At 42.5% G+C, this 1,098,162-nt stretch overlaps 6 protein-coding genes and 1 long non-coding RNA gene across 81 annotated transcripts in view; 4 read left to right on the top strand and 3 right to left on the bottom strand.

The window, feature by feature from the left end:
- Window positions 1-38,682: 38,682 nt before the first annotated feature.
- CAMK2D (calcium/calmodulin dependent protein kinase II delta) lies at window positions 38,683-247,621 on the top strand. Of its 10 annotated transcripts, none has more exons than XM_053251680.1 (21): window positions 38,687-39,993; window positions 41,475-41,569; window positions 128,330-128,389; window positions 154,930-154,984; window positions 167,831-167,896; window positions 172,830-172,902; window positions 178,824-178,926; window positions 180,282-180,365; window positions 183,752-183,846; window positions 185,866-185,988; window positions 187,007-187,090; window positions 190,453-190,495; window positions 198,083-198,120; window positions 199,745-199,777; window positions 205,569-205,628; window positions 207,175-207,216; window positions 211,568-211,616; window positions 233,452-233,527; window positions 236,032-236,126; window positions 240,763-240,991; window positions 245,589-247,621. In XM_053251680.1, exons 1-21 carry the CDS (start codon window positions 39,926-39,928, stop codon window positions 245,590-245,592), a joined length of 1,575 nt encoding a protein of 524 aa, XP_053107655.1. In that variant the 5' UTR covers window positions 38,687-39,925; the 3' UTR covers window positions 245,593-247,621. The 10 variants fall into 10 exon arrangements, with proteins under 10 accessions (XP_053107662.1, XP_053107664.1, XP_053107655.1 ...); XM_053251683.1 differs by lacking the exon at window positions 172,830-172,902 and adding an exon at window positions 171,792-171,864 and having other exon boundaries at window positions 38,688-38,899; XM_053251679.1 differs by lacking the exon at window positions 172,830-172,902 and adding an exon at window positions 171,792-171,864 and having other exon boundaries at window positions 38,688-39,993.
- Window positions 247,622-287,452: 39,831 nt separating this feature from the next.
- Window positions 287,453-796,974, bottom strand: ANK2 (ankyrin 2). Of its 46 annotated transcripts, XM_053254664.1 has the most exons (51): window positions 761,596-761,825; window positions 724,167-724,227; window positions 499,901-500,002; window positions 469,855-469,953; window positions 465,457-465,555; window positions 449,681-449,779; window positions 440,160-440,345; window positions 439,361-439,384; window positions 436,690-436,788; window positions 434,110-434,208; window positions 425,521-425,619; window positions 423,801-423,998; window positions 416,153-416,251; window positions 415,916-416,014; window positions 413,829-413,927; window positions 413,393-413,590; window positions 410,581-410,679; window positions 409,100-409,198; window positions 408,451-408,648; window positions 405,524-405,622; window positions 405,329-405,427; window positions 402,754-402,852; window positions 395,504-395,602; window positions 387,954-388,026; window positions 381,002-381,146; window positions 372,275-372,377; window positions 371,135-371,238; window positions 367,142-367,183; window positions 364,387-364,422; window positions 351,729-351,953; window positions 349,973-350,071; window positions 348,653-348,807; window positions 345,422-345,633; window positions 341,103-341,307; window positions 338,451-338,547; window positions 336,802-337,030; window positions 334,551-334,676; window positions 328,831-328,953; window positions 327,714-327,746; window positions 326,521-326,542; window positions 320,276-322,111; window positions 314,713-314,787; window positions 312,482-312,613; window positions 307,834-307,974; window positions 306,865-307,144; window positions 305,135-305,426; window positions 304,328-304,420; window positions 303,781-303,867; window positions 301,809-301,973; window positions 300,463-300,645; window positions 287,453-289,892 (listed from the first exon to the last, which is right to left on the bottom strand). In XM_053254664.1, the coding sequence occupies exons 2-51, from the start codon at window positions 724,185-724,187 to the stop codon at window positions 289,878-289,880; spliced, it is 7,740 nt and encodes a 2,579-aa protein (XP_053110639.1). In that variant the 5' UTR covers window positions 724,188-724,227; window positions 761,596-761,825; the 3' UTR covers window positions 287,453-289,877. The 46 variants fall into 46 exon arrangements, with proteins under 46 accessions (XP_053110639.1, XP_053110633.1, XP_053110640.1 ...); XM_053254658.1 differs by lacking the exons at window positions 724,167-724,227; window positions 761,596-761,825 and adding an exon at window positions 796,435-796,974; XM_053254665.1 differs by lacking the exons at window positions 724,167-724,227; window positions 761,596-761,825 and adding an exon at window positions 753,241-753,267.
- Window positions 796,975-806,627: 9,653 nt separating this feature from the next.
- LARP7 (La ribonucleoprotein 7, transcriptional regulator) lies at window positions 806,628-879,811 on the bottom strand. Of its 12 annotated transcripts, XR_008307974.1 has the most exons (19): window positions 879,163-879,326; window positions 870,567-870,781; window positions 870,134-870,234; window positions 869,972-870,055; window positions 864,862-865,026; window positions 862,878-862,983; window positions 861,709-862,077; window positions 860,095-860,233; window positions 852,799-852,950; window positions 850,232-850,350; window positions 845,542-845,701; window positions 842,620-842,711; window positions 837,084-837,254; window positions 832,464-832,572; window positions 829,690-829,831; window positions 821,930-822,003; window positions 821,718-821,773; window positions 808,196-813,690; window positions 806,628-808,080 (listed from the first exon to the last, which is right to left on the bottom strand). XR_008307974.1 is itself a non-coding variant. In XM_053252938.1 (13 exons), exons 2-13 carry the CDS (start codon window positions 870,772-870,774, stop codon window positions 837,174-837,176), a joined length of 1,776 nt encoding a protein of 591 aa, XP_053108913.1. In that variant the 5' UTR covers window positions 870,775-870,781; window positions 879,163-879,325; the 3' UTR covers window positions 836,897-837,173. The 12 variants fall into 12 exon arrangements, 1 of the variants encoding a protein (XP_053108913.1); XR_008307979.1 differs by lacking the exon at window positions 879,163-879,326 and adding an exon at window positions 879,669-879,811 and having other exon boundaries at window positions 806,628-813,690; XR_008307971.1 differs by having other exon boundaries at window positions 806,628-813,690.
- Window positions 879,244-937,544, top strand: ZGRF1 (zinc finger GRF-type containing 1). Of its 8 annotated transcripts, none has more exons than XM_053252930.1 (29): window positions 879,244-879,953; window positions 881,454-881,533; window positions 881,640-881,720; window positions 881,828-881,884; window positions 883,539-883,721; window positions 885,024-887,094; window positions 889,365-889,444; window positions 892,470-892,568; window positions 894,173-894,358; window positions 897,790-897,892; window positions 897,982-898,085; window positions 899,976-900,129; window positions 901,549-902,207; window positions 903,220-903,352; window positions 904,829-905,013; window positions 905,547-905,734; window positions 906,491-906,630; window positions 907,374-907,520; window positions 910,115-910,229; window positions 910,992-911,248; window positions 912,000-912,159; window positions 913,592-913,669; window positions 915,072-915,219; window positions 916,865-916,992; window positions 919,613-919,736; window positions 920,764-920,940; window positions 922,351-922,485; window positions 926,697-926,958; window positions 937,170-937,544. In XM_053252930.1, exons 2-29 carry the CDS (start codon window positions 881,510-881,512, stop codon window positions 937,313-937,315), a joined length of 6,324 nt encoding a protein of 2,107 aa, XP_053108905.1. In that variant the 5' UTR covers window positions 879,244-879,953; window positions 881,454-881,509; the 3' UTR covers window positions 937,316-937,544. The 8 variants fall into 8 exon arrangements, with proteins under 8 accessions (XP_053108905.1, XP_053108911.1, XP_053108904.1 ...); XM_053252936.1 differs by having other exon boundaries at window positions 879,244-880,025; window positions 885,024-886,797; XM_053252929.1 differs by having other exon boundaries at window positions 879,244-880,025.
- Window positions 937,545-965,707: 28,163 nt separating this feature from the next.
- NEUROG2 (neurogenin 2) lies at window positions 965,708-966,523 on the top strand. Its single transcript, XM_053257683.1, has one exon. It carries the CDS (start codon window positions 965,708-965,710, stop codon window positions 966,521-966,523), a length of 816 nt encoding a protein of 271 aa, XP_053113658.1.
- A 33,373-nt stretch (window positions 966,524-999,896) lies between these two features.
- On the top strand, window positions 999,897-1,001,531 carry LOC128325877 (uncharacterized). Its single transcript, XR_008307701.1, has 2 exons — window positions 999,897-1,000,015; window positions 1,001,295-1,001,531. It is a non-coding gene; the product is annotated as an uncharacterized LOC128325877 (long non-coding RNA).
- Window positions 1,001,532-1,008,727: 7,196 nt separating this feature from the next.
- The window catches only part of ALPK1 (alpha kinase 1), a 97,908-nt gene continuing 8,473 nt past the window's right edge, over window positions 1,008,728-1,098,162 (bottom strand). For 2 of the 3 annotated variants that reach the window (XM_053257131.1, XM_053257130.1), the window contains exons 2-14: window positions 1,059,975-1,060,167; window positions 1,055,721-1,055,875; window positions 1,035,637-1,035,835; window positions 1,033,283-1,033,342; window positions 1,031,067-1,031,153; window positions 1,027,936-1,028,012; window positions 1,027,171-1,027,266; window positions 1,024,895-1,024,999; window positions 1,021,278-1,023,423; window positions 1,017,286-1,017,439; window positions 1,016,043-1,016,205; window positions 1,015,396-1,015,582; window positions 1,008,728-1,011,332 (exon numbers count right to left, since the gene is read on the bottom strand). In XM_053257131.1, the coding sequence (XP_053113106.1) occupies window positions 1,011,133-1,011,332; window positions 1,015,396-1,015,582; window positions 1,016,043-1,016,205; window positions 1,017,286-1,017,439; window positions 1,021,278-1,023,423; window positions 1,024,895-1,024,999; window positions 1,027,171-1,027,266; window positions 1,027,936-1,028,012; window positions 1,031,067-1,031,153; window positions 1,033,283-1,033,342; window positions 1,035,637-1,035,835; window positions 1,055,721-1,055,875; window positions 1,059,975-1,060,095 (3,750 nt within the window). In that variant the 5' untranslated portion in view covers window positions 1,060,096-1,060,167 and the 3' untranslated portion in view covers window positions 1,008,728-1,011,132. Of the gene's footprint in view, window positions 1,011,333-1,015,395; window positions 1,015,583-1,016,042; window positions 1,016,206-1,017,285; window positions 1,017,440-1,021,277; window positions 1,023,424-1,024,894; window positions 1,025,000-1,027,170; window positions 1,027,267-1,027,935; window positions 1,028,013-1,031,066; window positions 1,031,154-1,033,282; window positions 1,033,343-1,035,636; window positions 1,035,836-1,055,720; window positions 1,055,876-1,059,974; window positions 1,060,168-1,063,711; window positions 1,063,768-1,098,162 lie in introns of those variants that run through there. The other variant, XM_053257132.1, reaches the window with a different exon arrangement.

Genomic DNA, 1,098,162 nt, shown 5'->3' with positions numbered 1-1,098,162 from the left:
GTAATTGTCTTAAAAGGAGCAAGCAAATTTCCAGGTTTCAATCTAGCAGGGTTTGTGATCTACAGTTAGTTTTGAGCAGAAAAATGACTAGTTGGCAAACTGTTACACATTTTCCCGCCCACTCCTTCTGCACTCAAAAGCACAGCATCCCAAGGTTGCTTTTCATTTGAAAAATACTATTGGAGCTTTGTTTCATTTGCATATTACATGCAATTTACCCCTTAGTGGGAAGAGGAAGAGGTGGGGAGGACAGATATCAGGAAATCTAAAACATCCTCCTTTTAATTGGGCAGAGAGATTTAATGATAACAGACATCAAGAAGCAAAAACACCCAATGGGAACCCTTTTCAAGTGAATATCATGCCATTTCCATATTCTACAAGGACTATAATTACAGCTATCTTGCACTTTTGGTAAAGAGGGCAATTTTGCAATTATTCTATTGCAAGTAAACTTAATATAGCAAATGTTCATTACTTGGGCTCCTTATTTCCATAATTGTATAAGATGCATCTGAAATGTCAAACTAGCATAATTTTGAAATATATATTTAAATTGCAGCTAGGAAATGTTCATTTTGAGTAAAAGTCATGTGTGTAATCAACTTTAAATTATGGCAAACAGAAGGCATGGACAAACTGCTTGGTAGTGTTTCCTAAACGTTGCTTAAAAGGTCATTTGCATTCATTACAGAAATCCACATGAGTGCTTTTCTGAAGACAATTTGGGTCTGTTGGGGGAAATTGGCTAACCTGTTCTTGTCCACAGGGAGAGCCAAAGAGTATTCTTAACAAGGCTTAATTACTTCCAAGACCCACAAAGGCACAGAACTCCCAAGTGCTATGGGATTGGTTCTCATTTCCAGGCCTGAACCTCTGGGCCTATGCGAAGGACCTTTTTCTCACCACTCCTATATCATCCCAACTACACTCAAGGTTAAAGAGTTGAGGTTCCAAGGCAGGCAACATGGGTCCCAGGCAGCTATAAGTCCTGGCACCTTGTCTGATAACTAGCATAGGTCTCCCTATAAAGCATTTTAAAAACCACACTCTCAAAACATGTAAAGGCAAATTTTAAAAGGGCGATATATTTGGAAACCATGCAATCACCCATGTTTGTTAAAATCTTGTTCAGAGTAATTAATCTGTTAGTCTAACCACAATGAGTCAGAATTATCTTACTGCATTTGAAAACCACTTAAATGGGGTTTGAATTAAACCCTCTTACAAAGTGCTTGATTTAAGAGCAGTAATCATGTGGTGTTTATCTTCTTGATGTTTTGTTTGATCCTTGATAGAATATAAAGGAATTATCCTCAGATCCCTAGAAACTAGTCCACCCCTCCTTTTTTTAAAAAAATTGAACTGAATAAAGGGAAATGGTGAAAGAGTTACCACCCAGCCAGGGCTGGATTAAGCTAGTGTGGAGCCTGTAGCATATGTTATTAAAGGGCCCCAAATTAAAAAAAATGCACATAAATATTAAAACATAAATTATTTACTTGCATAGTAAAGTAATTCAATTTTTTCATTTGCCTAGTGCCCCCCACCACCAACCACCCCATGCCTCCACTCAGCTGAGCCAGCCAGTCAACAAACTTTGCAAAACAAACACACACACACACACACTTTTGTGACTCCTGACCATGGGTTCTCCTTTGGAGTTATTTTCACAAAGAGAAAGGGGGTGGGGAACAAAACTCTGAATGTTTAAATTAAAAGGTTCTCAGGAATTCTGTACTTTGAGAAATCTGAACCTATTAGCAATTTTGGCACACAACAGTGGATGTTTGATTCCAATGTGTGCAGAACATATTGGATCCCAGCAGCCATCACATTAAAAGGGCCATTTGACAATATTAAGAATATATGTTTAACCTCTTATGCAAGCCTGACAGGAAAGCAGATGTATATTTAAAATAGTTGATGCATTGCAAATGAATGTGATTATGATGAGGTGCATTAGCAACTTCCATGAAAACAGAAGTATCCAAAAGACAATCTTTTGGCAGGAGGCACAGCCTCTTTCAATCTAAATTACACTAACATGCTTAATATTAAACGGAGGAAATGCACAAATCATTCTGTGCAACCCTAAGCATGTCTACTCAGAAGTAAGTCCCACTGAACTCAATGAGCCTTACTCTCTAGTAAGTGTGTTTAGGTTTGCAGCCTCCGTTTATCTTTGAACAATTTCAACGGGCATCCCGATGTAAAGCTAATGAAGTTGGCAACGCAGCAGTAGTTATTTCAGTTTGAGAGGAGAGGAAAGGAGCTCACCTTAAATTTGGCAGTTCCTTGAAAAGCAATGATCACAAATTCCCTCCCAACAGCACTAGATACTAAAGGAGGATATAAGTGACCTTACCCAACAAGACCATAATATAATCTCCCTCCAAGCTCCCCTCAATTGATCCACTAAACTTCGAGACTCCTCTTGCCATGCATCTGAGTTACTTCTGGCTTTCTTTTTCCTCTTAAAGGTACACGTTCTCATTGTTTATCTTTACCCTCTCCCAGTCAGTCGGAAAACGCTGGCAACATTCAACTAGCATCTTCTTTAGCTTCCTTTCTTCCACCCGGCATTAATAGTTAGTTGTTGTTTTAATCTTAACTGCTTTTATTTCTTTTACTCTCTGTGTGTATGTTTTTAAAAACTTTTACAGCTTAAACAAATAAAGACCAACTCCCTGGCGATTAAGTTATCTTGGAGACCCCTTTGCAAGCTATCTGTTCCTATTGTTGTTCTTACTGCTCCCTCCCGTGCTGCTTAACATAATAGATAACCCAATCAACACCATGGTGCCAGGAAGACCTTGCTTAAATGCCCTCGAGCGAGGCGAGAGAATGGGCAGCAGCAGGCAATGAGGAGAGTCAGCAGAGAGCACCAAATAGAGAGCAAAAGAAGGGGCAGACGTTCAAGCCAGGCGTGCGGGGCCCTAGAAAACGAGGGGCCCGTAGCAAATGCTACATTTACTACTATGTTAATCTGGCCCTGCACCCAGCTCTACTGAATAACGTGAACATCCTCCTGTCTTTTGATTTTCTTAACCTGCTAAATTCACTTGTGTTTCGGCTTTCAGGGCTTCTCAAGTGGTTTAGAAATTATTGGTTTAGCTTTGGTGAGTCTTCAAGGGGAAGGAGTTCCACATCATTTTTAAAATAACACACCAATTTAACAAATCCCATAAAAGGCACAATTGCACTGTGGGCTTGTTCCCATGTGCTACAAAGAGAGTGGAAGCTTCACCCAACAGATTTTCCCTTCTGGGCATCTCCTAAAGGCAGAGGAGCCCTCTCAAGGTTTGGACGAGGCTGCCTCATATAAAGTGCTTTATGTAATACTATTACAAATTAATGTTGAGCAGAAATAAATAAATCATGGTTTCCTGCCTGTTTTCATGTTTCTTTCTGTTTACAAGGTTGGTTTTTTTTCATTCCTAAAGACAAGGAAGAAGCTTTTCAAGCTGCCATTTCTGCTTTTTCTTTGATTCTTTTCAAATTATAGGTGTTTTGTTGCTTTCCTACAGATACACCTGCATCTTCCCAACTCCTGAATATCAAAGGTACACAGAACAGCATCTCATTAGCAATAAAGTACCAGCTCTGTGTATCAACAGCATTTTTACATTTTTAAAATACAATTCATGAATTCAAGCTCGCAACATAGAAAATTGGAAAATGGGGAGAAAACCCTCTTCCCAATAAGGTCAACAACAGAAGTAGCAGTAAGTGTTAGAAAAAGAATGAGGTCAAACTAAGTCAAGAAGCGGGGTGGGGCAGAACTAATCCTTGGCTGACAATAATAAAGAAAAACTAGGTGAAAACGGGGTGTGTCCATTTTTCTGACATATATAATTAGAGTCTGAACAGTTATTGACAGTTGATCATGAAATGCTAATTTTCATACTCCTTCCTCTGAAAGGTAATCTTTACAACTGGTATTTATGCATGTCCTTTGGATGTACATTGCTGTAAGCTCAGTAGGACATATCTAAGTAAGAACTGTAGGACTGTAGACTTAGTATTAAAATTCTGGGCAGCACCACCTTTTTCCTGTCAGAGGTTCTGTGCCTTTCAGCACTGCATGGCAGGTGGAAATTTGACATTCACCTTTTCCCATCAACTGAATCTCCATGCCATCTGTTGAATTCCTGCCTGTCATGCATCTGTTGATGGGTACAGAGCTAATTAGCCTTATTAGCCACCATTTTTTTCACCCTTCAGAGGACATGTATTTAAAATTGAAGTGTCACCATCGCTGAATAAAAGCTTGACACATTGAGCTACCAAAGGCAACAGATACTCCTCCTGATTACCTGTAAGCCTCCAGTTTAGTATTTCTGTGGAGTTTTGTCTGAAACTCCTAAAATCATAAATCTGAATAGACACCAGAAGCCAAAGCAGAAAGGGCTGTTTCACGCGCCATTTCCCCCCCCCCCCATACTTAGATATCAGTTCTACAAGGGGGGGAAGCAGGTACAAAATCTGCACCTGCACAATATGCACACAAGAAGACTGTACACACATGAGTGTTTTGCTGGCTGCACACATAGTGGGACGTCACCATTGCCACAGCTTCCGAATGCATGTACAGGTGGCAAACAAAGAGAGATGCATTCTTCTTGCTGTACCCACATTGAAATGTGTGTATGTACAATCGTATACAGCCATATGGAACTTGTAATCTGAATGTGCATATGATGCCAGCTCTCTCTCTCTCTCTCCCTTCTCCAGGAGGACTTTGGCTAAATCCCTTAATCCTGCTAATTCACGACTGCAACCAGTCTTATGTACATCTCAGCCTACATACATCCCTTGCTATCCTTGCTTCTCACTCCTCGGTTTTCTCCCCCATTGTCAAATTCAGAATGTAAACTCATTGGGATATATAGTTAAGAATTAGCAGCAGCCGTGTACCTTTGACGGAGGCTCAAAGTGGGGATATTTCTCTGACATAATTGCTCTCTAACATTAACTAAAAGAGGGATCGCTTACTTTCAGAGAAACAGCACCACTTAACTTGGAGCACCCCCTGCTGCTTGAGTACAGGAACTTCACTAGTATCTTTCCCAACAACAATACTGCACTACCAGTGTTAAATGCTGGTCTTCTTGCTTTATAAGGAGGCATGTGTATTTTACAAAATAGAATATTTTAGTTCAGTTCCTTTGTGATAAGAATGTTGTTTCCCTGTTTGTTAATGTAATAAGAGAGGAGAGCTGGTCTTGTGGTAGCAAGCATGACTTGTCCCCTTAGCTAAGCAGGGTCCACTCTGGCTGCATATGAATGGAAGACTTGATGTGTGAGCACTGTAAGATATTCCCCTTGGGGGGTGGAGCCACTCTGGGAAGAGCATCTAGGTTCCAAGTTTCTTCCCTGCCATCTCCAAGATAGGGCTGAGAGAGGTTCCTGCCTGCAGCCTTGGAGAAACGACTGCCAGTCTGTGTGGGCAATACTGAGCTAGATAGACCAATGGTCTGACTCAGTATATGGCGGCTTCCTATGTTCCTAAGCGGCTGTATTAACTTCACTTTTCATGGTCTTCCAAGCTTCCCTCCATCAAATCCATCTTCAACTAACATTTTCTTATCCTTGATCTTCTGATGTTTCCTGTATTTCATATAGATACCTATTGGTTATTGTCTTTTATGTCATCCGTTGATGACACAACTCCCTACTGCCCCCTAAGTCTCCCCTATGCCCATGTCAGTAAGTGAAGCATTATTTTTTAGGTGAAGCATTATTTTTCAGGGTTGTTGGTTGCTGTGCAGAGTTCTACAGTGGTGCAAAGCTGATGACTGATTCATCTCTGTGATTTTCTTTTTTAAAAAGCATAAGTGTTGATAGGTGAACACCTCTCAGCAACATCCAGAATTGGGATTAGCTTAGTTTTTGCTAAACCCAGCTCCAGAAACTGAATCTTTTCATGTTCCTGATGACCATCAGAATTCCAAAGGGGTCAACATTTAAGAACATAAGAAAAGCCCTGCAGGATCAGGCCCAAGGCCAATCTAGTCCAGCTTCCTGTTTCACATGGTGGCCCACCAGATACCTCTGGGAAGCCCATAGGCAAGAGCTGAGGGCATGCCCTCTCTCCTGCTGTTGCTTCCCTGCAACCGGCATTTAAAGGCATCTTGCCTCTGAGGCTGGAGGTGGCCTATAGCCTTCAGATTAGTAGCCATTGATAGACCTGTCCTCCATGAATTTGTCTAAGCCTCTTTTAAAGCCATGCAAATTAGTGGTTATCGCTACATCCTGTGGCAGAGAATTCCATAGATTATGCACTGTGTGAAAAAGTACTTCCTCTTGTTGGCCCTAAATTTCCCAGCCTTCAGTTTCATGGGATGACCCCTGGTTCTAGTGTTGTGAGAGGGGGAGACCACCCTACCTCATGCATAATTTTATACACCTCTATCATGTCTCCCCATAGTCGCCTCTTTTCCAAACTAAAAAGCCCCAGATGCTGTACCCTTGACTCATAAGGGTGGTGCTCTAGGCCTCTGATAATCTTGGTTGCCCTCTTCTGAACCTTTTCCAGTTCTACAATGTCCTCCTTAAGATATGCTGACCAGAACTGTACGAAGTACTCCAATTGTGGCCACACTATAGTTTTGTATAAGGGCATTTATAATATTAGCTGTTTTATTTTCAAACCCCTTCTTAGTAATTCCAAGCATGGAGTCTTCCTTTTACCCCACAACCTTTGAATAACTCAATCCCTCCACTTACTTGCTATCTTTTGTCTTCTCACTTACCTGGCAGCGAAAAGGAGGTCTTGTCAGAGGCCTAGAAATAAATGTCTCCACATCTCCCTTCCGGGTGACTTGAACTCTGCCACAGCAGTTTTCCAAAGCACCAGTGACCCAGGAAATTGTCATTTTCCAGAACACCCAAATCTAAATCCCAGTCTGGAAAGAACTTTGGGGGGAAATGCTCAGTTTGTGACCAGATGAGCATTAGGAGTTGGACAACTCCTAAACATCCTTTATATTCCAAGACAGGTACTTATAAGCTTCAGCAACATTGTTACAGAGAAAACAATGAGGCGCTTCTCACGAGCAGTGGGAAGTGCTGAGAGGAGGTTTGCGGGGAGAGCGGGCTTAACCCGCTCTCCCTGCAGACAATCAAGAGGCAGCCCTGGGCAGCCGGATTGGCCACCCACACGGCCGCCGGCTCTGACATGAAGCCGGCAGGGGCTGCGAGGATCGGGATGCGTGAGCACACAGGGCATCCTGGAACGACCCCTGAGCCCAGGAGGCTGCTTGCAACCTCCCGGCAGGGGTCTCCTCGTGTGTCTCCATGGCATGGAGCCGTGCCATGGCAGCACATGATCAGGAAACCCGGGTTAGGAGAGCGCTTGCTCTGCTAACCTGGGCTAAGGGGAGGGCTACTTTGGCGGGCTATCCACCAGAGAACCACCAGGCCCGCCCACGAGCCCGCTGGTTCTCACAATGGGGAAAAACCAGGCTGGTCTTCTTTAGTCTGGTTTTTCCCCATCGTGAGAATAGCCTCAATATCACTTCAGCAAGACAATATACAGTACAATACAACAAGGCTATATGCCTTAGGAAAGCTGCCCTTGTTTCAGATTTGTGCAAGTAAAGCACAACACTCTCTCAAATGTGGCTGAGATCTTTTAAATTTTTAAACAAATGACAATAGGTTTGCTCACCTAATGTTTTTTTCCTAACCTGGCCAAAGTTCCCATAATGACTCTCATTCTTCAGTAAGGTTATTTTTCCTTTTCAGACTCTTGAACACTAAGGAACCGCGAGTTCTTTATTATTCTGGGCAGCTGCAAAGGAAAGTATTTTATATTTTGCTAAGGGAAATTGCTTGAGCATGTACTTGGAAGTGAAAAACATAATAGACCAAAGGGTCTAAATTAAAAATGTAGTCATTACTTTTAAGTTTATATGAGTGCAGTTGGAAAAGTTGGTTTTTGGTTTTTTTAAAGGAATGATTAGTGCAAAAAATTCTGTCTTTGTAAATGCCAGTTTAAATTTGTTGGATAAAGTTAGAAAACTGCAATTATGTTTTCCCAGAAAATAAAATTAAAGTGATTAGCAAGCCCTGGCCCATGTTACTTGATTATTAGGGGTGGCTCTAATCATTAATAATTTCAGTGAAACAGCTGTGTGTCAATAAGCAGTTCATCTGGCAGTCTAGTGAACTGTGACTTGCTAAATTTATAAGGAGGTTATAGATCTGCAGCCCAATTTTCTCAACACTTTACTAGGATGAACCCAGTTGGAAAAGAGACATCTTGAACTAATGTAACATTCTATTCTAACGACCGCACAGAACTGGGCTAAGGGAATCCAGCCTGGTTCTGCACGGTCATGTGCTGCAATGGGAGCCGCATGGCTTCTGGCAGCAAACCTTCAGAAATACCCCTCCCCTTAAACCAAGTGAACGGAGCGAGCGCTCCATTAACCTGGGTTTTCCTGTTGTGAGATACCATGGCAACTCATGAGGAGACCCCCGACTGGAAGGCTGCAACAAGCCTTCCGGCCTCGGGGGTCTCCCCAGAATGCCCCGCACACCTGTGCAGTGCGTCCTGGGATTTCCAGGGGCCAGGTGGCCCCTGATCCCCGCCATCCCTACCGGCTCCGTGACAGAGCTGTTAATCATGTGGGCAGCCGATCTGGCAGCCCAGGGTCAGCTCCCCGCAGAGCTCTCCCCGCAGAGCCCAGTAAGGCTCTACACACCAATCGTGTGTAGAGCCTCTAAGGCTATTCACATGGACGTGCAAAACCGGGCTAAGGGAGCCCAGCCTCGTTTTGAACACATGTGTGAACTGCCGGGATCCGGCTGATCCCGGCAGCTCCACAGCAACAAACCTGCCTCAATAGCCTCCCTATAAAATGAGGTTAAAGGAGCAAATGCTTCGTTAACCTCATTTTTTTTATTGTGTGGCAGCTGCGGTTGCTTGCAGCCATGGCTGCCACACTGTGGGGAGCCTGGGGAGGGGAGGTCCCCATGATGCACCCCGCACTTGCATGGTGCATCCTGGTAGTTCCAAAGGCTGGGACCACACATCCCACCCCTCCCCACTGCCCCAGTGCACGGGTAATCGTCTGGGCACGTGGGGAGCACGCCCAGCAATGCTGGCTCAATTGTCTGTGGGGAAGATAGTTTAACCCACCTTCCCCGTAGACCACCCACTAGCCGTTCTCACGGATCATGAGAACAGGCTTTCTGAAGACTGGAACCATAAAGTACAGTGCAGTATAATCAAAGAGAAATTGTGGCTGGATTCATACAATCACAAGGACCCTTGTTGAAATAGTTAATCAGGATTAGTGAGCCCTGTGGAGCTAATTCTGAGAAACTAGAATTCAGGGCAATCCTGGCCAAACCATTCCAGTTAACCATCATTTAATCATCATAATTTATTATTATTAAAATAATCTGGATTATCTTAATTTTTTTAACCAGGATCCTTGTGATTGTGTGAACCCAGTCTAAATAAACTGGAAACCTAAAGAAGTGAATGGCATAAATAAGTTAAAAAGCACGGGACATATAATATGGCAAAAGCACTAACTATTAAACAAGTACACTATAGGCTTAACTAAACATCCTGATCTTAAACACATTGAGCCGGGTCTCATGATTGGTGAGACCCGGTTTGGGAAGCACAACGGGGATGGCGGGCTAAGCCGATCCGGGCGAGAGCCCTGCCGACGATCCGGGCGGGAGCCCTGGGCGGCCAGATCGGCCGTTAACACAATTGCCGGCTCCATGACAGAGCCGGTTGGGGCTGGGAGGAGCAGGGGCTGGTCGGCCTCCAGAAGCTCCAGCATGCCCTGCGTGAGAGCGCAGGGCATGCTGGCGAGACCCCCGGAGCCGGGAGGCGGCTTTTCGCTCCCCTCCGGGGGTCTCCTTGTGAGTAGCCACGGAGCCATGCCGCGGCTAGTCACGGTTAAAAAAACTGGGTTTGCGGAGCACTCGCTCCACAAACCCAGTTTTAGGGGAGGGGTATTTAGGCGGGTTAACCGCCAGGAGGCAACCGGGCTCGCTTGCGATGGCTCCCACGATCAGCCAAAATCGGGCTAGGCTCCCCTAGCCTGATTTTGGCTGATCGTGGGAATAGCCTCATTTAGTTGAACATTCCTTGTGGTGAGATGTGTGAACTCAGACCCAGAGACAACTTGCACATCTAACTATAGAAATGCATAGGTTTCCCCTTCAATGTGCTGCTGGTAGCCCGGCAAGAGGAAGTAGGACTCATTTATACTTCCTGTTCTGGCACGTCCTTATAATATGTGAAGCCATTCTAAACAACCAGTTTTCCAAGCACCCAAACAGACATGGCTGGCATTCAGTCTAATGTTTTGGCTGCAGAATAATTGTTTTTTCTCTCTCAGCAGGATGTACTGATGAATGCTGAGGTCAACACAAGGATATTCAACAGTGCAAAGGTGGTAGGAAACAGAGCTTTCCAGGATCCTCAAAGGGAAATTGGTATCAGTATTTGCTATCTCCAGTTTACAGTTCCTTGCTGGTTGTTTCCCCTTTGGGAATCAATGGGGTTTTTTTTTAACAAAGAAGCAAAAATGAACCAATGCCAGTGCCCAGGAACAAATATTCCAAATTGCCAAAAACCATTAGGGATTCACAAATGATTTTATGATCAGTGTCAGGTTTCCAGAAATGATACACTTAGTCTCTACAGAAAGCAAAACATTCAGAGTTCAGCAACCCCTTAAATGATATGGCAAATATATCTAAGGATGCAAATATCTAAATGCTCTTCCTTCACAAAATCTTTGTTTACTGTTTATATTATTTAAAAATCAAAGAGCTTACCCGATTTCCTCTAACCTCCTGTTAACTTGATGTGAAAAACTTGTGTACAGTGAGTTACATACTGCACAGCAAGCTGGCTGTCTAAGCAACAGGTGTGCTCGCTGCTTCTGAGGCATGTTAAACTGCTGGTACACCTTGTGAAAGTGGAAGTCTCCATGCATACTAAGGAGTGTGTCCTTGAACTCCCACTGCCACCCCAGTTATTCCCAATAGCAGGAGTACAAGGACACACTCCTTAGTGGGCACAGAACCTTTCCCTGCTCTCCTTTTTCACCTGCTGCACCATCAGAGTTTAAAGTGAACACGCCTGTCACTTAGGCAGTTTGCTGCACAGTGTGTGAGCCAGTATTACTACTGGCGGTTCTTGAATAATCTTTATTCTTGCAGTTTTAAGCAGAGGGGGGAAACATGCCACGTAAGTAATATTTTTTTGGCAGAAAATCTATTACATTTACAGCATTCTGAACAAAATTAAGAATTTATTAAATCTTAGGAAGCACTTTTGCAGTTAAAAAAATAGCTGCTGGTTTGAATTTTAAAATGCAAAATGACAAGTTATTAAAAAGTATGTTTTTAAAAATGTGATGTCTGGATGTTTCTGAATGTTATTCCTTGGCTAGGATCCAAAGCTCTGCTCATGCCATTCCATGCACACACACACACACCACACACACACACACACACACACTTTTTACGCCCTCCTTCCGGAGCCAGCTTCCTATACCCTCCCTCCCAAAATATCTCTGAAAGTCAGGGGCCCACCAGAGAAGCATCCTATGAGACATAAAGAGCTCCAGCTGTCAGGAAAAATTAGCCTTAACCATTCTCCACAAGCACAAAGAAATGTGTTGCATGCATACAGGGCCCTTTGGGATCCTGACCATATAGGCAATCCATATATATATATATATATATATATATATATATATATATATATATATATATAAACTCTCATGCAAATTCCCAAGTCTATGTTCTTAATGTTTGTTTTCTTTGGCAATAATGCCCCTGAAATAGAAACACAGGACATTTATGATAATTAATTATATGCCTGAAAACATCTAATATAAGCTGGCACAATACAACATTGAAATATTTCAGTCCAACGTGGATTGTATGCACGCACAGTCCCTAGCTGTTTGCACAAAAGTAGAAAATATGGTGGAGTGGTTGAACTAGAATAAGGGAGACCTGAAATTCCCAAGTGACTTATGAAGCTCACTCGGTCACCTTGGACTACTCACTCTCTCTTGGCATAATTTACCTCATAGAGTCAGCTGTAAAAATAAAGCAATGTGGAGAACCATGTACAAACCCGTGAGCTCCTTAGAAGAATGGCAGTGCAAGATTGTCAGGATAAAGCAATGTCAGTTTTAGCAAGTATAAAGTGATGCATATTGATCCAAAAAAAACCCAACTTCACAAATATGCTGATGGGGTCTGAACTGTCAGTGACTGACCAGAGCGTTTTCCACATTACATGCTGCAACAGATTCACAACGTAAGTGCCCCTCCGTATTGCCAATGTTTTGACATCATGCTCGCTGCGCTGTCAGCAGGGCGCCATTCATATTTTCCATGCCTTGTTTCAGAATTTTTTGCCGCGTTGTATGCCTACAACATTGTAAATGCGTTGCAGGAAAATTGCTGTATTTTTCCATTTTTAGGAGGCTTGCCCTGTAGTTTGTTTGTTTGTTTGTTTTGTACACCATTTATGCATTGCAGTGCTTTGTGGTATGGACGGTTCAAATCACAGTGCAACGACTTGCTGATCTTTACAGCCCCATTCCACCTGTCCCTAGAATAATGTTGTTGCTCATATAACATGATTTTTTTTAAAAAAATCTTCTCTCTTCTTGCACTTGGAGCAGGCAGAGTCTGGAACAGTGGTGTAACGGGGGGAAATGGCGCCCAGGGCAAGCTCTGCCCTGAAATTGCGCCCTCCCCCCGCCCCCCAGGCCCCCACATACCTGTGCCGGCACCCCAGGCGGCAGATCGCCGGTGGTGGCGGCGATCCGAGTGCGGCGGCGGTGGCGGCAGGTCGCCCGTCAAGTGCGGCGGCAGTGGCGGCGATTCGGCGGTGGCGGGCGGTGGCGGATCGCCCGCCGAGTGCAGCAGAGCGCCGCCGAGGCCTGCCGTCTGGCCCGGCGTCGCTTCCCAACTGCACAGACGGCAGGCCTCAGCGTCGCTCTGCTGCACTCGGCGGGCGATCCGCCGCTACACTCGGTGGGCTATCCAGGGGGGGTCGGGGGATGTCACTTTTTGGCGCCCCCCCACGTGACCCGCCGCGGTGGCGCCCAGGGCACATGCCCTGCCTGCCCCCCCTATCCTCACGCCCCTGGTCTGGAAGAGCCAGTGGTGTGCTGGGCTGGGCTAGGCAGGATGGTGGACCCCCCTCCCTCTTAGCAGACCCTAAGTGAGGTCCAGGAGTGGCCGAGCGAGCACTCCATTTCCAGTTGGGGATCGGGGCGCTTGGAGTGGCAGGAGTGGCCAAGCCAGCCCTGGTTGCTGAGTGCATGTGGATGATTCAAGCCGGCTCTCCACCATTGGATTTTTTAAAAAAAATTCGCTGGGATCACTTGCACAAGGGTGCAATGATGAAAACATTTATTAGATTTTTGTTTTGGGCATGGCACTCCTGCTGGTGGATTTGTGAAAGGCAGCCGAGAAATTTTTTTTTTTTAAAAAAGTCGTCACATCACACACACCCCGGCAACTCCATTGGCCCAAATGGAGCAGGAGGAGGGGCAGATAATAGCATTTCAAGGGGAATATGGACACCTCCTGCCTTGAAAACACGTTGAAGTGGATGGAAAATATGAATGGCCACCATCCTACAACAAAGCATTGAACAACCCTTTACTCTAGGCTTGAAACCGCTGCAGTATTCCATCAGACTTTGCAATGCTTTAATTGTTGCATATCTTGTAGTCCAGAAAATGCCCAGGAGAGGGATCTTGGGGTTGTGGTGGACAGCTCGTTGAAAGTGTCGACTCAATGTGTGGCAGCTGTGAAAAAGGACAATTCCATGCTTAGAATCATTAGGAAGCAGTTGGAAAATAAAACTGCTAATATTATAATGTTATACAAAACTATAGTGTGGCCCCATTTGGAGTACTGTATACAGTTCTGGTCACTGTATCTTAAGAAGGACATTATAGAACTGGAGAAGGTACAGAGGAGGGCAACTAAGATGAGCAAGGACCTAGAGCACCTTCCAGGCACGGGCCGTGAACACGCCTCCGGGGGCGGGGGGTGGCAGGCAGCTTCTTTAACTGGAAACTGAGCTGGTGTTCCGTGCCGCCCAGCAGCCCCTGTGGCAGGGAGTCACCTCCACCACTTACCCGGCCGCTGGTGGGGGCTCGCCTCCGCGGGAGTCAGGTAAGTGGCGGAGGCGATTCCCCGCCGTGGGGGCTGCTGGGCGGCACAGAGCACCAGCTCCGTTTCCAGTTAAAGAAGCCGCCCGCCGCCGCCACCCCGGAGGCGCGTTCACGGCCCGCGCCTGGCACCTTCCTTAAAAGGCAAGGCTACAACATTTGGGGCTTTTTCATTTAGAAAAAAGGCTAAGGGGATAAATGATAGAGGCAGGGGTGTAGCTATAACTGAGCGAATGGGTTCAAAGAACCTGGCCCCTCAGCTCCTGAGATCCCCCCCAGCTCCACACCTCCCTATTTTCTTCATTATCTCCCTCACTTCAAGGGGCCTCTGGGGAGAAGGGCAAACATAGGCCCCCTCTCCCCTCTCCCCTGGTCTGTAAAATTATGCATGATGTGGAAAAAGTTGATAGAAATCTCTCCCACCCTCCCCCCCTCTCTCTCATAACACTAGAACCAGGGGTCATCCCATGAAACTGATTGCCAAGAAATTTAGGACTGACAAAAGGAAGTACTTTTTCACACAACTTATAATAAAACTCTGGAATTCCCTGCCACAAGATGTAGTGACAGCTAACAGCCTGGATGGCTTTAAGAAGGGTTTAGAAAATTTATGGAGGGCAGGTCTATCAATGGCTACTAGTCTGAGGGCTATAGGCCACCTCCAGCCTTGGAGGCAAGATGCCTCTAAATACTAGTTGTAGGGAAGTAACAGCAGGAGAGAGATCATGCCCTCAGCACTTGCCTGTGGGCTTCTCAGAGGCATCTGGTGGGCCACTGTGTGAAATAGGATGCTGGACTAGATGGGCCTGATCCAGCAGGGCTGTTCTTATGTTCTAATGTAAAACAAAATTAAAATCTTCAGTAGGTGCTGAATTGGTAACCAGTGGGTTTGTGTGATACTTCCCCATGTGGTGAGCCATCAAAACTGCAGTTTGGAATGTGTCTCGGGCTGTCCAAAGTTCCTAGTTTCCGGGGTGGTTCTGCCCACCAGCAATTGGTTCCCCTTGCAACCTAGATGGACTAGGCTGGGACTTGCCTGGACAATAACCATTTTTACTAGCTGACATACTGTGCGAGACATACTGCACAAGAGTATATCAGCCTGCAATGTTACATCTGTGCAGTTTGCATAAGTTGTGCAAATGCAACATTCGCACAAATGGCATTACACAAGAATAAGCCCAATGGGCAATTTTGCCTTTGTGTAAAATTGTTCAAACGCTACATTACTGGGCTGATGTACTCTTGCGCTGGATGTCAGCCACTGTGTCTGCCACCTGATGCTCTTCCTGCTCTGTGCATGCTTGCGGCCCGGCTTGGATGATAATACTATGCATTTTATATGTATAAGTACCATGATGATGACAATGATGTAGAAACTAATTATACATGGATTAAGTTCATGATGGTTTGTGAATTCATAACATAATTATTAAAATATTAGACAATATGATTCTGAATGTTGCTAATAGCCCCTGGTGGCGCAGTGGTAAAACTGCCGCCCTGTAACCAGAAGGTTACAAGTTCGATCCTGACCAAGGGGCTCAAGGTTGACTCAGCCTTCCATCCTTCTGAGGTCGGTAAAATGAGTACCCAGAATGTTGGGGGGCAATATGCTAAATCATTGTAAACCGCTTAGAGAGCTTCCAGCTATACAGCGGTATATAAATGTAAGTGCTATTGCTATTGCTAATAGAGCAAAGCAGGAATAGTTATAAATTGTATTAAAATGATCCTATATATCAATGAAGGGGGGGGGGATTCTGTAGTGCATCCAGGGACATTCATGGATTAATTGTTTGCATGCATGCACGTATTCCTGCATTAATTAATGTGTACATACTGAAACAGAAGAGGCTGCAACAAGAGTCCAAGCTACATTGTTGTTAACATGAACATGCCATAACAGATGCATTAAAAGAATTATAGAATATTTAACTTTTAAACATTTCACATACATTCTCTAAGGAAAAGAGTTCTGCAAGTAAATGGAAACAGAAGCTTTGAGCACAATAAATGCTATTATGCATGCACGCTGTTAGCAAACCACAATAATGGTTTGAGAATTGCCGTTGAACTTGAGATGTCACGCTAGCTGCTTCAACATTCTTCTTTGCTAATGCTGTCATTTACAGTATTATGTTTATTTTTAACGATAAGGTTCTAATCATGCCTTTTAAAATAAAACTACAGGCAATAAAATACTTCATCAGTTTGCTCTCTCAAAGGAAGTTTCTCTTACATTCATGTGCTTAATTTTCAGGTAGGCTTTCTTCTGGTGAATTAAAATGTGGACGCCTCTATTTCAACCTTTGGTTCAACTCTCTGCCCCTGCCCTGTTTGTTGAGTTTATGATTCCTTTGTGATACTCCTTACATTTTGAGATGAGTACAATGACATTATGCACCCTTTCAAGGAATGTTTGTGGTTACTTCTTGGCTTCAGCATTTGCTAGCATCAGCTTAATATGCAAGTAACACACTCCAGTATCTGGGGAGGCATTAAGGGAGGTAGTGTCAGAAGCCGCTATGGAAGCTAAAATGTTTCTGCTGTGACTGAAGGAGGCTGTTTTAGACAGGCTCTTTTCTGGGGCTTTCCACATGGCAGACGAAATGGGACCAAGTCATGCTTCATCTTTTATCAGCTATTTCACAAGCCCACAGTAGTGCAGTATTTCACCCCAGAAAAATGGATGTGGTGTGATTAACTTAGCTATTTAGGGGAGCACCCATGCTGTTCTTTGCCACCCATTTTCAAACCTGTCTCATGTGTTCTCCAGCACAGATTTTTTTCAAAGTTCATCTGATGAAGAAAGCGGTCTGCCTTGACGCTCTTTAGCCCTCCTTAAAGGTTGCTGGATATAGTGTCACAGCATGACACTGCAGACAACAGGGACAATGGGAAGAGAGCTGGTGTTGTGGTAGCAAGCATGAATTGTCCCCTTTGCTAAGCAGGATCCACCCTGGCTTGCATTTGAATGGGAGACAACGAGGCTATTCCCATGAACACTGGAAAGCATGCTAAGGGAGCTTAGTCTGTTTTCCAGTGCTCATGGGAACCAGCGGGCATGCCCAGCGCTCCCAAGGCGGCTAGCCCGCCTAAAACACCCTCCCCTTAAATGATGTTAACGAAGCAGGCGCTCCTTTAACTTCATTTTGTTGCTCGTGTGTGGCCACAATGTGCGGCGACACATGAGTAGACCCTCAGCTGGGAGGATGCAAGCAGCCTCCTGGGCTTGGGGGGTCTCTCCAGGGTGCCCCGCACACTTACCCAGAGCATCCTGGGACGTCCAGGGGCCACACGGCCGCCGATCTCTGCAGCCCCCGCTGGCTCCATGACGGAGCCGGCAGTCGTGTGGGCAGCCAATCCAGCCACTCAAGGCTCCGCTGCTGATCGTCTGCAGGGAGAGTGGGCTAAGCCCATTCTCCCCGCAGACCTCACTGAGGCGCTTCACAGCAATCGTGTAAAGCACCTCTACATGTGAGCTCTGTAAGATACTCCCCTTAGGAGATGGAGCTGCTTTGGGAAGAGCATCTTCATGCTTGCATGCAGAAGGTTCCAAGTTCCCTCCCTGGCATTTCCAGCTAGGGCTGGGAGAGACTCCTGCCTGTATCCTTGGAGAAGCCACTTCTAGTCTGCGTAGATAATAGTGAGCTATATGGACCAATGGTCTGACTCGATAGAAGACAGCTTCCTTTGTTCCTATGACTACATCATAACCACTGAACAATTAAAAAAAAACGAGTTCAAGCAGTGCTGGCATGGATGATTGGGAACTGACTTGAGTAATAGGCTTGCTTTTCCAGGCTCGATTGGAAATAGGCTCATCTAAAAAGGACTGCTTAGGTCATTTTACATTGTTGTTGTTTCCTTATCAGGAGGAAGCTGTCTTATAGCAAGTGGTCAGACTAGGTATAAAAACCTGTAGACCAGTTCTGAACTTGTGATCTTGTCCTATTCCCAGTTATGTCACTGGGAACATGATGAGAACAAGTGGCGGCATATACTGCTGTGTGATACAGGGGAAAACTAGTGTGCAGGGGAGCATATAGCTAAAACACATCACCATATAATTACTAAAATACTGATATCTTCCTGCATTTGTGTTCCACAAAAACATACAAATATGTGACCCCTGCAAGGTGGCTAACAGACCAAAGGAATGTGTAGCCAAATTATAGTTATTAGCTGTACTTCCCCCCCCCCAAAAAAAATTAACGTACCACTCTCTTTTCAGAGCAAATCTTTGGTGCATTTTATAGTTTTCTTGGCTTATTTTCACACCACTCCTGGGATATCTTGAACTCAATGGCATTTTGCTTGTAGGTGAGCAGGGTTTTCTTTTCTTTTAAAAATAAAGATAAATTCATAGTAGGATCTGTTTTAAGGGAAATGTTAAAACTAGAGCTGTTGAGCTGGCAAGAGATGCAGAAGTCTGAAGGAGCTAGATCCAACAGAGTTGCAGAAATAAAATACTAAATTCAGAGGATAAAAACCCATTACAGCTGCTGATTCTGTTCTTGCTGTAAACTCCTTCAAGAGGAAGAAGTCAGTCTGAGGTAAAATGAACTCCTGACACAAAGCTTAAAGTAAGAAACATACTGCCAAAAGTATGGTGGTTCTTCTCAAGAAAAATGTGAAATAAGAGAAAGGGAGGGAGGGGGTTGTCAGGAGAATTTATTTTAAAGTGAATGTGATTATAGTCTAGTCTTTAAGAAAGGATGTAGTATGGAATAAGAAATACTTAAACTCACCATGTGTTGAATAAACGTGGAGATCCTTCATTTGGTTTGAAAGGGCTCATTTGCTATGATGGATTAATATAATTAAGTTTGTTTGTGAATGTAAAATAAACTTCTTTCTATATGTTTTTGTCAGTCTCCTTCAAGGAATCTTGAAGGCCCATTACACATCTAAAAGCTACCAGTGGAGATCCATCAACCTTCATGGCAATGGCTGCACAAACATAACTGAAATAAAGCAGAACTGAACATCAACTTAACCAGTTTTACAGCTGGCAAAATGGTACTCACTAGTAAATATAATGCCACATCTATTATGATTCTGTCAACCATACCACCTCCAGCCTCAGAGGCAACAGATGCCTCTAAATATCAGTTGCAGGGGAGCAACAGTAGGAGAGAGGGCATATCCTCAGCTCTTGCCTGTGGGCTTCTCAGAGGCTTTTAGAGGGCCACTGTGTGAAACAGGATTCTGGACTAAATAGGCCTTCGGCCTGATCCAGCAGGGCTGTTCTTAAATATATAGCTGCTACTAATAGTGTAAGGCAGTCCACACGATCATTAATTTGTCCTACCCAGTTTCTGGAGCTGAATGCGCTCCCAGTTTTTTATTGTCTGTGGTGGTCAAATAAGATTGGAGGCAAAGATTGTCTGAGTACAAGGGCTCTTTCCTAGCCAGCAGCTGTACCCAGATGCTGAACGAGGTAGGAAGAAAAGCCCTCATGCCTAGCTGCCACTTAGCAGATGGTCTCTGCCGGTTCTTCCTACCTTGCTTTCCCCTCCCAGATGATCATAAATCGTGAGCATGCACAGATCCTGAAACTGGGCAAAACACTTGTCCTACACAGTTAATAATCATCTGAACTGTCTTTGTATGTTGCACCTCAGGGCCTTTTAAAAGTAAGAGCAAATCACAACTACTTTCTACTTAATTCTTCATCACATCAAACCAAACATAGACACTACACTGGCTGACATGAGGGAAATTATTCAAAGCAGTCCCATTGAAATTAAAGGACTATTCCTAACATGTCCTTTTGATTTCAGTAAGACTACTCTGAGTAATTTCTCATCATGTCAACCATTATTTCTTAGAAAGCATGTTAAATCCTGGCTTTTTACCCAGGCTTTTATATGATTGTCTCTGCTGTTGCTCTTTGTTTTTTGTACTGTGTTTATGCTTGTGTTTTAAATTTTTAATCAGATTTGTTTTATGTTTTTAGCTTAATATTTTAACAGGTTTTTTTACACTCTTGTTTTTAAATTCTGCTGTAAACCGCCTTGGGATTGTTTTAATGAAAGGCCGTATATAAATGTAACAATAAATAAATAAATAAATACATGCATACATACAGGTACCTTTGCCAATAGGCCAGGTTTGTATATTCAAAGATGCATTAATAGCAGAAGCACAGGAGAATCATTGTACCTTTTTTCACACTTCCAGCATAACATGTACATCTGTCTACAGTGAAATGCATAATGCTATATCTATGTCCTGATCTGGATCAGGTCAGGAGAAATGCATGAATTCCTACACTGTGCTGGAACAGCTCAAAAAGAACAAGCACAACTCACTCATGTTCCTTGGTCAGCACTTCTTCCAAGCTGCCTGTAATTCCCCAAAATGAAGAAAACATTTCTCTACCTCAGAGGTATTTGTGGGTTCATTCACATCTTTCCTCATACCAGTAATGTGACACTGCTCATTAAATCTTTACACTGGCTCCTTATCTGCTCCCAGATCTAGCTCAAACTCCTATCCTTATCTTCAGAGCACTCCATGGCCTTGTCCCTCCCTTATCTCTCTGCTTTCATATCTTGGCACATCCCAGCCTGTGATCTTTGCTCCTCCAGCTCCATCCATCCAATGTCACCTGATTAATTAAACCACATTTCTTAAACCTGATTCCTGGCTGGACATAGGAACATAGGAAGCTGCCATATACCGAGTCAGACCATTGGTCTATCTAGCTTAGTACTGTCTTCACAGACCGGCAGTGGCTTCTTCAAGGTTGCAGGCAGGAGTCTCTCTCAGCCCTATCTTGGAGAAGCCAGGGAGGGAACTTGAAACCTTCTGCTCCTCCCAGAGCGGCTCCATCCCCTGAGGGTACTCACACTTCTGGTCTCCCATTCATATTCAACCAGGGCAGACCCTGCTTAGCTAAGGGGACAAGTCATGCTTGCTACCACAAGATTACCTCTTTATACGACTCAGTATAAAGTCGCTTCCTATGATCCTCGTCCCCATGCTCTTCTGTAACAAAACCCTCCCCACCTACTGTGTCCTTCCTTTATAAAGCTTTAGACTGTAGGTTCCTCAGGACACAGGAAGGACACATCTTCCTTATATTGAAACAGACCATTGGTCCATCTAGCTGAACCTGGGACTTTCTGCATGCAGGCATGCAGGTGCTCGTTTACTGAGCTATGGGCCCATCACCTAAGGAGAATATCTTACAGCATGTACATGGCATCACTCATTGAAATGCAAACCAAGGTGGACCCTGCTTAGCAAAGGGGACAATTCATGATTGCCACAGCAAGATTAATCTCCTCCCCAGAGAGGGGCCTGGCCTTGCATACTCTGAAAGGGGCCATGCACATTGATAGCACAACATAAATAATAACAGTAAATAATAAAGGTGATAATAAAAATAGTCTTCATCATCATTATAAGAAACATTACTACATTTTTCAACTTCACAATGTGTTGCCTATTTTGAATGCTATATTTAGCATAAAAGGAGCTGATATTATACTGGATCATGCCATATACGACCCCAAATAGCTCAAGTGGATTAAGCTCCACTGAACACAGTAGGACTTACTTCGGAGTAAACATGCATGCAATTGCTCTATCGGGAGTCAAGGAAATTTAATATCGATGTCCACATTGTATAATATGTTTTATATTTATTTTAGCCTGTCAGTTCATGGAATACAGCGTAAGTAGATATTATTCAAGGACCTGTAATGGATTAAGAGAAAATGTGGATAGAAATGCAAAAACAGGACAAGTTTTCAAGTTTGCTTCCATAGCATGCTAGACAAAACAATGAGTAATATATGAAGAGTGGACTGTGCTTACATATAGTCTAGATATGTGGAGTGATATCAGTTTGGTTTTCAGCACTGAGGGAATTTTAGCAAGAACTCATGGCCAAATTTTGTGGGGGTGGGTGGGTGGGATGTCTCTTTAGAAGAATTTGTTATGATTATTTTCTATCTTAAAAAAAAATCAAATGAATCCAAAGGGGAGGATAGAAATCTAGTTTAGCTGGATCCGCTTGTCATTTCAGCATGACACACATACTGAACAAGTAAAAATGAGACCTGTTTCGAATTAGCCCTAAATGGCTGGGGCCAAGGAACTTGAAGGATCATGTCCTCCAATATGAAACTGCTCAATAGCTGAGCTAGTCTTCAGAGGCCTTTCTCTGGGTGTCCCACCTTCAGAGGTGAGGCAGTTGACTACTGGGTGAGAGTCTTTTCAGTGGTTGCATCCCAGTTACAGAGCTCCCTTTCAGGTGAGAGCTATCTGATGCCTACTCTTCTGTTTCTTAGCTCCCAGGCAATGGCTGTTTTGTTTTATCTAAGCTTTCATTTGGTCAAGTAACTAAAGCAAAGTGTGCCGTCAAGTCGATTTCAAGTCCTGGTGCCCACAGAGCCCTGTGGTTTTCTTTGGTAGAATAAAGGAGGGGTTTACCATTGCCTCCTCCCGTGCAGTATGAGATGATGGCCTTTCAGCATCTTCCTATATCGCTGCTGCCCAATATAGTACCAGTGGGGATTTGAACCAGCAACCTTCTGCTTGTTAGTCAAGCATTTCCCCAATGCACCACTTGGTAGTTCATGTGAATTATCAGCAGATTATAGTTATTAGTGCAGTTGTCTTTGGTTATGATTACTGCTTGACATACTGCACAATGTTCCTTCTTCCTTGTAACAGAACATGTGCACAGTTGCACAACAGCATTCTTGTGCAAAATGCAAGAACTGCACAAACACAGTTGTGTGATCAGCAACCATTATTTCCAATGGCTGTCTATTGCACAATGGCATTTTCACAATTCTTGAATGTTGTGAAAGAGCACTCTTGTGCAGCTATGTACACATTCCATTACAAGGCAGACAGAATGTTACGTAGTATATCAGCCATTGTTTGTTATGATCTGTGGTCTGCTGGTCCTACTGCTGCTTTGTTTGTTTCCACGGCTCCTTTGAAATATGGTTTTTATCTGCTTCTGTTGGGGTTGTACTATTGCGTTTCTGTTTTAGTTTTTTTGGTCTGCGAGCCACCTTGTATACCATTGTGGGCAAAAAAAAGGCATACAATGTTTTAAAGAAACAAAACAAATCAGTAAATGAACAAGGGCCTTTCTCCACTGTGTGGTTAAACCAATCACAATTGTTGGAGGAAATTCAACATCTGTTACACAGGAAAATAAACTGGATATTCTGAGTGATTGCTTCTACCATTTAAAAACTCTAAGTGCCTGTTGGGACACCATTTAATTGGATGAAATGAAACCCTAGGGAGAATTTCATTTTGTGAAGCACAGTTAGAAATCTGAAAACATCACACTAACTACATTGCCTGGAAGTATTTTTCTACGCATTCTGCAACTTCATATACAGGGCATCTTTAGTAACACTTGTATCCCTTGAGTTATCCTCAGTGTGAGTATACTAACTTGATTGCTGTAGTCACCATATCCCATTAAAAACCAACTTCATTGGGATTACTGAGTTTCTTTTAATTTGGCTAGGAAATTGAATGACTTGCTTTGCATGTTCATTCACAATCAATTTCAGAATATTGCGTTCCCACTGAGATCTTCTTCTCTAGTTTGACTTATCTCTCTTTACTTCACTTTAAGCTTTATCCTGCATGAATGAAGAATTCAGAAAGAAAGAGAAAGGAACAACTCATCTCTGATGTCACTTGATCTCATTTTATGATGTCCAGCAAGCAAGGTTCATTTTTGGATGGAGCATACACAATCCTAATTTTTAGCTGTATTTTTTTAAAAAAGATTTCCAAGATGCTTGTCTGTGTCAGTACTAGTAGCATAAGGTGAACTCAAACCCAGGACCTTCTGGCAAATTGAAGTCCAGTAAAGTGAAGCCCACCGTTTCTCAGCGAAGCTCTGGGCATGCATCTCTTGGGTTAAAATAGTTTACTGGCTCTTCGCCCATTATGATTTTTCATTGCCTGTTCAACAAGGTACCGAGGTGCAATTTACAGACACCCACACCACCACTCACTCTTTCTGTTTTTATCTGCTCCTCCTCTTCCTCTCTATTTCCAGTGCTGCTCCCTGATCTCACGGCATCCTGTTTCCGTTCCTACCTACCTGATCAAGCTGACTGCCTTTACTGGATTGCAAACCCACCTTGCTTCAATTATCTTCCATCTATTCAACGAAGTCCAGAGGTAGGCTGAAATTTCCCAATGGAAGAGAACCAAGTACAAAAGAAAGCAATCAAGGTCAACTATATGAAGTAAGGAAGGTCAGAAAAGAATTGTTTTGAAGACAAGATTTTCTTGTTCTAGATGTAATTCTGACATAGTGCACCTTCTGTTCCCCCCCCCTTGATTTTAACACACTATAATCTACACTGTAGGCAAAAAATGTTGGATTTATTTAAAATCCCATCATTCCATTCTGCATTTGAATACCAATAATTTCAAAGGCTTTAAAGCACATCTAGTTTCCTCTAAATTGCACTTTATTTCTGATAAACTGTTAAGAGCTGTATCTTGAATGGAGGATTCTGCCTTTGTCTTGAAATAACATATATATGCACACATGGACACACACCAGAGAGGCCTGCTTAGGCAGTGTGCTATACATGGTGTCCAAAGCAGGACTACATATTCAGAGCATATATGATATTTAACCCGACAAGAACGTGTCTAATTTGGGATCTATCCAAAATGATACATTAAAAATATGAATGATGAGATGGATACATTAAAAGCTTCAAATTGGAGTTAGTCATTTGCAAACAGTGCCGTTCCTGTTTGCAAGTTAGTCATGTATAAGTTAGTCATGTATAGAAGTTAGTCATGTATAAACTTATTGCAATACTGGCACTGATTCTAAATGACTCACTTCTGATACTCATATCCCTGCCATACCAGGCAGCGCGCCGTCTTTCCAATGGCGGTAGCAGAACCTCATCGTTAGGCACAGCTAAGTGTGCACAGAGCTTCCCCTGCCTCCACTGCCGGTGAGGATGGGCTCTTGACTGCCTCCCAAGCTGCGCATGTGTGCCCCGCTTTGACCGGCAGCACACTGCACAGTATGACAAGGACTAGGATTTAACTTTGTACAGCAACCAATACCACAGGCTTGGAAATCTAGCCACACTTTCCATTCTCTATCACACAGAGTGAGTGGATGCTGAGAGCACTATTCCTCTCCTCCTTTCCCTCCTTAGGCCATAGGTTAATTTCTCATCACTCTTCCTTTCTTTACATATCTTTTCCTCACTGAATATTTATTCATACTATAGGTATTAATGCATCGCAGGGGGGCACCGATGGTGGGGGGGCAGGTGCTGCTCCCATCCCCTGCTCCCATTTCCCCATTGTGCCGCCTTTCCCCTGTCACCTGTTCCCTCACCACTGCATCACTCTTGCGAGGCAAGATTGGACTCTTGTCCGTCTGCCCGCCCGCCCGCCTGACTTGTTGGCACCGTTAACCCCTTCCCTGCTGGCTGCCCCCAGCTCAGCAGCACGCCACCAGAGGCCACCTCATCAAACAGCAGAAGAGCCAGCGAGGGGACGGGAGGGCTGGAGCGAGTGAGGGATGCCCTCTCGGGGTATTATTGATTGATTGATTTGATTTGTATACCGCCCTTCCAAAATGGCTCAGGGCAGTATGGGGTGGGGCTACCCAAACGGGGGGGGATGGGCCCCAGGGGAGGTGTGCGTGTGTGTTCCAGTCCCTTCCCAAAGGAAATGAAACTAAGCGGCAGCAAGGGAAGCCCTGCGCCCCAGCCCCACGCTTGGAGCTTCCTTAGCACCAAAGAGTGAGGTGGGTGGGTCAGTGCCCTTGTTGGGATATTGTAAGAGCTCCTCCTCAGCCCCCAAAGGAACTGGTTTTGTTTTTCAAGATGGAGGGCCTTTCAAGAATGCCTCTGAGCATGTGCAGACTGTTTTCCTCTTTGACTCTCACTTCTGCGTCATCAGAAGTTGGAAATGTTGGGTTGCCAAGGTCAGGTTCTCTCTGCTGCCCAACATGTGTAACCAGGAGCTGAAGTTGGGTGGAGAATGATGGGCAGTGGAGGGAACCCAGCACTGGCAACCTGACATTGGTGGGTTCAGACAACACAAAGTGGCCACAACATATGGCCTGCACTAGGAGTACCTGCTCCCTGGGAACCCCTGGATCCTGCCTACGTACTTGTTGCTATTGCATCTGAACTTGTCCTATGAAAAACGCCAACATTGTTTCAGAAAGCATACCAATCTTGCCTGATAGGTTACTTATTATTATTATTTATTTTATTTAACATATTTTTATATTGCCCAAAACTTACGTCTCTAGGAGGTTTACTTGAATTATTCTATAGCAAAAAAGGACATGTTTTTGTCTGTTACATATATGTTTGAAATTGATTTTTGTTATCTTTATCACTAGTATTGAAAGAAATTCATTTTGCTTGCATTGATGTGTTTAATCTCAGGCTTCATATTACCTGCCTTTGTACAGAATTATGTATTGTTATTCACATATGGTTACTGATGAATCTCCACCAAGTGTTTTTCTCCTTGACTAATGACACTCTGGCATTCTGACAGGATAAATTTCAAACCATCGACACCCCAAACTCATCATCCCCAAATGTCCTGACATTTACTCTATTTCCCTTCTGCATCCTGAGTTAATACTTCACAGGCAAATGTTCTAACTACTTTGCAAAGATATCAGTATATTGAGATACATTGCAACAAGCAAATCTACTTTTCAAAAACCTCCCGAGAATCAAGGAAGGACAAAAAGAGCTGCTTTAGCACAAAACCAGCTGGCTTACAGCCAGCAAATGGTTACATTGCTGAAGGTAATAAATCTTCATGAAGTTTATGAATTCCCTTCTGAGGTTGGATAACCAATATGATGCTTTTTATTACCATGGTTGTTTATACTTTACACAGTAAAGATTTAGATGCGGAAGCTGCAGGCTAGAAGCTGCTATTATTGGCACTGAATGGGGTGGTAATCAGCACTTGTGCAGATTAGCTGCCTTTGTAAAAATAATAATAGTTATAATATTATTATTATTTCTTGTTTACACAGTCAGGCAGGTGTTATTGACTGGTTTGTTTTATCCAGACATCAAGTCCTTCCCAAGGACCTGGGATGGCTGAATTTTGTTATCAATATTGTTCTTGTTGTTATTATAGATATCATCGCAGAATATAGGCTGTTCCCAGTAATGTTGCTTTTTGTAATTGGCTGATGGTGATTTCTCTGGCCCCTGTGGTATTGAGGTGCTCTTCAAGTTGTTTTGGAATTGCACCTAGGGTGCCAATTAGCACTGGGATTATTTTGGTCTTTTTCTGCCACAGCCTTTCAATTTCAATTTGTAGATCTTTGTATTTTGTTATTTTTTTCTATTTCTTTTTCTTCTATTCTGCTATCCCCTGGTATTGCTATGTTGATTATTTTAACTTGTTTTCCTTTCTTCTCGACTACAGTTATATCTGGTGTATTGTGTGGCAGATGTTTGTCTGTTTGTAGTCGGAAGTCCCATAATATTTTTGCATCTTCATTTTCTTCAACTTTTTCAATTTTATGGTCCCACCAATTTTTGGTACAGGTAGCTTGTATTTTTTGCAGATGTTCCAGTGTATCATCCCTGCTACCTTGTCATGACTTTGTTTGTAGTCAGTCTGTGCTATCTTTTTACAACAGCTGATTAGGTGGTGCACTGTTTCATCTGCTTCTTGACAAAAGCGGCACTTGCTGTTTGTGGTTGACTTTTCGACTTTTGCTCTTATTGCATTTGTTCTTAGTGCCTGTTCTTGCGCAGCCAGTATTAAACCCTCTAAACCCTCTGTTTCTTTCTTCAAGTTGCCATTCTTAAGCCATTGCCAGGTATGGTGATGTCTGATTTTCCAGTTATATTGTGCAAATATTGACCATGCAGTGGCTTATTTTTCCATTTTTCTGCTCGGTTCTTGACTTGTTCTTTCTTGTAGGCCTGCTTTGTTTCATTGGTGTTGAATAGTTTCTCGTTCTTGACCATTTTAAATGCATCTTCTTCACTGTCCTTGATATATTCTTCAGGGCCTCTTTTCTCCTCCTCTACTGTTTGATGGACTTACAGCATTCCTCTTCCACCTGAGCTGCGAGGGAGATAGAGCCTATCTCCATCACTGCGGGGGTGCAGAGCATGATTGATGGTCATCATTTTCCTGGTCTTACGATCTGGCGTCTCTAGCTCTGCCTGGGTCCAGTCTATTATTCCTGCAGTGTATCTCATAACAGGTATAGCCCAGGTGTTTATGGCTTGTATGGTGTTCCCGCCATTGAATTTGGACTTGAGGATTTTTCTAACTCTTCTGATGTATTCATTTCCAATTTTTCTTTTAACTTCAGTGTGTGCGATGTTATCAGCCTGAGAATGCCCAAGTATCTGTAATGTTCTTTCTCTTCCAGGTTCTTGATTTTGCTTCCATTGGGCAGTTCTATTCCTTCTTTTTTGTTATTTTCCCTCTGTTCATTATTAATGCAGCACACTTGTCTAGTCCAAACTCCATTGCTATATCGCTACTGAATATATGGACAGTCTTTAGCAGTGATTAAATTTCTGACTGGGACTTTCCATACAACTTCAGATCGTCCATGTACAGCAGATGGTTGATTTTACTTGATGTTTTAGATGTTTGATATCCGAGGCCTGTTTTGTTTAGTATTTGTGAAAGTGGAGTCATGGCGATTACAAACAACAGAGGGGATAGTGAGTCCCCTTGGAAAATACCTCTTCTAATGCCAGCCTGTCCAAGTGTCTCGCCATTGATTGTTAACTGTGTACTCCTCATGCTCATTGCTTTTTTTATAAATATCTGAATGTTTTTGCTGACACCAGTTGTTTCTAAACGTTTTAGTATCCATGTGTGAGGCAATGAGTCGAATCCTTTCTTGTAGTCAATCCATGCAACACTTATATTTGTTTTTCTTCTCTTGCAATTTTCTAAAATCATTTTGTCAATCAGCAGCTGGTCTTTTGTGCCTCTGGTGTTCGGACAATTTCCTTTCTGTTCAACTGGAAGCTGTTTGTTAGTTATTAAGTGTTGCATCACTTCATCTGCTATTATTCCAGTTAATAATTTGACCATGGTTGGCAGGCAGGTGATCGGTCTATAATTACTTGGAACTGCACCTTTTGCTGGGTCTTTCATGATGAGATGAGTTTTCCCAGTTGTTAGCCATTGTTCAATATCACCTCCTTGCAAAATGTAATTGAACTGTTTTGATAGTTGTTTATGAAGGCTTGTTAGGTGTTTAAGTCAAAAGCCATGCAGTTGATCGTCACCTGGAGCAGTCCAATTTTTAATTTTCTTTACTCTTTCACTTATTAATTCTGGTGTTATTATTAGATCTTGCATTTGGTGGTTACATTTTTTGACCTCTTTCACCCAGCCTGCTTTTTTATTATAATCTATTAGATTGTCCCATAATTTTCCCCAGAACTGCACTGTTTCCTCTTTATTTGGTGTTTCGCTGTTTCTTGCAGTTTCTCCTTCTTTGCTTTGGTAGAAATGTCTGTGATTCGACTGGAATTGGAGATTCTGCCTGTGTTGTGTAATTCTGGCTTCGTATCTGTTAATCTTCTTTGACACTGCTGTTATTTGCTGCTTTATTATTTCTAGGACTTCTCTAATTTTCCTTGAATCTAGGTGGTATTTTTGGATCCGATACTGTTTGGTGTTTTTATTCTTCAGCTTCTTGTCTTTCATATCTTTCAATTTACTAGCTTCTGATCTAAGCCTGGCGATTTTATTTTCTAATCTAATCTTCCATTTAGGTGATGTACTACTTTCTTTTTTTACAGGTCCACTGATCTTATATCCGAGCTCTTATGTTGTTATTGTTGCTGCACTGTACATTAGTTGGTTTGTTTCTTGCAAATTTTTGGTTGTTATTTCTGCAAGTGCAGCATTGACATCTTTTAATGCCTGAGCAAGTTGTTTTTTGGCAACTGTTTTTAGCGCTGGAAGTCGAACCCTGGTGGTTGTTTGGTTCATGTGCTCAGTTATATTTTGCTTTAGTTCTTGTTGCTTTTTTGTTAAATGGCATTTGGGTTTTTGAGGTGAAGACAAAGGGGAGGTTGCCTGGTTTTGATTTTGAAACAGTTCAGCAACAGTGGCATCCTCGATTTCCAACACCTCCTCCACCTGCGCCTGAGCAACTTCTTCAGTTGGTGGTAATTCTTCTTCCATATCTTGAGCCTGTGTTGCTCTTTGCAGTTCTTCCAGCTCAACTTCTGTGAATACTTTATTTCTTATTATGAATCTTCTCTGGTCTGCTAGCCTTTGTTCTGTTATTTCTGTATCTGGATGCTTCTCTTTCCAAATTTGGTACATTCTTTTTAAATAACCTCTTCTAGTTGGACTAGACTTGTAATAGCAGATCATTATTTCCTTGTTGGCATTTTTCATATATTTTTTCTAGTTAAGTGACGTTTCTTCCAGTAACCTTGCAGTCTCCAGCCCTGGTTGCTCAACTGAAGATCCTGAGTCCTGTTGCCCATGCCACCAGATGTCCAGGGACTCCAGCACCTGACACAGTCCTTGGTGACCCGGGCGACGACCGATCCGGTATAGATTTATTAAGGTTACGTCTCACCATATTGTTGATGGGAGAGGCACTCTTTGTCTGGCTCCTCTGGTGAGACCTGTCCAGTATGGTTGGACCTCTGGCATAGCTCTCACCTTCCTCAAAGCATGCAAGCCCCACAACCACGCCAAGGTAGTGCCTCACTGGGGGATATTACTACTACTACTACTACTACTACTACTATTATTGTTGTTGTTGTTGTTGTTGTTGTCGTCGTTGTCATCATGTTAGTAGTAATAATAATAATAATAATATTAATATTATTAATAATAATATTACTATTATTGTCATGTTAGTCTTTTGTCCCCAAAACAAGAGTCTATGGCTTCATAGATGAACAAATTTATTGTGGCATAAGTTTTTTGGACCATAGTGCACGTCATCAGATGCATGAACCAGTCACCTAAGTGGGCAAGGCCTATATAAACCCTGATTATAGAGGGAAGATTAATCTCTGTAACTCCCTGTCCAAGGGGATCCACACATATGACTTTTATACAGGTACTTAAGACCCACATACTTAGGCTGGCTTCTAATTTTTTTTAAGTACACACAGTATTATAGTGTGTTATGCTGCTGCTTTTGCTCTTTTAATTTTGTTAGTTTTCTCTTCTTATAATTGCATTTTTGTATTCTGTCTTTTTACTATATGCCTTTGAATGAAATATTTTTAGAAAAGCAGTATATACACATTTTAAATAAATACATACATAGCATATTAAAATAACTGAAGATTTCTTTATACAAAGTAAGGCCAGAGGGTCAGGTAATGTAAGAAATAACAACAAGGGTGCTACAGAACTATGGAAAGCACAAATGAATACAAAGTCCAATCAAATGAATACAAAATCCAATCCAAATGGGACTGAAGAGCAGGGTTGTGTGTGTGTGTGTGTGTGTGTGTGTGTGTGGTGCTGATTTCAGTGAGACTTAATGCTGCTGCACTTTTTTCTGGATTATATCTTTGTCCATTGAATCTACTGACACTCTTCAAGTTATAAACATCTGATATAAACATTTGTACATAGAAACAAAGCTCCACAACATATTACATCCAGGAACCCCCTTATTTGCAAAGGCCAACAGATCATTGTTCTTGGGTACTATATGCATTCTGAATTATGAATATCTAACTTACAAACAAAATTTTGGACATAACCCATTTGTCAGTTGGGGACTTCCTATTTATATATTGATTGATTTAAGCCATGTATACGTTGTCTCTTCAACAAAGTTTCCAAACAGGTTTAGTAATTAATTAATGCTTATGATTAAATCCAGTTTGAACACAGATGAAACATGATAACAAATCATCAGCATGGTGCATACATCTATGGTCCTGTAAAGCAGTCTTAAACTAAATTACCCAAAAACGATATGAAGAAAGGTGAAGCTTTCTCATTTAGCTGAACAGTGCTTTAGCTATGTTTAGAAAATTCAAGCCACACTGCAGGAAGAAAAGACTGCAGAAAACCAGTCTGTCATCATAACATTAAGATACAAGCATTTTACAAGACATTAAGACATTTATGCTTCCTTGTGACTGACATGTTCCATTTTAGAGATTACAGGGCAGAAAAGGGATAAGTACAGACATTATGCGTTAGGTCTAAATAGAATGAGCGAGCCAGTTACTCTGTGTGATATGATAGATTTTGCTGTGAAGCACGCTGTCCTGTGATTCACAGATGAAGTGTTATGCTGCCCTATTATTCACAAACTCCATTTAGCCTTATTATGACTTGGCCTATTAGTGCATACTAATGAATGTGCAATTAGTGCAGCAGATCAGCTTGACCATTTGGGTAGCTCACAACCAACTGCAGAGTGGGAAGAGGCTGTAGAATTGTTTGTTCCCACCTGAGTATGGGATGTGGGATCAAGGTCAGCTGCATGGAACAGTTTTAAGTGTATAGCTGGCTAGCAGAAAACTGAACCACAGGTCTAGGAGACCTGCAGTTCCACTCCACCCGCCCCTCGCTCTCATGCCTGCATTCAGACATAACGGACAGGAGGCTCTCTACAGTCATGGAGACTGCAGAGAGGCGGGGGAACTGGCTGCATGGGCCGGACTGAAGGACAGCGCTGGCAGCCAATCGCACTCAGAACGAAGGCGGAGCTTCCTCCCTCAACTCTGGTCGCAGCACAGTGGGATTACGGTGAAGCATTCGGACATAACACTGACATTGTGAAACCACAGGTAAAGGTAAAGTGTGTCATCGAGTTGGTGTCGACTCCTGGCGACCACAGAGCCCTGTGGTTTTCTTTGGTAGAGTACAGGAGGGGTTTACCATTGCCTCCTCCCACGAAGTATGAGATGATGCCTTTCAGCGGCGTCCTATATCACTGCTGCCCATTACAGGTGTTTCTCATAGTCTGGGAAACATACCAGCGGGGATTCGAACTGGCCACCTCAAGCTTGCTAGTCAAGTTAATTCCCCGCTGTGCCATTAGGTGGTGAAATCTACTACAAACTGAAGGTTCAAATTGGAGTCTTGGTAGGGAAACCTTGGGTCACTTACTTTTGGGTCCAAACAGCAGTTGCACATTTCAGCTCCAGGCCCCTTCAACTCAGGATTTGCATTATGTTGAATACTGGTATGAAGAATGTACAGCATACACAGGTACAGACCTGTACACAAGTACAGTTATCTTGAACATGGGTACAGCAGTACACTTCCTATCAGTAGGAATGTAAAAACACCATGCATTTAAGGGACTTGTACCCAGGTTCACTTTGAAAATGAAAGCAGACAGAGTCATTCACACAAAATTATGTTTAGGGAGTGCCACTATTGCTATGGCTCTGATATGAATCTAGCACTGCCTGGCTGTGGGCCAAATAATGTTATCATTTCAGATAAATCATTTCAGATAAAGTGAGCTGGCGTGGTGTGTGAGCCAGTGTGGTGTAGTGGTTAGAGTGCTGGACTAGGACCGGGGAGACCTGAGTTCAAATCCTCATTCAGCCATGATACTAGCTGGGTGACTCTGGGCCAGTCACTTCTCTCTCAGCCTAACCTACTTCACAGGGTTGTTGTGAAACTCAAGTATGTAGTACAACGCTCTGGGCTCCTTGGAGGAAGAGCGGGATATAAATGTAAATGTAAAAATATAAAATAAGAATACCTTAAGAGTATCTTAAGAATATCATTAGACCCGACACTTTTGGGAGGTGGTTGTTTTTAACAGGAGCCACCAGGCAGGTGAGGTGACCCGGATTAGGATCATGGTATGTGTTTGTATTTATTTATTTGTAAATACATATATGATTACCAACACTACATCTCCAGTAGTAGTAGCTCCTACAAAAAGGGAAATGACCCGGTAAAGGCCTGTACAATGAAAGGGGAGTGCAAAACAATCTATGCTGTATTTCACTTGTGGTAGTGAATCCTCTGGTTGCCTGTCTTATGCTGTGGTGGGCCCTCATTCCCTAGAGGTTTTCATACAGAAGGTGGAGAGCCCTCTATCAGGGATGCTGGAACAGTTTCTTTCACTGAGCAGGAAGCTGGACTAGAAAACTGGCAGGATGCCCTCCAGCTTTAACATTCAATGAGCCCTTTCTCACGAGCAGTGAGAAAGGGCTACCCAGTTTGTGGGGAGAACGCCCTTAAGAGCTTACCTCCCCAGAGACGATCAATCTGACTTCCCTGGGCAGGTGGATTGCCCGCTCACATGAGCACCAACTGCTGCCAGTAACTCGGAGGGTCGGGGTGTCAGGACACGTCGCCACTTGTCGCCTTGCCCCTTGGGGCTCCAATACTCCCTGGAGCGAGTGTGCAGTGCATTATGGGGATGCCCTTCCCCAAGTGTGCCGCAGCTGCCACACGATCAAAAGAACAAGGTGAGGAGAGCGCTCATTTTGAAGGGTGGCTCCATAAGCGGGTTTGCTGCTGTGGTGCTGCTGGGATCGGGCCAGGCTGGGCTCCCTTAGTTCGGTATTGCATGCACACAATGGAGCCCCTGGTGGCGCAGTGATAAAACTGCCGCCCTGTAACCAGAAGGTTACAAGTTCAATCCTAACCAGGGGCTCAAGGTTGACTCAGCCTTCCATCCTTCCGAGGTCGGTAAAATGAGTACCCAGAATGTTGGGGGCAATATGCTAAATCATTGTAAACCGCTTAGAGAGCTTCGGCTATAAAGTGGTATATAAATGTAAGTGCTATTGCTATTGCTACATGTGAATAGCCTCTATGATTCTGTAACTGGAATTACACAAATGCTTGGAAGTAAATATTTCATTCCAGATTCCACTTTTTAATACCTATTTGTTTACACAGATGGATACCGTTGAAAATAAAAACAATATCCATGCAAATGAGTCTCACTGATCAACATCCCGACTAATGAAGCACCAGTGCAGCTCTGTTGCGTTCTAGACTAAGGTTGTGCCAGCACATGTGGGGGTGGGGGTGGGGAGATGATGATCTCCCCTTCCTGCTGAAGCTGTCTGGCTGTCCCACCTTGAAAGTATGTCCCTGAACCTTAGGGACAAATTTGCAGGTGGCATAGACAGCTGTGGAAAGAACGGAAGATCATCATTTCCTCCTGTGTATGGTGGCCTGGAACACAACACTGCTGTATTGGTGTTTCATCAGTCAGGATGCCAGCCATGGTTCTTAAACTGTCATACATTGCTGAAAACCAGTGGCAAGGCTTTTCTTTAATAGCATTTATGGATAGTGTCTTCTCTTTGGTACCAATTTATGCCAATGCTCCTGCACAGTAGCCAAATGAAGCTACAAAATAAAAGCAACCAAGAATCTATGCTTCTGATTTTAATGTGTTTCTTAATTAACCCACATTTCTAGAAAGACATAGGCACTTATGACTGCACAAATAATAGTCATCAGCCTAATGATATTCCACATACTTATCTCTGCCTTGGATTATAAATCATGTTATATATACTTTCAAAAGAATGTGCAGAAATGTCTCACTTGAGGCAAAATGTATCATTAAGAAGCTGATGATGGCTGGACTCATAACTTGATAACTGAATTCATTCATCTTTTCCTGTCAACGTTATAGGAAATGTGAACCATTTCAAAGTATAACAGAAAGATATGTAGCATCTACTAGTTTTGCAAGTTTCAAAACTTAAAAAAAAACATAGGTTTCATTATAGCTCTTTGTCTATCTGTACATGAAATAAGTTCTAAGTTTGTTGTTTTTTATTGAAAGTCCTTAACTGGAAATTACACAGTGGACCATACAATCTAATCACGTTTTTAAAGACAGCAGCGGAGGCACCAGTTCACTGCCTGAGGTGGCTTTCTCACCCTGCCTCATTAGCAGGCTGCCCAAGACTAGCAAAATGTTAACAAGGATTGCCAAAAGGCAAACATAAGGACAAAACAGGGCAGTGATTTACAAGAGACAGGTAACAACAAACACTGTCTTACACACAGTGCAGCACCCTGCCAATCCAAGAATTGGATGCAGGGGCATAGCAAGGTTGTAGTGGGCCCAGAGACAAGATTTTAAAATGGCCCCCCTCACTGAAGCTCAGCTCATGAAGTAAAGAAATCTTAAATTCTTAAAAATCTTAAAACTGCCGCCCTGTAACCAGAAGGTTACAAGTTTGATCCTGACCAGGGGCTCAAGGTTGACTCAGCCTTCCATCCTTCTGAGGTCGGTAAAATGAGTACCCAGAATGTTGGGGGCAATATGCTAAATCATTGTAAACCGCTTAGAGAGCTCCGGCTATAAAGCGGTATATAAATGTAATTGCTATTGCTATTGCTATTGCTAAATGAGGCTGAACAGTGGTAACAAAAAGCGTGTGTGTGTGTGTGTGTGACCTATGTGCCACAATAGAACATCATCCTAAAAAGGTTTTGTAAATTGTGGATGATGCAAGTCATTTAATGGTACTAGAGAAAGACATGCTGTTCTGGTAGCTCCAGGTCTTAACACTCACATCCATTTTGGAGGATGAATACAACTGAAGGAAGCCCGGGTGAGTGCGTGGCTGGGGGAGTCAGTCATGTGACTTGCCTGGGGGGGCCAAGGTAGTGGGCCCCCAGACAACTGTCTCCCCTTGCCCTATTATAGTTATGCCCCTGGATCAGTGCCTTTGTAAAGCATGTCCTTGCTGCTAACAAGCTCATAGAGGCTCTATTACTGCTAATGACTGCATCATTGTAGCAGCGACAAACCTCCCATCCTTCCAAATGGAGGGCTTGTCACTTCAGCAATGATGCAATCATTAGAAGTGACTGAACCTCTCTGAGCTCTTTAGCAGCAAGGATGCACTTTGCAGAGGCATGGAATAAGCACACGTGCCCAGCCCTTCGACCAGCAGGGTACTGTGTTGTATGTAAGCCACTATCTTTTGTAAATAGAGGCAGTTGAAGAATATGCGTACATGATTGCTTTTTCACTTGTTCCTATGGCCTGTCAGCCAATATTTTACATATCTACACCCACATCCACCACTGATATAAAAATGGCAGCTGGCAACTTCTCTTTGGCTGTGAATCCTGCAAATGAGGTCCTAAAAACTGTTGATTGTGCTCACCAATTCACACTTCATTGCAGGCACAAAATCTGCTCTTACTTTTGCCTCTCTCTCCTTCATTCTCTCTGCTGATTGATCAGCAGATATGTGCATCAAGACCCTTCCTTCTGGTATAGGAGGTTTTGCACTCGGACTCAACCTCTTTGAGGTACTAAACCATCCCAGATGTGCTGTTCATGAGAATGCTTCAGTGTAATTGACCTACTTCCATGCAGCTTTGAGTTTTAATGGCTTATGGGAAATATACTGGAAAGACATTCCAAACAGCAGCACTTTGTGATATTTATCATTAAAAGAAGATACATGGGCTATTCACACTATCAAATTAATACACAATATACCATAATATTGGCCCACATGATTAGGAAAGTTACTCATAGTAGTGCCATTGAAATCAAAAGGACAGGTTAGGCATTACCGTGTTCTTTTAGTTTCCACAGGACTATTTTGAATAATTTTTCCTCATGTCAGTCATCTAAAATAGATATTTCTTACCAGAAAAATGTATTTTATTTAACAGGAATTTTTTTTCTTTATAGCACCCAGAGTAATAATATTATGTCTGTATACCCAAGGACTGTGGTGATTCTAAAGTCTTAATTTGATGTTCACTCCAATACATACTATGCATGTTTACTGAATCAGTGGGGACTTACTCTCAAGCTAGATAAGCTTATGCTACAATCAATCTTGTGATTGACTAATCACCTCTTTAAAGTACTCCCCGCGCACCACAATACTCCCCGCACCACTAAGTAATAAAATAAACCCTGTATGAACTCAGTGGAACTTATTATTCTCTGCCTACAAAACATAGGATCGGACTGCAATCTTGGATAAATTTGCATGGGAGTAAGTCGCAGCGACCTCCCTGACATTGACAATGCCCCTGGACATTGAGAAAAGCCTCCTAGGATCAGGCCATCATCGGCCTTATCAAAGAAAACCGCTGCTCAACTCATCGATGTCAACGCCACAACCGAACGAAAACCATCCAGCCCTTAGCGTGCGATTCATTTTTCTGAGAGCTGTCAGGCTGTTTCCATAATGGAAACCATAACGCGGGGCAGTATATTTAAATATGAGATCCCATCTGTAGATATGGATGTAAGCATTTAAATAAATGCAGTACTTTCGTCCGCAAGCCTTCTGGGAACAACACCAGAGGCGGCAGAAGCCGCATTCGAAGTCCAAGCCCTCCTACCAGAAACAACATCCCGACCCCTCCTTCCCTTCTTCTTCATGAAACAGGTTGCGTTCTCTCGCGAGAGTCTGGAAACGGCGTTCTCTCCCCGCCCGTCCGCTCCCGTTTGCAGCCAGAGACTGGCTGGGTGGAACGCACGAGCTAGTGTGTCAATTATGACGCCACTGAATGGAACGCGGTGAAGGGCGGATGGAATCACCCAGGGGGGGTGAGGCGCCCCTCCCTCCCAGGGTCTGGGAGCGAAACCAGATGGGGGAACAGCGGCCCCGAGAGCCTGCTCTGTAGGGCATATCGGTCGAAATCCGAAATTTAAAGGCATCGTAAAAGGGAAACTGCACTAGGGCAGAACACGGCAGGGCATACCTTGTGTGCAGGTATGCAAACAGGAAATCGCCACGTTCCTTTCTTTACACAGACCTAGCAAAGATTTACTCATTTATTTTGCACAGCTCTTTTGGGCTTCCAGCTCCTCACTTGGGAAGGTTTTCCGTGTTTGCACATCCATACCTCATGGGACTCTGGGGTGTTTCTTTTATTAGCCGAACCCTCAGGGCCCCTCTCTCCAAGCACACATCCCATTCCAGCCATTCTCCTGCAATTTGGTGTAATACTGGCTCATTAAAAGGAAGGGCAGAAGGAAAGAAAGAAAAAGCCGAGGACAACCGGGCTGCCTAGGCAAAGGACCTGCCCGTCCGGCTGTCGCTAGAGGGAGGTGTGGTACAGGGAGACAAGACAGCCGGGGGAGCCGCCGGAGGAAGAGACAGCAGGAAGGAGAAGCCGAGCCACCTCTCCAACTCAGGGCTCCGTCCTCTGCTGCCGCCTTGCTTGGATCGAGGTTGCGAGGCGCAAGCAAGCAGCGCGCTTCCCGAGGCGCCGCCACCTCCGCCGCAGTCGCAGAAGGGAAACATCTGGGGCGACTTCTGAAGAGGAGAGGCCGTCCAGCCGAGAGGGCAGCTGGGGTTACTTGCGAAGCGACAACGGAGCCGCCTCTGCCTCTTCTCGCTCCCCATTTGTATCCTGGTTGTTATTAAGCTGCCACTGCTGCGGACCTCGCGCGCTTGCCTTCCTCCGTTTGGTTTTGGTTTCCCTTTTGGATGGCACCTTTTTTGTAGGCAGCAGCGCGCTCGATCTTTGCGGGGGAAATAAAGGAGGGAGAAAGGGAAGACCGGAGGAGAAGCTCGCCTCCTCTTCTCCTCCTGGAACAAACAAACAAGCCAGCCGGGAAGTAAAAAAAAAGAAGCTGCCAAGAGGGGAGTGTGGCCGTCGACTCGCCCGGAGGAGGAGAAGCGCCTTTGCCCTCCCAGCTCTCATCCTTTTCCGCCCACCACCCCTCCTGTGCCCACCTTTCCTCCGCCTTCCCTTCCCTTCCTCGGAGGCACCAGCACGAGCAAGCCGGGCTCATGATGGCTTCAACCACGACCTGCACCAGGTTCACCGACGAGTACCAGCTCTTCGAAGAGCTCGGAAAGTAAGGAGATAAACACGAATGGATGGCGCGCGGGGGCCGAAGGGCGGAAAGCGAGGAGTTGGGCTCGAGAGAGCTGGAAACGGGGAGGGAAGAGATGACCCAAACCCGTCTTTCCCCTCTTGACAGCTTGGCACGAGGGGCAAGGTCTTTGGGGCTGAGCGCTGCCCCAGGTCAGACCTTGGCACAGGGTCAGTGCTTTGCTAATCAGCTTGCCACCGAATCTTCCGGCGGGGAGAGAGGAAGGAAGGTTCAGTGTCCAGATTTAGTTGGAGGAGGAATGAAAATAAATGTGAATGCATATTTCAGGGAGGCACAGCTGCCTCCCACCATCTCCCCCCGCCCCAATTTTGCATGCGGTCTGCTTTATGCCTCATACAATTAGGTTCCATGTTTATGGATGCAGAAAGTTCAGCTGGGCGTACCGTATAGATACACATTTAAATATATAACAGGAAGGGAGGGTGATCTGATTAGAGGAGAGCACCCCCGCCCCCTCCCTGCTTTCTTGTTTGTTAGGAATTGTTGTAGTACTCCCGATCTTGTGTCCAGCAGTCTTCTCCGGAAGATAATACGAGCACAGTATTCTCCACCATTCTAGTTTGCGATTGGGGCGGAGGGGCATGGCAGTAGGGGAGAACCAGCAGCGACGAAATTTGCCTCTGGGCAGCGTGGGTGGCTTAAATGTGAATGTCCAGTGAAACAAAGCAGCAGCAGGAAAAAAAAGAAGACTTCTGAATGGCAACGTGGTCCACATACAATTATTAGGAAATATAATTCCTCATAACATATTATGGGTGTCCAGTGCTCAGGATTAAATTGACTTTCTCTAGCTCTTGGTTTCCCTTTCATTCATGTGTCTTATTTGCCCATTTTCAAAACGGTGTGAACTCAGCACTGTGTAGTTTTGTTATATAAATGACTTGAAAACGCTTGACCGGATGGCAGGAATAGTATTAACATGGTGAACGTGTTGTAAAGAGCGGGCTAATTCCAGTGCTTTTTCTGCAAGGGAGTAGCAAATTAATGCTCTTGCTCAGAACTGAATCTATTAAGATTTATTGCATCCTAGCCACTTCAGCGAGATTTGAGTGTTTATGGTTAAATAAACACAAAGTGCCATGTTTACAAAGCAAGAGGAAGGGCTTTTTAAAAACCCAGAATCTCTTTTGAAGATTCCACCATACACCATCCAATACCTTTGAGAACTATGAAAAATGCATACAGTTTCTGTATGTCAACATTGCCACTTCTAATGAGATGCACATTTATTCAGTCTGTTTAATTATATGGCTTATGCTCACATTTTAAATACAATTTGCTGTTACAGTCCATCAAATTAAGGCTGATTGCCATGTTGTGTTCATTATCCTGCCTCCTGTATTGACATTGCTCAGATTGGTTAATACACTCTATTGCTAGACCATTTCTTAAGTTGCATAGCCCCGTTAAAATTAATGTTTTTCTGATTTATTGGCTTACAGGGGAGCTTTCTCAGTAGTGAGAAGATGTATGAAAATCACTACGGGACAAGAATATGCTGCCAAAATTATCAACACTAAAAAGCTGTCGGCAAGGGGTGGGTATTCCCAAGATAATGTAAAATACATTCTACTTAATGAAGTTTTAAATGAATAGTGATGTGTGAGTGTATCATCAAGAAAGACTGTTCTTGTTCACTCTGTGTAATCCTGTGTTTTGAAAAATCACGCTTAAAATTTAACATACTCCTGTGATATTGGCAAGATTGCCCGGAGTACTATTTAATGTGCTATTTAGATCTGTAAGCATGAAACGAACTGTGTTATTACATTTTTAGGAAATAGGTTTTTCCCACTGTAGCTTGTACAGGAGGAAAAGTCGGTCAAATCTTAATTGAATCACACTTTCTGTTGTATTTACACATGAACTTAATTCACTGTGGCATATTTAACCGAAAAACCCTTAAGAGAAAACTGGCCTCTGCTCTCCATATTCTAATATTTTGGTTGGAAGGAGATAGAATTCCACAAGGTGACTTTCTGTAAATCAAGTGCACATGTTTAAAAAGTATTTTCACCTCTATCATGTATTGCTTTTCTTCTTTATGGCTTCCAGATATGACTATTTCTGAATGATCAGGCATCTACAGATTCACTTGCAAGTTCGCCAGTGGCGAGTTTTTCCAGCCCTGTGGTGAGCAGGACACTCAGCACCACACAGATCTCCTCACCAGTGGTCTCATTTCCACTGCCACTTTTGATAGTTAAAAAACAGTAGGAATCCTTTCCCAGCAGTAGGTGAGGGCTCCCACTGTTCCTTATCATCTCATTGCAAATGATAGAAGACCCATTTCCTTCCTAAGTCCTCTGCATCTGTTCCAGAAAAGGATCTGTGGGAAGACATAGGATTAGTGGTGACCACAAATAATGGCTGGCTAGTGAGCTAAGCCTAATGTTGTGGATCCGTGATAATGATTATATGTACTTAGTTGTTACGTGCCCAGAGCTTTCTTGAGAACGCTGCAAGCATAATCTGTTTATGATCCAGCCCCACTGAAACTAACAGAAGTTTACACAAGAGTTGGCTTCCTATTCTTCTTAGTAGTGCTTGTTCAGGAGAAGTGCCTGGTGGATATGTATATGTTTTGGCCTATTTGGACTTATGAAAGTAGGCCTTATGGTGATCTATTTGTTCTTGGTAAATCCACACTGAAGTGCTTGTTTGAGGATGTTGAGGATTACGGATTATTCTCTGTTAACATCTGTACTTCTATGTTCATTTCTGGCCTTTTCGGGAGCATAGGAATGAATGAAACCATTTGTTCAGTGTGAGATCTGTCATTCATGTCCTGCTTCTGCTTTTTAATTCTGGGAGAAACTATGGAGTAAGCACTTGTCTGATTGAGTTTTCATGTTTATGAGCTTCTTTTAGGAGTATGTTACATTTTCTTTGGACTTCCAGCAGTTCTGGAGAGCAGTGCTGTTTGACTGTAGATGTCAGTCTTCCTAGCAGTCTGATCCTAAACATGTTTATGCAGAACATAAGAACAACCCTGCTGGATCAGGCCCAAGGCCCATCCAGTCCAGCATACTGGACCCACCAGATGCCACTGGAAGCCACAGGCAGGAGTTGAGGGCATGCCCTATCTCCTGCTGTTACTCCCCTGCAACTGGTACTCAGAGGCATCCTGCCTTTGAGGCTGGAGGTGCCCTATAGCCCTCTGACTAGTAGCCACTGATAGACCTCTCCTCCATAAAGTTATCCAAACCCCTCTTAAAGCCATCCAGGTTGTTGGCTATCACCACATCTTGTGACAGAGAATTCTAAAAGTTGATTATGCGTTGTGTGAAAAAGAACCTGTTTGTCGGTCCTACATTTCCTGGCAATCAATTTCATGGGATGACCCCTGGTTCTAGTGTTATGTGAGAGGGAGAAGAATGTCTCTCTATCCACTTTCTCCACACCATGCATGATTTGATAGACCTCTATCATGTTTCTATCATAGCACAACAGTTTTATTCTCAAACTAGAGTGGGTTTTTTTTAGCTTTAGCATTATGTTCCTGGCTTCTTCTTCTTGTTATATATTGCAATGGCCTGGGTGTGTTCTTGGTTTTGGCTGTTGTGCAAATCTGAAATGTTCAAATGTACTTTAACTTAAAATATTGTATTAATACACAGTAAACACAAACACACAAATATTTTAAAAATTACGACAGAATTTTGTGGGCCAAAATATTCCTATGGTGTTAGCATGCAGGTATTGGCTGACATACTGCTCAGTGTTCAGTGTGTGTTTTAACACATGTTTACATAAAACTCCTCTGGTACAAACACACACAAAATGCACAAATGCAGTTGCGTGAGGGACTGTTATGTTCAGTGGCTATTCATCATGCAGCTTTGTGCGATTTTCTGTGCTTGTGCAAGAAAGCTCTCGTGCAACTGTGCACACATTTCGTTAAAACACGTACAACGTTGTGCAGTATGTCAGCCCTTAATGCTAAAATGGAATGTTGCGTGTCTCATATTTTCAGTTGTTATTAGACATTGTTATGTTGGTTTCAGAAAACTGGAACCGCAACTAGCTATTTTAACAGTTACATAGGAAGATGCCTTATACTGAGTCAGGTCATTGGGCAATCTACCTCAGTATTTTCTGCACTGTCTGGCAGCAGCTCTCCAAGGTATCAGGCAGAAGTCTCTCCCACCCTACCTGGAGATGCCAGGGATTGAACCTTGGACCTTACTCATGCAAAACAGATGCTCAACCACTGAGCTACGACCCCATCTTGAATTGATGGACTGAACTTCCTGACAAAGAACTGATAAAACATTCATATGTCTTTATAGAAATTTATCAGTTTCTATAATTGATAAAAGAAATGCCCACTCCAACTTGTTCCATTATTTTTAGACATATAATTAGCATTTTTAACATGTAAGCGAGGGCTTCTAAATCATTACTGCATTTATTTCTCTTGGCAATATTAAACTGGGGTGCTTTCTGTAGTTAGCAGTATAAAATGACACACAAAACCTTCTGTTCAGTTGTACAAATCCTTAGGAATTCCATTTTGGATTTGTTATACATGTTCTTAGCATTTGTTTTGTAATTTTAAATATAAACCTATAATGTAACAATAGGCATATAATTGGCCTTCTGCTCATGTGTACACCTGTATGTGTGTCTGGTATATAAGTCTGTGTGTAGTAGAAATCTATATACTGTATATTGCCAAAATGTGTTCTGCGATGGATTGATCTTTTCCTTAATATTGTTAGTACTGAGTTGGAAGAGAAAATGGTTGCCCTATGGCAGAAAGAGTGTGATGCATTTTAACTGAGCATCCTGTGAATTGTTGAAAGGTTTGGTTGAGTGGATATAAAACAATTATAGCTTTGAGGAATTAATATTTTTCTAAAAATGATCCGCATATCTCACCAAAGACACAGGAAAATAACAGAAAAATGGAGGCCAGGTAAGTAAGGTGGTGGGATAGAGGAAAATGAATAAATAAACAGAATAAAATATGCGAGTTGGTGTAGTAACTATGGGGAATGTGTTTTATTCAAGCCCAGTAAATCTACTATGTGCTGTTTGTCTTAGTCCAGATTCCCCCTCCCTTTGAAGCAGCAGAAACGCTGTAACAGATTTGCATTAAGATCCTTTCCAGGAAGCTGTAACCCTAATAAGTTTAGTTAGTCCACAATACTTGTGTAGAACTCAAATTAGTAGTCAAAGTTCAACAGACAACATAGGAAAGGTAAATTTCAGGTTTAATCCTGTGGCGAATAACAAGAAATAGGGCAGATTATGATACATATATTTTGGGTCCAAATAAATTGTCATACTTGGGGTGCTGCTTAGTAACATATTCAAAAACTTTTATTTCAACCTAGTACTCTCCATTAAAAAAAACACAATAATTTGGGTTAAACAATATGTTAAAATTAAATAACGTTTAATTTGTTTGAGCTCAAAGAATAGTCTATATATGCCTGCTGTAGATCCATCTTAGAAGTTAGTTTGGGTCCAGCCAGTATGTGCATGGGAGTCCCATATCCGTCACTTTGAACTCTTTAGAAGGAGAGCAGAATACAATTAAATTAAACTTAAGACTAATGATAAACCTCTTATCCAGTTGTGTCCTTTGTGGTTATGATATTCTTGAATCGAAGGTCCAGTTCATGTATGTACATCACTTGATTAACTCAACATGTAATGACTTGTTTGTTTTTTGTTTTGTTTTTTGACATTTATATTCTGCTCTTCCTTAAAGGAGCCCAGAACGGTCTACGTAGTTACGTTTCTCCTCACAACAACCCTGTGAAGTAGGTTAGGCTGAGAGAGAAGTGACTGGCCCAGAGTCACCCAGCGAGTATCATGGTTGAATGGGGATTTGAACTCAGGTCTCCCCAGTCCTAGTCCAGCACTCTAACCACTACACTACGCTGGCTCCCCATGGAGATGAACATGTTAACAGACTCTATTTAAAAGCACTGGCTAACATCCTGACTAAATTTGCTCAAGGAGGTCGCATTGAAATTAATTAGTTAGTTAAATTGACAAGTTAGACATGCTTGATTTGAGATGGGTCAAATCAAGGTTCCCATGAAAACCTACACTGCAGTAAACACTGTTCAGGTAGGATATAAACTGAGGTTGCTGTGCTTGTGTGCAGCAATCCTGGGAGTGTGCTTGGAAACGCTGCCATGCTGATGTGGTCTGAACCGCCACCTCATCCTGCTCTCCATGCTTACAGTGTTTGAGGAGAAAAATGCTGTATTCATGGAGAGATCCTCCCCATGGTGTGGAATGCAGGAGTGCCCTAGTGTGTTGTTAACGGGAAGAATTTCCCCATAAGTTCAGCATTTGTCTCTTCAGGCAAACACTGTAAGTATGGAAAGTGGGGTTTGTGTGGTTTTAGCAAGTATCATGATGGGGGTGGGCCTTCCAAGTGTATTTTGTGGGATGCTGTATGCAAGAACAGCATCCTTGCTTTCTATAATTCCAGTGCAGTGTTTTAGTCTGGAATGTGCCACAAAACCCTTTGCTTTTGCAATGGCTTGCACAGCCACCCCTCTTGGAAAAAAAGTCCCTACTTGAGGCTGTAATCATCACATGATGAATATGCATATGCCAGCTAGCCATTACAAGATGAATTTTAGTAGTATTCAGGGGGCTGTGCATGCAGGCACATGATCTTGGGTAAATTTAGCCTAAAAAGATAAGCAGTGCTCCTGCTTAAAGAAGGGTCTCTATCTTAATAGCATTTTACAATTGACCTTTTAATTGACACATTGGTAATTGTGTGCTTTCTCTTTGGTCATGGTGACAAACATCTTGTCTGTCTTGCTAAGAGTGTCTTTTGTGATTCTAAAAATGTTTTTTTCTTTCATATGCAAGGCACTTCAAGAAGGGAAGGGAATAGAAACTGTAATTTAATTTTTAGCATCCTGAGGGCATGTGAATTCTATGACTGTGAATGAGAGGCTGCTTTAGAAATCACATGGGTAAATCAAGGCGTTTGGGTTCTGTTTTTACCTTGCTCATGAATTTCCAGTATTGTTATATGTTCTGAGTAAGGCCTGGGTACACAAATGTTGTAAGTTTACTAAAGCATTTGGATCCCTAATCCTCACACTATAAAGTGTTGCTCAGGTTTTGCTAAATAATAACATATTATAATGTTTTAAGAAGACTGCTAAAGCTGTTTAATTCATAATTTAGTGGCAACATGTGGAAGAGCTGCTTTTGTAAAAACAATCTCTTAAATAAAATAAGAAGGCATATGGATAAAAGCTTACAGCACAATATATGGATGAGGCTTATGCATTAAATATGCATATTATTTTCAAGGGGGAGTTGCAAAAATTGTTGGGAGGGAGGGAGCAAAGGAAGGAAGAAAGACCCTCTGCCCTCTTCTTGCTCCTCCCTTCCCCACTTACTACCACTTTTTCCTCCACTGATGCTCCTTACCCCACAAGATCAAGTAGTTGATCTCACCACTACTTTTGCTCCTTTCCTATTCTCCTTCCTCTTAATCACCCCTTCCCCTTTTTTCTTAACTCCTTCTCCCTGCTCACTTCTCCTCCTTACTTCCTCTGTTGTGCTTCTTTTTGGTTAAGAAAGCGTACTGCTGTTGAAGGATGTTGGGTGCAAATCAATCCGTTCTCTCAGCCTCAATGGGAGAAGAAAAGAAGGAAAGGCAGGCCTCAGAAGCAGAGCCCCATTGATTGTTTCTGTGGTAGTTGGGAGTCTGAACTGACTCATCCATCCTCTGCTCCCAGACTGATTGCAATGGCTTGAAGGCCACATTCTTTACTTGAGCTTAAAGTGCTTCAATCTGCAGACTCATTTCAGGAGTTGATGACGACTGAGCCATCTCGGCCCTCTTCCATGCCAGAATTGATCAACATGGGCTAGATTGGACTCGGAGGAAGTGCACTACAGGATGTGCTTCCTTTTGAGGTCAAACTGAACAGCTACTGATTGCTTTCAGGGGCTGAAGCCCACTGAACCTGCTTAACCAAGCTTGCCCTCCAGAGCAGCCATGGGGCCTTGTTCTTGGCTGAGGAAAGGCAAGAAGGTTCCGCTCACTGATACAAACTTCCTGCTTGGTCACCTAATGGTCGACAACACATGCACAATTATCTTTGCTTCTGGGGGTACTATCTGGTGACATAACTGGTAGTGTGCATGTACAGACCTAATCTGTGCTTTTCGGGGTAACAACCTCAACAGCTCTTGCTTCTCCTTTCGTCTTTGTTCTTGCCCAACCTGCTCTGCCTTGGCTCTAAACCAGGATTGTAGCACAAGATCCAACTCTTCATCAATGCTGCTAACACCTGCTCCTCTCAGGTTCCACCATCACCCCCTCTTGCCTCTTTCAGTCCCAGAGTGGGCTGGGACAGAAAGATGAGCAATTCTCCATCTAAAATGGTCTGAGAGCCACAATGAAGCATGTGGAAGCCTCATGCTCAGAGTTTGGCCACCTCACTATAAAATAGCTTCTGTCCTGGAAGGATTCTTCTACTTCCCGAAAGTTCTCATAGCAGGGGTGTGGGGGGAGATTCCATTCCATCTGTGCAAACAGGAGGACATATTTCTGTTCCAAAAATCCTACAGTTTAACTGTCAACAAGGAGGAGGACAAGGGACAACAAAGGCTGTTGTACACACACGCTGAGCTTAATTATGGAACATAACTCTTTTTCCAGGCAAGCTGCCTGGGAAAACATGGTTTAATCCTGGTAAAGGAGAGCATGGTGAAGAAACTGGCTGACCTGTTCTCAATTGAATAGGTTGTGAGTGAGCAGAGTAGTGATGCCATCGACATACACAAATAGCTGGCTCAGAATGAGAATTACCCATTTCACAAAATGCGAATGTGAACTTCATGTGAACTTCCTTGCCTTGAAAATGACCTCCAGTTTTTTGCTCAGTTATGAAAGTATGTTCCAATTCTACACCTACATGGTCTATATGGACCAGACGAGAGCTGGTCTTGTGGTAACAGGCATGAATTGTCTCATTTAGGAACTTAGGAAGCTGCCTTATACCAGGTCAGAGCATTGGTCCATCTAGCTCAGTCTTGTCTAACCAGACTGGCAGTGGCTTCTCCAAGGTTGAAGGCAGGAGTCTCTCTCAGTTCTGTCTTAGAGATGCCAGGGAACCTTCCGCATACAAGGGTTTGCCTTGGTTAGCATTTGAATGGGAGACTACATGTGAGCAAAAAAACACCTTCGATGTGAGAGCCATTTCCCATTGGGCTGACCATCGCACAGTACTGCACTTTTCTCAGTGCTGGGAGGGCTCTTTGAATGAGATGGAGCCCCTCTTGTAAGAGCAAAGCATTGGGAAGGGCTACTTATCAGCACTCTGTGCATGCCTTTCAAAATGGTGCAGGGGCTCAAGAGAACTCTTGAGTCCCTTAAAGGAGCCCCATTGGGACTGGGCAAAGCATAGCCTTGCATGCTGTGAATGGTTGCCTCTGCATTGTGCCAGCTAGACTGTGCAGAGTATTCAGCTTTGGCCAAAGCTTCACACAGGCCCAAAAAACAATTTGCCAGGGAGCTGTACTTATGGCTGATGGGGGCTGCCACTGGTGCCTGGGCCTTACAATGAACAGGGGACCGGGCCATAGCTCAGTAGTAGAGCATCTCCTTGCATGCAGAAGGTCCCAGATTCAACCCCTGCCATCCCCAGATAGGGCTGGGAAAGATTCCTGCCTGAAACCTTGGAGAAGCTGCTGCCAGTCAGTATAGACGATACTGAGCTAGATGGACTGATGGTCTGACTCAGTATGGAAGTTTCCTATGTTCCTGTATTCCTCAGACTAGGCACTCAAAAGGTGTGTGTGTGTGTGTTTTCTGAAACTCACTTGCATGTTTTAAAATTGGTATGTATAATCTTAACACCCTGATCCTAGGGTCCTGACTTGAGCACTTAGTTGGGTAGAATTAATTTGCCCTAAGAGCAGGTCATGACCCAGCAATATGTGATCCTTAAAGAAAGTAAATCACAAGTTTGGCTTTTGGTGTACTGAGGGAGTCTCAGAGGCTGGCCATTTGGGGGTGAATAATGAACTGTAGCAGATCTACTAGATAGTGATGCTGTTCTTACGATCAGCCTAAACCAGGCTAAGAAAGCCAAGCCTGGTCTTGCTGACTGTAAGAACTGTCGGGAGCTTTGTGGCTCCCGGCGGCAGTGCAGCGGCAAACCCTGCTAAGAGGCCAGCCTTGTAAATGAGGTTAAGAGGGCAAATGCTCTCTTAACGCCACTTTTTCAGTCATTCGCCAGCCCCGACTGCTTACAGCTGAGACTGGCAGACTGTAGGAGTCCCAGCCAGCGTCAGGGGGGATCCCCACAATGTACCATGCACTTGCGTGGTGCTTTGTGGGATTTCCAGGGGGTGGGGCGACTTATCCCAGCCCCAACCCTCTGCTGCCGCTGGGGTGAGCTGGAGTCCATGTAGGCCCGTGATCTGTGCACCTAGCATGGAAAGGGTAATCATCTGCGGAGGAGGTAAGGATTTACAGCCTTCCTCCCCGCGCTCCCCAAGCCCTTTGTAATGGATTGTGAGAGAGGGTGCAGTAGCTTATAAAAGCTTCAGAAACCCTGATATTTACTCTACTGGTTGTTGTTGTTGTTGTTGTTGTTCAAGATTGTAGGTGGGAGAACAGTGGTTGGTTGCCTGGCAGTGGCTTAGAGCAATTGTAGGATGTAGTCCATGTTCCTTGTGTAGTCCAGGTACCACCCCACACCATCCACCCATAACACAAACTAATCTCTGACTAAATCAATTTCACCCTGCCCTGCTGAGAACCCACTTACTTGGATCCTGTTCAATTTGCACTGGAGAGACTGGGTGGGAGATAAAGGACTTGGAGGCAGAAAAAGGTGCCTCTTCTCAGATGGCAGCTGCTGCTTATCTGGAAAGTGAAATTGCCACTGTCCTTGCTGATTCATCCTGTGGCATATTTTCCGTGTTTGTAACACAACAGAACATCTGACAATCAAACAGCAAAGTGTCATTGCAGGAGGCATCTGCAGAAGGAAAGGAAGTGTTATGCAGCTGGCTGGCAGTGCACTACTCTACACTACCAAGTGATGTTGTGAGTCGATCACTACATAGACCTCAGAAATGAGTTGTGCATGCACAGTACTTATGAGTCAGTCTAGAACTCGAGGAGATGTTTGAATTCTAAGGAGTTGTAAGCAGAAGTGCGCTTGCATAAGCTCACTGCCCCAGAGAAGTAGCCAAGTTGGAGTGGGCCCTGGGACAAAAAGTGAAGATGAGCATCTGTGCTCCCTCCCTGCCTCCTAGGGAGGAGGGGAGAGCAAAGGGCAAACTGTTGCTTAGCTGGTAGGTACCCTCTCCTTCGGATGCCCAGGGACATTTGTCTTCTCTTGTTCAGTTTTAGCTACGCCTCTGACTGCTTCCTCCTCAGCACAGCTGAAGAATTCTCCCTTCCCCCACACACTGAAAATCTGTTCCTGAGGGTTTGGAGACCCTCCAGAACAGGATAGTATGGAGAATGGAGGTCTGCAGAAGGAAAGGGCGATCACCAAAAATTGGCCTGCCTACATGCATGGGAGTGCCTTCTGTTTGTGCACTTAAGTCCCTCTCCCCCACCCCCAGCTTTGCTGGTGGTGTCATAATGGCTGACCTATTTCCGATTGTGTTGAGGGGAGTTTGCCCATCTCTTCAGCAGAGTGCTCTGCTGAATATTGTATGGCTTGGGTGTCGGAGCTAGCTGGTAGAGAGTGCTAAATTAATTGTTGCAAAAGTTGGATGGAAGTAATTCTTTCTGATATACAACACTAGAACCAAATAGTGTTTCTGGCAGCTGGTGGATAAATTGTCTACAGCAAATACCATTAAATTTTTGTGAAACCAAGTCTCTTTCCTCAGCATAAATGGTGTGTCTAAGGAGAGTGAAGAGTGTGCTGCTTTCTCACTTTCTGGAGCCAAGAGGGCTGCTGCTGGGAATCTTTTTGTCAGAGGGATTGTTTCAGGCTTTTAAAAACTGGTTTTATGGCACAGCGGGGAAGTAACCTGCCTAGAGAGCAGGAGGCTGTTGGTTCGAATCCCCTCTGGTGTGTTTCCCAGAATATGGGAAACTCCTATATTGCGCAGCAGCAACAATATAGGAAAGTGCTAAAAGACATCATCTCATACTGTATGGGAGATGGCAATGGTAAACCCCTCCGGTATTCTACCAAGAAAACCACATAGCTCTGTGGTCGCCAGGAGTTGACACTGACTCAACGGCACAACCTTTCCTTTCTCTTTACTTAATGCATATTCTTACCTGTCTAAATGGCAGTCTGTGTTCAACTTTCTTGTTAATGTCCAATAAAAGCAAAACAACATTATCAGCTTTCATCAACCACCTTCCCCTCTTATTAGCTTTTCTGCCTGGAAGATACATAGGAAGCTGCCTTCTACCGAGTCAGACCATTGGTCCACCTACATACCACACAACTTTGTTGTGTTCCCCAAGTAGGCTCTATCTTGCCTACTCATGGGCCCTCTTACATTTGTGTGCTTGGGAAGCAAAAATAATCAGCTGCCAATCAGACATGCTAAAGCCTTCTTAGATGCAAATGTATATTGTTGGAATAAGTCGTGCCTACTCTGATACCCATGCCAGTGTCGTAAATATATTTTCAGTCCTTAGGAGCCACCATCAGATTTTCAGAAGTCCACATCCCAGGCTCCTGGGATGTTTTCAGCCCTGGCTGCTGCTGTTGTCAGTAGTAGTAGTAGTAGTAGTAGTAGTAGAAAATGTAGAAATAGTAATATAATTATACACTGCTTAAATCAAATAGTTTTGAAATGAGGAACAATTAAAATGATAGCAACATTAAAAACATATCTTCCTTCATGAAAGGAAGATATAAAACATTAAAACAGCATATGAAATAATAACCCCCAAACCCCACAGTAACCATCCCCTAATAAATGACTGAAGTTTCTGGCTGATATAATGTGCCACATTATGCATGTGGTGGAATGTAACATTTGTGCAGTTGTGCAAGAGTGCTGTTGCACAAGTGTAAAAATTGCACAGAGTTGCGTGATAGTGCAGCCGTTATATTTAATGGCTGTACTGTCGTACAACTCTGTACAGTTTTTGCACTTGCACAACAGCACTGTTGTGCAACCGTTTGAATGTTACATTTCATCACGTGCGGAACGTTGTACAGTATGTCAGCCTGTGTAACCAGTCAACTACTGGAAATTTCCTGATCAAGGAATTAATGCGTGCTCGCAATACCTTGGTGGTCCTCAACATTAGTTGTATTCTTTCTAGCTTTCATTTTAATTGAGGGGAGAGAAGGAATAAAATTGTATTTGTTCTAAGGCAAATCTATGTTTTATAACAATTTTAGTCCTGGAGAGAGAAATCTGTGCATCTGAAACATTACTCATGCCTGCACATATGTTTACATATGCTCATGAGTAGTGTATATTGCTACACATTAATTGATTGGGATGTAAGAGGAAAGAGCAACAGTATCCACTTTCATCATGCCAGAAAGGTCTTGATTAAGCTTGTCTGTAGTAAGTAGAAGGTCAAATAGTAATATCTTGATTGCTCTCCGTGTGTTTAAAACCTAAATATGTACTTCATTCCTTGCACCTTAGCTCCTGGACTCTGAAGTGAAACAACCCTTATAGGGCTTTTGCTCCTTGTGTGTTGCTCTTACTACTGCTACTCTTTATATATCACTTTTTAATGCAAAAGTTCTCAAAGTGGTTTGCACAGAAAAAGAATAAGAAGATGGTTTCTTGTCCCCAAAGGACAGTCTAAAAAGAAATACAAGGTAGACAGCCACTGGAGGGATAGGGCCAGTTGGTCTTCCCCTGTTAAATATAAAGAGTCGCCACTTTGAATGGTCCTACTACCCATGTGTATTTCACTTCTTGTACACATGTTAGTTGCATGTTCTCCCTTGCACATGAAAGTGCCTACTGTGTTGAAAGATGCATCTGTAATGTTATGACTTCATGTATTATTAAACTTTTAGCAGGCAGTCTGATATTACAAAGGACCATAGCTTATACTTTGTTCATAAACAGGTTATACATTGTTTATAAAAACATAGAGATAGTGGACATATGTGGAATGGTGAGAACCAGGTGGAATGTTGAGAACCAGTGGGACACTGTTACTTCTGGATGCAAACCTACAGAAAGGACAGGGATGGGGTGGAGTAGCACTTTGTGTTAAAGGGAAAGAATCCAACAAGTTAGAAAAACTAGGAAGACTGGAGTCCTCCATAGAAACTCTGTGGGTGACAATACAAGGTCTGAAAGGGAATGTGTTACTAGGGACGTGCTATAGCTGCCTTCTGGATCAAAATGCTGAAGGTGACCTGGAGTTGGAGAAGCAAATCAGAGATGCCTCAAGGACAGACAGAGCTGTAATAATGGGTGACTTCTATTACTCTCCCATAGACTTGCAAATTCTCGTGTGGATATTCATGTGTGGGTATTGACAGAGAGGCCAAATCTCTGGACATTCTAAATGACTGTGCCTTAGAACAGTTGGTCGCAAAACCATCCAGAGAGAAGGTGACAGACTTAATCCTGAGTGGTACCCAGGAAATGTCAGAGTCATAGAACCATTGGGGAACAGTGACCATAGTGTGATCCAATTCAGCTTATATGCGAGTGGAAGTCACCAAGGAAGTCCAACACAGGTGCTTTGGACTGCAGAAGAAGAAACTTCTAAAAAATGAGGCGACTGGTAAAAAACAAGCTGAAAAGGAAAGTCAGGAGGGTCAAATCACTCCAGAAAGCATGGAACATATTTAAAACAAACAATAACAGAAGCTCAGTTGGAATGTACAGGTGAAACTCGGAAAATTAGAATATCGTGCAAAAGTCCATTAATTTCAGTAATGCAAATTAAAAGGTTAAACTGATATATGAGACAGACGCATTACATGCAAAGCGAGATAAGTCAAGCCTTAATTTGTTATAATTGTGATGATCATGGCGTACAGCTCATGAAAACCCCAAATCCACAATCCCAGAAAATTAGAATATTACATGGAACCAAGAAGACAAGGATTGTAGAATAGAACAATATCGGACCTCCGAAAAGTATACAGTGTACTGTGCTTGATTGGCCAGCAAACTCGCCTGACCTGACCCCATAGAGAATCTATGGGGCATTGCCAAGAGAAGGATAAGAGACATGAGACCAAACAATGCAGAAGAGCTGAAGGCCGCTAATGAAGCATCCTGGTCTTCCATAACACCTCATCAGTGCCACAGGCTGATAGCATCCATGCCATGCCGCATTGAGGCAGTAATTGCTGCAAAAGGGGCCCAAACCAAGTACTGAATACATATGCATGCTTATACTTTTCAGACGTCCGATATTGTTCTATTCTACAATCCTTGTCTTCTTGGTTCCATGTAATATTCTAATTTCCTGGGATTGTGGATTTGGGGTTTTCATGAGCTGTACGCCATGATCATCACAATTATAACAAATTAAGGCTTGACTTCTCTCGCTTTGCATGTAATGCGTCTGTCTCATATATCAGTTTCACCTTTTAATTTGCATTACTGAAATTAATGGACTTTTGCACGATATTCTAATTTTCCGAGTTTCACCTGTATACCGAGAAGGAGGAAAGTTACCACCAAGTTCAGGAGGACACCAGTGTGGCTAACCAGTAGAGTCAGGGAAGCTATAAAGGGGAAGAAGACTTCCTTCAGAAAATAGAAGTCCTGCCCAAATGAAGTGAACAGAAAGGAACATGAAGTCTGGCAAAAGAAATGCAAGGAGACAATAAGGGATGCAAAAAGAGAGTTTGAGGAGCATACAGCTACAAGTGTCAAAGGGAATAACAAAAGCTTCTTTAAATATATCACAAACAGGAAACCTGACAGGGAGGTGGTTGGACTCTTGGGTGATGAGGGTGTGAAAGAGATTATTAAGGAGGATAAGGAGATTGCAGAAAAGCTGAATGAGTTCTTTGCATCTGTCTTCACAGCAGAGGATAATGAGCATATAACTGCTCTGGAAGCGAGCTTCTCAGGCTTGGAGGCTGAAGAAGTGGGCCAATTTGAGGTGACGAGAGAGGATGTTCTAAACTGTCTTGAAAAACTAAAAATTAACAAATTGCCAGGGCCAGATGGCATCCACCCAAGAGTTCTGAAGGAATTCAAATGTAAAATTGCTGATCTCCTAGCAAAAATATGTAACTTGTCCCTACAATCAGGCTCTGTACCAGAGGACTGGAAAGTAGCTCTGGTTTTCAAAAAGGGATCTAGCGGGGATCCAGGAAATTACAGGATGGTTAGTTTAACTTCTGTGCTGGATAAATTGATGGAAAGCATACTTAAGGACAAAACTGTTTGACATACAGAAGAACAGGCCTTGCTGAAGGAGAGCCAGCATGGTTTCTGCAAGGGAAGTCTTGTCTCACTAACATTTTTGTCAACAGGTATTTTTTTTAAATTATTATTATTATTACAGGTGAAACTCGGAAAATTAGAATATCGTGCAAAAGTCCATTAATTTCAGTAATGCAAATTAAAAGGTGAAACTGATATATGAGACAGACGCATTACATGCAAAGCGAGAGAAGTCAAGCCTTAATTTGTTATAATTGTGATGATCATGGCGTACAGCTCATGAAAACCCCAAATCCACAATCCCAGAAAATTAGAATATTACATGGAACCAAGAAGACAAGGATTGTAGAATAGAACAATATCGGACGTCTGAAAAGTATAAGCATGCATATGTATTCAGTACTTGGTTTGGGCCCCTTTTGTAGCAATTACTGCCTCAATGCGGCGTGGCATGGATGCTATCAGCCTGTGGCACTGATGAGGTATTATGGAAGACCAGGATGCTCCATTAGCGGCCTTCAGCTCTTCTGCATTGTTTGGTCTCATGTCTCTCATCCTTCTCTCGGCAATGCCCCATAGATTCTCTATGGGGTCAGGTCAGGCGAGTTTGCTGGCCAATCAAGCACAGTACACTGTATACTTTTCAGAGGTCCGATATTGTTCTATACTACAATCCTTGTCTTCTTGGTTCCATGTAATATTCTAATTTTCTGGGATTGTGGATTTGGGGTTTTCATGAGCTGTACGCCATGATCATCACAATTATAACAAATTAAGGCTTGACTTATCTCGCTTTGCATGTAATGCGTCTGTCTCATATATCAGTTTAACCTTTTAATTTGCATTACTGAAATTAATGGACTTTTGCACGATATTCTAATCTTCCGAGTTTCACCTGTATTCTCCAAGGAGCCTGGAGTGGTGTACTACATACTTGAGTTTCTCCTCACAACAACCCTGTGAAGTAGGTTAGGCTGAGACAGAAGTGACTGGGCCAGAGTCATCCAGCTAGTATCATGGCTGAATGGGGATTTGAACTCGGGTCTCCCCGGTCCTAGTCCAGCACTCTAACCACTATTCCACACTGGCTCTCCATGTGGGAGTATGTGGATAAAGGTGATCCATTTGACATAGTATAATTTGACTTCCAAAAAGCATTTGACAAAGTTCCCCACCAAAGGCTCTTGAGTAAAGTTTGCAGTCATGGGAAAAGGGGACAGGTTCACATGTGGATTGGTAACTGGTTGAAGGATAGGAAATGAAGGGTAGGTATAAATGGACAGTTTTCAGAATGCACGCACATAAGAAGTGGGGTCCTCTAGTGATCTCTACTGGGACCAGTGCTCTTTAACTTCTTCATAAATGATCTAGAAGTTGGGGTAAGCAGCGAGGTGGCCAAATTTTCAGATAAAACTAAACTATTTAGGTTAGTGAAATCCAAAACAGATTGTGATAAGTTCCAAAAGAATCTCTCTAAACTGGGGGAGTGGGCGACAAAATGGCAAATGTGGTTCAGTGTAAGCAAGTGTAAAGTGATGTAGATTGGGGCAAAAACTCCAACTTCACATATACACTGATGTCTGAGCTGTCGGTGACTGACCAGGAGAGAGATCTTGGAGTCGTGGTGGATAGCTCATTGAAAGTGTTGACACAATGTGTGGTGGCTGTAAAAATAAGCCAATTCCATGCTAGGGATCATTGGGAAGGGGAATGAAAATAAAATTGCTAATAGCATAATGCCCTTATTAGAATCTATGGTGCAGCCACATTTGAAGTACTGTGTGCAGTTCTGGTCACAGTATCTTGAGAAGGACATTGTAGAACTGGAAAAGGTGCAGAAGAGGGCAACCAAGGTTATTGGGAGCCTGGAGCACCTTCCTTATGAGGCAAGGCTACATCATCTGTGACTTTTTAGTTCGGAAAGCAGGCAACTATGGGGAGACATGATAGAGGTGTATAAAATTATGCATGGAGTAGAGAGAGTGGACAGAGAAAAATTTAAAACTGACAAAAGGAAGTACTTTTTCCACACAATGCATAATTAATCTGTGGAATTCTCTGCCACAGGATGTGGTGATGGCCACTAGCCAGGGGCGTAACTACAATTAGGCAGGGGGAGGCCGTTGTCTCGGGGGCCCCCACCTTGGGGGGGCCCCTTAGAGGCTCTCCCCCACCCGATCTTCCTTTTGAAGTCATTGAATCACCTCGTTTCCAGGTGGCGCAGAGCTGAATCGCAGCAATTCAGCAGCGGGAAGGAATCGCCCAGGTTTGGCCAGGGAGAGAGGGAGGGCAGAAATTTGCAAGTCTTGCAGTTCAGGGAACCAGGCCGGGCAGGGAGACGGCAGGTGATGCCGCGATCATCCTTTTCCTTCCCTTGAGCAGGCTGCCGGCACTCTTGGGAGGGTAGTAGGACGGAGCCAACTAACCGGGCTATCGGTGGCTGCCAAGGCAGGAGAGAGCTCACAGAGTGATCGGCCCCCTTCACTCCTCTGCCTTAATTTGCTGGCCGCCTCGATCCTATCAGCTGCCGGCCAATCAGCGCCTGGTCACGTCAGGGCTCCCTGATCCCCCGCAGGAGAGACGGGGGAGGGCGAGGCCCCGAGGAACTCCTTCACCCTCCCCTCTTCCAGGCTACTGAAGCCCCCAAGGCGCTGGCCCAGCCCTCTGTCAGAAGAACTGCTGAAGTGGGGGAAGGGCCGTCTCGAGCATCCACCCACAGGTTTGAGGGGGCAGGGGGACCATTTAGGAGGAGGGGGTAATGTATTATGACCATCTCCGCCCGCAGGTGACGATTCCTCAGGGGCACCAGCCGCCACCTCTGAGCATCTCATTGGCTCTCAACGCCAAGCGACCTTTATCAATAGGATAATATAATCCTTGGACTGATAGTGAAGGATGCAAGGCTAGTGATTCTTACTTGGGATTAAGCCAATGTGGACATCTTCTGGGGAGGGACGCAAATCCCTGGCTGTTTAGAAATCAGTAAACGATTGAGGGGGTGACTTTGTTCTGTGCTGATAACGTTGCCTAAGTCTAGTAACTGTGAGGTTTTGAAACGTCACCACAACCCAGGTTCATAATAATTGCACTGGGGTTTTGTTTGGGGTCATCTTATTTCTCTGTTTTTGCAATTTAACCGGGAATATATATATTCAGGCGTACATGAATCTGAAATGGGCGCTTCTGGGATCAAATCGCGTCTGATCGAGGTTCAGGGTGTTAACATCTCCAAGCCACACACTGCTTTGCTCTCTCTCTCTCTCTCATGAACTCTGAATTAATTTCCTACCCTGAAGTCCAAGCAAGTCCTCCTGTAGTTTGTTCACTACACATGTACCACCTGCAAAACTTATTTCAGATGACTGGAGTCTAGACTTCAGAAAGGGAATAAACTATTTCTGGACTGTACCATTTCAAGTGAGGTATGATCAGACTGAATGCACCTCCATATCAAACACCCGCTGCACATAGAAATCTAGCAAGACAGGGAATTGTCATGAATTGTCCCCTTTGCTAAGCAAGGTCCATCCTGGTTTGCATTTGAATGGAACACTACATGTGTGGGCACTGTAAGATATTGCCTTTAGAGGTGGGGTCGCTGTAGGAAGAACAGAAAAATTTTCTCGGGGGGGGGGCCCATTTAAGAATCTTGTCTCAGGGCCCACTCCAACCTAGTTACGCCCCTGCCACTAGCCTAGATGGCTTGAAAAGGAGCTTAGACAAATTCATAGAAGACAGGTCTATCAATGGCTACTAGTTGTTAGCTATAGGCCACCTGCAACCTCAGTGGCAAGATGCCTCTAAACAGCAGTTTCAGGGAAGAAATAGCAAAAGATAGGGCATGCCTTCACCTTTTGCCTGTGAGCTTCTGAGAGGCATCTGGTGGGCCACTGTGTGAAACAGGATGCTGGACTAGATAGGCCTGGGGCCTGATCCATCAGGTCTGTTCTTATGACAGGCACAGACTTAAATGAGGGGCAATTGGGAACAGGTGCACACAGACACAAACCCTTGAAGAAGGACAGTAGACCATAAAATGTATCAGTACTTGGATCTTTGTGGGAGATAAGAATATTGGTAAAAACTGGTAGTTGCATGGCATTTATGGGGCTAAAAACTCTTGCATCCAGAACAAGGGGTGTTCTTAAATGAGATCTATTTCATAACAGTTGTGCACTCCCTGGGAAAGAACAAATAGTTTGTGATATCTGATGGTGTGTGAAACTTGAATGAGAGTGGAGGAGCAGGGACCTTTTGAAGCACGGGAATTGCACTGATTGTGGAGGAGGTGTCTAGATACATCATAAGGAAATGGGGATTAAACTCAGCCTTGAAACTGTTGCATTATGTAGAGCTGAGTGACAGCAGCTATTATTTTTAGCTTGTGTTGAGTGCCTCTCTCCCAACTGCTCCCTTAGTTGGATTTTGTATGCAGAACCTTTTGTTGTTCATCTGTCAGGTGCCACAATCATTTTCTGTGAGGTATTAGATACAACTTTATGCAAATCTGGAGGAACGTATGGCAAGAATCAGATACTTTGCGAGGGAAATGAAGTGCAGTTTATAAAATGAGGCTCCAATTATGGCTGTCTCTGACACTTGGAATCTTGTTATGCCCAAGAACCACAGCTTAGCTTGAGAAGCAAGAACAGAGTCTGCCTATGGTTCATTCTCTGTTGTTGCCACGTTTGTGTTTGTAAAGGCTCTTCCTGTGGACTGTGCTGCGAACAATTTGTCTACTTCTGTTTTAAGCACTGAGTAATCATGTCGTTACTCAAGTCAGAGAATGCTATTCTTGAATGATCCCTCATGATTTGAAATACATAATCTTGTCTTCTGGCTGTTGTTTCTGATTGACTGTGTGACAAAAGGAGCACCACATCTGGTTACCCAAGTCCCCAAAGGGCCATGTTGGATAACTTACATCCTGTCCTCTTTTCTGGAGCTATGATGATTGTAACTCCAAGGCTTGGTAGACTTGCCTCTAGCATGTGTGAAGATTTACTCATTCTGTATAAGTAAATGCCTTTTCCCCACCTGCCTCACAATAGGCTGCCCCTTTCCAAGTGCAGCTGTGAAGTGCAGTGTTCTTGGATCTTTCTGTTTAGTAACATTTGTGCTCCCAGAGAACAGAAGGATCCAAGAACGCTGAGGTTGAAGGCTGGATGTAAGTGATGCAGCCCGCTGTGTGGTCCTGAGACTGAGACTCTACTTAGCTGCTATTGGATCGACAATAGGAAGTTTGTTTTCTGTGATATATTGGTCTCATTTCTCAGGTGTATGTTTGTGTGTGGGTGGGGGGAGTGTGTTGTATGAAATATGCAAATGAATGGGGCACAATTGCTTTTTTCTTGTGTTTAAGAGACATATTCAAAATTTACTCTCTCACTTTTGTTTCTAGATTCATGGTTAGTTAATTCTTGCCCTACCAGCTTACCAGTTCTTTATTTCGTGTGTGTGTGTGTGTGTGTGTGTGTGTGTGTGTGTGTGTGTGTGTGAGATAGACTAGAGCTAGTGAGGAAAATAAAACCCACAGACTCTTCCTGTAACCTAAGAGCACCTGCTTTGTTCACAGCCTGCTGATCTTGACAGATGGCCAAAAAAACACAATGTTTTCATATTTGCATGTGCAAATTTAGCAAAATGAATGCCTGCATTTGACCCAGTTCTTCCTTTGAATATCCTTGAATGCTTATGTGAGAGACTCCTCCATTCTGTATTTTGCTTTCTGCACTATTACCTGCCATGTGTGGCAAACTTTACATACTTAATGAGACTTTAAAAATGATGATGATGATGATGATGATGATGATGATGATATACTCTTTTATGCTCTCGTGCCCTTCCTTTCATCCATGGACAGTTGTAAAATGCAGAATTCAGATATGTGTAGCAAGTAGTAACCCTCTTGTTTAACTGTTTGCTTTAAGTTAATCATGCCTTGAAGTTGAATGAAACATCTGTTTTGGGTCAGAGTGTCTCATAAATCCAATCTGTCAGTTTGTGCTTGGAAGTATTGTAGAACCATCCGTGTATTTATATATAGGTACGTATTTATAACTCTTTCTCCCCATGTAATCCCAGTGTTACTGAACATCTTGTATACATTGCTAGAGTTTCTATGTACATAAAAGCAGCTGCAGTGTATGTTGTCTTTTTTGTGGGGGATAATTCAGTGGTAGGATTTCCCTCACCCCTACTTTTTCTGCATCATTGTTCTTTTATGCTTGAGATCAGTCAAGCTTTTGAAAGGTTTTTGCAGCCCAAGATGTTTCCCCTCTGCAGATGTTTTTGGCTTCAAAGCAGCATTGTTGTTTTAGTTTTTAAATTTTATTCAGTGTTCGTGAAAGTGATACCAACTGGAAGCCACCTTCTGCAAAGTATATCGCAGTCAAGATTTGGTGTTTCTTCATTATAACTTGGCTAATATTCCTTGCAATGCATCTCTTACTTGCAATACACCTATTCAAATAGCTGTACATCAGTTTGGATATCCTGCAGAAGTTTTAGTATTTAATCCATTTTTATGTCTGCTCTTCTTAAAAATGTTTGGTTGAATCCTAACAGCCTCATGCAGGACGTTCCCACAAGGGAACTTGTTCATTCCCTTCTTCCCGAAGCACCTTCTGGTGCTTCCTGGAAAGCCTCTCCTGAAGGCCTGGAGACCCTTTGGAATGTATTGGGGCAAAGGAGGAGGGTACACAGGTACCTTGAGCAAGTGGAGCTGTGTTAGACAAGGTCAAGGAGCCTTGGGTTAAGATTTAAATTCAGTCATGAACAGGAGCCCACAAATCTTGGCTTGACACACCAGATAGCCATTGGTGGTTGCCATCAATTCTCCTCTTTCCCCTCAAGTCCTCTGGTGCACATGTCGAGGGCTTAGAAGAGAGGTGATTCTTCTTTCTGTGCTGTGATATGAGAATAATAAGGAACAGAGGGAGCCTCTTTAATTGCTCGGTTGTTTCTTGCTTTCTCAAAAATGGCAGTGGAAACAAACGAGGCCTCTGGGCAGGAAGTCTGTGTGGTAACTGCAGTGACCCTCTCTCTTAGGGGGCACTTAACCAGCAAGCTGGCAAGTGGCTTTGGGTTTCCTGATCATGAAGCTCACTGGGTGACCTTAGGGTAATTCTCTCCCAGCTGCACCAGCCCAACAGGTTGTTGTTGCGACAAAATCAGGTAGAGAGCTATGTGTGTAGCCGTGAGCTCTTTGGTAGGCAATAAACGAACTAGTTCTGTGTGCCCAAGGAGGAGGCAGATTGTGATAAAGTATTAGGGATGAGGAGGGGTTTTTTCTTTAAAAAGGCGGGGGGAGCCAAAGATCCTATTGGGCAGGCATGCCCAAGCCTGTTTTAAAGGTAAAGTTGTGCAGTCGAGTCGGTGTCAACTCCTGGCAACCACAGAGCCCTGTGGTTGTCTTTGGTAGAATACAGGAGGGGTTTACCATTGCCATCTCCCACGCAGTATGAGATGATGCCTTTCATCATCTTCCTATATCACTGCTGCCCAATATAGGTATTTCCCATAGTCTGGGAAACAGATCAGTGGGGACCCAAAGCGGCAACCTCTAGCTTGTTAGTCAAGCCATTTCCCTGCTGCACCATTAGGTGGCTTAAGCCTATTTTAGGACATGCCTAAAATAGCTCTTTGGATCTTGGCCAAGGGCTCCATATAGTGTGAAATATTTGGAGGCGAGGAATATTGCATATGTGACAGAAACAATAGTGTAGACTGCATTGTAACACAAAACTAAACTTGTCCCTTCTTGGAAAACTTTAGAAGAGCTATGGAATGTGAACATCAATTTATACCATTCATAATTTAATGTTGCTTAGTGTGTGTGCTAGTTTTTAGAAGCCTTTGACATTTCCCCCCTAATTTAATCACAAATACTGACTGCTTATTTGGAGGTAATAGTTTGTGTTGTGATTGCAGGTGTTGCTGTGTTGATCATGTTGCATATTCATGTAGTTGTAGGAACAGATGGAGCTCCTACATCATATCCATATCTGACAATCTGATGGGATTTGCTCAGCCAAAGCTTTCATTTACATTTTAAACTCTGAAGAAGATGGGTTGGTGACTTAATGAGGCAAGGAAGACCTTGGATTTACTTGTACTGCATATCAAACACTGTGTGCCAAGTTCTCAGTGTTACTTGAGCCTAGATCATAGAAACGATAGACGAGATGGCAAACTTGTGTCTGGACTATGTAAACTGCTGATGGTGGAGACTCACATGATTGTATTCTCATAAGAAAAACTAGTATTGTATGTTAGGGGAAAGGTTAGTCTAGGACCTGTTTTCCTGACAGGCTTCTATGGAAAAAACATTTTTTAAAATGGAGGAACATTCTATTACGTGAGCCTTCATCAGCAACATGAAGTGATACAGTTGAGGCTGCAGTTATACAGAGCATTGGGAGACCTGTGATTGGTTCTTTGAGGGGTTTTTTTTCCATATGTGCTGTGAGGGGCTGTGGTTCATACCATAGCACTGGGAGTGGGTTTACCCATTCTCTCTGCACCATGTTTTCAAATAAGCTGCTATTTGCCCACTGGAGAAAATGTTAAGGAGTCGTACAGTACCAACAAGTTTTTTCTTGTAGGGCAACAGTATTGCCATTTCATCAGCTGTTTGTGAGAATTAGGCCCTAGATTGGAAGTTTGGAAGTGTCCTTAGGTATTTTAACTTATACGCATACATGTGCACACAAACACACGCTGCGATTTTTACTGAGTTTGGTATTTTTGATATCAGCTCATGTCCTGAAGCTCTAATTTGATTCAAATGAAGTCATTTTGTTTTGGTTTTTGTTATTGTAAACAGAAATATCACATACCATTGAGAATTTCTTTATTATGCAGTTCTGTATCATTTCAGGGAAGAAGCAATAGATTTTATCTTGACTTGCGACGGGGCCTTTCAAGGTGCTATTCACCATTCTTTAAAGATGAGTAAATCTAGTTTCAAGGGCATAACATTTCCTTTCCGTCTTTTTGAACAAGGCTGAAATGCCTGGAAGGCTTGAATACATTTTTGTAATGAAAAAACTCTCAGTAAATGTTGTGGCCGAATATTTGTTTGTGCCATATCACATTTAAGAAAGCCAAGGACTATATTGCCATGAAAAACCTAAAAGCTTATTTTCACTTGAGCAGCACAAAATTGCATGTTGCAGTTCCAAAAACATAACTGTTGTGTTCTATCCAGTATCCTAAACAATATGTTTTGTTGTTCAAAGTTTTTCCCAGTGGGGATCCTGTAGAGAGTGTTGGGGGTGAAGTCAGAAAGGAAAAGGGAGGGGAAGGAGAAAATGGAGTTGTTTCTGAATAAACACTTAGTTAAATCTATATAAGATCACAAAGTGAGAGAATATATATTATGAGAGAAGCCGCTATAAAACAGTTACCTGTATCTTTCTGCCTGTTCCATGTTTTGCATGGGAGGAGGGTTGTTTTTTTAAAGAGTCATGACCGGATTTTCATTATTGTCCATTTTCAGAACCAATCAGATGCCCAAGACTCAGGTGTTAGCAGTAAATAAGCTCAGTCCCTGTTTTTTGAATACGAATGTGATGAATATTTATTTAACACTTTCCAACAAAAGTTCCCAAAGCGGTTTACATAGATAGATAGATAGAAACAAACAAACAAACAAAATGTCTCCCTGTCCCCAAAGGGCTCACAATCTAAAAAAGAAACATAAGATAGACACAGGCAACAGCCACTGGAGGGATCCTGTGCTAGGGATGGATAGGGCCAGTTGCTCTCCCCCTGCTAAAAAAAAGAGACTCACCACTTTAAAAAGGTGCCTCTTTGCTCAGTTAGCAGGGCATAAAAGTCTTTGGCACTTCTCCCTAGTCACGAAGGTTTAACCTCTCTTGGCAATGGTGAACCCCTCCTGTATTCTACCAAAGAAAACCCACAGGGCTCTGTGGTTGCCAGGAGTCGACACCGACTCGACATCACACTTTACCTTTACAATGCATATTATATATCATTTCATCTCAAGTAAACAGACATATAATTTTCTCTTCAATTATGTCAAGGTATTTCTTTAAAACTTTGAGAGGAGGAATTGCTACCTGTTTCAGCTGTTCTTTGAAATGCAAAGACAGACACCCCGGACTGAGAAATGAGGGCTGAAGCTAAACCAGAAACTCTGCTCATTTTCTCTCTGCTCATTTAGCTCCGTTTCATGAGGCTGTTCTCACAGCAGGTTCCACTCGACCTTGTACAGAGGTGACGGCAGCAAGCTATTGAAAGCTATCATGTCAAAGCTCAAATTACATTTCTGTGGTGAAAACAACTGCTTTTGTCTTGCTTCCCTTCAAACACTTACACATCAGGTTCAAAGATGGTACATATTGTCTCACGTACACCCATCAGTTAAGCTAGAGGTTCCCAACCTGTGGTACTCTAGATGTTGCTGAACTGCAACTCCCATCATCCTCTGCCACAATTTATTGTGGCTGGGGATTATGGGAGTTGTAGTTCAGCAACTGTTGAAGTCAGTGGTGTAACTATAGGGGGAGCTGGGGGCGCACGTGCCCCGGGCGCCACCCCGGCGGGTCACGTCAAAAAGTGACTTCCCCCCGCCGCGGCCCCTGGATCACCCACCAAGTGTGGTGGTGGGCGTGCGGCGGCAATTCGGTGGCGGGTCGCCCGCCAAGTGCAGCGGTGGCTGGTGTGGTGACTGGCGGCATGCCAGGCGCGCCTGCACACTTGGGACGCTGATGCCGGGCCGCTTGGCTTGGCGTCGCTGCCTGCACGCCACGCCGCCGCTACACAGGCCATGGGATGCCGCCAGCCACCACACCAGCCACCGCCGCACTCGGTGGGTGACCCGCCGCCGCCACTCGCGACCCCCCGCCGCCGAATCGCCGCCACCCCGCCACCGCCGAATCGCCGGCCGCCATGCCGGGCCAGGTATGTGGGGGCGGGGGGCACCATTTCAGGGCCATAGCTTGCCCTGGGCGCCGTTTCCCCCCGGTTCGCCACTGGTTGAAGTATTGCAGGTTGGGGAACTTCTGAGTTAAGCCATTCTGAATAAATCTTGGGCAGAGGCCCTGGTTCAATACATTTGCTCATGTCAGTGAGGCCTGTTCTCATCCTCCAAGGCCCAAGCTGAACATAGCTCACCAGACAAGACCTCATGGTTAATCCAGAGCTGAGGGGGAGTGGCTAGCAACCAACTTCACCCAGTGAGAGGGTCTCCATCCCTGGGCAAGCCTTGTGTTTATTTCCAGAGTGCACAGCAGCTACTTAAAAGAGGCTTTGTGGCTTCAACAGAGCAACAAAAGAGAGCTGCGAGGATGTCTGAGAAGCTTGGAGAAAATGGCATAGGAAATTGTGTATACTGAGTCAGACCAGACCGTTGGTCCATCTAGCTCAGTGTTGTCTACATCAGGGCTGCACCACTTTGACCCTCCAGCTGTTTTTGGACTGCAACTCTCATCATCCCTAGCCACAGTGGCCAATACTTGGGGATTATGGGAGTTGTAGATTGACACTTGCAGGAGGGTCAAAGTTGTGCAGCCCTGGTCTATGCTGCTTGGCAGCTGCTTTTTAAGGTTTCAGGCGGGAGCCAGGGATTGAACCTGAGGCCTTCTGATGCACTACCACTGAGCTATGGCCCAATCCCCACTTAGTAAGTGTCTGTTCCCTTTTGAGCACCTCTCATTGCAACTCCAGCACTGAGAATTGAAGTTGGTCCTATTCCCAGAATAGGACCAGCTGTATGCTGCAGGTGTGATAGTGGGTAGAAATGGAAAGGATATGCCTGTTCTGCAGCATTCTGCAAATACTTTCAAGGTGTGGACTGATTGCATGAGCAAACACTTTAATTGCATGCAGTTAATACACGGAGAAGAGCTGGTCTTGTAGTAGCAAGCATGAATTGTGGCCTTTGTTAAGGAGGGTCTGCCCTGGTTTCATTTGAATGGGAGACTACATGTGAGCAGTGTAAGATATTCCCCTTAGGGAATGGGGCTGCTCTGGGAAGATCACTTGCATGCTTGCATGCAGAAGGCTCCAAGTTCCCTCCCTGGCATCTCCAAGATAGGGCTGAGAGAGACTCCTGCCTGCAACCTTGGAGAAGCCACTCCCAGTCTGTGTAGATAATGCTGAGCTAGGTGGACCAATAGTCTGACTCAGTAGAAGGCAGCTTCCTATGTTACTAAAATAAAAAGAGAGCTAAATGTTGAACAATGTTAGATGTGAGCAATGCAAATAGAACTTTGTGAATGATAAACTTGGAGGGTCCTATGCATTTTGTCACAGAAACTTGGCATTTCAGGAGTGTCTGTTCCCTTCTGAGCACCTCTCGTTGTAACTCCAGCATTGGGAACTGGAATTGGTCCTATCCCCAGCATAGGACCAGCCATATGCCGCAGCTGTGATAGTGGGTAGACAGGGAGAGGATATGCCTGTTCTGCACCATTCTGCAAGTACTTTCAAGGTGTGGACTGATTGCATGAGCAGACCTGTCACTGACCCTCAGTGATGTGTTTTGAGCCTTACAGAGCAACAGCAGTGCTTTGAACTCTAAAGGCTCTTGTACGTCAGTGTGAAAGGGTGTGTGTGCTTAATTAGTCCCACTGACTTTCCCACCATTTTTTTGATTAATTTTTATTCTTGTTAAAACTATGTGTGTGTGTTGATTGGGAGAAGGGTTGGGTTGTTGCTTTGTCCAATGATGGAAATCCCCCCCCCCTCCAACTACCGAAAGAATATGTTCTCCTCCTCCAGAGTTGATGGCTCTTCTCTAGCCTCCGCCTCCTAAGGTAGAATTTAGTGCTATTTGACATATTACTGAATTGCCTTGCAGCTTGCTGTTGAAGCTTTCACAATGACTCTGTCTTCCTCATTTGAAAGTGAAAGGTTGCTCAGAATGGAAGGTTGTGTAGGACAGTCACCAGATCTTTTTAATTTCCTTTGAAAGGTTGTGAATGTCCTTCTGTGATGTCAGTTCTTCTTGTTCCTCTCCCCCCCCCCCCCCCGCCCCAAGGAACAGAATATTTCGTAAAGAGAACCTGCACTTTGAAACAGAGCAGAAAGCCTTGTCTATTTTCTCCAGTGCAAATAAAACATAATTCTTATTAGTTTAGACTATGTCCATGAGCAGCTCTCATGGACAAGCGCTTTGGCGGGGAGTGGAGAGATGCAAAAATTGCTTCTTCTTCCCTATGCACTGCATTGCATGGCAAGCTTTGTGCGCAGTTAGTTTTCTGGATGCTGGTGAGGAAGAAGCTCTTGCTTCACCCTTGTAAGCCTGTGTGGCAAGTCAGCCACTGAATTAAACTGATATTATCAAAATAAATGAGAAATAAGTAAAAAAAAACCCTGTTGAGGTATCGTCTGAAATGTTTCCATGGGACACTGTGATCTGTTTTGGTCTTTATTAACATAATATTTGGCTCAAGGTCTTAAGCGTGAAATACAGGAAGCCCCCAACTTATGAACTGGTTGTGTTTCAAAAGTTCATTTGTAAGTCAGATGTTCATAATTTGGAATGCATACAGCTCCCAAGAGCGATGACTTCTTTGTATGTGTGGGTTGGCATTTGTAAGTTGAGGACTTCCTTAATGTATAATATATTATGGAGCTTTGTTTGTAACCCGGGGAGTGCCCACAATATCCCTTCTGTATTGCTTATTCATTCACATATTTTAAAAGAATATTCTAATGAAGGCTGCAGTTCACAAAGCACTTGCTCCGGTTTAGTAGACCTTTTGAAGCCGGTGGGCCACTCCCAAGACTATACTGAAGTAAGGTATTAAGCACATCAGTACTGCCCCTTTGTGTGTGGAAGGGCTTTGTGAGGTTCAGCCCTGCCCACCCCCACTACCACCAGCCAAACAGTAGTGCAGTAGGACAGGCATGGCAACCTGAAGACCTGGGGAAGCCTTTGGTGGGGACCTGGAGGTCAGGTCGGGTCTCATTGTTACAAGAAACCTCCCTGCTCTCTGCAGGTGGAGGAGCAAAATCATGGGGCCAAAGGCTACCATCCTGATCTATTGAAACTGCTGGTAGTTTTTCTTATCGTCTATTTCCTATAGGCGCAGGTTGTACCTTACTGCTAAAGTAACAGTTACTGCTAAAATGAGAAAGAAGGTAATTAATTTAAAAAAAAAAAGAATCGGGAAGACCTGCTGCTCTTTAGGGCCACTGGAGATGAACAGTGTGTAAAATTCTAGTCTGATAATCATTCTTCCCTTGTTGCAGTGGTGATTAAATCTGAAAGCCTCTATCTGATATGAGTGTTTGCAATTGCAGTAAGTTTTATTTAAGCCGGTAGTTCTTTGGTTTTTTCCCTTCTCTTCATGTTATTTTCCAATTTGCCTTCAATTATAGAAAATCCCACATGACCTGTTGCTATTTGCTTTGAAAGAAAACTGGTTATTTTTATACCCTTTTAAATGTGAAACATTTTCTAAGCCCATTTGAAAATGCTGCTCTGATTTGCCTAGCTCTTTTGTAATATAATTTCACACATATGCTATATAACAATTATAATATAATTGCATTAAAAAGACCATAGATTGGGAAATGTTGGGACATGAAAAAGATACCGTTCACAATATTAAGCCCCACGTAGTGTATAATGGCAGTTTCTTAAATAGCTTTATTCCCATGATTATGCTGGAAACACTATATTAAAGAAGTAAGCAATAATGTCTACCCAGATCAACTGGCCACCAGAAGCAAGCTAGGTTTCTTGGAGGAAGATAGTGGTGTATGCTGCCCTGATGGAAGAAAGGCAGTAGATAGATCGATAACTCCCCCGCCCCGCCAATCCTTCACTTATATCCCCCTATGCCAGTTTTATTTATTTATTTATTCATTCATTCATTCCATTCCATTCCATTCCATTCCATTCCATTCCATTTCATTTCTAAACTGCCCCATCCAGAGGCTCCAGAGTTTTAGAAGTCTACTCAGTCCTATGTGTGCCTGTCAGTTCCCAGCTTGCTGGGATGTGATGGCTTTTCTCACAGGCAGTATCGGTCCTTTTTGAGAGCCACTTCCCAGCAGTGTGAACTTTGTAGAGGGAGAATACATGTGCGTGTGCTGCTTTGTCGAGTGTATTTGGGTTCTGAGAACAGATAGAGGAAGATACAATATTGTAAGGTCAGATGGTTGTCTTGCACACCTTTTAACAATGAAATTATAAGGCAAGGAAGTGTTTCATTAACATGGACATCTCACGAGCCCTACAATAATTCATTTTTGTTGTTCAGTGGATACGTAGAAGGAAGACCGTCACAGCGTGAAAGATCTGGGTGAAGAACGATAACTTGGTGCGGTAGGGCATGTACTTTGTATGGAATTGATCCGAGCTGCAAAAACTAGCATCTTCAACCAAAAGGGTTAGGTAGCAAATATGACGTCTTTTAGAGATAAGCATATTTCAATAAAATGATAATCACAATCATAATATAATTCTAATCCAGTTACAAAAGATTCAGATCTAGTTCATAGTACAGCAGTGGGCTCTTCCATGAGAAGTAAAAAAAAAAAACCACAATCCCAGGATATGCCTAAAGCTGTGTGCTAGATTGTTCCCATCAACACCTAGAATTCTGAACTTCATGAACATTTCATACTTCGGTTTCTGAGCTTTAGTGGCTTATATATGTCCATTTTGTTGTCTAAATGTGTTTGTATCATTAGTATATAGTATGTCACTCAGTGGTCCCTCTAATTTTTTAATCTCTGTGCAGAATGAGTTTTGTTCTGGGCGGCAGTATTAAGGCACTGTGTGCACAGTGCACATGCATTCACAGTGGGGCCTTCCTAATTCAACCTGAGCGGGATCTAAAATTAACTGAGTGGACATCAGAAAATTTGTGTGCACAAGCATGCGCGCACGCCTTAGAGGGAACAGTGATGTCACTGCCTTGACATACACTGAGGGAAATAAGTATTTGATCCCCTGCTGATTTTGTCCGTTTGCCCTCTGACACAGAAATGACCAGGCTATAATTGGAATGGTAGGTTTATTGTAGCTGTGAGAGACAGAATAACAACAAACAAACCCTCAAAAGCCCAGTGCCCAAAAGTCAGCGATGGATTTGCATTGTAGTGAGGGAAATAAGTATTCGATCCCCTATCAACCAGCAAGATTTCAGGCTCCCAGGTGTCTTTTCACTATATGCAGGTAACGAGCTGAGATGAGGAACACCCTCTGTAAGGGAGTGCTCCTAATCCCAGCTTGTTACAGTACCTTATAAAAGACACCTGTCCATAGAAGCAAGCAATCACTCAGCTTCCAAACTCACCACCATGCCCAAGACCAAAGAGCTGTCGAAGGATGTCAGGGACAAGGTTGTAGACCTGCACAAGGCTGGACTGGGCTACAAGACTATCGCCAAGCAGCTTGGTGAGAAGGTGACTACAGTTGGCACGATAACTCGCAAATGGAAGAAACACAAAATAACTGTCAATCTCCCTTGGTCTGGGGCTCCATGCAAGATCTCACCTCGTGGAGTTGCAATGATCATGAGAACGGTGACAAAGCAGCCCAGAACTACACGGGGGGAACTTGTCAATGATCTCAGGGCAGCTGGAACCATAGTCACCAAGAAAACAATTGGTAAGACACTACGCCGTGAAGGACTGAAATCTTGCAGTGCCCGCAAGGTCCCCCTGCTCAAGGTAGCACATGTACAGGCCTGTCTGCAGTTTGCTAATGCACATCTGAATGATCCAGAGGAGAACTGGGTGAAAGTGTTGTGGTCAGATGAGACCAAAATCGAGCTCTTTGGCATCAACTCAACTCGCCGTGTGTGGAGGAGGAATGCTGCCTATGAGCCCAAGAACATCATCCCCACCGTCAAACATGGAGGTGGACACATTATGCTTTGGGGGTGTTTTTCTGCTAAGGGGACAGGCCACCTTCACCGCGTCGAAGGGACGATGGACGGGACCATGTACCGTCAGATCTTGGGTGAGCACCTCCTTCCCTCAGCCAGGGCATTGGGAATGGGTTGTGGATGGGTATTCCGGCATGACAATGACCCCAGACACACAGCCAAGGCAACAAAGGAGTGGCTCAAGAAGAAGCACATGAAGGTCCTGGAGTGGCCCAGCCAGTCTCCAGACCTTAATCCCATAGAAAATCTGTGGAGGGAGCTGAAGGTTCGGGTTGCCAAACATCAGCCTCGAAACCTTTCTGACTTGGAGAGGATCTGCAAAGAGGAGTGGGACAACATCCCTCCTGGGTTGTGTGCAAACCTGGTGGCCAACTACAAGAAACGTCTGACCTCTGTGATTGCCAACAAGGGTTTTGCCACCAAGTACTAAGACATCTTTTGTGAAGGGATCGAATACTTATTTCCCTCACTACAATGCAAATCCATCGCTGACTTTTGGGCACTGGGCTTTTGAGGGTTTGTTTGTTGTTGTTCTGTCTCTCACAGCTACAATAAACCTACCATTCCAATTATAGCCTGGTCATTTCTGTGTCAGAGGGCAAACGGACAAAATCAGCAGGGGATCAAATACTTATTTCCCTCACTGTAAATAGATTGTCCCAGGCTGCCAATTATGGAAACACTGGCCACCGTGGTTACATTTCCCTCTGCAGACAGTCACTGCCGTAACCATGAGTGGTGAGGTGGTGAAAGTCAGTGAGGGATGCCAGGGTGGGCCTTCCAACTTGCTTTTGGCACTTGTAAGCATGTAGGAGGTTTTTTAAAACATTTGAATAGGCTTATGTCTTAAAAGAGCTTCTGTCTCACATTTATGTTGCCTAAACTTTCATTATGTACTGTATATATGAATTTTAAAAAATCTATCAGGAAATAGTTTAAAAAACTACTTAATTATTTCAGCAGAACAGATTGAAATCTTTTTAAAGTTGTTGTGTTACTGCTTGTTATGAACTGTGTCAGCCAGTAATCAAATTAATTGAACTAAACACTAAAGACTGTGCTGTTAGATACTTTATGAATGTGAAATCTTATATATGTACATTTACATGTGCCGGACAGATGTGAGTGTGCCTTCCATTATGTGCTGGCCCTTCATGTCCATGCAGGAATAAAACATGCAAATATTGCATGTGTGCATGAAGTTCAATGCTACTGAATAGTATGAACATACACACATATAAAATATGCTTAAATATATTTTTCTATTAAAAATAGCTAAGCCAGGCTGGAGAGATTTTACTTGATAATGCTTTCCTTTTTCAAATCTCATCCATGTATTTCGTGATGCATGTTCAACAGGAGTTATGGTTTGGTTTTTTGGGGGTTTTTTTATGGTTTTCTCCTCACCCAGAATCTAAAATTGAGAAGATGTAAATATCTGAGAGGACAATATATCTCTTTGGCTTGCAGTTTCTGAAGCAGCTTTTCTGAAGGGGAAAAATAGGGGGGGAATACTTTGCAGATAAGTTTAGTTCCTCTAAGAAACATTAGGAACAGTTTTGTAGCTTCCTCAAGTGATGATAAAGTATAAAGGCTTAAAGTCCTATGCAGAGTGAACCACATTTAAACCTAGATTTAAATGGGTTTCGATGCACTTAACTCTGCATAGAATTGGGCTAAGGGTCTTCTGCACAAGTGTCTTTGTGTAGTAACATTCTGCCGAGTCTGTTAGCATTGCAAACTGTCTGGGCATATGTTCCACTGAAATATTTTCAAAGAATTACTTTGCTTCATTTCGGATCTCAAAATTTTGCATAACTGATAGTTTGATTACCATGGTTCAGCTTTTTATTGGTACAGGAGCTGAAGTCTGCCCTGAGCCCGGTATCCCCAGGCTCTGTCACATGCACACACTTTTCACATAGACTAGTTAGGATATTATGTGCAGGACAGATGTGAGTGTGCCTTCCTTTATATGCTGGCCCTGCGTGTCCATGCAGGAATATAACTTGCAAATGCTTCACATGCGCGTGAAGTTCAATGCTAGAATTAAATGGCTTATTGCCAGACTTTATTTTGGAAATCAGCCATGACTTTGTAGCCCACACTTTTCATTTTCATGTGGATGTGCAAGGTGAGGCTGGTATGTGGTCCACAGAGAGGGCAGACTTGCTTGCTCTACCCTCTGTGTGCTGACTTGTGAATATCCTCTGAATTGGCTCATTGCAACATTAGTATTTAAAACAGAAAAGTGCAGGTACCCAGTGCTGATCAAAATACAGAAAACCACATTCAGTTTGTGTTAGCAAAACATCTGACACCTCTTCCCAAAGAGAATGAGAGGTAACGAAAACAAACCCAAGAGAACACAAGGCCCTAATTGACAAATACATACAAATTACTTGATTTCTCATGATATAAATAACTCTACAAGCTAGACATAACATGAGGCAGCTGCTGAAAACATCAGCTGCAAAGTTAACTTTCCCTGAAACACTAGAATGTCTAGTAGAACTTACTTGGTAAACATGACATGATGACATGCCATGTTTTCATGCCCCCTGCCAGCAGCAACTCCATAGGGATATAGAGCAGTGAAACACAGGACATGACATGATGCGAGGCAGTTTCCACTAAACATTATGAAGGGGAGTGGGGAGGTAAATGTGCCGTTGCCATTTTTGGCAGTAGTCATGTGTGATGCAATGCCTAGTTTGGCACTGAGGGTTAGTTCACATGTGCCCCCTGTGCCACCAGCTATGGGTGGTGAGCTGTGGTGAGGTTCAGGTACTAGTTGGACATAATACAAACATGCATACACCAGCTTACATTTAGTCATAGGATCAGTCCTCCTCTTTTCATCTGGAATGGACTGCTTGATCAGGACATATGCGCATATTAGCATACATGCACATGTGCACATACATGTATACATCTGTGATGGCTCATTCACTTGGCAAGTTGTCACTTGATGGTGATAGTAATCGAATGATAAACCTTCATGTGTCACTTTGTCTACCATTGAATGCCTCGCCTGTGGGGGGGAAACCCAACAGCAGTAGTAGTTGAGTACAACAACGGATGCCATGTTCTTGAAAGAGGATATTTGTTATGGACGGCTTGCAGTATTCTGTTTTGCGTCCTTTCCCTCCCTTGTGGAACCTGCTGTTTGACTAAAGAATTTTCCTTATCACACATCTTTGTTTGGAAAGAACAATTTAAAACTTGCACACTTATCATCATGGAGAGGGTGGAGCAGAAATGTAAACTTTGAGTCACAGGGGTGTAGCTGAAATGCTTTTCAAGACAGCCAGATGACTGAAAAAGTAGTAATGCAAAAGATGATAGGTTGCAGCTAGGTATACTTGGAGAAAGAATCAACATCTTTTTCTCTCCTTTCTCTCTCCCTGTTTTTGTTCAAGCATTAGGAAGAGTTCTCCAAATTCAAAACCTTGATGAGAGAGATAAGTTTATTTGGTCATTACCAGCAAATGATTTTTTAGTTGATCCTAATAAGTGGTTGACATATTTATATACCTCTTTCTCTCCCCCCCCCCCCACGTTAGTGAACCAAAAGGTTTACTTGCATTGCATCTTTTAAAAAAAGGCAGTAGGAGACCCCTTGTTTCAAGCATGGGTTCTGTCCCTCAGTTTTCTCTCTATGTTTCTGACTCTGTATTTTGTGAAAGTCTGCCACAGAACAGAAATACCTTATGTTCTGATGGGGAGGGGTCATCCTATCATAGAAACCTGCTTTTTAAAATACAAACGAGCCACAAAATGGCTCTTCTCCTCAAAATGGCAGCCGGAAATGATCTTGGACGTCACTCCGGCCAAGCCGAACCCGTGTATATGCAGAATTAACCCTTTTTGCCCCCCCCCCAATGTATGTGAGGTTCACCTGTATACAATACTGAGCTCCTTACCTGCTTTTAACAGGAACCGCATCCCACTGCCAGGTCCACAAATGGCTTGTGCACATCCCTAGTTAGAAAGAACCCTTCTCCATGGTGTGTTCTTTAGACATTTACCAGGGAGAATTTTCTTTTATGAAAATGGTTTCAGACAAGCCGTCTCAATGTACATATCTGGGGTCAATGTATTAATCTCTCTTCTTTCTTTCTTTCTTTCTTTCTTATCTATCTATCTATCTATCTATCTATCTATCTATTTATTTTATTCAATTTCTATACCGCCCTTCCAAATGTCTCAGGAAAATAAAGAGAAATAATAAATAACTAAGATGGATCCCTGTCCCCAAAGGGCTCACAATCTAAAAAGAAACATAAGGTAGTCACCAGCAACAGTCACTGGAGGTACTGTGCTGTACTGTGGATAGGGCCAGTTACTTCCCCCCTGCTAAATAAAGAGAATCACCACCTTAAAAGGTGCCTCTGCCAATTTAGCAGGGTCATTGAGACTTACATAACCGGAACATAGATTAGCATTCTTAAGAAAAGAGTGGAACTCTAAACAAAAAAAAAAAAAAAACCCCACCAACAATCACCTTGGAAGTCTGATTGCTTCTAAGCTGTACTACTGTGGCTCTAAAAGTGTGCCAAATTCTGATCATGGGCATTTCCCAGAAGCAATGTCTTGTTTTTTAAATGTTAAGCAGCATTCCTCTGTTTTCTCAGTGTGTTAATTTTTCTGTTGTAAAATGGCTGGTATCTGCTATCAATCCTAGTATTTTATTTTTTTTAAGATATGTTTTTTAAAAGGGCTCAAAAGCGTACAAAAATGTAAAGGTAATTATTCTTCCCTGAATACAATTTGCCAGAATAATCAGAAAACACAATTTCTTACAGAGGGTATCAAAATATACAATTGTGGAATGCTGAAAAGGAGCATAAGGGATGGATGAATCATTCAGTTAACTGCCTTGTATCTTGTATGTGATATTTGAAGCCTCTTGAATTTCTTCTGCTCTGATCCCTTAAACCTTTGCTCTGTTAGGTATGATCATAAAGCCAGAATATTAACACATGACTGCTGGCATCTGATACTTTAAATTGAGTTAGGATTCAGAAATTAAAAGTGTCTTTAAATAGAAGTCCTATCTGTGTAGTAGCAAGAGCATTAAGCAAACTTGTCACAATGTCATTGAGAATCTTTAGCTGAGGAGGGCATAAAATTAAACTAAGTTAAAGAGCTCAGTTTTGACAGTGAAATGGCACTGGAATGATGAAAGACATATGTTTAAACAATAAATGAAGTGAGATTTATTTTCAGTTGGGATAATATACCAATATGCCACTTACAACATGGATTGGAACATTCAATGGGCTATTCTTTTATATTTTTACTTTTATGGAGAATATGGGCATCCTTAATGAAGATTATTTTAATGTGGTTCATTAAGATTTCTTCATTGCTCTCCAAAGGAAAATGTTAATAGGGAGGATGTTTGGATATTTTATACAATTGGATCTTCAGTACTTCTGTTTCTCCTTACCTATATTGATGGTAATATACCATTTAAAGTTAAAGATATTTTATATGATCAAGGTGGAGGGAATTGTCTGCCTAAATCAAAAACTGGAGCAGTCAAAGAATCCACCTGCTAAGAGGTGGCTAGACAAAATATGGGATTGTTCCAAAATTACCAGATGTGTATGTGTTAAAGAGAAATGACAAAACCAGATGTGTTTTTGAGAAACTGGAGCTCTTCTGTTATTTCCCCCTCTTTATTTCAGCTGAAGCAGACAAAAAAATAATAATAATCCATATGAATAGTTATAGTCAATTTAAAAAAGAATACAAAAAAGTGAAAAATCAATAATTCACATGGTATAGAAGTAATATTAATTTTAATATTGGGTGGGAGATATTTCTCTTACACTGCAAACAGTTCATTAAAATTAGACCAGGTCACTTAAAGCTCCTCTTCTTTGCCATTCTATGAAAAGAAAACCAGTTCAGTTGCCAACAGGAAATGCATATCATTTATCCAGAGTTGGAAGTCAGGAGTGGATCTGTCCTTCCAGTGTTAATAATAATTCTTTTAGCAACTCCCTGTGCTCAAGGGATCCATTATTCTTCATGTGAGGATAAATTTCATATTAATTTTTCCATTCTGTTAATTTTTGTAACAACAATCAGTGTATTCAGATGTAGAAATTTGGTTTCAGTTACTGTAACTAGTTTATACCTCCTAATAATAAAACCAGAAAGCTCACTGAGCTACTGCTTGAATTTTGGGTGTGTATTAGCATTCTCACTTATGGATGAGACTTGCCGCTCAGATAAGGAGATAAAATTTTGTTGTATATACTAGACTATAATAGAACACTAAGAAAACTTCAGCGAAGAAAGTAGGATTAGGTAGTAGACACAGTGACTGGCATGCTCCACAGGATAAGCAGTGGCAGCAAGTCCATGCTAGGGCGGCGGGTCTCGGGGGTGGGGGGAGAAGGCAGGGTACCTTTAAATGTCCGTAATATTTTTGCCATGATGTTCCCTCAAATGGCTGCTGCTCATATGTATTGGCAAGCTGAGTGGCGGGGATGGGGTGTGAGTGAGGCTGGCTGTGCAGGATGCACATTTTACCAACACCCTGCCTTCCACCATGTTAGTGAAGTGTTGCAGGCATGTTATTTATTTATTTAGTTTACATTTTATATCCCGCTCTTCCTCCAAGGAGCCCAGAGCGGTGTACTACATACTTAAGTTTCTCCTCACAACAACCCTGTGAAGTAGGTTGTTGTAGGTTGTTGTTGTTGTTGTTATTAATTTATTTGATTTGTATACTGCCCTTCCAAAATGGCTCAGGGCGGTTTACAATTAAAGCAAACCAATAAAACAGTAAAGAGCTAAAACAAATTAAAAAACAATATAACAATTAACAATTTAAAAACATTTTAAAACAACAATTGAACAATTACAGTGATTAAAAACCCCGAAATCAGGTTTTGGATTTTAAAGAAGACCAGATATTAAAACCCCCCGAATTTAGGAAGCTGAGACAGCTTGCGTGAAAAGATGGGTTTTTCAGGTGTTTTTTTGAAAATTGCCAGAGATGAGGAGGATCGTATCTCAGCAGGGAGCACATTCCACAATCTTGGGACAGCGACCGAGAAGGCCTGTCTCTGTGTAGCCACCAAATGGGTCAGTGGCAACTGGAGACGGACCTCTCCAGATGACCTCAATGGGCGGTGGGGCTCATAATGAAGAAGATGCTCTTTTAGATACCCAGGGCCTAAGCCGTTTAGGGCTTTGTAAGTTATAACTAGCACTTTGTATTTTGTCTGGAAACCTTTTGGCAGCCAGTGTAACTCCATCAGTAAAGGAGTAACATGGTCTCTCCGAGATGACCCAGAGACCAACCTGGCTTCTGCGTTCTGAACCAACTGAAGTTTCCAGACTATGTACAAAGGTAGCCCCACGTAGAGCGCATTACAAAAGTCCAGTCTGGAGGTTACCAACAGATGTACCACAGTTTTGAGGTCATTGATCTCGAGAAACAGGAGCAGCTGGCGTATCAGCCAGAGCTGATAGAAAGCACCCCTGTCCACCACCACAATCTGAGAAACCAGGGAGAGGTGTGAATCCAGAAGTACTCCCAGACTGTGAACCTGTTCCTTTTGGGGAAGTGTGACCCCATCTAGAACAGGCAGATCAAAATCGTCTCTAGAGTTCTGACCCCGCACAATAAGTACCTCCGTCTTATCTGGATTCAGCTTCTGTTTATTCTCCCTCATCCAACCCATTACTGCTTCCAGGCAGGCATTTAGGGAGGATATGCCAGCTCATGAAGAAACTGACATGGAGAAGTAGATCTGGGTGTCATCAGCATGCTGGTAACATCCAGCTCCAAATCCCCTGATGATCTCTCCCAGCAGTTTCATGTAGATGTTGAAAAGCATTGGAGAATGTACGGAGTCTTGAGGAACACCATACTTAAGCTCAGATTTTGAAGAGCAACAGTCTTCAGTTGACACCATCTGGAATCTATCCGAGAGGTAGGAGCGGAACCACTGTAAAACAATGCCTCCCACCCCCAACCCCCTCAGACGTTCCAGAAGGATACTGTGGTCGATAGTATCGAAAGCCGCCGAGAGATCCAACAGAGTAACACTTCCTCTGTCAATTGCCAATTGGAGATCATCAGGCCGACCAAAGCAGTCTCCACCCCATAGCCCGCCTGAAAATCAGTTTGAAATGGGTCTAGATAATCAGTTTTCCTCCAAGACTGCCTGGAGCTGAGAGGCCACCACCCTCTCAATTACCTTGCCCAGCCATGGGAGGTTGGAAACAGGCCTATAATTGCTCAACTCTGAGGGATCTAATACAGGCTTCTTTAGAAGAGGTCTAATGATTGCCTCCTTAAGACAAGGAGGCATCCTGCCCTCCCTCAGAGAAGCATTTATGATTTCCACCAGGCTAGTTTACAACAACCTCCCTGCTAGGTCGAACAAGCCATGTTGGACAAGGGTCAAGAGAACAAGTGGTAGGCCTCACCGCTCCAAGCAGCTTGTCCACATCCTCAGGAGGTTAGGCTGAGAGAGAAGTGACTGGCCCAGAGTCACCCAGCAAGTATTATGGCTGAATGGGGATTTGAACTTGGGTCTCCCTGGTCCTAGTCCAGCACTCTAACCACTATACCACGCTGGCTCTAACACATCACCTGTGGTGTTGCAGAACAGGAGTGGTGTGTTGCCACGTAAAATTGTGCCTCCACGTAAAATTGTGCCATTGCAAATCCACAGCGTGTGTTATAGCTGCTTTCCTCATAGACACAAAGAAATCTTATGTAGATTTATGTAATTGTTTATTCAGAAACAACTCTCTTTTCTCCTCCTTCCCCTCTCTTTTTCTTACTGACCCCACCCTGCCCCTCATATACTCTACAGAATCCCCACTAGAACAAACTTCTCAACACACATGAAAGATTTACTAGACAGAATACAATACAGTGCTATATGCATTATTCCCAGTGTGAGGATATATATTGCTTGGAAATGAGCTGCTGAGTGCTCATAAAGCTCACTTCACTGAAAGCACTACTTTTGTGAATACCCAAGTTCTTCTCTAGCTCAAACATAAAATCCAAAATGGAGTCAAATTCCTGACTTATGCTCCTTCCCATCTCTGGTCCTCAAAAGTGCTTCTCCTCCCTTTTCTTTCAGCAAAACTAGCCTGTCCAGCAGGGTCAGCAGTGGTGGAAGTTTCTGGAAGAGAAAGGAGGGCAAGCCAGTCTCTTCCTCTCCAGGGGGCTGCTGGGACGCAGAGGGAGACATTCCCCAACAGCCACTGTGGTCCTTCTCTCTCTGATGTGCTAGTGCAGTGTGCCGGGAAGGGAAGGAGAGACTTCATTGCCCTTGTTTACTCTTCCAGCATCAGAAGAGCCGCCACTGCTGATCTGATTGGAATTTTGAACTTGCTGGTGAATTTTACAGAAAGAGAGGGGATTACGAGTTTGAAGAAAGGAGAGGAATTCAGATTTGGCTTGGAAATAAACCAAGCTACATTCTGATTTTGGGGCGGGGGGCAGGATTCCCTTGGCTTATTTCCAAGATAATGCAATGTGTATTGGTACTGACTTGCCCACTTCTTGTAGGTGATGTGAAGTCATAAGAAATAATTGTTTGCATGACATAATAATCCAAAAAATAAATGTCTCTATTAGGATATTCATTTTTTCATTTTTTTTGTAGAATCTCTCACAATTGTGGGTAATGAACAAATTCCTAACAGCAGAAGTTTTTACACTTTTTGATACACTGTAGAACTTTGACCATTTTAAATTTATAAAATGTTATGTTATTTCAACTCAGCACAGTCATGAAGTCTTTGTAGCTCACCCACAGGACAGTCCATTAAGTGACCTGAGAGAGAGAGAGAGAGAGAGAGAGAGAGAGAGAGAGAGAGAGAGAGAGAGAGAGATGTATGTATGTATATGTGTGTGTGTATGAGACAAACAGACATGAAAAGACAGCACAGATTCTTTACTTCATAGGGAGTACTTTTTGTTGTAAGCATGCAACCTTTTTCTAAATGCTACATACCAATACTACTAAAGCACTGGGTGTATTTGGCATCTTAAAAAATATAGTACTGATCCAAATGCTCACTCTTAAATTATTATTATTATTTATTACATTTATATCCCGCTCTTCCTCCAAGGAGCCCAGAGTGGTGTACTACATACTTGAGTTTCTCCTCACAACAACCCTGTGAAGTAGGTTAGGCTAAGAGAGAAATGACTGGCCCAGAGTGACCCAGCTAGTTTCATGGCTGAATGAGGATTTGAACTCGGGTCTCCCCGGTCCTAGTCCAGCACTCTAACCACTATACCACGCTGGCTCTCATGTCTAGTTTGTAGATTCAGACCACTGGTTTTCCACAGTTCAGTGCTCTCCCCTTCTTGTCACCTCCCCCACCCCACCACTTGCAATCACCAGTTGCATTTTTATGCAACTGGATCATCCGAAGGGTCCATTTTTAAGCGAGACATTTTTGAGACTTTCAAAATATGTTGTGACTGTAGTTTGCATGTATTCTGCTCAAAGCTGGTCATCTGTCTAAGGGTAGTGGAGGCTGTTCTTCTAACATCTCTGAAATAAATAGTGCTGTCAGATGTGAATACATTGATTGTGTACATATAGATTAAAACTGTTATATATACGAAATAATTTTGTTAAAGTGTTTGGGGTCAGTGTTCCTTCTAACAGGGATTCCCAGATGTTGTTGACTACAACTCCCAGCATGACCAGCTACAATAGCCTTTGCTTGGGGATTATGGGAATTGTAGTCAACGACATCTGGGAATCCCTGTTAGAGGGAACACTATTTGGGTTGTACTTCATTGCTTTGCTATGCTGCAACAACAAAGTATTCATATGTAAATAGATGTTCTCTTCATTTGCTAGGTGGGGCTACTGATATAGTTATCGGACCTTCCTTGAGAGCAAAATCATGCCCCCTTGTATAAAGTTGTCACAGTTGTGGGCAAAAGAGGTGACAGGTCTCTTTCACATGTCCTCTGTTGTATCTTCCCCATGTGGTATTTTGAATGTGTCATTGTTTGTTTTTTAGACATGTTGACAGATTTCTCCCTTCAGCAATGCCTGGCTTCCTTTCCTTTGTAAACCATGTTCCGTCTCAAATGAAGGAACAAAGCACAAATGTGAATAGAATCCTTAATCTAGGTTTGCTCCCTGGGAATTATCTGGCTGAGCCTTGCCTCTTGATGGTAACATGCAAAGCCTTTTGTGGAGAGCTTAAATCTATTTGAGGATTTGACCCATTGATCTTGCTGTCTGCTAAGGCAGGACGAGCAATTAATTGGCTGAAGAAACCTGATAAACTTCCAGTTGCTTAACAATGAGAAAGCAAAGAAAAACAACCATGTGTTTGTCTCTATGTTTATTTGTATCCAGCATAACCTTAAGCATGTCAGTTGGGAAGTATGACTAGCTGCAGTTCAGATAAGCTCTGTAGATTATTAACATTAAACTCAAATTAGGGGTAGAACATTAATTCATAGTTTATACTTTCTAATGTATAGACTGGTGCATCACATGGATGTACTTCAAGGGTTATTGAGAGTAAGTTTCAAGATTTCCCTGGCGGGGCACTATCCACAAAGATACATAAATGAAAAACATAATTTATTTTTCAAATTGTGTGGATACTTTGGTTTACTGCTGAGGAATGTTGGACACACATCATATGGCAGGAAGCCTGTGCTTGCGACCTTGTTTAACTTAACAGGGAGGTGCAGCCAGTCCTGGCTCCCTGAAGAATGTATTAGCATGGCACTGGTGTTTGTCCAACTTGTTTTGGTTTCATTCACACATATTATTTTTTTTAGTACACTTAAAACAACTTAGGTGCACACCTGAACATGTAATGTGCAAAGTCTGCATGGTGTAGTGGTTAGAGTGCTGGACTACGACCGAGGAGACCTGAGTTCAAATCCCCATTCAGCCATGATACTAGCTGGGTGACTCTGGCCAGTCACTTCTCTCTCAGCCTAACCTACTTCACAGGGTTGTCGTGGGGAGAAACTTAAGTATGTAGTATACCGCTCTGGGCTCCTTGGAGGAAGAGTGGGATATAAAATGTAAAAAAGCAGGGGAGGTAGCCCTTCACCCCCTTTTGTTGCAACATTGCAAGCTCACTCCTGTCAAGCTTGTATAAATACAATTTTCATCAGGTTTGCCTTTACTTGACCTAATCACAAAATTAACAGCAAGTGCTCCTTTGATACAGTAAATGTTTGATAGCTGTCTGATTTGGATTTAAATCTAGACTCGTCAGATAGTGGCACATGTGAGCTAGGCCATGCATATTTCCACCATTTTTCCTCGGTTTCCCCATACTCTTTACCCTTTAACCTTGCAATGGTCTCCATGCCCTTGCCTTTTCCTGCCTTGCCTGTAGTCATCCCAACCATACATAAACTGGCAGACTCTTTGAAATTCATGGGTTGAGGAATTAATTAGACAAATACTTGCAAATATGTAAAACACATCGTGTAATGAATACAGAATGTGCAATTTCGCTTTTCATTTGGCACAGACTACACAGATGGCTGTCATCTCTTATGTGCAGAGTGGCTGTAATCAAGTCATTCCCTCTGTTCCTGGGATCTGAGGCTTCAGTTTTTCCAGACAGGAGGCCAGAATCATACAGTTTCCTGCCTTTGAGGATCATAGAGGATCTCCAAAACTTAACTGAAATGTGCTGAATAGTGATAGCATTGATGCTTCGCCCCTAGAACTACTGCATCTGATAACTCTCTCTGCTGCCACCTTCTCTTGTAACTGGCATATAGATTTTATACCATTATTTTGCAGATATTGGTACATTCTTGATGTAGCCAGGGTGTCTGGCTTTAGCCAGTGCACCTGGTTTGGAAAAAAGACAAAAGGAAGGGACTGCAACCAAACAAGCAAATGCTACAGAGCAAATAGGATGTGCCAGAGGGCAGGAGCCAGTTGAAAGAAGGAAGGTTGGCAACAGTAAGGAGACCAACTGTCCTGAGGAGGAGGAGGAGAGATATTGGGGCGGGGTGTGGAGGAGAAGAGCAAGGAGATAAAAAGAAAGTAAAAGGACAGGAGTGGATAGAGAGAATTTGTTTCTCATTCTCTCACAGCACTAGAACCAGGAGTCATCCCATGAAACAGAAGGTCGGGAAATTTAGGAATGACAAGAGGAAGTACTTTTTCATACAGCACATAACTAATCTATGGAATTCCTTGTCATGGGATGTGATGATGGCCACCAGCTTGGATGGCTTTAAAAGGGCTTAGACAATTTCATGGAGGACAGGTCTATCAATGGCTACTAGTCTGGTGGTTGTGGGCCACCTCTAGCCTCAGAGGCAAGATGCCTCTTCATACCAGTTGCAGGGGAGCAACAGCAGGAAAGAGGGCATGCTCTCACCTCTTGCCTGTGGGCTTCCCAGTGGCATCTGGTGGGCCACTGCGTGAAACAAGATGCTAGACTAGATGGGCCTTGGAACTGATCCAGTAGCACTTTTCTTATGTTCTTATGAAAGAAAGGGAAAGACGAGGAGAAGAAATAACAGAAAGCAACACATCTTTTTCTCTGTCTGTTATTGAGGACATCTGAGACCATTCATAACATAATATCTTAAAAGCGCACACTTTAAAAGAGATAAGAATTATCATATCACTGTTTGTGTTTCTAAACTGTGTTTATAATGTTGATATATATATTTTTATTATTACCCATTTATTCTGGTAATCTTAAATGTTTTATTGCCCTATATGTTTCCCTTTAATGTAATTTGACTATTTATTTATTTTTATATCTATTTTTAATATTGTTTGTATTCAGTTTGTTTTGAATTATAATATATTAATCTTGAATTATATAGATGTGTGGGAAAGTATAAGTGGTCAGGGCCTAGGATAATTATTTCTCACCACCAACACAACACAGAATAAAGAACTTGAGACTCCTTAATTAGGGCCAATTCCCCTAAGAAAGGCTACATACAGAATTAGGTAACGTTTATGTAACATTCATGTGCTGTAGTTTTAGTTGGTGGTCACTATCTTTTCAGTTCAATGCAAATGAAAGACACAATAAGAACTGATCAGTGGTTTTAAAAACACATGCAAAAGGAAATTAAATCAAGCAGAACTGTGAGGTTTATGGGAAATTTCTGGGAGGATAATCTGTAGTTTTGGACATGGCTGCTAAAACATTTGTTGTTTTTAATTATCATTGGTGTGTGTGTGCATGCACGTATTTAAGAAAAATGGAAAATGAAGTGTGGATTTAAAATGAACAAAAATTACCTTGTTCTATAGTTATTCACTGCTGAATAATTATCAGGTGCGACCACACTCTCACAATTACTGAATCTATTAATTTCATTTACTTGTGTTTTTTTCGGCCGAGTTGGATGTGTGTGACTTTATTTTACAAAGCTTTTGGTGTTCTACATCAGGAAGTTTTACCTTGTGCTTTGGGTAACCTCTTTCCCATAGTGTCTAATCTTATTTTTAAAATGCCTGGAAATTCAGTAATCCAAAAACCATTGGTTTAAAATGAGAGTTAAACTGGTTTACATTTTCCCTCGTGACCTAAAAAGAATGGAAATTGCAAGTTAAGGTGCCTATCTTAACTTCCGCACATGTTAGAGGAAAGAGAGAACTGGATTGATAGACTTAAGACCTGAACACCCATGAGCACGATCTTGAGGAGAGAGAGTGTGTGCGTGCATCTGTACATGCACACATGCACATACATACATGCGTGTGTGTTTAATTATCTTGCACATACCACTCTGCTGAGAATTCCACCACCCTCAACGTTCTTCAGACTGTTGCTTTGGTTTACATTGTTCACTTAAATAACAGCTTCCTGTTACTAAGAAAGATAGAAGGCAAAATATCTAATTTAAAAAAGCATTTGAGTGATCTGTTGTATCACTTATTTTTTAATATTATGATTTTGTGTTCAACAGTATTCTTCTGGGATCCAGAGCCTATTTATCTGCAGCGTCGTTCAGTTGCTTTTGTAACTAAATTACACATGCACATCCTAGACAGTGTTAGCTGATGGTTATAGAAATAATATTATTGGATGGTTATAGAAAGAATGGACAAAATTCTATGCTGTATTTTTGCTCCAGAAGGAAAGGCATCTCCTGCTGTGTGCCTCAGGGTAATTTCATATTGCAGACAGCACACAGGGATAATGAAATTTGTATATTTGGCTTACTGACTGCCAGATTTACCCATGTTGCTCTAACTTTTTACCACAAATTGTTACTTGTATGAGGAATAAATGGCCTAAAAATTATAGGCTTTACATAGGCTGAATTGGTCTGAAAGGTCAGAAAACTGCATTAAAAAACAAAATAAAACCCTTATGTTTCACAGTATAGTGGATGAATGCTTAGGCAAAAGAATGCTGGGGTTTTTAAGTGCTTAGCCTTCCCCATCCTAATCCATGTTACTTTTACAAGAAAAAATGGTAGTTGAGTACAGATGCACTGATAGCTCTTTCTAGAAAGATTGATCAGCATCTGCACCTTCATTAACTGTATGCAGAGATGCCATTTTGTTCTATAAAAATCATTATTAATTACAATGCGACTTTAAATGATGGATCTATTATCTCATAGCAAAGGTACTTTTTCTTCCATTATATAAGCCGGAGATGACCTCTTTCTTTGGCTTGTACGATTTTCCTCATTTCAGACTCTCATTCAGACACTTCCTGTAATTTAATCAATTTGTGTCCGAGAGTACTGAAAAGCATAAAGACCCCAAAGAATGAACATATGAAGTAGCTGAGTTAGGCCACTGGTTCACCCAGCTAATTATTGTTTGCACTGACTGGCAGCAGCTCTCCAGGGGTTGCTGGCAGGCATTTTTATCATCCTTACCAGGGTGCTTTCCAGACTGTGCGGGAGGATGCGGGGTAAATTCTGACAGCTAACCCTAATGTTTTGAAGCCAGTTATTTAGTTGCTTTGGATTTTACAGCACTTTCTCCCTCCCTGAGGCTTTGTCTATTGATGGCTACAGGTCTGGTGGCTGTGGGCCACCTCCAGCCTCAGAGGCATGATGCCTCTCAATACCAGTTGCAGGGGAGCAACTGCAGGAGGGAGGGCATGCACATACCTCTTGCCTTTGGGCTGCCCAGAGGGATCTAGTGGGCCATTGTGTGAAACAGGATGCTGGACTAGATGGGCTTTGGGCTGGATCCAGCAGGGCTGGTCTTATTTATTATTTATTTATTCAATTTTTATACTGCCCTTCCGAGCTGGCTCAGGGCGGTTTACAATTAAAAACAGAAATCATTAAAAACAATTAAAACAGAAATACAAATATAAACACCAATTTAAAAACATCTTAAAAAAACAATTAAACTATCAAAACAATTAAAACCCTGAAAACCAGGTTAACATTAAAACCATTAAAACTAATTAAAAACCCTGAAAGGCCAGGCCAAACAGATGGGTTTTAAGGGCTCTCTTGAAGGTCAGTAAAGAATTAAGATTATGAATTTCTGCTGGGAGTGCATTCCACAGCCCAGGAGCAGCTACAGAGAAGGCCCGCCTCTGAGTCACCACCAAATGATCCGGTGGTAACTGGATACGAACCTCTTGTGTTCTTATGAGGGTGGGAAGAGAAAGGAGGAAGAGAGAAAGCGACCCCTGCTTCTGGATCTGCACACAGGGCACTTCCCTGAGGGAGAAGGGGGTGGGGGACTGACAGCTTTCCTGTGACTCCCTCCCTTGTCTCCTTCCCTCCCACACTTTCCCCTCTCAGTGTAATTTGTACAAGGGTTGCGGACTGGAGGAGGAGGAGGAGCAATTCACACACACACACACACACACACACACACACACACACACACACACACTTTATAAGCAAGCCACACTTCTACAGTGGCAGTTCTATGCACTCTTACCTAGGAGGAAGCTATTATTGAACTAAATAATTTACTTCTGAGTAATCCCAGCAAGCCTGCAAACTCTTCTCAAAACTCAGAAAACCAGCTACTATTTCACAATGCACATACATGTTAAGCCTGAAATGTCAAGATAAGATCCGAAATAGGCTGTGGCTATGTGAAAGGCAGCCTGCTGTTCCCGTATGCAACACGGTATCAAAACCCGGATGATACGAACGGTCAGCAAGCCTATAGTAGTGAAGCAGTTTCAAGGTGCCATCTGGAAAGTCCACTGGAGATGTCAGAGATTGGACCTTTGACCTTTTGAATGCAAGCCCTTCTGCTACTTATTCCATACCCAAGTGTGGTGAGGTAGGTAGGTAGAAAGATAGATGGAGGAACTACTGGCCCCGAAACAACTAGCCTTGACTTCACCTTTTCGTCATTTAGTAGTAAAATTTGCCACACCAGCAAATAAATGCCTAAGATGGGGATATACTGACTGCTACATCTTTGCAGTTAAACCATGAGGTTATGCTGAGCTCTGTCACTGCAGCCAGATCTATTGATACAAAGACGTAGAACATTTTTGGGGGTGTGTGAAATTGAGTGGTGGCACAGAAGGGGCACCATGCCTTTCTGGGTGGGCGAGTATGTCCCACATATTGAACTTCTGGAACAGAAATGGGGGGAGGGGTGGTGGTGGTGGGAGCAAACTACTTGTTTGTTTGCTCCCCCTCTGGACCACCCTTGTTGTCGGATAAATATAGTAGGCAAATGGAGGGGCTTGTGCCTTCCATAGCAGCCACTTTTCAGTGTTTAGAATGCTAAGTCTGGTCCACATGGTGTTATCAGTAGACTTGTTTAGATTTATTTTTTAAAAGGATGCTGTGCTCACATACAGGGCTTCAGTGTGTGCCTGGAAGTCCCGCCCCTGGTGCTGACATGATTTGAAGCCACACCTTCCCTGTACTTTTCAGTTACAGCATTTGTCTAAAGCAGCAAACGCCATAAGCATGGTTGTGGTGGCTTCCATGATCAGCAATGCAGTGCCCTTTTTCTTTTCTTTTTAAAAATGTCATTTTTAAAACCCCTGCTAACTTGGCAAAGAGGCACCTTTTAATGTGGTGATTCTCTTTATTTAGCAGGTGGGGAGTAACTGGCCCTATCCACCCCCAGCACAGTACTTCCAGTGACTGTTGCTGGTTTGTGTCTTATGTTTCTTTTTAGAATGTGAGCCCTTTGGGGACAGGGAGCCATCTTATTTGTTTGTTATTTCTCTTTGTAAACCGCCCTGAGCCATTTTTGGAAGGGTGGTATAGAAATTGAATGAATGAATGAATGGGCTAGTACCTTTCTAAAAATATTTGGAATTTAATGACCGAAAGCATACAGTTCAAAAAAGAATCCCAGCACTCTCCTGTGTGGTGTCCCCTCTGAGGCACCAGTCAAATTACAAAGTTGTTAGATCAAGTAGCACTAGGCTTTAGTTCTTTAGTGTTAATTGGATAATCTCTTTTGATAGAGCTGTATTCGGGAAGTAAATCTACCTGGTTAAGTATCCATCCTTCTGGACTAAAACAGTTAAGCCATCATTGGAACAGGGTTTCTAATCTAGTTGTGCACATATATGCTACTAGAAGTCATGGCAACAAAAATCATATTAAATATTTGATACATTCTATGTTAATACACTTGGGGAACTATATTCTTTAATTACTTAAACTTGTTGGGTGTGAGAGTGTGTGTTTCTGATGTTCTTCTGTATTTTCTGTGGTAGAAGTAGCAGATTGCGTCTTTGAGATGAGTCAGGGTAGTGTGATGCTGATAGAAATCTGCTCAGAAAACCTGGATTTAAAAAATAATAATCTAAATGATTTTTTTCTGGAGAAGGATTAAGAGCAAATAATATAGAATAGTTAAAATGTGGAGCTGGTGGTGGGAGGGCAACCCTTAGCTGTTGACACTGTTTTTCCAGCTGTGTTCTGAGCAGGCCTGGAGTTCCTTGGAAGCTTATTGGGGTTGCCCAACTTGATGATAGGCTTACCTGAAAGGTAGCTTTACCTCTATTACTGATATTGCAATGTACAGCGACAGGAGTATGGTGAGCAGGTTCTGGGTCCATGCAGGTCAGCATTGAGACACAACAGGCCTGGCTCCACGTGAATGTAGACTGCACCTTAAAATATGTCCCAGAATTCTTTAGTACACAATGTTCTCATGCTAGAAATGGAGAGACTCCTTGAGAAATGATTGTTTGTGGAAGGAGTGTTAGTGAAACTGCTCCGGGGTGATTGGCGAACACCCCAAAATCTACCTTTGGGCTTGCATGGGAAAAATTAGCTCAGAAAGGAACAGTTTCACTTTAGTTTTAATTTGCATAAAGTTGTGGACTTGGGAAATGACTGGACTGAGACAAGATTTAAGTTTCGAAATTAAAAGAAGATATTTATTGTAGGGAGGGGATACAGAGGAGAGAAACATGTGGTTAAGGCAATATTACTATCAAAAATATGTTCAGCTGCAATGAGGAGTTTTAGCTTAAAGTCCTAATTGTGTAAGTTCCCAGGTGGGCAAGAGAAAGAGGCCTTTTCGAGAAGGAGGCCGTTGGATTTAGGAAAGGGGAATAGAGAGAGACTTTGGGCCCAGGGAGGGGCAAATGCTCATATCACCTGGTCTAGGCGAAGGACTCCAGCAGCAACCGATGAATCTCGTTCCTCAGATAGCTTGGGCCAAGGCAGGTGCAAAAGGTTGGAGGGGTTAGTCAGTAAAGGTTAACCCAGGAGGGTGCTTCCTCCATGGAACCAGCTTCCTTAGTGAGGAAGACTGGGTTAGATCAGGCTGGGCAAGAAAGCTGATCTGGAGAGTGGCACAAAGTACTGAGCATAGCCTCGCGTGGTGTCTGTGGACAGTAAATCGCCCCAAAAGCTGCTGGTAACTCCAAAGTAGTTAGTGCATAGAGAGCATGAAGATCACAAGGAGCACTCTGGATCATGTAATTGGGATTTCTTATACCCAAGAACATCCTGAGGGCACATTCCAAGTGGCCTTTTTTGTCGGACAGGTGTGTTGGGTGGAACCAGCAGGGATTCCATTGTTGCTGATCTTTCTTCCTGAGTATAACAATGTGGGAATTGCCTAGGTACGCCAAGGCTTTTGTCATGAAAACAGAATGCATAGACGTGAGAAGGGAAATCTGCAGAGACTGAAAGGTCCAGTAATCCAATCAGTACTTTTAATGGGTATATCTCTCAGGTTTGTATCATTGACTCAACCTATTTTGTGCAGTTGGGAGATTTACCTCTGCAAGCCTTATCTGTGTTCTTCTTGTTGAGCTAATTGGCACATTAGCTAGCTGCTATCCTTTTTGCGAAAGGAGAAGAGGGGAGACTGCTCACTCGGAGGGCAGACTGGCCTTGACAGAGAGTTAACCTACATTCATTCATTTAAAATGTCTTGTATACCACCGATTCTAGGTGGTGAACAATAAGAATAACAATTTTTTTTAAAGTAAAGGGCAAAAGCCTAGCAAAAAAGGTAGGTCTTAAGAAGTGCTTTAAAAGCCACTAAGGAGGAGGCTGAATGAATCTAGGGGGAAGGGTGTTCCAAAGAAGAGGGGTTTAATTAACATCTGGGGTCTACTTAAGATATCCCAGCATTGTGGAGGGCATGCATCTGCTCCCCTTTACAACTTGCTTGTTAGAAGCCAAATCTAGGGCTGACTGACCCACTGTCACTAAGTGACCTGTCCCTGTGTGCTATAAATGGAGAGCTCATGATACTGTGAGGTTCCTGAGCATGTACATAGTGAGATCTCCAAGCCTGGAGACTCCAACACAAACAAGGGGGCTCCTAAGAGTTGACAGAAAAGCATTGCTGGCAATAGGGGTTCCCTGAAGGTTGAAAACCTCTGATTGGGTGAATACAATCCAGAGAAATGTATATCAGTTTGCATATAATATTACTGAAATGCACATTAAAATGCTTCATAATAACAGATGTCAGTGCAGTGTACATGCCTCTGACTTTCTTTGTATTGTGGCAAATGTATTCTCATGTGTGCCTCTTAAATATAGACATGTTCTAATTTATGAAAAGAAGTTGTTCTGGTAAGAACTAATCTGCCTACTTTGCTTTCACTTAATCTTAATTGATAATTGCCATCCTCACAAGTTAGCCCACTTCAGCCTTAAACATTCACATGTCCGCCATCTTGAATTAGGGTAGATGACATCATCACAAACTATGCCGTTGAGTTGTCCCTATGTATCCCTGCAGCTGTAGCAAACTTGGTTCAAATTAGTTAGGCATTTCACAAATTAGCCCATTTGTACCTCAGACGTTCATGTGTCTACCATCTTGAATCACTGCTGAAAGGATTATTCTAAGAGTAACATGGCTGCCTCAGAGTTTGTAACTCTGTCAAGGTGCAAGAGAAACCAAAGTGCAGAGAAGGGGATCTGTTTGTTTGTGGGGAGGAGAAGAAAGAACGATTGCTCCTTCACCTGTTGCTGTGTGACCATGAGAGTGAGAAGAAAGGGGAAAACTGAATGTCAGTTGCAAGGAAGGAATAAAAGGAGAGGACAGTATGCTTTCTTCTACTGCTTGTGGGCTTCCCAAAGCATCCGATTCACAACTTTAGGAAACAGGATGCTGGATTTGATAGGTCTTGGCCTGATCCACAGGGCTCTTTTTATGTTCTTATGAGAGACTAAGAGGAAGACAGGCAGCCAGAGGGGACAAGAGAAACAAGTGATGTGTATCTTTGAGAGAGAATGTGAGAATTCACATCCACAGCGTCCCTATTCCCTATTTGTATGCTTAATTCTTTCCCTATATGCTTAATTCTTTGACAATACAGTCCATATTGTGGCTCCAATTGTAGTACTTGGTTTAATTCACGTTGTGTACTGATCTATACATGTGTTTTCTCAAATGGATTTACGTCATATCCATTTTGTAATGGACTACATCCCAGGGTTGTTGAAATCAAGCTGTCTCAGGATGAGTGCCTACTCACTTGCCTTAGAGAAGTATCAACATAATTGACTACATTCTATGCATAATACTTTACTGGAACTATTGGACAACCTATGAATATAATAATTAAAATACTGATAAAAATCAAATACCCTGCTTTGCAGCCGTGGTGTCAGAATTAAAGGAAAAGGAAAGGTTGTGCCTTTGAGTTGAAAACCATGGTTTTCTATTGGACTTATTTTGTCTTTTTATTTCATATTTTCAAATGATTTTAATAGTTTAAATTTCCTTAGTTTAAATATACATTGTATATATAGACTCTGCTTACAGTAATATAGTTGATAGTTAAATAAGTATATTATCAGATTGTTGTTAGGAATGTCCTTGTGTACGTATGGAAGAGGCATTATCTAAATTCATTTTGGAATTTCAAATGTTGACATAAGCTGAATGTAATCATTAGCCAAAGTTAAATGAAACCACTCTAGTTGCACTGAAAAGGCTATTCTGGTAAACTCTGGTAAAAACTTCATAAAATCCACATTTATTCATGTACACACTTACAGTCAGACTATTTTAAACTTTTGGAAAGCCAAACTTAAATTTTACTTTGCATCTGACAAGTGCAGTAATTGGAAATCTGAGTCACTGTATATCCAAGGTCAGTTAAATGGCATCGTATCTAGTCTCCCAATTATTTTATCTGTAGAAGAGAAGGTTAGAAAAAAATTGCTGTTTCTAAAGGCAAGTTGTGAATCACTATGGAATGACAAATTTCAATTATATATCTAGAATACTTCATGGATAGGTATCTACAAATTAATGTGTGCTGTTAATCTGACTGCTATGACAAATAGTTGGGTGAACTTTCCAGAAGAGTACTTGGACTTGTTTCACTTGCTCGTGATGGTTATAGCATTCAGTCTAGTTAGTCACAGCTAAGCACCATTGAAAACAAGTTGTTCTAGTAAGAACTAATCTGCCTACTTTCCTTTCACTATCCCGACAACTGGACTAAATTTGGTCCAAATCAGTTAGGCAGTTCACGAGTTAGCCCACTTGCGCCTCAAACTTTCAAGTGTCTGCCATCTTGAATTGGGGCAGATAATCACAAACTCTGCATATGATGTGTTCCTATGTCCCTACTAGCCACCTAATGGCGCAGTGGGGAAATGCTTGACTAACAAGCAGAAGGTTGCTGGCTCAAATCCCCTCGGCTACTATATTGGGCAGCAGCGATATAAGAAGATGCTGAAAGGCATCATCTCATACTGCACGGGAGGAGGCAATGGTAAACCCCTTATGTATTCTACCAAAGAAAACCTCAGTGCTCTGTGGGTGCCAGGAGTCGAAATCAACTTGATAAATCACTTTATCTTTGTCTTTATGTGTCCCTACAACTGTACCCAATTTAGTTCATATTGGTTCAAGCATTGCAAAGTTGATAGGGACGGGCACACAACATACCCACATGGAATACTGCGTGATCTCATAAGCCTACTGGAAAGTAGGCTAACAATGAGACAAGTTAGTCATGGCAGACTTTTCAGTTGAACTTCGCTGATGCTGCCCAGTGTCCATAGCAAGATAGATTCTGATAGAATTAATATCTAGCCTGGTTGCAGAGTGTTACAGGAGCAACCCCCAGAGTTGTTTTCACACTTTTCACTTCCCTAAGCAGAAGAAAATTCCAAGGTCAGTTCTTTACAGCAGAGGTGGCCAAACCTGGCCCTCCAGCAGTTGTTGAACTACAACTCCCATCATCCCCAGCCACAATATGTAGCTGGGGATGATGGGAGTTGTAGTTCAACAGCAGCTGGAGGGCCAAGATTGCCCACCTCTCCTTTACAGTGTCAGTTGACTTTTGGGGAGACACTACTGAAGACTTTATGGTGCCTTTTATGATCTGTAAAGGTTGAGTATACAGGAAACAGGCACAGTCATAAAGCACGTGCTTTGCATACATAAAGCCCAAAGTTCAATTCCTGGATGTCTAACTAAAAGGAGCTCTCATAGCTGAACTGGGAAAGGCCGCTAACTGAGACCTTGCAGAACTGCTGCCTTTTCGCAAGCCTGCATGCAGTCCCTGAATGTGTGAGAGGCAAATAGGATCACGCCTGCTAGTCATGCCCCCAGTGTACCCACTGTGTACACAGTGTACCCCACAGCCATGTCCACATTTGTCTGAAAGAGGCTGTGTTGTGTACACAGAGGGAGTCCTCCAAGTGAGTTGGATCCAGATTGGCCAGTTGCAGGAGCCTTTTGTGTGCACAAACAAATGCTGAATGTATGACTGCTGGGAGTGTACCCAGTGTTGGAGGCATCGCTAGAAGGCACAATACTCCTGTTTCTTCAGATAATCACTGAACAAATGGAATGGGCTATATTGGGAACCAAGGTAACAAGTTTTTGGGTGTGTAGTAAATAGGCCTGCCTTAATGCTTATTGCTGACTTTGTTCCGTTCTCTGACTTGAGCATATGAAGCTGCCTCGTACTGAGTCGGAGAGGTCCATTTAAGTCAGAATTGTATGCTCTGGTTGGCAGCAGCTCTCCAGGGTTTCTGATTGGGGCCTTTCCCAGCACAACCTGGAGATGCCAAGGACTGAACCTGTGATCTTCTGCTTGTACAACAGGTGCTCTCCTAAAGATTTGCACTTTGCACCCTTTAGAAATAAAATTTAAACCATAGATTCAGAGCAACAGAGAAGCATCCACTGGTGAGCTAGGGTTCCTAGTCTGATTAGAGCCAGTGTGGTGTAGTGGTTAGAGTGCTGGACTAGGACTGGGGAGACCCGGGTTCAAATCCCCATTCAGCCATGATACTTGCTGGGTGACTCTGGGCAAGTCATTTCTCTCTCAGCCTAACCTACAGGAGAAACCTAAGTATGTAGTATACCACTCTGGGCTCCTTGGAGGAAGAGTGGGATATAAAATGTAGTAGTAGTAGTAGTAATAGAGGGAAGATTAATAATGGAAGCAAGCCAGGCTACTTGGATCAGCCCAGAAGGTAGGGGGTGATGACCTGGGCTCTGTGCAGAAGCTTAAAAAAATAAATAAATCCAAACACACACCCCAATCCCATTATGCACTGGCTCTTTTTCTGGGCGGGCTTTTTTAGATGGGCAGGTGTTGTGTCATATTCCAGTGGTGGCAGTGTACAATATAACATAAATCTTCAAACCCATCCTGATGATGATTGCCACTGTGGAGATTTCTCTATCTTTGCCTTGTATCTCACAGCACTTCATATATTCTCTTGATGCCATAAGTGAGGACAAATGCCTGTGCAGCCATTTAAAGATGTAAAAAGCTGTTAGGTATCTTTCAGGACACTGTGTGCCTACTGAAAACACCTCATAGTTTTCTTTGCTCTTCCTCTGTTCTTTGGAAAAATAGCATCATTCAGAAAAGAAGTTTGCCACACACAAAACATCTGAAGCAAGAATAGCAGAAAACACACATTAATGCTTGGTTTGGGTTCAGCCTTGCTTTTGTTTGACATGCTGTGTTGGATGTAGTAGCTTCAGATGCCACACATTTTATGCTTTTAGAATGTTATAGTTTTGATTATGTATCATTTGCTATACATTTTGCCATTTTATATGCCTCAAGTCTTTGAATAAAACTTTTAAGCTTTAAAAGCCTGCCTGTGGCTTCCGCCGGCATCTGATGGGCCACTGTGCAAAACAAGATGCTGGACTAGATGGGCCTTGGGCCTGATCCAGCAGGGCTGTTCTTATGTTCTTAAGGTGTGATAATTGGGTTCTGGGGTTTGATCATACAGAAAGCCTATTGAGGCAATAAAACAACAACAATAACAACAAAAATATTTATATACCGCTTTTTCAACAAAAGTTTCCAAAGCGGTTTATATAGAGAAATAATAAATAAATAAGATGGATCCCTGTCCCCAAAGGGCTCACAATCTAAACAGAAACATAAGATAAGACACCAGCAACAGTCACTGGAGGTACTGTGCTCGGGGTGGATAGGGTCAGTTACTCTCCCCCTGCTAAATAGAGAGAATCACCACATTAAAAAGGTGCCTCTTCGCCCAGTTATCAGGAGTGATTGCTAAAAGAAGCAATCATTCAGAAAACTTCCATTACTGGATACCCAGTCCCTTAAAATTCCCAATGGCAGCTCTATCCATGTAAAGGTAAAATGTGCTGTCAAGTCGGTGTCAACTCCTGGTGACCTCAGAGCATCCATGTAGTTCAGTTCAATTTATTGTTTTAGTTATAGGCCATTACAAATGAGATAACATTTACAGAAAGACTCACGAACAGTGGGAATACAATTTATTATGTCTGTTAGGTCTGCTTAGAAAAATGGGCAGGGCCCTCTGTGGGAGAGTAACTCACATTGTCTTCAATGTAAATTGCACTCCTGAAGTCAGGTGTGCAAACTTTAAGTATTTACACTCTTGCACAACACTGTAAGATATTCCCCTTAGGGGATGGAACTGCTCTGGGAAGAGCATCTAGGTTCCAAGTTCCTTCCCTGGTATCTCCAAGATAGGGCTGAGAGAGATTCCTGCCTGCAACCTTGGAGAAGCCGCTGCCAGTCTGTGAAGACAATACTGAGCTAGATAGACCAATGGTCTCACTCAGTGTATGGCAGCTTCCTATGTTCCTGACTGCCAGTGTTTCCTTAGACACCCACAGCAGCATGGGCAAATTGGAAATGCCTGTGTTACTGTGCAATGTGTGGGTTGTCATTGTTAGTATTTATATACCACTTGTAACCAATTAGCTGGTGCCAGCATAGATACCATTTACAGGCTCTCTATGCAATTGGAGTTGCTGTTAGGGATGTTTTAGAGCAGAGGTTCGCAACCTGGGATCCTCCAGATGTTGATGAACTAACACTCCCTGCATCCCCAGAGTTGTAGTTCAGCAACATCTGGTAGACCCCAGGTTGGGAACCACTGTTTTAAAGCTTAAACTACCTGTTTCAATCCTAAATGTTACCTGTTTTCACCATGAAAGAAATGTTACAAAATTTCAGCTCTTAGTACATAATGGTTGATGAAAGCAGAGTGAATATGTTCTGAACTGTGCATTTGGCTTCATTTTAATTATCATTTTATTTGTCACACAAACTGCATTTTTCATTCAAAAAGCTCTCAAGGTGATTTCATAGTAATGCAAGTTTTGAGAAGATGATCGCAAGTGATGCTTATTTACAGAGCTGGGAATCAGCTACTGGAGCCCTGGGAAAAATCTAGCCTTCTGAGAGTACCAGTGATGTAGTTGTAAATTCAGAAGTGCAGGTGCTCTCCATGAGAGCCCCCATGGCCATGCCCAACAGCCAGAAAAGCCGAGGAGTACTGGTGCCCCATCCCTGCGTGTCCCCCCTCCACTATATCCCTGGAGAGTACCTACATCACCCACCACAGATGCTGAGCTAGAGGCGCAAAGAGAGATGGTTGAAATGATCTATAGCAAGAGACCTTGCTGGCAGACTTTAAGGAATGGGGACAGAGGCAATGGCCCACTATCCCTCAATTCCTTCTCAAAATGTCTTTCCAAGGAAACATGTTTCTTGGTTAATAGATCTCGGTATTAAAATAACATGATGTTAATAACTGAAAATAGCCAAATTCTTGCTCTATCTGTAATGAGCAAATAGCTATATCTTGATAACAAAACACAAATGGTCAATGCATCTAGAAATAACGGTGTCAAAAATAATGGGATATTGCAGGACCCAATAGCTTGTGCAAAATATAGATAAGCTCAGATTTCATTTCTTCAGAAAAAATAACCCAGCTTGCCAAACCCCTTCCCCTCAATCAATGAGTAAGTAGTTTCTGGACTTTAAAATTAGTTCTACTTGAGCTAAAACTAGTTTCAGATGGTCAGGTAGACTGGATATATATTTACTTAGCATAGGTACCAGTCTATCCCAATATCCCCTCTGTACTTGCACATCTGTCCCTCCCAAATAATTTTCCATGACTTTCAACTGGTTTTTGTTTGTTTGTTTAGTTATGTAAAGGTTTAATTGGACAGTTTCCCCAGGCACCAAATGAGTAAACCAGATTTGGGCCTATTATTATTTATTTATTTATTTATTTATTAACACAGTCAGACAGATGTTATTGACTTCTTCTTCTTCTTATTATTATTATTATTATTATTAATTCAGTTTCTATACCTCCCTTTCAAAAATGGCACAGGGCAGTTTACACAGAAATTAGTTTACACAGAAATGAGTTTGAATAGATTTCTCATTTGTCTGTGTTAAATTCTCAGTAGAAACTAATACTTTCATTCTCCCAGGTTTTTCACACTTACCTCTGACTAGAAGTGATAAAATCAGAGCACTTCAAAAGGTCCACTTAGGAGCATTCAAACACGGTATCTTTTTTGATTTGAGAGGAAGACACACACACAAGGTTATTTTCACACATTTAAAACAGTTCGGCATTCATCATTCTGGGGCAGCTTCACTGCAGTGCTGTCAAGTGGTCACAGTACAATTGAAAGTCTGGTTGCTAGACAACAGATAGCATAGTAAATATGACTGACATGGCTGCCCTTGCTGGTTTTATCTGAAGCATTAACATAGTGCAACAGAATCCTTTTGCAGAATTACTCTTTTTTTTTTTTTAAGAATTAAGTTGATTCATTAACTTAATTAGTTTCTATCACTGCTATGCAGTGTTTAAATTAGTCTCTTTAAAAGTAGCATTGTTCCATCAGCAGCATCTGTTCCAAATTCTGGTTTTAAATGTAGTCAAATGCCTTCTATAGATTTTTGCAATGCCATCTGCACACCTGCATGAATGTTTTGAAAAAACTGAGACAAATATAAAATCATGATATAATTTACACAAATGGAAGTCCAGCTAAGATTTTATGAGGCACCATAGGGAATTTCAGTAAGAAGGATCTTAAAATGTAACAATGAATCATAGAATGGGGTTCTACTGTATTAACAGGAGTACATCCACACAAAGCAATAACAACAGCTGTCGAGCTATAGCTCATTAGTAATTTTCTCCATGTCTGTTCTGCTGGACTGCAGTTGGTGTTTACTGCCATGGGTGAAAAATATGTTCACACACAAAAAAATCAATAAAAGAATTTTGGATAAGCCAGAAAATCATAAGCAAGGATTTGTTTGGGACCAAAAATACATTTGAATTATACACATTCAGATGAAATGTCTTTAAATAAATTATTTAGCTCTGTGCTCTAGTAGCCTTGACACTTGAAGATTGTGATGGTAATACTGATTGCACCCTTATCCCTTGGCCATTAAAATAACTAATAATTGGAAATCTTGAAATCACTTACCTTGAACAGCCTTACTGAAGTCAATTAATATGAGTAGCTTCAGGACTGCAGCCTCTTTTGAACCTATTTTAATTTGAAGGATGGGATCAAATTGGAACGGGTTCAGAGGAGGGCAGCGAAGTTGTCAGCGGTCTGAAAAACAAGCCATGAGGAAAGATTGGATGGGTGTGATTAGCCTGGGGAAAAGAAGACTGAGGGGGACATGATATCACACTTCAAATACCTAAAGGGCTGCCTCATAGAAAACTTGTTCTCTGCTCTCCTAGAGGGCAAGACTAATGTACAAGTAAAAAGGTAAATTTGTGCCGTTGAGTCGGTATCGGCTCCTGGAGACCACAGAGCCATGTGGGTTTTTTTGGTAGAATACAGGAGGGGTTTACCACTACCATCTCTCAAGCAGTAGGAGATGATGCCTTCCAGCATCTTCCTACCGGTATATCGCTGCTGCCCGATGTAGGTGTTTCCCATAGACTAGGAAACATACCAGTGGGGATTCGAACTAGCAACCTCTTGCTCACTAGGCAAGTTACTTCCCCGCTGTGCCATTAGGTACATCTTAGTGGTAAGAGCAGTTATCTGGGGTTCTTTCAGCAGAGGCTGGGCAGTGCTTTAGATCTGGATTACCATTGGATTGTTTTCAAGATGTGTGAATACACCTGGCATTATGTTAAAAGTAGCCCTTAGAAAACACTCCTATCTGAACAAGAAAAGGAAAGGTTCTGCCGTCAAGTCGGTGTCAACTCCTGGCAACCACAGAGCCATGTGGTTTTCTTAGTAGAATATAGGGGGCGGGGTTACCATTGCTCCCCTCCCCCCGTATGAAATGATGCCTTTCAGCATCTTCCTATATTGCTGTTGCCCGATATAGGAGTTTCCTGTAGTCTGGGAAACACAGCAGCAGGGATTTGAACCAACAGCCTCCTGCTCTCTAGGCAGGGTTACTTTCCCGCTGTGCTTAACAAAGCAGGGGCAAAAAGCTGCATACAAAGGGAAAGTAATAATTGCCTAGTAATAGATGTTTACTCAGCTGGAGGTTCTACTGCGTGTTATGGGACTTTCTCCCCACTAAGTGTACTAAGGGTGCAGGTTGCAGCCTAAGTAAAATTAGAAAATCAGGATTATGATAAACTAATGGTATTATTAGTCAATTTACAGCTATTTCTTGAAGTGTAGATTTTTAAAAATGGCAGGAAAGTAAGCTTATTTTCCATTAGTTCTTTCCATGTCGTTTGTGCACACAGTTTCTTGGAATCCAGTTTGCATTACTGAGTCATCTTTTGTATATACCGTTGTGGTAGGAGCCAGAATTTAGGATGTTGGAATAAATTTTAATTTAGACATGAAAGAAGTAACCAAGCCAAGGTTCTTTATGCATGACTCATAACTTATAAGCTGTGAACCTCATCTTTCAATGGAACTGCTTCCAGCGTGAGACCTGAAGTCAGGAGGAGATTTACCAAAAAGATGATTTATAGATTTGTTTCTTTGTCTTATTTTTATTGTGGTATCTGATTTTAGCATCATTCTGGACACATTCGACAATACACATAAAAAGGGTTGCCTCTTTTTATGTGTATAAAAATACATGCAAAAATAGTTCAACTTTTATGGTTTGGTCCCGTTGGACATCTGTGGTGTATATGCCCTCTGTCACCAAGTGGCAGGGTAGTTTCTTTGCCTCCCTCTTATTCTGAGATGAGACATCTAGTTAAAGGAGTTGCTGTCCTGGAAGAAGCCAAAGTAGGACTGAGCTGTCAGTGGGCAAGGGCTGCTTTCATCCCTCATGTAAAGGAGCCCTCCCATAAAGCAGTCATAAAGAAAATGAGAGATAGTGGCACATGTAAAAAGCAGCATGCCCCATATACCTCTCCCCCATGTTCTCAATGAATGGAGAATCCAGATTGGAATTAACGGATCACTCATTTTCATCCTGCTTTGGTCTGGTTACTGCTGTTCACCAAGCAGCTCAAAATTTGGCCAGGTTAAACATGTTTATTACATTTTAACCTAATCTTTCTTCCATGATGGAAGTTGGAATTTCACTTGGTGTACATGAGGTTTCCAAGCAGTCTCCCATCCAGGTTCTGAGCAGACTTAGACCTGCTTAGCTTCAACAAGTTTGCTACATTATGTGCCTTCAGATTATGCAGTGTGCTCCAGTGAGGAGCCTGTGTAGAAGACCTTGCATACTCTTCGACATACTCTTTCTAATCTCAGTGCCTCTTCTAATATGACATGAGAGGATGCTGGTAAGTGCTCTCATCTAATCTCTTTGCCCTGCTGGGTCCCACTTTCTACACAGAATTTCCACAAGTGCTGGATGAGTGAAAATCAGGAGCCTTTTGATCAGATTTCAGTCCTTTTCATAGTTTCTGATAATTGTAGTGTTACTAATTTGCATAATTACACTTCTTAAAACAATATATGTCTGTCTGCATAACAGTAACAATGTATTGGTATAGTAAGTTCTTGGCTTTTAGATTTTTACTGTGTTAAGTGAATCTTCTTGCTATTATCCTAAATTCGTTAAGAGTTGCAAGAAATTGCTAATTGAGGCACAAGTTGTTCCTAACTCTTTCTGCAAGACAGCTTTGTATACAAGTGAGCTCTAAATACCTCCTTGAGAGTTATAGTATTAATTAGGGGGTGTGCATGGAACTGTTCTCGGCAGTTCAGTTCAAATTCAAACTAAACTGCTGGTCTGCAAACTGGTTTGTTAGAATTGACTGGCAGTTCAGTTCGTGTGATTGAAGTGGTTCAGCCTGGTTCGACCTGATCCAAGGGGCTATGCTTGTAAAGGGGAATGCAGTGAGGATTGCCTTTTACAAGCAAAGGAGATTCTTAACTCTAAAGGGGTTCAAAAGGGGGGTGGGGGTGGGTGAGAGGGCACATTGCCACCACCGGCATGCCAGTGGTTCCTCGGCAGCAATAGCCCCTCTGGTGCTCCCCCCAGGAATGTGGGCCAGTGGCAGCCTGGTTCCGGCCCATGCTGCTGGGAGGGAATGCCGGAAGGGCCTAGAGGGGACGCCACTGCCAAGGAACTGCTGGCACAACACTGGTGGTAAGGTGCCCACCCACACTTTGTACCTCTTTAGAGGTAGGAATCCCCTTTGCTTGTAAAGGAGAATCCTCACCAGATTCCCCTTTACAAGCATAGACCCTAGGACCAGGCCGAACCGGTTAGATCTAAACTGGGCCCGATTCGGTTTGAACTCAGACTGGCCCCCTTTTGGAGGGGCTGTTCCAGTTCAAGCTTGAACTGGTTGATCCAGGCTGGTTAAAACTGAACCTGGTTTGATTCGAACCAGTTCTGCACACCCCTAATATTAATGGATATTACGGCACTAGGGAGTGGCTGGACAATTATAGTCCCTCTATGTCTGCATTCCAGAGATTTAATTAAAACTGGTCATCTTTCTGCAATATTGTGTATATTTTTTAAAATAAAGCATCTTTAAAATAAGTACACTGGATTCAACTAGTAGTAATCTTCATTAGACTCGATTATTGGAAAGAAATCAGATGGGCATCAACACAAAAGTTTCATTTTCTTGCACTGCTTAATTAATATAATTATTGCAGTGTGGATGTATTCAGAAGTCCCAATTGTGAAATTTCTTCGTTTATGTGTGTGCAAAATACACACACCAGTAGGAAGAATAAATTCATGAAAATTAGGGTCCATTTATGGGGGGGAATTCCTACTTTTCTGGGGACATAGTACAACCATAAAACACTGATCTGTTTTAAATACACTGACTGTCATCAAGATTAATGTGCTGGTGGAAGAGTGTTTTCCATTGTAAAAGGAGCAGTTTTCAGCTATTTCCCTTTCCCCTTCCTTCAACAGCCAAGGGAAGTTGTGGGACCCTCAGGGACATGCTAAATAATAAAATACACACGAATGGGTTTTATAGTGTTTGAAACTAGTTTTCAAAAAGGCTGTGTGAAACACAAGAAAGCTCCTTATCAGATTTTAAGACCAACTTCTGTTTTAATTTGCATCCCAGCATAACAAGAAAAGCCACAAATGGCAAGTTACTAATAGATGGTGTGATGAAGATCTTGGTGCAGAGAAAGCCAATTGTGTGTTATCCATCCCTGCTTCTCCAGATTCCTATTTCCTTTGGTCCTTGCTGTTACCACCTCCTTAATACAACCTTAAGGACCATATTAAGGAGGATCTGGGTTTCTCAGGGTTTGTTCACTAAGAATCAGTGGCCTCTGGTTTCCTGTCTACATAGATGGGAAGGCCTAGCCAACATCCCCTTGTGTTTCATGGGAAACTATATGAGCCAAGTAGGCATGTGGGAGGGTAAACTCCCATAAGAGTGTTGAACACATGACTAACCTCATGCAGTCAAAACACACTCACACACGTCTGTGTGTTTAGGAACAAGGGTTGGGGCAGAGGGAAAGATCAGGCATATTAGAAAGGAGGAGCTTGCAAATTAGCTGCTAAACCTGCAAACGCAGGTCTTCAGCTAATTTGGAGGAATTGATGGTCTTTCTAGGACAGCTTAACTAGAGAGGAACGAACTGGCCTGACTGCAATACACCAGAAGGAAAAGACACAATGATGGGATGAGAGATGTGACTTCATGAAACCAAGTTGGGGTAGGTGGGGCCAGCATTAGTCTTATAACCAGTAGAAGATGACGACTCTCAGATTCTCAGAGCTGTGAACACAGTTGCTGAGAGGGAATCATTCCCTTTGGTGACTTTGATGGACAAGTCCCTGAGGTCTCTGGGTCTTACAGTATATCCCCAAACAACATGACTGAAAGAAAAGTCAGAACAAATTGACTCTGGCAAACTAGACCTGAGAGACTGGGGGTGGGAGGGGAGAGAAAAACAAAATGTCCAGCTCTGTTGGTACATGGTTTTTGCAGATGGCACTGTAAGCAAGAGGAGGTAGGAGGAGGGAGTATTGTGCAGCTACCAGCATGTGTAATGTAACTAAAAAAACTGAACTTGGCATTGTTCATGCACTACCAGGCACTACTGAAGGTATGCCCATGCTTTGGCATGTCCGTAGATAATGCTGCTACAAAATCCTTGTATAACTGGAATAGAAGTGTCCAGGAATAGTGCAGAAAATGAATATAACACATGATCTGTTATAGTAGCTGAGGCTTCCAGTAAGTATCAATATATTGCTTTAAATTGCAGGATATTGCAATAATCCAACCTACTGATAAAGATCTCCTTGGCAAAAAAAAACCCAGCTTTTACAGTTAGCTCAACAATTCTGGGCTAACTTTATATGTTTATATTGGATGCAGTGAGTAAGATGGATTTGACTTTTAAAACCCAGAATTAAGGAGGCATGTGTTAAACATGGCAGGAAATGATAAAATTAATTTTAAACTTTATGCATCATGGGCAGCCCAAGAGTCAGTCTGGGTCTTTCTCTTTTATTTACTAAAAGTGCATTAATAAAGGTGCATAAGGGTGTTACTGTGGTAGGCTGAAGGCCTCAGGTCAATTGGCAGAGGTTCCTTTTTCTAGAGGAAGTAACACAAGGTTCAGTTCTGGTAGTTCATTTAATGCTGTCCTCTGACACACTAGAAAATCAGATCATAGGAACTGGAAGACTTATCCAGATCCTGGGCATATGTCCAGGTAAAATAGTCTAACTGAAGACAATGTCTGAGGACACTGGAATTGCTCTGCCAAACACGGGGGGTGGGGATGAATTACACTCTCTATTTAGAAAGCAGCTTGGCTTGTTTTTATGTTCCTTCATTGACTTATTTGAAACACACAATTGTTGTTAAAATTGACCAATGTGAGCATTTTGGAGTTGGGAGGAATTATGTTTTAAGGAAGCAAAATAAGTTCAGGATGCTTGCATGAATCTGATTAGTTTTAAGGGATGTCTGTTAGGAACAGCATACATGGCTTAGGGGATAGAATTTCCAGGTGTCGATTTGTTTGTATGTATGTATGTATGTATGTATGTATCAAATTTGTACACTGCCCCAAAGTTTTTCATCTCTGGGTGGTTTACAGCAACATAAAACGGGTTAAAACACAGAAAATAAAAACCTTAAAACAATTTAAAACCAGAGTCTGATTAAAAAGCTTGGGTGAAGAGGTATGTCTTCCAGTGCTTTTTAAAAATTGTCAAAGATGGGGAGGCTCATATTTCAGTAGGGAGCACATTCCACTGTCTAGGGGCAGCAACAGAGAAGGCCTGTCCCCGTGTGGCCACCAGACAAAGCCAGTGGCAACTGGAGACAAACCTCTCCAGATGATCTCAATGGGTGATGGGGCTCATAGTGAAGAAGACGTTCTCTTAAATACCCAGGGCCTAAGCCGTTTAAGGCTTTATAAGTTATAACGAGAACTTTGTATTTTGCCCGGAAACTTATTGTCAGCCAGTGTAGCTCTTTCAACACAAGAGTAATGTGGTCTTTCTGAGATGACCCAGCGACCAAACTGGCTGCTGCATTCTGTACCAACTGCAGTTTCTGGACTATGTACAAAGGGCAGCCCCACATACAGCGCATTGTAGAAGTCAAATCTGGAGGGTACCAGCATATGTAACACCGTTTTTCAGGAAATACTTTCATTATAAACAGTGGACTAGCTATGCAGAAGGACCAATTGTAATAATTTAGCTGATTATACATTATATGCATTGTTTTAGATGACCAAACGTCTGAAGTTGATAATTAAGAGCAGGGCCAACTCAAAGTATTTTGTTACTGTTTGTGAGGAAGATTTTCATAGGCTTACATCTAGATTAATGCTGTGCCTACACTACAGAGCAGGGTTGATTTCCACCAATTTCCCCTTCCCTTTTAAGTTTGTTTGGAAGTTATGTTCAGTTGAAATCAACAAGACTTCTTGCAAGTAAACTCTTTTAAAATTTGCACATCTGTACCACTGACTCAAAAGGATTCAATTTATTTTCAGTCCAAGTACACAGATGTTATTGTATGGTTAATCTGGTCCTATCTGAAAATCTTTCTCTTCTGTACAAATCAAGAAGTTTTACTTGGGAATACAGTGGATTGCAGAGGGAAGGAGAGATGGGTGAAATTTGCCCTCTGTTGCAGTGTACATGTGTTAGTTTGCAAGTCAGCCGTAATTTACATGCCCCTGCATCAGTATTGTCATATGCTAGGCAACAAAGGAAGAACTTCAGAGTTTATGAGCCTGTAGATCACACAACTGAATCACATATTCCCCCCTTGGTTTTGTAAAACAACTTATTAAATATTTACTCATATCTTCGTTTTTGACAAGTGCTACATTTCAGACAATAAATTGGATGCTGTACAACAAAATTGTAATCCAAACAGAAAAAATGATTTGTGTTTTAGGAACATCAAGCCTGATTTAGGGTAGCTTCATTTTTATTGCTTGGCTTCTGTTCCAACAGCATGATAGCAGAAACTTAGTGAGTGAAACTCTCCACATCGCTTGTCTCCCTGCTAAGAAAAATGTTGCCGGTTAGTTTTTTTATGTGTGAGGCTCCTGGCACAGAACAAAAGTCAAATTGGGAAAAGGGCGGGGATGGTAACCCTGTATGAAAGGAAAGGGTCTGTGCTACTGCATTGTGAACATTGGTCTTGAAATGCCACTGGCTGACTTCCTAACTAACGCACTTGTGCCTTTAGGGGCTGTGGGGAGCCCTCATGCATGCAAGTGCAGTTGCACCAGAGCTTTAATTCTGCGGTACTCTTCATTCTTCAGAGGGGCTCTCCAAGAGTGCAAACACAGTGTTGAGGGTCAGTGATGTGTTTCTACTCTTGCAGGGCCATTTGACAGCACTCTGGAATTTAAAGATTCTTGCACAACTGTGCTTGTATCACCCCTCACAGCTCCTAGAAGCACAAGCACTTCATTAGTTAGGATGTCAGCCATCTTCTATCTATCTATCTATCTATCTATCTATCTATCTATCTATCTATCTATCTAAGGCGTACCCATGCCTAATCCCGTGCTGGCAGCTCTTGTGGGAGTTCGTGAGCAGAAGCACCTGATAGGGAGAAGGAGCCTATGATGGCTCCTCCTCTCCCCCCCCCCGTGTGTGTGTGTGTGTGTGTGTGTGTGTGTAGAGCAGGGGTCTGCAAAGAGGGGGGTCATGAGGGAGGAAAGAGCACCGTCAGTAGAAGGAGGCTGCCATTGTGTGAATTTATTTATTTATTTAAAAAGATTTAATATACCACCTAATCCACAGACTTAGATGAGGAAAAAAGATGAACAAGATCTGTTAACTCAGGAAGAGAGAGAGAGAGAAATAAAGAAAAAGAAGGAAGGGGAAGAAAGACAGATGGGAAGAGTGAGTGAAGGAGAGAGAAAGAGAGAAAAAGAAGGGAGGGGAAGAGAGAAAGAAGGAAGGGTGAGGGACAGGCTGGAGCCTGTCAGTGGCCAGAGGGGAACGGGCGACCATGGTATGAGTGACCTTGCAGCAGCAGCATAAGCAAGGAAGGGACCAGTCAACCACTGCTGCTGTTTGGGGCTACAAAGGCCATTGGCGGAGGGAGGGAGGCAGGTAAGGGACAGGCCCAGGCCTGTCAGAGGCCTGAGGGGAACAAGCAGCCGTGGTGGTGGCGGCAGCCAAGAAGGGCCCTGTCAGCTACTACTGCTGCTGCTGCTCCTGTGGGGTGGGTGAGAGTGGGGAGGTCTCTGGGGATAGGGGGATGCAGCTTGGCCAATAGATGCCAACAACACTGCAGCAAGGGCCAAGAGGGGTGAGGGGGATGGATGCAATGGGATGGAGGAGGAGGAGCAGGAGTGCAGCTCAGGTGAGGGTGGAGAGATCTCTGAGGTGAGGGAGGCTGTGGCAGGGGGTAAGGGGAGCAATCAAGTACTAGCATGCAGATGCTCTGCACCGATTAAGCTAGTTCTTTTTTTAGTTTGTGAGCCCATATTGGGACAAAGGAACCATTTTCTTATTGCATAAGAACAGCCCTGCTGGATAAGGCCGAAGGCCTATCTAGTCCAGCACCCTGTTTCTCACTGTGGCCCACCGGGTGCCTCTGGGAAGCCCACAGCCAAGATGTGAGGGCATGCCCTTTCTCCTGCTTTGCTTCCCTGCACTGGTATTCAGAGGCATCTTGCCTCTGAGGCTGGAGGCAAGATTTTCTCACCACCTCACCCTCAGTCCTTCAGCTACATGTACTATTTTGTGAAATTTTGTTAAGTGGTATAATAAATATACTTTAAAAAAGAGCACCCAGCATATGTTTTGATGTTCTCCCTGAATTTTGTATAGTAGATTAATGGCCCTATCTGCTTTTAGTCTGCTTTTTAAAAAAAACTGAACATTGGAAATGAATGCATAATTTTTTATTATTATTATTATTATTATTATTATTATTATTTATTAATTCGATTTCTATACCGCCCTTCCAAAAATGGCTCAGGGCGGTTTACAAAGAGAAATAACAAACAAATAAGATGGCTCCCTGTCCCCAAAGGGCTCACATTCTAAAAAGAAACATAAGAGACACACCAGCAACAGTCACTAGAAGTACTGTGCCGGGGGTGGATAGGGCCAGTTACTCTCCCCCTGCTAAATAAAGAGAATCACCACGGTAAAAGGTGCCTCTTTGCCCAGTTAGCAGGGGAATTTAAATATCTTTTACTCCCAATGTGGCAAATACCAGATTGAACTTCTGGGTTTTAAGCCAGAGTTGTTTATTATTAAGTTGTTTAATTATATGGACTACTGTAAGTCTTTTGCCATGGCTTAGGCCTAAATGGCTCGTTTGTCCCAACAGGGAAGGGAAGTGGCTTCAGAGATAAGTGTTGCCAGGGAGGGGAGGTTACAGCACTGAAGACCCTTCCCTAGCTCTCAGCCTGTTGACTCCTCAGGCCTTGGCCAGCAGCAGCCCTCATTGACAACCGGCCCCTTATCATTGGACAGCCTGCTCATATAGCCCTGCACAATCTCGGCAAATCTCGCAAAATTTGGGACCAGTATGATATTCTAATGAGTCTCCAGTCCTCTTGTAAGAGTTCCCATGATTCTTGCGTTTCCTGCTCCTTTGCCGGGCTGGCCTACTGGAATGGGGGAGCCTCAGGTCACATTGGCACTGTGTTATCGCCGCCTGTAAGTGGAGCCAACAGGCAAGACCCATGCGTCTTTAGCCAGGCTCTCTAGGTTGCCAGTTGAGTATGCCCTCATCCTCCTGCCCCTCGCCTGTTGTGCCATGACAAATACATATGTACTACTTTTCAACAAATAACTTTTCAAAGCAGTTTACATAGTAAAAGAAATAAAATAATAATTCTCTGTACCAAAGGGGATCACCCACTAAACAATTTGTGGCTTCGTGTGAGCCATGGAGCCATAGTTTGAACAGACCAGAGTGTTCATGTGTGTGAGCCAGGGGAGTAAGGGGAGGAGGGAGTCTGCAGGCTCTGAAGGGTAATCTTAGAAGCTCTATTCACATAATGGGAAGCCACGATTTCCCGTTATGTCTGAAATAGCCTTATGTCTGAGCTTGGGAATATTCATTCATTCATTCATATTTTTGTACTGCCTGATATATACATCTTTAGGCGGTGTACATAATCCATATTACAATATAAAAATAACAAAACACTTTCACAGAATAAAAACAATTCACAGAGTGAAGCAATTAAAATAATTTCACAAGATAAAAACTATTAAACAGTTTAAAATTAATTTTAATTAGAAGCCTGAGGAAACAGGTGTATCTTAAGGCTCTTCTTAAAAGCAATCAGAGATGCAGAAGCTCTTTTTTTGACAGAGAGTGCATTCGAAAGCCCTGAGGCAGCCACAGAGAAGGCCCAGCCCTGAGTTGCCCCCAGATGAGCCAGTGGCAACCATAACTGGACCTCCCCAGAGGATCTTAATTGGCAGCAGTGTTCATGACAAAGAAGGTGGTCTCTTAAATAACCTGGACCCAAGCTGTTCAGGGCTTTATAGGTAATAACCAGCACTTTGTATTTTGTTCTGAAATATATCAGCAGCCAATGCAGTTCTTTTAGAATCTGTTATATGATCCCTTTGTGTTGTTTCAGAGACCAACCTGGCTGTCACAATTTGTACCAGTTGTAGTTGCTGAACTGTGTATAAAGGCAGCTCCACGTAGAGTGCATTACAGTAGTCTAGTCTGGAGGTCACCATCCTATATACTACTGTTTTTAGGTCATTTACCTCCAGAAATGAACATAGCTGACGTATCAGCCGTGCTGATAGAAAGTACTCCTAGCCACTGCCTCAACCTGAGAAACCAGAGAGAGGTTGGATTCAGGAGCACTCCCATGCTATGTACTTGATCTTTCAGGGGGAGTGTAATCCCACAGAGAACAGGCAAATCTAAACCATCCCTTGCGTCTTGACCCCCTGCAATCAGTACCTCCATCTTATTTGGATTCAACCTCAGTTTGCTATCTCTCATCCAGCTTATTACTGCCTCCGGGCAGGCATTTAGGGAAGTTATGCCATTTCTTGATGAAGTTGATAGGGAGAATCAGATTTGAGTGTCATCAGCATATTGATAACACCCTACACCAAATTTATTTATTTAAAGAATTTATACCCCGCCCCTCCAGTACACTACTGCTCAGGGTGGCTCACAACATAATAAAAAGATACAATGTAAAATAAGACTAATAAAGTTGAGCAATTAAAAGACCAAGCTAAAACCACATTTAAAATTACAATTTTTTAAAAAAGTTTCAAATTAAAAGTTATTTTAAAAGCTAAAGACAGAAAACTATAAAAACTAAAGTATCTACCAGATACAAACAAAGATGAAACATTAAAAATCTTCTTTAAAAAGATGCCTTTTCAATTGTTTTTTTTTAATAACACTGAGGGAGGGAGCATGGCGAAATCTCCTGATGATCCCTCCCAGCGTTTTCATGTAGATGTTAAAGAGCATTGGAGACAGTATGGAGTCTTGTGGAACTCCATACAGTAACTCTTGCTTTGCAGAGAAAATGTCTTGGAGTGACACCATCTGGAATCTACCCTTGATGTAGGAACAGAGGCGTAACTAGGGAAAATAGCGCCTAGGGCAAGCACTGAAATTGTGCCCCTGTCCAAACAGGAATGATGGGACTTGTAGTCAACAATATTTGGAAATCCTTGTTAAAAGGAACACTGTACCATCTAGACATGGTTGTTGATCAAAACCTGAAAACATGAGCCATCTCTGTAAAAGACCTAGAACAACAGTCAGGAGTTATGCGAGGATTCCAAGTGTCATTTTCTCTGTCTCATCTCATTCTTTTTTTAAAAACATGACTTTGTCCTAGAGGATCACCTGCCCAAATAGCCACTAGCAAAATAGGGGAAGAAGAAGGTGTTAGTGGGGGGGGGGGGTTAAATGATTCCTGCCAGCCTTTGTCTTATGATGACTGTTGGCTCATGATGGGGTATATGTGCATTCACCACACCAGTGCTTACTTTGACATCAAGAGGTAGGAGGATACATTAGTTTGCCACACTAGACAGAGGCAGTTGAAACAGGAGCAAGACAGCCAAGTTCTGCCAGGGCCAAAACCAGCCCCTGCCAGACTAAGAAATCATTGTAATTTGCCCCTTCCTGTCACAAGCAGTGTGCTGTTCTTTTATTATTGACTCTAACTCTCAAATATCCCAGTCATGGATGGAAAATTCACGGTCAATTTACAAGAGACACATTTTCTACATGGAAGTTTCTTCTGTGCATGTGTTGTGCAGAAACCCATGTGTAGTGACCGCCAGGGGCATAGCAAGGTTGGAATGGGCTAAGATGAGATTTTAAAATGGGCCCCCAGCCCCTCTAAGTCCAGGGCCTCCACACATCCCAGGCCCCCAAGGATTTAAGTCTGATATTTCAAAATAAGTATGCTGCCTGGAAATACATTTCACTGAATACACACATGCACACTTCACAGTATATAGTGATATACATTGAGTACTATATATTTGTGCTACTTGTAATGCCTAGAACACACTAGCAACGCTAATTATTAAAATGGCCCCCTCTCGGCAGATTAGCAAAGGAGACTTTCAACCATGCAGGGTGAGCCTATGTTTGTTTTCTCAGAATTCTGAACAAATTCAGTAAAGTTTGATTCCAGGAGGTTTTTCACACGAGGCTTTTAAAGCCCTTTAACACACATCTCCTCTGGAATGGAGGTGCTGCATTCACACGTTGGCCAGATTTACTCTGAAGTCCCTGCAAGTTATTGGAGAGCAGTTCACACACAAGAAAAATAAAATAAAAGCACAACACATGCTTCACAGTTCTCACTCAGACCTTCTGAGTTGCAAAACAACTTGAACATAAGTGCATTTATAAACGAATGAATGAATGAATGAATATTTGTTCCAGAAGTGTTTGTAATTTTCTGACATGAAACAAGCCACTTATAGGCCTTTTTAGATAGTTTTTGTTTTTAAAGCCAGCACATTTTTCAGTCTGTTTTAAATTAAATATTCAGAGACTTCTCAGTCTTGCCCCACCACCCATATCAAAGCCCTATGGCAAGCAGATGCCTATATATGGGGGTAACCACAAAAAGGAATTCACAGCCTACCTTGCAAAAGCTGTGCTGGATGGTCTGGTCTGCGGCAGGGAGCTCTGCCAGCCTCCTTCCTGGCTTGCTGGGGCCTGCCGAGTTCAGGCTTCAGGGAGGCCTACTCAGAGGCCTCTCTGGAAGCCCGGCCCACCCGCCGATCAGCTGAAAGGCGGGGAGAGAAGAGCTCTGCAGTTTTCAGTCTGCTCCGATCTAGGCCTCACCGATCCTAGGCCGGAGCTGGAGGCAAGTGGCTGAGGGGCCCTGGGGCTGGGCAGGTGGGCAATGGGGTGGGGGTGGCAGGAACTGGCATGGTGCCCCCCCTCAGTGGCGCCTAGGGCACGTGCCCTGCCTGCCCCCCTAGTTCCACCTATGTGTAGGAATGGAACCACTATAGAACAGTACCATCTTCTCCTACCTCCCTCAGGCAACCCAGAAGTATACCATGGTTGATGATATCAAAAGCCACTGAGATATCCAAAAGGATCAGTAGAATCACGCTCCATTTGTCAGTGCCTGATTGGAGATAATGCATCAGGCCGAACAGGGTAGTCTTAACCCCATAGCCCACCCAAAAGCCAGTTTGAAATGGGTCTAGTTAATCAGCTTCCTCCAGAACTGTCTGGAACTGAGTGGCCACCACCCTCTCAATCGCCTTGCCCAACCATGAGAGATTAGAGATAGGCCTATAGTTGACTAACTCTGAGGGGTCCAATGTAGTTCTTTTTCAAGTATGATCTAATGATAGCCTCCTTAAGACAAGGAGGTATCCTACCTTTCCTTAGAGTAGCATTTATGATGTTTACCAGACCCTCTCCAACAATCTGACTATTGGGATAAAATAAGCCAAGTTGGGCAAAGGTAAAGCGTGCAGGTGGTAGGATGCACAGTCTGAAACAGCTTGTCCACATCCTCGGGAGTCACAAATTGAGAGTGACCCAGTTTGACCACATAAGAGGAGTTGCTGGATACCAGTATACCAGAAACCAAGTGGATATTTGCACTTCCGGGTACCAGTCCAACATGGCCTGTACAAAGCACCCAGTGCAAAGGGGTGGGGGAAGGAAGCAGTTTATCTTATTTTCCAATAGTCCTTTGCAAAATAGTCCTTTGCAATAGCAACCTGCGAAATAAGGTACCTTAGTCAAGTGCTTATATGGCCTTATTTCAGAGTTGGCCCTGATTAAATGTGGAAGCTTCTAAGGATTAGTTGCTGAGCATTCTGTCATAGCATTTTTATAGCTATACTGATATTACAATAAATTCATGTGTGTGCTGGGGGAAGGGTCTTTTAAAAATAATCTTTTTATTAAATGTAGTGTTTAATCTTTTCTAGTAGGATTTTGGTTATTTTTCTCCTCTGCATGTGTGAGAAACACAATGCACCACTGAGTTCTGTCTCATAGTTTGGACTTATTTTGCACCAGGGTTCATTCCTGTAGTGTTGTTGTGGATACAAAGGCTCAAACCTCAAATGTATAAAAAGGAAACAACATGCTCCTAGTAACAACACAAGCAGCCAGCATATCTGGGATGAAGAAACAAGATTTTCCTGCCAAGAAGCATAACCTCTAATGACATTTGTCTTTAGAATTTACCTAATACTGGTCCCAGGGGTTCTACCTTTTCCCCAGAACTTTTTTCCTTCTAAATATATAAACTGTTGGTCATGAGACTTGCCTACCTCGGGATCCCATTTTTAAAAAGTTGTTCTGTAAGGTAGCAGGGTGGTCTGTGAAGTGAAGTGAGCCATGTTCCAGCAAATAGTACCAGTCAATGAAGGCACAGTTTAAAAACTTAGTAGGAATCCTATGAGGAAAAACCACAGATTTTTGAATCTGCTAGAGGGAATAATTGGGAATGCTGGCCTCACGTTTTCATCTGTGCAACATTTATTTATAGAATCAGTGTCACTGAGAACCATCTTTGTGCTCAGATGTTATTTCTGGAAATTGAAATTGCATTAGCGTTTTGTGAACTGGAATTTGAATCGTATTTGGAGTGTGAATATGCAGAAGCCAGAAACTGTAATTAAAACTATCACAGAGACAAAACAAGAAAGCAGGTCAAAGAGAGTCCTCTGAATTGAGAATAAGGAGATATTTCAGGCTAATATTCACAAGAGTAACATTCTAGTTATTCTATGTTGGTTCATAGCTTTGGATGTGGAGTAATTAAAAGATTATATTCTTATTAATGCAATTACTTGTAAAGAAGTTCCAGGATAATACTCCAGAACATTGCTTTTAGCTTGCACAGAACTGGACAGCATTCATTTGGAGAAGCACTCTGACTCTCAAATGTTGACATCTCTTCCACAGAGATGATAAAAATTGCACACAGCCTGAACTTCAAGCATTAAATTTGAAAGCCACCATTGACTCCTCTCCTTTCAGGATGCTAAGAGGGGCATCACTCCATTCTTGCATTTCTCTCCTCTGGTTGACTTGAGTGTACCGCATGGGCTGTCTGTTGCCTCTGCTGCTTGGGAGCAAAAGTAAGGCATGACATTGAGTAAGTTCTGCTTGTTCTTTGAATCCTAAAGAAACTTACAGAGGCTGTGTCTGGTACCACTTCTGCAAGTGCATGTCCTGCGTTCCATGCAGATGTTCTTTTTAGTCCTGCCTTCCACTTTACAGCGTTTGAGGAGCCAAACACTGGCTGACATTCTGACTGAATTTACTAGAGGAAGTCCTTTTGAAATTTAGTAGAGTAAATCTTGAGTAGTACTTTGAGTAATTTAGTAAGAATGTCAGTCACCGAATTCAAGAAAGGAGATAACAAATGTGGGTACAGACTCCACACTTACTTTAATGTTTGATTAGGTTTTGAAGCTTTTATTAGGGCAAACAATCAACAATACAATGTTTTGCAATGTTTTACATAATACAGACTTTAAAAATTACAAGAATTGCATGAATTTTGATGGCAAAGACCCTTAATATACTTTTCTTTCCTAGATAATATAGGAACATAGGAAGCCGACATATACCAAGTTGGACCATTGATCCATGTAGCTCAGTATCGTCTGCACACAGACTGGCAGTGGCTTCTCCAAGGCTGCAGGCAAGAGTCACTCATAGCCCCATCTTGGAGATGCCAGAGAGGGAACCTGGGACCACAAACTGAAAAAAATTAATCCAACTTCGTTAATTTGTCCCACTAGACACCTGCTTTCTTGCATGTGATGGGTGGAGGGATCTCATCCATCCATTTCCATCAGTGTTCCCACCTATGATAAGGTGTGTTTTCTTTTTCAAACCCCTCCCATTCTTTGACCTTCTTATACATAAACAGGATCGAACTTTTAGTAGCAACCCTTTCCTTTTCACTACTTATTTTTGCCCTGTTCTTTTTCCTTAGATCTCTGAAAAAAATATGTCCCGTGGCACAAACAGATTTGTAATTCTAATCACAGAACAAGCTGTTTTCCATCTGCTGCCCTTCCGTTTCCTATGCTTAGGACCCTTTACCTTTTTGGTATGGTCTTTCCCAGAACAATGCTCTTCCCATTGTTCCTGAATTTCAGTCCAGTCAAACATTTTTGCCTCTATATTGCTTTCAAAGGGGGGCACTCTTTCATCATTTTTAATGTCCGATTTGGGCTTCAGTGTTTTGCATAACTATAGAATCTTCTCTGTTCTTGGCCTGTTGCTAATTATCATTCAGATTATAAATGCCTAATAATTCTCCTCTGTTCCAGCGAAGAGTTTTAATGTCACATGGAATACCTGGTTTTAGATCCCTAATCGGCTATGACAATAGTAGTTCAATAGTAGTTTTGTGTCTCACTTCCATTTGCTTCAGTTCCATGTCAGAAAAACTGGGATAACGCTGGTGACCTGCTTCACAGGGTAGTGGTAAAGATGAGTGTGACAAGGATTGCTAAATACGATGTATATTGATGCAATATAAAAATTACTATTTTAAAAAATATAAAATATATATTTGACCTTGTGTCCCATATCTCTTCTTTAAATTAATACAGGTTCTGTCTCTGGCAGATCAGAGGCTCTTTGAGAGCTAAAGGAAAAGGGCCTCAGGAAAGCACTCAGTGGCTGACAAATATGACCTCTTTCTTTTATTGCTGTTTTGGGGTCCTTTGGCAGCTGAGTGCAAATCTACCTCTTTGAAGAAAAATATATTCATGCCTGTAAGGTGAACTGTTAAAGTCATCCGGTGTTTTATTATTATTTTATTATTATTATTCCTTATCTATTCAGTGAGCATGAAGTATCTCAGATTAAGTGGATACATTTTGCTTACCCTTATTTTTCAAAAGGCTGGTTGAATAGAATGTCCCATGCACAAAAAATAACTTGAGGGCATACTGTGTGCCCTAATTTGGGGATCTGTTGATGCTTTCATCCAATGGACCATTAGAGAAAATTGGCTCTTGTTGTGCCATCCCTTGCATAGAAGCATCCATTATGCTTTGTAGTATCAATGGGAAAGTTGTCCTGGCAATAATAGCTACCTGACAAGTACTTAGAAACAGGAAACATTAGGAAGATTGGTCTCTGCTGAGGAGGAAAACCGAGTGTTTTTTTAAAAATGTCAGTAGTAGTTGATATATTAGAACAGTGGCTTACTTTTTAGACACAGGCACCTCCAATGAGAAAGGAGCAAATAAAGAAGACAATTTCAAATGTTTCCCTAGGAGAAGGCGATGTTTACAAAATAATTTGGTTTGAGGAAAGGATGTTATTGTGGAAAGTCCAGGAACAAATGTTCTCCAGCTCTGGCGTTATAGAAGGTTGAATGGATGGGATCAGGGGGTCTGTTCTTTCCATTTTAAACAATTTGGGCAGTATGAGCATTCTGGAGAGCAAGCCTTGAGAACTGCATGCTGTGATCTGAATAACCAAGCTGCTTTTGAATCCTCTAATAATCTAAGTCTAAAAATGGTGGTACTGTGAAATGTCAAAAGGTATTGTCATCTTGAAAAATTAAGACCATTAGATTTGGTGGCAGTTGCTGCATTGTGGACTTCAGCTGAAAAGTGAGCCTCTGCTTTCACAAATGGGATTAAGCTCTTTTGCAGGGTTACTGTACAGATAGGAATATGCACTCCATTTCAACAGTTTTTGCTGTGAATTTCAGCATTATGCTGATAGCATTTGAAGTCTTCAGAAACATTATCAAGGAGCAATAATGTCTGTGGATACTTTTGTAGCCTCATCTATGGTTCATAAGCCCACAACCAATTGTGCTTCACATTAACAGATAGACTTTTAAAAGTATTTTGTTCAAAATCCAAAGAGCCACATGAGTAGTTCTATGAGCCTGAAGGGGCTTTAGACTCCCATACTTCATGGCAAAACAATTCTGAAACTGAGGAGAGTTTTGCAAGCAGTTTGTGACTTAGCATGGTGGGTGGGTTGGTCTTGGTGTGTGTGTGTGTGTGTGTGTGTGTGTGTGTGTGAGAGAGAGAGAGAGAGAGAGAGAGAGAGAGAGAGAGAGAGAGCGCAGAACAGCTCATTTAAAAAAAATCCTTCTGGACACATACTAACATTTGGGCATATTTGAAATAATCTGGATGCCATCCTACATTTTTAAAATAAATTTGGTTGCTTAGAGTATAGTGTGGCTGCTGTATGAATGCTCTGCATTAGATTAATGAGGAAGGAAAGTAAACATATCTTAAGACTTTTCTTGGAAACAAAGTTTATTGCTTAAAGACAATGTTACAGCCTAATTTGCTCTTTCTATTCACCAACAGTGTATTTTACTTCAGCACTATGGTTTTGCCTTAAAATGTTATGTGTACATGGAACCTACAACTGCCACATTCAATATGGCACATATTCTAATAATTTGTCTATCATATTATAAAGTCCTATACTTTGTACTATACTTTATACTTATTCACCTAAACACTATATAATATTTCTGCTCAGTGCTTTCTGTAAGCTAAAGGTTCCTGCTATATGCAGTATTCCAAGCAATGCCTGTGTGATCTGTACTTAAAAGTACATATGGTAGATCCCAGCCACCTTTTCTGCATTGATACCAAAGGATGAAGCCACAGAGAAGGGGAGATGGATCTGTTAGATGTTAGAACTTGAAGGTTGGGAGAAGGGTATGAATCTCTTCATTCAACTGTAGATTCAGTGTGACTCCTTCTTCCTCAGAGTCAAAAGCTCTCAGCTTTAGAATGGTCATGTAGTCTTCAAAAATTGGATTTATGCAACCTAGTAATATTATGGCAAGTTCTTGCTCTTGATAAGAAAAGTTAATCTAGAATAACTGACTCAAGGTGGGTAGTGTGGTCAACATGTGATCCCGTCATTCATCCTGAGGGCTGATACAGAGGTAATGTTCACAGTCCTTAAATCCCCAGTGTTGGAATTGGACTGCAGGATTGCACACTTGCTCCACTCTTCTTGGGTATGCCTCTCTCCCTGTCATCCATCTCTCCCCCGCCACCTCTCATTTTGTTAGCAGCCAGAGCAGAGTTGCTGAGTTAGCACAAGAATTTTCATTTTCACATCCTCTTTCCTGAAGCCCCCAGAGCCTCTAGAAGATTTATCCCCGGGGCTCAAGGGACCCTCGTCATCATGAAATGCTGTGCTGCTGGCAGTCAGGGTAGGGTAAAAGGTCAAGGTGTACCGTCGAGTCGGTGTCGACTCCTGATGACCACAGAGCCCTGTGGTTGTCTTTGGTAGAATACAGGAGATGTTTACCATTACCTCCTCCTGCAAAGTATGAGATGATGTCTTTCAGCATCTTCCTATATGAGAGCAGCGTGGTGTAGTGGTTAGAGTGCTGGACTAGGACCGGGGAGATCCGAGTTCAAATCTCCATTCAGCCATTATACTAGCTGGGTGACTCTGGGCCAGTCACTTCTCTCTCAGCCCAACCTACTTCACAGGGTTGTTGTGAGGAGAAACTCAAGTATGTAGTACACCGCTCTGGGCTCCTTGGAGGAAGAGTGGGATATAAATGTAAAATAATAATAATAAATAATAATAATATATCACTGCTGCCCGATATAGATGTTTCCCATAGTCTGATGCCTTTCAGTATCTTCCTATATCACTGCTGTCCGATATAGGTGTTTCCCATAGCCTGGGAAACTTACTAGTGGAGATTTGAACTGGCAACCTCAAGCTTGCTAGGGAAGTCATTTCCTGCTGCACCATGTGGGGTAGACCCCAGAAATTGTTAGAAGTTAGAATTCTAAATTCTTATTCTGCTGTCTCCAGATAATCTCTTGGGGTAAACTTTTTTTTATCACCAGAGCATACTCTTCCTGTTAGGATTTTAATGTTTCTCCTCACATCCCTCAATGGAAACCACTAGTGGTCCCAAGAGTCTTTCTCCTCCACTTGCATCCACTATTGCCAAGGGTTCCTTGACCCTTGAAGATCCTGCTGCTCACTCCCAGACCTTTAACCCAGGGGTTCCCAGCCAGTGGTACTCCAGATGTTGCTGAACTGCAACTCCCCTGCCCCAATAAATTGTAGCTTGGGATGATGTGAGTTGTAGTTTAGCAGCATCTGGAGTACCACCAGTTGGGAACTCCTGCTTTATCCTATTCTTAAGTGACCTGGAGAATTATCTGTGTCAGCTCTTGGTTTTGAAATATACACCCCATTTTAGAGATTTCTCATAATCTTCACCCTATTCATATACATCAGAGTAACTCTTATTGCCACCCTTGGAACTTGGGTTATCTGAAGAGTCCACACAAAATGAGTATCAAATGGCACACATTTTAGGAAGCTATAAGAATTTTTATTTTCTGCTTTTCTAAACAAAAGAAAAAAGAGGATGAAATCAATATTATGTCCACAGAGACCCTTCTAAATAAAAGGGTGCAGGTACATGTTTTCTGACATGCTTTCTTTTTGTTTATCTGTTACTAGGCAATCAATGGAACCTTGAGTGTGTGCTTCCCTTCTGGTCCTGTTTTATTATTTTTCTTTTTTGTATTGGGGGATATTTAAGCAGACTTAGAATTAATTATCTGTACCCTGTAAAAATGAGATGAATTGCCTACTTAGTGTGCAGTAACTTAGCCTCTCAGTAAATTGCATTGTTTGATTTATTTTATGCAGACACAGTTATTTTGCCGTACTATGGAAGCCTGTTGACTGCTTAGTACAAAGTGGTACTTAGAGTTCCACAAGAAACCAGTTTCATTAGGCTCTTACATGTGTCAACACTTCTTGAAGAGTGTCCCTATTGAAGTATTTACTCATTATGAGCAATAAGATTAACTTGCAAATTAATAAACAATCAGTCAAAGAACCAGTTAATTCAAGAGTAAGTTGTTCTGTTGATTCCTAAAAAAGTTCAGATCTCCAAAATAGTTATGCTCTGTAGCTCATTGCAGTTGTGAAATTAGCAAAGGTGTAGAAAACTGTAATTCAGGGGCTTTTCAAACTTGGATCCTCAGATGTTGTTGAAGGACAACTAATGTTACCCTCAGCCACAATGGCCTTTGGTTGAAGACCATTGTGACCAGGGATGATGGAAGTTGCAGTCCGTCAACATCTGGGGACCAAAGTGTTGAGAACACCTGCTGTAATTAGTGCTTGCATTGCAATTATGGAACATCCTCTTGGAAATTTATTTCAAGTCCAGTCACCTTTCAGAGGCACCATAAGACCTTTTTTTGCTGGGTTTGCTTTTGAGAACAGATAAAGGTGAACCAGTTAAATGTCTAAACCATACCCAGGAGTTCTGTGCTGTTGTTAGTTTTGGTTTTGGTTTTGTTTGTTTTTAAACCCAAAGCAGACTGGTTGGGCTGCAAATTGGGGCATAGAATGAAAGAATATAGATAAAAGCAGATTGGGGAGGGTGAGTTTGGCAAACAAATAACTGAAGGGTGAAGGATTAAGCAGCTTTTGTATGTCCGTCCTTCTTCCACTCAGCCTTATAGTCTCCTGGGACTGCTTTTGCATAAGGAAAAATAGTGAGAAAATAATTGCAGAGTTCATTTCATGTTTATTTTGAAGTTAGCCTGCTGTGGCATAGACTAGTATTTCCAGAATATGTGATTATACAGAATAGTTGAAGTGGCAGAGATGCCTTGGTGGTGGTGCTCCCTGGCTTGAATACCTGTATGAATACCTGTATAAACAAAGTGCCATTCAGAGTGTGCTGCCTTGACGGACCAAATGCCTCTTGCAAGGTGCTGCACCTCTTCTTCAGTTGCCACTGAAAACTGAATGATTGCTTAATAATGGATGACTCAGAGGAAATCATGAGCTATTCTCAGACAAGCAGAAAATTAGGCTAAAGTTCAAAAAACAATTCATTTGTAAATTATTCGCTCAATCACAAGTAATTGTGGGACTCTTTGAGGCCTTTTGTTTTGCTAGTTATAATATACTCAGCTTGGTTGCTCTCCAAGCTGGCGTGATTTCAGAAGCCTGTATTGGCTTGTGGCCTAACTTCAGTGGGGTTTTTTTCCTTTTAAACCTCAGAGGATTTATGTGCTTTACCGTTAAGTTCTTAAAACAATTCTGTGCCAGTTCTAGTCTGATAAACAGATGACCATTCAGAAACCTTTAATAATAACCTTTGACTCATCTTGTTTCTAAAATATTTGAGATAGTTTTTCTGATTATTTTTCATCATCCTCTAGCCTTTGCCCTTCTCTCAAGTGTTATACATCTGAACAATGATATATTATACTTTCCCCTAGATAAAAAACACCACTGTAATAAAATGTGATAGGGGAGACTTGGTTCAGAGATCACCCCAAACTATGGTGTCTTGTGACAAGCAGAAGTAGGAGAGGAGAGCTGGTCCTGTGAAAGCAAACATTACAGTTCAGCAGAACTGAACATCCCTGCTAACTTGGCAAAGAGGCACCTTTTAACGTGGCGATTCTCTTCATTTAGCAGGGGGAGAGTAACTGGCCCTACCCATCCCCAGCACAGTACCTCCAGTGACTGTTGCTGGTGACTATCTTATATTTATTTTTAGATTATGAGCCCTTTGGGGACAGGGATCCATCTTATTTATTTGTTATTTCTCTGTATAAACCGCCCTGAGCCATTTTTGGAAGGGCACTATAGAAATCGAATTAATAATAATCCATCCCCAGCACAGTACCTCCAGTGACTGTTGCTAACATCTGTCTTATGTTTCTTTTTAGACTGTAAGCCATCTTTTTTCTTTTCTTTCCTGTGTAAATTGCCCTGAGCCATTTTTGGAAGGGCGGTATAGAAATTGAATTATTTCTTGTTTACACAGTCAGACAGGTGTTATTGACTGGTTTGTTTTATCCAGACATTGAGTCCTTCCCAAGGACCTGGGATGCCAGAATTTTATTGTCAGTCGTTATAGATATCGTTGCAGAATATAGGCTGTTCCCAGTAAAGCTGCTTTTTGTAATTGGCTGATGGTGATTTCTGTGGCCCCTATGGTGTTGAGGTGCTCTTCAAGGTCTTTTGGAACTGCACCCAGGGTGCCAATTACCACTGGGATTGTTTTGGTCTTTTTCTGCCACAGCCTTTCAATTTCAATTTGTAGATCTTTGTATTTGGTGATTTTTTCCATTTCTTTTTCTTCTATTCTGCTATCCCCTGGTATTGCTATGTCGATTATTTTAACTTGTTTTTCTTTCTTCTCGACTACAGTTATATCTGGTGTATTGTGTGGCAGATGTTTGTCTGTTTGTATTATTATTATTATTAATAAATACCTGTCCCATTAGCTAAGCAGGGCCCACTCTTGTTTGAATTTGAATGGGAGACCACATATGAGCACTGTAAGATATTCCACTCAGGCAATGGAGCTGCTCTGGGAAGAGCAAAAGGTTTCAAGTTCCCGCCCTGGCTTCTCCATGATAGGACAAGATTTTTTTTTATTTTTAATAGGACTAGATTTTTTTTATTGAACCAACAAACTACCAAAGCATACAGTACTTTGCTGAGAAAGATTCCTGCCTGCAACCTTGGAGAAGCCATGGCCAGTCTGTGAAGACAATATTGAGCTAGATAGACCAATGGTCTGACTCAGTATATGGCAGCTTCCTATGTTCCTATTATAAATCTGGACAATGAAGAGATTTTATACTTTCCCCTAGACAAAAAACACCACTGGAATAAAATGCAATAGGGGAGACGTGGTTCAGAGATCACCACAAACTATGGTGTCTTGTGACAAGCAAAAATAAGTTTCACACACTCCCCTTCCCTAACCTCCTTTGCTCATGACAGAGCAGATTGGAAGCTTCAATTTCTGATTTGTGGCAAACCATGAATCCCTGTTTACCTTCAAACTGGAAGTGAAAACATGGTTCAGCCATAGTTCACAGACTCAGAACTATAGTTTGCCCATTTTCAACACCACAGAAGTCTGTACAGTAGTTGTTATGGACCAGGAAGTATGTGAGGGGAAAGAGAAAGTGCAGAAACCTGAATCACCGCATGACATCTGAAGAATGTATTTTCAAAAGCCACATAGTAAGTTCATAGCTCAGGCAAGATTTGAAACAGAAGTATCCCAGTTCACACTCTCAGTCACTACCCTATACCAGTTCTAGTTAATTAAGAAATTAGTTTAGAAGTGGCATCTTTGCATAATAGGTAATTAAGCTTTTTAAGTATTAAGGCCACTGGCTGGTATGCAGCACCAGTGCAATGACAGAAAAACTGGTGCTTCTGAAAAGTTCAGCTCAGTCAGCTTCTACTGCTAGCTGGTGTGTGTGTGTGTGTATGTGTGTGGATTTTGACACCTTCCCTTCCCCAGGAAGCTCTCTATAACACCTGAAAATATGGTCCTGAGGGTTCTGCAGGGACACATTTTTGGGTGACATAGGGGTATATGGGGGAAGGGGAAGTTGTTGACATTCCCGCAAAAACACATGAGCACCAGTGCAGCATTACTCTCAGTTCAGAAGCACTGGTGCTATACCAAATCAAATAAACACTGTTTTTAATTTGTTCCTGATTTTAGTTGTTATGTATTTCTGCTTTTCATGTAAACTGCCCTGGGCCGCTTTGGGAAGGGCAGCAGTGTTCCCTCTAACAGGGATTCCCAGAAGTTGTTGATTACAACTCCCACAATCCCCAGACAAAGGCTATTGCAGCTGGAGATGCTGGGAGTTGCAGTCAGCAGCATCTGGGAATCCCTGTTAGAGGGAACATGGAAGGGCGGTATATAAATCAAATAAATAAATAAATACCAGTTTTTCTCCGATTGCACCTGTGCAGCATTAGTCAGGATGTCAGCTATTGAGAGTTTAGTAGATTTTTCTGAGTTAGCACAGCATGAGGTTTGAATTGAAAACTATCTTTATTTCGGCAATGGAAAAATGCTAAACATTCTAAGGTCATAGTTCACTTTATATCTTGTCTTGTTTTCCCCACCACCTTAGGTGTGTTTATTCCAGGTGTGACAACCAGGTGTGTTTATTCTTGCTAAAATTTATTTTAATCCTTCTATTTCTTGCAGATCATCAGAAGCTGGAAAGAGAAGCTAGAATCTGTCGACTTTTGAAGCACCCTAATATTGGTAAGAATGTTTGTGTGTAGACACTATTAATTTTAGAAGAGCAACAAAAGAGTTAAGATAGTACTTGTGTTGATCTAATACAATACAATACAGGTGTAAGTCTATGAAGTCACCTTAAGTGGTGCAGAGGGGAAATGCTTGATTAACAAGCAGAAGATTGCCGGTTTGAATCCCCACTGGTATGTTTCCCAGACTATGGGAAACACCTATACCGGGCAGCAGCGATATAGGAAGATGCTGAAAGGCATCATTTCATACTGCGCAGGAGGAGGCAGTGATAAACCCCTCCTATATTCTACCAAACGAAAACCACAGGACCCTGTGGGTGCCAGGAGTCTAAATTGATTGGATGACACACTTTAAGTCTATGAAAGTTTTTAGTTTATGCAGAAATGCAACTACAGTGAGAAATGCAAATATAATTTAGTCCCCCACACCCCCAATATGTGCAAGATCATAGAGGAAGAAGAAAATGAAAATTCCTTTCTAGAGCAAACAATGATGAATACTAAACTTAAAATAACTTCTCTACTGCTGTGCCACATAGATTGGGTACTTGGAGTGGAAGGAAAGGAGGAGGTATTTCTGAATAATGGGTTAGGTGTGGCTCCCTTTGTGCATGTTCCTTGCCACTGAGGTCTCTGTTACAATAGGTATGAAAGACAGTAATGTCTAAGCCTATGCATGGCCAAAAATGTTGGATTCTGACAAGACTCAACATGACAGGATAGTGACATTCTTGGGAGAGGCTATGTCAGCCCCCCAGTTGTGATGTGTTGGAAATCCAACATGTCTGTCAGATCACTACCCCTTTGATGTCCCCTTCTCCCCATCTTCCTTACTTTTCAATGGGTGGGTGCAAGGAACAGGGCTCTATGTTGCTTGATCTTCACTCTGAGGGAGCACGAACAACCCTTCCCAGGCTTCAGCTTAAAAGGCATATTTTTTCCCCTTTCTGTCAACTTTCTTTTTAAGGTTCCTTTAGTGGTGCAAATGCATCTGGAACTGGTAGTGTTTTCTTAGGCTATGGCCATGGCTGAAGCCTCAGAAAAAAGATTTCTGTTTCCCAAAAGTATGCACCTCCACAAGGACCCTAAGGAAAATGCTCTTTCCCGCCTTTCCTTGAAAGGCATGGGTATTTCTGGGAGATGGAATTTTTCTGAGGCTTCAGCCATGGCTGCAGTCCTCTGAGCAAAGGTCAGGCAACATGGAGCCCTGTTCCATGTTCCCACCCCCAAAAAAGGTGGTGGTGAGGAGGAGAGGTTAGCAAAGGGAGCAATAGTCTGACAGACATGTCAAAACTTCAGTGAAGTACCGCAACAATAGCAAGAAGCTTTCCAACAGGTCCACTGCAGAACTCCCTCTGACAATAGCTGACAGGGAGCATGATGGGTGTGACACATGATATATGGTCCTAGTAATATGTCTCAGTGATGCAGAATGCATGCAAATCTACCAACAGCAAGCAAAGCCTCCGCTTTTTCTTTCACTTGCATCAGCATGCAGGAGATGAGTTTCAATATGAAAACGCTTTCATCAGATCAGTTAAGAAAATGTGGCAGTATTCAATGATTAATGATTAAGGTGAACCAGAACAGTAGTCTACAATATAACAATTTTTTTGTATTTTTGTATTTTTTTGTATTTAGTTTTTAGAGTTTTTTAGTGGGTTTTTAGTGGGTTGATGGGAGGGGGGCGTATGGGTATATGTTTAGATTATTCTTGTTAGGTCCTGTAGTAGTGGTTGTAGATTCTTTTCAATCTCGTTGTTCTGCACAGGACAATGACAATAAAGATTTATCTATCTATCTTTCTATCTATCTATCTATCTATCTGTCTATCTGTTTATTAATTGCTGTGTAGAACATATTTTAGGAGCCACAGGGTAGCCAGCCGCAGCTGATTTTAGATGCTAAATGAAGAGAAGAATTGGAGAGAACAGGATAACCTTCCAAGATGTTGAAGGATTTATAAAATTACTAGCTGGCCCAGGCACAGAACATCTGCTCCTCTAGTTCTTCTTGTTCTCTCCCCCCCCACACACACACTTTCTCTCTCACCGGACTGGCTGCCACTTTCTGTCCTCCCCCCGCCTCACTGGCCGGCCTGGCCGCCGCTTTCTCCTCCCCGCCTGCCGTCTGGCCTGGCCGCCGCTTTCTCCTCCCTGCCTGCCGTCTGGCCTGGCCACCGCTTTCTCCTCCCCGCTGGCCACCTGGTCGTTGGCCTTATCTTCTCCTCTGTCGCTTTCCTCTCCCCCTCCCCTCGCTCACGATCTCTCGCAAGTGCTGCCAAGCACGGGATTAGCAACGGGTACATCTAAGAGAATTGTATAAACAGAAGACAGCTTTGCATTGTACTGTTTAGATGTAGAGTGGGTTTTGGTGGCTTGTGTCACTCTGAACATGTTTATCTTCACGGCTTACCTTTAAGGCTTACTGCACACTTCATCATAAGTTTCTGTGTATAATTTGGTGGTCCTTAGCAAAAGTCCATGAATGACTTTGAAGATAATTTGAATTTGATAGAGAAATTAAAAGCAAGTGTCTTCTAATTAGTTATTCAGTTTCCGAAATATCTGCTTTTAAGAAGGTACAGTAGCTTGGTTATAGATCACATAGTTGCAGCATCCAGAAAGTCCCAGGTTCGTTCCCTATGATCTCCAGGTAGGGCTTGGAAAGATTCCTGTTTGAAACTCTGGACAGCTGCTGCCAGTCAGGTTAGGTAATACTGAGTTCGAGAGAACCATGCTCTAACTGCAGAAGGCAGCTTCTCTGATGTTCTAATTAATGTTTCCATAAAGCGCAGATTCAAATGATGAAAAGCTCTGGATGACACCCAGACTATCGCTGAGCTAGTGCAACAAACAGAGATGCATACATGCAAGAGGGTCACGTAGCTGAACAGGTGCCCAAGGTTCTGCAGTCTCTTGAGGTGTTGCTTTGCTTGCAGAGATGGATAGCGAGAACAAGGATAGTGAATCGAGCTTTGCATCGTTCTCCGCAACATATATGGGCTGAGAAGAAGTTTCACAGCAGAAGGCATGCCAGAAGTTTCACAAGCTCTGGAACGCGAGCTTACACTTTAGCGGAACTAACTAGCAAAACGTCCTTGCACTAGTGCAGGGATTCTCAAACTTGGGTCCTCAGGTGTTATTGGACTTCAACTCCCATAATCCCCAGCCTCAGTGGCCTTTGGTTGGGGATTATGGGAGTTGAAGTCCAATAACACCTGAGGACCCAAGTTTGAGAATCACTGCACTAGTACATTGTTAGTCTGGGTGTCAGCCAATGCGTATTAGTGAACTGTATGGGACAATTAGGTTTTCTGAACTAGCAGGTGACCGAAGGACTTTTCTAGCATGAAGGTCGAGTTGAGTAGAGCCTTAAGCAATCCTAAACAATGCTTGTGTATTCTGACATCAAAAAATGTGAACGGTTTTTTGAGGGCTGTCTGTTCTTTCCTGTTCCACTGCCTTTGAATGGGAAGGGAGTACCCCAAAGAGAAGAGATCCCTTGCTCATTCCAGTCTCTCACACATTTCCCTTGTACAGTATGTCACACCAAGGGCTGGTGTCCACATCAGCAGAGTCTGAACATGTGACATTCTCATACTAAGGAATATTGGACATAATCAATACTAATTCCGGCATTCTCTACTAGTAGGTTTGAGATTATTTAAAGAGCAAAGTTTCGGGATTTACTTCAATTTAAAATATTAAAAGATTGATGGATGATATAAAGTTGGCATTTTAAGCAGGAACAATGTTCTAAATAAAGTAGAGAAACTTCTTGTCTGAAGTCTGACCTTAAAATAATTTTGTATCATTGGTTGTAGTTATATAGTGTTTGTAATATTGCTTTGAAAGAACTACTAGGCTGGAAGTAAGAAAAGCATTTTTTTAAGGGTCTACTTCTTCCCCTATACATACAATTAAATTTCAACTTACATTAAATTATATGCAGTTGATAGAGAAAAATGGCCTGTAACGGCTTATTTTCCTTTTCATGTAACACACATTTTTGCCATTCAATGATCTTTGATTTCTAGCGTTAAGTGAACAGATTTCCTAGCAGAAAATTGGAAAGCAACCTATTTTCCCTTTTAATAATTAAAACCATTTCTTAAGTTTCCATTTTCTGGCCTGCTTCCTTTTAGAAGGAGCCTCATTTTCCATGTTTGATTAGTAATCACATAGCACTAACACCATTTGCTTTCATTATGAATAGTTCTATACTAATTCCCCCCGCACCCCGCCGCTTTGTATTGGCATGGAACTCTTTGTTTCCTTTAGTATAACTGCTAAAATCCTGTGGGAGCCCTTTAATTATTTAGGTGGTTATATATTATTTAGATTTACAATATAAAAGTTGTAGAAGGTGTGACACTATGTATCATAGTAATGAGTAGCAGTAAACGTTTATTGATGGCTAAGTAGAATAAAAAGCTACTCTATAGATGGCAGGCTATATGTTACTGAGAACCGCAACTTTTTATCAGTTTCCAATTGCAGGAACTGCAAGATAAAATGCTTTATATATCTGTATGTTCCATTTCTATTAACAGAATGTATCAGTGCCTGGATAGTTCATCTGCAGTTTTAAATAACAACATTTGTCTGGTGCTTAGAAAGTTGATTTGTTCAAATACACAGAAATCTGTGCAACTAACTTAAGACACATTAGCCTTCATCACATGAGCCCTATTCAGACATTACTTTTGTCCTTGTGTTCAGATGTCTGCACATATGTCCACTGCTTTGAGAACTTCTGTTGAAAAAGTTATATAAATATTCATAATACGTACAGTTTTTGTATGAATGACTGGACTTGCACTCATTTTCAAAGTGAACCTGGCTACAGTTCCTAGAAAAGCATAATACAGGTAAGAAGTGCACTGCTGTACCTGCATTCAACATAACACAGATACAGATCTGTATGCAGGTTGTTGAAAACAATGTATGCATAGGGCTGTAGTCTTCCAACTGTGTACACGAAACACGAGCAGAGGGGTTGTAATCTAATCCCCGATCTTCACATAGTGATGTGCCTGTGAGCACAGAGCCTGCATTTTTGTATGCACATAGGTTCTGTATGAGATAAGATGAGGAGAGCCTTTACATAGGAACACAGGAAGCTGCCTTATACTGAGTCAGACCACTAATCTAGCTCAGAACTGTCTACACAATACACAGTATTGTCTCCAAGGTTGCCGGCAGGAGTCTTTCCCAGCCTTACCTAGGGCTTTATACATGCAGTATCCATCAATATGAGGGAGTTGGGGCAGCGACAGTGAGTGTGATCCTGCTGTCCCTCTCTGTGTTCTCTGAAATGAATGGGTATTAGGGATGTGCCTTTTGCGGGCCTCCAAACAAGTTCAACACCCAGTGGTTTGGCTGGTTCGAAGGCGGGGGGAGGGATAACTTTAAGGACAGGAGAGGCTGTACTGCTCCCCCCCCGGTGCGTTTCCCCATCAACGCTATCTGTAAAATTGGTCCGGCGGGACAGCAGCATACATCCCTGCCACCCCATCCTCTCCTCGGACTGGAAGTGATGGGAAGTAACCCGCGCACGTCAGGCTGAAGACACAGCAGCGCCCCCCCCCCCGCAACATTGCAAAAGCAGCAGTTAAGACACAGCAGCCATGCAGCCACCCAATCCATGCAGGCTCCCCCCAGCCCCCAACATCTACAGCCCCCAATTCCCACAGCTCTCACCTCTGCCTCTCCCACTCCAGCACCTCGAAACACCCCCCCAAAAAAAAACCTCAGAAAAAAACAGCTCTCAAACAGCTCTCAAACACTCCTCTGACACCTCCCCAACGCTCCTCTGACTCTCCACAGGTTTCATGCCTCTCATGCCAACGAAAACCCATGAGATTCACAGATACTTAAATCGCGGTTGGTGAGGGCGGTCTCAATTTCCCAATCGCGGATACTCAAAACCGTGATTGGGGAGACCGCGATTGATGAGGGACAACTGTACTTCTTCTAGCACTTTTCCTTTGAAAAACACAGCTTTGCCTTTAAAAAAAAAAAAAATACTTAGCAGGCTTCATGCACTTCACGTCCTACCTAGTGCTTAAAATGCCCTTCCAGTACAACCTTCATTGAATTTTCTTCAATAGACTCTGTGTCCTTGGAGCTTTGAAAGTCAAGTTGGCTGTTCGTTAGAAGGCGATGGTTTTTGAAGCAGAAGATCCTGTGCTGGGTTTTATGCCCCATTTGTAAGCAAATAAAAAGTTGTTTCTCAACAAGTAGTGTCCATTGAGCATTTGTGTGCTGCACCTCATCTCAGGCTCAGTCTAGATATACAAGAGAATTAGGTGCATGCTAGAGCAGACTTTACTGCAGGTGGGAGATACCACTTTAGATGCTCCCTCACATTAAACAAAATCCCTGCCAGTAGAAAATTATCATATAAAGGATTAAGATTCTAACCCAGTATATCGCATGAGTCAGACCACTGGTCCATCTAGCTCAATACTGTTTACACTGACTTAGAGTAGCTCTCCAGGGTTTCAGATAGGTGTCTTTTCCAGCCTGACCTGGATATGCCGAAGTTTGAACCTGGAACCTTCTGCATGAAAAGCAGGTGCTCTGGACTGAGATACAGCCTCATTTATAACTTTATCTTTAATAGCCAGTGGGGCTAAAGACCTTTTAAAAAGAAGAATGAATGCATGTGTTCTGTAAAATGGTCAGGGCTCGACATTTGCCCCATCTGCTCCATTGGTCACCAGTGCTGCAGTTTGTTGCAGTTCAAATCAAGTCAAAATGTGGTGTGAAGAATATTGGAATACATTGTAAGGTGAAGGGATGCCCAAGTTTTGGGTAAGGAATGGTGGAGTTACTGTCAAACCACTTTTTGTGCTGAAAAAAAGCACTCCTGGTCCCCCAAAACAGAACCATTTGTATGAGCCCTAATGCAAATTAAAATCTCCCCTCCAGATTTTGAGTGCATATTGAAAATAAGTGCCCAGTACAAATTAAAGCTTGCCTCATAAATGATTGTGAGAATGATCATGGAGTATGAAGACAGGGTGCATTTTAAGTGTGATAGAAGTGTTCTGGGCACATTATCTGCTCTGGAAACAAATACAATGAACATGTATCAGAAGACTGGTATTCACATATCATACGTGCATGAGACTTTCATGCTTTAATTAAACTGTTCATGACAAGAAAAATCAAATTGAAGCCTATTGCAGCCTGAGTTATTTAATCTGTCTGATGAATTACTCTGTAATAGCTCACGTCTTGAATAATGCTCATTTTGATTTACAGTTGACAGTAACTTATTTTCATGCAAAGCCACTAAAATGCTTAATTCCCACTGTTTTCTTCTTTCAGATAGTGCTTTCAACACCTGTTGAAAGCTTTTTGGATTGTGGTTCCTACCACATGTACCTGTAGTTACATTTTTGTTAGGTTTGTGTGGAGGCATAAAAAGTAAACAATGGCATTTCCCCCCAATGAAAACTCATTGAAGCTATTCACATGAGCAGCGAAAACCAGGCTAGGGAAGCCCAGCCCGGTTTTTACAAGAACCACCAGGAGCTGGGCTGTTCCCAGTGGTGGCGGCAGTGCAGCAGCAAGCCCTCTAAAGTAGCCTGCCACTTAATCCGGGTTTTGGGCATGAGCGCCCCCCAAAACCGGGCTAACTGATTGTGTGGCTGCTGTGGCTGCTTGTAGCCGCAGTGCACACACTCGGGGGGGAGGGGGCTCCTAGTAATGCTTGCCCAATAATGCTTGCCCAGTAATGCTTGCCCCATAATGCACCACTTGCGTGGTGCATTATTGGGCTCCGGGGGGGGGGGGCGCTGCGCAGTGGCATTCCCTGGGCCCAATCCTGGAGCTGCTGGATGGCCCGCAGGAGAGCCACCGCTCGTCTGGGTGGGAAAGGTATTGTCTGCGGGGAGGGTTGGGAAATCCCACTCTCCCCGCAGACCTCCTTTCAGCACTTCACACTGCTTGTGTGATGCGCCTCTTTGACTTGTCATCTACTAGATTAAAGTATTTTCTCCATCTGTTATTAAAAGAAAGCCTTTCAGTCTTCTTGAAGTCATGGCTGATTAATTTGGATGGGACTCATTTTTGGGGGGGTTGCCAATGTCAGGTATTTGTGGTCTGTAATTGATTTTGGTCCATAGGAAAGGATTATATTAGTTTAAAGGTTAGGTTCGAGAAAATAGAGCAATATGTTTTGAAACAGTAACTGAGATAATGCTGGAGTAATGACTTATTGAGGCTCTTCACATGAGCAGTGTGGAGAGACGGATGGGGTTAGGCGGGGAGAGTGGGCCAAGCCCGCTTTCCCCCCACAAGAGCACCCACGGAGCCCTGGGCAGCTGGATCATCTGCCCATATGATTACCGGCTGCATCATGGAGCTGGTAGGGCCTGCAGGGATTGGGGGCAGCCTGGCCCCTGGAAGTCCCAGGATTCTGGGGAGACCCCCCAGACCAGGAGGCTTGTTGTAGCCTCCCAGCGGGGGTCTCCTTGTGAGTCTGTGTGGCACTTTAGATAAATACATTTTACTTTCTGAAACGTGATTTGTTCTGTATCAGACTATTAAAGAAAGTATACACAAGCATTTTAAAGGTGAAAAAATATGAGATTCACATAATAGTGGAAAATAATAATTGTTGTTGTTGTTGTTGTTGTTAATTACTGGCTGACATACCAACAGTATGTAAACTGTGCCAACAGTCCAGAGTCCCACTGTGTGGACGGGGCAATTTTTGCCAATCTCTCCTTCCCCTGGTAGCATTCTTAAACAGACGGAAATATGACCTTGAGGATCATGCAACTTCCACACTTTTAGTGAGGATGCCGGCCACTGCTCTGTCAACTAATCTTTTGTTACTTCCAAGATGAGGGAAATGGTGGCCAGGATCCAAGAAAATATGCAACTACATATCTGTGTCTTAGTGATCTTCCAGATTGCATTTCTCATGCAACAGTTGCTTGTGCCATGTGGCAAACTGTCCAGGGGTGTTCTTAGGGCAGGGCAAGCAGGGCAACTGCCCCAGGCCCCACTCTTTTAGCCCTCCACATTGGCTGATTTGCTCCAGGCCCTGCTCTCTGCCAGGGCTCTCTAAGGACAGCTCTGCAAAACTAAGGAGAGTTTCAGAAGTATTTTTGGATAGCAATGCCAAGGCATGGTCTTGCTCCTCAAAGAAAGAAAAATTAAGTCAACATAGAGTCAAAAACCCACAGAGAACCCACTCAAGGGCATTCCGGAAACTACTCTTTGGATCCTTGCCAGTATTAGGTAATACATATGACTATATATTTTCAGCTGTGAAATGCAATCTTGCAAATGCTGATTGTTTACTTTTTTGGTGTAACTATGCTTCAGTTAAGAGGTTGTATATCAATCAAATTTAAGCATTGATTACAATCAGTTACATTGATTACAATATTAAGCACATTCTCAGATCTCCTATTCAAGCCTATGTTTCTTCATATTCTGTCTGGGTCGGGCTCTAGTATTTCATGTCTAAAATTATAACCAGATATAATCTGAGAATGTTTTAAAAAGTCAATTCAGACTGGAGTAAAAAAACTTAATTATGAACTTAAGTTCATATTCCTATTGCTGCTGCTTTGTACCTTGTATGGTTATATTGTGCTTGCTTTTTAATCGTCTAATCAGAACTCTATTTTTATATTGTAGCTGATATTTTAATTGTGTAATTTTTGTAGTCTTGTTTTAACTATTGTGTGAACTACCTTGAGATTGTTTTAATGAAAGGTGGTATAGAAATTGACCAATAAAAATAACGTCTTCTTCTGGAAGACGTTTGGAAATTAGCCAGGATGGAAAACTAGGCAACTCTAATTCAGTTTAGAAAAAGATATGTGATCTCTCTGAATTATGAGGATAAAATAGAAGAAACCTTCTAATTATTGGAATGAAAACTGTACATGCAGGCCTACTGCAAATCATCTATTTTCAGTTTAGTGAAGAGAAAAATAATAGAGTAATGGCCACATTGACTCATCAACAGGCACAGTGGAATGTGCTGAACTGAAATTGATAAGAAGAGCCAGCTCAATATGGTACCTCATGTCTGTCACCATTATACTTTATTAAGTCATTGAAAATTCCTGCTGCCAGACGTCAGTTTGATTGATTCTAGAAGCACTTGCTTATCTGGGTTAGTGAAAATTCTCTATTTCTGACATGGTTGCGTGGAACTTGGCTGCACAGCAGTGATAACTGGAAGTACAGTACCAAATATAGCAACAGCCCTTTGCTTCTCTTTGTTTCAGACAAAGTCTGCTTCCTTTGAAAAGGTTCTAAGAAATGTCACTCTATAAATGGCTTTATGGTGCCTATCTTGTTCTTGGGCTGCATTCTGCCCCAAAAGCTGGTTCCCAGCGATTTCTCTGTGTGTGCTTGTCTGTGTCCCTAGGACAAGATTCCTGCTGGGAAGATGTTCTCCTTTGTTACATCATGTGCAAGTTGAATTGTTAAAGGCGCCTTTTGTGCTCAGTATATTTGCAGTGCAGGGATACTGCTTGTATAGAAAGCAATTCTTTTGCTTCTTGTGTGTTCACCTTCTTCAGAAAAAAGATGCAAGGGTCTGTATTGTACTATAATAGGTGGTTTCCCAAGGTTTCTGTTTATAATACAGACAAGAGTCTGAAATGATTAACTCCCATAATCTACTCTGATTTGTCCCAAAACATATGCAACAATGTAAGCATGTTCATTATGGTAACATCTTTATTTCCACTTATCAACACTGAATACAAATCTGCATAATTTTTATTTATGTCAGTGCAAACTATATTTATTTATTTAAGTACATTTATATACCACCCCATTAAAAAATGTCCCTGGGCCGTTCACAATATAATGCCAATTAAAACATTAACATAATGTTTTAACATAGGGTTTTATCCAGAGCTGCCCGTTGGGAGCACATCACGCCCATTTTGAAAGAGTTGCACTGGCTGCCAGTTCATTTCCGGGTCCAATTCAAGGTGCTGGTTTTGACCTTTAAAGCCCTTAATGGTTTGGACCCGGGGTATTTGAGGGACCGCCTGCTCCCAAGGGTTGCTGCCCGCTTGACGAGGACATCTGAGGGGGCCCTGCTCTGGGTGCCGACAATGAGAGAGGCCCGGCTGTCGTGCACTCGGGACAGAGCCTTCTCCGTTGCTGCCCCCAGACTTTGGAATGCTCTCCCAGTGGTCATTCGCTCCTCGGACTCCATCACGGCTTTTAGAAAGCTTGTTAAAACTTGGCTTTTTATCCAGGCTTTTACATAATCGTTTTTACTGCTGCTTCTGTGTGTTTTTACCTGTTGTATTGTTTTTATGCTAGTATTTTATAGATTTTAAATTTGGTCTGTTTTTATATATATATTTTAGCTTAATATTTTTATTGTCTTTTATTGTATGTTTTAACTTTTGTAAACCGCCTTGGGGTTGTCTTTTAACGAAAGGCGGTATATAAATCCAACAATAATAAATAAATAAATAAATAACAATTTAAAAAACAATAAAAACTCTAAAACCGAAGCTTTAAAACTATAAACTAAAAGCCTGACTAAACAGGTATGTCTTTAAAAAAATATTCAGAGAAGGGGAAACACTAATTTCATTAGGAAGTGCATTCCAGAGTCCTGGGGCAACTCTGGGAAAGGCCCATTTTGGAGTTTCCACCAACCAAGCTGGTAGCAACTGCAACCGGACCCCCTCAGATGATCTTAATAGGTGGTGGGGTTGATAATGAAGAAGGTGCTCTCTTAAATACTTTGGACCCAAGCCATTTAGAGCTTTTTAGGTAATAACCAGCACTTTGTATTTCACATGGAAACTTACTGGCAGCCAGTGTAATTCTTTTAAAATGGATGTAATATGATCTCTCCAGGAAACCCCGGAGACCAACCTGGCTGCTGCGTTCTATACCAACTGCAGTTTCTGAACTACATACAAAAGCAGCCCAGCCTAAAATACATTGCAGTAGTCGAGTCTGGATGTTACCAGGATATGCACCACTGTTTTAAGGTCATTTATCACTAGAAATGGACGTAGCTGGTGAATCAGCCGAAGCTGATAAAAGTACTCCTGGCCACTTCCTCAACCTGAGAATAGAGGCGTATCTACAGAAAATATCGCCTAGGGCAAGCACTGAAATTGCGCCCCTGTCCAAACATCTGACACCCATCTTTCAGATAACTTTACCATAATATCAGCTCAAAAATACAAGTTCAGACACTTTCAGGAGAAACAGGTTGTAAGCAACACACACATGCACACACACACCCCCACACCCACACACCACATGTGGCACATATGTGCCAGTCTCCTTCTCAAGGAAACGCAGCACATCCATGTGCTGGGCATGTCTCCATAGAGCTAAACAGTGAAAGCTTTCTTTAGCAAATGCTCTGCCACCTCAGCACACCTCACTACAGGTTGCTGCCTCCAAGAAATTCAGGGATGGGTTTTTTCTGTCCAAACAGCTTTTGCCGTAAAGGGAGATGACTGCAATGGAAAATCCTAGGGGCCCCAAACAATCTGAAATTATCCAGCAGTTCACAATAGACTTGGATCTAGCAGCCTGATCAGGAAGAAGGTGGAAGTTGCAACTAGACACAGAACAGCAAAACAGTGTGATGTTCAGGTGTTTTTTTTAAAGCACCACACAAGTTAAAAGCAGGCACTTTCCAAGTTTGAAATCCTTCAAACCTTATAATCAGATTGACAAATATTCAGATCAAGATAGAGCTCTGTATAGATAATTAAACAGCTTGCGAGTGAATATTTCTATTTTATTCCTTGCCTCTCCACCCCCCTTCAGTTTTGCCAACTTACAAGGTATTAAACCAACATTGTCTTTTAAAGGGATGTTTTGTCCGCTTACTTTTGTGCCATTGATATCTGTTTTTAAATGCTCAGGTCCCTTGCCAACAGACTTAGGTTTTGCAGAGGCCATTTGAGCATGTACGGTGGCCATTTTTGTTTTCAGCAGCCTTTTTTAAATTAAAAAAATGGCTGCTGCACATGCTCAAATGGTCCCTGCGAGGTCCTATGCCTTGCCAGGCCTCACAGAGGCCTTTTGAGCATGTGTGGTGACCTCCAAAATGGCCTCCGCACTGATCTTTGTAGGCCCAAACAGGCCTAAAAATTATCCCGAGACAGGCTGCAGCAGTGATCTAAGAGGCCGGCAGGGGGAGGGGGACTTTTGCAGACCCCCCCGTGGCCCTTAGAAAGCCCCCTGAAGGGGCTACAGGTTAATTTTTTTTAATTTTTTAAAAATTCCACGAATTGGGGAGGGGGGGCAGCATGGCACTGCCCCCCCCCCAGTGGCGCCTAGGGCATGTGCCCTGGCTGCCCTCCCTAGTTTCGCCTATGCCTGAGAAATCAAGGCGAGGTTTGGGTCCAGAAGTACTCCCAGGCTACGTACTTGCTCTTTCCGAGGGAGTGCAACCCCACCCAGAACCAGCAGATCTAAACCACTTCCTAAGTGTTGACCTCCCACAATGAATACCTCCGTCTTGCTTGGATTCACTCAGTTTGTTCTCCCTCATCCAGCTCATTACCACCTCCAGGCAGGCATTTAGGGAAGTTAGGCCACTTCCTGATGAAGTCGACATGTCGAAATAGATTTGGGTGTCACCAGCATACTGATAACACCTTGCACCAAATACCCTGATGATCTCTCCCAGCGGTTTCATGTAGATATTAAAAAATATTGGAGACAGTATAGAGCCTTGTGGGACTCCTTACGAGAGCCCTTGTTTTGAAGAGCAACACTCTCCAAGCAACACCATCTGAAACCTACCCTAGAGGTAGGAGTGGAACCACTGCAAAGCTGTGCCTCCTACTCCCATCCCCTTCAGGTGCCCCAGAAGGATACTGATATATTGAGTCATACCACCTGGAGCTCTAGACCAGTGTTCACATGTGCACATAGCAAGAGTCCCATTATGTAGTATCTCTAATAATTGAGAATTTGAAGAATTTTATTGCAGCCTCTGATTTCTTCAAGATCTGCAAGGTTCTAAAATAAGCATATATGGCCTAATGCCTGTTTCTTTACATGGTTTCAGTTCATTTTTTAAATTTATTTTTACATTTCTATACCGCCTTTCGTTAAAAGAAAACCCCAAGGCGGTTTTCAGGAGGACCCCAGACAAGAATGAATAGCATGTTTAAAAGGGAATTTTTAATGTTTTAAAATGGATCCTATTAACAGAACCTACAGTATGTATTGTGCTGAAGAGTGCTGAAAATGGTGTAAATCTACATGTATATGGTATCTAATTCAAGCAATGAGACCTTTCTCACAAGCAGTGAGAAAGGGCAAGAGGGTTAGTGGGGAGGAAGCCTTAAAAAGCGTATCTCCCCGCAGACGATCGAGGGCTCCCTCTTCAGCAGGTGGAGGGGCTCCCGCCCAGACGATTATTGGCTGCTGCCGGTAGCTTGAGGGGGGGGGGGGTCAGGGTGCCAGGATGCATTACTCCATGACATCCCCCCCAGTGCTCCCATAATGCACCACACAAGTGTGCGATGCACTGTGGGGTTTCCCTCCTATCTGGAGCAGGCCAAGATCCATGCAAGCAGCCACAGCTGGCAGACGATCACAGAAACAGGGTTAGGAGAGTGCTCACTCTCCTAGTCTGATTTTAGAGGGTGGCTCCAGAGGTGGGTTTGCTGTCGAGGTGCCTCTGGGAGAGGGTCCAATTCCGAAGGTACACATTCACAGGCAAAACTGGGCTGGGCTTCCTTAGCCTGGTTTTGCCTGTGCATGTGAATAGCTTCAGTCTGTGTATGAACATTGCTCATTCCCTCTACAGTTGCCTGTGCTTCCCAAAACTATATCTCACTATAAAACTATAGCTGCCCCATGTCCGCTGCTGCCCTGCCGTGCTGATATTTCCCATCTTCACCGCTGGGGTGGGGGTGGGGGGTGAGCCGAGAGGAGCAGGCCACCCCCCCCCCCGAGGCAGCGGCGTGTGGGCTTGTGCGCCTGAGCAGTTTGTGTATGGAAAGCGTCACGTGCCGTGACATCATGGCACTCAACGCTATCCATACTCAAACTGTGCAGGCCCACCTGTCAGAGAGAAACCCGCGCACCAGCCAGGGAGTGGGGAGAAGCCTGTGTGCAAGCCCGCGCACTGCCGTCGCCTTGGGGGGTGGCCTGCCCCTCTTGGCTCACCCCCCCCCAGCGATGAAGATAGGAAATATTGGTGGGGCAACAGCAGGCATTGGTGGCATAGCAGTGGGGCTCTGGAAAGCCCCCCCGATCATTTGGAGGCCCCCCAGGAGGCAGGAGCAGCAGTGGGGCAAAGTACCTTTTTATAGTGAAAAAAATTGAGGGGGGGTTCGCAGTGGGGGGCCTCTGAAGTCCTCTAGATCCAGGCTGATTTTGGACCTAGGTGCACCACTATATGCAGGTATACATACTAGCAGGGGTGGGGGGGAATTATTGGGCTGAATTGTTGACCAGAATATTTGGTATGCTGATTTTTAATATATGTGAAAGACTTGTCTAAGTAAAAGAGGCTTCCCACATGAAGATGGTATGTGTGTGTGTGTGTGTGTGTGTGAGAGAGAGAGAGAGAGAGAGAGCTCAGCTCATAATGAGAAGAGTATTCTGTCTCACAAAAGATTTATGCAAATTGCTTGTATTCAGGGATCTAGGTTTTGAGTGTCTTGCCAGCAGAAAATATAAAAATGTCCCCAGTGCCTAAATCAACTACATGCTGCTTTACTAGGACTGCAGGTTAACATTTATTTAGCATTGGTGTGCTGAGTGCACTGAACATGGTTTAAAGTTTCAGGATAATAATTAAGCAGGCATTGTTATGAAATGTTGATTTTTTTTTAATATAGCAAGAACACCACATTTTAATCTTTTAACCTTTAAGCTTAGTGAAATGTAAAATATTACATTTTAAGGCACATTGTTCCTATTTCACAGTTCTCTCTGTGCAGGAGCCAATTAAGAACATGGATGAAAATTCACTTCATAATCTTATGACAAGGACCTTTTAGATTCTCTAACTTGTATGATCAGGAAATATTTAACTTCCGTCTAGTGCCCACTGCACTGGAACCAAACATTATTGGAACCAAACATTATTGAAGACTAGTTTAAACAATTTTTTCAGGTGCTATCTTATATTTTAAGGCTGTATGCATGATTTTGAGTTCATAATTGTAGGTACAATTTTCGATCTGTGTGTGCTGAAATATCACCAACATTCTTTATGACAAACAAATGAGTTAAGCTGTTGCCTTTTTCAATTGTATGTGTATTTTAGTTTTGGCAAACATGGGAATAAACTAGTTAATGACATAAAAATAAATAGACAAAGGAAATGATAACTTTTAAACTTTAAAAGTTAACTTAATTTAACTTTAATTTTTTTTTTTTGCTATCAGCTTTTAACTTTAGTTAAAAATGATTCACTTTGACTTTTTTAAAAGTGTAAGTTAAAAGTTATCATTTCCTTTTTTTTTTGAAATCTGGCTTTCCCAGAGTTTTTTTATGCCACTCCTAATCACTAGGATTCTGTCAGGATCACAATGTTTCTTTTATTGAGACTAGAACTTTGTTTGGGGGACAGAGGGTAGACATATTTCAAGAACTACAGGTCTCAGAGTTGCTGAGCTGGCATTTTCTGTGCACTTGTAGGACAAGTCCACAGGGTGTGGCAGCAGCCATTTTAGGCTTGTTCTTCTCTCCTTCAGCCGTCTGGGACCTAAATCCCAACAACAGGGAGCCAGTGTTGCCGCTAAATTTACCATACCCAGAAAATATGTGAATTAGTCTTAATGTACAAGTTTGCTCAGGCTCTTCTTCTTCTTCTTTTTTTAAAAAGGTAAACTTCAAACCATAAGCAAATAAACATTTTCCAAGTGGTTTGTCAAATATGCTGAAGTTAGGGACAGGGATGTAAAAGCCATTTTGGACGATATTTTGATTGCATAAGAGCAGGATGCTATTTCATCCAACCAAAGACTTACCTTTTTGAATCTTTTACATTTTAAAATACTGGTTTCCCTAAATAAATATCATTTCATATTAACACACATATCACAATATTTCTTTATTGAAATAAATGTGTGTTTTATAATGTTCGCTAAAAGTGCTTTTTTGCATGATATAAAAGTGCCATTTTGAGTTCTTCTTCCCCCAGTATCATCCTTTCAAAATGCCTTGTGTTGCCTCTTGGTTCAGTCTTCAAAGCCCATCTTACCCCATTCTGCCAAGCTCCTCTGCACATGCTTAGGATCACTCGCTTCTTCATTACTTCAGATAGTCCAGGGACTGTTTAAAAAAACAAATAACATGAGTATTATCCATTATTTTTTGATTTTTTCGGTAAATTATATGACATTTGTATAATAGCCATTTCTGATAAGGCAGGGTGAGTTCTGAGTAAAATAGTGGGCTTATGGAAAATAAACCCACTAATTATTTCTGATAATGAAAAAAAAAAGTGTGATCTGTAATCGTACTAAAGCTATTCATTCATTCATTCATGATGCTGACACATTTCACACACTTCTTAAGAATCAACTTAACCCATTAACTAATTAATTTCTTTTACCTTTTAACTCATTGAAAATGGAATGGTGGGACTTTTAACTCAAGGTCATATTTAAGGCTATTGGCTTTAGCTAGTTAAGTATTTCATTAACTTTTCTAATGGCTGGGTTTTGTGGTGCCCTGTGTACCTGTTTTATCAAAGTAAGATCTTGAACTGATTTATTGGGGTTTAAGTTACTATATACTTGTTTGGCAGAAATGGATAGATTACTTGAGAATGTTCTAAGAATCAGTCTTCCTTTGGCCCTGCTGGTGATATCCTGTGTAATTTAATGCTGATGTAGGAGAGGGAATGTCAACAAAAAATGTTGTCCATTCAGTGAGGAAGGGCCACAAATTAGTGGCAGATCACATGCTTTGCATGCAGAAGGTCCAGATTTAATCTCTGGCATCTCCCTCTAGGGCTGGAAAAGACTTCTATCTGAAACTAAAAAAGCTGCCCCCAGTCAGTGTAGGCAGTACTGAGTTCGATGAACCAATGGTCTGATTCAGTATAGGATAGCTTAATATATGTTCGTACACACACACACACACGCCCCAAGAATCTTTGGCCTTGAACATTTTAGGAAAGAAACAGTTTGCCAAGCCCAGAAGAAAATGCTCTAGTTCCTTCTAGGCCTGTTGTTGCAGTGGGTTGAGAAATAGGGTTGTTCCTTATAATAACAAAGCAGCCATTATAGAAGCGGCTTGAAATTGTCTCCCATGCAGTGAGCCATTTTCTGCATACTGACTTGCTTCATGACTTTCCCTCCCACCTGCCTCCAGGAATGTTTTCTGATGCCTCTTTTAACGTTCCTAATAGATGTTTACTTCACATATGCCAACCATTTTATCTTTTGAAAGCACCTTTATTATCTCTTGCAATATTTTGCACCTTGCTCCATTAAATCGGTAACTCTTGGAAACTGCCAATCATTACTTGACTTGACAGCCATGTAAAAAGTAAAGATCGGACTTACAGAGAATCAATTTGGATTTTTTCAAGTTGTTTTTTTCCTAAATTACCTGCACAAGGCGTTCCTAAATCCATTTGACAGGAGTGGGCAAGAGTCTGAAAACAATTCAATCCTCTGTTTCAGTGACAGGGTTCAGACATAATGTTTAGTGTTAAAAGCATGAAGCTCATGATGATGGGATTGTAGTCGTGGGAAGCCCACAGGCAATAGGTGAGGCTTTAAAAAAAAGAAAAGAAAAACCAGTTCGCACTTAATGAGTTCCCACCAGTGTGGTGCAGTGGACAGAATATAAAACATGGACTTGGGAAAAATTGGTTGAAATCTCTGGTCATTTGTGAAGCTCTCTTATTTCTTAGCTCTTTTACTTCATATCTTTTTCCCTGGAGATGCTAGGAGTTGAATTATCTCTAGATAATTGCATTTTTGATCCAGAAAGATAAGATGTCGTACACATCTTCAAGGGCAACTGCCATTGCGAGGTAGAGTATTAAGAGATATGTAATACTTTGTTAGCCACCTAATGGTGCAGTGGGGAAATGATTTGCCTAGCGAGCAAGAGGTTGCCAGTTCGAATCCCCGCTGGTATGTTTCCCAGACTATGGGAAACACCTATATAGTGCAGCAGTGATATAGGAAGATGCTGAAAGGCATCATCTCATACTGTGTGGGAGGCGGCAATGGTAAACCCCTCCTGTATTCTACCAAAGAAAACTACAGGGCTCTGTGGGCACCAGGAGTCAAAACTGACTTGACGGCACACCTTTACCTTTAATCCTCTGTAGGGTAATATCCTCTCATATGCGAAGTATACATCATGTCTGCAATCTATTATTTTCCACTATAGAGAAAAGACTACAAGGCAGAAGCTGACTACATTTGCTAAATATAATAGAATCTATATTTAGCTTTCATGAATGAGAACTACATGGCATCCACAGTCATACAAAGGATTAAATGGTTTTTAATTGCAGCAGAAAGCCCCAGCCATCTAGGGTCATAATAGAATAAAATAGTATTTTAAGCTGCATATTCGATTACAAAGAGAGCAGATGAAATCAATACATTAACTGCATTGTTTGTTAAGTGCATATCATTAAATGTATGAACAAAATGTCACATCTGTTAAAATTTGCATACTGTTGGAGAGGGGGGAAATCACCAAACTCCAGATTTTTCTTTAATTTGATATAATTAGCACATATTTCTGCTTTAATTACATCACCATTTTTATACTGTTGGGTCACAATCAGGAAGAAGTTTGTCATGACTCAGGCTGCAATTCTGTGTATGCTGACATGTACACTAACAGTAAGACCTATAGAGGTCAGTGGGATGTACTTCTGAGTAAACAAGCACAGAAGAATGCTAATATCATTAATTCCCTTTGATTGTCTTCTGTGAGATGTATGGTGTAGTTTTAAGGACGTTTAGTCAGATATAAATCCCACCAAGTTCAATTACTTCCTAATAAGTGTGCAGCCTTCATAACAACTTCCTTTTCCTGGATTGTGCCATTTGTCAAGCATGGATCCAATAAAAGGTTGAGCTAACATCCTCTGCAGCACTATGAGGGTGAAGAAGGGCAGCACGCTCACAGAGTGGATGGAAAATAGCTGAGAATAATAGCCCGGGGCGTGGGAAGTGAAGTGGGTGTTTTTGTTGTTGTTGTTGTTTGCTTTTCTCTCTCTCCAGAAGCCCTTTTTGCTTGCAGAAATATGTCCCTGAGGGTCGCACAGCCGTCCAGAAGGGCGCCTTCCTTCTGCCCCCATAGTACTGCAGAAGATGTGGGCCACTATTTAAAATTTGACTAGAGGTGCACTAGCTGTATACCAGCTATGATGTAATTTTGCATTTCTTCTATAGGATGCATCCTATATCACTCTTAGGATGGGTTACTCTACACAGAACATAAGAACAGCCCTGCTGGATCAGGCCCATGGCCCATCTAGTCCAGCATCCTGTTTCACACAGTGGCGCACCAGATGCCGCTGGAAGCCACAGACAGGAGTTGAGGGCGTGCCCTCTCTCCTGCCATTACTCCCCTGTGCAGGGCTCGTGCATGTATAGATGACTTCCCCAAACCCAGTAAACCCAATTGATTATGAAGCCAATAACAGAGGCGTAACTAGGGAAAACGGCGCCCGGGGCAAGCACTGAAATGGCGGCCCCCCCCCCCAACACGCCCCCCACCGCCCCCCCAACATACTACATTATACTTAGGTTTTTCCTCACAAGCGCCCGCCGCCGCCGCCAAGCCAGGCCACTGACTGGCCACCAGGCGCCAGCAAAGCAATGGGGGGGGCGCAGGCGGCGCGGAAGGGACCGCTTGTGGGGAAGGGGGCACTGACACGTTCCCTTGACTGCTGCAGCGCAGGAAACATTTGTATTAACAAAAAATTAAAAAAAAAATTTTAATGGTCATGGCGGCGCCCCCCACGTGACCAGAAAAGATGGCGCCCGGGGCACGTGCCCCCCCGCCCCCCCTATAGTTACGCCTCTGGCCAATAAGTTTAATACATTTAGTTCATCCTGCCAGATTTAGATTGTACCTTTTGAAAGTAACTGGGCTGTTCACATAACCGCATGCGCAGTCAGGTGGCGGGGGGTGGAGAGGCAGGGTTCAACCCAGAAGACTCTCTGTAGCCTGGGCAGCACGCCAGCTAGAAATGCACATGACCAGCACTGCCAGGAGCAGCACAGATGACACTCCACGCTGCTCCTGGCTGCACTAGTGAACAGAGCACAGGACTTGTCGTTCCAGCCTCTGTGAATCCCACAGTGCACCGAGCGCAATGCACTCAGGGAATCCCCAGGGGTCGGGGGCTCTAGGCACCCTTCCCTGTGTCAGCCGATCCCGGAGCCGGGGTTAAGGGCACTTAGAGCTGGGCTGCGGTGCTGGGTTTGGATCCGTGCGGATCCCAGTGGTTCTCATGGGCAGCCAAGCCTAGGCTTGGCTGCCTATGAGAACAGCCTCACTGTTTTGCAAATAAATGTAACAGAATTGTATTGCCTTTTCTTGAATGTGGAGGACGAAAATGGCAAAGGCAAATGCAAACAGTTGGGGTTTGGTACTTATCGTGTGTCTTCTTTATTAAAAACCTATACTTTAAAAGTGACACTGTCAAAAATAACCAGACAGTCCAATCTCCAGTCATATTAAGCGAACATTAATTTGCCATTAAATGATATTCTCATTCAGTGTACCTGGTGCATCCCCTGCTACTGCCTGTGGTGATGGCCACTAATCTAGATGGGTTTAAAGGGGGATGAAACAGATTCATGGTGGATAGGGCTAGGAATGGCTACTAGCCTGGATAGGTGTATTTTTCCATCAGGATCAGAGGGGGGCATGCCTTTGAACACCAGGTGCTAGAGAACAGCTACAAGAAGGAGTGTTGCCCTCTTTCCCTCCACTTGTGAGCTTTCTAGCTGCACCTGGTTGGCCACTGCCTGAAGCAAGATGCTGACTATATGGGCCTTTGGACTGATCCAGCAGGGCTTTTTCTTATGTCCTTGTGTTCATACCACACTAGTAGTATTGGTTTATCCTGCAAGATACCAATTTTCTACTACCTGCAACAGTTAAATAAGTCAGACCCATTCAATATGCTGATTTTCACACAATCCAAAGATTTGTGCCCCAGCATTCTTTCTTGTATAGCAGGGGATATTGAGACTTGTGCATTACCTCCATATCAGCTGCAGTGGGAAAATATACAGACTGCACAATATCAACAGTCTGATAGATGTCCCCCTACCACCTTTGCAGTTTTGTGTACTTCCTAGCATACTTCCTAAGACACACTTCTTGATTCACATAGAGCAAGCAAAATGCCTTGGTCAGGATCCAGACTGAGTGAGCCCTGTTGAAATTAATGGGACCTAAGTTAAGTTGCTGGTCCAGATCCCCACTGGTACTATATCGGGCAGCAGCAATATAGGAAGATGCTGAAAGGCCTCATCTCATACTGTGAGGGAGGAGGCAATGGTAAATCCCTCCTGTATTCTACCAAAATAAAACCACAGGGCTCTGTAGGCGCCAGGAGTCGAAATTGACTTGACAGCACACTTTACCTTTACATTAGCCATGACTAACTTGTCACATATATTTCATTGATGTTTAGCGATGACTAACTTAGTTTGGTTCCTGCCCTTGGGTATTTAAGTCATCAGGGCAATCAGGGAAAAACAAGGTAAAAGATGGAGACATGGAAGTTTATCTCCTTTGGTGCATTGAATCTGTCCCTGTTCTTGCACTTAAAGGATAATCCAGTGATAGCTGGTTACTCTGTGTCTACTTTAAAGTGCATGTGCAATTTTGGCTTGGTTTCCTATAGGAGTGGTGCTGCAGAACTGCCCAATAGCTGTTCCGAGTTGTTCCAAAGCTGCCCTGAAGAAGACCGTCAGCGTTGCCTTTCACATTATGTAGCAGCTTCAGCAGGTTCTTAGCACCAGTGTTCCACTGTGCAGAATATTAGGCAGAGACTTTATCATTCTAACCTTAAAGAAGTTATAAGCAATATAGGCATTAACCACTGATACGCAAGCCGGTGAATTTGAGAGAGAAGAGCACAACACTTCAAGTGTGGTTAAATATATACCCTGCAACGGCGCAGTGGGGAAATGACTTGACTAGCAAGCCAGAGGTTGCCAGTTCGAATCTCCGCTGGTTTCAAGACAACCACAGAGACAACCACAGGGCTCTGTAGTTGCCAGGAGTCGATACCAACTCAAAGGCACACTTTACCTTTTACTTTACTGAGAAGTAGCTCTATAACTCCAAAATACATATAAAAGATTTTAAATTTGTTCAAAGTGAACCTTAACATCAAAGCTGCTTCTTGTTCCCATGAAATCTGGTTAAATTCCAGGCATGTGGTTCTAGAGTAGCACATGTACAACAAACAGAGAGGAAGAGAATGACCTTTCTCTTCCATCTTGGAAAAAGTGATTTTTCTTTATAGCTCACATGAAAGACGCCCACACTAATCAACTTCAATCAATTATCATTAGGACTTTAAAAGAGTCTCTATAATAGAGGGGAATAAGTCTGTTTTACATTCTTTAATGGCTGGTGTTTCTTTTTGGGAAGGATAAATTCTTCTCATTTTCTTAATTGAGATTTTGTGTGAGAAGCATAACAGGTTGTACTTTATTGTTGTTTTGCTGCTAGCCAGATGTACCATTGAAAACTGATGGATTTTCATTTCATGTTATTTTAGATTTTAGTTAAGAGAACTGTATTGATCGTTTTAAGCAGTGTTGTTGCTGACCAGAGGAAGAAATTAGCTTCAGAGGTTGTGTTCACAGCAGTAGACTTTAGAAAAGTGAGTCAGACAATCTTTTAATGATTGTAGGTGGCTTTCATCACTGCAGGTTTAGATTCCTCAGATAACCATTTTCCTACAAAAACTGTTCATGGAATTGGAGTAGTCTGTTAAATGTTACCATCAGTGGGTAACATCCAGACCAAGCTAGTCGTGACTAAGACCCACTGAAATTAATGGAACTTAATTAAGTCATGATTAAACATGTCTCACTGATGTTAGTACAAAATGCTTTGGCTAGGAAAGTGGTTCTTTGCTTGCTTTTTTACTCTACACAATTTTTTTCATGAAAGTGTAATAATATGACTTGCTTTGAATTCAGTCTGAACAGTAGCAGCCCAAGACATTTGGAGCCTGAAGCAAGGCACCAAGTACTGCGTCCCCACCCCCGGCTGTGGCTTGGTATTTGGTACTGGCTAACTTGTTCTGCAGCATAATGTGGGCAGTTCGGATCTGCCTGTGCTGCTGTGAGGCTCTAAATTACCCAGTAATGCTGCTGCAGAAGAGGACAGTACTGGTACTGCTGAGTCTTGTGAGATCACATGTTGTGTACTTCTTCTATAATTCCTAATGGAAGTAGTGCATGACATGGAAGTGTGCAAGAATTAGCAGTACCGGTACTACCAACAGTCCCAAAATATGTGGCATTCACCAACAAGCATGTCATCTAACCTGCTGCTGTGCAGTAAGATAGCTTCGTTGTATATGGTACATTCAGTCTGCGTTGCCAGATCCTCATACTAGCATTGCTAGCAGACACAGAAGCTCTTCTCATGATGGTGAGAAGAGTTTCTTCAGGGTCTGCGGGGAGAGTGGGCTTAGCCTGCTCTCCCTGCAGACGAACAAAAGGCAGCCCTAGGTGGCCGGATTGGCCACCCACATGGCTCCTTCATGGAGCTGGCGGGGGCTGTGGGGATCAGGGCCGGGCAGCCCCTGAAGTTCCAGGATGTCCCATGCGAGCATGAGAGGCCCCTGAGCCCAGGAGGCTGCTTGTGTGTTGCCGAGCAAAAAAAATGAGGTTAAATATGAGGTTAAAACAAGCAAAAAAAATGAGGTTAATGGAGTGCTCGCTCCGTTAACCTCATTTAAGGGGAGGGGGAATTGGGTGGGAGCATCCCAAGGGCACTTTGGGAACACCCCAAGGGAGCACCTGGGTGGTTTCCACGATCCCTGGAGAGCGGGCTAATCTCCCTTAGCCCGCTTTCCAGGGATCATGGGAATAGCCTCACATTGTGGACTGAGTTCTCAAGAAATCATAATGATTGCTTTATGGCTCAGAGCAGTGGTGGTCATGTTATTGAACAGCAACTTATCAACTAGTTTCTCCTTCTTTAGAATGTCTTCAGGGTGAAAGGTGTTGCCATTTAAATTGAAGTGGGTTTTGTAAATGAAAATGTGTGCATTTCTGTTTGATAGGAGTTGACTGGGCACTTGACAGCCTAATTGCTTATTTCCAAATTCAGATCGGTTCCCTAGGTATCCAAAATGAATTCTTGACTGAGGCTGGTAGCTGGACCTTGAAAAATGAAAAAGAACATCACTATACATTTATCTTTCTACACAGCAGCTCTTCTAGTAACATTCTTCGTGTACTGATGATAGTTTCCTAATATGAAACAAAACATACTGAGTTCTGTATTTGTTCCTTTCTTTATAAAACAAAATTACTTTTGATTTATTTACAGTGATGTCTGTTAAAGATGGCATGTCTTTTTGTTTATCTCCGGAATGTTTTGTTTATTGCGGTAATGGTTAAAGCAGCTTATCCTATTTGCTACCAAGATTTGTTGTCACTTGAAACATTGTATGTGCTGATTCCAATTTAATGGATTCTGCAAGAACATTTTCCCCTGATTTATCTACTTAGTTACACTGCAGCACTAAAGTTCAATTGGAACTGAAGTCTTTTCTAGAATGGTTTATTTGTCCAGAAGCTATTTAAATTAGATGTTCATTAATAGCATTCATGAGATGTGATCAAGTTAGTATAAATGATGTAATATGTATGATTGGTTATCTATCTATCTATCTATCTATCTATCTATCTATCTATCTATCATATTTATATACCACCTATGTGTGTTTCTAGACAGTGTACACAATTTAAAACACAGCAAATATAAAACAGAGTAAAAGCAGTTAAAAATTTCACAGAATTAAAAGTTAAAACAATTTCATGGAATAAAAACAAAGAGCTTAATTTCAGTTAAAAGCCTGTGTCTTGTGGGTCTTCCTAAAAGCAATCAGAGATGGAGATGCTCTTATTTTGACAGGGAGCATATTCAAAGCCCTAGGGCAGCCACAGAGAAGGCCTGGTCCCCAATTGCCACCAAAGGAGCCATTGGCAACTGTAACCAGACCTCTCAAGATAATCTTAATAGGTGACAGGGTTCATGACAAAGAAGGCACTCTCTTAAGTACCCTACTTAAGGTACTTGATGGCTGTGATTCTAATGTGCAACCCAAGGGAAAGAATAGGAATCGATAAGAGGTGTATTTCCTACAGAATAAGAAAAGGACTTTTGTCCTATAAGAAAGAAATAAGAAGGGGCAACAAAATGAAGGTCTAGCCAACAAAGGAAAAATTAATTTGATGGAGGATATATGAGCAAAAAATGGGGCAGAATTAAAGAGAGGGAATATAGAGATATATCTCACAATTTTTCTCTTTTCTTTTAATAGTGCGACTTCATGACAGCATATCAGAAGAAGGATTCCATTACCTAGTATTTGATTTGTAAGTATATCTTATATGTGTTTTCTATAGTTACACTTTCCACAGTCAGAACCTATTTTCCAGATGCAACAAAAGAATCTAGAAGGCCTGTTTTGTGTGTTTTGAGTACTCCAGTGTTTGACAGATGAAGAGAGGTGTAAGTGATTCATAGTGTGACAATGAATGAATAAATGCTATCTAGTTACATGTTGAGATCCATATTCTCTCTAGTTGCATATTGAGATCTAACTGCCTACTCTGTCTGATATATGTTGAGATTCACTGCAGCTAAGCATATGTTATTTCAAATCCTCCTCAGCCATAGATTTATTTTGTGGCCTTTATTCTAAAAACAAATATGCCTAAAAGATGTCTAAAATTCCTGTTTTTGGAATTTCCAAGGAAGCTGTTCTTAGCTTGTGCGTGCGCGTGCACGCGCACACACACACACACACACACACACTTGATCTTAGCCAAAAGGCCAAGAAGCAATATTTCTTATTACATGTAACAAGATATTACATGTGGTCTCCTTGTGGTGGCCACTTTTTTTTACCCACACTGCCCTGCACTGTATCTTGGGGCATATGAGTGACTAAAACAAGATAGGGGCGTGTGAAGCTTCATAGGTAAAATCAGGTCTGGATATAATCAGCCCAGCAAACCTGCATTGAATCATGTCTGGTTTGGGTTGATCTGGGGCCCATTCAATTCAGACTTGATTTGGCCTTCGAACCCCTTGCATGCTGGATTTCTCCACGACACCTGAAATCATGCTTATGTGGATCGGGTGGGCAGGAGAATGGTCTTTTCTAACTTAATTTTGCTCCTGGTAGCAAGGGAACCGCTTCTTTTATTAGAAAAACAAACTAATGGAAAATGAAAATTAATTACAGTAAGAAACAAAACAAAAACAAGTTTTAATTAAATAAGAAATGCAATAAATGAAAATAAAACGAGGGTGTTTTTCTTGCACCCTATGCATAACTGTAAAATGTACTAATAAATTTAATCACAGACATTTTCAGAGAATAAAGGATGTAAAGCATTCTGCATTAAAAAAAAAATCTGTAGGGACAACAAACAGATAGTACTGCTTCTTGCCAATAGTTATGCCTGCTAGGGTGTATGTAAGGTAATGCTCCAATTTGATTTTTTAAAAAAGGCTTACTATCTGTAACTAGAAATGTTTTGAACAGTTTGATGGAGTTGCCCTTTGTAAGCTGCAGTGTGGCATGATGTTACAAACCTACTTCAAACCCTGGATTCAGATCTTGGTGGAAATGCAAACCCTGGTTAGCTATAACTATGTTACAGTTTACAAGGGATCCAAATTGAGTATTCACACAGGAAAAGGAAGAAAGCGAACAAGCTCTCAGCCTTCCCTGTTAAGCCTCCACTAGGCTTTTAGTTAGTCACCTTAAGTGACGCAGAGGGGAAATGCTTGACTAACAAGCAGAAGGTTGCCTGTTCGAATCCCCGCTGCTAGGTTTTCCAGACTATTGGAAACACTTATATTGGGCAGCAGCGATATAGGAAGATGCTGAAAGGCATCTCAAACTGCGTGGGAGGAGGCAATGGTAAACCCCTCCTGTATTCTACCAAAAGAAAACCACTGGGCTCTGTGGGCTCCAAATCGACCTGATGGCACACTTTACTTTTAGGCTTTTAGTTACAGCTCTTTAATCTTGGTAATATATTGAAGCTATTCACACACACACACACACACACACACACACACACACACGCAAAACTGCACTAAGGAAGCTCAGCCTGGTTTTGCATGTCTGTGTGTGAGACCAGGATTGGGCCCAATCCCAGTGGTGCCGCATTGGCAAACCCGCCTATGGACTCACCCTCCAAAATGAGGTTATGAGAGCGAGTGCTCTCCTTACCCCATTTTACCAATCGTCTGCCATCCTGGTTGGGGCTGGCAGACTGCAGGGCTCCTGGCCAGCTACGGGGAGGGGGAGGAGGATCCCCATAATGCACTGTGCACTCACATGGTGCATTACGGGAGCTCCTGGGGGGTAGGGTGATGCATCTAGCACCCTGACCCTCAGAACTACTGGCAGTAGCAGGTAATCATCTGTGCAGGTGATCTGCCTGCCCAAAGGACAAGATCAGATCATCTGCAGGAAGCTAGGCTTTTTAAGGCCTCCTCCCCGCTAGCCCTCTTGTTCATTTTCCCTGCTCATAAGAAAGGGTTCATTATTTCAGTAGCATAAATAGTATAGATGTCTCTGTAAAAATGAATCAGTTATATTTTAATTAATTAATTAATTAATTAATTAATTGAAAGATTTAGTATACTGCCCAATCCACAGACTCAGAGTGGTACACACAGCAAGAACAGCATCAGAGATATTTTTTTAAAAAAACACTTAAATTAAAAGGCAAATGCCCGGCGGAACAGAAATGTCTTCAATAAGGATTTAAAGGCTGAAAGGGAGAAGGTAGACCGAATCTGGGGGGAAGAGAGTTCCAGATTAGGGGGGCAGGAACAGAGAAAGCCCTTCCATGGGCCCTAGTACTACGGACCTCTCTGAGACCAGGGACTGAAAGAAGGGCAACCTGAGAAGATCTCACAGGATGGGACAGGATTGGCTGGGAGATGCGGTCCTGAAGGTTAACAGGCGCTAAGCCCTGAGGGGCTTTAAAGATGAGAACCAGCACTTTGAATTGCACCCGGAAGCAAATAGGTAACCAGTGCAGCAACCGCAAGAGAGGTGTCACCTTATATCTTCTAGCATCCATAAGCAGGCAGACTTCTGCATTATGGACCAACTAAGCTTCTGGGTCATCTTCAAAGACGATCCCAGGTAGAGTGCATTACAGTAACCCAAACGAGAGATGACGAGGGCATGAGTTACCATTGCCAGGTCCAGCTGGTTGAGATAGGCCCGCAACTGGTGGACCAGCCGAACGTGGGCAAAGGCACCTCTGGCCACGGCCTCGATCTGCTGCTTGAGCAGGAGCCGTGAGTCCAAGAGGACCCCCAAGTCACGGACCACCTCATTCAGGGGCAGCGCAACCCTGTCCAGAGAAAGACTCAAATTCAGCAATTGGCCAGGTCGAGAAGTAAGCAAAAGCAACTCAGTCTTGGTGGGATTAAGTCTGAGCTTGTTTTGGTCCATCCAGACCCTAACAGCCTCCAGACACTGTGCAAACACAGAAACAGCCTATCCGGAGTGGCCTGGGGTGGCAATATACAGCTGGGTATCATTGGCATATTGATGGAATCTCACCCCAGTCCGGCGGATGACCTGTCCCAGCAGTTTCATGTACAGTGGTCCCTCGACTTACGAAGCACTCGACATCCGAAGATTTCGACATACGAACGACAAAAAATACCGGAAGTCGTTGCCGGTTTAGATGCGGCTTCCTCAACCAACGAATTTTTAGATGTGGTTTCCTTGACTTACGAGTGTTCCGGACCTCCGTGGATGCGCTTTTCGACTTACGAAAATTCCGACCTACGAACGTGCGTTCGGATCGGATTATCTTCGTAAGTCGAGGGACCACTGTAGATGTTAAAAAGAATGGGTGCAAGAACCGAGCCCTGAGAGTCCCCATAAAGGAGTGGCCACAGGGCAGAACACTCACCACCAATGCACACCAACTGAAAGTGCCCGCTAAGGAAGGAATGAAACCACTGCAAAACAGTGCCCCAAATACCCAACCCTTGCAGGCACTCCAGAAGGATTCTATGGTAGATGGTATCGAAAGCCGATGAGAGATATAAGAAGACAATGAGAGGGGTGCTACCCTCATCAAGGTCACAATACATGTCATCAACCAGAGCGACCAGTGCTCTTTCTGTGCCGTGGCCTGAAACCCAACTGGCAAGGATATAGTATCTTCTCCAAAACTTCCAAAAGAAAAGGAAGGTTGGAGATTGGTCTATAATTATCAAGGACCTCAGGACCAAGAGAAGTCTTCAAGAGGGGGCCCACCACAGCCTTTTTTAAAGCTGCTGGCACAGACCCCTCATGAAGAGAAGAATTCACTAACTCCTGAAGCCAGGATCTTATGTTCCCGCTGGCTGCTTTAATAAGCCAGGAGGATTGCAGCACTCATACCAGAGAATCCTGTCCATGTCCTTGGCCTCAACAGGCTCAAAAGTCAGTGTGGTGTAGTGGTTAGAGTGCTGGACTAGGATCGGGGAGACCCGTGTTCAAATCCCCATTCAGCCATGATACTTGCTGGGTGACTCTGGGCCAGTCACTTCTCTCTCAGCCTAACCTACATCACAGGGTTGTTGTGAGGAGAAACTTGAGTCTGTAGTACACTGCTCTGGGCTCCTTGGAGGAAAAGCGGGATATAAATTGTAAATAAATAATAAAAGTATCTCAGATGACATCACCAGACAAAGTGTCCGTCACCTCATCGGATCCTGTGCAATTGGAGTCCAACTCCCGCCAAAGGCGAGTGACTTTATCAGCGAAGAATCTAGTGAAGTCGTCACAGTGACCAGATGGAACCTCCACTGGATCCGCATCCCCAAGCAGGGAATGGATGATCCAGAATAAGGCTGCTGGATGACAATCAGCTAATGCAAGAAGAGTGGAGAAGTGAGCAGACTTTGCCGCCCTTAACACCACAGAATACTACTAAAGATAGGAGAGTAACCATGCTTGGATGGCTTCGGCATTAGTCTTCCTCCAGCGGCGCTCCAGGCATCTCTTAAGGTGCTTCATCTCCCTAAGCTCCTGAGTAAACCAAGAAAGCCAGGATCCACGAATCTTGAGAGGCCACTTAGGGGCAATCTCACCCACTCGATGTTTCAGGCCTCAACAAACTGCACTGAAGAAATGCCCACCAGATTGCTGAGAATATCCCCAATAGCCCTCTGGAAACCATCAAGATCCATAAAGCATCTGGGGTAGACCATCAAAGTAGGTCCACTGCCCCTGTGGAGGCAGGGAACAGCAGTAATCTGCATACAGATTAGGGAGAGATTGGACCATGGCAATGGAGAGATGGCTCTGTCCCTCATATTCAGATCACAGTGCCTCTGCTCCGAAACAAAGTCCAGGTCTAAAATGTGTCCGCCCACATGAGTTGAGCCCATGACTACCTACGACAAGCCCAAGGTTGTCATGGAGGTTATGAATTCCAGAGTAGATACCGAGGCCCCGCCGAGGGCCAGAAGGTTGAAGTCTCCCAAGACCATAAGTCTAGGGGTTTCAACCACCAGCCCCACCACAAAGTCAAGGAGCTCAGAGAGGGCAATGGTTGGGCAGCGGGGTGGCCAGTACAGCAGGGGAAGCCCAATCTTGTCTTATAGGCACAGCATCACAAGAAGGTATTCACAACCAGTCGTCTGCGGGGCAGGGCCCTCGACCAATGCAAGATCTTCTTTAAAAATCACCGTTACCCCAGCCATGGCCTTGGGGCTGTTGAAACACACGGAAGCCAGGAGGGCACATCTCAGATAGGGCAAGGTCCCCACCTGGGCCCAACCAGGTCTCAGTAATGCAAGCCAGGTCAGCCTGCTCCTCGAAAAAGATCAAAAGATGGAGGAGGTCTTATTACAGACTGACCTGGCATTAAACATCAGCATCTGAAGGCCATGAACACCAGCAATCCGACCACCTAGACCCAGGGAATAGGGAGGGGGAGCGGAAGAGAAGACCTTTCTAAGACAGCAGGGACTCCTTCCCCTATGATGACAAGCCCCCTCCTTCCACCATACCTCCCAAAGCCTGTCACTGTGAGAATAGGCTGCCCAATTGTTTGTTTGTTCTGATTTAATATTTATTTGATGAAGCATTTGAAGTTGCATTACATTTTATTATGCACCCTAGTTCTAATCTTTTCTGGAAATGGAGGGGAAATATCTTACGGAAGTCCATTATTGTCACAGATAGAGTTTAAAATCATGTATTAACAGTAATTAAGTTACTGTGCTTACCATTGTAGGGTACTCTCATGAGTATCTTTGCACCTACAGGAAGCCATTTTGGTGTTTTTATAGTTCTGAAATAAAAAATTGCCTATTTTGCTTACACTTCCTGGTAATATATTGCCTTTGTTGAGTAGCAAGGTAGGTGCAATTTTCAGTGAAGCATTCATCCAAGCAATCAGTGTAATGAAGCTATGACCTGAAACCAATAATAAGCATATACAAATCAAAATTCCATTTTATTGAGAACTGAAATATCAATTTTCATGCATCCTTCTGGTTTATTGCTATTTATTGTATTTCTCTTCTGTCTTCACCTACGGTAAAAATAGAATTTACATGTGGGGCTCCATGTTTCCATTTGCACACGCCAACACTTTGAAAGTCTGTCAGTTTAGGATTTAATGTGGAATTATCTTTTGCTGATTATAAACGTCACTTACAAAGCACCATCTGTGAGCTAGGAACCCTACAAAATGTAAGAGTCTCTGCTCCAAAGGATGTGCTGTTGGGCAGCATCCTTATGCATGTGGACCAACTTCAAATAGTCAATGTCAGGATGATCTGGGTTCCAGCTTCATTTTGGAGACCAGTGATCTCTGAGGCAACCTGTTTATTTAAACATCTATCTATCTATCTATCTATCTATCTATCTATCTATCTATCTATCTATCTATCTATCTATCTATCCATCATATTTATATACTTCCCAGTTTTAGCACAGTTTATTGATCGTTGTATTGGACATATTTGTTATTCCTATTTCTGCTGGCCAATGGCTGTAATAAAATTGATGATGATATACTTTCCGATACATACAACTTTAGGTGGTGTACACAATCCAAATTACAATAGAAAAACAAAAACAAACATTTTCACAGAATAAAAACAATTAAAAACTATTCACAGTGTGAAACAATTAACATAATTCCACAGGATAAAAACAATTAAACTATTTAAAATTAATTTTAATTAAAAGCCTGGGAAAACACATGTGTCTTAAGGGTCTTTTTAAAAGCAATCAGAAATGGAGAAGCTCTTATTTTGACAGGGAGTGTATTCCAAAGCCCTGAGGCAGCCACAGAGAAAGCCTGGCTCCAAGTCGCCATCAAATGAACCAGTGGTAACTGTAACCAAACTTCCCCAGATGATCTTAATAGATGGCAGAGTGGCAGACAAAGAAGGCTGTCTCTTAAGTATCCTGAACCTAAGCAATTTAGGGCTTTATAGGTAATGACCACTGCTCGGAAACACTTCGGTAGCCAGTGCAATTCTTTCAGAAACAGTATTATGTGGTTCCTTTGTGTTGTCTCAGAGACTAACCTGGCTGCCACATTCTGTACCAGTTGTAGTTTATGAACTATGTACAAAGGTAGCCCCATGTAGAGTGCTGGCAGCCTCACGTATATTAGAAGGTAGTCCTACATACAGTAGTCGAGCCAGGAAGTCACCAGGATATGTACTACTGTTTTTAGGTCTTCTCTCTCCAGAAATGGGCATAGTTGATGTATCGGCTGAAGCTGATAAAAAGCGCTCCTGCCCACTGCCTCACCTGAGTAACCAGAAATAGTTTTGGATCCTGGAGCACTCCGAAGCTACATACCTGATCTTTCTTGGGGAGTGTAACCCCTTTGAGAAAAGGTAGATCTAAACCATCTCTTGGGCTTTGAAACCCACCCGCCCCCCCACACACAATCAGTATCTCTGTTCATTTGGACTCAAGATCAGTTTGTTATCCCTCATCCAGCGCATTACCACCCCTAGACAGGCATTTAGGGAAGTTGTGCTATTTTTTGATGAAGTTGATAGGGAGAAATAGATTTGGGTGTTGTCAGCATATTAATAACACCCTGCACCAAATCTTCTGATGATCTCTCCCAGTGCTTTCACGTAGATGTTAAAGAGTAGGGGAGACAGTATGGAGCCTTGTGGAACTCCATACAGTAACTCTCACTTTGCAGAGCAACAGTCTTCAAATGACACCAACTGGAATCTTACCCGAGATGTAAGAACAGAATCACTATAGAACAGTGCTACCTAATTCCACCTTCCTCAGGTGACCCAGAAGGATACCATGGTCTATGGCATCAAAAGCTGCCAAGAGAACCAAAAAGATCAGCGGTGTAACACTCTCTTGGTTTATACTTAATTGGAGATAATCAATCAGGCCAACCAAGGCAGTCTCCACCTCATAGCCTGCCTGAAAGCCAGTTTGAAATGTGTCTAGATAATCAGTTTTCTCCAGGACTGTCTGGAGCACCACCCTCTCAATCACCTTGCTCAACCATGGGAGATTAGAGACGTGCCTATAGTTGCCTAACTCTGAGGGGTCCAATGTAGGTTTTTTTCAGGTACGGTCTAATGATAGCCTCCTTAAGACAAGGAGGCATCCTACTCTCCCTCAGGGAAGCATTTATGATGTTTACGAGACCCTCTCCAACAATCTGACTGTTAGATAAAATAAGCCAAGTTGGGCAGAGTCAAGAGAGCAGTGGTAGGACACACAGTCCAAAACTACTGCCCTAGTGAGTTCATTATTCCAAGTTTGCATCAGAGCATTGACAGAACCATTGGCAGAGCCAACTCGAAACCCTTCCAAGGCTTCTTGGAATTCGATTGGATCCAATAACCTTCTCAGGCGGAGCAACCTTCATCCCTAAAGATGTGGGTTGCAGTTGCAAGTGCTACCTTAAGCAGATGGTGTTCCATACATGACACTGGGGAAATACCAGGAGTCCTCACCCATGGAACACCACCATGATCAGAGTAAACGAACAAATAGAGCATGTGAGCAGCAACATGTGTCAGTCCAGAGACCACCTGGGATAGGTCAATAGTCATCATGGTCACCATGAACTCTTGAGCCACTCTTGACAATCCAATTCCATAATGAACATTGAAGACCACCACCACCATTATTCTAGACGACTCCAATGCTGATTTTTTCAGGTACAGTCTAATGATAGCCTCCTTACGGTCTAATGATAGCCACGTCTGCCAGCTCACTTAGGGAATCTGTTGAACAACGGGGTGATCCATACACCAACAGTAGTTCCAATATATTCTTGGTCCTAAAGGCTTAAGTGCGGACACTCAGTATGGGGTAATTCCCTGACAGAGATCCTGGAAAGGGAGACAACACAGAGTATCTTGCTGGGAGAAGCTGGGACCAGACTGCACCACTAGCCTCCCCCAACCGGGTCTCTGTAATGCATAGCAGGTCAGCTCCTTCATCTAAAATCAAATCATGGATGATCTCTGGTTTGTTTTGGACCGACCTGGCATTACAAAGGAGCAAAGTGAGGCTCTGTGGGAGATTGGCACTGCTTCCCAAGGACAAAGAGCTGATAGACCATCTGGAAGGGGAAACAGTTATTAAGTTCCTGATTTCCCTCGCCCTGTAATGGCCTGTTGACCTACCAATGCCATGTCTTCATCAATTCCCCACCACCACTGGAATGGCCACCCCAGAGTTACTCCCCCATCTCTGAACAACTCAAGATACACATTTGTACCAGACACAACTAATAATAAGACAACAATACACCACTATGAGAAGGTCCTGCCTGAGCCCTCAGTCCCACCACCAAAGCCAGCCACACTTTTGGCGGCTGGCATCAATGGCCACATGCAGGCGTCAATGGCCACATGCTCTCCTTTATATGAGCCAAAAGTTGGGGAGGGGAAACCTACCCGGTGACTCTCACTCCAACTGCCTCTATGAGGCAGGTGCTCGATGTTAGAGCAATTAGGAATAGCAGAGCAACTGATAAACTGCCAGGAGGAAGGCTGGGAGAGACCCTAATGGACAACCTATACCAGCAGAGAAGCATATGAAGTGTGACTCTGATATACCTGGGCCTTTCAGTGACTTTCAATACTAGCAACTATATTTCCTGCCTGTGCTGGGAATCAAGGCTCTACATGGCTTCATTTTTACTTGGTGGGGAAAACCCAGAAAAAGATGCTGGGAGATTTCCACTTCATTTAGTGTCACTGGGTGATATATAGTTCTATTCCATCTCCTGTGCTGTTCAATATCTACACGAAACTACTATTGAGAGGATAATGGTAGCTTGGGGCCATCAATACACTGATGACACCTCACTCAGTTTTTAGGTGTCGTCTTGCACTTGCAGACACAACATCATGAAAAGAGATCTTTCTTTTCTCCTGTCAATCTTCAGTGCATTCTCACAAGCCATTTGTGTGCCTTGGTCTGGGCACACAAATGGCCACCGTGAGTAGGCAGGCGGTTGGGAAGACCTGTAAATGGTCTGAACTGGTCCGAAAAGGACTAGAGGAAGGCCAGCGGTGGGAGAGGGAACCTTCTGAGACACATACATACCCCATGGCTGCGGCAGCACCCTCTGGAGGCCAAGATTACGATCCAGCAGTGATATATATATATTTTACAATTAGAATCCTGAACCAGCTTGAACTCAAGCCAAACAGAGGTTCTAGTTCAGGGTGTCAAAACCGAACATGCCTGGTGCAGTTCGAGTCTTGTCCAGACTCAAACCGAACCGGGCAAACCAGTTTTGTGTATACGCCTATTAGCCACCCTCATTGCAGTGGTAGAAAGGTGGGATAGGAGTATTTTAAATAAATATTTTCAAAATAACTTACACACCATGGCTACAAAATGATTCAAGGAGGAATGTGGGAGATGTTTTGTTATATGACAATTGAATGGTCTAAAATACCCTCAAAGGTTTGAGAACTGTAAATAAATATTCTAAGCTGGTACTGAAATATTTTTGTGTAGTTAAAGTATATTGGTGAAAGAGTTATATAATTGCATTTTATTCACTGAAGTGTCATACTGTTTGTAGGAGGGGGAAAGTCACTGGTAAATGCAGGTACAGGTCACACTGCTGCTGTGTTGCCCGGTTATTTCCAGCAATGAAAGATATTTTTGTAAAGAAAAGACAGTAGGCTTGTTCTAGTGAAAGAGGTTTTCAGCTTTTATTTTGCTGGAGACACTATTGAGCTAAATGTAAAGGTCATGAATGTGGGTTTTTTGTTGCCTTAACATGTCCTCATTTGAATCCTTTTAGTGTAATCTATTTCGAAGCTGATTTTTTTTTTTTTAAAAAAAGAAGAAACAAAAATGCTAGTTTTAAGATAATCACTTGTAGTAACGAGAGTGTTCCCTTTCTAGAAAATGTGGTTACTTTATATGTTTATGTTGGATAGCTTTTGATTAAGAAACCTTTCACAAAGGAAAATTAAAGTAGGAAGAATGAAAAATGATACCCTCTGTTCGTGTGAAAGCTCATAAGTAACAATGAAATTATGTTACATAATTTGCTCTTACAGACAAGTGAAATTATAGCAAAACAGTAAGGCTTTTACTCAAGCTACCCCAGATAGACTAATCCCAGATAGATCAATCCATCCCAGATATTAAATTTCCTTCTTTCTGTAAAAATTATGTCCAGTGAGTGTCTCTAGTGGGGCAATGAGAAATAGAAGAAGCAGTTAATACCATGAAGATGGGAAAGGCCCCTGAACCTGATGGATTTCCATCAAAGAGATTATAAATCCTTTCAAGATCTTCTTGAGCTAGTTCTACTGGAAGGTGAAAACTGAGAGTTTTCAGTTTATGAAGCCTATCCCTCTGCCCTACTAAAGCCAAATAAATATCTCATCTTTGATTCCACTTATAGGCCAGTCAATTCTTCCTCAGATCATTGACTCAAATATTGTAAGACTTTTCTCAGGGAGGCAGGAGTGGATCATCTCAGACTTCTTTCAACTTTAGAATCAGCAGTATAGCAGAGAGAAGCCTTGCTTGACAGCAAAAAAAGTCATTTGGTAGGATTAATTGGAGTTTCCTGTTGAGCACAGAACAAATGTTTAGTTTTCTGGCTGAGTTTATTAATTAGCTAAAAACCATGTACCTTAGTCTTATACCTTGCTCTCCCAGCACACTGTTCCTCCACAATGCAGGAATGGTTGGTCTGATCTGGCCTTCTGCATGTGCTCTAAATACTACCTTATAGAATCCAAATACTGGTTTAAAGTAGAAATTGCATCATGTGTAGTGGAGCAGTTTGGACAAACCGTGTTCTTATACGGTTAAGAAACACATGCTGACGGAGACACACATGCTCAAGGTGTACCCATATCTTAATCATGTGCGGTGAAGCAGTCAGGCAAAGTATGGGAAATTAGGAAAAAGGAGGGAACAGAGCATGACATCTCATTGGGACTGTATTTGGTACTACATAAACGTAGCTGGGAAATTTGGGGCTTGTCACCAGAACAACGGGTGGGTGAAAGGCTGATTAATAATAATAATAATAGCAATAGCACTTACATTTATATACCGCTCTTTAGCCAGACTCTCTAAGTGGTTTACAGTGATTTTAAGCATATTGCCCCCAGCATTCTGGGTACTCATTTTACCGACCTCGGAAGGATGGAAGGCTGAGTCAACCTTGAGCCCCTGGTCAGGATCGAACTTGTAACCTTCTGGTTACAGGGCGGCAGTTTTACCACTGCACCACCAGGGGCTCAGTTATTATAATAATAATAATAATAATAATAATAATAATAATAATAATAATAATAATAATAATAAATAAATTCGATTTCTATACCACCCTTCCAAAAATGGCTCAGGGCGGTTTACACAGAGAGATAATAAATAAATATGTTTCACGCATTATATATATGTGCAAAACACAATTATATTGAATTTACATTTATCACTAATCATGTGCTTGTGTAACAAATTTGGTGGTATTTACTATCACGCTGCCGTGTGCGTGAAACAGCTGAAATTGGCTACAGTTCTCCACTGCATAGACCTGCATTTGTCATAGGATAACATGTGGAGTAGCCATGTGATGTAACATCTATAACAGTTTGATAATTTGTCTTAAGCATACACAAGTATAGATCTAATCTGATTTTTTTTCTGACTAGAAAATACTTCTTGTTATTAATAGAGTCACTGGAGGTGAATTATTTGAGGACATCGTTGCAAGAGAATATTACAGTGAAGCAGATGCAAGGTAAGTGCTGGATTTCAAGACTTTTAATCCGTATTAATTGTTAACCTTCTTTTGTTAGTTGCTTATTTAAATTCAGTGTGATATTTGGCACCAGAATATAATGATGATTTGTGAATTGTAGATTTCTGTTAGTGCCTACTTGGAAACCGATATCAGTTTGGTATGCAATGGTTCTTTTTTTCTTTTTTGGAAAGCCCAAATTTAGATATTTAGCTCTATAATGCATTTCTTATAGAAACTTTGCCAGACAATCATTTTATTGTACAAATACATGCAAAAATGTTGTGGGGAATCTGATCATCTTTCCCTTTTCTGTTTTGGAAAAATTTACCCTCCCTATCATTTAAAATACATTGGCCAACATGACTGGCAGCCCTCTGATAGTAAACTTAAAAGTCAACACTGATGGTGTAGCAATAGGACTGCTGAAGAATCATTTAAGCGTGCTTCTGGGCAGTAGAGCAGCACTCCTTCCATTTTTCCCAATGAAGGGAGCCCTGCACTGCTGCCTGGAAGCACTTTTCAGTCATTGTACAGCAGCCCATACAGCACAGAGGTTGCCTTTTAAGTTACACAGCAGCCCTGAAGGTCCTTGATGGTTCCTACCATCAAGGGTGAGCTGCCCGTTACGTTGGCCATTATTTTTTTGCTAGAAAGTTATATTCTCCTTTTCCCCATCTCTCATCTAGCACATCAATTTTGAGTGAAATACAGAGTGAGTTTTATGTTGAATTCATAAGCAATATATGCACACACACCCCATGCGTGCAACATTTCCAGAACATCAAAAAATAGTTTTATTTAATCTTGAAGAGGATGAACACTTCTTGAAAGAAAACAATTCAGTTGGGCAGCAGTATACCGTTGATGCCATGATCTGTAAATAATTTGTTGTGTGGATTGTCCTAATTATATAGAAAATCTCCATGCTAGCACCACACATTACTTATAGCCTCTTTCTGCCATTTTCCTTGCGCTTCAGAAAGGTTGGGAGCAACATCTGAACCAGCCCTTTGTGTGCCTACTTGAAGCAAGAAATAATTACTACTGATTCTCAGTCCTAACTAGTTTCCCCTATCCCAGTACTAGACCTCTGCTAGTTTATTTTCTCATGAACTCTCAAAGAAGCTAGATTCCTGGATTTTGGCTCCCAGTTGCACCAAGATGCCTTATACTTTTGTTGGTCCATCTAGGTGTGAACTGACTGGTGATAGCTCTTCAGGGTTTTGGACAGGTTTTTCCCTACTTGGAAATTTTAGGGATTGAAACAATCTACTCTGCCATTCATATTTCCAGTGCCTTGTTTCAAATTTAATCACTGTGATATAGTGCTATAACGTCATATATCCGGCGTTAAAAAGTTACTGTTTTGGGGGGGTTGTTAGTTTTTGTGAGACTGCTCCCCCTGCTGTGTGCTTTGCTATTTGCATTTTGAATGCGATTTGCCTGAACAGAAGCATTTTGCTGCTGTTGAGCGGCTAATCTGGAAAGCACCCTGTAGGACGAAAGAATGAATTGACCAGACACTAGTTTTTGAGCCCTGCCTAAAAATCTTTCTCTTCATCCCTGTGAAATCTTTGTTATTCTCACAAATGCTACAGATGGCAAACAGACTTCATGTGGTTTTGTCCTTAGCTGTAAATATGTTAAGAACATCAAAATGTGTTTAGTCTTACAGGCCCATGGCCTGTGATAAAATTTTAAAACATGGAGGTATAAATTGAGGAACTCTGTTATATTTTTGTCTATGCCCCCGAGTTAGTGTCTTGGTTTCTGTCTGAGAGAGCCCTGAGCACTATGCTGAAATGTAGGATTAGCCACACATTTTTAATGCAATCAGTCTGAAAAACATAATGCAGTTCTTGAGCTTCCTTTTATTGCACATCTCCTCAAAATACAGCTGTTTCTGATTAAATTATATAACTCTTGAATGATTTGCACATATTTTTCAAATTATTTTTATTTCTAAAAGAGACGGGTATTAGTAACTTGTGCTTTTTGTTCTGTTTTGTCTGTCCTTCTCCCTTTCTTTTCCTCTTGTACAAATGTTGACTTTATATGTGTGTGTAGATATTGTTAGATATGTTAGCGTTAATGTGAGCTGAATGGAGAACATAGGCAGCTGCCTTATACCGAGTCAGACCATTCATCCATCGAGCTCAGTATTGTCTACACTGACTGACAGTGACTTCTCCAAGATTTCAGGCAGGAGTCTTTCTCAGCCCTACTTGGAGATGCCAGGGATTGAACCTGGAACTTTCTGCATGCAAAACATGCTCTACCATTGAGTTATTGCCCCATCCATGCATAAGAACTGGCCATTGTGCACAAACAGCCATTATACATATGACAGGGATGAACAAGAAATTGTGCAGCCAGATTGCTGAGCTCCAAATTATGTTGGACACTGTATTACTGAATGGGCATAGTCTTCAATTGGAGAATATGCATATTGTTCCTGTTGATGGCCTAATGTTCTATGTATTTCCCGACATCATTTGGAAACCAAACAATATGTAAAATCCCCTAATGGTGGTTATTTGTGCACAGTGTTCCATAAAGATGTACGGGGGTCAGTTTTTCATCCAACTCTCATTCAAGGATGTCTGCGCAAATAATTATTTGGGTCTATAAATTGTAACTACAGGACACTGTCCTGACTTCTTGCAGTCTCTATATCACTAATACCCCTAAACCCTGGCATAGTGTTAAAGAGAAATAAAGAGGACCACAGGATCTGGGCTGTGCGTGCATACATGATATAGTATTACAGATTTTGGACCTAACCTTTAACAAATAAATTCAAATAGATTTGTCCATTTAACAGTAAGTCCAGGGTACATAAGAGAGTGCCTTTTTTGTCATGAACCCTGCCGCCTAGTAAGATAATCTGGGGAGGTTGGGATATGGTTGCCGCTAGCTCTCGTCAGGTGGTGACTCAGGGGCAGGCCTTCTCTGTGGCTATCACAGGGCTTTGGAATGCATTCCCTGTCAAAATAAGAGCTTCTCCATCTCTGATTGCTTTTAAAAAGATCCTCAAAACACACCTGTTTTTTTAGGTTTTTAATTAAAACTAATTTTAAATTAGTTTAATTTGTCTAATTGTTTTATTCTCTTAAATTGTTTTAATTTTTTTTATTCTGTGTATTGCTTTTAGTTGCTTTTATTCTGTGAAAGTGTTTTAATTGTTATAACTTGGATTATGTACACCGCCTATATATAAATATGGCGATATATAAATAACTAAATAAATGAGTAAATTCTATACAGACATTAAAGCAGAAATCAGAGCAGGTTCCAGAGGTGCCCCCAAGGCTGCATTTTAGATCTTTCACACATAATCTATTACCTGGCACCTGCTTTGGCTGTGGAATGCAAAGCACCAAGTCTGAAGCCAATCTTAACTTCTTTTTCAGTGTACATTGTCAAAACATTTGGGGTACATTTAGAATTAAAATGTTGAATTTTAGGGGGACAAGTCCCCACCTCCGCCCGCACACACATGTGGCTACCCAAGCTCACACACTGACATGATATAAATTACTCTTAAGGAGTACAAGAACCTCTGCAATAATGTGCACCTCTTTGTCTATGGATGTCTATTTTGCCAAATACTTGAAAAATCTCCCTGCCACTGAAAATATCACACAAATGAGACTATATGTTGATGCCGACGTTATGTGTTAAATGTTATTTCATTTTGAAAGATCCTAAACTAACTTTCTGTATTCAGCATTGCTGTGTTCCAGTTTGGTGTGTAATTAAATCATGTCCAAAAATGTGATTTGATTATTTTTTTCTACTTATAATTTACTTCAGTTTGATTTTTGCATTGAATGTGATTATGTGCCTTTAAAATGTTTTTCCCTTCCATTTTGCCCTTGTATCTTTACAGTCATTGTATACAGCAGATTCTAGAAAGTGTTAATCATTGTCACCTAAATGGCATAGTTCACAGAGACCTGAAGGTCAGTATCTGGTGCCCGTAGGTTGGCTAAGAAGTTTTATTTTATGTTTCTGGCTTGAGGTTAAGGGGTGGGTCAGCTGAGACACTCCCTTGGCTATCCCTCCTCACCCTCAACATGACAAATGAATAATGCATGATGCTGCTTTCTGGTTTGCGAGTCTCACAGGTCTAACATACATCACGGTGAAAGATGAAATTGGTGTTGCAAGACCATGGCCTTCCAAGATGTTGGCCACCATGCCGAGTGGTGTGGTCAGTATCTCCATACATCTTGGAAGGAGGTTGCATCCATCGTGCAGCTTGCACCTGCAGTTTACCTTTGGCTGTGATGTATGCCAGCCTGCAGGTTTAAAACACCACTTCTGTTCAGAGACGGTGGGTTGTAGTAGCAGAACAACTGGCCGTGCATTGCTCTTCTAGAGTAGGACGAACCCTCAGGCAAAAGTGAGCAAATAATCACTCTGCAAAATGAAACCATGAAGAGTGAATAATTATTTTCCCCTCAAAATATTGCTACTTAAAGGAATTCTACCTTAAAGGTTGCTGGTGCAAAAAGTCCTCTCAGTTAACCAGAAGAAGGAACAAACTGCACCAGATATTTAATACAAGGCTGAAAATAGTTTTATTAGGTCTTATCTGCCTTCATTATCTGTATGCCAGTATATAAAGCAACATGTGCCAAAGAATAGGACTTGTGCATTAAAGTGGAGTCCACAACAGTACTTCTCCTTCACAATACCACCACACAGATGAACATGAGCTAAATGAGGTTCTTCTTAGTGGCACACTCGTGATGTCTCAGGCAATACCTACTCTAGCTGAGGAATGCATGTGTTTTTCTGGAGGTTGTGCATCACAATCTCAGTTGTTTGCTAGTTTTGCTCTTTAACCCAGTCTCACTGAGGGTATACAGACAGTGAGTGTACAGCTTGGAACTAACACACGCCCCCTGGTGTTTGCATGCAGTCATTGCATTCAGCAGATCCTGGAGGCTGTGCTACACTGCCATCAGATGGGCGTAGTCCATCGGGACTTGAAGGTGAGTAATGCTGTTGGGGAAGATACCACACTACACAGTCTCGAAGCACTGTTTAGCTGCAATCTTGCATGTAGAGACAAAGAGACATCATTTGTTAATGTGCCGGGTGTTGGGACAATTTTAGTTTCCACATAAAGAACCACAGAACCGCTTACAGCTTGAGGAATATTTCCTTTTCTGCTCTGATTTGACATAAACAGCTGACATGCTGCCTAGCAAAGAATCGCTTAAAAGTTCTAAACGTGTCTCACCGACAGGTCTCATGTCAATCCATTGTAAGTCAAAGAGTTTGAAGCTATGAGGCAGGCATTGAGAAGGAAAATGTCATGAACTCGAAGAAGTGCAACCTCCCTTGGAGCTTCCCAGCTAAGTTTCCTTTCTGTGTTTTGGCCGGGCCAGTGGTCAGAATACATACAGTATCTGCCAGAGTTTCGACGACTACTATGAATATTTATATACCGCTCTTCAACCAAAGTTCTCAAAGCGGTTTACATAGAAAAATAAACAATACATAAATAAGATATGTATTAGGAGATGGAATGCTGTTGAGCTGCACCATTAAATGCAATGGGACACTCGAGTTCCCCTTTTGCCTGCTCCACCTCCTCTGCAAGTTGATTCCACTGCATTCTTCCCTATGAACTAGAAGAAGTTTGAACTTATGAACTTAGAATTCTTCCTAGGGCATCACTGTGGCATCTTTTGCCTTGTATCTGACCATTTCAAGGCCTAAGGGGAAAGTGAGAGCTGGGAGGATTTTTAAATCTGATTTTTTTTAAAATGCAAAATTTAATGCTGGGTTTTTTTTTGTGGGGGGGGAGGATGCAGCAGTGTATGCTGAAACAAAGCACACTCTAAGAAAAAGACATTAATTTTTCATAAGAATTTTGCAAATGAATAGTTCCCAGTTTTTAATATATATTAATGTAGGCTTCAATGATTCTGCATGAACATTTAAAAGCTTAGTTTGATCCTATACATACACTCCAGGCTTTGATGAACCTGCTTTAAATTTTATTTTAAGCTCAAGGAGTCTCACAGTGCCATTTGAAAACCCCTAACATAAAAGTACACAGGGCACAATCCAGCCAATTAAACACCTTTTGATTTTCCCAGAAACCAGGGGAATATTTCTTGGGAGACATTCTGTAGTACAATTCTAAGTCAGTCATAATTCCAGTAACAAAATTTAAAAGAACCCCAGAACTCTGAAGCTGCTTCGCACTATGAAACCTGGGTGCTGATAAATCATGGAAGTGCTTTCCATGAAGGGCCATTACTTTCACCATAGAAAGTAATGGCCCTTCTCTCAGTGTTTGTTTACACTGTTGAGTTTGCTGTCTCTCTTAGCAACTACTCACAGATGGGCCATTTCCCAGACTTCTGGGTCTTGTATTATTTGAGTGAATTATTTATTCATGTGTGCTCTCCATAGTACTGTGACATACATACTATTATGTCCTGTATTTCTGGACTGATATTGGCCACAAAAACACAGCGGCTGATATAACAACAATGCACTAATGCAGCTGGAGAAGCACCAGTGCTTCTGAAAAGCTCAACTAACTCAGGTCTGCTGTTGACTCAGCAGTGGGGACAAATTTCAGTGACCTCCCTTTCCCCAGGAAGCACTCTGTGGTACTCGAAGATAAGAGCATGAACAGCCATGCTGGATCAGACCTAAGGCATATCTAGTCCAGCATCCTGTTTCACACAGTGGCTCACCAGATGCCTCTTGGGAGCCCACAAGTAAGAGGTGAGGGTATGCCCTCTCTGTTGCTCCTCTGCAACTGGTATTGAGAAGCATCATGCTTCTGAAGCTGGAGGTGGTATATAACCACCAGACTAGTAGCCCTTGATAGACCTGTTCTCCATGAATTTGTCCTTTTTAAGCTTCTTTTAAAGCCATCCAAACTAATTACCATCACCACATTGCAGGGCAAAGACTTCTGTAGATTAATTATGTGCTGCGTGAAAAAGTACTTCGTCTTGTTGATCCTAAATTTCACGACCTTCCATTTCAAGGGATGACCCCTGGTTCTAGTGTTGTGAGAGAGGGAGAAAAATTTCTCTCTGTTCACTCTCTCTACTCCATGCATAATTTTATACATCTCAATCATGTCTCCCTTAGTTGCCTCTTTTCTAAACTAAAGGAGAAGGCCTCTCATGGAGCCTGAGGGTTGGTCAGCCCCCAGGAACACATTTTCAGGTGGCACAAAGGGGGAAGGGAAGTCATTGAAATTCGTCTAGCACTGATGCTGTCTTAGTCTGGATCTCTTCAGAAGCACTGGTGTTACATCGGTGCTTTGTTACGATGTCAGCCAATAGATTTTCCCCATTCTGTCTACACTCATTCATATCTCTATGGATATAGACATGCAACTTCAGTGACCATATAATGCACCTGGCAACATGGAGGACCATAGTCCACAAAAGCTTGTGCCACAATACATGTATTGGTCTTATGGTTCCATAAGACTCTGTGGTGTTGTTTTATTCAAATGGAAGGATTAAGTATATGCTGTAATCTCTCCCACTAAAATCACTGGGACTTTATCTATCCATGTTGAGCTTTTTTTATAATTGCAGTTTCCCTAATTAAATCTGCAGGATATCTAAGAAATGCTAAAAGACTTTCATTAACACCTTTTCAAATTATGCAAACTCAATCACGGCAGGTTTTTTAGTATCCTTCAGAAGGTGCACAGAAGTTCTTGCTGTTTTCATCTAATATTGCCACTGCCAGGCTGACATGCCTAATGAATGATTCATGTATCGTTCGGCCTTGTGCTGCACTTGTCTCAATCTGTCAGTATCATTGACAAAATGAAAAAGCTATTTTTCAAGTATTTGTGCATTCTGTCTGTGCTGTTACATAACCAGTATTCCCACGTCACCTCAGAGTTGAATGGAGATTCCTTGGCTGCAGTCAACAAGATTAAAATATTTGGCACCTGATAAAGAGAAATATGTTTTGTTTATTTATCTTAACTTGGTTTTTAAAAAATCCCTTGATTGAAGCTCAAATTATGTTATAATTATTATAAGTAATAAAACTTAATAGTATCATGTGAATTTTAAAAAAAATCTCTTCTCCATCAGCCAGTAAAAATTCTTAGATAGTTAAATCTTAAGCCTTCCTAAACAACCCATTCTTTACCTGAGTTCTAAAGGTGGAAAACAATGGACTCTGCTGGACCTCCCTCAAGGGAGTTTTATAATCTTGTGCCATACTGAAATACCAGAGTATCAACAGTACAGATCAGTCATGTGTTTCTTGAAGCAAATGACCACCTAAAGGTTTGTTACTGAGAAAGGGCTATTTTTTTCCGTATACTTTGGGCGAACCAACACTCAAAGCATTTTAAATGTAAAACTGGTGCTTTATTAGGATGTCAGCCAATGAACTTGAGTTAGGCATGACTGTCAATGGGACTTAGTCATGACCACAACTTTACCTGGATTTGGGGCAATACCTTTTTCAGAATAATAGCAGTAGTTTCTGAGTAGATCCAGTTGGACAGAAAACATCCTTTGTGGAAACAGAAACATCCCTAGCTAAGCTTACATAAGTGTCTGTGAAATCTCTTTAGCTGTAAAACCTAAACTTAAATTTGGAAGCATTTCCTATTATTATTTATATTTATATTATTTTTATTTTTATTATTTTATTATAATATATTTTTTCATATACATGTTAGATATTCACACAAAATATGAATGATGACCATTTGATTCACATTATATGAGCAAGAGAGAGGCTAAATCGTTGACTTTTCTCTACATGCACAACTGCAGCTAAAGTGTAACACTGTGATCTAGGCACTGACTTGTTCCTTTCCTGGATGAACTCTCAAGACTGTGCTGTTAAATCTCCCATATCGTTCCCCAATTGTGCACATTTGCCCCATATCTTCAGAATTCATGCATGACAAATATGTTAACATTTCCTGTTGTCCTGAAATGGCTGGTGCATGCTGTCTTAGGGCAGAGTCCAGCTGCCCAAAAGTCCACTGAGCTTGCTATTGAAGTGGGTTGTGGTTTGTAATGTATCATATTTACTTCCTTATGACCGTGATATTTGCTTTACAGTTCTTTGGATCCAAATAAATTTGCTTACAGGTGTTAAGTACTTAGCAGGAAGAACAATCTCTAGTTCTTTTTCATAGTCACATGCTGTGAAATGGGGTACGTGTTTATCTACTTGGAAGGTGTGCATGTGATTTGACCACCTTCGCTCCACTGGATGGGGTTGTTGAAGGTCACGGATAAATAGGATCATCCAAAGCTTTAAGTGGTTTACATAAGCAATGCTTTCGAGGAAGTAATCATTACCAAGTTCTCTGCCTGCCTGCAAGAAAAAACAATCTGTAGATTCATTTGACTAGTATAAAAGAGCTGTGATAAACTGCTAGGCAAATACAGTGGCATTGTTATAATTTATGAGAGCGTATATATAGAACAAATAGTGACTGGCATATTTAGCTTGTTTTTTTAATGGATGATGTGTAATCTGAACTTGATACATCATACTAATTTAAATTAAGAAAACAATTTGGGCTACAGTTAAGTGTCCCTCAGTGTAGCTTTGCTTGCATGTGACTTTTCCAGGTAAAATATCAGGTAAAATAGTTCCTGATATTAATAATTCATTATAGTTATTTAATTAGGGGGGGGGGGTTCAGATGATCTGCTGAAAGTCAGTAAGCCAGGAACCTCCAGATCCTGGTGTGTGTATGTTTCTGGAGAGTGTGATGTCTGAATCTACCCAAGACCAGTTTCTGCCACGGATTACCAAATTCTTCTGTACTTTATCCTGACTTTCTTTGCTCAACTTCAAATCCAAGTGACAAATATTTGGCAAAATTTGGAAGGAAGTCTAGTGGAAGTTAGGCATATGCATGAACCTGCCCATTTATGGGCCTCCGAACAGGTTCGAACACTGGGCAGTTCGGAGGCTCAAAGGCAGGGAGGAGATAACTTTAAGGGCAAGGGAGGGTGCACTTGCCCCTTCCTCCACTTTCCCCCTGCCGGCGCTCCGTTAGTAAAAGCTTCGTCGGGGCAGTAGCATACCTCCCTGCTGCCGCAACCTTTACTAAAGGAGTGCTGGCTGGTGGCGGGGAGGAGGGAAGCGGAGGGGGCAGTAAGTGCACCTCCCCCACCCTTAAAGTTATCCCCTCCCCGCCTTTGAACTTCCTCCGCCCTATTCAGTGCCCATCCCTAGTGGATGTCAGTAACTCAGGGTGGGAACTGGTCTTGGGCTGGCGGGTGCAGACATCATGCCCACTGGGAGTGCACATTTGTCAGGAGCCAGAGGTTCCCAGATCATGGAGAATTCATGCAAGCAGATAGCTGCTGAAGTCAACTCTATGGCCCCTCTTGTCCCACACTGCCTGTCCTGACCAGCATCAGCTCTTCAGGTTCTCAGGCTACAGTCTGTGCAGTCCTTTCTAGATTTTTGGCAAGTCAGTGGGTCTAGAGGATCGGTGGGTCAGAGGTGTCCATTTGTGCTGGAACAATTCTAGAAAAACTAGTCTGTGGGAGCAAAGGGGGCACAAAGAACGTTATTGGGAGGGGGCGAGACTTTTGCTATACATTTTAAAATAATTACAGACAGGATTAAAATATGAGAAAAAGCCTTCAGGAGCAATTACGTAATTGTTCTCTTCTGAAGTACCCTTTAAGGTACTTTTTAAAAAGGTACATTTCCCCCAAATGCTCATAGCAGAGTATATTTATGTGCTTGCCTATGAAAATGAAAGAAAAACATGTAGTTTCCTCCCCGCAAATAGAGACACATGCATGCTCCCGGCTGACTCATAAATTACTTTGTAATTTTCCAGTAATTAATCTTATGGGCGCATTTAATAAAATAATTGATCTCTCTTTCTCCTGCCCTCCTTTTCTCTTCCTACGTAAAGCCTGAGAACTTGCTTCTAGCTAGCAAGTTAAAGGGAGCAGCTGTAAAACTGGCAGATTTTGGGCTGGCTATTGAAGTGCAAGGTGAACAACAGGCCTGGTTTGGTAAGGAAACTCTCTTTTACTTCTCGGTCCTGCCATCCCATAGAGGCTTGTTCCATTGAGCTGCTCAGGGCAGGCCACAACCTGCTGTCTCACTGGCCCCACCCACTGGGTGAGCCTCCTGCTGAGTGGCCCTGCCCATAAAGCCAGAGGCTGTCTCTGGTGCTGCCCCACTTTGACCTTCTCCTCTGGCAGACACTCTGCCCTTGTCCTGGGGTGGGGTGCAATACTGCATGGCGGATTGCAGGATCTCTGCCCTGAGGAGAATGGTCCAGCCATAGAAATGGTGTCTTTCAATATCCCAGTAATCCATTTTGGATTTGTTCTGCACTGGCGGGGTTTCAATCTCTTACTTTGTAGTTCCCAGCCTGTTTTCTCTCCCAGGCTGCTGCTAGCTTAATGTTGTTCATTGCTCTAGAATTCTTGCTTGTGACAGTCCTAGAATAGACTGCTAGAATGGGGCTTGACGCCACTTATAGCTTTGTTTTCTTTCTATTACTAGAGTGATCAGATGGTTTCTACCTGACTTTTGGTCTGAGATCACTGATGTCTTTTGCAAAGTCCCTCTCCCTCTCCCTCTCCCCCTCCCTCCCTCCCTCCCTCCCTCCCTCCCTCCATCCATCCATCCATCTATCTATCTATCTATCTATCTATCTATCTATCTATCTATAATGTTGATCTGGCAGGCAGGGTCTTTTGTTTTCTGTTTCTGTATGTCACCTCATGCATACTAAGCATTTATAAATAATTTATAAATAATTGCTGTTTATTATGACTGTGCTCTTCCTTGATGGCCCTGCTACTATATCTCATCAAAATGCTGTAGTTCATGAATTGTATGTTTTTAGTAGAGTTTTGCACCTGCAAAGGGTGTCCTTTACATCTGCTGCAATCCCATAAATCTGACCCCAAGTTTCTTTGGGGAGGTGAATGGATATGGAAAGAGGAAGCACAAATTTGTTTTCTGTTTTCTTCCTCCATGACATTCAGAGTTGGCTAAATCTCTAGAGCATAAAACAAGATGAAGTGGGGAAACTACCATAGTGGGTAATCTCACATTTCTAGAGGGACTGAACAGAGAATATGATAAGTGCTTTTCCCAATATGCCTGTTGAGATTTCCTGAATGCATTTGTGTTTTTCACAGCAGAAGGCCTATGGTGAGTTTATGAGAGTAATTCACAAATGCTGCCATTTCATAATGAGGCAGCTAAATAGGTAGATTGTTTTCTGCAGATGGGCCATGTGGAAGAATTAAAAGAAAATCTAGTATATCCATACATACTTCAGTGATGTTTTATATGCAGATCTGTCATGATGTGGCTATTTCCCTTTACTGTAATAGTTTTGTCTTTTCAGGTTTTGCCGGCACACCAGGATACCTTTCCCCTGAAGTGCTACGAAAAGATCCCTATGGAAAGCCAGTGGACATGTGGGCATGCGGTAAGATAATGTTTAATTCCTGCGCTGGAATGGTTTTACGCTCCTTTAAAAATCTCCCTAGCAACAATGAGCGATTTTATACTTCATTATTTTGTTGCATCTGAAAGCCTCGGCCAATTTAATTCCAGATTCAATGCTTTTTCTTTTGTTTCTTAATTGCTGCTTCTCTTTTCCATCCTTACTTTTTATTGCCTTGAGGATATTAGCAGCTTCTGAATCCTTTGGGCATGCCCGGCCAGGACACATGGATGCATATGTGTACACACACACACACGAAAAACACCACCACCAGTATTAGTTGAGGGCAAATGTAGTTCAATGAACAGAATGTTAGATTTGAACCTAGGAACCCATGTGCAAACCACTGTTTGACCCTAAATATAGTGGTTTCATAGGCAAATCTTACAGCTTCAAGTCTCATCTGTGAATTGAAAATACCCATCAGCTACCTCACAAGTGTTGCAAGGACAGAACATTACATCATTTTAGTAATATATAAGTGCTACAAATATTAGTCACTTGATTTTTTAATATATTTCTCATCTATATTCTTACTTTCACATTCTCCTGTAGTGTTAGGAACGTAATTGAAAAGCCCAATACATAACATGTGGAAAACATGTTTAGTTACAATATGTATTACTTCCATGAAGAACCTAAAATTGCAGTTCAGCAGAGCCAACAGTTCAGTGTATAAGTCTGGAATGATGTTTGTAGCTAGGTTAAGAGACGGCCACTTTTAATCTTTTAATGTGGCTCATTTGGCATATTAAATAGGAACAGTCGTGAATTCCGTACCCTTTGCCTGACTGACTCATAGTGCGATTTTCTGTGGATTTTCTTTTTCAGTTACCATTTATTGAACTATTGTAACAAAAATGACTTTCAAGACTGTTATTTTTTCTGATACGTCTGTTATTTTCCACTGTTGCTGCCATTTGTGCCATCAAGCCACCAGTTTATTTTATTTTACAATTGCATATGGTTTTTCAAGCATAATGTTTCTCAAGGTAGTTCACAATAAGTGATGTCATTGCCCACACAGTGGTAGATCTGGAATGCTGGGTGCTGTTGATCGCATAAGCGATAGTAGCAATGCTGGTCATCACATCTAAAGAAGGACATTGTAGAACTGGAAAAGGTGCAGAATAGGACAACCAAGATGATCAGGGGCCTGGAGCACCTTCCTTATGAGGCAAGATTACAACACCTAGGGCTTTTTAATTTAGAAAAACGACAACTGCGGGGAGACATGATAGAGGTCTATAAAAGCATGCATGGTGTGGAGAAAGTGGATAGAGAGAAATTCTTCTCTCTCACACATAACCCTAGAACCAGGGGTCATCCCATGAAATTGATTGCCAGGAAATTTAGGACCAACAAACGGAGGTACTTTTTCATACAAGGCATAATCAACTTGTGGAATTCTCTGCCGCAAGATGTAGTGACAGCCAACAATCTGGATGGCTTTAAGAGGGGTTTGGATAACTTCATGGAGGAGAGGTCTATCCACGGCTACTAGTTGGAGGACTATAGGTCACCTCCAGCCTCAAAGGCAGGATGCCTCTGAGTACCAGTTGTAGGGGAGTAACAGCAGGAGAGAGGGCATGGCCTCAACTCCTGCCTGTAGGCTTCTAGCGGCATCTGGTGGGCCACTGTGTGAAACAGGATGCTGGACTAGATGGGCCTTGGGCCTGATCCAGCAGGGCTGTTCTTATGTTCTTATCATGTGACTCCTTCAGGTGGTGGTAGCAAACAGGGTATTGGGGAGCAGATGTTTTTCCAGAGACTTCTCCTTAGTTTAACAGGTGTTTCTCTTGCCATTATGAGCACTCCTGCTGCTGCTCTGAGCATGTTTTATGGAAGCCTTTCTGGTAGCCAAATTAGAAACAATTATTTTCAGGTGGTCTGCAACAACTCTTATCATCATGTAGTCTGTACTCTGTATCCTTTCTCAATGGAGCTGGAGGGTCTTCTGATCTGCATTCTTCTTATGATGCTTCTTGTCTCAGTGACAGAAGAATATAAATATCCTGTTACTATTACAGATCTTACCTAGGTTGATTCCATGATCAGGGAATAAAGCATCATCCTTCTTGGGATGAAGCTCCTTGAAAAGTGCATGGTAACATCTACTTCTCAGTGTTCATGGTGCCAATTACTTGGCCACTTAGGTGCTGCTGTCTGCAGTTTTGAACAGTATTTCAGATTGTTTATCTGCGAGCTTTACTATTGGACTGTCAGGTACAAGTAGTTTATCTTTTCCCAGCAATTATCTTGCACCTCAAAGTGCAACTAGATCACAACCCATCATGGTTCATACTAAATCTCTGTATAAAATAGAGGGGAGAGATATTTAAAGAGCAGAATTTATGGATAAGATCGGGGGGGAAGCTGAATTCTTCCCATGCCTCCCCCCACTCCAAGCTGCAAAAGGCAGCTTTTTTCCCAGGTAACATGACTATAATTGAGCAAAGCTGCACCAAGGCAAAACCAGTTCTAAGGAACCTACTTCACAGGGTTGTTGTGAGGAGAAACCTAAGTATGTAGTACACCGCCCTGGGCTCGTTGGAGGAAGAATGGGATATAAATGTAAAAAAAGAATAAAAGAAAAAAGGAAGCCATTTCAGGGGGAAAGGTTCAGCTTCCTCTTCCAGCCAACCATGCTGCACTACAGATTACCTCCACCGTACTTTATAGGGAATAAAGAATAACTTTGTTCTTCAACATGAGTCTGCCACCACATCTTGTTCAGAAATCCCCTGCCATAAAAACCTCTTCTAATTTGCCTTTCTGGGTGAGGGAAAGATACAGATATGCGTACTTTCCTCCTAGAAAGGCTATTACCAGGTTACGGCTTCAGTGGAGTGCAAATAAGTTCAGGGGGAATGTTGTCAGAGAGAGGATTAACCTGCTACCACAACACCACTACCGCTACCACAGTACCACTGCTTCAATCAAAATTGGAGCTCCTAGCACCTATTTTTAAGCTAATTTAAAAACAAACAAACTGGGAGAGCCAATCCTGGACCACCTCAGTCATATCTGTTTTTGTCGTCTCTCAGATAATAAGTCTATCGATCATTATGTCTAAAGTAAAGTGTGCCATCGAGTTGGTGTCAACTCCTGGTGACCACAGAGCCCAGTGGTTGTCTTTGGTAGGATACAGGAGGGGTTTACCATTGCCTCCTCCCACGCAGCATGAGATGATGCCTTTCAGCATCTTCCTATATCACTGCTGCCCGATATAGGTGTTTCCCATAGTCTGGGAAATATACCAGCAGGATTCAAAGTGGCAACCATTGGCTTGCTCAGTCAAGTCATTTCCCCGCTGTGCTATTAGGTGGGTCTAGTTGCTTACGTAATAATATTCTGGACTTTCCCAGGTGTTATTCTCTATATCCTCTTGGTGGGATACCCTCCTTTTTGGGATGAAGATCAACACAGACTTTACCAACAGATCAAGGCTGGTGCTTATGATGTAAGTAATACATGGCAGTTTCTTGGATGTTTTTCTTTCTTTCTGATGCTAGCTCATTGAATTAAATAAAGGTATTGAATTAAACATTTGGCTCCCCCTCCATCCATATAATTCCATTTCCTGTACATTTATCTTTGGACAGTGGATATGTGTCTCATTTAGTCCACAACTAGCAGTGTAAAGTGTCTCTTTTGCTACATGACATTTTACCCTTCATGTTTAAGCTACATGAACTTGACAAGATGAAATGAAGAGTAATGAATTGACCTATGGTGTTACAAAGAAGCCACAAGATAGCCTGCTCCGGGTGGGTTCAGATGAATACGAATATGACAGATATTTATATACCGCTTTTCAAGCAAAAGTTTCCAAAGGGTTTTACATATACATAATACATACATACATACATACATACATACATACATACATACATACATACATACATACATACAATGGCTCCCTTTTCCCAAAGGGCTCACAATCTGAAAAAAGAAACATAATATAGACACCAGCAACAGCCACTGGAGGGATGCTGTGCTGGGGATGGATAGGGCCAGTTGCTCTCCCCCTGCTCATTGAAGAGAATCACCACTTTTAAAAGGTGCCTCTTTGCTCAGTTAGCAGGGGACTGACCCATGGAAAATAAGCTAGGAGAAAATCAGAGGTTCCTGGGGACAGTGCGCTTTTGGCATGAGCAGCTTCCAGCCCTTTCCGTGTTGTTTGAATCCAAAAATGTCTGGTTGCCATTGTCGAGTTCCTGCTGCCACCTGACCTTCACCTGATATCTGCAACCCAAAGTTGAAGTTGGGCAGCAGAGGATCCTGGCCGACATGGCAGGTTCAGACATCACAAAAATGAGCTCAACTCATTTTGAGCACACACTGCCTGCAACGTCTGGATTGCCTGGAACCTTATTTTCTGGCGGTCATCTGAACTTGCCATCTGTGTGATAATGTGGAAAGGGCTAACAGATCAAATAAATAGCTTCTCTCAATTTAGCTCTGTGCCTCTTTACCTTGTTTGACTCTAATGCACACACCTGTAATGAAAGTTCTCTTTTCTTCCCCTACACCTTTCTTTTCTGGTGCTGCTTACATTTCCTCATTTTACCCTTCAGTTAGACTTGTTACTGATTTTCACAGCTGTGGTCTCTCTTAGTTCACTTACAAGTTTGCATATGTGTGCCTGGGACAAAGAATTGTGAAATGAGCCATGCAGATACTGGTACTGCCTACAGTATTTCCATCATATCTTCTCACAGCTCAGAGTCTTTAAGACTGGCAGCTGCTGCAGCCCAAAATCATTTCAGAATGATGGGAGCTTTTCTCCTGTCAAGCTCATTCCAATGTCATGCCCTCAGTAATGTATTTCCAAATAGACAAATGTCTGTTCTTCACCATGATTATCCCTCTTGCTGTCTCAGGGGACTCCTCCTTGCAAATTGCCTTTCATAATGTAATAGCCTGCTCTCAGAAAAAGCACAGTCTTGCAAACTTAGCAGGTGTAGTGCTTGCCATACTACATGATGCAACTTTAATTACTGCTTCCATTAATCATCATGTAAGGATCAATGGCATGTAGTGGTCAGTTCAAAATTGGCAACCTGATTCACGCCTCCATTTAAGGTTAATAAATTCTCACCAATTCTCCCTGCCCTGTTCCTCTTATCACTTAAAAAAATAAATCTATGCACTATTAGGCTTTTCCGTGTCTTCTTTTATTTAATCCAGATGTCACCAAAGTAAATTATGTTGATGTAGCCAATTCATTACATGCAAGAAGTAAGTTAAGCTATATATAGCATCTTGAATATAAGGGTCTGAACCTGATGATCCCTTGGTCTTTCCCTCCTTGTATGTCTTTAATGTGAAATAAATGTATTTCACATTGCAGGAAGACCCAGAAAGTAATATATCTTCAAACAGTTCGCTCAAATTCTCTTGTGTTCACTCTTAAGATTCTTAAAAGTACCACCTATTTGATTTTGTATAACATGAGTATTTTGTGTGTGTATTCAAGTTTCCTTCACCAGAGTGGGACACAGTAACCCCAGAAGCTAAGGACCTTATCAACAAAATGCTTACAATCAACCCTGCCAAACGTATCAATGCCTCAGAGGCCCTCAAACACCCATGGATCTGTGTAAGTAACTTTCACTTGAGCAATATATTAGCCTTCACTAGCAAAATTCAAGGTCCAACCTCAGCCCCACATATATTTTATTGCAATTTCCCACCTCATTTCCCACCTCAGCCCCACATATATTTTATTGCAATGTCGTTGGATAATTTGCTTCTATGATAGTCTAAGCTATCAGCTCAGAGTTGTAGCTGGGGCTATGACATGTAAATATTGCTCCAGTTAGGTAGACTTCCTCTATTGACCGAGAGTGTTGTTAGCTATTTCTAGGCACTTGAACGGATTTACCCTAGGAAGATGGTTCCTGCTAGCTCCCTTAACTGCAATGCACTGGACCCTCAGCTTTGCCTCCTCTAGAATGACCCAGTTTCCAGTAGTGAGAATTCCTTGAAAGCTCTAGTTTTACGCTGTCCATGTAGAAGTTGCTACTGCTATCTACCTCCTTTCTACTTTGCCACCATAATGAGTCGAGTATTTGCAATACACTCTACCAACTAGTCTCCATAGAGACTGTAGTAGCATTTTGATATGAGTAGTTGGAGAATATGCATATAAGTTACAAATCTCACTATGCGTTCATCTTCAGCTTAAATAGCAAAATGTCTCTTATGATCTAGACTTTTCAGCAATCAGAGCATCCTTTTTAATAACTAGGGTTCTTTGGTGTCACAGTCTCTTTTAAACAGGTACTGTAAGTCTCATTAGTTATTCTGATGAACATCCCACCACTTTTAACTGAACCTTGTGTAAAGGGTGGACTATAAACATAAGGCCTTCAAATTCATCAATCATCATTAAAGGCGAAATGTTGCAAAGTATCAGGTTTCCACTATTGGGGGTTGTGGGGCTGATGCCAGTAGAGTTGAACCCATTTGATAGGAGGAGATTGTCATTCTGGTCTGAGATTCCACAGTTGCCACTAATATCTTGAGGAGGCTCTAGAAAACATTATTCATGAGCATACTGAATAATCTTGCATCTATAATCACATGCATTAAAACATTTGTTCTTTTTCCTTTAGCAACGTTCTACTGTTGCTTCTATGATGCACAGACAGGAGACTGTAGACTGCCTGAAGAAATTCAATGCAAGACGGAAACTTAAGGTAAGAGAGCAAAATTAAGATGTCGAAGGGCTACCATTTTTAGTGGGTGAAGCTTCTGTGTCCTATATGACTAATTGTTCCCCTGTCATGGACTCTGGTCACTTTTCTCTAATATTATATCCTTCTTTCTCTTAAGTATTGTCCTGCTACCAAAGAATTTATTGGGGGGGAACCATGGAAAATTAAGCAAAAATGCCTAAAATCATTCTGAGTAAATAATACAATTGAAATCCATTTGAATTATTCTTGCCATTTCCCCCCTTGGTAGGTCATACATTGGGTTACTGCAGAGTTTGTTGCCAATTTTTTCTCTCTCTGGAAAAAAACCCCCAAAAAACCAAAAGAAAACTCTCCGGCCCCTGCTAGGGATGTGCATGGAACTGGCTAGCCCGGTTTGGGTCAAATCTGGACCTGATTCAAGCCACTTTGGGCGGCTTGGGCTTGGACTCAGTTGAGCCCAGCTGTTGGAGCCACCTTATGAGCCTGCTCAAGGGCTTGATGGTATACTTGTAAAGGGGAATCAGGCAAGGTTTTCGAATCCGGGTTTTCAAGCCAGGCTTGGCTCGACTTGACTCACCCTTGGACCGGCTTCCCTTCGGTTCAGTTTGAGGGCGGGCCTTCGAGCTGAGCTGGCTCACACACCCCTAGCCCCTGTCCCCCAAACAAACAGGGTTCTATCCATGGAAATTAGTTGTGATAAAGCACTTGTTGAAATCAGTGAGGCAAGGTAATTGTAACTAAATTGCATTAATTTCAGTGGGATTTAGAAATGCTGACTTCCTTAGAATGAAATCTGTAACAGTCACCCTCGTACCTGTGCATTGCATAGACAATCCTGCCCTCTGTAATGTCCAGGAATTTTCCATGGACACAATATGCTTAATTCTTAGAATCATAGAATGTTAGGGTTGGAAAATTACTTGCACGTCTTTTAGTACAACTCCCTGAGCAATGCAGGAAACTGCAACACCATCCTTGATATGGTTGTCCAACCTCTATTTGAAAACCTCTAGTGTCCACCACTGTGCAAGGCAGACTGTTCCATTGTCAAAAAGCTCTTACAGTTAGGAAATTCTTCCTAATGTCTGTCCTGAATCTGCTTTTTTGTAATTTCAACACATTGATTCTTGTCCTATCCTCAGAAGCAACAGAAACCAAGTCCATTTCTTATTCTGTGTAACCGCGCTTTGCCTCCTGACTGAAGGTCTGGCTAGCAGGCCAGGAATCCTGACTGAAGGTCTGGCTAGCACAGAATACAGTGGAACTATTACTTCTTGTGATCCAGACACTATGCTTCTTTAATGCAGCCCAAGTCTGCATTTGCTTTTTTAAAAACAACAACAATTGCATCACATTGCTGGCTCTTGTTTAGCTTGGGATCTATTAAGACTGCTAGATGCTTTTCACATGTATTGCTGCCAAGCCAGGTTCTCCCCATCCTGTATTTGTGCATTTACTTTTTCTTGCCCAAATGTATGTGTTTCCATTTATCTCTGTTGAATGTCATTTTACTGGTTTCGGCCTGATGTTCAGGCCTGTCCACATCATTCTGAATCTTGATTATGTCTTCTAAGGTGTTGGTTATTAGACCCAAGTGACACTTCAGGGGGCTATTCAGCTTCAGACCAAAGTGAACCATGTTTGTTTGGGATTGAAGCTGGACCAAAGTGAAGCAAACTGTATGGAACCCTTTGGCCTTCTGAAGCTTTATTTTGGTTCCCTCGCTTAACCGTTCAAGAACTACTTACAGGGGAAGGAAAACAGGCTGATTTTCTATATCTATGTGCCCAACAGCAAAGAAGCAGGCAGTGTCTTCAGTTGTTTGTATTTAAGATTACTCCCCCCCCCCTTTACTTTTCCTGGAGTCCTAAGAATGACCCAAATGTTTCTGGGAAATGGAGTCTTTTCTGAGGCTGTGGCCATTGTAAGGTTGTTTGACCAACTGTAAATTCACCTAACAGTAGTATCAACATCTTGCCTGCATTTTATCATGTTGTCAACAAAGATATCATGGGAGTCTTTGTCAAATGCTTTGCTGAAATCAAGATTCAGTATGTTCTCTGTATTTTTATGACCTACTACATTAATAACACTGTTAAAAGGGGGTAATCTTAGTCTGCCATAACTTGTTGTTGACAAACCCATGGCTCCTAGTAATCATCACATTCTAAATGCTCATAGACCAGCTGCTTAATAATCTGTTGTAGGTTCTTGCCAGATATTGATGTCAAGCTGACCAGACTGTAATAAATCATTGTCAGATATTGGGGGAAAACAGAGGACCCTGCTCACATAGAGGTCCATGAGCATTTAAGCCCTGCAAAATTTTGAATTGGAGCCATTATCTCTGATCAGTGACTCTTGTAGAATCCATGTGGGGACAGACAGACAGACACAAACTTTCTTCTATTAACACTTACACCCCTTCTTTTATTAACACACACACACACACACACACCCTTTTTATTAACATATTTTTAAGGAGGAAAACAATGTGCATTTAGAAAATAATATTGTATTATGTATGCAGTTATTTTTAGTGGTGTACACGGAACGGGATTTGCGTTCCGTTCTGAGCTCAGAATGGAATGCAAATCCCCGCAACATTTCATCGGAACGATCAGTCGAGCCAGTTGTTCTGATGGAACGAGCTCTTGGTTTGAGTGTTCCGAGCAGGGGTGGGGCGGTGAGGGACAGTGAGGAGTGGGTAACCTTTAAAAATCATTACCTTGGTACTGCTTGCCCTGTGAGCAAATGGCTGCTGTGCGTGCACAGAGGCCAGAAGAGCACTGTAGATGGGGCAGCCTTTCCACGAGATTCAAGGCGGGGTGCCACTCCTCACGTCGGCTGGGAGATGCAAGTGGTAACCAGGCAATGATTGTTAACGGTACCTCTTGCCACCCGCCCTGGCACAACTTGGAACACTCAAAATGTTCCAACTTGGAATGAGGGCATTCCACGCGAGCTCAAATCAGACATTTCATTTTAACAGTGTTCTGTTTCAAGCTCAGAACACTCGAAACAACCAGTTTTGAGATGTAACGTTCCGAGCTTGGAACGTTCTACACATCCCTAGTTATTTTCCTTGGTTAGACAGAAAAAGAGTGAGGGAGGAAGGGTTGGAAATACTTTAGAATAGCTCAGAACGGTACTGAATATTGGTTCCCCTGAGAACTGTCTCCTAAAGAGTCCCATGAATGAACAAACACTTTACAGATATGCCCTATTTACAAGGATATCTTTCAACATACACATATATTTGCTTATCCAATACTAGATTTCTATATTTTAAAAGAAATATACCTTTGTTCTTGAGAAATACTGTGAAGGATTTTGATTTTTTACATTTATTGTGTTTTCAGGGAGCTATTTTGACAACTATGCTGGCTACAAGAAATTTTTCAGGTATGTTCCTGGTGCTACAAGTTGTTATATTGCTATTGGTGTATATCAAAATTGTCTCATCTTTGGATGTATCTGGGTGCCATGGTTTAGTGTTTTATACATATGATGTTTATCTCTCTGATGCATTGGCTAAGTTTAATTATGGTGAGATGAGAATTCTGAGTGGGCACATTATTACTTCCATGTTTCCTCCTTACTAATTTCTCACTTCTCTTCATGTTATAGTTGGTTGGACACAGAAAATTATCTGATGGCATTCCTTAGGACATGCAACCAGGAGACATTTTTCTAACATGCCGTATTAAGTTCTTCTCTGTTAGAACTGGAAAAAGATTTAGATACATGCAGGTCCATATTGAAGGCTTTTTTGTTGAATGGCAATTAATATTATGGTGTGTGTTACATTATTAATATTGGTCTACTTTGCTTTGTGGGTTTCTACTTTTTTTTGTCTGTGTTTTAATCGCGTCCTTTGGAAGAAGAGGAGTAACTTCAGAGCAAATGCTCCAACTTTTAATTTTATTTTCTCTTTTCATGAGAACATCACATTTGGCAGTATACCTACAACTGCTCTTAGGGGAAGGAAGCCCCAAAATACAATTTTGTAAATGGTTTTTAAACATGAAAGTTGATGGCATTGTAGCTAGGAAAGGATGCAGATTAAAAGCTTGTTCATCCATTCAAAACACTTTCCCACATAATATTCCCTGACTAATACCTAAACATGCTTTCTCATGGAGAATATAAGAAGTGTAAGTTAAGTGATCCATGGGCGCAGTTGCAGCTATACAGAGGTTATTCCCATGACTGACGCAACTACAAAATGTTCTGCACAACTAGTGGAAATTGCCACTGAGAGGCTGCTATTGCATCAGTGCGTAACACAGGCCATATTTTTCACACAAGCAAGTCCCCAAGGAATACATGGGTGGATCATGTGCGGAAGCATGTTGAGCATCTAAACCAGTACTTAGGCTCGATTAGATGACATGTTTCTCGTATGTCAAACTTTCTTTCTTGAATCCTTAAAGTGTTACAACTCCTAGAATCTTAGCTTGGTTATCTTGGTTATCTTGGTTATTCTCTTTCACAGAACCCCCTTATCATGACAATGAGGTATTTGTCAACTTGTGCAAAGTCTGTTGTATCTTAAACCATGGATTTGATTTTTATTTTTATTTTTTTACAACTGAGTACTCAAACTTAAGTCCTAGTGATTGACATGATGGGCAGTGATCCGTAAATGGTGTCAGAGCTGCCGTGAGGCAGGGAGCCTTCAGAGAGGTTGCGCTGAGGTTTAATGGGCTGGGCTGGGAGGGTGATAGGGAAGTGATATTTACTTCTCTCCCCTCCCCACAAAAAGCACTGTTCATTGCTAAAAATATGTCTATGAAGGCTGTTGCCCTGAAGAGGAACTACTCTGAAGGCTCTCTGCCTCAAGGCAGCTCGGACTCCATTAACAAATTACCCACGGCCTGTCATGTCAGCCAGTTCTCAGGTGAAGGCTCTAAAATGTCAAGGATTGGAAAGACTTCTGGCTGAAACACTGGAAAAGCCTCTGCCAGGCAGAACTGACAGTTCCATTTAATATGGACTATTGCAGGGGTGATCAACCTGTAGTACTCCAGGTGTTGCTGAACTACAACTCCCATCATCCCCAGCTACAATTTAGCAGCCTGCTTGGAATCCCAGCAGTCTAGAATCCCACAGGTTGGGAACTCATGGACTATTGGTTTAAATGTTGGTTTAAAATTATCTTTTTGAAAGACATTCAAAGGAATTAAATGCAGACAATTGAATGGCAATCCATGATGAAATGACACTTTAAAAAGCATTGTCATAACTCTTCATCTGCACAGTCATCTAGCTACATTTTGCTCTTCCTTTTGTTGAAAGAGACTACAGTGTAGATGGTATAGAGGCTCTTTTCTTTCTTCTGATTTGATGTTCCCAACAATTGGTGTACACCAGGAGTATTCATTTTTAAAGCAAATATTGGCAGTGAACATTAAAAAAAACTTCTACCCCAATATCTTCAAGTGCAGCCATTTATTTTGGCTCATATATGAGAACAGTTGCCACTTACTCCTTTTGGGCAAAATAGAGACCAAGTAAGTGGATAATGAAAAATTATTCAGGAGTGTGAAACCACCCCAAACTGAATGTATGGGGCAACACAATGGCAATGAGATTCTGTATAAATAGGTGTAAAATTATGCAAGTTTGTACAAAAAATTCTTACTCTGCATAGGGTCTGAAGGAGCAATGATTAACTACGAAAGAGATCTTGGGATTATAGTGGATAGCTCAATGAAAACATCAATTCAGTGTGCAGCAGCTGTGGAACAAGTGAATTCCATTCTAGGGATTATTTAGGAAAGGATTGACAATAGAACTGCTTGTATCATAATGGCATTGTACAGATCTGTTGGGCAGTCGCAGTTGTAATACTGTGTCTAGATTTGGTCACCCCATCTCAAAATGCTAGAGCTGGAGAAAGAGAAAGTGCTCCATGATCTATTCTGCACTGTGAGACAAATCTAAAGCATGTGAAGTTTTTGAGTTTAGAAGAATGGCAAGTGGAGGCATGACAGAGGTTTCTAAGATAATGTGAGTTGTGGAGAAAGAGGATAGAGAAAAGCTTTTCTTCCTCCATATTTTCAGAACTTGGAGCCATCCACTGAAACTGATTGGCAGGAGATTCAGGACAGATGAAAGAATGTACTTCATCACATCACTCATATTTATTGAATTCACTGCTACAATATGTGGTGATGGGCTAGCTTAGATGGCTTTAAATGAGGAATAGACAAATTAATGGAGGACAGGTCTATCAATGGCTCTTAGTCATGGTGGCTATATAGTACCTCCAGATTTAGAGGCAGTATACTGCTGTGCTGAATACCAGTTGCTGGGGAACAATTGTGGGGTAATCGTATTACCTTCATGCTAAGCTTTCGGAAGCATCCGGATGTCCACTTTGGGAAACAGTGCTAGAGTAGATGGCTTGATCCAACACAGCTTTTTTTACATTCTAAAGTTAACTGCTGCAATTGGGTCGCTGTTCTAGGGGCCAACATCTGCACATTTGCCAGCTGGTGACTGGGCCCCACTAGTAGAAATCCCACAGGGCATCTGATCATAGGATCATAGGAAGCTGCTATATACTGAGTCAGATCATAGGATCTAACTCAGTATTATCTACACAGACTGGCAGCGGCTTCTCCAAGGTTGCAGGCAGGAATCTCCCTTAGCCCTATCTTGAGGATGCCAGAGAAGAAACTTGGAATCTAGATGCTCTTCCCAGAGTGGCTCCATCCCCTAAGGGGAAGATCTTCCAGTGCTCACACATCAAGTCTCCCATTCATATGCAACCATGGTAGACCCTGCTTAGCTAAGGGGACAAGTCATGCTTGCTACCACAAGACCAGCTCTCCTCTCTCCAGGAGAGAGGATTCTGCATACAGAGAACTACCACAACCCTCAGGGATACAATCTACAAATCTTCTCTCTCTGCACACATAAAAGGTGCTGCATAAGGGTATGATCAAGACAAAAATCTGCCAGCATTTTTTACCATTTTGACCTTCTATACATGCTCTATCAAAAAAAGGAAAAATATTTGTTCATTCCTTCATTTCATTTGTGAATCAACCTGTTATCTTCTGCAATTGGATGGTTGAGGAGTAATGCAGGGCCAGGACTAAAACCTGGCTTTGTGCAACATCCCCAAATCTCTGGAGCAAACATTCCCCCTTCTACTTTGTGCATGAGAGTAGGAAGAGTTCTGCTTCTGATTAAGAGCAAGTCAGGACTGTAACTTGGATTCAGATCTTGGTTTATTTTGGAAATCTGGTTATGATAACTAGGATAACTCAGTTTGGATGTAATGAGCAATCTGTGCTTACTAGAATTGGAAATAGAATTCTTCCAAGACCTTGTGTTCAAAGGAGAGCGGGGAAGCATGTGCTCCCAAGTCTAGAAGACATCACACCAAAGCCAAGATTTAATCTTGGCTTCACATTACATCTGAACCAGCCTTTCTTTTTCCCTCCAAGTGTCTTTGTGTGGCATATGACTGCAGTTAGTTACTTTAAGCAAAAGTGACATTCAATTGTTGTGAGAGAGCACATCTAATTTCTGAGTTATTCATTATTATTATTATTGGAAAGCATGTTTTTTAAGTAACTTATCTGTAAAAATGTATTTATAAAAGTGTGTTATTTTTCCCTTTTTTGTTGTTCCTGTTATGTGGAATGTATGTTTCTTGTGAGGTAAGCCCCTCGGGAGCTGAAAGAAATTACTTTTTTCTTCAATCTCCTAAGCAATGTGCTGCCTGTCCAAAATCACTCTGGTTTCTTGTATGCTGTCTCAAGAAGGAACTATACATTATGAGGATCACATGATATTATCACACTGTGAGTTTCCCCTCCTCTGTTCCACTTCATCAGCTGCTGCTCACAGGGGCAAGGAAACTCACAGTGTGGTGACATCATATTTGCGTGGTAGACATTTCCAGGGAAGAAGATATGAGGAGATATGGGGTGCTGCTTTCGGCTGCAGCTAAAAGGCCTCTGTAATGTGTAGTTCCAGCCTCACTTCCATTTCTTTGGGTTTGGTTCTGATTTATGAGTAGGCCTTATTTAAATTTATTACCTTATACTTACCAAAAATTGGTGTTGAATGCATGTCAAATTTTTCATTCACAGTGTGACTGGTAGTATAACAATTAAAATTGGTGTGCTGTGAAGCAATTCTTTCATTGGAGATTTAACAAGGAATATGCTAAATATGTTTCCACTTCCTATTTATATAACAGGATACTTCAGAATGTCCATTTTACTTTAAAAGACACTTAAATGCTGTATCACAGTGTGGATTTCTGGCCTCATTCTCAGTAGTTACAGACCTATTGAGCAGCATACGTTTAATACAAATTACTGCATTGTGAAGTGCATTTTTATACTACAAATTTCCTTCACTGTTTCCCCCCCTGCCTCCCAACCACCCTGTGAGATAGGTCAGAATGAGGAATAACTGCTTGTTCAAGTGATTTTTATAGTGATTTTTATAGCTGAGGTAGAGTTTGAAGTTGGACTTCCCAAATCCAAATGTAACACTTCAGCCACCATGCCACACTTTGAAACAGTTGAGACTGAACTGCAAGGCCACATTCCAAATTTGTTCTTATCATTTTATTCCTGTTGATATATAACGAAATATAACCCAAAGAATTATCAAAAGCCTAACATACCCTCATTACATTCAAGCTAAAATGCCACAGGTTCGCCAAAGCGTAGTTATTAGGAAAGTGGTCGTCATTGTCATTTGTGCTTGTACCCACTCATTGTTTCAAATGTTTAAAAATGTGTGATCCAATTGTAGAAATATCAAAAATCCTATTGCTGCTGCAGCAGCAACAACACAGTACCACAAACCTTGATGTCACTTTTGTATAGTAAGGATAATGGCCGACATACCACAAAGTGCTCCATCTGCCTTGCAATGCAGCATTTAAAGGCCCCTTTTGTGCAACTGTGTTTATGCAATTGTGTGGTCTCTTGCACAACTCTGCAAACACTCTTTTGCAAGGCAGAAAGAACATTGTGAAGTATGTCAGCTATTGCCTCATTGTTTGGGCCAAATATTCAGCCTCCGTTATTGAAGACAGAGGCAGCATTTCCTTTCTTTATGGAACGTTTGTTCTTGAAATGTAAGTTCCGTCTCTGCAATGGTGGGGTAAATATTATGAGCAAGGACCACATGATTCTGTAAGAGTGGTGGAGGGATTTGCACATGGCTCCTTTGCACATTCCTTCCGCCTTGGAAAAAAGATGACTTAAACTGGAAAATCATCTGTCACATTGTTTGTGCAGATATACACACATACTGCCCATGTTGGATATTGCCTTGTACATGCTGTACGCAGCTTGTAAATGTATGAGTTGGTCCTGTTTCCCCTTTCTATTCAGAGCAACATAGCTGAAGTGCACGTTGAACAATTCTTATTCATACCAGGATTATTATATTTGTAGTTGACAATGTGCTGTGATATTGAAACACATTTCTTCAAAGTACCTTGTTAAAATATAGTTCATTGATTGATTACTTTGAAAATCATTTGTTTTTCAAAATGTCCACAACATATTTTCAAACGCAAGAATATTATTACTCAAGGTTACTCTTAATTTGCAATACAATGATGGTATCTACCCAGAATAATTTCTGAAACAGCAATAGCTTGTTTAAAACATTGGTTGTTATTAGAAACTATATCTTACCCTAATCTTTTCCTCACAGCTTATAATGTGATACACACTGTGTGTACACTAGAGCACCCTAGCATAAAGTTGAAAACCAGGACGCTGGCCATCTGTGCAGCATCTTCCTAATTCTGGCTCCCTTTCTGAAAAATTCTGAGAACAATCCACCAAACATCATTAATAACTTTCAGCCTGTTCAATGGGACTTGCGTCCAAGAAAATGTTGTAGAGTAGGTGCACCCAACATAATCTGGATGGAGCTGAGTGAATTATGACAAGCTATCAAAGATGGCTTTCAGTATCCAGATGGTGATTTAAATACTTCAGATCAAATAAATCACTTCCTTCCTCTGTACAGAGTGACACAGTCCATCAGATTCTCTTTTACCACACGACAACCCTAGATGTTACACATTTATCAATCCACTGATATAAATCGATCCCTTTCCCAGTATGATCAATACTGTAACTTGATGCTAATATAACCAGCCGGACACTTTTTTCAGTATTCTATCACATAGCTAATAAGTAGTATTGTCATTCCTACAAATCACTCTGCACTACCACTAATTTTAAGTCTCTATGCAGTATATTGCATCTCTCACAGTCTGATCTTCTCCATGTTGCTTAGAAGTCACTCCCACTGGGCAACATCCAGTCATAACTGAATTCCATTGAAATTAATGAGCCTTCGATTAGTCATGACTAATTTATCCCATTAATTTTGATGGTGCTTAGTCATGAGTAAGTAGTCTCGATGTTGCTCACAGGTTCAGTGGGACTTACTCCCATGTAAATGTGCATGGAGTGGCAGCTTCAAATGGAAAGACTTCCTACATGCACATGATCCTGTCCTTCAGTCATTTAAACAGATAGGTAACTCAGTGCATATGTTTAAACTCTGGGTGGCAGTGATGAATTATTTATTACTTTTGTCCCTGATACCAAAATTACATGGGACATGAACTGTTTGTCTTTCAGAACAGTACCTAGTTGTTTCAGGATCTTCATGTGCAGAAGGATATCTTTGTGTGTGCACACAACAAATGACCTGAAATTGATCTAGTAATATGCTGTGTGGAGGTTTGATTTTATGTGGTAGTACACCCTTATTACGGTTATTGGTATATGCCTAGAATAGATTCAAAATAAGAACTTCACGGAGAAAACAATGGTATGTTGACACATAAGGGGACTTAAATGTAAAATTGACACTTTTCAGGTAATAAATATTAAAGAGCGAGGAAACAAAAAATAACCTTTTGTGTTTCATTGCTGCTGAATTATGTCAGCTGATTTTACCCCCTTTCTTTTCAATTTATAGCAGCCAAGAGTTTACTGAAGAAACCTGATGGAGTAAAGGTAGGCTACAAATACCAAGGAGACCTCACAATATGTCTCATTCATGGTTCATTATGGTGTTATTTTCTAAATTGTCTTTTTTTGGTACTGGAATAACTAGTCCTCTTCTTAAAAAAATAGATTTTTTTTCCATTTTAAAAAAGGGGGTATGAATATGTTTAATTGAAGTTTGCAACTGATCATGAAGCAGCCATATTGGAATGGTGTTCTTGTGTCTTTTACATTCCATTTGAATCAGTGGGATGTTGGAAGATTACCACAAGTTTTGGCTTTCCTTGAGCTGTGTTCTGCCAGATGTCATTGGTGTGTTTTAGCATAAGTCAGGGAATTTAAGACTTCAGCTAATAAGTGCAGACTGAAAAAGCGATATTGGTAAGAATAGAGCAATGTCACAGTTTTCCTAGATGATTTAGATCTCCTAGAGGGAAGAGGACCATAGCTCATAGTAGGGCACATGCTTTGCATGCACCAAGTCCCAGGTTCACTCCTGACATCTTGTAGGATTGGGAAGGACCTTGCTTGAAACTGTGGAGGGTCACTGCCAGTCACTGTTGACAATACTGACCTAGATAGACCAAGAGTCTGGCACAGAGTAAGGCAGCTTCCTAAACACATGCCACCAGAATTCTGTAGGAGAGATGCTTCACAACTTAATGTTCTAGATGAATATTTTGAAAAAGAGCCAAGGAACAGTGTAATTTATCACTGAAAAAGTTTTGTCTTTTTTCTCCAGAGGACTTGTCAATTTTAAATAAAACATCCCAGCTATCTTTAGAAAATGTACCGTTTTCCCCTTCTGTTTTGCTAGATTTGGAATATGTCTTTGACCTCAGCGTTTATTCTTGCAGTTTTTTTCCTGAAACTGATATGCACTTTAACTATGTAATGTACAGTATGTTTGTCTTGGACTCATTACATTTATGATTTTTCACATTTCATGTGAAAGCACCCTAGCAACCTAGGTCCAGCAAATCTACATTACAATTCACCAGAGCCAGCATGATTCTTCCGTGGACCCGACACATATCCCAAGATTAGATGGACCTATTTTACTATATTACTTGATGTGCTGGGGAAGTGCAGGGTTTATATCTCACGTCAGAATGTGAATCAGGTCATTTGGAGGTTATATGAGAAGTGGTCCAAAGGGAACCTAATCCATTCCAGTGGAATAAAGTGACTGCTTGTACTCCTCACTACTGAATGCTTTCTGAAGTTATCTCAAATGTTTTTCAGTTCAGATGGATTTTGTTTCATTCAGTGCCATGTTCTCTTGCAGATCTGTAACTGTCTGTCAAAATTGGGTTTTTTAAAAGTGGTGATGTTGCTGGCATCCGTTGCCAGCACTTGCAAATCTGCTAGCTTGACAATCAAAATTCTCTAATGTGCTCATAGGCATTTGACATGGTGGGTGGGGAATATGTACCTTTTCAATGTACAAGTATTTGTTTTCACTAATCTTCTCACGTAGAAGATTTCACTCTCATTCAGAATATTCCCTGACGCTGCATATTAGGCTATTTAAAAACAACAACCAAAAATTATACTGTTCTCCATGCATTGATGCTTCAAATCCAACCAGTCACATTTTCTTCTTTTCCTTTCTTTCTGACTGGTCATTCAGAAAAGGAAGTCCAGTTCGAGTGTTCAGATGATGGTGAGGATCTTTATCTGCCAGATTTTTCCTCCTATGAAACGTTCACACGTAGAAATGAAATAGTTGCGTTTATTTCTGTTAACGTAACGTAAGAAGCTGCAAGACTTTAAAATGCAGGCTTGTGACTTCTGTGCCAAATGAGTGTTACGTGACATCCTGAATGGTTTGTAATTCTTCTAGAGCAAGGTCATAGACTGTACAAATATCAGTGTGAAGTAGATACAACATTGGCCAGTGGAGCTATTCTATAATAGTACTGTTGTTTTTGAAAGCCTTCCATATATTTGCTATAATTTCCTTTGTATTAAAAGCAGATGGGATTTCTAAAAATGTAGCATGGCTATATGACTATCCCTTCAAATATTCTTAGAGGAATTTATAATAATATGAAAAGTTAAAACACTTGAACTATTACGGGAGTCAGTGCCTGATTCTTTTGGATATTGGGCAATATTTGCAACAAACAACAAAAGATGATCTCTCTGTGCACCACACACACACACTTCTTCCCCCTAAATACCACTGTGAGTACCAAATGTTTTTATGAATTCCAGCATTTAATGGAGCTCATATCAGTGATGTATAATGCATTCCATATACAAGATCTCCGTTTCCCTTTTTGAAAGTTCACACTTTCAGAAGATTGCTGCTCTTTTTCCTAGCTGTTGTTTTGCTGTACAATAGTGAAGTTCTCATAGCATGATGTTAGAGCTGGAGATCCACATTCACAAATATGCCAGGCCAAGGCAGAGCACAAATAAGATTGCGACTACACACCATGCAGTAGTGTATGCATTCTGTAAATTTAAGATCAGCATGGAGAAAAATGTAAAGCAACCAAGTGGAAATGGGCTGGGGGTGGGGGAAGATTTCCAGTTTGTTTTGCATCTGGCTAAATGGCAAACCTAACACAAAGCCTAATTGCCAGTTTTCCTGAAAAGCTTTCCTCATCATATCTCTCTTTGAAACCCAATATATGCTTATGCTCTCAACATTCATCCTCCGCGTGACTGGACCTCCTAACTGTGTGAAAAGGGTAAGAACATACAAAGAGCCTTGATAGATTAGGCCAGGGTCTATCTAGTCCAGCATCCTGTTTACCACAGTGGCCCAGTAGATGCCTCTGAGAAGCCCACAATCAGGAGATGAAGGACTGGGCCAAAGCCAATCTGCTTTGCAATCCCTGATGTCTCCAGGTAGGGCTGAGAGAGACTCCTGCTAGAAATCTTGGAGAGCTGCTGCCAGTCAGAATAGACAATACTGAGCTAGAGGGACCAATGGTCTGATTCAGCATACATAAGCTTCCCGTGTTCCTATGAAGGCATGCCCCCTCTCCTGATGTTGCTCCCCTGTTACTGGTGCCTCTGAACCTGGAGGTACCCTATAGCCATCAAGACTAGTAACCATTCTTAGACAAGTCAATGGAAGACAGGTGCAAGTCCGTTTTAAAGCCATTCAAGCTAGTGGCCATCACCACATCTTGTGGCAAAAAATGTGCTGTGTGAAAGTCACCATCTTATATGTTTGGTGGTTAATCTTCAGTTCTGGAAAGATGAGGGAAAAATACCACTATCAAGTCTGGTACTGCAACTAGAACATAAAGATTGCTATGCTAGATCAGTACAACCACAGTTTCCAGGACACGGTCTGTGGGCACATAATATAGCCCACATTGGTGAAGCTAAGCAGATCTAGATCTGGCAAGTGCCTCGATGGGTGACTACCTGAGAACCCCGTGTACACTGCTCTGAGTTCAATAATGGAAGAAAGGCAGGAGATATATTTGTAATTGATAAATAAACCATCCGGCTTAACATTCTGCCCAATGCCTGTAGCCAGAAAGAGGGGAAAAAGCAACCCATAGTGTTGGACTCAAAGGGCAGTTTCCCCCCTTGAATGATGAAAAATCATTTTGGTGAATGGCAAATTTTGAATTCTGCCTGGTTCTACAGAAGTGAACTTCAGACAATTTCAAGGGTAACAGAATCAGGCATGTTTCCACTTTTTCAATGCCTGTAGCCATAAGCAAATTTCCAAGCTGATATTTATATATAGCCACTGGCAAGAGAATATCTTCTACTACAAGGCCATATTTTTACAGTGTCTGAAACACTAAATATGTCAGTAATGGTATCAGAATTCCTGGACATTGTTTCCATTTTCAACATACTTTGCACATTTCAGACACTATAATATTCAAGAGTTTTGTAAAAATACATCCTTATACTAGGATACTGTATGTTCTCTTGCCAGTGGTCATATAAAATAACAACATGAAAATTTGCTTATGGCTACAGTCATTGAAAAAGTGGTAACACAACTGATTCTGTTATCCTTGGAATTGCCTCTTAATTTGCCAGAAAAGTGTATCAGTATGTATAGAAGGAGCAGTCCAGCCAGCTACATTAAAATCAGTGGTGATTTTGTCATCCTGCTGACTTCAGTGGGAGGTGGATTGCGGCTGGTATATTTGCAAGAAGGGTCACACTGACACGCACACTATGTTAAGATGGTTAGTGCTTATGACAGAAATAATGTTGTGCTGCAATTTCCTCTGTGCATGTATTTGTTTGGTTGGTTTTTTGTTTTTGCTTTGGAAACAGAGAAAATGCGCATTGAGTACCAAAATGTTTAGTGTTTATCTCTGCACCCCCAAACAAATAGGATGCACCCAGCTTCTAGAGCCATCCAAATATATATATGACGGGTTTCAACAAAAGTCACCAAATTCCTCTGTAGTATCCTGAACTCTATAGTGCAGTATACATGAACAAGCATTTTTCTTTTGATCTTGGAAATGGTTGAGCTTGGCAAGCATTCTGCAAACTCAAGAAAAATGTATTATGGGAGCAATTCAGCAACTTCACTTTGGTCCTCCTCCATTTCCGCTGTCAAAATGACATGCATGGATGGGGTTACCTCCCTTTAGTTTAGAGGGCTACACTTCTGTGGTTCTTCGCACACATTATGGGCAGATCCCTGTGTGTTTCTAGGCAAGGACTATGAAGTTTTTCTTTAACCAAAAAAAAAGCATTGTTAAGGCTTGTGACCTTCAAAGGACCTCTGCCTCCTGGTGTTGCAGTGAACATTTTGAGCTCATCTTCTGTCTGAGAAGTTTTCTTCCAGAGATGGAAGTTGCTTGAGTGATACTTGATATTTTATTCCTGCTCAAGATTTTCATATTTTCTCCGTTTGTGTGTGGTCATTTTCTTTTTCTCCTATTTTTGGAATGCTAATCCTGTTGACGATCAAGTTGTACTCATGTTGAGTTTTTTTGGCTTGGGGTTTTGTTGTGTTTGATTATTTTTTGCTTGAGAATGAGTCATTTTCCTTTTTATAGAAAAAATATAAATGGCTTTTTTTGTTTTTTGCATGTACGATTCTCGTAATTCCAAATTAAATCTAACCAACATTCAGTATGAAGAAATTATGTTTTTTCTGATGGAGGTTGGGGGGTTCCTGAATAAAACTTTGGTGTATAGTATGTATTTATAAAAAGGGCTGAAGATAATTACTTTATAATTACATATGGTATTTATGAATAAGAAGTCCCCATGCATACAGCACACCAAGCATCTGGGTGTTTGAAAATTCCTTCTTAATGTATATCACACACAGTGCTATTGGTTCTAGTTGAACAATTGCACAAATGTAGCTTTAATACCAGTCTGTTGAGTGAATGTGGATTGCAGCATCAGTGCCTCTTTAGAACTCTAAGTTACATGTTCGAACAATTACAGGCTTCTCTTTAACATAGTCAGTTCTATTCAGGTCTGCAGCATTTTTGATGAGCATCACTTATTTAAAAAAATGCATCTTCAGTGTCATAGGAGGTGACACTGAGCACATTCAGTCATGCTGCATTACTTAAGCTTAACAGGTATAGATATACTCAGTAATCTGCATGGGAGGCCAATGGACCTAACACAGTACACATATTAAAAATGATTCTAAATGTTTAAGATTTTAATTCTTTATTTATTTATCTTAAAATACTTTTTTTGCTTTTCTGTTATGAAAAGCTTCCAAAGCAATTCTTTGAATGGTCAGCTAGGGAAAGGAGAAAAAAACTTTATGCTTCCATTCTTGTTTTCCTTTCATGTATAATGATTTACCTTCTCTGTTATTTGTGTCAGTGGAGCAGTAAATATTCTGTATTGTTGATTAGCTGAACTTTCTATCTACTTTGTATGAAACTGAATTGTTTTTCTTATTGCTTCTGTTACAACTAGAACTGATTAACCAGTTGTGAAGCTTTTCATCAGAAAACATAATGGCAACTTCTTCTCCCACCTTTTCTTATAGTCAAATTTGACTTCATTGTTGACGGAAAAATCTAACTGTTGGCCAGCATCCTGACTAAGGCTGCACTTGCACAAGGCTGTTGAGCTAGCTACTTGCACTGAGTCTGGAGGTGCACAAAGTGTGGCGTTGCACAGCCTTGTGTGTTTTACAGGGAACCTTTGAACAAGAGTACAATTCTGAAATTCCTCATGATTTAGCACAGCTTACATGATCTTCTTGTGCTAGCACAACTTTGTTGTACAAGCACTATGTTGGTCAGGATGATGGCCATAAAATATTCTGCTTATCTACATTACATCTAAGATAACTGATGCCTAAGTGCAAGTGAGTTTTAAAAACAACTATAAGAAGTGAATTCTTACTTTCTTTTTTGGTCACAGTTCAATTTATTTATCATTTCCATGGGATCATGTATGGCTATACAGTATAGTTTTTACTTACTTCAGCCACCACCATGGTGTAAGTTAGGTTGAGAGAGAATAATTGCCTCACAGGCCAACCAAACACTTTTGTACCTTAGAAGGCTTCTCTCATGAACATATGCTATCCTTTTTGTAAATCATGTTAACACAGTCTTTCAAGCATGTGGCATTATTGTCTTTGAAAGTATATAAATGTTCTGACCAATAGTAAGCCAGATTTCACCTTAAATTGCTGGTATTATTGCCCAGAATAGGGAGTGATCAATCCTCCTTCCTGCAATGACTTGAAAAAATATTGGATCACACACAGATGAGCTACATTTACTTGTAAGCTAGAGTTTTTGAAATTCTGTTGACTAATGGCAAGTGAATTGCAGTTGTATGCAAAGAAAGAGCAGTAAATTGTATTGTGCTGTAATATTCAGTCCTAACTTGGGAAATGGTGACTGTATTTTGAAAATGGTGGACTTGTCTACTTCTAACATTTCTGTTCTGCCTATATATGTGGAGTCTGGGAGACATTATTTATAGCAAAGTTGGATACATGTGTTTCACCTGAAATACAAAATGTGTTTCAGTGTAAATGTACCAAGTAAGCAGCAGCTTGAGATTCACATGACTAAAACTAATCTATGAATCTTCAGTGCAGTTGACTCCCAAACTAAACTCAAACCAGGTACATGTTGTTTAATCATGCGGCATGTAGATTCAGGAGGTGGCAAATCAGTCTTTGGAAATGTAGGCCTATTCTCTTTAAACTCTGCATTAATTCCATATTGCTTGGTTTTAGCTAATTTTAGAGAATCACTTGTAATACAGCTGAAACCATGAATAATCTATACAGCATCTCCTTAGAGCATTTGAACTGTACTGGGAGACGCTGCTATAGTTCCTTATCAAATCTGTTGTCATTGTTCTTTTTGGTTTTATAAATTCATTCCTCTGTAAGTCTTTATCTCCATATCTATATCTATATATAGGTGTTCTATATAGTGAGATATAGATACGATTATCTGCTGAGAAGTCTAAGGCTTGTCTGTTTCTATTTTCTGCATTACCTACAGATAAACAACAAAACCAACGTGGTAACCAGCCCCAAAGAAAATATCCCTACCCCGGCGCTGGTATACCTGGATTTTTCCTTTAACTTGCCTTTTAATTCCATTTCTGGTGGTCTCTCCCACCCCTACCCCGGTTTTCTTTCTGTTTCTTTTACTCTTTGTTCGCTCTCTAAAATTCTAAAGCACTTTCCCTTTATTTTGGGTACTGGGGATTGTGTTTCTTTCCCTTTTTCTTTTCTTTTCTTTCTTTTAATAAATCGGCAGTTCATTGTGAAACAGTGTGTTTCTAATTAGCCAATGTGACATAGGAAATGGATGTAGTTGTGCCAGTGGCATTGGTAGCCATAGCAGAATTTCTTTGCATGCTGTGTTAGAAAGCGAGTAGAATGCGCTTTTGTGTTGCCCTTAGCTCTTTGCCTGATGAGTATTTTGGTATTTATAAATGAATCTTAAACAAAAATAAATCTTTAAAATGAGTGTCAAAGTCAAGGAGAGCTAACAAGATTATTGCTAGGCAACAACCAAGTAGACCTTATTCAGCTTCTCATTCCGTTTCTCAGAAAACCCAGCAGGACTTTGCAAGACATCACTTACTGGGATCAAGAGGCATCTAGTCCTAAAGCTTGTTATGAGCCACAGCTATCCTTCAGTATATAGGAATCATTATTCCATAATAGGCTCTGCAGGGAATGTATAACTAATGAGTTAGGCTATTTATATCATAACCTTACTTCTGTTAGTTCAGATTTCTCAGGGCTGTGCAGCAAAGCTTCAAAATTAAATCTTGCCACTTAATTACTAGTCATCGTAAGGGACATCCCATCTTCCATGTTTTGGTAAATAGCTTAGAAGAAATGCCTTTTCATCTTTTAAGATACTTGAGGACAAAATGTACTTCCAGATTGGGTGAATGAAAGTCCTCTTGAATTAACTCCTAAGTGCTCTAAAAAGCACTGATTTCTAAATTATCCTACTGGGAGTTCCTTAGATACCCATACATGAATTGTGGAACTCTTTAAATATATACTAAAATGAAACAATGTGCCTCAGTACCACAATCTCTAGCAACATTTTTGCAGATGTCTGAAATGGCACCATCTAATCTCTGTGGTGCAAAATGGATCCTAGGTTGTCAATATCTTATGCACTTCTAGAGCTGTTTTATGCTTATAATTCCTCCCCCAACACACACACTTTTGAAATTCCTGATCAGCCCCTTGTGATCTCTTTTCCCTGTAGTCAATTATTTATTTATTGAAGATACTTATACCCAAATTTTCCAAAAAGCAGGGGAGGGTTCCATAAAAAAGGTGGCCAGCCATTTAATTTGGGACATTGTGAAACTATAAATGCCTCTGTAGATCTCCAGAGCTTCAAAGCCCTGCATGTGTTAAATCATGAATAAGGTCTTTGCATGCTGCTGTGTTAGATATGATAGTCTTTCTTGCTGGCTTGCCAGTTTCCTCCTTTGACAGCATCAAACATTGCTTTAGCTCTTGTCAGTGCTTAGCACTTATCATCTAGCTCTTATCATTCTCGTTCTCGTTCTCACTAGTGAGGAAACTATTTACCGAGAACTGTTTTCTCTTTCTATTTTGTTCTCACTCAGGAGCCCCAAACTACCGTAATCCACAACCCTGATGGAAATAAGGTATTCAGAACGAACCACCACTGTTCTGCTCTTTCAGATTCCACATTTCATTCAGTATTACAAGCCACAATGTGTGCATTACATTGGCCTTCACTAGGAAATTCCACCTGGTCTTCACTAGTATAGTGAAGCCTATGGAAGACCGTTTCAGTCATGAACTGAACTGGAGGCGGTCTGACCCATGATCGAACCGAGCTGAGCCCAGTCCGTGGCAGACCAGTCTGGTGGTTCAAGAGGCAGTGTTTATAAAGGGGAATCCCGTGAGAGTTCCCTTTTACAAGCAAAGGGGTGGGGGGAATCCTTGAAAGGTCTTCTAAGAGGACTGGGAGGGGCAGTGAGAGGGCACCTTTAAAAGTAGATTAAAGTTCTTACCAGCCTGGCACCAGAGGCTGCCACCACTCCTCAAAGCCCCCCTGGCACAGCCCAAGTGCACAGCACTCCCTCCAGCAACTCTCCAGCACGGCGGTGGCACAGTTCCGGCCTTTCTGGGTGCACGCAGGCCACACAAATGGCCTCCACACATCTGCAGAGTTTGGGACTGCGCAACTGCAGTGTGGACAGTTCCACAGTGTGGATAGGGCATGTTGGTGGAGAGAGCACAGCATGCTTGGGCTGCGCCAGGTGGACTTTGAGGAATGGTGGCAGCTACTGCCAGGCCAGTAAGAACTTTAACCTACTTTTAAAGGTGCCTCCACCCCCACCCTTTAGAAAACTTTTCAAGTATTCCCCCACACGTTTGCTTGTAAATGTGAATCCCCACAATATTCTCCTTTAAAAGTATAGGCCCTTGAACCGCCGAACTGGTTTGGTCAAACGGACCAGCCAGCCACTTCGACTGAACCAGTTTATAGACCAGAGGTTTGGTTTGAATCAGATTTTAATTCGAACTGAATCACAAAATTTGATTTGTGCAAACCTCTATTTGTAACTGGATCCTACAGAGTGCTTTTCTGCATAGCTTCTAAGCTCCCACAACTGCATCAAAGCTCAGTTTAAAGCTGAGGGCATATAACTTGTAGCAGAAGCCATTGAATGCTATTGGTATATATCTCTGGCTTTTGACCTGTAATGTAACATTCTTGTGGAAAAAAAGAAGGTTGCTCTTAGATGCAGAGTATAAGTCTTTAGATAGGGCATGTTTACTGAAGGCAGGCACATTTTGGAGATCTGCTTCATCTTCTGCTTCTCAGCATGCTCATTCATCATTGTATAACAGGTGTGGGGAAACTTTTTTAAAAAGAGGTGGTGCACATTGTTTTAAGTTAACCAGTAGGCTACGCCCAAACTACATGTGCACCCATCCGCTCTAGTGCATGTGTGCAGTCTTTCACTCCTTATAAAGAAGTATATGTTCCATCTTCACACACACACACACACACACACACACATGTTCAAGTATTTTTCTTCACAAGCATTTCAAATGAGTGAAGAACAGTTCTAAGAATGAGGCTGCTATTGGCAATGAAAAATAACAGGTGTCCCTTGAGTCCTCTGCTGTCATACTTTCCTGAGAAGTCTTTGGAGCCAGGTGACTGTATCTGGCTAACCTAGTCTTTGGGCAGAAATGCATGGAGCCTTGCCAAAAGCAGTGTAGGGTCCATAAGGTTTCATGGACCCAGGGGAATTGAAATAACTGGCTCTGGAGCTCTGTTCAAAGCTCTCCACCCCTGTTCTGTGCAATGACTTCTGCATGAAACTTCAAACTTCTTTTAGAACATCATCCAGCTGCTCACAACTAGAGTGGCAAGAGGGTTCTTTGAATTTCACGCGTATAATTTTAAAGCATTTTTAGTCATTCATTTTCATTAGACGTTTTTTTTTTTAATGGCTGTGTGTGATTGTTGGATTTTATTGCATCTCAAAGTGGTTTTTCTCACATGGACTTGGAAATGGGCTAAGCAACTGTTCAACCACAGTCTACGTGTTCTTGTTAGAAGCTTGGGGCAACAGCTTTCCTTAAGAATAAGAATGAGCAATTGGCTAGTCTTTTGTCATTGCTGCACAGTTGAATTTGGAAACGTGTTTATCAGTAAAATTCCTGTTTTCACTTTCGGTGCTGAACAAGTTGCCTACCCCTGGCCTAGGGAATATGATAATTAGTGCTTCGTCCACTAATTAAAGAAAACATCACTGTATGCCTGGACATTGGTATGCTTGTCTGATTTATCTAATATCATTGATTGTAGTGACCCTGTGTTGTGTTTGTGGATGGTATTTGAGCAGCAGTGTAATGCCACAGGCTTTTCTCAAGCATGTATCCTGGCTTATTGTATTTATATCTCAAGTTCATTTACATACTTATTTTACAGTCTCTGGTACATTTATACATCGGGTGAACTGTGATATATTTACTTTGGACCCTGTGCTCATGAGCCATATTTTGCCTTTCACTTTGTGTTAATATGCAGTTTACAGCCTACATTTTCATTAGTGTCCAATTTTGATGACAAACTGCAAGTCTTGACTAGACTACAGACTAGCAAACCCAAATGAGATGAAACATCATAGCTCTTTGTTGTGACTACATACATCTACTTGGCTTTTCTGTACAATTATTAAAAAGTGATATAAATGTGTTCCCCTTGCCCTAAAAAGAACAGAAAAACAAACCACAACTTGGACAAGAAAATTACATATGGGTGAAATACTGTTAATTGCAGTTCCATCACACACACACACACACACACACACACACACACACACACACACTCTTAGCATGTTAGGGGAAAAGATCGCTTCCATGGAACTGACTACTCTCGTGTGAGCTGGTGCATGGTATTTTTTCTGCTTGTATGTTTGTGGATTTTGTAAACATTTTAAATAGTGTGTTACATTAACCTATGAAGCATGGTATGTCTGTGTGCGTGACTCTTGAGCATTCTAACACCAAACAGAGCATGATGGTTTATTTTGATTGGTTGGGAGGATGTTTGGAGTAAGTTGGGGCTTATTGAAATATTAATTGGTGTGCCTACATCTTGTCTTTTTAATTGTCAATATTGCATTAAGCTTTTGGGAACTCTCATTTTGTCAGCCTTGTGAAAACATAAAAGGACACTGTAAAGAAATGTTGGTAGGGTTCATGTAGCCTTGTTTTTATACCAAGACATCTGAAAGTACTTGGTCAGCCTTGCAGTGAAACACTCAGAAATTACTAGTCCATAAAGGTTGTACTAGCCTGCCCATATGAACCTATATGAATCATTTGTGATCTGAACAGAAAAAAGAACCAAATCCCTTCCCAACCTGGAGGTGAATTTTTCTTGCTCCAGATGGCCAGGCCAATCACTTTTTACAATCCTGTACATCATTCTTTATCAGCTTTTCCCTTATTGTTATTATTATTTTAAATGACATGCTTTCTAGTTATTGGGCTGCTGATTTGTTTTTTGTTGTGTTTTTATAATATGCAGTGAAGAACTGTTGACGGGGGGAAATTAAGAACCAGAAGTTATATGAATGATATATCAGATTAAAGTTCTTACCAGCTTTGGCAGTGTCCTTTTAAGCATACAGACTAATTTTCTCATTATTTGTAATGCATAAAACCTGACAGCCATCAGAGATGCTTGCCATTTTGACATTGTGGTGAGTTTTTAAAACAGCAGCCTGATTAGCAAGTAATTTGTAAACTGGTAGGCAACAATATATCTGCAGAAACCGTAGCTGGGTTCCAGTGAGAGCAACAATAGTTATGCCTAGGAATTTGGGCATGCTCATGAGATCTTTGACTCTTTTTTTTTTTTTTGCTTTGAACAGTAGTCTGCCATGCCTCATCACTAACTGCTTTTGAAACTGCGGACAATTTTAAAAATGTTTTACTATGTGGCATGAAAAAACTACTGAAACTACAGATTTGATTTTTCACATATGAACTCAGTAGGAGCCTTGCTATCTTCCATTTGTTTAGCAGACTCTGGATCAGGCTGCAAATCTATTCAAGACCTATATTTACATGGAATGATTTTTTGCATTTTATATATTCACCAAGCATAAAATGGCTAGTTCTGATGGTCTGCAGCTAATTTAATTCACCATCTTCTATCCTAAAGGTTTAATAAAACCAAGTCAGTCCATTTTTCACAGTGGTATTTCCATTGTATTCCTGTAGAGTTCAAAACAGGACAACAGGAAATATGCCTCTTTGAATGTTCCCTTCCAAAATGGATGGGACCACATGACATTTGGTTTCAGGTAGAAGCAGTAACTCTTTGTGATTATTTGTTTGTGTCTTGAAGTCATATGGTCTGCTTCTGGGCTTTGCATGATGTATATGACAACCATTGTAAATATAAAGAGGTAGTCAGGATTAGTGGATCAGTTAGTGAATTTTTCTTATGCTTCTCTACAGGAATCAACAGAGAGCTCCAACACAACCATTGAAGATGAGGATGTGAAAGGTATGATTCAAACAGATGTTTGCAAAGGAATATCATGCTTAATTCAGTGTTTAATATTAGATATTACAGGAATTGATGTAACTGTTTAATGCATTAAATTGCAGACTTTCTACATAATCTCAGGAAAATGTGATACTACAAAGTTATGTCATTTCAATATTAGTAATTCTCAGAACAATCCTCATTTACATCACCATCCATGGTGTTCTGGAATGGGAGGTGGTACAGCAGGTTTTCCACCTTCTTATTGGCATGCATTGGGTGTCTGGCTGAAAGTTGCAGGCGTAAATTACTGTATGCGAGAACTATAGTAACTCATTCTACCTGCTGCCAGTTCCTTCCACAATGGTAGCTTCCCCATCACCCACTGATCCCCACCCCCCAAAGTCTGGTGTTCTGTTTGGATATGTGAATATAATACCTCCAGGAATATTGGCAGGCACAGCCTCGTAGGGGTATCAGGCTGCTTTCTGCAACAATATATTTTGTTTCAACTTCACAGCTTGATATTGTTATTTGCTAAGATACCACGACAAAACTCATATAGAAATTGAGTTAAGCAGACCCTAAATTTATCCCACCTAGTAAATGTCTTTTGCCTTGAAAGCATCCAGACACAGGATATGTGTATACACACATAAAATTCTGTGTATGTGGGTCTGAACAGTACAATTGATATTCCATACAAGGGTGGCACTAGAGGGGGGCACAGGGGCATCCCTTGTACTTCCCCACTCCCCCCATTTCTGTTTCAGAAATCTAATAAGTGGGGAATAGATTGCCCACCCGTAAGTGCATTTTGCCCCTTCTGTGCCCCTCTCATTTTTTTCTGGTGCCACCACTGCCCATATAAAATCTGGAATGTTGATTGTGTAATATGGATGCACCCAGATTACAGACTATCAATTGAAGCAGGCATCAGATAAATTAAGTATATGATGATTAGAGGAAAAGAAAATAATTTCAGTAAGAGTTTTTAAATAGCATTTTTAGACACATCTGTTCAGATGCCAGTGGGTGGGATCCAGATTGTCTTATTTAAATTAATTAATATGATTTAAATTATCTATTCTCAGTTTCCCCCCAGTGGTGCTTAGCCATAAGTAACTTAGTTGGATACTGCCCAGTGTTTTTATTTTCTGGACAAATTGATGTTTATCTTTTAAATTTGTCACCTTCCTCAAGTCATATTATCTGAACACACACTCATTTTTTTTAAAGGTATGATCCAAATTTAAGCCCATCTATATCCCATTGACTTAGAAGAGAAAGGCACAAAAGTGTTTCAGGCTTTCTCATGGAAACCAATCAAACTATCATAAAAGTGCTTAATATGGTTGGATCATACCCTAAATTCTTTATTGTGGTGCAGATTACTCCTGTTCCAGTAAAATAGTAGTTTGAGTTGTGGAACAAGATTTTTACTAGTTGCAAGATTTAGATAGCAGATGCTTCATACTGCGCCTCCACCAGTTTTGGTGGTGAACATTTTGAGCAGGCAAATGGCAGGAAGAGGATGAAGCAGCTCTTTCCACTATCAGTTGAAGCATCCAAGAAATGCTTTGTATCATGTAGACAAGTGCCATAGGCAGTTTAAGCCTTAGTACAAGATTCTTTGTAGAGTGCTTGTTCATACTCATTAAACAGGCAGCTAAAGTTGCAAATTGCTAATTGTTTGAATATGCTTTGGAAAATTCTTTGGAAAACTTTGCAAGATAATGCTTTTAAACATTGGGAACCTTCAGTACCTTTATGGATGTGAAAAGTATGTTAATATGTGAAATGGGTTTCAGTATGTGCTCTAGCTCAAAATGTTTCATTTTGCAACAGGTTTTTTTTTTAAGATTAATGGTGCTTTTATCATTGGCTGATAAGACTTTTTATGTTCTTATAGAAAGAATCTGGTAATGTGATACTATAAAACGCACTGCAGTGTGCCAATCAGATATTTATTAAAGAAGATAAGATAAGACAATGATTTGTGGGTGTTTCAGATTTCAGAGATTAAATTCAAATGTTTAGAACTGAAATGGCCAGTTTTTTTCATCTTTATCGCCAGCAAGTTAATATGGTGTTTTCCAAGAAAAGGAAAATGTTTTTCTGATATAATTTGTGGTGCATGCTGTAGAATCCCGAATCTCCCTGTACCATAGCTTTCTCAGTTCATTCTAAATAAATTGTGTGGCTTACATCCCCAATCTGAACTTACTGAGGACAGCCCAGAATCATACAGGGATGCGTCTCAAGATGGCCCGTACTCATATAGTCTGCCCTGTTTATCTTCTGTGAACTGGGAAATGTTCTCCATGTTCAGAAGTGATTTCTCATTACATGCATGGAGCCTTCCCCAGTTCCCATAAGAAAATGAGGCAGTCACTACCAATGAGAACTTGTTGTGGGTCAAAACCTTTCTCATGCATGTGGAGCCTGTAGATCTCAGCATTTCTTGGCAATGTGTACTGAGGAGCTTGCTTCCAGGTATCTGATCTTTGCAAACTGCACAATCGACAGTAGTCTCAGAGGCTTTATTCATCTTCAGTATCTGGCCGAATCCTTTTAGCCATTTTATGTTAACATAAAGCTGAGCATTATCAATTTTATATGTGAGATTAATTCTGGCAGCATCCGTATTACAGCCTCTAACAGTTTGCTTTGAAATGCCAACCAGGACAGCCAGTATGGACAATTAGGCCTGATTTATATGTTACTGAGGAGGTGTGGGTGCACCCTTCTTGTGGCATCTTTCCAAGTCAATTGTGGAAAGGGCGAATTGCACAGTTCCTTCTCATGTGCACACATTTTAATTTTGCTTAATTTATTCTGTACGTATCATTGGAAGGCCTAAGAAGTCAAGCAGGGAAAATAAAGCATAATATAATAATCAAATGTTGCAATCCACAAACCATGTAACATTATTAAGAACACTGAGATGTTACATTAGTGTTATTGAAGTCTTTGGAACTACTTCAGTGGTTTGTGCATTGAATTTACACAAGTATAGCAGGTGGCCTATCCATATTCTGTGTTTAGTGGAAGGAGGGGGAGGTTCTGTATTAACTGTAGCTGGACTGGAGTATTATGAATCGGCTGATATATGGCGCAGTGATTGCTTTGGGGGTAATCATTATATACCTGTGTGGAGCATACATACAACAGTAAGAGATTAAAGACATCTTCCTTCTGTGCTTGCATTTGAACAGAGACCGTTTGCGTAAATACCTTTCCTATGCATTTTGGGCCAGTCTCTTTTCTGTAAAGAGTTATTGTTGATGTTGCTATGCTCAAGAGATGTTCATTTGTTGTGTGATTAAATTATCATTTTTGTTTTCTTTCTGTTTTTGGCTTTGTCTTTTCTTTTCTTCACATCTGCATGCCCACATACAGCTCTCAGAAAGGAGGGGGATATGGAGGTCTCATGTTCTGCTCACCATTCCTCTTCTCCCATTGCTTCTTCATCTTACCGGTCACCATCTTTATTGTGTCCCAGCGGCCGCTCCTGCTGCCAGTGTCTCCTGAGGATTCTGATCATACTCTACCTCCTCATCTTTGTTTGTTCATATGTTGTGTTCCTTTCCATGAATTCAGCGGCAAAGTCCAAGAAAATTACAAATTTGCAGAATAACTTACATGAATCTGGGCCTCCCCAGTCCACTCCTTCCTCTCTTTTATGTAAGTTGAGAGATGGAGACAGCTCAGTTGATTCACCACAACCTACTTGCAATAATACAGGAATTTTTGGACATAGATTGACCTGAAAATTAACAGTTTAATACCTTTTCTTGCTTCCACAAATGCTTCAAGAGTAGACTGTGGTATATAAATGAGTGAGCTTCTTGGGAAATCCTTCCTTTTCCCCCTTGGGAAATCCCCCTGCAAAGTTGGATAAATTATAATTTCATCATATTAGTTGAAAAGTAGGGAAGAGAAATCCTGTGAGGTGATGTTGTGTACAAAAGAGTAGGCATTTTCTGTTGATAGCTGCTCAGTCGGTGATCTTGTCTTCTCTTTATGTTCATAGACTCTTTTCTCAAAGTAGTACAAATCAAAACACCCTCCTCTGGAAAGTTCTTGTGGACAATCTCCATTGAGATGAACCACCATACTCTTATGAGATGCTTCCATTCATTTCAGAAGGATTTGCAGTAGACTGTCTTGGGAGATTGTGCCATAAACCTCTAATGTTATGCCCCTAATGTTCCTATCTTCTGTGAGATACAGTCCTTGGCATTCATGCACAGTGTGGATATAAAAACTGTTATGTCACTTGATGCAGCAAATATTGGTGAAGGCTCTCCAGGAGATGTGAGGTGTGGGTTACATGAAGATCCAACAGCAAGTCAGGTCCTTTATGATTATTTGTTTTTGATGTTCATAACCAGCCATTCTTTTAAAACAAAACCCAAGGGAAGTATGGAATTGCCGTCACACAGGCAGAGGAAGCATCTTTTGACCTCTCCTCTCCCCACCCCTGACCAGCCATAAACATGAAAGGATTTAATGCAGTTTCTTCCTCCTTCAGCTGGGGAAGATAATCAGAAGAACCAAAGAGGGACCTAACTATGTATATCCTTTAATGGTCATCTTTCCCCACCCCTACACAAATTCTGAGAACTGTAGTTTGAGAAGGGTGTGGAGAATGATCTCTTGGAGATAATCCCCTCACAGAACTTCAGTTCCCTGGTGAAGGGAAGATTAAACTACTTTGAAGTCTGTAATGCAGATATGACCCAAGAGCAAGTTATGGTGACATCCATGGGTTAATTATTTCCTTTTTCTGCACAACAATTATTTAAGGACTTCACCTCTTTGTTGTGTACTCAAGATGGTCATTAGACAGTCTGTTTTTTGCTGCAGTGGTTTTAACAGGTGGTAATTTTTGAAAAATAAAGAGTTTCTGAGAATTGAAAACTTATGTAGACATTAATCTCTTCAGAATTCTTTAGTGGACCTGATAGTTGTATGGGATCAGAGTTGTTTTTAAAAGCTTAGGCATGAAGAAAATGTGGAACAATGGGCAATGTAACATTTAGTTTACATGTGAATGCTAGAAATCAGTGTATTGTCACCTCCCTAATCAAAAGCAGAAATTACTGTTAAAAGATGGACATTTACAGCACAGTCATATTCGTGTTTACCCAGAAGTAAATTCCATTGTGTTTAATGGGACATATTCCCAGGTAAGTATGCATAGAATTACAGCTTTATGCAAGGTTAAGTTGAATGAATACATTATAAAGGAAATATATTCTGGTACCCTTTGTTCTCTTCAGGCCTCACTGCAACTTAGTTTATTTCTGTTTGGTAGTAGAGTAAGTCAATGTCTGTGAAGAAGATCTGAATCCATACTTTATACAGTATATTACAGACATAATACACTTGGAAAGTTCTCCTACTCATGTCCATCAAACTGAACAGGAGACATGCAAGAGTATGAATACATAGCTCCTATGCATTTTGATGGATTTGTACAGGAGAACTTGCAGCCCCCAAGGTCATTTTTCAAGCGCTGTCCCCAGTTGTAAGGGCATCAAACAAAGTTGCATACTTGCCCCGCTTCTATTCAACTTCTACATAAACAACATGGTGGACCTCCTAAACAACTTGGACTTTCATGCCCCCGAGATGGCAGAGAAACACATCTCCATCCTGCTATATGCAGAACGATGTGGCAGTTCTCTTTAGGACTCCCATAGGTCTTCAGAGAGCACTGGGAGCCTTTGCTTGATATTGTAAAATGGACCATTTGGAAATAAACTGCCATAAAACCAAAATCATGGCCTTTGCCAGGAGACCCAAGACACACAATATTTGAAAGTAAGTGAAATTATGGAAATACAACCAAGCAGGTCTCATGCTTCAAATATTGCGGGTGGTCTTTTATGCATCTGGCACCAGGAAGGCCCATGGCAGCTATGCTGCTCAAAATGCCCAGAGGAGAACTGCTGCCACCTTAAAATTCTTCCAGTCAAAAGGAGGCTATTAAATACCTGCAGCCCTTGAAATATTTGAAGCTAGGTTGCTGGCCCAACTTCTCTATGGATCCCAGCTGGGCCCCTTCTCGAACCTCACCCCTCTGGAGCTCATCCAGTCTAAATTCCTAAGAGCAGTATTCCAGGTATCCCGCTGTGTCTCCAGTGCTGGCTTATGACTCAAGGCAAGTCTGGTGAAAGTGGAGGCCAGAGTATGGCTGTCCATACTCAATTTCTGGCTCAATTTCTTCCCAACAGGCCTAGCCCCATCCTCACCATTGTTGCCAATCAAACCCTGTTGGTGATACTAACATCACTCGGGCCACCCCCACCCCCAACTACTTTCCCTAGGTTATGAGCTGGCCAGGACATTTCTTAAACAGCGCATAATGGACACAGAGCACCAAACTGACCTAGGCAGGGCTCCAAAGCTCCCTATTACTGAAAGCCTAAAGTACATAATGGCACCTGCTGCATATCTAACACAGCCAGAGGCCCCTAACCATAGAAGAGCCTTCACCCTGGCTCCCTGCAGTGCCCTCCCTTCAGCTGTGCTAGATGGAAGATACAGGATGTAAGGAATTATGCCTTTGCGTCAGAGCCAGCTCACGTGAGGGGGGAAGTGCTGAATCACCCCTGCTGAGCTGCTTGAGTGGGCTTCCCTTTTAAAACTGTTTACTTTAGACCTTTGTTAGATTAAAATGCTGCTACCAGGCACTCTTTTATCAGAGAATGGACAGCCAGAGCTGGATTGCCACAGCCTAGACTTCTCTCTTTACCTTGCTGTTGGGGAAATATAAAAACCTTCCACATGTATGCCTACACGTGGTGAGAAAACAAGGTAGCTGAGGTGAACTCTCAGAGATGCTGTGCACAAGTGCCCCCCACCTTCTTCTAAGTTAATAACCAACTCTGAGAGGCTTGTGAAAAGAAAAGAACAAAAACAGTTTATTCAGGACTACAGACTGGTTCGTCTGAGTCTAGCTTTTTACATGCACTTAAAAATTGCTTAGGTTGGTTGCAAGAATACTTCAAAGCACCCAAAGCTTTCTTAGGCGGTACGTAATGGAACTTAGCTGCTCAATTTAAAAGAGCAGACTATGTAAAGCACACACAGAAAGCAAAATAAATTCCTAATGCAAAGTCTGACGAAACCAACTTTTCCCTATGCTAGATTCCTGAAGCTAAAAAGCCCTGGCTTCCTTTCCTTGAAAACTCACCAAAACTCCTGATGAGAACCAAGCCTCTTGCAATCCTGTTTTTCAAGGATCTACAGAGTCATACTGTGAGAGCAAACTCCATGCTGGAGATTCAACTTCCTCCTCCTTCATCCCAGAAGCCCCAGCAGCAGCCTTCTTGTCCCACCCACCTGGTAGACTGATTGGTCAAGACCTGGGGGTCACCAGCCTGTCAGTCAAGACAGGATTTCACTTCCTATCAACTCTCTTGGTTTTGGTGAGGCTGGATCAGCACACAAGAAGATCCCCTTCCTGGAATGCCTGTGCCCCTGTGATGCTGTGCTAGTTGACACCACTGAGCATGTCCCATTACACTGTCCATTTTATAGAGACACCCACAAGTACCCTCCTTGTCCTGCTACTTACAAGGTTGCCAGGCAACAATGTTTTACCATTAGTTCTATGTCTCCCTACTTCTCTCTGACCTATTACAACACATAATGTTGCCAAGTTCTGCATGGCAGTGTGCAAAATCCACCAAGATTTGACTGCCAGCAAGAACTAATTAGGCCCAACAAAGTTCATATCTGCACTGCTGCCTCTCCTACCCAGTTTATACCCTCGGGCATAGACTGCTTTTAACACCACTATTTTTATGTTTTATCTTATGCTGGCACCTGCTGCTTATCTTATCTTATCTTATCTTATCTTATCTTATCTTATCTTATCTTATCTTATCTTATGCTGCCAAAATAAAGATTGATTGAATTACTATGGTAGATCTAGATAACAGCTATTGGTAGAAATAGATTGAATATATAAGTGTGAAGTAAATAAAACAAAACAACTTATGTGCATAACCATTATAAATGTAAACATAAATAAATATAAAATTTGTGGGGAACTGTCATAAGCCTCTGCCCTTTGCACAGTCCACCAGAAATTGAACCATGCAAAGCACTGCTATAGAGTGTTTTCCAGCCCTCTGTGGGGCTGGATGCCACTGACCCCCACCCTGGATGGCCAATTTACTTCTGACATTGCTCCTGACATGGCCGCACCTCATGCTGGTAGTAAAATTTGTACAGTGTTGGAAGCTGCACCAAAGCTTTGTGGCATAAGGATGCTTTCCTGGGCAACTACAGAGACCCTTGGAACTCAGGCAGACGTGGAGGCTGCGAAGATGTCCCAGTGTGCTACCAGGTGCACAAAGACAGTTGTCAAGGCAACTGAAGAAAGTGCAGGTGGGAGTGAACCAGGGATGACTGGGGAGGTGGGGCAAGATGTCTACTCATGGGACCGGGGGGGGGGGAGAATACGGTAAGAGGCAATAAAAGGGAGGGGAAAGGCAAAAGAGCTGAGGAGCAACAGAGGGGAGCCCAGGGACAGCTAGTGGATGCAGCCCCACCACGTAGTAGGAGCTGGGGTGGAGCAAACCCTCCCCACCCATTCTGAGGCCTCAGTAGAGGGAAGGGTTGTCAGGAGACCTCACAATTGCTGTACATACATGTGTTGTATGAGTGCTCTTTGCAACTCCCATTGATTTCTCTGGGGCTTGCACAAGACAGTTTCTCAATTGACTGTGCTTTGTATTCAAAAGGCATGCCATTTATGCTTTTGCTAGATCTGCTTCTTGTCAACTTTCAAATCTTCCCTGAGATTTCCCAGTTACTCATCTAGTTGCAGCTTTCAGTAACTGATATTTTAAGAACAACATTTTCTGTTTTGGGCCTTTTTTTAGGAGATGGGGATTGTGTTAGACAAGGGCAACTTGGTCTGTGAAGCATTCCTATATAAAGCACTATTTTTAAAGTATATCAGTAGAGAGAGAAAATGGAGCTTTCTTTTATTGGCCACAGAAGCAGAATAAATCAACACTACAATACTGCAGTCTGTTTCTATATCCCACTAGCAATATCCTTAAAAAAAAATTAAAATATATATGTATTTAATTTGACCACTTATGTTTCATTATAAGTTGCCTTGGGTGCCCTCTTTTGAGCAGAAAGACAGCATATTTAAAATAAATAAAATGTCAATGAGTATTTTCTTGTACATTGCATAAGCAGCAGTCCACAACTGAGTCCTGGAAGAATTTTGGAGAGTCATAATTTTCTGTATCATTCAAAGAGGCAAGAACCTTTTTCTGTTATACTCTTGACTACCAACATAGATCAAAAGAAGCATTTGAGGCCAACACTCAGTCTAACCTTCTGCAGACATGCCTGCGTTTTTTCCATTGCACAAGAGGGGAAGTGTGACTTTAGTCAATTTCTCCTTCCCTTTGCAACTGCTTTTGTCTCTCAAATTGATGTCCCTGAGAATTGGGGGACCCTCAGGGAGCTAGTTTCAGGAGACACAGATGGCTGCAGAGGGAAAGGGAGATTGCTGCCAATCACCCCTTATCTTGCACAACAGAAAAACCTGGCATGTCCACTGAAGTTTAGTCTAGATGGTCTTTTGACATATTTTGTGTAATAGACCAAACGTTTCCATAGAGCTCATGTCGTGTGAAAGGAGATTGAATCTAACCCATGGTTCCTCTTCAGGTTTTATTGCAATCTTTAGGTGACCTGCTAAAAGCTAATTTGGGTTGCCATTTTGGTATAATAATCAGGATAGAGATATCAAGACCTGGGGGGGGGGAATTATGGGGAAACCATTTTTCCGGAGGGGGGGATGAAGAAAACTCTGTTTTCTATGTTATCCCATCCCACCCCACCCCACCCCACCCTACCCACTCACTCCAGTTTTTCCAGGCTGTCACATATCTAAACTAGAACAGTGAATAAACCTAGCCATATCAGTTTGCTGCAGAAGAAGAAAAAATGGAGACTTCAGTCTTTTGTATGTTTGTTTAGGAATGTCCCATACCATACAGTGTCATAGGCAAGAGCTTACTTCACTAGATGCATGAGCAGTTAGTCTTTCAGATGCTACAAGCCTTAATGTCCTTTTCAGTAAAGAATGCTGTCACTTAACCACATTTGTTGCTAATTACTAGATAACTGCAAATGGCCCTGGGATCCCTCAGAGGTCTGTAATGGATGTGGCATTATGTTGGTGCTGTGGTGTTGAGTGCACCATTCAGAAGGTTTATATTTTTCCATTTTTTTCAAAAGTGCTCCAGCTCAGAAGCTCAAACAGCAAGGACAGAACTTTCTCTTCTATGATGTAAGGGGGAAAAAATCAATTTGCATCATGGCATGGGAGGATAATGCTGTAAAAGAGCCATGTGCTTTATGCAAAACAGTTTCAAATCTTATTCTATGGTAACTGATCTCACATGAGAGATGAATTCACTTAATGCCCATGTGGGGCAGTAGTGTGTGAAACCGTGACCATTCATTGTTGTCCTAGCTTACTCTAGTTGCTAGTCTTTAGTCCTGGCCTGAATATATGCAATATTTTATCTGTTTGGGAAACTAAGGAGAGCAACAAATGCAGAAAATGTCCCTGCTAGAATCAAAATATGTGCTAACTACCCAGAATAGTTACATGGAAAAGAAGATGAAGCTCCTGTACCATTTAACAATAGTGTAGAAGAGGGCATTTTGACAGGTGGAGCTTGTCATGGAAGGTTGAGAAACATTCTTTCTTCTACACAATTATGGAAAGTGCTTGAAACCTGTCATCCTATACTTCTGGTCTCCCTAAGACCCCATCAAGCCTCAGCAAAATGATGTGGAAAAATCAATATATACCCTGCCAAGTCATATATTTCATATATGACTTGGAAGCCATATATGAAACAAACATATGGGCACAATCAAGCAAAGCCAATAGCTTCTATGTTGAAATATTGTACATGATGTGAACTATGAACTTTGGTAATTTTCAGGAGAGCTGGAAAAATTCAAAGTACCCCCAAAGGTGATTTTGGTCTTTATCCCGGCTGTGTTTTTCAGCCTTTGTGCTACGTGAGTCAGCTCTGTTCGGCTCAGTCCATTTGCTTTGCTAAATAGAATGTTTCTCATCCTAACAGAGGAGAAGCAAACCATAATGAGTGACTCTTTTTGATTGGATAGGTATTGCAGCCCTTTTCTTTTCTAGATGTTGCTGCTGCTCCCGAAAACCGCCTAGAGATGGAGTGTGATGATGGGTTAGGGTTACTTCTCTCTCTTTAGCCAAGATCTGGACATGGAGTGAGGAAAAAGGAAAATCAGGTCTGTGCCTTGTTTAGCTGGAGTTGGTTTGGGTGTGCATCGTTGATCAGATGAAAGAAGAGACTGCAAACCCACTAACACAATGTTGTCAGTTCTAGGCTCGACCCCTTCTGCGCATTCCCAAAATTAATTGGACTTCTCAACTGTTTGAAAAAGTTTTCAAACTGTTTTCAAGACTGTTTCCAAAAATCTCACGGGATTTTTAGAGGGTTTGATTTGAACACTTGAAAAGTTAAAGTTCTGCTAACCTACACATATACCTTCTCCAGGCTTTTTGAATATTCAAACTTTCATAGCTGCAAATAATATTCTCCACATCATTTCCCACCAGGGATCATGTTGGCAATTGACAGGACATCATTCACAGACCTGGAAAGGCCATACAAAGTCTCCCCTGCCCTCTACAAACTTTTCCTTTTTCCCTTTCCCAATGTAAAGTGTCCTTTCTTGGATACTGTGGTGGGGAGCAGGCAGGGGAGTGGCAGAGGTGTGGTTTGAGTCCCATTTCAAGTTAGGTCTCCACTCAAATGAGGTCGAACCTGACACAATATGGGGCCAACCTCTTCAGGGAGGAAAAATTCACATTTCTTGCTTCTTTTCATTTACTCATCCCATTCCTAGTTAAATTGCCGTGTTGGTATTTTTCATGTGCTTCTTTCAAGGAAAAGAAGCCTTAAAATTCCAATAAGCTTTTTAAAAAAAGAAACTGAATGAACCCACATAGTATATCCAATCCCCGCAAGCCCAGAGCAGAGTCTGTTTTGGGTTACCTCAGTTCCTCCAGTTGCTGAGTTTAAGGCCATTTCTATAGCTATGGTGTGCAAAGGAGAAATGTTGCTGGCACTCTATCTTGTTTTCTATGAATTCCCCACCCCAAAGGCACCTAGTCCTGCTGTATAGCTGAGTGATGTTGACATAGTTTGCATCACAGTTCCAGCACTTGGATACCAGGCAAATGTTTAAGTGGATGCTGCTGAAGTTGATTCAGGAAAATGAATCCACCCTTCTGTAAAACGAAAACACGATTCTTCACACCCTGACTATCAGCCTTCCAGAACTCAGCTGTGCCACCTGAGAAACCTTAGGGGCAGAGGGAGGAGGACAGAGGAGGTGACCCTGACCTAACCTATGTTCATGGTTTGGTTATTGTGAGGCAGCCTTTAATATGGATGACTTTGCAAATGCTGCAAGTGCAAGCCACGCTAAGTAATGCATAGCAAACATAAGCAAAGCCTTGCTGGGTCAGGCCAAAGGCCCATCTGGTCTGGCATCCTGCTTCACGGAGTGGCCAACTAGGTGCATCTGGGAAGCCTGCAAGCAGGGGAAAGGGGCATGCCACCTCCTGTTCACCTAGCACCAAAGTATCTGTAGAAGATACCAAAGTATCTTTCCGGTTCCTCCCCAAATCAGAGCGCACTGCTAAAGCTAGCAGCATCTAGGGGCAGGTCAGTGCTGGAAACCCGGTTTCCCCCTTCTCTATTTTCCTGATCTGTTCCTTTTAGCCCACATTTAGAACTGCTGAGAACAAAACTGCCAGACTGGGTTAAACCCCCATGCAGATATTCTCATAGCCTTACAGATGTCCTGAGCAAAGAAGAACATGTTTTACAAGTTAGGAAACATAGGAAACTGCCATATACTGCCATATACTGAGTCAGACCATTGGTCTATCTAGCTCAGTATTGTCTTCACAGATTGGCAGCGGCTTCTCCAAGGTTGCAGGGCAGGAATCTCTCTCAGCCCTATCTTGGAGAAGCCAGGGAGGGAACTTGAAACCTTCTACTCTTCCCAGAGCGGCTTCATCCCCTGAGGGGAATATCTTGCAGTGCTCACACATCAAGTCTCCCATTCAGATGCAACCAGGGCAGACCCTGCTTAGCTATGAGGACAAGTCATGCTTGCTACCACAAGACCAGCTCTCCTCTCCTAAGATGTTCTTGATAGTATCTTCCTATATCGCTGCTGCCCGATATAGATGTTTCCCATCATCTGGGAAACATACCAGTGGGGATTTGAACTGGCAACCTTCTGCTTGTTAGTTAAGCATTTCCCCGCTGCGCGGGTAGCGGGTAGACCGGGCCTCCGGTGATCGGAGGCCCGGTCTACCCGGCCTTTTCCCGGCGGGTAGACCGGGCCTCCGGTGTCTTTTGCGGCGTGCGCATGCGCGCGCGTGCAAAGCACCTTTATTCTGCATCAGGCCTTTCTAACGAGAGGAGCTCTGTCCGGGAGCTCCTCTCGTTTACTACCGCAGCCTTGGGTAAGGACCTGGGAGGGAGGGCGGGCGGGCGGGCAGCTGGGAGGGAGGGAGGGAGGACGGGCGAGCGGCGACGGCGGCAGGGGTATGGCGGCACCTTTCTTTGTGCATCTGCTGGGGGGGGCAGCGGCGGCGGCGGGGGGGGGTTTCCAGCGCCCCGTTATTTGGTTAAATACGGGCGCTGGAGGGGGTGAAGAGGCGGGAGGGGTAAGAAAGCCCTCCCGCCCTAAAAGAAAGGGCCCCCCTTTGGTTCCGGTCCGGACTGGTCCGGACCGTGCACATCTCTAGTGAGCCACTGTATGAAACAGGATGCTGGAGTAGATGGGCCTTGTGCCTGATTCAGCGAAGCTGTTCTTATGTTCCTGCGCTTGTGCTGTTGTACAAGAATGCTAATGCTTCCAAGTGCTACATGGACTCTGGAAGCACTCTGCTAAGAACAGAAACATCGGTGAGAGTCAGTGGTGTGTTTTCATCTTTACAGTGTGCTTCTAGAGCATGAGTAGAGCTCAGAAGCATTAGCCCTTTGGCACAACAGCACAGATGCATGAGGAACCCTGGCACATCCCTGCAGACCCTCTTAATGTGCTCACTTTGTTGTTCAAGATGTTACCAGTGGAACTTACTTCTGAGTATATGTATATAAGATTGCCTTGCTAAAGTGCTTTCCATGTGGCACTAATGAACTGCCTTCAGTGGTGCACCATTAGGAAAAACACAAGGGAAAAGAAGCGTTATTAACCTGGAATTTTGCTGCAGCAATAATTGTATAGTGGACATTTTGGGAAGTCCCTAAGTGCTGGCACTTTTAAAAACAGTTTACCATCACCAGACAATTGATGTCTAACACAGAAATTTGCTTTAAGTGAGTGGGAAATGTTAACGGTAATGTTTGCTGTTGCATGTGGCAAGACGTCTGGCATCCTAATATGGGCAAACAATAACAGTGGGGAACATTATTGTATCAGGAGAGAAGACATTCCATTTGGAGACATTAATGTTTTTCATTTTTCTGTTTATTAGGGCATGAGGTGTTTGCATTCTCACTAGGCATGCAGTGAGTCTGGGAGAATCTTCTTAGGAAATTGAAGAGAGAATCAACTGTCCTAATACTCCCACCAGGTCATTAGTGGGTGCACAGTGAATCACTTGGAGCCGCAGACTTTGGAAAGGAGTATCGCTCTAGAGATAACAGTTTAAGATCAGTATAAAGTTGTTCAAAACAAGTTATGGCAATGTCTCTAGCTTATTTTCTATAGTGGTTTCATTATATATGTAAGAAATAAGCACAATCTACCCTTCTGTATGCCCTGAAGAACTTGAATCATTCTTATTTGAATCTGCATGTGACGCTTGCATAGGTCAGATCCTCATAGGTCAGATTGCATAGGTCAGATCCTCATTTTTTTAAAATGGTACCAGGTGAGCATGCACATCCTTCCTTGCATAAGTAGAATTATAAGCTTCTGGGGATTTTGTACAGAAGCTCATAGGGGTCTGGAAGGAAGGAGTTACTGCAGCATCCTGCTGGGCCCGTGCTCTGCACCCCCTACCTCTGCATATTATTTATTATTTATTTTTTACATTCATATCCCACTCTTCCGCCAAGGAGCCCAGAGGAAATGGTTATGTTTATCCTCACAACAGCCGTGTGAGGTAGGTTAGGCTGAGAGAGAAGTGACTGTGAGAGATGTGAGTGGCCATGAGCTTCATGGCCGAATGGGGATTTGAGCTTGGGTCTTTCTGGTCAACACTCTAACCACTGCACCATGCTGGATCTATGCATGTATGCTCTTTGCTTATTTTATTTTAAAAGGTTATTTCCCACATATATGCTTAGATTTATAGATCCAAGAAGCTCTCAAATCAGCTTACAAAATATTTGCACAAATAAAATCAGATTAAGGATGCTGACTGACACAGTGCAACGTTAGGGACCTGCTGGGGCTGCTGCACAATTTATTATTGATTTGATTTGATTTGATTTGTATACTGCCCTTCCAAAATGGCTCAGGGCAGTTTACAATGTGAAAAGTAGCCCTGATGGTGTGGTGTTGCAGAGCAAGGCAATTGCACAGTGACTTAAAACAGCATCTGTGCAGTTGCACAGCACTACTTCCATTAGAAATAATGTAAGTAGCACTGCACAATTGCACAGGCAGCATTTTAAGTCATTGCGCAACTGCCCTGTTGCACAGCACTTTTGGGTCTGTCTTTCACACTGTGCAGTCTTGGTGGAATCCCAGTGCTGGTGTTCCACTGTGCAAAATGTCAGCCACTATCAAAAACAGGGCGGTGGGGGGGGGGGAGATAATGTCCATCTGATTATTCATTGTGCCTTGTATTTGCTACCAAGCCTTTGGCCATTGCAAACTAGGCAGCTGCTCCCACTAGGCAGCAGTTGTGAAGCAAGGGAGTGAGGCCGATGTTCTATTTTGACACCTTCTCCTTGCCTAGCCCCTCAAAGCATTTTGTGTTACACACACGTGCTGCTATCATAAAGCCACTCCCAGCCTCAGAGGCAAGAGGCCACTCTGTCACTGGATGGTTAATGGTCATTAGCTTGGATGGCTTCAAAAGGGGCTTGGACAAATTAATGGAGGACAGGTCTATCAATGGCTACTAGTCTGGTGGCTGTAGGCCATCTCCAGCCCAAGAGGCAAGATGCCTCTAAATACCAGTTGCAGGGGAGCAACAGCAAGAGAGAGGGGGCATGCCCTCACCTCTTGCTTGTGGGCTTCCCAGAGGCATCTGGTGGGCCACTGTGTGAAACAGGATGCTGGACTAGATGGGCCTTGGGCCTGATCCAGCAGGGCCGTTCTTATGTTTTTTATTATCATGTGGGCGTAGACTGAAATGCAAGACTGGGCTAAAAGGAGATGATACTTGGAAAATAAGCAAAAGGATGACAACCTCCTACTTGTGTCCATGCCTCAATGCTACAATGAATCATCATGAGATGGAGCTGGGGCGAGATGACAGTAGGAAACAAATCCAGTTCCTTTGTGCTCCTTCCATGGTGGAGGCAAGGGATGGTATAGTGTAACTGCATCAATGTGTGGGCACTTAATAAGTCAGTTGGAAAGGTCTCTTAGCAGCATCTTTCTCCTGCTGGGCCCTTATTACTCAATGCAGTGTCTTCCATAGATGTGATGAGAGCTGGAAGGAATGATGCTGTTTTCAATACGAATGTACAGTCACAGCTGTGTAAGGCATTGAGATTTCTTTAATCTCATTTATTGAGGTTGTTGGACTGCCTGGGTTCCTGCCTAGTGTACTTTGTGTTCTAGCGAATAGGTCAGCTGATGCAGTTTTATCAAATGTTCATGTAGTTGAAGCCACAGAAAAATGAGATTGATTTAATTATTGCTAAACTGAATTAAGTTGAGAGATACCATTCACAGTGTTCCTTTTGAAAAGCGATCTCCATCTAACCTCTGGCTTTCCTGAATTTCTGCACTGTTGCATGGAGTATTGGAAACAGAGTATGAGATAGCACAGCTATGAAAGCCAGCCTACACTTTTAATAAATTGGGAGTGAGATTGGGGGGAATGGTATCAACAGAAAGTCCGTGTTATTGCTAGTTAGCTATGTATAATTAGAATTTGTTCTGCAGAGCATCTGGAGAGCAAAGCAAACTTTTAGCCTGCCTAGATAATTCTGTTAAGTACTTAAAGCATTTTAAAAGGCAAACCAAAATGTTTTCTTAAATTGAAATAAAATTAAAGGGAAAGTCATAATTATCATTTTACAAATGAGGGACTTAAGTGGAGAGAAAACCATTTGTCCAGGTCAGTGGTGGCCAGTCTAGCTGAATCCAAATTACAAGGTACAGTCACTCTAATGCACACTGTAGTACGCAAGTCACTCCTAGACTTAGCCCCATGTTTTTGTGATCATGTGGCAGCATTGGCTGCTTTCAGCTGATGCTGCGACACTGACGGATGGCCGTCTGTCATTGGGGGAATCCCCATAATCCCCATTAGAGGAGAGGAGAGCTGGTCTTGCGGTAGCTAGCATGACTTATCCCCTTAGTAGGGTCTGCCCTGGTTGCATATGAATGGGAGACTTGATGTGTGAGCACTGTAAGATATTCCCCTTAGGGGATGGAGCCACTCTGGGAAGAGTTCCCTCCCTGGCATCTCCAAGATAGAGTTGAGAGAGATTCCTGCCTGCAGCCTTAGAGAAGCCACTGCCAGTCTGTGAAGACAGTACTGAGCTAGATAGACCAATGGTCTGACTCAGTATATGGCAGCTTCCTATGTTCCTGCACGTGGTGCATTATGGGAGTCCCGGGGGCCAGGGCAACACCCCCCCCTTCCGCATGGCGAGGGAAAGCTGGTGTCCATGTGGGTGCATGATCCACGGGGCAATTGTCTGTGGGGGTGGGTGGGTGTTTACAGCCTTTCTCCTTGTGTGCCCCAAGTCCTTCGGAAGGAAGACAACTAATATGTTCTGCACGGTTCTTAAAGTGTATTCCTCAAAATGGACACATTAGGTTTCTAAATAAGATCTGATGAATACAAAATGAAGTGAAAGTATTATTTCTCATGGCTTGGAAACTATGGTTTTCTTACTGCAACTTAAAATCTGCTGATTCACGTTTAGCCTATGCTCGACCGCAATCCTGAGAGCATTTTCACATGTGCTACAGCCGAATTGTGTATCCCCCATCCAATACCTGTTCCCTTTTATTTATTTATTTTGTTTTTGTCTAAGTGCAGATCTTTGTGTTTGCTGCATTTCATGTTGTTTATTTGAACCCAGTATTTTGTTCTATCAAAGTCATTTTGTATTTTATTCCTGTCTCATCAAGTATTGGCTGCTGTCTCCCAGTTTTGTATCATCTTCAGATTTGATGAGGATTCTCCCCATCCCTTAATCTAAGTCACTGATTTAAAAAAATTGAAAAATACTGAGCCCAGTACTATTCTGTGTCACCCCACTTGAAACCTCCCTCCAGTTTATGAGGAGCCATTAATGAGTACTTTGGCTACAGTTTTTTAACCAGATGTGAATCCAGCTGATGGCAGTATTATCTAACCCACACATGACCAGTTTAGCAAATCCAAGTATCACAGGGAACTTTGTCAGATGGTTTGCTGAAATCAGAATAAATTATGTCCACAGTATTCCCACACCACTGAGCTAGTAACCTGATCAAAACATGAGATAACATTAGTTTGGCAGACTTTATTTTTGACAGATCACACTGGCTGCTGCTAATCACTGCATTATTAGCAAGTTGATCATAGGGATGTGGATGGAACTGGCGGGGGCTGGTTTGAAGGCAGGGGGATAACTTTAAGGGCAGGGGAGGGTGCACTCCCCCCCCCATGTTTCCCCCACCGGCGCTAGCTAAAAAACCAATCCGGAGGAGCAGCAGTGTACCTCCCTGCCGCCCCGTCCTCTCCTCAGATCAGAAGTAAGCAGAAGTATCCTGTGCGCGCATGCACACATTGGTGTGCATACCAACGCATGTGCAAATGAGACCAACATGTGCACGCATCTGACGTACGCACATGCAACGTCAACTTACTTCCAGTCCAAGGAGAGGGCAGGGAGGTAAAAGGGCCTCCGAACAGGTTCGTGCACATCCCTAGTAGATTACAGGCTGACTTCTTTTCATAATCTGTTCTGGTTTCTACCCTGGTACTGAAGCTGGTCTGAGGTTTCCTAGTTCCTCTGTTTGTTTGTTTTTAAAGATTGGGACATTAGCCCATCTCTATAGTTGTGGCACTTTACGCATTCTCCAGGATTTCTCAAGGATGATTATTTCTGAAAGTACACCAAACAGTTCTTTTAGTACGTTTGGATGCAGTTCATCTACCCCTGAAGACATTAACTCATTAGGGTGCATAGGTTTTTTGACCAACTCTTTACCAATCTTGAACCACAATCCTGCCCCCTTATCATTCATGCTGGTTTTGTGAGCTTGTTCTGACCTTTTCCTGACACTGTTCCTCCATGTCTGCTCTACTCATCTGTACTCAGACTTGGTGACCTGACCTTCCTTTCATTTCTTATACAAGTCTTTTTAAAAAAAGAAGGCAATTAGTAAGCTTTTTGTACAGTCATGTTGGCTTTTTATGATGTCCATTATTCTGCCTCATTGGAATTGTTTATGACTGCACCTTTAGTAACTCCTTCTAGAACGCCAATTGATTTTAGGCTCCTTTGCCATTTAGTCATAATTCCTACCTAGCACTTCTCTGAGCTTATTAAAATCAACTTTTCCAAAAGCCAAGGTACATGTTAAACTACAATCACCTTTAGGTTTCCGTAACATCAAGAATTTCAGCTTTATATGGCCACATTCCATTTATGATTACCATGATAAATAAAGTTAATGGGCCAGCTGTAGAGAATATTCAGAATAATGCTCTTTGTGGTTTATAGCACTTATTCTTGTGCCTTACCTCCTACTCTTAATGGAGTTTCCTGCCATTTGTTTTGTGTGTTTGATGTTTCAGATAGTAATGACACAAGTGCATACTGTCCTTTTCCTGAAACCTCAGCTGGGCTCCTAACATTCATAGCTCTCCAAAGTGTCCAGACTAAATGTCCCTTGTTCTTTATTTCAGGGTCTTGCCATCAAGTTGCACTAAGTTGCTGACAGACAGCTATAACAAATATCTTGTAGCTCAATGTTCTCCTTTATCTCCTTTCTTCCAAACAGCCTGTTGCAACTCACAAATGCCACTCACAGACCATCAAATCCCCAGTTATTTCACATATCCTATTTTATCTAAGCTGCCCTTAGACACCCCATATTCCAAATTGTCTTCAAATGTAAAAGAGCCAAACTCCTTGCTAGTTTTGCAGCCTCAGTTCCCACACGTGTCACTTCTTCCAAAGCCTCTTGCACACAGAATCAGTTATGCACATCTATGTATTTTGTGTAACTTGTTCCTAGTCAGAAATAGCAAACAAATCCCTTGGGTTTCCAACAGTGAATGATGTGTATTTTTAGTCTATGAACTGATACTTGCAAATTTTAATAATACATCACATTAATTAGCTTGTACTTTTATCAAATTCTTTAAGTCATCAACTTTCCCAGTTGGCTTTTGGGGTCAGTTAGAGGGTTTTAAAAACTTGTATTTGTGGAATGTGAGCACGATATTGGTTCCACGTTCATTTTGCAATCCAACACATTTAATAAGTTTCCCACATCTCTGTGAGTCTGCTGGTCTGTTTGTTTTCTCATTATCGGTTGTTTTGCTATGATGGGCAGTAACATCTGAATACATACTGGTTAGGGAAGTAAAGAGACACTGTTTGGAGAACATCATCCTTTCATCTGGGATGGAGCCCCACCAAGTGTCACTTCCCCTTAGGAGCTGCGGAGGACAATAAGCACACTCCAGCCATTACCCTAATCTATGATTTATTTGTATGCCTAGCAACCAACATACCCTAGAATAAGAAAGTGGCAGCGATGTAAAGGGGCCATTTATAATGAGCCTGAGTGAAGAATGAATGTGGGCATATGGATGTAAACAGTCAGCATAGCTACTGTTTGGACGCACAGTTGAGTGGCAGTGTAGGGTTTGGGAGGCAGGGACAAAGATGAGGGCAGAGAGAGGAAGCAAGCCTTATGGCCAAGAGAAACAAAAGATGAGGTAAAACCAGCTGGGAATGGAGGTGTGGCTGACAATTGCCTAACCACTGGAATACAACTCATCTTTATGGCTATATTTTCCTATAATTTCTTATCATTTTGTGGACATCTCAGTAGTTTACAGATATTTCCGGATGAGTTAAATTTCTGCAGTTCAGGAATTGTTCACATCCTGTCTCTGAAACCTTGAAGTCCTAGAAGATGAAAGTGGATGGCATACATAGTTCTCTGGAAATCAGACACAAGCAGCGTTCTCCTGCTAGATCCATGTGACTCACTGAAGGATTGTTCATATAATGCCAGCTTGCCTCCTTTACAAATCTTTCTGAAGAGCTTAGAGATTGCAAAGGTCTTCTACAAATAGAAAATGGATGCATATCAGATCTATATGCTCATTTCTGCAAAAAGAAAAATGCACCAAGACTAATCAGTTATAAAGCAAGCAACTTAACACTTTTGGTGATGGTAATGGGGTGGAGGGTGGAGAAAGAGAGAAAGGGCATCTTTGAATGAATGGCAATCACACTGATCAAGGAGAACTCGCAAAGGCTTTCACTTTTTATTATTTTGACAGCCTTTTGTTATGCTGTTTTTCAGCTGTACTCTTCATCATGTCGTTATATTGGTTTCTCTTTCTTTCCTTCAGCTCGTAAGCAGGAGATCATCAAGGTTACTGAGCAGCTGATTGAAGCCATCAATAATGGGGATTTTGAAGCCTACACGTAAGTTGCATTTCATTTTCAAGGGAAGGGGTACAAATGCTTGTTGATTTTAAAAACGATATCCAGACTCTGACTGCATCTGATTTGCATAGGTGTGAGAATGTAGAATTTCTTAAATGTTAACACATAAGCTGTTAATAAAATAATACTTATATTCTCAGTAGTAAAGCATATGTTTTGCATGCTGGATGGCTAAGGAAGCAGGACTGGCAAAGGCTGCCTGAGACCTTAACAGCCACTAGCAATTGGAGCAGAAAGTACTGATCTAAGTAGATCAAGGGCTGGACTCAGTGTAAGGTAAATTCATATGTTTGTATGTTGAACCTATTCCCAAAAATTAGCCACAACCTGGCATTGAAAACCTATGTGTAAGTTTCAGTCTCTTTCTCTTTCACCAACAATTACAGTATTAACTCCATAAACAAACTTGTATTGTATAATCCTTAATGGACTGAAGGCACACAAGACAGCAACCTTGATGAAGTTAAGCCACTCTGAGCCTGATCAGGGTCTGGATTGGGGTCCACCTGGGACTTTTACACACAGCAGGCTTTACTATGAGTTTATTGGGAGGCCTTATTGTGAACTCGAGGTTGTTACAAAAAAACAACACACAAATTGGATTTTTTTACACTGGATATAAATCAGGCTACACTCTTAATGTGCTGTGAAAAACACGAATTGTGTGTGAACTGCCCCCCGATAACCAGCAGAGACTTTGGGGTAAATCTGGCCAATATATGAACGCATTTTCCTCTGTTCTTAACACAGCTAAAATGGGGGTTTGTATTTTTTTCAGTTAATCATATAGCCAAGGTGTTGGATTTCTTAACATGCTTTATTACTTCATCAAAAGAAATATACTTTATTTATTAGGCTTCAGGTTCAATAATTTCTGTCAGTTCGTGTCAATTGAGCCATTTTGGAAGGGTAGTATAAAAATTGAATAAATAAATAATACATGATAAATAAAATTGTGTATATTGCCATTGGAAGACTGAAGGTAGTTTACTATCCCTTATAGAATCTATATATTTTTTTCTCCTAGGCGTACCCATCGCTAATCCCATGTGTGGCAGCTCTTGTGAGAAGCTGCCCATTAGCGACGGGGACAGGAGAAAATAGGGATGCCAGCCCCAGTGGGCGGTCGGGAGCAGGTGGCAGCAGGCTGGCCCAGCTGCTGGGAATTGTCTGGTGGGCGGGCAGGTGGGAGGAGGTGGGCCAGTTTTCCGGCTGGCCTGCCAGCCAGAAACTGTGGGCAAAGAGGAAGAAGTGGGCTGCTCCTGCCAGTGGCCGGCCAGCATGAGCAGGTGGCAGCGGCCGGCCTGACCCAGCTGTCGGGAACAGCAGGCGGCTGTGGGCCAGCCTGGCCGCTGAGAATGGGTGGGCAGGAAGAGGTGGCGGGCTAGCATTCCGGCTGGCCTGCCAGCCAGAAACCGTGGGCGGGCGAAGTGGGCGGGGATGGGGGAGAAGCGGTCCGGCTAGGCCAGTGGAGGCGCAGATGCTCTGCGCCTGACCCAGCTAGTATTTATTATCTTGCTTATTCATTAGATATTTTAATACATGTTCTTCCTTTTTCTAATCATCTTTTCCAATAAATACCTTTTCTCTCAATTTTTAATCTAGGTTTGCCCCATAGTAAAGAACTTTATTGTGTGCAGTTCCTCAAAATTATATTTTTTGTGAATTGTTTCCATATCAATCACTTTGCCTCAGTTGTGGAACTATCAAACTACAGAAATAAAACTCTACTTCTTACATAACAGCTACTTTTCAGAATAATAATTCCATATATTGGCCAACTGTGGAATTAATGCCTTTAGAGAGTGGGAAATAATGAATTTCAAGAATAAGTAAGACTGCTCTAGACTTGAAGACTATTAAAGTATCAGAAATAAATTACCCACTCTTCATTTAATTAGCAAGGACTAGTGTATAAAAAGATTCAGACAATATGTTCAAGTATCCGTATAATAAGTAAGCCCAGTTTTGTTTTGTTTTTTTAAAAAAACCCATCATATTTTCCGTGTATTCCACTCTAGCCATAATTTACATTCTGAATTCTATTTTATTATGATTCTCTTATCAAGAAAAATGTGTTGGTTGGATCTGCTTCAATGGATTGTGTGAAACTCTTGAGCAGAGACTCAGTTCACACTCAGTAACTAATTTGTACAGCCATTATAAACTAGACAAAACCCCCTGATAATTGAACACAGAAGCAGCTTTTAAAGTGATGATTCTCTTATATTTAGCAAGGGACAGCAACTGGCCCAATTCACCCCCAGCACAGCATCCCACTAGTGGCTGTTGCTGGTGTCTACCTTTTGTTTATTTTAGATTGCGAGCCCTTTTGGGACAAGGAACTGACAAGGAGGAACTTGTTTATTATTTATTCATTTTTCTATATAAAAGTTTCTTTGAGAACTTTTATTTTTAAGGCATATATAAAAGTTTGTAGTAGTAGCAGTAGTATTACAGTGCATTTTTTCCCTGCCCTATAGGAAGATCTGTGATCCAGGTCTTACCTCCTTTGAACCTGAAGCTTTGGGAAATCTTGTAGAGGGGATGGACTTCCACCGTTTTTACTTCGAGAATGGTATGTTGTTATTTTCTTCATTTTAGGTATCTTTTAGAGCAATAATTTGAGATGACTGTTGTGAAGCTGTGTATTTAATTAACTGTAATTCAAATAGTTTGTGGTATCAAATATATGAACCTAGGCTCCAGCTGTTTGCCCTTATTCTGTGACATTTGTATTCTAGAACTGTTGTCATCAAATGTGAAAAGCACTCCCATCATCCCATCAAAATACTGAAATCGCTTTAGAAACTAGCATGGGGTAACAATAATATTCATGGGATCTTCTTAAGTCTCATATCAGAAGACTCCGTTGGCTATGTCCCAAAACATTCATGCACCCAGCAGAATTTCGGACTCTCTTTTTTTCCTTGCCACATTCTGAACTACTTTTGAAGCTCCCTTGAATTCAAGTGCTTTTACAGGGCCTCTTAATGGTGACGGCAACCAGGGCAGCAGCACTAGCAGCCACCAACATTTTTTAACTATAATGCAAAGCTTTTGCCACTGCATAACTAGTGAGGGCATTGCATTTATAGATGATCACCAGCACTACTGCCAAATAATGCTCCAGAAACACTCTATGCCAGGGTTTCTTAACTGCAATTAAGCTGCAATGGCTTTTGCTTGGGGATTATGGGAGTTGTAGTCCAACAACATCTGGGGGCCCAAGGTTAAGAAACACTGTTCTATGCTTTTCGTGACCTCCTCCAAATAAAATCTTGCTCTTGAAATCCCCCCACCCTTTACTACAAGCACTGCCACCGCTGCTAATGTAACCTTCTCCAAACACTTGTGGGAGCTTACCTTAGCAATGGTAAAGTAAATTGCTCTTTTGATAGCTGTGCTAGCAGTTGTCATCTTTTTGCTCTATATGCAATGGCAAAGACAGGGGCATGACATTATAGGTAGATCACTGCTGCTGAAGAGTGCTCTGAGCCACAGCTAATGTAAGTGCCTTCAGGGATTTGGGGGAAGACCTTATTGGTGGCAGTGGTTTGGAGCACTTTTGGGTAGCCAGCAATGGTGCCGGCCGTCTTTTTTCAATAGAGCTTCAAGAGCTCAGTTCAGCCTTTCACCCTTGGCCAGTGCTCGAGTTGGGCTGTCCTGAATCAGTGTCTGGTTTCCTTCCCCCTCACACACAACAGAAATCTGAAATGGCGTGACTCCAGTACATTAGAGGGAGTGCTTAGCTATTTGGCTGGTATAATTTGTCTGTCTCATTGGTTTCCCATCTTTTGTATATAGAGGTCAAAGTGGCATGCACGGGTACTTACATTTTATCCTCCCAGCAGCAGTGAGAGTTAGGTTATTCTTGGGATATGGTGCCTTGCTCAGTGAACCTTTTAGAACACTCCATTCTTTTAGTGACCTTCTCCAAATAAAATCTCGCTCTTGGAGTTTTCCCCTTACCATTTACTACTCTTGGTAACCCCATGTGGAATATATTAATATAGCTCACCGAAATTAAAATTGCTAAAGGAAGTACAAAGGCTATGAAATTACGGTTCATCCAGATGGGCTGGAAAAAATTGTGCTTATCCATCTCAGTCCATCTCGGATACACCACAGATCCTAAATCGGCCAAGTCATTTGTGGTGAGGGAAAAGGGCGTGTGATGAAAACAACTAATTCGGAGTTGCAGCACCGGACCCATTGCCCTGCAGCCACTTTCTGAACAAGGCCAAAATCTCACCAAGCATGTACTGTGTGAATTCACAAGACATGACTCTGTATGGATTCTCTGCTACAAGGAAAACCAGCTTACTGTGGAAACAGCTTGTCCCAGCAGTAAGTCACTAATTCAAGGCCTGATGCTCATTCAAGAACCATTTTCTGATACAATTAACTTATCACAAGATGACATTTGCCATGTCAGTTTTGTGTGATGAGCATTTTGTTTGAATAGGAAGGTATTTACCATCTCAAGGAGGAAACACTGAGGCTATTCCCACGATCACTGGAAAGTGGGCTAAGAGAGCTTAGCCCACTTTCCTTTGATTGTGGAAGCGACCAGGCAAGCCCGGTGCTCCCAAGGCGGCTAGCCTGCCTAAAACACCCTCCCCTTAAACGAGCAGCAGGCGCTTCTTGAACCTTGTTTTCCTGCTAGTGTGCCACTGTGGCGTGTGGTGACACATGAGTAGACCCCCAACCGGGAGGCTACAAGCAGCCTCCTGGTATTGGGGGTCCCCCCAGAATGCCCCGCACACACACAGGGGGCATCCTGGGACTTAAGCCTGCTCTTCTCACAGAACCCTCCCAGGCTCTACACACGGATCATGTGTAGAGCCTCATTGTAAGCTAATTTGAGTGGTGAATGCCATCCCGCCAAATGAAGTTAGGACTGGAATGAGTTTTCTCCAAAGTAAAATTCAGAAGAGAACTTAAGGGTTCCTTTAAGGGGAAACTGAAAAGCGAAAATAATTTCAGTATACCTCACAAGGTGAAACATTGCAGAATTTTAGGGCATATTTAAATTAAACATACAGTTTGGAAAACTGATGTGATTTAGTCATTTCATGGAGTCGCTATTGTACCAAAAAGGAGTGTAGAAATCATGGAGATAGCTTAACAGTGCGACTGACCGGGACCCAAGGCCTTTATGCTAAACAAATGTGTAATAATAGCATTAGTGCTATTATCATAATCATTAAGTAAGTGAAATGTGATATGTTGCACACTTATAATTACATCAAAAAACAGCCATATATAAAGCACCACTGAGTTGATGCCATTTATTTTTGTACATCTTACATGTAGGAGTTAGTTTTGTCAGTCTGTGTCAATTTTTCACCACTAAGGGAAGCAAAGGGAAGGAAAAAATTATTTATTAGACAATAACTGCTGGAGAAATCCACATGGTTCCTGCTGAAGTCTGATTTGAAATAACATACAACCATATTTTTTCAATGAAACTCCTGCCTCCTTACCATTATCTCACCACATGAGACTGTTCTATTGTTCAAGTGATAGAAACACAGTAGTGTCATATAAGGGCGGCTTGTTTTTCTATGCCAAGGCATATAAATTCTGCTTTTAAGGTTCAGTGTCTGAGCAAGGTATGAAGAACATAGGCTTTATTTTGACTAAAGCATGCACTGCATATATCACTAGTAAGCTTCTGACAATGACAGTGTTCCTCTTTAGATAATAGTTCAGTAAACCATAAATTACATAAATTAGAAGCAGGCACAACTGCTGCCGTCCAGACTAAGGCAGCACACATACTCACATGGGGAGGCATTTTTGCCCATCTCCCCCACTCACAGAAACAGCTCTCAGAGATCCCCAGCTAGGTTGCAGGGAGCACTTCTAGTGGCAGGGAAGAGTACCCACCCCACCCCCACAATGCCCAACAGATCATTGTTAGTCTGCAGTGCAGATGCACCAGTGCATCTTGTGGGATCAGAAGTCAGCCAGTGTAAACAGTTTTATCGGTGTTTTTTTTTTTTTAAGTAATAGTCCTCTGAGAGTTGTGCAGGACATCTCCCTTATATACATAATGAGGCCTCACGAGCGGCCAAGGCCAGGGTAGGGTAGCTAAGCCCAAGCTTCACTGCTTTGCTCCCACCAGCACCTCAGTGGCAAACCTGCCTATGGAGCCTGCTGGTTAGCCAAGGTTAAGGGTGCAAGCGTGTCCTTAACTCGGGCTGACTGCTTCTGTACGGGTGCTGGCTGCTTCCAGCCAGCACTGGCACATGAGTGGGCTCCCGGCCATCACCCGGGGGATCCCCATGATGCACCGTGCACTTGCATGCTGCATTGTGGGGTTTTGAGTGGCCGGGACCACACATCTGACCCCCACATCTCTGTGCTGCCTGGGGCAGCAGTGGGCCATCCGGGCACGCAATCAGCCTGCCCTGACCCTCCCAGGCATGGTAGCCAGTTCGTCTGTGGGGAAGGTGAATTTCTGCTGCCTTCCCCGCCACCTGCCCTCACACCCTTTCACATGATCGGGCTCTCTGTGTGTAGTGGGAAAGGATGTATTCCATGGTCAGATTAGGGAACTCAGCCTCATTTGCTGCTGGAGCCCCCGTCCCCACCTGGACTGGGAGGAAACCACACCAATACTAGATATTTAATCATAGAAGTTTATTTAGTTCCCAACCTTTCTCAAGTGAAAATTTCTCTTGAAATTTCTCAAGTGAAAATTTGCTTTATAAATAAGACAGTTGGATCTGCTTAATAATTCAGTCTTCTGTAATATATTTCTTTCCAGTTTAAAGCATTATAACTGCCCATACAGAGTACAGAGCTAGCTGCTAACTAAGTCTTAGGGGATTTGGTGGATAATGTCTCTGAAGCACTTTGAACAATTATGTTCTGATCCAAGGTAGGCTCCAGGAGTTCTTACTTCACACGTGTCTGTAGTTAGATGAGGAGGTGTGGATGAATCTGACTAAATTTGACCCAAACTGAGATCTTTGATTTGCTGCTTCACCTTTTAATTAAGATCTCTTGCCTTTACAAACATCTACCATAATGTAATGTGTGGACTGGCAATAATACTTGATGGACCCAATCCAAATAAAGTTAAGTGTGCTTACAATCCATTCAACACACTGTTAAGTGTTCAATATACATCTACCTAAATTTCTCTAGATTATACCCATTTGTGCATTATGAGTTTTACACTGCACAATTTCCCTCCATAGCTTTGTCTAAGAGCAACAAGCCAATCCATACGATTATCCTGAATCCTCATGTCCACCTTGTGGGTGATGATGCTGCCTGCATTGCATATATACGGCTGACACAATACATGGATGGAAGTGGAATGCCAAAGACAATGCAGTCAGAAGAGACACGAGTCTGGCATCGCCGTGATGGGAAATGGCAGAATGTTCACTTTCACCGATCAGGCTCACCAACAGTACCTATCAAGTGAGTAGTGGATTTTCTTCTTTGTATTCGGTCCTGAATTTCCTTTCTTACCTACTTAGAGACAAGCTATATGTGACATTGAATCCATCATTGTGTTTCTGTTTTCCTTTTTAAAAGAAACAAGGAAAAAAAGAAACAAAAAAGGTGTTGTGTGGGGTATGGGGCTGTATTATTCTGATGGAGAATTACCCCAGAAGTTGCTAGTGGCATCTCCCTTCTGGTTTTAAATGGCACTAGGAGCAGGGCAGTATTACCACTTGCATGGACCTGTGTCTTATACATGTGCATCTAATGCACATGCATTATGTAGTGCACCTTTGAAGCTAGTGGAGTTATTGTTCAGGATACCAGGAGAATCCACTTTTACTAGTTGGCAAAACAGGCCCAGTAGAGCTCAGGATTACTAGCATCATCTACAAGCAGGAATAATTCTGGACTGGGGCGCTTTCCAGATTACACCCTAGAACAGCAGTGAAATGTTTTGGCTTGGCAGGATCATATTGAAAACAATCCACAGACTCTCAAACTCATACAATGGCAAAATGCAGCTATTTTCCTGCAATGGACTTACAACATTGTAGCACTAAATTGCAAAGACAAAATCCAAAGCAAGGCATTGGAAATGTGAAAAATACCTTATTGGCAGTGCAGGGACTGCAGTGTCACAACACAGGAAGTACGGAAGCACACTTTGCAGATCTGTAGTGGCACTGTGGTAAGGGGTTAATCTGGAAAGCGCCCAGGTCCAGATAGTGCCATGTCTCTTTAGAGAACCCTCAAGGTCAAACAGGATCAGAAACAGAACTTGTTGAAAACAGAGAAGTTTTCAACTTCAATTTTGTACAAAAACCAGTTATTTATCAATAATTGTACTAATGGGAGAGAAGGCAGCTTTACCATTCTATCAATACAGGCTCTTTATCACAAAAGAAGTAAAACACACTTGTAGCATACTTGGATGTGACTAAGCAGAAAATACCCATCAGAATCACTTTCAAACCTCAGCAGGCCTGATATACTTTCACAGTGTACATCAGCTCAGCTCTTTAGAATATGGAGCTCATTTCTTGGATTTGGCAGTGATGAAAACCCAAGCAATAAAGGGCCGAGCTGAGCCCACTGGGCTGTTTTAAATAAGTGTTTCTGCTTAATATTAAATTAGTTGGCGACATATTTTTCCTTAGTGAGTCAACACAGTGAGTCAAAAGCTCTAGTGCCCATCTGTTCAACAGCTTCTATCTTCTGTGATTAACTATATAGTCTTTCAGATGCAATCACCATATGCTCAGTGCCAGAGCACCCCAGAAAGAGAGAACAGTTTAGTGGTGATCAAGACCTCAGGAAGATCTTTATCTCCACTAACAGGAATCATACAGTGATTCAGTTAAATACCAGCTTATTATCTGTGGATAAGGTTGGACATCTTGACCAGGAGAGCAGCAAAATGTTTTTATTTATTTATTTATTTATTTTTGCATTTTTATACCGCCTTTCGTTAAAATATAGCCCCAAGGCGGTTTACAAAAGTTAAAAACATACAATAAAAACACAATAAAAACAGCATGCTAAGAGTATAAAAACAGGCATAAAACAATACAACAAATAAAAACACCCAGAAGCAGCAGTAAAAATGATTATGTAAAAGCCTGGGTAAAAAGCCAAGTCTTTACAAGCTTTCTAAAAGCCATGATGGAGTCCGAGGAACGAATGGCCACTGGGAGAGCATTCCAGAGTCTGGGGGCAGCAACAGAGAAGGCCCTGTCCCGAGTGCACGACAGCCGGGCCTCTCTCATTGTCGGCACCCGGAGCAGGGCCCCCTCAGATGTCCTCGTCAAGCAGGCAGCAACCCTTGGGAGCAGGCGGTCCCTCAAATACCCCGGGCCCAAACCGTTTAGGGCTTTAAAGGTCAAAACCAGCACCTTGAATTAGACCCGGAAACGAACCGGTAGCCAGTGCAGCTCTTTCAAAATGGGGGTGATATGTTCCCAACGGGCAGCTCTGGATAAAACCCTCGCTGCCGCGTTTTGCACTAGCTGCAGTTTCCGGATATTCTTCAAGGGCAGCCCCACGTAGAGCGTGTTACAGTAATCCAGCCGTTCAACCTTTATTGTACAGAATAATAATAATAATAATAATAATACAGAATAAATGTTCAACCTTTATTGTACAGAAAGGAGCTCCAGTTTCTCCAAAGCTACGGCACAGCTTAAATACAGTTTTGCACAACTGAGTGGATATAGCTAGTAATATACACTGAAGACAAGACTTTTAAAATTTCATCTTGAGAGTGCTGATTGATTCATATGGGTGTTACAAAGCAGTTTGAGAAAGCATTGATTCTAGATAGCCCTGAGTTGGGAGGTGCCTGTTTAGCTCATGAATTGCGAGGGTTCTGATGGTTTCCTTCTAAGAGGGTTCATACTTGGAGCAAAGAGTATTCTGGACATCAGATGATTCCAGTTAGTGTAACTCTTTCATCTGATTTATAGAGATTTCTGAGCATACAAAGATAACTTAGGAACATAGGGAGCTGTCCTATACTGAGTCAGACCACTGGTCTATCTAGCTCAGTATTGTCTTCACAGACTGGCAGCAGCTTCTCCAAGGTTGCAGGCAGGAATCTCTCTCAGCCCTATCTTGGAGATTACAGGGAGGGAACTTGGAACCTTCTGCTCTTCCCAGAGCAGCTCCATCCCCTAAGGGGAATATCTTACAGTGCTCACACTTCTCATCTCCCATCCATATGCAACCACGGCAGACCCTGCTTAGCTAAGGGGACAGGTCATGCTTGCTACCACAAGACCAGCTCTTCTCTCCTAGGCCAGCTCTCCTCTTCTGATTCTCATTCTCATTCTTGGAGGCTCAGCAGCTTGCAGAGGGTTTGCAGTTCAAATAGAGACCAGAGTCCAGAAGATGAATTCTGGAAGGAAGTGAATATGCAGAAGATGATTGTTAGGTGAAAAGACTTGTGGGCTTCTTCTAACTGTAAAGCCTGTGTTACTTTTACCAAACACAAGGACCCATCTTAGAGAGATTCCACCTCATGGAGGGAACTCCAGGCATCTGAACTGTGAACAAAGGGCAGAACTGCTTACTCTGGATGAGCAGAGAGTGAGGAAGCCCCTCTGCTTCTGGATAATCCTACAGCATATAGACTCAAGACTCTAGATAATTACATAGGATTGTGGCTAGACCACAATCAATAATCTCACGATCAGGAGAAAGGGCTCAAGATGGGTGAGGGGAGGAAGCCTCGAAATGCTTACTTCCCCCGCAGACTTATTTTCCTGCCGTAGCTGGGTAGAGGATCCCTGCCCAGATGACTGCCGGCTGCTCCTGGTAGCATGGAGTTTTGGGGGCCGGGAGCCCCCCAGAACTCCCATAAAGTACCCCGTGGGGGTGTGGTGCCTAATGGGGATATTTTCAGTGCCCACTGGGAGGCTGCTGGTGTCTGGGTGCTGTGCGGAGTCACGCAGCACCAACTGGGTTAAGGGTGCCCTTGTGCCTTTAACCTTCAGTCGCAGGTTCCCTGAGCGGGTTCACCACTGCCGGGAGCCGCAAAACTCCTGGCAGTTTACACACGCAGAAAAGATCGGGCTTAGGCAGCCAATGTCATGTGCTGCATGTGTGAACAGCCTCATACTGTTTCTACTTTGCATGCATTCTACAACCATGATGCTCCCATGGCAGCACAAAGAGTGCTTTGCCCTCTAATTACTTACTAATTAATTCAGGAGGAGGAGGAGTCTTAGCTGGGTCCTAAAGAATACTGCTGCTTATGCACTCAAAGATGGAGTTTGGAGCATGCATATGAATCATCACTGAGTCAGAATCCAAATGTTGGTGGTGGTTTCAGCATCTCAGCAGCTTGGTTGGTTTTGGAGGAGTTGCCATAGCTCAGTAGTGGAGCATATCCATGGCCACTGTGAGACATTGGCCTTGTTGGGTGCTTGCCAATGGCCCAAGTCCTTCAGCAGGGTATCCCTGAGACTACCTCTGCCCCCATAAGCTTCGCTCAGTAGTAATGGAATGACTCTCTTGGCCAAGAGTATCACTCCATTGTTGCCACCTATTTCCCATCCCATCTACCTCACTATGCACCTTAGAAGTATCCACGTAAGAGGCAGCCCATGCAGGGCGATTTGCCAAGGGATTTCTGAAACAGAGCCAGTCCTGAGTGCATGTTTTGCTTGCAGTAAGTAGATCCCATATTCAATCACTGGCATCTCCATGAAGGGCTAGAAAAGATCCCTGTTTGAAAACTTGGAGAGCTCTCACCAGTCAGTAGAGACAACAGATTAACTAGGTGGATATGGCAGCTTCAGATGTCTGAATCCACCCTTATCTCTGTAGTACAAACAATATATTTGGCTCTGGCCCAAAGTGCTTATAGTATAACTGGCATTACTATTCTACTTGATTTAAAAATTAAATATTGTAGTGGTTTGAATAGGAAAATGGCCATGTATGTAACCTGGTTTGTTTGGATTGTTTTATAAACTGTACATTGTCCATTTTTTGTTTGTTTGAAAAACAGCATCAAACCTGTAAAACAATGTGTTGATTTTCTCTCTTTTCTCTCTCTCTTCCCTCCTAGCTAAATGTCAATGGTGCCACATTTGTGTTCTCTGCACTCGGTCGGCTACCATCCGGGCCACCCCGTTGCCCTCTTCATGCATGTTTTTTTGAGTGCATGAAGCTGTGAAATTTCTACATGTGATTCATTTATGATGCATCATTTTATTGTATATTCCATTGGTACCTTTTGTTTACACTCGTGAACGGAAAGTTCCATGCAATTTGAAAATGGCAGAATAGCAGACAAGACAGGGGAATCAAATTAAAATGAGAGGGTATATGCAGAGCATCCTTCTCATGCCAAAATATGGTAAACATCTTTATGAGCAACCTATGGAAATGAAGGTTTAGTCTCCTTATTTTAATTGTTTCAACTTTTTTTTCTGGCTCACTTGTTTTTAAAGACCATCGAAAATTGCTTTGGTCGTTGTAGAAATAATGACTTTCCTACTAACAGTAGCTTTGCTGTTGTGGGACACATGGGTAGAAATACTGGCTTAGACTGAAGAGTTTCTGTGGGCTTACCTTGTGGGGAGTAATCTCTGCTAAGAGTCACAGTGTGCAAACTGGAAAGGGGGGGAGAGGAAGATGGTGTAATTTTCTGACTTGGCCTCACTAGAATTATCTGTCACTGATCCTGTTTGGTCAACAAGACTTTAAAAAAAAAACTATTTCTTTAGCTTTGTTGTTTTAACTACAAATGACAGGGGGTGGGTGGGGATTTTAAGTAGCATTTCTAGTTAGCCAAAAGCCAAGCAGTGAACAGATATGAGACAAGTTTTGGTGGTTGAAGCAAAAGCATAAAATAAAAAAAAACTTTTTTTTATCATTTTCTGGATGTACAGTACATTTACTAAAGCAAGCTATAGAGGATTTTTTTAAATCAAATGCTCTAGTCAAGGTGTGTGGTAACCTAGGACAATTAGGCCTTAAAAGCTTAGTATCAAGAGTTTACTTGTCTACATTTTCTTTGTAGCAATTTCTTACTGGGGGAAAAATACCAGGAAACATCAGTTTTCTAATAATACTGTCACACTTTCAGCACAGTAATGTTGATTTTTTTCATGGCTTATTGACATCCTTGAACAATGTGGAATAAAACAATTACTGCAGCTTCATTCATTTCTCTCTCACTCTCTCTTGCTGCATATATACCTGTAGAATGAGCAGGAAATATATCTAGTGTCAGTTTAGATCAAATTGCTCACTTGCTGTTTGATTACTGTTGTGTAGATGTGAAATTATATTCCTGCAAGTATTGCTCCTCTTCTTTAAAAAAAAAGAATAGGATTTAATTTTTTTTAATTAAAGTTTTTCTTCTGCTGCTGTTTATTCACTCTTTGGTTAGGAATACAGCGGGGCTACCATTTTCTGTAACGTTGTATAGCGCATGACACTTTGATCAATGTTCTTTTTAGAAATTAAAATTTACAAATTGCAGCCTAAAATTTTTAAGCAAGGGGCGGGGGGAGACCCAATTTGTATAAGTTTGACCTATCTGTATTGGTTACTAATCAAAAGTGGTTCTTATTCTTTACACCTTGATGTTGTTCCTAGTAACATATGTTAGAGAAATTTAAGCTTCTCTGGGGAGAGTTACTATATACTTTCAACCCACAGAAATATTTATAGCAAGCATCTCCAGTAAATGTCTTGAGCCATATTAACCTGCCAATGGGATCTGTGAAAAAGCAATGGCCTCATGCATTTTTTAAAATAATAAATTTCTTTTATGTGAAGCAGCTTTAGGTGGTATAAGTGTATTTACATTTAACAAAATTTAGGTGTAGAATGGTTTTTCTTTTTCTTACACATTTACCATAGCATGTGGTGTTGCCATATTATTCTAGGTCAAGTCTGTCTTCCACACTGAAATGTGAGAAAAATCATGTGAGTTAGTTCTCTGCACTCCAGCTGAATTATACACCTAACCCTTTGTCATTTCAAAATGCTGCAGTTTACCATGGGACACAATGTATATATATTTCTTGCCATAATGGTAAAGAACTGACAAATATATTTAAGAGTTAATAAATTTGTGATTTCTGCTGACATTTTGGCTTTGTGTTTTCATTGGAATGGTGTTGCATGATCATTAATCCAGCAACACTGATCATCGTCGTCATTGCTGTTCACCACTTTTCTGTGCTGCAAAGACTGAGGCAAGGGCAGGAAGGATGAGAACCACATGTGACTGGGTAACAGGCCACCACCTTATTGGTTGATTGCAGCTTCCAGAGAAAATGTTTTGGCATAGACAAAGGTAGGGACTCCAGGTGACTGGGACAACCCACTGTTGACATGGAGGTATCTTCAGCCTGCCTGCTGGGGATGTGACTGGGACGGAAAGGAGCATAGAGCAGCTAATGGCATGGGCCCTTCAAGCCTCCTGCCGTTAACCACTCGGGGTGAGGCCAGTGTGCTAACTCCCCAAAATAGGCCAGCTTGAGTACAAAATGCCCTGGTTCCCTTAAAGGGATGCCACTATGGGTGCACTCATGGCATCCACCCATGCTAGCCTCTTGGCTATGTTACCAGGCTGATGGGTCACACTAAAGTATGACAGAATTTGGGAGAGTTGAGTGGAACAGACAGGAAGAATGCATAATGTGTGTCTGGGAAGGAGGAGCACTGGTCTGTTACAGGGTCTCACGGACAATGTGTATGCATGCAAGGCATCCTCACAGGACTGTCAAGGCAGGTGAAAGACCACCCACTGTATCAGGGTCGTATTAAGATAGGTTTTGCACTAATCACAAAATTGCCCTGAAGTAATCACTTTACTTTCCCACATAGGAGCTCGTTCTGTCCCATAGAACTCGAAAGGAATAGTTTAGAATATTCTGACCCCATCTGCATTGCTCCCTCCTGGATTCAGTTTCTTGGTCACGCTAGAGTGTGACAGGACCTTGGAAACCGGCTCTATACGTCATAACATTTCTGATTTTCAAATTGCTTTTGCTTAATGCTGGTCTTCACACAAACCCCTTGAGGTAGGTTGCTGCTGTTCTAGTTTTATAAATGGGGAACTGTGCTTGACTTGTCCGAGGCCCAGATATGGCTGCATGCTGGCAGACACAGAAAATAGTGCTTATGTTTTCATTCCTCTCCAGGAAGCCAGATCACAAGCTGTTATTTTGACCTGCAAGAGTTTACAAGGCTCCTTGGGACTGAGAGGTGTTTGGGGCTATTCAGAAGTCTCCCCACTGAAAACATGGGTGTCTCCGTCTGTGTTTTGGAGAGATCTGCAAGAATTGAGTCCACACTGTTCACTTCTCCCTCCCTATAGAACATGTGCATGAAACTGGACTGAGTCGCTTGTCCCGCCCAAACTTTGCATTGTCCCCTCCCACACCTGACCCCTAGAAATACTTATAGGATTCAGCAGGGGGACAGTAGACAGGACACTTTTTCACATCCTCATGACTAGCAGTGAAGGAGCAAGCAGTGTTCTGCAGCTTACTTTTTAAAATTACCTTTTCCCCTTAAATTGCTGGATTCCTGGGAATGGTGCAGGTGGAACATAGGAAGCTGCCATTTACTGACTCAGACCATAGGTCCATCTAGCTCAGTATTGTCTACATAGACTGGCAGCAGCTTCTCCAAGGTTGCAGGCAGGAATCTCTCTCAGCCCTATCTTGGAGCTGACAGGGAGCTTCTTCTGGGAATTGCAATATTTCCTGGGACTGTAGTAATGGTCTATGAAGTACTTTTAGGGTAGGGAGAGAGGAGGTCTGAAATGCCACACTGAAGCTTTGGACAGGCAATGGTTCAGATCAAAGCAAAACGAGACCTCTCCATCCCAGCATGACTAAAACTAAAAACACTGGTTATCTAGTTTATAAAAACTGACATCATTGCTCATGAAAGCAGGGTCACTTACTGATGTATTCCACACAGCAGAAGCCTTGGAGGAAAAAAACAGGTTGAGTATCCTTTATCCAGACATCTGAAATCCAGAATGCTCCAAAATCGCTGAACTCGGGTCTCCCTGGTCCTAGTCCAGCACTCTAACCACTACACCACGCTGGCTCTATGTCTTCCATCTCCAGCTTTGCTAATGCAAGGGGAGCATCTTCTCTTTGCTCTCCATCCACGTACTGGAATTTAAAGGTTAATCTTTTTGAAGAGGAGCATTTTCAAGGTTGGAAGAGGACAAGAGTGAAAAACTTGAAAATATCGATTTTGCTGCATCCTCTTGAAAAACAGACTGGGTGGAATTTCTGTGTTAATTTGAAAAATGAGTACTGTTTCAAATGTTACATTAATGGGGGCTGGGGGAATCAGCATCATATATTGCAGTGGAAAAACAATAGTTCATTTTGTTTGCATGTGATATCTGGTATCCTATATGTGTCTCTGATTGTCTGAATAAAATCAAGTAAAGTTTTCAATATGCTGCCATCTGGTGGTCACTTGTCTGCTATTCCAGGAGTTCATTTGGGAGCATCCAAGTTGAACTTAGGACCAATTCACACAGCCCTTTTTGGTCTGTATGACAATCCTGAAGAACGTACCATTTGCCAAAAGCCTATGGGAACCCTTTGCAATTATTACTATGATAATGGCAGTACTTTTTGAAGCCACCATGATTGTGAAAATGTCTTATTTCATGAAGCAGAAGTCTTGCATAAGCCCCAGTTAAATTAACTGTTTGATTCCTAACAGGGTGTGATTAGATTTCATCTTACCTAGAATGATAGGAAGCTGCAACCACAACTCAATGAAGCTGAAGAATGTAGCACTTCATCTTATTTAGGCAGCTGATTTGCCTGGAAGAGTAGTTGCATTGAAAAATAACCTCATTCTGAAAACAACACTCTTATGCAACTATAAAGACTAACAGTTATCGTATCATTCACTGGTTAGTGTTCAAGGTTCCGCTTGACTTTAAAAAATTATTTTTAATTTTTGCTGCAACAGGTTAAGATGGCAACCTATTTGGAACTTATTCTGAACGTAACTTTTGTTGCTATGCTGTCTCATACACTTATTTACCTGAATCCAAGACTAGATTTTTTCCAAGTTCTGTGATGTTAGAAATTGTGGGATCATCTTAAATTCAGGGTCCTCTTTGATTTGGGTAAATGCAGCAATATTAATGTGTTTGTACTTTCTCCTGAGACATAGCTATGCCATGCCGTGAATATACTGCTTTTAAAACCAATTCAGCTCTTGTGTCTCCCAGGAATGAAACCTGGAAATTGTAATTTTGGAAGGGTACTAGAGTTACCTAGTCCCTCTGTCATTTTCCAGGGTCCCTTACATTAAGTCCATGAATGTTAAATGCAACGTAGTGAGACTGTGCACACAAGTAGCCCAACCCTGGCTAGGGCAGCCCTACCTGGACTGGGCTGCTTGTGTGCAGTGCTGAGATCGAGGTCGATCCCAGCACTGCCTCCCCCAGAAGACCGGGTTTATAACCTCACCTTTAACCTGGGTGAGAGGGTGTGAGTGTGCCCTCTAAGCCAGGTCCAGAATCCTGTGTATGCTCATGCTTGTGCAGTGTATTTTGGGATTCCTGGAGGCCAGGACCTGTTTTCCCAGCCTCCAGAGATTGTGTGAGTGTGCAAGGTGAGCACCCCACTTAGTGCCAGATCGTCTGGGAGGAAGGTAAGCTAGGTCTTCCCTTGCACACTCCCCGCCCACTGCAAATGGTTGTGTGCACAACGTGTGTGTGTGTGTGTGTGTGTGTGTGTGTGTGTGTGTGTGTGTGTGTGTGTGAGAGAGAGAGAGAGAGAGAGAGAGAGCGCATGTCGATGTTAGTAGAGTGATACTCAAAGTCATGGTCTGCAATCATTTTATTATTTCTTGCTGGTAACTAACCTAAAGTTTAAAAGTTAAATTGTTCTCTTTCCCCTCCATTCTTCAGATCTTTGAAGAATGGAGGGAGAATAAAGACATTTATTGCAAATAAGATTACACACCAAATTGAAGTATGTATGGTAGAGCTCAGCCAGAGGTTTTTGTCTTTACTTGAGATAAAGCACCATCACAGACTCCCAAAATAAAAAAATGATATACATATATGAATGCCTGGTGATATTCTTCTTTCTGTGATTTGTTCTCACTATCCAAAGAACTTGCCTTGTTATTTATCATTAGTCAGTAACCTGCTTAATCTACAGTTATTACCTAGCTTTATTCATCCTTTTAAATGTTATATTTATTTACCTATGTTAAATATTTTTCCTGTTTAGGTGGTGGTGGGGGGAGACAAAATAAGTTTTTCTTCAAGGTGGAGGAAGAAAGCGTTCTGGTATGTAGGAGCTAGACAGTGAAATAATATTTATTTTTATTTTATTTAACATATTTTAATACCACCCAAAACTTATTCTTGGCGGCGCACAACAAAACAAAATAAATAACAAGAAAAAATTAAAACATTAGTTAAAATAAATGACAGCAAAAAAATTAAAATATTACAATTTAATTTTTTTAAAAAAAGTTTTAAAACAATGTCAAAACTATTAAAACAGTATTTAATTAGAAGCCTGGGTAAACAGGTGCATCTTTAAAGTTGTTGTTGTTTTTTAATTGTCAAAGATGGGGAGGCTCTTATTTCAGCAGGGAGTGCATTCCAAAGCTTCGGGGCAGCAGCAGAGAAAGCCCTGAATAATAGATAGATATTCCTGCCTACCATCAAAGAAAATTTCCTAAACGAAGGAGTTTTTGTTCTTTAGAGCCTTTAGCTGAAGACTTGCTGTGTCACCAATAAACTTCTGGATAGGGATCTTCAACTCCACCACCACCATAATGGTGCAGTCTGCATTGCAGGATTGGGATGGACATCGATTGTGTCTTCCAAAATGATATAAATATAGCACAATATCTATTTCTGAACTACAGCTTTCAACAGTATTAGCATCACAGTGTCTTTTTATGGAATCTAGTATTAATGCAGCAATCTTGAGTTGGGTTGAATCCTTGCACCAATGTGTCCTCATTTCCCTGTAGTTGAGTCTTCAAAGATAACAAAGTTTCAGCAGAATAACACTCCAGGCTAGGCTTTTAAGTAAATTGTCATTTATGTTTAAAGGCAAAGCTGGTGCTGTTCAACTGAATGGTTCTCCTGTGAACTTCTGGAATAACATTGCAAGTGAACAGGAGTCCATTGGATAACTTCGAGCAGTTGGATGAAGTCTTCTACTGAACTTACTTCAGCTCACCCCATACATATTGTTGTTCACTAAGCAGAATCTACTGATTTCATTGCTCACAGATTATAGTTTCCACAGAAACAATGGACTTTCCCCAAGAAAAGACCCTTTCCTGAGCCATTAATCATAGACTGAGTTCTCATTTTAGGTTGGATAAAACACATATATAGTTTGTCCTTCGGATTGTACTCCTTGGCGCCTGAACTGGGAGTGATTGGTCTCTCCCCTACGTAAAAACATGTTGGAGAGGACAGGAATCAGTGGCAAGATCATTTATCATGGCTCCTCTGTTTTTATTGTCAGCAGCAATGACAATATTATTTATTTCGTTTCTGCACTCAACACCCATAAATGCATATAGATAAATCCATGGAAACACGTTTGTTTTTCCCTCTTCCTGGCAGCCAGTCTGCCTCCTGTCTGCATTTTATTGGAGTCAACCATGTGAATAATAAATTGCTCCTGTTTCAGAACCATTTCAGAGAATCTCTACAAATAGTCCAAATCAGAGTCTTGTTTAGTGGAACTGTGTTTGGCGCAGGTGGCTTTGAACTGCAGGTGAACTTTGAAAAACTGACCAGCTTTAAGGAAATCGCGAACATATGGCTCAACCATATTAACAAAAGAGCAGTCTTGATAGACCGGCCCAAATTTAAACCAGCATTCTGTTTCCAACAGGGGCCAACCCAAAGCTTCTGGGACGCAGGCCAAGAAAGCAGCAGCCCGCCCTCCCTGTGGATCCCCCACCATCTAGTATCCAACCAGCATAGCATGCTGTGGTGTCACCCAATGTGACATCTCAGCTCATCTCTCTGTATGGTGCATTTCTCAGTAACCCTCTTCCTTTCTGCTTCCCTATTGGAGGAAAGAAGACACTGATTCAAACTCCCAACCTCTTCCAAAATGGTGATCAGCGTTGTCAAAGCTGGCAACAAGTGAGGCAGCTAAGCTCTCACAGTTACGCATGCAAAGTAATGTGCATTCAGCCTTCATATATTTGTCCTTCGACAAATGGCAGGCAACAGCTCCCCAAGATTTCATCTCAGGCAGAAGTCTTTCTTAGCCTTACCTGGAGATGCCAGGGAGTGAACCTGGGACCTTCTGTGTGCAGTGCAGATTCTCTACCACTGAGCTGTGGCATCAACCCCTAAGGGGAATATCTTACAGCAGACAGCGCTCATATGTAGTCACCCATCCAAATGCAAACCAAGGTGAACTAGGTGCTTCGCAAAGGGGACAATTCATTTATATATTGTAAGGCACTGGGAAGTATGGTTGCCCTGATAGGTGACGTGACAACTCCCATGCAAGTAAACATAATTGTTGCTGGACTGCTCTCTCTGGAGGCAGTGGGTTGTGGCCAAAACCTGACAAACGTGTTCATTGTGACATAATGTTCCTTTAGCAGGTTGACATGCCCTAGGAATATTGACTGACATCCAGAGCAGCAAACTGGGGATACATCCCTGTACAGAGAGCCTGCTTCTAACTTAGCCAGAGACTTTCTGAGCAGCAGAGCATGTGGGGGAGCAATTTTCACGGCTTCCCCTGCCTCCATAAGTTATCTTTGCTTTCCAAAAGCAAGTCCCTGAGCACTGCTCTGGATGTCAGCCATTTTCTCTGTATCAGTTCTTGGGCTAAATGTGATCTCTCCAGCAGCTGCAGGACTTAGGGTCAGGTCATTGGTACAGATATAGTGTGTGTTAGCAATCCTCTGCTAACTGAGCAAAGAGGCCCTTTTTTAAAGTGGTGATTCTCTTTATGTAGCAGGGGGAGAGCAACTGGCCCTATCCATCCCCAGCACAGCATTCCTCCAGTGGCTGTTGCGGGTGTCTATCTCATGTTTCTTTTTTTAGACTTTGAACCCTTTGGGGACAGGCAGCCAATGTATTTTATTAAACAATTTGTTTGTTTATATCTATGTAAACCGCTTTGGGAACTTCTGTTGAAAAGCGGTATATAAATATGCATCGTATTCACAATGTGTGTGTTTAATAGCTGGAAGTCACCTAGAGCCAATTCATACTTTACCAGGGCAGCAGTTTCTGTGGATGTACTCCATGCTTCTCCAGTGTGGTCAAGTAAGGTGGACAGACCATGGGCAGGTTTCCATGTCAGTACTGCCAAACCACAGGGACATGTTAGCAGGATGGTGGAGGATCCCATCCATGGGGAAGTGACAACACGGTATTTTGGTCCTGTGTGAATTGGGATCTACAGCTGTTATGCTGAGGTAGGACCTAAATGTAATCAATTGCTACATAAATTATTTTCAGCCTTGGCCTTAGACAGCAGAATGGGGGGGGGGGGTGTTCTTTCTTTATAGTGTCTGTACTATGCAAAATGTTTTGCCGGCTGATATACAGGGCGAGTCAAGATCCATTTCCTTGGAGTAATTTGTGTAACTCTGCTAAATGTACCACTATTTTCTGCCTTGCTCTGACATAAGAGATAATAAAACGAGACTGCCATGGAAATCAAGAGCAAGCCGAGAGAGCCGTAGGAAGCAATGCAGTGCAACCCAAAGGAGGGCCATAAATCAGCTGGAAACAACTACTTGGCACTAATGGCTCATTTGTTTAGACGTGCATTTCGAGGGTGGCTGCCTTCTGTTGAGATGAGGGCAAGGAGAATAATGTCTGCCAAAGGGTATTGTTGAAACAAGCCAATAATTAGAGCCATTGGGCTGCAGTGGAGGAGCCACTCTGTGCCTCTTAAGCAGAAAGAGCTGCCGAGAAAAGTTAAGCACTTGGGAAGGCAATAGGCATTGCCTTCCAGTTCCACCAGCTTACTGGAAGACTCATTTGCAGCCTTGATAAGATATGCAACGATTGCTTATGGAGAGAGGTGTGGGATAGATCCAATATGTTGTGTTATGCACCTGATTTTGCAGGAACTGTAGCTACAGATCGTGATTCTGAAAGCCATTCTACCGAAGGGCCAGACTACATGTTCTGTGAAATGCGTCAGTGGCCCAGCTTTATTTAGGGTTAAATTAATAGCAGCTGCAGAGGCTCCAAACAAGGATGATACCACAACGTGCAAAGAGGGAGTATTTAACACTTTGCACCATAATCCCAATAACAATTCTGTCTCTGAATCTGCGATTAGCCCCAGAAGACAAGCCCCCATTGGTTCCTGATGACAATCAGAAAGGTCTGGTGAAATGTTCCCGGGACTGTACCATTTGTCTGCAGTAGGGGGTGATATTTGGATGCTTTCCCATATAAAACAGAATCTTCTGATGAATTATACAGTTCAGATAAATAGAATGCTATTCAAGTGTTGACTTAAGCATGGACAAAAAAACACAGCAGCAAGCTAGTGGATAGTGTGAGGGCAGGGCTAGCTGGCACATTGTTGTGGATGCTGTATCTGGGTACAGTGTCCACACCACTGGTTCCCAACCAGGGTCCCTCCAGATGTTGTTGGACAACAACTCCCAGCATCCCCAGCCACAATAAATTGTAGCTGGTGATGACGGGAGTTGTAGTTTAGCAACATCTGGAGGAACCCTGGTTGGGAAGCACTGGTTTACACCTCTAAGGTAGCACCCGAATGGGCTTAGATCATACAGCATCTTCCAATATAAACCCTGGACATTCTAAATGCTGTTGGACGACAACTCCCAGCATCCCCAGCCACAATAAATTGTAGCTGGTGATGATGGGAGTTGTAGTTTAGCAACATCTGGAGGAACCCTGGTTGGGAAGCACTGGTTTACACCTCTAAGGTAGCACCCGAATGGGCTTAGATCGTACAGCATCTTCCAATATAAACCCTGGACATTCTAAATGCTGTTGGACGACAACTCCCAGCATCCCCAGCCACAATAAATTGTAGCTGGTGATGATGGGAGTTGTAGTTTAGCAACATCTGGAGGAACCCTGGTTGGGAAGCACTGGTTTACACCTCTAAGGTAGCACCCGAATGGGCTTAGATCGTACAGCATCTTCCAATATAAACCCTGGACATTCTAAATGCTAACAAAATCTAGAGCTTTTATCCAAATTGTCTGAAAACTGGCATAGTGTTAAGCACCATGTTCTGGCAGCACTCAAGCTAAACTGAAATGCCCATGGTACTGCAGTTTAAATGTTTTGTCCTGTTGTGGGTTCCCCTCACATTTACAACCATACTTACCCACACATATGATATCTTCAGGGCTTTTCTGTTCAAAAATTCAGAGCTACAGCAGAGGACTTGCCCTTGCTGCTTTGGTTAACATCTCTTGGGTGTTTTTCAAGTTCTTGGCTTCCTGAAAGTCAATGCAAGTGTTAGGTCAGGAGTGTTTTTAGTGCTGGCAACAGATAATGTGTATTTGGTGCCCAATTTGACTTTACTGAGGGAAGCTTCATCTCTGAACAAATATGGTTGCTGCATGATTGAGGAGGAGGCTTGGAGCTGTTGAAGGAAGTTAGTTGGGGAAGGTGGGGAGGACTTAGTAAAGTGCTTGTGAGGAGTGTGTGTGTGTAAGGAAGGAAAGATGAATGCCTGTAAGACCTTGTTCGGACTTAGAATGTCCGAAACCATCCCTCTCTGAGAGATCTTGATGGCTAAGGAAGGAGTTGAACCTGGCCTACAACCAGCATGCCACATTTTGATTAGTTATTCAAGGGAAGTGGCTGTGCAGGACATGATGAATGTAAGTACTGTTTACTGCTATGGTTAACACCTTCTGTACTCTTCAATATACAAACATGCTTTGATTTATTTTTTAAAAAATGTTCATCAGCATATTTGGGGACATGAGTTAGACATGGATTTTTGTCCAAAATAAACCAACAACTTCATGGCTAAGCCTGGAGCAGAAAGAAAAGGCTGTAAACTAGGGCCTGCTCCTTAACATGCTAGTTGTCTATGATACAGAACAGATTCTGATCAGTCTCAAATGGTACATCGCAGGAAGCTGTGGGTGCTTGTTTCTGCACTGAGAACATAAAAACAGCTCTGCTGGATCAGGCCCAAGGCCCATCTAGTCCAGCATCCTGTTTCACACAGTGGCCCACCAGATACCTCTGGGAAGCCCACAAGCAAGAGGTGAGCAAGCAACCCTCTCTCCTGCTGTTGCTCCCCTGCAACTGGTATTTAGAGATTGGAATAGAAGACCTCCAAGGTGTTCTATTTGATGTCTATTCTAAAATATTACAAATATAGGAGGGTCCTTTTGTAAAAACTGAAGAGCTCAAGCACACAAAGTATAATTTCTGAAACCACACAAATCAAAAAGACCAAGTAAAGCTACAGTATGTAGTGGAGATTGCCAATTTTTTTCTTGGCCCTGCATCTCTGCTTTCAACAGTAGGTGACAGGCAGTCGCAGAAATCAAACAGATAAAGCTTTCCCTACATTTAATCTCCCATGCCGGGAAAAGAACTCTACATCCAGCTAATGTGGCTAAGACATACAGTTACTTTTCTACACTCTAGTGAGTAAGGCAGTGTAAGTGGGCTGTTTGCACAATAGGGCAATTCACCTGAACATATTTTGCATGTTGTTGGTATATTAGCTTCTACTCTTAGTTTAAAGCACCACTTCTTAAGCTTAAATAAGATGTGAAATGGGAGCTTAATGACTGACACGCCACCAATGTCTTACACACACACACACACACACACACACAGAGTTGAGGGGGGTGGTGCCCGATTTGGATTCGTACTGCGGCTGGTGGAATGGGGGGTTGACAACTTAAATCACTCTTCTACTCATGATTTACAAGCATGGTTTTTGAGCCTGCAAATTCCCACCCACCCCCTGCAGTTTGGATTGAGGCCATGACGGGGGGGGGGGGGCGCAAAGGGTAGACCCCTTTCTCCCAATGTGCTACTTCAATCCATATCAGCCCAGTTGCTTCTCAAAAAAGAAAACTATTCCAGGAGTTCCATCACAGAACTTTGACATCACATCTAATAAACAGTTCCTTAGTTCTCAAACAACAGTATTGGGTTATATATATATGACTATTCTGTGGCCCTTTGAGCTTCTATGAACAAGCAAGCAAGCCACAGTTGTGACTGTAGCCTTTGCACAGAAGTAAACCTGGATACAGGGCCCTCAAATGCATGGTAGACAGGAGATGTACTGCTGTACCTACACACGTGGACAAATTTGTTGGTACCCTTACAGCTCGTTGAAAAAGTGTTTTATGCCTCCTGAAAAGTGATTAAATGAAGATGAATGTTTTCCTAAAATGTTGTTTCTTTTTCAGACTATTCCTATAATTAATACGTTAACCTGTTTCAACAATGGCAAAAGGACATAACTAAATTTGTTTGGCAAGGGAAAAGACCAAGAATTAAATTTAAAAATTTAACAGATGCTAAAGATGTTTTCAAGAGAAGGGCTGTAAATTATAAAATAATATTTGGTTTATTTTAAAATTAAAAACCTGATTTTGGGATTTTAATCACTGTAATTCTTTAATTGTTGTTTTAAAATACTTTTAAATTGTTAATTGTTATATTCTTTTTAATTTGCTTTAGCTCTTTACTGTTTTAGTGGTTTGTTTTAATTGTAAACTGCCCAGAGCCATTTTGGAAGGGCGGTATAAAAATAAAATAAAATAAAATAAAATAAAAATAAATAAAGAGGTGGTCTTACCCTGCCGGATTTAAGGTTGTATTTTGATGCTGTTTGTTTGACGTGGTTAAAGGAATGGATAACATTAAGAAATCCCAGAATACTTGATCTGGAAGGATTTGATAGAAGGTTTGGCTGGCATTCATATCTGTGGTATGATAAAAGCAAACTGCATAAAGATTTTCTTAATCATTGTGTAAGAAGGAGTCTAATGGGAGTGTGTGTAAAATACAAAAAATGGCTGGAACGTAAAACTCCATTATTGGTATCCCCGATTGAAGCTTTGGCACGTAAAGAGATAAATATGCAATCTGAATGGGGTACCTATAGGGATCTGTTATGTTTTCCACAGAAGGGCTATAAATTAAAAAACCTAAACAAAGTGCAAAATTTGGATAGTAACTGGTTCCAGTATCATCAACTAAATGAGGTTTATAAGAAGGATCTTAAAATTGGATCTGAGGATCAAATGTTGAGATTCGAAAAGGAGTTGTGTGAAAATGATGAAAAATTCGTCTCTAAGATGTATAAGCTGTTGCTTTTGGAGGAGACAAGAGATGAAGTGGTTAAAATGACTATGATAAAATGGGCTCAAGATGTGGGTCATAATATAGATATGGCAGCTTGGGAAAAATTATGGAAAACTGATTTAAAGTTCACTGCATGTTATACTTTAAAAGAAAATTATTATAAGATGATGTACAGGTGGTATTTGACACTGAAAAAATTAGCATTAATGTATAAAAATGTTTCAGACAAATGTTGGAAATGTGGACAATGTGAAGGAACCTTTTTCCATATGTGGTGGTCATGTGGGAAGGCAAAGGCCTTTTTGGATATGATATATAATGAGCTGAAGAAAATTTTTTAAATGACATTTCCTAAGAGGCCAAGAATCCTTCCTGCAGGGAATAATTCAAGGAGAGTTCTCCAGAAGAAATTTAACATTTTTTATGTATGCAACCACGGCGGCTAGAATAGTATATGCACAGAAATGGAAAGACAATAAAATGCCCTCAAAAGAAGACTGGTTGATAAAAAATTTGGAATATACTGACGTGGCAAAACTTACAGCACTTGTAAGGGATGAAAATTTGGAATGTTTCAAAGAAGATTGGGAACCATTTTTACTTTACTTAAAGAAATATTTTTCTAACATGGACCTTTCAGCAGGGTTTGAAATATAGTAATAACAGCAGGTTGGGTAGGGTAAAATCGAGTTTGCAATGTGGAGTATATATGTTTTGAATTATTATAGCAATGGTTTATATGTATAGCTAACATGAACTCTGCAGACTGGTAAGCGGGAAGTCAACATTTACTTAATCAAATTAATGAATGTAATTGGATTGTAAAGATATTGTAAAAGCCAATACAATTTTAAAATGCAAAAAAAAGCGATTAAATGAAAAACAATTGTCCTATGTATACCTGTATGCCTTTGATATGCCTTTGAAGCAAAGCAAGTGTGAAAAGAGATAAAGTATTGCTTATTCTACAAAGATATTCTAAAGTGGCCTGGACACATTTGTTGGTACCCCTAAAAAAGATCATAAATAATTGGATTAGAGTGATTTTTCAAATTAGCTGTTTTCTTTAATTAGTATCACACATGTCTCCAATCGTGCAATCAGTCATTCAGCCTATTTAAATGGAGAAAAGTAGTCACTCTGCTGTTTGGTATCACTGTGTGTCCCACAATGGACATGGACCAGAGAAAGCAAAGGAGAGAGTTGTCTGAGGAGATCAGAAAGAAAATTATAGACAAGCAAGTTAAAGGCAAAGGCTATAAGACCATCTCCTAGCAGTTTGATGTTCCTGTGACAACAGTTGCAAATATTCTTAAGAAGTTCAAGTTCCATAGGACTGTAGCCAACCTCCCTGGACGTGGCCGAAAGAGGAAAATCGACCCCAGAATGGGCAGAAGGATAGTGAGAATGGTAGACAAAAAGCCAAGGACAACTTCCAAAGAGATACAAGCTGAACTCCAAGGTCAAGGTCCATCAGTGTCTGATTGCACCATCTGTCGGTTTTTGAGTGACAGTGGGCTCAATGGAAGAAGACCCAGGAGGACTCCACTGCTGAAAGAAAAACATAAAAAAGCCAGACTGGCATTTGCTAAAATGCATATTGACAAGCCACAATGCTTCTGGGAGAATGTCCTTTGGACAGATGAGACAAAACTGGAGCTTTTTGGCAAGTCACATCAGTCACAGGTCATGGATCCTCCAAAAGGATAATGACCCAAAAGACACAGCTAAAAGCACCCAAGAATGTCTAAGAACAAAACATTGGACTATTCTGAAGTGGCCTTCTATGAGCCCTGATTTGAATCCTATCAAACATCTATGGAAAGAACTGAAACATGCAATCTGGAGAAGGCACCCTTCAAACCTGACACAGCTGGAGCAGTTTGCTCAGGAAGAGTGGGCCAAATTACCTGTTGATAGGTGCAGAAGTCTCATTGCGAGCTACAGGAATTGCTTGTTTGCAGTGATTGCCTCTAAAGGTTGTGCAACAAAATCTTAGGTTAAGGGTCCCATCATTTTGTCCATGCCATTTTCATTTGTGTTATGATTTGAAATATTCTGTTGCATCAGGACTCTAAAGCAAAGTCTGATTGTTGTTCAATGCAGAATAAACAATGATGGGTGCCAATTACTTTTGTCAGTTTCAAGTTATTTCAGGGACAATTGTGGGTTCTTTTTTTCTTGGAGGGGTACCAACACATTTGTCCACGTGTGTATGTTTAGCATAATATGTGGATCACTGTACCTGTGTAAACTGTACATTCGTTTTACGAGTGTTAAATTTAATGTGTGTATAGGGCTTGTGGTCTGTCCCCAAGGAGTGCCTATGAGCTGTTAAGCTGAACCTCATTGTTAGGTAATGAATGCATTTATCTAATAACTCCAATTTTAACAGAAACTGAAAACAGGAGACAATCCAATGTTTCTTCTTAAGATTTACTATGTAATATCTCTATGAGCCATGAAATAAATGGCCTAAAGCAATTTCACACACTATGCAAGTAACGTGATGTGTGAGCCATATGTTTGCAATTTCTAGATTCCTTCCTCCTCCCCAAAGGGATAGAAGGATCACAGAAACTGGGCCAATTTCTCACATACCTTTGTGAAAGGTACAAAAACTTCAGAGCCCTCTCCCCTCCTGCTTGAAAAGTTATGTGCTATAGGATCATCTGCAAAAATTCTGAGCTACAGGCGAACTTTTAATATCCTATGTAAAATTGATAGCGGCTGCCTAAACGCATTGAAATGAAACAGAAGGTTTAGCCTGCAAACCTGTTGTGCATAACACAAAAGGCCCTCCAGGCGGTGTTGATCTTCCAGAATGCATTCTGTGTCTAACTATGATAATTCCATTGGCACAGATGGAACTTGGTGAGAATGATGTGTTTCATTTCTGAAAACCATCAGGTATGCCATCTAAAGGCTGTTTGTTTAAACACTGGCTGATTTATTTGCAATCATTTGGAGCCGATTGCCTGCTCATGACAAATGTGCTGTTGCTAACATTTTTCTCTACTATATAGATGCCATTTGTAATTGTAGAAGTCAACCCCAAACTTTGGCAGAGTCGCTTTAGGCTTTGCTTAGTGATTCTGATGAAGTGAGCAAAGAAAAGGCTCGTAATACAAAGTTTAGTTGCAATGCTGTGTTGTGGTTTGAGTGTTGGACTAGGAGTGGAAGGACCACTGTGCAAGAAACAGCAGTCCTTTGGATCCCAAACAGCATGGTGTAATGGTTAGAGTGCTAGACTAGGACCAGGGACACCTGAGTTCAAATCTCCATTCAGCCATGAAACTCACTGGGTGACTCATGACCAGTCACTATTTCTCAGCCTTACCTACCTTGCAGAATTTTTGTGAGAAGAAACAGCCACATGAACTCTTGGCTCCTTGGAGGAAGAGGGGAATATAAATAAAATAAATTGTATTATGAGTAGGGTACCTTAATCCTGAATTGTTATTCCCTTCATAATTACTAACAAGATGAGCTTTGAGCAATGTTTTGCTAATTTTTTTTCAACTATGTGTGCAATGATTTTTATTCCGGGCAGCAGTATGAAGTGCTATCAAGTATCAAGCAGTATCATCAGGAAGGAGTGGGGCCATCCGGATTCAACCTGAACAGGATCTAAAATTAACTGAGCGGACATTAAAAAAATACTTGTGTGCATACACACACACACACACACACACACACACACACACACACACACACACCTTAGAGGGAACACTGGTGTTGAGATTTATGTTCCACTTTTGTGCCTGCATGGTTGGCATGTATCATTGTCACTGGCATTGGGCTAATTCCACATGAGGAAGGGGATAGGACAGCTGGACAACATGCACTGCTGAAACCGCATCTTCTGCTTTACATTTCCATCTCAGTCCCTTCCTTTCATTCTGAAAGGTTCCTTCCCTCTGTTCCTATGCATCTACCTGTTTGCACCATCATGTTTTAGAACTCAGGGGTGGAGCTATGGCTGGGTGGACATGTCCAAAGAACATGCACTATGCTGCCTCTGGAGCTGCCTCACCCTGCCTCGGAGCAACCTTGCTCGCCTCCCCACATCTCTCTTGTCCCCACTGGCCAGCTTGCCAGCCATTCTTGCTACTGCCCACTGCCGTGCTCCTCTCCACGGCATGCCATGCTGTTCATCGCCAGTCATGCTCCTGCAGCCCACTTCTACTTCCCAGCCACTCAGAGTTCTGACCCGAAGTGGCTGGGAACGAGGACATGCAATCTTCTTTCCCAGATGCCTCGGGGTCCGAGCCGGCTGAAGCGCAGGCAGTAGGAGCATGCCTCTGCTGTTGCTGCCGCCTCTACCTCCACTGGTATCATCCCTACTGGGGGAGGCCACTGGCAGATAGAGAGTATGCCACTGCCACCGCAGGAGGGTTGCCTAAGAGAACATGGACTGTTCCCTACCTGTCCTCCTTACTCCACTGTGCAGATCATATGGAAATATCATGTACCAATTCTGAAACCCACGAGAACATGGAAGTTAAACTTGGCATGAACTTTGTTGAATCGTTTTGTTTTCCATTTAGAACTATCTTTTAAATCACATCTGATATTGTAACTTATTTGTATTTTATATGAAGGAATCTTTTATACAGACTTTTAGTTTTTTTTAATCTTTCAGTACAGACTTAGTATATGTAATTAAGTATATACATGAATCATGAGGAGAAGGGGGAGTCTTCTGTGTTTCTAATTAAAAATCCAGCAATGACCCTTTTGATTTAGTCTGCTGACAAGCTACCAAGTTATTTTGAAAAGCAATCTGCTCATCTTGTTTCGCTGTACCAGCTGCCTGACTGACCACAGGAAAGGAGAAGTTGTGGCTCTCTTGCAGTTCCATTAGAACTTTGATTTGGGTTTTTTAACACACTCATAATGTGAATATGTTTTGATGTCTTGTTTGTATTCCAGTATTTACAATATGTATAAAGTACCATATTGGCAATTCAGTTGAAGGGGATTATTGTTTATGCTTTTGATTTATATTTCTGACCAGAGAGTTCAAAACCTGGCAGATTATTTTAAGATCTTCTTTTGTCAGACCTTTTGGCAGGACGTCTTCTGAATTAATAATGGGAAGCCTTTTGTTCTTTGAAGTAACCTATCACAACTTAACAAGTATTTTAAACCATCCCTTTGGGGAGGGAAGGACATCCCCCTAAGATCCGGAGTATAAAAACTTTAGACTATGGATTAGTTTTTGTCTCCCTTTTCGGAGGAGAACATTTTGTCTTTTGTTCCGTCTCCCCTTTTGGGGGACGAACCTTTCCCCTCTTGGAGGACTATTCCTTTCCTTTTGCATATTTCTCTCTTTTTCTCAATTGTTCTTAGCTATGAGTTTGAAGCTCTGGCTGTAGTTATTCTGATTGTTCTTTTGATTTTCTTGGGTCTCCTCTTTTGAGTTCTATATCCCTTGTGTGGCTGAAACTGATCTGCAGACTGAAACAGGAGTGGTGAGATATATATTTTATGTTTAATGGGTTTTGATCTGTTCTTAGTATGTTTAGAGTTTTGAGATTCGTCTTATTTGTTTCTGCTAAAATGTTCTCTGCTACATTATTACTAGTGTGATTCAAAATAAAAGGGTTATCAAAGTCCTGGTCTATGTGTTTCCTTTTGGACAGTGGGCAAGCAACTAGGTCACAATCCAACAACCCATGGCGATATCCTGGGCTATTGGGAAATCTGGGAATAAATAAATTCCTTCACAGCTTCTCCATTCCAGTCTCTCCAGAATTTAGTCTGTTCCTCTGTCACACACAGAAGCCACCTGACTGCTGTTTCTTTAAAATTAACACACACATGGGGAGGGGGTGGAGAGTCACCTCACCAGCTCTTTCCATCATACAAGATTCCTGATGGCTTCTCTCATCAGGATACTTCAGGCCCCATGCAGAAGCATCCTCTGGTCTTCTCAGTTATTAGCTTGTGATCTGCTTAAGAAAACAGTTGGCCAGCTAGCATTCACAATCGTAACTGCAAATACAATACTTTGAAACGCCTTCCCTTTCATTTTCTGATCTATTTATTTCATATGATGCCAACATTTTCAAAGAGAACAGAGGGATTTTCTCTTCCTAGTACAGACACACGTAACTGAAAGGACAGCCAAGTCTTTGTGCCCTAGCTTGCAGTGCAAAGATATTCATAGCCTCACATGGTGAAAAAGATGGCAAATCCAAAAAGCAAGCTGACAGATCCAATAGCATAACAGAAAATGTTATATTATTGGATCTATCTGCTTGCTTTTTGGATTCCTTCATTTCAGATCCTTTACACTACTTGTTTGGAAAAAGATTTATGTATTAATTAAAAGATTTAATATATCACCCAATCCACAGACTTGGGGTGGTGTACAAAGCAAGAACAGCATCCGAGTTTAAAAAAAAAAGATTTAAAGAGCAAACGCCTGGCGGAAAAGAAATGTCTTCAATAAAGATTTAAAGGCTGAAAGGGGAGGAGGCAGACCGAATTGGGGGGGGGGTTTCCAAATTGAAGAGGCAGCAACAGAGAAAGCCCTTCCACGGGCCCTAGTACTAGGGACCTCTCTGAGACCAGGGACCCAAAGAAGGGCAACCTGAGAAGATCTCACAGGACGGGACAGGACTGGCCGGGAGAGGCGGTCCTGAAGGCAAACCTACACTTCGGAAATGTAATCTTAATTTTCCAACAGTTAAAAAAAAATCTCATGAGGAACTGATCATAGCCTGCTAACTTGGCAAAGAGGCACCTTTTAAAGTGGTTATTCTCTTTATTTAGCAGGGGGATAGTAATCGGCTCTAGCCACCCCCAGCACAGTACCTCCAGTGACTGTTGCTGGTGTCTATCATGTTTCTTTTTAGTTTGTGAGCCCTTTGGGGACAGGGATCCATCTTATTTGTTTGTTATTTCTCTGTGTAAACCACCCTGAGACATTTTTGGAAGGGCCGTATAGAAATAGAATGAATGAATGAATGAATGAATGAGTGGGGGCGGGGGGGATGTTTCCTAAAAGCAGCCAGTTCCTATGCATGGCTTGAAATGTAGTTTTTAAAAATTCTTCCTAGTACAGTTAGTCTTCTGACTTCTTCTTCTTCTTCTTATTATTATTATTAATTTGATTTCTTTACCATCCTTCCAAAAATGGCTCAGGGTTGTTTACACAGAGAAATAATAAATAAATAAGATGGCTCCCTCCCAAAGGGCTCACATTCTAAAAACAAAACAAGATAGACACCAGCAACAGTCACTGGAGGTACTGTGCCGGGGGTGGATAGGGCCAGTTACTCTCCCCCTGCTAAATAAAGAGAATCACCATGGTAAAAGGTGCCTCTTTGCCCAGTTTGGAGGGACTTGGGCTCCTATTGTTGTTCTTAGGTGGTGCTATGGCTTTTACATACACACCTACCCACCCACCCTTAAGAGCAGGGATGTGCCTGGTCCATATTTATTTTGCAACTGCAAAAAGCAAAACAAAACAATAACGTCAAATGTTTAAAGCTGGAAATGGTTGGTTTCTCTAATTCAAGGAAGTTTCTGGCAAACCAGTGCCCAATGGACTACTGCAGCTCTCTCTTTCCCCAAGGGCTCCTACTTTGTCCCTCCACAGGACCCATTTTGTATGCAATCAGAAGCAAATGTTCATTTGCCTACATAATAATACTTGACATTTCTATAGCACTTCATGATGTTATCTTGCTAACCCTTAAACAAGCCAGTCCTGTCCCCTTATAGCCAATACGGCTATGTTGAATGCTTGTTGCTACATGCAGCCTGATCCTATGTAGGTTTATTCAAAAGTAAGCCTCATTGCGTTCAATGGAGTGTACTCCAAGTAAGTATAAATAGGATTACAGCCTAGCATAAGAGAATAGTATCAAGGAATCATAGTTTTTTCTTTCTTAATGACTATGTAAAATTAATTTTTTAAAGGCCCACACATGATGGCTTTTGCAAAACAGATCTGCACATGTGCTGATGTGTGCCAAATGTGCACTGTTTTTATCCTACACTGATGTGTGCAAATGTGAGTTTGAAGTAGGTTATATATAGATTTGCACTGCTTCTGCCTTTCTTGTAGAAATGGGATTTTAGTTTATAGCTTTAAACATGCTATTAATGGACATGTCTGAATTGTCAATGAACACCAGGCAGTAAGGTTCAATGACTTGCCGTTAGAAATATAGTTCCATTACCACTGTAATGGGGGAGATGAAAGGAAGAGAGATGTCTCCATTTCATGAAATAACCCTGTTGGAAGGAAGCTGATATTTCATACATTACAAAGATTTTTAAAAGCTAGAGGATGTATTTTCCAGAACTAATCAGAGTAGAAGAAAAAGGCAGTCCCCATATACCTACCATAATGCTGTATTATACATCCTAGTATGATTGGTCCCTATGCATTGTTACTTATAACTAGGTCCTACTGTGTTCAATAGGGCTTCCTTCCAATTACATGTGCACAGGACTAGAGCCTTAGGGGCTCTGCAGAGAAACCAGAGAAAAGACTGAAGGAGATTTGGAGATGGGGAAGTGATAAGAGAGAATTTGCACCCACCAGTACACTGGAAAATAAAAATGAAAGAAGCTCAAGTTTTCCAGCAAGTACTGAGAATGTACTCTGAGCAGCAGTCAAAGAAACGAATAAAGAAGCAAATGTTTTGTATTTGCAGAAGAGGGGAACTAGAGCAAGCATGGCTCCAGAGGAAGGGGCACAGGTGGGCAACCCCCCCCCCCAGTGGCTTGCCCCCCTTTCAGGAATCTAATATATGGTACGCAGCTTGCCCACTCATAAATGCACTTTGACCCTTCTGTGCCCCCCTGCTCTCAATTTTTTTTTCTGGCGCTGCCACTGGAGGAAGGTGCTGGGTTGTGTCAATGGGGGAGATGAAGAAGAAAAACCACACTCTAGCCTTTCCCCTTATTGTAGACTAGTCACTAGCCTGGTTACTGGGGCTGTAAGCTTATGCATGCTGATGCGGTGGGGGCGGGGGAGGGCTTGGTAAAAGCCAGAATGGAACAGACGAACAGAACTGAAATATGTCCAATCTTGCACTTCTATGAATCCCTTCAGTGCCAAAACCAGACCAGAATGGCCCCCTAACAGTCAAGCTCCATCCCCAAAACAGGGAAATGGGCTGTGTATGCTGCAGAAGAATATTGCAGCACTGGAATATTTCCAGTCTTGCACTTTTATGAACACATTCAGTGCAAAAAATGGACCAGAATGGTGCAACCATCTGAAACAGCCTGGAACAGCACCCAACTGTCTTTCAACCCATTTCTTGATTCTATGACTATGTTAAGTGCTATATACATTTATGAGATATGGATCTATTTACAAATAAGAAATACATGTACTGATATCTTTCAAAGATCTTTCATCGTTCCAAAGATATAACATATTAGTTTCTGAAGCCATACTCTTTTGAAAACATGGACTAAGGAATATAACTAGAATAGCAATGTCAAAGACTACTTTTTTGTGCAAAAAAAATTATTTATTCTTAGCATTATTAAAAACAAAGCATTTATAATTCTCCTCTGTTAACATCACTACTAAGTTCCATCATAATGAAGGCTGTGTAAGAGTGTAGCCTTCTTTGAAGATTGTTTCCTTTGACACTTATGTCAGTCGCAACACTTTGGACATTTGTATATTCCATGAGGAACTTCAGTTATCTCAAGACAGAACAGATGATACCAGTCCTGTCATATACCTTGGAAAAGGACCACTATGTCCTCCTTTGGTGTCTTGCACAGTTTTCCCATTAATCACAAGGACCAAGAAGATGGAGAGGAGAGCTGGTCTTGTGGTAGCAAACATGACTTGTCCCCTTAGCTAAGCAGGGTCTGCCCTGGTTGCATATGAATGGGAGACTAGAAGTGTGAGCACTATAAGATATTCCCCTCAGAGGTTGGAGCCAGACTGGGAAGAGCAGGTTTCAGATTCCCTCCCTGGCTTCTCCAAGATAGGGCTGAGAGAGATTCCTGCCTGCAACCTTGGAGAAGCCACTGCCAGTCTGTGAAGACAATACTGAGCTAGATAGACCAATGGTCTGACTCACTATATGGCAGCTTCCTATGTACCTGTAATACTCTTCTACTGCTAAGAAGCTACCTATAAAGCCCTAAACAGCTTGGGTCCAAGGTATTTAAGAGAGCGCCTTCTTCTTCATCTACACCACCGCCTGTTAAGATCATCTCCGGAGGTCTGGTTGCAGTTGCCACCGGCTCGGTTGGTAGCAACTCGAGACCAGGCCTTTTCTAGAGTTGCCCTGAGACTCTGGAATGCACTTCCAAACAAAATTACAGTTTCCCCTTCCTGAATGTTTTTAAAAAGGACCTAAAAACATACCTGTTTAGTCCGGCTTTTTAGTTCACAGTTTTAAAGCTTTGGTTTTATTTATTTACTTCTTTATTTGATTTATATACCGCTCCTCCAAAAATGGCTCAGGGCAGTTTACAACAAATAAAAACAATGAAAATCAATTAACAGTTAAAACCAAAACTAAATCAATTAAACAATTAAAATCATCATTTAAACATTAACATTAAAATCATTTAAAACCAACATTAAAAATTTAAACCAAGAATCTAATTAAAAACCTGGGTGAATAGATGTGTCTTCAGCACCTTTTTAAAAGTTGCCAGAGATGGAGAAGCTCTTATTTCAACAAAGAGCTCATTCCAAAGTCCAGGGGCAGCAACGGAGAAGGCCTGTTTCCAAGCAGCCGACAAGCAACTGCAGGCAAACCTCTCTAGATGATCTCAACAGATCAGATGGGGCTCATGGTAAAGAAGACGTTCTCTTAAATACCCAGGGCCTAAGTTGTTTAGGGCTTTATAGGTAATAACCAGCACCTTGTATTTTGCCTGGAATCATATTGGCAGCCAGTGTAATTCTTTCCACACAGGAGTGATATGGTCTCTCCTAGATGATCCAGAGACCAACCTGGCCACCGCAATCTGGACCAACTGCAGTTTCCGGACTATGTACAAAGGCAGCCCCAAATAGAGAGCATTGCAGTCGTCCAGCCAAGAGGTTACCAGCATATGTACCACCATTTTGAGGTTGTTCATCTCAAGAAATGGACACAGATGGCGTATCAGCTACAAAATGAGTACCTCTGCCTTATCAAGATTCAGCCTCAGTTTGTAATCCCTCATCCAGCCGATTACTGCCTCCAGGCAGGCATTTAGGGAAGTTATGCCTTCTCCCGATGAGGCTGACATGGAGAAATAGATTTGGGTGTCATCAGCATACTGATAACACCCTGCACCAAATCTTCTGATGATCTCTCCCAGCAGTTTCATGTAAATGTTAAACAGCATCAGAGACAATATGGAGCGCTGAGGGACACCATACCAAAGTTCAGAGAAGAACAACAGGCTCCAAGGGACACCATTTGGAATATGCCTGTGAGGTAGGAGCGGACCCACTGCAAAACAGTGCCACCCACCCCCAATCCCCTCAGACGTTCCAGAAGGATACTATGTAAATAGTATCAAAAGCCGCTGAGAGATCCAAAAGGACCAACAGAGTCACGCTCCCTCTGTCAATTCCCAATTGGAGATCATCTATCAGGCCGACCAAGGCAGTCTCCACCCCATAGCCCGCCCGAAAGCCGGTCTGAAATAATCAGTTTCCTCCAAGACCGCCTGGAGCTGGGAGGCCACCACCTTCTCAATCACCTTGCCCAGCCATGGAAGGTTGGAAACAGGCCTGCAGTTGCTTACCTCTGAGTGATCCAAGGCAGGCTTCTTCAGAAGTGGTCTAATGATTGACTCCTTCAGACAAAGAGGCATCCTGCCTTCCCTCATTTATAATCTCTACCAGGCCATCTACAACAGCATCCCTGCCAGATAGTATAAGCCATGTCGGGCACAGATCAAGAGGACAGGTAGTAGTCCTCACCATTCTGAGCAACTTGTTCACATCCTCAGGAGTCACAAACTGAAATTGATCCAGGGTCATCACATAAGAGGAACTGCTGGACACCTCGTCATCAGACTCTGTAACAACTGAATCTCCCAAATACGAGAGATTTTGCCCACCAAAATCTCATTAAAAATGTCACAGCGAGTAACTGTTGGTTCAAAGTACCGATTCAAGGGGGAAGGGGCACACATTAGCCCCTTTACAACCCTGAACAACTCCGCCAGACGTGAACTTGAGGATGAAATACGGGAGGAAAAGCATATCTTCTTTGTTGCAGGTATCATTTGAGCATAGATCTTCAAATGCACTCTACGTAATAATCTGTCAGATTCAAGTCGAGTCTTTCTCCACTTGTACTCTAGTCGTCTACCTTGTCGCTTCAGCCCCTGTAGTTCTTCCGTAGACCAAGGGGTCAGTTTCAAAGCAGGTCGGAGAAGATGCTTAGGAGTGATCGTGTCCACCACCATAGGGAGCTAATTATTCCAATTCTCTACCAGAGTGTGAACAGGATCACCAGAAGCGCCAACACTAAATCTCTCCAAGGCTTCTCGGAATCCTATTGGATCCAATAACCTTCTCGGGCGGACCATCCTAATGGGCCCTCCATCCCTGCGGAGGTGGAACGTGGTTGTGAATCCAACCTTATCCAGAGTTAAGAGTTTTTATTGTATTTTAAATTATTTTAATTATGTTAATGTTTTAATGGATTTGACTTTTTTGTATGGGGCGGTATATAAATGTACTAAATAAATAGAAATAATAAAGACAGGAATTTGATAGCAGATTATGACCCTTGAGGTGCATTTCTGAAAACTGCTGCCTTGAGATTGGTTCTGACTTGCTGCCCATTCTAATGTTTCTGGGATGCAGTTTAACAGTTTAGGTGTGTTTGGGGTTGTTTCAGGCTATTATGCTGTTCTGGTCCGTTTTTGGCACTGAGGGGTTTCATAGAGTGCAAGACTGGAAATATTTCAGTGCTGCAATATTCTTCTGCAGTGTACACAGCCCATTCCACTGTTCTGGGAATGCTGCTTGACAGTTTGGGGGTTGTTCCGGGCTATTTCAGGCCATTGTGCCATTCTGGTCCATTTTGGCACTGAAAGCATTCATAAGAGCACAAAACTGGAAACATTTTGGTGCTGCAATATTCTTTCCCAGTGTCTGCAGCTCATCCCGCTATTTGGGGGATGCAGCTTGACAGTTTGAGAGACGTTCCGAGCTGTTTCAAGCTGTTCCACCATTCCAGCTCTGAAGGGGTTAATAAATGTACAAAAGCTCAAGTTTTTGCAGGATGTTCTGGGCAGTTTCAATCTGTTTTTAGCTATGAAAAGGCCAATGAAAGTGTAGTATTGGAAATATTTCAGCGCTAAAATATTGTTCTCCAGTGTCTCTAACACATCCCTCTGGTTTGGGGATCCAGTATTTTAAGGAGTTGTAGCCCATTCCAGCTTTCATTTGGGAACAGATGGTTTGCTTACCTTTAAGGTAACATACTAAGAAAAGATCAAAGGTAAAGTTGTGCCATCAAGTAGGACTCCTGGAGGATTTACACACAGGTCTTCTACCCCAAATCTACTTCAGAAGAGAGTGTGTGTGTCTACATACCAGCCAAATTTAACCCAAAGTCCCTTCGAGATTCTTGGACCCACTCCACACAGAAATCAGGCTTTGTGGTGCGAATTCTAACTTATCTCGACATATTTCCAGATTTTTAAAAGGCTGGTTTTAAGCTACTTTTTCTGAAAAGGTGAGAGCAAATAGGCAGAGGCACTGACATAGAATCATTACGACGATAAGAAGGATGTTCCCTTTAGAAATCCAGATATCGCTCTCTAGGAAGCTCTCTCTCCACCCCATTGGCTAGAAGGAAAACACGGAGGCATGCCATGTGAACTCGTTTCAAAACAAAATCTGAGAGCAGAGGGGAGGGGCTGCTTCCCCCAATGCCCTGGGGCCGAGTGTAGTTCCACGTGGGTTCGCTCAACATTTACCCCAAGCATGAAGCCATGTGCGAATAACTCCCTGGCGTCCACAGAGCCGTGTGGTTTTCTTTAGTAGAATACAGAAGGGGTTTACCATTACCATCCAAGAACCATGTTGTAAAAGGATGGGGAAAGGGGCTTGCATCAGTAGAGCCCCCCCCCGCGCGCTTTTTTTTAAAGCCTTCCCCACCCCCATTCGCCCAGAGAAAGCTTGCACCAGCCAGATGGGTCTAACTCTATACATTTCGTCCAGCTGCTAACTACATGTGTACAGCTGCACGAGGAGGAAAGCCGAAAGGGGGATTCGTTCCCACCCAGCACGTGGCCAGCACGCTTCTCCCTGTTCTGCAAGCGCAACCTTTTAGGCCCCAACAGGGTCGACTGTGGCCCTTCCTCAGGGAGAGACGGCGCCTCTACGCCACGGCAACCTCCGGTTTCTGTCTCCCGAGTCCCGGACTTCAACGCAGCCAGCGCCTTCGCGAGAAAGGGAGTGCTTGCCTTCGAGGGTTAGGCAGACCAGCGCCGTTACCTCATTGCCCCTCGGCGCCGCGTGCACTTATAGGGTGTTTTTGTTTTTGTTTTACTGCCGTGCGGTTGCTGGGTGTCTGCAGGAGGCAGCTGCTGTTGGTAAGGCCATAGCCTGGTGTGGCCCTCCCTGCTGGCTGGGTGGGATGAAATGTCCCCCCGCCCCGCCTTCATCAAACTGCGCCTGACGCAAGGTGCTTCAGCAAGTTTCTTAGAAAGGCACGGCAGTCGCTGGCATTGCTGAGGTCTCGTCGTAATCATTATGCCATCTCTTCCTGTATGTACCTGCCCGACACGTGTTTAAGGTCCTCGTCTGAAGCCCTTCAGAAATGAGCCTCGTGGCTACGGCAGACAGGAACCTCTTATCTGTTGCACGCACCCCAACTCAGAATCTTCTTCCCAGGTCTTATGACTTGGCGAGGAAACACAGGATTTTGATTTTGATTTTATTTATTTATTTATTTATTTATTTATTTTTGCTGGGGGCGGGGGCGGGCGGGGTGGAAACTTTGTTCAGGGAAGTTCAGTAAAATGAGGTGGGGGTGGGAGACTCCCAAAATGCATAGTGGGATCTGCCCCCTACGATATGCAAAGTGTGCTCATCTACTCCTGAGTGATATCCTCACCATCAATGTTTTGACATCCTCACCTTGCTCAAAAATCAAGTCTGTGGCTCTGCTCCCTACACACTCTCATCTGGCTGAAAGAAGGCAAGAACCAACTTCTGTAAATCTTCTCTGTCTGATCACCTGGGGATGATCTGTACTGGCCACGAGTGACTAGGTGAGTAGTTATTTACACACACTGATGGAGATTTTAAATGGGCAGTCATTAAAGAAATATTTAATCATCATATGAATGTAGTTGATTAAACAAGAAAGTAAATGTATGCACATTTGCTTATGCATAATACAATATTTCTGCTGAAAACAGTATACCTCCTTTACTTTTAGATGGTGCATTCTCATGTTGAACCTAGTGCTAACTAGAAGAGGCATTCCTTTCTGTGCAAAACAGAATGCCTCTTCTAAGATGGCGCCTTACCATTTGTAGGACTTGTCCGTAATTGTATGAATAGAGGTTGTTTAAAAATCTGCTGTCTGATTAATCAGGGCCACCTGTTCAATCCATCAAACGGTTTGTAACTGATGGTGCTACTGTAGGGGTTCTCAAACTTAGGTCCTGAGATGTGTTGGACTACAATTCCCACCATCCCCTGCCTCAATGGCCTTTGGTCATTGTGGCAGGGGATGATGGAGTTGTAGTTCAACAATATCTGGGGACTCAAGTTTGAGAAGCCCTATGTTACCCAATGAATCAACTAAACACTACTGCCTCTATTTCTTTTTTAAAGTGGCTGACATGAGAAATTACTCAGAGTAGTCCCATTGAAATTTAAAAGACAAGTTAGGCAATGCCTTTTAATTTCATTGGGACTGCTTTGAGTAAATTTTCTAATAATGTCAGCCAATGATCTTTATTTGCTTACTTTTGAAAAAGAGAATAATTAAAAACAACATTGATGTGCCAGAAGTAAGGGCTTCAGTTCATGGCTTCTTATAAATAGCAGCGAGCTGTGCAGATGCATTTATACACAAAGGTCTCTGCTCATCTACCTGTTAACCAGCTGTCATTTGCTTTTGACAGCCCTTTGGGAAGGGGAAGAGTGAATGTGACATGAACTGACTTTGGTGCAGCTGTATAACAAGTGTTGTTGCTTCTTCTAAATGTGACTATTAGACAGAATGTGTTTCTGATTTAAAACAAATAGGGCAGTTTGACAGATTTTATATTGTTAAATAACACTTGAAAGAGAATGTGGAAATTTGCTAGCCTGTGCAGGGTTCAGCCATTTCTGTTGCCAAAGCTTTGGCAAAAAGTGTATTGTTCTCTTGGCATTTTCTGAAAAGTTAATATCTGCTGCCCTCCTGTGGCTCCACAGTAACAAAGGAAACTTTGACTCAAGACTGCTGTTGAAAATTATTTTTTCAGATACAGTTCTTGGTTTGTACCACCTAATGGCGCAGCAGGGAAGTAATTTGCCTAGGGAGCAAGAGGTTGCTTTTTCGAATCCCAGAAACACCTATATCAGGCAGCAGCGATATAGGAAGATTCTGAAAAGCATCATCTCATACTGCGCGGGAGATGGCAATGGTAAACCCCTCCTATATTCTACCAAAGAAAACCACATGGCTCTGTGGTCACCAGAAGTCAACAGCGACTCAACGGCGCAACTTTACCTTTTAAACTTTACTTGGTTTATATGTAATAGTCATATGAGGGTTTGGGTTTTTTCTTCCCCTGAGGGGAGAGTAGAAACAATATCATTTAAAACCCGTTGCATATGTCCTGGAGAACTTTAGGTTTTGATGGTTTTTGCCATTAATGAATATGTAGATATAAAATTACTGTGTAATGTTAAGTGACCTATTTGTATTTTTTCCCTGCAGAGCAAATGGATAGAAAAAGTTAGGAAATCAATTGCTTATCTCTCACACAAGATTCAGTTCCCCATGCAAACCTAATCTGGGCTGTAGAGTTAGAATTCCTAGCATCTCAAGCAAGACCATAGCCTGATTCAGACATTATGCTGTACGAATGTAGAGATGTATGTACACTCGTACATGTGTTTGTGTGAATGACTGTACCTGTGTCATTTAAAAAGTGAACCTGGATACAGTCCCTTCAAATGCATGGTACAGATAGGAAGTATACTGCTGTAGCTGCGTTCAACATAACATGTGAATGACTGTACCTGTGTGCAGAGCTGCACCTGTGTACACTCATTGTATGAGTGAGTGTTGAACATTATTATTATTATTTATTCGATTTCTATACCGCCCTTCCAAAAATGGCTCAGGGCGGTTTACACAGAGAATGAATGAATGAATGAATGAATAAAATGGATCCCTGTCCCCAAAGGGCTCACAATCTAAAAGAAACGTAAGATAGACACCAGCAACAGTCACTGGAGGTACTGTGCTGGGGGTGGATAGGGCCATTTGCTCTCCCCCTGCTAAATAAAGAGAATCACCATGGTAAAAGGTGCCTCTTTGCCAAGTTAGCAGGGGTTACTAACATAATGTGTGAACGGGTTTCCAGCTGCCTGGTGTTCTTGCTCCATCATGAGTAATTTGTTGTGCAAAGGTAACTTTTAGTTGTTTGTTCCCTCCCTCTCCCAACATCATCATCTATGGTAGGAAGGAATATATAGGAAGGGGCTGCCTTCTCTCTGTCCCATCTCAGGATTTTTAGGTTCTGTCCCTTTAAACTAAAGTTGAATTAAAAGTCCTCCAGCTTGCATCTGTGGTTTCAGGGACAAAATGGGGCTTGCCTTCTCATCCATTTCTTCACCATTGCTGCCAGTTTTGCTGTAGTAGCAGTGGAGTGTGTGTGTGTGTGTCTCAGAAGGCCCTCTGAGTGATGCTACAGGATGCCATGAGTCACCACAAGGAGAATTCTGGGTTAAAAAAATCAGACAACCCACACTGGCAGACATATGTGTATATATTCGGAGCACTGATGTCATAACATAACATTCCTCGAAGGGGTTCATGTAAGGCAGGTTCACGTCAGAGTGAACCAGCTGTTCGTCTGAGCTACTGATTCCCCGAGCAGAGCCTGACTTCTGGTGTTGAGAAGGATATGCTGGCACTGGGCAAGATGTGTGAAGCTGCCACTGTCAGCATAATCTATCCTGCTTTTGCTACAGAACTTGACATCTGTTCCTCACCTCACATCAGGGTTCCATACTGTAAGTAGGGTAGAATGACATTGACAGGTTCACTTTAAAAAAAGAAAAGAAAAAGAAGAGCTGGTCCTTACCTGCTCTCTGCCGCTTCATGAAGCTTCCTGCTGCAGCAGTGCTTGTCTCAAGTACCCCCGTGTGATACTAGCACGCAAATGGTGTCCATGCATGTACGGACTCCATTTGCATGGTCAGCAACATCATGCTGAGCACGCAAATGGCATGACAGGCACAAGTACAGCAGGAAGGTGCATGCTGTGATGTTCTATTTTGCTGTCTCTCTTTACCCTTTTCCTCAGGCAGTCACACCAAGAAAGTGATCGTTCAGCCTGAGCTTCAGATTGCTCAGCTTCTTTGGTCACAAGCATGCAAGTTTCTTCAAGCATTTCCTAGGGACAAGCTCAAGAACTGCCCTGAAGTCTTAAAAATCAGCCTTTGGGCACTTGGGCATGGCTGTATCTGAGCTGTGATTCATGTACAGGTTCTTGACAAAAGATAGATGAAATGTTTAAAGGTGCTTGTAAACTTGCTGAGCATGCCTTTAAAGAATCTGGTTTTAAATTCTGAGCCAGAGAACTTTCTGGAAATATAATTTTCTATTCATAATACATTCAAACATTGCAAGGTGAACAAATTTGTCAGCTAAAAATCCGTTAATTATAAACTCTGGCAACATCGCTACTGATATATCCAACTATATTCTTATAGGTAGTGTTCCATATCTCTATCTATCTAATACACTAAGGTCATACGTGGCAAGCCCCGCCCACACTGTGCTTTACCAATCGGAGGTAACAGAACAGAAGCACCATGGTGATTGGGAAGTGGGGATTCCATATGCAGATAGGGAAGAGGAGCGGGGAGGGGAGGGGTGGGGTGGGCGAAGGGGAGGGGAGGGGGCAGCTGAGAGTGAGTGGCTGACACTGAGCAATAAAGCAGGGGCTGAGGCGGGGGGCAAGGAAAGCAACAAAGTCCTAGTGCACAGATGCTCTGTGCGGATTCAGCTAGTTCCATTAATTATTATTAATTATTATTTATTGTTGTTATGTTCCTGTTTTGCTATGCCCTCTTAAAGAGCAAATGACCTGCATTAAATTGTAATACTTAGCAGCACAGTTGATTTATGCCTTTTCAGTGTTCTTCATCGTTCCTAGTCATATAATTCTGCTGGAGCATATTGAGCAGATGTTTTCAGGGAATCATCCACAATGACTCATCTGTCTTGCCCAAGGAGTAGCAGCTGATGAATCGGGAAGTTAACCCTGCCGCCCCATCTCTCTTTCTCTCTATTATCAACATTATCATCTGATTTCATCTAGTTTATCATTCTTTATTCTTTTATGATTAGAGCAATTTGTCAATCTGTTTATAATATATGTATCCTTAATCTGCAGATTTTGCTATTTACTTATTCCCTAAGTAATTAGTTAATATCTAATGTAATTCCAGACAGATGTTTAACATATACTGAGGCCGAACTCAGGCTTGCGCTGGTCAGGAAATGGTTAAAGAGTCTACAAGTTGTTAATTGTAGCTTGCTAAGGTCATCAATCTTGCTAGCCTGGCTGGAATGTGAAAAGAGGCCCCTCTTCTTGTATCTCCTGATAGCCAAGCCTGCAAACTAACATTTTCAAGGGCACAGCTGGACAAGAGTAAAGATAGCTTGCTTATCAATAGGTAGTAGAAAAGGCTCGATTGTAATAGAGGAATGTTGTCTAATTAGCAATGATTATAATATTTGTAATATGACAATTAAATGATACTGACCAATGAGGATTATATCTACTGAATGTAATTGAGTTGTATATAAAGCTGGAAGCACGATGTAATCGGGTATCTCGGGCTTTGGAATCTATTTCCACCGAGATCTAATTGCCTGGCAATAAAATCTGCTTTTCCTCAACTGGTGCCAGTCCTTCACTTTTGAGCTCGGGCTGGGGAATTCTGCTACAATACCATGCGGGAAACCAAAACACTGACTCAAATATTTATTTGGCTGCAGGATTTAGCAAGATATGAAACTGTCTGTGTAGCATATTGAAGTCCAAGACTCCCAAGGTAGCATTCTCAGAAATGCTACCTGTTCCATGTGCAGGGCCAGCAAGACAGGCAGAGCTGAGGGGCCTTGGTGTGTGGATGAGACAGTGGTGCTGGGAGGAGGGGTTTAGATATGTAAGGCACTGGATACATTTTGGGACAAGACAAGCCTGTACAGAATGGACAGCTCCATTAGAATCAAGATGGAACCAGGCTGCTGGTGCTTAAAATCAAAAAGGCTGCAGAGCAGCTTTTAAAATGATGCCTGTGGGATAGACTGGGCAGTATTTGGTTTAGCAAATGCCAGCCCTTAAGGTGCGAGGGTATAAATGCTTCAGATAAACCAGAAGGGGACAGAATAGGACCAGATAAAAAGCAGACAGAAGCATGTGCTAGCCAGTTGAAGAGATCAAGTAGCCAAAAAGAAAAAAGAAAAAAAGATAGCACACATCAGGTAAGAGATTCAGCCTATAGGTGTGCATGTGTCAGTGTCAGAAGCCTCCGAGACAAGATGGTTGAGCTGGAGTGTTTGCTTGCTAATGAAAACATAGATATAGTGGGCATAATGGAAACATGGTGGAACAGTGAGAACCAGTGGGACACAGTTATTCCTGGATATAAACTCTATAGAAAGGACAGGGAGGGGCGAATTGGGGGTTGGAGTAGCACTGTATATTAAAGAAGGGATAGAATCTCACAAACTAGAAAACCTAGGAAGACTGGAGTCCTCCACAGAAACTCTGTGGGCGACAAATCAAGGCCTGAAAGGAAATGTGCTACTAGGGATGTGCTATCAAAACACTGACAGTGACTGGAAGTTTTAGAAGGAAATCAGAGAGGCATCAGTGAGAGACAGAGCTGTAACAATGGGTGACTTCAATAATAATGGGTGACACAGACTGGGTAAATTCACAGTCAGGTAATGACAAAAAGGCCAGATTTCTAGACACACTGAATGTGCCCTAGCACAGTTGGTCATGAAACCTACCAAAGAGAAGGCAACCTTGGACTTAATGCTGAGTGGTGCACAGGACCTGGAGCAAGATGTCAGTATCGTAAGAACATAAGAACAGCCCTGCTGGATCAGGCACAAGGCCCACCTAGTCCAGCATCCTGTTTCACAGCTGCTGCACACTGAGATGACACTTTCAGTGAGCTCCAAAAATTTAGTGAGGCAAGACTTTCCCTTGCAGAAGCTATGCTGGTTCTCCTTCAACAAGGCCTGTTCTTCTATATGCTTAACAATTTTGTCCTTAAGTATGTTTTCCATCCATTTACCCGGGACTGAATTTAAGCTGACCAGCCTGTAATTTCCCAGATCTGCCCTGGATTCCTTCTTGAAAATTGGAGTCACATTGGCTACTTTCTAGTTCTCTGGTACAGAGCCTGATTGCAGGGACAAGTTATATATTTTTGTTAGGAGATCAACAATTTCACATTTGAGTTCCTTCAGAACTCTTTGGTGTTTGCCATCTGGCCCTGGTGATTTGTTAATTTTTAGCTTTCCAAGGCAATTTAGAAGACCTTCCCTTGTCACCTCAAATTGTCCCAGTTTCTCAGCCACTAAACTTGAAAAGCTCAATTCTGGAGAGGCTCTCCAGAAGCACTCCCAACACATTCAAGCTCTCCCTGTACATTCAAGGAGAGAATCACCAAGGAAGTCTAACATATTAGACACTTTGGATTTCAGAAGAGGAAACTTCTCTAAAATCAGGAGTTTGTTGAAGAGAAAACACAAAGGGGCAATCAGGAGAGTCATTTCACTTGAGAATGCATGAAGTTTATTTAAAACCACAATAATAGAAGCCCAGTTAAAATGTATACCGAAAAAGAGGAAAGCTACCACCCGGGCTGGGAGGCTGCCAGCATGAACAACAAGCAAAGTCAAGGAAGTTATAAAGGGGAAGACTAGAAATTGGAAAGCCTGCCCAAATGAAGAGAAGAGAAAGGAACACAAACTCTGGCAAAAGAAATGCAAGGAGATAATAAGGGCGGCAAAAAGAGAGTTTTAGAAACATCTGTTGACCTTCTGCCTGGCCGCTGTGACATGTTTGCTATTTTCACTGATAAAGTTGCTCACCTTCGGTTGGAGTTGGATTCCAATTGCTCAGTATCTGTTGAGGTAATAGAGGCTGGGTCTTGTGATACTATCTGGGATACCTTTGAGCTTGTTGAGGCTGATGATGTGGACAAGATTCTTGCCAACGTGGGCACAGCGACCTCTAGCTGAGACCCTTGTCCCTCCTGGCTCGTTACGGCTGTGAGGGGGGATGTTCTCTCCTGGCTTTGGGAGATGGTTAATTCCTCTCTTCGGGAGGGGTTTGTTCCATCAGCTCTTAAAGAGGCAGTGGTCTACCCTCTCCTGAAGAAGTCTTCTCTCAACCGAGACAATCTGGGTAACTACCGTCCAATCTTCCTTTTCTTGGTAAGATTTTGGAGATTGTGTTCAATTGATGAGAGTCCTGGAGGAGACTGATTTCCTGGATCCTTGCCAGTCAGGTTTTAGGCCACAGCCCTGAAACAGCCCTGTTGCCTTTATTGTAACCTTGATGTGGGAAGTGTACTTCTCTTGGTTCTTCTTGATCTCTCAGCGGCCTTCCATACCATTGACCATGCTATCCTTCTGGAGTGCTTAAGTTGGCTGGGTCTTGGGGGCACTGTTCTTCAGTGGTTCTGGTCCTACCTCACTGGGTGATTCCAGTCGGTGTCAATTGGGGGCGAGTGTTCTGAGCTCTGGCCTCTTCCTTGTGAGGTTCCACAGGGCTCGGTCCTTGCTCCCATTCTCTTTAACATCTGCATGAAGCCACTGGGCTTGGTCTTCCATCGGTTTGGGGTAAGTTTCCATCAATATGCTGATACTCAGCTTTATATCTCTACCTGTGGCCAAACAGGTGAAACCGTTCATATGCTGGCTCAGTGCCTAGAGGCTGTCAAGACTTGGATGGGCCAAAACAAGCTCAGGCTTAATCCCTCCAAGACCGAGTTGCTCTTGTTTGGTTTGTGATCTGGCCAATTCCCTGATTGAGTTTATCTCTTGATGGAGTTGCGCTTCCTTTGAGAGAGACAGTTCGTGATCTGGGGGGTCCTCTTGGACTCACGGCTCCTGCTTGAACAACAGGTGGAGGCCGTGGCCAGGGGTGCCTTTGCCCAGCTTCAGCTGGTGTGCCAGTTACGGCCTTTCCTCGACTGGCAGGCCCTGGCAACAGTAACTCGTGCCTTCGTTACTTCTCATTTGGATTACTGTAATGCGCTCTACCTAGGGTTGTCTTTGAAAATGATATGGAAGCTTCACCTAGTCCAGAATGCAGCGGCCTGCCTCCTCATGGGTGGCCGTAGATTTGATAGTGTCACACCTCTTTTACGGTCACTGCACTGGTTGCCTGTTCGCGTCTGGGTCCAATTCAAGGTGCTGATTCTCATCTACAAAACCCTTATGGGCTTAGCACCTGTATATCTCTGGGGTCGCCTCTCTTGGCCAGTTGTATCCCATCCTGGGAGGTCTTCTCAGCTGGCCCTCCTTAGTGTCCCAGGCCCTGGTGTAGAGCGTGGTGCCTGGGCCCATAGGAGGACCTTCTCTGTGGCTGCCCCTCTTCTTTGGAACCCCTCCCTGGCTGCTTTTAAGGCCCTTCTTAAGACACACCTGTTTCACCAGGCATTTGCCCTTTAATATATTTTTTAAATTGATTGTTGGTATTTCTGTTGTTCACCGCCTAGAGTCTTTGGAGGAGGCAGTATATAAGATGTTTCAATAAATAAACAAATAAACAAATTTAGCTAAAATCTGAGAGAGCCAGCATGGTGTAGTGGTTAGAGTGCTGGACTAGGACCGGGGAGACCCGAGTTCAAATCCTCATTCAGTTATGATACTAGCTGGGTGACTCTGGGCCAGTCACTTCTCTCTCAGCCTAACCTACTTCACAGTGTTGTTGTGAGGAGAAACTCAAGTATGTAGTACACTGCTCTGGGCTCCTTGGAGGTAGAGCAGGATATAAACTTAAACATAAATAAACAAACACATAAATAAAAGACTCAAGGGGAATAACAGAAGCTTATTTAAATACACCAGAAGTAGGAAACCAGTCAGAGAGGTGGTTTGACTGTTACATGATGAGGGAATGAAAGGGATTATTAAGAAGGATATGGAGATTGCAGAGAAACTAAGCGAGTTCTTTGCATCTGTCTTCATGGCAGAGGATACTGAGTGTATACCTGTGCCTGAACTGAGCTTCTCAGGGACAGAGGCTAAAGAACTGAGTTAGATAGAGGTGATGAGAGATGACATTCTAAACTATCTGGAAAAATTAAAAATTAACAAATTGCCAGAGCCAGATGGCATCCACCCAAGAATCCTTAAAGAAATCAAATGTGAAATTGCCGATGACCTTGCAAAAATATATAATTTATCCCTACAATCGGGCTCTGTACCAGAGGACTGAGAAGCAGTCACTGTAGCATCGATTTTCAAAAAGGTATCCAGTGGGGATCCAGGAAATTACGGGCTGGTTAGCTTAACATCTGCTGCATGGTAAGCTAAAATTGCACATTAAGCAAATTGATGAAAAGCATTTTCAAAGATAAAATTGTTAAGCATATAGAAGAGCAGGTCCTCTGGAAGAGAACCACTGTGACTTCTGCAAAGGTAAATCTTGCCTCACTAACTATTCTTTGAGAATGCCAACAAGTGTGTGGATAAAGGTGATCCAGTTGACATAGTATACTTGGACTTTCAAAAACTTTAGACAAAGTTCTTTATCAAAGACTCTTGAAAGAACTTAGCAGTCATGGGATAAGGGGACAGGTTCATTTGTGGCTTGATAACTGTTTGAAGGACAGAAACAGAGGGTAGGAATAAATGGACAGTTCTCTAAATGGAGGAAAGTAAGAAGTGGGGTCCCCTAGAGACCTGTACTGAGACCAGTGCTCTTTAACTTATTCATAAATGATCTAGAAGTAGGGGTAAGCAGCGAGGTGGCCAAATTTGCAGATGACACCAAACTATTTAGGGTAGTGAAATCCAAAAGAGATTGCAAGGAGCTCCAAAAGGATCTCTTCAAACTGGGAGAAAGGGCAACAAAATGGCAAATGCGGTTCAGTTTTAGCAACTGTAAAGTGATGCATATTGGGGCAAAAAACCTCTCACTTCACAAATATGTTGATGTGGTCTGAGCTGCCGGTGATTGACCAGGAGAGGGATCTTGGAGTCGTGGTGGACAGCTCGTTGAAAGTGTCAACTCAATGTGTAGCAGCTGTGAAAAAGGCCAATTCCATGCTAAGTATCATTAGGAAGGGGATTGAAAATAAAACTGCTAATACTATAATGCCCTTATACAAAACCATGGTGCGGCCACATTTGGAGGACTGTGTACAGTTCTACTCGCCATATCTTAAAAAGGACATTGTAGTACTGGAGAAGGTGCACAAGAGGGCAACCAAGATGATCAGAGGCCTAGAGCACCTTCCTTGCGAGGCAAGGCTATAACACCTGTGGGTTTTTAGTTTTGAAAAAAGATGACTGAGGGGAGATATGACAGAGGTCTATAAAATCATGCATGGTGTAGAGAAAGTTGATAGAGAGAAATGTTTCTCCCTCTTGCATAACTCTAGAACCGGGGTCATCCCATGAAACTGATTGCCAAAAAATTACGATCGACAAAAGGAATTACTTTTTCACAGAATATATAATCAACCTATGGAATTCTCTGCCACAAGATGTGATGACAGCCAACAGCCTGGATGGCTTTTAAGAGAGATAAATTCATGGAGGACAGGTCTATCAATGGCTACTAGTCTGAGGACTATAGGCCACCTCCGGCAAGATACCTCTTGAAATACCAGTTGCAGGGGAGTAGCAGTAGAAGAGAGGGCATGCCCTCAGCGCTTGCCTGTGGGCTTCCCAGAGGCATCTGGTGGTCCATTGTGAATAGGATGCTGGCCAACAAACCTTGGGCCTGATCCATCAGGGCTTTTCTTATGTAAACAGAAACCCTCATAATGTCTTGGATGTGATGAGAGCTAGGAAAGGAGGGGCTTGGACACAACCCCTATGGCTTAGCCCAGAGAAATCCTTCTCCTCATGTATGACTTGCTGATATTCAGTTAACTATCTGTTGTTTGGTCTGTACTCTTTTCAAATGTGCAACCTTTGGCTTATTTGATATTAACAGTCAATCATTTGGAGCTTGCAGAACTAAACATTTATTAAACATTACTATATCTCCGATATAGTAATGCACTCCATGCTGTCCGAGATAGGACGGCATGGAGTGCAGTGATCCATAGAGTGTCAGAGAGTCGGACACGACTGAACGGATAGAGAGAGACTATATCTCAAGGCCTCCTAGTGTTTCCTGCCTTCATTGATCCTTTATCATTGTCCTCAATTTTTCTGTATTGGTTTAGTAAAGAGGATCCTATTCCTTTTTGGAAAACAGCTTGCCTTAATTCTTGCTGCTTTCACTATCATGTTGCTACACTCACTACTCATGGGAGATGCTAATTTTATACAAAAAGAGGCTAGACAGGCATTGTTCTAACGTTCTTATTTAAATATCAAATATTGTTTAATAAAAGGAAGAGAGCCTATTGTAGTATACAGAAGTAGGACTATGAAAACTTCAGAAAAATGCTTTTTATGAAATCTTATGAACTTATTTTTGATGTTGCTTTTTAAATGTTGTCTGGAATTGATCTTCTGTCTTTGTTATGGCCTCCCCTCAACATGGGGTTGTGTTGGTCTTCAGATCTTCACATAGATTTTAGCTTTCCATGGGAAATGGTGCACATGTGTTTCTATTTTCAAGTGGTCACTATGTTGCTAGTGTAATATGATACCAACCTCTAAAATCATGGTAAAGTGGAAACACTTGCTTGTTGACTCGGGCAACAGCTTAGTACATTCTGATATATCTTCCAGAAATCATGCACGGGAGAGAATCTGCCAGCCAAGTCGGTGTCACCATTGTAATAAAAGTATATCTAAACATTTGGCATATATTCAAGAAAGGAAATTCTCAAAGGATATTGCCTTTAAAATATATCCATCATGTCCACATACTAATTGTGCTGTAGTTGTAAGAAAAAGCTAACACCATTAAAATCTATCTCTTCTTAAATAGAAAACAGTAGCTGTCATTTTCCCATGCTTAAAATGTTTTGATTCTTGGCTATGCAGGAAAATAAACGACTAATGGAATCCTATACATGCTGAACTGGGAGAAAATCCCATTTTACATAGTAGGACTTACTTCTAAGTAAACATGTACAAGATTGAGCTGTTAATTGCCACATTGTTATGACTGAATTTACAGTTAAACTATCTAAATAATTTTTGCTTGCTAATATAGTAGTTAAAAACAAAAGAGCATACCATTAGTGCTACATTTAACACTTGTACATTTTTATTTAATTAAATCAGCCATTGTACACATTGCAGTTATGTATTGTTAGTGTTGTTGGTTTTTTGTTTTTTTTTAATCTTTTAACTAATACATGCCCTCATAGATATATTCAGTTAGTGTTATCACCATGGGAACAAGATGCTGATTCATCAACTTAAAATCACTTCTTCTCACAGTATTCAAGTTCTCTGATAACACAGCAAAAATCAAAACCGAAAAAGGAGAATAGCCATTATGCTGTTACACAGAACATCATCTGCACCGCAAATAACACAACAGAAATGCATTTCTTTTAGAGCCCCATTCTTGAAGGTCAACCAGTGATGTTCTTGACAATGAGAAATGAGCTATTGTGTGTCCTGAAATATGTCTCCTTCCATTTTGGCAGTCACAAGTGCTTGCATCCTGCTTGCCAGCCAAAACAGTGTTAGCATGGCATTTTGGATTGCATTCATAGCAGGAAACCAAACCTCCTAAAATGTTTCCTTTCCCTTGGCATGGTTACTTTAATGAGGAGGTGCCATTTGTAACATTTATTTTCAGCATTCTGAGCACTGAGTGAGTCATATTTTTACAAGAAGGAAAGGCTGGCTAGGTTTTGAAAAATATCAACCTTGGAGGACTTGACTCATCTTCGTTGAATATACTTTGTCTTTATCAAATAACTGATTCAAAATGTATATCATTTTATATGTATATATATAATATATATAATTACATATATATGTTAATGCTACAGAGTTCCAGACCACTATTAGAATTAGGTATAGACCACAGAATTATTCCAGAGTCACACATGCCCTTCTTGGAAAATCAAAGTGCAGACATTTACATAATGATTCTCAAAGGTTGGTTAAGAAATATAAATAAAATAGCAACAAAAATCAAATGCCCAACGGGTTCATATCCCTTCATAAGCAAGAATTTGAAGAAAAATCTCAAATGGAAGGTTAAAATCTGCTCGCTCAGTGCTAAGAGAGATGAGAAGCTGTTGACATGATTACAAGAGGGTCGTGTTTTTATTTTTCAATGCCACATGCATGTACCAGAATAAGAGGCAGTCTTGATAGAATGTGATAAATTTAGATTAATCTTTCTTGAAGAGTGGGTAAGGGTTTCTTTTCCCTTATCAAGTTATCTACAGTGCAGTGGCCAGCAGAAAGAACCACCAATAAGACAGTGTGGTTTGCTAAAGCAGTGATGAAAACAGGAAACTACCGTAGTTAGAGCTGTTTAATGCACCCTGCCTCATTGCCCAATCTAAAACATCTGAATACAGTATGCAAATGTGCCACAGATATAGCTGCTAGCAAGTTATGTCTAACTGGTACCGTATTTTACGGACTATAAGACGCTACGGACTATAAGACGCACCTTAATTTTAATCCAGTTTTTCAGAGTTTTAACATAGTAAACTGTTAAAACATATAAGACGCTCCTGAATTTTGGCGGATATTTTTCGAGGAAAAAAGTGAGTCTTATAGTCCATAAAATACGGTATTTATTTTTCTTCAGGAAATATTTAGGTGGCTTTCCAGGAGTCAGAAAAGCAGTGATGGCTGCACCCAGCTGCCTTTTAATGGAAACAGCTGGAGTTTGAGGTTTCAGTCTGACTCTGAAAAACTTTTAAGTCACATAGATCATTAAGCTGGAAGTCCTATGGACATAGTAGGCCTGACATGCTTCCTTCTCCATGTCGTATACTCAGTGGATTGTGTTAGCAATGTTACATTAATTGCTCTTCAACAGACCTTTTAGTCCTTGATGCTAAAAGTAGTCAAGATAGGCAGTGTATCTTTCAGTCTTGTGAGTCCAAGCACTTTAACTATTTACAGGTTATTGTTAATATCCCTTTTTTAAAAAACGCATGTACATTGTCACTTGAAGAGGCCTGTGGAAGAAGCTGTGGTTTTATAGATCTGGTGAGGAAGCAAAGGAACAACAAAGATGGCAAAGTTGACAAGATTCCAGTACAGCACAAAGTCGATGACTTTTAGTAGACAAACCATCCCAAATGAAGGATGCTATCTTTGGTCACAAATTAGCTTACAGATATTTAAAAAGAAAAGAAAAGAAAAGAAAAACTATTCAACTATATTTGCCCAAAGTAGAAATGTCAGTGTCTTCTGGTGATTATGTTAAGTTGTGACATCTATGGCAAAAGAAGAAAGTGAATGCTAGATATTGAATGGATGGATATGTGTGTTGGTCTGTGGGTGAGATTTAGCAACATCTCATTTGGCCTCTTGTTTCCACTCATCTTTGCAGAAATGTCTCAGTAGTTGCTGAAGGTCATGCTGAAGGTCATCCTGGGGTAGTGCTTCTGGTGTGTCCTCCAGCAGTTCCACATGAATACGTTTTCCATACTGATCTTTAACCACAGTCCTCTTTTGTGTACTGGCTTTACTCATTGTTGTCCTGCAGAAAATGAAAGGGTAAAGTAAAATGATTGTAGCACTTGTTAAAAAATTAAAACTTCCTTCCCTAATAGTAATGATTTAAAATTCCAGCATGATTTTGAGTAACAAATAGACCCAGAGAGTAACTGAAGCTGACTTAAGAAACTGAGAAAAATGCTTAACAGATGTTTGAGTAGCTGAGGCATCAAAGAAAATATTTTTAATTTCATAGGTTTCACTAAATTTTTCACAGTAGAATCTGTAACAATTCCCAACTTTTGCAACCACGAATTCACAAATGGATAACTTGATAAAACATGAATAATCTTGTGGCATTTTAACAAATGTATTGTGGCATAAGCTTTCATAGGTCAGAAAAGTCCATTTCATCAGATGTATGACGTAGATGCATATATACTCTGAGCACAGAGAGAAGGAAAAGAAAAAGGCTGACACAATGAGCAAAATAACAGCCACTTCCGAACCACCCATGCCACTGTGAGCAGCTAAAACAATACTCAGTGTTGCACAAGAGTGCTCTTGTCCTTATATGTAAAGTTGTGCAGTTGCGCTTGGGTAATACGACTTTTATTGGAAATAGTGATTTGCATACAGCTCAGTGCCCTGCTGATCCAAGAGCGGGGCATGTTTGCTCCATGCACCTCCAAACTGACTACCCTGAGCCATTTTTGGAGGGGTGGTATATAAATCAAATAAATAAATAAACTGCATCAGTGCTGATTCCGAGCTTGCAGAGGCTCTGTCACTACCAACAGCTCATTGGGAATATTGGCGGGGGGCTTGTCACTGTAGCAATGATGCAATCATTAGTAGCAATGGAGCCTCTGCAAGCTTGGTATCCGCACTGATGGAGTTTTGGGATGTACGGAGCCCATGCATGTGCCCCACTCTTGGATCAATGGGGTACTGTGCTGTATGTAAGCCATTGGAAGTAGCATTGCACATGTGTGATTGCTCAACTTTATGTATTAGTGCAAGAGCACTTTTGCACAACAGCGTGGGTGAGGTTTCAGATGCCCGCAGCAGAATGAGTGGTTCAGAACTGCTCACATTACTCTGCTCATCATGTCAGCCAATATATTTTTTTGTTACAAAGTGAAGCCAAATGTTCAGGTAATGCAAAGAATAGCTGTAGGTATGGTGACAGTACTATACAGAGTACAAATGAATACAGAATCCAATCAAAATGAATAAGATCCCATCAACATAGGTGTTAGCTACTCCTGCTGAGCAGCCACTGGTGATGAATAGGCATTGCAAGATAGGCATAGTATAAATAAATACCCAGCAAGTGAGAATTATTTTGTGTAGTGAGCTACACACAGTGGTAGTGAGCTTGTCATTCCCAGAATTTGTTGAGACCATTCCACAGTGTCAAATGTGCTAGTTAATTCCAGTTCAGTTAATTCCAGTTCAGTGTCAAATGTGCTAGTTAATTCAATGGAAAACTGGAATTTTCCATTGAAACCATTTTTAGCTTACTTTCCAGTAGGCTTATGAGATCACCCAGCATTCTCTGTGTCTGTGTCCGTGTGTGTGTCCACCATCAACTTCGCAATGCCTGGATCGATATGAACCAAATCAGGTACAGTTGTAGGGACACCTCAATGGCATAGTTTGTGATGATGTAATCCACCCCGATCCAAGATGACAGATGCGTAAACTTTTGAGGCGCAAGTGGGCTAACTTGTGAAACACTTAACTGATTTGAACCAAATTTTCTACAGCTGTAGGGACAAATAGGGATGCCCAAATGGAGTGGTGTGTGATGTCATCCACTCCAATTCAAAATGGCAGTCACGTGAACATCTGAGGCATAAGCGGGCTAGTTTGTGGACTGCCTAACCCATTTGAACCAAATTGGGCACACATAGGGACACCTCAACAGTGTAGATTGTGACGATGTCATCTAACCCACTTCAAGATGGCAGACACAAACATTTGAGGCGCAAGTGCACTAAGTTGTGGACAGTCTAACCCATTTAAACCAAATCTGCTACAGCTGTATGGGCACATAGGGATGCCCCAATGGTGTAGTTTGTAATGATGTCACCCACCCCGATCCAAGATAGTGGAAGTGTGAACTTTTGAGGTTCAAGGGCACTAACTTATTTATTTATTTATTCAATTTTTATACCGCTCTTCCAAAATTGGCGGTTTACTTGAGGGTGGTTTACTTGAGGACTCTCTAATCAATTTGGACCAAATTTGGTACAGTTGTAGTGGGCGATGCACAGGGACACCTCAAAGGTGTAATCTGTAATTATGTCATCCACCTCAATCCAAGACTGCGGATGCATGAACATTTGAGGTGCACGAGATCTATTGTGGCTCTGGGAGTGCTCCTTGATTTGAACCAATTTAGTCCAGTTGTAGAGACAGTAAAAGGAAAGTAGGCCAATTAGTTCTTACTGGAACAACTTGTTTGTTGGAATATGACAACCCTAAGTTATACTGCAGAATATCGAAGAAGAACATTGTTTTCAGATGATTAGATCAGAGCTTGACAAATTCCAGGGAGTCATGGCACCTAGAAGTCTAACTGTGGTGCCTAGACTAGGATATTCAGAGGTAGAGTAATTTAGTAATATTATTATTTGCCCCAGGCAGCCCAGTTCCTGTTCTAAGTAAGTATGGTTACTGTAAAGGAGATAAAGAGAATACCCCCACCCTCCCATGTCAATCACTAAGTCTGATTTTATTTATTCAGTCAGTCAATTGGTGATTTTGTCGAATGTCCATAGCTGGCTCCTATAGCCAAAGAAAATTTGTCAAGGTCTGGATTAGGTGATATTTATAATGTGATGCAAAGTTAGAAGATGTATAACATCTTCTAGGATGACTGATGTATAACATCTTGACAGGATGACTGATGTTTGGTCTTAGGAAAGCATTGCTCAAGAAGATAGAGTTGGCACCAGGGTTAGTAATCTCAAATTAGGTGATCTATTGTGGCTCTGGGAGTGCTCCTAGATCCCAAACTCTCCCTGGTTGCTCGGGTCGAGGCTGTGGCCAGGAGTGCTTTTTATCAGCTTCGGCTGATACGCCTGATATGCCCATTTCTGGAGATAAATGACCTTAAAACAGTGGTACACATGCTGGTAACCTCTAGGCTTGACTACTGTAATGCACTCTACGTGGGGCTGCCAAGGTACATAGTTAGGAAACTACAATTGGTACAGAATGCGGCAGCCAGATTGGTCTCTAGGTTTACCCAAAGGACAATGGCTGCCGATATGTTTCCAAACGGAAAACAAAGTACTGTTATTACCTATAAAACCCTTAACGGCTAAGGTCCAGGGTACTTAAGAGAGTGCCTTCTCTGTTGTGAACACTGTCACCTATTAAGATCATCTGGAGAGGTTTGGTTATGGTTGCCGCCAAGTCTTTTGGTTGCAACTCGGTCCAGGCCTTCTCTGCGGCTGCTCCAGGGCTTTGGAATGCGCTCCCTACTGAAATAAGATAATCTCCTTCTCTGTTTGGTTTTAGGAGGACCCTGAAGACGTACCTATTTTCCCAGGCCTTTAACTGAAACCAACATTTTAAATTTTAATGTTTTATGTACAGTGGTCCCTCGACCTACGAACTACTCGACATCCGATGTTTTTGAGTTACGAGCGACAAAAAAGACTGGAAGTAGTTGCCGGTTTAGATTCAGCTTACTCGACCTACGAATTTTTAGATGCGGTTTCCTCGACTTACGAATGTTTCCAGACTTCCGTGGTGCGCTCTTCGACTTACGAAAATTTCGACCTCCGAACGTGCGTTCGGAACGGATTAATTACGTAAGTCGAGGGACCACTGTATTATGATTTTTATCTTTTTATGAATTTTAAATGTTTTATATTTTATATTATGTTAATTCTGTACACTGCCTAGACATTTCTATATTGGACGGTTTATAAATTCAATAAATAAATATAAATAAATAATAATATTGAATGTCTGCTTCAGAGTGAGATACTGTCTGTAAGCAAGGAAAGGGATACCACTTAAGGCCTATGATAGGGCATGAGCCTCCTGATGATGTGCTAGAGATTTTAGCTGAGGCTTGTGGAGGACAAGAAGTGATATTCCAATTCTACTACTTCTGGGACTGTCCTGCTATTTCTGTTATCTGGCCTTGTTAATCTGCTTCTTCACTTTCGTAGATGAGTGTTTTACATTCTGGAGGTTTTCATTTCTCTCAGAAGGACTGAAGCTAATCTGGTTTTATCACAGGGTTTGACTGTGGGCAATAGATCAGATAGGTCATGTAGTACTCTGTAGCTAGAGACATGTATTCATAATAGCTAGTTGGTGTCTGGCACAATGTGATATTTACATGGCCCAGATATCATCATACTGTTCTAAGCTTAAGTTAATGATCAGGTGGAAGTTACTATAGAACCTCTTAGAATTTCTTAAGAACCCTTCTCCCATGGAACCAGATAATAAAAATGTCTCCAGTGTATCTCAGGTAGAGGAAAGGCAGTAGGAGATAGTTGTTGATGAAGCCATGTTGTCTTCCAATGACGCAGATGTTTCCCATTGCAGTTTTGTTGAGTTGAAGATACAAGATGTACTCAAATATGAAACAGTTGGACAGGATAAACTGGCAAAGCTCAGCAGCCAGATGTGCTGTGGCAACAGACACAACATTCCTAGATTCCATACAAAAATTGAATGTTATCTTTATCTCAAGATTCCATACAAAGACCACCACCACCCTGTGTGCAGGATCTTGGTGTTTAGAGCATCTACATCCACGGTTCCCAGAATGGTGATTTCTGCTAGATCATCAGTAGACTGTAGTTTCTGCAGGAAGTCTGTACTGGATTCAAGACATTGAGACTTAATGTCTGACTAAACGTGGACAGGACTGTGTCGTAAAAACCCTTGTGTTCAGCAGTCAGTGAGGGAGCATTTCAGTTTTCCAGGGTGTTCTATAGAACACCTTAAAATCACCTTGCTGCATCTACCCCCCTCCAAAAAATAAATAAATAAAAAAAAATTCAAAGGGATAATCCAATAGGAAACCACCAAATTGGAATTTGTCTCAACAAACCCTGAGAGTGGTTAGCTCAATGCCAAAAGTACTTTTCATTCTTTGGGTGTGCATGTTTTGTGTTAAGAGCTTGCTGTTCACCAAGATTAGTTAACGTTCAAGGTGCTACAGGATTCATTCCTTGTGCTGGAACAGGATAAGACCCCTTTGGACTTGTCATCAAAACTACATGCTTCCATGCACAGACATTAAAATACCTTTGGAAAATCATGCAAGCCTTTTTACCATGCTAAATCTAGCATTATGATAATTCCCCTTGTTAAATATTTCTGCTGCATTTAGTCTCGGTGCTGAGTAACCTTCACCAGGTAGGCCACTTGCTATTCCGGTACATAATTCATAAAATGCTGTTTTATCTCCATTATAAAATGCTGTTAAAATCTCCATTGATCTCAAAATGGCTGACAGGAAGCAGACCACTATGTTCAGTAGATTGTATTCGAAATCTAGCATGTACAAAACCCAGTAACACTAGGACTCCCCTATGTTTCTTTTAAACTTTTTCCTCTCCCACTGGTTCTCTTTAATATGCTGACTAGTATTATTGGTATCTAATAACTGCCTCTCTTTTCTAAACATATGTATTTTGACACAGCAAGAGTGATCCCTGCATGAATCTGTTGTAATGGGAGATCAACAGGCTGATTAATGGGATGGAAAAGCAACAACCTGCGTGCTTATCTGGTCAATTTTTGTTTTTCCTCCCATACCAAATCCACAATAAAGGGCTTCACTCCAAAGCTCTTTACAGCATTAATCAGCTGCTAAGTGTGGAGGGAGCTGGGAGTATGATTAAGAGCATGCTGGGACTTTGTCCTGGTGGTGTCTTACTCCTTCTCTGCCTAACCTGCTGTGAGGGGCTCGAGGGTGATATGTTGAGGTAGGAGAGAACACCCTTGTTCCTATCTTCCATATACCTCAAAAATCCGCTAGAGCTATGAGACACTTTTTTGGGGAGGTGGGGATCAAATTCTTATTGAGAACCACACATGCAGCAGCTGGTAAGCAACTTTCTGAGGCACCTGCATTCCTCTGGATCAGGGCCCTAGAAAACACTAGCAATCTGGTCAAAATTTGATTCACAGCAATTATTCATTAGGGTTGTGCACGAAACTCACTGTGTTCCATTCTGAGCTAGGAACAGAATGCAAAATGCACAGGACGCAACCCCGGTCCATTGGAATGTCCTGTTCCGAGCATCATTTTGGATTCCAAAATGGCTCTTTGAATGGGCCTGGTCCTTCTGCCTCAGAACAGGCTATTCTGTTCCAGAGCTTGAAACAGCCCCCCCACACACACCTTTAAGGGTGTTCTGTTTTGAGCTTGGAACGCTCAAAGCGGCCCGTTTCAAGGCGGAATTTTCTGCACATCTCTATTTATCCTATAGTCCATGAAAGTAAATATAAAAAGACTGAAAACTTAAAATAGTCCATTGTTTTAATCAGCAAATTACTGTGTGTTTGAATTTTGTTCACATGTGCCAATTTGTCTGCAGATGCTAAGGATGGTGTGTGGGGTGGAGACACAGATCCAGCTAAAAACCAACTGATGAGAATCCAAAGCAATCAAACATTTGTCTGTTAAATATGTGAACTTCAGAATTAATAATATGCTTGCAGTTAATTTAATTTCAAAAACATGAAGAATGAATTGGGCTCAGAAGTATTTGTTTCCATAACTTTAGAAAGCCAAAACCAGCCAGAACTGGCTGAAGTCTGAATAGAACTTGTGCTTTGCCAGCACCGCATCCGGGCTATTTAATTCAGAAATGTAGTAATTTATCTGCTTTCTGTTTTGAGTGTTGTCTTAGCCTCCCTGCTATTTTTATATGATCTTAATGCATTTTAACTGCTACTTTTCTTTTGTTTAAATACTGTTGAATGTATCTAATTTTAACTGTTTTCATATATATTTTTAGCTGCCTTGAAACCTTGTGTGGAAAAGTGGATATAGATTATATTACAATTAGTAAATGCATTTGGAGCAAAAACCTGCATGCATCCTTGATATATTTACACAATGTCTAGTGAATAAAATACACACGCGCGCACACAGACACAGCAGCTTGGGATCAGCTCTGTGCTTGTCTGGTTTGGAGGCAGTTTGGATTATATGAAAGCACCCTCTGAAAGGTAGCTCATGTATTTTTGTTCTTTCCAGCCAGTATCTCAAATCTCCTTTGGTAAATATCATAGTGACAGCAAGAGAACAGATTGTAAACAGGACCAGGTAAGCAAAGGTTCTAGTCAAGTCAAGACTTATTTACGGTCCTAGACCAAACAAAGCAAAGGTTCTATCATGGGTGATCAATGTTTCAATTTTTGGAGCAGGTAACCAAGGGTAATGATATGGCCAGCACGGACTTCCCCCTAAGACTTTCCAAAACATCTAAATAGTCCTGTCCTTCGTTAATTTTCTGCCACACATGAGGCCTTTTCACTTGTTACTTCCTGGGGAGAAGTCTGAGGCATGCCCATGTCACTCTTCCTAACTGCAGGCAACAAGCACACCACACTGCTGTGTTGTCTTGTTTGAATGAGGTACTCTATCTGACTGAAAACACCATTGTGTGTGGGGAGGTGACTGGAAAGATAATTTACATTCTAGTATATAGGGTTCTCTTGGATTCACATGTTATGTTCTCCTTGTTGGGAAAGGGAACGGGAAGGAGAAAAAGAGATCCCAAGACTTGTGACAATTGGAATATTTCTTAAGTGAACAAGTCTACAGACAGAATAAACACTGGAAGACTTCTCTCTTATTCGGTGTGGTGTTGATTTGGTTTTTGTCTCAGATTGCCTTCATCACACATTCAGTTCATTATAAAGGCATCTGAATGGCAGAGTTAAGAATTTGAAGTTTGGAAGATTGTCACTTTTTTATTTTGAATTTATATACTTTAAAGCAACAAGTTATCCCTCTCTCAAAACCATCAGGGATTTCATGCACATATTTTAAAGTGCATAAGCATGTATTTTGGAGTCCCCCCCCCCCTTGTACTGGAAGTGAAAATCCAGCTGGAGAAGAAAAAGATTTTGAATAAAACAAGTGTCGAGTGGCAAAATTGGGATATGTCCATTTCCTTTGACATAAGGTATACAACCTTGGAATAGGTGTTTGACCAGAGATACAGCCATTAATAGACTTTAAACCACCTTTGTGAAGGTGCAGCTAAGAGTTGCAAAAAGTAGTTTTGCTTCAATCCTCCAATATGAGTGATACAGGGGTTAAAATCCTTACCAGTAGCTGAAGATACCAAACCAGTGGTGGCATTTATTTTGGATTATAGGGATCAGATTTTACCTTGGGTCTGTGGTATGAATTACCCATGAAGACCATTCTAGAATCTACTAAGAGTCTATGGTTACAAACTCTGGGTCAGATGAGACCCTCAACTGCTTCATAAACACCTGTCTTTTTCTAATAATTTGATTGTTATGCATCAAATTGTGTTTACCCTTTACAAGCTGTGTAAATATATATTGTTTAGTTTGCTTATATGTAATGCTCAAAATGGACACTCACTTCTCACAACTATTTCTGTTAGTTTGTTAATCTTTTGCCACTAAATAGTTCATTGCCATGCCAACCCAAACCTTTTAATAATTGAGCCATCCTCTTTCGTGACCTCTTTCTCTATTAATGGGGGGACTTCAATTTTCATTTTGTTACCTGCATAACTCAGGGCCTAAAATAAAACAAACACAAAACCGTAGCACAACAGGCCACAAGCACGCCTCAAGATACTGTGATAACAGAAGAACTTCTGAACCAAGATAACAAGAATGGTTAACGATATATAAACATCTCAGCTTTTCATAATATAAAATATCCATCTATAAATAATACTGTCAGATTACAGCTGCTTTTGGTGTTGGGTGTGGGTGTGTTTTTTAAGATATTCCGAAGAATAATATTTCAGTCTTTTTCACTTACTGCAAGAGTTGAAATGTATGATGTCGAACTGGGCTTTGAACTCTGTGACATTAGAGAAATGCTTATGATGAAAGAGGCATTAGTGGGCACCCACACCCTGAATCTTGATTAATTACACAGCTTACACAGCTTAATTACACAGGGCAAAGTCAGACTGTTGAATCTGTTCTGATGAGTGGTGGCAAAAGCTGGCATAGACAATGACATGAGTGTGAGAAACTATAGGCCGTCTCGGAGGCAGGATACCTCTGAGCACCAGTTGCAGGGGAGCAACAGCAGGAGAGAGGGCATGCCTTCACCTCCTGCTTGTGGGCTTCCCAGAGGCATCTGGTGGGCCACTGTGTGAAACAGAATGCTGGACTAGATAGGCCTTGGGCCTCACCCAGCAGGCTGTTCTTATGTTCTTAACTAGAGAGTAAAACGCTTCTTCTGTACCACCATCCTGGCAATAAGGGAAATCATCATAGTTCTATTTCTGAGTGAAAGGAATAGGGGGATCGGAGAATTTAGTGTTGAGGCATACTTCTGGTGACAAAACCTTTGTCATGCTTTGGTGTGGGCATTTGAGCTTGGGTGTTGGGTATAAATGGGGGCCCCCTGTGAAAGGGAAGTGCATGTGCAAGAGCTGGAACACAGGGCAGATGAAGAAGTGATGTGGATGTAGGGAGATACTCATTTTAAAAAATGGGCTGTCATGATGTGCCATGCAAAGCCAGTGTTGCCCATCAGCTGCTGCTGCCGTGCATGTGACAGACAGCCTTGCAAGTGGGTAGTAGCGCAACAATTTAAAAACTGTGCACTCACCGTTGTGCTGTGCTTCTTCCACAATGGAAGTAGCTCTGTGCAACTGCAGACATGCAGTTTTAAGTAGTTGCACATCATGTTGGTAATTGTATTCACAAATATGTTTCATATTTACATTAGAAGTGTTGAGGTCTCCTCACCTTCAAGCAGAGGGTGGACATACATCTGTTGGGCAAGCTCCAGCTCTGCACCAAGCAGGGCGTTGAACCAGATAGCCTACAAGGCACCTTCCTTGTAGAACAGGGATTCTCAACATGTGGGTCCCCAGATGTAATTGGACTTCAACTCCCATAATTCCTAACCAAAGGCCACTGGGGCTGGGGATTATGGGAGTTGAAGTCCAATAACATCTGGGGACCCACATGTTGAGAAACACTGCTATCTCACAGCTTTCATGGGGCTCCCAATAGCCTTTCATCAGGTCCACACCTGCTTAGCAATGTTACAGCATCAGATGCTCCTAGGGTATCCACTTGGGCCTCCTCCAGCTTATGCTGTTAGGCCATTTACACAGAGATGTTATTGTGATTTTATGGCTTTTGTATCTGAATTTTTAAGCAGCTTTGCCCATATTGGAAAAGGTATACAGTACTTTACTAAATAAAAATCTACACTTCACTAATATTGCTTGTAAATTAAATTCCCATATGCATACCTGCATACACATATACACATATATTCTTCCCATATACGTTTACGGGGTGCTGATTCAGATTGACACATTTACACAGGTGCTGATTCAGAACTGTCATGGGGTGGTGGGGTGGTGGTACTATTTTACCTCCTCAAAGTCATCTTTGGCTGATGGAAGATCAGTGGCTAAGCTGGCATCTCCATGGTGTTTCTCCATTCGCTCTCCACTTACTACTGTAGTCTTCACGACTTTGCTGACCTTGCGGCCTTCTACTGGTTCAGACTGAAATTCTGAGGCACTGGATAGAACACTTGGCTCAGAAAAGGTCACCTAGTGAAGAAAGGTATCAGAGATAAATTGTATGCTTGTGCAACTACTGCAACAAAAGAGAACTACAACTGACTGCTTTGTTAATGTCTTGAGCAAAGAACAAAATGTGTATTGCTACTCAGTTGCATGTTTTAATATTCCAAGTGAAGGTTAGTCATAAATTAAATGTAGGGATATATAGAGGTTGCCGCATAGCTATCTATATATTTATTTCTCTTACAGCCAACTGAGGAGAGAACTATGTGGGGATGCATGGGGATGTTTGGCAAGCCCCGCCCCTGCTGCAGCCATAACCAATGAAAAGGCTGCTCAGGTTGGGACAGATAACGGGCTTAGGAGGCGACATGGTGGCGGCACAGCTACCCCACAATGGCTGCTTGACTGGCAGGGAGGGAGGGAGCCGTGTGGTAGGCAAAGCCCCGCTGCCCCGGAGGCCTCCGGCAGGCTTAGGAGGAGGCACGGTAGCGACAAAGGGAGAAGCAGCCTGGCAGGGAGTGGGGAGAAGCCCCACCTGCCTCAGGAGGGAGGAGGCGGCTGCTGCTGGGCCACCAGCAGGCTGAAGGGGAGAGGCCGCCGGCAGACCGAAGGAAAGCGGCTGCCAGTGGGCCAAGGGTGAGGGCCGAGTTGTGGGGTGGGGGGGAGAGCGAGTGAAGCGAGTTGTGGGGGGGAGCAAGTGAAGCGAGTTAGAAACATAGGAAGCTGCCATATACTGAAGCTGCCATATACTGAATCAGACCATAGGTCCATCTAGCTCAGTGTTGTCTTCACAGACTGGCAGTGGCTTCTCCAAGGTTGCAGGCAGGAATCTCTCTCAGCCCTATCTTGGAGATGCTGCCAGGGAGGGAACATGGAACCTTCTTGGAGTTGTGGGGGGGAGAGCGGGAGCGAGAGGGATGTGGGGAGGAAGCGGCAGCCGATGGGCCAAGGATGAGGGCCAGAGAGCAAGAGGGCAAGTTGGGGAGGGGGGAGAGCACGAGCAAGAGGGCAAGTTGGGGGGTGGAGGGGGGGATGCTCATCGTACTACTGCACAGATGCTCTGGGTTCAGCTAGTAAGTATATATTTCATAACAAAACCCAGGAGAAAACGTCTTACAGTGGAAAGACTCTTACTGTTCCTAATTCAGTTCTTCGCAAATAAAATTTAGCAGTTAAAATAATCTAACCTCTGATTGTTCACTGTCACTCTTCAGCACAACCCGCTTTAAGATTTTGGAATATCCATCTCCTTCTTCCACTTTAATAGGCTCCTGCGGCTCTCCCTGCATCACAACTTCTTCCTTTTCTGTGCCATCTGGTAAAACGAAGCGCCTGATGATCTTCCTAGTGATCTAGTGGGGTGGCAATATTAAGAGTCATGTTGTCGTTAGATTGAATTTTTGATTACTGTAGTCATACTTACCATTTAAAAACTGCAGCTTGCCTCAGTTTTCAAACATAAATAACAGCTCCAAAAGAAGCTGAAACATCACTACATCCAGTTTACTAATGGATAATATGAAGCCAAAGGCAATTAAGGATTACACATTTGAAACCAGTTTATCCAGGCACCGTTTCCTAAGAAGGTTTATAAATTTGCCTCCTTGGTATATAACATTTTTTTAATTGAAAAGATGAACAGATATCTTTAAAAGAGGCCAATTCTGACCAACAAACAAAAATCTTGTCCTATTTCCACCCATATTATGGAATTATTTCTATGGAACAATATTTGAAACAATCTTTTTGGCAGCAGGGGGCGGGGGGGTGGCTTTTGCAGAAAACGTTTGTAAATTCTCTAGTTCTGCTCTTCTCCTAGATCTGTCCTATCAAATCTAAGAGGATTTTCCATCCCTATTATTTATTTATTTATTTCACTTATAAACCGCCCCATCCAAAGGCTCTGGGTGGTGTACAACAAGTTTAAAAAGACATAAAAACATACGCCATTTAAAACACAGTGCTCAAAACAACAAAAACCATTTAAAAACCATTCAAAACCCTTTAAAACCAATTAAAATACTTTAAAAACAATTTTAAAACCTGGAAGGCCAGGCCAAACAAGTAAGTCTTTGGGCTCTCTTAAAGGCCGACAGTGAGCCTAAACTGTGGATATCTGCCTGGAGTGCATTCCATAGGCCAGAAGCAGCTATAGAAAAGACCCGGCCAACAAAAGGCCTATGTCAACATTGGTCACTGCGTGGCCACATAAAGCACGCTTAGATGTATTGTCACCAACGTTTGTACTGATCTAGTTAAAATGGGCTCTGTGGTTCAGATGTCACATGGGGAAATGATTAAATCTTGGTTTCACATGATATTTCAGAGCCTTGTGAGCATGCTCCTTCCCTCGCCTTCATGCATGAGCCTTGAAAAAATTCTACAGGGTTTGAAGACAGGTTCAGATCATGGCTTATTTCAAAGTCTTCTGGTTTCAACAAGCCACAGACTTGGTTGGTTTGGATATCACAACTGTGGTTAGAAACTGGTTTGTTTCTAACCACAGCAGGATGTAACATTCTTTTGAGGCTTACACGTGAAAGGAGGTGGAGAGCACACACTCCCAAGTTTCCAAGATATTGCATGAAACCAAGATTTAATCTTGGCTCCATATGACGTCTGAACTGGCCCAATGTTTCTCGCTACCATAGCAGCACTGCAGTGGAACAAAAAGGTGATGTCAAAAACACCCTGGATTGATAAACAGGCACTGAAGATACTCTGCATATCATGGTTATGACCTTTGTCAGTCTTGCAGTTGTGGCCACCCTTGGCTGCACAGGAAACCAGCTGCACTGGTTGCCACAGCCACATATGCCATAGTTTGTGGAAGATCAATCAGAAAGTAAAGAAGATAACTGGGATGCTCTGGGGGCCAAATCTGAATGGGCATGTTTGGGTCAGCCTGACCCAAAGATGGGTCATGTTTGGGCAGGCATGCAGCATGACAATATGCCAATACCTATAAAAGATGCTTTCCATGCAGGTTTCAGCGCATACTGGCATAGACAATGGAGTGTCTTGCGGTAGCACTTCTAGGTATTTAATGCTATTGCAGATGAAAGAGGAAAAGCATAACTTTCATGTACTAAATGACTGTTCACTGAATTGCTCTCTTTATACTTGCCCATAAGACAACTTACTAAGGTTAAACCATACCTTCTTCACCACAATATGACCATGTTCATCTGTGTACTGCTCCTCTGTTACAGCTTCTGGTGGCATTTCAGGCATATCATCAGCCTGCTGGACAAAGATCAAAATTCATGAAAGAAACTAGGTTGCTCTAAACAAACTTCACAAAGGAAGTTAATTAGTTTAAAGCAAGTGTACAACAAAAAGTAATCAAGAAGAACTGAAGCAAAGTTGTTAAATGTTCTGCAAGTAAATACTGGAAAGCATGCGAGAAACCTTGAACCAATAGGCAAACAAAGAATTTGACATGGCAGAGGGTGGTGTTAAAGCAGCAAATCAAAGTGTTCCGCCTCTCAGTGGGTCATTCTTCTTCAAAATGCATAGTAGATAAGCTATAGGATCCCCCCACCCATCAAATCTGGAGAGGTTATCAAGGCCATGCATTGTTCGGGAACATGCCAAATTTATCAATGCAATACCAGCTAGGAGCAGTTCTTTGGGGAAAGGGTGGGTCCTAGAAGTGTAACCAGGACAAGATTGTCACTGGCACGTGCAGTAGTTCAATCTGTACCTGAATAATCACCCGGCGACGAACGACCCTGGTAGTTACCATCTCTTCCTCATCTGAGCTGGCCTCCAGCTCACCTAATTCCTCTGCTAGCTCCTAGTGGAAGCATGGAAGTATTGTTCTTATCATACTCATGTTGCATGTGTGAATGAGCAGCATCTGGCCCTTTTCTATTAGCACAGTGAAAGTAGTGATCAGATTCTAATAAAACTGTATTGCTTCTTGCAGTGGACAGGACGTCTGTCAGTTTGTGATGGCATCCAGATCTACTGAAATCTTGGCAAACTTTCCCTCACCTATGAAAGAGGGTGTCAGGGCAGCATATCAAGGCTCATAGGAAATAGGTTGGTGGACTGGGAGATTGGGAGGAAGTGATCAGGCCCCAGGCCCCAACCCCGATTACATTATTGCACACTGGGGTCCAAATTTTGTGATTGGGCTTGAAATTCTTAAAGAGAAATAGCTTAGTTTGTGTGCCCGAACTGTGGCAACACAATTTATGTTAGAAACAATATAATGAAGTGATGGTGCAGTACTTTAAGTATTTGTGCACTTGTGAAAAACTGCTGGCACCTCCTTAGAGGCCCATGGGCGGATAGGAAATGCCAGCGTAAGCCTGCACAACAGGTGGGCCACTTGTTTGTATTCTATTTTCACAGGGATAAATATGTAACTCATTTAACTAGCTATATATGAAAAGCACTGGTATTTATTATCTTAAGTATTTTGCTCAAGCACTGAATAAGACTTTGATAAAATACTCTGTCCAATAATGTCTACATGATACCTCAAACTAGCACGGCTGTTTACCTTTTCCAGCGATTCTTCTTCATATCTTTCTAACTTTTCTGGCGGTTCGTCAGTTGATTCCACAATAACTAGGCTATTTTTCCTTGGATACAGATCATCTTGGTGGAAGTGATGATCTTCAGGTTCTTGAACAATGGGTGAATCAGTTCGCTCACTGGATGTTGGGGTATGAAGATAAGGCCTTTCAAGATTCTCAGACCCTGCAGTGGAATCCTCGGACTTTTCACTGGCAATGCTTGCTGCTTTTCCACCCTTTTGTACTTGTGTCTGATCTGTTCCCAAAGTTGTGACACTGTGAATTAAAGATTCAAGGAAGCCAATTACTAGGTGTTCTACTCTTTCCAGTGAACACAGAGCTGTCTGTCTACCTAACTATTTAACATGCCTGAGGAACACAATCCATCTCAGTATTAACACTGGATAAGCTCTGAGACTTTTCAGGTGCTCACCTGCCACTGTTTCTACTTTTAGCAGTAAATTTAATGTTCAGTCTTCTTCATACTTCCTTGGAAGTCTGTCTGGGATTTACTTTCAAGTACCTGTGTGTATTAGTGGCCAGAAGTAACACTTTAAAACAAAAAAGCAGAAATCTACTTGTATTTCATGATATTTTTGTATCTAGGATACTAGTTTACTACAATACTTGTCTGTCTATCTATCTATCTATCTATTCAATTTCTAGACTACCCTTACAAAATAGCTCAAATTAAATAATTAAATGTATTTAATTTAAATGCAATATTCAAAGGGTGTTTTCATACAGTGTGTGTGTGTGTGTGTATTATTATTATTATACACACACACAGTGTGTGTATTATTATTATTATTAATAATAACAATAATAATAATTCAATTTATGTACCTCCCTTCCAAAAATGGCTCAGGGCGGTTTACAGAGAGAAACAACAAATAAAATGGATCCCTGTCCCCAAAGGGCTCACAGTCTAAAAAGAAACATAAGACAGACACCAGCAACAGTCACTGGAGGTACTGTGCTAGGGGTGGATAGGGCCAGTTACTCTCTCCCTGCTAAATAAAGAGAATCACCATGTTAAAAGGTGCCTCTTTGCCAAGTTAGCAGGGACCTGCATGAGAGAGTGAGCAAGTAAAGGGGGCTATAAATGCACCACTTTATCAGCGTGTTAAATAATTAGAAACCAGAGGTTACAAATGACTCACATTGCAAACCATATTGAGTACAGAAGCCCTTCGGATTCAATTGGACACTGTGTGGGGAGCACTACCCAATGAAAACATCAGCTGGTGACCTAGTTCTGCTGGACCCAGTTCAATATTTTATAATCTGAAAGCACCCTCAGATATTTCCCCAAATATTTAGAATATGATTTGATCACATCATAATTTCATTCTGACAGTTTTCTTATTTTGAAGTGGCTGATCTAAATGTACAAGACTGTTAAATGTAGATGGGATCTGTAAAATCTTTTCATCCAGTTTTGCTCAATAACCTTTAATTCAACTTTAACTACTTTAAAAAAGTTATTCCTCAGTTCTAAGTAAGATATACAGGACAATTCTTTTATTTTTATTTTTTGAACTTTGGAAGCAGTTTGGCTTGGCCATTTCTCAGGACAAAACTGAAATCTACTGAAATCTGCTGAAATCTGTTCCATGGCTTTTAAAAAGCATAGATATTTTTGTCTTTTATAGAGACAAATAGAACATAAAGTACATTTTTGTCAATATGCCTGCCATCTTGTGATTCTTACAAATATTCTTGTGTAGTAGTTGAATCTTCTGGCAGCTCGTGAGGTTTCCCTGAGAATTCAGCTCCCACTCGATCTTTGTGTGCTTGTCGTAGGAGCTCTACAACGGATATTTCTGCCTCAGACCTGGGTGTGCCTTCATGCAAGGATGAGTAGCTAACAGAAATGTCTTCTTCAGAGACGAGGGGAGGGTGATCAGATTGCTCACTGTCTTTAGAAAAAGAATGCTCTTCTTCATTTTTATCTTTTGTGCTATACAGATCTTCATGGAGTGCAGAAAACCCTAGCAGCAAAGTAAAAACAATCATCATTTGGTCTGCCTGTGTACAGTAGGAACAGTTTAAATCTGGGTGCAGGTTTGTGGTGAGGTTTCATGTACTGAGTTACTACTCCTAGATGGCTCCCCCCACCCCGAGCAGTCACAAAGAAGCACATGAAATGCTTCTCACTGCTAATCAAATATACTTCTGTTCATGCTACAAGTTACTTAATATTCATATTTTAGGGTCTGTTATCATGCTTCATGGTTCCTGCATGGGATAACATCAAACACATTTAGAGCTGACTCACATGCATATAAGTCACAGAGCCAGCGTGGTAGAGTGGTTAGAGTGCTGGACCAGGGAGACCCAAGTTCAAATCCCCATTCAGCCATAATACTTGCTGGGTGACTCTGGGCCAGTCACTTTTCTCTCAACCTAATGTACTTCACAGGGTTGTTGTGAGGAGAAACTTAAGTATGTAGTACACCGCTCTGGGCTCCATGGAGGAAGAGCGGGATATAAAATGTAAATAATAAATAATAATTCATGGCTACAGAACACTGGATGTCGGAGCTGCCAGTATTGAAAGGCTTTGTGGCTGGTGTGATATGGACTGATGAAGGCTCTGCCTGTTTGATAGCTGAATCATGCATGGCAACAAATAATGAGTTGTTAAGTGATCAGCATGCATGTGTGAATTCATCCTTACCTTCACTGTGATCCAGTCCTATTGTCTGTTCAATTTCTGCATAGGTACGACCGTGCTCTCGAGACTTTTCCACGCTACTCTCCATTAGGTGAACAATATCCATACGATTAATTTTTGTAAGACACTCAGTAAGATTTGAATCTGTGATTAAAAAAAAGACAAGCTTTATCTGAACTGTGTGTGGAAATACTTTCCCCTGTCTTGCATATCCACAGAAACTTTGAAGAACATATCTCAGCAGTCAGCATTATTCCCTTGACTATGGAATGAATTATATATGCCAGCATATATGGATTTGATATGCAGTGGGCTCCTTGCCCTCTTTGAGGACCCTAAGTTTACCACAAACCTTTGAAAGAAGACTGGTGCTTTCAGTCTTCCCCATCAACTGGTGTTCTTTGAGGAATCATATGTGCAGCTGCACATTTCACATATGGTTCTGGACTTGTGTAGAGTTCATTCCAGGAACATTCTAGAGCTCTCAGAAGGGAATTCAGTGCTCCCTTCATTTTTCACCATTTGCACATGGTTTGAGGGGCGAGTACCTTCCTGCTCAATTCCTTCATAACTTCAGTGAAACTATCGGTAAAAGGGAGGGACTCCTGCAATGTGGAAGGATGGTGGATGTGTGGCTGCATTGATGACCATTGGAAAAATGCTGCTTACAGGTAAGCAACTTGGCTTTATTCTCTGTGGTCTCTCTGCAGTCCCACATATGGGTAACTGGTTAGCTACATACTGGTTGAAGGTGCAAGTTGCCTCAAGAAATATATCTTTGAAAAACAGCAGTAAAAACTGCATCTGTCCCAGCTTGCATGTCCAGAGCATAGTATCTCATGTAATGAAAGGAGTGATCCATCTGTTAGTTTTGCACAACTAGCAATAAAAGTAGTTTGGGAAATAAAACAGGAAAAGCAGCCAGAGTTATGGTGAAATGTCCTTTTACTCCAACAATGAATGTTTGCTTGGCAAGTTCATAGCAGCATGTAATGACAGATACTAACAATCTTCTAGATAACCTGTGGGAAGAAACAAAGATCCCTTCTTCGGGCTGGAGTAGCAAATAAAGAGATTGGTAACGGCCTGAAAGAACTCCATTCATACAAGGTAAGATGAATTCCTGTCCAAGTTATAGAAAGCCCTTCCCTGCCCTCCATTTCTAGAAGAAGAAAAAATACTGGAAATACCACATTCTGGTTCAGATGAAATTAATCCACCTGAGAAAAGGAAGATATGCCCAATCATGAGACCACCATATATGTATGTATGTATATGGAGATAAATGATGTATCACAGCAGAATACAGAGTTCATTATGCAGGTGTACATACTATTAAAAAAGCAGTCCAAAGAAAGGAGGCACAAAGGAATGGTAGCCATTGGTTGAAATTGCTTGTGTATAAGCTGAGAGAAAACCACATAGGTACATGAGTCAGACCATTGGTGCATCTAGGTCATTGTAGTCAACTCTGGCTGGTAGCGGCTCTCCAGGGTTTCAGGCATGTTTTTTCCAAGTCCTACCAGAAGATGCCAAGGTTTGAATTTGAGATTTTCTGCATGCAAAGCAGATGCTTTACCACTGAGCTACAGTCCCCATTCCCTAGCTGCAGGAGGCTTAATAGTTGGGTTCAAATGGATACGTTCTTTGAAAATGTGTTTAATGAAGTGAGAGCAGACTTAGCAACATTCAATTGGGAGTGAAAAGCAGAAATTGCTGCTTTATGAATATGTAATCAAGCAATAGCTAAACACAAACACTGTAAGTATAAAAGGTACACAGCTACAGAATTGTGAAGGTTGCATATATTAATAGCTACCAGCCAACCCGCACAGAGCATCTGTGTGCGCTTTGGGGCCAGCTGTTCCCCCCTCCCTCCTGCCCCACTCTCCTTCCCCCCTCCTGCCCCACTTTCTTGCCCCCGCCCCCCGCTCCACTCTCTCTTGCCCCCTCCCCTCCCACCCCACTCTCTCACCCTCCTCCCCCCTCCCACCCCACTCTCTCACCCTCCTTCCCCCTCCCGCCTCACTCTCTCTTGCCCTCCCTCCTTTGCCCCCCCTTTCCCCCCTCCACTGAGCATTTTACCACGGCGGGCGGCCATTTTCGGCCAGATCTCACCGCAGCCACAGGCCCTCCTTACTTGGCGGCGGGTGGCCAAAAAGGGCTCCGCTGCCCGTTTCCCTCCCACCCCACCGCCCGTTTCCCACTCACCCCCTTTCCTGCTCCCACCTCCGGCTGCCAGGCCGGGCTTTGCCTCCACAGCGTCCTCCCCCTTACCAAGGACGGCCTGGCCACCGTGACAACCAATCCTCCTGGGTATGCCTCAGCTTATCAGGCGCCTCCACCGCCCAGCCTCCACCAATCAACTGGGCGCCGGGACGCACATTCTAATGTGCACCCAGGAGAATTAAATATATAGATGGGCTGTGGCCAAATTCTAAAGGAAGGGATTCCAAAGGCTAGGAACCAGCGGTGCTACACAGGATGAAGCTAGACCACTGGTTTCTGCCATGTCTGAGTAAAATAAACAAAACAAGTCCACTTTTTGGAATAGAACAGCCTAGCAAGAGCATTATAGAGAATTTCTCTAAAAGTTTCTAAAGCATCTATGAGAGCCATATCCTCGCCAAGCTATTAGTTTTAGTGAGGTAAGGTTGTGATGAAGAACTTTCCTATGGCGCTAAAAGAGAAGATCTGGATGCAGAGAAAGCTAGAGGAAATAGTTGAGGGGAAGTTGAAGAAACCTGGTGAACCTGGGTTGACAAGTACTCTAGGGTGTAAGAATGCAACTGCCCTGCTATTTTGTGGAGCAGCCTGAGAATTTGACCTGTACAGACACAAATTGACCTGTACACAAAACATAATACATGTGTCCTCCCTGAGAGCACTGTGACCACCTCAACAATTGAAAATTTTGCATTTAGATTGATGTTACAAACAAATCTATTTCAAAGTTTGCCCTCAGTTCTTGATGCCTGGAAGCAGGTAGAGGGAGTTCAGCGACCACTTACTGACGGTCTACTCTGTGCTATGCTAATACTGCCTGCTACAGAGTTGTGGGTCAGGTAGAATGACTATTGGAAATGTCACTACCCAAGCAATAGTTCCAAAGATCCCTGGCTAAGAGGTATAACCCCTTGAATAACCTGCTTGAACCGGCAGAACACTACAAGCCTTGCAAATGGCCAGCGTCTGAAGCCATATGATATCTAAGTTGGTCTCTGATAGACTTTGAGCTCCACAATGAACATCCCACAGTGGGTTCACCATTTCCAGAGGGATGTGCCAATAGAAACTGTAATGTCAGAAAGCATGAAAGATCACCACCACCACTCCAATCAAGTTCTTCTTATTCAGCAAGGGGATGTGTGTTTCTTCTTTGTCTTCTCTTTTGGTTCTTGGTGAACATCAGAGAATAAAACAGGGAGTGATGCAGCCTGAGGTTTTGATCCTTTAGAAGCCGGAGAGCTGCCTTAGAGTTCACTTCAGGGACTGAACCTTTGAAATGTGCTGAGTGCTAAAATCAGATGAAGAAACTGGAATCACGGGAGCAGCTTTAATTCAGTGGCAACACACATGTTTTCCATGCAATCTGTGACATCCCGAGGTAGGGCTGGGAAAGGTCCCTAGAAGCCAATGCCAGTCAGTGTAGGTATACGGAGCTAAATAAACCAACTGAGTAGCTCAGTATAAGGTAGCTTCATAAGATCCCTCCATACAAATGTCCTGAAGCACTATGAGTGCAGCAACAACAGTAGCAGACAATCCTTTCCCCAGGCAAACTGACAAGAGTCATGTCCATCTAAAATAGCCATTTTCCTACCATAGACAGGCATTTCTTCAGTGATTCTTGCTCTACCATAGGTACACAGGAGCTCTATGCAGAAGAAGTTTAAAATGGAAAACATATAGTTCTAATAATAAAAAAGAACTAGAAAGAAAAATGCTTAAGTGATGAAAATATGTCAAATGAGCTCATCAAGAAATTTCCACACAGAAAGTTCCCTGATATGGAATGATATGGAAGTAAAAAAAATCTGAGTGGGAAGGCATTCAAGCCTGTCCCTCAAGGCATATACAGATTAAAAAAATTATTTATTCAATCTATCTATCGTATTTATATACCACCTGATATGTATATCTCTAGGCAGTGTACACAATTTAAACAAATTTAAGAGTTAAAAAAATATATATCTCGAAGGCACAGACAGGAATGGCTCCCTTCCAATAGCTCTAGATTGTTCTTGCAGTGAGCTCACGTGGCACTGTACAGAGATTACAAAGAAGATCAGCCTCTCCTCTTTCTGTCCCACATGAGCTCTGTGAATATTTGTTGTGTCCAACAATGCAGTTTTGTTTACTTGCCCTAGAGTTTGGAGAAAGTCTGAACATCATGCTAGCAGCCACTGGGGATCTGAGTGAGACAACAATATCTTCTACTAATCTGTTGATGAACCCATGTCCTGCTGTCTATTTCCTGTCAGTAGCATAGTCCTGGTCTCTTTTGCATATATGGTATATTTTTCGGTCATATTCTTTTCTTTTTGTACAATGCATGTTATTTACGATGAGTGCTGTAAGTCAGTGAGGTACAAGTATACTCTTTGGCCTCCTTTGAAAAAAAGCAATATCTGCTAAAAAGGAAGCATACCGGTAGCATGTTTCCCATCTCTTTCCAGCCAATATTTTAGCAGCGCATGACTCTGGTCCTGCAGTGAATTAGGATTCTCAATTCGGATCTGATGGATTTGTTCCTCTGTGAAATCTAGTTCTCCTCCTAGCTCTGTAAAGGCAAATCATTAGTTATAAAAGCCTTTCCATCTTATCAAGTGGTTTCACTCTCTTTGATGATAATACAACATTTATACAGCATTTTTAGACTGTTCAAAGTAGATTTCTCAGTAATTCTTACAATTATTTTGTTAACTTTATATTATCATCTTTTATTGCCAAAGCAGGACTGAATCTGACTACCTACTCTGTTCCCCTGCTTTGGCAATATAAGATGATAATATAAAGTTAACAAAATAATTGTAAGAATTAAAGTGGTTAGATTTTAGTCCAGGATCATGACTGCATCTTAGCCACCAAGCTAAACTTTCTTCGCAGTACATTTTTGTGTATTTAGGGCATTATCTCCAGTTAGGTCTTTTTTTTATGAAACCCATTTCCTTCTGAAATCAACACAGTTGTTTTCATGACATATGTACTTGCATATTCAACATGTGTATATTATGCTTGGAATACCTGGCCCAGTATGGGTTTCAACTATACATTATACCTTTTTTTCTTAGCTATTTACAACAAATTATATATATATATATATATATATATATATATATATATATATATATAGCCAGATATTTCAACTCAGGCAACCATAGTCTGACTGAAATGGAAATATTTCCTATTGAGCAATTATTACATTAAAATTCCCTTTTTGCCATTAAGAGAGATTCAGAAGTCTAGGTTCTTTTCATGTCCTCGCTGCTAATGACCAGTTGGTATCTAAGAAAACAGACTAGATAGTTAGAAATCAAATCTTTACAACAATATAAAATGATGACAGCTTGTGGTTGTAGAAGTGACGTTCTTGAGGTATAAAGTGAAAGTTGTCTAACACATCAAAGGCAAGAAATTAACTGTTGCTCAGAGCAGGAAAAAAATCCACCATCTCTCTGTCAGCACATGTTGTAGCGAACACATTTAAATCGGAGACAGACAGGTTATGTGTCTGCCACGCTCGAATAGCGCTAGAAATCCATGCTCTAATAGCTCTAGGAGAGGGGGCCACCTCTAACCTGTAGTGCACTGCACATTCGTGGAGAACCTGGTGCTAAAAGAAGAACTTTTAGCATCAGGTTAAATCATCCAAATCCCTCTTAATTGCAAGAGAGGAATTTTTATATATTAATTTCTAACAATACATGTCATAAGATGCTGGACAAATGAGAAAAATTTGGATATATAGACTCAAGTTCCTCACATCTTATGGGCTGGACTTGGAGGACAATACATAAAATCACCTTATAGCCATCTGTAACATCTGTCAATCATTCTTTTCTTGTCACCTGTGCCAAAACTCTGCTAACCCAACATTCTTAACTGCCACCTTGTGAAATGTATGTGCTCACATAACCTTTAAAAAAAACCATCTGTTGCTGATGGAGGCTTAAGCCACAATGTTCAACTAAAATTTGTCTACATCTAACTATCTCTGTTGTCAGTAAACTTTGTGCACTATCTGTCTATCTAGATGGTTTCTTTTCAGATCCAGTGTACTAAGCTTTTAAGAGAGGTTCAGATTTGAGGAATACCTCAGCTAAAACCTAGGGGAGGCAGAAATCAAAAGTAGTAGAGCATCCTCCTGTCAAATTAATGTATTTTGACAGCCTTTTTATAGCAGACATAACCTAAGGTGTATACTATGTTTTATTATTATTATGTACCACATTTTTATACTGCCCAGAACATGAGTTCTCTAATATAATGAGTTCTCTAATATAATGAGTTCTCTAAATTTTATTCTGGATCTCCTGTAAAGTCCCCATACATACAGACGAGCTGGTGGCAACTGCAGACGAACCTCTCCAGATGACCTCAGTGGGCAGTGTGGTTCATGTTTTAGAGCTCCACACACAATTTTCTGATTGTGTGAATGCCACCAACTATCCTTACATTTCTAAAACCTTTAACAAAATTTAGCATGCAACTAGGCACTAAAACTATAGCCCCTTGAAGGGAGCTACTGCCTTGAAGAGGCAGAGCTAAAGAGAAGAGAGGTAAAATCATAGAGCATAATTCCTCTAAAAGTGTGAAGACTTGGCACCAGTATAGAGTGCAAGGTGAAGTAATTGCGATTAGAACTGGATTGCAGTTTACCTGTCCAGCTGAATCCAAGATGATCAGCGATATGTGCTAGTCTTTCTTCTATCCTTTCTTGATCATCCTGTTGATCTAAAATAAGGTCAAATAGAAAATATGTCTTTAAAAACTCTGCAAAACTGATGGGCCTCAAGGAAGGAGACTCCATAAAATAAGGCCAGTGTTTTTGAACTTTGTCTGCTTTCTAGGGCCTTGGTAAGTGACTATTGGAAATATATGCACACTCAGTACTTTATTAAAAGTAGTCACTTAAACAGTGCAATTAACAAGGGCTTTGGAAAACACTGCCCACAATTTTATTCTGGATCTCCTGTAAAGTCCCCATACATTTAAAATAAAACAGAACAAAAGGAAAGGTACATTATTGCTGGGGCAAAAGATGCATTTTTCCATGCCTCTTTAGTTAATGGCAGATAGCCATCAAACAAATGTGTAAATTTGTATCCAGTATTAAGTTTGGTTTCTGTGACTTCCTTCCGAACATTAAGATTGGCTTAAAATAGTACTTACTTCTCACAATGTTCAAAATTAATTCCGAATTAAGTTTAAGATTTATGATCTCTGTGTATTTATTTTTATGTTGAGATTTAATAGTTCTGATTTAATTTTTGTTAGAACTTCTTCTAACACCTGAATCCCAAGCTATTCACAAAGCAGGCATGGAAAAGCAAGAGCACACTTCTTCTCAGGACTATTTGCATAAAAGCAGCAAGAATTAATAATCCCAACAGCCAATGTGACACCAGCAGAGTTTGAGTTTTTGTTTTCCAATGTGTGTATTTTGGATTGCATTAAACCACAGTCTGATAACTAAGTAACTAAGTTCGAACTTCAGATACCACAATTTTCCTTGTTGTTCTTCAGTTCTGTTCTAGGAAGTTAATGCTACAGAAATAACTATAAACGCTGGGCACTAAATTTAATACAATTACATCCATTGCTTGAACACAACCTACATTTAAATAGTGTCATAAGCAAAGGTGCCAACAATAACAACAAATTTATAATTTGTAGACTCTAATTACTTTTGCTTTTGGCACAGATACATGGATCTGCATATCTAGAATTACAATAACCTTACCTGGTTTCTCTATGTCAAAAGTATTTCATGATACACAGATTCAACTAGAGCAAAGAAAAACAAAAAACTAAAACCTGCGTGGTCAGCTGCCTTACAAGTGAGATAATGATGCATTTTGTTAGCATTAAACAACATTAGCAAATGTTGTTTGTTTTAATTTAAAAAATCAATTTATGCTTTCCATAAGCATTTGCAGTGTGCAATCTTGAGATTGTTTCAGACAGTAAAATACATAGCACAAAACAAACAGAGCTTACACAAAACACATTAACAACCACAGGAAGCTTTTAAAAAAAAGACACACAAACCACACACCAAAAGCAAAGGGGAAAAGGGAGTAGAAACGACAAAGAATTGCGATTCATGACATGCGTAGCAAAGGGAATCCCAGTGGCTGACAAATACCTTCAACATGGTCAGGGACATTTTCATCAGGAATACGCTCAATCTGAGTCTCAATAGACTCATCCCAAATGGGCCTGGTGTCAAAGATGTCCTCGGCAACTGACTGCTGGGTCTCAATGGATGGCACATTTTCAATAACCGAAACTTCTAGGGCACTACTACTTTCATCATCAGAAACTAATTCTTGTTCTCTCTCTGACTGTGTAAGTCTATCCACTAACTTGGAAGCTTCATCGCTAATCTCTTCAAAGAATTCTATGGAGTTTTTGTATAGGTCAAAAAAATGTTCCTTACTTTCTTTTGAGGGACTAACAGCACTGTGGGAAGCTGAGGTGCTTCTGCTCTTAACAGGCAATCGTGAAGAAAATATCTTTGGTCGTGCAGTCATCAGCTCGTCTGAGTCTAGCTCAAGCTTCATCTCACCCACCCTCTCTCTGGTCTCTGCTTCTGCCTCATTATAACTTCTAGCTTTGACTGAACGCTTAGACTTTGAGTCCATGGAGGCACTTGCATCTGATTCAGATTTGCTCCGAATATCTTGTTTCATAGGTAGTTTGCATGTTATGTCAAAGGGTTTAGATAACTCTGGCTTCCAGACAGATGTCTCTGTGTATATACTATCTTGTTCAACTCTTTGGAAAACTGCTTTGACTGGAATTTTAGACTTTGGTTTGGATGGGTCATCCTGTGGTTCTTCTAGGCTGTCTGAAAAGTCATCTGAAGGAAAGCTGTCAAGTTCATATTGTGGCAGTTGGTGGGATGTCACGGGAGTTGCCCTTACTGGAATTTTGGATTTGCTTTCAAAAGAGGTCATGCTCTCCATGTCAGCAGTGGGAATTTCAATCACAGATTTCTGCTCCTCTGGGGAGGAGTCTGGGGAATCTTCTTCCTGCTCAGAATACACAGACCTAGTGACTGTTGAGAAATCTAACTGTACATCAATCACAGTCTGCACTGGAGAGACAAGGCAAGGCACCTGAGAGCTATCAAATATGTCATCAGTATCAACTTGCAAGAAGGGTTCAACATCACAAGTAGGAGTTTCTTTCTTTGGCAACTTTGAAGAGGCTGAAATACCCATTTTAATAGGAATTCTAGATTTAATATCGCCTCTTGTGGTGTACAAGTTACTGGTTTCATCCTCGGATGTAGACATGAGCGACCCTTTTACAGCCATCTCTGCTTCATCCAGTTCAGAAGATACAAATGGGTCTGAAGATTGTTCAAGCTGGGGAGATCCCAGTTCTTCTGCTTCTCTCATTTCTTCAGATAATGACATCTCTTCTTGAGACTGCTCTTCCATTTGGAAAAAGTGTAAGTTTTCCTCAGAATAATTCCTCTTGGTCATATCAATGGCGCCGCTTCTTGTCATTTCAAACAATTTTCCTTCCTGGAAAAGAAAGGGGTTTTGTTCACTGGTAGGTGTTCCTTCTTCTGTAGGTGTCCTGGCTGGTGTTGTATCGGGTGTGGTTCCTTGTGATCTCCTATCTACCATCAAGCCAAATATCTTTTGTTCTTCCTCTTTCACCCGAGCTTCAAAAGCATCATCATCTTCACGTATTTGACTCCATTTATCAGAATCCACATCTGTCCTGGTAATGACCACTTGGCTGATTATTTTCTCAGCTTCGTTCCTGATATCTTGCAGAGCAGCTTCATCTAGTGCTGTAGAGTCTGATACGGAAGGTACTGGAGTTGAGCTTTTCTGAAAGATGTCTACATGCTTGGATTCTATCTCCATATAAACATCTTCTGAGGTCAGCCTTAGTTCTTCAGAAAAGGTAGTTTCTACTTCACCAGAATTATCACTCCCAGCTGGTTGGCCCTTTGTTGTTCCTGAACCAATTCCTGTATTAATTTCCATGCTACTAAAAAAATGAGGTGAAGGGACATTTTCATAAGGGCTTGTTATAGGCAGAGCACTGCTTTCATCAACATTTTCTGCATAACCTTCACATTCACCCTTTTGGAGTGTCACAGATGAATATACTGTTGAGTGCTCTGAACTACAAAAACCCTGTTGTTCTATCTCAAAATTTTTGTCAGTTCCAGCCAAATCATTTCCTAAAGGGGAGCATACAGGTAAAACAGTAGTAGCCAATTCCTCATTTTGGGATTTACAGCAATGAGAGGTACCAAGTGCACAGGACCCCTCTGCACTTTCTATAGGAGTTGGGTCTTTGTCTGGTACCTTCTCAGCTGTAGATTCTTTTTGAGATTCATCTTGTTGGTGTGCTAACACTGAGATTTCACACAACTCAGCAACGTTTTGCGCATCCTCACCAACAGAATGGTAAAAAGCTTCCTCTGGCTGCATCATAGGACCATTAGGGCTAACTGTGTCACTTTCGTCTGTGCTGTAGCACTTGGACTCGCTAGCCTGTGCTATGATGCTAGCATCAGAGGCAAGAGAGGTGTCACCAGACATTCTGGTATCCTCTGTTGGTTTATCTGATTCTGTGTTATCTGCTTCAGTACTAAAAGTATGCTGCTTGGGTTCAATAGGCTGAAACTCTGTTTCTTCAGGACTAGAACTGGAATCCATATTGCAAAGATGAGGTGAAGGAGGCTGCACTCTAATTACAGGCTCCATTAACAGCCCAGAGTCAGCTTCTTTTTTCAGCTTTGTTAGTTCTGGTTCACTCTCTGAAGAAGAAGAAGTCTTTCTAGATTCAGTCCCAGAAGTCACTACATTAGATAGAAAGTTGTCTTCTACAATGGTTGGGGGTCCAACCTCAGCTTCTGAAGCAACTTCCATATCAGAAGCTGAAGCAGTATCATCTTGTTTGGAATCTTTTCTATAGTCTCTCTTCTGTTTTGCTTCCTGTTCCAGCTCATCAAACATTTTAATTTTGGTCACCATTTTAAACATCTCTTCTTCTGGTGTAAATCTTTTCTTTGGCTCACCTTCTGAATCATCTTCTGGCTCTTCACTCACTTCAGGAATCACAGCTGACTTGGGTATATTTGATAGTGCCTGTGAATCTGCTATTTTGGGTGTGATTTCATAGCTAATTTCCTCAGAGCTTGGAGTCTCGGGTGAAAGAGGACTTTTCCCTGAGCTCTCCATAAGTGATGTTTGTTCTAAACTGTCATCTTCAGCACTCCCATCAGGATCACGTAAAAGTCTGGATCGCACAGGTGTCAGCTCTGGGAAGTTTTCTGATTTAGCAAGGACAGCCTGAATGGGGCCAGGGCCTGGAACAATGCCAGTCTTTGTTTTCTGTTCTACTGGACTGCTTTCCAGAGAATCACGGCAGGGGGATTCTTTGGTAGGACTAGGCTCAAGTGAATCAGGAGTTTTGCGTGAGGAATTATCTTCCAGCACTGGACTTGCCTCCAGTGAATCTTTATGGCTTATAGCTATGGACTCATCTGCAACTGGGCTAAGACCCTCAGTGTCATGGCTAGGAAGTGAAAGCTCCAGTCCTCTACTAATGGTATGGTGCTCAAAAGACACATCCTCCTCTTTCTCTAAAGGAGTGTCATGCATGTCAGACAATTTAATTAAATGTCCTTGCTCAGTGGCCATGGGTAACTCATCCCTGACAGCATCTTTATTAACTGAAGTTGAGCTAGAATCTATGCATTTGCCTGTCTCTTCTTTGAAGGTTGTAACTTGTAGTTCTTCTGATAGACGTCGTGAATGGGAATCTGAGGTCTCTGTGATAGCATTTAGATCTTTATCAGCAATAGTCCTTTCACTTTTTGTTGGAGAAAGTCCTTTGGGTGAATGTGTCTCTTCTGTTCTCTGCACTCCGTCTAATTCTGTTTCTCTCATCTGGTCAGCAATTTCTGTTTTCTTTGGTGAGAAAGAGAGGCTCTCAGGGCTTGTTTCTGGAGTTTCTGCCAGGCCCTCATGCTTATAACTTTCCTCAGAGCTGATCTGAGGGGTTCCATCAAGCAGGCTACCAATTGGAGAATCTGCTATGCCTTCATGTTTAAGGCTTTCTGAGCTGCCATCCAAAGCACCACTTTGCAAGGAGAGAGCAGGCAAAAACCCATCTTTCACATATTCTGATGGAAATGTAACATTGAATGGACTGGTCAGTACTTGATCTAAGTGAAGCTCACCTTCTTCAGTTATTGAAATGTGCCGGAACTGTTGATATTTATCATTATCCTCAAGTTCTTCTTTTATGACAGCAGAAAAATCTGTTGAAGTCTTTCTGTCAGGGCTGATCTGGAGATCAGCATCCCCTTGGTCATCAAATGTCAGGACAACATCCTTGGTGTGTTCATTATCAACAACTGGAGATTTTTTCCCAGTGGCTTTGCCGCTCTGCTGTTTTTCCTTCTGAGTGGATAAACCTTTCTTCAGACTTATATCAGGAGCACTCTGTACCTCTTTTTTAAGTGGCAAACCTACCTCTGCCTGAAGTTCCTGGCTTTTTTTGCTTTTGGGGCTGTCTTTTTTATGTGCCTCTTTGTGTGTCAGTGTCTGCTTCTTCTCACTCTCTGCCTGAGCAGCTCCTTTCTTAGCTGGCTCTTTATCAGAAGGTTGCTGTTTCTGCTTTATAGACTTATGCTCAAAAAGTCCAGATTTATGCTTTGATGGATCTTGACCTGACTGGAATGCTTTCATCAGCTCACGAACAGACATTGTTTCTTCAAGTCTTTCTGTTTTAGAAGATGGTGAAACAGGTGGCTTCTTAGCTGTGGGTGAAACAGCTTGCTTCTTAGAAGTAGGTGAAACAGCTTGCTTCTTAGATGTAGGTGAAACAGGTGTTTTCTTGGCAGAGGGAGAGGAGAGTTTTGAGGCAGAGGAAGAAGAAGGTGACTTTGAGGCAGAAGGAGAAGCAGGCAACTTTGAGGCAGAAGCCAGCGTCTTTGAGGCAGGGGGAGAAGCTGGTGTCTTTGAGGCAGAGGGCGACGTTGGGGGCTTTGTTTTGAAAATAATTTTTTTAGTTTGTGATGGCTTTGTAACAGACTTCTCAGCTGCCCCTTCTTTTCCTGGAACCCGAACAGGCAATTTTGAACGTCCTTTCTGCTCATCTTCCACTCGCTTCTGAAGAGCTTTAACCTTATCTTTGATTGAGCCAATAGGAGTTTCTTCTATAACAGGTGACACAGCAGTGACTTTGGAAGGCTGTGTAGGAGCTAATCCCAGCTCTTCATCTAAAGACTCATCTGAGCTGAACTTTGTTAGTACTGAATGTGCTTCCTTTCCTTGGGATTCTTCATCCTTTGGCTTTTGTTTTTCTTTTAATTTCTTCCTAACTGGTTTTTTAATTTCTAAGGTAGGTTTGTATTGGTCTTGTGTCACTTTGCTCTCAACAGAGGTAGGGACCCGTCCACCCTTTTCAGAACCCCTGCTTACAACAAGAGCTTCAAATTTCTCTTCTACCATGTCTTCTTGAAATGTCTGTGGATGTACTTCATTAAGTGACACATACGTATTCAGATCCTCACTGAGATAATCTATCATTCCTGTCATGTCTTTCATGATTTTCTCTGTTTTACCCTTGCCTATTTTAGTTTCTACACAAGGAGGCTCAGTGACTTCCACAGGAACGTTTTGCTTGGCCTCTTCAATTTCTTCATCACTTACAATAACCCATTCTTCTTCTACCAATTCTGTTCCAGAACTTGATCTCTGAAGAATTGGTGCTTCTTTGAGGCAGCTTCCACTTCTCAGAATTTCATTTACTTTTTCCAAGTCCTCTTTAACTCTTTCCACAATTTCAAAAGGTTCTCCAGGCTCTTCATCTGCAGCTTTCACAAGATCTTTCACTTTAATGGAGCTTGTCTTCTCAGAAGAGTCTGTTGTCAAGATGGCAGTCATTTTTATCAAATCTTGTTTCATCTCAGAAACTTCAGACAGCAAGTCTGGGCTGGCTAAGACAGGGACTTCATTGACAAGGTGACTTTTCAGGATAGATGTTTCTGTAGATTCTGTTTCATCATCATCTTTGATGCAAATGGGGAAAAACATTTAAAATAAATGAAAATCAAAAATAGAGATTGAAATCAGGACTGAAATGACTGTCTTTGATTGCAGCAGGAGGGTCAACAAAATGGTCTGGGTATGGTGGATCCACAAATCTGAGGGTGAAAAAAGCAAAGCAAAGCTAACGGGGGGAAACTGAAAAGGAATGTGGGCAGGAAATAACTTGCTTAGTTTTTTGCAGTACAGCACACCCACACATACAACACCAAAGCTTTGTAAACCAAGGACACTGAAAACGAGGGTGGGGAGGGGGAAACAGTGAAATTTACATAAAGATAGGCATCTCAAGATTGTTTGGATGTTACAGATCAATGTTCAAATGAAATCAGAGAAGAACAAAAGTGGTAGGGGGGACATTGTAATTGGTTGAATGTTGATCTCCTCAAAGAGAAAGCCAGTGGTAGCAAACTGTCAGCACCAAAATTAGGTATGAATATGCACTTTTGTTTAATAATAAAGGGCAAAAATTCTGTATTTACATTTAATTCTGCAATACTCTACAGTAAATGAAATATACTGATATCTGAGGCAGCTGCAAACCGGCATTTCATCTAAGGGGAATCTTACATCTAAATGATGATGCAGACACAAATACTTTTATTTCAAGAGGCATGGTCCTTTCCTTGGAACATCCTCATAGTTAAAAATAATAATAATAAATAGAAGGGAAAGAAATAAAAACGAGGAAGAAGAGAAGGAAAAAAATTTAAATAGTGACTAGCTCAACAGTGAATTCAAAGGTTAGAAATATGTAGTGCATGGCAACAAAAAAACATTCACACAGAACACATACATACACGTACAGACACACAATATATAGATATAGATATATATATGTAAGCCAAGTTATTTCCATGCAAAGCAAAGCTGTTGCATACACTGCAGGATAAATATCCTCACATTAAAAAAAATCTAGATGGTTATAAATGAAAAAGGCACAAAATTAAATGCAACATACTGTGGTGAAGTATTATTTATTTTCTACAACCAAATCAATAAATGAAGTATCTGGTTTAGAATAATTTAGCAATTAAAAAACAGTTCATGAACTCACTTCCAGAAAATTATTTCTTTTGTTACATACAGTTCAGCTTTTCGGTATATAAAGTGCTTTACAATTCTTACTTATTGCAAGTGTGTGCAATAGGTGAGGCTGTGAGACAATGCTTGTACTATCTGTGTACATGCAGTAAAGTGCCGTCGAGTCAGTGTCAACTCCTGGCAACCACAGAACCATATGGTTTTCTTTGGTAGAATACAGAAGGGGTAGAATACAGAATACATTTGGTAGAATACAGAATACATTGCCATCTCCTGTGCAGTATGAGATGATGCCTTTCAGCATCTTCCTATATCGCTGCTGCCCGATGTAGGTGTTTCCCATACTCTGGGAAACATACCATTGGGGATTCGAACTAGCAACCTCTTGCTCTCTAGGCAAGTTTACTCTGCTGTGCCACTAGGTGACTACAGATATATATGTACAGTTATTTATATCTTATATACAATGCATGTACAGTAGTAAACTTCCTTTCTGTACCCTGCATTTGGGGAGGCCTGTACCTAGATATGGTCATTCAGACAAAAACATGTACCTGTGTACAGACACTGGTACTCATGAACATCATGATGTCTATAGTGTCTATACACTTTGCTAAGCCAGGGGTCAATACCCTATGTCAACAACCAAAAGCGGCACACGGAATTTCTCCACATCTATATTCAGGGATGGACATTATTAGTGGGAATTTCTCAGAAATTCTGATGGTCCAGGAACAACTGAATTAGTAAGATCTGCATTTTAATTTAACATTTGTTTCAAATGTTCCAAATTAAAAAACCATTTACTTTACATACAATAATAGTTTCATTATATAGAGAGAGATTCTTTCTAGGTTAAATTGTATTACTGGCACAGAAAACCTTAATGTAGAATGAATAAATAAAGACTTGGCACACCACTTCTGAAAGTTTGCTGATCCCTGGGCTAGGCAGTGCATTTTGTGGATAGGAAGGGGAGAGAGGAGGGGAGGAGGAGAGGAAGCTAACTAGAGAGAGGGCAAATGATGAAGAGACTGACTGTATGCCTGCACACTGTGCAAGTGGAGAGCACAATATGGAGTGGTCACCATAAGATACTAGCTTAACCTCCACATTGCCACCAAGCCATCCTTGTGCTCAACATGTTGCGTCATGCTAGGCACATTGTGACTTTTCAGGTTCACTTTGAAATGAGAAGGGCTTGCATTAGAAGCTTCAGCTGAAAGCAGCCTGGACATAGGGAGCTTAGGTAATGAATCAAGAAAATAATCCTAACAACTAGGACATAGCTTCACTTTTGAGAATACCGCGAGCCAGCACGCCAGACATCTGTCACAAACTGGGGTGCAATATTAGGAACATTTGGCTGGCTCTAGTAGTGGACCTGCCGTTTGAAAGACTGTTTGAAAGACCGGCCCACCTGGGCATTTGACTTGTGCACCCCTGCTCTATACCCAAGTGCACTGTACATGTGGCCTTTGAATATCACCTTAAGTGGCGCAGCGGGGAAATGCTTAACTAACAAGCAGAAGGTTGCCAGTTCAAATCCCCACTGGTATGTTTCCCAGATGATGGGAAACATCTATATCGGGCAGCAGCGATATAGGAAGATACTATCAAGAACATCTTAGGAGAGGAGAGCTGGTCTTGTGGTAGCAAGCATGACTTGTCCTCATAGCTAAGCAGGGTCTGCCCTGGTTGCATCTGAATGGGAGACTTGATGTGTGAGCACTGCAAGATATTCCCCTCAGGGGATGAAGCCGCTCTGGGAAGAGTAGAAGGTTTCAAGTTCCCTCCCTGGCTTCTCCAAGATAGGGCTGAGAGAGATTCTTGCCTGTAACCTTGGAGAAGCTGCTGCCAGTCTATGAAGACAATACTGAGCTAGCTAGACCAATGGTCTGACTCAGTATATGGCAGTTTCATCATTTCAAAGTGCTCAGGAAAAGGCAATGGTTAACCCCTCCTGTATTCTATCAAAGAAAACCACAGGGCTCTGTGGGTGCCAAGAGTCAAAATCAACTTGACAGCACACTCTACTTTACCATTAATGTTCCACAAAACTTCCACAAAAGTTAAAATCTTGTTATTTAAAACTTAAACCTAACTGAAAAAATGGGGTTAACCATCTTTAGCAATGCATTTCAGTTTATATATTTCTTTCTTCTTTTTTAAATGTTATTTACATGATGCATTGTTTGTATTTCTTATATATTGGTCTAGGACCATAATAAAAGTTCTGTTCTGTTCTGTTCACCAGCTCGCACCTCTTCTCAGCTGAGGAAGGGTTGAGGATTTAAAATTTAGAAGGGTTCTCAGCTTAGAAATGGCAGTGTGCTGCTAATTTGTGTTAACATTTATATCCCCAACACCTCCTCAGCTGAGAAGTGGTATGGGCTGATCACTCACAGGATTGGGGATTTAAAACAGGAGTGAATAAGGGCAAAGCTATCTCCTTGATAACAAAATTTGTGTACCAGGAAGTTGCCTACGAAAGGTCAAAACTGAAGAAGCTAAACCTGTGATATTCAGGGGTCCCCTGTATTCACATAATAAATGCCTACATAGGACTTATGTTTATCAGTTATGTGGTGTACAACTTCTGAGCCCCAAGCTATGATGGTCTATCTATACATCAGTCTATTTAAATATTTACAGAAAATATTTGCCTAAATATTTTCAACATAATGGTTTTATGTTGTTTTTACAGTTTGATAGAGATCAAATAAATGAATAAATAATTCTTTATTATAGAATGGGCATACATAGATTTTTCTTTTTTTAGTTTAATTTCCAAGCATTTTTTCCCATTCATTTCCAAGCAGCAAAGTTCCAAAGCATAACTTCAAGAAATACTTCACCACAGTAAAAGGGAAGAGACTATGGACTTTGGTAATTCTGAACAGTATCACTTTTATACGCACATACATACCCACTTAAACATTTTAATTAAGTAGTTTAGGTTGCATGTGGAGGTTTCATTTTAAAAGTGATACTGTAAATAATTTTAAAGATGCAATTACTTTATGTTAACAAACATACAAATAGGGAAACATATGAAAAAAAATGGGTATTTATAGAAGCCTAACAGCAATAGCAGGGTCACCAAGGGATGTCAAAAGGAAAGTGAATGCTTAGATGAATTGTCTTAGTACTTTAATTTTAATTATTAGTAACAAGTAACATCTTTAATTTAAAAGCAGCATTTATGTTATTAATCTACTTCATAAAATTAATATCAGTGGCAATTAGCTTGCAAATCTCTTTCAAGCTTAACTTTATTATTAACAACATGTATACACGTCATTTGTTTTTTTAATTGAGATCTTACGTTTTTCTGATGTCATATCAATCTGAAAGAGAACACAGATAGAGCAGAATGGTTATAGCACCTTTGTGTTACAACAGCGAATAGAACTAATAATCTGGAAAGATGATGAAGAAAAGACAGGCCCAATTCACCAGTATCATAAACAAGTGCAGCACAATTTTAAACACGCTTGCTTGGAAGAAAATTCAAGTAAGCTGAATTCAGCTTGCTTCCTGATAAATACACAGCTGAACTGGTTGTTCAGCCCAAATGAATTCTAACGGTGATAGTCATTCCTTTACATCCCTAGTGAATCTCTGTGTGTGACCAAAAAAAAAAAAAAAAGATAAACCAGGTGGTAATGGCAAATTAAGTTGTTCTTATCCTGTGCTAATACTGTAATTAGAAGAAGTGCTAGATCTTGCAAAGTGAGAACATAGAACACAGCAGAAGTGGAAACAAAGATATAGCTCAGAGATTTTCTGATGAAACGAGATACACACATTTATAATCTCACAACAGTTGGTATCTAACTCTTGTTGATCAGAACTCTTGTCTATGGTCTACATCTTCATAGAAAATTCTAAGTGCTAATATTCCATTGTGCAAAATAAGAGAAACTGGAAAATGGCTGGCATCATGCCACAGAAGAACAGCTGCGGATCCACGTCTAGCATGTGCAGTGGACCAGGCATGCAGGGGAAGGGAGGTGTGATCCCTCCCTTCACTGCAAAATCCCTTTCCATTTGCAAAGATATATTCAGGAGGGCTGTTCAGGAGTAGCATCAGAAATGTGATAACACACTCCTTAGCAGCCGCAGAGCAGCCCTATTAACGGAAGCAGCACCAGCAGGCTAGAGAATGGCTCAGAAGCAGCAAGCACACTCACATCTCTTGCATTAGTGGCTTGTGCAGTACGGGAGTCTATGACCAATATTAAACTACTCTTTTTAGCTGTGCATTCTGAATAAGAAGAATGTAAAAGTACAAGTTAGGGGTGTTGGTGCTGCATACGTGGGGTGCTTTATAGCCCCGTTTCCTGCTGCATTCCTGAAAAAGCCATTGATGAGGATTCAGGGACTGCAAGAAATTGGGAAGGAAGGTCGCAGCAACAAGAGGTGTTGTGTGTGTGTGTGTGTGTGTGTGTGTGTGTGTGTGTGTTTCTCGGATTTTGGCTACAATCAAATTATAGAGTGTTCTGTTAGTAAAATTACCTCTTCTTCCTGTTCTTGATCTGATTCTGATTCCTTTCAGCCCAAAATGCCATGCAAGAAAAAAGAAAAACAGCAGGGAAAGAGGATACAGTTAAAGGAAAAGAATGATTTTGACAAGCAAGAATGATTCAACAAGTAAGAGTACAAAACAGACTTCTTCTGTGCACTTTCCCCAAAGGAGAGACAAGAGGGAACAAGGGGGTCAGTACAATTCAGAAAACTAGGGATTCAAGTAAGTTAAAAAATTGGAAAGCTCTTTGAAAGTGTTAGGCTTATGCTTGGTGATATTTATATTCGCCATAATGAACCTAGAACATTGTTTCTCAACCATCAGGACAAGACCTAGCACCACACTTGGGCAGCTTCCAAGAGGTCCCTAAGGCACAGAAAAGATAACACATTTTTGCATTTATTTATTGCCATCTGTTTATATTTAATGCTTCAAATGTAATGTTACAACTTTCAATTTCACTGAAAGTGAGAATTAGTCCATATATTACTAGGCGCACTGTAAGTTAAATGGCTTAGGTTTGTAATCAACCCATGAACATCATAATGTTGGAAAAGGGAAGTCACAGAAGACCATAGATCCTCTTTCTGTAATAAGAAGCTGCAGCTAGCTAAAGCTACTTTGCAAGTGTTCTTGAGTTTTCTCCTCCAACATTACATTGCTTGCCAAGTTATCTATTCATGCTAATGCACAGGAGATATGGTTGAAACAATATATAAGCTAACTAGTATAATGAAGGCTGTTAGCATCTTATAGGGATGTTTGTTCTAAATTCCTCGTTATTTTGATATACAGCTCAGGCAGTTAATTCTACTAAATGATGGTATGCATACAGGGCCACATTATTATTTTAAACTAATCTCAGCACTCAGGTAATTTGAGACAACAACTGATCTTACAAATAACACAGTTTTTCTATGACGTACCAAACTTTATATGTAATTTAAAAATCTTTGAAGTTCAGGAAGCACTTAACCCAAAAGCTGTACTTACTTCCCTAAGTAGTATATGGAATATGATGCAGTGAAGAACTGGATTAAGGTCTCTCAAATTTCAGGTTGATAGTCAACAAAATGCTTGTCATTACATAGTACTAGGCAGTTTTACCTTTGTGTAAATTGGTAATGTGATATTCAAATTGCAGATGGCTTGATGTACAAGGCCTCTTGAAGACTTAGGTTCCTTCATAAATGACAGGCGTCCACAAGATTCTTGAGTTGTGTCCCGAACCTAGGGCAGAGAAATACAGGAACGTGAAGTCACATTTTATTAATTCTAATGATGTATTTGGCCGACATACTGCACAATGTTAATGCACTTTTGCATTAAATGCAAGAATTGTTCAAACACAGTTGCAGAATTGACTGTTATTTCCAAATACTTACCTTAAATCTCAGGGAGGGTGACAAATGTTACCTATCTATAAATGTGTGCGCTCTCTCTCTCTCTCTTATAATTATAATTATTTATTTGATTTCTATACCACCCTTCCAAAATGGCTCAGGGTGGTTTACATATTTGTATTATTACACAAATAATAAATTTATTATTTATAATAAATAAATAAGATGGATCCCTATCCCCAAAGGACTCACAATCTAAAAATATATTAAGTGTGTACAGATACACACATCTAAAACAGGCCCATATCTATCCTACCTGCAGTCACTAAAAAACACCTTTCCTAAATAAGATTTTACATTTCTATCACAAAGTGAACAGGTTGAGGCTTTGAAGATAGAGCTCCAGAGCCAGCTATGAGCATTTCTACAAAGCATCATTGTTTTTATTTCATGCTTGCCAAATACTGGGACCATTCACAAAATGCGTCAAAGTAAAGGTGGGAGGCAGCAAATCCAGCTATTACTGCTTTTGAAAACCCACAGAAATCCTGCCAACTAAACCGCTCAAATGTGTGTAGTCTGACTTTTGTACCTGGTTCTTTACTGAGGTAGGACAAAAAGAGGAGCTGTCCTACCTTGATGTTTGTGTTGGCATTTCCCTTTTTCAGCAGCTCCTGGCAGACGGCCACCATGTTTGTAATAGAAAGCTGTGGCTACAGGGGCTGCTATCTGCAAATGAGCTACTCTGCACAGCACTCTCTAGGGTCAATTTCTAAAGTCAGTTCCTGCTTGCAGCCCTGATCAGCATCACCTTGCTCATGGCCAACATGTGTGGCTGACATGAGCATGGTGATGCTGATCAGGGCTGCAAGCAGAAACATTGCAGCCCAGCATGCCCACTTTTTTGGAGGGTGCCAGTGGGGGGAAAGCGGCGAGGCAGGGGCTGTACAGGGAGGCAGTATCTTCCTTGTCCCTTAAAGCTACACACACACCCCACCCGGGAGTGCACAAACTGGTTCCATGAACATCCCTATGTCTTAGTAGAAATATAAACACACAATCTTTAAAGCATTTTTCTCAAATCAAAAATAATTAAAATGCTTTATCTGGTTGTATATCAATATTTGTAAATCCATACTCTTGTGAATCCTTCATTGGGTCCTTCAGTGGTACAAATGCATTTGAGACTAGTAGTTTTTCTAAGGTTCCAACCATGGCTGAAGCTTCATAAAACACTCAGTTTCCTAGTTAGAATGTATACCAGGAAGGAGGAATGGTACCACCAAGACCAGGAGGATGCCAGCATAGCTAATAGATAAACTCAAAGAAGCTATAAAGGGGAAGAAGACCTCCTTCAGAAATTGGAAATCTGCTCAAATGAAGAGAACAGAAAGAAACACAAACGCTGGTAAAAGAAATGCAAGGTGACAATAAGGGAGGCGAAAAGAGAATTTGAGGAACATTTAGCTAAAAACATCGAGGGGAATAACAAATACATCAGAAGCAGCAAACCTCTCAGGGAGGCGGTTGGACCATTAGACAATGAGGGAGTAAAAGGGATTATTAAGGAAGATATGGAGGTTGCAGAGAAGCTAATGAGTTATTTGCATATATCCTCATGGCAGAAAATACTGAACATATACTTGTGCCTGAACTGAGCTTCTCAGGGACAGAGGCTAAAGAACTGAGTCAGACAGAGCTAACAAGAGATGACGTTCTAAACTGCCTGGAAAAATTAAAAACTAGCAAATCACCAGGGCCAGATGGCATCAACCCAAGAGCCCTTAAAGAGCTCAAATGTGAGATTGCCGACTTCCTTGCTATATATATATATATATATATATATATATATATATATATATATATATAAAATAAAAAAAACTTATCCCTACAATTGGGCTCTGTACCGGAGAAAAAGCAGCCAATGTAACACCAATTTTCAAAAAGGGATCCAGGCACGATTCAGGAAATTGCAGGCAGGTTAGCTTAACGTCTATTCTGGGCAAACTGATGGAAAGCATTCTCAAAGATAAAATTATAAAGCGCATAAAAGAACAGGCCCTGCTGGGGGAGAACTAGCATGTCTTCTGCAAAAATATATCTTGCCTCAACAACCTTTTGGAGTTCTTTGAGAGTGTCAACAGGTGTGTGGATAAAGGTGATCTGGTTGATATAGTATACCTGGACTTCCAAAAAGCGTTCAACAAAGTTCCTCATCAAAGACTCTTGAAAAAACCTAGCAGTAATGGGATAAGGGGACAGGTACACGTATGGATTGGTAACTGGTGGAAGGACAGGAAACAGAGGGTAGGAATAAATGGAGAGTTTTCACAATGCAGGGAAGTAAGAAGTGGCATCCCTCAGGGATCTGTACTGGGACCAGTGCTTTTTAATTTATTCATAAATGATCAGTTGGGGTAAGCAGCAAGGTCGCCAGATTTATTTATTTATCTATTTATTTATTGTTAAATTTATATACTGCCTTTCATTAAAACAATCCCAAGGTGGTTTACAGCAAAATTTAAAAACAAGATTGTAAAAAAAAAGAAAAAAAATGCAGATGATACCAAATTCTTTCGGGTAGTGAAATCCAAAACAGATTGTGAAGAGCTCCAAAAGGATCTTTCCAAACTGGGGGAGTGGGCAACAAAATGGCAAATGTGGTTCAATGCTGGAAAGTGTAAATTCATGCATATTGGGTCAAAAACCCCTAACTTCACATATACGCTGATGGGCTCTGAGCTGTCGGTGACTGACCAGGAGGGGGATCTTGGGGTCATGGTGGACAGCTCATTGAAAGTGTTGACTAAATGTGCAGCAGCTGTGAAAAAGGCCAATTCCATGTTAGGAATCATTAGGAAAGAGATTGAAAATAAAAATGCGAATATTATAATGTCTTATAATGTATTATAAACTATGGTCTGGCCACACTTGGAGTACTGCATACAATTCTGTTCACAATACCTAAAGTAGGACATTGTAGAACTGGGAAAGGTGCAGAAGAGGGCAACCAAGCTGATCAGAGGCCTAGAGCACCTTCCTTATGAAGAAATGCTACAACACTTTTTCATTTAGAAAAAAAAATGACTGCTGGGAGACATGATAGAGATCTATATGATGTGGAGAAAGTGGATAGAGAGAAATTTTTCTCCCTCTTGCATAACACTAGAACCAGGCGTCAACCCTTGAAATTGATTGCCCAGAAATTTAGGACTAACAAAAGGAAGTACTTTTTCACACAGTGCACAATTAACTTGTAGAATTCTCTGCCACAAGATGTGGTGACAGCCAACAACTTGGATGGCTTTAAGAGGCGTTTGGATAACTTCAAGGAGAGATCTATCAACGGCTACTTCTCTAAAGGCCATCACCAGCCTCAGAGGCAGGATGCTTCTGAATTCAAGTTGCAGGGGAGTAACCACAGGAGAGAGGGCATGCCCTCAGCTCCTGCCTGTGAGCCTCCCAGCAACATCTGGTAGGCCACTGTGTGAAACAGGATGCTGGACTAGATGGGCCTTGGGCCTGATCCAGCAGGGCTGTTCTGATGTTACCAGCAGGATTCACACCTCTCATGGACCCAAAGGACAAAACTTTCCTATTCTCCACCCCTTTCCTTGAAAATTCTGGGAATTTATTATTTTAACCTATTTATATATCACCCACACTTATATCTCTGGGCAGTGTACAATTAAACCTGTAAATACAAATTAACACAAAATTATAACAGTAAAAATAGTAATACAGTGTTAAAACTGTTAAAAACTATTAATCTAATTAAAAACCCGGATTAACAAATGTTTCTTGTCTTCCTTTTAAAATGTTGTCAGAGATAGGGAGGCTCTTATTTCAGCAGGGAGTACATTCCAAAGCTTTGTGGCGGCAGCAGAGGAAGGCCCGTACCTGAGTAGCCACCAGATGAGCTGGTGGCAACAAATTGAGTTTCTTCTGAGGATTCAGCTATGGCTGCAGGCTTGGGGGGAAGGAGGGGAATCTACAAGTCTCAGATGCCCTTGCACCACTAAAAGGAGCCCAGAAGAAAAGTTTATGGAAAGGAGGAAAAAAGCTTTCTAAACACAAGCCTTAGAATGCTCCCTCCGAGTGAAGGAATGTAGAACCCTGTTCCCTGCTCACACCCAATAAAAGGTGACAAGGAAGAGGAGGGGGGAAAGGGGACAGCAGCAGCTGGTGCGGGAGCCACTGGGGGGGGGGGTTTGCGGCGGTGCAAGGCACCTTTAACTCTAAATTACCTCTCCTTCCGCTACCTGAAAGCTGTTGTGAGCAGCTGTGTGCTGCCCAGCACCCTCTGCAGCAGAGGATTGGATTGCCTCTCATTTGCGTGGCCAGCAAATGGCCTCCACACAGGTGCAGAGGCCAGTTTATTTACTTTTACATTTATATCCCGCTCTTCCTCCAAGGAGCCCAGAGCGGTGTACTACATGCTTGAGTTTCTCCTCACAACAACCCTGTGAAGTAGGTGAGGCTGAGAGAGAAGTGACTGTCCCAGACTCACCCAGCTAGTATCATGGCTGAATGGGGATTTGAACTCGGGTCTCTCCGGTCCTAGTCCAGCACTCTAACCACTACATCACGCTGGTTCTCTTGAGTGGTGGAGCCAATCATCCGCTGCAGCGGGTACTGGGCAGCGTGCCACTGCTCACAACAGCTTTCAGGTGCAGCGGGAGGAGAGGTAAGCACCTTATAATTTAGAGTTCAAGGTGCCTCTTGCCAGCACCTGCACCAGCTGCCGCTGAGAGGGGACAGTGATCTGTCAGTGGTCTAGCAGACATGTCAGAACTCCAACCAAGTTCTGCAACAACAGCAAGGAGCATTCTGACAGTTGAACATTGAAGGCTCCATACTATTGTTGCGGAAACCCTCCCCCCCAACAATATCAGACAGGTCATGATGGGTATCAACAAAATGCACAGCCCTAATATGCAGTACATGTCATTTCAACTAATTCCCAATTCAGCCATTCTGTAACATACAATATTCTACAGCTATGTAATTTTCTACTGATACCTTAACGACTGGCTGACATCCAGACTTTCACATTTACATGATAATTTTAACATAGAAATGACGTTCTAACCTATCTGACCTTATTGAGACCCTAAAATATGTTAGCAAGATGTCAGAATATTGTTATTCCGTTGAGTGCCCTTTCTACTTTAACTTTGTAACCATTGTAGATTCAGTGACTGAATCCTACAGGCACACACAAAAATTGTGATGCTTTTTAACACAGTGTCTCCATTCTCCATAGGGTTCTTCAAAATATGCCTAACAATTATGTGTTTCTTTGACCACATAAGTTCCACATAACAATGCATCCCATTTCTTTAACTTTGTTGTTGATATCAGTACAGCGTAAACAGTGATAGTTTCTGGCTATATATAGATGGACTGCTTCTGCCTGCTGAATGTTCTGAACAGCCAGTACAAATGAAAATGAAAGTCCAAATGCGAACTTATATTCATTACCTTGACAAACAATGGAAGTCTATTTTCTTTGAAGGCAAAAAAACTGAATATGTGATGTTGGCCACTCTTGGTTAGTGGTACTAGATTTCCAAAGCAGTCCACGTAGATAGGTTTTCCTTCTAGTACCTACACAGAGTTAATAAGGAACGAAACAATAAGGCTAATTATCATGAATATTATAATACTTTATTTTGAATTCCAGAAATCCAGAATACATTATTAGCCTTATCAGGGTCTTAGAATGCACTAGCCACTGCATTACACTGTTAATATTATTGTTGTTGGAATCAGCTAATATGTGGCTTTGGCTGCAATCCTAAGCACACTGGCTGACATCCTAATGAAGTGGGCATGCTTTGAGTGACCATGGGAATCCACTGAGAGCGCTTGTGCAATACCACCAGTTCCCCTGTGTGCGCACCAGAGCCATTAGATTTCAGAGTGCTGCCCACTCTCTGGAACCACTCTGCAAAATTTGAAACACATTGCTAAGGATTAGTGATGTCTTTAATCTTCCAGAGCCCTTCCATAGCATGAGGAGTACTCCAAACTCTAAGGGCTCTAGTGGAACAGGGCACACGCCAGGGGTGGCAGCGGCAGCGGAGGCTGGGGGAGTTGCATGAGGATTCCTGGTGTATCCTTACAGCCCCTCAAAGTGCACCTGCTTTGTTAGTTGGGATGAGAGATATGAAGTCCGGGGCAGTGGGGAGAGACAGGTGTCTTTCTTGGTTTTTTCTGAAGAGGTCCCCCCCGCCCCCCATTGGGAAATTAGAAAAATTGGTAGAGGGGATTGGTTTATGAAATATTTTCCTTTGGAATTATTAATTAAATATTTAAGTGTGTTCAAATATATTCATACAAGGAAAGGTATTCTGGCTTTTACTCTCCCCCAAGCTTCTTGCTTAATTCAGATTCCTCCATCTGCTGCAACATATGAAATAATTTGGCCTATTTGGGAAATATACCAGATCAGGACATAAACGAACATGTGCAACCGTAGAGAGGCTTGTCTCAGTCCAGGCAATACATTTTTCATATGTCATTAAGATGATAAAAATGAAAGATCAGAAGCAGCATAAACTGCAGATAGTGATCGCTCAGAAAATGAGACTGATTAGACGAAGTTTCACGATGAAGGTGCTCACCCACTCTTCAGTTGGCAGATCATTACACTGTATGTAAGCCAGGTTTTTTTCCTGTTTTCATCTTAAACAGTTTTTGACAGCTTATTAGAAGCAGGCAAAAAGATGATGCTGAAAACAGAAGTTCAGCAGACTGCCATCCATTTATAACAAAAAATTAAACAACATTTAAAAGTAAGTTACAGCATTTGAACTAATTGTCTGAATAAACTATCTTTCTAAATGTAATATACCAAACATGATCAATGTTATGAGCAAAGCAGCTTAGACATAATAAATGCTTCTAAAGAAACAATGTGACTTTAGACCTGTAAAGGAAACTAAAACAATTGCATGTATTTCAATTTTTACCAAAATGTCTGGTTTAAAAACAAAAAATCTTGGTTTTTTCCAGGACTTCAAAATTTCTGGAAATTTTACATCTCTAGTTGGGATGTAGGAGGACCTTCTTTGTGGCTGCCCCTCTTCTTTGGAACACTCCCCACCCCCGATTCATTCAGCCCCCTCCCTGGCTGCTTTTAAGGCCCTTCTTAAGATCAACCTGTTGCACCAGGTATTTGCCCTTTTATTATTGTTTTTGTTGTTATTGATGTTCACTGCCTAGAGTCTTTGGAGAAGGCAGTATATAAGAAAAATAATAAGGTGTCAGCCACTTTCCTGGGAGAAAGCACCACTGAACATCTATTTCCAAATAAATATTTCTAGATTGTGTTGCATGACCACTTTTTATTATTTATTATTATTTATATCCCAGTCTTCCTCCAAGGAGCCCAGAGTGGTGTACATGGTTAAGTTTATCCTCACAACAAGCTAGGCTGAGAGATAAGTGACTGGTCTGGAGTCACCCAGTGAGTTTCATGGCTGAATGGGGATTTGAACTTGGGTCTTCCAAGGCCTAGTCCAGCACTCTAACTACTATGCCACGCTGGCTCCTTAAATCCTGTACCTGTCAGTTATAAATGAAAATGACTGAATCTGACAGAAAAGTGAATTTTTCCTTCATTCTAATTCTTATTTCTGCAACAAAGAGGAAGTGGAAACAATAGTTCTCAAATACATATATAACATTTTAAATGAAATAACTGGTGATGTATGTTCCTATTCCATACCTCTACATCTCTGCTTCGGGCAACTTCAGCAAAGTTTTCTTGTTGTTCTAGTGTTTTATCAACCTTATCATCTGTCATGCAGAAACATCTCAATCGTGCTTCTATGGGATCATGAGATTTGGCAAACACTACAAATTTGGCCATGTAGGGCACACAGATAATTTCTCTGTAGACTTGGGAAGCAAACGTAACAGATTCCTGTATCTGTCGACAGTCTATCAACCAAAACCTGCAAATGAATATAAAGAACTCGTATAGAGTTAAGTCAACCAACATGAACAAGCTGTTCAATGCTACGAATTCAGAATTTTTCAAACTATTCTAGCAACCATATTACTAGCACTGATTTCAACTAATCCAGATTGTATCTAGATGAGGCACTGGTGAGGTCCCTAGACCCCAATGTGTCTGTTCTGGATTTATTCAGATGCACTAAATATACACAACAGATTGACTTTTATTAGAGAATGTTTACAAGAGCAATACAGCTGTGGTGATCTTCGCCAAAAGGCCGAGAAGCGATATATGCACAACAGTATCCAGCACTTGTTTCTATTATGGCATTCAGGCTCTGAGCCCCCTCTGCTATTCCCATCATCTCAGAGAATGGAAAGCAATGGACAGGACCCAATTTGTGGCTAGACGGCTGCAGCAGGATTTTGGCCTCCTGGTTCTGGTGCAGGGTGATGTTGTCATCACTCTGCAGCAGGGTCCGGAGGCTGCTATGAGTGGCCCAATCCAGATCCATTTAAGACCAGATGCACAGCCCAGATGGGCTCCACAAACATTGCCCAGACCCAATCCCATTAACTGGCCAGCAGCAAACACTACAAACAAGAATAGTTTAATCTTGTGTTACTATTTTCCATTGGAATTTCAACTGCTTTTTCTCCGGAGGTGATGGAATTCCAAGAACAATTTACTGAGTGGGCAGAAAAGTTGGGTTTACGTCATTAGGAAGCAAGAGGAAATTAAGAGTTCCTCTTAAGTTGCAGGAGGTTTATTACTTATTCTGTAACCACAGGCACAAAACATTCCTTTGAAATAGTACTATTCCATCACATTCATTTGGAATATGTTTCCAGTTATAGCCACTAACAAACTAACTTACTAAATAATGATTAACAGCATTTAGCCATAATGGAGTAAAAGTGTTACAGCAATGTTCTCCATATTAATTTTCAATATTAGCAATAGCCAATATTGAACGGCTAATTACATAGGGGGCTAGCCAGCCCCCATTAAATGTCTTCACTGTTACCAGTCAATGGGACTAAAACACTGCCAAAGAAAGGAAGCTGAACAACCTTTTGAATATCTGGATAGTGATAAACCATGATTACAAGAATGTGGCCGGTATTTTACCTGGAGTGTTTGTGATACATTGATTCTAGCTGGTATTTCAGAGTGAATTGCAATATAGTCTGGCCCAGGGTTTATACTAGACTAGCAGGACATGGGCACACTCTAGATTACAATAAATGAATGGACCCATTATAAATGCTATGTTGCTTAAATTAGCACACTGGAACTTAACGGGGTACAATTGTACTTGTACATAAATGCATCTGGTTGTACAATTAATAAGTAACCATACAAGGCTAAAACATTTATCTACAGTTTTAAGCATGTGTGCTGCACTGTGATACCTGGCAGATACATTTGTGGTGAAGGAAACACATTCATTGACAAATGTTAATGGCGTAGTTCCGGTAATGTCTTCCCACTGAGCAGGTGTTGTTCCACCTGAAATGAATGAGGACAAACAGCAATCAGAATTCCTCTTGTTAAGAATGCTGAACAATGTTAAATATACAATATTGATCCTAGTCAGAACATTTCCACTCATGTCACAATTATTATTATTATTATTACATTTACATCCCGCTCTTCCTCCAAGGAGCCCAGAGTGGTGTACTACATACTTAAGTTTCTCTTTCACAACAACCCTGTGAAGTAGGTTAGGCTGAGAGAGAAGTGCCTGGCCCAGAGTCACCCAGCTAGTATCATGGCTGAATGGGGATTTGAACTCAGGTCTCCCTAGTCCTACTCCAGCACTCTAACCACTACACCATGCTGCTCCTGCAATCACATCCCGCAAATACTACTAAGACTGAGCATTAAAATTATTTATGTATTATTTTATTTTATTTATATACTGCCTGGTTCCAAAGGCTCTAGGCAGTTCAAAACACAAATATCCATCCAAATAAATTCTTAGACGTTGCTGGAGGACTGAAAGGGACACAAACATTTAAGACAAGACAACAAAAATCCTACACCCTTTCTAATGCCCCACGATGGAAAATTTTTCACTAGGTGGTTTTAGGTCAAAAAAGGCTTCATCTTCCATTAAGTTTCATTGAGAAATTCACCCCAAGAATATCTTTTAGATCCAATCTTTAAAATACGATAGAGTGACATCCCTAAATTAACACAATAACTGTGACAGGATAGTTTGCTATGACTGGGGTAGGATCTCAATCTTTGGCAAGGGTTAATTAGGAACATAGCAAGCTGCCATACCAAACTGGTCCACCTAGCCTAGTACTGTCTAGAGTGACTGGCCATGGCTCTCCAAAGCTTCAGGCAGGAGTCTCTCCCAGCCCTCTCTGGAGATGCCAGGGAATGAACCTGGGACCTTCTGCAGGCAAGCATGCAGATGCGTTTTCACTGAGATATGGTCTCAGCCCCTAAGGGGAATATTTTACATTGTCCACATGTAACCACCCAACCAAATGCAAACCAAGGCAGACCCTGCTTAGCAACAGAGGACAATTCATGCTTGCTACCACAAGATCAGCCCCTTGGAGGGGCTGCTCCAAGCACAATCCCCTACTCTGCTATCTCCAGCAGGCATAACCTGCACAGTGCTAGATCGGAACTAAGTAGACCAGAGTTTAAATCCTCTCTCAGTCAGTCTCAACCTCTCAGCCAGGGGTATAACTATAATTGAGCAGATGAGTTCATAGAACCCAGGCCCCCAAGCTCCAGAGGGTCCCCCAACTCCATCCCTCCCTATTTTCTTCATTATCTTCCTCACTCTGAAGGGCTGCTGGGAAGAGGGGTGAACACGGGCCCCCTCTCCCCTAGCTATGCCCCTGCTCTCAGCCTCTGACTGAGGATGGTAATTGGGTGCTATTTCTCAGCTTTTTCAGTGTATGCCTTTCGACGGTGTGGACGGTTGCCCTCGAGAGACGGACTGCCCACAGAGCAGGCGTGCTGCGTCTTGCATTGCAGGGGCCCTGCCCCCGGAGCACCAGGGGAGCCCATCACAAGGGCCACCCCGTGTCACGTGCTCCTTTCCAGGGGGGAGGAGGGCTGGGGAAAACATGCTGCGCTGCCCAGTTGGGCTGGCGAGCAGCTGGCTTCTGTTCAAAGGCAGCAGACCCACGATTAAAACTGATTAATCACAAGTTGTAGATGTGGAGTGAAATTGGGGCTATCACTCTGTACTTTTCTTTTATTTGGGCTCAGAATATCCAATTAGTGGGGATTTCTAGTATTTTCTTATGTCTCCAAACAAAATACACATGACTAGAATTACATACTAGAAATAACACATTTAATATAAATCTCTGTTTCTGACTGGGTGTTTCTGAATGAAAGACCACTTCTGTCTAGTTCTGGTTTTATTTTTAACCACTTTGGGGCACAAGACACAAAACAGGGATAGCATATAAAAGTCTAGCAAAATGTTTAGGAGGAGGAGAGGAGGATGCCAGTTATAACATCACTATTAAATATTTTTTGCCATGAACCAGCAGATATAACACTGACTTCTTACAACTGTTTGGCAAATGTAGAGACAATCTCAGAGTTCTTCCCCTCAGCAAATTCTTGGTAACTGCATGTAAGTAGTCAATCAATCAATCAATCAATCGTTATTATGGTCATGGACCAGCACAATCATTATTATGGTCATGGACCGGCGTGTTTATATGAACCACTGTTCTACATACAGCCCAAATACAAGTTTAAACTAGTATTTGTAGCGAGTGTAGTGAGGCTGTTTGAACAAACCATGCTCCCCACATGATCAAGGAATATGCCAGTAGGATGTAGGACATTGTGAGAAGGTGTCATGATGTGCATGCTCACGCTCATGGCACATTACTAGTTTAAACACATGGGCCATGTTTTTGTGGGGGCAGGGGGGTGGAAATAATGTCTGAATTGGTCCTCAGCTTATTCAGTTTTGCAAGCATAGCTTAAGCAAGAGTGTTCAGTGTCACGAGCTTTAGCAGATATCAACATTATGTCACTGGTGCAAAAAAGACAAGGTGTTTTCATGAGCCTACCTGTTATGCTGCATAGTAGTCTTAGAGTGGGTGTATCACCTCCATATCCATTAATCATCACATCACTGGAGGCTTTGGGGACAGGAATAGTCATTGTTATTGGCTTATGGAATTTTCTTCTCCTCGGTTCCAATGTGACTATAGGGCTGAATGTGGCTTTGTTGCCTAATATCTTCTTTACAAGTTCATTGTGCATAGGTTGGGCCTATCCAAAGAAAGGGACAAAAGGGGGGGAAAGCATTTATTGAATAATCACCATTACCTACTTCACTTGTCTAGGTGACTCCTCCACCATCTCTTCCATTCCCATTTGCTCTTTCTTGCTGCCTTCCACTGGTCTCCTCTCCTCCTTTGTCAAGGTATCTCACCAAGAACTTGTCCTGACCCTTTAAAATTTGGACGAACAGAGGGAATACCTCACACTGCTGTTTCTAGCCAAAGCAGCCATGGTATAGCAGCTTGTTCCCATAAAAGGCAGGACTGCTGCCACTGTACTTCTTCTCTAGAAACAGCAGTCTGGGTCTATCTCCAATGCCCATTCTAGCTTTAAATGTTCAGGGCAAGAATATGGGTGGCGTGTTGGTGGCAGCAGGACAGAGAGAGTATCTCTCTGGAAGATGGCAGTAGGGTACAGGTAGGAAAAGAGGCAGATATAATTTGCAATTTGACTATTAGGCTAGTAACTATCACTAATAGCCTCAGACAAGTAATAGTAATGTTGCCAGGCATCAGAATGTTAATGTTGCCAAGAGTCGGAATGCAGGATGGGAGAGGAGGAGAAAGACTCAGAAATGAACCCTCTTCCAGTATAGAAATGATAAACTTTGTAAGAGTCACGATAAAACCATTCTGCAGTTCTGCTCAGCTTGTAAGTAAGTCAGTCGATGCTGAGCTATCCTCTCCCCTTATCATAAAAGGCAAGTGCCAGCAACAGCTGGGAGCAGGGTGTCAAGGGAAGTTCTGCTCTTCAGGCCTTCACAATTTACCAACAGGAAATTCACAGTGAAAAGATCTCTGGGAATTGTAACTTGCCAGGGGCTCTAGAGTCTTAGTATGGATTTCAAAGTACTCTTGGGAGAAGTTTCTTCCAAGAATTCTCTGAACAAGCTTGGCAAGAAAGAGCCCATTTGGAATCAAGCTCTGAGTGTGGCGGGGGGTGGGGGTGGTGGTCCATCTGTACCAAGTACAGTGACAAATTTATGTGAGTGACAATCTGGGCAGCTTCATATTTTACATCACTCATGTGAGAATCATAAAATGCTTTGTGAACATTTAACTAATCAAATCCCTTGTTCATATCTTCAAAACATTCTTTCAGGGCAAGTTAGCCTGTCTACGCTTCAGAGTTCTTTGTACCCTCTAGAATTGTGGTGGTTTAATAACAGTTTTCAAAACAGGTTACTGGGGAAATGAAGTTACATGGAGTTACTAATGTGCACAAAATGGACTTCGCATTTTGTTTCGAGCTCGAAATGGAGATGACCAAAATGTTTCGTCGAAACAGCAGCTGACTGGCTGTTTCGACGAAACAAAGCACGAGATGTTTTGAGTGTTTTGGCCATAGGGAAAAATTGGGAGACTCTAAACACCCCATTGTTCCTCATGGGTAGCTCTTAGAGACACCAAAGTGGGTGGGTGGTAGGGCATGATGGGTGCTACCCACCACCCAACCCACAAAAGAAGTGGAAAAGCAGGCAATCTGTAACAAATTTTTAACCTTGCCCCACCCCAACCCATAGGATCCTGCACTGCAATTCCAACAAAAAAACACCCCTCCATAAAGCTGCTATTTGCTCTAAGAGGGAAGCTGCATTTGGCATCAATGGCAGTTTCCCTCCTAGGTCAATAGCAGCTGGAGGAAGTGATTTTTTTCTGGGGCTGCAGTACAAGTGAACACACAATCACTTCCCACCTTTCCAGGGGCGAGGGGCTTATTAGGATGGTCCACCCGAGAAGGTTATTGGATCCAACAGGATTCCAATAAACTATGGAGGAATTTAGTGCTGGCTCCACTGGTGATCCTGTTGATGCCCTGATGGAGAATTAGAACAAACAACTTGCCAGGGCAGTAAACATGATCACTCCCAAGCATCTTCCCCGGCCCGCCTCAAAACTGGCCGCTTGGTATATGGAAGAACTACAGGGGCTGAAGCAGCAAGGTAGACTACTAGAGCTCAAGTGGAGAAAGACTCAGCTTGAATCTGACAAATTGCAACATGGAGCACATCTGACGATCTATGCTCAGGCAATACTTGTTGCAAATAAGCTATTCTTTTCTGCCTATATTGCATCTGCAAGTTCATGCCCTGCAAGGCTGTGAGAGGGCTAGTATGTGCCCCTCCTCCCTTGCATCAGAATCTGGAACCATTGATTACCTGCTGTGATGTGTTTAATGAATTCTTTATGAGAGAAATCTCTCTTATTCGGGCCAACTTAGTCTCCACAATTACAGCAGTGTCTGATGCGGAGGTGTTCAGTGACTCTTCTTGTATGGTTAGGTTGGATCAGTTCTAGTTTGTGACTCCTGAGGATGTGGATAAGCTGCTTGGAATGATGCGGCCTACCCCGTTCTCTTGACCCTTGCCCAACATGGCTTATACTATCTGGCAGGGGGGTTGTTGTAGGAGGCACCTGGTAGAGATTATAAATTGCTTCTCTGGGGAGGGCAGGATGCCTCCTTGTCTTAAGGAGGCAATTATTAGACCACTTCTGAAGAAGCCTGCGTTGGATCCCTCAGAGTTGAGCAACTACAGGCCTGTCTCCAAACCTCTGTGGCTGGGCAAGGTAATTGAGAGGGTGGTGGCCTCCCAGCTCCAGACAGTCTTGGAGAAAACTGATTATCTAGATAATCTAGATTATCACCTGCGACTGGCTTTCAGGCTGGTTATGGGATGGAGACTGCCTTGGTTGGCCTGATGGATGATCTCTAATTGGGAATTGACAGAGGAAGGTCCTTCTGTTAGTCCTTCAGAACCTCTCAGTGGCTTTTGATGCTATCAACCATAGTTTCTTTCTGGAGTGTCTGAGGGTGTTGGGAGTGCTTTGAAGTGGTTCCACTCCTACCTCCTGGGCAGTTTCCAGGTAGTGTCCCTTGGAGACTGTTGTTCCTCAAAATCTGAACTTTTGTATGGGGCTCCATATTTTCCCAATTTGTATGGAGCTCCATATCGTCCTCAGGGCTCCATATTGTCTCAGATGTTTCACATCTATGTGAAACCCTTGGGAGAGATCATCAGATTTGGTGCAGGGTGCTGTCAGTATGCTGATGACACCCAAATCGATTTCTCAATGTCTACATCATTAGGAGAAGGCATAACCTCCCTAAATGACTGCTTGGAAGCAGTGATGGGCTGGATGAGGGATAACAAACTGAAACTGGATCCAGATAAGCCGGAGGTACTCATTAGACTAAACTAATGGCAACGGGTACAGCAACCAGCCTCAGAAGACACTGAAGTGGTGGATAGCTTCTGCCTTTTAGGATCGACCATCAACAGTAAAGGATCCAGAAGTCAAGAAATATGCTGCAGACTAGCACTTGGTAGGGTTGCAAAGAAGGCCTTGGGAAGGATATTTAAATGCTTTGCTGTGTCTATACCTACAAAGATTAGAAAAGTTCAGAGAATGGTTTGTCCCATGTCATTCTATGTATGCGAAAGCTGGACTTTGAAGAAGCAAGATAGAAAAAGTATTGACGCTTTTGAACTCTGGTGCTGGAGAAGAGTTTTGAGGATACCATGGGCAGACAGGAAAACAAACACATGGGTCAGAGAACAAATCAATCCAGAATTTTCACTCAAGTCACAAATGACCAGGATCAAACTATCATACTTTGGACACATTATGCGAAGACGTGCCTTCTCCGCTACTGCCCCAAAGCTTTGGAATGTGCTCCTGCTGAAATAAGAGCCTTCCCACCTCTGACAACTTTTTAAAAGTTTTTAAAGACGCATTTGTTCACCAAGGCTTTTCATTAAATTCTGTACTGTTTTAATAGTTTTAACATTGTTTTAATTGTTAAAAATTAAAACAATGTTAATTGTTTTAATTGTTGTTTAATTAAATTGTTGTAATGTTTTGACTTTTTCTGTTGTCATTTATGTTTGTTTTATTGTAAACCATTCAGAGATTAAAGTTTTGGGAGATATAAAAATATGTTTAAATAAAAGTGCAAACGCCCCCCTCCAGCAACCCTACCCCAGAGCTGACTTTAAAATGAAACAGGATGCATAGAGGTCCAAACTGTGTGTTTACCCTAGTATGCAGGTTGACCCTGACATGTCCCTAGTTAAGGAGGACAATGTCTGATTTCTCTGTACCTGCAGTCCAACACGAATTCGCTTGGTTAGTGCTCCTTCTGGGAAGACAGCCTGTACTTGAGGAACTACTGTGCTGCTTAGCACACCTCCCTCAGGTCCAATGAGGTTACTGTCTTGTTTGATCCGGGATACTACTGCAAAGTACTGTGGGAAGTCCCGAGTGATGATGCGACAAATGCGTTTCTTCTCCAGCTCTTCTGGAGTGTCAAGCACTGAGTAAAAAAGAGAAAAAACACTTAAAGAACAATTATTTCCTACAGTACACACTGGCATTCCATAGAGATTTTACAGATATTATCAGTAGATATCAGTAGATTTTACAGATGCTATCAAGGGTGAATGAAAGATTTTCAAAATATGCTCATCTGCAAAGTGGTTTTACTTGTGGTGTGGTTTCATTAATGCCTTTGTAACGTTAATACTGAAGGAGAAGAGAAGATGGGGAGAGAAGGAATAAAAACAATGCATGTTTCTGATTACAAAAACCAGAGCCAGACTCTAACCTTCACAACTTGTACATGGAGTCAATTCTAAGCTTTAATTTATTCCCATGGACCAATGCAGTAAACACATCTCTTGCACAGCCACTTTTCTTTAAAAATGCTTTCTGCAAGTCCTAGAGCCCACAAGTACATTTGAAGTACCATGCTAGGAAAAAGGTCATGATGCTTATCCACTGGTTTTTCCATTCTTTTACTTAGCAACAATAACTTTTAGCATGCTGATGCCATGACATAACTTTTCTTACATTTAGGCTTCAATGGAATATCTGAAATTATTCTTGAACACACGAGCAGAGCCTTAGACAGATATAAAACTACTTGTCCATGTAAACAGATATCCTTGTAAAGAAGTTGATTTTTAAAAAAATTGTTTGTATTTTATTGTAGGGTTTTTTTGGTTTTTCTGTGCTTTTAAGTGTATGTGTTTTTTAAATTCTATTGTTTTATTGTTTAAGAGCCATCCAGAGAACAACTGATATAAGGTGGCCAATAAACCAAGCTGTTATCATCATCATCATTATTGGCAATCCCTACTGATAAAGAATTAAACACTACATACCATGTTTGGGGTGCAGGAGGATACTTAATTTCCTAGGGTTATACAATGTGAAAAACAGATTGATTATGCAATCATTATAACTTGTCATAATTCTCTTTAAAATTTAACACATTCGTGTTGACTTTTTCAAATTATGACATCTGGCTGACAGACAGAGCAGCAATCTGGCTGCATCCATGTGCACAGAGGCAGCTCTTAACTCTGCCAGAGTATTCCCAAGCAGCAGAGACCAACCCTCAGGGTTGGGTTGTATTTTTGGAAAGCAAAGAGCACTTGCAGAGGCAGGGGAAAGGAGCAAAAATAGCTTCTGCCTACCTGCACATGCACACCCTACTGCTTGTGGCAGGCTCTCTGAATGGGGATGCGGCTGTGCTGTGTCCCCAGATTGCTGCTCTGGATATATGCTTATTTTTAAAACATGCCAGTATGCTTATTTTTAAAACACCCTATATTAAAACAGTTTCTGGGAGTGGGGATTTTTTAACAATATTCAGCCGGAGCCTTGATCCATCAAACTAAGCCAGCCAGGCTCAAAATTCAAAATTTATTTCATTCCACCCCATGAGAGCCAATTTTCAATTACGTAGAAAAGCTACCTGTTCCATGTACCAGAATTTAAATCTCTGTGAGATTACAGGGGAGTCTGTGACTTCTGCCATCAGATCATGTTAATGGACCACATGATCCACAGCCCCTCTGAAGAAGGGCTGTGTGGCCTCAAGGAGCCATCAGTGTCCTTGTGCTGAAAGCTTCTTGTGCAGAGGACTGGCCATGGAGGAAGAGCAATTTTCATGTCTCTCCCGCCACCCACAAAGTCCTTTCTGCATGCATAAATACATTCCCGAGGGTCACATCACTCCTTCTTCTGCTGTTGTCTGATTTGCAAGAAGCCTTCAGTGCAGAGAGACTGGAGATTCTTGATGGATGTGCACTTTTTCTTCCATCACCAGAATCATGTGGGCCACTCTTCCTAATGTAGAATTAGTGATGTCACCCTGAGTGCAAAGTTAGCTGATAGAAGACCACAGTATGAGTTAGGATTGCTCCACATTCATCATTTTTTTAGCAATTATTCATACTGGAAAGTTTGTCCATAGTAAGTAAAATAAAAATAAAAATCTACGTAACTATCAACTTCATGTCACCTCAGTGCCAGATAAGAAATTTCATCTCGTGCCCATAAATGTGACCCTACTAAATGGGCAAAGAGGCATCTTTTTAAGTAGTGCTTCTCTTATATTTAGCAAGGAGGTAACATCCCTTCAGCAGCTCTTGCTGCTGGCTGACATCCAGACTAATTTTGTTTGCACAAAAATTGCTGCATGTACACAACAGGGAGAGGCAATTTCCACTCATCTCCCCTTCCCTTTCCAGCTCACGGTGCCTCTCAAAAACATGTCCCAGAGGGTCCTGATCCCTCAAAAGACATCTTTTCAGGAGGCACAGTATGCTGCAAAGAGAAGGGGAGATCAGCAAAAATCACTCCTAGCCCATTGCACATGTGCAGTGTTTCTTGGTGTGTGTATTATTTTGAATTGCGGCCATTCTCCTTTGTTTTTCTTTTTTGTTTTAGCCTGTGTGTTATCTTGGGATGGATTGATTGATTAAGTGCTGTCAAGCTGGTGTCGACTCTTAGCGACCACATGGATAAGATTTTCTCCAGGATGATCTTTCTCAAATATTTTGCTATACAGCCCATTTTGAGAACATTTTTCATTAAAAACAAAACACAGTATATAAATATTTGCAATAACAAGAAAAGGGGAACATTTTCTAGGAGGGAAGAACACCTTACAATTGCAGGGCAATACATGACTCTGTATGCGCTGTGCTGACTTAAAGAAAGAAGGCAAGAATCATATGTCCTTTAACAAGCAGGATACCCTCTGTCTTATCCTAATGATGTAACTAGATTCCCCATAATTTGTCAGGTTAAAATGCTGATTTATTAGAATCCAGATATCCAACTCTATTGATTGGAGCACATGCCATTGAACATGTTGGCTCAGAGGAGAGTAGGCACCAGATAATGTAAACAGTAAATAGCATTTACTAAATATGTATAGAAAATTATTTATTGTTGTAGAGCTGATAAAACAAAAAGTCATAATTTAAATGCCTTGGTGTAGCTTTCAAATCTTTCTCTCTTCTGTCAATCAAATGGAGTACCTTCGTCCATTCCATTTAGGATTTCATTCAGTTCATCCTCTGTATATTCACAGAAATGTTCCTTCCAGTTGTCTCCATTCTCACTGCGCAGGATGACCAGCTCCCTTTCTTTACCACGTAGAGCCGCAAAGTGAGGGATCTCGACAATCACAGGCCTATTATAGCAACACAGCATGTTAAAAGATTGTGAAAATAAGGAAACAAATAATTATGGATATATATATATAGATATATATTAGTCTGTTACAAAGTGACCTGGAATTCTGTGGGCTTTTTGCCATACCTGAATATGACCCCAAAAGAGCATACAAATAGCACTTTGGTGTTATAGCTTGCTATTAAAACCAATGAGCATTTATTTCTACATCCCCCCACAAAAAAGGCACCCACAATACTTGCCAAACTAGCAGGGGCTTGAATAGGGACTGAAATATTTGTTCTACAGATTAAATTCCATAAATGAAGCTTGTTTTGATGCACGGAACCCCTGTACAATCACATTTATCATGCAAACTCTATTGTTATGTATGTACTGTATATGGATACTTAAAAGAAAGAAATATGATCTTACTTATACGAGAGAGAAATATTTAAGCAAAAGCCCACCAGTGTCATTAATCTGTACCAATTTTAAATTTATTTTTTACAATTCAACCTATGACTTATTTCCCAGACTTACATTGTATATGAAAAGGCTGATAGAATTACTCTACATTTCTAGTAATGAAACATCATAATTTTGTTCAATGTGAACATATGGTGTGTGTGTCTGTGTGAGTGAGAGAGAGTTATATACATATGCATATACATATATATAAACTTGCATATTCCACGATTGTAAAAACTATAGATACATTGTGTATCAATAGTTTTGCCACAATAATTGAATCGTAAAGGTCAACTTGTATGTATTATGCCAAGTATTATGTTATATCCAACATATAACATATCATTATCGTTTTGGTGGCAGTGGAGTGTAAATATGTGTACAGTAGATTCCTTTGATTCCAATCCAGGTTGCTTTGCTACAGACATCAAGCACGTAACGGCTATAACAACTGGTACATTTTTACAACTAGGAAGTTCTCATGCTAAAACAAAAATGGAGGTTAAGGATCTTTAAGAAAAGATACAAACATATCACCAAAACAAAAACCACATACCACGAGGGCTGGAAAATGGTCTACTAAAGGTTAGGGATACAAAATTTAAAATCATAGAAAGGGACAATGTCATGGGCACAATGACATAAAAATAATATTGCAGAAGGAGAAGAATGGGAAGGCCAGCATCCATCAATTTGTTTTAAGTCTCTCCTACCCAAGAAATTTGGTCCCAGGAGGCCCCAGCTGAAGGATTCGGCTGACCAAACTTTCTCCCTCATTAAGTGGGGGAGGAGCCGTAGGCAGGTGAAGTTTACTGAGTACATCCAAAGCAGCAGTGAAAGAAAGAAAATAAATAAGCTTTATGGTGTTTTTTGTTTTCCAGAACCCCAGTGCCACTGCCTGCTCAGAGAAGAATTAGGCTGTACACTGAACAGGTTTCAGCCTGGATTTGTTTAGGTATGTCCCACTCGTTACCAGAATTAATAAAATGAGTTCCTATGTTTTAGAACCTATTGTCCTTATTGGGTTCAGTGATATGTTAACCTTGCTTCTGATATTAATGGGAGCAAGATCCAGTCTTTGTAACTGATGAGTAAGTTTGTTACAATGAAACTTGGCTTGGCAGGAAGTGTTCAGTGACTCTGATTTCACTGCCAGGACACCACCCAGGAAAGTGCCCAGCAGTACAAGACAAAGCCTTGAGAAATGATATGAAGACTCACAACACAGGTGAGTTTTCATTGACATTCCTCATAAGGCTGAGAGAGAGAAAAAAGTTGTTGAGTGTACTGTGAGTGTGTCGAAGGAAGAAAAACAGTTAGAGGAAAAGAAGAACTGAAAATACAAAATGTGACAGCAAAGGCATTTTTACTTTGGGTTTGATGCTTTTATTTAAAACATTATCGAGTTTTGAAGACAATCTCAAAAGAAGGGAGCTTCATGTAAACCCTAGAAGCAATCCCTTTATTACAGATGTGCATTTTTCCATAATTTAAGGCTTAGAAGTCTTCGAGTTCCTCTACTGAAATTCAACAACAAAATAGTGTGGGGAGGGAAGGTTGATGGTTTCCCCTCCTATGCTGCCATCTTGTGAACCACTAGCAGCTTCCCATTCCTTCTCAAACCCCACCCTCCAGAGCTCATGCTAGTTAGGAAGAATTGGCTGAATGCCTTGGGGTGGGTGTGAAACATGTTTGATTTGCTTCACAATGGATTTAAGCTGTTCCCTTTTCCATCTTCATCCTTTTGTCTCTTTCCAGCTGAAGCCATTCGCTTAAAGCAGAGGGGATTTCCTTTGATCATCCATTTTTGGATGCCATCATTGATAAGGGACATTGCTGCTAAAATAAAAGTGTTGAAAACTGCTAGTTTCAGCAGAAAATCGCTAAAACAAGTGCAGCAGTAATTGCAGGTCAGATCTTTCTGTGGGGTACTGCAATACAGAGGATAAAATAGCTCTAAGCTGTCCTATTGCCTCATCCCCAGAAAAATCATAGGTTTGTGCTTCCCAGGCAGTCCCAATTACTGACAAAATTCCCACTGAGAGAACACAAGTTCTTTCTGAAGGCAGCTTTAGCTTGAGTTGCATTTTTCAACAGGCATTAAAAATTTGCTTTTAAATACATCTGCTATTTTATTAATCAGCCTTAAGTGTGGAATATGTAATTAATTGGCTACAATTGGAGAATGATTTCTGCTTTAACAGCCCAGCATGGATTAAAAAGATTTGCTCCAGGAAGCACACCAAACCTTGAGTTGTAGCTATTGATGCTTTGAATGAAAAGGCACACTATGTACAAGCTAGCTAAATTATCGCTAGTCTGTTTCACCCAGCATTACAGACTATACAGTAAATCTGCTACAGTAGATGACCTTATTCACTTCCACTGATGAAGCCACCCCAGAGTAGATCACAATAAAGCAATTTATTTCATGTTTAATATTTGTTTGGGGCAATCAAAAATTCTTACCCAAGGAACTGAGCACCAGACGGTCCAACTTCAATTAGACGGCTAGCCAGACCTTCTCCTTCAACCATTGGAGGCATTGTGGCCAATCTGTGACGTTTGACCAGCCGGCAGGTTACTCGTGTTGGAGCAGTGCACTTCCGGGGCGGAATAATAATTCGAAGCCCGTTGTGTCTGCAACCCCGCATAGCACCTCCTCGAGCATCCACCATGAAACTGACCAGGAAACTGAAATTGGGAAAGAAAATTAGGTATGATTTGAAAGCCAATCTTAATGGGTACTACTAAAAATGTTTTCACTTTCAAAACAACAAACCACACACAAACATACTGACCATTCTTAGTGGGTAAAGCGACAAATAATTTATGTTATGTTGGATGCCTTATATCTGCCACTTAAAATGTCTCATTAATTGATATCTATGATTTAGTCTCTTTTAGTAACAGTATTACTAGAAATTAGAGCACAAAGGAAGCTATGTAAACTCATGTCTGTTAATGGGAAATTTCCAAGACTCATTGATATTTGAGTATCAGAGTATGGCCCTATGTGTATTCCAGGGTCTGCAATTATTGGAGTACAATGGATTACATCATGTAACTGCATGCAGCACTGCAATTGTACTTAACTATAATATCTGTGCTGTTGTTATGATCAAACCGTGTTCTTATTAATAGTCACATTACTCTGATTATAAAAGGTGTTCAGCTAATGAGAAATGATACAAAGAATATTATAAATAGCAAGATGTCAGTCTCAATTTTTGTAGCTTTTTATAGCTCAAGATTATGTCAATTCATAGACAGTGAACAAATATTCTACGAAGCCGCAGGATGCTGCAACTACAACTTCAATTAAAGTTTCCTCGGCATAACATCTACTGTACTTGAACCTGAATTCTAAACCTCTTTCCTAAAAAATAAAAACAAGCTAATATCTAAGTTTCTTTTAAAGCTATCAAAATGCCCAAAATTTGTGATAAAATGTATTGAAAAGTGGCCATAAGATCAGCTAGAATAGACTGAATAGGCAATACCAACTCCATTTTCCTTTTCCAAGTGGCTATGCTACATTTTCCTTTCCTGTGGTCTCTGTTTTCTCCATCTTTCAGACTCTTAAGGTAAAACTGCATCTTTTAATACTTTATAACAATATATCAAAACCAAACAGACTTTGTCACTTTTAGATCATATTTCACCTTCAAAACCTTTTACTAGACAGTATCACGTGCAATCGCAGCCAACATGCAATTACAACACTCCAAACCAAGTCATAGAGATGGATAATGTTTAGGAGCTACAATCTGCCAACCGGAAGCATGTCATGCAGCTTGGATGCCATATGAAGACCTTCCCTTTTTCTCCCTTATAGGATTACAAGTACTTTTTTTTTCTCTTGCAGGGCTCTAGACCCATAACAGCAGCTTGGCAATTGGCACTGAGTGGGTGAAATGTTTCTCAGTTTGTTTACAGCCACAACAATGAAAAACTTGACCTGCTGAATTCTCCTAGTCTATGTAGATGTTAAGGTCATAGGAGCCCTACAAGAAAAAAGTTGGCAATTGTCTACAGAGTGCACTTCAGTGTGGCTGTTCTGCCACTGATTTCAAAGGGTGATGAAGTGCACTCACAGTCCTTAACATAAAGCATCTGTATGTCTTTATTGCAAAATCATAAGAACAATGGCCGACATCCTGACTAATGAAGCACACATTTTAACAGGATCTGTGGGGATGAGGTGGGAGACCTCGCCTGACTCCCCCAGTCATGTGCTTTTGCTATTGTGCAAGAGCAGGAATACTGTCAACCATCAGCAACGTGTTTCTGCTCTTGCAAAGCACCTCTGGAGTTCAGGCAGTGCTCAGAAGTATTGGTGCAAAAGTGTGAGTGCAAGAGGACTGGGGGAGTCACACGAAGGCTCCCGCTGCATCCCTGCAGACCCTTCTAACGTGCACACTTCGTTAGAATGTAAGCTAGTACATTTAGAGAAAGGAGCTTCTGCAATGTTCAGAATGCTATTTGTGTTCTTTTTCTGTACATTTCAAGTAGCTAGAAGTAGAGCTTGAATTTTAAATGCTTCTTTAATGCTTCTGGATTATTTTGAAAGGCATGATTAATGTACACATAGGTCTGGATTTGTTTAAAAGGCATGATTGATGTACACATAGGTCGGCATACTGACTAAGGCAGAATGAGAGCTACATGAGATGTGCCTATGCAACAAAAGGCTTCTACTAAGTCAGTCATGGCTATTGGGGGGTGGTATTTCCCCCAGAAGTGCTCCATGCCACTCACTCAAAAATATGCCTTGACTGTTGCACACTCCTCCAGGACTTATTTTCAGGTGGTGCAGGGCATTTCTAGGGTATGTGTAGCTTGGTGAAATTTGCACCTTCCCCCGTGCAAGCACTCATGCTGCAGTAGTTGGGAAGCTTTCAGCTTCTGGTCCTTGATGGGGTGATGCCTGGCAGTTCTGATTTATTTCTTCTACTTCTACTACAAATATTTCTATATTGCTTTTCAACCAAAGTTTACATAGAAAATAAATAATAAATAAGAATGTGAAATTGCTTATCTTTCTAGAAGTGTGGCAATAAGAGATACATCCAGGGGCGGAGCCACCATTGCGCGAAGGAGTTCAAAGAACCCGGGCCACCACTCTCAGGGACTGTGGTGCATGCTCACAAACAGAGCCACAAGCCCTATTTCCAAGTGTATTCTGGCCAGCGCTGCATTTGCAACAAGGCTGAGAGTGGCTCCCCCTGCTTTAAAAGGCAGGGAGCTGTGTTCCTGGCCAGGCTGGGAAGCCAGCACTGGCTAAGCTTCTCAAAAGTGGAACCATGTGGCTGGGGTGGGGGTGGCGCCACGGCTAGCAAGCTGAACCAGGGCTGGCGGTGGCTTCCCTACACTCCTGGGTACATCCGTTTCCAACTACCATTTGCTGTTTTAATATTTATAAGCAATAGATGCAAATAAGAAAAGATAAGCAATATTTTAAAATGAAAATGGATGATCCAGCAAAAGATATGCATGTTTATGTATTATTGATTTAATGGGAGAGTTGAGCATATGCCTAACTTCCACCCACTGAAACTAATGGGACTGAAAAGTGTTCAACTTTGACTAGATGATTCCCTAAATTTGTTACTAATTTTACTCATTCACAATTCAACCTGGTTATGTTATACGTGTGTGGATAATAACCGAGTAAATAAAAATGCACAAGATATGCAGTAGTTTGTAAACTTGATTTAAATAAAGTTGCTTGTGCTAAAGTATGTCATTTATGTCTGCAATGACATGCCACTGCAATTAGAGATGAGAGGTAACCATTAAGTTTAAGGAATAAGTAACTCTTTTGCTACCTCTTCCCTTAGGGACAATTCATGTGGGCTGCTGGATTTATTGGGGCTTTTTTGGTGGTGAGGAGATCACGTTTCACTAGTTTGCCAAAGGGGCCAGTTTTATAAGTCACAATTTGCTGCAATTTCTGCAAGCAGTCCAAGTCCAAAATATGGGGATGATAAGAGCCGTAGTCCATCAACGTCTGGGGACCCAAGTATGAAAACCCCTGGCATAATCAGTTTGAGGCCACTGAATCGAAGAAGGAAGTAACCCCCTTTAATGATCCTCAACCACAGTCTCCAAAAGCTACGTTCCTATAATCCGAACACCACCTGAACTCCTTGGCCATGACTTCTGGGTCTGGCATGTATATAACAGTCCAAATAAATAGATTTGCTGGGTCATTTGCCTAGGGAAAAGTCTTTCCAATTAACTACAGTTGTTCTCATTAATAGAACCAAAGGAGAAGGTGGCCCCCTAGTAGTCAGGGGGTAAAATTAGGCTGACTGAGAACACTGGCCTACAAGATGCACAAGGTTATTTCTCCTTCATGCTGCACCCTGGGGCTGCTAGGGACTCCTAAGCAGCCCCAGTGCTGCTCTGAACAAATGGGGGAAATGGCAGTAATGTTGCTTGCACAACTGCTCATTTAGTAACTCTTTTGCTACCTCTTCCCTCAGGGCCAGTTCACGTGGGCTGCTGGATTCTCATTGGAGCTTTTTTTGGTGGTGAGGAGATCATTTTCATGAGTTTGCCAAAGGGGCTGCTTAGGAGCCTGCAGCAGCCCCAGGGCAGAGTGTTGAGGAGATGTCATGCTACACATCCTGTAAATCACTGCTACTAAACTTCATAAAACTCACATTTAGAGAAGATCACATTTTTTGATACAAACACTAAAAAAAACACCAAACAGGTTGCTTACCTGTAACTGATGATCTGGTAGTGATCCATTGATATCCATTAGAATGGGTTCTGCACCTGCGCAGAAGCCTCTTGGAAGAGTGCCACAGCACCTCTTGGCATTTCTGCCCCATCCCACGTGATCATGTGGTTGCTATTTAAGGCGGGAAGGATACCAGCATTCCAGTTCCTGGATGACCACCAGAGCAGTTGAGCATTCTTGCTGCAAACCACAGCTGAGTTCTATAACGAAGACTTAAACTACTGCAGTGGGGAGGTTCGAGAGGGTCTAATGAATGTCAACCGACCACTACCAGATCATCAGTTACAGGTGAGCAACTTGTTTATCTGGAGCATGATCTGTTGAGCTCCATCAGAATGTGTGTTTCGTTAGCTTATTCAGGAGGAGAGAGCAGTAGTTATTGTAACACCCTTTTAAGAACATCTCTTCCAAACTCAGCCTCCGCTGCAGAGCACAAGTCAATGGAATAATATCCAACAAAGGGTAATTCTGAGGACCAGGTAGCTGCCTTGCAGATGTCCTTGAAGTAAATGCCAGACAGATGGGCAGCCGAAACTGCATTCTTGTAGATGTGCCCTGATGGATTTGGGAGGGTCCACTTTCTGATGTTTATATGTTAGAAGGATCAGCTCCACCAGCCAGTGGTACTAAAGTTGCCTTGAAATGCAGTGGCCCTGAGACTGCCCTTTATATGAAATGAACAGTCTTTTAGATTTTGTCATGGGCTTGGACATTTCCAAATAGTACAAGAGAGCTCTTCTGACATCTAGTGAATGCAGAGCTTTCTCAAGCGGTGAGGATGGAGACCTGAAGAAGGTAGGGAGCACAATGTCTTGGTTCAGGTGAAAGTCTATTACCACCTTAGGTAGGAAAGACTTATCTATATGCTGGAGCACTGTCAGGGTAGAATCTCGTGTAGGGTTGGATCCACACATAGTGCTGTCAGCTCACTGACCCCGAGGGCAGTCGTGATCACTACTAGGAATGCTGTCTTTAAGGAGATTAGTTTTAAATCTGCAGAGGCCATTGGTTTGAACGGCAGAGAGCACTAGCCAAATGCTCCATGGTTCAATAGGTTGACGTATAGGCGGGTATAGATTGCCAAGACCTTTTAGGAAGGTCTTACAGTTGGGGTGAGAAAAGACAGACTTCTCATCTCAACCTGGATGTCTAGCTGAAATAGCAGCCATGTACTTTGATAGTAGTACTTGTCTGACTGATGCTTTTAGAGGTGGAACTCTTTCGAAGATGTGCAATATCTGAACTGCTTCCACTTGCTAGCATAGTTGCTTCTAGTGGAAGGCTTTCTCTGGTTTAACATGATGTCATCTAGTAGCCTATACTCCTGGCTGTTAGTTTCAGCATGGCTAAATCTGGATTTAGCACTTAGCCATCTTCCTGCCTTAGGAGATCTGGGAACTGAGGAGGTCTTCTGTGTGTTTTGACAGGCTGAGAAGCAGTGGAAACCAAGACTGCCTTGACCAGTAAGGAGTTATCAAGATGCATTTTTGACAGAGCAGAAGCTTCACCACTACCCTCCCTATGAGAGAAAGAGCAGGGTACATGTATGTAAGTTTTTGAGTCCCGTCTATCTGGAATACACCCCCCCCCAGGGACAGTGGGTTGTGACCTGCTCTTGAGCAAAACTTCTTGCACTTCGCATTCAGTGAAGTTGCAAACAGATCTATCTTTGGTCGGCCCCAGGCCTGGAAGATGGGGATTATATACTCTTTATTAAATTGCTACTCATGTTGACTTGCCTGGGTGAAAGAATGACTCAGGTCATCCGCTAGTACATTGTCCACCCCTTTGATGTGTATGGCTTGGGGTTGGATGCAATTTCAAATGCACTAGTGCCAAATTTGGATGCTTAAGGCACAGAGAGATCTTGACATAGCCCACCCTTGCCGATTCAGGTAAGCAATCAGAGTGGTGTTGTCTAGCTGGAGCTGCACTGTGTTGCCACTGAGCACAGGCAGGAAAGCTTTCATTGCTTTAAAAAAATGCCAGGAGTTCTAGGAAATTGATGGAGCATTCCACTGCCCCTAAACCTTCTTCTCATTGTAATACCGCCCCCCACCCCCACCCCGCAACTGGACATGGAAGTATCTGTTGTCACGCATACTGCAGGGAGAGGAGAATGAAAAGGTACCCCTTGCAGGAGATTTTCCGGACATGTCCACCAGATCATAGAGTGAATGATCGGGGGTGAGGAGAAGCCTTTTCATTGGGTTGTTGATGTTCAGACAGAAGACACAATTGGAATTTCCTCATCTTTAAACGGGTGTAATATATTGTTGCCTTGCAAGATGCCATGAGACCAAAGAGATTTGCGGCACAGGCTGTAATGGCTGAGGTGCAAATGGACGGATCAAGTCCAAGATGGTTTGGAATCTCTCTTGTGGTAAGTAAGCTCTCCCTGCTTTGGAGTCCAGGATTGCCCCTATGTAGGGAATCACCCTCATCTGTTCTAAGTGAGATTTCTTCCAGTTCATTTATATTCCAAGGTCTCAGAAGCAGGTGCCTAAGATACTCTATCTGAGAAAGTAACACTTTTCTGTTTCTTGAAGCCAGCAGCCAATCGTCTAGATATGCACCAGAGACATGGCAATATATGTCTCTGGTCCTGAGGTGTGCCACTATCACAGTCATGCACTTGGTAAAAACACGGGGGGCCGTGCACAGGCCAAAGGATAGCTCCTTGGATTGGTAAACCGAGTCCCCCACCGTGAATCTCAGGAACTTTCTATGGGTCTCTCAAATGCCAGTGTGAAAATAAGCATCCCTCAGGTCTAGTGTTGCTAGCCACCACTCTTGATGTAAGAGAGGCAGGATATCTTGTAACACCGTCATACGATACACTTGTTTAGCTGACTCAGATCCATTATTGGTCTTATTCTGCCATCTCTCTTGGAGATTTGGAAGTAGCGCGAGTAAGAATCCCTCCTGTCTTTGTGTCCACCTTACTGGGACTATGGCCCCTTTTGCCAACAAGTCCTTCATCTCTTCAAGAAGAGCAGGCATTGCCTTTGTGTAGTGTATACCCTTTAAAACAGGCTGGGTCTTGAATTCTATGGCATAACCTGCAGAAATTATATTTAGATCCCAAAGATCTGATGTTATGTGACACCAGGCTGGGGCATGGCCTGCCACTCTGATGTTTTGGGCAGTTAATAGTGTTATTGTTGGAGCCAATAAGATGGACTTGGCAGACTTCCGTGGTGATGTGTAGTATGAAGGAGCTGGAGCCCAGGTGTTCAAGGGGCTCAGCAGCGTTGGGGAGTAAGGTTGGTGGACACAAATTTCAAAGAAGTTGCTTCTGGCCCTCCGCCTGTTTTTGGTGTTGGCCTTGGTTGCCTTTATTCTTAGTTTGGTAGTTTTGTTTGTTGTAAGGCAGGTAGGGCCTTCTATAGTCCCTCCAATCTTGTGACTTGTAGCCAGTCTTAGACTTGTTAAAGGAACAGTATCTTCGAGCATATGATGAAGGAGAAGCTTCGGTGAAGGTTTTTGCTGTAAAAGTGGATTTCTTGAGCTTTTCCATTGTGGAATCAGTTTGTTCCGAGAAGAGGCCTTTCTCATCGAATGGAAGCCCTTCTATTTTGTCCTTTATATTCCATTGTAGGGAAACTGATCTAATCCAAACATGCCATCTTTGTGTTACTGCAGCCGCCATGGCCCTGGATTCTGATTAAGCTGGATGTTTGGCCATGCTTAACTGCTGATGTGTCAATGCTGTAGATTTTGCTGAAGTCTTCTTAAAGCACGTCTTGAGGTATTCCAGGGACAACTTGTCCCATTCCTGATCTAAACTGTCCCATAAACAATGGTTAAACTTCATTTGCGATTTTAACTGAAAGACATGATGTTGAGTATATCTACTAATACGACGATATATTTATATATTTTATATATTTATATACTGCACTCCAACCAAAGTTCACGATGTTGTTTACAAAGAAAAATAAATAATACATAAATATCTTTCATCCTAGTATGTCTAATTTCCTGTCTTCCTAGTCTGCAGGGTACACAGTACGTATTCCTGACTTGGAGGTGGTAGCACAGTCTATAACTAGCGAGTTGGGAACTAGATGTTTTAACAGGTAAGTGTTGTCTGTCTCTTGGACCCTGTACAGACCCTCTAGTCTTTTGGAGGTTGGGGTCAAAGTGTGCACCACCTCCCAGGCCCTTGTGATGATGGGAAGCATTGGTGGGGTTACAGGTTGGGCCGAGAGTGACTTTGCCATGAAGTTGTAGTCTGGATTGTCTATTGTGGTCACTTGAGAGTTTAAATCTAAGCCAAGTGAATCGGCCATTTTCTGGATTTGGTATGCCTTCATCTCTTCAGTTGGTGGCACATGTGCAGAAGTAGCCACATCTCGGGACGGCCCTGTTCCATCTCAGGATTAGACTCTACATCAGATGACCTGTGGTGGCTATCACATCTTGCTGGGGACCAGTCCGGAATAGGATAATGGTGAGAAGACGACTGAGGAGGAGGAGAAGCAGGTGATACAAGATGAGTTTGTGTCTCAGCAGACACCAGTTGAAGCAGTCTGGTTTAAGTTTGCTTTGAAGCTGTTGTAGGTTTATTTACTTGTGGCTGTAGTAATGGTGGAGTCTCTGTTTCGGCCACTGCAATCGCCAATGTCTCAGTCTGTGTAGCAGAAGTGGCGTCACCACCAGCCTAAGTAGAAGAAGACTTATCTTTAGCATAAGAAATAGCCAATGGGTTTTGTCTTTCATAAAAAGCAGGACTCCATGGTCTTTCCTCCTGATAATTGTAGAAAAAGCCTGGGGAATTTTGGCCTAACCTGCTTCGTTGAGTAGATGTAGCAGCACGGTGAGATAAGCCACAGGTGTGCCAGCTGGTCGATGTAGCCAAGTGCATAGCCATCAAGGCATAGTGTGCTGGTGTCCGCTTCTGCAGAGTAGCAATTTGAGTGACTAGCAGAATTTGAGGACCCCTGTATCCGAAAACCCCTGGAAGGTAGCAGCCAACAGGTTGCTATAGTAGGGGTCTAATATGGCCAGCAAGGATTCAGCAGTAGAGGGATCCAGAGCTCCCTTGCCTTACTCTCCATCATCACTGTCCACCTCAAAAGTGGTTGGTTCTCGGCATCGTGGAGTAACTCATCTCAACTCAATATGATAAATAAATAATTCTGACAGGACTGGAGTATTCAATGTCGAAGGCATGTCCTGACCTATTGATGTCGAAGGAGATCGAATTGGTGTTGTGGCCAGGAAAATGGAACCAACCTTCAATGCCAAGGCCTGCACAGGTGTTGACAAAGACATATTTGCTGTCAGTGTAGGTGTTGTGGCCGTAGGCATCAGCATCGGATCACTCATCATTGAGGGCTTCATGCTTTCCAGGTTCAATGCCGAAGCTGAACCAACTGGTGCCGATCCTGACGCATCCGGTGTCGAGGATGCATGGCAGTCCATCAATGCCAAGAGACATCTTAACGTCGCTGGGTGCTCCGCAGTCAAGGGAAAGACTTGTGCTGGAGATCTCGGCATTGAGGGTCTCAATACTGAGGTGATAATCACATTTTGGATACCTGAAGGAGACGGAGCCCTCTCTGGCCTTGGAGCCTTGTACTTCTTTTTGCCAGGTTCACCAGCCTCTGCCTCAGACCTCTTTTCTCTTGGTCTTTTATCCGAAGGACACAGAGATTTGAATTAGGGCACTGAGGATTTAGACTGAGCATGGGCTTTGGCTGGGTAGGTAGAAGACACGGCCACCCCTTTCACTGATGCCGATGGAGTCAGGGGACTAAGGGCATCATCATTCAAGGCCGCCCGCAAACGGAGTTCCCTGTTCCTCAGTGTTTGCTTGGAAAATGACATGCATATCTTGCATGACGATGTATTATGGCCCTCCCTAAGGCAAATTAAACAGAGATCATGCCCATCCTGAGAGGGCAATTTCACCTTAAATTTCTCACAGCGTTTGAAGGTTTTCTTGTCCATTTTTTTCCTTTCTTTTTAGGAGAATCCATAGCTGTAGTAAAGCAAGTCTGAAGGTTGAAATACCGGGGAAATCATGCAGTAAATATCTTTTGTTTTCTCTGTTTGTAAAACTCACAGGAAAAGGAAACAGATTGAGGAGCCATAGCCACGGAGTGACCAATTGCTATGGTGGTCGAAAGGGAACTAGAATGCTGGCGTACTTCCCTCTTTAAATAGCAATCATGTGGTGCGGGGCTGAAATGCCATGAGGAGCTGTGGTACCATACCAAGAGGCTTCTGCGCAGGTGCAGAACCTATTCTAATAGAGCTCAATAGATTACGCCCCAGATCTAGAAACATTGGACAGAACCCAGATTGATGCTGCCCTCATGTTAAAATGTTGTCTATGTGCAACCATTTTTCCTGAGTCTCCCCTTCCCTCTGCCTCCCTTTATGCCTCCCAAAAATATGTGTCCAAGGGCTGAGGGACCCTCAGAAACATACACGGGGGCAGCAGAGGGAAGGACATACTCAGGGAAAATCTGCACATGTCACACATTCTAATGCAAAGGGCAGATTAGGCTAGATACTGTGCAACAGGAAGAAAGGATCACAGACTTTTCCAGGGTTTTCCCCCCATCAAAGCTGAATAACTTGGGTTTGGGGTTGTTTGATTTGCAAATTGTTGCTGTTGTGATACATCAGTCACATTGATTAGTATTGTACCAAAGGTACATACTAAAGAGCTATCCAGTTGGTCCTTTACAAATGCAGTTTAAAAGCGCAACCTTCCAATGACAAAGCTCTTTGCTAATGGAAGGGCTGAAGATTAGGAGAGCCACTTCAGTGACAGAAAACTCATGCACACAAAGTTGGGAATGTGGTGGATATGATATATAGAATAAGTATAAGCTACATGGTTTATAGGGATCTCAGATGGATTGCCATGCAAACATAAATAACCACAGCAAAATAAACAGTGGTTGCACCCTAAAAACAAAAAAGGGAGACCCCACTACACACAATCAGTTCAGATAGAATGATGCTTTAATTAGGCAGGCAGACATGCTCCTCTCATCATGTAGTTGGAAATCACAGTTCTCACTGGGCTACACCACAGCCCCACACAAAAGGTCCTCTGGTTTGGTCATGTTAATTACGGTTTGATGCAGGGGGGAAAGGAGATAGCAGCAGCCAGAGTTAGACACAGAATTAGTCGCAGTTTTAGATACAAAACAGCTTGATCAGGTTGCTTCAGCATTTATTGAGCATACAAATAGAGGGGTAAAACAGATCTGCTGCATTTTAGAGAGACAGCAAATGAAAAGAGACCAATCAAATGCCTACCTAAGCTAGTGGGAGTCTTTCTTCTTGTATGAAGGCTGTTTAATATAAGTCAAACTGATCTTTGAGGTCAATTTATATTTTCACAAATCAAGGGTGCATCCCTATGCTTAATTATGCATCATAGTGTCCCTTTAGTTTCGGTAAGATTTATGTATGTTTAAGTAAGTGAAGGCCTGCAGCCCACAACTTTATATCTCAAGGTATTTGTAAAGTGGTTGCAGCATGCTGTTTAAATAAATAATGGTCAACATTCAAATGAATGAAGTACCAGTGCTAAATGCTGTTATGAGGGAGGGGCAATTTTAGTTTATCTTCCCTTCCCTGTGATTCAAAAAATACCAAATGGTTGCATGACCCTCAGGGACATATTTTTGGGCATCACAGTGGGCCTCGTAGGTAAGGGTAGACCAATAAAAATCCCCCCATCCCTCCACATAGTACCAGCACAGCACCACTGCATAAGTGCTTTGTTAGTTTGCATTTTGATCAATAAGTTAGTTTACTGTAGAAAAGCTAAAATAGGGCTAAAACTTTCCAATGCATATCCTTCATAAGCATGTTCTTGTAGGCTGAGTATTTAAGTTCAGGTTAAGTTTGGTTCCCCTAAGGGCTATTTAAATAAATAAATGATAATACATATATATGAGCTAAGCTAAGCTGAGAATATATATATGAGCTAAGCAAAGCTGAAGAAAAATACTGAATACCCTTTAGATCCATAAGAAGTCTCCAAACCCCGTCATTTACGCCTACACACACACACACACACACACACACACACACACACACAACTGCTTACAGTCTTTTTGGAGGAGTGGGGTATAGGAGTAAATGAGGGGGTTTGGAGACTTCTTATGGATCTAAAGGGTATTCTTATGGATCTAAAGGGTATTCAATATTTTTCTTCAGTTTTGCTTAGCTCATGTCAAGTGCTACATATCCCATAGATAGGCAGAAATCTTTTTCCAATGCTAAACAATGGATTGTGTCAATGTACCAGAGCATCCTGAATGGGAAGGGAAAGGATGATAGAAGGAGGAGGACAAAAGGAAATAAAAGGATTAAAAATGAAATTATATACAAGTTCACCTGCTGTTGTCAGGGTCAAAACATGGAGAGGAGTGGCTGCAACAGAAGAGATAATTTAGCAAAACAAAAAAGGATGAATGAATGAAATAAAAGGAGGAAGAGAAGATGATTTTACCTACAAATGGGAGTGCTGGAAAATGAATATGTAAACAAATTATAGAGAATATGTACAGGAGCAAAGTCTGTGTGGAACATGATATCCCTCTTGAACTCTCTGTTGCATGAGAATACTCAGGCACTCAGGGGAAAGTGAAATGTTTTTTTCCTTCCATCTGGAGGCAACCTAAAAGCATTTATCAACATTCTATGCAGGCTGAGATTTAGATATTGCAGGTAACAGCTGCACTTTAATGCATCTAGTGTATGGACAACAGCATAGACTACCAGCTTTTTGAGTAAAATCATGTCCAGTGCTGACACATCTAGAGAGTTTTTCAGTAGCCTACAAGGCATTTTCCGGACTACAAGATTTGCAATCCTTAAAGTGTTGCAAAGTGTAATGGAATGAGGCAGCGGTTTGAAACTGCGAGTTCAGCTGTTCTCAGGTGCTTTTCTATGCAATGTGACTGGGGTTTTTTTGCCCGTCCGTATGGCCCTTCACTGCAGCAGATTTTCCAGGCAGGTGGTGTCCATATTCCCCCTGAGATCGCATTCACTGCCCCCTCGTCCTCCATTTCCAGCCAATAGGGTCATGGTGGAAGTGGGGAACCGCTGATGCGACGACCTTTTTTAAAAAAAAAATCTCAGTGCCTTTATGCAAAGGTGCAAGAACTTTCTCCTTTGTGCAAGCAGAAGCACAAAAATGAAATGGAACGGAAATATATATTTTTAAAAGGGGGGGGGGAATCGGCTTTGCATGTCAACAGATCCTCAGTCCGCCGAATGAGCCAGCAAATCCTCAGCGTGAATGTGCACACACACACACAAAATATTATAAAAATACATAAACAAATGTGATCAAAATCAAAAGCCAAAAGCAGGTGAGAAACGATTTGCATCCTTGCAGATTGCAGTCTTCCACCCTTGCTCAAGAACTCGGGAGGAGACGTTTTAAAAAAAATCATTTAGCAGCTGCTCCAGCAAGCAGCCGCCCTATCCCACAGCCCCTTGGGCACAAATTAATAGGAAATTAAAAGGGGGCACCACAGGAACCCCAGAGTTAAATGCAATCTGATCGGGAGCAAACTGGCCAGCCAGCGGAGCCCCTTTGGGCGAGCGACGCACTTTTGGTGGGGAAAGGAGGGAATGGAGCCTCTTCCCCCACAAACCGTAAGCCATTACCACGTTATAGGGCCATAACACATCAATAGAAGCCAAAACAAGGCATTGAAAATATCGATGGAACCTTGGTGACAATGCAACGGCCACGGTGTCAAAACATGGGCAATACGGAGGAGCACTTAACGGAAACATTGTGAACCCTTGGGAGCATGTAATCTGGCAAACGCCCAGATTATGAAACGCTGTAATTGGTCATCAGATAACTGGAATTTCCAGAGTTCTCTTGCGCAAAGGTAATAGCCAAGATAATAATAATAATAATTTTAAAAAATTTAACCACAGATAGGGTGCCAAGATCTTAATGTTGAATTAATAAAGTATCGCTAAAGTCTATGCAATTCAGTTATATAGTCTGTAAAAATAATTCCACTGAGAGATTAGTAATATTAAGGGCATTGAACCCTGAAATAGGTCGGATTTATTTATGATGGAACCATTAATTCATCTTCATCCGTCTTTTTAAAAAATAGTCCCCATTCTGCAAAATCTGCTCACTATTACCTTCCATCTACTTGCATGCCTGGTTCTATTTCTATTCAGCATTCCATGTATCTTGCACATGATTCATTTTTCAAGTTGCTTACATGATACTTTTCTTATACTACCTTTCTTATACTCCTTGGCTGATATCCAGACTAATTCTCTGCTACTGTGCCAGGGTTCTTCATTGTGTGATGCAGGGTGGGGGGCTATTTTCAGCACACCTCCCTTCTCTCCTGCAGCCACCTGAATCTCCTGAAATGATGTCCCTGAGAGCTGAGGGGCCTTCAAGATTTTTGATTTTTTTTTTTAAGATTCAGCTGCAACAAGCGTGGCTCCAGAGCAGAATTGAGCAAGTGCCCCCTCAAACCAGTAGTATGCTCCCTGCCCACCAATTTCTGTTCAGAAATCTAACATGTGAGAGATGCAGCTTGCCCACCAGAAATGCACTTTGCCCTTCCTGTGCCTTACCTCAATTTTTTCCTAGTGCTACCACTGGGCTGCAGATGGAAGGGAAGCTAGCTGACAATCACCCTGTGCCTGCTTATGCAACGGAAAACCCTGGAGGGTTAGTTTGGATGTCAGCCTGCTTTCAATGTATTTTCTCCACATATTTCACCTCTAAATTGATGCAAACACTCTTATAGTTCTTCAATTATCGGGGGGGGGGGAAGACAATTTCTGTTTATTAGTGATAAGTAGTAATTTCACTTGAATTCTTTTCTCCCATAATTGCAGCAATATCACATGGATAGACCATTCATGAGGATTAATACCTTTTATCAAGATATTAATCAGTGCTTAGCAGGAGGTTTTCAAAAAGAAACATATACTTTTTTGGCATAGTAATTCTTTAAAAGTGTGTGTACACACACACACACACACACACACTTTTCTATTAAAATATTTTTTAGTTTTCGTTGCTAGCTGCTAGGTCCCGTTTCCACTGCTATTCGAGAATATACCACATGGGGGGGAAATAAAAAATATTTACCTTGTTAGCAATGATCCAATCTCCTTTTTTGAAGACAGGAAGCTAAGAATGATAACTCTAATTATTTGTCAATTTTAAGCACTTGTTCTTCACCTTTCCCTATTCCTCCCTCCCCCGCCCCCAATTTGGACAAATATAGAAAATTCTTCTGGGAAATCATTTTTCAGCCAATTTTTCACAATTAAATACACTTCAAAAAGAATATTGAGCATCTGGTATAAGCTATTATAATACTGCAAAGGGAAAAATACAAAAGTCCAAGATCAGTAGCTGTGTGCATAAAATTCTCATAAAATTCAATGGGCCCAAAAGACCACCCAGTCCAACCTTTGCTGCAAGGTAGACCACTTAAACTAACAGAATTTAATCTGTGCAATTAAGAGGACAACACATCTGTGTGCAATCAGTGCCTGAAGTAGGTACAGACTGGAGGTGCAGAGCCTATGTACATGCAACTTGTATAATCTCTGTGCAAACGGATCCCATCAGTGTGTGAAAAACAGGAGAGAGGGCTAAGAGACATTGCATTCCCTCCACATGTTGACTGTATGAAGGCACATTATCTGAACAATCTCAGGCTTCCCCACTGATGTAGTGTTCTGTTCCAGGCATGAACTTGTGATATGTGCATGGATCTCACTACTTGGAATGCCTTCCATTTCAGTGGAGATGTCTGCCCCGCATTCGCACAAAGGAATAAAATGCTTATTCCACAGAAACACATATATGAAATCCATTTGAATGCTAATCTGTCACTGGAATAATTGTAGCGACTCTGTATATATAATCTCTTAAATTTATCATCGACCATGTAAATTACCTGAACGCTACTTATTTTTGGTCCATTTTGGTTTTTTAAAGCTTTCAAATACAATTATAACAGATGACTAATGTCATATGTAGTGTCTAGTACCAAGGGATTCCCACATGCCACCATATATCAGTTCAATCAGTCAATCAATCTAAAGACCATCTGCTGTTCAGTCTCTTTCCTCCCTCAGAACTTCCATTGCCATTCTTTCCAAATCAGATACCTACCAAATTGTTTGCAGATGCAAGCCTGTTAGAAATGACATTTGTCTCTATCAAATTGCACTATGCAATCCAGGGCATACAAACATGAAATTTTTGCTTTGCAATGTGGTATAATGTCACGTTAAGATACTGTAGCTGGTTATGAAATCATGCTAATCTGAACACGGAATTAGCCAGACCATTTACATAGGGTTCTCCCCCTCACTTCCCCCTGCCAACAGATTGTGGGAGTCATATTAATAACTAATACTTTTATTTTTATTTATTTAACACATTTTTATACCAACCAAAACATACGTCTCTGGGCAGTTCAGGAAATATTGTTCATAAAGTAAATGTTCTATTATGCACTTTTAGTGAAATAATTTCACTGTGTTTCTAGCTATACTTATTTATGTGTTTATTTACATAATACATTTATATCTCATTTTCTTCCATCAGTTCTTTCTTTCCTCAATGAGGTCAGCATACCCTAGGTTCCCCCAAGTGACCTCTTATCCAGGCACTGACCAGATTCAGACTTCTTTAGCTTCAGCAAAGTTGCTGCATAAAGTGTGACTAGCTTAAATGCTTTCAGGAAGTAAAAAAGAATGGCTAACACACTGCGCAAGAGTAAGTCAGCCTAGTAATGCTGTGTTTGCACAAGTTGTGCAAGTGCAAGATTTGCACAAATTGCATTATACAAGATAACCTGTGCAAATGCAACGTGACTAGGCTGATGCACTCTTTTGCCTTATGTCAGTCACTATATTTTTCTGGTTAACATTTTCTGCACATAAGTCTCCCATTCAGTGCAATGTAGTCCCTCTGGTGCACACACATGATACAGCTGGGTTTATCTGTTCTCCTCTGTGAAGGTTAATCCTCCACTTTGTTGCTTGTTTTACATTATGAATTAAGTTGCTTTTGTTCTAAAATGGCTGTTTGTTCCCCAATGTGTGTTATAATAGCCTGTGTTCTAAAGTCAAAAGTTCAAAGTTTCTGTTAAACTGTTCGGTCAAGAAAAATTATGAAAAATTTTGTCTGATTTTTGTTAATTCTGATTTGAGAACCCCCCCAAAAGTGGGTGGAGTTACATGTTTTAAAAGAGATGGATTTGGGCAGTTGAGGTGGTCTTGGAGAGCCAGGAGAGAAGAGCTGAGTTAAAAAGAGCTGCTGAAAATAGAGAAATTACTGGGAAAGTGAAGCTGAAAACTCTTTTGAGAACTGAACTGAACTCAAAGCGGCTGAAGGAAGAATCTGGAAGTGAATGCACCAGTACTGGAGAGAAAGAGCAAGGCCTATGCCTGAGCAAGGGGAAAAGCAAGGCTTACTGCAGAAGCTGGTTAGAGATAATTGTAAGAAAATTCCTGGTGAATTTGTTGGTAAAGGCACCCTCAAAACTGCTAAGCGTCTTAAAATGATGTTATCAAATATTACTGAAAGAGAATCGGTAAAACAAGATGCCAGAATTAATTGGCACACAGCTTTCCAAAGTGATTGACAATGGCACACATGTTCCCAGCCACCTGTGCTACTGCAGGCTTCTAATGAAGCATTGGCAGTCTTGTGCAAGAACGCAAATACTTAAATTAGCATGCCCATGCTACAGGAGTGGTACTTGCTTTGGCTAACATGAGCGCAGCCTAAAGGTAATGTGTGCTGTTGAGTCGGTGTCAATTCCTGGAGACCACAGAGCCCTGTGATTGTCTTTGTTAGAATACAGAAGGGATTTACCACTGCCATCTCCCTCACAGTATGAGATGATGCCTTTCAGCATCTTCCTATATTACTGCTGCCTGATATACGTGTTTCCCAGTCTGGGAAACATACCGGTGGGGATTCAAACCAGCAACCTCTGGCTTGCTAATCAAGTCATTTCCCCGCTGCGCTAGTAGGTGGCTGAGCACAGCCTACTGTCTCCTTAATGGTCCGCCCCGGGGCTGCTGCGGATTTCAAAAGGAGCCCCAATGTTGTTTTGAAGCAGCAGTTATGGAAACTGCCTTTCCAGAGGTTTCCTCATTCATGGCAATGGGGAAACCTGCAGAAATGCAACTTCCACAATCACCATTTAAAAACAGTGTAAGGGCTGCCTTTGAAGTCCGCAGCAGCTGCAGGACAGACCATTACAAAGGCAGTAGGCTGTGTATCATGTCAGCCATTACTTACAATGTAAGTACTGCTTGCAAAGTAAGGCTGTGTTACTTCAACTATTTGCACTTTTGCACAAGACCGCTGACATTTCATTAGGAGCCTACAGTAGTATGGGTGGCTAGGAACTGCCCGCATAAAACTGCTGAACATATGGACCATTTTCTTTCCAAGTTAAAATTTCTGTTCAAATTGTAATATGGAGAATGAGCCATTGCCTGCTATGATCAGGACTTCCAGTTATTTCAGTGGTCCATAATGATATTCAGGTATTTTAGATATGGCTTCAGGGATGTGCACGCTACTCATTTAAAACAATTTCATAAGAACATAAGAACCCTGCTGGATCAGGACCAAGGCCTATCTAGTCAGTATGGTGTTTCACACAATGGCCCACTGCGAAGCCCACAGGCAAGAGGATGTCCACTCTCATACAGCTACTCTCTTTCAACTGATATTTAGAGGCATCTTGCCTCCGAGGCTGAAGATGGCCTATAGGCCTCAGACTAGTAGCCATTGATAGACCTGTCCTCCATGAGTTTCAAAATATGTTTAATTGTCAAGGCTCTTCACAAAGTAACTCTTGGAACTCTGGTTTTATGGGAAGACCAATTATTTCTCAGTCATCATAAAACCACATATTCCCATGATTCTTTGGGGGAGTCCTAATGGTTGGACCTGTTTAAAATTGGTCTAAAACTGAAAGACAGCTAAGCCCTTTAATCTGAATGGTTAGGACTTTCGCACTCACATCCAAACTAAGCATTAGTTCAAGCTGCTGAGGTTCTATGTATACTTTGCCTTTGCCTTCCACTTTGGATTACCTACCCAGAATGAATAGGGCTAGCAGAAAGAGTGACATTGTCCAAGTTGTCAGGGCTCCAGCTTAAGCGATATGAATTTCTCTCACCCTCTTTGGCTAGTGTGGATACCTGAAAATGTAGATAAATTTAAGTTTACTATTTTTTATTTTGTTACATGAATTTAGAACATCTAGCCAAAATCAGTTATAACACTCAAAGCAACCAATACTGTATTGCACTGGAGGGGCAGGGTATAAATATTTTAAATAAATAAGTTTATGCAGTTTATACTGTATTTATCTGAATTCAAGATTAGCTTTTTTCCAAGTTTTTTGATATTAAATATTCAGAGTCCTGTTCCTTTTGAGTAAATACAGGCATCACCTATATTTAACCTCTACTTTTTAAGGGGGTCTTCTTAAATTCAGAGTAGTCTTCAGTTCGGGTAATATGATTCTAGACAGCTGGAAATAAGCCGATCTGAAAAACTTACTTCAAACCTTGGGTACAGATCTCACTTTACTTCAATCAGATTGGCTAGACTAAACCAAGACTGCTTGATTTGAACGTCACAACTGATTTTGGTTTGTTTTGAATGCAATCAGAAACAATTCTTTTGAGGTTCATACAAATAGAGGTAGGGGAAGTATATGCTCCTGAGGCTAGAGGAAATCAGCCAGACAGCACTGTGCACAAATTACATGGGCAAATGGGCAGTTGTGCAACTACTTAAAACTGCATGCCCACAGTGCTGTAACGCCACATCCATTGGAAACAATGGAAGCAGTGCTTACCCCCTTACCCTTTGCACACAAGGGTGTGGAGCTAGCTTGTATTAACTAGATAATATTTTCTGCTTTATTTAGAGACTGTAAGCAGCTGACACAAGATAGCTAAACATTCAGTGAAAATTTTAAAACATGCATCTCTATTCATGCTAATCTTGTGTTGAAAGCCATTAGCTAATATTGTGAATGATATATGGGGAACTTGTTCCATTAGATAAAAGTATGAAATCAATCACGTCCCAAGTACAATGAATATTATTTAATACATTGAATTAGAAAGTTTTTCTAAACAGTGATATGCAAAAAAGAAAAGTTATGGATAGCATTATTAAAATTACTAGTTGGATAGGTTTATGAATTGATCATAAAAGTCTCACCTGGTGGCTGGGGATAACAACTGTGTCATCAATCATAGTGCTGTCCCTCATGTAGGAGGCATGGCTCAGCGTATGGGACCTGTCTGAACTGAAGGATCGTAGGCTTGTAGGTTGGCAGCATTATCAGCAGTTGAGATGATGTTTTGAAGAAGGGATTGTGGGCAGAGCAAAGGAGTGAAAAAAGCATGCTATTAGCAAATATGGTGTAACTTCCAGGGGGATTTTTAAAAATGTTCAGTAAAACATTCTTATTGCGAGATCAGCTATGATCTTTTTGTCTCGATTCCAATGGAATCCAATAAAATCATAATCTATTCCATCTGATGTCTAAAAATACTTCAAACTAGTGACATTGTAGTTTAATATTTTCCCTTATACTTGAAAAGAATAACCTGTGAATTATTTCTTTGTCCTGTTGAATACACTATTATCACTCATAATTTACATGAATTATCCCAGAAGAATAACAGAAATAAGTCCATTTGATGGTCAAGGGTAATTACATGTTGTCCCCTGGAAGGTACACAAAAGGTGAACTGTAGCCAGCCATATGCTTTCTGCGTAATACAAGATTTTTAATACACCAACAGTATTTACAAATAAGCAATAAAAAAACAAGAACACTATTACCTTCACAAACAACACTATAAAACACTGTTTGCATTAGCAATGGAAGATGCAAAGCAAAAATAACCAACTTCCACACAATTAATTGGGCTAAGTTTTATTATCTCAAATACTGAATACCAAACAGTTGCATAGGCTTCCTACTACAATTATGTATTTGGAATACTGCTTTTGAGGCTCAGATCACTGACACTAATACAACATTATAGGCTTCAAATGTTTCTAATGGCTTAGAAAGATAATAATGTTAGGAATAGGTTAAGGATTCAAATGCAGTTGAGCAGCAAAATTCATCTAAGCAGTGGAATTTTTTATTTCAACATTAATAAACAAGTGATGTCTCATGAACACACAAAAAATTGCATACTATGATTTTATATAATCAAAATCATTTGAAGGCCACAATCAATTCAGTATAATACTGAAGATGCTGTATGATATGGGCCTTAACAATTCTGTGACCAGTGGCTACAATTTTGCATGAAGGACATGTACAGAAGTCTTGCCAATTTTATTAGTTTAAACCACATGTAACTACACACCAGATTGTAGTCCAATTACCATTTGTGAGCCAGGGCATTTTATATTGCTACAGCTATAAAATGGAATTATTGTCTTTCAATCACATTGTAAATGCTGAGATACATGACATGCAGTGCAGTTCTAAGCAGACTTAATCAGAAAAAAAATCCCATTAATTTCAATCAATGGTCTTCACTCTCAGGTATGTGTACAGCACTTAGGACTGCAGTCTCAATTAGTCTGAATAAATTTCGGATGTAACAATAGTCTAAAAACTTCCATGCATGCATCTTCCCACCACCACCACCACCACCACTGAAGGTCTGTTCTTCAGTTAGTAAATCAAGAGATTTGAAGGATAAAATTAACACATGAGATTGAAAAAAATATTATCGTTTCCATTCAGCTAAAAGTCCATCATGATGAACTCTATTCAAACGCCATTGCACTTTTTGTCATGAACATCTTCAAATTCATTTCGGTGGCTCACATGTCCCTTGGCTATCTGAGCAAAGAGGCACCTTTAAAAAGTGGTGCGTAAGGGGGAGAGTAACTGACCCTATCCATCCCCAGCACCGCATTCCTCCAGTGGCTGTTGCTGGTGTTTTTTCTTATGGTTATTTTTTAGATTGTGAACCCTTTGGGGACAGGGAGCCATTTCATTCATGCATTTATTTATTTCTATGTAAAATGCTTTGGGAACTTTTGTTGAAAAGTGGTACATAAATATTCATCGTATTCGTATGTCCCACCGTGTAATAGGGGTGTAGCAGAACCGCCTGCACCACTGTGGGGCTCTAACTCGCGTGTTTATTGTGCCACGCAATAGGACAGTACCAAAACTACTGGCCTCTTCCACAATCACATGTAACACCTAACTTTCACTGGGAATAATGGGAGTTGTGTATAATCGTGCAAGAGATCAGTAGTTCCCATACTGCTATCTTGTGCAGCACCATTACCACATGTGTTTGAGGCCCACGGTAGCGCAGTGGCTCTGCAATGCATGTGTTATGATGTGGGACATGTAAGCCAGTGAGACGTGGTCACATCTCTTTAGCTGGATTGAGGGCTCCACATGGGTCCAGTATTGAAAAGGTCACATTAAGCACAAAATCTTACCCTTCGGGGGCATCTACATAAAAACAACAGGCATCAGCCCTAGGTCAAACAGTAATTGTTAGACTATACACAGGAACAGACTATGGATAATTTTAGATTACATGGCCAATTTAGCTCCAGCAAGTACACAGACATACTAGGATATAATCATTTTCAGTGTAATAACTGTGCCTCCTAAATTATTCAGCAGTAGCACTGGACAAACCACTGAAAGTGTGTTCTACAATAAGTCTGATTTGGCTGTTTTCCCCAAAAAGTCAGCTTTCAGTGGAAGAGTCCATTTAGAAGTTATGCCATATACGTGTGGCAAAGGATTTCACATTCAAAGGGAGATGCTCAAATATGACATGTTTTAATAGATAATATAATCGCCAATAAAGCAGAGATACAAGGCTGAAATCACTACAGATATTTAAAGATGCTAGCTGACATCCAGATTAATGCTGCACTACAGCAAACGTGTTGAACTAGTGCAAGAATGGTGCGCAAGCTAGTTCCGCTAAACCGGGAGCTTATGTTCCAGAATAGTATTGCATCGATGCAACAGGGTATGCTTGGACAATGTGTGGTGTGCCTCCTGCTGTGAAACCTCTTCATCAGTCCATATACATGTAGCAGGGAATGATGCAAAGCTGTCAGCATCCTTGTGGAGCAATGCTTGAGGAAACTGACAACAAGAGATTGTGTAACTTTGCGCATCCGCTCAGCAATGTTTGGATTGTAAACCGCCATGAGATTTTATATAGGGCGGTCTATAAATGCGACAAATAATAAAATAAATAAATGTGCATGTGTGTGTGTGCATGCATCTTTGTTGGTTGTACTAGTCCAGCTTTAGTCTAGGTGTCATACACCATTTGGCTCTTTCTCTAGTTGCTGCAACACATGATTACGTCCAATTCATAGAGCACATATTTGGATCATGGTGCATGTAGTTATGTACATACCCCCTGAGGGAAAAATATGGACTTTAGACACTGCTGGCTACTCAAAGATTATGTCAGAGGTTTGTGATATAGAGGACTCAAAAATGTCAGAAACATTTTTAAGTAGATACGGATATACAGCTTTACTTAGCTACCTATACAAGGGGAAATTTAATTTCTTAAGAATGTTTTGCTGAGTTACTTTAGGTAAGTTTGATCTGACAAAAATAAAGGCTCTTGTTCCAGGACTCACATGCAACTTAACAGAAGTGATTCTACATAATTTGCCAGTGGTTTAATGGCGCAGCGGGAAAATGACTTGACTAGCAAGCCAGAGGTTGCCAGTTCGAATACCCACTGGCATGTTTTCCAGACTATGGCAAACACCTATATTGGAGCAGTGATATAGGAAGATGCTGAAAGGCATCATGTCATATTGCATGGGACGGGAGATGGCAATGGTAAAGCCTTCCTGTATTCTACCAAAGACAACCACAGGGCTCTGTGGGCACCAGGAGTCAAAATCAACTCAACGCCACACTTTACTTTAATCCCATCCTACCCTCAGCTGCACCACTCCTATATCAAGACATTTCTTATCATGACACCATTGTACAGCCCATTTTATTCATGGTCTTGCAGTAGTGAGTCAAAGGACATAGTAACAGTGCATAACTTATCACCAGCACTGGCACCAGGACTTGGCTTCTAGTGCTGAAACTTATGCTTGTCAGAACAAGGCACTTTCTTCTACAAAATGATGATAAACCAAATCTACTACAATCAGTTGTACTAGTAGTGGTAGTGGTAGTGGTGGTGGCGGCGGTACATTTCCCCCCTTATTCTGTTTTTGTCTTGTTTATTTCCTATATAGCAATAGCAATAGCACTTACATTTATATACCGCTTTATAGCCGGAGCTCTCTAAGCGGTTTACAATGATTTAGCATATTGCCCCCAACATTCTGGGTACTCATTTTACCGACCTCGGAAGGATGGAAGGCTGAGTCAACCTTGAGCCCCTGGTCAGGATCGAACTTGTAACCTTCTGGTTACAGGGCGGCAGTTTTACCACTGCGCCACCAGGGGCTCATATATGCCTATATGCCTCAGCAAGCTAAGAAAGACACCTAGGTCTTTCTGTCTATGGTGACAGCAATATAATAATTGAAAACAGGCAGAGATATTAATGTTACAGTTGTGTACTCATCATCTTCCCACATTAGAAATTAGAATAACACACTCATCATGTCTTATCATGATGCTTTCCTAAATCTGTTTCAAACTGGCAGCTCAGTACATGTCGTATCTTGGCAGAGATCACTGATTTGAACCACAATGCTAATTCAGATGTCCCTGCACACTCATCTGCTAGCAAATAAAAACCTTCTAGATCGTTCAGCAGGCCTGCAAAATGGGTAGGGATATATCATGACAGATGCCACAAGGGAGAATAGAAGAAAACATCATTTTCATGCTGCATAATACCTACCTGGGCATAGTGCTAATGAAAGCATACAAAAAAATGGAGGGGAGAGAGAAATAATAAATACCGAACGTGATTATGAAAGAAAAACTGAATATTCTAAAGCTTAACTAAACTTGGGTTAGTGAATAGATTGGAGGAATGGCAATTGCTGCAACACGAAAGGGGCGGGGGGGGGGGGAGGCAAATCCACTGTATCACATTGGCTTTGTTTGCTGCAAAAGTTCTATTTATTTCAGCAGACAATGGCTCACATACGGTGCAAGCTTCCATGCTGTAACACAGTGTGCATGCAGAGAGGAGAGCTGGTCTTGTGGTAGCTAGCATGACTTGTCCCCTTAGCTAAGCAGGGTCTGCCCTGGTTTGCATTTGAATTGATGTGTGAGCACTGGAAGATATTCCCCTTAGGGGATGGAGCCTCTCTGGGAAGAGCAGAAGGTTCCAAGTTCCCTCCCTGGCTTCTCCAAGATAGGGCTGAGAGAGATTCCTGCCTGCAACCTTGGAGAAGCTGCTGCCAGTCTGTGTAAACAATACTGAGCTAGATAGACTCAGTATATGGCAGCTTACTATGTTCCTATGTTTAAATGTTGTTGGACTACAATTTGTTGATTTATAGGAGAGGAGAGCTGGTCTTGTGGTAACAAGCATGATTTGTCCCCTTAGCTAAGCAGGGTCCACCTGGGTTTGGGAGCACTGTAATATATTTCCCTTAGGAGATAGAGCTGCTCTGGGAAGAGCAGAAGGTTCCAAGTTCCCTCCCTGGCATCTCCAAGAGAGGGCTGAGAGAGATTCCTGCCTGCAACCTTGGAGAAGCCGCTGCCACTCTGTGTAGACAATACTGAGCTAGATGGACCTATGGTCTGACTCAGTATATGGCAGCTTCCTATGTTCCTATGCAGCTGTGCAAGAATGCACTTGCACAACCACATGCATGCTGTGTTACAACATGCACAGAAACTTTCTCAGTGTCTTATCCACCATTTCCTTTTAACAGAGACTTGGTGCTTTATGCTTAGAAATAAAATATTCTTCCCAAAAAAATCAGAGAAAAACATTTCTTCAAAGCTGCTGCCATGTCTTTTTACTGCTTCTTAGCAAGGTACCAGATTGTGATCACGAAAGATAGCTCATCATTGCCTAGGAGTCTTCATTGTACATGTTCTGCAGGGGTCCATATTGTCATTTAATTTAGGTGGGAGTCCAGTGTGAGTGATCACACAGAGTTCTGACATTTGATGCCATCAGTATTTAAATGGCAAATCACTACACCTTTCATTATCATATAAAATAGGTCCAGGAATCCCTGTGCTAAGTGTTTGGTTGAAGTCAGTTGACTGCAAAGGAATATGAACAAGACTGAAGCACTGACGACTTGAAGATTTCTGATTGAAGATGGATGAGACACTTGTAATCAATGGCATTTGGGTCTGCCATAGTCAGTCAGCTCCATAGCACTCTTGTATTCCTGAATTTTGGAATCCCAGTGGTAGCCAAAAGTGCCTTTCAACAACTGCTTGGTGAAGCAGCTGCAGCCTTCCATTCAGAGCAATCATTCATACCTTTGTAATCTCAAGACTAGACTACTGCGATATAGGCTGCCTTTGATGATCATTCGGAAGCATCAGCTGGTACAGAAAACAACAGGCTGTTTCCTACAGGAGGAGCAGGGAGCATATAATACCTCTACTCACATCTATATCATCTTCCTATTGTCTTCCATGAACAATTATGGTCCTTGAACAATTATGGTCCAAATCCAATATAACTACAAAACCTTTCCTAAATCTCATTGCAATCTCTAAGATCAACTAAAGAGTACCATCTTTGGAATGCCTTTCGTGCTCTAATTTAAGATAACATATAGATACACACAAATGTCCTCAATGGCTGCCCTATAATAGTTGATCTTCTTTTCACTGAAGATCTGCCAAATCAAATCTGAACTTTCAAAAGACATTTAATCTTTTGAAAGCTTAGTCATATATTTTATTAATGTGGGCTTTTATAGGAACAGCTAAATGAAGGTCAGGTTTTAATATCCGCCACATTTTAATTAGTTTCAGGTTTATTGTATTTATATTTGTAAATATAGTGCGAACCAGCATGAATCTTTAGGATAGGCTAAAAATCTAAAATAAAAATAAATGCAATTCCCGTTCATTGCTCACACACTGCACAAGCTTCAATGCACGTTGTAACATAGTGTGCATGCAGCTGCCCAAGAGCACAATTGTGCACACACTAAAATTATTCAATCACAGTTGCACAACAGTGCAGCCATTGGAAATAATGGTCATACTGTTGTGCAACTGTGTTTGTGCAATTTTTGCATGTGCAAGCTTTGTGAAGCCTATGTGACAACATGCACAGAAGCTTCTGCTGTGAGCCACCATGTTGTTGGACATGTTCTCTTTTACATCATATCAGCAGATCTGCATGCATAAATATGCTCCTGAAAGCAAATTGAGCCCATTCGTTTGAGATGTATTCTATCAGCAACAGATGGATTCTATTTTAAAATCTTTTGCTTTGAATATTTTGACAGTCTGGATGAGCTCTCTCCACTAATCAATCAACACTCCTGGAAACAGCAAGATTCTTTTTTTAATCTTTTGAACATGCGGATCTGAAGCGGTCTGGCCACACAGACATGCATTCCCTTTATAAGTTGGCAATGCACAAGCCACAAACATGTTCCTAGTTTGCAGTGAAACTAGGTTTGCATGATATCAGTATCATACCGTACACTACAGAAGTAGTGCTCAGGGTATAGAATACTCTTTCTTTTGTAACCTAATATCAGGTCAGGGAACTCCAGAAACAAAACAAAAAGGAACAGATACATTTGCTAACAGCAGCATCCACTACAGTGCTGACCATTCCCAGGGTAATTCTACATTTGAATGAAACATGTTTGTAACAGCTGCCAGTATTTTCAGTTAACTAAGAAGAAAAGCCTGTTCTATATGTAATGTTCCATATACAATTTGCCTTGCTTTATGACGTATCCCTGCAGAAATGTGAATTTCCTACAGATATAGTGGTTCCCACTCACTTCCCAATAATACATAGGGTCTTCCTGAGAAATTATGTAGAAGTCTGTTTTCTTTTTTATTATGGATGGCAACATAAATGGCTGTTTCTCCCAGGGAAAGACAATGGCTGGCATCGTAACAAAGCACTGTCACACTAGTGCAGAGCTGTTGCGCTAGCTACTTGTGCTAAGTAAGCACTGCGTTAGTCAGGATGTCAGCCAATGTGTTATTCCTTATGTAGCAGCAGAGTTAAGATATGTTAGAAATATGTTTCCACCTTTACCTCTGAACCAGCCTGCTCTGTGGCAGCTGAAGGCTTCACCTCACAGACAATCCCTGCTTGTTTCGCAATGTGAGTTATGCAAAGATGATGGTATATCAAGCCTCTTGGCAAGTTAAGGTATTGGATTATTCTCTGATGGGAATAATTTCCCCACTGAGGATTCTGATTTGGAGACACAAGCCAGGAGACAGTGGGAAGTCTGGCTTCAGAAGTCTCATTTTTGCTTCCCAAGCTGTCCAAGCTCTTGGCCAGAAAAATCACATGCTTGAGAAGCAACACGTGGGTGGGAGGAGCAACCTGAGGGCAGGGTGAAGCTAAGATGTTGGCAGAAAACTTTGGGGAGGCACCCCAAAAGCTGAGAAGCACTAACAGCCACTTCAGTTTCAACTCTATGAATCTGGGGGTGCACCCTACTGTGGACCTCAGGGACCAATTCTCTCCAGGAAATATTCTCCGGCAAATCTACAGAGTATAATCTGTCCAATCATCATCATCATCATCACCACAAACAACTTTGTTTGTTAGCCACCCCATAACAAATTGTTCTCTGGGTGGCTCACAACACAGGATTAAAACATACAATAAAAATAATAAATCATGTATCGAGACTTTGTGACCTGGGACATGACCCAACACTGCAAATGCACAGTGGATGGCGGTTCGGGGGTGGGGGTGGGGAGAATACAAACATATCAGAAAAGTATATACATTCTTGGCAAAGAAGTACCTGTCAGATCGGCCGCCTTCCAAGCTGTACCTCAGGTAGTTCATACCATCTAAGAACTGGCTGCTGGGTAAAGAGTCATCACCTAGTTCTTTCAGGTCTTCTGGCCTAAGGTATTCTCCCCCATCTCCTGTCATAGTGTCATCACCTTAAACCAAAAAACAAACAAATAACACCACACACTCACAAATTATATGTTACGGAAACAATTGCCTTATATGGCCTACAGCACTGAAAAAATGGGGGAACATATTAGATGGATCACACCAAAAAATCAGGAAGTTGTTATTCCTGAAGCACAGCAAGCTCAAGCTATTAATGAACATAGCCAACCTGGCACATTAACAAAAAGACTAAATCAGTGTGTAAGTTAAAACATTCACAGTGAAACATTGCTTTTCTAGTCAAGAATCCGGATACGTGTTTTGCAAAAGCAATGAAGTTGAGAATTACACTGACTATCCAATAAATACCAGCAGAAGAGCATTCTTTGCTCCGAAGAGGATTGAAACTTTCCCAAGAAACACCATATACAAATATAGGCTTAACACATTAGCAATACAATCTATACAATGAATGCTAATTTGTGAAATTACTTTAATCATATTGATTTTATCTTTAAACACACTGCAACTGAAATTTTTACTAGCCACAAATAATATCTTCACCCTCACACAGCAGGCAAGAAGAAGACAATATAAAGACAGAGGGCAAGCCATCAATCCACATCCCAGAACACTGAAAAGAGAGCAAACCATCAACAAGTGACAGATGACTGGAGACATCTGTTTTTCTGTGTCCACGTATAGGAGCAGGATGAAGTGTGTAGCGGTGTGATCTGCATATATGCCCATGGTAGGAATGTGCACGAGCTGTTTGTGCACTCCCTTGCAGGGCGGGGTACCTTTAAGATTCAGGTAAGCTGCTCCTTACCTGCCCACCGCTCCCCCCCCCCACCGGTACTTGTTTTAGAAACAGCCACACAAGACTGCAGAGCTGCTTCCTGCAGCCCCACACAGCGTCAGCATGCACATGGCCAGGGTGCACACGTGCTGGCAACACGATGCTGACCATGCAAATGCCCAGTGCGCGTGTGACCCAGCCATGTGCATGCCAATGCTGCATGGGGCTGCAGCACTGTTTCTAAAATTAGCACCGGTGAGAGGAAAGGGGTGGGGCTGGCGGTGGGGGGCGGGTACAGGAAAGGAGCTCCTTACCTGCATCTCTGCTCAAGGTGGCTCCACTGCCGGCGTTCAAGCATGTCTGGCACTTGAAAAAGCAAGCCGAACAAGCTAGCGCTCATCCGTAGCCCATGGTGCCACTCTTACCACGAAGCCTGCCCTTTGTCACCATGGAGTGGCTAAATGGGGGGAGGATGGCTAGCAGGGGCAGTGGAAGCCATGCCTTTATTCCCAGAAGAGAATCAAGCATGATAGCACGCAAACTTACTGAACCATTAAGTTCCATTAGAAGTTAAGTTCAATTCTAATGCAGTCTTTCAGTGTTCTTAGTCTCATTGCAAGGACAGAGGATTAGGAGGGCAAAAATATAATGAGTTGGCTTGGCTTACTCTTAACAATGGCTTGCTTAATGTTGGCTCCCAGCCCCAATGGGTACCAGCTGCCACAGATGAGCGAGTGAGGTGTAGTGGTTAGAGTACTGGACTAGGCCTGGAGAGGCCTCAGTTTAAATCCCTGTTCAGCCATGAAATTACTTCAAGCTAGTCACTTATCTCTCAGCCTAACCTACCTCACAGGGTTGTTGTGAGGATAAACGTAACCATGTTCACCTTTCTGGGCTCCTTGGATGAAGAGCAGAATAGAAATGTAAAAATAAATAAATAAAATAAAGCAGTACCATTTGATAATGTTTGCTGACCTAACAGCCTTATAACAAATCTATAGCTGGCAGGATTTTCTTTTTAGAGAGGAGGTGGACATCCATTCTGTTCTCACCTCCAGTATTCATTACACATGCAAGGGGGAGTGGGATCGTGCTCTCTGTCTGTCCCTACCCCTGACCGCCGCACACTGAGTGGAAGATGTAAAAGGTGGTGCACATGTGACTCAGCAGGTCAAAGTTTCCGAATGTGTAGAAAAGCTCACACACAATGCATAAGTACACACTTATTGAAAGGCAGAACAGGGCTACTCTCTCTGTGGCAGACAGAGCCACCTGGAGAGGACTGAAGAGGACCCTATAGTGAAAACATTCACAGGGACAAGCAGGCCAGGGATAGAGTATGTACTAGTCCTTCTGTAGAAGGAACCTTTTCCCTCCTATCTCACTCTTTGATAAAATGAAGATAAGCATGTCATGGTATTTTCTTCCTTTTAACCTGGCCTAGAGCAATGCTGTAACCATAGCTACTGCTCAGCTCAGTGTATTACGCTGTCTCTTTGACCAGCCATGCTGTCTGGTTTAAGAACCAAATAATTGGTAGTTAAGTGACTGCAGATGAACACTACATTATGTCAGCCACACAGAGCTCCGAAAGGCACTTATGGAACAGCAGGAAATTGAGCCACTAAAATGGAAAGACTGAACATCTGTCCCTGCTGCATGTTAAGAGACATGGCTGCCAAGGGCAGTACAAAAGGGCAATACAAAAACTGTCTCCTAGCAATCCTTCGAAGAGGAGGAAATAAAGGAACAATATTCCCCCCTCCTGAAATAAATGTATTTAAGCATTTTACAGGTAGTGTCTCTGGAGTGTGTTTCCCTGGAAATAGCAGATAAATTGCCCAGGATTATTGTATTTTAAGACAGCATCCAGAACATTAAAGATAACGTTTTACAGGCACTACACAATCACAGTATTGCATGGGTTTTTAAAAATCTCTTTGAACTGACGGCAGGTGAGCCATTGCAGAAGAATGAATGAATGAATGAATGAATGCACAGCTTTCTGCTGAAACTACAGAGTTATAATATTGCAAAATTCTTTACCTTTTTAAATTAGCTTTCCTCTGAATGAGAAATTTCAGAACGTCTTTGATTATTTGAGTTATAACTTATTTCGGTTATTTAATAGTTTTATGTTTGCGTACTTACAAAAGTTTACTCCTGTTTAACATGAATCTGAAATTTTAGGAGTCTAACAAAACTACATTCTACACAGCATAGCACAATTATTATGCAAAGCTTTAGATCTTTTAAGGAGAGTGCTACACAGGGAAAATATCACTATTTTACTATTCCTGTTACTAATATTTATGAGCCACCTCTATACTGATGCAGCCAAGACAACTCAGAACCAATATAAGATCAGTCATAATACAGTAACTTTACAAAAGACAATCCTATCCATCCAGGATATTCCATTAATTTGATCATATTAGCTATGATATTTTAGATCATGGAATATGTCTTAACTAGTAGTGACAGACTAATCTCATCCAGAGACCAAAATGTTAAATTAAGATCTCTAATGAAGAAGCAGAAATGCTTGGTAACAACACTGCAAAAGACATGAAAAAAGTGGATTTTAACCCTGAATAAAAGAAGAATAGTTTTTTACATTTTAAAAAAAGTTTTAAATAAAAATTATGTTCTTTAAAAAATGCCAGATTTCTGCTTGTTATGATCTTAGCCTAGATAGGTAAGAACAAGAAATATATCCCAACACACTATGGATACATTTAAGATCCTGCCATTTCATTTTATAAAACATTTAATTCATTTATTGCTAAAAAGCACCAATGTGTGTATAAGGACAGAGGCATGGTTTGACTTTGCTTGCATACAGAATCATATAGCTCCCTCAGGTGACAGGTACCAGTAACACAGCCCAGTGATAAGGCTGCTGCTGGTTTACCAAGTATTTAAGACACAGTGCAGCTCATAAATACAAGAGCTGACATCTGAGAGTTGTGAAGCACTTGTATAATGAACAAAGTTACACTAACACAAGAAGAATGCATAGGGGCACAAAACAGGATTTTCAGAATTGCATTATTGAGCTCATGTGCAAAAAGAGGATAGAAGAAAGGAGGGATACCACAGACTGTGCAATTGTTGCACAAGCACAAGCATGCTTGCAGTTGTGCAACACTAGTCTGGAATGCAAGATCCAATCTTAGCACAAGTTTTTGTGCTAAGCAACAGCTTTGTGCAAGCACAACATCCTTCTGCAAATGCTTTGTTAGGATGTCAACCAATGTTCTGTATTACACAGTAGCCTTGTTCACACAATTGTTTGAATCTAGGTTTTAAGGTGGGTTACCAACATTGAAGTGATTGTGTGAACCCATAAGGTGGCAGTCTTGGGCCATAAACCAGCTTGGCATGAGTTCACATAATCACATCAATGTTGGTAACCCACATTAAACTTAGATTCAAGCAACTGTGAACAAGCTTAGTATGATGTAGCATAGGAAAAAGGGCCAACCCAGGAGGATGAAAGCTCTTAGTTAAAATCTGACCTCAGTAATGAACTCACCTGCTGGCCTAAACTAAACTATGCTGTGATCTACAGTCCTGGCCCATCACAATCACGTCAATGCTAGGGATGGAGATACTAATATTTGCCAACCTACAGGGCTGTTGTAAGGAATCCTGAGATAATGTATGTGAAGGAATCTTCAACACTCAACATGCACTATAAAAATGCTAAGTGTTATGTTGCTGCTGTTGTTATAGACTGACAACATGAGAAATGCATTATTATTACAATTTCCCCAATGCATAAAGCTTAGATATATTCTCAAAACTTTGGCCAAAAATTAAAATTTTTGGTGATACAAGTAGTATTTTCTAGCTTCTGTTACAAGGGGAGGGGTGATTTGCTGAAAAACATGCACAGACTCACACTGAAATTCAGGGGCATAGATCAGTGTTAGGCATTCCTTAAATATGTATAAATGGTTTCAGAAAATTAAAGAAAGGGATCAATTAAACAAGAAGAAATAAAATTTTGTGCCCAACTCCAAGAATTATTTCCAAAGTACCTGTATCACTAAAGGCTTCCTCATCAGTGAAATGGTCAGAGTCAGAGTGTTTAAAAGCTGCATAACATATAAGTCAATTTCAGAAAAGGGGCTAAAAGGAACAGCTAACACCACATAGTATAGTGGGAATACATGCAATTTATCCAGCAGACAAAAAAGAAAAAACTATTATTTTAGGAAGCCCTCAAAGGGTTTAAGGAATAAGATATATACTCAACTGTAAGTAGTATTGCGGGGGGGGGGGGGCTATCTTCATACGTTAGATCAGGTCCAAACAAGATATGACTTGAATTACACTGTTGGGCCCTTGTGTGTGCTTTTTTTTTTTTTTTTAAGTGTAAATAGCAGCAACAGAGGACTAGTCCAGAACGGGACTTTAACAGAGGAAAAGAGTTAATCTATGGGCCTGGATCAGGAACACCCCCTATCTACTAATTACACATTTTTAAAAACCCACATAAGTTAGTAAAGTTGCATCTAGTTTTGCCCTCAAATTAAGGGACAAACTAAACAAGGTGTTGAAGATTTGTTACTGGATATTCTGCCCCTTTAAATCTCCTTCAAAAGCAGCCTTGTGGGGAAGATCAAATTGGATTGGGGCTGTAGCACTTGGTGGGGTGGCCCTTTTATAGGCAAGATGAGGCAGTTGCCTCAGGTGACAGATTACTGAGGGGCCAGCAGGACAGCAAGATGTCCCTTACTGTCACCATCAAAGCAGTTCTTTGAGACCAATCTGACCCTTGCCAACTTTGCAAGGAGCATTTCTCCTTATATTCCTTGCAAAGCTTGCAAGAAGCACAAGGAGAGAAGATTCCTGGCAGCTTTCCCTCATCCCTGCTTTCCATGCACTTCCAAAGCTTGCAAGGGTTGGGGCATGGGGCAATAGGGATGTGCACAAACACGTTCGGGAGGCAGGGGGAAGGTTCTTTAAGGCGCAGGGAGGATGCTCTTCCATCCCCCGCTGCATTTTCTCCTCCAGCACCCTCCCCAAAATCACTGCCATGGGGCTGCAACATACCTCCTTGCAGCACTGGTCAGTATCCTACTGGAAGTGGCTGATTTGCATGCACATCAGACGCAGCCCCATGGCAAGGAGGTACACTGCAGCCCCATGGCAGCAATTTTGGGGAGTGTGCTGGAGGGAGAAATGCAGCAGGGGAGGTAAGAGCACCTTCCCTGTGCCTTAAAGAACCCCCCGGCTCCAAACCGGCTCAAACGCCGGACATCCAAAATAGTTCGACAGTCTGTAAAAGGACCACTGAACTGGTTCGTGCACTCCCCTATGGGGCAAGGCAGCATTTTGCACCTTGCCTCAGGTTCTAAAACACCTTGGACCACACCAACACATGGGGCTGGAGTTTAACCCTTTCCCTCATACTGTTTGCCACATATATCTAGATCAGCCACCCCAAAGTGTTATTTGTCCTATTAGCAAAAAGTTACTGATGATATTTTAAAGCCATTTCCCATGTACCATTTTCCTGATGTAAAACAGCCCTTCACCCACCAACTCTAATTTGTCCTGTTTGGGCAAACACACATCTAAAGGGTCAATACATGTTTTCCCTAACAGGACAAATCATGGCAGGAGGAGAGCTGATTTACATTAGGAAAAGCTACATAGGATTGGAAACACACAAATGCCCCAGTGCCATGGACCCAATACAATTCTTATGGCTGCTTTTAAAATAAACTTAAGATGAAGGAATTATTATCATGGATCTCCAATGTCTTATCTAGTGTGATCACAACATATCCTTAATTGCATATATGTTCTTTCATAATGAATTTTTTTTGCATGTGGTGCACTAAATCTTTTGAAGAACTACGTTAATGAAAAGCATCAGTCATTTTCAGTAGTATGTTTTTGTCTGAGTCTTGGTACAGCTTTCCCTTGAGGACCAAATATTTCATTATAAAGGTAATAATATGTTTAAAAGTACAAGAGTTGAAGATGCCAGTTTCATCCTAATGGCTATAATATGCGATGTTTATGGTGGGCTCACCTTCCTCATCAGAAACATCCAAGACTTCAGTCATAGTCTCAGGTACATTGAGCTTGTGTTTCTCAGTTACAGTCTGCAGAGGGTGGCGGAGGGGAGGAGAGAGATCAAACAACAGGTTAATGCAAAATATTTAAAAGTCCAATATATTTTAATCAATATATTACATTGAATCACATTTCAGGCTGTTCTGACATTTTAACAATAGACTTTCTCCCTCCTGAATTTTCCAAATTTTATATTTTGCTCCCACAGGAATCATTGCTGCCTGTTATTGCTACAGAAAAGTGGATCATATAATGTGGTGAGCAGCAGTTTCCTGTACCAAGTGATTTCAAGATGAAAAATGTCTTTAGCCCATTTGTTAATAGATCAGATGTTTTCCATGTATGATCTATTAACAAATGGACTAAAGATGTATGATGTATGATGTTTTCCATGTAGGGTTTTTCCATGTATGTGTTCTGATGGAAGGGCTAGTTCTAAAAAAGAATTAGGTAATGTCTAGAGAAAACCTCTAAGAATTTGTAGGAAGCATATGGAACATATTAATACTTTGGAAATACTTTGAAAATGAACCTTTGAACAATGCAAAATATTTAAACACAAAAAAGATGTTGACTATTTGAGCAGATCATCTGATGACGCTGTACCAATCACAACAACTATATTGCTCTTTTTTCTATTACCCTTCAATATACATCAGGAAATTATAACTTTTTTTGTTTTAACAAAAACAGTTATAACTGTTTTATTACTGGGGGTGGTATTTTGCATCCCATGCACAATCAGAAACCCATGGGAATATTATTAATATTTTATATATCTTGGTTGATACAAAAATTATCCTAAAAAGCAGCTTTGGTGACATTTGAAGGTGTTGAACAGATTTGAGGAGAGCAGGGAGAAAAAAATTGGATACTCTGTGAGAAATTCAGTAAAGTTTTGAGAAGTGAGAGCTCCTCGGTGGTAGCAACTGTGGCAGTAAGTGACCCCTCTCACTTTAATAGTTTATTTTGCAAATATGCAAGTGGTGGTGGTCACAGCAGCAGCAGAATCACTAGACCTCTTGCTGGTGCTCCAGCTCTATCCAGCCACGATGTTTATCCAGAATGCCCCAGAAATGATGCTACACCAGGGTCTAGTGCAGGCCTGCTCCACATAGGCCCTGCCCCATGTGTTGTTGTTGTTGTTGTTGTTTTACTACAACTCATATAATTGCCACCAACCACAGTCAGGGATTTTGGCCAAAAGTCAGGGATTTTGGGAGTTGTAGGCCAACATCTGCAGGAGCGCCGAGTTGAGGAGCCCTGATCTAGTGTTAGTTACAGGGCACGCAAGGAAAAACTAGTAGCTGGAGAGAGCCAGCCGCTGGGAAAAGTTCCAGTGCAGCCAGTGCCATATAAACAGGTATGACATAACATAGTTTTTAAGAAAGAAAGAAAAAGGACACCCACAGCCACTGCTATCAAGCAGTGATTGGCCCCTCCACTAAATTCAAACTGCCCCTTTCAGTGTTGTTGCCCACTATGACTATTACAAATATTTGTATACCGCTTTTCAACAAAAGTTCTCAAAGTGGTTTACATAGAGAAAGAAAGAAAGAAAGAAAGAAAGAAAGAAAGAAAGAAAGAAAGAAAGAAAGAAAGAAAGAAAGAAAGAAAGAAAGATGAAGTTATCCAAACCCGTCTTAAAGCCATCCAAGTTGTTGGCTGTCACCACATCTTGTGGTAGAGAATTCAACAAATTGAGTATGTGTTGTGTGAAAAAGTACTTCTGTTGGTTGGTCCTAAATTTCCTGGCAATCAATTGCATGGGATGACCCCTGGTTCTAGTTGTTATGTGAGAGGGAGAATAATTTCGCTCTATCCACTTTCTCTATCTTGCAGACTGACTGTCTAGGAATGAGTGGAGGGGCCAGTTTAATCCCCTGCTTTCCACTCAAACAGTGGATGAGTTTGATTTCTGCTTTTAAAAAAGGGTGCTCAGTGCACAGAGTCAACTTTGCTGCATGTACTATGTTGGCTAAGAGCAGATGTCAAACTCATACATGACAGCAGTAAATCTGCACGAGCATGAAGTCTACATGTGCAATGATGCTTTTAAAGACTTTTCCTAAATTTGAACTAGGGATGGGTCCGGACCGGTCCGGAGGCCATTGTAAAGGCCTCCGGACCGTCCAGACCGGTTCGTATTTATTGTAAGAATTGGGTCGGCAGGATACCTCCCTGCCGCCCCTTGCCCTTCCGCAATGTAAAAGGCTCCGGCAGGGGCCGAGGCCGGGTAGACCGGGCCTCTGGCATCGGGGAGACGTGTAGCTCGCGCGCAACGTCCGCGTGCACAAAAGGCTTGCCAGAGCCTTTTGCATTGCGGAGGGGCAAGGGGCGGCAGGAGGTATCCTGCCGCCCCAATTCTTACAATAAATACGAGCGCTGGAGGGGGACAAGTGGCAGGAGGGGTAAGTAAACCCTCCCCGCCCTTAAAGGAACCCCCTCCACAGTGCCGGACCGCAGCTGTGCGGTTCCGTGCACACCCCTAATTTGAACTAACTTGAGCTGTTCCATCTCCTCTGAATTTAAAAAGCAGCATGGGCACAGAGCTGCTCTTTGTAAAATGTTTTATGGAAATCTCATGAAACATGTGCAAAGGAGAGGGATTCATTAACACCATACATTGTCCTTACTCCTGATGTTAAACACTGTGAGGTCTTTGGATTTTTTAAAGTCATGAAGCTTAAAAAAAAACCATTAAGCCCAAAACAGAACCCTTCCTCATTTATGGCTTTCTGCTTTTCTATAAATACCTACATTTTCATCACTGCCAAATGTGTGAATCATGCTGGCATCCAATGTAAAGAGTACTGGTTTTAGTTTGGGAAATCAGCTGGCCGCGGATAACACTTCATTTCGCTCCCTTGTGATATAGACATGTGGTGGGGGCACACTGGTTCCATAACTTTTACAATATTTCAAAATATTAATGTGGCCATTACATGTGCCTAAACCTCACATGGCTTTTCTTTTGTGCCATTAGAAAGTTTTTCTTCATTAGAAAGGTTAGACATCAGTGGGGAATCGAAGCCCGCAGAGACAAATTAAATGTACTCTGCGGGATACAGAATATGTTTCCAACCTCTTTCTTTTCAGTGGCAGAGTTAACAACTACATTCAAACAAAGAAAAACACTGATACACTGTGGGAGTGGAAAGAAGATAAAGCAGTTACTTCCCAAAGTGGTAGCACAGTTGCCTTCCAAAGGACCTCTCTGAGTGCTTGGACTGTGGGCGGGACCCCTAATCAATGTGCAGGTGAGCAGTGAACCCTGCATGCCACCATGAAGGAGAAGGTTTAAGGGGCCTTGGAAGAAGTAGGACATACAGGCCAGGTCATTCCTATGAATACAGTGGATATTTATACACCACTTTTCAAGAAGTTCCCAAAGCGGTTCACAAAAATATAAATAAATAAAATAGCTCCCTGTCTCCCAAGGGGTCAAAATTTTAAAAAGGACCATTAGATAGACACCAACACTGGAGGGATGCTGTGCTGGGGATGCCACTGGAGGGATGCTGTGCTGGGGATGGCTAGGACCAGTTGCTCTCCCCCTGCTAAATAAAGAGAATCACCACTTTTAAAATGGTGCCTCTTTGCTCGGTTAGAAGGGGCAATATGCTACCATATCTACATCCTCCTAGATGGTGACTTGCTGGTGGTGTCAGATGGGATGCAATTTCTTGGCCATAGCTCTGCCCAAATAATATGTCCTAGGAGGGCTCAGAATAGTAGCCTACAACAGTACCATGACAACTACAATTATTAGTGGCTTACATACCACACCGGAGACCACCAATCCAAGATGTGCACATTGTAAAGCATGCCTACTGTATTTGCTAAGGTGGGACTGCTCCCATAGTTAGTGAGTGCACCATCACAGCTGCAACACTAGGAACATAGGAAACTGCCATATACTGATTCAGACCATTGGTCTATCTAGTTCAGTATTGTCTTCATAGACTGGCAATGGCTTCTCCAAGGTTGCAGGCAGGAATCTCTCTCAGCCCTATCTTGGAGAAGCCAGGGAGAGAACCTGAAACCTTCTGCTCTTCCCAGAGCAGCTTCATCCCCTGAGGGGAAGATCTTGCAGTGCTCACACATCAAGTCTCCCATTCATATGCAACCAGAGCAGACCCTGCTTAACTATAGGGGCAAGTCCTGCTTGCTACCACAAGACCAGCTCTCCTCTCCTACTCCCAATGGGAGTAGCATTGCAACTGTCATGACCCATTCCTTAGTAGCCATGGAGCAGTCCCACCTTCGCAAACTGTGCAGGCGTGCTTTACAGTGGCTTGCATGCAGTGCACATGCACTTCTTGCTTGGATCTCTAGTTTCCCACAGAGTATGTAAGCCATGGTTTCTTGTGATAGTGATGACGATGACGTTGATGGTTAACATTTAACTTTTAATTCTTTTGTGAATTTGAAGTGATGTTTTTTGTCAAATGATGTAAAGATTCAATGTTTAGCAGAATTCTTTTGGAATCTATTCCTGCTCCAACTCAGACTCAATTTACTTCCTGAAGCTTGTTAATAAAGCACAGCTCATTTTATTTATAACTTTATAACAAGCTATTTTGGTTACAACTTTCTTAGTCCATATCATCTAAGACTCACTGTCACCATGGGCAGGGCCTCTGAGAGAAGGTTCGGGCCCTGGTGAAAAAAATTTCACTGCCACTGCCAAGAGTCCCCCCCCACCACCACCACCACCACCGCTGCCACCACAAGGCCAAACTGCCAATCTTTAAAATAATTCTAACTGCCATGTCCATGACTGGGGAGTGGGGTAGGGGGTAAACCGAGCACCCCCTTGTCATGGGCGGAGCAGGAGTGGCTGCTGAACCTGACCATCTGGCCCAGTGGCTCTTGAGAACTGCGAAGCACTCCAGCGTGCCTGTACAGTTTGAATCAAGCATCGACGCTGGAGCACCTTGCAGTTCTCAAGGGCCGCTGGGCGGTGGGGCAAGTGCAGGGTAGCAGCAGGAGACAAGACAAAAACATATAACATATGCAACATAGTTGGGGCCTAGGGCCCTTCCGAACCGCCGGGCCCAAGTAATTTGTCACCGGGCCTCCCTCCCTCTCCCCCTGTTGACCCTGACCATGGGATGCAAAAGAAAAATTGCTTTCACTCAGTCTATATCAAACTGTTTGGATTTTTTTGAGCTCTAGCACAAACCTTCAGTTCACTGAAGAGAACAGAATCTGTGCACTGCTCTACAGTTGAAAGACCTCTGGTCTCTTACAAAAATACCTAATTCGCTCCTGCTAAAATAGGAAGCCACACTTAAAAATTCAAGATGAAAGGATACAAATTTCTAAAAAAAATGCTTAAGACTCTACACTGTGGTAATACTTCTCTATTGAGACAGTTCAGATGTCATGTGGAACCTTGGTTAAATTTAACTGAACTTTAAGAAATAAACCCAAGAATGGTACAGCAGATGATCACCAGTCTCAATTCATTTTTTAAAAACCATGATTGGAGAGAGGCCCACCTCTTGTCTTCGCCTCCCATGAAAGGCCCACATGCAATTCCAGGCTCCTAGGTAACGGAATTGAATTGAAATTGAATTGAAAATGAATGCATGAATGAATGAATGAAGCAGGGGTATTCAATTCAATCCAAGGTCAAATTAATTTACATCATATTGGGGGCAATTTGAAGAGCTGGCCTTGAATTGAATCACCCTCAAAAGAGAGGGCCCGATTCAGGGTTGAAGCAAATTACACAAAGGTGCTCTAAGCCCTGGACCTTGAGGACCTAGCCTGTGGCCTCCAAAGTCGGGGGGGGGGGCTCCAAATGGCCAGGGGAGCTTCCTCCTGCACCTGCCACACCGAACATTCCTTAAAAATATATATATATTCAAGCTGCCGCATGTCTGAGGGGTTGCTGTTGGGGGGTGAAGCCCAGCAGTCCTTCTCCCTGCATCCCCAGTGGTGGCGTCAAATGGAGCAACGCTGGGCCTGCCATTCGGCAACGATCTCTCACAGCTGCGCCTTGCAGTTATTGATGCTGGGCCGAACGGCGGGCCCAGTGTCGCTCCAGTCACCGCTGCCACTGGGGGTGGGGAGAAGGACTCCTGGGCTCACACCCTGGCAGCCACCCCTCGGCCATGCGACGGCTGGAAAAAGTTTTTTAGAGGAATGTTCGGTGCAGGTGGCCCCCAAAAGCAGGTGGGGGGCCCCTCGCATCAGTGGTGGTCCAGGCCCTCAAATGACCTAGGTGTGCCCTTGAAATCACCCTTGATTCTACCCGAATCGATTTGGGCAACTCAAATGCCATTTTGAAGCTTAACAAATCATCCCTAAATCTGGATTTAGCGCATCTGCCTGCCTCGGAGGACTAGTCTATTGGATAAAATTTATTGTGGATATACCATTACTTGAGAGAAAGAGGAGGGATTTTAGGGAAGGACTACCATGAAGTCTCTCCAGGCAGAGGAGGAGGATTTTAGGGAAGCACTACTATACCTTCTCTTTCCCTATGGGAGGGAAAGAAAAGATACAGTGTGGAGAGCAGAACTACATGGTGGTCCATGACTATGGAAAACACTCAGTCACGAATAATATGAGCCGGATGTTAGATTCCCGCCGCCCCCCTCCCCCCCCGCCCTTCGTCTATGCAATGGAAAGGTATGGCATGCACTCTTAGACAAGTAAAGCAAATAACAGAAGATACAAAAAAAGAAGAGAAAAGAAAAGAAAGTTCTTGAAGATACACCATTTGCCTAATTTAGTCACTTTTAGCACCCAGTCAGAAATGGTTACATACAAACTTTCCAAGACTAGGGCTGCCTAAATAAGCAACAAGCAATTGTTGCAAACACAATTGGTATATGAAATTATATCTAATTTGTGTTCTTTAACTCCAGTATGCCATTTACAGGCAGTACCCATAAGCCTACTGTGAATGTTCGTGTGTCTCTTACCTCGAATTCGAGGAACAAAACTCATATTTTTACTCATAATGGAAAGGAGGGCCTGTGACGCCCAACTCAAAACCCAGTCAAACAAGGAAGTTTTAACTATTTTCACCCATGAACTTCACTGATACTACAACAGTTTAAAAACAGGATTCTGAAATAACTGCTTGTGTGCCTAAATGACACACAAGTCATTTAGTTTAAATTCTTCATAGAATTTAAATCTTACCCAACTTCAAAAACTGCAGCATAAGAAAGGATAGAAAATAAGAGTTGGCCAAGATTGTGGCCAGTAAAATGTGGAACTGACATGAAATGTAAGTGGAAATGTTTGGAGTTACAGCTAAGCCACAAAATAGTTACACACTATCAAAATATGTTTTCTTGTATATGTGAACTAGGATATCACTCCCACAATGGGATGACCATGGGAACTGTCTATAAAAATGGAATTACATGTGCTGTAATTAAAGAAATCCCTTTAAAACAAAACAAATAGAAAATCCAAAGTAACACAGTATAGAAATATCTCCTTGAATAAAGAATGGGAGATAAGGCTGATGGTACTCACAGTTGTGGTAGTAATCACTTCCTCAGTTACAACCTTTAGCGTATCGACCACTGAGATGTATCCCAGACGCCGAGCAATTGCTAAGGCAGTATTGCCATTCTGAAAGGAGAAAAAAGGGAGAGAATGAGAATGAGAGGGAGGATTGTGATATGAACCAATGAGATCACAAGCTGCACTGAATGAGCCAGCATTTCCATCCAAAACAAGGCATTAGCTTAGGAAAAATCACTGTTAAGTCTGAATCTCTCCTTGCAACTTCGCTCAGACTATAGACTCAATTGCTATGGTAACAAAACACACATAACATCTGTAGGCTACACTTAATAAAAATCTGCTGTATGCTTTTAAGAGTTTAACCCACAAGTTTCTTTATCACACTTTAAATTGTGACTTTGCTGCAGGCATTCCTGCTGAATCTTGCAAATAAGCTTTTAATTGTTGAGAACAACTTTAATAATTACTAGCTGAAGAGATGCCATTATACTGGCTAATGTGTATCATTCGAAAATACAGAAAGAGATCACTCTCACATAGTGCAATCAGCACAGAACTCGGGCAAAATGAAATACATCAAATCTAATGTAAATGCTTTAGATTTGCTTAAATATACAGATCATACTGTCAGTCTAATATATGAACATAATGTTCAACATGTGAATGCCTCTACTTCTTTTCTTTTTTTAAGGTTCTCATATATAAGTAACATTCCAGTTTAACAAGAAGACGCTTCACTGATGTTAGGGCTGCAAATGTCTTTCTATTTCAGTTTTAAGTCGAAAAAGTGTTGATGTGAAATAGTGTTCTGCCACTGAACCCTAAACTGTATGCTCATCTTTTCCCAATCATCTTAGCTATTACAGTTCCTCTCTTTGGCTGGTGCTGCTTAAGCAGCCTATCATGGACCAGTTCAGACAATAAGCCAGCCATATTATACGGGGGTGGATGAACCATGCATTATTTTGTAGAAGTAGTACATTGTTCATCTTCTCCCATGCAATTATGAGAAGAGGAATGGCAAGCTGGGAAGGGGAGAAGGAAATGAGTGTGCACATTCCATAAAATATGGCTGGCTCAGGTAAAAATCCCCCCCCACACACACACCAATGTGACTGTTGAAAGAGGAGTGGTGTGCTGGGAGGATCGTGGGGCCTTCATGTGCATGTGCATGCTGGCAATGAGGGACATGAACTAGCCCTGGGTCTACTTCATTCATTAGTCAGATAAGTGATCTTAGACAATCAGGAATCACAAAGTGAATGGTATGATGTCGCAATGTTTCATCAGTCAGATTTAGCTCTTTCCAAATGACAGTGAGGTCAACTTCTTGGAAAAGTTACATGGGTGACTCCAGCCAATCAGGGATCACAAAGTGAATAGGGTGATGTCAAGATGCATGCAGACAAATCAAATTTGGCTACTCACTGACATCCCCAAGGAACTATTACTTACTCAGGAACAATCACTCTGAATGACGCAACTCATTTTTATGATATCACCACAAAAATCACCTTGGGAACTGTTTTCCAATTCTGTTGAAAATGTTTTTTTAAAACATCCCCTCCTTTCAGTCCAGCACTGCATATACAGTCCAAAGATCCATTCAAGAAAGTAGGATGACTTAAAATTTGAACGACATTTTTCTGAGATAATATAAACAATGTTTGTCTGGGTCAGCTAACCACTCCACAAAGGACTTCAAAAAAGAAAGATAACAATAGTTGAGGGTGCAGTTAAATAGTTGTTTCATGCTTACCCTCTTTCAATTAAAACCGCCCTGTGGGGGACATGTATATATTCAACCAAAGTACTGCAATAGCCAGATAAATACAGGTGAAACTCGGAAAATTAGAATATCGTGCAAAAGTCCATTAATTTCAGTAATGCAAATTAAAAGGTGAAACCGATATATGAGACAGACGCCTTACATGCAAAGCGAGATAAGTCAAGCTTTAATTTGTTATCATTGTGATGATCATGGCGTACAGCTCATGAAAACCCCAAATCCACAATCTCAGAAAATTAGAATATTACATGGAACCAAGAAGACAAGGATTGAAGAATAGAACAGTATCGGACCTCTGAAAAGTATAAGCATGCATATGTATTCAGTACTTGGTTTGGGCCCCTTTTGCAGCAATTACTGCCTCAATGCGGCGTGGCATGGATGCTATCAGCCTGTGGCACTGATGAGGTATTATGGAAGACCAGGATGCTTCATTAGCGGCCTTCAGCAATTCTGCATTGTTTGGTCTCGTGTCTCTCATCCTTCTCTCGGCAATGCCCCATAGATTCTCTATGGGGTCAGGTCAGGCGAGTTTGCTGGCCAATCAAGCACAGTACACTGTATACTTTTCAGAGGTCCGATATTGTTCTTTTCTTCAATCCTTGTCTTCTTGGTTCCATGTAATATTCTAATTTTCTGAGATTGTGGATTTGGGGTTTTCATGAGCTGTACGCCATGATCATCACAATGATAACAAATTAAGGCTTGACTTATCTCGCTTTGCATGTAATGCATCTGTCTCATATATCAGTTTCACCTTTTGATTTGCATTACTGAAATTAATGGACTTTTGCACGATATTCTAATTTTCCGAGTTTCACCTGTAGTACAAGTAATAAATAGTTCACCACTTGGAGGTGGTTGTCAGAGGGACCATTTAAAATAGCCACAATGCAACAGTGTTTATTGAAAACTACTCTTGGTCATTGCACATGCTGAGTATGTGGGCTATGAAAGCGTTTAGTTCTACAGTCTTTAACAAAACTTATGTAATTAGTTTTAGGGATAGCCAACAAGTGCCCCAGCTGACTGGCAAAACAGACTGAGATATTATCATTATTAATTTATTTACATATGTGCCTTTATCCATGTACATGGTGTTTTATAACAGATGAGAGGATAGGATTCTGCCCCAAGGCCTCACAATGTAAAAATAGATGTAAGGGAGCTAAAAGGGAAAAGTGGAGGCAGGTGAAAGGGTGAAGAAAGTGTGTTTATATCAGGTACATGTATTTAGACTTAGATGCAGTAGGTTATGGGGACTAGGATTTTGCCAAAGGTTTTATGGAACAGATGGGGCTTAAGGAGGAATATGAAAGAAGAAATATGTTCTGGGAGGGAATTCCAGGTTAGGGGTGTTCAGGAACTGAGGTCCAAACCAGATCAGCACCGCAGGGAGGGGAGCAGTGAGCAGGGTCTTTAAATAAGAGGAGAGTAGGTCCTTAGGTGCTCTCCACTGCCGTGTGAAGCTTCCTGCTGTGGTGGCACTTGACCCAAGTACCCACACGCAGTGCTGGCATGCTTGCTTGCTTGTTTATTTATTTATTTAAACTTCTGATTATACTGCCTCCTCCAAAGACTCTAGGCGGTGAACAAACAACAGAAATACCAACAACAATCAATTAAAAAAATATTATTAAATGGCAAACGCCTGGCAAAACAGGTGGGTCTTAAGAAGGGTCTTAAAAGCAGCCAGGGAGGGGGCTGAACCAATCCAGGGGGTAAAGAGTGTTCCAAAGAAGAGGGGTGGCCACAGAGAAGGCCCTCCTACGGGATATCATGCATATGGTGGCTGCACATGTGTGGCCGCCATTTGCGTGATCAGCATGGTGTTGCTGAACACGCAAATGGCATCTCCATGCATGCACAGATGCCATGTGTGTGCCAGTGCCACACTCAGGTACTTGGGACGAGCGCCGCCCCAGCAGGAAGCTCCATGCAGCGGTGGAGAGCAGGTAAGGACCCGCTCTCCTCTTTCTTAGAGATCCTGTGCGCCGCTTCCTTCCCTGCAATGCCGAACCAAGTTACTTTAGTTTTTAATTTAGAATGTAATTTTAATGTTGCCGATTTGCATGTTGTCGTGTACCGCCTGGAGTCTTTGGAGTGGGCGGTATATTAAAGGTCTCTAATAAATAAATAAACAAACAAACCAGTAAACGAACTTCAATTCGTGCACATCCATATTCCAAGCATAAAAGGGCAGCAAGGGGGAAGGGCACAGTCATTTGAGAGAGCAGGAGATCTCCAGATAGCTATGGGTGTTGGAGTTGAATGAGTGAAGGTCGCAGGCAGGAGTGTAACAGGATATGAGAGCAGAGAGGTGAGGGCCAAAACCATAGAGGGCTTTGATGATAAGGGCGAGAACTTCTGCTGGATCAAGAAGAGACAGGAAGCCAGTGTAGGGATTTAAGGAGAGGCGAGACATGATTAGAGTTACAAGAGAGGTGAATGGTCTGGGAAGCAGAATACTGGATGGAGACAAGGGTCAGAGGTGTAATAACTGAAAGACCAGAGAAAAGCAGATAGCAGTAGTTAAAATGAGAGATTACCAGGCTGTGAGAACTAGAGATTTTGTCTTGCGGCAGAGATTTTTGCAATTTTACAGAAGAAAAGCATGATCTGATGCTGCCAGGATGGATATAGAGAAGAAAGGAGTGGAGTCAAAGATAAAGACTGTTCAACAGAGCAGATGTTGACACTGTGAATGGATAAGAATATGAGAGTGGGCCTGGGAGGAAAGATGAGAAGTTTAGTCTTAGAATTGTTGCATTTGAGGTAACGCTGAAGCATCAAAGCAGGAATATCAGTTGGAGATAGAGGATTGAATGGAAGGGTGTTCTAGAGGTAAAAATAAGTGTCAGCAGTGTGTAGGTGGTTCTGAAAACCATTGGATTTGATGAGATCACTCGGAGACAGCACATAAACAGAACTGCAGGAGGCCAAGAACAGATCACCAAGGGACCCCAACAGCGAGAGAGAGAAAAGAAGAACATGCATATATCCATCTAATTTTAAGACCAGTTCACTAGTTAGTTAGAAGCAGAGAAAGAAGCAGCGACTCATTCTGTTCTCCATTTCTAGGTAATGTATGTAACAGCCTTGGTAAAAAGAAGTGAAGTGGCATTCAATGTTTACAACATTTTCTCCACTTAAGAAGGATTTAAAAATGAAGCGAGTATTGAAGCCCAAGCAACCTTGTTTTTTCCCCCTGAAATAGCATGCACACACACTACACAACAAACTGCTTTTGAAACAAATGCCCTTGTATGAGGCTATGCAACTCTTTGAGGACATTCACATAACCGGGCAGGTGGTGGGAAGGCTGTGCTTCACTTACCTTCCTGCCAGAAGATCTGCGCTGCTCCACTGCAGCGCTGATTGTTCAAGGCCGGCCTCCGGGTATCCCACAATAGATTGCGCGATGAGCGCAGCACATTGGGGGATACCTCCATGAGATGGGTGCTCTAGCTGCCTGCCTCTGTGTCTCCTCACGCTACATGCATCCTGAGGAGACACACAATCCTGGTAGATGAGCTAAGGGCGCACTCACACCTTTAATCTCTGCTAAAAGCCAGTCTTGAAAGCAGGGTTAGGCGGGCGGGCAGTGCTGGGATCCACTCGGATCCCAGAGCTACACACGATCAGCCTAATCCAGGCTGGTCTGCCCTAGGCTGGTCATGGGAACAGCCTTTTTGACTTTAGGAAATTTGGTGGTGCTGTTTGGATGCCAGGAACCCTGTGAACTTGAAACATGTGAAACACCACAAAGTTGGCGTGAAGGAGTCTTGGAGGAATGTGGTACTGACTATCAACAAGCCAATGTATCTTCCACTGAAATTATTAGAGCTTGCTTAGCCCTTCCAATAACCTCAGGGAAGCACTTGCACAGGAATTTATTTAAAAGATCGATTTAAAAAGCAAACAAAGGGCTAGGCACCTGCTTAGGTTCCTAAAGGGCCTTTCATCCATGCTCCTTTGAAGTTTTCTAGATGGAAAGATTTTAGAGAAAAGTCTCAACATGCAAGTGATCAACCAGAAGTTAAAGCAGGCCTGCACAGCATAGGGGCAGGGCTGGGGACAGCCCACAAGGGCTTTTTTCCCCCTGGCCTGCAGGAAGGAAAGTCCTGCAGAAACAGCCGGAGCCATGAGGAGCTCTTCGCCTATCCTGCAGATGAGCAACAGCAGCTCCATGCATTTGGCCGCTTGAGACGAGATGTTCTTCATCCGCCTTGCTAGTCCTGCCCCTGGGCCAGAGCCAACACACACCATTCCTTATCCCTCTTTCCCCTCGCCTTACCCCCAACCCTAACCCTCTTGCCCCTCACTTTCATTAATTTTTAATAATTAAGAACATAATAACAGCCCTGCTGGTTCGGGCCCAAGGCCCATCTAGTCCAGCATCCTGTTTCACACAGTTGCCCACCAAATGCCGCTGGAAGCCTACAGGCAGGAGCTGAGGGCATGCCCTCTCTCCTGCTGTTATTTAAATATTTTAGTATAATAATTAATGTGCTGAAAATTGACCTCAGCACAAGAAGTCAGGGTTGGTTCTAGCCTACCAGGACATTTGAGTTGTGCACCCTTGTTTTAAAGCTACGGGGCATGGAAAGTCCTTTCCGTTGCAAGTGTTTGTGTTCTCACTCTAAGTATCAGCAGCAGCCACTCCCAACTTCTGTATACCGCATGAGCTTGTATTTTACCTATATTTCCTCTCCTTTCACTAACTTTCACTACGACTGAATGTCTGTGGAGTGTTTTTCCACTGATACTTGTTTGAGGGTCTGCTGAATGAACTCCGCTCAGATGTACCTTCTTGCCTGATCTTGGTTAGACTTTGGTTTTCATCTCCTCAGATATATCTCTCTTGCACTCCCTCCCCACCCCTCACTGCTACCTCAAATTCCTCTTTCCTTCCTTGGAATCCTCAGGTTTGCTCCAAGCTAATTACAGAGGGCTGTAGGAAAAACAGAAGAAAGGAACAAGGATATGGCAGTGAGAATTCCTCTTCCAGTACCCATTACTTTGGTCACATATAGTGGCCCTGTGCTGGTAGTTTCACTCAATTCAACTCAATGTTTTGGTCAAGGATAGGGAGAACATGTTCATCAGTGCAATTATCTACATTTTTATACAAATAGATAACCCACTACTATGGTACAGCCCATCAGCAGCCTACCTAATAATAGAAATTAGATAATATGGTTGGCCCTATGTCTAGCTATAAAGAGAAGATAGTTGCTTTATCCTAATCAGTCTAAGAGACAAATTGGATGTTTAAAAAAAAAGTACCCCCAAAAACAAACACAAAAACTATGCATGTTAATACTGAGACTGTCAACAGTTACATCCAATTGCCTAATATATCCTACTTGAGCTTTTAAAAAATGATTTTAAAAGTACTGGAGATAAAACAGAATGATTCTGGGAGAAGGCAAGAGGGTAGACTGCAAGAAATTTTCAGACTTACCGCAGTGGTTGCATTTGGTTTGGCCCCATGTTGGAGAAGAACATTGATGATGTGAGTGTGGCCTTGTTGGGCAGCTTGGTGTAGAGGAGTATACCCGTTCTGTAATCAGTGGTAGTTACCACATTTAGGAAAGGGGGAAAATAGAATATATATTTATATTTTCTATGTCCTCCGACAGTCAATACTTTTAATGTAATCATAAACCACAGAGATGTCTGTCTTGCAACCATATTAATCTGCATATAGTAAATGTCATAAAACATTTATAGAACATTCTTCTTACAACAACATTAACAACAGGAGAGGATAAAGTTTAATAGATTTATACTAAAATTTGGAAAATGTGAAATAAAGAGAAGTTAATCAATGAGCCAGGGGAGCCCAGCCATGAGGTGGCACCAGCAAGATGGCCTTCTGCTTTTAAGAAAAAGAGGGGGGATAAAAGTGGCATTTGGTACTTGGCTGTAGGACCACAAAGATCTTGAGCTTCCACTATAATGGGCCAAAGCTTATGGGCTTTGGCCCAATGGGCTTTGGCCCATTTATTAGGATAAAATCTAGAGATGCCCTGAAAGTTAGTATACTCTAAAAATGCCTACTACATCATCTCCATTTTCTCCAATGAGCTACTAAATGTATCATGATTGTGTGGGGGCAATGTATCACTTTCAGTTGCTGATTATTCAGTTGCTTCACCTTTCTTGGGATGGAAAGGATCACTTAATCAACGTGCACATACTTCCTATCATATCAAGTCTGTCTGCTTGTGTCTTTAGAGCTATTGAAATGTCAGCCTTTCAAGATGTTTCGGGATTAAATCGTCTAATCACATCCATTTCAGTAGTCTCAATGTCGTCACTGAATTTAGTCTCAAGTATTATAGTATTACAAATATTTATATGCTGCTTTTCAGCAAAAAAGTTCTCAGAGTGGTTTATACAGAACAAGAAACAAGATGGTTTCCTGTCTAAAAAGAGCTCACAATCTAAAAAGTCACTCAGCAACAACCGCTGGAGGTTTGGTGTTCTTGGGCTGGATAGAGACAACTGTTGTCCCCCAAGAGAAATACAACTCTAAAAAGGTACAATACCTATTTGCTCATTCAACAAAGTACAATTGTTTTAGAATCACAGGCACAGAATAAGAAACACCAACAATCAAATGCATGACTGAAATGTCCATAGCTCGGTGGTAAAACACATGCTTCTCAGAAAATGCATGAGTGCTTTGCATTTCTGCTTTATGTGTGGCTGCTCAGGAGATTCATACAGGGGGATGCATTGGCTTCAAATACATATAAAGTTTGCACATCCCTTTCCCCTGCATAAGCTCCCCTTTAGAAATTAGAAGGAACATACGTAAGGCAGATGCACAACACATTGATACCGCAACTCACTGGCACATCTTATATCGAAAACTGCTTATAGGAATGGGGTTCTGAGACCAAAACCCATCAAAACAGCAGATCCAATACATTCAGGCTTCAGTGCAAACTAAATTTAGGTTGGCAGCTTCTTCTCCAAATCAGTTTTCAGAGGGTTATCAAGCTTAATACCTAATCTCAGTAATCATGGAGGCTTTGCTAATAATTAAAAATAAAAATTAAAAATTAAACAAATAATAATTTTTTTTTAGGAAACTTTGTTCAGTTGGGAGCTTTAGTAACATAACATGATGGATTCAATCAATTTAAAAAAGCAGTTTCCTTTGTTAATGTTTTCAAAGTACATTGCAGCCTCTTCAGAATCACTCAATGTTATACAGAGATGCTTTTTTCAATATACAGAGACTTCCATATCTGGTCTTAGCTATGGAATTCCACTTGAAGCCTAAGGAACTACACTTATGCTGGAAGCCAGTCTGAATGTGAAGAAACAGAGGTAGGGGAAGACAGGTAACTGCAGTTTAATTTCACATCAAGTTGCTATACTTTTCTACTAAAAACAATGTGGAAGGTCTTTTTTTAGATTTGACAGATAAGCAAAGGGAACAGAATGTGCTAGTCACTTCCTTTCTCACATCTGCTTATTGTAATGATTAATTCAATTAACCTTCATAGATGATCCATGTCATATTTTAAGTGACTAAATGATGCGACTGAAACTGTTAGACCTAGCTGGCATTTTTTCATCAGTTTTTGCTGTGCATTTTCATGCTCAATAGCAGGTATTTTGTAAATGGAAGTTCCCAGCAATTTTGGGAATCTCAATACCCACTGGGATTAGTTGAATAAATTATTGGCCCTTCTATTATCTACCATCATAAGTGTAGTACTGCCACAACACAAGTCTCTAAGGTCTTATTCTGCTTTCATTTTATACCAAAAGTAACTCTTCTGAAACCCTTGCAGATTTCAAATCCATATGGGCCATCATCTCAATTTGCCTCTCACGTGTATGCACACAAATAGATTATTAATGATTCTGAGCTTTGTTTGCTGAGTTTTGCAGTGTAAAGTTGGCCAGCCATATTTTGCTTTCAGCTTGCCTTCTCCAAAAACTTGGCAATATAAAGTGCATATTAATATCATATGTTTGCAAAGCAGCAAAAAAGGAAGTGATGAACTAATATTTACCTTTGTCTTAGCATTGACGTTAGCTCCCTGCTTCAGGAGGAAGTTTACCATCTTGATGTTCCCATAGTGACATGCCACAATTAATGGAGTGTAACCCAGCTATAAAGAAAGACAGCAAAATAGAAATGTGAGTAATGGATGTAATATTGGACTGGAAATTTCTTTCACCAGCTTGGAAGTAATTGTGTGATATACCTTAGTTGGAGCATCTTTGTTTGCCCCATGTTTTATCAGCATGTCTGCTACATTCACTTTATCTTCTTGAGCGGCTAAATGTAAGGATGTCAGTCCACTCTGCAAATTAAATATAAAGAGCCTTTTAGATTATTATAGATGAAGGAAGGCCATAGAATTCGCATCAGCTGAACCTTCTAAATCAGCACCAAGGCCAGCCCAGCATAAATATCCCCACAACTGTTCATGACAACAGTCCAGCCTCAAAGGCATGAGTGACGAGTGAATGTCAGGTCTGCATATCTATCTATCTGAGAGAGAGAAAGCACATTCATTTTAGTAAATGGATGATGATAGAAAACATTTTTGGCCACAGATGCAACCTGAATATCAAGGCTCAGTTACGAATTGCAAAAGCATACAAAAGATCTGAGCAGAGTGAGCAGATTAGTAGTCCTAATCCCCTCAATTTAGGGTGGTAACTATGGGTGGTAATTATTACTTGTTTGGATTCTTTTAGGTAGGTCAAAGAAAGACATGGGAAAGCACCAATAACTTAGTTTTGGACCAAATGAACAGTATAGATAAAGGCGCATATCATCAGAGGGCAGGCAGCATTAAACACCATGTCCAGCATGGTGTTTAATTACATTTTTTGTAAATGTAAATGTGTTGTATCATTTGGTTAAAGACCGTAAATAAATACTAAACTAATCCATGTCCAGCAGCCTCATCTACTTGTTGAGCAGGGGAAGGGAGGCTAGGGAAAGAATGACTCTCTGAAGAATATCTTGTGATGACAGTGAGCAATTGTCCATCATTATAACTGGGAGGCTCGTGGCAGGAATTAGCAGAACCTGGCAGGAGTAGAGAACTCTCCCAACCCCGCCACCCCAAACCCACCAAGTCCAAGAACCATGTCACCAACATCTCATGATCAACAGGGTCAGAACCTGCAAACAGCATTAATTAGAGTGCTGTTCATTCTTAAGGAGAAACATGGCCATAAGTGCAGTCAGTGCCATACTCAGACCAAAAGCCAGACTGGTGTTTGTGAAGTATATATTTTTTAATTTATTGTTCAGTTTTTATATGGTCTTTCATAAGGCATCCCGAAGCTGTTTACAAAAGTTAAAATACAATAAAACTCCATAAAAATCACATTAAAAACTTTAAAATCAGTTAAACAGTAACAACCAAACACACACACACACACACACACACACACACACACACACACACACACACACCATAAAAAAAGAAAAACAGAAGCAGGAGAGCTAAGAGACCTGGCAGCCCCTAAGGCAGCCCTGCACAACATACGGCCTGTGATGCTTGTTTTCTTGGCCCACAGGCCATTTCCCTCTCCTACTGCCGGCTGAACCAGCAAAGATAGTACATGGGCGGCCAGATAAACCGCAGCAAGGGAGAGCGCCAGCTCCCTTGCCTACCTCATCTCCATGTGCTTGTTCCACTACTTCTGAGTGGTCAGGTCTCACACACACATGCTCTCTCCCTCTCTCTAAGAGGTGCATGCCTGGGGTGGCTGTTGCTGGCTGAACCGGCAATAACAGCACATGGGAGGCCAGAAGGGCAGCAGGAAGGGAGAGCACCAGCTTCCTCGCCAGCCCGCCAGCTCACCCTGCCTCCACAGAAGTAGCAGATCAAGCACATGGAGGTAAGGGGCCAGCGATCTCCCTTACTGCAGGGGTGCTGCTCGCCTCCCCTCTGCTCTCAAGCCCCTCCGCCCTTCCATCAGGGTCAGGAACTTCCCGGGAATGATGGTGCTCATGTGACCTGAGTCTCCATCAGGGTACACATGCACTCTCATGGCCCCAATGGGACTTTGGAGCCTGGGAAGCAGGAGCAGTGGCACACTGGCATGCTGCTCATGTTCCCGGCCACTCGCCTTCATTTCCAGGAAGCTCCCAACCCTGACAAAAGGGCAAATGGGCTTAGGAGCTGGAGGGAGGCACCCACTTCACCATTGCACCTGTGGGGCGGTGCCCCCACCTCTGCAGCAGTGCAGCAGCTACTCGATAGAAGCAGAGGGGCTTGGGAGCCAGGGTGAGGGGCAAGGATCTCTTGAGCACTTGGGCAAAAGGAGGTACTTGTGCAGTCTGATGCTCTATATTTCTGGGAGCTAAAACAATTACTGAGTTAAAAATTGAGAGTTAAATATTTATTAGAATTATTGTAAAAGCAGTTTTAAATTCATTCCTAAATTCCAACTGGATTGAGGAATGAATGATTCTGCTTGGATTTCCACACCATCATGCCTTGCCCCACCCCAATCTCAAATAGTTGCCCCCCCCCACAAAAAAAAATCACATTTGAGGTTTTCTAAATATGGGGTTTGTTGCAATATTATTATGAATTTTAATCCAATTTAATTAATATTGCCTACCATATCTTCAACAGTTAAATTGATTTTAATTAAATTCATTTTAATTTGATTTAATTCAATTAGATAATTAATATTGAATTTTAATTTAATAATCAGTGTCCTAAATTTAGGTCATAAAAAGTGATTTCAGCCCCTACACACCAAGACACAGTTGCTTTCAGCCCACTAGGGTATTTGAGTTGTGCACCCCTGCCCTAAGGGGTAAAAGCCTGAACAAATAAAAAAGTCTTTAGATATTCTTTTAAAAGCAGCCACCGATGACAAAAAGCAGACATTCATTGGGAGAGCATTCCAAAGCCTGGGAGCAGAGCAGGTCCTGTCCTGTGTGCATGGCAATTTAGCCTCTCTCAACATTGGCACACAGAGCAAAGGCCCTTCTTACACCCTTATTATTCAGGTGCATGATTACATAACTATCTGCTTTTGCCTCCTACATTTAAATGTATCTTAATATTGCATGTTAATTATTTTGTGGCATTATCCCTTCTTACATTTACCATATAACACTAGAAGAACTAATTCCCAAGTAAGAGGGCATTACCTTTGTAACCACATGAATGTTGGCACCCTTCTCCAGAAGCAAGTTCACCATGTCAGCATGACCTTCTTGAGAGGCCAGGTGAAGTGGAGTCACTCCTTGTTTGGTCAAAATGTTGGTCTCTGCTCCATAATTTAACAGGGTTGTGGCTATCTGCATCTGATTCTTCTTAGCAGCAATGTGTAGAGGAGTGTATCCATTCTAAAAACCAGGTGCCAGGTATTAATATCTATCTGTTGTGGCTTTTCCCTTTCATAATAAATATCTGGAAAGTATTTCTTCAGAGAAAACTACCATCATTATTTTTATCTCTACTGAGTCTAAAGTTTTCATTGAAGGGGAAAACTTATTCAGCAAGTAAAAAATTGCCCAGGGACTCCAGTGTTATAACAAAGCAACAATAATTTTTTTTGCCTATTTTTGTAACAGCAGTCACAATCTTTCAACGGTTCATGTACAATTATTGACTAGGATCATGTAAGTGCCTTTTCCTAAATCTTGTTGGTAGTTATGATTTACCCCTCTAAAGCTTAAATAGCTAATCTGATTTTATACAGTTTTAATCTAACTAATCATTCTTACTAATACACTTTCCAAAATCCTCTAAACTAATGTCCCTTGAAGCATTTTCAAATGGACTGGGAAATCTCACCTTGGCAGTAGCATGAGGAGAAGAACCTTTCTCCAGCAACAGTAGTGCCACCTTCTGGTTGTCATAATGAGCAGCAACATGGAGGGGGGTGAGGCCATTCTGGAAAGGGCGGGTTTATGTTATGGCATTAAGTGATGGTTAGCTCTATTTTGTTACATTGCAAAACAATTTAAATTAAATAATAAGTTATTAACCAATAAAAGCACAATACATTTAACTCAAGGTGAATTATTTCCATATTAGAAATGTTACTTAGAACAGAAACAACATTAAACAAGGCATTAGCTTCAAGAGCGTTTTTTAAATATAAATATATAGGGGATAATAAACTAACAATTAATTTAAATTGTCCTAATCCATATGTTTTTTTACAGCCCTAACCAGTACTATGGTCCCCAGACTAGTAAAACTCTATGAATCACATTCACAGCATAGAGAAGAACAAACTTAGCTATGAAGTAATCACACATACCCAGAAAAACAATCTGATAAATATAGAGCATACTTTTGTTCTACAAGGCACACTGCTGAAAATTTAAAGTGGATTTGCATGCCAAAATTCTGACAGAAGAGCACATTACAAAGAATATGAGGCTACTGTTGAAAATGGCAGCCCCAAGTCAAGAGAAGAAGAGAACCCCCAGCAGCAAGGAGGATGGACTCGATTACGACAACAATGAATGCACCACTGAGAGACCTTAAGGGCCAAGTTGAAGACAGATCATCCTGGAGAGAATCTATCTGTGTGGTCGCTAAGAGTTGACACCAACTTGACGGCACTTAGTCAAGTCAAGTCCCTTGCTTCACTCTCCGTAGCACCTAGTTCAAAAATTGCCATATGTCCTGTGGTTGTTTTTCCTGTGATAATGTGATTTCCCTGCCTCAGCTACATGTTACTGATGTGACTGGTTTGGACAGGGAAGCACAGGATAAGATGATCTAGACATAACAAAGTGGGAGTGAAGAACTTGACTTGGGACTGCCTTTTTTGACAGCATGTTGGTAATGTATTATTCCATCATTAATGTGGCAACTGCAAGTCTGCAATTATCATGTGCTATGCAGACTCTCAGAGTTTTGCATCACTTGTTGGCTATAACTGTGGGCAACTTTTTCATGTGATGCAAACAGTTAGTGGGGAGGGAAGTTTTGATCTCAATCTACTCTCATTTGCTCATTTATTAAGAGAGTGAATTATATAATTTCTATTAATAATAATTGCTATGAAAAATGATTGCCAGTACTGACTGGAATAACCAACTGTCCATAACAAATGAAGATCATATAAGAGGAGTATACTGTGAAACAAACAAGGTTTGCTGTCATTACATAGATAAATAATATCTGCTATAAGTTAACCGTTCATTTGAGCTTCAGCATGTAATTATGTAATCTTGAATATAACCTCAGTACCACAAGGACACATTTCTTGATTAGTACAAATTTAGACTGAAACATTTTGTCTAATTCCTATTTCCTACCTTTCCAGCTGAATCAGGAGATGCACGACGCTGCAACAGGAGTTTTGCCACATCCAGGCTTCCATATTTAGCTGCCACATGCAGTGGTGTGAATCCCTTCTGTAAAATGTCCAAGTGTAAAACTAGGCTATTTTAATTATCTTGTTGTTTGTACACCTTACTTTGACTGAAAATAAATCCCGAGAAAGCCCTCAAATTAATCAGAAAAGGAACAATAATAAACCATAACCACTTAATAACAACAGCAACAGCAGCAGTCCATAACCAATCAAAGGTTACGCCCTCAACCCCTGCCTGTGGCTCCCAGCAGCATCTGGTGGGCCACTGTGCGAAACAGGATGCTGGACTAGATGGGCCTTGGGCCTGATCCAGCAGGGCTGTTCTTATGTTCTCAACACTCATGCAGTCTATTTTTAACCAGTAAAAGTGGGAACAGAGGGACTCACAGGGAACACAGGGATCCTCACAGTCAGAAGTAAAAGTCAATTTTTCCAGATGTTTAAGCCCAATGCGGCAAGCAGATTCCCCATGGGGAGAGTCCACTTGCTGATTGTAGGCTTCCATCCAATGGTGGCGTATGGATTAGCACTGCAGTCGTTACCGAGGGCCAGCCAGTCCCCACAACAGCCCTTTTCAATGCAGCAATCACAAACTACATGCAGAAGTCCCCACTTCTCTTTGAGTTTGGATGCATAAAACTCATCTCACTCCACTTGACAAAAGGTGGTGGTCACATGGCCTTCCAGGAAACACCCGTTGCAATTAATTTGCATGAAATCTGCCCTAGGCTGGCCAACAATCCACCACCGCTCACTCCAATTTCTCAGTTGCTGTTCAGCGTCACTCTCCCAAGTGGGAGATTACAGATTACAATCTGGAAGTGTCACTTGCCATCTTGAGGTGTCAATAATTGTGCTTGTGAATGACAGTGTAGTTGGAGAGTTCTTGCAATGTCAGTGGTGCAAGTGGTGTGAGGAAAGGGTTAAAATGTCTTTGCCCTGCTGAAGGTTGGCAACTAGTGCCGAAAAGGCACAATCACACTAAGCATACCCCCTCTAACATGGAAGCCAATAGTTGCCATTTTATACAATCATAAGTGGGGATAAGGAGAGCTCTTAAGGCTTTAGCCTTCTATTGCAGGTAAGAGCAACTTGCATCAATGATTAGAAAACTAAAATCTTGGCCTTCTCCAATAGGAGGAAAGAATATAAATGGAGGATTGACAATCATGATATAGAGCAGGTTAAATGTTTTAAGTATTTGGGGGTGGTATTTCAAGAATCTGGGAGGAATGCTGCAGCTCGGGCACAGAGAAGTGTGCCAGCAACTCTCAACTTCCACAGGCAGCAAGGAGGGATGTTCATTCCAGCTGCCATCAACTTATTCAAGACAAAGTTGAAGGCTCAAATGTTATATGGGGCACAGCTAAGACCCTATGCTAACTATACCCTCCTGGAGCAGGTCCAAGCCAGGTTCTTAAGAACATTATTTCTGACCCCCAAATGTATTTCTAATGCCACTCTGAGACTGGAAGGTGTTATCTCAATAGAGGCCAGAGCCTGGTATCTAATAAACTGGGCAAGAATCAACTTAATGCCCTCTGGTCTCTTTCCCATGTTATTATTGGATAGGCACTGCTCAAGTTGCTGGGAGAATTGCGTTAGGAAACTCCGTACCTACGGTCTTTCATTTGAGGCAATCTTCTCTTTGGGATTGGTCAGTGTCAAAGAACATATTAAACAAGGGATCTGGGATACTGAGTTTCAGAATGACCTATCGAGGACACCTAGGACATTCTGCCCATTTAGTGGTGTGATGAGAACTCGCCCAGCAGATTATCTATTCCTCCTCACCTTCCCAAAACATAGATGGGTCTTCTCAAGGGCCTGTATGAATGCCCTCCCTTCAGAACTATTAGCTGGTAGATGTAGCAGAATTCCCACAGAGCAGAGATATTGCCCCAGTAACTCTGAGGAGATTGAATCAGTTGCACATATGCTTCTGTGGTGTGTCTTTTACATAGGTCTTAGGTGAAGGTTAATTGACCCCATTTTACATAATTTGCCAGGACGATCAGACGAATTTTACGTCAAATATTTGCTAATAGATGCAAATTCGTCAATCATACATGCAGTTGAGAAATTCTGTTTTTCTGCAATAAGAGTTTGATGCACTCTGCTTGTTAATGGTTAGATCCAATGTACAGATATGTTATTAATATGGCTATGTTTAAATTATACATTTGTTTTAGATGTTCTGGTATTGGTCAAAGACTGTAATAAAGACTGACTGATTGACTGGCTATATTGACATGTTGATGCCTTGCCCATAGTCTGGTGATGCAACCAGAGCAGAGTTTGCTGCGATGCAGCCAGGGCCGACAAGGAAGAGGAGGGGTTCCTCAGTTGATAAACCGTCTGCGACATGATTCCCAGCTTCACAAATTAACCACAGCTTCGTCTACCCAAGGTTTGACACTATGTCTGAACAGGGCCTGAAGCACTATGCTGATCTGAGGAAAGTGATAAGCTAATGCAACTACAAAAAAGTATTTGCATCTCCGCTAGATTTTGTTCTATTTATGTACATATCCAACCATTATAAGTGGTTTGCTTGGTACAGTGCGTCAGTTGGTTTCCTTGGCCTTACTATAGCTCTGTGTGGTACTTTACTACTATTCCCATTTTACAGGTGCAGAACTGAACCAAGACAGTAGTTTTGCTAGAACAGGGATCTGAATGCAAATCCCCCTACTCTACCTACTCCAATTCTATCAACTTGTCTCGAGTAGCACTAAGTCTTCACATTTTACCTTGGTAGCCAAAGAGTGTGCTGCACCCGCCTCCAAGAGAACTGATGCTACATCAACTTGACCTTCTCGGGCAGAGATGTGCAGTGGTGTATAGCCATTAGTAGTTGCAGCATCCGGGTGTGCCATGTGTTGCAACAATAGCTGGACAATTTCTGTTTTACCCAAGCGAGAAGCAATATGGAGTGGAGTCTGCTCCTCCTACAACTCAAAAGAGGGAAAAAGTTAGAGCAGGTTAAAAAAAAAAGTTAAGGCATCGTTCTCTTCAGTTTCAAATTATTGTTCTACTTCTGTGTGAGGAAAATATGTAATGTGTTCCAACCACCAATAAGCCACCAATAACAAAGAAGAAGAAAAACTTCATCGCACACCTAGAAACCCTTCTGTTCTTATGGTGTAGTGCAAATAACAGGAAAGGATGAAACATGGAAAAACCTACCCTTGCTCGGGCATCCACCAGAGCACCATTCCTCAGAAGGCAGCGGACTACTTCCACCTGCCCTGCACGAGCCGCCATGTGTAATGCGGTCTCCCCACGCTGAAGAAAAACAGATGTTTTATATTTGTTATCCATCTGAACAGAAAACTTTTTGATTGAATTCATTTTGGTAAGAGACTAATATGGAGTAATTGTTCATAACCAACCATTGCAAAAATTAGTTTATGAGGTTTGAAATGCATGTAGGAACTCCCTTTTAAGTGCCACTGCTGAGCATCTCTCCAAGAGTCACTTCTCTAAAAGCAAGAGACTACATCAGCCACAGAAGCTATGACAATTGCAATCACTGCATGAATAATAATAATCCTCCTCCTCCTCCTCCTCATACTATTAATATTAAGTTTTATTAACTTAACCAAATATAGTATTCTGGAGGGGCATGTTCTGTTAGTTTGCTTGCTTGCTTGAACTAAAATGTAACCTGGGATTACAGGGGTAATTCTAGACTTTCAGCAAAACACTCCCAATTGGGAGCAGAATAAGCTTATTCTAAAAAAAAAAAAAAAAAAAATGCATCAGGGCATACATTAGTTGGGCACACAATTCACAACTGGAATCCCTCTGTCTATTTCTAGGGCCACACACGCATATTTGGTATCTACAACTCATTGTTTCTATTTTGCTGTTAAAAATATTTAATTTCGCACACTGAATTGAATGTTTGAAAATAATTAATGATTCAGTCGGCAGCTTTAAGTGACAACAAATAATTCCTACGTTACACAGAAAATAGCTAAGTGTTAAATATTTCATATTCACGCACTGATTATTGTCCACATTATGCTCATTTCTTTGATTATTTTCCAGGTTGTGATGTTATTAGATTTAATTCCATGAAGAAATTATTTTAGCAATGTCCATTCTAAGTACATATAGATGGCCCTCGTTATTCGCAGGAGTTCAATTCTCACCTATAAGCGCGAATTCAGAAACTGCAAATAACGGAACCTTATTGCTATGGGAATCTAGGGGTTGGGTTCCTACACACACAAAAAGGACAAATATAGAGAGGGGGGAGCATAAATAAGAGAAATAAAAGTACTCTACCTTGCTCTGAGTCTCCAGGTCTCCAGCAATGACCCCTCTGCCCAAACCCTCAATTCTTCCAATTTTCACACAAAAATCACAGGAAATATATTTTTTAAAAAGCCACAAAATGACTCTGCACTGTAAAATGGCAGCCGGAAGTGACATCAGAAGTCATTTCTCAGTTATTTCCAGCCAAAACAGCAAATAGGCAAATTTTAGCCTATTTTTATACCATGTCTCTAAGACCCATCCGTGGATACGCAAAACCAGGTCTCTAAGACCCATCAGTGAATATGCAAAACTGTGGTTGTTGAAACCACAGATAACGAGGGCCACCTGTATATGTTTGTAAATAATTTTGCCATATGTAATCCCAGTTATTAGTCAATGATAAGATACTAAATATTAGAATAGGTTATTTCTCTTTAAACCTAGATGATTTAATAGCCCATCGAATAAAGTAGGAAAGAAGTGGAAATCAACAGATCGTTAGATACAGGCTACAAGCCAATGCTCACTTACTAGAAAGTAAGTACCATGAATTTTAAAAAAAACTTGTTTCTAAGTAAAAAATGCTTAGAATCAATTATTTTTAAACAAATATTTGCCTTGATAACTTTTTATGGTAGCTACATACAGTACATATATTTGTTCAGGTACTAAAAAATACATTTCTATAGCAAGTTATGTCTGCCAATATCAAACACAGGCCTCATTTTAAAAAACAAAACAAAACTTTTTTTAGGATTTTAAAATATGATTTAGAACAATATATTTCTCCTCTACAAGTAAAAAAAAAAGACTGTTAAAAACTGAATCAAGAGACAAGAGGAGTAAAAAAAAAGAATATAACAGTTTTCCATTTTATATGTATTTATGTAAGAGAAAATACTGATTTATAGGAAAAAGTAATAAAATAAAGATACAAAAGGTGACCTTGGTTAAGATACATCACAACTCAGCAACACTACAATTACTCAAAATCAAGCCATACTCACAATGTTAGTGACATCTGGAGAGGCTCCATTCTGCAGCAGAAGGAGAACTATGTTCAAATGGCCCATAAATGCAGCCACATGTATTGGTGTGAGGCCCGACTGTGAAATAAAGCAACAGCCATTTTACTCCTCTGCAGAGCGCCTTTGGGGCTTCTTCAGTTATACAAAGTCAAAGTGCAAAGGCTCAGAGAAGGAGGAAATAGTGGGGAGAAGTGCTCTTTAGGAAAAATATTCTACCTCTGTTATAGCTTGGATAGAAGCCCCGTATTTCACCAGCAGCTCCATGACTTTAATGCGGTTTTTCTTGCAAGCAATGTGCAGTGGAGTAAAACCATTCTGTGCAAAAGACAACCATGTTAGTTAGAGGCATGCAACCTCAGTTCTCACACAGTGTTAGGTTTATCAGGGTTTCCTCAGCAACAGCAAGTTTTGATATACAGAAAAGCATGGAGACTTAGGCTGGCTTACTCCCACAGTATACAGCTGCAAACAAAGTGTGTGAAGCTAAGTGCCTTTTTTGCAGAGTCAGTATTGCTCCAGCTGCAACTGAACCTGTGTTCAGCACTATCTGGTATGACAGAGGTTCCCTTCACACACAGACCAAGCAGCATGTGTGCTTCATACTTCAATGTAAGCAATCCTATCACACACATGCAGCTAACTGCATGGGTCTTTCCTTTTAAATCAGTATCCTTTGCAGTATGGTATTGCACACTGAAGCAGTATCCTTTGCACAATGAAGCAGTTTCCTATGCTACTAGGAATACTTTGAAAAGGCACTTAAAAAAAAAGAATTTTCTGATAATATCTTTTCAGTTTCCTGTGGTTTGATATGAAACACAGATGTGCTCCATATCATCCTATTATGAGGGTCTCCAAACCCTACAAGTGGATTTGGGGGAAGCTAAGGGGACTGTAGAGGGAAGGGGAGGGACTGGCAACAGTCGCTCCCTTTTGGGGGACTTGCCTTCTGTTTGCAGAAGATGATTGGATAAAACCAATTTTTAATTACTGAAGTAATGAATATAAGAACTGTAAGGCCTGTAACTAAGTACTTCTTTTAAAAAGGCAATAGAAATGATCCTGCCAAGTACAGACCTATAAGTCTTTTAAATATAATCAGCAAATTATATCCCAGGCGTGTGTGCTGGAAGCTTTGTGATTGGCTTGATCAGGAGAACATACTCGAGGATGAACAGGCAGGTTTTAGAGCTGGAAGATGTACCATAGATCACTGCTTGATTTTCCAGCATTTACCAGGAAAATGTGTGTAGCTCAAATTCTTCACTGTTTGCTGTGTTTTTAGATTTTAGGGCAGCTTTTGATTCAATCTCAAGAGTTCTTTTATGGAAGAAACTCGAGAATTCCACCACTGATAAACAGTTGCTGCTGCCGCTGATATATAAATTTATGACAATACTAGACTTAGAGCAGGACCGCTGAACTTCTGCCCTCCTGCAGATGTTGGCCTACAATGCCCATAATCTCTGGCTGTTGACCACTATGGCCATGGATTATGGGAGTTTTAGTCCCAAAACAGCTGCAGGGGGCAAGTTGAGCAGTTCTGACTTAGAGTAAGGTTTAATCATGCTGGCCAGCTTTCTAACCCAATTACAAACTTTAAGGGGGCCAAACAGGGCTGTATACTGGCTCCTTTTCTATTTAATATTTACATAAATTTTCTAATTAAACATCTACAGGCGTTAGATCTACATGCTCCAAAACTGGTGGATAAATAGTTGACTTTTCTACTCTACGCAGATGATGCTGTTATTCTGTCATAGACCCAGACTCGTCTCAGGAGAGCTCTTAAGGCTCTTTCACAACTATGTTAACCATCAAAAAATGAAAGTCATCCCCCCCCCCCACTAAAAACAGTATAGACAACCATGACATAGAACAAGTTAATTTTTTCAAACATCTAGGAGTTGTCTTCCAGGTTTCTAGAAGGAAGACTGCCCAAGTTAATTATGTTTCCATCTTGGCCCCAAAAGTGCTGTGGCCATCTTAAGATTCTACTGAATACAGAAAGGGAATTTCCTTCTGGCTGCTATTAAATTATTCATGACTAAGCTAACTGCATAATTACTATATGGGGCACCGTTAGGCCCTTATTCCAACTGCGGGCCTCTTGAAAAAGTACAGTCTGGCTTTTTAAGATCTCTCTGACACTTAGATATGTTTCTAACATGGCCTTGAGATTAGAGGCTGGACTACTTAGAATTGAAGCCAAACTTTGACTAGCTATTTGGCTAAGCTTAAATCTAGCTCCAATTGGGCTGATTTCCCCAGTACTCTGACAATTACTGGTCAAACTGGTGGAAGTGTATTACAAGTAAATTGGTCTTGTATTGCCTTTCACCAGAGAACCTATTATTTTTAGGACTGGAAGCGGCAAAACAATTATTAAACAATGGATCTGGGACATGGAGTTCCAGCACAACCCAAATTGAACTTCAAACAGATATAGACCTCTCAAAGAATCTTTAAGATCTTCTCCAGCAGCTTATTTATTTTCACCCACTTACTCGAAGTATCAATAGGTTTTCTCTAGGGCCCTTGACAATACCCTCCCCTCAGTACTTTTAGAGGGTAGGTATCGTAACATTCCAGTCTCTCAGCGGTTATGCCCATGTGATTCAGGTGAGGCTGAGTCAATTGTTCATGTTCTTTTACAATGCAAGTTTTATTCTGATTCTCGGTTAAGGTTGATTCAGCCTTTATTAACAAAATTTCCAGGCCATCCAGATGAGTGTTATGTTAAGTATCTGTTAGCTGATAAAGACTAATGTCACATATCAAGTTGCACATATCAGGGGTTTGCTGTATTCTTGTAGCTCCTCCAGGGTTTTGACTGAATTGGTCGTGGGAATGTAGAAGTACTATCTATGTATTTATTATTTCAGTATCTTACTGCTATTACCAATTTTTCTGTTTCTGTTGATATTTTTATGAGCGTATCACTTTGTTATTGCTTTGTTATTCTGGTCTATGACCAAGATAAAGTATAAGTAAGTAACAATGTAATACCATTGGCTTAATATATTGTTACAGGCCTAATGATCTAGTGATTGTTTTCACAAAAGCAATAAAATATAAAAAACCAAAAAACAGTTCACAAAATTGTTGAGACGTGAGTAAGCTGGGAGAGAGGAGGCCGTTTCACTTATACATAATAATGTTTTATATTATTATGTGCTCCTCCCTGCTGAAATAAGAGCCTCCCCATCTCCGACAACTTTTTAAAAGTCCATAAAGACTCATTTTTTCCACCCAAGCTTTTTAACTTGACTGTGGTTTTAAATTGTTTTAGGTTTCTCATTTTTAATTTGTAAACTGCCGAGAGATGGAAGTTTGGGGCAGTCTACAAATTTGAGAAATTAAATAAATAAATATCACAAATTAGGTCATGAAGCTATCCAAAAAAGTACCATGACACCCACACAAGCACATTTGACAGAACCACCACAATAGCAATGAGTGTGCTACCTTGACAAATACTTGTTTTTTCAAAGGACAAAATATTGTGAATTGAGTGTAAGAAAAACAACTGGGTAGTAAATTGATTACATTAAAAGGCTCTTAGAAGTGAAGAAAAATCTGGATGATATAATGGAAACACATGGTGACCATCCATTTAGGAATAGCTTGAAGCTATTTTCAATCCATCTCATATTAGAAAATAAAATTACCAATTAAAAGTATATGATGTCGGCCTTTAATTAGCTCAAACTGAAGGCTGTTGAAGCAGTATTTATTTATTTATATCCCCGTGGCATCCCAGTAATTAATGCATTCTTGAAAACACTAGACTGACTCAGGTTTATTTCTCTAATCAGAACCACTGCCTGAAAGATACGACGCTTCTATTTCTGACATTTCACTTTTAGCTTCATGGGTTTGAGAAAATGAAGAGTATGCATGAACTGAAAAACTCTCAACTCTTTCATATTAGCTTTTTCCTTGATTTTGTGTGTGCGTGTATGTATGTGCACACGCACACAAACTTTAGTTTATTCCATGTAATTCAGAAGATGGAAGAATCTGAAGCCAGTAAGAAGCAAGAAGAGACAGAGAATGTGCTGTTCAAAGTTTGTACCACCATGTTGCAGGAGCCATATGCTTGGGAAAAGCCTGATGCGAGCACGTGGCACTCCAGGCAGATGCTAGGAGCCCAGTGCAGCCCACTACTGGTGCCTGTCCTGTGCCCCAACTTTTTTCAGCCCCAAATAGCTTTTTTAAAAAAATCTATCTTTTTGCCTATGGCAGCAGTAGTAGAAGCATAGCTGCTTAGTAGCTGCCTACGGCAGCAGTAGTAGAGGTGTAGCTATTGACAGCTTTTGGCTGCCATCTTTGTTTCCTCACAATGCCCTGGAATGATGCTGCATCAGAACCATTGCTGGAAGTCAAGATGGCAGCTGGAGGCTGCTGAAAGCTCTGCTTTTCATGGTCATTACTGGTACTATAGGTACCATTTTTTTGCCATCAGCACCTAAACTACTGGTTGTTTTGGGTGGAACTGAATTTCTTGGTATCCTCTAACTGCTATTTTGCTTTCTTCACAATGCCCCAAAATTATTCTGTCAGGGCTTTATCAAGAAACCAAGGTGGTGGCCATAAGTTGCTGAGAGCTTTACTTCAACTACTGCCACTGCTCAGGTGCTGGTGATGGACATTTAGGCGGGAAATGGTTTTTTTTTTAAAAAAGCTGCTCAGCATTGCCAAAGCAATTCCCACTGTCTCCATCCCTCAAACCAAGAGGCCCACACATACTGGAGAGAATTATGCAGGAACTCTTCCAAAGTCCCTCCCCAATCTGCAGCTGGCCCTTACTTGGGAGACCAAATATCTGAAATTGTTTTTGTATTTTGAAATAGCTGAAAGTTGTTTCCACCATCAAAAGTCCTACAAAGCTTGAACTCTTTATAATCCTTCAATCTTGATCTAACTGATTTATTGCAGCACGAATTGGCTTCTAGATAATTTAAAAATACCGACTCAAAAATACTTTTGCATTGTTCATTCAAACATCTGGGCTCATGGTGGCTTAAGAGAAAGCCTACCCCACAGTGGCATCCAGCAGCTTCAACCTATAGTAGTATAGTCATGTACATTTGCCAATACATTAAAGATGCAGGTTTTGACACATCAAAAGTAATATTTCAAATGGGATGTTAAAAAGGCAAATGCTGTGTATAGCAGTAAATGCACATAACTTGCTTGCCATGAGCTGAAGTAGCTGAAAGTCATCATATTTAATGATATCTAATATTAATGTTACACAATTTTAATTGTAATTTTAATCTGGTTTTAATTGGTTTTTTATTTTAATATATGTATTTTTTATTTTAGTGTAAACCGCTCTGAGCCACTTTAGGAAGGGCAGTATATAAATAAAATATTTTTTTAAAAGCAGGCTTCCCCCCTTAAATTATATTGCAAATCACCCCAAGTCTAGCAAGTCTATTACTATGTCTATTAAGTATGTATGGAATATAAGATATGGCTTTTGTTGATTTATGGTTTTCTGTTGCGTGTATTACTTCTTACCACTAGGAGGCCTATGTATTTCAAAGGAATTATCTGTAGTTCTAAGTTCTGGAGTTCTCAAACTAGGCTTTAGTAAAAACTATTTTATTAAAAAAAAAAATCAAATACCTAGGCAAGGGGCAGGTATTCTTATTTTGGATTCTGTTGTTTTTAGGCCCTCGGTGTTTCAGATGTGTCTTGGTTTGTCTGGAGATGGGGAGACAGGGGGTGTGTCCACTGACTATGGGGTGGCTATTCCAGTGGTGATGGGGAATAGAAGAAGTAAAGTGGGCAGGTCAGCGAGTTGTTACAGGGGAAGGGGAATCAGAACTCCATTAGCCATTTTCCTTTCCGGCTGTCTTGCCAGCGCTAACCTTGGAGAGCACTGCCAACCTCCCACAGACCCTCAGTTTGCTCCTCTGTAATGCCATGTCTGTCCAGAATAAGTCAGAAACCATCGATGACTTGATTCTGGATGAAGGGGCAGACCTGGTATATATTACAGAGACTTGGTTGCGGGAGGCTGGTGGCCCAATTATTATATTATTATATTAACTTCTCCATCAGAAATTAGCAACCTCTGTTAAACATGGCCACAAAGCATCAAAAAGCAGAAGATCATCTTTCTTTTATGTAGTTTCTAAAACAGAACCGTTAACAAAGGTTGCGGTCAATTAATTCTCTTGCATTTGATTTTATCAGTCAATTGATTACAATAACTACTCCAACCAATATTGTGAGGATAACCAGTGGTGGCTTACCTGCTACACAGCAGCAAATGGACGGAAGAAGTGCTGTCCATTTGCAAAGCGTCTTCAGCGTGGCAGTGACAAAGGCTTATTGAGCAGCCAAGGGGGTGTAGAGGGCAAGGGAAAACAATTTTAGCTTCTTTCCCCTCATTGCAAAAGCCTTTCCACACAGCCTTTCCAGGAACATATTTCTGCAAGCATGGAGGTCTTTTGCAGTGAGGAATGAGAAGCAAAAATTGCTCCCTCTCTCTGCTCAGGTGGCTGTGCAAAAAACCTTCACCACAGGGATGCTGAAGGCTTCCTGTGAATGCGCAACCCTTCTTCCACCCACCTACTGCTGTGCAGCAAGTGGGTCACTGACAAGAAAGGTTTATCTATTATATAGCATAAACAAATTATTCATTCCTTGGAAAGCAAATTACATTCATTGCCTGAGTCATAAGCTGATTAATATCAATTGCACCAACGATATGGAAACTCTGTAACAGAGCTCTATTTTTTAAAAAATTAATTAACATTTTTAATGAGTGGTCAATTGATTAACTAATATATGCTGCTTATGTGTTCAGTCAAATTTCTCCTTTAATAGTTCTAGGGCCACCCTTTAACTAAATTGTAAATGCAGGGAGTTCTAAATGCTGTTTAAGCATCCATGGGGGTAGATTCTACTTTGTGTCCTCAAGATCACATCTATGGATTCCATATGGCAATTCTGAATTGGTTAATGTTCATTATAAAGTATAAACAAATCATTCATTCTTTGGAAAGCAAATCATATTCATTGCCTAAGTCATGAGCCAAATGATATCAACTGCAAGATATCAAGAGAGTCTACAAGAAAGTTCTGTAGGGGGTTGACAAGCATCCAAAGAACTTCTTGGACTCATGAAAAGGGCTTATGCTCACGCAACCAGATTTTTCATTTTTCCTCCCTGAGAACAGCCGAGAAACCTCCCTGCTCCTGCCATAAGGAAAGGAGTTTAAAAAGCAATTTATCATGCAGCATAAAGTGTTTGTGAGGTGGGGGGGGTGCTGTTTGAGAAATGCAAGTTAAACCCTCCTTGGGATCAGAACTGCTTTGACAGACCTTTGGATCCCAGCCACAGTCAATGAGCAAATGCCAGTTTTTGAAGGGAGAGAACCTATGACCTCCTACCATGCAAATACTAGAGTGAACAGACCTGTTGAATTTGAATTATTAGATAGTGCACACATGCACAATATGATTTTAGCTATTATCAAATGAACATTTCTATAATTCATTAGGCAGTTGTCCGCATTGTTCAGTACTACACACTGCTCCTAACCCAGAATCTAATAAGTATCTCTCTGATGGACAAAACTGCCCTGTTCATGAAGGGAAATTTTTTCAGAGGTGCGAGTCCCATGTGTTCCATGGGAAGGAGCTTCCATTCACGGAAGGAGGGTTATCCTCATGGAGTAACTCATTTCATGAATGCAACTCTTCTTCTGTGAATGGAAGCTGCTTTTGTTCAAGCACAGAAAACTTTGGATCCAACTCTGTGTGTAACATCAGAGATCCCACAATCACCAGGATAAGTTGATGAGTGAGTACACTAGATCAGCTAGAGGTACAGGAAGTTTACCAAAGCACGAGCATTTGGATTTGCTCTTTTGTCCAGCAGAAGTTTGGTGACACGATAGTGGCCACAGTGTGCAGCAACGTGAAGGGCAGTCAGGTAATCCAGTGTGACATCATCAACAGGAGCTTTGTGCTGCAGTAGGTGTTTGACACACTCTACGTGGTCACCTTGGGCAGCCATATGAACTGGAGAGAGTCCATTCTGTTCCAGGAATAAGACAAAGTATAAAACGGTGTCAATCTCAATTACAAAACAAATCTTGACTACATGTGAGTATACTTTTGCAGCAGACAATTTTCAAAATCATTTATAACCCTGCTAGAATAGTATTAACATTCCATAAAGTGCAAAGTGGGCAACAAAATGGCAAATGTAGTTCAATGTAGTACATGTAAAGTGATGCACACTGGGGCAAAAAACTTCAACTTCACATATACACTGATGGATTCTGAGCTGTTGGTGACTGACCAGGAGAGGGATCTTGGGGGTGTGATGGACAGTTCATTAAAAGTGTGAACTCAGTGTCCAACAGCTGTGCAAAAGAGGCAAATTCCATGCGTTGGATCATTTGGAAAGGGATTGAAAATAAAACTGTTAATATCATAATACCCTTATACAAATCGAGGGTGCAGCCACATTTGGAGTACTGTGTCCTGGTTACCGTATCTCAAAGGGGACATTGTAGAAGTGGGAAAGATGCAGAAGAGGGCAACCAAGATTATCAGGGGTCCATAGCACCATCTTATCAGGCAAGGCAACAACATCTGGGGCTTTTTAGTTTAGGAAAAAAGACAACTAAGAGGAGACATGGTAGAGGTCTATACAATTATGTATGGTGTGGAGAGAGAGGAGAACGAGATTTTTTTTTACCCTTCTCACAACACTAGAACCTTCCCATGAAATTGATTGCCAGGAAATGTAGGACTGTCAAAAGAACATTTTCCACACAGAGCATAATCTATGGAATTATCTGCCACATGTTATGGTGATAGTCACCAGCTTAGATGGCTTTACATGGGGCTTAGACAAATTCACGAAGAGCAGGTCTATCAATGGCTACGGGTATGGATGGCCATAGGCTACCTCCAGGCTTAGAGTCAGTATGCCTCTAAATATCAGTTGCAGGGGAACAAGAGCAAGAGAGAAGGCATGCCCTCACCTCTTGTCTGTGGGCCTCTCTGAGGCATCTGGTGTGTCATTATGTTAAACAGGGTGAGGGACTAGATGGGTCTGATCTAGTAGGGCTGTTATATTCTTTTAAAGTGCAAAGTCATTGCTGAGGGTTGGGGAGACTTTAGCAATAGCATGGGATGTGGCATGGAGGGTTGCAGGGGAAGGTGGTATACCCAGAAACTGAAAGTGAAGCAGTGCCTCCGCTAGCAGTTCCCCTCCTTTTTCTATCAACCTCCAACACACTGCTGTCCCCCAACTAACATCTCATGTCATTCCTGAAATCCGCCAACCTTCAGCAATGGCTTTTTGGGGGGGCTCAAGGAGCTTCAGTATGGAAAAGAGGTGTGGAAGGCACCTTGTAGTGGTACATGGATCCGGTTCGAGTCCATTTCTACTCGAACTGAACCAGGTTTTACAGTTTTGTGCACACCCCTACTTCATATATGTGTACTGGAATTCCCTAGATGCTTCCAGATAGCGCAACCTAAAAAATAAACTTTTGCAAATGCTAGCCTACAACAAAAAATCACTTCTGCTATAAATTACGTACCTTGGTCCTTGCAAGCAGTGGGGCACCTCGTTCCAGGAGGAGCTCTACAACCTGATCGTGTCCGCTTCGTGCAGCACAGTGGAGTGGAGTCAGTCCATCCTTAACGCAAACAGTGGGAAGATACTAAGCACCTTTAAATTCTTCTGCCCATAAAATATAAAGCACGCTCTTTAAGCCATCTGTGTCTGCCCATAATTGGAATGGGAAGAATTTCTATTTGCAATATGAACATTTGAAGCAAAATTGTCCCTCTGCTGTGTGTAGTGTGGTGTCATATGGTGTGGTGTGAGAAATACCTGCCACATTGTTCTTCAAATCACATGGAATCCATCCACATGAAAAACATCACTAGGAAGAATATGCACTAGCATAACTTCAGGCAATTCAGAGAACCAGCATGGTAATCTTTTATTCCTACCGTTAAAAAACACTCCCCGCCAACACACACATATGCGGAATTGCCACACATGGAACAGAGGAAGCATTTCTTACTACACGCCCTACTCTATCCCATTGTGGAACTGCTGTTGAGGAAAGTGTCTCCCACCAGCTTCTGTACAGCTCTGTTAATGTGTAAGTCAGCTGTAAGTCTGCCAGGACTGAAAAGAAGCAGCAATTTCTTCCCATATAATATACTGTCTGCCTATCTGTATTATCATGGTAAAATTATAAAGAACAGTATTGCAGACTGCATCTGAAACAGAGTGCCAAAAAACAGACCAACACCATGCTAAAATAAGCTTTGGGTGGGGGAAATGAAACGAGGGTGGGGAAAGAAGACGTGAAAAGAACTACATGAAAGCAACAGACAAAGAATCCTTAATTTGCTAAGCCTGTATGTACAGCAAATAAGCTCCAACAACCATTTTGAAAACTAGCTGTGACAGCACAGTCTCTCTGCAATATTCTCTTCATTGCAGAAGAACATCCTGTCCCAAAGCACTTGCACAGGATCCTCTGCCATTGAAAATGACAGCTAGCAAAAGACAAGTCAATGAAAGATTTAGGGAACAGAGTGCATTCCAGGTGATTTGAGGCCTTAGAGAGCATGAGACAGAGACCAAAGTGATTGCATGTAATTTTTTTTTTTTTTAAAGAAACACTGCCAAATAAAAGGACAGAAGGGAAACACGTAAGGAGAAATAATTAAATTATCCAATAATTAATTAAATTATCATACTGGGTTTTCTCTTTGGTGACCTGGGAGAACACATTCAAATGGAACATTGAGGGAATGATTAAGCAAAAAGTGGAGCAAGTCAATGAAGCACTGAAAACCAGTTGATTTCAAACATTTGTTGCCTTGGCATTTAGGACTGCCATATTCCAAAGCAGAAAAGGTTTGTGTCTCTTGGGATCTGATGCCTTGTGCAGCAAAAATGGGAATCCCTAACAACTGCAGGTCACTGCATTGTCCCAATTTCAGCTCTCGCACCCCAGAGATCCAGAATCCTTCCATGCACCAAGACACAGCACACCCAGAGTACCAAAAACAAAAGAATACATTTATTGGGCATCTGTAGCACTAATGGGAGCAACTAACAGGAAGCATTCTCAGGTTTCAAATTAATCTCAGTTCTCCTGCTGCTCACGAGTTAATACCTTCATCTAGATGCTACAAAGATACTTTTGGCTTGGGAACATAGGAAGCTGCCTTATACTGAGTAAGATCATTTGTCCATCTAGCTCAGTATTGTCTACATTGACTGGTAGCTGTTTGCCAAGGTTTCAGACAGGAGTCTCTCTCAGTCCTACCTGGAGATACCAAGCAGTGAACCTGAGACTTTCTGCATGCAAGTATGCAGATGCTCTTCCACTGAGCTAAGGCCTTATCCTCTAAAGCAGGCCTGCTCAATTTAGGCCCCCCAGCTGTTTTTGAACTACAGCTCCCATAATCCCCAGCCACAGTGGCCAATAGCCAGGGATTACAGGAATTGTAGGCAAACATCTGCAGGAGACCCGAAGTTGAGCAGCCCTGCTCTAAAGGGAATACATCATTCATATGAAGTCATCAAAGTCAAGAAAGATAAAGACCTCAAGAAAGAACTTAATAGGGAATTTCAGAAAGTTGTTAGAAGAGACAAGGAGCAGTACTACAATGACATCTGTAAAGGCCTTGAGGATGGAAATAGACACAGAAAAACAAGGAAAGTTTTCAAAAGATCTCTGAACTCAGAAGGAGGTTCCAACCTCAAATTGGTATGTTAAGGGATGCCAAAGGACAGATAGTAACTGATTCTGAGAAGATCAAACAGAGATGGAAGGAGTATACTGAAGATCTGTACAGCAGGGACATCAACATCCAAGATACTCCAGAAGATATTCTCTACTTGCAAGAACCTCTAGTATGGGAAGATGAAGTTAGATCAGCACTTTGGTCATTACCAAATCAGAAGGCTACAGGAATTGATGGAACAGCGAGAGAAATATGGCAGGCAAAAAAATAAGAATCAGTCAAGGCTCTAACCAAACTATGCCAGCAAATTTGGAGAATGACACAGTGGCCAACAGATTGGAAGAGGTCAGTCTACATACCCATACCAAAGAAAGGAGACCCAACAGATTGCGCAAACCATTGCACAATATCCTTAATTTCACATGCTAGCAAAATAATGCTCAAGATCATCCAATGCAGATTAGAGCTCTAAGTGGAAAGGGAAATGCCAGATGTACAAGCTGATTTCAGAAAAGTCTGTGAAACAAGAGACATCATTAGATTGTGAGCCCTTTGGGGACAGGGATCCATCTTATTTATTTGTTATTTCTCTGTGTAAACCGCCCTTAGCCATTTTTGGAAGGGTGGTATAGAAATTGAATGAATGAATGAATAAATAAATCATTCATTCATTCATTATCCAGCATGCTGGATAACGGAGAAAGCCAAAGAATACCAAAAAGAAGTCAATATGTGCTTTATTGACTACATAAAAGCCTTTGATTGCATTGACCATATCAAGTTGTGGAATGTCCTTAGGAAAATGGGTGTTCCAGAACATCTCATTTTTCTCAAGAGAAACCTATAAACAGGACAGGAAGCCACAGTCCAGATGAAACATGGTGAAACAGACTGGTTCCAGATTAGCAAAGGAGTAAGACAAGGCTGTCTACTTTCAACTTATTTATTCAATTTATATGCTGAACATATACTGAGAGAAGCTGGATTGGAAGAAGATGAGCGTGGTTTTAAAGTTGGAGGAAGAAACATCAATAGCCTGCGCTATGCTGACGATACCACTCTGATAGCTGAGAATGAAGATGATCTGCAAGCTCTAGTAATAAAAGTCAAGGAGTACAGTGGAAAAAATCAGACTATGAATAAATGGAAAGAAGACTAAACTAATGATAACAGGTATAGCAACCAGCCTTAGAACTGATAATGAAGACATTGAAGAGGTAGATAGCTTCTGCCTTTTAGGATCGACCATCAACAGTAAAGAATCCAGCAGTCACAAAATACTCTGCAGACTAGCACTTGGTAGGGTTACAATGAAGACCTTGGGAAGGATATTTAGATGCTGTGACGTGTCTAAACCTACAAAGATTAGAATTATTTGGACAATGGTTTTTCCCATGACACTATGTACGCGAAAGCTAGACTTTGAAGAAGCAAGACAGAAAACGTATTGACATTTTTGAACTTTGGTGACTTTTGAGGATACCATAGACAGCCAGGAAAACAAACAAATGGATCATAGAACAAATCAATCCAGAATTTTCACTCGAGGCACAAATTACCAGGCTCAGACTATCATACTTCAGACACATTAATGGAAAACCCAGCTCCCTTGAGAAGTCCATAATGCTTGGAAAAGTTAAAGGAAAGAGAAGAAGAGGACGGACAGCAGGAAGATGGATGGACTCGATTACGACAGCAATGAATGTACCACTGAGAGACCTTAAAGGCCAAGCTGAAGACAGATCATCCTGGAGAGAATCTATCTATGTGGTCACTAAGAGTCAACACCAACCTGACGGCACTTAATCAATCAAATCCAAATGCAAACAAAGGTTGATCCTGCCTAGCAAAGAGGACAATTCATGCTCACTACCACAAGACTAGCTCTCCTCTCTGGCACACCTTTACTGCAGAACCCAAGAATACCCAATTACAGTGAAGAGATGCACGAAGATCACCAAAAATACAGCACAGAGACACACCACTGCCATTCTGTTTGAGGGAATAATAATAAATGTGCAAGTCACCTGATGTCAGAGAACAGCTGTGTTGACTACAGTGCTACCTCACTGGATCAGGTCCATGGTCACACTCAGTTTTTCAGAAGCAAAACAAAACAAACATCTTTTCTTCCCACACATAACCTTAGGTGTCATGAGGCAAGATTTTTATTTTATAACTCTGTCCATGGCAATGTTTCATGAAAAATATCTGGGGGCGGGGGGCAGGGGGAATGATTAGTTAGCGCTGGATATAAAAGATCAAACATCACATTGTTCCATCATCATCTTTCCAAAACGTAAATAATTGTCTTTTCATCCTAAATTTTCTCAACACTTTTGAACTATTTTAATAAATAATAAAATTGAACTTCCAAAATATTTATTCTTTCCATCCATACACTAATAAACTATTCAATTACTATGATTCCCTTGCAGTCTCATATCCTATCACCTAATCTACCCACTTCATGACTCGCCCAACGTTGTCTCCACGTTAGCCCTATTCACATGTCATGTTCAGACTCGTACAATCTATGTACAGTGTGCACAGCTACATCTCTGCCTGAAGTGTACAGATATACTCATGCTATGTTGAATGCAGGTACAGCAATACAGTATCTATCTATCTATATCCTGAAACTGAAGGGGCCTATACCCAGGTTCACTTTTAAAATAAATGTAGGTAGTCATTCACATGGAAACATGTACAGGTGTACAGACATCTGAATGCAGGTATGACAATGTCTAAACAGGACTATCGATTTGCTCTTATCTGCAGCACCCCACCCACCATGCTTTATCTCCCCAACATTTCCTTTCTTACCAACCAGCAGACAGGAATCAGAATCCATGCAGTGCACAATGACTGGCTTTTCCCACGGCTGCAGCTGCTATGCTACCTGAATTTCCCTCCCATCCCTGTATCTAGGTCATGGCTTTCATCCCCAGAAGCTGCTCATTGAGTTACAGTTCCAAGTCAGCATGGCTTCCTTCTTCCCCTCTTCAAAGACTACAAGGGAAATGGCTGTGACCTACTGCCAACAGATAGCAATCTCCACCTCCTCTCTCAGTGCTTTCTCACAGGCATCTAATGCCTAGGAATGAGACAACCATAACATGGAAGATTGGAAGAACTGTGCTCAGCTCAAGTAACAAAACAGATGTCAGGGCTGAAACCTGACAAACCCTGACTGGGATTAAGCCCTGGTGCTACCTACTCATCTGTGAAGGAAATGAAAGGAGTGCATGAATACTGGAATTTCTTGAAACAGCTGTACCTGGGCCCAACTCCTCTCAACAATTTGTGCCTAGTGAGGTACCCTACAACTCAGTGAGCCATCCTGTCAGCTGTAGGCCTTAAGTGACAGATTCAGTCCCTGTCAAAGATTCCAGTCAGTTTGATAGTTTCAACCAGGAAACAGAGCCACAAGAGTACTGAGAGTCAGCAGGTTGACCTGTTAATCAGTGTAGCAATTGTCAGCTGTTCCCTAAGAAGCAAGTATTTTGGGCCTAGGAGTGGTGAGCCCAGGGAAGGTGGGAATCCTGGGACTGCTTCAACTTATACACATTAAGCATAACATCAAGAGCCAGCTCTGAAAGAGTGGAGGTTCTTTTTCTTCCAGACTATTAGTAATTTTCAGGATTTTCTAATTCTAATAATCAAAGCTATATACTGAGTCAGAGTCTGAAAGAAATAGTTGTTTTGCATTTATTAAGGTAGTTATTTATATTAATTATATTATATTATTATATTAAGGTAGTTATTTATTAAGGCAGTTATTGCATTTATTAAGGTATTAAGGTATTAAGATGTTATTTCACATCTGAGCACTGTGTGTTACATTTTCTTGTTGTTCCTTTATTCAGAGATCATCTTTGCTTTCTGTGGTCACTTTTACCTGAGTACCAGGAAACCTGTGGCTAAGGGTTTGCTCATATAAATTCGCTCATCTGCACTGCACTAAAACAGAAATACCTTACATGTTTTAACCTTGTCACAGGGTTCATTCTGTCCTTCTAAAATCGCACATGGAGAAAAAGCATCTCGGGCAGGGCTGCACAACTCTGGCCCTTGTCGATGCTGGACTACAGCTCCCATCACCCCTGACTTCTGGTCATTGTGGCTGAGGATCATGGCTGGAGGGCCAAAGTTGTGCAGCTCCAGGAGGAATTTGGAAGAGGAAACAGAGGTTGGTGAAAGCAACAGGCATGACCTCCCTGTTGCTCCTTCACCAGTTCAAACTGTCCCCTCCAGAAACAGTTTTCCTTTCTCAAAATGAAGTTAGCTACTGTTACACTGATTCGTATGCAATATACAGTTTGCCCCCCACAATCCAGTCCACCAAATAGGAAAATGGCATATGCAGCCAAAAGAGAAAGAGGCAGTTTTACCTGCTGCTGTGTCTGAATTAGGGATTGCCAAGTCTTCTTGAAATGAAAATTTAAGCTCAAGAGATCTTCTATTCCCTTCTCCAGTTAAATGCTGAAGCAAGACTCACAAAAGAGAAACCTGGTATTGCATCCTAATGTGAAATCATCCATGAGACAGCAGAATTCTCCTTGAAAACTGGAAAAACGTCAATCTTTCCTATTTGACTTCTTCATTACCCTACTTTACTTGTGACTACCGTATAGCAAAACAGAAAGCATGTGGACAAAGCAAAGGTAAAAGAAAAGGACATATAAATCAAATAAAAGCCTCAGACAAGGACACCACACAATGGCATGACGACAAACAAAACCAGAGCTCTGGAATCTCCCACACTGTAAAGTACACAAAGCTGTCACCAGACTGTCCTTCAGAATAGGAAGAATAGACGATGCAGAACCTGTGCAAATTAGGATGCCAGTGCTTTGGGATGCTCTCCAGATCCTGTGTGGGTGTCTGTGTGCTGGCAGCTTTGAGAGACGCTGCCAGCTGACAAGGGTGATAAGCCAAACAATGAAAGCCTTTTAAAATTAGATTCTTTGCAAGGAACTGGAGGTGGTCCTACACAGATCATTTGGTCCAGGACAGCACTTTGATCTAGCTAGCTTTGTAAAGCTCTGAGTTCAGAAGATATGGAGTACAATGTATAAGAAAACTAAAATGTGACATATACAATCACAGTGGGCTTTCATGCTTGGATGGAATAGATGCCCCAAATGAGCTTTAAAAATAGTTATGTCTGTAATCACATCCCAGAGCAAAAACTGCATAAATTAAAGAGGGCACTTGCTTGCTAGTTGCTAGCACCCACTTCCTATGCATAAATCTCAGTGTGTGTTTTTGTTTTGCAAAACACAGCTATCTGCTTGTTTTCTACACTAGTTTTGCAAATCTGTCTTTTACAACACAGCTTTGTTGTAAAATGTACAAATAAGCTACATATGGAACATATTAAACTGCCTTCTAATGAGTCAGACGATTTGTCCATCTAGCCCAATACTGTCTACTCAAAGCTAACAGTGACTAACCAAGACTTCATGAAGAGGCCTCTTTCAGTCCAATAACTGGATATCTTTTTAAAACTTTGAAATTTGAATTTATCTTTTTTTCATGGTGCACAAAGGCAGAATAAATTGTCTCTGTGGCTGACATCCTGATTAAAACTGTGTGCATGCAACAAAAGGATGGATATCCTCAGTGGCCACATACCCACTTAAGTTGGGGGTGGTTGGGATTTTTGCCAATCTCCCTTTTCCCCAGATGTTTTTTGAGCATTACACAAATATATCCCTGGCTGCACTCACACAACTTTAGTCAGGATATCAACTTGTATATTAAAGATTAGTGATTTGCTTGTAGTTTGTCCAGAGCTACAAAGGCAATGAGAGACCTTAAAGGCCAAGCTGAAGACAGATCATCCTGGAGAGACTCTATCTATGTGGTCACTAAGAGTCGACACTGACTTGACGGCACTTAATCAATCAATCAAAACAAAAGCAATGATCCTGTCTTTCTAAGCAGTGATTACTTTCCTAGGAACCTTGGGGTTTCCTGGAAATTCAGTTGAGAAGTTCAGTCATAATGGGCAACCTCTTAAAGACAGATTCTTCCTTGGCAAGGCACAGTAACAGGAATATTGGGTATATTATAGGACAAATGCTTGGCCAGTTCCCCGTTTTAAATGAGAGTGCAGCCAGCATTCACAAAGTACTTTTTCAGAAAAATCAGTACAGAAAGAATTTGTTATTGGCCTGGGCACAACATGGTATTGAAGGAATTCCTGATATGACATTGAAGCTAAGTAGCAATTGTGAAGTAATAATGTTCTCTATCTGAATTAAATTATGACTTTGTGAACTTAGGTCACTAAAGCAATACTTGCATGTATCTATCTGTTTGAGCCTTATCTAAACAAACAAAAAAGATGGGGAAAAGAAATAAAGGTGCATGATAACATACATTCAGGGAATAGAAACACTCACCCTGGTTTTGGCATCGATCTGCCCTCCACGATCCAACAAGAGCTTCACCATGTTTGTGTTTCCCCTTTTGGAAGCCACATGCAGTGGGGTGATTCCATTCTACACCATGAAAAGAACAAACAAAGAGCATGATGGGCTTGAAGAGGTTCAATGGGAATGGCTCAGCGTCTGGACATGATACAATATAGAAGAGAAGCAAGGATGTATCACAGCATACAGAAAACAGTAAGCACTGCTCTGTCTTGGATAAAGAGGGGGACATTTTGCAGCAAGTTGGAAGCACTGCTAGATGAAACTTAAATCTATGCATTTATCATATCTAGATACTAGATGAAACTTAAATCTATGCATTTATCATAAACCAGCATCTGATCTGTCATTTTTAACATTTTGTTTCAACAGTTCAGTAGTACAATTATAATTCAAGAGCTGGAAAGTGGTGGCAAATTTGTATTTAAGGTTTCACCAAAGTTCATTAAGTATCTTAGAAATCTCAACTGGTAGTTACTAGGAGTCACTAGTTTTAAATACTTGCTATGATAAAGGTCCAAATGTTTGTGGTGATATATGCACATACCCCTCAGGAGAGCAATGTGCATATATAATTTGAAATATGCAAGCTTTTAGGACTTGAGGTGGGGGAGGCTCTCCTAGTTTTTAAAGCAACAAAAATAAGATTGCCAGAACATCAAACATCACACTCACACAGTATGCAGGACAATAAAATGCACAAATTAGTCAATATTCGTAACATACTGATGTATTCCGCTATACAGGCAACATTCACAGCACAGATGCAATGAAGCCTATGATCGAAACAGATATGGCTGTTTAAAAATGTTATAATAAGGATAGGGAAAATTTTTTCTCATTTTTTATTTCCAACAATTGTCTTTGCATATATTCTGAGTGGGGATTATGCTTCTTGGCAGGATAAAAGCAAGAAAAGATTTTAAAAAACAATTTGAAATGTAAGCCTGAGTGGCAATATGAGAATCTTGAAGGAAAGTCTTTTACATAGCAATTGAAGAAGATGCAAACATTAAGAAAAACCAAACTCTTGATGCCCCAAAGCAATTGTGTGTGAGTATGCATGCAGCAGTCAGGGCTGATCACATATGGCCTTCTCAGACAGCTGGCAATCGATTCTTCAATTGTTCAGTATGGAGACAGGCCTGAGAGGATTAATACAGCTTGGACTCCCAAAAATTGTTGGGCACTACTGACTGTTATCAAGCAGGTAATAAATGTGTGCACAGCCCCAAATACACACTCACAAGCGCGCACTCGCTCACACACACCACTCATTTGCACACAAGGATCCTCCTGCAGCTAGGATTTATTTGTTTCCAGGCATTTTAATCCTGCTTCTCCATTTTTAAAAGATGCCTAAAATCATGAACAAGCTTTCTAAAATACAAAAAACAATTTGAGGCATCGTCAACAGCCATAATCAACCCAACTTCAGCATAACAACCTCAACAATTAAAGGGCATCCCAATAGCTCTTTGAAATAAATATGCTTTTACCAAAAGGTGAGCAGAGATAGACCACGTAGATCTGCTCTGGGGGCATAGATTTCATAACCCTGACATCACAATAGAAAAGGCTTCCTCATGACTACCCACCATAGTAAAGGCAGAGCTGGTTTCCAGGATTGGCATGGTTGTGCACCTATCAAGATTCTTGCACAGGGCCTACTACCAAGAGTTCCCTGGCCACTGCTGCTCACTATTACCTTCTGCTCACTTGCCTGCCCTTTCCCTCTGACTCAGGAGAGGAGTGGACAGTAAGTGGACAATGTCACCACCTACTAATTCTCTTGCTGGCAAGCAAGCATATATTGGTGCAAGGATGAACAGCAGCAGCTGCAGCAATGGCAATGAAAGAAGGCAGGCTCACTGAGGGAGGGAGAGCCCACTGAGGTATCTTGCCCAAAAGAGCTCCAAACCCTGGAGCTGGCACTGGGTGAATAACACACAGAGCAGAGTCTCCAGTGATGATTTCCATGTTTGGTCAGGTTCTTAGTATCCTAGGAATATGTATGCAGATCTGTTTCCCTATGCATATGTCCTCTAACGGAATCAAGATAACACTCTGCTGGTGAAGAGTATAGCTATATACTTATTTTCTGGATGGTTTGCACATGAGAGTATTAGAGATAATAAATCTTAACGTGTTCAAAGGATATATGTCTACAAAATACCATGCATAAGGCTTCACCTGCCACTACATAGTTCTTCCAGAATGCCAGAAGTGATATTAATCATTCAGCGAATTTGTTATTTTTATGTATATGCATGAAATTAACATTAATTTATGTTTATATAGAAATGTACTCAATAAAGATTAAGTAAATTGATTACCATCCACTACAGTACTTCCTAATTGTGAAAAAAATGACTTATTAATTGCTAAGCTCCCTCAGAACAAGTTTAGGAATCATTGGTTTTACATAAATTTCCATAACAGCTGTAAACAGAAACGTCTTAGGATTTCCATTCTGGTTTTTAAATGGACTTTCAAAGGAAGTTGACCTGTCCTTTCCCTGTCCACGTATAAAGAGAAAACCATCCATACCCTTGCTGTGAAGTCTACAACTGCTCCTCGGTTGAGCAGAAGTGTTGCCACATTAACATTTCCATAATGTGCTGCAATGTGCAAAGGTGTGAAGCCACTCTGCAAAAAAGAAACAGTCCTAATCAAAAATGCCTTCTTTTTAAAAAATTTCCAAAGTAAAGTATCTAATTACATACTAGTACACACACTACTTTTTCCTGGAGTAGGAAATTGCAATTTCCCCCTCCACTTTAGTTTTTCTTAATATTTGGTGTAGTAAGTACCAATATTACTACTAGTACCAAATAGTACAAACCGAACAAAAATACATTTTTTAAAGTGGTGATGCTCTTATATTTAGCAGGGGGAGAGCAACTGGCCCTATCTAGCCCCGGCACAGCATCCCTCCGGTGGCTGTTGCTGCTATCTACCTTGTGTTTCTTTTAGACTGTGAGCCCTTTGGGGACAGGAGACCATTTTATGTATGTATTTTTCTATGCAAACCGCTTTGTGAACTTTGGTTGAAGAGCAGTATAGAAATATTCATAGTAGTAGTCGTAGGTTTTTTTAAAAAATTATTATTATAACATTCAGAAGACTAGAATAAAATAGCCAATCTTAGCCCAGCACAGAAACAAAGCAGTGCAGATTTTAATCTATCTTTGTTTGTCTAATATTATATTTTTGATTAACAAACAAGGAGGTCATTCTCCCGACCATCCCTACCTGGGTAGGGCTGTGCTCGCCTGGGTAGTTCTGGTCGTGAGAAGCGCCAGGATCATGTCTCCTGCCCAGTTGTGTGGGCATTTGATCTGCCAGCAGCTCCTTTGGACTGCTAGCAGCCATCAAGACCATAGAGCCAGGAGGAAGGAGCGACCCAGCAGTGGGAAGTTCCTCAATGCACCATGCTGCTCACACACTGCACTGTGGTATTCCTAGTGGCTGAGCATCCTTCCCCCCCACCTCTGGATTGCTGCGCCACTTGCTGCCCTGTCAGTCGTGTGGATGTATGGCACAGCTGAGCCCAGGAGCAGCAGGGGTTGTGTGGGGGAAGCTAGGTAGGCTCCTGCCTTCCCCCCAGCCCCCGTGCCAATAGCCATGTAAACAACCTTAGTAAGTCACTTTTGTAACTCTCTCAATTACAATTTTTACAACTAGCAAATGCAAATTTTGCTATGGCTAGGAAAGCAATGTTTTTTTTCACCATACACAAAGCATACTAGAATAAATGGTATACCCTGTAGTAAACCTACATACCATAACTTAAGATATGAACTTGCATATCCAAACATAAACCCTGTACAAATACATTTCATAGAACAGCTTCAATATTTCAATAAACTTCAAATACAGCTTCCTCAATTATTATTTTTTTATCCAAACCCTCAATAGGCTGTTTTTAAGCTCTAGGGGACGGTGTAATTCCTCAGCTAGAAATCAAACAGGAGAACTGTGCAGTGCCTCAACGAGCCTGAGAAAACTCCTTGAGCAAAGTCTCAGCCTGCCTCCCTTAATAAAAAGTCTATCTGACTGTGTATATATGAAACATGATTTGCATACTTGGACAAAAAAATTCTTCCTTTTTGTGAATGCAAATTTTGACATGAAAATTGAAATCTATGAATATTCAACTTAAACAGAATAATGATTCATACAACACCTGAACAGCCCAAATGGTAGCTAAGCTAGTGCATGTACTGAATGCATATATTGATGCTTGGCAAACATTACAATAGCTGTATGGACCACCACCATATTTTTTAAAAGTTCTGTAGGAGGAAGGTGTCACATTAAACTGGTCCAGGTTCCCACTGACTTCCCTTGAAAATACTGTCATATAAGTTGAAACCCATGAAAAGCAGTAAAGATTGTATGGGATGAGGGACGTGGGACACCTCCAAATACCAGTTGCCGGGGAGCAATCGCAGGAGATGGGCACACATTTATCTCCTTGTGGTAGGCTTCCCGGAGGTATCTCATGGGCCACTGTAGGAAACAAGGTGCTGGACTGGATAGGCCTTGGGCCTGATTCATCAAAGTGGTTCTGATGTTCTTAAATCAATGTAGTCTCTGTTGTACTTGTTACAGCCTGCAAATCTTCTTCCAACAAGGTAGGGATTCCCAAACTTTTTAAGCAAGTGTACTCCTTCTGTTGCAAACCTTCAGCTCAAGAACACCATAGAGATGTTGTGTGTGTGTGTGTGTGTGTGTGTGTGTGTCCCCACATCACAAGTACACACAAATTCTTAAATGTCAAAATGTATGCGTGTGGGAGGCTCTGAGTAACCCCTGGGAGTCCTTCAAGTGCCCCTAGGTGTACTAGTACCTCCTGTTGGGAACCCCTGCCTTAGCATAAGGATCCCTAGAGCAACCAACACATAGCAACTACTCAGAGCAACAACATTGCAGATGAATATTATATTACATGCAACTGCATTGTACTAGAAAATACCTCTATAGTCAGACTCCCATTAATAATACAAAGTTATTTTTAGCTATCTCAAACCACATTCAAACAAGGAGAAACTTTAGCAAAAAGCAAAACTGAAAATGTATACTGCTGTCATTGGTGCACATCTAGAAATGGCATATGATACACTTTGAACTGTACATGATTGGGAAGGGGGGCTCAAACCCAACAATTATCCATAAGAGGGAGAAAGTAGATTTTAAAAACTGTTGTTCTTGGTACCTCAGTTGTCCTATTCACCATCATCTGTTGCAGCATGTTTTGGAAAAAAGAGGAAAGATATTACAGATTGGCAGAAAGACAGAGAACGAAGTTGTTTGCTGAAATGAATTATTTTGTTGTTATGGAAAAAAGCCTGACGAGCATGAGTTAGTTTTAAATTTAATGTATGGAACTCACATTCCCATGGGCCACGAACCAGTATCCTACTCAGAAGCACCTCTGCTTCAACTCTTGTTTTCATCAGCAGATGATCAAATCTACAAAGACTGAATTTGATATTTCAGAGACGAAAAACCTTGTCTTAACTAGAGCACATTTTCAAAAGCACAAAGTATGAATCTCCCAGTGACCTTCAGGAAAAGAGAAACTCAAAAACTAAAACATGATTTGTGCCACTGAAAATGTAATCCATTTCCTTTTGTAGCTCCTCAGTAGAGACAAGAGCCTTTATTGCAGATACTGGTTTCAGCAACCACTACCATAGTTGGAGCAAGGCAAGCAATACTATTTGCATTAATCTTTTTAAAGTAAAGGGGTAGATTTTATTCTCTTAGCGCTGCTTAATACAATATAGTTTTTAGGTGTACATGTAAGATGCTTTATTTGTACACTTAAAAATGTAATGCATACAAGTGAAAAACACATGAAGCTGCAATTGAATGCAACTGCTTGCAAACATACACTCAACGGCAAAACTAGGTTTGTCCAGCAAAATGTATCAAACCACCTTCATAAGGACCCACCTTTGGCACGATTCCAAAGTACCATGAAAAAGACTGTCTGGACTGAAGCTTTTTACCTTGGACTGAACATCAGCATTGTGATCATTCTGGAGCAGAAGTGCTGCTGATTTCGTGTCGTCTTTCCTGGCTGCGATATGCAATGCCGGCAGTCGCACTTTTCCCTTAGTGTCATTCTCCAGAAGAATGGCCACAGCTTGATTGTGTCCTTGCTGTAGTGCAACTGCTAGTGGAGTGAAGCCATCCTATTGCAGGAAGGAAATACCTTTCATGAAATCAGAATCCATATGGGCCTTACCAATATCAAGCTCCCAACAAAAGTGCTTGTTACAGTATACTGAATAACATAGGGAGGAGACCAGACAGATTTCCCCTTTGCTTCTGGCCCCTCACCTTGAAATTAAACTCCTTTGCCTAAGAGTCTTAAGAAGACCACTAAAATCCTGAAACTGGGAATCCTAGTGCAAACACCTCTATGGCCCAAGCTACAAAAGCATCTTGTAATATACAGTCGTCCCTCGTCTATCACAGTTTTCCCAATCGCAGAGTTGAGTATCTGCAACTGGGAAATTATGACCACCCTCGCCAACCGTGACTTAAGTATCCACGGGTTGGCAATTTTAAAAGGTGGGGGGGCGCTTTCCATTTATTACCTTCTTTTCGGTCACTTTGCGACCACAATTCCCCTAACCCCATTTGCCATTGAAATCAATGGCTCTCCAACCACTAATTCAGCAACCATGAGGGTTTCCAGGAACGGAACCCTCAAGGTTGGCGAGGGACGATACTAGCGAGGAAGGGTCTGTTGGGGAGCAAGAATTTTTTAAAAACCACAACACTGGACATACAACAGAGCTAATCATGCAATTCCTGAATTGTGGCCTGTACAGTTACCTTGGCATGCTAAATTTTATGCCAGCTATTTGAGATTTTATAGAAATGCGAAGTTTTGCTTTTACTTAAAATGGACCTACACAACCACTATTCTTTCCTAGGATTTGCTGATTTCCACGTCAGTTATATAAAGTAATTCTGGAGCAAATCTAATTACACACACACACTTCACATTCATACACTGTAGATTAAAACAAATAAACAAAAAAACAGACAACTGTGGGCTTCAAGATCCTCCAATGATTCATTTGCAAATGCTGTTTCTGTCCAGTTGCTTAGCAACCACACAGGATTTCATACCCCAGCAAAGCTGCAATGGTAACCTGAGCATAGTCCATCCCAGCAACAGAAAGGATTATTTTAAGAGTCCTCATCAAATGCAATAGTATCCACTCAATGAAAGGACAGTGAAACAGCTGTTAACAAAGGAGTTTGGCTTTCATGCAACTAAATAAATGCCATACCATTTTGAATACCCTGTGGGGGTTAAGTCCATACTGAGGAAGGTGACAAATGCAAGCATCACTAAGGGACCACTTCACATTGCATAGCTGCTAAAAGTGGAAGAGCATTATGGAAACATACAGATCTGTCCAGAGATCAACACTTGTCCATTTTTATGTCTGTGACAAATACTGTAACAAATAGTAGTAGCAAAAGAATAATTATTGGTGAATGTATGTTAATCTTAGAAATGTGTGTGGGACATAATAAGGGAGGAACTGGAAGCAGCCTCTTAAACACATTAAACACATTGTTTAAAGGATAAAGTTGTGCCATTGAGTCTGTGCCGACTCCTGGCAACCACAGAGCCACGTGGTTTTCTTTGTTAGATTACAGGAGGGGTTTACCATTGCCTTCTCCCATGCAGTAGGAGATGATACCTTTCAGCATGTTCCTATATCGCTGCTGCCCGATATAGGTGTTTCTCATAGTCTGGGAAACATACCAGTGGGGATTCGAACCAGCAACTTCTTGCTCCCAAGGCAAGTTACTTCCACACTGCACCATTAGGTGGCTTCCAATTTGTTTAGGGCTTCCAAAAATGTGACTTGCATTGAAGCTGGAAGACAGTTGGTATTCAGTGCTGATAGTGGAGCCATGATGTTTCCTAATAGCTAAATGAAACCTCCCTGTCCTGAAGTGTATTTCTGAATATCATATGTTAGTGATAAATTATGGGGGAGGCAGCTTTGGGCTTTCCAGAAGCAGCTCATTGGCCACTACTAGAAACAAGGATGCTGGACTAGAGATGTCTAGTCTGATCCAGCAGAGGTCTTATGCTCTTATGTTGATACAGCCTGGCTTAGGAGATGCGACTACAGTTACCTATCTATCTAACATATTTGTACACCGCGCCAAAGTTCTGTCTTTGGGTGGTTTACAGCAACATAAAACAGGTTAAAACAGAAACAAAAACTTTAACACAATTTTAACACCCACAGTCTAGTTAAAAAGCTTGGGTGAAAAATGTGTCTTTAAAGACTTTTTAAAAGTTGTCAGAGATGGAGAGGCCCATCTCAAGTGGGATGGCGTGGCGGTGGGGGTGCGTCTGGCACTCCTGGGGCAGCTATTACTGTAGTGGTGGAGAATAGAAGATTTGGTGCTGGCAGAGCAACTGGCCATTACAGGGGAAGGGAAATCAGTAATCTAGTAATTGTTTCCACTTCCAACTGCATGTCAACTCTCAGGCCTCGGGTAACAGCTCCAACTCCCCCTCAGAGTCTGGCCCTCCTCTGCAATGCCAGGTCAGTTCAGAATAAGACTGCAATTGTCCATGATTTGATCGTGGACGAGGGAGCTCATCTGGCATGTATAACTGAGACCTGGTTGGGGGAGGCGAGTGGTCCAGTGTGGGCTCATCTTCTCCCTCCAGGTTACTCCGTCATAGAGACTAGGGGAAATGGGCAGAGTGGGGTGGAGTGGCTGTGGTCCATAAGAATACTATTTTCCTTACCAGGGCCCCTGTGAGACAGTTGACTTCTATTGAGTGCATATTTCTGAGGCTGGGAACTAGGGATAGATTGGGGATTCTGTTAGTGTACCATCCACCTCACTGCCCAACTGACTCCCTAACTGAGCTGATGGAGCTGGTTGCGGAGTTGGTGTTGGAGTAGCCCAGACTTTTGGTGCTGGGGGACTTCAACATCCACTTTGGGGCTGGCTTGTCTGGCGCATCTCAGGAGTTCATAGCAGCCATGACAACTATGGGCCTATCCCAATGAGTTTCTGAACCAACTCATGTTGCCGGCCATGCACTCAATTTGGCCTTTTGTTTGGATCAGGGGGGTGTTCCGTGCGTGGAGATCCGGTGTTTTCCACATTGTCATGGATGGACCACTACCTGGTTAAGGTTGGTTTCACAGCCACAATCCACCCCTGCAGGGGTGGTGGACCTATTAGGATGGTCCATCTAAAAAGGCTGCTGGACACAGCAGAATTCCAAAAAGTCTTGGAGGATCTTTATGTTGGTGCGGCCAGTGATTTTGTCAATGCCCTGGTGGGAAGCTGGAATAGGGAGCTCAAAAGGGCAGTAGACATGATTGCTCCATTCCAACCTGCTTCAAAAATGGCCCCTTGGTATACTGAGGAGTTGCAGAGGCTGAATCAGTTGGGTCGGCGAACTTGGTTCAAATCTGACAGGATGCAGCATGGGACCCATTTGAAGACTTATGAGGTAGTGGTGCATGCAGTGAAAAAAAGATTTTGGTCTGCGTGCATTGTTGTCTGCAGGTTTGCGTTCGGCAGAGCTAACCCGGGTTGTGAGGAGTTTAATTTCTGCTCCTTTTGTTTTAATTCAGTCTCCAGAGTCGTTCTGCTGTGATTCTTTTAATGGGTTTATCATCAGGAAATGGCACTCATTCTCTAAATGCCTGCCAACAGGCAATAGTGGGCTAAATGAGGGATAACAAATTGAAGCTGAATCCAAGCAAGACGGAGGTGCTCATTGTAGGGGCTCAGAATCTGAGGGATGAGTTAGATCTTCCTGTGCTGGATGGGGTTACATTCTCCCAGAAGGAGCAGGTGCGCAGTATTCCTGGACCCAGGCCTCACCCTGGTATCTCAGGTGGAGGCTGTGGCCAAGAGTGCTTTCTATCAGCTTCGGCTGATTCGACAGGTGCACCCTTTTCCTTGAAGAGGACAACCTCAAAACAGTGGTGCATCAGCTGGTAACTTCCAGGCTTGACTATTGCAATGTGTGCTCTACGTGGAGCTGCCTTTGTACGTAGTTCAGAAACTTCAGTTAGTTCAAAATGCGGCAGCCAGATTGGTCTCTGGGGCAAACCAAAGAGACCATATTATGCCTGTTTTGAAACAGTTACACTGGCTCCCAATATGTTTCCGGGCAAAATACAAAGTGCTGGTTATTACCTTTAAAGCCCTGAACGGCTTAGGTCCAAGTTATCTTAAAGAGCGCCTTCTTCTGCATGATCCCCACTGCACGTTAAGGTCATTTGAGGAGGGCTGTCTCCAGTTACCACCAGTTCATCTGGTGGCAACTCAAAGGCAGGCCTTCTCTGTAGCTGCTCCTGGGCTGTGGAATGTACTCCCTGCAGAAATCCATAATTTGAGTTCATTATTGGCTGTCAGCCACCTAATGGCACAGTGGGGAAATGACTTGACTAGCAAGTCAGAGGTGGCCAGTTTGAATCCCCACTGGTATGTTTCCCAGACTATGAGAAACACCTATATCAGGCAGCAGCAATATAAGAAGATGCTGTAAGGCACCATCTCATACTGCACGGGAGAAGGCAATGGTAAAACCCTCCTGTATTCTACCAAAAGACAACCACAGGGCTCTGTGGTCACCAGGAGTCAACACCAACTCAACGGCACACTTTACCTTTATTGGCCTTCAGGAGAGCCCTTAAAACCTATATGTTTGGCCTGGCCTTCCAGGGTTTTTAAACTGCTGAAAATGTTGGGCCTGGTTATCCAGGGTTTTTAACTGTTTAAATGTTTTTAACTGTTAATTGGTTTTATGCTGTCTTTATTGTTTTGCTTTTAATTGTTAATTGATTTTAATTGTTTTTATTTTGATGTAAACTGCCCTGAGCCATTTTTGGAAGGGGGGTATATAAATCAAATGAATGAATGAAGATGATATTCTCTTAAATACACTAGGCCTAAGCAGTTTAAGGCTTTATAGGTTATAACCAGCACCTTGTATTTTGCCCAGAAACGTATTGGTAGCCTGTGTAGTTCTTTTAATATAGGAGTAATATGGTCTCTTCAGGATGACCCAGACACCAACCTGGCTGCAGCATTCTATACCAATTGCCGTTTCCAGACTACGTGCACAGACAGCGCCACATAGAGCACATTGTAGTAGTCAAGTCTCAAGGTGACCAGCAGATGTACCACTGTTCTGATGTCATTGATCTCCAGAAATGGACACAGCTGGCAAATTAGCTGAAGCTGATAGAAAGCACCTCTGGCCATTGCCTCAACCTGGGACACAAGAGAGAGCTTGGATCCAGGAGCACTCCCAGACTGCATACCTGTTGCTTCTGGGAAAGCATGACACCATCTAGAACTGGCAGATCAAAATTGTCTCTTGAGTTCTGACCTTGCACAATAAGTATTTCTATCTTATCTCGATTCAGTCTCAGTTTATTAACCCTCATCCAATCCCATACTGCTTCCACTTAGGGAGGTTATGCCTTCTCCTGATGATGTTGACATGGAGAAATAGATTTGGGTGTCATCAGCATACTGATAACATCCTGCACCAAATCTCCTGATGATCTGTCCAAAGGTTTCATATAGATGTTAAAAAGTATTGGAGATAGTATGGAACCCTGGGGGATGTCATATAAAAGTTCACATTTAGAAGAACAACCATCTCCAAATGATACTATCTGGAATCTGCCCAAGAGATAGGAGCAAAACTACTGCAAAGCAATGCCTCCAACTCCAACCCCCTCAGACACTCCAGAAAGATACTGTGGTCAATGATAACAAAAGCCACCAAGCAATCCAAAAGGACCAATGAAGTCACACTCCCTCTCTCAATTCCCCATTGGAGATTATCCATCAGGTCAACTAAGGAAATCTCCACCCCATAGCCCACCCAAAAACCAGTTTGAAATGGGCCTAGATAATCAGTTTCCGCTAAGATTGTCTGGAGCTGGGAGGCCACCACCGTCCCAATTACCTTGCCAAACCATGGAAGGCTGGAGACAGGCCTATACTTGCTTAACTCTGAGGGATCCAACGTGGGCTTCTTCAGAAGAGATCTAATGATTGCCTCCTTAAATCAAGAAGGCATCCTGCTCTCCCTCAGAGAAGCATTGATAATATCTAACAGACCCTCTACAGCAACCCCCCAGCTAGAGAGTATAAGCAATATAGGACAAGGGTAATAAGAACAGGTGGTAGGCTGCACTGTTCCAAGCTGCTTATCCACATCATCAGGAGTCACTGAAACTGATCCAGCATAACCACATAAGAGGAGTTGATGGACACCTCTGCATTAAACTCTGCAATAATTGTTGGTCCAAGTCTAAGACAGCTCGAATATGAGGGATTGTATCTGCAAGGAACTCATTAAAAACATCACAGCAGGTAATTGATAGTTCCAAATTCTTATTCAAGGGAGGAAGGGCATGTATTAGCCCCCTCACAACCCTAAACAACTCTGCTGGATGTGAGCTTGTGGATGCAATATGGGCAGAAAACAATCACTTCTTTCTCACACCTACTGCCTGAGCATAGATCTTCAAATGCGCTCTGTGTTGTAATCTGTCAGATTCGAGTCGTTTTTCTACACTTGCACTCCATTCAGCTACCTTGCCGCTTCAGCTCCCATAGTTCTTTTGTATACCAAGGGGCCAGTTTTGAAGCGGGTCAGAGAGGACACGTAAAAGTGATCATATCTACTGACCTGGTGAGTTTACTGTTCCAATTCTCCACCAGGGCATCAACAGACTCATCAAGAGAGCCAACACTAAATCCTTTCAAGGCTTCTTGGAATCCTATTGGATCCAATAACCTTCTCGGACCAACCATTCTAATAGGCCCCTTTCCCCTGCAGAGGTGGGACATGATTGTTAGTCCAACCTTACCCAGATGGTGATCCATCCATGACAATGGGGAAATCACAGGAGTTCCTACCCACGGAACACCACCCTCATCAGAGGAAAAAACCAGATCAAGTGTGTGACCAGCAAAATGCCTAGGTCCAGGACCACCTGGGATAGCCCATAGTTGGAATGGCTGCTAGGCAGTCCTGAGCCGCCCCAGACAATTGGTCCTGAAGTGAACACTGAAGCATCAAATGACCATAAGCCTGGAAGACTCCAACGCCAAGCCTGAGACCAAGCCCATCAGCTCAGTTAGGGATTCTGCTGGACAGCGAGGTGATCGGTACACCAACAGAAGTCCCAGTCTACCCTTGACCCCCAAACTTAAGTACACCCATTCTATATGGTCATACACCCTGGCAGGCATCCAGGTAAGGGAGATGTTATTCTTATAGAACACCGCCACTCCACCTCCCCGCCCACGTCCCCTCACCTGTTCCTTAACAGAGTGCCCTGGAGGAAAAGGTTGGGACAAAACCGGTTCACCAGCCTCCTGCAACCAAGTCTCTGTGATATATACCAGATTGGCCCTTTCATCCCTAATCAGATCATGGATTATTTCTGTTCTATTCTGGACCGACCTGACATTACAAGGGGGCCAATTGAGGCTCTGTGTGTAGTTGGCACTACTCTCAAGGTCAAACAAACAGGTTTAGAAGCAGCTGATGCTGTCAAACAATCTTCAAGGGCTGCCCTACTCAAATTATCACTGCAATTACCATAGGTTGAATTAATGTGTGAGCTCTCCGAACAGGAGCTAGTAAAAGGAAATAATTTCTGGTGACTTGCCAGGTGATGAGTGGTAATAATAGTGTGAATATATGAGTTCTCAAACTGTGAGGTGTGACATGCCTCTATGTTAATATTGGATACATATAATGAGATTATTTACTCAATCAAAAATTGTGTCCTACCTAGGTTGGGAGCTGTGTGTACTCCCAAATTTAAGTTGCGTGGAAGCAAGAGAAGAGGAAAATCTGGGGAGAAGTGATTGTGTGGAAACTAGGAGGAAAAGCTACCCAGATTTTCCTCTTACCTTGCTTCCACACAATCGTAAATTGGGAGCACACTCAGCTCTCAACCCCAGTTTCTGATTGTGTGAATGACCTCTATAGTCTCTCTCATACCATTTTGGCCGGGATAGGGCCTGGCGGTGACTCAGAATAGATCCTTCTCTGTAGCTGTTCCTGGGCTCTTGAATGCACTCCCTATGGATATTAGAGGCTTAAGAGTTTTAGCAGATTTTAAATGAGGTGTAAAAACATATCCTTTTAGCCTGGCCTTTAGTGAGCACCGAAATAAATTTAAACAGGTTTTAATTTTGTTTTAATGAGTTATTTATTTGTTTTTAATGTAATTTTATATTTGTGAACTGCCTTGAGCCATCTGGGTGAGGCAGTATAAAAATTAAACCAACAATATATACATTAAAAGGAAAGTTCCATCTAATTATGGATGGAATTCTATCCATGGACGAGAATGAGGTCTCCTCCACAATCTGAGATCCATCAGTGGAGCTGTCTTATCTTCTTTATATATATTTCTCTAAGACATACCCATGGCTAATCCCATGCATGGCAGCTCTCGCGAGAGTTCGGAGAGCTGCCAGATAGCCACGGGTGGGAGGGAAGAAAACGGTGGCGGCTGCAGCAGTGGCTAGCCAGCCAGCCAGCATGCAGGGCTAACGGCACCAAAAATAGCAATGGGTGGTGGCAATGGGCAGAAGGTGGAGATGAGGACAGATGGCCGATGGGTGGAAGAAAGAGGTGGCAATGGGCGGGGGAAGGAGGAGACGGCAACAGGTGGACGACAGGTGACAAACTAGAGGTGCAGATACTCTGCACCCAGCCCAACTAGTATTCATTAAACCATCTGTGATTTTCCCTACATGATATTATGCTATATAGAGAAGCACCCCTTTCAGCACTCCTTTTATCCTTCCCTGCACAATACTCTCAGGGCCCTTCCTCCTTCTGATTCATGAATTCTTAAAACAATTTAGATAATTTAAAATCAAACACAGATTAAAACCTAAATATTTAAAAAGCTGAAAAAGCTAGGGTGAAGAGGTGGGTTTTCAAGTGCTTTTTAAAAATTACCAGAGATGGGGAGGATTGTATTTCAGGAAGGAGCGCATTCCACAATCTTGGGGCAGCAACCAAGAAGGCCCACCCCCATGTTTCTAAGCCTTAAAGATTGTAGTAACACCCAACATCTACCTCAAGGAACTGATTGGACCCAAGGCTTGGAAACAATGCATATGAAGCTATTGCATTTCCTGAAAACTCAGAGTCAAGCTAGAGGTTACACAGTTATCTATTTCTTCCTCTTAGGTTCTTCTTAATAAAATCAGCCTTGAAGGTTACTATGAGGAAAGGAGGAGCAATAAAAGAAAAAGAAAAAAGGAAAACTTTCCCTCTTGTCATATGTTTAAGAAAGCACCCCATATGGGGTTAATTTTAAGATGACAAACTGAAGGAAGGGAAAAGTTAAGCAGCTCCTTTTGTTCTGCTGCCCCGTGAGTGAGAGAGAGCCGCATGCTTTTAAAGACAATTTTTTTAAAAAAAAATTTAGGTCTGAAGAAAAAAAGACCTGAGTACCTCAGTAGCAGTGCTCTGGTTGGCTCCATTTTCCAGAAGATATTTTACCACTTCAATGTGGTTTTCTTGAGCTGCCATGTATAAAGGAGTGAAGCCATTCTAAGGAAAAACACAATAGAAAGCACTGAAATGAAGCTATAGGAATTCACAGTACACATACCAAAAGATAAATTTAAAAGCGAACTTGAACTGCAGGGGGAAAGCTAGGATACCATATACCAAGCAAAATCTAGCAATACATAAAATGAATAAACTGTTGCACTCAGTGCTGAAACTCAATGTCGACAAATAAAAATAAAGCTCAATTGTCTTAGCTGATGAGATGTGCTGTATAATATATGCTTTAAAATTGTTGTGTCACATAGTAACAGTCACTTCCATGCACCTCACCTTAGCAAAAACATTTTACGAATCCGTCTTTTCACCTCTTATCGAGATACAGTGCAAAATGTCTTGTAAGCCCAAAGAAACAAGCCACTGACATATGAACACTTAGGTTGTAAAGTAAAGATTTAGAAACTGGGTTTTTATAGCTTGGTATCCCCTAGATATCCTTTTCATGACATTTAAGGTAATTTGTGTACAGTGGAAGAATCCATTACAGCACAGTCTTCATACGAAAATAGGGATGTAAAAGTGGCAATAAAGTTTTATTAGCAGTGACAAAGTAAACAAGAAACATATTTATTTATTGCTTTAGATTAACTGACGATATCCCACTGGGCAACATAAAATCACAGCCTCAAGAGAATCTGCAGATATGGCAGCATTTTGAAATAATGTATAGAAACATGTAGAATATAAATATGATTCTTTGGTAAAGTGAGCTGTCAGGAAAGGCTGCAGATATGTATTATTGATTGATTTTAAAATAAAATAGTTGATTTGACCGATAATACTCGAGTAACAAATAAACTCTTGCGAACTGTGGAATATAATAATATGCTGGACATTTAGCCAGTGGAAAATCATAACATGCTGGACAACCACAAATAGTTTATTAAGAGCATAGGAATCAATTCCTCAGGGACTGCTTTATTATGACATCAGTTCAGTTTCATTAAAAAACAACAACTAACCAAATAGCCTTAGGGATCAATTCTCACAGTGGCACAAGTTGCAAGGGAATGTTTGAGTATTATATTAATAGATGAGATTAATTAAATTAAGTCACCAATATTATATGCTGGATCATAACTAGTAATTTTTGCAAATGGCATTGAAGGGTGTGATTTAGCAAAAGAAGAAAATGAACATTCATCCCTTTTGACTCAGCCAACATGGAAAACGAAAGACAATTAAAAAAAAAAAATCTAACACACATTATTGCTTATTGGTTTTTCAAAGACCGATTCATTGTGTGGGAACCCATAAACACAGAAATGCACACATTATACTTTTAAATAATATACAAAGTGGATATATGAATTCAGAGCAGCCTAGCAGTTCTTATAGTATAAATTATGAATAAAAACCATTTGTATGGTCAATGACACTGTCTTACTTTCAGGATCATTACAAACATCCAACACTCATGTTTAAGATCAGTGTATGACATTTAAACATATGAGATCATGGTAATCGCAAATGCTGTGTACCAAAAACCATCATGCTGCCTTGCTCTTCCTTTTTTTAGTTGTCAGTATGGCTCATTTGCCAAGTCAAAAACAATGTGTGGTATGAATTGAATCACTGTATTTTAAACTATTGCATGTACTAAAAGCACAGAAGTACCACACATATTTATTTATCATATTTATATACTGCCTGATATGTGTCTCTCTAGGCGGTATACACAATTTAACACAAATATAAAAGAGAGTAAAAACAAAACAATTTCACAGAATAAAAGTTTTTTAATTTCATAGGATAAAAACAATTAAACAATTTAAAATTAATTTCAATTAAAAACATGAGAAAACAGGTGTGTCTTGAGGGTCTTCCTAAAAGAAATCAGACATGGAGATGCTCATATGTTGACAGGGAGCATACTCCAAAGTCCTGGGACAGCCACAGAGAAGGCCCAGTCCCAAGTCACTACCAAAGAAACTGGTGGCAACTGTAACCAGACCTTCCCAGATGACTGTAATAGGCAGCAGCAGAAGAGCACCTTCTTTCATGACAAAAAAGGTGCTCTCAAGTATCCTGGCCCCCAGCCATTGAGGGCTTTATAGGTAATAACCAGTACTTAGTATTTTGCTCAGAAATATATTGGCAGTCAGTGTAATTCTTTTAAAATCGGGGTTATGTTATCCCAGAGACCAGTCTGGCTGCGGTATTTTATACCAATTGTAGTTTCCAGACTATGTACAAAGATAGCCCCATGTAATCAAGCCTGGAGGTTACCAGCATATGCACCACTGTTTTAAGGTCATTTACCTCCGGAAATGGATGTAATTGACTATCAGTCAAAGCTGATAAGAACCACCCCTGGTCACTGTTTCAACCTGAGAAACAGAGAGCTTTGGGTCCAGGAGCATTCCCAAGCTATGTACCTGATCTTTCAGGAGGAGTGTAACCCCATCCAGAACAGGCAGATCTAAACCATCTCTTGGGTCCTATCCCCCTACAGTCAGTACCTCCATCTAATTTGCATTCAACTTCAGTTTTCTCTCTCATCTAGTCAATTACCATATCCAATCAGGCATTTAGGAAAGTTATGCCATTTCCTGATGAGGTCGATATGGAGAAATAGATTTGGGTGTTGTCAGAATATTGATAATACCCCGCACCTAACCTGATGATCTTGCCCAGTGGTTTCAAGTAATTGTTAAAGAACATTGGAGACAGCATGGAGCCTTGTGGAACTCCATACTTCAGTTCTTGCTTTGCAGAGCAGCAGTCCCCAAGTAACACCATTTGGAATCTACCAGAGAGGTAGGAATGGAACCTCTGTAAAACAGTGCCACCCAATCCCACCTCCCTCAGGCGACCCAGAAGGATACCATGGACGATACCATGATCTTTTCATTTACTATTTTTCCCCTATTTCATTTATCTCCTCCAGTTTCCATAGTTTGCCTCTCTCTTTTGACTCATATACATGAGCAGTGAATTTTCATTTATATATACACACACACACACACAGCACATGTACATGTTTTAACCACCAGTTCAAAAAGGAATTATACATTTAAGGGTCAAGGTAATCAACCAAGCTGTACTCCATAGATTGTTTTTTCTGCTACATTTCTTGACATTATGCTAGTTTCACATGTATTGACTTAATCCCATTTGCAGTTAGTATTTTTTTACATGAGCATAAACAAAGTGTAAAAGAAATATTAATTATATCAATTCCAATACATTATTAAAATAGTTATCCACTGCCCTTCATATAAATGTTATATAAATATTTATATATAAATCTATCTATCTGTTTGTCTATATAAACTTATCACAAATGATGCAACAATAGACCAAAGTCTGAAATCCAAAGTGCCACTTAGGACTTGTGTAAGCCCAATGATTTCCCCTCCATTTTGCTTCCTTGGAATAGCAGACCACTATGCCACTCCCCTTAAGCCCTCGAGACATCTTTTTTAAAAAAAACAAAACCCAAAACTATATTTGAGTAGAGCTGTCAATAGTGAGTAGAGAAGTCCCACCACCACCATGTCAACCACTCCCCCTCGCTTCCCCCACCCGGGTTGCTCACAGTTACAGCAGGCATCTGAAACAGTGTTCCCTCTAACAAGGATTCCCAGATGTTGTTCACTACAACTCCCATAATCCCCAAGCAAAAGCCACTGCAGCTGGGAATTCTGGGCATTGTAGCCAACAACATCTGGAAATCCCTGTTAGAGGGAACACTGTACCTGCCAACATCCTTATGGCAGTCAATTCTTCAGATGATCACCATAACTGTGAGCAGTCCAGGGAGGGGAGTGAGGGACCACGATTTATGTGATGGGGCGGGACTGCTGCACTTGCTCTTGACAGCTGTATGAGAATACAGCATTATTGTTTTTAAAGAATGTTTGCATAGGGCTATTGTTTCAAAAATCAGTTCCAACAAGTACAGCCAAAGGTGGTGTTAAACTCCTCACAGACGTGTGGTGGTTCTTTATATTTGCCTAGGTGACTTCTGTACGGAGTGTGTGGAAAGACCCAAAGTTCTACACTCTCCCCAGCCACATTATCTCCATGCCTCTCTTATGTTAACATAAGACAACCTCTGCTGGATCAGGCCCAAGGCTCATCTAGTCCAGCATCCTGTTTCACACAGTGGCCCACCAGATGCCTCTGGGAAGCCTTCTATAGATGACATTTTATTTAATTTATTTAGTTAGGTTTTTTATGTTGCCCTTTCTTCAAGGGCATAATTTCAGGTGGCACAGAGGGCTTTGGGGAAGGGTGGGGGTTGTAACAAACTGCCCCTTCCCCAGGGCACTGGTACAGTTAGTCTGGAAGTGCTGTTAGTCTGCTCCTCTCACTGCACCAAGGCTTTCCTACTCTGTAAGTCACCCAATAGGTTGCCATCAGGGAAGACAGCACTTCATTTGGTAACACTAGCAAGACAGGTCCCTGCCCCAAAATGCTTGGAACTGGAAATTAGACAAGGGAAATGAGGGACCAATTAAATGCTGAGCCAAAGGCTCCACAAGAAACTTAGGTTTTGAGCTGTGGATTGAAGGAAGAGGGATAGGTGCCACCTCACAGATATTATGGAAAGGACAAAAATGGCAGCAAGGAAGAACTGGCATAGTTGTTCAAGAAAGCAAATGTCCTTTAGGCCGTTGTATAAGGTTGTAGTGCTGGTGCAGGGAAAGCCACAGTTTAAGTAGCAAGGTAGATGACTACAGAACAAGTGGAGGAAGACTCGATGCAAATCCAATAAGTTGCAACACAGAGTTCATTTGAGGATCTATGACCTGGCAGTGGGGACAGCAAAGAAGTGGTTCTTCTCTGCCTGCATTGCTTCTGCAAATTCACGTCCAGCTGAGTTGTCTAGGATTGTGAAGGGGCTAGTTCATGCTCCCTTTGCCATGAATTTGAACTTAGAATCATCTGTTACTCGCTGTGATGTTTTTAACAACTTCTTTTGCAGATAAAATATCTTGTATTTGTGCTAAACTAGATTCTACAGTTACTGGAGAGTCTATCATGGAGGTGCCCAGCAACCCCTCTTGTTGGATTAAATAGTTTGTTACTTCTGAAGATGTGTACAAACTGCATTGGACTGTATGCCCCACCACCTGCTCTCTTGACCCTTGCCCAACTTGGCTTATTTCATATGACAGTCATATTATCAGAGAGGGTCTGATAATTATCAGAAATGCTTCTACGAGGGAGAACAGGATGCCTCATTGTCTTGAGGCTATTAGACCTTATTTGAAGAAATCTGCATCGGATCAGTGAGTTACAGACCTGTCTCTATTCTTCAAGGTGATTGAGCGAGTGGTTGCTTCTCAGCTCCAGACACTTTTGGATGACACAGATAATTTAGACCCTTTCCAGACTGGCTTTCGGGTGAGCTATGGGGTTGAGACTGCCTTGGTCGGCCTGATGGATGATCTTCAATTGGCGATCAACAGAGGGAGTGTGACTCTGTTGATCCTTTTGGATCTCTGGGCAGCTTTCGATACCATTGGCCGTGGTATCCTGCTGGGTCGCTTGAAGGAGGTGGGATTGGGCGGCACTGTTTTACAGTGGTTCCATTCCTACCTCTCTGGCAGATTCCAGATAGTGTCACTTGGATTCTGTTGTTCTGAAACACGAGAGGTTAAGTGTGGCACTCCACAAGGCTCCATACTATCTGCAATGCTTTTTAACATCTACATGAAACCGCTGGGAGAGATCATCAGGAAGTTTGCTCTGGGATGCTATCAATATGCTGATGACACCCAGATCTATTTCTCCATACCAACTAATATGTAGCAAGGTGTCGTCAATGTGCATACCAACTTTCATTGCAATATCTCTACCTTTGAGGGAGATATAACGTAGTATGTTTTCCATCTTTCCAGGTCCTTTGAAATCAGTTGCAGAGGTCAAGCAATGTACATATCCTATATAATAAAGCCCTTGCGTGTGCGCCCATGTCTCTGGTGTCTGCGTCCGTGTCTCCCTCGGCTGATCAGAACACGCCGAGGGAGACACGACCGCAGGCACCAGGCGGCCATGTTGGCCGGTTGGTCGCCTGGCTGTGGGGAGGCCGGAGGCAGTGCCCGCGGGACCGGCCGGGCTGCGGGGAGGGCAGAGGCGGCGGCGGCAGGACCGGCCCTGCCGCAGGGAAAGCCGAGGCAGTGGTGGCGGGTCCAGCCCAGCCGCGGGGAGGGGAGAGTCAGCGGCGGCGGGTCCAGCCCAGCCGCAGGAAAGGAAGAGACAACGGCGACGGGACTGGACCCGACCCGGAAGGGAGAGAAACGGCGGCGGCAGGACCAGCCTACTAGCGCCTGTTATTTTAACGGGCTTAAAAATACTAGTGAACATATAAAGCTGAATCAGACCACTGATCCACCTGACATCCACACTAATGCTGTATCATCTAACACCCCCTGTGCTTCCTCAAAAATATGTCCCAGAGGATTCAGGGTCATATTTTTAGGAGGTATAGTGGGCTTCAGAGGGAATAATAAAAACATCATCATCAACAATAATATCAACTTTATGTTAGCCGCCCCATAAAAATTAGTTCTCTGGGTGGCTCACAACATTAAAACATCCACACATCTGAGAAGAGGAAATCAGCAAAATGTACTTCTCCCCACCCCACCCTGCTCTCACATGGCACTGCAGCATTAATGTGGGTGCCAGCACTGCTGCACCAGCACAATGCTAGTCCAGATATCAGCCACTTTGCACACCCAGGCCCAATAATGACAAGTCACGTGTGATTGGATGAACTAGGGCCACTTTTATTAATAAATTACAATAACCTGCAATGAGGTATTTACAGTTAGAGTGTGCGTACCTCCTCTGTGGGTCAGCCTCATAAGGAGGCCTCCCCACCACAGGGTGAAGGACTGGGTGTTGATTTAGCCTGGCGCCAAGTCCAGGCATCACCACAACTGCGAGACTTTAACCCTGCTGAGAGAGACCAGCCAGCCTCCACCTCACCCAGGCTCTGAGTGGTGGGTGCCAGGCAGCCTCCGAGTAGGGGCGGATCCCAACCCAAAGGTCACAAAACCTGCAAGGGCTGTTCCTTGGCTTGTCTACTTGCCTTAAATGGTCCTCCAGTTAGACACCGAACTTAGACAACCTGCCCCAATCTGCCCTCACTTGCCACAAATGCAGGGCAAACCTCAGTTTAGCCCCGCTCACTCTGGCACTGCGGTTAAGAGCTCTTATCTCTTTTCTTTTCCTCTTTCGTTTTTTAGCTATTGTTTTGGGAGGTGTTGACATTGCAGCAATTTATTTGTTTATTGGATATGGGCATAAATTGGGTGTCTGGTTTATTTTATTTATTGATTTTATTTTATTTATATACCGCCTGACTCCAAAGGTTGTAGGTCGTTCACAAAAATAAACACCAGGAAAACAAAATAAAAACAGCAATTTAAAAATTTAAAACATTCAGAGATTACTAAAAGCATGGCTGAAAAAAATGTGTCTTAAGGGCTCTTTTGAAAGCTGGCAAAGATGTTTAACATGCTCAGGAGTCTCATGGGATCGTGGGCTCCCCCTTTGTTTGCTTATTGGGGACCAGTCACTTAGGCAGTGGGATGGTTGCCCCCAGGTTCAACAGCTGCCAAGTGAATTGCAAGGGGATCAGCCTCATGCCTTTCCCTATAGTTTGAGAATGTCTGAGTAGACTCCGGAGTAAACTTTCGGGTTAGTCTGCTCTCAAGATCAGTCTGCCTGAAGATTGACCCCCTTACTTCCCCTCCTCTGCAGTTGCCTCAAATAAGCTAAATCACATCAGCAGGAAAGTCAAATAAGGTTCGGTGATGCAACTCCCTTCCTATCAGAAGAGAGTGAAGTGGGCGATAGAAACTCAGAGGTGTAGTCATTAAAATACTGATTGGTTTGTTAGGTTCTTCTGACCTAAGAGATACCATGTTTGAACGTTCATTCACTCGATTTGCATACAGGTTGCTCCCAACCATTCAAATAATTGTGTTGTAACTCCAACACAGAAAACATAGACAATGAAATCTTTTGAGATTCCCCGGAACTGTCCCAGAAGGACAGCTGGAATGTTTGTTGCCTCAGGACACATTTTGGGGTATAACTGCCCCTGGTTCCTTGAACTAATATACTTAATTTGGTTTCTACACCTAGGAGTCACCCACACTTTGGACACTAGACCTGGCACCTGCTATAACATCTAGCCATGTCTTGCTCTGGATGCTAGTCATGCTTCCAGCCTCCAGATTGGTCTTCTTGCCTGGGCTGATGTATCGATCTCACCTTGCTGCTACTAGAAACTGGCTACATGAGAACAGGCACCTTTTGGATTTACCACTGCTACCTAACCAAGCTGTCTTTGGTTCTTCATCGCCTGGTTCCATCCCTGAGGAAAGAGGTCCTCTGGTTGTGCCACAACCATGACCGTCTACTAATTGCCACTACAGGAAGGACGGGGTTGTATGATAATCGCTGAGCCACTCTGGGCTCCCAATCCCTGATCTTGTCTTAAATCCAAAACCTCTTTCTCTCAAGCCTCCTTTCTTTAGACAGCCTGGAAGTTATTTTAATTTGGACACCAAGCTAAATTTCCTCTTTGCAGTTATCTGGTTAGCCTTTTAACATATTTTAGTAACAATATTCCTTTAATCAACTTTCTTATTCCACTGTACCCCTACCCTACAATAACACCTTCTTTGTTTTTGAACTCCAACCTCTCTGTTAATTCATTTTCCTGTAATTAAAGCTTTGCACAAAAATTATTCTGGCATGGAACTGCTCCACCCCAGCTCACTAATTCCCCACACCAAGCCTGAACACAATGTTGGGGTGTTCACCAATCACCCTGGTGCAGTTCCATGCCTAGAGGTTACCAGAGAGTATACCACAGTTTTTGAGATCACTATCTTCAAGGAATGGATGCATATCAACCGAAGTTGATAGAAAGCACTCCTGGCCATAGCCTGAGAATCCAGAGTGAGGCCTGGGTCCAGAAGCCCTCCCAAGCTATATACCTGTCTCTTCGGGGGAAGTGCAAACACATCCAGAACAGGAAGATCTATCATGTCCCTCAAAGTATAACCCCTTACCATGAGTACCCCAGTCTTGCTTGGATTTAGCTTATGAAATGCGTGTTTAATAAAGTGTTAGCAACCAAAAAAGGGCCTCACTTCACTCAGTCAATAAAGTACACAAGAGCTTTTGCACATTCAGTGAGGTTTCTCACTGTTCTGTTGTCACAACACAGTTGTTCCTGTCATATGGAAGGCTGCTCTCAGTGGTCTAAAGATTCAGGAATTGCTTGGTAGGCATCATGACTCTCACATGGTCAGATCTGGTATTCACCATGAGAAGAATTCACTCAAAAATCAAGTTCTCTATGAAGTGCTACATGAAGGGTGGGGGAAAATGCTGATTGCATGAAAACAATGGAGCTGCTTTGTGGTAATTTCACTGTGTCAAAAGTATTTATGAGAGTCAGGCTCTATATGCAGGAATAGAAATGAATGCCTCCTTCTCAGCTGGTGATATTAATGAATAAGTGGCATTTTCTGTGTACATGAATCTGCACCATGGAGGAAGAAAAGAGTCAAAGGGCATTCAGTAAGGTAGCAAACAGAGAAAGTTTTAAATCAGGGTTTAACTGCATTCATTATACATATGCATGAATACAGTCAAAATGTGGGTGATATTATTCTGTGTTTTTATTTAGCATCTTAGATTAATAAACCTGACTTCATCACTCTTCTTCCTTCTGCATTTGCCAGAGGTGTATATGAGCTAATGAAAATTGAGTTTTCACATACTTGAGCGATCAATAATTATTTTAATTCATAGTGAAATGATCATTTAAAAAAAAAATAAGGTCAATGTTAATTTAGAAAAAAATGTATAGTAAAAATATAGTACACAATTGCACATAAATTTATAGTTTAACTTTCATTTGCACAAAATAAATGTTGAGACAGTGGTGTATACCACTGCACAGGTATAGCACATGAAGAGCACACCAGTGAATCAAGAGGTTTCTGGTTCAAATCTCATCCCTGTCGCTAGTTAGTTTTAGACAAGCCACTGTACCAAACCCTCACATCTTCATTATGGTGATGATACCTACTTTACAGTAGTGAGAAGTTTGCACTACTATAGGCAGCCCCTTACACTACACTTACACTAAAACTACCCTTACACTACACTACTGGGCTTCACAGGCCTTGCTGGGGGAGAACCAGCATGGCTTCTGCAAAGGTACATCTTGCCTCACCAACCTTTTGGAGTTCTTTGAGAGTGTCAACAAGTGTGTGGATAAAGGTTATCCAGTTTACATAGTATATCTGGACTTCCAAAAAGCTTTTGACGAAGTTCTTCATCAAAAACTCTTGAAGAAACTTAGATGTCATGGGATAATGACTTGTCCCCTTATCCCATGACTTAGCAGTCATGGGATAAGGGGACAAGTACCTGTGTGGATTGCTAACTGGTTGAAAGACAGGAAACAGAGGGTAGGTATAAATGGAGAGTTTTCACAATGGAGGGAAGTAAGAAGTGGGGTCCGCAAGGGATCTGTACTTGGACTGGTACTTTTTAATTTATTCATAAATGATCTAGAAGTTGGGGTAAGCAGTGAGGTGGCCAAATTTGCAGATGATACCAAACTATTCAGGGTACTGAAATCCAAAACAGATTGTTTGGAGCTCCAAATGGATCTCTCCAAACTGGGTGAGTGCAACAAAATGACAAATGTGGTTTGATATTGGCAAGTGTAAAGTGATGCACATTGGGACGAAAAACCTCGCCTTCAAGTATACGCTAATGGGATATGAGCTGTTGGTGACTGACCAGGAGAGGGATCCTGGGGTCGTGGTGGACAGCTCGTTGAAAGTGTCGACTCAATGTGTAGCAGCTGTGAAAAAGGCCAATTCCATGCTAGGTTTTTAGGGATCGTTAGAAAAGGCATTGAAAATAAAACTGCTAATATTATAATGCCCTTATACAAAAATATGGTGTGGCCACACCTGGAGTACTGCGTACAATACTGGTCGCCACATCTAAAAAAGGACGTTGTAGAACTGGAAAAGGTGCTGGTGCAGAAGAGGGCAACCAAGATGATCAGGGGCCCAGAGCACCTTTCTTATGAGGCAAGACTACAACACCTGGGGCTTTTTAGTTAAGAAAAAAGATGACTGCGGGGAGACATGATAGAGATCTATAAAATCATGCATGGTGTGGAGAAAGTGGGTAGAGAGAAATTTTTCTCCCTCTCACATAACACTAGAACCAGGGGTCATCCCATGGAATTGTTTGCCAAGAAATTTAGGATCAACAAACGGAGATACTTTTTCACACAACATATAATCAACTTGTGGAATTCTCTGCCACAAAATGTGCTGACAACCAACAATCTGGATGGCTTTAAGAGGGGTTTGGATAATTTCATAGAGAAACTACTAGTTGGAGGGCTACATCAAGTAGCTATCAACAGCTACTAGCTGGAGGGCTATAGGCCACCTCCAGCCTCAATACCAGTTTCGGGGTAACAGCAAGAGAGAGGGCATGCCCTCAAGTCCTGCCTGTAGCTCCCAATGGCATCTGGTGGGCCACTGTGTGAAACAGGATACTGGACTAGATGGGCCATGGGCCTGATCCAGCAGAGCTGTTCTTATGTTCAAGTGTAGTAAGTTATACAATAATTAATATGAATGAAGTATATTAAACACCTGAGAACACTATATAAAACTCAGTAATTTTTTTAAAAAACCAACAACTTGTGGTTTAACATAAGGTATCTACAATTTTTACTCATGCTCTAATAGGCATGGGAATTCCAAGTTAAGATGCTGACCTTACTTCTGTATCATGTAAGCTGTAGATATTTTGTGCAGACTTATATTACACTGGCTTTGCAAGTTGGACTCCATGCATGCACCCACACCAATTAGGCTCCATACACCAACACTCGGGCTAGGGAGGGATGTATTCAGGCAGAATCAACAGGTGCATCCCCCCCCCCAATAACTTGCTACAGATGCCCCTGATTGATTTCTGCCTGATGCATCACTACAAGGTACAGTGCATCCCTAAAATGCCACCTATTACAAACATCCTGTCCAAAAAGAAAGAAAAAATGTCCACAATCCCTCCTTAGCAGGCAGCCATATCCAGAACCAGGAACGAACTCTCTGGAATGTGTCAGAACTTGCCACTCTCAACTCTGCCCTCAGAAACTTCAACAGTCAGAATCCATTATCTGTACCCTTAGTTACATGGTTATTAGGAGGACTTTAGAAATTAGTAACTGGGAAAATACTGCACAGTTTAAAAAAATACAAAATGCAGTTCTAGAACAGGTGAATACATTTGACACAGAGTTTTAAAAAAATTCCATAGATTCCATTTGCAATCTAGTTAAACTCAGCCATCCACTTCCTCATCTCCCCTATGGGGAGTGACCATGGGCAGATGCAGGTGGTAATTTTGAGATACCCAGGTCCTAGTCCCTCACACAGACTAGTACCAGAACAATTAAACTCAGCAACCCAAAAATTATAAAGATGGACCAATGAAACTGTTTTTTACTCTGATGTCACCCTAAAAGTTCATACAAGCCCTTATTCTCATGTCGCCCTGAAAGCTGACACATATAATCTTTGCCCTTGGGTGATACCCAACAGCAATGCCATTGGCTCAGTGAAAACCCGACTTCACACTAGAATCAGTTTGGGTGGTGCAGTTACCACAGACTAGGCCAGGGGAAAAGGGGCCCTTCTTTCCAGAAAGGCAGCAACCAAGTAAGCACACAGTGAAAAGTAGATGGAAAGGCTCAATGACAGAAGGAGTGAGTACAAGAGAGAGTGCAATGTTGTTACAGAAATTGTGACACCAAGGAAATACCGAAATCTCTAAGTTAGATTACAATTATCCATAGTGTTTTCTTTAGACTAGAACCTTAGGGCCTCCACAACAGGAAGAATATTCAGTTGGGCTTTGGAAAAGGGTATTCTTAGTGTCACATCAGTTATCTCCCTTACATAAGTAAATGTAGCACATATAAAATATTATATATTTTCATAACAATGTATGATACCACATTGTTATCTGAACATATTTGGTGCATGGCAAACAGAAAAGTGATATATATTTGTATCTCTGATTCTACCAGAGTTACTTCATTTAATGCTAGATTTACATGATTTTGCTAAAAGCTATGACAGCAATGGATCATAGAATAAATCAATCCAGAATTTTCACTCAGGGCTCAAACTATCATACTTCGGAAACATTATGTGAAGACCCAGCTCTCTTGAGAAGTCTATAATGCTGGGGAAAGAGAAGAAGAGGGCAACCAGCAGCAAGGTGGATGGACTCGATTACGACAGCAATGAATGCACCACTGAGAGACCTTAAAGGCTAAGCTGAAGACAGATCATCCTGGAGAGAATCTATCTATGTGGTCGCTAAGAGTCGACACTGACTTGACGGCACTTAAACAATCAATTAATCAATCAATGACAGCAAACAGTGGCCAATTTGGTTCCCTTTGTATCTCCTCCTCTGTTTAGTTGAATGATGGGGATTGTTGTAATTTTGTTTCTGTAACTCAAGGATGTAGCAAAATAATTGCCACTTGTCCTGATTTAATCATTACCATGCACTTTCATCATCTAATTTTGTTTAGTTTTGTGTACGTGAATAGTTTTAATACTAAAAAGCCAATATACTTCTAAAATGCCAATGTACTGTGCCATACACTTCTTTGTTGTTGTTTTTCAAAGACTGAATCCTATTTCAATGAAAATTGCCAAAAATAAAAGATCATCTTCACAGGGAGCACATAATAATTATTTTTCAACACATTTATTGGTAGAACTAAATGTTCCAGGCACTTTCTACAGTCATCCTAACAGATGTTTGGTCCTTAAATTCAGATAATAGCGACTGCCAGACTTAGATATTAATGACAAGCATTCTAAGTAACTTAATATATCCCTACCACTGAAATATCATACATATGCAATATATATGCATGAACAATTAAATGATTATGATACAAGCATCGGAGTAGGGCAATAATACATCTAGATGTAGATATATCTAGATATCTTGTGCTGAATCAATTTTAAATCAAAGTACTCCGGCAATGTCATATTTCAAGACTGCAGAATTTTCTCCCTGTACTGTTTAATCTCTATATTTATAGCATCATTCGGTCCAGCTTTTAGCTGGACTTAGCTTCTCATAAATTTAGACTGTTTACGGTAAATATTGTCTGTGCATAAGCGTGTATATCAAAGAATCTTGGGGATGGGGGGATAGATATATAAGAAGAATAGATATATAAGACAGAGGGGCGGGGGAGAGAGAGAGAAAGAGAGAGAGATGGATACAGAGATGCTACTCCACACAAAAAATCCAACATTTATTAGTTTACATTGGTTCCCACTTGCTACTAAGCGCACCCTCCCCTGTCCTTAAAGATAGCCCCCCCCCTTTGAACCGGCCAAACCTCTGGACATTTTTGGACCAGTTCGGAAGCCCGTAAAAAGGGCCTCCAAACCGGTTTATGCACATCCCTAGCGCTGTGCTCCCAGCTTGCCCAGAAACGTGTCTCCTTGCCTTTACAAGCAGGGAAAGGTGCTACAGCAGCTGCAGCGCTGGCTTTGACTAACTATTTACTTGCAAACGGGCTGAATGGCCCCGTTTGCAGATGTGACCACGCCCACTGCACATCTGTCATCAGACACAGCATCTGACATCAGTCGTGCAGGGGGCGTGGCTTGGGTGGCATGGGGCCACCAACATTCTCCCTATGCCACTGCATATTGGTGGTTGTAGATAATGTGTCTAAATCAAGCACCTGTATTTAACCTGAAAGCTTTTAGTATCATGAACGCCAGAGGTGTAATTCATAGGTTAAAAATTCCCTCTGGCTACAAATGCCCTTTTATTTTGCAATAAATAAATCCCTGTTCCTTGCTTAAGTATTTTTTGTTTGGGAGTGTGAGTCAGCAACTACTAAAATAGATCAAAGAATACTGCCTGAGATACTGCGGCATTTCTCTCTATGTAAAAGAGTAAAGAGCACTATTCCAGATACAGCAGTTACAGCTTACGAACAGCCAATGTTCATTAATATTACACTCTGATCCTGGGAAGGTCTTTTACATGATCAGACAATAAACATTTTACTTCTTTTAGAAAGAGAAATAAATGTAAGAAAGAAAGGAGCCCTATTTGGACATTAAAAGAAAAGATGCACCTACATAGTCACAAATTATTTTCAATTGCATAAATATGTCCTTGAGGGCTAAACAGCCCTCAGGGACATATTCTGCAAATGGAAAAGACTTTTGCAGAGAGAAGAGAAACATGAATATCACTTCTTCATCTCCCTCTACCTGCTCTTGGCTGCAGAGCAAGCCTTCATCACAGGTATGCTACAGCCTCTCTGTGAGGGCGCAACCCTTCTTCTGCTCTCCTGCAGCTGTGCAATATGTGGGCCAGTTACCATCATTTTCAAATTATATAACTTACTGACTGTATTCCTGCTCCTGGTAAGTTCCCATAATATCCTACAGTGCTGAATAAATTGGGCACCTCACCAAGTGTGTGGATACAACCAATGAAGCTTGAGTCAAATTGCCAAGGTAAGGCCTGGACCATTCCATACAATCTTACATTTTGTGAGAGAGAAAATACCAACATACCTGAGATTGTGCATTAATATTGGCTCCTTCCTTAACCAGTACTTTGACCACTTCAGCCTGTCCAGCCAAGGATGCAATGTGCAGTGCGGTATTACCTTTCTGTGTAATAAAAGAGAGGGGAAAAACCTTAATTCCATAATCTGAGGGAACACTTATTGAAATAAGTTGCTTCTGACCATAGCATTTTGTAAATAGTACCAACATGTCCTTGTCAAGCACAACACATGCTGTGTGCAGTAATCTGACTGACTTCTTAATAATGTTTCATTTATACCCAACTATTGTGATGAATCCGGTAATCTTCAAACTTCTCAAGAAGAGTGTTGTAGGCCAAAAAAACAACAACCACCCTATGATTCTGAATCCTCTGCAGTAGATGCTTCTCATGTGGGCAGGTATCTGCATAATATGGAAGGGCAGCTGAATGACTCTGCAGTTCTCTTCTCAGTCTATATTCATTTGGAAAGCCACAGCACAGGACAAAAAGTAATGTGTTTAAGTATTGGAAGGTACCCAAGTATAAGGGTTAGCACAATTAATGGGAGTTGGCCCTTAACAACAATTAAGGAACAAACAGAGGACAACAAGATCTAATGTTCTTTCCCCCTAACCTCTTCAGCACCAATCCCCATTAACCTTCCCTAGCCTTAAGTTTGGCTTAGTGTTATATCTGCACTAATTCTAAAGATGTTTAATGTAAATTAGGGTCTGCTCCAATGGTTGGAGGCCATTGTGGCAGGGAATGATGGGAATTGTAGTCCAACAACATCTGGGGACCCAAGTTTGGGAACTCCTACCCTAATCCAAGATTTGTAGATTGTGGGTGCTTCAAGATCATAGCCCTTTAGCACAAGTAGCTGCTGGAAGCAGAATTCTAAAAGAGCTTCCTTATAGAATTCAGTGTAACTAGGTAACAGGTACCTTAAGTGCTAAGATCCCCTATTTAGCAGTGAGAGAGAAAGAGAGAGGGCACCTGTCCCTAGTCATCTCAGTTCCCTCTAGTACCTCTTTGGCAGGGCCTTTCCTTATGCCTTTTTAAGATTGTGAGCCCCCTGGCATCAGGAAACAATTTTCTCATTCTTTTCGTTCAATAAACCACTTTGGGGACTTTTTTTTTTAAGCAATACATAAATACTCTTAACAAGCAAGCAAACCAACAAATATACTGTACTGCTATTTAAGCAATCCCGTTTTCCACGACCAAGATCTTTCTATAAAAAATTCTCTAAAATAAGTTCCAATCAGCAAAGGTCCCAAGAAATTTTGAATACAAGTTCATTATTTTCAAGTTTACCCCATTTTATTTTGTTCTATTGAAACAATGCTATTTCACCATAGTAAAAAATAGTAAATAAATAGTAAAAATAGAAAAGTAGTAACAATAGAAAATAGTAAAAGGAAAAAACTCCTACTGAGAGGAAATCTATAAATACTTCCTCTGCCCTGCAAGAATAAAAACTGATATAGAAGAAATCACAGAGAGGCTATTCCATGATAAAATAATCACAAATTTCTCAGTCATGATCAGTTAGGAAGTAGTATAATGAACTAAACTTACAAAGAGGAAGTGTTCAGTTTAAAGGCACAGGGGCTGTGAAAAGCTTTAATATTACTTTGCCTGTCCACTGCCAGAACCAGCAAACATTTTTTTAAACCCGAAGATTGCCACAAATCAAGTCTGAAAAGATATGGGACAAGGACATGGGAAATGCTAAAAGAAAATTATTTGAAAACAATATCATGTTGATGCTTTGTAAAAAGTGGGTGAATGAAGGATGACAATATCAGAAAAGCACTCTATATGACTTAGATACGTTCAGTTGTTTAGTGAATCTGCAGTTAGGTTTCACTCTGTACTGAAGTACACTTAATCTGCCAAACTGTTGTATCTGCTAACTTTACTTAGTGTGCTTGTTGTTCAATGACAATGCTTTGTTAAGAGCTTTGTGTCTGCCTGGAATTGTTTTGTGTAAATACTATACAAGAGCTTACATCTTCCCTTCTTGTGATTATACACCATAGGAGAAGAACAGAATTGAATGGGAATGAATTGATGGAGTGGGTCTGGTGCTTGCAAAGCTCCATGACAAATGTGCACTCATCTCCAGGTGAGTGCAAATGAATTACATGCTCCAGTACTGAAGGAGTTTGCAGATGTTATCTCAGAACCACTTGTCTGTAATCTCTGGGAACTCCTGGAGAATGGGTGAGGTACCACTGTAAGACTGAAGACAAGCAAATATTGTCCCTATCATCAAAAAAGACACTAGGGAAAGGAGGGACCAGGAAACTATAGAGCTGTTAGTTCAATGGCAATACCTGGAAAGTTCCCAGAACAGATTATTAAGCAATCTGTTTGAGAGCACTTGGGGGCTGGGGGTGGGGAGAGACTGGTGATCACTGGAAGCCAGCATGGATTTGTCAAGTACAAGTCATGCCAAACTAACCTAGTCTCCTTCTTTGACAGAATTATTACTGTAGTAGATCAAGGCAATGCTGTGGACACAGTGTATCTTGATTTCAGTCAAGAATTCAATGAACTCTCCCACAATACTCTTATTGACAAGTTGGTAAAAAGTAGGCTTGTTCTCTGTTGCTCCTGAGGTCAAGACCACAACCAGTGGGTTAAACTGCAAAGGAGCAGATTTAGGCTAGATGTTCAGAAGAATGTTTGACTGAAACAGTCTGCTTTGTGCAGTGGTGGGTCTCCTTCAGGGGAGGTTTTCAAACAGTGGTAGACAGCCAACCGTCAGGGACCCTGTAGCAGATTCCTGCTCTGAGCAGGAGCTTGGACTATACAAGACCTTCACCGTCCCCTTCCAACTTTGACATTCTATGATCCCATGATCTTCTGGTGTGTCACAGAGTGACAACATTAGCTAGAGTGAGTGGGAAGGAAGGAGAGTGCACTATGCTAAGACATATGGAAAAGAAATATACTAAAGTGTTGCACAGCACATGTTTCAGGAACACTGCCTATGTTTTTTTCCCCAAATTCAATTTTTATTAATTTTAACAGTAGTAATATTATCATTCATTGCAAATACACACAAAAAGGTGGACTTCCCGCACACATCTCTTCGTGAATCATCAACTATAAAATTTACCCTTGCTATAATAATAATTCAAAACATAAATTCAAACCTTTACAAACATAACTAGTCTACCCAACCTGCAGATTTTTACTAAATTTCAAATCCTGCTGTAAAGTTCATAGTAGGAAAGTAATTCTTTAAATACAACAAGAATGGTTTCCAATCTTCTTTAAAACATTCCAAATTTTGGTCTCTTATTAGTGCTGTAAGTTTGGCCATCTCTGCATATTCCAAAATTTTTATCAGCCAGTCTTCTTTTGAAGGCAGTTCATTACTCTTCCATTTCTGTGCATATATAATTCTGGCCGCCGTAGAAGCATACATAAAAAATGTTAAATTAGTTGTAGAGATTACACCTTGTGTTATTCCCAGCAGGAAGGATTCTGGCTTCTTAGGAAATGTCATTTTAAATATTTTCTTTAATTCATTATATATCATATCCCAATAGGCTTTAGCCTTCCCACAGGTCCACCACATATGAAAAAAGGTGCCTTCAGAATGTCCACACTTCCAACATTTGTTTGAAACATTTTTATACATTAATGCCAATTTTTTTGGTGTCAGATACCTTCTATACATCATTTTATAATAGTTTTCTTTTATAGCATAACATGCGGTGAATTTTAAATCATTTTTCCATAACTTTTCCCAGGCTGCCATTTCTATATTACGCCCCACATCTTGAGCCCACTTTATCATAGTCGTTTTAACCACTTCCTCTCTTGTCTCCTCCAGAAGCAACAGTTTATACATTTTAGAAACTAATTTTTCATCATTTTGACATAATTCCTTCTCAAAATTTGAAGTCTGATCCTCAAATCCAACTTTAAACTCTTTCTTGTATATCTCATTTAGCTGATGATAGTGAAACCAATCTCTAACCAAATCTTGTATTTCAGTTAAACTTTTTAACTTACAATCCTTTTCCTGAAAATGTAACAAATCCCTATAGGTACCCCAACATATTTGCATATTTACTTCTTTACGTGATAAGGCCTCGATCGGAGATATCCATAACGCAGTTTTAGGTTCAAACCAATTTTTGTATTTTAACCATACCCTCATTAAACTCCTTCTTACATAGTGGTTCAAAAAGTCTTTATGTATTTTACTTTTTTCATACCACAGATACGCATGCCATCCAAACCTTCTGTCAAATCCTTCCAAATCAAGAATTCTAGGGTTCCTTAATGTTATCCATTCAACACTGCCTATGTTTTAATGCGCAGCTTACACAGCTACAGATATAATTCTGCTGTATTTTATTCTGGGATGGAGGGGAGAGGTACAGCAAATATATTACCTTAGTAGCAGAGTCCACTGCGGAGCCCCTTTCCAGCAATTCCTGAACCAGTCCCACGTGGCCTTCTTTGGCAGCCAAGTGTAGAGCATTGAGTCCATTCTGTAAGCAAAGAAATCACATTCATCATTAATCACCGCACTTTTCGTGGCACATAGTCTTGTTACCCTATCTTTGTGTATGTGAATTTTATATCTGTTAATGTGTTTGCACCTGTTCAAAACTGTATCTTAAAATTTAACATTGCTTTTTGGATAAAGGACATTGTTATGACATAGGCTGGTGCCAATGAACAGCCACAAAAACACACACCTGTTTGACTTATCATTCACCTGAACACGATACACATCTGTGACTTTGCAGAAATGCATTTTCAGTTAAACCACTAATGAATGAATTAAAACCAGGTGTTTTTTTTTAAAAAAATCATCCTCAGTTTTATAGCAGTTGGTTCTATGGTCCATTTAGCCCATAGCTAACAGTGGATATAATTTAGTTCTTAATGGTCTTTCAGGTAGAGTTTTTTTCCACCTTATCAGTTGGTATCTCTTAAACAAAGTCATTTATACCATTCATTACTGTTGCTACTGATTCTTTTTCTGACAGATAACCTTCTTAGGAATTGCCAGCATCAGTTTTATTTTTCAGATTCCTTCCCTCATCCAATGCACACTTAAAAAAATATTCTAGCATTCATCCAACAAATTATTTTGTTGAATTCATCCAACAAATTATTCATCCAACAAATTATTTTGTCGCCCACTCAATTGGGTGAGTGGGCGACCAAATGGCAAATGTGGTTCAATGTTGGCAAGTGTAAAGTGATGCACATTGGGACGAAAAACCCCAACTTCAAGTATATGCTGATGGGATCTGAGCTGTCGGTGACTGACCAAGGGAGGGATCTTGAGGTCATGATGAACAGCTTGTTGAAAATGTTGACAAAATGTGCAGCAGCTGTGGAAAAGGCCAATTCCATGCTAGGGATCATTAGGAAGAAGACTGAAAAGAAAACTGCTAATATTATAATGCGCTTATACAAAACTATGGTGTGGCCACACCTGGAGTACTGTATACAATTCTGGTCACCACATCTAAAAAAGGACATTGTAGAACTGGAAAAGGTGCAGAAGAGGGCAACCAAGATGATGCAGAAGAGGGCAACCAAGAAGAGTGCAACCAAGCCTAGAGCACCTTTCTTATGAGGCAAGGCTACAACACCTGGGGCTATTTAATTTAGAAAAAAGATGACTACGGAGAGACATGATAGAGGTCTATAAAATCATGCAAGGTGTGGAGAAAGTGATAGAGAGAAATTCTTCTCCCTCTCACATAACACTAGAACCAGGGGTCATTCCATGAAATTGATGGCCAGGAAATTTAGGACCAACAAATGGAAGTACTTTTTCACACAAGGCATAATCAACTTGTAGAATTCTCTGCCACAAGATGTGGTGACAGCCAACAACCTGGATGGCTTTAAGAGGGGTTTGGATAACTTCATGGAGGAGAGGTCTATCAACGACTACTAGTTGGAGGGCTAAAGGCCACCTCCAGCCTCAAAGGCAAGATGCCTCTGAGTACCAGTTGCAAGGGAAGAGTCACAGCACGAGACAGAGCATGCCCTCCACTCCTGCCTGTAGGCTTCCAGCAGCATCTGGTAGGCCATGATGTGAAACAGGATGCTGGACTAGATGAGCCTTGGGCCTGATTCAGCATATGTTCTTATTATCCAGATTCAAAGACCAAATTTAGGCACTCCCAAAGGCTTGCACATGCCAAATGGAATTTTTGCCCTCCCTCCATTTAAACAGCAGTCTTTCATGCCATATCACAAACTTCTTTCCAACAGTTTCCCAATTTAAAAGTGATATTAGAAATCAAGTGCCATTTCTTCAAGAAGCTCTTTTCTGGCTCAGAATGTAAACCAAGAATCTAATGTCGACCTCACACAGCCTCATATCACCATGGCAATTCAGTGCACTTTGTGACCTTTTAAATTTGGTGCATTTTACTTTCTTTTCAGAGATAGATGGATGCATGCATGAAGGCTTCTCTCTCTCGTGTGTGTGTGTGTGTATATATAATCAGACACAGTGCTGTCTGAGAAATGTGTATTAGAAGCAGCCTTCTAAATTTCTATGACCTTTCCTTAAAAATGTCTTCTAAGAAACTCAACAAAAATCAAAAACTTTAAAAGGAGCTACCACACAGCACTCTGATTTAAACTTCTCAAAAGATTCTTGTCTTGCATCCTTGAATAGCATAAACAGATTCTAAATTGGATGGGATATCTGGCAGTTTTGTCCCACCCAGTGTTAAACAGGCTTCTCACCCCTCTGTGTGATCAGAATTGCCTGGCTTATCCACTTCCTGTGCTGGCTACCTATAATTAGTAGAAGTCGCTGGGCACGCTCATTAGTTCTGAGATGCCAAATGTTATAAGAGATGGCAAGGCTAAATTGAGGTGTTCTTCTTGTTGAAAAGGAGGGCCTTCACAAAAAGGATTTTTATCTGGATTACTGTACAGATGAGAATTGAACCTACTGCTCTCTGTGAATTCATTTTAAAATACTATTACAAGGTTTTGCCGCAGGGGGAAAAATAGGGGGAAAGTATGGAGTTCCCACACAGGCCCTGCTGCAGTGCCAAATGGTGCATATCAATAATCAGTGCCTAACATATCCAGGTGATACAGCATTCTTCACTTAATTACAAGAGCTAGGGCTGAGCAGTCACATCAGTTTGACAGACATGGATGCAATAATTCCTCTGTCAGGGATTGTTAGAAGGATTTCCACAATGACAGCAAGAGCCTCCAACAGCTTCAACTCCACCAAAAATCCTTGATGTCATTCCAGAACTCACATATATTCTGATATGTCTCTCAGACCTCTGCCCTGCCCTTTCCTCCTCTTCACCTGTAGCTAGGCAGGGCAGGTGAATTTCTTTCCTATTACCTCTGGGGACACCATGCAACCACAGCAGGGGTGGCTCCAAGGGGTAGTGTGTGTCCCTGCAAAATATTCCCTGTTCCCCCTTTCACTCTCCCACTGTGAACTGGAACTTCACAGCAAAGTGTCAGATGATACAGATGATGCAGTCATTGAATAGTATGGTCCTATTAAGAAATAATTATTTTTAAATGCCTGCATTGTTAAGAACATAAGAACAGGATCAGGTCCAGCACCCTGTTTCACACAGATGCCCACCAGGTGCCCCAGAAAACCACCAACCAGGAGATGGAGGCATGTCCCTCCTCCTGCCACTGTTGCCCTGCAGTATCAAAGAAGTATCCTGTCTTTGAACGCTGGGGTAGCCAGCCTATAGCCATTAGGATTAGTAGCCATAGATAAACTTGCCCTCCATTTTTAAAGAAGCTTCATTCCTCTATCTCAGAACAAGCAGCAGAAGCCAGTGAGCCAGGTAGGTTGGTGTCTCCTTCAGCTACCCCATAGCTTCCCTATGGGGTCAGGCCAACCTCATAGCTTCCTTCCTGGCCAGGAACTGGGATGGGTGCGACCATGTGTGTAGGGAGGTACAGGGTCATCTCCCCTGACTGCTCTCTGCACCCCAGTATTTCCTGACACATGCTCTTGATCAGTTAGAGAAAAATAGTCTGGGAAGCAGACTGGAAGGTTTGGCCTCATTCAAAAAGATAGCATTTTCTAAGAGGAATCTGACCCATTTTCTGAGTAAGTTTGAAAATATCAGCCAAACTTCATAGGGGTGTGCAATTCGGGATTTCGGGTGATTCGGCTCGGACCCGAACCGAATCACCCCTGTTCTGTTTTGTGCCCGAATCTGGGTCACCCGAATCACCCTTGATTCGGTTCGGATTCGGATTTAATCCGAATCCGAATCGATTCGGGGGGGTAAAAAGGGGCCCAGGGGCAAAATTTTGAGGTGGGGTGGTAGTGCCCAATGGGTAGAGTCTACCACCCCAATTTCAGGGGGATTGGGCAAAATCCTGATTTTTGGTGAATTTTTAAAGTTTTAGTGACTTTGGGGCAGTTCGGGGGCATAGCATGGGATCTGGGCAAAAGGAGTGGGGTGGGGTGGTAGTGCCTAATGGGTGAAAAACTTCTGAGGTGTGAATTCTCATTCTATCATAGCAAATGAGATTTTTTTCAATTAAACAACTCTCATGACCCCACTTTCACTTTTTCACACTTTCCTTTACTATGAATGAGGAAGTAATCAGTTTAGCACACTTCACCTTATGAAGACAAACCTCATACAAATAAATTCACCATAATTCACCCCTCTGCCCAATCACTCTTAAATTGGGGATGGGTGGTAGCCTCCACCCATTAGGCACTATCTACCAGCCCACCCCACTCCTTTGGGGCAGATCCACTTTCTGCCCCCAATCTGCCCCAAAGACACCCAAACTTCAAAAATTCTCAAAAAATCAGCCCTCTGACCAATCCCCCTGAAATTGGGGTGGTAGCCTCCACCCATTAGGCACTACCACCCCACCCCACTATTTTGGGGCAGATCCACTTTCTGCCCCCAAACTGCCCCAAAGTCACTAAAACTTCAAAAATTCTCAAAAAATCAGCCCTTTGTCCAAACCCCCTGAAATTGGGGTGGTAGCCTCCACCCATTTGGCACTACCACCTCACCCCACTATTCTGCCCCAGGCCCCACTTTCTGCCCCAATATGCCCCAATCTGCCCCAAAGACATGAAATTTTCAGAAATTTACCAAAAATCAGCCCTTTGCCCAATCCCCCTGAAATTGGGGTGGTAGCCTGCACCCATTAGGCACTACCACCCCACCCCACTCCTTTTGCCCAGATCCCATGCTATGCCCCCAAACTGCCCCAAAGTCACTAAAACTTTAAAAATTCACCAAAAATCAACCGTGAATCGAATCACCCGAATTTTTCAAGCCTGAAATTCGGGTGATTCGGCTCGTGCCCGAAAAATATCGGGGGACATCGGGGGTGATTCGGTTCGGCCCCGAATCACCCGAAATTGTTCATTTCGGGCACAGATCGTTCTGTGCCCGAAATTTTTTGCACATCCCTAAAACTTCATTAATAAGGAAATAAGCTAATATTAATTAGCTTACCTCTATATACAGCAAAATTACTGCATTCCTGAAAACATGCTTTGCTATCCCTTTGCTACCCCAAACTAGTTGTTCTAGAGTCACCCCTGAATCAACAGCTTGATTTTTAAAGTTACATTTTTCCCCCTTCAACTTTCCTTGTTGGTGTCTGAGTGGCCCAGGTAATCCCAGAAGAAGCTGGGCCACTCAGGTACCTAGTATGGTAGCTTTTCTTCTAGGACCTTGAGTGGCCCCAAGGACCCTATATTAAAAACATAACATTTTTAGCAACCTTGCTTTACGATGCATGCTTGTGTTACATGCTGGAATCCCAACAGTTTCATAAGCAGAGTGGGATTCAGTACAGAAATATCTCTGTAGGCTGATGTACAGGTTGATGTACAGATGGGAAACGATCTTCATTACACTTCAGTGTACTCTAGATTCCATTCTTTCTCACTTGCAGATTGATCCAATGCATAGTTTTTGGAAGTCTGTCCCACCATGTTCAGTGGGACTTACTCCCAAGTAAGCATATGCAGATTGCAGCTCTGGTCAGCTAGAAGATGAAAGGTTTCATGTTTAATGAGGGTTTGCTACTGGCAATGCAAGCCAGTCCCTCTCGCAGGCACAGCATGCTACATGACACAGACTGGGCACAATTTAGCAAGGAGGTGGAACCTTGTGCATTGACATTTACAAAATGCTGTTCACTAACCTAAAAATATCAGTGATTTATGATTTTCACAACTTGATGTGGCGCTCCAGTTCACATTAAATGATGGAATGGTATGTCATAAAAATGAAGCTAAATTGGTGTCACAGGAATATGTTTGAGCAGCACAAGAATAACTGCAGAACATACGTTTGAAACAATCGAGGGGCCTATATTCAGTAATCTCAAAGCAGGCAATCGGGGCTGACAGCTTCAACTGGATGAATCTGGGTTTAAACTCCCACTCAGCCATGAAGCTCACTGGGTGACCTTAGGCCATCAATCATTGGGCCAGCTCAAATGATTCAACACACCATAGCGAACATGACCTGAACAAGTTGCATACTAGCACAATGCTCCCTCATCTTTCCTCCTCATATGCCCAAGAATCGTTGTTTGGTAAACTTGCCTCCACATGTTGTCCAGACATAGGAGTCATGGTTTAACTAAGATTTATTTAAAATATTTCTATACCGCCCAAAATTTGTGTCTCTGGACGGTTTACAATTAATTCAAATCCCAGTTTGCATCAGAGCTCTACACCAAAGCTGAGAAGGAACCACACAGGCTTAAAGCTCTTTGCAGTTGCATCTTCAGCTGAACAAACCCTGGGTTGTTGGATCATGTGAACCCGGCCACCATCCCTCAGGCTATGCTACACTGCAAAATTGTTACCAGGATAAAACAGTTGTCCCCTGCTAACTGGGCAAAGAGGCACCTTTTACTGTGGTGATTCTCTTTATTTAGCAGGGGAAGAGTAACTGGCCCTATTCACCCTCAGCACAGTACCTCCAGTGACTGTTGCTGATGTCTTATCTTGTGGGTTTTTTTAGAATGTGAGCCCTTTGGGGACAGGGAGCCATCTTATTTATTTATTATTTCTGTGTTTTAACCACCCTGAGCCATTTTTGGAAGGGCGGTATAGAAATAGAATTATTATTATTATTATTATTATTGACCACGTAGGGCTACCACATGTCCAGGATTGGCTTAGATAGTCCCAGGATTGACCTAGACAGACCTGGAATCAGATGTTCTGTCCAGGATGTGGGGAAAGTGTCATCCTATATACAAAATGCCCAGGAATTTCAATGCAAAGATTACATGAATGAACGTTACCCATTTTTTCTAGTGCTTCTGTCCAGGACTTTCTAAATGGCCACAAATCAAAAGATCTGCAGAAGGCAGCAATAGGGGACACCAAACATAGAAGAAAAAATAAAAGATTTCCAAGCCCAACCGTATTGAAACAAGTCATTTTATAAACTGCTGTTAAACAAAACAATCAATATGTTTTTTTAATTGTCACCTGCACTTCTCCTCTCAGACTAATCCTCTCAGACAAAGAATGCTATAGGAGGGGTGTCCATTGATGGTGGGGTGTCTATTCCAATGGTGATGGGGAAAGAATAAATAATGTTGGCAGGTAAGCAGGACATTACAAGGGAAGGAAAATTCAAAATCTAATAGCTATTTCTCCTCCCAACTGTCCTGCCAGCTCTTTGACCTCAGGAAGCAGTGCCAACTTCCTACATGGCCTCTCCCTGCTCTTTGTCCAGAATAAATAAGAAATTATCCATGATCTGATTATGGATGAAGGGGTCGAGCTGGTATGTATAACAGAGACTTGGTTGGGAGAGGCTGAGTATTCTGTTGGGGAGCAGGTGAGAGGGCATGGGAGGGAAGGTGGAGTGGCTGTGGTCTATAAGAATAACATCTCCCTTAGAAGATCTCTGTTTTTTGGTCCCTAGACCAAATGATGAGATCATCCAGAGGAATCTGTTGGCAGTTGCCACCAGCTCGTCTGGTGGCTACACAGAAATGGGCCTTCTCTGTTGCCGCCCTGAGACTCTGGAATGCGCTCTCTGCTGAAATAAGGGTCTCCCACATTTTAAAAAGTCTTTAAAGATACATTTATTCACTCAAACCTTTGAACTAGACTTGTAGTTTTTAACTGTTTGTTTCCAGTTTTAATTTCTGTTTTAATTTGTTTTATTTTGCTGTAAACCAAGGTTGGCAGGTTTGGCTTTTTAAAAGCCAAACTTTGGGTTACGGCCCATTTGACCCACGAGTATACCCCTTAGGTTCTGGCAAGCTAGCAAACCACCCATAGACAGAAGGTTGGAATGGTGTACAAATAAATTCATACATATATACATAAAAATGTGTGAAAAAGCCACCAAGCTCCACTTTCGAGCACTCTTTCCAATCCCATTCATAAAAGTCAGGTTTTAACATTTACTCCACCACCCCTGGGTGGTTGTGTCCAGGAATTGTTTCCAATGAATGTGGCAACCCTATGACCATATATACTGCTCTAAAGTCATTTGAGGAAGCACAGGATAAAAACGTAGTATCTTTGTTTTACTCCAACAGCGTGGGAGCCATAGCAGCGTTGCTCCTTTTAAAACTACGGACATAATATGAGAAGCCCTGGACCATATGAAAGGTGCTTGTTGCAGTTTATCCCCAAAGCAGTGTCAACAAGTCTTCATGGAGAGGAGCTACAGGGTGAACTTTTCCTGTCTAACCCCATTCTTCCCACATCAGACACTGCTGTGACAAGGATGGAATGGAGCCTCTGTAAAAGAGTGCCCTAATCTCATTTCTGTCAGGTCGCCCAGAAGGATACTACGTTTGATGGTACTGAAAGCTGCTAAGAGGTCTCACTGAACCAATAGGGATGCACTCCTCTTTCCAGTTCCCAGTATAAATAATCAACTAAGACTGTTTCAGATCCAAAAGCATGTCAGAGGCCAGACTGAAATGCGTCCAGATTATCAATTTCCTCCAGGAATCTCTGGAACTGGAACACCACTATACACTCAAACCCTTGTGCAAAAACAGGATGTTGGAAACAGCACAGTAATTATCCAACAAGCTGAGATTTAAGCAGGGCTTCTGAAATATGAAGTTGCTTTGTGCTAGTCGGATTACTGGTCCTTCTAGCCCAGTATTGTCTTCTTGTAGCAGTCGTCATTTGCTACAAGACATGTGCTACAAATGCCACAAATTAATATCTAAAGAGGCAATGTGCATTTTTGCAGACCTTGCTGGATCAGACCACTAAACTTCCATTTTCAGCTTTTTAAAAAGGTGATTTTAATCTGGATATGTTTTTAAAAGAATAACTAGAAATCTTAGATACCCCTACCACTGTATATATGGACAACAAATATCTCCAGTTTAATGGTATCTTTATATTTAATTCACTAAGACACACCCATTGGTTAATCCCATGTGTGGCAGCTCTCGCAAGATTTTTGCAAGCGAGGAGAGGCGGAGAAGAAGCTGGGCGACCAGGTAAAGGAGGGCCGCTGGGCTGAGACGGGTGGACAGCCGGGCCAGGTGGAAGCGAGTGGCCGCCGGGGAAAGTGCCACCCGACAAGAGGTGGCGGCGGCTGCCGGACAGCGAGAGAAAGCGCTGTCCGGTGAGAGGAAGCGGTGGCTAAGGTCGGCCGGCCAGTTGCCAAAAGGAAGTGGCGGCCAGGGCTGAAGGGAAGAGGGGAGAACGAATTGAGGGTGAAGGGAGAGCAGGAAGAATGACTGAAGGGATAAGGGAAGACAGAAAGAACTAGAGATACAGATGCTCTGAGCCAGGTCAACTAGTAAGTAGTAGCCCAACTACTAGGTTGGATCAGTTCTAGTTTGTGACTTCTGAGGATGTGGACAAGCTGATTGGAACAGTGCGGCCCACCACCTGTCCTCTTGACCCTTGCCTAACATGGCTTGTTCGATCTAGCAGGGAGGTTGTTATAGAAGGCCTGCATCTCTGAGGGAAGGTAGGATGCCTCCTAGTCTTAAGGAGGCAATTATCAGACTGCTTCTAAAGAAGCCTACATTGGATCCCGTGGAGCTGAGTAACTACAGGCCTGTCTCCAACCTTGTGTGGCCGGACAAGGTAATTGAGAGGGTGGCGGCCTCCCAGCTCCAGACAGTCTTGGAGGAAACGGATTATCTAGACCCATTTCAAACTGACTGTCAGGGTCTGGCCAACTTCCAGGAAAGATCACGGGACAAAACGGAGCTGCTGCAACAGGTTACGGCTCGGAAAGTTCATCTTGACCAGACTTGGCTGCACGCTGTCGACACAGAGGTTGACGAATGTTGCTTTTCAGCAGTGAGTAGAAGGCTGGTGACGTGATTTATAGTGCAAGCCGAGAGCTACCAGCTGGCAGGAATTCAAGGCTTATCAGCCCTCAGCAAAAGGCGTTTGCTCCTCCTAATAGTCTCTAATTGAGTCCTGTGTCTCGAAAGCCGCCGCTGTTGAGTCAGTGGGGTTTGATTACATAGCTCCTCTTCGGATTAGTCCTTCACGATTTCTGCTGTCTCAGGTTGTTGTGCCTGCTCTGAATCATTAGCTGGATCTACCACAGCCGTTTCATGAACACTGACAGCCGGGCTCTGCCCCTCAGACACTCCTGAATCGGCTGGAAAGTTGACAGCTTCCCCTTCCTCCTCGCTGTCGGAGATTGAGGGTGTGACACTGGCTTCCGGGATGGAGTGGAGACTGCCTTGGTCGGCCTGATGGATGATTTCCAACTGGGAATGGACAGAGGAAGAGTGTCTCTGTTGGTCCTTTTGGACCTCTCGGCGGCTTTCGATACTATCGACCATAGTATCCTTCTGGAGTGTCTGAGGGGGTTGGGGGTGGGAGGCACTGCTTTGCAGTGGTTCCGCTCCTACATCTCAGGCAGGTTCCAGATGGTGTCCCTTGGAGACTGCTGTTCTTCAAAATCTGAACTTTCGTATGGTGTCCCTCAGGGCTCTGTATTGTCTCCAATGTTGTTTAACAGCTACATGAAACCATTGGGAGAGATCATCAGGAGATTTGGTGCAGGGTGCTATCAGTATGCTGATGACACCCAAATCTATTTCTCCATGTCAGCATCATTGGGAGAGGGCATAACCTCCCTAAATGCCTGCCTGGAGTCAGTAATGGGCTGGATGAGGGATAACAAACTGAGACTGAATCCAGATAAGACGGAGGTACGCATTGTGCGCGGTCGGAACTCGAGAGACAATTTTGATATGCCTGTTCTGGATGGGGTCACACTTCCCTAGAAGGAACAGGTATGCAGTCTAGGGGTGCTTCTGGATCCAAGTCTCTCCTTGGTGTCCCAGGTTGAGACAGCAGCCAGAAGTGCCTTCTATCAGGTTCAGCTGATACACCATTTCTTGAGTTAAACGACCTCAAAACAGTGGTACATCTCCTGGTAACCTCCAGACTGGATTACTGCAATGCGCTCTTTGTGGGGCTGCACTTGCACGTAGTCCTGAAACTACAGTTGGTCCAGAATGCAGCAGCCAGGCTGGTCTCTGGGTCATCCAGGAGAGACCATATTACTCCCGTATTGAAGGAGTTACACTGGCTGCCAATATGTTTCCGGGCAAAATACAAGGTGTTGGTCATAGCCTATAAAGCCCTAAACAGCTTGGGCCCTGGGTTTTTAAGAGAACATCTTCTTCGTTATGAACCCCACTGCCCATTGAGATCATCAGGAGAGGTCCATCTGCATTTGCCACCAGCTCGTCTGGTGGCTACTCAGGGACGGGCCTTCTCCGTTGCTACCCTGAGGCTTTGGAATGCACTCCCTAGTGAAATAAGAGCCTCCCCATCTCTGACATCTTTTTAAAAGTCTCTAAAGATGCATTTCTTCACCCAGACTCTCAACTAATATTGTTTTGATTGTTTTAATGTTGTTTTTAGAATATTGTTTTAAATTTTTAAATTGTGTTTTAAATTTCTTGCTTTTAATTTTTTTTTTGTTTTTAATTAATGTTTTACTTTTAATCTTGTTGTAAACCACCCAGAGACGTAAGTTTTGGGCGGTGTAAAAATATGATAGATAGATAGATAGATAGATAGATAGATAGATAGATAGACTAACTAAAAGGTTCAAAAAATTCTCTACTAAAAATATTTCAAAAATATGATCTGTGTCATCTGTAGACATACTAGCCAGCATAAAAAGCATTATCAGCAAACAAGGTGAGGCTTTTAATGCAACATTCTAAATCTGTGTAAATTACATATGAGCTGCTCACTTGGGACCATTTAATAAAATTAAAAATCACTGCAATAGTTAATGAGTTTCATTAGCTAAGGACCTTTAAAAGCTCTTAAGTGGAACTGAAACAAACTTGTGTTCACTCTAAGTCATCAAAATTCTAGATGTGATTAAACTGATTGTTTAGTAACACCAAATCATTTTAGGAATGAACATTAACGATGTGCAAATTGATTCAAGTCAAATTGATTTGAGCTCAAATCAGGGTGATGAGAGTGATTCAAACTCTAATCAAATTGCCCTTAGAATAAAGGGCCTGTTTTGAGTTCGAATCGACCCTGATTTGACTCGAATAGATACAAGTGATTCCTCCGAGGTGGGTCAATGCACTAAGTCCAGCATGCAGGACTGGTCTACCCGCTGACTACAATTGGTAGACCAGCTCTCCCCAGAAGAAAGGGTGCTCAAACCACTCAATTAGTCAAATCAACCAGCCAAGTCAGCTGTTTCGATAAATCAATTTGAGAATTTTACAATGTGATTGAAGCTCAAATCAAACTTACAAAATCAAATTTGTACACATCTCTTCTGAAAATAGTAAAGGAATATTTTATCAGAACAGGGTCCAATAGAACTGCTGGGGCTCAGACCCTTCAACTTCTCATCATACTGTATATTTATTTATTCCCACACTTCAGTTCAACATTAATGCAAAATGGAAAAACATTTACAACATTAAATCAATATGATAAAACCAGTAACTAAGCAGACAGAAAAACTCAGCAATGAGACAAAATAAGGATTAAACAGAAATGTAAAAGGCTTGGAAAAATATAAAAAGGTATTGCCCTGGAATCAAAAGACCTACAAGGCAGTGGCAAGCAAACCTCACAAGGAAGGCATTCCAGAGATGAGATAAGGAAACCAAAAGGGCTATTTCCCGAGTCACCACCCACTTAACTTCTGAAGGTGCAGATGCCCAGAGAAGACTTCAGAAAGCAATCTAAGTGCATGAGTTGATTCATGTGAGAAAAGACAGTCCTTCTACTTCTCACACTATAATAAAACTGTGGACTACTTTCCTTGCATTTTAATGTGCCTTCAATATTTTATAACTGGGCTCAAAGCTCATTTCCCAAACATTTCTGAGACTGTAATAGGATGTACCAGCCTCCTGCAGACACCCCATCCAACAACAAAGCCTTGTCTGTTTTGAAAAACTTTGGGCAGTGTTTGGAAGGAAATGGTTTTGAAGCATGATGGCAGATGCATTTTGAGTGGTCTGCAACTTCATGCAGAACACTCAAGATAGCATCTGCACATGCTCAGATGCCATTTCCTTCCTGACACTGCCCAAAGGCTGATGGGAACCGGGAACTGATACAGCCAGAGCAGCTTGGCTTTTTCAGACACCCAGCTGCTTAATACAAATAGGGCCACGCTGGGGCGGCGGTGGGATGGGGGGTGGAGGAGCAACAGAGGGGTAGGTAAGACCTGCCTTCCTCCAGTTTAAATGACCAGCTCACCCTCACCAAAACAATTCAACTGGGGCAGTTTATAGAGGTGCCAAAACGCTTCGAGCACGTCTCTACTATTCACTATTCATTGTGTTGTTCTGATGTTTTAATAGGATACTTTTATTTTGATGAATTTTTATTGTACTTTTATTGCTTTATTGTATGCTGCTTTGACAAATCTTTTTGGGTGGAAAACTGCCTTATAAATTTTATTCTAAATGAACCGACATAAAGTAAGAATAGATAAAAGGTAGAGCCAATAGATGTCAGGAGATGTATTTGCAGATTGGTTATCAGGGTTCCCAACACATTGTGGACATCTGTGTTCTACTTCAGGGGAAATGATTCAGCCTTTAAGCAATAAACTCGTGCCAAAAAAAAGCAGCAGCTCTCTTCATATTCAATGAACCCATTTGTAAATACATCCTTTGGCACGAATGGACTCCTTCAATTTGCAACTTTAAATCTGATCTCTGTTCCTGAGCCTTCTACAGCAGCTTGGTGTTCATACTTGAGCACCGTGGGTCCTCAGATGACGTTGGACTACAACTCCCATCACCAATGGTCTTCAGTAACTATGGTCTTCAACAGTTCTGGCTGGAGATGATGGGAGTTCTAGCCAACAACTTCTCGGGACCCAAGCCAGCAGCTAGACGATTTTTTTCTGATCAGGTGACAGCTGTAATCTCACAAAAATGCTAGTTTCAACCTAACATTTTTGCAGTGCTGCCCCAAGTTCCAGTCTTGCCTCTGTTCCAAATGCAGCAATGAGGCAAGGGATGAGGGAGACCTGGGAATAGCGACAATTTGGTATCTTACTTATATGGGAGAAGATGAGGCCATCACCAAGAAACAATGCAATAACAGACAGGATGTCGAGTTGACATGTTAGGTACAAGTTGGAATCTAAATTCAGCAAGCAGATCACAGAATCACACCAGAAAGTGCTTTTCCAAACATGAATCATCACTATCAGGGTAAGCAATGAACTGTGAATGTCATGTCAGTAGTAGTGAAGCTGACATAACTAAGGCCAAGCATGGCATCTAAAATTGAGAATTAGAATCAAATACAGTAGGGGGGGCCTAGATGTTGTGGGGCTACAACTCCCATCATCCCCTGCCAAAATGGCCCTTGCAAGCAGTTGATGGGAGTTGTAGTCCAACATCATTAACCGGTTTTATTTGAATGAAATTAGCCATGTATTCGGTATCTGAAGGTATTAATGTTTTATGTATTTACTGCTGCTGTTGTTTCTTTTTCTTTTTGTATTTATGCTGGCCTTAGGCCGATATAAAAAAATACATACATACATAGTCCAACATCCTCTGGGGACCCAACTTTAAGAACCCCTGAAACTCAAATGTTCTTGACTGAGTCTTGTGAATCTGAAACCACTGGAATGCTAAACATTTATTTTGAAGCAAGTCTAATTTACTCTCAGAAGAAATCCAAGTTAAATGTGGTGGAGAGCTGGTCTTGTGGTTGCAAGCATGACTTGCCCCCTTAGCTAAGCAGAGTCTGCCCTGGTTGCATATGAATGGGAGACTCAAAGTGTGAGCACTGTAAGATATTCCCCTTAGGGGATGGAACCGCTCTGGGAAGGGCATCTAGGTTCCAAGTTCTCTCCCTGGCTTCTCTGAGATAGGGCTGAGAGAGGTTCCTGCCTACAACCTTGGAGAAGCCTCTGCCAGTCTGTGTTGACAATACTGAACTAGATGGACCTATGGTCTGACTCAGGATATGGCAGCTTCCTGTGTTCCTATGTGTCTAGGATTTCAGCAGAATGACTCAATAGCTCATCTTGATAAAGCATGAAAATCTGGAATATACTTCTAACTACAAGCTGGAATTCAGTATTAAATGAACGGACACAACACTGTACAGATTACATTAAAGGATCTCTTAGTTTTAATGATCAGTGGAAACAGCAAAAGGTCAGCTCGGCACAATCCAACCTATTTAAAAGAGAGGCTGGCTGGAAACCAAATGCTATTTTATCTGATTAAATGGATCAAGGCAGCCGAAAACCACAGAGGGAAAGAGTCATGTTGATTTCCCCTATTATCCACAGGTCTGTTCTAGAGAACTGAGTACAATGAAAAAGGACTCTTTTCAGTAACAGAACACAGGACTCAATGTTTTGTGAGCTTTTCAAAGAGCCTCTGGATTCTAGAGAAACCGTGCTGTGAAGTCACGGAAAGGGAAGGAGAAAATGACAGAGGGAAAATAAAAGAGCAAAGCTGGGTTAATTGTGGGCTTCTTTACATGATTACTTATCTTCAAGATAGCACCCCCTTAACTAGCATCAGTCCTATATTTGTTTATGCAACCAAGAAGTAAACCCATGTTTAAAAGAGGCTCCAAAGGAGGATAAGTGCGTCATGACTAAGCAGCGACTCTTCCTTGCCTGCCTATTACCATGGAGTAATTACATGTGTAAACAATATCAATATCAGCTCGACAGGTAAGTAGGTTTGGGAGAAGCCCACAATGCATTTACAAGAATGCCCTGCCCTGTGAGTGACCTAGCAGAGGAAGTACAGGTACATCTGTTATGTTAGAAGTGAAAATTCGAAAGCATTGCTCTTAGCACTACAGTAACCTCTTCTGGCCACTAGAGGCATGAGGAGCTGTGTTAATTGGTCTCTCTTGGTCAGTTAAGAGTCAGAATTGTTCAGTTTGTTGAAGGCTAGTGCCCACTGCCTGTTTGGTTATGTTCTTCTATGTCTCTATCTGTATGTGATGTTTTAGATACTTAATAATTCTTTATTTGTTTTTTGAACTCGACTGAATGTCTCCAGATAATCTCTTGGGCTAAACTTCTTTACCTTCAGAGCATACTCAGCTGTGTAAGGACTTTAATGTTTCTCCTTACATCCCTCAACATGTTATCCCTATGAACTGGTCATGTTTTAACATGATGGCTTTCTTATATTTAGAAGGGAGAGAGAAACTTACCCAGCTTAAGCCAACGTAGGATCCCTCCAGTGGCTGTTGCTTATGTTGCCCTTGTATTTCTGTTTAAATTACCTTTGGTCCCTTTGGTACTTGGCACAGAAACCATCCTTGCATTTCTGTTTGCTTTGAGACGTTTTTGTTAAAAATTTGTATTATGTGAATATTCTAAATAACAACAAGCAAAACCATTAAGGTTTGTGTTTTTGTTTTTTTTTGTTTTTTTGCGTTTTTGCATTGTCCATGTAATAATAATAAGGCTGTTTGGGTAGTAATATAACAACTTATTTAATAATACGATTGGAGAGTTATGATTTAGATCAGGGATTCTCAACGTTGGATTCCCAGATGTTATTGGACTTCCATAATCCCCAGCCCCAGGGGCCTTTGGTTGGGGATTATGGGAGTTGAAGTCCAATAACATCTGAGGACCCAACATTGAGAATTCTTGATTTAGATAACTCCCCAATCAAGATTAAAAAATTCTCATATTTAAAGTTCACAAGAACTCATAAAATGTACAGGATCATAAAACAAGGAAGTGGACAAGATTTGGGATTATTTTATCAGGCATATAAAAGAATAAGATTGAGAAAATATGAATTACTTCTTGTTACTTAAAAAACAAATATTTTAAAAGTCTCAATTTGCTTTTTAGAGTAGGAAGGATAAAACAAGCAGCCTGTATGGGACTCAGTGAAGAGTCCTTTGTCAGCACTATGCTTTTTTAAAAAACACACATTTTCAACCAAAATCAGTTGGTTACGGTTTCAGCAGCATGTGTCTGTAGAGAAGTGCCATATCCATAAAGGCAGGTACATAAGAACATAAGAACAGCCCTGCTGTATCAGGCCCAAGGACCATCTAGTCCAGCATCCTGTTTCGCACAGTGGCCCACCAGATGCCACTGGAAGCCACAGACAGGAGTTGAGGGCGTGCCCTCTCTCCTGCCATTACTCAACTGCAACTGGTACTCAGAGGCACCCTGCCCTTGAGGCTGGAGGTGGCCCACAGCCCTCCGACTAGCAGCCATTGATAGACCTCTCCTCCATGAAGTCATCCAAACCCCTCTTAAAACCATCCAGGTTGTTGGATGTCACCACATCCTGTGGCAGAGAGTTCCACAAGTGGATCACACGTTGTGTGAAAAAGTACTTCCGTTTGTTGGTCCTAGACCTCCTGGCAATCAATTTCATGGAGTGACCCCTGGTTCTAGTGTTGTGTGAGAGGGAAAAGAATCTCTCTCTCTCCACTTTCTCCACACCATGCATGACCTTATAGACCTCTATCATGTCTCCCTGCAGTCGTCTTTTTTCTAAACTAAAAAGCCCCAGGTGTTGTAGTCTTGCCTCATAAGAAAGGTGCTCTAGGCCCCTGATCATCTTGGTTGCTCTCTTCTGTACCTTCTCCAGTTCAAAAATGTCCTTTTTAAGATGTGGTGACCAGAATTGTACACAGTACTCCAAGTGTGGTCGCACCATAGTTTTGTATAAAGGCATTATAATGTTAGCCGTTTTATTTTCAATCCCCTTTCTAATGATCCCTAGCATGGAATTGGCCTTTTTCACAGCTGCCGCACATTGAGTCGACACTTTCAACGAGCTGTCCACCACAACCCCAAGATCCCTCTCCTGGTCCGTCACCGACAGCTCGGATCCCATCAGCGTATACTTGAAGTTGGGGTTTTTCGTCTCAATGTGTATCACTTTACACTCGCTAACATTGAACCGCATTTGCCATTTTGTCGCCCACTCCCCCAGTTTGGAGAGATCCTTTTGGAGCTGCTCACAATCCGTTTGGGATTTCACTACCCGGAAGAGTTTGGTATCATCTGCAAATTTTGGCCACATCGCTGCTTACCCCTACTTCTAGATCATTTATGAATAAATTAAAAAGCACCGGTCCCAGTACAGATCCCTGGGGGACCCCACTTCTTACTTCCCTCCATTATGAAAACTCTCCATTTATACCTACCCTCTGTTTCCTGTCTTTCAACCAGTTAGCAATCCACACATGTACTTGTCCCCTTATCCCAAGACAGCTAAGTTTCCTCAGGAGTCTTTGATGAGGAACTTTGTCAAAAGCTTTTTGGAAGTCCAGGTAGACTATGTCAACTGGATCACCTTGATCCACACACTCGTTGACACTCTCAAAGAAGTCCAAAAGGTTGGTGAGGCAAGATTTACCTTTGCGGAAGCCATGCTGGCTCACTCCCAGCAGGGCCTGTTTTCTAGGTGCTTTACAATTTTATCCTTGAGGATGCTTTCCATCAATTTGCCTGGAACGGACGTTAGGCTAACTGGCCTGTAATTTCCCGGATCACCCCTGGATCCCTTTTTGAAAATCGGTGTTACATTTGCTACTTTCCAGTCCTCTGGTACAGAGCCCGATTTCAGGGATAAGTTAAATATTTTAGCAAGGAGGTCGGCAATTTCACACTTGAGTTCTTTGAGGACTCTTGGATGGATGCCATCCGGCCCTGGTGATTTGTTAGCTTTCAGTTTTTCCAGACAGTTTAGAACATCATCCCTTGTCACTTCTATCTGACTCAGCTCTCTAGCCTCCATCCCTAAAAAGCCTGGTTCAGGAACAGGTATATGCTCAGTATCCTCTGCCATGAAGACAGATGCAAAGAACTCATTCAGCTTCTCTGCAACCTCCATATCCTCCTTAATAATCCCTCTCACTCCCTCATTGTCTAATGGTCCAACTGCCTCCCTGGCAGGTTTCCTGCTTCTGATGTACATAAAGAAGTTTTTGTTATTCCCCTTGATACTTTTGGCTAAATGTTCCTCAAACTCTCTTTTTGCCTCCCTTATTGTCACCTTGCATTTCTTTTGCCAGAGTTTGTGTTCCTTTCTGTTCTCTTCGTTTGGACAGGCCTTCCAATTTTGGAAGGAAGTCTTCTTCCCTTTTATGTCTTCCTTGACGGTACCCGTTTCCCATCATGTGGTCTGCTGATAACAATTACAATACTTCTCTCTAAAAATGCCACTGCAACCATGACCAGCAAGATCAATGGAGGTGAATGACATTTCAATGATCAGCAAAGGCAGAGGCGTTCTTACCCCTGGGACCTTGGGGCCCCAGTCCATTAGGCTTGAGCCTGAAACATTTCAGAGGCCATTATAAAGGCCTCTGAAACATTTCGACGCCGACGGGGGTGGTACTTTAAGAGTGGGGGAGGATGTACTCACCCCTCCCACCGCATTTCCCCCACTGGTGCTCCGTTATTTTTAAGTCCCTTGGGGCGGAAGTGTTCCTCCCTGCCGCCCCGTTTCCCTCATCGCCTGGAAGTGGCTGGAAGTAGCAACCGCTCGTGTGCCTGTCGCGCATGTGTGCATGCATGGCAGATGGGTGCGCGCGCACAACGGGTGCATGTGCAGTTGCTACTTCTGGCCACTTCCGGCTGATGAGGAAAACGGGGCGGCAAGGAGGAATGCTGCTGCCCCGAGGGGCTTAAAAATAATGGAACGCCAGCTGGGGAAATGCAGCAGGAGGAGTGAGTACACCCTCCCCTGCCCTTAAGTACTACCCCCGCCGGCGCCAAATAACATTCGTGCACATCCCTACAGTCCATGGCCTCCAAGGTCCAGGGGTGACTCTAAGGGTCCAGGGGGACCTCTGTGGGGCCTCCTGCCACCATCCTGGCCCGCCCCTCTGAAAACCCCAAATTTACCTTAATTTTAGCCGCCAAAGTGCATGGCCGGCGGGTAGTGAACTGGGCAGGCCTTTCCCCACCATGTGGCAATGGCGGGGGTGGGCAGAGTGGCCACTGGGGCTGCCTATCTGGCCCAGCGGCCCTTGAAAACTGCAACACCCACCAGGCCTGGAAACATCTGGCGTGAGCATGGCTCTCCTCATCCCTCCCGCAGACGCAACTCAAGAATGTGCAGCAGTGCAGGGGACATGTGAGCACTGAGCACTCACATATCCGGCCACATCGGAAACCTTAGCAACACTTGCAGACTTTGCCTGCACTCAGTGTAGCTCTGGGTGTGAATGGTGTGTGCAACGAGCACATGCTTCATTCCCAGCGTGTGCTGCTAACGCAGCACAGCTAGAAACCACAGCTGCTACCTGTTCCAACGAGAGGGCGAGGTTGCCTTTTGTTCCAAGAATTCTTAATTTCAGGTCACTCTGCACATGCTCAGGTGCCCTCTTTCTCTTGCATTTCCAGACAGCATTGTAAACGTGCTCTGCGACTGCAGCCGCCCAGGCCAGTTTTCAAGGGCCACTAGGCAAGACAGGCAGGCCCAGCAGCCACTCCGCCTGCCACCACCGCAGGGCGGGGGAGGCCTGCTCGGCTCACCCCCATGCCCCCACCCCTTGGGCACGCATATTGGCAGCTAAAATTAAGGCAACTTTTGGCAGTTTGGGGGCCTCACGGCGGGGGCAGTCTAGGTGCCAAAATTACCTAGGTTCGCCACCGAGCAAAGGTGATTCAGGCTACTGATCATGGAAGCACTTGCCATCACAGTTATAGTCCTTCCCTCTATAGACAAGACAGACAGTACTGCCACTATCTGACAGTGGCAACAGGTGAACAATCCATATCAGGACTATGGCAGGGGAAAACACTACCCAGAGCTTTTGGGCGGGGCAGTTTATAAACCAACCAAACAAAAACAAAACAAATAAAGCCCCACTCCACTCTTCTCAGCCCCGATCTGGACGTACACCTACATTTGCCATTTAAGAAGGAAAAAATAAGCACAGAGCTGCATAACACTTTCTTAAAGTAACATATAGGTTGGCCATAAATCTGCTTGCAGAATTCTAGCTATATGTGTGTGTGAGATTATGTTCCAGAAGCCAGTTCTCAAAGCAGTCACAAAACAAGCCTAAATCTACAGTTCTCTGCAAAGTCTTGTGACTTTGGTTGCCTTGTTTTCTGTGAATGAACAACTGATTAATAGCAAATCAAAAGAACTATAATAGTCTAAGATGACTGGCGAGATTTTTCTGGACTGCTAGGGAATCTCTTCCACTTCTGTACTGAAATTATGGATAATTTCCCTTTTCAAAATTAAGGAAAGGGCAGATAAACTGACTGGAACCAATTTTGCTGTTTAAATGAAGGGAGAAAGGACACAGAGGCAGAAAGAGTTTGGAACTGTAAATTGGCTGAAGCTGACGCACCTTGACTTTCAGTGATTGTCACTGGGAATCTGATGCAAGGTTAGCTGAGCTGCTACGAGCTCTAGGAGTGCCTATTTGCTTTATTCTTCCAATAATGCTCTGCTTGTATGTTAGTAAATAAAACAAACATGTCAAAGATATCATGTTTTGTGCCCTCTCATGCAAATACATCTAAACTCTATATCCTAGATTTCTCCCCGCCCCCAGAGAGAAATGGGGAACTAACCAATACCTGAAATTGTAAAAGAAACCTACTGAACTCTGCATGCCTTACATCTGAGTAAACATACTTAGTATTATACTGCACATATGGAACATTATATTTTAAAACCCTGCCTTTTCTCAGCATGCAATTATATTTGCAACAATATATATATTTGTAATGAAAGGAATCTTTCAAATAAAATGAAGTAGCTGGTATTTGGCTAGTTCCGATTACTGCTGGTGACCACTCGCTTCTTAATTCTATCTGCTCTAATACACATTAAGCTTTTCTCTAAAAATATCCCACAAAGTGTTTACTTACTGCCTGATGTTACACAGAAATAGCAAGGGAAACCTCAGACTTCCGCACCTGGGATCACTGAACACCAGGTGCGTTGTGGGGGAAGATATACTTGATTTGTTGAAGGCATGCTGGCTATACTACCTCCACCACACACAAACACAAAAATGAATCTTTCCAGTTTGCATAAGAATCATCAAAACTTGTTCCTGCTGCTATATTATTGTCCTTGAATTTTAGACTGGGGAGCAGTATATCCATCAGGAGAATTAAATCCTGAAACCACTTTGCTAGAATATTTATGTGAGTAAAAGTGCCCCACAGCAACTGCTAAAGTACTGTATGATAAAAATGATTTCATTCCACAACCTCGGGCCTTCCTTTTCCTCTGCAATATTAGAAAACCTCATGGAAGAAGAGATAGGATATGATGCATGATGCAACGATATTCAATCACTCAAAATTTCATTCTAAGTATTTGGGTGTGTGTGTGAATAATGTGCGTTCTATTAACACACATTAGTTTGATCTTGCTTTAGTTTGATCAGATGCATAGAAGAATTTCCTTGTAAGAAGAATTGGCGGCTCTTTCTGTTTAACCCATTCTAAGCCATGAGAATTCTGATACTGATATCCTGCTATAAAATTCTGTAGTTATGTAATGCTCTGTAGGCGGTGCAGACATCTTTTGCTATTACATATCATTTCTATACATCCAATATGTATTCACAATATACTGAGGCTCTATTCTAATGTAGCATGAGCCACTGTAAAGTTCTTCCTTATGTAAGTATGCACATCTCATTTCAACGTTCTTATCACATGTCATATATTTATTTCATTTCATTTTATTTATTTGTTTGATTTCTAGATCACCCTTACAAAATAGCTCAGGGCGGTTCAAAAATATCACAAAACAGTTAAAATCAATCAATGATCGGGAACAAAGATTTCAAAATACAATAAAGCAGCTAAAAAAACCCTCCAAAACCAATTCAAAACCTTATAAAAACCCGATATATTAAGAACCCTTTAAAACAATTTAAAAACCCTGGAAGGCCAGGCCAAACAGGTAGGTCTTTAGGGCTCTCCTAAATAGCACTTAGCACTTACATTTATATACCGCTCTATAGCTGGAAGCTCTCTAAGCGGTTTACAATGATTTAGCATATTGCCCCCCAACATTCTGGGTACTCATTTTACCGACCTCGGAAGGATGGAAGGCTGAGTCAACCTTGAGCCCCTTGGTCAGGATCGAACTTGCAACCTTCTGGTTACAGGGCGGCAGTTTTACCACTGCGCCACCAGGGGCTCTTATGCGCCACCAGGGGCTCCAATAAAGAATTCAAATTACGGATTAATTTCAAATTATGGATTATATGCACAGCATTAACACACCAGCTCTCCTTATCTGGCCAATGTGCTAATGACATATGGATGCTGCGCAAAAAAGTGGGGGGGGGGCAGGCACTGGAACATACAACAGGAGCATTTAGACTAGACTGGAGCAACACACGATTCTTAAAAGGGTAAGAACTATCGGTGGCTTACATCATGACTAAAACTGAGCCTGCGATATTCCTGATAATTCTCACTGTTCAGATGAAGAAGGGAAGACTGGAAGATAATAGCCAAGACCACCCATCAAGAACACAGTGAACATTGATTTGAATCTTGGTCCAGTTGCAGCATTATCAAGCAGACAGCAGCATCCTGTAGATGCTCTTTTGTCAACTAGACTTCATATGCTTTCATTCTCATCCTCTAGGTGCTCATTGATCTACAGGAAAATTTTAACCTCTGCAGAGACAATTCAATTCAGAATCATAATAAAAATAAAGATTCCCCTGGAGAGATTAAAAGTGGTTGTTAGGGAAGTAATTCCCAACCTGGGGGCCTCCAGATGTTGCTGGACTACAACTCTCATCACCCCAAACTACAATTTATTGTGGCTGCGCGTGATGGGAGTTGTAGTTCAGCAACACCCGGAGTCCCACAGGTTGGGAAACACTGAGTCAGAGCATTTTCTAAACCAACAGCTGTCATAAATATAGGATTGCATTTTGTTACTTCATCTGTTTATACTGCCATTTGTAATACTTCATGGGCTCAATTGCTATTGAACCCATGAAGAGCCAGCATAGTGTAGTGGTTAGAGTGTTGGACTAGGACCAGGAAGACCTGAGTTTGAATCCCTATTCAACCATGAAACTCACTGGGTGACTTTGGGCCAGTTCTGCAGGGAGAGCGGGCTTGACCTGCAGCAATAAGTCGTGGTAGCAAGCATAACTTGTCCCCTTAGGTAAACAGAGTCTGCCCTCCCTGGTTGTATATGAAAGGGAGATTAGAAGTGTAAGCAATGTAAGATATTCCCCTTAGGGGATGGGGCCGCTCTGGGAAGAGAATCTAGGTTCCAAGTTTCCTCCCTGGTATTTCCAAGATAGGGCTGAGAGAGACTCCTGCCTGCAACCTTTGAGAAGCCGCTGCCAGTCTGTGTAGACAATACTGAGTAAGATGGACCTATGGTCTGACTCAGTATATGGCAGCTTCCTATGTTCCTATGATTCTATGAGCAGGCAGCTTGCCCACCTATATGCTACACTATTACTGGCTCTGTTGTGGAACCAGTTGCGGCAGCAGAGATCGGGGGCTGTCCAGTCCCCAGAAGTCCCAGAATGCCCCACACAAGTGCATGGGGCATTCTGGGGAGGCCCTCGATGCAGGGAGATTTGTTGTAGCCTCCCAGTCGGGGGGCGTCTCCTCATGAGTCACCGCATTGTGAAGCCATGCTGCGGCGGCATACGATCAAGACAACGGGGTTAGGGGAGCGCTCGCTCCATTAACCTCATTTAAGGGTAGGGGGCAATAAGCGGGCTTGCTGGAAGGAGCTGTGCAGTACATGGTGGGAACCGGGCTCCCTTCGCCTGTTTTCCACTGTGCGTGCGAATGGCCTCTTTGATTGATTGATTGATTGATTGATTGATTGATTGATTAAGTGCTGCCAAGTTGGTGTCAACTCTTAGTGAACACATAGATAGATTCTCTCCAGGATGATCTGTCTTTGACTTGGCCTATAAAGTCTCTTACATTATACAGAACAATGTTTTTCAAGTATAGAATGCCGGAACTCCCAAAAACTCCAAGCAGGATTGAAAGAAATTAATGAGGGAAACAATTCCTTAGCTGAGCTCCTGATTAATTCTCAACCAGTAGCTTTGATCTCTGTAGGAATTATCAAGCTCCATTTTTTCACTCAAAAGCTATTTTGGACAATTCTGGTACTACTAGATCACATAACAGAGTAGCATTCTTTCACTGTAGCAAAAATTTTCAACAAGATCAAGAATTTTCTTGCAACAGGTCCTCATTCCTTGAGGACAAAAAGTACAATTAATCAAGCAAAATTCAACCAATTGTGCCTTCAAACCGTCATTCTTAAAATCATAAATGAATTCATCAGAGCCCAAACTCTGGAGATAGCCCCAAAGATATCAAAAATTCTACATCACCAATTATGAAATAGACAGAACTGAAAATGAATGAAACTATCTTGCTCCTTACTTCACTCTAACTAGGGACTATTTGTGTCTTTGCACACTGTCATTATATTCTTGCTTAGGAAAGAGAACATCAGTGACAAATAAAAAATTAAGATGGTTTGCCCTGTAATGTAGAGAACATAGAATCACAGTGTGAATTCAGTTTCAAGCATCTATTTGCAAAAAAAGATGTCTGGGTGTGAAAACTCGGTGGGAGGCAGTTTAGAAGCAAGTGTCTAAAAATGAAAGAGACTTACTTCTGTTACCAGACAGTCTCCCCTCCATCTTGGGCTTTCGGATTTGAACCTGACCGTTCAAGGAGACCCAACTGTTTCATGCCAGGAGGAAAACAGGCCTCCACTGGGGCCAAAACAGCAGAATCATGCAACGAACTGTTGCAAGCAGCCTGGAGGAACAAAGGCATCTACCCTGAATCCTTTAATTCTGGATAAAGCTGGATTTATGGAGCAAAGAGCAGTATTAGACAAAAGACAAATCCTGAGAAATGAACTTACCACACCCTCAAATGCAACCAAGACAAGTTCTAAAACAATTAGATTTGATATACAACTGCCCTTTTCACCTGGGTGATTAGATTTGGCATACAAGTATCCTTTTGCTTGGACAATTGGATTTGGTATAAGAGCGCCCCTTTGTCTCTGTGATTCCTCTGCATAGCAGCCTCACCACCCATGCATGCTCCCCTGCTTCCACAATAGAAATTTGTAATTCTCTCCTCTGCTTCTTGAACTTTCCCACCTTTGCAGCCTCTGCTAGTAGACCGCAGATGGGGAAAACATATAAATAATCTTTGCTTTTAAACAAATGTAAACGACTGCCTACGTGGGACCATGGCAGCATGGTCTGCCCTATACTGCTCCCAGCCACATGCCTGTTTGCGGACTCAGACCCCTTCCTGGATAAGCTGAAGCAGCAGACTGCCAAGTCCCAAACCTGAGCTGAAATCACTGTCCTTGAGCTTTTTCCTGTGTTGACTTGCTACAACTAACTCCAATATCTGACCATCTTCAAACCCTGGTACAACCTGACTGGCTACTGGCACAAAGAGTGCCTTAATCCTTGGAATCTGGAGTCAAGCTAGCACTCTGATGAATCTCCTTGCTTGTTGCTTTGGCAGCACCTCTGTGGATAGGACCCTTTGGCCTCCCAAATGAGATGTACTCCTTTGGCTTTACTCATGAGACAACAGAAAAAAGGGGCAGGTGCAAAGGTTGCTCTTTACTTTCTCTTTCACTTTTTTCTCCCTTTCCCATCTACACTCCAATGCTCATGAAGCCTTTGCCTTTCCTCTTCCCCTTCCTCTCTTGCTCCCTGAGATATGCCTTCACTCCCTATATTACCAAGACTGCCAAAGACCATATTTTTGCATTGTGCCTCTGCCTTGTACAAAATACATGCTATTTCTTATTTTTCAAAGATCTTTCCTCTGAGTTTGCTCAGCTCATCTATAGTATGTCTTGTCATTGTCTGAACTGTAATCCATTTGTTATTCATACTTGAAAATTCAGGTTAATAATTCCCCCATTTTGAGTTGAAAGTGCAGGTACACACAGGTGTGCACAAGTATGCTAACACTCTCATAAAGAAATAGTGGGAAATTGGAACATCTCCCACCTTTATCTACCAAGCCACCCCAAAACCCATGGAAAAGGGTTGCACACATACTTCTTTCAAGTTGCAGGTGTGTCATTCCCATGAGCTGCTTCAGGGAGATGACCTCAAATGAATGAAGGAAGGCTGGGCCCTCTCTTATTCCTGTGTCAATGATCATAGGAAAAGGGAATTGGGCTCTGAGCCCAATTTCCTTTCCCCAGAGTCAGCCTATCTAAAAAGCAAAGTGAACTTTAAGTGAGTCACCTCAGATGCCAAAATGGCACTCACCACTCTCTCTCACCTCTGCTGCAGCTGGCTGTACCACAGAGCCAGCAGAATAACCACTCTAGCCAGCCTAACTCTATGAATGGAAATCCATTCTTCTTTCCTTACTCGTCTTCTGCTTCCTCTCCCTCCTTCATGGCTGCAACCACTGCCATACACAGCAATGAGGCTATTCCCACGATCAACAGAAAGCGGGGTAAGGGAGCTTAGCCTGCTTTCTGTGGAGTTTGGGAATCACCAGGCTTGCAGGCAAGCCCAGTGCTCCCGGGGCAGCTAGCCCGCCTAAACCCCCCCCCCTTAAATGAGGTTTACGGAGCAAGCACTCCATTAACCTCATTTTGTTGCTCGTGTGCCACCGCAGGGTGCAGCGACATATGATTAGACCCCGGGCCAGGAGGCTGCAAGCAGCCTCTCGGGCTTAGGGGTCTCTCCAGGATGCCCCATGCACTCATGTGGGGCATCCTGGGACTCCCAGGGGCTGTGTGGCCCCCAAATACCCGCAGCCCCCGCCGGTTCCATGACAGAGCTGGCAGTCGTGTGAGCCCGCTCTCCCTGCAGAACCCTGTCAGGTGCTTTGCACATGTCGTGTGAAGCGCCTCAGTGTCTTTGCTTGTTGGCAACCCTAACTTCAGTGTCCTAAGTTTTCTTTCCATGCTGCTTTGATCAATATGACCTGTAAAAGTTATGTTGCTTTCAGCACTTTGAAAGATTACGGGGAACAAGTTTCCTTCTGGGAATGGCAGTGGCATTTGGATCCCACTTCAAGCATATCTCTATCCACTTTTTCTGCATACATAATTATATAAACCTATATCATTCTGCCCCTTCATCATCCTTTTTTCCCTAAATTAAAAAGTCCCCCAAATTTATCCTCTGCTGGTAAGGTACTCCAAACCATCAGTGCCTCTCCACCCAATGATCACTTCAGGGACAAAAGAGGCTGAGCTCTCTTCACTGTGGAAGTCAAGGTCAAACATTTTATTGTAGCAACCAACGTTCTAAATTGCAAACTAAAATGCATTCAAAAGAACTGTTGTTAAACAAGATCCCCCAAATCAATGAACAGCAAATCTGCTTCATAAATTTGGTTCAAAAAAGCTTTAGCAAAGAACCTCATAAGAAATGTCCTGCTGGATCAGACCAAAAGTCCACCTTGTCCAGTGTCCTACTTCCCACAGTGGACAACCAGATGTCCCCAGGAACCCCACAAAAAGTGCATGAAGGCATTTGCCCTGGCCTAAACAACTGGTGTTCAGTGGCATTCTGTCTTTGAACATGAAAGTTCTATAGAGGCTCATGACTAATAGCCATTGATGGTCCCATTTCCCATGAATTTATCTAACCTGCCTTTAAAGCCATGTAAGAAGGTGTCCACTGGTACATATTGTGGCAATAAATTCTTCTATATATTAATCACATGTTGTGTGAAAAAGCACTTGTGTCTGTCTTGAATCTGGGGCCAATCAATTTCATTGGATGACCTTGAATTAGAGTCTGATATTATGAAACAAGAAGCAAATACAATTCTCTATCCACTTGTTTTACATGCATAATTTATATACAGGTAAACCTGTATCATTTTGCCCCTTCATCTTTTTTTCTAAATGAACAAGTCCCCAAAATTCATCCTGTTCTGGTAAGGTACTCCAAACCATCAGTCATTTTAGCTGTCCCTTTAATTCTGTTTTCTAGCTTCACAGCATTCTTTTCAGAACGGAGCAATCAGAACTGCATAACTCAAATATGGTGATGACACAGATTGGTATAAAGACATTCAACAGTAAAAAAAATTATTTTAAATCCCTTGTCTAATAATCTTTAGCATGAAATTTGCCTTTTCACAGCTGCTGCAGCACATTGACTTGATGTTTTAATACAGGGGTTCCCAACTGGTGGTACTCCAGATGTTCTGGCTGGAGATGATGTGAGTTGTAATTCGGCAACATCTGAAGTACCACTGTTTGGGAACCCTTGTTTTAACAGAAGTATCCACCACCACCTCAACATCTCATTCTTGGTTAGCCACCACCTGTTCAGACCCCATTAGTGTATTTGTGAAGTTAGTATGTTACATATGTACATAATTTACAGAGACCATGTATACTGTATCTGCAAATGTTTTGGACATCTGTAAAATCTGATCATTTGGTTATCAAATCATAAAGAAACCTTTCTCTCAGCTCTCCATACAGTGATCAGGGAGAAGCTGGTCCTGTTGTAGCAAGCATTAATTGTCCCCTAAGCAGGGCCCATCCTGGTTTGCATTTGAATGATAGACAACATGTGTTAGGACAGTAAGATATTCCCCTGGCAGGACCACTCTCGGAAGAGCATCTGTATGCAGAAGGTTCCAAGTTCCCTCCCTGGCATCTCCAAGATAGGGCTGAGAGGGACTCCTGCCTACAACCTTGAAGCTGCTGCTGCAAGTCTGTGTAGACAATACTGAGCTAGATGGACCAATAGTATGACTCAGTATAAGGCAGCTTCCTTTGTTCCGATGTTCCAGAGGAACAGACTAGGCACCAGATCTTCCACCACTGCTATGGAATCTCCTTCTCCACCTCTAAAAATCTCTTTATTGTAGGAGGGAGGGAAGAGGACAAAGGAATAAAAAGACTCCTCCTTTCTTCCCACAGAATTCCATGTGAGTTCCCACTTGTCTTTCTACATTATGCTGATACCTGCATAACATGAGGTTCACTTACCTGATTACATGTATTGATGTCTATTCCCCCCTTTAGATATTCCACTACTTTGTCCAGATTGCCAGCCCTGGCAGCTCGGAGAAAGCTTGCATTGCTGTCAGACTGTGAAAAGAAGAGGCAAAAGGATACTATTGAATTTCTGCCTTGAAGGTAAGCAATACAAACATGACCAAAGGAAAGGCCATTGGCATTTATGTTAATGAAGTTTCAAACAATCCATATATTATCCCCTATAGATTCAGGCACTTCTTTTGTAAAGACTGTGCATGAATACAATATACCACATACCACAGTGTGCATATAATCACCTGGGAAGCCAGTCATCAATCATATAACCATCAATCAGTTCTAAGGAGAATGCTGCTACATTGTTTGTCCTTATATGGCCTGGTTCAAGTGCTTTTAGTTTCTGTCAGTTATGACAGATGGTTTTCATTGCTGGTTGTTATTGTGTTTTTATATTGTTTTTATTTATATATTGACCATATACCCCATCTTGAAGCCATCAGACAGAAGGTAATATAAAAATCTGTAACCATAAACAAACCTATCACATATCCAGGAAAGCAAGCGAATGATGACATACTCCTCACCAACATAACAGAAAACCAGCTACTGCATTCATAGTGCATACCATATACTTGCTAAACAGATATCTGGATTCACCAAAAGTCAGGCTTCCAGCACAGAGTCTGTGCAGTATTTTCTTCTTATGGTCAAGAAGAATAAGATGGATCTTCATTACTAGTTACTGAAACTTTTTACAGATCTATATGGAACCCAGCTCTGTTAATATTTGACTCCTCTAGCAACCCACAAGCATCAGGACTTGGACTTATTGGAATCATGGTACTGGGAAGCCAAATGAATGATGAACCTATGTTTATGAATAGTCATATGTGTTTCTGAACTGCATCGTTATGTTAATACAACCTAACTGACCCTGAACAAAAACAGCATCATTTATTCTAGTTAGAAACTAATAGTTTATTTAAGAAACAGAATTAGCAGTACTAAGGTTAGTCACACATTTTATAAATTTCTCAAAACCCCTATATGAGATTTTTGGTTTTTCCTAACAATTCATCAGAAACACAAGGGAAGCAAAGCTTTAAATTTGTATAGCTAAGTAGTTAGTTGGTCATGACAAATGAATATTCTAATTCCATCACAGCCTCTTCGCTTCCCTGTACCTAAACCTTCTTGGCTGTTGGTCCTAGGCATCTCCATCTCCTTGCCCTGTGTCAAATGCCTCATATAGGTTCACTTTTCACAGATCCCTTTTGCCTAGTCTGTGCCCCGACCTGCAGCCCTTATCTCCTCTACAAATTCTTCCCTTAGGTTCAACCTGTACTGGACACTGACTTCCTTTCAGACATTTGCCTTCTAGATCCCAGTGCCTTAGCTCTCCTATTTCCTTGCCCTGTCTGTGCTGTTCCCATGTCTCTTTAGTTCCCCAGTTTTCTTATCAACAGAACACAAACCTGCCTACATACTATGTGAAGTTTTTTTGAAATTGACCTTTTACTTGCTTAACAGAGCTCACTGTTTGTCAGAATTGTAGGATGGACTCTTCCTTCTCAGCAATTAAAATGTTCATCTCTTCTGCAATATCACAGATGCTCAACCAAAGGCTTGGCAATGCCTGAATGTAATCGTTGAAGGTAAAAACTAACTATTCCGTGAATATTCAGAACAAAAAGCAAAAATTAATCTTTCATGAATATACAGACATCAAGAGAAGGCATCACTCCCATGGATGCAGCCTTGTGCAGTAAAGCCCTATGCATGTTTATAGAGAAGAAAGTTCTAATAAGTTCAATGGGATTTACTGTCTAGTAAATTGTATTAGGACTGCAACTTTGGTATGACAATTCTGCTATCCACCCCGCACAGAAAGTAGACTGGATATGCCACTTATCCGAGGGGCTCTTCACTCATTTAAGACCTAATATTTAAAGTACTCAATATTGCTCAAGAAATGTGCTCACTTAATAACCACTTCAGTAACAATTTCAATCACAAATGGAAGTAGGGGTACTGCCACTGCATGGTTAAAAGGTGTGATTATATTTATCTCAGAATAGAAATATATGAGACCCTTTGGGAAGCATGTGACAAAGTAATATTTGCTTGTTTACATCCACTGTAGGCAGAGCATAAAAGGAATTTAGAAGATGTTTTGTGGCCCACTAACACCAATGTAATCCCACTGATAAAAACTTTGAAAAATCTATCCATAAGAAATAAAAGTAGAAGAATCAATGAACATATCACACAGTGCTGGCTTTATGACACAATCTGATTTCCAAAAATGAAGAGTTAAGGCTGAAAAAAACCTAGTTCAATGCCATCAATGCTACCTCTGAGGTGGTATTTGAAGCCACACCTGCAGTCTTAGGTAATCCTAGCAATTTATCTGCTCTAGGTATTCACTTCTCCTTAACAGGACTAAGACAACAGACAAGTTCTGACATCACACAGGTTTACTCTGGGTAGACAAAAACACAATCTGAAAAAATCCTAACCATGGTTTCATGTAGTGTTTGAACTCACAACCGTGGCTGAATCTTGGTTTGTTTCAGTAGTTCCACTCTTACAAGGTTTTCTCCTAAAGAGAGGTGAGCCTAGATTACAGGTTGAAAGGAGAAGAGGTGGGACCTAACCAAACCACAGCATGGTGTAACAAACCAAAGTTTTATTATTATGTGCACCACCAATCCAGGTCTGTTATATAAACCTTGATTAAAACAAATAGTGGTTCCACATGTCCTATTTTATATTGGACAAAATGTCTGATGCTGCCCAGTATAAAACCTATACTATGCAGGACTCCCAACTCCACGACATAGGCAGCCTTTTTACTGGTCACATTTCCATCATTATAATTGTTTATCATACCACAGACATTTAAAACAACAGCACTGATTCCCACCTCACTTTATACTATTCCAGAGGGATTCCATAAGAACTGTTCTCTTTGCTACAGTATTTTGTGCCAAGAACACAAGGATGTATAAGTTCATTTAAAGCAAACCTAAGTGCATACGCCACACTCTTTAGTCCAGAAAATAGATAATGTCCAGAAAACACACCAATAGGGTGGAGAAAAGGCAAAACAGACATTTGCATCGTCAGAGCCTTTTCCAAGCCTTCATCCCCAGGCAGTGAAGTACTGTAAGCATGACACAGCAGCAGTGTCTGTCACACACTTGGAAGAGATATAGTCAATAGCCAGAGGAGACTTTGTGCAATGCAGCAGAATCTATTACAAGTGCAGATACTGAAGGCAGAAATCTATGATGCAGCTCAATTTGTTGAGACGTCAGGCTAGACTGTAGAGCACAACTTTCCTGTGGTTTGCATATGATGTTTCTGCTTTTAAACAATGTGTTCTATTGCTTCATATTTTGATCTTTATATGCTAATGCTGGCTATCATCAGGACCACTTGCAGACATGCAATAGGGCAAAATGAACATGCATGGAGGAAGTGGTACTGTGATGGTAGGCTCTGGCCTGCCCTACATGTATTCATTCAAACTTCTGTAGAGAGTCCACAGCTGTGTGTGGAGAGCAATGTCTATAAAATTGGGAAAGTGCAAAGAGAGGATTTGTGACTGCATGGAGAGGTCCATTTTCATGTAGTGTGCAAAAGGCTCTCAAAAGATATCCAAATACATACAAGTAGGTCAGAGATGGAACCGGTCATCACAATACCATACCCCCAACCCCGACATACACTTTACATAATTAAGCACAGTGTTCTCAGTCATGAAAAGGACCTCTCCTTGAATACAGTGACTGACATCCAGACTAATGCAGCATTCATAATACTAACGCTGGTCCGCGGGGCGGGCGGATGCGGGATAAGCTATTTTTATCTATCTCCCCTTTACTCTGAAGCCCAATGTGCCTGCCAAAAATATGACCTTGGGCTACATGACCCCCAGGAACATATTTTCCGAAGTCACAGTCAGCTTCAAAGCCAAAGGGAGAACGATAAAAATCACCCTTTTTCCATAGCACGTGTAGCTATGGAAACGTACGATGGGAAAGTGCTTTCGCATAGCTAAACCAGTACTTCGTTGATCTAGATTTTAGCCAGAATTTCTTTCTGCAGGCAAATGCTGTACTTGTGGGCAGCATGGGGGAAAGGTTACAGAGCATGCTGACAGGGCTTGAGAACTTTGCCCATGGGCACTGTACCCAAGTACATATTCCACAATTTTTGTAACACCTGAAGAGGACTTCAGTGTACTGGCTGAAGAAAACCCCTGGGCATTATAATAATGCATCAGAAAACGGAGGGAGTGGATTGCATGGTTTATCTAGTCACAAATCCCTAAGGACACACCTTGTGTAACAGCATGTACAGTTTTCACAGGCCTTCACAACTTTTATTTGGAGGTTGCAGGCAGCCCAAAAATGTGGGAGTCAAGAGAATGGATACTTGACAAAACTACAGGATTGAGTGATGGTCATTGTGGAAGGGGTGATGGTAAATGGGCTTCCCTTTATAGACATACTTAGGACAGGAACAGAGCTGCTTGAGACAAATATAGTTTATATTAAATAACTCTACATAAAAATAGTTCAGGTGCCATGGTTAAATTTCTAGGCACCATGGCTCCCTGGTGCCTGGGATTTGTCAAACCTTGAGTTATCAGTCTAAAGCTCTTGAAGACAATGAAAACCTTAACGCTTTTCTCTTCGAGTGATGGCATTTTTTATTTATATGCACATAGTCCCTACACCAGCAATGCAAAAATATCCTCATCACCCACCTAATGATGTGGGAAGCCTTCCTTTCAGTCTTGCTGATGAAAGATGGCCATAGTCCAAATCACCATTTTAAAAATAAAAATGGGGAGGGGTGTACACCCAAATGTAGGTGGAACTGCATTACTTAATCCTAAAAAACAACAGCTTCAAAGATGTTCACAAAATGGCATGAATTTCAGAAGGGGTAAGGTGATGGAATCGTATCATTTGTTAGAATCAATGCTACAGGCATGATGCAATAGGTGCCCATAACATTTAAAAGATTACATTCCACACAGTATCCCAAATGCAATGGAGGAAGTTCATGGGACACAAAATTAAAAAAAGCAAAATACTGCTGTTTGAGTCCCATGAAAATGCAATACTTCTGCAACAAGAACATGACCTTGAGGAAAAGCATTAGGATCTTTTGCAACAAATAAGTAGTATTGGCACATTTATTGTTCAAGAAACCCAATAATATGGAAAGGCCCTTCAAGTCTACAAGGCAAAAGTACTATTGCTCCTCTTGCAGCTAAAAATTAACATGGCCATTCCTCTGGAATTTATCACCTCAACTATCTAGGCAAATCTACATAGTACTTTGTTTCTATTTTGCCACATAATTCACTCAAATGCTCCACAGTTCTCAATTTCAACCACACAAGATAGTCAATGTTCACAGTTTGACTACAAAACCTTCTCTAGTGGGTTTCTTAAAGCTATAAAGAAGATAAAAAGGTGGTATATTTCTTCACTGCTGATAATTGCCATATCTATATCTATAATGGAATGTCTCTTTGTCTGTCTGTTTCCTATACATACCCACACCCTTTGAGCTATCGAGACCAGACTGGGCGATCCAATTTACTAGGACCCTATGAGTCACAGAGTACCCAGGGACACCGACAACCACCTTGAACAGACAGACAGACATAGGGTAGAGCCACAAAATGCCAAGCAATGCCAAGTACACTGTGCTAGTTCAATATATATTGCACGGCAAAAATTAACAAACTGCCATCAACCAAACACACAACAGATTCACAATAATTAAACTCAAAGCCTTACAATAGCAAAGGGTTGACAAGACATTCTCTACTAATTATCATTTTTAGTCCCCAATTCAGTTATAACTGCTCACAACATGTGTACAGCTTGAACAGTGGATAGGAATGCAGGTGGAAAGGCACCACTCCCACCCACACTGTTTTGCAATCACAGCTGAAGTGGTCACCACATATGCATCTATTATCTGTGGCTGGAGTTGGGGAGGGTCAGGCCAACTGGGGTCCAGTAATCAGGCAGGAATCAAGACCAACATCCAGGTTGCTTTTTTATTCAGAAGTCTTCCCCCTGAGGTAAGAAATGGTGGTTGTGCCAGAACCCAGTGGACCTTCTGTCTTTGTGACTTGTGAGGAAGAAATACTAGGAAAGGGTTAGTTAGGCTGCAGTACCCCTTGGTGCTCTGTTAGAACAAGGAGTTCTGCCATGATTGATGTGTGGTCAGATAGTTGCCATTTTTCACTGCTGGTGAATTAGGGAGCCTTCTGCTTTGGGCAGCTTACAAGTTCCTTTTGCTATACCCAAACACTTTTCTTTATGCACATCTGGTGGTAGTCCCAGCCACTCCTTCCTCTTTCTACTTCTGGACCAAAGCTTGTTGGCCTCAATTCTTACTTCTGGGTTGGCCTGTAGCTTGCTTGGCAGCATCCATGAGTGATGCTATTTCCAGGAAGCACAGGCCACACACAAACCAAGTGGACTACATGATGGTGTGAAATCAAAGAGCGAGCAAAGGCCCCTGCTAACATCACAAGATGCCTGTATCCAGTGTGCATGTTCAGTTCCCAATCTGGCAACACAATCCATACATGGATAGGGTTGCCTGGTCAGATGCCTCCAAAAGCTCCGTATTTCTGAAGAAAGCATGTTAATGTCACAAGTTAGGGCCTGGTGATGGCACAAAACTGTCAACCCTTGAAAAATGGCGGGAGGGGGGAGAAGAGAGGAGAAAAATCTGGTACGGGACAGAGCCCAATGGTAATGGGGGGGGAGGGAATCCAAAAATGACTTGAGATTAACCTTTGCTACCGATCTGCTTGAGATAAAAGCTGAAAGTTGCTTCCATACACAAATTTCTCTTGTTAGATGAAGATCACAGATATTTTCTCAACACCTTACTTAAAGCCAAGCTAGAGCCAAGTCAAAAAAGCCTGTTTAAAAAAATAAAAGTAGTGATTGAGAGTTATCAATGAATTCTGCCTCTTGTTTGAGAGAGCCTAAATCAGGTTCTTTTGCTTCAGGTAATACACTTTCTATATATCAAATAATATATTGTAAGCAATGTAGTACATTATAGAATTCCTTTTTCCTTTAACTGTCACACTACCTTTGTAATGCTATTTCATCTTTGATTTTACAAAGCTTTTATGTATTTCATATACTCCAATTTTCATTAACTGCCCTACTTTTTTTCTCATACCTCTAATTCACAAATGATGTCCATACTTAAAAGTGAAAACTGTCCTTAATCCACCTTAACATGTTTATCTCTTGCTGTGTGTATGGCATTCAGGTCAGCCAACACTTAAGGATCCCTGGAATGTTTTAATGTGCCCACTGGACTTGGCAACAGAGATACAGCTTTACTTCTAAGTCACATTGATTTTCAGGCTGTATAAGAACTCGGATCACATTACCCAAGTCATCTGCTCACTTGTACCAAGCCAGCAGAAAATATGCTTACATGGTTGTCAAAAACCTAACCAGACAGATAATTTTAAACTGTATGATACCTCCTCTGATATTCAGAATAAAGGTGAGAAGCTTTTAGCTGGTTCAGTTAAAGGTAGCATAAAGAACAATAGGTCATGTGAGTTTTTCTTTTAATATTTAGCTTTCTCAGAGCTACTTTACAAATACTAATGAGTTCAACTCAGCAAATATGTAAGAAAATTTTCTTTTGTTATATATGGCAATAAAAGAGAGAATGGCAATTCAAAAAACAATCACTTACTTGTACTGTAACAACTCTTAAGTCAAAATTTAAATACAAAATGGAAATAGAGAAGCTGTTCTCACAAGCAGCCAAGGCCAACTGGCTCCTAGTGGCGCCTCGACGGCAAGCCCACCAAAGAAGCCTGCCTGTTAGCCGGGGCTAAGGGCCTACTCGTGCCCTTAGCTCTGCCTAACTGCTTGTGTGTGAGACACTGTGGGGCTCCCAGCCGGCACCCATAATGCACAGCATACTCATGGGATTTCCTGAAGTTCTGTGCTGCCTGGGGCAGCTGTGTGTCATGTGGGTACATGATCTAAATGCCCAGGCTTTTCATGTTGTTCATCTGTGGAAAGGTAAAGTTAACACACCTTCCTTCCTGTCCGCCCTGGCTCACAATCATGAGAAAGGCCCCCCAATATTATTATTTGAAGTAAAGAGATGTTATTAGCCATTAGCAATAGCAATAGCACTTACATTTATATACCGCTCTATAGCCGGGGCTCTCTAAGCGGTTTACAATGATTTAGCATATTGCCCCCAACATTTCTGGGTACTCATTTTACCGACCTCGGAAGGATGGAAGGCTGAGTCAACCTTGAGCCCCTGGTCAGGATCGAACTTGTAACCTTCTGGTTACAGGGTGGCAGTTTTACCACTGCGCCACCAGGGGCTCATGAAGAACATTTATTTATTTACTTTCCAACTCACTTTTCAGCCAGAGCTGGCTTACCATTTAAACCAACAAAAAGGTACAGGTGGACCACGTTACATGCAGTCCCAACAACTATGGTTTTGCATATCCATGGTCAGGCAATGGAGACCTAACCTTGGTATACGTGGTTCAACAAAGGGTTAAATTTAATGTATACATGGTTTCAGGGTGGCCAGAAATGACCTCTGAGGCCATTTCCGGTCAGTATTTTGCTGAAAGGAGCCATTTTGTGGCTCTTGTTTAAAAAATAATCCCCATGAGTTTTTGCGGAAAATCACTGAAATTGGGGGATTTCAGACGGCATTGCTGAACAGCTAGAGACCTGAAGAGAATGGTACAGCACTTTATTATTTCTTCTTCCTCTGATTTTAGCCAGTATGTCCTTTTTTTTTTTTTAACCCTGAAGAACTTAATCCACCAATTCCCATTGCCTCAAGTTCTCATTATCCATGGTTCCATTATCCGCAGTTGTAGCAGAGAATGGAATCCCCATGGATCATGAAGTCTACCTGTACAATATATTTGGGTCAGGTGCTCATTTGAGTTTCCTCTGGTTCCTGATAGCTGATTATGTAAATCCAAGTTCCAGTCTTCTTCTTCCACAGGGAGGGGACAGACAGCTGTATTGGGTCTCAGGGTGGCTGATGGCAGAGATAAGCTCTGGAGGGTCTAGGCTCCTCTCTCCTGATGATTTTAGATTCATCATATTAAAATACCTCTGTTGTATTGCCAAGTCCAGATTTCTGAAAGCTTGTGCAACAGATGTCGTCATCAGCATTTGTGTTGGTGAAAGAGAGAGGGAGTTTTTCTTCAGAGGACTCTGGCTGTCTGCAGCTCAGCTCAAAAGAAGCAAGCGGAGGGAGGAGCTGCAGGCACTGCTGCTTAAGATTCTGCAAATTCTTGTTGGCTTGGGGCTAGGAGATAGTAAAGCAGCGGGGACAGGGCTTGTGGGGCCAAGTTGGCAGGGCTGCCAGGAAACTTCCAGCCTTCAGCTCTCAGATGGACAGAATCGTGGGATTTAAAAAACCATGGCTGGGAGTGGATTTTATTTACTTACTTACTTATTTTCTGCCCTTCCTAAAGTGGCTCAGGGCGGTTTACATTAAAATCACACATAATAAAACAATTGAAATTAAAAAAAAACCAAAAACCTTTAAACCAGACTAAAATTAAAACTAGATGCCAGCATGGTGTAGTGGTTAGAGTGCTGGACTAGGACCGGGGAGACCCAAGTTCAAATCCCCATTCAGCCATGAAACTAGCTGGGTGACTCTGGGCCAGTCACTTCTCTCTCAGCCTAACCTACTTCACAGGGTTGTTGTGAGGAGAAACTTAAGCATCTGGGCTCCTTGGAGAAAGAGCAGGATATAAAATGTATAATAATAATAATAATAATAATTAAAAGCCAGACTAAAAAATGGGTCTTTCAGCCTCTCCTGAAGGCCTCCAAGGAAGATAAAGTCTAGTGTGCTGACGAATTGGTGTCGACTCCTGGCGACCACAGAGCCCTGTGGTTGTCTTTGGTAGAATACAGGAAGGATTTACCATTGCCTCCTTCAGCGCAGTATGAGATGATGCCTTTCAGCATCTTCCTATATCGCTGCTGCCCAATATAGGTACCAGTGGGGATTTGAACTGGCAACCTCATGCTTGCTAAGCAAGTCATTTCCAAAGAAGATAGCCCCCTCATATTCGTGGGGAACGTGTTCCACAACCCATGGGTAACAACGGAGAAAGCACGATCCCAGGTCACCATCAGATGAACTGGTGGCACCTGAAGATGGACCCCTCCTCATACCCTTAATGAGTGGTGGGGATCTTGTAGAGAGAGGTATTCTCTCAGGTAACCCAGAGCTAAGCAATTAAGGGCACTGAAGGTAATAACCAGCACTTTGTTCTTTGCCCAGAAACACATTGGCAGTTAGTGAAAATGATTACGAACAGGCATAATATATCCATTTGGCAGTTTAACTGGAGGAAGTGTGTGTGAAGGGGCCAAGAAATTATGGGACGGACTTTTGAGTTTCAGTTGCTTGGTTGCAGTATTGGAAACCCAATGAGAGATGGTGGGGGACAGGTGAAGTATGAGGTCAACAAGGTTTAAGCAAACTGGGTTCAATTGTAGGCTCTAAATTGCCTACTATTGAAAATAGTAAGGTCTAAATTGCCACATGTATTGCTTAAGAATACTCTTTGCAGCTTAACTCTCTAGTCAGATGACAGCTTGAATGCACATCATAAAACTGTTCTGTATGGAACCTGAATGTCTAATACTAACTATCCTGTTACTCTTTGGGAAGATAGAATTTCTCATAGTTGAGACATGCAGGTTTCATTTAACAGTGCTACAACCATCATTAGGGTTTTAGACCGTGAGAATCTGTATTTAAAGAAAAGCGACATTCACATTAAAGTAATGTGCTAGTTGGTTAATGCTTTTCATATGAAACTTTATCCAGAAAATAAAGTTGCCAGTTAAAACACTGGCCCTGCTAACTGAGCCGCCCCTTTTAAAGTGGTGACTTGCTTATATTTAGCAGGGGGAGAGCAACTGTTCTTATCCAACCCCAGCATGACATTATTCCAGTGGCCGTTGCTTTATCTTCTGTTTCTTTTTAGGTTGTGAGCCCTTTTGGGACAGGGAATCATATTATTTCTTTTTCTGTGTAACTACTTTGATAACTTTGTATTCAAAAATGGTATATAAATATCTGTTGTTGTAATAGTAGTAGTAGTAAACCATTCAAGCCATGCCTAGAATACACGCTATCTAATTATAGTCATAGCATATACTCTGTCACTACACTCTAGACTTCACAGTAAATGCAAAAATCTATTGAATTAAGCATGTGCTATTTTTTTTCTAAAGCCATAGTAGCTAACAAAAAGGAGTAAATAATACTTATGAATAGTCAATAAGTATCTGTATCATTTCTGAATCCAGTTTACAAGACTCTTCCATAAATAGTCAGCTCTCTAGCTTTCACTGATGCTTGCATGAGTTCCCATACTGTGTAGCAAATATGTCACAGTGGACATGTGCTAGTTTAATTTCACTAAATGCATTAAGTATTTTTGTGAACAAAACTGATAACAACCTAATTAGGAATTGGGATATTGTATGCTAAACCCGATAGTTTTAATGACTTAAGGAATTGCCTCAGATTTTTGCCCTTTGTTTCTTTGTGTTTCTCTTTTCCTTTTCATAAAGGAGATGAGATATATTAAGAATGAGGGAATTTTAAATTGAAGGCATAAGATTATTGGCACTATTTTATTATATGATAATAGCAGCTTTAAAAAGACTACATACCGAGATATTTTATTTGGAATGCTCAGTGTCTGACTTTTTGTTACTCTTAAGTCTTGGTTTGAACAATTAACTAGTTAGCCTTAGCTTCTAACTGAAATCAAATTTTAACTTTAAAAAATATATATATATACCTTTATCATTCCTATTTCCCCCCTCAGTATCTTTCTTTACTTTCATTTCCTCTTATGGGCTTTCACCGGTTGTTATGGAAACTGTATAATGGTAATTGTTGAATGAACTGCTTGTTGTGATATAAACAATCAGAAGGAAACTGAGAAGGATTACATATATGTATGGGGAGAGATCTGGGTGACATAGCTGGATAGCCTATTTCTCCCTGTGGGGGGTTACAGAGATCAGTTTTGGCTGAAGTTAGTCTATCTCTTCATGAAAGAATCTCTTTCCATTTATCTCTCTGTTTTTTTTGTTTGTTAAATGAAGAGGATGACTGCTGAAGGTTTAAACTGATTACTGTTACTTATTTTACTGTGACGCTTTGCATACCTGTATGGGACAAGATGGGAATTTTGATTACAAAATATTGTTGGATATGTGCCTTCGTATATACAATATATATACCTTTTCCTTGTGGCAGAACCTGTCTTTTAACACATACATTTTCTTCTCCATTGAATTTTTATGTTTTTAATTGTTCTTTTGAGGCCAAGGTGAGAGGTTCAAGATTCATTTTTTCTCTGACGATTAGATTTAGTTTTTAGATGTATCCTCTATTTTTTATAGATTATCTTAATTCATTCAAGTATACTTAAATATTATTACTCTGTACAAGTCTTTTTCCTTTTTCTTGCTTTCTTTGCTGTGGATGAGTAATTGCTCTTATTCATGTGTGATTATGTCAATCTCAGAGATGTAACCAGTTCTATTTCTATTACTAATAAAAGCAAAAATTCTTGGCGGGGGGGGTATTTGTGTGAACAAAGGAATACTTGGCACTTTTTTGGCAAGCGATATCACACACAAAAAGCTTTTGATAAGGCACTTGATCTGGGATAAAGTAGAAGATATTGTGTCTGTTCGATTTTCAAAGGCTGAGCTTGAAAACGCAAAAACATCACATGTGATAGTAGTCATATGACTACAGAAGTACATATCCACTAAGAACTACAAATAAGGCTCTTTGCTGTCAGCTGGTCTTACAGCAAGTCTTTTCTAGTCATGTATATATTTCAGAATTTTTTAGCAATCTTAGGACTCCATACCTCACTCCCAAACTTGTTGTTGTGACCCAATAAGGAGCAATCCATGCAAGGAAAAAGGTTTTTGCTTGTGGATAACCCTCTCTGCATATATAAAATATTGTTACAGGGGCAGAAAATATTCTGCATGCAGCTGCACTAAGTGTCACATTAAAGGGCTTCTGTCCAAAGATCTGGGTGCATAGCAGTGGCAGGTATATTGCCCAAGTCCCTTTGCCATCTGTGTAGCTCACCTCTAGACCCTTGTCAAGTAAGTAAGAGTTAAGACCATGGTGGAAAAAGCACATTGCTTGCCTAACACTGTAACTCTGGAGTGTGCCAGTGTGGTCAACTGAACTCTGATATCATGTCAGTTCTGAAGGATGGGTTGGCACTACAGTATTTGCATAATTGTGCAACCGAGTAGAATATAACCGACAAAGAAATGAGCAGAAATGGGCAACATGGACATAAGACTATGAGGACACATCTCAGGGCATTTCACTGACACACTGCCATCTAGCTTGATTGTGCTGTAGAGGTGTGCACGGAACCAGCTGGCCTGGTTTGGTTCGAGTCCAAACTGGACTCGAACTAGACCAGCCAAGTTTGGTCCGGCCCTCATCGAACCCCCACCTGGTCCGGTACGGGGGGGGGGATGTCCGTGAATGTTTTTTTTTAAAAAAATTAAAATAGAATTGAAATACCTATAGCCCCTTTGGGGGGCTTCCTGTTGGCCACGGGTGTGTGTGTGTGTGTGTGTGTGTGTGTGTGTGTGTGTGTGTGTGTGTCTGCGAAGGTTCCCCCTCCCCTCGCCGGCCTCTCCAATCACCGCTGCAGCCAGGTAAATGGAGTATTTTCGGCCCTTTCGTGCCTCTGAAATGGGCTGCAATGGCCATTTTGGCTGCCGCCACACATGCGTACGTGGCCTCTGCGAGGCCTGGCATGGCCTTCGGCATCACAGAGATCATTTGTGCATGTGCGGTGGCCATTTTGTTTTTTCCAAAATGGCCACCATGCACGCACAAATGACCTCTCCGATGCCGTAGGCCATGCCAGGCCTTGCAGAGGCCATGTACGCATGCATGATGGTGGACAAAATGGCCACCGTGCCATTACAGAGGCCCCAAAGGTCTGAAAATACTCCATTTACCTGGCCGTGGTGGTGATTTGAGAGGCGGGCAGGGGGAGGGGGAACCTTCATGGACGCACACACCCCTGCGGCCAACAGGCCTACAGAAAGCCCCCCGAAGGGGCTACAGGTATTTTAATTCTATTTTAATTTTTTTAAAAAAATCATGGACCTGTCTGGATGTTCAGTAATAATCCGGACTGAACGGGGGGTGTGTGTGTGTGTCAGTTTGATTCCGAACCTCATCCAGTCAGCGTCAACTCCTGGTGACCACAGAGCCATGTGATTTTATTGGTAGAATACAGGAGGAGTTTACCATTGCCTTTCTCCTGCGCAGTATGAGATGATACCTTTGCTGTTGTCACTGAAGTGAGCATCCACCTCCAGCACCTTCCTATATCGCTGCTGCCCTATATGAGTAACTACAAATACCTATATATATTTACTAGGCACAGTCTGGGAAACACACCGGTGGGGATTCAAACTAGCAGCCTCTTGCTCCCTAGGCAAGCTCCCGCTAAAAGCCTCTTGCTCCCATTGCACCACCATAGCTAGCTTGACAGAAGCCTGTATACTCCAAATAATATACATTATTAACCCATTTCAGTGATCTGGAACCTAAAATGCAGCACAATCAGACTGACTTATCACACCAGACTCAAATAAAATGCTGTTATGGCAAAGATACCTCATACCACTGTGAAGTAGTATAAAAGTTCTCAACCCAAGTGTAAATAACCATCATCCAGTAAAAGAGTGTCATTGTCCTCTGCTAGGATTTTTTGTACATTATTTAATAAGAAATATCTATGCATCACTAAGAGGTGTGTATACCTACACTGGTATCCAGCTAGCTTGTTTCAATTTTATTATTTTTTGTAAAACTACTAGACTATATGAAATATAATAATGAATGTTTTCAACTATTTATTACAGCACTGGTCTTGCTATAACAAATTCTGATTGATTCAAAAGGGTGGAACTATCCTTCAGGTCAGCTCAACCCTCAGAAGGCTATGCCATTTGTAGTCAACACTGGTGTTCAGAAATTTTCTTTTCTTTCATATTTTCTCAAAAATTCTACATTGTTGCTCCTTTAACTGCTGATGTAAACCTGAATGATTGTTTAATTTTCCAAAATTGAAACTACAGTTAATTTATTTTAATCCTAAACACAAAACAAGACTATGTAATATTTACCAATTGAGAATATGATATATGAAAATAAGATATGTGACTGATTTTTCCTAACCAAGAATTACTGGTAGGGAAGCCAGGGAAACAAGACTAACAAATGATACGTAGGTGAGGTTCCAAATTCTCTGGCTGACATCCTAATAAAGCTAGGACACAACAGGAGGCTACATCATCACAGGCATGAGCTTCCCCATTTCCACAATGTGCACATGCTGGGGAAGGGGAGAACCTTTTGCTGGTCTCCTCTGTCTCTGGAACTGCTCTGTGCCTTCCAAAATTATGTCCCTGAGGGTTTCACAGCCCTCAGGGATGTATTGTTGGAAGACACAGAGCAGGGAAGATCAGCAAAAAAAAAAATTGCTTCCCCCATACACGTGCTGTAAGTGTGGGGAATCCTCCTGCTGCGTGACGAGTAGTCTCTTGCTGCGTCCTTGCTTTGTTAATCAGGATGGTAGCCAGTATGTGGACAGACTTGCAAACTACAGCCAAGTATTACAAGAGAGTACAAGTTCAGACACCAAGGAGTTTCTAGTAAGAACTTGAACATTTAGTGAAAAATGAACTATGCTTGTGATTTGCACTCAAACTTGCTCGGAATTAATGGTCTGATCCTCCATTAATTCAGAACTGCAGTGGATCTTATTGGTTCTGATGGAGTCAAGTCTTCCGCTCAATATTTCATTTTACTTTCTATGATTTACATGGAACTTCTTTCAGAGGCAATGTGAGTAAAACCGGCAGAATCTACTTTAATACACAGAGTCAATAAAAGTTTTACAAATGAAAAAAAATCCGGTGTGTTATTTTTCCCTTCTACTAAAGGCAGTAAAACTGCAATTATATACAAACTCTTTCTTAAGAATTACTTTGGAGTAAATATGCATAGGACTGAGCTGCATGCTACTTACATTCTTATCTGGTAATCTCATAGTGCAAGAAATATTTGTAAACCTGTGTCTTGGCCCTAGTAATGATAAACACCGACAATGTGAGTGATCACAGTGACAGTGTCTTTGCTATGATTCTCCAAACCAGTGAAAATGTATTTATAGAACAGTGCAATCCATCAAAGGCAACTGAGGTTGCTCCTGAACTACAAGTATAGTCTCAGTTCTCAGAATGTCTGTTTCCAATAAATTGGGAAACCACAACGCAGCATTTCTAACCACTCTTTATTGGGATCTGTCTAATAAGTTGGAGTTTTTGAGAAAGCTTTCCCTTAAATGACTCTGTTCTTACAATTAGATTTTTAGATATTAAAATACTTGTTCTGGGTGCCACTTTGCTCTGTACCAGATCTCCCATCCATCTATATCCATCCATCCACTGTCTGTGCACAGATACTGCTACTCCACTGCTGTGTTGCAGGAAGCTAACCAAGGATATTCAAAGAACTTGAGAAATCTTCCTCATGCTTACTGTTGACAAGCATACAGCCCTAGTTTTCCTCTCTGTACTCTCTTTAGACTTACCAGTACCTCAGGTTCTTTACAGTCTTCATTGTTACATCCATAGAAGTCTGGAATTTTATCCACATCTTGTATATTCCCTTGTACTCTCACTCCCTTGTCTGTGTGACAAGCCTGGCAAACGGGTGCATTGCCCATATCAGTCCTCCAGTTAACTCCTGCAAGTGGGTTTGACTTTGCAATGTGCTGAATACTCCTAGCGGGCAGATGACTTTAGACAATCCGGAAGGATAATCACTGCTGCTATGTTTTGCTGCCCTGAGCTCCCTTCGCCAAAGTTTTCCTTCTGCTGGCTGGCCTGTATCAAACAGAAACCTCAACAATTGCAGACAGCATTCAGCAACCATTTCCAATTCAGGCGCTGCCTGTCTATTTTTACACCTACTAGGCCAGCTATGCATGTAAATTGAACAGGGAGGGGGAAAGCTGCATACAGCCAGCCTGACAAGCACACAGAGTTAAAGTCCTACTGTGTGAAATGCCTCCACATGCAAGGGTTATTGAATTACCCAGCTGCATGCCTTTGAATGTTTTGATTTTTTTTTCTCCCTCTCTCTACTGCTCTCATTATCCTTTGGTGTTTACCCAGAGCATTACATTTCAGAATGCTGCATGCTAACGCCTTGGTAGTTTCCAAGAAAACAAAACACTTCCACGTAAAACGATTAATTCAGAATGCCAACTATTTGCTATTTACCATACAGATGCTTCAAAGATATTTCAGGGCATTTTTATGGCCTTAAAACAAAAACCTTCACATAGTATTTAATAGGCAATGGTGGCTGAATTTGCTCTGGTTGATGAGTCAGAATCTCATAGAATCCTTTTTATAATTTTACAGAATTGTGACACTTAATTGTAATTTAAGCCATATATCTGTAGTTGAATTCCTCCCCCCACCCCGCAAAAAAAAAAAAGACTGTTCTTTTTCCAAGATTTCTACATTCACTGCCAGAATTTTCTAAGAAAGAACAAGAGCTGGGCTTTCCAGGCCCCACTGCAAAGATTGAAAGCAGGCTGCATACTGTGCAAGCACATAATATTCACGGCTATGGAATTAGATACAAAAGCAACCTAATGCATATACAAAAGCCAGTGCACTAAGATCTGCTATGTAACAAAGAGAACGGCTGATTTAACAATAGTTTTAAATTATTTTGTCACAAAGTATGAGTGTGTCCTGGTTTTGTACAAAACTACCCAACAGCCTCATTCGTCCAACTATTTTCTTCCTGAAGATTCGAACAATATCCAGGTCTGCTATCAGTCCAACATCTCTATTGCGCTATTGATTTGTACCCAGTTACCCTTCACATCTGCCAGACTTTATAATTTGATAGCTTTGGGGGTTTTGTTTTTTACCCTTTATGACTACTGACCTATATGGATTCAGTAATTAAGTCAAGTTGATTTTCTGTGCTTCTCCTCTCCCCACCCACCCCGTCCCAATTGCTCAGTCTTTCATTATTACAGCATATAACATTAGTATAGTGCTTTATTATTTTAAGGTTAATTGACCCTTATTTGTCATGTATGGACCGAAGTCTTACCTTCATAGCTAAATATTTCTTGTGAACCACAACATATAGCTAAATGTATCAATGCCCACAGGATTTCCCCTGCGGGGCAAATAGCAGCTTCATGAGAACAATTCAAAAATTGAGCAATCAGGAAACTGAAGCAGGGGAAGAAGGTTAAACACCCTTCCCCCAGCACTAAGCTCTAATCTGAATTGGGGGCCCCAGAAGCTGTATTTATTTATTTATTAAAGGCAAAATCCAGTTGTGAATCTTCCAAGGCCTGCTGGAAGCAAGATAATTTGTTGGGTGAGGTGGCAGAGATCCTACCCAGATTTCTTCTTGGTTACAATATTTTGGTCAGTATTTTACACACTCTTCCAGCCCCTACTGCAAAAGGTCTCAACATCTTTGAACACCACAAGTAGCAAAAATGAAAAGCCTTGTTTAGGAAAGAGGGGGTGATAGGTAGGTAATCTCCAGGTATTCTTTGGAACCTGTGAGAGATAAGCATTTATGTATGCAACTTCATTTGAATAGGGGAATATTACACCTAACATAAGATAACAAAGTTCGCTTTCATTGCAATATAAATCCAACTATGTGGCAGAGCTCACTGTGTGTGCAAGCCACCTTTACCAATTTATTTAATCCCGTTGTCCTTTTCTTTTTAGTATTATAACAGGCTGCAGTTGGCAATCCCTGACACTTGAAGGATATTCTATAAATATAAAAGGTTAAGCTGCTCATCACTGTTTCCTGCTCATGCCATTCTGCCTTCTCACATTCCATGACTGATGAATAAGCTTGATAAAGGTTTGTGGCAACTGCTAATGCTATGAAAATTAGCTAGAGATTCCAGACTCTAGAATGGCAGCTTCAATTCTACACATTCTAGAGTCAAAGCTGGGGGGCAAGCAGGTGTGTGTATGGATTAGGCATTGCCTACAGAAGGGGACAGCAGAAGCAGACTAATAGAAACAACAAATTCTAACGACTTTCCATAAGCTTCCTATTTGGGGGTTAGAAACATTGATAATTATTTGAAAACTGACACATCCTACCCAGGGAGATCTCAGGCTGGGAACTTCAGCTCTCTGAAGAATTCTATTGGGCAAAGAACATGGGGAAAATACAAAACATACTTCTAAAGAATTCATAAATGGATACACTTGTAAAACAGGAAGCAAAGCCTGTGGAATCAGTTAGAAGAATGCCAAATAGTGACTGGCACACATTCCTTTGAGGAACTACTTGCAGATGGTTAGGATCTATATAGATATCCAACACAAAGGATGGATAAGGTTTCTGCCAATGCCCTGCTAACAGTGTTAGTGTTTGTCAAAATGGCTCAAAGTTGTTAAGGGCAAATTACTCAGAAAGCAAGTATTTTCATCTTTTGCCAGATTCAGCAAGGACATGGCCCTCAACCCAAGTGCATATTTAGGCATTTGAGTCCTTATGGAGCAGTGGAAAGTTCCCATGGTCTTGTTATAAATTCAGTTATTTGGGTCTGCTTCTTAGATATGTCATATCAGATGGCAGTAAAGGAACCAAAAACAGAGGCTGCTTTTACAGTACTCTGTCCTGTATATCAGTCTATTATATAATTTAAAAGCAAACAACAGAAATGAGTGAGATGCTGCTTTCACTTTTTGTATTTACAGCTATTTTAAAAAGCCAAGAATTGTGTCTTGAGAAACTTGATATCAGTCTAGCCTACTGTCATTCTCAACTGGGGAATTAAGGTAACTTTATTCCTATTTCAGATCAATATCTTGCAGCCAACCCTTGATTAGTTTGTTTGATCTATCAAGAATTGAATATTGCTGGGATCTAATCACAAGGTTTTTCCCCCAACTCTGGCACTAATTTCTGATTGTTTGATTGATTAAGTGCCGTCAAGTCAGTGTCAATTCTTAGCGACCACATAGATAGATTCTGTCCAGGATGATCTGTCTTCAACTTGGCCTTTAAGGTCTCTCAGTGGTGCATTCATTGCTGTCGTAATCGAGTCCATCCACCTTGCTGCTGGCCGGCCTCTTCTTCTCTTTCCTTCAACTTTCCCCAGCATTATGGGCTTCTCAACGGAACTGGGTCTTTGCATAATGTGTCCAAAGTATGATAGTTTGAGCCTGGTCATTTGTGCCGCAACTGAAAATTCTGGATTGATTTGTTCTATGATCCATTTGTTTATTTTCCTGGCTGTCCATGGTATCCTCAAAAGTCTTCTCCAGCACCAAAGTTCAAAAGCGTCAATGCTTTTTCTATCTTGCTACTTCAAAGTCCAGCTTTCGCATCCATAGAGTGTCATGGGGAAAACCATTGTCCGAACATTTCTAATCTTTGTAGGTATAGACACGTCACGGTATCTAAATATCCTTTCCAAGGCCTTCATTGCAACCCTACCAAGTGCTAGTCTGCGGCATATTTCTTGACTGCTGGATCCTTTACTGTTGATTGTCGATCCTAAAAGGCAGAAGCTATCCGCCACTACAATGTCTTCATTGCAACTTCTGAGGCTGGTTGCTGTACCTGTTGCCATTAGTTTAGTCTAGTCTTCTTTACATTTAGTTGTAGTCCCATTTTTTCCATTGTGAACTAATTTCTACTTACTGCTTTAATTTAGTTTCAGAGAAATTTTATTTCTGTAATTCATGTATTAGTACATGTATAGGCTTTCCTCTAGTTCAACATTCTCACGCGGGTACACAATTTAGGAAAATAAAGCCAATACAATAAAACTCAGAATAAAAGGAATACTAAGTCATAAATCATCAGTATCATCAAAAAAAGCCAGCAGAGCCATAGAAGTATAAACTAAAACCAGTTTCAAAGCATTCTGGAAAGTCTGGGTATATTAAAGTGTCTTCATCCAATGCTAAAAGGAGATTAGGATTGGTGCTAGGTTCTCTGGAGGGCACTTCATATGTGAAGTATCATGAGCAAAAAAGACTTCTCACCTAGTCACAAACAGCACAGTGCAGAGACCTGCAGGACAAAATGACAGGGGGACCATGAATTTGGCAGGTTCTGGTAGCATAAGTCATTCCTTCAGGTAGCCAGGTGGTCCCAGGCAATTTAGGGCTTGATAAGTAATAACCAGCATTTTTAATCATGCCTGGAAATAGACAAGCCAAAATAGCTGTTATAGCACTGGCGAGATATTATTCCTGTAGTCAGCCACAGTTAGTAACCTAGCAGCCCTATTTTATACTAAATTATGTTTCTGAGAAGTATTCAGAAGCAGCCCCACCCACAATACAGTTCCCTGCTATTCAGCTGTGCGAAGTAGAATTGTCCTAGGTAGGATTCACACAACACAGAACCTGAGGTTTCCCCAGCCTAAAATATGGACGGAAACGGATGTTGGCGCCATTTTTTGGAAGTAGCCGAGCCAGAGGCAGGCCCTCTGAGTGAGCCTCCCAGTGAGACCCTGGATGCTATCCCAGCCTGCCTTGCACTAACTTGCAGGCATTGGTTCTGGTGGGAAAAGGGGCAGGCTCACCTGAAACGAATCACAGATTCATGAAGAACGTGGGTTTAGACATAACACACACATCAGTAGGAAACACAATTTGTTTGGCAAGCCGATTTCAAATCTTAGTTATACATCTAGCTTTGAGGCCCCAAGGGAACCTCAGTTTCCCTGCCTTGGTATGGGTTCAGACAGTCACAGACAAGTTAGTTACTGACTTTGCAAGTAGTTCTGCACTATGTGTGAACCCACCCCTAGAATGTACTGACCTATCTGTCCAGTTGAAAGGATGAGCAATGTGCATGTGTGACATGAACTGATGCTACAGCATAGGGCTTTGTACCAGCCAAATGCTCCTGTCTCTGCTGGTTATTTCTGCTGAAAAGAATGTACTGTGAACTGAGTGGCTGCAAAATAAATTGAACATACCTGAATTGGCTAATACACTTCTTTTCTAAATGTTAGAAAAGATACTCTCTCATTACTCAGGAAATATGGCTATATGATTAGCCTGAAATATGTTTTATTGAATTTGCCAGCTTAGGTATATAGCTCTAGCCATATGCTTTTTGGGTGTCTACTATAATCAGAAAAACAAAGCATTACAGTATTATAAAAAATCAGGTATTATTAATTGATAGAGACTATATCCCTGTATTTATCTTATTTTGATTACACTTTGGGCCCTGAAGGCTGAGATTTCTTTGCTCTTTATTGTAAACTGGATGCATTTCTTTTCATATTGATTTCATACAACACAAAGTGAGGATGAAAGGGTCAAAATGCTAAGAAGGGCATACATCAGTACAGCAGGTGCAGAATCTCTTGGGATTTGAGAGATCAAGAGCAGCTAGAAATCCATTAAAAGACTGTGATGTCGTGGAATTCATCCAAGCCATGAAATTCATAAAACGGCATTTCTTGTTTTTAAAGGGAAGGAAATTGTGGTTTTTGTTTTGTTTCCCATTCATGGCATTTCATCAGTTATTTTACACACACACACACACACACACACACACACACACACACACACACACCTTTTAAATTTTGAATAGAAAGATGCTGAGAGAAAAACATCAACTAAATGTATATAGTTGGGTAAACTATATGCCTGGGAGGAGAGCTGGTCTTGTGGTAGCAAGCATAAATTGTCCCCTTTGTTTAGCAGAGTTGTCTTGGTTTGAATTTAGATTGGAGCACTTTTAACCTTGGAGAAGTGCTGCCAGTCGGTGCCGGCAATACTGAGCTAGATGGACCGGTGGTGTAAGGCAGCTTCCTATGTTCCTAAACATTAAAAATGTTTTTAAAGAAAATATGTTTTGACACACGAGATCCTACACTGTTAAAGATATGCAATTGCAATATTGCACACACATAGCACTGCTACTGGTAATAATAATAATCTGCATTTATGAACATATGAAGCTGACTAAAACAGACTATTATCCATACAGATCAATATCTGCTGCACTGACTGGCAGGCAATTCACAGGGTTTCAGACAGGGGTCTTTTCCCAGTGCTTGAAATGTCAGGAACTGAACCTTGCAACTTGAACCATGCAAAGCAGATGCTCAGTCACCGAACTATGGTCCCCCCTCATGGTGATCAAAGAAGTCTATTTCAGGTATCCAAAGCACTTTGCACATATCTCAGCTATCATCTCAGATTGGTCAGTATCGATATCCCTTTGTTACAGATGTGGCAAAAGATGAGGCTGAAAGAATAGCAGAGACCATGCAGGAATGAAGTCATATCTGAACCACACACAATTTTTGAACAGTCAGCAGTTTTTCAACCCACAACTCATATTATCAACAACTACATTTGCTAGGTATATTTGAAAAGCTATTTTTTTAAATGAAGACCAAAATGACTGTCCACACCTTCATGCAATATCAAAAGAGAAAGCCTCTTCTATCATTATATATTTTGAGACATATGCTTAAAGACAAAAATGTGTATCTAACATTATTATAAAACTCATCTTTGAATAAGTAATAACAAAATTATTAAATAATGATTTAATGGTACATATTGTATTTATTTGTTTTTATGTGTGGTGCTGCTTAATTTAAAAATGGGGATGTGATGTCAAATTGCTTTGAGTCATTATAAAATTACTGGATTATGATTAAGAGTAAGTTCATTTCGCTGAGTTTGTTTTATATCATCACCTTTTCTTTTTGTATGAAACTGCCCTTCCCCAATGAGAGTTGTCTAACTGGAAGACAATCAAAAGAGAAAAATAAATATCCTATTGTAAATCATGCACAATTAATTGGTGCAAACAGCTTGAGTCTTTGACTCCCTGCTTGCCATAGCTCAACTGAAGTGTATTGTTGGAGATATTGTTGGAGACAGTGGAAGGGAGAATTTCCTTTTCCCCTTCTGTGAGTTCTCCAGCAAGGATTTCCAACAACAATGATATATAGATTTCAGGGAAAGGTTTGAAGACTGATCCTTAACTATAGCTCTGTAGATAGAAATAAGCATATTGACTGTACAAGATGCAGGCCTAGCACACTACATTATAGTAGTGATCAACTTTCATATGACTGACATAGCAAATTTCCTCCTGCTGATGCAAATATATATCTATATAGAAAGAGAGTCTGGGAACTAACATTATTTCATCACATATTCTGCAAATCGGCATACTGCATTTTTATGCAACATTTGTAAATGGGCATAATGGTTGGATGAAATAAAAATCTAAAGCATAAAGCTTCTTCTACCCCTGCTACCCATTAAACACCCAACTAATTGCAAATGCTTATTCTCAGCCATATTTTAAAAACAATCACCAGAATGCCCTTTCTATATGCTGAATTTTTCAGTACATTAATCATAATAATCCTCTCTTGCCAGTAGCAGAGACAGAGAGAGCTTTTAATCCAAGAGGTACCATATGTCTCTCTAGCTAGCATAAGAATATAAAAACAGATAAACCTCTCAATTAATCATTGCATACTTCTGCCCTAGAAAAGGAATCACATACGAGAATGAGTGCATCATTCACACTATGAAATAATATCACAACCAAAGGCCTACCAAATATCAATCTATAAGCTCTGCTTTATATTTAAAAGTTTAGCTGAGTTCCAAAAGAAATTGAAAAGTGAGACTTAAACAACTCCAAAGAGTAAGCATAGAGCACTGGCACCTTTTCAGCCTCAAATAACAAGGCATCAAATTATGAATAATCTTGCATTTGAGTTCTTGTTAATTCAAAGTTACAACACAGCAGGCTTGTTCACATGAGTGCTTGGGCCAAGTGAGCACCTACCCCATCAGTAGCACAGAAACAGCACCTCTGTTTGGGTCTGCAAACCCAGGAAACAGATGATCAAGGCAGCAACTGAACTTAGCAGCGGCAAGCACTGCCCTTCCATGGAAAGGCCTCCAAGGGCGCCTCTGCCTTCCCAACATGCTTTGTACTGCCAACAGACTGGAAACGCTCCATGACTCAGTGGCTGCCCTCCCATTTGCTATGAAGGAGCAGAAGGCAGAAGCAGCAGCCCTGCCAAAGCTGCTCTCATCTCAGGCTAGTACATCCATTGATAGCAGCCACAGCTCTCTATGGCTTCCGTGCAGAGGAAGGCATGCCAGGTGCCAGTGGCTGGGTAGAAGAGGTCAAGAATTTTCATGATTGCAGCATCAGGTTAGGAGATGGGGTGTGCATGAGCTGCAGTTTGCGCATAGTTTTGGCCAGGGGCAGTTTAAGCCTTTTGCCACCTATGGGTGGCCAAGGATTTGCCACCTCCACCGATTATGTGGGGGTAGGGGTGGAGGGAGAAGGCCCCCCCTTTTTTATCCTTAAACCCCTTTTTTATCCTTAAAAACGGGATAAGGTTAGCAAAGGCCACATAGCAGCGGCTGCAGCAAGGAGGGTGAGGGGAAAGTCTCCCCTTTACCTTTAAAATGCCACGCAGGCGATGGGGTGTCAGTGGCTGCATCAGGGAGGGTGGAAATGGGCCGAGGAGAAAGTTCCCCCTTTTAGCAATGCCGTGGCGAGGGCAGTGAGAGAGCTCCTTCCATCTCCCCTCCTCCCTCCCAAATGACTGCACGCCACACCTGCAGTCTGTTACGGGCCTTTCTCTGAGGCCCATAACGGACTGCAGTTGGGGTGTCTCCTTTTTTTAAAAGGAGAAAAGGTTGGATTTCCCCCTTGCCCCCAGAGAGGGCAGCAAAACTTGAGCAGCAGCAAAAATTTGCTGCTCCTCAAATTTTGCCGCCATAGGCAAATGCCTACTTTGCCTCTGCTTAAACCCGCCACTGGGTTCAGCACCATGGGGAGGAGAGAAGGTGCTTTAAGAAAGAGGAGAACAGGTCTTTACCTGCTTTCCACCACCCCATGCAGCTTCATGTTGGAGCAGCGCTTGGCCCAAAGAACCCCGTGTGGTGCCAGCACGCACATGGCATCCGTGCAGGAGTACTTGGACCAAGCACTGCCCTGGCAGGAAGCTGCATGGGGCAGCAAATAGCAGATAAAGATGGGCTCTCTTCATTCGTACAGCTCCCACTTGCCTCCCTGGAGTGCCAAACTGGTGCACGAACTGCAGTTCATGCACACCCCTAGTAGGGGAGCTCTCCTCATCTCCACCCTTGGTTACAAGCTGGGAAGCCTTTCCTATCAGGAACAACCTGGGCTGGAGGGAAATGCATGAGTTCTGATGATCATGCAAATCAGGGTAGCCCGCTTCCTACCCCAATTTTGATGGCTGTGTGAACCAGCCTACTGGATATTTCATCTTTAGACGTTCTGGTTAAAATGCAAGCTTTATCACTCTTAAATGCCAAGACAATTTCAGCACACTTGGCAGTGTGTAGGCCACTACTGTGTTTTATTATAGTTAATTTGCTGCTGTTTTGTTTGTAAACCTTCTAAGGCTACTAAATGGGACAGTATAGTAAACAAATAAACATACATCTATTTATTTATGCAAAATATTCTTTTCCTGCCACTCAAGATGCGATTAAAACCAGATATACACATTAAAAACCTACTAAAAACAAAAAATGAAAACTATATAAAAAGATAGCTTTTTAAGTATTTATTTAAAATCCAGAGGGAGGGAGCATGGCGAAGCTCTTCCAGGAGGGCATTCCACAACTTAAAAGATATCACATTTTATATAATTCAGCTAACTGAATTACACTGAACTATGTACAACAGAGATCTTGGAACTACCCAAGTATTCATAAGTCCATATTCTTGAAAGGCGATCAATGCTTGTTGCTAGCTACCGTATTTTACAGACTATAAGACGCTACGGACTACAAGACGCACCTTAATTTTAATCCAGTTTTTCAGAGTTTTAACATATTAAACTGTTAAAACATATAAGACGCTCCTGAATTTTGGCGGATATTTTTTGAGGAAAAAAGTGAGTCTTATAGTCCATAAAATACGGTAATTTGTGAGACAATCTCTTATATTCATTGATTGTTGGCTCTCCTTTTTTTGATGGTGCATCTGGCAGTAGCAATACAGACCACAGACATTTCTTCTTCTTGTACTAATCATCTATTCCCTCCTTGACTACATTCCTTCCATATTCAAAGCACCATTAACACAAAGAATGCTAATGTTAGTATGATTACATATTGGCCCAAACGAAGCTCCACAAGAGATGCAGCATTAACCAGCCATTCAGTATCACAAGATTGTCCTCTTGTGCACTGCCAACTTCAGAAACGTCAAGCAGTGACAAGTCATTATACAACTTAGCATGGAACAAGCCAGAGACATTAAATAATTAAGGAAAGGTTTGAATTATTAAACCTTGAACATCAGAAGATGTTCATCAGCGGCAACATAACCTAGAACAACATAAGAGTACCAAAGGCCTGCAGTGCTTAAAAATAATATATTCCGGATAATTTAAGCCCTTGAGAAGAAATTTAGAACACCTCTCCTGCACCTCAGAGGACATAATTCAATTGTGGCACCAGTCTCCAGATGCTTGAGCCCCTGGTTCATCTAGCTCTTAACGTCAATGTCAGAGGCATGCCTCTTCATTAGGGCCTTCCCTCTGCAAGATCTTGCAATTCTGTTTCCAAGAACGGCAGGCCAGTGTTTCTTGGAAGTTCACAAGCATGGTATGAACATAATTAATTAATTTTTCTCATGTCTACAATACTTCTTGTTTGGGCACTTTCAATCTGTCAAGTTTGTTTTCTCCACATTGGAAGAACTGCTTTTTCATGAAATGATAGATGTTACCTGCTGTTGAACTGGATGAGAATGGAGGGGCTCAAAACATAGCCTGCCCGGATAAGAATGAAGCCTAAGAAGAGACAAAGCCTAAATATGTGCTCCAGATGAGGTCCGGCTAATGGACCTATCACTTCTCATTACTTATGAAGTGGAATTATTTACTTCTCATGACTTGGAAACTGTGGTTCTATTAAAAAAAAATCCTAAAATTCATTAAACTGGAAACTGTGGTTCTATTAAAACATCCTAAAATTCATTAAGTCTTTTTTACAGATACAAGAATTAGTAGACATAACAGAGTTAAGGAAAAACCATCAGCTTTAAAAACATTACTGACTCCCAAAATGTATAAGCTATGCTGCCAAAAGATGCTAAGCAATTCTGCTCCTACATGAGATGGGGGTTGGGGATGGAGCTGTACCTCAGTAGTAGAGCATTCTGCTTTGCATGCAGATGGTCCCAGGTTCAATCTCTGGCTTCTGTAGAGGAAAAGACTCCTGTCTGGAACCCTGGAGAGCCACTGTCAGGCAATGTTGACTGACCAAGGCTCCTCACACCAAGGAGGACTGGCAGAGAGGCAGGTTCCTCCCTGCTTCCCCACACACAAACAGGACATTCTACATAACATCACTGCACACCCACACAAGCGCAGGGCAGGGAGCAGCAGAGTGCCATCAGGAGTAGGGGAAGCCACGCTGGGTCCTCCAGGAGCCAAGAGTGTGAGCGGTGAAGCAGCTGCTCTTATTATTGCAGCTGCTCATTCCCTCCAGCTCACTGCCTAAAATGGCAGTGGGCTGGTTGGAAGCCCAGCCACCCGGGGCGACCGTACACATGATCACCTACCGAAGTGGAACTGTAGGTTCATTCTACCTCGGTAAAGACCTGGGTATGGGAACTGGGCTACCCAGGTCTAGAACAGCTAGGACCAGAGGGCTCCTGGTGCTCCAAACAACACGGGCTGCCTGGTTTATCCCAGGCAGCTCATATCATGTGACTAGGTTCATTGTGTAAGCATGGTTGTCAACCTCAAACACACTCTCCCATTTTTCTGAAGAACTAAAGTAACAAAAAGTCTGTTTACTAATGATAACCTAAACAAACGACATGTATTCTACTGACAATGAAAGGCAGATGTTTTTAAGATCACTGATATCTGGGTCACAAACATGGTTGTCACAGGATTATACATTAGCAGCGAAAATGTAATCTGCTCTAGAAATAAGCATACATGGTTTTAATATGGAAATGTGTATTTTTTTAAAAAAAATAGTTTCAACCTTTAGCATCAAAATTATGGTAAAAATAATAAGCTCTTCTGTTATCCATGTCTGAGACAGTTATCCATGTCCACTGATTTACATGCAATAACTGAGGCATGATCTTTAGCTTATGCCAGTACAACCTTACCCTACATAAGTAGCACTGCCACTTTTCCAAACCTCTGTCCCTTAGACTATCTGGAAACAAATGGGTTCCATTGTATGTTTCTGAGACCTAGAACAAGGGTACTGTCATCTTCCAAGGGCTATAAAATGAAGCTCTCAAAAGGGCACTTAGTGTTTGGCAGCACTGAGTACTAGAGTTCCAGAACTAGTGTAATACCACATTTCACTCTTTCATGCTAGCGCTGACACTTAAAAGCAATCCAGGATCCCCAGTGAAGCAATTCTACCGCTTGGCTTTCTCATAGCAAGTGCCACATAGAGGTTTCCTAGTAAGTGGAGAAGGTGGCAAACATAAACTACTTCAGATCAGGAGGCACATAACCTCAGGACACTATCACAATGAAAACCAATTACATTATGTTGCAATGCTCGAGGATGGATTTCTCAAAATCAATTAACTCTCGCATGGAACACTTCAAGAGAAGTGTTCAGACAGTATGTTGTCTGAATGCATGTGTGTTCAAGTGTCTGCATGCATGTAAATGTTTTTATCTGAATGATGATGTATACATTCATTTAAGAAATGAAGCTGGATACAGATCTGCAGTACAGATACGAAGTGTACTACTGTATACATGTTCAGTACATGTGAATAACTGTATGTTTGTATAAATCTGTATGTGCATTCATTGTATCCAAATTGTACATGCACTGAACAGAATGTGTGACTAGGGCTAAGGTTGTTGTAAGAAGTCAATGGGAAGCGAAGCAAGGGATCTGGCATCAGAGCCCAGGAACCTTATTCCGTATGTCGCTAGGACAGTTTACAGAGGGAGGGACTGGCTGACTTGAGTCTTGATGCTCCACAGCACACCAACAGCAGCGGGAAGAGATACTGAAACCATTCAGCTCCAGAGGAATTAGGTGATCTGGGACCTGCTAGACAGTCAGAGCAAATAATTACACATACTCCTGGGATTTGCCCCAGCTCAACTAGTCTGCCTGGTCAACCAGCCCATCTTCTACCTCTGGCCATTTTGATCCTTATCTACCTGCTCCCATTTCAAACAACATTACATTTCAACCTCGCTGGGTCCTGGCAGTCAATCTACTAATTTTAACTTAGATTAGCTAATTTATTTAGATTAGATTGAGATTAGATTTATTTTATCTTAGATTCGATTTATATGTTAAACATTTTAAATGCAGAATATCCAGATACTAATTAGGAACGTCAAAATTAATTTTGAAATCAATTCTATTTAGCAGGTTTTTGTGTTGTAGGGATAATGGCTTGATCCCTAAGGGCCAAACAAGGCATACAGGACATGTATGCTTGCTATACACATGCCTATCTCATCCAGCTACACAGCGGAGGTAGGCAGTGGTGGCTCAAGGTCTGTGTGCCTTGAACTGCCGCTGTCCTGAGGTATATACCACTCCCCTTGTGTGCACCCTGCTCCCCCTTTTTGTAAAAGGTGGGGGGCAGCAGGCCCCCTTGCCACCTCACTGTCCTAATAACCTGCTGCCCCAGGCAGCCCCCTCACCTTGCCTCATGGCAAGGGACTCATGAAAGAGCCAACCTTGGAGGACGGAGTTTCCTTTTTATACCAAAAGGTATAAAAGGAAAGGGGTCCCCTCCCTTGCCTTACCTCATCACAACTGGCTGCATTATGCCGTTTTCTCTGCTAGTTTACTTGTGGCATTGTAGCTGGGCAAGGAAAAAAACCCTGACAAAGCACCACAATGTAAGGTGAGGAGGACAATGGATTTCATTCCCCTGCTTGCTCCTTTTGATAGTAGTACTCCCAATCCCACTTTATAGGCAAAAGGACCAAGCATGCAGCTAACAAACATGGATACGCTGAACATCTAGTTTGACACTAGATGAGCCGCTGAGGTGGACTTGAATCACAAAAGTAAGTGAAATACTCACTTTGGCAAAGTAAGAAGATCCTGGATTTAGAATATAAGAGAAAAGTCACATGCTATGGCAAAAGGACTGTTATATGGTATACAGAGCATTTTTTTAAAAGGATAGAAAAGCGTACTGGATTATATAAACTGGGATCACATTGTACTACAAAGCTACCTAACATTTTTTAAATGGCATTTTAAAATAGTACAGAAGGCCTGCAGCAAGAATTGGCTGATTATTTCAAACCAATATGTAAACAACAGCTCCACACTTCTGGGCATAAATACTTCTCTCCCACCCAGTTTTTCTTTCCTTCTTAGGCCTGGTTCTCACCAAGGTGGTCAAGCTTGTACCACTTCAGAACATAGGTACAAACTCACACAAATGCTCTTCTATTAAAAAAAAAATTTAATTGCACATAGAAAGCTGGCATGTCAGGGGAAAGACAAGGGCTGGGTTCAGATGAAACACAAAACTGGAGGTCCCTTCACCTCCAGTTTCACCAGTCAAATGTCCAAATGTGGCAAACCGCAGTTAAATTTAAAAATGGACCCATGGTTTTCCTCCCCACATTCCATTTGTCACCATTTATCCCTAAGCTCCCTTGTCCCAACCTCCGTTTTGGCAGTGCCAGCGTTGCATCCAAATGCTGGCATCACTGTTAGCCTGCTCTGCAACCAGAGTTGAGGGAAGAAGCTCCTCCCTCACTTTAGCTGCTATTGGCTGTGTGGGCTGTCCTTCAGGAAAGAAGGAAGCCAACACAGCCAACTCCCCAGCCTCTCTGCAATCTCGCTGACTGCAGAGAAACCCATGATTCTTCGTTAAGTCTGAAAGGCTAGTACCATTCTCTTTAAATTAATTTTTGTGGTGCCAAGGCTAAAATGTTGGACTAAGACCTGAGAGACCCACTCAGCTGTGAAACTCACATGAGAGGAGAGAACCATGTGCACTGCCCTGAGCTTCTTGAGAGAAGAATGTAATAAAATTATAGTAAGAAAGTAATGTTTTCTTTTGTGTGTGGAGGAGAATTCAATACCAAGTACCAAATCTTCAGCCTGAAGTGTCACAGCCCACAGTTTAACCACTTCAGAGAGAACTAGACTCCGGACTCCTCCCCATTTTCACCCCGCCCCTGCCAATTCTTCTGAATACCCTGCCCCAGTTCTTCTTTCCTACAACCCATTATTTCTATTGCCTTGCAGTTATCATAGAACATATAAGAACAGCCCTGCTGGATCAGGCAGAAGGCCCATCTAGTCCAGCATCCTGTTTCACACAGTGGCCCACCAGATACCTCTGGGGAGCCCACAGGCAAGAGGAATGTGCATGCCCTCTATCCTGCTGTTGTTCCCCTGCAACTGGTATTGAGAGGCATCGTGCCTCTAAGGCTGGAGATGGCCCACAGCCATCAGACTAGTAGCCATTGATAGACCTGTCCTCCATGAATCTGTCTAAACTCCTTTTAAAGCCATCCAAGCTGGTGGCCATCACCACATCCCATGGCAAGTAATTCTATAGATTAATTATGCACTGTGTGAAAAAGTACTTCCGCTTGTAGGTCCTAAATTCCCAACCTTCAGTTTCATGGGGTGACCCCTGGTTCTAGTGTTGTGAGAGAGGGAGAAAAATTTCTCTCCATCTACCTTCTCCACTCCATGCATAATTTTACACACTTTGATTATGTCTCCCCTTAGTCACCTCTTTTCAAAGGCAAAGAACTCCAGATGCTGTAGCCTAGCCTCAGAAGGAAGGTGCTCCAGGCCCTGATCATTCTGGTTGCCCTCTTCTGCACCTTTTCCAGGTCTACAATATCCTTCTTAAGATACAGTGACCAAAGCTGTACGCAGTACTCCAGATGTGGCTGCACCATAGATTTGTATAAGGGCATTGTAATACTAGCATTTTTATTTTCAATCCCCTCCTAATGATTCCTAGCATGGTATTAGCTTTTTTCACAGCTGCCACACACTGAGACAACACTTTCAATGAGCTGTCCACCATGACTCCAAGATCTCTCTCCTGGTCAGTCACTGATAGCTCAGATCCCATCAGCGTATATGTGAAGTTGATGTTTTTTGCCCCGATGTGCATCACTTTATACTTGCTTACATTGAACTGCATTTTCCATTTTGCCGCCCAGTCCCGCAGTTTGGAGAGATCTTTTTGGAGTTCCTCACAATCTGTTGTGGATTTCACTACCCTAAATAGTTTAGTGTCATCTGCAAATTTGGCCACTTTGCTGGTCACCCCAACTTCTAGATCGTTTATGAACAAGTTAAAGAGCACTGGTCCCAGTACCAATCTCTGAGAGACCCCATTTCCTACCTACCTCCATTGTGAAAACTGTCCATTTATTCCTACTCTCTATTTCTCGTCCCTCCAAAGTTCATCCTACCTGCCTAATCCCATCTAGGATCTGAACAGTTCAGACAATGGTAACATGGGGTGAAAGCAGCTCTGCTGAACCCAAGCAGTTAGGAATAGAGAAGCTCAGCCTAAAACAGCCCAAGCCCCTTCTAATGGACCAGCCTCTATGTAGCAAGCAGGCAAGTCAATCACTGCCAAGGGCTTCATAACCTCCTAGTGCATGACATTATAGATAGGCCAGTGTTTCTCAAACTTTATGGAATGGCACACCACCATAATATTACAAGATTCTCCTTGCCCTTCCTTATTAGAACCTCATTGACTATACCCATCCAAGCATATATACATACCATGCACTGTTTCATCCTCATTAGCTTGGCTCTTAAACACGCACACTTACTTTCTTGGCTTCCCTTCCCTTCACAGTAGTTCCCCCTTCCCACAGCACTTATCTTCTCTGGTTCCTATATGCCACAATAGTCAGGAAAGTGGAACTCCACTTCTTCCATTCATCAGTTGCATTGATGCTGTTGCCTACCCCTTGAGTAGGCTTTGAAAAGCCATGAATATTGCCTGTCTAGTGCAGTGGTTTTCAAATATGGCTTATAACCCAGTATCAGGGGTATTCGGCAATAGGCTCCTTGCCAACTGAAATGTGTATGATCTCTTAAAATATCATCTGCAACATCACAGTCATTCAGATGCAGGACTAATAGTTTGCTTCTGTTAAGATTGCCAAAGCTTATGCACTACGTCCACAATGTAGCAGTTTTGAAGGTAGCCAATCAACTAAGGAGAACTTTTTTCCACTCACTGCTGTGGAGACACAGGCTGAGAAATGCAAATCAATAAGCCCTAGCATATATTGCCCTACTATGCTTTTATGGAACCTCTTACGAGAATAAATTATTCTTTTGGGTTGCAGAAATAAGTGATTCCCCTCAACTGGGTCATGAGAAAAGTTAGAAAGCAGCTGGTCTTGAGGCCTATATGGCAATAAGTTTTCAAGCTGTTTATGTTTCCTCTATCTACTGGAAGTTCGCATCCCATCTCACCCCACCCCACTGGAGTCACATGCACACACAAACATTTGAGAAAACACTGTTTGACGCGCACACACCCCTAGACCAAAGTTACTGAGAAGCCACCAAATCCCATTTGTTTGTCATCTCAATCCTGCAAGGTTCTCCTGCCTTTTGTCTACCATGAAACTGAAGGGATGTGGCTCAGTATCCTCCAGAGATGTTCATTACTTTGCAATACATAGATATGATTGCATCCTTTATCTTATATACAGATAAGATAATATATTCTTATATACAGGAAGTGCACCCACAAATTAGCACTTCCAATATACACTTCCAGAAGAAAGAAAAGGTTATCAAATCTAAACCACACCCACCCTGTTGGAAAGCAAGTTTGCTGCGTGGCCAAGATGGTTATTTATATAACAATGCAGTAAAAGGCAGATACATTGAGTCTGGTGGCTGAATATTAAGTGGAATCAAGCAAATACAGGCACAGTGATTCCCCTGTATGTTCTGAGCCTTGGCCTATTATTTTTCTTAGGAATATCCTGGTCTCTCCCCTCTCTGTTGCCAACATATTACTAACATGTGGTGCTCTAAGTCTGCCTGGTTCCAATCAAGGCCATACAACAGCCTGTGTAAAAGGGATGCCAGAAGGGACTGATTTAATTATATCCAACTTTAATTAAAGAACCCTAGCATCCCTATTTAAAACAGACATAAAAGCAAAGGTATTTCCAAAATCAGATTCATGCAACCCACCCTTTTCTTAGCCATCTATACGTGCAAAAAATCATGAGCCCATATTTATGCATCACACATCACAGAAAAACAATATTATATGTTTTATAAACAATAAAATGATCAAAGATATAATCAAAGAGCTGGCTTATGCTGTAGTGCCCCATTTAGGGGATTAGGATAGTAATCGCAATCTGTCTGCAGCAACCACATTACAGGCTTCACAGCACTGCCTGTATTAGAAATGACATTCATGTTCTGATAAAGAGAATTCTAATGCAACTTAATGAATGCTGCAAACAAAGCCTTTGAAAAGTCAGACAGATCACATCTGAGCTTCCCATAGGTATCCAGCAGCTTAACGAATAGGCAATTTTTTAAAAAAACACAAAACCCCGTGATCTTAATGAATTCAGCCTGAATAATTCATTTCACAATGGCAAGGTATGGAAATTAGATAAATTCCAGAGATATACAGAAAGAACAGCAGGGATAGTGGTTCTGGTGATTTGCAAAGCATTTCTGTAAATTAAGATGTAGCATCACTGGGGCCTTCTTCATTTGCCATTTGCACTCAGGCATAAGGAAGAATGTGGGCGCAATGTGCTAGAAACGATGACAATTACCATCTTGGACTTGGAAGAGCAGACAGTTTGTATGGCAAAAGAAAACAAGGCAGCACTATATACAAGTTAAAATGCAGCAAATACACAATATACTAATATATACTAATAGCCACTCCAAGATTGTGGCTTCCCTCAATTAATTTACATTAGTGCTCACATGGGGGGGATAGGGAATCCATAATAAAACACCCTCTATTTCCCCCCAATTTTAACCAAATCATGACCTTCTGTAGCATTCTAAAAAAAAGTAGCTAAAGAACCAGCCTGAAAGTTAAGGAGGCTGGGCCCTTTGAGGTTATAAAGGTATAGAAAAATGAACGAACATCATCAAATGTGAAGATTACACACTTGCCTATTTAACAAATGCATTGGGGAAACTCCATTAACAGGGGGTTCCCAACTTGTGTACAGGCAGTAAGGAAAACAAACAAGCATGATCTTCACACATGACAGCACACTTTTGTTTTTAACCTCTATACCTATAAGGGCCACTGTGTAAAGCTATCTAAGAAAAGAGTGGTTGTGAGTTTCTAAGAATATGCTTTCCACACAAATATACATCCTCAAGATGTCCAACAATACCACTGTTATTCTTATAGCTTTTTTTACCAAAAGAGAAAGAGACAGATAGATTTTTCGGGAGACATTATAGTTTCCTTAGCAAATGAGCAACTGGCCAGCATTTGGTGAAAACTGGTGTTGTTTTTTTAAAGGAAATAAACTGTCACTAGCTTCTCAGTACTAACCACATATCCAAAACTAAGCAATATTACAATTGCTTCAGAGAAGAATGATTAAGGAACATTTGTCAGAACTGGAAGAAACAGAGACAGATTGCAGATGCTTACTTCAACACAAGTCAAAACCAAAATCAAATAAGCCAAACATCTGCAGCATATGAGGGCAAAGAACACAAAGGAATGCTAAAACAGGAATCTAGGAACGTAATGGGACACATAGGATAATGGGGTAAAGTATCAATTCCTGACTGCAGCATCAGTACTGCAAGCACTAAGACAGAGGTCTGCTTATAGCATTTGGATTTGCTGTAAAGATGCATGCAATTATTTAACAAAGAATGGAAATAGAGAAAAGGGGAAAGGGTAGCACAAAACCTATCTTGATTAGGCACAGTACAAAATCACCACCCTCCCTGCCAACAAAGAGCTTCAAAACAGCTGGGGGCATAAAACACCTGGCTCCAGAGTGATCAAAACAGAGTCTAGTTCCTTTGAAGATAAAAGAAAGGCTATATTAGTGCTACTGGCCATGAGTTGAAGGATTATCCTTTATTTACTCTCATTAGAGTAAGGTTAGTGGAAGAAGGGAGAAAGTCTATGGAGGAGGTGCAAATGGAAATTATGGGATGGAAATAGAAAACAGAGACAGTGCTGCGTGTCTTGCAGAGAACATCTGTGTACGTGTCCGATATGGGGGAATTTATGGTGATGGTAGGCTATGTTTGTTCATACCTTGCGTTTCCGATTTTCCCTAGAGATTTTCCTCTGCCTTTTTCTTTCCTTCTCTTTCTCCTTCTCTCTCTCATCAATTTCAGCCTCTCGAACTTTTTTAATGGAAGCAGCAGCGTGAGCCATTTTGGAGAGAGAGACACCTGCTCAAGCACCTCAGTTCCTACCCCACAGATATCCAGGTGATTTGTTAGTCTCACAAGGGCACTGATGAGGTGATGCTGGAAGCCAGAAATTCACAGGGCAATCCTCTTCTCCCTCTACAGGCACCTTAAGCTCCAGCCTCTGCAGCATCGATAATTCAGCACAGTGTTGACATATTCCAAACTCGGAGAGTCCCTCTTGCTCCCACCCCTGCAAAAACACACATGCAGGCACACGGACTGAGAACTGTAGAGGAGAAGCCTTACAGAGAGCAGGAAACACTTCAGATTTCCTGTGACAGCTGAAATAAAAATGTCCTATAAACAAATTTCACCAAATTGGAAAGGTCTGTTGGGATTCCTCTAGATGGGCTGCGTTGCCAGGATAAAGAGCCAGGACGGACCCACCTCTGTACAGTCGTTCAAAAGGGGTGGGTGGAGGTGGACAGCTCCTTGCAGCTTCCAGCATCACCTCGTTACAGGGTGAGAAGAAAATGGTGCAGTCTGACTTAATGAGTTGCTGCTGCAGCTGCCTCAGCTAAAGCACATGATATGCTCGTTTCTGTTCGCATCCCACCACTCCAGTCCTTCCTTCCTTTGCTTGTAATATAACTATTCTCCCTCTCCACCCAAAACCAGATAAATAAAGCATAAACAGGAGGAAATGTTGGCTTCGTTTGGAGCAAACCAGCTGCAGCCTGTTCCATCCAGGTAGAGACTTCCTTGCTAAATACGTGGTTGGCTGAGCTGGGAGCTGGGGAAAGCTGGAAATATTCAGGTCCTCATTGTGTCGTTTTTAAGTCCACGTGAGGCTGCATTAGGAGAGCTGCATTAAGCAGGGAACCAAATGCTGCTTTGAGAGGGGATGTTAGTCAGGAAAACATGCAGCATAATCTGGCTCAGCCTGTCCCAGCCAGCTGAACTCTATGGGGGAAGGGTAACAAAATATAGAATATTTTAGTCTGCATTATATATTACTAAAGGCTGTTGTCAGCCATTTGGTATGATGATTTGTGAAGTGCTTATGTTAGGGATAAAAAAAAAAATCAGAAGGATTAATAGAAGAAAAGAGAGAGCATCTTTTTAATTAAAAAATAATTATTATTCCCTCCCCAAACATTTTAGATGAGATTTTATTATCTTTTATATCAGGGACAGATGGGGGTTATCATCCCTCAGCTACTGATCCTACAGCTAGAAGCTGTCCTTGAAAAAGACTGGCCCCAACTTCCCAGACAGAATTTGCTACTGCAAATGTGTTTGCTACAACAATGCCTCCCATGAAATCAGCAAGGCAATCCCTTTCTCAGACATATGTAAACAACTAGCCTATGGATGTCCAACTACACTGTAGAACTAGTAAGGACTGGTTGGCAATAAAGTCTGGTAAACTGGCTAAAAGTAAGCTACACTGAAGTACATAAAGCAATGCATTCTGACTATCCTTTTCATGTCCCAAGTTGGGAATCATGCAGTCCTTGGTTGGCAGCACCATAGTGACTGAAGGGAAAGTTATATTTCCCATGGTTCTCATTTAAACGGTGCTGGGCTGGCCTCACCACCGATCCCAGTGGTGGATTAGCAAAAGTGGTGGCAGCAAAAGTATTGCAGTAGTAGATAGACCAGGTCTTCCCAAAACCACATTCTGTTGTTCAGGGTTCTGCTGGTCAGCAAGACAGAAAGGATGAACAGAGACCAGATGCTACAGGGAAGCAAGTAAGAGGGCATTAGGCAAACATTCCTATCCACACGGATATAGCTGTCTGACCTGGACTGCAGACACCAACTAAGTGGGAGTCAGGAACCCAGAAGCTGGAATTCACAAGCCTGGGGTCATGAGCCAGTGAATATTACCGATTGCAGACAAAGTCCAAGCCTGGACAGGGAGCCTTTAAATGTTCTGACCTGTAGATCCAGTGAATCACCACACAGAGCAGCAGTTTACAGATCCATGGGTTCCTGCTCTTGCCCTGGCAGCTCTTGATATTACCAGAGTGGAAGCCCTATTGGATCTAGCAGCAAGTCATAGATACCAAAAAAGGAGGGAAACCTCCAATAGAGTGAAGGAGGCAAGCTGGAGCCTCACCAAGGGATGACTGGCTAAGCCAGTCACATTAATGGGGTGGAACACTTGTGCACTCCTAATTTTCAGTTGTGTGCTGGCAAAAACCTAGGTAGGAAGAGGGGGAGTGATTGTCTGTGAAATGGGAGGTGGGTAGGACAGCAACGTTCTACATAGCACTTTAACAAGGTATGAAGAACAGCTGTCCTACCCATCTCACAATCGCTCTCCGCTTCCCCTACCTAAGTTTTCACTAGTGCACAACCGAAAATTGGGAGTTTACAAAGCTTGCAATACTGGGCAGTGCTTGTCCAATCCCAGGGATTCCCAGCCTGTTGTACCCCATATACTGCTGTACAACTCTCATCACCCCCAGCTACAACTTATTCCCCTGCTAACTTGGCAAAGAGGGACTTTTAACGTGGTGATTCTCTTTATTTAGCAGGGTGGAGTAAATGGCCCTATCCACCCCAGCACAGTACCTCCAGTGACTGTTGCTGGTGTCTATCGTGTGTTTCTTTTAGATTGTGAGCCCTTTGGGGACAGGGAGCCATCTTATTTATTCGTTATTTCTCTGTGTAAACTGCCCTGAGCCATTTTTGGAAGGGCAGTATAGAAATCGAATAAATAATAATTGTAATAATTGTAGCTGGGGATAATGGGAGTTGTAGTTCAGCAATATCTGCAGTACCACAGTTTGGGAGCCCTTGTCCTATCCCATTAATGATCATATGAAGTGGCTAAATGAATAGCGGAGGAGGCCCCCTTCAGACCAAGCAAGTAATTGTGCCAGGTGGGCTGGTGTCATGCTGCTAGGTCCAGGAAATCCATTGTCATAGACTATGTTGGGCAGGAGTGCAAGGAAGTCATTTTTATCTCACTTAGGCTGCAAATATGCTAAGCCCAAGGATCGTACTCTTTCAGCTAACCACAACATGCAAATATACATCATTATAAAATAAATCAAATACCAATTAACACAGGGTTCCCACTCCTCATTAAAAATTTTCACCCCCACGCACACCACACATGCTCTCCTGTTCTTTTCAACTATAAAATGTCCCACCTCTGACCCATCCAATCTTTCATAAAAATATTAATCTCCCCAATCTTTGCTACAGTGACTGCAGCTGTTGCTTCTCACAGAAAACACAGTGGTAAACACTGCCTACTAAAACCAGAGCGACAGATAACCTTTATATAATCCAAGAGTGTCAGGCTACTGTAGCTGAAACTCTTTCAGTACCAGTCTGGGTGGTGAATTGGGGAACCTTTTTTGACTTGCTGATAGTTTGTAGAGGTGAGTGGCTAGGAGAGTTTTCTGTTTAAAGTGAGGAAAGAAGTTATGAATGAAAACCTCCCATGAGCAAAAAAGGAGCAACTTTCCATATATTACAGTTGGTAGTCTGGCAGAAAACTAGAGATCAGCATGATGACCAGAGGACTTACCAATGCACATGTTCCTTCTTCTCATGGCTGTTGCAATGTTATGTTCCAGACAGTGGTTATGTCTGGAAAAAGCATCTAAAATGTAATGTATGAATATGTATTTTATTCTCAGTTTACACGTTGAAACTAATGCTGCAAATTACATGCCATCTTAAGCACTGTAACTCATTGGGGCTACTTCAGCTTGTTCCTCATTACTATTGGTTTTTCTGTAAAATTATTACTTTCTTAGGTTGAAGGTAATTTTATGGCCTATCCCAACATATTTGCAACTGCAAAACAAACGGATTATTCTCTTCTGGAGTATATTAAGGTATTGAATGTCATTGTTTTCAGCATGGGTCATGGTTTTCAGCAAGCACCTCCTACGTAATCAGATGTGCAAGAGTTTTAAAAACTTTCCTGCCTACTCCTTCTTCCCCAAATAAGCCATTTCTCTAAACTGCAGGTGGTTGCATTAAAAAAAACCCCTGCCTACATTAATGATTTTCAATCTGAGGTAAAAGATATGCCAGTTCATGTTCCCTTCTACTAGTTTACCAGGTAGTTAAATATATATAAGGACATATTTGAGTTTGTTCCCACAACATATCTTGCTCTTTCTTATAATTTTATTTCCCTTTTAAAATGGGCATTTTAAAGCTATGTGTATACATTCGTTTTATTCAAATCTGGGATATATAGATTCAGCACTTTTGTTCTTTCAAGTACAGTGCAACTGTCAGTTCTCCTTTGAACAGATACAGCCATGGGAATATTGTGTATGGACTGCAATTAACCATAATAGCTATGGACATTTATGTTTAATTGCAGCATATATATGCTAAAAATGAACTCAGATGGCTAAGCGTCTATCAGCTGGGCAGCAAAATGGGCCACCCAAAAATAAGACAGTGGTTTTTAATATTCCCAGGGACTCCCTAGCAGTGTTCCTTCTAAGAGGGATTCCTAGATTTTGTTGACTACAACTCCCAGAATCCCCAAGCAAAAGCCATTGCAGCTAGGGATTTGGGGAGCTGCTTGGCTAATAAGCAGAAAGTTGCCGATTCGAATCCCCGCTGGTACTATATTGGGCAGCAGCGATCTAGGAAAATGCTGAAAGGCATCATCTCATATTGCGCTGAAGGAGACAATGGTAAACCCTTCCTGTATTCTACCAAAGAAAACCACAGGGCTCTGTGGGCATCAGGAATCGAAATCGACTTGACGGCACACTTTACCTTTGGTCAACATCTGGGAATCCCTCTTAGAGGGAACAGTGCTCCCTAGGTACAAATAATTATATACCAACACTTCCTCTGTCAATCTCCAGTTGGAGATCATCCATCAGGCCAACCAAAACAGTCTCCACCCCATAGCCAGCCCAGAAGCCAGTTTGAAATGGGTCTAGATAATCCGTTTTCTCCAAGACTGTCTGGAGCTGGGAGGCCACCACCCTCTCAATTAATTACCTTGCCCAGCCACAGAAGGTTGGAGACAGGCCTATAGTTATTTAGCTCTGAGGGATCCAAGGTAGGCTTCTTCAGAAGCTTCTTCAGAAGCATTTATAATCTCTACCAGGCCTTCTACAACAACCCCCCTGCCAGATAGTATAAGCCATGTCGGACAAGGGTCAAGAGGACAGGTGGTAGGCCGCACCGTTCCAATCAGCTTGTCCACATCCTCAGGAGTCACAAACTGGAACTGATCCAACCTAACCACAAAAGAGGAGTCACTGGATACCTCCACATCAGACACTCCACATCAGAAGTAGTTGTGGAGTTGGAATCTAAGTCGGCCCGAATACGAAAGATTTAATCCACCAGAAAAAACATTAAACACATCACAACAGGTAGTAGATGGTTCCAGATTCTGATTCAAGTGAGGAGGGGCACATACTAGCCCTCTCACAACCCTGAACAACTCCGCCGGATGTGAACTTGCAGATTGCCATACGTATGGCCTGAGCATAGGTCTTCAAATGAGCTCTATGTTGCAATCTGTCAGATTCAAGCTGAGTCTTTCTCCACCTGTGCTTCAGTCATCTACCGGTACCTCGCCGCTTCAGCCCCCGTAGTTCTTCCATATACCAAGGGGCCAGTTCTGAAGTGGGTCGGAGAGGATGCTTAGAAGCAATCATGTCTACCGCCCTGGTGAGTTTGCTGTTCCAATTCTCCACCAGGGCATCAAGAGGATCACTGGCAGAGCCAACACTAAATTCCTCCAAGGCTTCTTGAAATCCTATGGGATCCAATAACCTTCTCAGGCGGACCATTCTAATAGGTCCCTCAGCCCTGCGAAGGTGGGGTGTGACTGTGAGTCCAACCTTAACCAGATGGTGGTCTGTCCATGACAATGGGGAAATCACAGGAGTCCCCACCCATGGAACACCACTCTCATCAGAGTGAAAGACCAAATCAAGCGCATGACCTGCAATGTGCTTCGGTGCCGAGACCACTTGAGATAGGCTCATAGTCGTTATGGCTGCTATGAACTCCTGAGCCGCCCTGGACAAATTGGTCCCGAAATGAACACTGAACATCCCCCAGCACCAAAAGCCTGGGGGACTCCAACGCCAAACCCGAGACCAAGTCCCTCAGCTTAGTTAGGGACTCCGTTGAGCAGCAGCGAGATCGGTACACCAACAGAAGCCCCAGTCTATCCCTGGTCCCCAAACTTAAGTACACACATTCAATATGGTATGACACTCTAACAGGGATCCTGGTAAGGGAGATATTATTCTTATAGACCACAGCCACTCCACCTCCCCCCATCCCCGGTCTCTCACCTGCTCCTCAACAGAGTACCCTGGAGGGAGAAGCTGGGACCACACTGGGCACCCAGCCTCCCCAAACCAAGTCTCTGTAATACACACCAGGTTGGCAATTTCATCCAAAATCAAATCATGGATGGTTTCTGATTTGTTCTGGACTGACCTGGCATTACAGAGGAGCAAGGTGAGGTTCTAAGGGTGGTTGGCACTGCTCCCCAAGGTCAAAGAGCTGGCAGGACAGCCGGAAGGGGAAACAGCTATTAGATTTCTATGTCCCCTTCCCCTGTAACAACCCGCTGACCTGCCAACGTTACTTCTCTGTTTCCCACCACCACCAGAATTGCCACCCCACAGTCAGTGGACATGCCCCCTGTCTCCCGATCTCCAGGTAAGCCCAGACTTTGGTCTGATCTTCCAGGAAAATCTTACGTTCTTAACTTTGCAGATTCAGTCTGGGTCCCAGAAATCTGGGAAAGCATTGGGTCAGTTAGTTCCAGAATTCACACTTCAGTAGTTCTTGTTTTGGTAGTAAACCAGAAGCGCTAAAACCTAACATTGTGGAAACTCCTTGAGCTCAGTAACACAGGGTTCATCAACTGGAATGTTATTCATATATACCATAAATAAATAAATAAATAAATAAACAAACCTCCTAATCATGACTGCTGCTTTTTAAAAAATATGCAAGCTATGCTGAATTAGCATACTTCAACAGAGCAAAAACAAAAGTCATCAAGAAAGAGCAAGTCCCTCGTGGTATTGATTTTAAAGTGGCCTACAGCAAAGAAATATTTTGGTAAACAATAGGATGTTTAAGTATAGCTGGAAGTGGTCAGTCACTGCCCAATGTATGCGGCATTGTATTGATCCTAAGGAGATGAAGTCCCTCTGCAGTCATCAATCAAAAGATTGGATGTTCAACATCCTGTGCAATAAAAACCGTTAGCCCTATGTAGCAGGGATTTTTCCTCTATTTTTTCCTTAGAGTGTGTGTTCTGTGGAGTCGAAGCTCTGCTACAAATGTTATGTAGGAGGTGAGTGGGAGAGGAAGCAGATGAACAATAAGTCTGAAAGAACAGAACACTGGGGGAAAATATGTCTCTTCTGACACAGGTCTGCTGCAATTGATTATAGAAACAAAATTTGAAGTATAACAGAATACCTCCAGGGATGCTCTGCCTCTTGGTTCACATGCTTCTAGATCGTCTGTACATTTGGCTGACTAGTCCACTTTAATTTTAAGAAGGCATCTCAGAACTGTGTTCCTGGCTTGTAGATCTAATGCTTAAACATACCATGTTTGGCACTTGTATATCTGAAGTCTCTGAAATAAAGTGATTGATAACTAGAGAAATTAGCAACTGTATCAGCAACTATATTTGCGTCTGTAATGGAGACACAATTAGTTAAGTTTACCATCTTATGTTGACAAGCGGTAACATGATCTCCTTCCTTCTTGGTCACCACAACCTTCCTAGTTCCCAATTCTTCTCTATCATGTCAGCCTCTCCAAACCCACTAAAGCTGGAAGAGTCAACTGCAATAGTGTCTTGAAGTTCTTATCTGTTGTGATCTAGTGAGTAGCTAGAGAGGGCTACAAGATTACCAGAGAATTGCAAGGCAAACACCTTTAAAGTACTTCTTTAGTCCTCTCTAAATGACCTTTGGCACCCGAGAATACAAGGGTGGGGTTGGGGTGCAGTCCCTAAGGCTGAAGGAAGGCAAAGGACTCTTGCAACCCTCTTAGGGAAAATAGCCAGAGAATAGGAAGAGGGAAAGAGAAGAAGAGACACGGCATGGAACTGCATCAGGAAGTCAGCAACTCTGAATCAATTTATAAATTTATCCCTCTCAACGCCTTTCATCAATGCTATATGAAAATGGAAAATGTACTTATATGGCATTTCAGAGTCTCCAAAGTGCTTCACATATATGATCTCAATGATCCTTACAATAAACTTGCACGGCAAGTCAGTATTATTATTCCCAGATTAATTTCCCCACATTTCAGATGGTTGGAGAGAGAAGATTGAAGCAGAGAGATATTGGCTTGGCTATGGTCATCTAATGAGTCTGTGGCACAAACAAGAGTTGATACAAGGATTTCTTGATTCACAGTTCACGTTTCATAGTCAAATATCTGGTATACTTAAACTTTAAAGAAGCATTCAAACAAAATACAAGTTTATTGTTACTCCTGAAAGGAAGCGGCAAGAATTAGTGGCAGAATCAGGCCTTCTACTAACAAGATCTGGATCTCAGCAGCTGCTGGAAGACTGACAGATGTGGAACCAAGGGGACTCACCCAGAAACTGGCAACTGTAGTTGCCAATTCCATACCAATAATTGGTATGTAGTTGCCAATTCCATACCAATAATTCCATACCATACCAATAAGGACTGAGGATTTTTAAATTGTTAAATGCATCCTTACACGTGACTATTAATTGTTTGTAGAAGTTGGGCAAACTACTTTGGTCACATTGGATACCTAATTTTCATGGCCATATGACAAGGAATTCATCCATATAACAATATGAGTGACTCTGGTTACTGAATCTGTGATAAAGCATTGATCTCATTGCTTCAGCCAGATCAGTGGTAAGCCTGGAGTGGACAAAGTAACTTTTAATTAATTAATTAATTAATTAATAACATTTATATCCCGCTCTTCCTCCAAGGAGCCCAGAGCGGTGTACTACATACTTATGTTTCTCCTCACAACAACCCTGCGAAGTAGGTTAGGCTGAGAGAGAAGTGACTGGCCCAGAGTCACCCAGCAAGTATCATGGCTGAATGGGGATTTGAACTCGGGTCTTCCCGGTCCTAGTCCAGCACTCTAACCACTACACCACGCTGGCTCACGTTTTGCACACAGTACACTGTTGTCTCTCCAACACTTTGTTATCATGATCGATAGGTAGATAAATGTTATTACAGTCTTTGAACAGTACAGAAGCAAGAAAAAGAAAAACGCAGTCAGGCCCATACAATAATATAGTAATAATATAACTTTACAAGTATACAGTAGCATAGTAAATCACTCCAGTAGATTACTCATTAGATGTCGCCGTATGTCATCATGATGAACAAAACAGAAAACTGCCTCCCATTGCAATCAACTTTGTAAAACAAAACCAAAAAACCCCCATAATGTTCCCATGAAATAGCTTGTACGTAACTGTATATAACTATGTTCATACAAATGAAATTTGCTATATTTCAAATCTCCATTGTTTGGAACAGGCTGCAGAAGTCTAGCTACAAGCAGGAAGCCAGTCAGTATTTGGTGTGGTGTGGTATTTTTCTTTGAGTTTCTGATTGGATCACTAATCTTCAGCGATAAGAAAATCATTTTAGTTGCCTTCCCAAAGACAGATGGCTCGCACTGCACTTTAGTTTTCTGAGCTAGAACATTCAAAATATAAGTCTTCTCCCTGCCATACTCTGAGCAGATTTCTAATACCTTAATGTTTCAAATGTCCTCATAATTATGTTGATCTACTTGGTATCAACTTCCCTGGCCTATCTGAAGTGTGTTTCAAAATATGTAGCAATTTTATATGGGGGGGAGAAAGGACAGACCTTGTTATACATGGATCCATCACCTGTGGTTTCATGTATCTGCAGTCAAGTAATTTACACCCAGCCTCGGCATACATGGGTGGAAACGGCATAAAAGGGATTAAATTCATGTATCCACGGTTTGGAGACAGCCAGAGGTAATTTCTGGTAATTTGTCAAATGGAGCCATTTTGTGCCTTGTTTCATTTTTTAAAATGTCTTTTTCCATGGGAAAAAAGTCAAAATTTCGACTGCTGGGAGGAATTGTTGGATCAGTGGAGGCCTGCGGAGCACAGTAGGACACTTTGTTTTGCCCATTTTGACCATTTTCAACCCAATTTTTTGGACCACGAGGAACCTAACCCATGTGATTCCACAGACTTAGTAACTCTGTATTCACGTTTTCCGTATCCATGGTAACTGCAGAGAACGCAACCCCTGAGAATACAGAAGTTGTGCTCTGTGTGTGTAGACAGATAGAGAGATACAGATATACCGTGTTTCCCTGGAAAATAAGACAGTGTCTTATATTAATTTTAGCCCCCAAAAATGCACTAGGGCAATTAGCGGTACATCAGAAATTACTGCTAGGTCTTACTTTCGGGGAAACAGAGTATACACTCTTCTCAATATATGAAAATCTAAAAAGCACAGAGCCTTTTTTTTTCCTGTAGAGGGTATGCCTCATGAGAAAACAGGTGTATGCACCTATTTAAAAGCATAACACTGCCAAAAGGGGACAATTAAGAAAGACCTTTTAATTTTGGAGAAAAGCAAACGGAGATGTTAAGCTTTATGAAAGAGGGCAAAGTCTCTGACAACCCCTATAGCTTTATCAAACATTTATCCAGAAAAATCTGGTTGAATGGAAATTGTTCTCTTTGCTTCTCCCAACGACTTTGAAGAAGCTAGCACCAAGGACAGCGCTAATATGGAACTCTGGTAGGTTCTACTGCACAGAGACTGAAAAGTGTTATCTTCGCCCTTGAACAGGATTTCAGTATAACTTAAGAGCAGCAACAAACTATATAATTGGCAACTGAAAGATACTTACAATTGCTTCCAACAAAAAATATCACAGTTCTGCATTGCTCAAACACTGGGGTAGGGGGAGAGAGATCTTGAAAGGAGAAATTATTCTGGCAGTTTTAATGAGGGGAAAATATATTTGAAATTAAATATTTGACTGGCCTTAGACACAGCAAGATCGAAATGCCGAGTCTTAAGGCATCTCTGAAAGGTTGTTTCAGATGACAGAAGGAATTTCCTTCTCTTCCTCTTGAGTCTGTCGAAGAAAATGGATGGGGATTTGTAGCCCCCTGCTGGGCGTGTGCTGCTTAGCCAGAAATAAAAGTCTGCTTACAGCTAAATGGAGCAGAAATGGCATTTTTCAATTACAGGTTTTACTGTTACTTTTGCTGGCATCCTTGCTGCATTGTGTGTATGGATTACAGCAGTAGATTACAGGTCAGATTACAACAAATGAGACACAATTGTTCTATTATCTCTAGAATTGCAAGTAGTAAACCATGACTCTGGATAGTAAGCTATTTACCCTGGTGTAATTCTGCTGACATTCATGAAACTACTTCACAGTAAATGGCTCAAAAACTGTCAGCCAATGACAGAAACATTATGATTAGTTCAGATTTCAGCCTTAAATATATGAGTTATATTATTTTATAACAATGAACCAAAATGACTTTCTGCAGTTTTATTTCCAGCAACATGGTCAGTGTTAGCTGAAGCCATCATTAGCCCTGGACGCATTGATTAACCCACCACACCACAAATATTCCCCATACAGCTCTTCCCTTCTACCACTATGTCTTGTATTAATATATCATTTCTCCCTTTCTGAAGGTTGATTTTCCTGGGAAAGGGAGGGGGGGACCTCATGTTTTTCCACCACCATCAAAGCCATTACTATCATTATGGAATAGGTTAATCCTTATTTAGTTATTTGCTGTGCGCTCAGGGGACTGAATGTGCACACAGTGTGCTTCCATATTCTCCTCAATGAAAGAGAGAGTCCAGCACAAGCATTTCTCTGTTTGTATGGAATTGCCTTCTCAATCAAAGTGAATGAGGGGAAGCTGCTGAGAACTAGCTGTCTACATGCACAGAGGTACATTTGAGACACAGAATCGGAGCATTCACATAAATTTGTTTAATGTAGCAAAACCATGGGGCGGGGGAGGATTCTTTCCTTGGCACAAATTTTGGGTTATAATATCCTGTATAAATTATCATCATGGTAAAGATTGTTCTGGAAGGGCTCTAATGCACAAAAGGTCATTGTTATTGCACCGAGTAAACTGCATTTAAAGCTTGCCTTTAAAAATGTATATGTTAAATTACAGATCTAAGCAACTTCTTTTAAAAGAACTTTGTTCCCAATACCTATCAAGATCCTGAAATTTAAAAGAAAATGCTGATAAACAATTAAGAAGCAATTAAAAAGTAGGCTTTTATGTATTTCAATATTTTGTTCATTGTATAACTTTAAAAAAATACTCCTTTGTGAATATTGTTTGCTGATAAGGAGGATTTTAACATCGTTGAAACTACTGAGAGACACAGGCACAACTTCTAAATTTAGAAAGTAAAATTTAGATAGTTTTGAAGGACACTTGTCAGCAAAGAGCCTGGCTTCTTGTCAAAAGGCTTCACAGTACCACAACCAAGATGCTCCCTCCTGCTGGTATCTCCGAGGGTCAGGGTGCTGGGAAGCGATGCCCTGCATCATGATGCCCTGCAGCGATGCCCTGCATCACCCTGCCCCCTAGAGCTCCAGTAATGCACTGCATGAGACTGCAGTGCATTATGCAGATCCCCCCTCCCCTCCCTGAGTGTGCCAGCCACATGACACTTGATCAAATAAACGGGAGGCTCCATGGGCCGGGTAGAGCTGCTCATGAGAACCACCAGAATCAGTCCTGATCTCAGCACTCCTCGGCCTGGTAGCCTGGGTTCTAAACCCAGGCTAAAAGTGAGGGAGGAAGACATGCACATGCCTCCTCACTCACTTCTGGCTCATGCGGAAGCCTGGGCTGCCTTCCATACAGCTGGGCAGGAGCACCCGGTAGCTCAGAAATCCCCTCATGCACTGCGCTCCTCATGCAGTGCATTGTGGGATTCTGGATTGCAGCTCTGCCAAACGCCGCTGCGCCAGTCATCTGGGTGCATGACTGGCAGAGGTAGAAGGAGCTGCCAGTCACCTGGGAGGAGGCAGGGAGGAGCCTGCCTCGCCTGCCTCCCCTCTCCCCGCTTATCCCCCAGTTCACAATTTAGTCGTATGAACAATCTTCTCTTACCTCCAATATACAGGAAATCAGAACTTCAGAGTTGGAAGCAACTGAGCATACAAATATATTCTTTAATCTTTATTAAAACAAATTTACAATGCTAAACAATATTGATCCAAACACAAACAGTAAAGCATAATACAACAAACCACAATTCATCAATCCATCCACACACTAATATTATCTGTAGCAGCAAAACAACCATAATTTTCCATACTGGCGTAAAGAATAAAATTTGACCAAATTATATAAAATAATTATCTGTATTATAGTTTGCACGAGACCAAATACTATGGGTTAGCTTTTCTGAGATCGCAATAAGTCATAGGTTCTTGTACCAGATGTCCATTGACCAGGTTTGATTTTTCCAATGTTTGGCTATAGCTAACCTGGCAGCAGTTATCATAAAAACAAATAATTTTTTTGATGTAACATCTGCATTGACCAAAGAAAATGCATTTACTAATGCCAGCTGGGGGCGTAATCCTATTTTCTGGTTCATAATCCTGCACATTACCATGAATATCTCTGTCCAAAAGGATAAGACCCAAGGACAGGTCTACCAGAGATGAAAATAGGTTCCCTTCATCCCACAACCATTCCAGCAAAGCGGAAAACAGTCTTTTTGGATGTATGCTATTTTTATTTATTTTATTTAAGTATCATCTATGGAAAACTTTGAGAAAGATCTCCTTAATTTAGGCCAAAGAGGAAGTAACTGGCTTCCATTTCCATATGTTCTCCACTCCTGACGGGGTTTTCTCTCAGCCTCTATTAAGAACTTCACTGGAAAATACTACATCACTGGTATTTAACACCTTCGATATTAGCTCGATTTTCTCAACAGAACTCCTACAATGTTGGAGGGGTTGTAAACAGAAAGGTACATATTATCATATGTGGTGGTGAAAATTAAACCTTTTGGGGAGAAACCTTTTATTGAAATTAGCAATATAATGAATCAAAGAACAGAATATTCTCCAGATTTGGGTTTATTACATACTTTTACAGGAAATAATACTAAATTTAAAGATAAAGAATTAGTTATCTTTTAAATCCTGGCTGCTAAAGCAATTATGGCACAGCAATGGAAACTGTTGGATACTTTAAATGTGGGAAGATAACAAGGTATGGTCATTGGCAATTTTAGAAAAAATTTCAGATAAAGTAAAGATAATGAAAAGTCAGAGAAAAGAATCACAATTTTGTCAAATTCAGAAAAAATATATTTCTTATATAGAGCGTAATGGAAATAACTCTGATCCTATTCATGACGTTCGGAAATCATGATTATTTTTATATGCTTGGAATAGTGGATGTGGTCCACTCCTAGTAGTGGTCCAATACTATGTAGATAGATATGTTTGTTTGTATCATAAATACGCTGTATTGATTTGTATTTTATTAAATTGAATAAATGTAAGAATGTTCCAGGGGTTAAAAGAAATCCACTCCTGATCTTTGATTTCCTGTTGCAAGTCATTTTCCCAAGATGTTTTAAGGCTAGGCAGAGTGTGCACATATTTTATAGACTCCAAATGGGGAATACTTTGAAGGTAAGTAAGTTGAGGGCTTTATAGTGCAGCTGAAGCTAGGTCATAGAACACCAAGTGCAGACCCATACAATGAGGAATTACACTAATATATTTGAACACAAGAAAAAGCATGAGAGAGAGTTTGCAGTGCTTACTGCCTTCCAGCTGACCCAGGTTGCAGCAGAATGCTGTAACCACTCCAGGGGAAAGGGCGATACATAGAGGTTTACCAAGTCTTTACCTAAATATCAGTCTATCAGTTAGATATGCTGGGGCTAATCTGGCTTCTTTCCGGGTCAGTCAGAAGCAACACTTCATTAAGAACAATTATACTGTCTTTAAGCATATGGAAACAATCTTGTCAGCCATGTCAGAGGTGCTGACCAAGCAAAATGCATCAAGCTCTTGCCCTCTGCTCTGTTAGTGCCATAACACAAACCACGAAATTGAACCCAGGCTCTCACATTCTCAGAGAAGGAGAAAGGCAAGTCCTTTGAGGCCACAATGCCCCTGGCTGCATTAGTTACCCAGCCTCTTCTCATGATCTGTGAGAAGGGCTTGAGGGCGGTCTGCAGGGAAGGCAGGTTAAACTTACCTTCCCCACTGATGATTGAGCCGGCGTTGCTGCACGCTCTCTCCGTGCGCCCAGATGATTATCCACACAGCGGGGTGGGCCGGGGACTGGAATGTGTTGTCCCTCCTCCCCTCCCTGGGTTCTCCACAGTGTGGCAGCTGTGGCTGCAAGCAGCCACGGCTGCCAAATGATCCAAAATAATGAGGTTATAAGAGAGTGCTTACTCCCTTAACCTTGTTTTATAGTGTGGCTATTTAAGTGAGTTTTCCACCTTGGAGCCGCCGGGATCAGGTTGATCCCGGCAGTTCACAGGCGTGTGCAGAACTAGGCTGGGCTCCTTTAGCCAGGTTTTGCATGCGCATGTGAACAGCCTCGCCATCTTGAAATCAAAACAAGGTGAGAGGAATATCAGAGATGAAAAGTCCTTAAGGAAAGTGAATGGTACACTCTCTGAAGACCGTCCTATGCAACCTCTCTCTGGATGTTTAAACAAAGATCATTTACCAAAAAATAAAAAAATAAAAAAATTTGGCTTTTCAAGAGGAAATTATAGATGACATGCCTGAAACAATTGGGAACATGACTGTAATTCAGCCAAGTGCACAAAGTGTTCCTTCTTGACTGTCACTATATGTTTAAGAGATTTCACAGTTTAGCTGGACATGAAGAGAGGGCAGACAGGAGTGGGGAGCCACACTTTTTTCTTCTTCTCAACTGCAAAGCCAGATGCTCCATTTGAAGGATTCTTTCTCATTGTTGGCTACCTATCAATGGATTTTAGATGGTTCTGACCATGCAAGAAATTCTTCCCTAAAAAACAACCATGATATCTACCTTAACTCCAAACAAGTGAATAAGGAATAAATTATGACAGCGCTCTAAAACGACAACTATGGAACCATAGTCATATGCAGAGGTGGACAGGGAGGGCAGTGCCAGCTTGGGGGGGGGGGGGCTGTTTAGTGGTGGCAAGAGGTTCCTTTAAAAGTCGTTACCTTTTATACTGCTCACACCTGGTAGCCCCCGTGAGCAGTGATGCACCACCCAGCATCCTGCATGGATGCTGCCCCATCTACTGCACACATGTGGCTGTTGCACACATGCGGCCGTTGCACCATGCTGTCCATGCAAATGGCTGGCACTCATGTGCAGTGGCCAGATGAGCAATGTAGTTGTGGCAGCCTCCATGTGGGACGCTGGGCATGCACCGCTGTTTGTGGGAGCTGCCAGCTGCAAGTCATATCAAAGGTAGTGACTTTTTAAAGGTACCTCTCACTGCCCCCACCCCCTGACACCGCCCTCACCTGCCGCCTCTGGTAATATGTGAGTGTTACTGGAAGGCCAACTGCAGTGTACACTATGCTGTGTAGTGATTTCCATCCTATCCTGCACTCCAAGGCAGGGAAGAATATTTATTGCCAGAAGAAATAAGACCGACCAGCAAGAATCTCTCTATGTCCTTGGCAAGAAATTGGTGAACTGTAAATTGAGGGATCCTGCTGAACAAAAGGGGCAAACTGCAGTACACTGTGGAATAATAACCTTAGCTGGAAATCTGCAGGTGCACAAAAGAGAGATTCAAGACTTGAGATTTAGAGAACGTGTTCTAGTACTTAAACTATGAAATGTAAATGTAAAAGGTTGTTTAATTAGGATGAATAAACTGTGCTCTTCTCCAACCCAGCTCGCGTCAAAAGGAGAGTATGCAGTACCATGCATACACCCATACCCACAATGCACAAATAGGCTCCCCCCAGCCCAATGGATTTTGAAACCTACCAGCAAAGTGATCCTATGCATGAAGATACAGACTTCACTGTGGGATTTATTCCCAAGTAAATGTCCATAGGATTGTAGCCGTATGCTGAAATCAAATGCACACTTATTTGGGAGTAAGTCTCATTGGTCAGAGGGACTTCTTTCTCAGGAAACAGACTGCAAATGACAAACTTCATAAACAAACCAAGGACATACTAGGGAACATTCAGAAGGCTTCAGCAATGGAACATTGACAAGATCTTCAGAGGGACCCATTTGGGTTGCCTCCACTTTTCTAATTGTATCCAGCTCTGTAATAGCCTTCTTGAGATGGGCTAGCCCATACTGTACATATTACTCTAAATCTGAGTGCATCACTGATACATATAATTCTTGCTGATTTATTTTTTTCTACCGTCCCTAATTATTATTAAACACACTAATAGCAAATACAAGTGATTAAGTCCTGTCAGATTAGAAGCAAAATGGGTTCACATCAAAATAAGGTAGTGGTTCTACATCTTTGAAGGAATCATAGGTATAGAGAAAATTAAATTTTGTAAATTAAAATAAAACAGCAAAGCTGGAAAAAGATCTTATGAGAACTGAGTATGCTCAGTCCATGGAATGAAGAACCATGGAATGCTGAAGGTGTTAGATGGGTGGGAAACAACAACAGAACACTGGAGGAGGAGGAGCGAATGGATCTGCTTGAACCTTTAACAGCTTATAATACTCTGAAGGCAGATATTAGAGTTGCATGTTTCGCCTGTAATTTCTAATTGGGAAATCAATTTGGGTCCCAGGAGACAGGCCAACCCCTTAGCTTCCTTCCTGGCCAGGAACTAGGCTGGGTGAGACCATTTGTCCAGGGAGGTGCAGGGATATCTCCTCTGTAGATTTCAGCTGGCTTGGTACTGACCTCTCCCCACTCCAATTTTATATGCCACATGGTCTTGAACAGGAAGAGAAAACTACCCTGGAAAGTAGATTGGAAGATTTGACCTAATCAAAAAATACAGTATTTTCTAAGAGGAATCTGCCCAATTTTCTAAATAAGATTGAAAATATCAAGCAAGTGTTGTTATTAAGGTAAAGAAATTAACAATGTTAACTACCTTATTTCTATAAGTATTTAATGTATACCAAAAACCTTAGGAACATAGGAACATAGAAAGCTGCCTTATACTGAGTCGGACTATTGGTCTAACTAGCTCAGTATTGTCTACACAGACTGGCAGCAGCTTCTCCAAGGTTACAGGCACAGTCTCTCTCAGCCCTATCTCGAGATGCCAGGGAGCGAACTTGGAACTTCCCAGAGTGGCCCCATCCACTAAAAAGAATACCTGATGGTGCTCATATGTAGTCCCCCATTCAAATGCAAACCAGGGCGTAGTCTGGGAGTACTTCTGCACCCAAACCTCTTCCTGATTTCTTGGGTTGGGGCAGTGGCCAAGAGTGTTTTCTATCAGCTTCATTGATTTGCCAGCTACGTCCATTACTGGAGATGAATGACCTTAAAACAGGGGTGCATGTGCAGGTAACATCCAGGCTTGACTACTGCAATGTGCTCTACATTGTGCTGCCTTTGTATGTAGTTCGGAAACTGCAGTTAGTACAGAATGCAGCTGCCAGGTTGATCTCCATGGATGCCCAAAGAGATCATATTAGACCCATTTTTTAAAAACTCCACTGGCTGCCAATATGTTTCCAGGCAAAACACAAAGTGCTGGTCATTACCTATAATTTAATTCTCCTGGGTGTGCCTTGGAATGTGCGCCCTGGTGCCCAGCTGATTGGCTGGGAGGCGGAGGTGCCTGATTGGCCGAGGCGCACTCAGGAGGATTGGTTGCCGTGGCGGCGGGCCCAGCCCGGTCACGGAGGCAAGCAGCAGTGCCAGCAGGCCCAGCCCGGCTGCAGAGGCAAGGCCCAGGAGAGGGAAAAGAAAGTAGAGGGGGGCAGAAGTGGCTGTGGGGAGGAGAGGTGGCTGGGCCCGGTATGGGCCGGCCATGGTCAGGAAGTGAAGACTGGGGCAGAAGGTAGGGGAGAAGAGGTAAACGCTGGCCCCAGAGCACACAGCTGTTCTATGCGGGGTCGGCTAGTTACCTATAAAGCCCTAAACGGCTTGGGTCCTCGGTACTTAAGAGCACACCACCTTCATCATCAACCCTGCCACCTATTAAGATAATCTGGAGAGATCCGGTTGCAGTTGCCACCAGCTCAGTTGGTGGCGACTCAAAACCGGGCCTTTTCTGGAGTTGTCCAGGGAATCAGGAACATGCTTCCTAGTGAAATTAAAGTTTCCTCTTCTCTGAATGTTTTTAAGAGGGATCTGAAAACATACCTGTTTAGTCAGGCTTTTAGTTTATAGTTTCAAAGCTTTGGTTTTTAGAGTTTTTATTGTATTTTAAATTGTTTTAATCATGTTAATGTTTTAATGGCTTTTATATTGTGAACCTCCAAAGGGCATTTTTGTATAGTATAGAAATATACTAAACTAGTGACTGTTAAGCCCGTTACATTAACGGGTGCTAGAAGAGTGGTGTTAGAAGAGCGCTAGAAGAGTTGCGCTAGAAGAGTTGCCCGCGGCTCCGGCCGGGCCCACCACCCACCGACACCCGCGGCTCCAGCCGGGCCCACCACCCACCGCGGCTCGGGCCAGGCCCACCACCACCGCCCGCAGCTCCGGCCGGACCCACCACCAACCGCGGCTCCAGACGGGCCCGCCGCCCACGGCTCCGGCCAGGCCCACTGCCGCCTCACCCGGCTTCCCCTGCCGCCTCCTCGCCTTGCCCGGCCAGGCCCGCCACCTCTGCTCCGCGGCCACCATGGCCGCCCACAGCCTGGCCCTCTGGTTCTCCTGGGTGTGCCACCAGGACCAATCAGGCACCCCCTGCATACACGGACGCCTTTACGCGCGCACCACGCATGCGCAGAACACCTTCAAGAGACACGGACACAGGTACCTTAGGGTTTTATTATATAGGATATATAATAATAAATAAAGGGGACTATTCATGCTTGCTACCAGCACCTAATAACATTCTTTGCCACCCCTCTGGTGAATGTTTCCTGAGTAAATGCCATTCCCCAAACTAGGTGTTCTAGAGTCTCCCCTGAGCAAGGACCAGGAGCTAACTGAGGGCTAAAATAGGTTTTCCATACAAATGAGGCCTCTACCTCTGCCCTCTTTGAAGGAGTTTTAAAGGGGCTCTGTTTCTCAGGCACTGGCTCAAGTGATGCTGGGGCGCTTCCTATACTTCTGCAGGGCTACCTCCTCCACTGTACCAATGAAGGCTCCTATGGTTCCCTTCCAGAGGTACCAAATTCCACAACTCCTTCTGGTACTGGTGCCTGTATCTGATCTGACCCATCCTCCATGTCTTCAGATCTCCTCCTCTGATAGCATGAGTAAGTCTCTGCGGCCATGACAAGTTAGTGGATTTATTCCAAGGTGTATCAATTTGGATTTACTTAGGCTGACTAACACTTGTCATTCTTTTACCTCTTGGGTGTATGAGATCTGGCCCTGGTTACTTGATATGTTTTAAACCTATCATTGAGTTTTAAAAGTTTGTTCTCAAAAACCTTGGAGAAGCTGCTGCCAGTCTGTGAAGACAATACTGAGCTAGATAGACCAATGGTCTGACTCAGTATATGGCAGTTTCCTATGTTCCTGTGTAATTGACCAGCCCCACTATTGCGTGAGGAGGAGCGTGTGTGTGCACATATCCCCTTTCCACCTGGTATACCATACAACTACTGCATAACTGATGGGAAAGTAGAACACCAAACTGTTCCTGTATGATTTTAGCCTAGCCCTTTCACTTGTATTTGACATAGTTCTATATGCTATAAAGTTGTGCTGTCGAGTCGGTGTCGACTCCTGGCGACCACTGAGCCATGTGGTTTTCTTTGCTAAAATACTGGAGGGGTTTACCATTGCCTTCTCCCTCACAGTATGAAATGATGCCTTTCATCATCTTCCTGTATCACTGCTGCCCAATATAGGTGTCTGGGAAACACACCAGCAACCTCTTGCTCCCTAGGGAATTTACTTCCCCGCTGCACCATTAGGTGGCTTGTCTAAATGCTATACCAGGAGGGGAAAGCACAGCTTGAATCGCTCTTCAGCAACTCATACAACAAAAAGTGAAGCAAAGAAATACATTCAGCCTCCCTGTCTTACTTCAGCATTCCTTTTATACCATAGCTCTATTCAGACATTAGGCTGTAAGAGTGTAAAGATATCTGTACACTCATGCAAGTTTTTGTGTGAATATACATTTTAAAATGTTCATTTTGAAGTGAACTTAGTTATACACCCCTGAAATGCATGGTACAGATGGGAAGTATATTGCTGTACCTGCATTCAACATAGTGTATGAATAACTGTACCTGCATACACATCTGTACCTGAAAATGTAGCCCTGCATTAATACACCAGTGTTGGTACAAATATTACAGGATTAAGAGCTAGGATGTTCATAGTTGAATAAGAAATCAGGGTTGGTTTGATTTAAATCAAATCGATTTAAATCATGATTTAAATTGCTTCATGACTTAAATTACAAATTAAATTACTTGTCAGGGATGTTAGAGGTGATTCTAGGTAATCATCATTTTCTATAAAAGTACATTCTTGTCTAATATAACCTTAATGCATATGTAGAGACAGATGTAGGTTTCATTTTTAGAAGGTAGGTACACACTTCTTATAATGCTGTTTCATTTGGGCAACCAGACCTTGCATTTCATTGTTGCACTGTTTGCATTTTGCAAGCATGCCTTTCTTACCCACAGATACAGGAACTTCATTAAAATATTCCCAAATGGGGTCTGCTGCCATGAGATGTGTTTCCCTTTTACAATGGAGCATAATGCATATAGTCAGAAAAAATTTCCTCAGGACTGCATGAATACGTTCTGTTCACTTTTGGTTTCACTTTCTATTCCTCTCCCCTCCCCACCCCACCCCCTACATTAATATCCACATTCCCCCTCTTTGCTCAGATCTACTCCATCCCACGCAAATCCTCCATTCAGGGCTTGAGTGTGTGTGTGTACACTGCATGTACACCACCTGCAGAATAGGACTTGATCAGGTCTGTTATTTCTCATCCCCATATACTGCTTGTTAACATGTTCACAGAATATAATTAGAAGTTAATATTCATGATGATATTTTTAACCTAGGTTCTTTATGACTTGTTTTTAATCAATTTAAACCAAAACATTTTATTTAAATTAAAAAATAAATTAAAAAACACATTTTTTTGAATTTTGTTTTAATTATCAATTGTTATAATCCCTGTAAGAAAAGGTGATTCCCAGTTTTTTGAGGCTCAAAGCAGGTATAACATATGCCAGAGGAATGTCACCAAAGCATCAACCCTGTGCCATAATGTTTAGAAGTCCTTATCATCTGAAGTATAGCTATCCTAGCATCGTGTGCCTTAACAGAAACATACTGTAAACAGATAACTCTCAAGGAACATACAAAAGATAACAGACACTGAGGAAACAACAGAGGAAAAGATGGTGAGACAGACAACAGCAAGATGGGAAGAATGTGGGAAGAATAAGATGGATGCTATTTAAAGCTTGGTTAAAGTTGAAAGCAAAACTTTGAGGAACAGCTTCATAGAAAAGGTAGCTTTTCAGGAGGATCTTTTCCATTATCCTCCTCAACCGCCCAGAGACATAGGTTTTTGGGTGGTATAGAAATATGTTAAATAAATAAATAAATAAATAAATAAATAAATAAATAAATAAATGTGTCAGACCCTACAATCAGGCCCAACTTCCTGCTACAATCTCAGTGCTTCTATTATTATTATTTCTTGTTTACACAGTCAGACAGGTGTTATGGACTGGTTTGTTTTATCCAGACATCGAGTCCTTCCCAAGGACCTGGGATGGCTGAATTTTATTGTCAGTTGTTATAGATATCGTCGCAGAATATAGGCTGTTCCCAGTAAAGCTGCTTTTTGTAATTGGCTGATGGTAATTTCTGTGACCCCTATGGTGTTGAGGTGCTCTTCAAGGTCTTTTGGAACTGCACCCAGGGCGCCAATGACCACTGGGATTATTTTGGTCTTTTTCTGCCACAGCCTTTCAATTTCAATTTGTAGATCTTTGTATTTTGTGATTTTTTCTATTTCTTTTTCTTCTATTCTGCTATCCCCTGGTATTGCTATGTCGATTATTTTAACTTGTTTTCCTTTCTTCTCAACTACAGTTATATCTGGTGTATTGTGTGGCAGATGTTTGTCTGTTTGTAGTCGGCAGTCCCATAATATTTTTACATCTTCATTTTCTTCAACTTTTTCAATGTTATGGTCCCACCAATGTTTGACTACAGGTAGCTTGTATTTTTTGCAGATGTTCCAGTGTATCATCCCTGCTACCTTGTCATGCCTTTGTTTGTAGTCAGTCTGTGCGATCTTTTTACAACAGCTGATTAGGTGGTCCACGGTTTCATCTGCTTCTTTACAAAGGCGGCACTTGCTGTTTGTTGTGGATTTTTCTACTTTTGCTCTTATTGCATTTGTTCTTAGTGCCTCTTCTTGTGCAGCCAGTATTAAACCCTCTGTTTCTTTCTTCAAGTTGCCATTCTTAAGCCATTGCCAGGTCTTGGTGATGTCTGATTTTCCACTTATATTGTGCAAATATTGACCATGCAGGGGCTTATTTCTCCATTTTTCTGCTCGGTTCTTGACTTGTTCTTTCTTGTAGGCCTGCTTTCTTTCATTGGTGTTGAATAGTTTTGCATTATTGACCATTTGAAGTGCATCTTCTTCACTGTCCTTTATATATTCTTCAAGGCCTCTTTTCTCCTCCTCTACTGTTTGATGGACTTGCAGCATTCCTCTTCCACCTGTGCTGCGAGGGAGGTATAGCCTATCTACATCACTGTGGGGGTGCAGAGCATGATTGATGGTCATGATTTTCCTGGTCTTACGATCTAGCGTCTCTAGCTCTGCCTGGGTCCAGTCTATTATTCCTGCAGTGTATCTGATAACCGGTATAGCCCAGGTGTTTATGGCTTGTATGGTGTTCCCGCCATTGAGTTTGGACTTGAGGATTTTTCTAACTCTCCTGATGTATTCACTTCCAATATTTCTTTTAACTTCAGTGTGTGCAATGTTATCAGCCTGGAGAATGCCCAAGTATTTGTAAGGTTCTTTCTCTTCCAGGTTCTTGATCTTGCTTCCTTTGGGCAGTTCTATTCCTTCTGTTTTTGTTATTTTCCCTCTGTTCATTATTAATGCAGCACACTTGTCTAGTCCAAACTCCACTGCTATATCGCTACTGAATATACGGACAGTGTTTAGCAGTGATTCGATTTCTGACTGGGACTTTCCATACAGCTTCAGATCGTCCATGTACAGCAGATGGTTGATTTTACTGGATGTTTTAGATGTTTGGTATCCAAGGCCTGTTTTGTTTAGTATTTGTGAAAGTGGGGGTCATGGCGATTACAAACAACAGAGGGGATAGTGAGTCCCCTTGGAAAATGCCTCTTCTAATGCTAACCTGTCCAAGTTTCTCGCCATTGATTGTTAACTGTGTACTCCACATGCTCATTGCTTTTTAAATAAATATCTGAATGTTTTTGCTGACACCAGTTGTTTCTAAACATTTTAGTATCCATGTGTGAGGCAATGAATCAAAGGCTTTCTTGTAGTCAATCCATGCAACACTTAGATTTGTTTTTCTTCTCTTGCAATTTTCTAAAATCATTTTGTCAATCAGCAGCTGGTCTTTTGTGCCTCTGGTGTTCGGGCAATTTCCTTTCTGTTCAACTGGAAGCTGTTTGTTAGTTAATAAGTGTTGCATGACTTCATCTGCTATTATTCCAGTTAATAATTTGTTGTTGTTGTTGTTGTTATTACTACCACTTCTACTTTTCACCAATAAATTCACAAAGCAGTTTATGTAGCAAGAAATATGTAAACCTCCTACAGACTTCAGCAGTGGGCGGTATAGAAATTTATTAAATGAATATAAATTAATTAATAAGAGACAGTGGTTCCCAAAAGGGCGCACAACCTTTAAAAAAGCACATAGGAGACAACAGCAACAGCATAGGAGCAACAACAGCAACAACATAGGAGAGGTGCTATGTTGGGTTGAACAGGGACTGTTGTCCCCCCCACACACACCTGTAAAATACAAGAGACACACTATTTTAAAAGTGCTTCTTTGCCCAGTTACCAGGGGTAATTATCTGGATTCAGAATGAATCCCACCGTTACATTAGGCTGTTCACATTATTATTGCTTTGGCAGGTTTATATTTAGAAACTGCTTTTTGCCCTGAAATTTTCATTAGGTATAATATCTCAGTAGAGACCAATTGGTAATGTTTGCCACACGTGAATAAATTATATGGCTCACCCAAACTCATGCCAATCATAAATCACAGGTGCTTTTTTCTTCCTTCAGCTTTGCCTGGTTTCCCCTTACTGTTCTCCCAGGATACCACTAGAGGGCAGGCTTGCTTCAATGGAAATAGAGTAGGAGAGGATAAATAAAACAGCTATTTACTCTTTGAGCAAAATCATATGGTCTGTGTACCTAAACATATTTTATCTTCCCAATGACTCATCAGAAACACAGCAGAGGTTATACATCTGCCGTTGCTTGTTGCTCTTAAGAACAGTTTTTATTCTGGATAGAAAACAGTGAAGAGGCCATCAAACAGCAATTAACCCACCCACCCCTTATTAATTATTATTAAGAATGTTTATATTTTGCTTTCCAGTTAAGAACAATTTATCAAATCAATTCTCATGGTGGGGAAGGGAATAAGATGGTTCCCAGTCTCAAAAGAGCTCAAAATGTAAAAGAAACACAAGGCAGGCAAAGATACTGTACTGGGGTTGATAGAGACACTCTCCTCTCCTACCCCTGCTAAATACAAAGAAGTCACCACTTCAACAAATTACCTCTTTGCTCTGCTCACTGGGGCAGATTCAGCACAGTTACACAGGAAACTTTTGATCCAACAAGCTTCCCCTTGTTCTCACTGACTGGCAGGGGCCCTCCAGGGTTTCAGATGGATGGTTCCCAGCCCTACCTGGAAATGGCCAGGGACTAAAGCTAGGACCTTCTGCATACAAACCAGATGCCCCTCCATTGAACTACAGTTAGGGTTGCAATATGGAAAGGGGGACAACTTTCCTGATACACAGAGGAGGGAAGGGCGGATTCAGCCTTTTGCCGCCTGTAGGTGGCCAAGGATTTGCTGCCCCTTTCTGGGTGGTCGCTGGCCCGCAGCAAGCGGGGGCAAGGGGAAAGTCCCCCCTTTTTTCTTTCTGAAAACCGCTGCTGTGCGGCGGGATGGGGGCAGCGGTGGCTGCAGCGAGTGGGGGGGAGGGGAAGCCCCCCCATTTACCTTTAAAATGCCGCTGCATGGCACCAGCGGGTGAAGGGGTAGCAGCGGCTGCAGTGGAGAGGGTGGTGGTGGGGCGAGGGGAAAGTCCTCCCTTTCAGCAAAGCCCGCTGCTGCACGGGGCGGGGGGATAGGGCAGCGAGAGTGGTGAGGGAGAGCTCCTTCCAGCTCTCCTCCTCCCTCTGAAATGACTGCATGCCCCAGCTGCAGTCTGTTAGGAGAAAGGCCCACAACGGACTGCAGCCGGGGTGTGTAGTCGTGGGATATGAACAGGGAGCTACAGAGTCCAAAAAGTTGGGGGGGGGGGAATTAGAAGAAAACTCTAGTAGGTAGAATCTTATCCTCTCATCCTTCTACTGCTCCAGTCCCTCTGCATCAGGCGGGGGGGGGGGGACAGACACCTGATATGTGCCTATCTAGGAAAGTTAATACTCATGTCAACTGTACAGGCATACTGTCTCTTTAATCTCCATCACCACAGTGGCTCCTGGTGTATGCTAACTTGCAAATTTCCATGTCAAGACTACTTTGTTCTGGCTGCTTTCAATTAGCATCTCAATTTCAAGTTATTCTGCTTTTAATTTCATAATAAAATGACATCTTCAAGTTTGCCAGAAGCCACACCAGGGGCGTAACTATAATAGGGCAGGGGGAGACAGTTGTCTGGGGGCCCCCTGCCTTGGGCCCCCCCCAGAGGCAAGTCACATGACTGACTCCCCCAGCCACACACCCGCCCGGGCTTCCTTCAGTTGTATTCATCCTCCGAAATTGATGTGTGTGTTAAGACCTGGAGCTACCAGAACAGCATGTCTTTCTCTAGTACCATTAAATGACTTGCAGCGTCCACAATTTACAAAACCTTTTAAAAACTAATTTAGGATGATGTTCTATTGTGACACATAGGTGTTATATATATTTCTATGCTTTTTGTTACCACTATTCAGCCTCATTTAAGATTTCTTTACTTCATGAGATGAGCTTCGGGGGGGGGCATTTTAAAATCTTGTCTCTGGGCCCACTACAACCTTGCTCCGCCCCTGAGCCACACCAAAATGACACTTTATATTCAGTCAACATGGGAGCGGGTGGGGGGGGGGCGGTTGTCATTAAAGTCTATTTCAACAGTTCTTCATCCGCATTTGATTTCTGTAGTACTACAAAGAGTGAAAAACTCTGCTTGAAATGCCAGTCATCTCATGAGTGGGAATCATGATTATTGCTGGCTTTGACAGTATTGCTAGTTTACTAATATTTAACATTTTCAGTTTCCATCCAAGCTTTATTATAAGAACTCCAATGAATAGCTTGGGAAACACAGAACCTGTAACATTACAGCTATGCAGCTGTACCATTATAGGTATGAACCTAATCAACAAACTATATAGGAGACTAGTGGGAACTCTATTTGAAAACAGTATATGCATATATTATTATTATTACTACTACTACTACTACTACTAAAAATATGTACATACTGCTTTTCAAAATAAAAAATTTCAAGGCAGCTTACATAGCAAAAAAGGGAAAAATTATCTCGTCTCCCAAAGGGGTTCACAATCTAAACAAATAGTTATAAATATAGATAATAAAGCCTGCTTTCCACGTTTTAAATAACAACTCTTACTTAGGATCCTTCCCCTGTGCTGTGCAATTGGTTTGTATCCAACTGTCAGCACATGAGTTATGAAGGAATGTTGCCTATAATTTCAGTGGCTACCACCTTGAACCAATATGCCAAAAAACAAACAAAAAACACCCCCAAAACCCCCCGACCAGATTCTGCTAGGCCCTCCCTTTCGAATTTGGTTTGTATCCGACTGCCAGGATACAAACCTGGCTATCCAATACAAAGGGCCATTGTCTGTACTTTGAAACAATATGGTGGACTGGCAAAGTGGATTGGCAAAACAAACAAAAACCTGTCAGGGTCCCTTAGGATAATCTCCCATGTCCTGTGAATTTGGTTTGTATCTGACTGTAAATGCAAAGGTTATTAGAGGGACACACATAGAGAGACAGGGTGAATACATAAGCCTTCTTCCCTTCGGAAAGTACGCCAAGAAAACACACACAAAGAAGGCGTCAGCTGTAGCCATTAGGAGACACTATGCTGGGCGGAATAGGGAGAGTTACCCTTCCCTTGCTAATTATAAGAAAGTGTCATGCCCAGAGAAAATGCCTCTGGGTTTTCTTAGGATGAAAGGAGGACAAAACTGCTGTCTATTAGGGTAGTTCTCCACGGTTACCACTAGATGTCAATCTGTCATAGCCATAATCTCTGACCACACCTAAATTTAAAAATCTGACTGGTACAAAAATAAAATCATTACAAATTGTCTAGTGAACAAGATAGAGAAAGGGTGATACAATGTTCCAAACTTACAATGCATGGGGGTTATTAAGGGGTCATAATCAACAAAAAATAAGTGTGACAACAACCTGGCAGAAATGTCCTGTCCCTTCTCCATTAACCTGACTTAAACAAAGGAGGGCTGCACATTTTCTTATTTCTAGTCGGCTGTGAATAAGAATGAATTGCATGGATATAGTTCTTGCTTGCTTGCTCTCTAAACAAGGTTTATTCAAGAAAATAAACATAATGATTCCTGGGCTTTATCTTTAAATAAAGATTAAGATTTTCCTCCCTGCTGCTAACTGAGCAAAGAGGCACCTTTTAAAAGTGGTGATTCTCTTTATTTAGCAGGGGAAGAGCAATTGGCCCGGTCCATCCCCAGCACAGCATCCCTTCGGTGGCTGTTGCTGGTGTCTATCTTGGGTTTCTTTTTTAGATTGGGAGCCCTTTGGAGACAGGAAGCCATTTTATAAATAAATATCTATGTAAACCACTTTGGGGACTTTTGTTGAAAAGCAGTATATTAATATTTGTTGTATTCGTAAATGCATGACTACAAGGAGAGTGTGGGGATTCAAAAGGAAATTCCTGCATTTGCAAAGGAAGCGATGGCCTCCCATCTTCTGGTCCTCAGAAACAATGTGCTTGTCAGAGAAGGCAGTCTTTGCTGCAAGTAAAAATAGCATTACCATAGCATTACCTCCCTTGGTATTATAAAATGTGACCATGAAATACTTCAGATAACACTCCACCTTTGACAACAAAACAGCAAAGGCTGAATACTGTTGCCAAGGGAGAGCTGCCAAGACACCTTTGGGGAGGACATAACTCTGTGGAAGAGGCTAGAGCAGGAATCCTCACTGTTGGGTCTTTAGATGTTATTGGACTTCAACTCCCATAATCCCCAGCCCCAGGGGCCTTTGGTTGGGGATTATGGGAGTTGAAGTCCAATAACATCTGGAGACCCAGTGTTGAGAATCCCTGGGCTAGAGGCACATGTTTTGCAGGCAGAAAGTTCTAGGTTCAATCTCCTGTATCTCCCGGTAGGGCTGGGAAAGACTCCTGCAGGTTAGTCAGACCAGAGGCCTTCAATACATAGATCATAACCCAGAAGTGGATTCTGACCAGGCTTCAGGTGCCAGTGCATGGGAGAGAGGAGATGCAGTGGGCAGACACGCAGTCAAGGAGGCATCCATGGCAGTAGGGGGCAGGGGGCAGTGACCCTTGCCACCTCACTTCACAGAAGGCTGGTCCTGCATCACAAAGTGAGCACCCCCTGTTACCACCATCCTATTGCTACCCTCTGCCCGTGCTGCTGCTACTCAGCTCTCCAATTCTCCTGGAAGGAGAGAAGGGACAGAGAGACACAGTAGCACTGCACACTGATTTGGAAGCCACCAGGCAAGAAAAGAAGATGAAGAAAAGGAAGGGGAACAGAGTCAGGATGGCCACTCAACTGCCTACCCACCTTGCCCTCTGGCTAGCCGGCCTGCTAGCCAGCCAACCAACTGACACGTCTGCCTGTACCACACCACTGTGGGTGCAGTATGAGCTGCCTGGTGCTGCCACTCCAGTCGGGCATGCAGCATCATTCCTGCATCCATACTACCTGGTGGGGAACAGCAGAGATGCCATGGCAGGAGCAACAGCCCAAGTAAGAATGGGGGAGTGTTATGTGGTGGGCAAGGTATTAAGATGCAAGTTTCTACATACATGTGTTTGGTGAGTGGGGGGGAGTGTAAGAAAAAGAGATGTCTGTCTCAGTGCTATGCCTGTTCACTCAGAAGTAAGTTCAACAGACAATCAAACAGAGCTAACTCCCATGTAGTTGTGCATATAACTGCAGCTTGAAGAGACTGAGAAAGACGAATTGCAAGGAGAGGGTTTGCTGCTTGGTTGGGTTGGTTTCCTGGATGCATGCACCCCATCCCTCTAGTGCTGGGTTCTGCCCGTAGGTGCATGGGCTCCTGGAAGTAGGTCCTGTGTTGCAGGCTGGAGCTGGAAGGGTCTCAGCTCTTGACAAGCTGAAGGCCCCTGACAGTCCCATGGGAAAACACGAGGGGTTTTCAGACCCTTAAATGCACAGGGGAGGGGCAAGTGCACACATGTCTCTCTTCCACATGGCACACCATCCCTTAATCACATGTGAGGGCTGTTCATTCAAATGGCCCCTCAATGCACTGTAGTATTAAAACCACATATTGAGTTCAAACAAACTGCTCTCCTGTAGAATTAGGCAGGAGAGATTTGCAGGCCCATGTTCCTCCGATTTAAGGGGCCAGTTTGGTTTATCACCTGAACTGGAGAAGTGTCACTAGTAATCAGAGGCGCTCTTACCCCTAGACTCCCGGGCCGAAGTCCAGGGCCTCCACACCCCCTGGGGGCCCCCAAATCCTCTTAAGTCTGTCCTGGGTGGTGTAGTCACTGTGCTGCCGCCACCCTCCCCCACCACCCTGAGCCGGGCAGCTGAACATGACGGTGACCTGTGCTGGGTGCCAAGCATGACCTCTGTCTTGGAGACGGAGTGGGGGGGATACATGCGATGAGAATACATTAAGCTGGATGTTGAAATGTTTCTATTAAAACATATTTGCATAAATATACCTGTTTTATATTCTTACATTCTTGTGAGTTCAGTTGCTGTTTGTGTCCTTAAGAAATCATGAGTTAAAAATACTGCTTGTGTCATGGTGTGTGTGTGTGTGTGTGTGTGTGTGTGTGTGTGTGTGTGTGTGTAGGAGGGTCTCTCTCTCTCTCTCTCTCACACACACACACACACACTTCTGTAAATATATATAGAACTTAAAACACAAGTTCTTAATTATGTACTAGGCAGTGTGAGCCCTAAACTATTTCATACGTAATTGTCCAAACAAGAAATTATGTTTGTTTACACCAGTGTGCTAGATATAAAAGTGGATGGGAATTCTAACAAAAGCAGGAATACGCAGCCGATGGATGGTACACAGGAAGTTAACCAAAGTGATTAACAATCAAACAAATCCCATCAGGATCTAATTTGAACCAGAGGTTAGCCCCAGAAATACCTTTCAGTGCTAGAGTGCAGACTCGTGTTAATAATGAACAGAACACTATGCAGAGGGCATTGCCTTCCCCACTGAATAGCCAGATTACATTATCTTGCATATCCCAGCTTGGTTTTGTAACATGCATGAAGTTTGGGCTAGTTGTTCTGCAGTGTTATTGCAGAACAACTCATCCACATGCAAAACTGGGCTAAGGAAGCCCAGCCCGGTTTTGCCAGCACATGAAAACTACCAGGAGCTGCTTAGCTCCCAGCAGTGGTGCAGCAGCAAACCCGCCTCCGTAGTCTACCTCCAAAATAAGGTTAAGAGAGCAAGAGATCCCTGAGCCAAGGCCTGCTCAACTTAGACTCCCCCCCCCGTGTTTTTGCACTACAACTCCCATAATCCCCAGCTACAGTGGCCAAAAGTCAGGGATTAGGGGAGTTGTAGGCCAACATCTGCAGGAGGGCCAAAGCTGAGCAGCCCTACCTTAGCCCCATTTCTCTACTTCTCTGCCAGACCTCGCTGCTGCGAGGCTTCCGGCCAGCATTGAGGAAATCCCCACAAGGCACTGCACACTCGCATGGTGCATTATTTATTTAGTTATTTACTTAAAATGTTCCTATACCACCCAAAACCTGCATCTCTTATGGGAGTTTCGGGGGGGGGACACTTCCCAGCCCCTGGCCCTCCACACTGCCGGGTGTAGTCAGCAATCATCTAGGAGGGTGATCCACCCACCCAGCAAAGACAGAGGGATCATCTGCGGGGAGGTAAGTGCTAGCAGCCTTCCTCCCCGCTATCCCTCAAGCCCTTTCTCACTGATTGTGAGAAAGGGCTCACTGTATAATGAAGTTACAATTTGTTTTATGCTTTATGTATAACTATTGCATGTGCCTATTGGACACAAGCGTGCCATTGTAAGGTGGGATTTTGGAAGCATGGTCCAGACACCTAGAGAAGAGAGCTGGTCTTGTGGTAGCAAGCATGACCTGTCCCCTTAGCTAGCAGGGTCCGCCCTCGTTGCATATGAAGGGGAGACTTGATGTGTGTGCACTGGAAGATATTCCCCTCAGGGGATGGAGCCACCCTGGGAAGAGCAGAAGGTTCCCAGTTCCCTCCCTGGCTTCTCCAAGATAAGGCTGAGAGAGATTCCTGCCTGCAACCTTGGAGAAGCCGCTGCCAGTCTGTGAAGACAATACTGAGCTAGATAGACCAATGGTCTGACTCAGTATATGGCAGCTTCCTATGTTGCACCTTACTCCTGCACCACCAAGACAGCATTCAGGTGGAGGAGATTATAAATCCAAACTCTGCTGTGCTGCAGTGTCACCCGTGCAGTAGCTGGTATGACTGCTCTTCAGCCAAGCCATATCAGGAGACCAGAGGAACCAATAGGGCAGGTCTGCTCAACATAGGGCCACCCAACAGTGGCCAATAACCAAGGATTATGGGAGTTGTAGGCCAACATCTGCAGGAGGGCCGAAGTTCAGCAGTCCTGCAACAGGAACTCAGCTTACTCCATATAATACATGCTCTGGGCTTTCTCTAGAAATAGAGAAACATGGCAAATAGGAAGCAGGGGGAAGGAAGCCGGACCACCAGATAGCCCACAATGCACCACGCAAGCAGCATGGTGCACTGCAAAAGCTGCCTGCTGCTGGGACACTTCTTCCCCTGGCTTCCATGATTAAGATGGCTGCTGGCAGCTCGAGCACCCACATGTCCGGGTAGTGATGTAGGTGGCACACACTCATCGTCCTACCGCACTTTTAGCCTCAGTTCCAAAACAAGGCTACTGCGGGAGGAGCAGTGAGACTGGGAGTGATCCCAGCACTGCACACGACCAGCCCTACCTGGATAGTCCTGTACTATCCCTGTAGGGCTGTAGACCTCCATAACTGCGTAAGCTGAGACTTACAAAAGATGGAACTTCCCGTAAGAAGGTAAATTGTTCCCACAAAAGGTCAGATCACAATAAGGAAAACAGGCCGGAAGAGGCACCAAGGCACTGAAGCAGGGCTGCTCAACTCGGACACTCCTGTAGATGTTGGTCTACAGTTCCCAGATGTAACTGACAAGCTGGAGGAATCAACATCTAAGGCAAGGCATCGATGGCTTTGCCCTTTTGCTTCTCCCCTTAAAAGATTTTTATGCAAATGTTAAACGCCAAGAGTGGAACAAGGAAGATTATATAGTGCAGGTTCAAATAACATTTATGGCTCCTATATTTGTCATACTGCAAGGAGAACTACTAGAATCTAGCTGGTAGCAATATACACTTCTGCTTTGTATCCATTAATGTAACTGAGCTCTGAAAGGTGGGGTGGGGTGGACAATGCTACTTTCCTCTGTATGGAGGTCATCAATCATTTTTCATCACAATAAATGTGCAATTTTCTGGGATTCCCACTGCCTCCAGCACTTCAACAGTTTAGAGATGTGGAATTCTCTCCCCACCAGATGGTTGCACAGCAGCAGATATTCCTTCCCATGACATCACTGGATGCATCTTCCACTGCATGGAGAGACTTAAGGACAAAATTATCCTCTAGATTGCCAATACGGCAACCCTACTATACACCCAAGAGTCATTTACTCTTGATGTAACACCCCTCTATACCCAATAGTTATGGAGTGTTCCCCTACATAACCTCATCATCCATGTTGTTTGTTTATATCTCTGGAGACAATTCACCAGGGCACTGCACTTCAAAACACACAAGATTTCCAGGCAGAGCCTCATGGGAGTGGCAGAGCACCTGTCACAGGTGTTAGTTCACAAATAAAGGTTACTGGAAAAGAGAGGACACAAGGAATGCATCCATCACTTATCTGTATTGATTTAACCAGATGGGTTTGATTCACATCAGTGAATATGCTGGGATTTTGGGGCCCATTTGCAATTCATGCTGATAAAAATGTGTTCAATATTGTCTCTTACTCCTAATTATCCTTGCAGTGAGTCACCATTTCCATAGTAACCGGGGTGTTTGCTTTTCTAATCAGAATACAATTCTCCTATGTTATCACATTGTAATACAATATACAAGCAAAACAAATATCTGTGTAAAAATTAGACTATACTGCCTGGCAATAAAAAACATGTATTATTGTCGAAACACAACACCATGACATTTTAAATAGTACCAAGTGAGACTACAATTAAAATTAACATTTAAGCACTTATATGGCACTTTTTGAATGTCCAAAGCCCCTTAAGTAGTAAGTATTATTATGCCCATTTTGAATGAGATGGTGGTGGTTTCAGATTCAGAAGAATTGTCTTCTTTCCACTCAGTGAGTTCATGGCTGAGGATGAGCCACAACACTACACTAGCTGTCAGTGTTGATTGGAAGATTCCTAGCTTCTTATGTTGATTCTACCACTAAATTGTATTCTTAGAGATTTAATTGGTCTCTATTTGGGCCGGCACACCTTACTCCCTTGTGGTGAGGCATCAGAGTTGGGAGGGGAGGGGGTTGGCTGTCACCTGATTCCTCCTCCTCCTGTCTGTGTGGGGTCATGGTGGCTGACTTCTGCCCCAGGTCGAGTCCCCCACTCACCCGACTAGCCTCTGACCCTGGGCAATTTGTGCCCTAAATAGTTGTTGGCAAGGGAAACATCTCCCACCCCCGCCCAGCCGGCCCCCACCCTCCTTTATTAACCCCCTTTCCTCCTTGTTACAGGCAGCTGTTTCCAATTGCTCTGGCCTCTCATCCTTCCCACAGCCCCACCCCTCTCTCTGCAGTGCCTCTCCAATATCATCAGGAGACGCCACCTCCAAGCCCCGTCCCAGCAGCCACTTCTCAGAGGCCACCCACTTGCTGAATTCCCTGGACAGGCGGCCATAGGTACAAGCCCTTCCCTCGCTGCATCAGCTCATCGCGGCTTCTCTTGCCCCTGATGCTGCTCGGCTAGTTGAGGTAAGGCCGGCAACATCGCTCCCGCTGCCATACACCGGACACTCTTGCTTCATTTTACCCAACTTTAAGAACCTGAAGCTAATTTCCCTTGAGTTCTGGTGATTTCTACACCTTCAAGATAGGATTTGAGACTAATCATTGGGCAATGCTCATGGGTGCATACCTACCAGGCCTCCAAAGTGTATGACCTATCAAGCTGAATGCAGCCTGCCTGTCATATATCTTGGTCTGCCAGGTGTAAAACCACCTCTCTGATTTTTGCGGTCCCAAGCACAGAGTTTACATATGCACTGCTATACTTGGCTGATGAATTGCACTTGGCTGGGAGGGTTGTAAGTTGTGCAGACCTGGGTATAAACCCCTTTTCCATGCATCGAAGACAGTGGTTCTTTATGTGGGGTCCACCAGATGTTGCTGAACTACAACTCCCAGCATCCCCAGCCACATGCTGGGAGTTGTAGTTCAGCAACATCTGGCAGACCCCACATAAGAACCACTGATCTAAGAACTTAACTGTAAGCGGTGCAAGCATCGTCAATGGAGCTGCTTATATAAAAGCATAAACTGGCTTCCTTGATGAGTGTTGCTTAGATGTTCTTCAGCATTGCTATGACGATATGAGATCATTCTTCAGCAAGCACAAGCAAGTGTTGAAACTGAGCACACATGAAATGTTTCACACAATAGGAAATATTGGGGTGGGTGGGTGGGTGTTTAAACCAAAGCAGATAAAAATGCTTGTCATAAAAAAGACTAGCATAGCCAAGTTGAAACTATTTATATTCCAATAGCTTCTGTTATCTTGTTAATTGAAAACATATCGTTCCTCTTCCCTCTCACCTAATCCCATACAATAAGAAGAGCAGTGCTTCATGTATATATTGGCCAAAATAATAAACATTGTGCATAAAAGGCTTATCATGCACAATACATATTGAGGATCTACACACGATCCATGTGTAGAGCTTAACCGGGCTCTGCGGGGAGAGTGGGCTTAGCCTGCTCTCCCCACAGACAAACAGGGAGCTCGCCCTGGGCGGCCGGATCGGCCACCCACACAATTACCACCTCCGTCATGTAGGTGGGATTGGGGACCACCCGGCCCCCGGAAGTCTCAGGATGTCCCACGTGAGTGTGTGGGGCATTCTGGGGAGACCTCCGAGGCCGGGAGGATTGTAGGAGCCTCCCAGTCAGGGGTCTCCTCATGAGTCACCACAGCACAGAGCTGCACCACAGCGATTCGCAATCGGTTAAATGGGAATAGCAGAGCGCTCGCTCTGCTAACCTCGTTTAAGGGGGGGGCAGTTAAGGAGGTTTGCTGCTGGGAGCCGCACAGCTCTCATTGCAGCACACGACTTCCGAAAATCGGGCTGGGCTCGGTTTTCGGAGGCTGCGAGAACAGATTCATTATTTTGGCCAGTGTAAACATGAAGTACTGCTCTATAAAACTAAAACAGCCTTAGTTTTCAAGGAAAAATCCAAGTTCTGGACCAATTTTAGTATTAAGGAGAAGGTCCCGAGATGGAGAAAAAGCATGGGGGTGGGTGGGTTTCAAACTATAAAATAAAAGTGGAAGACATAAAAGTTCAGGTTACTTGTGTTCAACTGTAAACTTACTCAGCCTTCCGTTCTAACATTGTAGGTACATTGGTGTTGCCACCCTTCCAAAAGCCATGAAGTGAACTTTAAACAGTCCCAGGTCCCAAAACATTTTACAGGGGTATTTTCCTGTATAATCTGCCACACGTTTCTTACACAGCTAGTTCCACTTCTGCTCCAGGCTGGTGATAACAATGCATAGGACTAAGTAATGGTGTTCCCCTCCCATTCTCTTTGGCCACAAATGTAAAGGTTATAATGCCAACTCCAATAGCAACTTCTGGGAACCAGGAGAAAGAAAAGCAACATTAATTTGTAAATTGCTATAAGTGCCCAGATAAAAAGGAAAGACAGAGAAGCATGAAAAATACCAAATAACCAGTTCAAAACCGAGTGGGTCTTAAAATGGCTCCAGGAGGCATCTTAAGGTTCTCCCAAAGTTACGAAGCCCTCAGAAGAGAGGGATATGTTAAAATAAATGAAATACAAATAAGGGGCAGCCATTTCTTTCTAAAGACATCAGTCTGGAAACTGTTGGAAAACAGAGTAGTAAGCTATGAGCCTTGTTCTGATTCAACAGGGCACTTTGGGCACTTTCTATGTTCTTAGAAACTGAACTGACATTGAAACAAGTTTCTAAACCCTACCTTTAAGGTAGTACAAGAAAAGATGGGCAGCAGGTGAAGAGACAATTTAGAGATCACTTCACATGACCATAAGTTGGGCAGGAGACAAGACCTACCCAGTTCCTGGAACTGGGTGTCATCCTGATTTGCAACCTTGTGCTAGATAAAAACAAGGTTGGAGGCGGGAAGCCTGATAGTCTGTCAAGCCCCAGCTGGGTAGGACAAGTACACCCTACCCAAAGCCATCCCCAGATTGTGAATGAGATAGGCAGAAAAAGCATCCTACCCAGCTGGGGCTGGACGGATGATCAAGCTGAGTCCCTGCTCCTGCCTTGTTTTCCTCTAACACACAGTCAAAAAACGGGAGTGTGCCAAGCTTCAGACACTGAGTAAGATTTGTCTCCTACCCAGTGTCTGCAGTCAAAGGGTTCTTTGTCCACATTTCTTGCCTTTCCACTTCTAAAGTACAAGTGATCATGCATGGGAGGGAGCCATTTTAGTTGATCTCACCTTACCCCAGAAGTGCTCTAGGCATTGCAGAAGCCCCTCAGAGGCAATTGTAAATTGCTCAGAGCATTTACAGGGGAAGATTGTGCCCCTTGCACAAGCATCCCCATTGCTCTTCAGAAGCATTTGCTGCAGGCATGCAACATTTTTCTACAGCACAGGCTTAAAGCCATACTTCTGTCACGGCTTATAGCCACACTATCCTGATAGCTGCTGAATCTTTGGTCCCATGCAGAAGCCACAGGCATGCATTACTTTTCTTTTTGTGTCCATCATAGGATGCTATTGGCCACTCCTTGTTTGCATTACTTACTTAATTCTTGCTCCCTACCTGAGAATCAGAACGCAAGCTATCGCTTCCTGTCACTTCATCAGATAATTCCAAAGCTATTTTTGTCAATTTTCTATAAATACTTAAACAAAAACCTATTTGATTAACATGATGGAGTCAGGGCGCCAAACAGTTGTAGGTAGGAAGATAGGAAGCTGCCTTATACTCAGTCAGAGAATTGGTCCATCCAGTTAAGTACTTTCTACACAGACTTGCAAGCAGGCATCTCTCTCTGCCCTAACTTGGAGATGCCAGGGAGGGAACTTGGATCATTTTCAATAATCCTGGGGCCCAGTTATATCTGGAGTTTGCCTGGGTTTTGCTGCCTGGGATAGAACAGAAGCATCAGTCCAGCGCAGTCATGTGGATCATGTGGATCATGACTTAAAGCAAATGGTTCTGATCCATTAAAGCAATTAAATAGCTGCACTTAATGGAGCAACTATACTTCATACCTTTTCTATGATCCACAGAACAATGGACCCGGAGCTATTTGTCATATGACCCTTACCATTCATTCCAGCTTAGGTGTTTAACTTCTGAAACACCACCCATTTGCCTTGTCCTGTGCAAAATTGAATGAAAACATGTCTCTTCCTGAAAGAACTACACAAACAAAGAGGAACATGGACAGAAATGGAAGTTAAGCATATACTTATAAATATAATGGTCAACATGTTGTGCAGTAAAATGTTGGCAGTGGCCTGCACCACTGCAAGTGCCTAAAAAAAGCTGTGCAAATACTTAAAACTGGCATGATTGTGCTTCTGTGATGCTACTTCCATTATTTTCTCTTTAAGTAACGTCTTGCAATCACACTAGTATTTGCACAACAGTCTTGTGCAAAAGCACTGGCAGTTTTTTCAGGCACTTGCATCAGCGCACACCCATCTTTCACTGAGCAACATGTTGGCCAGTATATTTATAAATACAGTAATATTTATAAATACAGTATGCACTGTGTGCATTTTCTGTTGGAGTTGGTTATTGTATAGTTGGTTTTGGTTTATTGTATTATATTGTAAATTGTGGTTTTTAACTCTCTTATTTTTATTGTACACCACCTTGGGTTCCAATTTTTGGAATAAAGGCAGTATATAAATCAAATTAAGGAAGAAATGTGATTATTCTGGGAGAAAAGGGATTATTAAAGCAAAAAAAATGGAAAGGAGCTGAGTAGGAAAGTGCACAAATGGGTTCATGCACTCCCGGGAGGTGGGGGGGTTACCTTTAAGGAGCAGGGAAGGTGCCCATTCCCCTCCAGTTGCTTTCCCCTCACCGGTACGGTCTCAAAAAACACTATAGTTGGGCTTCTGCATAATCCCTTGCAGGCCCAGACAGCATTCTTCCGGAAGTGGCCGGTGCGTGTGCATGACGTGCACATGCGCACCGGCTACTTCCGGTACGACGCTGACCGGGGCTACAAGGAGATACGCAGCAGCCGTGGACCAGCTGAACACCAGACCTCCGAACCGGTTCGGCGGTATGTAAAAGGGCCTCCAAACAGATTTGTGCACATTCCTAGAGCTGAGGAGGTGTTACTGATGAGTTTTGGAACAGAGTCACAAGGGTAAGGAGGACAGGGGAGAAAGGATGAAGAGGGTTGACAGAATGAGGAGTTCTAAAACGAGTAAGAGTGATAGGAGCAAATGTCTTCTGATACACATTTCCCTGTGGAATCCAGGAAATAGAAATGAGAAGCAGGATGTGGAGAGTTATGTAAAATGACTCAAGCAACAACAGCTCTTCTATCTATCTATCTATCTATCCATCCATCCATCTCTCTAGCCTAAGCAACTGAAGCAAGGCAAATAACAGCACAACACAAGCAGAGACAAAGCCCAAGTCTCACAAACAACAGTTGCAAATGTTTAACTCAATACACAGCAATCTTTATAGAAGCCCACTGACTATATAGTTGGGTTCACATACCCCACTTACACTAATGCATCTTGATAAATCTATGCAGACTTCTAACTTAATTCTACTCACAGCCATGATGTTAATTAGCCTAAGTGGAGAGTGAGAGAGAACAATATTAAAGTGGAGATGGAAACTGGGTGCTCTGGGTTGCTCTCATTGCAAGCAGGCTATTGTATGCTCTGAACTGCATAAAAGGAAAATGAAGGTGGGCTACAGAGAAATGGTCTGAGAAATTTTTAAATTGCAGAGTACATCAAATATTTATTTTAAATTAAAAATTAAATGCATGCCTACTCCGGCTAAATGAGCATTCCCTTTGCCCCTAGGAAGCTCTGGAATACATCATTTATAGTCTGTTTAATGTTTTGGGGAAAACTTAAAACCATTTTCAAAATTCCACAAAAAGAACAATAATGAGCTCAAAAATAGTAAAGCAACACAACGGCTGATAGTAGCTTAGACTACTAATGGGGTGTATGTGCTTATTTATTGACATTCTACTCTGATGAAGTCCATGTGAGACAAACATGGTTTTAAACTGAAATTCTAAACAAACAAAAAAGCATCAGATGATTACATCTGATCTTTCTTCCACATCTATCAAATAGAAAAATATTTAACACAATATTTAATGGATAGAATTTTGATAAAATATCCATCTGCTTGATCTATGAAATGTTGACTTTGCATGCCTATGTTCGAAGATGAGATTACTGTTCATTCAGTCAGCAGTCTGGCTTTACTTTCGCTAAACCAGTGTACAGAAAAACTTGTGAGAGTCTTTTCATGACATGGACAGAAGGCTTAGGATCCTGGGCCATTGCAGGCCTTGCTGCACCCCAACATTTTATCCTTTTGGAGCCCTGGCTCTGCGACAGTGTGAGGGTCATGCAGCTGAGACACACCAGCTTCTGTGGCAAGGGAAAGAAACCTCGGATCTCCAGTTGTTGCTCAACTAAAATGCCTATCATCCCCAGCCACTATTTATTGTGGCTGAGGATGATGGGAGCTGTAGTTCAGCAACAGCTGGAGAGCCAAGGTTGCCTACCCCAGTTCTATGGAGTGGGAGGGTCAGCTCCAACTCTTTTTGGCTAGCTCCAATGGAAGAAGGAAAAGTTCAAGCATTTGGTGTGAGTTACATGATGGAACAAGCTTGCTGCAGCTGAACAGATCTGCATCTGACCAGTGCCTGGACAGGAGAGAATCTAGGAGCCCCATATATGCCATTTGGGTTCCATCATGGCAAAAGTAGAAATATAAACATAACAGATAACTCTGTGTAGATGTGATCCAGGAGAGTGGTGCTTATGTGCATAGTGCTAAGAATGGGTCAGAGGTCCCGCCCAGGCACCATCACCCTGCCCCTCTGCCGGCCACTCATGGTTACTGTGCTATTTGTGTGAAGGAGGAAGCAGTGTAACCATGATAGTTGATGCTTCTGTGAGCGGCAGCCTGGATCCCCCAAGGCTGCTGCTCATGAAAGCGCCAGCCATCATGGTTACGGCACTTCTCCCTTCACACAAACAGTGCCGTAACGGTAGTGAACAGCTGGCTGGAGGGGGTGGGTGACGGCATCAGGGTGGGATTCTGACCCATTTCCAGCAATGTATCCATGAACACCACCTCTCATGGATCACATCTGGATAGGGCTAAAGTGAACATAACAATATAAATGCAAACCATTTGGGATAAGCTACAGAGGGAAGGAACAACATTTCGAGGGCTAGTTATGTGGCCGGTGATAATAGCTCCTGATCAGTGCTGAAGGAAAGCTTTTCTTTGAGAGTTTTAGACATTGGCAAAACATCTATCTATCTATCTATCTATCTATCTATCTATCTATCTATCTATCTATCTATCTATCTATCATTCTCTAAGGCATACCCGTGGCTAATCCCGTGCCTGGCAGCTCTCATGAGATTTCCTGGTAAGACAGAACAGAGCAGAGCACAGCAGGGGGAGCCTCTCTCCAAGGCAGCCTGCCGAGGAGGGAGGGAGGTGGAGGAGGAGGAGCCACTGCAAGCCAGTGGGAGAGCACAAGTCTGCTCCAACTGCCCGCCTCCTTGTGAGGAGAATGGCTGAGCAGGAGGCAGCATGGTGGGGGGGGTGTGAGAACAAACTGGCTGAAGGGATGTGGCAGGGAGAATGAACTGGCTGAAGGGATGGGGTGAGAATGAACTGGCTGAAGGGATGGAGACGAAATGAAGATGGGGCAGGGAGCCAGATCAGTTGTGGGGGGGGAGGGGGCAGAGAGAACTAGGAGCGCAGATGCTCTGCTCCGGGTCAGCTAGTAATATACTAAACTGCCATTAAGGATCTAATGGGTTGGTAGTATGTACATTCCACTTGCTGTCAAGCATCTAAGCAATTTATCACTGCCTTATGGGAAATCACAGCACACTCAATATTTAACATTCCAAATGAACATTAATCAGAAATGTACCTATTGTGTCACGCCTTGATCAATATTCTTTGGATCTAGAAAAAACCAAAGAGGAGCCAGCCCAAAAATGTAGGAGCCAGCCAAAGAACATTTGATAAAACTCAACAGTGACGGACACTGTAGAGAGCATAGAGAATAGGCTCTCTCTATCCCCTTTACAAGTAACTTACTTATAACTAAACCAAGACTGCCTGGAACAAATAAAGATTTTATTATTACATCAGTGGCGGAGAAAGGTTGGCGGTGGCCCATGTTTGGCCACCGCCATGGCCCCCTGGCCCCGCCCCCTGTATCTGACGTCAGATGCAGGGGGCAGCTAGCCAAACACTCCGCATCAGGCGTCAGATGCAGGGGCATGGTCTCCCTCCCAAACGGGGGCACGAGGCCCCGCTTGTGAGGGTGATCAGCCCGCACTGTGTTGCCTTTAAAGAAGAGACCAGGGAGAGGCCAAGAGCAGCTCTCCCTGCCTTTAAAAGGCAGGGAGAGTCACTCCGGCCACTCTGGCAATGCAGTGTGGGCGGATCTCCCTCTCAAACGGGGCCGGCAGGCCCTATTTGGGTGTGAAATAATCTCTCCCCCCATCTTATGTCACTCTGCCTGGCACTGCAAGATGCAGCCCCGGGGGCGGGGAGGGAGGGAGAGGGTTCTTTGAACCTGTTTGCCTAATGGTAGCTCCACCCCTGTATTACAAAACTCTACCTCTGAATATCCTAGCCAAGGTGCCATGTCTCCCTAGAGCTTGGGATTAGTTGAACCCTATGTTATGTGATGTAAACAGGAATATATCCTCAAAGGAAGATAAATTGAGCTATTTATGGGGAAATTTAGCAGATAACATTTGGATGCTAATTATGTATGAATCTGAATAAAAACTAAGATTTGTCAGGCTACAATGCACTGCTCTCTAGAACTGGAAAAGGTAAGATTGTGACATATAGAAATCCTTTGCACATGGCTGTTTCACTTTGTGCATGAAGGCTGTATGTGTACATGCACTTATCATGACTTCAGCCTATAGTTTTTCCTCTCTGATATGTACACAGAAAGACTCAAGTATGGATGTCCAAATCCATGTTAACAAAGCCATGGGCCTCTTGAGTCTGTTGCATCCTTTCAATAATCTCTTACAGAGATTATTCTATTCTTTTATTTCTATTAAAAGCCACATATTTGATCTGATATAATTTGATTAATACATTCATTATTCACTACCCGACTCAAGAAAGAACTGATTAGCCTGGTGATTAACTTGAATAATGCTTTCTGCTATGATTAAGTTTAATCATGATTCTGCAAGATGGCTTGCATAGTCCGTGTCATTATTAATTGTCAGGACATTTTAGAGAACTGAGCACAGGTAGGACAAGTATCAGTACTGTGCTGCACTGACAGCATTTACTCAAATGCGTTTATCACCAACACTATGGCCAATCAACTAGCTCAAGAGTGTAATGTTCTATTCAAGGCAGCATCTAATGCAAACCCACCATCATGCAGTTTTCAGCCTGTCCATGAGATACAGTACCTGCCACCCTAAGCAAATGTCATTCCATGATTAAATTCTTCAGGCACCATAAATAAAAATTCCACAGATGATTTTTCAGGCATGATTATTTTTATATTTAACGGCTGGCATCCTCACTTGCAGCATGCCTCCACACCATTTAGTGAGGGAGAGTTGTGCTGCATGTACAGGAGGTCAACAATGTTCATCAGCCCCCCTGGAAGCACTCCCTGAGATGCAAAAGTAGGTCCTTGAGAGCTGCACAACCTTCGAGACCCTACTTCTGGGATGCAGGGAGTGTTTCCAGGGGAGGGAGATCAGTGAATTACACACACACACACACACACACACACACACACACACACAGAGCGTGACTCTGCAGTACTAAAAGCTATGGAGATGCTTCGCACACAGTGCAAAGTGCTTTACACACTGCATCCTTAGTGAGGATGTACGCTAATGTCAGGAAATTGTTCTTTTTTGTACTTCTATAATTCAATTTAAAAGTTCAGATTTAAGTGAATTTTATTTATTTACAATTCCCTTTTGATTGCTTTCTTCAGGCATGCAAAAATAACTTCTTGGTCAACACAAATCCGTAGCTGAATATCAGAACGTGATGGTGTAATGGTGTATCCATAAGTGAAACCCTATTGGGAGTAAACAGCTGGGTGGGCACAATTTTGAAGAGAAAAACAGCTAACAAGGGGTAAAGGGATTAAAAATAATTTTAAATTGTTTTAATTTTGTATGTTTTTATTGTGAACATCCCAGAGACACAAGTTTGGGGCAGTATATAAATATTGTTAAAGAAATAAATAAAAAATAAATCTCTCTCACCTGCCACCTTTTCACTCAAAATTAAAGGCTTCTGAGGCTGTTTTTCAGTAAGGGGGGAAAAAGTCAAGGCTTAATTACATGCATTGATATACAATCTTTCAATTTTGAAATGTCATCAATAATTGGAGTCATCATTATCATAGTAGTCATTGTTAGGTTCTTATTGGTAAATTCATATTAAACATATGGGGGGAAAGGCCTCATTTGGCCAGAAGGAAATTAATTGATAACTTTATATAGATGTGTGTCCAAAGACATCGGTCACACTTCTGTTTGCACCAGACATATGAGCAGCAGACACTATGCACTTGTTGAGATAAGACTTCACCTCCAAGATTTTACCTGGGGATACTGAGAACAGTCCTCAGACCTATACACTGACCTCGCTACAGAGAAAAGAGAATGAATAGGGAAGATCTCTTGTCTTTTGAACAAGAGATCTCTCCCTGGCACCTCAAGATTAAAAGCAGCAGCAGCAAGCAAACCTCTGTGTTAAAACAGCTTTTACTGAATACAGAGAGAACCATTTATTGAGACAGATATATCAATCTCTCCGTGATAGTGAGATATAAATATGTAAGCGAATATTTTCATTTTAACATATTTAGTTGTTTAATAAAAATAATGAAGCTTGTGGTAACAACTACTACTATTACTGCAAATATTTATATACCGCTCTTCAACCAAAGTTTGCAAAGCGGTTTACATAGAAAAATAAACAATAAATAAATAAAACGTACAGACTAAAAGGTTTATTATGGTTACAACCTTTCATAGATAGAATCCACTTTACTGTTACCCTTACTTGACAGATATGTATATATTCTACGGAGAGATATTGTAAACAGTGGGATCAAAAGGCAGCAATGCAAGAGGGCCATGCATTCCACAGCCATCTAACGCTGATATGTTCATCTGCAGCCATAGTCTGCCAACTGAGATTAACAATTCATGCATCTGATGTAGTGGATACTGGTTGGTCTCTCGATGAAAGCGTAGGTCATAAGAACATAAGACAAGCCCTGCTGGATCAGGCCAAAGGCCCATCTAGTCCAGCATCCTGTTTCACACAGTGGCGTACCAGATACCTCTGGGATGAGAAATGGCATTCCCTCTCTCCTACTGCTACTCCCCTGCAACTGGTATTTAGAAGCATCATGCCTCTTAGGCTGGAGGTGACCTATAGCCCTCAGACTAGTAGCCATTGATAGACTTGCCCTCCATGAATTCATCTAAACCCCTCTTAAAGCCATCCAGGCTATTGGATGTCACTACATCTTGTGGCAGAGAACTCTAGAACAAAACCTACATTACACTAAATCTGTTAGCTGCTACAGTTTCTCAGTATGCTCTGTTGGTTTTCCTTCAACAGACTAATATAGCTATCCTTCTGTTGTTTCATAAGTAACTATCACCTAATTTTAAACTGCAAATAAATTAGACTGCAATCCAACTGCATTCTTAGTAGGGAATAAGCCCCATTAAACACAGAGGCGCTTCACACGATTGGTGTGAAGTGCCAGGCGGGCTTTGTGTGGGGAGATCGGGCTTTGCCCGCTCTCCCTGCATACAAGCAGTTGCTCGTTGCTGGGCGGCCAGATAGGCTGCCCAGACGAGCAGCTGCTCCAGTAGGGTGCTCTCGCACCCAGCCGCAGCTCTGTCAGGAGCTTTGGGGGTTGTGGAAGGGGAGTGCCGCCATGCGGCGCCCCGGCCCCCCAAAGCCCAGGAAGGTACCATGCGAGTACGTGGTGCCTTGCTGCTGTCCCTCCCTCCTCCCCCACCCACCCACTCCAGTGTGTCAGCCACAGCTGACACATGATCACATAAACAAGGTTAATGAAGCACTTGCTCCATTAACCTCATTTAAGGTGAGGGGTAGTTAGGCGGGCAGGCTAGCCACTAGAGAACCACTGCCCATGAGCCCAGTTGTTCTCACAATTGCTCGAAACTGGGCTAAGGGAGCCCAGCCCGGTTTTGAGCAACCGTGTGAATAGCTTCATAATAAAACTAAATTCTGAGTAACATGTACAGGATTGCACTGAAAGTAGAAGTGCTGTGTAGCCATGGAGTCTGATTAACCAGTTAAAGCTAAATGGGTATGAATCGTATCTCTAGAGTATAGGAACACTGCAACACATACACATATATAGGACAGCTAACTATCACTCAGTTGGGTATTTAAATTGTTAGGGCACTTACACATGACATAGAGGATTTAAATTCTGTAGACACTAAAGGTGGCTTGACAAGATCACCACCCAATCAGTATGCTGGGAACTTCCAGTCCCCAGCAAGTGAGTACTCCCAGAGGGTGTAACAACTGAATATACCCAAGTTCAGTTCCTGAGATTCATCCAATATTCTCTTGATATTCTCCACCCACTTGAATTCTAAAATTTAAATTGGGTGAAGAATCTTGGGAGAATGTTGGATGAATCTCGGGAATCCAGCACAGAAACCAGACTTGGGTGTATTCAGACATCACATACCCCAGGAGTGCACATTTGCTGAGGACCAGAAGTTCCCAACCTACTGACTTGGTGACAATTGTGTGAAGCCTCCCATAATCTAAGACATCCAGATGACTAAAACATTTGAAAACTTGGCATTTTTACAAGTATCCCTCAAATAAGAGACAAACTTTACTCCTTCCAGGCCATCCAGAAAGTTGATATTTACATGTGCTCCACATGTAAACCAAGTGCTAGAAGAGTCTGAAAATGGACAAACAGTCAAAATCTGGGCTGTGACATTTACCACATCACAGAGGCCAATGCTTCTGAGATGGAATGTTAAGATGTGTGAGTTCCATTGCCTCTTCACATCCTTGGTTCATGACGATTTGGGAAAGAAGGCACAGTCAATAGCAGCAAGAGCCAGTGTTCCCTCTAAGGTGTGCATACATGCCTGCACTCACAAGTTTTTTAATGTCTGCTCAGTTAATTTTAGATCCCACTCAGGTTGAATCAGGAAGGCCCCACTCTTAATGCATGTGCGTGCTTCTGGACACAAAATTCTCCCTGGTGTATCAGGTTGAGGCACTGGCCAGAGGTGCCTTTTATCAGCTTCGGCTGATATGCCAGCAGTGTCTATTTCTTGAGATAAATGACCTCAGAACAGTAGTACATCTGCTGGTCACCTCCAGACTTGACTACTGCAATGCGCTCTATGTGGGGCTGCCTTTGTACATAGTCCGGAAACTGCAGATAGTCCAGTATGCAGCAGCCAGGTTGGTCTCTGGGTCCTCCCGGAGAGACCATACTACTCCTAACTTAAAAGTTCTACACTGGCTGCCTGTAAGTTTCCGGGCAAAGTACAAGGTTCTGGTTATAACGTATAAAGCCCTAAACAGCTTGGGCCCTGGGTATTTAAGAGAATGTCTTCTTGGCTATGAACCACACCACCCATTGAGATCATCTGGAAAAGTTCATCTGCAGTTGCCACCAGCTCGTCTGGTGGCTACTCAGGAATGGGCCTTCTCCATTGCTGCCCCAAAGCTTTGGAACACACTTCCTGATGAAATAAGAGCCTCCCCATCTCTTACAGCTTTTAAAACGGCAGTCAAAACGCATTTGTTCACCCAGGCATTTAATTAGATACTGTTTTAATTGTGTTTTAATATTTTAACTTCTTAAATTTTAATTGTTGAAATGTTTTAATCTTTTATTGGTTCTTTTATTGTCTTGTAAACTGCCCAGAGAACTTGCATTTTGGGCAGTATAGAAATATGTTAAATAAATAAATAATAATAAATGTGCACACACCTTGCCTGGATACTGCCATCCAGAACAAAACTCAATCTGCACACAGATGAAAAAATTAGAGAGAACAGTGGCCAGAGCATTTATCACTGGTGTGCAGGATGCAAGCTTAATTTCCTGGTAAAAGTATATAGGATCAGTTCACACAGTGAAGGAACAAATTAATGGGAGCAGAATAGGAATTCTGAGAAATTTCATCAGCATTTAGAAAAATAGGTTGGGTGGGGTTGGACTGAGACACATGCTTAAACAGCACTATATTTTCCACTCTGGGAGTGGGGAAAGGATCAGGAGAATTTGAGACATCAACCCCTGTAGCAGCTGTGGCTATCATTTTAAAGCAGCATTTCCACATTAGCTCTGGCAGCAGCTGATCTCCAGTGACAAGGCAAAGACAGCTCTTGCTGAAACAAACAAGGACCTGCTGCTTTAAAAACAAAGCTGCAGTGGATAACAGGTTGGCATATGGCAGTAGAGAGATAAAAAATTTAAAGATGGCTTTTCTTTCTAACAGTGAATGGTAGACTTTATTTATAAAACTGTACAGCATTTCACATTTACTTCAATATTCAAAAAGGCACCTTTATTGAGCCTTTATTGTTAATGTGCAAATCATGTAATTAGTAGGACAGAAGAGACATCAACTCTTAAAATTATTTGACTGGTTGCCCTACTACAGACATCAATGTTAAGTCTGAGGTATGATAGGTTCTATGTGGTACTTTTCAAATTCCTAGCTATTCCACTCATCACAGATTACTCATTTTCATCACAGATTACTCATTACTCTCTTATTAAAAGGCAATTTGATACTCCTTTGCTGTGCTTTATCATATGATATTTTTCCATGTTGCCATGAGACTTTTGGAGGATCACTGATGTGCATTTTGATCACGTAAAGCTCAAGTCTGCAGCTTGTTCTTTTGTATTAAAAACATTCAGTTCTCATTTGTTTTATGCATATATAAATATACTCCCTTCAAGAGAATGATTTGTGTGTATTTATGTATATCAGAGCAAAACTCTGTAATATTTAGTTAAAGGAAGAGAAATTGCCCATCCATTGCTATCCTGTTGATGTGAGATATGTAGATGTAGATGCAAATTTGAATCATAGTTAGAAACCAGCCAGTACTCTTGACTATTACTGTAAAATGCAAAATATGATCAACTGCAAACTGCCAGAGTTTTATCAATATGACAATAATAATAATAATAATAATAATAATAATAATAATACTTAGCGTTTGTGTTTTTTGAAGTCCAAAGCACTTAATATTAATTACCTTCTTGTAATCTTTACAACAAAAATTTAAGTTATTAGGCCACCTGGTGAGGTCATAACAGAGACACGATTAAAACCTGGGAAGTCCTGTATTTGGAGTTCAGTTTCTTAGGTGCCATAACTCCTGAAAATATGTCCTTTAAGGTTGTGCAATCCTCAGGGACATATTTCAGAGGGAAGAGACAAAGATTGCCCCTCCCCTGGGGCTCGTAATGCACATTCACTAGACTAGTGCTTCTTTAGTTTGGATGTCAGTCAGTGCATTTTACACATAACTGACCAGTTGGAGATAATACAGCATGAACAGTTCTAACTATAAACACAATAGAGAGTCAAGTGTAATAGTGCAATAATGTAGAAATTAAATTATATTTGTTAAACTTTCTTGTTGGTGTAACTACTTTTCAGTCTTTCATGGAATTTATTTTAAAGTTTGCTAAGAAGAAAGCATTTCAAAGATCCCTTTACAATCATAGAATTGGAAGACTTTAAATATTTCACTTTCTAGACCAACCCTCTGTTCAGTGCAAGAAACTTCTACAGCATCTCTGACTGGTCATCAACCAGCCTCTGTTTTAAACCTCAAGGACAAGGCAGACTATTCACTGTCAAACAGCTCTTACAGTTAAGAAGTTCTTCTAAAAGTCTAGGTAAAATCTGCTTCCTTGTAATTTCAGCCTATTGGTTCTAATCGTTCATTCAGGAGCAACAGGGGACATAAAAACATAAGAACAGCCCTGTTGGATCAGGCAAAAGGCCCATCTAGTCCAGCATCTTGTTTCATACAGTGGCCCAAGAGATGCCACTGGAAGCCTACAGGCAGGAGTTGAGGGCATGCCCTCCCTCCTGCTGTAACTCCCCCGCAACTGGACTCCCCCGCAACTGGTATTCAGAGGCATCCTGCCTTTGAGGCTGGAGGTGGCCTATAGCCCTCCAACTAGTAGCCGATGATAGACCTCTCCTCCACGACATTATCCAAACCCCTCTTAAAGCCATCCAGGTTGTTGGCTGTCACCACATCTTGTGGCAGAGAATGCCACAAGTTGTTTATGTGTTGTATGAAAAAGTACTTCCGTTTGTTGGTCCTAGATTTCCCGGAAATCAATTTCATGGGATGACCCCTGGTTCTAATGTTATGTGAGTGGGAGAAGAATTTCTTTCTATCCACTTTCTCCACACCATGCATGATTTTATAGACCTCTATCATGTCTACCCACAGTCATTCTTTTTCTACACTGAATAGCCCCAGATGTTGTAGCCTTGCCTCATGAGAAAGGTGCTGTAGGCCCCTGATCATCTTGGTTGCCCTCTTCCAGTTCAACAATGTCCTTTTTTAGATGTGGTGACCAGAATTGTTCGCAGTACTCCAAGTGTGGCCATGCCATCATTTTGTATAAGGGCATTATAATATTAGCAGTTTTATTTTCAATACCCTTCCTAATAATCCCCTAGCATGGAATTGGCCTTTTTCACAGCTGCTGCACATTGGGTCGACACTTTCAATGAGCTGTCCACCATGACCCCAAGATCCCTCTCCTGGTCAGTCACCAACAGCTCAGATCCCATCAGCATGTACTTGAAGTTGGGTTTTTTCATCCCAATGTGCATCACTTTACACTTGCCAACACTGAACCGTATTTGCCATTTTGTCGCCTACTTACCCAGTTTGGAGAGATCCTTTTGGAGCTCCTCACAATCCGTTTGGGATTTCACTATCCAAAAGAGTTTGATATCATCTGCAAATTGGGCCACCTCGCTGCTTAGCCCTGCTTCTAGATCATTTATGAATAAATTAAAAAGCACCAGTCCCAATACAGATCCCTGGGGGACCCCAAGTCTTACTTCCCTCCATTGTGAAAACTCTCCTTTTATACCTACCCTCTGTTTCCTGTCTTTCAAACAGTTAGCAATCCACACATGTACTTGTCCCCTTATCCCATGACTGCTAAGTTTCCTCAGGTGTCTTTGATGTGGAAATTTGTCAAAAGCTTTTTAGAAGCTCTGGTATACTTTGTCAAATGGATCACCTTGATCCACAAACTTGTTGACACTCTGAAAGAACTCCAAAAGGTTTGTGAAGCAAGATTTACCTTTGCAGAAGCCATGCTGGTTCTCCCCCAGCAGGGCCTGTTCTTCTATGTGCTTTACAATTTTATCCTTGAGGATATTTTCCATCAATTTGCATGGAACGGATGTTAAGCTAATTGGCCTGTAATTTCCCGGATCGCCCCTGGATCCCTTTTTGAAAATTGGTGTTACATTGGCTACTTTCCAGTCCTCCGGTACAGAGCATGATTGCAGGGTTAAGTTATATATTTTAGCAAGGAGGTCGGCAATTCCACATCTGAGTTCTTTGAGGACTGTTGGATGGATGCCATCCAGCCCTGGGGATTTGCTAATTTTCAGTTCTTCCAGACAGTTTAGAATATCATCTTTTGTCACTTCTATCTCAGTTCTTTTGCCTCCATCCCCCCCCCCAAAACCTGGTTCAGGAACAGGTATATGCTCAGTATTCTCTGCTGTGAAGACAGATGCAAAGAACTAATTTAGCTTCTCTGCAACTTCCATATCCTCCTTAATAATCCTTTTCACTTCCTCATTGTCTAATGGCCCAACCACCTCTCTGGCAGGCTTCCTGCTTCTGATGTATTTAAAGAAGTTTTTTGTTATTCCCCCTGATGCTTTTAGCTAAATGTTCCTCAGACTCTTTTTTCACCTCCCTTATTGTCACCTTGAATTTCTTTTGCCAGAGTTTGGACAGGCCTTCCAATTTCAGAAGGAAGCCTTCTTCCCTTTTATGGCTTCTTTGACGGTACCTGTGAGCCATGTTGGCATCCTCCTGGACTTAGTGGTATCTTTCCTCGTTTTGGGTATACAGTCTAACTGGGCTTCTAGTATTGTGGTTTTGAATAAACTCCATGCATTCATGAGCGAAGTGACTCTCCTGATTTTTCCTTTCAGCTTTCTTTTCACCATACTCCTCATTTTGGAGAAGTTTCCTCTTCTGAAATTCAAAGTGTCTGGGTTAGACTTCCTTGGTGATTCTCTCCCCACATGTATGCTGAATTTGATCGTACTATGATCACTGTTCCCTAAAGGGTCAATGACACTGACATCACACACCAGGTCCTGGGTGCTACTCAGGATTAAGTCCAAGGTCGCCTTCTCTCTGGTTGGTTCCAAGACCAACTGTTCTAGTGCACAGCCATTCGACGTATCTAGAAATATGACCTCTTTGTCACTACCTGACTGTGAATTTACCCAGTTTATGTGTGGGTAATTGAAGTCACCCATTATGACTACCCTGCCTCTCCCTGACACCACCCTGATTTCCTCCTGCAACCCCCAGTCACTGTCAACGTTTTGATCCAGAGGGCGATAGCATGTCTCCATGAAATTGATTGCCAGAAGGTCTAGGACCAACAAACGGAAGTAATTTTTCACACAACGCGTGATCCACCTGTGGAACTCTCTGCCACAGGATGTGGTGACAGCCAACAACCTGGATGGCTTTAAGAGGGGTTTGGATGACTTCATGGAGCAGAGGTCTATCAATGGCTACTAGTCGGAGGGCTGTAGGCCACCTCCTGCCTCAAGGGCAGGGTGCCTCTGAGTACCAGTTGCAGGGGAGTAATGGCAGGAGAGAGGGCATGCCCTCAACTCCTGACTGTAGGCTCCCAATGGCATCTAGTGGGCCACTGTGCGAAACAGGATGCTGGACTAGATGGGCCTTGGGCCTGATCCAGCAGGGCTGTTCTTATGTTCTTATGTCTCCGGTAGCACATTTCCTTTCAGGCCTTGTATTGTCACCCACAGGGTTTCTGTAGAGGACTCCGATCTACCTAGGTTTTCTACCTTGTTAGATTCTATCCCTTCTCTAACATACAATGCTACTCCACCTCCAAGGTGCCCCACCCTGTATTTTCTATAGAGTTTATATCCAGGGATAACAGTGTCCCACTGGTTCTCACTATATCAATTTCTGTATTCACAACCAAGCACTCCCAGCTCACTCATCTTGGCTTGGAGGCTTCTGGCATTGGCATATAAGTACCTATACGCTGAATCTTTCACCTGGTGTATGCTATCTTTCTTTTGACTCTTTGACCAGCTGGTACAGCCTTCTGTCTGTTCTTTATGTGGTTCTGCTCACAGGATGGCATATGCCAAACCGGATACTGCCGAGCTCCTGTCAGCTATTCCCCAGGCATCATTTTAAAAGCTGCTCTGCAACCTTTTTGATTTTAAGCACCAGCAGTCTGGTTCCATCTTGGTTCAAGTGCAGCCTGTCCCTTTTCTACAGGTCTTACTTGCTCCATAATGTATCCCAGTGCCTCATAAATCTAAACCCCTCCTCCCAGCACCAACGTCTCATCCACACATTGAAACCCCTCAGCTCTGCCTGTCTCACTGTACCTGTGCATGGAACAGGTAGCATTTCTGAGAATGCTACCTTGGGGGTCCTCAACTTCAATACATTGCCTATCAGCCTAAATTTGGCTTCCAGGACCTCCCAACTACATTTCCCCACATCACTGGTGCCAACGTGCACCATGACAGTTGTCTCCTCTCCAGCACTGCCTAACAGTCTATCTAGACACTGTGTGATATCCCTGTGTGATGTCCGCAACCTTCGCACTAGGCAGGTAAGTCACCATGCGGTCAACACGCGGGTCACAAACCCATCTCTCTATTACTCTAATGATCAAATCACCCACTACAAGGAGGCCCCCACCCCCCAGAGGAGTATCTCCTGTGCAAGAGGATACGGGCTCATCTTCCATGGAAGGGGTCCCCTTCCATTTCCCTCTTCCTGAGACCGATGTTCTCCTTCCCCGAGACCTTCATTCTCCTTGACAGCAGAGAAAGTATCAGCCCTGGAGTGGGATGTCTACCACATCCCTGAAGGTCTCGTCCACATGCCTCTCTGTCTCTCTGAGTGGACGTCCGCTCTTTCTTTTACATGGTAGCCCTTCAAATATTTGAAGACAGCTAACATATCTCCCCTTAGTCTTCCCTTCTCCAGGAACAGCATACCAAGTTCCATCAACCACAGCTCAGAAAACTCAGTTTCCAGACCCCTCAGCATCTTTGTTGCCCTGCACTGAACCTATTCCAGTTTACCGACATCCTTTTTAAAATGCAGGGCCAAAACAGGACACATTGAGGTCATTCACACAACCACAAGGGAGTGGGCTGGGCAAGACAGGAACCAATCTGCCTTCCCCTAGACAGTCATTTGCCCATCCAGGCTCTACCACCTGTGCACCCACTCAAGCAGTGTGGCATCAAGTCCAGCAGCAATCAGGGGAAAGCAAGCTGGGGCCACCAGATATCTCACAATGCATTATGTGAGTATAGTAGTGCACTGGAGAAACACCACACTTGCCCCCAGCTCTGTTATAAAGATGGCTGCTGGCAGCATGGAGCTGCCAGCAGTGTAGGGCCCCAGATGACCAGAAAGTGAGGTAGCAGGCTCACGCTTGTCCTCTTACCTCACTTTAAACCTGGGTAGCTGATCAGGGCTACCAGGGGAGGAGCAGCAGGACTGGGAGTGATTCTGGGGCCCCAAATGTATGTTGATACTTCAGATGACCAGCCTTAGCTGGGCTAGCCTTGTCTTACCCAAGTAGGGCTGGTTGTGAGAATGGGCTCAGTGACTGACATCCTAAGGAAGAACCAGCCAGTAACAATACCTTCCAGACAAATTACACCAGACATGTATTCCGGTGGTACAGAGGGGTTCCTGGGGAAGAGGAAGTTATCAAAAAATCACCCCTTCTCTGATGCTTAACTGGTATAGTTAATTGGGAAGTGTTGTTAGACTGCTCCTCTGGCTATAGTGTTGCTTTCTTGCTTTACAACAAGTCAGTCCCCAACTTCAGCCATTTGAGGAACACATGCCAATAAAAGGAGTACCTTTGTACTCTATGGCAATGTCAGGTTTATTACTGAACTAATTACACTGCAAGGTTAATCAAAGGTCTGATTTCCCCATGCCACCAAAAAACACCCCATAAATATAGTGACAAATTGACCTGAAATGTATAAGTATTTTTACTGATTTTGACTACCGTCCTTTAATTTTTCCCTTGCATCCTAAATATTGATTTTGACTACCATCCTTTAATTCCCGCCCCACATCCAAAATATATTCTATAAATAACAGCAATCCGAAATCTACATTTCTGCATGCAGCATACAGTTCAAAGGCCTCATGAGTAAAAAAATAAATATGTCCCAAACTGCAGGCAGTCCTGATCAATAAATCAGCACAAAATGACAGTGCATACCCACCACAGTGTTCAGAACAAAACCTCACCATTATTTATATATAAAGATAAATATATTTGTATGTTGATACTTCAGGGCTAACCATAGCTCACAGCACTGACCTGCACTTAAGAACTGACAGCTAACAGTGCAGAATGCTAGCCATCTGCTCAAAGCTATCCACCTATTTACAGCTGTCAGTGCTAATCTTCTATTCACCACTAAACACATTTGCACCCCTAATTAAACACCCAGTTTAGAGGTACCATGATTCAGGCAATGAGTGAATTCCACTGCATACCTTTATACATATTACACATTAGACAGTATATCATTTCAGGTTACTGAAATGCTGAGACTGATCATCTGAAATCAACATCAGTTCCATAATGCCTGGCTATACACTGAAATAAAATTCAAAACCCACTTTTAATTGGCTCATCAATTTTTCAGGGGCAGTGGGTGCTGAATTAAGGCAGGTCCAATCGTTCCTTTATTCAGGTTTCAGGCACTGCCATTGATGCAATTTTGTTAGCATAAATGTGTTGACGAACATCATAACAAAAAGTTTGTTTGGCTTGATATGTAATTCTGGGTATATAATATATACATTGGCTGGCACAGCAATCCATGTTTTGCTTGTAATTCAAAACCTATTTTAACATTCTTCTGTATTTTGCAGGCAAATGAGATGAAATGCTTCCAAAAGCAAGAGGGATTGAGCACCACTGCCAGGATAGTCACTGGGCTATACATCTACTTAGAAGCTCACGACATCAGTCCTTTATTTGCAGGTTGAGAAACAATGACTAAACAATAATTCCCATGCTGTTATGCCTTTCAGGAACATCAACATTATTGATATAATCAGTAGCATGATTTAACTGCTGCTTCATATGAAAATCTCAATGTACTCTTGTCAAGAGTCACAACAGACGCCTTACTAATACAAATAGCATAAATTATTACTGCTAATGCTATACCACTACTCCTTTCTTCATGCTATTAAGAAAAACAGCATGAAAACAACACTGAGGCTTATGTTTATTATCCTGGAATTAAAATGAAATCTTCCACACCATGCATTGTAGTCAAGATATCCAATTACATAATTAAGGTGTTTAGAAAAATTGGTATATACCTCAGTGCACAAATGTGAAATGTGAACTTATGCGGGAATCATTCGGGTGATATAGTTGGGGGTAAAATGTCTTTATATATTAGGAGGAGGGAAAACTCTGGCACAGAGAAAACAAAGGTAAACAGGATGCTGTTGTCAGCTGGCTGAGACATAGCTCATTAATCCTGAGAGGGCTGGCTGTCAGAGTCCAGACTGCCACCGCCTGCTGTTCTGAGCGTTCTCAGGAAGCTACACACTTGCAGCAGGGAAGTGTGATTGATAGCAGTGTTGGAAGCCATAACAGACACTGAACAAAATGCTCCTAGTTTCCCACCCAATGCGATTGAGAATGTAAACCCATCCCCTAAGAGCCAAGGAGAATGTGGAACTGTTAGATGGTTGCTAACACATATAAATACGGTAATAGTACTTCTGATGGGACAATTTTTCTCCCCACCACTATGATCCTAAAATTGTTTGTTTGTTTGTTTGTTTGTTTGTTTGTTTGTTTGTTTAATCTGTACACTGCCCCAAACTTTCATCTCTGGGCAGTTAACAATAACATAAAACCAGTTAAAAACTTACACAAAACTTAAAACAATTTACAATTTAAAAGTCAAAAACAAATTAAAACCTAAAAAATTAAAAAGCTGAAAAAGCTTGGGTGAAGAGGTCGGTTTTCAAATGCTTTCTAAAAATTGTCAGAGATGGAGAGGATCGTACTTCAGTAGGGAGTGCATTCCACAGTCTTGGGCCAGCAACTGAGAAGGCCCGTCCCCATGTGACCACCAGCTGAGCTGGTGGCAACTGGAGACAGATCTCTCCAGATGACCTCAATGGGCGGTGGTGCTCATAGTAAAGACGATGTTCTCTTAAATACCCAGGGCCTAAGCCATTTAAGGCTTTATAGGTTTTAACGAGAACTTTGTATTTTGCCCGGAAACTTATTGTCAGCCAGTGTAGCTCTTTCAACACAAGAATAATGTGGTCTCTCCAAGATGACCCAGAGACCAAACTGGCCACCGCATTCTATATCAACTGGAGTTTCCGGACTACGTACAAAGGCAGCCACACATAGAGCGCAATGCAGAAGTCAAGAAGTAAATGCACTGCAGAAGTAAATGCATTGTAATCTTATAGAAAAACTGAGCCTGTCCTCTAAACTACAAAAATTACACACTGGGGTCATCTGCCCCATGGAGGGCATGGAGAGCATTCTTTTCTCTCACCAAAAAAAGTTTAAGTGCAAACATTTTCTGGAAGCATCATTCAAGCTCTCTCGTTTGGACTTGCTTTTAATGGACTGGATTAAGCAGTACTTGCTATTTTACTATTACTTTTGTAAGTGTGGTTTGAATGCTGTTCTGGTGTTATGCATCTTAAAAATTTTCTGAGCTTCTCTCAACACAGAAAAGTTTCCCTCAACACAGAAAAGAACTTTTATTTTTGTCAGTGACTTTCAGGCAAGTATAGAAACAAATTTCTTCCACAAAATTGTCCTAAACTTGCAATCCTACACAGGATGGGAGATAGTCTACCAGCAACTGTGAAGCATAGTTCCATCCTGAGTGAGATTAATGAAGTTCCCACAGCATTTGATGGACAATATTCTAATCCAATATTCTAATCCAAGTTCCTAACCAATTCTTCTGCCTAAGACCGACCCTCAGCTTCCAAATCCTCTGTCTTCCAGGGCAAATACAAGCCTGGCATCTAGATTGGGAGAAAAAGCAGCTGGCAGGAGGAAGCTGAGGGAGGAAAGTGGCTGACTAGAGGAAGCAGGTGTCCTTCTTCAAGCCAAAGCTTATCTGCTGTTAGCCATGATGCCTTCCTTGCTCCTATTTGCATAGACGAATAAGTAGCTTTGCTTTGAGGTTCAGGTAGAAAAATCTGCCCTTAGGAGAAAAGAATCTGAAGGCTTTGAAATGCTGTTGGCCATTTTGCACCATAGTGAATTATGATGGCCTCTTAGGGTCTGCTGCAGACAGGCAAAATAGGATGCTTCCAAATCCTGGCCCACCAAGATGCCGTTTTAAAAGATTACATTCAGCAATAGATAGGCTTGGTTTACAAATGCATTGGAGAGGAAAAGCAAGATGCATCTCTTAATAGTGGCCCTGCACTTAGAGAAGTTCTTTGTCTGCTATTTGAAAGAGAGCTTGTTATGATAAATGGTCCTGTTTCAAAAGCTTCAAGCAGTTAATGTGTTGCCTAATGTCCTTGAATCATCAGATCTAACTTTCCACCAAGCAATCAGGATATGCTGAGTATCAAAAGATCTGGTGAAGATTTACAGTTAATCGCAACTGGACTTGGGTTCAACTTTTATTCAGTTAAAACAATAATGTACCCCTTTGGGAAAAGCCGCTCAAGGCAGCTATTCCCACAATCACTGGAAAGCAGGCTAAGGGAGCTTAGCTCGCTTTCTAGTGGTCGTGGGAACCACCGGGCTCGGCAGCTAGCCTGCCTAAACCACCCTCCCCTTTAATGAGGTTAACAGAGCAAGTGCTCCGTTAACCTCATTTCATTGCTCGTGCGCCGCCATGACACGTGGCAACACACGAGTAGATCCCCTGCTAGGAGGCTACAAGCAGCCTCCCAGGCTTGGGGGTCTCTCCAAGATGCCCCACGCACTCACGTGGGGCATCCTGGAGCTTCCGGGAGCCACACGGCCCCTGATCCCCGCAGCCCCTGCCGGCTCTGTGACTCTGTGAGTGGGCTAAGCTCACTCTCCCCGCAGAAACCCCTTAAGCACTTCACACGTGTCGCGTGACGCACCTCTAGGTCTTTTATTCTTAATTTTTATTTTATGCCATAACTATTTATGCAAAGCTAAATTAAACAAGTTCTCTTTGTTTAGAAAATATGGAAAAACAACAACAAATCACACACTTAAAACAGGAAGCAAGAACAGTTAATGCAGGACATCAATTGCTAAAAAGTTACTAATCTCTAAGCTCAATATATATTTCTGGAACTTAAATCTCATTTATTTCAGTGGAACATTCCATATAAAAATGCATATTTCAGGGAAAGCCTTTGTTAAACCACATTAATTTGGTATTCTAAGAACACAAATTTTCTAATCTTCACTAGGTTGCAAAAGCCTAGCCATCCTATGAGAATACAGGAGAACTTCGTTACTCATAGATCGAGCATCCATAGTTTTGCATATCTGCAGTTAGGTAACTGGCACCGGACCTCATTAAATCTGCATATCTATCAATCGGGGGTGGCCAGAAAAGACATAAGGACATAAGAACAGACCTGCTGGATCCGGCCCAAGGCTCATCTAGTCCAGCATCCTGTTTCACACAGTGGGCTACCAGATGCTGCTGGAAGACTACGGGCAGGAGTTGAGGCCATGCACTCTCTCCTGCCATTACTCCCCTGCAACTGGTACTCAGAGGCATCCTGCCTTTGAGACTGGAGGTGACCAAAAGCCCACCAACTAATAGCTATTGATAGACCTCTCCTCCATGAAGTTATCCAAACCCCTCTTAAAGCCATCCAGGTTGTTGGCTGTCACCACATCTTGTGGCAGAGAATTCCACAAGTTGATATGCATTGTTTGAAAAGGTACTTCCGTTTGTTGGTCCTAAATTTCCTGGCAAACAATTTCATGGGATGACCTCTGGTTCTAGTGTTATGTGAGAGGGAGAAGAATTTCTTTCTATCTACTTTCTCCACACCATGCATAATTTTATAGACCTCTATCTTGTCTCCCCACAGTCATCTTTTTTTAAAAAACTAAATAGCCCCAGGTGTTGTAGCCTTGCCTCATAAGAAAGGTGCTCTAGGCCCCTGACCATCTTGGTTGCCCTCTTCTGCACCTTTTCCAGTTCTACGGTGTCCTTTCTTAGATGTGGTGACCAGAAATGTACACAGTACTCCAGGTGTGGCTGCAGCATAGTTTTGAATAAGGGCATTATAATATTAGCCATTTTATTTAAATCCCCTTCATAATGATCCCTAGCATTGAATTGGCCTTTTTCACAGCTGCCACACATTGCTGACATGTTCAACAAGCTGTTCACCATGACCCCAAGATCCCTCTCCTGGCCAGTCACCGACAGCTCAGATCTCATCAACGTACACTTGAAGTTGGGGTTTTTCATCCTAATGTGCATCACTTTACACCTGCCAACACTGAACCATATTTGCCATTTTGTAACTGCCCTGTAATTTCCCGGATCGCCCCTGGATCCCTTTTTGAAAATCGGTGTTACATTGGCTACTTTCCAGTCCTCCAGTACAGAGCCTGATTGCAGGCATAAGCTATATATCTGAGCAAGGAGGTTGGCAATTTCACATCTGAGTTCTTTGAGGACTCTTGGATGAATGCCATCCGGCCATGGAGATTTGCTAGTTTTCAGTTTTTCCAGACAGTTTAGAACATCATCTCTTGTCACTTCTATCTGACTCAGTTCTTTAGCATCCATCCCTGAAAAGTATGGTTCAGGAACAGGTATATGCTCAGTATCCTCTGCCGTGAGGACGGACACAAAGAACTCATTTAGCTTCTCTGCAACCTCCATATAATAATAATAATCCCTTTCACTCCCTCATTGTCTAATGGTCCAACCACCTCCCAACCACCTTTCCTGCTTCTGATGTATTTAAAGCAGTTTTTGTTATTCCCCTTGATACTTTTGGCTAAATGTTGCTCAAACTCTCTTTTTGCCTCCCTTATTGTCACCGTGCATTTCTTTTGCCAGAGTTTGTGTTCCTTTCTGTTCTCTTCATTTGGACAGGCCTTCCAGTTTTGGAAGGAAGTCTTTTTTCCTTTTATGGCTTCCTTAACATTACCTGTTAGCCATGCTGGCACCCTCCTGGACTTAGTGGTACCTTTCCTACTTTTGGGTATACAATCCAAAGGGGCTTCTAGTATTGTGGTTCTGAGTAAACTCCATGCATTCTCGAGTGAAGTGACTCTCCCATCTTGGCTTGGAGGCTTCTGGCATGACCTCCAAGGTAATTTTGGGTTGCTATTTTGGGCACCGAAGCCCTTTTGTGGCTCATTTTCAAAGAAAAACCCGCTTTAAAATAGCAATTTTCTGCCCCAATAAATGGCATGAACAGAACAGAACTTTATTACAGTCACAGACCAATATACAAGAAATACAAACAATGCATCATGTAAACAAAATTTTAAAAGAGGAGAGAAATATATAAACTACTTATGAAATGCATTGCTAAAAAATGGCATAATTGAGATGGGGGGCTTTGCTGGAATTCTGGGGACCCATGGAGCATAGTAGAGCATCTTATTTAGGCTTTTCAAAGGGGTTGGCCATTTCCATGCCCTTCGGAACCTAACCTCTGCGATCCCATTGATTTAATGCCTCGGTATTCATGGTTTTGGTATCCGCAGTACTAGCTGAGAACAGAACCCCCACGAATACCAAGGTCCTCCCGTATCTTAAGGAGGCTTTTCACACAAGCAGCCCTACCCAGGCCTGGGCAGCCCTATCTGGGTAGAGCTGCTTGCATGAAGCACCAGGATCAAGGCTCATCATGGTGCTGCCTCCCTGGGTAGCTTGGGATTTTAACCAGACTTTTCACCTGGGTAAGTTGAAAGTTTTGGGTGGTATAAAAATATGTTAAATAAAATAAAAAATAAAAGAGCGTGAGTATGCCCTTTTACCCAGGTCTAGGGTTGTGTGTATGCTTGGGCTGCACACAGCCCAAGCAGACACAGAGCCGGGCACCTAGAATGCCCAGCTTGAGGGGAAATTCCTCAGTGCACCATGCTCCCCAGGGAGATCCATGCTCCACTTAGATATTTTGGGATCGGGCTGGAGGCTGAGCTGCATTTTCCTCGTCTGGGAGGAAAGTAAGATCGATCTTGCCTCCCCCCGCCCACGCCCTTTCTGCCAAGGGCAGAATGACATCAAGATCTTTCTCCCTCATCTCACTTTTGGCTAATTCAGAAAGGGGTTGTATTGTAAGGGTGACTTCATACATTATAGGAATTGGTAGATATATCTCTATCTAGATTATCTAGACCCATTTCAAACTGGTACTCAGGCTGGCTATGAGATGGAGACTGCCTTGGTTGGCCTGATGGATGATCTCAAATGAAGGAGTATGACTGTTGTTCCTTTTGGATATCTCAGCAGCTTTAAATACTATCGACCATAGTATCCTTCTGGATGATTTGAGAGGGTTGGGAGGCACTGCTTTACAGTGGTTCCACTCCTACCTCTCAGGCAGATTCCAGATGGTGTCACTTGGAGACTTTTGTTCTTCAAAACATGAGCTGTTATATGGCATCCCCTTGGGCTCCATACTGTCTCCAGTACTTTTTGATATCTACATGAAACCTCTGGCAGAGATCATCAAGAGATTTGGTGCAGGGTATCAATATGCTGATGACACCCAAATCTATTTTTCCATGTCAGCATCATCAGGAGAATGCATAACCTCCTTAAATGCCTGTGATGGAGGCAGTGATGAGCTGGATTAGTGATAATAGACTGAGACTGAATCCAAATAAGATGGAGGTACTTCTTGTGTGGGGTCAGAACTCAGGAGACAATTTTGATATGTTGGTTCTGGATGTGGTCACACTTCCCCAGAAGGAAGAGGTACACGGTTTGGAGGTGCTTTTGGACCCAAACTTCTCCCTGGTGTCTCAGATTGAGACAGTGGCCAGATGTACTTTCTATCAGCTTTGGCTGATACTCCAACATCCATTTCTTAAGATAAATGATCTCAGAACAGTAGTACATACGCTGGTAACCTCCATATTCTATTTGGGGCTGCCTTTGTTCTTCTTCTGGAAACTGCAATTGGTACAGAATATGGCAGCCAAGTCATCTCAAAGAGACCATATTACTCCTATATTAAAAGAACAACACTGGCTACCAATAAGTTTCTGGGTAAAACACAAGATGCTGGTTATAACCTATAAAAGCCCTAAACTAGTTAGGTTCAAGGTATTTAAGGGAACATTTTCTTCACTATGATCCCCATTGCTCATTGAGAGCATCCGGAAAGGTTTGTCTTCAGTTGCCAACAGCTTGTCTGGTGGATATACAGGGACGGGCCTTCTCTATTACCGCCCCAAGACTCTAGAATGCATTCCTTGCTGAAATAAGAGCCCTCCCCATCTCTGGCAACTTTTGAAAGTCTTTAAATACACATTATTTACCCAAGGTTATTAACTAAACTTGTTATTTTAAATTGTATTAAGGTTTTATTTTGCTGGAAACCGCCAGAGAAGGAAGTTTGGGGTAGTGTACAAATATAATAAATAAATAATATATGACATATGTAACTGTGAAGTTGCCTAACACATTAAAGCCATTCTCTACTTTTATTAGCATATGTCATACAAATGTATACTCATTATTCTCATAAAGTATAAAGTGAAGTGCTGTCCACAGAATAGCTATCAAGTGAGTTCATCCATGTGAGTTCGCCATTCTCTTCCCATAAAGTGTAATTACATGATGTCAACACACGACACAATGTCATTTATTTGTTTGTTTGTTCGATTTTTAGACCGCCCTTAAAAAATAGCTCAGGGCGGTTCACAAACATCAAAGACCCTTTAAAACAATTTAAGAGCACTGGAAGGCCAGGCCGAACAGGTAGGTCTTTAGGGCTCTCCTAAATTCCAATAAAGAATTCAAATTATGGATGTCTGCAGGGAGCGCATTCCACAGTCCAGGAGCAGCTACAGAGAAGGCCCGCCTCTGGGTCACCACTAGACAAGCTGGTGGCAACTGGAGCCGGACCTCCTCAGATGATCTTAGTGTGCGGTGGGGATCAGACCGAAGAAGGCGCTCTCTAAGGTAACCTGGACCTAATTGCATCATACATCCCACCAATAATGTGAAGTCAATTAACTGAACAAAAATTATTCAACATATGCATGAGTAAATATTTATATAACATTTACTATTAACTTTATAGTGCAAACGATTAGCATACTTTTTTGGTATGGAATTAGGATTTTCTTGACAAATAAAGCAATCTTTTTTTAAACAAAATATTAGCCTTGGCAGACAACACTCTTAAGATTTCTTTGCAATGTCTGTGGAGGAGATTTATCTCCATGAGAGGAAAAATTGAACTCTTTTACCTACCCTTTTTCTTCCTCTGTTTCTCTACAGCTTATCAAGCAAACATGCAAGTTTGAATTCTATATAGTGAACAGGGCTCTTTACGTTCATCATTACCTGAAGAAAATATTTCAGGAACTCAGAAATGTCAAAAACTATCAACAGCATTCATGCCAAGGCCATAATCTGAAATACTAAAGAAACTTTCCACAATAGCTAGAGGAGCTAAAAGTGAGGTAACTCATTTTCCAAAAGAAATCAATTAGAAGAAACAAGCCTTCCCAGAAGAACTTAATGGTTTTCAGCATAAATTATTCAATACCTTCACCTTCAGAATGTGTGTAAAATACAATAATTCTGCCTTTAACACTTTGTTAGTTAATTGTGCCACAGGGTTAGTTCAGATGAGCGTTTAAATAAAACAGTTAACTCTTAATTTTTTCTTTATTGCTCAAACAGTCATAAAGGTAATTATAAAAGAAGGGCTTATTACTCTTGGTTGGTTCTGGAGTCCTGTTTACATAACAGTGAAGTAAGAGAAGAGAAACAATAGTGAAGAAACCGATGACATTCACCTTTCTTTTTTTCCATTTAGCACCCACAAGATAACTCTGATTAATGTTTAAAAATAATAATCAGTGGCTGCAGTCCAAAGAGCTCCTTGCATATGCAGAAGGCACTGGTGATTTTCATCAATTCTCCTTACACCACATATCACAGCAATCCAGGGAGTCTTAATGTCATCCAGCATTTCAGGGGCACAAAAGGCTGCTGAAATCCCAGCTGAGTGAGCAAAATTTCACTCCCAGTTCTTTGGATGCAAGGCAAAAAAAATCCAGTTTTCATTGGACACTTTACATGACCACTAGCAAGCCAGTAAGGAACATTAAAGTAAAATTGCAGGAATGGGGAGCACACATGCATAATGTCTGAACCCACCCAAAACTAGTTCCTGTGCCAGTTACTGAGGTCCTCCCAACTTTCACCCAAGATCTTCCATCCAGCTTCAATTCTTGGTGACAACTGGTGGAGGATCTTGGGCAGAAGTCAGGCGGACCTCAGTAATGTGGTGTGAGAACTGCACTTGGGTGGGTTCAGACATCACACCGTTATTGGGAATTCACTCCTCATTCCCAAAATTTTATCTGCATGTTCCTTACTTTCTGGCTTGCCAGCAGTCACTCATTGTTTATCAAGCGACTAGGCGCTTTACAAAATACTTAAAAGACTCTACCTGAAGTCTTATGTCTAAAAAAGATAAAAATCGGCTACCTACAATTTTTATATGTGTTGGAGAATACAGAACTTAACTGTCCAGGAGAAGGATATTAACAATCAAAGAAGCTAATCTTCTACCACCTAATGAAAGGACAACTTTGAATGTTACATCCCTTCCAACCATTGGATAATACTCCCAGTTTGGCTTCTATTGACTCCTCACCGAGTGCACTGCCTAAAATTAATCTTCAGCTTTGATATAAATGCTGCCAGATTTCTCTTTACTTCTGCTATCTGAAGGAACCATCTGTTCCAACTGATGCTGGAGGCAGATTCGAATAACTATTAATTTTTTTTTAAAAAGAAGGTAACAGCCTTTGGGGGTTTTTGGTCTTTTTTGTTTCAGTAGCCCTAAATTTAAACTCAAATGTGCCTTGCACCTTGTGAGGCTAATGAAAGTAAATCTGCACAAAACGTTCTGCACTCAAGGCTATTACAAACTGCAGGCTTGGGGGCTTTTCCCTAACTTTGTCTTAACAATCAGACTGAAGAAGGATTCTGGAGAACTCAAAGCTTACTCACTACTTTATATTTTAGTTGGCCCTAAAATTATTACCCTACTTTGACTTGTAGATTTGGGGTTTTTTTAAATGAACCTCATATCTACCTATAATTTTCATTAAGAATTAGTTAGATACCTACTGTAAATTGTGCTGATACTGAACATACTTATGTGTTTAGTGACATCTGTGATATATTATTTACTTAAGATTTACATCACACTTTCCCATTGTTCATTTATGAAATTCATTATCAATAGTCATTCTTGCTAATAGTCAATTGCACAGAAGTGTTAAGCAAGCAGCAGGGCCAAGGGGTAAAATTTCCATGGCAACAATAACCCAGAGTTTGGCTTTGTCTGTGCTGGGAATTAGAATTGGTTGTGGACAGATAACCTTTGAATGTCCTTGTGAATTCAGAACGTTCCATATAATGCATGATTTTAATATGAACCATAAATAATACACTGCATTAATGGAGCAACAGATCCACAAGGACAAATGTACATCTTGGAACTGTGGCAATGATGCTACATTTCCCTCATTATTATTTTAAAAAAATCAATCACTTTATCTGTATTAAATATTGCATTTTAGTTTTGCTACAAGAAATAGACCTAGAGTGTCTGATTGTATTACATGACACAATCAAGTTAACTGAGTTTGTAGGTGAATTCCACCCCAAACTGGCACCCATATTGGAATTCCTGACTGAGATGGAAGCATTTCTGAAATGTGAAATGAGACCAGAACCCTCAGCACTGTAGTGAGTTCTAGGCCAGTTCCAAAAATCACTGGAGATGTCTAGTTCAGCAATCCATGTATACCATTTATATATAAATAGCACGAATTGATGATTGGCCCATGCTGACGTATCATTTTCCCAAAGAACTGTTTTGTTACAGAGTTATTTTTCACAGAGATTCCAAAGAGATGAAGACAGCAAGTAGCAGTCTTCATGCAACCAAATATACACAAACAAAGAGTTGTACATATGATAGGTTAGATTTAGTGCTATTTGCTACTTCCATCTCTCTAACAATGATCCATAAAGAAAAGGTTCATAATTAACACTTTCTTACTTAAGCCTTGTTGGTAACAGAAACAGGATCCATCCATAGTCTATCTTTTTATGGAAAATTGTAGTGCCTAAATGTGGAGCTGGCCAATCTGTCTCATGGATTTTGACTCCAGAGGCTCTAGCAAGAACTGGTTCCTCAGAGACCACTGGGGCTACCACTGTGCATGATTCAAAGTGCACAACTTCTTCCTAGCAAGGAGGGAACCTGTCCAATGTGGGATGTAGCCAGCAAAGCAACAATAATGCTATCTAATGACCTTTATCGCATGGGAAAGCTTTCCTTCCATAATTCCTAAATTGCACTCAAATTTCCTATAGCAGTTCCAAGTGCAATCCAATCCTATATTGAAGGAGAGGACATCACATTTCCCACAAAGTATTCTGATGCTTTTGTATTCATGATGCTGAATAGGAGGTCTGTGTTCTCTAAGTGGAGCATTATGCCTCAGATGAAGCAGTGACATTTAGAATAGGAACAGAATGTGTTTTTTAATCTTTGCTTGTCTTTTTGCTCAGCTTGGGGAGGCGGCAGTCACCACAATGTTATCAACTGAAGTAAACTGTTCAAAACCCAATCGAAGTGCCAGCTCATAAAGCATCTTTCTTGAATTTTTAAAAGTCGATTAGTATAAATCACTACTGTCCTGGAAACTGTTGTCATTCCAATACTTCTGTTTCTAATCCTTCATCAATCTCATTTTAGTATGCTATAAAATATAAGCTGTTGTCGTAATTAGGACATTTCGGTGGTTTTAATGGCCCATTTGTAAATACTTCTATAGTCACTTAAACAGCAGGAAATAATTCCTACCAATGAGCCTTATAGCACACATATGCAAATGAAAAAAAAATCCTAGAATGTACTATATGTAATGATGCAGAAGTAGCTGTAAACACAGATGGCCGTGGAAGACTGAATAGGTTAAAATAATTTTAAAAAATCAGTGGTCCACATGGGCAGAACCATGTGCACATTGCCAATATACATAGTGAAGTACCAGCAGTTTTGTGCCTTTGCACAAGAGTGCAAATCAGGGTGGATTTGATTTAAATCAAACTGATTTAAATCACGATTTTTTTTATTTAAATCGGATTTTTTTTATTTTTATCCACCCTGCTAGTGATTTAAATCGTGATTTAAATCGTGATTTAAATCAGTTTGATTTAAATCAAATCCACCCTGGTGCAAATATTTCGAGTAGTGCAGCCACACTCCGTAAACACTAGTTAGATCAGTCCCATGACTGTCAGCAACATGTTTCCAATTTATTTCCACCTTTCCAAAGTCTGGGCATGATATTTGAAGTACTTTATTTTATTGTTAAAATTTTATATCGCCTTTCATTAAAACAATCTCAAGGCAGTTTACAAAACATTCAAAACAATATAAGACTACCACTCTTACTAGACTACTACCACTCTTGTGCAAAAGTGCAAGACCACCAGCACTTCACTATGGTCCCACAGCAGTGTGGGTGGATCAGCACTGCCTGTTTTATGCTGTGCAACATGTGGGCCAATTGTTGACACCCAGATGATTAAATTACTCACGACTGTTCTCACTGAAATTAGTGAGATAAGCTAGGCATGACTACAGTGCCCCATTGATTTCAATGAGGTCACTAATGAGTAACCGACTCATGAGTAACCATCTGGGTGTCAGCCAATGTGAGAAGAAGGCTTTGAAATGCAGGAAGCAGTGTTCCCTCTAACAGGGAATCCCAGATGTTGTTGACTATAACTCCCATAATCCCCAAGCAAAGGCTATTGCAGCTGGGGATGCTGGGAGTTGTAGTCAACATCTGAGAATCCCTGTTAAAGCGAACACTGGTAGGAGGTACAATATACGATCAATTCAGAGTTACGTATATCCTTAACCCACTATAACCTAAGATTCTAGATGAATGCCCGTGGGGTTCAGGTACATCCAGCTCATTCTTATACCCTATGTCTGATTACAATGGCTGTTTTGTGCTTCTGCTACTACCACTCTTACAGGTGATATGAGGTATAACCAAAACTCTGTTGTGCTGACTGTATTCTATATGCTATTATCCCTTATGATACATAAGATGCTGTTCCATTGGTCTCACCTCATCAGTTCAAATGCACAGAGCTCAGATGTAACATATGAAAAGCCCTGCTGGATCAGACCAAAGGCCCATGTCGTCCAGCATCCTGCTTCACACAGCTGCCAGCCACATACATCTGGGAAGCCCATAAGTGGAGAAATAGAGCAACCACTCCCTCCCTTGGTGTTCCTTAGCACCAGGTGTTCAGGGTCATGCCACATCTGATCCTGACAGAAGTATACAGCTATCAAGGCTAGCCACCCTATTCTCCATAAATTAATCTAATCCTTTTTTTAACCATCTAGATTGGTGGCCATCTCCACATCTGGTGGCAGTGAATTCTATAGTTTAACTACACATTGTGTAAAAAAGTATATCCCTTTGCTTGTCCTGAATCTCCTAGCATTTACTGATGTGAACTGAGTTTTAAACTGCTGCCATGCTCACAGATATGATCATCATGTTTCATAAATATGGTTTGAAGACAAGTCCCAAGGGCTATATTAAATTAAATATAACAAGACTGGATCACATTTAAACTAAAGCACCCCATGAACAGATTCTCACAACTATGGTATATGAGTTGAAGCCAACACCCGTTGATCCCCCCCACACCCCAGTAGATTTGTGTCTAATGACACAGTTCCAGCATGTGATTTTACAGGTCCTGGTTCAGTTTTCAGGACATAATGAGTCACAGTCTGGACATGTGTTTATTCACAAAAATGAGTTTAAAACATGAAAATTTACCGAAAAGGTGAATTTGTTGTTATTAAGATATGAAGAGTTCACTGACTGAATCAGAGAAATAGAAGAGAGAGGACGAAAAGACAATAAGAGACAGCCAAAGCAAAGTTATTCCCCACACATTTTCATGTGCCCTTCGGCCCCACATCACCCTTCCTTCAATGCCAAAAAAAAAAAAAAATTGGAAGGAGCACAAACCATTAAAGCCTACAGGGCAGAAATCTACATATATAGGAACATAGGAAACTGCCATATACTGAGTCAGACCATTGGTCTATCTAGCTCAGTATTGTCTTCACAGACTGGCAGCGGCTTCTCCAAGGTTGCAGGCAGGAGTCTCTCTCAGCCCTATCTTGGAGAAGCCAGGGAGGGAACTTGAAACCTTCTTCTCTTCCCAGAACAGCTTCATCCCCTGAGGGGAATATCTTGCAGTGCTCACACATCAAGTCTCCCATTCAGATGCAACCAGGGCAGACCCTGCTTAGCTATGGGCACAAGTCATGCTTGCTACCACAAGGCCAGCTCTCCTCTCCTATCAACACCTAAACCACGAACCCATAAATATCCAGCCTGGGTTTGTGCTCTCACCCTTCTCTAATATTGGCTACAGATTCCAAGTCTGTACACCATCTCCTTAATCACCCAGTTCTGTATACTGGACTCAGAACAAGGAATCACAGAATTGTATTGTTGAATCCTCTAGATAAATTCTCTGCCATCTTACACCTAAAGCATCTCATCACATGCAGACACGATGTTGCTCAGATTTGAGGGGCAAGGCCTGACTAAAAGCAATTCCCACTGTGCTGCAAATTCACTGTGTAACATCAGAAAGGGGACAGGACACTTGGTGCCAGCTGGGGACACCAAGTTTGCGTAGCAGACTGATCATGCACTGATCAGGAAATGTGGCTTCTCATGAGAAGAGACTGCAATCTCACAGAGGATAGAAAATACCCCATGGGATTACTCAGAATGCACAGGGCTATTTAGTGAAGAGGCAGAAGTGCTAACAAGAAGTACATATGCATCAATGTATGTGGAACTTAACAGGAGAGGTAGGGCAGCAATCAGGAACAATAACAAAGCAACACAGGGAAGATACAGACAGAGGGAACAGCTACTAGGAAGTGCTTGTTATTACAGCATGGAGTAGGGGCAGGAGCGAATAGGGTGGATGTTGCAGCTGACTTCTCTAATAAAAGACTTTTGTTATATATTCCTGCTTGATCCTTTAATGAGTGCAAACCCCACTTGAAACAATGGACATGCCAGAGATGATAGCCTTGGCTCCCAGGGAGAGGCAAGGCTTGTGAACCACATATCCTGTGGTTTAGAACAGACACAAATTCTCTCCCATTTACACTGATGCACTGGAGAAGCTGAGATTTGGGGCTCTGTGACTGGAAATGTGACAGGTGGCTCATAAGAAAACCAATGCACAACAAATATGCACACAATCAATATGATCACATTAAATCATAATGAGCAGAAAACAGCTGCTCCTGTAGCACCAGCAAATCAAAACTAAAATGTAACTAAAGTCAGATAAGAATAAATCACATACAGTTTTTCCAGGCCTCTCAAGAGGTAGTTAGGCAAACCACCCTTGGTGCCACTTGTGGTACCAGCACAAAAAAAGTTCACGCTGTACATTCTTGCCAGACAACAGATAAAGATGACATTGTAGCAAAGACTCTTCAGATGATCTTACAGAGGGGAGGAAATTCATTTGGGAGTAGGTGTTCTCGAAGATATTCAAGATCCAGGCCGTTTAGGGTTTTGAAGGTCCAAATCAGGCTCAGAAGTTACTTGAAAGTTGGTGAAATTTATTAAGCAATGGTAGCCAGCATGGTATAGTGGTTAGTGTAGTGTAGTGGTTAGAGTGCTGGACTAGGACTGGGGAGACCCGAGTTCAAAGCCCCATTCAGCCATGATACTTGCCGGGTGACTCTGGGCCAGTCATTTCTCTCTCAGCCTAACCTACTTCACAGTGTTGTTGTGAGGAGAAACTTAAGCATGTAGTACACCACTCTGGGCTCCTTGGAGGAAGAGCGGGATATAAGAAATGTTAATAATAATAATAATAATAATAATAATAATAATAATAATAATAATAATAACAACAACCTCAGTTAGAATTCTGGCAGCCTAATGTTTTAACATCCAAGAAGTCCAATGCAAGCCCTACATAGCCCTACATTGATGTGCAAGCTGGGAAATGACCAAAGTATATAAGATAGAAGTTATACTTTAAGAACAATGTAGACAAATAGGGCCTGATTCTGTGAAAATAGTGAGGAGCATGGAAAGGTTGAAGGAACTGGCTATATCTGGAGGACTGTCACACAGAATGTATCAAAGGTTTGTTTTCTGCTACCCCAGAGGACAAGACTAGATCTAATGGGCTTCAGTTGCAGGAGGGCAGATACTGGCTGAACAATAGGAGAACTGACTCAGGCGTCAAAAGAAGAGTTTGACAAATTACTGAGGCAGGCTTTTCTACCCTGGGTATCTTCAAGCAAAAGCTAGACAATCATCTGATTGGCATGCTGCAGCTTGGATTGCCTGCACAAGCAAGGGAATCCTGCTTAGACTAAACAGCCTATAAGCACCTCCAACTCTATGATTCCACAACACTTGCCAGATCCCTGCTATATAACATGTCTGCTCTATTCCATACAAATTAGTTGTTTGAGTATTTGCTCTATTATCTTCCCAGGTATGGAAGTCAAATATACGGGATTATCACTCTGGATTATTTTTATCCTTTCTTTAAAAAAGATCGGCATCACATTAGCCATTCTACAGCCTTCTGCGATCACACAGTTTCCCATGAATTCTTTCTTCTACACAATAAGAAGCAGTTCTGAGATAACAATCTTTAATTTCAAAGCAATTTTGCAGCCTAGGGCTGTATACTCTGCAGAATACAAACAAACAGCAAGTGGTTTGACCACTTTGCTGATCTGTTGCCTGTTGTAAATATGTTTTGAATCTATTTCCCAAAGAATGAAGCCTACAACTAGGATGTCACTTAAAATACAGATATTCAAACAAGCATGCATGGTTAAATAACTTGCTTAAGTAGGTCAGAAATGCTCCTTCTTTATAATAAAACTGTTTGGGGGCATAAAGGACTTCATCCATTGCAAAGCATTTTGGGTTAATTATATGAACAATTTCACTGAAACCTGAAATAATAATTTTTAACCCTCCATCCCTGATTTTACTAAACAAAACTCTTCTCTCATGTGCACATGGCAGATTTTATCTGCAGATATTCTTGTCTTTCATGTTAGCAATGCCCTCTGGACTGATGCAGAAACTAGAATCCACAGCTGATATAATCTGCTGTGTAAATGAGAGGCATATCTTGTAGTGTTTCGAACATAACTATTTTAGTCTGGAAAAAAATTAAAATCTATCATGGGAATAAAATTATCCTTGTGCTTATAAATATTTTAGCGTTGTGTCTATACCCAACAGGTATCACACCTAACTACATTTTTTGTTCCTTTTTTTGGTCAGCATACAAGTAACATCAAACTCTGGGCTAGGGGTGTTTTCTTTTAATGCGAATACACGTATATGCAGTCTGGCCATTCTTACAACTACATGCTTCTATCTAAAGCATGACAGCAACACAGAATTACCATTTTAACAAAAGAATGGGGAAAACTGGAAGCTCCAATGAATGAAATTGGCCTTAGGAGCCGGCACAGATCAGATATTGAGAACGATGATTCTGCATGTTTCAGAATCATTTTAACTGTTTTTTAAACAGCATTCAAAGTCCCTATAAGATACAAGTTCTTAAATGCCTACAGCTGGCACACTGTGAGCACATTGGTGAACACATTGTATGCCTATTGCATCTGAAAGACCCCATTTCATTTACAAAGCAAACTATCTACTCTGTAAGTGTAAGTGGCTCACTGGGAAGACAGATAACAAGAGACTAACATTACTGTAGCTGTAAAGAATTTAAAAATGGAAAATTTATTATGGAATTTTCAGTGCACCAGCTTGTCAAAAGAAAACCTAATAAATGTCGGGTGGTGACCAAACATTTCCTCATTGTGCCCTTTGCAAATAATCTCTTTTCACAAGCACAGATCCCCATTTCCCTATCTATAACGATTCTCTTGGAACATCCTGCTTGCTCTCTCTGCCCTGGCTAAGGGGCCATGATCCGTTTTCCTTCCAGCCAGCAGAGCAATCTCCTTATTTCTTCCTCCATCCATTGCATTGACAGATTAAAGTAGAAACTCAAAACCACTATTTGTATGACCCGTAGTACACTATGCTACCTTTGGTGCAGGAGATACTCTATTGGTAGCCTAGAGGCATGAGTTAGCAGAAAGGATGAAAGGGAGGGCAACAGCTATCTTTTTGCTTGAGTGTGAGTAGCACAGCTCCTTTAAATGTATGTGTAGCACAGCTCTCAACCTTCAGCCCCATACTGTTAGGATGTTTCCAGTTTTAATGACTTTTGCAGGTAAAGGTAAAGTGTGCTATCAAGTTGATTTTGACTCCTGGTGCCCACAGAGCCCTGTGGTTGTCTTTGGTAAAATGGTGAACAGGAAGGGTTTACCACTGCCTCCTCCCACGCAGTATGAGATGATGCCTTTCAGCATCTTCCTATATCACTGCTGCCTGATATAAGTGTCTGGGAAACATACCAGCAGGGATTCGAACCAGCAACTTTCTGCTTGTTAGTCAAGCATTTCCTTGCTGCTCCACTTAAGGTGGTGACTTTTGCAGACCGACCCCTAAAAACAGGAACAGTTATTTGCTTGAATTCTATTCATTTATTTAGATTGATAGCTTGCCTTGTCCTTCACTGCTCTTTATTATCCTTCTTCTACTCCTCTGCTCAGCAGGATACTGTCCCATTTATAAAGCGTGCATTGAGTTGAGACCAGTGGAGATGACATACAGAGACCCTCTCTCAAACTGACCCTTGGAGATGAGGCTGTCTGTTAAAGTAAATGTAGTCCAGTGAGCTAGTCAAGCGAGGAACAGCGTTAATAGCCACTGTCTGGTTTGAAGAAAGCTAGTGTTGTGGAAAAGAATATTTGAAAAAAGCTGGGTGAGGCACAATTTAAGATGGCAATTCTACTAAGAGTAAACAAAACAGATGAGAAACTGACATTTGAATTTTCGATTGATTTTAGAAGAAAACTGGCAAATTGACTAACTATTGCTTTAAGGTTGCATGCTAAAAATGGCATATAACCAAGTAAAAATGTGTGTGTTTTTAAAAAGAAAAAATATACAAAATATTCCTGGAAATGCTAATATGTAAATTCAGCCTATAACATTACTAAATTACTGAATCTTATAGTCCTTACAATAAAAAGAAAGTAGTAAATGATTCGGCAACTACTTGGTCAAAATTATTCTTCAAGAGATCCCATGTTCTGAGGCACATAAATCAATGTAAACTCTGACAGCTGCAATGAGAGCTGATGGCCTCATCAAACCAATAAATAACAGACCAACTGGAAATAGATTATTCTCATGTAAACAACTGAATTCTGGAATAATAATAATGGGATTATCCCCCACCCCCACAACACCACTTGACAACCTGTAATGATAATGAGTCTGACTCTTCTGGCACTGTGTACCTAGAGAGAAATGAAGTAATTTTCTTTTAACCACAAGTAACAAAACTAAAAAATGAATTTGGGTGGATTAATAAAACAGAGCCACTCAATTTCTTCATGTCTGCTGAATTATGCATCTCTATATATTGATTGCTAAGACTGTGATTGTAGAATGCTGTATGTGTGTTCCTGCAAACTGTGTAAGATTCCCCCCTCAACTAAAAACAAAACTATAGACATTCTTCCTAACATCTTAAAAGTAGTAGGAATTGCTTCCTATAGGAAGAATTATTTTCTGTAACACTCATGCATGCATCATTTCATCCTTCAGCTAAAGCATTCAGCTATTAAATTAATTGAACTATAGCAGCCAATAGATCTGACCCCTCAACACTGGTTGGCCATTAGATCTCACTAACTGGCCAACCAGTCAGCCCTTGGCCAAGCTCTAAGACAAGCCACAGTTGGAGGTCTGAGTCTCATGTGGGCAAACAAGAACAAAAGAATCAGGGACAGAAGATGTGGTCAAAGATGGGCTGGTGGTTAGGAGTTGGATCAGAAAACAAGGTGGGTATGGCAATGCAAGTCAAGTATGGTGAGGCAAGGAAGTCTATGTGATTGCTTGATGCAATGAATTCCTCCAATTAGGGACCCAAGCTTATGAAAGCATATCCAGTGACCTGGGGAGCCAATAGGGATGCTGCTAGCCCCCTACTAGTTGCCAAGGTCACCTGATTCCTCTTGGGCTCACTTTCTGCAGCTTCCTTTCCTGCCACTGCTGCAGGTGGGGGAGCGAGGGCACTATGGTGCAGTAAGGATCAAGTCAATCAGTCCTCTCCTCTACTGGCACATGAGGTACGGGGGTGTAGCCTGATTGCTATAAATTCTGGTTGTGTGCGCACTCTCTCTCTCTCTCTCTCTCTCACACACACACACACACTGAGGCGATTCTCACAACCAGCCGAAACAGACTTAAGGGAGCCCATCCCGGTTCCGGCTGGTCGTGTGCTGCAAAGGGAGCTGTGCGGCTCTTGGGAGCAAGCCCGCTTAAATGCATCCCCTTAAACGAGGTTAGCAGAGCACACTCTCCACTAAACCCATTTTTTAATCATGTGTCTGCTGTGGCTGCTTGCAGCCATGGCGAACACACCCGGGAAGGTGATACCCCAGGAATGCACCGTGCACTCAACCATTCAATTCAATCATTCAATCATTTTATTTACGGCCATAAGCCAAACACCGTGCACTCATGCACTGCATTACTGGGGCTCTGGGAGGCAGGGCACCACGTGGCAGCACTTCCCTCCGTCCGACCACTGGAGCTGCCAGGCGAGGTGTGGGAGGACAGCAGGAAAGCCGCCACTCATCTGCACCACTGATCCACTGCTGATCCGCCCACGCAGGGAACCCCCTCAGATTGTTTGCGTGGAAGGTAAGGTAAACCCTCCTTCCAGGGGCGTAACTATAATTAGGCAGGGGGAGGCCTTTGTCTCGGGGCCCCCTGCCTTGAGGGGGCCCCTCAGAGGCTCTCCCCCACACAGCGCCTACCTGAGATTCCTTGTGAATCACTTAAATTTTTTTTTTTCAATTTCAAAGTACGTTGTTCTCCTTGTTCCGACTGCTGTGCCGGTATTTCCTTCTTGTCTCTGTCTCCACCCTTTGCCTCGAGGGGCTGGGCTCCTCCTCCTTCCCCATCCACTGGCTGGCTGGCAGGCACCTGGTGGTGCTTCAGAAGAAAGTCACATGATCAGCTCAGATACTGCCTGGAGCACGCAGCGGCTGAGCAAGGAAGAGATCACTCCATTGCAGCCAGCCTGCCTTGACTCACAAACAAACAAACAATCTAGCTAGCTAGAAGGACTCGGAGGAGGACTCTCGGAGTTGGAGACAGAAAGACAACAACAACTTCTTAAGACATGTAGGAGGAGCATCGGCAGGAGGACTTCTCAGATTAGTTAGCGACACAGTGACGAGGGAAGGAGGAAAGGCGCACATTGGGGCTAATGCAGTTGGTTTTTACTAAGAGGAGGAAGATTGTGTTCATCTCCCTATGGCCCGCACGTCCCCCGTCTGTTCTCCGCCCACCCTGCATGGTCCCCGCTTCTTTCCTCCTGCCCGGCTGCTTCTCCCCTTCTCCCGGCCTGTTCTCCGCCCGCCCGCCTGCATGGTCCCCCACTCTCCTTCCCCCTCCCTGCCCACATGGTTCCCCGTTCTCCTTTCCCCTCCCTGGCCACCCACATGGTCCTTGCTTTCCTCCCCCGCCCGCCCGCATGGTCCCCGAGTCCTCGCTTCTTCCCGCCTGCCCGCATGGCTGCCTCTCCCCGGCCGCAGTTCCTGGCCGGGCCGGCTTTCCTCCTCCTGGCCTGTGCTTTGCCCGCCCGCCTGGTCCCCGCTTTGTGCCGCCCGCCTGTCCGCCCAGTCCCCGCTTTGTGCCGCCCGCCCGCTCCCTGCTTTGTGCCGCCCGCCCGCTCCCCACTTTGTGCCGCCTGTCCGCCTGCCCACTCCCCGCTTTGTGGTAGGCGGTAATGGCAGGTGGGGGGGGCATTTTAAAATCTTGTCTCTGGGCCCCCTCCAACCTTGTTACACCCCTGCCTCCTTCCCCGCAGTTAACCCTGCCCTGGCAGCTCTCCTCACTGATCATGAGAGCCTCACTCACTCACTCACTCACTCACTCAATAGCCCAATTCAGACTTTATGTTATATGAAGGTACGGAGTGTTTGTGTGAATGACTGTACCTGTGCTCATTTTAAAAGTGAACCTGGATACAGGCCATTCAAATGCATGGTACAGAGAGGAAGTGTATTTCTGTACCTACATTCAACATAGCATGTGAATGACTGCACCTGTGTACACTGTACCCTCACTGGACGAGTGTTGAAAATAACGTGTTAATGGGCCTAATGCCTCATTCAATCCTGGTTAAAGTCCAGAGTCCCAAATTAGAGTTCAGAATCATTCCTAACCAGGATTGACAATGTCAGGTGTAATGACTAACCAAGGAAGGGGAGCAGGAAGGGATGCACTTTTAAAAAGGCATCTCTAATTTTTTTAAAAGCTTGAATTTAGCCTCAGTCTATTGTTGGATGTCCATGGGCAATCACCTGTAAATAGTTAATCCAAATCCAGAGTTATGATTTTTTACACATGAATAGGACTTCCTGCTCCTGAGTAGTCTATTGGTTACATTGGATACCCTCTCACACACCTTTTCAGACCACAGAACCCACAATAATTTAACATTTCACTCCAGGGGAGTGCAGTGGTGACCCCCACATCCCAAGCATGGTGCCCTGTGCCACACACGACTCTCTGAGAATGTTAGCTATTAGCAAAGAAAAATGAACATTTCGAACCCCACATCGCAACATAGGAAATGACTGCCTACTGAGTCAGACTATTGGTCCATCTAGCGCAGCATTATCTACTCAGACCGGCAGTGGCTCTCCGGGACTTCAGGCAGTATTTGGATTCCTCCCACAGGGCTCATGATGATTCCCTCTCTCTGTCTCAGATTACAGGGGAGGGAATTGCTTCACTCACTGCCTCCTCCTGCTGGACTAAACTTCTCTTGGTCTGGCCTCTCACTAGAGGACCCTGACCTCACCTCAGCCCTGTGCAGTGGGCAAGTGACAGACTGGTTTTAGACCATCTTTTGTCATTTCTTCTCATGTAACCCATTATCTTGGTATCTTCATGAAGGTTCAGTAGACTGTGCAGTGCCATACATTCCATCTCTACATCTTCTTGCTCTCTCCACCTAGAACCAAGCTCCAACCCCCACCCCAACCGCCACTTCTGGGCTGTATCCCACTAGGAGAAATAGGAAAAGACCAGAGATGTGCTGTGCATGGTTGATCCACTGATGCCAGGCTTAGTGAAGCTGACATGTTGTTGTGGTTGCAGCTTTTGTGATCCTTTTGTTTTAGTGGCTAAAATCCCTGCTTCTGCAAGGTCAGATGCTTCCAAATACTTTACTTGTTCCAAACACTAGGTCTGACACTATGGGAGGGATTGGTTTCCTCTGCCCTAACTTGAGAGCACAGAACTATGCAGTGCCTCATATTGGCTTTTAAGAGACTATCATCACCCAGGGTAACAAAACTGAAGTTTCCAAAGAGAACAAGATTTCTCAACCATCCCAACGGGCTTAACATGGGCATGGGATAGAAGCCACCCCAACATAGAAAGCCCAATCATTTCTGGGGTGGTTTTTCTCTCAATTGACTTAACATGGAAATGGGACAGAACCCACCCCACCATAGCAAGTCCATTCATTTTGGGATAGTTTTCTACACTGTGTCGTATCTGCATTAATAACATGAATATCATAAATCATGAGGAGTCATGCTTGTGGGTATATTGTGTACCAGAGTGCAGGTAAGAATTCAACAACAAGAGCACAGCTGAGCGTGCAGTAATTTGTCTGTTTGTCTACCTCTACACAGCTGGGGGTGGAAAGCCACCCCAAAATCTGAATGAGGGTTAATAAAAGACAGCAAGCAAGCTAAAGGCCCACCTCTGTGAACAGAACTAGGTGTGGCAGTCCACACGGGCTACTGCAAAAAAACAAAAGGTGTCAAGTTTTCCCTCTCTCCAGTAATGATTATGCAGACGTATCCATATTGTTTTTGCATGTCTTCCTTTCGACAGTGTGGAGTTGGGGCAGGTGACCCACAGCACATGATGGCATCACAGCACAGAGGAGGTTGCATAAATATTGCAGTGTGACACAAGGATCTCCCTTTTGACAGGGAACCCATTTTGAGTATCACACCTCCTTCTTCCCTGACCTACTTGAGGAACATGTTTTGAAGTGCATACTTACCAGGCATAGTGATTCAGAAGTAGGTAACATGAAATGGATCCTATTTCTGATTATATGTTTTCAGATCAAGAGACTAGGCATCTTTACTCCTGTGTCAACAAAGATATCAACAGAGGCTTCTGCATATATAAGAACAACCTCACTTCCTTGCTCAAGATCTTCTCTGTCAAATGTATGTTAGGGACCACTGTTACAATACATTGGAAGCAATGGAATAGAAAAGTGAAAGGTTGTTTTGTCAGCCTCTTTGAATACAACTTTAGGAACATAGGAAGCTGCCATTTACTGGACCAGACCATTGGTCTATCTAGCTCAATATTGTCTAAACAGACTGGCAGCGGCTTCTCCAAGGTTGCAGGTAGGAATCTCTCTCAGCCCTAGCTTGGAGATGCCAGGGAGGGAACTTGGAACTTTCTGCTCTTCCCAGAGTGGCCCCATCCCCTGAGGGGAATATCTTATTGTGCTCACACTTCTAGTCTCCCATTCATATGCAACCAGGGCAGCCCCTGCTTAGCTAAGGGCACAGGTCATGCTTGCTACCACCAGATCAGCTCTCCTCTCCTAGACCAGCTTTAATTACTCTTCTGGGGATTCCTTTTGGTAACAAAAAAGAGGGAATATATTAGCCCTCAGGGCAAGCAGATTTTGAATTGAAGCACTGATGCTTATATTTCAGCAACTAAGCTATAAACCTAACACTGTCAGGAATTAGATTTTTAAAAGATCAAAACAGAGTTCTAAACCTACCTTGACAGTTTAGAACCATTCTTAACTCACCCAAATATTTATGTGTTCTAAATAATTAGGAACCTGCTTTCTGCACATACAGAAACTTTTACAAATATACAACTTTACGTATTATATATGGGTGGCCCTCTATACTCAGATAATTTAAGGTAAGCAGTGCTCTTATTATATATTAGCTATGAAGCCCAGTCTAAAATAAAACATTACCCAGTGTGTAGAGTTCTAAGGTAATTTTCTGGACCCGGCATGAAGCCAGACATTTTTGTAACCTTTTGTCAGTACTCTTATTTCAACTGGATTAGGTCACATCCTTACAATTATTAGAATTCAGGTGTCCTAATAGAAAGGTGCACATACATGCAACCGATGCAAGATTTTCCCCTCCTTTTTAAAGGCATCTGACAGATCTACCTTTTTAATCTCTCTTGTAGCACATATTACCATGCATCAAGATTCTAAAAATATAGTGGTTTATCTTTTGGAAAACTATGTTACAGCACTGTGTAAATGTGACAGAAGTTTACAACAGATAACTACAAAATGAATCACTACACTGCCTCTTAGAAAGCACAGCATCTTGCTCACTGAGAAATCCCTGTGGATTTTGTACTGGAAATGCTCTTGTAGTAAGGTATTAAAAAGTGATAAGGAGAATGGCAGCATGCAGCCTGATGATGTTTCCTTAGAAGACATTTTGCAAAGTCTCACCCCTTGCACCTGCATACTTCCCAAAATATTTTTAGCAGGACTGGGTTAACAGAACAGCAAATATGAAACAGGTTTCAAAATAATTGATGAAAAGGAAATTACTTCAAGTGTGAAGATGAATGTTACAATACTGCAGAACTGTTAATAACTGAACTTCCTTTTAAAAGATTGGCCATGAAGCTGGGTGTGGCTATCTATTTTACATTTCCTTCAATCTCTTTTACATTAGCACCATGATATCAGAAGGATCTGGCCATCACATGTATCTCAAAAAACAAGGAACTTTATCTTTGGTAGTTTTGAATCTTTGATTGAACTAATGTGAAAGAACTCTCAAGTCAAATAAAATATAAGCAAATCTCAATTTACAAATCCACATCAGTGCCATCCCCAATGCACTATTCTTCTTGCCAAAACAAAACAAATTGTTTTGTCTTATAGAAAGAACAAGGAAAACCTACAATGAAATTGATACTGCAGGGCATAATAAAGTCAGTACTATTTCAACAAAATAGGCAGCTGTGTGCTTTTTAAAAAAAATACTTCAGTTCATTGTCCATTTGGATTAACATTAGCATTGTCTAGCATTTAAAGACATTCCAAAAGAGAGAGGGGGGAGAGACACAGGATTTCTCAATCAACGAATTAGCTATTTATTAGCAGTGACAACAAATTTCTACTACAGCTTCACACCCCAAACACTGAGCTTCTATGCGCCATCCTGCAACTAGACCATTGCAACCTCTCTTTTTTTCCACAATACATCAAACAATATCATTAACGACAGACAACATGATGCTGTCTTTCTTAGACACAGCATGAAAATAGGTTACAGACACAAAGGTATCAATGCAAAAGGGGCTCCATTCACCTTCATTCTCAGACCACAAACCACTCCTTCTGTCTCACAGTTCCATACACATATTTTGCTGTGTCCGTTTACATTACCTTCTTAGGTCTTTTCTTTCTCTGATTACTGCCATTATATTTCTCGCCACCATCGCTCTTCTGAGCTGCTTCCTCATTCATCATTTTGAATAGTTTTCAAAGCAAAGAACGCTGCCATTAAACCCTCTCAAACATACAGACCATTAGTGAATGTGTCACTTGCAGGAGAGGAGGAGGGGTGTGTGTGCAGGGAGGGGGAGGGAAGAACCAAGGGAAGGAGACGCACAGGGAGTGCGAGCATGATGATGTTGCTATGGCAGCAGCTACCACAACTGTTTATCTGATTGCATTGTTAATTCTGATTTAACAAATGATCACAGTAGAAAAAACCTTGAGGTGAATGTCCAGAAATCCAGAACAAGATTTGAGAACAAGCCAAGTGACCTAGTTAGTGCATTTTAAACGTACGTGTGTATGTGTGTATTTGTATGGATGGATGATAAGTTCCTTCATGAAAATATGTCATGATGTTAATGAGGTCACTGTACTGTACCTACTTCTCAATCCTTCCTGCAAGGTACATTGCACAAAAGCATTTGACATAGCCTTCTCTTGATTATTGACTGGCAATAATCCTATTTCCCATAGAAAAAATGCATCTTTACTATGTATGAAGTGAAGATTTTATTATACTATAATTAGCACATAATTGGAATAATTCATTTGTTTTGATGGTCTTGCCCTTTGAAACCAGACCCTTCACAATTACAAGCTCTCTCTTTCCTTCAAGGGAAATAATTAACTATGGAATATTATTTATTATTTATTTATTAAATGTATACCCCGCCCAAACTTACGTCTCTGGGCAGCCATATTACACAATATACTTTGAGGGGATTCTCACGATCGGGCAAGAGTGGGCTAAGGGAGCCTAGCCCACTTTTGCCCAATCGCCTGCTGCCGCGGGAGCCACATGGCTCCCGGAAGCAAACCCTCCTAATTCCCTCTCCCCTTAGACAAGGTTAGCGGAGCGAGCGCTCCGCTAACCCTGTCTTTTCGATTGCGTGTTGCCGTGGCATGGCTCCATGACAACACATGGGGAGACCCCCGCCAGGAGGCTGAAACAAGACTCCCAACCCTAGAGGTATCTTCAGGATGGTCTGTGCACTCACACGGGGCATCCTGGAACTTCCGGGGGCCACACAGCCCCCGATCCCTGCAGCCCCCGCTAGCTCCGTGACGGAGCCGGCAGTGATGTGGGCAGCCAATCCGGCCACCCAGGGCTGCTTTCCTGCTCGTTTGCATGTGTAGAAAAAGAAAATACCCATCTAATTTAAATTTATTTTTTATGGGGCTTATAACCAAAATGTGATACATGTGATGTCTACAAAAAGCATCACAGAAGGAAAAAAATCTGTCCCATGATATGAAGAGTCATATCAAGGGTTGTAAGGCATCAAACAGGCAGTTCAGCAGTGTGGTACTTCAGAGGGAGAATTTTCATGTAAACACTTTGAAGGAAGTCAGAAGATCTGAAAGGTTTTTTGTGAGGCATTTGGAAAATGGCCCATATCATTAGAAGGAAAAATATTAAGTGGTGATATGAATCTGGTCATCTGATGTCACCTGACTCCACAGTCCAGGTGGTTTCTGGGCTATTGTGAGAGTGTCTCAGCTAGAAGTGCCCGCAGTTCCCTCTATGGTAAGCCTGGACTACATTTTATTTATTTAAAATATTTCAATGCCACCCAAAACATGCATCTCTGGGTGGTTTACAATTAAGATCATTTAGAATATTTAAAACCCAATATTAAAAATATTAAAACTATAAATCTAATTAAAAGTCTGGGTGAATAAATGTCTTCAGTTCCTTTTTTAAAAGTGCCTTTTTAAAAAGCCAGAGATGAGAAGGCTATTATTTCATCAGGGAGTGCATTCCAAAGTCCAGGGACAGCAACAGAGAAGGCCTGTTCCCGAGTAGCCACCAATGAGCTGGCGGCAACCGCAGATGAACCTCTCCAGGTGATCTTAACAGGCGGTGGGGCTTATGGCAAAGAAATTATATTATCCATAATTTCTAGAGTTTTGGCTTACATGATATTAGCTTCCATTTTAAAAGGGGAAAACTTTCATTTTGGGATTTGGGAAAAGGGACAGATAGGATTATGCCTATTTCTGGTCTATCACCATGACTACAGGAAACTAGCTCTTTCCCTCTCCCAATCAAGCTTAAATATCTGAAAATTCTTTAGAGGTGTCTGGTCAGACTGCTTTTCTTTCCCTAAAATTTTCAGTTGAAACACTATCACACCCCTTTGCAGACAGGCAAAAGGAGTATAGTCAGCTTCAATCCAGTTCATGCCTTGTGAAGCTATAAATAGCTTTTCAGAAGCCCTGCCTCTTGCAGTCTTACACAACAATGATTGGTCCACATCACTGGGTAGAGATTATCCTTTGCCAATCCTTCTCTGGTACAGGGCATAGCTTTGCACTTGGATCCTCTTCCTATTTCTGACTTTTATTCCTGGTGCCTGGTCTGTATGGTCAGGGATCAGGTGATATGGCTGAAGCAGATGGTCACAGTGTTTTCTCACTGCACTCTTCAGCCCAGGGAAAAGGGAGTAGTGCATCAGCAGCTGAACCATCAAAGGTGAGTGGGAGTGCTGAAATCTTCATGAATGGGGTTCACAAGACTTCCACTATTAGGCAGTCTCACAAAGAATGGAACTTTCACATAACAAGAGAACTCTCATCTGTGCCTCAAGAAATCTTTGAGGGATGTGGGACCCCCAGGATCATATTTCTATGTAGTATATAGGTGGTTGCAGAGGGAAGGAGGGGTCGACAAAAATTGCCTTCCCCCTCCATGTGCAAGTGGAAGTATTCTGCTCATACAACTTAGTTTGTATATAGCCCTGTGTTCAGATAACCCCCTTCTGAAGATAATGAGGCGAGTCTCACGATCAGTGAAACTTGCCGAGAGTGGGTTAGCGGGGAGAGCGGGCTTAGCCCACTCTCTTAGCCCAGATGATTAGGCAGGAAGCCCTGGGCAGCCGAATTGGCCGCTCACAAAACTGCCGGCTCCATCACAGAGTTTAGCCCACTTTTTGGCGATCGTGAGAATCGCCTCTATCTCTTCCTTCAGCAATGCTTTTTCCGCTGTAACAGAAGGCTTCACAAGTAGAGCAGAGCACTCCAGAAGAAGTGCCCACTCACTATGGGCCAGTGCAGATGAAGAACGGCTCCTACACATGAGGAGAACAGGGTTGTGCCAAGAGCACACCTATCATGACATCACTTAAGGACAGCCCAACATGCTGTCGGAATGTCTTTTAATTGCATGAGAGGGGTGTTCTTCCCAGTCACCGCACTACACATAATCCACAACCCTGCTGGATTGCATGTAGAGGGGTGATTCACCCCTCTCCCATGATTAAACCACATTCTGACAGTGCATTAAGACATTTTTCAGTGATGTCAGGACAGACGTGCTCTTGGCATGACCCCATCCACCTCAAGTGTAGTGGCCACGGCTCATCTGAACTGGTCCCCTGTTGTGGAACAATGCATGTGTAATGAAGGCAAATGGAGTAACAGGGCCAGTCCCACTGTGTCGCAGTATCTGGTTGCATATGCACCCATTTTGTTAGGATGTCAGCCTCTGTGTGAGAATGAAATATAACATACGAATCAGCTTTCTATTTTATACGTCATAATGCCATATGAAGTTCAAAGAGGCAAAATTTGATACAGAGAACAGAACAGTTAGGCTCTTCTAGAAGAGATATAATGGTTCCGGTCTAAAGTCCCTGCATGTTCTGCAATTGTGCAATTACTGTTTGCTGTGCTTTTTAATAGTTAATAGCATCACTACTAGAAAAAGGACTCTCATATGAGAATTACACAAAGGAATGCATGACAAACATATTTAATATGCACTGAGTAGCCCCTATAATATTAGCACATATGGAAACTTACTGAAGGGCAACATTCTCATTAACCTTAACTGCTGTCTCCAGTTTTGTCTTCAGCAACTATCCAGTTATTTATTTCTAATATCCTACAAAGCAGCAATACTGTGTAATCTTAGAAAATGCACAACCACACACACAATGGCTGTGTTACACTTATGGGTCTACAGCAATGACTAAGCATGCAGCATTATTCAATCCAGGTAATCCAAGATAAATGTGCAATATAATGAATGTCTCAATTATCTCTCCTAGCTGCCAGTCTGCCTGTGATGATTACAGTTAGCAGATGGTTTTGAGGCCCCATGTGGGGAAAATTTGGTGGTCCCAATGTATTGTTTGTTAAGGCAAAATGAATTTTAAAAGAATATTAATACAATTAACTTGCTGGTTTCAGTTTTTGAACTGCTATCTATGTCACTGAGCGCAAAGCTCTTTCTGGCAAATTGCTGTACAAGCTGTCACACTTCATGCACCAGAGGCCCTTAGAAACTACAGGGTACAGAGATCAAGCTGTTAACTTGCTAATGGCGCAATTCTCTATTCCTTTTATTCATCAGACTCCCATCATCTTCCACTAATATGTCAGTTCACAGAACAACTACAGTATGAGAGATCAATAAATTTTCATCAGGTGAAACACAGCAAAAGTTCTTGGCATACTTGTTCCTCATCATTTGATCTCTAATTTATTTAAATTTTGCCAGGCTCCTTTTTGCTGTAAATGTGAATGTTGGAAAGATTGGTCCATGGAAATCAAATAGCCGTCTGTAGCTCATCTATACCAATCCTAAAATGGTTTAAGTTTTTATTAAAATAGATGACTCTGTGTTCTTATTTAAACTTATTAAAGTCCCACCAAAGAATTGAAACAGATGTGAAAAACAGCTGCCATGACAGCATGCTGTCGGTTTGGTCAAAACAGAAACAGCAGCAAATTGCTCTACTGATTTTGCTTCAAGGACATACAAATGACACTTTTGTTCTCATCTATGCTTTTCAGACACAATCCAATACAATCTAAAGAACATTTAAGCACATTAAAAAGAACGGACATAGGCCAAAATCCATGCACAGTAACTTAGGAGTAATGTGGGACTTATTTCTGATTAAACATACATAGGTTTGAAATGCAAAACCTGCTAATTCCTACGTTGAATTATGTCCCCTATATGTGTAAAAAAAATTAAATTGGGGGAAAGCTTTAGCACAGCAATTTAAAATATAGTCAGAGGCAAAACTAGACAATACAGGTATTAGAAATAGTGGCCAACATGTTGTGCAGTCTTATGCTGGTGTTTCAAATTGGCTTGCACTGCTGCAGGTGTCTAAGGAATCACTGGCAGTCTTGGGCAAGCGCGCAAATACTTAAAATTGTGCACCAGCATTTTGGAATTCAACTTCTACTGTTTCCAATGGAAGTTGAGTTCCCAAAGTGCAGGTGAGCAACCTTAAGTATTTGTGCACTTGCACTCTTGCTGGAACTTCTTTAAATGCCCACAGCAACACAGGCTGATTAGAAATGATGCCTTAGGACTCTGCAAAATGTTAGCCAGTACAATGATTCCTATTTCCCTGTTTTCCCTCTAAAAATGAAAATACCCTTTCCTAAAGAAACTTTCCCCCCTAGTTACGCATATGATTTGTTGAAGCAAAGCAAAAGGCATTGGTTGTGATGTGTTAGACAAACGAGTTATTTATACAGAACGCCTATAAATCAGCATATGCTTCAATAATGTGAATTGTTTTTCAGCTGGCCTTCCTTGGCCTGCCTTTAGGTGAAATCCATTCCCTTAGTCATCAATACAAACTATCCACTGATTTTGGCTTTGTAATTAAATGGGCTCACTACTATATAGAAAATATTGCAGGGGTCTTTCATCTACCAACTGGGGCCCTATGCAAACCTGATTTATCATATACTGTGTTCACATTGTATTTATTTAATTTAGAAGGAAACCCCTTGCAACATCATCATCATCATATAGCACTTTAAAAAACATCAAACCAGTTTACATTACAAAATGAATGAGAGAGATGGCCAGCAACAGTTACTGGAAGGACATTTTGCTGGGATGAATAAGGAGAATTACTGTCACCCTGCTAAATATAAGAGAAACACCATTTCAAAAGTGCTTCTTTTCCACTGAAAGGCCACTGTTCCACTGAACTTAGACTACAATTTTTGTTTTAAGTTTTAAAAAAAAATCTGTAGCAGATGCCATCACAAAAAGAACAGAAAAAATTTACATTTCTCCTCCTCAACACTTACAATCTTGCCTATTTTCTTAATCTCGTTGTGCATGGTATTGCAACAAATAATCACCATATTTAACTAATTCTTCTCTAGCTAATGAATAGTCTGGAATTATAATCATTTTGGATTTCCATGACCTTCTCTTAATAAGAGGTTTCAGCTGGTTACTTTGAACCAAATCCTGAGGTTGCATCTGTCCAACAGTGATAAGAGAACAACAGTTGAATAGCGCAAATCACAAAATGTCAGAGACTTACACTTTATCAGCAAATTAATCAAATAGTCAGGGGGGGGAAGAAAGCCAGATAAGACTATTTCTGGACTTAAGGAGGGAAGCCCACATCTAAACTGTAATATAAAGGCATAGGGTCCAGGAAATCAGTATTCTACATAGTATTATGTAAGAATCCCTTAAGCAATCTTCATTCTCTCAGCAAATAAATTGACTATAGAAAGAGTCAGTAATAAAGACAGATTATTACCGATAAGTAAGCAAAAACAAGAAATAATACACAAACCACTTCAGTACTCTTCTGAAAGCTCAGCTGAGAAGCTATAAGAAAAAAAGGATTGGGAAACTATGTCACAATCTGACCTTTTTTACACCAGCTGGACTTTTTGCTCATCTTTCTGGCAAATAAATATGGAGGTTTTTCTGTTTTAAACTCCATGTTGGACAACAGGCAAATTCTTATGTTTGTGTTATTTTATGTTCATCATATTTCACATGAATTAATATGCAGAGCTCACAAATGGATGTTTTAACGACGGAATATATAAGAAAATCTATCAATTACTTCATCAAATATTCTGGATCAGCAACTAGGCTACCTATGTGGCAATTTTGAGAAACAAGTGGGGAGTTGAGTCAAAAACCCAAACTTCTCACATCCAATGCCTTGCTAGGTTAACAACTACACTAGTGATGTGCATGGACCAGTCCGGAGGCCATTCGAAAGGCCTTCGGACCGGTCTGTACATGGGGCAGTTTGACAGTTCGATGCGGGGGGGGTTCCTTTAAGGGCAGGGGGGTGTACTTACTCCTCCTGCCACTTTTCCCCTGCCGGCGTGTGTATTTTGGTAAGCATTTGGGGTGGCAGGGTACCTCCCTGCTGCACCTTCCCCCGGTCGTCAGCAAAAGGCTTCAGAAAGCCTTTTGCGTGTGTGCGCACATGTGATGTGGAGATGTGATGCGCATGCACACAAGGCTTTCTGAAGCCTTTTGCTGACGACCGGGGAAAGGGGCGGCAGGGAGGTAACCTGCCACTCCAAATGCTTACTAAAATACGCACGCCGGCGGGGGGAAAGTGGTGGGAGGGGTAAGTACACCCTCCCCCACCCTTAAAGGAACCCCCACCCCAGTGCCGGACCGCAGCTCTGCAGTCCCATGTACATCCCTAAACTATACCTTCTTTCACACCCTTTATCTCTGGATTGACAACTTTGAGGAGAGGTAACAGTCCCTAAGTTAATAAACACCAATTCCTCAATTATTCCATGACTCAATTGAGCTAAATACCAAGGTAAGGTAAAGCATGCCATCAGTCACTGTCAACTCCTGGCGACCACAGGGCCCTGTGGTTGTCTTTGGCAGAATACAGGAGGGATTTACCACTGTCATCTCCTGCACAATATGAGATGATGCCTTTCAGCATCTTCCAATATCGCTGCTGCCTGATATAGGTGTTTAGTTTGGGAAATATACCAGCAGGGATTTGAACCAGCAACCTCTGGCTTGCTAGTCAAGTCATTTCCCCACTGCGCCATTAGGTGGCTGAGCTAAATACTAGGCCTGTGCAAAATCAAATCAGTAAAACTGGAGAATTGGAATCGGAGAGGTTCGGAGAGAGTCCACACCCTAACTTGGCCTGCTGAGAGTAGATCGGACTTCTCTGATCCCTTTTGCAAAAAGAATCGGAGCTTTCCAGAGCTCCAAATGGTGGCAAGAGTTTGCTATCCCCCCCTTGTTGTTATTGCAGCTGTAGGGGGAACGTATCTTCTGCACTCTGTCTGCCCAACTGCTTGCTCCTTTTTAAAGAACTTTCTTTAAGAGTGTTTTAGCCCATTTTTCACTCACAAGCAGCTGATTTCTAGGTTTATCCTGTGATTCTCTAAAAATGACAACACTTTTCCTTAGATTCTCTGATGTCACATCACTTCCCCTTTGACTCTCTCATGTGTGGTAACTTTTCTTCTGGGTTCACAGAGAGTATCTGTGGTTACTTTAAAAATATGTTTTACATTTGCGGGCTCAGATTAGATCAGGTTGAACCTGATCCTGACTTTTATGCTCATGCACAGGCCTACTAAACCCCACATTAATTTTCAGTTGTACATGCTCATCGTTTCACTGGAAGTAAGATACAGTTCCTAATCTCAAGCTGGATCTTCCTCCCAGTGAGATGATATTTTGGGCAGGGTTTAATGTTTCATACATAGTTTAGCATGACCAGAATGTTCAGCTTATCAAATAACATTTTTATTCAGTAATGCATACTGATGACACATCTACATCCTAGATTCCAAAGCAAAACAAGCACATCACATGCATTATTTTGGCTCTTCTGAAACTAACACAAATCAAGTGCTAAGCTAGGATATGCATTTTCCCAAAACATTTCTGGACAATTTTTCATAACATTTCCCATTCAGATTTTCATTTGCATAAAATTTGCATTATTTCCCCTCAGAAATGTATACTATGCAAATTATTTTAATTGTCTGAATAGAGCATGATCTTATTTGGCATAGTATTTGACCCATATATTATTTTTAAAAATCCATCTCCCACGTTGTATCTCAAACATTTCAAATAGTCAAGTAAAGATAAAGGTAACGTGTGCCATCGAGTCGGTGTCGACTCCTGGCGGTGTTGACTCCTGGCGACCACAGAGCCCTGTGGTTGTCTAGTCAAGTAGTTGAATTAAAATATTTGATTAGGGGGGCATCACTAAAAACACTTAATGAAGTTTAAATGTTATTGTGAAGCAAATTGAAGGCTTTATGTGGAAAGATTTTTTTTTCTTTGTATATAGGTACATGTACTTTCCTCACACACCTCCTAGGGATAATCACTTTTAATTAACACTTTGCAATTGCCAAGTTTGCAAATGAATTGGCAGCCATTCATTGTTACTATTTTATGCAACAATACATTTTCAGAATTTTTTTCCCCCAAAGAAAAATAAATTATGGGGAAATGTTCACCCTCCCTTTATGTTTTCCATTTTAATACCAACTGAAAATACACAGTCCTGGGGAAATGACTCAGGGGAAAAGAAAGCTGTTTTTGTTGGTGACTGCAATTTCATTTTAAAACCATATTCATTTTAAAACAGAAAAATAATTTGCATCTTAAAAGCTTGACACAAAATGATTTTCTTTGGTATTTATCATATTTAATATTGCTGACATATTTCCACTTTCAATATAGATTATAAGATTGTAAACAATAATAAACTCCATTCTTAAAGCATCTGCATATTATTTGCTTCTGTTCAGTACAGCATGCAAGTGTACTAACATATTTCATATTTGAAGTTTTCCTGATTTACATATCAGCACCAAGCCCCTGGACAGCAACATAAAACATAACTCCTTTGCTTTTTTTCCCCTTAGACATAATAAATGCATAAGTATTGTGCAAAGTAACAGAGGAACTGATTATTTCATTTAAAAGCAGGTTGCTGGACACCACTAATAATTTATCAAGGAACACTTGCTTTATCTTCTGCAACTATTACACCCCAAAACTTTTCCAAAGTAAAAATAATTCCAAAGTTAGGGCAAATACAGACAACCAAGAGTCAGGTAGTAGTTGAATATTTTACAACCTGTAACCTTGTGGAAATACACTTTTTAAAGGCCATAGGGCATATTATTGAACATGGTGGCCAACATCCAGACTAATGCTGCACCAACATACCAATGGGGGGCATGTTTTTCATTTTTGTTTTCCCCATCCTCTCTACAGCTGTCTATGCCTTCTGAACTATGTCCCCAGGGCTCCCCAGCCCTCAAACACATAGTGTTTAGAGGCAGAGGTGTCCACAAAGGGAACTGGAAATCACCACAAAATCATGTGCGAGAAAACCAAAATCATGTGAGAGAAAATATCAGTGCAGTTAGTCTGGATGTTGGTCACTGTTGCCACTTCCTGCAGCCACGTCCAGCGTTTTCTCTTACCAATTTTATCCTTCCAAGGATCTTAGGACAGCATAATGGTGCCCCCCCCCCTTTTATCAGGATTGTAACCTGTGAGGCAGTGTAGGCTGAGGGATGCTGATTAGCTCAAAAGTCACCCTGTTTTGTGGCTGAAGGAGAAACAATACCCAGGCCTTCTTGGGCCCAGCCCAACACGCCAACCATTACATCACACTGGGTCTCACTGGAATGAATTACTGGTTAAAGTCTGCAGAATGTACTGTGGCACAAATACATATATATAATTTCTCAAGCAATACAGACAAATATTTAAAACTATATGCCCACAAACCACTTTAGCAGAGATGGGGATATATTAGCAATTATAGTCCACCTTACTCACACAGTTGGGTCATGTAATACTAAGTTGAAAGGTAATTTCTCTCAAAACATACTACATTTCTTGATATGATATGATATGATATGATAAATTTATTACTGTCTTTGACTAATACAGAAACACGAAGGAAGGAACTTAATGTCACACCCATGCAACAATATAACAGCAATATAGTTTTGCGAATATACAATGACATAGTAAATTATTCCACTATGTTAGTCATTGCTTTTCTATATTAAAACTGCTTGCCAGATGGTTCAGAATTATGAGTATTACACTGATGCAGAAAATACCACACTGCTAGCTGTCAATTAAATATGGATGGAAAGAGCAAGCATGTTGAAACTAATAAATTTGGAGAGGAAATTCCTTGCTGGGCTTGCAATGTTAAAATAACTCCATTAACTGATAGCAACACTTTCTACCATATGATATCGAAGCACTGTTTTCTCAAGAACCTAATTAGTACAGGCCTGCTCAGCTTCAGCCCTCCTGCAGCTGTTGGCCTACAACTCCCATAATAACTGGCTATTGGCCACTATGGCTGGGGATTATGGGAGTTATGGTCCAAAAACAGCAAGGGGGCCAAAGTTGAGCAGGCCTTTCTTAGTAACTGTACTTGAATATACAAGATATCACACAGCATCCCTTTTAAAAATCATGGAATTGGAAGGGGCATTGCAGGCCATCTAGTCCAACTTATAACAGGAGATGCTAGAACATCTTCAACAGATGACTGTCCAGCTTCTGCTGGGAGACTTCCAGTGACAGAGAGCCTATTTCAGCCTATTCCAGTGACGGGTGGCCCTATCCACACCCAGCACAGTACCTCCAGTGAATGTTGCTGGTGTCTATCTTATGTTTCTTTTTAGAATGTGAGACCTTTGGGGACAGGGATCCATCTTATTTATTTATTATTTCTCTTTGTAAACTGCCCTGAGCCATTTTTGGAAGGCCGGTATAGAAATTGAATTAATAATAATAATGCACTACCTTGACGTGGTTGTGGGGTTTGTGTGCTCTGATGAAGGTGAGAGCTATGCCAGAGGTCCAACCATACCGGACAGGTCTCACCAGAGGAGCCAGACAAAGAGTGCCTCTCCCATCAACAATATGGTGAGACATAACTTTAATAAATCTATACCGGATCAGTCATCGCCCGGGTCAACAAGGACCGCGCCAGGTGCTATAGTCCCTGGACATCTGGTGGCAAGTGGGCTACAGGACTCAGGATCTTCAGTTGAGCAACCAGGGCTGGAGACAGCAAAGCTACTGGAAGAAACGTCGCTTAACCGAAAAAAATATACAAAAAATGCCAACAAGGAAAATTAGAGAAGTCCTGGAAATAATAAAGCAGCAAATAACAGCAGTGTCAAAGAAGATTAGCAGATATGAAGCCAGAATTACACAACACAGGCAGAATCTCCAATTCCAGTCGAATCAGAGACGTTTCTACCAAAGTATAGAAGGAGAAACTGCAAAAAAACTAGAAACACCATATAAAGAAGAAACAGTGTAATTCTGGGGAAAATTATGGGACAATCCAATAGACTATAATAAAAAAGCAGGCTGGATGAAAGAGGTCAAAAAATGTAACCAACAAATGCAAGATCTAATAATAACACCAGAATTAATAAGTGAAAGAGCAAAGAAAATTAAAAATTGGACTGCGCCAGGCGACGATGAACTGCATGGCTTTTGGCTTAAACACCTAACAAGCCTTCATAAACAACTATCAAAACAGTTCAATCACATTATGAATGGCGGTGATGATGAACAATGGCTAACAACTGGGAAAACTCATCTCATCATGAAAGACCCAGAAAAAGGTGCAGTTCCAAGTAATTATAGACCGATAACCTGCCTGCCAACCATGTTCAAATTATTAACTGGAATAACAGCAGATGAAGTGATGCAACACTTATTAACTAACAAACAGCTTCCAGTTGAACATAAAGGAAATTGCCCGAACACCAGAGGCACAAAAGACCAGCTGCTGATTGACAAAATGATTTTAGAAAACTGCAAGCAAAGAAAAACAAATCTAAGTGTTGCATGGATTGACTACAAGAAAGCCTTCAATTCATTGCCTCACACATGGATACTAAAATGTTTAGAAACAACTGGTGTCAGCAAAAATATTCACATATTTATTAAAAAAGCAATGAGCATGTGGAGTACACAGTTAACAACCAAGAGGCACTTGGACAGGTTAGCATTAGAAGAGGCATTTTCCAAGGGGACTCACTATCCCCTCTATTGTTTGTAATCGCCATGACCCCACTTTCACAAATACTAAACAAAACAAGCCTCGGATACCAAACATCTAAAACATCCAGTAAAATCAACCACCTGCTGTACATGGATGATCTGAAGTTGTATGGAAAGTCCCAGTCAGAAATCGAATCACTGCTAAATACTGTCCATATATTCAGTAGCGATATAGCAGTGGAGTTTGGACTAGACAAGTGTGCTGCATTAATAATGAACAGAGGGAAAATAAGAAAAACAGAAGGAATAGAACTGCCCAATGGAAGCAAGATCAAGAACCTGGAAGAGAAAGAACCTTACAAATACTTGGGCATTCTCTAGGCTGATAACATCGCACACACTGAAGTTAAAAGAAAAATTGGAAGTGAATACATCAGGAGAGTCAGAAAAATCCTCAAGTCCAAACTCAATGGCGGGAACACCATACAAGCCATAAACACCTGGGCTATACCTGTTATTAGATACACTGCAGGAATAATAGACTGGACCCAGGCAGAGCTAGAGACGCTAGATCGTAAGACCAGGAAAATCATGACCATCAATCATGCTCTGCACCCCCGCAGTGATGTAGATAGGCTCTACCTCCCTCGCAGCTCAGGTGGAAAAGGAATGCTGCAAGTCCATCAAACAGTAGAGGAGGAGAAAAGAGGCCTTGAAGAATATATAAGGGACGGTGAAGAAGATGCACTTCAAATGGTCAAGAACGCGAAACTATTCAACACCAATGAAACTGAACAGGCCTACAAGAAAGAACAAGTCAAGAACCGAGCAGAAAAATGGAGAAATAAGCCCCTGCATGGTCAATATTTACACAATAAAAGTGGAAAATCAGACATCACCAAGACCTGGTAATGGCTTAAGAATGGCAACTTGAAGAAAAAAACAGAGGGTTTAATACTGGCTGCACAAGAAGAGGCACTAAGAACAAATGCAATAAGAGCAAAAGTCGAAAAATCCACAACAAACACCAAGTGCCGCCTTTGTAAAGAAGCAGATGAAACAGTGGACCACCTAATCAGCTGTTGTAAAAAGATCGCACAGACTGACTACAAACAAAGGCATGACAAGGCAGCAGGGATGATACACTGGAACATCTGCAAAAAAGACAAGCTACCTGTAGCCACACATTGGTGGGACCATAAAATTGAAAAAGTTGAAGAAAATGAAGATGTAAAAATATTATGGGACTTCCGACTACAAACAGACAAACATCTGCCACACAATACACCAGATAGAACTGTAGTCAAGAAGAAAGAAAAACAAGTCAAAATAATCGACATAGCAATACCAGGGGATAGCAGAATAGAAGAAAAAGAAATGGAAAAAATCACCAAATACAAAGATCTACAAATTGAAATTGAAAGGCTGTGGCAGAAATAGACCAAAATAATCCCAGTGTAATTGGCGCCCTGGGTGCAGTTCCAAAAGACCTTGAAGAGCACCTCAACACCATAGGGGCCACAGAAATCACCATCAGCCAATTACAAAAAGCAGCTTTACTGGGAACAGCCTATATTCTGCAACGATATCTATAACGACTGACAATAAAATTCTGGCATCCCAGGTCCTTGGGAAGGACTCGATGTCTGGATAAAACAAACCAGTCAATAACACCTGTCTGACTGTGTAAACAAGAAATAATAATATTTAGCAGCATCCCCTCCCACCCTAGCCATTGGTTCCATTCTTGAAATGCTCCTCCTTTTACGAAGTTTATCCTAACATACAACACAAATTCTTCCAAGGAAGAAAGGCGGAATATATATTTAAAAATACATACATACATCTACTTCCTGTAATTTAAGCCCAGTAGATCTAGCCCTGCTCTCTGGGACAGGAGAAAAAATGTCTTTTCCCCTTCCATGTGACAGACCTTCAGGTATTTGAAGAGTGCTATCATGTTTTCATTTCATTTATTTATTTATAAGATGTATATGCTAACATTCTTCAGAAATGAATTCATGGTGGCTTACAACAAAATTCATTTAAAAACCCTCTAAAAGAGTGGAAGTAAGGATAAGACCATTCCTCACGCTGGGGCTATTCCCACGATCGGGCAAAATCAGGCTAGAGGAGCCTAGCCTGATTTTGCCTGATTGTGGGAGCCACCGAGCTCGCAGGCGAGCCTGGTGACTCCCAGGCGGTTAACCTGCCTAAGTACCCCTCCCCTAAAACCGGGTTTGCGGAGGGAGTACTCCGCAAACCCATTTTTAAAAATTGTGATTAAAATTGCGGCACGGCTAATCACGAAGAGACCCCTGGAGGTGAGGTGAAAAGCCACCTCCCGGCTCCAGGGGTCTCACCAGCATGCCCTGCGTGCACGTGCAGAGTATGCTGGAGCTTCCGGGGGCCAATCGGCCCCCGCTCCCCGCAGCCCCTGCCAGCTCCGTCACGGAGACGATAATCATGTAGGCAGCCAATCTGGCCGCCCAGGGCTCCCGCCCTGCTCATGTGTGGGGAGAGCGGACTTAGCCCGCTCTCCCCGCTGATTCCTGAAACTGGGTCTCACTGATTGTGAGACCCGGCTCACTGTGTTCTTTTCTCTGGGCTAAATATACAACCTTTCCTCAGAGGACTTGTTTTCCATACCCTTCTTTGCTGCCTTCCTCTGAATGCATTTCAGTTCATCTCCATCCCTCTTAAACTATGGCATCCAGAGCTGGACACTAGAACTCCAAATGCAATCTGACTAGTGCAGAAGAAAGTGGATAAAGTTTACTTTGCGTGTCTTGGAAACTATGGTTCTATTATTGCACCCTAAAATTGCATTCAGTTTTTCTGTAGCTGGATCACATTGCTGACTCATGTTCAGCTTGTAATCAACTGCAATCCCAATATTCTTTTCACAAGTGATATTGCCAAACCAGATATCTTCCATCCATTTGATCTGTTTTTCCCCCTGATCTGTGCATTTGATCTTTTTTTTCCCTAAGTGCAAATGTTTCATTTGTCATTTGTCTGTTGAATTTCATTTTATGTTTCATATCTGTTTTTCATTGCATCAAGCTCATTTTGAATTTGATTCTCATCTTCTAAGACATTAACTATCTCTCTCAGTTTTGTGTCATCTGTAGATTTGATTAAGATCGCCTCCATTCCTTCACTTAAGTCATTGATTAAAAATTTGAAGAGTATTGGGTGCAGGACAGAGTTCTGAGATACCCCATTCAGTTCTCTCTCCAATTTGATAAGAAGCCATGGAAGAGCAATCCGAGTATGGGTTTTCAACTGGCTGAGAATCCATCTGACACTGACACTATATGCTCTATCTGTGCATATCATTTAGCCCACAAAATTATCATTTTGAGCAGTTTGCTAACTAAAATATCATGGGAACTTTGTCACATGCTTTGCTGAAATCAAGATTAATGACATTGACAGCAATCCCACAATCCAGTAAGGTAGAAACCTGTTCAAAAAAAGAGAACATTTGTCTGGCAGGAGTTATTCTTGGCACATTCATGCAGACTTCTACTAAGCACTGCATTGTTATCCATGCAGACTTCTACTAATAACTGCATTGTTATCAAGACAATTACAGATTAACTGCTTTATGATCTGTTCTAATGTAATGCCGAGGATCAAAAATTCCAGCATCAGTTAGAGAGGAGAGCTGGTCTTGTGGTAGCAAGCATGACTTGTCCCCTTAGCTAAGCAGGGTCTGCCCTGGTTGCATATGAATGGGACACAAGAAGTGTGAGCACTATAAGATATTCCCCTCAGGGGGTGAAGCCGCTCTGGGAAGAGCAGAAGGTTTCAAGTTCCCTCCCTGGCAGCTTCTCCAAGATAGGACAAGATTTTGGGAGGAGAGCTGGTCTTGTGGTAGCAAGCATGACTTGTCCCCATAGCTAAGCAGGGTCTGCCCTAGTTGCATCTGAATGGGAGACTTGATGTGTGAGCACTGCGAGATATTCACCTTGGGATGAAGCCGCTCTGGGAAGAGCAGAAGGTTTCAAGTTCCCTCCCTGGCATCTCCAAGATAGGGCTGAGAGAGATTCCTGCCTGCAACCTTGGAGAAGCCGCTGCCAGTCTGTGAAGACAATACTGAGCTAGACAGACCAATGGTCTGACTCAGTATATGGCAGCTTCCTATCTCCCTATGTTCCTAAGTATAGCTGATCTCCCTATTGCTTCCTCCGCCTTCTACAAGACAGAATTTGGAGATTTCGCAGAGCTTGTTTCCCAGCAGATATCAAGGTAGTTGGAAGCCCCCCATTACTATTAATTCTTCCTCCTTTGAAACATCTATAATTTGTTTCAGGAAAGCATCGTCCACATTCTGTTCTTGTGGTGGTGGTCTGTAGCAGTTTCCAACTACACTGCTTTTACTTCTCTTCCCATTCATTCTTTTTCCAGATAGTCCCCACAGGTCTACCATGTACATGCTCTTCAATTTCTGTGAAGGTGTACATCCCACTTCCTTTTTGTTGCATCTGTCCTTTTTGGAAAAGTTACACAGTCATCCCTCGCCAATCGCAGTTATCCCAAACATGGATTTGAGTATCAGTGACTGAGAAATTGTGACTGCCCTCGCCAACCAAGGCCTGAGTAGCCACGGTTTGGCAATTTATTTATTTTTTTAAATTTGAGATTTGGGAGGATTTCGGGGATCAGGGGGTCATTTCCGGGGGTCAGGGGATGGTTTCGGAGGCTTTGAAGGCAATTTGGGGGGTCATTTCTGGAGGTCAGGTCAGGGGGTTGTTTCTAGGGATAAGGGGGCAGTTTTTTGTTTTTAACGGTATTTTGCTGTATTTTTGCAAACACGATTTCCCTAACCTCCTGTTTGCCATTTATTTCAATGGCTCTTCAACTGCGAATCTGCCAACTGTGAGGGTTTCCTGGAATGGAACCCTCACAGTTGTTAGCGACAACTGTATCTTTCTATTGTTACATGCCAATCCTGGGAGACATCCCACCAAATCTCATTTAAACTTATATCTACTTTTCTGTACTATATGGCAGTAGTGGCCAGTGAGTGCCAGTTTAGGGAGGGGCAATGAGGTCAAGGCAATACAACTTTAAACAGCGTAAAATTTATCCTCCACCACCATCCACCAGAGAAGAGCTGGTCTTGTGGTAGCAAGCATAACTTGTCTCCTTAGCTAAGCAGGGTCCACGCTGGTGGCATCTGAAGGGAGATTACATGTGAGCACGGCAAGATATTCCCCTCAGGGGATGGAGCAACTCCGGGAAGATCATCTAGGTTCCAAGTTCCCTCTCTGGCATCTCCAAGATAGGGCTGAGAGAGATCCCTGCCTGCAACCTTGGAGAAGCCGCTACTAGTCTGTGTAAAACAATACTGAGCTAGATAGGCCAATGGTCTGACTTGGTCTATGGCAGCTTCCTATGTTTCCATGTTCACTAACTGGTATGCTTAATTAGGCCATACCACCTGCCCCAGCTTTCCATGGGGGCAGATTCAGCTGATTCAGTCCCACTGCTGAGTTGGCCTCTGTGCATGCATGGAGGCCAGCTGGGCAGCAGGGGCAGGACAGCCTTCCCACAGGATGCTCAGGTGGGTGGCACCACCTTGTAAAGAATACCAAGTACTGGCAGCGGATATGTTCACTGCTGTTTAAAGTTATATTCCCCTGCCCTCACCACCCCTCCCCCTGGAACAACGCTCATTGGTTGCTACCGCTAGAAATTCAAGCTCATCTTGTTTATTTCCCAAACTCCATGCATTAGTATACAGCTATTACTTTAAAAGCATCAAATTTATTCCCATATTCTCAGAAATAAAAGAGAATGGCTCTTTGGCACTGTATAATTTCCATCTCGATCAAATGCCATGGAATGACTGCCAGGGTAACTAGACACCTGGTGTGGATACTTCCTGGCTAGAAAGAATATTCCTGAAAGTGCTCTTGAGTTCCTTCTCTCACTTGCTTCTTTCTCACTTTAAGGTGAAAGGAACTATTTATCTTTTCTTGGGGTGATAAAAGATAATCAGAGGTGAAACCTTAAATAGATTATTTTGCAACAGTAACACCGAAGAAAAGAAATGTGCGCAATTAGGTCTCTAAGGTGTCATGTCTGAGGTCATCTGATTTACATAAACTATGTGAACACTGCATCTTATGGTAATAGCACATTGACAGAGCTCAACAAAATAATTAAGGATGTTCCTCTTAGGCCTGCATCTTCACCATGAATTCTAATTATGCTATAATTATAAGAGCCCCTGGTGGCGCAGTGGTAAAACTGCCGCCCTGTAACCAGAAGGTTACAAGTTCAATCCCGACCAGGGGCTCAAGGTTGACTCAGCCTTCCATCCTTCCGAGGTCGGTAAAATGAGTACCCAGAATGTTGGGGGCAATATGCTAAATCACTGTAAACCGCTTAGAGAGCTTCGGCTATAGAGCGGTATATAAATGTAAGTGCTATTGCTATTGCTATTGCTATAAGTCTGAAAGTAAATATACATACTGAAACATATGTTGACTTGAAGAGAATGCAAACAGCTATAGAAGAGGAATCAGAATTTTTTTCAAGTTGTAAAGCACTGAATCCATCCAGGCTTACTGTTTTATTAATTGGGATTTTTCTAACTGATTTGATGCTGAAGCACCAAGCATGTGCATTTCTTCATATTTTAAAAATAACTGCAGGCATTACCAGAATGTATTAGATTTTATAAATGTATAATTTATACATGTATGTGTACACACACACACACACACACACACACACACACACTTCATGTTTTATTCTTGTATCACTTCTATAGCATAAAGCACATCTAAATCCATTGAGATCTATCGGCTTATGTGCATTGAGATCTGCATAGGGTTGCAACTTTAAATGCACACAATGATTGAGAATTCTTGAATTATTTATTCCCAACATATTGTGAAATAGATCTCAATATTGTTCCCCACTGCAGAAGATGCACATGCAAATGTGCATGTTTGTGTGAGAGAGAGATACTCAGAGAAACCCAGAACAAATATTTGAATATTTCAGTTCCATGTTTAGTCATGGGACAACCCTAGAATGTTCAATACATAGATGCATTTAATAGGACTACAAATCTGTAATTGTCTGTGTTTTACCTCCAGCTGCAGAAATGTGGTTGCTTAAATTATTCAAAAGCAATTCCAGAAGGATAGCCATGCAAAAATAAACACTTAAACCGAGCTCTATCAGTGCATAGTTATGCATGACTTATTGCATTAGAACAGAGATGTGTACATCAAAAGCACATCCAATTAAAAAATAAAAGTGCATATAGATGGCATTCACAGAATCCACCTTCATTTCCTAATCCTAAAAGAAACATACAGGCAAAAGCCTGCTTCTGCATGAGGATCTCCTTACCATATTGGGGCAAAAAAGTCTTGTAGCACCTTAAATATTTAAAATGTGAGCTTTTGCAGGCAACATCATCTGTCATCAGAGAATCAGAGGTATCCTGCTATGTAAACTATGTATAAAGCCACAATAGTTATAAATTCCCTATTAATAAATTTATTAAAAGAATAATATCTCATCCCCTTATTCACAGTACTGATTTTAACATTTATTCTTCTACTGTACATGTTTTGGGCCATTCTTTGCTCTCAGTGTGCATAGTCAGCTATTCCTTCATTTCTAGTTCTATAGACAGCTATTCCTCTTCAAGACCTATTCTCTATTGCCTCTTTCAATATAGCTGAAGCACAATACAGCTAAGCACATGTCCTACTGATGTCAGTACTCTAAAGTTTAATTGCACCTACCTTTCTTTGGATCGTAAATTACTTACCATCATATTTTTGGGGACAATCCAAAGAGATTGGATTTTAGAGATTTTTAAAAAGTGTATTTGTGCTTTTGCAGCATTAATATCTAAATAACATTTTCTTATAGCTTTATGAATCCCTAAATCAGTATAATATGACTCTGTATTCTCATAATCATTTCTTTCTTTCTTTCTGATATGTTTTATCTGCAGCACAACCATTTGGCCAAGTTCTCCTCCATAAATTACTACATTTACCTTGGAAAAGCTGTTTATGTTTTTCGTATAGTAATGAACATGACATGAAATAACACTTAAATGACAAACATTGTCAATAAATGGCTGCTTAATTATAGTGGACTTTTCATTACAGGAGAAAGTTGTGAAGTGCTGAGGCCAGGAAAGCCCATTTTATATCAGACTGGTCTGTTGTAGTTTTGCTCTTCTTACCACCCAACTCTGCTTTCTTATTTCTTTCTGTTCAGTGCTAGGAATAAAATAAATAACTTCTGTTTTGTGATGTACACCTATTAGAGATGGAACTTTGATTTCATACCGTAATTTTACCAGCAAAAAAGAAAAAGGCCAAAGGATCAGTACAACATAAATAAACATCAATTGCCCAAAAATGTGCTATCAAAAAAGTAGTGAATGTAGAAGTTTGTTATTGTTTATTGTGGTTATAGTTTCTAGCCTAACCATAACAACAGCTGTTACAGCAGCCACAGCAAATACAAATTGTAAAACCTTAGTGCATTCTGAAACTCAGAGCATTGTAGTACAAGCTACTAGACATACCTATGGATTATGGGGATTGCATTTAGGTAGGAGGAAAACCTGGGTAGCTTTTCCTCCTACCTTGCTTCCACATAATAACTTCTATCCAGGTTTTCCTCCTTCCTTGCTTCCACACAACTGAAAATCGGGAACTCCCAAACTCGGGTAGAACACAGTTTTTGATTGTGTGAATGACCTAATTGAGGCTATTCTCACGACCGCAGGAAAGAAGGCTAACAGAGCCCACCCCACTTCCCTACGGTCGTGGGAGCCACCGGGAGCCACGTAGCTCCTGGCAGTTAGCCCGCTTAAGTCCCCCCCACTTAAATGAGGTTAGCGGAGCAAGCGCTCCACTAAACCCATTTGGCAATCACAAGTCGCCACAACGCGTCTCCACACCACGGTGACTCGCAAGGATACCCCCCACCAGGAGGCTAAAACAAGCCTCCTGGTCTTGGGGTTTCCCTGGGGGCCAGGCAGCCCCTGATCCCCACAGGCCCTACTGGCTCTATGACGGAGGGCTCCGCAGGTGCTCGTGTGTGGGGAGAGTGGACTTGGCCTGCTCTCCCCATCTAACCCCATCCAGTTCTCCACACTGCTCATGTGGAGAGCCTCAATGGACAAAACCCACTGACTACAGAAAACAAACTCATCTGGCAAACAAAAGCCTAATTCTGTTATTCCACTACAGCCTATGAGACTAGATGGTTCTAAAAACAACAACTGATCATGGAATGTAGACTTATTGCTCTTTATGAAAATGGAATTGCACAAAAACACTCAAGCACGGCAACTCAAATGGAAATACCACTGTATTCTGTGGGACTTACTCCGGGGAAGTATACATAGAATTGAAGCTTAAGCCAAGTCTTAGGTCATATGTACAAATTGATTACCAGGAAATCTAGGACCAACAAACAGAAGTACTTTTTCACACAACGCATAATCCACTTGTGGAATTCTCTGCCACAAGATGTGGTGACAGCCAACAACCTGGATGGCTTTAAGAGGGGTTTGGATAACTTCATGGAGGAGAGGTCTATCATCAGCTACTAGTTGGAGGGCTATAGGCCACCTCCAGCCCCAAAGGCAGGATGCCTCTGAGTACCAGTTGCAGGAGAGTCACAGCAGGAGAGAGGGCACGCCCTCAACTCCTGCCTGTGGCTTCCAGCAGCATCTGGTGGGCCACTGTGTTAAACAGGATGCTGGACTAGATGGGCATTGGGCCTGGTTCTTATGTACTCCAACACTTGAGAGAAAAGAAAATGAATGGGTTTTGAAATCACTTTGTGATTAACATGGAGGAAATTAAAATGCAGAAGTCACTGTTATCACTTTAAAGCCATATGGCTTTAAAGTACTACCTATAAATTAGCCAAATACATTTAGGGATATCTGCCAAAAATACAAATCCAGCCCAATTAAAAAGACAAGGATATTCAAGAGAGCTCACATTATCGGAAAGATCAGCTGTACAAAACTGATCCTCAACCCTAGGCATATTCTCTCTATGTATTTATATAACTGTAAGGGGGCAGTATTGATACTTAACACGTATCTGATTGCAAAAAGGATTTTATATGTTCCCCAGCCTACTATGAGCTGAGAAGTTGCTGCTTCAAACCTTGCCCCAGCTAGCAACTCAGTATGAACTCACTTCCTTGAAATATTAATGAAAAAATCTATTAACATGTAAATATAAAGCATAATGTTCAATACAAATATGAACCAAACATCACAGCACAGGTGGAAGAGGATCCCAATCATGAAATAGCTGTACACTGCACCAGCTGTGCTTTTACCCAATGGCTATTATGCCCGCAAATGGTACATGTCACAATTTCCAATATCACTGGGTTGTTTTCTCACAGCCGATGAAAACCAAAGCAGTAGAATACTTTGGTCATCCTAACTCCAGCAGGACTGACTTTGATATTCCACCAGTTTTATATAACACTACAGTTCATAGGCTTAAAGAACAGACTCCTTCCAGTTAATTTGGCATTAACTGACAGAATCAGTTTTAAAATAGTAAATAGAAGAGCATGATAAGTGTATGATCTTCCTGGTCAGGGTGAACCTCCAAAACAAAAAACAAAACAACAAAAAAACCCAACCCACACACAAACCCAAATAACTACCCTACCCATAGGTGGCATAGCCAACTGCAAGCTCCTCCAATGCACCCTCTGCACTACTGCAAGTTGCACTGTTGTATATTTGCTCATCACAACCCATCGTGGGCAAAGGGGGCATAACAAAGGAGCAGGGAGCAAGAGGATGATAACTGTACTGGATCATCAGGGTTTTTTTTAATTTTTTAAAAATAAAACCTCAAAATAGGGACAGAAAGCAAGGAGACATTCAAGAGTGTTTTTTGGGCCTGGTCAGTCTCACTGGCGATCAGCCCTGGAACTTCTTTTTGAAACCAAAACAGATTATATTTACCACTTTTGTATCCTCCTTCCTTCCAAAAAGCTCTCTGTAAGTCCTCCACAATGCCTATATGACTTGTAAGAGTCACAATACCACTAACAACAGTCTCATGGGATGGGGGTATGGCTTACACAGAATTTATAACACCACCTAAAGTTTAGCCCATTTAGCTGGGAACTTTCCCAAACATGGGGAGACAACTTCAGGGATTACAGAGCCCCCTTGATTCAAAACTAGGGGGCTCCTTACAGCAGTACCTTGTGGAATATACATAGCTCAGAAACTACCTATTTTCTTAGAGACTTTTTAAAAAAGGTTTCAGTGCTTTTGCACAGTTATCTCTGAGCTTTGAGAAATGTCCAGGATTAAAAATGGGTACTCTGAAAAAATGAAGAGCCCTTTGACAACATAGCTAAGTCTATTTGGGGGTTGATCACTCAAATCAACCCTCAAAACAAATGTAGGGTTTCTTGCAAATGTGTGGTTGCACATCTAAATCCCTCTCTTGGCCCTGATTGTGCCAAGAGAGGATCTGGAAGGGCGGATTCAATTTCCAAGCAACTCTCTTACATGACTGATGTTGGGAACCAAACCTTCCAAGTTAAAATACAATGAAACACATCAGCATGCATGCACCAATGCAGCAAGCTAGGAGAAAGCACTGGAAAAACAGATGCATTTTTTCCAAATATTCACTGACAAAGCTCTTAAAATAATGAACCAATTCCAAGTTGGAATAAGGGAAATTTCCCTATCCGTATAAAAGAGTAAAAACAGCAATCTTAAAGCAGTGCTGGCTCCAGCTTTCCAGGGCTCTCAGGCAAAAGTGATGGGTCACCATCCCAGTTCCAACCACACAGTGCCATTTAGTAGTCCACCCTCCACCACAGAGAGGGCAGCGGTGGTGAAAGAGAGCAGCAGCAGCCAGCATGTGCTCATCTTACTCCCTCACTTGGCATAAAGCAGCACAGAGGACTTCCACACGACACAACAACTAGGAAATGACTTCACTTCCTAGTAAGGCAACCTGGCAGGTGATGTGTGTGAGAATCATACAGGTGCTGCTGGCAGGTCAGATGCTTTTGACCAGCCCATGACAGAAGACAGGTGAGCAAGCTTCATAGTAGAAGTCAGGTTCCAGTTGACCATAGGCCCCAGGATGTACCTGACAATGTTGAAAGCCAACCAAGACTGCTTAAAAACAACTCCTTTCACATACTGAAATATTTAAACAGAATGCATCTCTCTCCAACAATGCCAAGTATTTGTTGACTGGGTAGGGGTCTCTTTTCTCAGAAAACATATACAAAAATGGAAAATATACCTAAAAACCGGGAAGATCCCTTGTTGTCAAAGTAACTGAGAAAAACTAAAACCCCACTGCTGGTTTAGTATAGACAATAACAGCAAAGGGAAAGAATGATATGTTCCTGGATACTGTAGGACATTCTGAATGCTCTCTTCATGAACAAAAGCTCCCTTTATTAGGAAATGGGGAAAAGGCCTTTTATTCTCCAGACTTTGATGGAATCACAGCAGGGCAAGGGCACTGAGAAAACAAGCATTTGCTACCCTGGTCAGATGGTTGTGAACTTTGAGTTCCTAGAAGTGTTTTATCTGCATTCACATATTATTAAATAGTGTTATAGAGCCTTCTAATAAAGGTTCATTTGAGAAAAACAAAGAAAAGTAAAGGTCCTTGTGTTAAAAGTGCTTTCGGATTCTTCCTGAAGCAAGTTACTACTTGGGTGGGCAAGTTATCCAGAACCAACATACATACTGGGGGGAAATATAATGAAGCAGAAGGTTTAAAGTATATTTTATTTTATTTGTGCACCAAGACATTTGCATGTGATCTGCACAAATGCATCCACATTGATCATGAGGCTAGCTCTGAAAACACAGTAATGCCCCAAACCCATTTAACTGAAGTATTGTCCTAGCTGCAGTTCGTGTCACTTAAGCTACAATTCACTCTTCAACCATCTTCAAAGATGCCTCTCATACAGAAGGGAACAGCCATCTATGCAGAAGGCCTAGGGGCAAACTCCTTCACCAAAGAGGCTGGGCTCGACCCCTCTATGGTGGTCTTTCATCTCCAGGTCAAGACCTATCTGTTCCACCAGGATTTTAAGAAACCATTGGTCCAGCTAACTTAGCTCTGCATTTTAACAGTCCTAGTATTTAAACAGTTTTCTGGTTTTGTAATGTGTTTTAATATCTGTGATAGGTATTTTATAATACATAAGGTCTGTGTGTCTTGAACAGTCAGTCACTGGCACCTTATCTTCCCTACTGTTCACACCTAGCAAGCACGGCAGATTAAATTCCACGGGGCAAAGACACTCTCTAGGCTGCAATGCTGGATGAAGAACTTTCAGCTGACCCTTAGACTGAATGTGGTTCACAGACCACACACATCAATGAGGCTCTACAAAATCTCTGCTTTTGAGACAACACTTTGGCCTAAGTGACACATTATACAGAGTAGCTATTCAGAAACTTCCTTGCCCTGCCCTGTCTCATTTAGTACCTAACCACCAATCTGGCATGAGGCTCATACCATGTCTTCTGCCTTTGTCCTCTGCTTAATGCAAAGATGTCCCACATTGTCCTAATCATGTACTGCCTTATGAAGCATCTGAGCCTTGTTGCAGGGTTGCCAGATATTATTGGACAACACCCATCATCCCCAGCCATTGCCTTCCTATATTTTACAGCAAATCTCAATGGGCCTTTTCAGACATAGTATGAAACCTCAGGTAGACGAACCTGTGGTTAATCCATGAAGCTGGGAGTTATCCTGCAGATGAATCAACTGCAGTTTTGCAACCCCTGGTTTCTGGGCAGAGGGATCCCTCCCTCTTCCTGGTCCGCTGAGGCTGCATCCCAGCAAGCTCCATACCACCCATGCTGCCAGACTACAGGAAAGGCATCAGGACATCAGTAAAGACAAACATTGGCCATGATCTTGGGGAGGGGGGTTTACCTGGTGGGTTACGAAACTTCAGCTTAGGCATTCGGAAGGCCACAAACTCAAACCTCTGCCATGTTTAACTCCAGTTTTGTCCGAAGGTGGCCATTATGTTACATTTCCAGATCCAAAATAAGAAACTTGAACTCTCACATCATTCAGCCCTAGACTGCCAAGGCAAGTCTCACTGCCAGGGGTACCATGTGACTCCCTTCATCTGCCAGAGCAGGGTCCTTCTTCTCATCTTCCTTTGGTGCTCTGTCCACCAACTGAGGATTTAAAAACATAACTGGAAGAGATCAGAGACTATAGAAGACAATAATGACTCTAGCACCTTCTAAGTTTTTAGCATTTTCTAAAAGGATATTTAGATGCCATGACGTGTCTATATCTACAAAGATTAGAATTGTTTGGACAGTGGCTTTTCCTGTGACACTCTATGGATGTTAAAGCTGGACTTTGAAGAAGCAAGATAGAAAAAGTATTGACACTTTTGAACTTTGGTACTGGAGAAGACTTTTGAGGATACCATGGACAGCCAGGAAAACAAACAAATGGATCATAGAACAAATCAATCCAGGATTTTCACTTGAAGCACAAATGACCAGGCTCAAACTATCATAATTTGGACACATTATGTGAAGACCCAGCTCCCTTGAGAAGTCCATAATGCTGAGAAAAGTTGAAGGAAAGAGAAGAAGAGGATGACCAGCAGCAAGATGGGTGGACTCGATTACAACAGCAATGAATGCACCAGCGAGAGACCTTAAAGGCCAAGCTGAAGACAGATCAACCTAGAGAGAACCCATTTATTTGGTCACTAAAAGTCGACTCCGACTTGATGGCACTTAATCAATCAATCGAAGTCTATAGTCCCCAACAGAAGAGAGGCAAGCTAGTGATAGAGGAGCAGCCTTTCTCCTTGAGCTTGGGACAATCTCCAGATGGTGCTGCCATCCAGCCTTTACTGGAGTGCATCATAAAGCCTCCTTCCTGTTGAGTCAGCATAACGATGATGAAGCATGCTAGAATAAGATCGCCTCCCAACAGCTGAATCCATCCAGCAAGCTAATGATGTAAAAAGCAAACAGTCATGCGTCAACTCACAAGAAAATTCCTCTAGCAATACACATGCTTAATAAGGCAGTACAGGACCAGGACTACATGGGGCATCTTTGCTGGTGCCAGGCATTCCATCCTCCCCATCTTGATTTGGGCAAGGACAAGTGTGGGTGTGTGCAAAATAGTTGAACTCTTGTGCAAGAGCACCCACATTTCAGCTTCATGCACAGTGTTAGTCAAGATGTAAGCCAGTGAATTTATTTATTATGTAGAGCTGAAGACATTTCCTTCCTAACAAAGATATCCCTATGCCTAATGGTCTCGCCTTAGGCTGAAGAGTGTAGGTCCTTCCTGTTCAACAGAAGGAAGAATGATTCACAACAGAAGTATAGAGGCAATACAGAACAAAGTCATCACAGTGACAATCTGTATTTCACATCAGATTTTGATGGATCATCTCAACATGTCATTCTCATCAGTGCCCCAGATGGAGTAAATGCAGACAGAGAGTCTTAAAATAAGAAGGGACGAGAGACAAGTTAGTGATTGACAAACTGGTAATGAGTAATCTTAGATAGCAATGAAGGCACAGCTAAGGTGATACTAAGGTGAGTCTGTAAAGTTTTTTTCTAAACAAGGTGAACCTTAATTAAAGTCTTTAATGGTGGGGAATGAAGTTACTTAGATTGGCTAAGGGGAGGGGGAAAGACTATTTCAGACACAGGGAAAAGAATGGAATGCAGATTCCATTTCCAGAGAAAGCCATACTTAGAGGACTCTCAAAGTATTTTTACTTGGATTGCAGTTAAACAACGCTCTTTTCTTCTTTGTCCTTATTTCTCTCTTGGGACGTCTATGATGCAGAGTTTGCTGCTCCCAGCAGACCAGTCCCAGAGAGGTATGGGAGTGGAGCATGTGTTAATAAGCACACTATCTCTATCTTACAAATACAATCAATTATAGTGGCCTATACAGTCCATATACAGGCATACGCTTCCATATCCAGTGGTTTTTTCTTGTTCAATCTGGTTATGAAATTGCATTTACTCCAGAGAAAATTATGCATATATTTAGAGCATACACACACAGAATTGCACAGATGGCATTTATTTTTCTTATGCCCTCTGGACTGTGGTCAACATATAGATGTGGCGATGACATACACTTGTTGCTATATAAATATGCATTACCATGTTTAAAAATGGGTATATAAAATATGCATTACCATGTTTGAGAAATCATATTTTTCCTCAATTGTTTTTCATATAGGTGAATAAATATGCCACACATTATTAAGCACAGTGCCCTCCCCTCCGGTGGATACACTGCAAGGCAATGCAGTCTGGTATGGTATGGAATGGAATAGTAGGCAATGAATCTGATATACAGCTCAAGTCAGGCTCAACTTGCAGGCTGTCTACCTAGCCCCGCCACACAAACACCCCTCTTGGCCATTCTGGTGCTGGTTTGCTAGAGGCATGGAAGGTAAATGGATCATAAAAGAAGATTAACAAAGCATTACATGTCTTTGTAGATTTGCATGCAGACAAGCTGGCACTTAGATATTATGCTAGTTCCCCCAATCATTAACTGCACAGGACAAGCGTCCTATCCAAGTTTGGGAACTGTGTGTACTCTCATTTTGCAATTATATGAGAGTAAAAAGCAAGGGAGGATGTGGGGGAAGTGCTTGTGTATGAGGCTCCTACTGCACAGGAGGGCTAAATAGCTGAGTAAAGCTGCTGGGTAGGACAGACTCCTCCTCCTACCCAGCATGAGCCTTACACACAATCACTTCCCCTACATCCTTCCTTGCTCCTTACTCTTCATCATCCCCTACCTCCTTCCTTGCTTTTTACGTCATCATAGGAACATAGGAAGCTGCCATATACTGAGTCAGACCATTGGTCTATCTAGCTCAGTATTGTCTTCACAGACTGGCAGTGGCTTCTCCAAGGTTGCAGGCAGGAATCTATCTCAGCCCTCTCTTTGAGAAGCCAGGGAGGGAACTTGAAACCTTCTGCTCTTCCCAGAGCGGCTTCATGCCCTGAGGGGAATATCTTGCAGTGCTCACACATCAAGTCTCCCATTCAGATGCAACCAGGGCAGACCCTGCTTAGCTATGGGGACAAGTCATGCTTGCTACCACAAGACCAGCTCTCCTCTCCACATCGTCATCATCTTAATACTCATAAATGATCAGAAAATGGCAAGCCCACACAGCTGCCAAACTTGGGTAGGATGCTTGTCCCACACAATTAATGATTGTGTGAACTAGACTATAGTGTGTATCTATAATGACATTTGGCTGAGCAACATCCTTTCTAACTGACAGATCTGCTTCAGTTTGCAGCAGCTTGATGATACAGCTGGGCAAGCTAAGGCTGACTGGGCATCAGGGAATCAGGAGGGCCTATAATTAGAAGACCAATTATGGAGTATGTACAGAAACCCCAAGGGATCACCCCTAAGGGGTTTGGGTATATATAAGCTAGTCTACCACAGGATTAGCTACCGGCTGCACACCTAGCTTTGTGGTTATAGGCAGAATGAGCACCCACACAGCTAGTGTTCTAGGTCTCTCTTCCAACCCTAGATTATCCTGCAGATCGCCTGTCATCAACAGGCAGTCAAAAAGTCCTGCCTACTATATACCAAATGTATACTAGATAACAAAACTGTGACTTTTTAATACCCTGCTCAGTGTGTTATGTCCTTTCTTCCCCTACATTCCGCCTGCCCCACCACCACTGTGGGCACAATCGGCATGCATTGTTAAATGTTGCTGACATAAATAAAGACTGTTACTAATGAATTTCAGCCAACTGCATTAAAACATTCCCGGCCTGGCAACAATGTTGCTATAGTAATAAAATCTGATCTAACACTCTTAGCAACCCAGTACAACTCTCCAACTCTTAAATTTTCACGTTCATTCAAAACAGAATAGATCTAAATTCTCATTTCCAAAATATACAAACATTTGGTTTTAAATTGGGAACACACACTGCTGTTCTTGTGGTAGCAAGCATGATGTGTCCCCTTAGTTAAGCAGGGTCTGCCCTGGTTGCATTTGAATGGGAGGCTAGAAGTGTGAGCACTGTAAGATATTCCCCTCAGGGGATGGAGCCGCTCTGGGAAAAGCAGAAGGTTTCAAGTTCCCTCCCTGGCTTCTCCAAGATAGGGCTGAGAGAGACTCCTGCCTGCAACCTTGGAGAAGCCGCTGCCAGTCTGTTTAGACAATACTTAGCTAGATAGACCAATGGTCTGACTCAGTATATGGCAGCTTCCTATATTCCTAAGTTCCCAGAGCACACACAGAACAGTTTTTGATTGTGTGAATGACCTCTATGTCTATTCCAACAGTATATTATACCAGTAACAATGATTTGAGTGTGCCACATGACTGTCCTGCAGTTTCACTCCTTTTTCCTGCAAATACATACTTGGCACTCTCCTGGACAACTACAGGTTGCTTACTTGTAACTTTAGTTCTTCTAGTGGCCACCTGTCCTTTTACATATATGGGCTATGAGCCTGCGCAGAGACCTCATCGGAACCTAACAAGCTCAATTCTCCTGCTTTGGGCGGGAACCCCACCCCCAGCCGCTATATGCAGCTGCGCCTCTTCTCATCCCCTCAGTCATGGAGTCCAGCTTCAGTAGACCCCATGGGGAGGATGGGAGGGTGTGTAAAAGGACAGATGATCACTAGAAGAACCAAAGTTACAGGTAAGCAACCTGTAGTTCTTCGACGTGTTCTCTATCTTTTACACAAATGGGCACATAACAAGCAAGCACCCAAGGAGGAGGGGAAAAACAAGAAATATGTAATCTGCCAGAAGTATTTATTTCAGAAACATGGAAATCAACCAAAAATGGACTGCAGGACACTCCTACTACAAACAGCATCATTCCGTGCCCTGGCTTCAATAGCATAATGACAGATACAAAAACGGGGCAAAGCCCAAGTAGCTGCCTGCCAGATAGCATCCAAGGGACGCACGATCAAAGGCAACAGAGGCCACCATGGACCTAACCGAGTGCACCTTAATGGTTGTAGGGAATTGCTTATGAGCCAATGGATACCAAAGTTCAATTGTGGAGATCATCTAGACACGGATTGGGCAGAAACTTGGAAATCTTTATTTGGCCCATCATAGAGAACAAACAGGAAAGGAGTTTTTCTCCACTCAGCAGATCTCTGGATGTAGAAGGATAATGCCCTCCTAACGTCCAAACGATGTAACCTGTGCTCCGCATCCAAGGATGGGTTTTGGAAAAACACCACGTGCCACGCACCAGTGCCAAAGGTCCAGCGACAGGAACAGGAGGCTCCTAGAAGACATGCCACCTTGTCAAATGATGTAGGCTTTCGCTGTCGTATTGTCCATTTGGATCATCACCGAGCAGCCCACAATCATGGGCAAGAAACCTTTGAGGACACTGAATATGGCCAACAACTCCAAATAGTTGATATGCCAGGTCCTCTCCCTGGGGGACCAATGTCCTCTCAGGTGAAATCCACCAAAGTGTGCACCCCAACAAAGCTCCGACGTGTCGGTCATAATCACCCAACGCAACCAGGGAGCCTGGAAACGGGCGCTGACGTCCAGATGGTGAATCTCGGCCCACCATGGTGAATCTCGCCCACACCATGGTGAATCTCGCCCACACCCACCGAGGTGGTGTGCGCTCCAAACGGGCTGGATCCCAAAGGGGATGTCAGCAATCTGGCCACCTGGTAGGGAAGTCTAGGATGATAGTTCACCAAAAGACCAAACTGAGTTGCAGGAGCGAAACACGGCTCGGAAATATTTCTCTCTCTCTGGCTCAGGCTGAAAGCTGTCGACACTAGGGATGACATATGTTGCCTTCCAGCGGCTAACTGCAAGCTGTAGACATGCTTTATAGTCCAAGCTGATAACTCTCAGCTGACAGGGATTCAAGGCTTATCAGCCCTCTGCAAGAGGCGCTTACTTCTCCTGATGGTTTCCAGCTGTGCCTGCTGTCTTGTGACACGCCTCTGCTGTAGAGTCAGTGGGGGTTGCCTGCACAGCTCATCCTCCGGTTCATCCATCGCTGTCTCTGCTGCCTCAGACTGCTGTGTCTGCTCTGAAACATCAGGTGGGCCTGCCTCAGCTGTCTCTTGGGAACCGACAGCCAGGCTCTGCCCCTCAGGCACCCCTGCATCGGCAGAAAGGCTGTCAGCTTCCCCTTCCTCCTCGCTATCTGAGAGCGAGGGCATGACAGGATCAAATATGTCCAAGAACCACCCTTGAATGATACACATTCAAAGGCGTGCTTGAGGAAGCATGTAAATGGTGGCCGCCATATGCCCCAACAGGCACTGCACCAAGTGTATAGTCTGTGAGCCTCCCGCCAGAAAAACAGTGGCCAGCCTCCTGAGAGTACGTATGCGGGCGTCAGGGAGGAAGACCTTCACCATATCTAAGATCAGCCCTATAAACTGTATCCTGTGGGTCAGTTCCAGCTGAGATTTCTCGAAATTGATCTGGGAACCAAGGATCTGCAGGGTATCCACGACCATCTCAAGGGCGCCTAGGACTGCTCATCTGGTGCTCACCAGGATAAGCCAATCATTCAAATATGGCAGGACCTGCAACCCTTGTTCCTGCCTGTAGGAAAGACACCAATGGGACCAGGCATTTTGTAAAAACCCTCGCCGCCGCCGTGAGACCAAATAGCAAGGCTTTTAATTGATAGGGGATCCCCCCTATCTGGAAGCGCAGGAAGCGTCGATGCTGAGGGTGTATCGAGACATGATAATATGTGTCTTTCAAGTCTAGGGAGACCATCCACGTGTCCTTTTCTAGAATGGCTAGTGTGGTTGGTACTGACAGCATCCGAAAACACCTGTACACCAGGTGCATGTTCAGGGCCCTGAGATCCAGTATAGGATGCCGACCTCTGTCTGATTTCGGCACAATAAAGTACCAGGAATAGAAACCAGGGCTTTCCAGATTGGCGACTCATTCTATTGCATCTTTCGTCAGGACAGTGGAGACCTCCTGGTCCAATTCTGGAGTGTACAGAGTAGTCACAACTCCAGAAACGGGTGGCGTCCCACTGAACTCGAGGGCGTAGTCCAAACATGTGACTGTGAGGACCCACTGGTCTATAGTCACCTTGTCCCAGCTTGCCGAAATCGGGCCAAGTGATTTTCCAAAAGCTCCTTGAGTCATTGTTTCTTTAGAAAAGCATGCAGGCGCTGTTTTTGAAAGGCCAGCTTGCTAGGCTGGACGCCTGACTTGTATCTGGACTGGTACTTGTTGCCACGAAAGGAACATTTGGACGAGGATTACTGCTGAGAAAGGGTCTTTTACTGTTGATAAGGACACCACTTGGAAGGCTTCTGCGGCTTGGGGTTCGAAGAAGGATAAGACATGGACCTTGCCATGCTCTTCAGCTTCTGGACTTTTTGAAGCGTGTCACCCGTCTGTTCCACAAAGAGACTAGAACCTTCAAAGGGAAGGTCCTCAACTCTAGCGTGGGCCTCGTAGGTCAGTCCAGAGGAACGCAGCCAGGCATGCAGTCTGAGAGCCACAGACGTGGTCATCACTTTGGCCACGCACTCCACCAAGTGTCTGGCCGAGTAAAGTTCTTGTTTTGCCACTTGTATTGCTTCCTGGAGGAATGCCTTAGCCAGATCATGCTTGTCCTGTGGCAGTAGATCCAAAAAGGGGGCCACCTTCTCCCACAGAAAGTGGTTATAACGGGCATTGTAGGACTGATAGTTGGCCACCCGCAAGTGGAGAGCTGAAGCCGGGTAAAGCCTCCTCCCAAAGGAGTCCAACTTCCTGCCCTCCTTATCACCCAGCGCTGACCGGCTGTGACCCCTGGCCTTTTGCAGAGACATCTCAATGACAATAGAATTAGGGGTGGGATGATTCTTTAAGAAAGCTGTATCATCCTGCGGTTGAACTCTATAGAAGTTCTCTAGGCACCTACTGGGTTGTGAAAGGGTTGCAGGCTTTTTCCAAAACCCCGTATGACCCCCCAAAAGCCGAGTTAAGGTGCAAAGTGGCTGGTACCTTTGCCTCCACATTGATAAGGCTGAATCCTCAGCTGCAATGGCTTTTGCTTGGGAATTATGGGAGTTGTAGTCCAAAAACATGTGGGGGCCCAAGGTTAAGAAACCCTGGTGTAGACAATACTGAGCTAGGTGGATCAATGGTCTGAATAAAGCAGCTTCCTGTGTGCCTATGAAAGCCCCAATACAATTATTTACCCCAGGTCCTGTTTGAAGAATGTCAACTGATCAGTTGGGTGATTCATGCAGATCCTCCTTATTTTCTCTACACAGATATGTCAGTTGATAGACAATTGCCTGGAGAAAAGCTAACATAAATCACTTCAGTGAATGCTGAAACATTCTTACAACCAATGTGATTACAATTTCTGTAACATCAGGTTGAAATTATTTTTTCTGAACTGGCCAAGTAACATGTGCACTGTGGCAAAAGGGAAAAGGCAAGTCTCTGAATCCCACCTCCCACCCCACAAAAGCAAAGAGAGAGAGAGAGACTTAAAACAAGGAATTCTAGTGCTTCCGGTTAGTTAGGGTTCATTTATCATACATACCCTTGAACTGTTCTCCAGCATGAATAATAATTATGTCATTTCTATTACATTTATTTAAGAGACTGAACTCCTACATTATATTGTGCAGGCTAGTGCCCATGAAGCTCTTCACCGAGTTTTAAAACTACAGAAACCACAGCAGGGGCATAGCGAGCTGGCTGGACAAAGTGCAGGCAGGGGGCCTCCATTTGTACATACCCCATTGCCCCAAGCCACGCCCCCTGCATATGATGTCAGATGCAAGCAACGCACCCTTCATCTACGCAGCATGCATTCATCTCCGGTCTGCTGCCCCAAGCCCGTCTCAGTGGCCCTCTCTCTCTGCTTTCTTCTCGCGGTGGCAATGACAACCCCCTGGCACGCCTGTTAGCTGGCCAGCCTGCAACAAGCAGCCACCTGCCTTTTCTCCCTGCAAGCACAGAGTAGCATAAGCCGCACCACACCTTCCAGCTTCATGCATGGACCATGCATGTCTCCCCCTCCCCCTCCTCTGGGGAGAGACGCAAATCCCTGAGAAGCCCAGAGCAGTAATAATGATATCCCTTCCCTCAGGGAGATGGAAGCAGGCGAGGAGGGAGGGACGCGAGTGGGGCACACAGGCATGCACCAGCAGACACGGCTGGGCCAGGGCCGCCGCAACCATTAAAGCAAACTACCAGCGCCACCGCTAGGTGGGTGCTCTTTCCCCTCGCTCCTTCACCGGAAGAGCTTCCCAGCTAGGCGCACGCTCTGCCTGCTGCCTCGCCTCTCCTCTCCTGCACCCTGCCCGTCACTCTCCACTCTGACTGCTGCTGGCTACTCCTCACCCGCCCTGTCTTGGTTGTCCCTGCCACTTTTGAGTGGGATGTGGGCAGCAGCAGCAGCAAGTGGCAATGAGAGCAAGTGAGGGGGCTGCTCCTGCAGGCAGACAAGCACGCACCTGAGCTTTGTGGGACCCCTGACACTCCAGGCCTGGGGACGTTTGTCCCCCTTTGTCTAATGGACACTACACCCGTGAACAACATCCTGGAGAACTGTCAAAAGCTATTCTGGTTCTCCAGCAGTGCCAGATGCAATATCTTGCCAGATTGCATATAGTTTATTCAGCTCTTATTTTCCTCTGGGCATATAAAATAAAGTGAAAATCAAAACTCTTTCATATTTGTGACTGAATGTGATTTGTCTGAATGGGTATGATTTTCCTCCATGAGTAAACTACACTACTAAATAGGTTTTAATACTTCATGCTGCCTTCCAAAAGGAAGTGGCATGTCAAGAATATGCTTATAGAAGCATAAACACCACCATTTTTAAAATGCTGAAAGATGAAGCAGATTACTGACTATACTTGTAGCCATTAAAATGTGCTCTAATACAACTTGGCAAATTTTAGAGGAATGCATTATAGATATCATAACCTATTACCATCATGCTGTAATGTTGACAACTGTAGCCAACTTCAGGCTCCATGCATTCTTGTAGGCCAATAATGCCAATTATATTTTTTTCTTATGCATAGAAAAATTATTACCCTAAAAAATTCATTTTAATATCTTTTTTAAAATAACTGTTATTTTGCACAAGTTACAAAAAATGAAAATCAAACAGATGGCCAAATACCGAAAATAAAGCTGCACACAAACAGATTAATAGACATAACTTCCAAATGGCTAGACATTACTCATACAACAAATAGTAACAGGACAAAAATGCAGTGACATGGGACTGTTAGCTCCCCTGCTAACTGGGCAAAGAGGCACCTTTTTAGCATGGTGATTCTCTTTAGCAGGGGGAGAGTAACTGGCCCTATCCACCCCCAGTGACTGTTGCTGGTTTCTGTCTTACGTTTCTTTTTAGACTGTGAGCCCTTTGGGGGCAGGGAGCCATCTTATTTCTTTATTATTTCTCTACGTAAATCGCTTGGAAACTTTGGTTGACGAGCTGAAACTTTGGTTGAAAAGCTGTATATAAATATTTGTTGTTGTTCTGCTAACTAAGCAAAGAGGCATATTTCAACGTGATGGTTCTCTTATATTTAGCAGGGGGAGAGCAACTGACCTTATGCAACCCCAGCACAGCATACCTCCAGTGGTTGTTGCTGGTATCTGTCTTTATGTTTCTTTTTAGATTGTGAGCCCTTTGGAGACAGGGGACCATTTTCTTTATGTATTTGTTTTTCTATGTAAACTGCTTTGAGAACTTTGGTTGACAAGCAGTAGTAGTAATAGTGTAGTAGAAGAAAACCAAAAAGCAACAATTGAAATGTGCATAATGAAAGAAGCTATCTTCACCAAGCTTCTTTAGGTAACTAAATAACACCAGTGACACTCTCCTCTATTTCAACAAGTAATGCTATAAACAATGACATACCTGCCAACACGTCCCTATTTCCCATTCAAGTGAATGGGAAACAGGAACATGTTTGCAGGTATGCAGTGAAGGATGATGATGATGAATAAGGTGGAAGCAGACTCATTTAAAAAAAGAGAGCCGCTAGTGGAATTTACCACAGCAAAGATTATTTGAGACTAAATAAACAGTTGTCTTCATTGTGAAATTAATCATTTTACCTTAATATTGTATTGGGTCTTGTATTCAAAAAGGTACATAAAAACTTGTACAAAGCAATATTACAAGATTTTAACAAACAGAATCAAAGGGAGTCAGAAAATTCACCAAAAAAGACATGGACGGGCATAATATGCAGAGCTACAACAGAAGTAGCCTTGTGGTGCTGCAAAAAGGCTGGAGCTTTACAGCACTCCAACCTTCTTCTACATCCCAGAATATGTGTATATCATCTTTATCCTTCCTATAAAGTTTCAAACCAAACATTTTAAGCACCTGAAACAGATATTATCACTCCATGCAGTTGAATGCTTTTTCAGGATCTGTAAAGGAAATTGTTGCTTTGTGTTTTACTCACAGTTTACATAATAGATTATTGTCATAATTTCCCTCATGTGTACCATCTTTTTATCTAGAATAAAATATACTGGTCATCCAGTATATTTGAGCAGCCATCCAGTGCTACACTGCAGTTGCACCCCTTCACAGTGAGATTACTCTGAGCTCAACTAGAGACTCACCAAGCAACAGAGCAACACAGGGGGGTGGGGGGGAGAAAACAATTGTTGCTGAATCCCCCTGCTTCCATTAGTGCTTTTGCCTTCCAGAAATATGTCCCTGAGGGCTGCAAAAAATAATCCCCCTCCACGTGCACTCTGCTGCTTGGCAAGGTTCTGGCTGACCTCAGAGTAGAATCACTACGCAAGGACTTATCTCCACTATGGCACAGATTCAACATGTCACCCACTGAATCTCAATATGCTTCCATTTTTCCTACATGTGGCTTCTCTCGCATGCGTACACATGCTGAAATAATTCCATGTGCACTAATCACACTTGATGCTGCCCATGTTTTAATCTCAGTGGAAATGGTGTTAATACAGGAAAATCGTTATGAGTAAAGCAGCAGCCCACAATTTTTTTAGTTGTAAACCTCCCAAAGACATGAGTTTGGGTGGTATAGAAACTTGAGTTTGGGACGGTATAAAAATTTGTTAAATGAATAAATTAATTAATTAAGTAGTGCAGTTACTATATAATTAATTAAATAGTACAAAACTGAACCTAGAACGGTGCATCAGATCAAACTTGAGAAAATTATTTCAAACTCACATTTCCCTTTCAATATTTGCAGATGTATTAGGTAGTTTTAAACCATAACTCTAAGAATGTCTTATTACTTGTAGTGTACCAATTAAGAAAGACTGTTAGTGTGAGCCAGGAAGTATAAGTGTGTGAGACAGAAAGTAGAAGAGAAAGTAATCTCTTAAACAGATTACATAGTCGCCAGTATAAAGGTATATATCTGAATTATGTACATTGAAAATGCCAACATTAGGGTGTAATTTAGAAGCCTCAAGGTTTTGATACTTAAAAAGTGAAAACAAGGATTTGAACCTATCAGAGCGAGAGTAAAAAATATATTCATAAAGTGAACTTATTTAAACTATTTTGACATTTTTGGTATACTGGTATTGATATGGAATGCTTTATATTTTATTTATATACCACTGCCAAGGAAAATAAAATATGGACTTGTGTTTCTTGTGTAGTAGCTCCCTATGCCTTGAGCTTTTGAAACTGTGAGGGGTTTCCAAAGGATATTATATGGTCTACTGTCCAAAAGAATTAAGGCAAGAATTCAATTGTGAATGCCAAATCTTAGGAACATAGGCAAGTGCCATATACTGAGTCAGACCATTGGTCCATCTAGCTCAGTATTGTCTACACCAGGGGTTCTCAACGTTGGGTCCCCAGATGTTATTGAACTTCAACTCCCATCATCCTCAACCAAAGGCCACTGGGGCTGGGGATTATGGGAGTTGAAATCCAATAACACCTGGGGACCCAATGTTGAGGATCCCTGGTCTGCACAGACTGGAAGCGGCTTCTTCAAGGTTGCAGGCAGAAGTCTCTCTCAGCCCTATCTTGGAGAAGCCAGGGAGGGAACTTGGAACCTGATGCTCTTCCCAGAGCGGCCCCATCCCCTAAGGAGAATATCTTACAGTGCTCACATGTAGTTTCCCATTCAAATGCAACCAGAGTGGACCCTGCTTAGCAAAGGGGACAATTAATGCTTGCTACCACAAGACCACTCTCCTCCTGATGTAGCTCTTCAGATGCTGACCATGGTGTTACTTGGAAATTGACAAATATCTATTTGGTCAGAAACTTGGAAATACTACTACTAGCCACACACAAGTTTAAATGAATTTTTTGTCCTTGTAATAGAAGATCACTACAAACATTAATGTTAAGACAGTACTTTAACAAACTTTAGTAAACATACACACACACACTTACACTTCTGTTCCCACTAGAATTATTGTTAGTCTTTTTACTTCCCCAACAAATGCTTTATTAATATTCTGCATTCAGAATATTAATATGTTGGACAAAAGCAACAAATAAGGAGTGACAAGGCACAATAAAAGTAGTTGTACTTTTATTGTGCTTTTTAAAAATTGTCTATCATTATGAGTCAAGCTCTTAATTTATTTCTTTCTTTCTTCACACTGCATTGAGATATTTTTATAGAAATCTATTGGGATATGTCCTACATTGTGACTAAAAGCACAGTAAGATAAATTTAGTTTGCTGGTTTATGCAGCAATGCCATAATTATGGGAAAACTTGAATTAAATATTTACTATTCTAAATAAAAGTTCCCCAAATGCAAGAAGGCCACGCATGTGGTCGCATGGGCAGGGGGGAGACTGCATAGAACTCACCTTCCCCCCAGATAATCCTCCCACATGTGTCTCAGCCTTCAGATATCTCACAATGTACTGCATGACAAGTGTAGTGCATTGTGGGAATCCCCCCAAAGTTGGGCACTCTAGGCACCCAAGTCTCAACCACGTGACCTGAGTGCCAGTGTTAAGGGCACGCTCATGCCCTTAACCACAGCTAAAGGCTTGGGTATAATGTAGGGTTAGGCGGGCGGGCAGATCCTGGCACTACACACAAGCAGCCCTAGCCTGGGCTTGGTTGCTTGTGTGAATAGCTTTAAGGTGTACATTATTTCTTCTGCTCCCAATACTTGAGATGGTAAGGCTGTGTACATGAGCAGCCTAACCCAGTTTGGGTTAGGCTGCTCATATGCACCAGTGCTTGTACACTGATAAACTGAAACCTGGTGGTAATGGTAAAGAGGTACTTAAATAAATTTTGAGATACATTGGCCTCTAAAGGGTAATACTGTCTAACTTGTTCCTTTCCCCTCCCCTCTCCTTGTTAGTGCTGAGCTCGGGAAAGTGTTCTTCTCTCTTCTCTCCCCCCACTCCCTATGCTTTTCATCAGCTTCAGGGGATTGGTTGGGAAAGTTTTAGTTTTGCTATATAGGGATGCCAGTTCCAACATCAAGCATTGAAAAGGACACCTTTATGTCAAAACGTTTGCTTTTAACAGAACCCTGTTGGATTAACTTTTTATACGCAATAAAGAAGGTCGATAAAGGAGAACTGAGTTTATTTTCTTTTTAAAATGTATTGGAGCACCTATTCCAAACAAGTTTAGTTGATAGCTCCGAAACTATGAGTCATCTCTGCCTTTCTTTGTGTACTCAACCTGCTGTTCAGTGGAGCTGTAAATACAATAAGAATAAAAGTTGTCATAAAGGCCATGAATCTTGAGTTTATTTCATTATTGGAGCTTCATTTGTTCTGATGCCCTAAAGGCATATCCTGCTGAGCCATCCCGCCTACATTCAAAACCAAAAGTAATTCATAATGATAGGACTGGGAGATTGACTGCTAGGTCAAATTCATTCTTTCTTCTATCATGACCCTAGTACCTCCTTCACAAACTCTAATAATCTCATCTTTGAAAAAAATAGTTGTTTGAAAATAAATACTTGCTACTATTGTGCATAACAAATAACATAACACATAAGCAATGGGGAGGGATAATCTTTTCTGGCCTATCTTTCCCCCTGCAGGACTCTGTGCATCCCAAAAAAGTGCCCTTGAGAGTTACAGGATCCTCAGGGGCATATGTCTGAGGGGCACAGAGGACTGCAGAAGGAAGGGAAGATCTATAAAAATCACCTGCTCTCCTGTTGTGCAAGCAAAACATCATTGAGTACACACAACATTAGTCTGGATGTCAGCCAGTTCATTTATACAACTCTTCAAAAAGCAGGTGAAATGGTTATATTAAAAAGTGATGTACAATCATTATGTTAAAAATTTTCTACTAAGAGGTATGATTCATAGGAACATAGGAAACTCCAATATACTGAGTCAGACCATTGGTCTATCTAGCTCAGTATTGTCTTCACAGACTTGCAGCAGCCTCTCCAAAGCTGTAAGCAGGAATCTCTCTCAGCCCTATCTTGGAGATGCCAGGGAGGGAACTTGAAACCTTCTGCTCTTCTCAGAACAGCTCCATCCCCTAAAGGGAATATCTTGCAGTGCTCACACTTCTAGTCTCCCATTCATATGCAAGCAGGGAGGACCTGCTTAGCTAAGGGGACAAGTCATGCTTGCTACACAAGACCAGCTCTCCACCCACTTCATCATGGCAGGCGGCATGTTCGACACACATACAGAGAAGAGAAGACACCTGCAGAGAAGACATGAAATGTGAAAGGGAGACTCATGTACTGATAGACACATTTGTTTAGGATTTTTTAAAAGCTGGGGAAAGTGAGCAACAAGTTCATGTAAAAGTGCCAGTAACCACAGTTTTTACCATGAGTTATTAGTACTGTAGTATATTTTCTGTTGTAACATGAAACAGTGCAACTCTCCTAAATGGAGCATATACAGCTCTGTTCAAAAACTTTTCAGTGTTCTAGTTACATATCTAAAAGGAGCTATTTTCGCTCTGTATTTAACCCTGTCCCAAAGGTGCAGCGGGGAATTAACTTGCCTAGGGAGCAAGAGGTTGCCGGTTCAAATCCCCGCTGGTCTGTTTTCCCAGGCTATATCAAGCAGCAGCGATATAGGAAGATGCTGGAAGGCACCATATCGCACTGCATGGGAGAAGGCAGTGGTAAACCCCTCCTGTCTTCTACCAAAGAAAACCACATGGCTCTGTGTTGGCCAGGAGTCGACACCAACTCAACGGCACAACTTTAAAGGTGATAAAAGAAAGTGGATAAATAGTCAAACAGCTTCAGTGTCTTGTTATAATTTGGAACTGTTACAGTTTAGTCAATGAGGATCACATTTAAAATTGACAGTAAGGAGGGGGGAAAACAATTAATAGGTGATATGTGGACAGACTAAACAACCAATTTCCAGTACAGGGTATGCTACAGAATAAGAAGCAAGCAAGTCACTAAGCACTGAAGTACTAAGTACCGTAGGCATTCTTGTAAACAGCTATTACAAGCCTCTTGCAATTTTCGCCAGAATTTGCAACTGACATATAAACTAGCAATTGCAGTGTTTATCTCCTACACAAAAAGACACCTTGACAAATAATATATCAAATAATAAGGCATGCTGTGAGAAAGTGTGAATCACAAAAGTTCAACAATTACAGCAGTCTATGACTACAGCAGGGAGAAGAGATTATTTCCCTTTCCTTCCTCTCAACCAACAAATAATATATACTTTCTATGCAATAAGAATTTGCAGTTCACAAATATATGTAACACATATTTCTAGCTGTGAATTTTTCATCTATTTTATGACAAAAATTAATAAAGTATAGTTCTGTGAGTGGGAGCCATGTCTAGATATTGGGCTTTTGTATTACACATCTGAGCCCTACAATTATATTCGCTTGAACAATTTGTACTGGTAGTTAGGAGAGCGAGCTACTCACAAAGCTTTTCTAAGTTAATATATGCAGCCTGATGTCCCCAGAGAGTCTATCAGGGCACAAAGGACAGACCTGAAGTGTTACTGGGAGGTCATTAAGACTGATGGATACTGTAGATGCCGGACAGTAAAGAGGCAATCAGCAAGGACATTGCTTATTGTTCTGATCTACTGGGGCCTAGGAGGAAAGACCCCAGCTGATCCAAATTAGTTTTGTGAATGCAGCAAAAATTTGCAGTTCCTGATTTCAAATACAAAAGAAAGTATTTTCCTCTGGATAACAAAGGAAAATGTTTTCCAATAAAAGAACACTGCATCCTGCAGAACGCACTGGGTGCGGTGGTGTTTTGGGATACAAGCACCTGCTTCCCAAACAACCAAGCCATAGACTGAGACATGGAGTTGCCTCTTATCAAGCCTGTATATACAGTTCATTTACCACCTCGCCATTTATTTTTTTTAATTATGGAACTGCACAATTTCAGGCCCAAACAAAATGTGATTGCTTAATCTTTCTCTCTGTGTTCATTGATCTCCATCCAGAGCAGCATACAGGGAAAGGCTTTGGGCATACTAGAATTTTGCAGATTTGGCTTATAATATTTTATATATTATAGCCCTGTCATGTATACACATAGACTTGTGCAGGTAGAAGGTGGGAAAAGTGTGTGTGTGGGGGGGGCTTATGCATGCAAAAATGTATGTGCAAGCATGACAGCAAGCTAGAATATATAAATTATTTTTTTACAGTGCTGTTGTACTAGTTATCTAGATTGTGCATGTGTGCACTTGGCTATGTCAAAGGCCTGCAGTTCAGGAAAATCGACTTCATTCTCTCTACAGAACTGTATCAAAGAGGAAAATGAAGTTGGTCTGGTATAGTATTTGAGCCTATCAGTTCCATGTTGCTTTCCTTATCGCTCAATATTACTCTTCAGGGGCTTCCAAATTAATCTGCAGTAGTATGTTCAAAGACAGATGTAGCAATGCCTACTTAGTGCTTCAGTGCTTAGTGACTTGCTTGCTTCTTGTTCTTTAGCATACACTGTACTTGGTTGTTTAGTCTGTCCACATATCACCTCTTAATTGTTTTTTCCCCCTCTTTACTGTCAATTTTAAATGTGATCCTCATTGACTGAACTGTAACAGTTCCAAATTATAACAAGACACTGAAGCTATTTGACTATTTATCTGCTTTCTTTTATCACCTTTAAAGTTGTGCCGTTGAGTTGGTGTCGACTCCTGGCAAACACAGAGCCATGTGGTTTTCTTTGGTAGAAGACAGGAGGGGTTTACCACTGCCTTCTCCCAAGCAGTAGGAGATGATGCCTTTCAGCATCTTCCTGTATCACTGCTGCCTGATATAGGTGTTTCCCATAGCCTGGGAAACAGACCAGCGGGGATTTGAACCGGCAACCTCTTGCTCCCTAGGCAAGTTAATTCCCCGCTGCACCTTTGGGACAGGGTTAAATACAGAGAGGAAATAGCTCCTTTTAGATATGTAACTAGAACACTGAAAGGTTTTTGAACAGAGCTGTATATGCTCCATTTAGGAGAGTTGCACTGTTTCATGTTACAACAGAAAATATACTACTAATAACTCATGGGGAAAAACTGTGGTTACTGGCACTTTTACATGAACTTGTTGCTCATTTCTCCCCAAGCTTTTTAAAAATCCTAAACAAATATGTGGGGCATGGACAAAACCCCTTTTGAAAAGTCTGCTCTATTCTCTTACTAGCACAGTTCAATTCAAGTCATAGGTGGTTAGAAATACTCTGTACACGTGCAACATATTTTCTTCCAAATTGCAAAAGAGGTTTTTGTTTTAATCAGTCTCATTACTGCATCTCAAAGTCTGCCTGTGGGAATGTCTGTCTGATTTCTTAAGAAATCCACTAGACAGTGGAAGTCCTCTAAGAAAAAACCCAGACAAGTTTGCTGTATTTGTGGCATTAACACATGAAGCCTTGACATTAATTTCCATTTACATGATTAGAGCTGAAATGGTACCATTCTTAATACCATGCTGCTTTTGCATTCTCTTCCAACCTTGAATTAATAAAACTGTCATCAGAGTATTGTCCCTGGGTAGCTGTGGTTGGGAACTCAAGCTTAGCCATCTCCTAAATGCTGTGTTTGCAAAACAAAAGAGAATCTCATTAAAATGTTCTCCAGTTATTGACACATTCTCATTTACACCCAAGAATTGTTCTCTCAACCCAACTCAGCAGCAAGCAAAGTGATAGAATACACATAATATTACAACTACAATTTAGATTTCACACAATATACTTTACTTTACCACCAAAGTACTATGCTGCATTATAAATACTGTACTTGTAAACCACCATGAGATGCTTGTTTTTGGTGGTATATAAATGTGCTAAATAAATAATATTTTTTTTCTTTTATCAATTAATATTAGCCATTTTTTAAAATAGAAGGCTTACTATTTTAAAAGTTTGTTGATTTACCAATCTGCAATATCACCTATCTTAGAAGGAGTCTCCTGAATTAGCAGTTCCACTATCAAAAGTGTATTCTTGTTATATGGTCATTCTCTTATTTTTTCTTTACATGGAAAACACTGAGGCTATTCTCCTGAGCAGCCTAACCCAGGCTAGGGCAGCCCAGCCTAGGTTAGGCTACTTGTGTGGAGCGCTGGGATCAAGGCTGATCCCGGCTTTGCTACCCCACCTAACCCAACTTTTTACCCCAGCCTTTAGCAAGGGCACCCTCAACCCTGTCGCAGGGGTCATGTATATGCTCAGGCTGCAAGAGGCCCAAGCATACACAGAATTGATCACCTAGAGCACCCAACTCTCAGGGGAATTGCCCAATGCATCACACTCATCACACAGTGCATTGTGGGATTCCTGGAGGCAGGAAAATGAGTCCTGACCTCCAGAGACCCATGCTGCACCGAGCACCACTGGGGCCGTGCTGCCCCTGGAAGCTCCAGTATGGCCTGAGCGAGCGCGCAGGGCATACTAGAGAGATCCCCAGAGCCGGGAGGCGGCTTTTTGCCTCCCCTCTAGGGGTCTACTCATGAGTAGCTGCAGCGCGGAACCGCACCATGGCTACTCACGATCGGGAAGCCCGGGTTTGCAGAGTGCTCGCTCTGCAAACCTGGGCTTTGGGGAGGGCTACAAAAGCGAGCTAATAGCTTGTAAGCCACCAGGCTCACCTGCAAGCCCACTGGTTTACATGATCAGCAAAAATCGGGCTAGGCTCTCCTAGCTGACCTGATTTTTGCTGATCGTGAGAACAGTCCCTTAGTTTGCTTTGTAACTGGATAGAGAATGAATTAATAAATGTGTGTTTGTTTGGGGTATTGGACAATGTTGGGAGTAGCCCAAAGCACTGTGGAGCCTGAGACGAGGAGTCAAGCACTGCCTTTTCCTTGTGGGGTTCAGTCCCCTTTCATAAGCAACTCTTGCAAGCTCTGAAAGTCACATGGAGGGCAGGAGGGAGAGAAGGTTGCCAGCAGTCCCCTCTTCAGTCCTCATCTTGTATCTTGCAATCTTTGCTACGAGAGTGGGGAGAGGCATTTCTTGCTAGGCTTGCAAGGGTCAGATAGATCCAAGCAGCTGCTCTGATAGTGACAAGGGGGCATCTTGCCATCTGGCTAGTACCCCAGTAATCTGCCACCTGAGGCAACCACCTCATCTCGCCTCATGAAAGGGCTTCCTCTGGCTGGTGTACTGTGTCCTAGCTGAAGCTTCAGTCAATCTAGACATTCAGGAAAACTGTGTGTTTGTAAAACACATACAGTAGTTGCCTCTTTCATTGGAAGAGTCGAAGCAGAGGCAAGGGAGTTCATGGGGAGATAGAAGCAAAATCTGTCCCTTTCCCTCACCATATCCCATGACATTTCACTGCTTTTAAGCGGTTTCTCCCCAGACCAATTCCAATACTAGAAGTGAATTGGGCAGGCAGAAAACAGCTACAACTATAATTTCAATTTCATATCTCGCTCCCACATGCTTATTTGTTATGAAAATAACTGTGCCTTCACCCTTGCTTTAAGCTGATGGGGAAGGTACCTGCTTAAACTCATAGTTGGCCTGAATGTCTAATTGACCCATGGACAGATGTGCTCTTACCCCTGGACTTCGGGGCTGAAGTCCAGGGCCTCCACAGCTCCTGGGTGCCCCCAAATCCTCTTTAGTCTGTCCCAGGTGGTGCGGTCACCTGGCAGAGCATGATGATGCTTAATGGGGGGGGGGCTCCAAAGGCCTTTAGGTCCAGGCTCCAAAATTACCTAGGTGCACCCCTGCTCATAGATAAGAATAAAATGTCCACAACTCTTAGAGTAATGCATCTTAGAGTAAACAGACATCAATACAGAATGTTATCTAAAGAGTAAAATACTAATAAAATGCTGTTTAACCCTCATCTCGAGTCATGGGGTTTTTTACTCATGAGTAGGACTTACTGCTCCCAAGTAGTCCATCGGATGCCCCCAAATCTTCCAGACTACAAAACCTACAATAATTCAATTTTTCACTTCAGGGAAACGCAGTGATAACCCCAACACCACAAACATGGTGCCCTGTGTGAGTGCACAACTCACTGAGAGTGAGAGTAGCTAGCTAATAAAAATGAACATTTCAAATCCTACACTAATGACAATTCATGCTTCAACATCTAGTTCTCAGGATTTCAACTGAAAGGATACAGTGAGACTCTACACATGATCCGTGTGTAGAGCCTGCAGGGCTTCTGCGGTGAGAGCGGGCTTGACCATCAAGGAGCCGGTAGGAGTGGTGGCGATTGGGGGCCATCCGGCCCCCAGAAGTCCCAGCATACCCTGTGCCGGGAGGCTTGTTGTAGCCTCCCAGTCAGGGGTCTACTCATAAGTCGCCACAGCACAGAGCCATGCCATGGTGACTCACGATCATGTAAATGGGGTTAGCGGAGCACTCGCTCCGCTAACCTCATTTAAGGGTGGGGGTACTTTCTGAGGTTTGCTGCCAGGAGCCACGCAGCCCCCATTGCAGCACACAACAGCAAGAGAGTGGGCTAGGCTCCCTTAGCCCACCTTCCTGTGGTTGTGAGAATAGCCTCAGTAGGACTAACCTGAAGGCAATCATCACAGATCTGGTAGCTGGTCTGTAGCATTCTACAGGCCAGTCTCCCACAACCATCACATCTTGTTTGGTTTCCTCTCAGCTATCCTTGGACACACACTTCTTGTATACATACAAAACATACATCTTCTGTCCATCCAAGCCAAAAATAGATGACAATGGTTCCCTCTGTAAATGTGGTTGTGGGGTATGCCTGGCTTGTTGCCTCCTTGCTCAGGGGAGCCTATGCTAGCTGCACACTGTACCACTGGGAGAACAGGGAAAAGACCAGAGATGGCCTGTAGATACTTAATCCACTGTTGCCAGACTTACTGAAGCTGACATATTGTGCTTGCTGCTGTTGTGATCCTTATGGCTTTGTTCCAGTGGCTAAAATCCCTGCTTCTAGAAGCTCAGGTGCTTCTGAATGATTTATAGGCAAACCTTGTTATACACGGGTATCAAATAGAAACCCGACCTCCTTATCCATGGATATGGAAGGGTTAAACTAACATATCCGTGGCTCCTAGAAGGCCAGAAATGACCATGGAGATAATTTCTGGACACCATTTTGTCCGTGCAAGCCATTTTTTGGCCCTTTATTTATGTAACATATTTATATATCACCCAAAACACAAGTCATTTGAGCCACATACACACAAAATTGGGGGAAATCTGTAACTTTTGGGGACCAGTTGGGACTTTTGGGAGGCACTGCTGGATGCCAGGAGACTCGCGGAGCATGGTAGGGCACTTTATTTGGCCCATGTTCACAACTTGGGGTGGTTGGTTTTTAGTCTGGGAACTTAACCCCCACATTCCCATAGACTCAATGACTCATTATCCGCGGTTTCATTACCCACAGGAACAGAATCCCCATGGATAATGAGGTTCACAGGTAATCCACAGGAATGGAACCCCCATGGATAATGAGGTCCATCAGTACTTGTTCCAGACACTACATCTGACATTGTAGGAGGGGCTGATTTTATCTGACCTAACTCAGGAGCACAGAACTATGCAGTGCCTCAGACTATTTTCATACATTTTCATCTATCATGGTCAGTTGAGCTTACAAGGGGAAACAAAACTGCAATTTCCAAAGAGAAACAGTGTTAAGCCAAATGGCTTATTGAGAGAATGAGATAGAAACTACCCCACTGTAGAAAGTCCATGCATTTCTAGGGTGGTTTTGTTCCCAATTGACTTAACATGGGAATGAGATAGAAACCACCTCACCATAAAGAGTCAATTTTTTACCCTGTGTAATATCTATCTTCTATCGATATAATTCTCTAAAACGTACCCATGGTTAATCCCATGTGTGGCAGCTCTCGCAAGAGTTTGCAAGGAGAGCACTTGATTGGGCAGTGGGGGCTCCATATGACACTGTGGTGATTGGGCAGTGGGGATTTCATATGCAAATAGGGAGGAGGAGCCTGTGATGGTTAAGGTCAGTTGGAATGCAACTGTTATTGGTCAGAAGATGTTCTTGATTGAAGAGGAGAGGGATCTATCTATATATAAAAGGATAGTAGGCAGAGGTCTGCAAAGCAAGGAGTCATGAGGGAGGAGAGCCTATTCAGAAGAAGGAGACTGCCATTGTGTGAATTTAATGAGGAAACAAGATGAACAAGATCTATTAACTCAGGAAGGGGGGGCGGAGGGGAAGAAAGAAAGAGGGGAAGAGCGAGTGGAGGAGAGAGAAAGAGAGAAAAAGAAGGGAGGGGGAGAGATAAAGAAGTCAAGGGCAAAGGATGGGCCTCAGCCTGTCAGTGGCCTGAAGGGAATGGTGGTACCTATTGGCTGCAAGGAAGGGCCCAATCAACTACTGCTGCTGTTTAGGGCTACCAAGGCCATTGGCGGAGGGAGGCAGGGAAGGGATGGGCCTGGTCCTGTCAGAGGCCTGAGGGGAATTGAACAGCCATGGTGATGGCAACAAGGAAAGGCCCAGTCAAAAACTGCTGCTGCTGCTCCTTTGAGGAGGAGGAGAAGGAGGAGCGGGACTTGGGTGAGGAGGTCTCTGGGGATAGGGGGCTGCAGCTTGGCCAATAGGCACCAGCAACGCTGCAGCCGTGGCCAAGAGGGGTGAAGGGGATAGAAGCAACCGGATGGAGAAGGAAGAGAAGGATTGCAGCTCAGGTGAGGGTGAAGAGATCTCTGAGGTGAGGGCGGCTGTGGCAGGGGGTGAGGGGAGCAATCAAGTACTAGTGCGCAGATACTCTGCATAGGTTAAGCTAGTTTTTATTAATAATGTAAAAATGATAACTAGTGAGAAGCCATACTTGTGGATATATTGTGTACCAAAGTGCAGGTAAGACTATGACAATAAGAGCACAGGAGTGAGGTGGTTTGCTTGCTTATGCACATTTACGCAGCTGGGGGTAGAAATCTACCCCAAAATTCAGATTAGGGTTTATTCCACAAAACATTTTTGCAAAAATATGGTGCAAAATATGGCTATGGAAAAATACCCTTCAAATGCTGGATCATAGTTTGCAGCTCTCTGCAGCTCTCAATACTGAATATTTTTGCTGTGATTCAGGTGGTCTGTGAAGTAAAGTGGAAGGTAAAGTGGTTACCATGGTGAATGAATACTTCTGTAATTATTCAGCAATTGTGTGTCAACACTTTCCTACTCCCACCCAAAAGATAGAATGAGACTACCTTCATTCTCAGTGTTCTCATAGATCAGAGTCAATTAGAGAAGCAATCTGACTCACATTAAAAACATTGTCAAGGAGCATTCAAATCTGCCAAAATGGCAGCATTCTTAATGAACACCAAATACAAATAAAATAAGAAACTTTCTATGGCCCAGAAAGCCTGCAAAAATATTTACTGGCTGTCTTTAAGCAGCCTTCTGCTTTAAGGCAGCATGGTTGTAACTTTTGAAGGCTGCACATCTGGATGGGAAAACCAAGGGCTTCCATGCAGCCTCCCCCCATAATATAAAATGGCATATACAGGTGAAACTCGGAAAATTAGAATATCGTGCAAAAGTCCATTAATTTCAGTAATGCAAATTAAAAGGTGAAACTGATATATGAGACAGACGCATTACATGCAAAGCGAGATAAGTCAAGCCTTAATTTGTTATCATTGTGATGATCATGACGTACAGCTCATGAAAACCCCAAATCCACAATCTCAGAAAATTAGAATATTACATGGAACCAAGAAGACAAGGATTGTAGAATAGAACAATATCGGACCTCTGAAAAGTATAAGCATGCATATGTATTCAGTACTTGGTTTGGGCCCCTTTTGCAGCAATTACTGCCTCAATGCGGCGTGGCATGGATACTATCAGCCTGTGGCACTGATGAGGTATTATGGAAGACCAGGATGCTTCATTAGCGGCCTTCAGCAATTCTGCATTGTTTGGTCTCATGTCTCTCATCCTTCTCTTGGCAATGCCCCATAGATTCTCTATGGGGTCAGGTCAGGCGAGTTTGCTGGCCAATGAAGCACAGTACACTGTATACTTTTCAGAGGTCCGATATTGTTCTATTCTTCAATCCTTGTCTTCTTGGTTCCATGTAATATTCTAATTTTCTGAGATTGTGGATTTGGCGTTTTCATGAGCTGTACGCCATGATCATCACAATTATAACAAATTAAGGCTTGACTTATCTCGCTTTGCATGTAATGCGTGTGTCTCATATACCAGTTTCACCTTTTAATTTGCATTACTGAAATTAATGGACTTTTGCACGATATTCTAATTTTCCGAGTTTCACCTGTATATAGTTATCAAGGCAACCAATGACATCATTGACTAGTTCCATATATGTACACAGGGATGGAAAAATACTTAAAAGTAAGACTGTGGTACCAGGGACAAAGAAGCTTTTTAGAGTTGCCACATTCATGGGGAGAAAGGGAAAGGGCTGGAAGAATGAAGGGAAGAACCTACACAATGGAAAGCTGAGGCAGGGGTTTCGAGAAGGAAGGAAAGAGTAGCAGTCCTTCAAGCGTAAAGGGGCCTGTTTGGGGGTGGGGGCACAGATGTTGATTAGGAAAGGCTTTTGTTCCTTTCAGACACTACCCCAAAATATGTCTTGACTGTACTTGAACTCAGTATTGGCCAACAGGGTACAATGGAGCAAGCATCTTGTCCCCCAGAATGTTTGACTTGGGCACTGTAAAGTATGTTGTGAATTACTATATTCCAGTTGCCTCAATTTCTTTTTATATGCTTCCAGTCAAGCCAAGATTGACTGTTACCAGCCAAACTTTCCTGTCTTAAATTTAGGGATGCAGACAGTATGATTCTATCCAAGCTTACTTAAAAGTATGGGATACTGCAAGGTTTCCCAAATTGGGGTTTGGGACCCACACGAGGGAGCTGTAAGGAGGGCAGGAGCTTTACCCAACAAATCCAAGGTGTGGAGACAGGGATGATGGGAGACAGATGGAGGCAAAAGGATATCCTGAGGGGCATATTTTCCCTAATTTTTCATCTTGAGACATGGTGCTGGAGATTCGACTTATAAGCACCACCCTTTGGAACTCATCTGTTTACCCAGCGGATACAAACCAAATTCATAGTACAGTGTCCTAGGATATCCTGATGGAGGTTTTCTCATTACAATCCCCCACCTTGAAAACAAATTGCAGTCACAAGCAATTTTGCTTTAAATTATATTTTTAAAAATTATGGTGCAGATCCAACATCAGCAATTAAATACTATTGAATGGAATTTATTCTAAACCCTTAATGTGACTTGGATGTACCTAGAATCACTTATCTATGCACAGTGTTTTTAATATTTAAACTAATTTGTCTTGCCTTTATTCATCCTCACTACCAACCTGGGAGGTCCATTTTTCAGATGGACTTTCCCCAGGGCTCAGCTTGGACCACAATGACTCTTAACAACAACTTTTGATGTTCTGTCTGATGAGAAGAAAGTCTTTTCGGTTGCATATCTCTTGAGAAAACTATTGTCTAAGAGTCAGCAACTGAATGAAAATGTATTGATAAATAAGTTGCTGTACTTCAAGTGCAGGAACAAGAACTAACACAGGAAAAGCCAACAGCACAATCTGCGATAGAGCTAAGCTATATGTCCATTTGATCTAACAATTGCATCCATTAACAAAGGAAGACTGCTATACTACAGCTGTGGCTCTCTTTGAAATTAAAACAAAATCAGCTAAAATCATTTGTGGACTGGTCAGATGAAGGACAACTGCACTACAGGGAGGAAATATGATGCTTCATTTTGAATGCTCATTCTAGCTTTTAACCCAGTAAACTGTATTTTGTTCTAATGAACCTTCTTTGTTTCCCCTCAAAATCAGTACTCTGGCCACAACTGTATTTTTCATTTTATGTTTTGTAGAAGTATTTGTGCAAAATGATTAAGACATAAGCTTTGTGCAAGATGCTGGGGTTGGGGGGGTGTCTGCTACTACTTCTCAACTACAATATTTATGAGTGCTGGGAATTAGGGAGGTGGCAATTATTCCAAATGTAAAGGTCACCAAGAGTAAAGCTGATCCAATTTCTTCATTTATGTTGCTTAGAAGAGAGTATTTGGGTTATGTCAAAGACATAAAAAACATCCTACAATGTAAGATGTTTGGGACAGAAATTTCTAATTACATGCTAAACTTTTATTTAAAAAGATTATTTTTATCATACCAAAATTGACCAGTAATCCAATTTATAGAAGATTTAAATGACTCAAATACAAGTGAATTGCAATACTGAACTTACATTTGGCTCAACGCTAATTGAAATAGCACAAGGTTGAAGCTGAATTAGAAAAGAGAAGATAAACAAAAATATATGATATTACTGTTAACTTTGTGGGGAGGAGAGGGAAATATTATGAGATTTTAAAATCCTTTTGAAACTACTGTGCCTACTAAATGAGCTACAGTAAGATGTTTTTCAGCAAATGTTTATTATCAGAATGAATTTGCTCAAATGTTCCAATAAAATGTAAACATATTAAAAACTGAATACAAAAGGTCTTTTGCTACAGACACCCCACCCCCCACTAAACAACAATGGATTAGAATATTTAAAAGGTAAAACTGAATGACACACACAGCCCATCTTTTGTCCTTTTCTCTGAATTACACATGAATGACCCAATTTAACAGAGAAGTAGTGGAGTCTCTTGAGACTATCCAAGAGCCAAGGAAATATTCGGAGGAGGAAAGGTGTGTCATTACCCCCAGGCTGTGCTCACTAGACTGTAATTAGACAGACAATTCTCTCTTTTTGCAGATGGGGCTCCTGGAATCTTTCCAATCTATAGATTTTATTCTCCAGCATGCTGGCTCAAAATGGTAATCTATCAGGATTTCAAAAACACAAGTAGACACTTGCCCTCTTAGGGAATTAAGCATGGTCTTTGAATAATGAGGGGCAGGGGGGCATGGTATTTTGGAAATGCATTTGGGCATTTTCAGTAAACACTGTGTTGCACTATTTGGAGTTTTCACTCATCTTTCCTGCACGTGTTCTACTTGTGCTACCATTTTACACAGGTGTATGAAGGAAGAACTGAACACCTAAGTACATTGTACTGATCATCATTAACACAGAACTGTGATTCACTTTTGCAGTTCTGGTTTTACTGGCACAATTATTTCATCAAAATCACTAAGTAGCAAATAAAGAAGCTCTTATTAATCTTTTTAAGAGTTCAGTTATACATATTTTTTCTTAAAGTTTGCAGTGGCAAAACTTAGAATAAAATGGTGAGAGCCTCAAATCTTCTTGATTATTTATTTATTTATTTGAGTTCTATACCGCCCTTCCAAAAGTGGCTCAGGGTGGTTTACATTAAAATAAAAAGAACTAAAATCAATTAAAAGTTAAAAGTTAAAATTTAAAACTGTAAAAACAACATAAAATTAACAATTAACAATATTTATTCCTCTAAGATGTACCCATGGCTAATCCCATGTGTGGCAGCTCTCACGAGAGTTCACAAACAGCTGCCCGGATAGCAAGAGGGGCGAGGGAGAAAACAGCAATGGCGACTGGCGATGGGTCAGAGGAGGAAGCAGAAGGAAGCAGTGGCTGGCCGGCAGGACAGAGCGGCGGGGTGGGGGGGAGAGAAGAGCAGGACGGAGCAGGGTGGCTGCCTCATTAAATGCAGCCCCACAAAAAGGGACACACTCTGCTCCCTCCTCAAGGTAAGGCTGCTCCCAACGGCGGCTGCAGCAGCTCCCTTTGTTCAGGGGAGGCTCCCAGAGAAACCCCCTCCCCATGTACCCCAAGTAGCCACTTGCCTCTTGCTGCTGAGTTCCGGAGGCAACGTGGCCTCGCCAAAGGGCACCTCGACAGCAGCTCACTGGCTGGCACCAGCGGGGAAGTGCAGCTGAAGAGGACTGGCAGGGGTTGGAGATGGAGGACTCCCACTTCCAGCCCCCTTCAGAGGTAGCAGAAGGACCAGGACCCAGTTGGAGAAGGCCATGCATGCTGCAGCTGTTCTCTAGGTGCTGAAGTGGGCTCCCCATTCCCACAGTTGGGGGTTCAGTGGAAAGGCATGGGGGTGGCTGAAGGTGGGGGGGGAAGAAGTGTGTGCTGGGGGATATGGGGAGAAGAGACTCCAGGAGAGAGGAGGGGGAGAGAGGGGGAGAAGAGAGAGGAAAGGAGAGAGAGAGAGAAAGGGAGAGAGGAAGAAAGAGGGGAAGAGAAAGAAAAAGAAAAGAGAGGGGAAGAGAGAAAGAAAGAAGGAAGAGAAAGGAAGAGGGAGGGAGAGAGAAACAAGGAAGGGGAGGAAAGAGAAAGGAGTGGAAAGGGAGAGGGAGAGAGGAAGGGGGAGAGGGAGAGAGATAGAGAGATAGAAAGAAAGCCTTCAGACTGTGTGAAAATGTGAGGACAGGGAGCAATGTTTGGTCACGTCAGGTGTTAAGTGAAAGTACAGGCTTCATCGCCCCACCAGTTGTATGAGGACATCTCCTTCCTCCATTTTTTAGTGATGGTCAACTTAGTAAGATCATTTGACTCACTAACTATTGTATCAGGCAATCAAGAGATCGAAAACTGAGTGTATAAAGAAATTTATGACACTGAGCAATACAGCAGGGACTGTGGTGTGGGCAAGGAGACCAATAAAGTACTAGCGCGCAGATGCTCTGCGCAGGTAAAGCTAGTTAACAATTAAAACATTTTAAACAGTTTTTAAAAACCCTGGAAAACCAGGCCAAACATTTACAGTTTAAAAACCCTGGAAGGCCAGGCCAAACAGATAGTTTTTAAGGGCTCTCCTGAGGGCCAATAATTTATTTATTTAAAATACTTTTATACTACCCCAAACCTATGTCTCTGGGCAGTTTACAACAGAACAAAATAAATGACAACAAGAAATTAAAAATATTAACTAACACAATAAGTGACAGCAGAAGATTAAAACATTAGAACAATTTAAAATTCAGATCACGGATTTCTGCGGGGAGTGCATTCCACAGCCCAGGAGTGGCTATAGAGAAGGCCTGCCTCTGAGATGTGCTGGTGGTAACTGAAGACGGACCTCCTCAGATGACCTTAACACGCGGTGGGGATAGTGCATAAGGCAGCACTCTTTAAGGTAACCCAGACCTAAGTACAGTTATAGTTCTTAATGGTATAGAGATAATGTTTATAACTATAGACTCATACAGGACTGTGCAATTTTGGCCTTCTGGCTGTTGTTGAACTACAACTGCCATCATCCCCAGTCACAGTGGGCAATAGTCCGGGATGATGGGAATTATAGTCCAACAACGGCTAGAGGTTTGACGTTGTGCAGCTTTGGACTAATGCAATCAGAGCTTAGAAATAAAAAGACACAGAAATAAGAGAAATTTTTGTCTAATAATCACAGATTTGTACATCATCATTTGAGTTTTAGGTATTGGGATATGTCCCCTTCTGATTCCAGTAAATCAGAATTTGTTCACCCAGGCTTTTAATTAGATATTGTTTTAATAGTTTTAACTTTTTAAGTTTTAATTGTTGAAATATGTTAATCTTTTTATTGGTTATTTTTATTGTCTTGTCAACTGCTATGCTAAATAAATAAAATAAAATAAAATAAAGTTACTATTAAGGGTGCAAGGCCACTTTTTCTAGTCATTTGTCAAACCCAGTGGATAAATATTTGCTGAATGCTATCCAAGGCTCAAGAGAGCATCATTATGATCCTGCAGAACCAATACAAAGGCATAATCAGATGCAAGCAGATCAGTCCAGTCTGAGGACCCATCACTCCTGATTTTATGGAGCACTTATCCAGTTCCATCTGCATCCCATTATAAAAGGGGCACAGTTTTTATCAAGGGTGAAATGTTTTCATGCGTCATTAGTCTGTTCTGAGATGGGATTGGTTTTGTGACATATGAAGGGACTTCATGCTTGAACATGGATAGAGTGAGATACTTGAAGGAGTGAATTGAAATTCAAATATATATACACATTTCCACAAATATCTTATCTTGGTGATTAACACTTGTTCCCTGACTGCCCACAGGTTCACTTTGTTTGCATAGTGCAAATCAAAAGAGAAGATAGTGCACTGTTAAATTTAGCAGCAGAATATATGTGCTGTTGCCCCTTCCTTTTCCCACCTCCTACAGAAAAACGTTTGCAGCAAAGCTGCCTAAATGAAACTGGAAAGAAAAATATAGCTCCTGAAAAATAATGATAGCCTCCTAGAGAACGATAAAATGTGTACATACTACATAATAAATGGAGATGAACTGACCTAAATTACAGGCATGTTGTAGGGCTTACTGAAATAAGGCATGTCAAGTCCTTTACACATTACAAGTATTACAAAAAGGCATATATGTTATTACCATCACCACCACCATCACCATCACCACCACTACCGGCTTAGAAATCTGTTCTGCAACAACTTGCAGAGTGGTAGCCATATTAGGCTGTCACAGCAAACACAGAAAAGAGTTGTGGCATCTTAAAAACAGATGTATTTGTGGACTAGAGCCTTTGTGGACTAGAGCTCAGCTCACTTCCTCAGATGCATAAAGTATTGTCCTCAGTTGGTCGGCATATATACATGGGTAAAGAGAAAAAAGTGTAAATGGCATGAAATGCAAGTGTAGCCTGCCTGTGACAAGTCTATGTACAGCTTAAATACAGTATACACAAAATAACATCGTGCGTATCCAGGAATTTTAAGACCAACAAAAGGAAACACTTTTTTACACAGCACTTAAACAACCAATGGAATTCTCTGCCATGGGATGTGGCGAAGACCACCAGCTTCACTGGCTTTAAAAGGGGCTTAGACAAATTCACAGAGGACAGGTCTATCAATGGCTACTAGTCTGGTGGCTATAGGCCATTGCCAGCCTCAGAGGCAAGATGCTTCTAAATACCAGTTGCACAGGAGCAACAGCAAGAGAGCGGGCATGCCCTCACCTCTTGCCTGTGGGCTTCTCAGCAGCATCTGGGGGGCCACTGTGTGAAACAGGATGCTGGGCCTTGGGTCTGATCCAGCAGGAGTGTTCTTATGTTATCACTGTGATGCAACAGTCACTTCAGATGAAATTTTCACCAAAACAATTGGCACTGGAGTACAGTCAGCCCTCGCCAACCACTAGGGTTCTGTTCTGGCAAAACCTCGCAGTTGGCGAGGCATTAAAGGTCGTACTGGTTTTTAAAGCACAAAACCACACAAAACAGAATCCAGACTTGTTCTAGTAGGAGTTCTGAAATCTATTTATAGGAATACAATACTCCATGTTATTTGAAAAGATTTTTCCACTGCTGACTGAAAGCCACAATTTCATTGGATTCCCTGAGACAGTCTGACTGTTGGCAGCAATAGAGAGCTAATATAATATAAAGTCAATACCCTTCCTAGAAAAGAATGTCCTTGGCTTATGGAGCCCAAGTTGTCATGGAAGAAACAATTTAAGGATTGTTAAAATTAAAGCCTGTGGAATGATGAATTCTCCAATACACTTGAAGCTATAAGAAAACTTCTTGGCTTTGAAGGAGGAAAAACTAATCTCAGAAGACTTTTGTTAGTTGTACAGTCAGGGACATAAGTGGCAGCTAAAGAAAGTATTTGTGCCAACACTGAAAAGCAGTAGTGTTGTTCTGTAAAGGTAAAGCTTGCCCTCAAATTGGTGTTGACTCCTGGCGACCATAGAACCATGTGGTTTTCTTTGGTAAAATACAGGAGGGGTTTACTTACCACTGCCATCTCCCACACAGTAAGAGATGATGCCTTTCAGCATCTTCCTATATTACTGCTGCATATTCTGGGAAACACACCAACAGGGATTCATACCAGTTTCCAACTAATGCAAACAAAGCCTTTTATTGCACATTTTGCTGGGAAGAAACACAGAGTCCAACTCAAAGGCCACACATCCATCCATCCATCCATCCATCCAGCTATCATATCATATATATAATTCTCTAAGGCATACCTGTGGATAATCCCGTGGGTGGCAACTCTTGCAAGAATTTGCGAGCAGAAGCACCTGATTTGGCAGTGGGGATTCCATATGCAGATAGGGAGGAGGAGCCTGTGATGGTTAAGGTCAGTTGGAATGCAACTGTTACTAGTAGGAAGCTGTTCTTGATTGTAGAGGAGAAACGTGTGTGTGTGTGTGTGTGTGTGTGTGTGTGTGTGTGTGTGTGTGTGTGTATAGGAGAGGAGAGAGGTATGTGTATATAGGAGAGGAGAGCTGGTCTTGTGGTAGCAAGCATGACTTGTCCCCACAGCTAAGCAGGGTCTGCCCTGGTTGCATATGAATGGGAGACTTGGTTTCAAGTTCCCTCCCTGGCTTCTCCAAGATAGGGCTGAGAGAGATTCCTGCCTGCAACCATGTTCATTCATATATATATATATGCAGGCAGGGGTCTGCAAAGTGAGGGGCAGCTGCCATTGTGTGAATTAGATGAGGAAACAAGGTAAATAAGATCTGTTAACTCAGGAAGGCAGAGAGAGAAGGGTGGGGAAGAAAGGGAAAGAGCGAGTGAAGAAGAGAGAAAAAGAAGGGAGGGGAAGAAAGAAAGAAGGAAGGGCGAGGGACAGGCCCAAGTCTGTCAGCGGCCTGAGTGGAACGAGCGGTCATGGCGGTGTCAGTAGCAAGGAAGGACCCGGTCAACCACTGCTGCTGCTCCTGTGGGAAGGAGCAGGAGCGGGGCTTGGGTAAGGGTGGGGAGGTCACTGGGGACAGGGGGCTGCAGCTTGGCCAATAGGTGCCAGCTACACTGCAGCCACAACCAGAAGGGATGAGGGGGATGGAAGCAACCGGTTGGAGGAGGAGGAGCAGCAGGAGTGCAGCTCAGGTGAGGGTGGAGAGATATCTGATGTGAGGGGGGCTTTGGCAAGAGATGAGGAGAGCAATCAAGTACTAGCGCGCAGATGCTCTATGCAAGTTAAGCTGGTAGTGTAAAGTGCTACCTAAAGTCATCGTAATGAGCACTCATAAATCAGTATTTTTTTAAAAAAACTCTGTGATAGTTCATAGACTACTCGCAGGGTTTCTTAACCTTGGGCCCCCAGATGTTGTGGGACTACAACTCCCAGAATCCCCAGACATGGCCTTTGTGACTGGGGATTCTGGGAGCTGTAGTCCAACAACATCTGGGGACCCAAGGTTAAGAAACCCTGGGCTACTGGTATAATTAAAGTTCACTGAATGTGCATTGGTTGCCATTAGTAAAACATAAAGCCATCTATCCCAGTAGTGCCACAAGTCAAATCTAGAATATGAACTATTATAGAGATATGAAGAGCTGGTCTTGTGATAGCAAGCATGACTTGTCCCCTTAGCTAAGCAGGGTCTGCCCTGGTTGCATATGAAAGGGAGACTAGAAGTGTGAGCACTGTAAGATATTCCCCTCAGGAGATGGAGCAGCTCTGGGAAGAGCATCTAGCTTCCAAGTTCCCTCCCTGGCTTCTCCAAGATAGGGCTGAGAGAGATTCCTGCCTGCAGCCTTGAAGAAGCCGCAAGCAGTCTGTAAAGAAAATACTGAGCTAGATGGACCAATGGTCTGACTTAGTACATGGCAGCTCCTATGTGCCTATGAGATACTATGACATAGGACACACTGGCCAACATTCACACTAAAAAAGCTCTGGTGCTGCTAACCCTAAAGACCTTCTACTAGAAGAGCTGTGATGCCAACCGGAGCATTTTCAGAGGGGACTGATATACAGAATGGGTCTCTGCCACTGCACAGCTTCTTGAAGTGTTTCTTATATTTATTTTTTCCTTCCCCACTGCAGGAACACGCAGACCTTTTAAAGGGGGTTAAAAGGACTTCACACTTTTTAATCCCTTAATAGATAGAAGGGAAAGTGAAATCTTTTTGACCACAAAAACATAAACATTTAAAGTATCTTCACTTTTACTAACTGTGTGCTTCTGCAATGAGGAAGACAAAAACGAATATAAAATCAAAAGAATGTCCTTTTTCCTCCATGTGCGAGTGGAATGATGGTCCTGGGAGGGCTTCAGATCCAGAATGTTTTGTAAAGTTCTGACTTGAAACAAGTCAGTTTTAGCCCTTTTTTCTATTTTTCGTACCCCCTGCAAATCAGAGAGATTACCCATAGCCTTGATAAACAACACAGGGTCCTGCCAATGTGGACTTCATGTGTGCCAGATTTCATAACTGTATGCCCATCCATTCAAGAGATATTAAGCGGGGGGCGGGGGAGAGGGGAGGTTATGCTGTTACCTGTTTTCATGAAGGCAAAGGGCATTTTCCTCCGCATACCAGTGGAATGATGGTCCAAGGGGGATCTTCCATTTCAGTTGTAAAGTTCTGGCTTGAAACAAGCAGCAGAAAATATGGCCCTGTTTCACCTTTGTTGCAGTCACTGCATTGGTTGCCAGTTCGCTTCTGGGTCCAATTCAAAGTGCTGGTTATCACCTATAAAACCCTTCTGAGTTTGGCGCCTGTGTGCCTTCAGGACCACCTCTCCCGTCCAACTTCGTCCCACCCTGTGAGGTCATCTCAGGTGGGCCTTCTCAGAGTTCCAGACCCAGGGGAGGTATGTGGGGCCCAGGCTCATGGGAGGGCCTTCTCTGTTGTAGCCCCCTCCTTATGGAACACCCTGTCTTCTAATGCCACCTCCCTTCTGTCCTTTAAGAAGCTTTTGAAAACTTATTTATTTTGCCAGACTTTTAGTTGTGTGTGCATGTGCCTGTTTTCCGCCTTTTCTCTTCTTTTTTGTGGTTGTTTTAATTTATGTAAACCACCTCAAGTCTATGGAAGTCAGGCAGTCAATACATTCACTAAATAAATAAATAAATATTACAATTTTAAACAGAAATCTCAAAAATTCACCACAAATCAAGGGATTCACCAATTCTCCTCAAATTCACTACAGTGGGCCCTGAACCCCCTTGCCACATATGTGGCAAGTTATAAGGCTCTAGGACCAGCCACTGTTTTTTGGTGTATCCCCCCGATTTCTCCATTCACCTCTATTGGGGGGGGGAATCCTATTCTGTTTTGTGAATTCCAAAATTCCAAAGTAATTAATTTTGATATTTAAGAATTAATTCTGATGTTACTGATCCAATTAAAAAAACAGGTGATTTTACCAATTTGGGGCAATTTTGGATAAAACCCAAATTTTCTAATCCGAATTTGCATAGGCCTATTGTTTATAGTGGCTGGCAGCAGCTCTCCAAGTTTTCAGGGAGGAGACTCTCCCAGCCCTACTTGAAGATGCCAGGAAGTGAAACTGAGACCTTCTGCATGCAATGCAGATGCTCTACTACTGAGCAATTCAGTGTTCAATTAATGCTCTATTGAACTGGTGTTCAATTAGCGCTTTAAATAACTGTAGATCATTTATAGAACCAGACGGGTGGGAAGAAAGAAGAAAACCAGTAGTTTTCATTGTTACACACAATACTTGATGTTTGTACAGTATGCGGTTCCATGCACACCTCTACCAGCAAGCTGGGAAGACATGGAACTTAATCAGTGGATTAATGTTCATATAATCATACAACTTACACAGCTATGTAAAAAATACAACACTGAACCAGAAGCATGCACAACTAGCTCCGCCAGCATGGTATAGTGGTTAGAGTGCTGGACTAGAACCGGGGAGACCCGAGTTCAAATCCCCATTCAGCCATGAGACTTGCTGGGTGACTCTGGGCCAGTCACTTCTCTCTCAGCCTAACCTACTTCACAGGGTTTTTGTGAAAGAGAAACTTAAGTATGTAGTACACTCCTTGGAGGAAGAGTGGGATATAAATGAATAATAATAATAATAATAATAAACGTATTAGTCATTCCAGACTTAAGTCCAACGTTCCCTTTAATAGGGATTCCTATTAAATTCCCTATTGGCTGGGAATTGTGGGAGTTCCCTGTTACACAGAACACAAATTAGGTGCAATCTAAACTCAAGAACATAAAAAGAGGATCAGACCAAGGGTCTATCTAGACCAGCATGGTTTTCATGGATTCCAGTGGTTTTCAGACAGGTGAGTCTGGAGAGCCCACAAACAGGTCACGTAGGTAACAGTGTCACCCATCTTCTTTTTTAATTTTTTAAAATTGTTTTAGTAAAATTAAGATATAAATGGCAAGCTAAAAGGAAGAAACATTTGAAAAACATATACATAGAAGACATACAAAGATCATAGTGGATTGCCAAAATAAGTAAGTAAAATTATTTTAAATACCCCCCCACACACACACACACACACGCCGTCTTTTGGTTATAAGATTGGGAGTGAAACTATATAGAGTAAACTGTTGAGCTTTACAGCGCTGAGTACCAGTTGTAGGGGAGTAACAGCACGAGAGAGGGCATGCCCTCAATTCTGCCTGTAGGCTTCCAGCGTCATCTGGTGGGCCACTGTGAGAAACAGGATGCGGGACTAGATGGGCCTTAGGCCTGATCCAGCAGGGCTGTTCTTATGTAAGCTATATAATTTGGAAACAGGTTACAAAAGTTCTTAATACCATTTATAGACGTGCCAAGCACAGACACAATTCAATGATGAAAAGTCATGTACCGGGTCATTTCCAGCTTCTACATATAGCCAATAATTGTTCCATCTACAGGTAAGCCATTTAGTGTGATGGTGCAAGGTGTCTGGTTTCAATATCAAAGAAATCCATCAACATGACAGGCCAAAAAATATGCCCCTTTGTTTTCCAGTTTATTCCTATTATGAATTTGTCTGATATTGATGGTTAAAAATATTTTTTTTTCTGTGAAGAGGAAAGTTGAGTTCATGGAGGTAAATCTAGATAGAAGGTAATACAAGGGGTTTAGGTCAAAGTGAGCATCTATTTTTTCTTAAAGGTGATTAGGTACACCCTGATGCAGAATTTGAATACCAATTGGCAAGCCCACTACTGGTTATAGAAAGAGCCTTTTCTATTGCATTTTTCCAGCATTTTGAGTTGGATGCTGCTAGCATATTTGGGGCTAGATGCCCCAAATATGAGTACTTTATATGCCCCTTCTTTAATGTCCAGAGAGTGGGATCTTAAGGAATAAGAGCTCCACATTAGAAGCCAGTCCTCATCCCCAGTTTGTGAACCAAGGTTCTTGTTCCTTCTATCTCTATAGGAGGGCTTAGAAGATCTTTAGAAATCTAATAAAATAGAGTATAGTTGCACAGGAAGACCCCTCTAAAATGTTGTTTTATACATAATTAATTTTTTTAAAGGTTTTAGCCGTATGAGATTTTTAAAACATGTCTTAAATTAGGTATGTAATTTGAACTAGTTCTAACCAGGGAAGGTGAGGGTCATTGGTTTTGTTTATTATTTCTTGAGAAGAACGAATTTTATTTTCGTTCAGGAACATAATTTTTTTTGTGTTAGACCTACTTTTTTCCAGTGTAAGAAGGAATTAACCTCTTTCCCTGGAGGGAAGAAATCTTGCCTGAGAAATAAGGTTATAGGGGAAGGTAAAAGGACTAGTATACTCTCCTCCCCCCCCCCCCCGAGTCCCATACTTTAAGAAGGCTAAAGAGAAAAGAGTTATGAGTAATTGCTATAGGTCTGTTGCTAGGTTTATGCCACAGAACTTCATCGATGTCATATGGATAACAGAAGAAATTTTCAATATGTGCCCATGGCACGTGGTTAAAGAGAAAGCTATAATTTTGGAAGAAAGGGAAGGGAAGTTGCTTCATAATATATTTTCAGATTTGGGTACTTCAAACCTCCTTGGTTCATCTCTTTTTGTAGAACAAATCTTTGGATTCTGAGTTTCATGTCTCAATATGAGGTTTGTTGCATATCTGGATCTGAACCAAGGTTTGTTGCCATGTCTGGATCTGGGTGTAAAGTATAGAGATTGGGATAGTTTGAAATAGAATTCTAGGAAGAAGAATCATTTTTACTAAGTGAATTACTTATATCCAAGAGAGATTTAAGAAATTCCAGCTACTGAGGTCCATTTTGATTCTTTGGAGTAGAGGTTTGTAGTTTATATCAAGGAGCGAGTCTCCACTGCATGGAATCCAGACACCCAGGGACTTCCATTTTTTAGGGACATGTTTGAATTGGGTAAGACTCAGTATGTGGTCCTCTTCATCTTGTGGGATGTTGTAAATTGCAAATGTAGATTTGTTAATGTTAGTAATGAAGCCCAAGGGTAGTTTGTATTGGTCCAGAATGCTAAGAAGGGCTGGAAATGATTTAAGTGACTTGGAAAGGTAAAGGGTAACATCATGAGCATATAGGCTAATGTTATGCTTCATACTGTTTATAGACAGACCAGGGATATGAGGAGACGATCTAATAGCATGTGCTAAAGGTTCGATGGAGAGTTCAAATAGCAACTCTTTGGATGTTTATCACTTCTGATTGTAGGCCATTGAGTAGCAGTTTCACCATGGAAGAGTCATAAAGTAATTTGATAATTCTTTGGAAGTTAGGGCCAAATCCAAGAAGTTCCAGTAGGCAGTGCAGAAGTTTTGTTTCCAATCTAACGCTTTCTCGGCATCCAGATTCAGAGTTACCAAAGATATTTTATGGATACTAGCCCAATTTATGACATTTATGGAACTTCAAGTGTTGTCTGATAGGTGTACATGAGGCATAAAGCCTGTATGATCGGGGTGTATGTATTCTCCAATAAAAGTATTGAGTCTCTTGGCCAAGATTGAGGTAAGTAGTTTAACATCTTGGTTGAGCAGCAAGTGGGGTCTGTAGGAGCTTGGGTTCATATGGTCTTTATCTGATTTAGGAAGGACTATAAAAAAGCCTCTTTCCAATGCCCCCCCATTCTTTGCCCCTAACAACTGGTGTTGCATCTGAACATGAAGGTTCAGATTTAGCAATCATGCTTAATAGGCATTGATAGACAGAAGCTCATTACTATAACTTGATTTTAAGATCACCCAGGCAAGTGGTGATCACCATGTCTTCTGGCAGCTAATCCCACAAGTTAATAAACCATTGTGTGAAGTAGTACTTAGCCCAAAATAAATTAGTGTTTCATCACAGAGAATGTGCTCCAACCCCATGAATATTTAGATCGCTCTTTTCTGTACCTGTCTCAGTTCTAAGATCTCTTTAGAGTTGGATGGACCAAAACTATTCCCAGTATTGTGAATATACCTGAACCTCAGATTTCTATAAAAGAATGTTATGTACAAATAGTACACAACCAAGTAGTACAGAATAGTACTTCTTTTTAAAATCAAAATAGTACTTAAATACCAAGAATCTGCTCTCAAATAGTACTTAACACCAAGAATCTGCTCTCAAAACTTTGTGGCAGCTCCAAAGCAAATTCTGATGATTTGCTGTTAGAAAAAATAAAGAAGTATCTATGGCAATCGAGACGGTGTATTGTAACCTATAAACAGGAATTTTAAGACCAGTGGCAGCCCATTGGCATTCTAAGCCTGCTCCCATGTATGGTACTTGATACTGCTAGTATCAAGCACTATAGCATCCAGCAAGATGTGAAATGTAATAAATAAATAATAAATCAATGTCACAAGACAATGCCAACACTTCCAAATTATTGATATTGTCTTGGGTTCTAATTTAAAAACTCTAATAAATATTCTAAACCTAAATGCCACTAATGAGGGTTTCCAACTAAAATTAAATAAGGCATTCTGATAACATGGCTTGGGAAATTGAGTCTTAGACTGAAATCCACATACCTGTGAAATGAAAAGCAAAATTAGTCGTCATGGAAGATAGCAAGTTACATTGAAAAAGAAGCTAGAATTAATTTCCATTAGCAACTATTAACCAGAAGAAAAATCAGAGTATTTAATCAGATGGCTTAACTGTTCAACAAAAGGAAACTTCCAGTCGCCGATTTTAATCCCAGGTCTGTTGTATATACCGCTGTACATCGTACCAGCATTTGCTGTGGTAGATACCGTAAAGCTGGGGTAGTCAACCTTTGGCACTCCAGCTGTTGTTGAACCACAACTCCTATCTTCCCCAGCCATAATAAAAAACTGTGGCTGGGCATTATGTAGTTCAACAACAGCTGGAGTGCCAAAAGTTGCCTACTCCTGCCATAAAGTGTGAAAGGGTGATGCATGTCTGTAAATACAGAGCAAGCAAGAAGACATTAGGACCTTAGAGAGGTCTGAGAGAGTTTGGAAAAATGTCTCCCATTCACACTTTACAGTGTTCACTACAGCAGCCCCTGCTGTCCATGCAGAAGATATACCTGCTTGATAACTTACCTAACTAGCGTGGAACATGCATAACAAGCCTACTTCCAATATAAACGTGGTGCAGATAGTAACTACATCATAGATATATACAGAAATGTAATGTGAAAAGACTTCAGCTTTGATTTTGTAACTTTACATTAGATTTTTTAAAATGAAAAATTGCATATTTCTATTTCAGAATTCAGTTTAAACTTCTAATCTTCCTTTTATAGCCACTCTTTTTTGCAGGAGGCAGGGGAGAAGCTATACAGGGACATCGAGTGAAAGGCATTGGTGTACTGAAAATGAACAAACTGAAACATTAAATTTGCATAAGAATTGCAGTTTGTCTTGAGAATTCTCAGTTGCAGAGGGGAAATTTCAATATGTGAGAGAACCACAGCATGACTTCAACATCAAAAGCCAGAAAAGGGAGGTTGAGTATGACCCCAGATGCCTATTTATATAAGAAAACACATATTCCTCTTTTTATCTTAATAAGGGTAGAAAACTGTCTCTATACATTAGTGGGGAAATCAGTTCAGTTCTAGTATGGAAGATCCACTCTATTTTTGGCTCTGCTCTTGTGGCAACAAATGCAGTATTATCCAAATCAGCTCCCTCAAATTTTCCAAATTTACTATAAACACACCCTTGTGGTGTATTTTCTTGTTTGTAATCCCTGTAGCTTGACTGCAGAAATCTTGTAGAAACATGGTCTGAGTGTTTCCATTTAACCCCACATAACTGCAGCTAAAATCATATAATTTGCCTCTGAGCTATTAAGAAAGTTGAGGTTTTAATGTACTGCTGAGTATTAGGACAGTTTTAAAGAGCACAGGCCCCAATTCAGCTGAGGTTCATCATGACTATATTCCACTGAAACTGATGGGACTAAAGTAAATTTTAACTAACAATGCATTGGTTTCAATGGGACAGGAATGCCTACATTTAGAGCCATTATGCTTTTTTTTTAGGTTCTCATGAAAAACTATAAAAAGTGATAGTGGTCCAATTGATCCCTTAGTATACCATTCAGATGGGTCATGGTGTATTGGTGACCAATAGGTCATGATTTTAATATTAAGTAATGCAAAGGGAAATCTTGGTAACAGGTCTAGATTGAGCAGGTTTTCCTGGAATGTTCAAGGGCTTTGTTGAATGGCCTTATTTATAGAACAGCAATCCAATTATTTATTTATTGATGAAAGTGCCTCAGCCATGTGTCTTCACTGAAAGATTGGTATGGGTCTCAGATTTCCCAATTGTTAATGCAGAAAACCTTTGTTAATTTATTGGTGGCGCAATGGTGGCGCAGTGGTAAAACTGCCGCCCTGTAACCAGAAAGTTACAAGTTCGATCCTGACCAGGGGCTCAAGGTTGACTCAACCTTCCATCCTTCCGAGGTCGGTAAAATGAGTACCCAGAATGTTGGGGGCAATATGCTAAATCATTGTAAATCGCTTAGAGAGCTTCGGCTATAAAGCGGTATATAAATGTAAGTGCTATTGCTATTGCTATTATTACAAACTCAGAGGCACTTAACATCTGTGTGACAAATCACAAGTATTTTATGTGGCTCTGTTCTTATTTGGAATGTCTTTAGGCAGCTGGAAAACACACACAAAAAGAGCATCAGGCTATTTTAAAGTGACTTCTGATTGAACCATGATTCTAAATGAATTCTGCACATCTCACATCATCTGATATAAATATTTAAACTAGTTTATGTCTACAACCAATGAAACTGCAGTTGGACACTTTTCATAGAAATATGTTTCTCAATGCTGTTGCAAATTCTATATCATGGACGGGCTACGTACAATAATTTGCATGGCAGGGCTGATATTTACATGACACAGAGATGACACAGAGTAGCCTGGAGGAAACGACTGCAGCGGCTATCCTGGTCACAGGATAGCATTGTAGTGCAGAGGAATTTGCAACTAATGTCATCAGTAGAAGAGGCAAATGCCCCATTACAGAGAAAATTGCACTGACTACACTGTGACACTAGCAATTCTTATGACCATAAGAGAAGGAAGCATCCTGCTTGAAAGATAGCTAACAGGTGCAAACAGAGCATCTATTAGGAAGTCTTCCCAACACCCTTCACATGACCAAAGAGTGCCCTGTTGGCAGGGACAAAACTGGCAAAAGGAGACTGAAGGGTTGTTCACATGATCAAAAACAGTTTGGGGAGCTGTGAATGCTCCTGTCACAGCCTGGTCTGCACCAGCCCTGTGAGCTTAAGCTTCACTGCTGTCACCAAGTAGACTTTTATATTTCCTCTGGATGTGTGTAGTGAAACAGCCTTCCAAACCTCAATTTCATTCAAAGCTAGGTAGTGTGGAAAGGCTTCTAAGCATGGGGTAGGGAAAACAGACAGAGGCTACACATTAAAAAAAAAAGCAATTTTACTTTCAAACATTTCAATTCAAAACAGTAGTTCTTTTGGAAAATTTAGTACAAAGAAACAGCAGCCACAAGGAACAAATAAAATATGAGAAAAATGCAACCAGTCTAACCTGCACCTAATACTGTGCCTTAACGTAAAGTCCTTAACAGGAGTTTTCTTATAAGCACCTCCAATCAGCTTCTGCAACAAGCCTGGCTTTTCCTTCCCCTTTCTCAGCTTCAGGTCTTGATCTTCCTTTCCAGAACTGGAGATTCAATTCCAGACTGGTCCTTCATCTACTTTGAGTTCAGTTCTCAGGAGAGTTTTCTGCCCAACTCTCCCATTGATTTCCCGGCTCTAATTTCAGCAGCTCCTCTCAGCTCTTCTTCCCTTGCTCTCCCAGATTCCAACCAACTTGAACTGACTTCAATTCTTCAGCTGTCCCACTTTTCAACTAACCCTCTGCTACAGGCAAGCCTCCTTTTATTCTCCTTTCCCCCTCCAAATTTCTCTAAACCAACCAATCAGGGCAACTCAAGTTCCCTCCACTATTTTAAAATATACCCAATCAAATCAAACCATCTCTTCCCTCCAAAGGTTAAGTAAAAACCTTTTCCCTCCAACCCAAATTGCAGAACAGGAGCTGTGAGCTTTTGACCCCTGCACAGCCTTTTAACACTGAACATAGGGAGTAAGCAAATACATATGCAGTATAGAAATCTGAAACAAAAAGAGGAAGTTTAGGCCTCATTCCTTCATAGTTCTCTATTTTCAGTCATGTGTGAGCGAAACATGAGGTAGGAGGTAGGGAACTTGATTGTCTGCTAAGCCCCAATTGGTTAGGACAGTTTTTCCTCCTACTTCTTTCACAAGCTGGGGAAAGAATCTGGGTAGGGCATGCTCATAGTACCCTGTTGGGGCTTAGCAGATGATCCAGCTCCCCACTTCCTACCTGATTTTTCACTCAGGAATGGTCGAAAATCGGGAGCCCGCACAGCTTCCAAAACTGGGTAGGACACTATTCACTATTGAGCACATGAATAGCCCTTGAGATTCTCAAAATGATACTACCCTCAAAGCAATCCCATCAACAAACGTCATTAACTTTTCCATTTCAATGGAAAAGCAGCTAATAAATGTAACAAACAACCTGTACATGGTCTTCTCACCTGTAAGTGTGAAAAGCAAGCAAAGCCATGAGCACAATACCAAGGAATAGGAACTACTGTATAAATATTCTGGAACTTACTTAGTGTCCTTACAGGGCCCAGAAAACAACCACTTTCAGCAGAATGGCACTTGACCAACCAAACTAAAGATGCGAAAAGGTTGAAATCTTAACTAACTTAAATTCAAGACTCCAACTCTCAGAACACATAATGCAAACACATAAGCTATAAGATATGTTTATGCTAGAAAACATCAAAAATATGAAGCAAATTAGACACAATCACTCATTCCATCGTGTGATATTCAGGTTCAAGATGAGTCATTAAAAAATTGATTGCTTAATGATAACTTCAAAACTCAGTGTATTACTTGCCATTGAACCTGTTGCAGTTCACAACTAAACATGAACTCCACAAATCCATAGAGAACTGAAGCTTTTCAGATATTTAACGTTAGCATCAGAGATTCAAAAAATCAGCGGAACTATCTCTTTGGAAGGCCAGTTCATTAACACCTATTTTGAAAAGCTTTTTATTTATGTAAATATCACAATTGCTGTAGAGCAGTGTAAAGATACCTAAACAACACAAATCAAACTATTGCAGCCTCTGGGGCAACAACTAGATCTTTTAAAGTACCCTTTAAAGCTTTTGTTCTCATCATGCTTACTATGGATCTTGTATGCAAGAAGTTCTTTATTCTTCAGTGCATATCGTTGGCTGTGTTTGATCTCCAGGGAACTGACATGACCTGTGGCCTGCTATTCAGGCAGTTGGCTAGAAACTTGACACGCTTGCTGATGAATCCAGAGCAAACAGATCCTGTCATTTGAAGATGTGAATCTCCCGGGATGATTCATTACAACAAATGCTTCAAGAAGTGCATGAGGGCATTATTTTCTTTTTAAATGACAAATCCCAAAGGTTTTACTTCAGGCATAGTATTGGAGTGCAAGTGCATGGGCATCCTTTATTCTTAAATGCTTAAATTAGCCCCCAAATGTTCATGAAAGCAGTGGCCCCCTAGTAACTTCATATAAGAAAGCAATATTAGGGGTTTTTTTTAACAGTAGGTATATAGCTCCTACTATTTATTTCTGACATGAATATGCTCTGAATTGGATTGAAGGTTGACAAAAGATTAAAAGCTGATAGGTCTGAGAGTGGAGCTCTTCAATTACTCACAGAAGAAATCAACAAAAATGGTGGCTTATCATTTCTTCCATAGCTTCTCAGCTTCTCAGAGTTACAATACTTTTTGGTTTGTAGAGCAATACTCTTCGGCTGCAATTCTATGCACAATTAGCTAAGAATAAGCTCTATTAAGCAGTATGGAACTTACAAGTGCACATCCACAGAACTGCTCTGTTAGGCTGTAATCCTATATACATTTACTATAGTGCAATGCCTGATTAGCTCAATGGGATTTACTTCTATGTATATAGGCACAGAACAGGGCAGTTAGTATGTACTTGGCTTTTCTGAGGAGGCAATTGGACAGTTGACTACTATTAAGCAACAAAGTGTGCAATCCTAAAGACATTTGGAAACAATGAGAGTAACATGGTGCCTGCATGCTGTTTTAAGGAAATCTGCAACAGCCCACCTCCACAACAATCTTTTACATGCACAGCAACCCCCACAAGTTCCTAAAGACAAGGTTAGACTGTGCAGAATTCAGGCCACTGAATTTGGAGGGACTTTATCGTACATATTCACAGAATTGAACTGAAAGTTTTGCAATGATGGCCTGGTTCAGACAATCCAACACACTGTGGTTTTTTTGGACTGCAAACTAGCTGGGTGCCCACATGATTCCCTTCCCTTTCCCACCTCCCCTTACACATCTAGCTGAATTCAAAGCTTCTTGGTTCCACAGTTAATAATGACTAAACCAGGAAACTGTGATATATGCAAACCATATAAATCATGATCGCAAACCAGGATCAAACTTTGTTTGCAATCCTGGCTTGTAGGAATTGCCTAAACCACAGTTTACCAATTCCAACATCACAGGAAACTATGGTTTAACAATCCAGGAAATTTTGAATTCAGCTAGACATGTAAGTAGAGGAGGAAAGGGAAGCATTCTAGGAAGGGAGAGTGCTTATGAATATAGCTCATTCATGACCCAACAAAGTATGGTTTGTTTGTATTGTCTGAAACAGGCCACAATATTCTGCAAAGTCATCAGTCTCAAGCTACTATATAAATACTGTGTGACTTCATAGATAAAAAATGTGCAGGTAATAGGTGTTCATATTTGAGATGCTTCACTGACTATTTCTCAGGGACTATTTATTACATTTATATCCCACCATTCCTCACAAGGAGCTCACCTTATATCTGCACAACAATCCTGTGAGGTAGGTTAGCTGAGAGAGAGTGACTGACTCAAGGTCACCTAGTGGACTTAATTGCTGAGCTGCAATTTAAACCCAGGTCTCCCCAGTTTTAGTCTAATCAGCTAACCACCACACCATACTGGCCAGTATTCATTTGATTGTATTACAAAACAGCTTTTTAAAATCCAGTGTGGATATGGCACTTAGTCCTCATTCTGAGGACATATGGTCCTCAGAAATCCAAAAATAATGACCAACAAAAAATTATGTACAATCAGTTTGTCTCTACAATTCTCATACCATATTGCTTGCACCTTAAAAGCCACAACATCAGCAAATGTGTGTGAAGAAAACTGGCCACAGCTACTGATAAACTGATGTAATATCACATCCTGATCCAATAAAATATATCATTGTAACTTGTATGGGGTTCATATCCCACTCCGCCATGGTCTCATTAAAACAGGTTCCTTTCTACATTCCATAGAAATGAATGTATTGCATTTCTATGAATGTATTCATAGGACAGCATACACTTCATACATGGTTCTACCATTCTAGGTACAGTATATGCTGTGAGATCATATAGCAGAGATTACTCTGTGATCTATCACCATTTCAGTTACAATAACTGGTGATATTTAACAGACAAATACTGTTAAATACAGCATAAAAATTACCAGTACGTACTCAGTGGCAAACAGATTAACACAGTATTGCCTAGTAAGCTGAAGCAACAAACAAAATCAATTAAGTTCATCTCTGGAGAACCCAAAAGTACAATTTCATAAACAGAATATGAATATAATCCAAAAGAGAATTCCATGATGGAAGGACTAATGTCATAGCTTCATAATTAATAAAAATGAAACATCTACAATCTGTTCTCACTCAGCAAATAACTCAGTGAAAGCATATACAGTGAGCAATGGAATATAATCACAGAACATTCTGAGGGTTTAAGTACTCTTTGTATGATACTAAATACTTTACCAGCTTCTAAACCCATAAAAGAATTATTTGTTGTGGGGTAGGGCGGGGCGGGGGGGGTGTTGGTAAGTTACATTTGCAGACTGAAAAGGTGTCAACATTGTTGATACCATGCATTAGGATGCTTAATAGCCTACAGGAAATGTATATTATTGCTTCTGTTGTTCCTACATTCCAGTCAATATCTGAATAGCACAGAAGCTGAAAATCCCTAAAAGACAAGATTTTGTACGGTGCTGATTTTCTTTCTAGAGCTCCACACGTTGCCATTGCTCAGTAACAGGGATGCCACCTTGTCCTATCCCAAGCTTCTAAGCCCGTCAAAGGGAGAAGTCACATTGGGGGATGCCTGCTTTCCACTGTCTCTCTTGTTCCCCCCTCTGGCAATCAGGAGAGAAAGGGGACATCAAAATGGCAAGATGGTCACTACGGCTTTGGTCTCCAAAAATGAAATCGACAAAGAAGTATATTCACAAGCAGATACAGTCCCTAAACTGGGCAACCCCACTAGATTGCTGCAAAGATAACATACGGCAGGGCAGCAATACCCAGGGTTGGATTTAAAAGGCAGCACCACCAAGAATCCTCGAATGGCTCTGCTCCATTTTTTGTACAATAAAGTTGGGGAAGGGGGACCCAGCCCCTTCCCTAGAAGAACTGTCCAGCAGGAGCAGTGTTGCCTCCAGTGACAGGAGAGATTCCTCCTGTGTAGTGATGACGGATGCTGCTCTGGAGTGGATCACTCTCTCATGAGAGTGAAAGGCCATGGAGACACGCATGGAGGTTGAATGGCGGCTGCCGCCCAGCCTGGTTATTCGACACAAGCAAGCCATGGAGACAGGGAACCCAGCAACACCTTTCCCTATCATGGTGACTGCTGTGAAGAAGCAGTCCAAGCACTCCCTCTACCAGTCTGGTTGTCCACTGGCATGTATACCACGTTTGTTTCCCCCCGGTATGGCCACCCTACTTTCCTGGAATCACCTCACCCACAATTTCCTGCAGTGGACGATCTGCATACACTGCAGTACCAGTACCAGTTATATTGTTTACCAGAGAAACTAGGGGTCTCACACAAGCAGGGAGGCCTTGATTTGGATGGCCTATCTCATGAAAGTGCAGTCCGATGGAGGCCCAAAGCTCAATGAGCCTCTGGTCCTCCCCAGTGGGCAGGCTATCTCCTGAGGGGACTAATCCTCAGGTGGCAATCCGACACGGTGGCACGAGTGTGCTTGGGTATTCCTGAGCTGCTTTCCTGTGTCTTCCATCACACGAGCATCTTTTATCACAGCGGACCAAACCCCAGGATCCTTTGTCTGCCGCCATATATATTCCCTCCTAGGAAGTCATCATGATCCCTCCCAGGAATAACAAGAAAATAGTACCCCTCTCCATTCCCCCCACCATTGCCAGTAATTGTGCTTGTGTGGGACTGTTTTGCTGCAGGGCGCTTATGAGGGCAGTGTTGGAATTGCTGTCAGGAGAAAGGCTTTAAATGAAATTTAAAGAGATTTAAATGCCCTTTCCCCAGCAAGGTTGGGTGGCCCATCCTGAAACGGCACAATCGCGCTCAGCACACCCCCTTGAAGATTGTGTCCAATGGCTGCTGCCCTGCAGATGTTCTGATGCCTTGACCACAGTCTGGCGATGCGAGCACTACAGACCTTGCTGGGATGCAGCCTTGGTGGACCAGGAAGAGAGAGTGGCACCCCTGCCCTGACACTGGAGACTGTTGGGCTACGGTTGCACAAATATCTGTGATGTGATTCACGGTTACAAAAATTAACCTCAGGTTCATCTACCTGTGGTTTGCAGTTACGTTTGAATGCAACCACTAACTAAGCTGAGAATCCCGGTTAGCATTAACCATGGCTGAACCATGGTGGGCGGGGGGGGGGGGGAGAGAAATTCACAGCAAAGAGGGAATAGGTTTAGGAGGCAAGCCTATAATCCCATTATATACTCCTAATCTCTTAGCCATTTCTAAGAGACTGGGAGTGTTATATCTGCACCAGTCCTTTGGTCTATGGCCCCTTCTGTGAGGACTAAGTTAGCCAAATGTGCTTGCTTCCAATTCCATTAAAAACACTTTCATGAGTTCTTCTCTTCCAATTAGAGCAAGGCCTCTAGACAAACCTAATACTCCCATCAAACAAGTCCATTTTTTCAGATCTTGATTGTACAATCAAAGATAACATAGATACTCAAACAGATTCTCATTCTTTTTAATGGGTCGAAGTTCACGTGTATTTATTTTGATCTGATCAGCTGAGATGTAACTATTTGTTTGGAAGACACATAAGAACAAGGAGGGTTGCTATATAGCCCACTTAGCTGGCTTGACCAGATTGTAAATTTGCCACTCAATGGCCATATAAGGTATTAGCTGGCCCAAGCACTTTGTTTTTATTTTAAAAAATAAGTATCTCACCCTTATAATTCCAGAGCTTTTACAGAAAATGTGCAGGCAGTGTTCTGCCCAAGTAACCCTGCCTTCCATTATTCCAGCCAAAGATGGAAAATTAGCACTATGATTGATACAAAATTGGCCAATAAAAAAACAGAAATATTTGGTCCGAATCTGGGATTGGAAATCAATGTAGCGAAGAATAATATTCCTCTAGACTGGAAGCATTTTCTCATAATCAAAAATAACCTCTCAAAATTATTATAAAATGATTTCTGGAGTATTTTGAGATCATCTTCTCTGTAAGCATCATGCTCTGGTGCATTTTACTCTTATGTTTGTGGCACATTGCAGTTTGAATTGAATTTTTGTCTGTGGGCGGGGGGGCGGGTGACTTGCCTTGCTGTGAGGAACAAAGAGATTGGATTTGTAAACCAATTTAAATTAATATTGACTCTAAAGTACAAGATTGATTTCTCTGACATGATGGTTATGAAATTCGACTTTAGTGTCAAATTCTGCAAATGATAGTATGAAGATGAATGATAACAATCTGCAGGTAGTCACAAAACTATTTTACTGTTTGCAGACCAAAAATTTCAAATTATGTAAAGAACTTTCTGAAACTGTACTATAGATTGTACCTTTTATCACTTGCTACATTTCCACAATTCAGGCAGCTGTTAAAGGCAAGGGAGCCTTGCCAAAAAGACAGGTGACAACCTTCTCAGTTCTGGAGAGTGGACATAGGCAGGTCATTCCATCAGGCAGTCATCAAAGAACAATGCTCTAAAAATACAGACTCTAGTCAGGAAATGAGATGAGGCAATTCAACAGATTTGGTGAACTTGGACAAACGGATATGCATTATTATTTCCTGCAAGGAATCAGTCTAGTGCAGGGTTGGCAAACTTGGAATAGAAAAAAGGAGGGAATGACTCCGTCCCAAAGGTGCTGATAAATTACAATAGGTTTATTCAATATGTCTTGTTACTAATACATTTCAGTAGGTTCATTCAGTATTGCCATATGCATTTTGAGCCAAAAATGCTCAGAGGCAATTCTTACGTAAATAAAGTTCTTCACAATGACTTGTTTATTTCTCAGATTTGGTGAACTTGGACAAACTGATATGGGTTGTCATTTCCTACAAAGACTCAGTCTAGTGCAGGGTTGGGCAAACTTGGCCAAGATCAGAAGTGGGATGTGAGGCTGGGATGTGAGGCTCAGCCTCTGAGGGTTGGGGGTGGCCCGGGTTCTTTGAACCAGTCCACTCAATCGTGGCTCCACCCCTGGCGAGGGGCCACCGCCAGTGGGCTGGACAGGGGCTGTTGGCGTTCTTCCTACACCACCGCATATACAGATCCTTTAAATAGGAGTCTAGACAGAACATTTTGGCTAAACTGATAGGATTAAGTTTCATTATTTTCTTCTCAATACAAAGTGCATTTCTCTGGAAATTGCTGGCAGGGTGCTGCTTGTGAAATGCATGGTATGTAGTACCAACGATAGAATTACTGGGGTGTGGCTTAAAAGTGGATCTTCTCTGTATGTTTTTACTGCAGCACTTACTGTCTTTAGGATAGTCACCTGGGATGTAGGCAACTAAGGCAATGGAGATCCTAGAGAGCCTGATTACTTTTAACTCAGTCTGGAAATGCATCATCCTTAGCGCTGATACAGAAGGAGGGACATGGCTCATTTAAAAATCTAAAGCAACACCATATGACTAGCTTGCAATTATGATGAAACCCAACTGAAATCAATGTGATTTACTCTCAAATAAGTGTGCATAAGTTTGCAGCCTGCTGATTATGAAGTCATTCTATTCTTTCAAACAAAATGAAATTTTTCAAGCTGAAGGAGAGGCTTTGGTTTTAGTGTACAATTGTCAAGGATACAACATATGAGATGTCTGCCATGTTGAATTGGTTTTGGTGACATTGTTACAATCTACGCTGTTGAGGTGTCCCTATGTCCCTATACAGCTGTAGCAAATTTGGTTCACATCAGTTAAGGGATTCACAAGTTAGCTCACTTGTGCCTCAAAAGTTTATGGTTCTGCCATCAGGGTGGATGACATCATCACAAACTACACTACTGAGGTGTCCCTGTGTGTCACTCACTACAACTGTACCTAATTTGGTTCAAATCAGTTAGACAGTCCACAAGTTAGCCCACTTGTGCCTCAAATGTTCACGTGTCCACCATCTTGGATTGGGGTGGATGACATCATCACAAACTACGTCATTGAGGTAACCCTATGTGTCCCTACAACTGTACCACATTTGGCTGAAATCAGTTAAGCAGTTTACAAGTAAGCTCACTTGTGCCTCAAAAGTTTAATGTGTGTGCCATCTTGAATTGGGGTGGGTGACATCATCACAGACAACACCATCGAGGTGTCCCTGTGTGTCACTCACTGCAACTGTATCTGAATTGGTTCAAACTGGTCAGACAGTCCACAAAGTATCCCGCCTGCACCTCAGATGTTCATGCAGCCGTCATCTTGAATTAGAGTAGATGACATCATCACACACCATGCCATTAGGGCACCCCTATGTGTCCCTACAGTTGTAGCAAATTTGGTTCACATCGTTTAGGCGGTTCACAAGTTAACCCACTTGTGCCTCAAAAGTTTACACGTCCGCTATCTTGGATTGGGGTGGATGACATCATTGTAAACTATGCCGTTAAGGTGTCCCTATGTGTCCCTACAATTCTACCCGATTTGATTCATATTGGTCTAGGCGTTGCGAAGTTGATAGGGTTCACACGGACAGACACACAAACAGAATGTCGGGTGATCTCATAAGCCTACTGGAAAGTAGGCTAAAAATGCTAACAATTGGAAACAAATGCAGTAAATAGGTTGTTTCCAAATAAACGGGATACAATCAACAGCTGACATGATGTGTAGTGTTATGGAACCATTCTAGGCTGTTCTACTGTCACCTCAATCAAGCTAATGCGGATGTCTCCTAAATCTTATATAGAGGCTATTCACACGAGCACACAAAGCAGGGCTAGAGAAGCCCAACCAAGTTTTGCAAGCCCGTGTGAACCACTGGTTAAGCCTGATCCCAGTGGCTACACGGCGGCAAACCTGCCAAAGTAGCCTCCTGCTAAAATGAGGTTAAGGGAGTGAGCACTCCACCTTCCCCCCAGACGAACACAAATATGCTGCTGGGAGTGTGCTCCCTGACAATCCAGAGGCCGGGACAACGCAACCTGGCCTCCGGATATCCCACAATGTGCCACACCACAAGCGTGTTGCATTGGCAGGATCCCTGACAGACAGGCACTCTAGGCGCCCATCTCTGTGACTCCTCAAGCTGTATGCAGCTAAATCCCAGCAGCCGATCTAAAGGAGAGCTTGCTCCCTTTGCTTCAGCTAAGCACTGGGCTTGGGAGCAGGGTTAAAGTCCTCTGTCAGGGCTGATGAAATCTGCCCCCGCCAATGGGCAAAGAAAAATGTCTTGAAAATAAAGGGCAACTATTACACTTAAACAGTTTAACAATGTTCTTCATTGTAAGACCTGAGGCCAGTGGCAGCCCTCATCAACCCTAAGCACAGCTCCGTGGGTGAAGCTTCAGCCGAAGCTTCATACTCTGCACATTCATTTTGAAACCATGCAGAGGTGACCATTCCCACCATGTAGTGCCGTGCTTTGCCCAGCCTCAGGGGAGCAGCTGTTCGGCGGGGGGGGGGCTTTTTAAGGAAAATGGAGCTGCAACATCTTGGAAGGAGTGCATAGAATGCTGGCAAGTGTAGTGCTTCCCAGAGATTTCCCCACAGAGCTCTTAAGAGAGGGATCCGTTTCTCTGAAAGGGCCCTCCCAGCCGAGAGAAGGGCTCAGTTGTGCAGATCAGCATAGTGGGAACTGGCTCACCCATTGAAGTGTATGGGTTTTTATTATTTGTTGTTGTTTGTTGTTTTTGTTTTTTGGGCCAAAGTGGCCCCTGCTTGAAAAATAGTAAAGATCACTGGCCTGTTCCTTTATATGACATAGGCCTCGATTCCTTTGCTGTGACTGCTTCTATCTGATAGTGGCAGCCAAGTTAAGTGCTAAAACTAATAAAAGTTCACCAGTCTAAATCTAAGTGTACTAAGTTTTAAGTTCACCAGTCCTTTCAATTTCATTTTGGATCACCTGCACAGACATTATGATACTCAATTTTGTGAACTGTTAAAGGGAAGTTTTCTCTCTTTTAGTACCATCTCTTTCAGCACCTCTTATTTTCTAATAAGTGAAATTACAGAGAACATTTATAAATTCTCACTCACCTTCCTATAAATAATTTTGCATCTGCTTTCTCCATAATCTTGTCTCTTGTCAAATTTAAAGCTTTTATTCTGTCTTGTTCTTCACATCTTCTCTGTCTTTCTTAATACTCTCAATGGTTCTCATTATCAGGGATTAATAAAAACAAATTCTTCAATTGCCAATAGCTGGCTATTTATGTGCCTACATATGAATATACGTTTATGTCTTTTCCTGGATGAAGCTTAAAATATTCACGTCTCAATACTAATAAATTAGCTAGAAAACTAATATAACAATTGATAAATACTGGTGTTACATAATGACTGGGTTTTTTGGCACCAGTTATACTAATGAGATTGGTATAACAATGATGTTACAAACTTCTGTCAGGAATGGGAATCATGCATAATAAACAGTCATGCATATGAAATATGCATACATATACAAATATTTAAATATAATAAACATATTTAAATTTTTATATTATATTTAAGCATAATAAATATTTAAATATAATAAATATGCATAAGTATGCAAATAACAAATCCTTCAGGCTTCTTGCGAGGATAAACTTAACCATATATACCACTCTGGACTCCTTGAAAGAAGTGTAGGATATATAAATAAAAATAAAATTAAAAAATAGTAAAAGTTAAGTATTTGCTAAATCAGAACTACTACCTCCAGGAATTTCTCAGTTATACTATGCAAGTGGCAAAACAATCACAATATAAAATCCAGGGAAATATTAATTGTACTATTCACACATTGTAATTGCTACACTGAAAATACACAGAAAGGAGAAATGGGGTTGTGTCCCTGGTAGGGATGTGTAAGCTCCAGCATTCAGCCGTTGGGGGTGGAGCGTTTACCTTTATGGAGCAGGGAGGATGTTCTTAAACCACCACCCCTGCTGCATTTCCTCTGTTGGAAATTCTCTGTGGTGAGAGAATCCCTTTCTCATTATAGCAGAGTGCACAGAGGCACAACACAGCGGTAGTTTAGTTAGGCATGCGTGTATACTGAGAGTAAAGTAACTTGGAGCCAATTCATAGTTTCAAATCAATATAAAAGGCATTTATTAAGGAACTCCATTCTAGATAGGAAAGTGAGGAGTTAGGATCTCTAATCTATCTATCTAGCTGGATGCAGATGGATTCTGCATCCTCTCTGCACATATGGTGCAGGGAGAGAGGCTTGCCATGTTGCAAGGTAGAAAGGCAGGTAGGAAAGGAGAGAGAGAGGAAGGAAGTTGAATCCCTAAGAGTAGTAATCTACATTTCAAAGGGATAGCATCAGAGCAGTGGAGAAGGGATGACCAATGTCTTGACTCTCTAGCCCTCTGACTTACTAGTCTGTCCTCCACTGTCTGAGACAAAGAGACAGCGCAAAGTCCTTTAACTCCCAACATCCTCCACTGGCGCTCTCGCCAAAATTGCTGGTGCAGGGCGGCAGCATACCTCCTTGCCACCCCACTCAGTGTCAAACCAGAAGTGCCCAATGCATGTGTGTGTGTGCACGCACACATGTCAGGCACTTCCAGTTTGATGCCGACCTGGGCGGCAAGGAGGTACGCTGCTGCCCTGCACCAGAGATTTTGAGAGCACTGGCAGGGGAAATGCGGCAGGAGGGGGGTAAGGACACCCTCCCTGCTCCTTAAGGGTAACCCCCACAACTGAACTGGCCGAATGCCAGACTGCCGGACTGGTTTGGAGGTCTGGAAAAGGACCTTCGTCACGGGCTTGCGATGATCAATCTCAACTGCACAGGAATGCTGGAGCACTTCATAGTTATTGAGAGCCGTTGGGCCAGATGGACAGGACCAGCCGGTCGCTCCGTTCACCCCAGCCACCATGCACATGGTGGCTGAAATTATGGGGGGGTGGAGGTTTGGCATAGCGGGTATGGAGTGGCTGGAGGCCCTCCAGATAGGGTTTTGGAGGCCTTTGGGGGGGGAGCCTCATGGCAGGGGGGTCTCATGGCGGGGTAGTCCAGGTGACCCAATTACCTAGGTGCACCCCTGCACAGGTGTTTCCCTTTCAAAGAAGAACTGCTCTATGCCTCAGAACAAAGCACTATATGGCAAAAGTAAAGTTAAATCCAAAGACTGTCGTCCACTTGTGCAAGTTCTTGTGCAAATTGAAGCTTAAGGGCAGTTGCAGAACACAACTGTTATAGCACTGCACAAACTCCTAAGATAGTGCTTGTGCAATCTTTTGCAGAACAGAGCTTGTGCTATTTTCTATCTACTTGAATCCAACACTATGTTGAAACTAGTTGCATACATTCTGCTCTACCTCTGATGGGTATAAAGTTTCTACTAGAACTGCAAGCATAAGTAATCAACCCTGATATGCTGAACATTTGCTGGCAAGATTTCACAGTTGAGGTTTTTTTTTTTTATTTATTCGATTCAAATCAATATGTTTTAAGTAGTCAAAACAGACAGTGTTTCTGTTCCCATTAAAATGTAGGCAGAATAATCACATAAGGCCTACCTCTCTTGTGGCAATTACATTAATACTAAGGATTTCTGATTTTAGATCTTAATTATTTGAAATCAAACTCTTGATACGTGGCAGATGCATCTGACTTTACACAGTAAAATGTTACACCCAACTTCTCATCATGATTTAGGGTGCAAATCGTGTACCCTTCACGTAATGATTTAGGGTACAACACTCCACAGTGGACTGGTTCTCATGATGCCCGCTAAGGCGGAGGGAAGGAAATTGAGAGACTCTAACTTGTGAATACTGCTTACAAGCTCCCCTGCTTTTCATATGGGGAATATATTGCTGAATAGTGCTATCAGAAAACTGCAGAATAATGCTTCCTATTTCAAAATTTTATTTTTTAATTGCCATGATGGCATAAATTTACTAAAACTTTAGGTAATTATGTTACTTAATGGGGAGGTCTTGATAGATATATACTTTCTCCCATTAATATTTGCATATAAGAACTCAAATACTTGTCCACAAACCAGCAGTTGGTTCAATGTATGCAGGCATTTCCTCGTGCAGTCACAGTGCTCAGTCTTTTATAGCCCTGTGTGGGATGGAGCTTTGGATAGTGGCCACTGATTGCTCACAACAGCATGCACATTAGTCTTGATTCATTAAGAAACTGTAGAAATCACTGAAGAAATATAGTATTAAACAGTTTCAAGAATAGCTGCTAAATCTATAAAACTCTCTCTCTCTCTCAGAACACAGAATGCAAAGGTGGCGCAGGGGATTACTCTGTTGAAGCCAGTACCAAGAACAATGCAAATTCTTTATCCTTCCACAAGGTGGTACTCTTGCTTTTTAATATACAGAAAACAGCTTATAAACTTGGAAACTGTCTCTTATTTATGCTCATAACTACAAAACCTTGCTGAAATAATTTTTTAAGGGAATAATACAGGAAAACAAAAACATGCTGCTCACTAAGGCAGTTATTTAAAATCTTTATGCATGTGGTTTTACAGCATCTTTTTTGTGTTGATGCTTCTAGAAAGACTACTCTTTTCCCCGCTTTTTTTCTTTTTTACACACCAGTCAACCAAGACAATTGCATTTTCCTATGTAGGTGTGACTCCATCAAAAACAACAGGGAGGCATACCTGCCTCAGAGAAACACAGTGGGTAAGATTCGGCCAAGTCTGTCTCTGAGACTTGGGGAGTGGGGAGAAATATAGCCAGAATGTAACATTGTAATGACACCAAAGAGAAACAAACCAGGAAGTTGGTGCTTATCATCATGGAACAACATAACTGCTAAACGTATGCATGCCTTTTCAACTTTAGAGAGGCCTTCGGCACTGGTTAAACTGTGAATATTGATCAAGGTTCAGTCTTCAAAATAAAATGCAGCAAAGGTTTTTTTTCACCAAAACGAAAGCTTTTGTTTCCACTTTGTTGGTATGATATTCTGTGGATGCATCATCATCTCTAAGAATATGCTGGTTTCCTTATGTTCCAGAAATTAATTGATGGAGATGAAAAATTAGAGCATAATACTCTACTGAATTTTTAAAATAATTCAATACTCTAATTATTTAATTTCTTTATTTAATTGCTTTGGTTAAATTAGAGGAATAGGTTACAGAATTCTCATCTGGTGCACCTGCATGTATTTTTCCTGATCAAGAAATGACTCATTTATTTATTCCAAATAGAACTGGAACTCATTTCAAGACCACTCCCAGTGAATCAGTCTATTCTTAAAGTATCTTATTTTCTGACAGAGACAGATTTTGTTCTTTGTGCCTTCATAGGATTAAAACAATATCTCAAGAAAAGGTTAGCAAAGGCAAAACAAAGCCAGCATATAGGCTAATAGGAAAACCAATTAGCAAATCCTTTTATGAAAAACATCATCTGATTCATGTCCACTGCCAGTAATCTCCTATTGCTATTTGGCAAAAGGACAACAATCATGACAAGATTTAATAACATGGACAGACTGCCCACAATAGAATGTATATTTTAATATTACAGCTGAAGGTCAGCACAACATAGTTTGGGGAGATGTTCTTTCATCCGTCACCACCTGCCAACCTCTTAATTACGTTTTTAAATAACTTTTGCTCATGATCACCAACAGGCTTATAGAGGAGGAGCTATTCCCTACTTTAGTTGTGTCCTGGTTTAATGACCAAATGCCAGTGACCTTCTTTACACAGCACATCAGCTGGAAAGGGAGACATTAGTTCTGTTCAATCAATGCCACTGGACCAGGCAGAAAGTATTTTGCTTGCGCCCTACATATCTTTCTGGACCCTTGTGGCAGAACTTTAGGAAACAAAGGTTAAAGTCCACATGCACTGTTTAAGACATTCAGTATTGATAGTCACATGTAAAGGATCCTGTCTAGGCAAGAATCAAGTACCAATGACCCTGCTCAGATAACTGCAGATCTTTAATCATCATAGAAGTGTCATGGGAAATCAGTTCTCATACTGCTGCTATAATGTGTAAAGACCTGCATGTGCCTTGTAGCAAGATAATCCTACTGCAATATGCAACATGGGCTTTGTTTCTGAAAGAGTAGATATATATCTTTTAATGCAGCCAGTGAAATTTCACATCCAGCAAAATTTCGACTTTGTGCCATGCTAACACAAATTGCCTATGACAGCTTACGACACAATCAGACTAGGATGTATGGCATAGCATCCAAAGTTGTCCTTATACTGAAGCAGGCATTTCTGCCCCAAAGCAAGTGGTCTTATTCGAGAGCAAACATAATCCTATTTCAGATTAAGGACAACTATGGATGCTATCCATGGAATCTTCCCTACACAGGGAAAAACACTTTCTGACAGATTGAGCAAAGTAACTCTTACCTGATGATTTCATCTAACTGGGAACACAGAATGAAAATGTGCACGCACTTGTTTATCCAAAAGCTAATTATGATTGTTGCAGAAAAATCTTTTGCAATAAGCACAATTTTCATATACAGCTATTCCTTATATGATACTGCTAATATTAAAAGTCTATCTTTTAATATCTATCTAGTTTATGCATATACATATCTATATATGTGGTTGCCAAGATTCGCTAAGAGTTGATACTGACTTGACGGCATTAATCAATCAATCAATCAATATTAACAGTGCTTGGTATTTCAGAGATGAACATACTTTCTTTGCAACATAATGCCCTTTCCAAACCAATATTTTTCTTCCCTTGTGCTTGTTCATTGGTTTTTCATATGAATCATAAATCAGAATATGAAGGAGATTCTCAACAGAAAACAGAAGCACTTCCTAAACATTTTAAGATAATTGGGATTAAAAGAATCCAAAAGCAAAACTGTTTGTTTTCACATGGGTAAGATGTAAATTCTCCTTCAGATTTTGATTTCACCATGGCAGCACCTATGCTACCTGCCCTGACTCTTCTCTTTGATGAATGACATGGGGTAGCTAATAAGTGCTTCCCTCTCCTTCTGTCTGCTTCACCAGCTTCACTAATTAGTTCGCTAATCACAGCAAATCCACATGCTCAATTCCACTGCTGTCTGACTTGCTAGTTCCTTCTTCTTCTGAACCTAAAAAAAAGTGTTTGGAAGGGAGACCACGCCCCCGCATCTGACATCGGACTTGAGGGTGTGGCTAGCCAGGCCCCACATCTGACGTCAGACCAGCCTCGCTGATATGTAATTATATACCACATGTATAAAGCAAATACCATAGCCCGCTTGTGGGTTTCAGCTCTGAAGGGCAATTAATAGATTACCTTTTAAGAACAGAAACATCTATTATGTTGTAGGTATGTTGAGATGTCTGTACGTGTGTGTGTGTGTGTGTGTATGTGTGTGTGTGTGTGTGTGTGTGTGTGTGTGTGTGTGTGTGTGTTCATTTTAAAAGTGAACCTGGGTACAAGTCCCTTGAAATTCAAGATACAGATAGGAAGCGTAGTGCTGTATGTGCATTCAACATAACATGTGAATAACTGTGTGTGTGTACAGATGCGTACACTGTATACAAATTGTACATGTGCTGAACATAGCATGTGAACAGAATTAAGATGAGAGACAGTGCCCTTTCCGAGCAGTTATTACAAGCAGTAGCAGCCACTGGAGAGTGCTTACACACACACACACACACACACACACACACACACACACACGTACGTGCACACAGGCACATGCACACACAGCCCCCAGAGAAAGCTTTCCAGCTGCTTCTAGTCATTTACCTAGTTCTGCTTCTGTTTCCTTTTCACTTACTGTGAAAATCTTTTCCCCTGGGCAGATCCCGCCCCCCCCCATGACTTGGAAGAAGCTGTCAGTGGGGAGGGGTGGTGTAAAGGTGGGAGAAGAATCTACCCATTTGAAATACTTCATTATGTTTTCCATGAATAAGTAGGTCAGGAAAACCTCAGACCATGACAAATCAGTCACTTCTCTGATCATGTGCCCTGAAAAACAAAAGTCTCTAATGCTCAACTTTCATTTTAATTGAAAGGATGTTACTAATCTTTGGGATAATAGACAAAAATGCCCAGGAAAAAACAAAAGATGAATACAGTAAAAAGATCTCAAAATTATTATTTAATCTCAAGGTTATGTAAAGTCTGGTTTATGTGAAACATTTTCAGAATTTAATATGCTTGAATACTGAAGAGGCAATATTTTTAAGCAATAAGGAAGACTGAGATGCCAATGTACATAGGAAGCTGCCTGCCTATTGGTCCATCTAGCTCCGTATTGTCTACACTGACCAGCAGCAACTCTCCGAGGTTAGACAGGAGTCTTTCCCAGCCCTACCTAGAGATGTGAGGGACTGAAACTGAGACCTTCTGCATGCAAAGCAGATGCTCTATCACTGAGCTATGGTCCAATTCCCACATACAACAGAACACAATAAAGAACCTATCCACCTCTTGGTTGCTGCACATATGGGGATTGTGCAGCATTGTAATGCATCTGATCCATGTCAGCCACAAAACTGGTACACTGGCTCTCCTACAGAAATTGACCAATCAGCCTTTATTATCCAGAAGCAAGGCCAAACATGATATGTTCTATGCTATTTCATATCCCTTTATAGAGTATATTAACCATGACCCTCATCTTCCCAATTTGTGCTGAGCCTGTCTTTTTGTAGACACACATCTGGCAAAATGAATGTCCATGTGCTTATACCCTAAGGCTTAATTTACCTAGTAAACTTCATTGCCTATGGTTGTGCTATATATTTCTATCTCAGAACAAGATATAATCACTTTTTAATTTATATACTAATCTCACATTTGTATCTTATTGAAAATGTCAGTGTAAAAATAATTCAGCCTAATTCAGCAGACGTTTGTCAGCACAACATATATCTACCATTTATTCATAAATATTATATTCTTCAGGCCCAACTTCTACCTCACAGAGAGAAAAATCCCCTTGAGCTTCCTTTCTAGAGCCTTTATATATCGTATTATTCTGAGCATACACGTTAGAGCTAGGTGAGTCAAAGGTCAAGGAACTCACACTTTTGTGAAGCTCCTCAACATGCAAAGAAACTGCAGAAAGATTGTTTACGCCACCAGCCTCTTCTACTCCTTTGAGCTCCTCCATCACTAGTGCTTCTGTCTACATAGCGATCTATAGGTCCACCTTACTATCAGACCTTCATCTACTTCCAATAAGGAGAACACACTGCATACCAGACATTGATTCACACCAGGTAACAAAGTCAGCAGTGCCCCTTTGTCTATGCTAACATCATTTTGCTCTTCTGGGTTCATTAAAATTAAGTCATTCCCCATATTAATCTACATAAGATACTCTTAAGTGTTTATCTTTCTATCAAAAGGTGGAAGTGTTCTCCAAGAATGGGACAGTTTTTCTACGAGAGTCATATATATATGTGCAATCTTTGCAGCTCACATAAATCAAATACATTTCCTTTCATTCATATCTCTCTCTCTCTCTCTCTCTCTCTCACACACACACACACACACACACACACACACACACACACACACCAGTATTATGAGCAATAATAATCACACCACTTAAGGTAGTTTCATGGCAAAGTACCACTGCAGGTAGTAGGCACTAATAAGCTGTGGTGTATTTTAATGAATGTCTTCAATGTTAATTCAGAAGGTGATGACTGGACCTCCTAAAATTATTATTTTTTAAGCAAATAATTTTGAAGCTATTTTTCAAATGTATGTACTTTTTTTTTTTTTGGTAGAAAATGGTCAGGGTAATTCTGTCACTGGAGTCTTTTTAACTTTTTGCCATGTGTGTGTTTCCTGACCTATAGATCTACCTCTGCTATTGAGTTAAGAACTTTGGAGCACAATTTTTGTGGCCATAGTTTAGGAACACAGGAAGCTGCCATATACCAAGTCAGACCATTGGTCTATCTAGCTCAGTATTGTCTACACAGACTGGCAGTGGCTTCTCCAAGGTTGCAGGCAGGAATCTCTTTCAGCCCTATCTTGGAGATGCCAGAGAGGGAACCTGGAACCTTCTGCTCTTCCCAGAGCAGCTCCATCGCCTAAGGGGAATATCTTACAGTGCTCACACATCAAGTCTCCCATTCATATGCAACCAGGGTGGACCCTGCTTAGCTAAGGGGACAAGTCATGCTTGCTACCACAAGACCAGCTCTCCTCTTTCTATGGCTCCCTATTTCCTCTCTATGGCTAATAGCAACTTTGGGGGGGGGCAATCTGGATTCTAGTCACAATGCAAGGGAGTTGGGACTCCCCCTCCTCAGCACTCTATTCCATTGTCCTAGTCCAAATCAAACTCTCCATGGCTGCTTTTGGAAAAAACAAAATAATATCAGGAGTTCCCATCACATAACTCTTATGTCATATTCAGTTCTCAGCAACCAGAAATTTTAAAATACTTTAACAGTGCAATAACAAAAAACTCTTGCAACTCCATCATGCTTCCTCCTGATAATGGATTTCCTGGGAAAGCATGCAATTTGGCCATTACTGCCAGTGCTACTATTGGGGAGAAGCATTGGAGTATAGGGCCTAGAGACAAGATTTTAAAATGCCCGACCCCCTCACTGAAGTTCAGCTCATGAAGTAAAGAAATCTTAAATGAGGTTGAATAGTGGTAACAAAAAGAATAATTATATATCGTTTATATCGTTTAGATAGATAGATAGATAGATAGATAGATAGATAGATAGATAGATAGATAGATACACACACACACCTATGTGCCACAACAGAACATCATCCTAAATTATTTTTTTAAAGGTTTTGTAAATTGTGGACGCTGCAAGTCATTTAATGGTACTAGAGAAAGACATGCTGTTCTGGTAGCTCCAGCTCTTAACACTCACATCAGTTTTGGAGGATGAATGCAACTGAAGGAAGCCCGGGCGGGTGCGCAGCTGGGGGAGTCAGTCATGTGACTTGCCTTTGCCCCCCCCCCACAAGGCAGTGGGCCTCCAGACAACTGTCTCCCCTTGCCCTATTATAGTTATGCCACTGGCTACTATCATCCACTTTGTCACTTTTGGTGAATTTGGTCACCCAACAGCTCAGTTTCTGTAATGTAATAATTTATTCATCAGTTCACTTGTGTTTTTCCCCAGTTTGTCTCAGGTTGTAATACTGGGCATACTTACTTGAGATAAGTGGCACAGCGGGAAAATGCTTGACTAACAAGCAGAAGGTTGCTGGTTCAAATCCCCACTATATTGGGCAGCAGCAGTATAGGAAGATGCTGAAGGGCATCATCTCATATTACACGGGAGGAGGTAATGGAAACCCCTCCTGTATTCTACCAAAAGAAAACCACAGGGCTCTGTGGGTGCCAGGAGTCGAAATCAACTTGACGGAACACTTTACCTTTAAGTGTGCACAGTGGGGCTTATCTCTGAGAAAACATGTATAATCTCCTTGGGAATGCCGTAGACTAAGCTTTATTTACTGCTGTGGAGATTCACAAATTCATGAGTTAGTTGCAGAATAACCAGTTGCAGAATAACCAGCTATAGAATAAAATGCTTACTCCAATAAGTAGTCAGTCAATGTAGCAAGAAGCAGGATTGCCCAGACTCAATAAACCTCCTTGACAATCTTACTGTATTTGGGGGCTAAAATGAATTAGAGTATTTGGAGAGTTCCATATATTTCTAAGACAAAGCTTATACTTCTGTCATGTGAGATCATTGTAACCTTCTAATATCCTCTAAGCTTTGTGCCAAATATGCACTGGATTTTATAAATACTGTATATAAGCAGCAGAAATTAACATCCTGAATAGCACTGAAAACATATTCAGCCTGATATAAATTATGAATATGGTCATTACTTTAAGAGCTTTATATTTTATTATAATATAAAGAGAGGAGAGCTGGTCTGGAGAGGAGAGCTGGTCTTGTGGTAGCAAGCATGACTTGTCCCCTTAGCTAAGCAGGGTCCATCCTGGTTGTATTTGAATAGGAGACCACATGTGAGCACTGTAAGATATTCCCCTCAGGGATAGAGCCGCTCTGGGTAGAGCAGGTTTCAAATTCCCTCCCTGACTTCCCTATCCTGAAGATAGGGCCGAGAGAGATTCCTGCCTGCAACCTTGGAGAAGGTGCTGCCAGTCTGTGTAGACAATACTGAGCTAGATAGACCAATGGTTTGACTCGGTATATGGCAGTGTCCTATGTTCCTATGTTCCTATTAGAGACAGTGCACATCAATGAGATAATAGAGCACTTTTGTACACCGCACCAAACTTTCATCTCTGGGCGGTTAACAACACAAAACAAGTTAAAACATACACAAAAATCTTTAAACAATTCAGGCAATCTAAAACTTAAGCACAGATTAAAACTTTAAAATGTAAAAAGCTGAAAAAGCTTGGGTGAAGAGGTGGGTTTTCAAGTGCTATTTAAAAATTGTCAGAGATGGGGAAGATCGTATTTCAGTAGGGAGCACATTCCACAATCTTGGGGCAGCAATCGAGAAGGTCCATCCCCGTGTGGCTACCAGCCAAGCTGGCGGCAACTGGAGAATGACCTCTCCAGAAGACCTCAATGGGCGGTGGGGCTCAAGACATTCTCTTAAATACCCAAAGCCTAAGTTGTTTAGGGCTTTATGGATTATAACCAGCTCTTTGTATTTTGCCTGGAAACCTACTGGTAGCCAGTGTAGTTCAATCAACAAAGGAGTGATTTGGTTTCTCTGAGATGACCCAGAGACCAACCTGGCTGCTGCATTCTATACCAACTGCAGTTTCCTGACTACGTACAAAGGCACAGAGCACATTGCAGAAGTCAGCTCTGGAGGTTACCAGCATATGTACCACTGTTTTGAGGTCATTCATCTCAAGAAACAGGTGCAGCTGGTGTATCAGCTGAAGCTGATATAAAACCCCTCTGGTCACTGTCTCAGCCTGAGATACCAGGAAGAGGTATGGATCCAGAAGCACTCCTAGACTGTGTACATGTTCCTTTGGGGGAAGTGTGACCCCATCAAGAACAGGTAGATCAAAATCGTCTCTGGAGTTCTGACCCCACACAATAAGTACCTCCGTCTTATCTGGATTCAGTCTCAGTTTATTCTCCCTCATCCAGTCCATTACTGCTTCCAGGCAAGCATTTGGGGAGATTGTGCCATCTCCTGATAATGTTGACATGGAGAAGATCTGGGTGTCATCAGCATACTGATAACAGCCCGCACCAAATCCCCTGATGATCTCTCCCAGCAGTTTCATGTAGATGTTAAAGAGCATTGAAGACAGTATGGAGCCCTGAGGGACACCACACATAAACTCAGATTTCAAAGAGCAACAGTCTCTAATCGACACCATCTGGAATCTGTCCAAGAGGTAAGAGCGGAATCACTGTAAGACAGTGCTTCCCACTCCCAGCTCTCTTAGACGATCCAGAAGGATACTATGGTCAATAGTATCGAAAGCTGTCAAGAGATCCAAAAGGACCAACAGAGTCACACTTCCTCTGTCAATTCCCAATTGGAGATAATCCATCAGGCCGACCAAGGCAGTCTCCACCCCATAGCCCGCCTGAAAGCCAGTGTGAAATGGATCTAGATAATCAGTTTCCTCCAAGACCTTCTAAACCTGAGAGGCCACCACCCTCATATGTTAATTTTCTAATATATGAAAATTAGCCCTTAGAAACTCAAGCTTAGTGAAAATGAGAGTTGAAATGAAACTGAAAGTTTATATAAACACCGGGTCTTATTAACAGAGGAGAACAAAAAGGCCATTCCCCCACAGGCAGCTTTCTAGATGGTATTCTAACTAGCCTGGCATACTGTTTTAGATATGCTGGTCCCAGAAACATGAAATATGTCAGATGATATATTTTACCAACAACCTCCTTTGTTGATAAAATATTATGTAATGGAAGATTTGCAATATAGTAACTCGCAAGTTTACATATTCCATGCCAATAGAAATTAGTCCAGTATTACCTAAAATATTTTGGTAACACTCCAAATTCTCCTTTTCTTCTTTGCAGCCAAGAAAAGACTTGAAAAGTCTGCAGTACCCAACATGCACTTTGGATAATATCAGAACTTTAAAAGTACCTTTGTGAAAACTGCCAGCATCAGTCAAATCTATGGAGCTGAATATAAATAAACTCTCATTTCCCTGAAGCACAATGCACCATCTCCATCACCACACCACAATGCACCATCACCATCTTGAGGCCCAAATACAAATATTTATTTGAATTTATTCCAAGCCAGTATTTGAAATGCAGTTGTTCTAACTAACCCCAACACTTTAGTGATGGGAGACAGTGAAAAAGTTGGTAGAATATATGATGCTCATGGCTAAGGACAGGAGTACTTAAATACCAGGAGTACTTAAATACCAGGACTGCTGCCTCTTGTGCTATCACATGGCATGCATGATTCATTGGGAATAATGCACACTGTGTAGTCAAGTAAGCAACCCCAGTCCTTCCAACTTGAGCAGCAGCATCACTACACAAGACCCCACAGCACAACGAAGGTGCCAGAGCCCCACTGAACAAGAGCCCCACACTGCAGCTGTGTGGTCAGGTCTGGCACCCTCTGCATTATGCTGTGGGACATGTAAGCCACTCAGATATATATGTTTATTTCACTAGAGTTAACTTCAAGATTTTATTGGAGTGTTATATTCATTCTCACTAAAGAGAAAGGAAGTATTTTTAGTAGCGCTATACTCCTCACATAGGATTCTGTCTCCCAATTCTTATTATGTTTACATCTGGTGGTGTTGTTGGGTTTTTGGGGGGTTTTTTTTGGGGGGGGTTAAATGATCCGGGGGGAAACTATTCAAATATGTTATTTCAGGCAGCATTCAATACATTGAGGATGCGTGCCTGAAGCACCAGCCTCATTTAATAAAATGGAACGCTTTTCTCCCTATTTTTATCAAGCATCTTATTAGATAGATAGATAGCTAGATAGATAGATAGAACACAGAATGTTGAAGGCACTGTGCAGAAACAAACCAAACAAATACACCAAGCAGAAGGCTCCTTTAGACAGTATTTGTGCCTGTTCAGACAATACCAAAAAATTATATAAGATGACCAATATTATGAGAGATGGTCAAAATTAAAGAATGAAATTGGATACGGATCTATTGTGACACCCTCTGACTTCTTAGAAGAGGATGGGAAAGTGATATCAGATAGATAGATAGATAGATAGATAGATAGATAGATAATTAAGAATTATATTATTATTCACATTTTATGTCCCACTCTTCCTCCAAGGAGCCCAGAGTGGTGTACTACATACTTAAATTTCTCCCAACAACCCAGTGAAGTAGGTTAGGCTGAGAAAGAAGTGACTGGCCCAGAGTCACCCAGCAAGTATTATGGCTGAATGGGGATTTGAATTCGGGTCTCCCCGGCCCTAGAGAGAGCAAGATCCACCTAAAGCAAGAGCCACAAGAAGGTAGGTGACTGCCTCTCACAGAGAAAAACCCAGCTGCTATAAGAAAGACAGTTTATGTGCTGTCTTTTAATCCTATGATAAAGCAGCTGTTGGCTTAACTAGCCAAATCCTTAGATCCTTAACAGATGGGGAAAATTACAAATCATTTACAATATACTGATGTTTACAGTCAATCCTTCATTCTTTTCACCATTTATATCACCACTCCATACTTTTCAGAATCAAGTAAAGAAAACATACATAATTTTTATGTATAAGATGTGGCTGCTAAGCATCAATGGCAATATCCCATGCTATTCTGAAACCTCACGGGGAAGGAGGATTGTGTGAAAATACTCTGACCAGGTCCACACATGCAGCAGAATAAGGCAATGGAATGGACTGCACCATTTTGGACCACAGGTGATGGGTACTCTCCATTTTGCTGTACTACCTTTTTGGCTTTGGACCACCTTTTTGGTCCAGGGAAATGTTTCTTGCTGTGAACTTGAGAAGTCCTGTGTTCAATTCCCAGACTAGCCATGCATCTGAGAAAAAGAGAAGCTACACTTTGGGGAGGGGCCATAACTCAATGGACCACAGAAAACGTGCTTTGTATACAAGTCCTAGTTCAATCTCTGGCATTTCCTGGTGGGCTACAGCTGCTCCCTGTAGTAGGAATGTGTCCGAACCGGCTCGGAGGCCATGCTGGAGGCCTCCGAACCGGTCCGGATCTGAGCCGGTCTGGCGGCTCGGCACGGAGGGGGGTTGTAGCTTTAAGGGCAGGGGGGTAGTACTCCCCCCCCCCCCCCGCTGCTCTTCCCCCTCCAGCGCTGTGGTTTTTTGTAAAGTTTCTGGGGTGGCAGCGTTCCCCGCTGCTGCCCCTGCCCCCGTCGTTAGCCTGCCATTGCCGAAGTACGTAACACGCATGCGCCCGCTCCGGCGCGCGCGCGCACCTGTCGCCGCCGCGCGCGCGCTCCACATATGTCACACGTCGACGTCGATGGTTCTTTTAATGCAATCTTGTATGTCCTATGTGGATCTACATTTCTATATTACAGCAATTATGCCTCTCACACATCCAGAATCATCGCACCCCACTCATTGTAAGAATCATCTAAAAAATGCTCACATTTGGTTTGCTCACAGTTATACCTTTGATGATGTAACAAACAATTGACTTCTCTGGTACTGCTGACCTCCCTACTAGTGGTATTCTACCGTTCCAGATTTCCATTTCTTCCTGAATTTGTCAGGTTTGTTTCCAAAAGGCAGTTTGACATTTAACATAATAATACAAATTACAATAGGCTAAAGGTAAATATACTGCTGAATATATATAGCTTTGGAGATATAGCCCTCTGATTCCTTATTCATTCATTCATTCCCATTTGTAAAGAAAGGCATAGTCATTCTTTAAGAAACAAACATAGTTTTTAATTTGATTAGTGTTGGAATTTTATCTGCTCTACCGATTCATTGTTTTGTATAGCTGTTTGGTTTTATTGTACAATTGTGATTTTAATTTGTTATGAAAGCTCCTGTTGGAGCCATGTTGTCTGAAGAGTGGGATAACAAGTATTGTTAAGTATTGCTATAATAATAAAATAAAATAACCATTCAAAAGTGGCTTTCTGTGCTGAACTAGCGGTCCAGTCCTCCTATTAGTGCAAACATCATGGCTGATATAAAATGAATGACACTATAAGCCTACCTTTTAAATTTCTATAGTTCTAAACATCAGAACTTACTCTATAATCCTTTTTTAGCTTGTTTCATCAATATTAAAGTAACTTTCCAGCAGGGAGTATGGGCAGGCTTTTGAAACTAACTCACACAGCTGCAGCCAGGCAGTGAAAATGGACTTGAAATTATTATAGCAAAGCAATGAGGAGGGATAGGTCACAAAAGATGCATTTCCAACAGGAAGCTTTTTAGATTTCAGGAGAGTAACAGTATGTCAGATGCAATAAACTGAATAGCCAAGAACAGATTGCTATAACTGAATCTTTCTATCATTAGAGCAATTCTCTGCAGCCCTTCCAAATGAGCCACAAATTTTAATTCAGGATAAATTGTACACACAAACAAATCACAGAAAATATTTCTCATGAAGACTGTGCCAGTTTGAATAAATGTAATATCCTTGAAAGCTTCACATTCCCAAGTTTTTAGTTAGGAAAGATACAGAAATCAAAAGATTCCCCCCACCCCCCTTAGTATTTGTATTTAGAATTTCAAGCAGAACTCTAAACCAACCTTATAAGAAATTTCAAAGCTTAGAAAGATCTACAACACACTTGTATATACACTGGTCATATTGCAAGCTCTGCATAGAATCCCTGCTTAGCATAACTTTTCTTTTTTTAAAAAAAAATCAATGTCTGCAGTATTTTTCAAATCATTATAAATTTAAATTTAATTAAAGTGCAATTTTATATTTAAATGCTCTAAAGCATCCTGGCTATCATTCTGTGATACCATATAAAATACGAATTTTAAGCTAATTTTAACTAAAAAGGCTCTAACATTGTTCCAAGAGGATGAGGGTGTGCCCCTACAATGCCTGTGTGCATTAGAACAAAGCCTGGGCATCTCCATAGCCAGGAATAAGGGTTTTTTTGTGCATAAGTCTCTGAGATCAGGGGTTGCTGAGCATAGCAAGAACATGGACCCTGAAGACATACCTGTTTACCCAGGCCTTCAACTGAAATGGAATTTTTAAATTTTAATGTGTTTTTATCTATTATTTTTATCTTTTTAAGAATTGTAATGTTTTATATTATATATTTTTTAAATTCTGTACACCGCCTTGAGATTTTTATGCTAGGTGGTATATAAATTCAATCAGTAAGTAAGTAAGCTAATTTATGCCCATCTGGAGACCAAGGCCTACAAAGGTAGGTTAGCAGATACAATAAATCTGTTTGTTTTCTTCTATATGTGTTTTGGTCTTCTGTTACATATCATTAACACAACTTACTATGATTCACTGGTATGCCTTAGGTGAGAATCAAAAACCAAATGGTATGGCTGATGTTTACTACCACCAAACTACTCCACGAGCCACTAGTAAAATGGAGTGACTCACAGAAGCAGATCTGTGTCTTTAAAATATGAGGAGAAAGACACTCATTCTCATAGACACCAGGCACCACAGATCACTGGGTAGCCAATTCCCTGGTACCATCACTTGCTTTACAATGTATATCATGTATGCTAATAAGACAGCCTGTGCTGTTATGAAAAGGTAATACTGTGGAGAAAATCCTGAGCAGCAGCTCAAAATCATACTGTTCTTTGGTTTTGTAAAGACGGCACAGTATGAACTTGGTTTTAATGACTCTGAAACTGATTAAAAAGAAGAGTGGTAAGTGACACCAATGTATACATTAGGTCACCAATGTTATTTTCCAATAACAGATCACATTGGCTCAGAGATATAGGCCCTGTTCACACATCATAGCAACTTCCAGGTAACCGGCTCAAGAGTTTGCAGAGGAATACACACATTAAGACCACAATCTCATGAAGCCATCATATGTATGGATCTGCTCATTCTAGACTTCTCTGTAATGGCAATGATTATAAAGAGGGCTTCTATGACTGCAGAAAGTACAGTAACTCTATGAGATGCCCTATGAAAGTAGGGCAACTCTCTATCACTGTAGAGAAGCTAGTTCAAACAAACAGCACCTGTATGGCCCTGACTGCAGCCCTATATGCCACTATCAAGACCATTCCTAACAGTAATCTGATGGGAAGGCCATCATGGTGTGAACCAGCTCTTGAATTTGTTTAATAGTTCATTGCTGTTGATCTACAAAGTCTAGTGGGAGGAAGGATGGAGAGAAAGAAGGAGAATTGCCACTGAATGAACCTGCAACATACAAACATGGCTCAAATGCAATACAACACCACAGAGCTCAGAGTCCACTCAAACATCGCTTCCCCCTGAACTTCTCATGTGCTGCAACTTGGGTGGCTGTAAAGGGGAGAGCCTGGAAACCAGGGGGAGCTCCACTGATGGAGTAGTGGTTTCCATCCAGCTGTTTCTCCTTCAGCCACCCACACCATAGTCCACAGTGTTGCTCAGTCCATCAACCGTCAGCAAGGGCTTTTCAGGAAGCTTAGAAGACTGCCCTGGGAATAGGTGGTTTTGTTGACTCTGCATGCCACAGAGGGTCGCTCTGTACATGAGCCAGTGTTTTTGCTTAATATATCTAGCACAATAGCATTGCACAGGTGGAGCTATAAGCCAATCTACCTTTTGCTCCCTCTTCTGAAGAGCTAAACATTCATTTCTACAACAACCATTATAAGTAAAACTCTTGTTGTATACATGTTATTCCAAAACATGAACCACATAAAACAACAGCAGATATTTATTTATTTTTGAGCTGCAGGCACAAATCTCATTATATCATATTATATTAACAGCTTGTTTTCAATTGCATCCTACCTTCCGACAGCAAGCACTTACGCACTTAAGTAATCATCTAGCTGGCACAGGGTGATTTATCTAGGGAGCAGCCAATCAGCTACTCGGTTCTTCCAAGGTTATTCAGTGATGTAATCTCTTAATGAATCAGACATGATGGTAAATCTTCTGATTTTATTATCAGGACTTAAGAGATATTGCCATGCAAGTAACAGCAAAGCAGCAATATACCACAGAACAATATACAACTGCAGGGGTGAAGCCACCATTGGGCGACTGGGTTCAAAGAACCCGGGCCGCAGCCCCGACACACACCCCTGTGTCCGACGTCATACGGGGGGGGGCTGGTTTAGCTCCCGAGCGGGGCCACAAGGCCCCGTTCAGGAGTTAAATGGCCAACGCTGTGTTCACAGCGCCGCCAGGAGAGGCTCTCCCTGCCTTAAGACAGGGGAGAGTCGCCCCTGGCAGTGCTGCAAACGCAGTGCTGGCCTGAATCTAACTCCTGAATGGGGCCGTACAGCCCCATTCGGGAGCCAGACCATGCCCCCGTGTCCAATGTCAGATGCAGCGGCGTGGCTAACACTGCGTCTGACATCAGACATAGGGGGCGGGGCGAGCGGGGCCACTGCCGTGGCTGGACATGGGCCGCCTCTGGTCTGGCTCTGCTACTGTACCACTGTCAAAGAAATGGAAGATTCTAGAAGCAGATTAAAACCATACTCTCCACCATGGTCAAAAGAACATTCTTTCTGGAGCCTTGGACTACCGGCTAGTCTTTCCTAATCATTTCATTCCCTTCATTTCCATTTAGAAATCTGTCATTCCAAGACAAGGTTTGCTTTCAAAAGCAGTTCTGAATTCTGTTTGTACAGACTGCCCGCATTTTCCTGAATTTCCTAAGACATTAATCAGGGCTAATAGAGGGCACCAAAGGACAGGATCTGGTGATTATTTGACATTTAAACTAGAAAATCACATCAGTGACTTTTTAATGTTATATTTCTTTGCTCAGTCCATGGAAAAAAATTAAGCTATTGTTAACATTTTCAGCCATATATGTGTCTGTCAAGACTCCTTGACACGTCTTTGTTGCAGCCCAATAAAACACTAGAGTACCTTTTGCAACATGGTGGTCATATGATATATCAATTCTTCATATCCTCATTCAGGTACTTACCTAAAACAGAAAAAGAAAAAAAAACACATTAGACTTTTATGACAGTCTTAAATATGTCTTGTGTTTATGCTTCATGATGACATACAACAAATGTTTTATTGAACTATGATAAATGAATTATTTTCCCTACCAGAAAGTGCTGCTGCTTTGTTCTTTGCTATGACCCTGTGTTTGCGGACTGGCTTGCTTTATTGCTCTTCGAATGTCACTAGGAAATGATGACAGACAATCTAACAAAGCATCAGTACAATGGGAGAAACAGCTGTGCTTCTGAAAAGTTCAACTAACAGCTCCACTGCTGGCTCAGTGGCAGGAGCAAATTTTGACCCCCTCCCCTTCCCCAGGAAGTGCATTGTACCACTGAAAATATGTCCTTGGGGATTGTGCAGACCTCAGAGATATAGTTCTGGGTGACACAAAGGACTTCTGGGAGAAGGGGAGATCGCTGAAATCACTCTCTCTCTCTCTCTCTCTCTCTCTCTCACACACACACACACACACACACACACAAGCACCGGTGCAGCAACAGTATGGAATTCTTCAGAAGCAATGGTGCTACACCAGTGCTACACCAGTGCTTCTCTCATTCCACCAGTGCTTTATTAGTCAGGGTATCAGCCAATGTTTGAATTAGTACCTAAGCTGCAGGTGATGACAATGATGATGAGCACAAATATGAATATACCACTTTTTTTTAATCAAAAGTCCGAGTGGCCAAAAGCGGTTTACACAGAAAGAGAAATAAGATGGTTCCATGCCTCTGAAGGGCTCACAATCTAAAAACTGCTTGCATAGAGCAGCAGCAGGCTATAATCAAACAAATTTGTGCAAGGATCTTCACACATTCACCTGCAAACAGATGATTTGGTGCTAAGATGGGGGAGAGCAAAAGGTAGTTTAGAACGGAAGGCTGCATTCCAAATATTCAAGAATATTTATTTCTCTAGTAAGATCAGTCATACCCAATATTAGTCAACTGCAAAAAAAAATTTTTTTCCAATGTAAGTCATCTTTTGTTTTTGGTACATAAGCTGAGAAATGTCACAACGGTGAATTCTAATATCTCCCATAATGCAAAATAAAAGGAAGTGTGAAATGCTCTCTTTGAAGGCCAGGTTCAAATCTGTGCCAACATTTCACAGCTACAGCACAAAAGCAGGTACTTCTGTCCCCCAAAAGCCATTCCTATTCCGCCTTTGAACGAGCTAAATTCACATTAGCCTGCTGGATACTCTGTATTGGATTACACGTTTCCAAACTATCAGTGGCTGCCAAACTACAGTTCACAAACATTCCTAATGCCTAGGTCCACTTTAAACTTGATAAACACTCTTCATGCATTAGCTATGCAATGCACTTAGCAGGAATTAAAATGTAATGTTTTGTGCTTCCTCTTCAAACTAGCCACACAATGTTCTCTTGGCATTTGGCTTATGCTAAACATCCAAGCCTTTTGTGGGGGGGGGGGGAGGAGGACACTCACACTGGTTCTCACACATGGAAGGGGCCACATCAGCATTGACAAGCAGTAAAATCCAACTGAGAAGAGACAGGAGGAGTTATTAAAGGTATTAAAGGTAACACAGTTAGCATTTCTCTGTTTATTGTTTGCAGTTATAGCAGTTGGCCAGAAAAAGCAGCTTTGCAACATTGGTGGGTTTCCCTTGACTGTGCAGGGCTAAGAGGCAGACAGCAAGCATTTCTTAGCAAAGGCAAATTTATGCCCTTGTTAAGAAATGACTTTATGAAATTAAAAAAGGTAAACTGCTACACAAGTGGAATTCTTGAGTTCATGGACAGTTTTATAATATTTAATCACAGTTATATAATATGTGGTCAATTTACAACATCAGACTAATCAACTGACCGGCATGCCAACCCTAATGGGGAGGAGAATCATTATACTTAATTCTCTTAGCCAGCCACCAACTATGCGTAGGGATGTGGCAAGACTATGCGTGCCGCCGAGGGAGGCACCCGATTGGCTGGATGCCCGTTGACTGAAAACTAATGGCAGCAAGGAGAGGCAGGCGAGGCGGCAGCGGGCCCGGCCACGTTGGGGAGGGGGAGGGCCCGGTCATGTTGGGGAGGCAGAGGCGGCAGGCCTGGCCACAGCGGAGAGGCAGCGGAAGCTGGCAATGCCTGCTGTGAGGAGGCAGCGGCAGTGGCGGGCCCAGGCGAGGCGGTGGCTGGCAGCCGCAGTGAGGAGGTGGGCATCAGGAGATGGCAGCAGAAACCGTGGGCAGAGAGTGGGGGGGGAGCAGCCTGGGGGAATGGGGGAGGAGAAGCAGGTGGGCAGGCATTGGGACCAGAGACTGGGGCAGAAGCAGGTGGGCTTGGGGGGAAGGGAGTGGGGCTGAATGTGTGGCGCCCATTGGAGGCTGTGGTGGAAGGGAAGTGGGCGGCAGGGCGCTTTCTGGCCGCCCGCTCGGAGATTATCTGTGCAGGTGGTGGTGGGGAGGGAGAAGAGGAATGGAAGCAGGGGAGGGCAAGAGAGACCGGGGCAGGAGGGCGGGTGAGGGGGGAAAGAAAGAGCCCCAAAAGAGCGCACAGATGTTCTGTGCGGGGTTGGCTAGTAAAAGAAAATTATCTGTGAGCATTTAATTATCTGTGAGCATTTATGAGTGTCCACTGGTTTGTAAAAGTAAAATTGTGCTGTCGAGTCAGTGTCGACTCCTGGCGACCACAGTGCCATGTGGTTTTCTTTGGCAGAATACAGGAGGGGTTTACCATTGCCATCTCCCACACAGTGTGAGATGATGCCTTTCAGCATCTTCCTATATCGCTGCTGCCCGATATAGGTGTTTCCAGCAGGGATTCGAACCAGCAACCTCTTGCTCCCTAGGCAAGTTACTTCCCTGCTGCACCATTAGGTGGTTTGTGGAACTACTATATTTCTATCCATGCTGGTCTATCACTTGTGAAAACAAGGAACAGTGCTCAGGGCCAATTAAATAGCTGCGGGATGTTTTTAAATATTTTATGGGGTACATTACAACAGCACTTATCATTGCCAGATGTTCTGTATTCTACGGGATATCCCTCATTTCCATAGCTCACAGTCTATCATAACCATGTTATCCCTCATTCTTTATTATTTTATTCTTAAGATTCTAGTTGTATTCAACTTATTAAGGGAAAAACAGGAGGAGGCATATGAACTTTGTTTTTTCTAGAGTTGTAGCAATGTTGTTTCTCCCTGGGAACTCAAGTCAAGAGTTCACAGCAAAGTTAAAAGCTTATTTTCCCATGTTAATATTCTGGAAGAAATAATCATAGACGCAGCTTGCCAGTTCTGAATTTTGGTCAATATAAATTTTCAAGCATATCATTTCTGATCTTCCTCTATCCACAAGGGAATGGATTGGCAAGAATGGCCATACAGATGGTTACAAGAATTCTACAACAAAAGAACCAATTTTTAATTTGCTGAACTACACAGGAGTTGTATGCTATCTGTTACCAGGGTAAACAGGCCAGCTTCTTAGAGGCCAGCATATACTATTTATATTCAAAAGTGCACTTCAAAAATCTATAAGTGTTAAATTAAGGAGGTCTTTGTCATCCTTGTAACTTAACTATTTGGATCCACTAGCTTCCGGGACAGACCATTTTAACTAGCCCTTTATCTCTGCAGAAGTCCCTGTAAGCCCAAACCCTTACATTCTCTCTTTCTGTTCAGTATTTTTATCCCACCTTTCTAGAAAACAATATATTCAGATATACAAAGGTAACCAATGTAGTAACAGTAACCAATGAAGCTTCTGCAGGGCGTGACACTTGTGAAGCGACTTGCACCCACAAGCATCCTTGCAGCAGCATTCTGAACCAGCTGAATCTTCCAAACCATCTTCAAGGGCAGCCCTACGTAGAAGTCATTGCAGTAGTCCAATCTGGATGTTACCAAAGCATGAGTGACTGAGGTCAGGTCCAACTTACTTCAGCACACTGCCACCACCTGTGCCTCCAAGGACAGCGTAGTGTGCAGAAACACCCCCAAGCTGCAGACTTGTCTTTCAGAGGGAGTGTGACTCCATCCAAGACCAGATTTACCTCACTACTCAGATGATCAGTTTTTACCGACCCAGAGCACTTCCGTCTTATCTGGATTAGGTTTCAGCGTGTTTCCCCCCACCATCCAGTCCATAACAGCCTCCAAGCCCCAGTTCAGAGCATCCACTGCCTCTCTAGTGTCTGTGATTTAAAAGATAGGTAGAGCTTGGTGTCATCAGCATACTGACGGCACCTCAGCCCACACCCAGACTGTCCAGCCAGGTCTGCATTATACATACCAGGTTGCCATGCTCAACCAGTACCATTTTTCGACCTGGAATTAAGCAGCAGCAACTTCATATACAGGGTACTATCACTACTGCTTTCAGGATGCCATAGGGTAAGAAAAGAAAAAAACAGAAAGAAGAACAGTTTGCAACTGACTTATGCCCTTTCCACTGTAATGACTGGAACCTCTCCCACCACATTTCCCCCTGCCCAGAATACAGCTAATAAATGTATAGTGCCCAAACCTCCCCACATATGATTACTCAAATACATAGGTAACAATTCCCCACCGCTGACTATAAGAGAGTAGGAGCTGAAAAGAAAAATCAACCCTGCAGAATTTTTTAGAAAGCTAACAAAGTAGCGGATAAAACAATGGGAAAGGGCTTAGCTCATTAATAATACATCACCAAGGGAGTAAGAATGATCTCACCAAAAGTCATCCCAAGAGTAGCTTCTTAGATTCTGAAGGAAACCATATAGGGCACTCTCAGAATACAGGTGAATCAGAGTAGTGGATACTCTCACCCATCCACCCTAAATCTCCTGCTCCTAACCACTAAGAGACAAATTCCGTCACAAAGCCTGTTTAAATGGCTCGACACCTGACTCTCAGAAGTTCCCAAAGAGTAAATAATCCCTTTGGCTTTGCCCTCTTTGGATAGACTTAAGAAAACACCTAAGACACCCATAGGTGGCTGATTTAGGCAGCAAGATGTCAACATCCAACCAGGGATGGATCTTCTTCACCAAGACTGGCTAATAACAGCCAAGATTGGCTAAACACAAGGTGCTGGTCATAACCTATAAAGCCCTAAACAACTTGGGCCCTGGGTATTTAAGAGAACATCTTCTTCGTCATGAACCCCACCGCCCATTGAGATCATCAGGAGAGGTCCGTCTGCATTTGCCACCGGCTTGTCTAGCGGCAACTCAGGGAAGGGCCTTCTCCGTTGCTGCCCCGAGGCTTTGGAATGCGCTCCCTAGTGAAATAAGAACCTCCCCATCTCTGACAACTTTTTAAAAGTCTTAAAAGACACATCTGTTCACCCAGGCTGTTAACTGATATTGTTTTGATTGTTTTAATGTTGTTTTTAGAATATTTTTTTAAAAAATAAATTTTTGTGTTTTAAATTTCTTGTTTTTGTTTTTAACTACTGTTTTACCTTTGTTTTTATCTTCTTGTAAACCGCCCAGAGACATAAGTTTTGGGTGGTATAAAAATTTGTTAAATAAATAAATAAATAATCCCCATGGCTTCCTCACTCCCTCTGTCCAGTAGTCAGCACACTAAAGGAAGCAGATGACCAAAAACCTCCTTAGGCAGATGACTTCTTTGCTGCCACTGCAGAGAGGTCATCTGCAACAGTCCTTTTATCTCTAACTACAAGATAAATGTTACAGTAGGAGATGTTAAAATCATATGTTAGCTGTGTCTACCATGTGGATAAATAATAAGTAGCTCAGAAAATGGAAGATGGTTGAAGTTGCTCTTTTGCTTGTTTTATATGTGCATCAGGTTCACCCCAGCACAAAGAAGCTGCCATCATTATTTCTCTGTTGTCTTAAAGCTGCCTTTAGCTGGTTCAAGCTTTTCCAATTCCAGTCTAATTTTCTAGCAGACCAGAAACAATCTTAAAACTACAGCAATATGTGCAAAATTTTAAACACTGTTCATGAAGAAACGCAAAGTAGATATGATAACTTTGTTTATGCTTCATTGGCCCACTTCCTAATCTGTTGACAAAATGATGGGCTTTTACAAGTTTGCAGTACTCTTTTGTATTCACAACCGAAGGTTCAAAAGTTGCATGCTGTCCTCATAAAGGGAATTTCCTAACGTGTCTGTCATGGTCAAGAAACTATCCTCACTTTTCTTTTTGTAAGCTGCATTTGAAACTACTGTATTTACCTGAATCCAAGGCTAGTTTTTTTCCAAGTTTTTTAATATTCGAAATCAGGAGGTCATCTTAAATTGATTCTGAGTCCTGTTCATTTTGAGTAAATGCAGGTATAACCTGTATTTAACCTCTGCTTTTTAAGGGAGTCAAATTTGGTTTAGAGCAAAATTCTCCCAAGTGCGTATCTGTGATTTCAAGCACAGATACACACATGGGTAGTGTACACATGTGGGAGCTATTGTGGTAACACTACATAAAATGTCTGTGTTGTACTTTTTGCCTCTTTGGCTCAAGTAGTGTATGTCTAAAGAACTAGGTTGTCAAAACAGTCATTTCTTCGGTAGAAGATTATCAATAATATTTTTTTAAGATCACAAAGATTCAGATCCCATGATGCTTTTGTTCTGTTACAGCAAGTTTTAATGTGCATGTGGAGGGTGGGAACAAAAGGTAAGATGCAGGCTAAGATGCAGCCAGCACTTGTACACCTGCTTCATTTCACTGAAGATTTTTCCACATCTAAAGGTTAGTAGGGGACCAGAGCTCTCATTTGCTAGCTACTGTTGCTCATCATAGTGACTTGTGGAAGCACTCTGGAGGGAGTTAAACACAGCCCATCCTCCATGGCATCCTTGACACAGAAAAAGCCCTTAATTTCAGCAGGATTGCTAAGATCTAGGAACAATATCAATGCATTGAGCTACCCAAGATCTATTGTGGGAATGTGGTTTATTAAGTATAGGAAATACAAGTACTGAACAAACGCACAATGTCACCAACACTTCACTTTAGATATAGTATGGCTTCTTGAATAAAAAGAAAAGGTGATCATCTAAAAGCCAAAACAGCTGCAAAAAAGGACTCTCAAGTATAAATATATGTTAACGGCTCCCCTGCACTGCATAAGTGAGGTTCAAAAATAAAACATGTCACATTTTATCTGTATGCGTTTCTTGTGGATTTTTAAAAAGTTTACTTCTACTACAAATATTTATATACCACTTTTCAACAAAAGTTCCCAAAGCGAAAGAAAGAAAGAAAGAAAGAAAGAAAGAAAGAAAGAAAGAAAGAAAGAAAGAAAGAAAGAAAGAAAGATCCCTTTCCCCAAAGGGCTCACAATCTAAAAAGAAACACAAGATAGACATCAGCAACAGCCACTGGAGGGATGTTGCGCTAGGGTTGGATAGGGCCAGTTGTTCTCCCCCTGCACAATAAAGAAAACCACCACTTTAAAAAGCTGCCTCTTTGCTCAGTTAGCAAATTTAAAAGAAATAGCCTGAATTTGTTAATGAGAAATCCTTCTTTTATATATATGTTTTACTAAAGATTTTGCAAATCAGCTGATATGGCTATTCCCCATTAAAAATCTGTTCTAAAACTAGTTCCCTTTTCTGTCTCAAATTGTTTCAGTGAACTTGCCTGGAACTGAGTCAGTGGAGTCACATAAAAAGAACAAATACAGCCTTTGTGCAATTTTCCTGGGACATAGCGAAAGTTTGACTCACAATCACAATACCGTTCTAGACAGTGTAAATTTCACAATCTGTCCAGTATTAAAACACTTGACAGATTGCATGCTTTTAAGCTGACAAATGCTTTCAAAAATCTGAAAGCTTTTTAAAATGACCTTTGTCTACAAATACAACACTGCAAAACAAAAAAAAGTTTTATTTTACTCTGAATTTAGAGCAGTATTCAGAAGCTAGACATGCCAAAAAGCCACATAGACCCAGAGCACTTGCAATGCACAATTTCCTAACCATGGTTAGACAATATGGAATGAGCTATGTGCTCCTCCTGCACTTCTTCTGCCTGAATTTATCCTTCCCTTACATGGTTTGCTTTAATCTTACTGTAGCAATATGTCTGAATCAACACTAACCATGCTTAGTGGTGCAACTTGCATACAGAAGGTCCCAGGTTCACCCCCTGGCATCTCCAGGGAGGGCTGGAAGACACTCCTGCCTGAAACCTTGGAAAGCCGCTGCCAGTCATTGTAGATTATACTGACTAGGGATGTGCACGAATATCTTCGGCACCGGCGGGGGTAGTACTTTAAGGACGGGGGAGGATGTACTCACCCCTCCCACAGCATTTTCCCCGCCGGCGCTATGTTATCTTTAAGCCCCTCGGGGCGACCACGTTCCTCCCTGCCTCCCCGTTTCCACCGTCGGCCAGAAGTGGCCGGAAGTAGCAAGCGTGCGTGCACCCATTGTGCACGCGCACGGCAGACAGGTGCACAAATGCAACGGGCGCACACGCGCTCGCTACTTCCGGCCACTTCCGGCAACAGGGGAAACGGGACAGAAGGGTCCGCCCCGAGGGGCTTAAAGATAACAGAGTGCCGGCGGGGGGAATGCGGCGGGAGGGGTGAGTACACCCTCTCCCACCCTTAAAGTACTACCCCTGCCAGCACCAAAACACCAAAAAAAACAAAAAACCCAGCACCAAAACGTTTCGGAGGCCTTTATAATGGCCTCCGAAACGTTGCGGGCACATGCCTAATACTGACCCAAAGGTCTGAAACAACTTGAGGCAGCTTCCTGTGTTCTTAATGTCCAGTTACATCAGGTTTATCCTTGCCAATACAAATGCCGCTGATAACTTTGACACTGACAAAAGAAATAATAGCAGTGATAGAAAATGAAGCATATGTTTATGATCAGAAATGCTTGCCACCAGTATGACAAATCATCATTCTGAAGGGTCTGGCTCTTCACCCTGCCAATTAAACCTACCTAGCTGTCATATTAGCTGCTAGGATGCCACACAGCAGTGAGCCACAATCCCTTAAGTATATGCACCCATGAAGGGAACCTTTAGTGTGTTGCTACTATAGCACCAGTCACAGCACAATATTGCAAGAAGCTACAGCAACTCAACTCGCAAATTCGGAAACCTACTACCTAATTCTAGGCACCACTTAGCTAGAACAGCAACGCATATGATCAGACTTTGGGGGCTGCAATCCCAATTAACTTGGGGGGGGGCAGCTACACTAGCAGATTCAATGGGCCTTACTCGTTTAACACAATGTCCTAGAATTTGACTCCAACCTGTTTATGGAACCGTTTACACCTTTGTTCATGTGAAAAGATGTTTCCATTAATACAGAGCAAAGGACTTTTTCAGAAACTTCCTCGTTGCCATGAAGAACATGGCATCCCCTTCTCTGTCACGGTGAACATGACACCCCTGAACTCTTCAGCTGCATAAAGAGGGCAGTAGGCTACATTTTGAACATCTGGTCTTTATGTTGACAATTTAAGCCCCAAGTGGTTTACTTGTTTTTTTCCTTATAGGGGCCGATTTGTATTTTTCTCCATTTTATTTTTAAAATATTTTAAACTAAATAATGAGGCTGTGCCTATGATCATTACTGGGGCGGGGTTGGGGGGCAGGATTGAACATACCTTCTCCCCAGACACAATCAGTTGCTCACTCTTCAGCCCATTGGTGCACGCCCACATGATCCATGCTGCTCCTGGCAGTGCAGAGCAGATCACTGGAGATCGGAAAACAAGTCCCAGCCTCCCACAATACACCATGTATCCCACAATGCACCATGTGATGAGCACAGTGCTTTGGGAGATTCCCCAGGAGTTGGGCGCTGTTAGGTGCCCAACTCTGTGTATGGTTGGGCTGTGTGTCCTGGCACCAGGGTTAAGGGCGCATTCACACCCTTAACCCTGGCTTAAGGCTTGGGTAAAAATCAGATTAGGTGGGGCAGCAATGCCAGGATTGGCCTCGATCCTGGCACTCCACATGAGCATCCTAACCCAGGCTGGGCTGCCCTAACCTAAGTTAGGCGTCCTGTGAGAATAGCCTCAAAGTCTCCTATTTCCTGAATATTTATGACCACTAAATATTCCCTGCCAAAGAACAAAACATTTCCAAAATCTTTGTAATTGCAGCAATGTCAACCTGACTGAACTAATGTTAATAAAATTACTTCTGGTTTAAAGAACAATTATGAAACTTGCTGTTTTATTTTGTTATGAGTTTTCCCTCTTTTGATTTCCATTGATGATTTTGCCTGAAAGTTTGGTTGCAGCCCAGAATATGAAAAAAGAATGTTAATGTTCCCTTAATGACTGCAGGTGGTGCCCTGAATGTGCAACTCACCCACAAGATGGGGATCTGACAGCACACTGGATGCAACACAATCAGTTTGGCAATTCTGAATCTGGACTCAGAAAGTGGGACAAAGGTAGCTGTGAGTTGGCTGGAGGTAAAGCACCTTGGGGTATAGGGTCTTTTTCAGGGGTGCTTATCCACCCTTTTGCAAGAATGCTTGTTGCCACCATTTGTACTCTATTTGTATTTTATTAATAAAGCAAATTTTAAAGCTAAATGTCAACAGTGTCCTCTATAATCTGAAGGAAATCTAAACCTGGTAACCCTGTTCTAGGAGTCCTAGAACAACTCACCATGTGGGAAAGTGGGGAGTGTGCATCAATATCAATAACTTAGCAATCCAGTGCTTTCATCTCCTAGACTCACTGACATTTTATCCTTTCATTGATTAGTCAAGTAGAACATCACAGCTCTTAAAGCATTCTGAAAAGCAATTATAAAAAGAAAATTCAATTGCAAGTTTTGGGTGACCTGTGATACAGGGTTTCTTTCCCTCCTGTATACTTCCTTGTTATAAGTGATAACATTATAAAAGCAGACCTAGGCTAGAGAACAATAATTTTTCACATTTTCTTTAAATGGTTTTCATTATGCATATAAATAGGGATGAGAGAGCTCTGTTTTTCACATATTCCCTTTCATTTGGAATAAATTTCTATAGCTTTTATCTCAAGTAGCCAACTCTAGATAAAAGAGGGATCACGTGTCTTTAGAATAATAATCCTGACCATTCAATGAGCATTAGGTGTTTAATTTAAATAATTTCCTCCAAAAAGGAATAATGGTAGGTTTGTCCAGCACCCAGTCTTGAAGCATGCTCCTGCGCCTTTTAACAGCTGTATAATGGGAAGGGAATGTTTTAAATGTTCCTGTTACCCTTGTATCTTTTAGACATTATAGCAGCAGCTGTGGGAGCCTTCTGCAGGTTAATCCCACAGCACCGTTGTGTGACATTTCAAAGGCCAATACCAAGTGAGTGGGAACATTCACTTGAGTCCTTACCACCCACTTTTCACCTGACCACAGTCAAAGGCAATGATTGAGTGGTAAGGACTTGCATGGCTGGCCCTGGCCATATGGAGATGGGTCTTTAAATATACATCAACACGATGAGATGAACCAATAAAAAAGTGGTTTCTACACAGCTCTACATGTAGAGGCTATCTGCAGCACTGCAGTTAAAAGAAGTCATATCTGTTGTGCGTTTATCAATTACTAACAGCTATCAAAGAGATAAGGCACTCCTCAAGGTTGACACACTGGCAAACATGCCTTGTTTATCCTAAATAATTTATTACAATACTCTAGATTGTCAGGGCAAATAAGGCATCCTCTAGTTTTAACCCATACTCATGGAAGCGCTAATGGTGAACGTGTGCTGGCTAATTATTAAAGGTGAAAGAGTTTCCTTGAAATAGTCTTCCAATGGCGGTGGGGGCGGGTGGGAAGAGCCATATCTTTAAAAGGTGCTGGATGTGTGCACTCAAATAGCCGACAGATACTGTTGGATGTGTGCATTCAAGTGTACATCAGAAGAAAAGAGAAAGAAAAAAACTCAAAATGACATAAGACAGGCAAAGAGACTTGTTGATGTCACAGTTACTATTCAGTAGGTGCCTGTGTCACCAGTTACATAGGAACATAGGAAGCTGCCATATACTGAGTCAGACCATTGGTCTATCTAGATGAGTATTATCTTCACAGACTGGCAACAGCTTCTCCAAGGCTGCAGGCAGGAATCTCTCTCAGCCCTATCTTGGAGAAGCCAGGGAGGGAATTTTAAACCTTCTGCTCTTCCCAGAGCGGCACCATCCCCTAAGGGGAATATCTTGCAGTGCTCACACTTCTAGTCTCCCATTTATCCCACACCAAAACGCTTACAGATATTAGGTCTATGACTGGTGTCAGACAGTTATTCCCTCACAATGGGAACACTTGCTCAAGCAAAATCATTTGGCTGCTAGAGTAACCACTATATAGTCTTCACAATATAATTGTCCCACTGTCCCAATAGAATTCATGCTTAATGAAACGAATGACAGCCAACAACTGTTTTTCTTGTTCTAAAAGCTTTATCACTCCGGGCACATTATGGTTTAGTGAAGTGGGTTGACTTTTATAATGTGTATCATAATTGTTCAGTGTGTCAGCTTAGTAATGTGACTCGTTTTCATCAAATTATGCACCCTTCTCTTCAAAGTATGCATCCTTCACATCAGTTTATTTGATATATGCTAAAGGATAGTTGGAATGTCCCACACCATCCAAGAATACATGTTATTGGAGCTGCCATATGACAATATTGACAGAATGAATAGTAAGGTATATAACCTATGCTCTCCAAGATCAATGACCAGGCTGACAGTTTAATTTGTGTCTGTGTATCATTATCATGATGCAGCATTTTCATAGAACTTATGTTGTGTTGTTCTGGTGCTACATATCTCCTACAATTCTCCTGGGTGTGCTTTGGAATGTGCGTCCCAGAGCCCAGCTGATTGGCTGAGCAGCGGATGCACCTGATTGGCTGAGGTGCAACCAGGAGGATTGGTTGCCACAGCGGCAGACCAGCTGTGGAGGTCAGAGGTGATGGACTCTGGTGCTCAGATGTGGCCGGCTGTGGAGCCAAGGCCCAGGAGGGGGGAAAGAAAGGGGGGGCAGAATTGGCAGTGGGGAGGAGAGGTGGCTGGGCCCGGAAGTAGTGGTGCGCATGGTTCGGTTCGGGGGTCCATTGCGAAAGCCGCCGGACCGGTCCGGAATTCCAGCGGTCCAGAAGGGTGGGGGTGTGTCTCTTTAAGGGGGGGTGGTAGTACTTACCCTCCCCACCACTACCCAGAAGCAGAGACTGGGGCAGAACTGGAGAGGGGGGGAGGTAACCGCCAGCCCCAAATTTCTGCTAAGTGGGCAAAGAGGCACCTTTTTAACTTGGTGATTCTCTTGATTTAGAATCAATATGATAATCATATTAACATCTGAATTAGTGTTAAGATATGGCATGTGCACTCTGGAATGCTCTCCCATGGCTATTCACTCCTCGGTCTCCATCACAATTTTTAGAAAGCGTGTTAAATTTTGGCTTTTTACCCAGGCTTTTATATGATTGTCTCTACTGATGCTTCTTTGTATTTTGCACAGTTCTTATGCTTGCATTTTAAATCTTTTTAGTCAGATTTGTTTTTATATTTTAGCTTAATATTTTAATTGTGTCATTTCTATAGTCTTGTTTTTAATTTTTATGTGAACTGCTTTCGGATAGTTTTAATGAAAGTTGATATACAATTTTAACATAAATAAAAATAAAAATAAATAAAATGTAAGCAGATATTTGGCTTCATTCTATAGCAATGTGCTTTTTAATTTTTTTTCCTCATTTCACTACTTTCTATGCTGCTGCTAACATCCAAAATATAAGTTCTGCAATAAACTTTTCAATAATAGTATTGAAATTTTAATAACATTTAAGTATACTTTAAAAGTATGAATAATCTTTAATATACATTAGCCCCATTCACACAACCCACAATAAGAGGATAGAAGGCAGTAAACCCAGCTATTACTGCTCATGAGAACCCATGGGATTTTCCAAGGGTTCACTCAAATGTGGGTAGCCCAAGACTTTTGTACCTTGTTCTTTACTAAGCTCACTCAAATGTGGGTAGCCAAACTTAGGATATCTTGCTCTTTACCAAACTAGGATGGAAAGAAGAGCCATGCTACCTCGGAGTTTGATCGTGCATCAGCATTTCACTCAAGCAGCAGCTCCCAGCTGCTGCCTGCCATGTTTGTAAGAAAGCGCTGTGGTTAGTGGGGCTTGCTCTCTGTGAATGTGCCGCTTTGCAAAACATACTCTATGGTCCTTCCCTAGCAATGGCGTCAATGGCCAGAGGATGGCTGATGCTATAATAGGGATCTCCAGTCTCCAGCCAGCAAAATGCATTCTGATAGCTCTTCAGATCCTCAGATGGCCCAGCTCTTGCATTCTAAAATGGAGATCGCAGCTGTGTTACTCATATGAGCGCTGGGCTCCAAGAGCCAAAAGGTGGCTCTACTTGTCTGTCAAGACCAGAGTAGGAGCTCTTCACTCCCCGCCCCGCCCAACCCCGCCAGATGCTTGTGTGAAAAGGCCTTAGTGTAGGCCTACTCAACTTCAGCCCTCTTGCAGATGTTGGCCTACAACTCCCATAATCCCTGATTATTGGCCACTATGGCTGGAGATTATTGGAGTTGTAGTCCAAAAACAGCTGGGGGGGCGGGGCAAAGTTGAGCAGACCTGCCTTAGTGTATCATGGAAAACAGCTTTATTGACATATCTGTTTTATTATCCATAACTCAAATGTATGCTGGTGCCCTGAACATTCCTCTAATGTTGGGCAACTAAGAGGTGCTAAAAACATTCACAGCCTCACAAAAGATTGCTGTGTGTATAGATACTTAGCATTCTGAATATTAAGCTTTACAGTATCAAACTGTTCACCTAACTCAATTTGGAAACTAAATTAATATATCACTTCAGAAGTTCAGCAAATGTACTTCACATTGCATTAAAATAACAACCATACTGATCTGCATAGATAATTTAAATGTGCAAGTTTGGCTTTAAGGACTTCTTCTGTTTTCAGTGGGAACAAGGAAAGGAGCATAGATTGTGCCAACCAGTGAATGTGCTAGTATGACAGGCTATTTGGCACATATTAGCAGACTTCTTGCTGTGCTGTATTAAGCTTTTCCAACAGTATGTTAATGAATTAAAAGTTCAGCACTGCGTGAAATGTCCCAACCCCACTCCTACTGTGGTCAAGGAATTTCTAACTAATTTTAATTAGGGGGTCCATTAGAGTTTTTGAAAGTTGGTTCCTTTACAGTTAATTGAAGCAAGATAAATTCAAGGCACTTATCTCATACATAAATTCCCTCTATAGTGATATTTTATCAGTACTGTAATAAAACAATATAGATACATAGAGTTACTGCAAAGTTTCTATCCTTTCTGACAAAATCAAGCAGAATATCTTAATATATCTGCTAGGCTGAATATTAAGACAACTTATATATGTCACATATAGTTCTCAATGTCATATTTTAAATGAAAGAAATTTAATATAGTCTTCTGCTCATCCGTATCTGAATGGGTACATCCATAGCCTGCCTTCAGATCTAATGGGCAACATTAGATCTACCGCTGTGATGAGGCCAGGTCAGTTTTGGAACTGCGCTGCTGCCATGTGGGTGGGCTGTTGGGGGTGGGGGGACGTCAGACCAGTAAGCACCTCACCTCTGCTTTTAAAGGTGCCCTTTTGCGTGTGTGTCCCCGTCCCCAGTTGCCCTGTAGAAGCTTTCTAAAGCCAAATTCTCCTTTACAAGTCATAGGAACATAGGAAGCTGCCATATAGTGGGTCAGGCCATCTAGCTTGGTACTGTCTTCAGACGCAGTGGCTTCTCCAAGGCTGCAGGCAGGAGTCTCTTTCAGCCCTATCTTGGAGAAGCCAGGGAGGGAACTTGGAATCTTCTGCTCTTCCCAGAGCGGCTCCATCCCCTGAGGGGAATATCTTACAGTGCTCACACTTCTAGTCTAGTCTCCCATTCATATGCAACCAGGGCAGACCCTGCTTAGCTAAGGAGACAAGTCATGCTTGCTGCCACAAGACCAGCTCTCCTCTCATAGGCCCCAGCTCTCCTCTCTTGCCCCTCAAACTTCCAAACTGGTTCAAACCAGTCCACCACGGATCAGGCTCAGTTCGGTTTGATTACGGACTGGCCCACCCTCCTAGAGGCCGGTCCGATCAGCAACTGAACCATCAAACCAGCCCGGATTGAACAGTTCGTTCATACCCCTATTAAGAGCCAGCCATCCTGATCTCTCAGGATCACTCAATCTCTAAGCAAACAAAATGGCCATCTCTCAATCTACATGATTGTTCCAGCAGGAAAAGCTTATCACCTGTCTGCCACTAAGGATGGCCAATTTACATATTTCCTGCCTTCAGCCCTCACCTTTTGTCTTGCCATCAGGTGAGCAAGAATTCCCTGGAATTTTCCAGGTACATGGTTTTTGCCTTATAAAAGGGGGCTTCACTTGCCCCTCACGCTCTTGATTTCTCGACCTGTTTTTGGCCTTGTGATTCCACGCCATTTCGTCCTTTGGACAGGTATGCCCCTTCCTCCCCAGGTATCTGGGAGTTTTCTATTTTTCTTTCCCAAGACACCCTTCTCACCCTGAGTATGAGTAGGGATGTGCATGAACTGGTTTGGAGATCCTTTTCTGGACCTCTGAACCAGTCCGGCCAATTCAGTGACAGGGAGGTTTATCTATAACGAGCAGGAAGGGTGCTCCCCCCGCACCCATGTTTCCCCCACCAGCACTGTGCCCAAAATTGTTGGCGCAGGGTGGCAGCTTACTCTCTTGCCGCCCCAGTCAGCATCAGACTGGAAGTGGCCGGTCTGACACTGACCGGGGCAGCAAGAGGGTACATTGACGGCCTATGCCAGCTATTTTGGGCACAGTGCAGGTGGGGGAACTTGGGGGGGGGTAAGAGAACCCTCCCTGTTCCTTAAAGGTAACAACCCCCACTGCCGAACTGTCCGTCTGCCAGTTCATACACATCCCTAGGTATGAGAGAGAAAGAAGGGGTGTTTTAAAGGTACAAGTAGACATTTCCTCAAGTAGGCAAATTTGTTATTTGGCGGCTAACAAATAAAGTTTGTTTGCTTGTTTATTACTACTATTATTGTTAAACTAGTATTTTTAAGCCCGTTATGATAACGGGCGCTAGCTTTCTATCCCGTCTTTTCTGTCCCTCTCTCTCTCTTTCTGTCTCTTCCCCCCCCCCTTGTCCCCTCTCTCTTTTTGTTTTTTGTTTTGTTGTTGTTCTCTGTTTTTGTTCTTCCTTATTTTGCTTTTACTTTTTTTTGGGGGGGGTGGATGAATAACGGCCAAAATGGCCCATGAGAAGGTGGCCGCCCCCGCCTATCGCCCTCCCGCGCACCCAGCTGACGGAGCCCACCTTACCCGCTCCAGCCCGAAGGAGAAGAGAGGAACTCGGAAACAGAGCTATTCTCTGTGTTAAGCTGCTGCCCATACTGTCGCAATGGACGCAATAGGCGTCCTTTGCGTCCATAGCGGCAGTTTGAGCAGTGACTTAGCACAGAGAGGAGCTCTGCTCGTGAGCTCGTCTCTTTTCCCTCGGGCTGGAGCGGGTAAGGTGGTCTTCAACAGCTGGGAGGGCGATAGGCGGGGGCGGCGACCTTCTCATGGGCCATTTTGGCCCTTAATCTTTTTTGGGGGGGAGCGGGGAAGGTGATTTTGGGCAGCTGGGAGGGCGGGTGAGCAGGCGGCGGCTGTGAGCGGGCGGGAGCCTCGTTGGCGGCTTCGCCGCCACCTCGCCCAGCTTCATTTTGGGCAGCTGGGAGGGCGGGTGAGCAGGCGGCGGCGACGGCTGTGAGCGGGCGGGGGCCTCGTTGGCGGCTTCGCCGCCACCTCGCCCAGCTTCCCTGTCCCCCGTCTCGGTCTTCCCCCGCCGCCATTGCCCTCGCCTTTTTCAGGGCGGCCGCTTCTGGTTGCCTCGGCCTCCTCTCGCCGTGCCGCAGCTCATGGCTGAGGCGGCGGCTCTGCCGCCGCCTCGGCCACTTTCCCCCGCCGCCACACACCGGCTAATGGCCGCCCGTGGCTGTGGGACACTGGTGTCTGAGGTCCTGTGTCCCTTGGGCTCTTCTGGGCCTGCGCTTCGCGCAGGCCCAGAACAGCCCAGGGAGGCAGGGACGCAGATCCCCAACATTCCAAAGCCACGGCCACTCACTTAGCCTTTTATTATATAGGATTTGATTGTTAAATTTCCCCATCAGAAGCATCTAAGCAATATTCCTTTAAATCTCAGTGGACCCCAGTTTTTCTGCCAAGCACCTTCCCTGAATGTTAAACTCCCTTTAAACTGAAAAGGGTTCTCTCTTCCACTCCTGGAACTCACCTGGCAAATCAAGGAGCTCCTCTTTCTGGCCCCCTGCCCAGAAACCAATGCTTCCACTCCATTTACAAGCCCCCAAAGCTAAACCAAAGCCAGAAAGCAAGCCACGTCCCAGCCACAGAAGCCGGGAGCATTTCCACCCCATTTTCTTGTTTAGCTTCCCCACCCCCCACCCCCGCCAAGTCTGTTTGGGCTTGTCTCTCCTGGGGGACCTGAGCTCCCATATTTATTATTTATCATATTTATATACTGCCTGATATGTGTATTTCTAGGTGGTGTACACAATTTAAAACACAACAAATATAGAACAGAGTAAAAACAATTGTAACAATTTCACAGAATAAAAAAGTTAAAACAATTTCATGGGATAAAACCAATTAAACAGTTTAAAATTAATATTAGATAAAAGTCTGTGAAAACAGGTATGTCTGGGGTCTTCCTAAAAGCAATCAGAGATGGAGATGCTCTTATCTGAACAGGGAGCATGTTCCAAAGCCCCAGGGCAGTCACAGAAAAGTCCCAGTCCCAGTCCCAGTAGCAACCTTAACTGGACCTCCCCAGATGATCTTAATAGGTGGCAGGGTTCATGACAAATGAAATAAGCCAGCCCAACTTGGCTTATTTCATCTGGTAATCATATTAACAGAGAGGGTCTGGTAAATATTATAAATGCTCCTCTGAGGGAGGCAGGATGCTTCCTTGCCTTAAGGAGCCTATTATTAGAACTTATTTGAAAAAACCTGCATTAGATCCCACAGAGTTAGCTAATTACAGGCCCATTTCCAATCTTCCATGGATGGGCAAGGTGACTGAGCGGGCAGTGGCCTCTCTGCTCCAGGCAGTTTTCAATGATGCAGATTATCTAGACCAGGCCTGCTCAATTTTTTTTAAATTTTTTTTACATTTTATATCCCGCTCTTCCTCCAAGGAGCCCAGAGCGGTGTACTACATACTTAAGTTCCTCCTCACAACAACCCTTTGAAGTAGGTTAGGCTGAGAGAAAAGTGACTGGCCCAGAGTCATCCAGCTAGTATCATGGCTGAATGGGGATTTGAACTCTGGTCTCCCCGATCCTAGTCCAGCACTCAAACCCCTACACTACACTGGCTCTCACTAGTATAATTTATAATAATAGTATCATAATTTAGCCCCCCCCCAGCTCTTTTTGAACTACAACTCCCAAAATCCCCAACCACAGTGGTCAATAGCCAGGGATTATGGGGATTGTAGGCCAACAAATAAATAGACACATTTATTCATCCAGGCTTTCTATTAGATTTGTGGTTTCAAATTTTTAAGGTTGTTTTTAAATGATTTTAATGTTTATGATTTTAATGTTTAAATGATTTTAACTGTTAATTGAGTTTGTTTATATTTTGATGTAAACCGCCCTGAGCCATTTTTGGAAGGGCGGGGTGTGTGTGTGTGTGTGTGTGTGTGTGTGTGTGTGTGTGTGTATACACACACAATTCCTATACTGCCCTTCCAAAAAAGGCTCAGGGTGGTTTACACAAAGAAATCTAATAATTAATAAATAAGATGGATCCCTGTCCCCAAAGGGCTCACAATCTAAAAAGAAACAAGATAGACACCAGCAACAGTCACTGCAGGTACTGTGCTGTGGGTGGATAGGGCTAGTTACTCTCCCCCTGCTAAATAAAGAGAATCACCATGTTAAAAGCTGCTTCTTTGCCAAGTTAGCAGGGGTATATAAATCAAATAAATAAATAAACAAACAAAATAACATCTGCAAGAGGGCCAAAATTGAACAGCCCTGATCAGGAGCGTAACAAGGCTGGAGTGGGCCCAGAGACAAAATTTTTAAATGGGCCCCTCGCTGATACGCACACACACACTTCACAATATATAGTCATGTGACTTGCCTCTGGGGGGGGGCGAGGTGGGGGGGGGCCAGGCAGCCACCTCCCCTTGCCTAATAGTAGTTACACCCCTGGCCCTGATCTTGACCCATTCCAAACTGGCTTTCAAATGGGCTATAGGGTTGAGACTGCCAGGACTTCCAGGTCCCTTCCCTGGAAGTCCAGCAGGACCAACCTGGGTTTTGTGCCTGTGTCTTTTCGGGTATCTTAGTAGCTGACTCTCTGCTTCTTTTTCCTCCTCCCAACTTCCTCTCAGGAGTTGGGGTGCTGTGTCTCCCCAGTGTTTGTTGATTTGCTCTGTCTATGTCTTTCACTGTTTCCCTTGACCCTTTGTTGTTTCTGATCTCATGCTGTCAGTCCCTCACCCTGCTTTTCCCCTCCACCTCTGCTCTACTGGCCCTCTGGAAGTCCAGATGGACTCAGCCTGTCCTATCTCCCTGTCTCTGTTCAGGGTAACTCTGTCTCCTGGTCTGACACCCATGTGGTCCTCTAGTCTGACCCACACTGCCTGGTCTCCCGACTGTTGACTCCATATTTGTCCTACTCCCTCCCTTCGGTCACTGGACTGACCCCAACTCCCTCTCTGTACCTTAACCTGTTCAGGTTCCAAGTCTGCCACTCTCCGCTTCCCTTATGTTGTTTGCCTTGCCTTTCCCTTTTGCCTCGTTCTCCTCCCCCGAAACCTTCCTGGACCAGGGTCCTGAAGACAGTTGGATCTCCTCCTTAAGTATACCCCACTGGCCCCCCTGGAAGTCCAGATGGGCTCAGCTTGCTCTTGCTCCCCAGACTCTAAACATGCTTTGTTTTTCTCTCTGGTCCTCTAGCCAACCCCAATCCGCCCTGGGCATTTCAGGAGCCAGGCTGCAGGCAGTGTCAGGAAGCAAGAGTGGAAGGAGTAAGGTCTCTGCTACTGGCTGCTAGGGATGTGCATGGAACCAGGCACGAGTGGCTTACTGGCGAGGGGTGTCTCACTTTAAGGGTGGGGGAGGGTGCACTTACCCCACCCTCCGCTTTCCCCCCACCAGCACCCGGTATTTTACAGGTCCTATGGGGCGGCAGCGTACTTCCCTGCCACCCCGTTTGCTCTTCGGCCAGAAGTAGCTGGTGTGCGAGTGCAAGCGTGGCGGGTGGACATGTGCCAGCTACTTCCAGCCACTTCTGGCCAAAGAGCAAACGGGCTGGCAGGGAAGTACACTGCCACCCCATGGGACCTGTAAAATACCGGGTGCCAGTGAGGGAAAAGCGGAGGGAGGGGTAAGTGCACCATCCCCCACTCTTAAAGTGAGACACTCCCCTCACCTTCAAACTTTAAAACCACCACCACCCCCAGTGTTCAAACTTGTTCAGAAGCCCATAAAAGGGCCTCCGAACAGTGCACATCCCTACTGTCTGGGTCCAGAAGAAAGGGAGACTCTGAGACATGGTCAGTAAGAACCTGTTGCAGAGCAGAGGCTAACATGTCACAGCTGGGGCTGCCTGCCTACTGGCTTCCAAAACGACCCTTGACCAGAGGTTTTTTCTGGCAGCTATGCATGCACTCTCCCCGCGTTCTTAAAGAGCTTCACAGGCCTTCCTCTGGAGCCATTCAGGCTGATGAGAGGGCTCCTCCTGATCTGAGTCCTTTGGGGGTTTTGATGTGCACAATGGCTGGGTATGGAAGTCTCTCTCTTGTAGGGCTCAGGGATGCTCTCTACGGCGGCATCCCCTGGTTTCAAGGCCTTTGGAAAGACTTCGGAAGGGCCCCCACTCCCTCCTTCAGTGGTCTCCGCACTAACTGGGGATTCAGTGGGTATATCAGGTACCCCTGGTTTGTCAGTCCCAGCAAGAGCCAGTTCCATGCTGTGTCCTGATTGTACTCTTCTGCATCTGCCTCCAGTGGTCCAGGGCAATCCCTGACACTTGAGTCCTTCTCCAACTAGGCTCTGGGCTCAGCCTCTCTCCGGGAGGACCTGAGCTTCCCCAAGCTACACCTCGACCTCATCAGTGGCCCACAACTCTCTTAAATGTGTCTGTGCACCTCCAGCAATCTTTCAGCCCCTGCCCGTCACTTCCCCTTCTGGGCCTGGAGGCAAATCCCTGGTGGCCTTTGGCTCCCTCTTCTGCCCATTACCAATTTGGCCTCCCAAGTGGCCTGTGGAGCCCTTCTGTCTCCACTGCTGCCTCCAACTTGTTAGGAGGTTGCTCAGTGGTGTGCACTGCTTGTACTTGCTGAGATGGGCATGTCCTTCTGCCACTCCAAGCTGCCAGAAGGGTTTTATGCTCATCCCTGCATCACAGGTTGAGCTGTGGCCACTGGCAGATTTCCATTCTTCTCCTCCCTCAGAACTCGCAAGGGCTGGTAAGCCAGGTCCCAACACCAACATCTGCAGGAAGGCCACAGTTTAAGACCTCTGATGTAGGCAATTGTGCATACATGTATGTTTGACAGGGAAATTGTAGTGATCAGACTCTCCTCTCCGTAAAGAGTTAACCGGAAGTGAACCCTGTCTTGACTGACAGGTTAGTGAACTCCAAGGGTCAACCAATCAGCACACCAGGTGGGTGGAACCTAGAGAGCTGTTGAGAGGAAGAAGGAAGTTTCTTTGTTAGAGAAGGGCATACAGCCATAGAGACTGACTGCAAGAGAATGACTCTGCAGATCCTTGAAAAATAGGAGGGCAGGAAGCTTGAATTCACATCTGGAGTTTGATGAGTTCAAGGAAAAGGAAGCCTGGGCTTTGGCTTTGGGAAGATTAATTTAGCGGAAAGTTTGTTTAGTCAGACTTTGCATTAGAACTGTATATTTCTTTGGTGTGTGTGTGTATTTTGCATATTCCCAATACTGTATTATTATAATTTACATGCAGCGTAATTGAAATAAGAAACACTAGCCTACGCCTATCCTACCTAGGGCATTGCAAAAACTCTATAAACATTTAAATGTGCCCAAGAAAATCTATTTTTGTAATCTACTAAGTATTCTTATCAGTATCTAAGAAAGCTAGAAAGCCTCAGAAGGAAGCAGTCTGCAGTAATTGGAAAAAAACTGTGGTTTTTTAAAGTCTTTTCTTTTTTACAAGCCTCTCTGAGTTAGCAGGGGGCAAGGGGGATTTTCTGTGGTGCAAACACATCCTCAGATGACCAGCAGCTATCAGTGTTCTCATCCCATGTAAGCTTTCATGTGGAAGGTTTTTGTACTTATCCAATAGAAAAATAAAGAAGGTTTTCCCTGGGATACCACCTCTAGCCCAGGAAGGTTCAAGCTCTGTCGATAAAAGGGGTGGCAGCGGCAACATTTTGAACCTACTGATAATACAGGATAGTTTTAGGAGAAGCCTAGCCAAGCAGCTCGGCAGGGATGATTCAGCATTTATTTCCCTCTTGTGAGATTACTCTGATACAAAGGCTTTAATCTTCTACAGAAATGTAGTCACTTTGCGGCTGAAATACTGTCCATCTGCCTGACGTATAGTAATCCAGGCCTGCACAACATAAGGTTGGGGGGCAAGATCCAGCCTGTGGGGACTTTTCTACTGGCCTGCAGGAAGGAATATCCTGTAGCAACAGCAGGAGCCATGACGAGCTTCTGACCTGTTCTGCTGATGAGCAGCAGTGGAACATAGGAAGCTGCCTTCTACTGGGTCAGACCACTGGTCTATCTAGCTCAATATTGTCTACAAAGACTGGCATAGGCTTCTCCGAGGTTGCAGGCAGGAGACTCTGTCCTGCAGTTGACTGCTTGAGACCATATGTTCCCCGCCCCTGGGCCAGAGCTGACTGACACCATTTCTCTTTCCCCTTGCCTTTCCCTTTGACTCCTACGTTCTGTCCCCTCACTTTCATAAATATTTTTAATAATTAATTTTAATTTAATAATTAATGTGCTTAAAATTGACTTCAGCCCCTGCACATCAAGTCATGGTTAGTTTCGGCCCACTGGGACATTTGAGTTGTGTGCCCCTATACTGAGCTATCTAAAAGCTAACTCATGCAATCTTAGAAGCTTGAAGAATGGAAATGTAGAATTCAGATGCATTCTTTGCTATATGCATTCCATTCAAATATAGAAGCTTTTAAAAACAAAAACTTAAAATTTGCAATGAGGGAGCACAGACCTGCTGTGCTTTCAAATGTAGTATGGCATGTGGTTCTTTAATCTAACTTGTACAATGTCAGCACAACTGGAAATTCAAAGGAATGAGTTAGGGAGCTTGATCTCATATTTTCACTGAAGCCAACAGGATGCTTTTCTATTTATAGTAACCTTATGGTAAGCTCTTAACCTTTCACCATCATTCCAACCTTTACCAACCTACTGCTTATCATAAAATATGTCAATCAGCCTCCATGCCATATGGGCCTTTTAAGAAAATAACTAAAGGCAGATATGAAGTTCTATTGAGCTATCTGCAAGTAGACAATGGCACTTCATTTTAGAAGCTTTTAAAATTATGTTGATTTTTATTTCTGTCGTTGTTTGGTTAGGATATTGGAGACAAAAATTGTTTGTTCACTACTGAGCCCTTAGAGAAAATAGTGCTTTGCACCGTGACAAAAGGAACAGTGAACACTTGAGGCAGGCTAATTCTTGTTTGGTATGCAGGGGACTGTGATAGAGATATGTAATCAGATGTAAGAGGCTTAAAAATCTATTGCTACTGTGATGCATGGGCTTATTATTTTATTTCAGAAATACTTTTTAAAAAGCAGATACTGTGATAATCAGTCCACTGCATCAGTACAATCTATATTTGCTTCAGGAGATGCTTATACTGGTAACATTTGAGAAGCAGACCACATGAGCTAAAATAACATGTTTAGACACTTTGTTCAGATATTGGTTTTGATCTCAGTCTAACATGATTTGTTGGAACAAGAGCATTGGATCTGCATTCAACCAGCATATTACCATTATTCAAAATGCAACTTAAAGTTGTTAAAATAAACCCTCTAGATTGGTCTCTTGCATATACATTTGATGAAAACTGAAAATTATCATCTGATTGCATGAGGTTAAGTGACACATTTTTCCCCTAAACAATATTTGCAGCACGTAGTAGAATGTTGCTTTAATTTTTGAAATTAAGTCAAATTCTAGTTTAAATTTAAAAGCTTTGGAAGAATATGCCATTTTGAGAGTAAGGTTGCTTTTAAGATGATCTATCCCACTACCATTTTGAAAATCTGATTGACCACATACAAGGTTGCTCTTTTTTCATCACCTTCATCAAAGCTGCAATAATTTTTATTTTGTCTCCAAGGTTTCCTAAGAGTCATTTAGTACAATTCCTGTGTAAATGGTGATGAGCCAGTTCTGAATGTATGGCAAGTTTCTAACACATAGTCAATCAGTCACCTCATGGCTTCACTAAGGATCCAGTATCTCAGGAAGCAATTTTTAATAGACAGTGGATATAAAGGATATAGGGATCCACATCCTAAAACATTCACGAAAACCATGTACTGAAAAGCACACTCTGCCCTAAAGTCAACAATTCAGTGCAGCTGTCCTAAACAAACTCATTGTCAGTTAAGATGAGAGAAGCTCTGCAAGAACTGAAGTTACTAGATCAGAGTCAGAAGGGCTGTCCTCATGACTGGAACTAGTGTAGTTCCTGGTGCCAATCATGAACTAAACTAAAATCCCACATGCTGTAGCCTGGCCTCATAAGGAATGTACTCCAGGGCCCTGATCATCTTGGTTGCCCTCTTCTGCACCTTTTCCATTTCTACAGTGTCAAGATATGGTGACCAGAATTGTATGCAGTACTCCAAATGTGGCCACACCATTGATTTGTATAAGGGCATTACAATATTAGCAGCTTTATTTTCAATCTCATTCCTAATGATCCCTAGCATGGAATTGGCCTTTCTCACAGCTGCCGCACACTGAGTCAACACTATCAATGAGCTGTCCACCACAACCCCAAGATCCCTCGCCTGGTCAGTCACTGACAGCTCAGACCCCATCAGCATATAAATGCAGTTGGGTTTTTTTGCCCCAATATGCATCACTTTACACTTGCTAACACTGAACTGCATTTGTCATTTTGTTGCCCACTCCCCCAGTTTGGAGAGATCTTTTTGGAGTTCCTCGCAATCTCTTTTGGATTTAATTACCCTGAATAGTTTAGTGTCATCTGCAAATTTGGCCACCTTGCTGCTTACCCAAACTTCTATATCATTTATGAACAAGTTAAAGAGCATTGGTCCCAGTACAGATCATTGGGGGACCCCACTTCTTCCCTCCATTGTGAAAACTGTCCATTTATTCCTAGCCTCTGTTTCCTGTCCTTCAACCAATTATCAATCCACACATGAACTTATCCCCTTATCCCATGACTGCTAAATTTTATCAAGGGCCTTTGATGAAAAAAGTCCATGTATTTTTGAAAGTCCATGGATACTATGTCAACTGGATCACCTTCATCCACACACCTCTTTGACACTCTCAAAGAACTCCAAATGTTGGTGAGGTAAGATTTACCTTTGCAGAAGCCATGCTGGTTCTCCTTCAGCAGGGCCTATTCTGCTATATGCTTAACAATTCTATCCTTGAGAATGCTTTCCATCAATTTGCCTGGAACAGACATTAAGTTAACTGGCCTGTAGTTTCCCAGATCCCCGCTGGATCCCTTTTTGAAAATCGATGTTACATTGGCTACTTTCCAGTCCTGGGAAGTAGAGAGCCTAAAAGTAGTACAGAGCCTGATTGTAGGGATAAGTTATATATTTTTGCAAGGAGGTTGGCAATTTCACATTTGAGTTCTTCAAGGAACTCAATTTGTGGGTCTCCATAGAGTGTTTCCACTCCATTGTATGTTTCCATTTGTGTGTCTTCTTGAACGATTGAGTATTTATTGGACAGGTTATTCCAGACTTTGTGATGCCAGTTTCCGCCCCCACCCCCCACTCCAAGTTTGCTTATGTGCTTTGATTGAGATTTAGTTCTGCATTCATTTTAAAATAACTGGAGCAAGTAGCAGAAAGACACTGCTACTTCTCCAGGATCCCCCACCCTCCACACTGTAAGACACAATGCAGTCTGAGCCTTCCATGCAAACTCAATTTAGCTTTGGGCATCCCTGCCTCCATTTTTCTGTTTTGTCTTGGAGTATGAGGGAAATCCATCAGGTCAGTATCAACAGAAATGTGTAAATGAATAGTCTGAAAAGAGATATGGATTATTAGCACCATACTCTGTGTAGGAAGAGATGGAGTATTTGCATTTTCTTCACTAGAAGAGATTAGACCTTTAATTTCTAAACTACTAAAAACAAATGTGCTCCAAAGTCCCAGTTGTTTTTAAGATTGTTTAAAAATGTATGAGATATAGTTGCAGATGCTTTTTAAAGGCAATTTGAGGAAAGAAACACCTTCAAATATATATAAGAAATCTTGCTTTAAAGCAACACAGTGGCTAATGCAGTTCAATGTTAGCAACTGTAAAGTGATGCATATTGGTGCAAAAAACCCCAACTTCACATATACGCTGATGGGATCTGAACTATCAGTGATAGTGCAGAAGAGGGCAACCAAGATGATCAGGAGCCTAGAGCACTTTCCTTACAAGTAAGGCTACAATACCTGGGGCTTTTTACTTTAGAAAAAAGACAACTGAAGGGAGACATGATAGAAGTCTTTAAAATCATGCATGGCGCAGAGGAAGTTGATAGGAAAAAAACTGTCACCCTCTCGCATAACACTAAAACCAGCGGTCATCCCATGAAACTGCCAGACAAGACATTTAGGACTGACAAAAGGAAGTACTTTTTCACACAACACATCATCAACCCATGTAATTCTCTGCCATGAGATGTGGTGACAGCCAAAAGCCTGGGCAGCTTTAAGAGGGGTTTAAATAAATTTGTGGAGGACAGGCCTATCAATGGCTACTTGTCTGAGGGCTATAGGCCACCTTCAGCCTCAGAGGCAAGATGCCTCTGAATACCAGTTGCAGGGGAGTAACAGCAGGAAAGAGGGCATGCCCTCAGCTCTTGCCTTTGGATTTCCCAGAGGCATCTGGTGGGTAACCGTGTGAAACAGGATTTTGGACTAGATGGGCCTTGGGCCTGATCAAGCAGGGCTGTTCTTTTGTTCTTATGAATCTAAGCTAGGTACACATGCCAATTCACACTGGACAAAAGTCTCTTTGTAGACAGAATGCAATAGTCTCTCTAAACAAATAGTCCTGTTGACGTCTGGTGGGAAAAGAGAGCTGAAGAATACCAAACCAACATTTCAGCCTACTTTCCTTAAGGAAAGTAAGCTAATGAGAGTGAGTGAGAGTGAGAGTGAGAGTTTGTTTCCATCCCTATCAACTTGGCAAAGCCTGTACCAACCAAACTGAGCACAGTTGAAGGGACCCATAGGGACACTTCAATGGCACAATTTGTGATGTCACCCACTCAAGTTCAACATGGCAGATACGTGAATATTTGAGGTGCAAGTGGGCTAACTTGTGAACCACCTAATCGATTTGAACCAAATTTGCTACAGCTGTAGGGACACCTCAATGGCATAGTTTCTAATAATGTCAGCTACCTGATTCAAGATGGTGGAAGCATGAATGTTTGAGGCAGAAGCTGGTAATTATCAATTAAGTTTATAGTGAAAGGAAAGTAGGCCGATTAGTTCTTTCCAGTAGGGATTTGCTACAAGTGTTCTGGCAGCTCTGTTTCAGGGCACCAAAATGCTTTGAGCTGCCCCAGCTATTTCAGCGAGGGCAAGTTGGTCACTTTAACTGGAAGAAGGCAGGTCTTACCTGCCCTTTCGTTGCTACTCCATCGCCCCCGCCAGCTGTGCAACTCTCAGGGACATATTTTTGAAAACAAAAAAAGAGGAAGGGGAGAGAAATGAAAATCACTTTCCTCCTACCTCCACACACATTCAGCTGTGGAAGAAGGCTTCTCTGCAGCTACTCCACAGCCTTCTTGCAAGGGCGCAGCTCTTCTCCCACCCTCCTAAACCTGTGGAATATGTGGGCCAACATCTTTATTGTAAACTTCCAATGGGTTATCATATTAGTCTGTTCTGGCAGCAAAAACAATAAAGAGCTCTGTGACACCTTCAAGACTAACAAACCTATTGAAGCATATGCATTCACAACAGAATATCTGATAAAGTGGACTCTAATCCACAAGAGTGTATGCTATGAAACATTTCTTAGTCTTTAAGGAACCATAAGACTAACGTTTAATGGAGAATATGGTAGCTAATAATTACACACCGAAGCATTAGATTTCCAAATCTAACAAATAATCAGATTCAAGTACAATGGAGGCCTATTTCAGTTTTTAAAACTCACGCTTCATATTTCAAATAGTCTTCAATTCCAGATCAGAAAGTTAAACACAGAACACTGAGCCCTAGCAAACTAACAAAGCACAGTGTAATGTGAAAAACCAGAGCTGGTACTTAAAATAATACTGTTTCATGCTTTACCTTCTCATTAGAATTCATCTTAGGTCTGAAAAATGGGGACCATGTCTCTTGAGCACTTTTCCCTCCTCTTGATTACTTTTTCAGCCATTTATCATCCTTAAATCCCTAAACCAGAGGGATTCACTATGTGTCACATCAGTTTCATTTACTTATTCCATGAACTGTATGATGTATACAATGGGCCTAAAGTAGTTATGGCACAAGAAGCAGGAATAGGAGTGTTAAACAAGAAAGGGCTATTCATTCTACACCAGACATTGCACACACTCAAAATTCTAAGTTACCCATCATCCTAGACAAGGAAAAACATCCTTAGAATTCATACAAATGAAGGACTCTATTATTCTTTGGACTGAACGATTTTATAAGTAAAGCCTTGTGCATTCCAAAAATCTATAGCTCTGCACTATTAAGGGGAACTTGAAAGAGCAGAAATATTAACCTTTTAAGTGCTTGACTGGCAGTACCTGAATTAAAATAAAACCCAAATGACGGATAATGATTTATTCCTTTATTGGAAATCACTGGCTCTATTTTAAAGGCAAATGCCATTACAATGTTCTATAATGCAGTTCGTTAATGTGTACATTACAGTGCTTGTGCATCAACTTCTGTAACTTCATTTTAAGGAAAAATCAGTTGGAGAAAATCTTTACCATGAGTTATGTCAAAGGAAAGAAAATGTAATTGGGAAGATGTACCATAATAGAAAGGGGGGGGAAGAAAAATTTCAGGTCAGGTGCTTCTTGCAACTACATTTCCAAGGAAAAGTGAAAAGACAGTGAAAAAGTCAAGTTGTGCTGATCTGCCTTTTTTATAATAATAATCTTAAAAGTCAGATTAAATTTCTGTTGTGTGTGATCATAATCAAATGTAACACGGAGTATCCAAAAGTGCCAAAGGAATATTCTAAAGCAATCTGAATGTTATACATTTGGATACCCAATCCAATGCATTTTTTCTTAACTCATAGTCCTACAATAGACTCCAAGAGGAGAGCTGGTCTTGTGGTAGCAAGCATGAATTGTTCCCTTTGCTAAGCAGGGTCCACCCTGGTTTGCATTAGAATGTGAGATATTTCTTAGGGATGGGGCCATTCTGGGAAGAGTACCTGCATGCTTGCATGCAGAAGGCCCCAAATTCCTTCCCTGGCATCTCCAAGATAGGGCTGAGAGAGACTCCTGCCTGCAACTTTGGAAAAGCCACTGCCCATCTGTGTAGACAATACTGAACTAGATGGACCAATTGTCTGACTTGGTATATGGCAGCTTCCTATGTTCCTAATGGGGCTTACTTCCAAAATGTATGTGCACAATATTATAGCATTAGTCTCTGTTTACAAAATTTTATTATTTATTTATTTAATACATTTCTATACTCCCCAAACACAAGTTCTCTGTGTCCACAAGTCCCTGCTTACAAGACAGAGTTGTACGCACATTATTATAGTCTTAGCACCTATTTACAAGACAGCTAGTTGTTTTATACCACATCAGCCGGTAGATACATATTGAGGCTGTTCTCACGAGCAGCCAAGAGTGGGCTAAGGCAGCCAAGCTCACTCTTGGCTGCTCATGAGAAGCAGCAGGAGGCTGCGGTACCTCTCTATGGTACCGCACGATGCTGACCATGCAAATGGCCATCGCACATGTGCAGAGGCCAGGTGAGTGCAATAGACGGGGCAGGTGCCACATGGGATGCCGGGCAGGGTGCCACCACACCCGGCGACATCCAGGTGCTGCTGGTATCAATGGCAATGTCTTTTAAAGAGCCCCTGGTGGCACAGTGGTAAAACTGCCGCCCTGTAACCAGAAGGTTACAAGTTTGATCCTGACCAGGGGCTCAAGGTTGACTCAGCCTTCCATCCTTCCGAGGTCGGTAAAATGAGTACCCAGAATGTTGGGGGCAATATGCTAAATCATTGTAAACCGCTTAGAGAGCTTTGGCTATAGAGCGGTATATAAATGTAAGTGCTATTGCTATTAAAGGTACCTCTCACCGCCGCTCCCAGCACTGCCCTCACAGTGCTGCAACCTTTGTCTTTTAAATTTCATATATGTAGAAGTGGCTTCAGTCTGGTGTTGCACTGGTGCAAGAGGTGGCATGCTTCCTGCCATGAAACCTCTTCCTCAGTCCAAATATATTGCAGTGTATGATGCAAAGCTATCCACTATCCTTGTAGCACAAACACAACACACACACACACACACGTCACGAACACCACACAAGACTGAACAACTCTAAGTATCTGTTCAGCTACATGACCTTCTAGTGTGGGTGGATCTTTGTTCTTTGCACTAGTGCAGTGTCAGACTGGATGTCTGCCACTGTTTCTAGCAGCTGAAGCTCCATTTTCCAAACCTGTTACTGGAAACTGATTTTTATCTAAATTATTTGTCTAGTAGTCCCATGTCTAGTAGTCCTGGGACACCATAAACCTGTGTAAATGGCACTCCTGCTTATCCAAATGTCTGATTATTCAAATATTTTGGATGTTTTCCATATGTTCCAAAGAGATGAGATAGTGCCAGATTGATAGTACTGCTCAAGAGGAAGGATACTGCTCACTATCACTCTGGGTTAGCACCAAAGCTGGTTTCAGCATTTATTTGAAAACCATTACCTAATTCAATATTTGAAATATGGGTTCTGACATAGCAAGAAACCATCATGCAGCATCCCAAAGTTAGATCACATATTGGATATATTCTGGCACTAAGAGAGAAAACAGTAGCATCAGGCCTTCACATCTGTTGATGAGTACAAAGGGGCAATCCATAACTTTCGTGTCCCTGTCTCAGACATTTAGATAGATGGGCTGCATGCCCAGTGTGGTGTAATAACCCTGAAAAGCTTTTGGCTCAAATTGTGGATACATTAGCATTAACTTAAGCCTGCAGCTTTGTTTGTACTACGTGAGATAACTGCTTGTGCTTCTGCCTACCCCAAGACTTAATGTTATCAAAATGAGACTCAAATATCAGACACAAACAATTTTTAAAAAGAAAATATGAGTAATATACTGCCACTGATGCTCTTTTGTACACACCATGAGGGCTTATTAAAATGTTAGATGGTCTAGCTTTCTTTATTTTTAATAATAAAGCATAAATATAGCTTCAAACCCTTGTTAAAACATATCTGAAAATGTGGGGAGAATTGAATCACTTGAAACAAGGTATAATTTTGGGCTTTCAAAAAGTCCATGGTCAACAGCAAAGGACCAAAAAGGCAAAAGACCAAAAATACTACTTGTGCATTTCCACATGAACAGTATGTGCACAATTACCTGAGTGAAACTAGTCTCCATATGCAAAAGAAATGTAGCTCCTTGCACAAGGAAAACAGCTCTTGTATATGTAGACCTGTGCAAATAACATGAATATGTGTAAATTTATAATTATGTATTTATATGGATTGCAATTTGCAAATTTGTGAGCTCAACCCCACAGCCTGTAAGTTCCAAGACCTAAGGAATTTTGGAGGCACAAGACAAGAAAATGTTCATATCCTTTTATATTATTTTTAATCTGAAAAGTAACAAGCTGTTGCCACTTGATCACAGCTATGCTAAAATCCTCGATTATTCCACTGTTATCTACAGGAGGTTCTACCCCAGCACAGAAATAGCAAGGTATGAAGGAATCAAAAGGTGAACAAGCTCTGTGAGTTTATCAATTAAGTCTATGACTAAGAGCATTGGGACTGAATGTTGAAATTGAAAAAGGGCGGGGGATGGTAGAAGGGAGGGTACTGGCCTACTCAAGACCCTATCAGTTTACAGTAAACTTCATAAGTAGGAGAGGGAAGGTTGGAAGGATGTGTGCAGTCAAGTTAAAAAAAATCCTCCCCACTGTATTATGCAGGAGGAAGAAAAGGGGAAAGAGCACCCTTTCCTTTTCCCACTCTTCAGACCTCCTCCGCACACAGCAATACAATGCTCAACTTCAGAGCTTGCTGGCAACTATCTCCAGGTTTGGCCTCTAGATTTATATAACACAGAAAACCACATGGGAGCCAGAAAGAAATAAGTGTCCGTCCGTCCCTTCTCCCCTCCAACTGCCCCCCACCAAAACAAATCCTGAACAGCACATTATCTGGAATATTTGCATTCCCACTTGTAATAATCTAATCTATATATTTAATTCTCTTGTGGCCGACTGAGTAGGGAACTGCATGGGGATGTGGAAATGTGTCTGGATGCCTGCTGGAACTCGACAAGTTCCAACCATTGCCTTGGGAGGCAAGGAGGGAGAGGAGGAAGAAGCAGAACTGAAGGGGAATCAGCAGAGTCAGGGGAAAGGAAGAAACCAGACCCATTGCCTCGGGAGGGAACAGCATCAAAGGCAGCGAGACACCAGGCATCCACCCTCAAGCTGCCCGACGGGAAGTACGGCTGCTTTGAGAGCAGCGCAGGTGGGAGATAAATAATGACGACATTGGCAAGAAAGGAGAGGAGACTGGGGCAGAGGGGCGGGGGTAGTGAAGACTGGAGCAGAAGGGGGCAGGTAGGAGAGGAGTGGGCGGGCAAGAAATAATGGTGGCCGAGCGAGCGGGTGGGAGATAAATAATGGCGGCGGCGAGAAAGCAAAGGAGACTGGGGCAGAAGGGGGTGGGGGAGAGAGGAGACTGGGGCAGAAGACGGAGGGAGTGTACTGCCTTATAGATGCTCTGTGCGGGTTCAGCTAGTTCTAAAATAATACTTGCATTTTGTCCTGATGTAAGAGAAAGCTGGGGGGGGGGTGTTAAAGAGGTTCCAGTGGATCCAATCTCAATATGCCTGTTTACTCGTCTTAATTAGCTATTCTGAAACCAGAACCAAGCAACAGTTACCAGTGAGAGAATCATCAGAAGCATGCAACATTCTTTTCTGCAGTTTTCAGTATTGCAGATAAGAGATAGGCCTAGAATAGCTCTGTAATTATACCATACTTCACAAACTCAAGTATTGTCTACAAGTAGTAATTTATTGTACTATATCAGTGTCACTTGATGCAGACATATAAAAGATGGGTCTGGAGTTGCATTGTAGTCATTTAGAATTGCTCATAACTCTTAGGGGGCAGACTGCTTGTAGTTGACAGCGAAATAATTAAGCAATACCCTAACAACAAAATAATAATAATAATAATAAAAACCCATCCCTTGAATTATTTTACCTATCAACAAATTGGATAAAAATGACAGTAGCTCCACACTACAGAAAGTCCATAGCCCTGTTAAGAAGCTCTGTAAAAACAAATAAAATGGATACAATCCAGGCAAAATTGAGCACTTTGACATTCTGGTGGCTGAACCCAACAAATGCGTTCCATGAGATACACCGTTGCTGCAGATGGGATTGACTAACTCATCTCTAGCACACAGGGCAAGGAGGCATGGTTTTTTTTACTATCTCCCTTCCCCAGAAGCCCTCGGGTCACCTGAAATTATAGCCCTGAGTGTTGTGTGGCCACAAAGTGACACAGAAGACTTCCAAAGCAAGGGAAGGTTGTCGAAATTCACCACCCATCCCCCACAAGCGCTGGTGTTTGAGTTAGTCAGAAACTCACCTGCGTCACCAGGCACATCTCACAAAGCACCAACACTTAGTGAGTTAGAAAGTTGGCCACTGATTTCAGTGGAAGAGTTGGGCATGCCAACCAGTGGGGTTTATCACCTTTGGCCTAAAACTTTAAACTTTGGTTAAAATGTAAAACATTTTGCATGATAGGGGTTGGCAGAGATTAATCATATGTGTAACTTGTCCAGCAGGCTTTTGTGGTGAAAAATCAAAGAACATTGTCTGATTGTTGACTTTTGGATTCAGACACCACAGGTGTTGGTAATCTATCAGGTTTTTATGCAGCATGGTTTATACCTTCCTCTGTCTAGACTAAGGGAAGGAAGAGAAGTGGGAGCCTGGAGGCTGGCCCATATTTAAGGAAACAGGGCCGTTAATTCACAATCTCCAAAATAAGCACATGGACTATTTTTAAATTAATAAACAAACAAACAATACATTAAATACCCACCCAGCCTAGTACTTCCTGTTGACCCTGTGTCAATGTAATATTCCCATGAGATTTTGTTGTAGCTCCCGTTGGTTGGTGGGTGTTATTGGACTTTGGGAACCAGAATGGGTGCTAATGCTAAGAGTCAGCAGGTTGCACTTTGATAAGCTGCCCGCAGTGCTGGCTCAAGAAGGAGCGGGGAGGAGGATGTCATTTGGGACCAAGCACCAGCCTTCCAAACAAGTCTTAAAACTGCAAGGAGTTGAGACATATAATGCCTCCTGGATCCCATCAAGCACAAGGAATGGGATGAACTGTTTTCACAGCCGGAAGTGATGCTGCCAGTTGTGCCCATCTACTGTAGTACAAGTTGTATTCAGGGAGTCCCAGCACATATTTAGTGTTGCTACTAGGATGACATCTTGCCTACACACAGGCTTGAAAGTGAGATTAGTGTCACATAGTGCCTCTGTGCCCTATGCCAAGGCATCCAAACAGCAGAGTCTCATTCCCACCACCAGCTGGTCAGCCCCTGACCAAACCATTAAAAATGAAAGAATATTTAGCAGCTTTTTTATTGATTAATTCAGTTATTACTTATATCAGTGAATTATAAGACATTTAAAATGTGTTCAGAGGAAGGAAGTAAATTTAAAATCCTGATATGTTACCAGTAGTAGCAACTTATAACAGAGCAGACACTTCTATTGAGTAAAATACTGTTTGTCTTCAAACTTGCTCAAGCCATTGAACATTCCAAAGTAAGCCTCTTGCAGAGAGCCAGTTCCCTGGTGAAAAGGGAGTACCAGAGACATATGTTGCCTTTTGTAATAAACTGTTCATTTTACATATAGGTCGAGCAGGGGGAGAAACAGGCAACATGTAGACACTGCTCGTTCCTAAAACAGCGCAAGTCTCTAAAAGCAACACTTGTCCCCCCCCCCGCCCACACACACACCACAAGCACACACACACACACACACCCCGGACTACTTCTTACCAGCCAGCTGAAAATTTTCAAATGTTGTTCTCTAGCCCAATTTAGATTACTTTCCCCTCCCTTTCTTAGGGAGGGAGAACACAGCCTCTTTCCCAGGCGGAACACTTGCCTCAGTTCTGGCAAATGGGTGTGACCTCCATGCCTCGCTGACCTTGAGTGCCCGTTAATCAGCATGCATTCTCCATGGCCAAACCACAAAGTAATACAATACTGGCAACATTGTTTCTTACATCTCAAAGGGGGGGGGGGTTCATGGGATTTTTAAATCTCAGGTTAATACTGTTATCGTCTATTTAGAAACGTTATAGCATGACACTCCTAAAACTAGGACAGCGTGCTACACTTTCCTCCATGAAAAATTATTGCACATTTCAACAAATACTGGCACTGCCCTCAGGAAGACAACCTTAACCACTTAATACAGCTTTTTTCTCCTTTGCAACCCTTCATAAACACTGCCTGACTGATGCTTTTTTCAGTTATTCTCATCTGCCCCAATATCCCCCACAGTCATGCTTGTTTTGTAGCATAAACTGAAAAGAAAAATACAAGGTGCAGATTTCCTAAAAGGGAGGGAAGTCCCCTGCAGGCAATTTTAAAATCAAAACAAAAGCAGAATCAGATCGGTTATATTCAGCATCAAGAAGCAAGTCATGAAGGATCTGTGGTATATCAGTTAGAAGTGAATCTCCTGAAGACTGCAAATGCACAAAGAAAACAGACAAGAAAGACTTGAGACACATCTAATGAGTCTCTGAACCACAAAGTCCCATAAGATAAAATACAGCCACTCACTGCCAGCCCCAGCTGCTCTCCCTCCGCTGACACCTCCTGGCAGAGGAAAGCCTCCGGGCTTTCTTGCAAACTGATGTCAGAGATAGCAGATTTTTCTATTACAGCTCTTTTACTGTAATCCATGTGCTTGCTTCTGGCTAGTCCCTGCTGGCCACATAGTACTGCATGAGGCCACTTGGAAGAAACAGTGACTCTAGAACACACCAGCGTCTTGGTGGCTATGCCTCTGATCAACTGAATCAACACTTGGCAGCTGGGAGGCAGCAGCCTTTCTAAGTGAGAAAGCAAGTAGGCTCTGCCTCTTCTCTCCAGTGACTCTATTTTTGGGGAGGGCGAAGTAGAAATCATCTTGACAGCACACTTTACCTTTAAAGTATATGGCAGACAGTAATCCTGAATACACACACACACACACACACACATATACATATACATACATACACACACACACACAAACGTATATATACACACACATACACACGCTAGAATCCTGGGGATACAGCCATTTAAACATTTCAGTGCAAATAATACTTATTCATTCTTGTTTAACTTATCCTAACAATTCTCTATGCCAGCACAAATAGTGACAGGCTCAAGATCAGCTAAGGGAGCTTCATGGCTGGGCTAAGATTTGGAACTTAAGTCTTTCCCAAACCAATTTAATAAAATCTTTATTTGCTCCAAGCAGCGCTGTTTCTATTTTAATTATGTTACTTGTAAAGAGAAGCCCATTTACCCCCCACACACACAAAATGTCCATCACTAAGTCCAGTAATTTTGTCAAGTGTCAATTTTCTACATCAATTTCTCAGATTTGGGGGCTGCCTCCTATATCCAAAGAAAATTTGTCAAATAATGGGCTTACTCTTATGTAACAACATTTGTGCATTTTTTGCATTTGTGCAATTTGCATCACTTGAGCAATCGGCGTGCTTGCAACACTACTGGGTTGACGTAGCACTGCGCGATATGTCAACCACCGCCTGCAAATCTGTACCCCTGACTTACCATGCAACAATATTCAAGTATATCTTTATTTTTCCCAGAAACAGCAGAACTGGAGGATTTTGTGAAAAACACATCACATAGCCAAGTGTCCTAGAGGACATCCAAAATATTTGTATAATTAAAAATCTTTGAGCAAACAAGAGTGCTGTTTATGTAGGGCTGCAATGAACTGGGGCTAACCTTTGCATGCTTTATCTAGAGTCAGATAAGCAGAGCTTTCAGTCCAGATTTCTAAATCACATGCCAGAGAACTATGGGATCCCTCAGAAATGTATTAGAAGTTTTCTTAATGAGTATATCAGTGATGGTGGAAAAGGTTCCTTAAAAGACACTTGCCCCATGACCAATCTTTCTTGCACAATGTTAACTATGGAGGATGTTGGGATTCATTGTAAGTGCACGGAAGGGTCATCAGGCCTGGCCAGTGCCCTCTGTGAACTGGTATTGGACTCTAGAAGTTGTTATAGAATCCTCTGCAATGCACATGTGTTCCAGACATGCAGGGGTTTTTCAGCAAATGAGGTGAAAAGCCATGAGCTGAAGGTGGGACGTTTGGAAACCACTATTCTATGTTGTGTCACTGAAATGATATTATGCCATTGAAAATGTGGCAGCCTGTAATCAGGCTCAATGATGTCAGCATGTTATTTTATCTATCTCTCTCTCTCTCTCTCTCTCTCTCTCTCTCTCTCTCTTTCTGTAAACCGCTTTGGAAACTTTTGTTGAAAAGCATTATATAAATGTTGTTGTTGTGCCCCCTAAGTACAGCTAAGCCTCCAGCCTACCCTTCCTTCCTATCCCTTAGAAGAAACCTTGTTGCAGACCAGTGTTAGGAATCCTACTAGGGAACTGTAAATGACCTTGTAAATAAACCAGTGTTAACACCAGTGTAGAGCCTGAATCCCACAGTCAAGATTCAGTAGACCACAGATGATGACTGACTATAATATACTAGCAAAAGAAGAGCAGTTCAGATGCAAGTATGAATATACAGAAGCGCTTAACAATGCTTACACTCTGTTCAGTATTTAATGAGCACTGAAACTCTTAGGCCGCTATTCTGTGCATCATCCACTGCTAAAATCCCACAGAAGTCAATGGAATGTAATCATTCTGTAGGCAAAATTACAACTTCAGTCAGTTGTCCAGGAACGTATGGGTGTGGCTCTTGCATGTACTTTTTTAAAAGTATCATAAAATAACAGAAAAAATCATGGGCTGACAACCTCACTAAGTGTGTGGTCACATAGGAGGAAGCAGTGCCCCTGCTGTGGAGAGCTTCCTGATCTTCAAAGCAGTTACAGTGAAAAGTAGGGGGCAATTTATGCCCATTTCTCCTTTCCCAGAAGTCCTCTGCGCCACACAAACACATGTCCAGGGGCATTCCCAGATGGGGCTTTTAGCTTGCTTCTTCACTGGAATGGAGAGTGTGTAGTCGCACATCGGCCAGATTTGCACCAAAGTCCATGTAAGATATTGGGGAGCACTTCGCACACGATTCAGGTTTTTCATTGAGTGTTAGAGCCTAGTCGGATTTATGTCTGAGGTTAAAAAATAAAAATAAAAACTCCACTCTTTGCATCTATTTTGGGGGCAAATTCGAACTCGCAGCAAAGCCTCACAGTAAACCCATGGTAAACCCTGCTGTCTGGGAAAGCTCCATAAGGGTTGTGGTGCAGAGCTTAGGAAACTCCTTGCATGGTCACACAAAGGAGAGGAGAGCTGGTCTTGTGGTAGCAAGCATGACTTGTCCCCATACCTAAGCAGGGTCTGCCCTGGTTGCATATGAATGGGAGACTAGAAGTGTGAGCACTGCAAGATATTCCCCTCAGGGGATGAAGCCGCTCTGGGAAGAGTAGAAGGTTTCAAGTTCCCTCCCTGGCTTCTCCAAGATAGGGCTGAGAGAGATTCCTGCCTGCAACCTTGGAGAAGCTACTGTCAGTCTGTGAAGACAATACTGAGCTAGATAGACCAATGGTCTGACTCAGTATATGGCAGTTTCCTATGTTCCTAATTAGCAAGGATGTTGGCCATTGAAAGTTATTGGAGTTTACACATAAGTTCATTATTTTTGTTAATCAGGCCTGCTGAATGAAATCAATAGTCCAAGATGGTCACAAATCATATCTGGAGTGCAAACCATACCCTGCTCCATATAGCTTTCATTGGAAACATTTGATCTGTGAGCACACAAGGCATAGTGTAATGCAGATTACTGCTGCTCCTTGCCTAAACAGGGGCAGTGGACCTACTTTGATGGTCCGCCCCGGGTGCCTTATGGATCCTGATGGTTTTCAGAGGGCTTTGGGGGATATTCCCAGCAATCTGGTGAGCACCACTCCAACACATGTCGTTGAGGCCTGGAACATCGAGGCCATGAGAGCTCTGGATGAGATTGTCCCTAAGCGGCCTCTCAAAATTCATGGATCCCGACCTCCTTGGTTTAATCAGGAGCTTAGTGAGATGAAGCGCCTTAAAAGACACCTAGAGCAGCGCAGGAGGAAAACTAATGCCGAAGTCAACCGAGCATGGTTACTCTCTTATCTTCAGCAGTATTCCGTGGCAATAAGGGATGCGAAGTCTGCTCACTTCTCTGCTCTTATTGCATCACATCCAGCAGCCTTATTCCAGATTACCCATTCCCTGCTTGAGGATGTGGATCCAATGGAAGTTCCATCCCGCTGCTGTGACATGTTTGCTAGATTCTTTGCTGATAAATTCGCTCACCTTCGGCAGGAATTGGACTCCAATTGCACAGGATCTGATGAGATGACGGAGAAGTCATCTTGTGATGTCATCTAGGATACATTTGAGCCTGCTGAGGCCGAGGATGTGGACAGGATTCTCTCTGGTATGGATGCTGCAACCTGTAGCCTGGACCCTTGCCCCTCCCGGCTTATTAGAGTAGCCAGCGGGAATGTAAGATCCTGGCTTCAGGAGTTGGTGAATTCTTCTCTTCCTGAGGGGTCTGTGCCAGCAGCCTAAAAAGAGGCTGTAGTGCACCTCTTTTGAAGAAGGCGTCTCTCGATCCTGAAGTCTGGACCAATTATAGACCAATCTCCAACCTTCCTTTCCTTGCGAAGGTTTTTGAAGAAGGCTGTACGTGCCCAGCATGAGAGTGTTCTGTATGAAGCTGATTTTCTAGATCCTTGTCAGTCGGGTTTCAGGCCATGGCATAGCATGGAAACGGCATTGGTCACTCTAGTTGATTACTTGTATCGTGACCTTGATGAGGGTAGTACCTCTCTCTTGGTCCTTTTCGATCTCTCAGCTGCTTTCGATACCAATGACCATGGTATCCTTCTGGAGCACCGGCATGGGTTAGGTACTGGGGGCACTGTTTTGCCGTGGTTCTGTTCCTTCCTTAGTGGGCACTTTCAGTCGGTGTGCATTGGTGGCAAGTGCTCTGCCCTGTGGCCACTCCTTTGTGGGGTGCCTCAGGGCTTGGTTCTCACACTCACTCTTTTTAACATCAACAAGAAACTGCTGGGGCAGGTTTGGGGTGAGATTCCATCAATATGCCAATGATACTCAGTTGTATATTGCCACCTCAGGCCATTCCAGAGATGCTGTGTCTGTGCTTGCCCGGTGTCTGGAAGCTGTCAGGGTCTGGATGGGCCAAAACAGGCTCAGACTTAATCCCTCCAAGACTGAGTTGCTTTTGCTTACTGCTCGATCTGGCCAATTGCCAAGTCTGAGTCTCTCCCTGGACGGGGTTGCGCTGCCCCTGAAGGAGGTGGTCCACAACTTGGGGGTCCTCTTGGACTCGCAGCTCCTGCTCGAGCAGCAGGTGGAGGCCATGGCCAGAGGTGCCTTTGCCCAGCTTCGGCTGGTCTGCCAGTTATGGACCTATCTCGACCGGCAGGCCCTGGCAACGGTAACTCATGCCCTCATCATTATTACTGGATTACTGTAACGCGCTCTACCTGGGGCTGCCTTTGAAAATGACCTGGAAGTGTCTGTTGGTCCAGAATGCGGTGGCCCGCCTGCTTATGGGTGCTAGGAGATAAGATAGTATGACAGCTCTCTTGCGGTCGCTGCACTGGTTATCTATTTGCTTCCAGGTCCAATTCAAAGTGCTGGTTCTCACCTTTAAAACCCTTCAGGGCTTAGCACCTGCTTACCTTCAGGACCGCCTCTCCTTGCCAGTTCTGTCCTGTTCTGTGAGATCTTTTCAGGTTGCCCTTCTTTCGGACCCTGGTCTCAGAGAGGTCCGTAGTACTAGGGCCCATGGAAAGGCTTTCTCTGTTGCCACCCCTTCACTATGGAATTCTTCCCCCACCCACCCCCAGATTCGGTCTGTCTCCTCCCTTTCAGTCTTTAAGATCTTATTGAAGACATTTCTTTTCCACCAGGCATTTCCCCTTTGAATCCCTCTCTCTTATATCTCAGATGCTGTTCTTGCTTTGTACACCACGCTGAGTCTGTGGATTGGGCAGTATATTAAATCTTTTAATAAAATAAATAAATAAATAAATGTTTTCATTGGTGGCACCTGTACTATGGAACAGCCTCTCAATGCTTGATAGAATTTCACTGAAAGCAAATAGGGGTGGGTACAGACCGGTCTGGAGACCATTGTAAAGGCCTCCGGACCGTCCGGACCAGTTCGGACCTGGCCGGTCCGGTCCGGGTGGAGGGGGTCCCTTTAAGGGCGGGGAGGGTTTACTTACCCCTCCTGCCGCTTTGCCCCCTCCAGCGCCCGTATTTTCTGTAGAAATTGGGGTGGCATGATACCTCCCCGCTGCCCCTTCTGCCTCCTCATTGCAACAAGCCTTCTGCGCACGCGGCAGCTTCACGTTTACCCGACGCTACGGGTAGACCGGGCCTCCGGCGGTCGGAGACCCGTTCTACCCGTCGCGTTGGGTAAACGTGAAGCTGCCGCGTGCGCAGAAGGCTTGTTGCAATGAGGAGGCAGAAGGGGCAGCGGGGAGGTATCATGCCACCCCAATTTCTACAGAAAATACGGGCGCTGGAGGGGGCAAAGCGGCAGGAGGGGTAAGTAAACCCTCCCCGCCCTTAAAGGGACCCCCTCCACAGTGCCGGACCGCAACTGTGCGGTTCCGTGCACACCCCTAAAAGCAAAGTGTTGTTTTTTTTAAAAAATCACTGGTTTACATCCTCACAAACTGTGTGGCTGCACAGGAGACATGTGTGTTGTGCCTAGTGTGGCGATTCAAAATGCTATTTGGATCCCAGCTTTTAAACTGATTTTATTCCACTTGTAATGAAAACTGAATTATTTTAATTGATAATTTTGTAACAGTTTTATTTGTGTATTTTTACTGTTTTATGTGACAACTCTGCATGTCTCAATGAACTTTTCAAGGAAAGGTATTTATTGTAAATATAGCAAATATCTATATATTTTATAAATATAAAAATATAAACTACACTGCACTGATTTTTCTAAGGCACCACTCAGATTTAAAAAATGTAATGTGCTCTAACACACCATTAATAGCTAATCTTTAGAAAACACAGTTATATATGGACTAACATCAATTAAATCTACAGTCGCTTTGTTTCACTGCACCAACCAAATGTTCAAGAACATACTTACAATGATAACAGCTATTACTACAAAAATGTTCCAGTTCCCTCAGAAGTGGGACTTTGGCTGGCTCTTACAATGCTCTGTAAACTGAGACAGCAACAAGAGACAGGAATATAATCTTATGCCAAGTCACTTATGCCAGGATTCCCACTATTCCAAGTTTGATTAGCATCTCCTGGGATTACAGAGGCTGAATTGTCACACCTACACAGAGATTTAAGTGGAGTGAAGTTTCTACTCTTCTTTATTCTACATGTTCCCAGGGTTCACATATAATCACACCATTAAGGTCTTAAATAAAATCTCCATGGAGATTTTCTTTGCAGAGCCTTTTTTAGAGAGTAGAACAGTAAGACTTTGAAGTAAATATTTGAGCATTTGCCACTTGTGTTCATTTTCCATACTTACAACATACTTTCAACTGTGTCTTGTAATACGAGCTTTTTATTCATATACCAACATAAAAGCATAACAACAACAACAAAATCCAACATCTTGCAAGTCCTGGAGCCTTTAATGGGATTGTCCTTGATGAGAGATATGAAGGCAAATCCATTTCCTGTTAGCTAATGGACTCTGAAAGTACAGCCTTTCCACTGGCTCTTAATGACTTGTTGCAATGGAGATGGGGGATCAGCACACAGCAATGCCATCTTCTGGCAGAGATCCGGTGAGAAAGGGAGTTTGCTGAATGCAGCTCAAAGAAAGCTCCTTTTCTTTGGAAACAGAAACTCAAGCAGCCGCTCAATAAATCTTGGGAGTTGTTTTTTCCACCACACATAAAGTTGGATTGTAATTGTTCAAAGAACTGAAATAAAACAGGCAAAGAGAACACGGAGTACTGGACTGGAAGAGCAAACTCACTTGAGTGGATGGATTCACCCCCAATGGGTCCACAAGTGTGTAGGACGCTGCCAATTTATATAAAATGCTCACAGAATTAAGCATGAGGCATAAAATCTTGCAAGTGTAACCCTCTTTACCAGTCCATGCCATGGAGGTACAGACAGAGCACCTGTAGAGCAACCGTAGTCTACCTCCATGCATACAAAGCAGTCTCTGTGACAATAATCCTACAAATAGTTTAGCACAGCAAAATTCAATTTGAGCTTCATGTTGTCAACCATAAAAAATGCAAAAAAACAAGCAAAGACACAAAACATAATCAGAAATACTGTGAGACATAAAAGAATACAGAGAACCACAGAACCTATTATTAAAGCAGGTGCATAATGCACAACTATCATAGCTAGTATAATTTCTGACATGCATTACATTATTACTAGAAGCACAATTAATGGATTTCATAATTATAGCCACACACATTTACTTCATGTATGACATGTATACATAGCAGTGTTTAGGATGCGATGACTAAGCTAAAGGCGGCCCTATAGTAACTGATGTCAAGGCTATTTTATAAATGTTATAAGTACTATACATCATCATTTGAGAATAACCTATATTACAGAGATGAACAAATGCCTACAGCAGAAATGGTCAACTGTTAGCCAATGGGTCACATCAGCCCACACTGCAATTTTGTCTGGTCTCCTCCTGTCTCCCTGTATCATGTTATCAGGCATAGTCTAACGGTACATGATGTAGCAGCTTTGCTGAAACTAAGCAGGTCTGGGTTGGTCAGTGGGAGATGACCAGATGGGAGACTGTGGGAACCCACGAATGCCACTTTGAATTATGTGATGGGGGAAAAGATATCAATTCAATAAAATAAACTGGATGTGCAAGATGTCCCTCCGATGTGTCTTACTATAGCCCTGTTCACACGGTGGGGGGAGGACACTGTAATCATGTACAATATCCCAGAGCATACCGGGAAATCTAGCCCATGGCACTGACACACCAGAAAGCCTTGACTTTGCCTGCGCACATTTATGGCATTTCACTGAAGAGTCAAACCCTGTAAGTGTGATTATGGCCGTTTCCTTGACTGGGAAGCTGGGGCACCCCAACCTGCCAATCACGGAAGCAACTGTGAGAATGCTTATGGCCTTTGCCTCTTCAGACAAACACCATGCCTGTGAACAGCATGGCGAGGACAAGCCTTCCCAGCATGTCAGCGCCAGGAGTAGCACTTTCGGGCACACTTCCTATCTGGAAAGGGAAAATGTTTAGAAGAGTTAGATGTTCCATTATTAGAAGTTTCATTTTATTAGAGAAAATTTAGGAGTTTATATAAATAATTAAATGGTTGTTTCCCAGGTTTGTAATGACCTCTGCCCTGAGCAGCACAAAGGATACCTTTTCCCTTTCCCTTTCTCCAGACCCCTTCTTCGAGCTATATAGTAATAAGGTGTTCAGACATGGGGCTGGAAACCAAGGAGGTTTCCACTTCAAAGGAGTCCAAAAGAAAAGGTTTGATATCTCTCCCCTTCTGAAACTCCCCTTCCTCTGTGAGGCCTCAACATAACTACAGTCATCCCTTGCCAACTGCAGTTTTAAGAATCCAAATATGGGAAATTGTGACCAGTCTTGCCACCCGCAACCCAAGGATTTGTGGTTGGTGAGGCATTTTAGTTATTTGGGGGGGGGGGTTTCAGAGGTTCAATCTGTTCATCCCTCTTGGTGACCCTTGCCAACTCCTGGAACTTTTACACACATGGCTTTTAGTTCACATCTCCTCCAGAATGGAGGGTGCAAGTCTACATATCACCAGGATTTACCCCAAAGTCCCTGCGGGCTATCAGGGACCAGTTCAGACACGACTCTGTTTCCCCCTGAACTATGGCTGCGCATTCTAGCTTAGCCCAAATTCTGTCCGGGTTAAAAAAAATCTTCTAATTGTGGTGTCTTCGGGCTGGAGGGAACCTGATGTTTCTGGTATGCCCCGATGCTTCTTTGTGATGTGTGGAGGGGCCATTGCTGATAATTTGGCTTCTTTTTTCTTTTCTTTTCAAAATTCACACTTTCGTGATTTTTAAAAAATGTTTGCTGGGTGGATTTCTGGAATGTCAAATGCCAGCAGAGGGCGCTGCTTGGTAATTTTTTAAAAATTAACATTTTATATCGCGGTGTACTACATACTTAAGTTTCTCCTCACAACAACAACCCTGTGAATTAGGTTAGGCTAAGAGAGAAGTGACCGGCCCACAGTTACCCAGCAAGTATCAATTTGTCTCGCCGAACTTCCACAACAGGAGTTTGATGGAATCTTTGCCCCCACGAGCTGCCTGCTCTTTGCACGGCTCTGTCTCTGAAGCTGGCTGGGGCAACCAGCAGGAAGTGGAGACCAATCTCCTCACAGGGAAAGCGGTAGGAAAAGGGTTAGCCAAAGCTTGATTTTGGAGGTCTGGCAAGTGTGACAACGCTGAGATGAATCATTTTAGCCAATGAATGATGTCCCGGATTGCATGGAAGGAAGTCAGGCTGAAAAGCATTTAAACAGGGATCAGGACAGTTTGGGCAAATTCACAATTTACAAGTGCTTGTTCCTCTCTCGCTGCTCAAGGTGTTTCAGAAAAAGCAGCACGCCCACTGCGAACAGCCTCTCATTTCTCTAAAGGGCACAGCAACAGCCAAAAACACAAAAAGAGGGATGGGATATGCCCACATCCCACAAAACAAAAATCTTCCTCATTCCAGGGCTTGTGGCAGAGGGAGCAGGAGTTTGTTCGACTGTTATCAAATTCTTAATAGATTTAAATAGGACATGTTTCGACAGAGACCTGGGCTTTTCTGAGGCTGGGTCCCAGCTACAGCTCCTTCATGAAATGAGCCCCCCTCCCTCCCTTTAAGAACATAAGAACAGCCCTGCAGGATCAGGCCCAAGACCAATCTAGTCCAGCATCCTATTTCACATGGTGGCCCACCAGATTACTTCTGGGAAGCCCACAGGCAGGAGTTGAGGGCATACTCCTAATCTCAGGTCCTCCTACACTCAGATCTCTCTCTCCCCTGTCCTCAGTTCTTGTTTATACTGTGCAGAAGGTAATAATCAAGTTCTATCTCTCTTGTTGTATCAGCTTCTCGGGGATGAGAAAGATCAGTTAACTGAGAATTATGCAACCTGATAAACATAAGAACAGCCCTGCTGGATCAGGCCCAAGGCCCATCTAGTCCAGCATCCTGTTTCACACAGTGGGCCACCAGATGCCGCTGGAAGCCTACAAGCAGTAGTTGAGGGCATGCCCTCTCTCCTGCCATTACTCCTCTGCAACTGGTTCTCAGAGGCGTCCTGCCTTTGAGGCTAGAGGTAGCCTATAGCCCTCCGACTAGTAGCCAATGATAGACCTCTTCTCCATGAAATTATCCAAACCCCTCTTAAAAGCATCCAGTTTATTGGCTGTCACCACATCTTGTGGCAGATAATTCCACAAATTGATTATGCATTGTATGAAATAGTACTTCCATTTGTTGGTCCTAGCTTTCCTGGCAATCAGTTTCATGGGATGACCCCTGGTTCTAGTGTTATGTGAGAGGGAGAAGAATTTCTCTCTACACACTATCTCCACACCATGCATGATTTTATAGACCTCTATCATGTCTCCCCGCAGTCATCCTTTTCTAAACTAAAAAGCCCCAGGTGTTGTAGTCTTGCCTCATAAGAAAGGTGTTCTAGGCCCCTGATCATCTTGGTTGCCCTCTTCTGTACCTTCTCCAGTTCAACAATGTCCTATTTAAGATGTGGTGACCAGAATTGTACATAGTACTCCAGGTGTGGCTGCACCATAGTTTTGTATAAGGGCATTATAATATTAGCAGTTTTATTTTCAGTCCCCTTCCTAAGGATCCATAGCATGGAATTGGCCTTTTTCACAGCTGCCGCACATTGATTGAGTTGACACTTTCAACGAGCTGTCTACCACGACCCCAAGATCCCTCTCCTGGTCAGTCACCGACAGCTCAGATCCCATCAGCGTATACTTGAAGTCAAGGGTTTTTGTCCCAATGTGCATCACTTTACACTTGCCAACACTGAACCACATTTGCCATTTTGTTGCCCACTCACCCAGTTTGGAGAGATCCTTTTGGAGCTCCACACAATCCATTTGGGATTTCACCACCCAAAAGAGTTTGGTATCATCTGCAGGTTTGGCCACCTCGCTGCTTACTCCTACTTCTAGATCATTTATGAATAAATTAAAAAGTCCCAGTCCCAGTACAGATCCCTGGGGGACCCCACTTCTTACTTCCCTCCATTGTGAAAACTCTCTATTTATACCTACCCTCTGTTTCTTGTCTTTCAACCAGTTAGCAATCCACACATATACTTGTCTCCTTATCCCATGACTGTTAAGTTTCCTCATTAGTCTTTGATGAGGAATTTCGTCGAAAGCTTTTTGGAAGTCCATGTATACTATGTCAACTGGATCACCTTCATCCACACACTTGCCGACACTCTCAAAGAACTCCAAAAGGTTTGTGAGGCAAGATTTACCATTGCAGAAGCCATGCTGGTTCTCTCCCAGCAGGGCCTGTTCTTCTATGTGCTTTACAGTTTTATCCTTGAGTATGCTTTCCATCCATTTGCCTGGAATGGACGTTAAGCTATCCGGCCTGTAATTTCCCAGATTTCTCCTAGATGCCTTTTTGAAAATCAGTGTTACATTGGCTACTTTCCAGTCCTCCAGTACAGAGCCTGATTGCAGGGATAAGTTATATATTTTAGCAAGGAGGTAGGCAATTTCACATTTGAGGACTCTTGGATGGATGCCATGCGGCTCTGGCGATTTGCTAGTTTTCAGTTTTTCCAGACAGTTTAGAACATCATCTCTTGTCACTTCTCTCTGACTCAGTTCATTAGGCTCCATCCCCGAAAAGCCTGGTTCAAGAACAGGTATATGCTGAGTATCCTCTGCCATGAAGACGGACACAAAGCATTTAGCTTCCCTGCAACCTCCATATTCTCCTTAATAATCCCTTTCACTCTCTCATTGTCAAAGGGTCCAACTGCCTCCCTGGCAGGTTTCCTGCTTCTGATGTATTTAAAGAAGTTTTTGTTATTCACCTTGATGCTTTTTTTTTTTTTTTTTTACATTTTATATCCCACTCATCCACCAAGGAGCCCAGAGCGGTGTACTACATACTTAGGTTTCTCCTCACAACAACCCTGTGAAGTAGGTTAGGCTGAGAGAGAAGTGACTGGCCCAGAGTCACCCAGCAAGTATCATGGCTGAATGGGGATTTGAACTCTGGTCTCCTCGGTCCTCAAACTCTCTTTTCGCCTTCCTTATTGTCACCTTGCATTTCTTTTGCCAGAGTTTGTGTTCATCTCTGTTCTCTTCATTTGGGCAGGCCTTCCAATTTCAGAAGGAAGTCTTCTTCCCTTTCATGGCTTCCTTGACGGTACCTGTTAGCCATGCTGGCATCCTCCTGGACTTAGGGGTATCTTTCCTCCTTTTGGGTATACAATCTAACTAGGCCTTTCTCTCTCACCTGCCTCCCCACACCCTTTGGTGATTGCAAAATGTGGGCTTCTTCTGCTTTCCACCCTTCTGATTAAGTGGGGGGGGACATGATTAAGTGGGGGGGGACATCAGTTGTGTTGACTAGTTAATCCTGTGGTATGCTGACTGTCAAACTAACAAAAGAAGAAGATCTTGCGCCTCCTCCTCTGGGATGTGATTAGTTGGAGGGGGAAAATGGAGCAAGCTGTGGGAACACACACAGGAGGGAATGCGGAGAGGAGCCGACCCTATGTGAATGGTCCATTAAATCCCCTGAATTAAACAGCTGCGAATCTGCTTCACAGCAGATTCTCTCTTAGAATACCCCACAGCAGGAAGCCATTTCTGAATAACGTCCTGGTGATTTAAAATGAATTTCAGTGATTTCAGGTGGTTCAGACATTTTCCAGAGGTTCAATCAACTCTTTCCTCTTGGTGACTCTCGGTAATATTAAAAGGTAATATTAATATTAAGGGGTTAAAGGGATTAAGGGATTTCTGGTGATTTTTACCAATTATTAAAGCATTTTTTCCTATGTCTTACCAACCACGAATCTACGGAGTTAGGCTGGAACATCACCCTCATGGTTAGTAAGGGATGACTGTACAAGGCTTCTATTTCAGGCCAACTGGAACCTTGAACAAGATCACTTTTCTTAGGCACTGCAATATTTTGCTGCAGGTCACACTTGTTTAGTACTAAACTGAAAGTGAGGGAGAAGTTCACACTCCCCCAAAAGAGAATTATCATGTAGCACAAAAGAAGCACATACCAGCATCACAGCTGCAGTGAAAAAAGGCAGCAATTGGCCAGTAAAAGATTTAGTATGCTCTGACTAAAAACAGCCCTGTGCAAATACTCCTTTAGTCACCTGTTGCACATGCCCGCACACAATGGTTCACAATTTGCACAGTGAAATGCAGGCAGTTCAGCACCACCTGCACAGCTGTGTGTGTCAAAACACCACCCCTGCTGCTGAAGAACAGGTCAGGGCTGTTCCACTGTGACTTAAAATTGCACAACTACAGTTGCACGGTTCTACTTCCATTGGAAATAATGGAAGGTAGCATCGTGCAACTGTAATTGCACACAGTTTTTAAGTTGCAGAGCCTTGTTCCACAGCAGCACAGATCAGCATTTTAGACACACGCACCAGCATGGGTGGTGCTGAACCACCTGCTTTTTGTTGTGCAGAATGCAAACCACTGTCAACAAGCATGAGGATTGTTATCCAATTCAAACCAGCAAAACATCTTCGTCAGTTAATGTCTCCAGTTGCTTTCAATTTGAGCCAACCAAGAATCTGAGGTGGGGAAAATCTGGTGTAATAAAGCTCTGTTCACATGTTTTGTTCAATGTATGTGTAATCTGTGTACAATGTATGCACATGCAGATCGGAATGCACATAGTTATTCACACACAGTGTTCAGCTTACATACAGCTGTATATTTCCCATCTGTTTCCTGCATTTGAGGGGGCCTGTACCCAGGTTCACTTTTAAAATGAGCACATGTACAGTCATTCACACAAAAACATGTACATATGTACAGACATCTGAATGCACGTACAACATAATGTCTTAATGGAGCTTAATAGTGTACCAGAACTACCTTAGATGTCACCTGACAAAAATATATTTTACATAAGTATACGCCTAGGCGTTATCCAAAAACACCCAATGTACAAACTCTGTCCTTATGTTCAAAAACACAAATGTTTTATGAAGAATATTTTGGAACTGCCTTTTAACTAACAGAATTGGCAGCTTTTAAAATATGACTAAGTATTTTGTTTGTCTTCTGTACTTCCTATTGCTTCCTGCTCCTTCTCATTTCTGGCCTTCTGTCTCCATGATTATTTTTGTTCTAGAAGCATTTATTTCTTCATGAAATTAAATTAAAGGTTTTCTTGTGCTCTGCTAATGAACCTGAATAATGTCTCAGATATGTAGAACTAGACGCCCTCTGGTGGCTCCTATGGGAAATAGAAATCATAGCTATGCTGCTACATGGTTAACTCCTGGAAGACCATGCAGTAACCAGAGTTACATTTCCACAGTTTCAGAGTCCATGTTTTCTAGTGGTTTGAATTCAAAACCAACTGTGGCTCACATATGCAAAGTTTAAAAAAAACCAAAAACCCCAACATTCTGCCCAGTTCTTCGCAAACAAAATTGCACTAGTGAAAGATGATTAGGTAGCTTCTCTAAATCATGGGGATTTTCAGAACTGCACTCTTCTTACCCCATTGCACAAAAGCTTAATATAAAGCATACGAAGTGTGCTACCGGTTGCACACCTTGTTAACCAAATGCAACACTAATCTGGGACACAAGCTTCAGACTTGGAGAGATGTCCTTGCATAAGCACAGTGTTAGGATGTCAGCCAAACCTTTTGGACAAGCCATTAGAAGAAATTCTATAGAAGTGTTAATTAAGGGTTCTATCATCCCAATTTACATCAGTAATTTCATAGTTAGGAGGAATACCTTTTGTCCAATTATAAGCACTGGAAGAAGCCAGACTACATTACTCGTGACTAAGTACCACTGAAATCAATGAGACGTAAGTATGGATGTAAAAGAATCAGGATCCACTCGCTGACTGGAAGCTCAGCCCAGGCACCTTTAAAAGTGAGGAGATCAGGTCTATACCTGCTCCTCCACCACTTGCTTACGCTTCCTCCAGCAATGGCACACACCCACACATCCGCAGCACCAGTGCGGCGCCGGCACACACAAGGCCTCCGTGCATAGTTTTATGTCTGAGTGGAGACTTGAATACAGGCTTTCTCAGCTCAAGGCTCTGTTGATTACAACACACTGGCTGACATCCAGAGCAATGGAGTATTTGCAAAATGAGAACATTTGTGCTCGTGCAAGAAATTAGCTCAGCTGTGCTACGTATTTGTGCATGTGCACTAATGCACTATAGCTCTATAGAACTCTTGCACAAATGTTTCCATTAAAACAAATAAGGCATGAACACAGTTGTGCAACTGTTGCAGAAACACAAGTGTGCTTTCAGTCATGTAACACTAGTCTGGAGCACAAGTTCAGATTCAGGGCATCTTGCTAGCACAACGGTTTTGTGCTATTGCATCATCCTCCAACAAGTGCTGCCTTGCTCTGGATGTCAGACACTGGGGCCATTCACATGACCTACCAGGCAGGCAGAAGGCTTCACTAACCTTGCCTCCCCACCCCCCAATCATCTTCTGCTTGGTGGGAGCACAAAGCACATGCCCACATGATCCACGCTGCTCCATGCAAGATGGGAACATAGGAAGCTGCCTCATACCAAGTCAGACCATTGGTCCATCTAGCTCAGTGTTGGTCCTATCCAACCCCAGTACAGCATCCCTCCAGTGGCTGTTGCCAGTGTCTATCTTGAGTTTATTTTTAGATTGTTAGCCCTTTGGGGACAGGCAGCCATCTTATTCATGTATTTATTTTTCTATGTAAACTACTTTAAGAATTTTGGTTGAAGAGAAGTATATACATATTCAGAGTAGTAGTCGTGGTCGTTGTTGTTGTCATCAGACCTGTAGCCAGGAGGTAACATTCCCCCCACCCCACCCCCCCAAAAATTCCCCATCTGGAGTCTGCCCCAAGGTGTCTCTCTGTGACTCCCCGTCTCTCTCTTTTTTCAGTCACCAGAACAGCGGCTGCAGAGAAAGAAAAGGGTTAAAAACCAGCCTTGTCTTCTCCCAGTAGCAGCAGCCACCTCTGATTGATCCTCCTCATCTTTTGATTCTCCCCCACTCAGCAACTGAATGCAACTGCTGAACGAAGGAGCTGGAAGTTAGCTGTCTGTTGGGCTCAAGTAAAAAGGAGAGACAAACAACCCTTATTTCGTGTGTGTGTGTGTGTGTGTGATTTCTTCCCCTTGGAAGCCAATGAGCCGGGTGTCACGATCAGTGAGACCCGGTTGAGAAGGGTGCGCTAAGCCCGCTCTCCCCGCACACGAGCAGGGAGGAAGCCCTGGGCAGCCGGATCGGCCACCCACACGATTGCCAGCTCCATGACAGAGCTGGCAGGAGCTGGGGGGAGTGGGGGCCAATCGGCCCCTGGAAGCTCCAGCATGCCCTGCATGAGAGCGCAGAGCAAGCTGGTGAGACCCCCAGAGCCGGGAGGCAGCTTTTTGCCTCCCCTCTGGGGGTCTCCTCATGAGTAGCTGCGGCGCGGAGCCGCACCACAGCTACTCACAATTTTTAAAAACTGGGTTTGCGGAGCGCTTGCTCCGCAAACCCGGTTTTAGGGGAGGAGTACTCGAGCGGGTTACCCACTCTAGAACCACCGGGCTTGAAGCCGAGCCCGGTGGTTCTCACAATTGCAGAAAATCGGGCTAGCAGAGGCTAGACTGATTTTCTGCAATCGTGAGAATAGCCTCAATGTGTTTTTCCACACTGCTTTCCACATTTATGGACCGTGTGTGTGAGTCTTTGTGTGTATATGTGTGTGAGAGAGAGAGAGAGATTGCGGGGGGTGTTATTGGTTGGTTGGTGGTGGTGATTGAAAATATATTCAATTGTTTTTCAATGAAACAAGTTCTCAGAATGGTAGATCTAGCAAAGCATTCTAGAATATGTTCCTTGCTCCCAGAATGGCTCACAATACTTGAAGGTTGGAGAAGAGTAGAGCTAGCATCCTGGACTGCTTGCTAATTTTAAACCAATTTGACTGGATATCCCCTCACCTCTGCCTTTCCTTTCTTTAGGAACACACACAGCACTTCTAAACAAAAAAGTCCCCAAAGAAGTAAGCCCTCCACCAAAGATATGAAAAATGGTTATCTGCTCCCATATGGTTTTCCTCAAAAGAACTAGTAGCTTAAAATTTTTTGCTCAGTGCTTATAATAGCTCATGAATAAATCATTGATAGAGGGGAGTAGCTGTGATTACAATTAACTTCTAGATGTTTTAATATGCTTTAATTAAGCCTTAAGTGCTACTGTGCTGAAGTTAACACTGCAATAAGGTATTAAGAAAAAAGTCATTTGCCAAAGTTCTTTTTTTATATCTATTTATTAAAGGCAAAAATGTGCTTTTGGACTCTTGAGAGACAGAGGGGGGAGTGAAATTTTATTGTGAAATGTGAAATTTTATTGCATTTATTAGACATTGATTCAGAAAATTACAATTTCTGTTGACGTTTGCAACCAGGGTCCGCCCTGGTTGCATTTGAATAGGAGACCACATGTGAGCACTGTAAGATATTTCCCTCAGGGGGTGGAAGAGCAGAAGGTTTCAAATTCCCTCTCTGGCAAGGCTGAGAGAGATTCCTGCCTGTAACCTTGGAGAAGCTGCTGCCAGTCTGTGAAGACAATACTGAGCTAGGGCTGACTCAGTGAACGGTAGCTTCCTATGTTCCTATTTATTACACTGGGCTAGGAGACTATTTAGTAAATAGTAAATATAAATAGTACTATTTACTACACTGGGCTGCTTCCAGAGCAGCAGGAACAACACAGATTCTTATCAAATGCAAAATTACCACTGGACAGCCACCTTAGTAAAATAATAAGAGAATAGGAGCATAAGTTATTCTGGTAGAGTCAAATATATAAGAGTTTATGAAACCTGGACCACACATCATTTGCCTCCCTGCAGAGCATGCACTTTAGCAAATGCCAGGTAAATGAAGTTTTTTAAAAAACAAAACACTTAGGAGCAGATGCAATGGTTCCACAGAATGATGCCGAGTGTATTCCCCCCCACCCACCGCCTGACTCATCTCTTTAGAGATGTGTAAACAATGAGATAACCTTCATAGACCAATAGATCTAATACTGAACATATGTCTAAAGGTTTCCTTACGAGATAGATTTCTTAGCTAACAGACCTGTATGACTTCACTCAAAAGATCTGGGAAAGCACGAGGTATAAAACATTATCTATTCATACATACTGATGCTGCACATATGGAGAAATACTTCAAACACTTCCAAAACATGTACAGAATTAGCAAGTGAGAACTATCTGAATTATTTCTCCTCTGAGGAAAACTTCAAAGCCATCTATTCTTGCATGCACTGTTCATGAGGCAACCAGTAAATCAAGTGAAACATGTCATTTTGGCCTACCAGTCCAAAAATTATCTCCCCACCCCACCCCCGCCAGTACTGAAAATTATCAGCACATCATTTAGTAATACATTTTAACTAAATAGCAATATACATAAAGTGATTATTTTCTTATCAGTATGATCATTGTATTTTAAAAGCAATGATTTTAATTGCTCAGGACTCTATTCTAAACATTAAGGAAGAATTATGTTAGTGTGTTCTTTACTAGCAATGTGCAAAACAAGCTCATGCATATACATTTATGAGCTGACTATATTGTGAGCCGAGTATATAACTATATTCACTTCCTCTCTTGTGGTGAAGATCATATAGAGTTGAGCTCCTCAGAGGAAGAGCGGGATATAAATGTAAGTAAGTAAGTAAGTAAGTAAATAAATAAATAAATAAAATGAATAATTTATCCCAAATCTTTCAAACACAGTAGTTTGAAAGTGGTATGTGTGTACACCTTTGATTTAAGATCAAAGCTAAGGTGCTTACAATTGTAATTCATGCTGCACAACAGTGTTCTTCATTGTAACGCCTCCTGGTTTCTCCCATCAACCCTAAGTGTAGCCTTCTGACTAATTGTTTATTGGGCCTGTGCAAAGCCTGGGCCAAAGCTGAATACCCTGCACAGTCCCCCCTGACACCATGCAAAGACTACCAGCCTCACCATGCAGTTCTGCACTTTGCCCAGCACTGCTGGTGGACTCTTCTTTAAGTGAAACTGAGCCCTCCTGAGTCTCTGCATCATCTTGGAAGGTGAGCACAGAATGCTGCGCAGGGTAGCCCTTTCCAGCACTTTCTTCATCGAGTTCTTAAGAGGGCTCCCTCTCTCTTATAGGTCCCTCCCAAGACACTGAAGATTTTTTGCCAAAGTAGCTCCAGCTTGAAAAATAGTGAATATCTCTGCTCTACAAAGTGTGGGAAATGTAAGTTAAGGCATTCACATTAACTTCCATACCATGTAAGCAGTAAAGGCTTTGTACAGTCTTCTATTTAATGTTGGATTTTAAAATTAGGCTCCATTCAGCCACACTTTGTCTTTGTGTTTCGGCTCCACATTCACCTGGGAATTGATGGATTCAGGAACACCCAACAGATGCAGATTCCCCAATAATTTAATATTGATGTCCCTGATGGAATTGTGCCTGACAGATTCATACATGCATAACACATATGCCTGTACATCAGGCAGAAGTTCAACAAAGGTTTTTGCCAAAGGGGCAGAGAAGGGTGGTAATATTGCAACACTGTAAAGGAAGAAGAGCCATGATTTGGTGACAGACAGACTCAAAAGGGCGGGGGGGGGGAGATAAAGTTAAGGCTTCATGCCTATGCAAACAGGAATTTGATGAGGTGACCCAGGGATAGATATTGCATGTTTAAATGATGACCAGTGTGGCACCAGGAAAATATCCCTTGGAAGAGAATCCCAGAAACATGATGCCACCACAGAAAAGGCCTTCTTCGCTGTTACTTACCACAGAAGGCAGGGACATCCAAAAAAGGGTCTCTGAAGAAGACCTAAATAAACTGTCATGATGATATAAGAAGTCCTTCTGGTATCCTGGTCCTAAGCCATTTAGAGATGTACAGGTCACCAAAACCAGCACTTTGAACTGCATCTGGGAACCAATGCAGACCTTTAGCAGAGGGGTAATATGCTTATTTTGGTGGGGCCAGTTAACAGTCTCACCACTGTACTCTGAACCAAATGGTTCAGTCCAATCTAGATATCATCAGATCATGGAAAACTGCGATAATATATATTTCCAATAAGGAGCACAGATGGCACAGCAGGTAAAGCTGATTAAATATGTTTTGCTTTACATAAGAAGCCACTTGAGTTTTCATTTGCAAGGATGTATCTAAGAGTATCCATGGTGCTTCAAGTACAACCCCATCCCAAATAGGTTGAATATCTATTTGGGATGGGATGACCTGGCCATCAACCCATCACACAAATAGCACCTCGGTCTTGTCTGGATTGACCCCCACTATCTTAGGCCTCATACAACCCATTACCAACTCCAAGCATCTAAGTATCCAACACCATCTCTGGATCCAATGAAATGGAGCTAAGTGTCATCAGCATGCTAGATACCAGAAAATGTGACCCCAACCTAACCAGGAAGTCAAGAAAAATACTATATATACAGGGTTTGACCAATCCCAGGGAACCATGGCTCCTAGAAAATTCACTGTGGCAACCAGACTAGAATATTCAGAGCTAGAGTTAAAGGTGGACCTCATTATCCACTGGGGTTTCATTATCCACTACAACCACGGATAATGAGGCATTAAGGCAATGAGAACTGAGGGGGCTAGGTTCCTGTGGGCTGGAGAAAAGGACAAAAATGGTGGGGGAAAGCAAAATAAAGTGCCCTACCATGCTCTGTGGGACTCCTGCTGTCATCCAAGTGCGCCATTTTTTCATGAAAAAATCATGAAGCAGATTTATTTTTTTTAAATGAGCCACAAAATCCTCCTCATCTCTTGACAATTTTTTAAAAAGATTAAAAAAACCATCTTTTTACTCAGGCTTTTTCAGCTTCTTAATAATATATAGGTTTTTAATTCTCTGATTGGATTTTTTAATTGTTAGTTTTTAATTGCTTTTATGTGTTTTTATATGTGTTTTTAACTGTTTTATCATTGTGAACCGCCCAGAGACACGAGTGTGGGGCGGTATAAAAGTTAAATAAATAAATAAATAAATAAATAAATAAATAAGGCTCCTTTTCTCAAAATGATGGCCGAAAATGACCTCAGAGGTCATTTTCGGACACCTAGTAGCAGATATGTGGTTTTAACCCTTTTGTATCTGCAGATATTGAGGTCGGGTGCCTATTATCCAACCATGGATATGCTGATCTGTGAACAGCAGTACTGCAAATAGTGGTACTGCAATTAATGAGGTCCACCTGTATTTAATAAAATCTTTGTTTGTCCCAGGCCACCCTGTGTTTCTTATAAAGGGGATAAAGAGAAGCCCATTTACCCTGCTCCTCCACAATGTCCGTCATTAAATCCAGCAGTTTTGTCAACTGCCCATTTCTGGCTCCTGCATCCTAAGAAAATCTGTCAAGGCCTGCATAACAGATAGTATCAAAAGCCAAGTTATTAGTTGCAAACTACCCAAGGCTATTAATTTAGACTGGGTCGTATCAAAATGTAACAAATAAATAAGAAATCCGGAAGAAGCAGCAGTGCCATGCTCTCCTTGTTGTTTCCCAGCTTATATCATCAATCAGAGTTACCAAGGCAGTTTCAGCCCCCAAACATGCAGGCAACAAGCTTCACAGAGCTTTATCACAGAGCTACCATCAACACATTTCCTTTTGATAGTGTGTGTTTGTGTACATACAGTTCCCTCTGAGTTTATCAGCATAGGCACCAGCTGTTTGAGCCGAAAAAGAGTGGTTTTCCTGTAAAGACCATGTTTCTATTCCCCCCCACCTCCACTGTGTTCTCTCTCAAGCCATATGAGCATGTAAAACTGGATGCCTATTCACTGGATGCCTCACACTGGAACGAAGCAGGAATTTCTGAGCAAGGCGGCATGCAGGGGTCAGTCAAACGCTACCAAGTCTTCCTTTGCATAGCCGTGGGGGCGGGGTGGGGTGGGGGGGAATCTACAAGTTAAAAGGTAAGGAGAAGGAAGCCAGCAATAAAATCTTGCCTTCTAGAGGATCTGTTGTGGCTTCAGGTCTATAAATAAGATACAAAGGGGTGGCTGACTCAGGAAACGTGTAGTCATATGATCAAACACCACACAAGGAGGAGCTGTTTGTGATCCAATCCAAACACAAGCATCAGGGTGGAAAACGATCCTGAAATTCACCTATTAGGAAGGAACATAGGAAGCTGCCTTATACCAAGTCAGAGACCACTGGTCCATCTAGCTCGTACTGTCAACACAGACTGGCAGCGAGTCTCCGACGTATCAAGCAGGAGTCCCTCCCAGCCCTACCTGGAGATGCCAGGAACAGAACCTGGTACCTTCTGCAGGAAACAGCAGATGCTCTAACAGAGCTATGTCCTCGCCCCCTACAGCAGGGGTTCCCAAACTGGAGTACTGCGGATGCTGCTAAGTTACAACTCCCACCATCCCAAGCCACAATAATAAATCGTGGGCGATGCTGGGGATGATGCGAGTTGTAGTTTGGCAACATATGAACCCCTGCCTTAAGGGGAATATCTTACGGTACTCACATGTAGTCTCCCATCCTAGTGCAAACCAAGGCAGACCCTGCTTAGTAAAGGGAACAAATCATGTTTGCTACCGCAAGACCAGGGGGCGATTCACACGATCGTCCCAGGCAGGCAGGGAGGGCACAGGGGGAAGGCTGCACTTAACATGCCTTCCCCCCAGACAACTACACTTTCCTTTCTCGGCGTGCCCCCTACACACCCACACAGTCAGCCCTGCTCCGTGCAGCTCCATGAAGCACAGAGCAGGGCTCTGGGGCGGGAACTTGTTGTTCCAACCTCCAGGCATCCCTCAGTGCAACGCACGGCACACACGCTGCACTGGGGATTTCCCCATCAAAGAGCACCCGTCTCTGTGACTCTTCAGGCTGCTACAAGCCAGGTTTGATAAGGGTGTTAGGTGGGTGCTGGGGGAGGGGGGAGGGGAAGGATCCATGAGGATCCCGCCGCTTCTCAAGACCAGCCTAACCCTGTTGGGGCAGCCCAGGGAAGGCTAGGCTGGTTGAGAGAACAGCCTCCAGATCTCCTCCCATTCTGGCCATCTAAGACAGCCAGCATAGCATAGTGGTTAGAGTGTTGGACTAGGACCGGGAAGACCCAAGTTCGAATCCCCATTCAACCATGAAACCCACTGGGTGACTCTGGGCCAGTCATAAATCTCTCAGCCTAACCTACCTCACAGGGTTGTTGTGAGGATACAAATAACCATCTGAGATCCTCGGAGGAAGAGCGGGATACAAGTGTAAAAATAAAGTAAAATAATATAAAATAAGCCATGCATCACCCAATATTAACCCTCCTCTGAATTAACCCTCATCTTCTAGACTGTGGCAGAAGCAGAAGCAGAAGCTAAATGGTATATACCATAGCAACTGGCAAAGAGGTTTCACATTAGCAAACCAATCAAGGTGGCTCATGCGAGCGAACCAGGCCATGTGCTAGATATGGGGGTGGGGTGGGGGGACACACAGGATGACCAGCCTGCACTTCTAAGCACTCAATGATGCAGCTGTTCATGTTGGTATTAATAATGCTTAATAGGCAGAAATAAGAGCTAAGAGGCCAGACAACTTTCCACAGGTCACCAGTAAATGTTCTGTTTATCAGCAGTGGTCAAGGAAACATCCCATGAAATGAGATCAGGTATACAAAAGGATAACAGAAGGGCCTGTTGTACACCAAACTCTAAATGTAGCAGCACAACTGAACTCAAAGGGTTAACACAGCAAACACTCATCTCAAATGTTTTGCAGGCTTCTTTTGATGAATGAATCTTTTGTTGCATAAACAAAGATTCCTTTAGTATTGGGAAGTCTCAAGTCGTTGCCTCATTGTGCTCCTCATACTCTATGGGAGCAATTAAGGCATCGCAGATAAGCCAGAATACTTTACAATCATGCAGGCCTCTCTTTTTTCTTTCTTTTAAACAAGCTGCACAAGTGGATGCAATAAAAGTTACTTTATAAAGTTCTCAGACTGCAAGCTGTCAGTGTGGTCAGATTTTTTCCCCCCATAATAGGAATCTCAGCTGTGCATGACTCAACCACAACTTTGATTTGATTACCAACAAAAAATGTGGAACAGTCACACAGAATTTGTCCCAGAAGTTGGAAGGAAAAAACAATTACTATTATTACACAATATGATCACACAATTTACTGAAAATCCACCTTCAAGCATTAATCCCAGGACTAGATTTTCCAAACAGTTTATACTTCAAAGGCTGAATTTCATGACACAGGGCTGCTGAATGCTACACCATAGCCCACAATCAGTCACTGCTTTAGCATCACTAAACACCCACCAAGGATTTGATAGTGATGAATTCCATATGCAGTTCAGGAGGCCTGTTGATATATCCACAACTTTACATTTTGTTTTACCAGCAGCATATAATATGATGAATGTGAAATAATAAAATCCATACTGTTATCGTCTAAGGCAAAGGTTACAATCCTCTGTATGTTTACTCTGGAGTAAGTTGCAATGAACTCAGTGGGATTTAGTTCTAAGGCTGCAACATTTAACTGATTAATCTGTTAAATGATTAAAAACATCTACTAAAAAGGTGCCCCAATTAATCAGGCAGCAGATCTTCTTAGAGTATTTTTATTACAAATGCTTGTAAAAACTGTTGATAGCAAACATCAACTTAGAGCAATGTAAGACCCAAGAGCCAATGGAAGCCCCCATCAACTCTAAGTGCAGCCCCCTGACTAATTGTTTATTGGACCCACATGAAGCTTCGACCAAAGCAGGATACAGGTAGACCTCGCTATATGCAGTACCGCTATTCCCAGTTCTGCGTATTCACAGTATTGACAGTACTGCGTATGTATTGACACCTGACCTCCTCATCTGCAAATACAAAAGGGTTAAAACCCACATATCTATTTTGGGATGGCCTGAATGGAACTGAAAATCTGGCATCCTGCCAGCACCCCATTTAAACAGAAGTGTGTGTGTGTTTGTTTATTTTTTGAAAGCGCAAATAAGAAAACGTAACGTTGTTTTTTTAAGCATAGGAAAATATTTTTCCAACTGAAAGTCTGGATGACAGATTTACACGGGTACTGACTGCACTAATATTACTGCTCATGTTGTTATTTCTGACTCACCCACAATGCTGACTTACAGGCACTGGATAACACATCCTGACAACCTTGCTTCGTTCTTCAGTTTCATTTTCACCTCCACCTACAGAAAAGTCACCAGCTAAATACAGCACTCCAGGGACTCTGCAGTTTGAGTAAGAGGGTGTTCGACCAGTTGTGTCAGATTGCTTAGGCTAGAGCTGCTCAGCTTGGGCCCTCCTACAGATGTTGGCCTACAACTCCCTTAATCCCTGGTTACTGGCCACTAACTGGGGATTATGGGAGCTGTAGTCCAAAAACAGCTGCGGGGTGGCCGAAATTGAGCAGGCATAGCTTAGGCCAAACTATACGTGACATAAAGTTCCATGTTACTTTCTGCTTTTTAAAAATTTATTTTTTTAACCAAAAGCCATTTCAGAGTACTGCCAGTCTAAGAGAAGGAAGGGCAGGCAGGGAGAGGCTGCTAAATTCTTCTTCTTCGGCTGTTTTTCAGCTCACCTGCAGAATAAAAAATATAGAAACTCTGGGTTTATTTTCCTCATGTGTGGAAAAGCAGCTGGGAAGGATTTCGGAGGAGCACAAGACAGGATGCAAAAGGGTTAAGCAGGCCTTCTGCCTGCCATTATTTCACTTCCTACTGCAACTTTCCAAAGCTGCTATTCTGTTTTTCTTTTTTTCAGTCAGGGAAAGGAGACATGGAACTCTGTGTCTGTGCCACATCTATTTTGGTCCAAGTCATGCTTCTAACAATGAATCCAAAAGCAGTACTACTTAACAGGTTGAATGATTACTTTTATCTCTGTGTATTGGCTGGTCATGTCACCTTAAGTGGCGCAGCCGGGAAATGCTTGACTAACAAGCAGAAGGTTGCCAGTTCAAATCCCCACTGGTACTATATTGGGCAGCAGTGATATAGAAAGATGCTGAACAGCATCATCTCATACTGCGTGGGAGGAGGCAATGGTAAACCCCTCCTGTATTCTACCAAAGAAAACCACAGGGCTCTGTGGGCACCAGGAATCGAAATCAACTTGATGGAACACTTTACCGTACCTTATTGGCTGGTCAGTGCCTCTCAAACTGTACAGTCAGCTCAAATTGCAACATCACCATGATCTCCCTTAACTTTCAATTGCCCAGTGAATGATAGTTCCTGGGACTGCTAATGAATGAACCAATCTGCAGCTTGCATGAACAGGTTTGAGAATGTTTAATAAGGAAGTGGTTCTTGCACCTGACCCATGTGCTTTTAAACTGCACTTGAAAATTTCTATCCCAATTTAAAAACAAAAACAAAAAACCCTTCCCTTCAGTATTGTTTCCGTATAGAAATCTTGCTATTTTTGATATTCAAAGTCATAATCAACAACTCCATTTGTACAGGGTCCTAACTCCCAGTCTCCAAAATGGCCTGCGCAGGCAATGCCACAGATGACACTTCTTCCTTTCCCTTTTTTTCACCTCTGGCTCTGCAACTAGAGGAAGAGTAAGTGACACCCCTATTTGGACCAAATTTGCCCCAGGGGCCTCCAGCTGCCAACCCTTTAAGGCATATGCAGCTATATTTACTGCAGCTCTGTATAAGAGTTGCTTCCAAGAGTTTTTTAAACTAAACGTCTCTTGAGCCTCACAGTGCATACACTAAGGGTGAATACGGATAGGTGCGGATTCGGGTTTTTCAGCTTCACTAGCTCTTTTTATCCACCCCTTTGCTTCAACAGTATACGTAATGTCACACGTACCAAACTCTGAATCCAAGCAGGTTTTGAGATGGTTTTTAAAAGATCAAATGCCTAGTAAGTTCATCCACTTAAATGTTTGTTCAGAGCCTTTTTCTTTTTTCTACTTGAAATACTGCTTGGAGAGGAAGAAAAGTGACTTAATGATTGTTACAAGAGCCAGCCAATCAGCATTCTGCACAGCCAGCTTCTACTGGAAAAAAGAAGAGCCAGTTGCTTCTCAGCGGGAGTCTCTGGTTGAATGTTTGACCAAAATGGTGGGATTACAGATCTACAGTGGGCCCACTCAAACTATGTACATCTGTGCAAACCCTAAATATCAAATTTCAAACTGTGTACTGAAGGCAAAATGTACAAATTTTCCTTCTATAAATATCACAGTTCTGATGTACATAAAAATGTTCAGAATTTTTTCCAGTTAAGTGGTAATGCTCTTTCTGCCATATGCTTACCTAAGTCATCTCGTCTCCCAGCAACATAGGAAGCTGCCATATACTGAGTCAGACCATTGGTCTATCTAGCTCAATATTGTCTTCACAGACTGGCAGCGGCTTCTCCAAGGTTGCAGGCAGGAATCTCTCTCACATTTCTTAAAAGAGTGTGTGGTAGCCAAAAGAGCATGGCAGAGAGTAAGCAAGCTGTTAGAGCGGCCCGATTTGGAAAAACAGACTTGGGAAGAGCTAACCTTGGGTTTGAGCGATAGACCCTCCTTTCAAGGTCCCAGAAAGAAGCCCTCAAGGAAACGGGATGGAACGTGTGCCCTCATACTAGGGAACTGGAACATTCCCTTTCTTGTAATCAGGTTAGTAAACTTGTATGACATTTATGCTATGCTCCTGCATAGGAACAGGGAGGGAAGACGTGACCAAGAGGTTCAACGTGGATAAGACAGTAAATTTCTTCTGGAAAAGTCGGTATGGTTATGTGCAGAAAGACAAGTGTATCTCTTCTAAACAGCAATGCGACAAATTGTGGAAATGGACGATGGACGTAACACACACACACACACCCCGCTGGAATACCTGATGTGCCTCACTGCCTTGAAATTCCACCCACCCACCCCGAGTTACAGTACTGCCGGCATATACTTTATAACCCAGTTGGTTACCAAATTCTTGTGTGTAAATCTTTGTATATATGATGTACAAACAACCACTTTGTATATAATTGTGCTTTGGTAATGTACTGTATGCTTTGGTAGTTTGTTGGTTCAATAAAAAATCTTGTCCTATCAAAAAAAAATTTTTTTAATCTTGTTGTCCTATCTTGGAGAAGCCAGGGAGGGAACCTGAAACCTTCTGCTCTTCCCAGAGCACTCCATCCCCTAAGGGAAATGTCTTACGGCACTCACACTTCTAGTCTCCATTCAAATGCAACCAGAACAGACCTAAGGAGACATGTCATGCTTGCTACCACAAGACCACTTACAGAGTTCCTGGCCACTTCACAGATACCTCTAAGGACAAGAACAAAGGACTAAGATCCACTTTGGATATAGGAACTCCTGCAATGGAGAATATTACTATTACAGGTAAAAGTGTTTTTTATTTACTTAGCAGCCTGCTTCTACACTCTACTGCCCTGAGACAAGAGCACAGAGTTAGGGGTTGAGCTTCTAGCATTGATGCAACACATCAGTACTGTTACAAAATAAGCAATACCACAAAGGAGAAAGCATGGAACTGGGAGAAACCCATTCTGGTGCCACACCATGAAGGACTTTCAGAGCAGCCCTGTTCCCCTGGTGACAAAGGGTTGCAAAAGTGTACACTACAATAATTTCCATCTTTTTATCAAACTGATTTTCAATGTGCATGAGAGACATAAGAACCACACTATCTCCTACCTCCTCCAATGGCTTCCTGGAGTTGCCTCTCCCATCAGGAGAAAAATCCAGAGTTGCTCCCTGAGCTCTTGAGGGGCAGACAAGTAGAAAGATAATATTCTCCCTGATACCACCCTTCAGATAAATAGTCACTGTAGATTTAAGGGACCAGTTTCTGAGCAATTACATCTCCCTTCCCCTCCATATGACATGCTCATCCCAGAGCCGAAGTGGACTCTGGTAAACAGTTTCAACACATTTCTCAACAGCTATGATCTCATTCATTTAAATCATATGTATTTAGGATTCAAAATTCTGATTCTTTCAACAAGTCACTATTCACTTTTGAAAAATATAAATCATATGAGCTAAGATTTGACACATCCCAGGGACCAGAGAATCATGGTACCTAGAAATTTAAGTGTGGCACTTAAACTAGGATATTCAGTGGTAGAGTAATCTAATTAAATCTTTATTTGTCCCAGGCAGCCCCAATTCTGTTCTAGGTATGTTACTTGTAAAGGGGATAAAGACAAGCCCACTTACCCTCCCCTTCCACTATGTCTGCCATTGAATCCCATAATTTTGTCAAGTGTCCATTGTCTGGCTTCTAAATGTTTGGGCTGCCTCCTAGATCTGAAGAAAATTTGTCAAGGCATGCTATGAGCCACACCTTAAACTTGTGATGTGTCAGTGACATTGCACATTAACAATAAATACCAGAAGCCCAGCCTAGGATCTGTTGCCCACCCAGTATTATGTTCTCATAATGCTGGTGTTCCTCACTTTCAAAGTGTGATAAATGCTGTTGTTGAGTCACTGTGGGTTAGATTCAGTATCTGCAGAAGCAACACATAGCAGAGGGAAGAGAATCAGAAGCAAAAAGACAGATGTCAAAGAGACACAGCATGTTCAATGGGCCTGGACAGAAGGACTTGCCAATGTCAAGTCGCCAGAAATTTGTCTAGGACTGGTGTGAGTCTGATCCAAGAATGTTTATATAGACAGGGCTTCCAGCCAATAAAAGGCCGGGCTGGGAGCCAATCAGAGTCTGAGAAATCACTGAAGAATCAGAAACAGGTGGGAAATTTCTACTGTTTCCCAGCTTTTTAATACTGGTTGAGGCCTCCAGTTCCTGACCTTAAAGGACATATTGTCTCACGCTGAGGAGTACCCATAATGCAGCATATCAGCATTACAAACTGAACTAATACTTTTTATTTGATTGATATCGTTAAGTAACGCCAAGTTTTGAAATCCTGCACCAATGCTTTTCAGATTTCCACCCCCCCAATCAATCCTATCATAACACCCCTGAACTTCTAAAACAAATAATAACCCTCCCAGAACAGATTACAGGATATGATCCTGCAATCCCCCCTATTCCTTTTCCAGAACCTTTGAGAGCACTTTTGAAGTACCTGTATACATACAAGTTAGTATATACTTTTTTAGGAGCATAGAATTGGCAGCATTCCCTTGGTACCAGACTGGATAAAGATCAGGCCTGGTAACCTGATCTTTTATCCAGATTTTCCACTATTCTGGTAAATATTTAAATATATATGTAAATTAATGCACCAAATCCTGCAAGATACATCTTTTCTTTTATGCAAGGAGCTATCTGCAGAAGAATAATAGAGGAGATACCCTGAAATGTACTGTATTATTAATTCAAAATTTGTAGCTCTATACCTAGCTGCAGCCCACCTCCAAAAAACAAAAATATGACAACTGTTTACAGGATTGTTTTCAGACGAGCACGTACATTTTGATCCAAGAAAATCCTGCCTTGGCAAAAGTAACTTGTTCTAGGACTGATTTCAAAAGCCGACAGGCATCATTTCTGATTTCCATATTTTTATTATACCACACACATCTGCCAAAATAATGTGGCTATTGTTAGAATCCTAACTGAATTTTTCAGGGCTCTGTTCTCTGCAGCAGACAGATACATTTTAGACAATTTAATGGATGTCACAGGAAATCACATTCATTAGATCTCAGATCACCTAGCTAGACATTACCTTTGTCTATAACACAGGTTTTTTAACAAAAGGAGAATGCTCCGGGTGGGGGAAAGGCAACCAAAAGGTAGACTCAGGTTAAGATTTAGTTATGAAACAGAATAAAAACCAAGGACAATATTAATTTGAGTACAATTCAAATGTGTTTCCCATGTATACTGTATTCACAATATCATCACTGAAACATTAGAAGCTCAGAATTATTTCTTTATTTAAGGGATAAGTGGCTATTTTATTTATGTATTTTATTATATTTGTGTACCGTCCCAAACTTCTGTCTCTGGGCAGTTTACAGCAACATAAACAATTTAAAACAGAAACTAAAACCTTAAAACAATTTAAAACCACAAGTCTAGTTAAAAACTTTTGGTGAATAAATATGTCTTTAGAGACTTTTTAAAAGTTGTCAGAGAGGGGGAGGTTCTTATTTCAGCATTCCAGAGTCTCAAGGTGGCAAAGCCCATCCCTGTGTGGCCACCATACGAGCTGGTGGCAACTGCAGATGAACCTCTCCAGATGATCTCAATGGGCGATGGGGCTCATAGTGAAGTTATCTAATACCCAGGACCTAAGCTGTTTAGGGCTTTATAGGTTTTATCCAGCACCTTGTATTTTGCCCGGAAACTTGTTGGTAGCCAGTGTAGTTCTTTGTAATGTACGAGTAATGTGGTCTCTTTGAGATGACCCAGAGACCAACCTGGCTGCCACATTCTCTACCAACTGCAGTTTCCAGACTACTTACAAAGGCAGCCCCACATAGAGTGCAATACAGTAATCCAATCTGGAGGTTACCAGCATATGTACCACTCTTCCGATGTAATTTGTCTCAAGAAACGGATGCAGATGGCATATCAGCGAAAGCTGAAAGAAAGCACGTCTGGTCACTAACTCAACTAGAGACACTAGGGAGAGGTTTGGATCCAGAAGTACTCCCAGACTGTTCCTTCTGGAGAACTGTGACCCCATCCAGAACTGGCAGATCAAAATTGTCTCCTGAGTTATAACCCTGAGTTCCAACCCAAACAAATACCTCCGTCTTATTTGGATTCAGTCTTAGTTTGTTATCCCCCATCCAGCCCATCACTGTCTCCATGAAGGCATTTAGGGGGTTTATGCCTTCTCCTGATGATGACATGAAGTAATAGATTTGGGTGTCATCAGCATACTGATAACACCCTGCACCAAATATCCTGATGATCTCTTCCAGCAGTTTCACGTTGATGTTAAAAAGCATTGGAGACAGTATGTGATAACCTTCGTGAATATCAGTATAAACTTTTCCACACTGCCACTGAAATCTCCCATAGCTCTTCTTTGCTGACACTGCAGTTCAAATCACTTGCAACAAACAGAAATGACATTTCAATTTCACTCACTCTCCATTTCATTTACTGAAGACCAAATCTAGGCTGAGATGAAGGAAAGCACCTTACTTTCTTTCCTATAACAGAGTCACCCTCACTATCTGCATAACACAGAAGTACATGATAACAGGACAGGCAATGAAAGGTCATGCTCATACCTTTCTCCAGACAATAATCAGCAATGGACTGTGTGACACTCTTCCCTGTTCATGAATAGACATATAGCTCTTGCATACTAGGTGACAACAGACTGCTCTCTTGCACAGAGTGTGAAGGGAATTTGCATTCCCCAGTAATTCAAGGATTGTGGAGTATGTCTATGCATGTCTAGTAATGCTTCAAATCTGTATGCTAAAAGCCCCTTTTATGTCATGCAGCATGCATCTGTAGGAGTTGTGCCTTCCCTAGTAGTGTATGTGATCTCAGTACTGTGTGGTTTGTACTCTAATAACCCAGGTGGTCTTTTCATCTACAAAATACGGTTAATTAACTCTGCTAACTTGGCAAAGAGGCACCTTTTAACGTGGTGGCTCTCTTTATTTCACAGGGGGAGAGCAAACTGGCCCTATCCAGCCCCAGCAGAGTACCTCCAGTGACTGTTGCTGGTGTCTATCTTATGTTTCTTTTTAGGTTGTGAGCCCTTTGGGGACAGGGATCTATCTTATTTGTCATTTCTATGTGTAAACCACCATGAGCCATTTTTGGAAGGGCGGCATAGAAATCGAATGAATAAATAAATAAATAAATAAATAATTTTCTCTCTCCAGTGGCTGTGATTTGGTGTTTGGTTAGAAAAGGGTATTTGCTTATATGATGTCAGAATGAAGGATTTTAAGAAACAGGAGGAGCTGGATTTTTAAAGTGTGAACTATTCACTGCAGAATCTGGAGTGTGTCAAAGTGTATGCATGCATGCATGAGCCTTGGTGGATATTGTGTGTGGTTTCTGCACCATGCAGTATGTGTGCATGCTTTATATTAAGTGATGTTATTTGGAGAAAAGACACTATGGCATTTGGTGTTGTGTGACGTTGTGTGCAGAGTGTCCAGTGTAACTGCGTAGAAAGTGTAAGCAGATAAAGGGTGGTCCATGCAATGCTTGCCTATTGGTCTGCATTGTGTCAGGCACTGTAGCTATATCACTGTCACAGCTGTTTGTATACATGAAATGTATAGCTCTTATGAGAAAAGGGAAACGTCACTGTTGCTGTCTACCTAGGGTGTGGGTGGGTGTCCATTTGTGAATGGGTTGTGTGCAGGATACATTACTGTTCGTTTGCTAGTAGCATTTGATATGCTTGTTTAATATGCCTAAACAGTGCACGGTTAGGTGTCCGTTTTTGCAAGGCTAGGTGGCAATATGGAGCTGTACACAGAAAACATACACAGCTCTTATTAGCATTGACGAATCAGAGAGTGTGAAGCAGCATGTGGTCAATTGTTTGATTCCCCCCTCCCCAAGACAGTACAACAACATGAAGACGGAGGCTGCAGCACGCCTGGATGTGTCAACAAACGAGTCTGCGAAGAATGACTGTGCATTTGGTGATGGGGCCACAACTCTGGTAGTCTGCAGTTGCAAGCAGAGCCTCCCCGGTTTCATCCCTGGCTGGGAAAGACCTTTCTCAAACCCCTGAAAAGCTGCCTGTCAGTGTAAGCAACATACTGAGCTGGACGGCCCGATGGCCTGACTCGGCAGAAGGCAGCTTCGCGTGCACTTCCGACCTGCTAGCCAAGCCCAAGTTAGTCCCCTCAGTCCTAACCAAGTTCACGCGCAACCAAGCCCCGCTGCCTGCCATGCAGAGCTCCACACCCGAGCAGGTGTCCTGTTAAGCTGGCCGCCGCCTCCTCCTCCTCGGCGTGTGTGCGAGAGTCGGCCCGAGGCTGGGGCCGCGTCACCTGTGCCTGGTGGCCTGCCTGCTGCTGCTGCTGCCGCCCTCCTCCGCCTCCCGCTGCTGCAACCTGAGGCGGGAAATGCGCCCCGCAGCGGGCGTCCCCTCCCTGCCAGGCTGCACCTCCCCAGAGCGCACCCACCTGCCGAAGGCGCGCTTGGCTGGCTTGGGGCGAGGTCCCGCCTCCGGGGGGTCCGGGCGAGCTGGGGGAGTCCATCTTCCGCGTCGTGCTGCCGCCGCCGCCTTCTGTCTGCCCCTCGGTGTTCTCTCGCCAGCCCTGCTGCGCCGTGTCTGCTTAGCCGTCCCCGCCGCCGCCTCCTGCTGCTGCAGCTGCCGGCCTGACGCGGGCTGGCGCTAACGGGAGGCAGGCGCTGAGCTCATGCCTGAGCGAAGGTCCCTTTCCCCCCTCTTTCACCTTCCTCTGCGTCCCGCCTCTGCTCTTTCCAGGGGGGAGAGGAGAGCTTGCTCGAGGGCGGCCGAAGCACGCCGGGCTCTCCAGCCTCCCGCCCCCAAACCTGCAACGGGTTGGACGCTGCAAGGAGGGGCGCTGACTGTAGGAGGGCGGGAAGGGCACGCGACTGGTCCAGGAATGACCTTCCCCGGGAAAGTCGGCGGCGCTGCTTGCTCGCTTGCTGCTTCCTGCGCCTTGGCGCGCGCTGTGGTGGCGCTTCTCCACTGCTGCCCCGGCTTGGTGCAGCGGCGGCAGCCTCTAGCCTGTCTGTGTGTTATGCGCGCGCGTGTCGGCGTGGTTGTCGGGAGGGGGGGGAGGGAGGCAGAGCAGCGCCTAGTGCTGGGATTACTGTAGCAGCGGCTCTCTCTCACTCACACATCTAGAGTGAGAAGGACGAGCCGGAGAGAAAAGAAGGGAGGCTGAGCTCGGGATGAGGTCATGGACAGCGCCTTGAAATACGGCGTGCCTTAATGCCTGCCTGGCGCAAGGAGGGAGCATGACAATGAATCCTTCAAAAGAACCACTCTCCGCTTCTCCTCCTCCTCCTCTGCCATCATATCGCCTAACTGTCGCAAGCATCCATCGCCAAACACGTTGGGAGCGGCTCACGCCCTCCGCCCGCCGCGCGATCACACTGTGACTTCATTCACTGTCCCTTCAAAGCGCAGCTCCTCTGCTGGTTTCCCGGCCCGTGTGACGCGGAGGAGAGGTAGCAGCCAGCAAGGGGGTCTTGCGGTGCCTCATTCCGCCGATTAGGTAGTAACTAAGTAGTACAGAAGGTGTTAGGGGACGGTTTCCAGTAATAAAGAGATGACTACGTAAGACCTTTCAGGAATGATGAGGCAATGCCTTATTCATGCTTTGTTCGTTTGTTTCTTGTTCGGTTTCTATATCGCCTTTCATGAAACTCATCCCAAGGCCAAGGTGGTTGTTAGACAATGGAACCTCCATGGCCAGAAGCAGTGTATCTCCAAGCATAAAGACACTTAGGTTCCAGGCAGATACTTTCCTGCTCTCTTGTTAATTCATTGGTGTTTGATATCTTTTCATTTGGCTTTTAACAGCTGTTTTTACCTTGGTGTTTAACTGCTTCTTGTTATGGTCTTTTACTTATCTTTTGCTTATGATATGGTAGTTGCATACAGATGTATTTTGTAAGCTGCTTTGAGGACTTTTAAGTCGGATTGCAAGATATACATTCCTTAAATAGTAGTAAGACTCACCTAATGGCACAGGGAGGAAATGGCTTGACTAGCAAGCCACAGGTTGCCGGTTCGAATCCCCGCTGGTATATGGGAAACACCTATATTGGGCAGCAGCGATATAGGAAGATGCTGAAACTCATCATTTCATACTGCATGGGAGGAGGCAATGGTAGACCTCTCCTGTATTCTACCAAAGATAACCACAGGGCTCTGTGGGTGCCAGGAGTCGACACCGACTCGATGGCACACTGTACTTTAAGTAGTAGTAAGCAGCTTAACCAGAATGAAATACAGCAAGAAATAAACCAATACCCAAACTTGAAAGCAAGGGATGAGCCTCCCCTTCGCATACGACCCACAGGTATCTGATTAGGTGTATACTGAATTAGATGGACTTTGGTCTGATCCAGTAATGCAGTCCCTACATAAAAAGCATAAGCAACACAATGAAACCAAGCCTACACAATTTCTAAAACTGGGGCTTCTAATCTTGGATCTCCAGCGGCTGTTGAACAACAGCTCCCATATTCCTAGTCACAATGGCTGAAGGTTTGTATACTTCCAAGGCACAGCAGATCCAGGGAACCTGTCTGTGCATCAACATATGTGTCTAAGAAGAAGAGCTGGGCTTTGGTGGCTAAGTGGTAGTTTGCAGTTGCAAGCAGATGTTTCCAGGTTGGGTCCCTGGCATCTCCATCCTCAGCTGGGAAAGACCTGTGTCTGAAACCCTATATATCGAACTAGATGGACCAATGGCCGGACTCGGCAGAAGGCAGCTCCACGTGCCCTACTATGTGTTGAGTGTAAAATGGGAATTGTAGTCCAACATCGGGGGAACCCCTGTTCTAAAATAAGTCAGGATTTACTAAATCAACAACAAAGACATATTTGTTCTTTTCTCTGTCCTCATGTCAGCCTGACAAATTGGACAGATGAAGCCCCCAGCACCGGAGAGCCACACTGGAGGTTTACTGGGGAAAAACTTTAGAAGTAAGTGATGACCCTTGGCCCAGACTGATTCCCATGGAGGTCATGGTTTACGTATTGCATCTGCATCTACCGTCTGCAGAAATCCAATGCAGACGTATGAGTAGGGGTACTTAATGCCTGGTTAGGAAGCTGGTGGGCACCAGGCAGCTGCTGTTTCATTTCATTTTTAAAGATAATTGCACCTCGTTTCATTCCATTAATACAGTGCCAACATCTCATTTTATCTTTAAAGGTAATTGAATCTGCTTTATCCATTTCACGAGCCATTGAGAGGCAACCTTGACTCCTTCAAAATCAGTTGTACAAAAATTCCCCATCACTTCCACTTTTCAACTGATATAAGATTGATGTGCTTCACTATCTTTTTCTTACCAAAACAAATGGAATATCTTTTGTTGTGTTGCCTCTCACAAGCTTCAAATGGCAGCTTTTCCTCAATTACTGTTTGTAATGGAAACACAACAATATTTAAATAACTAGGAACTGAGGGCAAATGAAACACTCTGCTAGTGAATACATTTTACAAATATGTCATGTCTCAGAGGGCAAGTCCTACAGAAGCAATCTTTCAGGGCTGCTTTATTGATTGTGCAAAGTAAGCCAATAACCCAACATGTTTAAAGGCAATTTGAAATAGTGTTATTTAAAATGCTTATTTTTCTGAAGGCACAGTATATTCATGTGTGCATCATATGTATAGAGGATTTACACAATAATAGTTTGGAACTAAATATATAGTTGATGTATTGTGTACAGTATAGGAAGAGGAACAATTATTGTTTCCACCTAGAAAAGATGCCACATTTGAATGCTGGTTGCCAAAGAGGCTAATGCGTGTCATTCTTCCCCAGGGACTTTTACACACAGCAGGTTTTACCGTGTGTTTCTGGGGAGGCTTTACTGTGAACTCAAAGTTGTCCCCCAAAAACGACACAAACAGTGGATTTGTTTACCTTGGATATAAATCAGGTAAAACTCTAATGCACAGTTAAAAACCCGAATTTTGTGTTACCTGCTCCCCGATAACTCACAGGGATTTCAAGATAATTCTAGCTGATATGTGAATGTACCCCCTCCATCTGGAGGAGATGTAAGTTAAAGGGCTTCAAAAGCTCCATGCAAAAAACTTCCTGGGTATTCCTTATGCACTCCAGCTGCAAGACTGATGGCTTTGTCTCCAGAGTAGATGTAGATTAACATTTCTGATGTATAAAGCATAAATGTTTACATGTTTTTAATCTTTTAAATGATATTGCTTGTTAATTGATTTAATGTTTAAAATTATTTTAATTGTAAACCGCCCAGAGATGCAAGTTTTGGGAGGTATAGAAATATTTTAAAATAATAATAATAATGACCAGATATATGGAAAAATACAGATTTGAAAAGATATGGCAGACACTAGACAGGAACAGGAACAGAGCTATCAACATGATTTGGTGACATACAAGAAGATTCTGGAATAAAGCAGACTGCCACCTCATTCTTAAATAGGTTTATACAGTGTTACTTGTCATTGGCTTCTCTACAAGGAAAGTATCCAGACACGGTTTTTATCATTTATGCATGAGGTAGATGTAGTAAGAATGGAGTCCCAATGATTTCAACAGAAAGTATATTTAAGTAGATCTCCTTAGGACTGCAGCTTCGTATTGTAAGGAAGCCTAAAAAGAGAGGGAGGCACCAAGGAGGTGTTGGCAGCCTCTGCTTGTCTCAGCAGAGAAGGTTCCCAGAACCACTTGGATCAAGATATTTTTGAAGATCACATTACCCTGTTTCTAAAAATCAATAGTCATTACAGTACTGTTGGGTATGTTGGGATATAAATGTCTCCCCATTCCACAGACAGCTCACTTGATGCTTGTGAGGGTGGACAAGGTCTTTTCTTTTTTTGCTTCTCTTTTAATATACACACTGAGACACAGACACACATTGTAGGTCTTTGCAGAAATATGCATATCTGTTCCTTTCATCTTGCAACAAACAACTTGAACAATCCTGTATTTGGGGGGGGGGGTTTGACAGAGCTTAAACTATAACTGGGTACGAACTGAATAGGTGAAGCAAATGTCAACACATCTCAAAAATGCACACAATGAGAATTCCCAGGACTTTGCACACTTGGCCATCAGTGTTTGCATAAGGAGCAAGTTGTCTTTGTAAATTTACCTTTTTCTTTCTGTAATATATCAGTTCCAAGTATCTATTTCTTCTGAAATGAGTTCCTTGCTCCTGTCTGAGCTAATCTCTCTAAGCAGGGGTTTGCTTTAAGACAGTTAACTTCTCCAGGTTTATGTACAAAGACAAATGTGAATAGGACCCATTCCTGGCCCCAACATAGATCCAAGGAGGCCAAGTCTGCCAGACATTAAGATCACTCTTCCACGATATAGATCCCAAATCTAGTATAATGCATTTCTTCATTGCAAACCTTGTGCCAGAGTTGTTCCTTTCTGACATCTAGCAACACTTTCAAAGGTGAATAAGCCCCTCGCCTTTGAGTCACCTCACTTTTGAAAAGTGACTGCACAAGAACCTCCCTGTATGGACATCATGGCTGCCTCGTGTGACCTGAATATGAAGACAGAACGTTCCCTACAGCAGCTCTGCAGAGAGGCAACAAGAAAGCAGCAAGGGTAGTTCTCTCACATTTATGACAGCATCTTCAGGTTACTACGCTGCAAGAAGAGTTTGAGATGCTGGGTTCTCATACAGAGTTCTGTAGCATTCTGCCAAATCCCTGCTCATATAACACCACAACTGTTTGCATCCCTAAATAAGTCCTATTGAGTTAAATATGACTTACTCCTGAATAAATGTGCATAGGATTCCATCTTCCACACACGGAGTCATAGGTAAGTTCACAGGCCTGCCTGCATACAGACCAGGGTGGGGCTTTCTGCTTTCTCTTGTGGTTCCAGATTTCCCATTAGCTCCTTTAACTCTTTGGTACCCACGGGACTGCCACATTAGAAGACCTAGATGAGGATTAAATCACCTTGTACCTGGATACAGGTGGATATGGCTCCCCCTAGGGGACAACTGTAGCTGCATTCCTTGAAATAACACCACAAGTTGTAATGTGGTGTTACAATAAAGACAGATATGATGGTAACTAATTTTGTATTTTTCACCTGGTAGCAAGTACCAGTAAAAACCTTCTGACAGTGGAGACATTCATTGCACCAGGGTGAAAAATCATCTGCCAAGATGGCAATATATCTGTTCCACTCTGAGAACTTTTTCTCCCTTTTTAAAAATTATCTCCCCCAATTTAAATATTGTAAAATCCCCCCCTTTATTTTAAATATTGTAAAATATTAAAAAGTTATTTTGGGGACAGGATTGTAAATTTTTAAAATTCTGTAAGCCACTCCGAGCCTATCAGAAAGAATGGGATATGAATCTAACCAATAAATATGTAAACAAACTCCAGAACTCTCCCTAAGTTTGTAGCCTGACTGGAGGAGGACGACAAAGAATTTAAGCCTTTCAATTGCCCACGTTGCAAGGAATAGCCCTATCACTGAGATCTCTTGAATGGAAGCTGAATTACATGGTGTAATGTTTTTATAATGACTAGGGCCAAGGAGATCCCAGTTCAGATCCTCACTCAGCTATTAAACTTACTGAGTGACCTTGGATGAGTCAATCATTTGGTCCACCCTACCTCACAGGGTTGCTGTGAGGCTGAAAGGAGTGGGCGGAGACAACGACTATGTATGCCTTGTTGAGTTCTATGGAGGAAGGATGAAATAGAAATTAAATACATGAACGTTAATCTTGTTATATATATGAGAGTTATCTCAAACGTGAAGCTGCTTTGACAAACCTCGGATTATCCAGTGAGGGGGTGATGTTTTGTTTTTTGCATGATCCCTGGGATGTTTGGACAAATAAAATACTGGTCAACCCCAGGGTTTTTGGTACTCTAGGCAAAGTTCGGTTTTGGTGCCCACCCCCAGCCAAGAACTGTGGAGCCCTGGCTTTAACTTGAGCCCCACAGGCTGCTCCCTCACCAGGTCAAATGACCAACCCGCATGGATGACTAGCCCACACTAATTTGGGGATACAGTGGGAGAAAGTTCCCAGTCTATTACAGGGGCAAAACCCTAACACTTCCAAGATGAAAATCTGCTGCTGTTAATTTGGAAATCAAATCTGAGATGATTTATTTTTGGAAATGAATGCTGAGAAAGGCTATTCATATTCAAGAGAGGGAGTGCAGCTTATGAGACTGTTGGTGGCTGAGATGCATTAAGCAAAGACGGCTGTATATTTGGGGGTGCAGAATGTGCAGGCCCTGTGGAGAGCAGGCGACAGTATTACATATGATATTCTTACACCACTGTGCAGTACTTCAGGGATACAAGTGTACAAGAGGGAAGGAGATGGTAACTGGCAGTGCTATATTCTGGCACTATTCTTGTGCCTCCCCCCCCCCACCCGCCAAGAAAGAGTGCCTTTGGTGACCACATAGGTCTGCCTAGTGGATGGGCTGACCATGCTTTACACATCACAGAGCTAGTAAGGAAGGAAAAACTGAACCTTCTGGAATTCTCTCTTCCACACAGCTAATCAGGCTTCAGTCAGCCCATCCTCCTTTGCACCTGGCTGTTGATAGCAATGTTGTTATCACTAGCAAGTGGAGTTCACAGGACCATGGAGACATCTTTGCCGTATTCACACATGCACATTTATCCTTTGTAGTGTTAAGGGATGGTGTGCATTTGTAGATGGACCATGAAAGATCAAGCCCCACAGAGAGAGGCTTCATATCACCTCAGTCACAACATATTTCTACTGCAGCAAATTCCTGTGCTGAGCAGGGGGTTATACTCGAAGACTTCCAAGATCCCTTGCAAGTGTAGAACTATTTGCAACAGAAGTAGTTCATGCACAGTTTCAATTGCCATCCAGTGCCAAGTAATTGTGTGGCAGGAGATGATCATGTGAGAGGGGTGCTTATCTGAATCACCCTCCACATACATTACAAATCCAAGGGTTGGTATCCTGTTCCAGGTGGAATCAATGGCTGAGCCAGGACCTCCGCCAAGGCAGGATTCAGTAGGGATTCCAGGAGCGACACATACCTTGGACAGCTTCTAGGGAACCATGGCTGTAAAAGGAGTCAGGACCTTGGATAGCTCCAAGCAGCATAATAAGAACACAGGGGAGAACAAGGGAGATGTTGCTCTAGAGAGCAGATACTTTTAGCTGACTGTCATTTTTTTACATCTGCTGCCTTGGTAGAGTGGAATGGCCCTTTCTCGTCCTTTTGGAAGGCTCTGTAGTTTGAAGAAACCTTGCCCATTTTGTACACACAGATTTCAGTTGTGCTGGAAACCTCTGTTTACACTGGCAGAATCTCAAAGGACTCTTCTGAGTCAGTATATGAGGATAGGGCCATGGTTGTGGTGGGAATGCAGGTTCCAGGTACCCTGATGTTGGGGTTCCCAGGAGTGTGGGATTGTCCAGGGTCTGAGTCATAGAGTCTTCCCACCGTCATTACCTGAATTGTTCTCCTGCCCTCAGCATGGAGTTCCAGATCCAGAGTCATGACAATCACACATAGAAACATAGGAAGCTGCCTTATGCTGAATCAGGCCATGGGTCCATCTAGCACAGTATTATCTACACTAACTGGCAGCATGGAGCTTCAAGGTTTCAAGCAGGAGTCTTTCCCAGTCCTACCTGGAGATGCCAAGAATTGAATGTGGGACTTTCTGCATGCAAAGCAGAGGCTCTACCACTGGGCTACAGCCCCATCAACTGTTCCTCGTTGGACTTGGTTTCCAATCCCCTCGTCATGTTATTTATTTATTTAACATATTTTTATACTGCCCAAAACTCATGTCTCTGGGTGGTAATCTTGGTTGCTCTCCTCTGAGCCCCTTCCAACAACCTTCTTAAAATGAGGGGCCTGAGCTGGATGCAGGATTCCAGCTGAGGTCTGACCAGTTCAGGATAGAATGGGATGATTACTTCTTATGAGCTGGACTTGATGCTTCTCAATGCAGCTTTGTATTCAAAAGCCATTTTCTCTCATAAACCAGTCACCAAAGCTCATCAACCTATCCATGTTTTCTCACCACAAATTCAACACTTTGCCAATGTACCACTGACATTGGTCATCTGAGATAACGTAACTGTAAATTTGTAATTGTACTCTTGGTTTTACGTGAATATATCTTCCACTTCTTGTTAATCTTTTTGTGTGTGAAGAGGTTTGTTGACCATAATAAACTTACTGACTGGTTACCACCACCATGGAGTCAAGATATCTTTGAATGGGTTTACTCTACTGAGTAAATTTATTTCATTTCAAATTCGTTCATTTATATATTTGTAGCCCCATGTGCCATGGTGGACTCCATAATACAGGGGTCCCTAACTTGGGGTCCGCAGATGTTGTTGGTCTACAGTGCCTATCATCTCCAGCCACAATGGTCAAGGCTAGGAACAATGAGAGTTGTGGCCATTAGCATCTAGGGATCCAAGGTTTGGAGCCCCTGCCATACAAATCCCTTTTATTAGTCAGTAGTATTTGCCATTGAAATGAAACAATCTCAGCTAATGATGAAATTGAATGGGTAAGCTTGTATTGTTCTATCTTTTCTCATATGCAGGGCATATTCTGTATCCAACAATGCTTTCTGATGGGAGATTCCAAATATGGAAAACAAGTCCTATTTTGTACCACCAGACCTCATCCATCCCTGGCATTTGATTTATTTTTTTTAAAGAAAGGGTTATTAAATAATTCAACAAATTTGCAAATAATCATTCTCACACACAGCATAAATTCAGAGGGGAGGATATGGTTGTACTCCATGATTTATCCAAATAATCCAATATCATGATAAAGGAGGCAGATAAAGGTGGAGCCATAGTCACATTAAATAGAACTGATTACGGGTGGGAAAACAGGTCATCAGGGTACTGTGGAAGACTGTCAGTTCCTTTGCAGAACTCAAGATGCACTGTGTCCACAGCATCCCCATGATCTACTGACTAGTAACTTTGTAAAAGAAAAAAGGTGGGGGAGCTTAGTCTGGCATGATTTGTTCTTGACAAATCCATGCTGGCTCCTACTAATCACCATATTATTTTCTAGGTGCTCATAGACAGAGGTGTTTTGTCAATATTTATTTGCCCATTTAAGTATTCAGCATAATCAAGGGATAACATGTTCCCTGACATGTGCCACTTCAAACTTCAGGCAGGGGTTGCATATGCAAATCCTCCCACCAAAAAAGCTCCCTTCATGTAGAAAAACAGCAAGTCAGGGAAGAGCTTAGGGTGAACCCTTCTCCTAATATGCTAGCTTTCCATGCCCAGGGATTTTTTAATTATTGTAATCATGGGGGTGGGAGTGAGGAGTGTTGAAAGATCCAGTTTCCTCACTTGTAGCCTGAAGTGGTATAGCCCATGGAGAGATTTGTCTCTTGCTTGTGTGAATGTACTAACCTCCTGACACCAGGGGAGGAAAGGGCTGGTTCCCAGAGACCTGCTGGGGCAGAATGAGTGCATCTTCCTTCTCTTTCAATTTTGGATTCTGTCCCTTTGCAAAGCTTCTCTCCATGGATCTAGAGATCATACTCAATGCTATTCAAGAACATTTTGCAAGTGTTCTGACAAGATGTTTCTTTGGGCCACTCCCAGAAATAAGAGACAGGACACAGGAAATGAGTTTAGACTAGGGCCACAACTTTATTAACTAGTTTTAACAGAGATCTGCAATGTAGCTAAGTCACAGTGCAGCTGCCACCCCTGGGGTGAAGCACTGTACCCCCCTCACCTGCTGTTGTGATCAAGGGGCTACACTATTAAATGGCACCGCTTCTAATGTTCGCCAAATCAAAAATCCCTTCCAGTGCAACAGTGCAGAGTAGGCAAAAAACCATCTACCTCCAGGCCAATCTGGGTGGATGGGAAAAATTCCTACTCGGCCCCAAATGGCAGCCAGCTAATCCCACACTGTTGCTTAGGAGGGTAAGCAGATGCCGAGATATTCCTCCAGAAGGCCTACAAAGGGTGGGGGCCATTTTTTAGTGCACCCTCCGCCCCCTGGTTGTCCCTAAGGACTGAGGATGCAGCCCACAGCATGGTCCACTGCATGGCCCAACATGGTTCCTTGCACCCTGCCAGGACTGGATGGAACACCACTATTCTGCATTGCACGCAGAGCAGGGGGAAATAATGGTTTTGCACCCAGACTCAGGATCAAGAGATGGGACAAGGAAATGGGTGAAAACTTGGGCCAAACTTTAGTCACTAATTTAAAAGGTGTTCTGTAAATTACTGTGTGGCTCCACTTCTGGGGTGAGGCGGTTGTTTGCTCTGTGATTCTAGCCTTCTGCAGACATTCCATACTTACGATTGTAGCACCAAAAGCAGGGAGGAAGTCCTGCCCGGGCTTACCCCTTCCAGCTGGCTGCTCACAGTTACAGCTTCATTCATCTGAAGGAGGAAGTGCTGTAACTGTGATGGCTGGCACTTCTGTGAGCAGCAACTTGAGCCACCTGAGGTTATTGCTCATGGAAGTGCTGGCCATCATGGTTATGGTGTTTCCTCCTTTAAATGGAGCCATAACCATGAGCGGCCAGCTGGAGGGGGTGAGTGACAGTGCCAGGGTGAGACTTTTGCTTTCGGCACTGCAAGCACGACAGCCAAACATCTGAAGAGGGCTTCCACATCCCCTTCTTTGGGGGAGCCCCCCAGGCTCTGAGACCAGGCCCAGTTTTAGCCCCAACTTGCCATCAGATTGGGGTCACAATAGCCAGAGGCCTTCTGCATACCTGCCTTAAACGAAAGCAACATTTGCTGCTATACTTTCTTCCACACACCTTCCTTCAGAAGTGAGGTCTTCTCTCAGCCGGATGCTCAACACCTAGAATGCACATGAGGATTCTACAAATATGGAAAGGAAACAAGAATCTTGGCAGAGAAAGCATGACTCTCAACAGTATTTTCCATTCCTTGGACACCTGCTGGAGATGCTCTGCTCTGTAGCTGCCACCTCTCTCCTGGGTTTCTGCATTTTACTCACCATGATAAACTGTTCACACTTCCATATGAAATTTTCCTGCCTACCCTGAGAAAATCCATTTTCAGCTTCAGGATGAATTCCTTAATCGCCCTGAACATTGCAAAGGACAAAGATTAGGAAGGACACTAGTGGCCTTTTGTGAAATTGTCCAGGTGACTTTCAAGTGAATTATCTCCCTGCCCCACCTCCCTGCCCCCATCCTTACCGTATACTGCTGCTGCTCCACAGATAATCTGCACAATCTTCCTGTGGAGGGGTTCTCCTTTCTGCTCAGTGGCCACAGGGTGCTCATCCTCTCTTGAGAGATGTACCTGTCCTGGTGTGATGCCCTTCTCTCACACAGCACTTGGACCTTCAGATCATTTTAGTCTCAAGCCTTCCAGTTAACTCCTCGGAATGACATCTCCGCAGGGTTAGTTCAATGTTACTGAACCTGGCCATTTCATCCCAAGCAGCTGCACAGTCCGGGGGTTCTCAACCTTGGGTCCTCCATTTGGATCCTGCCTCTGTCAGGAAACTCACAAGCAGGCCTCAGGCAAAACTCAGACAAGCCTCAGCCTTCCCATATGAAAGGAGGACATCATACTTGCCGGTCCTACTTTACAGATTCCTCATAGGCCTAGGGATTTCTCCCCATGCAGCAATTCCCCATGGGCCTCCTCCCTAGCAATTCCCTATCTCTTCCTCTCACTCCTAGCAGACTCTGCCTGCTTCATTAGTTAATTTATTTATTGTTAGATTTTTATACTGCCTTTCATTAAAAACAATCCCAAGGTGGTTTACAAAACATTTAGAACAATATAAAACTATTAAACAGTTAAACAATAAAAATAATTAATTTGTAATATATGAACCAGAAATTCAGAGAGCTTTAAACAATTCCCAGTTTATAAACAAATACTGTCAATACTTAATGAAGCTGTCTCAGATGATCTCCCAGACACTTACCTCTGGGCAGTAGGTGGGTCCTTCCTGGGTCTGGGGCAGCATAGGCCGCCTTGGTGCTCCTTCTCTGAAAAAGGTGTGTGACTGCCTTCAGCCTAGAACAGATCCATGGGGAGAAGGTGACCTCTGGGTCTTACAATTTCTCCCCCACCACTGGGTTTGGGCCACCTCAAGACTCTTGATGCTACCTTCTTCTCATCAAAGCCCTCTTCATAACTGGAAGAGCCACTGTGATGTGTTGGCCCAGAGGCTACACTGGGAGTCTACAAATCCCCCATTTGGATCTTGACCCTGCCTAGAACTCGTAAGGAAGCCTCAGACTAACCCCAATGCCTCAATCATCTCATCTGCAATACAGGTCCAATAGGGCTCACCTACTCTAGTCTATAGGGCTGTTGTATGGGTTGCAGGAAGACACTACTATCAGGATTCTCCACCCCCTCCCAACAATTCCCCAGAAAGCCAGAGCATCTCCTCACCTTCATCCTCTTCCTCTTCCCACTCATCATGGGTCCATTCCTTCCAGTTCCTGAAGTATTTCCTGAGTCTTTTTAATTTTCTCCCAACAAATCCAGCCTAAATCCACTTTAATTTTCAATGAGCTATTTGGGAACTTTCTTTGTTCCTTTCCCCTCAAGGAAGAGAACCTCCATATCCTTTGTTCCCCTTTCTTTGTCCTTATGAGGCAAGGAAAGGACTCAAGCTGTTTACATGATTCCTCCTAAGTACCTTCCTCTCCCATGGAGAGGCTCCTTCGGCTCCTTGAGAAGGTGAGAGCAATGGAAATCTGATGGCCAGAAGGCAAGTAGCATATGAGCCCTGAGCCATTTTGGAAGGGTGGTATACAAATAAATAAAATAAAAAATAAAATAAAATAAAATAAAATAAAATAAAATAAAATAAAATAAAATAAGCAAGCATCTTCTGATCCTGGCTCCTGCTTGGCTTGACCCTTGGCTTTGACTCACAGCTCATCTCCTAACCTTGGTTCCCAGTTTGTCTGCTTGCCTAAGCCCCTTTTAAAGCCATCCAAGCTGACAGTCATCACCACATCCTGTGCAGGCCTTGGGCTTTCCCTTGACCCTGGTTCTCTGCTGGGCCTTCCTGGGCGCGTCTTTAGGCTCCAACATGTCCTCCTGTGGCTGCCCAGCAACCTATAACTGACAGTGTTCAAAGATGGTGCTGGGGGACTATTGCTTTACCCCATGGAAGCTCCATTATGGGGTTCTCCAGGGCTCTCTTCTATTACCCATGCTGTCCAATGTCTACATGAAACGGAAGTGTGAGGTCGTCCAGAGCTGTGTTTGTCAATGTTTTTGAAGTCATGGAGTGGTGTGTTCTTCGTGTGCAGTTTCCCAGACTAGCAGTTAATAAAGGGGTCACCCCGCCCCACACCCAAACCCCAGGTCCCCCAAAACATTTTCAGGCCAGTAGGGGCTGCTGTGTCTGGGAGCTCCCTGCAGCTCATTTCGAGGCAGCCCTCACTGCTGGATGTTCATTTGAGAAAGCTAAATGAATGTTATCTAGCAGCAAGGGTTGCCTGCCTAGAAATGAGCTCCAGAGAGATGGCCCAGGCTCTGTGGATCCCTGGCCCCGCCCCTCTATGTGTGATGGACCGGTACCCTCACAGACCAGTACCCAACACCTCGCAGACAGTGCTCAACACCTCGGCGGTTGGGTTGATAAACACTGGTCCAGAGAATAGGATTGTGGTGTCATCAGTAGTCTGCCAACATTCAGCTCTATTTCTCCTTTAGAGATCATAAAACCATTGAAGTGTTTAACTGTTGTCTGCAATCAGTAATGGACTGAAGGGAGCTAATAAACCAAAGCCCAGTCCCGATGTGACAGAGGGGCTGTGGGTGGCTTGCTTCCCTAGACTGGTATCCCGGTGATGCCACCTGGGACCAGGAAAACCTCAGAGCCTGGACAGCTCTCAGGGCACCAAGTCAGGACCACTGTCAGAGTCAATCAGGCAAGTGCAGAAGCTGGGTATTGCAATGGAAGAGAATGTTGCTCCAGCAGTGTCCCTCAGAGAACCACTGGTTTTTATAGCTTGCTGATAGCCATAGAACGCCTTTGGGTTGTTTCTGATATCCATCTCAAGTCTCAGCTCCTTCTGAACCTTAGCTTTCCTAACACCAACTAGGGATGTGCTCGAACCATGGTTTGAAACACGGTTTGAGCACTTTTTAGGAAACAGGATTGGGAACTTTAAGGGAAAGGAGAGCAGGTCCTTACCTGCTCTCCACCACCCCTTCCAGCTTCCTGCCAGGGTGGCACATATCCCAATTACCCCCTGCACAGCACCAGCATGCACATGGTCAGCAAGGGTATTCAGAGGGCTCCACACACCCTCCAGCAGCTGCCCCCAACCCAGCACTGACAGTATTCAAAGGTGGTGCTGGCAGACTGTTACTCTGCACCATGCCAGCTTCGCGATGAGGTTTTCCAGGGCTCTCTTTTATTCCCCATGCTTTTCCACATCCACATGAAACCAAAGAGTGAGGTCATCCAGGGATTGGGATTGTGCTGTCATCACCATAATACCTAGCCATATTTCTCCTTTTCGTCCGATAGAGGTGAAGCCATGGAAGTGTTGAATTGTTGCCTGCAATCAGTCATGGACTGCAGGGAGCCAACAAACCAAAGCCCAGTCCAGATGCAAAAGAAGGACTGTGGGTGGCTTGCTTCCCATCCCTTGACTGGTACCCTGCTCCAGGTGATGCCACCATCCCTTCAGAGCCAAGGACTCTGGACAGCTCCCAGGGCACCATGTCAGGACCATGGTCAGTGCCAATCAGGCCAGTGCAGAAGCTGGGTATTGCAACGGAAGGGAATGTTGCTCCAACAGTGTCCATCAGAGGACCGCTGGGCTTTATAGCTTGCTGATATCCATAGAACCCCTTTTTTGTTGTTTCTGACATCCATCTCAATCCTCAGCTCCTTCTGAGCCTTAGCTTTCCTGACACCAGCCCCACAGGCTTGGACCACTCTTTTGTATTCTTGCTCGGTTATATGCCCCTCCTTCCATTTCCTGTATGTGTTCCTTTTGCTTCTTACCTGCTCAGAGAGTTGTCTGTGCATCCACGCTGGTTTCTTGACTGTCTGCAAACGTACCTTCAGGATTTCTCTTTTCTGAATCTCCCATCCTTCTTCAGCTCTTTTGTCCTTTAGGATTTCTAGGTACGGGATCCTATCTAGTGTTCCTCTGAGATCATTAAATTCAGCTTTCCTGTAATCTGGGGTGCTTGTCTGATTTCTTGAATCTCCCCTCCCCTTGATGTTATGCATTCCAAGACAGCATGGTCACCTTCCCCCAGGCTTCCCTCCACTTCTGATTCATCAACCAGTTCTTCTACCCAACACATTCTCCCCAGTCTTCATGAAGTGCACCCCATCCAGGAGTCCTCCATGTAGGTAGCAAGCAAAGGCTGTGTTCCATGAATCCAAACCTTTCTCAACTACACCATCTTTGCATCAGTCAGCTGTTTCCTTGCAGGATGCTGCATTCTCCTTGAGCATTTTGACCTTCCACCGGAGAGATCGATGAAAAGACCATTTGTGCTCCCAACTCCTTCACTCTCCTAAACTGCCTAGTTCGCCAAGACCTGAGTTGAGCCGAGTTCAAATCCCTAATTCAGCCATGATACTTGCTGGGTGACTCTGGGCCAGTCACATCTCTCTCAGCCTAACCTACTTCACAGGGTTGTTGTGAGTAGAAACTTAAGTATGCAGTACACCGCTCTGGGCTCCTTGGAGGAAGAGCGGGGATATAAATGTAAATAAATTAATAATAATAATAATAGTAATAATAATGGATAGGGCAGCCCTGGGGACAGTTGCTCCCCCCTGCTAAATATAAGAGAGCCATCACTTTAAAAAGTGCTTTGCTCAGTTAGCAGGGATGAAACCCAAACTGTGTGCACAGGAAGGCCTGAAGATGGTTCCATTTCTCAAAAGGGCTCACAACCTTGCTTGCACACACACACACACATGCACACGCAAACACACATGCACACCATCAGCAAAAGCCATGGGGAGGGATGCTATATGCTCAGCTGAACAGGGACAGTTGTTCCCCATGCTAAATATAAGATAACTACCACTTTAATGCCTCTTTGTCCAGTTAACAGGGGTGATTCCTAAACTGTGTGCCCCAACAAGGCCTAAAGATGTTTCCTTGTTCCAAAGGGGCTTAAGCAGAAACACTAAGCAACAACCACTGGGGGTGGGGGTGGGGGTGCTATCCTGGCTTTAACAGGGACAGTTGATGTTCCCTTGCAACACAGAAGAGAGCAGCCATTTTCAAAGGTGCCTCTTGGCCCAGTTTGTAGGGCTGATTCCCAAACTGTTTTGCACAAGAGGACCCCAAAGTGGTTCCTTGTTCCAAAGGGCCATGTGGTCTGGAAAAAACCCACAAAGGAGACCCTGGGGGTTAGGGTGTGGTGCTGTGCTTCTAAATGAGCAATTGCTCATTCTCTCTGCGCCATGTTAAAAGGTGCCTCTTGGCCCATTTAGCAGTAGATAAAGGATACATTTCAGAAGTTTCCTCCAAAGGCAAGAGAAGGGTGGCAGAGCTGCCCTTAGCTCCTCACTACTTGATGAAGAGGCTTACAGCACAAAGGAGAATCCCCTTCTGTCATGATCATCACGCCTCACCCAGCAAGATGCTGAAGACGCCCAGAGAAAGAAAGGCCTGCTGGTGTCTTTGAAGCCTTTAAATGGGTCTGGAAAATAATCTTTCTGCTAGCCCTGACAGAGAAAAGCAGAGAAGAGAAGGAAGCTGCTGCTCTCCCAGGTCCTCTCTCTCACTGTGATAGAAAGAAATTGCTCCCGCAAGGGCAGAGGGAGCCATCACAGCCTGCTTTGCTTCTGCAAGAAAGCTCTGAGCAGCTGACAGTTAAGAGGACAGTTGGTGATGCCACAGAGAGTGATGATGTCACAAAGAGAATGCAGGACTTTAAAAACAACACCTCAATGAAGGAAAACCCTGTTTGATCAAAGCAAAGGGCTACTTTGCTGCCACTGCCTTTCTCCTGTTTGCTGAATCCTGCATTTCTTCCCTTGCTCTTTGCCTGATCCCTAAACCTCCCAGCAATTACTTTCCTTTCCCACTTTCTTCACTTCAGGAGGGATAAAACCTGAACCACTGAAAGTGATCTCAACTGAAATAAATTAGTACATTTTATCCAACATGGCTTTCAAACTATCACATGTGTTCTTCCCAAGCTATCCATGTATCCCACCATAAAGAGTATTATCTATCCTCAAAACACATTACAGCCACCACTGTAAAAAGTTTAAGAATAACAGAAATTTGGGCAACTAATACTTTAGAGTTCACTCCTGTTTCTTAATCATGCTGGCCACGGAATTGTTTTGCTTTGGATTAATCTGGTGCCCATACACAGTATTTATACAAGTAAAACAGCTTGCAGTTTGCAAGCATGTTTCCTGTCATCGAGTGAGTGAGGCCCAAGCAGCTTTGCATTATCAATACATGCACGGCTATCTGAAGTGGAGGATGGGGGGTGTCACCAGAGTGACTTCTTGTTGGTACTGCAGCGTGGACCCCATGCTGCAGCACAACAGTCACTCTGGTGATTCCCCGCAGTCCTCCAATTCAGATAGGCCTGCATGTATTGATAATATAAAGCTGCTTGGGCCTCACTCACTGACTGACAGGAAACATGCTTGCAAACTGCACGCTGCAGCACAACCAGTGGTGGATTAACGGAGCGGCAGAGTAGGCATTTGCCTATGGTGGTAAAATTTGAGAAGCAGCAAATTTTGCCCCTCCTCAAATTTTGTTGCCTTTCTCTGTGAGCAGTGGCTGCTGCAGCAAGAGTGAAGTGGGCAAGGAGAAAGTCCTCCTCTTTTACCTTATTAAAAAAAAAGACACACCTTTTTTGTTTAAGGGTGGCAAAAGCCTTCTTGCCTATGGGCATCAGAAAGCTTAATCTGTCCCTGAGCACAACAGTCACTCTTCTAGTTCAGGCACAACTGGGGCAATAGTAATTCATGGTGTAGGGGTGGGTGGGGCTGCAAACAGAGAAGCACCTAGTTAATTTTGGAGCTTGGACCTAAAGGACTTTGGAGCCCCCCCGCAAGTTAAGCATCATCCCGCTATGCGTGCATACACCGTGACAAACACAGTATTGTTAACACATGGGTTCTTGTGGGCACAAGCAGCAACTGGACTCACAATAATATAAAACAGGTATATTTATGAAAATATGCATTAGCAGAAACATTTCAAACATGCAACTTAACATATTCTCATCCCACATATTTCTTTCCAGCACCTGGCACAGGTCATAATCGCACTCAGCTGCCCACTGCAGTGCAGGCCAGTGGCGATCACACCACCTAGGACAGATTTGGAGGCTCCTAGGGGGTGTGGAGGCCCTGGACTTCGGCCCCGAAGTCCAGGGGTAAAGAGCACCACTGGCTGCAAACTATTTTTGGAAGCCTGCACAAGCTAGAGACAGCCCTGTATCTCTCTCCCTCTCCCTCTCTCTCTCTCTCTCTGAGTTAAAATCTCCTTTTAAAACAAACTCAGCGTTCTGCTTGCTTTTTTCATTAGAGCAATGCTTTCACAGTCCAATTCTCCTTTTTGGATAAGTGGCCTGTAACATTTTTTATAACTTGTTTATTCTGAAGCATTTCAATTATCGGCCCATAAAACCTCATACACCATTATCAGATACTTCCAAATCACTTCTTGCATGAAAGATGTTTACGTAATCACAACTAATGTTCTCTTTTTCTCTCCACTTTTCTTCTGTCCATTCCAAACCAGAAGTCTGTACTGCAGGCAGTACTGAAAGGTTTTGTTCTATACTATAGCATGGAGGCATATCAGTGTACTCTGCACACATATATTTAATTAATACCTCTTCTAAGACAGTAGTTCCCAAGCAGGGATTCACAAAGCCCTGGGGGTACTTTTAAGGCTTCTAAGGGGTACTCAGAGCTCTCCCAACTCGCTGACTAGTGATTAGGAAGCAGCTCCATTGCCTCCTGATTGGAGGACTATTTAAATGCTACAAACACCTACAAAGATTAGAATTGTTTGGATAATGGTTTTTCCTGTGACACTCTATGGATGTGAAAGCTGGACTTTGAAGAAGCAAGATAGAAAAAGCACTGACGCTTTTGAATTTTGGTGCTGGAGAAGACTTTTGAGGATACCATGGACAGGACAGTCAGGAAAACAAACAAATGGATGATAGAACAAACCCATCCAGAATTTTCACTCGAGGCAGAAATGACCAGGCTCAAACTATCATACTTCGGACACATTATGCGAAAACCCAGCTCCCTTGAGAAGTCCATAATGCTGGGGAAAGTTGAAGGAAAGAGAAGAGGAGGACAACCAGCAGCAAGGTGGAATGACTTGATTATGACAGCAATGAATGCACCACTGAGAGATCTTAAAGGCCAAGTTGAAGACAGATCATCCTGGAGAGAATCTATCTATGTAGTCACTAAGAGTTGACATTGACTTGACGGCACTTAATCCATCCATCAATGCAACTGATTTCAATGGGACATGTTTACATGTCCTATCAATTTCAATAGGAGTCCTCATGAGTAACTTAGTCTGGATATAAGGCAGTCTATCTTATAACTGGTGTGTATGTACACACACACTAAAAATCTCTATGGGGTACCCAAGCTGAAGGTTTCAGACAGAAGGGGTACACTTGTTACAAAAAAGATTGAAATCCTCTGTTCTTATAAGGTATGTCTCTCTGCAGCAAGCCCTCAGGGCGACATCTTACTGCTTAATGGGTGTAGGACCATAGTTTGAGAAACGGGAACACTAAAAGGGAAGAAATGCTCCCATTGCTCTGGACAAATTAATACCTGAACACAGATACTCAGTATGAGCCTAAGGATGCTAGGGGTGTGCATGGACCAGTCTGTTTTCGAACCAGTCCATTGCAAACCAGGCCGGTTTGAGCAGTTTGATTGCAAACCACAGCCTACTGGTTTGCGGAGTGGTGGTTCAGTCCCAATTTGAACTGGTCTGTGCACACCCCTAGCATCCTTAGGCTCATACTGAGCATCTGTGTTCAGGTATTAATTTGTCCAGAGCAATGGGAGCATTTCTTTATCATCAGTCTGCGATAAAACAACTGTCAATACCAAGCATATCAGTGATTGATCATAACTGTGTACTTGGGCTATTGCCTGAAAGCATTTGGGATGACTCACTCCTTCATTCCTTTTGGAATAAGCTTTTATATTTAATCACATCCAGCCCTTACATTTGATCGCTATCTGCTGCATATTGCCTTCTTATTCCAGAGGAATGTTGGACTAGTCATTTCCTTCCTTCCTAGGGGAAAAAAAAATGCTCCCTCTATTACTGCTTTTCTGTAACTGAGTCAGCCTTCTGTGTCCAGGAACAAGATCTTCTGCATTACATTTCTGAATCAGATGCATTCATTATTGGTCTATTCCTACAAGATAGTTGAGGCTATATAACTCCTCCATCACTCACAAAGGCACATCATCACTCACTCAGATATATCCTCTCTCTAAGGATGTATTGTTCTTTATGACACAAGAGGGGAAGAATGCAAAGGGCTGTGTTCAGGGGGTACCGCACTGGTGCTTATTTGATGTCAATTTCCAGTTAATGCTCCAATTTAAAACAACAACAACTTATTGTTTGCTTTCTTAGCTAGATACACTATCTAGCATTTGTTTACACAGAAATAGTATCATAGAACTAAATTCATCAGAATTAGAACTTAAAGAAACCAACAAAGACAATATGCAGCTGGAATGCAAAGCTGGTGACTCAGAGAGTCCATCTAGAACTTCCATCACCAAGAAAATGCAGCCTCTAAGTTACAGGATAGAATGCAAACCATGAAAACTTGCCAGAGAGTGTTTCACTATGTTGCATGCTTCATCAGAATCAAATATAGTCAAATACTTGCCAGATGCTAGAGAGCAGATAGTTCCTGGCATGAGGACCAACGTGAAAAGCCAGAGAGGAAGCAACAACTACAGAAATTAATATCATCCATCTTCTGCAGCTAATGGGAATAAAAACAGGATGGGAGAGAGTAGGAAATTGTGGAGGAATCGATATAAAGGTAAGGTGTGCTGTCGAGTCAGTGTCAATTCTTGGTGAGCACAGAGACATGCGTTTGTCTTTGGTAGAATACAGGAGGGGTTTACCATTGCCATCTCCTGCGCAGTATGAGATGATGCCTTTCGGGATCTTCTTATATTGCTGCTGCCCGATATAGGTGTTTCCCATAGTCTGGGAAACATATCAGCGGGGATTTGAACCAGCAACCTCTGGCTTGCTAGTCAAGACATTTCCCTGCTGTGTCATTAGGCGGTGTATAACCCTGAAAACTAAGAGAAAAGCCTGGAAGTTTCATCTTCTGACTCTTGGTCCTCCGTTAGCCATCAGAAAAATAATTCCAACTTTGGCAGCTGTGTGTGTCAGCTTAGTTTCTTTTTGATACATTGAGTTACATCTAAGGTTGTTGTCAACCTTGGGCACCCAAATGTTGACTTACCTCCCATCAACCCCCACCACAATGGCTTTTGGCCACTGTGGGTGGTAGTGGTGGTGGGAGTTGTAGCTTGACAACATCTGGAGACCCAAGGTTGGGAACCCCTGTGTTACATTTTTATAGAATTTATAATTTTATAATGTAACATTTTAAATAGAATTTTTAATGTAATTTATGAAAAAATGCTGTAATCATCCGTTCATGGTGATGAAGGCTGGGCTCAAGTTAGTTGAGTTAGACATCAAGCCATCCTCTTTGCTAAATACTTTGAGGGTTTGCTCCATTGCACAGCATAAGTTGTAGACGGAGCTGCAGCTCATTCAGGAACTCTAACCAATGTTGAACAGAATCTGTTCAAAAGAGAATGCTAGTTCAAGGCTGAATCCCCCCCTCCCCACTTTTTTCTTTTCAAGTATGCAGATGCTTCAGTGCCCTGGAGAAATGGCAGAGCATATTCTTAATGCATCCATTCTTCCTTCCAAAAACTTGACACACATACAGCTCTGGCTGTGCATGGCTACAGAAGCAGAAGAAGCCAAGAGGTGGTGGCATTGGTTCTTGAGCAGACAGCGTGAAATCGGAGCACTACTTAAGTCTTCCAGGATACTTACTGTCATACCCCTCCACATGGAAGGAGAGCTGGTCTTGTAGAAACAAGCATGAATTGTTTCCTTTGCTAAGCAGGGGCTACCCTGACTTGCATTTCAATGGGAGACTATATGTGAGCACTGTAAGATATTCCCCTTAGGGGGTGGGTCCGCTCTGGAAAGAGCATCTGCATGCTTGCATGCAGAAGGTTCCAAGTTCCCTCCCTAGCATCTCCAGATAGGGCTGAGAAACACATCTGCCTGTAACCTTAGAGAAGCTGCTACCAGTCTGTATACTGTAGACAATATTGAGCTAGATGGACCAATGGTCTGACTTGGTTTAAGGCAGCTTCCTCCTATGTTCCTATACCATCTTGAACATGCCTACTCTCGTCTGCTCTGGGAAACGTCCAGCAGTCAAGTGGTTTCCTGGGAAGAGATGTGGCATGGAGAACCAGGGAATAGGCCTCAGAGATACTTTCAAAAAGTGGAAAGATTTTTCCCAAAATTGGATCGGAATACCAAGTTGCCCAATTTGTAATCCTTAGCAATACCCTGGAGGAAAATGGAAGGAATCTTAAGGAATGTTCCCTTACTTTCCCCCTGATTTTTAGGTTTGGTCATCTATTGTCTAAACCTCTGTATTTTATGTAGGCCATCTGATCCCAAATTGACCGTTTCCTTTCCTTTCTCACACACCTCTATTACGGAACGAGTCTCTCTCAATATTCAGATATTATGTTGAACAGGTACGGATCTGTGCACAAGTACAGTAATTCACACATTATGTTGAAGTTGAACACAGGCAGAGCTGTCTACACAGTCATTCACACAAACACTTGCACAAGTGTACAGAAATCTGAATGCAGGTACAACATAATGGGGTGATTCACACGATTGTCCTGGGCAAGCTGGGAGGGTGCTGGGGGAAGGCTGTACGTGACCTACCATCCCCCCAGATGACTGAACATACCTTTCCCACTGCGCCTCCCATGTGCCCACATGGGCAGCCCTGCTCCATGCAACTCCATGAAACACGGAGCAGGGAGGATGGATCTGGGCCCGGAACTTGTTGGTACAGCCTCCAGGCATCCCTCAATACAATGCGCGGCACGCACATTGCACTGGGGGATCCCCCATCAGACGGGTGCTCTATGTGCCCGTTTCTGGCACTCCTCAGGCTGCACGCAGCCCAGGGATTCACATGACACCCTCTGGGGTAAGAGTGCGAGAGCATCCTTAACCTCAGCTAAAAGCCGGGTTTGTTAAGGGGGTTAGGTGGGCAGGGAGTGGAGGGCTCAACCTGGCCTATCTGGACCTACCTGGTTCCTCTTTCAGCAGCTGACCCTGGCAAGATTTAGTCTGAGCAACATAACAGACGGAGCGAGATTTGACCAGCTACTGATTTCTCACATACTTGGATTGCCCTGCATGGGCGTCCACATAACTCTGGCAGGGGTGTGGGGGGGGAGGCAACATCTGCAAAGACCTTTGGGGGGGCTTGGGTGCCCTATGCCAGCTGCACCCAGGCTCCCTTCCCATTCTCAAGCCAGTGCTCCAGCTGCTACCTCTGTTTCCCAGGGCTAAGGCAAGGCAAACAGCACATCCCCCATCCCTCCTTCTTGCTTGACTTGCTGACTGAAGTGCCCAGAACACCTAGAAGCCACTGCCTGCCCCCACCAGTGCTGTCTTCGGTGAGTTGGGGGGGGGAGGACAATTCAGGGAGGGGGGAATGCCTCCCATTGCTCCTCGCCAGATGCTCATGTCCCCCCAGTTGACTTACAAGCAGCCACTGTGGGATAAATGGACCACCTGCAGTAGCCATCTGATGAGGCTGATCTCACGAGCAGCCTAGACTGGGCTAGGGCTGATAAGCCTATGCTTAGCTGCCTGTGTGAACCAGCGGGAGTCCTGGGGGTCCCGGTAGTGCCTTAGTGGCAAATCTGCCTACGAAGCCCACCCGTTAGCCAAGCCAACTGCTAACTCGGGCTCACTGCTCATGTGTTGCCACAGCTGCTCCCAGCCAGCGTTGACACAGGAATGTGCTTCTGGCCATCACTGGAGAATCCCCACAAAGCACCGTGCACTCGTGTTGTGCATTGTGGGATTTCTGGGGGCCCAGATCCTGGCCTCCGAACCTCTGCACTGTCTGGGGCAGCAGCGGTTTGTCTGGGTGCTTAATCTGGGGTAGGTAAGCTGCTCAGGCCTTTCCCGCTGCCCGCCCTCAAGCCTGCTCATGGGATTGTGTGACAGGCTCTATGTCTTCCTCTTTCATAATTTCAGACATTTGACAGATATGTCACTTAATTATTTCACTGGCATTTCAAAATTATTCAGTTTTTTAGATAGCTAGCTAGCTAGCTAGCTAGCTAGCTAGCTAGATAGATATTATTCAGATCATCAGAACTGCATACGGCCATTGTGACTTTGTTTCAAATGCTGCCAAAAGGAGCCAAGCTCTGTCAATGAAAAGCTTGGGTGTCATTTTCCAAACCAATTTCTGCATAGTTATTCACCCAAATACTATTTCTAGGGCCTTCTCTTTTTCAAAATAAATTAATACATACATACACAAATACATACATATCATTTCTGTCTTAAAAAGGAGCAGCACTTTATTCTTGGAAATTCTTCATATATTTACCTGCAAGGCTAATTATAGAAAAGCAGCAGGTGTCCTGAAGAGGGAGGGGAAACCCACTAGGGAAAAGAAGCAAAATGCTGTTACTTGAACTGAATTAGCATCTGACTTGTTCTCACATCTGCAAGAACAGATGTGCTGTCATGAAGTGGCCTGTGTGTCACCAACACAACAGTGCCAACAATACTACATCCCAGATGAGATGCGAACCTCACCTTCTTTCTGAAGTGTTGCAAGATGCCTTCTTTGCTTGGCAGTTATTTTCTCAGAAGATTGATCAGGTTGAACGCTAGAAGAGACACAGACACCTTCCAACCAAATACTAACTGCCTGAGCCTGTGTTAACTGAAAATATTGATTCCTTAATTCTCACTGTGGAAAATATTTTGTTAAAACTGTACTTTTCTAGACTTCTAATTTTTCTAGAACAGGGATTCCCAACCTGTGGTACTCCAGATGTTGCTGAACTAAAACTCCCATCATCCCCAGATACAATTTATTGTGGCTGGGGATGATAGGAGTTGTAATTTAGCAACATCTGGAGTACCACAGGTTGGGAACCCAGTTCTAGAATTAAGTACCAAATGATTTTTTTCAGTATCGTATAGGTTTAGTCAAAATTAGGGATGTGCAAACAGGTTTGAATTTGAACCGGTACGGTTCAAACTTGAATCAAACAGGGCATTTAATTGGCAATGCCAGTCCAGGTTTGAACCAAACAGAGCCTTGTTCTATTTGAACTGGTTTGAGCCTCCAAAACTGGGTTGGGAGGTAGGCACCCAGGGTGCCAACTACTACCCAAACCCCAAAGGAATTGGACACTCCTATGATTTATAATGATTTTTTGAATTTTTAAAATTATTTTTCTCATAGGGTAAAATGGTGACTCTAACCAGCCCATTACTCCCTATGTGGAATACCTAGGGGCACAAAACTGGGGTGGGTGATAGGCACCCAGGGGTGCCTACCACCCACCGAATGCCAAAGCAATCGGACACTCCTGTGTTTATTAATGATTTTCTGAAGATTTTTTCAATTTTTGCATTTCTCTCATAGGGAATAATGGGGATTTGAGGATGCCCCATTCCCCACCTTTGGGGGGGGGTGCCAGGGCACCCCAAAGTGGGTCTGGGGTACGGCAGGTGTGGCCTCAATTCCCCCCAGGCATCCCCAACTTTGTAGGATATATTGTTTAAAAAATAATAATTTTAAAAAGATCTTCCCCCTTTCATTGCAATGCATACGAGTCTCTCCCCATTCATCTACGTAGAACAGTGAGAGTGACCCTAATTGCTGTGAACTCTGTATTTTTGCAAAACGCATGCCTGAAGAGAAGAAAAAATGTTTGTTTGTGTGTGTTACTTTAAGTTCTCCTCCTTCACCTTGGTGTGTTTTTGCTTTGCCCCTCTTTCTTTGCAGTTTGCGTGATGCCGGGTTGGTTTTACTGCCTTGCGCTGCCTTCTTGATAGGTCTCTTGTTGGTTTGTGTGGCTGTTGTGTAGGCTGTGCTGTTTGGTTTGGTTCCCTTGGCTTTGCAGTTGTGTAGACGCAGCAGCAGCAGGTCAGTTTCTGGGGTGATTTTTTGGTTCTTAGCTGTGTGTCTTTTAGTTGTGTCACTGTGTGTTGGTAGTGTGGCCTGCTAGGGCCACAAACCAGGGGTGAGTGGTAGGCACCCATGGGAGCCCACCACCCACCGAACCCCCAAGCAACGGGGATTTTATGTGATATTTTAAATTGCTTTTTATAAAAATTTCTCCCATCGGGAACAATCGGGGTTGAGGTGGCCCATCTGGCCCATTTTCCCACTTGAGCGGGGATGCCTAGGCACGTCAAAGTGGGTCTGGTCGCACAGCAGGTTTTGCCAGAACTGCCCCCAGGCAGCCCTTCTGAAGTGCTTTTCATAATATTATAATCAAACCAGAGAATCCATGCTGAGATAGATTGTTAAGAGAGGCCAGAACTAAAAAAATCCTGAAAAAAACTCATAAACCCCACCGACTTGGGGCTGCCTGGGGGAAGTTCTGGCACAACCTGCTGTGCCTCCAGACTCAATTTGGGGTTCCCAGGCACGCCCCAAAGGGAGGATAGGGACATCCTCAAATCCCCGTTATTCCCTATGGAGGAAATGCAAAAGCTGAAAATATCTTCAAAAAATCACTAATAATCACAGGAGTGTCCGATTGCTTTGAGGTTTGGTGGGTGGTAGGCACCCCTGGGAGCCCTCCACCCACTATGGTTTTGTGCCCCTAGGTGCTTCACATAGGGAATAATGGGCTGGTTCAAGTTCCCATTATATCCTATGTAGAACCTTTTAGAACCAGTGTGAATTGGGTTCAAATTCGAACCAACCGCACACGGGGGTGGTGGTGGTTCGAGCAAAACCCAAACCAAGAGGAGAGGAGAGCTGGTCTTGTGGTAGCAAGCATGACTTGTCCCCATAGCTAAGCAGGGTCTGCCCTGGTTGCATGAATGGGAGACTTGATGTGTGAGTCCTGCAAGATATTCCCCTCAGGGGATGAAGCCGCTCTGGGAAGAGCAGAAGATTCCAAGTTCCCTCCCTGGCTTCTCCCAGACAGGGCTGAGAGAGATTCCTGCCTGCAACCTTTGAGAAGCCACTGCCAGTCTGTGAAGACAATACTGAGCTAGATAGACCAATGGTCTGACTCAGTATATGGCAGTTTCCTATGTTCCTAAACCTACCCACCCTTGTTGGAATTTGAACCAAACAGGCCAAAACGGTTTTGTGCACATCCCTATTTGCAATAAGTGATAATCCATTCATCACACATCAGCAGTTGATATGTGGTCCCATTCTTCTTCCTGCATGGCAGGTAAGTACAGATAACCAAACTCATCCAGGTGTTGATTGGTCTATAGGCTCAAAAATATCTTTCATCATGGGCCTGCCCATATGAGCAACGAAGTAGGGGCCAGGTACATAGGAAGCTGCCATACTGAGTCAAGACCAGTAGTCCACCTAACTCAGTCCTGTCTACACTGACTGGTGGTGGATCTCCAAAGCTTCAGGCAGGAGTCTTTTTCCGAGCCCTACCTGGAGATGCTGCCAGGGATTAAGCCTGGGGCCTTCTACATGCAAAGCAGATGCCACTAGTCCCATCCCCATGAGAAAAGTCTTGACTCCCAGCCACCCTATATTTTGACTGTTTATGCAAATCTGAAGGCACACAACTGGTATTTACAAACATGACGCACACACTCAACAAGTTTCCAAAGCAGCTTGTTGTGTGTGTATGTATTTATTTATGTTGTGCTGTCGAGTCTGTGTCGATTCCTGGTGACCACAGAGCCCTCTGGTTGTTTGGTAGAATATAGGAGTACTGGAGGGGTTTTCCATTGCCTCCTCCCACGCAGTATGAGATGATGCCTTTCAGCATCTTTCTATATCGCTGCTGCCCAATATAGGTGTTTCCCATAGTCTGAGAAACACACCAGTGGGGACTCAAATCAGCAACCTCTTGCTCCCTAGGCAAGTTACTTCCCCGCTGCACCATTAGGTTTCTCTGTGTGTGTGTGTGTGTGTGTGTGTGTGTGTGCGCGCGCGCGCTAACCGCAGGAATGAAGGTGGAGGGTTGGAGGAGTGGGCGTCCACCTGAGACACCCGGAGGCCCCTCATGACCTGGCTCGTGCTGGGTGGCAGTGGCGCTGACAGCTCACCCACCTGTGGCCTCCTGAACTGACCTCAACAGGGAGACCGAGAGATCGTCTTGTTTGTTGGCAAGACCTTGCAAGACATCGAGCCTCTTGCAGGGACTTGCAAAGTTATTGCGAGAGTTTGGGCTGAGATCTCGTGAGAACTGCCCTGAGTGTCAGGGGCTTTATAAGGATTAGTTGGCCCATGATGAGGGCCCAGCACATGTGCAGGGCTTGGATGAGCAGGAGTCCTATGACTCAGGGTGGAGCCTGGGGCAGTATCTTCCAAAGGGGAGCTTGTGAATGGAACAAGCCCTCAACAAGAGAGGAAGCTCCCTCCCTGTTTAAGCTCTCAGGCATGGTTGGTCTGTGGGACCTCTTTTGGGGTGTGGAAGCTCTTGACTTCCAGGGGAGACATGACAATAAATAAATAAAATGGTGCCCTGTCCCCAAAGGGCTCACAGTCTAAAAAAGAAACATAAGATGGACACCAGCAATAGCCACTGGAGGGATGCTGTGCTAAGGATGGATAGGGCCAGTTGCTCTCCCCCTGCTAAATAAAGAGAATCACCACTTTCAAAAGGTTCCTCTTTGCTCAGTTAGCTGGGGTCTAACTAAGCATTGCCAAATAACTTCATGCAACTTAGGAATTCCTGTGCTATTCTAAAAGCCGCAAGACCTGGCAAATGCATACAAACAACCTTATCACAGATTCAGCTAGAACTCCTATTGGCAAGGAGGGTTTTTTTTGACACTGCTGATGGCTATGAAAAGAATTGGGGCCTAAAACAGATTGAATCTGATTGATTTAGGCCTCTGACCATATCCAGAGGTTCTGAAATTCAAACCTAACACCTCTGTAAATGAGTGGAAAGAGTAGAAGAAGAATCAGCCACTAGAGGGAGAGGGAGGAGCAGCAGTCTACCCATTTTTCAAGTAGCCTCAGAACTTCCTTACAACAGTAAAGAAGATTGTTGGAGCAATAGTCCTTCTGACCCAACATTCTGTTCACAACAGTCAGCTCGGATAACCCAGAAATGCTCAGAAGCAGAGAGATGGAGATATCCATCGCCTGTATGCGTTCCTGCAATTTGATAATGCAGTCTATGTCTATATCATGGCTAAAAGCCACAGAAAGACTTATCTGCCATGAAATGGTCCAATCTAAATCCCCTAAGCTAACAGACATAATATCTTGTGGTGATGAGTTCCATGAGTTAATGCACTGTTTGAAGAAATACTTCTACTTCTCTACCTGAATCCTACTTCCAATCAGTTTTATTATTGATTCTGAAAATGGAGAAAGGCAAGAGTACGTAACTCAGTCCCTACTCATTATGACAAGCAGCATAATTAGAACATGTTGACAATTTACCAAAGTGAGGTACAGACATTGTAAATCAGGCATGGAGGTCAAACATGTGAGAACAATCTGAGGGTATAGGCAAGAAGGCATAATGGAAGGATGCAGAAGGAAATAAGGAAAGTACTGTATTTTAATCTCTGAAAAGAGGACAAGAAGCAATAGCTTTAAATTATTAGGGTCCATGTTTGATTTAAGTAATAGAAAAAGCCAAATAGAGACTGAAATAGCAGGGAATTTCCTTCGTTAAATATCTTGCCTAGAGAGATATTAAATGAAGGAAATCCCCTGCTGGACAGACATCTTGGTGAGATATTTTAATCAGTAGATACTGTGACCCAGGGTGACATGTTTTGAATCCAGAGAGCCAAAGCAACACTGTTGATAACTCATGGAAAGAGAAGCACATTTCTTCTTTTTCTCCAACTCCTAGAAATAGCTTTAGGGTGTGGCTCCGGCTGTCCTTGTGTACTGGAGGCAATGGGATGATTAATCCCTGGATTTAGTTCTTAGTTGCTAAAGTAGTGAAGGGAAAGTTTAATTCACTAAGCAGGGTGGTGGGGTTTGTTTGTTTTTAAGCAAAGTCCCCTTTCCTTCTACACTCCAAGAGAAGACAGACAAGAACCAGGACCATATGTTAGTAGGACTCTCTCTTCCATACTGAGCACCCTTGAATGACCCACTGCCCATAGATTGCCATACAGCAAGTATACAATGGACAAATCCATTGACATTCCACATGTGTTGTGTCCTATGGTCCCCAACCTTTGCTGGCCCACATTCTAAGCAAACTGAGGAGATGGATGTGTGCTTCAGTGCATTATATGACATGGTGCAGCCAGGGTAAGCAGTGAAGTGGCCAGATTTTGAGATGATACTAAACCATTTAGGACAATGAAATCCAAAATAGATTGTGAGCAGCTGCAAAAAGATCTCTCAAAACTGGAGGGATGGGCAACAAAATGGCAAATGCAGTTCAAAGTAAGCAACTGTAAAGTGATACATGTCGGGGCAAAAAAACCCAAACATCACGTATACACTGATGGAGTCTGAGCTGCCAGTGACTGACCAGGAGAGAGCTCTTGGGGTTGTGGTGGACAGCTCATTGCAAGTGTCGACTCAGTGCATGGCAGCTGTGAAAAAGACCAACTCCATGCTAGGGATCATAAGGAAGGGATTTGAAAATAAAAATGCTAATATTATAATGCCCTTATACAAATCTATGGTGCAGCCAAATTTGGAGTACTCCGTAAAGTTCTGGTCACTGTATCTTAAGGAGGACATTGTGGAACTGGAAAAGGTGCAGAAGAGGACAACCAAGATGATCAGGGGCCTGGAGCACGAGGCTACAGCATCCGGGACCTTTTTGGTTTGAAAAGAGGCAACATGACAGAGGTGTATAAAATTATGCATAGAGTAGAGAGAGTGGACAGACATAATTTTTTCTAATTCTCACACAATACAAGAACTAGAGGTCATTCCATGAAAATGATGGCCAGGAAATTTAGGAACAACAAAAGGAACTACTTTTTCACACAGTGCATAATTAATCTATGGAATTATCTGACACGGGATGTGTGATGGTCACTAGCCCAATGACTTTAAAAGGGACAAAATCATGGCGGTCAGGTCTATCAGTGGTTACTAGTCTGGTGGCTATAGGCCACCGCCAGCCTCAGAGGCAAGATGCCTCTGATTACCAGTTGCAGGCGAGCAAGGAGGAAGGGCATGCCTTAACTTCTTTCCTGTGGGCTTCTCAAGAGGCATCTGGTGGGCCACTGTGGGAAACAGGATGCTGGACTAGATAAGCCTTGGGCCTGATCCAGCAGCGCTGTTCTTATATGTGATCTGTCTGAGCCTCTGGTTTAGTGTAGGAGGCAAACAAAACATTTTTCTATGCCTTTCCTATTCATCTTAATAAAAGAACGTAACAGGGAAAAAATGAATTTTGGCTTTCTGCCTGCTTCAAATGTCTAGGCTATGGGGGAATTCAGCTCAAAGATCAGATTTCATTCTAGTATATTTTTCTGCTCTTTTCAAGACTGCTCTGCAGCATTCACTGGAGAGAATGGCCCTACAATGCATCATTTCTGGCATATATCTGACATCAGATGAGTCAGCAGCAGTAGCAGCAGACTCCTGGTCACTCAATTTCCGAAAATGCTGTGTAGAGCATCTCTGTATAAAAGGGCAGGAGACTATTTCTAGCAGGCGGAAGCAAGAGAGGCTGAAGAAAACAGCAATACCCAAGCTAAACAAAATCTGTTTGTGTGTGTATCCCACCCACACACACATCCCACACTTAGAATGCTCAGGGTTCTAAATTGCATAAACAAACTTTCCCCTTTCAGCAGTGCTGCTCTCCTCAGACAGTGAGGAACCCACAAGTGCCTGGGGGTGCGGCTAAGGAGTGCATCTGAGTGAGGCTAGCTGGCAGGTTCCTATTCTCCCTATGCACTTGAAAATGCCCAAAGAGGGCTTAAAACTACACTTGTGTTACAGACAAACTTGGGTTACTGTGGCTTAGTTTAAACTAGTTAGAGAAAACAAACAAGGATCAAACTATGGTTTCAGAGCCTTGTTCTGCAACTGTGAACAGTTCCAACTTCATATGTAAGGAAAATGCAGTTTAGTTAAAACAAAGTAAAAGCTCCTCCTTTTGAACACAGAAGAAGAGGAGAAGAAGGGAGGAGAGAGTGTGAGAGGCCAAGGTTCATAATCACAAAGGTTTGTTATCCTGTTGAGAAACTACGTATGGTTTTCATTACATCTGAACAGGGCCACAATGTCCATACAAGTATTCATTCACTTGGACCTTTATCCCATCCCGTCTAACATCCTTTAAACCTACAGAATCTACAGTGAAAACCTGAAGACAGAGAACCTCCCTCCCCAATCACAAAAGTAAAATCACCAGCTAAAACTTGCCTAAGGCCAGTAATTCAGGACAAAGGAAACCAACCAATTATAGTGCTTCTGCATTCCCTTCAGGCTGGAATGTAGGTGAATCTTCAACAAAAAGAAATTCAGTCATTGTAGAGGGCTGGAAATAAATCCTCCATCTCAGTCATTGTATAAGTTTGATGAATTCCTTACAATTCCATCTGTAAGTAGAACCATTGTTTCCACATAAAGCAACATTATAATTTAGAACCTGAACCTTACCATTCTTAAGAAGAGCAGAAACACAGCAGAATTTTTAGATCTTTACGACAGCTCTGTTTTAATGCACTGTGGAGTTTGTGCCACCCACCCCCCAACATAGATATCATATAGGATGTGTGCTCACTTGGTACCTATAGATTTCCCCCAGCCCACCACCTACATTCATTCCTCACCCAACTGTAGCGAGTTTGGCTAAGAAGTGCATTAAAACACTATTCCATGCAATGCTTTAGCAGTTAGTAATGGAATGGATGAGAAAACCATCTTGGCTCTTTCTTTGCTAGCTTGGAAAAAGAAATGGTGGCTTTCCAGGAACCCCTTAAATTGCCAAGCATTTTGGCAATGTAATTTCTAAATGTATATACTAAGTTGTTCCAATTCTCATAAAGAACATCAGTGAGCCTTGACTAACAGGTGAAGAAGCAAAAGGGACTTAACACCAGAGGGGGGAAATGCAAAAAGCAATACAATACCAGTTGTGTAAACAAGATTTCAAAAATAGTAGCTGACATGCAGTGCATTGTTAGAAGGGCAGAACAGGAGATTTGCCCTTGCAGTGAGGGCAGCTCCGAGCTCAGTTGAAGGCTTATCGAACAGCAAAATGTGTATGTGGGGATGGTAAAGCAATTTTTGCTGCACTCCTCTTTCTCCAGAAGTACCCTTTGGCTTCCCAGAATATGTCCCTAAGGGTCCTGCAGCCATCAGGGACATATGTCTAGAAGCCAAAGAGCACTTTTGGAGGGAGGAAAAACAGCAAAAATTGCTTCCTCATGCCCCTCTGCATGTGCTCTGCTGGTTGACAAGCCTTCAGTGGAGTTTGGAGCACTCTTGCTGCCACTTCACTATCATGCTGCTCTGAATATCAGACACTATCTTTAATTAAGTAAAATTAACATGTAAAAAGATTTGTTTAGGTGTGGAGTTTAGTTCCTTTGATTAGTTCCATTGACTATATCCAGATTGGAGTACTGCAACATGCTCTATGTGGGGCTGCCTTTGAAGACGTTGTGGAAACTTCTGCTGGCTGAGAATGTTGCCACAAGAATGTTTGTGGGTGCTAGTCACTACACAAGCATTACACCTATCCTACAGCCGTTTCCTTGATCACTAGTTTGGATCCAGACCAGATTCAAAGTTCTGGTTTTGTCCTTCTAAGCCCTACACAGCTTGGGACTTGGGTATTGGACCTTATTCACACATATGAATCTCCCAGGACCCTTCACTCCTCTTTGCAAGCCCTGCTCTCAACCCCATCACTGACACGGGTTAGCGGGGAGGGGGTAGGGACCGGGCCCTTTTGGTAGCAGTCCCATCTTTGGAAATGCCTAGAGCAGCCTCACCAATCTCTCTCCCTAACAAGTTCTTTAAGAACAAATTTGAAAGCCCTCCCCTTCAGAGAGATTTTCAATCAGTCCTCTGGTTTAATCATTTTAGCCTTCGCGCGCGCACGTGTGTGTGTGTGTGTGTGTAACTTTTTAAAAATCTTGTTGGCTTTTATTTTTATTGTAACCCACCTCAAATAGCAGTGTGCTGGAGGGGCAAGGCAGACATGTTTTAAGTAAATAATGCTAGCAAGTTTGCTGTGAACAAATTATATGTAATACATTTGTGATATTAAGAGTTAGTTTATGATGTGTAGAATTATTTGTATGTTAGGAAAGTATTTGTTCTTATGGAGGATTAATAAGGAAACTTTGAAGTAGGTATTTGGATTTTCCAATAGAAACATGCAGGTGTTTACTGACCATGTGTGGAATTTTGTGGATCTGTTTTTTCTCCTTGAAAGAAACTAGTGTGCAAAATACATCTGCTCCATGTTACACAAGAGGCACAAAAAAGTGCAATGGCACTCAGAGTGCTTTTTGGGAAGGGAGGTGGTTACGTACCCGCTGCAATTCAGGTATTCAAAGGGAAAATTTTAGCCCAACTACTATATGGCACCCAGCTGAGTAATTACAAGGATTTTTATTCCCTAGAGTTGGTACAAGCCAAATTTATTAGAACAATCCTTGGGGTGCCAAGAGGGATGCCAAATGCAGCACGAAGGCGAGAACTGGGGTTAATACCAACTGAAGCACATGCTTAGGTTGCAAAAATCTCTTATTTGAAATTAAATCTTGGTCAAGCAGGCCTCGCTCTTCTGGTCCTGAAGGACATATGCATGAAAAGAGGGAGTTGAGAGGATATTAGAAAGTTATGGGCTAAGTATCCCCATGTTGGTCTTCTTAGGGATCTTTAAAGCCAAGGAGCTAATCAGGCAGCAGATTTGGGACATAGTGATTCAAGGAAACAGGGCCCGAGTCAGACATTTACCTTTCTTAGGTAATGCAACTCACCAGCTAAAATCATAGACCAGCTAAATATTGACATGAGTTGTTCTTGCCAAATCAAGAAGGGCATTTGCCTTGGCACACTTGAATGCGCTGCTCTCAGCTCTCTTAGAAGGTTGCTATCGTGGTATTCCTTTTGCTCAAATGTTATGCCCATGTCAGTCAGGAGCAGTTAAGACAATTGATCATATGTTGCTTCAATGTTTATTTTATAGAGATATACAGTTAGCACTTTTGTCACCTGTTTTGTCTAGATTCCCAGGTAGGCCATCAGCCTTTTATGTGTCTCTCCTTTTGTCCAACAGTGGTATTGTTTCCACCAACGTGGCAAAATTTGGCTACATTGCAAGCTGCATAAGGAAACAATTGGTAAAATCACAAGTGTCGATTGTACTATACGATGTTTTGCAAGAAAGTACTGGCAGAATCATGATTGCTGGAGATTACTACTTCTCTATTGTGTTGTATTTTTATCTGGTCAATGACTGAAATAAAGGTTCCATTCCAAATACAGTGAGAATGAAAGATACACAAATGGTAGCTGCATGTTTTTTTCCTTGACTAAAGAGATGCTACTCTTCTCTAGAAAAACAAAATCATCTTATGATTTGCTCCTCTTCTTTTTCCAGACCCATTATATGTTGACTTCATAAGATTTGCATCTACTTAAAAGATTTGTATTATTTGCTTATCATATTTCAATCGGTATCTGAATAAAGTTACCAATTTGCACTGTATGAGTAGTGTTGAGCAAAACCAAAAGATATAATGTAGCCCACTCACTGTTTCCCAGTTAATGAAGATTAATGCATATCATTTACACTTAAAAGTAGCAACAATACAAGAATTTAATGAAATGCTAGATTCCTTTCAGAGTGGAAAGGGGCAAAAATCACTTTAATTTGCAGGATTAAAAAGCAAGACATTGGTTTCAGAGACAGAAGTCTCACCCAGTAGACTAACCTGATACATGCTGAATCTTAATACATCTTAACAGATGATATAATTCAGCAATTTCCCTAAATATGGTTTAACATAAAGCAATCCAAATTAGGATAATAGAGGTCATAAATATATTGAACAGTTACATTTTTGAGAGCAATGACATTACTGAAAACTGTCCAGGCAACTTCCTTTCAAGACAATGCTTGAATTAGAGGAGAAAAGCAGAAAGTGGGGGCTTAATGAAACCCACAATCCCCACGTGCTTCTCCTACAGTTTTAGCCAGATTATGGCTCCCCATATAGCCTTCTAAAAAACAGTAGCTAAGGGGCTTGGTCAGAGCGCATTATAAAACGTACAGCAGACCAGTTCAGTCAGCTGCATTTTCCTGAAATCTGCAGAATATAAAGTTTGGACAAATACCCACTAAAATCCAATTTTCCTCCTGGAAGAACCGGAAGCCTGTTTTCTAAACCCTTTTGATGGAACATAAACTTTTATATGTATGTGTATACACATATACACACACACACACACACATCTGTTAATATTTTGAAAGGTGGTTTTCAATACAATTAAAAATACATATAAAATTCAATACTATTTTAACATTGGGTTAATAGAATACAGCCAGCAGTAAAGTGGCTGAGACTGAATAACGTCAACCTGTGCTTTATATCAAGTGAAATAAGATTTTGACTTGTGGTAGCTCTGAAACATGCATTTTTTGCACATGTATGCCTCTGAATACCAGCTGCAGTTGAGCAGTAGCAGCAGAGGAGTATGCCTCCAGCTCCTGCTTGTGGGCCTCTGGCTGGCCAGTATGGGGAAAAGGGTGCTAGATGGGATTGAGCCCTACTGGATCAGGCAAAGGCCTCTTATAAACAAGAATATAAGAGTATAAGTTGTCATAAATGACAACTTCAGATAATAAGAGCTGATCCCAACAGCCAGCAACCTGAGCCTGTACTACACGTGAACTGCTTTTGCGATTGATTCTAATACCAATTAGAATTATCAGTTAAAATCCAATTAGAATTATCACCGCCCAGAGTCTTTGGATAGGGTGGTATAGAAATGTAATAAATAAATCATCAATTTGTACATGGTGGAAAGAAATTAGCCCTCTGAATGAGCAAGGACCTCATCTTCCACCAGCAGAATTTGTTAAAAACAGAAAGCACTACCTCATCTATTTTATATTTCATTTTCTGGCTTCATTTATTAGAGCTACTTTTTTTCTACCATCCTTTTCTGCGAGTTTGAATACATGATCATTTATTAAGCCTTTTGGTACAATGTAGTAGCATTAAATCCACCTGATGGGTATTTATCAAGCACTACTACCTGTGATGTATGGGAAGGTTTTCCTGACCAGAAGTAATTATCACTGTGGATGAGTCCAAAGAATGCATGTGGTCCAATCAACACAACTGCTATTTCACTGGTGGTATGAATTTAGGTAATAGCTACCACTTATGGAAGCAAAACATTTAAGTGGGGTGTGGGGGGGGGAGACACCCTTGACTACTCCCATGAATACTTATCTTTACCATGAGTTCATCTTTACTACTGGAATATTTTATTTATTTCTCAGATTTGTAGACCGCCCCAAACTTCCATCTCTGGGCAGTTAAAATGAAAACCTTAGAACAATTTAAAACCACAGTTGAATTAAAAAGCTTGGGTGAAAAAACAAGTCTTTAGGGACTTTTTAAAAATTGTCATATTTTATTGCAAATATGGGTTTCATATGGCACTTTTCAATGGTTATGTAAAAGGGTTAATCCTTGTTGCTGATGAACAATAGGAAAGTTTTAACTTATTGATGCCTAAAATCTGGAATGGGAAATGAGGGCCCCAATCTGGGAATCAAGTTGAAGTGCAACTGCACCACCAGAGACACCCTGCCCCACACTTGCACATATACGATTCCTTCTCTTGTTGGTTGCAAGGAGAGAGCTATAACATGTTTTTAAAATAAAAATAAAAATGGGGAAAACCTCTAAAAACTTGATTTTAAAAACTCTATGAAATGAGAGTATACTCCATAAACCACATATAACACTGTAGTCTCCTTGGTGTAATAGGACTAACTAGCAAAGACTTCAGCTTTGGGTTATGGATTAAAGATTTACAGCAAGTCTCATAGGCTGAGGCACATCTTCAAATCCAAGGGAAGAGTAATGGCTTTCCAACTCTTCTACTACCTCTTAGGAAACATTTTCACATTCATAATCACAAAGGTTATCAAGTCAAGATCCTTGATTAACTAACCACACTCCACACAGCTCTGAAAAGTCTCATTCATATTTACAGCTTTTTAAAAGTATCACAGGCACTCTCACTTAGTAGCCATTTCCTTTGGAGGGGGGGAATCATTTATTGCTCAGAACCATAGAAAGAAAAAGTATTAACACCTCCAGCATGTGTATGTGGTTAGAGTGTTGGACTAACATAGGAACATAGGAAGCTGCCATATACTGAGTCAGACCATTGGTCTATCTAGCTCAGTATTGCCTTCACAGACTGACAGTGGCTTCTCCAAGGTTGCAGGCAGGAATCTCTCTCAGCCCTATCTTGGAGAAGCCAGGGAGGGAACTTGAAACCTTCTGCTCTTCCCAGAGCAGCTTCATCCCCTGAGGGAAATATCTTGCAGTGCTCACACATCAAAGTCTCCCATTCATATGCAACCAGGGCAGACCCTGCTTAGCTATGGGGACAAGTCATGCTTGCTGCCACAAGACCAGCTCTCCTCTCTGACTAAGACCTGGGAGACCCAGGATCAAATCCCTACTCAGCCACAGAACTCACTAGGTGACCTTGGGCTGTCCCTCTATCTCAGCCTAACCTAACAGAACTGTGGCGAGGACAAAATTGGGAGGGTGGAAATAGGACCGCCAGTCCGCCATGACTGGCATCAGTCTCCAGGTGACTATTGAAACCAGTCCTGGAGGCACTGTGATAAGTATTGAAAAAAGATCTCTAGGAATAGCTTCCATCAGGCACTGGCAACCGGGGTGGGGTCGGGGAGGTAAGTATGCCACCTCCAGTTCCTTGGGAGAAGGGAATAGCTGAGGACCTGATGATGAGACTCGCTATACTAACAAATTTATGTTCAATCTTATATGAATCAGGAAGTCAAATGATGCTTCATAAAGATGAAGCTACTAGATGAAGGCTACTAGTCAGAGGGCTGTAGGCCACCTCCAGCCCCAAAGGCAGGATGCCTCTGAGTACCAGTTGCAGAGGAGTAACAGCGGGAGGGCGGGCATGCCCTCGGCTCCTGCCTGTGGGCTTCCAGCGGCATCTGGTGGGCCACTGTGTGAAACAAGATGCTGGACTAGATGGGCCTTGGGCCTGATCTATGTTCTTATGAAGCGTTTTCATTAGTGTAGAACCAAGCTACACTAACCTTTTCTGTCATTTTAGGAGCACAGTTGTACTTTTACAACTGGTTTCTTAAACTTCCACTTCATAGCACACATCTATTGCTTTGCCTTCTAAATTAGCAGAGTCTTGTTACTGCTGTAATATGAGTACTCCTTTAGCAGCTACCATGCTTCCCTGACTGTATTCTTCATAGGCAGGTTTGCCAGTCTAGCTGCTAAAAAGGGATATCCTAGAACTCCAAGAAGTCGGAATTCTGGGATTCAGGAGCAGACTCAATTTTTAGTACTCTAAAAAAAACTTTACAACCCCCCTCCAGCTATTACAAGACCAAATTACTGTAGCTTTCTATGTTTTTATTTGGTTTGCTCGTATTACTCAGTTTATAAAAATGCAATGTACAAAAAAATCCATGACAAATACACACAAGAGCTTGTTTAATACATTCTTCTAAAACAGGTCAAAGTAGTAGTTTCTCAGTCTATTGAATCAGAACAGAGATTCAGAGAGATTTTATTGATGCCTTACATTGTTAAGCAGCAAATAGATTATGTCTTCATAAGGAAAGTTGTATTTCTCTTTGTAAAACCTTTTTGTACCAGTAAATATCAGACTTCTTTACTCATCTTCAGAGAAATGGATATGTTTGCTTATCTCTTGTGTCTTCGCCAGTCTTATTTTTTCAGCTTTTGCAATTAACTGCAGAAGGGGAAAAAATATTTTAATTCAGAATGTATCAGAAGACAACCATTAGCAATTTTGCAACTAACAATTAGATCAACTTTTGTAGCTGAAGCCTTCACATAATACACTGAGGTGTCTGCTGATTTGGGGCAAGATCCATCTAAAAGTTAAGGAAATTCCACTGAAATAAATAGGACTTAACATTTCTTAACATTTACCTAATCCTACCCATTGTTTCTCTTCAGAACTGTAATACTTAATTAACAAGGAATTCCTCTAATCCCTAGACAAAGTTGAGATATTCAGCCTTTCAATCCTTAACTTCTTCAGGTATTTCCTTTTGTATTTTGGTCAAAGATATTAGCACAATGTTTTAATGCCTTGAAAACAAATGAAAACAAATACTTTTTAAATGAAAGTATGTATTTTAAGAACATTTGATAACAACCAGGAAATAGGAGAAGATGGGATATAAGGAAAAGTATCCTCCTGTTTAGAATCACAAAAAGATTGCTTTGCCTTTCCAATGAAGATTGTTTCCCATCTGAATATCAGTGGAGGTAAGCAATTCTACTGATAGTTACAGGAATTGAGACTAAGGAATTTGCTTTAAAAACAACTATTATTTTTGCCATTGGCTACTGCACATTTGAATTCAATTTAGCCTGCAGCTGACCTGAAACATGAAAAAATTATCTCCATCTGGGAACCACTATCAGCTAAAGAGAGACCATTGGTATTATTAAAAATCAATAAAAACATGAGCAGGGAGGGAAGTCATGATGTCAGCCTCTATTGGGCTAAAGCTCATTTGCCTTCATGTCTTATCTTTGCCTTTCTTAGCAGTTACCCCTGCTAACTGGGCAAAGAGGCACCTTTTTAATATGGTGATTCTCTTTTATTTAGCAGTGAGAGAGTAAGGGGTCCTATCCACCCCCAGCACAGTGACTGCTGCTGGTATCTATCATGTTTTTTCTTAGATTGTGAGTCCTTTGGCGACAGGGATACATCTTATTTATTTATTATTTCTCAATGTAAACCGCTTTGGAACCTTTTGTTGAAAAGCGGTATATAAATATTTGTTGATTGTTTGTTTGTTTATTTAGAGATTCAATATACCGCCCAATCCACAGACTCAAGGCAGTGTACAGACAAGAAGAGCATCTGAGATTTAAAATTAAAAAAAAGAAAAAAGAGAGGAAAGGAAAGAAAAGAGAGAGAAAGATTAAAGAGCAAACGCCTGGCAGAAAAGAAACTTCTTCAATAAGATCTTAAAGGCAGAAAGGGAGGAGGCAGACCAAATCTGGGGGAGAAGAGAACTCCAAAGTGAAGGGGCAGCAACAGAGAAAGCCCTTCCACGGGCCCTAGTACTACAGACTTCTCTGAGACCAGGGACCGAAAGAAGGGCAACCTGAAAAGATCTCACAGGATGGGACAGGACTGGCCTAGAGAGGCAGTCGAAGGTAAGCAGGTGCTAAGCCCTGAAGGGTTTTAAAGGTGAGAACCAGCACTTTGAATTGGACCCAGAAGCAAATAGGTAACCAGTGCAGCGACCACAAGAGAGGTGTCACACTATCTTATCTCCTAGTGCCCATAAGTAGGCGGGCCGCCATATTCTGGACCAACTGATGCTTTCGGGTCATTTTCAAAGGCAACCCCAGATTACTGCATTACAGTAATCCAGACGAGAGATGACGAGGGCATGAGTTACCGTTGCCAAGGCCTGCCGGTCGAGATAGGTCCATAACTGGCGGACCAGCCGAAGCTGGGCAAAGGCACCTCTGGCCACGGCCTCCACCTGCTGCTCGAGCAGGAGCTGCGAGTCCAAGAGGACCCCCAAGTTGTGGACCACCTCCTTCAGGGGCAGCGCAACCCCGTCCAGGGAGACACTCAGACTCGGCAATTGGCCAGATTGAGCAGTAAGCAAAAGCAACTCAGTCTTGGAAGGATTAAGTCTGAGCCTGTTTTGGCCCATCCAGACCCTGACAGCTTCCAGACACCGGGCAAGCACAGACACAGCATCTCTGGAATGGCCTGGGGTGGCAATATACAACTGAGTATCATCGGCATATTGATGGAATCTCACCCCAAACCTGCCCCAGCAGTTTCTTGTTGATGTTAAAAAGAGTGAGTGTGAGAACCAAGCCCTGAGGCACCCCACAAAGGAGTGGCCACAGGGCAGAGCACTTGCCACCAATACACACAGACTGAAAGCGCCCACCAAGGAAGGAACGGAACCACTGCAAAACAATGCCCCCAATACCTAACCCGCACAGGCTTTCCAGAAGGATACCATGGTCGATGGTATCGAAAGCCAATGAGAGATCTAAAAGGACCAAGCGAGAGGTACTACCCTCATCAAGGTCACGATACAAGTCATCAGCCAGAGCGACCAATGCCGTTTCCGTGCTATGCCATGGCCTGAAACCCGACTGACAAGGATCTAGAAAATCAGCTTCATACAGAGTTCTCTCAGACTGGGCACATATAACCTTCTCCAAAACCTTCACAAGGAAAGGAAGGTTGGCAATTGGTCTATAATGATCAAGGACCTCAGGATCAAGAGAAGTTCTCTTCAAAAGAGGGCACACCACAGCATCTTAAGGCTGCTGGCAGACCCCTCAGGAAGAGAAGAGTTCACCAACTCCTGAAGCCAGGATCTTACATTCCCGCTGGCTACTCTAATAAGCCGGGAGGGGCAAGGGTCCAGGTAGCAGCACCCATACTAGAGTATTGTTGTTGTTGTTTCTCCTACTACTTTTGTCCATTCTTCTCTGTGCCTAACTGCAGCAGTACAAGGCCTTGCCTATATTTTAAAATCACTCCACATTCTACTTTTATAAAGTTGCTTTGGCAAAGGACTACATCTCATATCTTGTCCAAAGTTACTTTCTGTCACCAACATCCAATGTCCCATCCCCACAGCCTCCTAACACACATGCTTTGCTTTGTTAGTTAGGATGTCAGCCACTGATCCCGAAGTTTCAGTGAAAACTACATCAGTAACAATCTCAGCACATCCAAAGACCTAAAAATGAAGCTCAAACGACTTCTCTAATCCTCTTCAATATCAGCCCTAATACTTTTTATCAGAATATACTCCAGGTTTGTTAATACTTATATAGCTCATTAAAAGCTTTTAATCTGAAGTCTCCTAGAAACAGATGTTGATAAGAGTGTGTGAAAAGAAAATGGGGGTGGAGAGGGAAAGGAGGAAATAGCATCTTGGCTGCTAATAATTGTCAGCTGCAATTAAACAGCTCATTTTGGTAGGACTGCCTTAATCTGCATGAAGGATGCAATTCTTTGCATCAGGAATTCAAAAGGATACTGATAGAAAGGGTCTCCAAAGCTGGATATTATATATCCGTATTCCATCGTCATTATACTTCCTTATATGGTCCTTTTTCATTAGTCTGATATTCACTGAATAAAGTAACTTCAATAGAGTGAGGAGACTGCAGACGTTGACCTCTTACAAGTGACCATATTTAGCTGTACTTATACCACTGGTAATGATCCATTGCATTACCACAACAGAACACATACCATCAATGGTAAGCAACAGCTTTGGCTAGCAAGCAGGAATTGTCCCTTTGCTAAAGCAGGGTCTGCCCTGGTTTGCATCTGAATGGGAGATTACATGTGTGAGTACCTTAGGGGATCGGGCTACTCTGGGAAGAGCATAGGTCCAAATTTGCTCCCTGGCATCTCCAGGATAGGTCCGAGAGAGACTCCTGCCTGCACACTTGGAGAGGCTGCTGCCAGTCTGTGCAGACAATACTGAGACAGATGGACCAATGACCTGACTTGGTATAAAGGCAGCTTCCCGTGTTCCTAACATGAACATATAAGCAGCCAAATTTCACTTCTGGAATAAAAGAGAATGCTGGAGGTGGCAGCAGGGAAGCTTCAGGATGAGAGATTGTGTGAAGACTGCAGAATATATATACTGGCCTACTGACTGTGGCCGAGAGCAACAATACAAAATCTGCACATTCCATGAGCGATTAAAATATCCCTATATTAATTAATATCAGTTTTATATTAAATTTATAACAGTTTATATATTTCAGTATATGCACTCCTCCATGGGACTCAGTTGATGGATAGAGTATTTATTATTCATTGGTCATTTATCTGGAAGGAGATGGTAATTGGGAGCAGGCAGAGACATATTTCTTCCATGCTAAATGGAATGAGGTACTCTCCTTACTAGAGAATTTAAGAAACTCCGTCTACCTGCTGCATTCAAAAAGATTATTTACATGACTTTGAACCAACCATCAACACTTCATGGTTATGCAAAGAGCATTTAGGGGAATTAACATCACAAGAAGGGTGCCAATGAGGTTCCAATCCCTGAAGAATTTAGCTGCAGAAATTCAAAAAAGCTAAAGAAATCAAGGCTCTAGCATGCAGAACTCATCAGACCATTGGGCTTTATGAGAATGCATAGCCCTGAAAACCGTTTTTTGAAATGTACTGACTCCAGCTTTCAAAACTACATTTTTAATGGTAGAAATATATTGTGGAATTCTTAATTTTTAAAGAGTCAAACATTAATTAAGATGCCGACTAATGTGTTACACATGCACTGTGGTGTTTTGTTTTTTAGAGGAAAGCAAGTTGATTATATATATATTCTCCTTTCTTTTTAAAGACTTACTTCTTGGCACAGGACAACTTTCTACTAGGTCCTCGCCCTGTAATATTTTCAACAAAGACTTGATGGCTCTGGCAATGCACCCATAACACTTCTTTGGTCCAGCATTTTGGATCATGAAACGAAAGGATGCTCATTACACTCGTCTATTGATTTAATGTTCAAGACCTGAAACAGATGAGCTGGCTAACTTGAAGACCTATCTAGTTGATAAAACAATGTTGCTAAGCTATCCTGATCTGATACAGAGGTTCTTCTGAACTCAGGAGATCAACAGAAGTTTAGAACAAGTGTAAATCTTTTAACTGCTTACTCTTTTGTCTTTCTTTGCAAAGAGAAATGAACAGAAACCATGTGAGCAAAGTACAAAGCCACTTTGCACCAAGTCAGATTTTGGCCCACCTACCCCAGTACTCCATCTCTCAGTGGCTATCCGATATTGCTCCCCAAGATCCTTTAACTGGATACTCAATACAGGATCTTATTAAGCAAAGCAAGTGGTCTGCACTGAGCTATATGGCCCTTTCCCATGAACTTATGAAGCTCTCAAATTAAATCAAGTCATTAGTTCAACTAGCCCAGTATTGTCTCTCTAAGATTGCAGCCCTGCTGAGATCCCAGCATCTCCAGTTAAAAGGGACTGAAACATTGGCTGTGTGAGAGAGCATAAGCCCCTCCCACTAAATCCAAGGAGTCCAAGAGAGTTTAACTTGCCTTCTCTGTGCCTCGCTTCTTTTCTCGTGGTTGATTAAGTTTAACTTGTCGGTCCACCAAAATCTTCTGCCAATATCGTTGTTCATGATCACCTTAATATAAGAAGGTTACCAGGTCTTAATATAAGAATACCAGGTCTGTATTGCAAGAAACACACACACACAAAAGAAACAAACACAAACCCACACCTTTTTGCCTGACACTATTATGACAATACAGTATCTTTCCCCAAGTGTAAGAAACAACAGTGGCCAAGATCTAGCAGTTTATTTCTTTAAAATGGAAGGACCCATATGCAAGGAAAAGCATTGTTTATTCCAAACATATTACACATATACAATTTCCCAACTAATACCTGCATAGGAGCATAGGAAACTGCCATATACTGAGTCAGACTATATGGTCTATCTAGCTCAGTATTGTCTTCACAGACTGGCAGTGGCTTCTCCAAGGTTGCAGGCAGGAATCTCTCTCAGCCCTATCTTGGAGAAGCCAGTGAGGGAACTTGAAACCTTCTGGAATATCTTGCAGTGCTCACACATCAAGTCTCCCATTCATATGCAACCAGGGCAGACCCTGCTTAGCTATGGGGACAAGTCATGCTTGCTTCCACAAGACCAACTCTCCTCTCCTCGCCCTGATGTTTGCTCCCTTTCATTAATCTCTTGACCCTAGTCCTGCATTTTGGAATAATTCTGACCCCAGGTGCACAACTTAAGCAAAAGCATGCAAATTACCATATGTGAACAAAAGCATAAAAGTTTCCTTTGTTGTGCATGATTGTTGCTGCCCATCACCAGTTTCATCGTCTTAATGTCAGACAATCCAGCATGGAAACAGCAGTCTGCAAAGCCAAGCATGTGAATGTTCCTTTCCAGTCTCGGGGAACAACTCATAGATGCCAACATAAGAAGAATGTGGGATTATTATTATTATTATTATTATTACATTTATATCCCGCTCTTCCTCCAAGGAGCCCAGAGCAGTGTACTACATACTTGAGTTTCTCTTTCACAACAACCCTGTGAAGTAGGTTAGGCTGAGAGAGATGTGACTGGCCCAGAGTCACCCAGCTAGTTTCATGGCTGAATGGAGATTTGAACTCGGGTCTCCCCGGTCCTAGTCCAGCACTCTAACCACTACACCACGCTGGCTCCATGCAGTGCTCCCTCTAACAGAGATTCCCATATGTTGTTGACTACAATTCCCAGCATCCTCAGCAGCAATAGCCTTTACTTGGGGATAATGGGAGTTGCAGTCAGCAACATTTGGGATTCCCTCTTAGAGGGAACACTGTTTGGATGTCCAGCACATCAACAAGCAGCACATAAAGACAGCATGGAACGGCCTGGGCCATAAACCATCAAGTGCTGCAGAATGTAGCATAGCACCAAAAACTAGGCATCGTTAACTCCCCCCCCCCCCCAAAAAAAAAATGACCGGAAAACAAAGAAGGTGACTATTGTAGAAAGCTGCTTTGTAAAACGATCAGCCACCAGACTTGTGATAATTGCCTTTAGGTCAGTCACAAAGGCTGACATCCTGACTACCAAAGTGAGGATGCAGTCAGAGGCTGCTCCTTGCTTTCACAGCAAAACACAAAGCGGGGTGTGGGGGGGTGTGGTGGTTCACTGAACTTCCCCGCTTCCAGAAGTGCTCTGTCTGTAACCTCTGAAAATACATCCTTGAAGGGAGAAGGACCCTTGGGAACTTATTTTCAAAGCACTTTGGGAGAAATCAAAGAGCAATTAAAATCTCTCCCCCTCACACATGCTGCACAAATGGAAGCCTCTGGATGCAGCCTCCCTCGGCCTTAGTCACACTGTCAGCAATGTATTCCCTTCAGTGAAATGTTGAGGTCTGAAACCTCATTAATGTTGACTTCAAAATGTTTCTTTTTCTTGGCTAGCTATTCAAATGATACTATACTGAAGTTTTAACATATATTTCAATAAATATCTGATGTTTCTAGTTTTATATAAGCACATTTATGTATGTGCATAATAAAAGTACTTATTTAGAATTTATGTGTATTTAGTGTAATGGTTAGGACACACACTTTCTCACTTGTGTGTGGTATTTTTCCCCTGCTTTGGACCAGGTCTGAGATTATTAAGTCCCATGATAACCCTATAAAAGTTCATAATGCTTTTAAAATATACAATTCATCATAATTCTGGGGAACAAAATTATGCCATGACATGAAAAATTCAGTTTTTGTGAGAGGGAGACGGGAGATAGACACTAACCAAAAACCATCACATAAACTTCAAGATTCTCCTTATAATCTGAATGGGGCAGAGAAAGATACTGCATGCAGATTTTTGCTTCAATTGCCAAAAATCTGATGTGTAGTCCCTGACATAGGAGAGCTGGTCTTGTGGTAACAAGCATGACTTGTCCTCTTTGCTATACAGGGTCTACCATGGTTTGCATTTGAATGGGAGACTACACGTGTGAGCACTGTAAGATATTCATTCCTCTTAGGGGATGGGGCCACTCTGGGAAGAGCATCTTCATGCTTGCATGCAGAAGGTTCCAAGTTCCCTCCCTGGGATCTCCAGATAGGCTGAGAGAGACTCCTGCCTGTAACCTTGGAGAAGCTGCTGCCAGTCTGCATAGACAATACTGAGCTAGATTAACCAGTAGTCTGACTCGACAGAAGACAGCTTCCTATGTACAGCTAGATGGGGATTTTAAACCAAGGGAAATGCACAGTTCTTAATCTAGCCAGGGATACACTAATAGAAGCAAGCTAGATTGCAAAGACTTTGGGATTTTTCTCAGGACATGACAAGTTATTTTTCCAGGACAAGACAAGTTAAACTGAAATACTGATTTTGCAGTGACTTCAAAAACAAACAAACAAAACAAACCAACAAAACAAAAACCAAAAACAAAAAACAAATACACACACACTACCTGAAAGGATCTCAAGTTTCCAGTTGTTTTTAGACTGCAGTTCTTTATGTGACTTTATTATAGTCTGTGCATCCTCAGGAGTTTTAAGCCTCACATGACATTCTGTATCTCCTTCCAGCAGGTCAACATAAGCAACATCAGCTAGTGTCGCCAATGTGTCCTTTGATGAAAGAATGGGGGGGGGGGAGAAGCAGGGGAGAAAGAAAGAGAACACAGTCATTACTAACAGTGATATTTCTACTTCCAGGATTCTCAAATGTTTTGACATCGTTACACTTAAAACAACATATAATGGTATGCAATCCCCAATGATTAAAGTTACTGATTTGATCAGCAGAGATGAATTAAAAGAAAGATGATTAATGGGAAGAATGAGCTTGCTTGTTTGCTCCTGTTTAATTTTTTTTAAAAACCTGGGCTTTGTTTTTGAAACCACCAATCTAATTACAGGCAAGTTCATTTTTGACTGGCATTTGCTCTTTCTTGTAGCGACTGCTGAAAATTGATTCACACAAGTAGGATGTTGCAAGGGGAATCCATACTTTCATAGCCTTCTCATTTAATTGCTTGTACTCAACTTGTATAGTAATCCAAAGTTCAGGAAGGCACATCCTTGGGAATCGAATGCCATCCTGAAGAACAGCTGACAACTCCCAAGTGTGGGGAAGTAGACAGGCAGACAGAACTCAGTTAAAACCTGGCTCTGACACTCACAAAGCTGAGGGCAGGGACAGCAACAATAGCCAATGGGCTGGAAGAGAGTTCCCACTTGGGAAAAAAGCTTCTGTGAATGTCTCCCAAGACTGAATTCTCTTCTGGCCAGTCAGCCAAATGAGTGCCACTGCGTGCTGTGCCTGCTCTCAGTTTTGTGGGTGATGGAGAAGCTGAGTGGTTGTCAGAACCTGTCTCCTTCCTGTTACCCCTAACCTTCCCCAGACCTTGGGAGAAGTCAGGTAAGACCTTTGCCTCCTGACAGCTCCCTCCTGACCCTGTTTAAAGTTGCTTGTGGTGGCCGGGGTGGGGTGGGGGGTCCTGACCCACAGTTTAAGGACTCCTGTGTTAACTAGTTCAGACACAGTGAACTGGTTTAGCTCTACTTCATGCAGAAGGACAAACCCTCTTGTTTGCAATGTAACTCTAAAGTTAATACAGGCTTTTGTATGAATACAAGGATAAAAGACATGAAACAAAACAGGAAAATAAAACGTTAATCATGCAATTAAAGCCGAGGACCTGAGGACTGTGCATGTTTATGGGTTTGGTTTCAGTCTAAGGCAGGGCTGCTCAACTTTGGCCCTCCTGCAGATGTTGGCCTACAATTCCCATAATCCCTGGCTATTGACTGCTGTTGCTGGGGATTATGGGAGTTGTAGTCCAAAACAGCTGGAGGGCTGAAGTTGAGCAGCCCTGGTCTAAGGCAACCAAGAGGTGTTAAGTCTGAGTTCAAGTTCACACAAAAAAACCCTCACGGGACCAGTTTTGGGTTTGCATTCAGGTTCACTTCAATCTCCTGCATGTTATGATTTGGATGCAGAATAATAAGACAATGAATGTGATTGTGTCTAACTGCATTCTGTCCAGGGGCATAGTGAGCGAAGAGTGAGCCCGTGTTCAATACATGGGCGGCCTCCCTTCTCCCCACGATGACCTCTCAGTGGCAGCACACAGGCTCACCCCTCACTCACACAGCTTACCCATTCTCCTCCCATCAGCTGGGCTCCTGGCCTATGGGAGGAGGTGGCACAGAGTCCAGCGGGCCACTGAAGGAGGTGGCTGGTGGTAGCGATGGGCCATGCACACGCACCCTCCTTCCACTGGCCGAGAGCCTGACTGATGGGAGGAGGCAGCGCAGAGTAGGGATGTGCATGGAACCGGCGGAGGGGTGATTTGAAGGTGGGGAGTGGGCAAACCTTTAAAGGGCAGGGGAGGGTGGCCTTACCCCTCCGGCCGTGTCTCCCCCACTGGCACTCCATTTAAAAAGTCTCCGTTGGGGCGGCAGTGAACCTCCCCGCCGCCCCAGTTTCCTCCTCAGCCGGAAGTACCGCATACAAGCACCAGGTACTTTCTTTTACTTTCGACTATCACATCAGGTTCCCGATGTGAGCGCACTGGGTATGTCCTTTTACTTCTGGCTGAGGAGGAAACTTGGGTGGCAGGGAGGTATGCTGCCGCCCCGAAGGAGATTTTTTAAATGGAGCACCAGCAGGGGAAACGTGGCGGGAGGGGTAAGGGCACCCTCCCCCGCCATTGAAGGTGTGCCCTGCGCCTTCGAATCAGCAGAACCTCTGGTTGTTTGAACCGGTTCAGAGGCCCATAAAGGGCCTCCGAACTGGTTCCGTGCACACCCCTAGTGCAGAGCCAGGCCAGCCGCAGAAGGAGGTGGCAGCAGCAGGAGCCCCAGCTGAGGGAGCTCAGCAGCTCCTCTGGATGCTCCATGGCTCCCCGATGCAGAACACGATAGGTTCTTTGAACCCATCTATTTTATCACAGCTCTGTCCTTGATTCTGTCCTTCCTCCAAAGAGCTCAGAACAGCCTCACAGCCACCCTGTGAGGTAGGCTAGGTAACTTGTCCAACCCAGTTAACTTCATAGCTGAGCAAAGATATGAACCTGGGCTTCCAATTACTGCAGCACACTGATTGGTATATCCATCATGAAAACAGCACTATTTAACACACCAGTCATGCTAAATCCCAAGTAGATAAACCTGACCCTATTCTATCAATTCAGCCCTTAAGCTCTACAAACCCTAGCTTGAAGCTCTGAACCTCGAAAGCATGCTGCAATTCACCAACAGAAGCTAAAGCAATAGAGTATCACCTTATCTAGTTTACTTCTCTAGCTCTCACCATATTGCTGTCACGAGCACTTTCAGAGAGATGTTTAATATACCAAGGTGAGGTTTACCTTTTAAATTCCCAAGATAAAGGTTATAAAGGTCTCCTCAGAAGACCAAAGACATATATATATGCTAACATTGTTTGCTTTTGAGTAATTCAGTCATCATAAACATTTAGCATTATAATGTTTTGCAGTGTTCAAAGCACTTCAGATAACCTTGCAGTTCTTACAAACAACCCTATAAGTGCATAACAGTGGCCAGCATCCAGACTAATGTTCACATGTGCAAAATAAAGTTTCATGCTCGTGGGGGAAGGAGGTTTTCACTGATCCACCCCTTTCCTCTGCAGCGGTCTATGCCTCCCCTAACTCTCAGGGACATATTTCTGAGAGGCTCTTTGTGTGTTATTCAGTATGCAAAGTTAATCTGGCTATTGACCAGTATCATCATCTCCATATTGCAGGTTGGGATGGACCATCAGGCAAGGAGAAAGCAGTTTTCCAGTAGTGAGTTCATGGCAGAATCAAGATTCTAACGAGGATTTCCTGGTTTCTCTTTCTGCCAATTAGCCACACCAGCCTGCTACAACAAGGTTTTAACCAGCTTTACAAGCTTGTATTTTTTTTTTTTTACAATGTTAAGTATGGACAAGGTCAACGTCTAAAATAGAAGGATCAGAATTAGAATGAGTACTGTGCACTCAACTTCCTATTTAGCAAACATGATAAGTTTGGTCCAGAGAAATATTGTCCAATTGGTCCCAAAGAATGTAAGATGTGCAAAAAAAGGGCAGGCATTCGCTTTTATTGGAACAGCTCATGATGATAAAATATCTACAGTAGTGATTAAACTCATTTTTCTATTTGTTTTAGAAACAGGCCGACAGGCACACTTTCTTGCTTTGTATCTTCAACTATTATAAATTTCAAGTTCCGCCATTATCTTTGGTTAGATCAGAACGGGACAATTATGGCAGTCCTGTAGATGTTGACTACAATTCGCATCATCTCTGACTATTGGCCACTGTGGCTGGAGATGATGAGAGCTGTAGTTTAACAACAGTGAATGGGTGGGTGGGCAAAGTTGTGCAGCCATGGTCAACAAAACCAGGTATCACAGAAATGGTAGCAGGAAGACCATTATTTTGAATTTAAAAGAGGCTATTCGTCCCATGTATTTTTCAGGATCTGAATGCCAAAAATATACAAAGTATGAGTCACAGTGACTTCATCGGAATTGATCCAGCAGTCTGTTCCAGGTATAGGAGCTCATATATGAATTACGCATGAGGAGGTCAATTCTCCACACTGAAATTAATGAGCCAACAATGGTGCACAAGAGTTCTAGGTACTATTAAGAGTATCCCAGTTATTATGGGACTATAGATCAGTGAGGCGATCTACAGTTCCCCAAACAAGGAACGTGACTGGATCCTTACATATAGCATTTTAAAACTAAAAGTGTTTATTTTATTTACCTATTTTATTGCAATTTTTAATTAAGTCTTATATTTTACTCCATCTCTCTACTTTGGTCAAACTCACAAGGAGAAGAGCAATTCTCTTGAAGGGCGAGGGGAAGTTGGTGATGGTAGGGAAGTTACAAAGAAAGGACTCCTACAATACAAACACCAAAAAAAGCTCTTTCCTGTGCCAAAATAGTTTGCTCCCCTCCCCTGCCCCAAACAGATTTGCTCAGATAGTTCTTCAATGAAACTATCCATTATCAGCTACAAAAGGCATGTGTACACCTAGCTGGCAATCAGAACTGACTTTTGAATGGGTATTCCACACTCATAAGATTTCTTTAAAAAGGGCAATGGCTATCCTGGAATTACAAAAGCATTACCTTGATGAGTTTCCTGCCTGGCAGAGGTTCAGGACTAAGGATCTTCACAATTACTCCACCCACAAACTGGGGGCCCATTGTGTGAGCCTTCCCAGCAGGGGCTGAGCCATCACTGGCAGCTGTTAATTTGAAAGGGAGGAGAGAATTAATGAAGTCTCACATGTTAACATTTAACTATCGGACAAACTCAAAGCATGCAAGCTTTATATGCCTTTGTGTTTCTTAGACTGGGGGAAACAATAGTATGATTAGAAACTGATTTGACAGCTTGGCATTCATATACATATATAGGGGGGGGAGGGAGAGGGAGCAACAGACATTTTTTTTTTTTTAAGGTAGGCCTGAAAATCATCCTACTTTTCAACATAGTTGACTTCAACAAGAGAAACAGAAACAACAAACCAAACCCAGTACTGTTTGGTTGTACTTGTACTTACTATAGGGCAGGGGGGGACAAACTTGACCCTCCAGCTGTTGACTGTGGCTGAGAATGATGGGACTTGTAGTTCAACAACAACTGGAGGGTCATGTTTGCCCACCCTGTTATAGAGTATCACCTGCACAACCATTTTAGAAAGGTTTATAAGTACAGTGGTGCACCAACAGTATCCTTAACTCCCACTAGCAGTACATCCACCAAACAATACAGCAGTTAGCAGAAGGAGCAACTACTACTACTAGGAGATCCAGAAGAGCATTTTCATGAACAAAGGTACCTCCATATCATTGGGAACTGAAAACAGTACCTATAAACAATTACCACTAGTGTTGCATTATCTTTGATATTAAATACTTTTAAATGAGTTCTGCAAGGAAGTGTGTGTCCATACATATGGTTTACATTTTTCATGAAGTGGGACCACCAATGAATACAACTATTCATTTTTAGCCTACTTTCTAGTAGGCTTACGAGATCACCTGGCATTCCATGTGTGTGTCCCCCGCAATCAACTTTGCAATGCCTGGACCAATATGAACCAAATCAGGTACAGTTGTAGGGACACATAGGGCCACCTCAATGGCATAGTTTGCGAAGATATAATCCACCCCCAATTCACAATGGCAAAAGCATAAATGTTTGAGGTGCAAGTGGGCTAACTTGTGAACCGCCTAACTGATTTGAACCAAATTTGCTACAGGTGTAGGGACACAAAGGGACGGACTCAAAGGCATAGTTTGTAATGATGTCATCCACACCAATTCAAGATGGTGGATGCATAAAAGTTTGAGGCTCAATTGGGCTAACTTGTGAACTACTTAACCAATCTGGACCAAATTTAGTCCAGTTGTAGGGATAGTGAAAGGAAAGTAGGCAGATTAGTCCTTACTAGAACAATTTGTTCTCAATTAATTTTGGTGAAACTAGAATTGTCACAACCTTTGAAAAGGATGCTTACGTCTGAAACCAGTGAAGGGTTTCCTAGACTTGTTAACTAATAAGTTAATTAATTGTGTAAAGATACATTTCTGAGCCCTTGTTCCCATCCTGAATGCCAAGTTAATTGAATAAGGTCTAACTCTTCCAAACCAGCGGCCAGTGAATAAAGTTAAGAAAAACTCCTAAAAGTGTGTTAATGTACTACCTGAATAGGATATATTTTTGCTCAGTTCTTAAAATGTCAGAGAATTGCTGGTTACATTCCGAATACTTCTTTAGGTTTCTTCCACAGAGCTGATTAGAAGTATTAATGAAAACACTTCCTTCAATAACCAGAATTGTGCTAACAACGGTTACAAGGCATGGGCAGACATTGAGGCTATTACCACGACCAGCTAACATCGGAAAAAGGAGCCCAGCCCTGTTTTGGCTGGTCATGTGCCGGCACGGGAGCTGTGCAGTTCCTGGCAGCCAGCCCTCTAGAATGTCCCCCCACGAGGTGAGCGGAGCGAGCACTCCACTAACCCCATTTTTGTGATCATGAGTCACCACAGCATGGCTTGTATTGTGGCAACTCATGAAGAGACCCCCCGACTGGGAAGCTACAGCAAACCTCCCGGCATGGGGGGCTCTCCCCAGAATGCTCCACGCACTCATGCGGGGCATTCGGGGACTCCCTGGGGCTGGGAGGCCCCCAATCCTCACTGTCTCTACCAGCTCCATGACGGAGCTAGTAATCGTTTGGGTGGCTGATCTGGCCGCCCAGGGTCATGTGAGGGGAGAGCAGGTCAAGCTCACTCTCCCCACAAACCCCCTCAGGCTCTCCACACTGCTTGTGTGGAGAGCCTTATTTCAGAAGGATCATGCATTTGTATCCAGTATGAACCTTAAGCTTTTTGCCCCCAGAGTGATCTTGGATGCATAAACACATGCTTATTATTCTGCTTAAACATACACTTTCTGCCTATGTAAATCGGTGAAGTTTTATTATAGCAAATCAATTTTGTATTATATGGAAACCATAATAAGAGAAAATATTTTGCCTCAGTTAAATTTCACTTCTCAGGAAAATATCAGGTGGTCTTATTTTTCAAATTTCAATCAAATGCTCTAACACCATGTCAGTTCTTCCAGCCAAAGACATCAAAACACAAGGTATAAGGAGCCTCACAGTAATTTTAATGTTTACCATTTCTTGTTGCTGGCTGACTGGGCACACACAAATCTGTTTCCATTTCCCCAACAGTCATAGTTTTTATTTCGGCCATTGCTTTTTTCAAAGATGACATACTAGCTTTCTGTAGGGCCAAGTACTCTTGCTTCAGCTGCATCCATTCATTTCTGCAGAGAACAGGATTGAGAACTGTCATCACATGTGCAGTATCAACACTACAGAGAAATCCAACGGGAAAAGATCACAAACAAATAAATCTGCAAAAAACCAACAGCAAAATGATGGCTTGAATCAATTTACCAGTATAGTTACTGGTTAACCAAAGTTGTCTTAACCAGGTTTGAATCCAAAATCATGCAACCAGAACTCGCTTTGTGCATGACGACTTTCCCATCCTCTCCACCCCACTAAAGTACCTGTGCTGTCCCCCAAAGCCTCTCCAATGGGGTTGGGTGGCCCTGCAGAATGGCATAGAAAACAGGAGGGAAGGATGACAGTGAAAGTGGGTGAGTGCGCCCTGCCAGAACAGAAGCGACTTCTGCTTATGCAAAGGCATCTTGGAATCTGACTCAATGTATCTTCCCACCCATGCACGGGTCCAATCTTATCTTCATGTTTTCCAGGAAGGTACAGCAGGTATCATGCTATTTCAGAGATGGGGGGATATGAAATATGTTAATATCTTTTGTTATGGTTCTTCCATAAGCATAAACCTCTTATGGTTTACAACCACTCCTCTAAGTTACGAAGGATCATCCAATCCTTCATAATACATCATAATACTTCAAATACATCAGAAGCAAAAAGCTTGCCAGGGAAGCAGTTGGACCATTAGACAATGAGGGAGTTAAAGGGATTATTAAGGAGGATATGGAGGTTGCAGAGAAGCTAAATGAGTTCTTTGTGTCCGTCTTCACGGCAGAGGATACTGAGCATATACCTGTTCCTGAACCAGGCTTTTTGGGGATGGAGGCTAAAGAACTGAGTCAGATAGAAGTGATAAGAGATGATGTTCTAAACTGTCTGGAAAAACGCAAAACTAGCAAATCACCAGGGACGGACGGCATGCATCCAAGAGTCCTCAAAGAACTCAAATGTGAAATTGCCTACCTCCCTGCTAAAATATATAACTTATCCCTGCAATCAGGCACTGTACCAGGGGACTGGAAAGTAGCAAATGTAACACCTATTTTCAAAAAGGGATCCAGGTGGGATCCGGGAAATTACAGGACGGTTAGCTTAACGTCCATTCCAGCAAAAAGCACATAGAACAGGCCCTGCTGGGAGAGAACCAGCATGGCTTCTGCAAAGGTAAATCTTGCCTCACAAACCCTTTGGAGTTCTTTGAGAATGTCAACAAGTGTGTAGATAAAGATTATCCAGTTGACATAGTATATATACCTGGACTTCCAAAAAGCTTTAGACAAAGTTCCACATCAATGACTCCTGAGAAAACTTAGCAGTCATGGGATAAGGGGACAAGTACATGTGTGGATTACCAACTGGTTGAAAGACGGGAAACAAGATGGTAGGTATAAATGGAGAGTTTTCACAATGGAGGGAAGTAATAAGTGGGGTCCCCCAGGGATCTGTACTGGGACTGGGACTTTTTAATTTATTCATATATGATCTAGAAGTAGGGGTAAGCAGAGAGGTGACCAAATTTGCAGATGATACCAAACTCTTTCGGGTAGTAAAATCCAAAACGGATTGTGAGGAGCTCCAAAAGGATCTCTCCAAACTGGGTGAATGGGCAACAAAATGGTAAATGTGGTTCAAGGTTGGCAAGTGCAAAGTGATGCACGAAAACCCCTGACTTCAAGTATACGCTGATGGGATATTAGCTGTCAGTGACTGACTAGGAGAGGGATCTTGGGGGCGTGGTGGACAGCTCGTTCAAAGTGTCCACTCAGTGTGTGGCAGCTGTGAAAAAGGCCAATTCCATGCTATGGATCATTAGGAAGGGGATTGAAAATAAAATGGCTAATATTATAATGCCCTTATACAAAACTATGGCGTGGCCACACCTGGAGTACCAGGTACAATTCTGGTTACCACATCTTAAAAAAGGACATCGTAGAACTGGAAAAGGTGCAGAAGAGGGCAACCAAGATGATCAGGGGCCTAGAGCACCTTTCTTATGAGGCAAGGCTACAACACCTGGGGCTATTTAGTTTAGAAAAAGGATGACTGCAGAGAGACATGACAGAGGTTTATAAAATCATGCATGGTGTGGAGAAAGTGGGTAGAGAGAAATTCTTCTCCCTCTCACATAACACTAGAACCAGGGGTCATCCCATGAAATTGACTGCCAGGAAATCTAGGACCAACAAATGGAAGTACTATTTCACACAACGAATAATCAAGTTGTGGAATTCTCTGCCACAAGATGTGGTGACAGCCAACAAACTGGATGGTTTTAAGAGGGGTTTGGATAATTTCATGGAGAAGAGGTCTATCATTGGCTACTAGTCAGAGGGCTATAGGCTACCTCTAGCCTCAAAGGCAGGATGCCTGAGTACCAGTTGCAGAGGAGTAATGGCAGGAGAGAGGGCATGCCCTCAACTACTGCTTGTAGGCTTCCAGTGGCATCTGGTGGCCCACTGTGTGAAACAGGATGCTGGACTAGATGGGCCTTGGGCCTGATCCAGCAGGGCTGTTCTTATGTTTATCAGGTTGAGTAATTCTCAGTTAACTGATCTTTCTCATCCCCGAGAAGCTGTTACAAGAAGAGACACAGAACTTGATTATTACCTTCTGCACAGTATAAACAAGAACTGAGGGTAGGAGAGAGAGAGATCTGAGTGTAGGAGGACCTGAGATTAGGAGGAGAGCTGGTCTCATGGGAGGACAGCTGGTCTTGTGGCAGGAGGCAGGAACTGTCCATTTGCTAAGCAGCATCTGCCCTGGTTTGGATTTGTATAGGAGACTACATGTGTGGGCACTGTAAGATATTCCCCTCAGGGGATGGGGCAATTCTCGGAAGAGCATCTGCATGCTTGCATGCAGAAGGTTCCAAGAGACTCCTGCCTGCAACCTTGGAGAAGCCGCTGACAGTCTGTGTAGACAATACTGAGCTAGATGGACTGACTCAGTATAAAGACAGCTTCCTATGTTCCAGGGGTTGGCCATAAGGTATAAAAGTCTATTTCTAGTGGACCACTTGGCATCTGATAGTTGCAAAGATTCTTGCAAAAGAAAAAAGAAAAAAGCTAGGTTTGATGGACCTTTGACTAATCCAGCACGGTACTTCTTATATTCTTAAGCAAGCGTCAACCGTCAGGATCAATTCATGGGGATTAGTTATGCCTTAGTAGCCACCTAATGGTGCAATGGGGAAGTAGCTTGCCTAGGGAGCAAGAGGCTGCTGGTTCGAATCCCCGCTGGTATGTTCCCCAGATTATAGGAAATATCTATATCGGGCAGCAGCATTATAGGAAGATGCTGAAAGGCATCATCTCCTACTGCGGGGGGGATGGCCATGGTAAACCCCTCCTGTGTTCTACCAAAGAAAACAGCATGGCTCTGTGGTCACCAGGAGTTGACATCGACTTGATGGCTCAACTTTACCAACTTTTAGTTATGCCTTAAGAAATCCTAAGTATGCACTCTTGATTTGTAAATGAAAATACATTAGTGAACTAGTAAAAGATAGAGTAGACCATGCAAAACTGACCAAGCTGAATTCTAACAGAACACATTTGCTTTTTCTTTTTTTAAAGGAGAGAAAATAAAGGCCTGAAAACCTCATTAAAATTTCCAAAATCTACAGAGACAAGAACATTCCTTACTGTTCAAATGCAAAAAAGGTGAAAACTCAGCATGGAAGCCAATTATATATTTACATTCATTTAACATGGAGATATTTCTGCAAATAACTAGAGCTTTGCCAGATAGAACAACAATGGAGATAGTGCAATTGTGAGAATCGTTCATTGTTAGACCTAATCTGCACTATCAAATAAGCTGATACAGGATTTTTTTTATTTTTTTTTAAGGAGGAGGATATCTTGGGGTAATAGTTTTAACTGTTGATGTTGACAACTATGTACTTCAAAAAAGAAAGAGAAGAAAAAAAAAGATTCAGTCCCACCCAGCAACACACCTTCTCAGAGTAAAGACATTAAATAACAAAAGATCTACCTAAAGACTCTTTGAGATAAAAAGCCAATGCTACTCTTTGGTAGGGATATAGTATAAATAGAAGCCTGAGGCAGCACTTTGTTAAAGGAAGCTGAAAGGAAGAGAAAGCCATTGGGAATGAAGAAGGCAAGTAAGCAAAAAAAATTTCCAACTATTTCTAATCTTTCATCTTTGCTAGATCTGGCATACTGAAGGGTGCCTATTATGGACATCGAATACTGAGAAGTGCTGCTTTATGGACCCCTTCTACTTTAACATGGAGGTGCTTTCTGTGTGTACAAAAAGAGTAAGTGCTTCCATGTTTTAGCAGAGGTGATCCTGAACTCAAACTTTATTCCCACATGAATTTTGCTTGTAACTTGGCTCTGTATTGCTCAGGTCAATATGGAAAATAACTACTGTCAATAGTATGCAATGTCTCTGAAGTTGGGCAGGTAAAGCAAGTTCTTCACTAGAATATCCAGTTTTAAGTATCAAGGTTTTTATGTTCTTTACTTCTCTAGAAAGTGTTTTTCTACATCAGTTGCAGCAGAAAAGTAAAGTATGTGACCACTTTACTGCTACTTTAAGACTGAGAGTCCTGCGTATTTAAAGTAAGTGCTTTCCTGTTTCAGTGGTGGTGAATTCTAATTTTCCAAATGCAAAATCAGTATTTTTTTCCTTTTTATAATCCATATATTCAAAATCAATGTTTTTAAATTTTAATTTCCTAAAAACATACTTGGAAATAAATGTCTTATTTCAGTGGGTCTAATTTCAAAGTAAGTGTGCACATTAGGACTGCAGTTTTTAGCTATCTGTACAACCTGTAATCACTGGTAATAAAAGCCAGTACTGGCACGCATCTGTTTCCTTGTGTTTACAAACTTTTAAGATGTTCAGAAGGTCACACATCTGAGAATTTTTATCCATGCACTAATATATTTATGGAATTGCATGCAAACCTCAGCTGTAATACTTTTATTCTGTGAGATAGTTATGCTTTTTTATGACTGAGCATTTAATGATGTAATGAGTTAGACTTCTGCACAACTTTTGAATATAGCAGGAAAGTGTTTATATATTATCACATATACATGAGCTTTTAAAAAATCATTGTCTAATACTTATTGATTTTTTTTTTCTTTCACAGGAAAAGCCAGAGGTTTTGATCTCTTTATTAAAGGATCACCCACTACTTTAATGTGGAAGTACTTGTTTTGTTTGTTTGAAAAAAGTGCTTCCATGTTTTAGTGCTGGCACATCCTGTTAATCAACTATGATACACTGACAGAATGAAATATTTGCTAGTAAAAGATTCAGAAGACTATTCGCACATTTCAGACATGAGTACTCAGCACCAGTCTTCAGAGATATATGCTGTTTAACATGGAAGTACTTGGTGGCTGCTTTGAGAGGAAGTGCTTCTGTGTTAGTTATGCAGAATCCTGTGTGCTCATCTATCAGAGGATGCATTAATTATATTTTCTTTCCTACTGCAGGATAAAAGTGTTGGGATCTTTTGGCCATGCCCCAAACAGTCATTGATTGTAAATTAATGCAAGTTTTCCATGCATAAGGAAAGTCTGCAGTGCACTTTTCTTGTATTTCCTTACTGTTGCTAATATGCAACTCTGTTGCATAAAGTCTGGAATTGCACTTTAGCAATGGTGATGGACTACAAGCCATATGGGAAGTTACTACTACTTTATGTTGAAATATGTTGAGAGAACAAGGTAAATAAAAGATGTTTTGTATTACTGCACATGGCAGTAAGTACTGATGTAATAAAGTTAAAACTGACAATAAAATAGTTTCACTTTATTAGAAACCTGTTATTTACCTTTTCCATGTTTATTCATTCATTTATTCAGTTTCTAGACTGCCCTTCCAAAAATGGCTCAGGGCGATTTCCTGTTTATAGAGGAGATACGTATACACTTCCCAGGAATTGCTGCTAATTACTGCTTCATAAGACTGGCATATAACTGGCATAATGAATGCAATCATGACCCAGCCAATGCTAACTTAGATATCCTACTGATTTCAAAGGGGAAGAGTAAGGAATTGCTGTAAGGAGTGCTTAACTTGGGTAAAATCCTCAGGCAAAAAGAATAGATTCCTGGAGTCTGCGCAATACAGAGTTGCTCCACAGATACCAGGAAACCTCCCCATTCATTCCTAAGATAAAACAGCAAAAGCCATTGGGATGCAACATTAACAGCACACAATCCTATGCATGATTAAGTCCCACTGTGTTCAGTAAAGCTTCCTCCTAGGTATGAGTGCACAAGACTGCAGCCTAAAGGGTACCCTCACTCCCATGATTTTTTTGAAAAGCTTAACCTTGTCATAATTATTGTCTCACAAACAAGTTTTAAAAATAATTATGATTATATGATGGGGCCATGAACTTTGAGAAAGTGGCAGATAATCTTGAGGCTCAGCTCTTGGTTCATAGACATGCCTAGTTAACTCATGCCTCTTTTTAACTCTTTCCTCCCTTCCCCTATTGTATAATACAGACGTTGTTTCATTATCTATAAATATAATTCTCCTGGGTGTGCCTTGGAATGTGCGTACCAGTGCTCAGCTGATTGGCTGGGAGGCGGAGGTGCCTGATTGGCCGAGGCGCACCCAGGAGGATTGGTCGCCAGGTCCGGGCCGTGTGTGCGGGTTGGCTATTCTGTTTATATTGCACCATCAATGAACATACTATTATAACAGCCCTGGAGGTATTCTTGTTGCTTAAAATCAACATCATAAAATTAACTTCCCCCACTAGTCTGTAGTGCACAGATTTAAGTCCATGATCCTGTGCAGGTTCCAGCTGGGGTAGAAAAACAGCTCTCTGGCTACAAGAGTAGCAAACCTGCTACAAGGCTGAGTAAATCTTGAGAACAGCAATGACTTGCATAGGGAAAAGTGAAATCAAATCTAGGTGGGAACACATGCCATGCTATTGGTATGTCAAGATAGAGCATGTATTTTTCCCATACATCTACCCCTCATGGGTAGCTGCATGTCACCCAGAACTCTTAAAAACAAAAACAAAACTAGGCACAAAGTCAGAACTGGGAAGCAGTAAAAGTTGGCAAATAAATCACTTCAACAACAGTGGGTAGATTTGTGTAGAGCTATGCAAACACACAATAAGACTCAAAATGAATCATGCATGCTTTAACATACTTTGAGAGGACTCTCAGTGGAATTACTTCTTCTCCCATCTTGTGTCTCTCCTTGTGCTTCTTTTTATGTTTCCTTTTAGATTTTGAAAGAGAGATGTCTTTCTTATCTCCAATTTCTCTCTCTTCTTCAGTGGAGATTTCTAAGTGAAGAAAAGGAAGCAGAATCCATCTACATAGGGTACTTAAGAAATACCTGACAACCTAAGACAATCTTCACGGTGGTTTTTTTTTTGTATACTACATATTTAGATTTCTCTTCACAACAACCCTGTGAAGTAGGTTAGGCTGAGAGAAGAGACTGGCCCTGAGTCACTCAGCAAGTATCATGGCTGAGTGGGGATTTGAGCTCTGGTATTCCAGGTCCTAGTCTAGCACTCTAACCACTACACCACGCTGGCTCTAGTTTAGCAAACCAGATATTCAAACCGTTGAGATTTTCTTTTATCTTCCATACATATAAAGGAGCATAGAAGCTGAACACTATCTTTATTCATAATACTTTTCTCAGTAGCTCTACAAATGGTTGGGGCAATGGTGGGTAAACACTGTTAAATCCATTTTGGGTAAAAGTACCCCCAAGTTAATACATTTAAACATTTAAACCTACAGCTTGCATTAAGCATAACATCAACTGCAAACTGTCATCCCACATGCCATTTATGAGCCCAGAGCAGTGTAATCTCACAGTGTAAGCTATATTGATTGTAGAGATAGTGTGTTCAGCCTCTATGCCCTTTTCTCATAAGAAATGCAAGGAACAGGTTTTGGTCTGACATCTACAGACAGAGTGGTCACATTATTACAACAGCATTTTGTGGTCCCTTTTGGCCCCAAGCACTAAGTGCGTAGTACAATCAGTTTTCCATGTGCTGCAATAGCGGCTGGTAAACCCGATATTCATATTCGAATAAGTGCCATTTTAAACAGTATTATACAAGGGCATAGGGCACTTAATTAGGTTGAGCCTAACCTGGAACACTCAGCACAGGGTTTTTATTATTGTTTTCCTTCTCAAAATCACCCAGGTTCCTTCTGTAGTCACAACTAAGTCCCATTAATATCAACAAGACTTTGACATGACTACCTTCGAAAACCAAGCAATTATGCTCTCCTATTGTACACAATTTAGTGCATGTCCTCTATAACATAGGGGTCTTAACGGAATCTGAATCTCAGGCAATGGATGCCCAGTGTCTACTTAGGGGCATGTTTACTGTATGAAGAACAAGCCCACCATGTCCTACTTCATTGGGATTTACTTCCAACTAAATGTGCACAGGATAGCAAATTTAGTGTAGTTATTTCCTCATTGCTTTTTTAGCAATGGCTGATAAACCATGTAGGCATACAAGGGTCAGGTAAGAGCCCTATCCTGGTAGGCAGTGGGTAAGGGTGAACGAACGTCACCCCATTAGCTTCATAGCGGAGTAGGGATTTCCCCCAATCCTTGTTCAATACTCCCACCATTATATTTGACTGGCTCTATGCCACATTTGTGCCATCAAACTGCAACTTCTACCACTTTTTCAAAACAATTCCCAACATTTCAACAATCCTGCCAAAAATCTCTGCCTGCAATCAAAAGTTAAGAAGAAAAACAACAGTAACCTCTTACCCTTGGAATCTTCTGGCCCATCTGTAGGTTCCTCTTTAACTGAGTGAACATTATCCTTCTGAGTAGTTTTCTTTACCTTTGCACCCAAAACCTCTCCGTCCCCAGAGTGGCTTCGCTTCCTCTTTCCTGGTCTGCTGTCTCCTAACCCTGAGCTTTCTGTTCTATCCAGCTTTTTTCTCTCTTTCTTTGAAGACTGACGGACTTCTGATGCTTCCATTTCAGAGCTCTCTGATGTTGTCCTATGTCTTTTTGATCTGTTTGTGTGTTCTGTAGCAATGTCCATGTTAGAGTCCTTTGACTCTGCAGTTGATTGTTGGCTGCTTTCCTTCTTTGCTTTGGATTTCTTCTTCTTTTTCTTTTTCTTCTCTTCTGTATGAATTAAGCAACATTTGTTTCCCATTAATAATTTCCCCCCCAAACTGGGTTTTATTTATTGCTGTTTTGTCTCCCTCATTTGCCAAGGAGCTCAGGTCACTTCAATGTACAAGAAAGCAGGAAAGACGTTTGCTTTCAAAGAAGGGCAAGTTAATATGAAAGCTGGTAGACAAAGCAGTTTTAGAGTTAAGAAAACAACTAAGGTGCCATGCTGTCTTCTATTCACAAGTTATAGTTGATGATGCTGGCATATTTGTTACTGGAGAGTAAAAAGAATAAAACACATATACAGGAAACTGAACAAAGCCGTTCTAGAACAGATTACCACCTTCTAACACCAAAAAAGCAGAAATGAATATTTTTTATAACAGAATGATCAGTTATCTCCAGATTCAATGGGCAAAAATAAAGTTATTATATACCACTTTTCAACAAAGGTTTCCAAAGTGGTTTACATAGAAATAAAGATGGATCCCTCCAATGTTCTCTCTAATTTTTTTTCATCTGTGTGTGGAATAAGTTTTGTTGTGGGTGACAGTATCAAGGCAGTGTGTGCACATGTGCATTCAGAGTGGGGCCTTCCTGATTCAACCAGAGCAGGATCTTAAAGTAACTGATTGGACATTTAAAAACTTGTGGGCACATGCACACGCTCCTGCCTCAGAGAGAACACTCTCCCCAAAGGGCTCACAATCTAAAAAGAAACATAAGATAGGCACCAGCCACTGGAGGTACTGAGGGCCAGTTACTCTCCCCCAGCTAAATAAAGAGAATCACCAAGTGATTATACTCACCAACTACACTAGAATCGCTAGGCAATGCAGGAACGGGCTTGTTTTTTACTGTTTTGGGGAACATCCCAGGTTTTCTTGGTGCATCTTCTGGTGGATTATTCAAGAACTTAAATGCAAGAATCAGTAAAATTTAAGATGATCACCATCAAGAAAAAAACAACCCAAGAATTATATTGTTCAAGGTGTCCTGGAAGAAACTTCTCTACATGCCCTCCTATCTACAATTTGTTGCATGAAGGACACCACCAACACAATACTTTCAGCTGATCAACTGAAATAAGGTAAAAACACAAAGATGTGCGTTTAACATACATATTCTCAGATGCAATGGGAAACAATAGTTTCCTGGTGCCTGAACGAACCTAAGGGAGCTGAAGACCTTCCCCTCATATCCTCTCTTGCACCAAGACAAGAATAAACTTTTGCTTTCACTTTATAAACAAACCACAGTTCTGAGTTACACAGGAACTTAAAGAACTACAGACTGTTAACTACCCAGAGTTAGAACAAGCCAGAGGCCGTATTCGCACATAACCTGGAACCACGGGTCCAATGGACCCGCAGTTCCACATCCCACACACAGTTCTGTCCACATTTGGATAAAACGGAGAGTGGGCTCTCTGCAGTCAGGGAGACAGCAGAGAGAAGGGGGAACCAGCTGTGCGGGCTTTCTTCATGCTTGAAGGTCAGCCCACACAGCCAATCTCACCCAAAGAGGGGGAGGAGCTTCCTTCCTCAACTCCAGATTCAGCGAATGAAGCCTCCAGTTCTGCATTCGCTCGGAATGCTCCCAAACTCTAACCTTGGATATGAGCAGAGAACTCACTACAACCCGAGGGTTCAAAATGGTCCTTGTGCAGCACAATCTCGTGTCGTTTTCCAAATGGGTCCAGAGTTGCATGCATTTGGATGTAATGGTTTGCCAACCTCTGGCCCCTTCAACTCTGATCCCACATTACATGTGAGTACAGCCAGGATATAATTGTGATTTGATATACTGGCTTGTTTTAACTATAGTTAACATAGGAACTCCAGGAGCTGCAGTTAGCATGAAACTGCAGTTTATTATAAAAGTGGAAGCAAGGGATTTACTTTTTCCTTGTGTGCATGAGAGGAGTATGCAAGCCAACAGTTTTGAGACCTGCAGCAGGAAGGCATAGTTTCCTGTTATGTTGTAATCTGGCCCACATGTTATTTAAGTAAACTCTTCTTCACCCCAAGTTACGTGTGAATTTATCTCAAAGACTTAATTTGCTTAATCCCAGGTTTCAGGATTTCAAAAGGCTTGGGTGGCAATCACACTAAATGGGAAACAAGTCAGATTGAATTTTTTAGTATTTTTTTCCAAGTAAACAGATGTGTGTGCACAAAGTGTTGACTGCAAAGTTTGTTTGGGTAAGGACTGTTTCGCAGAGGCTTGGAATCAATGGAAAGGGGACAGGGTACCATTGTTGGGGGGACAGAGACTAGGAGCAGTTTAAGGCAATGAAGCCTATTCTCTGATTGCTGAAACTCAGATTAACCTTCCATTAATTCTTAATTTTCAGTAGACACTAAGAAAATTTTCAGTCCAGCACTATTAGTACTTGGAACTTCCTATCACTGAAATTTAAAGCCAAGACCTTTCCCTAGACCAGGCTTCCCCAACCTGCGGGCCTCCAGATGTTGCTGAACTACAACTCCCAGCATACCCAGCCACAATAAATTGTGTCTAGGGATGCTGGGAGTTGTAGTTCAGCAACATCTGGAGGCCCGCAGGTTGGGGAAGCCTGCCCTAGACAACAGATTCTGTGCTTGCAAATTCACTGCATATACACAGCCTTAGGTACAGTATATTAGCATATATTGCATAGCAGCATGCACACTCCGGTCAGTTATACATGGTTTGAAAAAAAGTATTATAATGGCAAGGCAAAATGGTGTGTAGACATTTAACCTCAATAATAACCACAGAACCAGTCCTTTTAAGATGTTCCTGACTTACCTCAATTGCCTTTTCTGCTTGTTCTTTTGTTTCAAATTCAACAAATGCAAACCCCTTTGGGTCTCCAGTACTCTTATAGCGAGGGATGCTGATATAAACGACATTGCCACATTTACCAAATACTCGCTCAATCCAACTGTGATTGACATTTTTAGGAAGGAGCTCCTAAAGCAAAAGAAAGAAGAAGAAAAAGGCACGCATCAAGTAATAGGCATATCCATTACTACTATTCTACATACATGCACCAAAAGAGCAGGTATGTCTGCTTACCAGTCCACTGGTGGGTGCAATAATGGTATTGATGCTCCCTGAAGGCCCCCCTGGCCCAGACCCTGTGTGCGTGCAGTGCTCCCCACAGCAACCCACCTGGCCTCCACACTTGCACGGCCATTTGCATGATCAGGTTGCAAATGGCATGTTGTGTGACCACACAAATGGCCTCTGTGCATGCGCAGAGGCCAGATCAGTTCCTGCTATGCACTGCCTCCACGTGTGTAGGCTGCTGGGGGAAGCGGCGCACGCACACTGTGCCTGGGCCAGGGAGGCCTTCGAGGAGCAGCGGTACCACTACCGTGGCCGCCACCAGACTAGTAAACCCCTTACGTCTACTTACGTTTACCCTCTCGCTGGCCACCCTTTAGAAGTGTTTTCAAGGGTTCCCCTTTGCCCTCTTGCCACCCCCACCCCTGGCTGCCCTTTAGAAGCCTTTTAAAGGATTCTCCTTTGCTCACTGGATTCCCCTTTACAAGCAAAGCTCCTCAAACTGGTCTGCCACAGACAAGGCTCGGTTCGATCATGGACTGGCCAGCGGTCCTGAATACTGCAATCGAGCCACTTAAATCATGGCGGACTGGTTCACTGACAACCCTTTCATGCACACCCCTAATATGGATAGCATCCAAGCATAGGGGTCCATTTTAATTTCAAGGATGCCAAGTAATTATTTGGGCAGGAGGGGGGATATTATATTGACTGAACAATATATTGTCTGTTTCAGGAATAGAAAGAATTTTAAATAAAATTTCATACTATTTGAATTCTGGCATGAAGTAAAACACTGTCATTTACGATGAATACATTGGCAACATACTAATCCAGACCCTTTGGATAGTATCCATAGTGGTCCTTACTCTGGAACAAGAAGCACATGGTCCAGTGTAGGAGTCCTTTCAGAGTAAGGACAACTGTGGCTGTAATACCATGGAAACTAGTGGTATTATGCATGCCTAATTGATGTGTTGAACTGAAGCCGGTTAAAAAATAAAGGCAAGACTTGGAGAACTGCATTTGTAAGTTATTTCCAAAGTTAATGCTTCCTAGAGTGGCATTTTTTCAACATGACCTGCTACCAATATTTGTGGAGTCTGCACTGCATGGTCTTTTACTGTTTTTCACTCTATCACATAGAAGGAGGAGCAGACTTGTCCTCTGTTGCTCCCAAGGGGAGGACTAGAACTAATGGGTTGAAATTACAAGGAAGCAGATTCAGGGCAGGCTACATATTTAGGAAATTTTTCCTATTTTTAAGATCTGCTTTGCATAGCTATGCACCCTCCTTCATTGGAGGCTTTCAAGCAGAGTTCGGACAACCATTGGTAAGCCCTTTTTGGTGGTGGCACCCGTCTACGGAATTGTCTTCCCAGTGAGGCTTGCCTAGCACCATCACTTGTTTGTTCAGATGCCTTTTTTGTTCACTCAGGCTTTTAAAAACTGATTTTTAAAGAAACGGTTAATTTTTTAAAAAAAATATTGCAGTTTGTGTGTGTGTGTGTTGCAATTTGCTTGTTGTGTTTTATGAATTTTTATTGAAGGTTTTTTAATGTTGCGTTATGAACTGGGCAGAAAACAATTTGTTATGGGGCATCTAACTAATAAAGTTTACTATTATTTATTATTATCAGTTATGAAAGTTTTCTGCTCTGAGCATGGTCACTTTCCATGGTCTTTTCCAACTTTAAAATTCGATGGTCTACTTCTTTATTCACGTGGAACTTCAACTTCTATTAAAGAGTTACAAACAAACAATCCCACAATTGCTCTTGGCAAAAGCCTTGCGTTAAAGTGACTGCTGGTCCATTTCTTGTCCTATTATTATTATTTGGGCCTTTTTCTTTCCATTGCATTTGGACATTTACTCAATTCTCGCCTCTGCACCCATGCATTAGAGATCTTCAGTATTTTGTGAGTCACTCAGATAACAATTGTTATGCTGAGGCTATATAAAGTTGCAGGGGAGAACAGCAGGAGAGAGGGGATGTCCTCGACTCCTGCTGTAGGCTTCCAGTGGCATCTGGTGGGCCACTGTGTGAAACAGGATGCTGGACTAGATGGGCCTTGGGCCTGATCCAGCAGGGCTGTTCTTATGTTCTAAAGTTATTATTTATTATTCCATCAGAGACTAAAACCTAGTTATTTCACAAGCTCATCTTAAAGTTCAGCTATTTTTGTTTTGTTAGCTTATGCATCAGATTTATTGGGAGGCTTTACGGGACTAGGTGCAAATTAGTAATAGGAAAACCATGAAATTCAAGTATGTCGGCCTGGATGTGCTCTCAGAAAAAAAACTTTCTATGTGTATGAAAAGACAGTTGTTACTAGTATACAGTTTCAAAAGAGAGCTATAATTTCATGTATAAAATCTGAAAATAAGCTACTGTAACCATAAGCTTACATGCAGTAACATGATAGCCATGGACACCAGTTAGCTCTATATAATGGATCTGGCCATATATCCCAGGATTGCAGAACCACCGTTCAAGGCTTCTAACACAATTGTATATCCTTTATGGCTGCATATCAAAGGGAGTCATTTAACATAACTGATTTTGCATGGTTTCACACTTATAGAAGTGCTACATCAAAGGCAGACTAGAGGTTATTTTGTGGTAGCAAGTGCAAATTGTCCCCTTTGCTAAGCAGGGTCTACCCTGATTGGCATTTGAATGGGGGACTACATGTGTGAGCACTGTAAGATATTCCCCTTAGGGGATGGGGCTGCTTTGGGAAGAGCACTTGCAAGCTGCCTCCCTGGCATCTCCAAGAGAGGGATTCCCTGGCATCCCCAAGAGACTCCTGCCAGTAATCTTGGAGAAGCTGCTGCCAGTCTGTGTAGACAATACTGAGCGAGATGGACTAATGGTCTGACTTGCTATATGGCAGCTTCCTAGGTTGGCTTCTTTTTGAAAGAAAGTTATCTGCTGATGCTAATGACCTTGATTTTGATTACTTACAATATACACAGCTGCTTTTTTGCACATATAACTTTTAAAATCAGGCACCAGATAGATCATGGACAATATTTACAACAAAATTAAATAACTTTCCAAATAAGCGGTGGTGAAATTGTAACAGGAAAACCTGTCAGTAAACATATACAGGAGAACCTCATTAATCGCAGGACCAGCACTCGCGGTTTCACATATCCACGGTCAAGTATTAGACACACAACCTCTGTATATGCAATCTTAAAATGGCTAAAAGGGGTTAAATCTGCGTATCTGTGGCAGCCAGAAATGACTGCAGACAGAGGTAATTTCCAGATGCCATTTCATGCATCGGAGACATTTTATCGCTCATTTTGAAGAGAAAATGACACCAAACAAACAATTTTTGGTCACCTTTTTACTTGTGGACAAGTGAAGCACTGTGGAACATGGTAGGTCACTTTATTTGGCCCATTTTATCTTTTTGGGGGTGATTTTGAGCAGTGGGGGAACCTAACCCCCCATTAGGGGTGTGCACGAACCGGTCCGCAGGCCATGTAAAAGGCCTGAGAACCGGTTCGCATGTGGCCCAGTCCAACTGTTCGACACAGAGGGTGGTGGTGTCGCTTTAAGGGCAGTGGGGTTGTAGTTACCCCCCGACAACACACTTTCCCCCCTCCGGTGTTCCAGTTTTAGCCAAATCTTCAGGGTGGCAGCGTTCCTCCCTGCTGCCACTGCCCCCTTGTTGGTTGGTAATGTGCGCCCACTGCCGATGCATGCGCCGCGCACGCGCCGCGCACATCACTGTGTGTGTGTGTCGCACACATTGGCAGCGGGTGCATGTGTGGCCGCAGTGATGTGCACGGCACGTCGGGTGCATGCGCACCCACTTTTACCAGCCAACAAGGGGGCAGGGGTGGTGCCACCCCGAAGATTTGGCTAAAACTGGAGCGGCGGAGGGGGAAAAGCAGCGGGAGGGGTAAGTACAACCCCCCCTGCGTCAGAACATGCCTCCGCGGTCCGTGCACATCACTACTCCCCATACCGATCCCCGTAGCCCTAATGCACCATTATTCACAGATTCGCTATCCACATTCCCCTTGCCTGGAACAGAACCCCTGAGAATAACAGGGTTCTCCTGTACCTTAACTAAGGTAACATCAATGAAATATTCAATATCCAACATCAATTCATAATATTCATTTTTTTAATAAGATTAGCCCAGTCATCCCTCACTTATCGCGGTTTCCCCAATCACGGTTTTGAGTAACCATGACTGGGAAATTGTGACCGCCCTCACCATCCGTGACCTGAATATTTGCAGTTTGGTGATTTTTTTTTTTTTTAAGGGGAGGGGTTGGTGTCATTTCTGGGGAGCTGGGGGTAATTCTTTCAATTTTTTATGTTGTTTTGGGTCACTTTGCAACTGTGATTCCCCTAAACCCATTTGCCATTGAAATCAATGGCTAGTCTACCGTGAATTCGCCAACCGTGAGGGTTTCCAGGAACGGAACCCTAGCGGTTGGCGAGGGACTGTATTTAATTTTTCCTTGGAAGCCAAACGAAGTGACAAAGTAGTATTCCCCGCATCACAAAATTAAATTTATTTATTTGGCAGAAGAAGGCCTGCAAATTTTAATGGAATGTAGTTCCAATTATTCATTATCATGCTGCCTCCATTAAAATGCAGTGTGCTGACTCACACCTGGAGCTCTGGATCAGGATGTGTGACCCCTTAACACCCCAAACTCCAAATAAAAACAACAACAACTAATGACCATCAATTGACGGTATTCATTAACCCCTTCTGAAGAAAACACCCACACACATTTTTACAAATGAAAAAAAATGCACAGTTCACCTTCAGGAAACTATCTGGAGGTTAAAATGCTTTAGAAATGTCTTACCACATATACTGTACGACTATCCACATCTTTCGGTTGCTCACCCAGTGGCTGCCGTCTTCTAATTCTAGTTCCTTCTAAATCCAACTGTAAGAGACAAACCAATTAGGAAAATCTTTTCCATAATATTTTCTCTCACTCATAAAAACCAGGTTTTGTACTCACCTCTACAACAGATGAGCTTTTAACTGCTCGTGCTATCAATTTCCGATCAGTGGTTAATTTCTTCATGTTGTTAAAAGAACCCAAAAGTGATATGTCAACATCTAAAAAAAAAAAAGAAAACATTTGAAATGAACATAGAAGATTCTCACAACTAAGGTATTTGCCAACCCTCTACTGACACCACTTGGATAAAAAACAGAGAATCTTCACCATATAGTGGTGCTCTGAAAATACTATCAATAATGTAAAACCACCAACCATTTGCAAAAGGATATCCAAGTATGTATTATGACTATAAGGCCATCATCATCTAGCATGGGAAATTTTGATTCTCAGCTGCTAGAAATATACAAATGGACAAGAATGCTCTTCTAAAAAACCGCATTCCAATGGCAACGTGTTTTATTGCTAGCTTGGTAAAGCATAAACTCACATCCATCTCTAGATTTTTCTATTTGTTCTCGGAGAAACCTGTCCTTGTGAAGATTGACATCGCCAAACCAGAAGTCCACTTGCTTTGCTATGTCTGAAAGCACCTGTTTTACTCTAGACCTTTTCTTTTTGTCTTGTTCCTTGCTTTCTGCAGTGGCTGCTTTTTCCATGGCTTTGCTTCTTACAGCTGCAGTCTCCATTCCTATCATTCATCACCTGAAAGTTAACATAGCAACAGAAGGATTATTTTTAGTTCTAAGAGTGTGCAGTGATCCCCAGAACCTTGATAACATTCAGATTGTAAAGCACTGCTACTTGGCAAAGTATTTTAGTTCTTGTTTGTGAGAGAGAGAGAGAGAGAGAGAGAGAGAGAGAGAGAGAGAGAGAACACACTCAATAAGCCCTTTAACAAATGCATAACGTATTTTACAGCAGAACTCGGTTCATGTCTACTCAGTCATAATTCCAGTTAAGCTCAATGGAACTTACTCCCAAGCACATGGCATATGGAATTGCAGCCTTAGTCTTCTAGTGTTGCAAGGGTTAATATTATGCTTTCCCTATGCATGATCACTTCCCATTTACTGTAACAAGTCTGTAAGAGTATTGACAGTGGTTTCCTTTGACTCAAAACAGATCTTCTGACTTCACAAGTTAGGAGCTAAGCAGTGTTGGTAAAAATGAAAATCTGAATGAGATTCAAACTTTTGAACAGAAGTGTGAAAGTATTATAAACATAGCAATTACTGGTCATGAGAAGGGGATATGAACTAAAGTATTTATTTATTATTTATTTATTACATTTTATATCCCGCTCTTCCTCCAAGGAGCCCAAGAGCGGTGTACTACATACTTAGGTTTCTCCTCACAACAACCCTGTGAAGTGGGTTAGGCTGAGAGAGAAGTGACTGGCCCAGAGTCACCCAGCCAGTATCATGGCTGAATGGGGATTTGAACTCGGGTCTCCCCAGTCCTAGTCCAGCACTCTAACCACTACACCACGCTGGCTCTCATTTTTCATCTTTCTTTTGACGTGTGTCATTGTGTCCTAGAAGAATGAAGTTCATATGCTATAAAGGAAGTTACATTTCTGTCCAAGGGAATTAAACATGTGTTATATCTTCCAAGGTTTTAAAAATGGCTCTGAATTGTTTTAAAATTGTTTTTTTTAATTGTTTTAAGCAGTGTGTTTTTTAAATGTGGTTTTGATGTTCCTTAATTTGTTGTGCACTGTCCAGAGCCGCTGGATGGGGCGGTCTAGAAATGCAATAAATAATAAATAAATACCAATACTTCTGAGTTAAATGCACACACACACACACACACACACACACCAAAACCTTTCCACACAGTTGTGTGTCAAAGATGTGAAGTTCCAATATTGTTCAACTGAGTGACAAGTTTGGAAGGATTGCCTAGTATCACAAACTGCGAACATCACTAGGGCCAAACTAGAATTAAGATAGAGTGGGATCCACAAACTGGATTTGACAGGCAGGATTTGGGGTTTAGGACAAAACGGCACCTAGACCAACACATGGGCTCCAATCCAAAAGACTGCAGGCAGTCCAAAGCACAATGCACAGATGTGGAGTCATTACTGAAAGGTGTGAAACATCAACTCAGTATGTGGCAGCTGTGCAAATCCCAAACTAAGGATTACTACTGAAAATAGAGCTATCCATACTGTACTGCTCTTATAAAAAACTATAGCGTACATAATCTTGGTCAATTCATCTCAAAAAAGGACATTATAGAACTGGGTGCCCTTGGGGGTCTCTCTTTCTCCCCCCACCTCACAGGATTGTTGTGAAGGCCCTGAGCTCCTTGTAAGAAGAGTGGGATATAAATGCAAAAAATAAATACACAAACTAAAATGATCAGGGAGCTAGAGCACCTATCATGAGGAAAGGCAAATATGTTTACGAATCTTTAGTTTAGAAGAAAAGCTGACAGGGAAGAGAGAACATGAAATTTGTAAGTTATGAAGTATGAAGAAAGTGGAAAGAGAAATGTTTTTATTTTTTTTCTCATAGCACCAGAACTCAGGATTAGCCATTGAAACTGACTGGCAGTAGATTCAGGACAGATGAAATAAAACACTTCACAGAATTAATGAAATTTGCTGCTACAGAATGTGGTGGCAGCCACTAATTAAGATACTTTAAAGGGATTAATTCAAAACCATGGAGGAGATTGTTGCTTACTGGTCCTCATGATTATATGGAACCTTCATGTTTAGGGGCAGTATACCCCAAGTATCATCCGCAGGGGGCAGGAAACAACAGGGAAGAGCTATAGTCTTCATGCCCTGCTTGTTGGATTCCCAGAGGCTGCAAAACTACATTGATAAATTAACCTACTAGCCTCTGGTTAGCCTTACTGATTTCATAAGTTTAAATTCTCCAAGACAAAAGTGTGATTTACATTGGAAGTATCCACAAAAATAAGTTTTTTTAAAACCTGCAGAAAAAAACACCAATAAAATAGTAGCAATCCTCCTCATGGTAGAGGGCTTAAAAGGAGCTGTTAACCAGTGTTCCCAGATGTTACTGACTACAACCCCCATCATCCTTAGCCAAAGGCCACTGCAGCTAGGGATGATGCGAGGTCTAGTCAATACCACCTCAGAATCCCTGTTACACGGAATACTTCTGTATTCAACTCAGCACCCTCTTGGCTCCTAACCTCAGAACAAATTCTAAAAAAAAAAAAGCAGCATAACATGAGAAAGGACTATAACAGCATGGATTTAAACAGTGTTCTAAAAATCAAACTGTACCTCGCAGAACAGGAAAGAGATGTAGTTTAAATTTTGATTTATTCTGGCACCACCCTTCAAAATGCTTTGCTAACTTGGTAAGAAGTAAGTCTTGTGGGCAAAACTTAAATCTCATTTCTAGAAACTGGAATACAATATGCCACAATATGAGATTTCTCAGAGTAGAACTATGCAAGGGGAGTACATAAAAATGGAAGTGGGACAACGCTTGTCCTGCAAATCAGGTCCCTTTTGTAAGAGCCTCTCTTCCTGCTGTGAGCTGACTACTCAGGACTATTAAGGTCAATGCGTTTCCAATTATAGTTTCCAAGGACCAACAAGATAATGTTCTCTACTAGGCCGGAAGTGCAACACAGGTTAAACTTTTCTATTAAAGGTTTGGCTCTGCCAGGTTTTAACACTACAGTTCAACGTAGACTTAAAAAGAAGGCATTGGCCACTACACTCAGGGCAAATTAACACTTGCCCACAGAAGCACAGGAGCCACCATACAAAGACACCATTCCCTCCCAGCCACTCCTACATGTACAATATTTGGATGAGAAGGGATCATCATGTTACTATCTCACATACGCACATTTCTTAGAACTGCATGAGATGGCAATACAGGGAACCTGCTCCCACACCACTAAGGCGGCTTTTTGAAAAAGATTAGCCATATCCACAGTGGATAAATCTAGCAACAGATACCAGCTGATTTGAGCCCTCATGTTCAGGTGCAGTACACCTTTCAATACTCAGGACAACAACCAGGCGGTGGCCATCACCCTGTTTGTAAGATTCCAAACTCATCTAGCTCACCAGTTTTGAAACAGAATACAAACTGGGTGAACCTTGGTCTGATTTACCAAAGCAATTTCTATTGTTCCACAAGTAATTAAGGCAAAAGGCCACTGCACATTAGTAATATAGCTTCTAAGAGGATTCTTCAAGCAACCATTCAGATGCGAGTTAAATACTGTACACCAGTTTTACAGATTTGTTCGATGGGGAGCATCAGCTGTGGTGGTGCAATGGGGAAGCAGCTTGCCTAGGGAGCAAGAGGCTGTTAGTTCGAATCCCCGCCAGCGTGCTTCCCAGACAGCGCCTAGTAAATATATATTTTTAGTCACCTATATCAGGCAGCAGCGATATAGGAAGGTGCTGAAGTCAGATGCTCACTTCAGTGACAACAGCAAAGACTTCAGTTCATACTGCGCAGGAGGAAGGCAATGGGAAACCACTCCTGTATTCTACCAAGAAAACTATATGGCACTGTGTGGTCGACAGGAGTCAACACTGACCCGGCACAATCTTTCCTTTTTTCCCTTTTAAGCAGGGAGCAGAGAAGATATACAAACAGGCTACATTTAGATGTAAAGCTACATTATGATTTAGCAGTCAAGAAACCTGCAGGCTCACACACTCCCCTCTGCAACCGTCCCTATGGGTTTTCTATGGAAAAACCCATAGTTTCCCATGATATTGGAACGGGCAACCTATGGTTAATGCTAACTTCCAAAACACACATTGCAAACCCTTTTCAAACAGAAGACAGCACTGCAGATGAAGCTAAGGTAACAACTGTGCCATTGCGTCAGTGTCGACTCCTGGCGATCACAGAGCCATGTGGTTTTCTTTGGAATAATACAGGAGGAGATTTACCATTGCCAACTCTCACACAGTATGAGTTGATACCTTTCAGCATCTTCTTATATCGCTGCTGCCCGATATAGGTGTTTCCCATAGTCTGGGAAACATACCAACGGGGATTTGAAGCAGCCACCTCTTGTAGGGATACGCACAAACTCTTTTATGGGCCTCTGAACAGGTTAGAACACTGGCCGCTAGGCACGCATATCTCACTTGCGCATGTTGGGCCTGCGCATCAGCACATCTGGCGCACACCCGGGACTTCCATCCAAGAAAGTGACAGGGTGGCAGGGAGGTATGCTGCCACCTCGATGGGGTCTTTACAAACACAGCTCTGGCAGGGAGGAAGCGGAAGGAGGGGTAAGTGCACCCTGCCCTGCCTTTAAAGTTGTCCCACCCCCACCTTCGAACCGATTCCGTGCACATCCTTAACCTCTTGCTCCCTAGGTTACTTCCCCACTGTGCCATTAGGTGGCTGCAGATGAAGCTAGTCCTGGGTTAAGTCCCACTGAAATGAATGAGCTAGTCATGACTCACTTGTCCTCATAATTTCAATGGTGTTTAGTTATGACTAACTAGTCTGGATGCTGCGCCATGATTTGAAGATTAGTACTAACCACAGCTTCCCAGTTTAGATACGACTACAAAAAAGCTAGGCAGCGGAAGCGGGAACCCGCACAGGGAGTGCAGTGAGCGTTACTGATCATGAAAACATCATTCTGCATTATATGTGGATTGAGCTAGAGTTCAGTCTCCCTAGAGTTGCCACTTTCTCTAGCCTTGTGTCTGTAATTCTTACCAGCAACCTGCAATGAAGCAGGTAAAGCTTTTCCAGTCTCTTATCTTCATGCTGGGAAAAGCATCATTTGGTTAATTAATAGGATAATGGCCAGAAGAAGTGATGATGATCACTGGTTTAGAGGGAGTCATGAAGGCTTAATTATTAGTTGTGGCAGCAAAGTGGACAGTGTGGACACTTCTCAGGTATGTGCGTGTAGGGAGGAATTTTGTAGACTGTTGTCGGGGGGGGGGGGGGACGCGACACAGGAGACTGCACTAGGCCTAGGACAATGAATATATACCGCTTTTCAACGAAAGTTCCCAGAGCGGTTTACATAGATATCCTCTCTAATAAAACGCTTGGTGTCCGTCCGTGGACGGACACCAAGCGTGTGTCCGTGCCTCCCTGGCCTGTTCTGCGCATGCGCTGAGCGCATGCGCAGAACAGGGCAAGGGAGACACGACGGCCGGCACCCGGTGGCCATCTTGGGTGGCCAGAAGCGGCCGCCCCGAAGAAGCAGGGTGAGCGGCGCCGGCGAACACTGGCCGCCGCCGCCTTGCCCAGAGGACACCCGCGGCGACAAGGGAGAGGCCCCAGGGAGCGGAGGACCCGGCCGGAGCTGCGGGCAGCGGTGGAGGCCCAGACCGCCGCAGGGAGACGGAGGCCGGGACCGGGGGCCGAGCGAAGGCCGAAGAAAACAGAAAGCAAAAATACAGCCTCCGCCGCTGCCTCCGAAGTCCCACCCTCCCAGCTTCCGAAACCACCTTACCCTGTCCCGTTACAGTTGAGCAAAGAAAGTCCTAAATTGAGGAGGGAGAGAGGAGCTCTCAAGCAGTGCTCCTCCCTCTGCAAAGGCTCTGCCCAAACTGGCGCTTGGGGCCGAAAGGACGCAAGAGGCGTCCTTTCAGTCCCAAGCGCCAGTTCGGGCAGAGCCTTTGCAGAGGGAGGAGCACTGCTTGAGAGCTCCTCTCTCCCTCCTCAATTTAGGACTTTCTTTGCTCAACTGTAACGGGACAGGGTAAGGTGGTTTCGGAAGCTGGGAGGGAGGGAGGGACGGACTTCGGAGGCAGCGGCGGAGGCTGCATTTTTAAAAAAACAAACAGTAAAGGGGAGAGGAAAAGGCTAGTGCCCGTTATTATAACGGGCTTCAGAACACTAGTAAATAAATAAAATGGATCCCTCTCCCCAAAGGGCTCATAATCTAAAAAAGAAACACAAGATGGACACCACCAACAGCCACTGGAGGAATACTGTGCTGGGGATGGGTAGGGCCAGTTGCTCTCCCTCTGCTAAATAAAGAGAATCCCCACTTCAAAAAAATGCCTTTGTTCAGTTGGCAGGGCCTACCTACTGAATTAAGTCGGGATGAGGACACTCCTCAGACAAGTTGCTTATCCATCTTCTGCAACTCCATTAATGTAAACACTTTTTATCCTGAGAGCTTTACTTAATTAATAATATTTATTCACCACTTAGGATGGGACTTATCTCTGAGTAAATATGCTTAGGAGACATCCCACTGTGTCTTTTTGTTTTCCCCTTACAACAAAAGCAGTTCATACAGGGACTTATAGGCCACCTTTGCACATAACAAGAAACTGCAGGTCCCACCATTTGACCCCATTCTCCCAGATGATCTAATCTGGAGTCAAGAGAGCCGTGGGGTGGGAGGGGGAACTGACTGTATGGGCTTCCTCCTTTTCATCAAGGGCAGCCATTGCATCCAATCGGTGACATTGAGAGGGAGGAGCGGCATAGTACAGAAATTCTTCTGTCTTTTGCACTGGGATATGGAGATAGTGGGGAAAGGACTCCTGTGGTTTCTTACTTTCTCCAAAATGGCAGTGGAAATGAGACATCTAGTGGTGCTGAGTGTCATGCTCACCAGAGAGCTAGAGCACTCACTACTGGCAAGTGGATTCGCAGATTCTTGTACACAGTCCCTCCTTCCTCCAAGGAGCTCAGGCTTCCCAGGTGGGTTTGGCTGAGAAAGTGATCCTACCGGGTCACCTAGTTTTCCACCCCAAGAACAGACCCTCTAAAGGCTAAGTGGGGATTCAAACCTCTTGCTCCCTGATCCCAGCCCTACACATCTACCAAGATCCCAACAAGCAGGCTCTTCTGCATCACAAAGCCAGCCAGAATCCAAAAGTGGGCAGGGTGCAATGGCATGCGCACACACACACCACACACACACACACACACACACACACACAACACCAGGGGGGGCAGCACAGTGAGGTCTGCGATACCACCCCACCCCATTACCCTTGTTAGCAGGGAAGTCCCTTATTTCAGCCCACAATTGTCTGTCCCTTACATTTGTCCCTTATTTTCAGCGAATAGGAAGAACCTATGTCTCAGATCAAACCAGTTATTTTCACTAATAACAAAGTCATTAATGAACTCCAACTCCTTTCACTTCTCCCTCCCTACCAGAGTACTCTGGGGTTAGGAACACAGGAAGCTGTCATATACTGAGTCAGACCATAAGTCCATCTTGCTCAGTATTGTCTACACAGACTGGCAGTGGCTTCTCCAAGGTTGCAGGCAGGAATCTCTCTCAGCCCTATCTTGGAGATGCCAGGGAGGGAACTTGGAGCCTAGATGCTCTTCCCAGAGCGGCTCCATCCCCTAAGGGGAATATCTTACAGCGCTTACACTTCCTGTCTCCCTTTCATATGCAGCCAGTGCAGACCCTGCTTAGCTAAGGGGACAAGTCATGCTTGCTAGCACAAGACCAGCTCTCTTGCCGTACGGATGCCAACAGTCCCCTATTGCGGACAATCAATGAATGGCTACCTTAGCATTATCCAGGTATCAGGAACATGAAAACCATGCAAGTGATGGCTACTAGCCAGTGCTCATGTGTGCTGAGAGAGATGCCTCCTTGCAACCTTGGAGAAACTGCTGCCAGTCTGTGTAGACAATACTGAGCTAGATGGACTAACTCAGTAAAAGGCAGCTTCCTATGTTCCTTCTACAAAACGAAATGACATCACACCTAGTCTGGATAACCAGAACTATATTCTCCCAATCAGCAGAGGAGTAGCAATCTAAGTTGTAACTTATACCGTAGTTTAAGTTGAAAGTGGTAAGAACACGTGCAGCACTCAAGCTCCCATCGACTCCCACATCCTTCCTTGTTCGGGCAGTGGAATATTAGCCCCGCCCAGCAGCGCCGCCCCGCCCCCTGGCTCTGCGAGCAGCCGCGCAAACACCCAGGTTTTCCGTCCACAACGCAACTCCGTACAGGCGCATGCGCAGACACCCCTTCAACAACAGGCCCCTTTAACAAAAACGCTCAAAGGGTTAAAGACAATATTGTTCAAAACTACCACAACCACCGCGATTCGATTCGATTCGATTCGATTCTCACGCAGACCCTTCGTCCGGGCTGACCTGATGCCAGCATGAAGCAGTCGGGATAACGTCACACAGTCACTCCGCAAAACGAAACGCCTGTCTCTCCGTCTGCCCTTCCCCTCCCCACGTTGTAGTATTAAATTCTCGCGCGACGCTCAGAAAGGTCGAGCTTCACCGGCCCTATTGGTTGCTTGGGAAGAACGTATAAGCAGTTCGTCTTTGCGCAGGCGCACACAGAAAGCCGGAGGAGTCAGCTGTTTAGCTATAGGAGGCGTTTGTGGTTCACACAGAGTTGAGAAAAAGACTACAGTAACACTCAGACTAAACTTCCAATAAAGATACCCTAAAAGCTGCCTTCAGATATGAGGGGCACAGCGCTCTAGCGTCATTGTGATGGATATTTTCTGACTATTGCTATTGAGAGCAATAACAGAGGTAGAGAGTGGCTTTTTACGTCTATGAAACCTGTTTAATTCTAGGACGACGGACGTGTGCTAATAGACTGTGAGGCTGTGATTCTTCTAGTCTTTCATTCCTCCTACTTGGATTTCCTATTGGCTCCGAGTTGCGTCATTCTAGTCCTTGGAACCTCGATGGTAAAAACCCTGATGTATTTTGCGTTGAAAAGGCCATTGATGGATCGGAACTGCGACTCTTGCTAGCTTTTGTTCCAACGCAATGCAAGTAGGGAGCCCATAGAGAAGGTAGTGGATAGAGCGGCGCCACTGCGCTGTCCTAGAGCGCCATGGCCAAGGGACGAGTCTTATTATTTTCCGTCGCGCGGAGGGAACGTCATCGCCAGCTGATTGAGCGGGAACCTTTTGAAGGTAAGCGCTCTGAGGGAGAATGATGGCGCTGGCCTTTGTCAAGACAGCTAATCATTCGCTTTCTTTTGACGGGTGAGTCAGGCTCCGGAGGTGGGAAGACATTAATCTGCAGAGCTTGGGCTAGCCCCTTTTTTTGTGCAGGGTTCTCACAGCAACCTCACCCGCTTTGATTTTGGTGAATTCGTGACGGGATAGATTTGGCCACGCAGAATGCACGAAACCCACAACGCCTCCCCCCGCGCCTCTCCCTGAGGGTTTGGCTTCGACCAGGTAGACCGGCGTCCTTGCTCAGCCCAAAGACTTACTGGGTGGTCCTTGGCTCGCCACTAACAATACTGGGCTGCACCTTTATTAGTCTTAAAGGAAAGATTGTTCCGTCGAGTCAGTGTCGAGTCCTGGCGACCACAGAGCCCTGTGGTTTTCTTTGGTAGAATACAGGATGGGTTTACCATTGCCGCCTCCCACACAGTATGAGATGATGCCTTTCAGTATCTTCCTATATTGCTGCTGCCCGATATAGGTGTTTCCCATAGTCTGGGAAACATAGTCTGGGAAACATACCAGTGGGGATTCAAACCAGCAACCTCTTGCTTCCTAGGCAAGTTGCTTCCCCAAGGATGATTCTCTGTGTGTGTTCATTGGCGTCCATGGAGCTGGTTTGCAAACAGGGATCTTGTGAAAAGAGAAAAAACTACATCTGAACTTACCCTGTTTCCCCCAAAATAAGACATACCCCGAAAGTAAGACCTAGCAGTAATTTCTGATGTACCACTAATTGCCCTAGTGCATTTTTGGGGGCTAAAATTAATATAAGACACTGTCTTATTTTCGGGGAAACACGGTAGTAACTATGGTTAGTTGCTCTGCAATTGGGAGGAGAGGGTGAAAACCCACTTGTTCTTGTAAAGCACTATGTATCAAAAGGCACTATATAAATTATAATAGGTGTGGGGAAATCTCAGTGAGTTCAGCAGAGCACAAGGACTTGCTTTACTGTCCCACTTGCTCAGTTGCTAAAGAGGTATACCAATGCAGAACTTCCTTCCTGCTTCTCAATGAATTCCCTGTTCAGCAGAGAGAATGTGGAGAGATCTTTGCTGGTCAATGACCGAATAAACTTATCTATCTGTGGAGAGATCTGCAAAGAGAATGCAACTGCCTCCTGTAAAGAAGTAGATATTGATATATATCTGATATATACATCAGCAAATAATGCTTTTTACAAGGTGTATTTCTGACTAAAGTGTGACTATTTAGATTTTAGAATTGTAGAGAACTAACTCAACTGCAAAGTAATCCAGTTTATTATTTTCCGGGTAGCATTCCTCAGGAAAAGCCTTGAAATGTGAGACACCTTGTGGAAGTATGTGGAACTAAGCCACTTGCAAGGAAATAAGGTTCTTTCTTTTGAAAGAATCTGGAAAGCTCAAAAGTAGCTGGAGAAAAATCAGTTGTATGTGTGTTTGGATCCAAGTCTTTAACTTCTCTTTTTCTCCCCAGGTTGTATGGAATTTAGATGAAAGTGCAGGCCAGCTATATGATTTTGTTTCACCAAAATGATGGCTTGCCAGGAGTTTACTGTAAGTCTTTGATATGTCAACAATATTTTTATATTTGTTTCAAATACACCAGTTTGATTACAGCACATTATTACTTACATGTGTTTTTATGTATGCCTAAAAATAGGTTTTATACACACATCAGAAGACTAAAAAATCAAAAGTGTGGCAAGATGGAATTTTGAAATCCACTGTTGGAGGAAATAAGGTGAACTAAGCAGGTTCAGAACAGCATTGGGATAATCTGATCATGGATATTACTACTTTGTTGCTTGGAACACCATTGTTCTAATTTCTTTTTCTACTCTAATACAGGCAACTTTATGTGATGACAAAGGACAGATTTTGGATAGTATTTTTGTGAAGTCTCAGGTATACTCTCTTTAAAAAACAATCTTTGATGTGTTTAACTTCCATGAATAGTAATTTTGCTTGCTTGTTTACATGACTTAAAATCTACTTTGCTCGTTTAATTAGGACCACATTTATCTCGATTTTTCTCTACCAATAAGAGCCAGCGTGGTGTAGTGGCTAGGGTGCTGGACTAGGACCGGGGAGACCCGAGTTCAAATCCCCATTCAGCCATGAGACTAGCTGGGTGACTCTGGGCCAGTCACTTCTCTCTCAGCCTAGCGTACTTCACAGGGTTGTTGTGAAAAAGAAACTTAAGTATGTAGTACACCGCTCTGGGCTCCTTCGAGGAAGAGCAGGATATAAATGTAGTAATAATAATAATTTTAAATTACATGTCATTCTAGTTAGATGTAGTTTTCACTCGGATGATATGGTATAGAGCTAGACAGTTCAAATGCTCAGGAGTACAGGTATTTTTCTTACTGCCAAAGACAAATTCATGGACTAGTATATTTTCACTGGCAGACATCCAGACCAACGTAGTGCTTGCAGAAGAACATATGTTTTGAGTGTACAGTGGGGGTGGGGCAATGATTCCCATTTCCCCCCTTCCCTCTACAATCTCTTGTGCCTCATGAAAATATGATCCTGAGGGTCCCACAACCCTTAGAGACTTAATTTAGAAGGCACAAATGTCAGCAGAAAGAAGGGGGGATTGTTGCATATACAAAATGTTTCACACACACAATCTCAGTCTCAATGCTGACTGCTGTGAGGCTGAAAAATCAGCATGTTGAGTGGGTATGTTGGGTATGTACAGAATATGGTCACAAAAATGACAGATATAGCCTTGTGATTTTACAAAAAAAAAAGCTTGTGTGAATTTTCCATAAGGATATGTGATTTATGAATCTAAAATGGTCAGGAACAGTTGCTGTGATTTGTAGCAAAAGGACTGTATTTTCCCCCCAAGTAAAATTTGCACTGTGTATGTTTGTGTGTGAGATTCCCTGTGTATATATGTCTGTGTATGTATAATGAACTACATAGCACAGTTCCTGAAAGACATAGCATTCATAAATGAAAACCAGCAATTTTCAACCTACTTTGTTGTGTAAGTAAACATGAAGTTGATTTCTGCAACAGGTATTGAGTCTAGTGGGATATGGGCACAGGATAATTTTATTTCCTTGTGCTCTTATGTATGTGGATGAGCCATTATCATAAATAGGATGCAAACTTGTATATTCTTAGTACATTTTGCAAGGATGGTTGCATGATTAATTTGACTCCAGTCAATCACTACATTCTTGTTCATCTGCTGTTTGATTGCAAATACAAAGAGACAATTTTACTAAATAACTCATTTTTCTATGACAAATTATGTGGGCTGGTTAGTTGACTAAGAAATTGAATTACTCCTGCAGACTTGAATTACTCCTTCAGAATTTCATCCAAGAAAGCATATAGATAAGGTTCTCAAAGTAAAAAATAAAATAAAAATTACTACTGTGCAGAAAGAAATCCAGAATATCAGTGCTAGAAATGGATATTTGCCAGACTTATTTGCCTTGCATTTATGGAGTCATATTTTGGGTGGCTGTTGCATAAATAATGAAATGCATGGAAACATTTATATAACCTCACTACAACAAAATCTCTCTGTGTCTAGATAAAACCTGGAGATGACTTAGAAAGTGATTGCTATTTAATCACAGTTGAAGCTGCAAAAGCTTCTGAAACTGGCTGTAATGATCAACCAAATACAGAAGTATCAATTTTAATGAGAAATGGTTTGAAATCCTTTGCCTCTTCAACCCTGCATCTACCAGTAGGCCTAAAAAGGAAGTCTACTGTAAGTCACTTGTTCTGTCTCTCCTTTTGTAAACAAATGTAATGGATCCTTTCAAATTTCAGCTGTCAGAAAAATCTGCGACTTGTTTAGTATTTGGTAAAAGTAGCAGCCTTTACCCTAATCTTAGAGTATTTAAAATGTACATGGAAGCTTCATATTTGTTGGTGGCTACTATTTTTTTTCACCTTGAGTCCTCTTTAATATGAAGTGTGGGTTAAAAAGTCTAGTATATAGATGGCTTAGTATATGTGGTCACCACATGTCATGTTTGCAAATATGTCAGTAGGTATAACACAAGCTGTCAGAGCAGCACAACACAGTGCATGGAAGCAAATTGTGGCATTGTGATTAATAAGCTGTTTGTTATAAGCTGATTAATAACAGGTGTTCCTTGGAGATTGGCAGGGGTCAAGAAATGTTGGCTCAGTTCACAAGTCAGACAAAATCTTTTACTCGTCAGATGGTTCCTTAAGCTATGTTGGTACATTACTCATCAGGTTTTTCTCACTCAGCAGGCATTTTTCACTCATCATGGACTAATAAACTAGGGATGTGCACGAGCCAGTTCAGCACCTCCTTTGGGAAGTGGCGAACTGGCTTGCACATCCTCAGCTGAACCAGTTTGGTGGGGCAGGGAATGATAATTTAACTTAATGAGTAGGTAAGCAGGTCCTTACCTGCTCTGCTGCCATTCCGCTGTGGCCTTTGCTAAAGCGAGTGCTGTGCCTGGAAAAGCGGCAGGGTGGTAGCAGAGCAGGTAAGGGCCAGCTTAATCTGTTGCCTCACTGCCTGCATGACTGGCTTGTGCGCATCCCTGTAGTAGACTAGTGGATTTTCTGAGCGCTGGAGATTGGTTAATGTCCATGCTCCTTTAATGCCAGTGTTACTAGAAAAAATGTGCATGTTGATCTATGCAGGATGCTGCACTGCTGCAGTTATTGTTAGAGACCTATTAACTGAATAATTCAAAACAGGTAGATTTGACAGCAGGTCTATGTAGATTACCAAGCCTATAGATTTATTTCTATGGGCTGTAGTACATGGAACTATTTGGAAGGTCATCAGTGTTACATTCACCTTTTTCTTGTTTGGGTGGTGGTGAGAATAATATTTAAATAGTTAAAATATTTATTATATTTTAATTATCAATTGTTAGAAAAGAAATTTCTATTTTGATTATTTATTGAATTGGTAGAATATTACATAATAGAGACATTGAGCAGTACATAACTCTGTTTCTTAACAGTAAAATTTCAAATGCTAAATTTTCCACAAATATAACTTAAAATGTTTTGCTTCTAGGGTTTCCAGGGGCCACGCCAGGTAGAAAAGAGAATGACAATGGAAGAACCTGCAGTAGCAATATCTCCTCCAACCAAGAATTCTCATTCATCCTTCCCTTCTCAGTTCTACATCTCTTCCCCATTATTTTCTGTACCTTACAAGAAGGAAGAGACCAGCTTACTTCCAAATTTTAATAGAGATACTTTTGTTACGAATGAGAGAGACCCTGAATCTGTTGCCTCACTGGCTTTTGCACCTTATGCTGAAGGTCATAAAGTAGTACCAAATAGAGGCTGTAGTATTGGTAGCCCAGATACTGAAAATTGGAAGCCAGAATTTCAGCTGAATAATGGAATGGTCAGCCCAAATTGCCATGTGAGCAATGGTGGAACAACATTCCAGAATATCCGGAGTAAAGCAGAAATTATAACACTTCTGAATTTTAAAACGGCACTGAGCAGAGAGCAAAAGCATTCTGAAACTCCACAGGGTGAAACACATGCTTCACTGAAAAATCTACCTTTGACATCAATGGAATTAGAATGTCATCCAGATGGTTTGACTTTACCACAAAGCACAGACTTTTTGTCTGATCAGAAGATTGCAGCTACATCAGAATCTACAAGCAAATCTAATGGAGAAACCACTAAACACACAAAGCAGTTGAACTCAGAAAGAATTCTGCAAATAAAAAGTCGATGGGATAGGTACTTGCCATCACGTTTAGCAAAGGAGGTTCCTGAGCTAAATGATGCGGAACACAATGACAAGAATGCTAACAATTTACAGCCAGTTCAGAAGGAGGAGAATGGCATTAATAGGAGCCTGTATAACAAGGATCATCATAACAGAATTACTCAAGCCTCTGCTTCCTTAGAAATTGGTATTTCCCCCATTAGCAAAAGTTCTTCCAAAACTCTACCACATAGTTCTGTATCAGCTGAATCTAACATGAGTAAAGGGAATGAAGTTGCATCCTCTTCTGGTAGTATTCATTATTCAAATGGTACAAATGCTTTGAAAACACTTGCAGACGGTCATTCTAAATCCAATCAACATACAATTACTGATAATTTGGAGTTCTGTCATACATTAGAAAATGAATCTTATCCAAGTTTATGTTCTGAACAGTTCTCAAATGGCTCTGTGTATGGAGATCTTGAGACTCTGGATAAGCAGTTTCCAGAAATTAACTTCAGTCTGCTGGATTCGCTGGATTTTAGTGACACAGAGGATGGAGAGCTTCATGCAAAGAGCATACTTTCCCAAGGTTCAGTATATTTGAAAGATGAAACTGAGACACCAACTGGAGCCAGTGTTCAAAAGAACTGTGAAATTAGTAATGTGAAAAATAATGTGCAGACAGCATTTTCACAAGGCGGAGGTGTGAACTATGTCTCGAAATCTCAGCCATTGCACCTTTGTGAAGAAATTCCTGAGGATCTGGAGGAAAATGATGCAACTCTTCATTTTCGTAATGAACCAGGCCATTTGGAGGCTACAACTGTTGATGAATGTGTAGAGATAAATGCAATAAGCATCCAACATATATGTAATCTCAATTCTTCAGATACTTTTGAAGAAGGTAACAAAAAAACTGTGGAGGTTGGAGCAGACAATTCTCAGTTGAGCTGCATAAGTAATAACATGAAATCAGCTAGTACTTTGTTGGCTTTTAGTGAAAAAGATAACTCTTCCAATAGATCTCCCCAGGATATTTCAGATGAACATTACACTGCACCGAAGAAAAGTTATGATCTGGATTTCAGGCCAGTCATTCATCCCTTAAATTGTGAGACTTCTTCCGATGAAGTGCAAATGAGTAAAAATGAATTCAAAAATGAAGTGGGTGTCTTGGATTCCATTTACAAATTCAGTCAAGATAAGGAAAATAATTCTATTGGTGTTAAACCTTCAGTTGTTGATTCTATAAGTCTACCTAAGATAGCAAATGATTTCAACATGTTTAGATCTCTTACAGAACATAGCACAGCCTTAGAAAGTCTACAAATGATTGAGCAAAATACTGGCATATTGATCGAGAGACAGACACTAACAAGGAAACATGAGTCTACTGGAGGACTTGAAGGTTATTAACTTGAGTTTTTAGATCATAACTTACTTTGAAATTTGTGTCTTTTCTACTGTCTTACCCAATTCCTTTTGCCCATATGGAGTCTCAAGGAAAGTTGGTTCAAGCAATAAGGCACATAATAAGTTCTCTATAAGGATTTCCAGCCATGATGCACACATGCATCTATCTATATGCTATAGTTACAGGAAATTTAGATTTTATACTTCTTGAATTCAGTGAGAGGCTTTCCAGTCACTGGGCTTGAGCAAAACCCTTGTATAAGAGAGGACCCTCAGATGCTTCACTGTTGTTTTTAATAGGCCCAATTGTTTCAGATAAATATCCTTTATCAAGGGCACTTCCACAGTTTAAGGAGTGTAAAACCAACCAGCCTCACCAGAATTCTATTACTCTTAAAATTAGCAGGATCTTCATCTGAACGTGTTGGGCCTTTTAAGGACAACAGTGAGGCATCTGAGGGTTGCCTCTTACATTTCTGTCTTCTTGGTGGTGCCTTCACCCTTCTGTTTTCCTTATACCACCTTAGAACATGTTTGTAGTGATATTTTGTATTGTCTGGGCAAAGCAATAAATGTTTCTTAGACCTGGTGCTGACAATGTTTGTGGGCTTTTTACCGTGGTAGAGATCAGGAGGAGGATGTGGGTTTGCATGCTTCTTTCCCTTGTGTGAATTTCCCCTTCCCTCTAAGCTGTAGTGCTATGCCTGGACTGGATCTAACCGTGGTTAACCATATTTATTTTCTAATTGGGGTGTGTAAACTTCTGTTAAAATCCTGATTTCAAACTCTGATTAAGAAGGGAAATTCTGTTAGTGTTAAATCATGGTTAGCACTAGTGCAGATGTATTTGTAAACCATGGAGCAGATAAGAGAATTCACACAGAGCAAAGAAAAATCTTGGTCTTTACAATTGAAACTATATGTAAGCTAAACCAATTAAATACTACTTCAAAGTGTGCCATCAAGTCTATTTCGACTCCTGGCACCCACAGAGCCATGTGGCTTTCTTTGGTAGAATACAGGAGAGGTTTACCATTGCCTCTTCTCACGCAGTATGAGATGATGCTTTTCAGCATCTTCCTATATCACTGCTGCCCGATATAGTACCAGCGGGGATTCGAACCAACAACCTTCTGCTTGTTAGTCAAGCATTTCCCTGCTGCGCCACTTAAAGTGACAAATAATACTACTTTAGGTGGCTGATATTGTACTTTTGACTTAAAAGAAGCAGGCACTTCTCCTTAAGGTATTTGTGTAAAGATGACTGTAGGCACAAAAGGAATTATAATGGAAGCCTATGCTTAGTGAAAGCACCTGATCACTTTTCAAATTCAAATGAGCAGCTACAATGCTTCTTCTTCTCGAAATATATTTAAAACTATGAATATATAAAAAGAACAAAATACCCCTTGCTTGTTCAAAAGTTTATCCCACTATCTAGTATAATCTTAAACAATCAATGGAGGGAGATTCAACATCTGCTCCAATTTGGGTTGTTTTACTGTATTTGGCATGATCACCCCCTGTAAATTGCCCTATTAAAATATTAGTCTTTTGATCCACTCTAAAATACTCTTGATTGGTTTCAGCTAACTTACGGTTTCTTTCATTGGTGGCGGACAGCAATAGTAGCAGTTTACATAGAAAAATAATGTAAATAAATAAGTTGCTCTTCCCCTACTCAGTATAAGAATCACCACTTTAAAAGGTACCTCTTTGCTCAATTGCCACAGCCTGACCACACACGAACCCTACTTTCAATCTCATAAACAATATACCAAGATTGTGAGGTGCATACATCATGCCCCATCTTGGCATATTCTATTCTGTTTACAGCACGGATGTGGACATCTGTCTCTCACTTCAAATTTCAGTTACAGATGTCCCATTCTGTGCTGCAAGTAGGGTAGTATATGCCAAGATGGATGGGTTTCTATGTCATGCCCAGTCTCAGCATATTGTTCCTAAGGCTGGAAGTAGAGTTTGCATGAATGCCTGGAGCTGCAGTAGTTTCGTGCTGTATGTGAATCTGGTTATAGGCTGTAGGGAAGAAAATCAAGTTTAGCCCATCCAACCAGTGTGAAATGCTTTCCCAGATTGGGCAGGTCCTTTATGTAAGCCCAATCTATCCTCTGATCATTCTGAACTTTAATTAAGATGCCATAGTGTGACTGGTTGCATCGATGCAAGATATATCTTTAAATTATGTTTTTGTTGAATTTGGCTGGTGATTTGAGGTTTACTGTTTTTTCACCTCTTTTGTAGCTTTGAAAAAGCTTGCTGAAGCACCTTGTTCTGAAGATGTGCCAATACCCTCTTGTTTGTTTTCTGGTGTTCCTGAAATGGTAACTTAAAAAAAAAAAGGATTATCACAAAAGAAAAAATTATGGTTGGGATCTAAAATCACTGCACTTCTGTTTATATGTGGAGAGGCTGTTGCTGATTTCCCCTGCTGCCTCCTGCACTCCCTAAAGCTATCTCCAGAGGGTCAAGGGACCTTTCAGAGTAGCTTTTGGGTAGATGGGGATTTAACACACCCCATCTTAAATGGCAAGAATGGAAATCGGCAGTATTTCAACACTGGCATGAGTAGAAGTACTTCTTGCTTATATAGCGGGGTCTTTGGAGCCAAGGCATTTCTAATAACAATTATCACTATAAAGTGGTTTTTCCAAATGTTCAAAGCATATCACATACATTGGTTGGGTTCTTATGTACCGTATTTTACGGAGTATAAGACGCACTTTTTTCCTTGAAAAATATCCCCCCAAATTCAGGTGCGTCTTATACTCCGATTGTCCGGGGAGAAGTTGAAAGTTTAGGGCTTGTCGGGAAAGAGAGGGGGAGGAGGAGGAAGGGTTCGGAAGGATTGGGGTGGGGGTTCCATTAAGGGCGGGGGAGGGTTTACTTATTCCTCCTGCGCTTTCCCCACTCCGTCGCTGTATTTCCTTTACAAATTGGGTGGCAGGATACCTCCCTGCCGCCCCTTTCTCCTTTAAGAAGCCTTTTGCAGTCAAGCAGGGAAAGGGGCGGCAGGGAGGTATCCTGCCGCCCGATTTCTAAAAGGAGCCCAGCGGGGAAGGGGGCAGCAGGGAGGTCCCTGCAGCCCCTTTTCCGCTGGGCTCCTTTCCAAAATCGGGCGGCAGTATACCTCCCTGCCACCCCTTTCCCTGCTTGGCTGCAAAAGGCTTTAAGAAAGCCTTCTTAAAGCTTTTTGCAGCCAGGCCTGGAAAGGGGCGTCACGAGCCCACGCAGGCGAGCGCCAGCCCGCAGGAGCCGCCAGAGGCACAAGGTGAAGGAGGTCCCGAGCAACAACTAGCAGCAGCCGCTGCTGCCGCAGGTCACCAACGTGGGCTTGGTGTTGCTGGCAGGAGGGAAATGACAGAGCGGGGCTTGGTGGGAGGGCTTGGAGAGGAGATGGAGGCGAGAGGAGAAGGAAAGCTCGAAAACTGGATGAAAATTTAAGGTGCGTCTTATAGTCTGTAGCGTCTTATAGTCCGTAAAATACGGTAATGGGAAACCACAGCCTTTGGAAAGCTGCAGTCTGGTGCACTTCCCTCTCCTGCTGTTTTGCTCATGAGTTGAGAGTAAAATCTTCCACTTGAGGTTTGAACTAAGACACAGTTCTGAATTACTTACAAACAGGGGGAACTGTGATTTAGTTAAAACTATACTTAGGCCACATTTGCACATAATGTGGAATCAAGGGTTCAATGGACCTGCAGTTCCTACCCCCACCCCCACCCTGACCTGTCCGCATTCAGCTGTAACCCCCAGGACCTGAACTGCAGTCAAAAAAACTATATAGAGGAGGGGGCTGCTGGGCTTCCTCATTTGCATGAAGGACAGCTACGGCAGGCAGCCAATCAGAATGGAGAGAGTAACTTCCTACCCTCCACTCCGGTCTCAGAGAAGGCTGCCTCTGGTTCAGAGTTTGGATGTTAACCACCCAGAGACAAAAGTTTGGGCAGTACACAAACCTCAGATAGGAGCAGCAAAACTCAGAACAACCCAAGGGTTCAAACTGGAGTTTGGGGAAAGAAACCTCAGGTCACTTTTTGAATGGGAGAGAGGATCCATGCATTTGGACATACAAGAAATCCAACCTCTGACTTGTTTAACTCCAGTTTCCCTTTATGTGTGAATGTGGCATTAGTTTACAAACCAGGATCTGAAACCACTGCAGGGTGGCCCAGATGCAATGGGAAACCCCAGCCCTGGAAAACTGTGAGCTTGCATGTTCCTTTCTCTTTCCTCTTCTGCTCATGTAGTTACAAATTATGGCTTGTTAGGTTCAGGACTTTGTGGTTTATACAAAAGCTGGGAGTTGTCATTTCACAGAATTGGGAAGTTGGGTTTCACATCCTGGCTTATTAATTGGAGTTAAACGCAGTTCCTGATTTCACACAAGTTGCAGAGCTTTGGTTTTAATGAGCCAGGATACTGATGTCAACAGAGTTGAAGAAGTGAGGTGAGGTGGGAAGTGCACATGAGGGCCATGACTCTTTAATCTAGTTGGAAACTATGGCTTTTAATTACGTTTGTTTTAAATGCAACTTTGCACAGTTGTGCAAATCCCTGGATTTTCAATGCAACTATGCAATCTTCTTGGCTAGTGCAACTTTGCTTGTTATGCAAGCTCTTTATTAGTCAGGGTGTCAGCCAGTGTTGTCTTACCTGTAAATGTGTGTGTGTGTGTGTGTGTGTGTGCACACACACACCCACACCCTATACATATTTAGGATTCAGGATTTAAAGTTAAGCATGGCTATTGAGAATTTTAAAACAAATTCCATAGCTAAGCCAGCTGAAATGTCATGAATGCAAGATTGAGAACTCATATGATGGAGACATCACATCTCTTATATGGCTTCTCCTGGGAAGGAATCTACATGATTATGCTGGGAAATGGAATCCTTTGCAGCTCTTTCCCATATCACTATGGGGAAAGCACTGGAAAGGACTCTGCTTCCCAGTGCTCCCTGCACACCTTCTAGGATGATGCTGAAATGCAGCAGGATTCCATGCTCTTGAAGATGTCATCAGAACCAGTAGGAAATGTATTAAAGAACTGGGTCCTGCGTGGAGGTGTGCATTGGGAATGCTTGCCTCTGTGCAGTGCCAGAAGGGTGATGCACATATTCGGTTTTGGTTACTTAGAGCCAAATAATTGCACAGGCCTATTTCCTACCCAAATGTTAAGTGTTTTAACTCCAATATAGTTGTACTTTCAAAATAATTTCCACTTCAATCTGCAAACTCCATACAGTCTTACTGAAGCTTTTTTTAATGTCGTGGTTGTATTATGTAACTGTATGCAAAAAGTGAGTGTTTACCAACTACAGAATGGTTTTTACTATTTATTTCTAGAATTCTTCCTTGAACAGTGGTATAGAGAAACCCACAGCAGCTACAGGAAAAGTGCAACATGACCAAAGTCCCTTTGGAGTGACTGGCAGTGAACCAAAGGTATAATATGCATCAAGATGATGAACAAAAGTGATCAACAAATGGCTTGTATTCAGAACCTTGCAACTGTGCCCAAGGAGATTGTGGGCTTCTGTTTCTTAAGTAGTCCACTATGCTACATGTCAAACTGTGTTTGAAACTATGGGGGTTTTCAATAGATGTTTATGATGTGGCATAAGGTATCTGTTTGAAGAAAAGTTAAGAGTGCCACTGAACATGCTCTGTCCTAAGGTTCACCTAAGGAGCTCCTTAAGTGTTTAAAAATAGCAGTAAAGTTGCATTCATCACCTCCCCCCCGCTCCATCGGAAGAATACATTTTAATAAAGTAATGAGTATGTATGCTTAGATAAGCTACGGTATTCAAAATACTGAAAAATGATGTGCCTGTCCATCCCATGAGATTTGGTCTTCCATAACATATTTCTTTCATGATTGAAAATTCACTAACTGATGCAGTTCAAAGGCAACTTTTGAATGGTGTATCTGAGCATTCAGACAGTGAATTAAATTAGTGCCATCCATGGTGACAACAGGTATAGTGTAACAACATATTTGCTCTAGTCTAGGTACATAATCAGGCTTCAAATATATTCAATTTCTGGAGCTCAATTTAATTTATATTAAATATGTATTTGCAAATTGAGAGCTTGCATTTACAGCGTCTGAATTCAGGCCAAAGGCATGAATCCATAAACATGAATGTTTTCCCCAACACAATGTTTTCACACATTTCAGTGAGTCTGAATCCTGCAGCTAATTTTGAGTGTCCGTTGTGGAATACTGGTGATAAAGCTCAAGTTTGGAGGGTTGGAATTATATGCTTGATAAGGACATCTTTAGCTTTTCATTTTCATAATTGTAACTTTTAAGTTATGGGAAGTATCACATTTTGAACTGGAACAATACTTTCATTTTACCTGAAGTTCAGGTGATGTGATAGTACCCTGTCCACAATCGTGAAGACTGAGCAGCCCTTTTTGGAAAAGCTCAAGTAAAGCAGATAAAATAGTATATGAAACTTTCATCTGAAGTTGAAGAACTCACTGGTTTCAAACATCTGAGAGAGAGTAGATATTTTAGTGGGTTGTACAGTCACAGTGCTGACTCCCTGTTATACAGAGTTAACAAACTGGGAATCAGCTGTAGGTAGACATGTACCCACAACCCTTAACTGTAATTAAGCAGTCCATCAGCAGTGATATGAACTGCTGTTAAGGTTAACCAGGATTCCTGTTCAAGCAGGATCTGAAATTGAAGTCACATACCTGCCAATATGTCTCTATTTTTCCATTCTCCTGAATGGGAAAATAGGGACATGTTGGCAGGTGTGAAGTAGGTTCACATTCTGCTTAAGGTTGTGAGGGTGCCCTTATAACCTTAACTGGAATTTGCTTTAGGGAGCAGTTGCCAGGTAGGAACATGCATTTCTAAAGCCTGCCCCTGATTTGTTAATTGTGGTTAAAATGGTGCCAGTGTTACATCTGTACTGGTCCAGTGGCTTCCTGTTTTTTAGTTATAAGCAAATTATAGTGATCTTCCTGTGTCTGAGATGTATTCTCAATCCATTTCTTTACCATATTTGTTTTAAACAATTGTTATATAGCCGGTTGAATTTCAAGGCTACCAGGTGAAAGGATCAGCAGCTAGTGAAATAATGATGAGAAAACCCTGTTCACATCTTAGATGGGATTCAAATGGTGACATGGCAAAGCTTGAAAGAGCTGCAAAGGATGCTTGTTTTTTCTCAGCTCAAGAACTGAGCAATACCATGCTACCTGGTTTGATGGAGGTAAACTGCAGGTGTTTTTCGATAGCTTTTTGAAATCAATGAACATTTGAATGTGAAATAGTTAAGTGACCATGACTTAAATATGTGGTATATTTACATGAAAATAAAAAATTGGTTAGCACACTCCTTACCTAGATCAGATTGTGGGGGGGCAGGGGGGATCCTGAACTTGGTTTCCTGAATATTGTCTGAAAACACATTTATAAACTTGACTCCACCTCCATACTTTTCTGCCCCCTCTGCATGGACTCCATCCTGAACATATTCATTGTGCCACTTCTTTCAAATCTCTCCTCAAAACCCACTTTTTCTGTAAGTTTGGGTTAAACCATTAATCTGCATTCTCAGCTTATCATCAAAGGTCAGTGAACATTATTCGCTTCCTCACATATATCCATTGAAATTCTTATCTCACCCTCCCCCCCCCCTTTTGGATCTCACATTGCTAACTGCTTGAGGGCACTGTTCTGTTTATCCCTTGCTTATGAAACTCTGTTAAACACAACTGGCACTATATTAAAAAGATAATTATCTAATGACTGACAAACATTTAAACAAAGTATCCTGATAACCTAAGCTGAGAATCAGGCTCAAACCTAAAACAGGTCCTATTTTGTGCTGGGGCTGTTTACCAACCATTACGCAGTGTAATGTTACAAACCATGACATTACAACAGCTAGAGTTAGCACGAAACATCTAGATAATATGCATGGAAGCTTATGTATATGGCCAATTTTTTGTTTTTAATAAAGCATATTTTTGTGTTTAAGGAAGCAAGCACTGGATTCTGAATGCAATGTTTTCTCCTCGCCTCTGAAATAAAGCCTCAGGTTCAGAATTTTTGTTTTGTTCTGTTCAAAAAATGTGGGTAACATTTTTAATCATTGTGACATTTATAATCAAACTTGTAGTGCTTTTCAACCAAAACACTGCAACAACAGGATAGACCCAGACCATACATGTGAGCATTCCATCCTCTAAACTGCATCACCAACATTTGGGAGTCTGCAACCAACCTTTTCTAAACATTTTTGTGGTGTGCATTCTGAGGTCTAAAAAAGCACATTTGACTGCCTTCAGGGACTCTTGCCATTGATTTAAAAGAATAGGACACTTGAGCTCCCTATTCTAGAGTTCTTGTATGTAATTAATATGAATTTTATCTATCTATCTCTAAATTTTTGATATCTCTCTCCCCCCCTCTCTCCCCCTCCTATGTGCCACAATAGAACATCATCCTAATTATTTTTTTTAAGGTTTTGCAAATTCTAGACGATGCAAGTCATTTAATAGTACTAAAGAAAGACATGCTGTTCTGGTAGCTCCAGGTCTTAACACTCACATCCATTTCGGAGGATGAATACAACTGAAGGAAGCCCGGGCAGGTGCATATATGGGGGAGTCAGTCATGTGACTTGCCTCTAGGGGGCCCCCAAGGCAGTGGGCCCCCAGACAACTGTCTCCCCTTGCCCTGTTATAGTTAAACCCCTGATATATCCTCTAAAAATAGGAAACAGGTATAAACATTGGAATACCTCTCTCTCTCTCTCTCTCTCTCTCTCTCTCTCTCTCTCTCTCTCTCTCTCTATGCATGCCTAGGCAATACATTCATTTTAACATTTCTCTTACCCCAAATACTTAGAAAGCTTAGACCACATATCCAAATAACTTTTCATCTGCTCCAAAAACCTTGAAATTTTTAAATTAACCATTAAAGACAATTTTCTAGCCACTACAATACCTAAATAAATAAAAGATTCCAGAAAATGCCTAAAACTCTATATTTTATATTTAACCGTACTATCCTTTAGACCGAAAGGCATTACCACTTAATTGACTAACCAGATACAGACCCTAATCCTTGGATTAATGAAATAAGGTTAGGAATTGATTTTTTTGGCTTATCAATAAAACATTATCTGCATATAAAATCACCTTATATTCAGCCTCACCTAGTATACTGCCATGAATATTCTTGGAATATCTAATTGCACTAGCTAAAGGTTCTAGCACCAAATCAAACGCCTAAAGCCTTTGGAGCCAGGCAGTATATAAAAAGGTAAATAGATTAGAGGGGATAAGGAACATCTTTGGCATGTACCATGATCCAACTTAATTGAAGATGACATGATATCATTGGTAATCCTCTGCAAATATGGAGCTGCATACAACATTTGAACCTGATCCAAAAAATGTTGAGGGAATCCAAACTTAAACCAAAAACCCTATATGTATCTTATCAAAGCTTTTCTCTACATCCAAAGAAATAACCACAACTAGATCTTCCTTATCTTCAGTTAAAGCCACAATATCTACCAACAATCTAATATTATAAGGCCCCTGGTGACCAAAAATAAACCCTCTCTGAGAACGATGAATCTAATAGATCTAATAGTATCCATTATCTCCTCTAAAGACAATGGGGCTGCAAGAAAATCCATCTGATCATGCATTAAATGTGGAAGATATTAGGAATGTGCCAAAACGTGATTCTGATGTCAGAATCACAGGCAACTCCCTTTTAAAATCAAGGGCTTACATAGCCCCTTTAAAGCAGAGGAGAGCAGGTCCGTACCTGCTCCTCCACTTGCCTCCATTGCCGCCATCCTGATGTGTGATTCCCCCCCCCCCAGCTATGCCTGCATGTCAGCAGGGCATCTCCCAGCTGACCTTGTGCGGCGTCAGCATACACATGGCCTTTGTGCATGTGCGGCGGCCATTTGCGTGACCAGCATGGTCTGGATATAAGCCATTGAGAACGGGAGTGTGCAGCGACCACAAATGGTTGCTTTTCATTTTTGAGGAGACGTTGAGGTTCCTGATAATTATTATATGTGTATAGGTTTCCTTATTAATTTGAAGCTGTTGATATGGTTGCTTGACACTCAGCATTTATCCAAGTGGCATAGCCTGTCTTTAAAAAGAAAAAGGGATACAGGTAAACCCTGTTATCTGTGGGGGTTCTGTTCTGCAGGGGAACTGTGGATATTGGAACCGCGGATAGTGGGGCATTGTGGCAATGGGAATGGTGGGGGTTAGGTTCCTGGAGACTGGGGGAAGGGCAAAAAAGGCAAAACATTTGGGTTTGTTTTTTGTTTTTGCTAAATAAAGTGCCCTACCATGCTCTGCAGGTCTTCAGTCTTCCAGGAATGCCACCCACCCCACCCCCCGGTCCCAGAAAATAACAGAAGAAAATGGTGTGTTTTTAAATAGTAGCCACAAAATGGTGGCCAGAAATGACCTCAGTGGTCATTCTGGCCACCTCAACAGCATGCATATATAGGACTTAACCCTTTGTATTCTGCGCGTGCCAGGGTTGGGTGCCTATCTTGGGACCATGGATACACGGAACCGCGAATAGCAGCACAGCATATAGTGAGGTCCACCTAGATTGATTTATATTTCATTTTCCCCCCTCCCCTGCCAACAGCCTCTAGCCTTAAGGAAATTTCCAGAAGATGATCTCAACAAAATCACAACTGAGAATTTTCACAACAAATTCAACTTTGAGGAAGAAGCCAATAACACATTTTGTAAGTGACAACCAATATGAACTTTCAGTCACCAAAGCTGAATATGATTATTCTGCATGAATGTTCTGGGTTTTCTTCCCCTTTAACAGTGACATTCAGTGTGTTCTCTAAACCACCAAACCCGGTCATGACACATTCTCCTTCTGATCTAAATCTGGATATTTCACAGTGTGATTCAATGGAGCCTAATGAGGTATGATGACTGAACTAATGACTTCATTTTTAACCATCCACATTGACGTCACATGAACATTTGGGCCTTTTTAATTTAGAAAGAAGGTGGGGCGGGGGACATGACAAAGGTGCATAACATGGTATGGATTAGGTTCCTCCCCCCACCCCCGCCCCGCATAATGTAAGAATCTCCTGGGGTCATCTATTTATTTATTTATTAGATTTATATACCGCCCTTCCGATATGGCTCAGGGCGGTTCACAACATGATAAAAACAATTAAAAACAAATTAACAATTAAAATCAAACTATTAAAACACAATAAAATCAATAAAACAGCTAAAAGCCCTGAAAATCAGGGCAACAATTTAAAACAGTTTAAAACAATCATTTAAAACTCTGGAAGGCCATCTATTGAAGCTAAATGCTGGGAGATTCAGATAGACAAAATAAAGTACTTCTTTATACAATGTACAGTTGAACTATGGCATTTGCTGCCACCAGATGTGTTGATGGCTTACTTGTGCCTGGTTGGGCACTGCATGAAGCAGGATGCTGGACTAGATGGATCTTTGGCCTGATCCAGAAAGGCTTTTCTTCTGTTTTTATGAGTTAGTGTTATATTGATATAGTTAGATATCAGTTTATCTAGCCCAGTGTTATCTATTCTGACTGATAGCGACTTTCCAAGGTCTCCGGTAGGGATGTGCAGAATGTTCTGCCCTGAAACTGGCTGTTTTGAGTGTTCCAAGCTCAGAATAGAATGTTCTTTAAGTGAAAAGCCTGTTTGGAGCTCAGAACAGAATTGCCCATTTCAAGTTAGAACATTCTGAGCGCCATTTTGGATTCCAAAATGGCACTCTTTTGGCATCTGTGCACTCATGGCAGCCATTTGTGTGGTCAGTACCACTACACAAATGGCTGCCATGCGTGTGCCAGAAGAGCACCATTTTGGAATCCAAAACTAGGTAGTTATGACTAATCACCAGTGAAACCAATGAGACAAGTTTGTCCGCACAATTTAAGCCCCATTTAATTTCAATGGGATTTAGTGATGACTAATGCAGTCTGGGGTACCAGACTGAATTACCAGATTTACCTGAATCCAGTATCAGTACCAGTACCAGATTTACATGAATCCAAGACTAGTTGTTTCCCCAAGTATTTTGATGTTAGAAATGGGAGGTCGTCTTAAATTTAGAGTCCACTCTCCAAAAGAAGAGAAGTCTTTCATTTTGACTCAAGCATACTTTCCCTGGAGGCAAAGGTTCCTGCCTTGAAACACACCGGGACTTGTTTCAGTAATACATTATTATTGCACTGTCCCTCTTTTCTTCTTTAAGTTGACATCTATGTGGTGCTATTCATGTCGTCCATTTCTGATATTAGAAGAGACATAAACATTTTGGTGAATTGTTACTGCGTAAGTTATACTTAATATCAAAACTTTCAATATAAAAACTGTTATTGAGGAAAAAATTGAGCAGGGAAGAGGAGGATCGTACTCAAAAGTACTACCAGAGGAGTAAGATTTTTAATTGTAAACCGCCCTGAGCCATTTCGGAAGGGCGGTATAAAAACCGAATGAATGAATAAATATGCTAATTTTTTTCTGTAGGTCCCACCTGTCATTCTTAATCCTAGGATCAGCCACACCCACATGGCTTGTCATTCTAGAAAGAAGAATGCATGCTGTCTAAAATCATGCAGATTTTCCAAGCTTCTGCTTTTTCCCGTTTCATCATTTCAGTGTTCTGGTCACATAACTTGTGAAATATAATACAGAAGAATTCCAGATCTTACCTACATTGTTAAAAATGTAAAAATATATATATATTGGAAACACTGTGGATGTTTATAAATATATTCGTTCTTGCTTGCTTGACTTCTTTTACATATTTTGTGTGCAGATGTTATCAGTACAACAGATTCCTTCACAGTCATCTGACTGTCATTTCCCCCCAAGTTCAAGAAATGAAGAAATAACATTAGACATACAAGAACCGGAATTCCTAATGTCCAGAATTGTTCCAGAGCCTGTGGACAATCTAAAAAGCTTTTTCGGTAAGAATTTTTCATTTCTAATAATTGGTGTAAATATTGCTTCTGCCAGTAGAATATTTCTTCTGCCAGTAGCTTGGTATGCACACACAAGTCAAGTTGCAAGTGGGGAATTGAACTGAACTTAAAAGAACAGCTCAGAGAGAACTTTTTAGTGATGTGAAACTGAAGTTGTCTTGTACTGGAAGTGAATCCCTACACACAAAAATGGTAACTGATTCAGTAAGACACCCAGGAGATTCTTTTAAAAGGTGGCAAAATGTGCTTCGGCTCCTTCTGGAGAAACTATATTTCCTGTGAACCATCTGAAAAGAAGAGAGGGAGGCAGTTGGGAGGGATTGATAGTATTTCTGGTGCTCAAGTAGAGGCTTGCCACCCACAGGCTATTGTTCAAGATCAATCCCCCAGTGTGGAAGATTTTTGAACTAAGGCTGGAAACAACTTGTGTTGCCTTGGCACTTCAGTTCCTCTTTGCTGCCATTCTACCATTTGTCCCATCCAGATTTTTTCCCTAGTCTTTATCCCATGTATTTTGTTTGTAAAAACTGTTTAAAACGTGTTAAATTTTTTTAAAGATAGTACAGATTTTTTCTCAAGTGAAATTGGTTTTTTTTGTTATCACTTTATAGAGTTGCAATGGAAGCAAATAGTTATATTATTCTGCATGAAGTGTATTTAAACCAATAAAAATGTCTGAATTGGTTGTTAAACCACTTTTTAAAATTTGTGGCTGACATGCTGCAGAGCCTTGTGAGGGCAGAGCAAGAACTCTCAAGAAGCGATTTAAACCAAAGGTCAGCTGAACTTGCTCATTGGTCCTCACACTCGAAGTGGCTTCTGAATCAGGAAGTGTGTGAGGCTTGCCTTGCAATGCTGGGCAGGTGAAGGGGAGGCAGAAGTAATTTTCTCCTCTTTCCCCACCCTGCCAAAGTCCTTTTCATGTCCGTGAGGGTTGTGCAGCTCTCACGGACATATGCCTGGACTCAGAAGAGCTTTTGCAGAGACGGGAGAGAAGCAAAAATCACCTCTCCTGCTCTGCCCGTCCCACACAATGAGACAAGCCTTGCATGCTGTTAGTTAAGTTGTCCTTTCAAGAACAGAGCTCTTGTCCCGTGTCAGCCAGTGTCTGAACTGGAACTGAACTGGAAAGTTGAAAATGTGCGCTTTGTTCCAATCTGTCAGAATTTTTTAATGATTAAACTGCTTGGTTGGTTGCAAGTAACGGCTATAAAAGACTTAAGACCGCTCCCTCTCATCCCCAGCTGTTTATGGGGTTGTAGTTAACACCTACATCCTGAGCATGCTTGATCTAGTTTGATTGTATATGTAATATATTTTGAACGTTAGAGAAGATTTTCCTCCTGCTTGGATTTGTTGTTTAGAGACTGCTTTTTTAGCTTTCAAAAATTATCTGTGTTGTAGGAATGGAGGAATCCAGGTACCCGGAGGAGGAGGATAGATTTGTATCTCTATCCACTCTTAGAATACGAACTCCAGTTGTGACGGTACCTGCAGATGAAGAACTTCCTGTTGCAGAAATTGATTCTAGTATGGAGACCTGTGAGCAAGTTCAGCAGTCCTCTGGTTTCCCAGTAGTCAGCCTGTATAGCAAGTCAAAAATGTTGATGCCTGAGGACAGGATTTGTGAAACTTTTGTGGGTAAAAAGTGCATAGGAGAAAGACAAAGGGTACTTACACAGTCTACATTCCCTCATGTGTCTGAACAAAAGAGACAAAGCAAATGGCAGAAATACCAAAACACAGCTCACTGTGATTTGAGAACTCAAAACAGTGGTGAAGTGGCCATGACTGATGACTTCCAAGCTGAGAGTGTCTTGGGAATGCCACTTGATGACACAGGAGAGTGGTGGAGTGATGCCATCCATAAAAGCCTTCCAGACTTTGCGCATCTGCAGATGATAAAGAGTGTGCTTTGTAAACAGCAGCGAAACTTTAGCAGCCAAGATTCTGTTTCAGAAGAAAAGAAACTTTCTCTGCACTTAAACCAGATTTTTTCCACTGAGGAAGCACCAAAGGTGTTAGGTCAGCTGAACTGCCACAATACAGCCAGACACACCAAAGTATGTAACTCTTCCCAAAAAAAAGTCTGTGGTGTATGTTGCCAAAGTTGCTTCATAAAATAGGTGTGATCCAATATTCCATCTAATTGCTGATTAGATTAGTGATCTGTTCTTTATTCTTACAATGTTATCTTGACACATTCTTAAAGATTGTTTAAGCAAAAATTATTTTTTCTATCTGTATTTGTGGTATTGTTTGACATGTTACATGAAGGAAGTCAAGGTGTTGCTATGACTATGATCTTTTACTGTTTCTATCAGTGATATTCCTCTGTAGAACAACAGTTCCTGATCATACTTTTCACCTGTGTAATGAAACTTGCTGTGACAAAGTCCTAAAGTATCTACTTTCTTACAGAGTTGTGTGGTCTTATTCTATAGCATAAGAACATAAGAGCAGCCCTGCTGGATCAGGCCCAAGGCCCATCTAGTCCAGCATCCTGTTTTGCACAGTGGCCCACCAGATGCTGCTGGAAGCTACAGGCAGGAGTTGAGGGCGTGCCCTCTCTCCTGCCATTACTCCCCTGCAACTGGTACTCAGAGGCATCCTGCCTTTGAGTCTGGAGGTGGCCCACAGCCCTCCGACTAGTAGCCATTGATAGACCTCTCCTCCATGAAGCAAGGAAAGAGTTAAAGAATGTGTTTACACCAGTAAACTCTGGGTAAATTCAGTGGCTGACGCCCAGACTAAGTTTGTAAGGTATGCATGCAGCCAATGAGTTGCATGAATGCCTTACAAATGCAGAAGGAGGTTCACACAAGGGAACTTGCTTGCCCCCTCCTTCCCACAGCAGCATTCTTGCCTCCCTGCAAAGCCTCTCCTGAAGACCAGAGAACTTGTCAGAATGGGATGGAAAGGAGTTCAGGGTTGGGGGCTCCAAATGGAGGGAAGAATCCTCTGAAATCAGGTGGAAGCTTTATCTGTGAGTGGAGCCTTCATATCAGAAAGAGTTAGATGGGAGGGAAAGGAAACAGGACTCTGCATGTATACCTTTTTGTCTTTATTTTTCAGAGCATCTCTGAATTGTTCTTTCCCACTGCGGAAATGGTAAACTGCACTCATGTTCCTAAAAGGCAGGTGTATATCCCAGCTGATTTTCAGTCTTCTGCACATTATAAGCAGGTTTTTACTGCTGCTTTAATAGGTATGGTTAACACATTTCATTTCAATATTCATTCAGTAACTCCATTGGTGGTCAGTTTGGGGACATCAGAGCCTGAGTTGAGCTGTGGACAAGTGTCCCTCGCAATAGCACCCACACAAAGAATCATCTTGCAAAACCCTGTATTGCGAATGGCCACATCTTGAGCCAATGCATGATCTCTGGTGCCCCTGCAGTCCAAATTACAGCATGTCAGAAAAATCTGAAGTACACATCCTACGGGAGATATGTGACTGGGTAATATTTACTGAAAAGTGGAAATATAATGAAAGGAAGTGGGGCTGCAAACATCAGAGCTGCAGCACTGGGGGAGGAGGAAGAGTTAAGCATTCCCAGCCCCACTGCTGCTGCTCTGATCGGAATTGGAGCCCCCCTCCTCTGTGGATACTTAAGTAAGAATAAAAATATTGGGTAATGCAGTTACAGATCTCCCACTTCACATGTGGTTTGTCCTCACACAAGTAAGTAGAACAAAATATATCCATGCTGATGGCTCAAGCAAACAAGCTATAGTGTGTAGTAGAACAGAAGAACAAATGAGAAGAAAAATCTTATAGTCACCAGCTGGCCAAAGATAGGAACATAGGAAGCTGCCATATACTGAGTCAGACCATTGGTCTATCTAGCTCAGCATTGTCTTCACAGACTGGCAGTGGCTTCTCCAAGGTTGCAGGCAGGAATCTCTCTCAGCCCTATCTTGGAGAAGCCAGAGAGGGAACTTGAAACCTTCTGCTCTTCCCAAGAGGGGCTCCATCTCCTGAGGGGAATATCTTGCAGCGCTCACACTTCTAGTCTCCCATTCATATGCAACCAGGGCAGACCAGAATATGGGACTGGTTTGGCTCCATCTGGTTGAATAATTGAATTGCAGGTCATTGCTTAGGTTGAGAAACTTTTCAAAAGATTTGCCCTCCTTCAGAGTCCAAAGTATATAACCTTTTAGGTCCAATTTAGATGTAATGCCAAACCATGGTTTTAATGTGAGCCTGATTGCTGCAGCTCATTGACACAATGCTAGACTGTTTCATATTGCATCTGAACCAGTGTGTCGTAATTTGTTGTTAATACCTTTTAAAGAATTATTATCTTGAATCAGTAACCAATTCTACTTGGGCAAAGAATTCCAAGATCTTTCAACCATTCTCCTGTGCTCATGGCCTCAAGATTATTTACAAGTCATTGTGCATTTTGAAGGGAACTACTTTTCTTATACTCTGTATGAATAACAATCTCCCCGTCTGCATGATTGCTTACTCCATGATGACAGGGAGATGAATAGAGGCCTAGATTTTACAAGTGGTTATTTTCTCTCCCTTCAGCTAACTACAGCCTATTATTTACTACCTAAAAGGTGATAGTAAAACAACTGGGTGGCTTTATGAAAGCATATTTATAGTATTTGGCATACAAACAATTTGTAATCTGTGGTGTGTTTTTTTTTCTCATTTTGGGGTAAAGAACATTTAAATATACTGCTTTTTGAGCTGTCACAAAAACTACATAAAGCTCTTGGGAAAGTGGATATATCCTTCTATACTTCAGCAAAAGGAGGGCAAGGACAAACAAAAGACACTTCTGCACCACTCTGCAATCATAAGTTGGCAGCCAAACTTGTTATGGTAAAAAAAGAAGGCCGAAACAAGGTAATACTTTTCTTCATATTTAATTCCAGCGACTTAACTACTGGGATCTGATGCTTATGCAATTATCTTATATATTTACAAACTGCATTTCTGCTTGAGAACAGGCATCGGAGGCCGTGAACAATAAGACATCATACACAAAACACACACCAGATTTTAAGATGGATGGCTCTGGAGAGGGTGATTAAATCTATCCATTTTCAGGCCTCAGATGTTTCTTCTGTTGTTATGGCTGTACAACTGCTGCTCTTCAGATGTTCTGTAGTGACCAACCAATCCGCCCCCCCTTCCCGCAAAGTGTGATACACACACACAGATACACACGGGGGAAAGCTGTGCTCTTGTCAGATTGGTTTTCCTTTCTTAGGAATAGCTTTCTTGTTCTTGAAGAGCTTACTACTCCGTGAAGTTTAGATTTCCAGAACATGCATAATTGAAATTTACTATTTTAACTAGCGATGGTGGTCAGCCTGTTCTGTGTAACTTAGCTTTGTGCTTTAAGATGTACTTGGATGGCATCCATTTTGTTTCAGGGTCGCCTTTTCTATACCTGCGATGCTCCAAAGGCTGATCAGTGTGGTTTTTTCAAGTGGCTAGATGACTTAAACCCAGGACAGATGGAAAGTAGGCCTAGTGTTGTACTTCATGATACAAAGAGTATTGGCATCTATCTTAGAGCACAAAAAATTTCCATCTATGAAGAATGCCAGCTTTTGGTTAGGTATGTAGAAATGTCAAGTGCCCTTAATAGTACTATATGTTTGAGTGGAAATCAAACTCCTGGCTAAACAAGTTGGATTATTTTAGATTGCTGCGAGTTGTCTTGTTCAAGCATGTTTATAAGAGGTTGTTGTAAAAGGTCTGTATGTAGTCCCAGAGTTGACCTTCTCATAGTATATTGCAAAAGCAGTTATAGCAAAGGGGGTGGTAGCTGGGATTCAAAGAGCAACGTTGTCTCAGTGTTTAAACATTCTTTTACCATGTCCTGTGTGGAGCTGCTGTTCAGGCAGTAACATAGGAAGCTACCTTCTCCCACGTCAGACTCTTGGCTCATCTAGCTCAGTATTGTCTATGCTGACTGGCAGTGGATTCTCCAAGGTTTCGGGAAGGAGTCTTTCCCCACTGTACCTGGAGATGCCAGGGGTCGAGTCTCAGACCTTCTGAATGCAAAGCCGATGTACTTCTATTGTGGTTCCTTAATATTAATGATACTTTTGACCAGTACTGAGGCTATGCTTTGCTTACTACCATCTTCTGCTTTATTTAGTTTCTTAGATTAAGCATGGTAATTTTTTTTCTTTCTCCTCCTTTTTGTATGGGGTCTGTGTTTGTGTACTTCATTTAGCTAAGTTGTGTGTTTCTACTCGGGTTTTAATCTCATCATAACCCCCCCTTGAGCATTTGCACTAAATGGAAAGACAGTAAAGAAATCACAAGAGCTTATCTGTGACATTTCTTGTGTGTTTAATTTTTCCAGGAAAGCTTTTGATCTACAAAGAAAACAAATTGGGAAACTGAAGAAATTTAATATTGCAAATGCCAACTTTGATTGTGATTCTAGAAGCAAATTATTTCTCAAGCTGAACCAAAAGGAACACTCTTCTGTGTATAGCAAAGGTTAGCAAACTCTGTCATCTTGATGAAACTGGGCAAGATGTATTTTTAAAAAGTGGTATAAAATAAAGAACCTCATTATTTTGAAGCTGACCAAAAAAGATTTATCTTTTGAAAATGTGTATATATTGAAAATGTGTAGATTGGCAGGGCAATATACCGACTTGCACAGTGGAAAGGATTTGAACTTCTAGTGGGGCAAAGCCTGCTTATTAGCTCACACACACTTTTCTGTTTAAATGAGTTGCTTCGTGATGCGTGGTGTGTGTGTGTGTGTGTGTGTGTGTGTGTGTGTGTGTGTGAAATCCCTGATAATTGTGCAAAGCGACACCTTATAAAGTGATGATTCTCTTATATTTAGCAGGGGGAGAGCAACTGGCCTTATCCAACCCCTGCGCAGCATCCCTCCAGTGGCTGTTGCTGGTGTCTACTTTTTATTTCTTTTTAGATTATAAAGGTTTATATAACCTGATCTGTAGTTTTTGTTAGTTATAAGTTTATTCGGTCATTGACCAGCAAACCTGATCTGTATATAACCTATATATTTGATAACAATTTATCCAACACAGTTCAGGTAAAGAGTGCAACACACACACACACACACACACACACCTATACCTTTCAGAACCTACAAAAGTAGAAACTTTTTTTAAAAGCATATTTTCTTCAAAGTAGCTATCAGATATTTAATTCTGTTGATTGTAGAAGCTGATAAATTGATGCCAACCTCTTTACTATGTTGACAGATGACCTTTGGGTTATTTCCAAGACTCTAACTTTTGAATCCTTGGACACTTTGATTGCGTGCAGTGTTTTCTTCGGACCATCTTCTAGCAATGAAGTAGAGTTGTTGCCTCTCAGTGGCTACAGCCCTTCGAACTGGCGCTCAAATAGTAAGTTTCACCTGAAGATCACCTGCCCCACCAGACCATCTTAGCAGAGATTACTCAAATAGTTTATTCTCTAAATATGCTATGTAGCTGACTTATTGATCGGTGGGCCAGTGGTGAAACAAGATAGTGATGTTGTCAGTTCAGTTAAGTATTAGCAATAGGCCTAGTCAATAGGATTATAACTAGCTGACAAAGATAAAGGACCTAGAGGAAATTGCCAGAATGTGACATTTAATTACCATCTAGATTCTCTACTACTACTACTACTACTACATATGTCTACTACTCAGGACATGAAAAACAAAGGAGGAACAGTGTTGCTTTCATAGACAGGAAGGATATAGCAATGACAGTACTTGGGTACAATGCGGTCAGTGACTAACTAATATCAATTAGATTCCATGGACAACCCTTTAATATGACAGTTTTTCAAGTCTATGCTCCAATGACTGATGCAGAAGAAGAGGAAGTTGATGAGTTTTATGCTCAAGTTCAGTCTGAAATTGACAGCACATGCAAGCAAGATGTGCTGGTGGTGGTTGGAGACTGGAATGCCTAACTTGGAAATTGTAAGGAGGAAAACAGTCGGTCTGGTATGGCCTAGGAAACAGAAATGAAGCAAGAGAACAACTTAATGGTTTCTGCCAAGCCAGTGATCTCTTCATTGCTAACACATTCTTCAAACAACCAAAGTGACGCCTATACACATGGACATCACCAGATGGAGTACACAGAAATCAAATTGAGTACATTATTGGTGCAAGGAGGTGGAAGAACTCAGGTATAACAGCAAAGATGTGGCCAGGGGCCAGTTGTGGAACAGATCGCAAACTGCTCATTTCCACGAACTGCTCATGGGCAAGTTCCAAGTCAATCTAAAGCGGAAAAACAAAGCTATCCAGTTTCTACAAGATGATCTGGAATGTGGAATGTACATACTGGTGGAATGTACCCACCATTTTCAAGAAGAACATCCGGAACTGCTTTGAAGTTCTGAACCTCATTGATAGGGAACCAGAGGCACTGTGGAATGAAATCAAATAAGTTGTTGAGGAGGAATGTAAAAAGAGACTGCCAAAGACCAAGAAACAGAAGAAAGGAAAATGGATGTCAGAAGAGATGGTAGCAATTTCCAAGAAGAGGAGAGAAGCCAAAGACCTCATGAAGGAACTTAATAGGGAATTTCAGAAAACTGTTAGGAGAGACAAGGATCTGTAAAGACCTTGAAGATAGAAATAGACATGGAAAAACAAGACAAGTTTTCCAAAAGATCTCTGAACTCAGAAGGAGGTTCCAACCTCGAATTGGTATGTTAAGGACAGATAGTAACTGATTCAGAGAAGATCAAACAGAGATGGAAGGAGTATACTGAAAATCTGTAGAGCAGGAACGTCAACATCCAAGATACTCTAGAACAGTGTTTCTCAACGTGTGGGTCCCCAGATGTTATTGGACTTCAACTCCCATAATCCCCAGCCCCAGTGGCCTTTGGTTGGGAATTATGGGAGTTGAAGTCCAATTACATCTGGGGACCCACACGTTGAGAAACACTGCTCTAGAAGATATTCCCTACTTGCAAGAGCCTCTAGTACGGGAAGATGAAGTTAAGTTACCACTCAGGTCATTACCAAGTTGGAAGGTTACAGGAATTGATGGAATAGCTACATAAATATGACAGGCAACAGAAGAAGATTCAGTCAAGGCTTTAACCAAACTATGTCAGCAAATTTGGAGAATGACACAGTGGCCAACAGATTGGAAGAGGTCAGTCTACATACCCATACCAAAGAAAGGAGACTTAACAGACTGCGCAAACCATCTTAATAGCCTTAATTTCACATGCTAGCCAAATAATGTTCAGGATCATCATCCAACGCAGATTGGAGCCCAACGTGGAAAGGGATGCTGGATTTTGAAGCTGGTTCCAGAAAATGCTGAGGAACAAGAGACATTATTGCTGATGCACGCTGGATAATTGAGAAAGCCAAATAATAAAAAAAGAAGTCAATATGTGCTTCATTGACTACAGAAAAGCCTTTGATTGTGTCGACCATGTCAAGTTGTAGAATATCCTTTAGGAAAATGGGTGACCCAGAACATCTCATTGTCCTGAGAAACCTAAACACAGGACAGGAAGATACAGTCCAGACAGAACATGGTGAAACAGTCTGGTTCCAGATTGGCAAAGGAGGCTGTATACTTTCTCTTTATTTATTCAACTTATATGCTGAACATATACTGAGAGAAGCTGGATTGGAAGAAGATGGGTGTGGTTTTAAAGTTGGAGGAAGAAACATCAATAGTCTGCACTACGCTGATGATACCACTCTGAAGGGTGGTTTGGGCGGGGGGAGCCACAAAATGGCTCCTGCTCCCAAAATAGCAGAACTTAACCCTTTGTGTTCCACATATGCTGCGGTCGGGAGCCTATTTTAGGACCACATATAGTAGGTCCACCTGTACAGTGATATATGTAGTGGCTATATTGTGGTGCCACAAGACTCTCTTCTTATGTCTTTTTACAATTTGCAGTGTAGATATTTTTGTAGCTCTTTATTTGTTAACTCCTATTCCTTGTGCCTCTTTTCTTCTAGTGCTTGTTCATGCCTTGCTAGTTTGTAATGCTAGCACTGAACTCACAACTTTAAGAAATATAGAGGAAAACTTCAGTCCAGCCACATTACCCATAATGCATCATTTGCTTACAAAGTATGTAGTCTTAGTGTTTATATTTCAGCTGTAATTTACTGTTACAGTTTGGAAAAGGTGGGAAGCTCCTAACATGCTGCATAAAATGACTATAGAAGATGAATGAAAATATTCAAAATCAAACCACGCAAACAAAAGTGAAATGACATTAAAGTATATAACTTGTTTTTTGCTTTCTTCTGGTCTTTCATAATTTTTCAATTGCCTGAAAAATTAAGAGTACAGAAAAAATTAAATGAATACATTGAGTTTTGCATGAGTTTCTTTAAGCTCATATAGGGAGAAAACAAAGAAAATAGTGCATCTACAATCATGAGATTCTGTGATTATAGTTCATATTTAGTGTTGATCATATATTATAGACCACTGTGATATCTTTTTGTTAAGGTATACAAATTTTAATAATAAATTAAGGTATACAAATTTTAATAATAAATAAATAAAATAAAATAAAGAGTTAACACAAACATGTGCATTCTGACCTTCCCTCTCCCCAACCCCAACAATGTCTTAAACTGATTTTAGAGTAAGGCTGAAAAAATTAAGGCAAGTTTAGACAAGTAAGCAACTTGAAATATGCCAATATGGCATTATAACTAATTTACAATATCTTAAAAATGGAATCACATTAGGAAATGCATAGAGGGGGAGAAATGAAAATGCATCCACCCTCTCTCTTTTGACTAGAATCCTGCAATATAGATACAATGTAATTGTATAGCTGCATTTATTTCTAAATGTACTTTTCTTTTGGTCTCTTAGGTCTTTTGGAGATGTAACTTCTGATAACAGAGTCAACAAACGAAAATTCAAACCCCCAGCCTTTAACACAAATACAGTAAATTGTGGACTTCTCAGTTCAGAAATGGTGATAAGTCTGGCAAACAAGATGATTCAGACATTTCAGCTGAATAAAGATCAGGCCATGGCATTGATTCAGATAGGTAGCATGATGACATCACAAGAAGTTGATTCAGAAACAGGAAAACAGCAAGCTCTTCCTATAACAATAATACATGGTAAATAATTTTCTATGAACTTATTTCTTGTTTCACAGCCATTTGGGACCCTCCCCATGAGCTTCTTTGAAGTATGTGTAACTTTCCAGCAGGATTTGATGCAGTGACACCTAGAGGGGAAATTGCCAATATCCATGTGTGCACATGCAGAATTCTTTGGCTTCCAGGCCAGCTTTACTTGAACATTGATCTTTCTTTTTACAGCATTCATCCTATTGTATTTTTATCTTACCCCATTGTCTGAACTGAAGCACTGGCATACAATGTTGATCTGATGCTATGATCCTAAAATAACTTTCTTGGTGATTTACAGCCTGGATAGATAGTGTATATGTGAAGTCGGGGTGTGGGCGAGGTGTATGTTCATCATTTTGCAATATTTGATTTTTGCCATTAGTGCTTTAAGTAGCGGCATAATTCCAAATGGGGAAAAAAATTGTTCAAAAATTAGTGCACAATATGTTTTATCCAAGTCTCCCCTGCTAACTGAGCAAAGAGGCACCTTTTGACGTGGTGATTCTCTTTATTTAGTAGGGGAGAGTAACTGGCCCTATCCACCCCCAGCACAGTACCTCCAGTGACTGTTGCTGGTGTCTTAACTTATGTTTATTTTTAGATTGTGAGCCCTTTGGGGACAGGGATCCATCCGTCCGTCCTTCCTACCTACCTACCGCTTTGGAAACTTGTTGAAAAGCGGTATATAAATGTTTGCTGTTCTTGTTCTCTTGTCTCTCCCCACTCCAACATACAGGGGTGTTTGGATCTGGAAAAAGTTATTTGCTGGCAGTTGTCATCTTGTTCCTGATACAGATCTTTGAAACCAGTGAAGCAGCAGGTGACAAAAGGTCGGTGCCGTGGAAACTACTAATCTCTTCCTCCACTAATGTTGCTGTGGACAGAATACTTCTATGGTAAGTAACTTCGAAATCATGTATGTTTCACACAGGAAATGCTTCATTTTTGCTCGGTGGATATTTACACAGTTAAATCTTAATCTAATACACCTCCTGTAAAGTAGCATAGGCAACTGGTCTTTTTTACTTCCCTAGTTCTGCTTGCCAACTTAAAGCACTGTAGGGAAATGTAAGAAGCACCTTGTAAACTTACTTTTAAAGGTAGCTTCTCATGGAAAGCACAAAATAATACGTCTTTTCAATGTAAGAGCTGTGTGTCCATGATACTCTGTGTTCTGATGAAGCTGGAGCTCTTGTATTTGGCCCACAGTGAATAAATATTGGTGACCTTAAATAACTTGGAAGATGTTGGTGAGGAAATTATGGTAAGCGCCAGGTTGTTAAGCAGTCTAGAAGAGAAACTGAGGCCAGAAAAGTATCAAGATGAGTATTGAACCCGTTCGAAAACAAGACTCCAAAGCCTGATTCAGATGTTATCCAAATACCCCACTGTAGGGGTGAAGGGGGAGGAAGTGGGGTGAAGGGCAGGGGGAAGTTCCCCTGAAATGGAAGTGCTTTGAAAGAAACAATCAGTTTGTTTCTCAAGGAAATAACAGTGTAAAAAATGGTGAAGGCTATTTTGAAACTGTTAGTAAGAGAGGAGGTTCCTTCTTCAGCCACTCCATGAAGGAATCTAGTGACTTATGAGCCAGGGAAGAGTAAGGTTTAAAAGCAAACCCCTAAGTCCAAAGAACACCATAGAGGAGGCCATGATCTGTGTTTTGCTTGCAGTTTGATGCTTTATTTGGGGAGTCTGGGGAATATTTGGAGTAATATGAGTGAGAATCCTCACAATATTGTGAGGGGAAGGGGTAAAGAACTAGGTTTTTAAAAAGAGAAAAGTATTCCTTTCTCCCTCACATGCTCCTCACAATGAAATAATCGTTTGGGTTCAGAGAGAGCTACTTCTAAGCCAAAATCTCTTCCCACCCCACAGCACAGTTACTTGGGAGGCAAAGGGAGTGTTCCGGCTCCTTTCATCTCTGAAGTGGTCACTGGGAAGAGTGCTCCCCTGCCTTGCTTCAGAGGTGAAGAGAAGACTTGCCTCCCCTTTGTCCCCTAGAAAATGCTTCCCCGACCCAATGAGCAAAGGCTAGCACCCAGACACTGCTTTCCGCTGCTGGGGGATTACAGACAGCTTGAAGGCTACTTGCACAATCAGTCCTCTGTCACAGCGTTTGCAAGGAACAGGAGTTGTTGTTCAAGGCCCATAGCTTTTGTACACATTCTACCCCTAGTTTGGTAGCCTCAGTATCTCCTCGTGGATATTCCACTTTGAAAACAGACTGGAGAAAGAAAGATTGAATGAGTGGACAGATGAGATCAAAATATGAATAATTTCTCAGTTTCTCATTAATCCGAATTCCTGTCTTATCACATTTTTTCATAGCCTACTAGATCTTGGATTTGAAGAATTTATTCGAGTGGGAAGTGTGAGAAAAATTGCTAAGCCAGTTCTTCCCTACAGGTAATATGCCCATAACCTTTAGCCCACTCAACAGTTTAATGCAATCTGTGCCTATAATATAATGCTGTTTTAAGATCAATGCAATATGGCATGTATTGAGAATGTGAAGGCATCATTAAGTCTAAGTTAACTGTAAAAATTTTAGGTATATCTTTTTTTTGTTTTGTTAAAAATACATACATAAAACAACATCCATCAATTCTAAACTAGGCTTCATGGTTGATCTTCTACTTGGCCATGAGCAAGATACGTCCATCCCAAATCCCATGCATATCTTCATTTGAAAATACATTTCACTGAATTTAGTGGGATAGCTTCCAAAAAAAGATGCATAGGGGCTGTGTCCTTAGTCTGATTAGGGCCCTGTTCACACTCTTGGAAGTTCCTAGCAATTGTCTGTCAAAATCTACAGACCTGCCAGTGAGCTCGTGATCTGACAGGGATTTTGTGGAGACACTAATTGGTATGAGCAAAGTCCTCCACTCTTATTTTTATGTATACATGTGTCTCCCACCCTTAAAACTGTAACCTCCCAGGTTGGCTTTCAAAAATTACAATGGGGCTGTAGAGGTAATGGTCACAATTGTTGTGATCAAGGGGCAACCTTTGTTCAAGCCTCCACAATTACACAAATTATGGTTTGTCACTTGTCTAAGTACCTAAGAAGATGCTGGCTTCCTCCTCCTCCTCCTCCTCATTATTATTATTATTATTATTATTATTACTACTACATTTATATCCCACTCTTTCTCCAAGGAGCCCAGAGCAGTGTACTACATACTTAAGTTTCTCTTTCACAACAACCCTGTGAAGTAGGCTAGGCTGAGAGAGAAGTGACTGGCCCAAAGTCACCCAGCTAGTATTATGGCTGAATAGGGATTTGAACTCGAGTCTCCCCGGTCCTAGTCCTCTGTGTGACCCACCACCCCACCCCACCTGCAGCTACATATACTCAGACATTGCATGGAGACCACCAAGAATTTTAGGCAGAACCACACCTATTTCCACACCTATGAACTAGAATAGTTCATATTCCACATGTATATGCTGCTTAATTGTATCACTACAAAATATTTGAATGCTTTTACATGTAAGAAAAGTCCTTGCACATCCAAACATAAATTCTAGCCTAGCCTGCTCCTGGCATGCAAATGCAAGTAGTTTGCTTACATGAGGGAACATTCAGTCCCTTACCTTTTGTGTGCCATGCCACAGAGTACTGAGGTTGTCTCTCCACACGTTGCCTTGGAATAAACATCTGGACTGCAGTGCTTCACCAAACAAATGAAATCAGGATAGACTCTCTCTAGAGATTTATCTTGGCACATTTATCAGTGGCACCACTGATACTCAGTTTTGATCTCTACTATTTGCACAATAAGCTTGCATATTGCTTTTAAAGCTTGCATGCTGGCTCGGGGCCTGAAAGTGAACAACTGAAAGAATTACTTGCCCTGATGAAGGAGGACTTAACCCCAGCAGAAAAAGTCTATGTAAGGAAGACCATTGACCATCATAAGCTGGGTACCAACAAAGCTCGTCTGCAACAGGTACTGGTAAAGTGTAAGTAAGTGTGTGTGTGTGTGTGTGTGTGTGTGTGTGTGTGTGTGTGTGTGTGTGTGTGTTTATATATATAAAGGTGGAAGCCATGGAGGGATCAGATCAGAACCTGACATTTTGGAGCTATGCAAAGGCCGAGCAACTAGACCGAGTTACACTTGTGTTTTCATACACATCCAAAAAATTTGAAACAAATGTCTGGGAAAGGGAAGGACTTTAAGACAGGCTCATGAAGAAGTCTGTCATATAGTAGCCAATTTTTTTTCTACAACAAAGTAGCAGGCAAATTGAATACAGTGTCCAAAGTGATCCTCGTGATGCAAACTCACCATCAGAGAGAGAGGATGTGATGATGAAGTAAGAGAGGTGAAATCATTGTGAGGAAGAGGGACAACGTGAGAATTAAAACTTCAGAGTAATCATAAGAACACGTGTTCCTCTGTCTTATGTGGCAGTGGGGATGTGTATGTGTGAGGAGAGAACAGGAAGATAATTGTGAACTTTGACTGATCTCAGGATTCAGAGTGAGGGCTTACCTTTCCTTTGGCAAAAAATCAGCACCAAATTCTGCACGGAGAAACCCCTGCCAATCTGATCTCAACTTTGTTGTGGCATCTGTGAAGTCCATATATGGGACCTAAGCTCATAGTTTAAACCTGAGATGTGCTTTCTTTTCAGTGAGCCCTTGTGATGGGAGAGCGAATGCCTAAGCTCCCTGTTCTTTCCGTGCTATTGCTTTCTCAGTGCCAAATAAATAACCGCTATAGTTCCTTTGCCATGTACGCTTAGCAGGCTTTCAAAATCCATCCATCTTTAAAATGCAATATCAGAAATTGATTTTTCCTTTCTTTTTTTAATTGGCATTTGACAGTACTGGGGAAAATCATGACTTTTGAACTGACTGAGCATTCCAAACTGAGAACACATCTAGAATGTTCAGCCCTGAAATAATTCCTTGGCTGACATACTAAAGGCTCATGTGCTATGTGAGATGCATTTGTGCAGCAGAAGGCTGCTACAAATGCTGTAGCAACTATTGCTTCTGGGCAGGGGGCAATTTTACCAGTCTGCCCTTCCCCCAGAAGTGCCTTTTGACCCCCGAAAATATGCCACCTGACCTGAGAGTTGTGCAGCCCTCAGGGACATATTTCTGGGTGGTGCAGGGCACTTCTTGGGGGAAGGAGAGATTAGCAAAACTGCCCTCACCTGCAAGCAACACTAGTGCAGTAGTCAGGAAGCCTTCCATAGCATGGGCACTTCTTCCCACTGTGTGCACACAGCCTTGATATTGGCTGTTAAGTATTATTTCTAAGATATATAATGGCTAAAAGGAATCCAGAGACTGGAATGGATACCAGTCTTGGAACTCCTTTCAGTTCTTCCCCGCCAATGGCTGGGAGATATCTGGACTGAGGCTGTGGGGTGGGGAAGAGTGTTAACTTGTGCCCGCATGCTGATTCCCTGATTTAAAATGCCCATTTGAAGCTACTGTTAGCCACAGACAGGAAAAGGCACAGTTTTGAGTGTTACAACTGTAAATGATGATGGCCCAGCTTATGATTGTTATTTATCATATCATATGGGAGATACCTGGATACTTTTGCAGATATACATATAATTGTTTTCCACTCACAGGTGAGAGTCGTGGGAGCTACCTGTGCTGCCTGCCCATTCCCTTGCATGAAAAATCTTAAATTTCCTATAGTGGTGCTCGATGAGTGCAGTCAGATGACAGAACCTGCATCTCTTCTTCCTATTGCAAGGTAGAACCTCTTTTTAATTTAAATCCTCTTTTTTAAAAGCCCTTTTAAATCTGATGGCTTTTAGCTTCATTGTGAGACAGCTTCCTGGCGGGCCTTGTAAATATGTTCACAAAAGTGACACGTTTCCTTCGCACCCCTTAGCCATACATATCTGCATTTAATCACTTGTGGACTATCCAAAAAGGAAAAAAGAGCCAACTCTCTTGTGCTTGATCACCAGGAGGCAACTGTAGCCCCATCCAGACATTATTAGAAGGTGGATGTACTCGAATACACCTCTGAAAAAGAGGTGGGGGTCCCTCCCAGTGTGTCAGTCACTCTCCCTTGCCAGGTGAATCTTTCATGCTTATAGCCTTCGTCTAAAGAGAAGAAGGCTGTAAGCATAATGCAGGGTGCTTCAGTGATCAGGAGGCTCCAGCGCCTAAGTGTCATGCCCCCACTCGAGGACACTGGAGAGGAGTGGGGGGCAGGCAACTTACTAGAAGATGGGGAGGCTCTTGAGGAGGAGCGGGCCAGTGATGTGAATGGGGAGGTAACTGAGACAGGCCAGGGCAAGTGTTTGGCGCAGGAGGGGCCAGCAGGGCCGGGTGACCTTTGGGGAGAAGAGTTGGGATCGGAGCCAGAGTTTGAACGGCCACTCTCTCCGCAAGGACGCAGATGGGAACAACGTCAGCAACAGGTGAGGGAATTACGGCGGCGTCATCAGCTTGCGAGGAGGCAGCAGGAGCCGGATTGAATCTATGGCAGCTGGCAGGGGTGGAGTGTTGATCAAGTGCATGTGGCTGTTGACCATAAATCAGGCAGCCTGTGCCTTGAACAACTGCTGGAAACAACATGTCAAATTGGCTTGAGCCTCTGTCGGAGAGATTGTGACCTTGGAATTTGGGCTTCTCACTCCTCACTTTTGTATCCCTGGTGAGACTGTTAAACCTGCCTGTTTAGCAATAAAACGGAAACCTGAGCTACTGGCTATTGTATCATATATCTCTGGCCAGCGTCTTCCGTCAAGTGAGCCCGTGACACTAAGTCTCCCGATCATGGAAGCGTCCTCCATCACACTTGTTGTAATAGGGCTGATTGATTCAAAGAACCCGTCATACCCTGTGACCGGGAGCCTCCAGGAGGTCGGGATGAGCATGAGCCTGCTCGGCACTTCCTTTTTCAAGCGTCGAACAAGCTCGACCGCCAGTGTTTGAGCTGGTCCGATTGGCAGGGAGAGTTACCTTTAGGATGCAGGTATGGAGCTCCTTACCTGCTTGCCCCCGCCCCGCTGCTTTCCCCCCTCTGCTGGCGCTTGTTTTAGAAACCGCTGCATGGGGCTACAGCACTGCTTCCTGCAGCCCCGGACAGTGTCAGCTTGCACATGGCCAGGGCACGCGCACACTGGCCATTTGCATGGTCAGCATTGTGTGATGCTGCAAATAGCAAATAGGCTGCTATTTGAGGCAGCATAGCATAGTGGTCAGAGTGTTGGACTAGGACCAGGGAGAACCCCATTCAATCACAAAACTCACTGGGTGACTCTGGGCCTGTCATGTATCTCTCAGCCTAAACTACCTCACAGGCTTGATGTGAGGATAAACATAACCATGTACACCACTCTGAGCTCCTTGGAGGAAAAATGTATAAATAAATAAATAAATAAATAATTTTTTTGCCACATAGTAGGGATTGTAAGTAGTGGGGCAGAGCAGAATAGAATATCAAATGTGAGTAATATAAGTGGCTGAATGAAGAAATACAACTGCCGCCATAAGGACTAGTAACATAGGTCACAGCCCAGCCAAAGATGAGCACTTTAGACCTGATGATTTTGTGGGAGAGTTAAATACTGTTAAACTCTTTTCTCTTGAAATTAATGAGATTTAGAAGTGCTTGTGTTTTGGCTGGAATTTGCCCAGTTTTGACAAAGAAAAATGAAAGCTTAAATCTTTGGCGTTTTGGAGCTGCAGCTAGCATTGTTAGTGATATCCTGTGAGTTTGTGTGACCAAACCTGGCTTGGCTTGGGTACTGTCAGAAACCCACCCTAGTGTCCCTCCCAAGTCCAGTGAGGTGATTTGTTTAATGATTTTTATATCCATTGTGTCACCACATGCATGGAATTTAATAAGTTGTTTTTTCTTTCACTGTCGCCCTATGATAGTATATTACCCTGCTCTCAATAAATAACCTCTTGATCACGAAGCCTCGTGAGTGCAGGGTAGGCATATATGTTCAGTGCATCAAAAAAAGAAGAAGCTTAAATTGTAAAAATAAGTAACAAATGTATTTACAAAAATTGGAAATAAGGATCTCTGCAAAGCAGAGCACATAACCTTCACTATAGTGTTGCCAAATAAATCAGCTGCTAGACTCAACACAGTGTATCTTGACCCTCTTTCTAAATATATCTTTTTTGTATGAGCTAGAGTTTTTCGGTTCCCCAGTCCTACTCAGTACCTCACCAACTCCTAACTCACTCTCCAGCTGTCACCAACTGACTGCTAGTCAAACCCTTCTCGCATCATGCATGGTTGCTATGGCAACTCTTGCCCCCTGTCTTCAGCACTTTGCATGCACATTTCTTCACAGTGCAATTGAGCATAACATTAGATGATCCACAATGTGCTTAATTTGTAGGTTTGACTGTGAAAAGTTGATTCTGGTTGGCGATCCTAAGCAGCTACCTCCCACTATTCAAGGGTCTGAAAGTGCACATGGCAATGGCTTAGAGCAAACCCTCTTTGACCGACTCTGTTTGATGGTATGTACCATGGTATATTCAGCTTGCAAAGGTTTCTCATCACCCTTTCTGTGATGCCCACCTTGCTATAGAGCAGTTGACTTTTTTCTTTGTTCCTTTTTGTAGAACGCTTTCCGGATTTGAGTCTTAATATTTTCAACTAAAACACACTTGAAATTACTATTTTCTCAGACCTAGTTCCCCATCTTGTGTATGCCTTTGCAGTACTTTTGGAATAATTCCTTGGAAAGTATAGAATGACTTTCAAAAATAATCACATGCACACAGGATACTAGATGCTTGTTGGCATCTCCTCAAAGGTTTTCAGAAAAACCAAACATCACAAACAAGATATCATCCCTCCTTTTTGAACACTCCTTTTTCCCTTTCTTGGGGACTTTGAAGGGAAAGAGTTGAAAAGTTTTACCAAATTGTGTTAAGAAGATGTTTGCTGTCTACAATCTTAGATACATACTCCCTTATTCCTTAACAAACCACACAAGCAAACATCCACCGTGACACAAATGGAATGAAGAACTAGTGGAAGCAACTCTTTTCTTGCCACCTTCCTTCTGCAGTCCACAGAGCTTCTGGAAAAAGTATATCCAAGGATCATCATCATCAACAACAGCAGATATTTATATACCGCTTTTCAACAAAAGTTTCCAAAACAGTTTACATAGAGAAATAATAAATAAATAAGATGGATCCCTTTCCCCAAGACCCCAAAGGGTTCACAATCTAAAAATAAACATAAGATAGACACCAGCAACAGTCACTGGAGGTACTGTGCTGGGGGTGGATAGGGCCAGTTACTCTCCCCCTACTCAATAAAGAGAATCAGCACATTAAAAAGGTGCCTCTTTGCCAAGTTAGCAGGGGAAAGTCAAGGACCCCTTGGCAACACTGGTATGCCATGCCAATGGCTGCAAGAAGAGGGGATAGAAGCTCAGACACCTTCCGTTCCACGAGCTTACAGTATAGTATATATGTCTGACAACAGTACTTGCAATTATTTTCACTTTTTTCTCTCCTTGCCAATTCATAGGGACATCAGCCAATACTACTTAGAACACAGTATCGTTGTCATCCTGCTATCTGTGCCATAACCAATGATTTGTTTTATGAAGGCGATTTGTTGAATGGCATTTCTGAAATGGACCGAAGCCCTCTTGTGGACTGGCTACCAACATTATGTTTCTATAATGTTAATGGCTTAGAGCAGGTATACATTTCATTAGTTTCAAAACTGTTAAGAGAGCTACTTTTTTTGTTGGAAGAGCAGCGTTGGATTTTTGTGGGAAGAATCTGGCTACAAATTAAGATACACATTCTAGATTGTGTCATCCTTATTGTTGTAGGTACCATTAAATATATTATATTTTAAAAATGCATTTCGGAAGAACTGCTGAGCATTTATTTACTACTCTCTTTTCTAAGACTCCTGAATTGGGTCATGAGCCATGTTTTGTTTTCATGTCTATTTCTTATTAATGTTTTGAGGGCTTTTATGGACTGTGTGTTAACTTGAGCCATGCTTTTTATCTTTATCTATGTTTTCTACGAGCTTTTCATGTGGAAGGCATCTTGTATTTTGCTGGTCAGTAGACTGTAATAATTCTATCTACGTCTCTTCTAGAACTGCAGTACTTTTCACAGTCAATATTGTACTCATATGACCATTGTCTTAAGACAACTATACCATCTTCCTGTCTTTTCTGTTCTTTTAGTTGCACATGCTTCCTTAAAGCAGTTTTCTTTGGGTGTCATTTTCATCATTTTGCCAACATTTTTTCTTATGCTGAAAATTAATTGGCCTTTTGACCTTGAAATCTCTTAAAACTTTTCACCTTAACTGAGGCTTGGGTAATACAGTGTTGCCAAAGAATAAGAATATTTAATCCTCCTGCTTTGGGATAGAAGTATAATTACTTTATATATGGGTCTTGATGCTCAGTATGTAGGCCACAACTCCTTTTTAAGCTTAAATCTGTTATCCCCAGTTTAAATATGTCAGCTTGAAAGTTAATCCAAGAGATTTCAATGAAACTTGTGACTGTTTTAAATGATCCAAAAGCCCTATACTTATTCATCCTAAACCTGTGCATTTGCAAGTGATCATCTGCATATGGCTTACAAACTAATTTCTACATGTAATACTTTTGTGCAGGAATTTTGTAACACTCAAAGCTACTTTGGGGTAAATGGGGTAGGGGAAGACCTTAAGGCCCAATTCTCATCTTACCTTTGCAGTGTGGTTGTGGCAATAAACCAAACTGCACACAAACCACTTAAAGAACTGCATGTACAAAGTGGTTGCTATGTTATGGCAGAGCAAAGGTAACTACTGTATATCAGGGAAACCATTCTTTTTCAGGTGGTTGCATGGAAATGGATAAAATCACCTTACTCCATGTAGGAGCTCTTCTCTCTTTCACACCCATCCCCACCCCAAGTCATGCAAACTGTATTTGGCAATTCAATGACCTCTGTGGTATACAAAGGTAATAGGATAATAGAAAGCCTCTGCGTATTAGATTTCTTTCTTTGTATTCCTAACAGCAGGCTGTGTGACTTCTTGGCTGCTTTCTTACATTGCAAAGTTTTGAAGTCTGTTGTTGTTGTTGTTCTGCAGGTGGAAAGAGATAATAGCTTTCACAATATGGCAGAATCTTATTTTATTGTCAAATTAATCCAATCTCTGATTGCCAGTGGACTAGAGGGATCAATGACTGGTGTAATAACCCTGTATAAATCACAAATGAGCAAGGTATTTTATTCATTCATTCATTCATATTTATTTATTTATTCATTCATTCAGTTTTCATATTGCTTTTTCATAAAGCATCCCAAGGCAGTTTACAAAAGTTCAAATACAATAAAATTCCACAAAAAGTATTTATTTATTTAATATATCTCCTGACTCCAAAGGCTCTAGGCGCTTCACAAAAAGAAATATAACAAAAGCAAAATAAAACAAGCTTTTAAAAATAACTTAAAACATTCAAAGATAACTAAAAACCTTAAAATCAATTAAACAGTAAAAGCCATAAAACATCAAAAAATGACCACCATAAAAAAGATAGAAGCAGGAGAGCCGAGAGGCCTGGCAACCCCTAAGGGGTAAAAGCCTAAACAAATAACGTTTTTAGTTATTTTTTTAAAAGCGACAGATGCTGTGTCTTGTGGTAGCAAGCATGAATTGTCCCCTTTGCTAAGCAGGGTCTGCCCTGGTTGCATTTGAATTGGAAAGTACATGTGAGCATCGTAAGATATTCCCTTTAGGGGATGGGGCCGCTCTGCGAAGAGTATCTGCATGCTTGCATTCAGAAGCCCACCCTGGCATCTCCAAGATATGGCTGAGAGATTCCTGCCTGCCTTGGAGAAGCCACCGCCAGTCTGTGTGGACATAGGAACATAGGAAACTGCCATATACTGAGTCAGACCATTGGTCTGTCTAGCTCAGTATTGTCTTCACAGACTGGCAGCGGCTTCTCCAAGGTTGCAGGCAGGAATCTCTCTCAGCCCTATCTTGGAGAAGCCAGGGAGGGAACTTGAAACCTTCTGCTCTTCCCAGAGTGGCTTCATCCCCTGAGGGGAATATCTTGCAGTGCTCACACATCAAGTCTCCCATTCATATGCAACCAGGGCAGACCCTGCTTAGGTATGGGGACAAGTCATGCTTGCTACCACAAGACCAGCTCTCCTCTCAGACAATACTGAGCAAGATGGACCAATGGTCTGATTCAGTAGAAGACAGCTTCCCATGTCAGAGTGGACTTTACTGGCCTTCAGGAGAGCCCTTAAAACCTGTCTGTTTGGCCTGGCCTTCCAGGGTTTTTAAATAGTTGTAACTGGTTTTAATGTTGTAACCTGGTTTTCAGGGTTTTTAAAATTGTTGTGATTGTTTAATTGCTGTGTTAATTGTTGTTTTATACTGTTTTAATTGTTAACTGATTTTAATTGTTTTGTGTTAATTGAAAACTGCCTTGAGCTGTTTTGGAAGGGCGGTAGAAATATCAAATACATACATACATACATACATACATACATACATACATACATACATACATAAATTGGAGTACATTCCGGAGCTTGAGGGCAACAACAGAGAAGGCCCTGTCCTTTGTGCATGATAATTTAGCCTCTCTCAACATCAGCACACAGAGGAAAGGCCCCCATTATGACCTTGTTGGGTAGGCAGAAACCCTTGGAAGCAAGCAGTTTTTCAGGTTTCCAGAACCCAAACCGCTAAGGGCTTTAAAGGTAATAACCAGTGCCTTGAATTGGATCCGGAAGCAAACAAGGTATGTTTTCACACCAAATACATTCCAATAGAACCTTTACCAGTACAATATTAAATGTAAATCCTATCTTGTTTTTCCCAAAAAATGAACTTTCTCCATTATTACAAATAAATTAGTCTTATTTAGACATACTAACTGTAAACCGATAAGCTTGTATTTATTTATTTATTTATTTATTCATTCATTTATTTACATTTCTAGCGTGCCCTATACCCAAAGGTCTCAGAGCGGGTTACAATAAAACCAATATAAAACATAATTAAAATACAACTCCATACAATCAAAAATACAATTAAAAATACAGTGCCTGAGAGGGGAAGAATCACTACATTACTAGTCAAAGGCCAGGGTAAAAAGGTACATTTTCACCATTCTTCTGAATGTGCACAGTGTTGGAGCTTGGCACACCTCAGAGGGGAGGGCATTCTACAACCTAGGGGCCACCACAGAGAAAGCCCTCTCATGTACTCCTACCCCTTTAACTGTTGACAATGGTGGCACTACCAAGAGGGCCTCTTCTACAGATCTTGACTGACAGGCAGGTCTATATCTTATTATAAGTCATCTTATTTATTTATTATTTCTCTGTGTAAACCGCCCTGAGCTATTTTTAGAAGGGCGGTATAGAAATCGAAATAATAATAATAATAATAATAATAATAATAATAATAATAATAATAAATATGGGAGAAGGCATTCCTTCAGGTATTTGGGGGCCAGGTTGTTCAGGGCTTTATAAGTCAATGTTAAAACCTTGAATCTGGCCCGGTGGCAAATTGGCAACCAGTGCAGTTCCTTTAAGTCCGGTGTGATGTGCATCTGGCCAGAAGTGCTTGTCAGCAGTTTTGCTGCTGCATTCTGCACTAGTTGCAGCCTCTGAACTGTCTCCAGGGGTAGCCCCACATAGAGCGCCAAGAGCTGTTGTCCAGGAGCCACTGAAAAATGCTGATCAACTGAAGATTACTCTCCTTCTGTTACAAACTGGAAGCAGTTTCTTGTGTTTAATTAATAAGCAGATGACTTGTTAAACTTAACTATATTTCTTCTCAGTATTAAAATCAGGGATAATACAAATGTATAGCCAGACTTAAGAACATCTTGATTAATGTTTGTTTTTCTAATCTGATTATTATGAATAAGACGGTATAACAGCAATGAGATGCTCATCTTATAAATCCACAATCTTCTTTTTCAACGATCTCTTTAATGCATAAATATAACATAAAAACAGATGTTCAAAGATAGCAAACGTTTTAGTGTGACACATCAACTTCAGTGCTATACAGTAGTAGCTGAAACGTGAAATACTATCTTGAAATACTATCTCAACATCATGACTCCGCAAAACTGACAGCAATTAGCCAATCCGTGTACAAATAACATTGACTTCCAAACCTTGTTTCTTTAGAATCTGTTGTGCCTCCCAATTAAACCTATCAGTCACATATGGAATTTTAAATACTGGGTACCCTTCTCTATATTTAATACTCCTATACTCTTTTAATAGCAACCTAATGGCACAGCGGGGAAATGACATGCCTAGAGAGAAAGAGGTTGCTGGTTTGAATCCCCACTGGTATGTTTCCCAAAATATCGGAAACACCTATATCGGGCAGCAGCAGTACAACAAGGAAGGTGCTGAAAGGCATTGTCTCACACTGTGCGGGAGGAGGGAAAGGTAAACCCCTCCTGTATTCTACCAAAGAAAACCACAGGGCTCTGTGGTCACCAGGAGTCAACACTGACTCGAGGGCACAACTCTTTTAATAGAAATTCATAACCGTTAGTTTTCCCTGCTTCCTCTGCTTTCCTCCTAGATGATTCTACATTCCCTTTTGATGATACAAAAGAAAGAAACAAGGTTTGGAAGTCAGTGTTATTTGTACAGCCCTTATGATCTTGAGACAGCATTTAATGAAGTCAAGACTGCATTACAACAAATGTGAAATGGAGGGTTGCCAGATTTGTGAGAACAATGAAGGAAAGGGTCAGACAAAGGGGGTGGTATACAAATGGTTTGCATGGAATGCATGCATTTTTATATTGGGGAGACAGACATTTTTATATTAGGCAGACCCTTGATAAAAATATACAAGGAACATCTGGCAGATATACAGCATAAAGATAGAACAAAACCATAGGCAGTGCATGTTGGAAAAAACATCAAGGGAGAGCAGTGAATACAAAGATATTCACTTTGGCTGTGGAGGCAGATGTGAAGAAGCAGAAAATTAGGGAAGCTATGTACATAGAATAGCTGTGTCCCACCATAAATGTAAAAGAAGAAATGAGGAAAGCAATGGAATTCATTGGCTATTGAGTGATGGTGGGAATTTTTACTCCTTCATATTATGAAACATTGGGGGTTTGTAACAGGATTGGTTGACATTAGCACTGTAACAGGATTTACTAATTGCTGTTAGTTTTGCTGAGTCATGATGTTGAGTTATTGTATTTGAGCCTGTTTCAGCTACTATATAGCACTGAAGATGATATGTTACATCAAAACATTTGCTTTCTTTGGACATTTGTTTTTATATTTTAGGTACACATTAAAGAGGTCTTCGAGAAAGAAGACTGCTGATTATGAGTAATTCAGAATGGTAGATATTTTTCACAGTTTCATTATTTGCAAAACTGAAAAATGTCATTGTCTGTATCTCTTTGTTTGCAGATTTGTAACTTGCTTGCTGCTATACATTCAGATGCTTCTCAAATTAAAGCTGTGCAGGTGTCCACAGTTGATGCTTTCCAAGGAGCAGAGAAGGAAATTATTGTGTTATCTTGTGTGAGGACAAGACAAGTTGGCTTCATAGATTCAGAAAAGAGAGTGAATGTGGCACTGACAAGAGGGAAGAGGCATTTACTAATAGTGGGAAATCTGAACTGTCTGAGGAAGAACAAGCTGTGGGGATACATTATCCAGCACTGTGCAGGTATGTTAGAATATTTTTTAAAAAACAAAACAAAATTATTGATATATTGATCCCAGAGAAACTGGTGCAATAAGTGATCAGGTTACCTGTAAGTGCTTTTTATAGGAAAGCCTATGTTCCTGACTTCTACAATGTCTAAAATGATGTCTTGTTACTTCTGATTATTGACTCTTCCATTGATTCTAAGCGTATTTATTCTGAAATAAGTCCCATTTATCTAACAGGAACCCATTAAATTTGTTTTGGATTACATGTACAGACAGAGACTCTTAGAGGGTGGGATTTCCCCCATGAATGTCTCTCAAAGGAATTTCCCCCATGAATTACATTGTCCCCCACCATATAGCCTGTTTTTGATCAACCCTAATATTTATATCCTGCCTCTAGACAACTACCCTGTAACTGTACAATTTGGGAGGATTGCTCCTACAACGTTGATTTTTTTTTTTAAATGTTGGGGCAGACAAACTATATGAAGCCAACCACAGTTCCCAAACAAATAACCACCAAGCAGTGATTTCTGAGATGTGAGCAAAATGTGATATTAGGAAATCCATGATCTGATCTCCACCTCTGCCACCAAAATCGCCACTTCCATTGACGTTGATGTCATTGATGTTGGCCAACAATCACCCCTCAGGATTGAGGGTGACTTTGAGGGATTCCAGTGCCTCTGCATCTTGAGCTCCTTCTAATAGATAACAAGGAGACTTGACCTTTAAAAAAATGGAAACAGTAGATACAGATGCCCAATGTTGTCGCCATAAGAAATGCAAGCATAAGCAGTTGGATTCAGGTTCGTCGAGTTCCAAACATCACCGCATGTCAATGCCAACATCTAAACCATCAACATCATCGTCGACATTGTCAACATCGAAACAGACTACAATACTGACACCGAAGCTATCTCCTCATACTCTCTCACTTTCAACTGCACAGGAAGAACATCAAAATGTTCACCCCTCGACATCGGATGCACTGCCAGTACCAACACTGACACTGATAACAGCTTCTGCGCCAATGCTGACAGTGATCATACCTACATCTCTTTTGACACAACAATCAACTCTGACTTTGACAACTACTTATCCGATTTTGACCGCTGTTGGCCCAAAATTTATTGTGACTACACTACAGATCTCAATGACACCATCAGCAAGTTAAATGGACACCCCATTAAGAGTATATCACAAGCCATGTCACCTATCATAATCAACTTTTCTCCAGACTTTTTCCAACTCAATCTGTGCATTCAATCTCTAACAAAGAAGGGTACCTTTCATCCAGAGAGGCTTCGCCAATACCACAAGTGAAGATGACTTCCAGAAACCTGGAGTCTTTAATGGGTTCCACTGATAGTATCTCTTTGGGCTCTGCTTCAAAGGATTTCCCTTACATGGACTGCACGGAGATAAGGATTTGGAATCTGTACCAATTCCAAGGGCTCCATTGGCATCCCCTGTGAAGGTGACCCCTTGATGCTCTCCATTGATATATATGGTCTGGAGGTATATATCACCACTCTGCTCCACAGTTTGTGTCCATGACATGACCAATAGACTACTGGAGCTCTCCGGGGCCCTGGACCCAGGCTACAGAAGGGGTTTGGGATGTTATAGAGACCCTTACTATTTGCCTTACCTGCTTTGCCATATGACTTCAATGAGTACAGACTCTGGAAATCTATGAAGCTTAAAGGTGATCTGGAGAAAGTCCCTGCAAAGGAGCATGGACTCACACCTAGATCTGTGGCAGAATCTCCTTTCAAGAGACCAAGAACTCCAAGCTGAAAAGGAGAAAGTAGTGTCTCCAGTTTGTAATCATAAAACTGAACCAGATCTGGAGGTCATCCACGTCTCTCCAGCTCTGGAAAAATTGCCTGAGGGGGAGAGAGAGCACTCTAAAGGGGAATACAACTCTCGTTCCTCTTCTGATGGGGACTCAGGTCAAATGGAGAACCCTTCAGATCCTTCCCCCAGTGAAACAGTAGTAGATCCTCCATCTAACTTGCCTACAGAGGAGACTAGGTTGTACCAAATTCAAATGGCAGACATGGCAAAGGGTTTAGGTTTGGAATTAAAAGTGCCAGCACCTGAGGCCAAAGACCCCGTGTGTGACTTCATGGCCAGTGCCTTAGCCTCCCAACCAGCATCTGTGCCAATGCTACCTGTCCTTGCCGGTTTTGCAAAAGTGTGCTGGGATATACGATCAGCCTCTACATCAGTGTTGAAGAGGCTGGAACGTTTGTATAGGATACAAGAGGAGTCATGCCCCTTCCTCTAAGCACCCGCTGCCAAATTCACTGGTAGTTGATTGCACTGTGAGCGTAAGTCAGGCAGAATGAACTCGGATAAGGAAGGGAGGAAGTTAGATGCAATGCGGCGCAGATTCTGCTCTATGACATACAAAGCCATTAAAATATCTGACAACATGGCCTGCATGGCGAAGTACTGTTACTCCATTTGGGATACTCTGAAAGAGGATTTAAAATGTCCCAGAGGAGTTCCATGAATAGTTCAAAACAGCACTGCCTAAATCTGCTGATATAACCAGGCAACATTTAAGCACAGCAAAGCATCTTTCAGAGACTGAGTCACAATCCATCACAGGTGCTGTGTCTCTCCAGGGAGACATTGACTGCCCTTTATGTCCCTTCAGTATGACATGAAAAATAAAACTGAAACTCTGCCATTTGAAGCGGACTGTCTGTTCAGTATGCAAACGGACAAAACAATGGAGAAGATGAAGAAAGTCCCATTATAGAGCGAGGACTTTCACATCACACCCACAGCAACCAACCTATTCCCCAAAGTATAGCTCCTTTGGTGAGCAAAAGTACCAGTTTAAGCAGTCAGAGATGAAAGACTGTAAAAATATATATATATATTTCAGGTATAACCCTAAACAACAATACAACCTTAGATAAAGACAACAAAAACAAAGGACCCAAGACCAGTCTAAGCAGACTGCTTGATGCTTTGGACCAGAAAATATCTCTAGCAGAACTCCTTTCTCCTATCCAACTCACCCTCTTTGCCCACACTTGGCATCTCATCACATCAGATGCCTAGGTGTTGTCCATAATGACAGGCTGTGCCATTGAGTTTACAAGCCTCCCCATAATCACAGGGATAAAATACACCCGCTCTACTCCTACCTGTAACAGAAGAGGTACATTCCTTACTAGAGAAGTGGGTGATAGAACCCCTTGAAAGACTAGGAGAAGGGCTTTTATTTAAGATATTTCCAAGTTCCCAAATGGGATGGAGGACGCCATCCCATTATGAACTTACACAAACTAAGCAAGTATGTAAAAGTCAAGAAACTCAGAATGATCTCCTTGCAAGGTATTCTTCCCCTATTAGGCGAGGGAAGAATGGTTTGCCGATAAGGATGCCTATTTTAACATGGGGATACAGTCAGAACACAAAGTATTTAAGATACACTCCAGGTCAAAAAAAATATTCCAGTATGCAGTCCTAACATTCAGACTCTCAACGGCACCCCATGTCTTTACAAAGTGTCTAAGTGCCATCATTGCACATCTAAGAATATGGGGCATATCAATATTCACTTTCCTGGATGACTGGTTAGTAACATCTCACAACAAAGAAGAGCTAATCTCTCATGTTCAATGCATACTAGACCTCCTAGCACAACTAGGAATCAGGGTGAATTGGAAAAAATCTATCCTACAACCACAGAATCGGATACAATTCATAGGCACCATGTTGGACTTGGAGAAGAAGAGATCTTGCCTCCCAGGGGACAGGAGGGAGTCAATAGTGCAACGCATCCCCACCCTTACACTAAACCCAAAGCAAAGGGCTGGTACCTTTCAAAGGCTGTTAGGTCTGATATGGCCTCATGCACAGCCACTGTGCCTCATGCGAGACTCAAGATACACCGGCTCCAGAGCTGGTTTCTGTTTGTGTACAGACCAAATCTGGACAGCAGTGGTTAACTCTTCCACAACCTGTGCTATGGTCCATACAGTGGTGGACCAGGATAAACTCCCTCTCAGTAGGTGTACTGTTTGAGTTGCCATCCCCATCTCTGATGTTGATGACAGATGTCTCCCTGAAAGGTTGGGGAGCCCATTGTGCAGTCTTTCATGCCCAAGGCAAATGGACACCACAACAACAAACACTCCACATAAACTTTCTGGAGCTATTGGCAGTACTGCATGCCCTGAAATTATTTCTGCCTCTAAAAGGATCGAGTAGTGCACATTCTGCTGGACAACACCACGGCGGCTGCATACGTCAGCCGCCATAGGGGAACAGTCTCCTGGTCCCTCTGCAACCTAGCACATCAGTTGTGGAAGGTACATAAACCATCGCATGCACCCAATTGCTCTGCACATCAAGGGCATGGACAACACCTTGGCAGACTCTCTGAACAGTGACATAACCTTTTCTCAGCAACACAAGTGGGAAGTGAATCTGGAAATCCTTGGGAACATTTTCAAGGGTTGGGAGACTCCATTAATAGACCTCTTTGCAGCTCAGGAAAACAGGAGATGCAAACTTTATTGTTCCAGGGCAGGCATAGGGAAAGATTTCATGGAAGATGCTTTCCAGATGCCCTGGACGAAACACCTATACTACTGGTTCCCTCCTTTTCCTCTGCTCTCGAAGACCATGAGCAAAATATTTCAAAAGGGCCATGAAGAAACATACATGTAGAGTGTTGGAGAGAGAAGGGAGAGAGTGAGTGAGTAGAGTTTGTCATGGAAACCATATGGAATGTTCAGGGAGGGGTATAAATAATGACAAGTGGTGAGAGTTTGAAGCAGTTGGGATTGGACAGAACAGAAAGAGCAAGAGTGAGTTCTGTGTGGTGAATGAACAAGGAGAATTGTTCAGGTTTTGTGAGTTCTTGGTCATTGGATGTATAGAGATTGAATAGCCAGTGGTGCACTGGTACAGTACTCTGGAAGTCTGGAGTAATAAGCCTGAAGGGGAATCCTGTGAGTGAAAGATGCCCAGAGGCAAAACACAAACCAACAACAACAAAAACCACCTGGTAAAACAGACTAAAAAGTCTGGGTCAATACACCAAGTCGGACAAAGGTTAAAATACACCTGTCCTGAGTTATTTAACATCCCTAAGAGCTACACTTTTAAAGTGTAAGGTTAAAACACTCAGAAAGTCTAACAGCTGACTTATTTGGCAACATTGTAGTGAAGTCGATGTGTTCTGCTTTGCAGAGAACTTTGTTTCATTCTCTTGTAAATAATAAACTTGTTCTTATTTGTTTCTACACTTTAAGCTTTGTTTCTTTCTATGCACTGAACATACATGCCTATCCTGTACTCGCAAGGCTATGTGACCAAAGAGTTATTTATTGAGAGCAGGGTAATAAACAATCATATGGTGGTAGCGAAAGAAAGTAATCTTATTGATATTAAAATCATATAAATCAAATAACCTCACTGGACTTGGGAGGGGCATCAGGGTGGGCTCCTGAAAAGGGCACTCAATGCATTCTTCTCACCCCATGGTGGTCCAGACAGCCATGGTTTACCATCCTTCTGCATCTGTCTTGGGGACAACATCAACATCTTCCACACCACCAGAACCTTGTGTCATAAGGGTCAGGCTATGTATGCCATCCAAACCTGCAGATACTGAACCTAACAGCCTGGGGGATCAATTATTAGATGTCATCCTCCTGAACAAAAGAAAGGAGTCAACCAGAAAAAACTATATTTGCAAATGGAAGAGGTTCACACAATATCCTTCCTCAAAAGGCTTTGACACAACGTGTCAATCTGTCAAATTATCTTGTACCTGAAAACACTAAAACAATTGGGACTTTCAAATTCTTCAATAGAAGTTCACTCTCTGCAAGGCATCCGGGGTGGGATGGATGCACTGTGTTCTCCCATCCGGACTCTTAAGAGATTCCTTTAAAGGAATAAAAAATCTATTCTTACTAATCAGAGAGCCCATCAAACCATGGAGTCTCTCCCTAGTCTTATCTACACTTACAGAGGCACCATTCAAACCTCTCACTGCCTCCTCTCTGAAATCTCTGTCAAAAGACTGCCTTCTCAGTTGCCATTACATCGGCAAGGAGAGCCAGTGAACAGACAGCTCTCCGAGCTGACTCCTCTTATACCAATTTCCATCTAGACTGAGTCATTCTAAGGACAGATCCATCCTTCCAACCAAAAATAGTATCTGATTTCCATCTGAACCAGGACATAGTGTTGCCAACTTTCCTCCTGAACCCTTTGACTCCTCTGGAGAAATCCATACACTATCTGGACAGAACAAAACTGTTCCAGAAGACAACCCCCACCCCCCTTTATCTTGTATAAGGGAGGGAAAAAGGACAACTGGTATTGAGACAAAGGCTGTCTCCTGGCTTGTGGAGCTAATCTTCATCTGATACATCCCCCTCAAAGGTTAAAGCTCACTCAGCTAAGGCTATGGCCATGTCAGCAGCCCATATGTCGGGCATCAGCATGAAGGACATCTGCAAAGCAGCAATGTGGTCTTCAGACATGCCCTTTGTCAAACATTATGCTGTGGACATCCACTCAGCGGCAGAGGACAACTTTGGTCAGGCGGTTCTTAAAAAGGTACTCTAACTCTATCCTAGCACCCACCAATATTGAGGTGAGCTCACTAATCAGTTTTGTGAGGGAACATGGATCACCTCAAAGATAAACAGGTTGCTTATCTGTAAGGTGATCTTTCTGGTGACCCATGTTCACTCACTATACCCATCTAGCCTACCCCACTGCTAGGATACTTCCACAATAATAATCACTTATCTGACTTTCTTCGCTCATTGCAGCAGCCAATCAGGAACTGAGGAGAAAGGCACTCTCCCTCAGAAAATAACAGTTGCACCACATGCATGATTCAGCAGAGCTGAAAAGCATCTCATGGAGCTTGGAATTCTTCTGTGGATGTTACTGTGCAGGTGCAGAACCCATTTTGTGAGAGAACATGGATCACCAGAAAGATCACTTGTTACAAGTAAACAACCTGTTTGATCTTCACCTCTGAATTCTTGGGGTGGGGTGGGGGCACCAGATAGAATAGCATTTTATTTATTTGCCCGTATCTTCCATGAGGGTGCAAGAAAAGCTCCACCTGTTTACTTTTGCTAGGTAATTCATTAGTGGGGTCATCAAACTGAATCTATTGGTGATAGAACAAAACAAAAACATGCAAAGAAGAAAACCTGTTGCAGAGTGGGACATGTCCCCAGTCAACAGGGAATGCATTCCTTCTTTCCTGGAACACTGTTCCGTAAATGTCCATTGGTTCACCAAGATTCTTGATAGATTAACACAATTCTCAACAGACCACATCCTCTTAACACTCTGGTAGTCTCGCCAATTTGGGTTTGCTCCACTACTCAAAGTTGCACCAAGCAATTACTTCTGCCATTCATTGAAATCTGGTCTGCTGACTCTGGCCAGATTCCAGTATTCCCCTGCAACACTGCAATACTGAAACTCACTGAGTGGAGAATCCAACATTAGACAAAGCCTAAGGTGAGCTTGTAATAGCAAGTCAAGAGAACCACAACAAAATCCTGTCTGGCCAAGTGGATGTGCTTTGGTATTTATACCTTGAAACATAATTTTCAACCTTCACAATCTTCCATACACAAATTCAGTTCATTCAAGGCCTTTCCAGGTCCTCAGTAAAAGTGTACCCTTGGTAATTGCTGTTTTTTGCCCTTCAGTAGATTACTTGATGTACTTTCACCACATGGTGAAGAGATTTTTCAAGAGCTTATATCTTTACCTACTATTGAAAGCCCCAGTACTATCTTGGAGCCTGTCACTTGTCTTGTCTCAACTCTTGGACACTCTATTGAGCCATTAGTCATGGCAGACTCTGCCTATTAACATTTGAGACTGTGTTTCTGGTGGCAATAATATCTGCACAGAGAGCTAGTGAGCTTTGTTCTCTGGCTACATGACAATTCACCTTTCATCCATTTCCACATGGAAAAAGTTGTCCTGTGGCCAAACATAAATTTTCTCTCCAAAGTTGTCTGTAGCCTCTTTATCAGGACCTGGTTTTAAAGTAAAGGTAAAGTGTGCCATCAAGTCGATTTTGACTCCCGGTGCCCACAGAGCTCTGTGGTGTTCTTTGGTAGAATACAGGAAGGGCTTACCATTGACTCCTTCCACGCAGTATGAGATGCCTTTCAGCATCTTCCTATATCGCTGCTGCCCAATATATTACCAGCAGGGATTCAAACGGGCAACCTTCTGCTTGTTAGTCAAGCATTTCCCCGCTGCACCACTTAAGGTGACAGGACCTGGTTCTACCAGTGTTTTCTACCAGTGGTTTTTTTGTTTGGGGTTTTGGTTTTTTTACCCAGCCTCAGACAAAGATAGAGCTTTTAACTCGCTCAACATGAAACATGCCCTTTCTTTCTGTCTACATGGAACAACCTTTCAGGCCCAAAATGGACTCTGTTTGTTACCAGTACAGGGTCCATGCAAAGGCAAAAATGTTTTCTTGGCATCTGGCCCACTGGGTGACCAAAGCTATAACATTAGTATAACAACTGACTAAGAAAACAACACCCCTGAGGAGTCACACCACTAAAGCAGTTTCATCTTTGCAGCCAGCCTGAGAGACATCTAAGTCCTTGGTCAGTGAATTTGTTGACTCTACTATCAACACCATGTGTTGGATATGAGGGCCAGAGCAGATACCTCTTTTGGCTGGACTGTGTTACAAGTATTTTCTCTTGATCTATGTGTACTCACCTCCAGGTTAAGGTACCACAAAGAAAAGGAGAAGAAGTTCCCTGCCATCAAGGCACATGAAATGTACAGGGCTTCCTCCATCAACAGCAGGGGCTAGAACACTCTTTATAGCTCTACATTCTAAATGCTACTCTGCACAGGCAGATCTGTATAGGTGTCCACACAGATGATCACTCAGAACATAAGGTTATAGTCAGCAACTTGCTTTTTCCATGCCCAACAGAATTTTGGATTCTCCCTCCCCCCTCCCCCCCGCCACTTTTGAAGTGAAGACCTCCATGCCTTATTATAAACTACTTCTGAAACTACCCTCAGTTTCAAAACATTTATCATGAAGAGAGCTTCTGCCCCCAAAATGCAAAAACAAACTTCGGTTGGGTATGCAGAACTAGTTCTAGACCACTGTGTTTAGAGAATAACAATTAATCCCGGAGCTTTAATGTGTAACATCACATCTGACACCCAGATTTACTTTTCCATGCCAACCTCATCAGGAAATGGCATATCTTCCCTAAATGTCTGCCTGGAGGCAGTAATGGCTGGATGAGGGAGAACAAACTGAAGTTGAATCCAAATAAGATGGAGGTACTGACGGGGCGGGGGGGTGGGGGACAGGACCTGAGAGATGGTTTAGATCTCACTGTTCTGGATGGGGTCACACTCCCCCTGAAAGATCAGGTTCATAGCTTGGGAGTGCTCCTGGACCCAAAGCTCTCCCTGGTTTCTTAGGTTGAAGCGGTGGACAGGAGCACTTTTTATCAGCTGCGTCCATTTCTAGAGGTGAATGACCTTAAAACAGTGGTACATATGCTGGTAACCTCCAGGCTTGACTACTGTAATGCACTCTGTGTGGGGCTGCCTTTGTACGTAGTCCAGAAACTACCATTGTTACAGAATGTGGCAGCCAGATTGGTCTCTGAGACAACACGAAGGGACCACATAACACCAGTTCTAAAGGAACTGCACTGGCTGCCAATATGTTTCTGGGTAAAATACAAAGTGCTGGTTATTACCTATAAAGCCCTTAATGGCTTGAGTCCAGGCTATTTGAGAGAGTGCCTCTTTTGTCTTAATCCCTGCTGCCTTTTATGATCTTCTGGAGAGGTCCAGTTACTGTTGCCACTGGCTCGTTTGGCAACCCAGGACCAGGCTTTTCCTGTGGCTGCCCCAGGGCTCTGGAATAAGCTCCCTGCTGAAATAAGAGCATCTTCTTCTCTGTTTGTTTTCAGGAAGAACCTCAAGACCCTCCTGTTCTCTCAAACTTTTAATTAGAATTAATTTTAATAACTTTTTAAAAACTTGTTTTAATAATTTTATTTTTTTCGTGTATTTTAATTTGTGACTTTTAAATATTATAAATTTTGGACACCACCTAGAAATATACAGATCAGGCGGTATAAAAATATGATAAATAAAATAAATAAATAACTGGTGCTGTTCTGTAATTACTTCTAGGAAGAAAAAATGGATTACAACATGTTGGCCAGTGTGAGCAGCAATTGACAGACATTCTTAAATCATACTTGGAAAGGAAGAAAGAAGAAGAAATGCATGCACACAAGGAAAAATCTAAATTGTTCTCAAAGAAAACAAAAGGCTAAAATGCTTTTAAGTTGTGTAAAGTAGCTTGAAAACACTGTTTAAAACAATGCTTTAAATATAAATGAACTATTATCTCTGTCTTTAGTCTTGTTGCATTAAAATGTTAGTATTTACATGTAATAAAAGGTTTGGTAACCAAATGATTTCTAATCATAGATAAGATCAAACTTGGCACTTTCTGCTTATGTCAGTACTATGAAATAGAATAAAGTCAGGATTTTTAATAACTTTTTATTGTGGATCTTTTTATCAACTGACGAATCATGGGGCAGATAGCTCAGTTCCATTAAAAAAGCAATAGGGGGGAAAACAAAACCTTTCCCTTCAGTCCTGTGGTCCTGATATGCACTCCCCACCACAACTGTTATATATATATTTTAAAAGGGGATCCTGTTCACAGATCTGTAGCATTGTATCTAGCGTGACCTTAGTTGATTGCCATAATCAACAGAAATAAAATTAAATCATGTTTGTATATTTACCCAATTTCTTTATTCTCTTTCAATTTCTTTATTCTCTTTCAAATGCTAAACTAATCTCCCAGTACACTACAAATAAACTGGTGTAAGAGTGTAGTGTGGAAACTGTTAGTCACTTAACTTTTTCTTAAACAGTGTCACAACATTCTTTCAAATTATTTTTAAACAAGTTATTGCCCTTCAAAGTGCAGAAAAAATTACAGAAAACATTAATATAGAGATTAACATTTTATAATCTGTTTTGTTTTTAAACAAATTACAATCCTGGCTAAAAAGTTAAACCTGTTAATTCTCATAAAATAAGGATTGTCCATTAGGTGGTGCCAGTGTACTCTCCGCTGTCCATACACCAGCCTTGATTAAGCTAGGAAGGGTCATCTAATTTTTTTTTTAAGTGAAGAAAGAAAATTTGCATAATCTCACATGAATTTAAGATAATTATTCAGATGTGATGCAAGTTGCCAACAGACACTGAAGTTGTGTTCAAGGAAACAAAACTTCACAGGCTATCTGCATTTCTAGAGTGAAGGCAAGCTTCACACTATCATATTTTGGTTATTTTAAAAAGATTTCTTTTAGCTCAAGCTGTCACTAAAGGCACTAATAAGCAAAGTGTGGAAGAAGAAAAAATAGTCAAGGGCTGAATAGCGTCTTTTAAATTGCTAGTGACACCCCTGTTCCAGCTCCCTAAAATCTCAATCAACAATCCATTAGAACTCAACAGGAGTAAAACTAAATCCTCGTTTAAGTGTATTTATCCAATCTCTTTTCTCTCTTTCAAATGCTAAATCCATTTCAGCATATGCCCCTTCTTTCTCTCGCCTTTCTCTAAAGGCTGGCAGCCTATACTTCTCTTGTAAATATGAAAGATGCTAATCATATGACATATCACGTCTCAGTCGGAGCTTGGAATAAAGCCTTGAGATTTGGGATCATTGCCTCCAGACAACAGCTTCATCAGCCGGAAAGTTGGTTTTTTTTTCTCCTTTCCTTCAACTCTCAATCCCTTCTTTGTCTGAGGGAAAATGCAGCCAACTCAAGCTACCCTGGCCATATGGTTCACTCTGTATTTTCTTAGTTGAATTCTGAATTGTTTCTGTGACTTGCTAAAGGATTTTCTTTTTCTTTCTTTCTTCTCCCCCCTTTTTGGACGTGTGTATAAAGACATAGAGGGACTACTTGTGCTGGGACAGCTTTGCAGAAGGTGCTGCATGGTCTTCCTCTCTCCATTTTGCACAGTCTGGGCAACTATTTTACTGTGGCTGCTGAATGCAGTTTACCTTCTGCTGCTGGATGTAGTTTGCCTCTATCTCCCAAATATACTTGAAAGTCAGCTCCTTGATTTCCATCCTTTTCTGTGGGTCTCTTATTCCATACAATATGCTCTGAACTGCATAGGACCCAAAAATGTCTAGCTTCAATGGTGTGTAATAAGTCACACCCTCTGCAATCAGTGGGATTTCTTTTTAAGGTTACACCACAAAGCATAAATAATCAACTTTCATTTCCTTTCTCTGGGTGTAACCCATGCCTAGTATACACTCAACCCCATACCACTCGTGGTGTGAAGGAATTAAAAAAGGAAGGGTAAGAAACTGGGTTGTTTCTTTCTTTCTTTCTTTCTTTTGACAGTTTCTTGTCCAAGGGCAGTATGGAGATTATTTTGATAAGAACCTGTCAGATTTCCCCTTCCACCCCCCACTCCCCTCTCTGGAGATCTGTGTTTGTCTATATCTCCTCCTTCCCCTGCCCCCTTCTTCCCCAAAGGCCCTTTCAACAAATCATTAAATTCTACAGAGGTGGTCAAGCCAGGCCTGCTTTTCATGCATTTGGGAAAATAAAAGAGTCCTTGAAGTTTAGAAGATGCCCAAGGAAAACTCCTTGAATGACATCAAAAGAATGGGTTTCCATAGCTGTTGAAGCACGAGAGCCGTGTAAGCTGCATAAAGGCGGGCTGGGGCAGTGGGACTGTCCCGCTGCTCTATCCCAGCACAATTGGGTCACTGAAATAGGGAATTAATTACCATTGGAGAGTGGGCAGCCCATTCACCACTGCCTGAGTTTTATTAAACGCCAATATAAATAACAAAACAACTCTTGTGGCTGCACTATTCCTACACGCCAAAGGAAGGATTAGCTTGGGGATTAACATCTTAAAGTCTATGAGACTTTCTGACTCAAGGCTCGGAGCTGGTAATCGTATTTGTCTCCTGGTTCAGCGATTAGTGCTCTCTCGCTCGCACCTTCGCCTGCCTGCCCAATGTCCCTTTTGCAGGCTTGTTTCTTTGGGGCTTCTGCTTCTCACAATCGGCTGTTCTTTTGGCCACATCTATGGGTGGGGGTGGGGGGGTAGAAACTGCATCTTCGTCCTATACCCCTTGAGTTTCTGGGAAATGAGGAGGGAGGCTTAAAGGTTCCCGGGAAGGGAAGGGCCTGCTGCCTGAGGAGTGAAGGAGTTTAAAAATCACTCTCTGGAGGCCTGCACCTGCCATGCAAATCGAGAAGCAAACAATCGGAGCACCACCACATTACCGGGTGGGGTGGGGGGAGTGGACAGTTAAGGGATGCCTGCAAGCAGCAGCAGCAGCAGGGGTATAGGCATCTCCTGGTGAGACGCAAAAAGAGCCCCCATCTGTCAAACTGTTTCTCTGCTAAGGGCACTAAAGAGAAATTGCAGTGCCCCCTGGAGCTCCATTCGAGAAGTTTTCCTGCCTCTGTGTAGCCTTGTAAGACTTGCCCTAGTTTTTGAGGGCCAAGCTCTGGGCAAAAGAGCAATGGCCATTACACCTGTCATTACTATACTTGAGGATGGAACTGGATTGATTTCAGCTTTGAAATTGTGTTAACTAGTGGTGGCATTTGCATGTGTGGACACCAGAGCAAATATTAACAGAGATGTTGCTGATGGCCAAAGGCTCATTCGACTGCTCATGTGGGAAGCAGAAGACCTTCTGTGCACGGACAGAGCAGAGGCTGTTCCTGTTTATGAGTGAGCAGGAGAAGGCTGAGCTAAATTATTTTGCAAGTTCCAGGACTGAATGCTATCACAAAAACAGAGTCTGGAATAGAGGTCAAGCCCTTGCGGCTGCATGATTAACAGTTCGAGGCAGTTTTTCGAGCTACATTGTGTATTTACAGTATAGACCACCCTGAGCCATTTTTGGAAGGGTGTTATATAAATCAAATAAATAAATAAATAATATGTCATGTCATAAGAACATAAGAAAAGCCCTGCTGGCTCAGGCCCAAGGCCCGTCTAGTCCAGCATCATGCTTCACACAGTGATGCCCACCAGATGCCTCTTGGAGGCCCACAGACAAGAGCTGAGGGCATGCCCTCTCTCCTGCTGTTGCTCCTCTGCAACTGGTATTTAGAGGCATCTTGCCTCTGAGGCTGGAGTTGGCCTATAGCTATCAAGACTAGTAGCAATTGATAGACCTCTCCTCCATGAGTTTATCTGAACCCCTCTTAAAGCCATCCAGGCTGTTGGTTGTCACCACATCTTGTGGCAGAGAATAGGTTGATTATACCTTATATATGAAAAAGTTCTTCCTTTTGTCGTTCCTAAATTTCTTGGCAATCAGTTTCATGGGGTGGCCCCTGGTTCTAGTGGGCATGGGCTGAAGGCGCACAATGCAACCACTTTGTGAAGCTAAGCAGATCTTAGTTTGGTCAGTGCCTGGATGGTGGACCATCTGAAATCCCATGTATGCCATTCTGTGATCCATCAAAGAAGGCAGGATAAACATGCAATAAATAAATACATAATATGTGGGTGCAATAAAAGCCAGTAGTAGTAAAAATACTTAGGTTTTTTAAATGTATATATACAAAAAAAGTATTCAGGGCTTTACATACAAATACTGGTATGGGCTGTGCACATGGAGTCAATGTCTATATATTTTTAAACAATAATTGGCCATTGTTTGAGTGTGTGTGCCCTTCATAAGTGAAGACCGATGTGGATGGTGTATGTACATACCTGTACCAGTTATAAAATATTGCTTAGGCTACACTATACAATGGGGGAAAACAGCAATGGGCACATCCAGAATGGGTCATGTGCAATAAGAATAGTGTAAGATTCTCGGAAGCAGGAACCTCCCTGGCTTTCAGAAATAATCTGATAATCTGATCATACTGCCTGATGTGTACATCTCTAGGGGGTGTTAATATTTGTATTGATATTTGTTTAGCCATCAGTTCCACCCTGTCCTAAAGTGGGTTGTATTATGCCATTATTTAGTTTTTTCTCTGAAGTACATTACCAGTTCTCAAACTTGGGTTCTCAGGTGCGGTTGGACTACAACTCCCATCATCCTCAGATACAACGGTCTTTGCCCATTGTGACTGAGGATGATGGAAATTGTAGTCCAACACCTTGGAACCCACATGTGAGAGCCCTTGCATTAAACCTTCTACTTGCAAGACCACCCAGCTTGCTTCATGGCTGAGTAAGTATTTCAGTCTGGCTTTCTCTCATCCTACCTCACACTATACCAATCCTGTCAATATTTTCTGTCCCAATTTTCTTCCAAAGGGTTATCCAGTGGATACACTTTGCCCACCCCGCTGCCATTTTAACCAGTCTCCATGTTGTGAATTTTTTTTCTTCCTAAGGTCCTATTGGCTAGTGACCCTGAATTTAAATACAAGTCCTTGACTTCTGTGGCATCCTTGGGCAGAATCCCTTCAATACTTTCCAATTTCAGACCAGATCATGCCATTCTATATTAATATTAGTAATATTTTTTTAAAGGATATTAGTATATCCAGGAAGGAAATAAAATCCTATTGCTTTTCACTCATGGTATATAGTTGCCTTTTTGGTCAACATACTATATTTTGCCATGCACCACAGCCATTGTCATCTCTGTTGACACCAGTAGTACTATAGGAGGCTTCAGCAACACAAACCTACAAAATGAGGTTGCACTTACCTGTAATCATTGGCCGGTATCAAGACTAACTACATACGCATGGAAGGAAGTTTTGCAAGTGCAAAATATGTCTCTGAGAATTCTGCAACCCTCAAGAAGAGACAAAGGACTGATGTGGGAATGCGAGATGGGTAGAAATCATCCCCGCTCCATTGCACATGTGAAACTTTCTTCTGTGCAACCAACCTATTCAGAGAGCGGTCACTTATGCCCAGGCATAGGCCTGAGGGTGAGGTGAGGGAGTAAAGAGGAGGAAATGCAGCTGCAATCATGCAGGAGACTATCTGAAAAAGAAGCACCACCACACTGCTTATATAGAGGTGGGAAGGTATTGCTTGTCCACACCTTTCTTATGCAAGGTCTGTACAACCGTATGTCACTGACACAGGCAGTTCTCAACTTAAAACACTCTGGATTAAGGCAAGTGGCACTTAAGGTGTTCAAAAACTGTCACCTTGTTTCAGCTTTACTACTGAGAGCCAGCGTGGTGTAGTGGTTAGAGTGCTGGACTAGGACCGGGGAGACCCGAGTTCAAATCCCCATTCAGCCATGAAACTAGCTGGGTGACTCTGGGCCAGTCACTTCTCTCTCAGCCTAACCTACTTCACAGGGTTGTTGTGAAAGAGAAACTCAAGTATGTAGTACACCGCTCTGGGCTCCTTGGAGGAAGAGTGGGATATAAATGTAAAAATAATAAAATAATAATAATACTGTGTTCCAGCTTTACAGCACTTGCCACAGAGTGGAGGTTCCACTAGATGGGTGCAGGCACATGGACTATGGGAGGAGCTGACAATGGCAGCTCAGGCTCATATTGTACTTGCGAGCAGTAGTCTTGGCAGCAGCTGCTGCTGAATCTAAGGCTAGGGTGGGGGGATTTGCTGGCAAGCCTGTATAAGGTCCTCTTCCTCCTCCAGGCTCCGCTCTATGATGGTGGTGCAGCCACACACCACTTCCTGCCCGTTCTCCTGTTGCTCAGAAAGACATGATGAAGCTCTTCAGGGTGGGCGTTCCAAAGCGGAGGGGCCACAACCCAAAAGCTCCTGTCTCTTGGCCCCGCCAACTGGATCTCTGTTAGTAGTGGGGCCATGCGCAGGGCCTGAGATGATGTGTGGAGGGCCCTGGCAGGTTCATATGGGTGGATGTGGTCCGACAGGTACCCCAGTCCCAAGCCATGTAGAGCTTTAAAGGTCAAGTCCAGCACCTTAAATCTAGCCCATAAGTGGACCGGTAACCAATAAAGCTGCCGCAGGATGGGTGTGACACTCATGAAGCAACTTGTGCCCACAAGCATCCTTATAGCAGCATTCTGGACCAGCTGAAGCTTCCGAACTATCTTCAAGGGCAGCCCCACATAGAGCTCATTGCAGTAGTCCCAATCTGGATATTACCAAAGTATGAGTAACTGAGGCCAGGTTCGACTTCTTCAAATAGGGTCACAGCTGGCATACCAACCATAGCTTGTAAAAGGCACCTCTGAACACCACTACCACCTGTGCCTCCAAGGACAGCGTCAGGTCCAGAAACACCCCCAAGCTACAGACATTGTCTTTCAGAGGAAGAGTGACCCCATGGAGTTGGTTAACAACCATATCCAACCAAAGCACAGCTCTTCCACTTAACTCATTTTTCACTTCTAAGTTTGTCTAAACGCCAGTTTGCAAAAGATTAAAGATGAATTGCATTGCTGGTCTGTTAGAACTACAGTAATAATATTGGTACTGTAATAATATTGGTAAACATGTTCTGATCCCTCTCTTCAATAAATCTCTGTTTTGTTTTGTTTTATGTAAAGTAAATCTTTGTCCCTAGTTGCCAAGTACTGATACTTGAGTGGAGTACATTACAAGGTTTTTTGTGATATTTTCTAGATTGGTTCCCCCAGAATCTGGTATTGAGAGATATGCTACCTCTGAAGATAGTAGTTCTTTTTAGCTATCATGTCAAAATTGTTGCAAGACCTGTGTTGAATTACTTTCTGAAAAGCTATTCCATAAATTTCTGTAAAATATTAGTTTTAATAAATATATTACTCCATTCTACAATGGATTAGTGGAATATGCCTACTTACTTCAGTTTTTTAATTCTGACCATTTCTGGCAAAGATTGTGCTAAGAAGTACAACACACTCCTACACATGTTTAACAAGATATACAATAAGTTTTTGTATAACACTGTAAAATGCTGTGTGATTGTAACTATTCCAGATGTAAAAATGTAACACCAACTCCACACAGACAGTTTGCACATATAATGCAGTCATTTTCCTTTTCTAAAAACAAGGACATTTAAATATTAAAAACACCCTTCAGTTTAAGATGAGAGTTCAAGTATTAACAATGATCACTCGAAAGCATGGAAATTGCAAGTTAAGTGGTCCCCTTAACTTCCATATGATGTAACCAGTAAAGACTTTGTATGGTTTTATATATTATCCTGACTGAAGCCCAGGATAATATATTAGTTATATATTTGGGCTCTGTGCTCTAATAGTTTGAGCTCTGTTCACTCAAATTCTGCCTTGGTCTTTCAGTTCAGCATTGGGCTGGATAGAGAGGGATATATCCAGGAAGAAATATGACACATAGAGCTTCCTGATGCATTTCTACAAGGTACTTGAAGGTTCTGTCTCCAAAATGCCACCTACTATAGTAAATGTCCAGGCAGAAATTCAACTGGTTCAGCATCTGCAACCACTGGCTATGGATGCACCTAATGGATTTCTGCCTGGTGCACAGCAGCACAGACCCACAAACAGCCCACAAACAGACTGCTAAGAGATGTCCCATTAATATCATGGAGTCAATCTGCATTCTCACAGAATCCAGTTAAGGCCTTCAAATAAATGGACACTAGATTGCAGAGGAGCTTCTGTCCTGGAATGTTGTCCAGGTTGACACCAATTGCTCACACCCAAGTTAAAAGTGGCATCAGGAGTTGAGGGAATTGCTCTAACTGACCAAGTTATTATTTGATTCCTCTCAAGCATATAAGAATAACTTAGAGCAAACCTGAAGAATCATATATTAATAGCCAGGGACATCGCAAAGTTAGAGCAGGCCCTGGGACAAAAAGTGAAAATGGGCTTCCCACCTTCTTCCCAACCCCTGTGCCTTTGCTAGTATAATTATAAGGGTATAAAATAAAATATTATTGACATACCCTTTCTCTCACTCTTATGCAAAGACATACCCAGTGCCATCTCAAGCTCTGAAGGGGCCCGTGTGCAAGAATTGAAGATGGGCCCCATCAGATAATTTCCCCAGAAGGATCAATGGGAAACTCAGAAAGATTAGTTAACTCTGGGAATGATCAGCACTCTCTCCAAACCAGAACCCCCAGGATAAGACTGATATAAAACATGTATATATGTGCAGTGTTGATAGGTGCCCACCAGCTACATCTCTCCCCAGTGCTGAAGGATGACACTTTGCCCCCATCTCAGCAGGTGGCAATTGTGACATCACTTGTGGTTTCTCTGTTACGATGCTCTCATAGTCTCCTTGGTGATGGCTAAAGTTCCATAATCAAGCTTTAGCCATCAAGGTGTGAAGGATGCAAGAGAAAGAGCAGCATCTCACAGGGGCAGTTTAGTTCTCCTCCTCCTGTCCCAAGAACAGATGGAATAGTCATGGCAGAGAAGTCGTGCTCCTTTTAAATATACAGATGAGCAGTAAAGCTGCCAGGCAGGGGTGTAACTACTATTAGGCAAGGGGAGGCGGCTGCCTGGGGGCCCCCACACCTCAAGGGGCCCCCCAGAGGCAAGTCACATGTGAAGTGTATCAGTGAGGGGCCCATTTTAAAATTTTGTCTCTGGGCCCACTCCAGGCTTGTTACGCCCCTGCTGCCAGGTAAGAAGTATCTTTCTGTTCTAGAACAGGAATTTGTAATGCCTGGAGGTGGTTTGAAACCAAGTGATCCAGCAGATGAGGAAAGCATTTCACATATTTAAATACCAAAATATTTTGCATCCTGTCTCTGTAAATAACCTTTGCCAAGGTCAGGGGCGTAACTATAATAGAGCAAGGGGAGACAGTTGTCTGGGGGCCCATTGCACTGCCCCCCCAGAGGCAAGTCACATGACTGACTCCCCCAGCCGCACACTCACCTGGGCTTCCTTCAGTTGTATTCATCCTCCGAAACGGATGTGAGTGTTGACCTGGAGCTACCAGAACAGCATGTCTTTCTCTAGTACCATTAAATAACTTGCATCATCCACAATTTATAAAACCTTAAAAAAATAATAATTTAGGATTATGTTCTGTCGTGGCACATAGGTTGTGTGTGTGTGTGTGTGTGTGTGTGTGTGTGTGTGTGTGTGTGTGTGTAAATTTTACTATGCTTTTTGTTACCACTATTCAGCCTCATTTAAGATTTCTTTATTTCATGAGATGAGCTTCAGTGATTGGCGGGGGGGATTTTAAAAATCTTGTCTCTGGGCCCACTACAACCTTGCTACGCCCCTGGCAAAGGTTTAATTCTAGAGACAGTCGGTGGGGGGAAGGGATACTTCATTGCCTGCAGAAGAATCTTCACCCTGGAACAGAACAACTTGAACAGGGAACTACAAACAAATGGACATCCAGGAGACAACTTTCATTTTGGGAATCATCTGAAAAAGCTTAAAAAGAACAAACCCCATAGATTCCACCATGTTTAAGAAAATAAAACCATTAAAATTTCTGCTGGCCAATGGCTGTAATAAAAATTGATGATGAAATCATTAAAATCATGATGCAATCTAAAGAATGATGTAAGTAAGGAACATAACTTGTCTCACTGCTTCAGAAAAAGGGACACAAAAAACTTCAGATATGAACATCACCAATACGGAAGCAAGTGCTTTCTTGCTAAAGAAAACAGCCATTTGGTTTCTTTCCTAGAGCATGAGAGGCAACACCATCACAATGTGCTTTATTAACAGGAAATTGTTGGGCTTGAGATGCATCGTTTTAAATAAGTTTAAGAAAGCAACAAACGCATAACAAAAAGTCTGATGATACACATCGTTGCACTGTTTCAGAAAGGAAGACGTGTAAAAGATCACAGGTGGTCACCACCAACCTGGAGGTAAGACCTTAAAAGCTAAGTCCTTTCTTGCCAAAGCAAATGGCTACTTGGTTTCTTTTCTGGCCCTCTGGCCCCTTCCAACCCATCACAGAAGACATCTATCATGATTAAAAGTTAAACTGACCATTTTGATTACTGTTTTGCAGACTGAAAGGTAATTTCCCAGTTTACATGGAACAGCAATCTATTTTCACAAGAAGAGAAGAGATATTTGTCCAGGGAAATTAAAATAATACACTTTTGTCTTGCAAGGGAACAGACTTGTGCAGAGAACTGTATAGTGAGGGTGGGAGGAGGGAATACATATTTGCAGGAAATGGTTTGGCCTGAAAAACATAAAGCAATTAATGGTTTCCCACAAGCTTAAGAAAGCAATGGACGCATAACAAAAAGTCTGGTGTGAAGTAAGGAACATCAAAATTGTTGCTTTGCTTCAGGAAATGTGAAACATCACCAATGTGGAGACAGACCCTTAAGAAGCGAGTAATTTATTGCTAATGGAAGTGGCTGCTTGGTTCCATTTCTAGCCCACTGGCCTTTTCAGACCAATCAATTAAGATTAAGTGTGCAAACTTTCAAAGACATTGGTTGTTTTTTAATGAATTTTTTCTCTAAGCTTCTAAAACTGCTTAAGTTTCATAACTGCTTTGTTTTGTGGCAAAGTTACAAAAAGTTCTGGAATTGAAACCCTCTCTCTGTCCATCATCTAAATCTTATTTGTAGGAAACTGCTCCTTGTCTTCATATAAAAGTAGCAGCCTATTTTTTGCACCCTGTATTATAACTTCAGAATGCCTGGGCAGAAAGTTCTCAAAATACATCATGGGTAACATTAAATGTGTCGATGTTCTAGGAGATCAGTCCACCTAATGGAGATCAGTCCACCTCAGTCCACCTTTTGATTTTTAAAAATGCATTAAAAATCAACAGATCAGATACTACCTTGTTGTGATTTCCTTGAACATTGAAACATTTAAACCTACAATCATATAGGAACACAATGTGAAATTTCTGAGCTTTCTTCCCAGCCATTCAAGAGTTATTAATATTTTTGAGTTTCCCATTGATTATTATGGGGAAATTATGATTTAAGTTGGAAATTCAGGCATGGCTCCCCTAGGAGGAGAGCTGGTCTTGTGGTAGCAAGCATGACTTGTTCCCATAGTTAAGCAGGGTCCGCCCTGGTTGCATTTGAATGGGAGACTTGATGTGTGAGCACTGCAAGATATTCCCCTCAGGGGATGGAGCCACTCTGGGAAGAGCATACGGTTCCAAGTTCCCTCCCTGGCTTCTCCAAGATAGGGCTGAGAGAGATTCCTGCCTGCAACCTTGGAGAAGCCACTGCCCGTCTGTGAAGACAATACTGAGCTAGATAAACCAATAGTCTGACTCAGTATATGGCACCTTCCTATGTTCCTATCCTAGTGATGGCCCATGTTCATTGCACACTTTGCTCAATTGTAGATCCGCTCCTGTCCATACCCCTTGTATGCAGATACTTTTACACATTCCCTGGCTCAGAAACATCTTTCTAACATATATACCTACTACAGTCCCCTCAAATATTCTTTCAATATCAACAATGCTTGGGGGGAGCAAGTTGTTACTCGGCTGGTCCCCTCTCCAGGGGCATTTCTCCACCAACCCAATCACTTATAGCTGTGCCCCTGTTATAGCATGTCTGCAAATGGAAAATATTCCACAGTCATCAATGTTTATTTGGCCAACTGGTTTGCAGAACTCAGTGACACTGGATATAGTAATAACATATCTTTTGATTTTTTTTTATGTTCAAGATTATCTCCTGGCCAACAAAGCACACATTGAGGGGCTTCTGTGACTGAAAGTAGAGTGACAGAAGGGACTGCTGCGCAACAAGGACAGCAGCAGCCAGCTATCCCCATTAGAGCTAAGTCAAATAAGAAGAGGGAGGAACATGGTTCACAAACATTTAAGTTAAGTGCTTAACTTTCAGACCCAATGATTTCAGGACATAAGCATACTTACTTTTACCTGAAATCTGGCAAATGTCCCTAGCACACTGGACAAGACAATAAAAACCAGTGTGTGAGTCATTTAATTCCTGTAGTGTAGAGCAGTGGTTCCCAACCTGGAAGCCTCCACATGTTGCTGAACTCCAACTCCCATCATAACCCCTGCTAACTGGGCAAAGAGGCACCTTTTAATATGGTGATTCTCTTTATTTAGCAGGGGGAGAGTAACTGGCCCTATCCACCCGCAGCACAGTACCTCCAGTGACTGTTGCTGGTGTCTATCTGATGTTTCTTTTTAGATTGTGAGCCCTTTGGGGACAGGGATCCATCTTATTTATTTGTTATTTCTCTGTGTAAACCGCCCTGAGCCATTTTTGGAAGGGCCGTATAGAAATCGAATAAATCATCATCATCGTCATCTATGTGGCTGGGGATGATGGGAGTTGAAGTTCAGCAACATTTGGAGGCCCCCAGCTTGGGAACCATTGGTGTGTAGACTATCTATAGATGAAATCATGTCCTATATTGGACCAAATCTGGACATGCAGTGACCTTAGACATCTTCTTTTTAAGGTGCTGCCAGCACACTTGGTTGTACTAAAGGCTGAAACAGGCTTACAAGCAGAATCAGGGAGCCTGCTCTAATTCTGCTACTGAATTCTCAAAGAGGTTAGTAACAAAGTACGCCTGTGCAGATACATAGTGCCTATCTGTCATCAGTGCGTTACCAAAGGCAGCTCCCATGTAGATAGGATTAGGGGACAGAGTCTTCACGCTTCATCAGAAAGTGCAGCCTACAGGCAAGCCCAAACCCTACAATTTCTCATTTGAGAAATTAACCAGAAAATTAGTTATCTACCCCCAGAACCTGTTTGGAATGCATGTGCTGATTCTTGAAGAAAGAGAGGGAGAGAGAAGAGAGACCACCTCTGAGTACAGGCAGAATGTCTTTCCCACAGAGTTCTGCAACAAAAGGCTGTCCTTTCACACCTGGGATTGTGGCAGGGAGATCTCCAAAATCAGAGAGTTTGCCTTGAGCCTCCTCAGCCATTACCGTTTTTTGGAACTCAAGATACCCCCAACGGAGCTCAAGATACCCCCAACGGAGCTCAAGATACCCCCAATGAGACGAAGCATTCGCAGCCAGGAAAGAAAGAGGGTACAGCGGGGTGTCCTTCCGTCTGGCCGGCTCGCTGGCGCCCCCTACAGGGCTCACACACTTTGTACGGGTGGAGCGCGGTTTTGCAAGGTGGCTCGATGTCCTGCAGCCGCAGCCCCTCGCTCTCCCCATAAACATTCTGGGCTGTGAGGTCGTCCCGGAGTTCAGGCTTCTTAGGCATCACAAAGGGCTTTTCTAAAGGCCTCCCTGCCCGGTCCTCGTCCCCTCCCGCCACCCGGTGCCCTTTCCCTTAAATCATTTGTGCTCCCATTTCTTGATCTCTGCCTGCTTTGGCCTTTTGTTGTTCCCCTAAAGGAGGATTGAGCCGGGCGCAAAGGGGCTGCAGTTGAACAGTTTGACCCTTGCGGGACCGCTCGGGCTGCGGCCGTGCAGGGATCTCCTCCTCATCCTCCTCCGCCGCCTCCCGGGCCTCTCCCGCCCCCTCTTTGCATAACTGTTCAGCCTCGTTTCCCTGGGCCGCACTTCAGACCACACAAGTGCCTCTTGAATTCAGACAAAGTGAAAGGACGGCCCACAAATTCCAGCCGCGCTTGTTTGTCTTCGGTCACGTTTGGCTTCAAACTGAGGAGCAGGAGGTGGTGGAGGCGGTGCTAAAATAAGACATATTTCTTCCCCCCACCCCCCGCTCCTCCCTAGACCTGGACAAAGTGGTGTGCAAACAAGAGGAGGCAAATAACACAGCTCCTTGGGAAACCAAAAGTTACCAGCTCCCTAGCGATTAAACGAGAGAACCGACCTTGGCGCGGAGAGAGATTTTAGCCGATGGCCGGTTTGTTGCCACAGGGTGTTCCGACGACCCAGAACCCCCTATCAGATAACATAGCCCCGTATAATGCTCCCAGCCAACCAGGCAGAGCTACTGGAAGCTATAGAAAGGCAAGACGCAGTGAACCTCTGGGACTAGGAGGCAAGTCCGATTTTGCTCAGGAGGGGACTTCGTTCCCAGTAAATGCGCAATTAGGGGGATTGGGTTGTGGGCAGGGGAGGGCCTGCAAGGCGGCAACCCTGATCCTTTGCGGTGGACGTTTGCAAAAGGGCACACCCTGAGCGTTTCGAGGCCTAGGGAACATCTAGGAAAGTCACTGTTTAATTCCAGTAAATATATTTCAGGCTGGGATGTAGCTTAATGTTTTTAGATATAAAGGAAATATAAGGCCACTTTCCCCCTTTTTCTTTTATACGATTCATATGGTATAGGTTTTCTATTTTTAGAATGATAGCTCGATGTTTCAATTGTTTAATGTCTAAAAGCAGACATTAGCCCTATTCAGACATCATGTTCAACGCAGGTACAACCTGTGTAGTGTATGCACATACAGATCCGCAGGCATATTTATTTATTATTTATCAAATTTGTACACCGCCCCAAACTTTCGTCTCTGGGCAGTTAACGACACGCAGTTCAACCCACATCCTGGTTCATTTTTAAGATACACGGATGTGCAGTCATTCACACACAGGCGCATGTGCGGACACCTGTAGGCAACGTGTCCGCACGTTGCAGGGCAACGTCTGAACAGGGCTAGAGTGTTGTTTGCCGAAAGATGCTCGTTCGCTTCTCATCATATCTGGCATTGGCACGCCAGGGCTGCTTGTACTCTTCAGTTGGCACCCCGTGTGGAACCCCTTAAAACACGCGCTTGACTCTCAAGCAAGCCCCTGTCATCGTCTTCGCTGAGCGAAGAGTCCCTTTGCAACGAAAGTTCAGGCTTCAAGGCGCGGCTGAAGGGCCTCCCGCGCTGTTTCTTGGGCGGAGCGCTGCAGCCGCCTTTGGCCAGCGTCTCTCTTTCTGTGTGTGTGTGGTGTGTGTGTCCTGAGCCTCGCACGCTTTGCAAAGTCCTCCGCGGGGCTGGCCGGAAAGGCCGAGCCTGTTGACCTTTGGGGCATGTCGCCGGCCAGGGGCAGCTATTCAGCGCGTCTTGCTGGAGAGAGGGTGGTCTGGTCGGAAAAGGCGGCGTAGGAGGGGCGCTTGCTTGGTTGTTTGGCCAAGAGACACCCGCGTCCTTTCTGAGGCTCTTTGACCCGCCGGAGCTGCGTGCCGCCCCTGCGCCTTCCCTCTCATTCTCCTCCCCTCCCCTCACACCTTAGCCCCCTAGTCGAACATTATGCAGGCCCAGCCAGGGGCGTAGCCATAATTGAACGGCGGGGGCGGGGGCGTCCCTGGGCCCTTGAGGGAGAGGGGCCACACCAGCTGAGTGACAGCTTGCTCTTCGCTGTCTGTCGCCCTCCTCCTGCCTCTCCAAAGAAGAAAGGGAGGTGGGCCGGGGGGCGGGGGCGGGATGGGGCCATCTTCACTGTTTGTCCGAGGGCGCTCTCCAACCTTGCTACCAGGCCTCTAACTTCCGAGCTGTAACTACTCTGCAATGAAGGGGCTCGCTCCTAGGCTCACTTTTAAAGTGAACACGCATTAAAACAAAACAACAACAACCTTGTACAATATGATGCCTGAACGGGGCTCTTGCCCTTTAAAAGTAAGCAGCCTGTGCCAAGATGGAGCGCCCGGCCGCTCACGAAATCCAACCCAAGTGAAGCTAGTTTGTTGCATCGGACCAAACGACCGGGTAGGTTGCATAGGGACATAGGAAGCTGCCTTACTGAGTCAGACCATTCGTCCATCGAGTTCAGTGTTGTATTCTCTGACTGGCAGCGACTCTCCAGGTTTCCAGACAGTTGTTTTTCCTTAGCCCTACCTGAAGATGCCAGCAGGGTTATTGATTTTGAACCTAAGACTTTTCTACGTCCCCATCCCGTCCTCGAAGGTTAGTTTTGCTGTACCTTTTAAAAACGGAACAGCTTGGAGGATTGGGGGGAGCTGGGGGTGGGGAGGGGGGGTATTTAATCCTTTCCCATAGCTCACGGTCTTCCTGACGAAAATCGCGCCTAGAAATCCCAGAGGAAAACTTGATGAGGAAGGGAATGCCCTCTGCCTAATCAAATATATAGGGTGTGGTGAACTGTCGTTTGTTTGTGACTTGTCTTAAAAACAACCCTTATCACTGAGAGTTTTCTAATCAAATTTATCTGAATATAGATTCAAAGCGAGTAGACTCACTTTCAGCCCCTGCTTGAGAGAAATGAGACGCTTTCGAACAACCAAGGTATACTTAGGAGTAAGTGTTGAATTAAGTGTGAATTATTCCTGAATAAATAAGCAGAGAATCGGGCTGCAGTGTGGAGGATTTGAAGGACCGGATCCAAAATAAAGGACTATCAAACTCCCATGCGATTTACTTCGAGTAAGCATCCCTAGATCCGAGCTGCAGCTCTCATGTTGAAATCAAGTTAAAGTTAAAGTGCTAATCTTTGGCTGGATGCTGCCCAAGTCCTGTGGCTTAATTTCAATTATTTTGCCTTGGGAAGTTTAAACATACTCGTAAAACAAGAATTTAAGACACGGTTTGGTCCCTCTCTTTGGTTTTTTCTGATCTCCTATAAGAGATAAAAGATCAGCTTCCGCAGCTTTTAGTCACAAGAAACTAACTACCTTTCATGAGGTTGATTTCCACACCCCACGCATCGGATATGTTGTCTTGCTGATAGCAGAGAATTAAAACAGAGGAACAGGTGAAGAAAATTACTTTTTGCGGACCAATTTCCATCAAACACCTCCAGATTTTAAAAAGGGATCAGGGAGGGGCGGTTTTTGCAATGATAACCACATTCCCCCCATCTTTTCCAATTTATAGTGCCTACAGCGATGCCTACAGATTTAATACAATATCGATTTTTTAGCCGCTTGGTGGTGTCTGATTTTATACCTGATGCAGTGTTTTACCTATGCCTATTTCAATAGCTAACTGCTGAAGTCATAAGGAACAGTCTTCGCATTTGGGAATGATATGCCAAAAGACACCAACAGGCAAAAACAATGGACTCCCCATGTTGCAGAAGTGTGTGTGTGCGCGCGCACATTTCTAACTTCATAGTTAACTTTATCGTTAAATATATTTGAGTGAAGCACTCCTAAACAAATATGCCCTTTGGTAGATGTTGAAACACACACATACTTCTATACCGCATTGGTTACAGTGCGTCGAAGGATGGCATATCCATTTGGGTGAAAAGATTTGAGTAAAACTTTTGACGCTTTTAAAATACATTAGAATACATTATCAGTGTGTAAGGCTGGAAAGTCGTAAGGTTGTAAAGTTGACAGATGTGTGTGTGTGTTGAATAAATATGAATAGGCACGCGCGCGCACACATACACCCAGCCATTCACACATAGACTGCCTTTCGGCTGGTAGGTGTGGATTCCGGAGAAAGCTGAACTAATTTATCTCTCTGATTTAGGGACCCTCGGTCCTATTTCTTCGCCTTAGTGGCCCAAGATTCCTAGCCCATTATTACTGCCGTCTTGGGGCGAGAATGTTCACCACTATGACGGAGCCAAAGAGCAGAAAGCGAATTCTGGACAGCTCCTTTCTTCACTGCCTCCAGAGCTCCGAAATCTCGGAGTCCAGCCACGAAGTAAGCGCTCTTGGCAACACCCCCCACACGCGGCGGCGGAGGCAGCAGCGGCTCATTTACAGGCTGCCAACTCCGCCTTCGGGAATTAGGAACCGCAGCAAGATCAGCCACACGACAGACCCAGCCGTGGGAGAGATCCCCCCCACCACACCTCAGCCTCTCTTGAATAGTATCGCCAGGGCTCCCGCTCCCTTGTAGGGCTCTTGTGCGCGGGACTGCTGCATGGCAGACAGTAATGTGACCGATGCAGTTTTCGCCAGCATGGGAGTACAACGACGAGGGGAGATCTTTATCTGTTGATTATAATATTCAGATAAAAATGTTGTGATAAAAACATGTATGAAGCCCCTCGGATACTAGGCGCAAAAAATAATTTAGTTTTTTTAGAAAATCAAATGCTGCTTGCAAATTGCAACATTAAACATGTGATAGTTAAGGAAGGAAGACAAAAGGAAGATCTTGCGGCGAGGGGCAACCTTTAACAATCTTAGGCTGGCAGGGCGTCTTTGCTTTGTACTAGATATCTTCCACAACATATTACTGTAAATAAAACAAACGCTCTCTCTCACACATACACACGTAGGCACACACACTCACTCACTAAGTCAGAGAGTTCATTATTTTGCTAATACTCAATCTTGGAACACACGAGGAAGCAAAGCGCTATTTATTTATTTATTTATTTATTTATTTGATCGATCGATCGATTGATTGATTTATAAATCGCCCCATCCAGAGGCCCTGGGAGGAGTACAATCCAGATAAATTAGCAAAATGGTTAATTTTGCTAATGCGCAAAGTTCAAGAACATAGTTCCTCACTCAACTTTGATATGAGAGGAGAGCTGGTCTTGTGGTAGCAAGCATGATTTGCCCGCTTAGCTATGCAGCGTCCACTCTGGTGGCATATGAAAGGGAGACTAGAAGTGTGAGCACTGTAAGATATTCCCCCCCAGGGCATGGAGCCGCTCTGGGAAGAGCTGAAGGTTTCAAGTTCCCTTTCTGGCTTCTCCAAGATAGGGCGGCTGAGAGAGATTCCTGCCTGCAACCTTGGAGATGCCACTGCCAGTCTGTGAAGACAATACTGAGACAATACCATAGACCAATGGTCTGACTCAGTAGATAGCAGCTTCCAATGTTCCTATGGGAGAAGAGTTTGCAGGTGAGAGCAGGTGCCTTTCAGACAGGTGAAAAACTTTGTACATTAGACATGAAACACTGTCAATGCATAACCCACCTGTGCAGTGCCAATACTGTGTTCAACACCAAGATCTCGATCTCTCTCTCTCTAGCTATAGCCACCTGTAAAACAGAGATAAGTTGTGCCACATATTGGTTGTACCTGTCCATAGTTGTGCCATAGACAGCACTTTTAACCCTCTCTTCAGATGTTGCCATGCATACGTAAAACTAATACAGTTCTAAATGTGCTTGTATCAGGTTTTTAGCTGAAAGATGGACATGCAGGGAGGTGGATTTACAATCACATTTCAGTGTTCCTGCTTTTTAAAATGCCACCTGTGAACAATGGTCCTCCATTGGCCATTGATTCCATAGAGTTGCACATATTTGAGCATGACATTTTTCTTATGTTAATCTTGCTTTCTGTAGGAAAGTGTGTTTCATCATGGCAGATTTCCTTCATCTTTCCCTTCTCTCTGGTTAAACTAGCAAGGGCCAGGTAAAGCCTTGCCAATGTTATCTAAGCTGGATAAACCTGCCCATCTCTTCTCCCTGCCATAACTTGCAGGGCGTAAGGCAGGTTTCTCTATTTTCCTTCACAAGGGCATGCATGCTGGCATACTTTGCTTCTTCTTTTTTTTTTTTTTAAGAAGGAAACTGTCAAGGCCTTCCCTCCACACCTGGTCAGTTTCACAAGACAGCAGAGGGAGCAATGGTGAAGGAAAATGGGGAGGGCGGGGTGGGGAAGGCGGGCCTGAAGGATACTCTAATGACTGCAAGCATCAGGCCAGCAGCCCAGTCTAGCAGGTGGTTCAGCATCCAGGGCATGCAGATGGGGAGGCATGATCCCCACACTAGGAACTGACAATGGAAGGGTGATAAGCCTCACTTGTTGATGTAATAAGCATTCCCCATTTGATGTGGGGAAGATTCTCAAGTGATAATTAAAGCACACTAAAATGCATGAGTAATTTTGCATCTGCTAGAGTCTGCTGCTACACCTTCCAGCACACACACAGCCTCCCTGATACACACACCTACAGGTGAAACTCGGAAAATTAGAATATCATGCAGAAGTCCATTAATTTCAGTAATGCAAATTAAAAGGTGAAACTGATATATGAGACAGAGGCATTACATGCAAAGCGAGATAAGTCAAGCCTTAATTTGTTATAATTGTGATGATCATGGCGTACAGCTCGTGAGAACCCCAAATCCACAATCCCAGAAAATTAGAATATTACATGGAACCAAGAAGACAAGGATTGTAGAATAGAACAATATCGGACCTCCGAAAAGTATACAGTGTACTGTGCTTGATTGGCCAGCAAACTCGCCTGACCTGACCTCATAGAGAATCTATGAGGCATTGCCAAGAGAAGGATGAGAGACATGAGACCAAACAATGCAGAATTGCTGAAGGCCGCTAATGAAGCATCCTGGTCTTCCATAACACCTCATCAGTGCCACAGGCTGATAGCATCCATGCCACGCCGCATTGAGGCAGTAATTGCTGCAAAAGGGGCCCAAACCAAGTACTGAATACATATGCATGCTTATACTTTTCAGAGGTTTTGGGAGAAAGACCATCTTTAATTATTTTTCTTATGTTCACATGTATATCCAAGGAGCCCAGAGAGGTGTACATGGTTATGTTTACCCTCACAATGACCCTGTGAGATAGGTTAGGCTGAGAGATACATCTTCTCATTCCTTTTGCTATGCAAACTGCTTTGAGAACCTTTTCATTGAAAAGCAGTGTACAAATATTCTTAGCAAGAATAGAAACTTGTTTTACATATTCCTTTAGAATATTTACATTTTAAACAAAAACAAACTCAAAACAATTTACATTTAAAATGGCAGTGGAATGAATATATATATATATATATATATATATATATATATATATATATATACATACACACACACACACACACACACACACACACACACACACACACCAACAACATAGGAACATAGGAAGCTGCCATATACTGAGTCAGACCATTGGTCTATCTAGCACAGACTGGCAGCAGCTTCTCCAAAGCTGCAGGCAGGAATCTCTCTCAGCCCTATCTTGGAGATGCTGCTAGGGAGGGAACTTGAAACCTTCTGCTCTTCCCAGAGCGGCTCCATCTCCTGAGGGAAATATCTTACAGTGCTCACACTTCTAGCCTCCCATTCATATGCAACCAGGGTGGACCCTGCTTAACTAGGGGGACAAGTCATACTTGCTACTACAAGACCAGCTCTCCTATATTATATAACATATATACAATATTAAAAATATACAATATAAAGTATATATAAAACATATATACAACAAATAAAATGGTATATCGTCTCTGCAGTCCACATGCAGAGTTTCCTTGTCTTGCACACACAACACCCTGCTCTAAGAAATGCACAGCCCTGCATAATGTCATCCTACCATCTCTCCTGCTGCAACTCTGGTAAGGATGCCACTTTCCTTCAAAGCTTCTAAAAGTTGTCTCAAGCTTGACACTTACTGTGCAGTATCACAGAGACTACCCACCGTAGACCTGCTTCATCCATCTTCATGGTCTGTATCAACAGGTGCTCGACTTAGCTCTATTCAGACATTATGTTGTAGGAGTATACAGATATCTATAAACTGGTACAAGTTTTTGGTTTTTTGGTGGGAGTTCTATATGTTGTGTCTCTTACCTAACCTGAGCTTAATATTTCTCCTGCCTATTCCGGCAGTAGATATCAGATCACACTAACCACCCATGTTTTTGAATGAATTAGTGTACCTTCATTCATCTCAAAAGTGAAACTGAGTACAGGATACTTAAATGCAAGATACAGATAAGAAGTATACTGCTGTATCCATGTAGGAAGTCGCCCAGCGGCCAAGTGCAATGCCACAGGGTGGCCCCTGGCTCCCTATCCACGCCCCCTGCATATGACATCAGATGCAGGGGTGTGGCTATATGCAGAAACGGAGCTATGCATCCCTGTTCGCAAAGGGCTTCAGCCAGCCCTGGGTTTGCAGTATGGCTGGAAAGGCCTTTCCCTGCCTGGAAAGGCAGCGGGGCTGGGAAGCATCTCTCTGCCTTTCCAGGCAGGGAAAGGTGCTCCCCGCCAGGCTGCAAACCTGGCACAGCTCCGTTTCCACATATGGCCACACCCCTGTGTCTGACATCACATGCCAGGGGCGTGGCTAGGGTGGCTCCAGGGGTGTGGTGGCCCAGGTTCTTTGAGCCTGTCCATGTAATGGTGACTCTGCCCCTGGCTGTACCTATGTCCAACATATCATGTGAATGAACTGTACTTATCTACCGATCTGTCCCTGTGTACACTGTACACTCATCCAAATGCTGAACAGAAAGTGTGAATAAGACTATAGGAGGCCACACACTCTTGCTCCAGCCTTTTGTAGTGACCCTTTTAGTTACTGGGGAGGCATGATTTGTGTAAAATTGAGGAAGTCAGGTGTAAGTTTTGTGGATTTCATTGAGAACACCCTTCTCCATAATGGCAACATTGCCCTACATTTCCAGACTTGATGTTTGCCTTCAACCTCAATCACCATGTGGATGCCACGCTTAATGTTTTTCCATTTGTACCTGTCTTTCTGATTCTCTTTGTTTCCCCTCTTCCCCCCCACCGTCCACTCTTTCTCCTTTTCCTCTCTTTGTCTTAAAGACCTTTACAAACAAAAAATAACGGAGGCGTAGAGCCCCCAGTGTGACACACTTGAGGTCGAAGCATGACCCAGTAGGTCACAACACAGGATCCACCAACTGAATATCAATGATCTGTATCCTGGTGCATAGTCTAAGCACAGCCAAGCAAATAAGCACAGCCACACACACACACACACAAAAAGAGGAACAGAAGAGTTTCTGAGACAAACACAAACCACACCACCAGCTAGTGCCCTGAAGGTAAACCAGTCCTCCTCTCAAAGCTCCTGTCCTTTTCACTCGCATGTTAGGCCCATACTCAGCAGATGATTCTCCCTCTGCCCTTCTAGGAAATGCAGTGTTTGTTACCTTTCTGTCTGGCTTACACATAATAAGGACACAGAAATCCAGACATGGTGAGGGCGGGGAAGAGACAACTTAATGGTTTGGGCCCGGAATACCGGAGGGACCGTCTGCTCCCAAGGGTTGCTGCCTGCTCGATGAGGTCATCTGAGGGGGCTCTGCTCCAGGTGCCGACAATGAGGGAGGCTCGGTTGTCATGCACGCGGGACAGGGCCTTCTCTGTTGCTGCCCCCAGACTCTGGAATGCTTTCCCGGTGGCTATTTGCTCCTCGGTCTCCATCACAGCTTTTAGAAAAAGTGTAAAATCTTGGCTTTTTGCCCAGGCATTTATTTGAGTCTCTGCTGCTGCTCTTTATAGTCTGTATTGCTTTTATGCTTTTGTATTAAATTTTTAATCAGATTTGTTTAATTTTTTTCCACTTAATATTTTAATTGTGTCTTTTTTTACCATCTTGTGTTTAAATTTTTGCTGTAAAATGCCTTGAGATTGCTTTAATGAAAGGCGGTATATAAATTTAACAATAAACAAACAAACAAACAACTTTAATTAAGGAACACATTTCCCCTGAGTTTGGTATAAAACAAAACCACCACAAGCAGAGGCGCACTTTCCACCGGATGTCTGGGTGGAAGCCCGGTTCCCTGCAGGCTTTGAGGCCATGCTGGGTTGGATGCAGAGTAGGGTTGGGTGCCGCTGGCCGGCTGGCCCTTGTGCTGCCATACTGCTGCTGACCTGCCTGCACCACCATGCTGTGTCATGCCAGAGGACAAGTACGACTCAGGAATCACACCATGTGACCGTGCCTGTGGCAACCTGCCTTTTAAAAATTGCAGCAGGCGCACGGACAGTGTGCGGAGAGGAACTCTGGGGGGGCAGGAATCAGGCCAGCCCCAGCAACTTGCAGTGGCAGTGGGAAGCAGCCTCAGTGAGGTGGTGGAATCTGTGGCACGCGGCATGCTTGCTCTCTTCCATGGAACATACCCAGCCTGATCCAAAACTTGCCATCCTCAAGGTATAGCCTTTAATTTATATTTTCTTCCATGTTATCATGCAAAGGTTAACTGTGATTGTTTTGTATTTTTTAAATGGACCAATGGCTTTTGAATGCACAATTGCCTGATTCCTCCCCACTCACTGGGGCTTGTTTGTTTATTCCCCTGCCCCACTGGCTTTTGTGTTGGGCTCCAGAGGGGAGAGTGGCTGTACTGTCCAAACAGAATTTATATCTTCAGGTTAGTGGGAAGTGTCTGATTCAGAATTTCTTCTTAAAATATCCCCCCCCAAAAGCTTCAACCTTTCCTTGAACATATTGTTGTGTGAAAAGTAGTGCATTTGGCTAATTTATGTGGCAGGATTGTTCATGCAAAATGTTGTATCTGCAGGTCAGTGGGAATTTCCTCTTTTAAAAAAAAATTCTTAACATTTCAATAAGAATATTGTGGTGTGAGCTAATTCAAGTGGCAGGGTTGAATCTATGTTTGTCACCACTATTTAAATATTGGCAGAAACAATTATGGTAAATGCCACTGTTTTCACACAAACTTGGGGATTGCGCTATTTATGGTGCCTGTGGAATAATATAATTGTCCAGCAACCAGCCTCAGAATTGATAATGAAGACACTGAAGTGGTGGATGGCTTCTGCCTTTTAGGATCGACCATCAACAGTAAAGGATCCAGCAGTCAACAAATATGCTGCAGACCAGCACTTGGTAGGCTTGCAATGAAGGCCTTGGAAAGGATATTTAGATGCTGTGAATCGTTCAGACAATGGTTTTTCCTGTGACACTCTATGGATGTGAAAGCTGGAATTTTAAGAAGCAAGATAGAAAAAGCATTGATGCTTTTGAACTTTGGTGCTGGAGAAGACTTTTGAGGATACCATGGACAGCCAGGAAAACAAACAAATGGATCATGGAACAAATCAATCCAGAATTTTCACTCGAGACACAAATGACCAGGCTCAAACTATCATAGTTTGGACACATTATGCGAAAACCCAGCTCTCTGGAGAAGTCAATAATGCTGGGGAAAGTTGAAGGAAAGAGAAGAAGAGGATGACCAGCAGCAAGGTGGATTATGACAGCAATGAATGCACCACTGAGAGACCTTAAAGGCCAAGTTGAAGACAGATCATCCTGGAGAGAATCTATCTATGTGGTCGCTAAGAGTGGATGCCGACTTGACGGCACTTAATCAATCAATCAAATCATTCAATGACATAATGGTATGATATGATATGATATGATATGATATGATATGATATATGTTTCAAGGCCACAATAAAGTTTGGATAACAACACAACAAATGGCTAAAGACAGAATAGAATGAAAAGTGTTCGCTTATCCCCAGCTACCATGGCTATATACATTATTTTATTTTATTTTATTTTATTTTAGTTTATTTTATGGGAAGAAAGCTGGTCTTGTGGTAGCAAGCATGACTTGTCCCCTTAGGCTAAGTAGGATTCACCCTGGTTGCATATGAAAGGGAGACTAGAAGTGTGAGCGCTGCAAGATATTCCCCTCAGGGGATGGAGCCACTCCGGGAAGAGCATCTAGGCTCCAAATTCCTTCCCTGGCTTCTCCAAGATAGGACTGAGAGAGATTACTGCCTGCAACCTTGGAGAAGCAGCTGCCAGTCCGTGTAGACAATACAATACTGAGCAAGATGGACCTATGGTCTGACTCAGTATATGGCAGCTTCCTATGTTCCTATTGTTATCAGCAGTACTTATTTAATGATCTATTGTAAGGTGCCCTGAAGACTGTATCCTGGTGGAAAAGGTGGAGACAAATGTCTCCTGAGACCTTGCTTGCTACGCTTTGTTTATTCTACAGGTGCTTTCATGATGTCTAAACAGATAGACCAATGGTCTGACTCAGTATATGGCAGTTTCCTAAATGTGCATATCCACCTGGGGCTTCAAAAAAGAAATTAGCCGGATCTCGGCGCATGCCCGCAGGCAAGTGTATGAGTATATAGATATATATGGGGAGGATGCTTACGTTGCAAAGGGCTCCCCGCAAAAGGCCTTTGGGTTTACGCTCCAAAATGATCTAGGTGCACCTCTGACTACATGTTTCTCCCTGTAGATCCCGTTGCTATTCAGTATCTTCTGCCTAGGTTTGCCCTCTTCCTTTCCTTCCATTTTTTAAGAGGTGAGCGAAGAAGGGCGCGCCTTGCTGGCCACCCCTTTGAGTCTGCGGCGTCCGGGAAAGGTTTCGGACACCCTCCTTTTTACTCCCCCCCCCACCGCCCTCAGGCCTAATGAGCTGCTGAAAGGGAGCAGGTTCCAGCGCGCGTGGCTAGCGGGACTCTCTGATTGGCCAGCTGCGCCTCGCGACCCCCATTCATTAATAAATTAGCGGCACGCTCCAGCCGAGCGCAAGGCACCAATCACACCCCAGAGCTGTCCGGGGTGCGCCACGCACTTTCGAGGGATCAGATAAAAGAGAGAGAAGGAGGGAGGGGTGGGTGGGTAGCAGGGGGCTTGACAAGCGGGGGGGGAGCCAAAAAAAAGAGAGAGAGAAAGAGATGAGTGATGATAAATGAAAAGAAAGACTAAACCTGGGGGGGGGGCGAGGGGGCCCTGGGGGTAGATTTGATTGTTTTCCGGGGGGTATATAAGGGGTTTTAAGGAGAGTCGTGTGCCAGACGCACAGCCACGGAAACACAAGCAGCTCCGCTTTAACTGGAGGGTCGGGGCGCGTGCCAGCCGCTGCCCCACCGGGCTGCCTGCCTCTTGCACACGCACACCCCACCAGACGCGCTGCAACCCATCCAGCCCTCCATCAAACTCCCCCCTCCCCGCGGATCTGGACCCGCACCAGCGCCCGGCAACTGCGGGACCTTCTCCAGCAGCAGGGAGGGGAACAGCGCGCGGGGCCAAGTCCAGCCTGAAGCGAGTTTCCTCCAAGGGGCGGTGCAGAGAGCGAGCGGAGCAGCCAGGCACGTCCCCTCGCCAAGAGGCCGAGCAAAAGCCGACCGCCTCTAAAGGACAGCCAAGTAAGTCCACGAGTCTCTCTCTGCTGGGGCGCTTGGATGGAAGCTGGAAAGCATTTCTCTGCTGCTCGGGTGGCAGGCAAAAGTCCCGCTGGTAGCTAAGCGCAACCGCAGTGGCCCTCTCTGTCTCCACTCATCGGCAGCGCGCAGCTGTAGCAAAGGCATGTCTTGCGTTAGCACGCTAGACCGAGAGGCAGCAGCAGGGATGTTTCCCTCACATCCTCCTAAAAAGGGCTGGGTGGGTGGAGATTGCGTTTCGCGTTAACTTGCTGCTGATCCCTCCATGTTAAAATACTGGAACCAAACTTAAGACATTCGAAGCGCTCGAGAGTCCTACAGAAAGCAGCGGATTGTGTGCCCAAAGTTAAAAGGTTACTCGCCAGTTCAAAGCATGGGGTTGGGGCTGCAAACTTTAAAGGGATGTGGACAGGACCCCTAAATCCCCCAGCTTTCTAGAGCGTATATATATTTTAAAGCTGCGTCTGAATTTGTTCTGGGTTGTTTCCATTTCGTGGAAAAGTTTCCATTTCGTGGAAACAACGTCCCATTATCGATCTGAAGGATCCCCACCGCACCCCCGCCACACACACAGGAAAGTGCGGATAGTCAAGGGTTAATAGTGGAGAGCGTTCCGACTGCTTGTCTTTGTCAAGCTTTAAGCACGTGGGGAAAAGTGCAACTGACAAGTCAGCGCCTCTGAAGTTGCCTTCTACCAAGAGTCAGGCCACTGGTTCCTCGAGCTCACTCTTGTCTACTCTGACTGGTAGGAGTCCTTCCCAAGGGTTCCTGGGGGGTGTCAGCGATTAAACCCGGGCGGGCGGGACCGACCTTCTGCATGCAACGGAGGTGCCAGGGCACCATTCCCAGCAACTGAGCACCTCCGCCTCTTTCCGTAGGAGTTGGTGGGGAAACGCCTCGTCGACGTGATCCGTACTTTATCTCTACGATGTAGCAGGCGGCGCGGCCGGGTGGAGATGGGGGTGCCCTTGCCGGGCATGGAGCCCCCGATGTTCCCAAACTGACCGCCCCTCTGCTTGTCCTCTCTCCTTGCAGGATGTTCGTGAAGCCGGAGAGCCTGGAACTGAAGGAAGAGGAAGCGCTCCTGCTAGGGACCCGACCGTCGCCCGCGTCTTCCTCCTCCTCCTCCTCCTCCGCCTCCTCTTCAGCCACCCACTTCTCCTCCGGCTCCGAAGGGGAGGACGAGGAGGACGAAGAGCCGCCCCGCCCTCTCTCGCCCTCGGGGCAAACGGACGAGGTGGCCGGCGGGGACGCATCAGCGCAAGTGCACCTGCACCACCTCGGCTTGCGGCGGCACGAATGCAAGCGGCGGCCTGGCCGGGCGCGGAGCAGCAGCTCCCGGGCCACCAAGACGGTGGAGACGGTCCAGCGGCTCAAGAAGAGCCGCCGCCTGAAAGCCAACAACCGCGAGCGCAACCGGATGCACAACCTGAACGCGGCGCTGGACGCCCTGCGCGAGGTGCTGCCCACCTTCCCGGAGGATGCGAAGCTGACCAAGATCGAGACGCTGCGCTTCGCCCACAACTATATCTGGGCGCTGACGGAGACCCTCCGCCTGGCCGATCACTGCGCCGGAGCTGGCGGAGGAGGAGGAGCAGGAGCCGCGGCGGCGGCGGCAGCGGCAGCGGCGGCGGCGGCCGCCTTCTCCGAAGCGATGCTCGGAAGCGCGGACTGCAGCCCTTCTCCAGCCTCCGCCTCCTCCTGGAGCTGCACCACCAGCCCCGCTCCCTCCGCCGCCTCGTCCGCTTACAGCTGTACTTTATCGCCCGCCAGCCCCGGCAGCTCCGCCTCGGAGCTGGACTACTGGCAGCCCGAGAAGCCTCGCTATGCGCTGTCCAGGGACTTGATGTGACGCCCGCTGCTCTTCCGCTCCCTCCCAAGTTCGTTCCCAGCGCAAACAAACAGCGATCTCCCTCCCTCGCGGGCCGAGAGCGCGCTCTCTCTCTCTCTCGCACACACACGCACCAGGGTTGGGCAGGGGTGTGAACCAGGGGAAGATCGGCCAGATGAAGTCCGGGCCGATGGAAGAAACGTGTGTACCTGAAACATGGGTACCATCTCGAAACTGGCCCATGCGCCCGCCATCATCTCCGTGGACCTCTCATAGAAATGTTAATGCCCTGGGTCTCTGTCCGCCCCCCTCACCTCAACAATATCCGCTCCACATTTGCGATGCGTGGCGGCATCTGCTCGCTTCCCACTGCCCGCCTGGAGGCTGTGGGAATTTCACCTGTCAAACCAAACTCTCTCTCTTTCTGATGTGCACTTTCCCACATTGGCCAGGCACAATGTCTTTTGTTTCGCCCCCTGCTCCCCATCCTTCTCGCATATACTCTCACGTACCTCTTTTTCACAATCTCTCCCCGCCCGCCCCCGCATTTTGCCATCTGTCTCCTACGATTTACGGCGGGGTGGGGAGAGGGGCGAAAATAGGAGAAAATACATGTTTGGGGTTTTGTTTGTTTGTTGGTTGGTTGGACGAGCGGGTTAGAAGTCATTGTATAATTTGTAGGCTTTGTCAGGACTGAATGCAGGCGTGGAAATTTAGGCTGAACTCTTTATTATAAAGGGAGGGGTGTAGAGGAGAGGAAGGGGTTGCGGTGGGGTGGGGTGGGGGGCTGAACCAGGAGAGGAGACGGGCTCATGCATTATTTATCGCGACCCTGCAGGGGACGGGGAACTCCTCCATTCTTTCACCAGATTAAGAATATCAGCAGACTGTGAAAACCTCAGCAGACCCGGAGCATGATGCGCAATCAGCCACACACGTGTTTGCTTCTATTTATTACAAAGGAAAAAGATTTCATGGAAGAAGAATATGTATTTTTTTGTATATTTCACAGAGTTTATTCTAGTATGTATTTAGAGTTGCAGAGCAAAGGGGTCGTTTCTTGAAATAAAATGAAACATATATATAAATAAAGGATTTAATTTTCATAAGATTGATTGACGGTTCTCAGTTCTTTGCAGGTCACCCATAGTGGATAAAGATGAATGGCTGATATAGTGGTATCAGGTGTACATCCCTAAAGCCTCAAGCTCTTCTACACTTTCTTTGAAAGTAAATCCCGGGAACGAAATGGGATTTCTTCATTAACTGGGTTGGGTTATACTTGTATTTATCTGGTTGATGGATCAATAGAAGAAGGCTACAGCAGGGTAAAGTCTTCATCCTTTTAAAAAAGTGTTAATCCCTTCCAAACATCAGTGGCAAAACCTCTGTTGGTTTATGTCAGTAGATCTGAGTTGTGCCCAGAATAAGATGAATCAGCCGCACATTGTGGAAATATGTGTTGCCCAGGGGCTGAACAGATAAAAGCCGCTTCTTGGAAGCCTCAACAAGCTCAGCTGGACAACCCGAATATCAGCTCAGCTAGTCCTATTAGAAAGGTGGACTACTGAGGCATAATCAATGAATACATTTCGAAAGGGCGAAAGGGAATGCATTTAAGTAGAATCTGAGCTTTGGATGAGTCAGGGCTTCAATATAAGTCGAAGTGGCTGCGGTTTGGCGAAGATGGAACTCCGTCCCTCACAGAAGTCAACTGAGGGTCGAAAGGGGTTCTAACACATAATCCCCCAAATGGCCAGACGCTGTCTGAATTTTACCCTCTGGAACAAGGGGACTCTACAGTGCGGAACATAGAGCAGTCAAAACTCAGAGGGGCGTTCTGGGATAATTACGGTGTACAAAATGCCTATACCATACTTATTATACTAGTTAGTCCTCCCATTCCCATGAAAGATGTATATGAAATGTCAGCATCAATCAAGGTGATGAGAGAGGAAGACACCTTTACTAGAAATAGCTGTGTCGGTCCCGATACTCCCACTCTAGGCATTTGTACTTGTATACAAAAAAGAGAAAACACATCCCCACTATTTCCACATGATGTAAGCCATGCATTACACGGCTGCATTACACTTGTGGAGAATGCGGGGTCGGGGGGACGCGTTAGTAATGAAAACACTCATTTCGAAATGAATGAGCATTGGACCGTGATGTCTGGTTATTCACACATTCAGGGGGAGCTGCAGAAGACAGTAAGTTCTCTTCCAACTTTGCAATGCATGTTTATGGACATATACATATAAAATAACCACACTCTTTTAATTCAAAATAATTCATTTGCAATAATACAATCCCACCCTGATTCTGTTCTCATAAACAGAATAGGGATGAATCCACACAAAACCATCCTTTGAAGTTGTTTCCCAGTCACTATAATTGATGGTGGATTAAAATGTAGCTGAGAAAAAGTCCCTTGGCGAAGAGTAACTCCCTTTCAGTTTCGTTTACTTTACTTTACTCCTGAGTAAACAATTAAGGAGGTGGGCTGTATGTATTGGAAACCTCAGGCCACCTCATCAGTCTAAACGTCCTTACAGGATTGATTTCAAGAGGTTTTCTTGGAGCTAGTGACGGCTTTTCTGCTGCGATTTATTAGTACGGCTACACTCCTGGAACTAATCCCTCTGAGGCCTGTGTGTACAGAACCTGGAGAATGTAGTGGCTGCGGATTATTACTAAAGTGTGCCGTCAAGTCGATTTCGACTCCTGGCGTCAACAGAGCCCTGTGGTTGTCTTTGGCAGAATACAGGAGCAGTTTACTCTTGCACCTTCCCGCATAGTCTGAGATGATGCCTTTCAGCATCTTCCTATATCGCTGCTGCCGGATATAGTACCAGTCCAGTGGGGATTCCAACTGGTAACCTTCTGCTTGTTAGTCAAGCATTTCCCCGCTGTGCCACTTAAGGTGACTGCGGATTATTAACCTGTGTTCTGGAGAATGTGCGGACACGTTGCTTTGCGAGTTCAACAGACCCTTCGGTTGGAAACAAAGAACCAAAACTCAGCGAGTCTTGGATTGGTTTGCTGGTATTCTGCTGGAGCCAATCACAAAGCAGCACCAAGCAAGCTGGAGGAAGAGAATGCGATCTGGTGGCCTCCCTCGGCTCAGTTTATCCCTTCTGAAAGGGTCGAGTGACAATCGGCAGAGGGGGATTATGGGGCTCTTGTCCCAGCACGCGAGGCCTGTCCAGAGAGAAGCCTCTCTGCTCCAGGCAACAAGAGTGCCAGAGTGGTGTTTAGGCACACAAACTGACATCCTGACTAAATTTACTCGATGAAGTCACATTGAAACGAAAACGATAAGTTAGACTTGCTATTTTTGTCCTTTTAATTTTAATGGGGCTCTCTCAAGTAAATTTCGTCAGAATGTTAGCTAAAGATTTCTTCCACACTGGCCACATCTCTGAAGGGCAGAAATGGAGCCATTCACAGCTAAAAGAAAGGGTGATCAGAGAGGTCCAAAAGGTGTCCAGGAACATAGCCCAGTTTTTAATGCAAAGTCCTTGCAAGACGTCAGTGGTAGTACCAGGCCTCTACCAAGTGCCCTTGTGGGCCTCTCCTTAATGGCACAATGAGGAAGCCATCTTTGTTTTCCAATAATGCAATGCACTTTGTTTTGTTCGTCACTTTATTATCTAGTGCTGTGGTTCCCAACCAAGATTCCTCCAGATGTTGATGGACTGCAACTCCCATCAACCCCAGCTACAATTTATTGTGGTTGGGGGTGATGGGAATTGTAGTTCAGCAACATCTGGAGGAACCCTGGTTGGGAACCACTCGTCTAGTGCCAGGATGGCAGGGACAAGTGCATTGCATAGGTAAACAAAGGTGTGTGTCTATGTTTGTTTGTCACCAGGGGCACAGCTGCGGAAGAGTGCTCCAGCTCACTAAGGTAACTCTTGCAATGATTTGGGGGAGGCTTACTTTGGTAGCAGTGATTCTCTGTGATTTGCTGCCAGCCACCAGGCATCAGGGGTTGTGGAGGCCATAGCAGTAGAGCATCTGCTTTGCATGCAGAAGATCCCAGGTTCAATCCCAAACATCTCCAGGTAGGGCTGGGAAAGACTCCTGTCTGGAACCTGGAGAGCCACTGCCACTCAGAATAGACGACACTGAGTTAGATGGACCAATAGTCTGACTTCCTGTGTTGCTAGTGGACCCTTCCACGGCCTTGGGCTCTTGACCAGACTGTGCCCCAGCTGACTGCCCCTGACCCCTGATGTTGGCCCTGCAGGGTGTTTTCACACATGACGCTAACACTAACTGTGCTTTTGAGCCTCTTTCTGTCAGTTTTGTACATGTGAATGTTAGCATCCCTAGGAAAGAAGTGAACCATTGGAACACAGTGAGAATGTTTTAGCCAATGCAGACGTAACATTCCAGCAGCAAATTAAATGGATTTAAGTCATGATTCAGGAAGGACCTTAGCCAGAAATGTTAGGGTGGGTGCATAGGGAATACTAAAGTAGGCAGAGTAAGAAACTGAGAAGCAGCAAAAATTGAAAAATGGGTATTGTAATGTTTTAAAGGTTAGGCAGGTTATTCATACTATTTTGTTTCATTGACAATTTTGTTTAAATCCACACAATTAAAATGCATGTTTGTTTATGGAATTTCTATCCCACTTTTCTATACCCTCACCAAGGGAGCAAAGTTAAAATAAGTTAGTGCCAAGTATTCCAGGGCTCGCACTTCTTGGCCAGAACTTGGGAGTTAGCAGCAGCAGGAAATATACTTTGCCAAACAACTGGGGTAGAAGACTGCCAGCATCAATGTACTTATATCTCTACAAGCGAAAGGGTAAAGGACAAATTCATGGAAGTTCTATCAGTGGCTACTAGTCATTGATAGTCAGTCAGTCCAATAGCTACTAGAGGCACGATGCCTCTGAGTACCAGTTGCAAGAGAGAAGGCATGCCCTCAGCTTTTGTCTGTGGGCTTCCCAGAGGCATCTGGTGGGCCACTGTGTGAGACAGGATGCTGGACTAGATAGGGCTTGGGCCTGATCCAGCTGGGCTGTTCTTATGTAAGGACTTACTTTTGGTAAATTAAGGCTGAACATTTAGGGATGGGAGCCTAAAGTGTCCTTGGGAAACTCTCTGTTTGGGGAACTGCTATACTTTACGGATAACCACATTAACAGCTGTTGTGATTGCTATGCTGAATGGAAATAGCATTCTGTTCCTTTGGACATAGCCTCTTGAATATTGTTTGTAGTGTTAGAACATGTAACAAAACTCCTCCAGCAAACACCATGTTATTGTTGCTGTTTTCATTTATTTCTAAGTCTTTGGATATAGTGAACTCTTCAAATGTTCAACTACTGCAGGGATCCCACCTAGGGTTGTGCATGGACCATTTGGTGTGGTTCAGTTTGATTCTGAACCAAATTCAGACTGAACTGTGGGTATCCGAACCAGTTTGGTCAAACTGACTGGCTGTACTGAGCCGGTTTGAAGCAGTCCAGCTCACAGTTGAACTGGTTCTGCACATCCCTAATCTCAACCTTGGGTCCAGATGTTGTTGGACTACAGTTCTCATCATCTCCAGCTCCGATGGCCATTGTGACTGGAGATTATGAGAGCTGTAGTCCAGCAACATCTGGAGACCCAACTTTGGGGATCCTTGAACTACTGCTTGGGAGCACAAATTTAGCCAGATGTTTTTAAAGGCAAAAGAAAACAGGAAAAACCTATCCTGCGCATACACATCATGTCCTGCGTCGCATGCATGTGCATGACGGGTGCACGTGCGCGATGCATGGACATGATGCGTACTATGTGCACATGCACAGTGAGGCTTTTGAAGCCATTTGATGATGAACAGGGGTAGGGGCAGCAGGAAGGTACCCTGCTGCCCCAAATGCTTACAAAATTGGGAGCGCTGGAGGGGGAAAAGTGGCGGGAGGTGTAAGTACACCCTCCCCCACCCTTAAAGATCCACCCTCCCTTGTGCCGGACCGCTGAACTGGCCCCAGGTCCAGCCCGGCCCAGCCTGGAGGCCCTTAGAATGGGCTCCAGTGGTCTGTGCACATCCCTACCTCGGACCCAAGTCATAGGGGGTTATAGATAATGACAAGAAATTTGTATTTCATCTGTAAACTTATTGGCAGCCAGTGTAGTTCTTTTAAAACGTGTGTCATATGATCTCTCCGGGCAACCCCGGAGACCAACCTGTCTGCTTCATTCTGTAGTAACTGCAGTTTCCAAACTATGTAGAAAGCCAGCCCAACCTAGAGTGCATTGCAGTAGTCAAGTCTGGATGTTACCAGCATATGCACCACAGTTATAAGGTTGTTTATCCTAGAAATGAACATAGCTTGTAAATCAGCTGAAGCTGATAGAAAGCACTCTTGGACACTGCCTTAACCTGAGAAATCAGGGAGAGGTTTGGGTCCAGAAGTACTCCCAGACTATGTACCTGCTCTTTCTGGGAGAGTGCAACCCATCCAGAACAGGCAGATCTAAGCCACTTCCTAAGTCTCAACCTCCCAAAATGAGTACCTCTGTCTTGCTTGGATTCAGCCTCATGTTATTCTCCCTCATCCAGCCCATTACTGCCTCCAAGCAAGCATTTTGGGAAAGGCAATTTTCTGATGAAGTTGACATGGATAGATCTGGGTGTCATGAAATCCCCTGATGATCTCTCTCAGTGGTTTCATGTAGTTGTTAAAAAGCATTGGAGACAGTGTGGAGCCTCATGGAAATCTATACCAGAGCTCTTGTTTTGAAGAGCAACAGTCTACAAGCGACACCATCTGGAACCTACCCGAGAGAGGAGAGAACCTACCCTAGAGAAGAGACTTGTCCACATCCTCAGGAGTCACAAACTGAAATTGATCTAATTTAATCACCCAAGAGGAGCTGCTGGATGCTTCCACAGTAGACTGTGCAGTAACTGTAGAGTCTACTTCAGCTCTAATATGAGATATTTTATCAGCAAAAAAACTCATTTAAAATGTCACAACGGGTAATTGATGGATCCAAATACTCATTTAGGGGAGGAGGGACATGTACTAGCCCTCTCACAACCCTAGACAACTTCACTGGATGTGAGCTAGGAGAAGCAATGCAGGCAGAAAAAAAGTGCTTCTTTGCTGCACCCATTGCCGGAGCATAGATCTTAAAATATGCTCTGTGTTGTAATCTGTCAGATTCGAGCCGAGCACGGGCGTAGCTAGGGAAGAAGGGGTCCGTGTTTGTCCTTCTCCCTGAAGGCCCTCTGAGTGAGGGAGATAATGAAGAAAATAGGGAGGGTGGAGCTGGGGGCCCCTCAGGAGCTGGGGCCTCCAAGGTTCTTTGAATCCATCCGCTCAATGATAGCTACAGCCCTGGAGCTGAATCTTTTTCAACTTGCACTCTAGCTGTCTACCTTGTTGTTTCAACCTCCATAGTTCTTCCATATTCCAAGGGGCTAATTTAGATGCGGGTCAGAGAGGGTGCTTAGGAGCAATTGTGTCTACTGTCCTAGTAAGTTCATTATTCCATGTCTGAACCAGGGTATAGACAGAATCGCTGGCAGAACCAATGTTAAAGCCTTCCAAGGCTTCCTGGAATCCTGTTGGATCCAATAAAGCTTTTTGGCAGACCATCCTAAAAGGCAGGGGCGTAACTATAATAGGGCAAGGGGAGAAAGTTGTCTGGGGACCCACTGCCTTGGCCCCCCCCCCAGAGCAAAGTCACATGACTGACTCCCCCAGCCACGCACCCACCCAGGCTTCCTTCAGTTGTATTCATCCTCTGAAATTGATGTGTGTGTTAAGACCTGGAGCTACCAGAACAGCATGTCTTTCTCTAGTACCATTAAATGACTTGCATCATCCGCAATTTACAAAACCTTTTTAAAAATCATTATATACACTATGCTTTTTGTTACCACTATTCAGCCTCATTTAAGATTTCTTTACTTCATGAGCTGAGCTTCAGTGGGGGTGGGGGCATTTTAAAATCTTGTCTCTGGCCCCGCTCCAACCTTGCTACGCCCCTGCTAATAGGTCCTTCACCCCTGTGGAGTAGGGTTGAGGCTGTGAGTCCAACCTTTACCAGATGGTGGTCCGTCCATGACAATGGGGGAATCACAGGATTCCACAGAACACCTTCCTGATCAGAGCAGAAAACCAAACTGAGAGTGTGACCAGCAATGTGTGTTGGTCCTGAGATCAATTAGGATAGGCCCAAAGCTGTCATGGCCGCTACGAATGCCTGAGTGGATCCTGACAAATTGGTTCCAAAGTGAACATTAAAGCCCCCCAGAACTACCAGTCTGGGAGACTCCAACGCCAACTCCGCAACCAAGTCAGTCAGCTCAGTTAGAGAGTCTGTTGGGCAATGGGGTGAGTGGTATACCCACAGAAGTCCCAGTCTATCCTTGGTCTCCAGTTGTAGGTACACACATTCAATACAGGCCATTTCCCTGACAGGAACCCTGGTAAGGGAGATATTATTCTTATAGACCACAGTCACTTCTCCTCCCTGCCCACATCCTTTCACCTGCTCTACAACAGAGTACCTTGTTGGGAAAAGCTGGGCCCTAACCGGACCACTAGCCTCCCCCATCCAGATCTCTATAATACATACCAGGCCAGTTCCATCATTCACAATCAAATCAGGGATGATTTCTTTCTGTTTTATTTTGAACTGAACTGACATTACAAAGAAGCAAGGTGAGGTTCTGTGGGAGTTTGGCACAGCTCCCCAAGCTGGCAGGGAAGCTGGAAGGAGTAACAGCTATTACATTTATGACCTCCCTTGCCCTATAATGGCCTGCTGCCCTGCCAACACCACATACACCACATCTTCCTCTGTTCTCCACCACCACTGGAACACGCTCTCCCCAACTCCAATGAACACGCTCCTCCCAATTCCAGGTACACCAAAACACATACCTGCATAAAGTCTAACAAATAAACAGAGAAGTTCTTAAAGCAACAGCATAGCTTGCCTTGGCCCTCTGTCCCAACCCCTGCAGCCCACCCGCAAAGGCTGGCCGTCTTCAGTGGCAGGCTTTGATAGCCACCTGCAGACGGCCTGCCCAGCAGCCCACCAGCAGCTGTGCTGATGGCTGATCCCTTGGTACAGCCCCTGCCTTTATAGCTACAATGGCTGCCAGCCCCTTTTTCTAGCACCAGACCCTGGTGAAAGGTTTGCCACACTTAGCCAGAAGATAGGAGGCAGCAGCACACAGAGTAACAGCAAAAACACAACAGAAATAAGCACAGCAAAGTCCCTCTGCGTGCAGCTCTTACAGTTGTCCCTGGCTGTCTGCAGATGAGAAACCAACAAGATAAAATGAAAGTGTGGGGGAGAAGTGTCTCTCAACTTCTGCTCCTTACTAGATTATTGTCCAGTAGCTGGATTCTGCTTGTTATTGGGTGCATGCAGATGGTTTAATTTGCACATTCTGACAGACCCACTTGATGTGTGACATTCCTTACCACTTGGTAGGATGATACAACTGAGCTACCTTAAGTGAGAGAGTTTACCCCACTGTAGTTTAATTTTCTGAATAGGCTCCTACTCTTGCTACAGTCTTGCAGGAAGGCTTGCGGTCATAATCAGGCCCCTTGCCATGTCATTTTTCTTGAACTGATAGTGTAATCTGACTTCTTTATTATGTCTCCCTCTGGACTACACATCATCATAATCAGTGTTGTCATTGTTATCCTCATCATAATTGTCGTCATCATCATCATCATCATCATCATCATTATCACCACCCACCCCCATCCTCTCCCTCTTTCTTTCACACACCTATTATACACCAGGATGCTTTTGATTTGCAACTTCTGGGCATCAGCACCTGGAAATCATTAGCCAGTAGCTCATCCTCAAGTCACCATATTAATTCAATAATGTGTACAGCTCATGAATCTATATTTTCTGGATTGGATCCCAGGAGTGTGAAACCAGGCCCTCAAAGCTCTGTGCCAGAAAACAACAAAAGAGGGGGAGAAAGACCTGTGAAAAGAGAATTAGTTAAATTAGGTTAGCTGGGTAAACCCCCACCTTTTGAGCCTTGGGCTAGAAGAACTATGTGGCCAGATCCATTGTTTCCCATCCTAGCAGGGGGTTTATTGTGTGATAAATAATTCTCTCCCCCCCACGCCCTTTTAAAAGTGTGTATTTGCATAATCACTGCTTTGATGTGGGCAGCAATTGGAGAGACGAGACTCTCAAATCCTGCCATTGGCCAGAAGGGACAAAACAAGAGCCAATCTTTCACTACCAGGACAGTGTGTGGGGCTGTGTGTCAGGACCAGCTCTACACAAAGTGATTTTTTTAAAAAAACTAACCTTTTTAATGATTAAACTCTGGGAATGCTAAGTGAGGTGAGGGGTGCAGGTTGCTCTCTCTTTTTAGTTAGGAGCTAGGACTGATATGATTGTCCTCAACCTCACTTCCAAACAGAACCTTTAAAAAAGTTGTATATTCCAGAAGATGGCAAGATAGATCCATCCACTGATGAATTATTTCATTAAACCTTTTGGAGGGGTATAACTGAGCACAAGGATTTAGCATATCTAAGTCCAATGAAAGCAATGGAACTGAAGCACTTTGAAGTATGTTCTGGATTGTACCTTTTGTCTGGGAAATGTCTGCTGTCGGAGGTAGTGGCAACAGAAAATGTAAGTTGAAAATATAGCCTCACTATAGAGGCTATCTGGGCAAATGCAGCATAATATTCCAGCTCTGATATCCAAATGTCATCAAATGCAAACACAGAAGATGTTTAAAGTGCTCTTTCTTTGACACAACTGTGTTTAGTTCATACGTCTCTGAAGTGTAAAGGTCCCCTTTCTTTAGGATCCTTCCTGGAGATGTCACAGTATTCAACTGTAGTTAAATATAATGGCTGATTAATTGGTAAGTAGCCAGATTAATTATAATTTAAAGTATCTTTAATTGGTCCCTAGCCCCCAATATGGGCTCATTCCAAACAAATGCAAAATTCATCCTGAGCTGTGGGGAAACAAAGTGAGATATGTGACCAAATACAGGTTCAATTACACTCCTGAACAACAACAACAACAACAAACAACAACAACAACAACAACACACTTAGATAAATTCATGGAAGACAGGTCTATCAATGGCTTCTAGTCTACTTCAGAGGCAAGATGCCTCTAAATACCAGTTGCAGGGGAACAGCAGCAGGAGAGAGAGCATGCCCTCACCTCTTGCTTGTGGGCTTCTCAGAAGCATCTAGTGCACCACTGTGTGAAATAGGATGCTGGACTAGATAGACCTTGGGCCTGATCCAGCAGGGCTTGTCTTATGTTCTTAAACAACAAACAACTCATATACCACCCTGTGAACTGACTGTCTAAGCAACAGGCATGTTTACTGCTTCCCTGACACTTTAGGCCCACCCATATGGTTTGTGAAGACATGGAGTCCCCATGCCTACTATGGAGTCCATCCTTGCACTCTTGCTGCAAATAGCGAGCACGCCTGTCACTTACAGACAGCTCACTGCACAGTATGTGAGCCAATAATAATGGTAATGACTGACATCCAGACTAACACTGCACCAATGTGCTCGCATTTTTTTGTCATGCAATAGAGTAGAGGTGATTTTTGATTATCTTTCCTTCCCTCTGTAGCCATCCATGCACCCTGAAACTATGTCCCTGAGGGCTGCATGACCTTCAGGGAAGTAATTTTAGGAGGCACAGGATGGGAAGATAATTGAAAATGGTCCCTGCCCTGTTGTAAAACACAACATGCTAGTGTGTTAGTGCAGCATTGGTCTGGATGCCAGCCAGTAATTAATAATGGTGCCTCACATACATCCCAAGGTGATTGAGCATTCACCTTGTGTGGCTGTATGTGTGTAAACCCTGCTGGCAGTGTTGTGAAACAGGGCGGTTCTGCTCTGACTTTAAATGGGGCAAATGCAGCTGTATGGTACGACACTCATTATTTCCAATAGGAGTTGCACTGCACATGCAATTTAAAGTCAGAGAGGAACTACTTTGTTCCACAACACTGCCAGCTGGGCTTACACACATGCAGCCATGTGGGCGTGTGCATGTGCATGTGCGCACACACGTGCTCAACTGCCTAATTCCACTGCACAGTATATAAGCAAATAACAATAGTGGACTTGAAGGGCTCAGAGATGGAGATTTGCTTAAGGCCACCTAGGAGGTTTATGGACAAGGTAATATTTGAACAAGGGACTTCTTGGTTTACAAGTGGCACTTAAGCCACCAGGCAACGTCAGAGTGGTGGGGAAAATGTCCATTTTGTTACTGCCTGTCTTAACCACAATGGTAGCAGCAGTTCAGCAGACAGCTGAGTGTGCTTAAGTCAAATTGACCCTAGTGGGGTTTCAGTGGGTTGAGCCTCCTATTGGACTGCAAAGGGTGGCACTCTTGTCTGATGTCAGATGGTGAAGGGTGGGGACTGAGGAAGGAAGATTTGCCACTCCTCAGGCAATCTTTGCCATTCATAAATCAACACCTGCTGCTGTTTCTCAACTTCATTGAGCTCAGGGTTAGGAGCTCTTCTTCAGTGCTCTTCAAGTGTCCTTCATTGTTAGGAGCATTTCACAACTGGCAAAGTCCATTTTAACAGTAACAAAATTCTACTGAATGTTGTGGGAAATAATACAAAAAAGGAAGAAGGAATACTGACCTACATACAACGCAGCAAGCTGTCAATCCAAGTGAGGCACTGTAAAGTACACCCACACAGCCAGATGTGCACCTAGTAGGGGTGTGCAGGAATCAATTTTTAAAATTTGATTTGTACCTGAACCGAATCACCCACAATTTCTTTTGGGTCTGAATCTGTCCCCCCCGCCCCCGAATCACCCCAGATTCAATTTGTACCAGAATTTTCCAAATCCAAATCGATTTGGGGGGGGAAAGGGGTTCCGGGGGCAAAAGAGTGGGGTGGGTGGTAGTTCCCAATGAATGGAAGCTACCACCCAAATTTCAAAGCAATTGGGCAAAGGGGTGAATTTTAAAATCTTGTTTGAAGTTGGTGTGTCTTTAAGCTTTCCCCCATAGGGAATAATGGGGATTACAGCAGCCTTATAACTCCACATGGGGGACACCAGGGTGGCCTAGAGCAGGTTGTGGTGGGTGGTAGTGCCCAATGGGCGCAAGGAACTTATCACCCAGATTTCAAAGAAATTGGACAAAGAGGTGATTTTTTTTTTTGAAGTTCACAAAAAACTAAGCTTTTTCTAAGCTTTCCCCCATAGGGAATAATGAGGATTCATCAGTCTTAGTTATAACTCGGGGGGGGGGGCACCAGGGTGGCCCAGAGCAGGTTATGGTGGGTGGTAGTGCTCAATGGGTACACAGAAGCTATCACCCAGATTTCAAAGAAATTGGGCAAAGGGGTGTTTCTATTTTTTTTAAAAGTTGGCATGTCTTTGTGGCAGATTTGGGGCAGAAAAGGGTTCCGGGGACAGAAGAGTGGGTTGGGTGGTAGTGCCCCAATGGGTGCCTGCTACCAACCAGATTTCAAAGAAATTGGTTGAAAGGGGTGATCTAATTTTTTTTTTTGAAGTTGGCATGTCTTTGTGGCAGATTCAAGGCAGAAAAGGGGTTCCAGGGGCAGAAGAGTGGGTTGGGTCGTAGTGCCCCGATGGATGCCTGCTACCACCCAGATTTCAAAGAAATTGGTTGAAAGGGGTGATTTAATTATTTTTTTGAAGTTGGCCCATCTTTAAGCTTCCCCACATAGGGAATAATGGGGAATTTCAGCAGCCCCATAACTCCACTTGGGGGGCACCAGGATGGCCCAGAGCAGGTTGCAGTGTTGTGCACATAGGGTGCCAACCACCCCCCAAATGACAAGCCCATGAGGCACTGGGTATTGCTGTTTTCAATGTCTGAGGTGAGTATTCTCTGGTAGGAAATGAGAGTGGGTCCTTTCTAAATTCATTCATTATTTTGCACCAAAGAAGATTATGAATGAACAAAGATGAGCAGTGATAGGGTGGAATATAAGTAACGTAAATTGCCCCCGCCTATTTGACTCGTTAGGAAAAGCTTACAGAATTAATAGCAACTTTGGGGGAATTTATATTAGGAAAGTGACATGGTGAAGGGGAATGGGTTATTTCCCATTCCATCTAAGCCAGGTCCTAATCTGAAGCTGCCACAGCTACATTTTTTTTAAATTAAAAATTAACGAGACTGCGATCCAATCACAGAGCTCCATACTCTCCAAAAATAGCAGAGGGGAAGGTACTGCAAAGGTAGCAGGATCAAGAATGCCCAGTCCCCAGTCACATGCAGCAGAACGTGTGAGAATGAAATGGCAGAATCATGGAATAGTGCCATAGCCTGTACCATTGTCAGACAGTAAGTGAGGAATGACATATGTCCCTATGTCAATTTCCTTTCCCTTCAAGATGAAAACCAGCACAGCATGGAGTGTACTGGACTAGATTCTTTCTCCCTGATGAGCCAACCTTTTTTACTTGCATGAAAGTTTATTATATTTAATGTGGGAGGGCAATCAGAAATCAGGAATCCTCTACGCTCCATTTCATTGTTATGCCACCTTATTTTGCCGCATATGTAGATCAGACCACAATGTCTGTCACTTTTTAACACACAGGAAATCTACTATATAGCACAGCCCTTTTCTGTTTTGTTCTTCATACTGAGCTGTGCAGACCTCTCAAATATATAGTTTACATTTCTCCACTGCTGGAAATATGGACGCTGTGTCACATATGTCACATGTCACATGTCACTGTGTCACTCATCAAGTCCTACAACAGTCAGCTACTGGAAAGATTTCCTAATTAGATTTCCTAATATGGGTGTGCACAAATCCAGTTTGCACAGTTTGGTTTGAGTCTGGTTCCGCTGTGGCTGTGTGTGGGGGTCACTGCTATTTTCCCTCCCTCCTCTTTCCTTCTTCCACTCTTGAAAGGGCTGGTTCTGCCCATTTTTGGGCCCTTTGGGCCCTTCCTCCTTCCTCAGCATACCATCCTCCGGTGGTGTTGGTCATTTTGGATGCTGCTGCACATGCCCAATGGCCCTCAGCATGACCGGGTCAATGGGCCTCTGTGTGGGAGGGTCAACTCTTTTTAGAGAGGGAGAAGGCCGGCAGAGGGAGGGAGAGATAACAGAGACCGCCCTGCAGCTGCCATGCCCTGAATACGGTGGTGAATATAAAAAAATACTTTAAACAATACTTAGAACCCTTGAACCAGCTCTGAGCCAGCTCAGGGGGTTTGGCTCAAGGTCAAGCTGAACTGGGCCCAGTTCGGCTCGAGGGTGAGCCCTTGAGCTGGCCCAGTTCAATGGCAAACTGGCTTGACCTCGAGCCGGTTTGTACATCCCTAATGCATAGTAATCAGCTCATTTTATACTGTGCCTCTCAAACATAAACAGTCAATCAGCTATACTGTTGAAGGTAGTTCATAAACAAACCTATTTTTCTTTGCAGGAAAATCCACATTACTGCTACTATGGATATTTATATACCACTTTTCAACAAAAGTTCTCAAAGCGGTTTACAAGGATAAATAAATAAATATAAAGATGCAATCCAGGCCCCAAAGGGCTCATAATCTAAAAAGAACCATAAGATAGACACCAGCAACAGCCATTGGAGGGATGCTGTGCTGGGGTTGGATAGGGTCATTTGCTCTCCCACAGCTCAATAAAAAGAACCACCACTTTAGAAAGGTGCCTCCTTGTTCAGTTAGCAGGGGAGATTATTGAGCAGATTATTGAGTCTGATGTACCTAATCTTATGTATATACATAGCTGATCTGTCATAATTTGATAATTCAGCAGTTGATAATTGGAAGCTGAATGCGTGAACATTACATTGAAAAAATATTGTGTTTAAGATGATATCAAGTGATGTGAATGTTCTGTTTGCAGTATTAGATCTGTGGTGGTTTATTCACACATGCTAGTGATCTTTTAGGATTGAACATCAACAGTAAAGGATCCAGAAGTCATGAAATACGCCGCAGACTAGCACTTGGTAGGGTTGCAATGAAGGCCTTGGAAAGGATATTTAGATGCTGTGACAAGTCTACACCTACAAACAGAATTGTTCAGACAATGGTGTTTCCCGTAACACTCTATGGATGTGAAAGCTGGACTTTGACAAAGCAAGATAGAAAAAGCATTGATGCTTTTGAGCTTTGGTGCTGGAGAAGACTTTTGAGGATACAACGGAGAACCAGGAAAACAAACAAATGGATCATAGAACAAATCAATCCAGAATTTTCACTCGAGGCACAAATGACTAGGCTCAAACTATCATACTTTGGACACATTATGTGAAGACCCAGCTCCCTTGACAAGTCAATAATGCTGGGGAAAGTTGAAGGAAAGAGAAGAAGAGGACAACCAGCAGCAAGGTGGATGGACTCGATTATGACAGCTATGAATGCACCACTGCAAGACCTTAAAGGCCAAGTTGAAGACAGATCATCCTGGAGAGAATCTATGTAGGTGCTAAGAGTCGACACCGACATGACGGCACGTAATCAATCAATCAATCAATCAATGATCGCTTGATGTTGATGATGTTGTTTGCACTGTGCATGAACATGCACACATGAACAAATTATCAGTCAATTAGATTCTGTGTATTCCAGAATCAATTCTGTATATTCCATGCATCTGTAGAAAACACTCCTACTTATGAAATATAAGACCTTCCAAACATTGGCTGACATAATGTGCAGTGTCTTGGCAATGCTGTGAACTGCATAGGGGTCGCTGCAGAACTGTAAGGCAGCCCTGACACTTTTGAGGATGAGTGGCTGTTCAAGCAGTGCATATTCTGAGCATGAAATGATTTCATTCAGCATTACTCAAATGAGTTAACATCCAACAAAGCTTAAAGGTTTTATTATCGATTAACATGCAAATGACTCTGATACCAGAGATGCTATTTCTTAGAGTTCGTGGGTGGGATTGAAGATGAGTTCTTTCAGACTGACGACATTTGGACATTAAACCCATAAGGTAAAAAGACCCCTTGTTTTCAGTCAGATTTAAAGATTTAGATGCAAAGTCTCTTGTGAGACAATTTTTAGCTTCCTCCTCTGCAGGGGGCAGAAATGGGAAACACAGACACACCAGGTGCCAACATCTCATTGGTTACTGACTGAGCTAGACCTGTCTAAAACAACCCCTAATCACTTATTACAGCATAGACTTAGCTAGTTGAGTCGGGGCATAGCTATAATTGAGTGAAAGGGTCCAAAGAACACAGGCCCTCAGCTCCTGAGGGCCCTCCAGCTCCACCCCTCCGTATTTTCTTCATTATCTCCCTCACTCTGGGGGGCTGCCGAGAGAGGGATGAACACAGGCCCCCTCTTCCCCAGCTACGCCCCTGAGTTGAGTTCTGTTTTTGTGTTTAAGGCATTCTCCTAGAGTTACACAAACTAACAGGCAGATTGACACAATTACAATGTGGCTTTGAAACTTGCATGTGTTCCATAACCATGGTGCTCTCATGGCAGCACAGTGCTATCTCAGTTACTTCCATTTGCCGCAATGGGAGTAACTATAGTAGTGCCACTTGCACACTCATTTGTTCTCAACAGCAATGGGGCTGCCGTTCACATCTACATGGGGTCTTCAGCATCGTCAAGATGCTGCACATCACGCCAGCCACTAGGGCTGACTTTCATGGCCTAGACAATTATTTCTATAGGCCTGGTGAACGCTTGAAACTTATAAAAGCTCAAATCAGTTTTTGCTTACATATATCTATTGTGTACATATTGGAGACTTATAGTGACCAGAATGTGCATCTGGTTTGCAAATCCCTCTCTTCTCATTTCTCTCGTACATTAATAATATCAACCCATGGTTCGAACACCATGAGATGGGCTCAAAGACACCTAGTGTCATGCATGAGAGTGTGCATAGGATGCATGGATGTGGAAGTTTGGGTGGTGTCCCACAAGAAGTTGATGGATCTGGGTTTGGATATATGAATGGGAATGGGAATCTAAATGGACAACTGTCAGTTCAAAATACGTGGGGGGGAAATAGGGGCTGTTTGTTTCCATAGCAGCCCTTTGCCATAAAAGCTTAATTTCTCCTGACAAAGAGGCCCTCTTCCTTGAAAACATCTTTATGATTCTTTTGTGTATTGTGCTTTTGGTATAAAAGCTTCTCCTCTCTGTCAAAGCTCAACCGGCAGTTCTCTGTCTCTCAAGGGGGTTTATTGCCCTCCTTGGCATAAGAATAGCAAGGAGAAGCCAAACCAAGTGCCAATGGGACAAAGACCTAACCCCAAGGGCTTGCGTTTGCTTTCTTTGGGGTAATGCATACATCTCGCACCATATCACCATAATTAAAAAGAGTGTTCCTGACACACAACCATAATTTGGCTGTGTAATCTTAAACAAAGATCTTTTCCCCGCCCCCTTTAGACAAATGTCTTGCAACAAAGCCAGAAGCTGCGTGGATTACTATAGTGGTTGATCAGCTGTTTCTCCCTTCATTTTCTGCTGCTGATCACAATACAAAGTTAAATGTAATAAGCCAGACACCAAAGCCTCAGAGAAATAGAAACGCAGCCAGCACATTAAATTTTCTTCCCTTCAGAAAGGAATATACAATAAAGGCCCAGAAACATTTGGAAAGATATTTTCCATTATCATGGAAGCATGTCTTCAAACTCTGTTGGCAGATTCTTTTTATTAGTAACTTCAAATTTGAACATAGGGGTTTCTAATAATAATAATAATAATAATAATAATAATAATAATAATAATAATAATAATAATTTTTTTAAAAAAAATAATGTTGACAACAAATCCCTCAATCTGGATTGAAAATATTTATATCAGTTTGGTAATGCTAGGTTTTTAAAATTCATGTTTAATTCCAAAGTTATAGAATTAATTTGTTGTAATATTTCAATGCAATTTTAAAGTAAAACTCATATTTTCAAAATCTACTCCTCCATTGTGATGCTTTGCAACCCTATCCTTGCATTACGTAGCGGGGTGCGCGAAAAAAAGTTGAACACCAATGACTTACTTGTATTTATTTTTCTTTATTTAATTTATTTATTGTTAAATTAATATGCCACCTTTCATTAAAAACAATCCCAAGGTGGTTTACAAAAGTTAAAAAACATACAATTAAAATTACAATAAAAATATTAAGCTAAAAATATAAAACAAATCTAATTTAAAATCTACAAAATACAAACATAAAACATTATACACGGGTAAAAACACAGAGAAGCAGCAATAGAATAATCATGTAAAAGCCTGGATAAAAAGCCAAGATTTAATAAGCTTTCTAAAAGCTGTGATGGAGTCCAAGGAGCAGAGACCCACTGGGAGAGCATTCCAAAGTTTGGGGGCAGCAACAGAGAAGGCCCTGTCCCAAGTGCACGACAGCTGAGCCTCCCTCATTGTCAGCACCCGGAGCAGAGCCCCCTTACATGACCTCATCAAGCGGGTAGCAACCCTTGGGAGCAGGCGGTCCCTCAAGTACCCCGGGACCAAACCGTTAAGGGCTTTAAAGGTCAAAACCAGCACCTTGAACTGGACCCAGAAACAAACTGGCAGCCAGTGCAACTCTTTCAGAATGGGTGTGATGTGCTCCCACCGGGCAGCTCCAGATAAAAACCTAGCTGCCGTGTTTTGCACTAGTTGCAGTTTCTGGATATTCTTCAAGGGCAGCCCCACGTACAGCATGTTACAGTAATCCAGCCGTGACGTGACTAAGGCATGGGTAACTGTGGCCAGATATGCCTTCTCGAGAAAGGGATGCAGCTGGCGCACTAGCCGAAGCCATGCAAAGGCACCCCTGGCCACCGCCTTCACCTGAGCTTCCAAAAGCAGAATCGGGTCCAGTAGTACCCCCAAGCTGCGTACTTGCTCCTTCAAGGGGAGTGCAACCCCACCCAGAGCCAGTAAAATCTCCTCATCCCGATTGGCTCTCCTACTGACCAACATTACCTCCGTCTTGTCCGGATTCAATTTCAGTTTATTAGCCCACACCCAACCCATTACAGCCTCCAGCCCCCCCATTCAGGACATCCTCCCTAGTATCAGGTGACAAGGAGAGATATTGCTGGTGTAACCCTGATTGGATGACCTGGCTTCCTGGAATTACTTCAGTAACTGCCTACAGTAATGTAATTTCAGTGAGATGATGTGATTCTTTTGTCAGTTTCAGCATATCTGACATTGGGTGGCATCCTGACTAAAGCTGTGCATGTGCAAGCAAACAAAAGCACATGTGCAGTAGCTGCACTCCTGCTTCTGAAGGAAGTGCTCTGTGCAACCTACAACTATGTACTGGAGGGTTGCACAGCCATCAGGGACATAATTACAGGTTGCACAGAACACGTCCAGGTAGGGATGTGCATGGAACTGGGGGGGGAGGCTTGAAGGTGGGGGCGCCTCTTTAAGGGTGAGGGAAGGTGAACCTACCCCTCTCGCCACTCTTCCCCCACCGGCACTCCATTTTTAAAAAGTCCATGGGGCGGCAGCATACCTCCCTGCCGCCCCATTTGCCCCCGTTTACCAAAACTGAGCAGATGTATATGGTGTGCCTGCACATGTGGGTGTGGGCATGCGCATGTTGTGTATGGGTGCACACAGCGGGGGCAGGCATGCAGTGGGTGTACCCGATACTTCCACTCAGTTCTGATAAACGGGGGCAAACGGGGCGGCAGGGAGGTACGCTGCCACCCCATGGACTTTTGAAAAACAGCGCTGGTGGGGAAAGCAGTGGGAGGGATAAGTGCACCCTCCCCGCCTTTAAAGTGGCACCCACCCACCTTTGAACTGGCGGAACCACCCGCCATTCAAACCAGTTCGGAGGCCCATATAGGGGCCTATATGGCAAAAATCCCCCCCCTCAATGCTATCCCCCACACTTCAGCAATGGGAGCGTAATCACTGCACACATGCTTCTTTTGCTTGCATGCCTCCAGCTTTAGTCAGGATGCTGGCCACTTTTACTAACTGCTTTGAAATAAAACATAGAAAGGCTTCATTCCAGAATAAGTGTTTCAGCTTGCTATATATCAGCAGTCTTTTTCCATGTGTTTGTGTGACAGAAATTTGTATCACTCCACCCACATTCAAGGTATCCCAGAGTTCCTCCTAATTCTTCCTCTTGATTGAAAATAGTTGGTGATCTTCTGCCACACATGAGCCTGAAGCCTCCATTTGAGGGTGTCAACAGGCCTTCTGTTTCACTCCGCTGAAGTAATCAGATAAACTCAGCGTGAAGAAATAAAACTGAGCCAGAAGCAAGGCTGTCGGTTAAAAGGAGGATAAGCCTGTGTTTTCCCGGCAAGCGTAGCAGAGCTTATTGGGAAGATTGTGATTCTGTGGCAAGCATCTCAGGACAGCTGCACTCAACCACACAATCAGGCAGTTGAGCAGCAGAAAGGAATTGTGTCCCCTAATCTCATTTTCATAGGTATGAACAATATTGTAGAGAGGCCGTCTTTTGAGTGATCAAGACACCCAGTGCTGATATAATACACGTTTGGTTGCAAGGGCATAGTTTAGAATGAATTTTTAAATTTCTTTGTATTGTATTTTGTATTTTCTTTTCTCCCTTTTTGTCTGTTATGATTTAATGTGTTATGTGTTTTTATTGTATGTTTTAAATAATATTGTGTTGTGAGCCGCCCAGAGAACAATTTCTTATGGGGCGGATAGAAAATAAAGTTTATTATTATTGTTGTTGTTGTTGCTACTGCTGCTATTAATAATAATAATGATGATGATGATGATGATGATAATAATAACATAGAAAGGTGTTATTGACTGGTTTGTTTTATCCAGACATCAAGTCCTTCCCAAGGACCTAGGATGGCTGAATTTTATTATCAATATTGTTGTTATTATTATAGATGTTGTCGCAAGATATAGGCTGTTCCCAGTAAAGTTGCTTTTTGTAATTGGCTAATGGTGATTTCTGTGGCCACTATGGTGTTGAGGTGCTCTTCAAGATATTTTGGAATTGCACCTAAGGCGCCAGTTACTACTGGGATTATTTTGGTCTTCTTCTGCCACAGCCTTTCAATTTCAATTTGTAGATCTTTGTATTTTGTGATTTTTTCCATTTCTTTTTCTTCTATTCTGCTATGCCCTGGTATTGCTATATTGATTATTTTAACTTGTTTTTCTTTCTTCTCGACTACAGTTCTATCTGGTGTATTGTGTGGCAGATGTTTGTCTGTTTGTAGTCCGAAGTCCCATAATATTCTTTCATCTTCATTTTCTACAACCTTTTCAATCTTATGGTCCCATCAATTTTTGAGTACAGGTAGCTTGCATTTGTTTGCAGATGTTCCAGTATATCATCCCTGCTACCTTGTCATGCCTTTGTTTGTAGTCAGTCTGTGTGATCTTTTTACAACAGCTGATTAGGTGGTCCACTGTTTCATCTGCTTCTTTACAAAGGTTGCACTTGCTGTTTGTTGTTGATTTTTCGACTTTTGCTCTTATTGCATTTGTTCTTAGTGCCTGTTCTTGTGCAGCCAATATTAAACTCTCTGTTTCTTTCTTCAAGTGTCCATTCTTAAACCATTGCCAGGTCTTGGTGATGTCTGATTTTCCACTTATATTGTGCGAATATTGACCATGCAGGGGCTTATTTTTCCATTTTTATGCTCGGTTCTTGACGTTCTTTCTTGTAGGCCTGCTTTGTTACACTGGTGTTGAATAGTTTCTTGTTACTGACCTTTTGAAGTGCATCTTCTTCACTGTCCTTGATATAGTGTTCAAGGCCTCTTTTCTCCTCCTCTACTGTTTGATGGACTTGCAGCATTCCTCTTCCACCTGAGCTGCGAGGGAGGTATAGCCTGTTGACATCACTGCAGGGGTGCAGAGCATGATTGATGGCCATTATTTTCCTGATCTTACGATCTAGCGTCTAGCTCTGCCTGGGTCCAGTCTATTATTCCTGCAGTGTATCTGATAGCAGGTATAGCCCAGGTGTTTATGGCTTGTATGGTGTTCCCACCATTGAGTTTGGACTTGAGGATTTTTCTAACTCTCCTGATGCATTCACTTCCAATTTTTCTTTTAACTTCAGTGTGTGCGATGTTATCAGCCTGGAGAATGCCCAAGTATTTGTAATGTTCTTTCTCTTCCAGGTTCTTGATGTTGCTTACTTGTCTAGCCCAACCTCCATTGCTATATCGCTACTGAATATACGGACAGTGTTTAGCAGTGATTTGATTTCTGCCTGGGACTTTCCATACAACTTTAGATCGTCCATGTAGAACAGATGGTTTATTTTACTTAATGTTTTAGATATTTTGTATCCGCTGCCTGTTGTTGTTGTTAAGTTGTTGTTATTATTATTTCCACAGTCAGACAGGTGTTATTGACTGGTTTGTTTTATCCAGACATCGAGTCCTTCCCAAGGACTTGAGATGGCTGAATTTTATTGTCAATGTTGTTGCTGTTGTTATAGATATCATCACAAAATATAGGCTGTTCCCAGTAAAGCTGGTTTTTGTAATTGGCTGATGATGATTTCTGTGGCCCCTATGGTGTTGAGGTGCTCTTCAAGTTGTTTTGGAATTGCACCTAGCGCACCAATTATAGGCGCCAATTGGGTGCCAATTGGCATTTGTATATATTTTTTCCGGTTAAGCAACGTTTCTTCCAGTAACCCTTCAATCTCCAGCCCTGGTTGCTCAACTGAAGATCCTGAGTCCTGTAGCCCACTTGCCACCAGATGTCCAGGGACTCCAACACCTGGCGCGGTCCTTGTTGACCCGGGCAACGACCGATCCGGTATAGATTTATTAAAGTTATGTCTCACCATATTGTTGATGGGAGAGGCACTCTTCGTCTGGCTCCTCTGGTGAGACCTGTCCAGTATGGTTGGACCTCTGGCATAGTTCTCACCTTCCTCAGAGCACGAAAGCCCCACAACCATGCCAAGGTAGTGCCTCACTGGGGGTTGTTTGTTGTTGTTGTTGTTGTTGTTATTGTTATTATTATTTCTTGTTTGCACAGTGAAACAGGTGTTATTGACTGGTTTGTTTTATCCAGACATCAAGTCCTTCCCAAGGATCTGGGATGCCAGAATTTTGTTATCAATATTGTTGTTATAGATATCACCGCAAAATGTAGGCTGTTCCCAGTAAAGCTGTTTTTTGTAGTTGGTTTATGATTATTTCTGTGGTCCCTGTGGTGTTGAGGTGTTCTTCAAGATGTTTTGGAATTGCACCTAGAGTGCCAATTACTACTGGGATTATTTTGGTCTTCTGCCACAGCCTTTCAATTCAATTTGTAGATCTTTGTATTTTGTTATTTCTCCTGTTTCTTTTTCTTCTGTTCTGCTGTCACCTGGTATTGCTTTGTTGATTATTTTGACTTGTTTTTCTTTCTTCTCGACTACAGTTATATCTGGTGTATTGTGTGGCAGATGTTTTTCTGTTTGTAGTTGGAAGTCCTATAATATTTTTACATCTTCATTTTCTACAACTTTTTCAATTTTGTGGTCCCACCAATTTTTGGCTGCAGGTCACTTGTATTTTTTGCATATCTTCCAGTGTATCATTGCTGCTACCTTGTCATGCCTTTGTTTGTAGTCAGTCTGTGTGATCTTTTTACAACAGCTGATTAGGTGGTCCACTGTTTCATCTGCTTCTTTACAAAGGTGGCACTTGCTGTTTGTTGTTGATTTTTTGACTTTTGCTCTTACTGCATTTGTTTTTAGTGCCTGTTCTTGTGCAGCCAGTATTAAACCCTCTGTTTCTTTCTTCAGGTTGCCTGTCTTGAGCCACTGCCAGGTCTTGGTGATGTTTGATTTTCCAGTTAAGTGTAAATACTGACCATGCATTGGCTTGTATTTCCATTTTTCTGCTCGGTTCTTGACTTGTTCTTTCTTGTAGGCCTGCTTTGTTTCATTGGTGTTTAATAATTTCTCACTGTTGACCATTTTAAGCCCCTCTTCTTCATTATTATTGTTATTATTATTGTTGTTGTTTACACAGTCAGACACGCATTAATGACTGGTTTGTTTTATCCAGACATCGAGTCCTTCCCAAGGACCTGGGATGGCTCAATTTTATTATCAGTGTTGTTGCTGTTATTATTATTATAGATATCGTCATAGAATATAGGCTGTTCCCAGTAAAGTTGCTTTTTGTAATTGGCTAATGGTGATTTCTGTGGCCCCTATGGTGTTGAGGTGCTCTTCAAGGTGTGTTGGAATTGCACCTAGGGTGCCAATTACTACTGGGATTCTTTTGTTCTTCTTCTGCCACAGCCTTTCAATTTCAATTTGTAGATCTTTGTATTTTGTGATTTTTTCCATTTCTTTTTCTTCTATTCTGCTATGCCCTGGTATTGTTATGTCAATTATTTTAACTTGTTTTTCTTTTGCTTGACTACAGTTCTATCTGGTGTATTGTGTGGCAGATGTTTGTCTGTTTGTAGTTGGAAGTCCCATAATATTTTTGTATCTTCATTTTCTACAACCTTTTCAATTTTATGGTCCCATCAATTTTTGAGTACAGGTAGCTTGTATTTGTTTGCAGATGTTCCAGTGTATCATTGCTGCTACCTTGTCATGCCTTTGTTTGTAGTCAGTCTGTGTGATCTTTTTACAACAACTGATTAGGTGGTCCACTGTTTCATCTGTTTCTTTATAAAGGCGGCACTTGCTGTTTGTTGTTGATTTTTCGACTTTTGCTCTTATTGCATTTGTTCTTAGTGCCTGTTCTTGTGCAGCCAATATTAAACCCTCTGTTTCTTTCTTCAAGTTGTTGTTATTATTATTAATAATAAAAATACATCATTTTGAGAACAGTAAGTCTTGTTCCTATTTCAAACTAATAATTTTTCCAGTTTGCATGGAAGAGGTGTCTGGTAATTTCTAAAATTCTCTTTATGCAAAGAAAATGCCTGAATGAAAATCTCTTCTCTTGGATCAAGAATTAATCTGACTTGGTTTTTCCCATAAGCAGATTTCCACCTCTACTTCTTTGTCTTTTATTTTATTTGTACATTCCCATTACACTCACACACACGAGATGCTTGTATTAGAAGCCCAGTTGCAGGTGATCATACCATTCCTGAGTGAAGTGTAAAAGAATGTCTGAGTATAATCAGTTCAAGATCTGGTTGATTCCAGTTGGTTACTTCCCAAACCATTGTGCAAAATGGCCTTTCTTGATCATAGATCCCACAGATCCCAGAGGTTACAGCTCTCTTGAAAGACTTTTAGAAGTTCTGTGGGCAGGGGGCAGGCGGTGTGCATGTGTAGAATATTGCTGTGGAAAAAAAGAAGTTCTGTGTGAGGTGTGGGGAAGGAACAGTCAGAGGCGTAACTAGGGAAAACGGCGCCCGGGGCAAGCATTGAAATGGCGCCCCCCCGCACCCCCAACATACTACATTATACTTAGGTTTTTCCTCACAAGCGCCCACCGCTGCCGCCAAGCCAGGCCACTGACTGGACGCCAGGCACTAGCAAAGCAATGGGGGGGGTGCGGGCGGCGCGGAAGGGATTGCTCATGGGGGAGGGGGCGCCGACGCGCTCCCTTGACTGCTGCAGCGCTGCTGCACTGAGCAGGAAACATTTGTATTAACAAAATTTTTTAAAAAAAATTAAAAAGAAATTTTTTTGTCATGGCGGCGCCCCCCATGTGACCAAAAAAGATGGCGCCCGGGGCACGTGCCCCCCCGCCCCCCCATAGTTACGCCTCTGGGAACAGTTACTCTTATCATTTCTTTTTGTATCTAATTGCATTGGTGCAGACCCCTTTAATGACACAAAGAATATAAGAACAGCCTTCATATTATGCATTCTGAATCTTCAAAGATATCCACATGCATAATCTCCGTCAAGGTCAGCTCCAAGTGTTAGAGGAGTCTTTACGGGGCCCCTCTTACCTGGGTGGTCCCTCTAAGGTAATGGTTATATTTCCTTTGACAGATGGGATAGGAGAGAGGAGGTGATCACAGAGTGACACTCTCAACCCAGAGAGTAGCTCCACCCCACTTCATGAGGATGATGAGCACTGAGTTGGTTTCAGGGACTGGCAACTACTCAGCAGTGTTGACCCCTAATGCTCAGTCGTTCTGACAGCAAGTCTGTAAGTAAGGCCTTGTTTTCATCTCAAGCTCTTAGGCACAGACCTATTCCTGTAATTACCTTATTATGCATTTCTAATCCTGCTTTCTATCATGCCATGCAAAGCAGTTTACAAAATTTGAAAACATACCCCCCCGCAAAAAAATAATAATCACAGAACAACTCAAAATATGAGCTGCAGCAATAAAATCTGACAACTCCCCAGTCCCCACAAAGAAATAAAGTAGCAGATTACAAGCTTAAAATAGCCACACATATTAAACTGTACGTTAAAGGTTCACTGAAGAAAAGTTTAAAATGATGTAAAACACACCCAAACATGGGGCCAGGTGGAACTCTATGGGGAGGGTACTCCAGAATCTTGGCGCCACCACTGAAAAGGCTCTTCCTTATATACCCACTGATCTGATGACACATCAAGCAGGCTGGGAAGCAGGTAGAGCAAGGTCTGGCAGGGTGGGGTGGGGTTCCCTTAAGGAGCCAGTAAGTAGCTCCTTACCTGCTCCTTCCTTCCCTGCTGCTTTTTGGGGTGCAGTGCCCAGTCCCAAATTGGCAATGTGGGGCTGTGACGCTGTTCCCTGCAGCCTCTGAATGGTGTTGGCACGCAAAGGGCTGGCGCCCACACGCACATGCCAGCCATGTGCATGTTGACACTGTGTGGAGTCTGCAGAAGAGAGCAGCGTCGCAGCCCCTCACAGCTAGTTGGGGACTGGACACCATGCCCGGAAAAGCAGCAGGGCAGGGAGGAGCAGGTAAGGAATTCCTTACTGGCTCCTTAAGGGAACTGCTCCCCACTCTGTTGAGCCAGCTTGGACACCTGCTCCTGAGCTGGTTCAATGCTTCCAAGAGGAGGCCCCAAACCATCTTGTACACATCCCTAGAAGTAGGGTCTCTGATGGAGGTTTGAGATGTCAGCCAGGTTCACACTACATTAGAGGCCAAAACAGATGTTACATTACTAACACGTTTGGCCCTTGTGTACTTAATTCTTTTGAGCTAAATAGCGACAGTGGAGGGACTCAATCTGAATTGGAATTATGGACAGGATAGAGGCCCCTTGTTCTAGCAATGGTCCCAGTCCAGATCAGGGGCCTCTAAAGCTGCTAGTTGACCTGGGAGGAAGTTTCTTCCAAGTCAAATAACAGCCATAGGGAAGGGTGTGATCCAGATTTGGTCATGGACAGGGGCAAAGGTCTAAAGTCCTCTCCACTTGCCATGCTCCTGTGGTTGCTACTTGACTTAGAAGGAAGCACGTCAGGTCAAGCATTAATGTACAGTGATGTTGCAAATTCAGAAGTGCAGGCACTCTCCATGACAGCCCCCCATGGCCGTACCCATTCCAACACCCAGAGAAGCTGAGAGGTACCATCACTCCGTCCCTGTGCGCCCCGCCCCCCCACTACACCCTTGCTAATGTAACATGTAGTTTGGTCCTAGGCCTCAGAAAGGAGAAGCCTGTTAGCAGCTTGTTACAGAACATAAGTACTTACACCTACAGAAGGTAGCTTTTGTCCAATACAGATTGGGAACTGATCAGCATGCTGCAATAGCTGTATAAAGATGTTTTCACTAAGCAAAGTTCAGCTGAAAGTGGCTTCCCAAATATGGCAGCTGATTTTTACATTCACAGAAAAAACTCTTAGGGCAAAATCTACCAGGAAGTTCTCCTGCATAAGCCCCACTGAAAATGAATGGAATTGTGTAAAAGAACTTCTGGCTGAACTAGGCCCTTGTTCTACATCATTTCTTTGCTGTTCTTTCAGACTATCTTATGATTAAGGATCAAAATCCACATTCATAACAAAAGAAAATGGTAATTCAGTTATAGTCCTTCAGGCGATTATAAAAAAACAAAACCCAACTGGTCTGTAATGAGGTCTACTGTCATAAATGTCTACTAAGAAGGATTTTTAGTTAATCTTTCTGAATTATTTTAATTACTGAGAGGATCTTGCTTGGGTCATTTGTTCTTTGGCCTCTTGAGAGTTGCTCCACATTTTCTGTGCCAGGGACTGAGAATAAGAGGGAAAACACAGCAAGTAGCTGAAAATTGTTCTTATTGACATGGACAATTGATCATCTTATGGCTTCCTGGGATCAGAGTCTTTCTCTCTCTCTCTCTCCTTTATTAAAAAAAGAAGAGAGCATGGACCATCACTGATGGAATATTTACCTTTGTGGTGTTTTTAAAAAAAAGTTAATTACTGCTTGGAGCAAGTTGGTCTAGCTGTCCTGAGCTGTCTTTTATTAGTAGTCCCCTTCATTAATTTCCCTCACTGGATTTGCTGTTAATAGCTGCCTGGTCTCCGACAGCACAAAGCAGCATCTGTGCCATTGAGCAGAAAAGCGGGAGTCAAGCAAAGGGGGGTGGGGGAAGACGCCGTTTACAAATCAACCCTGATTAACATGATGGCCTACTCTAGGGGGAACCGCATCCCTTGCCCACCACCAGCTTCAAGAGCATCAGTCTGGCCTACAACTCCACTAGGATCAACTGGTGCCTTTGAGCAAAGGGAGGAAACAAAACACCTTCTTGCATGGCAGTGGAGGATGTATAGGAGACTGGAATGGAAATGTCACCAGGCTGATTGAATGGGGAAAATGATTAAACACAGGGAAGCCATGGAATTAAGAAAAAGCTTGAGCAGTAAGAACTAGTGATGCCTGTTTTAAAAAGAGAGAATAACTTTGATTCTAAAAATGTTCCTAGTAGTTAAGAACATAAGGAGCGTTGTTGGGACAGGCCAAACGTCTATTTAACTCAGCAACCTGTTTCCAACCTGCCAGATGCCTCCAGGAAGCCCAGATATTAGGCCCAGTGGCAAGGCTGGCAGCAGGATCAACTGCCCTCCCCTTTCCCAGGAAGCCCTCTGTATCATCTGAAAATATGTCCCCAAGGGTTACACAGTCCTTGGGGTCATATCTTCAGGTGGCACAGAAGGCTTCCTGAGGAAGGGGAGAGCATATTGTTGCTTCCCCACTACACCCATGGAATTGGTTTCAAAGTTTTGTTAGGGTGCTCTCTTACGGCACCAGAACTTCCTTGCTTTGAACACCAGCCACTGGAAGACAAGAGCAGGCTTATGTCTTACTGAGTAATGGGGTAGAATGTTGTCTGCATATTGCTCCTTATATCTTTGGAAGTAAAAGGGTTAAAAACTTATGGCAGAATCCAGCCAAAGCTAAGCCCGTTTAAGTTCAATTGATTCTAGTATGAGAAAGATAAGCACATTCTTAAATCTATTTCATTAGATCAATGGGTCAGAAAAACACTTCGATTTTGCAGGATTGTGCCCTTATTTGTTTGTTTGTTTGTTTGTTTGTTTGTTTGATTGAAATGAACATTCGGATAAGGGATCTGGACTATTGTTGGAGCAAGGGGTTCCCAAACTTGGGTCCTGAGATGTCGCTGGACTACACCTCCCACCATCCCCAGCCACAATGGCCTTCAGACAATGAAAGTTGTAGCACAAGAAAATCTGCGGACTCAAGTTTGAAAATCCCTGCCTGGGGATCTATAACTCAGAAGCATCATGCAGTAAAAGTGTGGGGAAGAATCATATAGTTCTATCTAGTAATTAATGATATTACTATGTCACCGCCTAGAGATACATATATCAGGCATTAGATAGATATAGATAGATAGATAGATAATTCACGCCTTCCCATAAACCACAGTATTCCTTTAATGATTAGGGTGTGCGCGCCAGCTTGAAATTGAACCAGCTGAAGTTCTGGTCAGCCAATCTGGGCCCAGTTCAGCCTGAATTTGCGCGGAACCAGGCCAGGTAAAGAGGAACTGGTAAGGATTCCCCTTTACAAGTAAAGGGCCCCCTGACCAGGGGGCTTTGCTATAGAGAGTTGGGGCAGGAGGGGAGTTAAATTTTACCTTAAAGTTGCTGCGAGAGGCCGCAGTGGTGGGCAGGGGTGGCAGTGGGGACTCCCCACCCCTGCCAGAGCAGGCAGGCCCATTTTGGGCCTGTTTCAAGCCTCTGTGTATGGAGATCAATAAAATGGCCTCTGTGCATGCATAGAAGCCATTTTATTGATCTCCATGCATGTGCAGAGGCCAGAACTGGTCCCAAACCAGGCCTGCCTGCTCTGGCACGGGTGGGGAGAGTCCACGCCACCAACCCACCCACCCGCACCCACCCCATGACTGCGGCAGCAAACAGTCGGCAGAAACTGTAAGGTAAAGTTTAACTCCCCTCCTGCTCCAACTCTCTTTAGCTAAACCCCCTGGTCCCCCCTTCCCCTTTACTGGTATAGGGGAATCTTACTGAATTCCCCTTTACCAGTATGGCTTCGAACATCTCCAAACTGGGCTTGGATCAAACTGAACCGGGTCCAGTTCGAGGGTGCACAAAACTGGACCTGACCCAGTTTGACTCAAGTCTGATTCGATTCAAGCTGATCTGGTTTTTCCATTTTTGTGCACAGCCCGATTGCTGATGCCGATGCCTTCCTGTTGCCTGGAAGGCAGGGTCTTTTTCAGAGAAGTGGGTAGTGGTGGTTGCTGAGAAGTAGTTCACTCAGCTCTTGCCTCACAGATAGACTAGGTCAGGAGATGATTTCATCCTCATAACTGATTACACTCAGGCAATGTTTAATCCAAAGGGGAATGCAGGTCACTCGGGCACCTCTTCCTTGACTGTTCTTCTAAATGAATAATTAACACAGTTACCCTTTTAATTGTTATCCCAGATTCATGCATGCTGAGAAGCAGCGGTGCTGCAAATATTAATACACTTACTATTCAGGTGGAGAATGAAGTGGTGTTCAATTCAGAGACTAAGCAAGATCAACATGGTTTGAAATGAATGTATATTTAGTCCAAGGTGGGGTTTTTTGTTTTGTATTTCTATCAAGATAAAAAATATAACTCCAGTCTACCCTTTACAGGTCTTTTGGGCATTCAATTTTGAATCCCTCAAACTTATGGAGATGACATTTGATAACAGTTTTGCTCTGTTTCTTGTCATTAGGCATTTTGTTTCATGTCTATATAGTCTGCATGTGGATGTCTAAACACAGGACAGCAGAAGGACAACATCTGCTTAATGCTCCCCATTAAAATGACAACACTTAACAATAATTACCTTTGGCTGGATTGGGCCCAGTCTATACTTGTGTAAATGTATTAGAACTGAGATTTATAAATATAACTTTGGACACAACATCTAATCCTGACAGATGAGATTATTAACATTAAACAAAATACAGGAACTAAAATCAGTTAGGATTTATGCTGAAATTATCTCTATCTATCTATCTATCTATCTATCTATCTATCTATCTATCTATCTATCTATCTATCTTTACATTTTATATCCTGCTCTTCCTCCAAGGAGCCCAGAGTGGTGCACTACATACTTAAGTTTCTCCTCACAATGACACTGTGAAGTAGCTTAGGCTGAGAGAGAAGTGACTGGCCCAGAGTCACCCAGCAAGTATCATGGCTGAATGGGGATTTGAACCATGAGGCAAGACTACAACACCTGGGGCTTTTTAGTTTACAAAAAAGACGACTGCGGGGAGACATGATAGAGGTCTATAAAATCATGCATGGTGTGGAGAAAGTGGATAGAGAGAAAGTCTTCTCCCTCACCCATAACACTAGAACCAGGGGTTATCCCATGAAATTGATTGCAGGGAAATCTAGGACCAACAAACGGAAGTACTTTTTCACACAATGCATAATCCACTTGTGGAATTCTCTGCCACAAGATGTGGTGACAGCCAACAACCTGGATGGCTTTAAGAAGGGTTTGGATAACTTCATGGAGGAGAGGTCTATCAACGGCTACTAGTCAGAGGGCTGTGGGCCACCTCCAGCCTCAAAGGCAGGATGCCTCTGAATACCAGTTGCAGGGGAGTGACAGCAGGAGGTAGGGCATGCCCTCAGCTCCTGCCTGTGGCATCTGATGGGCTGCTGTGCGAAACAGGATGCTGGACTAGATGGGCCTTGGGCCTGATCCCGCAGGGCTGTTCTTACGTTGTTATGTTCTTAACCCGGGTCTCCCCAGTCCTAGTCACTGCTCTAGCCACTGAAAATAAATGTGTACTTCAGTTTAAACCGTTGTGAAATCTGCTGTTACACCTTAGCCTAGTTCTCATAAACAACGTATAAAGGCCGTTCTCACGATCAGCCCAAACAGGGTAGAAGTGGCAAAACCAGAGTAGAGAGGCTTGTGGGGACACACGGGACCTGCTCATACCTGCTCACTTCTAACCATTGAGTGCCACCTATAGAGTGGCCAGGAAGCCTGGAGCTGCTGCACTGACGGGGGCAGCCTCTTGGCTGCCCACCCAATCCATTGTGGAATACTGGAGGACTTCCTCCTCCAGATCCCTGCTAAAGACATTTTTGCCACACCGATCGTGTGGGTGCATGGCATGACGGAGCACAGATGAGCCCTTGCTCATGTGGGGGAAGGTAGGTATAATCCTGCCCTTCCCCCATACCTCTCTAGCCCTCCCTAGCCCAAGGGAATTTGGTTGTGTGAATGACCTTATAAGGTGGCAAATGTATGCCTGGCCTGTACCACTTCAGACTGTAGGTGGGAGGTCACATGACAGAATGCGGCTTTTAACAAAAAATTATTCCAACACATAGAACACTAGCATTCTAGGGAAATAGCCAGGCTAGAATTCTGCTTTCTGGCATTTTAGAAAGCAGGGACATAGGAACATAGGAAGCTGCCATATACGGAGTCAGAACATTGGTCCGTCTAGCTCAGTGTTGTCTACACAAACTGGCAGTGGCTTCTTCAAGGTTGCAGGCAGGAATCTCTCTCAGCCCTATCCACCCCCGAGTTACAGTACTACCTGCATATACTTCATAAGCTTGTGGGTTTCCAAATCATTGTATGTAAATCTTTGTAGATATATCATGTACAAACAACCACTTTGTATATAATTGTGCTTTGGCAACGTACTGTATGCTTTGGTAGTTTGTTGGTTCAATAAAAAAAATCTTGTCCTATCTTGGAGAAGCTAGGGAGGGAAGTTGGAACCCTTCTGCTCTTCCCAGAGCAGCTCCATCCTCTGAGGGGGATATCTTACAGTGCTCACACCGAGTCTCCCATTCAAATGCAAACAGGGCAGACCCTGCTTAGCTAATGGGAGAAGTTATGCTTGCTACCACAAGACCAGGTCTCCTCTGTGAAGAATGTCAGCCATTTCCTGCAGCCTGCAAGTGAACTGTAGAGGGAACCCTGATTGGGCTTGGAGTGGTAAATGCAGAAGCATTTAAATATGCATGTATGCCTCCAGTACTTTATGTGATGGTTGCAAGAAAAACTGGAGTACTTCTGGAGTATACACAGCAAACATACTTGCTGCATGATGTGTCTATTTTTGAAATAATTATGGAAAGAACAACCACGCACAAGCAGAGAGAGAGAGAGGAATATTTCATCTTAGCAGTATTGATTCCTGAAGCCACAGTACCTTTCATCTGCAGACTAAGTTTACTGCCAACTTGTGCTACTTGGTTAAATCCAGCCATTACTGAGCCCAGACAGGCTTCCGTCCCTCTTGCCTGTGGAACAAGACAACTGACATAATCTTTCCAGGAACACGTGAGCTGTCATGTATCGTTTTAATCTGCGAAACCCCAGAGCTGAGTGTACTGTCACATGCTGATTTTACTTTTCTATGAGAAAGTGACTCCGGGTTCATTGATGGATTGTTTGCTCTCTTTTTAAAAACAGTCAAGATGCTGAATGCCCTCGGGTGATAGACAGTGTGCAATGGGAACGAAAGCGGAGCTGATGGCCCAGTTCAAGTTCACCTGACAAAGCTGAAGCAGGCTGCAAGCAAGACTCTAGAAAAGGATTATTCACACTAGCATTATATTTTGTGAATGCAGTTTTCTTCCTGCGCAGCTGCAGAGCTCCCTAACCCTGAAGGTTTATGCACCATAATAAAGAGATTTAATTTTTTTTCTCTTTCTCGTTCCAGTTTTCCACTCTTTACATCTAATTTCTTCTGTGGCTCTGGGCTGTGAGAGGGCATTTGTATAACCAAACCACACAGCACAAATATCATCCAGAAAACAAAGGCAGGATGCAGAAACAGCCACACAAAACCTGAGCTCCCTGTTAGTTTTAAAAACAAAAGCCAACAGATATGGGAAGCCTAACTTTGTAGTAGTGATCTGTCCTTTTATGAAATATTACTGATGATCCCATTCAATATTACTCAACTAGTCCCCAAGTAACCATATGCCTTTCTTAGGGAGCTGCATCTTTTTACATCCCACTCCACCCCAAAATAATTAGCTGAGAGAGGAATCTGTTGCTTTCTGATCAGAAAATGTCACTCCTCCTTTCCTATGCTTAATTATATGCTTCAAGAGATTTCATTCCTGTTGTAAAAGTACATCTTTCATTTGAACGTCTGAATGGAATTTGCATCTAGAGGCCATTCACACAATCACAAAGCGTGTTCTACTCAGGTTTGGGAGCTGTGTTTGCTCCCAATTTTCAGTTGTATGGGTAGAGGTGATTGTGTGGAAGCAAGGTAGGAGGAAAACCTGGGTAGCTTTCCCTCCTACCTTGCTTCCACACAATCACTTCAACCCAGGTTTTCCTCTTACCTTGCTTCCACACAACTGAAAATTAGGAGCACACACAGCCCTCAAACCCAGGTAGAACACATTTTTTGATTGTGTGAATGACCTCTAAATCTACTCAAGAGTTTGCTCAGAATTTATATGTCATGTGCCCATGCCACTGAAACCACTAAAGGTTACGCCCAAGGCTTTGACTGCACCAGAAGGTTTACTGTGTATTTGAGACTTTTTAAATGTACATGTAACGTACAGACACCTTGCAGCATAGCAGGGAACTGGTATAGCTGCTTGCAGTTTTACTAAAAACGGAATTGAAATGAGGTTAGATGTCATTGGTTCAGCTAGTTTACAGGGCAACAAATATGCTCACACAGAGACATAAGGTTAGAAGTTGTGCTCTCTTCTTGGGACCAAACTATCATATCTGAACTCTGAAGGCTGCACAGCCCGAGCACGAGGTTGATAGATTGGGCTGTTGCTGCGACATTCCTGCATTACGGCCCACACCTGCAATGAGCCGTTATCTTGGTTCTCACTTGGGTTGAAGCCCTCCAACTTAGCTGTGTTGCACACTGAGCGAGAACACATCCCAGAGTGCTTTGTGAAATTTCAAGCCCTCCTAGGTGGTGGGGTCACCTTCCTACCTCAGGGTGACCTGAGGTAAAAATAAAATATTTTTTTATTTATTTAAAAATAAATATGGGCACTCTGAGGCCAAGTTGCCATGGACCCTCAAAAGCTGGATATAACCCTGGCGGGTAAGCAGGCAGACCTAATTGTATTCTTGTGGCTCCCTTGGCTACTACCTGATTGCTTTTTACTACTCCCTTTTTAAAAAAGTGATGCTTGTGTACAGGTGAGCTTCTCTCCCGCCAGGTTTATGGCATTTTCCTCTCCGACTCATTGGCGCAAACTATGTGCAACATGAGCAACCAGACCCATGTTTTGATTTTATGACCGTGGCTGACATCCTTACTGATGAAGTGTGTACACTTTGGGGGTCTGCAGAGATGTGATGGGAGCCTTGGTGAACTACTATCCCATAGTGTGTTAGGGATTTCCTCTGGGAAGCATCAAACTGGCTCGGGCTCCAGTGTTTGAACTGGCTCGGCGGGGCGGGAAAGAGCAGGTACATAGGAACGTAGGAAACTGCCATATACTGAGTCAGACCATTGGTCTATCGAGCTCAGTATTGTCTTCACAGACTGGCAGTGGCTTCTCCAAGCTTGCAGGCAGAAATCTCTCTCAGCCCTCTCTTTGAGAAGCCAGGGAGGGAACTTGAAACCTTCTGCTCTTCCTAGAGCAGCTTCATCCCCTGAGGGGAATATCTTGCAGTGCTCACACATCAAGTCTCCCATTCAGATGCAACCAGGGCAGACCCTACTTAGCTATGGGGACAAGTCATGCTTGCTACTACAAGACCAGCTCTCCTCTCCAAGGTAAGGAGCTGCTTATCTGCTTTTCAAGGTTAAAAGGCCAGCTGCCTCAAGCTGTTCATGCACATTCCTACTGTGTGTTGCTGTGTGCAAGAGCCATTAGAGTTCCAGGTACTCCCCGAGTTCCAGAAGGGCTCTGCAAGATCAGAAGCATGTCACTGAGGGTCAAAAACGTGTCTCTGATCTTAGAGAGCCCTTCCAGAAGAGCACAGGGTGTGCTTGGAAGTCTAACAGCTCTTGCATAACAAGGCACATTCTGGGGAAATGGAGGAGTTATATGAGGGTTTCCACTGTGCTTCCATAGTGTACCCACTTTGTTAATCAGCTAAGTGCAGTTACTCACTAAGCTAAGTGCAGTTACTAGTTGTCAGCTAGTGCAGTTACTCAAATCTGGTAAACGTTTCCTCCCCAGAAATGGACAATGTTACTCTAAGGAGGTGCCAGGTAAGCAAACTGTTGCCCATGCCTTCTGAAAGATAGTCCAGATCATCCAACATAGCCCAACCTGTGTAAATGAAGGGAGAAACAAGGCATTCATTCATGTTATGTATTTAAACATGTTAATAGGCTGCCGTTCAGTTTAAAACAAGTATCAAGCCATCTGGGAAGTTCGTTTTATACTATAAAAGTATTTAAAAATAAATTTAAAAAACCAACAATTTACAAGAGAAAGACTAAAATAACAGAATAGCCTAAAAAGCACAGAAGTTTTAAATTTATTAATTTATTGTATACCACCCAAAACTCAAGTCTATGGGTGGTTTACAACAAAACAATAAAAACAACAAATAAGAAGGTTAAAACATTACAATAATTTAAAACTTAAAACAACATTACAACTATTAACAAACATCAGCGTTTAACAGCATCTAATTAAATGCCTGGGTGAACCAATGCATCTTGACTGCCTTTTAAAAAGTTATAAGAGATGGGGACACTCTTATTTCAGCAGGGAGCATGTTCCAAAGCCTTGGGGCAGCAATGGAGAAGGCCCTTTCCCGAGTAGCCACCAGATGAGCTGGTGGCAACAGCAGATGAATCTCTCCTGATGATGGGCAGTGTGGGCAGTGTGGTTCATAGCGAAGAAGATGTTCTCTTAAATACCCAGGGCCCAAGCTGTTTAGGGCTTTATAGGTTATAACCAAGACCTTGTATTTTGCCTGGAAACTTATTGGCAACTAGTGTAGAACTTTTAAGATAGAAGTGATATGGTCTCTCCGAGATGACCCAGAGACCAAACTGGCTGCCGCGTTTTGGACCAACTGCATTTTCTGGACTATGTACAAAGGCAGCCCCACATACAGCACATTGTCTGGAGGTGACCAGCAGATGTACTACTGTTCTGAGGTCATTTATCTCAAGAAATGGACTCACCTGCTGAATCAGCCAAAGCTGATAAAAGGCACCTCTGGCCACTGCCTCAACCTGGGACACCAGGGAGAGGTGTGTCCAGAAGCACCCCTAGACTGTGTACCTGTTCCTTCGGGGAAAGTGTGACCCCATCCAGAACTAGATCCAAAACAAATTAAAAGGAAAATTGAAAGGTCTGGGCAGACATAAGACTCGCCACCAGAGATAAGATTAGATAAGTTTAAGCCACCACCTAGGAAACCTTTGCATTGTCCAGTTCACCTCCAAAAGTGGAGCACTCGGAGAGGGGCCTCTGAAGGTGCTGCCAACATTAAGATAACTTCAAAGGTGGTCATTTAGAACAGGTAGTCCTTTAGATACCCTAAGCTCAAGCCAAATAGTTTTTAAAAGAAGCACTTTGAATTGTGCTCTGTGGACTAGGAGCTAGAGAAGTCATTTTAAGAACTGCTAAGATGTATTCTGTTCCATTGGTCTTGGTCAGTAATCTAGCAGCTCATGAATGTCTGAGATGGGAATGCACTGCTGATAACAAGAAAGGAACCGGCACTGTAAGTTTTGGATCCCTAGCCAAGCAAAAACCAACCAACTAACCAAACTCAGAAATTCTGTTACTGAGAATTTGAATATTTGGATACTGAAGGGCTGATATTCTGCCCTGCTCATCGAAGGACTGCTGAAGTAGTCATGAAACAATGGCTCATTAACAAGTTATCATGTGAACGTTATTAAATCTTATTTACTGTTTGTCTTCAACATACTTATACAAGTGGGAAAGGCTCTTGGATGGAGGGGAAAGATGTGGCAATCACTTCTGGTCCCCCTCCACACCTGGTCTGTTGCACAAGAAGCCTTCAATGTAGAGACATTGAAGGCTTCGTGCAGATTCACAGCTCTTCTTCCATCCCTGGAGGGCTGCAGAGATGTCAGTCAACATAAAGAGTCTCTCATATGGGCCACTAATGTACCATCAAATCACTAGTGGCTGAATCTTGATGAAGGCTGTGCCTTTGTAGGCAAAAGTGGCTGCGATCTTACTTCAGCATTGCATGCAGGGTGCACAATTCTGCCAATTTCCATGTCCCCTGGAAGTGCTCTGTGCCACTGGAAATCACGCCCCATCCATGCTGCTGAAGGGGGAGTACAGCCACTGCATACATGCCTCTGTGTGTGTGTGCTTGCACATGCCCAGTCTTAGTCAAGATATTGGCTAAAGGAGTGAGTCATATAAAGGGGTGAGTTATGTAAAGCTGGATGTACACTGCAATATGAAATTTTTGTGCTGCATAACTGGGCTGATCCACATGGTGAAGTGCTTGTGGGACTGTTCAAACTCGAGTGCAGCATCTGTTTTAGTCTGAAGTCCATCCATATTACACCATGCTACACCAAAGATTTAACAGTGGCACAGCAAAATGCAAGTCTAAACTGAAGAAGAAAAAAAAGAATTAGGAATTGGATGCATGGTGAAACAACCACACAACTGCTTCTCTGCGTAAGTGCAGCCTGCAAATTGTCAACTCCCATTTTGGCAGGCATCCAGGGTCATGTGAAATGGCCTTTGGACCTGCTTAAAAGAAATCCAGATGACAGGATGGTATAAAACAGATGTCTCGTCTATAGCAGAGATCCCACCATTGTGAACACTAGAAAAGCTGCAGTGATAGTCACTTTTAAAGGGTGGGGGGAGTCTAGGGGCACAATCCACTGGGAAGTTGTCCCACACCAGCAACACTGAAATGAACTGGAACAACTCAAGAGCACATTTAATGCTTGTGTGCAGCTGCCATTCATTTCAATGGGGCTTATGCAAGAGAATGTGTCCTCAACTGAGCCCTGGGGTAGGAACAGCAGTTCACGACATCACAATATTCGCCAATGAACATTTGGGAAGTGAAATGGCAGTTCTGTTTTTGCTGCTTTCCAATTCTCCAGGTGGTAGCTGACAAAAGTCCAAGGAGGTCACATCCATGAATTACAAGCTTTGATCTAAAAACACAAAAGATTGCTTCATAAGTAGTTAAAAAAAAACCTCCGACAGCTGCTTTTACCCAGGGCAAGCTCTGTTGATGCCTGTGGACAGCACACATACCACAAAACATTCAAAGGGGATGAATGTCAGAGCAGGAGCAGTTTGAATATATCACATGGCAGCGAGCAACCAAAAAAAAAAAAAAAGCAGCAAATGACATGGCAATGGTCAAAGGGATTGATGTAGCTGTATAGTCACTGCAACTTCCCAGCATTCAAGAATAGTTCACTCTAAGCAGATAGATGAAAAAGGAAGACTAGGAAGCTGGGAGAAGAAGACATGGTTGCTGTGTTGGTGGAACTTGCTGAACAAATTAAAAATGGAGCTTGATACCATATCAGGCCTGGAATTTTACACCTTTTCACACCTGGCTTTCAGTTCGTATCTCCTCCAGAATGGAGGTGTGCATTCACATATGGGCCAGATTGACCCCAAAGTCCCTGTGAGCTATCAGGAAGCACTTCACACACAATTTGTTTTTTTTAAAAAAAATCACGCATTAGCGTGTAGCCCGATATATCACTGGGGTAAAAAAATTCGCTTTTTACATCAGTTTTTTTGGGCAACTTCGAACTCACAGTAAAACCTTTCAGAAAACCTATGGTAAAGCCTGCTGTCTGGGAAAGCTCCTGCTATCTGAAGGCATTTCTGCTTGCTTCTCAAAATGTTATCTTGATAGCTGAACATCAACACACTTCAGTACAAATTTGTTTTAAAGGGGCAGGTTCACACGTAGCGCCAAACTTTAGGTTCAGTGGAGCTGCCAGAGCCCCAGGAATGCATATGTGCTCTTCTTCCAGTCTCAGGAGAGGTATGCCAAGATTAGGTATGTCATATGAACTTGGCATATTCTATCCTACTTGCAGTACGGAACCGAACAAATGTCCCTCACTTAAAATCTTAGTTGCAGATGTTTGGTTCCATACCACAAGTAGGGTAGAATATGTTGAGGATTGATGGGTTGTATGATGCATACAACCTTGGCATGTGCTTTCTGAGATCCGAAGTAGGGTGTGCGCATGTTCTCAGGGTTCCGGCAGCTCCGTTGAACCTCACATTCAGTTCTCTGAGTGAAATTACCCAAAATGTTTCCCAGATAATCTATTTCAGCCTGTTATAGAGGAGTTCTAAACCAATTCAGTGATACGAGTGTTAAGGCTGAAGTCAGGATTTCTGTGGGACAGGATGGAGTCAGAGTCCTCAACCAAAATTACAGTAAAACACAGCTCTGCACTGCTCACAAATAGGACAAAGAAGAATGCACAGTTGGTGGGATTTCTATCTACACACATTTCTGTAGCAGGATTCATTAAAGAGGAGATAGGTAGATGCAGCAGATTTAACCCAGCCTTTGTCTCAATGCAAGTTCACGTGAGGGGAAGAAAAATATCGAATCATCCTCTTTCTTGCTTTCATCCACAAAGGCTGTTCCTTTAAACTTAAACTGTTCCTTTAGGAGCTCAATCGTTGCCACCACACCTACTTTTTAACAGAGTTTAATCCCCATCTTGTGTGGGCAAAATTCCAGGGAACTCTCCTCTTTACCAATGGAAAAGTACAAAAAAACCCTTCCACGTGCAGCCTACACGTGATGAAAAAACTTAGCAGAGTTGCTGAACAATCAAACTTGAGCAATCAAACTTGAGCAATCAAACTTGAGACGTGTGTTGCACCAGAGCAAGCCCTTTCCCCAGCCCCCACTCTCCTGAGTTAAAAATCCACTCAAGAGGCTGGTTAAGATTTTCAAAGAACAGAAAAAGAAAAGGGAAATTTATTCAAAATGCTACAGTTTCCGTCTGAGACTTTCTCAGCTTTTAGTTACAGGTAAAAGAAACAGTAGTTGCAAGAATACTGCAAAAAAACACCCTCAGATGATATAGGGGTGGCACATTTTAAAAATCATGGTTATCCAGTTGCAAAGAACATAAATGTAATAAAATACAAAAAGCACCTTTGAGAGTTTACCGAGGCTTTTGTAATGCCCTAGTTGCATTACTGATAGACAAACTCAGTACAATATCAGGAAAATGCAGACCAAAAGAAAGATAAGTTTCTGACGCAAACTAACTAGCAAACTGTTCCCTAGATTAAATCTCTCTCCGAAGCCAAAACCCTGGCTTCCTTCCTGAACTCACAAAATCCATGGTAGAGACTTCAAGCCTCTGAAGTCCTAACTTCTCAGGATTGCAGTCCTTCTTGTTGCAGCCATTTGCCTGGTCAAAGTCCTGTTGCCAGCACCGCCTGGCTCCAACTGAGAACAAAGAAAGTCTTCTCTTCCTGCCGCAAGGCCCTCTAGGTCCAGCCCACCGTGTGCTGAGTGGCTGATCCCTAGAGGTCACTGCCTGTCAGTCAAGACAGGGTTCACTTCTGAACTGGGGTTCATCAGGGTTCACTTCTGGTTCCTCTTTAGGGGAGGACAGGGCTGCTCACTACAATAGCCAAGTATGTACAATTAAAATGCTGGCTCACAAACCAATGTGAAATACCTAGGTATTTTTAGTGCAGGCAGGGCTGCAGAGTGTAGGTTACCTCTCAGGTATTTAGACTGGACCACTGCCCATCAATGCCCACTGTCATTTTTCAATTCCTAGTCTGAAATGATCTTAAGGGAAGAACTATTTCTGCATAATAGAACAGCATGGCTCACAATGTACTTGCTGGGATCCAAAAGGCTGCTCTCCTACTTGCATATGCCAAAGGGGTTTTTGCCATCATGTTGCTTGAACAGCAGCCCCCTATTCTACTGGACAAAATGCTTTGGAACTTGAGACAATTGTTCAAGGAATTTACAATATGGGGGTCATTGTTCAGTGACGTTAAAATTCCTACTGGGCATGCCTAAGACTTTTGGTATATCTAATATCTATCTTTGGATCCTAGCCTATGTTTATACAAAGTGAACTGAGACAAGAAGCACTGGTGCAATGGGAAAAGCACTGGTCTTGCACCAATGCTTCTGAAGAGTGTGTGTGAATTTCAACCACTTCTCCTTCCCCAGGAAGTGCTCAGTGTCACCTGAAAACGTGTCCCTGCAGGTTGTGTGACTCTCTGGGACATATTCTCGGGTGAGAAAGAGCATTTCCTGGGGAAGGGGAGGTGGTTTAATTTTGCCCCCACCACTGAGCCAGCAGAGGAGTGGAGTGAATTGAACAGTTCAGAAGCACCAGTGCTTCTCCCACTGCACTGGTGCTTCGTTAGTCAGGATCTCAGCCTGTGGCTGCCATAATGCATGATCCTAATTGTAGTGGTGGGACTTGAGGTGCTGCTGCTGCAGACCCAGAAGCAGCAACACCGCGGTAGAGAACCAGTGTTTGTGCTTCCAGCATTACTGTATGTATCCCTTGCGGTAACAGTTGGCTCTCTACAGTGCCACTGCTACTTCTGGATCTGCAGCAGTGGCACCGCAAATTTCACCTCACACCTCATGTCAGCTAGTATGCTGAAGGGCTATGGTTGTGCAAAATCAATCAATACTAAAGAGGTATCTGTGCTTCTCTTTGGTCTGTATGTACCTTGTATTGATCCAAAATTATCCTGATCTGACATCTTGAGAGGTGTCAATCATGTACCATGTGTAATGAAAAGACTAACAATTTCTTTTAATGTGCCTGAAACTCGCACTGGAATTGCAGTGTGCCCTGCTGCTAATGAGCATTGTTTAACATGCCACACCATGCACTTTGGGAAAGAACCGTATTCAGTTCAAATTATATAATATAATGCCAATAATTTGGCTGTTGAATTTTGATTTTAATATGCCAGGGGTTCTCAACCTTGGGTCCCCAGATATTGTTGGACTACAATGCCCATTATCCCCAGCCAAAATTACCAAAAGGATGATGGGAGTTGCAGTCCAACAACATTGGGGGACCCAAGGTAGGGAATCCCTGTATCTGTGAATTACCAATAGTTGATTCTCCCCCACCCCCGCCATCGAAAAACACAGCATTTGACTCTCTGCCTGAGGATACAGCTTCTCCTACCAAAAATGGTGGAGGCTGGCATTGTTAAAAATATGAAAAAGTGAGACATTAGGGCATCCATAAAGTGCTTTGGTTGGATATCATGATGCAGATGTGGAAAACATAAAAGTGAATTCAAGTATCTCTTGAGGGAAAGACCTTCATCTTTATCCAACGTCAGTTTGGGTTCTCTACAAGAGGTCTTGTTAAGGAAAGACGACGGCAGATTTCATTGCATTCTGTGTGCTGGTTGTTGAAGAAATAATAAATCCCTTTCTTCCCAAAGTTTGTCAGGCATGATGCTTCTTTCTGGGAGAGAGAATGGATCTGGGGGTCGGTTAGGTAGATGAGACCTTTTCCATTACCAGTTACCCAACCTGTATAAAAGAAAAAAGTTAGTTTTTTTAAAAAAAGACACAAAGATCTACTGAATGCTAGGAATTATTCATTTCAGAATCAATGCAAATAACAGTAGAAATAAGGCAAAATAGTTGCATTTCAAGGTCTTACTGAAAAAGCTAGTTATACTTGATTGGGCAAGAGAAGCAGAAGTTCGCAAATTCCCCCTACACATTTGCAGTGTCTGTTGTGTTGTTGCAAACAGCTAGCAAATCAATTTGTTGCAACTTGGATGTAACCAAGCTGCTTGCAAAAATGCAACTAGGAAGCATATACTGGCTGAACAAGAAAGCACCAGTGCATTGAGAGAGCAGTCTAACAGAACTTCCCAACTAACTGCACTGTTGCAGCAGGGAAGTGGCAGTTTTTGAAGTGGCAGTCCCTTGCCCAGGAAGCTCTATGTGCCATCTGAAAATATGTCTGCAAGGGCTGTGCAACCTTCAGGGACATATTTTCAGATGGCACAGAGGGCTTCCTGGAAAAAGGGAAGGCATCAAAAATTGCCACTTCCATGCTGCACCAGTGCAGTTGGGGAGTTCTGTTAGGTTACTCTCTCAATGCATTGGTGCATCCTTGCTTTGTATGTCAGCCATGGGCTCCAATGCAACAATGAATGAATGAATGTCTGCATCAGCTGAATAAAGCTGGAATCCCACAAGCTGTTTAGAGGTTAAGGGGATTAGAGTGTTGGACTAGGACTGGGAAGACCCAAGTTCGAATTCCCATTCAACCATGAAACTCACTGGGTGACTCTGGGCCAGTCGTGTATCTCTCAGCCTAACCTACTTCACAGGGTTGTTGTGAGGATAAGCATAACCATGTACACCACTCTGAGCTCCTCAAAAGAAAAGCTGCATATAAATGTAAAAATGAATGAATGAATAAATGAATGAATCCAGTCTCCCTGCTCCTGAACATTTGATGGGGGCTTCCATTTTTTTTTTAAAAACTAACCTATATATCTGCTGCCCTGGTTGCTGGAGTGGGCCATGAAGTAACATGAGCAGTAGCTGAGTGCAATTCTCCATTAGGTGAGGGAGATGTTGCTGTTCTCTCCTGCTACTGTAAATATATAAATGTGGGCTTTCTCTGTGGCTGGCCCGGGGTTTTGGAATATGCTCCCTGCTGAAATAAGAGCATCTCCTTCTCTGTTTGTTTTCAGGAAGACCCTCAAGACTCACCTGTTCTCACAGGCTTTTAATTAGAATTAATTTTAATAATTTGTTTTAATAATTGTTTTATGTTACTGTTTTTATTTCTGTTTTTATGCTACTGTTTTAATTGTTTTGTATTTTGATCTGTGTAAATATTGTGTTAAATTTTGTACACCACCTAGAGATGTACATATTGGGTGGCATAAAAATATGATAGATAGATAGATAAATGCGCTAACCCTGTAAAGGGTGAATCTTTGACCAGTTAACAGGGTGATATGTGTAGAGAAGCCTGCTTCTGAATCTATATAGTTCCTGTTTGGAATGGGAAGAATATTTCGGTGACATCTGAGAAAGTCAGAGTTCTTGGATTTAAGCTAATCCAGAGAACAGCAGAAGATGTTGTGGATATACCATGCCACCTGCACCAACCTTGGGGTCATGAATATATAGAATATCCAGGGGTTCTCAAAATGGGGTCCCCAGATGTTGTTGGACTACAACTTCCATCATCCCCAGTCAACAAGACCTTTGGCCATGATGGTGCGGAATGATGGGAGTTGAAGACCAACAACATCTGGGGCTTTTGAGAACCCCTGTAATGCCCCATTACTGGATGTGTTCTTTGTTCCGCTGTGCAATAGGCTTTTCCACATCTAGCACTGTGTTTTCACAAGGAAATGAAAGTTTAAGGAGATAGATTTGAAGTACTGAAGTAACTTGGATTTAAGACTGTTCAGCTATCATGAACAGCTAGGCACTTTGATGGCATTTGTAGGTGTTTTTTTGTTATGCCTATCTCACAAGAAACTGCCAAGTCACATAGTGTAACTAGTTTGAAGCTAAGTCATTACACTCTACTGGGCTGAGGTTTGATGCGCAAGTCATCTATAAAGTCCAATGATCTAAAGAAAGAATGCAATGGAAGTGTATAGGAAGGAACATTGTCTACCCTGCCTGGCAACAGCAATCCAAGATTACAGGCAGGAATCTCTCCAACCCTACCTGGAGATTCCAGGGAGTGAACTTGGGCCCCTCTGCATGCAATCTTAGCAGGTAACCTCTGCTAATTTGGCAAAGAAGCACCTTTTAACATGGTGATTCTCTTTTATCTAGCAGTGGGAGAGTAACTGGTGCTATCCACCCCCAGCACAGTACCTGCAGTGATGGTTGCTGCTGTCTATCTTATGTTTCTTTTTAGATTGTGAGCCCTTTGGGGACAGGGATCCATCTTATTTATTTATTATTTCTGTGTGTAAACCGCCCTGAGTCACTTTTGGAATGGCAGTATAGAAAATGAATCATCATCATCATCATCATCCTCACTGGGGGATAATTACAAAAAGCAGCTTTACTGGGAACAGCCTATATTCTGCGACGATATCTATAACAACTGACAATAAAATTCAGCCATCCCAGGTCCTTTGGCAGGACTCGATGTCTGGATAAAACAAACCAGTCAATAACACCTTTCTGACTGTGTCAACAAGAAATAATAATACAAAGATCTACAAACTGAAATTGAAAGGCTGTGGGAGAAAAAGACCAAAATAATCCCAGTGGTCATTGGCGCCCTGGGTGCAGTTCCAAAAGACCTTGAAGAGCACCTCAACACCATAGGGGCCACAGAAATCACCATCAGCCAATTACAAAAAGCAGCTTTACTGGGAACAGCCTATATTCTGTGACGATATCTATAACAATTGACAATAAAATTCAGCCATCCCAGGTCCTTGGGAAGGACTTGATGTCTGGATAAAACAAACCAGTCAATAACACCTGTCCGACTGTGTAAACAAGAAATAATAATAAAAACAAATAGCAAGTGCCACCTCTGTAAAGAAGCAGATGAAACAGCGGACCACCTAACCATCTGTTGTAAAAAGATCACACAGAGTGACTACAAGCAAAGGCGTGACAAGGTAGCAGCAATGATACACAGGAACATCTGCAAAAAATACAAGCTAAAAATTGGTGAGACCACAAAATTGAAAAAGTTGTAGAAAATGAAGATGTAAAAATATTATAGGACTTCTGACTACGAACAGACAAAGATCTGCCACACGATACACTACATATAACTGTAGTCGAGAAGAAAGAAAGAAAAGTCAAAATAATCGACACAGCAATACCAGGTGACAGCAGAATAGGAGAAAAAGAAACAGGAAAAATAACAAAATACAAAGATCTACAAATTGAAATTGAAAGGCTGTGGCAGAAGAAGACCAAAATAATCCCAGTAGTAATCGGCGCCCTAGATGGAATTCCAAGACATCTTGAAGAACACCTCAACACCATAGGGGCCACAGAAACCACCATCAGCCAATTACAAAAAACAACTTTACTGGAAACAGCCTACATTTTGCGGTGATACCTATAACAACAACAATATTGACAACAAAATTCTGGCATCTGAGGTCCTTGGGAAGGACTCGATGTCTGGATAAAACAAACCAGTCAATAACACCTGTTTGACTGTGCAAACAAGAAATAATAATAATAATAATCTTGTAGATGCTCTTCCACTGAGATGCCTCAGTGCCTAAAAGAAATGTCTTACAGTGCTCACATGTAGTTTCCCACCCAAATACAAACCAAGAAGGACTCTGATTAGCAAAAGTAATAATTCATGCTTGTTACCACAATACCAGCTCTTTTATTCAGTGTTAGAGATTAGTTGACCCAAACTAAATCACATATTATTATGCTTCAGATTGCAATTTCATTTTCCCAGTGATTTTCTGCATTTTTAACTTGAGTTCTGAACATTCATGCCCCAGAGAAGACTTTTTTAAAGCCTGAAAGAAAAATATTTTAAACAACTCATTCATCCAATACAATATGTCACAATAAAGCATTTCACTATTTCATGCCTAGTAGTACAAACCTTGTAAATCAACCACCACATCTGTGCCTTTGGAAAACTCATAGCAGAAATGGCCATAAGCAAGTCCATACTCTGTAGCTTTGTACTCTGATTTTACTACTTTGGTGTTATTGGACAACTTCACAAACTCTCCGAGAATATAAGGCTCCACGCTTATACATCCTTTTATAGATTTGCCTTCTAGGACCTGGGGAACAAAAGAGGATTTTGGTGTGAACAGCACTGCAATCTATACTTTGCCTATTGCTTTGTTAGGACAGTGGCTGACATGACGCGCAGCAATATGTCAGTGTAAAAAGGCTTGCGGATCCACAGGGATCCTCCAGCATCCCTGCTGTGAGGTATTTCAGCTTCTCTCTCCTCCCTCTAAAATTCCACTTGCAGGAATCCTTTCCTGAAGATCACGCAGCCCCCAGGAACATATTCCAGCAAGTGAAAGGGCTTTTGAAGGGATGGAAAGAAGCAAAAACCACTCTCTCCTCCCTCTGCATTCCTGCTAGACTGCACAATACTCTGGGGGCTCCCTGTGGACCCTTCTTCATATGCCAACCTATTGCTGTAGATAATATCAGCCACCATTTGTCCCTCATCTTCTGCTTGCTTGTTTAATCAGCTGAATCCCTTGTAACCTTCTGTTAGTTCCTTACCAAGAGTACCACTGATGGGATGTAAAAGATTTGTGTTTGTATTTGTTGCTCATACAGCCTTTTGTTGAATTCTGTCACATAGTATTGGGCTGTCATTTGCCGCTCTACATCACTGAAATGGTGAATAAGGCCTTTCTCATCTTTATACTCTTTCCCAACATACCTGTCCAAGACAGAAAGCACACCACAAATAATTATCATGTATTTTTTGGAGCTGCCATTTCCCCCGCCAGAAGCCTCCTTGGAAAAATACTAATTGTGACACAGCATTGGGCCAGTTTGGGTGATAGTTTCAACGTGTGATTAGATTCTTCTACATGTGTACAAATAATGATCTGAATTAAAAAAAACATATACACTCATGATTTAAATACTAGATATAATGTAGGATTCAAAATGCGGGGTAGTCACCTTCATGTGATTAAATGATTGCTTTTTGGGGTGGTCTACAAAGTGATAGATAGATAGATAGATAGATAGATAGATAGATAGATAGATAGATAGATAGATAAAAGAGCTGGACATTCCTCCTCCTCAATTGTTGGTTGTGAGGACTAGCTTAATGCGTTTAGGACTGCAGCTTCAAAAGTGCTTGCTTTTAGCTACATCATGCCCTTTTGCAACATTATACACATTAATGAAAAAGCCAGTTAGAATAGCTCGGTGTCAGCCAGCCTACAAAAAGAAAGAAAAAGCTGTGCCTTGGTGGGCTAAGTAAGGAAGGCTCCACTCTGGAGCTGCTGTGCCACCACTGAGAAAACCTTGTACCAGTTTCACTGCATGCAAACATATGCATGATAGCTCATCCCAGAGAACTCATGTGACTCTACTACAAACCCAGCCTGTCTCTGTGTCAAGCGGCATAACGATGATGAAGGCGGCCCCAGGATGAGATTGGGGCAGCCTCCATTGCTGCCACTGCCGCCGCCACTGCCCACCACTCACTCACTGCTTGCCTGCTTTGATTTATTATTTGTTTAATAATGATTGCTGCTTGCACATTGCTCAGGCCATACTACTGGGCCCCATGCCTGGCAGTGGTGGCTTGGTGACATTGGGTGTCCAGGAGCGCCAAGACAAAAGGAGATCACGGGGAAGAGGGTGTGGGATGAGCCTGTGGTGGCCCCGGAAGTCCCACAGGCACCAGTGGCCCATGGATATATGTTCACCCCCATGCTCCATTATAGCTACGCCTCTCTGTGTCCTTGAGCTGATTAAAGGTTCACTCTAGTTTGAGCAATACCTTCCCAGGGTCTCTTCTTGGTGCAGAAAGTGTATCCAGAAAGCATTCCTTTGTCTGCCTTTCTTTGCCACATTTAGGTAGTCTCCAATGTATACTGCTGTTTCCTGGGCTGTCCACAACCCAGATTTCTTAGAGAATTTCAAAAGTAGGGCAGCTGGAAAAAAAGACAAATTAAGTGACAACTTCTTCAACAAAGTTGTTCCATGCCATTAACCAAGAATGCAATGGCAGAGTTAACATATTTTACTTGTTAGTATCCAGGCAGTATCATAAGAATGTAAGAACAGCCCTGCTGGATCAGGCCTAAGGCCCATCCAGTCCAGCATCCTGTTTCACACAGTGGCCCACCAGATGCCTTTGAGAAGCCCACAGGAAAGAGCTGAGGGCATGCCCTCTCTCTTGCTGTTGCTCCCCTGCAACTGGTATTGAGCGGCATTGTGCCTCTGAGGCTGGAGGTGGCCTGTAGCCAACAGGCTAATAGCCATCAATAGACCTGTCCTCTGTGAATTTGTCTAAGCCACTTTTAAAGCCATCCAAGCTGGCGGCCATCACCACATCCTGTGGCAAAGAATTCCATAGATTAATTATATTGAAATTAATGTGAAAGTAAAAAATACATGTGAAAAGGTCCTTCAATTTGTTGGTCCTAAAATTCCTGGCCTTCAGTTTTAGGGGATGACCCTGATTCTAGTGTTGTGAGAGAGGGAGAAAAATGTCTCTTTGTCCTCTATCCAGAACCTTTCCCAGACAGAATCAGGGGGATATGGCATTTTGTTTTCCCAGCCTGGTTCACAAGAAGCAGCATTCATGACTGCAGTGTAGTATTGCAGTGAGTAACCTATAAACAGAAATGGCAAGGCAAGATGATTTATTTTGGGACTGCTGAAAGGGAAAGTTTTCATCACAGATACTTAGCACTAGCTTATTGATGTGGGCTGCAGCCTGCAGCTAGATTTTTTTGGCAGATCCTGCCACTGCTGCCACTAGCCTCTAGCTTCCACTGCTGCCACTTGCCCACTCACTTCCCTCCTTCTGCAGCTTCCTGCAATCCTTCCTGTTGCCACCAGCAGTAAAGGGCATGCAAGCTAAAGATGTTACTGTCTGCTGTTCATTGTTGGGGAGTGATGTCATTAGTTCTCATTGACATTAGCAAAGGATCAGCACGCAGGCTAATAATGTCACCGCCTGCCATGTGTCCACTTCTAGTGCAGGACTGCTCAACTTAGGCCCCCCCCGATGTTTTTGGACTACAGCTCCCACAATCCCCAGCCACAGTGGCCAATAGCCAGGGATTATGGGAGTTGTAGGCCAATATCTGCAGGAGGGCCAAAGTTGAGCAGCCCTGTAGTGTGTGGCACACCATGGTCTATCATTTTGTCCAAACACAGAAAACTATGGTGTGCACCAACCGTAATTTTCCGCACTCGGATAAAATGGCAAACCATAGATTGGAGGCTAATCTAAGCTTCTAAATTAGACCATAGATTAGAGCCGGGATTCTCAACGTTGGGTACCCAGATGTTATTGGACTACAACTCCCATACTCCCCAACCAAAGGCCACTGGGGCTGGGGATTATGGGAGTTGAAGTCCAATATCATTTGGAGAACCAACGTTGAGAATACCTGGACTAGAGGCTAATCTAATCGACTCTGCAAACAGAAAGCTAATAGTACAGCAGGGGGGAAGGTTTCATTCCGAGCCTTCGCCTGCTGTGCTGGTTTTCTATTTGCAAGAAGTTTCTAACGTAGGGAGCACAGAAAAACATGGAACATTACAAGCATAGAAGCAGGTAGTTCATTAGCCTAAAATTGGCTGTGGCTTATTCTTGTAAGGAAAAACCAATGGTTTCTTGTTACACCTGGAAGAGTTCTGAACTGTATTTAAAAAAAATAAGACTGAAAATCTCCAACATTCTAATAGCTCACTTGAGTTCTAAATAAAAAGGCTAGCGGCAAAGAATGCCTAAGGTATCTGGGGCTGGAGATGCAACTCAGTGGCAGAGCACCTGTTTTGATTGATTGATTGATTGATTGTTAGGTTTTTGTATCACCTTTCATTAAAACAATCTCAAGGCAGTTAAGGCATGTGTGGAAAGGCCCCAGGTTCAACTGCTGGCATTGCCAAGTAGGGTTGGGAAAGACCCCATCTGAAAGCCTAGCGAGCCAGTGCCAGTCAGAGCAGACAGTACTGAGCGGGGTGGACCAATGGCCTGACTTGGTATAAGGCAGCTTCATGTGTGCAAGGCAATCTGGTTCTGGAGGAAGAAAATGCAAATGGCACCCCCTCTCCCACCATGCTGAGCAGGGGGCTCAGCATGCTGGCAAAGATTCAGTAATTAACTAAGCCTTGGTCCACATATTCAAGAGACTGAGATGGCAGAATGGACTGCACTGCTTCAGTTTGCAGAAGCGGGGAGAGGGGCTCTACTTTTGAATGCTCCTCTGTGCACAAAACTCTCTGAAAACAGAAAACTAGTGGGGGGAAGGTTCCATTCTGAGCCTTCGCCTGCTGTGCTGGTTTTCTATTTGCAAGAAGTTTCTAACATAGGGGAGCACAGAAAAACACAATCCCCTCACCTGTGGCCTGTGCTCTTACAGACCATTCTACTGCCTCAATAACTGATCACTTTATTCTGTTGCACGTGTAAACGAAAGCCTCAATCAGACATTATATTTAAGGACGGTGTACTTGAGTACATCGTCCAAAGCAGGAATGGAAATCCTGCTCCACTGCTGCTGTCCAACATTCCCCTCAATCCCCGTCCCACGATGCTCACACTTACAATCTTTGAAGTGGCAAAGGCTGTAAGTGTGATAGCAGGTGCTTCTGTAATCAAGAGATGTGGGTGCCCACGTCTCCTGATCACAGAAGTACCTGCCAAAATGCTGTAAGTGTGGGAAGGGAAGGAGGGGCAAACGATGGACAGTGGCAGTGGGACAGAACTTCTGTTCCTGCTTTGGACGATGTAATCGAGTACACTGTCCTTAAATACAATGTCTGAATGAGGCTTAAGCCTCAGATTAAAGTACTTCTAGGCAGCAGCACAGCACTCCTTTCCACTGGAAACGGAAGTGATTTAAAGTGATGCTGTGGCAGCCACATTGCGACACTGTTGGAGCTGTATTTTAAGTCGTACAGCAGCCGCGCTGAGTTCCTGCTGCCAACTGCTCATCTTGTTGGCCACGGAGACTCACTTCTGAGCAAACAGACATAGGACTGCACATAACTGGCAATTTTCTATTTTTTAATGGTATGCTATAACCTCCAACTCTGTCTAACAGTAATACCAGCCCTGTTCAACAGGATCTTCAGGGTGGCTTTGCATGTTACAAAGAAGCCAGAGTAATGTTCTCTTTTTCTGCTCTGGCTGCAACGTGCCGAAGGCAAATTCCTGCATTACCTCATAGAGAGATGTGTGTGCTCCAGTATAGGTCACAGTATAGTTCACCGTATAGCTCTCACAAATTGGCATAAAAGCAGAAGAATGTACTTCCTCCTCCCCCACCACGGTAAATGGTAGAGAATACAGGAGAACCCAGTGATTCGTGGGGTTCCATTTGGGGTTTGGGGAGTGAATCCGCAAATAATGGGGCATTAAAGTGAATGCAAATTGGGGGGTTAGGTTCCTGCACTGCCTCAAATTGGACAAAATGGGCCAAATAAAGTGCCCTACCATGTTCCACTGCCTGCAAGGAGTCTGAAAATTACTCTAACCCCTCCAAGAGTAAAAAACCGACGAAAACTGCTTTAAAAAAGAAAGAAAGAAATGAGCCATAAAAAAGCTCCTGAAGTCAAAAAGGCAGCCAGAAATAACCTCCAAGGTCATTTCCGGCCACCCCTGACCCACAGATATGTAAGTTTTACCCTTTTTTTGCTGGTGGGTTTTTTTTTTTTTTTTTTTGCATATACCGAGGTCGGGTGTACAGGTGCTGGACCTGTGATTAATAAAGTTCTCCTGTATCATAGCACATTTTAGAACACTCTACTTACAGTGGGCTTTGCGAAGTAGGGTTGGCTTAAAGAGCCCCGTATTTTTCAGTCTCTCCACCAGCCAGCTATGCTCTACACCTGCCAAAAACCTCTCATAGTCATCATCGCTCAGAATGCGAGCTTGTAGAACTTGCTCCTCAGTCTTAATGAGAGAAGTGAAAGAACTCCCACTGGAGCTCAGAAATGAAGAGTTCTCCAGTTCAGAAAAGCTACTGGAGAAATAGGGTGATTTGTACCATGATTTCAGAGAAGAACTTGAGCTCTGGCTGCACAGTATGTTCCTTAGCTTATCACCTTCATCTCCTTCGGTGGTAGCACAATCACTAGATTGATTGGCTAATGGCTTATGCTTCCACGATGGAGAATGTGTGGCCTCAGCCCTGTGACTTGGCTGATCCTGTACCATGCTCATGTCTGGAGGGTTATCGCCTGATTTCCTTCCACTACCAGATGCAAACTCCCAGTCATCTTCTGTATCTGCTTGGAGGTCAACTTCAGGCATTTCAGAGGAGCCCCCTCCAGACATCATCGTGCTTGATTTATTAATCCAGTTCTGCACAAAGCGGTCACGTTCTGGTCGTAGCACACGGTTTATGGGTGCCATCATATCACCAGGCAGCTTTGGATTCATTTGTGCATCTTCAGCAGTGTCTAAGGTTTCTCCTTCCGGGTCAACCAACAGCCAATGTTCTCTAAACATGGGTTCTAAAGCTCGGTTGCAGTTTTTGGGGTCTTTTGTGTTTACCTTCTCAGTGCTCTGCTGATTATTGTTGGACATGGCACTGTTCTTGTTGCTGTCCTTGGTTTTTGAATCTGAAGAAGATATAATCATTCCAAATGAATCTTGTTTAGAAGAGGAATAAGGTACATAAGAAGAGGGACCCTTTATATCACTCAAAGTATCAGAACTGTTCTTGCAGCTGGTGTTACTGGCTTCTCTGAGTGACTGCTCATCTTCACATTCTGTTTTCTCCAAATGTTCTTGTCTGAAATTTGGGTCTGATTCTGTTCGTTTATTAGTCAGGTTTACGTTGTTATGGAACAGAGGACCTGTACAGCCACTTTGAGTCTCCTGGACAGAGAGATTACAAATTTTGGAAGCCAGCAAACTGACATTGTGCCCTTGAATATTTTCTTCAGCATCTTCAGTCAATGCAGCAGAGTGATCTGGCTCCTTATCTGCAGAGCTGTTTGTTTTCTGTTTTTTTTCTTGGGGCAGTTCATTTTCATTACAGCCAATCTCTTCCCAACTAGTAAGGGAACTTGATTTGGACACTTTGCTCCAAGATCTCAGTGAACTCGAAATTCCACTCCTGCTTTGAGATCTGCTTGAAATGCTATCGGCATTGCTTTGACCTCCTACCGAAGGCTCACTCTCTGTGTCTTCATCAAGGGAGATATCCACTGCAGGAACACGAGACAATTTCTTTCGCATTTGGCCCTTAAGACCCTCTTGACTTCTCCTTGCCTTTTGTGAAACCGAGGTCCTTGCAGTGCCTTTTCCATGGTGTCCTTTTTCTTCAGTAGTGCACACTGTGTCCATATTTCTGGTTTCAGTTTTCAAAGCAGTTATACAAGCCCCTGTTTTGCCTTCTCCGTGACTCATTGTACGGCTTTTGCAAGTGCTTTCAAAAACGTTAGAGACTGCTGCATGATGCTGGGAATACATGGCAAGGACTTTCTCAAAGCTTAATTCACCATTCACAATCTGCTTTTTGACACTCGCTTTGTAGCTGTCTGGAATGTAAGCCTTGGCATCTGAATTAGGGAAACTCTGCACTTGCAATGGCTCCTTAACAGACATGACCAGGCACATGATCTCCTTGGCGAGCAAATCTTTGTCTTGCTTTTCAGCATGTGAGGAATGGCTATAAGCATACAACTTCTCCAAGGCTTCCTGGCACACCTTGATCACCTGGCTAAGCCTTTCGCTTTCCCCATAGAGCCGCTGGTGCACTTTGGTGAGGCAGAAAGCTGCCTTGACAAAACTGTGGAGTTCCTGTTTGCTGTTGACTGGCTCCTCATTCTTCTTAGTAAGGAGACCAATTTCAAAGGACTCCTTCGCTTCAGACAAATAGAACTGTTTTTCCCCTGAAGGGCACGCACTGGAGTAGCTATAAGACAGCAGACACATCCCACGGATATTCTGTAAAACAGGTACAATTGCATTAATAAGGGGTTTCAGATTCATGCATCTAACATCTCTAAGTGAAATTTAGATACTTTGAAGACTACTGAAATGTGAACTCTCATCATCAGAAAAACCTAAATTTCCCAAATATTCCTCTCCATTTTGTCAGCTACATTTGACTTAGACACTGTGTAGACCGAAGGGACACTGGCATTTTCAACAATTTTCAGACTTGTTATGGAATATCTAGTACTGATATCATCCATGTTAAAATGGTGTACTGGCTAACTAGATTCCCAGAGGTCTAGTACAGAACCTTTCAAATCAATGTGACAAAGCAAACTATCTCAGGGGTTGAGGGGACTGATCTCTTTATGGTGTCAGGCACAATTGAGGCAGGAAGAGACAACCGTAATCTCAAAACCTATACTATGAAACCCTGGGACACGGAACTATGAAGAACATTTTGTTGCCTTGCAAACCTCAGTGAGGTTCCATGTGATGAAGGAAGTTTCTCCCCCTGTATCTACCAGTGCAATTCCTGAGCCAGGAAAAGAGAGCAGGAATTTCACAGTTGAAGTTGCATGGAGCTGCACAGCTGCATGGTGCAAATGTGAAATTCCTGTACTCTTCTCTTGGCTTGGAAGAAAGGTGGATGGGCAGTGGAGAGAGAAACCTCAGGGTGGAGAAGCAGATCTGGTACTGGCGGGAGGGAGAGAAGCAAAGCTACTCCTGTTGCTTCCTCAGTAGGTAGCAAGTGGGTACACAGCAGCAGAGCAGTGTCCCAGGCACTGGGTAGCAAAGGCAAGGCCAGGTTGCTGCCACTGATGCTACAGCTACTGATACGCCACACTCTTGCCTCTGTCCTGGGGATAGGAATGTTAAGTGTTGTATGGCGCTTTCACCTGAGATTGGAAGAGTAGCAGTTCAAAAACATTAAGGAGCTCTAATGTGGAGCCAGTCTAATACTGGCTGACATTCAGAGTAAGGCTGCACCCCTGCAGTGAGAGAGCAGCCTAACAGCAGCTCAACCCTCAGGGACATATTTTTGTGTGGTGCAGAAGGCTTCCTGCCACTTTCCTGGCAGTTAGTGCCATTAGTTGGGAAGTTCTGTTAGTCCCCTGCTAACTGAGCAGAGAGGCCCCTTTTTAAAGTAGTGATTCTCTTTATTGAGAAGGGGGAGAGCAACTGGCCCTATCAGCCCCAGCACTGCAGCCCTCCAGTGGCTGTTGCTGGTGTCTATCTAATGTTTCTTTTCAGATTGTGAGCCCTTTGGGGACAGGGATCTATATTTCTCTCTCTCTCTCTCTCTCTCTCTCTCTCTCTCTATCTCTCTCTCTCTCTCTCTGTAAACCGCTTTGGGAACTTTTGTTGGAAAGCAGTATATAAATATACGTCGTCGTCGTCGTAGCGTAGTAGCAGGCTGCTCTCTTGCTGTACCAGTGCATCCTTGCTCTGTATGTCAGCCACTGAATATTGCACTTACCGCTGCTGTGAGCACAAACAGAGGCGTGAACTGGCTGAAGGCTGCGGCCAGTTTGCAGGCTTCAGCAGCAGATAGTAAACGATGGTCAAACTCTTTTAGCAGGTTCTGTTGAAACATCAAGAAGAAACAAGCTTTAGACAAGTTAGGACAAAAAAGCAAGATTATAAACAAACAAACAAACAAACAAACAAACAAACAAACAAATGGACTTTTTATGAAACCCCAGTCATCTCCACTCTCACCTAGATTCAAACAATTTATAAAAGCCAATCAAAACTGTTTTTCAAATTGATTTTTTTTAAAAATCAGTCTCATCTATAAATGTTGCTGCCAGTTCTCTACAGCAGGGATCCTCAACGTTGGGCCCTCAGATGTTCTTGGACTTCAACTCCATGGTGTGATGAAACCATGACACTGTTCCCAGTGTCATGAGCCCCTGGTGGCGCAGTGGTAAAACTGCCACCCTGTAACCAGAAGGTTACAAGTTCGATCCTGACCAGGGGCTCAGGGTTGACTCAGGCTTCCATCCTTCCGAGGTCGGTAAAATGAGTACCCAGAATGTTGGGGGCAATATGCTAAAATCATTGTAAACTGCTTAGAGAGCTCCGGCTATAGAGCGGTATATAAATGTAAGTGCTATTGCTATTGCTATTGCTACAGCACCAACAGGAACATGCTGGTAAACCCTGCCATGCCCATGGGCTACACCCACCGTTCTCCATGTATACAGTGTATACAATATGCAGAGACAAAGGCTGTACTTAGCAAGCGATCCTCACCAACACTGCAAACATCCAGCATTCTCAACCACGGAGGACACAAGAGGCTGCCTTATACAAATGTAAAATGTAGAGCCAGGTCTTATGATCAGTGAGACCTGGTTCTTGAGAGTGTTGGGGAGAGCGGGCTAAGCTCGCTCTCCCTGCACATGAGCGGGGAGGGAGCCCTGGGCGGCCGGAATGGCTGCTCACATGATTGCTGGCTCCGTGATGGAGCTGGAGGGGGCTGGGGAGTTTGGAGGCCGTGCGGTCCCCAGAAGCTCCAGTATGCCCTGTGCGAGCGTGCAGGGTATACTGGGGAGACCCCCGGGGCTGGGAGGTGGCTTTTCGCCTCCCCTCCAGGGGTCTACTTGCGAGTAGCCACGGCCTGGAGCCATGCCATGGCAACTCACAATCAGATAGCACAGGTTTGCAGAGTGCTCGCTCCACAAACCTGGGCAAAGGGGAGGGGTACTTGAGCGGGTTACTCGCTCTAGAACCACCGGGCTCGCAGCTGAGCCCAGTGGCTCTCATGATCAGCAAAAATCGGGCTAGGCTCTCCTAGCCCGATTTTTGCTGATCGTGAGAATAGCCTCGTAAGTTAATAGAAGGTATATATCTTATACTGGCAGTGGATCTTCAAGGTTTCAAGAAAAAAAGTTAACAGAAATCCAAACCTTAGGTTTGGTGGAGACTAACAGTAGCATACAATTGCCACTGAAGAAGACCTGATACAGTCAAAACGCATCTGGCAACAATACAGGAGAGATCAGATGCTGGCAAGATCACGATATGATGCATCATCTTCCAACTAAAGCACAATACTGGGAACATTTATGCACACTTCTCCCATTTGATGGTCTTCCCAGGGATTGCACCTGGGACCTCCTGGATGCAGAGCAAATGCTCTTGCACTGAGCTATGGCCCCATCCCCGAAGGAGGATATCTTACAGCAGACAGCGCTCACATGTAGTCACATGTCCAAAGGCAAACCAGGGTGAACCATACTTAGCAAAGGGAACAATTCTTGCTTGTCCGCCTCAAGACCAGCTCCCCAAGTATAGCATTTGTCTTTGCAGATAAACGCTGTATCTGTGGATAGCAGGGAAGAGTGGTTAAGGAACATGTTAGTGTGAGAGGAGCAGGGCTTGCTGGAATGCTCATGTTGGAACTTGATTGGATACAGTGTGCATAGATACAGTGTGGGTGGATATTGTGGGCATGGATACAGTGTGCACGGTTTAATATCAGCTGAACAGGGCTATAGACAAAACATTAGAATTAAATGAGATCCAATTATGTTCTCACGTCAGTGGACTGGTCCATATGATGTGAAAAGTACACGTTCTTTTCCCATAATTTTGAGAGACTCTGACCAACAAATGACACAATATTTGGCCTTTACTTTGCCCACCTTGTTTCTGCTCTTGAAATGTGAACTTCAGGTGATGCTTTCAGGCATCCTGAAGTTAGCTAAATTAGTTTCACCTAAGTACCTCCAATACAAGAATAGTTACCAGGTCAATGAGAGAGTTGTTTTTAAATGTGTTGTAATCATTTTCACTCATGGATACAAAGATGTTGGCTAAAATGCCCAATGATGTAGCAATCCCCTGCAAGAGAAACACACAAAAGTTTATTTTTCTGTTCTCTGTTTTAGAGTACTTCCAATTTGCATAATGTATTATATGGTGCAAGAACAGAAACTCAGTCTGCAGTTGTTTGCACACGGTTTGGCTTGTTAGCAGGGCAAGTAGCTAGAGCTTCTCCAGTGGCTGGGGAAGAACTCCAGAATGCTCCTTGATGACAGGGGCAGAGCTTCCTTGCAACTGCAGTAGATCCACTAGTGAAGAAGGACTTCAGTCTGTCCCTTGCCCCACCACTCCCAACCCCAATCTCTCTAGAGCCCAGAGGTTATGTAGCAAGGCATTCCTCCTCTTCATGAGGGATAAAGAGAAATGTGGGAAACATGACCTAGATCAGGGATCCTCAACGTTGGGGTCCCAGATGTTCTTGGACTTCAACTCCCATAATCCCCAGGCCCAGGGGCCTTTGGCTGGGGATTATGGGAGTTGAAGTCCAAGAACATCTGGGGGCCTAACGTTGAGGATCCCTGACCAAATGAACAAACCAAATTCTGCAGACCAGTAAACAGTATAGAATATTCTGGATTGCTCAGTCTCTAAAGTATGATCGTTATGTACACCGCCCAGGGATGCACATGTCAGGCAGTAGATAAAAATCATTAAATAAATAAATACATAAATAAATAAATGCATCACCTTTTTATCTGGCTGTGGCAGTGTGAAATAACCCAAAATCGAGGCCAAGGTCAGCTCTGCTGCTTCATACCACATTCCTGAAACACAGCAAGAGTGGTCAACAGTCCAGCAGGTCATTTTGAAGCATCAGAATTTGTACATGCATCTTTAATATACCTTCAGTTTCCTGATCTGGTTCAGAGATTTAGAGAATACATTATGACTTCACAATTTCCCAACATAGGCACAGTAAATATGTATTTATTTTTATTTGCTTCCATGATGCTTCTCCTTTAAAAAAAAGATTTGCTACTGATAGATCCTGAGGCCAGTACAAAAGAGATGATAATGATAGAAGTGGTGTTTTCCATGATGTAACTGTAGCTATTGTTTATTTTATTTATTTATTTATTACATTTTATATCCCGTTCTTCCTCCAAGGAGCCCAAAGCGATGTACTGCATACTTAAATTTCTCCTCACAACAACTCTGTGAAGTAGGTTAGGCTGAGAGAGAAGTGACTGGCCCAGAGTCAACTAGCAAGTATCATGGCTGAATGGGGATTTGAACTCGGGTCTCCCCGGTCCTAGTCCAGCACTCTAACCACTATACCACGCTAGCTCTCATATATAATCATGTGATTATATATTTGTTTGACATTGTCATCACTGATTCATCATCATTTCCCAGATGGCCCATTAAGGGTGTGTACAAAGCAACACTCTTCACATGACTGGCTACAGAAGATCACTCAAGGGGCTAATGCAATGTGCGTTGTATCCTGTGCTGTGCCACTGTGTGCTCTCCACTTTCCAGAATCTGGTGTGGAATTTGGCATCCTTCTGAGAATCTGAGCTCTCTCTCTCTCTCTCTCTCTCTCTCTCTCTCTCTCATTTTCTTTTAAGAAGATGTCTATGGAGCAGACTTTTGAGAATACCATGGACAGCCAGGAAAACAAAAACATGGATCATAGAACAAATCAATCCAGAATTTTCATTCGAGGCACAAATGACCAGGCTCAAACTATCATACTTTGGACACATTATGCGAAAACCCAGCTTCCTTGATGAAAGAGAAGAAGAGGACCAGCAGCAAGGTGGATGGACTTGATTATGACAACGATGAATGCACCACTGAGAGACCTTAAAGGCCAAGTTGAAGACAGATCATCCTGGAGAGAATCTATCTATGTGGTAGCTAAGAGTCGACATCGACATGACGGCACTTAATCAATCAATCACTCAAAAGTCCTCATATTACTGAAGGAAGGAAATATCTCAAAATTATGTGAGACGACAAAGCTCAGAAACCCGATGGAATGTCCATGATCAATGAGGGGCATGTCAATCTCCTGGGCATCTCTATAATTGTCTCCAGGGCATTATTCACACAGGGCTTTTAGCTTGCATCTCTTCCAGAATGGAGGGTGTGTGTTCACATATCGGCCAGATTTACTTTGAAGTCTGAATTCCCTGCGAGCTATTGGGGAACACTTCACACACGATACAGGTTTTTCCTTGTGCATTAGAGTGTAGCCCGATTTATATCCAGAGTAAAAAACCCCACTTTTTGTGTTGGGGTTTTTTTGGGCAACTTTACCTCATGGTAAAGCCTGCTGTGTGAAAAATGCCCTGTAGTATGAAGTATTCCTTGTATCCTCGATTCATACTACAGCAGCATAGCCTAGTGGTTAGATGTTGGACTAGGATTGGAAAGACCTGCGTTTGAATCCCCATTCAACCATGAAACTCACTGGGTAACTCTGGCCCAGTCAGTTGTTGTGAGGATAAACATAAGCATGTCTGAGCTCCTTGGAAGAAGAGTGGGATATAAATGTAACAAACAAACAAAATAATAATAATAATAATAATAATAATAATAATAATAATAATAATAATGCTACAACTCCATCAAACAGTAGAGGAGGAGAAAAGAGGCCTTGAAGAATATATAAGGACAGTGAAGAAGATGCACTTAAAATGGTCAATAATGAGAAACTATTAAACACCAAATGAAATAAAGCAGGCCTACAAGAACAAATCAAGTACCAAGCAGAAAAATGGAAAAATTAGCCACTGCAAGGTCAATATTTGCACAATATAACTGGAAAGTCAAATATCACCAAGACCTGGCAGTGACTTAAGAATGGCAACTTGAAGAAAGAAACAGAGGGTTTAATACTGGCTGCGCAAGAACAGGCACTAAGAACAAATGCAATAAGAGCAAAAGTAGAAAAGTCTACAACAAATAGCAAGTGCCGCCTTTGTAAAGAAGCAGATGAAACAGTGGACCACCTAATCAGCTGTTGTAAAAAGATTGCACAGACTGACTACAAACAAAGGCATGACAAGGTAGCAGCAATGATACACTGGTACATCTGCAAACACATACAAGCTAAAAATTGGTGGGACCACAAAATTGAAAAAGTTGTAGAAAATGAAGATGCAAAAATATTATGGGACTTCCGAATACAAACAGAAAAAGATCTGCCACACAATACACCAGATAGAACTGTAGTCGAGAAGAAAGAAAAACAAGTCAAAATAATCGACATAGCAATACCAGGGGATAGCAGAATAAAAGAAAAAGAAACAGGAAAAATAACAAAATACAAAGATCTACAAATTGAAATTGAAAGGCTGTGGCAGAAGAAGACCAAAATAATCCCAGTAGTAATTGGCGCCCTAGGTGCAATTCCAAAATATCTTGAAAAGCATCTCAGCACCATAGGGGCCACAGAAATCACCATCAGCCAATTACAAAACGCAACTTTACTGGGAACAGCCTATATTTTGTGAGGATATCTATAACAATAACAACAATATTGATAATAAAATTCAGCCATCCCAGGTCCTTGGGAAGGACTCGATGTCTGGATAAAACAAACCAGTCAATAACACCTGTCTGACTGTGTAAATAAGAAATAATAATAATAATACTGCCAGCCACCTAACACCAATCTCCATGCCATTTTCTCACTCCATTCTCATCCTTTCTTGTCCTGTACAGCCTTGATCAAATTGCTTCCTATGTATAAACCAATCAGGCATATCTCTAAACATGTGCAAAATGAATTACAAAGCCTATCTGAGTTCTATCAGCTGAAACCACACAATGTGAAGTCACAGCATGAACCCAGGAAGGAATCTTACCCAGCTTCTGTAGGATCTGTCCTCTGATCTGTATACAGACAGACTGAACAAGGATCCTATCGCTTTCCTTAGCGTACTTCCACACACCTGAAAAAAAAAAGAATGAAAAGAGCAGTTCAATACAGCTCAGTGCTTAGACAAAGTAGAGAGGGCGAAAGGTGAGATCAAAAGTAGCTGAACTGAAGTCAGCTGGCCTTGAACAGCTTTTTGAGGAAGCCAACTGATAACTGGTGGGTTTGGAGATAATCAGGATAATAGGCTTTAGATATGGAGTTATTGTGAATGCTCAGTGGTGCATAAAAAACAAATAATGATGCACCAAAATGTACATGAATAAAATGTATTTTTGCAATTAGTTCCCCATTATGAGTTATATACAGCTATGACCAAACTAAACATTTAATAATAGTAATGGTCCCTGAACTGCTGACTCCCCCCCCCGCCCGAAGCAGCATGTCTCCCAATCTGGACTGAGACCATGGTAGGGGAATGTGGGGTGGGGCTTAATTTAGCCCTGCCAGGGTTTTAATCCAGATCAGGTCACCCATCTGGATTAAAAAGTCTCTTTTGGAGACTTTTTACAGTCTCCAAAAGTAATGCATAGGAGACTGCTTCTATGTGACAGGCATGTTCACTGCTTCTACAGCATATGCTAGTGGGGTTTTAAGCGTTGCGGAAGCAGTGAGCATGGCTGTTGCTTAGACAGGTGGCTCGCTGTCTAGTATGTGAGCCAGTGAATGTACCGTTGATCTCCTGTGAGTCAAAACGCAGGAACAGACTGCACACTACATAAAATGCATCATTATGCTTAAGTCTGTCAGTGTCCCTTTTAAAGCAAAAAGCAGCTATGGGCCCCTGACCTGGATAGGGACCATGGCACATGTGGAAGGAGCACAATTTCTTCTTGTGTGTTTTCCCATCAGGAATCGCTCCTTAACCGCTAGAGACCAGACTGGAGAAGCCAAGGCTGCCAGACTTAGACACATCTTTGAATGGCCCATTCAATCTAACATGTCGTTGGACCCTCTGTTATCAAACATGACATTCCTATGTGTCACAAAATAAGCACTAGACAAACCCAAAACGTGGGCTTATTGGTCACTTTATTGGTCACTTTGCACTGAGTGCAAAACTTGTAATTCATGAAAGGGACTCAGGAGTTATATTAAACCATTTCTTTAATTAATCAGTATTTTTTTGCAATTGAAATTCTTAATGTTAGGCATTATCTAGCAAGCTGGGTTTAGATGTGTCACAGGAACCTAGCTAGGCTGCAGACCAGTGCAAAAATTAGACTGATTACATCTCGGTGACTTCAGTGGGGTTTAAACAGCCTCTCTATGAAGAGAATTGCAGTCTTAGGCTCCCTTCACACAAGCCATGAAGCACGGCATCTGATTCAGGGATATGCATATGAATAGTGTGACCACACAGACAGGCTTGGTTGCATGGGTCTTTCACAAAGAACTGGCTGATTTCATGGGGAAGACCTACATAAGCACACTTTAATGGTGTGTCTCTGCCATGGAGGATTGCATCGCACTGAAGCGCATGGCATGCACATGAAGTAGGCATGTGTCTTTACAGTGCAACAAGCTGGACTTTTGGTTTTTCTGTTCGTCACTGAAACCCAATGAGTGGCCTGCGGAAAGTTGGTTTCCCAGAGCCTAATCTATTTCACAGGGTTTCTTCAAGGATAAATGAAGAAAGATGCAAGTTCAGCATGGGCACATAGTTGTGATTTTTTGCATACTCAGTGACTGGCATCCAGACTAATGATGTGCTGGTGGAAGAGCATTTTCTGTCACACTAGGGGAAGGAGTGAGTTTCAGTTATCCTCTCCTTCCTGCACTGAGTGGCTTACCAGGCAGATATCCATCCCCATAAGAGAGAGGCATGTGTGCAACTGGAGAGCCACTGTACAGAACACTCATGCTGCTTCCAAAGGTGAGGCTGCCACATGCCTCCTAAGCATTGAGAAAATGCAGCTGCGATGCTACTCTCATGATAACAGGAGTTTCCCTCCAAATGAAGATATATTGGCAGGGAGGAAGCTTCCCTCAAATCTCTACCAAGGGATGCACCCACAGCTAAAGGTTGCCTGCTTTAGGCACACAATAGGCTGCAAATCTCTCTGGTTGGAAGTCTGAATGAGGCCACCAAAACATGTCATCCATTACACTCAAATAAGTATAGAAGCCATAACTGATAGATACCTGTTGCTCCACTGTCATTGATCAGACTGCTAAGGATATATTCTGCCTTTAATAGTTTACCTGAAAACAGCAGAGAAAGAAGCATTTCAAAATATTTTTTAAAGACGTGTGAATTACATCTTATTGAATTGAAGGCTTCTACTGTTCTTTTGCCACCCCATTCCCAACAACTTTATTTTTCTTACTCAATTGTTATCATGCAGAAAAATGTATCTATGCAATTAGCTCCCCATTATGAGTTATATACAGCTATGACCAGACTGAACGTGACTTTAATAATAATAATGGCCTCCAAGTTGTTGACTTTTTTTTTTGTAAGCAGCATGTGTGGGGGCTCCTAATCTGGACTGGGGCCATGGCAGGGGAATGTGGGGAGCACATTTATAGAGTCAAATTACCGTCCAGGGCAATGTCACCTTATGATGATGTTTCCTTATGAACATTGATAATGTGCTGGTAATCACAACTGAAATCAACCTCTATTGACTTGTTTAGGCAAGTACTTGCAAGATGAGACATCAGATACTATTGGTCATGAATCATGACAGTGATGAAACTATTAGAATTGCCTACTCTCACTGAGATGTAGCTGCTGGCTGGCTTCACACATAAGGATGGCAAGTACAGGTGAAACTCGGAAAATTAGAATATCGTGCAAAAGTCCATTAATTTCAGTAATGCAAATTAAAAGGTGAAACTGATATGTGAGACAGATGCATTACATGCAAAGCGAGAGAAGTCAAGCCTTAATTTGTTATAATTGTGATGATCATGGCGTACAGCTCATGAAAACCCCAAATCCACAATCCCAGAAAATCAGAATATTACATGGAACCAAGAAGACAAGGATTGAAGAATAGAACAATATCGGACCTCTGAAAAGTATACAGTGTACTGTGCTTGATTGGCCAGCAAACTCGCCTGACCTGACCCCATAGAGAATCTATGGGGCATTGCCAAGAGAAGGATGAGAGACATGAGACCAAACAATGCAGAATTGCTGAAGGCCGCTAATGAAGCATCCTGGTCTTCCATAATACCTCATCAGTGCCACAGGCTGATAGCATCCATGCCACGCCGCATTGAGGCAGTAATTGCTGCAAAAGGGGCCCAAACCAAGTACTGAATACATATGCATGCTTATACTTTTCAGAGGTCCGATATTGTTCTATTCTTCAATCCTTGTCTTCTTGGTTCCATGTAATATTCTTATTTTCTGAGATTGTGGATTTGGGGTTTTCATGAGCTGTACGCCATGATCATCACAATTATAACATATTAAGGCTTGACTTATCTCGCTTTGCATGTAATGCATCTGTCTCATATATCAGTTTCACCTTTTAATTTGCATTACTGAAATTAATGGACTTTTGCACGATATTCTAATTTTCCGAGTTTCACCTGTAAGTACAGAAGAGCTTCCAGTTCCCACTGAGCATGCGCTCCTGCCACCAATTCTGTGACATCTGAATGTGCCAGTGTTGGGTGAAGAATATCGGTAACTCACCTCAGCCCGACAATCAGATATTTTAAGTCTGCTTAACAAAGTTGGGCTGAGGTGGGTGAACGACATTCTCCACCCAATATTCATGGGTTCAGACATCACGGAAGTAGTGGTAGTCGCGGGAGTGAGTATGCAGCAGGAATGGATGGCTCTTCTGTACTTACTTGCCACCGTTACATGTGAAACTACCCATTGAAATTAGACAGTAACTTTATATAGTTAATGCAAATTCTTCCACAAATTAAGGCGTAGTGAACATCAGTTTGGTTGTGACTTTCACTTCTGAAATAATCAGAAGTGATTAAAAAACAGCCCAACAGCATCCATTCTTTTAGTGTAGTAACAAAAAGGGGGGGGGGGAGAGGATTCAGTGTACATGAGTAGATTTGTCGGCTGCATTGTATGCGGCTGTAGGTCTTTAAAAAAATAGAACTAGGACAGTGCCATGGAAAATACACGGACTGAAATCTATTTTTTAGAGGCTCTTGCTCAGAAGTACAGCAATTCACACAACCCTGTTTGAAACAGCAGGGCAGATTTGTTAGGAGACAAAAGCTCCAATTAGTATTTTCCACACCCTTTCACAATTTTCTCTCCTGCTTTTTCCTCTGAAGCCCTTTATGCTGGACACTTTGTGCAGGCAAGGAGAAGTGGGAGGGGTGTGGAGGGGGAAGGCTATGGGGGAGGGCAGGAGTAGGGTGTCAGCTTTAAAAGATGGCACTGGGATCACAGGAATGTCATCTCCAGAATGGGACAAAGTATCCTCTTGAAAGTCAAGTAGCTCCTAATTGGAACTGAGCAGAGAAAAGGAAGAAAGAGAGGTAGCCTCCGAGGAGGAGGCTTTCATTACCTGAATTTACAGAGACGCGAGCCTGGCGAATCACCAGCTGAGGGGCAATTGGCGTTGTAGGCTGAAGTTTGTGCAGCCTTTTGGCAATCTGAAGGAGCTGGCTGGAGCCATCAACCCAATAGAGGAACCGGTCAATCAGGAATACAATAGCAGCTGCTGTCACGTAGTCTCTGACAGTGATGGAGGCTTTTAAACACATCTGAAAAGAACACCCAAAAGATGGGATGGTAACTGTATCCAGGGGACCAGTATGTCACTCATCAAGGAGATGGGAGGGGGCAGCAAAGTGGGGACAAAAGAGGGACACGGAGTTGGTTAAAGGGGGCAAAGGGTGACAAGAGTGGAGGGGGAGTTTGAAAAGTATTTTAAACAAGTGTCACACTTTACTGATGGTCCATAGGTCACATTTTCTGCCAGGTGTTTAACCCTGCTATTCAATGAGCAGCATCGTATTATATCTCTCCCCGCCTCCCACCCACTGCTAATGCTTGGATTCTAAACCAAGCAGCATTGGAACCCAGGCCTCTACTGAACAGTGTGTAAGGCACTGAAGGTTTCAACCTGGGACTCCACCAGCAGGGCTCAGGCACCTTACTCCATGCACCTTACTCCACAGCATATCTCAAGCAGAAAGAATAATAGAATTTAGAGTTGGATGGGACCTTGGAGTCAACCCTTTGCTCAGTGCGGGAAACTGTTAAAGGATCACTGACAGATGGCCATTCAGCTTCTGATGGAGAACCTCTAGAGAAGGAGAGCCATTGCATGAGGCAGACTGCCCCACAGTCAAAAAACATGTACAGGTAGGAAATTCTTCCTAATGTCTAGCTTGAATCAGCTTCCCTGCCATTTCACTGGCTGAAATACTGCACAATGTTATGTACACGATGGAATGTAACATCTGTGCAGCTGCGCAAAATTTCTGCAAGTTGAGTTGTGTGACAGTGTGGCCATTATATGGTTTTTTAATGGGCTTAATTGGTTTTATGTTTTATGCCTATAAAACATAAATGTTATGCTTAATTAGTTTGATTTTAAATGGATTTACTTCTAATTATGAGCTGCTGTGAGCCATTTTGGATGGGCAATACATAAAGCTACCCAATGAACTTCACAGCTAAGGCAGGATTTGAGCCTGAGAATTTCCAGTTCTAATCCAAACTATCCACTATATCAGCACTAACTCTTGTAAGTGGATTAGTATCTATTGTCTTCCAAATGGTTGAAAAAAGAGGACAAGATGAAATCTACCAGTTTATGGCACTCCTGAAAAGCCAACCAGTATTTTGTTTCAGAAACAGTCAATGTTTCAAATCTGGGCTACCTTAAATGGGATGCGAGAGTGCTGTTATTGGCCTTTCCCTTTAATTCCGAAGGGAGATGAATACTTCCCTGTTGTCAGTCAAGCTCCAAACATCAACAAGTTGCATTAATATAACAGTAAGACTACCAGATCAAACACTCCTTTGTACTTCATAAAGAAGCAACTAGGTCCGCAGTCCAATGTTTTCCCTTTGCAGGTTGCCTTTAATGGTTTTTTAAGTGTCATTAACTCCCTCGGTATCCCCCTCAGTGGCTGATCCCTCTCACTGTCAAGGAGAATCAGCAGAGCTTATGAAGGGACATGCTGTTAGGAGAGAAGACAGGCCAGCAGGTTAGCTCTGTGTATGTACTGAGCCTTCCTGAGTATTCAAAATCCTTGCAGAAGTCATGACATCTGTCTAAATGCCCTACTTGAACCTTGGGAAATGGGATGTTCATAGCGTTTTACACACAATTTGAAGATGGTTCCTTGCTATTTAAAAATGTATTGCCCAATTAATGGGGCTCACTTTTTAAAAGTCATGTTTTTAATTGACTGATCTAGTCCACAAGTTGGCAACCACAGCTCTCCAGCTGTTGTTGAACTACAACTTCCACCATTGCCAGCCACAATGTGGAGATCCAAGGTTGCTTACCCCTGGTCTAGCTGACTGATTAAAGGTTGCAGCCCTAAAAATGATTTGGAGCTGCAATGTGAGACTATTACCCCAGTCCAGAGCTCCATATGTATTCTGATACTTTCATGAAACTCTTGCACAAGTGGGCCTCCCATTCCCTTCAGTGGATAGAGCAGGTTTTTTGTAACTGCAATGAAATGCATGAAAGTAGCTACCCTCAACTGAAATGAATGGGGATGCCCTTTCAGGAGAAGGAGCTAAATGCATACACACTGAAACCACAGCACTAAGGGCTAAGACTGTTGAAGTGAGTTTGAGTGTGTGTGTGACTCCAATTCTCTAGCACTTTTGAGTGCTTCACTGATAAAAAGAGAGGGCTATTGCTCAAACCTGTCTGTGGGCCATGCCCCTGGCCCATAATGCCTGTCCTCAGTTTAGGTATTTGATAGCCGGCTGTGATAACTCACTGATGAAATGAACATAGGAAGCTGCCTCATCCTGAGTCAGTCCATTGGTCCATCTAGCTCAGTACTGTCTACATCGATCCATCTAGCTCAGTGTTGTCTACGTTAGCAGTGGCTTTCCAAGGTTTCAGGCAGGAGTCTTCCCAGCCCTACCTAGAGATGCCAGGGACTGGACCTGGGGCCTCCTGGATACCAAGCTGATGCTCTTTCACTGAGCTATGCCCCATCCCCTAAGGGGAATAGCTTAAAGCAGACAGTGCTCACATTTAGTCACATGTAATCCCTCATCCAAATGCAAGCCAGGGTAGACCCTACTTCACAAAGGGGGCGATTTTTGCTTGTCCTCTGCAAGACCAGTTCTCCAAGGTTTGAGGTAGGAGCCTTTCCCTGGCCTAGCGGGAGATGCCAGGGATTGAAGAACCTCAAGACCTCTGTGCACCTGAGTGCCAAATGGGTGTCAAATGTTTTCCCCTTGTGCATATCCTCCCCCCCTTTCCCTCCCCCCCAAAAAAACAGGGGACATTTTGTCATCTCACTGGCACCCCAATAATCTGCTGCCTAATGTGACTGCCTCCATTTGCCTCATGGAAGGGCTGCCCCTGAAGGTCAGTCAATACCAACACATTATATGAGAGATGTTAATGCCTGCAAAGATTCTAAGAAAGGTATATTCCAATTGGGTTAATCTGAACTGAGACTTCCACACATTTTCAATACCCCTTCTTATCTGCGGAAAGGGCGTTAGGCAGGAGACTTCTATAAAACAGAGTTTTGCCAAGGATTTGTAGTGACTGTAGTACAGAATTCTTGCCTCAAAGGTCTGCAAGAGAGGCAAGGACCCAGAGGAAGAGCAAGGCTGTCTTCTTCAGAACAAGGAAGGAACAGTGGCCATCAAGACTTGAAGTGGAAGTACATATTAGGAACACAGGAAGATGCCTTATAGAGAGTAATACCATTAGTCCATCTAGCTCAGTATTGTCTACCAGACTCGCAGTGGCTTCTCCAAGGTTACAGGCAGGAGTCTCTCTCAGCTCTATCTGGAGATGTCAGGGAGGGAATTTAGAACCTTCTGCATGCAAGCATGCAGATGCTCTTCCCAGAGTGGCCCCATCCCCTAAGTAAGGGGAATATTTTACAGTGATCACACATGTAGTCTCCCACACAAATGCAAACCAGAATGGACCCTGCTTAGCAAAGGGGACAGTTCATGCTTGCTACCACAAGACCAGCTCTCCTTTCCTCCCCGTTGCAAATATGTAGCGATTATTTGCAGGAAGGTGCTGCTCATCACCTTTATGTCCCAATGTATTTACAAATACATGCCTCCACCTCACTCACATACTATGGCATCTGCCATGGCATATTCATCAAAGGGCAGCTCTACACATTACGTTTACAGTATACGACAAGGTTGCACACATACATACATACTTCTCTGGCCTATTTATTACTGAAACTTGCATTTTCTGCATTTGCTTCCATGTAGAAAGTGGGATTTTGCACTCGCACACACACACCTGTACATGCAGCACTTGTCTGCATGCTTTTGTTTGCAGTTATATGGCCACTTTTGCCATGTAACTTGTGGTTTGGCCCTCAGATCAGCAGCACTTTTGGCATTATCAGGGCAGTTCAAGGAGCTGTCCATTGGGACTCTACAACCAGCAGTGCTGAAGCTAGGAAGCCTACCGGTGGATGTTAAATGTTACGATTATATCCTGGAGGCTCATACATCTGGGGCAGGGGAAACTTATATTTCAGTTACAGACTCCTGGCTTGAGAGTCCACGGGACACCACTTCAGCCTGTAATGCCTTAGCCATCATCTTTACATGTGGCATCTGATTTTAGCAAGTCTACATGGCATGAAATCAGCTCTATTTGGGACTGATCTAAAATTGATTTTGGTCACAGGGTTGTTGTGGGATTTTTATTTTTTTAAGGAAAGAAAATGAAGATTGTTTCTGAGTTCTTGATATCTGGTTTGAATGTCCTAAACAGGAGACATTCCAATGAACATATGATGCTGCCTTACACTGAGACATACCATTGGCCCATCTAAGTAAATACTGTCTACACCTACTAGGAGCAGTACTCTAGCATTTCAGACAGGACTCTTCCCCAGCCTTATTTAGAGATAGCAGGGATTACACCAGGGACCTTCTGCACACAAAGCAGATCCTTTACAACTAAGTTCTAATCCTTCCTCTGATATCAATATACTGGAGAACCCCGATATCCACAGGGGTTCTGTTTTCTACTATTACTGTGGATAATGGAACCACGGATACTGAGTCATTGAGGCTATGGGACTCAGGAGGTTAGGTACCTGGAGGGGAAAAAAGCCGCCCCCCCCCCTACAGGCTTTGAAATGCTAAAACACATGAAGTAATGTACCATGCCATATTCTCCAAGTTTCCAGTAATGTCCTCCCAAAGTCCCAAATCTGGGGCTTTTCCTTGAAAAATTGTGGGGTTTGGGATTTTCTTTTCTTTTCTTTTCTGAAAAATGAGCCACAATATGCTCTTCTCCACAAAATGGCAGCCTGAAATGACCTCGGAGGTCATTTCCAATCACGGTGAACCTGTGGATACATGGAATTAAACCCCTCCCCCTTTTTTGCTGCGGAGAGCTCTGTTGAGGGGAGTGGCAAAAGGTCTTGCAAAGTGTTGCCCTTGAGCAAGAAGGTGAAGCTGCTGGACATGCTGGCTCATGGGGACAGTGTGGCATTTGTTGCGCACCATTATGGCATCAACGGATCCACTGTCCACTCCATAAAGAAAACTGAAGCCAGTAAACGTGTAAGTGAGGTGTCCGGCATGTCTCAGAGTATCAAGATGGTGTTCCATCCACATGATCCCCACATGGAATGGATGGAATAGGCCCTCAGTCTGTGGGACGTGCCACTGTGCAGACCAGTAATCAGTGAGAAAGTGCTGTGGCTCTACAGGCCGTTTGCCGTGGATGGCGGTCAAGTGGTGGGAACATCCGAAGGTGCTGAGTGTGGTTTTCAGGTGAGTAAGGGCTGGTTCGAAAGGTTCAAGCACTGCTACAGCCTCCACAATGTAAATCTGGCACAGGAAGTAGCATCGGCGGACCACAAGGTGGCACAATGATATCCAGGGGAGTTCCAGCAGCTAACTGAGTCTGGAGGGTACAGGACAGAGCAGGTCTAATGCTGATGAGACGGCCTGTCCTGGAAACAGATGCCATCCTGCTCCTTCATCAGCAAAATTCATTAGCTGTCTAAGAGTACTTCTGGATTCACACCTCTCCCTGCTATCTCAAGTTGAGGCTGTGGCCAGGGGTGCTTTCTATCAGCTTCGGCTGATACGCCAGCTGCGCCCGTTTCTTGAGATCAATGACCTCAAAACAGTGGTACATTTGTTGGTAACCTCCAGACTTGACTTCTGTAATGTGCTCTACATGGGGCTGCCTTTATACGTAGTCCAGAAACTTCAGTTGGTTCAGAATGTGGCAGGCAGGCAGGTCTCTGGGTCATCTCGGAGAGACCACATTATACCTCTGCTGATGGAGTTACACTGGTTGCCTATAGGTTTCCAGGCAAAATACGAAGTGCTGGTTATAACTTATAAAGCCCTAAATGGCTTAGGCCCTGGGTATTTGAGAGAATGTCTTCTTCGTTATGAGCCCCACCATCCATTGTGGTCGTCTGTGGAGGTCCGTCTCCAGTTGCTGCCAGTTTGTCTGGTGGCCACACGGAGACGGGCCTTCTTGGTTGCTGCCCCAGGACTATGGAATGCTCTCCCTACTGAGATACGATCCTCCCCATCTCTGACAATTTTTTAAAAAAATATTTTAAAACTCATCTTTTTACTCAGGCTTTTTCAGCTTCTTGATAATGTATAGGTTTTTAATTCTGTGATTGATTTTTAAATTGTTAGTTTTTAATTGTTTTTATGTGTTTTTATATGGTTTTTAAAACTGTTTTATCATTGTGAACTGCCCAGTGACATGTGCTTGGGGTGGTATACAAGTGTAATAAATAAATAAATAAATAAATAAATAAATAAGCAAGCAAGCAAGCAAGCAAGCAAGCAAGCAAGCTCCAGGTTTCAAGACAGCCAAGGACTGCCTCACTCTGCTGGTGTGCGGCAATGCTGCAGCGGACCGTGTCGTCAAGCCCATGCTCTTGTACTGAGCACAGAACCCTGGTGCCCTGAAAGGGAAGAATAAAAACCAACTTCCCATCTTCTGGAGAGCCAACAGAAGTCAATGGGTGACTGCAGCAGTTTTCTCTGACTGGGTGAATAACTGCTTCCTGCATGAGGTGCAGAGATATCTGGCCTCTAAGAACTTAGCCATCCTGTTGCTCAACAACACCCCTAGTCATCCTGAGGTCCAGCAGTTTGCACACCTGAACCTGGAGATTGCCTTCTTGCCGCTCAACACCACCTCATTGATCCAACCAATGGACCAAAGACTGATAGCGACCTTCAAGTCCTAATACACTCACTGCACCTTCAAGAGGCTGCTGGATCTCATGGAAGCCAATCCCTCTGTCAGTCAGCGATTGCTGAAAGAGCTACAGCATCATGGACTGTATTGAGAACATGAAGGCATCCCTTGCAGAGATCAATTCCCAGACATGGAACACAGTCTCGCAGAAGTTCTGGTCTGGGGCAGTCACCTCTTCATCTGCTGCTGCCGTTCCCTTAGTAGCTGACAAAGTGGAGCGGATCACCAACCTTGCATGCACCATTAGTGAAGAAGGCCTAGAAGGCAACAAACCACATGAGGTGGAGGAACTCCTCCAATCCCATCAGGAAGAGCTGACAGAGGAAGAACTGGAGGACATCTGCTTTCCTTCCTTTTTGTGTGTGATTTTTTGGTCATTTCCCGGGGCTCTGGAACCTAATCACCCAATTCATTCATTCATTCATTCATTCGATTTCTATACCGCCCTTCCAAAAATGGCTCAGGGTGGTTTACACAGAGAAATAATAAATAAATAAGATGGATCCCTCTCCCCAAAGGGCTCACAATCTAACAGGAAACTTAAGACAGACACCAGCAACAGTCACTGGAAGTACTGTGCTGGGGGTGGATAGGGCCACTTCAATCAATTCCCATAGATTCAACATCTCATTCTCAGTGGTTTCACTATCCGCAGTTGTATATGGGAACAGAACTCCCACAAATAACTAGGGCCACCTTTACTGCAGACAGCTTGGATAGGAATTCAGATTACAGAAGTATGGGCCTGCAACGAAATGTTGCCTTATATACCTGGTGTGCATGTGTTACCTGAGTCTGTTCCTGAGCATGATAAAAGTTTTAGGCACCTTTCTCCCTCAGAAGGAAAAGGCATTGTGGCTGGCTTGAGGGAGTACTCTTCAAGCTGAGACATTTCCCGCTCTTTTTGTTCAAGCCCTTTCCCCCCTACTCACCACAGAGTTTCATTAGCTCTGCCCACCTGGTTGACTTAACTACCCTCCACATCTGCAAACATTCTGCTCCACTGAGTAATGCTGGGGCCTTTTCTTTTTTCTTTTGCACAATTAATCCCCCCCCCTTCAGATTTTTCTGAAACTGACGTATCTGCAGGTTGCCCGCACCTGCCAGTATCTCTCTCTCTCTTGCCTGCAGGTGCTCTGGTTATGTGTCTATAAGTATCATAACATTTCCAGCTCTTTCGGAAATAGATATGTTTCCCCCACAAGATCAGGCTATCAGTTGCTAACAGAGTATTCTTAGGCTTACTCGGGCTTCAAAAGCAGACTCTTTTTTTTGGTGGGGAGGGGAAGTGCTTTCGGAAAGGATGGCACTTGAAAGGGATTCCTGTCCTCTGTGCACATGTGCCCCTTGACAAAAGAAGAATCTCTATCTTTAAGCACCTGTAAACTGACACTGCCAACTACAAATCCTTCTCAGTGTTCCCCTAACCCTCTGCATATTTAAGCACCGAGCCATTGCCTAATGTATTTTTTTCCCCTCTCTGCTGCTGCTGCTTCTTCCCTTAAGAGACTGAAACACAAAAGCATGAGAGAGGGTGACCTACCGAACAAAAGAGCCTTTGAGTTCCTAGCAAAAGTAGACTTGGAGGAGGATGGAAGGAATCCAAGTGGCCCTATTATTTCCACTTGCACTAATTAGACATTTTTCTGTCAGCTATTGAGCACTGCTGAGAGGCCAAACTCACTGAATTCATTTCTAAAGTGTTTACAGAAGTTTGCATCTGTTTGTGTCTCTTCAGGAGGAAAATAAGCACTTCAATAGCATTGTGCAAAATCTAAACCAAGTATCCTATTCTGGAGGGCTGAGCAGCTGCATAACTTAACTCTGCTGAATGCTGAAACCTCTTGTGTCCCTCTCCAAAATCGAATGCACACAAAATGGAGAAAAGTCAAGACAGGGCGAGAATATCATCTATTTTTTCCTCCCCTGGCGGCATGCTGTGTCACACACCAATAAATTTAGCCTGGTGTCAATTGTTGCAGTTATAACCCTGTTTTCTTCCCCTCTTAACAGTATGCTGAGAATTTACTCTACCCGGTTCTTTCATTGGCTGCCAGGCAGTCAACATTCCTCCGCCCACAAAAATACTGCCGGTGTTATATAAAGAACATGTACTGAAAGCTCCCTCCTCTAACAATGGCTTAAAAAAAGAAAGAAAATGGAGTAAATTCTGCATGCTGTTTCAGTGGTACACACCCAGCAACTCCACAGTGAGTGGATGACTTTACACATGCAGTCAGTCTGTGCATATACACAAAATGAGTGCTGTATTTACCTGAATCAAAGAGGACTCTGAATTCGTATCCCCGATTGAAGCTTTGGCATGTAAAGAGTCAAATATGCAATCTGAATGGGGTACCTATAGGGATTTGTTATGTTTTCAAGAGAAGGGCTGTAAATTAAAAAACCTAAATGAAGTACAAAATCTGGTTAGTAACGGGTTTCAGTACCCTCAGCTAAATGAAATTTATAAGAAGGATCTTAAAGTTGGATCTGAGGATCGAATGTCGAGATTTGAGAAGGAGTTGTGTGAAAATGATGAAAAATTAGTCTCTAAGATGTATAAGTTGCTTTTGGAGGAGACAAGAGATGAAGTGATTAAAACGACTATGATAAAATGGGCTCAAGATGTGGGTCATAATATAGATATGGCTGCTTGGGAAAAATTATGGATAACCGATTTAAAGTTCACTGCATGTTATACTTTAAAATAAAATTATTATAAGATTATGTATAGGTGGTATTTGACACCGAAAAAATTAGCATTAGTGTATAAAAATGTTTCAAACAAATGTTAGAAATTTGGACAATGTGAAGGAATTTTTTTTCATATGTGGTGGTCATGCGGGAAGGCAAAGGCCTTTTGGGATATGATATATAATGAGCTGAAGAAAATTTTTAAAATGACATTTCCTAAGAGGTCAGAATCCTTCCTGCTGGGAATAACTCAAGGAGGAGAGTTCTCCAGAAGAAATTTAACTTTTTTAATGTATGCAACCACGGTGGCTAGAATAGTATATGTGCAGAAATGGAGAGACAATAAAATGCCCTCAAAAGAAGACTGGTTGATAAAAATTTTGGAATATGCCGAGATGGCAAAACATGCAGCAATTATAAGGGATGAAAATTTGGAATGTTTCAAAGAAGATTGGGAACTATTTTTACTTTACTTAAAGAACTATTTTTCTAATATGGACTTTTCAGCAGGGTTTGAAATATAGTAATAACAGCAGGTTGGGTTGGGTAAAATCAAGTAGCAATGTGGAGTATGTATGTTTTGAATTATTATAGCAATGGTTTATATGTATAGTTAATGTGAACCGCGCAGACAGGTAAGTGGGAAGTCAATATTTACTTAATCAAATAAATGAATGGATTGTAAAGTTATTGTAAAAGCCAATAAAATTTTAAAATGCGAAGAGGACTCTGAATTTAAGACACACACCCCTTAAAAGCAAAGGTTGAATACAGGTTATACCTGCATTTATTCCAAAGGAACAGGACTCTGAATTTAAGATGACCTCCTGATTTCTAATATTAAAAAACTTGGAAAGAACCTAATCTTGGATTCAGGTAAATACAGTAGACTCCCCCACCGCCACACCCCCAAAACTTGTAGGCAGTATGACAGAACTAGCATTCAGAAGTATACCAGTTTAGCTCTTCTGTTCCATTTTGGCCCCTGGTGAACTGGTTTTGCAGGCCTAAAATCTTTAAAAGCTGTTTGACAGAGGATTTTTTTGGGGGGGATAGTTTTTGCTGTTTGCCAGTGTTTTGCCATTAAGCTGACAGTCTTTTTGTACATCTGTGCTCACCACAGAGATGTGGGCACAGACACATGTTACATATTGGCAGTATGTGTTCACAGAGATTAATGCCAAGGAAGAGAGATCCTCCTTCCTTTTTGGTGACATTGCTATGCAGAAGCACAATGAATCTGGAAGCATGGATTCATGCTTCGTAAGTACACCCTCTCTGCGGATGGGTGGGTAGAACAAAACAGAGTGGCTGCCATTAGGGATGTGCACGAATCGGTTTGGCGGTCCTTTAACGGAACACTGAACCGTTTTGTATGTCTGGCATTCAAGCCAGTTCAGAGGCGGTGTGTGTGTGTGTGTGTGTGTGTGTTTCTTTTAGGGGCAGGCAAGGTGCCCTTACCTCCCCTGTTGCATTTTCCCCGCTGGCACTCTCCCCAAAGTGTCTGGTGGAGCTGAAGCATACCTCTCTGCAGCCCCATAAGCATCGTACTGGAAGTGGCTGGCACGCGTGCACATGGCACACATGTGCGTTGGCCACTTCTGAAACAATACTTACTGGGACTGCAGGAAATGAGGCAGGGGAGGTAAAGGCAACCTCCCTGCCCCTTAAAGAACCGCCCCCCGCCTCCCAGGAGTGCATGGACCAGTTCATGCACAACCTAATTGCCATGCACGTACAAGTTTGTCCTTAGAAAAGGACACTGATTTGCTTTGAGATCAGCTGGAAATTCCGATCTCATAAACTCTTGCAGTTGAATATCAAAAGCAAGAACTGATGAAATCTCTCTCATGTGGCTGTCTTGCTATGTCAGGACTTGCCAGTTTCTATGTGATTTGCACTTGGAATTACCATGGATAATTTACATAATCTACACTTCACCATGTAGAGATTCACTTCCAGGTTTCTCTGTGCTTCCCTGTGATGTTCTCTGCATGTGTTTGGACAGTGGTTACTATCCTGGCCTCAGACCCACCACCCTTCCTCCCTTATTATCATAGTTGATTTTTATATTTTTAAAACATGCATGTCCACCCATTCACCACAGAATCTCACTAGTCTTCTACTAATTTCTGTTTCTGAGGCAGAAGAAGAAGTTTAACTCTGACCTCGGAGAACCCTAGTTTCTTAATAGTCCTATGGAGATGTCCAAAGGTCCCCTTTCTTACACCTCATAGAACAGCCATTGACATGTATAGATGTTAACACTGCATCTGCACCCAGTTAGCACCATTGAAAATATTGTTTTTTAAATGCTATTAAAATATCATTTTCAAATGGCTATCATGATGCTCTGCCTGTTGTCATCCCAATGCTCCACCCGGGGGGCTTCTGCAGAGTCCCAAGACAGCATCAGGGCTGCTCAGAATGAGCATTTGTGCTAGCAATTCTTCCACTATTACAGTGAATGGGGAAAACAGCGGAAGGACGGCTAGTGCAACCACTTGTTCTGAGCATCCCTGATGCTGCCTTAGGACCCTGCAGCAGCACCGGAGTGCAGTGTTGGGCTGACAGAAGGCTGCGTATCATGTCAGCCAATGTGATTTATTATAAGCATTGATCTTCTACCATGCAATTTTAAATAAAAGAACTTGAAGCAACTAATAACATGCAAAATAAAAGTATGATAAAACCAATCAAACACATTGGGGCTATTCTCACGATGAACAAAAATTGGGCTAGGAGAGCCTAGCCCAATTTTTGTTAACCGTAAGAACCACCGGGCTCGCAGGTGAGCCCAGTGGTTCTTGAGTGGCTAACTCACTCAAGTAGCCCGCCCCTTAGCCCAGGTTTGCGGAGCGAGCGCTCCGCAAACCTGGCCTATCTGCTTGTGAGTAGCCGCGGCACGGCTCTGCACTGCAGCTACTCATGAGTAGACCCCCGACCGGGAGATGAAAAGCTGCCTCCCGGCTCCAGGGATCTCCCCAGTATGCCCTGCGCGCTCGTGCAGGGCGTATTGGGGCTTCTGGGGGCTGCGCGGCCCCCGCTCCCCCCAGCCCCTACCGGCTTTATCACGGAGCCGACAATTGTGTGAGCAGCCAATCCGGCCGCCCAGAGCTCCCTGCCTGGTCATCTATGGGGAGAGCGGGCTTAGACCACTCTCCCTGCAGTTTCAGCGAAAGCGGGTCTCACGGATTGTGAGACCCGCCTCATTGTATTGATGTATATAAACAATTCAAGCTCACTGTTCTGGGAGGAAAAAAAAATCTATCTATCTAATGCATAAACTGCAGTTACAGAGACAAGAAGGGTGGAACCAATCAAAACGTAAAGAACCATAAAAGTAGGGTTCTGGTCTGCACATAACCTTAAGGCCTCTGGGTATCTAATCCTAGAAAGAGGGAGAGAAATAAATGTGTACTTTGAATGAACATCTGTTTCCACAGTGCCAAATATGTAAGTGTAATTGAGTTTAGGGGCACAAAAGGAACTTCATGGCTGGCAAGCAGAGTCAGGTGGAGACAGAATTAGATTTGCAGGAGATTTCTATACACCAATTATAGGGTGGGGAGAGTGGAGGGGGGAAATGCAAAGCAGCCCCTGTTGAAGGGCCTTTGCTTAGAAACACTGAGTGGATGGATGTGCTGTTTTCATGGTTTCCCGCATTAGTGATGTAGCTCCTCCCAGCGTTACACCTTAATGGTTGGATCCCAGCTTTAAATTTGATGCCAGGACACCTTGCTCTTTGCCGACAACTGCAGCTGCTCCCAGGACAAGAGAAACTACCTTTTACCAGAGCCATCTGGCATTTGAGTTTGGTAGAAATATGGGCAAATAGGAAACTGGTTCGTGCACAGTAAATGAGGAAGAGGATAGAAACAGAAGATGGTGGAGGGATTTCCAATCAGCAAGAAGATGATCAATAAGGGAATCTATAGGCCTCTCGCTCTCTTTCCCTCTTTCCCTCAGCTTGGGAACATAGTCAATTAGATCTCAGTTTCTACATTTACCAGGTCTACTCCCATTTACAATGTAGCATGTGCACACATCTCATGTAGAGTAAGTGGTTGCTGTATGGCAACAATCATGGCGATAGACTGTCCAGTTCGATAAAGTATGTAAATCGACCTAAGCAGGAAGAGAGAAGAAAACTCAACACAAGGAGCCCCACATGGAATGGTTCTACATGTGCTTTGCTTGTTACAATAATGAGTGCTTCTCATTATTGTAACAAGCACATTACAACACTTGCAGATCAATCAATTTTTAAAAGATGTTTTTAAACCTCATTATCATGCTTTTTTCTCCAAGGGGTGCAAGTGGTACACATGATCCTACCTAACAAGAACTTTGAAAAAGTGAAAGTGACTGGTGCAAGATCACTAGTGAGCTTCATGTCTGAGAAGGGATTTGAACCTGGGTCTCCATGGTCACGATCCAGCATTCAACCCACTATACCATACCGGCCCTCTGAGATTTCCTAAGTAACTGAGTTAGATGGTTGTTTGGTTCTCTCTGCTACTGAGAAAACTTCTCAGGGAGACCCTGGCCTTCATAACAGAACGCAATGCCTTAGGGCAGGCTTCTCCAACCTGCAGCCCTCCAGATGTTGCTGAACTACAATTCCCATCATCCCAGCCACAATAAGTTGTAGCTGGGGGTGATGGGGATTGTAGTTCAGCAGCATCTGGAGGACCGCAGGTTGGGGAAGCCTGCCTTAGGGTGTTGGAGTGGGAAATTAGCTGAACATTGGGATGGTGACTGCTGCAAAGGAATGTAGCTTGGGCCCCCAACATATGGGTAAGCAGTAGGCATCACTCTTATCTTAAGGATGATTCAGGAACAAAACCAGACCTACTAGAGATGATGCGATTCTGGGTTTTTTTGCTTTTTGTTTTAAAAAATATCCTTTTAACGTTTCATCTGGCAGGATGTGATCTACTTGTCGAAAAGTCCATGAGTAATAATAGAAGTAGCATTGCTGCAGCTTGGACACAATTTTTAGGGGGCTGTGAGAATTCAGTAGATGAGGACACAAGGTTTAAATTCCCATGGAGCCAGTGCATGTGCCTTCCATGGGTAGCATGCTGCCTGCGCTGTTTGTAAGACAATGAGGCTATTCTCACGCACAGGCAAAACCAGGTTAAGGAAGCCCAGCCTGGTTTTGCGTCTGTGTGAGAACCGCAAGTAGATGTGTGGCTCCTGGTGGCGGTGTGGTGGCAAACCAGTCAAGGAGCTCCACCTGTTAGACAGGATTAAAGGCACAAGTGGGCCCTTAGCCCAGGCTAACTGATTGTGCGTTGGTGCTGCGCGGTTCTGCATGGCACCCACACACCAGAAGCCTCCTGGTCAGTGCCGGAGGAATCACCATAATGCACCATGCACTTGCAATTCCGGGGATTCCGGGTGCTGAGCCGACACATTCCAGCCCCCAACTCTCTGTGCTGCTGGTGATCGTCTGGGTAATATGTCCACCCAGGGAGAGCAGAGGGACTGTCCGCAGGGAGTAAATTGCTAGCAGCCTTCCTCCCTGCCCTCCCTTGAGCCCTTTCTCACTGACCGAGAGAAAGGATTCAGCAAGATGGAACTCCCTCTCTCAGACAAGGACAGATTCCCTTCTCCTTTGATTCATTCTGGGAACATTTTCCTCCCTGGAAGGGTGGGGAAAGGCAAAGCATGAACTAATATTTCCAGCTCCTCCAGTCTTTTCTTCCTGATGGGAAAGTTGTTTGTGTGTTGGGGAGAGACCTGTGGGATTGTTCTCAACAGTCAGTTTTCCATGTGGGCCAGTACAACATGTACACAGGTTCTCGACTCCCCGCTTTGGGTTTCTCCTCTTCGCCTCATTCCTTTGGCTCACACCCTCTCCCAAGTCTCAGCCCTAAGCGCCCCGCCCCCTGCCTTTCCTTGAACTGCTGCCTTGCTATGTTCCTAGTTTTTGGTCCATGCTTCTTCTACTCCTCCCTTTCACAGATCTTTTTGCCTGCTCTGCCTCCCTCTAGCATCCGAGAACCTCAGCCAATGGCAGCCAGAGAGCCCCTTCTTCCTGCCCTGCCCTTCTGTGACATTAAGGCAGCTCAGCCATTCACTACCAGAGGCTTCATCACCACAATATTACAGTACAGATTACTCCGGGACATACATGGATCTGACTGTGGATGCAACCTCTGTTACCATTTGGCATGTTACATTCTACACCCAGGGTGTACATGAATAATTTCTTCAGATGTATACCCATTAAAAAGTAACATTTACAGCCATGTGGCTACACAAGTGGCTAAGCGATCAGAATTATTTCCTATTGGATTCAGAAAAATAATTCTTGAAGATGTTATGACAAATATCCTTTCTCCCTCCAATCCCAAGAATTCATGTTCAGGAGTTAAAATCACAATAAAGGGGAAAATATTTCAGGGTACTTATGTGATCACTAAGTTTCCTATTAAACTTACTAGGTATGGCCTTTGTCCCCCCTCCCCAATTCCTTTTATGAGTATTCCTCTCTTCTGATTGTTTTGTACAATAGGATTCTGCAGCCAATGCCAAGCTGAACTGTTTAAAAGGGTGATGTAAGCAACAGCACTTCTTGTTCTGCATACCCAACAGAGCAGTAGTCTGCAAACAAAGCCTCTCTTGTAACAATGTAAGGCTAAGTCAAACTTTCACACTGGAGACCAAAATTCTCTCATACAGACACTCTGAGATCAGTGAAGCTACTCAAGAAGTAAGATGGTGCACACTATGAATAAGGACCACAAAAAATCTGACCTTCCAGAATAATAAACACTTCATTCAAGGATCCCAAAGCACTTTGCAAACTCCACTGGAGAGCTTATTCGAAACTTGCCGCTTTAGAATAATGCAACGTGTTAAAGGTTTCCTCAAACAATATCAAAGGAGGCTTATTTCTCTTTCAGTGGGAATTAAAATAATTTCTTCCCCCTTCCCCTCATATAAAAAGAGAATGTCCAGAATTTTATTTCAGCTTCATTTCACCTCCTGTGACTTAGCTGAAGATCCAAAGAAAGTTTTACTATACCTCGAAATTTTACGTTTTTTAAAACAGGAAAAGAAATAGGAGGCAAGAAAACAGGGGAAAACATTTCTTGACTAATACTAATAATATGGGTCAAAATATCAGTCAATCTATAATTAAATAGTGGGGGAAAGAGTATCCATTCCCCCGCACAGTACAATAGTGCTAGAATATAAATTACCGAAGAAGATGAAATAGTACTTCAAAGCACATGGGGAAAGGGAGAGCAGTATTTAGAAAGTATTTTTTACGGCATGTTGAAACATTGAAGATGATGGTAACCCATGGACTTTGGGGCGTGTTGTTGAATAGTCTCAAACTAGCATGAGGTAGGATTGTAGGGCACTATAGTCTGTGACCCCATGATATGCTTTGTTTTGCTGGGGCAGCTGCAGTTATCAACAGATGTTTCGGCAATAAATAATTGGTATCATCGCAGAAAAGGCCTATCTACCTGGGGTGAGAGAATAATGCTTGCAAACACTGCTCCACTATTACAGCCACATTAATCTCCCATCTATCCAGGTTTCTCGGGGAGTTTACTGCAGGTGTTTATCCTGGGAGAGAGCAGACAAATGCTCTCAAGTCTGAACGCTTTGTGGGCATTGTAAAAGGGGTCAGCCTCCACCATAAATTTCTGTCTGAGGCCACACACACCAAAAAGGGAAAGGAAGAATCAAGGGGGAGGAGGGGAAAATGCACCCAAACAAATTCAGAATCACAATAAAACTCCACTTAGCATTGGGATTTGTAAAAAACAACAACAGACCCTCCCACTTTATCAAGGGCATGTAGTGGCAGCCAATAGAATACCTCGGACTGTCATGTGAAAGAACAAACAGGTGACACTCATCTCCATCGTCATGCCCAGTGTGTAAGCTTTACAGGGCCATTGGGCTGGATCTTTTGCAGGCAGAGGACTTGATGGGGGTTTGGTTTGATTCCGAATGGTAAATATTATGCTTTTATTTGCAAACAGGCATGCTTCAAAGCCCACATGGAGCTCCTAGATGAGTGAGTTTCCTTGTTTACTTGACTGCTGGAAGCCTCATTTTGAAAAAGTCTGTGAAGTTATTCACACGCGCAGGCAAAACCAGAGTAAGGAAGACCAGCCCAGTTTTGCCTGCATGTGTGTACCGCCGGGATCAGGCCCGATTCTGGTGGCACCTCATTCCTCTCCGTAACCACCCTCTAAAATGAGGTTAGCAGAGTGAGCCTCTCCTAATCCCATTTTTGTGATCGTCTGGCAGACTGCAGGGCTCCTGGCCAGCTTTGGGGAGGGGGGATCCCTATAATGCACCATGCACTGATGCAGTGCATTATGGGAGCTCCGAGGGGCAGGGCAATATGTCTTGGCACCTTGACCCTCCAAGCTCTGGCAGCAGCCGGTAATTGTCTGGGCAGGTGATCCGCCCGCAGAAGAGGGAGCTCTTGGTCGTCTGTAGGGGTGTGCACGGAACAGCGGAGCTGCGGTCCGGCACTGGGGTGGGGGGTTACTTTAAGGCGCGGGAGGGTTTACTTACCCCTCCCACCGCTTTCCCCCCTCCGGTGCCCGTATTTCATGGAATAATGGTCCTTACTATTTCCTCGAGCACCCCTTCTCTGGCGCTCTGCTGCAGCGATTGTTTTAGTAATGGGGCAGCAGGATACCTCCCTGCCGCCCCTTCCTCCGCTTGGTGTCACGGCATAAAGTGCAAAAAGGCTTTAAGAAGTCTGTTGTGCGCATGCGTACACGTACTTTCTTAAGTAATTATTCCGTTTTGCTTTGCTGCAAAGTGCAGGGAGGTATCCTGCTGCCCCATTACTAAAACAATCGCTGCAGCAGAGCGCCAGAGAAGTGGTGCTCGAGGAAATAGTAAGAACCATTATTCCATGAAATATGGGCACCGGAGGGAGGAAAGCAGCGGGAGGGGTAAGTAAACCCTCCCACGCCCTTAAGGGGACCCCCCCACCCTGAACCACCCAAATCCGAACCGCCCAGGTCCGGACTGGTCTGGAGGTCTGTAGAATGGCTTCCGGATCGGTCCGGGCACATCACTAGTCGTCTGTGGGGAGGTAAGCTTTTTAAGGCTTCCTCCTTGCTAGCCCTCTTGCCCTTTCACACTGCTTGTGAGAAAGAGCTCTGTGTGTGCTTCAGAGAAATCAGTGCTTTCTGAATCAGGCACATACTGAGGTCATTCACACAGTCAAAAAGTATGTTCTGCCCTGGTTTGAGAGCTGTGTGTGCTCCCAATTTTTGGTTGTGTGGAAGCAAGGAAAACCTGGGTAGCTTTTCCTCCTACTTTGCTTCCACACAATCACTTCTACCCATGTTTTCTTCATACCTTGCTTCCATATAACCGAAAAGTGGGAGCACACACAGCTCTCAAACCCGGGTAGAACACACTTTTTGATTGTGTGAATGACCTCATGGTGTAATAAGCAAAGAAAATCAAACCATTAATCCAGGGGTCAGTGCAGGCTTGAACACTGGCTTAGGCAGTGCCAAAATACCACAGGTCATGCCCCTTATGCTGGCCACATCCCCTGATGCAGATGCCAAGGGGCAGGGCCAGCCAGGCTAGCTCCTCCTCCCTCACATGCCACCCTCTTCTGACTTCTGGGCACCCCAGGGATAGGGTTTCTAAACCCTGACCCCAGAGCACCAAGAAGGTAAGCAGCTGGGAAAAGGGGAAGGTGGCATGCAAGGGTGAAGGAGGTGGAGCTAGCTTGGCTGGCCAAGCCCCACCCCCTCGCATGCCCCCTTCCCCTTCTGCTGGCTGCTTACCACAGCAGCTAGAAGGTGGGAGGCGCTTTTAGCACAGAGCAGTGACTTGGGCTTTGATCTTGGTGCTTCACTAGCTGGTCGGATCTCTCTTTCTGCTGCACCTTTTGTGTATGGGGGAAAAGAGAGAGCCATGTCGCTTGCGATGTGACGAGACAGACGCGAAGCTGCCGCTCCATCCAAGCTAAAAGCGCCTCTCTCTGCAGCCACTGAGATAAGCAGCCAGGGGAAGGGGAAGATGGCAGGCAGCATGGAGCGGTAGGCGGGTGAGGTGATGCCCGTGGGTGGAGGAGGTGGGGCTGCCCTGCGGTAGAAGTGCTGCCAGGGGCTGCCACATCACCTTGCCTCATTAGCGAGCCCCCTTGCCAGGGGTTCTCAAACATGGGTCCCCAGATGTTACTGAACTACAACTCCAATCATCCCCCACTACGGCAACCAAAGGTCTGGAGTTTCCACAACCACAACTGGAGACTCAAGTTTGAGAACTCCTGTGATAAATCTAAATGTTGTCCTCAATAGACTGCAACCATTGACTTAAATGGAATCAGGACTGCCAATGCCATCTGGTTGAAACAACAATGCATAATGGGGGGGGGGGTCACCTGTGCAACAGGGAAGCCTGCCATCTGTTAGGCCCCTATACGTTTAAGGGGCCAGTTCCACGAACACAGGGGTTTGAGGGGGCAGGTGTCTTGCGCTTCGTACCAGTAACTCCTGCAGCCTTGCATTGATCATATCGTGCAGGTTTGTTTTGTCTTCAAGGTCTACAGCTTGCTTGTATTGCCACCTTTCTGGCACGAAGGGCCACTTCATTTCCTTTGCCTCTTCAAGGAGGGTCCTCAGATCAACAGGGAGCAAAGCTGAAAAGGTCAAAGGGCAGGTAAGTGATTGTAACTAAGGTTATAAGGTGGCACCTAACCTGCAAGAAAAGCATTCCCTTCCCCAACTTGCGTCTCAGAGGGTACAAGCTGTTCCTTTTCCCGACAGAGTAATAATGAGAGGCTGCCTGTCATCAGGTGACCTCTTCTGCTCTGCCCTGCAGGTAAACTGGAGCTGTCTGCCATTAAGAGACAGGACTGAGCAGGAAACATAACACTGGGATTGCTTTGTGGGTCTGAATAAAGCACAAGCAACAGAAAGGAATAGAGGAGATATATTCTCCAATGTGAAAACAAGAGTTTGGGCCGTGTGTGTGTGTGTGTGTGTGTGTGAACGCAATGGCTTGATACTTTGAGTCTTTTCCTTACTATATTAATGACATTAAGTAAATGTCAAATATTTTGCTTTTATTTCTTGCATTTGCATCCTAACCTAAGCTCAGCGCAACATTTTAGAATCGCAGACATGTGAAGCAGTTTCGAATGAGTGACAGGCTGATCACTGGTTACTAGTCATGACAGTTAAATAGAACCTCTGCATTCAAAGGCAGTATATCTTTGAATATCAGATGCTGAGAATAAGCAACAGGGGGAGACTGTTGCACCTGTGTCCTGCTGGTGGGCTTCTTGTAGGCATTTGGGTGGCCATAGCTGGAAACAGAATGCTAGATGGACCGCCAAGATGAGAAGGTTGGTGCTGAGCCATTGTAAGCCTGCAATTTTGTCTCCTGTGGACAAAATGGTGGCTGCTGTAATTTCTGGCCTTCTAGGCTCTGCGGACATGTGAGTTTTAACCCTTTCGTATCTGTGGATAAGGAGGTCGGTTGTCTATTTGACACCCACAGATACGTGGTCGTGAAACTGCGATTAGTGGTTCAGCGTATAACAAGGTTTGCCTGTAGAGCAATGGTTAGAGTGTTGGGCCAGGACTCGGGAGACCTGGGTTCAAATCCTGACTCGGCCATAAAGCTCACTGGGAGATCTTGGGCCAGTCACTTTCTCTCAGCCTATTTTAACTCATAGGATTGCTCTGAGGATAAAAAGCGGTATGCCATCCTGAGGTCCTTGGCGGAAGGGCAGGATACAAATGAGTGTAATAAATTGTAATTGAATAATTGCACACGTAAATATGCACATATTGTCACAGTATTAATATCTCTGACTCAAAGCAGATAGAATTTCTCCCATTACTTTAGATAAGTTCAGCAGATCCCAGGGAATCTCTGAGCCTCTGATCCTTTACTTCCTGAAGCAGTTTACCTGAAGAACCATGTCTAATGTAGTGATTATAAGGGCACTGATGTACCTTATCTGGAACTAAACTGATTATTTATTATGCTTTGCAGCATTTAATAGGAGAAATTGAAGCAGAAGAAAGGGGTACCTGATTAGAAGTTCAATAGCCCATTCTAAGGAGTGATAATAAAGCTGAACGGAATTTGGGACGAGGAAACAAAAGTGCCTTTTGTGGGATGAAATGAAAGGAAACCTAAAAGAGGCACACACATCCCCGGCTTCTAATAAAAATTGTATTCCCAAATGTCAGTGTGCTGTGGACAGCGATCGTCATAGAGCAGAAAATGTACACAAATAGGATAGCGCCCAAATGAAGTAGATTTAAAATATCTTGGGGGGCGGCGGCTATGTGCTACACCAGGGTAAAGCACATGCTTTGCATATATAGTGTCCCAGATTCAATCCCTGGCATTTCCAGGTAGGGAAGGAAAAGACTATGGCATAGAACATCCCCAAGCCTCAGAGTGCTCATTCCGCTGAACTCTGCCCATGTGAACTTTGGAAGAATTCTGTCTAAGTCCAATTGTGGTTAGAAAAAAGTCACTCATGATGTCCGAACCAACTGATCCTGGCTTATTCTAACCAAAGCTGCAAAAAAACCCTACTACTACTACTACTGCTGATGGTGACAACGATGACTACAAATATTTATATACCACTTCTCACAAAAGTGCTCAAAGTGGTTGGTATAGAAAAATAAATAAATAAATAAATAAATAAATAAATAAATAAATAAATAATATGAAGGCCCGCTTACCCTTGGCTAAATCTTGTTTAATAGCAATGAATATATGACAACAACTAATGACTACTGTAGTGGAACAATTTATCATGCCACTGTATATTCGTAAAGCTATGCTGTTGTTATACTGTATGTGTATGACACTGTCTTTTTTCTTCATGCTTCTGTACTGGTCAAAGACCACAACAGAGTTTAAGAAGGTTCCCTGTTCCAAAAGGGGCTCACAATTTAAAGGAAATATAAGGTAGTAACCACTAGAAAGATGCTGTGTTGGGGCTGGGTAGGGATAGCTGCTTCCTCCCTGCTAAATATAAGAGAATCACCACTGTCAAAGATGCCTTTTCACTCAGCAGGGCTTAAACCACAATCTGAACCCAATTCCAACCCTTGGATTGTGATTGTAGTTTATTTTGCAACTTTGGATAGAATAAGCCAGGTTCAGTTTTGGACATCATGACTGCTCCTGGCTTCTTTCTAACCTTACCTGTGAGTAGAATATTCTAAGGTTTGTGTAGATGGGTGGTGGGAGAACACACTCCTGAAGCTCACGGTTGTCATACAAAGCCATGTTTAGTCTTGGCTCCATATGATGAACTAGCCCAATACGAACAATACTGACCTAGATGGACCAAACTGTTTGACTCAATAGAAGGCAGCTTCATATATTAGTCGTAATGTATTTTACCCATTCAACGTGACTGATAACTAGTAACACAATTAGGTGACAGCAGTGTTCTCTCTAATTTTTTTCAACCGTGTGCGGAATGAGTTTTCTTCTGGGCGGCAGTATCAAGGCAGTGTGCGTGCATGTATATTCAGAGTGGGACATTCCTGATTAAACCTGAGCGAGATCCAAAATCAACTGAGCGGATATCAAAAAATGTGTGAGTGCGTGTGCACATGCGCACCTTAGAGGGAACACTGGGTGACAGTCACCTGATTTGTCTGCCAGAAAGGAAAATTCATTTTGGAAGGGAAGTGGTATGCTTTCAACAAACAAGTAAACAAAATTCAGGTTCAGATATTGAATTCCTAACAGTCTGCTTAACAGAAAACTGTCCTACTGAGGTAGTCAAAGGATAATAGGACAAAGCTGTAAAAACCATTTCAGTAATGACAACTTAATAGCTATGTGATCTACAATCTTGGAACTTTTGGCAAGACAAGGTTATGCAATGAACCTGGAAATCTCGCAGAAAAAAACTATTGAATGTTACTATAAACATCTTATGGTCACTTAATCTGGAGTGATAAATTCCAGAAGAATAGCTGTGGCAGACTTTATAGCAAACACAAACAAGAGTCTTGCAGCACCTTAAAAGCTAACAAAGGTTTTGTAGCATGAGAGAAAAATAAGCATCCATAGTGAAAAACCTACTTTGTCAGAGGACATAATAAATACTCCTCTCCTCCTATTTAATTCTTCCCTCCTCCTGTTTAAATAAATGGAGTCTTTATATTATGTTTAAAAACCAAATTATTTTTCTTGTATTACTAACATGTACATGTCTCTTGTTCAAAATAACAAATGCCAGAGAGCAGTTCCTCCAACAAGTAGCCTGCAGTATTTTATTTCCAAAACCACATCAGCAGGTGATGAACTTTTTAAAAGTCAGAGAATTCACATGTAGGGGCTTTGTATCAGCAGGAACCGTCAAAGGCTTGAGCGCTGGGGACGGCCTTCCAGTGAAAGGAAAGCAAATAACAGCCGGCATTCAGAAGTTGCATTATATTTTTTTATATATATAATTGAAATTTATGTGCATCATCAAGCTTTGGGAGCATTGTTTTTCTCAAACGAAATCCGCTCCTTACAGCCTCATGTTTAGTGAAGCTTTAAATGAGAACTGACAGCAATTCACTGGTACAAAGTAGGCTTCCTTCCCTGCCTGCCTTCTCGCTCACATCCCATTCATGTCCTAGAAATCTAGTAATCTTTTGACACTTGTCTGCTAGAAGACGGAAAAATAGGGCAGGCTGGGGATGGTGGAAGCTCAGGGCTGTCGGCTGTTCTGCAGCCAGGACGTGTCCCTAGGGCCTCACCTCTGGGCTGCTGATGCTTGCTCTCTTCTTCCTCACCCTGGTCCTCCTCCGCTGGAGAGTGCTTATCTAGCACTAGCTTGCATTCCTGTAACAGACTGGCCACCATTTTTTGATTATTCATGCTGCTTGCTCCTGCTCTGTTGAGACTCGGAGGGAGGGGGGCAGGATACCGGGGTGCACAGCAATCAATTACCTAGGAGAAGACACAAATTTTAAATGAAAAGGATCCCTTCCAGGCTGAGATACCTGGTGAACAAAAGAAGGGGGAAGATGATTAACTAAAGCATCATCAATTATCTGTGAGGCTCAAGCAGGGAGGGATAATAGGGGAAGTACATGACAGCCTCAGAGGACTTTATTAGAGAAGGGTGTGAAATTACTCCAGAGTCTGTGTGACAAACTGTGCAAGACAAACATCTCTGAGCGACTGGAGCATGAAGAGAGAAAATGGTTCACTTTTCAATACAGCTGTAAAGTCCCAAACAGTGAAGTGGCCAGCCAGGGGGTGCAGAGAATCCCTTTGCAGGCCTGCGACTGCACACAGAAGTCAGAACGCTAATGGCAGAAAGACCTTTTAACCTCACACTGGAGCGAAGCACATTGATTTAAGCAACACTGGCTGGGTTACATCACATATTCTTTCTGGAGACAGTAGGAAGCACTTTGGGAACAAGAGCTGTGATAATTATTTTATACACAACATGGTGGATGGAAAGTCACAATTCCCTGCTAACTCCCTAGCCAACATGAAGACACCAATCAGTTTGAGGGTGGGGCAGGGACAGAACTACACATTATAGAAGCACAACAAATTTTTTAAAAAACATTAAAACAAACACCATTTAAAACACACAGCTTAAAACAATATAAAAACAATTTTAAAACAATTCAGAGCCATTTAAAAACCAGTTCAAATACTTTAAAACCTTGGAAGGCCAGGCCAAACAAGTAAGTTTTCAGGGCTCTCTTAAAGGCCAACAATGAGCCTAAATTATGGATATCTGCCGGGAGTCCATTCCATAGGCCAGAAGCAGCTACAGAGAAGGCCTGCCTCCAAGTCACCACCAGACATACCAGTGGTAACTGGACATGGACCTCTCCAGATGACCTCAACGTGTGCTGGGGATCATACCGAAGAAGGTGCTCTCTAAGGTAGCCCAGACCCAAGCCGCTCAGGGCTTTAAAGGTAATAACCAGCACTTTGTATTTTGCCCGGAAACATATTGGCAACCAGTGCAACTGTTTTAAGACAAGCATAATATGGTCTCCCTGGGTTACCCCAGAGACCAGTTTGGCTTCTGCATTTTGAACTAACTGAAGTTTCCGAACTATGTACAAAGACAGCCCCATGTAGAGTGCATTGCAATAGTTGAATCTGGAAGTTACCAGCTGATGCACCACTGTTTTGAGTTCATTCTCTTCAAGGAATGGATGCAGCTGTTGAAACAGCCAAAGTTGATAGAAAGAGCTCCTGGCCAGAGCCGCCACCTGAGATATCAGGGTGAGGTCTGAATCCAAGAGCACTCTAAAGCTGCGTACCTGTTCCTCCCCCACAATGAGCACCTCCGTCTTGCTTGGATTCAGCTTCAATTTGTTATCCCTCATCCAGCTCATTACTGCCCATAGGCAGGCATTTAGGGAGTGGCTGTTTGCACTGGGGCTGGCAGATGAGCAGGGGAACGAGGTAAGGAGAATGCTTGTTCTCCTAACCCTGTTTAGGAGGGTGGCTCCAGAGGTGGGTTTGCTGCCGAGGCGCCGCTGGGATTGGGCCCGATCCTGGTGGTACACATGCGCAAACAAAACCAAGCTGGGCTTCCTTAACCCATAGGAACCTGCCATATACTGAGTCAGACCATTGGTCTAGCTCGCTCAGTATTGTCTTCACAGATTGGCAGCGGCTTTTCCAAGGTTGCAGGCAGGAATCTTTCTGAGCCCTATCTTGGAGAAGCCAAGGAGGGAACTTGGAACCTTCTGCTCTTCCCAGAGCGGTTCCATCCCCTGAGGGGAATATCGTACAGTGTTCACACTTCTAGTCTCCCATTCATATGCAACCAGGGTGGACCCTGCTTAGCTAAGGGAACAAGTCATGCTTGCCACCACAAGACCAGCTCTCCTCAGGCAAAACCCAGTTTTGCCGGAGCGTGTGAATAGCTCCATAATGTCTGAATTGGGCTAGAGCTGCCAGTGAAAGGAGCATCAGCATATCCAGTTCTGTCTTGATCCTTCATAATGTCTAATGAAACTCAGTGTGTAACATGATCTCATCACATCACGAGTTTCCCTGTTCCCATCACAATTTGTTGCAGATATCTCTTCTAACAACAGAGTGGGACTATTCCCACAATCAGCCAAAACCGGGCTAGGGGAGCCTAGCCTGATTTTGGCTGATCGTGGGAGCCACCGGGCTTGCAAGCGAGCCTGGTGGCTCCCAGGAGGTTAACCCACCTAAATACCCCTCCCCTAAAACCAGATTTTTGGAGCGAGCACTCCGCAAACCTGGTTTTTAAAATTGTGAGTGCCACGGCTACTCATGAGGAGACCCCCGGAGGGGAGGCGAAAAGCTGCCTCCCAGCTCCGAGGGTCTTGCCAGCATGCCCTAAGTGCTCGCGCAGGGCATGCTGGAGTTTCTGGGGGCTGATTGGCTCCCGCTCCCCCCAGCCCCTGCCGGCAGGGCTCCCTCCCTGATCGTGAGTGGGGAGAGTAGGCTTAGCCTGCTCTCCCCGCTCAGCTCACCAAACCAGGTCTCACCAATCGTAAGACCTGGCTCTCTAAAGGTAAAGCGTGCTGTCAAGTCGATTTTGACTCTTGGCGCCCATAGAGTCCTGTGGTTTTCTTTTGGTAGAATACAGGAGGGGTTTGCCATTGCCTCCTCCTGTGCAATATGAGATGATACCTTTCAGCATCTTCCTATATTGCTGCTGCCCAATATAGTACAAGCGGGGATTTGAACCAGCAACCTCCTGCTTTTTAGTCAAGCATTTCCCCGCTGCGCCACTTAAGGTGCAATAACAAAGTACTTGGTTGCAATATAAACATTCAGAGGCAGCCCAAGATATTGCAGCGCAGGAGGCAAATCAGCACAAAATGCTGACTTGTCTCTTGCTTCTTCGTGGGGGCCAGCCCCCTTTCAAACAAACCCTTGCCAGCTTAGGAAGTACATAGGGGGCAGGGAGGAAGGAAGGTTGCCGGCAGCCTCCTCTTCTCATCTTGTGCTTCTTGCAAGGTTTGCAAAGGGTGTGACAAGAAGCACTCCTTGCACAGTTCGCCAGAGTCACATGATTGGTCCCAAAGAACTACTCTAATTACCTGGTCACCTGGTGATGCAATAATCACAGGACTCCTGCTCTCCACCTGACATGCTAAAAGGTTCATGTGAATTAGCCCTGGCATATTTAATCCCCTTGAACGGGCTGTCCTGCCATGAGATGATGGGGTCATGGTGGTTGCCTCAAGCAAATTATTTGGTTGCAAGAGAGCCAGCGTGGTGTAGTGGTTAGAGTGCTGGACTAGGACCGGGGAGACCTGAGTTCAAATCCCCATTCAGCCATGATGCTTGCTGGATGACTCTGGGCCAGTAACTTCTCTCTCAGCCTAACCTACTTCACAAGGTTGTTGTGATGAGGAACTTAAGTATATAGTACACCACTCTGGGCTCCTTGGAGGAAGAGCAGGATATAAAATGTTAAAAAAAAAAAAAGTGGGATGGCAAGATGCCCCCAGCCACCCCACCTACCTACCTCTGCTGCCCTCTGCCATTGGGAATTACCGTTGCTCACTGAAGAGCCACTCTGAGATTATCCTCTCTTCCTCTTCCTTTACCTTCTTCACAGTGGGGGTACTCAGAGGCGTATCTAGGGAAAATAGCGCATAGGGCAGGCACTGAAATTGCGCTCCCTGTCCAAACACCCATCTTTCTGATAACTTTACTATAATATTAGCTGAAAAATATAAGTCAAACTTGTTAATCTTTTAAAATTTCAAAAACTATTTAGCAGTGGATGTAACCAGACCAAAAAATGCTGGAAAACTACAAATTTCAATATGCTGGGGCTCATGAAATACCCAAATACTATCTGGAGGTGTACTTGGAAAACTAAACAGAAGTGCCTGTCTAATTCTCTGCTATGCATTGTAGCATCACTATTACATAAGTTTTAAAAACAAATGGAGAATTTGGCTTTCCCCAGATACTCTGAAAATAATTAAAGTATATGCAGAGTAAACTGTGTCACTGCTTGGAATATATTCTAGTCTTTCAGAAAGACAGTTAAAATGAGAGAAAGAGAGCAAGAAACTCCCAGTGGGCCTTAATACTAAGGATTTCACACTGATTCAAAGACAAACTCACCATTAATAGCCATATTATTAAGACATCACATTTAACTCACTTATCACAAGAAGCAAAGTAAGAGCAAATGAATACAATCCTAGCTCATAAGCTTCAGCTCAGTATTCACAAGCCCTGATTCTCTGTACATAGTGCCAAACTGAATATGTGTACAGTGACTTATATTATATTAAATTAATTTTTTTTACCTGTAGCCCCTTCAGGGCACTTCCTGTAGGCCATGGCGGGGTCTTCAAAGATTACCCCTCCCACTATTGGCCTCTAGGGCCTTGCAGAGACCATTTGAGCATGTGCAGTGGCCATTTAAAAAAAATAATTGTGGTTTTTTTAAAATGGCCACTGAAAACAAAATGGCCACCGCACATGCTCAAATGGCCTCTGCGAGGCCTGGCCTGGCCTAGGGCCTCACAGAGGCCATTTGAGCATGTGCAGTGGCCATTTTGTTTTTGGTGGCCTTTAAAAAAATAATTTTAAGAATTTGCGCCCCCTTCAAGTGGCACCCAGGGCATGTGCCCTGCCTGCCCTACCCTAGATACGCCCCTGGGGGTACTTGCCACCTGCCTTGGCATGCACCACCTCCCTCCCTACCCAATCTTCTCCCTCACATGAAGTTGGGCTTGTTATGAAAAGGGAGAGGGAGAGAAAATGAGAAGAAGGGCAAGAAGAGTACTAGAAACACCCCTGCTGACTGAGCACAGAGTCACCTTTTTAGTGGTGATTCTCTCTGTTGAGCAGGAGGAGAGCAACTGGCCCTATCCATCAGTGGTCCTTGTAATTTCCCCCCCTTTCTCTGCGGAATGAGTTTTGTTCTGGGGAGCTGTATCAAGGCCATGTGTGCATGCCTGTGCATTCAGAGTGGGGCCTTCCTGATTCAACCTGAGTGGAATCTAAAATTAACTGAGCGGACGTCAAAAAAATGTGTGAGTGCATGCATGTACTCCTTAGAGGGAACGGTGCTATCCATCCCCAGCACAGCATCCCTACAGTGGCTGTTGCTGGTGTCCATCTTATCTTTCTTTTTTTTTAGATTGGGAGCCCTATGGGGACAGGGAGCCATTTTAGCCATTTTATTTATTTATTTATATGCAAACCACTTTGGGCAACTTTTGTTGAAAAGCTGTATATAAATATCGCATTGGTATGCATATAGCGTGTGTCTTCATCCTCTACTGCCCTTACTTCACTTCCCACCACCGCATGAGGGAGATGAGGTGCAGAAGGGCACACCCGTGCTATGGCAGCGACTATTACTATTGCAAAGGAGGAGGAAGCTGAGGTGTGTGGTGTTTGTGTGCATCTGTGGGCAACATGGGCAAGGGTCATTTGCTGCCCTGCCTCTGGAATACTGGAGCTGCCATTGGCTCCTTACACGAGCAATCGCTGCAGTTAACATGTACATTCAATAGTACTGCATCTATTTGACTGGATTGTCAAGCAGTTAATTTTTCAACTATGATGGAAGCTATCCTGGGAAAGTATCCGAATAAGAGTAATGAAGGATCAGCAAGCAGAAGGGAGTTAGAAACTATGATGAAAGGGACTCTGGTGGTAACATAGTTGCTTTTCTTCATAACGGTTTTACAGAACTGAAATCCAGTTTTGCCCAGTTTTTGCATCACAGTGAGTAGCCATATGCACTCCTGTATTCTTTATAATGCTATGTACCTAGATGGATGCAAAAGCAAATAAATGTTCACAATACAAAATTATAGGAAAATAAAACTCATTAAAATCCAAAAGCCCTTCCTCTCAAACATATATATTATCCTAATTTTGATCTTCAGGCTATGCTACAATTCCAGGGAGACCAATGAAGGGGAACCAAAGACCTGATGAGTTCCATGTGGAGGCTGCATTTATGGATTAATCCCAACAGGGAACAAATAAAGCTCATCCCAGGAGTGTTCAATAGGGACTTAGCACAGTCTATTGAGGAAAGCAATCGTTATTTATGGCTAGCACTGCTTTGACTTTCAAATAAACATTTTAATTATTTTAAGTGCTACACTGAAATTTCCCCTTTCTTTGAGTGGAAATTCGTGGTGGCTCTTGAATGGAGTCAATGGTAATTATACAAATCTTTTTGTCATGCTAAGAATAATTTGCAAAGCCGAGTGGAATCATTTGCAAAGCCAAATGAGTGATGCTTGAGTTATCTTGGGACTTGGCAGTGGCAAGATGCACAACCTTCATTACTAATATTAAGGGTTCCCTTATTTCCCTTTGGGCACCCTGCTCACCTTCCTTTTATTCCAGGCACCCAACAAAAAGATCTAGAAAAAGTCTCTGTCACATGCACCAAAACCCCCCACAAATAATTCAAGCACTGAGGCATAGAGAGTCTCCCTGCACTGGACAATTTCAGGGTCTGTCCATCCTCTTGCCCTGTGTCAATCAGTAACTCCAACAATGATATATCATAGGATACAGGCTATTTTACATTTACTACATATAAAGGACAACTGATCGATTCATGTCTAATATGTGAATGAAAAATCCATAACCTTCCACAATTGTGTGACTGTACATGTACTATAAGCAAACATAAGGATTCCCCAATATGCCTTTTTTGTTTTTGTTTGGGTTACTAGAGTAGTGGATTGTGGGAATGCTATGGATGTAATTTATCTCAATTTCAGCAAAACATTTGACAATGTTCCCCATGATATTGTGGTTAGCAAACTGATCAAATGTGGCGAGATAATACTACCATCATGTGGATTCACAACTGGTTGGAAAACCATACTCAAAGAGTCATCAATGGCTCCTCATCAAACTGGAGGGAGGTTTCAACTAGAACTCTATCATGGACCTAGTACTCTTCAACATTTTTATCAGTGACTTAGATGAAGGGGTGCAGGGAAGTATCAAATCTGCAGATGACACAAGACTGGGAGTGAATGCCAACTCTTCAGAAGACAGGAATAAAATTCAAAATGATTTTGATATAATGGAAAACTGGACTGAAATGAACAACATGAAATTATTTATTATTTTATTATTTATTTATTCAATGTCTATACCGCCCTCCCAAAATGGCTCAGGGAGGTTTACAATTAAAACAACAATTAAAATCAATTAACATTTAAAACAGAGATTAGATTATAAAACACCACCCTCTATAATAAAAGGCTTAGGTGTGATCCCGTGTCTCTGCGCCCGTGTCTTTCTCAGCCGTTCTGGGCATGCGCAGAGCGCATGCCCAGAACGTCCAAGAAAGATACGGCCGCAGAGACATGGCGGCCATGTTGGAGGAGGAGAAGCGGCCACCGAGGAGAAGCGGCCGCCACGAAGCCGGGCGGGGGGAAGAGGCGGCGGGGGAAGCCGGCCGAGGCGGCGGCGAAGAGGACACCCCCACCAGAGGAAGAAGAAGAGACAGAGGAAGAAGCCGGGCGAAGCGGCGGCAGAGCTGCCGCTGGACGGGGTGAGGAGGCGGCGGGGGAAGCCAGAAAGGGGAGGCCGGCGGGCCGGGGAAGACCGGCCGCGGCATGGAGGCTGGCATCGGCGGGAGGGGAAATGGCGGTGGGGGGCCCGGAGCGCACAACTCTCCTAGCGCCCGTTAATTTAACGGGCCTAAAATAACTAGTAAAACAATAATTAAACAATCAGAACAATTTAAAAACCCTGAAAAACCAGGTTACAACATTAAAAACCCTTTTGATTGATTGATTAAGGGCCGTTAAGTCGGTGTCGACTCTAAGCGACCACATAGATAGATTCTCTCCAGGATGATCTGTCTTCAATTTGGCCTTTAAGGCCTCTCACTGGTGCATTCATAGCTGTTGTGATTGAGTCCATCCACCTTGCTGCTGGTTGCCCTCTTCTTCTCTTTCCTTCATCGTTCCCCAGCATTATGGACTTCTCAAGGGAGCTGGATCTTCGTATAATGTGTCTGAAGTAAGATAGTTTGAGCCTGGTCATTTGTGCCTTTAATAAAAATTCTGGATTGATTTGTTCTATGATCCATTGGTTTGTTTTCCTGGCTGTCCATAGTATCCTCAAAAGTCTTCTCCAGCACTAAAGTTCAAAAGCGTCAATGCATTTTCTATCTTGCTTCTTCAAAGTCCAGCTTTCGCATACATAGAGTGTCACGGGAAAAACCATTGTCCGAACGATTCTAATATTTGTAGGTGTAGACATGTCACGGCATCTAAATATCCCTTTCCAAGGCCTTTTTTGCAACCCTACCAAGTGCTAGTCTGCGGCGTATTTCTTGAGTGCTGGATCCTTTACTGTTGACGGTTGATCCTAAAAGGCAGAAGCTCTCGACCACTTCAGTGTCTTCATTGTCAATTCTGGGGCTGGTTGCTGTACCTGCTGTCATTAGTTTAGTCTTCTTTACATTTAGTTGTAGACCCATTTTTTCACTGTGCTCTTTGACTTTCATTATTAGAGCTTGCAGATCATCCGCATTCTCAACTATCAGAGTCTTGTCATCAGCATAGCATAGGTTACTGATGTTTCTTCCTCCAACTTTAAAACCATGCTCCTCTTCTTCCAGTCCAGCTCCCCTCAGTATATGTTCAGCATATAAATTGAATAAAGAGGGATAAAGTATACATCTTTGTCTTACTACTTTGCCAATCTGGAACCAGTCTGTTTCACCATGTTCCATCTGGACTGTGGCTTCCTGTCCTGTGTATAGGTTTCTCATGAAAACAATGAGAGGTTCGGGGACGCCCATTTTCTGAAGGATATTTCACCCTTTACAACAATTTAAAAACCCTGGAAGGCCAGGCCAAACAGATAAGGGCTCTCCTGAAGGCCAATAAAGAGTTCAAATTACGGATTTCTGCAGAGAGTGCATACCACAGTCCAAGAGTGGCTATAGAGAAGGCCTACCTCTGAGTCGCCACCAGACATACCGGTGATAACTGGATACGTACCTCCTCAGATTACCTTAATGTGCGGTGGGGATCATACAGAAGAAGGTGCTCTCTAAGGCAACCTGGACCTAAGCTGTTCAGGGATTTAAAGGTAATAACCAGCACTTTGTATTTTGCCGGGAAACATATTGGCAGCCGGTGCAGCTGTTTTAAGACAAGCATAATATGATCTCCCTGGTTTACCCCTTTGGCTTCCGCATTTTGAATTAACTGAAGTTTCCGAACTATGCACAAAGGCAGCACCACATAGAGCGCATTGCAATAGGTGAGTCTGGAGGTTACCAGCTGAGGCACCACTGTTTTGAGATTATTCTCTTCAAGGAATGGATGCAGCTGTTGAAACAGCCAAAGCTGATAGAAAGAGCTCCTGGCCATAGCCTTCACCTGAGATATCAGGGTGAGGCCTGGATCCAAGAGCACTCCCAAGCTGCATACCTGTTCCTTCCCCACAATGAGCACCTCTGACTTGCTTGGATTCAGCTTCAATTTGTTATCCCTCATCCAGCCCATTACTGCCCATAGGCAGGCATTTAGGGAGTGGATGTAATTTCCTGATGATGATGATGATGATGATGATGATGATGATGATAAGGAGAAATATATTTGGGTGTCAACAGCATAATGATAACAGCCTGCACCCAGCAGTTTTATGTAGATATTAAAAAGCATTGGTGACAGAATGGAGACCTGAGGGACTCCACATAATAGCTCCTGTTTCAAAGAGCAACTGTCGCCAAGCTCCACCATCTGGAATCTGCCTGAGAGATAGGAATGGAAGCACTGCAAAGCTTCCTCCTATCCCCAATTCCCTCAGGTGATCCAGAAGGATACCATGGTTGATGGTATCGAATGCCACCGAGAGATCCAAAAGAACCAACAGAGTCACAGTCCCTCTGCCAATTCCTTGGTAAAAGTCATCCATCAGACCGACCATGGCCGACTCAACCCTATAGCCAGCTCTAAAGCCAGTTTCAAATGGGTCTAGATAATCAGTTTCCTCCAAAACTGCCTGGAGCTGGTCGGCCACCAACCTCTCGATCACCTTGCCTAACCAAGGGAGATTAGAGATTGGCCTGTAACTATCCATCACTAAGGGGTCCAGGGAAGGCTTATTAAGATTCAACAAAACTGAACAAAGATAAATGCAAAGTTCTGCATATAGGAAAAAATAAAAATAAAAAACCAGACGCACTTAGATGGGAGTCATCTGATTTTGCAATCACACATGTGAAAAGGATCTTCGGACTGCAGTCAGTCACAAGCTGAACATAAGCCAGCAGTGTGATGCAGCGGCAAAAAAGGCAAATTTGATTTTAGACTGCATTAATAGAACCATAGCTTCCAAGTCATTATAAGTCATAGTTCCACCTTATTCAGCACCAGTAAGACTAAGAAGAATATAGGCTTATTGGAATGGGTTCGGAGGAGGGGAAAAAAGATGGGCAATGGTCTGGAAAACAAGCCCTGTGGAGGAAAGATTGGAGGGATTGGGTAAGTTTGGAAGAGAAGACTGAGTGAGTCCAGGGTAATAAAGGCTGCCACAAAGAAGAGGGCAAAGATTTGTTCTCTGCTGCCCTGGAGGGTAGGACTAGATCTGTTGCATGGAGTAGAGGGTTGTGCTAGATGGCCTCCAAGGCGCCCTTCCAATGCTATGATTCAGTGATAGGCTGCTTTAAGATTATTCTAAAAACCACAGAGGGCCTATTGGAATTGCTATTCAAAGGCTGAAACCTTTACCTTCCTTTACTTGGGAGGTAATTTTGCAAAATTTACTCCGTGTAATTTACTTTGAAAAACAGATGGAGAAGACCATCATGCTATAGAAGCTGTGGCTGATATTCTGCACAGCGCAACGCCAGTGTTCGGTGCTTCATTAGCCAGGATGTCAGCCACTGGGAATTACAGTCATGGAACTCTAATTTCACATCTGCTTCAGCTTTCAGAGATTCTTGTGAGCACCTCTATATTTGTTGTCCTTTGGTTCATAGTGTGGAATCTGGGAGAGGGAGCAGAACCCAGATTATGGGAATGAGTGTCTCTATTGCAGTAATGTCTAAAAATTTATTTAGAGCAAGAGTATTAAGATGATATACAGAATGTATGACCAAGTCCAGCTTCTTTTTCCCCAACAGCACTTTGAAGTATGTGCCTGTCAAAACTGCTTTGAACCCATGTCATTACGCTACATTGCATTTTGGATCGGCAGATTCTAAAGGGCTCGGTTTCGCTCCCTCTGGAATTCAATAGCAAGAGTCCCATGGCCCTGCAGAGAGGAGCAGGGCTGGGCACCAAACGCATGGCCTTTAAGAAGGTCAGATTTAAATTTTAACTTTCAAGATAATGAGATTTTTTTCCACCTCATCAAAAATAAACAGAGCTGTATTTTATAGGTACTTTTTAACAGCTCTAATTTGAAGTTTACTTTAAAGCAGAAATAATGGTTACAAAATATATTCAGAAGAAAAGCAGTGGTGGGGGGGGGACCCCAAGCAATCAGTTTTTATAGATTTATTGGAGGGAAGAGAAAGGTTAGCTCTGGCTGGTATTTACTGGATGGAATTTCCTAGCCTAGCACCACTGATTTCTCTACCCATTTCTACCTGCAGAACATCGGACGTTTAAGCTGCAGAATTGTTTTCAAATAAATAATCAGCAAATCATTGAGCTCACTGGTATTAATAAATATTCCAAGCCAAAATCATTTTCTTAAATAGTCCAAATATACAAATACAAACACATACACACAGAGAGCATTATTATTACATGAAAGATTTCATTTGAATGAGATAATGAGAGATGAGGCCAGGGCTACTTGCTTGGGGCTCTATTTCCATCGTACTTTTCTGGTTTAAAGATTAAATGCTTTCTTTTTGTAAAGCTTGGTATACCAAACGGCACTGGCTGTATTTAAAATAAGGACAACCCTCACTCGAGGAAAGCCTTTCCTAAGGCAAGCTCTCTTGTTAATATGCACCCACATGAAAGGGTTTCTTTTCTCCTATACAACTACAGTGTGTGTGTGTAAATTGCAGGGGGCTCATTGGCATAAATCTCGGCTGCGACCTCTGAGGTAAACGGGATTTACATTACTTTCTGACAAGAATTAAATGAAGGCCTTGTGGATATATGAACAGCCTTCTAGACTGCAACAGATGGGCATGAATGTGCTCCCTAGGCAAACTATCAGTGACATCTGTGTCCTCCAAATTCTGGTGGTCTCAGCCAATTAACAGGCAAAATGGGAAAAACGGGGAGGGGGACGAGGAGGGCCAGTCCTTGCACAGCACCCCCCCCCCCAGCAAAAGCTGAAGCAGAAGTGCTTGTGTTTAGAAATAAGATCAAGAATGGCCTGAGGCAGCGAGGAGATTGTTTTTAGAAACTATAGAGATAAGCTTTACGGGAGAGACTTAGGTTATATTAGATATTAGTAAAGCACCGCATACATGGTAGACCAAATGTCCTTTAGAAAGCAGACCCTCCCATCAGACCCTCTGTCACTTATGCAAAAGAATCATCTCAAGACATTGGGGGCTTTACTTTATTTTGGACTTACAGAAATGTGAAAAGTAAAGAATTTGGCCTGGCATGTATAATTTGCTGAATACAAAGCAAAATCCTGGTTCTTCAAACTCCCTACATTTTGTGGACTCCCAGAGTCCCATATGATTTTATTTCATTTCCAAAACTTGGAGCCTACGGTTAAAGGTCTATTGCTGCCTCTCTGTATGGACAGCAGCCAATGCACCACTCCCTGCTCTCACAATGACTTTTTAAAAAGTGATCCCCATGAGCACACACGTGGAAAGGTTATGCTTGAATGGATTAATCATGTACATTTCCCTTAGGAATCTACATGTCTGTTCATGGAACCATGGTCAGAAGTGTTAGGTGGACAGTCAATTCCACCATAACCTTCCACGATTGTGGGAACGGCTGTGTTTTAACTGGCCCTATGAGCCTTCATCTTTGAGATGGAAAAAAGGAACTTGGAATAAAACATGTACTCAAATGTCAGACATTCTATTGAACGGGGTGGGGGGCGCATAAAAAATCAGCGGGCAGCAGCCAGAATAAATTACTCCTGAGTAGTCCTATTGAAAGTGAGTAGTCTTGCAGAGTAACTCCTGAGTGGTACTATTGACTAACTTAGTTTGGATGCTGCTCAGTGTAATTTCTTGGGGGTGAGGAAGACTATTGTGCTTAAACAAAAACATTTTGTTCACAATTTATTTGTTCTGAAAAATATGTGCCACTCTTTGGTGGCACAAGAATGATAAAACGTAAACTAATACATGGACAATGGGGAAATGACTTGACTAGCAAGCCAGAGGTTGCCCGTTCGAATTCCTGCTGGTATGTTTCCCAGACCATGGGAAACACCTATATTGGGCAGCAGCGATATAGGAAGATGCAGAAAGGCATCATCTCATATTGCATGGGAGATGGCAATGGTAAACCCTTCCTATATTTTACCAAAGACAACCACAGGGCTCTGTGGTTGCCAGGAGTCAACAACACCAACTCGACAGCACACCTTACTTTAATACAATACAATAAGATTAATTGCATAAACTATTAATTGAAGCAATATAAACAGCAGAGTGAATAAAATCATAATTTTAAAGCAGTTAAGTAGCAAGCAGAAAAGACTGGAGAAATGAAAAGGTCTTTGTCTTGGGCCAGAATGACATCAAAGTTGATGCCAGGTAGGTTTCTCTGGGAAGGGCAGTCTATATGAGGAGCCACTGAGGAAAAGGGCCTCTTTCCAGTCAAGACTTGGTTCCATGCAGAGGACAGAGGAAGAGCCTCTGAAGTATGTATGTGTGTATATATATGTATTAGATTTATACCCCGTTACAAATTTTAAAAGTTTCAAATTAAAAATTATAAGTAAAAAACTAAAAACTAAAAAAGGTAGATTGTAATACTCCACTAGACTTCTAGGCCGCAGTCTTATTCTCCCATGTGCCTCCACGGTGGGAGGGCAGGGGGGCAGGGCAGAGGATTTTATATCCAAATGCTTTTATACACACGCATACACACACAAATTTTGATTCAGTGGAAATGTAAAGCCAAGCATAGCCCCACTGTCATCTGCTGATGCTCTCTCTGCATCTGTGTTTCAAACCTCAAGTTCTGAACATGCATTTTCCAACGTCATGTTATTTCTACTGCAAGATGGGCAGCTGTCATAGCACTGCACTGTGTTTCCCAAGTACTGTATGAGAGTGGGGGGTGGGGCGTGCATATCCATACCATCAGCTGACACAGCACTCCAGGAGATTTCCCTGATGCCCATGCAGATGCCTCATTGATTTATGTGGGGGTTACATAAAATAGCAAAGAAAGAAAGAAAGAAAGAAAGAAAGAAAGAAAGAAAGAAAGAAAGAAAGAAAGAAAGAAAGAAAGAAAGAAAGATTTATATGCATGTATATATAGTATGTTAAGATGTCCTGCATATGCCGGCTTTCAGCTAAAGGCTCTCAAGGTGGCTCACAAACATTACACAGTATAATATACAAGGGCTCCTCAAATTTGGATCCTCAGATGTTGTTGGGTTACAACTCCCATTACCCCAAGGGCCATTGTGGTTGGGGATAGTATGAGCTGTAGACTCCAGGTTGAGAATTACTGAAATTAAAAAATAGAGCAAGAAAGCTCAGCTGACATAATGCTTCTTTAGATTTTCCCAGCCAGGAAAACCCACTGGTGTGCTATGTTTGACAGTATGGATATGTCCTCCACTCCACCCCACCCCACCCCCCTCACATATAGTACTGTAACGATCAGCATCTGATCAGCCCCTCCCCTAAAGAGTGAACCAGAAGTGAACCCTGTCCTGACTGACAGGCTGGTGACTTCCAGGGATCAGCCTATCAGCACCAGGTGGGTGGGACCTAGAGGGCCATGAGTCAGGAAGAGAGGTTCCTCCCCCCCCCTCTCAGTTGAAGCTAGGCTGGGCTGGCAGCTGGACGTGTGGCCAGGGAAATGGCTGCAGAAAGGAGGACTGAAGTTCTTGGAAGATAAGACTGCAGGGGCTTGAATTCTCTCCTGGAGTTTGGGGTGAGTTCAAGGGTGAAGGAAGTGAGGGCTTTTGGCTTCTGGAATTTTAGCCTAGGGAACATTTTGTTAGTCAGTTTGCATTAGACTTTTATTTTACTTTTGTGTGCTCTGTATATCCTTGCAACTGGTCTAGGATGGTGTGCCCGTAATATAACTAAGCTAAGAAACAATAGCCTGGGCCCACCTACCCAGGGCGTTGCAAAAGCCTCTGTAAACTTTTAAGGGTGTGTTTGTATTTTCTTACATCCATATTCTTTGCAACTGGGTGACCATGATTTTTAAAGTGTGCCACTCTAATATCAGCTGGAGTGCTTTTTGGAAGGAACCTTGTAATCTGAGCTGAGAAAGCCTCAGACGGAAACAGTCTGTAGTATTCTATTCTATTCTATTCTATTCTATTCTATTCTATTCTATTCTAAACTGCCTGATATGTAAATCTCTTGGTGGTTTATTTTGAATAAAGTTTATTTTTCTTTTTTTGTTCTTTGCAATTGTAACCAACCTCTTCGTATGGATTTTTAACTCAGGAAAGTGAGGCTGGAAAGAGGTTTACTCTGGTGCAAACATGCCTCAGTTTGATCATTCAGCTACCAAGTTTTCTCACCATGTGTAAACTTGCACGTAGAAGGTTTTTGTACTTTTCCAATATTAAGGAGAGTTTTCCCAGGAATTCCATCCAAGTCCCTATGGGTGGTGCTGGCAGTGAATAAGCTACTAAGTACAGGAACGTTTTGGGGAGCAGCCTTTGTTCAGAAAGCATGGGGATGATTCAGCATTTTTCTTCCCTTCATGTGGGCTTGCTCTGAGACAAAGGCTGGATTAAATCCGCTGCAAGTACTTAGGAAACAGTGCAGTGCTATGACAGCTTCCAGTCTCACAGTAGAAGTTACATAACCTTGGCAAATGCATGACAAGGACCGGGAAGAAATAGGTTCATATCAGCCCTGATATTCACTGGCTGACCTTGGGCCAGCCACTCTCTCTCAATCTATTGTACCTCAAAGGGAGATAAAAATGCCAGGGGGCGTGGGACCACATACACTGCCTTGAGCTCCTTGATATATATCTGTCATACGTACTAGGGCTATATCTTTCCTACATATATACACCCAGTTCCATGAGTCTTATAGATGGTGGAAGATGTTGGGAAGCAGTTGTGCTTGCCACCTGGTTGCTTGCCTGGGGACACTTGCTACTTGGCCCATATGAATATTTCTCCATCATCATCAACAACATTATCATCATCAAGTTTTATTAGTCCACTGAACATAACAACAAAACTCAAGAAAAGAAACTCAAGAAAGAATAGGAACACAACAGCAGAGCAAAAAGAACACAGCACCAGATTAATTATCCAGTATTGGGGGTCTGGTATTAATAGGAAGATTTAGAAATTTAGCTACTTTCAAGATAACAGCAGTATTCACCCCTTCAAAACAGTGTGTGAGCAAACATTCATCAGGTCTCCCAGACAACAAACATAACACTGGCAACACCAATTTCTCCTTTACACCCTTGTAGAAACTATAACAAAGCAATATAAGGGAAAGAGACATGATCTCATCCAAATCACAGGAATATAATCTTTATGTCATGGATACCTTTCAAGAAGCACTGCTTCATATGAATATTTGTGACAGATGGCTAAAAGAAGACATTTCTTATAACAGAAGAATGGGTAGAATTCTGGAACAGAATCTGTTAACGTAAGAAGCTGCCTTATATTGAGTCGGAAAACTGATCCATCTAGCTCAGTATTGTCTCTACTGCCAGGAAGCTGCATTCCAGGATTTCAAAGAAAGATCTTCCTCAAGCTAGAATGGCCCTTTCTTATTCTGTAACCTATACACAACCAATGGTCAGGTCTGAGCAGCACTGGTCACATCTGGTGGCACTTGCTACTCTGTGGGACACATCTGGTGGAGATTTCTCTCCCCCCCCCTCCAATGATCCGCCTTCAGGCAAATCACTGCTGGTGGTAAGACCAGGTTTTGTGGGACAGGACAAAAGCCTTGCCATTCTAGATATAGCCTGAGAGCTCTACATTACCAGCTCCTGCTGTACATATCAGTGCTTTGTACCCATACTGGATCATGGACCTTACTTAAGAGGTACTCAGAACCAGATGGCAAATCTGAAATGTTTCTCGCTAAACTTTGATTGATGATTTGTTCTTTTCATTTTCTTAACTTTGCTGCACGTTTCACATTTTGTCTGCCCGCCATATACAATTCCATTAAAGCAGGATGATTTTACAAAGTAAAAAAAAAGTGGCCAAAGGCAGAATCTTGAGAGGGAGTCCCAGTTTAAAGAACAAAAGCACCTGTTGTTTTCCACTAGTAATGACCTTAAAAGTACACGTTTGGACAATTTCTCCCGAAATACGACCATCTTGCAAACCACGGCTGCATGCGGGAAAAGGGAATCACTGCCATTAGGAGCAATAAATTTAAAAAGCTCGTTAAAAAGACATAATGAATTTGGTACACCACATATTTCTAGATCAAAGATACCTTTGAAGTGACCAAACTCTAATCCATGAACAAGTGAAACCACTTCCTTTCTGTTCTGATCTTACTTGGTGGTGTCTAATAAAATAGAAGTTAAGGAAATTGTTGTTATCCGAATATGACCAGAAGAAGCCATCACTGAATGACAGCCTTGTAGCAAAACAATGGGGAATCATTAGGAAGGCGAGGCCACATGACACAAGGAATAAGATTGTTGTTTGTGCTAATCTTGTCCAGCAGCCGTCGTCACCCACAACTCTCGTCCACTTGCTGTGTGAAACAGCTTAGTCTTTGTCAATGTTAACAGGGTATGGAAAGACTTCTCTTTCATGAATATGTATCATCAGCCCTCAATGTCCACAGAGACAAACCCTTCAAAACTGTAATAAAAAAACCCCCTCACCAGCCAACCAACCACCAAAATCCGAAGCTATTGGGTTGAGAGAGCTGAAATGCTTGTAAGTAATGTGAGCTCACGCTTTCGAAATGAACTGGAGGAACCTTCTGCACTAAACCTTTTTTAGGACTCGATGAAGCCCAGACAGCATTTTAATTCTTCATGTGCAAATGGGCAAAAACTGTGGTGATCTCTCAGGGGAAGAGAGATTATTATTCATTTTAGCATGGTAGCATGATGCATGTATACCAAATGTTGTCCAGACATGCTGCACAGGTAGCAAATCTTCCATTGTGTTTACAAAACTCATAGGGTCTTCACTTCTAACTTGTAAGTTGTACACACCAAATTTCCTCACACTGAGGAAATTGACTGAAGCTAGTCATATGATTAAATACAACTATTTGGCAAGCAATTTTAATCAGCTAATGTTTAATGCATACAGATATCTATCTATCTATCTATCTATCTATCTATCTATCTATCTATCTATCTATCTATCTTCTTGTGCACACTTACATAGGAAGATGTTGAGGTTATTCACACAAGCAAAAACTGTGTTCTACCTGGGTTTGGGAGCTGTGTGTGCTTCCAATTTTTGGTTATGTGGAAGCAAGGTAGGAGGAAAACCTGGGTAGCTTTTCCTCCCACCTTGCTTCCACACAATGAGGCGGGTCTCATGATCCAAGAGACTCGCCTGTGGAAGGTGAGTGGGGAGAGCGGGCTTAGCCCACTCTCCCCACACATGAGCAGGGCGGCAGCCTTGGGTGGCCAGATTGGCCGCCCACATGACTGCCGGCTCCGTGACGGAGCCGGCAGGGGCTGGGAGAATTGGGGGCTGCGCGCCCCCCGGAAGCTCCAGTATGCCCTGCGCGAGTGTGCAGGGCATACTGGAGAGACCCCCAAGCCATGAGGCTGCTTTTAAACTTCCCGGCCAGGGGTCTACTCGTGAGTAGCCACAGCGCAGAGGCATGCCACAACTCATGAGCAAAAAAAACAGGTTTGCGGAGTGCTCACTCCGCACACCTGGTTTAAGGGGAGGGATAGTTTGGGCGGTTAACCGCCAGGAAGCCACCGGTGGCTCCCATAATCAGGCAAAATCGGGTTAGGCTCCCCTAGCCCGATCTCACCTGATCGTGGGAACAGCCCAAATCACTTGGATCCAGATTTTCCTCCTACCTTGCTTCCACCCAGTCACTTCTACCCAGGTTTTCCTCCTACCTTGCTTCCACACAACCAAAACTGGGAGCACACACAGCTCCCAAACCCAGGTAGAACATGTTTTTTGCTTGTGTGAATGACCTCAGTGGATTTATTTCTTGCATAGGACTGATCTGTATGTACTTAACACTATAAGGGACATATTTAAGGTGGCTAAGGATTGTCAGTTGTGTTCTGCATTTTGGGACAAATTAATTATTTCATGTTTTATCCTACTCTTCTTTCTCAGCGTGCTCAGGATGGAATACATGGTCTCTTCTCTCATTTATCCTCACAACAACCTGGTAAGGTAGGTTAGGCTAGGAATATTGGCACGCTCAAGATAATCCTGCAAGCTTCTTTGTCTGACTGAGCAGAAAATAGCCCAGAACTCTGACCACCACTACATTACACTGGTTGTTAACTAAACTAATTTAAGGAGACCACAATTCCACAAGGCAGAACACTTAATGCTCTCTGATACTTAAAGCTATTTATCACTAAATGCTTTCACATTTTTTCACATTTACAACACCCTTTTAACCATCTGTTTAAGGAAAGATCCCATAAAAACAGCTAACTACACTGATATACATCTAGTAAAGCAAAGTTGGTGTCAATTCCTGGTGACCACAGAGCCCTGTGGTTGTCTTTGGTAGAATACAGGAGGGGTTTACCATTGCCATCTTCCACGCAGTATGAGGTCATACCTTTCAGCATCTTCCTATATCACTGCTGCCCGATATAGATGATATAGTCTTGGAAATATACCAGCGGGGATCCAAACTGGCAACCTCTGACTTGCTAGTTAAGTCATTTCCCATTAGAGCAGGGATGTCAAACTGTGGCCCTTCTGCAGATGTTGGCCTACAACTCCCATCATCCCTAGCTATTGCCCACTGTGGCTGGGGATTATGGGAGTTGTAGTCCAAAAACAGCTGGAGGGCCACAGTTTGACATCCCTGCATTAGAGCAACTTAAATGATATTGTGGAATTATATTGTATGGCTTGGAAGGCCAGATCATACCATTTTTGCAAAAACACAGAGTAAGTAATGGAGGAAGTCATGTGTTGTGAGCATGCACTATTTATATGCCAAGTACAACCATGGTATACATTTGAGAACCAGCGTGGCCTAGCTAAATTTGGTCATTGGAGACTTTGGATTCAGGATGAAGATTCAGTTAAAGTGAATGGCTGACATGATGTGCACTGTTATAGAGATGATGTGCATTGTGGTGACACGACTGAGGGTTTGGAAGGCAGTGAGGATGCTTCTGCTTACTCAGGCAACATCCCTGTGCAAGCAGCAATAATAACCTCATGGCCTTCCGAGACTGCAGCAGCATTGTCACAATGCACACCATCTCCTTAACGGTGTGCATCAGTTGGCCACTGGCTCTTAGCCTCAGTTTCCCTTATTATGCACAAGGGACATAATAGTGAGCTAACTTAAAGAGAGTTGCTCAAAGGAAGACGATCAAGACTGCTCTTCAGAAATGGCTGAAATCCTTAGACCAGTACTTTATCCTCACATTGAGGGATTGAGGCTGAGGTGTGTTTATGGCTAGTTGAGTTTAGGGCTGGGGCAAGAACTGGAGTTTTTCCTGCTTACAAACTTGGCCTCTTTACACTACAGATAAAATAAAGACAGACATGGAAAAAAAAGAAAGCAGTAACTATTTTAAGTTATTTTATGTGGCTTCTTTCTTAAGCAACAGCAACTATGATTCATTTTGTTTCTATCAGTAGAATAGAAAACTGCTACTCATTGCGAGTAAATTCACCCCAGGATGCTTGTTACTTTTATTTTAACAACCTAGGCTAAAACAAAACAAAAGACAACAAAACCGCAACTGAATTTATCTTTACTTAATCTGGGGGTGAGAGTGGGGGGAGGGAACCCACTGTAATTTATCTCTGAAGAGCTACTGTTGTAACCCCCCTGCATTAACATTAAGATAAAGAAATTTGTCTCTCAGAGAGGACTATCAAGGCACTAAGCTCAGTTTCGAGGGTTTATGTTATCATGCAATGTTTGCGGTAGACATTTCCATTTCATTAGCATATTCTGCTTTACATGAAATACAGCGCTGAATACTCCCCCTGATCTGAAGCTAATCCTCTTTAAAGAGCTACAGGCTATATTACATGTGGCCACAGCCGCAGTTATGCCATAGCTGAATTGCTTTGAAGCCCATTGAACAGTGTTCTCTTGTGAGACCATGCACAGGCCTATAAACCAATGCTCCCTCTGTAGTGAAAGCCCACTGTTTTCATGAGGAAGAATTTTTATAAGGGGCAGATTCTTCCACCACCACCCTCCAAACAAGGTCACACCACTCACAGCAGAAATAAGACACTACATGGGCTTCACGACTCCTAAGTACCACACCATAAGTTGTATCATGCAAGTTTAAAGTAAATGTTATGTATTTAGCCATTTGGTTCACCACACATGGTGAACCAAAAATTAAAAGCAAATCATTTAAAAAAATGATTTATTTATCATTATTGTTTAAAATAATGATAGCACATTAGGGGCAAATTCATAAATTATGATGATAAAATAATTATTTTATTTTATTATTCTGAGCATAATAAAAACATGCAGCATGGTTTTAGGTGGCTAGCATGCACTTCATGTTGCATAGTTTTAAGTGGGCAAAATATTGGACCAATTTGTCTGACATTGTTTTCTGTTGAAGTTGATGATGATTGATTTTTAAGAAGACTTGGATGTACTGAACTAGTCTAATGAATGCTTCAGCGTGTGTCAGTGTACTTTGCAAGATTTCTCCAAATGTGTCATCACCATCCAAACACCATCCAGAGAACAACCACTCCAGTAAGATCGAGCCTCTTTCTTTGCCAGCAGATAATGAACAAAGTGGTAGTGACATTCCTAGTGCCATGGTCCAGACTTCAGAGCACCTATTTTCTATAGGGGTGGAAGGAGAGCCTGGTCTTAGCTCAAGCATCCTTTTCTCCCTTACTAAAGAAGATCACTGGCAATGTGATACAGCTTCGCTTCTGTCCTTGAGAGCTGGACAGCAAAGAGGGGTATATCCTAAATCTGCTACTTCCAGCATGTCAGAACTACTGGAAAGTCAACTTGTATTGGTTTCACAACATAAAAATAGTCATAAGCATTGGTCTGAATTTAAGAAGGAGGTGCTAATAAAAGACGAAAAGTTGAAAGAGGCATCCTCTTCCTACCTTTTTACCTTCCTCGGCATTTAATTCATAACAACCTCTCTTCTATCTTTAACCCTCTTCTTTAGCACTCTTCATTTCACTGTGGATGCCTGCTCTGGGCCCCTGTGGAGGACTGGGCCTATCCAGCCGCCAGTTGTTGCTGTCTGTCTGTGCCCCCTCCCCTTACTGCGGCAGGACACTAGGGCTCATTTCATTGTCATTGGTCCAGCAGCAGCGGCAACAATATTGTTTTAGCCTGTTGCTGCTGTCTGCCATGTTCCCCTCTGCCTACATACAATGCCCCTTGTATTGTGGCTACAGCACTATAGCATTTGCTGGTCCGCCGAGCATGGAAGAAGCCTATCCTTGCTGCTATAGTTAGGAGAGGAGGTCCATCAAGATAGAAGGGTTCCCACCAGAAATCACCTTGCCAAGGGCCTCTTAAATCTGAAGCTAGTCCTGAGAAGAAGTTCTCAGAAATGGTGCTCAAGGAACACAGATAGGGAGAACCCAATGACTGCAAACAGTCATGTACAGATTTTGGGGGAAATGTATTTTGGTTTTGTCCAAGGGAGGGATTTTCTACCCCCTGAATGTGCTATTTTGTGCCAGAAATGTTCACATGCAAACATTGAGCACAACCCTACTCCCTAACAAGCTCTCCTCTAATATAACCACATCTCCAGAAGAAAAAAGCAAGAATTAATAGTAACACTATACAGTCCTGCAGAAAAAGCGTTCAGGAATAGAGCAACATCCATAGCCAACAGAAAATGCAGGGAGAATTCAACAAGGCTCTTGATCTAGTATCTGTGTTCCAGAAGAAAGTGCCATAAACTCTTTAATGATCACAGCTGCTCACAAGGACCACAAAGGCTAATAGCCGTATCATGAGATGGGTCAAAAAGCACACTCTGAATCTTACAACGGTTTTCACAGTCATGTCTTTAGTGTTGCATATCATCTGGAAAGACCTTCAGTAGCCTGATTCCCTGCATGTATAATGCATGGTTTCAACACTCACCCAGCGAATTACCAACAACACCTCTTGTAATAACCTCTTGTAATATAATTGAATCTGGCAATCTCTTGTTGAATGTATATTATCTGAAGAACTTACAATAATTATTCATTCAATTCATTGGATCTCCACACTAGCGCTGTTTTTTCCTTCCCACCCCAAACTTGTACTTCCTACCTATTGCCAAATTGCTCTCCTGTTATTATTTATTAATTTAAAACAGTGTCCTTGACTTAAGGTGCTCTGAGTTAAGACATCTGTAAATTGCCACCTTGCTTCAGTTTTACAACACTTGTTGTGGGAAAAGAGGACAGATGGCATCCACCCAAGAGTTCTGAAGGAACTCAAATGTAAAATTGCTGATCTCTTAGCAAAAGTATGTAACTCGTCCCTACAGTCAGACTCTATGCCAGAGGACTGGAATGTAATTCTGATTTTCAAAATGGGATCCATGGAAACTACAAGCCAGTTGTCTTAACTTCTGTGCCTGGAAAATTGATGGGAAGCATACTTGAGGGCAAAATTGTTAAACATATAAAAGAACAGGCCTTGCTGAAGGAGAACCAGCATGGCTTTTGCGAGGGCAAGTCATGCCTCACTAACCTGTTGGAGTTCTTTGAGAGTGTCAACAGGCATGTGGATAAAAGTGATCTGGTTGACATAGTATACATTGGACTTCCAAAAAGCTTTTGACAAAGTTCCTTACCAAAAGCTCTTGAGTAAACTTAGCAGTCATGAGATAAGTGCTGACAGGTTGAATTGTGGATTGGTAATTGGTTGAATGTCAGGAAACAGAGGGTAGGAATAAATTGACAGTTTTCACAATGGAGGGAAGTAAGAAGTGGGGTCCCCCAGGGATCTGTATTGGGACCAGTGCTATTTAACTTATTCATAAATGATCTAGCAGTTGGGGTAAGCAGTGAAGTGGCCAAATTTGCAAATGACACTAAACTATTTAAGGTAGTGAAATCCAAAACAGATTGTGAGGAGCTCCAAAAAGATCTCTCCAAACGGGGAGTGGGTGATAAAATGGCAAATGTGGTTCAATGTAAGCAAGTGTAAAGTGATGCATATTGGGGCAAAAAACCACAATTGCACCAAAAAAAACCCCCAAACCCCCAACCCTACACTGATGGGGTCTGAGCTACCAGTGACTGACCAGGAGAGAGATCTTAGGGGTGTGCTGGGCAGCTCATTGAAAGTGTCTAACTCAGTGTGTGGCAGCTGTGGAAATGGCAAATTTCATGCTAGGGATCATTAGGATGGGGATTGAAAGTAAAAATTCTAGTATTAAGATCAAGGGTGTAGGGACCGTGGAGCAAGGGGTGACGATTATCTCCCAGCTGCCAGGGTCTGGGGGGCTCACCAAGGCACCTTACCCCCTCCAGCGAATGAAGTGCTTGCCGGCTGGAAGCACAAGACACACCCCTCTGCATGAGGCACACTCCTATGGAATGCTGGCTGTGCTGGGGGGGGGGAGTCCAGCCAGCCAGTGTTTCAATGAAACACTGACTGGGGAGGGATGGGTATTGACCCCGCCCCTGCACCTGATGTCAGATGCAAGGGGCGGGGCCAATGCTGAGCTTCCCTTCCCCAGTCAGTGATTGCACGAACTGCTTGCTGGGGAAGGGAGGCTCTGCTGGGGCTGACGGGCCCTGGCCTCGGCATTGGACCCACCCCCTTGTGTCTGACATCAGAGGCAGGGGTTGTGGCTTGGAGTACACGTGCCCTTCATGCATGCGATTGCAAAGCCTCGAGGGCTCTCCAAGGTTTCAGGTAGAAGTCTTTCCCAGTCGTACCCAAAGATTCCAGGATTTAAACCTGGGACTAAGAAGGTTTGCAAACCACATTGGTTTGTATTTGGATGGGATACTACATGTGTGAGCACTGTTAAATATTGTCCTCAGGGGATGGGCCCACTCTGGGGAAAGCACCTGTATACTTGCATGGAGAAGGTTCCAAGTTCCCTCCCTGGCATCTCTAAGATAGGGCTGAGAGAGATTTCTGCCTGCAACCTTGCAGAAGCTGCTGCCAGTCTGTGTAGAGTAGACAATACTGAGCTAGATGGACCAAGAGTCTGATTTGGTATATGGCAGCTTCCTATGTTTCTAATGTCCAAGTGCCAAGTTAAAAATAATAATAATCCTGGGCACTGAAGGATAATTCTGTTTTATTGTTCTGCCTGTCCTATTTTTAAGGTTATTATCTTAGTGTTGCTGCTTTATGATGCTGCATGTGAGCGATTTAAAACAACAACATTTTATTGTAGTTTTCATTAGTTATGGCAAGCCAGCCACTTTGGAGCAGAAAGCTAAAAGACAGGACTGAAATATTTTAAATACATTAAACAAACAATAAAATTACCCTACTATATGTACAAGGAATTGAAGAAGAAGAAGGATTTATCCAGATAACCTGATACATTCACTACTGAGCAGGGACTTGAAGACAAGTCTTTGAGGATCAACATCTGCACTTAGTCTACTCGATCACCCTGGTTCTCTACCTGATGTTTTTTCTCATATATGTAATGTAAAGGTAAAATGAGGTTCTTTCTCTTTCAAAATGAACCACCTCTCTCATCCAACACATAAGTCCCAAGGGTGGTTGATTGATTCCTTTGTAGCAAAACCAACTGAGCTATCTGTAAATCTGATGCCTGTCTATTGGCAAGCAGGTTCAGAAGAAGGCATAAGGGACACCGATGACTTGGTAAGTCAAGAAACATTGCAACTGTGATAGCAGGTGCTTCTGTCAGCTTGTCACTGACTGAAACATCTGCTATCACAGTTGTGATGCTTCTCCCTTCACACAAATGGTGCCATAACTGTGAGCAGCTCATGGAAGTACCAGCCATCACAGTTATGACGCTTCCCTCTTCACACAAACGGCACTGTAACAGTGAGTAGCTGGATAGAGCGGGTGAGTGACAGCACCAGGGCAGGACTTCCTACCCACTTGTGGTGCTGGAATCATAACTATCACAATGTCTGAAGAGGGCTATTGCCTAGTATACATCCAGATGGTCTACTACTTCTGGATTATCCCAGGCAGCTGTGTGCTAGAGGTTTCAGAAAGCGTTGTGTAATAAAGTCAGGGAAGTAACTCCTCCTGCATTCACTCTCAATCCTGGGGAGATGTGCCTGTGAGGAGTCAGAATCTGGTGGAGGAAAGCAAGAGTGGTGTAGGATTCGTGCCAGCAGCATAGGAGGGACCCCTCCCCCTGATATTTTACTTCCTGTACTTCCAGTTTACCACCAAAACGCTCTACTAAGGCTGCATGCCTATACACATTTATTTAGGAGTAAGACCCATTGAATTTATTTGGGACAGTCTTCTGAGAACATATACATAGAGTTGGGCTACATGAGTCCCTCCCCTTTTAAATACTTCAATTAAAAACACTAGAGATTTGCATGAAAAACTTTTTCCGATTCATTTCAAATTTGAATTGAATTCTGAAAATTCATTTCAAATTCAAGTCAAATTTGAATCTGGTCCAAAAATTTGATTCGAATCCAAATCAATTTGACCCTCTTTTGGTGCCTTTTTTAACCAACCAGGGGGCGTGAATAGTTTTTTTAAAGGTGCCAAATGGCTCTCGAATCGAATTCAAATTACAAAAATTGCCCTTTTAAGGGGTGATTCGCTTCAAATTCAAATCACTTGAATCACCTAGATTTGAGTCGAATCGATTTGAATCCATTGCACATCCCTAAAAATACTTCTGTTTGTGTCTGCTATGTTAACTGTTCTGAAGACTTGCTGCTCTGGAATTAGGATTCAGCTTCTTCCTGCATCTTTTCACTTCTGTTACTCATTTTGTCTCATTTTCACTCAACAATACATTTATGCCATATGTCTTTATTTTACTGCTTATCATCCATCCTTGCTAAAAAGCATTGCTGCTTTTCTTTGCTCTTCTCTGTACTATTTGCTGTACAACACCACACTTGTCACTCACACTGCATTTGAATTTATAGTGGGCTCTAGACTACAAAAGCTTATACTAAAATAAATGTGTTAGTCCTTAAGGTGCCACAAGACTCCTTGTTGTTTTTGCTGCAGCTAACTAACACCACCATCACTCTGGGAATTTTTCAATGTGTTATTCCTCAGTTCTGGTACTTCCATCCTCAAAAACAATCACCGCCTCGCTATTACTGTTGGGTTTAATGGAGAATGAAGAAGAAACTTGCACTGCATCTGCCGTTGCTGCCTCTGCACCTGCTCAGCGAGTGAACAGAGGATTTAGTCTCCATGGTTGTCAGTCCAGAACTTTCAACCCTGATCCTGTCAAAACACATGCACGTGAGGAGTTCTGTCGAGCTCAGTGAAATTGCTCATGTGCATAAAAAGGGCTCACGTGCAGAAACTCAGGCAGGATCAGTTTCTTATTAAGAACTAAATCCCTCAGAAGAACAAACAAACAAAGCACTGATGGACCGCCTATAATGATAAAGCAGATATCTGAGGCAACATTGCCATCTAGAGACAGGAAAGGAGATGCAGTCTTTCTTCAGAATTCATAGAGATTCTCTATACAGCATGGGAAGATGGAACGTTAAAGAACTGGAAAGCCAAAACAGCATTAAAATATTTGGATTTCAGAAACATATATTTGCCCATTGGAGAAAAGACGACTTGCTGGATAGCATTTTAATATAGTATGGAAAGAAAGCAGTTGCCAGACTGTGCAGAAAACTCTTAGCTAGATGGACCTAAGATTTGGCTCAATATAAAGCAGCTTGCCCTTTAAAAAAAAAACTTTCACAAATTTCTCTCTATTGTAGAAAATTAGCCAACGATCAAAAGCTTCTACTTGGTGCCTTGGATCTCCCCAAATATTTGGATCTCCTCAAATATTCCTCAAAACCTGCCTCCTTTTTTCTTATTCACTTTAATACCTTGCTCTTCAATACCTTGCTTGTGACCTGAAGCTTGCATACATTTCAAACATTACAATTTTTTTAACTGAGTTTTTAACAACAATGAGAATGATCTAGCACAAGCTGAGTACTTTCAAAACATAATTGATTTTAGCGGGAGAAAACTAAGCACTGATTTCATTCTTCTAAATGCTTAATGATGGCTGGGTCACACCAAACATTTAATTTAAAATCTTGTATGATAAAAGACAATTTGCATAATAAATTTACTTGCTTCATGTTTCCACTTATCTGTTGCTTTCCTACAGAAATGAGTCTTTCCAAATGCTCAGAAACAATGAATTTCCAAAGAAACAGAGGCCTAATATAAAAATGACATGCAGTATTCAAAGCATTACTAGCGCTGATGGGCTTAGTTTTCTTTAATTATTTAGAGCTGAATTGTAGATCCTGAAGATCTAGAACATGGTCTGGGGTGGGTGGGGGCTTTAGCCCTACTCTGCACCATAGTCTCTGATCCACAGATAGAGAGCCAATCTGCTTACTATTAATAAATTAATTAATTAATTTATAATTATAATTATTTATTCGATTTCTATACTGCCCTTCCAAAAATGGCTCAGGGCCATTACACAGAGAAATAACAAACAAAACAAATAAGATGGATCCCTGTCCCCAAATGGCTCACATTCTAAAAAGAAACATAAAATAGACACCAGCAACAGTCACTGGAGGTACTGTGCTGGGGGTGGACAGGGCCAGTTGCTATCCCCCTGCTAAATAAAGAGAATCACCACGTTAAAAAGGTGCCTCTTTGCCCAGTTAGCAGGGGATTACCCAGAATCCCTTCTTCTTTTACCCCAGAAAAGAATTCCCGCTGGTCTCTATTTATTGCCCCCCTCAATCTGAACAGGCAGGAGCTCCACAAATTTCAGTTACACCTACCTGCAGTAAAACCTGGGAATAATATCTTATTAGTTAAAATGCAATCCTATTTCTGTACACCTGAAAGCAATCCTATTTCTGTACACCTGAAAGCAGCACCTATAGTGAAAGAGATGCACAAAGCAGTATGCACCATGTTCAAGGTCAAAGCTTGGTTGAAGCAGTAGCAAAAGTGGCCCTACAACTGTCCTGTAATCTTCTCTCATTTTAGCTATGGACCCACCGAGGATTGCCCATTGTCCTGACTGAACTGTGGAAGCTCATCCTCTAGAAGCAGAACCTGAACCAAATAAGGAGAAATCTAACATTTTGCTGTGTACCCCAGAAGACTCATGCTAGCAAAGCCAGGCTCAGGCTAACAACTGGAATGGGGTCACTGAACAAGGATAGCACTTAGTCAGAGAGTCCTTGAAGATAAGTCAGCTAATGAATGTTGGAGTCACAGGTCTTGGAATATATATAAAGACTGGAAGACCTACTTTATCTGCATCTTGTCAAGCTGGCATAGTATATGGCATCTGGCCCTACCACTAGCAGAGAGCCAGTTGGTGAGGACTAGAGATGGGGCATTTTCGGTTGTGGCTCCTTAGATTTGGAACGCCCTCCCCGAAAAGCTTCTCCATGCAACCTCCCTCAGTGTTTTTAAAAAACAATGAAAACCACATCTCTTAAAAGAGGCATTTTAATGTTTTATCTGCTGCTTATATCTAGTAGGTTCTTTAGTTTTTATAGTTCTCAGTTTTTAGCTTTTTATTAAATTTTAATTTGAAACTTTTTTTAAAAATGTAAAAGGTCTGTTCCCGAAATTCTTCTGTAGTCTCTCTCCAGACTCCAATTAACTCCAACTTTTTCAGCTTTGACTGCAGGCTGATCTCCCAGACACTCTCCCAGACACCAGCTGACTCCAACTCTTGTCTCACTCAGACTCCAGCTTCACTCCTTCTTCTTCTGACTTTCTCCAAGACTTTCACTCTAACTCTCTAAATAACAGGAAAGCAGCAGATTCCCCCACCCACTTTTTGTTTCCTTTATATTTTCCTTTTTCCTTCTTGCACATCTCTCTTTTGTTGCTCTCCTCTCAGACCTTTTCCCCAAAATGGCTTCCATCTTAGAAACTAAGCCGAGTCTCACAATCAGTGAGACCTGGTTTGGGAAGGGAAGTGGGGACAGCGGGCTAAGCCTGCTCTCCCGCACACGAGTAGGGCGGGAGCCCTGGGCGTCCGAATTGGCCGCCCACATGATTGCCAGCTCCGTGATGGAGCCAGTGAGGGCTGGGAAGTTCCGGGGTCGTGCGGCCCCTGGAAACTCCAGTAGGCCCTTTGCAAGTGCGCAGGGCACACTGGAGAGACCCCCTGGAGTCAGGAGGCGGCTTTTCGCCTCCCCTCTGGGGGTCTAGTCATAAGTAACCACGGCGTGGAGCCACACCACAGCTACTCACGATCAGAAAAACCGGGTCTGCGGAGCGCTCGCTCCGCAAACCCGGTTTAGGGGGAGGGCTAGTTTGGTGGGTTAACCGCCGGGAGGCAACCGGGCTCGGCTGCGAGCCCGGTGGCTCCCATGATCATCTGAAATCAGGCTAGGCTCCCCTAGCCCGATTTCAGCTGATCATGGGAATAGCCTCACTATCTCCTTTATTTCTTTCCTTCCCTCCTTTAAGTCTCAAACATTTTGTCTTCTTCTAAACATATATGCTTCATCTATGCAACTCATTGAGGCTCTCCACACAAGCAATGTGGAACGCCTTACTGGGCTATGTGGGGAGAATGGGCTTAGCCGTTCTCCCCACAGATGAGCAGCCTCCAAATCTTGGGCGGCTGGATGGCTCCCTGTCTCCAAAGGGCTCACAATCTAAAAAGAAACATAGATAGACACTCGCAACAGTAACTGGAAGTACAGGGCTGGGGGTGGATAGGGCCAGTTGTTCTCCCCCTGCTAAATAAAGAGAATCACCACGTTAAAAAGGTGCCTCTTTGCCCAGTTAGCAGGGGAAGCTCCAGGATGCCCTGCATGAGCACGCGGGGCATTCTGGAGAGACCCCCGAGGCCAGGAGGCTGGCTTCAGCCTCCTGTTGGGGGTCTACTCGTGTGTTGCCATGTGCCGCAGCACACGAGCAAAAAAAATGAGGTTAACGAAGCGCTTGCTCAGTTAACCTCATTTAAGGGGAGGGGGGATTAGGTGGGCTAGCCCCCTTGGAACCACTGGCCATGCCCGTGAGCCCAGTGGTTCCGACAGAAAGCAGGCTAGGTTCCCTTAGCCCGCTTTCTACTGATTGTAGGAATAGTTTCAGAATATTTCTATTATACTCACCTATCCACTGAATAGCTAATTCTTTACCTAGTTTGTCATTTTACTAAAGAGTATATTATTCCTGAATCCTTTTGGAGAAGCCTGTAAGTTCCTCAAACTGGGTAAATATAACTAGGGGTATAGATTAAGGGTTTAAATTCATTTAGTATAGAAAGGGTTAGGGATGGATTTTATTATTCACATCACTTCAAACATCACAGCTTTAAATGCCACATGCATTTTATGCTTCTTTGAACTCATGCTTATATTTTTATGTTTCTTTTGCCACATGTTTACTATGTGCATGCCTTAAGTCTTTAAATAAAACTTGTAAGCTTTACTTGGTGTGGACGCTGAGTTTCTCGTTCAATCATACGGAAAAGCCTATATAGGTGCTAAAAGAACCGATTTTGCAATGACTACAAGGACAGCTCAGAGCAGGGTGGTGTCACAGCCAAAGGCGGTCTTTGGCACCATTGTGGTCCCTCTCTACACCAACACTATGTAAGTGACATGGCAGTGCAGAGGGGTGGCCCAAAGTATTGAAGTGAGAAAGCAAAGGCTTCCTTGCCCCACAACCCTGGTGGGGACCAGCCCTCTTTCAAAACCAACCTTGGAATTTTGAAAGTGGTGCAGGGTGTGGGGAGAAGGAAAGATGTAGTGAGGAGAACTGATCTGGTGGTAGCAAGCATGAACCTTTTGCTAAGCAGGGTCCACCCTGGTTTGCCTTTGAATGGGAGACTACATGTGTGAGCACTGTAAGATATTTCTCTTAGGGGATGGGATCTTCTGGGAAGAGCACCTGCATGCTTGCATGCAGAAGGTTCTAAGTTGCCTCTCTGGCATCTCCAAGATAGGGCTGATAGAGATTCCTGCCTTCAATCTTGAAGAAGCTGCTGCCAACTGTGTAGACAATACTGGGCTAGATGGACCAATGATCTGGCTCAGTAGAAGGCAGCTTCCTATGTTCCTAAGACTTCCAGCACTCATCTCTCCATGCTTCTTGGAAGCTTTGCAAGAAGTATGAGAGGTGCTTCTTGCAAAGCTCGCAAGGGTCAAATGGTTCCAAAGAGTTGCTCCATTGGCAGTGGTGGGTGGAAGGCATCTTTCTGGCCTGCTGGTGCCACATCATCTGCCTCCCCTCCCCTCATGAAAGGATTGCCCTTGGCAGTGAGACAACCACTGGCGTAATGGCAGCCGTGGTGCCCTTCCACTGGCATAAAGGTAAAGTGTGCCATCGAGTCGGTGTTGACTCCTGGCAACCACAGAGCCCTGTGGGTGTCTTTGGTAGAATATACAGGAGGGGTTTACCATAGCCATCTCCCGCGCAGTATGAGATGATGCCTTTCAGCACCTTCCTATATTGCTGCTGCCTGATATAGGTGTACCCCATAGTCTGGGAAACATACCAGTGGGAATTCAAACCGGCAACCTCTAGCTTGCTAGTCAAGTCATTTTCCTGCTACGCTATTAGGTGGCTACAGAGACCCATAAACACAATCCTGTGAAGTGCTGTAACAGCCCACTGACTCATGGGATTGGTCAATAAGGCCAGGGGTGTAGCTAGGCGAGAAGGGGCCTGTGTTTGCCCCCTCCCTGGCGGCCCCTTGGAGTTAGGGGGATAATGACTAAAATAGGGAGGGGTGGATCTGGGAACCCCAGGTTCTTTGAACCTATCTGGTCAATTATAGCTATACTCCTGGGTAAGGCACAACTTTGTAAAGTTCCCAACCAAGGTACTACCAAGAAATACACTGATCATCTGAAAGTGTGTTTGGATTGAGGCATGAGAATTCCTGCAAATCATGTTAAGCAAATATTTGTGAATGTGGGGTGGGATAATAAACCTATGTTCTGTGAGTAATATATATTTATATTACTATATATCACCTTTGATATATCTTAGCTTTCAATAGGGCTTGAAAGATAAAATAGACTGAAACCTTGGTTGAATAGATACCAATAATAAAATAATAAAATGAACACAGTTCAGAAAGAAGATGCTTACTCCTAATTTGAAAAACACTACACACATTTCTTGTAAGCCCTTCCCTTTATTGAGGAAATAATATGCAGAAAGTCATAAATGCTTGCAAGAAGTAATCTCCTAAATAGCAGTTTACAGGAAGTTCACAAGAAAACTAACCACGATTGCACAAGAGGGGAGTTTTCAGAAGTTTTGGCAGCAAACTTTGAAGCCATAGCCAGTCTCATGATTGGCGCATGGCATTCTGGTAGCTATCACAATGTGAAGGAATCTCTCTCTCCAGTTATATATTGTGGCTGTGGTCTATAAGGATAACATCTCCCTTACCAGGGTCCCTGTCAGGGTATCTGACCATACTGAATGTGTGTACTTAAGTTTGGGGACCAGGATAGATTGGGACTTCTGTTGGTGTACTGATCACCCCGCTGCCCAACGGAATCCCTTACTGAGCTCATGGACTTGGTCGCAGAACTTGCGTTGGCGTCTCCCAGACTTTTGGTGCTGGGGGACTTCAATGTTCATTTTGGGAACAACTTGTCCGGAGGCGCTCAGGAGTTCATAGCGGCCATGACAACTATGGGCCTATCCCAAGTGGTCTCTGGACTGATGCACGTTGCAGGTCACATGCTTGATTTGGTCTTTTACTCTGATCAGGGTGATGTTCCCTGGGTGGGGACTCCTGTGATTTCCCCATTGTCATGGATGGACCACCATCTGGTTAAGGTTAGGCTTACAACCACTTCCCATTTCCGCAGGGTTGAGGGACCTATTGGAATGGTCTGCCCAAAGAAGTTATTGGACCCAACAGGATTCAAAAAAGCCTTGGAGGGATTTAATATTGTCTCTGCTGGTGATCCTGTTGATGGGCAGTAGACACGATTGCTCCCAAGTGTCCCCTCTGACCCACATCAAAATTGGCCCCTTGGTATATGGAAGCTCTATGGGGGCAAAAGCGGCAAGGTAGGTGACTGGAGCGCAAGTGGAGAAAGACTAAACTCGAATTCAACAGATTATGACATAGAGCACATTTAAAGATCTATGCTCAGGCAATACGTGTGGCAAAGAAGCAGTTCTTTTCTGCCTGTATTGCATCTGCGAGTTCACGTCCAGCGGAGTTGTCCAGGGTTGTGAGGGAACTAGTACGTGCCTCCACTTCCTTGAATCAGAATTTGGAGCCCTCAGTTACCCACTGTGATGTGTTTAATTAATTCTTTGTAGATACAATCTCGCGTATTGGGGCGGACTTAAATGGAGACTCCACAATTACTGTGATGTCTGAATTGGAGGTTTCCAGCAGCTCCTCTTATGTGGTTCGACTGGATCGGTTTCAGTTTGTGACTCCTGAGGATGTGGACAAGCTGCTTGGAGCAATGAAGCCTACCACTTGTTCTCTTGACCCTTGTCCAACATGGCTTGTTCTATCTAGCACGCAGGCTGTTGTAGGAGGCCTCGTAGAATCATAAATGCTTTTTTGAGGGAAGGCAGGGTGCCTCCTTGTCTTACGAAGGCAATTATTAGATTTATTCTAAAGAAGCCTGCACTAGATCCCTCAGAGTTGAGCAATTATAAGCCTGTCTCCAGCCTCCCATGGTTGGGCAAGGTAACTGAGAGGGTGGTGGCCTCGGCAGGCCTCGGCGTCGCTCTGCTTCACTCGGCAATCCGCCGCCGCCTGCCGCCGCCCCGCTCACTCTCGCCGCCGCTGCCTGCCACCGCCGCGCAATCCGCCACCGCTGCACTCACCGCCACCCGGGGCATGACGATCCGCTGCCGCCCGCAACCGCCGTGCGATCCAGGGGGGGATCGTGGCACTTTTTGGCGCCCCCCCCACGTGACCCACCAAAGTGGCGCCCAGGGCACGTCCCCTGCCTGCCCCCCCATCGTTACGCCCCTGTTATCACATGAGGGTGTCAGTTCATCAAAACTTCTGCTCCACACATAACTGAAGTGCATCTGCACAGTTTGTCTTCTCAATGTAAAAGGCACCACCAGTATAACATGTGAAGTGGGCCATTGTTGCATATTGCCCTGGATAAAGGCCACAAAATCTTAGTGCTAAATGCGGCATGTGGATGGTGTTGTCAATTCTGACTGAAGCTATTGTGGTAAAGCAGGATCCACCATGGTCGCAGATGAATGGGAAACCACATGTGTGAAATATAATATTCCCCTTAGGGGAATATAATGTAAAATATTCCCCTTAGGGGATGGGGCTGCTCTGGAAAGAGAAGGTTCCAAGTTCCCTCCCTGGCATCTCCAAGATAGGGGTGAGAGAGACTCCTGCCTGTGACCTTTGAGAAGTTGCTGCCAGTCTGGGTAGACAATACTGAACTAGATGGTCCAATGGTCTGACTTGGTATTTTTCACAGTATCAAGCCATTAAAATCTCCTGGATTGTTTTCAGTAGCTGGAGATCTATAACGATTCCTGGAGAGTCCAGGTCAGTCCTGGAGGGCTGGCAATCCTAGATGAATGCAACAGTCATAGGAAGCTGCCTTATATACCAAATCAGGCCTTTGGTCCTTTTAGCTCAGTCTTGTCTGCACTGACTGGCAGCGGCTCTCTAAGGTTTCAGGCAGGAGTTTCTCCCAGTCTCAGCCCTACCTGGAGATGCCAGGGAGTACACCTGCGACATTCTGCATGCAAAGCTCTACCACTAAGCAGTGTTCCCTGTAACAGGGATACCAAGATGTTGTTGACTATAACTTCCAGCATCCCCAGTTGCAATCATCTTTGGCTGGGAATGATGGGAGTTGTAGTCAACAATATCTAGGAATCCCTGTTACAGGAAACACTGACACTGAGCCAAAGCCTCTACAGCAGACACAGCTCACATGTAGTCAGCCATCCAAATGCAAGCCAGGGCAGCCCCTGTTAAGCAAAGGGGACAATTCATGCTCGCTACCTCAAGGTTCGCTCTCTAATTGCACCAGTGCCCTGATGGGCAGCTTAATCATTTTCTTTATGGTTTCTCTCTCCTCTAAAAAAACCCCACCCTCTTCATGCTTGATTCCTCTCCTATGTGTAAAGACTTGCAGCTTTCCCTCCATGCAGCTGAGGAGGCAATTCTGAGTGGGGAAAATGGCCAGAGAGGAACTGGAAAGGATAAAGAAGTCTCTCCCTTTGCCATTTTCTCTGCTTCTGACTGCATGGGTGTAACTAGAGAGGGCAGCCAGGGCACGTGCCCTAGGTGCCATTTGGGGGGGGCACCACACCAGTGCCTGCCTCCCCCGCCCCACTGCCCACCTGCCCAGTCCCAAGGCCCCTCAGCCACTTGCCTGTTTGCCTTCTCTCTTGCTTGCCTTGCCCTTTGGAGCAGCCTGCAAAATGCCACACAGCAGCTCCTTCTCTCCCTGCCTCTCAGCTGATTGGCGGGTGAGTTGAGCTTCCAGAGAGGCCTACCTGCAGGCCTCCCTGAAGCCTGAACTCCAGTGCCCTGGCAGGCAGACAGCAAGGAAGGAAGAAAGAAGGAGGCAGGCTGAGTGGCTATCGCTGGCTGCCTTTTACCCACCACAGTTCTCTCTGCCCAGCAAAGACCAGCCTTTGCCTGCTTAATGGAGGTATGATGTGAATTCCTTTTTGTGGTTACCCCCCCCCCCCGATATATAGGGATCTGCTTGCTATAGGGCTTTGATTGGGGTGGGGGGAGACTGAGAAGTCTCTGAATATTTAATTTAAAACAGATTAGAAAATTTGCTGGCTTTAAAAACAAAACTATCTAAAAAGGCCTATAAGTGGCTTGTTTCATGGCAGAAAATTACAAAAACTTCTGGAACAAACAATATTATATTCATTCATTCATTCATAAATGTACTTATGTTCAATTTGTTTTGCAACCCAGAAGGTCTGAGTGAGAACTGTGACGCATGTGTGGTGCTTTTATTTTATTTTTCTTGTGTGTGAACTGCTCCCCAATAACTTGCAGGGACTTCAGGGTAAATCTGGCCAACATGTGAATGCAGCACCTCCATTCCAGAGGAGATGTGTGTTAAAGGGCTCTAAAAGCCTTGTGTGAAAAACCTCCTGGAATCAAACTTTACTGAATTTGTTCAGAATTCTGAGAAAACATACATAGTCTCACACTGCATGGTTGAAAGTCTCCTTTGCTAATCTGCAGCGAGGGGGCCATTTTAATAATTAGTGTTTCTAGTGTGTTCTAGGCATTAAAAGTAGCACAAATATATAGTACTCAATGTATATCACTATATATTGTGAAGTGTGCGTGTGTGTATTCAGTGAAATGTATTTCCAGGCAGCATACTTATTTTGAAAGATCAGACTTAAATCCTTGGGGGCCTGGGGTGTGTGGAGGCCCTGGACTTTGAGGGGCTGGGGGCCCATTTTAAAATCTCGTCTCTGGGCCCATTCCAACCTTGCTATGCCCCTGGCGGAATAGATATATATGTATTGATTACTACAGATGGGTTTCTGCACAACACCTGCACAGAAGAAACTTCCAT

Source organism: Hemicordylus capensis, chromosome 5, assembly GCF_027244095.1.
Source record: "Hemicordylus capensis ecotype Gifberg chromosome 5, rHemCap1.1.pri, whole genome shotgun sequence".
Classification (NCBI taxonomy): domain Eukaryota; kingdom Metazoa; phylum Chordata; class Lepidosauria; order Squamata; family Cordylidae; genus Hemicordylus; species Hemicordylus capensis.
The sequence above is the reverse complement of the archived record's forward strand: the minus strand, read 5'-3'. Positions and strand labels throughout refer to the sequence as shown.

What these genes read in the sequence shown, in the direction of transcription:
- ZGRF1 (XM_053252930.1), top strand. Translation starts at nt 881,510, where the DNA reads ATGATGGCTTGCCAGGAGTTTACT. An exon ending in CTCTTCTGTGTATAGCAAAG is followed by an intron (nt 906,631 to 907,373) that starts GTTAGCAAACTC and finishes CTATGTTGACAG; the next exon opens with ATGACCTTTGGGTTATTTCC. An exon ending in GTGGACAGAATACTTCTATG is followed by an intron (nt 912,160 to 913,591) that starts GTAAGTAACTTC and finishes ATTTTTTCATAG; the next exon opens with CCTACTAGATCTTGGATTTG.
- LARP7 (XM_053252938.1), bottom strand. Translation starts at nt 870,774, where the DNA reads ATGATAGGAATGGAGACTGCAGCTGTAAGAAGCAAAGCCATGGAAAAA. An exon ending in AGAAAAATCTAGAGATGGAT is followed by an intron (nt 870,235 to 870,566) that starts GTGAGTTTATGC and finishes TTTTTTTTTTAG; the next exon opens with ATGTTGACATATCACTTTTG. An exon ending in GAAACTTGAGATCCTTTCAG is followed by an intron (nt 842,712 to 845,541) that starts GTAGTGTGTGTG and finishes TCTTATATTAAG; the next exon opens with GTGATCATGAACAACGATAT.
- CAMK2D (XM_053251680.1), top strand. Translation starts at nt 39,926, where the DNA reads ATGATGGCTTCAACCACGACCTGCACCAGGTTCACCGACGAGTACCAG. An exon ending in AGTGGACATGTGGGCATGCG is followed by an intron (nt 180,366 to 183,751) that starts GTAAGATAATGT and finishes GGACTTTCCCAG; the next exon opens with GTGTTATTCTCTATATCCTC. An exon ending in TCAAACACCCATGGATCTGT is followed by an intron (nt 185,989 to 187,006) that starts GTAAGTAACTTT and finishes TTTTTCCTTTAG; the next exon opens with CAACGTTCTACTGTTGCTTC.
- ANK2 (XM_053254651.1), bottom strand. Translation starts at nt 516,821, where the DNA reads ATGGGCAATGCACCCGTTTGCCAGGCTTGTCACACAGACAAGGGAGTG. An exon ending in CTCCTCATGCTACTGCCAAG is followed by an intron (nt 408,649 to 409,099) that starts GTGAGATTTCCC and finishes CCTGGTTTTTAG; the next exon opens with AATGGATACACTCCTCTACA. An exon ending in CATTTCAATAACTGAAGAAG is followed by an intron (nt 314,788 to 320,275) that starts GTGAGCTTCACT and finishes ACCTTATTTTAG; the next exon opens with ATCAACAGGATGATCAAGAA.
- NEUROG2 (XM_053257683.1), top strand. Translation starts at nt 965,708, where the DNA reads ATGTTCGTGAAGCCGGAGAGCCTGGAACTGAAGGAAGAGGAAGCGCTC.